General features: G+C 44.2%; 1 protein-coding gene across 2 annotated transcripts; it reads left to right on the top strand.

Moving 5' to 3' along the window:
- The first annotated feature begins 199,815 nt into the window (after nucleotides 1-199,815).
- On the top strand, nucleotides 199,816-1,109,791 carry LOC137375798 (slit homolog 3 protein-like). Of its 2 annotated transcripts, XM_068043262.1 has the most exons (36): nucleotides 199,816-200,871; nucleotides 242,578-242,649; nucleotides 247,210-247,281; nucleotides 304,490-304,561; nucleotides 570,573-570,644; nucleotides 596,687-596,758; nucleotides 681,105-681,176; nucleotides 691,818-691,981; nucleotides 723,623-723,767; nucleotides 743,927-743,998; nucleotides 752,101-752,172; nucleotides 762,396-762,467; nucleotides 764,441-764,584; nucleotides 768,893-769,056; nucleotides 804,088-804,238; nucleotides 805,335-805,409; nucleotides 813,275-813,418; nucleotides 816,757-816,900; nucleotides 819,931-820,094; nucleotides 827,430-827,565; nucleotides 830,750-830,818; nucleotides 835,214-835,285; nucleotides 837,177-837,248; nucleotides 847,206-847,277; nucleotides 857,666-857,829; nucleotides 858,554-858,678; nucleotides 862,035-862,132; nucleotides 866,891-867,030; nucleotides 872,554-872,647; nucleotides 874,259-874,396; nucleotides 876,061-876,301; nucleotides 878,375-878,505; nucleotides 891,176-891,330; nucleotides 1,102,819-1,103,104; nucleotides 1,105,488-1,105,693; nucleotides 1,108,601-1,109,791. In XM_068043262.1, the coding sequence occupies exons 1-36, from the start codon at nucleotides 200,699-200,701 to the stop codon at nucleotides 1,108,840-1,108,842; spliced, it is 4,557 nt and encodes a 1,518-aa protein (XP_067899363.1). In that variant the 5' UTR covers nucleotides 199,816-200,698; the 3' UTR covers nucleotides 1,108,843-1,109,791. The 2 variants fall into 2 exon arrangements, with proteins under 2 accessions (XP_067899363.1, XP_067899364.1); XM_068043263.1 differs by lacking the exon at nucleotides 596,687-596,758.
- Nucleotides 1,109,792-1,153,433: the final 43,642 nt, after the last annotated feature.

Below are 1,153,433 nucleotides of genomic sequence, written 5' to 3'. Positions count from 1 at the left end.
TTCCCACAATTATAGCTTTCTTACAAGCCCCCATTATTTTTTGATTTATATTCTTTCTTACAATGTAGCCACTGCTCAGTGGTCTATAAACTACCCCCACCAGTGATTTCTTTCCTTTGCTATTTCTTAACTCCACCCAAACTGATTTGACACCTTGATCATATGAGCCAAGAACATTTCTCACTACTGTACTGATCTCATCCTTTATTAAAAGAGCTACCCGACCTCCTTTTCCTTTCTTTGTATCCTTCCAAAATGCCAAATACCCTTGGAATATTTCATTCCCAGCCTTGGTCATCTTGCAACCACGTCTCTAGTAATATATATCATATTATACACATTTGTTCCTATTTATGCTATCAGTCTTGTTACAAGTGCTGTGTGCATTCAGATAAGAAACCTTTAATTCAGTTTTTTTACCATTTTTCCCTCCTCTGACCTTATTTGCTGGTGCTTTCTTATGTTTGTATGCCCTGCCCCTTCCTGACACTCTCTGGTTATCATTACCCGTATCGGTACATTGCACTATTGCCTTGCCCTTTCTCGTTAATTTTCTAAATTTCCCCTCACTTGAACCCTTTGCCCACTATTTAGTTTAAAGCCCTCTCTATAGCTCTATTTGATTTGCCAGGACACTGATCCCAGCACGGTTCAGGTGAAGGCCGTCCCAACAGTACAGCTCCCTCTTTCCTCAGTACTTGTGCCAGTCTCCCATGAATCAAAACCCATTTCTCCCACACTAATCTTTCAGCCACACATCCAACTCTCTAATCTTATTTACCCGATGCCACTTTGCTCGTGACTCTTGATAGTACTCCAGAGATTATTACCTTTGTGATTCTGCTTGGCCATGTGAGCCGCATGGAAGATGGCAGGATCCCCAAGGACACATTGTACAGCGAGCTCGTCACTGGTATCAGACCCAACGGCCGTCCATGTCTCCGCTTTAAAGACATCTGCAAACGCAACATGAAGTCCTGTGACATTGATCACAAGTCGTGGCAGTCAGTTGCCAGTGATCGCCAGAGCTGGTGGACAGCCATAAAGGCGGGGCTAAAGAGTGGCGAGTCGAAGAGACTTAGATGTTGGCAGGAAAAAAGACAGAAGCGCCAGGGGAGCGCCAACTGTGTAACAGCCCCGACAACCAATTTTATCTGCAGCGCCTATGGAGCAGTCTGTCACTTTAGAATTGGCCTTTATAGCCACTCTAGGCGCTGCTTCACAAACCACTGACCACCTCCAGGCACTTACCCATTGTCTCTCGAGACAAGGAGGCCAAAGAAGAAAGATTCTGCTTTTAATATAACTGCTCATACTCCCTCAACAGAACCTCTTTTTTAGTCCAATCTATGTCATTGGTACCTACATAGTGGACCACAGCATCTGGATCGTTTCCCTCCCACTCCACGTTCCTCTCCAGCCCCAAGGAGATGTCCCTAACCTCGGTACCGGGCAGGCAACAGAACCTTTGGGAGTCATGTGCTCAGCTGCAGAGAACAGTATCTATCCCCCTCACTATACTATCTCCTAATACATTCCTTTTAACTCCCCCCACAATGCTGTGGTCAGTTCTGTTACATAGCTTTCCTGTGATACCTGACCTTAAAATAATTTGTTCAAAGATCTGTAGTCCAACTTATTTCAAAATCAGTGAAAACAAACAGAAATACTGTTATAGTCTGAGGGAAGACAGCCTTCCAATTGTTAGAGAGACAATTATAATGATGCACGTTGGGACATACTTCACACTGCACATGTTCAAATTGTGACATCTTGTTAGATCGGAGAAGGACTGAAGCCTCTAAGCAATGATATTAATGAAGTTAATAAAAAATGCAAAGCACAGCTTTATTGGTAAGTTTAATCATACTATCGTCAAATTTGTAATTTTGTTAGTTTTTATTATGTTGGAAACCTTATTTTAGGCCCTAGCTATTAGATTTAGTGGGAAAGAAAAATGGTGGACAAAGGCTCGTGAAAGAAACAATTTCAGTGGTTCAGATTTTTCCTTTTATAAGTGGTAGATTTTCAGTGTCTCTAACAAATTAATTAAGCTTTGTTGTGGCCACTTGGCTCAATTTGACTTGATTCAATTGGTTCAGTTTCTGATTTTTTGATTGGTTGATTTTTCCCACTGGCCAGAGGAACAGAGTTTTTAATTTGTCACTATTAATGTGAATTTTAAATCAATCGGTTTATATGTGATTAAGTGCGGCATCTAATTCTGATGGCAAAGTGTGATAGTGAGGGATGATGGCAGAAGTGTTATTGACAGAAAATGCACATGATCAACAACTTTTTAATGTATAGATAAAGATAGACTCTTGCAAATTGTGGAAATTAGGTGAAAGCGAGTTCTATAAGGGTACTGACAGCCCACAGGTGGTTTATATCATCGTTATGGAGGTGTGCTGAACATATCAGAATAAGCCTCAGTCACAGAGTAGATCATAATTATCTAGGGTTACATGGTTACTAACAAGTACCCAAAATTAGAGGGTATTTAACACCTACCCACTTACAGAGCATTTTTGAGTTACCAAGGATCATAGGGTACCTTCATGTCATATAGAATTACAAGTATAGACTCTGTGAATGTTAAACGTAGAGAAACTCACACTGTGTATGAGCAGGATTTGGTGCAGGATAGCATATGAACTACAGAGTGTTGACTGAGCTGATGTGTACAGATGGTGGAGGATGGGAGGCAGGCATTTAACATATTTGCTCTCTTTTTGGGATCAAGTCCCACAAAATCTTGGCTGATCCCCCCCCCCCACCCCCCCAGTAGAATTCAGAGGGACTGCTGCACTGTTGACGGTGCCATTTTTCAGATGAGGCGTTAAACCAAGCCCCCCATCTGCCCTCGGGTGATATAAAAGAACCCCCATAGCCAGATTTGGAAAAAAGAGCTGGACAATATTTGTCCCTCAATAAACATCTCACGGATGTAAATTATCTGGTTTTTATCACATTGTAGTTTGTGGGACCTTGCTGTTTGCAAATTGGTTGTCATGTTTCCTACATTACACCAGTGATTACACTTGAAGTCTGCTTTATTGGCTTTAAGTGCAGTGGGGTGTCCTGAGGTTGTGAAGGGTGCTATATAAATGCAAGTCTTTTTTTCTTCCCTTCCTTCCCAAATGATGTTTGTACATTGAAAACAGCAGCTTTGAGGCTCCTCACTTGTGATCTCCTTATGCACCATTACAAGTCCATATATAACCTTCCTTTATTTCCACCATAAGTAGTTTTTTTTTTATAATCTATGATTTTTATGGTGTTCCATATTGAGTGGAAGTTGGACGTTTTGTAGGTTAATGATATTGAAGCTATGATACATTGGAAAATGGCATAATCTGTGATGGCAATTTTTGCATCTTTGTAAAATCAAACTAAAATGGAAGTCAATAAATGATAATCAGGTCAATGATAAGGAGAGATCAAAATAAAGATATATGTTCCCAATAGGGAATCAGCCAGAAAAATATAGAAGGTGCAGCCAGAAAGAAATGAATAGCTGTCAACACATGCACAGAAGCAAGAGGTCAGGTATGCACATTGTAAAATAGTTCTAGTCATGTCACATGCGGCCTGTAAACCATGGGCACTGAATCCCAGGCAGGGATCTCTATAAAAATACACTTTAACAACTTACTTCAGTTTTTGTTCTCAAGCTGAACTTAATATTGTGGAAAGGGCATTGCCTCTAAATATTCGGGTGCATGCTGACTTTCTGCATGCCTTCAAAAGGGAGCTGGACCGGTTCTTGGCTGGTGCAGAAATCACATCATACAGAAGGCAAGTAGATTAACTGATAATGCATGCATGGCAAATGTGATCTCCTAGACTGGTCTCAATCTCATGGGGGAACTGGACGGAAATTTTCCAGATCCTTTATTTCCCTTATTGGTCCTGTTTGTTTTTTCCCCCCCCTTTTTGTTCTCTCAAGAAATTACCTGGCTGTGGGTGTGTGATGGGAGCAGGGAGTTAGTGTCTCATCATGATGTTCCAGTCTTGTGGATTGTGAAGCAGGCTTGCTGAACCAGTTGGTCTTTTCCTGATTGTCATTTTGGTATGTTTATTTGTGCAGCAATCACTAATGGAGAAACAACTTGAGCTGTGGTTCTTCCTGACCAAAATTTCAGTTTTTATTTTTGTTTTAGAGCTTAGTTTTATTGTATTTTTATGGTTTAAACCAAACAGAGCAGTTAGGAGAATACTTTTCTTAATGGACTCTGCTTGAAGGAAATTGATGTGTGGGTTCTACCTTTTGAGTTCATTTTAATTCGAAATTTGAGTGTGATGATATTAAGGGCAGCAATATCAAGGTTAAATGCGTATTTTGACCCTTGTTAGTAAACTCACAATAAGATGAAGGGTTTATTTGTTTGCCATGTGGGTTGTACTTGTGGTATCTGTGAGATTAGTCTAAAACCATCAAATTCTATTGGAGCACAGGGATATCTTTCTGGTTAGTGATTTGCAATAAACAAATGATCACGTTAATGACTTTTATTTTCTGGAAGGTAGGTCGAAAGAAATGGCACTCAGCTTATTTAGTTCACTGCATGATTCAGTTTCAAGTGTAAGATCCTCTCTGATCATTTTCACCCACCTCTTGCCTGTTATTTTTTCTCCCTTTGATTCCTATGTTTTGTCTCAGTGAGTTGTTATTTTTATTGCATTACCTTGTTTACATTCCTAACACGCTCTTGGTCATCACATCATGGTGGATCAGGTGTCGAAACATTTGCCTGAAGAATGTGGCCTATATGGCCTCAGAAGAGGCCAGACAGATGAGAAGCATTTCTGATGCCAGGAGAATGGAACAAAGCAATTCAAACCCAAGTATCCTTGTTCCATTCTGGAACAGTTATCCTGAATTCTATACATGGGCTAATATTGGCAAAAGAGGTACAAGGCTGTTCTCACATGTACAGAGTAATCCCCTGGTCTCGAGTTGACAATTTATCCTTCTGACATCAAAAGGGAGAGGAAGTTCAGATTATGAAAAGCACGTGTAGTCAATGAGGGAAGGAAGTATTGACTTTATCAAGGGTGTGCACTCAGCACAGAAGGAAGCACAGGGTATTGTAATCATGTGTTAGTGATCTTTGAGAAAGATTATGAAAAATGGCCATTCACTCTCAGTAACTAGGCCATTAATCATGGATTGTATAACAATGGCAGGTATGAAAATAATACTTTCATCACAAATATTTATCGGTATATCTGTGCACAAATGATCAAATTTACCAATAAAATTACCAAAATACATGCAGCAAAGAAGTAGGAGTGCAGGACAGGCAGGATCAAACTGATCTAGCATCACTCAATGGAAGGAAGCAGAGACACAAACAATTCAGAGAAAAATATATAGTATGAATCCCTGATATGTTATTTAGCCCAATCTTCTCAACTTAAACCATGGCTCTGCTACTTTGAGGTAAGGTGCAGTGGTCTATTTTGTCTGTTTAAGATGATTGACTCCATGTTTAGGCCCCATCCCATTCCCAAGAGGAGCTTCATTACTGGCAGGCATTTTCACCCATTGGTCCAATTAAGAACTGACAACTTGTATCAGAAATGTAATGAGTGTGTCTGACTGGCAGTCAGATTCGGGGCTTGAGGGGCAGAGTCCTTGGGATTGTGAAGGAATCATCTTAACAGGCAGCAAAGGCAAGCATACTTTTGAAAGATTTGTTTGGTTTTAAAGACATAAACACACCAGGATTGAGTTAGCCAGGGAAAACTCTTTCACCTATCAGAATTGAATTAAAATGTAGCCTCACTAGCAGATGAAGTCTGCTTTCTTTGACTACTGGTGAAGGTCTGATTTTTGGACAGCTTTCTTGGCATTCGCTTCTATCCCATTTAAAGGGATGCCTCCAATGACAATGTGCTTCTCGCATTGCTGAACTCGACGGGCTTGGCCACAGTCTAAAGGAAAGTGGACGGGAAAGCACGAGCTGTACAATTCATAATTCTCAGCAAAGTGCAATTATCCTTATTTGCTGGTACTGCTCCACAGTGTAAATTTAGTGAATTGGCAGCAAAGTAACTTGATAAAATTACAGAACTACTTCCAATGGGAGCTGTACTATGATATATATTAGACTATGAGAATACACAAAGCTGCACACCTACTCAAAACCACAGTTCACTCATCTGGAGTATCTCTTGCTGTCACAGTTCACAAACCTGCACATCCACTGCCTTCGCAGTCACAGTTCATTAACATGTCCATCTGTAACTCTCTCTGATTCTCGAGTCCAATAGCAAATGTCGGAAAGGCTGGTACAACTGTAATGCTCTTTCAGGAAATATCCCCACTGGAACACTCTCACAGACACGATCCCCACAGGAACTCTCTTATAGACACAATCCCCACCGGAACTCTCTCTCAGACACTATCCCCACCGGAACACTCTCTCAGACACGATCCCCATCAGAACTCTCTCTCAGACACTATCCCCACCGGAACACTCTCTCAGACACTGTCCCCACCGGAACTCTCTCTAAGACAGTGTCCCCAGCGGATTTCTCTCATAGACACTGTCCCCACTGGAACTCTCTTTCAGACACTGTCCCCATCAGAACTCTCTCTCAGACACTGTCCCCACTGGAACTCTCTCTCAGACACTGTCCCCACCGGAACACTCTCTCAGACACTGTCCCCACCGGAACTCTCTCTAAGACAGTGTCCCCAGCGGATTTCTCTCATAGACACTGTCCCCACTGGAACTCTCTTTCAGACACTGTCCCCATCAGAACTCTCTCTCAGACACTGTCCCCACTGGAATTCTCTCTCAGACACTGTCCCCACCGGATCTCTCTCATAGACACTGTCACCATTGGAACTCTCTCTCAGACACTATCCCCACTGGAACTCTCTATCAGAAACTGTCCCAACCGGATCTCTCTCATAGACACTGTCCCCACCGGAACTCTCTCTCAGACACTGTCCCCATCAGAACTCTCTCTCAGACACTGTCCCCACTGGAAGTCTTTCTCAGACACTGTCCCCACCGGATCTCTCTCATAGACACTGTCCCCACTGGAACTCTCTCTCAGACACTATCCCCACTGGAACTCTCTCTCAGACACTATCCCCACCGGATCTCTCTCATAGACAATGTCCCCACCGGAACTCTCTCTCAGACACTGTCCCCATCAGAACTCTCTCTCAGACACTGTCCCCACTGGAAGTCTTTCTCAGACACTGTCCCCACCGGATCTCTCTCATAGACACTGTCCCCACCGGAACTCTCTCTCAGACACTGTCCCCATCAGAACTCTCTCTCAGACACTGTCCCCACTGGAAGTCTTTCTCAGACACTGTCCCCACCGGATCTCTCTCATAGACACTGTCCCCACTGGAACTCTCTCTCAGACACTATCCCCACTGGAACTCTCTCTCAGACACTATCCCCACCGGATCTCTCTCATAGACAATGTCCCCACCGGAACCCTCTTTCAGACACTGTCCCCATTAGAACTCACTTTCAGACGCTGTCCCCATCAGAACTCTCTCTCAGACACTGTCCCCACTGGAACTCACTCACAGACACTGTCCCCACCGGAACTCTCTCTCAGACAATGTCCCCATCAGAAATCTCTCTCAGACACTGTCCCCACCAGAACTCTCTTTCAGACACTGTCCCCACTAGAACTCTGTCACAGACACTGTCCCCACCGGCTCTCTCTCATTGACACTGTCCCCACCGGAACTCTCTTTCAGACACTGTGCCATTAGAACTCTCTTTCAGACACTGTCCCCATCAGAACTCTCCCACAGACACTGTCCCCACTGGAACTCTCTCTCAGACACTGTTCCCACCGGAACTCTCTCTCTCAGACAATGTCCCCATCAGAAATTTCTCTCAGACACTGTCCCCACCGGAACTCTCTTTCAGACACTGTCCCCACTGGAACTCTCTCACAGACACTGTCCCCACCGGAACTCTCTCTCAGACACTGTCCCCACTGGAACTCTCTCACAGACACTGTCCCCACTGTAACTCTCTCACAGACACTGTCCCCATCAGAACCGTCTCTCAGACACTGTCCCCACTGGAACTATCTCACAGACACCGTCCCCACCGGAACTCTCACACAGATACTGTCCCCACCGAAACTCTGTCTCAGACACTGTCCCCATCTGAACTCTGTCTCAGACACTATCACCACTGGAACTCTCTCTCAGACACTGTCCCCACCGGAACTCTCTCTCAGATACTGTCCCCACTGGAACATTCTCTCAGACACTGTCCCCACCGGAACTCTCTCAGAGACACTGTCCCCAATGGAACTCTCTCTCAGACACTGTCTCCATTGGAAGTCTCTCACAGACACCGTCTCCACTGGAACACTCTCTCATATACTGTCCCCACCGGAACTCTCTCTCAGACACTGTCCCCATCAGAACTCTCTCTCAGACACTGTCCCCACCGGAACGCTCTTTCAGACGCTGTCGCCACTGGAACTCTCTCACAGACACTGTCCCCACCGGAATTGTCTCTCAGACACTATCCCCACTGGAAATCTCTCTCAGACAATGTCCCCACCAGATCTCTCTCATAGACAATGTCCCCACGGGAACTCTCTCTCAGACACTGTCCCCACTGTAACTCTCTCACAGATACTGTCCCCATCAGAACTCTCTCTCAGACAAAGTCCCCACTGGAACTCTCTCACAGACACTGTCCCCACTGTAACTCTCTCACAGACAATGTCCCAACTGGAACTCTCTCTCAGACAATCTCCCCACTGGAACTCTCTCTCAGACACTGTCCCCACAGGATCTCTCTCATAGACACTGTCCCCACCGGAACTCTCTCTCAGACACTGTACCCATCAGAACTCTCTCTCAGACACTGTCCCCACCGGAACTCTCTTTCAGACACTGTCGCCACTGGAACTCTCTCACAGACAGTGTCCCCAACGCAACTCTCTCTCAGACACTGTCCCCACTGGAACTCTCTCACAGACACTGTCACCATCAGAACTCTCTCTCAGACACTGTCCCCACTGGAACTACCTCACAGACAACGTCCCCACTGGAACTCTCACTCAGATACCGTACCCACCGAAACTCTGTCTCAGACACTGTCCCCATCAGAACTCTCTCTCAGACACCGTCCCCACTGGAACTCTCTCTCAGACACTGTCCCCACCGGAACTCTCTCTCAGATACTGTCCCCACTGGAACACTCTCTCAGACGCTGTCCCCACCGGAACTCTCTTTCAGACACTGTCCCCACTGGAACTCTCTCTCAGACACTGTCCCCACTGGAACTCTCACTCAGATAATATCCCCACCGAAACTCTGTCTCAGACACTCTCCCCATCAGAACTCTCTCTCAGACACTGTCTCCACTGTAACTCTCTCACAGACACTGTCCCCATCAGAACTCTGTCTCAGACACTATCACCACTGGATCTCTCTCTCAGATACTGTCCCCACCGGAACTCTCTCTAATATACTGTCCCCACTGGAACTCTCTCTCAGATACTGTCCCCATCTGAACTCTCTCTAAGACACTATCCCCACTGCAACACTCTCTCAGAAACTGTCCCCACCGCAACTCTCTCTCAGACACTGTCCCCACTAGAACTCTCTCTCAGACACTGTCCCCACCGGAACTCTCTGTCAGACACTGTCCCCACTGGAACTCTCTCTCAGACACTGTCCCCACTGGAACTCTCTCACAGACACCGTCTCCACTGGAACTCTGTCTCAGACACTGTCCCCACCGGAACTCTCTCTCAGACACTGTCCCCACTGGAACTCTCTCACAGACACTGTCCCCACTGTAACTCTCTCACAAACACTGTCCCCATCAAAACTCTCTCTCAGACACTGTCCCCACTGGAACTCTCTCACAGATCCGTCCCTGCCGGAACTCACTCTCTCAGACACTGTCCCCACTGGAACTCTCTCACAGACTCTGTCCCCATCAGAACTCTGTCTCAGACACAATCACCACTGGAACTCTCTCTCAGATACTGTCCCCACCAGAACCCTCTCTCATATACTGTCCCCACTGGAATTCTCTCTCAGACACTGTCCCCACTGGAACTCTCTCACAGACACCGTCTCCAGTGGATCTCTATCTCATACACTGTCCCCACCGGCGCTCTCCCTCAGACACTGTCCCCATCAGAACTCTCTCTCAGACACTGTCCCCACCGGAACTCTCTTTCAGACACTGTCCCCACTGGAACTCTCTCACAGACACAGTGCCCACCGGAACTCTCTCTCAGACAGTGTCCCCACTGGAACTCTCTCACAGACACTGTCCCCACTGGAACTCTCTCACAGACACTGTCCCCATCAGATCTCTCTCTCAGACACTGTCCCCACTGGAACTCTCTCACAGACAACGTCCCCACTGGAACTCTCACTCAGATGATGTCCCCACCGAAACTCTGTCTCAGACACTGTCCCCATCAGAACTCTCTGTCAGACACTGTCCCCACTGGAACTCTCTCTCAGACACTGTCCCCACTGGAACTCTCTCACAGACACCGTCTCCACTGGAACTCTCTCTCAGACACTGTCCCCACCAGAACTCTCTCACAGACACTGTCCCCACCGGAACTCTCTCTCAGACAATGTCCGCACTGGAACTCTCTCTCAGACACTATCCCCACCGGAACTGTCGCTCAGACACTGTCCCCATCAGTACTCTCTCTCAGACACTGTCCCCACTGGAACTCTCTTTCAGACACTGTCCCCACTGGAACTCTCTCTCGGACACTTACCCCATCAGAACTCTCTCTCAGACACTGTCCCCACTGGAACTCTCTCTCAGACAATGTCCCCACTGGAACTCTCTCACAGACACTGTCCCAACCGGATCTCTCTCATAGACACTGTCCCCACGGGAACTCTCTTTCAGACAGTGTCCCCATCAGAACTCTCTTTCAGACACTGTCCCCATCAAAAATCTCTCTCAGACACTGTCCCCACTGGAACTCTCACTCAGATAATATCCCCACCGAAACTCTGTCTCAGACACTCTCCCCATCAGAACTCTCTCTCAGACACTGTCTCCACTGTAACTCTCTCACAGACACTGTCCCCATCAGAACTCTGTCTCAGACACTATCACCACTGGATCTCTCTCTCAGATACTGTCCCCACCGGAACTCTCTCTAATATACTGTCCCCACTGGAACTCTCTCTCAGAAACTGTCCCCATCTGAACTCTCTCTAAGTCACTATCCCCACTCCAACACTCTCTCAGAAACTGTCCCCACCGCAACTCTCTCTCAGACACTGTCCCCACTAGAACTCTCTCTTAGACACTGTCCCCACCGGAAATCTCTGACAGACACTGTCCCCACTGGAACTCTCTCTCAGACACTGTCCCCACTGGAACTCTCTCAGAGACACCGTCTCCACTGGAACTCTGTCTCAGACACTGTCCCCACCGGAACTCTCTCTCAGACACTGTCCCCACTGGAACTCTCTCACAGACACTGTCCCCACTGTAACTCTCTCACAAACACTGTCCCCATCAGAACTCTGTCTCAGACACAATCACCACTGGAACTCTCTCTCAGATACTGTCACTGCCGGAACTCACTCTCATATACTGTCCCCACTGGAATTCTCTCTCAGACACTGTCCCCACTGGAACTCTCTCACAGACACCGTCTCCACTGGATCTCTCTCTCATACACTGTCCCCAACGGCGCTCTCCCTCAGCCACTGTCCCCATCAGAACTCTCTCTCAGACACTGTCCCCACCGGAACTCTCTTTCAGACACTGTCGCCACTGGAACTCTCTCACAGACAATGTCCCCACCGGAACTCTCTCTCAGACAGTGTCCCCACTGGAACTCTCTCACAGACACTGTCCCCACTGGAACTCTCTCACAGACACTGTCCCCATCAGATCTCTCTCTCAGACACTGTCCCCACTGGAACTCTCTCACAGACAACGTCCCCACTGGAACTCTCACTCAGATACTGTCCCCACCGAAACTCTGTCTCAGACACTGTCCCCATCAGAACTCTCTGTCAGACACTGTCCCCACTGGAACTCTCTCTCAGACACTGTCCCCACTGGAACTCTCTCACAGACACCGTCTCCACTGGAACTCTCTCTCAGACACTGTCCCCACCAGAACTCTCTCACAGACACTGTCCCCACCGGAACTCTCTCTCAGACAATGTCCGCACTGGAACTCTCTCTCAGACACTATCCCCACCGGAACTCTCCCTCAGACACTGTCCCCATCAGTACTCTCTCTCAGACACTGTCCCCACTGGAACCCTCTCTCAGGCAATATCCCCAGTGGAACTCTCTCACAGACACTGTCCCAACCGGATCTCTCTCATAGACACTGTCCCCACGGGAACTCTCTTTCAGACAGTGTCCCCATCAGAACTCTCTTTCAGACACTGTCCCCATCAAAAATCTCTCTCAGACACTGTCCCCACTGGAACTCTCTCTCAGACACTTTCCCCACTGGAACTCTCTCTCAGACACTGTCCCCACCGGAACTCTCTTTCAGACACTGTCCCCATTAGAACTCTCTTTCAGACACTGTCCCCAACAGATCTCGCTCTCAGACACTGTCCCCACTGGAACTCTCTCACAGACACTGTCCCCACTGGAACTCTCTCACAGACACTGTCCCCATCAGATCTCTCTCAGACACTGTCCCCACTGGAACTCTCTCACAGACAACGTCCCCACTGGAACTCTCTCTCAGATACTGTCCCCACCGAAACTCTGTCTCTGACACTGTTCCCACCAGAACTCTCTCTCAGACACTGTCCCCACCGGAACTCTCTCTCAGACAATGTCCCCACTGGAACTCTCTCACAGACACTGTCCCAACCGGATCTCTCTCATAGACACTGTCCCCACGGGAACTCTCTTTCAGACAGTGTCCCCATCAGAACTCTCTTTCAGACACTGTCCCCATCAAAAATCTCTCTCAGACACAGTCCCCACTGGAACTCTCTCTCAGACACTGTCCCCATCAGTACTCTCTCTCAGACACTGTCCCCACTGGAACTCTCTTTCAGACACTGTCCCCACTGGAACTCTCTCTCGGACACTTTCCCCATCAGAATGCTCTCTCAGACACTGTCCCCACTGGAACTCTCTCTCAGACACTGTCCCAACCGTTTCTCTCTCATAGACACTGTCCCCACGGGAACTCTCTTTCAGACAGTGTCCCCATCAGAACTCTCTTTCAGACACTGTCCCCACTGGAACTGTCTCACAGACACTGTCTCCACTGGAACTCTCTCTCAGACACTGTCCCCACCGGAACTCTCTCACAGACACTGTCCCCACCGGAACTCTCTCTCAGACAATGTCCGCACTGGTACTCTCTCTCAGACACTATCACTACCGGAATTCTCTCTCAGACACTGTCCCCATCAGTACTCTCTCTCAGACACTGTCCCCACTGGAACTCTCTTTCAGACACTGTCCCCACTGGAACTCTCTCTCGGACACTTTCCCCATCAGAATGCTCTCTCAGACACTGTCCCCACTGGAACTCTCTCTCAGACACTGTCCCAACCGTTTCTCTCTCATAGACACTGTCCCCACGGGAACTCTCTTTCAGACAGTGTCCCCATCAGAACTCTCTTTCAGACACTGTCCCCATCAAAAATCTCTCTCAGAAACTGTCCCCACTGGAACTCTCTTTTAGATAATATCCCCACCGAAACTCTGTCTCAGACACTCTCCCCATCAGAACTCTCTCTCAGACACTGTCCCCATCAGTACTCTCTCTCAGACACTGTCCCCACTGGAACTCTCTTTCAGATAATATCCCCACCGAAACTCTGTCTCAGACACTCTCCCCATCAGAACTCTCTCTCAGACACTGTCTCCACTGTAACTCTCTCACAGACACTGTCCCCATCAGAACTCTGTCTCAGACACTATCACCACTGGATCTCTCTCTCAGATACTGTCCCCACCGGAACTCTCTCTAATATACTGTCCCCACTGGAACTCTCTCTCAGACACTGTCCCCATCTGAACTCTCTCTAAGACACTATCCCCACTGCAACACTCTCTCAGAAACTGTCCCCACCGCAACTCTCTCTCAGACACTGTCCCCACTAGAACTCTCTCTCAGACACTGTCCCCACCGGAACTCTCTGTCAGACACTGTCCCCACTGGAACTCTCTCTCAGACACTGTCCCCACCGGAACTCTCTCTCAGACACTGTCCCCACTGGAACTCTCTCACAGACACTGTCCCCACTGTAACTCTCTCACAAACACTGTCCCCATCAAAACTCTCTCTCAGACACTGTCCCCACTGGAACTCTCTCACAGACACCGTCCCTGCCGGAACTCACTCTCTCAGACACTGTCCCCACTGGAACTCTCTCACAGACTCTTTCCCCATCAGAACTCTGTCTCAGACACAATCACCACTGGAACTCTCTCTCAGATACTGTCCCCACCGGAACTCTCTCTCATATACTGTCCCCAATGGAATTCTCTCTCAGACACTGTCCCCACTGGAACCCTCTCACAGACACCGTCTCCACTGGATCTCTCTCTCATACACTGTCCCCACCGGCGCTCTCCCTCAGCCACTGTCCCCATCAGAACTCTCTCTCAGACACTGTCCCCACCGGAACTCTCTTTCAGACACTGTCGCCACTGGAACTCTCTCACAGACAGTGTCCCCACCGGAACTCTCTCTCAGACAGTGTCCCCACTGGAACTCTCTCACAGACACTGTCCCCACTGGAACTCTCTCACAGACACTGTCCCCATCAGATCTCTCTCTCAGACACTGTCCCCACTGGAACTCTCTCACAGACAACGTCCCCACTGGAACTCTCACTCAGATACTGTCCCCACCGAAACTCTGTCTCAGACACTGTCCCCATCAGAACTCTCTGTCAGACACTGTCCCCACTGGAACTCTCTCTCAGACACTGTCCCCACCAGAACTCTCTCACAGACACTGTCCCCGCCGGAACTATCTCTCAGACAATGTCCGCACTGAAACTCTCTCGCAGACACTATCCCCACCGGAACTCTCCCTCAGACACTGTCCCCATCAGTACTCTCTCTCAGACACTGTCCCCACTGGAACTCTCTCTCAGACAATGTCCCCACTGGAACTCTCTCACAGACACTGTCCCAACCGGATCTCTCTCATAGACACTGTCCCCACGGGAACTCTCTTTCAGACAGTGTCCCCATCAGAACTCTCTTTCAGACACTGTCCCCATCAAAAATCTCTCTCAGACACTGTCCCCACTGGAACTCTCTCTCAGACACTTTCCCCACTGGAACTCTCTCTCAGACACTGTCCCCACCGGAACTCTCTTTCAGGCACTGTCCCCATCAGAACTCTCTTTCAGACATTGTCCCCAACAGATCTCGCTCTCAGACACTGTCCCCACTGGAACTCTCTCACAGACACTGTCCCCATCAGATCTCTCACTCAGACACTGTCCCCACTGGAACTCTCTCACAGACAACGTCCCCACTGGAACTCTCACTCAGATACTGTCCCCACCGAAACTCTGTCTCAGACACTGTTCCCACCAGAACTCTCTCTCAGACACTGTCCCCACCGGAACTCTCTGTCAGACACTGTCCCCACCGGAACTCTCTCTTAGACACTGTCCCCACTGGAACTGTCTCACAGACACTGTCTCCACTGGAACTCTCTCTCAGACACTGTCCCCACCGGAACTCTCTCACAGACACTGTCCCCACCGGAACTCTCTCTCAGACAATGTCCGCACTGGTACTCTCTCTCAGACACTATCACCACCGGAATTCTCTCTCAGACACTGTCCCCATCAGTACTCTCTCTCAGACACTGTCCCCACTGGAACTCTCTTTCAGACACTGTCCCCACTGGAACTCTCTCTCGGACACTTTCCCCATCAGAATGCTCTCTCAGACACTGTCCCCACTGGAACTCTCTCTCAGACACTGTCCCAACCGTTTCTCTCTCATAGACACTGTCCCCACGGGAACTCTCTTTCAGACAGTGTCCCCATCAGAACTCTCTTTCAGACACTGTCCCCATCAAAAATCTCTCTCAGACACTGTCCCCACTGGAACTCTCTCTCAGACACTTTCCCCACTGGAACTCTCTCTCAGACACTGTCCCCATCAGAACTCTCTTTCCGAAATTGTCCCCATCAGAACTCGCTCACAGACACTGTCCCCACTGGAACTCTCTCACAGACACTGTCCCCACCGGAACTCTCTCTCAGACACTGTCCCCACTGGAACTCTCTCACAGACACTGTCCCCACTGGAACTCTCTCACAGACAATGTCCCCATCAGAACTCTCTCTCAGACACTGTCCCCACCGGAACTCTCTGTCAGACACTGTCCCCACTGGAACTCTCTCTTAGACACTGTCCCCACTGGAACTCTCTCACAGACACCGTCTCCACTGGAACTCTCTCTCAGACACAGTCCCCACCGGAACTCTCTCACAGACACTGTCCCCACCGGAACTCTCTCTCAGACAATGTCCCCACCGGAACTCTCTCTCAGACACTGTATCCATCAGAACACTCTCTCAGACACTGTCCCCACCGGATCTCTCTCACAGACAATGACCCCTCTGGAAATCTCTCTCAGACACTGTCCCCACCGGAACTCTCTCATAGACACTTTCCCACCATAACTCTCTCTCAGACACTGTCGCCACTGGAACTCTCTCTCAGACACTATCCCCACTGGAAATCTCTCTCAGACACTGTCCCCACTGGATCTCTCTCACAGACAATGTCCCCATCAGAACTCTCTCTCAGACACTGTCCCCACCGGAACTCTCTGTCAGACAACGTCTCCACTGGAACTCTCTCTCAGACACAGTCCCCACCGGAACTCTCTCTCGGACACTTTCCCCACCGGAACTCTCTCTCAGACACTGTACCCATCAGAACATTCTCTCAGACACTGTCCCCACCGGATCTCTCTCACAGACAATGACCCCTCTGGAAATCTCTCTCAGACACTGTCCCCACCGGAACTCTCTTTCAGACACTGTCCCCACTGGAACTCTCTCTCGGACACTTTCCCCATCAGAACTCTCTCTCAGACACTGTCCCCACTGGAACTCTCTTCAGACACTGTCCCCATCCGAACTCTCTCTCAGACACTGTCCCCACTGGAACTCTCTCCAAGACACTGTCCCCACTGGAACTCTCTCTCAGACACTCTCCCCACCGGTACTCTCTTTCAGACACTGTCCCCAACAGAACTCTCTCTCAGACACTGTCCTCACTGGAACTCTCTCTCAGACACTGTCCCCACCGGATCTCTCTCATAGACAGTGTCCCCACCGGAACTCTCTTTCAGACACTGTCCCCATCAGAACTCTCTTTCAGACACTGTCCCCACTGGAACTATCTCTCAGACACTGTCCCCACCGGAACTCTCTCTCAGACACCGTCCCCATCAGAACTCTCTCTCAGACACTGTCCCCACCGGAACTCTCTTTCAGACATTGTCCCCACTGGAACTCTCTCACAGACACTGTCCCCACCGGAACACTCTCTCAGACACTGTCCCCACCGGATCTCTCTCATAGACACTGTCCCCACTGGAACTCTCTGTCAGACACTGTCCCCACTGGAACTCTCTCACAGACACCGTCTCCACTGGAACTCTCTCTCAGACACTGTCCCAGCTAGAACTCTCTCTCAGACACTATCCCCACTAGAACTCTCTCTCAGACATGGTCCCCATCGGAACTCTCTCTCAGACACTGTCCCCACTGGAACTCTCTCTAAGACACTGTCCCCACCGGATCTCTCTCATAGACACTGTCCCCCACTGGAACTCTCTCTCAGACACTATCCCCACTGGAACTCTCTCTCACACACTGTCCCAACCGGATCTCTCTCATGGACACTGTCCCCACCGGAACTCTCTTTCAGACACTGTCCCCATCAGAACTCTCTTTCAGACACTGTCCCCATCAGAACTCTCTCTCAGACACTGTCCCCACTGGAACTGTCTCTCAGACACTTTCCCCAATGGAACTCTCTCTCAGACACTGTCCCCACCGGAACTATCTTTCAGACACTGTTCCCATCAGAACTCTCTTTCAGAAACTGTCCCCATCAGAACTCTCTCTCAGACACTGTCCCCACTGGAACTCTCTCTCAGACACTGTCCCCACTGGATCTCTCTCATAGACACTGTCCCCATCCGAACTCTCTCTCAGACACTGTCACCACTGGAAGTCTCTCACAGTCACTGTCCCCATCCGAACTCTCTCTCAGACACTGTCCCCATCAGAAATCTCTCACAGACACTGTCCCCACCGGAACTCTCACTCAGATACTGTCCCCACCGAAACTCTGTCTCAGACACTGTCCCCATCAGCACTCTCTCTCAGACACCGTCCCCACTGGAACTCTCTCTCAGACACTGTCCCCATCTGAACTCTGTCTCAGACACTATCACCACTGGAACTCTCTCTCAGACACTGTCCCCACCGGAACTCTCTCAGAGACTCTGTCCCCACTGGAACTCTCTCACAGACACTGTCCCCATCAGAACTCTGTCTCAGACACTATCACCACTGGATCTCTCTCTCAGATACTGTCCCCACCGGAACTCTCTCTAATATACTGTCCTCACTGGAACTCTCTCTCAGACACTGTCCCCATCTGAACACTCTCTCAGACACTATCCCCACTGCAACACTCTCTCAGAAACTGTCCCCACCGCAACTCTCTCTCAGACACTGTCCCCACTAGAACTCTCTCTCAGACACTGTCCCCACCGGAACTCTCTGTCAGACACTGTCCCCACTGGAACTCTCTCTCAGACACTGTCCCCACTGGAACTCTCTCAGAGACACCGTCTCCACTGGAACTCTGTCTCAGACACTGTCCCCACCGGAACTCTCTCTCAGACACTGTCCCCACTGGAACTCTCTCACAGACACTGTCCCCACTGTAACTCTCTCACAAACAGTGTCCCCATCAAAACTCTCTCTCAGACACTGTCCCCACTGGAACTCTCTCACAGACACCGTCCCTGCCGGAACTCACTCTCTCAGACACTGTCCCCACTGAAACTCTCTCACAGACTCTGTCCCCATCAGAACTCTGTCTCAGACACTATCACCACTGGAACTCTCTCTCAGATACTGTCCCCACCGGAACTCTCTCTCATATACTGTCCCCACTGGAATTCTCTCTCAGACACTGTCCCCACTGGAACTCTCTCACAGACACCGTCTCCACTGGATCTCTCTCTCATACACTGTCCCCACCGGCGCTCTCCCTCAGACACTGTCCCCATCAGAACTCTCTCTCAGACACTGTCCCCACCGGAACTCTCTTTCAGAAACTGTCGCCACTGGAACTCTCTCACAGACACTGTCCCCACCGGAACTCTCTCTCAGACAGTGTCCCCACTGGAACTCTCTCACAGACACTGTCCCCACTGGAACTCTCTCACAGACACTGTCCCCATCAGATCTCTCTCTCAGACACTGTCCCCACTGGAACTCTCTCACAGACAACGTCCCCACTGGAACTCTCACTCAGATACTGTCCCCAACGAAACTCTGTCTCAGACACTGTCCCCATCAGTACTCTCTGTCAGACACTGTCCCCACTGGAACTCTCTCTCAGACACTGTCCCCACTGGAACTCTCTCACAGACACCGTCTCCACTGGAACTCTCTCTCAGACACTGTCCCCACCGGAACTCTCTCACAGACACTGTCCCCACCGGAACTCTCTCTCAGACAATGTCCGCACTGGAACTCTGTCTCAGACACTATCCCCACCGGATCTCCCTCATAGACACTGTCCCCACTGGAACTCTCTCTCAGACACTGTCCCGACTGGAACTCTCTCACAGACACCGTCTCCACTGGAACTCTCTCTCAGACACTGTCCCCACTGGAACTCTCTCTCCGACACCATCCCCACCGGAACTCTCTTCAGACACTGTCCCCATCAGAACTCTCTTTCACACACTGTCCCCACTGGAACTCTCTCTCAGACACTTTCCCCATCAGAACTCTCTCTCAGACACTGTACCCACTGGAACTCTCTTCAGACACTGTCCCCATCCGAACTCTTTCTCAGACACTGTCCCCACTGGAACTCTCTCTCAGACACACTCCCCACCGGTACTCTCTTTCAGACACTGTCCCCAACAGAACTCTCTCTCAGACACTGTCCCCACTGGAACTGTCTCTCAGACACTGTCCCCACCAGATCTCGCTCATAGACAGTGTCCCCACCGGAACTCTCTTTCAGACACTGTCCCCATCAGAACTCTCTTTCAGACACCGTCTCCACTGGAACTCTCTCTCAGACACTGTCCCCACCAGAACTCTCTCACAGACACTGTCCCCACCGGAACTCTCTCTCAGACAATGTCCGCACTGGAACTCTCTCTCAGACACTATCCCCACCGGAACTGTCGCTCAGACACTGTCCCCATCAGTACTCTCTCTCAGACACTGTCCCCACTGGAACTCTCTTTCAGACACTGTCCCCACTGGAACTCTCTCTCGGACACTTACCCCATCAGAACTCTCTCTCAGACACTGTCCCCACTGGAACTCTCTCTCAGACAATGTCCCCACTGGAACTCTCTCACAGACACTGTCCCAACCGGATCTCTCTCATAGACACTGTCCCCACGGGAACTCTCTTTCAGACAGTGTCCCCATCAGAACTCTCTTTCAGACACTGTCCCCATCAAAAATCTCTCTCAGACACTGTCCCCACTGGAACTCTCACTCAGATAATATCCCCACCGAAACTCTGTCTCAGACACTCTCCCCATCAGAACTCTCTCTCAGACACTGTCTCCACTGTAACTCTCTCACAGACACTGTCCCCATCAGAACTCTGTCTCAGACACTATCACCACTGGATCTCTCTCTCAGATACTGTCCCCACCGGAACTCTCTCTAATATACTGTCCCCACTGGAACTCTCTCTCAGAAACTGTCCCCATCTGAACTCTCTCTAAGTCACTATCCCCACTCCAACACTCTCTCAGAAACTGTCCCCACCGCAACTCTCTCTCAGACACTGTCCCCACTAGAACTCTCTCTTAGACACTGTCCCCACCGGAAATCTCTGACAGACACTGTCCCCACTGGAACTCTCTCTCAGACACTGTCCCCACTGGAACTCTCTCAGAGACACCGTCTCCACTGGAACTCTGTCTCAGACACTGTCCCCACCGGAACTCTCTCTCAGACACTGTCCCCACTGGAACTCTCTCACAGACACTGTCCCCACTGTAACTCTCTCACAAACACTGTCCCCATCAGAACTCTGTCTCAGACACAATCACCACTGGAACTCTCTCTCAGATACTGTCACTGCCGGAACTCACTCTCATATACTGTCCCCACTGGAATTCTCTCTCAGACACTGTCCCCACTGGAACTCTCTCACAGACACCGTCTCCACTGGATCTCTCTCTCATACACTGTCCCCAACGGCGCTCTCCCTCAGCCACTGTCCCCATCAGAACTCTCTCTCAGACACTGTCCCCACCGGAACTCTCTTTCAGACACTGTCGCCACTGGAACTCTCTCACAGACAATGTCCCCACCGGAACTCTCTCTCAGACAGTGTCCCCACTGGAACTCTCTCACAGACACTGTCCCCACTGGAACTCTCTCACAGACACTGTCCCCATCAGATCTCTCTCTCAGACACTGTCCCCACTGGAACTCTCTCACAGACAACGTCCCCACTGGAACTCTCACTCAGATACTGTCCCCACCGAAACTCTGTCTCAGACACTGTCCCCATCAGAACTCTCTGTCAGACACTGTCCCCACTGGAACTCTCTCTCAGACACTGTCCCCACTGGAACTCTCTCACAGACACCGTCTCCACTGGAACTCTCTCTCAGACACTGTCCCCACCAGAACTCTCTCACAGACACTGTCCCCACCGGAACTCTCTCTCAGACAATGTCCGCACTGGAACTCTCTCTCAGACACTATCCCCACCGGAACTCTCCCTCAGACACTGTCCCCATCAGTACTCTCTCTCAGACACTGTCCCCACTGGAACCCTCTCTCAGGCAATATCCCCAGTGGAACTCTCTCACAGACACTGTCCCAACCGGATCTCTCTCATAGACACTGTCCCCACGGGAACTCTCTTTCAGACAGTGTCCCCATCAGAACTCTCTTTCAGACACTGTCCCCATCAAAAATCTCTCTCAGACACTGTCCCCACTGGAACTCTCTCTCAGACACTTTCCCCACTGGAACTCTCTCTCAGACACTGTCCCCACCGGAACTCTCTTTCAGACACTGTCCCCATCAGAACTCTCTTTCAGACACTGTCCCCAACAGATCTCGCTCTCAGACACTGTCCCCACTGGAACTCTCTCACAGACACTGTCCCCACTGGAACTCTCTCACAGACACTGTCCCCATCAGATCTCTCTCAGACACTGTCCCCACTGGAACTCTCTCACAGACAACGTCCCCACTGGAACTCTCTCTCAGATACTGTCCCCACCGAAACTCTGTCTCTGACACTGTTCCCACCAGAACTCTCTCTCAGACACTGTCCCCACCGGAACTCTCTCTCAGACAATGTCCCCACTGGAACTCTCTCACAGACACTGTCCCAACCGGATCTCTCTCATAGACACTGTCCCCACGGGAACTCTCTTTCAGACAGTGTCCCCATCAGAACTCTCTTTCAGACACTGTCCCCATCAAAAATCTCTCTCAGACACAGTCCCCACTGGAACTCTCTCTCAGACACTGTCCCCATCAGTACTCTCTCTCAGACACTGTCCCCACTGGAACTCTCTTTCAGACACTGTCCCCACTGGAACTCTCTCTCGGACACTTTCCCCATCAGAATGCTCTCTCAGACACTGTCCCCACTGGAACTCTCTCTCAGACACTGTCCCAACCGTTTCTCTCTCATAGACACTGTCCCCACGGGAACTCTCTTTCAGACAGTGTCCCCATCAGAACTCTCTTTCAGACACTGTCCCCACTGGAACTGTCTCACAGACACTGTCTCCACTGGAACTCTCTCTCAGACACTGTCCCCACCGGAACTCTCTCACAGACACTGTCCCCACCGGAACTCTCTCTCAGACAATGTCCGCACTGGTACTCTCTCTCAGACACTATCACTACCGGAATTCTCTCTCAGACACTGTCCCCATCAGTACTCTCTCTCAGACACTGTCCCCACTGGAACTCTCTTTCAGACACTGTCCCCACTGGAACTCTCTCTCGGACACTTTCCCCATCAGAATGCTCTCTCAGACACTGTCCCCACTGGAACTCTCTCTCAGACACTGTCCCAACCGTTTCTCTCTCATAGACACTGTCCCCACGGGAACTCTCTTTCAGACAGTGTCCCCATCAGAACTCTCTTTCAGACACTGTCCCCATCAAAAATCTCTCTCAGAAACTGTCCCCACTGGAACTCTCTTTTAGATAATATCCCCACCGAAACTCTGTCTCAGACACTCTCCCCATCAGAACTCTCTCTCAGACACTGTCCCCATCAGTACTCTCTCTCAGACACTGTCCCCACTGGAACTCTCTTTCAGATAATATCCCCACCGAAACTCTGTCTCAGACACTCTCCCCATCAGAACTCTCTCTCAGACACTGTCTCCACTGTAACTCTCTCACAGACACTGTCCCCATCAGAACTCTGTCTCAGACACTATCACCACTGGATCTCTCTCTCAGATACTGTCCCCACCGGAACTCTCTCTAATATACTGTCCCCACTGGAACTCTCTCTCAGACACTGTCCCCATCTGAACTCTCTCTAAGACACTATCCCCACTGCAACACTCTCTCAGAAACTGTCCCCACCGCAACTCTCTCTCAGACACTGTCCCCACTAGAACTCTCTCTCAGACACTGTCCCCACCGGAACTCTCTGTCAGACACTGTCCCCACTGGAACTCTCTCTCAGACACTGTCCCCACCGGAACTCTCTCTCAGACACTGTCCCCACTGGAACTCTCTCACAGACACTGTCCCCACTGTAACTCTCTCACAAACACTGTCCCCATCAAAACTCTCTCTCAGACACTGTCCCCACTGGAACTCTCTCACAGACACCGTCCCTGCCGGAACTCACTCTCTCAGACACTGTCCCCACTGGAACTCTCTCACAGACTCTTTCCCCATCAGAACTCTGTCTCAGACACAATCACCACTGGAACTCTCTCTCAGATACTGTCCCCACCGGAACTCTCTCTCATATACTGTCCCCAATGGAATTCTCTCTCAGACACTGTCCCCACTGGAACCCTCTCACAGACACCGTCTCCACTGGATCTCTCTCTCATACACTGTCCCCACCGGCGCTCTCCCTCAGCCACTGTCCCCATCAGAACTCTCTCTCAGACACTGTCCCCACCGGAACTCTCTTTCAGACACTGTCGCCACTGGAACTCTCTCACAGACACTGTCCCCACCGGAACTCTCTCTCAGACAGTGTCCCCACTGGAACTCTCTCACAGACACTGTCCCCACTGGAACTCTCTCACAGACACTGTCCCCATCAGATCTCTCTCTCAGACACTGTCCCCACTGGAACTCTCTCACAGACAACGTCCCCACTGGAACTCTCACTCAGATACTGTCCCCACCGAAACTCTGTCTCAGACACTGTCCCCATCAGAACTCTCTGTCAGACACTGTCCCCACTGGAACTCTCTCTCAGACACTGTCCCCACCAGAACTCTCTCACAGACACTGTCCCCGCCGGAACTCTCTCTCAGACAATGTCCGCACTGAAACTCTCTCGCAGACACTATCCCCACCGGAACTCTCCCTCAGACACTGTCCCCATCAGTACTCTCTCTCAGACACTGTCCCCACTGGAACTCTCTCTCAGACAATGTCCCCACTGGAACTCTCTCACAGACACTGTCCCAACCGGATCTCTCTCATAGACACTGTTCCCATCAGAACTCTCTTTCAGAAACTGTCCCCATCAGAACTCTCTCTCAGACACTGTCCCCACTGGAACTCTCTCTCAGACACTGTCCCCACTGGATCTCTCTCATAGACACTGTCCCCATCCGAACTCTCTCTCAGACACTGTCACCACTGGAAGTCTCTCACAGTCACTGTCCCCATCCGAACTCTCTCTCAGACACTGTCCCCATCAGAAATCTCTCACAGACACTGTCCCCACCGGAACTCTCACTCAGATACTGTCCCCACCGAAACTCTGTCTCAGACACTGTCCCCATCAGCACTCTCTCTCAGACACCGTCCCCACTGGAACTCTCTCTCAGACACTGTCCCCATCTGAACTCTGTCTCAGACACTATCACCACTGGAACTCTCTCTCAGACACTGTCCCCACCGGAACTCTCTCAGAGACTCTGTCCCCACTGGAACTCTCTCACAGACACTGTCCCCATCAGAACTCTGTCTCAGACACTATCACCACTGGATCTCTCTCTCAGATACTGTCCCCACCGGAACTCTCTCTAATATACTGTCCTCACTGGAACTCTCTCTCAGACACTGTCCCCATCTGAACACTCTCTCAGACACTATCCCCACTGCAACACTCTCTCAGAAACTGTCCCCACCGCAACTCTCTCTCAGACACTGTCCCCACTAGAACTCTCTCTCAGACACTGTCCCCACCGGAACTCTCTGTCAGACACTGTCCCCACTGGAACTCTCTCTCAGACACTGTCCCCACTGGAACTCTCTCAGAGACACCGTCTCCACTGGAACTCTGTCTCAGACACTGTCCCCACCGGAACTCTCTCTCAGACACTGTCCCCACTGGAACTCTCTCACAGACACTGTCCCCACTGTAACTCTCTCACAAACAGTGTCCCCATCAAAACTCTCTCTCAGACACTGTCCCCACTGGAACTCTCTCACAGACACCGTCCCTGCCGGAACTCACTCTCTCAGACACTGTCCCCACTGAAACTCTCTCACAGACTCTGTCCCCATCAGAACTCTGTCTCAGACACTATCACCACTGGAACTCTCTCTCAGATACTGTCCCCACCGGAACTCTCTCTCATATACTGTCCCCACTGGAATTCTCTCTCAGACACTGTCCCCACTGGAACTCTCTCACAGACACCGTCTCCACTGGATCTCTCTCTCATACACTGTCCCCACCGGCGCTCTCCCTCAGACACTGTCCCCATCAGAACTCTCTCTCAGACACTGTCCCCACCGGAACTCTCTTTCAGAAACTGTCGCCACTGGAACTCTCTCACAGACACTGTCCCCACCGGAACTCTCTCTCAGACAGTGTCCCCACTGGAACTCTCTCACAGACACTGTCCCCACTGGAACTCTCTCACAGACACTGTCCCCATCAGATCTCTCTCTCAGACACTGTCCCCACTGGAACTCTCTCACAGACAACGTCCCCACTGGAACTCTCACTCAGATACTGTCCCCAACGAAACTCTGTCTCAGACACTGTCCCCATCAGTACTCTCTGTCAGACACTGTCCCCACTGGAACTCTCTCTCAGACACTGTCCCCACTGGAACTCTCTCACAGACACCGTCTCCACTGGAACTCTCTCTCAGACACTGTCCCCACCGGAACTCTCTCACAGACACTGTCCCCACCGGAACTCTCTCTCAGACAATGTCCGCACTGGAACTCTGTCTCAGACACTATCCCCACCGGATCTCCCTCATAGACACTGTCCCCACTGGAACTCTCTCTCAGACACTGTCCCGACTGGAACTCTCTCACAGACACCGTCTCCACTGGAACTCTCTCTCAGACACTGTCCCCACTGGAACTCTCTCTCCGACACCATCCCCACCGGAACTCTCTTCAGACACTGTCCCCATCAGAACTCTCTTTCACACACTGTCCCCACTGGAACTCTCTCTCAGACACTTTCCCCATCAGAACTCTCTCTCAGACACTGTACCCACTGGAACTCTCTTCAGACACTGTCCCCATCCGAACTCTTTCTCAGACACTGTCCCCACTGGAACTCTCTCTCAGACACACTCCCCACCGGTACTCTCTTTCAGACACTGTCCCCAACAGAACTCTCTCTCAGACACTGTCCCCACTGGAACTGTCTCTCAGACACTGTCCCCACCAGATCTCGCTCATAGACAGTGTCCCCACCGGAACTCTCTTTCAGACACTGTCCCCATCAGAACTCTCTTTCAGACACCGTCTCCACTGGAACTCTCTCTCAGACACTGTCCCCACCAGAACTCTCTCACAGACACTGTCCCCACCGGAACTCTCTCTCAGACAATGTCCGCACTGGAACTCTCTCTCAGACACTATCCCCACCGGAACTGTCGCTCAGACACTGTCCCCATCAGTACTCTCTCTCAGACACTGTCCCCACTGGAACTCTCTTTCAGACACTGTCCCCACTGGAACTCTCTCTCGGACACTTACCCCATCAGAACTCTCTCTCAGACACTGTCCCCACTGGAACTCTCTCTCAGACAATGTCCCCACTGGAACTCTCTCACAGACACTGTCCCAACCGGATCTCTCTCATAGACACTGTCCCCACGGGAACTCTCTTTCAGACAGTGTCCCCATCAGAACTCTCTTTCAGACACTGTCCCCATCAAAAATCTCTCTCAGACACTGTCCCCACTGGAACTCTCACTCAGATAATATCCCCACCGAAACTCTGTCTCAGACACTCTCCCCATCAGAACTCTCTCTCAGACACTGTCTCCACTGTAACTCTCTCACAGACACTGTCCCCATCAGAACTCTGTCTCAGACACTATCACCACTGGATCTCTCTCTCAGATACTGTCCCCACCGGAACTCTCTCTAATATACTGTCCCCACTGGAACTCTCTCTCAGAAACTGTCCCCATCTGAACTCTCTCTAAGTCACTATCCCCACTCCAACACTCTCTCAGAAACTGTCCCCACCGCAACTCTCTCTCAGACACTGTCCCCACTAGAACTCTCTCTTAGACACTGTCCCCACCGGAAATCTCTGACAGACACTGTCCCCACTGGAACTCTCTCTCAGACACTGTCCCCACTGGAACTCTCTCAGAGACACCGTCTCCACTGGAACTCTGTCTCAGACACTGTCCCCACCGGAACTCTCTCTCAGACACTGTCCCCACTGGAACTCTCTCACAGACACTGTCCCCACTGTAACTCTCTCACAAACACTGTCCCCATCAGAACTCTGTCTCAGACACAATCACCACTGGAACTCTCTCTCAGATACTGTCACTGCCGGAACTCACTCTCATATACTGTCCCCACTGGAATTCTCTCTCAGACACTGTCCCCACTGGAACTCTCTCACAGACACCGTCTCCACTGGATCTCTCTCTCATACACTGTCCCCAACGGCGCTCTCCCTCAGCCACTGTCCCCATCAGAACTCTCTCTCAGACACTGTCCCCACCGGAACTCTCTTTCAGACACTGTCGCCACTGGAACTCTCTCACAGACAATGTCCCCACCGGAACTCTCTCTCAGACAGTGTCCCCACTGGAACTCTCTCACAGACACTGTCCCCACTGGAACTCTCTCACAGACACTGTCCCCATCAGATCTCTCTCTCAGACACTGTCCCCACTGGAACTCTCTCACAGACAACGTCCCCACTGGAACTCTCACTCAGATACTGTCCCCACCGAAACTCTGTCTCAGACACTGTCCCCATCAGAACTCTCTGTCAGACACTGTCCCCACTGGAACTCTCTCTCAGACACTGTCCCCACTGGAACTCTCTCACAGACACCGTCTCCACTGGAACTCTCTCTCAGACACTGTCCCCACCAGAACTCTCTCACAGACACTGTCCCCACCGGAACTCTCTCTCAGACAATGTCCGCACTGGAACTCTCTCTCAGACACTATCCCCACCGGAACTCTCCCTCAGACACTGTCCCCATCAGTACTCTCTCTCAGACACTGTCCCCACTGGAACCCTCTCTCAGGCAATATCCCCAGTGGAACTCTCTCACAGACACTGTCCCAACCGGATCTCTCTCATAGACACTGTCCCCACGGGAACTCTCTTTCAGACAGTGTCCCCATCAGAACTCTCTTTCAGACACTGTCCCCATCAAAAATCTCTCTCAGACACTGTCCCCACTGGAACTCTCTCTCAGACACTTTCCCCACTGGAACTCTCTCTCAGACACTGTCCCCACCGGAACTCTCTTTCAGACACTGTCCCCATTAGAACTCTCTTTCAGACACTGTCCCCAACAGATCTCGCTCTCAGACACTGTCCCCACTGGAACTCTCTCACAGACACTGTCCCCACTGGAACTCTCTCACAGACACTGTCCCCATCAGATCTCTCTCAGACACTGTCCCCACTGGAACTCTCTCACAGACAACGTCCCCACTGGAACTCTCTCTCAGATACTGTCCCCACCGAAACTCTGTCTCTGACACTGTTCCCACCAGAACTCTCTCTCAGACACTGTCCCCACCGGAACTCTCTCTCAGACAATGTCCCCACTGGAACTCTCTCACAGACACTGTCCCAACCGGATCTCTCTCATAGACACTGTCCCCACGGGAACTCTCTTTCAGACAGTGTCCCCATCAGAACTCTCTTTCAGACACTGTCCCCATCAAAAATCTCTCTCAGACACAGTCCCCACTGGAACTCTCTCTCAGACACTGTCCCCATCAGTACTCTCTCTCAGACACTGTCCCCACTGGAACTCTCTTTCAGACACTGTCCCCACTGGAACTCTCTCTCGGACACTTTCCCCATCAGAATGCTCTCTCAGACACTGTCCCCACTGGAACTCTCTCTCAGACACTGTCCCAACCGTTTCTCTCTCATAGACACTGTCCCCACGGGAACTCTCTTTCAGACAGTGTCCCCATCAGAACTCTCTTTCAGACACTGTCCCCACTGGAACTGTCTCACAGACACTGTCTCCACTGGAACTCTCTCTCAGACACTGTCCCCACCGGAACTCTCTCACAGACACTGTCCCCACCGGAACTCTCTCTCAGACAATGTCCGCACTGGTACTCTCTCTCAGACACTATCACTACCGGAATTCTCTCTCAGACACTGTCCCCATCAGTACTCTCTCTCAGACACTGTCCCCACTGGAACTCTCTTTCAGACACTGTCCCCACTGGAACTCTCTCTCGGACACTTTCCCCATCAGAATGCTCTCTCAGACACTGTCCCCACTGGAACTCTCTCTCAGACACTGTCCCAACCGTTTCTCTCTCATAGACACTGTCCCCACGGGAACTCTCTTTCAGACAGTGTCCCCATCAGAACTCTCTTTCAGACACTGTCCCCATCAAAAATCTCTCTCAGAAACTGTCCCCACTGGAACTCTCTTTTAGATAATATCCCCACCGAAACTCTGTCTCAGACACTCTCCCCATCAGAACTCTCTCTCAGACACTGTCCCCATCAGTACTCTCTCTCAGACACTGTCCCCACTGGAACTCTCTTTCAGATAATATCCCCACCGAAACTCTGTCTCAGACACTCTCCCCATCAGAACTCTCTCTCAGACACTGTCTCCACTGTAACTCTCTCACAGACACTGTCCCCATCAGAACTCTGTCTCAGACACTATCACCACTGGATCTCTCTCTCAGATACTGTCCCCACCGGAACTCTCTCTAATATACTGTCCCCACTGGAACTCTCTCTCAGACACTGTCCCCATCTGAACTCTCTCTAAGACACTATCCCCACTGCAACACTCTCTCAGAAACTGTCCCCACCGCAACTCTCTCTCAGACACTGTCCCCACTAGAACTCTCTCTCAGACACTGTCCCCACCGGAACTCTCTGTCAGACACTGTCCCCACTGGAACTCTCTCTCAGACACTGTCCCCACCGGAACTCTCTCTCAGACACTGTCCCCACTGGAACTCTCTCACAGACACTGTCCCCACTGTAACTCTCTCACAAACACTGTCCCCATCAAAACTCTCTCTCAGACACTGTCCCCACTGGAACTCTCTCACAGACACCGTCCCTGCCGGAACTCACTCTCTCAGACACTGTCCCCACTGGAACTCTCTCACAGACTCTTTCCCCATCAGAACTCTGTCTCAGACACAATCACCACTGGAACTCTCTCTCAGATACTGTCCCCACCGGAACTCTCTCTCATATACTGTCCCCAATGGAATTCTCTCTCAGACACTGTCCCCACTGGAACCCTCTCACAGACACCGTCTCCACTGGATCTCTCTCTCATACACTGTCCCCACCGGCGCTCTCCCTCAGCCACTGTCCCCATCAGAACTCTCTCTCAGACACTGTCCCCACCGGAACTCTCTTTCAGACACTGTCGCCACTGGAACTCTCTCACAGACACTGTCCCCACCGGAACTCTCTCTCAGACAGTGTCCCCACTGGAACTCTCTCACAGACACTGTCCCCACTGGAACTCTCTCACAGACACTGTCCCCATCAGATCTCTCTCTCAGACACTGTCCCCACTGGAACTCTCTCACAGACAACGTCCCCACTGGAACTCTCACTCAGATACTGTCCCCACCGAAACTCTGTCTCAGACACTGTCCCCATCAGAACTCTCTGTCAGACACTGTCCCCACTGGAACTCTCTCTCAGACACTGTCCCCACCAGAACTCTCTCACAGACACTGTCCCCGCCGGAACTCTCTCTCAGACAATGTCCGCACTGAAACTCTCTCGCAGACACTATCCCCACCGGAACTCTCCCTCAGACACTGTCCCCATCAGTACTCTCTCTCAGACACTGTCCCCACTGGAACTCTCTCTCAGACAATGTCCCCACTGGAACTCTCTCACAGACACTGTCCCAACCGGATCTCTCTCATAGACACTGTCCCCACGGGAACTCTCTTTCAGACAGTGTCCCCATCAGAACTCTCTTTCAGACACTGTCCCCATCAAAAATCTCTCTCAGACACTGTCCCCACTGGAACTCTCTCTCAGACACTTTCCCCACTGGAACTCTCTCTCAGACACTGTCCCCACCGGAACTCTCTTTCAGGCACTGTCCCCATCAGAACTCTCTTTCAGACATTGTCCCCAACAGATCTCGCTCTCAGACACTGTCCCCACTGGAACTCTCTCACAGACACTGTCCCCATCAGATCTCTCACTCAGACACTGTCCCCACTGGAACTCTCTCACAGACAACGTCCCCACTGGAACTCTCACTCAGATACTGTCCCCACCGAAACTCTGTCTCAGACACTGTTCCCACCAGAACTCTCTCTCAGACACTGTCCCCACCGGAACTCTCTGTCAGACACTGTCCCCACCGGAACTCTCTCTTAGACACTGTCCCCACTGGAACTGTCTCACAGACACTGTCTCCACTGGAACTCTCTCTCAGACACTGTCCCCACCGGAACTCTCTCACAGACACTGTCCCCACCGGAACTCTCTCTCAGACAATGTCCGCACTGGTACTCTCTCTCAGACACTATCACCACCGGAATTCTCTCTCAGACACTGTCCCCATCAGTACTCTCTCTCAGACACTGTCCCCACTGGAACTCTCTTTCAGACACTGTCCCCACTGGAACTCTCTCTCGGACACTTTCCCCATCAGAATGCTCTCTCAGACACTGTCCCCACTGGAACTCTCTCTCAGACACTGTCCCAACCGTTTCTCTCTCATAGACACTGTCCCCACGGGAACTCTCTTTCAGACAGTGTCCCCATCAGAACTCTCTTTCAGACACTGTCCCCATCAAAAATCTCTCTCAGACACTGTCCCCACTGGAACTCTCTCTCAGACACTTTCCCCACTGGAACTCTCTCTCAGACACTGTCCCCATCAGAACTCTCTTTCCGAAATTGTCCCCATCAGAACTCGCTCACAGACACTGTCCCCACTGGAACTCTCTCACAGACACTGTCCCCACCGGAACTCTCTCTCAGACACTGTCCCCACTGGAACTCTCTCACAGACACTGTCCCCACTGGAACTCTCTCACAGACAATGTCCCCATCAGAACTCTTTCTCAGACACTGTCCCCACCGGAACTCTCTGTCAGACACTGTCCCCACTGGAACTCTCTCTTAGACACTGTCCCCACTGGAACTCTCTCACAGACACCGTCTCCACTGGAACTCTCTCTCAGACACAGTCCCCACCGGAACTCTCTCACAGACACTGTCCCCACCGGAACTCTCTCTCAGACAATGTCCCCACCGGAACTCTCTCTCAGACACTGTATCCATCAGAACACTCTCTCAGACACTGTCCCCACCGGATCTCTCTCACAGACAATGACCCCTCTGGAAATCTCTCTCAGACACTGTCCCCACCGGAACTCTCTCATAGACACTTTCCCACCATAACTCTCTCTCAGACACTGTCGCCACTGGAACTCTCTCTCAGACACTATCCCCACTGGAAATCTCTCTCAGACACTGTCCCCACTGGATCTCTCTCACAGACAATGTCCCCATCAGAACTCTCTCTCAGACACTGTCCCCACCGGAACTCTCTGTCAGACAACGTCTCCACTGGAACTCTCTCTCAGACACAGTCCCCACCGGAACTCTCTCTCGGACACTTTCCCCACCGGAACTCTCTCTCAGACACTGTACCCATCAGAACATTCTCTCAGACACTGTCCCCACCGGATCTCTCTCACAGACAATGACCCCTCTGGAAATCTCTCTCAGACACTGTCCCCACCGGAACTCTCTTTCAGACACTGTCCCCACTGGAACTCTCTCTCGGACACTTTCCCCATCAGAACTCTCTCTCAGACACTGTCCCCACTGGAACTCTCTTCAGACACTGTCCCCATCCGAACTCTCTCTCAGACACTGTCCCCACTGGAACTCTCTCCAAGACACTGTCCCCACTGGAACTCTCTCTCAGACACTCTCCCCACCGGTACTCTCTTTCAGACACTGTCCCCAACAGAACTCTCTCTCAGACACTGTCCTCACTGGAACTCTCTCTCAGACACTGTCCCCACCGGATCTCTCTCATAGACAGTGTCCCCACCGGAACTCTCTTTCAGACACTGTCCCCATCAGAACTCTCTTTCAGACACTGTCCCCACTGGAACTATCTCTCAGACACTGTCCCCACCGGAACTCTCTCTCAGACACCGTCCCCATCAGAACTCTCTCTCAGACACTGTCCCCACCGGAACTCTCTTTCAGACATTGTCCCCACTGGAACTCTCTCACAGACACTGTCCCCACCGGAACTCTCTCTCAGACACTGTCCCCACCGGATCTCTCTCATAGACACTGTCCCCACTGGAACTCTCTGTCAGACACTGTCCCCACTGGAACTCTCTCACAGACACCGTCTCCACTGGAACTCTCTCTCAGACACTGTCCCAGCTAGAACTCTCTCTCAGACACTATCCCCACTAGAACTCTCTCTCAGACATGGTCCCCATCGGAACTCTCTCTCAGACACTGTCCCCACTGGAACTCTCTCTAAGACACTGTCCCCACCGGATCTCTCTCATAGACACTGTCCCCCACTGGAACTCTCTCTCAGACACTATCCCCACTGGAACTCTCTCTCACACACTGTCCCAACCGGATCTCTCTCATGGACACTGTCCCCACCGGAACTCTCTTTCAGACACTGTCCCCATCAGAACTCTCTTTCAGACACTGTCCCCATCAGAACTCTCTCTCAGACACTGTCCCCACTGGAACTGTCTCTCAGACACTTTCCCCAATGGAACTCTCTCTCAGACACTGTCCCCACCGGAACTATCTTTCAGACACTGTTCCCATCAGAACTCTCTTTCAGAAACTGTCCCCATCAGAACTCTCTCTCAGACACTGTCCCCACTGGAACTCTCTCTCAGACACTGTCCCCATCAGAAATCTCTCAGACACTGTCCGCACTGGAACTCTTTCTCAGACACTGTCCCCACTGGATCTCTCTCATAGACACTGTCCCCATCCGAACTCTCTCTCAGACACTGTCACCACTGGAAGTCTCTCACAGTCACTGTCCCCATCCGAACTCTCTCTCAGACACTGTCCCCATCAGAAATCTCTCACAGACACTGTCCCCACCGGAACTCTCACTCAGATACTGTCCCCACCGAAACTCTGTCTCAGACACTGTCCCCATCAGCACTCTCTCTCAGACACCGTCCCCACTGGAACTCTCTCTCAGACACTGTCCCCATCTGAACTCTGTCTCAGACACTATCACCACTGGAACTCTCTCTCAGACACTGTCCCCACCGGAACTCTCTCTAATATACTGTCCTCACTGGAACTCTCTCTCAGACACTGTCCCCATCTGAACACTCTCTCAGACACTATCCCCACTGCAACACTCTCTCAGAAACTGTCCCCACCGCAACTCTCTCTCAGACACTGTCCCCACTAGAACTCTCTCTCAGACACTGTCCCCACCGGAACTCTCTGTCAGACACTGTCCCCACTGGAACTCTCTCTCAGACACTGTCCCCACTGGAACTCTCTCAGAGACACCGTCTCCACTGGAACTCTGTCTCAGACACTGTCCCCACCGGAACTCTCTCTCAGACACTGTCCCCACTGGAACTCTCTCACAGACACTGTCCCCACTGTAACTCTCTCACAAACAGTGTCCCCATCAAAACTCTCTCTCAGACACTGTCCCCACTGGAACTCTCTCACAGACACCGTCCCTGCCGGAACTCACTCTCTCAGACACTGTCCCCACTGAAACTCTCTCACAGACTCTGTCCCCATCAGAACTCTGTCTCAGACACTATCACCACTGGAACTCTCTCTCAGATACTGTCCCCACCGGAACTCTCTCTCATATACTGTCCCCACTGGAATTCTCTCTCAGACACTGTCCCCACTGGAACTCTCTCACAGACACCGTCTCCACTGGATCTCTCTCTCATACACTGTCCCCACCGGCGCTCTCCCTCAGACACTGTCCCCATCAGAACTCTCTCTCAGACACTGTCCCCACCGGAACTCTCTTTCAGAAACTGTCGCCACTGGAACTCTCTCACAGACACTGTCCCCACCGGAACTCTCTCTCAGACAGTGTCCCCACTGGAACTCTCTCACAGACACTGTCCCCACTGGAACTCTCTCACAGACACTGTCCCCATCAGATCTCTCTCTCAGACACTGTCCCCACTGGAACTCTCTCACAGACAACGTCCCCACTGGAACTCTCACTCAGATACTGTCCCCAACGAAACTCTGTCTCAGACACTGTCCCCATCAGTACTCTCTGTCAGACACTGTCCCCACTGGAACTCTCTCTCAGACACTGTCCCCACTGGAACTCTCTCACAGACACCGTCTCCACTGGAACTCTCTCTCAGACACTGTCCCCACCGGAACTCTCTCACAGACACTGTCCCCACCGGAACTCTCTCTCAGACAATGTCCGCACTGGAACTCTGTCTCAGACACTATCCCCACCGGATCTCCCTCATAGACACTGTCCCCACTGGAACTCTCTCTCAGACACTGTCCCGACTGGAACTCTCTCACAGACACCGTCTCCACTGGAACTCTCTCTCAGACACTGTCCCCACTGGAACTCTCTCTCCGACACCATCCCCACCGGAACTCTCTTCAGACACTGTCCCCATCAGAACTCTCTTTCACACACTGTCCCCACTGGAACTCTCTCTCAGACACTTTCCCCATCAGAACTCTCTCTCAGACACTGTACCCACTGGAACTCTCTTCAGACACTGTCCCCATCCGAACTCTTTCTCAGACACTGTCCCCACTGGAACTCTCTCTCAGACACACTCCCCACCGGTACTCTCTTTCAGACACTGTCCCCAACAGAACTCTCTCTCAGACACTGTCCCCACCGGAACTCTCTCATAGACACTTTCCCACCATAACTCTCTCTCAGACACTGTCGCCACTGGAACTCTCTCTCAGACACTATCCCCACTGGAAATCTCTCTCAGACACTGTCCCCACTGGATCTCTCTCACAGACAATGTCCCCATCAGAACTCTCTCTCAGACACTGTCCCCACCGGAACTCTCTGTCAGACAACGTCTCCACTGGAACTCTCTCTCAGACACAGTCCCCACCGGAACTCTCTCTCGGACACTTTCCCCACCGGAACTCTCTCTCAGACACTGTACCCATCAGAACATTCTCTCAGACACTGTCCCCACCGGATCTCTCTCACAGACAATGACCCCTCTGGAAATCTCTCTCAGACACTGTCCCCACCGGAACTCTCTTTCAGACACTGTCCCCACTGGAACTCTCTCTCGGACACTTTCCCCATCAGAACTCTCTCTCAGACACTGTCCCCACTGGAACTCTCTTCAGACACTGTCCCCATCCGAACTCTCTCTCAGACACTGTCCCCACTGGAACTCTCTCCAAGACACTGTCCCCACTGGAACTCTCTCTCAGACACTCTCCCCACCGGTACTCTCTTTCAGACACTGTCCCCAACAGAACTCTCTCTCAGACACTGTCCTCACTGGAACTCTCTCTCAGACACTGTCCCCACCGGATCTCTCTCATAGACAGTGTCCCCACCGGAACTCTCTTTCAGACACTGTCCCCATCAGAACTCTCTTTCAGACACTGTCCCCACTGGAACTATCTCTCAGACACTGTCCCCACCGGAACTCTCTCTCAGACACCGTCCCCATCAGAACTCTCTCTCAGACACTGTCCCCACCGGAACTCTCTTTCAGACATTGTCCCCACTGGAACTCTCTCACAGACACTGTCCCCACCGGAACTCTCTCTCAGACACTGTCCCCACCGGATCTCTCTCATAGACACTGTCCCCACTGGAACTCTCTGTCAGACACTGTCCCCACTGGAACTCTCTCACAGACACCGTCTCCACTGGAACTCTCTCTCAGACACTGTCCCAGCTAGAACTCTCTCTCAGACACTATCCCCACTAGAACTCTCTCTCAGACATGGTCCCCATCGGAACTCTCTCTCAGACACTGTCCCCACTGGAACTCTCTCTAAGACACTGTCCCCACCGGATCTCTCTCATAGACACTGTCCCCCACTGGAACTCTCTCTCAGACACTATCCCCACTGGAACTCTCTCTCACACACTGTCCCAACCGGATCTCTCTCATGGACACTGTCCCCACCGGAACTCTCTTTCAGACACTGTCCCCATCAGAACTCTCTTTCAGACACTGTCCCCATCAGAACTCTCTCTCAGACACTGTCCCCACTGGAACTGTCTCTCAGACACTTTCCCCAATGGAACTCTCTCTCAGACACTGTCCCCACCGGAACTATCTTTCAGACACTGTTCCCATCAGAACTCTCTTTCAGAAACTGTCCCCATCAGAACTCTCTCTCAGACACTGTCCCCACTGGAACTCTCTCTCAGACACTGTCCCCATCAGAAATCTCTCAGACACTGTCCGCACTGGAACTCTTTCTCAGACACTGTCCCCACTGGATCTCTCTCATAGACACTGTCCCCATCCGAACTCTCTCTCAGACACTGTCACCACTGGAAGTCTCTCACAGTCACTGTCCCCATCCGAACTCTCTCTCAGACACTGTCCCCATCAGAAATCTCTCACAGACACTGTCCCCACCGGAACTCTCACTCAGATACTGTCCCCACCGAAACTCTGTCTCAGACACTGTCCCCATCAGCACTCTCTCTCAGACACCGTCCCCACTGGAACTCTCTCTCAGACACTGTCCCCATCTGAACTCTGTCTCAGACACTATCACCACTGGAACTCTCTCTCAGACACTGTCCCCACCGGAACTCTCTCTAATATACTGTCCTCACTGGAACTCTCTCTCAGACACTGTCCCCATCTGAACACTCTCTCAGACACTATCCCCACTGCAACACTCTCTCAGAAACTGTCCCCACCGCAACTCTCTCTCAGACACTGTCCCCACTAGAACTCTCTCTCAGACACTGTCCCCACCGGAACTCTCTGTCAGACACTGTCCCCACTGGAACTCTCTCTCAGACACTGTCCCCACTGGAACTCTCTCAGAGACACCGTCTCCACTGGAACTCTGTCTCAGACACTGTCCCCACCGGAACTCTCTCTCAGACACTGTCCCCACTGGAACTCTCTCACAGACACTGTCCCCACTGTAACTCTCTCACAAACAGTGTCCCCATCAAAACTCTCTCTCAGACACTGTCCCCACTGGAACTCTCTCACAGACACCGTCCCTGCCGGAACTCACTCTCTCAGACACTGTCCCCACTGAAACTCTCTCACAGACTCTGTCCCCATCAGAACTCTGTCTCAGACACTATCACCACTGGAACTCTCTCTCAGATACTGTCCCCACCGGAACTCTCTCTCATATACTGTCCCCACTGGAATTCTCTCTCAGACACTGTCCCCACTGGAACTCTCTCACAGACACCGTCTCCACTGGATCTCTCTCTCATACACTGTCCCCACCGGCGCTCTCCCTCAGACACTGTCCCCATCAGAACTCTCTCTCAGACACTGTCCCCACCGGAACTCTCTTTCAGAAACTGTCGCCACTGGAACTCTCTCACAGACACTGTCCCCACCGGAACTCTCTCTCAGACAGTGTCCCCACTGGAACTCTCTCACAGACACTGTCCCCACTGGAACTCTCTCACAGACACTGTCCCCATCAGATCTCTCTCTCAGACACTGTCCCCACTGGAACTCTCTCACAGACAACGTCCCCACTGGAACTCTCACTCAGATACTGTCCCCAACGAAACTCTGTCTCAGACACTGTCCCCATCAGTACTCTCTGTCAGACACTGTCCCCACTGGAACTCTCTCTCAGACACTGTCCCCACTGGAACTCTCTCACAGACACCGTCTCCACTGGAACTCTCTCTCAGACACTGTCCCCACCGGAACTCTCTCACAGACACTGTCCCCACCGGAACTCTCTCTCAGACAATGTCCGCACTGGAACTCTGTCTCAGACACTATCCCCACCGGATCTCCCTCATAGACACTGTCCCCACTGGAACTCTCTCTCAGACACTGTCCCGACTGGAACTCTCTCACAGACACCGTCTCCACTGGAACTCTCTCTCAGACACTGTCCCCACTGGAACTCTCTCTCCGACACCATCCCCACCGGAACTCTCTTCAGACACTGTCCCCATCAGAACTCTCTTTCACACACTGTCCCCACTGGAACTCTCTCTCAGACACTTTCCCCATCAGAACTCTCTCTCAGACACTGTACCCACTGGAACTCTCTTCAGACACTGTCCCCATCCGAACTCTTTCTCAGACACTGTCCCCACTGGAACTCTCTCTCAGACACACTCCCCACCGGTACTCTCTTTCAGACACTGTCCCCAACAGAACTCTCTCTCAGACACTGTCCCCACTGGAACTGTCTCTCAGACACTGTCCCCACCAGATCTCGCTCATAGACAGTGTCCCCACCGGAACTCTCTTTCAGACACTGTCCCCATCAGAACTCTCTTTCAGACACTGTCCCCACTGGAACTCTCTCTCAGACACTATCCCCACCGGAGCTCTCTCTCAGACACTGTCCCCATCAGAACTCTCTCTCAGACACTGTCCCCACCGGAACTCTCTTTCAGACATTGTCCCCACTGGAACTCTCTCACAGACACTGTCCCCACCGGAACTCTCCCTCAGACACTGTCCCCACTGGAACTCTCTCTCAGACACTGTCCCCACCGGATCTCCCTCATAGACACTGTCCCCACTGGAACTCTCTCTCAGACATTGTCCCGACTGGAACTCTCTCACAGACACCGTCTCCACTGGAACTCTCTCTCAGACACTGTCCCCACTGGAACTCTCTCTCAGACACTGTCCCGACTGGAACTCTCTCACAGACACCGTCTCCACTGGAACTCTCTCACAGACACTGTCCCCACCGGAACTCTCTCTCAGACACTGTCCCCACTGGTACTCTCTCTCAGACACTGTCCCCACCAGATCTCTCTCATAGACACTGTCCCCACTGGAACTCTCTTTCGGACTCTGTCCCCATCAGAACTCTCTTTCAGACACTGTCCCCATCAGTACTCTCTCTCAGACACTGTCCCAACCGGAACTCTCTCTCAGACACTGTCCCCACCGGAGCTCTCTCTCAGACACTGTCCCCACTGGAAATCTCTCTCAGACACTGTCCCCACCGGAACTCTCTGTCTGACACTGTCCCCACTGGAACTCTCTCTCAGCCACTGTCCCCACTGGAACTCTCTCACAGACACCGTCGCCACTGGAACTCTCTCTCAGACACTGTCCCCACCGGAACTCTCTCACAGACACTGTCACCACCGGAACTCTCTTTCAGACACTGTCCCCATCAGAAATCTCTCTCAGACACTGTCCCCACTGGAACTCTCTCTCAGACACTGTCCCCACCGGAACTCTCTCTCAGACACTGTCCCCATCCGAACTCTCTCTCAGACACTGTCCCCATCAGAAATCTCTCACAGACACTGTCCCCACCGGAACTCTCACTCAGATACTATCCCCACCGAAACTCTGTCTCAGACACTGTCCCCATCAGTACTCTCTCTCAGACACCGTCCCCACTGGAACTCTCTCTCAGACACTGTCCCCATCTGAACTCTGTCTCAGACACTATCACCACTGGAACTCTCTCTCAGACACGGTCCCCACCGGAACTCTCTCTCAGACACTGTCACCACTGGAACTCTCTCTCAGACACTGTCCCCACTGGAACTCTCTCACAGACACCATCTCCACTGGAACTCTCTCTCAGACACTGTCCCCACTGGAACTCTCTCTCAGAAACTGTCCCCATCAGAACTCTCTCTCAGACACTGTCCGCACTGGAACTCTTTCTCAGACACTGTCCCCACTGGATCTCTCTCATAGACACTGTCCCCACTGGAACTCTCTCTCAGACACTGTCCCCACTGGAACTCTTTCTCAGACACTGTCCCCACTGGATCTCTCTCATAGACACTGTCCCCACTGGAACTCTCTCTCAGACAGTGTCCCCACCGGATCTCTCTCATAGACACTGTCCCCACCGGAACTCTCTTTCAGTCACTGTCCCCATCCGAACTCTCTCTCAGATACTGTCACCACTGGAAGTCTCTCTCAGTCACTGTCCCCATCCGAACTCTCTCTCAGACACTGTCCCCATCTGAACTCTGTCTCAGACACTATCACCACTGGAACTCTCTCTCAGACACTGTCCCCACCGGAACTCTCTCTCAGACACTGTCCCCACCGGAACTCTCTCTCAGACTCTGTCCCCACTGGAACTCTCTCTCAGACACTGTCCCCACCGGAACTCTCTCTCAGACACTGTCCCCACTGGAACTCTCTCTCAGACACTGTCCCCACTGGAACTCTCTCACAGACACCGTCTCCACTGGAACTCTTTCTCAGACACTGTCCCCACCGGAACTCTCTCACAGACACTGTCTCCACCGGAACTCTCTCTCAAACAATGTCCCCACTGGAACTCTCTCTCAGACACCATCCCCAGCGGAACTCTCTTCAGACACTGTCCCCATCAGAACTCTCTTTCAGACACTGTCCCCACTGGAACTCTCTCTCGTACACTTTCCCCATCAGAACTCTCTCTCAGACACTGTCCCCACTGGAACTCTCTCCAAGACACTGTCCCCACTGGAACTCTCTCTCAGACACTCTCCCCACCGGTACTCTCTTTCAGACACTGTCCCCAACAGAACTCTCTCTCAGACACTGTCCCCACTGGAACTGTCTCTCAGACACTGTCCCCACCGGATCTCGCTCTTAGACAGTGTCCCCACCGGAACTCTCTTTCAGACACTGTCCCCATCAGAACTCTCTTTCAGACACTGTCCCCACTGGAACTCTCTCTCAGACACTGTCCCCACCGGAACTCTCTCTCAGACACTGTCCCCATCAGAACTCTCTCTCAGACACTGTCCCCACCGGAACTCTCTTTCAGACATTGTCCCCACTGGAACTCTCTCACAGACGCTGTCCCCACTGGAACTCTCTCTCAGACACTGTCCCCACCGAATCTCTCTCATAGACACTGTCCCCACTGGAACTCTCTCTCAGAAACTGTCCCGACTGGAACTCTCTCACAGACACCGTCTCCACGGGAACTCTCTCTCAGACACTGTCCCCACTGGAACTCTCTCTCAGACACTGTCCCGACTGGAACTCTCTCACAGACACCGTCTCCACTGGAACTCTCTCACAGACACTGTCCCCACCGGAACTCACTCTCAGACACTGTCCCCACCGGATCTCTCTCAGAGACACTGTGCCCACTGGAACTCTCTTTCGGACACTGTCCCCATCAGAACTCTCTTTCAGACACTGTCCCAACCGGAACTCTCTCTCAGACACTGTCCCCACCGGAACTCTCTCTCAGACACTGTCCCCACTGGAACTCTCTCTCAGACACTGTCCCCACCGGAACTCTCTGTCTGACACTGTCCCCACTGGAACTCTCTCTCAGCCACCGTCGCCACTGGAACTCTCTCTCAGACACTTTCCCCATCAGAACTCTCTCTCAGACACTGTCCCCACTGGAACTCTCTCTCAGACACTGTCCCCACTGGAACTCTCTCTCAGACACTGTCCCCACCGAATCTCTCTCATAGACACTGTCCCCACCGGAACTCTCTTTCAGACACTGTCCCGATCAGAACTCTCTTTCAGACACTGACCCCATCAGAACTCTCTCTCAGACACTGTCCCCACTGGAACTCTCTCTCTGACACTGTCCCCACCGGAACTCTCTGTCAGACACTATCCCCACCGGAACTCTCTCTCAGACACTATCCCCATCCAAACTCTCTCTCAGACACTGTCCCCATCAGAAATCTCTCACAGACACTGTCCCCACCGGAACTCTCACTCAGATACTGTCCCCACCGAAACTCTGTCTCAGACACTGTCCCCATCAGTACTCTCTCTCAGACACCGTTCCCACTGGAACTCTCTCTCAGACACTGTCCCCATCTGAACTCTGTCTCAGACACTATCACCACTGGAACTCTCTCTCAGACTCTGTCCCCACTGGAACTCTCTCTCAGACACTGTCCCCACCGTAACTCTCTCTCAGACACTGTCCCCACTGGAACGCTCTCTCAGACACTGTCCCGACTGGAACTCTCTCACAGACACCGTCTCCACTGGAACTCTCTCACAGACACTGTCCCCACCGGAACTCACTCTCAGACACTGTCCCCACCGGATCTCTCTCAGAGACACTGTGCCCACTGGAACTCTCTTTCGGACACTGTCCCCATCAGAACTCTCTTTCAGACACAGTCCCAACCGGAACTCTCTCTCAGACACTGTCCCCACCGGAACTCTCTCTCAGACACTGTCCCCACTGGAACTCTCTCTCAGACACTGTCCCCACCGGAACTCTCTGTCTGACACTGTCCCCACTGGAACTCTCTCTCAGCCACCGTCGCCACTGGAACTCTCTCTCAGACACTTTCCCCATCAGAACTCTCTCTCAGACACTGTCCCCACTGGAACTCTCTCTCAGACACTGTCCCCACTGGAACTCTCTCTCAGACACTGTCCCCACCGAATCTCTCTCATAGACACTGTCCCCACCGGAACTCTCTTTCAGACACTGTCCCGATCAGAACTCTCTTTCAGACACTGACCCCATCAGAACTCTCTCTCAGACACTGTCCCCACTGGAACTCTCTCTCTGACACTGTCCCCACCGGAACTCTCTCTCAGACACTATCCCCATCCAAACTCTCTCTCAGACACTGTCCCCATCAGAAATCTCTCACAGACACTGTCCCCACCGGAACTCTCACTCAGATACTGTCCCCACCGAAACTCTGTCTCAGACACTGTCCCCATCAGTACTCTCTCTCAGACACCGTTCCCACTGGAACTCTCTCTCAGACACTGTCCCCATCTGAACTCTGTCTCAGACACTATCACCACTGGAACTCTCTCTCAGACTCTGTCCCCACTGGAACTCTCTCTCAGACACTGTCCCCACCGTAACTCTCTGTCAGACACTGTCACCACTGGAACTCTCTCAGACTCTGTCCCCACTGGAACTCTCTCACAGACACCGTCTCCACTGGAACTCTCTCTCAGACACTGTCCCCACCGGAACTCTCTCACAGACACTGTCCCCACTGGAACTCTCTCTCAAACAATGTCCCCACTGGAACTCTCTTTCAGACACCATCCCCACCGGAACTCTCTTCAGACACTGTCCCCATCAGAACTCTCTCTCAGACACTGTACCCACCGGAACTCTCTTTCAGACACTGTCCCCACTGGAACTCTCTCTCAAACAATGTCCCCACTGGAACTCTCTTTCAGACACCATCCCCACCGGAACTCTCTTTCAGACACTGTCCCGATCAGAACTCTCTTTCAGACACTGACCCCATCAGAACTCTCTCTCAGACACTGTCCCCACTGGAACTCTCTCTCTGACACTGTCCCCACCGGAACTCTCTGTCAGACACTATCCCCACCGGAACTCTCTCTCAGACACTATCCCCATCCGAACTCTCTCTCAGACACTGTCCCCATCAGAAATCTCTCACAGACACTGTCCCCACCGGAACTCTCACTCAGATACTGTCCCCACCGAAACTCTGTCTCAGACACTGTCCCCATCAGTACTCTCTCTCAGACACCGTTCCCACTGGAACTCTCTCTCAGACACTGTCCCCATCTGAACTCTGTCTCAGACACTATCACCACTGGAACTCTCTCTCAGACACTATCACCACTGGAACTCTCTCTCAGACACTGTCCCCACCGGAACTCTCTCTCAGACTCTGTCCCCACTGGAACTCTCTCTCAGACACTGTCCCCACCGTAACTCTCTGTCAGACACTGTCACCACTGGAACTCTCTCAGACTCTGTCCCCACTGGAACTCTCTCACAGACACCGTCTCCACTGGAACTCTCTCTCAGACACTGTCCCCACCGGAACTCTCTCACAGACACTGTCCCCACTGGAACTCTCTCTCAAACAATGTCCCCACTGGAACTCTCTTTCAGACACCATCCCCACCGGAACTCTCTTGAGACACTGTCCCCATCAGAACTCTCTCTCAGACACTGTCCCCACCGGAACTCTCATTCAGACACTGTCCCCACTGGAACTCTCTCTCGGACACTTTCCCCATCAGAACTCTCTCTCAGACACTGTCCCCACTGGAACTCTCTCTCAGACACTGTCCCCATCCGAACTCTGTCAGACACTGTCCCCACTGGAACTCTCTCCAAGACACTGTCCCCACTGGAACTCGCTCTCAGGCACTCTCCCCACCAGTACTGTCTTTCAGACACTGTCCCCAACAGAACTCTCTCTCAGACACTGTCCCCACTGCAACTCTCTCTCAGACACTGTCCCCACCGGATCTCTCTCATAGACAGTGTCCCCACCGGAACTCTCTTTCAGACACTGTCCCCATCAGAACTCTCTTTCAGACACTGTCCCCACTGGAACTCTCTCTCAGACACTGTCCCCACCGGAACTCTCTCTCAGACACTGTCCCCATCAGAACTCTCTCTCAGACACTGTCCCCACCGGAACTCTCTTTCAGACATTGGCCCCACAGGAACTCTCTCACAGACACTGTCCCCACCGGAACTCTCTCACAGACACTGTCCCACCGGATCTCTCTCATAGACACTGTCCCCACTGGAACTCTCTCACAGCCACCGTCTCCACTGGAACTCTCTCTCAGACACTGTCCCCACTGGAACTCTCTCTCAGACACTGTCCCGACTGGAACTCTCTCACAGACACCGTCTCCACTGGAACTCTCTCTCAGACACTGTCCCCACTGGAACTCTCTCACAGACACTGTCCCCACCGGATCTCTCTCATAGACACTGTCCCCTCTGGAACTCTCTTTCAGACACTGTCCCCATCAGTACTCTCTCTCAGACACTGTCCCAACCGGAACTCTCTCTCAGACACTGTCCCCACCGGAACTCTCTCTCAGACACTGTCCCCACTGGAACTCTCTCTCAGACACTGTCCCCACCGGAGCTCTCTGTCTGACACTGTCCCCTCTGGAACTCTCTCTCAGCCACTGTCCCCACTGGAACTCTCTCACAGACACCGTCGCCACTGGAACTCTCTCTCAGACACTGTCCACACCGGAACTCTCTCACAGACACTGTCCCCACCGGAACTCTCTCTCAGACAATGTCCCCACTGGAACTCTCTCTCAGATACTATCCCCACCGGAACTCTCTCTCAGACACTGTCCCCATCAGAACTCTCTCTCAGACACTGTCCCACCCGAACTCTCTTTCAGACACTGTCCCCACTGGAACTCTCTCTCGGACACTTTCGCCATCAGAACTCTCTCTCAGACATTGTCCCCACTGGAACTCTCTCTCAGACACTGTCCCCACTGGAACACTCTCTAAGACACTGTCCCCACCGAATCTCTTTTATAGACACTGTCCCCACCGGAACTCTCTTTCAGACACTGCCCCCATCAGAACTATCTTTCAGACACTGACCCCATTAGAACTCTCTCTCAGACACTGTCCCCACTGGAACCCTCTCTCAGACACTGTCCCCACCGGAACTCTCTCTCAGACACTATCACCACTGGAACTCTCTCTGAGACACTATCACCACTGGAACTCTCTCTCAGACACTGTCCCCACCGGAACTCTCTCTCAGACTCTGTCCCCACTGGAACTCTTTCTCAGACACTGTCCCCACCGTAACTCTCTGTCAGACACTGTCACCACTGGAACTCTCTCTCAGACTCTGTCCCCACCGGAACTCTCTCACAGACACTGTCCCCACCGGAACTCTCTCTCAAACAATGTCCCCACTGGAACTCTCTTTCAGACACCATCCCCACCGGAACTCTCTTCAGACACTGTCCCCATCAGAACTCTCTCTCAGACACTGTCCCCACCGGAACTCTCATTCAGACACTGTCCCCACTGGAACTCTCTCTCGGACACTTTCCCCATCAGAACTCTCTCTCAGACACTGTCCCCACTGGAACTCTCTCTCAGACACTGTCCCCATCCGAACTCTCTCAGACACTGTCCCCACTGGAACTCTCTCCAAGACACTGTCCCCACTGGAACTCGCTCTCAGACACTCTCCCCACCAGTACTGTCTTTCAGACACTGTCCCCAACAGAACTCTCTCTCAGACATTGTCCCCACTGGAACTCTCTCACAGACACTGTCCCCACCGGAACTCTCTCTCAGACACTGTCCCCACCGGAACTCTCTCATAGACACTGTCCCCACTGGAACTCTCTCTCAGACACCGTCTCCACTGGAACTCTCTCTCAGACACTGTCCCCACTGGAACTCTCTCTCAGACACTGTCCCGACTGGAACTCTCTCACAGACACCGTCGCCACTGGAACTCTCTCTCAGACACTGTCCCCACTGGAACTCTCTCACAGACACTGTCCCCACCGGATCTCTCTCATAGACACTGTCCCCTCTGGAACTCTCTTTCAGACACTGTCCCCATCAGAACTCTCTTTCAGACACTGTCCCCATCAGTACTCTCTCTCAGACACTGTCCCAACCGGAACTCTCTCTCAGACACTGTCCCCACCGGAACTCTCTCTCTGACACTGTCCCCACTAGAACTCTCTCTCAGACACTGTCCCCACCGGAGCTCTCTGTCTGACACTGTCCCCACTGGAACTCTCTCTCAGCCACTGTCCCCACTGGAACTCTCTCACAGACACCGTCGCCACTGGAACTCTCTCTCAGACACTGTCCCCACCGGAACTCTCTCACAGACACTGTCCCCACCGGAACTCTCTCTCAGACAATGTCCCCACTGGAACTCTCTCTCAGATACTATCCCCACCGGAACTCTCTCTCAGACACTGTCCCCATCAGAACTCTCTCTCAGACACTGTCCCACCCGAACTCTCTTTCAGACACTGTCCCCACTGGAACTCTCTCTCGGACACTTTCCCCATCAGAACTCTCTCTCAGACACTGTCCCCACTGGAACTCTCTCTCAGAAACTGTCCCCATCAGAACTCTCTCTCAGACACTGTCCGCACTGGAACTCTTTCTCAGACACTGTCCCCACTGGATCTCTCTCATAGACACTGTCCCCACTGGAACTCTCTCTCAGACACTGTCCCCACTGGAACTCTTTCTCAGACACTGTCCCCACTGGATCTCTCTCATAGACACTGTCCCCACTGGAACTCTCTCTCAGACAGTGTCCCCACCGGATCTCTCTCATAGACACTGTCCCCACCGGAACTCTCTTTTAGTCACTGTCCCCATCCGAACTCTCTCTCAGATACTGTCACCACTGGAAGTCTCTCTCAGTCACTGTCCCCATCCGAACTCTCTCTCAGACACTGTCCCCATCTGAACTCTGTCTCAGACACTATCACCACTGGAACTCTCTCTCAGACACTGTCCCCACCGGAACTCTCTCTCAGACACTGTCCCCACTGGAACTCTCTCTCAGACTCTGTCCCCACTGGAACTCTCTCTCAGACACTGTCCCCACCGGAACTCTCTCTCAGACACTATCACCACTGGAACTCTCTCTCAGACACTGTCCCCACCGGAACTCTCTCTCAGACTCTGTCCCCACTGGAACTCTTTCTCAGACACTGTCCCCACCGTAACTCTCTGTCAGACACTGTCACCACTGGAACTCTCTCTCAGACTCTGTCCCCACCGGAACTCTCTCACAGACACTGTCCCCACCGGAACTCTCTCTCAAACAATGTCCCCACTGGAACTCTCTTTCAGACACCATCCCCACCGGAACTCTCTTCAGACACTGTCCCCATCAGAACACTCTCTCAGACACTGTCCCCACCGGAACTCTCATTCAGACACTGTCCCCACTGGAACTCTCTCTCGGACACTTTCCCCATCAGAACTCTCTCTCAGACACTGTTCCCTCTGGAACTCTCTCTCAGACACTGTCCCCATCCGAACTCTCTCAGACACTGTCCCCACTGGAACTCTCTCCAAGACACTGTCCCCACTGGAACTCGCTCTCAGACACTCTCCCCACCAGTACTGTCTTTCAGACACTGTCCCCAACAGAACTCTCTCTCAGACACTGTCCCCACTGGAACTCTCTCTCAGAGACTGTCCCCACCGGATCTCTCTCATAGACAGTGTCCCCACCGGAACTCTCTTTCAGACACTGTCCCCATCAGAACTCTCTTTCAGACACTGTCCCCACTGGAACTCTCTCTCAGACATTGTCCCCACTGGAACTCTCTCACAGACACTGTCCCCACCGGAACTCTCTCTCAGACACTGTCCCCACCGGATCTCTCTCATAGACACTATCCCCACTGGAACTCTCTCTCAGACACCGTCTCCACTGGAACTCTCTCTCAGACACTGTCCCCACTGGAACTCTCTCTCAGACACTGTCCCGACTGGAACTCTCTCACAGACACCGTCTCCACTGGAACTCTCTCTCAGACACTGTCCCCACTGGAACTCTCTCACAGACACTGTCCCCACCGGATCTCTCTCATAGACACTGTCCCCTCTGGAACTCTCTTTCAGACACTGTCCCCATCAGAACTCTCTTTCAGACACTGTCCCCATCAGTACTCTCTCTCAGACACTGTCCCAACCGGAACTCTCTCTCAGACACTGTCCCCACCGGAACTCTCTCTCTGACACTGTCCCCACTAGAACTCTCTCTCAGACACTGTCCCCACCGGAGCTCTCTGTCTGACACTGTCCCCACTGGAACTCTCTCTCAGCCACTGTCCCCACTGGAACTCTCTCACAGACACCGTCGCCACTGGAACTCTCTCTCAGACACTGTCCCCACCGGAACTCTCTCACAGACACTGTCCCCACCGGAACTCTCTCTCAGACAATGTCCCCACTGGAACTCTCTCTCAGTTACTATCCCCACCGGAACTCTCTCTCAGACACTGTCCCCATCAGAACTCTCTCTCAGACACTGTCCCACCCGAACTCTCTTTCAGACACTGTCCCCACTGGAACTCTCTCACAGACACTGTCCCCACTGGATCTCTCTCATAGACACTGTCCCCACTGGAACTCTCTCTCAGACAGTGTCCCCACCGGATCTCTCTCATAGACACTGTCCCCACCGGAACTCTCTTTTAGTCACTGTCCCCATCCGAACTCTCTCTCAGATACTGTCACCACTGGAAGTCTCTCTCAGTCACTGTCCCCATCCGAACTCTCTCTCAGACACTGTCCCCATCTGAACTCTGTCTCAGACACTATCACCACTGGAACTCTCTCTCAGACACTGTCCCCACCGGAACTCTCTCTCAGACACTGTCCCCACTGGAACTCTCTCTCAGACTCTGTCCCCACTGGAACGCTCTCTCAGACACTGTCCCCACCGGAACTCTCTCTCAGACACTATCACCACTGGAACTCTCTCTCAGACACTGTCCCCACCGGAACTCTCTCTCAGACTCTGTCCCCACTGGAACTCTTTCTCAGACACTGTCCCCACCGTAACTCTCTGTCAGACACTGTCACCACTGGAACTCTCTCTCAGACTCTGTCCCCACCGGAACTCTCTCACAGACACTGTCCCCACCGGAACTCTCTCTCAAACAATGTCCCCACTGGAACTCTCTTTCAGACACCATCCCCACCGGAACTCTCTTCAGACACTGTCCCCATCAGAACACTCTCTCAGACACTGTCCCCACCGGAACTCTCATTCAGACACTGTCCCCACTGGAACTCTCTCTCGGACACTTTCCCCATCAGAACTCTCTCTCAGACACTGTTCCCTCTGGAACTCTCTCTCAGACACTGTCCCCATCCGAACTCTCTCAGACACTGTCCCCACTGGAACTCTCTCCAAGACACTGTCCCCACTGGAACTCGCTCTCAGACACTCTCCCCACCAGTACTGTCTTTCAGACACTGTCCCCAACAGAACTCTCTCTCAGACACTGTCCCCACTGGAACTCTCTCTCAGAGACTGTCCCCACCGGATCTCTCTCATAGACAGTGTCCCCACCGGAACTCTCTTTCAGACACTGTCCCCATCAGAACTCTCTTTCAGACACTGTCCCCACTGGAACTCTCTCTCAGACATTGTCCCCACTGGAACTCTCTCACAGACACTGTCCCCACCGGAACTCTCTCTCAGACACTGTCCCCACCGGATCTCTCTCATAGACACTATCCCCACTGGAACTCTCTCTCAGACACCGTCTCCACTGGAACTCTCTCTCAGACACTGTCCCCACTGGAACTCTCTCTCAGACACTGTCCCGACTGGAACTCTCTCACAGACACCGTCTCCACTGGAACTCTCTCTCAGACACTGTCCCCACTGGAACTCTCTCACAGACACTGTCCCCACCGGATCTCTCTCATAGACACTGTCCCCTCTGGAACTCTCTTTCAGACACTGTCCCCATCAGAACTCTCTTTCAGACACTGTCCCCATCAGTACTCTCTCTCAGACACTGTCCCAACCGGAACTCTCTCTCAGACACTGTCCCCACCGGAACTCTCTCTCTGACACTGTCCCCACTAGAACTCTCTCTCAGACACTGTCCCCACCGGAGCTCTCTGTCTGACACTGTCCCCACTGGAACTCTCTCTCAGCCACTGTCCCCACTGGAACTCTCTCACAGACACCGTCGCCACTGGAACTCTCTCTCAGACACTGTCCCCACCGGAACTCTCTCACAGACACTGTCCCCACCGGAACTCTCTCTCAGACAATGTCCCCACTGGAACTCTCTCTCAGTTACTATCCCCACCGGAACTCTCTCTCAGACACTGTCCCCATCAGAACTCTCTCTCAGACACTGTCCCACCCGAACTCTCTTTCAGACACTGTCCCCACTGGAACTCTCTCTCGGACACTTTCCCCATCAGAACTCTCTCTCAGACACTGTCCCCACTGGAACTCTCTCTCAGAAACTGTCCCCATCAGAACTCTCTCTCAGACACTGTCCGCACTGGAACTCTTTCTCAGACACTGTCCCCACTGGATCTCTCTCATAGACACTGTCCCCACTGGAACTCTCTCTCTCAGACACTGTCCCCACTGGAACTCTTTCTCAGACACTGTCCCCACTGGATCTCTCTCATAGACACTGTCCCCACTGGAACTCTCTCTCAGACAGTGTCCCCACCGGATCTCTCTCATAGACACTGTCCCCACCGGAACTCTCTTTTAGTCACTGTCCCCATCCGAACTCTCTCTCAGATACTGTCACCACTGGAAGTCTCTCTCAGTCACTGTCCCCATCCGAACTCTCTCTCAGACACTGTCCCCATCTGAACTCTGTCTCAGACACTATCACCACTGGAACTCTCTCTCAGACACTGTCCCCACCGGAACTCTCTCTCAGACACTGTCCCCACCGGAACTCTCTCTCAGACTCTGTCCCCACTGGAACTCTCTCTCAGACACTGTCCCCACCGGAACTCTCTCTCAGACACTGTCCCCACTGGAACTCTCTCTCAGACACTGTCCCCACTGGAACTCTCTCACAGACACCGTCTCCACTGGAACTCTTTCTCAGACACTGTCCCCACCGGAACTCTCTCACAGACACTGTCTCCACCGGAACTCTCTCTCAAACAATGTCCCCACTGGAACTCTCTCTCAGACACCATCCCCACCGGAACTCTCTTCAGACACTGTCCCCATCAGAACTCTCTTTCAGACACTGTCCCCACTGGAACTCTCTCTCGTACACTTTCCCCATCAGAACTCTCTCTCAGACACTGTCCCCACTGGAACTCTCTCCAAGACACTGTCCCCAATGGAACTCTCTCTCAGACACTCTCCCCACCGGTACTCTCTTTCAGACACTGTCCCCAACAGAACTCTCTCTCAGACACTGTCCCCACTGGAACTGTCTCTCAGACACTGTCCCCACCGGATCTCGCTCTTAGACAGTGTCCCCACCGGAACTCTCTTTCAGACACTGTCCCCATCAGAACTCTCTTTCAGACACTGTCCCCACTGGAACTCTCTCTCAGACACTGTCCCCACCGGAACTCTCTCTCAGACACTGTCCCCATCAGAACTCTCTCTCAGACACTGTCCCCACCGGAACTCTCTTTCAGACATTGTCCCCACTGGAACTCTCTCACAGACGCTGTCCCCACTGGAACTCTCTCTCAGACACTGTCCCCACCGAATCTCTCTCATAGACACTGTCCCCACTGGAACTCTCTCTCAGAAACTGTCCCGACTGGAACTCTCTCACAGACACCGTCTCCACGGGAACTCTCTCTCAGACACTGTCCCCACTGGAACTCTCTCTCAGACACTGTCCCGACTGGAACTCTCTCACAGACACCGTCTCCACTGGAACTCTCTCACAGACACTGTCCCCACCGGAACTCACTCTCAGACACTGTCCCCACCGGATCTCTCTCAGAGACACTGTGCCCACTGGAACTCTCTTTCGGACACTGTCCCCATCAGAACTCTCTTTCAGACACTGTCCCCATCAGTACTCTCTCTCAGACACTGTCCCAACCGGAACTCTCTCTCAGACACTGTCCCCACCGGAACTCTCTCTCAGACACTGTCCCCACTGGAACTCTCTCTCAGACACTGTCCCCACCGGAACTCTCTGTCTGACACTGTCCCCACTGGAACTCTCTCTCAGCCACCGTCGCCACTGGAACTCTCTCTCAGACACTTTCCCCATCAGAACTCTCTCTCAGACACTGTCCCCACTGGAACTCTCTCTCAGACACTGTCCCCACCGAATCTCTCTCATAGACACTGTCCCCACCGGAACTCTCTTTCAGACACTGTCCCGATCAGAACTCTCTTTCAGACACTGACCCCATCAGAACTCTCTCTCAGACACTGTCCCCACTGGAACTCTCTCTCTGACACTGTCCCCACCGGAACTCTCTGTCAGACACTATCCCCACCGGAACTCTCTCTCAGACACTATCCCCATCCAAACTCTCTCTCAGACACTGTCCCCATCAGAAATCTCTCACAGACACTGTCCCCACCGGAACTCTCTGTCAGACACTATCCCCACCGGAACTCTCACTCAGATACTGTCCCCACCGAAACTCTGTCTCAGACACTGTCCCCATCAGTACTCTCTCTCAGACACCGTTCCCACTGGAACTCTCTCTCAGACACTGTCCCCATCTGAACTCTGTCTCAGACACTATCACCACTGGAACTCTCTCTCAGACTCTGTCCCCACTGGAACTCTCTCTCAGACACTGTCCCCACCGTAACTCTCTCTCAGACACTGTCCCCACTGGAACGCTCTCTCAGACACTGTCCCCACTGGAACTCTCTCTCAGACACTGTCCCCACTGGAACTCTCTCTCAGACACTGTCCCGACTGGAACTCTCTCACAGACACCGTCTCCACTGGAACTCTCTCTCAGACACTGTCCCCACTGGAACTCTCTCACAGACACTGTCCCCACCGGATCTCTCTCATAGACACTGTCCCCTCTGGAACTCTCTTTCAGACACTGTCCCCATCAGAACTCTCTTTCAGACACTGTCCCCATCAGTACTCTCTCTCAGACACTGTCCCAACCGGAACTCTCTCTCAGACACTGTCCCCACCGGAACTCTCTCTCTGACACTGTCCCCACTAGAACTCTCTCTCAGACACTGTCCCCACCGGAGCTCTCTGTCTGACACTGTCCCCACTGGAACTCTCTCTCAGCCACTGTCCCCACTGGAACTCTCTCACAGACACCGTCGCCACTGGAACTCTCTCTCAGACACTGTCCCCACCGGAACTCTCTCACAGACACTGTCCCCACCGGAACTCTCTCTCAGACAATGTCCCCACTGGAACTCTCTCTCAGATACTATCCCCACCGGAACTCTCTCTCAGACACTGTCCCCATCAGAACTCTCTCTCAGACACTGTCCCACCCGAACTCTCTTTCAGACACTGTCCCCACTGGAACTCTCTCTCGGACACTTTCCCCATCAGAACTCTCTCTCAGACACTGTCCCCACTGGAACTCTCTCTCAGAAACTGTCCCCATCAGAACTCTCTCTCAGACACTGTCCGCACTGGAACTCTTTCTCAGACACTGTCCCCACTGGATCTCTCTCATAGACACTGTCCCCACTGGAACTCTCTCTCAGACACTGTCCCCACTGGAACTCTTTCTCAGACACTGTCCCCACTGGATCTCTCTCATAGACACTGTCCCCACTGGAACTCTCTCTCAGACAGTGTCCCCACCGGATCTCTCTCATAGACACTGTCCCCACCGGAACTCTCTTTTAGTCACTGTCCCCATCCGAACTCTCTCTCAGATACTGTCACCACTGGAAGTCTCTCTCAGTCACTGTCCCCATCCGAACTCTCTCTCAGACACTGTCCCCATCTGAACTCTGTCTCAGACACTATCACCACTGGAACTCTCTCTCAGGCACTGTCCCCACCGGAACTCTCTCTCAGACACTGTCCCCACCGGAACTCTCTCTCAGACTCTGTCCCCACTGGAACTCTCTCTCAGACACTGTCCCCACCGGAACTCTCTCTCAGACACTGTCCCCACTGGAACTCTCTCTCAGACACTGTCCCCACTGGAACTCTCTCACAGACACCGTCTCCACTGGAACTCTTTCTCAGACACTGTCCCCACCGGAACTCTCTCACAGACACTGTCTCCACCGGAACTCTCTCTCAAACAATGTCCCCACTGGAACTCTCTCTCAGACACCATCCCCACCGGAACTCTCTTCAGACACTGTCCCCATCAGAACTCTCTTTCAGACACTGTCCCCACTGGAACTCTCTCTCGTACACTTTCCCCATCAGAACTCTCTCTCAGACACTGTCCCCACTGGAACTCTCTCCAAGACACTGTCCCCAATGGAACTCTCTCTCAGACACTCTCCCCACCGGTACTCTCTTTCAGACACTGTCCCCAACAGAACTCTCTCTCAGACACTGTCCCCACTGGAACTGTCTCTCAGACACTGTCCCCACCGGATCTCGCTCTTAGACAGTGTCCCCACCGGAACTCTCTTTCAGACACTGTCCCCATCAGAACTCTCTTTCAGACACTGTCCCCACTGGAACTCTCTCTCAGACACTGTCCCCACCGGAACTCTCTCTCAGACACTGTCCCCATCAGAACTCTCTCTCAGACACTGTCCCCACCGGAACTCTCTTTCAGACATTGTCCCCACTGGAACTCTCTCACAGACGCTGTCCCCACTGGAACTCTCTCTCAGACACTGTCCCCACCGAATCTCTCTCATAGACACTGTCCCCACTGGAACTCTCTCTCAGAAACTGTCCCGACTGGAACTCTCTCACAGACACCGTCTCCACGGGAACTCTCTCTCAGACACTGTCCCCACTGGAACTCTCTCTCAGACACTGTCCCGACTGGAACTCTCTCACAGACACCGTCTCCACTGGAACTCTCTCACAGACACTGTCCCCACCGGAACTCACTCTCAGACACTGTCCCCACCGGATCTCTCTCAGAGACACTGTGCCCACTGGAACTCTCTTTCGGACACTGTCCCCATCAGAACTCTCTTTCAGACACTGTCCCCATCAGTACTCTCTCTCAGACACTGTCCCAACCGGAACTCTCTCTCAGACACTGTCCCCACCGGAACTCTCTCTCAGACACTGTCCCCACTGGAACTCTCTCTCAGACACTGTCCCCACCGGAACTCTCTGTCTGACACTGTCCCCACTGGAACTCTCTCTCAGCCACCGTCGCCACTGGAACTCTCTCTCAGACACTTTCCCCATCAGAACTCTCTCTCAGACACTGTCCCCACTGGAACTCTCTCTCAGACACTGTCCCCACTGGAACTCTCTCTCAGACACTGTCCCCACCGAATCTCTCTCATAGACACTGTCCCCACCGGAACTCTCTTTCAGACACTGTCCCGATCAGAACTCTCTTTCAGACACTGACCCCATCAGAACTCTCTCTCAGACACTGTCCCCACTGGAACTCTCTCTCTGACAGTGTCCCCACCGGAACTCTCTGTCAGACACTATCCCCACCGGAACTCTCTCTCAGACACTATCCCCATCCAAACTCTCTCTCAGACACTGTCCCCATCAGAAATCTCTCACAGACACTGTCCCCACCGGAACTCTCACTCAGATACTGTCCCCACCGAAACTCTGTCTCAGACACTGTCCCCATCAGTACACTCTCTCAGACACCGTTCCCACTGGAACTCTCTCTCAGACACTGTCCCCATCTGAACTCTGTCTCAGACACTATCACCACTGGAACTCTCTCTCAGACTCTGTCCCCACTGGAACTCTCTCTCAGACACTGTCCCCACCGTAACTCTCTGTCAGACACTGTCACCACTGGAACTCTCTCAGACTCTGTCCCCACTGGAACTCTCTCACAGACACCGTCTCCACTGGAACTCTCTCTCAGACACTGTCCCCACCGGAACTCTCTCACAGACACTGTCCCCACTGGAACTCTCTCTCAAACAATGTCCCCACTGGAACTCTCTTTCAGACACCATCCCCACCGGAACTCTCTTCAGACACTGTCCCCATCAGAACTCTCTCTCAGACACTGTACCCACCGGAACTCTCATTCAGACACTGTCCCCACCGGATCTCTCTCATAGACAGTGTCCCCACCGGAACTCTCTTTCAGACACTGTCCCGATCAGAACTCTCTTTCAGACACTGACCCCATCAGAACTCTCTCTCAGACACTGTCCCCACTGGAACTCTCTCTCTGACACGGTCCCCACCGGAACTCTCTGTCAGACACTATCCCCACCGGAACTCTCTCTCAGACACTATCCCCATCCGAACTCTCTCTCAGACACTGTCCCCATCAGAAATCTCTCACAGACACTGTCCCCACCGGAACTCTCACTCAGATACTGTCCCCACCGAAACTCTGTCTCAGACACTGTCCCCATCAGTACTCTCTCTCAGACACCGTTCCCACTGGAACTCTCTCTCAGACACTGTCCCCATCTGAAATCTGTCTCAGACACTATCACCACTGGAACTCTCTCTCAGACACTATCACCACTGGAACTCTCTCTCAGACACTGTCCCCACCGGAACTCTCCCTCAGACTCTGTCCCCACTGGAACTCTCTCTCAGACACTGTCCCCACCGTAACTCTCTGTCAGACACTGTCACCACTGGAACTGCCTCAGACTCTGTCCCCACTGGAACTCTCTCACAGACACCGTCTCCACTGGAACTCTCTCTCAGACACTGTCCCCACCGGAACTCTCTCACAGACACTGTCCCCACTGGAACTCTCTCTCAAACAATGTCCCCACTGGAACTCTCTTTCAGACACCATCCCCACCGGAACTCTCTTGAGACACTGTCCCCATCAGAACTCTCTCTCAGACACTGTCCCCACCGGAACTCTCATTCAGACACTGTCCCCACTGGAACTCTCTCTCGGACACTTTCCCCATCAGAACTCTCTCTCAGACACTGTCCCCACTGGAACTCTCTCTCAGACACTCTCCCCACCGGTACTCTCTTTCAGACACTGTCCCCAACAGAACTCTCTCTCAGACACTGTCCCCACTGGAACTCTCTCCAAGACACTGTCCCCACTGGAACTCTCTCTCAGACACTCTCCCCACCGGTACTCTCTTTCAGACACTGTCCCCAACAGAACTCTCTCTCAGACACTGTCCCCACTGGAACTGTCTCTCAGACACTGTCCCCACCGGATCTCGCTCTTAGACAGTGTCCCCACCGGAACTCTCTTTCAGACACTGTCCCCATCAGAACTCTCTTTCAGACACTGTCCCCACTGGAACTCTCTCTCAGACACTGTCCCCACCGGAACTCTCTCTCAGACACTGTCCCCATCAGAACTCTCTCTCAGACACTGTCCCCACCGGAACTCTCTTTCAGACATTGTCCCCACTGGAACTCTCTCACAGACGCTGTCCCCACTGGAACTCTCTCTCAGACACTGTCCCCACCGAATCTCTCTCATAGACACTGTCCCCACTGGAACTCTCTCTCAGAAACTGTCCCGACTGGAACTCTCTCACAGACACCGTCTCCACGGGAACTCTCTCTCAGACACTGTCCCCACTGGAACTCTCTCTCAGACACTGTCCCGACTGGAACTCTCTCACAGACACCGTCTCCACTGGAACTCTCTCACAGACACTGTCCCCACCGGAACTCACTCTCAGACACTGTCCCCACCGGATCTCTCTCAGAGACACTGTGCCCACTGGAACTCTCTTTCGGACACTGTCCCCATCAGAACTCTCTTTCAGACACTGTCCCCATCAGTACTCTCTCTCAGACACTGTCCCAACCGGAACTCTCTCTCAGACACTGTCCCCACCGGAACTCTCTCTCAGACACTGTCCCCACTGGAACTCTCTCTCAGACACTGTCCCCACCGGAACTCTCTGTCTGACACTGTCCCCACTGGAACTCTCTCTCAGCCACCGTCGCCACTGGAACTCTCTCTCAGACACTTTCCCCATCAGAACTCTCTCTCAGACACTGTCCCCACTGGAACTCTCTCTCAGACACTGTCCCCACTGGAACTCTCTCTCAGACACTGTCCCCACCGAATCTCTCTCATAGACACTGTCCCCACCGGAACTCTCTTTCAGACACTGTCCCGATCAGAACTCTCTTTCAGACACTGACCCCATCAGAACTCTCTCTCAGACACTGTCCCCACTGGAACTCTCTCTCTGACAGTGTCCCCACCGGATCTCTCTGTCAGACACTATCCCCACCGGAACTCTCTCTCAGACACTATCCCCATCCAAACTCTCTCTCAGACACTGTCCCCATCAGAAATCTCTCACAGACACTGTCCCCACCGGAACTCTCACTCAGATACTGTCCCCACCGAAACTCTGTCTCAGACACTGTCCCCATCAGTACACTCTCTCAGACACCGTTCCCACTGGAACTCTCTCTCAGACACTGTCCCCATCTGAACTCTGTCTCAGACACTATCACCACTGGAACTCTCTCTCAGACTCTGTCCCCACTGGAACTCTCTCTCAGACACTGTCCCCACCGTAACTCTCTGTCAGACACTGTCACCACTGGAACTCTCTCAGACTCTGTCCCCACTGGAACTCTCTCACAGACACCGTCTCCACTGGAACTCTCTCTCAGACACTGTCCCCACCGGAACTCTCTCACAGACACTGTCCCCACTGGAACTCTCTCTCAAACAATGTCCCCACTGGAACTCTCTTTCAGACACCATCCCCACCGGAACTCTCTTCAGACACTGTCCCCATCAGAACTCTCTCTCAGACACTGTACCCACCGGAACTCTCATTCAGACACTGTCCCCACCGGATCTCTCTCATAGACAGTGTCCCCACCGGAACTCTCTTTCAGACACTGTCCCGATCAGAACTCTCTTTCAGACACTGACCCCATCAGAACTCTCTCTCAGACACTGTCCCCACTGGAACTCTCTCTCTGACACTGTCCCCACCGGAACTCTCTGTCAGACACTATCCCCACCGGAACTCTCTCTCAGACACTATCCCCATCCGAACTCTCTCTCAGACACTGTCCCCATCAGAAATCTCTCACAGACACTGTCCCCACCGGAACTCTCACTCAGATACTGTCCCCACCGAAACTCTGTCTCAGACACTGTCCCCATCAGTACTCTCTCTCAGACACCGTTCCCACTGGAACTCTCTCTCAGACACTGTCCCCATCTGAAATCTGTCTCAGACACTATCACCACTGGAACTCTCTCTCAGACACTATCACCACTGGAACTCTCTCTCAGACACTGTCCCCACCGGAACTCTCCCTCAGACTCTGTCCCCACTGGAACTCTCTCTCAGACACTGTCCCCACCGTAACTCTCTGTCAGACACTGTCACCACTGGAACTCTCTCAGACTCTGTCCCCACTGGAACTCTCTCACAGACACCGTCTCCACTGGAACTCTCTCTCAGACACTGTCCCCACCGGAACTCTCTCACAGACACTGTCCCCACTGGAACTCTCTCTCAAACAATGTCCCCACTGGAACTCTCTTTCAGACACCATCCCCACCGGAACTCTCTTGAGACACTGTCCCCATCAGAACTCTCTCTCAGACACTGTCCCCACCGGAACTCTCATTCAGACACTGTCCCCACTGGAACTCTCTCTCGGACACTTTCCCCATCAGAACTCTCTCTCAGACACTGTCCCCACTGGAACTCTCTCTCAGACACTGTCCCCATCCGAACTCTCTCAGACACTGTCCCCACTGGAACTCTCTCCAAGACACTGTCCCCACTGGAACTCGCTCTCAGGCACTCTCCCCACCAGTACTGTCTTTCAGACACTGTCCACAACAGAACTCTCTCTCAGACACTGTCCCCACTGGAACTCTCTCTCAGACACTGTCCCCACCGGATCTCTCTCATAGACAGTGTCTCCACTGGAACTCTCTCTCAGACACTGTCCCAACCGGAACTCTCTCTCAGACACTGTCCCCACTGGAACTCTCTCTCAGACACTGTCCCCATCGTAACTCTCTGTCAGACACTGTCACCACTGGAACTCTCTCTGACTCTGTCCCCACTGGAACTCTCTCACAGACACCGTCTCCACTGGAACTCTCTCTCAGACACTGTCCCCACCGGAACTCTCTCACAGACACTGTCCCCACTGGAACTCTCTCTCAAACAATGTCCCCACTGGAACTCTCTTTCAGACACCATCCCCACCGGAACTCTCTTCAGACACTGTCCCCATCAGAACTCTCTCTCAGACACTGTCCCCACCGGAACTCTCATTCAGACACTGTCCCCACCGGATCTCTCTCATAGACAATGTCCCCACCGGAACTCTCTTTCAGAAACTGTCCCGATCAGAACTCTCTTTCAGACACTGACCCCATCAGAACTCTCTCTCAGACACTCTCCCCACTGGAACTCTCTCTCTGACACTGTCCCCACCGGAACTCTCTGTCAGACACTATCCCCACCGGAACTCTCTCTCAGACACTATCCCCATCCGAACTCTCTCTCAGACACTGTCCCCATCAGAAATCTCTCACAGACACTGTCCCCACCGGAACTCTCACTCAGATACTGTCCCCACCGAAACTCTGTCTCAGACACTGTCCCCATCAGTACTCTCTCTCAGACACCGTTCCCACTGGAACTCTCTCTCAGACACTGTCCCCATCTGAACTCTGTCTCAGACACTATCACCACTGGAACTCTCTCTCAGACACTATCACCACTGGAACTCTCTCTCAGACACTGTCCCCACCGGAACTCTCTCTCAGACTCTGTCCCCACTGGAACTCTCTCTCAGACACTGTCCCCACCGTAACTCTCTGTCAGACACTGTCACCACTGGAACTCTCTCAGAATCTGTCCCCACTGGAACTCTCTCACAGACACCGTCTCCACTGGAACTCTCTCTCAGACACTGTCCCCACCGGAACTCTCTCACAGACACTGTCCCCACTGGAACTCTCTCTCAAACAATGTCCCCACTGGAACTCTCTTTCAGACACCATACCCACCGGAACTCTCTTCAGACACTGTCCCCATCAGAACTCTCTCTCAGACACTGTCTCCACCGGAACTCTCATTCAGACACTGTCCCCACTGGAACTCTCTCTCGGACACTTTCCCCATCAGAACTCTCTCTCAGACACTGTCCCCACTGGAACTCTCTCTCAGACACTGTCCCCATCCGAACTCTCTCAGACACTGTCCCCACTGGAACTCTCTCCAAGACACTGTCCCCACTGGAACTCGCTCTCAGGCACTCTCCCCACCAGTACTGTCTTTCAGACACTGTCCCCAACAGAACTCTCTCTCAGACACTGTCCCCACTGGAACTCTCTCTCAGACACTGTCCCCACCGGATCTCTCTCATAGACAGTGTCCCCACCGGAACTCTCTTTCAGACACTGTCCCCATCAGAACTCTCTTTCAGACACTGTCCCCACTGGAACTCTCTCTCAGACACTGTCCCCACCGGAACTCTCTCTCAGACACTGTCCCCATCAGAACTCTCTCTCAGACACTGTCCCCACCGGAACTCTCTTTCAGACATTGTCCCCACTGGAACTCTCTCACAGACACTGTCCCCACCGGAACTCTCTCACAGACACTGTCCCACCGGATCTCTCTCATAGACACTGTCCCCACTGGAACTCTCTCACAGCCACCGTCTCCACTGGAACTCTCTCTCAGACACTGTCCCCACTGGAACTCTCTCTCAGACACTGTCCCGACTGGAACTCTCTCACAGACACCGTCTCCACTGGAACTCTCTCTCAGACACTGTCCCCACTGGAACTCTCTCACAGACACTGTCCCCACCGGATCTCTCTCATAGACACTGTCCCCTCTGGAACTCTCTTTCAGACACTGTCCCCATCAGAACTCTCTTTCAGACACTGTCCCCATCAATACTCTCTCTCAGACTCTGTCCCCACTGGAACTCTCTCTCAGACACTGTCCCCACCGTAACTCTCTGTCAGACACTGTCACCACTGGAACTCTCTCAGAATCTGTCCCCACTGGAACTCTCTCACAGACACCGTCTCCACTGGAACTCTCTCTCAGACACTGTCCCCACCGGAACTCTCTCACAGACACTGTCCCCACTGGAACTCTCTCTCAAACAATGTCCCCACTGGAACTCTCTTTCAGACACCATCCCCACCGGAACTCTCTTCAGACACTGTCCCCATCAGAACTCTCTCTCAGACACTGTCTCCACCGGAACTCTCATTCAGACACTGTCCCCACTGGAACTCTCTCTCGGACACTTTCCCCATCAGAACTCTCTCTCAGACACTGTCCCCACTGGAACTCTCTCTCAGACACTGTCCCCATCCGAACTCTCTCAGACACTGTCCCCACTGGAACTCTCTCCAAGACACTGTCCCCACTGGAACTCGCTCTCAGGCACTCTCCCCACCAGTACTGTCTTTCAGACACTGTCCCCAACAGAACTCTCTCTCAGACACTGTCCCCACTGGAACTCTCTCTCAGACACTGTCCCCACCGGAACTCTCTCTCAGACACTGTCCCCACTGGAACTCTCTCTCAGACTCTGTCCCCACTGGAACTCTCTCTCAGACACTGTCCCCACCGGAACTCTCTCTCAGACACTATCACCACTGGAACTCTCTCTCAGACACTGTCCCCACCGGAACTCTCTCTCAGACTCTGTCCCCACTGGAACTCTTTCTCAGACACTGTCCCCACCGTAACTCTCTGTCAGACACTGTCACCACTGGAACTCTCTCTCAGACTCTGTCCCCACCGGAACTCTCTCATAGACACTGTCCCCACCGGAACTCTCTCTCAAACAATGTCCCCACTGGAACTCTCTTTCAGACACCATCCCCACCGGAACTCTCTTCAGACACTGTCCCCATCAGAACACTCTCTCAGACACTGTCCCCACCGGAACTCTCATTCAGACACTGTCCCCACTGGAACTCTCTCTCGGACACTTTCCCCATCAGAACTCTCTCTCAGACACTGTCCCCACTGGAACTCTCTCTCAGACACTGTCCCCATCCGAACTCTCTCAGACACTGTCCCCACTGGAACTCTCTCCAAGACACTGTCCCCACTGGAACTCGCTCTCAGACACTCTCCCCACCAGTACTGTCTTTCAGACACTGTCCCCAACAGAACTCTCTCTCAGACACTGTCCCCACTGGAACTCTCTCTCAGAGACTGTCCCCAACGGATCTCTCTCATAGACAGTGTCCCCACCGGAACTCTCTTTCAGACACTGTCCCCATCAGAACTCTCTTTCAGACACTGTCCCCACTGGAACTCTCTCTCAGACATTGTCCCCACTGGAACTCTCTCACAGACACTGTCCCCACCGGAACTCTCTCTCAGACACTGTCCCCACCGGATCTCTCTCATAGACACTATCCCCACTGGAACTCTCTCTCAGACACCGTCTCCACTGGAACTCTCTCTCAGACACTGTCCCCACTGGAACTCTCTCTCAGACACTGTCCCGACTGGAACTCTCTCACAGACACCGTCTCCACTGGAACTCTCTCTCAGACACTGTCCCCACTGGAACTCTCTCACAGACACTGTCCCCACCGGATCTCTCTCATAGACACTGTCCCCTCTGGAACTCTCTTTCAGACACTGTCCCCATCAGAACTCTCTTTCAGACACTGTCCCCATCAGTACTCTCTCTCAGACACTGTCCCAACCGGAACTCTCTCTCAGACACTGTCCCCACCGGAACTCTCTCTCTGACACTGTCCCCACTAGAACTCTCTCTCAGACACTGTCCCCACCGGAGCTCTCTGTCTGACACTGTCCCCACTGGAACTCTCTCTCAGCCACTGTCCCCACTGGAACTCTCTCACAGACACCGTCGCCACTGGAACTCTCTCTCAGACACTGTCCCCACCGGAACTCTCTCACAGACACTGTCCCCACCGGAACTCTCTCTCAGACAATGTCCCCACTGGAACTCTCTCTCAGATACTATCCCCACCGGAACTCTCTCTCAGACACTGTCCCCATCAGAACTCTCTCTCAGACACTGTCCCACCCGAACTCTCTTTCAGACACTGTCCCCACTGGAACTCTCTCTCGGACACTTTCCCCATCAGAACTCTCTCTCAGACACTGTCCCCACTGGAACTCTCTCTCAGAAACTGTCCCCATCAGAACTCTCTCTCAGACACTGTCCGCACTGGAACTCTTTCTCAGACACTGTCCCCACTGGATCTCTCTCATAGACACTGTCCCCACTGGAACTCTCTCTCAGACACTGTCCCCACTGGAACTCTTTCTCAGACACTGTCCCCACTGGATCTCTCTCATAGACACTGTCCCCACTGGAACTCTCTCTCAGACAGTGTCCCCACCGGATCTCTCTCATAGACACTGTCCCCACCGGAACTCTCTTTTAGTCACTGTCCCCATCCGAACTCTCTCTCAGATACTGTCACCACTGGAAGTCTCTCTCAGTCACTGTCCCCATCCGAACTCTCTCTCAGACACTGTCCCCATCTGAACTCTGTCTCAGACACTATCACCACTGGAACTCTCTCTCAGACACTGTCCCCACCGGAACTCTCTCTCAGACACTGTCCCCACCGGAACTCTCTCTCAGACTCTGTCCCCACTGGAACTCTCTCTCAGACACTGTCCCCACCGGAACTCTCTCTCAGACACTGTCCCCACTGGAACTCTCTCTCAGACACTGTCCCCACTGGAACTCTCTCACAGACACCGTCTCCACTGGAACTCTTTCTCAGACACTGTCCCCACCGGAACTCTCTCACAGACACTGTCTCCACCGGAACTCTCTCTCAAACAATGTCCCCACTGGAACTCTCTCTCAGACACCATCCCCACCGGAACTCTCTTCAGACACTGTCCCCATCAGAACTCTCTTTCAGACACTGTCCCCACTGGAACTCTCTCTCGTACACTTTCCCCATCAGAACTCTCTCTCAGACACTGTCCCCACTGGAACTCTCTCCAAGACACTGTCCCCACTGGAACTCTCTCTCAGACACTCTCCCCACCGGTACTCTCTTTCAGACACTGTCCCCAACAGAACTCTCTCTCAGACACTGTCCCCACTGGAACTGTCTCTCAGACACTGTCCCCACCGGATCTCGCTCTTAGACAGTGTCCCCACCGGAACTCTCTTTCAGACACTGTCCCCATCAGAACTCTCTTTCAGACACTGTCCCCACTGGAACTCTCTCTCAGACACTGTCCCCACCGGATCTCTCTCTCAGACACTGTCCCCATCAGAACTCTCTCTCAGACACTGTCCCCACCGGAACTCTCTTTCAGACATTGTCCCCACTGGAACTCTCTCACAGACGCTGTCCCCACTGGAACTCTCTCTCAGACACTGTCCCCACCGAATCTCTCTCATAGACACTGTCCCCACTGGAACTCTCTCTCAGAAACTGTCCCGACTGGAACTCTCTCACAGACACCGTCTCCACGGGAACTCTCTCTCAGACACTGTCCCCACTGGAACTCTCTCTCAGACACTGTCCCGACTGGAACTCTCTCACAGACACCGTCTCCACTGGAACTCTCTCACAGACACTGTCCCCACCGGAACTCACTCTCAGACACTGTCCCCACCGGATCTCTCTCAGAGACACTGTGCCCACTGGAACTCTCTTTCGGACACTGTCCCCATCAGAACTCTCTTTCAGACACTGTCCCCATCAGTACTCTCTCTCAGACACTGTCCCAACCGGAACTCTCTCTCAGACACTGTCCCCACCGGAACTCTCTCTCAGACACTGTCCCCACTGGAACTCTCTCTCAGACACTGTCCCTACCGGAACTCTCTGTCTGACACTGTCCCCACTGGAACTCTCTCTCAGCCACCGTCGCCACTGGAACTCTCTCTCAGACACTTTCCCCATCAGAACTCTCTCTCAGACACTGTCCCCACTGGAACTCTCTCTCAGACACTGTCCCCACTGGAACTCTCTCTCAGACACTGTCCCCACCGAATCTCTCTCATAGACACTGTCCCCACCGGAACTCTCTTTCAGACACTGTCCCGATCAGAACTCTCTTTCAGACACTGACCCCATCAGAACTCTCTCTCAGACACTGTCCCCACTGGAACTCTCTCTCTGACACTGTCCCCACCGGAACTCTCTGTCAGACACTATCCCCACCGGAACTCTCTCTCAGACACTATCCCCATCCAAACTCTCTCTCAGACACTGTCCCCATCAGAAATCTCTCACAGACACTGTCCCCACCGGAACTCTCACTCAGATACTGTCCCCACCGAAACTCTGTCTCAGACACTGTCCCCATCAGTACTCTCTCTCAGACACCGTTCCCACTGGAACTCTCTCTCAGACACTGTCCCCATCTGAACTCTGTCTCAGACACTATCACCACTGGAACTCTCTCTCAGACTCTGTCCCCACTGGAACTCTCTCTCAGACACTGTCCCCACCGTAACTCTCTGTCAGACACTGTCACCACTGGAACTCTCTCAGACTCTGTCCCCACTGGAACTCTCTCACAGACACCGTCTCCACTGGAACTCTCTCTCAGACACTGTCCCCACCGGAACTCTCTCACAGACACTGTCCCCACTGGAACTCTCTCTCAAACAATGTCCCCACTGGAACTCTCTTTCAGACACCATCCCCACCGGAACTCTCTTCAGACACTGTCCCCATCAGAACTCTCTCTCAGACACTGTACCCACCGGAACTCTCATTCAGACACTGTCCCCACCGGATCTCTCTCATAGACAGTGTCCCCACCGGAACTCTCTTTCAGACACTGTCCCGATCAGAACTCTCTTTCAGACACTGACCCCATCAGAACTCTCTCTCAGACACTGTCCCCACTGGAACTCTCTCTCTGACACTGTCCCCACCGGAACTCTCTGTCAGACACTATCCCCACCGGAACTCTCTCTCAGACACTATCCCCATCCGAACTCTCTCTCAGACACTGTCCCCATCAGAAATCTCTCACAGACACTGTCCCCACCGGAACTCTCACTCAGATACTGTCCCCACCGAAACTCTGTCTCAGACACTGTCCCCATCAGTACTCTCTCTCAGACACCGTTCCCACTGGAACTCTCTCTCAGACACTGTCCCCATCTGAAATCTGTCTCAGACACTATCACCACTGGAACTCTCTCTCAGACACTATCACCACTGGAACTCTCTCTCAGACACTGTCCCCACCGGAACTCTCCCTCAGACTCTGTCCCCACTGGAACTCTCTCTCAGACACTGTCCCCACCGTAACTCTCTGTCAGACACTGTCACCACTGGAACTCTCTCAGACTCTGTCCCCACTGGAACTCTCTCACAGACACCGTCTCCACTGGAACTCTCTCTCAGACACTGTCCCAACCGGAACTCTCTCTCAGACACTGTCCCCACTGGAACTCTCTCTCAGACACTGTCCCCACCGTAACTCTCTGTCAGACACTGTCACCACTGGAACTCTCTCAGACTCTGTCCCCACTGGAACTCTCTCACAGACACCGTCTCCACTGGAACTCTCTCTCAGACACTGTCCCCACCGGAACTCTCTCACAGACACTGTCCCCACTGGAACTCTCTCTCAAACAATGTCCCCACTGGAACTCTCTTTCAGACACCATCCCCACCGGAACTCTCTTCAGACACTGTCCCCATCAGAACTCTCTCTCAGACACTGTCCCCACCGGAACTCTCATTCAGACACTGTCCCCACCGGATCTCTCTCATAGACAATGTCCCCACCGGAACTCTCTTTCAGAAACTGTCCCGATCAGAACTCTCTTTCAGACACTGACCCCATCAGAACTCTCTCTCAGACACTGTCCCCACTGGAACTCTCTCTCTGACACTGTCCCCACCGGAACTCTCTGTCAGACACTATCCCCACCGGAACTCTCTCTCAGACACTATCCCCATCCGAACTCTCTCTCAGACACTATCCCCATCCGAACTCTCTCTCAGACACTGTCCCCATCAGAAATCTCTCACAGACACTGTCCCCACCGGAACTCTCACTCAGATACTGTCCCCACCGAAACTCTGTCTCAGACACTGTCCCCATCAGTACTCTCTCTCAGACACCGTTCCCACTGGAACTCTCTCTCAGACACTGTCCCCATCTGAACTCTGTCTCAGACACTATCACCACTGGAACTCTCTCTCAGACACTATCACCACTGGAACTCTCTCTCAGACACTGTCCCCACCGGAACTCTCTCTCAGACTCTGTCCCCACTGGAACTCTCTCTCAGACACTGTCCCCACCGTAACTCTCTGTCAGACACTGTCACCACTGGAACTCTCTCAGAATCTGTCCCCACTGGAACTCTCTCACAGACACCGTCTCCACTGGAACTCTCTCTCAGACACTGTCCCCACCGGAACTCTCTCACAGACACTGTCCCCACTGGAACTCTCTCTCAAACAATGTCCCCACTGGAACTCTCTTTCAGACACCATCCCCACCGGAACTCTCTTCAGACACTGTCCCCATCAGAACTCTCTCTCAGACACTGTCTCCACCGGAACTCTCATTCAGACACTGTCCCCACTGGAACTCTCTCTCGGACACTTTCCCCATCAGAACTCTCTCTCAGACACTGTCCCCACTGGAACTCTCTCTCAGACACTGTCCCCATCCGAACTCTCTCAGACACTGTCCCCACTGGAACTCTCTCCAAGACACTGTCCCCACTGGAACTCGCTCTCAGGCACTCTCCCCACCAGTACTGTCTTTCAGACACTGTCCCCAACAGAACTCTCTCTCAGACACTGTCCCCACTGGAACTCTCTCTCAGACACTGTCCCCACCGGATCTCTCTCATAGACAGTGTCCCCACCGGAACTCTCTTTCAGACACTGTCCCCATCAGAACTCTCTTTCAGACACTGTCCCCACTGGAACTCTCTCTCAGACACTGTCCCCACCGGAACTCTCTCTCAGACACTGTCCCCATCAGAACTCTCTCTCAGACACTGTCCCCCACCGGAACTCTCTTTCAGACATTGTCCCCACTGGAACTCTCTCACAGACACTGTCCCCACCGGAACTCTCTCACAGACACTGTCCCACCGGATCTCTCTCATAGACACTGTCCCCACTGGAACTCTCTCACAGCCACCGTCTCCACTGGAACTCTCTCTCAGACACTGTCCCCACTGGAACTCTCTCTCAGACACTGTCCCGACTGGAACTCTCTCACAGACACCGTCTCCACTGGAACTCTCTCTCAGACACTGTCCCCACTGGAACTCTCTCACAGACACTGTCCCCACCGGATCTCTCTCATAGACACTGTCCCCTCTGGAACTCTCTTTCAGACACTGTCCCCATCAGAACTCTCTTTCAGACACTGTCCCCATCAATACTCTCTCTCAGACTCTGTCCCCACTGGAACTCTCTCTCAGACACTGTCCCCACCGTAACTCTCTGTCAGACACTGTCACCACTGGAACTCTCTCAGAATCTGTCCCCACTGGAACTCTCTCACAGACACCGTCTCCACTGGAACTCTCTCTCAGACAGTGTCCCCACCGGAACTCTCTCACAGACACTGTCCCCACTGGAACTCTCTCTCAAACAATGTCCCCACTGGAACTCTCTTTCAGACACCATCCCCACCGGAACTCTCTTCAGACACTGTCCCCATCAGAACTCTCTCTCAGACACTGTCTCCACCGGAACTCTCATTCAGACACTGTCCCCACTGGAACTCTCTCTCGGACACTTTCCCCATCAGAACTCTCTCTCAGACACTGTCCCCACTGGAACTCTCTCTCAGACACTGTCCCCATCCGAACTCTCTCAGACACTGTCCCCACTGGAACTCGCTCTCAGGCACTCTCCCCACCAGTACTGTCTTTCAGACACTGTCCCCAACAGAACTCTCTCTCAGACACTGTCCCCACTGGAACTCTCTCTCAGACACTGTCCCCACCGGATCTCTCTCATAGACAGTGTCCCCACTGGAACTCTCTTTCAGACACTGTCCCCATCAGAACTCTCTTTCAGACACTGTCCCCACTGGAACTCTCTCTCAGACACTGTCCCCACCGGAACTCTCTCTCAGACACTGTCCCCATCAGAACTCTCTCTCAGACACTGTCCCCACCGGAACTCTCTTTCAGACATTGTCCCCACTGGAACTCTCTCACAGACACTGTCCCCACCGGAACTCTCTCACAGACACTGTCCCACCGGATCTCTCTCATAGACACTGTCCCCACTGGAACTCTCTCACAGCCACCGTCTCCACTGGAACTCTCTCTCAGACACTGTCCCCACTGGAACTCTCTCTCAGACACTGTCCCGACTGGAACTCTCTCACAGACACCGTCTCCACTGGAACTCTCTCTCAGACACTGTCCCCACTGGAACTCTCTCACAGACACTGTCCCCACCGGATCTCTCTCATAGACACTGTCCCCTCTGGAACTCTCTTTCAGACACTGTCCCCATCAGAACTCTCTTTCAGACACTGTCCCCATCAATACTCTCTCTCAGACACTGTCCCAACCGGAACTCTCTCTCAGACACTGTCCCCACCGGAACTCTCTCTCAGACACTGTCCCCACTGGAACTCTCTCTCAGACACTGTCCCCACCGGAGCTCTCTGTCTGACACTGTCCCCACTGGAACTCTCTCTCAGCCACTGTCCCCACTGGAACTCTCTCACAGACACCGTCGCCACTGGAACTCTCTCTCAGACACTGTCCACACCGGAACTCTCTCACAGACACTGTCCCCACCGGAACTCTCTCTCAGACAATGTCCCCACTGGAACTCTCTCTCAGATACTATCCCCACCGGAACCCTCTCTCAGACACTGTCCCCATCAGAACTCTCTCTCAGACACTGTCCCACCCGAACTCTCTTTCAGACACTGTCCCCACTGGAACTCTCTCTCGGACACTTTCGCCATCAGAACTCTCTCTCAGACATTGTCCCCACTGGAACTCTCTCTCAGACACTGTCCCCACTGGAACACTCTCTAAGACACTGTCCCCACCGAATCTCTCTTATAGACACTGTCCCCACCGGAACTCTCTTTCAGACACTGCCCCCATCAGAACTCTCTTTCAGACACTGACCCCATTAGAACTCTCTCTCAGACACTGTCCCCACTGGAACCCTCTCTCAGACACTGTCCCCACCGGAACTCTCTCTCAGACACTATCACCACTGGAACTCTCTCTGAGACACTATCACCACTGGAACTCTCTCTCAGACACTGTCCCCACCGGAACTCTCTCTCAGACTCTGTCCCCACTGGAACTCTTTCTCAGACACTGTCCCCACCGTAACTCTCTGTCAGACACTGTCACCACTGGAACTCTCTCTCAGACTCTGTCCCCACTGGAACTCTCTCACAGACACCGTCTACACTGGAACTCTCTCTCAGACACTGTCCCCACCGGAACTCTCTCACAGACACTGTCCCCACCGGAACTCTCTCTCAAACAATGTCCCCACTGGAACTCTCTTTCAGACACCATCCCCACCGGAACTCTCTTCAGACACTGTCCCCATCAGAACTCTCTCTCAGACACTGTCCCCACCGGAACTCTCATTCAGACACTGTCCCCACTGGAACTCTCTCTCGGACACTTTCCCCATCAGAACTCTCTCTCAGACACTGTCCCCACTGGAACTCTCTCTCAGACACTGTCCCCATCCGAACTCTCTCAGACACTGTCCCCACTGGAACTCTCTCCAAGACACTGTCCCCACTGGAACTCGCTCTCAGACACTCTCCCCACCAGTACTGTCTTTCAGACACTGTCCCCAACAGAACTCTCTCTCAGACACTGTCCCCACTGGAACTCTCTCTCAGAGACTGTCCCCACCGGATCTCTCTCATAGACAGTGTCCCCACCGGAACTCTCTTTCAGACACTGTCCCCATCAGAACTCTCTTTCAGACACTGTCCCCACTGGAACTCTCTCTCAGACATTGTCCCCACTGGATCTCTCTCACAGACACTGTCCCCACCGGAACTCTCTCTCAGACACTGTCGCCACCGGATCTCTCTCATAGATACTGTCCCCACTGGAACTCTCTCACAGACACCGTCTCCACTGGAACTCTCTCTCAGACACTGTCCCCACTGGAACTCTCTCTCAGACACTGTCCCGACTGGAACTCTCTCACAGACACCGTCTCCACTGGAACTCTCTCTCAGACACTGTCCCCACTGGAACTCTCTCACAGACACTGGCCCCACCGGATCTCTCTCATAGACACTGTCCCCTCTGGAACTCTCTTTCAGACACTGTCCCCATCAGAACTCTCTTTCAGACACTGTCCCCATCAGTACTCTCTCTCAGACACTGTCCCAACCGGAACTCTCTCTCAGAAACTGTCCCCACCTGAACTCTCTCTCTGACACTGTCCCCACTAGAACTCTCCCTCAGACACTGTCCCCACCGGAGCTCTCTGTCTGACACTGTCCCCACTGGAACTCTCTCTCAGCCACTGTCCCCACTGGAACTCTCTCACAGACACCGTCGCCACTGGAACTCTCTCTCAGACACTGTCCCCACCGGAACTCTCTCACAGACACTGTCCCCACCGGAACTCTCTCTCAGACAATGTCCCCACTGGAACTCTCTCTCAGATACTATCCCCACCGGAACTCTCTCTCAGACACTGTCCCCATCAGAACTCTCTCTCAGACACTGTCCCACCCGAACTCTCTTTCAGACACTGTCCCCACTGGAACTCTCTCTCGGACACTTTCCCCATCAGAACTCTCTCTCAGACACTGTCCCCACTGGAACTCTCTCTCAGACACTGTCCCCACTGGAACACTCTCTAAGACACTGTCCCCACCGAATCTCTCTCATAGACACTGTCCCCACCGGAACTCTCTTTCAGACACTGCCCCCATCAGAACTCTCTTTCAGACACTGTCCCCACTGGAACTCTCTCTCAGACACTGTCCCCACCGGAACTCTCTCTCAGACACTATCCCCACCGGAACTCTCTCTCAGACACTGTCCCCATCAGAACTCTCTCTCAGACACTGTCCCCACCGGAACTCTCTTTCAGACATTGTCCCCACTGGAACTCTCTCACAGACACTGTCCCCACCGGAACTCTCTCTCAGAAACTGTCCCCACTGGAACTCTCTCACAGACACTGTCCCCACCAGCTCTCTCTCTCAGACACTGTCCCCACTGGAACTCTCTCACAGACACCGTCCCCACTGGAACTCTCACTCAGATACTGTCCCCACCGGATCTCTCTCATAGACACTGTCCCCACTGGAACTCTCTCAGACACTGTCCCCATCAGAACTCTCTCTCAGACACTGTCTCCACTGGAACTCTCTCTCAGACACTGACCCCACCGGATCTCTCTCACAGACACTGTCCCCACTGGAACTCTCTCTCAGACACTGTCCCGACTGGAACTCTCTCACAGACACCGTCTCCACTGGAACTCTCTCTCTGACACTGTCCCCACTGGAACTCTTTCTCAGACACTGTCCCCCACTGGAACCCTCTCTCAGACACTGTCCGCACTGGAACTCTCTTTCAGACACTGTCACCATCAGAATTCTCTCTCAGACACTGTCCCCACTGGAACTCTCTTTCAGACACTGTCCCCATCAGAACTCTCTTTCAGTCACTGACCCCATCAGTACTCTCTCTCAGACACTGTCCCAACCGGAACTCTCTTTCAGACAACGTCCCCATCAGAACTCTCTTTCAGACACTGTCCCCATCAGAACTCTCTCTCATACACTGTCCCCATCAGAACTCTCTTTCAGACACTGTCCCCACTGGAACTCTCTCTCAGTCACTGTCCCCACCGGAACTCTCTTTCAGACACTGTTCCCATCAGAACTCTCTCTCAGACACTGTCCCCATCAGAACTCTCTCTCAGACACAGTCCCCACTGGAACTCTCTCTCAGACACTGTCCCCATCAGAACTCTCTCTCAGACACTGTCCCCACTGGAACTCTCTCTCAGACACTGTCCCCACCGGATCTCTCTCATAGACAGTGTCCCCACCGGAACTCTCTTTCAGACACTGTCCCCATCAGAACTCTCTTTCAGACACTGTCCCCACTGGAACTCTCTCTCAGACACTGTCCCCACCGGAACTCTCTCTCAGACACTGTCCCCATCAGAACTCTCTCTCAGACACTGTCCCCACCGGAACTCTCTTTCAGACATTGTCCCCACTGGAACTCTCTCACAGACACTGTCCCCACCGGAACTCTCTCTCAGACACTGTCCCCACTGGAACTCTCTCTCAGACACTGTCCCCACCGTATCTGTCTCATAGACACTGTCCCCGCTGGAACTCTCTCACAGACACCGTCTCCACTGGAACTCTCTCTCAGACACTGTCCCCACTGGAACTCTCTCTCAGACACTGTCCCCACTGGAACTCTCTCACAGACACTGCCCCCACCGGAACTCTCTCATAGACACTGTCCCCGCTGGAACTCTCTCACAGACACCGTCTCCACTGGAACTCACTCTCAGACACTGTCCCCACTGGAACTCTCTCTCAGACACTGTCCCGACTGGAACTCTCTCACAGACACCGTCTCCACTGGAACTCTCTCTCAGACACTGTCCCCACTGGAACTCTCTCACAGACACTGTCCCCACCGGAACTCTCTCATAGACACTGTCCCCTCTGGAACTCTCTTTCAGACACTGTCCCCATCAGAACTCTCTTTCAGACACTGTCCCCATCAGTATTCTCTCTCAGACACTGTCCCAACCGGAACTCTCTCTCAGACACTGTCCCCACCGGAACTCTCTCTCAGACACTGTCCCCACTGGAACTCTCTCTCAGACACTGTCCCCACCGGAACTCTCTGTCTGACACTGTCCCCACTGGAACTCTCTCTCAGCCACTGTCCCCACTGGAACTCTCTTTCAGACACTGCCCCCATCAGAACTCTCTTTCAGACACTGACCCCATTAGAACTCTCTCTCAGACACTGTCCCCACTGGAACTCTCTCTCAGACACTGTCCCCACAGGAACTCTCTCTCAGACACTATCCCCACCGGAACTCTCTCTCAGACACTGTCCCCATCAGAACTCTCTCTCAGACACTGTCCCCACCGGAACTCTCTTTCAGACATTGTCCCCACTGGAACTCTCTCACAGACACTGTCCCCACCGGAACTCTCTCTCAGAAACTGTCCCCACTGGAACTCTCTCACAGACACTGTCCCCACCAGCTCTCTCTCTCAGATACTGTCCCCACCGGATCTCTCTCATAGACACTGTCCCCACTGGAACTCTCTCAGACACTGTCCCCATCAGAACTCTCTCTCAGACACTGTCTCCACTGGAACTCTCTCTCAGACACTGACCCCACCGGATCTCTCTCACAGACACTGTCCCCACTGGAACTCTCAGACACTGTCCCGACTGGAACTCTCTCACAGACACCGTCTCCACTGGAACTCTCTCTCTGACACTGTCCCCACTGGAACTCTTTCTCAGACACTGTCCCCCACTGGAACCCTCTCTCAGACACTGTCCGCACTGGAACTCTCTTTCAGACACTGTCACCATCAGAATTCTCTCTCAGACACTGTCCCCACTGGAACTCTCTTTCAGACACTGTCCCCATCAGAACTCTCTTTCAGTCACTGACCCCATCAGTACTCTCTCTCAGACACTGTCCCAACCGGAACTCTCTTTCAGACAACGTCCCCATCAGAACTCTCTTTCAGACACTGTCCCCATCAGAACTCTCTCTCATACACTGTCCCCATCAGAACTCTCTTTCAGACACTGTCCCCACTGGAACTCTCTCTCAGTCACTGTCCCCACCGGAACTCTCTTTCAGACACTGTTCCCATCAGAACTCTCTCTCAGACACTGTCCCCATCAGAACTCTCTCTCAGACACAGTCCCCACTGGAACTCTATCTCAGACACTGTCCCCATCAGAACTCTCTCTCAGACACTGTCCCCACTGGAACTCTCTCTCAGACACTGTCCCCACCGGATCTCTCTCATAGACAGTGTCCCCACCGGAACTCTCTTTCAGACACTGCCCCCATCAGAACTCTCTTTCAGACACTGTCCCCACTGGAACTCTCTCTCAGACACTGTCCCCACCGGAACTCTCTCTCAGACACTGTCCCCATCAGAACTCTCTCTCAGACACTGTCCCCACCGGAACTCTCTTTCAGACATTGTCCCCACTGGAACTCTCTCACAGACACTGTCCCCACCGGAACTCTCTCTCAGACACTGTCCCCACTGGAACTCTCTCTCAGACACTGTCCCCACCGGATCTGTCTCATAGACACTGTCCCCGCTGGAACTCTCTCACAGACACCGTCTCCACTGGAACTCTCTCTCAGACACTGTCCCCACTGGAACTCTCTCTCAGACACTGTCCCGACTGGAACTCTCTCACAGACACCGTCTCCACTGGAACTCTCTCTCAGACACTGTCCCCACTGGAACTCTCTCACAGACACTGTCCCCACCGGAACTCTCTCATAGACACTGTCCCCTCTGGAACTCTCTTTCAGACACTGTCCCCATCAGAACTCTCTTTCAGACACTGTCCCCATCAGTACTCTCTCTCAGACACTGTCCCAACCGGAACTCTCTCTCAGACACTGTCCCCACTGGAACTCTCTCTCAGACACTGTCCCCACCGGAACTCTCTGTCTGACACTGTCCCCACTGGAACTCTCTCTCAGCCACTGTCCCCACTGGAACTCTCTCACAGACACCGTCGCCACTGGAACTCTCTCTCAGACACTGTCCCCACCGGAACTCTCTCACAGACACTGTCCCCACCGGAACTCTCTCTCAGACAATGTCCCCACTGGAACTCTCTCTCAGATACTATCCCCACCGGAACTCTCTCTCAGACACTGTCCCCATCAGAACTCTCTCTCAGACACTGTCCCACCCGAACTCTCTTTCAGACACTGTCCCCACTGGAACTCTCTCTCGGACACTTTCCCCATCAGAACTCTCTCTCAGACACTGTCCCCACTGGAACTCTCTCTAAGACACTGTCCCCACCGAATCTCTCTCATAGACACTGTCCCCACCGGAACTCTCTTTCAGACACTGCCCCCATCAGAACTCTCTTTCAGACACTGACCCCATTAGAACTCTCTCTCAGACACTGTCCCCACTGGAACTCTCTCTCAGACACTGTCCCCACCGGAACTCTCTCTCAGACACTATCCCCACCGGAACTCTCTCTCAGACACTGTCCCCATCAGAACTCTCTCTCAGACACTGTCCCCACCGGAACTCTCTTTCAGACATTGTCCCCACTGGAACTCTCTCACAGACACTGTCCCCACCGGAACTCTCTCTCAGAAACTGTCCCCACTGGAACTCTCTCACAGACACTGTCCCCACTGTAACTCTCTCACAGACACTGTCCCCACCAGCTCTCTCTCTCAGACACTGTCCCCACTGGAACTCTCTCACAGACACCGTCCCCACTGGAACTCTCACTCAGATACTGTCCCCACCGGATCTCTCTCATAGACACTGTCCCCACTGGAACTCTCTTTCAGACACTGTCCCCATCAGAATTCTCTCTCAGACACTGTCTCCACTGGAACTCTCTCTCAGACACTGACCCCACCGGATCTCTCTCACAGACACTGTCCCCACTGGAACTCTCTCTCAGACACTGTCCCGACTGGAACTCTCTCACAGACACCGTCTCCACTGGAACTCTCTCTCTGACACTGTCCCCACTGGAACTCTTTCTCAGACACTGTCCCCCACTGGAACCCTCTCTCAGACACTGTCCGCACTGGAACTCTCTTTCAGACACTGTCACCATCAGAATTCTCTCTCAGACACTGTCCCCACTGGAACTCTCTTTCAGACACTGTCCCCATCAGAACTGTCTTTCAGACACTGTCCCCATCAGTACTCTCTCTCAGACACTGTCCCAACCGGAACTCTCTTTCAGACAACGTCCCCATCAGAACTCTCTTTCAGACACTGTCCCCATCAGAACTCTCTCTCATACACTGTCCCCATCAGAACTCTCTTTCAGACACTGTCCCCACTGGAACTCTCTCTCAGTCACTGTCCCCACCGGAACTCTCTTTCAGACACTGTTCCCATCAGAACTCTCTCTCAGACACTGTCCCCATCAGAACTCTCTCTCAGACACAGTCCCCACTGGAACTCTCTCTCAGACACTGTCCCCATCAGAACTCTCTCTCAGACACTATCCCCACCGGATCTCTCTCATAGACACTGTCCCCACCGGAACTCTCTCTCAGACACTGTCCCCACCGGAACTCTCTCTCAGACACTGTCCCCACCGGAACTCTCTTTCAGACACTGTCCCCATCAGAACTCTCTCTCAGACACTGTCCCCACTGGAACTCTCTCTCAGACACTGTCCCCACTGGAACTCTCTCTCAGACACTGTCCCCATCCGAACTCTCTCTCAGACACTGTCTCCACTGTAAAGCTTTCTCAGACTCTATCCCCACTGTTAAACTCTCTGATTCATTATTCCAATTGTAATTCACTGGACCATTAGCCCGACTGACTCATCCCAGACTCCAGTTACACTGTGATTCTCCCTGTGACACCGGCCACATTGTAAGACTTCTTCCAAATCGATTTTATGAAAAAATGATCAAAACATCCAGTAAATTAGAAATTCTGCCCTACTCTGTAAACATTGTTAGCCAGCCCTCACTATCACGCTTTTTGATATGCCCACATCACTCACTGTAATACTCTCTGAAATATCCCGGAGATCACTATCAGTCCCAAACTGCTATAATATACTGTAATTCTGCTTGATACAATCCCATGCTGTGACACTTTCTGATGTAACGTATCCTTCACGGACATTATCTACATCCATCGGAGATCTGATGTCAGTGAAATATAAATAAACAAGATTAAATATGATTATATCCAGCAGAAGGTGTCATTGTGAGACTGGCCTTGTCAACATGGAATCGCAGTGAGTTAACTCAAAATAGGGAATTAAAGTTTAGTGTAGTAATAAACAGGAATGAGCACATGGTTAGAGTTTCTGCCATTTTTTCCAGTGAACTTAAATATTTACATGTCTGTGAAGTCTTTATATTTTTCTTGAAATAACAGGATTGATTAATATTGAAACCAAGTATCTGCTGTCCAACACATGCAGAGTGGTGTTAGGACAGAATGGTTGGACTAGATCACTGCAAAGAGCTACAAATGAATTGTCAAACACAATTATTTTAACTGACAATGAGCTAAAAAATGGATAATTTCCAACTTTTCCATCCTCTGCATTTCTCAGACTGTTAATAAAAGAGGTATTGTAAAATGTTGGCCTAGAAATTGGATCGAGCAGAGCATGTTTGTCGTGCACAAAAAAGGATGGTGAAGAGTCCAATATGATAGTGGCATGCGTGCTCATTCCATGTTGGCTATGTGCCACTCACCATATTAGTTCGGATGACCTTTAGTCATCTGGGGTGCCTGCTTGAAACAGCATTGGTCCTATTGACTATGCAAATCAGACATCTAATTCCAATTTCAGTCCCCTTTCTGCTATTGAACTGCTTCTGACTGCAGCATATGTTCTGCATGCTGTGTTCAGTTTTCTCAGGTGAAAAGCAGACCAACAGTCTTTAGAGGGATCACTGGAGACTGTCACCAAATGGTTAAATAAGAAATAGGAAAGGATAAATTATTTTCACTAATGCAGAGATGCTGCTCCAAAACTTCAACTGAGAAGCCAGCGACTTTCGGTATTTCTCTAAATATCGCAATTTCATTTTGTGCTGAGGGAGGATTTTAACCTTTGAGGATCAGAGCAGGAGAAAACAAAAACAAAGATAAAGTGCGCAGGAAATAAAATCTGGCTGTCTATTTAAGCTATTTTACAGCAGACTCTTTCTCCTGAATGTCTTAATTGGCAGCCACCAACAAAGCATGTTACAATGGAAGTGGGTTATCTGGTTCAGCCCTGGTGCATAAGCCACTACAATTAGAATATCCCCTCAGAACAGTACAGGGCAAGACTTCCTCCATGCACTAACAAAAGTGTCAAACAAATGTGAGAGTTCATTGTAAAGAATAGGTTTATGATTTTTTGCATACCACACAGAGGAAATCTTCCATGAATATGTTAGGAATTGTGAATTTGTTAGTATCATACAGTAGTTAAACCACAGATATAGGACATTCAGTCCAACATGTCCACGCCATTCCCGAAATGCTTTTCATTACAATGCAAAAAATAGTAATTGAAAAAACACTAACACATTTTTTCCCCATTTACACACCGTACTCTACTTATAATTTACAGCATTCTTTTATACCATCGCCATTTACATACGTTAACATGGTTAAATCCGTGACAAGGCGTTGGCGATAACATTATTTTTCCCTGAAATATATACAACCCTTAGATGATAAGCCTGTAACAGCAGACTCCATCTAAAGATTCTAGCATTTTGGTTCTTAAACTTTTCCACGAATGTTAATGGGTTATGGTCAGTATTAATAACTCTTTATAGTCCAGCAGACATATACCTCAAAATGTTTGAGAACCAGTAAAAGTCCTAATGTTTCTTTTTCCACAGTGGAATATTTTTTTCTGATTTCAATTTAGTTTTCTGGAAAAATACCCTACTGGCTTCTCTATGTCTGATTTGCCATCTTGCAGTAGGATTGCACCAACCCCCTGGTCGCTAGCATGGATCGCTAATTTAAAGGGTTTAGCGAAATGTGGAGCAACCAACACTGGTTCATTAGTTAGGATTGTCTTTAGCTTTTCAAAAGCTGCCTGGTATTCATTTCTTTGTTTTTCTTTTATTGTAGCAAGTCAGTTTACAGAGTACTAAAGTTCCGTACAAATTTCCTGTAAAACTCGCACATCGCTAAAAATCTTATTATTTCCCATTTAGATTTAGGGATAGGGAACTCCATTAATACCTGAAACAAAAACAAGAAATGCTGGAATCACTCAGCAGGTCTGGCAGCATCTGTGGAAAGAGAAGCAGAGTTAACGTTTCGGGTCTTCCGAAGAAGGGTCACTGACCCAAAACGTTAACTCTGCTTCTCTTTCCACAGATGCTGCCAGACCTGCTGAGTGATTCCAGCATTTCTTGTTTTTGTTTCAGATTTCCAGCATCCGCAGTATTTTGCTTTTATTCCATTAATACCTGACCTTGCCCCACTATGTGTCCAAGGTAAGTTACACTTGCCTTTCCAAATCCACTTTTTTCCAAATTTACCACTAAGTTCACGGCTTGTAACTTGTTGAACAGAAATTTTAATTAGTTTACATGTTCTTGCCAAGTGTTATTGTCTTAGTACATCATTAAGATACACTACACAGTTGTGAATACTGGCTACCAGCTGATTCATTAATCTTTGAAAAGTTGCTGGGGCATTCTTTAGCCCAAATGGCATCACCCAGCACTGATAAAGACTGTCACAAAAGCTGATTTATCTTTGGCTCAAGGAGTCAAAGGACCTTGACATTAACAAGTCAATCTTGGTAAGAAACTTAGCACTGCCTACTCTGTCGATATAGTCTTCTAAACGTGGAATTGGGTAGGAGTCTGCATTCGTTACCGCATTGACTTCTCTATAATCTATACAAAATCGGCTTGACCCGTCAGGTTTAGGTACTAGAACTACTGGCGAACTCCAGCTACTTTGACTAGGTTCAATCAAATTGTTTTCCAGCATGTACTGGATCCCTGCTTTCACTTGGGCCTGTTTGTCTGGACTCAAACAGTAAAGATGTTGTTTTAAAGGAACTGTTCCCCCTATATCCACATCATGTGTGGCTAAGGTTGTACATCCCAACTTATCCCTACAACTCTTTTAAACATTGTGAAAAGCCTGGTGAGGTCCTCATGCTGTTTTGCCTCGAAGTGTAAAAGCATATTGTCTAATTTCCTAGCCATTCTATATTTGCTAATTTGATAGTTGGAGGTTCAATCTGAGAATTTCCTTGGCCTGCTTCTGCCTCATCCTCACTATCCTTTTCCTTCTCAACATACCCGATTACCTGACATACCTGCACTGGCTGATCCTCCGCCCTGCGGTAATATTGCTTGAGCATATTGATGTATCACAACCGGTCCGTCATCCGGCGTTCTGGGTTTTAATCAAGTAATCTATCTTACCCACTCTTTTGATCACTCTATATGGGCCACTGAACCTCACTTTTAATGGCTCTCCCTGTAATGGTAACAACGCTAATATTTCATCCCCTGGTTGAAAATCATGTGCTTTTGCATTCTTGTCTGCCCATTTTTTCATATTGGTTTGGGATGCTTTAAGATGTTTCTGAGACACACCACAAGCTTTCGTGTGCCTTTCTCGGAACACAGATACATCGTCTAGTATCAAAGTTTCATTCTTTTATTCCAAGAATCTGTCCTTTATATGTTTTAGAGGACATCTTACTTCCTGTCTGTAAACCTGTAGACTCATTTGGTGAGTCTCTGGTGGTAAATGAAAGTCTAGTCCGTTATCCCAGTCATGTGGATATTCGTGACAGTATGTTCTAATCATTGTTTTGAGAGTCTGGTGAAATTTCTCTCAAGCTCTCTGTGACTGTGGGTGATATGCTGAAGATTTCAACTGTCTATTCCCCAAATTGCCCATGACTTCTTGAAATATCCCAGACATGAAATTAGAACCTTGATCTGATTGAACCTCAAGTGGCAACCCATATCTCGTAAAGAATTGGGTTAAGTTTTCTACCACTACTCTAGCAGTAATTGTCCTCAAAGGAATGGCCTCTGGAAATCAAGTAGCCATATCCATGATATTAAGTATGTATTGATGTCCTGCTTTTATTTTTGGCAAGGGCCCTACACAGTCTACCAATACCCAGCTAAACGGTTCCTCAATAACTGGCATGGGAACTAGTGGTGCTGGTTTTATGATAGGTTCTGGTTTTCCCACTATTTGACAGGTATGGCATGTCCTTCAAAATTGTCTCATCTTTTATAAGTCCTGCCCAGTAATAATATTGGCTTATGCATGATTTGGTCTTCTGAATTCCCCTATGTCCTGCAAAAGGAATGTTGTGTGCTAATCTTAATAATCTTTGGTGGTACCACTATCTGTTCAACAACTGTCCAGTCTTCATTGTTAGGTCTATGAGGTGGTCTCCATTTCCTCCTCAAAACCCCATTTGTCATATAATAGCCTTCTGGAACTTTTGCCTCAACTTCTGACAGAGCCGTCTGTGCTATTCAGTATATCTCGAGATCAGCTTGCTGTACTGCAATAATAGACAATCTGTTAAATGTCATTTGGATTATCTAAATCCCCAAATAAGGTTTCAGATACTTGGCTATCTATTTGTGGTGCCCTTTAATCTCCGACAATGGATCCTGTTTAGCCATTGCTCGGGTAACTACACACGCAGGAAATATTTCCGGAACTTGTTCCTGTATTTGCTCCGTTTCCTTAATTTCACTTGGTTCCTCTGTAATTGTAGGGGAAACTGATACTTTTGATCCAGCCAAATCAGTTGCTAGGAGTAGATCAATTCCCTTTACTGGCAAACTTTGAACAATACCTACAGTTACTATCCTAGATATTAAGTCACTCTCTAGGAGTACTTTATACAAAGATACGGGTATATACTCCCTGCCAATTCCATTAACTAAAACCTTAGCATTCAAGGCGCTCTCTGGTGAAAACATTATATCTTTCCCCAGCAAGCGGTTTGGGTTGCTCCTGTGTCCTTGAGTATAATGATAGGCTTTCCTGCCTCACTTACAGGATATGGAGTTACTCTCCCCTTTGACAAAAATTCATTATAACTCTAGGGTATTTTACTCTTAACCTCAACATTCCTTTCAATCTTAGTATCTGGTTTCACAGCTGTGGTTAAAGCTATAGCCTGGTTTGTTATACTGTCAGTCAGAGTCTTTTCCTCTGCACTAGCTTTGCGTACCTCAACAAGTCCTATGGGTTTACCTCACAACTTCCAGCACTCTGAACAAAGATGACCCATTTTGTGGCATTGATAATGCTTTGGCTTGCGAGCCTCACTTCTACCCTCAGCGCCTTCCTTTCTGACCTGAAGAGGTGATCCTGGGGCATTCCCAGCTGTTCATTCTTTTCCCCGGCTACATGCCTTCCTTTCACTCTCCCACTTTTATCCTTCTCGGGTTCATGGGGGTGACATACAAAATCGGTTGGCTTATTCACAAGCTCAAAGTCATCAGCAATCTCTGCTGCTTCAAAACTTTCAGGTTATCTACATGAGTTCTCACTACTGAAGGAATGGAGTTTTTAAACTCTTCCAAGAGAATCAATTCACGGAGGTTCTCATATGGGGTTTCTATCTTTAATGCCCGTATCCAACGGTCAAAATGAATTTGCTTCACCCTCTCAAATTCTAAATATGTCTGCCCAGCCAATCTCCGTAAGTTCCTAAACTTCTGACGGTAAGCTTCAGGGACTAACTCATACGCAGCGAGAATAACCTTTTTTGCCATCTCATAATCAGCAGAAGCGTCTTCAGGAAGCATTGTATAAACTTCATGAACTCTGCCTACCAACCTGCCCTGCATAAGCAGTGTCCAGCTTTCTTTTGGCCATTTTATCTGTTTGGCTCTCTTTTCAAAAGATATGAAAAATGCCTCTATATCCCTTTCCTCGAACATAAGAAGAGCCTGTATAAATTTAAACAACCTCTCGCTGGGTCCTGAGCTAAATTCAGATTCTTCCTGACTTGAATTTTCCCTGCATTCGAGACTACCCCTTTGTCTTAGTTCCATCTCTTTTAACTTAAATTCCCTCCCTTTCTCCCTGTCTTCGAATTCAAGTGTTTTTTGTTTCTAACTGAATCCTAGCCAATACCACTGCATCACTTTCTGACCTATTACTTTCTTGTTCCTCGTATTCTTTTTCGTTTTTTTGGCACCTAATTTCAATTTCAACCCCAATTTCACTGCCAATTCTTTTAAGTTGTTCTTTGTTAAAGTTATCAAGTCACTCAGGGAAACATTCTGCTTTCCCAAAAACTCTGCTGCAACCACTAATGTCATTACTATGGTACAGACTGTACCTTATTCTACAAGATACCTGGTTCTTTTATTTCTTTGCAATTGACATTTGATTTAGACCCCAACAATCGAGTTTCCAATTGATATGATCCCAAAATGGGAGAGCAATTAAATATGATGCCAGACGTAAGACTCGATTTAAATATATTATCCCAGAGACAAGTAATTAATATGATCCTAGATGCGAGCCCTCCAAATTAGTCTGATTCTGATCCAGATGTGAGCCACTTAATTAAATATGATTCAATCCCCGATGAACCCCCAATTAATATGTTATGACATGACTGCTCAAGACAAAGCCTCCAATCAAAACTTATTATTCTGATTGCGTTGGGAGCAATGCACTGTCAATTCAGTCCTGTCCCTCCACAGATCACCTAACATATCACTTTAAACTTTCCAAATTAAAGAAAACCACAGCCCAATTGAACTATAGTCACGGTTTAAATTCTTCCTTCAGTTTAAATTAACAGAGATCTCTGTTCAGTTTATGCTGGCCCAGCTGTCTCTGTCTGTTAGAACAATCTGTCTCAACAAAAAGCCAGTTTAAAAGTTAATCGCAACATTGTATATCCTGTCCTTGGTCTCCGAATGGCTGTATCCAAGGCAACCAGGTTGCACCTTCTGAAGTTGGTTGGTTCCCTCTCAGTATGGTTGTATCCAACAGCAACCCAAATGCATCTTCTCAGTAACTCCTGAGGCTTGCTTGTTCTTAAAGCAATGCTGATCCTTTGCTATCTTAAAGACACACTGCATAATCCCCCCCCCCCACAAAAAAAACAGTATCATGACAACAGGTATAACCTCTCAGTTCTGGTATCATCATAGCAAATATTTTTTTGCACGTTCTCCCTGCCTCCTTTTTATAAAATGGAGACCAGAATTATTGACAGTATGCCAAAGTGTGGTCTAACTAGAATTCTGTATAAGATTAACATAACATCTCTATTTTTCGTTTCTATGCCCGATAAATAAACCCCAATTCTTCGTTTTCTTTTTTGAATTACCTTATTAACCTATGTAGCTACTTTTAATGATCTGGGTATCTGTACCCCACTGTTCCTCTATCCCATTTAAATACTTGTTATGACCAGATGAGAAAGAGGTCTAAGGTTCCCATTTTGCCTTCACCTGGTCTTACTGTAACAGGATTTAATTTTAAACACACTGTTTTTAGCTCCCCCTGGGTGAATCCTTGTTCACTGCTTTCCAATTATCTTTCTTTTGGGCCTCCTTATCTCGAGAGACAATGGATATGCGCCTGGAGGTGGTCAGTGGTTTGTGAAGCAGCGCCTGGAGTGGCTATAAAGGCCAATTCTGGAGTGACAGGCTCTTCCACAGGTGCTGCAGAGAAATTTGTTTGTCGGGGCTGTTGCACAGTTGGCTCTCCCCTTGCGCCTCTGTCTTTTTTCCTGCCAACTACTAAGTCTCTTCGACTCGCCACAATTTAGCCCTGTCTTTATGGCTGCCCGCCAGCTCTGGCGAATGCTGGCAACTGACTCCCACGACTTGTGATCAATGTCACACGATTTCATGTCGCGTTTGCAGACGTCTTTATAGCGGAGACATGGACGGCCGGTGGGTCTGATACCAGTGGTGAGCTCGCTGTACAATGTGTCTTTGGGGATCCTGCCATCTTCCATGCGGCTCACATGGCCAAGCCATCTCAAGCGCCGCTGACTCAGTAGTGTGTATAAGCTGGGAGTGTTGGCCGCTTCAAGGACTTCTGTGTTGGAGATATAGTCCTGCCACCTGATGCCAAGTATTCTCCGAAGGCAGCGAAGATGGAATGAATTGAGACGTCGCTCTTGGCTGGCATACGTTGTCCAGGCCTCGCTGCCGTAGAGCAAGGTACTGAGGACACAGGCCTGATACACTCGGACTTTTGTGTTCCGTGTCAGTGCGCCATTTTCCCACACTCTCTTGGCCAGTCTGGACATAGCAGTGGAAGCCTTACCCATGCGCTTGTTGATTTCTGCATCTAGAGACAGGTTACTGGTGATAGTTGAGCCTAGGTAGGTGAACTCTTGAACCACTTCCAGAGCGTGGTCGCCAATATTGATGGATGGAGCATTTCTGACGTCCTGCCCCATGATGTTCGTTTTCTTGAGGCTGATGGTTAGGCCAAATTCATTGCAGGCAGACGCAAACCTGTCGATGAGACTCTGCAGGCACTCTTCAGTGTGAGATGTTAAAGCAGCATTGTCAGCAAAGAGGAGTTCTCTGATGAGGACTTTCCGTACTTTGGACTTCGCTCTTAGACGGGCAAGCAAAGAAACCAGCACAAACAGGCTTTCTTAGTTTTAAAGAAGAAAAGTTGAAAATTATTAAACTTAAACTCTAATTCAGTTAACACCTACAGATACACGCTGTGCCCCACACTAGCATACATACGCGATACACACATGCAAATAGAGACAGAAAAGAGCAGAAAAAAAATAAAGTGGAAAGGTTTGAGGCAATATCTGAAGAGTTGTTGTTGCGGTTCTTCGAGCTCACTAGAGTCCTTGATTGTAGGTAGATTTTGCTTTTTGTTGGAGCCCAGTATTCTTCTTAAACCTTGTTTGCTGTAGGAGACTTTTCTCTCTTGGGGTTTATATGTCTTCAGTGGATTCAGAGGCTTGTGAGAAAGAGATGGGAGCATACAGGAGAGAGATCATCTCAGTCCAGGAGCAAACAGACTTTCTGCCCAAACTCATACAAATTCAAAAAACTCAGGTTGCCCAGCTAGTTAGTCATATGACTAGCTGGTTTGCCCATGTCCATTTGTGTATTTGGCCATCTTAGCAGTCAACCTGGAATGCGAGCTCCCCCACCTTCAATGTCTGGTGATCAAAAGTCCATTGCAGGTTGAATATGTCAGGGAATGGCTGCTTTGTCCTTCCAAACACTGTCTGTTAATATGCAAATATCTTTACCAGCCACAGCTGATATGTTTAACAAGCCCTTTCTTCACTCCAGTAACAGGTTAAAATCAATGTTCATGACAAAATTAATGTGCCTCATTCTTGGCAGGTGGGGGCCTAGCCTGACACAATGATTTTCCAAGGAGTATGTGGCCTCCTTATTCTTCCTACCAAATTGTACCACCTCACACTTACCTCTATTGAAGTGCATTTGGGATCTAAATGACCATACTGCAAGTTAATGAATGTCTTCCTGTATTTTCTCACAGTCCTCTTGCATATTAGCCATGCCCCCCTAATTTTCATCTTTAACTTTTGAGATTGTACTTCCTATTCCTGAGTCCAGATTGTTTATACAATTGGTGAACCATAGCGATCCCAGCACCAATCCTCTTTCTACCTTTGCCTATCTGAGCAACTACCTTTTAACCCCTATTCTAAAACTAAAATACTGCAGATGCTGTAACTGAAAGAAAAAACAGAGAATGTTGGATATACTCAGCAGGTCAGGAAGCATCTGTGGAGAGAGAAACAGGAATTAACATTTCAGGTCAATGACCTTTTATCAGAAAGTTTGAGACGTAACAGATTTTAAGCAAGTAGAGAGGCAGGGAAAGTGGGAAGAGGATAAAGAACAAAGGGAAAATCTGTGACAAGGTGGAAGGCAGGAAAGATTAAATGGCACCAGGAATGATGGTGCAAGGCAAAAGGAGATTGTGATGGAACAACTTAAAAATAAAAATATGGCTGTAAAGGAGTTGTAAATGGGGAATAGTAGAATAATCACCAACAAATCATCAAAACTAACTATGAAATGTTATGTACAATAACATAAGTGTTCAAAGTATCTTGATCTAAATTTAACAGATTTAACAGATCCAACAGTTGTCATCTGAAAAATAAGGGCAGTGGTTATGTTCTGAAATTGTTGAACTCAATGTTGATCTCGAAAGGCTGTAAAATGCCTAATTGAAAGATCGGATGCAGTTCTTCAAATTTACAATGAGCTTCATAGGAACCATGTAGGAGGCCGAGGCCTGAGAATTAAAATGACGGGCAACCAGAAGCTTGAGATCATGCTTGCAGACTGAATGGAGGTGTTCCACAAAGAAGTCACTAAGTCTGCAGTTGGTCTCCTAATGTTGAGGAGACTAGATTGCGAGCAGCGAATGCAATGTACTAAATTGAAAGAAGTACAAGTAAATCGTTGTTTCACTTAGAAGGAGGGTTTTGGGCCATGTATGGTGAGAATGGAGAAGGTAAAAGGGTAACTGTTGCATCTTCTCCTTTTGTCTTGAACCATCATCTCTTTTGTTATTTAATCTCTCCTGCCATTCTTCCGATCACAGACCTTCTCTTTTGTTCTTTGCCCCTCCTTTCCCCTTTCCTTGTTACACCTATAACTTTTGCCAGTACTGATGAAAGGTCATTGACCTGAAATGTTAACTCCTATTTCTCTCTCCACAGATATTGCCTGACCTGCTGTGTATTTCCAGAATTCTCTGCTTTTATTTAACCCTTATTCTCTTTTACATTTTTTGCCACCCTGTCTCCACATGTACTCACCTTAGTCATGTGGTACCTGATTGAAGAACTTTAGAAAACCCAAATATATTGTGTCTACTGCATTATCCTTATCTACTCTTTCTGTTACATCATTAAAGAATTCAATCTTTATTGGTCAAGCATGATCTTCCCTTTTGAATTCTGTACTGACTATTCTTTAGTATATTTTCAGTTTCTAGATGTTTTTCTATTACATCTTTGAGTAAGGATTCCATTATCTTTCCTCCCACCAATGTTAAGTTCATTGGTCTATAATTCCCTGGACTTTTTTTTTACTTGTTTCATGGAATGTGGGCATTGCTGGCCAGGACAGCATTTATTGCCCATCCCTAATTACCCTTGAGAAGGTGGTGGTGAGCTGCCTTCTTGAACCGCTGCAGTCCACGTGGGGTAGGTACACCCACAGTGCTATTAGGAAGGGAGTTCCAGGATTTTGACCCAGCGACAGTGAAAGAACAGCGATATAGTTCCAAGTCAGGATGGTGTATGGCTTGGAGGGGAACTTGCAGGTGGTGGTGTTCCCATGCAACTGCTGCCCTTGTCCTTCTAGTTGGTACAGATTGCAGGTTTAGAAGGTGCTGCCTGAGTAGCCTTGGTGCGTTGCTGCAGTGCATCTTGTGTATAGAACACGCTGCTGCCACTGTGCTTTGTGGTGAATGGAGTGAATGTTGAAGGTTGGTGGGTGGGGTGCCGATCAAGTGGACTGCTTTGTCCTGGATGGTGTTGAGTTTCCTGAGTGTTGTTGGAGCTACACCTATCCAGGCAACTGAGGACTATTCCATCACACTTCTGACTTGTGCCATGTAGATGGGGGACAGCCTTTGGGGAGTCAAGAGGTGAGTTACTTGCCACAGAATTCCCAGCCTCTGACCTAATCTTGTAGCCATAGTATTTATATGGCTGGTCCCATTAAGTTTCTAGTCAATGGTAACCCTAGGATGTTGATGGTGGGTGGATTCAGTGATGGTAATGCCAGTTAGATGCTCTATTGTTGGAGATGGTCATTGCCTGGCACTTGTTTGGTGCAAATTTAACTTCATCATTATCTGTAGTCTACCATTAAAAACCCAGTTACACATTATTCAATCAGATGTAACTTTGTTTTGCGGAGGGGTGGGGTGTATACTGTGAGATTAGAGGTTAAGGTTCAGATCAATTCAAGTGATTTGTAAAGATTTCTAGCTGTGTGGATTTCAACTGATCACCCTGTGGAAGAACCAGGAATCGCTGACAACAACTGCCCGATTTTCACATCTGACTGCGCATGTGTGGATGTCAAAATTTGCTGTCAGTTCACAGTTGTAATGATGGTGAATGATGATAGTTTCACATCATTATAATAGCAAAATATGGGCTGAAGTCTTTATATATGTTTTTGATCACTTTTTCAAATATCAAATATAGGATTTAACAGTCTGCCGCCCCAGACTGCCATTCTCACACCAAATGGTCTGTCTCAATTAACAACTCCAGCCAGCCAGCATTATTTGAGAGAAGACATAATCCATGTTTACTTCCTGTTGATAAGATTCAGCACTGAATTTCCTCATTTTGATCAAACAAATAGACCTATGAATTGAAGTTTGATGGGTAACTGATGTTCACAACACATTTTCTACTCAACTGCATATTACAAAAGAGCATAGCATCATGACCCAGTATCCATGCACTGACTTGCTGGTTGGAAGTGGATGGCACAGGAGGCTGGTGTTCACAGGAAGGAAAGCAAACTGGACTGTAAGTCACACTGGGCTGCTCATTTCTAGCCTTTGGTGCCCGCCTTAAGACCTTGTTGGAAGACACCTGGCATAATTGTTTTTACTGAGCTCAAGCTACAATATAGGACGCCACTGATCCTCAACATCAGTGGACTGAGTTATGAGAAACTTGGGCTCTTGGGCTTGAAAGGAAACAACTGAGAGGTACTTCACAGAAGTATATAATGATGTAGAACAGGTAAATTTGAAATGCCACTTGAACCATATCATGACAGGAGGATGAGAAAGTATTGGTTCAAACTGGCAAAAAAAAACACAAATGTAGTTCAGGTGTCATGAAGTTATTATTCATGCAAAGTGTAACCAGTGCATGAAAAGGGCCTCCAGGTAGAGTAAAGTAAAAACTATTGAATAAGTTAACAAACAATTAAAGCTGTGAAGGGGACACATCAAGGGTTGGATTTTGTATAGGAGGCAGGGCTCCCGGCGCTGGGCTGAAAACGTGGGGGAATCCCGCCTCTATCTTTTCCTGCTCTACCAGAGCAATCCTCCAGTCTTTTTCTATCAGCGTTTCAGGAGCTGGGATCCCTGTCTCTTTAAAGATGGGGATCCCACCTCCATATGCTGCTGGACAATTAGAGGGCCGGCAGCTCAGCAGTATCAGCAGCACCACCAGGAGTGGTGGCCACTGCTGGTACTGCAGAGACTTCAGACTATTGCTCTGTGCTGGAACTCCAGACCAGAGGTAGGTGAGTTGGGATCACTGGGGTCAGTCCAGAAGGCCCCAGTGAAGGAGAGTGAGTAAGCAATCATGCAGTCCAGGGGAAAGGGTGGGGAGGGGGGTGATCCCGGGAGGCAAAGTGGTTCCCGATGGGGGGCTCTACGTGGTCCACAGTTGCCAATGGAGGAGGGACCCTCCCCTCCAAGCCCTCAAGGAGATCACCACTTGTTACAAGGTGACCTGTGACCCTGAAGTGATTTATGACTTTAATCCCTTATAGGGTCTAAACCAAATCAGGAGTACATCCCTATGAATCTCCTTTAATTAAGTTCAAACCAGACAAATTCTTAGAGACACTTCTTTGGGTCCAAAGAATTGAACTAGCTTTCCCTCAAAGAAAGAAAACGAATAGAGAATATTACCATCTTTCGGATAGTCTATTTTTAATGTTTATGGCTAAGTCATAAATATCCCAGATATTATAAGGGTCTGGGAAACTCTCTTCAATACTTATCTCTCCACCTAAAGAGACACAGAGAGGGGGTTCTTGTAGTTGTATACAGAATACTACATGAGACGATTTATTAACTTTTATGTATTTATTAAAGAATGTAACATGAAATACACTTTTAAGTGGATAAGTATATCACAATATCAACTATTACTAAGAGATGAAACACATATTCTTATTTATAACATAGAATCCAAACGTTTAACCTTGCTAATGTTACAGAAAACTATCTTAGAATATCCATCATAATTTAAAGTAAACTTTTACCTTAAATTCCCCGAGTAAACCATGGGGTGAGAAATATTATTTAAGGAATTCAATACTTCTAATTTTTGCTTTCAGAACCTCTCATGTTTATACTGTTTCAGAGGTATCATATGACCTTTTTAGCATATAGGTGTTACCTTTCTGTGTGTGTTTGTCTTGCTTTCAAGATCCATATTTAGTAGTATCATTAGCTAACATCTCCACTTAATGTTTTACTGGAAATCCCCTGCTTGTGAAGTTGTGAGCATTTATCTGGTCAAAATATTCATAATTGTGTTTACTTGACCTCTTGTTCCTGTAAGCCCATTTTATTGTTTTATTCTCTTTAATTGTGTTTTATGGTAGGTTGAACCCTCTTTGTGGGTCAATCTGCCTACATTTACCAATACCAACAATTAATTAAAGTTATGGCTACCTTTTACTGATGTCACACGGGATGTTTCAATGTGTGCGTTTATCTTCCAAGTCCCTGGCAACAGAGACACTGAAATGGATTTCCCAACTTGTTTCTGGTTCATATTCTATTGTAACAGGGACCCTGAAAGAGCTTGAGATGTTTTTAACTCTGCCTTCTTAAAGGGGACTGTCAGTCAGTCTTGAAAACTGACCATTTATTCAATCTTTAATTCTAAAAGGTATAATATATTAACTATATATAAATTCTACCTAATTAAGCCTATTATACCTATATTCCATCACAACCCACCCGTGTGACGGAGGCCCCCCCCCCCCCCCCCCACACCGCTGGTAAGATCCCAGCAGTAGTGGTGGGTAGATGCCCTTAATTGGCCATTAATAGGCCACTTTAGAAGCTCAATGTGCCACTGGGCGCAAGGGCTGTCATCGGCCTATCCTGCCCGCGGGAAGATCACTTGGTGACGGAGGGGCAACAGGCTCACTGCCCCCTACCACCCATTGCGATTCTCCGTGATCCCGCTGCCTCTGGTCCGGCCTCAGGGACCCCATAAAATTCAACCCCAAGTTTTTCTGCATGTTCAGTATTAAAGCTTTATCAGAACCAAGAAGGCACAGTTATCAGGAAAGATTGAACATGCTTGGACTCTTCTCTAGAAAAAAAGACTGAGAGGTGATCTTATAGGCTTTAGGATTATGAAGGGGTTTCATCGGATTGCCTTAGAGACGATGTTTTCATTTCTGGAGTTTCCAAAACTAAGCTCCATGTCTATAAAATAGTGACTATGAAATCCAATGATGAAGTCAAGAAAAACTTTACCGAGAGAGTTGTGAGAATATTGAATTCGCTACCTAAAGGGATGATTGAGGCGATTAGCATAGACACACTTAAGGGAAAACTAGATAAGGACGTGAGGGAGAAAGGAATAGAGCATACGTTGATGGAGTAAGATGAAGTAAGGTGGGAGGAGGCTCATGTGGAACATAAATGCTGGTATACACCTATTGAGTTGAATGCCCTGTGTCTGTACTGTAATTCTATGAATGGATGAGCTAAGATGTCTGAACGGCTATCCTAGTTTCTATTTATCTTGTAAATTAGGGAAAACTTCCTTGAGGTGGCTTTTTTTGCACTGCTGGAGGCAGGATCAACACCTCATTTATCTTTCAGCTCGGGCAGTCGTGGTTGAGAGTGAGAGCAATATGAGGTAACTGCCTTGTTCGACTGAATGCACATATCCAGCAATAATCTGCAGTACTGTACCATTCTCCCAGGCAATGGTAGATGTCCCAGTGGAAAGCCACACTCAAAGGGACTGTGTGTTGGAGATGGGGTCTAAACACTCTACTGCTGATTCTCCAACCTGTACTCCTGTCGGTAACAACTTTGCACGGAGGAGTGTGGTATCAATGAGTTTACCCTGCAGTCTTTGACTCTGAGCACAACCTAAAACTCAAAAAGTCTTTTAGAACACTATGAAATAGATTTTATGAATTTGCAATTCCAGCACAGACTTACACACAATAGATATGTATTGGAAATTTAGGCATAAATAACTTTATATCCCTACTTTGATTTCCCAGTATGTACTTCTATCACATAAAACTCTTTGGCGGGGTAAGGCACTAAATCGTAATATCTACCTATATGCAGCAAAAAATAATTTGAATCACAACTGTGAAATGAACACAAGCGAGAGTCTGTGGGATGGGAAATTCATCAGAAAGATTGTCCCAGTTTCCAGAATGTACTCTCTTCTTTGAAAGTGTGAGTTCTTTGACTATCTCATCATTCGATAAATATTACACTTCAGCAAGACCCCAATTTGCAGATCTATTTATTTTTGTTATGTTAAATTGTCAGTAAAATATGGATGCCACTTAAGACAGACTGAATATTTAAAATCTGGTTCCTATAAAATGTGAGATATTATTGAATAATGACAACCTTGTGTCTGAGCATGTGGACCTGGCACAATAATACAAAGAGTAGCTCCAATAGCCATCCATGCAATTTGCGATGTTAACGTGTTGTCACACTGAAAGCCCGCTATTGAAAATCAACTGAGTGCTTCATTCCAACTGCTGAGAGGAATTCACCGAATGGCCTGGGGCCCTCTTGTGTCTTCATACCACAATCGTACGGCAAAACAAAAGGAAAAACAAAGATCGTAATCCAATTTAGAATCACCACGGTTTTCAGGGAAATCGGAGAAAGCCAGGAGGGAAAGCTCTCGAGGAAAATAAACCAGTCATGCTTCCTTGACAGGGACCACTCGTAAAATAAAAACTTCTTTGGAAAAATTATTGACTTTCTTCTCCTAGACACAATGTTAAAGCTTAATCAGACTGTAGTCAGTTTAAACAGTTTCTAATATCCTGTAGGGCATTACAGTGGCCTTTGCACCTCAACAGCTCATGAAAGTCTGGCATTGAGAAAACAGAAGCTTGTGTATCCTGTAGGCCTGTGGATTTATATTAAAGTGAACTCAGCCTATGCAGGTTTTATTAATTTGCAGTACTGAAGGGTGGGGGATAACAGTTGGTGGTAATTTAAAATTTACACTGTTTCTGCTGCTAAATCTACAAAAATAATTTTCGATGAATTTTCTCTGCCACAATTTTGAGTGTTTATTGCAGTTCAACAAACTGATGTAAATGTGATTGCAAAGTTTATTGCCGTTGAGAACAAGTTCAGTTTGCTGAAAAAATACTTGCTCATATCAGGAATGGGGAAAACTGATAATTCCCCTCCCACCATTAACGGAGAACTCAAGAACTGAGAATCTCTCTCATTATTAAAGACTGTACCAGGAACAGAATCAAAGTGGTGGGAGGAGGAGGGGGGATGTTGGGAAGGACAATCCCATCCTTTTGTGGGGTTGTAGTGAGGCACCTGATTCCTGAGGGGGTGGGGGAGAGGGTGGTGGGGTGTGGTCGGGGGGTGGCAGTGGTGCTGAAGGGCAGACATTGGTGGCCTGTGGGGTTGGAGGTCGGAGAAGGGAGGGAGGGATGGTGTCAGAGACCTTGGGGGAAGTTCCTGACCTGGGAGTGTTGGGGGGAAGGGTGATTGGAAGGGTAGGGGAGGTGTCCAATCAGGGAGGCTGAGGGGAAGTAGGTGGTTTTTGAGGCAGGGGCGCTAAATCCAGCAGGCAAATGGAAAGGCCTCCTGGATCCAGCAGTCCTCATCGCCTTTAGTTGGTGGAAATCCTGAGGTCTGAGATTAAATTTGAAATGGCGCATAGCCTCATTGTAATATTAAAATTGCCAACCTGCCTATTGGGAGTGGGCTGGCTGCCCCGCATCCCCATCCTGCCAACATTAAAATCAGAAGAGGGTGGGTTGGGGAAGAGGATTCCGATTTTCTTTTACATGTTAATCTCCCTCCAGACCCTTTTCTGGGGTTAAAATTCCCCCGGTAACTCCGAGGCCTAATGTTATTCTCCACATGGGATAAGCACTGCTGAACAGAGAGCCTGTCATCTCACAATGGGCAATGACTTGGGAGATTGCCATACATCTTTGTATCTGCAATACAATAATTAACAAAACAATATCTCAGTTTGTGCTCAGCTGCCTCTCAGGCCCTGGAGACGTTTAATATAAACTGGGTCTTTTTAAACAAACAAAGGAACCACTTTGATGTATATTCGGTCCCAGTTGGTCGGGTTTCTGTCAATGTTAAGCATGATAAAATAAATGTGAATTTCTTGGCTTGGATGCTCCACTGCTTTCCACATCTCTTCATTGTGAAGTCGTCTGGATACTTTACTGGAAGATGTTGCACTCATTCTGCCAACTGGAACAGTCTGAAAGCTCCTCTAGGTTTCTCACGCAGAGAACTGCCTGGCAATTCACTGCCTCACGTCAGCTGCTTTCAGTGGGAGGTCCAAAGTTGCCAGCTTGGGTTCATCTCAGCATAAACCAGCCACCATAAACTGGACTATGAGCTCCCAGGATTCTGCTGCTGATTACTCATAGTTTTAATATGAATGGAGAATTTCCAATAATTTGGTTCCTTGCCCATCTAACCCCCAACTACATGGCCCTGTTGTCCTGTATATTTTTTCTTTTTTTTATTCGTTCATGGGATGTGGGTGCTGCTGAGCATTTATTGCTCAGTCCTAATTGCCCTTGAGACGGTGGTGGTGAGCTGCCTTTTTGAATTGCTGCAGTCCTTGGGTTGTAGATATGCCTACAGTGCTGTTAGGAAGGGAGTTCCAGGATTTTGATCCAGCGACAATAAAGGAATGGCGATATAGTTCCAAGCCAGGATGGTGTGTGACTTGGAGGGGAACTTGCAGGTGGTGGTGTTCCCATGCAGTTGCTGTCCTTATCCTTCTAGGTGGTAGAGGTCATGGATTTGGAAGGTGCTGTTGAAGGAGCCTTGGTGAGTTGTTGCAATGCATCTTGCAGATGGTACGCACTGCTACCATTGTGCGTCGGTGATGAAGGGAGTGAATGTTGAAGGTTGTGGATGGGGTGTCAATTAAGTGGGCTGCTTTGTCATGGATGGCATTGTGCTTCTTGAGTGTTGTTGGAGCTGCACCCATCCATGCAAGAGTCAAGAAGCTCAACACCATCCAGGACAAAACAGCCCACTTGATTGGCACTCCATCCACCACCTTCAACATTCATTCCTTCCACCACCAACGCACAGTCGTAGCAGTGTGTACCATCGACAAAATGCACTGCAGCAACTCACCAAGGCCCCTTCGACAGCCTCTTCCAAACCGCAACATCTACCACCTAGTAGGATAAGGGCATCAGACGCATGGGAACACCAGTAATTTGCCAATTTTCCTCTCTTTTCTGAAGGTGCTGACTCGTGGTTCAATGGGTACAGAATTCTCTGCTACCTCACTCCAATGGCCATTCTTCATGTGTCAGTCTGAATGGTGGTTATCAGTCGCTTATCAACTGTGGAAGGCATCATGGCTGAGACCAATATTTCCTGATCCAATGTCCATAAGCATGCACTATTCCAGCAGTTGTCACCAGAAGATGCTCCAGCTGATTTTTCCCCACTCGCTCACTGAGATCAGCTCAGTTCAGAAGTGACCAAGAATGTGATCTGGGACATTATGGTCTGCATGGCTTAGTACCACACTGCTTGACACATTTGCTCAACAAGGCATGGTGGGCAGAAATGGATTTGCTTTGGTTCTTCTGAGTAAATTGACTCCCTGGTGTGTACATTCTGTCATTTTCTACCCAAATACATATATATGCCTCATAATTACAGTGTTGCTGTCTGGTGCATATTACTGGTGTACAATTTTTAATTTCTGGTTGCATGTCCTGGCTGGGATTTGAAGTATACCATCTCCTCCTTCCTCCCCAAGGCTGTCAAGTGTTGGACACTGATTGACCGCTACTCTACCAAGGACCAGATGCATAAAGCCAGCCCATCATTCCTCACCATCAAACACATTCAGCGCTGCCTAGATACAAAATTTGCTCCTCACCCCACCCTTGTGCCATCCACTGGGGCTAACATGGTAGCAGATTAAAACAAAAAGTAACTTTTATATAGATTGTGACCCTTGCTTTGTTGGAGTGCATCAATCCATATGCACACATGCTTGGCAGTATGATGAAAGGGAACTTTACTTGGACCACCATCTGAGGGCTGATGATCTAAGGGCCACATGGCAGGAAATTTGGCCAAAGAAGGACTATTACTTGATTTATATGGCTCCTTTGCTTTATAAACAAAGGAATTCAATTCATCCAAATCCAGAGAGTCCAAGTTAGGTCAAAGTTTGATTTTCTTTTTCCACATGAATCCATTTTTATAGTTCGGTCTTTTTCCTGATATGGATTTTTTCCATATAGCTGATCTGATGGAGGTTTCGGGTGTGGGGATTAAATACTTTCCATTCCAATGGACAGTGACTTGTTGCTCCATTCTTTAATGATCTCTGGCTTGCTCCATGCCACTTTTTTCATAGCTTTCGAGTGAAACCAAGAGTACTATTTCCTGCGTAGGTCTTCATAAAAAGTACTTGCACATGTTTGCTTTTATTTGGGAAGGAATGTGAGCCACAAGAGCTATGTCTTACTTTCGACACACCAACACGACATTCAACTGATGGAATTATCAGTCAATCTTCCTGTGCTTTCTGTTCAACTCCAGAAAGTCAGGTGGTGGAAGGATAGAACAGGAGTCAATCTTTACGCATATTTATCAGCTTTTATTTACAGAGATATACATTACAAATATGCACCTCCTAACCTAGCCACCACAGGTTCAGCCTGTTCATGTTTATAGGAGCACAAGTGAATCCCCAGTTAATGCCCACCACCTACATACCACTAATGTACTATTCACACTGTGTCTGGTGATTGCTTTGCACCTGATAATTGAGCAGAGGCAAGAAAGGGATGGAGACAGGTGAAATGGGGTTTTGGGTCTCTTTGCATTGACAATGTTTCCCCTGAGCAGTGGAGTCATTGCACCTGGAGCAAGCTCAAGCATGCAAGTTTCTTTTTAATGAGGTGATTGGGGCCTAACATCAACTACCTGTTTTCTTCTCCAGCTACTGAGGAGGCACCCATTTGGAGGGACAGCCACAAATGGTAGGTGATAGACCTTACTCTCAGCCCTGCATCTGAATGAGGCTTGGCTGCAATCAGGAGGCCACAAAGAAGATGTCTATTTTATTGCCACAGTAGGATGATTGGATCTGGTGCATTTGGATTCTTTTTGAACAGAGGGCAGAAAGCTGGCGAGCATCATCTCTGCCTCTAAGATCTGTAGTGGCATCTTAATTTCTGGCCCTCTTACTTCCCTATCAAGAGGCAGATCAGTGCCTGTGATAGCCGGGCTCAATTAAATGGCCAGATCACACAAATATTGATGGTTCAGTTCAGGTGCACTTATCCAACCTTGTGTGCTTATGTTATATTTATGCCCCCACTTCTGCACTCATTCACAAGTATAAACAATTTATTCACATCCACCTTATCAAAACCCATCATAAATATAAAGGCTTCCATCAGTTCTCCTCTTAATCTTCTCTTTTACACAGCAAAGATCTTCAAGTTGCTCAATTTGTTCTGATTGTTGCATCCTTTTAATCCTGGTAATGTTCTTAAAATCTTTTCTGCACTTTCGCCAGGGGTTCAAGACCCTTTTTGTAATACAGAAGCCATTTTTTAAAATTCATTTCATGGGATTTGGGCATCGCTGGCAAGGCTGTTAGATTAGATCCTAGCTGAAATATAGCTAAACATTTATTCATCTTAGTTTCATGTCCTTTGATACCCCTACCTAACAAAAATCTGCCAATCTCAGTTCAGAAATTTTCTATTGATCTCCGGCCTGAAAATTTTTTGGGGGGACAGAGAGTTCCAGGTTTCCAGAAGTGTTTCCTGACATCACCCCTGATGGCCGAGCTCTTATTATAATGTTATTCCCCCTTGTTCTTGCCTCTCCCTGTCAGCTCATTTCAATATTTTAAACTCTTCAATTCAATCCTTAATCTTTAAACTCAAGGGAATATAAGCCTAGCCTATGCATCCTGTCCTATTTTAGCCTCAGTATCATTCTGGTGAATCTGCACTGCACCCCGTCCATTGCAAAATGTATCCTTCTTGAGTTGCAGTGCCCAGAATTGAGTGCAGTACTCTAATTGAAGTCTAGTCCAAGCTTTATATTTTCTGTTTGGCTGTCTGGTGTGATTCTCCAACAGCTGTCCCATGTCCTATCAGCCCTTTCATAGCAGTTGATTGCTGCAATCGTTAAGTTAACTCTTCAAGTAAATTCAGGTAAAAAATTAAATTGATCAAAAGAAAAATTGTTGCTTGAATCAAAGTGTTTGTGTTTCATTTTGCACAATGAATGCTGGCTATTCAGTCATGCTAAGGTCCACAACCGAGTGTATCCTCATCTGATGTGTACACACAAACATTCTCTAAATCAAACTGGATAATTTCCACTCCCAAGCTCAAGCCAACAGCAACACCTTGGCTGCAATCAGATAACTGTGCACAGCTGAGTACTGAACTTCCTGGTCTATGTGGCTCAGCTTCATGTCACATGTTGCGTTTAATCATTTGGCCATTAAGGGACTACAGATGGCAGCTGCGGCTCAGTTGGTAGCACTCTTGCCTCTATGTGACTCAAGACTCTTGCCTCTGGTGTGTTTATATAATGGATAAATAGGTGTTATTTCACACCTATTATTTTGACCTTGGCTTTGGAGTCAGTCTGTCTGCAAAAGCCTTTGCTAGCCCAGTTTTGATGATAGGAGTTGTTAGCACGGAATGGGCTGTTTTACATATCAATGTACCTCCTCAAGGCAATTCCAGTTGTTAATAATTATTCGACAAATAAACATGTTGATTGGCAGTACAGAAGGGGATTACCTGACTGTCCCTCCATGTTGCCGGGTAGTAAAGTGTCCATTTTCCTGTAGCTTAGTTCAACAGTTTACTTTTATTTCATAATATCTCCAGTTCATTTCATATTTCATCAGTCCATGAGCATGACAGTGGTGTTCCTACATGTCTGAAAATTGTATACAATATGGACGAACAAACTTCTACACAAATGTAATCTTACTTTACTGCTTTTATATTATATTCCTAGAGAAATTAAGCCTCTTTTTTGAATTACAAAGTTGTGCATGGCAAAGCAGACTACAAATTTATGGAATATACAATTTGGAGCATGTTGTCCTGTCAAAGGCAGACAAAACATCACTTACTGCTCTGATTGAGGCATATACCTCGTTATACTCTGCTAATGTGATTGCAACTCTTAGTGGGGTCATGAGATCATGGATAGGCCTTGTTATTCACAAGCCATCCCACATATTCTCTTCCTTGTAAAAGCTCTAGGAGAGCAGAATTCCTAAAGATGATATCATGTTAGCTTCTTGCAAATTTCATGTTAGTGTGGAGGATGATTTTTATTCCTTCAAGGGATGTGGGCATCGCTGACAAAACCAGCAATTATTGCCCATCCCTAATTACTCTTGAGGAGCTGGTGATGAGTCACCTTCTTGAACTGCTGCAGTCCATTTGGTGTAGATACACCCATAGTGCTCTTCGGGAGGAAATTACAGGATTTTGATCCAGCGTCAATGAAAAAACGGTGATAAAGTTCCAAGTCAGGATGGTGTGTAACTTGGAGGGGAACTTGCAGGTGGTGGTGCTCCCGTATCTGCTGCCCTTGTCCTTCTAGTTGGTAAAGGTCGCGGGTTTGGTAGGTGTTGTCGAAGGAGGCATCGTGAGTTGCTGCAGTGCATCTTGTGTATGGTGCACACTGCTGCCACTGTGCATCAGTGGTGGAGGGAGTGAATGTTCAAGATGGTGAATGGGTGCCGATCAAGCGAGCTGCTTTGTTCAGGATGGTGTTGAGCTTTTGAGAGTTGTTGAAGCTGCACTCATTCAGACAAGTGGAGAGTATTCCATCACACTCCTCAATTGAGTCTTGTGGATGGTGGATAGGCTTTGGGGAGTCAGGAGATGAGTTACTCAATGCAGAATGTCAAGCATCTGATCTGCTCTTGCAGCCACAGTTTTTATGTGACTGGTCCAGTTCAGTTTCTGGATGTTGATGGTGGAGGATTCAGTGATCGTAATGCTGTTCCTAGGAGTGCTTAATACTGGTATTGAATGAAAAGAGTTTCATATTGTTTCTTTCAGTATGCTTCCATTCTTCACATTGATGCACTTAAAATTAACTCCAACAATTTAGGAAAATGCTCAGTAGACTGGGATTGAAATTGAGCTTTACTCACAGCACAGATTGAGAAATGCAGTCCTCACAATAATCTGGGTGCCGTCCAGCCTTTGTAATGGAAATATCAGCCACTCTTTTCAAATAAACAATAATAAGAAAAGAGCAGATCAACTTTCTCCTGATTCATGGCATGTATCTGTCTAAATATTTGTCCAATGAATTAAACACAGTGGAGTTATTCAGGGAGCAGGCTGAAAGTCTGAATGCAGCAGCAAGATCAAACTTAAGACTGAACTAAGCACAAGACTTTTGAAAATTAACATTGTAAATATTATTTTGCCAGCATTGGACTCTTGTCCTGTCCTACAACACGCAAGCTGAAGAATTAGTTGGAGTTGAGCCTTCAGCCTCATCAGTTCACTTCAAAAGAAAATGGATGCAATGTAGTGGTGCTTATCCAGTGCCACATCACGGAATGGTGGGCCACAGATTCGTGTCTGTATTTCATCCTAAGGCAACAGTGTAGAGGAACCAAGCAACACCCAAGCACGTACCCCTCAATAATGGAAGAGAAAGATGGCAGGAGAGCCACCCTAAACTTGTCTCTTTCACCACCTAGTAGTTAGTTCAGAGTTGTGCCATTAATGAGTGCTTAGGGATGGTGATGGTGGTAGCAGGTGAGGAGATGGTAACTGCCTGCATTGAGGGATGATGCACAGTTTAGGGAGTCACAGTGGCGCAGTGGTTAGCACCGCAGCCTCACAGCTCCAGGGACCCGGGTTCGATTCTGGGTACTGCCTGTGCGGAGTTTGCAAGTTCTCCCTGTGTCTGCGTGGGTTTTCTCCGGGTGCTCCGGTTTCCTTCCACAAGCCAAAAGACTTGCAGGTTGGTAGGTAAATTGGCCATTATAAATTGTCACTAGTATAGGTAGGTGGTAGGGAAATATAAGGTCAGGTGGGGATGTGGTAGGAATATGGGATTAGTGTAGGATTAGTATAAATGGGTGGTTGATGTTCGGCACAGACTCGGTGGGCCGAAGGGCCTGTTTCAGTGCTGTATCTCTAATCTAATCTAAAATTGAGACAAATATAGCTTAAGGATAGTTCATTGCAGAACTGATGTGTCAGTATAGTCTGTGTTACAACTTTAGGATTTGATGAACTCTTTCATGAGGTTCATTGCAATTTCCATAATTGGAACATGCCAACCACAATCAAAAGATGCATCTGTTTTAATAAGCTTCATTTTAAGCGTCGTGAGAGCCTGAGGATTAGTGATTACTCTTCTTGCAGTGATTGACTTGCCCATTTGTATAACATTTCCTGCCATGTTGCAAGCTCTCTTTGGATAGGCAGACATGAGCCAAAGCTTTTCCAGCTTAATCGAATAAATGTATTTCCAATCAAGTGAAACAATAAAGAGCAAAATAACTTGACAAATATTATTACATATATTATCTATATATATATATGAAAAGCAAAGTTTCTAAATACCATTTACAATAACTTCTTCTGAAACAACAGGCTGAATTTTACCCTGGGCTTCGAGACCCTGGTGATGGGCTGTAAAGCGAGCCCCAAGCCTGCACTCCTCAACAGCGGGATCGGCTCAGCAATTTCACTGCAGGCGCTCTCCTAATTGGCTGCCTGCTGGCCCGCCCTCCATTTAAGGATGGAGGGAGGGGTCCTGATGCAGCCTCAGCAGTGCACAGAGGGAGGTGGATACTACTGAGGTAGGAGCCCTTGAGGCTGCCTCAAAATGGAGGCGCCCTCATGGAGGTAAGTAGAAGTTAAAATTCAGGATGGCCAAGGGCAGGAGGCCAGGCCGATTGGAGGGGAAAGTGCTCCAGGTACATCGTTTAAGCTGCGGGCTGCCTTTCTTGTCCGCAGACCTCTATTTGGGTCATGAAGATGCAGGGAGGCTGCCTCCATGAAGGTGGAAGTCTCTCCATTTAGTGGTTGGAGCTTCTTTGCCATCAGCAAAATACACGAACCCCATAAAATGGCCCGTAATTGAGGCCTTAATTATGCAAATTGGCCACCCGTCTCCGTGCAGCAGGCAGCTGATCCACCTCACATCCTTCCTCCTGCTCGCTGCTGAGAAACTTCCCCGGCACTACCCAGGGCGAGTAAAGTTCAGCCCAATGTAGCAGACGTTTCAAAACACCAAGAATGAGAGACTCCTCTAGTTTATCCTTTTATCAAAAACTATGATCTTCCATCACGGCATCTAGTTGCCTCTTGAAAGAGTCCTGAATTTTTACCTCTGCCTCTTCTATTCAAAGTTCATTCTTGGGTATTGATCTCTCTTTACTTGAATAAATGCTTCTGGATACCAATCCTGAACTTGTTTTTACCAATTTGTATTTTTATGTCCTGAGCTCCCCAGTGGCATTGCTCACAGTCAGAGCTTTTACTATTGGAAACAAGAGGAGAGCTGTGTTTTGGAAGTAGAGGACGGGTGAACCTTTCCAGTGAAAGAAATTCCTTTCTAAATTCTAAGAATTTCTATCCAGAACCAGTAAAGCAATTGCTATTTGACTGGTTACTGGAAATTATTAATAATTTATGTTTCTGTTGTCCACAGTTGAAAAATGAATTTTCTATGAATAATGATTTTTACTTGTCAGTATAAACAAAGGAAAGCACAAGTCCTATATTCATTCCTCTCCCTTATTCTCTCTGTTATGTGCTCTCTGAATTAGAAAAATAAGTAGGTGATAATTTTCAAAGTGAAACTTTTACTCAATGTACCTTCGTAAACTCATTTTCCAGCTTGTATCAAAATATTGAGGAAATACAAACTCAAAAAATATTTGCACTTTGACATTTGTACTGAGGAAGGTACACAGACTTTCTGTAAACAGTTATAAATTTTAAATATCAGTGTAAACAAAATGCATCCTTGCTCTCTACCTCTCTAAAGTAAAAGATCAGAATGTGATAATAGGTTAAATGTGAATCTTTACCTGAGAGAACATTGTAAATTCGTTCACTGGTTTGTTTTCAAGTGATTTAGAAAAATAAAAGAAACACAGAAATGCTGTTATATCGTAGGAAAAGAAAAACGTCATGCTGCATACTGAGGAAAGCACACTGATGCACAATAGGAAATCCAGATTCAGCCTCCAGCATCCTGGAGTCTCAGGCACAGGTGTAGTTGGTATCTTCCTTCAGTGGAGTGATGGATTTAGGGAAATGTCAACTGCAAGGGTAAGCCTTTGATATCGGCCCAGGTCTCTGAGTTAATGGAGGCATTCAAAGACACAAAAGATTCTTCTGTAAGTAAACTCAATCCTCTTGTTGCTGTCAAAATCATTGGAAACATTAAACAATCAGAAGCCCCATTTTGAATACTTAATTTTGTGTGAGAAGCAAAATGGCAAATAGCAGGTTTTGTTTTTTAAAAAGGGTGTCAAGACATGTAGAAATTTGTCAGTTCTGATAATATTATCCTCCTGATTTTGAACATTTTGCAGTATTCTGATTGAATGAATGAGTTTTTGCTTTTTTTCCTATTGGTTTATTTACATTGTTTGCCATAGTTGGAGAGTTCTGATTTGTCACTCCTTTTTAGTATGAAATTCAAGCCAATCAGCTGCAAGAAATTTGTATACAAAAAAGTAGAACAGCAAGGTTGTGGCAGAGGGAATGTGACAAAAACACATTCTGCTGTATTTATTAACAGTATTAATTGTATAGGTTGATGTCCATGAGCGAGAGATACTAAGTGAGTGAATAGAGACAAAGTCATGAAAGGAATTCTACAAAAAAGTTAAATGGTATAATAAATTTAAGAATAAACTCTATGTGGACTACACATAGCCTTTTCTGATTCTTGAGTTTCTTCCAGGGTAACATTTGGTGAAGGTATCTGTAATTTTAGTAAAGTTTGTACACTTTCACCCACCACCCCCTCCTTCCACAATTCATTCAGATAATTTCAATAACTTATTTAAATAAAGAACATTATCCACTTAACCACTTGTCTACTCATGTCTCCACTATTTTATAAAGGTCATTCTACATTTTCAAAACATTGTTTTCTTGCCAGACTCTCCTCGCTGTTTGCGATACCACATAGCACAGCCGATATTATCATTCATTCAAAGGATATTTGCAAAATGTATACCCCTCTGAGATAAATCACTTACATTTTGACACATTGCATAAATATTTCACAATAGTTCACATTTGACTGAATACAGGATGTCGTGCTGCACAACGTCATAAACATAAAGACTTCTGATTCTCTATCCCCCTTCTCTGGTCCTGTCTCTATCCCCTCCACACCATGAAGTGTTACCTAGTCCTCAATAAATAAATAAAGAGTACAGAAGGAATCCTATCATTGCCTTTAAGATTTAGGTGGTTGAAGAGTGGGATTGGCTAGTGCAGTGGGTTAGCACACTGTCCTTTCACCCTTTGAGACATTTAATAGAATCCTATCTAGAAATTATGTAAGTTGCTGTCACTCATAGCTTTAATAACGTGCGGAATGAATGTTGGTGGTCCCAACATAGGTCCAAGTGTGTGTGAACCCACAGCTCGAAACTGCCCATCATTCCACATAAATTTGTGATCTCGTTTAAGGAAGTTGCAGGACTATTTGTTGTGAGAAATTAGCTCTCTGAAGTTGCTTCATTTCTCATCATCCATCAGTTTATAATTCACCCAATGTCTTGTAATAATCAAAATAAATAGTATGCTCTATTTCCCTTCTAACTCTGAACCTGTTGATTAGATTGTTTGCCGTAACTCTGTCCCATGTATCTACAGATCTAAATATAAACCATCTGAGCACTTCGATTTGATTGGAGCCTGTAAGTTGCTCCAAAAAGTCATAATTCCAAATCACTTTCCTTCTGAACATGAAGACTTGGAGAACTGTCAGTGAAGGGGACTGAATCCCTTCAAACTGATGGGCCTCTTGCTTAATAAAGGATTAACACAAAAAAACAGATCCATTAGATAAGAAACAAGCATGAAATGGAATATTACTCACGAAGAGCTGCTCTTTGTAACTGCTTCCAGTATTTTCTCCTGGCCCCACCTCTATATCCTGCATCTTCCAGTGAATAGGTTTCAGATCTGACACTTGCCAGTTCGTATTGTGTTGCAATCCAGTTCTTGTGGTTAGCTTGCTAGCTTACTGGCAATCGGAGAACAGCTACAAATTAACCTGTTTATACAGACAAATCATTTCCAGATTAAAGGAAGGATGGAAATATCAAGGCTGGAATAGTTTGCTCTATTCGCCTCCTCACACAACACTCCTCCACCCCTCTCCTACTGTGGTTGTGTTCAAATCATTTTTTAAGGCGATCAGGAACTGTGATCTACACTAATCGCCAACATATGCTTGTGTTATCGTAAGTCCATTTAAATTGAAAAATCAACATGATTGATGTAGGGGAGATTGTACAGTAACCATGAAAAATAAATCATAAGCAAATACACTAATGTACTTGAAAGATCTGTGAGGACTCATTCCTTTCTAACTTGGGTCATTAGACATTGATGTCTTTAAGACGTTGATATTTCACATTTTCCCCCATTTACACGTTGACATTGTTGAACCAATGAGAGATTTCTAGTAAACCATATGGTTTCCCAATGGCTCGGTGAACTTACCTAATAAGTAGTTGAGCCAAACAGGCCAATAATAATCTAGGTTTGACACTTGGGACTGGATTTTGAGAAGCCTGCTAGAGGCGGGTAGTCCTGGAATTACTCAGTATTGGTTGGTGTGCTGGTTTGTTGGCATCTTCCTGCCTCCAGGCCATTTTTAAGGAGGCAGATCGGGTGGGGTGATGGCTACCCTTGTTAACATAATTAAAAGGCCTATTGAGGCCAATGATGAGCGGCTGTCTGGCATTTTTTAGTTGACATGCGGGCCCCCGTAGCATCCGGAGGCTGACAGAGACGACCTCCCAGCAGTGGGGTCTGGAGCTCCAGGATCAATTTGAGCCCTCCTCTTTGCTGCCATACATATAATAATCATATATATCCGTTCGGCCCATCATGTCTGTGCTGGCTGTCTGCAAGAGCATTTCAGCTAGTTCCACTTCCATGCCTTTTCCTTGTAGCCCTGCAATTTATTTTTCCTTACATCAGCAGAAAAAGAGCCCAATGAACCTGATTCAGTCCTGTATGTTATTAACAGGAGAATCCAACCATTGTAGTTGCTTGTGAACTTGCTGGTGTTTCAGCAGGCTGGATGACTGAGTGAATTCCTTCCCACACATGGAGCAGGTGAACGGCCTCTCCAGGGTGTGACTGCCTGGACGAGTTTCCAGTTCAACTGGATAATTCAATCCCTTTCCACAGTCCCCATATTTAAATGGTTTCTCCCCAGTGTGACTGCATTTGTGTCTTGACAGGCCTTGTCCACACACAGAATACATGCATAGTTTCTCCCCACTGTAAACTGTGCTATTTCCTTCCATGTTCAAAATCCGATGATATTTGGGTAACGATAAATTGCTTTGCATTTCCCGACTTCAAATTCTCCCTTTCTAAAACCTGGCTGCGGATCCAACTCACAAGCGTCTGTCCACCGCCATACCTACATGGTCACAGCTGCGGCCGCAGGCCACCCTTGGATGGGCTCCCCCGTAACACTGGTGGTTTGACAGTGTGGCCATTTCTTTTTAACAGTTTGTAAAAGGTGCTGAGAGGGTGCCTCTATCTTGAGGTGCTCGCTGTCTCTCTCGCGCTCTCTCTCTCTCACCTGCATAGTCAGGCTGCAGCTCCATCAGTGCTGGAGGGCTTCCTATTGGCCATTAATTGGCCAATCCTACAAAAATTGTGTCGGGTGACTGCCCGACATGGTGTGGGATCGGGACCCACATTTGATTCCAACAATGGGTCCCGTCACCAAATGGAAAAGCCTGCCCTTGGTCTGCACTGAGTTTGCTGGCCTCAACCTGGGTGGCATTGGGCCCAGTATTCCTCTTGTTCTGTATTCCTATCCAGTTAGCCTTAATGTAAATGAACTTGTATGGATATTGGGTGAAGACATATTAGGGCCTAAGTGGTCAAACAGCCATTTGCATGAATAATTGCCGCTGGGGCTTGATATCTGGAGATGACTTCACCCATGGAAGACATACCCTTACGAAGAAATTAATACCTTCAGGATAGGAAAGGTAATTGTCAGTATAAAAACCATGAGGGCTTCCATGAGTGATGACAAGTGTATTATGGATTCAAAACTTGACTCTGGCCATCTTTCATGTGTGGGAATCTTGATGGTGAGAGTTGAAATAACTGGCTGTTGACTGATAAACAGGCCTCTTAACAAACAATACTTACACTTAAGTGAGATCAGATTGTTCAACGATCCAATATTACCTCAGCTGCTTAGAAAATTGAACATTTCACAGGGGTTAAAAACATTGCTGGATAACATTGTCACATCAGCTATCTGCTGACTTGAACATGAGTTGTAATATTTCTAATCAAATACTAATGAATCTGGTCAAAGCATCAGATGGTTAAATACAAAATGACCACATCGGCAAAAAATAAAATTGTGGAAACATTGAAACTGACTTGTGTTTTAACCAGCACAAGTATAACAGAGAAATCAAATTTAAGGAGGCAGCCTTAACAAAGAATTGTCTATTATTATATCACAACAGGTTGATCCACGTGGCATTGCTTCTAATAAGTAAGAGTATGTGCTGTTTTGTAAGAATTGGATTATGTTATTATGTAATGCACAGTGTATTATATTATACAGTTGGTTTTGTCTTCTGTTTTGGAGAAAAATAAAAATGCAGTTGCCTCTCTCTACAAATGTTGCTCTCTGTCTCCTTGTTTATCTGTCACTTCTTTCCTCTTTGATTGAGACGAATACCCTTCTCATTGCAGTGAGTACCTTTTTATTTATCTCATGAAGGCCTGGACAACAATCTTCCCTCAACCTAAAACAGACGAACTAGGTATCCAACTTATTGACTCGTTGTGGAACCTTGCTGTGCGTAACTTGGCTGCTGCACAACCGCAACGGTGTCTTCACTTCAAAAAGTAATTTTTTGGTTATGAAATGCTTTGAAATCATATGGACATGACAAGGTGCTGTTATCAATACAAATGACTTTTTAACCAAAATATTTCACGATTAATTCTTTGTAATGGAGCTTAAAGCAATATTTGAAAATGGGAATGCATAACCAATTATATGCTTAAAGCAAATTCATACATATTATGGTTCTGTAAATTGGACAAAATACTATAAATGTTCCAGGATAGACATTGTACGCTGTGTATTGAACTGATGAATATTTGAACTCTTGAATGCACAAGGCAATAGACAGAGATTCTACATGCTAAATAATGTGTGGCACCTCACTATGAGTCTTTTAATACAATACCTTCCCATGCTGTAGAGCTCTGGGACATTGCCTGAAGAGCATTGGGGCATGGAGGTAGGAAGTTGATAGTTGCTGAATGCTACTTACAAATCATTTAAACTCATCTCTCAATTTAGTTTGAGCAGAATGTGGCAGTAAAACAATCAATTTCATTAAGTGAATGATTTATTCCATGTGCTGAATTAACATCTGTAAAGAATTATGACTTGCAAACATACAGTGAATTATTTATTTTCCGCAATGACTTTTTCTCAATTATGGACAGCTGCCCCACTCTGGGGAGGGAACATGGTCTGACTGTGCATGTAGACTGGAAGCATCTCTTTTCTGGCTAAAAGTAGCCTTTCAAGTTCGTCATACAGCAGCACAATCATTTATTACATTTTTTAATGGATAGGAGTTGTTTGGCATCTGAGTGTGTACAACAATTTCTAGAATTATCACAACAATGCTACACATTAAACTATTAGAAAATAATATTGACGTTTCTCTCTGTCTCCCTTGTTGTGATTCTACCTCTTTCTCTCCATGGTTCCAGCACCTCAAAAACCATTATATTCAATATAGCCTGTAATAATCTCTCTTTCTGTATCCATCTTTATAACCCTCATCTCAGTTCCTAATTAGATGGCTATTCAGTGCTAATTCTTGCTGAAGTACAATTTCTAGAGTTCCAGCACCACTCTGATACTTCATAAAAGTAGGTGTTCTTGCATGGACCTAGACAGTGAATGCTGGTTGTCATTTATTTGATGAGAATGTGGTAGAGGGAGGGAGTGGGTATCATGGTCAAGCTGGAAGGCACCCCCGACCTCCCTACCCTCTACACATGCTGCCACCCACGCACAAACAGATTCTTCCTGCATTGTACGATTAAGGCTAAATGCGGTGCTCCAACTATTGCTATGGTTGTGACCAGCTAACTCAGAACTTTGGATTCTAGAGAAACCTAAAGTATTAGTCTGCTTTGATCCTTTACAAACATTAATAAACTTGCTGTGTCAAGGAAGAAGTGCAGTGACAGCAGGTTCTAAATGTGGCTGAGCATTTTTCCCCCAAGTTTGTAAGGTGCCGAGCTTGGCTGTGTAATTCATGCGTGGGTATATTTCACATTTCCTGCATGAATGGTGTTGCAGTAGAAGCATAGATTATGTATTCAAATAATGTCTGAAACAAAATGGATGCCCCAGTATATAGAATTAAGGATGCAATGTGAACTAGCCATCAGCATCAAAACAGAACCTCCTTTCAATAAGGCTCATTAATGTCAACTCTTTTTGAGGAAAGCTAAAGAGGAAATAGGTTGGCTCAGAAGGCAGCTTGTGTAAAACTAGAAACAGGTATATATTAAACTCTTAATGTCTCCCTGCTACAATATCCAGTTTTTATCTTAAATGAGTCAGTGTCGCAGCCTCAATCTTCCTCCTTGGCATCAGTTCTAGCTGTTTATCACCCATATTGAAAGAAATACAAACTTTTTTTTGTCCTAAGCTTACTTTTCAAAGCTGAGGTCCACTGTTGATGCTGTGCCCTTCTGTCCTGCTGCTATCAGACATATTTGTAAGTATACTTCCTCCATTGTCATGCTCAGAAGGAGCTATGTTGAAATAAACAATGAACTGGAGGAATTATGACAAAAAGTCAACTTTTGAACTGAACCATAAGACAATGGGTACATTTGTACGACAGCCAAAATGGAGTAGAGGTCAGGTGACCCCTCCTGTACTGTAATAAATAAACCTGATGGCAAATCTGAAACACATTAACTTCATTTGAATTAGCTCTGGGGAAAACCCATTGAAATTGAAAGGATCCCATTACATGTTGATGACTCCTATCTACAGGAATAAACTAACAAAGGTTCTGTAAGACTGACTGATTCCACAGCCCAACCAAGAATGGTCCCCATCCAGATGCTAACAGAGAGTAATGATTTCCATATCCTGGCCCATTATGTGGTCAACCAGCAGAGAGGGTCTTGTGTCACCTGACAGAGACTTACATGTGATGGATTTTTACCTTAAGAGGTAAAGAGAGAGTGGGGGTGGGGGGGGGGGAGAGGGGAGATCAAGAAAAGACCACAGAAAGCCAGTTCCAGTGAAAGGCTGTGAGATCGGTCTGATATTATACTTCAACTTTCTGTAGCAGAGAACTTAAAAGGTGTCCACTGCCTCCGGACTGAAGTTTTAACCACCAGAAATCTACAACATCTCAGCAAGTTCACAACTGTAAACATCCAGACCTGCACCTTTGAAAAGTCTTTCCTCCCAAGAAGATTCAACAGGTTTCTGTGAACCATGAGCTCTTACATCACTTAGGGCTTCAGTTACATCTTACCCTTTCCCTTCTATCTCTCCATCTTTATGTGTGAATGTGTGTGGGTGAAGGTTGTGAATAAATTGGGTTCTGCTGTTTCAATAAAAATTTAGCTTTTTTAAAAAAAACCTATGAGAAAACCTGTCGTTTGCCTATTTATTTACCCCTAAAAACACTCAGGGACTGACACACCATTTTTAACAAAACACTATCGGTGGTCAGCTGGGAGGTGAAAAGTGAAAGCTACCCACGCCACTTACCACCTTTTACTAACGTAGTTAATTATCTTGTGGCCCATTCTGTGATTTTTCTTTTTCAGGCTGAAAAGCCGCAACAAATTCTTCATATCTGACCCTTCCAACAATGGAACAGCCTCATTCTCATGTCACTCCTCTGCATCATTTCTACATGAGCCTTATGTTTCAGTGACTACTACGTTTTGCTGTATTCCAGATATTTCATATTTAAACCCACCACAACCCTTCCCACTTTCCCTTCCTAAGAAAGTATGGTGACCTAAAATTGGAAACATTAGTCACCATAGTAAACACTGGTTCAATATTCTCAAGACAACTCCAGAGGTTAAAAAATGAATTTCTCAAAGCGTCTTTTCACTCTCTCTTTTGTGCAACAGACACTTCACTGCATAAGTTGAGATGGAGCACGAATTGCATGTAAGCATTGCCAAGGACAAATCTGACCAGGAGAAACAGAACAACATTCTATCGATAAAGCCAGATGTGAGTGCTTGTGTTTTATCACATCTACTTGCTCAATCACTAATCTGGTTAGTGCTTGATGCAGCCTAATATGTCAGTGTAACATGGGCTAACTGTACAGTGATTTTATATATGTTAAGTGGAATAGAGTAATCAGATGGGAATCCACTCTTTGCATATAAATAAATGGCTTGTATTGTGCCTGTATTTCTGACTCCACCCATTATTGGAACTTTATCCTAACACTGTCTCTATTGTGGATGTCACCTCTGGAGGATTACATAGTTCCTGACTGTGTGCTATTCACCCGTTGCAGTTCTCTGAATAACTGCAGTTCCTACATGTGTGCAGTCGAATAAATGGGCGTGGAATATCCTGCCTGCCTCAGTCATTCCAAATCACAGCTGCAGGGAATTGTGTATAATCAGGGAGTTATATGTGTCCAGGGATTTGCATGCATACAGTTAATTGCAAACTCGAGAAATTGCATGTCCATAGTCAAACTTTGGAAACTTTGAAAAAAGTTCAATCACTAATAGAGTGATGTGAAACATTCCTCTCAGAGCAGGAAGCAAAGCAACAGCAAAACACTCACTTGATGCTGGCTCAAATTTTATTTCCCAAAATACGAACTATTCCAGCTCAAGTATGAATTTTTATGAATATCCTGTTTGGGACTTTGGAAAACGCAATTCTTTCCCCCCAGGATCACAGCTGTGTATAGCTCTCGTCAGTCTGGCTCAGTTGGTAGCACTTTCACAAGATAATGGGATCAGACCTCACTCCAGGACATGAGCACATAATCTAGGCCGGCACTCTAGTGCAGTGCTGAGGGAGTGCTCCATTGGCAGAGTGCCACCCTTTTCATGATGTGAAACCAAGGCTCTGTCTGCCTGTTCCAGTAGTTTAGGTCTATTTTAAAGATCCCATGACATGATTTGAAGACAAGCGTGGAGCTGTCCCAGTATCCTGGCCAAGATTCCTCTCTCAACCACAGATGAACTGGGCATTCTTTTCTTTGCTGTTTGTAATACCTTGTATGCAAAATGCCAAGACATTTACTCATAACCACAGTGATTATACAATGTGATATTCTTTGAAACTTTTTGAGGGATGTGATAAGGTTCTATATAAATGCAAATGTATTTTTATTAACCTTATTTGGGGGGAGGAGAAGGTTTCTTCCATGCAATTAATGTACTAAAATCTATTTCATAGAGAAAAAGCACTTATAACCAATCTGTTGATGATTTTGTGACGACGTTGAGGCACAGATGAAGTCATTTCCCTTGTGTCATTCACAGCTGTACGGGTTTGGGAAAATCTGAACAGGGTGCACTCTGTTCAAGCATCCAAACACACCTAGTTACCTCATCCCAAATGCTGAATAAGTCCATGGTGACCTTTTCTCTTTCTTAAGAACTTTATTAACTCATGCACACGTTTCTAACTGAATAGATATTTATTTTATTTAGAGATACAGCACTGAAACATCCCTTCGGCCCACCAAGTCTGTGCCGGCCAACAACCACCCATTTATACTAACCCTACAGTAATCCCATATTCCCTGCCACCTACCTACACTAGGGGCAATTTACAACGGCCAATTTACCTATCACCTGCAAGGGTTTGGCTGTGGGAGGAAACCGGAGCACCCGGCGAAAACCCACGCGGTCACAGGGAGCACTTGCAAACTCCACACAGGCAGTACCCAGAATCGAACCCAGGTCCCTGGAGCTGTGAGGCTGCAGTGCTAACCACTGCACCACTGTGCCACCCAATGATGTATGCTAGCTGTTAACAAGTCTCCAATGCTGGGTGACTTAGCCACATCTGCATGCTCAGATCATGCCGATTTTAAAAGGTTTCATCATGCCCTCTAAATCTATCAAGAAAACACCCTTCCTCAGTCCGTAACCATTTGCTGTGAGAACCATTTCATGTCAGAAATTGCTATTGCATTGATTAAAAAGCAACACATTGCCTTTAATCCCCAGTTTATCTTGAGTTACTTGATCTCGACAGATTAAAATTGGGACATTACAGTTGATCTCAGCATCCCTAAGTTAGGGAGGGAAAATTGCTCATGATCATTATCTACTGACCCCTGCTGCAAATGAAGATTTGTGAATATTGAGTTAAAGACACGATCAGGCTCAGTTGTGATGCCTTCCATCGTCTAAAAGCCTGACAATACTCAATCCCTAGGCCTGCATACAAATAATGACCATTGAGTTTGCATAAGATGGCATTGTGGCAATGTTTACACACGCTGTTTGAGGTTTATTCTCTCCCAAAAATAGCAAACATTTCCTGAAAAAGATTAAAAATTTCCAAAGAATAACCTTGTTTGATTTATATTCAATTATTTTGCTATGTGTTTTATCTCAGCTTTAAAGTTTGTAATGCCAACTCAGCACACCTCCAAACTCACACAGATGCATGCTGCTATATAAGGACCATATCGTTGACATTCTTGACTGTTACAGTATCTAATCCTAATCGAGCTGAATACATCCTGTGCAGTTGAATTAGAATATTTTTTATTTTCTAAAACAATCTGTTTTTAATTGTTATCCTATAACTTCTGGAATGGGATCCTGGGACTGGTAATTTTCAAAGAATTGAACTCCAATCTTCTATAAAAACAAATAAAATAACCTTTGATTTTTCTCTCCGTGGTTTTGAGACAGATAAGGGGTATTAAGACTGTGCAGAGGGGATGGAGGGCTTTGACTTGAGCAGTTTAGAAGGAAAATCTTGGGGCTGAGCAGCTTCTACCTCCATTTGCCTTTAGTAACCAAACTAGTCCTTGTAGTTCACTAGAAGAACTCAGAGATGAAGTCACCAATTACCCATTCATTCACCCCAAGAACTTGAAGTGTTTTCTTTACATTATCAGTTTGCAGCTAGCATACATTAGCAGCATAAGTGACAAGACTCCTGCCTCCAGACAGTGGACACTATGCAGTTTGGGTTCATTCTGTGATGACCTTGAGAAATCAATTTCATTTCTCATAGAGAAGCTGAAAACGGATGCTGAGACCATAAAAATAAATAGGTTGCAGTTCCGATGAAGGGTCACTGACCCGAAACGTTAACTCTGCTTCTCTTTCCACAGATGCTGCCAGACCTGCTGAGTGGTTCCAGCATTTCTTGTTTTTATTTCAGATTTCCAGCATCCGCAGTATTTTGCTTTTATATAAATAGGTTGCAGGTGTTTTCATTTTCATGAACAATTATCAACCAATTTGGGCTTATTTGACATTAAGCCAAATCAAGGTTGGTATGGAAGGGAGATAGTTCTGGCAGTTTCAAGATGGAACTAGATAGGTATTTGGTAGAGAAAATATTAGACGAGTATGGGAGGTAAAGCAATTTATAGTGTTTTTTGAACGTTGGGACTGCAATGATGTCTTCGGTCCTGCACAGTTCTGTGTTTCCCATGATTTTCCTAAAGATCTGAAAAGATCCAGGGCAGGGTTTTCCCTACAGGCTTCTGAATACCGCTGGCAGGCTGAAATGTGGGTCAGAACCCCGCACTGTTTGGGAAATAGTCACTCTTGTGATTTATCCCAGGACAACCAACTAATGGCCAGCAGCAGATTTGCCATCCAATTAAGGAAAATGGGCAGGCTTTTGAAGTTGGAGGGCCAATCAGAGGCCTTCCAGCTTGAAAGGAGCAACAGGCTGTAATGGAAGATGAGTAAGAGAGAAGGGCACTTCAAAATGGAAGCACCCTCTCTCCAACTTTTTAAAATTTAAATTAAAAAATGGCTTTTGCGTTCAGGCCACCACTGTTGGGTTTTGGGGGATGAGCCCGTCTACAGGGCAGCCAGTGGCTGCTGCAGCACCCAGGCAGGCAGGGAGGCCCTCTAGGCCTGCCTGGAGCACTGGCCCCTCAGTCTATTGCCGGGAGGCCGTCTCTGAGCAGTTAGGCTCCGCCCCCTCCACCTGTGGGAACCTGGAAGGCCTCCTTTAATTGGCCTTAACTTCCCCTTTTAATGAGCCATGTTGGCTACCTGCCATGTGTGGGCATGTAGTCCTGCTACAACCCCCTGTCCCTCCTCTGCAAAAATGACCCAAAGGCAGGATGGAGCATTGGGAACTGGTGTGCTTGCTGGCAGGACTTCAATTTCCTTGTCAGTTGTGAAACACAGAGTGAATCAAAGGGGCATGTGAATAAGCCTCAGTTCAGACTTTGCTACAACACTGGCATCTACCCAACAATGTGGAAAATTGCTCAGATATGTCCTATCCACAAAAAGCAAATCTAATCTGGCCAATTACCACCCTATCAGCCTCCTCTCAATCTTCAGCAAAGTGATGGAATGGGTCGTTGACAGTGCTATCAAGCAGCACTTACATAGGAATAACATGTTCACTGATGCACAGTTTGGGTTCTGTCAGGGCAGCTCGGCTTCTGACCTCATTACGGCCTTGGTCCAAACATGGATAAAAGACTGAACTCGTGGGGAGGTGGGAGTGACTGCCCTTGACATCAAGGCAGTATTTGATTGAGTATGGCATCAGGGAGCCTTGGCAATTTTGAAGTCAATGGGAATCGGGAAAACTCTCCACTGGTTGGAGCCATACCTAGCACAAAGGAAGATGATTGTGATGGTTGCAGGCTAATCATCTCAGTCCCAGGACATCACTGCAGGAGTTCCTCAGGGTAGTGTTCTAGGCCAAACCACCTTCAGCTGCTTCATCAATGATCTTCCCTCCAACATAAGGAGAGAAGTGGCGATGTGCAATCACCAGCAAACAATGGTCAGTATCATTCGCAACTCCTTGAATACTGAAGCAGTCCTTATCCATATATGCAGCGAGACCTGAACAACATTGGGCTGATAAGTGGCAAGTTATATTCATGCCACAAAAGTGCCAGGCAATGACCATCTCTAACAAGACAAAATCTAACCATTTCCCTCTGACATTCAATGGCATTACCATCGCTGAATTCCCCACTATCAACATCCTGTGGTATACCATTGACCAGAAACTAAACTGGACCAGCCAAATAAATACAGTGGCTCCAAGAGCAGGTCAGAGACTGGGAATTCTGAGGTGAGTAACTCCCTTCCTGACTCCCCAAAGTCTGTCCACCATCTACAAGGCACAAGTCAGGAGTGTGATGGAAGACTCCCCACTTGCCTCGATGAATGCCACTCCAACAACACTCAAGAAGCTCGACACCATCCAAGACAAAACAATCCGCTTGATCGGAACCCATTCTACCACCTTAAACATTCACTCCGTCTGCCACCAATGCACAGTGGCAGCAGTGTGTACCGTCTCTAAGATGCACTGCAGCAATGCACCAAGGCTCCTTAGACAGCACCTTCCAAACCAGTGACCTCTACCATCTAAAAGGGCAAGGGCAGCAGGTGCATGGGAACACCACCACCTGCAAGTTCCCCTCCAAGCCACACATCATCCTGACTTGGAACTATATCACCGTTCCTTCACTGTCACTGGGTCAAAATCCTGGAACTCCCTTCCTAACAGCACTGTGGGTGTACCTACACTGTTATTTATTGCCAAATCCTATATGAAAAGTATCTGCAAATTCTACTTACTCCACTCAAAGCCAATTTATTGCACCAATTTGTGATTTTCTGAGAAATTGTGACTGCAACAAACAATGAGTGACTAAACAACCATTTCTCTCCTCCTGTCTTGAATTTATCTGGTTCAAATAACTTGTTTCACTGTTTAAAAAAAAAAGTTGGAATTTTTGACACTGTCCTTTGTGGATATCAGAAATTTGCTTGTCTTAAAAAAGCTTTTGAAAATATATTTTTAAAATTATATAATGCCTTGGTAAAACTATGGAGAGTGCTTGGAGCACTGCCCTGACCTAGATATAGTTGGCTGGTCTCCCCTAATGTGTTGTGGTCGCTGTAGTTGGTGCCAACACAAGTTTGTTTTTCCTTTTACAGCAGTACAAATGTATATTTGTACCAGCATTGGCACAATTTCTAAACGAGTATTATTGCTGAAGTTTTCTGTGTGTGTTATAGGTATGGGATAGTGATTTAACGAATCATATTTATTGTAGACTTCACAAGTCTGCTCTACATCTAGCATAATGCAAAGTCGAAGTCTAAAGCCTGGATGAACAGAATTATTATCCCTGCCTACATTAGGAAATGTTGCACAATGGGGGCTAATTTCCTCTGGCAGTGCACTAATTAAAGTGTTTGTTTAACATGTCTTTGTGTGCTCACATAACACAGTTTATTTTAAATGTGTTAATGACTGCACTGAGATAGGCCAGGAAAGAATTTGAGCATGCACGCATTATACAGCGCATTGCCAGAGGGATATTAAACCCCAACGATTCCAAGTTTTTCAGATGGTGAATTGGACATGACTAAAGTCTACCGTAAATAAGAAAATAAATAGAAAGTGAGCATCTCTTTCTGAAGTCAATTTTTTTGTCGGAGCCGACCTCTTTTTATTGTCTTTTTTTGTAATTAGTAATGAGAGTGTGATCATTTCTGTGGTATCCAGCTGAAATACCAACCATCTATTCAACATCCAAATAAATGGCTCTGTCTTACAATGGATTTGCTCTAATCTAATATTTTATTTATTTAGCGATACAGCACTGAAACAGGCCCATCGGCCCACCGAGTCTGTGCCGACCAACAAACACCCATTTATACTAACCCTACAGTAAACCCATATTCCCTACCACCTACCCACACTAGGGGCAATTTACAATGGCCAATTTACCTATCACCTGCATGTCTTTGGCTGTGGGAGGAAACCAGAGCACCCGGCGAAAACCCACACGGTCACAGGGAGAAATTGCAAACTCCACACAGGCAGTATCCAGAATTGAACCTGGGTCCCTGGAGCTGTGAGGCTGTGGTGCTAACCACTGTGCCGCCCCATATGTGCGGCATAATATGTGGGTCTTGAAACTGTTAAAGCATAATTGTCCTTGGAATGCTTTTTAACCTAATATTTTCCCTTTCAATGTTCTTTCATTCTTTGCTGAAGGTGCTGATTTATGCTGAGGAACATATTCAGAGGCACTGGCTGCCCTTCAATTCCTCATCCTGTCATGATCCTGCTGTTTTTTTTGGGAAATATGCAGTGTGCCTTTAAAGCTGTAAGAGATCAGTACTTCTTTAAGGCAGCAAGCTTCAGAAGTTACCTAGTAAAGGTGCATCTAGATTGCCCTGGATACAATCATACAAAGAAGGGGAACAAGCCAGCTTCAGGAGTTACCGGAAAGTGCATCTTTGTTGCCCTGGATTCAACCATACAGGGGCAGACAACAGGACTTACAATGTTGCTGTTTAACTTTGAAACTAGCTGGAAAAAACTGGCTTTGCAGAGACAGTTGAGAGACAGTTTGACACAAACTGTTCTGACATGTTGTGCCAGCATGTACTGAAGGAAATCGGAGAGCTCTCTCAGTCTATTGAAACCCTATTTATCATTCTCTCTCAGACTTCTGAAAGGTCAAACCAGATGAATTCTTTTTATAAAATAATAGATATTTGTCAATCTACTGTGTTCATCGCTGGAAAGAAGAAGAGTTTTGATGCTTCAACTGTTAAACTGTAATTACTGGACTCCTATCATTGGACCCTGGAAGATTATGTGTGGACTTTGAATAAGAGGACTATGCGTCAGGAAGCGTAAATCTGCAAGGACTTTACTGTTATTTCTATTTTTAGATATTGGTTTATTTTAGTAGTGTTTAAGTTTTTTTAGTTTTTCTAATAAACAGTTAATTTTTTAATATCTAAAGTTACCTGGTTTGGTTCACCTCATTTAGATGTTACTAGATTGGTTCAATTCAGCTGTGGCTTTCTTTGATTTGGAAAGCTTAAAGATATGTTATGTGACCTGTGGAGTGACAGGACTGAATTGACAGTGTGTTGCTCCCACCGCAATCAGAATTATATATTTTGATTTGGGGGCTTTGTCTTGAGCGATCATGCCATAACAATCCAAATGACCATCCTTCATGTATGAACCCAGCAGCTATTTGACTATGGGGAGCATTGCAGCTGAATCCAATACTATCCATACTCAACATCCACATGTATGCACTTTCAACTTCGGGGGTGTCATTGGATAGTGATCAGGAGCAAGAACCCTGTCTGATTTTACTCTGCCTATCCCAGGAGCCCTGAAGTCAATTATATTATCTCAAATGGCTGGGATCAGCTAATTCAACACGGAACAAGTGTTGAACCTGGGAAAGTTCTGGTCTAAATGGCTCTATGTCTTTATTGACTAAGCCATCAGAGGATTCCGCTTAGTGTGTTGTTAATTTATCCATCAGCTATGATTCAGGTAGTCTGACATTTAATATGAAAGGAACAATTTGAATTTATGTAGCACCTTTCATTTCCTCAGGAAAGTGCTTTACCACCTTAAATTACTTGTAAAGTGTCTAATCATGTTTTGTCAAGAAAGTCAGCAGTTAGTCTGCACGTAACAAGGTCCTACAGACATCAATTAGATAAATGACGACTTCATATGTTTTGGTGGAGTTAGTTAAGGAGAGCACCCTGCTGTTCTTTTCGTGATGCCATGAAATCTTTCACGTCCACTAGAACAAACAGTTTAAGGTGTCAACTAGAAGGTGGCACCTCCGACAGTGTAGCACTCTGTCAATGTGGGACTGATGAGTCAGTCTAGATTTTGTGCTGAATTCCTGTAGTGGAGCTTGAACCCATAACCTTGGCCCCCAGTTGAAAGGCTACCACTGAGGCAAACTTTAATGCTCACCTGAACGGGGCCTCAGTTTAACATCTTACCTGAAGGCTGGTACCTCTGGCAGTGCAGCACACCCTTAATAGTGGACTGGAGTATAAATCCAGATTATATGCTTCAACCTAGGGTAAAGCTTGAATCCAGTCTTGTGTCCCAGAGCAGAGAGTGCTCTTGGCCAAGTCAAGCATGAAAAGACACTTGTACCATGGATATGTAGGATACCATATTTGCTTAAGAACGATGAATGAGGAACAGAAACTGTTCAAAATTGTTGAAATAGTACTCAGTCTCAATGTGAACAAATGCACGATATGTTATGAGGCTTTATGTTAAATTGAAATTATAGTTCAGTTGAGCTGGAGTTATGGGATCAAGGGAAGGGCATGGCTGAGCTTCAATTCCAGTGCTCTTAGATAAGACATACAAAGGATTTATTACATGTCTGGTAGTGTCTGGCTCTGGGAAGGATGTCAAGAATGGATTAAATAAAAATGATTACACTTTACAGAATTCTTTTCAAAATTAGCTGGCACTTAGGCATGCCAAGTATCATCCAGCTAATATAATAGATGCACTGATTCAGCAAAAAATAGATGATCTAACAATATTCTAATTCAATAATGACTGCTAGCAGAGGTATAACAATCAATTTCCAAATCCTCATGTGTCCTGTAAGTTTAAATCGCAAAAATGTGTGAAAGTCCTCAAGGCATTGTAAAGAGATAGGGTCCTTGACCTACATTGGCTGTAACTTAACGATGCCACAACTCAAATAGAAAACCTCACATTGTCTTCTTTATCGTTTTTCCACAGACTCACACAGACCAAACAATCAATCAGTCTTTCTAAAAACAAAATTCGTCCCTCACACTTCAGGTGCCGCACTGTCTGTAGTAAATGTATATTTCTGTGTCATAGTTTGAAAGAGTATTAAATAAATGTCAAAGTTAAGATTTAAGCCCTGTTCCAGAGACTCGAACTAGACAGAAGCTCCAGTGCAGTATTAAGAGAGTGTTGTACCATCAGAGATCTCGTCTTTCAGAGATGTTAAACCTAGGCTCTGTCTGCCCTCTCGAGTGGATGCAAAAGATCCCATGGCACTATTTTGAAGAAGAACAGGGGCATTCTCCCCGTGTCCTGGGCAACATTTTAAACAGACATATTATCTGGTCATTTCATTATGACATTGTTGATTGTGGGAGTTTGCTGTGCAAACATTGGCTGATGCATTTCCAACAACAGTGACTACACTTCAAAAGCACTTCAGTGACTGTAAGGCACTTTGTGATGCCCTGAGGTCATGAAAGGTGCTATATAAATGTAAGTTGTTGCAATCAGGTGAGCAGGGGTTGAAAGGCTCCCCTTTTTTCCCTCTCCTTGTTTGACCGCAACAGGGTTTATTTCTTTTAAACAGTGGATGTAGTTTAGTTTAGAGATACAGCACTGAAACAGGCCCTTCAGCCCACAGAGTCTGTGCCGACCATCAACCACCCATTTATACTAATCCTACACTAATCCCATATTCTTACCACATCCCCACCTGTCCCTATATTTCCCTACCACCTACCTATACTAGGGGCAATTTATAATAGCCAATTAACCTATCAACCTGCAAGTCGTTGGCATGTGGGAGGAAACCGGAGCACCTGGAGGAAACCCACGCAGACACAGGGAGAACTTGCAAACTCCACACAGTCAGTACCCAGAATCGAACCCGGGTCGCTGGAGCTGTGAGGCTGTGGTGCTAACCACTGCGCCACTGTGCCGCCCGTACTTACCAATTCAGTGAGTGTTTAACCCTTTATGTGGTCTGATCACAAAAGAATCATTTGGATAGGTTTTTTTGAGTTTAAACAAGAAAGAGGTTAATTTATTGTACTTAAAATCAAAACCCGATCTAAGTAAAATAATAAACTACGCTCCAACTTTCTCACACACACACATGCACATGCATGAGAATCACACACACACAAATAGATTACAGAGTGAAGAAGAATAGATTGGTTGGATTAGAGTCCAGAACAATAAAAGAAGAATATACAATCTGTGGAGTCTTGTAATTCAGTTGTCTTTTGACTGAACTCGTGGTCCTGAAGTTTCTGGCTGGTAGAGGTGGTCAGTTGTTCAAGGTTTTCTTGGAGACAGTGATGCAGTTGGTTTTCTTCCCAGGGTCTCTGTCTGCAGCAATGATAGAATTGAATGTTTTGCAGCCAGTAGATAGGGTTTGAACTTACTGGGGTGGCCTGGAGAGAGAGTCAGACCCCCCAATTGGGTCCTGCACTGGTCAAAGTCAGGTGCTTGTCTGCTCTAGATAGAAGGAACTGCCAGTTCTCACACAGATGGAGGATTGGTCACATGATGACCCAGTGTATTCTCTCTTTTGCATCTTAATTAGATCAAGTCTAAGAATTCCAATCTCTCTCGGGTCCCATCGTTTCAGTAATTACCCTTTGAAGGGTTTGTCTGTACCAGTGTTAATATTCCAAGATTGCTAGAATGTCTTGTTAATGAAGATAAGGCAGGTAGCTCATTAAAAATTCATAAGTTATTGTTCTGGTAGGAGATTAACCAGACATTCATCTCTACCTTGAAACGTATGGTATTAAGATGCAAATTGTGGTTATTGTGTCTCCTGCTTTCTGTTTAAAGCTTAATTCAGGTTTCCAACCGATGGATTAAAAAAATTTATCATTCTGCATAGCATGTGTTCATGACAAAGTCTTTCTTATTTGCTTGCCTTTTTTTCTAGTAAATGTATTTGTAAAAGGAGTTACTTTTAATGTTGTACTTTAAAAGCATAATGCTTTTCTGAAAGTTATTAAAAAAGGTCTGCAATAGTCGTAAGTTAAGCTTCCAATAAACTCGACTTGATGCCTTTTCCACGTAGACTGTAAACAATAAGCTATTCAGTGGCTTGTCTCTTTAATTGATAAAATGCCTCACATCAATTGTATGAGAAGGTTTACGACTTCTTTCTTACTGAATAGTCAGGAAGTAAAACAGAATGTCAAACACCTAAATGTCAGTCTAGCTTTTGCGGTAGAAATAGCTGTTGAGGAAGAAAGACTCTGGAGAAGGCAGGCTCGAAAAGGTCACATGCAAGGCATTTTGGCTGTTGAAATCAAGCAAGAGGATCCACTGAAGTGGGATGGTTCAGCATATACATCATCTTATTATTATGTGAAGACCAGTGTATTGATTGAACTAAGTGAATCTGATCATAACTAGTGTTATATATGTTTACCTTACTAAGGAACAAAGTGGCTAAATGATTTGAAACCAGCCTCCCTCATCTGGTATTAGTTTAGTCCGCATTCAGAGAGATTGAAAAAACTGTCACGCTCACACAACACAAATTTGTGAACTATAAATATGAACTTATGAAGTATAAACTTGAGATGGACACTTTTCTGTTAAAAGAAAAATGGAGTTGAGAGGTCAGGTGATCTCTTGTTTCCTGCCAATACATATGGAACTGCAAGAACCCAAGCTAATTTTCATGTCTGGACATACCTTTGAGAAATCATTAAAATGCAAATGACTTTTCCTGTGGTAATTGCTGCATTTCTCCAACTAATTAAAGTAACTGGGTTCACAATACTGTTGCAGTCTCTTCGACTCCAAACTTGAAATGCAGAAAATGAGTGTGAAAAGCTCTATTTTATTGAGATGGTATGTGGATGTGTGATACTCAGACTCCATTGTCTGACAATGGTCTAAATTATTTATGAAAACAATGGAAAGAGATGCTGTGGTCACATGACTGAAACTCGGGGCTGTATTTTGTAGTCCAGCGGGTGCAGAAAATTGCGGCCATCCCCCCAGGACCCGTGCTGTTGCGATTCTGCAGTAAGCGGCCACTTTACATGTTCACAGCATCGCCGATGTGGAAGCAGGTGCTGCCGCAAGCCATGAAACCCGATGTCGGGCTGGGAACAAAATCCAGCCCTAGGTTTCTGATAAGGGGCTTTAATAAAGCCTATTATGGGCAGACAAAGATAGAAAAACATCAATGCCAATGAAAAGAAAAGACCCTGCCTGAGACCATCAGTTTTAAACCACATGTAGGCAGAGACTTGAATTAACCTTGAACACTCCACCTGAGGAACCATACCAAGGTTTCGCCATTGAACCTTGACTGGAGTATAACAAAAGAAATCTGCTACTACAAACATAAACAACAGCGAATCCATTCTCCTAGATCTTCAGAGCTTTTCTTCAATGGACAAAAAAGTATTACAAGCCTGATTGTTTCAAGTCTTCACCCTGGGAATGATAAGACCTAAACGCATGCTACTCTTATAATCACAATCTTTTCTTGAGTGTGTGTGTATCTATATGAGTGTGAGAGTGAGTTTAGTTGCATATATACAGGTGTTGAGCAATAAACTATTTTTCTTTTTAAACTTATGAGAAAACCTGTTATTTGTCTGTTCTTGACAATTAAAGCTAAGCACCTTTTTTAAACACGCTGTCTTTGGTCAGCCGAGAGGTGAAAAGGGGGAGCCATCCTTATCATCTCTCTACTGTCCATAACAGAACATTTATGCAAAAGACAAACTTATCTGATTCAGGTCACAGGGAATCATGTGGGTAGATATAGGACAGTGTGTGTAAACTCCCAGAAATGTAAGACACCTAGACTGGCTACGAAGGCTACTGATGCTACTGAATATGAAACAGTATTGACAGGAACTATAACAATAAAAAAGAAAGCCAGCCTGACCTCTAATTGATTAGACAATCTGCTAAGACCAATCAAACACTATCTGTCACATAAATTATCAGCCAATTCATTTCAGATTTAGAAACTGGATTAAGACTGTGCCAAACTGATTTGACATAAGGCTCTTATAGCCAGTGGAGAAAAGAAGCTGTGCCCTATCAGTACAGGTTACATTTGAACCTCAGCAATGCAAGGGCCTTCCTCAACATTTTGCCTTCTTCTTTGATGCAGTTGAATGCTTACACTTCATCATAAGTCCTCCTTTTTCCTCCTCTCGTCCATTGCAATTTCAAAGAGCTTAAACAAAACCATTTATTACACAAGCATCATTCAGGGATAGGCACAGACATGTTGCACCATGGACATTTGATAAAATTATTGACTCAGCCATGGAGATGGGGTCATTTAAGCTATATATGAAGTGGATAGCCAATCTAATGCCATCAAATCACAGACCAATTTAAAACTTATTTCTCCCTATAAATGAAGTAGCTAAGCATACAAATATCAATGGAGAGCAGCGCAACTGTATTAGCTAGCTAGCAAGCAAAATAGTATGCAATGCAAATGCAAATTACTTTTGTTAACAGAATAGAGCTAGATACATCATTGCGTGGGGAGGTACATGGACCTTATTGGATGACTTCTGCGGATTTACTGTGTCAGGAGTGCAAATTCATCCAATAAGCCATGAAAGTCAAGGAAAGGATTGTTATTCTGGTCATAGAGGTGAGGCAGTAGAAAATCAGCAATAGGAAGACAGACCATTTCTCACACTGCTATTGTCACAAGACAATTTAACCCGTGATGGTTTCTGTTTGTGCACCTTCTCCACCTGCTTGTAATATGTGTCTGAAGACAGGGCAGCCAACAAAAGGACAGTGAGCTCCAAATCAGGAAAATTTTATAGTACTTCAAAAGAGTCATGTAAAACAGAAAAGCAGAGTGGGACTGGAAGGAACAGAGAGATTAATGGTAGGTAACCAAAACTAGTTTATAAATCTTGACAAATCTTGCTAAACCAGGTCCTGGATTCTAAAATACAGAAACAACAGAATCTCTCATGGACAAAATGTAATTTGCTCATCAAAGCTAGTGACAAAATTAGATAAACACAATTACAAATAAAGAGTGCCCTTCAGTTTGCCAATAAAGCAATTCTCTTAAATTCACTTATGTCTACATCTCAGTCTGTCACTGTCAATTCCAATTTAGATCTGACAAGATAATTATTAACTAAAAGCTTTTCTGCAAAAGGTTGCATGGTTGTTACTGCATGTATTAGTCAGGTACAAAATGTTTAGTCACTATCTGTAAGATTGTACTCCAGACTAACCAATTTTTGTTCAAGCCAAATCCATTACCTGTTAGCAAAGGTGCACTTTTAATGTAATGCAATGATATGATACAGACAACTTTCAAATGACATTGGCCACTCAGATTATCTGGATAGTAAATGATGCACATTGCAGTTACTGATCTTGACATACTTGTAAAACTTGTTCTTTAATCCAATTCTCAATGAAAAAAATCAGTTAATGTCTGTTTCTAACATGGTCATTGAAACATAATAAATTTGTACTCTTGTCATGGATGTGTTTTTTTTGCTGTTTTGAAAACGGTGGGGTGGGGGGGGGGGGGCGGGTGGAATCTGTGTGCCATTAAGCCTGAGAGCAGTTTTTATATTCTCTGGGAATAGTGTGTGAGCTGCAAACCTGTTTCCTAGGCAGCAGCAAGACAGAGAGGTCACATGTTGTATTATATCAGTTTGACTGTGTGTAAGACTGGTTAGAACCGGTTTGATCTGGCAGACCAGCGAAGTATGCTCTCCCCTGAAGGAAGAATTTGTCTCTCAGCAAAAATCTACATTGGCGTATAGGCTGTGCTTTGCCTAAAGAGGAAAAGACCCCTGGAAAGGTACTTTTGCATTATTGAAGGTAGCAAATTCATTTTTTACTTCCAGTGTCTAAGAAGTCTTTGCCTCAGGAGTGACTTTTTGTTATCTTCTGTGTTTCTGGGAGCTCTGAAAACTCAGTAAAGTATCTACTGTTAAACTGCTAATTCAAAACTCAAATAGACCTATTGCCATACTTCTTGTTGAAAGATCTGTGTGATGCCTGCTGCAGCTTAAGTGCCATGAATGCCTGTCCATTACAGACTGTTCATCAAATTTGCCTGGAGACTTTGAGTGGCATCTGACTATTATGACTCTGGGAAACCTCACCGAACCAGGAACGTAACCCACCAAGACTTACAACCCAGTTATTTTATTATTCCTAAGAAACAGCTCTAATTAAAAACATTATTTTAAGACTGGTTAACTGTTGGTTTTTGAATGTATGTGTGTGTACGTGAGGGTTATGAGGCAGAAGAACTTATAAAGTCTTTTCAGAAATTGATTTCTCTCAATATTGTTTAAGATTTAGTTTATTAATAAATAGTTAATTTGTTGTTGTTTAAAGATACCTGGTTTTGTGTGTTTTCTTCTGGGGGTTCATAAAGTGTTTAATTTGGCTAATTTCCAGTAGGTGGGAAAGTTCAGTAATATGCTGTGACCTGTGGAGTAATGGAACTAAGTTGACAGTGCACTACTCCCACCTCAGTCATAATACTATGTCTTCCCTGACAATTTTTAAAACTGTAAATACAGCATAGATTTTCTTAAGGAATCGTAGACAGTTCATCATAGGTTAAGGTTTATTAAAGCTACTCATTACATTGTATTTACTAACCATCGTATATGGTGTTGTCCAACTCCTGGCCGACAGCGTCAAGAGCCAACGAGGTAACAGCAGCAAATGTTACAGACACCAATAGCGAGTATAATATATTTTATTAATAAGTCACATAAGAAACCAATTATAAAGAATATGCAAACTTCACAATTTGCATACACATTAGTCGTGTCTAGCCAAGGTGATCCGTCTCGGACTAGTCGGTTCTGTCACTGAGTCCCTGACTCAGAGTTCCTCATTTGAATGTTGGTCCTCAGGGAGGTCGCTTGCGATCGTCCCGAGTCCAACCTTTATACCCTTGTCTATGTGACTTGTTTCGACTTGTCTCCTCTGTCCGAAACGACCCCCAACTCCCTCTTGCATGACCAACCATCTCCTGATTCAATTATCACCTTTCTTTAAACCTGTTAACCCACTAGAACATTCTAAAGTACGTTAATCATGTATTGCAAAGCTGGCTATGTAAAATAGATAAGCTTTATGTTGAGATACGCAAAACTAATGCTAAATTCACTTTCAACAGTCCCCCCTTTGATCCATTAGATTTACTTTATTGAATCACTCTCCTACTTCCTCACACTATATTATTTCTCATTTCCGTAAGGGAATATAAGCATTTGTTACAGCAATTCACATTTGCAAATTCTTAATCAATCATTTCAGAAACCATATTAAAACTAATGCAACCACTACCATTATACTAAAGATTAACATAATCACATGGGATATGATTCGGAACCACGGGTGCAGTTGAACATTGGTCCCCCAGTCTCACAGGTCATCCCACCAAGTGGTGGCCTTTACCTGGTCTATCTCCTTCTGTACCCCTCATGAGTGTTGCACTACTTCAAAGAAGGACTGTACGATGATATTCAATCTGACCCGTTCACGTTGTAAGTTGGTAGGCAATGGCTCAATCTCATACTCGTACCTCTCCAAATACTGTATCAAATTGTCCTTAATGCTTTTATGTACAGTAATATTAACTTGCTCCCGTCGATATATGTCCACAATCTCGATGCTTCTGATGCGGGTGGGGATTTGTGGGACCATACAGAAGGTAGTATTACTCACTGTACAGGTCAGGTTTCCATAGGGATAACCGCTTACAGTGGTGCTTATACAGTAAGTCCCTTTTCCTTGGTACGCCACCTGTGTGATTCCAGATGTTCCCTTGGTCACTTCCAGAGTGCAATTCACAGTGAGGTTACTTTTAAATCCATGCATTGACTCTGGCGTTTTATAAATAAGATAGGGGCAAATAACAATGTTGCCTCCCATCTCGCACTTGGTCAACATGGTTCCAACCATATCACCATTATTTTTCACAGCATAGGGTAGTACATCATGGTATTTAGTGTATTCCCTGTTTCTTACTACTACTATGTTTCCTACCTCAAAAAGCTTGATCCCAGTCTGTCGTTGGGGTGTGGCCAGTATTCCCAGTACTAACCCAATCGTAGAGACTCCCGGTCCCAGACATTCTTTACTCGACCAAACCTTAACTAACTTTCTGAGATGACATCCAGTTATGTTTACATTACCTCTATCACTAATTAAATTTCTTAGTTGAGTATTATTTATCCATACTGGCAGTTCACTTTCCTCGACTTGTCTCAAATTCTCTTAGGTTTGTTCTAACATCCATGACCCATAAGTACTACACACACTCTTGTTATCAGCGCTAGGGAATATCCCCTCTATGGCCATTATAATCTTGCTAAATTGTTTTAGCATGGCCCTCCATTATGGTAACCAAACCTTTAGTAGACTTGGTTAAATCTCCTCCAGTTGTAGCTACTTGTTGCTGGTTGCTCTTCATTTTAGTCAAAATATCCTTCATCTGCTTTGTTAGCCCTCTCACCTCTGAATCTACATTTTCTAAATCTGAAGTATTTACCAGAGAAGTTCCCTTATTGAACACTGTAGCAACATCACTCACTAAACTACATCTCCTTCTATGCCCTTGTTGATTTGGTTGCCCTTCGTTCCCTTCTCCTCCTGACTCCTGTTTGAATCACTGTAGCAATAAAGCTTTATATAACTGTTTGGTGTCCAAAGGAAACCCATCAGGTCGGTGAATATCAGATATGTTTAAAACAACGGGTACTTACTAATTCATATTGTACATTATCATATACATACTTCTTAGTTTCAATCATGACAAGTCCATTTTTAGGTCCCGGGAGATGTTCTGGACAATAGGGGTCAATTGTTATAGTCTGTATTTTATATGGAGTTGTAATAGGAGGCATGTTGGTATCAACCTTTTCCTTAGGATACACTATCTATGTCCTTTCACTGCCATTGGAACTACAAATGTTCCACCCTTGTTGATCAGTAGGAGTGGACTCGGAATACATTGACACATACCCCACATGTAGGTGACCTTTTTTTGCAATACCAGTAAGTCTCATGTTTGAAGCACGCACTGGTTAGATTTGGGAATTTGACCAGTGAACCATTTCTCATTCCTAGAAGTCCCCTCCAACAGTCCATGTGCATCAGGTTCTTGCTGTTCCCGCGTGCGAACTGAAGTGGACTCATATTGCAACACAGAATCAGCTGTTCTCCTATCGCTACATACAATGTCCCATGTTGAGGGCTGCATTCTGCATGGCTTGTGGTGTACCAGAGTACTCTCGTTCCTGGTTTATGTCGGATAGTGTTTCCCATTCCCATGGCCAGGATTATTGATACCACCAGTATTGAGGTGTTGAACATCTTCTTCATTTTGATTCAGCCCAGAGGTTTCCTGTAAAACAAGGACCTTATCTGTTGATATCGGTCATCTGATATGTCCACAGGATCACAATCATTATTCCTGGTCGTTTTAACCGTTTCCTCATACCATCAGGCCCAGGTGATGGCCTATGCAATCCCATTTGGTGAGGAGGGTGCCTAAGACCTTTTTTCCTTCTGGGTGGGGTCCGTAGGACTAGCCTGTCAAAAAGCCCATTCAAATTCCAATCCTTCCCTTCCATGTCTCTGAACAAATCTTCCAAAGGGGGTTGGTATGAGGGTGGTGTCAGTTGTTTCGATCTTACAACTGGACTGGTTACTACTGGCAGCAGTAGAGGTGGGGGTGCCATTTTAGGTGCCTGCACTGGGAAGGGTGGCGGATCCTCCTCCATGGCATCTATGGCGCTGATACAAATCTTCTAACTTGCCATAGGGGTAAGTATTCTGTCAAACTGTTACACACATACATACTGTCTGAATAGATATCTGCTGGTAGGGGGAAAGCATCCAGTTGGGTAACTATATAAGCCACTGCTGCTAATTCCGCTCCTTGTGAACTCATCGTGGAGGGTAGCTTTAAGGCTATGTCCCCTCTACCCGATCCAAGAACAAAGAACAAAGAAAATTACAGCACAGGAACAGACCCTTCGGCCCTCCAAGCCTGCGCCGATCCAGATCCTCTATCTAAACCTGTCGCCTATTTTCTAAGGGTCTGTATCTCTTTGCTTCCTGCCCATTCATGTATCTGTCTAGATACATCTTAAAAGATGCTATCGTGCCCGCGTCTACCACCTCCACTGGCAACGCGTTCCAGGCACCCACCACCCTCTGCGTAAAGAACTTTCCACGCATATCCCCCCTAAACTTTTCCCCTCTCACTTTGAACTCGTGTCCCCTAGTAATTGAATCCCCCACTCTGGGGAAAAAGCTTCTTGCTATTCACCCTGTCTATACCTCTAATGATTTTGTACACCTCAATCAGGTCCCCCCTCAACCTCCGTCTTTCTAATGAAAATAATCCTAATCTACTCAACCTCTCTTCATAGCTAGCGCCCTCCATACCAGGCAACATCCTGGTGAACCTCCTCTGCACCCTCTCCAAAGCATCCACATCCTTTTGGTAATGTGGCGACCAGAACTGCACGCAGTATTCCAAATGTGGCCGAACCAAAGTCTGATACAACTGTAACATGACCTGCCAACTCTTGTACTCAATACCCCGTCCGATGAAGGAAAGCTTGCCGTGTGCCTTCTCGACCACTCTATTGACCTGCGTTGCCACCTTCAGGGAACAATGGACCTGAACACCCAAATCTCTCTGTACATCAATTTTCCCTAGGACTTTTCCACTTACTGTACAGTTCACTCTTGAATTGGATCTTCCAAAATGCATCACCTCGCATTTGCCCTGATTGAACTCCATCTGCCATTTCTCTGCCCAACTCTCCAATCTATCTATATTCTGCTGTATTCTCTTGACAGTCCCATTCACTATCTGCTACTCCACCAATCTTAGTGTCGTCTGCAAACTTGATCAGACCACCTATATTTTCCTCCAAATCATTTATGTATATCACAAACAACAGTGGTCCCAGCACGGATCCCTGTGGAACACCACTGGTCACACGTCTCCATTTTGAGAAACTCCCTTCCACTACTACTCTCTGTCTCCTGTTGCCCAGCCAGTTTTTATCCATCTAGCTAGTACACCCTGGACCCCATGCGACTTCACTTTCTCCATCAGCCCACCATGGGGAACCTTATCAAACGCCTTACTGAAGTCCATGTATATGACATCTACAGCCCTTCCCTCATCAATCAACTTTGTCACTTCCTCAAAGAATTCTATTAAGTTGGTAAGACATGACCTTCCCTGCACAAAACCATGTTGCCTATCACTGATAAGCCCATTTTCTTCCAAATGGGAATAGATCCTATCCCTCAGTATCTTCTCCAGCAGCTTCCCTACCACTGACGTCAGGCTCACCGGTCTATAATTACCTGGATTTTCCCTGCTACCCTTCTTAAACAAGGGGACAACATTAGCAATTCTCCAGTCCTCCAGGACCTCACCCGTGTTTAAGGATGCTGCAAAGATATCTGTTAAGGCTCCAGCTATTTCCTCTCTCGCTTCCCTCAGTAACCTGGGATAGATCCCATCCGGACCTGTGGACTTGTCCACCTTAATGCCTTTTAGAATACCCAACACTTCCTCCCTCCTTATGCCGACTTGACCTAGAGTAATCAAACATCTGTCCCTAACCTCAACATCCGTCATGTCCCTCTCCTCGGTGAATACCGATGCAAAGTACTCGTTTAGAATCTCACCCATTTTCTCTGACTCCACGCATAACTTTCCTCCTTTGTCCTTGAGTGGGCCAATCCTTTCTCTAGTTACCCTCTTGCTCCTTATATATGAATAAAAGGCTTATGATTTTCCTTAACTCTGTTTGCTAAAGATATTTCATGACCCCTTTTAGCCCTCTTAATTCCTCGTTTTAGATTGGTCCTACATTCCCGATATTCTTTCAAAGCTTCGTCTTTCTTCAGCCTCCTAGACCTTATGTATGCTTCCTTTTTCCTCTTAGCTAGTCTCACAATTTCACCTGTCATCCATGGTTCCCTAATCTTGCTATTTCTATCCCTCATTTTCACAGGAACATGTCTCTCCTGCACGCTAATCAACCTCTCTTTAAAAGCCTCCCACATATCAAATGTGGATTTATCTTCAAACAGCTGCTCCCAATCTACATTCCCCAGCTCCTGCCGAATTTTGGTATAGTTGGCCTTCCCCCAATTTAGCACTCTTCCTTTAGGACCACTCTCGTCTTTGTCCATGAGTATTCTAAAACTTACGGAATTGTGATCACTATTCCCAAAGTAGTCCCCTACTGAAACTTCAACCACCTGGCCGGGCTCATTCCCCAACACCAGGTCCAGTATGGCCCCTTCCCGAGTTGGACTATTTACATACTGCTCTAGAAAACGCTCCTGGATGCTCCTTACAAATTCTGCTCCATCTAGACCTCTAACACTAAGTGAATCCCAGTCAATGTTGGGAAAATTAAAATCTCCCATCACCACCACCCTGTTGCTCCTACATCTTTCCATAATCTGTTTACATATTTGTACCTCTATCTCACGCTCGCTGTTGGGAGGCCTGTAGTACAGCCCCAACATTGTTACCGCACCCTTCCTATTTCTGAGTTCTGCCCATATTGCCTCACTGCTCGAATCCTCCATCGTGCCCTCCTTCAGCACAGCTGTGATATCCTCTTTGACCAGTAATGCAACTCCTCCACCCCTTTTACCTCCCTCTCTATCCCGCCTGAAGCATCGATATCCTGGGATATTTAGTTGCCAATGGTGCCCTTCCCTCAACCAAGTCTCAGTAATAGCAATAACATCATACTCCCAGGTACTAATCCAAGCCCTAAGTTCATCTGCCTTACCTACTACACTCCTTGCATTAAAACAAATGCACCTCAGACCACCAGTCCCTTTGCGTACATCATCTGCTCCCTGCCTACTCTTTCCCTTAGTCACGCTGACTTCATTATCTAGTTCCTTACAGGCTTTAGTTACTACCTCCTTACTGTCCACTGACCTCCTCATTTGGTTCCCACCCCCCTGCCACATTAGTTTAAACTCTCCCCAACTGCGTTAGCAAAAGCACCCCCAAGGACATTGGTTCCAGTCCGGCCCAGGTGTCGACCGTCCAATTTGTAATAGTCCCACCTCCCCCAATGTCCCAAAAATCTGAAGCCCTCCCTCCTGCACCATCTCTCAAGCCACACATTCATCCTGACTATTCTTTCATTTCTACTCTGACTATCATGTGGCACTGGTAGCAATCCTGAGATTACTACCTCTGAGGTCCTACTTTTTAACTTGGCTCCTAACTCCCTAAATTCTGCTTGTGGGACTTCATCCCGTTTTTTACCTATATCATTGGTGCCTATGTGCACAACGACAACTGGCTGTTCACCCTCCCCCTTCAGAATGTTCTGCAGCCGATCTGAGACATCCCTGACCCGTGCACCTGGGAGGCAACATACCATTCGGGAGTCTCATTTTCGACTGCAGAACCGCCTATCTACTCCCCTTACAATCGAATCCCCTATGACTATAGCCCTTCCACTCTTTTTCCCGCCCTTCCGAACAGCAGAGCCAGCCACGGTGCCATGAACCTGGCTACTGCTGCCTTCCCCTGGTGAGCCATCTCCCTCAACAGTATCCAAAACGGTATCCCTGTTTTGGAGGGAGATGACCGCAGGGGACACCTGCACTGCCTTCCTGCTCTTTCTCTGCCTTTTGGTCACCCATTCCCTTTCTCCCTCAGCAATCCTAATCTGTGGGGTGACCAATTTGCTAAACGTGCTATCCACGACCTCCTCAGCATCGCGGATGCTCCAAAGTGAGTCCACCCGCAGCTCCAGAGCCGTCATGCGGTCTAACAAGAGCTGCAGCTGGACACACTTCCTGCACGTGAAGGAGCCAGCGACATCGGCCGTGTCCCTGAGCTCCCACATTGAGCAAGAGGAGCATAACACGGGTCTGAGATCTCCTGCCATTTTTAATCTCAAGCTTAACTTAGATAAATGAAAAAGGAACGAAAAGTTTTTACCAATCTGACGATAAAAAAAAGAGAAATAGAAAAAGCCTTACCTTATCTGCACACCACCAAGTCCTTTTTTTTGGTTAGAGGAGGAGGGCGGGTGGGAGACACTACACGTGTAGTGTCTCGGGTTCAGAAACAGCCCAAATGTATAGGTATTTACTTACCCAGAAGCCCCCTAGCCAGCCGAAAACAAAAGGAAAATTAAGTTTAAGTTGAAACTGACCTTCTCAGCTGATCACTCGCTCAGCACTCTCTGCTTCCGAATCAGCTGCTGCAATGAAAGGCAAGTTATTTTAAACAGCCCAAATATATAGGTATTTACTTACCCAGAAGCCCCCTGGTCTGCCGAAAACAAAAGGAAAATTAAGTTTAAGTTGAAACTGACCTTCCCAGCTGATCACTCGCTCAGCACTCTCTGCTTCCGAATCCCTTTGATTAGTCTGTGTATGTAAGCCACACCCTGTCTTCCTTACTCCATCTTCTACCTTGGATGAGCCATCAACAAAAATTTTCATGGGTGCCACTTCATCTCCGTCTACTGCCTTGTGACTGTCACCCCCCCCTTGTTTCGGCACAAAGGGTCCCTTGGGACACTTCGCTGTCAAAACCTGACATTCGTGCGGTGTTCCCTGATAACATAGATTTGCTGCCAAACAGGTAGTGGTATGGGCTCGTTTAACTTGTATGTCTCTGCCTTGCAGCAGCAAAGCCCAGTGGGCTAGCCGGTTTTGACTGACATTGCCGTCCTTAAGTTGGCCATCCAATAACAACAGTATGGGGTGTGCTCTGTCAGGATTGTCAATGTGTTTAAACACACTATATTGGTAATATTTTGCACAGTCCAAAATACAACCAGTAGTTGTTTCTCACATACTGTGAAACCCTTTTCCACAGCTGTTAAAAGTCTGGAGGCATAGGCTACAGGGCAAAACTTGCCATACTTTTCCTGCAGCAATACTGCGGACAAAAAGGTGTCGGTGGCTGCTACCTCCAAGGCAAAAGGCGTGTTCGGGTTGGGGACCTGCAAAACAGGGGCACTAGCCAATGCTTGCTTCAGTTCCTGTACCGCTATCGTGTGGTTGTCAGTCCAATTCCACTCGACATTTTGCTTTAACAATTCATGCAAGGGGGCAGCCTTGTCAGCAAAGCCGTCTATGTGATTCCTGCAATAGCCTACCAGGCCCAAAAATGATCTCAGCCCTTTAACATCGGTCGGGATAGGCAATTTTGCAACTGTTTCTTGATGTTTATTTTCAATCTCATGTTTTCCCTGGCTAATAACGATCCCTAAATAGGATACCCTTTCCCTCATTATTTGTGCTCTCTTCTTTGGATTGAGTTTCAGTTGATTAACCCCTAAGAGGTACAGCAGTTCCTCCACGCGCTGTAAGTGCTGCTCTTGGGTTTTTGTTTGTAGTTGCAAATCATCAACGTACTGAACCAAGCATTCCGGCTGCGAGAAGTGCCGCAGAGCCTGGGCCAGCTTCTGGTGAAAGATAGATGGGCTATTGTGAAAGCCCTGAGGCAAACAAGTCCATGTGTACTGCTGTCCTTTAAATGTGAAGGCAAATTTGTATAGACACTCTTTTACCAGGGGGTCGACCAAATTCCATTACTTATGTCAAGCACAGTGAAGTACTTAGCAGCAGGTAGTTGCAACATCAAGGTTTCTGGGCTAGGGGCTACCGTGGGAGCGGTAAGTGGTTTTACCTTATTCATTTCTCGGTAATCAATGGTTAATCTCCAGGAACCGTCTGCTTGTTAATTGACCAAATGGGAGAATTATTGGTTGGTGCAATTGGTCTTCATATGCCTTGCCCCAACAAGCTGCTAGTAACCTTCTCTATCTCGGCCTCGGCTTCCTTAGGGAAGCCATACTGTTTCTGTGGTTTAGCAGTTTGGGCCCTCTATCAAGACTGGCCCTGCCATTCTCCCACTTGCGTGTTTATGACTGGCAAAAGTTTCCTCATGCCATCTTAGCGGCCCCTGTACAACTATGTCAGATGTCATTTCCTTCGGTTTCATTCAGAGTTTGGCCATAGCACTTATACAGTCTGCGTACTGCCCTGTGGGTATGCTGATGGGGCAGCCGTTCCCCACTTTCTAGATGCAACAGTTTACCGGATCAAACGACAGGACGTGCACTTTCATCAGATCTATCCCCAGAATGTGGTCATCGTCTCTCCCCAATTTCATAATAATGCATTGATGTTTAAATCTTTCTTCCCCCATTTCAAAATCTAAAGGTTTGGAGTGGCACCGGTCTGAGCATGACCGGTGAACCCGCTTAAAACAATCTGTTTGGGGGTGCGCCATGAGGGATCAATATCATGATGTCTGCTTAGGACGGTTCTGGATCCTCCGGTGTCCCATAAAAACATTGCAAGGCGGCCTCTAACCCTGCATTGGACTACCGGCCTCCCGAAGTCGTCCCACTCCCCCTGGCACACCCACTTTGCTGAGGCCTGGCATCATCAGTAGTTGTCCTCCGGATGGAGGGACGACACTGGCTGTGGGCCCTGATCTCCTGGACCCTCAAGGGGCAGGTCTTGTCTCAGATGGGGTGCCTCGCAGTTAGACCTTCGTGGGGCTCTGCAATCCCTGGCAAAGTGCCCCGGCCTACCACAGTTGTAGCACCGGTTGCCTAGGGCATTAGTTCCAGCAGTCTGTCCCCTATTTCCCCTTCTATCCCCATATAGAGGGGGAGAGCTATTGTGAGGACTGTGGTGACGCACATCCCTTCCCCCCTGACCTCTCCCTTCATTCCTCCAGGTTACCCCTTGCTGGTTTTGGACTGTGCTAACCCTCCCTTTTGTTTGTTTTGTTTTCTCCTCTTGATTTTTATTTTCCTTTTCCATCACCTTTTCCCAAGCTCTAGTGATCTTGCGCAGGACCCAAGCCTCAATGTGGCCATCGTGCTCGGGGTCGAACCCGTCACGTGCATCTTGTCATGTTTCATTCACATGGGCTATGATAGTACGCTTCCATGTACTTTGCTTTTCAATGGGCAGATTTGTCCTTACCAGGCCAGGCCCGTACACCCCATCAAAATTATTCCACAGGCGATTGGCAAATGCTGTGGGATGTTCGTTTGGTCCCTGCTGGCACTGTTTCAAACAAGCAGCAGGGTCTCCTCTGTTGAGGCCAGCTGCATTTAGAATAGCATGTCTCACCTGGTCTGGAGTGCCCTCCCCTCATTGTTTTTCTTGTGATAGGGCCAAAAATAGGACAAAACTTATGCTTACGCCAAGCATAGAGTCATAGAGTCGTACAGCATAGAAACAGGCCCTTCGGCCCACGGCATCCATGCTGACCATAGGGCGGCACAGTGGCGCAGTGGTTATCACCACAGCCTCACAGCTCCAGCGACCCGGGTTCGATTCTGGGTACTGCCTGTGTGGAGTTTGCAAGTTCTCCCTGTGACCACGCCAGGTGCTCCGGTTTCCTCCCACAGCCAAAGACTTGCAGGTTGATAGGTAAATTGGCCATTATAAATTGCCCCTAGTGTCGGTAGATGGTAGGAGAACAGTGGGGATGTGGTAGGGAATATGGGATTAACGTAGGATTAGTATAAATAGGTGGTTGTTGGTCGGCACAGACTCGGTGGGCCAAAGGACCTGTTTCAGTGCTGTATCTCTAAATAAATAAAAATAAATAATGCCTATCTATACTAATCCCACCTGCCTGCATTAATTCCATATCCCTCTATGCCTTGCTCATTCAAGTACCTGTCCAGATGCCTCTTAAATGTCGCTACTGTTCCTGCCTCCATCACCTCCTCAGGCAGTTCATTCCAAATACCCACTATTCTTTGTGTGAAAGATTTACCCCTTTGATCCCCTTTAAACCTCCTCCCTCTCACCTTAAATCTATGCCCTCTAGTTTTAGTCACCCCTACCATGGGAAACAGACTCTGGCTATCTACCCTATCTATGCCTCCTAATTTTATATACCTCTATCATGTCCCCTCTCAGCCTCCCTCGCTCCAGGGAAAACAGACCCAACCTATCCAATCTCTCTTTATAACTCAAGCCCTCCAAACCAGGCAACATCCTTGTTAATCTTTTCTGCACCCTCTCTAGCTTAATCACATCTTTCCTGTAGTGCAGCGACCAGAACTGCACACAGTACTCCAAATGCGGCCTAACCAACTGTTATGTACAACTGTAACATGATGTTCCAACTCTTGTACTCAATGCCTCGACCGATGAAGGCAAGCATGCCATATGCCGCCTTCACCACCCTGTCTACCAGTGTTGCCACTTTCAGGGAACTATGTACTTGCACCAGAAGGTCTCTCTGCTAAAGAACAGCCCCCAGGGCCCTGCCATTCACTGTATATGTCCTGCCCTGGTTTAACTTCCCAAAATGCATCACTTCACACTTGTCTGCATTAAATTCCATTTGCCACTCCCTTTCCCACTTTCCCAGTTGATCTATATCCTTTTTTAACCTTAGACAACCTTCTTTACTGTCCAGTATCACTTTCTCTGCATCATCCAAGCCATGCAGAGATTTTAACTGAGTGACAGAGGTAAAAGTGTCGGACGGGTCTCCTGTACCATTATAGATGGGTATATCCTTTTTCATTTCGGACAGCTGTGTGATGGTATATGGGGTGGTATACGTTACTGCCCCTGACTGTTGGGCTTGTGGTTGTTGTTGCTTTCCTAGAGGGGCTGGGACTGCCTGAGCTCCTCCCTGCGCCCTGATTCTGATTGGCGGGTTGGTCCGCTGTCCGTCGCATCACCAGAGGATGCATCGGCTCTGGCGCAAACGGTGGAGGCGGGGCGGATGCGTCCGCTGGAGGGTCTCCTGGGGACGGTTTACTGTAATCATAGCCATCATAGCCCCGGCTGCATTGCCAGGCTTCCTCATCTAATCCTCCCCAGTTGGGTGTATCATTACCCGAGTCGTCATCATCCTGCCCCCTAGATTTATCTCTAAACACACAAATGAACCCTCTTTGGACTGATTTCTTAGCGTGTCTATTTCTTTCTGACATTTAGTGTGTCTAGCTGCCTGGTGAACCCTGCTCTTCGAGGTTTGCTGCAGAACTTGTAGTGCAGCTTGGAGGTCTGTACATTTCTGCTCTACCTTCCGTTTTTCTTCCCGTGCCCGTGTGGCATCTCATTCCGCCTTACAGCAACTGGGCTCCGCCTTCTCGGCCTGAGTCTGAAAACTACTCATTTGTAACGTATAATTGGCACACTGTTGTTCCCAGCGATGTGCCTTTTCCTTCCACCCGGCAGCCTGTTTCTGCGTTTTTTTCCAGGCAACTTTTTAAAACTACCGCTTCTGCTTCCCTTTCTTCTAATTCTTTCAGGCAACAAGTAATTGCTGCAGCCTTTCTGATTTTCGCAGCTTTTCATTTACTGTTATTCCCATAGACCTTCATCCATATTGATTCGGACACGGATCCCGGACCCGCAAAACTGTCCGTATATTCAGAGAGTCATAGAGTGATACAGCACTGAAGCAAGCCCTTCAACCCACCGAGTCTGTGCCGACCAACAACCACCCATTTATACTAATCCTACATTAATCCCATATTCCCTACCACATCCCCACCATTCTCCTCCCACCTACCTACATTAGGGGCAATTTACAATGGCCAATTTACAAAACAACAATAAATGTGCAGTTTTGTGAAGAAACTTTAAATTAGAAGACTAATCTATTGACTTACTTTCTCATCACTGTGTTGGACACTGATTTAGTGAAATAATTGGCATTTTTTTGCTTGCACAAGTAGTCAATGTTTGTCCACACACTTGTAGCGATAGGGAGTATTCCAGATATATGCCCATCTGTCAGGAATGATTTTGATTGCGCTCTCTTTCTCCTTTCTCTCTCTGTCTGTCTCTCTCTCCCCCTGTCTTTGGGCCACCCTCTGTGTCATTCCCCCCACCCATGTCATCTCCCCTCTCCGAGTTGTCCCCTCTCTCCCTCTCTGTCCCTCTCTTTCTCTCTCTGCCCCTCTCTTTCTCCCTCCCTCCCTCTCTCTGCCCCATCTCTCTCTCTCTCTCCCTCTCTTCCCCCTCTCTCTGCCCCCTCTCTCCCTCTTTCTCTCTCTCTGCACCCCCCCCAATCTCTCTCTGTCCTTCTTTCTCTATCTCTACCCACTATCTCTACCTATTGCACTGAGTAATGAAGATTTGAAATGACTTAATACCTCAGGATTGTCAGATGAGGATCTGAAGGACCCTAATAAGATCTGGACATTCCTGAAGCGGTAACTGAAGGTACAGCTACATTTCCAAGTATTATAGGCGTGAGCTTATGACTTACCAAAAAAGCAAGATGAGTACATTGACCAATTTGTTGCAAGGTGCCGAAACAAAACTAAATATTGTGACGTTGCTAATACTGCATTGTCAGAACGAGTTATAGAGCTGGTAATCGCACCTCTACCCCACTAGAGGCCTTTCAAAAAGACCTGCTAGAAAGGAAGAAAGGGCACACCATAAATGCACTGCTCAATGATGGAAGGAAATTTGAAGCAATCATGTCGAGGCACCAACAGTTACAAGTGTTGGGGGTGGCTACAACAATTGGTATGGTACCACGCCTCAGAAGTCTGCTAAGCCTTGTGGCAAATGTGGCCTGACTCACCCAATTTGCAATTGTCCTGCGTACCGAGACCAGTGCAAAGCTTGTGGCATACAAGAGCAGTGGGCAAGGCAATGCAGAAGGCTGAGTTCAGATACTGAACATAGGAATGGTGGCAGATCACATGCAAAGAGAACATAAGAAATAGGAGCAGAGTAGGCCATTCATCCCTTCGAGCCTGCTCCGCCATTCAACGTGATCATGTCTAATCTTCTACCTCAACACCATTTTCCTGCACTATCCCCCTAACCCCGAATGTTCTCAATATGTAGAAATCTCTCGATCTCAGTCTTGAACATACTCAATGACTGAGCCTCCACAGCCTCCTGGGGCAGCGAATTCCAAAGATTCACCACCCTCTGAGTGAAGAAATTCCTCCCCATCTCAGTCTTAAATGGTCTGCCCCTTATTCTGAGACTGTGTCCCTTGGTTCTGGACTCCCCAGCCAAGGGTAACATCCTTCCTGCATCAACCCTGTCAAGAAGAACGTCTGCAAGAAAGGATGGCAAATGCAGCAAGAGGTATGCCAATATACAACAAAAGCCCAGCAGGTACATCAGGTCAGCAGTGAGACAGATTGCCAGGAAGACACTGATGAATTGTTCATTTGTGTGAACAGCGAGCAAGCATTCCACATAGTTAATTTGGATCAGAATGTCAATGCTATTACGCCAGTATGCCGAGGTCTATGAATTATCACAATACATGAAGTCAGTAATGCACCAAAAAAGAGAGAAAATACACAGGTCAAGTGTATTGGGTCAGTCCATGTAAAGGACGACAAAAGGCTGGCAGTCCTGGCACGAAGAGGCACTATGACTGGGAGTCTCTCTTCAGAATTCAATTCATTGCAGGAAGTACCTGGAGGCCAGAGAGATTGCCAGTGATTGGCTATGTTGCCAGTCATCATTTTTCTGAGCTTTCCAAATGAGGGAAGAAGCTCACGACAACTAGATCTGGATGAATAGGTAAACCTCCTTGATGTTTTAGAGATTGTTAAATCTGCTTCTCTGTAAATAATGTTTTGCTTAATCATGTATCGTGAGTCCGAAACACAACTTCGTTGTTTATTGTACATATGTTTTTATCTTTGGAACAAAGGGGATGTTGTGGGATGACCTTAAGAGCAGACCACCTTAGGAACTGTAAGTGAAGGTCACCAGTGGAAGTGATGTCGTGCCACATGTGACCAGGCAGTTGTGGATGGAGCCCGAGATAGTAAGACGTGTTCAAGATGTGCTCGTGCAGTAACTCTTCGTGTGTGTATCCAGTGCTGTTATAATAAACACCAACTTTATTTTGGATATTACTTGTACTCCTGTGATTCTTAACAATAGATCACATACCAAGGGACAAATAATATTACAGGCTATACTGGTAGGGATGGCAGGTTACTCATACTTGAGGGTGTGAGTGAACCAGTTGAGATTTTAGGAAAATTCAGCTGTTTCATGCTGCTCACTTACAAATTGCCAGATTTATTGAAGTTAGTTTCAGAACAGTAAAGTGGGAGCTAAAGTTAGAGTACATGCAATATTCAATCATATGGAGCATAAAGCAATACAGTACAGTGTACACAGTAAATACTATGCATAATGTATGACCATTTTATACATAGATAAAGCACGCTTAGGAAAGCTAATCCAGAATCGTAGAAAGGTACAGCACAGGACTAGGCCATTCAGCCATCGTGCTTGTGCTGACTCTGAAAGAGACAGCCAATTAGTCCCACTCCACTGCTCTTTCCCTATAGCCCGACAAATTTTTACCCTTCAAGTATTTATCCCTCATGTTTCTTTTTTGTACCTGTGTACAGCTAGTAATAAAGAAATAGTGGATGAAACTCTGAAGGCAATCTACTGGTCTTCCACTGTTTTCCTGGACTGGAACTTTGACTGATCACCCAGTGTTTCCACTTTTCTCCCAGCTTTCCTCTGGAGGTTTGGACTGATCAGGGTAGGCGGTGGCATAGTGGTATTATCACTGGACTAGTAACCCAGAGACCCAGGGTATTCCTCTGGGGACATGGGTTCGAATCCCACCACAGCAGAAGGTGGAATTTGAATTTAATTAATAAAAATCTGGAATTAAAACTAGTCCAATGATGGCCATGAAACCATTGTCGATTGTTGTAAAAACCCATCTGGTTCACTAATGTCCTTTAGGGAAGGATATCTGCTGTCCTTACCTGGTCTGGCCTACATGTGACTCCAGACCCACAGCAATGTGGTTAACTCTTACATGCCCTCTGAAATGGCCTAGCAAGCCACTCAGTTGTACCTAACCGCTACAAAGTCTATAAAAAGGAATGAAACCGGACGGACCACCCGGCATCGACCTAGGACCGGAAATGACAACGGAAAACCCAGCCCTGTCGACCCTGTAAAGTCCTCCTTACTATCGTCTGGGGGCTTGTGCCAAATTTGGGAGAGCTGTCCCACAGACTAGTCAAGCAACAGCCTGACATAGTCATACTCACGGAATCATACCTTACAGACAATATCCCAGACACTGCCATCACCATCCCCAGGTACGTCCTGTCCCACCGGCAGGACAGACCCAGCAGAGGTGGTGGCACAGTGGTATACAGTAGGGAGGGAGTTGTCCTGGGAGTCCTCAACATCGACTCCGGACCCCATGAAGTCTCATGGCATCAGGTCAAACATGGGCAAGGTAACCTTCTACTGATTACCACCTACCGCCCTCCCTCAGCTGATGACTCAGTACTCCTCCATGTTGAACACCACTTGGAGGAAGCTCTGAGGGTGGCAAGGGCACAAAATGTACTTTGGGTGGGGGACTTCAACGTCCATCACCAAGAGTGGCTCGGTGGCACCACTACTGACCGAGCTGGCCGAGTCCTAAAGGACATGGCTGCTAGACTGGGTCTGTGGCAGGTGGTGGGGGAACCAACATGAGGAAAGAACATACTCGACCTCGTCCTCACCAATCTGCCTGCCGTAGATGCATCTGTCCATGACAGTATTGGTAGGAGTGATCACCGCACAGTCCTTGAGGAGACGAAGTCCCGCCTTCACATTGAGGATACTGTCCATCGTGTTGTGTGGCACTATCACCGTGCTGAATGGGATAGATTTCGAACAGATCTAGCAATGCAAAACTGGGCATCCATGAGGCGCTGTGGGCCATCAGCAGCAGCAGAATTGTACTCAATCACAATCTGTAACCTCATGGCCCAGCATATCCCCCACTCTACCACTACCATCAAGCCAGGAGACCAACTCTGGTTCAATGAAGAGTGCAGGAGGGCATGCCAGGAGCAGCACCAGGCATACCTCAAAATGAGGTGTCAACCTGGTGAAGCTACAACCCAGGACTACTTGCATGCCAAACTGCGTAAGCAGCATGCGATAGACAGAGCTAAGCGATCCCATAACCAACAGATCAGATCCAAGCTCTGCAGTCCTGCCACATCCAGCCGTGAATGGTGGTGGGCAATTAAACAACTAACTGGAGGAGGTGGCTCCACAAATATCCCCATCCTCAATGATGGGAGAGCCCAGCACATCAGTGCGAAAGATAAGGCAGAAGCATTTGCAACAATCTTCAGCCAGAAGTGCTGAGTTGATGATCCATCTCGGCCTCCTCCTGAAGTCCCCAGCATCACAGATACCAGACTTCAGCCAATTCGATTCACTCCACGTGATATCAAGAAACAACTGAAGGCACTGGATACTGCAAAAGCTACGGGCCCTGACAATATTCCGGCAATAGTACTGAAGACCTGTGCTCCAGAATTTGCCACGCCCCTAGGCAAGCTGTTCCAGTACAGCTACAACACTGGCATCGACACTGCAATGTGGAAAATTGCCCAGGTATGTCCTGTACACAAAAAGCAGGACAAGTCCAACCCCGCCAATTACCGCTACATTAGCCGAATCTCAATCATCAGTCAAGTGATGGAAGGTGTCATCAACAGTGCCATCAAGCGACACTTGCTTAGCAACAACCTGCTCAGTAACGCTCAGTTTGGGTTCCGCCAGGGCCATTCAGCTCCTGACCTCATTACAGCCTTGATTCAAACATGGACAAAAGAGCTGAACTCAAGAGGTGAGGTGAGAGTGACTGCCCTTGACATCAAGGCAGCATTTGACCGAGTATGGCATCAAGGAGCCCTCACAAAACTGAGGTCAATGGGAATCAGGGGGAAAACCCTCCGCTGGATGGAGTCATACCTAGCACAAAGGAAGATGGTTGTGGTTGTTGGAGGTCAATCATCTCAGCTCCAGGACATCACTGCAGGAGTTCCTCAGGGTAGTGTCCTAGGCCCAACCATCTTCAACTGCTTCATCAATGACCTTCCTTCAATCATATGGTCAGACGTGGGGATGTTCGCGGATGATTGCACAATGTTCAGCACCATTCGTGACTCCTCAGATACTGAAGCAGTCCGTGTAGAAATGCAGAAAGACCTGGACAATATCCAGGCTTGGGCTGATAAGTGGCAAGTAACATTCGCGCCACACAAGTGCCAGGCAATGACCATCTCCAACAAGAGAGAATCTAACCATCTCCCCTTGACATTCAACGGCATTACCATCACTGAATCCCCCACTATCAACATCCTAGGGGCTGCCATTGACCAGAAACTGAACTGGAGTAGACATATAAATACCGTGGCTACAAGAGCAGGTCAGAGGCTACGAATCCTGAGGCAAGTAACTCACCTCCTGACTCCCCAAAGCCTGTCCACCATCTACAAGGCACAAGTCAGGAGTGTGATGGAATACTCTCCACTTGCCTGGATGGGTGCAGCTCCAACAACACTCAAGAAGCTCGACACCATCCAGGACAAAGCAGCCCGCTTGATTGGCACCCCATCTACAAACATTCACTCTCTCCACCACCGACGCACAGTGGCAGCAGTGTGTACCATCTACAAGATGCACTGCAGCAATGCACCAAGGTTCCTCAGACAGCACCTTCCAAACCCGCGACCTCTACCAACTAGAAGGACAAGGGCAGCAAATACATGGGAACACCACCACCTGCAAGTTCCCCTCCAAGTCACACACCATCCTGACTTAGAACTATATCGCCATTCCTTCACTGTCGCTGGGTCAAAATCCTGGAACTCTTCCTAACAGCACTGTGGGTGTACCTACTCCACATGGACTGCAGCGGTTCAAGAAGGCAGCTCACCATCACCTTCTCATAGGCAATTAGGGATGGGCAATAAATGCTGGCCTGGCCAGCGACACCCACATTCCATGAATGAATGAATAAAATCACCTGGTGTTTCCACTGTTCTCCTGACATTGCTCTGGGGATTCCACTGGTCTCCAACTATTCCTATGAGGGTTTCACTACTAAGTTATGAGTCACAGTGAGTAGTTGCGATGGGAGCAAGAGGTTGCCAAGGGGCATAGACAGATTAAGTTAATGGGCAAAACTCTGACACGTATAATTTAATGTGCAGAAGTGTGAGATCATCCACTTTAGAATCCAAGAAAATAAATCTGAGTATTTTATGCATGGTGAAAAACTAGGAACTGTTGAGGAGCAAAGAGATTTACACAGATTACTAAAAGCTCGTGGACAGTACAAAGAGTGATCACAAAGGCTAATGGAATGTTAGCATTTATCTGAAAGAGCCTGAATTACAAAGGGGAAGGAGTTATGCTTGTTATTTCGAGGTTTGGTCATACCCCATTTGGGGTACTGTGCTCAGTTTTAGGCACTGCATCAGGAAAGATATATCAGCAGAGGAGCAGTTATTTGAGGGTTAAATTATAGGGACAGATTCCATAAAATTGCCTGATATTTCCTTCTACATAGAAGATTGAGGGATGATTTGATCAAGGAGTTTGAAATGTTAAAAGGATTTGATAGAGTAGGTACTGAGGAACATTGTCCTCTGGTGGGGCGATTCATAATAAGCAGACACGATCTTAAAGTTAAAGCTGAACCGTTCATCGGGGAAATCAGAAATTCACACATGAAAAATGGGCACTTGGATGAGGCTGTAGGTTCCTGAGAAACTGCAGTTCAGTGTGAATCAGTGCCTTCAGGATAGAAAGGGAGAAAGTTGGAGGATTATATTGTAAAATGAAGTGAAATTTCTCGTAGCAGAATTTATAAACCATTATAATACATTATCTTAATTTCTTTGAAGTGAAAAGCATGAGGATTCACCAATGGGCGGCGCAGTGGTTAGCACCGCAGCCTCACAGCTCCAGCAACCCGGGTTCAATTCTGGGTACTGCCTGTGCGGAGTTTGCAAGTTCTCCCTGTGTCTGCGTGGGTTTCCGCCGGGTGCTCTGGTTTCCTCCCACAGCCAAAGACTTGCAGGTTGATAGGTAAATTGGTCATTTTAAATTGCCCCTGGTATAGGTAGGTGGTAGGAAAATGGTGGGGATGTGATAGAGAATATGGAGTTAATGTAGGATTAGTATAAATGGGTGGTTGTTGGTCAGCACAGACTCGGTGGGCCGAAGGGCCTGTTTCAGTGCTGTATCTCTGAATAAAATAAAAAAGAAATTACAAATGTATTATACACCATTTCTGAGAATCAAACCTGGGAGTAATGATGTCTTAAGATGAGACATTGTGTTAATGATAAACTGGTAATTGTTGGACACTCACTCTGGAGAATGGGTGAAGCTCGAGCAGATAGTTGGCCAATTATCTTGAAGAAGAGATGGTTGGGAATCATCTTACACCTGAAGTTTAGACTGAGTTGATTGGGTCAGAATTTCAAAGCACTCAATTCCAAAAGAACAGAATGTATATCTGGGGCTAACCAGTTTAGAAACTTATACTTTTTACTCTGATGTCACATTTCCTCTGGGACCATTTATATTTAGTTAAACATTGTAGCAAAACAGGAGAGTATGGGCCATTAGATGTATAAACAGGAGAACATAGAGCATTAAGTGTACAAACAGAAGATCACAGACCATTAAAAAATATAAACAGGGCAGCATGGACCATTAAACATACACAGACAAACACATACAGTAGTCAACAGCTAGTATTAACTAAACACGGTCCCTTTTTAATGCTACAACCTATGCAATTCTAAATGGAGCGATGATGGTTTAATAACAGGTGACGCAGATTCACAGTCAGGCTGTTTGGTCTTTTGCAAGCAATTCTAAATTGGAAAACAAATCTAAGCTTGTGTTAAGCTATGCTGGCACTGAGTTAAAAGGTCAGCTCGTTCCTAGGTTATAAATTGTATTCCGTGGCTCCTTGTTATAAATCTTCTATTTATAAGGACATGGGAAAAGTTAGCGGTGAGAAAGGCCATTCAGCCCATTGAAACTCTTACATCTGGTATATTAACTCTTCCATGATGGACAATTACTTAATTGTATTCTGCATAACTTCAATGCATCTGCCTTGATTAATTTGCTCGCTAGATTATTACAAATAATCCAAGCACTCTTTGATTAAAGAAATTTTTTCTGATATTGGTCTAAGCATACATTTCTCTCATTTTTATCTATGCACTCTAGTCCACCTTTCTTTTTAGCATTTTAAAGTAATAATCAGGGGTTTGCACTTTCTACACCAGTTAGTAATTTATATACAGTCTACTCTTAATTTAAAATTGCTTCATTCAAATTACCTTATAATTTACATTTTAACAATAACATTCAATTTATTGGATAACTTTTTTTAGCCCAGAAACTTAAAATTATCAGGGATAGACTATATTGGATGAAATTCTACCTTAACTCCCTCTTTTCTAGACTCGTAAAGCTTAAGCTCCTTGAATTTTGCCTTAGTTATAGCTCAGTCCCTTTACACTTTGGGTCATTCATGTTCTTTTTGCCCCCTTTGTAAAGGAAGTTTAAGGGAGATTTTTCTGTTCCAGTGCTGTCTGGCAACAAGTTGGGAAAAATGCACCAATTGTGCGGGAAGCAGGAGCTTCGCACCTGAACTACCTCTTTGGTTTAATTTACATACTGCTGGTATATATAGAGACAGGTGCTTCTGAGGGCTTAAAGGCAGAAGCACCATTAATGATGCAGGTATAGTAAAGCCCCATGCAAGAATTAAATTGAATTATATGTATTTCACTGTTTGTGAAAGAGTGTAATGATGTGAGCTGCTGATGAATAATTGACAGTGCTGTAATCAATTGTACCAGCCAGAGGCAAAAGAATTCAAGAATTATGCTGCTCTTGATTATTTTAATGCACCTACATATCTCGGTGTGGCTGTACTACCTGGGATAGCAGCAGCAATCTAAGCAGGTGCCCGGTTGCTCCTGCAGTCTGGATTGATAAGGCGACAACAACACCTCTTACACAAGAGGTGGTGCCAAGCATGAGGTGGAGGAACTGGGAAAACAAGTCTAAGTACAAAGACTGATGGTATGGGAATAGTAAGGAGGGTCCTGGTTTGACCGAGAGGTTTCTGCTTTTACTTACACTGGGATGAAGTAGTTTTATGGTCAGGAGGCAGAAAGATTCTTGTCATTTGATAGGGAAACAGTTTGTGACTCAGGAGTGAACCTAATGAATTTCTTCAGCAACAGTCGAGCGGGCTGGTGATTATTTCCTGTCTTCTACCTCTGAAGAAAAATGGCAAATGGAGGGAGGGACACAGTCTCGAACACTTAGTGATGGCAGCTATCAACATTTGGCAATAAGTTCTGAAGTTTTTTCTTGATATCATTTTAAGCCCCAAAATGCCCAACTGGTAGCTCAGAAAGCAACAGTATCAGTTTTTTTATTATTTGCATTTATCTATTCTCAGGAAATGAGCCTGCTGGAAAAGGCTGGCAATTATTGCCCATCCCAGGTGCTCTCAGTGGCTTTCATGCCTGCATCAGAGGGCAGTTAAGGGTCAACCACATTTTTGGGCTGAGCTTTCTTAACTTTCACTCAACATGTATGCATTTATTCTTTCTAGCAGGGATCAATGGAAAGCAATCTGTAGCAGGAACCCTAGCTAATTTCTTTCCCTTGCTAGCCATGGATGAGGAGACCAATTGCAGTGCCCCAACTGGTGCTGGACTGAGATCAGTAACTCAGCATAACTCTTCAGGTCTGGAGGTCAAATGCAGTTCACAACCCCACCATATAGTTTGGTTCCAATTTCTAGGACAAACGGGGAGTCCTATTTTCTGACTCTATTTTGACAAAGTGTATTATTTCTATTGATTCTCATCTACTCTTGCTTTGAACACTGGGGAAACATGACAGAGCAGACCCTGGCATCATAGCACATGAGTGCGACACAGAGGCCCAGAGTCTTTTGTGAGCCTTGTTCAGCAGGTGCTTTCAGGCTGCTGTGGGTGGAAAACTTTGGAAGAGAGCGACTTGGCAAACACGGGCTATGTGAGCTATGTCAAAGTAATGCAGATCTCAGTTGTGGTGCCTGTGTTGTGGTTTCTTTATTTACACAATATAACTAGATGATTGTTTCTTACACACTCTGATTTCATTAGAAACAAAGGCAATGTGTGCAAACAGATCAGTCCTTTTGGAGCAGAATGTGCTAACTCCCACAGAATCTTCAAAGGCTTTAGTCTTTGGACCAAGGCCATCACACGAATCTCAACCCTGCACAAAAAAACATGAGTATCTAACCGAAAATCTCTCTTGTCTCCACCATACATACAAAAGAAAACAGCAGATGTATGTGGCGATTACACAGAGAAGAAAAAATGATGACATTTGCGGTTTGTTTTTTTTAATAGAACTTCGCATCATGTGGTACTATGCCTTGGTAACTGGGGTGTAACAACAGTTGTGCACAGATCAGTCAACATGGGATGCCTATTACAAGAGAGAAGGCAAAAGGCCCTTGTTCCACCATGATGTTGGATTGTCTGTGGAGGGTAGCAGATTAAGGCGTGATGAGTGGAGATATGAATATTGTATAGTTTTACACAGTGCTTTAGGACTCAGGAAGAATTTATGCAGGGGCTGAGAGGAGAGGTAAATCCATAATAAGGGGTAGATTGTACATTTTGTATGGAAGAATGGGTTTGATGGACCAAATAGCCTTTCCTTGTCCCATGTGCTTATGTTGTTATGATGGGTAAAGGAGATATTTTGCAATCACCTCATGCCTTCTCCCCCAATTCAGGGGCTGAATGACGCAACAGGTTAGAATCTTACACTTTCATCTCCTTCTCCCAGGCTTGAGTCCAGTCTAAACAGATGGCACACAATTGACAGCTGAGTACGGTCAAAATCTCAATCCATTTCTCAGCAGATCAAGATAACAGCATAAACCAGCCTGTGATTTTAGACTAGTTATTATCAGGTGTTATTTGGAACTAGCAACATAGTTCGCAAAATTACCATAATACTACAGTAGGGACAAGTTATTTTTCTCCTCTTCTATTTTCCTTTGCTGGTTGGAGACCTTACTTCCTGGCTTCTGATGTTAGGAATAACATTACAACAGTCTGGCATTATTCTCCTTTTATTTTATCTGTCTCTACCTGTGGGGAAGCAGTGGAATGCATGGTTGCTATTCGAATCTCACTGAGTAAGGGATTATATAATCAAATATGCATTGTATCAGTTTATAGTGCAGTGCACTGGCAGACTCCCTGTTTCTCCTAGAAATTGGAACCAAACTATATGATGGAGTTGTGAACTGCATTTGACTTATGCTACAACGTACTTAGTCTGCAAAAGACAGCTTCATAGAGTATGAACTGGAAACATCTTTCCTTATCCAACATTGTCATCTCTCCTTTTTAGGTATGTTTGTCTCATCCTTCTGGTTCTTTGTTCACTTTCTTGAACTGTCTTTATCCTTTCCAGAGAGTCCCTTCTCACTCTTTCTCCGATCTCCACTCTGTTTTTTCCCATCTCCATTCTCTGTCTTTATCGGCATTCTGAATATGTTTATACCAACCTCTACTCTCTCCCAGTCTTCACTCTTTCTGCTTCTCTGTGGCTGCATTCATTATGTTTATTCCCATTTCGACTCGCTCATTCTCCCTTTCTCTGTCTCTATTCTAAGTTCCCTCTGTAATTTGCTTTGTCCTCTGTTTCCACCTCTGTGATCATGTCTGCATCTATTTTGTGTACATAAATATATTTCAAGTATGCAACTTCTTTCTTGTAGAGTTTTCAATGCCAACTGCTCTTTATAAAATTGTTTAAACTATGAAATTACTTTACTAGGAGGCCAGTATAGTTGACTTGAAGAAGTGACGTAATTTTTTGTTTCAAAAGAGCTTTACCAATGGTTAAAGGTACTGCTTTGGTCACAGTGCAACAGCATTGGAGAGTAATTCATGAAGATTTCCTTTGTTCAGTGTTTCTCGCGAAATTGTAAATGTGTTTTATTTTAAAAGTATTCACCATTTCAGTAGAACTATGATCAGAGAGATCTCCAGGTGTACATTTATAGTATCACTCCACACAGCAGCCAGACATCATCTTACTCCCATATTTGTCCAGCAGCGCATTGCAGAAATTACACCTCATAGGTTTTATGTTAAATGGGACTTCATTTTCTCCTCCTTTTTATTAATACACTCTCTGGAAAATGCAGGTTTACTCTGTGTTTTGGTGGGAGTCAGTTGTGTTGCAAAAGTTGATTGTTGCTGAGTGGAGGTCCAACAGGGCCCAGCTTAACTGCCGCATTTCCAATACTACTACAGTGACTATGGCCAGAATTTTACATTGGGTGGGAGGCCCCGCCCACCGGCCAAACAGTCAGGCCCAAGCCTGCCTCCGCCAGGCCCATGAGCCAGGCTATTTTACATGGCCCAGGCCCTTAATTGGCCCAGGCATCTGAACTGGCCTCGGATGGGTTCTTTAGTTTTAGTTTTAGAGATACAGCACTGAAACAGGCCCTTCGGCCCACCGAGTCTGTGCCGACCATCAACCACCCATTTATACTAATCCTACACTAATTCCATATTCCTACCACATCCCCACCTGTCCCTATATTTTCACTACCACCTACCTATACTAGGGGCAATTGCTAATGGCCAATTTACCTATCAACCTGCAAGTCTTTGGCATGTGGGAGGAAACCGGAGCACCCAGAGGAAACCCACGCAGACACAGGGAGAACTTGCAAACTCCACACAGGCAGTACCCGGAATTGAACCCGGGTCGCTGGAGCTGTGAGGCTGCGGGGCTAACCACTGCGTCACTGTGCCGCCCGTTTGAGGCAGGAAATCACATCTCCAAGAGCTGCTGGCCAATCAGGGGCCGGCAGCTCTCAATCCCAGTAGCACCACAGGGAGCAGTGGCCAGTGCTAGTATTACAGCCATGGAAAGGAGCAAGAGGGATGACAGCCACGGAGACAACTGGGGACAACTGGCCGGGCCCCGGTGAGGCAAGGGGGTCGGTTTGGGGGGGCCGGGAATGTAGTTCAGTGGGGCACATGCTACCTGATCACGAAGTTCCCCCCTCAGCCCGCAAGGAGGTGGGAGAAGGCCCTTAAGTGGCGGTTAATTGGCCACTTAAGGGCCTTTATTGGCCTGGGTTGAGCGGGCCATTTCTCACCTCCACTTCCCCTGATAAAATTGCAGCAGGGTGGGAAGGTGATGGAAGGGCAACCCCCACCCATCTCCCACTCAATTTTACGAACCCCTCCCCCCACCTCCAGGCTGCTCTTGCGATGGGGGAGGGGGGTGGTTGGGGGGGGGGGGTGTAAAATTCTGGGCTATATCTCAAAGTAGTTCATTGGCTGCAAAGCATTTTGGAAGGGATGTCCTGAGGCCGTGAAAGGTACTATAGAAATGCAAGTTCTTTCTAACATACAAAACAAATTAACCCCCATAATGAAAGTAGTATTTCCTTGACTCTGGATATATGATGAGTTACCAAGTTGAATTGGAGTGCTGTTCCCACAGAATCAGATTTAATAATAGTAGAATCATCGTCCAGATTGTTACGACAGGTCCGCAAGCACAGAGGGACTGTGGTTATTTTCACTTCATTTCACTCTGGGATGGCTTTTATATTCTTCAATATAGAATTCTGCTGCTTTACAACAAGTTGAAGCTTGAAACTGTAGTATAAGGACCTGAAAGGGTTAATGCTGGAGACAGTGAGAGAAACCCCTCCCCCTGTAGTGATGATGATGTAGTCACATGATAATTGGCTTTGGAAAGAAGAGTAGCAGCACAAAGGATGCTAGCTAGAGAGGCTTGTGGAGAGTGCAAATAGAGATGTGTAAATAATAAAAGAGTTATTTGTTGACCTTATCCAGACTCCAGGACTTTATCAACAATGCCCTGGCTATGCTACAATTACAACAACAACACACAATAGAAACCACAGTCATAGCTAAGCCGATTGATATAACCCAATAGGTTTCTGCTCCAATTTCTTTATCCAGATTTTTGGCTGATCCCATTAGGCAATTTGGATGCCAACCTGTGTATGCCAACAGCAAGTGTGTTTACCTCAGATCAATGTTAGAGACTTGCCCTGCACTGTGTGCCAGTCAAATGTTTATAATACTGCCTAACAAAGTGGCACAATTAAAGTCACTACAAACCTTGCTTGAATAGTAGACAAATTGACCGTTTGTCAAACCTGAAGAAAGGTTGGAATGGGCGGGGGGAACGGGTGCGGTGGGACCATGATGTGAGCTCTGTGCTTTGCTTTACTGTTACTGAACTTCAGTAACCTCAACAATTAATGTCTCCACCTCAAGAAGCACAGAAGTAAATGGAACAACTGACCTTTTATATTAAGAAATGGATTCCTGGTATCTTAGAAATTTCCAATCAATTACAGATGGATACAGTAATCTAGTGGTTCCATTACTGGGCTAGTAATCCAGATGCCCGGATTCATAATCCAGAGGACGTGAGTTCAAACATCACATAGGCAATTTAAGAATTTGAATTCAGTTTTAAAAGTCAGTGAAAGTGACAATGGAACTGTTGTATTGTTGTAAAAACCCTTTAGGGAAGGAAACCTGCTGTCTTTACTTGGCCTTGCCTTTTGTGACTTCAGTGCCAATTGTGCTGCATAGTGCATTATCAGTTTAAGAGGTAAATTTTAAAAAGTGTCACATTTCAAGATTTTTGACTTAGGAAGAACTTTGAGTCATTTATATGAAGATGTTGCTATTATGTTAAATTAACCTGAGATTAAATCCACAGGCACACACGTTCTTGGAATGTGAATCAATTGAAACATCTCTCCAGGCTGGTGTTTCCCACATAGCAGATCAGATTGAGACATTGAGATTTATTAAAACATTCCCAATAGGAAACTGAGTGCAATGTTTGAATAGTTTCATTCATATGAATTGAATAGCGATAGCTGGCAGGGAGGCCCACACCGAGAAGCCAGTTTGATTTTTAGCTTTACAGGCAGACCCCTGGACACAGAGGAGGCAACTTTAACCAAACCCATCCTTTGGCTAACTGACAGGATTGGGTGCAATGTTGGATTTACTCAGGGGTATAAAACTAATGTTGCACCTGATCTGATCATTTTCCCTACCTGTGGGTCTGGTTAAAATTACCCCCAGAGAGTTGGGGGAAGGGTCAAAGGTCAAGTCTTTGGCTTCCCACCTGGTTGGAAACTAGTCATCTGCAGTAATCGGGACTGGAAATCAGGTGGAAGGGGTGAAAGTTCTTTTCAGTTTAGCACTGACTAGTTTCAGAGATTTTCTGCTCCGTAAAGTAAGATATAGCCAGCTAGCAGGAATAATGTGATGTGTATTGTTATTTTATAAGTTACAAGGAGTGTTATGAAATGAGCTAAAATTCACCATAAATGTTATTGTTCCCATATTGTAAATAAAATCAATGAGCTTTTTGGTTTATCTTTTGCCTTATCTCACTATCTCAAAATCCTAATTTGGTGGTCTACCAGATGCATGCTGGGATAGCCCAGCATCTTGAAGCCTCAATTCCCAAATGGTAATTCTGGTAAGAATAGGGAGAAGAAAGATCAGTAAAATCAATTTTCTTCTGGAAATGACTGCACATAAAACATTTGCTTCAATATAAACTATTCAAGCAAGGTTTGTAGTGACTTTAACTGTGCCACTTTGTTAGACAGTATTGTAAACACTTGACTGGCACACAATGCAGGGCAAGTCTCTAACATTGATCTGAGGTAAACACACTTGCTGTTGGCATACACAGGTTGGCATCCAAATTGCCTAATGGGATCAGCCAAAAATCTGGATAAAGAAATTGGAGCAGAAATTGGAGCTGTCTGTCTTCTGGAAAATAGGAGGAATGCACATGGGGCACAGGCTGAAGTATATTTTACAGTATACACAATGAGTGCTTTCATTGTTATGACCCTGGGTCACATTGTTGTATGAATAGATATTGGACAGTAAGGATGAACTCCGAGTTATCTGGAATGCAGGGTTTCACTTATGAAAGAGACAAGTAGCACTAAATCCAGAGCAAAGCCTATCCAAATGGATCCTATTACGAGAACAAAATGAAGGGTAAACGTATAAGTATTGCCTTTCATTTAAAATGTTCAATAGGATGGAGGAACAATTGGGTTACTCAAAGGGATAATAACCCTCCAGGATTGCCCTGAAATCTCCAGGAGTTAATGATGCATCTCCTGCACACTTCTGCAAGCAGCTCTGGAGAGAAATTATAAGGGCATTTAAAAGAAAACTGTTTTTTCATTATCTTTGAACATATCTGTTTATCAGTTATAAAGATCTGGGAGAAGGAGAAAAAAGGACTGTTTGACTGGTTGAGGTGTTTGAAGGTGGGAGGTCATTTGACAAAATCTCCAGGAATATGTCCAATCCGAGTTGGCAACACTGTTTACACACTTCTCTTCCACTTGTGGGAGCAGGGTTAACATCTGAAAGAGGCAAATGGGACTTCAGCTTAACATCTTGTCTGAAGAATGTAATATACATCAATGCATCACCTCAGTATTGCATGTGAACATGTGACAGACAGTGAGAGAATAGCCAGAGAGGGAGTACACAGAGCATGGGAGGATAAGCAAACAGTGGTAGACAGTAGACAGACAAAGAGAGCTTACAGAAAAAAGGAGTAGACAGTGAAATCAAAAACAGACAACATGAGAAGGTGCAGGTCAGGGTGAGAGAGAGGAACACAAACACAAAGCTCTTTATTATTCAAAGTGCTTTTTATCAATTTTTGGATTTGTCTAATAATTTGTTTTCAGCCCTATAAATAGCACAACTAAATTAGAATTTGACACTACAAAAATGGTCAGTCTATGAGATAATTTCAATTGAGATTTAAATTAATTTAAGATGAATAGACTAGTGAACAGTGAGGCAGTGAGGAGGCAGATACACAGGGAGAGAGACAGAAGGGTCATGTCGCAAGAAAGACAGATATATAAGCAAAGAGAGAAACATCAGTTTAACAGCACTAACAAAACTTTTTTTCTTTTGGGCCTCCTTATCTCGAGAGACAATGGATACGCGCCTGGAGGTGGTCAGTGGTTTGTGAAGCAGCGCCTGGAGTGGCTATAAAGGCCAATTCTGGAGTGACAGGCTCTTCCACAGGTGCTGCAGAGAAATTTGTTTGTTGGGGCTGTTGCACAGTTGGCTCTCCCCTTGCGCCTCTGTCTTTTTTCCTGCCAACTACTAAGTCTCTTCGACTCGCCACAATTTAGCCCTGTCTTTATGGCTGCCCGCCAGCTCTGGCGAATGCTGGCAACTGACTCCCACGACTTGTGATCAATGTCACACGATTTCATGTCACGTTTGCAGACGTCTTTATAACGGAGACATGGACGGCCGGTGGGTCTGATACTAGTGGCGAGCTCGCTGTACAATGTGTCTTTGGGGATCCTGCCATCTTCCATGCGGCTCACATGGCCAAGCCATCTCAAGCGCCGCTGACTCAGTAGTGTGTATAAGCTGGGGGTGTTGGCCGCTTCAAGGACTTCTGTGTTGGAGATATAGTCCTGCCACCTGATGCCAAGTATTCTCCGAAGGCAGCGAAGATGGAATGAATTGAGACGTCGCTCTTGGCTGGCATACGTTGTCCAGGCCTCGCTGCCGTAGAGCAAGGTACTGAGGACACAGGACTGATACACTCGGACTTTTGTGTTCCGTGTCAGTGCGCCATTTTCCCACACTCTCTTGGCCAGTCTGGACATAGCAGTGGAAGCCTTACCCATGCGCTTGTTGATCTCTGCATCTAGAGACAGGTTACTGGTGATAGTTGAGCCTAGGTAGGTGAACTCTTGAACCACTTCCAGAGCGTGGTCGCCAATATTGATGGATGGAGCATTTCTGACATCCTGCCCCATGATGTTCGTTTTCTTGAGGCTGATGGTTAGGCCAAATTCATTGCAGGCAGACGCAAACCTGTCGATGAGACTCTGCAGGCATTCTTCAGTGTGAGATGTTAAAGCAGCATCGTCAGCAAAGAGGAGTTCTCTGATGAGGACTTTCCGTACTTTGGACTTCGCTCTTAGACGGGCAAGGTTGAACAACCTGCCCCCTGATCTTGTGTGGAGGAAAATTCCTTCTTCAGAGGATTTGAACGCATGTGAAAGCAGCAGGGAGAAGAAAATCCCAAAAAGTGTGGGTGCGAGAACACAGCCCTGTTTCACACCACTCAGGATAGGAAAGGGCTCTGATGAGGAGCCACCATGTTGAATTGTGCCTTTCATATTGTCATGGAATGAGGTGATGATACTTAGTAGCTTTGGTGGACATCCGATCTTTTCTAGTAGTCTGAAGAGACCACGTCTGCTGACGAGGTCAAAGGCTTTGGTGAGATCAATGAAAGCAATGTAGAGGGGCATCTGTTGTTCACGGCATTTCTCCTGTATCTGACGAAGGGAGAACAGCATGTCAATAGTCAATCTCTCTGCACGAAAGCCACACTGTGCCTCAGGGTAGACGCGCTCGGCCAGCTTCTGGAGCCTGTTCAGAGCGACTCGAGCAAAGACTTTCCCCACTATGCTGAGCAGGGAGATTCCACGGTAGTTGTTGCAGTCACCGCGGTCACCTTTGTTTTTATAGAGGGTGATGATGTTGGCATCGCGCATGTCCTGGGGTACTGCTCCCTCGTCCCAGCACAGGCATAGCAGTTCATGTAGTGCTGAGAGTATAGCAGGCTTGGCACTCTTGATTATTTCAGGGGTAATGCTGTCCTTCCCAGGGGCTTTTCCGCTGGCTAGGGAATCAATGGCATCACTGAGTTCCGATTTGGTTGGCTGTATGTCCAGCTCATCCATGACTGGTAGAGGCTGGGCTGCATTGAGGGCAGTCTCACTGACAGCATTCTCCCTGGAGTACAGTTCTAGGTAGTGCTCAACCCAGCGGTCCATCTGTTTGCGTTGGTCAGTGATTATGTCCCCCGATTTAGATTTGAGGGGGGTGATCTTCTTGATGGTTGGCCCAAGAGCTCTCTTCATGCCATCATACATTCCTCTGATGTTTCCGGTGTCTGAGGCCAGCTGAATATGACTGCATAGGTGTTGCCAGTAGTCGTTTGCGCAACGCCTAGCTGTTCTTTGTGCAGTACTTCTGGCTGCTTTAAGTGCTGCGGATGTTAAATCGCTGGGGGCTTTCTTGTAGTTCAAAAGTGCAATGCGCTTAGCGGCTATGACAGGTTCCAGCTCTTCATTATGAGATTGAAACCAGTCTGCATTTCTCTTCGCACTTTTGCCGTAGGTGGTCAAAGCTGACTCATAGATGGCGTCTCTGATGTGGGCCCACTTGGTCTCAGCATCCCCTGTGGGAGTGTTTTGAAGGGCTGTTACAAGTGAATTTAGAAATTTTTGTAACAGCTGTGGGTGAGAAATTCTGCTCGTGTTGATGCGCGGGTGGCCCTTCTGCTTGGAATGATGCAACTTCTTTGGTCTGAGTCTAACCTTGCTGCACACCAGGGAGTGGTCGGTGTCGCAGTCCGCACTGTGGAAGCTGCGTGTGATTTGAACACTGTTTAAGGCGGCTCGCCTTGTGACAATGAGGTCTAGCTGGTGCCAACGACGTGATCTTGGGTGCCTCCATGAAACCTGGTGACAGGGTTTAGTGTGAAAGAACGAGTTGGTGATGCAGAGGTTATGATAGGTACACAACTCAAGCAGTCTCTGCCCGTTCTCATTCATCCTTCCAACGCCATAGCGCCCAAGGCAGGAGGGCCATGAGTCATGGTCGGCCCCAACCCTGGCATTAAAGTCCCCCAGCAGGAATAGGTGTTCGGTGTTGGGGATGCTGCTAATGATGTTATGGAGTTGTTCATAGAACTGGTCTTTAGCTTCAGGTGCGGAGCAGAGTGTTGGAGCATAGATGCTGAGTAGGTGTACTGGACCAGAGGTGGTGAGCAGTCGGATGGACAGTATGCGTTCCGAGCCATTTGAGGGAGGCTCTATCATGCTGAGCAAGGAGTTTCTGATGGCGAAGCCCACTCCATGCTGTCTTGGTTCTTCAGGATCCCTGCCCTGCCAGAAGAAGGTGTAGTCTTGCTCTGCTAGAGAGCCACTCGCGGGGAGGCGAGTCTCCTGAAGTGCTGCAATGTCCACATTGAATCTACTGAGCTCGTTGTTAATGATGGCGGTCTTCCGAGAATCGTTGATTTGTGTAAGGTCTTCCGACAGGCCAGGACACATAGTTCTGACGTTCCAGCTTGCAAAGCGAAGGGCTGGTACCTTCTTTCCTTTTTTCATGTTGTTTGGTGCGGTGTATCAGTCCACCTTTCGGGCAATGACCCTGAGCTCCAAGCACCCATTGAAGCAGGCAGACTGTGGCGGGACAGAACCTTATTGACCGGGGGCTGCCCGGTTTGAGGCGGGCGGTAGCTGTCCAGTGAGGTGCAATGACCTCTCCCACCGACAAAGGCAACCCGTGGCGCCCAGTTTCTACGCCAATTTATCTGGACTTATAACCCGTAACTGCTGCCTTCCGTGTTGTTTTAGTCGCTGTGAGGCAACTATGGAGTGACCTCTCCATGGCGCATGCCTGGGCAAATTTATGGAGGTTGAGAGTTGCCCAGTCGTCAAAACCCCCCTCTCGGCCTTTCTGGTGGGGTCCAAAGGAGTGCAGGACACGACGTTTGGCACCAGTATGGCTGCAGGAACTGCCGGAAGCATGCCAAAGGTGACACATAACCGCCTACGGGGTTCCGCTCCGGATTTTCTGTTAGGGTTTACTCCCTTAGCCTTGGTCTCTCCCGAGACGCCCACAAGGCAGTGGGGTTGTTGGGGCCCCTACACAGGTGTAGGATGGTGCCGGTGGGAGGAGGGGATGCAAGGGGGAGGGGTAGAGGGAGGGGGTGGGGGGGGGTGCAGGGGAAGGGGGTGCGGGGTGAAGATGGTGCGAGGGGGGGGCGGGCTGGGACGGGGTTGTGAGGGGGTGAGCTGAGAGGGTGGAGCAGGGAAGGGGACGGGGGTGGGGGGGGTGGAAGGGGGGTAAAGGGGGGGGGAGGGGGGGGTGGAATCTGGTGCAGGTAGTAAGCCATTTCCTCAGTGCCCACCATCGACGTCCGGAAAGCTCATCCACGTCCTTCGGGAGGTGAAGCATCATTTGGCAGACTTAGAGGTGATTACATTTGCTAAGGGTTTTTTTTTTTCTGCAGTGGTTTAAATAAAGGCATGCAGCATTGCCGACAGTGCGCTGCAGATGCTCTCCGAGCCATCTCCCGCGGGCGCTTTGAAGTTGCGGCTGGGGGGGCCGTTCGTGGATGTTTTGGGTGTTCGGGGCACCTTTTCACAGGACTTCTCTCGGGTCCCGCAGCTCCTTCTTCACCTCAATGGACTTACCGCATGCCGTGGCTGCAGACACTCTGGACTGTGAAGACAGCAGGATCGGAGATTGAAGTATCGGCAGCTGTGCTCGTCAGTTTCATCCGGATCAATTTCATTGAGAAAACAAAGAGCAGGTGTGGCTGGGGGAGGGCAGTGGGCCCAGGTAACATACACTAAACTAACTGTTAACTTTTAGATAGGGCTAAAATGAACTGATTTAAAGAGCCAGGGGAATTTAAACAGTTTAAGAGGGCAGATTGGGGGAGAAAACGTTAGGGATGGGAGCAGATGGCCATGGATAGAGTTGAACAGCAAGGGAGCTTCCTAGGGAGCTTCCAGCCCAGGAGCCATCTTGAACAAAACTAATAGTATACAAAAGGTCACATCGAACAGCGGTCAGGATCAAGCAATGATTAAAGTTGTTTAAAAGCCTTGGTCGAATTTTTTCTCCTATTCAGAATGGAAGCGGAATACTGGCCAGCTTTCGGAATATTAAAGCTGGATTATTTTCCAAGAAAGATTCAGTCTCTTGAAGCTTTCTGTAAGTATTAATGGTAAGCAGTGAATGCATGTAAGAATGTATTGGAACAGAACAGGACTAGCTTTGGACAGCAGAATTGCTAAAAGCAATTAAAATATTGGCATTGTGAAGATTCATAGCATATTGTGAAAGAGTTGGCATTTCCAAACACAGCATTTTAAAAAAATCAATAGCTTTCTGATTGCACAAATGCTTTTTAAATGATTATTAATTGCTACTGCCCAATCCAGTATTTTTATATAAAATGTCTCATCATTTATTGAGCTTGTTGGACCCTGTCCCAGTCACTGTTCTTGCATTATAAATCAAAAATTAAATTCAATTACACTAAATTCCTTTTAATTTTGGTCAATAAGTTCAGCAGAAGAGCCAAGATGCCCTTCGGCAGCCTCCACAGAGCGACGATTGCCAACAGAACTTTGTTGAGTATCCCTCCTAACCCTTAGAAATGTCTTTAAAGCAGAGACGCCTTCATCAACCTTAGCAATCTTAACTAGTAAAGTGAAGAGTGGGGGCAGTGGCGGGGATAGTGGTTCCCTTTGTCCAACTGATGCAATTAATAGTCTGGGGATCACAGATTCTTTACCAAGAGAAACATACTTTGTTAATGTAATTCTCTAATAATCATTATAGCTTGCAAGTTTCATAGAAATGAGTCTTGTGATTTTTCAGTTCTCCAGCAGCAGCCACTTCAGTTTTAAAAAGAGAGGGCACGGATGGCCAGTTCCTTGCAGCTGCTGCATTTCTACCGTTCCTGATTATTTGTTTCAGTGTGAATCACATGGAATGTACAACACAAGAACAGGCCTTTCGGCCCAACTGGTTCATGCCAGTATTTATGCTCCACACGAGCCTCCTCCCACCCGAATTCATCTTACCCTATCAATATATCCTTCAATTCCTTTCTCCCGCATGTGTTTATCTCGTTTCTCCTTAAATGCATCTATTCTATTCGCCTCAATTACTTGTGTGGCGAGTCCCACATTCTCACCACTCTCTGGTAAAGCAGTTTCTCCAGGAGCAATGCCTTGTGTTGGATGTTGATGAGTGCCTAAAAAAAACCTAAGATTTCCAGACTTGTCAGTTCTGTTTATTTATGAGAGATGCCTTTCAGTGGTGTCGTGTTTGATAACTGTATCTGCCTTTATAGTAGAAAACACAAAAAGCATTCCAAGAATAGCAGAAAATGAAAAGACTAGAGGAAGAGAGGAACTTAAAACAATCACTATCACTACAGAAAAAGTACTCGGAAAACTATTAGACCTAAAGGCTGACAAGACCCCTGGACCTGAGGGCCTGCATGTGAGGGTCTTAAAAGAAGTGGCTGCAGAGATAGTGGATGTATTGGCGGTAATCTTCTAAAATTCCCTCGATTCTGGAAAGGTCCCAGGGTATTGGAAAACTGTAAATGTTATACCTCTATTCAAGAAAGTTGGGGGGGTGGGGTGGTGGTGGATGGGTGGTGACAGAATGCAGGAAACTATAGGCCAGTTAGCCTAACCTCTGTCATTGGGAAAATGCTAGAATTTATTATTAAGGAAGTAGTAGCAGGACATTTAGAAAATCATAATGCAATCAGGCAGAGTCAACATGGTTTTATGAAAGGTAAATGGCGTTTGACAAATTTATTAGAGTTCTTTGAGGATGTAACAAGAAGGGTAGATAAAAGGGAACCAGTAGATGTAGTGTATTTGGATTTCCAAAAGGTATTAGATAAGGTGCCACATAAAAGGTTACTACACAAGATAAGAGCTCATGATGTTGGGGTAATATATCAACATGGATAGAGGATTGGCTAACTAACAGAATCAGAGAGTTGGGATAAATTGGTTATCAGGGTGGCAAACTGTAACTAGTGGAGTGCCACAGGGATCAGTGCCAGGGCCTCAACTATTTATGATCTATATTAATGGCCTGGATGAAGGGACCAAGTATATTGCAGCCATATTTGCAGACAATACAAAGATAGGTAGGAAAGCAACTTGTGAGGAGGCACCTTATCTAATGCCTTTTGGAAAGCCAAATACACCACATCTACTGGTTCCCCTTTACCTACCCTTGCGAGGAGGACACAAAGTGTCTGCAAAGAGATATAGATAGGTTATGTGAGTGGGAAAAAAGAATTTGGCAGATGGAGTATAATGTGGGAAAATGTGAGGTTGTCCACTTTGGTGGGAAGTATAGAAAAGTAGAATATTATTTACATTTACAGAATGCGGAGAGGGATTTCAGTGTCCTTGTACATGAATCACAAAAAGTTAGCATGCAGGTACAGCAAGTAATTAGGAAGGCAAATGGAATGTTGGCATTTATATCAAGGGGGATGGACTATAAAAGTAGGGAATTCTTGCTACAACTGTACCGGGCATTGGTGAGACCATGCCTACAGTACTTTGTACAGTTTTGTTCTCCTTACTCAAGAAGGGATATACTTGTATTGGAAGCAGTTCAGAGAAGGTTCACTAGGTTGATTCCTGGGATGAAGGGATTGTCTAAGACTCCCTTTTATGACTGAGATGAGGAGGAATTTCCTCTCTCAGAGAGTCATTAATCTTTGGAATTCTCAACCCAGAGAGCAACGGAGGCTAGCTCATTGAATATATTCAAGGTTGAGTTAGACACATTTTGATCTACAAGGGAGTCAAAGGTTATTGGGGGGGGGGGGGTGGGGTGCAGTCAGGAAAGTGGAATTAATGCTACAGTCAGTTCAGGCTTAATCTTACTGAATGGTGGAGCATGCTCGAGGGGCAGAATGGCTGCTCTGTATGTTTTTATAACACTGTTGTGAAGAACTTTGGGATGTTTTACTATGTTAAAGGTCCTACATTACATAGAATTACATTACTCAGAACATACAGCATAGAAATAGGTCATTTGGCCCATGTGGTCTCTGCTGGTGTTTATGCACCATATGAGTCTCTTCCCATTCCTTCTGCCTTATCTCAGCCTTTCAGCATGTTTTTCTATTCCCTTTTCTCTCCTGTACTCATCTAGTTTCCTTTTGAAAGCATCTAAGCTATTTGCCTCAACCACTTCCTATGGTAGTGAGTTCCACATTCGAACCACTCTAAGGAAAGCAACTTCTCCTTATTTCCCTGTTGGACTTAGTTGTAACTGTCATGCATTTATGGCCTCCAATGTTGGATTCTCTTACAAGTGAAAACATTGGGCTGGATTTTAAAGGACAGATGTGCTGGGAGCTGGCAGTGTTGGGGGAGGGTGGAAGGAGGAGGGAGGTGACGGGGGGTAGTTGCAGAGAGCACATGGAAAACTCGGGAGTAAGTGCAGGGCATATGTCAGTGGATTTTTAAATCCGCAAACTCATTATCATTTTACATCGAGGTTTCCCGTCCAATCTGCTTCAGCGGGCGTGATGATGATGTGCATAACGTGATTTCAAAACCAGTGTTTAAAGGGATTCGCCAAACATTCAAGTTGAAGGAGATGGGAGGTGTCATGAAGAGCCACAGACCTCTTACTCTGCAGCCAAGATGGGCAAGGGCTGTGACACATCCCTGGACATACTGATGGGGATTGTCAGGGCCCTGCGGGTGATGCTCTTCACTAGTGACAGGAGAAAGAAGCTTGCAGCCAAGACAAAGAAGGTGTGGTCGGAGGTTGCTGAGCAGGTCAATAGTTGAAGAGTGGTGCCATGCTGCTGAATCCAATGCAGGAAGTGATTCAGTGATCTTGACAGGGCAGGAAAGGCCTTTTGAAAATCCAAGGTTTTTTTATTAATTCGTGGGATTTGGGCATTGCTGATCCCTAACTGCCCATGAGGAGGTGATGTTCAGTTGCCTTTTTGAACAGCTGCAGACCAGGTTTGTAGGCATTCCCACAGTGCTGTTAGGGAGGGAGTTCCAGGATTTTGGCCCAGCGATAATGAAGGAACGGCAATATATTTCCAAATCAGGATGGTGTCTGACTTGGAAAGGTGCTTGATGGTGGTGGTGGTGTTCTCATGTGCCTGCTACCTTATCCTTCTAGGTGGTAGAGGTCACAGGCTTGGGAGGTGTTGTCAAAGCAGCCTTGGCGAGTTGCTGCAGTGCATCTTGTAGATGGAATACACTGTAGTCTTGGTATGTCAGTGGTGGAGGGAGCGAATCATAGGAAATAGGAGCAGGAGTAGGCCAATCGGCCCTTTGAGCCTGCTGCGCCATTCAAACAGATCTATCGATTTCTGTTTTGAACATGCTTAATGCTTGAGCTTCCACAGCCCTCTGTGGTAGAGAATTGGACAGATTCACCATCCTGTGACTAAAGAAATTCCTCCTCATCTCAGTCTTAAATGGCCTCCCCCTTATTCTGAAACTGTGTCTTCTTGTTCTAGACTCACCAGCCAGAAGAAACATCCTAACTACATCTACACTGTCACGCCCTGTAAGAATTTGCAATGCGATCACCTCTCATTCTTTGAAACTCAAGAGAATACAGGCCCAGTTTCTGCAATCTCTCCTCATAAGACAACCAGCCGTCCCAGGGATTAGTCTGGTGAATCTCTGTTGCACTCCCTCTATGGCAAGTATATTCTTCCTTAGATAAGGTGACCAAAACTGTACACAATACTTCAGCAATCACCAAGGCTTTATACAATTGAAGCAATACATCTTTACCCCTGTACCCAAATCCCTTTGCAATGAAGGCCAACATATCATTTGCCTTCTTCATTGCTTGCTGCACCTGCATGCCAGCTTTTAGTGACTCATGAACAAGGACACCCAGGTCTCTTTGGACATCAACACTTCCCAACCTCTCATCATTTAAGAAATACTCTGTCTTTCTGTTTTTTCTACCAAAGTGGATCACTTCACACTTTCACATTATATTCCATCAGCCATGTTCTTGGCCATTCACTTAAACTGTCCAAATCCCCTTGAAGCCTCCTTGCATCCTCCTCACAACGTTAATTCCCTCCTAGTTTTGTGTCATTCGCAAATTTGGAAATATTACAATTGGTCCCTATAATCAAATCATTTATATAGATTGCAAACAGCTGTGGCCTAAGCACTGATCCTTGTGGTCTCCCACTAATAACAGCCTGCCATCCTGAGAATGACCCATTTATTCCTACTCTCTGATTTCTGTCTGTTAACCAATTCTCAATCCATTGCAGTATATTACCTCCAATCACATGTGCTCTAATTTTGTTTACTAACCTCTTGTGTGAGAGCCTTCTGAAAATCCAAATACACCACATCTACTGGTTCACCTTTATCTATGCTACAAGTAACATCCTCAAAAACTCCATCAGGTTTGTCAAACATGATTTCCTTTTCACAAATCCAGGTTGACTCTGCCCAATCATATCATTATTTTCCAAGTTCCAGTTATCTCATCCTTCATAATAGATGCTAACATTTTCCCTACTACTGATGTCAAATTAACAGGTCTGTAGTTCTTTGTTTTCTCTCACGCTCCCTTCTTAAATAGTGGGGATACATTTACTACTTTCCAGTCTGCAGGAACCCTTCCAGAATCTATAGAATTTTGAAAGATAACCACCAATGCATCCACTATCTCTATAGCCACCTCCTTCAATACTCTGAGATGTAGCTCCTCTGGTCTAGGGGATTTATCAACTTTCAATCCAATTAATTTTTTCGAGTACTACCTCTTTATTGATGCTAATTACTTTCAGTTCCTTATTTTTACAAGTCCCTTGGTTTCCTAGTATTACTGGGAGATTTTCTGTGTCTTCCTCCGTGAAGACAGACACAAAGTAATTGTTCAGTCTCTCTGCCATTTCCTCATTCTCCACCACAAACTCTCCTGGCTCTGCCTGCAATGGACCCACATTCATCCTTGTTAATTGTTTCCTTTTTACATATCTAAAGAAGCTTTTACATTCCACCTTTATGTTTCTAGCTAGCTTACATTCATAATCCCTTTTCCCTTTCTTTATCAGTTTCTTGGTCCTCCTTTGTTGGACTCTAAATTTCTCCCAATCCTCAGGCTTACCACTTTTTCTGGAGACATTATGAGCCACTTCCTTTGACCTAATGCACTCCTTAACTTCTTTTGTTAGTCATGGTTGATTCACCTTTTTTGTTGGGTTTTTGTGTCTTAGAGGAATGTGTATTTGTTGTAAACCATGTAATACTTCTTTAAATGCTAGCCATTGCCTGTCTACCATCAAATCTTTTAATGTATTTTCCAAATCCACCATAGCCAACTTGCCCCTTATACCTTCACAGTTTCCTTTGTTCAGATTTAAGACCCTAGTTTCAGAATGAACTATATCTGTTTCAAACTTAATGTAGAATATTGTGGTCACTATTTCCTAATGGCTCCTTTACAGCAAGGTTATTAAGTAGCCCTTTCTCATTGCAAAATACTAAATCTAAAATAGCCCAATCGCTAGTTGGTTCTTTAACATACTGCTCCAGAAATCCATCTCGTACACATTCCAAAAATTAATCTTCCACAGCATTAGTGCTAATTAGGTTTACTCAATCCAAATGTAAATCGCCCATTATTACTGTATTTCCCATGCTACATGCAACTCCAGTTTCCTGATTTATACTGTGTCGAACATTAGGACTACAGTTTGGTGGCCTATAAACAACTTCCACCAATGTTTGCTGCCCCTTGCTATTTCTTAGGTGATGGATGGGATGTCAATCAATTGTCCTGGATGGTGTTGAGTTTCTTGGGTTTTGTTGCAGCTGCACCTGTCAGTTTCCTGAGTTATGCTTTGTAGATGGTGGAGAGGCTTTGGGGAGCCAAAAAGTGAGCCTTTTAGCATAGAATACTGAGCAGACGTCATCTTTGAATCGAGGGACAGCCAATACACATATCCTCTGACCTCCTGTTATAGCCATGTGGCTGGTCCAGTTGAGTTTCTGGTCAATGGTGACTTCTAGATGGTAGTGTTATGGGGGACTTAGTGCGTGTGTTGTAGTGTCATTGAATGTCAAGAGAAAGTGGTTCGGCTCTCTCTTGTTGGTGATGGTCATTGCTGGGTCCTTGTATGAACCAAATGTTACTTGCCACTTATCAACCCAAGCCTGCATGATGTCCAGATCTTGCTGTATGCAGGCATGGATTGGCTCATTATCTGTGTGATAAATCCTGTGCAATCATTAGAGAATAGCCTCATTTCTGACCTTAAGATGAAGCAAAGTTTTTAGATAAAGCAGCTGAAGATGGTTAGGTTTGGGACACTGCCCTGAGGATCTTCTGCAGCACATCCTGGGGCTGAGATGACTGGCCTCCAACAACCACAAGTATTTTCCTTTGTGTCAGGTATGACCTGCTACAGGGGAGTTTTCACCCATTCTTCATTCACTTCAGTTTCCTAGGGATCCTTGCTGTCTCACACAGTCAAATACTGCCTTGATGTCAAGACAGTTACTTTCTCCTCACCTCTGGAATCAGGTCTTGTGTCCATGTTTGGACCAAGGCTACAATGAGGTTTGGAGCTGAATGGTCCTAGTGGAACCTAAACTGAGCACCGGGTGAGCAGAATTTTGGTGAGAAGTGCCATTCGATAGCACTTTAGCCAATTCCTTTCATCACTTTGCTGATGACTGAGGCTAGGCTAATGGGGCAATAACTGGTCAGGCTGAATTACTGCTACTTTTTGTGGACAGGACATACCTGGGCGATTTTCCACATTGTCAGGTAAATGCTACTGTTGTAGCTGTACTGGAAAAGCTTAGTTAGGGTATGTCTAGTTCCTATTATAGCATCACTTTCTGATTCATTATTCAGTACAATGCACATCATTCTGATTTTGGTGCATGTGTTGTCATAAGTGTGTATTGTCATGGCAATGCTTGGCTGTTCAAGCAATGGTTAAAGAGGGGGCTAATGCATTTTATAACCCAAAGTAATGAAGTGGCATCTTTAAATGCCAGCCTGGCAACAAACCCCTGTATTTACAACAAGCAAGGAAGATTAGATTGATTGGTGCTTCTGGACTATGCATGTTTTCAGTGCATTAGTACAAGGCCTGTGCTAATATCTAGGAAACAGCCAAAACAAACTTGCAAAATATTCTGACTTACAATGGAATATCTCTTCCTGTCCCACCATGATCTCCCAGCTCTTGTCCTGAATTTCACAGGGGTTCTGATTAAAGTTGGAGGCAATAAAGAGTTCTGTGAGTTCAACCCCTCCCCAGCCAAAAGTGTACTTTATAATACCTGTCACATGGGGGACATCTCCAGGCACAACACAAGGAAGAGAGGATGGCATAGAGCTGAAGGCAGTAAAGATTAAGAGGAAAGGACTGAAAGTATAGTTGTAGAGGTAGGTTTTTTAAGAAACTTTTGATGGAAGAGAGAGAGGAAATGAGATGAGATCCAAAGAGCAGGATCATATCGAGTCAAAAGTAATTCCTTTTATGTTAGAGCAGTGGGGGACAAGCAATAACCCAGATCTAAGGAGTGGTGAGCATGAGCTTAGATATGAAATGAGAGAAGATAGATTGGAGGGGGACAGAGAGAGGGACCAAGGAAGGAATTAAATAAAGAGGACAAGAATCATTAAGTTAGTGTATCATAATTGGTAATAACACTTTACCAGCCCCTGTCCCATAATAAGACTAAAATGTATGGAACAAGTTCAGAAATTTTAACTGCATAATCTTTTAACACTTCAAGAATGCTATAAAATATAATTAACAAATTTGTTTTGTACTTCTGTACCTTAAGTGAAGATATAAATATATAAATGGATAGGTCACATTTAAATGCATAAATATTAGTAAAAAATATTGGTAGAGCTCTTTTTATCAAAATCACACCATCTAGTGGTAAAGATTCAGACTCATGACAGAAAGCTTTGTGTAAAATCTGCCTTTCAGCTTCCAGAGCTGTTTGAGTGAGATGCAGGTACTTATTTAGGCAGAAATGTTAATAAAGTTTGCTCGTTCTCTGATACTAGTTGTGAACCTGGATGACCTGTGGCTGCAATATTGTATTATTCTAATACTGCAGTGAGCCTCTAATGTTGTTGATTGGGTAATGCTAAACAAAAGATAAAATTGTCTTTCCTGCACTTCCAACTGAGAGCTGCATACTAAAAAAGCATTGGTTGAAGAAACAGCCATACAATGATACCCTATCTTCAAACCATGCTCCTTTCAATTGTGGCTCCCTTTGGGAGCATGCGATTGGTGAACTTACTGTCATGCATTTCTTTGTGTTATCTTTAGCAACACAATGAGGTATGTGGATTCCAGTTCCTTGAAGATCTCTAGAAGGTTTCTTAACAGCTAAACTAGTACATACAATACAGAGCAAACTATATACAGTACCTTTTTGTCCAGGGTGTTGCTATGCAGAGTGACTCTGGTTTCTAGTCACATGTTACATCCTGGTTCTTAGCTCATTAGCATACTGAGTTCTTAAAGGGACATCACTCTTAAAGCAATCATACAACATCCCCTTTCTTTCCAAAGATGAGTCTCGTATGCTACAAATAAAAACGCATAATATTGGATAATATTTATTTAGAGATACAGCACTGAAACAGGCCCTTCGGCCCACCGAGTCTGTGCCGACCATCAACCACCCATTTATACTAATCCTACATTAATCCCATATTCCTACAACATCCCCACCTATACTAGGGGCAATTTACAATGACCAATTTACCTATCAACCCGCAAGTCTTTGGCTGTGGGAGGAAACCAGGAGCACCCGGCGAAAACCCACCCACAGGGAGAACTTGTAAACTCCGCACAGGCAATACCCAGAATTGAACCCGGATCGCTGGAGCTGTGAGGCTGCGGTGCTAACCACTGCGCCACTGTGCCAAACTTAATTATACAGGGATTGAGATTATAAAATTTACAGGTATAAAGATGAGGATTGTGAAATTTACGAGTGCAGAAGCTTAAGAGTCCATATATTGTTTTAGTGGTTTGACAACTCTTCCAGATCTTGTTACAGTATAATCTTCTGGGAATGTGGATTTCACCCTTGGCTGTTCTTGGCTTGCAGACGTATTGTCAATGTGTTGGTTGTTGTCCTGTTGTTCTGTCACACCTTTATCATCGGAATGTGTTCTTTCGAGTTCGCTGCGCGCAATAGGAGTATTATACACTTCTCTTAATTGGCTTCAGTTCCCCCTCAACACTGCTTCATTAGATATTGTAACCTCGTAAGACCTAGGCTCACTGCATACTTTGGATACCTCTGTGGGTAACCATGTTCTCACTGTGGAGTATATGACCCTGACCTTTTTTCCTATGTGTAGCTGAGGTAGTTCTGCCCCTGTATGTCGGTCATGCAACATCTTCATTTTCCCTTGTTTTTCGAGCAGTGTTTCCTGCATCTCGGCAAATTTAGGCAGATGATGGCTTGGCAGAATCATTCTCACTTGTCTGCCAAACAGCATCTTTGCTGGTGACGGTAAGCCCATATCCATAGGTGTAGCTCTGAGGTGTAAGATTGCAAATTGAAAATCTTGTTTCGTTGTCCTACACTTCAGGATAAATGATTTAACTGTGCAAACCATTTGCTCAGCCAGACCATTAGCTTAGGGTAATGTGGTGAGGGCACCACATGGTTTACGCCCCATTTGGCACACATATCCCTGAAAGGTCTGCCTGTATACTGAACAGACTGAATATGGCACTCTATGCGTCTGCGACAACTGTGCTTGAAGTATCTTTTACCTGATAATTGGAAATTTGGCAAAATAATTAGTGACTAAGAGAAAGACGTCTCTGTTAACGGAAAATAGATCAGTGGCGATTTTGGACCAAGGGACTGACGGAATCTCATGAGGGTGTACATGTTCTTTGTGTTGTTATGGCTGGTGGCTCTGGCATGCCTCACACATCCCCACTAACCTTTTGGTGTCACTGTTTATCCTTGGCCAATAAACAGTGTCTTGTGCTAGTCGTCTCATTCGTTCTATACCCATATAGCCTTGGTGAAGTTGTGACAAGATATCCTGTCAGACAGCTTTGGGCACAATCACTTGTTTGCCCTTGAAGGTTACGCCTCTCGAGATACCAAGTTCATCTCTATAAGGCCAAAAGCATCTGAGTGTTTCTGGTACCTCTTTTATCATATCAGGCCACCTTTCTATGATGACTATCCACAGTGCCTTCAGTTATGGGTCACTGGCTGTTTCTGGTTGTAGTTAGTCACATTTGTGTTGACCAAAATGCAATAAATCGATTTTGAGCACACCTTCCACCTCGATGTCCATGCTGTCCACTTGCAGATCTAGTGGGGCTTCTTCATGATGGTACAGATTTGGCAATCAGCTCAGCAGATCTGAGGTGACCATTTTGGCACCCAGTTTGTGGCAGTCACCAAAGTTGTACCTCTGTACCTTCACTAAAAGTAGCTGTGGTGGAGCCGGTGCGCTTGTCAATGGTTTGTGCCAAATCATCTCCAGTGGTTTTTGGTGGTTTTCCACAGTGAACTGCTTACCGAACAGGTAGGTGTGAAACCTTATGATCCCAAACACCACAGCAAGTATTTCATGCTGTATGTTTGAGTAATTGGATTGTGCAGAAGATAAACTTTTGGATCCAAATGCAATGGGTTTGCCATCCTGCAGGATGCACACTCCTAGCCCTTTCTATGAGGCGTTGACTTCCAGGATTTTCATCTTCCCTGGATCGTAGTACTGCAGGGTACAGGTTTCTGCTGACAATGCTTGTTTGAGAGACTCAAACATATGCTGATAGTCCTCCTGCCATACAAATGGTACGTCTTTCTTTGAGAGCTCTCTCAATGATGATGCTTTGTCAGAAAAAATCGGAATGTATGGTGCTAAGAAGTTGAAAAATCCAGAGCATCTCTGTAGATCTTCTTTGTCTTGTGGAGTAGGCATATGCCTTACATCTCCGATTTTGGGATCAGGACAGATTCCGCAACCGGAATAGAAGGAGCCAAAGAAAATGATCTGACTTACATTCACCTGGCAATTCTTGCTGTTAAAAACTAGCCCTTTGCAATGAGCTACTGCCATCAGAGAATGAAGATTTTGCTCATGCTCTTTGGTTTTGTCCATTACTGCAATATCATCAGCAATGCATATACATCCAGGCACGTTTTCTATAATTCTGGCCATATGCTGCTGAAACAGATTTTGACTGACAGATAAACCAAAGGGTAGTCTCTGGAAGCAATATCTTCCAAGTGGTGATTTCCTGAGATTCCTTCGCTAGGTGTACCAACCAATATCCATATTCAGCATCCAACTTGGAGAAGAATCTAGCTCCTTTGAACTTGATATTCAATTCCTCAAGTGTTGGAATCTTGTGGGGCATCTCTTTAGGGACAGGTTTAGATGCCTCGGATCTAGACATACCCTGATTGTTCCATCCTTCTTTAGTACGCACGTGATTGAGCTACACCAGTCTGTGTGATAATGCATATGGCAGATGATGCCATTGCGTTCTTTGTCATCTAACTCGCGCTTAGGTTTTTCTTGTCTGTGTATTTTGCACTTTCTGGGAGGGTCAATTTACAGAATTGCATTCTCTCTGAGGTGCAGTATGGCATCACCTTTGAAATATCCTGGTACATTTGTTATTAGTCTTGGACTGACTCAATGTGGGTACCCTTAGTCTCGTCTGCTGTGATGGCTACCTTGGTGATCTCGTGGATAGTCATGATGTTGAGATCCTCACACGCGGGTAATCCTGCCACTGCTGGTCCGCTTGTGTCCACCGGGTAAAGTATTTGCGGTTTCCATGCCGACTTGCCCTAGCTGCATTGCATTGTTAGTCTGCCACTGCAAGGGATGGGTGACCCTTTGTATACAGTTAACTTTGCAGATGTCAGTGGTATTATTAATTTCCAACGACCCCGGTATATATCCCTCAGGATTCGGACTGGTAGGATATTTGCACCAGCTCCCGTGCCAACCTTAGTCCTGCGTGTGTGTTTGACAATTTTTTTGGGCACATGATATTAATAGTAGCAAAAGCTTCCAGTTGTTTGACTTCATCAACACAATGTGTCAGGTCCACAATGTGAAATGCTTGCTCATCTTCTGGCTGAGAATCACTCCTTTCGGAGTCTTGTCTCAGGTCTATTTCACTGTGGACTTTGTATATCAGTTTGCGTTTTCGTAGGTCTTTGGCGCTCTCCTTGCTGCTGTTGCTATGATGCCTGTCTTTTGTTTGTTTGTGTCCTGTTGTGACCTCTGGCTGCGTCTTTGGAGCCAGATTTCTTGCATTAGCGGGCCCAGTATCCTTTTACACCGCATGCCTTGCACCGCATGATCTTGAAATGCAGGACAACTTTGCAGTGAGGGGGACCAGCCACACTTACCACACAGCTTGCTTGCTTTTTGTGGCCTGGTTACCGTGCCGATATTATTGGCTGCGCCTCATGCTTGCAGATACTGTTGTCTGGCTACAATGGCTTTGTATTTCCTGTTATCTTCTAGCAGTTGTGACCCCTCTTTTTCCCCAAGTGGTCTTTTTGAAACACTTCAATAGGTGTGGAGACAATCACCAGCTCCATTAGTCGCTCCGAAATCTGAAAAATTGTATTCGTTGCCCTTACTACAGCATCTACTGATGAATTGATCTATTGATTCCTGTGGCTGTTGCCTGTAGGACATCAATTCCAGGTGATGAATTCTAAAATTCACTCTTACCCAAAGCTGATCTTCTAGCACTTTCCATATCTTAGCGGGATCATTCTGGTCCTCATCAGTTAAGCCAGTGGTATTGATTCTGTCTAATCCCTCATTTGTAACTGCTATCAATATTTTCACAGTCTGCTTCTCTGTATTTTCAGTACCTGCTTCTCTGGTTCTGCAACTGCTTGGTTTATGAAGCATAACTGCATTCTTTGTTTCAAAAGTTTAAACTTGGATAGGATATCAATGGCCTTCTAATTCATGCGAGGAAATTTGATATCCAACCTTCTGCTGTTCTTTTGCTTTCTGTTCTATATTTAACTTTGTTCAATGCTGTGTTTGCCTTCAGCACTGTACTTTTAATTTTTCTATTTGTGGCTTAAAACTTGTTTTAAAACTTGTTCGATTAACTCTGTGCTGTTCCCCTTTAAGAAATTATTTTCTTCCCTTGTTGCTTAAAATTTCTTGTCTGTTTTCTCTATTGCTTTCAAATTTTGTTTGCCGCTTTACCCATGGTCTTCAAGCTTATATCTTGTCTTTTCACCACTGTGTTATTTTAAGCAACACAATGATGTACATGGATTCCAATTCCTTGAACATCTCTAGAAGGTTTATTAACAGCTAAACTAGTACATACAATACAGAGCAAACTATATACAGAACCTTTGTCCAGGGTGTTGCTATGCAGAGTGACTATGGCTTCTAATCACATGACAACATCATGGTACGTAGCTGATTAGAATACTGAGTTCTTAAAGGGCCATTACTCGTAAAACAATCATAAAACATAACTTATATGACAACAAGGGCCAATCAGGTTGTTCGAAAATAAATTTCTAGATGTTTCACCCATCTTGAAGGTTTCGTATTTCCCCTATTATTAACACACTCCCCTGGCAATTTGACTCACACTATCTGATCTCTACTCCCTTTTAGACCCACATTGAAGGCTTCAGCTCTGGTGCTGCTGTATCCCTCCCAGCCATGCAAGATGCCAGTGCTCTAGCTTAAATCCACTCCCTCCTCCCCTTCCTCACAGTAGTCTAAGGAGAGAAAGTGTATGAGCGCCATGCAGAAAGAACCAAGCAACATCTTGGGAGGCCAACAGCACAAAATAAAAATGACTGATAAGAAAGTTCTAGTGCCCTTTAAACAAAGTACACTACAGCAGAGGATTGTGGGATACAGAGTGCATTGTTATAGGAAAAAAAAATCAATTTAATCTCTTGCGGCAAAGAGGCCTACAATTATACAATTTTACCACAAGCAACCCTCCATTCTACTTATACGTTATAGAAAATAATGTCTTCAAAAATTGAAACTTAATTTGTTGAATTTAATTTGTGGTTGGATGAATGATAAACCAGTCTTGGAATACACACAAAAGGCACTGTCCAACAGATGCTTTATCCCACTATCCAGGGGATTGCACTGGCTTTCCTTACACAGTGAATGCACAGCCACCTAAAGCTCAGCATCTAAGGGTCTACTCACTATACGTCTTTTGCCCTGTCACACCATCATCGCCATCTTGTATATTATTGTGTCCTCCTTACCCTGTTGGATAAGCAACAATTGTCTCCACTTCAAGAAGTAACACAAGAAAAAGATGTGCTTCCATGATGGGGACAGAATGAAAGGCCAAGTGGTGTGTAATAGAGGGGCTGTAGCAAGACAGCTGGCTCACTTCCATGCATTTCTCTGCAGCAAGTTAACAATATAACAGGAAATAATTACAGGGGCCATTTCATTCAGAAAAAGAAATTCAAGGAATGTATTGGGATGCTTGGGAACATTATAGGGATGAATATTTACTTATTGGAACACTATAAAGCAAGCTATTTAAAAAAACGAAACATAACATCAGTAAGGGAGAGAATGACGAATAAACAATAATGCCTTGTTCCCTGTGGTTTCAGTGTCTAGGACAACAATAATAATTAGAAGAAGCCCCAATGAAAAATAACCAGCCAACCAATTTTTTTTTGCATCACAGATGTTGCAATGTGAGGAAATCTGCTCCTAATTTCAAGGGAAGCTTTTAATGTGTACCAGACGTAAAATGGCAGCAATCGACAGCAAGCCCTTCAGGCTGAACCTACAGTGCATTTAACATGCAAGTAAATGGGGAAATGTGCAATCATAATCTTAGACAAGAAGGATAAATACTCTGTTAAATATATTTAATTTAACCTGTCTACTTTTCGAAGGGATTGAAGCTTGCTTGCCCTTTAAAAGATTCCATGTGTTTCTTTACTGAGTACTTGAGGAGCTGCTTACATCAGGATCGCTGTCCGTGTGCATGCAATTCAATGCTAATGAGGCTGAAATTCAGTGTAACATTACACTAAGTCACTGCAGATCATGTTTTTCCCATGAAAACTTTAAAGTTAAGATTTTCTTTCTTAAATTTAACACTTTTTAGTGGTTCCCAACCTCATTTTTCTCTCCTCTCTCTGAAGGTGCTGACTCTTGCTGGGGTATTGGCTCCATGGGCTGGCAGCTCTCCACATCGTCATTCGTTCTTCCTTTCAGAAAAGAATCATAGAAAGTTAAAGGCATAGAAAGAGGCCACTTGGCCCATCGTGTCTGTGCCAGCCGAAAAACGATCCACCTATTCTAATCCCACCTTCCAGCATTGGTCCGTAGCCCTGCCGATTACAACACTTGAGGTGCATATCCAGACTCCTTTTGAATGAGTTGAGGGTCTCTACCTCAACTATCCTTTCAGGCAGTGAGCTCCAGACCCCCACCACCCTCTGGGTGAAAAAGTTTTTCCTCGTCTCCCCTCTAGTTTTTCTACCAATCACTTTAAATTTATGCCCCCTCATCTTTGACCTCTCAGCTAAGGTGAATAGACCCTTCCTCCACTCTATCCAGGTACCTCAAAATTTTGTACATTTCAATCAGATCTCCCCTCAACCTTCTCAGTTCCAAGGAGAACAATCCCAGCCTATCCAATCTTTCCTCATAGCTGCATTTTTCCAATCCTGGCAACATCATCGTAAATCTCCTCTATACCCAATCTCGTGCAATTACATCCTTTCTGTAATGCAGTGAGCAGAACTTCATTCAGTACTCAAGTTGTGGCCTAACCAATGAGTTATACAGTTCCAGCATATCCTTCCTACTCTTGTATTCTATACCTCGGCTAATAAAGGAAAGGATTCCATATGCCTTCTAGACCACCTTATCGACTTGTCCTGCTACCTTCAGGGATCTGTGGACATTCACTCCAAGGTCCCTCACTTCCTCTACACCTCTCAGTATTTTCCCATTAATCGTGTATTCCTTTGCCTTGTTTGACCTCCCCAAATGCATCACCTGATACTTCTCCAAATTGAATTCCATTTGCTACTTTTCTGCCCATCTGACCAGTCCATCAATATCTTCTTGTAGCCTGCAGCTATCCTTATCGCTATCTACCACACGGCCAATCTTTCTGTCATCTGCAGACTTCTTGTCATAAGGGAAAAGAGGATAAGAGAGAGGAAAAAGAAAATCTCAATGTCATGCTAATATTACTCTGAATTAAAGAATAATGCATCCAGTTTTTTGAACACCCTGCCTTGTCGAGGATGGAAAGGCCATGAGGTGGTTGACTAAATTAATTTTAGGGATAATAGGCATTAGTATGAGAAGACAATAGAGAAACTAGGGCTCTTTTCATTGGAGCACAGACAGTTAAGAGGAAATTCATTGAGGTGTTGAAAATTATAAGCGGCTTTGAAAAGATAATTATCAACTATTTCCACTAGTTGATGAGTTGAGAACCAGTGGGGATGAATTTAAGAGTATCACCAAAATGAAAGGAGAGGTTAGGAGAATATTTTTAAGGAGAAGGTTGTTCAGATATGGAATGCTCGACCAGAAACAATGATGGAAGCAGAATCTTTAATAGCTTTTAAAATGGAGGATAAATATCTGAAAAGGAAAAATATAAATGGACATAGGGAATGAGATTAAGTGAAAAGCTCTTTCAAAGAGCTGGCACCGGCACAATGGGCCAAATGGTTTCTTTTTTACTGTATAATTCTATCATAGTATTTTGTTCCTATTTCAAAGTGGTAAAAAAAGAGCCATTTTTAATTGCCTGCTCATATCATGAGATTGGGGAGCATAATGATTCAGTGCACGGTACTCAAACGCAGGCTGGAGTCTCCTCGCTAGCCTTCCATTTGCGCTGAGATTGTTGATGAACCTGTCTAGCCAATATGTTCTTTTTTGACTGTTAAATTGCGAATGATGTTGGACAAACTTCGAGAGTTTGTTTTTGGTTTAAAAGCTTACCTTTTCTTCAAGGACAATTCACACTGGTGACTTTTATACCCCACTCAGTGTCTAACATTCCCTGTGTGAGATCACTGCTCTCTGGTGATTTCTGTCTGGTCAGCCAATTAGCTGCTAAAATATATGGACAAACATCCACACTAAAAGGAAAGTGAACTCAGATGAAACGATGATCGACTGTCACAAGCTGTTTAATGGACCCAGCTTGCTGCTTTTAGCTATGTTTGCTTTGGCCATGCTGGAATGCCTCAGGCATAATGCTGACTAATATATGAAAATCTCAAAACTAGGATTTGCTCACAGTTGGCAGTCTGGCTTCATGATGCTAAATCTGACGAGGGACTACTTGATGCTTACATGTGCTGATCAGGTAGTCTCTAGATAAATACAGTGATTATCTGAACAGCACGTGGAATATACTATACTTGATAAATATTCAGCTCATCTGTCCAGAGGAACAGGCCTGGGTTCCTCCCATCAGGTCATCTGTATGTAAAATGATCCCCTACGGAGACATCAGTCCATAGATCTATGATTCTATGTATTGGTCACTCTGAGTGAAGATGAGCTTTCTAAATTAGGCCTACTTTTCCTTTTGTTGGTTTGTGTTCCTTTGACCTACTGACACAGTTTAACTAATGTCCTGGATTTATCTGTTCTACACTGTTTACTATTTTATAAGACTCTTTGAAGTCACTTCACAGTTGCCTCCTCCCAGGTTTCCCTTATAATTCGCTTGTCTGATCACCCAAATCACCTTGTGGTTCTTTACTATTAACTATGCTTTATTTGATATTCTCCAAAATATTTGTGGTGGTTTGTCTGTATACACACATCAACAGCATCAAATCTTTGTCCATACTTTTGTTCTCAATTCATGTGCATGACTTTTAAAAATTTGAGATCATTGTACAATCTGCATCAATTCTTTTCTAACTGCTGCAGTCCCTGAGATTATCAAAGAAAAACAGTGGTTGCCAAGGTTCTCAAGGAAAATGCTTAATCTCCTGTAATCTTTCAGAGAATCTCAGTGGTCGTCTTTATAATGTCTACAGATCATTCATTGCATGCCAACTGTATGGGAATATTGGTATAAATGTGTACACCTGCGGGTGCAGGGGATGGTGTGGAAAATGGGCGTCCAGGATTAATTCTGTGATGTGTAAGTAGTGTTTAGGCTTTACTCGGTGAGAGCACCTCTTTTCCAAGGTGAAAATATTGAGCACACTGAAGATGGCCATTATTTCAGACAACCCAGAGTGGGAGGAAGGCAAATTGGTGTTTTTTTAAATCTTTCATGGGATGTGGGCATCACTGGCAAGATCAGCATTTGTTGCCCATCCCTAATTGCCCTTGAGAAGGTTTTGGTGAGCTGCCTTCTTGAGCCGCTACAGCCCATCTGGTGCAGGTACTCTCACAATGCAGTTAGGAAGGGAGTCCCAGGATTTTGATCCTGAAGGATTTTGAAGGAACGGAGATATAGTTCCAAGTCGGGATGGTGTGTGCTTTGGAGGGGAACTTGGTGATGTTCCCATGATTCTGCTGTCCTTGTCCTTCTAGGTAGTACAGGTCGTGAGTTTGGAAGGTCCTGTCGAAAGAACCTTGGTGAGTTGCTGCAGTGCATCTTGCAGATGGTACACATTGCTTCCACTGTATGTCGCTGGTGGAGGGAGTGAACGTTTAAGTTGGTAGATGGGATGCCGATCAATTGGATTGCTTTGTCCTGGATGGTGTTGAGCTTCTTGAGTGTTGTTGGAGATGTACTCAACCAGGCAAGAGGAGAATATTCCATCACACTTCTGACTTGTGCCTTTTAAAGGTAGACAAGCTTTGGGGAGTCAGGAGGTGAGTTACTCGCCTCAGAATTACTGACTTTCTTTTGTTACTACAGTATTTATATGGTTGGTCCAGTTCAGTTTCTAGTCAATGGTAACCCCCAGGATGTTGATAGTGGGGATTCAGCATTGGTAATTCTGTTGAATGTCAAGGAGAGATGCTTAGATTCTCTCTTGTTGGAGATCATTGCCTGGCACTTATGTGGCACAAATGTTACTTGCCATTTATCAGCCCAAGCCTGAATGTTGCCGAGGTCATGCTGCAAATGGACATGTTTAGTTTTAGTTTAGAGATACAGCACTGAAACAGGCCCTTCGGACCACCGAGTCTTTGCCGACCATCAACCACCCATTTACACTAATCCTACACTAATTCCATATTCCTACCACATCCCCACCTGTCCCTATATTTCCCTACCACCTACCTATACTAGGGCCAATTTATAATGGCCAATTTACATATCAACCTGCAAGTCTTTTGGCATGTGGGAGGAAACCGGAGCACCCGGAGGAAACCCACGCAGACACAGGGAGAACTTGCAAACTCCATACAGGCAGTACCCAGAATTGAACTCGGGTCGCTGGAGCTGTGAGGCTGCTGTGCTAACCACTGCGCCACTGTGCCACCCCATGGACTGCTTCAGTATCTGAGGAGTTACGAATGGTACTAACACGGTGAAATCATCAGTGAACTTCCCCCCTTCTGACCTTATGATGGAGGAATGAGCATTGATGAAGCAGTTGAAGATGGTTGGGCCTGGGACACTACCCTGAGGAACTCCTGCAGTGATGTCCAGGGACTGAAATGATTGGCCTCCAACAATCACAACCATCTTCCTTTGTGCTCGGTATGATTCCAACCATGATTCCAATTGACTTCCTTTTGCCAGGGCTTCTTGATGCCACACTCGGTCAATGCTGCCTTGATGTCAAGGGTGGTCACTTTCACCTCCCCTTGGGTTCAGCTCTTTTGTCCATGTTTGATTGGTCCCTGATCTGTCAAGACATCAGAAACTCTGCTTCAAGATTCCAATGTTCTGTTCAATAGCTATTCTAATTGTAGCATGAAGCTTGTTGTACCTGCACTCATCTGTCCATCACCTACACAAAGATGTCATGAGCTTTGGCTAGAGAACATAAGACTTTCAGGAGCCATCCCTCCTGTTCTCATTCCCCTTCAAGTAAAGGTAATACAGACAATTGCCTAAAAAAACTATATTTTATGAAATGCATCTGATATCATGTTGACCTTTCCCTGCTGATCTTTCTCTGCCAAGTTTAGCATAGTGAAACAATGAATGCAATACCCTTAGTTTGCCAGACATTTGAACTTACTACTGACATATGTAGCATCTGAGCATTAGCTGAAAATACCTGGTCACAGACTACAATTCTGCAGCAATGCTGACTAGATATAGGGGGTGTAGACCAGGTGTAGACATGAATGTGGTGTATTCTGCTGAAAGTGAACTCCTCTGCCAACATGAACAAACCCAATTACTATGCCAGATTTTCAGAGTGTTGCGCTCAGAAGAGAGTTACAATCATCAGCACCTTCCAGTAGTGCAAGAAAAGGCAGAAATATGCATTAATTGGCATCTCCAAAATGATTGGTCTTCACAGTCTATTACTGCTGATGTTAGCAGCAGTTTTCAGGATTTAATTTCTTGAGTGACTTGGATAATTCACTAGTAAAACATGCAAGAAGTTAAAGCTTTGCTAAATCTCTCTCTGACCCCTGAAGGTAAAATGAATGAAGCTCCAGGACTTCAATCCACCCTTACCCCATCCAACTATCCCTTTCAGTGGAACTACAGTGTGCCTCAGTGAATCTTATCATTTGTGACTGTACTTAAACCTTGGTGTGTTTGGGAAGGAGAAGCATTTCTAATACTAAGGTGGTTGAAACCTTGAAAGAGTGTTGGGTAACATGGGACACTTGGCCCCACAGTAGACCCTGCTATCATTTCTGTCTTTTCAAAACTGTTAGCATGTAACAAAGACCACACACTGAATACTATCTCAAATAGCAGATGGAACCAGGATACCTACTCATAATACATGAGCGTGACACAGCAATTTTCCAGTTGGTCAGTGGTAGCAAAATCGGAGACAGTGAAGTGGTACATAGGGGCGTGACTGGTGTGAAGTAACTTGCAGCTGACCAAAGCAGGAACATTGTAAGGGAATCTAGTATATGTTTTTTCCTCTGTAAATCGCAGCATTTAGAGTGGACTGGGTATTAACCTGCAGAGTGGAGAAGCAAATAGGGAGCGAGAGGGAGGGGGTGGGAATCTATCCCCTAGAACATTCTATTCTTAACTGGTTATTCATCAACTACCTTAAGAAGTTAATCAACTCAATACTGATGGGACTGATTCACATATCCAGTACTCCATGGGGGTAGGGAATTCTTCTGATCTGTAGCCTGGCTTGAGGCTTGCCAATTTTGTATTGGTCTTTTCCAGCTCTACAATTACAGTTTAAGTTAAATAACTTGCTTCCGCCTATATCAGCATTTAGAGAGCTGAATTGTGTACCCTGGCAATTGTTTATAATGCAGTGAAAGCAAATTCAATTCTGAGAAACTCTCTTGATTAGATGTTATTCCAGGTCCTCTTCTCTGAACTGTGTCCAATGTATTAACATCCCTTTGAAAGTGGCGTAGCTAAGATGCACACAGTCCAATGTGGCCGTAAAATAAATTAAACAAGGTTAAAATACATATTTCAGCTCAAAGTAAATGCATTTGCACAATTAACTAATTTTGTAGATAAAGGCCTCAAAGTTGGATAGAAACTCCTCTCTGTGTAAAATTTATCTAGGTAAAAGTTTTCAGACTGCCCGTTACACTTTTGACTTCACATTTCAAAAGGCCATAAGTGTTAAAAAAAAATTAAAAAGCCAATCATTTCATGCTGGTTTGTTCTAACCTGGAGCCAGAAATTTACAAGCACCTATTAATTTACAAAACTCCCTCATCAACACCAATTAATCCAAAATGTATCAAAGGATGTTTACAACAATGAGAATGTGTGACCTTAAAAGAACAGTCAAGATGAAGTACAGCTTCGCCTCACCAACCCAATAACACCTTGTTCGCTACATGGTGCAACTTACCTATCATTAAAATGTATATCTTACACTGAGCAATACTTTGGAATATCTGCCAATTTGGATAAGCAGTGGGTTACTTTTGATGTCTGTAAGCAACATGCTATAATGCACTGTATGATACTCAGGGATTTGGTTGGGGGGGGGTGGGGGGTTGTTGAAAGTGCTATAAAGGATGCACAACTGAATGGCCAAGTATATTGCACCTGCAGGATAGTTCCTTAGCCACTTGTTAAGCTGTTAGTGGCACATCTGATGAGTTGAAATTTGAAAAACCTTGGTAATGCTGCTGTGCATTAAGGTTTTTTGGTTTAGCTGAATGTGTGGACACTCCATTGGGGTGAGATTAGCACTGTCAGCACAGAGCTTTGGGTGACAGGCACACATTTTGGGCACCCTATTTGTGGCCCACACTATTTTCTGCCATTTTATTCACAAGAATTTCCTCTACCTTAATCTTCACTTTGCCTTGGAGTCATAATTATCCAAGGGAGGAATTTCTATGCAACTGACTGAATACTTTCAGTGAATGCTAAATAATCATGCCCAAATCCCATTTCTTTTCCATCTTACAATGGAAACCATTCTGCCTGTTAATTTAATAGTGTCATTGGTTAAAGGGGTGGTGGGAAATTTGAATGTGCCCTTTTGAGCTAGGCTTGCTTACTTCTGCACTTAAATTGGCCTACTTCAAAATAGGACCTTAATATATGCTATCCCTCCCTGTAATTTTATTGGTGTTGGTCTTTAAAAGGGAGCAATTTGATAGCATCCCACTGGGGGTTAAAATCTTACCTGGCCCTGTATTTAAACTGGACTATCACAAAATAGGGGCCTTGCAATTATGCCACCTCTCTCTAGTGCTAGTGCTTTCACCCCTTAGGGATGGCATCTGATGAATCGCAGTGGGGTTAGGTTTCACATGATTCCACAGTCCCAATGGCATTGCTAAAATAGAGCCCTCCAATGTATGCATGTTTCATGTTTCCTGTACCAATCTGTATTACATTAAATTTATATCTACATTAAGTTCCATCTGCCACTCCTTAACCTATGCACTTAATCTGTTCAAATTTCTTTGAATTTTATCAAGTTGCCTATCATAGTGTTTGTGAATAGCATAGGCAGCAGAGGAGTTGCTACAGATCCCTGTGGGATTCCACAGCTTACAATTCCTAGGCACAATCTGGTCCATATTTCATCACCTTCTGTTTTCTACCAGCAAGCTAATTTGTCATCAATTCTATGAAACTTTTACTTCTTCTAAAAATGCAAGCAAATTAGAATCATTTAATATCCCCAGTACATTCTTCAAAGAATTCTAGTAAGTTTGAAGCATAACCTATTGTTTTTATGTATGCTGACTATTCTTCATGGCCTCAATGGCTTGTGGATAAAGGCAGACGTTAAAGTATCTCAGACGTATTTTCACTTTGTATTTTCCAACACAGGATTCATTCTTTCAATAATTAAACAAATCCTGATTTGCAAATAGCTGGACTGATAAAATTAAGGAATGTTTGAAATTCAGATCTCCCTCAACATCATAACTTAATTTGTGAATATCTTCTCCAGCCTTTTAGAAAATGTATCTGATTTTGCCACAAATACTGAACAGAGGAAGTCTTCACTAACATATTTACAATGACATTGCACAACGACTGCTGTGGGTCAACTTGTTCTTTGACATATTAATTTTGTTGACTCCTCCCAAAATAAACAATCATTCCCCTTCTATTTCCCATCACTAGCCAGAAGTACAGTTTTTCTGGCTTCTGATCTGAAGTTGGACCACTGAAGTTTAAAGGAAGTTTGAATCCAGTCCAACATAAAATCCAAGGGTACATCCCTGTTGTTCTATATAGAAAATGACTCTAAATCTTCATGTCCTTTATTCTTAACAGACTGCACACAAGGCTAGTGTTAACAGTCTGGTAAAAATCAACGCAGGTCCACTAATATTTCTGCCAGAATTCCACTATGTACACCAGAAAGTGAAAGAGACAAACATGCTATTGTCTTGTTGAACAGTTCATAAAAATAGCTTTGCAGGAAATTAGTTTAGCCCAGTAAAATACTTTTTTAAAAACCTTGCAGAAATGGTAAGACTCAACAACAATGCAGAGAGCTCCAACAGTAATTGTGAGGAATGCTGCCTAAGGGGGAACAATTTCTAAAAGAAAATTGTCAAAGTTTCCTTCTTTGAACCTCATCAGACTGAAGCTTTTGAAATTTCATTCTATTGCATTGTTTTCTGCAGAGCTACGTGATATATTATTGCCGAGAACCATGTTTGTCAGTGATGTTACTGAGCATAACCCATGACCTAATCAGAGTTAATAATCAAAACCTCAGAGCTGGATGTATTTTCTAATGGCTGAACTGTCACTTCATCTCTGGTTGTTAATACAGGTGCTCCCAGCTACTCATTGCATCACTTAATGACTGCAGCTTGACATGGCTTTCTTGTTCCTCTTACTGTGAGTGTTGATGGCAGGACTTTATCTCCTGGTCGGACCACACGAACCAGACAGATTGAAAGGCTGGAGCCAGGCTATAGGCGAGTCCAGTGATCCTTCTGGTAGGAATTGTGAGACAGACTAATGTCCTGTCCACGTAAAAATGGCTTTCTTTAAAGAAAGAAATGAGATGAGTCTGTCACTGACTTGTAAATGTAAATATTAACCATGGCCAACCATGATTTGCTTGACGAAAGCCAAGATGATACACTGATTGAAGTCAAATATCTTGCTTTGGACAGATAGTGGTGGAAGCAATGAGTTGCCTCGTGTGCCACTAAACACAGGAGACATTTACTAACTAACTTACTCTATAAGCTTTGCCTGTTATACAAGATTCCACTTAGTCATTGATCTCTGTTCCACCTACTCATTAATCACAGTCTAATTCAGAGCATTTCCTTTGTATTCGTTGATTCTTTACATAGTATCCCACTTACAGTTAAATATTCTTTTCTATCATTGACACATTGAATTCCCCATACCTATGTATTAATTTTCTTTTTCAAATGTTTATCCACTTCCCCTCCCATTCGAGATATTAAACAAAACATTTCATTTGAATCTTTATGGGTCAGCAGCAGATGATGGCTTCCCTTCCACATCCAGCAATGACAATGGTCTCTCTCATGCTTAGCCAACATTCCTGGCTGTTCTTGATGATTACTCCTGATAACTAAGTTAAGTAGAGTGGTACATTGAGTGCATTGATATTTCCCAATGAGTGACGAAATGCTAGCTGGTGCCAATGATTTTCTACTGCTCGTGATGAGTTCTTGATCGGCTGGGAAAGGTGTCAAGCAACAAGTGCAGGAATGCTGGTGAAATCAGAGGATTAGTCTATATGTGCAGCTCCCATGCCATTCCTAGCAGCTTGTCACTAAGTATCGCACTATGTCTGCCTGCCCTTTGGGCTCTGGAAATCCTGTCCCTCAAAGGGAGAAATAACGAGGGCAAGAAAGACAAATAGGAGAGATAATGAAGGGGTTAATTCACCTGAATAATTGCACCAGAATTGTTGTGTTCTCTAAATTTGTATCTCGATTTAGATAAAAGAATTCCAATAATTCAAGTTTCCTTTCCCAGCTTTTTTGCCTTGCCTCTCATCTTCTGAGGGCATTGCTTCTGACTGGGATACAGTTCCATAGATGCCGATATCGCGTTAGGATCTCACCCAAGTGGCAATTCTTTTTGTGAAAATGTACAATGCGTTAGTTAGTAAGATACTTAAAGACAGAAAGGGATGCCGTATCTAAGGCTGATCTTATCCTCCTCTTATCTCCCTGTGGTCACATACATCCCACTTTCCTGGATGAGTGCAGATCAACAATGCTCAAGAAGCTCAACACCATCTAAGGCAAAGCAGCCGCTTCATTGGCACCCCTTCCACCACCTTAAACATTCATTGCCACCACCAGCAGTGCACAGAGCAACAGTGTGCACCATCTACAAGATGCACTGCAGCATTTTGCCAAGGCTCCTTTGACAACACCTTTCAAACCCATGACCTCTACCACCTAGAAGGACAAAGGTAGCAGACAGGTAAAAACACAATGCAAGTTCCCCTCCAAGTCACACACAATCCTGATTTGGAAATACATCACCATCACCATTGTAGCTGAGTCAAAATCCTGGAACTCCTTCCCTAACAGCACTGTAGGCGTGCCTACACCACACAGACTGCCGCAGTCCAAGAAGGCAGCTCACAACACCTTTTCAAGGGCAATAAATGCCAGCCTTCCCAGCGATGCTCACATGAATGAATAAAAAAAATTGCGGTGGCAACTGGGAAACCGTTATCGGCGGGAAGGTTAGCCACTTTCTCTGCTATCTAGCCCAGGGAACACAGAGACTAATGATGGTGGACCTAGCGCTAACCAGGCTGAAATTCAATAATCAGAGGCTGGACCAGAGCCCTTCCTTGTTTTCTATGTCTCAGCCCCAGACAGTTCAGACACAACTCTCAGTCAGGCACAAAACTCGACAATGTAAAAAAAAAATCCCCCTGTGGAACAGTCTCAATCTGAATGAAAACAAAAGTGTAAAATGTTGCGGCTTGGATGAACATGCACAGGGATGAGTCCAGCAGGGGGCAGTGCAGCTGTGGAAGAGCTTAAAATGACATTTGAAGCAGAAAATTCCAAACACAAGGAAACAAAACATTTCCTGATTTCTCTCTCTCCTACCTTGCAGACCTATCCTTTGTTGAAATCTAGTTACTTGCCGAGGTATTATTTTTTAATCCATGTCAAATTAAATAGAATTTATGCAGAAGTCATGATGAGAATCCTCACTTTAACATTTAATTATTCTATTAATAGGAATGCTTTGCATCACAGAATTGGAGTTAGAAACAGATTAACATAACATAGATCTTTATGAAATCAATAAGTTGACAGTAGACAGATTTTTGGATTAACTGGTAAATCTGCATGTGTCTTTTTATTTCCCCTACACACAGATTTTCTATGTACCTTTTGGCATTGGCACATGCTTAGAACAATATCAGCATCCTTGCTTTCCCTCCCTGATACCTTACTGCATTGTTACCTATTTATTTTCAGCAGGGATCACTGTTTAGATATCAGGAGTGGGAATCCTAGCTGATTTTCCCTTTTCCCCCAATCGCAGGGATGCTTAAACCAACATGTTGCACGCTGCCTGGGGCCTTCTGATCTGTGGAACTTAGCTCCACACCAGCCAAGTTTACTTTTCTGTTTCAATTGAGTGAGCTTTTCCATTAATGAGTGTTTCCTGTATCAGTCCTGTCATGTGGGAACTCATCAACAGTTCCTCACCCTGTGGTTAGCGAGGTCTGTTGTGCAGTTTGGAATCACATGAGGAAAAAAGGTTCAGTGGAAAACCTGCGCAGCGCTCTCAAAGAGCATATTTAAAGAGGGAAAATATCCTGCTTGCTTATCTGGATTTTTTTTCTGTTGCATGTATTGTAACTGTAAACCAATATCTGATTAGTTAGAAAAAATATAAGTTGCAATAGAAATAAAGCTAGCTTGCACAAGGTGAATGATTTCTCCCAGTTTTTATACATTACCACCATCGTAGAAATGGAATTGATGGGCTGAATGGCCTCCTTCTGCATTGTTATGATGCTATGACATTGCATAAAGATTTCTTATATTTGGTATTCTTAGCAAAGTTAGGCATGATAGTGTAGTGGTTAGGTTACTGAACTGGTAATCAAAAGGTCTGGAGTGATATTCCAGATAATGAGTTCAAAATCCCATCATGGCTCTATGAGAATTAAAGTTCAGTTTAAAGAAATATGTGAAAATGAGCATGAAGCTATGAGATTTTTGCCCTTTAGGGAAGGAATCCTGCTGTCTTTACCCTGTCTGGCTTATATGTGACCCTAGTCTCACACTGATGGGATTGACCTTATAGTTGCCCTCTTAAGTGTCCTTGCTAGTCACTCAGTTCTATCAAAACTGCTACAGTGGTTGAAGAAGAAGGCTAACCACCACGACCTCCTTGGGAAAACCTCGGAATAGATAATAAATACTAGCCTTGCCAGCAATGCCCACATCCTGGCAATGAATAAAAAAGAATAAGCATCTCAAAGAATGTGTTTACAATTTAGCAAGAAGGAAGGATCCGATAAAGTCTTTCCACTCTGCTCATGGTGTCCATCATGGAAATCTCTCCATAAGGCCTTCCTTATTTTCAGCATTGCTTTTTCAAATACTTTTTCACAGTTATATTTAAAGAAGCCAGTGCCATTATTAGTGGAAAGGGAGAACAATAGCAGTGGTTGCACAGCATTTTATCTGTGATGGCATCACATACAGCACAGTGGTGGTTCTGCAGTAACGTGGCGTGAATTATGACATATGTCAACATATTTGACAAAGACAAGCCAGCACTTTTCAGTCAAGATGTGCTCCTTTAAATTCAGATGGCCAGGATTTTACATACAAGATAAAACCCTACATTAAACTTTAATTATTATTAAGTTGGCTACCTATACACTTTGAATAGAAATATCATTAAATCCAATGCATGGAATTAGTGGATTTGGTTTCCTGTCCCAATCAGAATGCCTCTCATTCTCAAATCACATCTTCCTACTGAGGTGAGAGCCAAAAGCTCTTCTCCAGAAACAAGGGACAAATGAGAGTCGATCTTCCCTAATCAGGGCTGTTTAACAGAATGAGATTAGGAGAGGAATGGGAGAGCAGCACAGGCCTCCCGCTCAACCAGAGTGATGAGTACTTATTGGTATGGGAAATCATGAGAGAGAAAAATAATTTTCTTTGAAAAGTCTCACAAGAAATGTATCGCTTTACTGCAACTGTTTACAGCATTCCACTGGACAATTTTGTCTACATTCCACAGCAGTACTGAGGGAGAGCTGCACTATTGGGAATACCAACTTTTAGATGAAAAGATAAAACAAGGCTCCCGCTTTCCTCTACAGGTGGAGGGAAATGATCCCAGGTTACTGTACAAAGAGCGGAAAGAGGAGCTCTCCCAGTCACCCGGCCAATATTTACTCCCAAACAACACCACTAAAAGTAGATTAACTGGTCATTATCACATTTTGTGGGACCTTGCTGTGCAGAAACTGACTGCTGCCTTTGCCTACATTACGTGACCACATTTAAAAAGTACTTAATTAGTTGCGAAGCACTTTGGGGCATCCTGAGGTTATGAAAGGTGTTAATTCAATACAGATTTTCTTCTCAAAAAATTCTAATTTTATGTGAGAAAAATACTTGTTTCTTTCTATATATAATACATAAATTAGACATAGTGAGAGAGGAAGCGCGCGTCATAGAGAGTGTGAGGAGGAGAGAGTGTGAAAGAGCGCACATGACTGTATGAAAGAGAGGGACAGGGAATAATGGAGATTATAGGGTTGAATATCCTCAGGAATCCTCCCGATCATCCACTGTAACTTTGACAGGAGATTCACAGAAACCCCAGAACAATGTTTGTAAACACAGAAATTCAACCCTAATTTGTGGGAGAGCAGGAATGTGTAAAAGAGGGAGTGTGCCATCTGTGTGTACCGATCAGAGGGACTGTGAGTATGTGTGTGAGAGAGCTGTGTGTATACATATGTATATTTGAACTGGTGTATATGAGACAGACAGAATGACAGGCAATGAGAGAGAATGTGTGAATGACAGGAGACAGTGGGGCCAAAGATCGATGGGTCACAAACCCACCAGTTCCATTAGGATCATGCCAACTGGTGGAATCCAATGCCAGAGTTAAGGAGACTGTGGGAGGGCACCTCATTACCATGGGTCAGATAGACACAACTCCAACTACGGGTGCATCTGTACCATGATGGTAGTCAGAAAGTCTGAGAGGGAGGTGTTTCCCACACCCGCCCCCTCCCCCCTCCCCCAACCATTGTTTCTTCAGCTGCCTCAGTAATAGAGCCAATCAGTTATAAGATTTTTAAAAAGTCATCTTCTTTGGGTGTTCAACTTTCTTCCTTGACTTGCCCTGACAATGTAGGGCTCACATTAGCTCTTGTAGGTGTCGGTACACCTCACTGTACTTATAGTATCAACCTCCAAGTTAGACCCCAACTAAGCCGAAGCACAGGAACTCCCCCTGCCCTAACTCTGTCCTAATCCTGGCATTTGCCTTGGAAAGAGTGGACAAGGGAGGAAACTCCCAAAAACATGAGGGACCCACCACTGTCGGTTGTGGGGGTGGGGGTGCGGCTGCGGGTGGAGCTCGATCAATATCTTACCAGAGTTACAGCAGGAGATCACCAGAATTCCTGAGGAATTTCAAGGCTACTTTGAATAACAGTGTGCATATTTGGGAGTGTGCTTGGGAGACAGAGAGAGTAATAGAGAGTGAGTGAGTTAGGACGGAGACAGTTCCGATAAAGGGTTACTGACCCGAAACGTTAACTCTGCTTCTTTCCACAGATGCTGCCAGACCTGCTGAGTGGTTCCAGAATTTCTTGTTTTTATTTCAGATTTCCAGCATCCGTAGTATTTTGCTTTTATTTTAGTACGGAGACAGTATGTATATCAGCGTTTGTGTGAGAGAGACAGATAGGGAGTAACAGAGAGGATGTGTGTGTGTGAAGAGATTGTATGTATATAAGTGTGTGTGAGAGAGAGACAGAGAGTTCTTGAGAGATTGAGAGGACAGAGTATGCCTGTTAATGTGTATATGTGTGTGAGAATATGGATGTGTGTATGAGAGGGAATAATAGAGTGTGTGAGAGGAGAGTGTGCTTGTGCAAGTGTGTGAGAGAATATGGAAGTGTGTACAAGAAAGGGGGGGTAAGAGAGACAGGGGAGTACTAGATAGTGTGGGAGGAGAGTGTGTGCATGTGTGTGTGAGAGAGAGAACTCTTTCATTCTAACATGTTGGGTGACATCAGCAAGGAGGGAACCAGTAGAAACTTCAGCTGGGAATTTAGGGCGAGGATAAGAGAACTTTTATCGCAACTAAAAACACACACACACACTCCAGAGTGCAGAGCTGGGAAATGAAAGGAGCAACTCCAGGATTTTACAACAATCACATCCACAGCAACACAAGGAATGAGGAAAACTTGCGAGAGACTCTAGCATAGACAAGAGAAAGCAAAACAAAGATCTCAGCAGAGGCAGGGCACCCCCCCCACCCACCCCCCCCCCCCCCCCCCCCACAAAGTGTGTGGATGAAGATTTTGTGCAGAAGTCTGTGCGAGTTGGAGGTATTGATCACCTAGAATTTGGTGACAGGAGTGTGGGTTTGTGCTGAGAGATTTGATGGATGTTTAACCCATCAAGAGAGGCTGCTCTGACTTTGCCTGGAGCTTTTGGTCGTTTTTTTTTCCCTCTTCCAATCAAGAGTTGTTTTTTTAAAGGCTGAGGAGAGAGATCAGGAATACTGTTCAGTAAGAAAAAGTCTGCTGGCTGGAGTTCTTTCCCTTTACCCTGCCTTTCTGAAGAACTTAAAAGTGCAAGCTGTTCTGAGTCTCATCTCTCTGAACGTCAGGAGTTTTAAAGTGAAGGAAAGTTGGGGGGAAAGATTGAGGATTGTCTGCTGAAATCTGCCGTGACATTAGTTTGCAGGATAAATCAGAGATTCAGCACATAGGCTAGAAAGAGACTGGTCATTCCGCTGTAATGCAGTCTGCTGCAAATTGGATGCTGAAGGAATAAGATCTATCTCACCGGGGGTTAGCAGAGCTGAGAGCTGTGAGCTGTACCGACTGCCTGTGCTTGTGGAAAACTTTTTAAGCTGATTAGTGAAGAGGAAGCTGAACTCTGTCGGAGCAGTTCCTGCACCCACCCGCCCCCCCCCCCCTTACCAGTCTTTGAACTCTCGTGCTTTCTGTCTCTCTCCCTCTCTCTTTCAATTTCTTCTTTCTACATTGTCCTTGATGGCTAGATTTAAAGAGAGTTTTCCAGGATTTGTCCTGCTCGCTCTGGTGTTTTGTGGAGATTGCATCCATGCATGTCCCAGTCGCTGTATCTGCTCTGGATCCAATGTGGATTGCCATCATTTGGGATTAAAGGCTGTTCCAAGGGGAATACCCAGGAATACCGAGAGACTGTAAGTAAAGCTGAATTATAATAATAACATATATTCCATTTATATTTATGCAGTTAAATTCAATATGAAACTTAAATGTACTTCAACAAGTTTGTTTAAAAAATTATTTTTAGCACCATCTCCATTTTAAATGGAAAGCGATAGGTTTTAAAGCAAAATGATGTCTGTGCTTTAAAGTTGCGTATCATTTGCCGTCCTGGGCGGATAACAAGGTGAATTAATGTAATTACAACTCCCATCATCTAAGTGGTTGCCATTTGCAATGCATCCGCTTAGCAGTGTTGGACAGTGTGATGGGACAGCAACCCCACTGTAGTCATTTTAATAACATGGCTCCTTAGAGAGTATCATAAAGGATGGGGTCAAGGAGAAATGTTTGTGTTTTAGTGAGTGTCAGAACCCAGCAGATAGGCATGCGGCATAGTGACATCATGTGCAAGTGGTGCCATGACAGATAGTGTCATTCATTTGGGTATTGTCAAGTGAAATAACGTGACCCATAGAGCATGCTGTTGGGGAATGGCCCTTTTCAGAGAGTACTTTATGCTTTCCGTATTGTAGTTGCTTTCGATAACAATATCCAGGGGGTCAATTTAAGGCATTAGTCTTATCAAACAGGGTTTAAGCAGCATTATAAAGTTCAAGAACGAAGCGTGAACAGTTTATTACTGGCACTGGATACACAAGCTGCTTGAAACTCCAACCATATAACATTACATTTTAATACCATCCATATACTGTGGTTTATTCTGATGGTGCTTTGAATTCCACTGTTGTGCAGCATTAAGTGCACTCTGTGCAGTAATTACCTCATGACACCCATAAGAAGAATTGATAGTGTAACCAGAGCAAGTTTATTGAGTGATATCCTTAACTAATTGGGCGGGGGCGGTGGTGGGAGGGTGGGTGCTGAGGGACAGTGGGAGGAATATCACATCTGCGTATCACACTCTTTTGGACTGGATATGACTGATGAATTCAGAGTCTGTCCCCATCTTTGCACAGGGTATTTTATAGTCAGGACTTTCTGGGTTTGTGCACTAAGGATTGACTGAGTAGATCTGTTGAGCAGCGACAGTGAGGTATCTGTGGCCTCCATGAGTGAAGAAAAATAGTTTCTTAAGTTTACTGCTGTGACTGAGATCTCCCCCACCATCCCCAGCTTCCTTTCTCCCTGTGCTCAATGTGATGGGCAACATTCTACGAGTGCCAATACTCCTCCAATATCTCAGTCAAGCAGCTATTCTTCATGAATAAGCCTGAATAGTCAGTATTGGTAGGCTATTTGATCTTTAATATGCCAGCAGCTGAACTCAATTCTGGCCAAATCAAACATCTCCATACATTGACCTTCCAGCAGGGGTCAGTGAATAGTGATCAGCAGCTGCAACAGCAGAGAGCTCACTCACAGCCCAGCTAACTTCATCCAAACTAAGGGCTGAACCTAGGACCTCCTAATCTTTATGTTCCAGTTGCACAACATACAATGCATTTATGCACTGGAAATTTTATGCTATTAAAAAAATTCCTACAATGCTAGCATGTCTTATTAGTTCTAGAATCTCCCCAATACTTACACAGCAGGGCACACAAATGAGGTTACTCCTTTTATTTCACATTGTTCTGAATTATGAGCATGTGCTGTGGTTATTTTATATTGTTGTGAAGTATTAGCTTGTGCTTGGGTTACTTTACAAGATAAATTAAGTGCTTTGAAGTGTAATCACTATTGCAACATATGAAATGCGGCAGCCAATTTGTGCTCAGCAAGGTACAACAGACAAGAATGAGATAATGACCAGATAATCTGATTTAGTGATGTTGGTTCAGGGATAAATATTGGCCTAGGCACCAGAGAGAACTACTCTGCTCATTTTCAAAATAGTGACATTGAATCTTTTGCATCCACCTGAGATGGCAGACAGAGCCATAGTTTAACATCTCATTCAATTCACTCCGCGTTATATCAAGAAATGACAGAGGGCACTGGATACTGCAAGACTATGGCCCATGACAACATTCCAGCAATAATACTGACTATGTAAGCTGCAGAACTTGCTCCGCCCCTAGCCAAGCTGTCCCAGTACAGCTACAATACTGGCATCTACCCGGCAATGTGAAAAATTGCCCAGGTATGTCCTGTTCATAAAAAGCAGGACAAGTCCAACTCGGCCAATTACCACCCCATCAGTCTACTCTCGATCATCAGTAAAGTGATGGAAGGTGTGTCGACAGTGCTATCAAGCGGCATTTGCTTAGCAATAACCTGCTCAGTGACGGTCAGTTTGGGTACCGTGAGGGCCACTCAGCTCCTGACCTCATGACAGAATTGGTTCAAACATGGGCAAAAGAGCTGAATCAAGAGGTGAGGTGAGAGTGAATGCCCTTGACATCAAGGCATTATTTGGCCAAGTCTGGCATCAAGGAGCCCTAGTAAAACTGGAGTCAATGGGAATCAGAAGAAAAGTCTCCGCTGGTTGGAGTCATATCTAGTGCAAAGGAAGATGGTTGTGGTTGTTGGAGGTCAATCATCTGAGCTCCAGGACATCACTGCAGGAGTTCCTCAGGGTAGTGTCCTAGGCCCAACCATCTTCAGTTGCTTCATCAATGACCTTCCTTCAATTATAAGGTCAGAAGTGGGGATGTTTGTGGATGATTGCACAATGTTCAGCACCATTCGTGATTCCTCAGATACTGAAGCAGTCCATGTAGAAATGCAGCAAGACCTGGACAATATCCAGGCTTGGACTGATAAGTGGCAAGTAACATTCGCACCACATAAGTGCCAGGCATTGACCATCTCCAACAAGAAAGAATCTAACCACCTCCCCTTGATGTTGAATGGCATTACCATCACTGAATCCCCCACTATTAACATCCTAGGGGTTACCATTGACCAGAAACTGAACAAGAGTAGCCATATAAATACCGTGGCTACAAGAGCAGGTCAGAGACTAGGAATCCTGCGATGAGTAACTCACCTCCTGACTCCCCAAAGCCTGTCCACCATCTACAAGGCACAAGTCAGAAGTGTGATGGAATACTGTCCACTTGCATGGATGGGTGCAGCACCAAGAACTCTCAAGAATCTCGACACCATCCTGGACAAAGCAGCTCGTTTGATTGGCACCCCATCCACAAACATTCACTCCCTCCACCACCAACGCACAGTGGCATCATTTACAAGATGCACTGTAGCAACGCACCAAGGCTCCTTCGACAGCACTTTCCAAACCTGCAACCTCTACCATCTAGAAAGACAAGGGCAGCAAATGCATGGGAACCACCACCTGCAAGTTCCCCTCCAAGCCATACACCATCCTGACTTGAAACTATATCTCCGTTCCTTCACTGTCGCTGGGTCAAATTCCTGGAACTCCCTTCCTAACAGCAGTGTGGGTGTACCTACCCCACATGGAGTGCAGAGGTTCAACAAGGCAGCTCACCACCACCTTCTTGAGGAAATTATGGATGGGCAATAAATGCTGGCCTAGCCAGCGATGCCCACATCCCATGAATGAATAAAAAAAGAATCTGACGACTAGCATCTCTGACTATACATCACTCCCTCAGTGCTACACTCAGGCATCAGCCTAGAGTATGTGCTCAAGACTATGGAGTAGAACTTGAACCAACAATCTTCTAACTCACAGGTTAGAATGATCCAATTGAGCCACAGCCTGCAGAAGAAAGATGAGGATGTGAGCTGTCAAAGATACCTTTGCCTCTGCTTTGCCAGTTTTGGCACAGCCCTGTGTGCTTGGGTAGGGCAGAGGCTGATTTTCCTCACACAAAACTACAAACATAGCACCTGCAGGGCAGAAGCACACTAGGATCTTGCGCTAATTCTGATTTCAGCATTAAAATGTTGGGACTGATTGATGCAGCGTTGCACCAATTAAATTCTGCTTTGCATTCAAGGATGATTAGTTGCAAATGACGGCACAAATCAGAGAACAGAAATGCTAGACCCCTGTGTGTGGGATTGCATGGTGTTAGAATAGAAGTGTAACAATTCCAATTGGCACACTTCACATAGAAATGCTTAATGCACTTGTACTGCATTCCTGTGTGCACTATTTTTACGTGAACATTAAACCATCTATTCTCAACAGGTTAATGCCTGCACTAAAATAATACACACAGGAAAGTAGTACAAGTGCATTAAACATCTGTTCATGAGGTTTGCCAATTGGAATTTCTACCCTATGGAATTTAAATGAGAAATCCTGAATGACAGCAGCATGTCACAGAACAGAGTAAAAACAGGTAAATCAGTTCTTGACAGGAAATCATTTTTAGATACTTCTGGGATATACCTTGATGTGACAAAAAATGAAGATTTTTGTCTGTGATTGATAATTTATTGGTCTCTTGTTTGCTGGTCTCAGCACACACAGTGTTAAATTTAGTTTTTGCTAACAGTTCCTGCAAGCTTTGTAAAATATACATTACAGTCTGGCTGATATTTTCACTTAAGGATGAGGGACAGACAGGTATAGTTTGCAAAAGCAGTATTCTGTGAGGTTTGATTGCTGCCATTGAGGACCAGCAGATAAGTGAGTGAGGCCATTCAATTTAATTGAAACATATGCATAATTGATAATTGTGAATTGCTGATCACCTAGAATATCTATGTGATGTGCAGTATTTAATTTCCCTTGTTCTCATGTATCTTCAAAAAAGTTTTGAATGGTATATCTGAAGCTGAACTTCTCACAGTCAGCATACTCTATCTGGATGTTTTGAATTGCTTTATATCCATTTCAGGATATAAAACTGCTTAAAGGTTTCATAGCAGTGTTTCTGAATATGAAGTGACCAACAGAGCAATGTAGTTTTAAGGATCAATTTTATGTTGAGAAAAGCACCTTTGGTGCCTTGTCATTTTGGGGAGGTTATTTGGAAGCATAGAGGATTTTCAGCTGGCTGTGCACTTCTTTGACCAGGCTTTTGATCACTCATCCTTACATCCCCTTCTTGCTGACACATTTGACCCCGAGAAGAGCTTCCAGCAACATATCCTCACTATCACAAAGACAGCCTATTTCCACCTCCGGAGCATTAGTCGACCCTGCTCCTGCCTCAGCTCACCTGTTGCCAAAACCCTCATTCATGCCTTAGCTACCTGTAGACATGACTATTCCAGACACATTCCTGGCTGGCCTCCCATATTTTTCCCTCTGTAAACGAGGTCATCCAAAAATCTGCTTCCGGGGCTCTGACTGGCACTAAGACCCGTTCACCCATCGGCCCAGTGCTCGCTGACCTACATTGGCTCCTGGTTAAGCAACCCCTCGATTTTAAAATTCTCATCCCTGTTTTCAAATTCCTCAATGACCTTGCCCCTCCCTATCTCTGTAATCTCCTCCAGCCCCACAACCCTCCAAGATATCTGCGCTCATCTAATTCTGGCCTCTTGAGCATCCCTCATATTAATTGCTCCACCATTGGTGGCTGAGCCCACACCTACGTAGGCCCCAAGCTCTGGAATTCCCCCTTAAACCTCTCAGCCTCTCTGCCTCACTTTTCTCCTTTAAGAAACTCCTTAAAACCTGCATCTTTGACCAAGTTTTGGCCATCTGCCCTAATATTGCCTTATGTGGCCTGATGTCAAATTTTGCTTTATAATGCTCCTGTGATGCACCTTGTGAGGTTTTATTACGGTAAAGGTACTATACAAATCAAAATTGTTGTTATTGTGTTTGGCATTGTGTCATTTTTTTTTCCCCTTCTGCCTATGTGAAGCATTTTGGAACATCTTTCTGTTTAAAGACACAATATAAATGTGAGTTGCGATTGAATAAGTCACACGATGCATTTCCCATCATACGTGCCCTCAGAACAAGGGTCATTAGGAAGACTGGTAAATTCCTGGTGCCCAAAGTTGCTGTCAGTCCATCATTTGAAATGCTTTTCAAATTGAAAGAGTGCTGCAGTCCATGCTATCAATTGGTTTAATGCCTGTGAGCCAGGATTTGTTTAGGATTTCCAATCTTCCCAGATTTCCTGGAGTCCCTGGGAATTGAATGTGTTTCCTGTCACATCAATGCCCCCAACCTGCCTCCCGCGCCATGATGTCATCGGCTGCCACTCAGGGAAGCCTCCAGCTTGGTGATGTCTCTGCCCGCTGCCACAGAGAACTGGGACTGCCTAATGCGGCGGAAACAATCAAACATCAGTGAGGGAGAAAGGGCAGAGTCAGAAGCTGGGGTGGTGGGGGGTGGGGGGATGTGGTGGGAGTGGTGGGAGTGGTGCATGGCAAGATGTCAAAAATTGGAGTTGGCAACCCTAGGTCTGATAGAATGCATATTCCTCAATCTTCTAAAATTTGAGGAGATTGTGTGGCAGCCTATGCTACATTGTAGTAAGAGGGTGTGGATTTTCTGTTTGACCCCTGAGTCTTCCTATATTTACCTAAATATTAGGTGGGTGAAGACAGACTGCAGGTCATAGGAAATGTGAGGTCTGCCTATAAAGTGGCTTGTGACACTGAACCGTAGGAAATATTTAATATAATAACCCAACACTCAGCACTTATTTAATATTGCAGACACCATCAAAATGTCAGCTGTCCTTTTTTAACACAATTTCGTACATTTTTTAGAAACATGCATTGCCTTCACTTTCTGAGGTTCCTGCAGCTCTCACATTAATACTTTAAAAATACAGTGAAATATTTCATATAATAATTAACTGATTGTCTGTAGTATAGCTCTTGGATAGTCTGAGATCTGGGCCATAGTTAGCCAGCAGCCAGCCTATTTAAGGCCACTCCTCAAATAGACGGTGTGGTCTAAGCAGATCCTGAGATTAATCAAAGTTTATTTGCTGTTTGGTGAAGGACATTTTGCAGTTCACTAAGTTCTTGTAAGTTTCTGGCTGCAGATCAGCATGCTTTATTTTTAATACTTTGGGCACTTAAAGTGTGATGTCTGGAGTGTTTGGATACACTCCCATAATGTTACTTATAGATAGTATGGGCTCTGCAACATGCAAGCAATATTCTATCTACCAATCCAACCTGTCATTTTAAGGTTAACGCTCAGGTACTCCCTGTGGAAATCTAGGGAATTGTAACTACTTAAAAAAAAATCTTGAGGTCAATTAAAGATAAGAAAATTGTTAAATTTTGGGCTCCAAGTCAGACGGGCCAGAAAAAAATGACAGACTTCCTTTCTACTTCTGCAACAAAGTGTGACATCGACTGTAAGACATATATTAATGTGATAGATGTACACCAAAAATAAGACATATTTGCATTTATATATGGGCAGATATTCAGCTTATTTCAAAATACTATGAGACAGCAGATTTATCTTTCTCTTGTTCTATAATCTGAATGTCACATTATAAGACTGTGATGGTTTATTTTCCATAAAACACTGGAAACTTTCTGTTTCCATCCACTCTGTCCCATCCCTTCATATTTTAAACACCTCTACCAAGTCCCTCCTTCACCCCCCCTCTATTTAAATCAAAACACCCCCTTATAGTTTCCAGCATTGAAAATTAGGATGAGAATTTTGAAATGGATATCAATTAGGACAGAGGCAGCCAGTTTAGAGTGTCTATCTAACCATTGCGATACCTGACCTGAAAGTGGTCATCACCAAAAATGAAAATAAAAACGGTTCCATTCCTCAGCAGTATTATCCATCAAGCACAGAATTTACCAAACAAAAAAAGTCTAAACTGTAAGGTTGAAATCATTCCAGGGCTGAGGCAGTGAGAAGAAGCAGAAAAATGCAGGTGGACTGAGTTCATTGGCAGGGGCTGAGGTTTGGACTGGCCAGAAGCCAGAAGCTAGAAGCCAGTCCTCAAGCTGTAATGGAACATTTCATGACAGGTCCATTCCAATGTTAATTCTACACGGGCCAGAGATTAAGCTTGGGCCCTTCCTGTATTGCACTGAGCATTGCATTTACTAATTGAGTCATCGGGGACATGCTTAATATTGCTTATGAAAAGTTACTGTACCAATGCATTTGTTAAAGATTATCATGAAATGAGAAATTTGCAAGAAATATGTAACTTTGTAACATTGCGAAGAGATTAAAGGAGATTGTCATGAAAAACCCTATACACCAAATGGGAAATACTAATTTCATCGTCTGGAACCTAACATTAGACTTTTAATGGAAAAATCCTACAAGTAACTTTAAAAAAAAAACTGGCAGCCAAGATGGCCACCGCAATTTACATTTGAAACAGCAGGAGATTAAACTGTAGATGAAAAGTCTCACCAAGCCTAGCCAGAACAATAGTTTACTCTCAGTGATTGGATTTCCTAGATTGGCTTTATCAACACGGTCGTCAAGGCCATTTACACCCATTGACTTTGAAAAAGCCAAACCCCTCCAAGTGTGATTGGACATCTTGACGCATGTAGCACCTTGAATCTCAGAGAAGATTCCAGAAAAATCTCATTAAAAACAAAGGGGCTTGATGGAGTCATGTGACTGCCTGTGCAGCTCTGAAGAAACCGAAACGCCATCAACGAAGCAGGCTCTCTCTCTCCCCAGAAAATATCAAGAAAAGATTCGTCTGCGACTGGGAACCCTCTCAAGCCTACAGACCGCTTCAGCCAGCAACCAGGGGACGAGAATCAATCCCCTCTTCTGCCTTCAAGTGCCCTGAACAAAGCAAGCCAAACCACCATGCACATGGCCCAGCGAGGACATCAAGACTACAACTTCAGCTGAGGACTACTGGACTCACATATAGTATTTAAATTCCGTTTATTCCAGACTTTAATCCAACCACCAAATCTGTTTTCCCTCTGTAATCTATTTGTGTGTGTGTAACTCTTGTGTGAATGTGTGTGTGAATGTGTAGCGTATTTTAAGTATTTTTAACCGGGTTAGAGTGTTAAGTGAAATAAACTACCACCTCCTTGTTTAAACTCAAGAACACCTGTCTGGTTCTATTGCAATCACATTCGAGGAACAGGAGCAAATGCTCACGAAGGTGGTAAGCTCAACCACTGTGTTAAAAAAGGATAAATCCTGTTGTGGTCAAACAGAGAAGGGGTGAAAGGGGAGACTGAGACCCCCCTCATCACGTGCTCTCGAGGAGATGCTAAGTAAATGCTAGACACTACCCCCATAGGGAGTATAAATCAGATGTTGAATGTCTTTGTGACTGCTCTCAACCTGACTTAGATTTGATCTCCAGTCTTTGTTAATCTCCAGTCTTCTGTCTGTACATTAGGGAATGGAAAAAAAACAGGTCAGTTTTGGCTTCTGATTATGATCCAGCAATTGCTGTTGAAAAGTGGGTGTGTATGGACATCAGGTGAAGATAGGCCTGGACTCGCAGATAAATGCCCCCACTATTGAATGCCTTCCCAATACTCACAATTAAAGCTCACACATGAAGAATGGCCACTTGGGTGAGAAACTGAAGGTTCTCTGGCAATTATAGAGCAGCATCACTGGAGAAAGGGGAGCAGCTGAGTGCCTGCTGTGAGATGAATGGAAATTACTGGGTTAAAAACAGAATTCATATAAATTTAGATGTTATTGTTTGAACCTGGCCCAATTTCAGGATTCAGAGTGCCAATGAAATAAGATTTTTCATCTAGGTTTAATCTGACTGAAAACTCCTGGGCCCAAGCAGCTTTTATTCATACCTGTTGAAATTCAATGGGCCATGGAGCAGCTTTAGTTCATCTAAGCCAAATAACCAAACTTCGTCAACTCAGCCTTTTTGTGAGCCAGACTCAAAAGTCTCTTCTTTCGAGAGGCTTACTTGCTCTTTTTGGAGCCTGTATCTTGTGAGTTTTAAGCAGTTCCAATCTGTGGGTTTGGCCAAGACCCAAGTCAGAGAAGTACATATTTCAAAAGCGTAATTGTATATGTTAGGCACATCACAACTTGAGTTTGTTAATGCACTAGATCCTGCTTTTATAAGCTAGCTGGATAGACCACAACATCTGATATAACAAGCGTTGCTTGTGGCTTTCTCATTAATGGAAATTATAAAATAAAATATCCAGAGACAAGCCTTCAAGTTTGTTCAGACCTTGGACTGGGTTCTACTTCAAACCAGCCAATGTTTGAATGGTTCTAACCTAAATTCCAAATAAATAAATAAGCTGAGAGAGCCTTCACTCTATCACCAAGAAGATCAATAGTGAATCATGTGGATAACTGACCTTCACTGGTAATTATACCCCTATTAGATCACCAGTCAGGATAACTAGTTCTTCACTGCTAACTATCCCCTCCACTAGATTGGCAGTGAATTATGTGGCTAACCATTACTAAACTGCCTGGGTCCTCAACACATACTGATTGTCAAAGTGCCCTCACAATCCTAATGTTCCAAATTGAGTTTGTATTCAGGTTTTTACAACTAACCAGATTTTGTCCCAATTTTTATTAGCTTGTTGACTTTGACATCATGTTTACTTATTTTTAAAACTTCCTGGTTAACATATTTCAGTACAACACACACTGCCTCTGCTATTTAACACCCGTTTTAATATAACTTTCACTCCCTCTAGTAATTAACATATATCCCAATATACCATTCTCCTTCTCTGGTATTTAACACATGTCCTAATATAGCATTACCCCTTCTGATATTTAATACATGTCTCACTATGACATTCTCCTCACCCCCGCCCCCACCCACAGCGACTCTGGTATTTAACACATGCTTTAAGATAATATTCCGGATATTTAACACATGCATCAACCTTCGAGTATTTAACAGATGTATCAATATGTCATTTCCCCCTCAGGTATTTAATACACACCTCAATGTAATATTCCCAACTCTGGTATTTACCACATGCCTCAAAATAACATTCACACCCTTTGATATTTAACATATGTCCCAATATAACATTCACTCTCTCTGGCATGTAACATATGCCTCACTTTATCACACACACTTTTGTTCTTTAATACATTTTGTAGAGTTACAATTCTATTAACTACCATTTTTCAAACGATTTTCTTCATTTCTAATTTCTAATCAATGCATCTCCTGAGTCACCCTCATTGAAGTGCTCAAGAGCAATCCACTGGAACCTGTTCTCTGATGTCTCACATTTGCTTTGAGTTAATGCCTGGCTTTTGCTTATTGGTGCTTGGATGGCACAGTTGAGGTTAGGGACCCACATGCTTTCCTTTTTTTTTTCAGCTCAAAGAAAGAATTACATTTGTATAGTACCTTATCACTTCTGTTAGGAACATCTCAAAGTGGTTCACTTATAATGAACTACTTTGAATTGTTGTGACTATGTAGGCCGTAGGTTTTCAAACTGACGTTCCAGGACCTTAGAAGATCATTTAAAGGATTCCACAGGATCAAAGCAGTCATTCTATTTCTATATTTTTCTCCATTTGTTGACTTACATTGGCGGGAATTTTACTGGCATGCCATGGCTCCCGACGTCGGGACCAAATGCGGTTCCCAAGCCTGCGGGGGTGGCCAGCAGGACCACGGTGACAATTTTTCTAGCGGTGGCCAATTAAGAGGCTGCCACCTGGACCATCGTTCAATTAAATATGGCGGCTGGCCTCTCTGAGCTCCCCACCCAATCAGAGGCCGGCGGCTCCACAAACTTGACAGCGCCAACGATAGAGGTGGCTGCTACTGAGGTTGCAAGGAGAAGGAGAAGGCACATTCATGTTGAGGCACTTTAAAGGGCCAGTAAGAGATTAATTGATGTGCTGGGGTTAGGCTGACAGACCACTGTGACATCGGAGCCGTGAGGGTGGCCATTGCTGCCCGGGAGCCCCTCTTTGGGCCATGGAGTGTCCAGAAAGGAAGGCTGCCCGCTGAGAGGTCTCTGGGAGGCCGCCTCAATGTAGCAGGTGGACACACTACGTGGTGGGGGGGAGGGGGGGTCATTCCGACGCTAGTAGAATCCGGCAGACTGGGAAAATGGACGTCCATAGGCCAATTAATTGCCTTAACTGGATGCCTGCCTCTGATCGGTGGGGGGCTGAGCTGCAGCCATCCCACCACTGGGAATATACCCCGGCGGCAGGAACACATCAGGCTTCCCTCCTAATGCCATTTTACCACCCCTCCCATCTCCCAGCCCATCTCCAAAGGGCTGGTAAAATTCAACTCATTATTTCTGTCACTGTTCACTGATAAAACACATTTTCTGCAATGATAACACCTTTCTTTTTGGGTAACTGTGGGAAGTTGTGGGGGGGGGGCGGTTGCCCTCAGGAAATTGTCAGTATTTTTAGGGGTTGTGCCATATAGAAAAGTATTGAAACTTATTGAGATAAGCAAATGAGGAACCATATTCTGCAAAGAAAGATTCCATAAACAATGAGATGAGTGATCAGTTATCCTATTTTTAGATGTGTTGGTGAAAGACCCTTAACGAATGTAATCACCTTTGTAAGTCTGCCAAAAGATGCTTCACCTCCCGAAGGACGTGGATGAGCTTTCCGGACGTCGATGGTGGGCACTGAGGAAATGGCTTATTACCTGCACCCTCTTTCCCCCCCACTTCTCCCCCCACCCCCGTCACCCCCGTCCCCTTCCCTGCTCCACCCTCTCAGCTCACCCCCTCACAACCCCGTCCCAGCCCCCCCCGCACCATCTTCCCGCCGCACCCCCTTCCCCTGCACCCCCCCACCCCCTTCCCAGCTCCCCCTCGCACCCCCCTCCCTCCACCCCTCCCCCTCGCATCACCTCCTCCCACCGGCATCATCCTACACCTGTGTAGGGGCCCTAACAACCCCACTGCCTTGTTGGCGTCTTGGGAGAGACCAAGGCTAAGGGAGTAAACCCGAACAGAAAATCCAGAGCGGAACCCCGTAGGCGGTCATGTGTCACCTTTGGCATGTTTCCGGCAGTTCCTGCAGCCATACCGGTGCCAAACGTTGTGCTCTGCACTCCTTTGGACCCCACCAGAAAGGCCGAGAGGGGGGTTTTGACGACTGGGCAACTCTCAACCTCCATAAATTCGCCCAGGCATGCGCCATGGAGAGGTCACTCCATAGTTGCCTCACAGCGACTGAAACAACACGGTGAAAGAAGGAATGTTGGCAAGGATATGCTGGTTTATATATTGTGTTAGCTATTGTATATTTCCCTGAAGTGGGATTTAGTAGGAATGTACATTGTTGCAATGAGTCTGTTGACATAGTTGTACATATTGATAAAGCACTGCAATTGTGCAGGGCTTTGGTGAGACCTCACCTGGACAACTTTGTACAATTTTGGTCTTTGTAGTTTAGTTTAGTTTAGAGATACAGCACTGAAACAGGCATTTTCGGCCCACTGAGTCTGTGCCGACCATCAGTCACCCATTTATACTAATCCTACACTAATCCCATATTCCTGCCACATCCCCACCTGTCCCTAGGGAAGGATATACTGCCATTAGAGGGGATGCAGCAAAGTTTCTCTAGATTGATTCCTGGGATGAGAGGGTTGTCCTATGAAGAGAAATTGAGTAGAATGGGTCTGTGCTCTCTGGAGTTTAGAAGAATGAGAAGTGATCTCATTGAAACATATAAGGTTCTGACAGGTCGTGACAGGGTAGATGTTGAGACACTGGGCTGAATTTTACCAGCCCCCTGACGTTGGGGGTCGTGGCTGGGGGGCACAGAAAATACTTCCGGGAGAGGCCCGACATAGGCCTCAACGCCGGGAAGTCCCCGCCCCATTTTACCGCCAGCGGCGAGGCCTCAGGGTGGCCCTGCCCACTGCTCAGCATTGTGCCTTAATTTAAATAAATTATAATGAATGCATAAACACTTACTTTGTCCCGATGGCTGTCCCACGCCGCTCTTCCGGCCGGTGGCCGGAACTCCCGCGCCTTTGGATCTCCATTTGGATCAAAAATTTACCTTTTTTTGGGGGGAGAGGACAAATAATAAACTGATTATTCGGGGGGGGGTGGTGGTGGGAGAGGGGATTGGAAGTGTGAATAACATTGTGTTTTAATTTTTCAGTAAACCTGTAACTTTAAACATTAAAATGAAATGGAAGGGCCTGAAGCACTTTAGAAATGGCGCCTACACCTGTGCCGGTGGGGGAGGGGTGGTCCAACCCTGAAATGTTCATAAGCCACAGCGTAAAATATCACAGTGGCTTCACGGCGCACATTTTGTGCATGCGCCACGCAATTTTTGCAGTTGGAACGGCGGCGAGCTATAAAAATTCAGCCTGCTGTTTCTCCTGGGTGGAGAGTCTAGAACTAGGGGGAATAGTCTCTGGATAAGGAGTTGATCATTTAGGACTGAGATGATGAGAAATTTCTTCACTCAGGGTTGTGAATCTTTGGAATTCTCTACGCAAGCAGGCTGTATATGCTCAGTCATTGAATACATTCAACGTTGACATCGATAGATTTTTGGACTCAACGGAAATCGCAAACTTTGGGGTCTGGGCAGGAAAGTGGAGTTGAGATTGCGGATCAGTCATGATCTTATTAAATGGCAGAGTAGGCTCAAGGGGCGATATGGCCTACTCTTGCTCCTAATTCTTATGTTCCTATAGTGTTACAGTGTAGCATGCTTCAGAATCAGGGTGGCCATGAAAAGGTAGGTAGACAGATGCGATTGCATACTGACTAACCTGCCTCATCTAGGGCTGCCATGGGTTATGTAATGAAGAATAATGGGAAAATTGGGTAGAAAACACAAGAGGATAGAGATGCTAGGTGAATGACAGTGTAAGGACAACACAACAATATGAGGAACTGTGAACTGCTAATTTATTGATATTCAAACCAGATCTTCCCAAATCCCTTTTCCTCCCTAAAGGAACACATTAAGGGATTGACTTGTCCTTCTGATACACTGCTTACCAAGGTCAAAAAGATTAAATGAAACATGACTTTTTCATCCAGGCACTTTTTGGTTCTGTTCATACAAGTCATTGCTGGCCAACTGAAGTATTAGTAAGCAGTGAGCCGCCTAATTTCATTTTTGATATATAGCCAGTTAGATAGCTGTTTAAGGACGTCACCAGGCAGTCTAATGTCTATAGCTGTAGCGTGGGAAAGAGCCAGTGATGATTACTTTGCGATTTAAAGGGACTTGTCTTCCCATATGCCAGAGTTTTCAGGCTGGCTTAGTTCTGGGGGAAAGTACAAAAGGCCATTAAGCAAAGGTACTTTTAAGCATAAAATAGTTTGTGGCTGCAGTCACTGTGGGTGACATCAACCAATGCAATCTGTTGGTAAGACTTGTAGATGGAACAGGGATCTCATTTTCTTTGTCTCAAAGAGACAGATCGGGGTCAAGTTTTACCAATGTGTTTATTAAAGCCTTGCTGGATATGAGCCACTAAAAGGATTGCGCTGCTGGAGTGTGTCCAACCGCAAACTGTGTTGTGAAATTGTTAGCCAGTGGGTTTTGTGAACCTGCTGCAAGAACTGAGGCAGCCTGAAGATGCCTGGATTTGGAATTTGTCATTCAAGACTTTGGCAAGGTGTTTTGGTGTTGTGGGAAGGGCAGAAACATAACAGAAAGAGAGTCCCATATTTCTAAAAGTGGATTGTAAGAGACCTTGTTGCAGTAACAATGCAAATTTTCCATGTGCTGCCTACAGTCAGTGGAGGCTTTGTTTTTAAATATAGGGCACCATTTTCATTGAATTAACAAAGTGACTCCTGACAACACGGCGACCTGCCGATGTCATCAGAGCGCTCCAATCTGCACACATGTGCAAACGGTCTCTTGCTCACAGTCAGTTGCTGCACATGTACAGCCTATGTCTTGCCAGGACTAACAGTTGCATGTGCAGGAAAACGTTATCGTGTAATGCCAAAGTCATCGAGCGGCTGAATGAGGCACTTTGTGGCTGGAGCTCGATCCCCGCTACTCACTTCCCCCCACTCAGCTACTCTCTCCCACCCCACTGGCTGCTCTCCCCCCTCAGTTCCAGACCTCGCGCTTTCTCCTCCTCCCCACTCCTCCCCACCGGCCGCTTCTCCCCTTCAACCGCTTGCTCCAGACCTCGTCACTGCTCCCCCACCATTCCCCTCAGCCGCTTGCTCCAGACCTCGCCACTGTTCCCCTCCCCATTCCTCTCAGCTGCATGCTCCAGACCTCTCCACTACTCCCTCCCCATTCCTCTCAGCTGCATGCTCCAGACCTCTCCACTACTCCCTCCCCCATTCCCCTCAGCCACTTGCTCCAGATCTCGCCACTGCTCCCCCACACCATTCCCCTCAGCCACTTGCTCCAGACCTCTCCACTGCTCTCCCCCCCCCCCATTCCCCTCAGCCACTTGCTCCAGACCTTGCAACTGCTCCCCCCCCTATTCCCCTCAGCCACTTGCTCCAGACCTTGCCACTGCTCCCCCCCATTCCCCTCAGCCACTTGCTCCAGACCTCTCCACTGCTCCCCCCCCCATTCCCCTCAGCCACTTGCTCCAGACCTTGCCACTGCTCCCCTCTCCATTCCCCTCAGCCACTTGCTCCAGACCTCGCCACTGCTCCCCCACACCATTCCCCTCAGCCACTTGCTCCAGACCTCTCCACTGCTCCCCCCCCCCATTCCCATCAGCCACTTGCTCCAGACCTTGCCACTGCTCCCCTCTCCATTCCCCTCAGCCCCTTGCTCCAGACCTCTCCACTGCTCCCCCACACCATTCCCCTCAGCCACTTGCTCCAGACCTCGCCCCTGCTCCCCTCCCCATTCCCCTCAGCCACTTGCTCCAGACCTCTCCACTACTCCCCCACGCCATTCCCCTCAGCCACTTGCTCCAGACCTCTCCACTGCCCCCCCCCCCCATTCCCCTCAGCCACTTGCTCCAGACCTCTCCACTGCTCCCCCACACCATTCCCCTCAGCCACTTGCTCCAGACCTCACCACTGCTCCCCCTCCATTCCCTCAGCCGATTGTTCTCTGTTCATCCCCCTCCCCACCACCCCACTCTCTGGCTGCTTGCTCCCTGCACCCCCCTCCAGCTTCTAGCTCTAGGCTGCGGAGAACGATCGAACGTGGGAGCAAGTGGCCGAGAGGAGGGAAGTGGCACCTCCTAGAGCTAGCGGCTGGAGGGGGGGGGGGGGGGGGCGGGGAATGCGGGGAGCGAGCGGCCGGAAAGCGGGGTGGTGGGGTAGCGGGGCAGGAAGCGAGGAGTAGTGGTGAGGTCTGGAGTGAGCGGCTGAGGGCAAGGGGGGTGGGGTAACGAGAAGGCTGTAGCGAGTGCTTAAGGAAAGCCAGCGGGGACCCAGCACTGAGAAGATGGGTGCAGGGGGGACCAATAGAGGGGATTTTTAGGTTGAAGTTGTTTTCCCATGATAAATTGAGCAGCGCCATCTTTAATGCTGGCAGCTGCCTGAACGTCGCAGTCAGTGATGTTCCAGTGGAAGAGGCTGCATTTGCGCATGTGTTAGTACTGCACTACCTAGTGGTTGCGTTGTCAGTAAACGCAGCCTTAAATCAATTCAAATCAGTTTCTGGTTACACAACACATAACTACACCCAATTTGGACTAATTGGCACTAAATTATCAATCTGTCTGCGAGATGCAAATGAAAGAACATATGACAATGGTGCAGTTGTAAGGTCGAGGCATCTAACCATTTCATAGCTAACTTTGGAATATCTGATGCTGGGTACCCAAAGTGTTCCATTTCCATCACTAGTATTCTTTGCATTGCTGAGCACAAATAATATAAAGAAGGGTTTGAGATCCTCTGGCGGCTCACTTGGTAAAGCAAAAGAGTAATTGGACCAAGCAGACGCTGAAGTTACAGGTTTCATTCCTGGAGTGGAAAGGGGACTGTCATTCTACTATGCCCTTGTCAGAATACATCACAGTCAGCCCTAATCAGGAAGAAACGCCGATGAGTAAATACAGGATGAGGATAGAAAGGTGCATGAGCAAGCTGCAGCCTCTACTGTGTGCATGGAGCAAAATATAGGCGTAAACCACAAACACTCCTGCAGGACTAGAGATGAAGTAAATGTTAAGGATTATTTCATGACAGCATTCTATGTATTATTGTAATGCCTCCTATTGTTACTTGTTCTGTACCAGAACCTCAAACCTATGGAACTCCTTACTGCCTCCAGTCCTTCCTCCCTGTTACAATCTGTAACCTTTAAAAACCCAATCCTGGCCTCACATAATCAGTATTTCTTGGCTTAGTTATTCTTCTCTCCAGCTGTTTATAACCTTCTTGGTGTCTTACGCTATGGTTCTCGGCCATCTATTGGGATTCTGTGTGCTTCCTTGAAGGAGAAATGCCCAGGAATTGGCAAAGCCTTAACTGGCATCATTGGCAGAGGAGATGCACTCTGAGATTTCCCTTTCAAAACCTGTTAATTTTTCCACATCTTGCCCCACCTTTGAAAGTCTCTTCAAAAGCTAACATTTGCATTGCTTAGTCAAATGTTGCCCCAACCTTCTTCCCAAATTCTTCCTCTTAGTAAACCACCTCAGGACAGTGTGCTACATTAAAGTGCTATATAAGTGCAAGTTGTTGCTCAAAATCTTAAATTTCCTGTGTGGGGGAAGGTTGATGAACTCCTCCTTTAGGGCGGCACAGTGGCGCAGTGGTTAGCACTGCAGCCTCACAGCTCCAGGGACCCGGGTTCGATTCTGGGTACTGCCTGTGTGGAGTTTGCAAGTTCTCCCTGTGTCTGCGTGGGTTTTCTCCGGGTGCTCCGGTTTCCTCCCACAAGCCAAAAGACTTGCAGGTTGGTAGGTAAATTGGCCATTATAAATTGTCACTAGTATAGGTAGGTGGTAGGGAAATATAGGGACAGGTGGGGATGTTTGGTAGGAATATGGGATTAGTGTAGGATTAGTATAAATGGGTGGTTGATGGTCGGCACAGACTCGGTGGGCCGAAGGGCCTGTTTCAGTGCTGTATCTCTAAAGTAAAGTAAAAAAGTTCCTCGAACAAACCTTATACAATTTCATTGCAAATCAGGCAGCATTTCTCCACTTTATGAGAGGGTTGGCATATGTATTTGCATGTAAATAAAAGGGCCTGAGGCAACTGGAAAATATATTGAAGTTTATTTCTTTTGCATAAAATTATCATAAATGCTGAGCTCTTTGAAGGCTGAGGGTTTTTTTGAGGATAAAATTACTGTAGATGGGCTATGTTTCACAGTTGAAAATAATACCTTTACAATGGTTTTTCAACTTTGTTGTCACTAATGTGATGTCTAAAAGCAAAACCCACACAATTGCCCCAGAACATGTCTATTAGATGCCAGATACAATGCCTGTCACATCAGTGAAAGGTTAACAACCAGAAAAGAATGGATTATGTAAAGCCTACCAGACATGGTAAAAACAGAAACAGATGGCTGCATATTTTCTTTTTTGTCCATTCCTTCATTCATGTTTATTGTGTTGTACTTCCTCGCAGAGGAGAGGAGGTGTAGCTTTTTTCATGTTTACTGCTTGTTAGCATGCTCTGGGTGATTGGGTGTTCCTCAAAGATTTTCATAAACCACTTTGTGTGTCTTTCAGCATGTGAAGTACAAGCAAGAACCCACACCAATCACTGCAGAAGGTGTTGTAACATAACTGAGTGAAAGAAGGGGCTTTTTTGGGATTTCCAAATTAATGACGGTGAAATTTGCTTCAGGTCGATTAAGATCAGATCAAACATCATTCCTTTTTTTAATTCACTGGTGTTATGGATCAGGTGGCAGATGAACATTCAGTGAGAGAACAGAGCACTGACTGATAAAGGTTTGTGCACTGCTCCATGGCTGTGTTTTATATTCTCCCTCGAGTTGTGAGAAATACTGGAGAGGCAGCATTGATTGCCCAAATATATTTGCCCTGAGGAAGACTTAGGGTCACTAAGTGGAGTTATCAGGCAGGGGTGGCAAGTTCCCTTCCCTCAAGGACATGAGTTTCTTTAAAAAAAAACAGCAATTCAGCAGCTTTCATATTAGTTTTTTTTGTGTACAACTCACAATTTACCAGATTTAGCAAATTCAGTTGCACAACTTGCCATTGTATGACGTGAATTTATCATCTCTGGGTTGCTAGTCCAGTACCATTACCACGACACTACTGTACCCATCATGAGTTGAGCTAAGGGAAGGCTGTGTGGTCCCTTAACATTGAAGAGAAAATTGAATGAAAGTCGTGACTAGATTGTGTTGGTACCTCCTCATAGTCCGCAATAGGGTACTGGGAGCACATCATGGGCTCCTTCTTGGATTCAGGAAATCCACCCCCCACCCCATCCCCAACAAAGAAAAATTGGGATAATAATGGAAAAAAGGAGGAAATACAGTTTCTCAAAAACCCCCATCAAAAATAAAGTTTAAAAATGTCATGGATCAATTAATCAGGTTAATCAGGTTAATCCCAAATTATCCAGTCCGGGCTACAGAAGTCACAAAATCAGGCTAGCTGATTGTCTTGCAGCCCGCAGGATGTGAATTTGGTGAATGTCAAATTGAAATTTGGATTTGTATTCAGATCCATTGTTAAAATATTAAAATTCAGGTCTTTTAGATCTAATATTTGGTTTCTGATTTGTTAATGACTGAGTTTCACCATCAGAATTACCCTATTGAAGGCAAAGTGGGGTGAAATTCAACTTTGGAGGAAATGGGTACCAGATGGGCAGTAGCAGATCACCGCCCCCCTGTTATATACAGAAAAGCAAAGGAACGTCAGGCAGATTAGTAATGGGAAGCTGATCTGCTACCACCTGCTTTGTGTCCCTACTGAAGTCGAATTTCACCTTTTTGGCCCCAAATTTTACCCCTCAGGAGTTTGCTGACTTTCCCCTGGTAGCCCCTCACTACACCATCTAAATTCTCACTCTTTAATTTATGAACCTACACAGTGAGGGGGCAATTTTAACTGAACCCACCCATAGGGAAACTGATAGGAGTGGGTGAAGCAGTGATTTTGCACCCTACACCCGTATCAATAGACAATAATACTGGGGGAGGGGTGTAAAACATCCAATCCCCTGGGTTTCCCATCCAGCAACTTAGGCTAAAATTACTGACTGTGATCACTACAAAGTATGAGCCAGATCTCATTGATATCCACGTCCAGAGAGGGTCGTTTAGTGCAGCCTGTCTGAATTTTCCATCCCTAGCCTACTGGAAGTCAATGTTAGTGCCCTACTGCCACCCAGAGCAAGAACAGCAAATTAGTTTCCAACCTGGCTTTGAACCTGGGAATTTATTTGTCTTTGCGATACCAGGTGGCAATTGACCCCAGTTGAGATCTTTGTAAATAGTATCATGAGCAAGGTGCCTGCAATTTGCAATTTTCTGACATGCCAGCAGACAAGATTCCTTGGCATCAGCATGTATTTGAGACTCCAGCAAGACGTGCGAGGAACTCATGGACTTCTTTGTCACTAAGATTGAGACCATCCAATTGGTTGCTTCTACCACTTCCCTCCCTTCCCCTAGCCCACCAAACTAAACTTCCTCTAAAGCTCCCCCCTGCCCTAGCCCTGAAGTTGCAACTTTCTCTAGTTTCTCTCTGAGCTCATCTTGTCCATGAGACCCACCTCCTGCTCTTTTGACCCTATTCCCATTATACTGCTGATCACCCAACTTCCCTTCTTGGCTCCCATGTTAGCTGATATTGTTAATGGTTCTTTCTCTTCAGGTACTGTCCCTCGCTTCTTCAAAGTTGTGGTCATCAACTCAAAAATCAACCCTTAATCTCTCCATCCTTGCAAACTACCATTCCATCTCACAGAGTCAATAATCATGCAATGAAGTGTTCTGCCTGCTGTTACATCACTACCTTTTTAACATTGAATGGCAGAACTGGTATTTTGTTGATCCTTTTGTACATTAAACGCTGGTGTAATGTGTCTGAGCACAATGACTAAAACACCAATTAATCCAGTTCCTTAAGGATGATCTTTTCTAAATTAAACCAAGCAGTAGGTTTTATGCCTTACATATAAATACAGTTCCTGTAGACTCTAGGGCCCAGCTTGGTGAGGTCCCTTCACTACTTCCGATTCCATGCACTCTATGAGTGTGGGCCATTAAATGAGGCCTCGATTCATGATGTGCCTTTTTCTACCACCCAGAACCTGGGTCCAAATGAATTCTGAATACAGCTCAGCTAAGCCTCTTGCATTTGCAACCAAATGTTTGTGTGACGAGTCAATGGTGATATTATTGGTGGACGGTGAACAAGATGAAGACCAGAATACTGTTACATGCCACAGATGTGAATGGATAATGCTGACTGTTTCTTTTTCTTTATACAATTGGCCTCACTGAAATATGTAAATCTAATATAAACGTTTTGTGGGCTGAGTTTTACATCCACAATAAGATGATTGGGCGCACTGGACTGTTGAGCTGTCCTGCTCAAGTAGGTTTTTAAATGGGAGAGGTGAGTTTTTTTAAGTTATCTCGGAAGGTTTTATGTGCCATTTATTAGTAGCTGTTGCTGGAAAGGCCTTAATTTTTGCAGTTTTGCTCCCTTCCCTCCGCCAATACTTGTATTCATCATTCTTGAGTGCCATTTACTTTGGCATTGCACCATTACAAAGAGGTGAGGATGGCTATTCCTTCAGGAGTTTCAGACACACTGAATAATTGATATGAGGGAAAGGAGTTGCTGAAGATGTTCAGGCCACACCTGCCACTACCCCAAGACCTGTATTTATTTATTGATACAGCACTGAAACAGGCCCTTCGGCCCACCGAGTCTGTGCCAACCATCAACCACCCATTTATACTAATCCTATTACCCTCTCACATCCCCACCTTCCCTCAATTCCCCTACCTATACTAGGGACAATTTATAATGGCCAATTTACCTATCAACCTGCAAGTCTTTGGCTGTGGGAGGAAACTGGAGCACCCGGCGAAAACCCACGTGGTCACAGGGAGAACTTGCAAACTCCGCACAGGCTGTACCCAGAATTGAACCTGGGTCGCTGAAGCTGTGAGGCTGCAGTGCTAACCACTGCGCCACTGTGCTGCCCTGGACGGGTCAGGAGATCTGTCTTCACTGGCTCCACTTCAGCTGCCAAGAAGGTTTTTTTTTTATTTGTTCATGGGATGTGGGTGTCACTGGTAAAGCCAGCATTTATTGCCCATCCCTAATTGCCTTGAGAAGGTGGGGGTGAGCTGCCTTCTTGAACCACTGCAGTCCTTGGGGTGTAGGTACATCAACTGTGCTGTTAGGAAGGGAGTTCCAGGTTCTTGACGCAGTGACAGTGAAGGAACGGCAATATAGTTCCAAGTCAGGATAGTGTGTGGCTTGGAGGAGAACTTGCAGAGGGTGGTGTTTTCATGCATCTGCTGCCCTTGTCCTTCTAGGTGGTAGAGGTCGCGGGTTTGGAAGGCGCTGTCCTAGGAGCCTCGGTGAAATGCTGCAGTGCATCTTGTAGATGGTACACACTGCTGCCACATGCGTTGGTAGTGGAGGGGGTGAATGTTTATGGGTGGGGTGCCAATCAGGCGAGCTGCTTTGTCCTGGATGGTGTCGAGCTTCTTCAGTGTTGTTGGAGCTTCACCCATCCAGGCAATTGGAGAGTATTCCATCACACTCCTGATTTGTGCCTTGTAGATCGTGGACAGCCTTTGAGTTACTCGCTGCAGAATTCCTAGCTTCTGACCTGCTCTTGTAGCCTTAGTATTTATGTGGCTGGTCCAGTTAAGTTTCTGGTCAACGGTAATCCCCAGGATGTTGATAGTGGAAGATTCAGTGATGGTAATGCCATCGAACATCAAGAGGAGATGGTTAGATTCTCTCTTGTTTGCAATGGTCATTGCCTGGCACTTGTGTGGCACAAATGTTACTTTCCCCTTATCAGCCCAGGCCTGGATTTTGTCTGGGTCTTGCTACATCTGGACACAGCCTGCTTAAGTATCTGAGGAGTATTGTACCACTTGCTGCACAGTGATCTGTGGATTCGGTAAGGATTGAGGTTTGGCTCTTCCCATTAAGTTACAAGCCACCACAGTGGTCCCGTACATTTCCTTTGTGCTATTGTGATCAATTTGAGAATTATTCTGTCACCACTGTAACTTACATGAGAATATTGGGATACTAGATGACAAACATTTTGACATCTGTCTAGTTCACCTTCTACCGTCTTGGTAGTCACATGATGCAAAATAATGGAGCTGTGGAAAAATCATAGCAATAAATCTTGATTAATTAGTTTACAACATACCCAGCGATGCAGAGCTTTGGGAACCATAAGTACCAAATCACCTGTTCCACAAACATGCTAAACTTGTCACATGTTATGTGTCAAATTACTCATACGCTGTATCCCAAAATGTATTTCTCTGAATGAAATCTATCTAACTTGCATTTGAATGATTCAATACAACTGCTTTCACTGCCTCCCTCGGGAGCCTGTTCCATAGATTGACCACTCACTCCCTAAAATAATGGGAGGAATTTTGCCTAGTTTTAGTCTCCACTGAAGTCCATGGAGAGTAATATTAACTGGAGTGTAAAACAGGCATTCCACCTGATCCTGTGGGTTTCCTGAGTTAGCTTAAAATGAGCCCAAATGTTTCTGGAGATCGGTTTTGAATTTTGAAGTAAAGGCCACATCCTCCGGTTTTGCTGTTCTGGGCGAGGTGAAACAGTCGTAAAAACAGCAATTATATCACATCTAAACATTCTGCCAGTGAGAAGATGCCTAGTTTATGTAAATATTCCTCATAATCCAATTCCTCCATCCCCTCAATAATTCTGGTTGTTCTGTATCTTTTCAATAGCTGCATTATCCTTTTTATACTGTGCTGAACAGAACTACCCCTTTTATGGAAAGCAGCAGCCATTTGGCAGCTAATTCCTCTCTGGATTTTGTGATCCCCACTTAAGTGTGCTGCTGGCCAATTTCTCTGTGCAACATTTTACTGTGCCTGCAGCAGTGGGGTTAAGGGTTTATTTTGCAAATTCAATGTGGCACACCCCACTAAGTTACGCCTGGTGATTGGGCCAACACCAATACATTTTTTAAGATGTCGCAACATTATGAATCAACATTGATGTACGATTAATATCATGTGTAGAGAGATTCCATCAAATTTATTAGTAAGTAGTAGCAGTATATTCTCTTTCTACAGTCTTCCCTTTTCCCTATAGCCGTGACAGAACAGAGGAAGAAGAAAGAGAATTTGGAGGATGAAGTATCTTTCAGTCAGAAGAATTTATGGGAAAAGAACCAACTATTTGCCAGTGTTTGCATTGCTTTTACTTCAAAAGTGTCCTGCACTCTGCCATGTGCAATTAGATACGTGACTGTTGCTGTATTACCAGTAACTGGGAAAGTCATTATGGTGCTGAACTTTTGTTTCACAGCCCTCTTCCCAGCTCGAGGGCAATAATGAGCATCACACAGTCAGTCATATCCAACTGTAACCAGGAGGTCTGAGAAAATCAATAAAAGCATTGCCACATTGCTTTAATTGTTTTTGGATTTTTGCCATCACATTGTCCATACATGTTGTGCTATATATAGAATTAAAAATATGTTTATGTGAGAGTCATACTGAATGGTGAATTTAAATTCATACAGTTCCCAATATAGGAAGCTACTTAACAAAGGTTTCCTGAAGCTGAGCTTTGAAATTTACTGGGTACAAGGGCATCTACTTAGAATGTTCCCAGGTGAAGAGAAAATTGCTTTATTCAGTGAATATGCAAGTGATTTGTAAAGTGGAGATTGTTATGATACACATAAATGGTGACTAGCTAGGATCTATTCTGCTATTTTGCCCAGTACATTTGAAGGAGGTAACAAATTCTACATTTGGCTTGTGGGAGACGATGGATGTGACATTAAGCTAAAGCTGATGATTCCATTATGCAGTTCATAAATTCCTGCAGTTTACAGATACAATGAAGCACGAGGCGAATGACTGAAAGAATGTTTGACATGTCCTTCAATCTGGAGAAATGGGAAAAAAGTGTGCAGTGTGTCCCATAAAGGTCTGCTAAACCTTTGTTATATGCTGCTTCTTGCATGATTTAGCCAGTCTTCAATTCTTCCTGAAAAATATGATGCAGCAGGATGCTGAGCTACAATCAGCTTCACATGCAGGTGATGCCCTAGCGCCAGACCAGGAAATGAGGACAAAGTTTATTCAAACTAATTCTTCTTTTACAAAGATACACAAACTGCACCGACCCATTAGACTGCCACTTGCCCATCTTAATCAGAATCTCTATTGAAGAAACCCTGTTGCCAACTTAATCTTCAAAAACATTTGCTCCAAGTATGAGTTTGGAGCAAACTGCTTGAATTCTTACTTTGTGTACTTGAGAATATACTACACAGAGTAAGAAAAGGCTAGTCAACCAACAAGCCCTGTTAGCTCCAAAACCTTTGCATAATTTTACCTATCACAGACACTGTCTTGCAGGATGAATATAGTTCTGTGAAACTTCCTCAAGCAAAAACTGCAGAAATTGATCCAGCATAACAATTCTGACCAGTTACATTCCAGACTGATTTATCCATAGTCCTACCAGCACATCGAACCTATATCTTGTGTACATTCAGTTTTATTTATGCAAGGGTAATATTTCATCTTCACTGCTGGAGTGTGTCACCTGCCTATTGTGGATCCCGCCTGAGTTTCATTCTACTGAAATCAATGAAATGAAGACTGGGCACAACCCACAATGAGCAGGCAATCCATTCTGACTGGTGAAGACAAAGATTACCCCCATACCTTCCACAGGTATAGACTATGTGATGGTAATAATCCAGCAACAGTTATGAAGTTTCTTTTACAGTCTTCTTCTCTCCTACAGGGGGCTAATTCTTGTTAGGTATAGTTGCATGGGTGTTAGCAGCCCCCTTTAACCCTACCTATGTGGCTATTTTTCACGTGTGTATAGGTAGTGAATATTGGCAGGCTATCTCGTTATTATTGGAGTGGGTCTTTAGCACAGGTGAGTCCAACCTGGGCCAATTTTCAGGTGATCTCCACACACATGTAACTTTCCAGCAGAGCTAAATGGATAGACATCAGAAGTAGGAACCTGACAGTTTTTTTTAATCCCATCTCTAGCCCAGGGATGCTAAAGCCTATTATAGCACTTGCATGGTGATCCCTTTCAGAGACCATCTAGTTCAGCACAGGCCATGGGTGCAGGCAAGGGGTTGGGTGGCCTCGGGTGGTTGGTGGTGGTGCGTAAACTAAGGTGTTGGGGGGGGTGGGGGGGGGTGGTGGTTTCGTGTTCAAGGTGTTCAAACAGCGCTGGAAATGTGTACAAATATTTTATTGGACCACTCCATCCTTCCAAAAAATGTGTCTTAGATCACCTGAAACAATGGATTTTGTTCTCCAGTTTGACCAGTGAAAAATAATCAGATGGGATTGCTCTCCTAAACGTTTATCGGTGTATTGTAGTTAATAGCAGTTAGTAATAGACTAGCAACACATAACCAGCACTTTGACATTGTGCTTTATAGTTTTTGTCTGCCAAGACTATGTTTTTCTTTTTATTTAAATTGTTAATTTAACAGAAGTAATAATATTTCTACTTGAACCTAATTGTGAAATTCCTATTTGAAAAATAGACCTTTTGAAAATAGTGTTATTTTGTCTGGCAAGCTCATATCAACACACAGCATGAAAATAAATCCTGCCTACCCAGCTGCCACAGGCCAAGAATTCCACCCCTCTCCACCAGGTTTATTGACAAACATTCTGTAAGACTGTGAGATTGTGATATACTTGAACAAATTAGCATTGAAAGGGAGGAGGTATGAGCGGTTCCAAAAGTGGATAAATCCCCAGGCCCAGATGAGATGTATCCCAGGTTGTTATGTGAGGCAAGGGAGGAGATTACAGGGGCTCTGACACAAATTTTCAAATCCTCTCTGGCCACAGGAAAGGTGCCAGAGTACTGGAGGACAATGAATGTGGTAGCATTATTCAAGAAAGGTAGTAGGGATAAACTAGGTAATTACAGGCCAGTGAGTCTAACATCAGTGGTAGGGAAACTATTGGAAAAAATTCTGAGGGACAGGATTAACCTCTACTTGGAGAGGCAGGGATTAATGAAGGATAGTCAGCATGACTTTATCAGGGGAAGATCATGTCTAACCAATTTGATTGAATTTTTCGAGGTGACTAAGTGTGTAGATAATGGACTTCAGTAATGCTTTTGATAAAGTCCCTCATGGGAGATTGGTCAAGAAGGTAAGAGTCCATGGGATCCAGGGCAATTTGGCAAATTGGATCCAAAATTGGCTTAGTGGCAGGAGGCAGAGGGTGATAGTCGAGGCTTGTTTTTGTGATTGGAAGCCTGTGACCAGCGGTGTACTGCAGCGATCGGTGCTGGGACCCTTGCTGTTTGTAGTATACATTAATGATTTAGACGTGAATATAGGAGGTATGATCAGTAAGTTCGCAGATGACACAAAAATTGGTGGTGTTGTAAATAGTGAGGAGGAAAGCCTTAGATTACAGGATGATATAGATGGGATGGTAAGATGGGAAGAGCAGTGGCAAATGGAATTTAATCCTGAGAAGTGTGAGGTGATGCATTTTGGGAGGACAAACAAGGCAAGGGAATATACAATGGATGGTAGGACCCTAGGAAGTACAAAGGGTCAGAGGGACCTTGATGTACTTGTCCATAGATCACTGAAGGCAGTAGCACAGGTAGATAAGGTGGTTCGGAAGGCATTTGGGATATTTGCCTTTATTAGCCGAGGCATAGAATAAGAGCAGGGAGGTTATGATGGAGCTGTATAAAATGCTAGTTAGACCACAGCTGGAGTACTGTGTACAGTTCTGGTCACTACACTATAGGAAGGATTTGATTGCACTGGAGAGGGTGCAGAGGAGATTATCAGGATGTTGCCTGGGCTGGAACATTTCAACTATGAAGAGAGGCTGAATAGGCTAGGGTTGTTTTCCTTAGAGCAGAATATGGCTGAGGGGGGACCTGATTGAGGCATACAAAATTATGAGGGGCATAGATAGGGTAGATAGGAAGAAACTTTTTTTCCTTAGTGGAGGTGTCAATAACCAGGGGTCATAGCTTTAAGGTAAGGGGTAGGAGGTTTAGAGGGGATTTGAGGAAAAAGATTTTCACCCAGAGGGTGGTTGAAATCTGGAAGACACTGCCTGAAGGGGTGGAACCCTCAACATTTAAGGTAGATGAGCACTTGAAATGCCATAACATGCAAGGCTACGGGCCAAGTGCTGGAAAATGGGATTAGAATAGATGGGATTGATAGCCGGCGCGGATACAGTGGGCCAAAGGGCCTGTTTCTGTGCTGTATGACTCTATGACATTCAATGCTTTCCCTCTGTGAGACTCATGCACACATGGGTAAGTACAAAGCTGGTATCTTTGCATCTCTCATGGCAGAGACTCCGTGTTAACAGAGACAAAAAGAATTGTTTTCTGACAAAGTGGTGGTTATGTGGAATAAAAGTGATTGATGCTTTGTCAATAATTCTCACAAAAATAACTGGATGAATACCACATTAGGGAACAGGACTGAAAATTGTTTTGGGTCGGTATAGACTAAGATGCTTAAACTTTATTGGAACTTGATGTTTCCTATACAGTGGGGACTGCGGAAAGGGTTGCCATCTGTGATGTCTGGAAACCTGGATTCAATAGTAGTTTTAGATAGATATTATGGTATTTCATGCATATCCCTTGGAGATGAAGGAGCATCTGTGCAGAACCTTCCCACAGATGGGCACTGTCTATGTTAGGGTAGATTGCACAACACGCTTGATGCGTTAGATAACCTTTCCCATCCTGTGCCTTCTCATAGAGAGTCATAGAGTCAATTAAGGCACAGAAGGAGGCCATTTGGTCCATCAAGCCCATGCCAGCAATCCATGGAGTTATCCAGTCACTCCCATTCCCCCATTCGATCCCCGTAGCCCTGCAAGTCTATTTCCTTCCAGTGGCCATCTAATTTCCTTTTGAAGTCATTGATTATCTCTGCTTCCACCACCTTTGTGGGCAGTGAGTTCCAGAACATTACTCTTTACTGCGTAAAAAAGTTCTTCCTTATATTCCCCCTTAATCTCTTGCCTAAAACGTTCAATCTGTGTCCCCTAGTCCTTATACCATTTGTTAATGGGAACAGTTTTTCTTTGTCTAACTTATCTTGTATACTTCTATTAAATTTCCCCTCAATCTCCTTTATTCTGAGGAGACCAAACCCAGCTTTTCCAACCTAACCTTGTAACTATAATCCCCCATCCCCAGAACCATTCTGGTAAATCTCCTCTGCACCCTCTCAAGGACCCTCCCCTCCTTCCTGAAGTGTGGTGACCAGAACTGGACACAATACTCCAGTTGGGGCCTAATCAGACCTTTATAAAGGTTCAGCATAACTTCCCTGCCTCTATGCCTCTATTTAGGAAGCCCAAGATACTCATCAGGGTCGATTTTACAAATTAGTGTGCCTGACACAGAGCTTCACATACCTGGATCACAGATCAGTAAACTGAACAGGAAGGCTGGCAATTCCTATAGGGTTTTTACAACTATTCATTTTAATTGACAAAACATTGTGCAGTACCCACTGATTTCCCCACCTTAAGCCTTGGTGTATTCTCCTGGCATATGAAGTCCTATGCAAGGAACAAGTGTTTTTAAAATCTAAAGAGAGATAAAATTTGCATTTTCATAGTGCCTTTCACCACCAGAATTTTCAAAATGCAGTCACTATTGCAATATAGAGAAATGTGGCAACCAATTTGTGCACAATAAGGTCTTACAAACAGCAATGAGGCAAATGACCAGACAATCTATTTTAGGGAGCATGCAAAATGCTTTAGGAAATTGTAATCGGAGGTTAACAAGATAGTTTGGTGGGTGAGGAGGAAGCAATCCTGCTCCTCCTGCCCCACAAGCAGTGCTGGAAAGGCACTTACCTATTCCATGCAGCAGTACTCACTCCTCTTCAGCTGATGGGTTTCCGAGGGGCTAGGAAACCCAGCTGGCCAGTTTTAAAGCTGTAACATAGATAAAATATTAGGCACGCAGCCCATTAAAATATTTGAATGGGGGACCCATTTTTCTGAGACCAGGTTAGTCACGTGACCCCACCACCCACCATCCCCCCCGGCTCCATCCCAACCTCTGTTAAAACTGAAGGTGGGGAATTGAGAAGGGTTGGGTTTGGGTTTGAAATGTTTTAAATTTTAACTTCCTACCTGTTTTAGGGGGGCTTAAAATTATTCCTTGTCCTTTAGTGAGACTGGGATCCTGTTTCGCTTAACAGGTGCATGTTAGAAATTCTATGGCACTATTGAAAGAAGAATAGGGAGTTCTCCAGTGCCCTAGTCAACATTCCTCCCTCAACCAACACAATTAAAAATAAATTAATGGGTCATTCATTTTGTCTTTGGGATGTTGTGGTACAGGAAAGTTGCCAAATTGTGACCGAGTGTAGGACAATACTGGCTGCACTTCAGTAGTAATTAATCTCCACTGTCTGTAAATTATCAGACTACTTTTCTGACATCCAGTACTTGATGGGCTGAAATTTCCTCCAACTAAATATTGGGAAGACATCAGTCATTGTCACTGCCACAAACTCCGTTTCCTATCCACTGACTCCATCCCTCTCCCTGGCAACTTTCTAATGCTGAGCCAGACTGTTCACAATCTTGGTGTCATATTTAACTACGCAATGATCCAATCACAAATCCATGTCTATTCCACCTCTGTAGCATCACCTGACTCTGCCCTGTCTCAGCTCATCTGCTGCTGAAACCCTCATCCACACCTTGTTACGTCTCGACTTGACTATTCCAACATATTCTTCGTCGGCTTCCCACATTCTATCTTCTGTAATCTTGAGGTTAGCCAAATGTCTGCTTCCCGTGTCCTAACTTGCACCAAGTCTCATTCACTCATTGCCCTTGTGCATGCAGACCTACATTGGCTCCTTGTTAAGCCAACATCTCAATTTTAAAATTCTTATCCTTGTTTTCAATTCCCTCATAGCCCCGTCCCTCCTATCTCTACAATCTTTTCCAGCCCTACAACCCTCCAAGATATTAGCACTTCTCTAATTCCTGCTTCCTGAGTATCCCCAATTTTAATCATTCCATCTTTGGCGGCTGTGCCTTCAGCTGCCATGGCCTTAAGCTCTGGAATTCCCTGCCGAAACCACTCAGCCTCCCTCTTCCATTAAGATGTTCTTTAAAACCTACCTCTTTGACTATGCCTGCCATTATATGTGGCTCAATGTCAAATTTTGTTTTAGAATGCTCCTGTGAAGCACTTTGGGAAGCTTTATTACAATAAAGGTGTTATATAAATACAGGTTTCTGTTGTTGTTGAAGTGCTTTATACACAGCAAGGTGTTGCATAATTAATTGCTCTGATATCTGTAATCACTGTTCAAACAGTGCAAATGAAAACAGAAACAAAATGCATTAATACTAACCATATTTATTTTCATAAGTTTGCTTTTTTTTAATGAGAGGCTGTAAGGTTGTGATTCCCTCATTAACCATATAACCTTCAATAGGATGTGTTCCCAGACATCATAAGGCATAATGTTCACCTGTGAGACATGCATGTTCCTTTCACTGTTTTCCTTACTGTATACCCAATGGATCATTTCCTGCCTTCAATGAGTTATCATGTGCTTGCATCTCCTCTGAGCTTGTATGCCACAATACTTGATGCTATGCTCATTCATTTTCAGTGATAGATGTTATTACAACATATGGCTAGATTTTTGTGCCCATTCATAGTCAATGGATGAACTCTAAATGTGCCTCACATTTCACTGGATGGTGTGGAAGAAGAGGACAGCACAATAATGTTGTTTCTCCATTAGGACTCTTGCAGTTCTTTTTAAACTGTGCTTTAGTTTGTTTTTGATGACTGTGATTTTTTTAATCTTGGTATAATGTCGATTTTTCTTTAATATATTAGCTCTGAGGTTAAGGTTCAAATGCTCCTTCATTTTCCCCCCCTCCATTTTCACAGTGGAGGAGAACAGGAATTGAGGTGAAGCAGTTGAAAACTTGGGTAAGATTTTAACTCATTCAAAGTGCATCCACTTACACAGTATTAAAATTGGTCCCCTTCTGTCTCCTTTGGCAGGTTAAAATTGGAAAGGATACCAAGCTCAATGCTGTTGAACACTGAGCGATCAATCCCACTAGCTGTAATCTTGGAGCAAAAACTTACCTCTGAGGACAGCCATGCACAGCAGCCACAGCCACTAAAGGGCCTCAACTGGCCTCTGGGCAGGAAGGCTGTCGTTGGCCAATCCCGGCCCAGACAAAGGGGCCTCCGCACCCCCTCCCCCCGCCATTCGTCATGATTCTATGGGCCCCCCAACACCCCCACTCCGACCTTACCTCAGGTGGGCCCATAAAATGGCTCATAAAATCCAGCCCTTAGAAGCTCAAAATATAATAAAGTGTAGTTAGCATGAATTCCAAAAGAGAAAGTAATATGCTTAATGAACCTTACTGAATACTTTGAAGAAGTAAAAGAAAGGGTAGCTAAGGGTAATGCAATGAAAGTAATATATTTGAATTTCTAAAAAGCCTTTGATAAGGTACCACATAGTATACTGATGACTAAGGTCAGAACATGTGGAGTCAGGGGACAAGTAGCAGAATGGATAGCAAGCTGGCTACAAAATAGAGAGTATGGGTTAAAGCTGGTTAATCAGACTGGTAAGAGGTGATAAATGGTGTTCCACAAAAATCGGTGATAGAACCACTGCCGTCCACATTTACAATTTGGATTCGGAATCGGAAATGCAATTTAAAAATTTGCGGATGACACAAAATGAGAGATTATAGTTAATATAGAACAACTGCATAAAAATACAGTCAGACTTCAATAAGCTTGCAGAATGGGCGTGTAACTGCAAATGAACTTCAATATAGATAAGTACATGGTAATACATTTTGGTAGGAAGATTAAGGATATTCCTTAGAAAATAAATGTCCAAATGAGGTTGAGGAACAGAGGGATATGGGGTACAAATGCAAAGATCATGAAAGTAGCAATGTAGGTCAATAAAGCTGTAAAACTCCTAACAAATCACTGGGGTTCATTTCTAGAGGGATAGGATCGAAAAGCAGGAAGATACGTTAAACTTGTATAGAACTTTAGTTGGACTGTACTTGGAGTACTGTGAACAGTCCATTTTATAAAAAAGATATAGAGGCATTGGAAAAGGTACAAAAAAGAATTACGAGAATGATACCAGAACTGAAAAAAAAAAGAGAGGTTATACTTATCAGGAATGATTGAACAGACTGGGGCTCCTTTCTCTAGAAAGGAGAAGACTGAGGGGTGATCTAATAGAAGTTTCAAGATTATCAAAGGCTTTGATAGGGTAGACATAGAGAATATGTTTTCACTTGTGGGCGAGACTAGAACTCGGGGCTATAAATAGAAGATAGTCACTAATAAATCCAATAGGAAATTCAGGAGAAACTTCACTATCCAGAGAGTGATTAGAATGTGGCCTTGCCTCAACCACTCCTGTGGAAGCATGTAGCATTGATACATTTAAGGGGAAGCGAGATAAACACATGAGGGAGAAAGGAATAGAAGGATATGTTGATGAGGTTAGCTGAAGAGGGGTGGGAGGAGGCACGTATGGAGCTTAAACACCGGCATGGACCCGTTGGACCGCATGACTTTTTTCTGTGCTGTAAATACTTTAAAATACTTTGCACTAACTAAACTGGAAGGAAAGCCAGAAATATAAAAAAAGGCCATTTTTAATTGGCTCCAATCTTACTGAAAGGACTGCTTTTTAGAGTGAGTCAGACTCTTGGTACAGACAGGGATCATGTGGCCTGAAAATGTTTCAAAACCAGTGCCAAATTTTATGGTTTATGCAGATGTTACATTTGAGGTCATGGAAACATCTGTGATGACGGTAATTGTTATTTGTTCACATTTTTCATGACGGGTGCAATGTGTGATCAGAGGCCTGTTTACAAACTGAGCAAAGTCCCTTGCGAGAGTGCTTTAAGAACAACTATTAGCATTTATATTGTACCTTTAGCAAAGAAAAACATCCCAAGGTGCGTGAGAAAGGCATAAGGAAAGTGGATGCTGAGCCAAAAAAGGAGAAATTAGGAGAAGTGACCAAATGCTTGGTAAAAGAGTTGGGTTTTAAGGAAGGTCTTAAAAGAGGAAAAGGAAATGACACAGAGAGGTTTAGGGATCGAATTCCAGAAAGACATGGGCCGTAATTTTATGGTGGGCAGATGGGAGCTGGCCTCCGCGTAAAAGTCCGTGGCGGACCCGCTTCCACCTCACCTGGGGATCCGTTCCAAATTTTACGGGTCCCCAGGCTTTAATTGTTCCGAGGCAGGACTTCCACCCACTTGAGGGAGGAAGTCACGCCTTGTTGAGCTGCTGGCCAATCAACGGGCCGGCTGCTCTTAGTGCCAGCAGTGGCCACCGGGAGTGGTGGCCACTGCTGGGACTGCAGCCCAGTGTGCACAGAAGATGCCTGAGAGTCGGGAAGGCAGGTAAGTTTTGGTTGCCTCGCCAGGGGTAATCGGTCGGGCCCCGGCGAGGCAAGGGTGGTCGTTTGGGGGGAAGGTGGGGCGTGTTGGGTCTTGGGTGTGGTTGGGTTAGCAGGGGCAGCCCTCCACCCTGTGCCTGATAAGCAGGCTCCCTCACCACCCCCCACCACTTAAGGGCCTTGATTGGCTTGGGGCGGGCAGGCAATTTCTCGCCCCCCCCCCCACCCCACTCGCCTTACGTTAAGGGGGGGGGGGGGGGGTTGGAGGCGGGAGTGGGTCGGGAAAGACTCCTGGACACTCCCCCTCCATTTTACGCCATCCCCCCCACTACCATCCGGCTTGTTGGGGTGGCATAAAATTCTGGCCATGGACACCAATGATTAGAGTCTGAAGAACAGAAGTATTAGTGTTGGAGGTGTTGCAGCAGTCAAGGAGCTTACAGAGATAGGGATGGGTGAAGCCATGGAGTGATTTAAACACAAAGATAAGATGCTAAATTTCAACGGTTAGGATCCCAGGAGCCATTGTAGATTGGGAGTGATGGGTGAGTGGGACTTGATACAGGTTAGACATGGGTTGTGAGCAGCAGAGTTTTGAATCAGTTGAAGTTTACTGAGGATCGAGAATTGGGGTGGCTGGCCGGAAAAGTGTTGGAGTAATAGTTGGAGCAAGTAGGCTGCTTTGTAGGCTGCAAGTAGACTTTGTCATATAGAGGATATGGGGTTGAAAGCTACATTTGAGGTCAAATAGGATGCTGAAATTGCAAACAGTCTGGCCCAGTCTGCGCCAGTGGTTGGGGAGGGGCACAGAATCACCGGCAAGGGTACAGAGTTTGGTGGGGGTGGGTGGGGTGGGCCACAAAGATGATGGCTTTGGTCTTCCCAATGCTTTATAGTGGTTGGATTTGAACTTTGTGATGCACATTGAGTGTTTCTGCTCCAAAATAATATGCTTTCAAGCTTGTGAATGCCTCCAATCATTGAGCAGCCAGCGAAGACTCACTGTCTGGGCTCACATGTGAACAATAGCTCTTTATACGAGGCACAGAGGGCTATCTTGGTTACGAACAAGATTTCTAGCTGGAAGTTTGGATAGAGATAACCCAATGCTCCATGATTACTGTGCTGCTCCGTAATACCGTCCATCTCTGCTGCTGCATCTGCCCAACTGCTACTGAAACTCTCATCGATGTCATTGTCACTTATGGGCCCAACTATTCCAATACAAAGCAAAATACTGTAGATGCTGGAAATCTTAAAGAAAAGTCCAGTCTGAAATCCAGTTCTGATGAAAGGTCATTGACCTCAAACGTTAACTCTGGTTCTCTCTCCACAGATGCTGCCTGACTTGCTGAGTATTTCCAGCATTTTCTGTTTTTATTCCAACTATTCCCATGCTCTGCTGGCTGATCTCCCATCCTCCATGCTTTGAAAACTTCAGCTCATCCAAAACCCTACTACCTGTATCCTGTCTTGCACCAAAGCTTGCTCACTCATTACTCCTGTCCTTGCTGATCCACATTGTCTCCTGACCCCCCAACTCCTCCAATTTAAAATGATCATCCTCATGTTTAAATCCTTTATTGGTCTTGTCTTACCTTTGTAATCTCCTTGTGCCCTATAATTAGCGAATAATGTTTTTTGTCCCTCCAACCCTAGCCTCTTGTGTACCCTCCTCAATTACCTTTGGTGACCATGCCTTCAAATGTCTAAGCCCCATGCTCTGGAATTCCCTCCCTAACCCTCTCAGTCTCTTCAAATCCCTCTCCTCCTTTAAATCCTTCTTTAAATCCCCACCTCTTTGACCAAACTCTTGGTCATTCTCTTAATAATCTCCTTCTTTAACTCGATGTCCATTTTTAAAAGCTGATCATGCCTCAGTGAATTACTTTGGGACATTTATCTATGTTAAATGCATGATATAAATTCAAATTGTGTTGTAGTGTTTAATATTATCAGTGAAGCCACACTTTGGAATGTGTCTGATTCTTTTCACTGTTGTTAAAGAAAGACAAAGAGGCCTAACAATGAGTTAAAAGGGGTGGAATTCAAAATGGTTCTTGGCCTAAATCATTGAGCCAGAAAGACAGACTTTGGGGACACAAATGTTCTTGACAGGGAGAAAGCAATTAGGATAGGAACGACACAGTCTGAGTCCTTAAGATCATAATTAACTCCACAACACAGCACTGCACAGTTCAGAGCAACTGGCAAAGGATTGTGCTTATGGTCTAACCACTGAAATTATGATTATTATTATTATTATGGTCTGTTGAAACAGGGTGGAGTGCCTTTTTAAATGAAATTATAGGGTGACAACACCAGACTGGATTAACATTTTCAATGCCCATTATTTTTTAAAAATTGCCAATGGTTGAACATTATTCAGCTAATAGGTTTACTCTTGTCTCCCTATCTTTGGCTTACCGCATATATCAAATCCTTTACCCCATCTCTTTTGAAGGTTATGATTCTGCTGGGAAATATTTCAATGGGGATGGCAGCTCCCCCTGCACTACAGGTATCTTATCCAAATTTCTGTTTATGTGTGAGCCTGGGCTTTGTGCATTGGTCAACTATTTCAGTGCCAAGACATTTCAGTTGAGTCGGTGTCTCTTCCTCGTTAGATGTTCATATTTATAGAAGAGGCTGTTGGGTAGTGACCAACAGCAGGAAACTTAAGACAATCCACTTTTTTCCTCCCAGCTAGGGAACACTGACACCAATTCAAATGTCTCTGGCAGAGTGTTGCGAGCTCAATATTAACCAGGAATTTAACCTTGGACCTCCGTGTGTCTATGCCTCAGCACCATGCCATGTGACAAATTTATTAATATTGGATTCTTTATGTGAGAAACTAGGCGAGTACAGATTTCCATAGATATTTACCCATGTGCAGTCTTGAAGTAAAAGGATTGACTCTTTGTTTACTGCTAACCTATAATTTTCCTTTTTTTGAGGTTATGCTGTTTCTGAGGTTTTGTCAGGTCAATTTTTGTCTCTCTTGTTAAAGCATTTTCATTAGTCACAGAACTTTAGGACAAGTCTTCACAACTGTGGTTATGAACAGTGTCTTCCCACTGGGACGTTAATCCTAGTTCATAAGAGTGGATTGGAATGGGAAACTGTTACCCATGTCAACAGATCAAGATGGCGGTGATTTTTAAGAGTTTTAAACATGAGGAGAAATCATGATGATGCAATTTTTGTTAAGTTTGAGTTTTTTTGTGTCCATTAATATAAGGGAGTCATGCAAGGAAGGGGCACGATATTCCACTTTTTGCATTTAGTAACAGCATCATGTATTCCCAGATCAAGTGTAGAATGGGTTATGCACAGGAAAACTGCCTCAATGATTCATTTTGGAAAAATAAATCTGTGGACCACAATTTCAGCTATAAATTACAAATAAAACTCCAATCTTCTCAGATTCTGGCTGCTTTGAGTTACTTTAACCACAGTGCTTTCTCACTGTAGCTGAAATTAATTCAGGATAATTCTAGTCTGATCATGTCCATCTGCCTTTCTTGGCCTGTGGATAGCAGAAAGAGCAGTTTGGAAGATATGTTAATAACAAGAACATTTCACTGGGAGATTTTACACACAGTCTCATGAAACATGATGAATACTCGAGGTGTGAACCATCTAGATTGAAGTGCAGAATGCTAACTTTCCTCCCCATCCTGAGGAATCAAACAGATGATGGATTAGAAATGCATTTTCTGAAAACATTTAAGAATCCTTTGTAGTGCATCTCGTCTGTTTACCCAAGAAAGAGTTGACCTGTGTACAAGGGATGGAGCAATTCAAGTAATTAAACTGATCACTGCGGTTAATCAGGAATGCCAAATTTCAAACGCTTCATTCTGCATGGCTAAAGTTTCAAAGTGCTGCCTGCCCATCTGTTTAACCACTCTTAAGGTTAGGAGTTGCTCGGACATTGGTGGGGATAGGGGCGTGGCCAATTCTGTACAGCTCTGAAAAGTGCACAGAATACATGTTACAACCGAGAATTTTGTCTATTTAGAAAAAGTAAAGCAAGAAAGAAAGAACTTGCATTCCATGTCGATTGTGATTTCAGGATGTCTCAAAACGTTTTACAGCCAATTCATTTTTTTTTGAAGTGTTGTCACTCTTGCAAGGTAGGAAATGCATCAGCCAAGTTGTGCATAGCAAGATCCCATAAACAGCAATATGATAATGACCAGCTTATCTGTTTCAGTGATGTTGGTTGATGGAAAAATATCGCCCGGAACATCGGTGCAAACCCCCAGCTCTTCTCGAATAGTGGCATGGGATCTTTTACATCCACCTGAAGGGGCAGATTGGTTTAACATTTCATCTCAAAGATGGCACCTCCAACAGTGCAACACACTGAAGTGTCAAAATAAATTATGTGCTCTCTGGAATTGGACTTGGACCCAAAGCCTTCTGACTCAGAGGCAAGAGTGAGTGCGATCATTGAGCCAAGTCTGTTAAAGTGAGATCTCTTAAAAGAGAGGTATCACCAACACAATCCTTCTTCTTCAGGGGTGCAGGATGCTTTCTTAAACATTGAGTTCCAAATCCCAGCCTTGTTAAGGTGGGAAAGCATCAGCATTCTTCCTACTATGGGTTAGGGGTGAGGCAGAGCAATGAAAAATACAAGGACCATACCTCTGGGAATCATGAATACAAATACAAAGGAGCCGCACAGTTACGGGATTAAAAGATCAATAAAATGACAAGGCAATAGCTGCACATTTTAATCAGCTTACCCTTCTTCATTTCAGACTGAACCCACACCCCTACATTACTACCATTAAATAGGATAATAGATGGCTGACAGTGAATTGTCAGGCAATAATTCAGTTGTGTAATTTATAACCTGAGAGCAAAGTCTGAATGTTGTATGGACATCAACTGAGCTTCAGAATTGATCATACTATTGTAAGTATGTTTGGCAGTTGTTTGTTCTTTGTAATATGTAGCACATTAAACACTGGGGGATGAAATTGGTTTAGGTGAGCAGCGTGAAACAGGATTTTGGCTAATCGGCAGACAATTTTTCACGGTGCCAGTTTTTATTTCCCATTTGACGTGGAAAATATTGCCAAAATTTGTAACTTCAAACCAAGTACAGACGACTGTGAGACTAAGGGCTGAATTTTACCAGCTCGCCGTCGAGCGGCGGCTCATTTACATGGCTGTGGCGAACCGTCCCCCCAGCCCCCTGATGACGTGGTAGGGGGCGGGCGGTCCATCCCCGGCAACGGTGCCCGGTGCCATTGCGCAGGTGCCGACACCATTTTTAAAGCCCTTACATTTAATTCAATAAATTTGATTTTAAAAAATGACATTCATGTTTCCAGCCCCTCTCCCACCCCTCCTAATAACAATACTCTTTTTCAAAGCCTCTCCCACCCTAAATACTTACCTTGTGTTCTTGACCTTCCCCCCACCCCGCCCAAAGTTCACACACCTTAAACCTTACACCTTCCCATCACCCCGAGACCAATTAAAATCATATCACCCTGCTCCCCCATCCCCACCTTGAAAACATACCTGCTTCTCCCTCCCAACCAGAGTTCTGCCTCAGATCTCCGAACCAGATCTCCTGGCAACCAACCTCAATATCGCAGCGGGACGGCCAATGGGAACACGTAGGTTATTAATTCATTAATTTACACTCATTTAAATATTTAAATCCTACTCCCATCGCCAAGAGGCAGGGGGGCCGCCATGAGGCCTTGCTGCCCCTAGTAATATGGGGCGGGGCCTTCCCGCCATCGAGGCCCGTGGCGGGCCTCTCCCGGAGGCATTTTCTGGGCCCCCCCCCCCACCCCGCCATGACCCCCGATGTCGAGGGGTTGGTAAAATGCAGTCCTAAGAGTTTCCTAAATTAGTTTGAACTATCATTCTGTGAATTTCATTGGAAAGAAGTTCAAGTGCGGTGAAAAATTGACTACCGTTTCATTAGAAGCCCATTTCGTACTGCTGGCATAGACTCATTTCATCCCTTGAATTTTTTTTTCTGGTATGTTGAATCTGGCCGAAGTGAAGTCATACAGGTAAAGAGGCAATAGTATGTCATATCATTACCAAGTGGCAAACTATTAAGACAACCATTTAAAGGAACAAAGTCTTTACGGAAAATGTCTGGTGAACCTTTTATTGTTTAGCAAAAGGAGAAGAGTTATATGGAATATTTGTCATAATGAATTTTGACGCAATTTATGTGGCTTTGATAAACCTTCCTTTGTTTCGGAACACTCATTCATGTCATGCCCCGTTTCTTATAAAGCCCTCTTTTTTTGCAGTGATCTGGACAAGAACAACATCACACGCATTTCCAAGACCGACTTCATTGGGCTGAAGAATCTTCGAGTTTTGTAAGTGAAATCCAGATCAGGTTTGACCCACACCCCACCGCCATTAATTTACAAATGACCACAAAGCTAAAACCTATTTTCTTTTCTGTCTTTTCTTTCCACATTCTTTGTGCCGCTATGAATTATGAGACCAGATATTTGTGGGGTAAACCAAAGATGCTCTCAAGAACTGTGTTAAGACAGCTTAAACTGTCTTCTTCAGTCATCAAAGAGAGGCCTTTGTATCTTTTGTCTGGGCTGGATAGGAGCCAAGGTCCCAGTGATGCATGATCAGCATAGTAACCCACTCTACCCACCTTGTCTCTGTCAGAGAGACCACTTCTGCCTTTGATGTTAGAGGCAAACATAACAACTTGCAAGCAATGTGCTGTGACTCCTGGAAAAATGGTAAAGTTTCTCAGTACATTTGAATTGACCAGTTATCCAAACCAGCTGGACCCCCCAGTGTGTCTTATGTATATGATCATTTCATCATGCTGCATATCGCTTTATGTGCTAAATTAATATTATTTAGTAGACTGCAATCTTTGAAAATCATATGCAACAAGTTATCTGAATTTTGCACTTATTACAACCTGCTTTTCCCAAACAGTTTGGATTAAAGGGATCTCAGTGTGCACACAAATTGTGAACAATACCTGGCAAAATAGCAGTACCGTTGCAACATTTCCACACTGCTTTTCAGTCTGCATTTAGTTTGGCACAGATTTTGTGATCTCGGCGCTGACCTCGAAGAAAGTTGCCCACAAAGATCTGTGGTGTCAATTTCCCCTGTTACAATGTCAATTTCATTCTGATGCCAGCTATTTGGGAATTTCTGGTGTTCAGGAACAGTAAGTCAAGTAAACTGAGCAGGCAATCAGGTTGAAGAATCCTCACAGCTAGCAAACCAGGAAGTAAAAAAGCACTAATTATCGTTCACCTTTTAATCATTTTACAAAAGTGAATTAAAGATTGGGACATGCAAATGGGATAAAAGTCAAAGCCGAAATATCATAATAATATAAAAGCAAAATACTGCGGATGCTGGAAATCTGAAACAAAAACAAGAAATGCTGGATTCACTCAGCAGGTCTGGCAGCATCTGTGGAAAGAGAAGCAGAGTTAACGTTTCGGGTCAGTGACCCTTCTTCGGAACTGACAAATATTAGAAAAGTCACAGATTATAAACAAGTGAGGTGGGGGTTGGGCAACCCCCACCTCACTTGTTTATAATCTGTGACTTTTCTAATATTTGTCAGTTCCGAAGAAGGGTCACTGACCCGAAACGTTAACTCTGCTTCTCTTTCCACAGATGCCGAAATATCATAAACAAAGTTTAAAAAAACATTTTTTATTATTTTAAAAATCTATGAAATTTTTACCATGAATGGAAGGAATGACACACCAGGGGCTGAATTTTATGGGCACCCCAAGACGGAGGCGGGGAGGGCATAGAATTGCGATGGGATTTGGGGGGGTGGAGGGTCTGTCACCTCCCTGTCACCTCCCTGTCACAATACAATTTTGTAGGGAGCAGGGCAGGCAGAAGAAAATAGGGTGGCCACCTTTATCAGGTGACCTCCCTGTGGGCTTGGGAGCGGCGGGAGGGCCTCCTCTGTGGCAATCTGTGGCTCATGGATGGCCTCTACTGGGAAAACGTGCAACTCGCTGAATCCCCCATGCCATGCACTTAAGGCCCACCGTCCCCCCCACCTCCTTGCTGCGGCCTTCCAGACTGACCCAGTGACTCCGCCTCACTTACCTTGGATCCGGGCTCCAGTGCTGGGCTTGGGTCCAAGGCCTCCTACGGTACTGGTAGTGGCCACTGCTCCCAGTGGCGCTGCCAGTACTGCTGAGCTGCCGGTCCTGTGATTGGCTGGCAGCTCTTAGAGGTGGGATCCCCATCTTTAAAGTGGGGGGGCGCCAGCCGGCCGAGGCGCGATTCTCCTTGTCATTTTGACCCGGTGCCGGGGGCCCTGACGTGGGCACAAAATCCAGTCCCAAATTTCTAAACGTAGTTTTTCAGGGCCAGGTAGGTTGTTCAGCAGTAATTATGAGTCAGTACCCTGTTAAAAACTCAGTTGCACCTCATTCTACAAGGTATTACTTTTTTCCATGCTTTTTACAGCGGGAATAATGCATAAGAAGTTGTGGTTCATGTAAAATCATTGATTTCTGTACTGATCGCAGCAGTGAAAGCTGCAACAGTGCACCCTGTGGAGGAGCAGAGTATCACTGACAACAATTTCTGATTTCCGTGGATGTGCGGGCGGCAGAAATTGCTGTCAGGTTCAAAGAGTAATAATGCCGAATGCTGACAGACGCCATCATTTATAATTGCAAAATCCATATAAAGTGTACAGCAAAAGCAAAGAGGGAACAATGAAATAAAAGACGTCCTAGATCTGGTAGCCCCTAGATTTTCTCTCCTCCCAAGACAACAAATAAACACTGCTAAAGATAAGTTATTTCTTCAATTATCCCATCCCCAACTTTAGCCAGTATTTTGTGATTGGATTCTGCAAAGCCCTTTGGATCACTGCATTACATTAAGGGCTGTTGTTTTGTTCCTGCCCAACAGCCACATGGCCACAATTTCCAGCAGAAGCCAGTGGATAGAAATATGGAACAGAAATTCTGCTAATTCTACTCCTCCCTCACACAAGGACACAGGAGCCAATTGTCATGCTCTACCTCTCATAAAAGATTGGTTAAACAAGAATGCTTTATATACAATATCACTGTGGCAATAGCTATGCCCAGATGCTCCATAATGGCTACTGCAACATATACATAAAAGGTGCAGGTAACCGCTGCATCTGTACATCAAATGGTACTGCTCCTTGCATGTATTTCTAAGTTAACCATTACCTGCTTCAGTGCAGCAATGCCCCTTAAAACCTATTGAGATCAGCTAATTCAGCACAGGGCAGAATACAAACCTGTGACCTTGTATTCTGTATGGTTTGGTGTTCCTCCATGCACTGTCTTTAAGTACAAGGCTATCAAGGGAAGATTGTCAAGAGTTTAAAAGAAATTGTTTTAAAACATGCAAGTCAAAATCAGACTGTGTGTTAATGATGGTTATGACTGCCATTGTAAAAAGAATTGAGGCCACCTTAAGTAGGTGCTGCCGACACTGTCCTTCTAGCATTAACGCACAAAGAATGTGTGATACAACCAGTAAAGATATTGGACAAACTAATCCTTTCCAAATAGCCAGTTAAGTTGCGATTTGGTATTTTTTTTTTTAGAGAGGATGGGGTGGTACAATGGTTTAGAATACTGTCTCTTTAGTTCTGGTTATTGAATACAGCCCATATTAATAGGATGAATATCTCCCGTAACTGCTGCCTTCCGTGTTGTTTCGGTCGCTGTGAGGCGACTATGGAGTGACCTCTCCATGGCGCATGCCTGGGCGAATGTATGGAGGTTGAGAGTTGCCCAAGCGTCAAAACCCCCCTCTCGGCCTTTCTGGTGGGGTCCAAAGGAGTGCAGAGCACAACGTTTGGCACCGGTATGGCTGCAGGAACTGCCGGAAACATGCCAAAGGTGACACATGACCGCCTACGGGGTTCCGCTCTGGATTTTCTGTTAGGGTTTACTCCCTTAGCTTTGGTCTCTCCCGAGACGCTCACAAGGCAGTGGGGTTGTTAGGGCCCCTACACAGGTGTAGGAGGATGCCGGTGGGAGGAGGGGGAGCGAGGGGGAGGGGTGGAGGGAAGGGGGTGCGAGGGGGAGCTGGGAAGGGGGCTGTAAGGGGGTGGGCTAATCCCACACATGAATGAATTTGGTAGCCTTGGCATTGCTTTTGCACTATTGTTTTAATATTCATAATTTCAGAGATAGAAGGGAGGGAGGGAGTTGATTTCTTTTTCTCTCTCTCCTACCCTTGAATTGCAAACATTAAACATAATATTGAAAAGTGAATAAATTCCTGATGAAATCCTGCACGTTAACAGAACTGCAGTCTTAATCCAGATTCTGGTAGCCATTGGGCCCATTATTTGCACTAGCTTTCCCGTGACTTACAAGTTGGAGGTAAGGGACAATTTTTGGAGTACCTTGCCTATGCTGAACGGTCAAGGCAGAATGTTCCTGTGTCCAGCACCCTCCATATCAGAATAAAAAAATACCTTTCTGGGAACACAAGTATAATCTCTCACTATTTTCATCAAAATATTGCCCAGAGTTGCACATGTAAAAGTCTGATGTCACTGGAATTCACCCTCTTTTAAGAAAATAACTCTCTTTGGTATCCAACTATGTTAATTGGATTGTTGGAAGATGCAAGTAGAGGTTCAGCTACAGCAAAATTTTTGAGAGTCATTGGAAAGGTTTCCCATGAAGATCAAAAATTATTTTTTATTTGAAAAGTTGTGGCATGAGTGTCTTAGTATTGCTGACATTTCTGGTGCTGAGTCTGAAGGCTATGGTCATAGTTGGGTTGTTATACTAGATGCATTGCCCTGTCACAACATGTTGTCACAGATTATTTAATATCATCCTTATTCTGGGGACAAGAACAGAAAGAAAAAGAAAATCCCAAGTCTGACCATTTTGTTTATTTTGTTGCAGACACCTTGAGGAGAACCAAATCAACATAATTGAAAGAGGAGCCTTTCAGGATCTGAAGCAATTAGAAAGACTGTGAGTTACTTTGCACACCTTCACTGACCAATTGCTCTTGTGGCACACTTGATGACTTGCATGCCTCTCTCCTCTATCTGTTCTCTGAGTTACATAAAAGGTTTCAGATTCTTGCATGTTCTTCTAGAGCATTCTTTTCATGTGCAGGGAAGGTCCCATGAGAAGCTGTTGCAAGTCTGGGGAATGAAGTATGAGCTAGAGGCTACAACTAGACTAAGACCCTTCCATGTAACGGCACTCTCAGACCCACTACTGATTTGTCCCATTCTCTGCTCTCTTTGCTCAAAATTTCATTCTTCTTTTGCGATTGACATTGTGATTATTGTCTGCTCCGCAGGACAGTATGAATCTTGACTCTTTTTCTGCATCCTCCTGATATAGCAGGCTCTGTGACCCTGTCCCATTGACACCTTTCCTTGTTCTTTTGCCATTATCTTAAAAAATAGTACAGTTCTTCCTTTGACCATTTCACTGATTGCTTTTTCAGTTGTCAGTTTGTTCATAGAACATCTGAAATAGAGGCAGGAATAGACCATATGACCCCATGAGCCTGCTCCGCCATTCAATAAGATCATGGATAATCTTCAACCTCAACTCCACCTTCCTGCCTGCTCCCCATATCCCTTGATTCCCTCAGAGTCCAAACCTCTATTGCTCTCAGCCTTGAATATACTCAATGTTTGAGCATCCACAGCCCTTTGGCGGGTAGAGAATTCCAAAGATACATGACCCTCTGAGTGAAGAAATTTCTTCTCATCTCAGTTCAAAATGGCTGACTCCTTATGCTGAGATTATGCCCCCTAGTTCTAGACTCCCAGCCAGGGAAGCAACTTCTCAGCATCCATTCTCAATATTTTCTTGTGAACAAATATACCTAGAAGCTCTAAGTTAGGTGCAATTACTCTTAAAGTGTAAGTTTAACTGTGCCTCTGTTGAAGATTCCACTCTGCTTTGATCCCTTCTGATAATCAGCTCTGTGTATCACGTAAACAGATTTATCATATATCAGAAGGTAATCTCTTTCACCTCTTTCACTTGTCTTTTTTCTCATGGAGCATTGGCATCAGAAGTCATGAAGGTTACATGAAGGCCTGTGACCTGTGGGGTACCACAGGGATCGGTGCTGGGACCATTACTGTTTGTAGTGTACATTAATGATTTAGACGTGAATATAGGAGGTATGATCAGTAAGTTCGCAGATGACACAAAAATTGGTGGTGTCGTAAATAGTGAGGAGGAAAGCCTTAGATTACAGGACGATATTGATGGGCTGGTAAGATGGGCAGAGCAGTGGCAGTTGGAGTTTAATCCTGAAAAGTGTGAGGTAATGCACTTTGGGAGGTCTAACAAGGCACTGGAATATACAAAGGATGGCAGGACCCTAGGAAGTACAGAGGGTCAGAGGGACCTTGGGGTGCTTGTCCATAGATCACTGAAGGCAGCAGCACAGGTAGATAAGGTGGTTAGGAAGGCATATGGGACACTTGCCTTTATTAGCCGAGGCATAGAATATAAGAGCAGGGAGGTTATGATGGAGCTGTATAAAGCGCTGGTTAGGCCACAGCTGGAGTACTGTGTACAATTCTGGTCACCACACTATAGGAAGGATGTGATTGCAATGGAGAGGGTGCAGAGGAGATTCACCAGGATGTTGCCTGGGCTGGAGCATTTCAGTTATGAAGAAAGACTGGATAGGCTGGGGTTGTTTTCCTTAGAGCAGAGAAGGCTGAGGGAGGACCTGATTGAGGTATACAAAATTATGAGGGGCATTGATAGGATAGATAGGAAGAAACTTTTTCCCTTAGCGGAGAGGTCAATAACTAGGGGACATAGATTTAAAGTAAAGGGAGGAGGTTTAGAGGGGAGTTGAGGAGGAATCTTTTCACCCAGAGGGTGGTTGGAATCTGGAACACACTGCCTGAAGGGGTGGTAGAGGCAGGAACACTCACGGCATTCAAGAAGTGTTTAGATGAGCACTTGAAATGCCATAACATACGGGCCAAGTGCAGGGGAGTGGGATTAGTTTGGACGGGTGCTTGATGGTCGGCGCAGGCGTGTTAGGCCGAAGGGCCTGTTTCTGTGCTGTAAAACTCTATGACTCTATGATAAGTGTTTAGTGGTTAGTGCCATTGCAATGTCTTTTCTTCATTGGGTGAAGCGACCAATGGGTTGGGCTCAAAATTTTCACAACTTTGGTGTTATGTTTGACCCCAAGATGAGTTTCTGACCACATATCCACAACATCACCAAGACTGCCTACTTCCACCTGCGTACCATCGCTCAATTCCAGTCCTGCCTCAGCTCATCTGGTGCTGAAACCCTCATCCATGACTTTGTTACCTCTAGACTTGACTATCCCAATGCACTCCTGGTCGGTCTCCCATCTTCCACTCTACATAAACCTCTGCTCCTCCAAAACTCTGCTGCCAGTATCTTAACTTGCTCTGAATCTCAGTCACCTATCACCCCTGTGCTTGCTGACATTCACTGGCTGCCCATTCCACAACACCTCCTTTTAGAATTCTTCTTCTAAAATCCCTCCATGGATTCACCCCTCCCTATCTCTGTAGCTTCCGCCAGCCCTACAAGCCTTTGAGACCCTGCACTCTTCTAAATCTGGCCTCCTGCACATCCCCAATTTTAATCGCTTCGCCATTGCTGGCTCTGCTTTTAGCTGTCTGGGCCCTAAGCTCTGGAATTCGCTCTGTAAACCTCTCCAACTCTTTACCTCTCTCATCTTTTAGGATGTGCCTTATAACTACCTCTGATTAAGTTTTTGGTCATCCAATATCTCCTTCTGTGGTTTGGTATTTTATTTGATATCACTGTTGTTATTGACTTTACCTTGGGATGTTTTACTACGTTAAATATGCTATATAAATGTAAGTTGTTGTCATTTTAAAATCTTGGTGCCAGAGATTGAGGCCTCGATCGATTGTTGTACTTGGCAAGCTTTGTCCTGTGCAACAATTTGCTCAAGGATTTCTCACTGGAATTGAACCACTTCTTTCCAGAATGATGTTATGATGTTTCAACTCCACATTAATGGGCGTTTGAGGTCTGGTGACCACATTGAATACCAGAACAGCCATTAAGGGGCAGCAGAAAAGATCAGTTTACTGTTTAATAGCTACACCACTATCACTCTGCTAATGGCGACAATGAGCATACCAGTGTACAGAATACAGAACCTTTGGTTGATTAAAACCCTTCCATTTCCATTCTTCAATGCAAAATCAAAGAAGCTGAATGTCCATTGTAATCAGAGCTCACATTAAGTGAAGGCCTCATGCATGTTTTGTAGGGAACAGCGTGTTTATGTTGCTGTTGCATTTTCTACTTTCCACAAACACACGAAACACACGAAGAAGATTGGCAACTCAATTGGGGTGTAGAATTGAAGTATTGATGGTCCTTTGGTCAATGACTTCATGAGCTCATCAAATGTATATTGATGGTTCACCTGCCAGATAAACTGGACTTCTTTTTTCAGAAGTTCTCAAAGAGATCAGGCTTTTTGTGCAAAATTCAGTATGTCTGGTGAACGAAAATTGAATAAATCTAAGCAATGTTGAAGATCACTTTCATCTTTTGGGTTGGCTATTGCACTAACGTTTGGAAGGGTCAGGACCGATGCCAGCACCTGAATATATAGACCCAAGAAGTTGATCTGTTGCACATTGATGTTGCATTTTTGACCGTTGAACACGAGTCCCTCTCGACATGCTGCTTCCATTAGGAGGTGCAAATTTTGATCATGCTCCCACTTTGTTCGGCCAACAATAGCGATGCCATCGACTCTACAGCTGCATTCTGGAATCTCACATGTAATACGGTCCATGTGTTGCTGGGAAAGATCATAGCTTATGGAAAGCCCGAATAGTAATCGTTAGAAACAGTATCACCTGGACGGACTGCGGAATGTCATTAGTTCCTGAGAGGGCTTCTCCAAATATACACCGACCAGTATCCATTTTTAACGTCATGTTTAGGGAAACATTTGGCATTCACAAACTTGGGGTTTAGTTCCTCAAGGGTAGGAATTTTATGTGGGCATCATTTCAGTGCCGCATTCAGATACCTTGGGTCTAAACAAACTCATAGAGAGCCATCTTTTAACAATACCATGTGATGGAGCTACACCAATCAGTGTGGTACTGGACTTTACGGTTTATGCCATCTTTTTCCATCATATCCAGTTATATTATCAGCTTTCTCAGAATATGGATGCTATGCTTACGTGCGGATCGAAGGGAGGAGTAGCATCAGCACGTACTGCATCACCTTTGAAACTGCCAATCCTGTTGAACCTATCCAGGTATAATGATGGTTGGTTACGAAAGTGATAGGATTGTCCTTGTGGTGTGTTGTCTTTGCCATTGTCGTTTCGATGCAGTGAATGGTAACAAAGGTCACATCTCTGCACGCCGGTAGGCCTGCAAATCACTGGACCTGTGGTGTCCACAACATAGAATATCTGGGATGACCATGGTGAGTTGTTGTAGTGACATTCAAGTGTGATGGATCCCAGGGACAGAACCTTCGAGCTGCGAGCTTGACAGTGGTTGGTTGAGCCATTACTTTCCACTTCTGTGGTTACGTGCTTTTCAGTATGCGAAGTGGAAGAATATTAAAACTTGCATTTGTATTGGTTTGTGTCTGCAGCATATGTTTCCCAGGCTTCTGTGGGCAGAAATGTGAATAGTGGCAAAGTCTTAGGATGGACAATGGTGTCAGCACATTCTGTGATGTTGACTGTATGGAATGCCGGCCCACCATGTGTATCAATGCGGTCATCCTCATTATCCAACCTTGCAGTCTGGCTGGTCATTTCATAGGTTTGCCGTTTGTGATATTTGGTATGCTCCCTGGGGGGCATTTTATGCTGGCAATGGGATCTTGATGTCAGGAGAAACTGACGCTGAGATCTCAGCTTCACCTCTATTCCGGAAGGCCCACCAAATTTAGTACCACTCAGGCACTTAAGTGGACAGCGGCAGGCCTTCCATCAGATCTCAGACCCCATTGTCGGAAGTCCCGCCCTTGGAGAGCTGGCAGCCAACCAGAGGCCGACAGCTGCAGCGCCACCATGGAGGCGGTAGCTGCTGTTGGATGTGACCATCCTGGAGACCGAGGAGTGTCGCTGGAGCCAGATGTCAAGTCGATCAGGGCAGGAGGGGTCACGCGAGGGGTCGTAGGGTAGGGGGCGAGGGGATTCAGCAGCAAGGGTGGGCGGTTGGCCTTCAGCAGTCCTGCCCGTTCCCGATGACAGGTCCCTCATTCAGGCACTGTGCCTTTTAATGAGGAACCGCACACTTCCCCCACCCCAGAGCCGGGAAGCAGCCTGCACAGTTTTTCCTATCATGCTTCCCGTGCAGTGACAGGGCTGCCCGCCACACAGATAATTGCAGCTGCGATGGGAAAAGGCCCTTAATTGGGGGTTAATTGTCCAGTTAATGGACTCAATTGGCAGCGAGGTGAGAAGGCCAATCGCAGGCTTTGCCACCCTGCACTGAATTTCAGCAGAGGCAGGATGGTGGAGGGAATCCTCTCCCCCTCCCCACCCCCCTGCCACCATCCCACTCGATTTTATGCTCACCCCAGCTCCAAACCCGCCTTGTGGGAGAGCATAAAATTCCACCCCCTTGCTGGAATGCTTCACCTGTCTTGCATCTGACAGTGGCTTGTCCTGGTGTCAAGCCATCTGTTCTTGCTTTGGCTTCCTGCATTGGCACTTCCAGTGTACTCTGGTGCAACATGCCTTACATATATTGTGGAAAGCTGGACAATTTCTGGATGCAAGTATGAGACTGCACCGCCTGCCTGGCTTACCAGGTTTGTTTGAATTGGCTACCGTGCCAATGGTGGACATCATGCACAGAGCCTGTAAACTCTGTCTACCCATCAGGATTGCTTCATACTTACATCCACTTTTGAGCAATGCTTCCAAGCTGTAACCTTTGGGTTGATCCAACAGATCCTTTTGAAATATTTCGATAGGGCTCGAAGCTATCACAGGCTCGATGTTTCCATCAGCCAGCTTTGCCCCAGAAAAGTCGCAGTCATGCCCCTTATCTCTGCACCAGCTCACAAACTGATCTATCGTCTCCTTGGGTTGCTGTCTGAAAGACATAAACCCGAGACGGTGTATGCAGAAGTTGAGCTTAACTCTTAAATGAGTAGACTATATTTTGCCTGGATCTTTGAGGTCGTCCTCCAACCGTCCTGATATGTTCAGTCTGTGGAGACCTTTGTTTCTTATGACTATTTTTACTTTGATGGCTTGTCTGTCTGGTTCAGAGACAGCCAGGTCCAGAAAACATAGTTCCATCCGTTGCCTGAACAATTTGAATTCAGTGAGGAGGTCTGCCGTCTTCCAATTCAGTGATGGGAATTTTGTTATCATCCTATCAGTATTGGCAGGAGTTTCAGTTATATCTGAGACAGAAACAATAAATAATCAGGCTTTCACAGCTCTTCAGAGGTTACATTCTGTGGCTCCACTGGCTTGCAGTACTATGGATGGTCACATCTTGTTGTTGGGTTGAGGGTCAATGACGCTATTGCTGCTGTCCTGCACTTTTGCTAGGCCCCAACCATGAAGCTGCGTTTCGACACCAATATTTTAAATTGTGATGAAGATCTTTTTCAGCCTTATTAAAGCCAATGAAGGCTGCTGCTTTTTTATTTTGACCCCTGTCGCAAACTTTTGGTCGCTGCCATCACCCCCACCCCCCCCCCACCAATCCAATGGCCTGATACCCAGTGTCACACCTCACGGAGTCAGTTCTTTAAAATTTTACCCTTCGCAAGCTGTAGCAGCAGTTGGAGTCAGACTGACACCTCCCCCCCCCCGGTTTTGCAGTTGTTTTACTGGGGCCCGATGCCGGCTTTTGAAGCAAGATGAGCTCTTCTGTGGAATGGATGCCTATACATTTTAGAATCACTCACACTGCTATAAGTACTGCAGATGTACTTGCTAGGTCTTCAAACTTCTACACACTTGAATTCGGTTGCATGTGGAGGGGTTCAGTGTTGCAGGTTCTGCAAAATCTTCAATTCAAATTTTCAAACACCTCCAGCTGCCACCATATTGTGTCTTCTGCTTTGCACAAACACACCAACCAGTGCTGTTTCTGTGCTGTAAGACTCTATGACCAGCGACACAAAGAGAATTGGTAACTCAGTTAGGTGTGTTCTTTATTTGAAAAGATGAAACTATATATAGCAATAACTGGGAGGTAAATTAACATGTTTGGCCTCTAGGGATGCTCCTATCTTCTGCCTGATGATCACCATAAGTATATACATCACATCCTGTCTGATGATGGACAGCAGTTTTAGATATGCCCCTTAAAGGTACATCCCAACAGTTGCCGTGTTAACCATTTTGTATCCCCATTCTGTGGTAAAATGGGACAACCTACTTGCCCATCACAGCAGAGCCTATAGTGTTTATGAGCTGTGCTGATGATAAACAGAACTGCCAATCTTTTATCACCATCTTTGCTGAGTTACCGCAGGCAACCATATAAATGGTGTATACTTCCCACACATGGTACATGCCTCTGATGAGGTAAGAGGTGAAAAATACTGCTTGTGTATCTGCCAGCCCATAATGTTCCACCCATTCTCTTTAATGCATGCATGCATGCTTGTGGGCTGGCAAGTACAAAAATGGAATTCTTACACTGTGGTGTGCAATGACTAAGCAAGCAAAGTGTTAAAAAATATTAACAGCACAGAAAGAGGCCATCCATGCCCCACACAAGCCTCCTCCCACATTACGTCCTCTAACTCTATCAACATATCCTTCTATTCCTTTCTCTTTCTTGTGTTTCTCGAGTAAATGAGGAGAAACTATTTCCATTGGCGGGAGTGTCAGTAACCAGAGGAGTCAAATTTCAAGTATTTGGCAAAGAAGCCAGAGGGAAGATGAGGAAATTTTTTTTCACACAGTGAGCTGTTACAACTTGAAGTACACTGCCTGAAAGGGCAGTGGAAGCAGGTTCAATTGTAACTTTAAAAAGGGAATTGGATAAATACTTGAAGGGGAAAGAATTTCAGTGCTAGATGATATAGTGAAAGGGCAGGGGAGTGGAACTAATTGGTAGATCTTTCAAGGAGCAAGCACAGGCACGATGGGCTGAATGGTCTCCTTCTATGCTCTCTGATTCTTGGATTCTGTGAACACATTTTCCCCCTCAGTAACATGCTGTATGATCTTAGGTTTTGGAAGTATTCCTTTATTTAGAAAATCACGTCTGTAAAAGTTTGGTGGAGCATTGTGCAGATTTGTTGATTATTTCAAGAATGGATTATTATGTTTGTGACAGACTGAATAAATAGTGTTGTTTGCATCTCCCATCCTGCTGACTAAAAGTTAACACGGGATAATAGAGAGCTGGTGGGAGATTATGTGGTAGTAATGCAATGTAACCGATTGAATCACTCCCAGCCATTTGTTATCAATTCTAATATATGATGCCAATTTAACAGGGGAACCTCAATTATCTGCCATAATGAAACAGACCTCCTCCTGATGGATAATGCAAATTGGCAGTTAATTGAGTCCCCTCTACTTAGGCTGCCACAGTGAATTTTTTGTTTCTGATTGTTCTGATTAGATTACTTAATCAAGTTCTCAGTATTGTTTTCCATTTGAAAAGTTCTTGAAGAAGAAAAGTATTAGTAATCCAAGTCTCCTTGGTCTTCCAGACCAAAGGCTCGAATTCCCACTGCTCTCTTCACTAACACCAGGTATCAGAGGTGCAAGGTTAATAAATTCTATCAGGTGCTGGACATTCAGATAACAACTTCTTATCCCGTGGGATCAAGAATCCAGTGTCTGTGAAAATCAATTCAAAACGCTCAAGTGCAAGACGAAGCTCTTACTCTGACTGGTCTTGCAACTCCCACTGAAACTCTTGCAGATAATTGAAGGTGTGGTTAATGGCAGTATGGATAATTGAGGTTCCAGTGCCCTTAATTTCTTAATATGCACAATTTCATTAAGCTGCTTTCTGTCCTTCTCTAGTGGGCATGGTAGAGATAGTGGAATATAGGTAATAGGCTAATAATTATTAATATTAGCAGAGAAACTGAAGGTGTCTTGCAAAATTTCATGAGCACTAGAGTCGTATGGGAGAATACAAAAGTGCAGTATCACAATATGCTGTAGATAATAGTCAAAATTAGCTAAATTATATGGTAAGATACTGCACATAAAATATAACATGTGGTACATGTTAACTTACTGTACATGGTATAATCTATGCTATACAGCATAGTCTGAACAGAACATGTTACTTACTAAGTTCTTTTTTTTTTCTTTTGGGCCTCCTTATCTCGAGAGACAATGGATACGCGCCTGGAGGTGGTCAGTGGTTTGTGAAGCAGCGCCTGGAGTGGCTATAAAGGCCAATTCTAGAGTTACAGGCTCTTCCACAGGTGCTGCAGAGAAATTTGTTTGTCGGGGCTGTTGCACAGTTGGCTCTTCCCTTGCGCCTCTGTCTTTTTTCCTGCTAACTACTAAGTCTCTTCGACTCGCCACATTTTAGCCCTGTCTTTATGGCTGCCCGCCAGCTCTGGCGAATGCTGGCAACTGACTCCCACGACTTGTGATCAATGTCACAGGATTTCATGTCGCGTTTGCAGACGTCTTTAAAGCGGAGACATGGACGGCCGGTGGGTCTGATACCAGTGGCGAGCTCGCTGTACAATGTGTCTTTGGGGATCCTGCCATCTTCCATGCGGCTCACATGGCCAAGCCATCTCAAGCGCCGCTGACTCAGTAGTGTGTACAAGCTGGGGATGTTGGCCGCCTCGAGGACTTCTGTGTTGGAGATACGGTCCTGCCACCTGATGCCAAGTATTCTCCGGAGGCAGCGAAGATAGAATGAATTGAGACGTCGCTCTTGACTGACATACGTTGTCCAGGCCTCGCTGCCATAGAGCAAGGTACTGAGGACACAGGCCTGATACACTCGAACTTTTGTGTTCCGTGTCAGTGCGCCATTTTCCCACACTCTCTTGGCCAGTCTGGACATAGCAGTGGAAGCCTTTCCCATGCGCTTGTTGATTTCTGCATCTAGAGACAGGTTACTGGTGATAGTTGAGCCTAGGTAGGTGAACTCTTGAACCACTTCCAGAGCGTGGTCGCCAATATTGATGGATGGAGCATTTCTGACATCCTGCCCCATGATGTTCGTTTTCTTGAGGCTGATGGTTAGGCCAAATTCATTGCAGGCAGCCGCAAACCTGTCGATGAGACTCTGCAAGCACTTTTCAGTGTGAGATGTTAAAGCAGCATCGTCAGCAAAGAGGAGTTCCCTGATGAGGACTTTCCGTACTTTGGTCTTCGCTCTTAGACGGGCAAGGTTGAACAACCTGCCCCCTGATCTTGTGTGGAGGAAAATTCCTTCTTCAGAGGACTTGAACACATGTGAAAGCAGCAGGGAGAAGAAAATCCCAAAAAGTGTGGGTGCGAGAACACAGCCCTGTTTCACGCCACTCAGGATAGGAAAGGGTTCTGATGAGGAGCCACCATGTTGAATTGTGCCTTTCATATTGTCATGGAATGAGGTGATGATACTTAGTAGCTTTGGTGGACATCCAATCTTTTCTAGTAGTCTGAAGAGACCACGTCTGCTGACGAGGTCAAAGGCTTTGGTGAGATCAATGAAAGCAATGTAGAGGGGCATCTGTTGCTCACGGCATTTCTCCTGTATCTGACGAAGGGAGAACAGCATGTCAACGGTCGATCTCTCTGCACGAAAGCCACACTGTGCCTCAGGGTAGACGCGCTCGGCCAGCTTCTGGAGCCTGTTCAGAGCGACTCGAGCGAAGACTTTCCCCACTATGCTGAGCAGGGAGATTCCACGGTAGTTGTTGCAGTCACCGCGGTCACCTTTGTTTTTATAGAGGGTGATGATATTGGCATCGCGCATGTCCTGGGGTACTGCTCCCTCGTCCCAGCACAGGCATAGCAGTTCATGTAGTGCTGAGAGTATAGCAGGCTTGGCACTCTTGATTATTTCAGGGGTAATGCTGTCCTTCCCAGGGGCTTTTCCGCTGGCTAGAGAATCAATGGCATCATTGAGTTCTGATTTGGTTTTACCATAAATTATATGGTAAGATACTGCACATAAAATATAACATGTGGTACATGTTAACTTACTGTACATGGTATAATCTATGCTATACAGCATAGCCTGCACAGAACATGTTACTTACTAAGTCTCTTTGGGCCTCCTTATCTCGAGAGACAATGGATACGCGCCTGGAGGTACGTGCTTTAATATATCCCAATCTATGACTCCCAGATTTAAATGTCCTGAATCATTGGAATGTGCTATTGTATATAAATCAAACATTATGAAAGTGCCAAATTTCTGTAGACAATTTGAACTGTTTTGCATTTATTGACTTTATTTAACATTTCAATTACTCCAAACAATTCTACAATACAAGCAATTACCCTCTAATTCTTCTCAAGATGTAGTTATTTAGTATGATTAGATATTGTGTTCTTAAAAGGACAGACCAAGTTACACAGAGATCTGAATTAGTTACAGAATAATCCATTCTGTGTTATGAGGTAAAATTCTGTCCTTATGAAACACCATGGGGTGAATGTTCACTGTGGGTGGTAATCTGGTGGAGCGGATCACTGCTCATTATAGAACCCATCTGATTTTCATTCCATTGGAGGGGTTCTATAATGTGCAGGCAATCCAGTAGATTACTGCCCATGTGATGAAGACAATAGTCTATCCCCATGCACTCGAAATTAATATGAGCCACATAATGGGAGATCCACACCTCATAGATATCAAAAATCTTGCTTACATCACAATTCAAATGTTACAACTCAGATGTCACGCTCCAAAATGTCACAGTTTGCGCGAGATGCAAAAATAATCTCAAAAAAGCCAATGTTGGATTTTACTGACTTGGAACCCAAGATTTAGAGCAGGTGCAATTAACCTCCAAATGATTCCAGCAATTTTCAAGAAGCTTAATTGCCTGGAATTGCTCATTTAGACCACGCTTCCACACATGTACTTCAACAGTAGCATTAAGGGTATAGGCCAGATAAATATACCAAACCATCGCATGACAAGGGTAGTGAGGCACCTCATGTATGGCATTGAAAGAAATTGATCTTTATGGCACTTTATGAAATGTCCAATTTGCATTGTTTTGTAATGTATTCTTACAAATTTTATGAATACAATATATTTTTGAAAAAAACCCATCACAACATTGCTGCAGAATCCAGCCTACTCATGAGCAATAACACAGAAGATGAGCAACAGTGACTCAGGCACAGGAGGAGCCCATTCAGGCTCTCAAGCCTATTCAATCACGCCCTCAGATCATAGTTAATATATATACTTTATATATGTATATATATTGTCATGCAGGCCCTCACCTGCCAAGAATGAGGCATATTCATTTTGTCAAAAAAACATTGATTTTAAACTGTTGCTGGAGTGATGAAAGGACTTGTTAAAAAATTGCCAGACACTTAGCTGAAAAACATTTGCATACTAACAGTGGTTGTGGAGACAAAGGACCACTCCCTGACACATTCAACCCACAATGGGTTTTGATCACCAGATATTGAAGATGATATGGAAGAGTGTTGCAGAGGCTGCTAAGGTGATATAATCCACAAAAGCCAGGACTGGTTAAACCAGTTGGTCACATGACTAACTGGCAGGTCCGGGGTTTTTTGAACTAGCCACAGAGTTTTTGAACTAAAAGAAAAAGTCTGTTTTCTCCTGGAGTGAGAAGACCTCTCCTGTCTGCTCCCATCTCTTTCTCACAAGCCTCTGGACCCACTGAGGACACATGAACTTCAAGAGAACAAGGTTTAAGAAGAATACTGGGCCCCAGCAAAAAGCCAGACCTACCTAAAATCAAGGACTTTACAGCGAGCTCAAAGAACAGTAACCAAAACCATCTTCAGATATATTGCCTCAAACTTTTCCACTTTATTTCTTCTGCTCTTTTCTGACTCCATCTGCATGTGTGTATTGCGGATGGATGCTAGCGTGGGCGCGTCGCCTATCAGTAGGCGTTAATGGAATTAGAGTTTAAGTTTAATAAAGTTCAATCTTTTTTCTTTAAACCTAAGAAAATCTGTTTGACTAGTTTCTTTGCCTTATAATTGGAAGTCACTGAACAAGGATTCACTAAGGGGGAGCTAAAAAAAAAACGGTGTGTTTAAAAGTAAACTCTGTTATGGTAAGGCCAGGTGAAGGCTGAGAGGGAACCCTAGACCCCTTTCTCACCTGGTTGTAAATATATATATATATATATATATTTACGGTCATGTGAGGAGGGGTTGTAGGGCTTCCCTCTTTTCCGTCTCCGTGTTTGACCACGACAGGTTTAATTCTTTCTTAAAGTGGATGTACTGGCCATTTAAGTAGGTGTTTAATTACTTACTTGCTATGATCATAACAAGAACTAACTGGACAGGTTTTCTTGAGTTTAACAAAGAAAGAGGTTAACTTTATTGTACCTAAACTGAACTAATGAAAAAAATAAGCTACGTGCCAACTTTCACTCACATACACACCAGAGGTTTACAAACACAAAATAGGATATAGAGTGGGGAAAGGTAGACTGGTTGAGTTAGAGTCCAGAGTAAAAAGGGGTATACAGTATGTGGTGTTTGGTGATTCGGCTGGTTTCTAGCTGAATTCGGAAGACATGAGGCTTTTAGTTTGAAGACATAGATGACTGGTTTCATGGGTCTCTTGGAGACAACGATCCGGATCATTTCCTCCAACAGGATTTCTGTAGCCGGAGTATGCAAAGGTGGTCAGTCAACAGGCAGGATTTGAAGCTTTCAAGCTAGAATGGAGAGAGATATAGAGGGTCCCCCCCATTTAGGTCTGCACGTGTCAGATTCCAGTTGCTTCTCCTTTCTGCTGTAGAGAAAACACCAGCTTAAAACCACAGATGGGGAAGCGCTTGTCACATGAAAGTCACTCAGTCATTCAAGCATAGTAGTTAGCAGTATTCCTTCTTGTTAAAAGGAAAACAACAAAGAGGTCCCTTAAACTTCTTGGGTCTTGGTTCCTGCTGGGGATGAACAGACATTTAGTTTCCCTCCTCACAAGCCTTGCAATGTAAGATACAGGGTTGCAAAATGGGTGACCATTCTAAGCTGCCAGCAAAATCATCCTTTTAGCTGTTCTTTTTTAAATGTTTTAAAAAATATATAAATTCAGGTATCCAGTCAGTGGATTAAAGAATATTATCATTCAACAAAGCCATTTGGTGTGATTATGTATCAAAGCTTTTATATATATATATAACTTGCACCTTGTACATTTAAGCATGTCACACACCCACTTGATTGACTCAAATATCATATTCATAAAGCAGTAACAATTGTAAAGTTAAAAATGCTATCAATGAATAAGCATCATTTAATAAAACAGTAAAAGGTAATTTAACAAAACTCAGGATGTTTTTATTCATGGAAATTAAGGGATAGGTCACATTACACAAACTTTCACCATTGCAGCAAAATAAGACTTACAGCAGGAACTTCCTTGGTGGTTCTCCCAAGCTTTTGCTATAATTTCAGCAAAAGATCAGTGGAAATCCTCTTTCCAGACCAGTCTGGGGTTTCCAACAATGTTACTGCAACCAATCGTGAGCTCCCACCTCCTGGAGCTGGTACATTTTATGTTCTGATACTCTTGTTATTATAACACAGCACAGTGCTACAGGAGATTTACTAATGTATTTGAAATGTAGTCCACTTCAAAAAAAAAAATCAGAAGTTGAGGAACAGTGTAGAATAATCTATAACAAAACATGCTGTGCGCAGTAATCATTCAGACATAGATATGTTGGCTTGCATTCAGTGCACCAGATAGGACATAGAGCATTGTGACTTGCACCTTGTAAGCATCGCACTGCACAAGTGGCCACTTGGATGTTAATCTCTGAATATCACTGAACATCATACGTTGATGACCATCCGTACCTTGTGGACATGACCATAAACATACTTGCATTTCAGACGTTGTGAACTGGATCAAACATTTGCCACCCACTATGCCCATGTTTGTACCAGGTGACCACATTTTGCCCATTCTAGTGGGGATGGGCATTAAGCAGAATGCCATGTGCACACGCCTGTTGGATCCAATCACATACGCATGTTGTTTTTAAAGTGAAGCAGTTGAAAAGTGAACTCTTCTGTCCTGTTTTCACTGATTAAAATTGACCGTCACACTCAGAAACTGGACAGCCCTGTTCAAAGCTGTGCTGTTGATTACGTTAGTTTGGAAAGTTGCTAAGTGCACACTCATGCACTTACTTCTCACTGAGCAGCCCTGGGATTCTATTTATTTAATGATGGTAACTCTCTCTGTCTCTGCGGGGCTGAAAATTAACAGTTCCTGACTCCACCCCACATACCCATTCATTCCTCCTCACTGTTTACAAGAAGCATTCAGCAGATTGGCCTGGAAGTGTAAACTGTCAACACTGAGCCTCTGGTATGCTGCAAGCTGCCGGCTGGAGCAGCAAACCTGCCTGGCTGTGTTAAATTCTGAATTAGTCAGGCAACGGCCCAGACCGGGAACATTCTTCACATTGTTTACAGGCATGCTATCTGGCAAAAATGAAAAGAGATACCTTTGAGGCTGTGTGTCGGCTGTGGCCTCACATTGAAAATGTTCAAAATCCAAGTCCTTTTGGCAAATACATATTTATCTTAATTAAACCCACTGATTGTTGGCCAGGCTCTGCGTGAACATTCAAGGTTAAAATGCAAAGGCCCCATGTTCAATCCTTATTCTCAAATAAGGTGGCAGCTTGGGGCATTGCAATCAGTGCCCTTGGGTTAGGGGGCAGATAAATCAGCCAGGTTCTGTATCTGATTGCTGACTTTGAGTCAGGATAATTCATGACATTCCTTCCCATGACTGCTTGCTGATCTTCTCGATTTTGGATCACTCAGTGTTTTTGTACCTCCATAATTTTGCACCTTTCATTATTTCTTGGCCTACCTTTCTGTTTCATTTTATTATACCATCTGGTGTATACCTTGCATCTTCGGTGCCGTTTTCTAATCTCGTAATACAGGTGAACGACCTATGAATTGAATTTACTCATATCTTGGTGTGGGTATACATATCAATGTAGAAAGGAATATTATGCACATTAAATGAGATTACTGCAAGGTCCCCTGAAAGTTCTGTGAAAAAGTGCACTGTGTGGTTTGAACTGAACCATACATACAGGGAAAGCTTTAACTTCTTCCCCTGAATGGTAATAAATCAGCTGAACTCAGCTGAGATAGTCATGGGTAAAGGGTTAGGGTTAGTATTATCTACTGATAGAGGAGGATTGGGGAGTTCCCTCTCCTGATTGTCACTTTGTACAATGAGATTGGATGTGAGATGAAGGCAGGTTTGGACTCATTCCTGAAGCCCCGATTGTCAAATAGCATGTTGATTGTCTAGGTTTGCATGCTTGGGCTGCTACCACCTGTACTTCTTTACCTCAATATGAGCCAGTGCATTCAAGGAGGGAAAGAAACTGCAAGATCATGGGAGAGGGAGCTGGGCAGGGAATTTATTGTTAGTTAGGAATTGATGATCTAAGGCTGTCACTGCACTCCTCTTCCTTCCATCAGCCAGGAAGGTAGAAAAGTATGGACCCCTTGTCACAACCCATCGTTTCCAACTTGCTAACTTTGTTTTTTGTTTTATGTGGACAATAGAGTGACAGTGGTCAAACTGGAACTCAAATCTCTTGAGGGATTTGAGGAGGACACGCTGATCAACAGTTTCCTTGTGAGGGATACAGGAGAAATAAAACTTAGCTAATAGATATCGCCATGTGTTATTCACCTTGAGATAGTACAGAAGCAAGATGAATTTGGCTATGAGAAACTAAGTGTCATGATTGTATATGTGGCTTGAGTATTAGAGACTATATGGTACTTGGAAGGGAAACTGAAAGTAGCTTTGTGCTTTGGGGAAAACACCTGACCTGGGTGTTGTTGTAAGGTCAGATATGCTTAGTAGCCACAGTGAGCAGTAGTAAGCAAGAACTCTACAGAAGTCTGTTTATAAAAGCTTGTTTATTTTTTGTTAAAGTTAAATCTATGACTTCAAGTGTGATTCATCAGCCTGAGATGAGATACTAATTGCTGAAGGAAGGTTAAAAAAGCTACGGAAAGAAGACTTAGATGTGATCTAAGATTTTGAAAAAAGTTGATAAACCAATCCAAGCTATAACAAAAATAAACTTTTCACCACCAGAGTGATGTATATTCTATGTATAAATTGTGGTAATCTCAAAAGAATCTAAATGCTTACTTGGAAAATTGCCAAGGTCGATTGGAGACAATTTTCTAGAGACACCAGTAAACTTTGATCCAGAATCAATCCAATTACAAAAGGTAATTTATATGTTAATTCGCTGATCAACCACACAGATGAAGTTATAATTTCTAGTCATGATTAGGTGAAAGAACCAGTCACGGGGAATGCGTAAAGGAAGGAAACAATCTCAATCCATTACTATTTTGCCATGATATAAGGCATCCTTATAATCCAGATACCTGTCACGATCTTCAGTTCCCTGTTCATCTTACTGCTAATATTAGCCAAAAGGAATCATCCCATGTAATTTGCCATTAGAGAATGGAGTTTCAAAGAATTTGTAAAGAAATATGGCAAAGATTTTGCAAAAGCAAAATACGGTGGATATTGGAAATCTGAAATAAAACCAGAAAATACTGAAAACTCTTAACAGATCTGGCAGCATCCGTGAAGAGAAAAACAAAGTTAATGCTTCAGGTCAGATTTTGCACCCTGTCCTTTTATTATTTTAACCAGACAGAGTATTTTACATGATGTATAAGCTTGGTTACTGTATTACTTCATTTGCAAATAAATTTGACCCAACTCGTTCAGCCTGTAGTATTATTTTATATGTCCAACTTCTGTGTGATAGGAAAATGTGGTGGACATCTCACTTAACTTCTAGTCATGATTTACCATGATTTAAGGTTAAACATAGGCATATTAACTCATATGTTGTAGAGAGTAATAACAGAACTTTTGGTTCACGAGCGACTCAGTTCTGTAATCTAACTGTGAACACCAGAATAATGTTGAGCTAAAGCCAAAATGTAACCGTTAAGCAATCTAGGTTTATGAAGGCATTTCAAATAGCTGATAGGATTGTAGAAATTGCCAGATAAAGAAGACCAAGATCCTGGACTATTATCCTTATGTGAAGCACTTTGCAGTTCTCTACACTGAATTTCATCTGGCACCTGTCTGCCCAATTCCCAAATACATTCAAATCAAGTGTATTTTATTCTGTTTTGTTTTAAGTCTGCCATCTTCATTAGCTTTGTATCATCTGCAAATTTATCCATTGTGCTTGTAACTCCTAGCTCCAGGTCATTTACAAAGGCTTGAAGCAAAAGAGCTCCCACACTCCTGTGGAACACCAGGCTGATGACAGTCCCTGCACCCTTAGCTTCTGGGTTCTGTTGGTCAACCGATCACATATCCTATATCCATTGTAAAATATTTCTGCTGATCCAGGCAATCATTTGACCATGGGTGAAAGGTCTGATTTCCAGGGGACACAGATTAAAATTTAAGAAGTGAAAAGTGAAGTTTGGCAGCACTTCCTCACTTGAGAAAGTATTGAAGTAAGAGAGCAGATTGGATTGGTCACTGACAGTACAAGCAGGTTTATGAGGTAATTAGATATGTTTCTGGAGGTAGGAGAGATGATATAGTGGGGTTAATCTACCAAGTACAATTGGGTTTGTTTAGGCTGAAAAATTCTTCTGCTCAAACATTCCAGGAAAATCCCAAGAACATCATGCTCTGCAGAATAAGCAGTTAGTTAATGTTCTTGAAATCCTTTAGAAAGTAATGAAAAGCTGTGCACTTCATTGCAGATTTGATTTTAGTGACCAACAGAAGAATATGTTCTTTTTAACTGTAAAATTAGTGGGGTGGTTGAGAACAATTTTGAGATGTAGTTTGATTTGATTACACCAGAGAGAAAGGAAAGTATGTGAAGGAATCTAGTTACTGTAAAAGTAGCACATTGTGCAGTTTACAACTAAATGGCTTTAGAGAGAATGCAAATGGAACGATTCTGGCTTTTAACAAAATCATTCTTTACTGATGGTTGCACATCAGAATGGTAAAGTCCTGTTCATTGCAGTTCAGCATAGGCTGGTGGGAGATGGAGTGTTGCTGAATCTTCCAGATTTATATGGGTAGGTTATATTTTCCATTGTGCTCTAATTTGAGCAAAAAAGATGTAATTAAAAAGCAGGAAAGATATGGTTTTCCAGTTTTCCAGGGTTTCTGCTCCTGTTTGCTATTCAGTGAGGTCACATTGGAATGCAGCTGGGTGTTAAGTGGGGGCAAGATTAACGTCAGTTATGCCACCCCAAGGCCAAATAGACTGGTGACTAGATGCCTCTCCTCTAACACCCCAACTATTCCTTTGTACTAGCATTTCTGAAACTATCAGATACCTGATGACTTGCCTCTACCCATTTAAGTTTGGATATTTCCCTTCTCTCCAGCATTTGTTTCAATCCAGCAAGGTCAATATGCTGGCTGAATTTTACAATCATGCCAGCGAAATTGGCGGTGGGCGAAAACAATGCGGGCTGCCGGTCGCGGATCCGCCACGGTCCTAAGCGTGGCAGCTCATTTAAATAGCCAGGGTGGGCCGCATCCCCTCGATCACATGGAGGGGGCGGGCTGTCCGTTCGCAGCAATGGCATCAGCTGCCTCTGCACAGGCGTTGATGCCATTTGTAAAGGGCTTTGAGCCCTACCATTAAATTTAAATATTTCAAGCAAAAGTGAATGAAAAAACATTAAATACATTTATTTTGCCCCTCTCCCACCCCCAATAACAATTAGATTAATTACTTGCCCACTCACCCCCCCAAAACACTTACCTTGACCACCTGACCTACCCCCACCGCCAAAGTGCATAAACTTTAACCTAAAACCCTTCCCACCATCCCCTACGCCAATGATGTTACTTTGACCCCGTTTCCCTCCCCCCAACAAAGAGAAACTTACCTCCTCCCCCCTCCCCACAAGTGTTCTGCCTTGTTTCCCCGGACAGGGATCCAAAGGCGCGGGAGTGCTGGCCAGCGGCAGGAAGATCGTAGTGGGACAGAAGATGGCGGCGTGTATGATTAATGCATTCATTTCCATTTATTTAAATATGTAAATGAAGTTCCCGTCACCCAGTGGCAGGAAGTCTGCCACAAGGCCTTGCCGCCGCTGACAATACCAAACTGGGCCCTCCCGGTGTCAGGGCCTCTGCTGGAGGAATTTTCTGGCCTCCTCTCCACGAACCCCGACGTCGGGGATCTGTAAAATCCAGCCAGTTGTCTTTTCTCATTCACACTTTTGTAGAGTGTACATTGTCCCAAAAAGAATGATTATTCACATAACATTCAATGGGTATTCTCTGTCCCTTTTTCAGAATTTCACCCAAAATATTTGACAAATAGAACCCCATATCCACTGCCTCCACAAGACCCAGTGTTTCCGCAGCTAAAGTGCTTTTATAAACCTCTTTTATTTTCTTAGCCTCTAAGGCTAAAGGACAACATTTCGCATTTTCACCCATCAAAAATATTATGAAGCCAGCTGCATTCGAATACCCGTCAGCAAGATTAGCACGTGAAGCATCACTAAAAATTATTAGCTTCATGTTTTTTGCGTCACCTAAGAATGGGAACTTCAGTACACATTTCTCCAGATTTAGTTTTTTTAATGTTTTATTTGCCTTTAAAACATTCTCAACTTACGAATGTTTCATCATCGTGCTTAACTCCAGCACATCAAAACTAGCATCAGGCCTAGTCTGAGAGCACAACCAGTTTAATTGACCAATCAAGCTTCACAATTGCTTCGTCTCTGCTTTAGATATATCATCATCTTTCTGTGATGACCTGACATGTTTAACCAGGATGGGAGTAACATTCTCTAAATAGGATTATTGATTCAAACTTATTCCAGACTTAGTCTGCTCAATATCTAAACCAATATATTTAAAGGCCCCACAAGCCTGATTCTCAATCTTAAATTCTGTCCTAATCTTACTGATAGCATATTTCTCAAAATCTGCAGTACCACCCCATAAGAAATCATCAACATGCATCATGAAAATGCTTGAAAGTTTCCCTTTATGATACCAATAAAACATTGCAAGTTCTGATTTTAGTTGAACACAACCAATTTTCAACAAAACAGATCTCACCGAGAAATACCACACCCTGGAAGCATCATTAAGGCCATAGACGAATTTGTTCAGTTTCCATAGTTTTCCTTCTGCATCTGCTGCCTCTTTGGGGAGTTTCAGAAACACTTCTCTCTAAAAATTATCACCTGCAGAAATGCAGCTTTTATGTCAATGGATCTACATTCCCATGAATATGTGGCCAAAAGAGCTAAAACAATTTTCAAGATTACTTTTCCAGCTGTAGAAGAGTCCACTCTAACATCAGTATTACCCCTTGCAACTAGCCTCACTTTAGCCTTATACGTTCCATCAGGAAGGACTTTTTCAGTACAAATCCATCTATGCACCAAGGCTGGCTGTCCCCTATCTGGTACCTCAGAATAGATTCCAAATTCTCTCCAACTCTCTAATTCCTTATTAGTTTATCCTCAGGTTTATTGGCAGCCACTAAAACTTCACAGACGTGAGGACTTCTGCTTCTAGTTCTATTCTGAGACTGCTCTCTAGCCTTCGTTTCATTGTGGAATCTGTTCAAACTATAGCCTCGATGAGCACTTTGATGTCTTTTGGGACTACTGCTAGAAGATCTCTCACACAATATTGGATGCTCTTTCTCCAGTATGTGATCGCTTCCTTATGCAAGAGTCACTTCCAGACCTACTATTAGAACTTGCACTGTGCTTTCTTACCCACCACTCTTTCACCCCATTCTGCCAGTCCATCGACCTTGCTTTTTGGCCATCATCTCGAACATTTAATCAATATTTAAACTTGCCTGTAGATTTTCTTGCACGTCCCACAATTATTGCATCCCTCCATCTATTAGACCCCTCTGGAATATATGTTACCCGAAGTACCTACTCGAGGCAATTGTCCTTTGGATGTGATAGCACTTTCTTGAACGTCATGATCCCTCACATTACTATCCAACCCTCGTTCTACCTCATTCTGTTCCTCAGGTCCTTCATCACAAAACGCATGAGTATTTGAGGTGCAAAGTGCATCATTTCCCTCTATCAATTGCTCAGATTTGGAGACTTTGTAATCAAACCCGATCAATTGCAAGGAATGAACCTTAACAGTTTGATTTCCATGCTTGATAACTATTGTTTTGCCATCATGACCGATTACCTTACCAGGGCCCTGCCATTCCCTATGACCCTCTTTTTTATAATACACCAAATCGCCTGAATTAAATTCCACCTCAGATGGCCTTATATGATACCTCAAAACTCTCCGAATTTTCTCAGACCTAAGTCTTGATCAAAGTCCATCTCCCTGCATGTAAAGCATTCAAATGTGCAGAAAAAGTGGAACTAATTGTAGTACCTTCTGGAGCAGGAGGACTGTCGCACAGTACAGAAAGCAATTTGGGATTCCGCCCATAGACCAATTGATAGAGACCAACCATCTGAAGCGAATTCTTCAGATGAACCATCTGTAAAAGTCCATGATATGTTCTTCCATTGAATAACCATCTGTTTCTGAAATCTATCAAAGGTTATCTTATAAATTTCATTTTTTCTCTGAGGGTTGTGTGACTTTGGAACTCTCTGCTTTAGAAGGTGGTGGAGGCGGAGTCATTGAACATTTTTAAGGCGGATGTAGATAGATTCTTGTTAGGCAAGGGAATCAAAGGTTATCGGGGGTTGATGGGAGTGTGGAATTCGAATTCAGCCATGATCTTATTGAATGGCAGAGCAAGCTCAAGGGGCCGAATGGCCTACTTCTGCTCCGAATGTGTATGTTTATATATTCGTATGTTAATCCAAGAATTCTAACAGAAGATCCAACCCTTCAGCGGTATCCAACTGATGGGCATCCAGTTCACAAAACATTTTACTTCTGATTTTACTTTTGGTAAAAAGTGACAAAGCCAAAGCCATACTTTGGTTCCTCTTTGTTAGAGATGTAACCTGTGTCCACATATCCACTTCGTTCTTCCACTGGTCATATGATTCAGACTCCGAGAATCAGAGGTTAATCACACCCTGACAATTTACACTTGCTTTCTGCCATAGTTTCCATAATAGCCCGTGAGATTTTAGTTTGCTATGTAAAAAAAAAAATCCTAGTTTCCAACCTTCACCTTTAGGCAACCATCCTCTGCTACCATGTTGAACTCCAGAAAGCTTGTTATGGAAGGATAATGCTGGAGCCTATCTTTACTCAGTTTCACATTTATTATACAGAGTAAAAGGATTGCAAACATGTAGGTCCTCAGTCAAACCCTCCAACAGTCTCAGTAAGTGTCTGCTTAGAAGTGCTCAAGTAAGATCCCAGTTAACATCCTCCACCTGCATATAATCCATTGATACACAATTAACAGATTAACAATTACCTCTCATTCTTCGAAACTCTAGCGTTTATAGGCCCAGTTTCCTCAGTCTCTCCTCATAAGACAATCCCGCCATCACAGGGATTAGTCTGGTGAACCTCTGTTGCACTCCCTCTTTGGCAAGTATAGCCTTCATTGATGAGGAGACCAAAACTGTACACAATACTCCAAGTGCGGTCTCACCAAGGCTCTATACAATTGCAGTAAGACTTCTTTACTTCTGTACTCAAAATCCCTCGCGATGAAGGCAACACACTACTTGCCTTTCTAATTGCTTGCTGCACCTGTATGCTAGCTTTTAGTGACTCATAAACAAGGACACCCAGGTCCCTTTGGACATCAATACTTCCCAAACTCTCACCATTTAAGAAATACTCTGTCTTTCTGTTTTTTTCTACCAAAGTTGATAACTTCACACTTATTCACATTTAGTTTAGAGATACAGCACTGAAACAGGCCCTTCGGCCCACCGAGTCTGTGCCGACCATCAACCACCCACTTATACTAATCCTACACTAATCCCAGATTCCTACTACATCCCCACCTGTCCCTCTATTTCCCTACCACCTACCTATACTAGGGGCAATTTTATAATGGCCAATTAACCTATCAACCTGCAAGTCTTTGGCATGTGGGAGGAAACCGGAGCACCCGGAGGAAACCCACACAGACACAGGGAGAACTTGCAAACTCCACACAGGCAGTACCCAGAATCGAACCCGGGTCCCTGGAGCTGTGAGGCTGCGGTGCTAACCACTGCGCCACTGTGCCGCCCATTATATTCCATCAGCCATGTTCTTGCCCATTCATTTAGCCTGTCCAAGGTCCCTTAGAGCCTCTTTGCATCGTCCTCACAATTTACATTCCCACCAAGTTTTGTGTCATCAGCAAATTTGGAAATATTACATTTGGTCCATACACCCAAATCAGCACTGATCCTTGCTGTACCCCACTAGTAACAGCCTGCCAATCTGAAAATGACCCATTTATTCCTACTCTCTGTTTTCCATCTGTTAACCAATTCTCAATCCATACCAGTATATTGTCCCAATCCCATGTGCTCTAATTTTGTTTACTAACCTCCTGTGTGGGATTTTATCAAAAGCCTTCTGAAAATCCAAATACACCATATCCACTGGTTCTCCTTTATCTATGCTACATTTAACATCATCAAAAAACTCCAACAGGTTTGTGAAACATGATTTCCCTTTCATAAATCCATGTTGACTCTTCCCAATCATACCATTACTTTTATTTGCCCTGTAAGATGGATTTCCAATACAATTGAAACAAATTGAATATGTAGGCAGCCTTTTGGGGGAGGAAGAGCATTGAGACAAAGAAGGTTACAAAGCTTTAAGAAAGTCACATGATTTTGATGGCATTGCACACCATGAGAGTCACACTTGCAAGTTTTCTTAAAGTCACACAAATCCTGAGATTACATTATAGATGGACAACACATTCCACATTTTCAAGTGACCTCATATGACATTGTCATAAGTGTTTTTGAAAACATGAATTGGATTGGATACTATTCTTAACAAAAAATATTTTTCTTTCTCACTTTCTTGGCCTCCCTCTATCAAACGTTGACCACAACAGCCAGGAGCACCAGGTCTGAGTCCTAGCCTTTGGCAAGACTGCATTACCTTAAATTTAAGTTAATGGAACAACAAGTGGCTGAATTTTCACCACAGATGTGGAAAACCGGAGCTGGGTCTGTTTTCATGTTAGAAACCCCCACCCATTGGGAAACTGATTAAAGTCCAGATTTTCATGGGGGTGAGTTCTTAATTGGTATAGAGATGGGCTCCCTGTCCAATTAGAGCCAGTAGGAGCAGGAACAGAGATGGGTCAGATGAAGTGCAGGACTCATTTAGACTCCCTACGGCAAACAATACTGAGGCTGCCAGTTGTCTTCAGGGAGAAATCTGCTGATTGTGCAAAAAGCTTCCACAGCACCAGAGGGAAGCGAAATGTCACAGGAGAGCTGGCGGCCTGGCACCCAGGCAGGGCTGACCCGCGCTTCATCAATGCTGACCTGGATCAAATGTTGGAAGCCTTGAAGGAGAAGAGGAAGGTCTTCTTTCCGGAGGGTAGCAGGAGGAGACCACTTCACAATGCAGCAGAGGCACCTCTCTTTTCGACGCCATCTCCCTCCTCCTCCTCTTTTTCCTCATCTCTCACCTCCTGCTCCTGCTTCTCCCCTGATAAGCTATCTCATTCCGGAGCCTCATCATCCTCAAGGTCCACATTTCTTTGGAAGGCCATGCTATGAAGAGCACAGCAGACCACCACAATGACTGAGACCCTTGCAGGAGGGCATGGGAGGGCACTACTCGACCAATCCAAGTACTGGAATCGCATCTTCAGAAGCCCAATGGCCTGCTTAATGTTTGTAACGCTGAGTAGGTGGCATTGGTTGTATCGCCTCTGTGCCTCTGACTGGGGCTGCGTAGACGGGTGAGTAACCATGTCTTCAAGGGGTATCTAGGATCCATTCACACACTTTGGGTGTTGCACCAAGGGCACCACCTTACCAAACACAAGGTCACTCGTTGCCCTGCTGACCTTCTTAGGGGACAAGGGTGATGCCCTAAGGCAGCCATGAAAAATTCATTTCTCCCTGGTTAGACTACTAGGGCTGTTGGTGCTTTTAAAAGGTGTGTAAGAGATGATCTGATATTTATTTCATTGCTGTTTGTGGGAGCTTGCTGTATGCAAACTGGCTGCTATATTTCCTACATTACAAGAGTGATTACACTTTAAAAGTACTTCACTGACTGTAAAGTGCTTTGAGGCATTGCGAGATTGTGAAAGATGCTATATAAATGCAAGTATTTCTTTCTTGCTTCTGTAAGCAAGGCCCGAGCGATGACAATTCCATCCCTTTTTTACTCCCTCTCTGTCTGTCAGAGGCAACTGGTTTCCTCCTGCCTTCACTGCGAGATTGTGATTCGTAACCTTATATGTGGATGATCTTGGGCATAAGCTGGCATCCTGCCACTACAAGACACATCACATCAGTGCACCAGGGTGGTGCAATACCAAGAAGCTTGGTCTAGCTAAGTTTTAAAACTTTCAGATAGAAGGAATTTTATTTAAACTTCATCTCTGAAGCTTTGTCAATGGACCAGTGGGTAAATACATGACATTGCAGCTGGGGACACTGTGGAGCATCCATGAGGTGGAGAGTATCGTGGATAGCACATGTAGAGAGGTGGTCACACTGCAGGCTCAGACCCCACAGGCAGGAGGGGAATGGGTGACCACCAGGCAGAACAAGAGGACTAGGCAGGCAGTTCAGGAATCTCCTGTGGCTATTCCCCTGCAAAACAGGTATACTGCTTTGGATAAAAGCAAAATACTGCGGATGCTGGAAATCTGAAATAAAAACAAGAAATGCTGGAACCACTCAGCAGGTCTTAAAAAAGAATGTAAAAAAAAAGAACAGCATCTCATTAGGCACACTACAGCCTGCCGGACTGAACATTGAGTTCAATAATTTCAGAGCATGACAGCCCCCAATTTTACTTTCATTTTTAGTTATTTTTTCTTCTTTTTATTTTACGTTCTTTTTTACATTTTTTACAATTTTTTTTTGCATTTATTTCATTTCATCTTAGTTTGTTCAGTTTGCTCACCCACTCTTTTTTTTCAGGTTTGCACTTGCTGCTATTCAATATTCAGTGCATTGATACCTAATCTGTACTAATGCTTTGTCTTTCATCACACCATTAGCATATTGTTTGCCTTTGCTCCATGACCTTTTGTTCAGCTATGTGGCCTGGTCCAATCTACACCTTCTCCTTTGTTATCTCTTGCCCCACCCCCACCTCATTTGCTCATAACCTGTGACTTTTCTAATATTTGTCAGTTCCGAAGAAGGGTCACTGACCCGAAACGTTAACTCTGCTTCTCTTTTCACAGATGCTGCCAGACCTGCTGAATGGTTCCAGCATTTCTTGTTTTTATACTGCTTTGGATGCTGTTTGGGGGAATGGCATCTCAGGGGAAAGCAGCAACAGCCCAATTCGTTGCACTATGGTTGTCTCTGTTGCACAGGGGAGTAGTAAAAAGTGTGGGAATGCAATAGTTATAGGGGATTCAATTGTAAGGGGAATAGATAGGTGTTTCTGTGGCTGCAAAAGAGACTCCAGGATGGTATATTGCCTCCCTGGTGCTAGGGTCAAGGGTGTCTCAGAGCGGTTACTGGACATTCTGAAGGGGGAGGGTGAACAGCCAGTGGTCGTGGAACATATTGGTACAAACAACATAGGTAAAAAAAAGGATGCGGTCCTTAAAGCAGAATATAGGGAGCTAGGAAGTAAGTTGAAAAGTAGGACATCAAAGGTAGTGATCTCAGGATTACTACCAGTGCCACGTGCTAGTCACAGTAGAAATAGCAGGATATATTGGATGAATACGTGGCTGAAGAGATGGTGTGAGGAGGAGGAGGGTTTTAGATTCCTGGGAGATTGGGACTGGTTCTGGGGAGGTGGGACCAGTACAAACTGGACGGGTTACACCTGGGCAGGACCGGGACTGATATCCTCGGGGAAGTATTTGCGAGAGTGGTTGGGGAGGGTTTAAACTAAAATGACAGGGGGATGGGAACCTTTGCAAGGAGTCAGAGGAGGGGGGGATCAAAGACAAGAACAAAAGACAGTAAGGAGAATAAGAAAAGTGATAGGCAGAGAAATCAAGGGCCAGAATCAAAAAGAGACACAGTGAAAAATATTGGGAAGAGGACAAGTAATGTTAAAAAGACAAGCCTTAAGACTTTGTGCCTTAAGGCGCGAAGCGTTCGCAATAAAGTGGATGAATTAATCGCGCAAATAGATCTAAACGGGTAGGATTACGGAGACATGGCTGCAAGGTGACCAGGGATGGGAAGTGAATATCCAGGGATATTCAATATTTAGGAAGGACAGACAAAAAGCAAAAGGTGGTGTAATTGCATTGCTGGTTAAAAAGGAAATTAACGCAATAGTGAGGAAAGATATCAACTCTGACGATGTGGAATCTGTATGGGTAGAGCTGAGAAACACTAAGGGTGTTGTATATAGACCCCCGAACTGTAGTGGTGATGTTGGGAATGGCATTAAACAGGAAATTAGAGATGCATGCGATAAAGGAACATCTGTAATTATGGGTGACGTTAATCTGCATATAGATTGGGCAAATCAAATTAGTTACAATACCGTAGAGGAGGAATTCTTGGAGTGTATACGGGATGGTTTTCTGGACCAATACGTTGAGGAACCAACCAGAGAACAGGCCATCCTAGATGGGGTATTGTGTGATGAGAGAGGAATAATTGACAATCTAGTGGTGCGAGACCCCTTGGGGATGAGCGACCATAATATGATAGAATTCTTCATCAAGGTGGAGAGTGACGTAGTTGATTCTGAGACAAGGGTCCTGAATCTTAGTAAAGGAAACTACGAAGGTATGAGGTGCAAGTTGGCCATGACGGATTGGGAAACGTTACTTAAAGGGATGATGGTGGATAGACAATGGCAAACATTTAAAGAGCGCATGGATGAACTGCAACAATTGTTTCTCCCTGCCTGGCGCAAAAGTAAAACGGGAAAGGTAGCCAAACCATGGCTTACAAGGGAAATTAGAGATAGCATTAGATCCAAGGAAGAGGCATATAAATTTTCCAGGAAAAACAACAGACCTGAGGATTGGGAGCAGTTTAGAATTCAGCAAAGAAGGACCAAAGGATTGATTAAGAAGGGGAAAATAGAGTACGAGAGCAAGCTTGCGGGGAACATAAAACTGACTGTAAAAGTTTCCATAGGTATTTGAAGAGAAAAAGATTGGTGAAGACAAATGTAGGTCCCTTACAGTCAGAAACAGGGGAATTTATTATGGGGAATAAAGAAATGGCTGACCAACTAAATGCATGCTTTGGTTCTGTCTTCACAAAGGAGGACACATATGTCACACCAGGAATGTTGGGGAACACAGGGCTTAGTGAGAGAGAGGAACTGAAAGAAATCAGTATTAGTAGAGAAATGGTGTTGGGGAAATTGATGGGATTGAAGGCCGATAAATCCCCAGGGCCTGATGGTATGCATCCCAGAGTACTTAAGGAAGTGCCCTAGAAGTAGTGGATGCATTGGTGGTCATCTTCCAAGATTCTATAGACTCTGGAACAGTTCCTACAGATTGGAGGGCAGCTAATGTAACCCAACTATTTAAAAAGGGAGGTAGAGAGAAAGCAGGGAATTATAGACCAGTCAGCCTGACGTCAGTAGTGGGGAAAATACTAGAGTCCATTATGAAAGATTTTGTAGCAGAGCACTTAGGGAACAATGGTAGAATTGGGCATGGATTTACAAAAGGGAAATTATGCTTGACAAATCTACTGGAATTCTTCGAGGATGTAACTAATAGAGTTGATGAGGGGGAGCCAGTGGATGTGGTTTATTTGGACTTTCAGAAGGCTTTCAACAAAGTCCCACATAAGAGATTAAAGCGCATGGGACTGGGGGTAGTGTATTGCGATGGATGGAAAATAGGTTGGTCGACAGGAAACAAGAAGTAGGGATAAATGGGTCTTTTTTCCGAATGGCAGGCAATGACTTGTGGGGTACCACAGGGATCGGTGCTAGGACCCCAGCTATTCACAATATACATTAATGATTTAGATGAGGGAACTAAATGTAATATATCCAAAATTGCAAATGACACAAAACTGGGTGGGAGGGTGAGTTGTGAGGAGGATGCAGAGAGACTTCAGGGTGATTTGGACAAGTTGAGTGAGTGGGCTAATGTGTGGTAGATGCAGTGTATTGTGGATAAATGTGAAGTTATCCACTTTGGTAGCAAGAACAGGAAGGCAGATTATTATCTGGACGGCTATAAACTGAGAGAGGGGAACATGCAGCGAGACCTTTGTACACCAGTCGCTGAAGGTAAGCATGCAGATGCAACAGGCGGTAAAAAAGGCAAATGGTACGTTGGCCTTCATTGTGAGAGGATTCAAGTACAGAAGCAGGGATGTCTTGCTGCATTTATACAGGGCCTTGGTGAGGCCACACCTGGAATATTGTGTGCAGTTTTGGTCTCCTTATCTGAGGAAGGATGTTCTTGCTAAAGAGGGACTGCAGCGAAGATTTACCAGACTGATTCCTGGGATGGCGGGACTGACGTATGAGGAGAGATTGAGTTGGTTAGGATTATATTCGCTGGAGTTCAGAAGAGTGAGGGGGGATCTCATAGAAACCTATAAAATTCTAACAGGACTTGACAGGGTAGATGCATGAAGGATGTTCCTGGTGGTGGGGGAGTCCAGAACCAGGGGTCATAGTCTAAGGATACGGGGTAAACCTTTCAGGACTGAGATGAGAGGAAATTTCTTCACCCAGAGAGTGGTGTGCCTGTGGAATTCGCTACCACAGAAAGCAGTTGAGGCCAAAACATTATATTAAAAGTAAAATAAAAACAAGAAATGCTGGAAACACTCAGCAGGTCTGGCAGCATCTGTGGAGAGAGAAGCAGAGTTAACATTTCAGGTCTTTGACAAGGTCCCGCATGGCAGACTGGTACAAAAGGTGAAGTCACACGGGATCAGAGGTGAACTGGCAAGATGGATACAGAACTGGCTCGGTCATAGAAGACAGAGGGTATCAGTGGATGGGTGTTTTTCTGAATGGAGGGATGTGACTAGTGGTGTTCCGCAGGGATCAGAGCTGGGACCTTTGCTGATTGTAGTATATGTAAATGATTTGGAGGAAAATGTAGCTGGTCTGATTAGTAAGTTTGCGGATGACACAAAGGTTGGTGGAGTTGCGGATAATGATGAGGATTGTCAGAGGATACAGCAGGATATAGATCGGTGTGAGACTTGGGCGGAGAAATGGCAGATGGAGTTTAATCCGGACAAATGTGAGGTAATGCATTTTGGAAGGTCTAATGCAGGTGGGAAGTATACAGTAAATGGCAGAACCCTTAGGAGTATTGACAGGCAGAGAGATCTGGGCGAAGAGTCCACAGGTCACTGAAAGTGGCAACGCAGGTGGATAAGGTAGTCAAGAAGGCATACGGCATGCTTGCCTTCATCGGTCGGGGCATAGAGTATAAAAATTGGCAAGTCATGTTGCAGCTGTACAGAACTTTAGTTAGGCCACACTTAGAATATTGCGAGCAATTCTGGTCGCCACACTACCAGAAGGACGTGGAGGCTTTGGAAAGGGTACAGAGGAGGTTTACCAGGATGTTGCCTGGTCTGGAGGGCATTAGCTATGAGGAGAGGTTGGAAAAATTTGGATTGTTTTCACTGGAACGACGGAGGTGGAGGGGCGACATGATAGAGGTTTACAAAGTTATGAGCGGCATGGACAGAGTGGATAGTCAGAAGCTTTTTCCCAGGGTGGAAGAGTCAGTTACTAGGGGACATAGGTTTAAGGTGCGAGGGGCAAAGTTTAGAGGGGATGTGCGAGGCAAGTTTTTTACACAGAGGGTGGTGAGTGCCTGGAACTTGCTGCCAGGGGAGGTGGTGGAAGCAGATACGATAGCGACATTTAAGAGACATCTTGACAAATATATGAATATTAAGGGAATAGAGGGATATGGGCCCCGGAAGTGCAGAAGGTGTTAGTTTAGGCAGGCATCAAGATCGGCGCGGGCTTGGAGGGCCGAATGGCCTGTTCCTGTGCTGTACTGTTCTTTGTTCTTTGTTCTTTGTCAGTGACCCTTCTTCATTGTTTGTATGTTTTCAAAAAGGAGTTAGATATAGCTCTTAGGTCTAAAGGGATCAAAGGGTATGGGGCAAAAGCGGGAACAGGCTACTGAGTAGGATGATCAGCCATGATCATAATGAATGGCGGAGCAGGCCCGAAGGGCCAAATGGCCTACTCCTGCTCTTATTTTCTATGTTTCTATTCAGGACCAAGTAATTCAAACAGGGCAGAAGGTCTCAGGTTTAATTCCAAATCTGTACAAGTTAGCTGATTTCAGCTAAAATTCTGCAGGGGTAGAGGAATGCATGTTAGTGCCCCTGTGATAGGGAGAAGAAAGTGCAGTCAAGCATCCCACACATGACGCTGGATCTTGTTCTCATGGCAGCGAGTGAAGAAAATGGTGGCCGCCATGCGTGGGCCCCTAGCCGCTGCACCACCGCTGCGATCCTGCGTCCGGCGGCTACTTAGCATATGCGCCACGGCTGCACCCCCCCCCCCCCCCAATGAGGTGGGGGCAGCCTCGGCGCACTGTTCATGGCATCACCTGATGAAGGAGCAGGTTCTGGCGCCATTTTTAAAAGGCTGCCAGCCCTGCAAACAGCATAACATAACATAGAGTTGGCCCCTCCCCCACCCATACACTATATAGTGCAGAGTTCACCCCTTCCCCACCTGGATGGCGCCAGCTTTCCCTGGATGGGAGAGTGAAGGTGTGTGAGTGCCGCACGCTGCACACAAGATCGGGAGCTGAAGGTAAAATCGCTGTGAATTACATTTTAATGAATGCAAAGATGTCATTTAAATATGCAAACTTGGGTCCCGTCACAGAGTGGTGGAGGGGTCGCCACGTAACTTCCCCACCACTGGGAAGATCGGGCCCGGCAATCCCGGCGCCGGGTACTGTGGCCAGGTACTGCCACTCTGAATCTCTGGCCGCCCCCTTCACGGAACCTGATGGACTGGGAACAAAATCCAGCCCACGATTGCTATCTAGTAAACCTGCTGGAAAATGTGCAGATGTAAGGCGATGGTTAGTAAGGCACTGCTGAGATGCCCATCATGGTCCAACATCAGGCTGACAGTCGTGGTCAAGGCTTATGCATAAAAATCACCAACAAGCTGCGGGAACACAGAACTTCCATTTATGTAACATCTTAGCACATGTCTCCAGAAAGTGCTAATGTTTCAGATAGAATTGAAGGCCAGCATGGCAACCATTTCATGTACAGCAGAATCCCACAAACAGCCATAAGATAACTACCTGGTTAATCTGTCTTTGGTGGCGCTGGTTGAAGCAGAAACATTGGCCAGGGTAAGGGAGAAATATCACTGCTTTTGAAGGAAAAATGGAGAAATCCCTGGACTTTAAAAGAATTTAATCCACACAGCTCAAAGCCGATAACTAAATCTGACAGAACACCCCAAAATCCCAGGGTTATGGTCTCCATTTCAGACAGCTAAAATAAAGTGAATATGAATTTTAATCTTTTCCCTGATTATTGCCTGTTGTGTGGTACCTGTTCCATTCCAGTCCATGGATGCTGTCATTGTAAATTCCCTGTGCTGTGTCTAGATTAATGCATTTAGTGCCAGCGCCTTGGGAATGTGCAGTAATGAAAGCATGTCTGATCACATTACTGTCCTGTGTCTGTGTCCAATCGTGCCTGTCTGTACCTCTCCTTTAATCAGCCGCCTGGGTGAACATTCCTTTGCGGTTTGCTGTAGTGCAGTGGAACTAAACCAGGAGCTGATAGTGCAAAGCAGTGGGGATACACTCTATACTTCACTGATGAGAAATACATTGTATCTCGCACATGTCAAGGACAGGGCAGAGTTCTGCCACTTCTTATAAATGGAATTTTAAGCGAGTTGGTACTATTCTCCCTTGTACAGTTCCTTCATTACATTAAAATTGTAAATGTGGATGATGTAGCAGTAACTTTATGAAGTGCATCTCCCTTCCCCCAGGACAATCAATATGTTCCCGATTATCTGGCTGTTTCTGTGAAGTAAAATGCAATAAGAATATGAAATATCTCAAAGTGGCCAAAAACTGTAGAATGGTGATGTGCCCGTGAGTCCCTCCCTGCTTTCTTGGTCATGTACTGGAGAGCGGGTGAAGAAATGCAAAGCAATGGCCAAATCCTTTTGCTCATGGAGGGAAGGAAAGTGAATAATCTTGTTTACAAGTTCCCTTCCGACCACTGTTGGACCACTCCACTTCCAGCTCTGCAACATTCTCTCGCCTTATATCCCAGCGTATGCTCTTCCTTTTTCTGACTCTTGCTGCCTTTGCACGCCCCTGACTCCTGAAGTTGGTGAGAATGACAACATCACCAGTGAGCAGTGGTCAAAATCTGTGTTGGGATGGTGGTAGGGGGAGGGTAGGAATGTCAGGCTGCTGACATTACAGAAACTGTCCTTGGCAAGGTACGTATTGATTTGGCTCAAAGCCCTGTGAGACAAGGAATCTTTAAAAAAAAAATGAAAGCCTCACTTACTTATCTGGGCCTCCTGTGGCCCAGGATCCTTGTTTCCTCCAGACTGTGTGGGGTTTGAGACAATGTGGAGCTTGGTCAATGAGCAGTTAAAATGCCATGCGCATCGTGATAATTGGGATGCAATTTTTCCATTGAAATTAAGTTTCTGCCTCTGCTCCTCTGGGGAGAGAGGCCTTTTGTGCACAAATTCAGGCAAGTTAAGGGTTAAGATTGGGGGGTATGTGGGGGGTGATTGGTGGGTGGGATGCAGGAACGTGTGGGGAAGCCCCCTCAACATCTTAACCAGTCTGTGACTTACATCATTTCCACTGGGCCTTCGTATGTCAATAAACACCCCCTACCAGCATGCTGTGTTACTATCTCTACTGATACTAATCCAGCTTCCTCACACTGTCAGATTAATTGCTCCACCTGGCCTAGCATTGTGTATTACAGACTGTATCTCTACAGATGTTAATCCAATTCCCTCACACTATGAATTCAATAACTCCTTCTGGTCTAGCATTATGTGTTATTGACTATCTCTACTGATGTTAATCCATTTTTGTCAAGGGCAGTAACTCCACTTAGCTTATTTCCTCCAATAATGTCACTAGCCCTGGTTATTTAAATAGAAAAGTGATTTAAAAAAAATAATGTTCAGCGCGATTCTTCATTATTTTGAGAGCAAAGTCTGTATTTTTCAGATTAAGCCTTTATGCTTGAGATATTTCAGGTAGAACACAAAACCAGTTTAAAACATGACCCACTGAAAAGGCACCAGGGAAAAGTTGAGATGTTATATTGTTCACAAAATTTCTGGTATCACAACTAAGGTTGAAAAGTCAGTTCTTACTCCCTTTGAAAGCAACATGATCATTAATTGACTCTTTCTCTATCCTTGTCTGATGATCCTGTGTTTTCTTTGTATAAAGATGTTGTATAGAATACTGCTAGTGATGTTTGATTTATCTGTTCGAGTAATTTTGACAGTCCAGTGACCTGCCTCCTCTTCACTCCCCCTTCCATCAATGAAAGACCATCAAAGGCTAGTCTTAATTGATATTGGTTTGCTGCCTTTAGCTTCTGAAGAATGTCTTTGCCTCTCTGACTTGTTAGATCCTGGCTCCATTTCCCATGCCTTGCGCATTATGCAGAGAAGCTCAGCACTCTAAGTGAGGCACAGGATCACAGTGAATGTGATGTTTAATGTTGATTTTTCTTCTGCTTTAGTTGAAGAGACATAAAGCTGCTTCAACACATGTGTGATGTCTTATGTGTGTTGTAGAGGCATTGATCTGGAATGTTTGTCCCCATCCATTGAGTCTACATTGCAATCACATTAGATTGTCAGTGATTTCATTTGGATTTGTGTTGTGTAGACTTCCTGGAGTCTGCACAGGGTCCAATGCAAAAAGCATAACACTTTCACTCAGAGAAGAGAAGTTCCTTGTCAAACATACTTGTGGCTGTTTCTGGCATCTGATTCTTGCTCTTTAGACTTTCTGGAGTCTATGTGATGCAAAATAAAAAGGCAGATGCCTTGGACAGCCACAAGTATTTTCCTTCATATTCTTTTCTCTTGTTTCCTTCCTAATTACCCTTTTCCCATGTTATTCCCCATCGAGTGAGTCTGGCCTATATTATTGCAATTAATGTCATTGCTAATCTATACTTTGTTGGTAGGAGATGGGGTGAATTTCCATGTGCCCAAGATCATAACCCTTGCCTCTCACCGGGTGGCTACATTACTGCAAGGTGCATTCGACTTAGTTATGTATCTACAAGCTCTCACAAGAATGAATAAAGTAAAACTTGCCTGATCATATCTCTCAGAAACATTGGAAAGTATTTCATGTACAGTAAATTAGATTAGAAGTACAAAATCTTTTGTTATATAAATAAGGAGGAGTAATGACCAGGGAATATTACTTGTTCCTTAAATAGTGCAAAGAGATCTTTAAAGTGCATTTGATCCATCAGAACAGGGAGATGGACCTGAGTTTAGTGTCTGATCCGAAGAATAGCACCTTCAACAACGCGGTATCTCTTCAATATTGGTCGTGAGTGCCAGATTAAGTTAGATAGAGCTGAACCCCCTGTTGTGAGGCTCTGAGGCAGAACATTACCACCTAAATCAAGTTGCTACTATCAGTTGATGAGAAAATTCTTTGCAATTCTATTCCTTATGAGGTGAACTGAGTTGGGTAGAATCCATGATCAAGCAGATGTGAACCTTTGAAGGATTGGGCAGGATGCGATAAACGACCCTTACAAAGTCTATAGATTTCGGAGGTCTTATTCCTGGACTTTAACTGAGCAGACAGACCTGAACAGTGCAGAATAGGTCATTCACTTTGAGAACTGGAGCCAAACCTTCCTTAAGAACTGGTTGAATGAAAGCTTAAACTGTTTTAAAGTACTGGCAATTTCCTCCCACGTCCTCCAAAGTTTCACCCAGATGTGGCATTCCATACTTACTTGATAAGCTTTTCCTGACAATCCCTTTAACATATAGGGAAGTTTGTATACCTGCATAATCCGGAAACAATAGACCTGTCATCACCTCTTCCAACTCTATACAAAGCTGGCACAGAATCTCTGCTTACTGCAGGTTTTAGACATTTCAGCTCTGATCCTTTAAACCTTGTTCTGACTGGAGCTTTATACAGAGATTCCAGTATACTGTTCACAGAACTATTGGAGCCAGGATCTCCTGCACAATAATTCAAGACTTATCGCAGTAGGCAGGGCCAGATTGAAATTCATCTGTGAAGTTGATTTTAATTGGTTTTAAAATGTGTTCAGTGACTTTCATTATCTCACTTGGGGAGTCGAGTACTCATTCAATTTATTTACAATTCTCCATACAGCCGGTGCCATCTTTTTGTGTGTGTACTTCCCATCTACTGCATTCTCTTTTAACTAAACTCTGTCTTATCTCATTTTTTTCACCTGCCCAGTAAACAAAGGCTGCTTAGGAAAAGAGAAGTGTAGAGGGCTGTCACTTCCTCTAGCTGCCACTTACTGGACAAACAAAATTGGCCTAGATTTCCTCCTCTCTTACGTTAATAAAAAACCTGTGATGGCACCTGCTACGACCAGGTGAGACAGGTGTCTAGGGGTCCCTCTCAGCCTTTACCTAATCTTACCATAACAGGATTTTATTTTTAAAAGCTATGTGTTTTTCGCTCCCCCTTGGTGAATCCTTGTTCACTGCTTTCCAATTATAAGACAAAGAAAACAGCACAAACAGGTTTTCTTAGGTTTAAGGAAGAAAGGTTGAAATTTATTAAACTTAAACTCTAATTTGGTTAACACCTACGGATAAACAATGCACCCACGCTAGCATTCATACGCAATACACACATGCAGATAGAGACAGAACAGAGCAGAAGAAATAAAGTGAAAACGTTTGAGGCAATCTCTGAAGAGGGTCTTTGTTACGGATCTTCGAGCTCACTGTAGAGTCCTTGATTGTAGATCTTGCTTTTATTGGGGTCCAGTATTCTTCTTAAACCTTGTTCGTTGTAGGAGACTTTTCTCTCTTGGGGTTCATGTGTCTTCAGTGGATTCAGAGGCTTGTGAGAAACAGATGAGAGCAGACAGGAGAGGCTGTGGCGAGCCAGCCAGGGGAGGTCTTTTCTGTCCAGGAGCAAACAGACACTCTCAGTTCAAACTGTTATACCATTCAGAAAACCCCAGGTTGCCAAGCAGGTTAGTCATGTGACTGACTGCTCTGACCACGTCTTGGCTCTGTGGATTGTATCATCTTAGCAAGGCCTGGAATGTGCTTCCCTGCCTTCAATGTCTGGTGCTCAAAGTCCATTGTGGGTTAAATGGTTAAGGGGAGTAACCTCTCTTGTCCCTATTGGTATGTAAATGTCTTCCAGCCAAGTGTTTGGCAGCCCTTATAGCAGGCCTTCTCTTCTTCCCAGCAACAATTCAAAATGTAATGTCCATGTGGTGAAATTAATCTGCCTCATTCTTGGCAGGTGAGGGCCCAGCATGACAGCACCCTTTATTTTCTATGGAATTTCCATTATGCCACTGCATTTTACAGAGAGAGTTGGGAGGTTGGCACTGATATCAACCTCAGTTTTCCACTTGGGTCCTTCTGCTTTGCAGGCATAAGATCGGGGGACCCAATTAGGAAATTGGATGGAGCTCTGTGATGCTGGATGCTAGCCTTTTACCCTCCGCATCATTATTTCCAATCTTTTTCATTTCCATGTAAAGTGATGTCCCGTGTCCTGCGATTTCCATCCCATTTGCTTTCTGCTTCTTGCCCTTGTAAAGCAGGTATCCAGGATTGCATGGGACTTGGTAGAAGGCAAAGAATCCAGTTTCACCATTGTAGCTTCAGTTTCATGCTCTGGATTTCTAGCTCATATTTGTTTTGCTGCTGCCAGTTGCTTTGAGTTCTGCCTCGGTCCCCGTTCCAGTGGGGCTGCAGGCACAGCGTTCGGAATGTTGGGCGGGATTCATTTGAGCTCTGCCAAACTTTTAGTTAGACACGTGTCTGATTGGGAATCTTGGCTGCCATGCCTTATTGTTCAATCTTGGAAAATGCTTGAAAATCTGTAAGCAAGAAAGTGTGGGCAGGCTTTGAACTTGCTATCATGCCTCCATTAATGGCAGACTGGAACTGAATACTGGAAGGCATATCAGAGTGACCCTGGCACCACTTTTGCCTTCTCAGATTTGATTCCCGGTCTGCTGATCGCAGCCTGGACAATAATTAGGTCGCTATGTTTAGCCTTGGATTTGGTAGGAATCAACCAGTGTTCCTGATCCTGATCACTATTCAGTTATTACTGCTTGAAACAGCATGTGGCAGGGTGTTAGGTGGGACAAGATTGGAGTTGGCTATGATACCTTCCTCAAGGTTCATACATAAAGAATGGCCACTTGGCTGAGGTGTAGAGGGAGCTTGGCACCCATACATTTCTATTCAAGATGGAGCCAGTACCCACATTCTTGGCATATCTTCGCGGACGAAGATTTTGGGAAGGTTGTTGTCATCGGTTGCAGGCCTGCTGGTGGCTAGTTAGGCCTATTCATGACCGGCAGATTATCCTACAGTGGGTACAAGTGAAGGTGTAGTTGCTGCTTGGGGCAATTGGATCTATCCTTCTCCTCTTTTTCTCTTTCATGCTGGTTCTTCGCTCAGCCTCAAAAGTGTCTGTAGCCCCCCTGATGTAGCATCTCCAGGCATCACAATCTATGGCCTGCACTTCCCACTGGCGAAGGTCGATGTGGCACACAGAGAGGGACTTCTTCAGGGAGTCCTTGAAACGTTTGCATGGGATCCCTCTGTTTCTTTTACCTGTGATCAGCTCTCCATACAGCACAATCTTGGACAGGCGACTGTCGTCCATCCGGGCAATGTGACCTGCCCAACGCAGTTGGCTTTGCAGGAGGATGACCTCAATGCTGGTGATGTTGGCTGTTTCCAGGACTTCAATGTTTGAGATGCGGTCCTGCCAGCAGATCTTGAGGATGCCGTGGAGGCAATGCTGATGGAAGTGCTCTAGAATGTGCACATGATGGTGGTACAGGACCCATGACTAGGCGCCATACAGAAGGGTGGTGAGGACTATGGCTTTGTACATTTTGAGTTTGGTCTGTGCTCTGAGGTTGTGGTTGCTCTGCACACATTTGTAGGGTCTACCAAATGTACTGTTTGCTTTTGAGAGCTTATTGTTCCCTTCCTTGTCTATGGTGGCATCAAACAAGATGATGCTCCCCAAATAAGTAAATTGCTTGACGGCATTCAGCTCGGTTCCCTCAATGACAATGCTTGATGGTGTATATCCTGCAGGCTGATGCAGGACTTCAGTATTCTTTAAACTGATTTTTAGTCAGAAGAGTTGTGTGGCCTCGGAAAAATGTGTTGTTATACGTTGCAGGTCTGACTGACTGCGGGTCAGGAGAGCACAGTCATCAGCGAAAAGAAGTTCACAGATGAGTTTTTCTTGTGTTTTTGTGTGAGCCTGAAGATGCCTGAGGTTGAAAAGGCCTCCCTCAAACTGGAAGAGTATGTAAACTCCCTCCTTAAGGTCTTCCGTTGCCTGCTGCAGCATCACGCTGAAAAACATGGTGAATAGGGTCGGGGCCAACACACATCCCTGCTTCACACCATTGGAGATACGGAAGGGACTCGAGAGGTCAATATTTGCTTGTCTGTACTGATTTTCATGAAACTGCTTCACCATGGCCTGGAACCTGGGTGGGCATCCAAGGTTTTCAAGGATTTTCCAAAGTCCATCTCTGCTCACAGTGTTGAATGCCTTGGTGAGGTCTATGAAAGTGACGTAAAGGCCTTTGTTTTGCTCAAAACACTTTTCTTGTAAATGTCTGAGTGCAAATACCATGTCTGTGATGCCTCTGTTTGTTCTGAAACCACACTGGCTGTCTGGGAGGTTTTCTTCTGCAATGGTAGGCACAAGCTTGTTCAGATGTTTTCTAGCCAGGATCTTCTCAGCAATAGAAAGGAGGATGATCCCACGCTAGTTGGAGAAGTCTGATTTTTCTCCTTTGTTTTCGTACAAGGTGATGATAACGGCATCACGAAGATCCCGTGGAATCCTGCCCTGTTCCGAGTAGGCCATGAAAAACTCATGGAGCTTGGTGTATAGGGCAGGGCCACCATGCTTCAAGGCTTCAGGTGGAATTCCATCAGCTCCGGGGGCTTTGTTGTTCTTCATCTGATTGATGGCGGTCACAGTTTCCTCCAGAGTTGGGCTCTCATCCAGTTCTTCTTTGACTGGCTGTTGTTGAATGTGATTGATGGCAGTATCATGCACTGTGGACCTGGCACTGAAGAGAGTTTCAAAGTGCTCCGATCAGCGATCCAGGACTGACTCCTTATCCGTGTGTGGGGTCTTGCCATCGGCGCTCCTCAAGGGGTTTTGGGATGATATGTTGGTCCATAGACAGATTCTAGTGCTTCATATAAACTTCTTATATCACCAGTATCAGCATACAGTTGAGTTTTTTCCACAAGTGCGATCCATCAGTCATTTTGGATGTTCCTCAGTTTATATTGAAGGGTGCTGCATGCTTGATGGTAAGCTGTCTTTTTCTCTTGGCTGGCCGGCTGAGCCAGGTGAGCCTGCTGAGCTGACCTTTTTATTTTTAGCAGAACTTGAATTTCCTTGTCATTTTCATCAAACCAGTCCCTTTTCTTCTTGGTGTTGGGTTCGATGACCTCGTTGGAAGTATCCAGTATTGCAGCTTTGATGTGTTCCCAGAGTTCTTCTGGACTGGAATCAGTAGTGAGTTCCAGTCTAGTCTGTAAGGTCTACAAGAGAGGAGGAAAGGGAGGGTGATTCATAATCATGAAATAAACCCAGTCATTCACTGCTGGTGGTGCAATATCCTTAATTTCTATAATTAACAGTGGTTAGAAACACTTTCAAAGGTGCTCCAGGATTGTAATGGCATTGTAAGTCCTTCCTCTTCAATGTAGCTTCCTACCCATATCACCCCATCCCTGCGGGACAGATTTAGTCTGGTGTAGTCCTATTATAATCATTGTATCAACTGCCTGTCACCAGTGTGTGATGATCCACGGATCTTTAACTCCAAACAATTGCAAATTACGCCAGCTGTCACAGTGTACACTGTACTGCGAATTAAAGGGCTTCGAAATGCTCCTGTGTTGTCTGTAATTACTGAGATCTGGGGGCATCCTGCAGAAGGGAAAGCAACATTCTAATGGGTAATTCTCCAAGCAAATACTAACATTCCAGTGCTTGTTTTGGGAGTTGGGAGGGTGGGGTCTGTGGATTTCTACTGATCACTGAAATTACATTAACGTCAGCAAAATGAGGTATGCATAAGGCAATTGGGTGGACTCAGAAAGTCCATTGCTGTGCAGTTGTGTTGATACATGGCTAGGCCTGGATGCTATGTGCAAATTGTCTTTCATCTTGTGTTTTTATTCGAAAGAGAAACAGAGCTTCAATCATTTTGTATATCCCAGCACCAGAACCTGTCAACCTCTGAAAGAGCCAGCAGGGACCACTGCGTAGCATGTGACCAAAATGCCTGGTAGCAATTGTTCATGGTGTATGTGGTGTCTAACTGCATTATGGTGTTAACATATATGAAAATAAGTTGCTGCATCTCTTGGTGAGCCTCATTATCAAGTGATGACAGAAAGAATGATAAAAAAAACAGTAATCATGCTGCCTGGGTTCAGTGCTTTTATTTTAAAAATCAAGGTTGTAAATAAGCTCATGATAGAGATTCAATCCAGAAACCACCATTTTAGGATAAAAATATTTGGCTGACAAGAGGCGGTGTTGAAGATTCATGGAATAATGGGGCAGGGAATAAGCTCAAAAGAGCTGGATAGTAAAAATCTGGAAGTCTCTCCCCAAAAGGTTGTGGATGCTAGGGGTCAGTTGGAACTTTCAAGAGTGAGATTGATAGATTTCTGTCGGGTAAGGCTAATGAGGGATATGGGGCAAAGACAGGAAATAGAGTTGAGGTACAGATGAGCTATGCTCATAATTGAACCATGATTTCCACTACAGCGCTGTGTATAACATGTGGCACTTGAGAATTAAATGCCCTCACCCCATATGCCATTTGAATAGCAAACAAAACCTTAGTGGAAATGATAGTTCAGTCCTGTCTCCTTCAGTGACCCATTGGAATTCCTAACGAGTTCATAAGAACAGAGGTTATGAACCTAGTATCGTCTGAATTTGAACTTCTCCAAATTCTTATCCTTAGCCTCTTGGCCTTCTTTTTTGTCTTGTGAATGCTCCTCATCTGATGATAGGAACATAGGAATGGGAGTAGGCTATTGAGCCCCCTCAAGCCTGCTCCTTCATTCAATGAGATCACAGCTCATCTGTACCTCAACTCTATTTCCCGTCTTTGCCCCATTAGCCTTACCCAGCAGAAATCTATCAATCTCACTCTTGAAAGTTCCAAATGATCCCTAGCATCCACAGCCTTTTGGGGAGAGACTTCCAGATCTCTACTACCCTTTTGTGAAAAAATACTTTCTCATTTAACGGTATTATGTCCCCTTGTTTTTGACAGCTCCACCAGAAAATCTTGTTTCTCCATATCTGCCTTATTGAATCTCTTTTAACATTTTAAATGCCCCGATCAGATCACCCCTCAATCTCCTATCCTCAAGGGAGTATCAGCAAGTTTATGCAAGCTTTCTCATAATTGAACCATGATCTATTCTGATTTTGCATGGTGTGTCAACCACTTCCTCCACCTACGTTTTCCTCACTGAGCTATCTGCTTGGTTGTTTCATGGGCCTGTTTAGGCCAACATGCATTATTTGCTGAGCTGGGGGTGGGTGAGGGATTGGATGGGGCCCACGGTGCCGGGGGTTGGGGGGAGAGAGGGGTCTCCTTGACTGGCAACTCAAGAGTTGCACCAGAATGGCATGAGATAGCTTTCTTTAAAAATAATAATATCATATTTCCTTCCCCGCTTTGCCCCTCCACATTGGCTCAGAGGATTAAGGCAGCAAAATATTGAACAATACAAAACTGGGAAAGTCCAAGTTAGATGATCTTAGATAGGAGGATTCAATTAAGGGACGACTATTGGCTTCAGTACTCCTGGGTTACGGGGGAGGGAAAAGTAGGCCAGAATACCCAATTCAGATTGCTGTCCAGTGTACTGAAGGAAGATGGGATGAAACTTAGCTGTGAAGGCACCCAAGTTGAACAGCCTGACAACACTCACTCAAATGAAAGATGACTACCTGGGGCGAAATATTAGAGCCCTGATTTTAGCCTAACGCACTCGACGAGAACCTGGTGGATCCCATGGACAACCCCCTGTACCTCACCATGTGGCCTTTCTTCACTTGTGAGCCGAGACAGTGACTATCAGCTGGCTGCTTACGCGGGGGTGGGGGGAGGGCCTCACAGTTGAGCCTGATCCTGCTCTCAGCTGATGTTCATAATTAGGCATTTTTCAGCAGGTGATCACTGGATTGCAATCGGGAGCTGGTACCTTGCTAATTTTTTCTCCCATCTCACTAATGCAGGGACACTGAGACCAATTATAGTGCTCCCATTCGCTTGCTGGCTGGGTCAGCTGAATCAGCTGTGGATTACACCTGTGATCTTTCTCTGTCTTTCAAAAGCACATCGGCAATGCACTTACCAACCTGATCCATTTTTTTATGCACAAAAAATATGCTGACTCATTCTCTCCTCCTATGGACTCGCACTTATTCTCAGCCCAACTGTGTGGAGTCCCATCAAACAATATGTTTGTACAGAATCATCTCGCTAAAAAAGGAATGTGGCCTGAATATCACTAATAGACCAAGGGTACAACTTTTTGGAATTCTGAACAATTTTTTTTATCATTGAGGAGCGAAATTGAAAGACTTGCTGTTTCCTGTTGAGGCCTTGTTAAAGGTTTGTTAAACAGCTTTCAAAAATGTAATATTTAATAATTCATCAAAAAATTGTGTAGTGCCAGAGGCCTGGTAGATAGCTAATGTAATTCTTGTATTTAAGAAGGGGGACAGAAAATGCCCAGGGATTTATAGACCAGTCAGCTTAACATCAATGGTAGGAAAAATAATGGAATCCCTACTAAAGAGGAGAACAGAAGAACATCTAGAAATGAAAAATAGAACAATGAATAGTTAGTATAGATTTCAAAAAGGAAAATCTTGCGTGACCAACCTTATTGAATTTTTTGAGAAGGTGACAGATAGAGAATGGTAATGCAGTTGATGTAATGTATCTGGATTTTCAAAAGGCCTTCGATAAGTTGCCCCACAATAGAATAATGAACAAGGTCAGAGAATGCAGAGTCAGGGGACAAGTGGCAGCTGGATTGCTAGTTGGCTTCAAAACAGAAAGCAGAGAGTGGAAATAAAGGGTAGTTATTCAGAGTGGCAGCAGTAGGAAGTGGTGCTCCACAAGGATCAGTACTAGGACCACTGCTGTTCACAATTTGCATTAACAATTTGGACTTTGAAATCAAAAACACAATTTCTAAATTTGTGGATGACACCAAATTGGGAGTATGGGGGGAATAGTGAATACTGAGGAGGACTGCAACAAATTACAGGAGGACATTAATAAACCTGCAGAATGGGCAAGTATTTGGCAAAAGAAGTTCAACATGGATAAATGTGAGGTAGTACATTGTGATTGGAAGAATAGGAAGGTCACTCATTACTTGGGAGATGCGAGTCTGAGTAGAGGAACAAACGTATCTCAGAGTACAAATACACCAATCACTAAAAGTTGTGCCACAGGTTAGCAAGGCCATAAAAAGCAAAACAAGCATTAGGATTTATTTCTAGAGGGATAGAATTGAAAAGTAGGGAGGTTATGCTAAACATGTATTGAATCTTGGTTAGACTCAATACTTGTTTAGCATAACCTCCCTACTTTTCAATTCTATCCCTCTAGAAATAAATCCTAATGCTTGTTTTGCTTTTTATGGCCTTGCTAACCTGTGGCACAACTTTTAGTGATTGGTGTATTTGTACTCTGAGATACGTTTGTTCCTCTACTCTACTTAGACTCGCATTTAGTCTGGTTGCCATATTATAGAAAGGATATAGAGGCACTGGAGAGGGTGCAGAGAAGGTTTACACAGATGATACCAGAAATGTGTGGGTGTACATATCAGGAAAGGATTGACAGGCTGTGTATGTTATTTCTTGAGAAAAGAAGGCTGAGGGGTGACATGATAGAGGTCTTCAAAATTATGAAAGGTTTTGAAAGAGGGATATAGAGAGAATGTTTCCTTTTGTGGGGAAGAGCATAATTAGAGGCCATTAGTATAAGATCGGCACCAAGAAATCCAATTGGAAATCCAGAAGAACCTTCTTTAGCTAAGAATAGCTTAGTGAGAATGTAGAGTTTGCAACCACAGAGAGTGAGTGAAGAGAATAATATAGATGCATTTAAGGGGTAGCATACGAAGGAGAATGGAATAAGGGTTATGATGATAGATTTAGATGAGGAAAGATAGGTGGAGGCTCGAGAGGAGCATAAATGCCAGTATGGACTGGTTGGGCCAAATGGCCTATTTCTATGCCATATATTCCATGTAATCCTGTATAAAAATGATAAAGGAGCCAGTTTCCAATGTGGGAATTTAGAAGGACCAGATAGAAGTTAGCTCCAATGCCGACTGTGAGCTAATTTAGCGGTGGAGCTGCTGAACCTTTTTGTTAATTGTCTGTTCAACAAGTTCAACGAGTATTTCATTACAACAATTACTTCAGTGTCGCTGATTGATTGAACTATAATTTTCAATAAAAACTACACATATAGTTTTTAAAACTTGAATTGCAATGAAACATATGCGGACTAATAGTTTACTTTAGATACCAATGGGCAGGATTTCCATTCCGGGGTCAGTTCCCCGACGTCGAGGTCACTTCTGGGTCCTGACCCCACACAGCTGCGGCAACATGGACACATTGCAATTTGAATATGGAGAACAGTTAATTGGCCCAGAGTTGTGTTCTCCGCCCAATTAGCAGCGGCGGACATAGGAAAGAGGCGGGGCACAGGCTGCAGTGGACCTGATTTAAAAGGAGGGCAGCACAATTGCTGAGGTTGCCGTTTTCGAAAGGATGGAAGGAGGAGCAGAGCAGAGGGAAATGGATAGCGAGGGCCTCGTGCCAAGGCATGCCCCCCATTTTTCTAACACCTCGCTAGAGGTGCTGCTGGAGGCAGTGACTGAGCGCAGAAACATCCTGTTACCTGCAAGGCTGGAGGTGGCTCATGAGTTCAGCAGCAGATGAGTGGTAAGGAGGAACTGGGTCCAGTGCAGGAAACACTTCAGTGACCTTCTCAGGTGTGGCAAGGTGAGCCCAAAGATAGACCCAGATGGTAGTCCTCCTGGTCAGCAGTCACCAGAATGGAAAAGAGAGGGGCATCCTGAAGGTGCATAGAGTTCTCTTGACCATGGGAGAGATGTGTGCTCAGGAGCCTTGATGACCTATAATCATAGGTCAGAAGCCTAGTGCTGTTGGCAGGAAGCTGGAGTGAAGACTGCAGCAGCATATACGAATGGAAAGCTGTGAGAGGTGAGGGAGAGAGGCATTGTCCTAACTGCATCTTTCTTCACCTTGTAGGTCAAATAGGAGTTGAATGTCAGAGAGAACGAGAAGGCACAGCTAGATGGTGGGGTGCCACAGGTAGAGTCACTCTCAATTTGAAGAGTGCACCCTTGACCTGTCCAGACTCTCCTCTCCAAATGTCCTACAGACTGAGTATCACGCAGGTCCAACTTCTCTGCTTCAGAGTGGCCCTGGAATCCCTTCCATCTGGATGAGTGCTCCGCCTCCGGAGCCTGCCACGGCAGCATCCCTGCAAAACATGGGCACCGCTCTCCATTTCTCCTTCAGCCTCCTCCTCGTCTTCCTCCTCCAAGGAGCTGTGCCGTCCCAGTACATCCCCCTCCTCAAAGTCAATGCATCCTCTTGAGAGCCATGTAATGGAGAGCTCAGCATACCACCACAAAGCTCGAGACCCTTGCGGGAGTGTGATGGAGGGTGCCACCTGACTGGCCAAGGCACCTGAGCCGCAGCATCAGGAGGCCAATGGCTTGCTCCATGCTGACCCTTGTGTTCAAATGGCATCAGTTGCAATGTCTCTGAGCCTCCGTGGCAGGATGATGCACCCGAGTCATCAGCCATTTCTACAAGGGGTAAGACCTAGCTGCTAACAGCCATCCACAGATTTCCAATGGCTTCATGAAGAGCTGCAGGCACCTGCAATTGCCAGAGGATAAAGGTATCAAGGCAACTTCCAGGAAAGTGTGCACAGTGATTGAGCGGGAGAGTGGGACGGACTGGATTGCTCCATGGAGAGCCGCCATTGATTCGATAGGCCGAACGGCCTCCTTCTGTGCTGTAAAAGACTCTATGACTCTCGAACCTAAAAAAAGTGCTTGCCGTGGTCACATGGCAGCTTGATGTTTAGGAAGTTGAATCCTTTCCTATTCAGGAATCCCCCTGGCTGGTCAGTCAGTGTCTCGATGGCCACATGGGTGCAATCGATGATCATCCGCACCTGAGGGCATCCAGCGAGGGAGGCAAATCCTAGCGGGCTTAGAGCTCGAATACTGCTTCCATTTGAACTCAGTGTAACCCCTGCCCTCTTGAACTGAGCATCCACCACCTCGGTGATGAAATGAGATTTGCTGCAGCCTGCACAATACCACCAATGTTTGCTGTCGCTTCTTGGAGGGAGCTGGTTGCAATAAAGTGCAAGGCCGCTGTGACTCTTAAAGCCATGGAAATGCCATGGCAACAGTTCCTGCTAACCCTCTGCCTGGACAGGAACAGCTTTCTGCGGCACTGAGACTCCGCCATATTCAGGCATCTTCTCCTTTGTTGACAGACCCTATGATGAGGGTGTCACTTTCGTTGTCTTCCTGCCCCTTGTTCCTCAACTCTGCGCCCCTGTTGCCCAGGGGTCTGCCTCTACTCTTGCAGATGCTCCTCATCGCTGGTCAATCCAAGCTCGGAGTAGCTTAATCCCATTTCCACTTATGTCCTTCCATCCTTTCCATTGAAATGTGGAGTCTTCAGAACCCCTGTCACGAGCCCGAGACCCCATCCCACCACCCTTCCCTCCTCAAAGCCGGCCCCCCAAAATGCTCCTATCAAGAGTGCAGAGATATGAAAGTTAATACTTCGCACTGAGCACAACTAGTTATCTGAGAATGAGGGCCTTCTCTGAGCCTTCCCTCTTCAATAATGCCTCTTGCTACTGCCCCGCTGATCCAGCTCTGTCCCCGCTGTGTCACTGCCTCCTCCTCCTCCCTGTGGTTGGGCTCCTGTGTGGATCCTGCACCTTAAAAAGTTAATTCAAAACTGGCCCTTAATGAGCTGACAGCAAGCTCGTTAAGAGGCTTAACTGACCATTTAAGTAATTTGGGCAGGTTGCCACTTCTATCTCCCGCCGCAGCCTTTTAAACTTAGAGCATTCAGGTTTCGCATCAGGAAACCAGCACACCGATCTCAGAGATGGATTTAAGTGACCACCCGCCTCTGATCCCGCCCTCGCAATCAAATAAAAATCCCGCCCCATAGATATATAAATCAGTCTTTAGCTGTGTCAGTGAGCTGGCCAGTACAGGTTTGCTGTGTTGCCTAATTTCCTGCAGTTTCCACTCTCTGGAACTGGATTAACATTGAAATGTTAATGAAATGAGCATTATTTTAGGTGGATCCCAGTTGCCCAGGCTTCTGCTGGTATGGCCAACAAAATTCAACACAAACTCACCCAGTAGGAAACTAAAATTAGAGGTGTAGGCAGCAAATTAATAATGGTACCCATTTCTTCCAAATCCCTTTCTCCCATCCATCTGTGCTCTTTATTGTCCACTTCTTTCTCTCTCTCGCCTTCTTCAGTTCACATCAATAATCTCCTCCCTTCTCCAATTCATATTGGCACTATTCCCCTTCAATTGAATTTGGTATCTTTCTTATTTTATGGTGGCATCTTTCAAACCCGACAATTCCACCTGGCACACTCCTTCTCCCCTCTCCCTGCCTCAATTCTACCTGGCATACTCCTTCTCCCCTCCCCCCTCCTCAATTCTACCTGGCACACTCCTTCCTCCCTTCCCCCCTCCTCAATTCCACCTGGCACACTTCTTCCTCACTCCCCTCAATTCCACCTGGCACTCTCCTTTTAGTTATGTTTATGCCAGGTTTCTTGGTTATATTATGTATATCTGATTTATCTCGGAGCAATGCAGATATCACACTTGTCTTAAAGCACCAATTGGTTTATTTACAGCACTTTAAAATATATCATTCTTACATGATCTTAGTACAATGACTTCTCAGCAATCAGTGTGTTTTCTGTAGAAGTTACTAGTTCTATCTTTTAGTTTCAGTTTTAACTCTTAAGCTCCACCCATAGGCTTAAGCAATCAAACAAAGTGAAAACAGATAAGTGGACAGACTAATACAATCAAACCCAGATCAATCAAACACTACACTCCCCGTTCCCCTCAATTCCATCTGGCACACTCCTTCCACCCCCCTCTTCAATTCCACCTGGCACATTCTTTCTCCCACCCCTCCCCTCCCCTCAGTACCACCTGGAATTCTGCTTTCCCAGTTTCCCTCAATCTCACAATATGATTGCAGGAATTATTGGCCACAGCAGTGTTTCTCTGTTTTGTGTGTACACCACTTGACTGAAATAATTACAGTTTTCTTTCTGTATTAAATAATGGTGATCTTGTTGCCTTTATTTTATAAAAGTGGAAAATCTCTCTCAGGAAAGTAATTAATATTTGGGCAATTAGTAATTAATATAATTAAGCAATTAATATTTTGGGCAAACACAGCAACTGGAGAATGTTCAACTGTACATATAAATATTTCCATTTCATTCCACACATGTTACAGAGAAAAGTAAATTGAAATAAAATTAACTTGGAAAATCTTGGATATTATGTTCGAATTTTGAATGAACATTCCAGGCTTTGCATGGCCGATGGGGGTGGAGGGGGAGGTGTCTGTTGAAGTGTCAACAAATGCCATAGAGTTGGCGTCGAATGCCTCCATTCATAGCGCGGTCTTGAGGAGATGGCAAGTTGAAAGCTGAAATCTTCATGGGGGGGGGTGGCGGGGGTGGGCAGAAGGGAATATCGGGAAGCCATTCATGTTGAGCTGCTTTTATCCACCTTTCTAAGAGTCGGTGAAAGAAAAATGGCCTGGGAGCAGTTAGCTCATTCTCTTATCAACTTTTGATGTGTTCTAGTGAGACCTAAGCAAAGAAAGAGAAATAAACATTTCAGAACATATAGAGATGTACGTATCTTTATCAAGGGGACAAAAAGTTGCAGATCCCTCTGACATATCAAAGCAGTAATGATTGTACTGTAATGTAACCATTCCTTTAATTAAAGGTAACTGTTTCTTCAGCTGACGTCAATTGATGGTTTGGTCTTCCTCAGACGCAGGCAAGCAGGCGGGATTCAATTTTGTGTAATTATGTGTCACCTCATTAGTGCACAGAAGCCTGAAGCAAAAACAAATCTATTCCCTGCCCAAGTCTCAAAGGGGCTCTATCTCTGTGTAAATATACTCAGTGACCTTTCTGTAGTGACAGGAGGCATGCACAGTATTGCCCTCTGAGTTCAAAGTGGTTCACAGCATCGTAAGACATGTTTACAAATAAATAGAAAAAGAATTCGCAGAGACTACGTGGTGAAGATATTAACCCTTTGATATTTTCAAAGACAATGGCCGGAATTTTTTGTTGGGCGGGAGGCCCTGCCCACCAGCTGAAAAATCAGTGGCGAGCCCACCTCCGCTGGGCCTGGGGAGCTACGCCGGACTTTTTCACTCCCCAGGGCATGAACTGGTCTTGGGTGGACTTCCACTTCCTTGAGGCAGGAGGTCCCGCCAAATGGAGCTGCCGGCCAATCAGTGGGCTGACAGCTCCTAGTCCCAGCAGCACCACCAGGAGCGGTGGCCACTGCTGGGACTACACCCAGCCATCGCAAGCAAGGTGAAGGATGGCCCTGGAAGACAGGTATGTTTTTAGGGTCTCACTGGCAACAATCAGCCAGACCCCGGTGAAGCAAGGGTGGTTGAATAGGGAGGGCGGGGGAGTGTTATGCGTTAGGGGTGCTTGGCGCTTCAGCAGTGGCTCTCCGTGGAGTACACGGTGCCCATTCAGGCGGTAAGAAGGCCGCCTGGTTTTACCAGGTGGGGTTCTTGAGGCATTTGCCGTCCAGCCACCAAGGGTAAAATACCCACGGCGGCGGGAGGAGGCTCTTAAGTGCCAGTTATTAGGCCACTTAAGAGCCTTCATTAGCCCTGGGCGGGTGGGTTTCTTGCCACCGCCTTGCCGTGTGAAAGGTCCTCCTGCCATAATGAACTCAGGGGCTGGACCCATGGGAAACCCCCCTGGGTATTATACACCAAATATGAGTTGCTGTAAAATATACATGGCATGTAAAATGGAATGGAAGAGTTGTGAGGCAACTAACTCTTGTAGAAAACTGATTTCCTTTGCACTTTCTGGAATGTCAACTTGGTGTTGTTTTGAACTGTTTTGTAATATATTTTTTACAGGTTTTTATGAATAAAAAAAAATTTGATGCCAGTGCTGTCATTTTAGAGCTCTGCACTAGCTAATGCTCTCTCTGGAGAGTATTCCATCACATTCCTGACTTGTGCCTTGTATATGGTGGAGTTGTGGAGTCAGGAGGGGAGTTAATTGTCACAGAATTCCCAGCCTCTGAACTGCTCTTATAGCCACAGTAATACAGTAATTATGCAGCTGCTCCAGTTAATTTTCTGGTCAATGGTGAGTCTCCTAGTTGTTCTTGTGGCGGTGGGGGGGGGGGGGGGGGAGTTGAGTGATGGTAATGCTATTGAATGTCAAGGGGAGGTTGCTTGACTTTATTTTGTTGGAGATGGTCATTGCCTGGAACTTGGGCAGTGCAAATGTTAGATTTCATGAAGCAACACTCCTGGCATTGACCTGCTCTGCTATCACTCTTGTCTAAGTATGTTTCTGGAGAGCCCCTAGGAGCCCACCCTGAAGTTACAGGGCATCTCTTCTCCATTCAACCTCTTCTATGAAGACCTCAATTGGAGCACTTGAAAACCTTGGCATCCATGCTCAGTCATAGTCAATCCGAGTTGATTCTTGCAAATGTCATGAACAAGTGCTATGCCGATTTTTTTTTAATGCATTGGCTGAAAACCTAAATTAATTTTTAAAAAGTGACTGCTAGCAGCTAAAATGGCCACTAAAATTTGCATCAAAACAGCCTACATTCCAATGCATTGAGGTGGAGACGGATTATTTGGCCAGTCCCTTCCAGAACAATGGCTTGGGGAATTTTGAGTAAAGCACCTGGCCAGTCCCCATTAACAAGGCATGAAAGGCAATCACTTGGGACATTAAACTGGTGGAGATGAACCACTCAAAGACAATCACTTGAACAATGGGACCCTGATTGAGCCGTCATGTGACAGGCCCACCATCTGCGTGTTTTAAGCTGTTTTTTCTCACTCTGCAGCAGACAAGCAACTGGATACTGACCAGTGAAGACCCAAGTGGGGCTCCCTCTCTCTCTCTATCTCTCACCAGTCCACCATACAGGTTTCGAACCCTGCCTGCTGGCCGTAACCACCTAAGCCTATCATTGCTGCAGACAGAGACCCCATGAAGGAACTCATCCGCATCACTGTTTCCAGGGGGACCATCGAATCTGCTGTCCACATCTGCAAGTCAGAAGCTGCAGGACCACTGGGTTCATCTGGAAGCCAACCAAGTCACCAAACCCCACAGACTGTATAGCCCTTTTTATTGCTCTGGACTCTAATCCGACCAATCTATCCTTCCCCACTCTGTAACCTATTTGTGTGTGTGTGTGCGAACCTAGAGTGTGCGTATGTGTGTGTGAAGATTGGAGCTTAGTTTATTATTTTACTTCGATCAATTTTAAGAACAATAAAGCTAATCTCGTTCTTTGTTAAACTCAAGAAAACCTGTACGATTTATGTTCATAGCACGCAAATAGTTAAACATTCATTGAATTGGCAAGTATATTCACTTCTAAAAAAGGGAGAGGGACAAAAGGGGAGCCCTTCGACCCCTCCTCACCTGATCGTAATACACAGCACACTAAGCCAATGATCTCAGCACCTCCAACAACCACGATCCACCTTCCCTTAGCATTACGTAGTACAGACTAATTTTAAGTAGTGCAGGTTAGGAGTAATATTGGGCCGCTTGCTGATATGTGCAGCCAATGAACAAAGCGGGTAGCCCTAACTGTGTTCAGAAACCATTATAATGAGCAGGCGGCACAAACTTGGCATCCTGCCTGCTTTCACAAAACATGTGCGGGTTAATAGCGCATTGTGACCCCTGCGCTCGTATTTGGAGACTAACCAACTTAACCCCCAAAATGTCGAATATAAAAATCAACTAACTGGAGCTCATTTGGATGGAATTATGACTGGAAGATACAGAAAAGGAACCCAACCTAACTGTGCTCAATCTTTTAAAAAGTTAGGGAGGACAAGCCGCTAGCAATTGAAGGAGTTCAAAAAACGTTTTCTGATCTGACTAATTTGAAATGCACGATTCACATCAAGCACCTTCAGAATCACAATCTGCAAAGATTCGTTTACAAGTTTGTCACTGTCAGCACACCTTTTAACATTCGCAAAGAATTATTATTGCAGCCATTTTTGCTTCTGTCAACTTGTTGAATATTTTTGCTCAAATGGTAAATAATATTGACATCATTGGGTAGAGATTTGGGCCTCCTACTGAACCTGACAGTATGCGGGAACAGGACTAACATCAGTAGATAGAAACCCAGTGCTGCTTGGTTCAGATTCTGCAGTTGATAATATTCCAGCTGCCTAACAGTGTCAAGCTCAGTAACACCTTCTTGTTAGCACCCTGTGCTACTGACTGGTATCCCTACTGATGTTAATCCAGCTATAGTATAAACATGTATGCTCAGTGTATTTTGTGATACAGAATATGCTAAACTGTGGCCTTGTCACAGCTAGGCTCAGCAAGTAGCACACTTATCACTACAACAGAAGGTTGTGGTTTCAAGCCTCACATGGTGACACCGTCTAGGCTGATATTTTAATGCAGCACTGAGAGAGTGGTGTTTTGGCTAAGGTGTTGTCCTTTTGATGAGGTGTTAAATCAAAAGGTGAGTCTCGATTTTAACCCAGTGGTGGGTCGCTAAAATGGTGGTGAGTGGGTCACGCTGAATTTTTGACGTGGTTCCACCCCGTATTGTTTGAAGCAGGCAGAATTCAGGGGCTGAAGGGCTGCTCACCCGAGAAGGTAGGGGCCTACGCAACATGGTGAAGTAGTGGCCCGATAATGTAAGAAATCACACAACACCACAGCCGCCAACAAAACCAAGTGGAAGGCAGCGGAGTGGCAAAAAAAGGTCGCAGCAAGCACGTAAAAAAAGTGAGGATTCCCTGTGGACTAGGAAAAGAAGCAGCTCTTCCATGAGATGCACAAGGAACTCTTGTGCCTTCCCATTCCCTGCCCCACGCCCCCCCCTCCAACTTCCCTCCTCACACCAACATCTGTCGGTAACAACTTTCTCCACTCCTCCCAGCACTACCAGACCAGGAACTGGTCCCTTGGCTGTCCAATGGTGTCCAGTTCTCACCCTAATTTTCCGCCAGCCCTATTTAAATGAAGCCCAGGCACTTAAAATGGCTGGGTCTCAAGCTGAACTCTCCATGAGGGTTTCCTGCCCTCCCAAACATTCCCTGAGTTAAAATTCAGACTATTATCTTCCTTTTCACTGGTTCAATGAATGCTAAAGATCATATTTGAGACAACAATACTGAACACCATCTACCCCACCCCACCCCAAATAACTGGTAATTCAACTAAATGCTGCTGAAAAATGGCTGCCTCTTTTTTCTCAATACGAGAAGCTGCACTCGAAAGTAATTCATTGTGTGCACCAATTTAAGACATTTCAATGTGATCAGTTTCTATTCAAGTACAAATTTTTTTTTTTTTTTTAGAGATACAGCACTGAAACAGGCCCTTCGGCCCACCGAGTCTGTGCCGACCATCAACCACCCATTTATACTAACCCTACACTAATCCCATATTCCTACCACATCCCCACCTGTCCCTATATATTTCCCTACCACCTACCTATACTAGGGGCAATTTATAATGGCCAATTAACCTATCAACCTGCAAGTCTTTGGCATGTGGGAGGAAACCGGAGCACCCGGAGGAAACCCACGCAGACACAGGGAGAACTTGCAAACTCCACACAGGCAGTACCCAGAATTGAACCCGGGTCGCTGGAGCTGTGAGGCTGCGGTGCTAACCACTGCGCCACTGTGCCGCCACTGAATATATTATTCAGTCCAGAATACACTGGATTGCAAACTTGAGTGGATTCAGTATATGATACAGTATCAGGTAAACCACAGTATCAACTTGTGTATCGTATAGAACAGGGTATATACTTCATCTGTGAGGGTTTGCACTGCGCAGTATAAGGCAGACTGCAGTGTACAGCACACTACAGCTTGTGCAGCTCAGGGTGTTCATACAGTGAGTCTGTTTGGATTGATTATATTATATGGCACATAATGCATAACTTGTAAGTGTTTTGGGGTTTGTTGTATTGTATGCACCATGGATTGAACTGTGACTTTAGTACAATATGGGATATACTGCAACACTGGACTGGCACAAATCGATCTGGATACCCACCAGAAGCACATTATTGGAGGAGGTTGGGAAGTTCAGTGTTCTGAATATGGAGCAATAAAGTGATTAGGAGTTGTCACTGCTACTGCACCAGGTCTATGAGTTTGTGTGCTTGATTGCTTTTGTTTTACATTTTCTTATCAGGCGACTCAACAAGAATAAACTACAGGTCCTCCCTGAGCTGCTCTTCCAGGGTACCCCGAAACTCTCCCGACTGTGAGTAGCCAAAAGATTAGGTTTTCCGATGTTTCTCCCCTCACTTCTAATGCAAATTTTTTGACTCAATTTAACCAAAAGAAATGGCTGTGCGGTAGATGAAAAAATGTCTACAATGTTTTTGCTCTACTGATTAATCGATGCCTTGTTTGTTGGTTCACTCTCTCAATAGGAAAGTGCTTACTCAAGTGGTTTGAATCATTGGCCAATCAAGAAATAGCTTGTTTAGTTATTTTGCTGTTGCTAAATAGCTATCAAGCCGCTCAGAATGTTTCAGGAAAATTCAGGATAGTAACTTGATTTTTTTTAACAGAAGTTTATGCCCAGATATTGCTATGCTGAGTGTAAAGCAGTATTAGTACTTTAAATACAAGATGAACCGTCCTTGCAAACAATGGCCTGCTGCATTCTGGGAGTGAGCATTTTCTGAGCTATTAAGATGTGTTTCCATGAGTGATGGCAGTTACTGAGCTAGGTTAAACAAACTTTTCTCTTTCACCTCTATGTACAATCATGTTTCGTAGATTTATTATTTTCTCCCTTTATTCTTTAACAATTTAAGTCTTTTTAACACAAAGTTGCTATAATTATGTGCCTATTTTAGGATTATTATTTAGCAAGTGACAATCATTTGGCTCAGATATTTTCTGTTAAATAACTGCAGCTCCCTCTAAGAAAATGTATGTGTGTAAGCCCTCAGGAGGGCTGCGAGTGGCTCTTTGTTCGATTGGGATTTTTTTTTCCTGATTTATATACTAATGTAGATTACAGCCGCGATGTATGGAGTGAACTTTTACTGGCTGTCAATGTCTTTATTATTGGCAGTGTCAAACCTGCTTGGACTGTGTTACCAGGATTGTTGTTTGTTTCCTGTTTACTGTAACTACCTGTAAAATGGAATGACCTTTAATTGTCATGGGAGTGTTAAAAGCTTTACCTGATTGGCAACTTCATGCAAATTCTTTTTGCAAACTCATGTGCTAATATTATTGTAGAAGCTTTTTTAAAAAATAATTTACATTTAATTATTTCTGTTATGCATTCCCTCGGTGTACTTTTTCCTTGATTTTGTGGTCAGCTCAGGTGATCTGTCATGAAAGTTTACAATCCTTGAACGTACGGAGCTGAGGTACATCACTGACTGTTACTTTGTGCACATTTTGTTTTTACAGTTGGTTGACTGACAGAAAGGAAAAGATTTTTTAAAAGTTGTAATATGTGTAGGAACATAGTAAAAGTAGTGTGCATGGTCAATATTTCCAGAAAAGTCCTAAACTTGTTTGACCAAGCTTATGGTCACCCCTTCTAATGCCTCCTCCTCTGGCTCAGTGCCCATTTTTTTTTGATTATGCTCCTGTGAAGTGCCTTGGGAAGTTTTTCTTCATTTAAAGGTGCTATATAAATGTAAGCGGCTATTGAAAAAAAATGCTGAACAGAGAAAATCCTTACAAATGTATTCGAATGCCAATATCATTACCGGCTATATTGCCTGATTAAAGCAGAAAGCTGTGACAACGGTATGTAGTTCCGTTCCTGCAGTTTTCACCGCTGCTGACTTTAGTTGTGCTGTTATCATGGTGGCAAGGTGCCGAGCAGAGGCCCAAATTGCTTAATGGGAAAGGAAATAAAACCTACAGCGTGAGTTACTACCTGGCCCTTTTTTCATAAGCCTCCTGTTAGCTGGTGGAAAAGTAGTGCTGGCAGAAGCCTGTCAGGCCACCCATGTGTCTACTTGGCTGAAGTTGCTGCTGGATCCAGGGATTACAGGGCAAAATAAAGGGAACAGGAGACAATAACTCAAAGGAGTGAATTCATACATTTTCAACAAATTTTCTGACTGAACAATTTGTAATGATTCTGGCATTTTATTACCCTGTAAATCCGAGAAGGTTTGTTCCAATAAAAGATTCTTTTATTCTGAATCTGTTTAAAGCAAGACATAATCTGGGTGTGAATATTTTCTCCCATTGTTGATATTCTGGGGATTTAAACAAACTGAGAAAATGGATACATGAACTTTCAGAAACACTCTAGGCCTACATCCAAACTGTTGTGATTTATCTCAGGGACTGATCAGTGGGAAGCACTGAAGGAAAACTCCCTGACAGGGAGAGAAGGAAGTTCAGTCATCCTGATCTGCTGTCTCCCAACTCCCAGTGTCTGGTTACGTGCTAACATTGGTACAGATCTGGCAATACGTTGCTTGACTTCTTGAGCCAGAAAGGGTATTACAGGTTACTACTTGTTCATTCTTCAGGGTGTTGTTCACAAATATTCTAACATGTAAACTGGCCATCAAAATAAGAAAAAACGATTTGTTCCCATTGTTTCTGTGCCTTATAATGTGGTATATTAAACATCAATATTTAGCCTTCCAGTGATTTTTTTTTAAATCAAAACGAAACAGCAAAACTCAAATAGTCTGCTTCACTTAACCTTGCTCTCAGTTTGACAAATGCTGTCAATCTAGAAGGGTGTCCTAGTCATCTAAATTTATCAACCACTACATAACGGTTTTGATGTCCGATCCTTGTGGCTTATTATTGGGTGAAATGTTTAAGAGAGGTAGTACTGACGGATTTTTGCAGTGATGTAAACGCCCCTCTGACATCACTGTGTATTGACGGAACTGCAGGCAATTTCTTCGCTGGAGTAGGATATGGAGAGAGTTTCAATGCAAAGATACGGGCATCACATACTTCCTAACCTCAAGAGTTAGTTTACTTTCTTGCACCCCATCACATTTAATTATGCCATGTGTTAACAAAACATGTTTAGGAGAGTCATCTTGTGATATCTTCCAGTTATGGAATACCCAACCAGAATATTAAAAATAAGCACTGAATATGATGCAGATTGAAAACCGTAGGCGTAGATTTTATAATTTGGTACAAGACTTCATATAGTGGGAGCACATATTGGGGATTAGAGTCATAGAGTTATACAACACAGAAACAGGCCCTTCGGCCCAACACGTCTGCATTGACCATCAAGCACCCATCCAATCTAATCCCATTTCCCCGCACTTGGCCCGTAGCCTTGTATGCTATGGCATTTCAAATGCTCATCTAAGTACTTCTTAAATGTTGTGTGAGGGTTCCTGCCTCTACCACCCCTTCAGGCAGTGTGTTTCAGATTCCAACCACTCTCTGGGTGAAAAAAAATTTCCTCAACTCCCTTCTAAACCTCCTGCTCCTTACCTTAAATCTATGCCCCCTGGTCATTGACCCCGCCGCTAAGGGAAAAAGTTTCTTCCTATCTATCCTATCAATGCCCCTCATAATCTCGTATACCATAATAAGGACCCCCTCAGCCTTCTCTGCTCCAAGAAAAACAATCCCAGCCTATCCAGTCTCTCTTCATAGCTGAAATGCTCCAGCCCAGGCAACATCCTGGTGAATCTCCTCTGCACCCTCTCCAGTGCAATCACATACTTCCTTAATGTGGTGCCCAGAACTGTACACAGTACTCCAACTGTGGCCTAACCAGCGTTTTATACAGCTCCATTATAACCTCCCTGCTCTTATATTCTATGCCTCGGCTAATAAAGGCAAGTATCCCATATGCCTTCCGAACCACCTCATCTACCTGTGCTGCTGCCTTCAGTGATCTATGAACAAGTACACCAAGGTCCCTCTGACCCTCTGTACTTCCTAGGGTCCTACCATCCATTGTATATTCCCTTGCCTTGTTAGTCCTCCCTAAGTGCATCACCTCACACTTCTCAGGATTAAATTCCATCTGCCACTGCTCTGCCCATCTTACCAGCCCAACTATATCATCCTATAATCTAAGGCTATCCTCCTCACTATTTACGACACCACCAATTTTCGTGTCGTCTGCGAACTTATTGATCATACCTCCTATATTTATGTCTAAATCATTAATGTGCACTACAAACAGTAAGGGTCCCAGCACCAATCCCTGTGGTACACCACTGGTCACAGGCCTCCATTCGCAAAAACAACCCTCGACCATCACCTTCTGCCTCCTTCCACTAAGCCAATTTTGAATCTAATTTGCCAAATTGCCCTGGATCCCATGGGCTCTTACCTTCTTAACCAATCTCCCATGTGGGACCTTATCAAAAGCCTTACTGAAGTCCATGTAGACTATATGAACTGCTTTACCCTCATCTACACATCTAATCACCTCCTCAAAAGATTCAGTTAAGTTTGTTAGACATGATCTCCCCCGACAAAGCCATGCTGACTATCCCTGATTAATCCCTGCCTCTCCAAGGGGAGATTAATCCTGTCTCTCAGAATTTTTTCCAATAGTTTCCCTACCGCTGATGTTGGACTCACTGGCCTATAATTATCTGGTTTATTATGGATTCTGGAATGGAAAACAGCACACCCAACATGATTACCCAATCAGTTAATTTTAATGGGTGGAAATTCATGTGGGACCGACAGACCTATCTTCCTAAATTCCTAACACATATTCCCATCACTTGAAGCTCTGGACTATCACCACTAATCCATAAAATCAACCGATACTATCAATGGGTGTAAGATTGATAAAACGCGGCAATCCCTAAAAGCCAGGTAATAGTTTTTAATTGTTTTGTTCCTGGTCCATGACAATGCACACATTCAAATTTGGATTCACACTCGCCTATCTGATCATACTGTTACATTTTAGCAGACCATAGGAAATGTTTTTTTTAATATTCATTCATAGGATGTGGGCATCGCTGGCAATGCCCGGATTTGTTGCCCATCCCTAATTTCCCTTGAGAAAGTGATGGTGAGCTGCCTTGAACCCCTACAGTCTTTTTGTTGCAGACACACCCACAGTGCTACTGGGGAGGGAGTTCCAGGATTTTGACCCAGTGCGTGATGGAACGGCAATCTAGTTCCAAGACAGGATGGTGTGTGGAGGGGAACTTACAGGTGGTAGTGTTCCCATGCATCTGCTGCCCCTGTTCTTCTGGGTGGTAGAGGTCATGGGTTTAGAAGATGCCGTCAAAGGAGCCTTGGCGAGTTGCTGCTGCACGTCTTTTAGATGGTACACATTGTAGCCACGGTGCATCTATGGTGGGGGGCAGTGAATAGGGTGCCAATCAAGTGCCGATCAACTCATCATTGTGCTGGATGTTGTCAAGTTGCTTGAGTGCTGTTGGAGCCCCACTCATCCAAGCAAGTGGGGCGTTTTCCACCGTACTCCTAACTTGTGCCTTCTAGATGATGGACAGACTATGGACGGTCAGGAGGTGAGTTGTTCTCAGCCCAGCTCCCAGCCTCTGACTGCTCTTATAGCCATAGGATTTATAAGGCAGGTCCTGTGAAGTTTCTGGTCAATAGTAACCCTCAGGATGATGATGGTGGAGAATTCAGTGATGGTAATGTCAAGGGGAGATGTTTAGATTCTCTCTTGTTGGGATGGTCATTGCCTGGCACTTGTGTGGCACAAATATTACTTGTCACTTACCATCCCAAGCCAGAATGTTGTCCAGGTCTTGGTGCACATGGGTGCGGACTGCTTCAGTATCTGTTAGACAATAAAAGACAAAGGTCAATCTAGTTTGCTGTCTACCATCCTGGTAGTTGATGATGTGGTGATAACAGAGTAGTTAACTAGTCATAGCAATACATTTCTATCAGTTAGTTTACAACAGGCCCAGAGGTGAGGAAAACCCCAGTGATGGAGAGCTTTGGGAACCATGGGCAGGATTTTACCATGGGCTTCGGGACCCCGATGTCGGGACAACGTGGGCATCCCAAGCCACACTTGTTGGCAGCAGGACCAGCTCAGCAGTCTTGACTGGAGTGGCTTCCTATTTAGGCTCACCTCTGAGCTTCCCATCCAATTAAGGACGGTGGGCAGAATCTAGATGTTACCAGCCCAATCAGAGAGTTGGCAGTTCCAGACCCGAAGCAGCCTCACCGGGAGAGGTAGGTCAGGGATCGAGAGGGTGCCTCAACATGGAGGCGTCCTCGGAAAGGTAAGTTTTCAATTAAAGATCAGAGGAGCCAAGCAGGCAGGCCCCTGCAGGATGGTCCATTGGGGCCGTAGGGGCAGCCTGCCCTGCCCACGGCCCCCTCTTTGAGCCATGGAGCCTCCGGCTCCAATGGCACCCCGGCTTGCTGCAGCGAAGCTGCCTCCATAAAACTGGCCACCTCCCCACATGGCAGGGGGCTGCTCTGATGCCGGCAAAATGCCAGCAAAATGCTGGCAGGCCAGGGAAATTGTCCTTAATAGGACCTTTAATTATTTCAATAGGCTACCCGCCTCCTTTCGGCGGGCAGCCGATCCACAGCCAGTCCCGCCGCCGGGAAACTTCCCCAGTGGAGGCAGTGCATCAGGAAGCCATTACTAAGAGGCTCCCTGATATTCTCCTAGCCCTCCTCCCACACACCCCACCCTGCCTCACCTCCCAGCCCACTACCTGGGGCTGGGAAAATCCTGCCCCAAAATACCAATTGCCAGCTGCTAGCGTGGATATGAATGTTGTTAAAAGTGCTGTTAAATGCCCCATCTACAGAAGCAGAACATAGTGCTAAAACTGTTTAAGTATCACCATAAGTTGAAGTATACCAATAATTATTTGCTGAACCAGGGCCACTGGTTCCAACCTCAGCACATGGGATAAGTCTGCCTGCTAATATGAAAACACTAATCCTTCATTTCTGTCAATATTCCTGGTGATTACCAGGGTCTCTCTCTTCTTTACTTTTGAATCAGCTATCTTGTTACAGATATATATAAGCGTACCTTGTTAGATTACCTAATATACAACATGTAGCTGCAAGGATGAAATTTGCTATCCTTTTGCTTGTAAGAGTTTGAAGTGAAATGAGTTGAAGATTCTCAGCCCCTATTTAATAAAAGACCACAACAAATAGCCACCAATAATTTGGCAAAAATTGGCAATCTCCTTCAGAAAATGCGCAAAGACAGCTGGTCCAGGAAATGCAACTGGTACAGCAGGGGTGCTCTCCGAAGGGTAAAGGTCAAAGTATTTAAGAGCAGGGTAAAGGAAGCTAACCTGGCTTGATGTTGATATATGGGATTCATTTTCTAATTGGTGAAGCACTTAGCATACTCATACCACTTTCCCTCTGTGCACTATTGTTAAACAAGAGTTAACATCCACCTCAAAATGGTGCACAGTGTATTGTATCCAAGGATGTACTAAGCAATTATATGGGGCAGGTCACCAGGCGGAATATATACTACTGGCTACAAACTGAGAGAAAAATGCTATCCCTCATCTTGAAAAGTATAAAAATAATCCAAAGGTTTGGTGGTTATAATTATTCTACAGAAGGTCTGATGGCATCAAATGCAGGTAATACTTGTAGCAGCACTGATTGAAGGCATTCTCAAAGGAACAAGGCAAATTTACCATCTCGTCATGTGCATCTCCAAGACACCCTTTTGAAATTATGACTAGCTTCATTCCATACATTGTAATGGTTATTGATCCCTTCCCCCACCACTCCCATCATTTGTTGTGTGCTTTTTGAAAATTCTTCAGTAAGGAACTTCAAAAGAATTTTCCAAAGTTGATAGATTGAAAAACCATCTCCCAAAAGGAGGCCACAATAACCTCAAGTTGCGACTCCATCTTTCATCCTGAGGTGTACTTGTCAGCGTAGTGTTTGAAGGGAACAATCTGCTTCTAATCTGAATTCAGGCATCACTTTTCTCATTTCAGAACCTTTGTTCCCCCTTTTTTTGTTTCTAAAAGAAAAAGCAAAACCTCTGAAGGATCGGATAGTCCAATCATCTTTTACCATCTGGATCTGTTAAAAATTAGAGATTGCTGAACCCCATCCATATCATTGTGTCAAAATAATTTCAATTGATAGGCCGCTCTTGAAATCTCATCTCTTGGGTATTGAATCCCTGGATATCATTACCCTTTCACTGGATAATTTATTCTAACCAGGCCTCCAGGCCTTCATTTGATTAATCACCTAAAATGCATGTTCAGTGATTGCTTGGAAACCTGGAATAGTTATGGGTTTGTTGATGGGGCAGCATTTGGTTTATATTCTGACATCTACTTCCTTTCTCAGTGTTTTTATAGTTCAGGAGATGGGAGCAGTTGTTTAACTTTCAGAAATTCAGGTCTTTATTTATTTATTTATTAAAAGGTTTCCCACATATCTTTGGATTGTGCTGGTCACAGCAGCCAAGCTCGGACAATCAGAGTCAGAGCTTGTATTACTGTTTCTTTTCTTGGGAGGCTGCATTAAGGGTCGCACACAAGCAGTAACTCCAGGGAGTCATATCTTGAGGTGTTTCCCGATTATTAACTGTGCAACAATAGACACAAAGTCAAGACAATGATTATGAAAAGAAAGCTTAGTCAAGTGGATTAATTCACTATTTAATGATCGAGACTAAGCAATTTGTTGAGAAGTTTTCTAAACTTGGAGCCAAGTTGTTGTCATTTTTTTCCAAAAAACATCTTCTGTTTTGATCATGTTGACTCTTAAGAAAATCATTTTCTGAATTGAACAAGTGACGAGATGTTGGTAGCAGTTTGACAGCAGCTTGGGCAACAGTCCCACAGGCTCAACTTTAACCCCGCCTGCCTAGTTGGGGGAAGTGGGGGGTGTGGAAAGGGGCGACTGGGCTCTTAACATTGAGTTCCCGATGCATTCGCCATTGCCACCATTTTACCTCGAACGTTTTCATCAGTATACAAGCCTCCAAATGCAGACAGATGGGGCCTCATTAATATTTAATTACTGGTACAATCTTACCTGCCAATTGCAGCAGTGACTGTCAGGCAGGCGTGCTCCTGTGGGCTCCACAAGGAAACTCTGGGCTTTTCATGCCCTTTGGCTGCCTTTCCCTTCCCCTAACAGTAAACCCCTCAGGCACCCTCACCAACCCCCCAGCCTCTCATACACTTACCTTATGTCAGGCACTGCTCTCTTCAGCTCCTGGATGCGGCCTCCTGCCACCTGACCTTCATATTGTTCCCGCCGGGTTCAGGCATGAGTCAGACTTTCAGTATTTAAATAAAGACCCGGAAGTTAAAATGGCCCAGCCCTCACACTGAAAGTGACATAGAGGCTTCCTGCCCACCTGCCTGCCCATCCCCCAATCTCTTGCATGGCCAAGTGACATCCTGAGCTTAATTCGAGGCTCGTGTCATATGCTCTCTAAAGGAGACAATGCACTGAAATTTGTTGTGTTGAGAAATTCAAGGTCAAGGCGCCAATTTGTCTTAAATATTAGATTTATATACACAGATAATGTGTTATAAGGACCTGCCAAAGAATCCTCATTATGGCAAAGGTGGAGAGGGCAGGATTATTTTCAGCATAAATGTTCTCTTCTCTCCCGGAGCAAAAGTGATGTTAAAATGCTCAACAATCTGTATATAACAATTGAGTGTATCGCACTAAGGCAACTCCAAGGCATAAACTGTCAGGCCTGATAGATTGCTCAGCAATGATTGATGTTTCTGGATTGGGGAGGCTCTGGTTCAGTATTTTCCGCCTGAACCTGAGTATTGATTTGTGCATCATTCTGTGGAGTTGCACCTTGATGCATTTATGATCTCAAAATGGCTGCTTGGCACCAAAGGATGCCCAGATTGTCAGGTTTGCATTCTATTCTGAAAGTTAGCCTACATTACAAAAGTTGGGAGATCATCCATTTGTATTGTGTTGTATTGGAGGGAGTAATTCATACTACAAGTATCCACTTAGCTATTCTCTTCCTTTAATATGTTTGGTGTGGAGGAGAGAAGGAAGAGGCCCACAGTAAGAGAGCTGAAGAAGAGGAAATTAGGCAGGGTTACATGTGAAGGAATGATAGAGGAGAAGACTTGCAGACAATTAGAGGAAACTTCATTTCAAGACAAGAAGCTTTTTTTTTGAAGTGCACAGATTGTGAGAAAGCATCAGAAAGTGTACAGTCCATTCTCTAACATGTACCATCTTCTGGGGGGAGTTTTAACCACCCCATGATGGGCAGGAGTAGGCCAGGGGCAATAGTCCCTTTAAGCTGTGCGTGTGTGTGGACACGCAGCAATCCTGAAGGTACCGCACTGTGGAACAATCAGACTGCACATGTACAACATTTATTTTAAGATGCATGCTTGTGTGGTCGCACAGCAATCTTACAGCCTCGGCAGGTTTGGAGCCTCCAAATAATCTGGTATGGAGAAGCGGGTGTATCATTATAATATGTAAATGAGGCTCCATTCCTCAGATATTGGCTGCCAATTGTATTTAACATAGGCTAGCACGGATTCCCTGGGCTCAGGAAACATAATTGCAAGTAGATCTAACAGTTCAGTGCTTTTTAGAGCACTGCTTGTGGGCCAGGGGGAATAAGAGTGCTTGCCCCCGGGCCCCTCAAGTAACTCTTCTGCTGCAATCCGCTGAGCCCTCTCACCAAACTGGGAACTGAAGCAGGGACTGATGATTGCAGAGCACCTCTGCAATAAGAATCTCGGGGAATGTCTCTGTGAACAGCGGAAGGCAGGATAAGGGGAAGGAGAGTTTCTGTTAACTAAGGGAATGTAGGGGAGGGGAAGAGTTACCAATGAGAACTAGGGCAGGATGAAAGACTCTCTTTGAACTAGGGGTGGGTACAGTTTGAGAATCTCTGTGTGAACTAGGGGTGCATACAGGGTGAAAGTGTCTGAGCGAACTAGGGGTGGGTACAGGGTGAGAGTCTCTGTGTGAACTACGGCTGGGTACAGGGTGAAAGTGTCTGAGCGAACTAGGGGTGGGTACAGGGTGAGAGTCTCTGTGTGAACTACGGCTGGGTACAGGGTGAGAGTGTCTGTGTGAACTAGGGCTGGGTGCAGGGTGAGAGTGTCTGTGTGAACTAGGGCTGGGTGCAGGGTGAGAATGTCTGTGTGAACTAGGGCTGGGTACAGGGTGAGAATGTCTGTGTGAACTAGGGGTGGGTACAGGGTGAGAATGTCTGTGTGAACTAGGGCTGGGTACAGGGTGAGAATGTCTGTGTGAACTAGGGGTGGGTACAGGGTGAGAATGTCTGTGTGAACTAGGGCTGGGTACAGGGTGAGAATGTCTGTGTGAACTAGGGCTGGGTACAGGGTGAGAGTGTCTGTGAACGAGGGCTGGGTACAGGGTGAGAGTGTCTTTGTGAACTCGGGCTGGGTACAGGGTGAGAGTGTCTGTGCGAACTAGGGGTGGTTACAGCGTGAGTGTCTGTGCAAACTCGGGCTGGGTACAGGGTGAGAGTGTCTTTGTGAACTAGGGGTGGGTACAGGGAGGGAGTATTTGTTTGAACTAGGGGTGGGTACAGGGTGAGAGTGTCTTTGTGAACTAGGGGTGGGTACAGGGAGGGAGTATCTGTGTGAACTAGGGCTGGGTACAGGGTGAGAGTGTCTGTGTGAACTAGGGATGGGTACAGGGTGAGAGTGTCTGTGTGAACTAGGGCTGGGTACAGGGTGAGAGTGTCTGTGTGAACTAGGGATGGGTACAGGGTGAGAGTGTCTGTGTGAACTAGGGATGGGTACAGGGAGGGAGTATCTGTGTGAACTAGGGATGGGTACAGGGTGAGAGTGTCTGTGTGAACTAGGGATGAGTACAGGGAGGGAGTATCTGTGTGAACTAGGGATGGGTACAGGGTGAGAGTGTCTGTGTGAACTAGGGGATGGTATGGGAGGGAGAAAGTCTGTGGACCAGGGGTGGTTACAGAAGTGAGAGAGTGTCTGTTTGTGGGTGGCTGAGGCATTTGAATGGAAGATTGCCTCTGTGAACGTAAAGGAGCAGATGAGATGAAGATAGTCTGTGCGAAGAAGGATATCTCAGAGAAGGTAAGAGTGCCTCTGTGAAATGGCACAGTGGTGGGGATAGTGGAGGCTGCTGGTCGGCTGCAAACTTACTGTCCAGATAGTTTTTAGAGAAATGATTGTTTGGTTGGTTTGTTGAATTAGGAGCTCTCAAATGTCATTTATCTTTGTAATAAATCTTTTTACATTCAAAATCTGATCAACTGTGAAGTCAGAAAAGTGTCTTAAGATTAACGAGAATACACCATTTGAATATAAAAGTAAAAATTGTTGCAGAGAAGCTTGTCTGTACCAGTGGTTGGAAGAGGGCTGGAGGAAGCTTTTTAGAGGAGTGTGAGAAATTTTATATTTGTCTCTGACATCCCTGCAATGACCGAAGAGGGAGCTGCCAGGCATGTGTGTCGTATTAATTGGTCATCATGATTCCATGACTGATGTGAGGCCCCTGTACTACAAGCCTTGCCATTTGTGGTCAGTGACATTTCATCTGACACTGTTTGACCAGAAGTGTGGGTTTGCCTTCAAGAGCATTTGCAAGAAATAGCAGCAGCAATGCAACAGAATGTAGCCTGCAGCCTCCATATTCACTTTATTGTGGTTTCACCACCAAAAATGAGCTAAAAAGCCATCATGCAAGCTGGAGGTTTGATAATCCAGGGTGGGGGCTGCTGCACACTGTCCAGCAATTTGGAGTGCAGATGGGTTGAGGTAGAGGGAGGGGCAACTCACTGGGACTGTTAAATGTTAAGAAATCAGCCCTTATGAGAACCATAGCAATCAACGTGTGTTTTTGAAAGTTGTGAGGTTGAATCTTGGAAGTATAGTCCTGACCCTTGATACTGCAAGTCACTTGGGACCCAGCCAAGTAATGCAGTATAACAAACTTCTATTAACAGTGCGGTACACACTGTAGGATCACTGTGCAGTCTGTGTCAGCACCTACCAAAGCTTTGAGTCTGCTTCCACTTTTCTTCAAGATGTTTGAATTACATTACTTCCTTCTCCCCAGAAACAAGGCAATCTTTACACAAGGTTGCTTGTTCTAAAGGAGTATTGAATTCCCATATGGAGAGACCCTTGTTCATAATTTGTGGGCGGGGGCAGAGGGAGAGGGAAAGGAATACCTCCAAGGTCTCACATGGCCCAGGGAAGCACCTATCTTGCTCTGCAGTACTAGGAACAGCTTTGGTTTTCTCCCTTCCCCTTTACTGGAAGCATCTGCCTCTTGCTGGGATATATTTTGATGGTCATCGGTTCCTCTGTTTTCTTATGTAATTTTGGAGAGCGGCACAGCGAGGCCAGGTCCCAACCTCAGCTCTCAACCACACAATAACGTCCCGTGGCTGGGGGGTGGGTGTTTCAGGGATAGAAGTCCAGCTGATCTTTCTCTCCGTAAACCAGAGCATCTGAGACTTATTATTATTGAGCGAATGCAAATCCCCAGAGCCAAGCGATAGTCCCCACATTTGTTGAATTTAAGGTGATTAGTTCGCCACTTAATATGCAGAGGGGACACTCCACAGTGATGTGCAGCATTGTTTGTGCCTCTCTACAAATGCATAAGGGGTTTGTACTGAGGCCCCAGCGGTGACTGTTGGCTGTGCAGGGGCCCTGGCTTGTCCTGAATCTGTTTAGCAAGGACCACGCTCACTGTGGTAGTTCAAAGCTTGCTATTCAACAGATAGGGTTTGTCACAAGGAGCTTGTCAGTGACTTCCCGTGTTTCCCAGTGCTTGATCCAAAGGATGTCTGCTGGTAGATCTTGCTCAGGAAGGTTACTCCATATGGGGCGTTGAGATGGAAGGCGGGCAGTAGGTGGATTGAACAGGTCATTATGGAGTGGTAAGTGAGATGCAGCATAGATGGTTTCAACCAGTTTGTGGGTTTTCATCAGTCTGCAGATGTGTGGGGGAGTGATGTTTGCAAGGATAGGAAGCCAGGGGAGGGGTCTCACCCCTAATCCCACCCCAGCTAAGGTCTCAGCACATAATAGGAATGGAAAAGAAAGAAAAATATTACATTTATATAGCGCCTATCAGGACCTTGAGTTGTCCCAAAGTACTTTGCAGCCAATGAAATTCTTGTTGCAGTGTAATCACTGTTCTAATATAGGAAATATGACAACTTGTCCCACACAGCAATGTGATAATGACCAGATAATCTGTTCAGTGTTGATAGTTGAGAGATTAAATGTTGGCCAGTGCACTGGGGAGAACACTCCAGCACATTTTTGAGTATTACCATGGATCTTTTGCATCCACTTAAGAGGCTAAATGGGACCTCTGATGGGCAGCACTTCTGACAATGCTGAGCTTCTTCAATACTGCACTAGAGTGTCAGGTTGATTATTTATAGAGTCATAGAGTTGTACAGCATAGAAACAGGCCCTTCGGCCACCGCGTCCATGCCGATCATAATGCTGATCTATACTAATCCCATCTGCCTGCATTAATTCCATATCCCTCTATGTCTTGCTCATTCAAGTACCTGTCCAGATGCCTCTTAAATGTCGCTACTGTTCCTGCCTCCACCACCTCCTCTGGTAGCTCATTCCAGATACGCACTATTCTTTTTGTGAAAAATTTACCCCTTTGATCCCCTTTAAACCTCCTCCCTCTCACCTTAAATCTATGCTCTCTATTTTTAGTCACCCGTACCATGGGAAACAGACTCTAGCTATCTACCCTATTCTATGCCTCTCATAATTTTATATACCTCTGGCATGTCCCATCTCAGCCTCCTTCGCTCCAGGGAAAACAGACCCAGCCTATCCAATCTCTCTTTATAACTCAAGCCCGCCAAACCAGGCAACATTCTTGTGATTTACCCAAGTCTCTGGAGTGGGACTTGAACCATAAACTTCTGACTATGAGACAAGAATTGAGGTAAGGCTGACAGTATGAACCTTGAGAACTTTCTGGCCTGTATGGCTCAGATACTTACTGGATGATCTCATTGGGGTTGGAGGTGACATTCAACTACAGTGGGGACACACAATGGGCAATAGTAGATCAACCACCCTTTGTACATGCTGCCTGATTTTATTTGCCAGTGAATCGGGCAAGGTTTGTAACGGATGGCCAATCTGCTACTGCCTCTTTTATGCCCATGCCGACCCTGAATTTATCCCCGCTGTGTCACTGAAGGAACACATTACCTACATTGCCAAAAGGACTCAGTGGGTGCAAACTGATGAAACGTGAAGAGACACCATTCAGACGTAATGTGGAGATGATTCCAGGAGATTCATTATGGTTTCATATCGTTGTGACTTGATTTTAAAGTTAATAATATCCCAACTTTCTAAACGCTATCAATCCACTCTCCCTTTATCCAATAAACAAACTTTCCATCAGATGCAGCTATGTGTAGAGCATTTCCCATCCCTTTGTTACTGTTGTATTCCATCTGTAGAACTTCAGGGTTCAATCTGCCACTGTTTAATTACCTAAATTTCTGCTGCCTCAGGCTCAGTGAAGAAAAATGACTGCCAAGATTCCCTGAGAATCTCGGCAACCATTGGAGTGGTGTGACCTTTGATTGACCTTGTTGGTTGGTCAGTCTAGGGATTCTCTATCATGTATCTGTGTTCCCATCCTGTTTTTATAAAAGAAAGGAATCTCAATAAGGACGTAAGCAGGATGAAGTGGAATTGAGCGCTGGCCAGTCGCCTGTCTGACTAGCCTGTAATCTTGTGCCTTATCAGCCAAGATTGTTTCGACACCCTAATGTAGTATGCATGCTCCAGGTCATTGTTCAGATTGTGCTAACAGCGGTAGGAAACAGAGGAGGATTACATTTCGAAGTGTATCAGGGATTTCTTCTGCTTTGATTGTTTAAATGCAAACTTCCTTGTAGGCTTCTTTTTTATCCCTTTCCCAGTCTGCACATTTTCCACTCATTCCATTGCTGATGAAATTCTGGATCAAGGCCGAAAACTGACAAGTGAGTTGCTCAGAGAATTTTCTCAGAGAAAGCACGTTATCAGATCTGTGCTGCCTTGCGTCTTGTGGTACGGAGATGAATGAGCGAGGGAGGGGTAGAAAAAGCCCCATTTATTTGTTTGGCTATGCCGTCTCCTCATGACGTTTGGAGTTGGCAGAACCAATCTTTGTTCAAAGTATGTGAGTGTAATTGCTGTTTGTGTGTGCGTTGCAGAACAACTTACCAGGCAATCCTTGTTACAAGCTTGTCTGGTAATTGAAAGGTTTTTGTGCTGAGTTGAGCACTGAGAATCCCACACAGCCTTGACTGGGTTGATGGAAGATTTTTGACTATTTATAGATGTTATGTTATCTTGCTGTAATTTTCTTTTTCTCCTTGTTTTTATTAAATGTGAGATGCCACCTGCCAGCAGGGTGCTGTGCAATGGGTTGTTCAGAGAATCTAACCTAAATCATTCCGCACCTTAAATAGACTCTGATCGCAGATCATTGAGATACAAACGCACTGATTAATTTCCAAATTGGGCAGCAAGGTTTTCTTTACTAACTGTAAATCTTCAAGTCTGCTCTTAAGACCTGCTGTGGTTTCCTTTCTCACTAGCCTCACTGGTAATCTATTTCATGGATATATCATCTTCTGAGCCAAAACAAAAATTATTTTTCTTTAAACTTGAATCCTGTGCCCAACTGAACTTTCCTGGGTCTAAACTGAAAGTGTTGTATCAAGACCCTCCTCTACTCTGGAGACCAGACTCCCAGGATAGACAACCTTTCAGGGCACATACACAATAGGCTGAATGGTCTCCTTCTGAAATTTGATAACTCATCATAAATTCACTATCAGAAATAAAAAATATTTTTGTGTTCGTTTGTTGAGAATTTCCATTACCACCTCTCTGCATAGTTTCTCCGCTCCCCGCAACTCACTGATGCAGTTCTCATGATGCTACTTTTGCTTGACTACAGGAGTTTTCAACTCTTTAGTGCTTCAGCCAAGTGTCCATTCTTCATGTGTGGGCATTGGTGGTCACTGTTGCCAGGCCCTTTGCACGTGGAGATGGCATAACAGCTGATCTCAGTCCCACCCTCGTCCTACTTCCACACAAGCACATTTCCCTGTTGGGGTCATTGTACAATGATCAGGAATAGGATCTTTGGCTGATGTCCTCCTCACTTAATCTGAGATGTGGAGTTAGCAATCCCACTGCTGCCCTGCTGAGATCACTTAGCTCAGCATAGACCAGAGATTAAACCTGAGCCTTTCTGATCTGGCAGGAGTCAAATTTACAACATATCACTCCTGGCACATAGCTTCACACGATGGGAGTTTATATCGGTGTGGGGGTCAAATAGTTTTGCAATCAATAAAATGAAGCTCTGTGCTGGCAGCACTAAATGTTAATATTTACGCTTCTGGCTCAGCTATTCATTGTCTAAACCCAACTGCCCCCTTTCCCTATTTTCTCTCTTCCATGGGACCAAATTGTTTGAAGGTTCCCACTACCTGTGCTCTGTAGGTATCAGCATGGAGGTGTGTGACCAAAACCTATGCCGCTCTCACTCTGGTTTTCCCATCACTCTTGAGATCATTGCCTCCTTATGTTGTCACAGCTCAGATAAGTGATTCTGGGGACATGATTGCATCTTGCTACTCCATGAGAAAGTGTGTCAGTGGTGCAGGCTCCCTACATATCCATTCCCCTCTGGCCTTCTTGTAGCATTTTTTGTATCTTCTTCTCAGGAAGTGAGCAGTGCTGGCAAGGTCTGCTTATTACCTGTCCCTAAGTAGGCCTGTTTCCTCATAGCAATTTTAACAATTCAGAGGGCATGGAGATTCAACCACTTGTGTGGGGATGTGGTGACGTATAGGCCAGACTAGGTAGGAGTAGCAGGTTCCCTTTCTTGTAGGAAGATTAGTGTACCAGTTGAGTAGTTTATCTGGTGCAAGCCCAATAAGTACCAGATTCATTAAGCTCAATTTCCAAACAGTGGGATTTGAACTCAACCTTTGGGTTGCTCATCCAATACCATAACCAGTTCACTAATGTAATTTCAATTCTCAACAACTACAGGCATCATTCAGGTCAGGTGTGTTGTGCAGACAGTCCACAGAAACCCACAGTTGCTACTGACTGCAGGAAGACTACTGGGTACAGTTCTCTACAGCTATCACCCTCTCCCATAATCTTTCCTTGTATCTCGGAAGGTAAATTACATCCGTACTCTGCCGAGCAGCCTGCCTCTTTAATGGATACATTTTTTACCGTAATGACACAACCATATCTGGGAAAGCATGGATCTGCTGGTGAATACGGAAAACTCATCCAAAATGCTCACATTCTCATCATTAACCCTGCGCTTTTCGAGCTCCACTGCCTTTCTGTGCTAATTATTTCAAGTTCCTTTTTCTTGCTTTCAAATGTCCCATGATCTCACTGTATCCTAGCTCAGCAATCTCCTCCAGCGATGCTTCTTTGTCTGCACCTTTCACTCTGCCATCACCTATCTGCTGCTCATCTCCTGCTCTCTCAACTCCACCATCAGCAGCTATTTATCTGCTATTGCGTTCTTATTCTTTGGAAGTCCGACAACAAGTCCCTCAGCCTTGTGCCTCCTCTTTGATGTCCCTTCCTGTTTATCCCCTTTCCCTCCTGCTCAGCATCCTCTCTGTACAGAGATATATCTTTCTGTACATGGCGAGCAATGGATAAAAAGTAAATTGAACACCTGAAGTTTCACCAGGAGTCTATGGAATAGATATTCACGTCCATATTCAGGCAGACGTTTATCCAAAGTGGTTGGGAAATGGCTTCAAACAGCAATTCTACATCTTTGAGGATGAGACAGCTTGCTTTTTCACTGTAAATTCCTGTAAAACTAATATCTGGGAAGGAGGGGAAGGGGTGAGGGCAGAAGTGCAGGAAATGAGCCAGACACAGTTGAGGGCCCTGTCAACCACAGTGCGGGGGGGGGGAATCCCCAGAGTCACAGGCTAATGCTCTGGGGACATGGGTTTGAATCCCACCACGGCAGACGTAGGAAGCAGGTTATTTACTTGACAGGAAGGATGTTGATTACTAATTGCCATTGATTGAAGTCAGGCTCCACCTGCATCTGAAGCATAAATGGAAGGCAGTTCTCTCACTGAATCAGTCAGGCCCACCAATACTCTCGTGTGAAATGTCCTCCCCCAAGGTATCATCATTTCACACTTGCATGTCAGTAGTTCCAGGTAGCTCTCTTGTTTCCTTTCACTGGATAGTGAGGAAAAGCCAAAGAGCTTTGAAGGTGGGGCTATCACAACAGTCGTGAAAATCCTCTCATAAAACTACAGGGCTGAGTAGGGAGGAAGAGAAATGAAGTATAACCTTTGTCAAAATATGTATCTTGGTGTGGTCTTACATGTTTTATATCACCGTGTTGTGTGTTTGTTTATAAGGGATTAATAGATTTGCCCAAATCCTATTCTATGAAAGGCAAACACCTTTAATTTATTCTGCTTGAATTCTACTCTTAGATTTTATTTCTTCGATTTAATTTGAAATGACTTTCTTCTGTTCTTTGCATCATTCTGCTGAAGCTTTTATCTGGCCAAATCCCAGGAAAAAACAGGGCTGGATTTTATGCAGGAGGCACGGACACTTAATCGGGATGAAGATCCCGCCCCCAAGAGCTGCCAGTCAATCACAGGGCTGGCAGCTCAGCAGTATCGGCGGCGCCACTGGGAGTGGTGGCCAATGCTGGTACAGCAGAGGTCTCAGACCCAGGCCCAGAGCTGGAATCCTGGTCCAGAGGTAGGTGAGGTGGTGTCGACGGGTACAGTCTGGAAGGCCCTGGTGTGGGTGGGGGGTGTGGGCATTTGGTCCAGGTGGAGAGGTGGAGGGGGATCCTGGGGGGTACATTTGTTCCCTGTGGGAGTCCTCCGTGGGTCACAAATTGCCCACAAAGGAGTGATTCCCCCTCTCCCCATCCCCGTAAGTCCGCAGGGAGGGCTCCTCTTTTTCCAAGACGCCCTCCCCACGCAGCAGAGGCCGCCCCCCCCCCCCCCCACCCCAGTGCTGGTAAGATCCCAGTGGAAAGAGGCCCTGATTTGGCCTCTCCGCCACAAAATCCATCGTTGGGATTGAAATGAGTTCTTTTATGTTATCTGGTGAAATATAAATGAGCTGCATGGAGCCCAGTTATGCTGAAGATCTCCAGCAGGTTTATTAACAGCTAACAATTATATACAGTACAGAGCAAACTATTTACAGAACCTTACTCTGGGTGTTACATTTGGAGAGTGACTCAGGCACCGAGACACATAACTGCATCCTGGTACTTGGTTCATTAGCATACTAAGATCTTAAAGGGACATCACTCTTAAAGGCAATCATGCAACATCCCCCTTCATTCCAGAAATAAGTGTCGTATGCTAAAGTAAAAACACACAAAATTAGATAACATCAAAATTATTTACACAGGTATCGAGATTGTGAACTTTTCACATGCAAAAGCTTAATAGTCCACATATAATTTCGGTGGTTTGACAACTGTTCTAGATCTGGTTGTGATATAACCTTCTGGGGATGTCATCCTTGGCTGTTTTTGGTTTGCAGGCATGTTGTCACTGTGTTGGTTGTTGTCCTGTTGTTCCATCACACCCTCATCGTCAGAATACGTTCTTTTGAGTCTGCTGTGTGCAATTGGAGTATTGCACACTTCTCTTAGTTGGTTACAGTTTTGTTGTAATCTCGTAGTACCTAGGGTCACTGCAAATTTTGGATACCTCTGCAGGTAGCCATGTTCTCATGGTGGGGTGTATGACCCTGAACTTTTGTCCTATGTGTAGCTGAGGTAGTTCCGCCCCTGCTCCATCTTCATTCTCCCCTGTTTTTCGAGCAGCGTCTCCTGCATCTCAGAGAATTTGAACAGATGATGGCTCGACAGAGTCGTCTGCACTTTTCTGCCAAACATGACCTCTGTTGGTGACGGTAAGTCCATATCCATAGGTGTAGCTCTGAAGTGGAGCATGGCAACATGAAAATCTCATTTTTCTGTCCTACACTTCAGGATAAGTGAGTTGACTGTGCACTCAGACTATTCGCTCAGCAAGACCATTAGATTGAGGGTAATGTGGTGAGGACGTCACATGGTTTACGCCCCATTTGGCTCACATATCCCTGAAAGGTTTGCCTGTATACTGTGGCCCATTGTCAGAAATAATTTCTTCAGGTGCACTGAATATACTGAATATGGCACTTAGTGTGTCTGCGACAACTGCGCTTGATGTGCCTTTTACCTGCCTGACAATTGGAAATTTGGAGAAATAATCAGTGACTAAGATAAAATCATCTCCATTAGTGGAAAACAAGTCAGTGGCGATTTTAGGGCAAGGGACTGACCGAATCTCGTGAGTGTGTAGAGGATCTTTGCATCATTGTGGCTGGTAGCTCTGACATGCCTCGCACATCCTCACTAACCTTTCGATGTCACTGTTTATCCCTGGCCAATAAACAGTGTCTCGTGCTAGTCATCTTGTTTGCTCTATGCCCATATGTCTTGGTGAAGTTGTGACAAGATGTCCTGTTGGAGAGCTTTAGGCACTTATTTTCCCTTGAAGGTGACACCTCTTGAGATACCGAGTTCATCTCTATGAGGCCAAAAGCATCTGAGGGTTTCTGGCACCTCTTTTACTGTGTCAGGCCAACCTTCTATGATGACATAGATACTGAAGCAGTCTGTGTAGAAATGCAGCCAGACTTGGATAATATCCAGGCTTGGGCTGATAAGTGGCAAGTAACATTCACGCCACACAAGTGCCAGGCAATGACCATCTCCAACAAGAGAGAATCTAACCATCTCCCCTTGACATTAAATGGCATTACCATCGCTGAATCCCCCACTATCAACATCCTAGGGGCTACCATTGACCAGAAACTGAACTGGAGTAGCCATATAAATACCGTGGCTACAAGAGCAGGTCAGAAGCTAGGAATCCTGCGGCGAGTAACTTACCTCCTGACTCCCCAAAGCCTGTCCACCATCTACAAGGCACAGATCAGGAGTGTGATGGAATACTCTCCACTTGCCTGGATGGGCGCAGCTCCAGCAACACTCAAGAAGCTCGACGCCATCCAGGACAAAGCAGCCCGCTTGATTGGCACCCCATCCACAAACATTCACTCCCTCCGCCACTGACACACAGTGGCAGCAGTGTGTACCATCTACAAGATGCACTGCAGCAATGCACCAAGGCTCCTTAGACAGCACCTTCCAAACCTGCTACCTCTACCAACTAGAAGGACAAGGGCAGCAAATGCATGAGAACACCACCACCTGCAAGATCCCCTCCAAGCCACACACCTTCCTAGCTTGGAACTATAATGACGTTCCTTCACTGTCACTGGGTCAAAATTCTGGAACTCCCTTCCTAACAGCACGGTAGATGTACCTACCCCACATGGACTGCAGTGGTTCAAGAAGGCAGCTCACCACCACCTTCTCGAGGGCAATTAGGGATGGGCAATAAATTCTGGCCTGGCCAGCGATGCCCACATCCCATGAATGAATAAAAAAACCTCTCTACTCTGATTGTAGATGGTCACATTTGTTCTGACCAAAATGCAATAAATCGATTTTGAGCACATCTTCCACCTCGATGTCCATGCTGTCCACTTGTAGATCCAGTGGAACATCTTCATTCTTGCTCGGGTTTGGCAATCTGCTCAGCGCATCCAAGGTGACCATTTGGGACCCCAGTTTGTAGTTGACGTCGAAGTCGTACCCCTGTACTTTCACTCAGAGTCACTGTAGGCGAGGCAGTATGCTTGCACCAGATCATCTCCAGTGACTTGTGGTCAATTTCCACAGTGAACTGCTTGCTGAACAGGTAGGTGTGTAACCTTGTGATTCCAAACACCTGAGCAAGTGTTTCATGCTTTATGTTTGAGTAATTGGACAGTGCTGAGGATAAACATTTGGACCCGAATGCAATTGGTTTACCATTATGTAGGATGCATGCTCCTAGCCCTTTCTGTGAGGCATTGACTTCCAGGATTGTTTTCCTTGGATTGTACTGCTGCAGGGTATAGGCTTCTGCTGACAATGCTTGTTTGAGAGACTCAAAAATATGCTGATGATCCTTCTGCCATAAATATGGTATGTCTTTCTTTAGGAGCTCTCTCAGCAAAGACGCTTTGTCAGAAAAATTTGGAATGTATGGTGCCAAAAAGTTGAAAAATCCGTGGCATCTATGGAGGTCTTCCTTGTCTTGTGGGATTGGCATATGACTTACATCTTTGACTTTGCCTGGGTTAGGATGGATTCCGTGACCCGAATAGATGGTTCCATAGAAATTGATCTGACTCACATTCACCTGGCACTTCTTGCTGAGTTACTGCTATCAGTGAGTGGAGATTTTGATCATCTTCTTTGGTTTTGCCCATTACCGCAATGTCATCGGCAATGCATATGCAGCCAGGCAGGTTTTCTATAATTCTGTCCATATGCTGCTGAAACAGATCTTGACTGACAGACAAGCCAAAGAGTAGTGTCTGGAAGCAATATCTCCCAAATGGTGTCCTGAAAGTGGTGACTTCTTGAGATTCCTTAGCTAGGTGTACCGACTAATATCCATGTTTAGCATCCAACTTGGAGAAGAATTTGGTTCCTGTGAACTTGGCATTCAATTCCTCTCATGTCGGAATCTTGTGGGGGCATCTCTTTAGGGAGAGGTTTAGATGCATCGGATCTAGACATACCCTGATTGCTTCATCCTTCTTCAGTATGCACGTAATTGAGCTGCACCAGTCTGTGATGATGCACACAATGGATGATGACTTTGTGTTCCATGTCACCTAACTTGTGCTTATGTTTTTCTTTTATGGGCACACTGCACTTTCTGAGGAGGTCAATTGATGGAATTGCATCCTCTCTGAGGTGCAGTATGGTGTCGCCTTTGAAATCTCCTATGACGTCGAACCTATCCGGCTACATTTGTTGTAGGTCGTGGACTGACTCAATACGGGTACCCTTGATCTCTTTTGCTGTAATGGCTACCTTGGTGACCTCATGGTTAGTCATGATGTTGAGGTCCTTACACGCTGGTAGTCCTGCCACGCCTAGTCCGATCATGTCTACAAAGTAGAATGTTTATGGTTTCCATGCCAATTTGCCATAGCTGCATTGCATTGTTAATGTGCCACTGCAAGGAATGGGTGACCCATTGTATGCAGATAACTTGTCAGTTGTCAGTTGTATCATTGATCTCCAATGACTCTGGTACATATCTTTGAGTATTCGGACTGGTAGGATATTTGCACTAGCTCCGGTGTCAGTCTTGACCCTGAGTGGATGTTTGCCAGCTTTCTTTGGGCATGTGATGTTAATAGTGCCGAAAGCTTCCAGTTGTTTGACTTCATCAGCGTGATGTGTCAGGTTCACAATATGGAATGCCTGTTCGTCTTCTGGCTGAGAATTACTCCGTGTTGAGTCTTGTCTCAGGTCTATTTCGCTGTTGACTTTGTGTATCAGCTTGCATTTACGCAGGTCTCAGGTGCTCTCCTTGCTGCTGTTGCCCTGTTGCTGCGCCTGTCTTCTGTTATCTGTATCCTGCTGCGACTTCTGGCCATGTCTTTGGAGGCAGATTTCTTGCATAGGCAGTCCCAGTGTCCTTTTGTATGGCACGCCTTGCACAGGCCACGAACTGCAGAGCAATTTCGCCATGAGTGGGACAGACCGCTCTTACCACACAGCTTGCATACTCTTTTCGACCTGGTTATGGTGCCAGTACTGTTGGCTAAATATAATGCTTGCAGGTACTGTTGTCCAGCTACAATAGCTTCATATTTCCTGCCATCTTCCAGCAGCTGTGACCTTTCTTTTTCCCCAAGAGGTCTTTCTGAAATGCTTCAATGGGTGTCGATACAATCACTAGCCCCATTAGTCAGTCTAACAGCTCAGTTTCTGAGAAGTCACATTTGATGCCCTTACTACAGCATCTACTGATGAACTGGTCTATTGATTCCCATGGCTGTTGCCTGTTGGACATCAATTCTAGGCAGAGAGTTCTAAAATTCAGTGGCGATCAGAGTTGAGCTTGTAGCACTTTCCATATCTTTGCAGGATCTTTCTGGTCCTCATCATAAAGTCCAAAGGTGTTGATTCTGTGTAACCCCTCATTTCCAACTGCTATTAGTATTTTTACAGCCTGCTTTTCTAGTTCTACAATTATTTTGGTCTGTGAAGGATAACTGCATTCTTTGTTTGAAACTCAGATCTGATATCCAAGTCCTTCCAGTTCATGCTGGGAAATTTTGTATCCACATTTCTGCCGTTCTTTTTCTTTAAGACTTGTTCTATGACTGTGCCCTGTTTCCCCTTTAAGAGACTCTATGTTATTTATACTCGCTGCTTTGATTGACAGGAGCAGGTGTTTTCTCATGCTGTGTGTTTCTCTTGCTTCCAGCGCTTAAGCCTGTTCTGTTTACATAGCTGTTCAATTGGATTTATTTTGAGTTTTTTTTATGTTCTTCACACTTGAATGGTTTTAAAGTTTTTTTTTACAGTGGCTTTGTGAATGGAAGCTCTTATTCACGCTTGAGTAGTTTAATGTTTTTTTAAACTTTGGCTGCGTGGATAAAGGTTCTGCATGATCAGGTTTTCGTGTGGTTTTTCTAACGGACGCCTCCTGTCATAGCACTGACCTCGAGATAGGAGTTGGTCTTCCCCGTTTATTTCTACATGGAGCTTTTGAAAAAAATGATCTTTTGAAGGATTTCAAAGCTTTTTTTAAAGCAGTATCCCTTGCCCGTCAGCATAATGACTCACTCAATTTACTTGCAGCCTGTCGTTCTGTGCTCTGTCTTCTACATCTTGAGGTAAGTTCTTTTTTCACTGTTTGAGCCAGTATTTTTCTTGAATTTTCTTTCTACTGACTGTAGGAAAGGTTGTTTTCAGAGCTGTTTTAACCATGGTCTTCAACCTCAAACTTTGTCTTCCCACCACATCTGACACCAGGTTATGAGTTCTTTTATGTTGTCTGTTGCAATGAAAATGAGATGCATGGAGTCCAGTTATGCTGAAGATCTCGAACAGGTTTATTAACAGCTAACGAGTACATACAGCACGGATCAAACTATTTACAGAACCTTACTCTGGGTGTTACAGTTGCAGAGTGACTCTGGCTCTGAGTCACATGACTGTCTCCTGGTACTTGGCTCATTAGTATACTAAGATCTTAAAGGTACATCACTCTTAAAGACAATCATACAACAGGGATGAGCACAAAATCCGGCCCAGAGAGTTTGAATTTACTTAGTCTTTCCTCTGGCAGTTTTACACACTGGTATCAGCATAGCGAGGACCTTATTTTTTCTAGTTCTGGATCCTCATCTCCTAAAAGTGCTGACTTTTCTTGGGGTGCAGTTCCATGTGCACTGTCTCCCTGACAGTATCTCAGCTAAGTGACTGTTCTTTGCCTATGGAGCTGGATAGTGAGTGGCGGCATCTTATTAAATCAGGGAGGGCATCACAATCAAGCCCTATTCTGTCCTCCCTCATTGTCCACACATGCCTCTCTCACTGGATTGTAATTATAGAAAAATAGAATTTCACAGCACAGAAGGAGGCCATTCAGCCCATCCTGCCTGTGCTGGCTGTTTGAAAGAGCTATCCAATTAGTTCTACTTCCCTGCTCTTTCCCCATTGCTCTGCAAATGTTTCCTTTTCAAGTACATCCAATTCCCTTTTGAAAATTACTATTGAATCTGCTTCAGGTAGTGAATTCCAGATTGTAGCAGGAAAAACATTCTCCTCACCTCTCATTCTTTTATCTTAAATCCACGTCCTTTGGTTACCAACCCTCTCACCAGTACAAACAGTTTGTCCTTATTTAATCTATCAAAGCCCTTCATATCCTTGAAACCTTCAATCAGGAATGGAAGCCTCAGCCAATTTTTGCTCCCTATTCCTGCCTAGCCTTAGGACATTGAGGTCAATTATAATCAGAACTGTCGCCTGAGCTGAAACTGACTAACTTGGCATGGGCCAAGGAATCAAACCTGGGATCTTCTGGTCTGCATGTCTCAGTTACTCAGCACATGGCGTCTTTACCCATTAATCTACTCAGGGAGTGCTCAGATCTTTTTTTAGAAACTGAATTGCTGAGGCCTCTCTCTGCAGGCTTGCTACTCTGTCACATCTGGTGAGTTTGTTTATTAGTGCATATGGGTGATGTTGAGGAATGTGACATGGACTTCAAATTAATGTGAATCCCCATGATCCTAACTGGAATGCTGACAGAAAGAAACCAGGATGAATCAATGCGGGAAAAGTTGTGGTTTTGGGAATATATATGCAATGATTGGAAGCTTTGCCTTCAGATGCCTAGCCCTCCCCCTTTGTACTTCCCTCTCCTCCTTTAAGACCTTCCTTAAAAAACACCATGTTGACCAAGCTTTTGATCATTCCCCATAATATCTCCTTCTTTCATTCAACATCCATTTTTTGGGTTGCATCTCTGTGAAGCGTTCAACCTCAAAGACACCACATGAATGCACGCTCTTCTTGGATTCCATGTCAGCATGGTAACCAGCCTTTTTGGAACTGGCCAGCGAATACACTGATGTAGGGGGAGCTGGGATCCATTCATTCTTACAATATCCATTTTTCTTCCTCCTTGTGCTGACCTTTCTGTAACTTTTCCCAAGTGGTTGGTGAATTTGTGCTGACTGGTCCTTCCTCACCCTGAGCATTAGAAGAATTTTTTGGTATTTTCAGTGGTGTGTCACAGTTCTGTCTGCTGCTGTGGATTCTGAAGCTTGTAAATACACAAGTGTTTTCTATTTGTAACTAAACAAATGATCTATCAGCACAGCTGTGGGTATGATGTTGGGGAAGGGGTAGGTGTGCAAAGGAGGTGTGTGGGTATTAGGAGAAATATATAGAGAGGGGGAGAAATATGTGGAATGAGGGAAAGGGAGGTATATGAAAGTATCATGAAAAATATGTGGGTAGGGGATAGGGGTATTTGTGTTGGTATTGGGGCAGCTCAGGACATGGTGGGAGAAAGAAATGAAACACAGAGAGTGTATAGGAACAGTATTAATATGGGACAAGCCAGGTGTGGAGAGTGGCAGGTGAAGGTGGGCTGCATGGGGAGGGTAATGTAAGGTGAGCGAGTGTACGAGGACAGTGTACTGTATGGGTACTCCACTAGTGGTTTAATGTGCTGTTTAATATCTGGATCCATTCCCTTGCTGTGTTGAGTAAGATCCAATGTATTAATTACTGCAATTCAATCTTTTTCTCTTGTCTAAATAAATAGATTCACTTAAGCTTGGCAAAGGTCCAATTACTTATATAATCATTTGCAATAAGATTTGTTTTTTCTTTCTTTTTCCTGGCGAAAGGAATAGAAAGTCAGCAAGCCATGAGTGAGATTCCAGATTAGAATATTCTTGTTCCCCTTGCCTGGTTGTAAATAATCAAAATAAACCATCAGACTTATTTAACGATGCTGGGCAATAATAGCTCCATCCAACATTGTGATTCCAGTGCTGTGGATATCACCCACAGATTAGCTGGCCATTCAGTTCAATGCTGTTTGTGACATCTGTTTGTGTGCAACATGGTTGCACACTTACCTAAATATTCAAAGTAACTACACATCAAGGTAACTCAACATATCAAGTAACTTTGAGACATTTCTAAGAGATGCAACAGGACCGTATATTAATGAAAATCATTATCTTTTTTTACTTCTTTCTTTCTCTTCCCCAGGCTCTACTCTTTCCCCTTAAAACAACTCTGCATACAGGAGCATTCGCTGTTAGGTTACAAATTCTATCTTGCAGACTAACCTTCCCAGTCTGGATTTATCAGCTTGCCTAAATTGAAGCGTTGGAACAATGCTGACTGTCATTAAAGGAAAGCCTGTAAATTCAAACTGATATATAATTTCAGTTAAATGAATTAGGAAGTGAATGTAGAATAATAGAAATTGTAGCCATTTGGCCCATCATAACACTGTTGGTGCTAGTTCTTGAATTGGACCAAACCCATTTTCTAGTCTTTTCCACATATTGTTTTATATTCAGCCTTTTCAAGTACTTATCCAATTTTCTTTACAAACAAAATTATAGTCTACTTCAGTAGCCACTTTTGCTAATGCATTCCATGTTTTAATAACCCTAAACATGAACAAGAATCTTCTAACATTCCATTTGTTCTTCCAGAGATAATTCTCAGTCTATGCCTTACTCCTATATATCCTCTTAAAGATTTTCATTGAAACCCTCAATTGGATGTCCCCTGTCTGTGTTGCTGTAGTTTCGGTTTGTTTTGTACTCTGTTGCCAGTGTCTTAACTCACACCAAGTTCCCTTTCACCCTTGTGCTCGCTGACCTACATTGGTTGCCTGTCAAGCAATGTCTTGATTTTAAAATTCTCATCCTTGTTTTCAATCCCTCCAAGGGCTCGCCCCCTCCCTATCTCTGCCATCTCCTCCAGCTCCACAACCCTCCGAGATATGTGGCGCAGTGGTTAGCACCGCAGCCTCACAGCTCCAGCGACCCGGGTTCAATTCTGGGTCCTGCCTGTGTGGAGTTTGCAAGTTCTCCCTGTGTCTGTGTGGGTTTTCTCCGGGTGCTCCGGTTTCCTCCCACAAGCCAGAAGACTTGCAGGTTGATAGGAAAATTGGCCATTATAAATTGCCCCTAGTATAGGTAGGTGGTAGGGAAATATAGGGACAGGTGGGGATGTGGTAGGAATATGGGATTAGTGTAGGATTAGTGTAAATGGGTGGTTGATGGTCGGCACAGACTTGGTGGGCCGAAGGGCCTGTTTCAGTGCTGTATCTCTAAACTAATATATGCGTTCCTCTAATTTTGGCCTCTTGAACATCTCTGATTTTAATCGCTCCACCATTGGTGGCTGGGCCTTCGGTTGCCTAGGCCCCAAGCTCTGAATTCCCACCCTATACCTCTCCGCCTCTCTACCTCACTTTCCTCCTTTAAGACACTCTTGAAAACCTACCTCTTTGACCAAGTTTTTGATGACCTGACCAAATATCTCCTTTTGTAGTTCAGTGACCTACTTTGTTTTATAATTCTCTTGTGAAGCGCCTTGGGATATTTTATGATAAATATAAGTTGTTGTTGGTACTATCTGCCGTCCCACCATTAAAGGTCTATGCATCTGCATAAATCTCCCTGTTCCTCCACTCTTTTGGGCTGCATCATTTTGCTGCTGTTTTTTTTCCTAGATTATACTGCAACACATTTCTCTGCATTGAACCACATCTACTCCCTATCAGCCAAGGTTCATATTGGTAATCGCTATCTCACTATTCCCGCAGGAACATGCTGTGAGTGGCAGGTAAAGACAGAATCAACTTTTTCTCTGAATCCTTTTTTGATGAAATGTCTTCTGACACTCACTGTCAAGACTCCTTTGGGAGGAATGGCCACTTGATAGAGGATAATGCCATGTCACCCATGCACTTGCAACAAAACACAGTAAGAATTGGTGGTTTCAGGAAAGGAGAAAACTGATTAATATGTAAAAAAAAATGTTTGTTGCTCGATGGACTTTCCTGGAGGCCACCAATGAATCTCCAAAATGGAGTTCATAGCTACCCCAGGAACAGAATGTGTTCCAAAAATTTCCCAGAGATGAACATTTTTCTTAAATTCTCTAATTTTTTTTTTTGAAAACTGCATTTTTTCCAATCCTACACACTCTTTCTTTCAGTCTGTTGCCACAAAGGCATTTCCAGGCAACCTGAGGTTTAGCCCTCGTTGTAGTCCAAACATCAGAGCTCCCAGCAGAAGGTGTGATTTAAGCCTGTCTGACTTGGCAGGGACAAAATGCAACAGTGTGAATACTCAAAAAAAACACTGTAATTAATGCAGCGGGGCCATGGGGGATTCTACCAGGAGTGAGAGGGATCGAGCTTCCATTTCCTGGTGAAGATGATAAACGCAACACAACTTGTGCCACCTGGATTACCCACAGACTCCACAACCTGAGAACAGGGGCAAATTCATACTGGTGGTACAGTTATCAAAGCAAAAGATGGGGATGGGATGGGGATTAGGAGAGTCAATGACCACTGAACTCCTGTTCTAGCTGAAATTTTAAACAACTTTACTGCCACTTTAATTATGGATGCCATCAGACTGCAGGATAGCAAACAGGGTACTGTAGTGTAGTGGTTATTTTACTGGATTTGTAATTTAAAAAAAAATCATTTTATGGGATGTGGGCATCACTGGCCAGGCCAGCATTTATTGCCCATCTCCAATTGCCCATGAGAAAGTGGTGGTGGTGAGCTGCCTTCTTGAACCGCTGCAGTCCATGTGGGGTAGGTATATCCACAGTGCTGTTAGGAAGGGAGTTCCAGGATTTTGACCCAGCAACAGTGAAGGAACGGCGATATAGTTCCAAGTCAGGATGGTGTGTGACTTGGAGGGGAACTTGCAAGTGGTGGTGTTTCAATGCATTTGCTGCCCTTGTCCTTCTCGGTGGTAGAGGTCGTGGGTTTGGAAGGTGCTGTCTAAGGAGCCTTAGTGTGTTGCTGCAGTGCATCTTGTAGATGGTACACACTGCTGTCACTGTGCGTTGGTGGTGGAGGGAGTGAATGTTTGTGGATGGGGTGCCAACCAAGTGGGCTGCTTTGTCCTGGATGGTGTTAAGTTTCTTGAGTGTTGTTTGAGCTGCATCCATCCTGGCAAGTGGAGAGTATTCCATCACACTCCTGACTTGTAGATGGTGGACAGGCTTTGGGGATTCAGAGGTGAGTTACTCGCCGCAGGATTCCTAGCCTCTGACCTGCTCTTGTAGCAATGGTATACATATAGCTACTCCAGTTCAGTTTCTGGTCAGTGATAATCCCCAGGATGTTGACAGTGGGGGATTCAGCGATCGTAATCCAGAGATACAAGTTCAAATCCTACCATGGCAGTTTGTGAATTTGAATTCAAATTATTAAATAAATCTATAAAAAGCTAGATTAGTAATGGTGACCGATTAGATTGTCATTAAATACTCAACTGCTTCACTAATGTTCTTCAGGGAAAGAAAACTGTTGTCCTTACCCAGTTTAGCCTATGTGTAACTGCAGATTCACAGTTATTGACTCTTACCTGCCCCTTGAAATGGACTAACAAGCCATTCAGTTGTCACATTCTCAAGGGAAAAAAATGCTGGTCTTGTCAGTGATGCCCATGTCCCAAGAATAAACTTAAAAATTGAATAGCTCGTCAAATTGTCTATTTTTCACTTTGGACATCTGTAGCTCTGAAATCAGAATTCTATGTCCAATTGCTCATTGATTTCACATGTTATTCCATCCCCCACCGCCGTCCCCTGCCCCAATTCGCACTGTCACTGCTAGGAAAGCATTTTTCTTTGCTTTCCCAAGAGTGTGCAGTACATTCAGGGTTCTGTTCTGGGTTCTGTGTGCTGCTCCGTTGCATGCTCCTTTTTTTTAATAGCACCAGTTTAATGCACCAGTGAATGGCTATATTGAGGGCTGATTAATTATGAGATTGGAGAGCTATGATTTTTAATGAAAGGTATTTTCTTGGCACTGGCTTATACAGACTACTGGGTCCCAGGTTTTTAAGCCTTGGTATGTACTCAGATTGGTGCTATCAGCCCTGACAGCATTTGTGACTTTTCTCTTGGGAGGAAAAAATATTAACTAGGGTTCCAGCTCCAATGGAGTCACTGATTCCATCCCTTTCCCTGGCCACTGTCTGAGACTGAAGCAGACCATTTGCAGCCTTGGTGTCCTATTTGACCCTGAGGTTAGCTTCTGATCACATATCTGCTGCATCACCAAGACTGCCTACTTGCACTTTTGGAATGTCACCCGTCTCCGCCACTGCTGCATCTCAGCTGCTGATGATATTCTTATCCATGCCTTGTTACCTGTAGACCTGACTGTTCTAATGCTCTCCTGGCCAGCCTCCTATCTTCCACCCTCCATAATCTAGAATTCATCGAAAACCCTACTGCCCATATCCTGACTCGCACCAAGTCCTGCTCACCCATCATCCTGTACTCATTGACCTACATTGGCTCCTGGACTGGCAACGACTTGATTTTAAAATGCTCAGCCTTGCAAATGGCCTCCTTCTGTGCGGTAAATGACTCTATGACTTTGTTTCTAAATCAGTCCATGACCCCGCCCCTCCTTATCTCTAAAACCTCTTCCAGCTGTACAATTACTCTAATTCTGGTCTTCTGCACATTCCTGATTTTAATCACTCCACCTCTTTGGCGGCCGTACCTTCAACTGCCTGGCCCCTAAACTCTGGAATTCCCTCACTAAACCTCACTGCCACTCTATCACTCTCTCCTCCTTCAAGACAGTCCTTAAAACCTACCTCTTTTGATGAAGCTTTTGGTCACTTGTCCTAATATCTCCTTACTTGGCTCAGTGTCAATTTTGTTTGATAATGCTCTTGTGAAGCGTCTTGGGATGCTTTGCTATGTTAAAGGTGCTATATAAATTCAAGTTGTTGTTGTTGAATATCCTGATGATGTTCATGGTCTTGGCGGACTTCTAGAGAATGGCCACTTGGGGAAGATATCAAAAAGCAGCTTGCATCCATGGAATCAATGCCCCAGCAGGAGTCAGCAAGCCTTCAGAGAAGAGAGAAGGAAATGGCACAAATTATTTTTGAAAAATGTTCATATGAAGTGGATTAAAATTAGACATATTACCATTCCATTATGGACACGAGCAAAGCACTGGAAAGAATTTCTAACCTTTCACTGACTCGTCACTTCGACATATTCTGAAAAGCATGGTGTATTGTCTGGGTACCCACTCCAGAGACTTGAGCGCATTACCTAGTATGATACTTCAGTGCAGGACTGAAAGGGTCTTTCTTATGAAACGTTAAACTATGATCATATCTACCCTCTCAGGTGGATGTAAAAGTCCCATATGACCATATGAATTAGGAGCAGAAGTAGGCCATTCAGCCCTTCGAGCCTGTTCCACCATTTAATAAGATCATGTCTGATCTGTTTCTGTCTCAAATTCCACACTCCCATTTACCCCCGATAATCTTTGATTTCCTTGCTTAATAAGAATCTATCTCCGCCTTAAAAATATTCAATAACCCCGCCTCCACCACCTTCTGAGGCAGAGAATTCCAAAGTTGCACAACCGTCTGAGCTAAAAGATTTCTCCTCGTCTCTGTCCTAGAAAGGCAACCCCTAATTTTAAAACAATGCCCCCTTGTTCTAGACTCACCAACAAAAGGAAACATCCCCTTCACATTCACCCTTTCAAGACAGTTCAGGATCTTATATACTTCAATCAAGTCTCCCCTCACTCTTCTAAACTCCAGTGAGAACAAGCCCAGTCTGTCTAACCTTTCGTCAAAAGACAACCCGCTCATTCCTGGTATCAATTTAGTAAACCTCCTCTGAACCACCTCCAATGCATTCACATCCCATGGTATTATTTTGAAGAAGAGAAAGTAGAGTTCTCCCCAGTATCCTGGTCATTCCTTTATCCCTCATCCAACACCACTAAAAAACATGATCTGGTTATTAATTCCATCACTATTTGTGGGAGCTTGCTGTGCACAAATTCACTGCTGCATTTCCTATGTTACAATAGTAACTACACTTAAAAAGTACTTCATTGGCTGTAAAGCGCTTTGGGATCTCCTGAGGTCATGAAAGGCACTATATAAATGCAAGTCTTTTTTATTGCTGACTGTTTTGTTAGGCGGGAGCTATCAGTAAGCTGTCTCTTTGAGCTAAAGTCTATCCTGAATCTCACCAGCTTTATTCACAGCATGGCACTTGGTTGTGAAATGCTGTTATTGAAAGGAAGATGGAAATTGGAAAGTGCATTACCAGCTCTCTAAACCTGTTCTGTTTAGCTATATTGGTTTATGTTGATTAAGCTTTTGCCACAAGACTGCTGCATATTGAATATTGAGTGGGTTAGGTATAAATCATAGGTGAACTTCATTCCTTTACCCATCTTATAACAGATTATGGAACAGTTATTATTGAAGTGAGACAGTATAATGGGTTCAAGAAACAATTAGCCGTGTTTCTGGAAAGAGAATGGATTGAGGAATATGGTGAGAAGGTAGGTAGGTGGAATTTAAGGTGAGTCAGAAAGGGACACGTTTGTTGGGCATAGTCGTCTTTTCTTGATTCTAAATATTCTTTTAACATTGTGAAGTCAATTGATTCAAAACATGTTATCGCATTATTTGTGAGTGGTATCACCATAGTGAAGATAGCTCTTTTCCCCGAATAATAACAAGTTCTGTGGCAAAGACAGAACCCCTTTGAAACTGAACACTCAACATGGTTTATGATAAGGTTTCCAGTTATCACAACAAAATGGACAAAATTGCAAATTAGAATCCCAAAAAGCTGGTTTAAAAAAAAATTGAGAATCCAATGTGTCACGAATGACATTTTTTTAATCCATCAGTTGGAAATTTAATTTAAACTTTTAAAAAGAAAACAGCTAAAAGGGCCACCACAATTTGCAAAGAAATACCTCACATACCAAGGTATCGAGGTTTTGACTAATGTCTGGATTAATCTCCCACCAGAACAATGGCTTGTGAATTTTTGAATGAACTACCTGCCTCACCTCCATTAACAAGACGGTCAAAGCCATCTTGAAAGATTAGTACTGGTGGAGACAAACATCAAAGGGTAAACACTGCAACAACGGGACCCAAGAGAGAGATTGGAATTCTTAAGACTTGAACTAATTAAGATGCAAAAGAGAGAATACACTGGACAATCATGTGACTGTCTCTCCATCTGTGTGAAAACTTGGAGTTTCTTTTGGCTACAGTAGACAAACACCTGCTTTTGCCAATGCAGGACCCAACTGGGGGTCTGTTTCTCTCTCTCTCTCTCTCCAGGCAACACTGTAAGTTTGAACCCTGCCTGTGGGCTGCCAAACAACCAAGTCTATCATTGCTGCAGATAAAGACTTTGGGGAGAAAGCCATCTACAACATTGTCTCCAAGAAAACCCTGAACCAGGTGGCCATCTCTACCAGCCAGAAACTTCAATTCCACAAGTTCATCCAGAATACCATTGAATTATCGGACTTCACAGACTGTATATTCTTTTATTTGTTCTGCACTCTAATGCAAACAATCTATTCTTCTTCACTCTGTAACCTGTGTGTGATTCTCATGTATGTTTGTGTGTGAAAGTTGGAGCCTAGTTTATTATTTTCCTTAGATCAAGTTTAGGTTTTAAGTACAATAAACTAACCTCTTTCTTGTTTAAACTCAAGAAAACCTGTCTGATTGGTTCTTTGATGATCATAGCACATAAAAGGGTTTAACACTCACTGCTTAAAAGAAATAAACCCTGTTGTGGTCAAACAAGGAGAGGGACAAGAGGGGAGCCTTTCGACCCCTCCTCACCTGATCGGAACAGATGTAATAAAAACGGGAGTTTGACGATTGGGTCTATTTATAGAGAATAGCAGTAACATCCAATATTGTACACAAGCCCACTGGCTTTCATGATGGTATTGTGCAGATGATATTTCAGAATGTGATCCCCAAAACACTGATAAAAATATTGGCATCCTTAACAATAAAAGTGGAATCTGATTCATTCAGTTATCATCAGCCAGCATTTTTGCTTAAGCACAACCTCGTGATATGTGTGGAATGTCACGAAATAATTTCTTCCTTTCCTCCCTCCACCCAACCAATTTGTGATAGTTCCTTTGTTTCTTACTCGACTCTGAGCGTCGGGATCTTGCTCGATCCCAAAAGAGTCTTTCTCCACAGCTGCATTCATTGCAAGTGAGTGTGGTGTAGGGGCTGAGGCCCAGGAGACAGAAAATGGCTTCAGTATGGCCTGGTAACTGGAGTAAAGGATTGGGGTTGATGGGGGTGGGGGGGAGGTGGCAGTGGCGGTGGATTTCAGCAGCGTCATGGGAACTGATCAGACCAAGGAGGTTGATTAGAGAGAGACTGGGTCAGTGCCAGAGTTCAAGAGAATATAAGATTATCAGCAGACATTGGGCTTGGCAGTATTTCACTACTAAATACTCATTTCCTCCTGTGCCAACCAGCTCTGACCCTGGCCCTGCTCTTGGTCCTGGCTGTGGCCCCAGCTGAATCATTGAAAGACATTCTATGCCAATTTATTTTCAGTCAGATTTATTCTTCAGATAATTTCACAGTAGAGAATAAAGACTTATGATTAAACCCAAAGGAAAACATGCTAGCACTAAATCACCCTATGTAAATTGTGGGAAATTACACTACCCAGATCAAGGAGTTCAATCTTTCTTGGTTTTGAAGATTTTCTATTACTGTCTCCCCTTTACATTTTCACCCCTGTCCTCTCCTGAAAGTACTGTCCCAGGCTGGTGCATGATTTCACAGGTCCTGCACGCCATCTGATACCTTGCTCTAGTGGCCATTTTTCAGACGTAGACCATGAGAGGTTGAATTTCAATGGATTATTCAACCATGAGGGCTTCACAGTCAAGCTCAATTCATGCATTTTCCATTTTAAAATTTTCTCTCCAATTTTCCCTCTCTCCCCTCTTTCATTTCCTACATGAGCCACTGCATGACACTGCACAGTGAGTTGCCAATTTAGTGCAAAATTCAACAGCAGCTCTCTTCCCCTGCTATCTCAATCATAGTGAAGGACCATGCAGGCAGCAAATGAATGGGAACAACATCACCTCCAATACCCCCCCAAGTCACACCCTATCCTGGCTTGGGCATTTATTGCTGGGTCAATAGCCTGGAACCACTTTGGGAGCACCATCACTACAATGACCACAGCAGTTCAAGGAGAAGACAGAGCAATTAAGGATGGACAATATGGCCTTGCAGTGTCACCCACATCCAGAGAACAAATTTAAAAGACAGTGAGTTTTATGCTGTGGCCCCTGGGTTGAGATCGGGTAAACATGTTTTGCACAGGGATCACAGACAGGGAAGAGTTTTGCTTCTCTACAACCATCTACTGCGCTGTGTCGCATTTCATCCCTTTAAAATCTGGTTGATATGGTGTCAAAGGAATTAGACTTGATGGTATAGCAACTTAGAATTGAAGAGAATAACCTACAGAATGATTGGGCTGCTCCAGTCCTTTCGGTTTCGGTACGGACTCCAGTGAACTGTGGCTGATCCTTTTTGTTCCTTCATAACCTCAGCTGAATGAGGAATATAATAACTGAGATGTACAGCATTGGTCTAACTAACCAGCTGCACTCCATTTTATACTGGACATGGTGAGTTCCAGAAGACAGCCATACCACCAGAGGGATGGTGATGAATGAAGCCCATATGCTTCTCTTAGCTATGCTCCTGCACCCCATTATAATAGGCAGCAATACAGCCCCTAGAAGAGACCAAAGAACTGGTGTCCTGCCACCCATATAACTCCCTTAACACTGAAGACATGGGAAGAGAACTGAGAGAAAACAAGTTTCCATTTGTCTTTTTATATGGTCTTTCACTAGTTTGACAAATGAGTTCTTTTGGAACAAGAGAATGAATTACAGCAAGGTTCAACCTCCACGATAGCTGTGTGGAGTGAGTGGTGAAGAAATGCTGCGTCGTGGGAGTGAGAATGAAAAATGGAATGAGATCATTATTTTGCTTACCTAGAAAGAGAGAAAATGAACTGGGGAGAAAGGCGGGAAATTGGGTAACTAGAGAGAGAGAGAGAGAGAGCAGATTTAAGCTCCTTAGTGATCGGAAAGTGCAGACAAATGGATAAAATGGACCATTTATGTGTGAGAAATAAAAGAATCCAGTTTTGTCTCAATGAAAATCCCTGAAGTTATTTCTGAAATTGTGGCCTGTGTCTGCAATACCTCTCCTAGCCCCTCCCACATTCTTGGGAGATCTTTTCTTGTCTTGATTCCATTCTTACAGGCTCCACATGTGGGAATTGATTTTTGCCTTGCAGAATAGAACACATATTCCATGTTTTAAATACTTCTCGAAGAACCTGAGAGGATGTTGATTGAAGGCAATTGTCGAATACTTCCCATTTGGGTCAGAGAGAGCTTGATTCTAGCCCTTGGGCATTCTATGACTCTAACAGCAGTCCTTTCCCTTCCTTTACACACTAGTGCAAACCTGATGCCTGCAGGCTGATTTCAAGTGTAAGGGTATGTTTGCAGGCTGGCACATTCAGGTGGCACCTTGAATGCACTGCCCTGTTCCCTATGACAGCCTACATGGTGCAGAGTGTCAGAGGGTACCTCAGATAAGGTGGAGGGCAACTATCAGCAATCTGTATGAGAGTATTTGCAATTCAGCAAACATCATAATCAGTTTCTTTCTGGATCATTTTATTTAGATTCTGAATATTGCTTCCATTAGTCTGTGGCCAACCACAGCCAAAGATGTGGTTGTCTGGGCAGCCATTTTAATAACCCTTCCTTCAAGTGATTTTGTATATAGCTCAATACTCATTACTAAAGGAACATATGGGATCAAAATGGTAATGGCCCAACTCCAATCCAACTGTTGGTGCTGGCAGTTTGAGTTCAAGTTACTTTGTCTTGTAATCTTCTGCAATGTCTTTTTGGCAATGTTGCTTTTTTTAATATTTTCCAGTGAGTAATCATTGGTGCTGCTATTACAGGCTTGAAAATATTACTGGATAAAGCAAATTGAAAGCATTGAGTTTAGTTTGTAGTGGAGTAATAAGAACCTAGGTTATTCTGGAACTTTGGTGCTGACTATCCCATTGCTGGTACCTCAACTGTCCAATCCCCATCAGACTGCTAACGGCCAACTGTGCATCCAATCCAGAAAATAGTGGAATGAGAAATGTATGTTAGAGGTCTTGAGAAGATTGGGTGCATTATTATTGCTGATGGTCCAATCAGTTTTCTGTTGAGTTTGAAGAACCATTTTGCTCAGGTGTCAATCTTAGTTCAGTGGTAGGACTCTTGCCTCTAAGTCAGAATGTGTGCATTCAACCCTGACTGTAGGACTTGAGCACTTAATCTAGGCTGACTTCTCCTCGTGTCCTGGCCAACATTTATCCCTCCTTTAGCATTACTGAACCAGATTATCTGGTTACCTCATTGCTGCTCATCAGACCTTGCTGTGCAAGAATTAACTGCCACGTTTCCCTACAGAGGAGGTCTGACTACACTTCAAAAGTAGTTGATTGGCTGTGAATCATTTTAAGACATTCTGAAGTTGTGAAAGGTGCTATATAAATTCTTTCTTAACTGTGTCACCGTGGAATTGATGATGTATGTGTGACTCCTGTCCATCTTCCTGGAGGATTGCTGGCATCTGCTTCAGACTAAGTCTAGGTTTCCTGAATTATCCTCCCTCAAGTTTCTCTGAAAAGTGGAGGCAAAACATAACATAAACATCAGAAGACAGCACACAGATGGTCATGTGGTGCCACTCTCCTGTAACCAAAACACATGATAAAAGGGACTGTTCTCAGCAATTCATTTTATTGGCCTTCCCTAATGGTAGGACAATTGTGGATCCCAGATGTAAAGAGGCAATATCAAAAGGGAGCTTTGAATGTGTAATGAATAACTTGAGGCAAGTTTTAATAACAATAAGTTAATGGAGTGTTTCAAATCATTGAACACTGTGTAGGTTTCCATTGATTTGCATTTCAGATGGGTTGTAAATCATAGGGCTCTTTCCACTGTCTATAATTGTAGCTGTTCTAATTATTGCACTGTTTCACAGAGTAGCAATTCATTTTGCAATTCTTGCTTGGTAATGTGCTAATTACAGCCTTCAACAGAAAGCTGAGATTTTGTTTCAACACACCAAGCCCACCAGTCGCAAATCTGTCTTTTACTGTTCTCATAGACTTAGTGTAGTGTACATCGCTGAACTCTGTTTGTATAGCAGTAATTGTAATGCTTTTCAAAATGCCTGAAGTGGTTTCAGGCTGATTTTAAAAACTACAGTGGAGGGTAAACTGAGTATATCCATTCAGACTAAGGCCCTGCCTTCCAACAGTGCTAGATAGAAACACAGCCAAGGTGAGATGGACAGCCATCTTCTGAAGAAGCTCATGGGGCTCTGTAGCAGTCACTGTATCGAGTTGTGAGGAAAGTTCACCGACCTGAACCGTTAACGCTGCTTCTCCCTTCACAGGTGCTGTCAGACCTGCTGAGTATTTCCAGCATTTTCTGTTTTGATTTCAGATTTCTGCAGTATTTTGCTTTTGCCCAATATCAAATAGTATGACAGCATTGCCCAGGGATTGTAGCACTGCATTCCATTGAACTGTAAGCGTTCATGTTCCTCTGCATTGATTTCTTCAATTCTTCAATGGGTGAAACTGATAAACACCATGGTAAGGTGAGGTAGATGATAAATTTTTAAAAATTGGTTTATTTTACAGAATGCATATGACTGAGAAAAAGTAGCAATTCCAGACTTTTTAAAGTTCTCCAACAAATTCTTCTCATAATAACACAAAACAGCAAACACACATTACATTATGATAAATAGTAGATGGAATATTCACTTTTTAAAAATTCCTTTCACCCCAGCTTCTAGCTGGGGAATTCAACCTACTGTATCTTAATTCCCAACTCAAACCAAGTACTGTCCAATCTACACCTTCTCCTTTGTCATCTCTTGCCCCACCCCCACCTCACTTGCTTATAACCTGTGACTTTTCTAATATTTGTCAGTTCCGAAGAAGGGTCACTGACCCGAAACGTTAACTCTGCTTCTCTTTTCACAGATGCTGCCAGACCTGCTGAGTGGTTCCAGCATTTCTTGTTTTTATTTCAAACCAAGTACTGCCTTCTTCCAGTCTTTGTTACACCTGACTGACCCTCGATATGAGTTTTTCTCCTCTTTTTGCTAATTCTAATCCCAGGAAATGGAATCTCAACAGATGATCCTTGGCAACTACTCCTGCTGAGCTCAAATGATTAAGTTGTCTCAAGCACTGAAATGCTCAAATTAATTTTCAGAGTCTGAAACATGTCAGTTGAGGCACCCTGTCTGAAATCTAATCTAAATCTTCTAGCCCTGCTGTGATGTGAATTTAACTTCTTGGGAGCTCTGTTTAACTTCAAAGTAGCATTTTTAAGATAGGTAGAAAAATCGTGCATTTATACAGAACAATCCACAACCTTAGAATTTCCCAAAGTGCTTTGCAGCTAATTAATTACTTTTGATGTGTTGTCACAGATTTAGGTGTGGATTTTTAGCCCCCGACGGCGGCGGGCATGGAGGTTTGCCATTGGCTGGCGTGCTGGTTTGCCAGCCCCCCTGGCCATTTTCCCGGGATGGGGGACAGCAGGGCTACCTGCAAACAGTGGGTAGCCAATTGTAGATATTTAAGACCTATTAAGACCTATTGTCATGGTCCCCTGTAGCAGCATAGTCAGTAATTCCTAAACACGACACATTCTTATAACGTTCTTTTGCTCATTATTTTAACTGAGGTGTTCCACCCATACAGTTCAAGGAATACCAAATTAATAATATTGCCAGAAGTTATTCCTAGGCTGAAAAATTAAAGTGGGATAGCAAAAGTCAGTCAAGAAACAAATAGATTATTTTGTTAACAATAGATGACTACATCTCCTATCTCAAGAGTAGCAATATTGGAGAGAGGCAGCTGAGTTTACATCAGGAAAGGTATTGTTGTTAACCTATGCAGGGGCGGGTACTGATGTTAATTGTGGTCACCTGCACTGTTTGGATGTACAATGACGCCTCCAGACCAGTATAAGCAGTTACTGTTTAAAGAACTAAATGCACTGGTTTGATATTATTTGTTGAATCTGCAGTATTGTAATCTGTACATATCAGCTTAATGCTTTGTTCATTAATTCTCTCTCTTCAGAAGAGAAAACCCAACTTTTCCAAGTGAAGTTAGCAGTCTGCTGGAGACCCAACCACTAATTATAGGCATTGGGAACCCCAGGATTCCATCCACAACCGTAAAGTCTCTCGACTGCCACTTGATATAATGGGAGTCAGGTTCTTAAAATTCCTATTACATGATCTGGCAAACGGTCTCTTAATTGTCCAAATCCATTGAATAATGCATTTTATGTACACAATGCAATCAAACAAAACATTCCACAGTAATTGGTTGGTTAAATCTTCTACAGGAAGTGTCTATAAGATCTTCCTGTTCATTTTTAAATCATTATCTCCTCAAGAAAAATTGCATGCGAGCCTTGACCTAACACACAAAAGCCCAGCCGGGATTGCAAGTACGGCAGCATCTTGCACGAATAATGTTGCTCATTAGGACTGAGTGCCAGAAGCAGAATGCAATCTTTCAGTTCACTCAGAAGGGGTAATTTTACGCTGCAAGCAGTGCCTCCCAAAACTACCCCTATAATTCAAACTTCTGTTGTGTTGTCCGTTGGACAGTAAGTTCAAATGTATAGGACTCCTCCAGATGGCAGATAATTTGTTCTGAAAAAAAAAACATTCAGAGCTGCTCTCTGGGAATCTTGACAGCCCCAACAGTTTGTTTATAGACTTTCTCTGGCCCGTGCTTCATTTATTTTTGCAATACTCTCGCCCGCCCCAAGGTCTGTGGCTATAAACAGCTTTTAGTTTACCTAGTAAGTGATTGGCAGCTGGTGGGTCCAGTTCTAGAGTCCAGTCCATTTCATATTAGAATGTGACTTCAAAGTAAATCTAGCCATGTTTCTGTTGGTTCAGCCATTTTTCCATATATGTATATATTTTATATATATTTATATATTTCTTATTTGACTGGATTATTTTCCCAGTTACATGGATTTCACAGAAAAATATTCAATTTTTGTGCTGGATGGCTGCCTTGGTGGACTGGTCTATTTATTAAATATTATAACTACATGTGCACATAGAGACTGGATTTTACGTTGGGCGGACACGAGCTGGCCACTGATGTAAAAGTTGGTGGCGAACCCGCTTCCGCCTAGCCTGGGGATCCGTCCCGTATTTTACGGGTACCCAGGCTTTAATTGTTCCGAGGTGGGACTTACACCCGCTTGAGGGAGGAAGTCCCGCCTCATTGAGCTGCCAGCCAATCATCAGTCCCAGCAGCACCACCGGGAGCGGTGGCCACTGCTGGGACTGCAACCCAGCCGAGGACACGGAACCAGGAGTCCAGATAAGTTTGGGTTGCCTCGCCAGGGGTAATCAGTCAGGCCCTGGTGAGGCAAGAGTGATAGTTTGGGGGGAAGGGGGGCGTTTTGGGTCTGGGGGGTGGCTGGGGAAGCAGGGGTTCTGAGATGCTGCCAGCTTTTACCGGGCAGCCTTTCCCAGCTCCAGGACGCCCACTTGCCATGCGTAAAATTCACGTGGAGGCGGGCGAAGGCCCTTAACTGACCGTTAATTGGCAACTTAAGGCCCTTGAATGGCCTGGGGCGGCCTGTTTTTCACCCCCCCACCCCCGCCCTACGTAAGGTGGTGTGGTGGTGGGTGTGGGTCGGGAAGGTCTCCCGGAGCCTCCTGCTCCATTTAACGCCACACCACCACCACCCTGCTCCCTCCCTCCCCCCCACCCTGCCACCATCCGGCTCATTGGAGTGGCTTAAAATTCCGGCCATAGATGTAGTCAATTGTCATTTGAAGTTGTCATAATTGATCCCTCTCTGTGTTTTTGACATCTTTTGCACTATGTCTCGCCTGAGTACAGTGGGATGGAATGGAATTGATGCATTTTCTTGATGACATTTAACCCTTGAACATGCTCCTTGGTTACAAAAACAGGATAATTTATACTGGAGTGTGTGTGTGTGTGTAGTTCTGTCTAATGGACACCTTTTTAACTCTCTTCTTGCTTGCTCCCAGCTCATTCTGTTGCTCTGGATTGTGCCATTAGTAGATTTCTCCCATTATAGATGCTACGCTCCAGCAAGTATCTATTAGTATTTTATGTATTTATATCGTGCTGTTCATTTATAAATAGCTCAAAACAAGGGATTCTTTTTGAAATGCAGTCACTGCTCTTATGAAAATATCATGGGAGAATGAGTGTGTGATCTTTGTGCTTTGATGTTGATATTAATGCCTAGATTTTACTGTTGGCCGCCACAGTAGATGCATGCTTAAGGCTTTGGGTAACCTTCTTCTGTGCACTATTTTAAACCATTTATTTCAAGTGGGTTAATGTCTCCGTTAAAATTGAGTTTGAGCATGTCACATGATTCTCTTCCGTATTTGCTTACCACTATTGCAAACAGTTAAACTTATAACTTTTCACTAACTAATGTCCACACACTGACCTGACCATCCCATCAGTGCTTATATCAATTTAAACACACACAGTCAGTGCACAGAAATACATGTGTGTGTAACAAAATAGAAACAGAAAAACTAAAAGAAATAGCAACTTTTCACATCAATATTATCATGCAGACCACTTCCTGCCAAGAATGAGGCATATTCATTTTGTCATATGAACATTGATTTTAAACTGTTGCTGGAGAGAAGAAATGACTTGTTTGAAGATCAACAGACACTGGGCTGGAAGGAATATATGAACATACGAATTAGGAGCAGGACTAGGCCACTCGGCCCTTCGCGCCTGCTCCACCATTCAATAATTTCATGGCTGAACTGATGACTCCACATTTCCACCTACCCCCAATAACCCTCCATCCCCTTGATTATCAAGAATCTATCTACCTCTGCCTTAAAAATATTCAAACACCCTGCTTCTACTTTTGAGGAAGAGAATTCCAAAGACTCACCAACTCTCTGAGAAAAAACATGTCTCCTCATCTCTGTCTTTCGTTACATCTTGCCAACCAGAAAATGACCCATTTATGCCTACTCTCTATTTTCTGTTAGCTAGTCATTCTTCTATCCATGCCAATATGTTACCCCCTACACCATGAGCTATTATTTTCTGCAATAACCTTTGATGTGGCACCTTATCAAATGCTTTCTGGAAATCTAATGGACATTTGCATGCTAAGAGACACTGCTTGTGGAGACAAAGGACTAATTAACACAAATGGATTTTGATCACCAGACATTGAAGGTGTAAGGAAGCGCATTCCAGAGACTGCTAAGGTACAATCCACAAACCTCGCAGGAGAGACTGTTCCAAATAAGGAGCTAGTCACATGACTAACCTTCTGGACAACCTGGGTTTTTTGAATTGTGCCACAGAGAAAGAATCAGAAGGCAGTTTGAACTGAAGCCTGGAACAAGAAAGTCTCTCTCTCTCTCTCACTTTCTCCCAAGCCACCAGACCCATGGAAGACACATAAATCTCAAGAGAGAAACGATTCCCATATCGGAACACGTTGAAGCATGAACTGGGCCCCAACGAATTGCAAGACTTACCGGCAACCACAGACTCCACATTGAACTTCAAGGACTGTAACTACCAGATATCGCCTCAAACTTTCCCCCTTTATTCCTTCTACTTTTTCTGTCTCTATCTGCCTGTGTGTTTATCGCGTATGCCTGCTAGCTTGGTTGCATCGCGTATTCATAGTTGTTAACCGGAGTAGAGTTTAAGGTTAATAAACTTCTACCTTTCTTGTTTAAATCTAAGGAAACCTGTTTGATTTCTTTGCCTTACAATTGGAGCATGAACAAGGGTTCACTAAGGGGGATGAACACATTGTTTATTAACTTATTAAGCAGGTAAACCTGACAATCATTCACATAAAGAGAGATTTGCATTTACATATTGCCTTTCACAACTGCCAGATGTCTCAAAGCACTTTACAGCTAATGAAGTACTTTCAAAGCGTAGTCACTGTTGCAAAGTAGGAAACACAGCACACTCCCACAAACAGCAATGTGATAATCTGTTTTTGTAATGTTGATTGAGGGATAAATGTTGGCCAGCACACCAGGGATAATGCCCTTGCTCTTCTTTGAAATAGTGCTAAGGGATCTTTTATATCCACATTGAGCAGGCAGATAGGGCCTCAGTTTAACATCTCATCCAAAAGACAGCTCCAACAGTGCAGTACTCCCTCAGCAGCAGCCTTGATTTTTATGCTCAAGCCCTGGAGTGGGATTTGAATCCAGAACTTTGTACTTCAAAGGTGAGAATGATACCAACTGAGCCATAGCTACTGTGTAGCAATGAATGAAGAGCTACTTTTATTTGGTGGTGTTGGCTGAGGCAGGACTATTTGCCAGGAGCCACAGGTAAGTAAGTTGAGCCAAGCTAACCAAAGTAAGTCCAAGCCTTTTGTACCTGTGCCCACATACACCATAGACATACAAATATCCCATCATCCATACATGTGCAGACAAATTAATACCAACATTTATGCACACGCATACAGATAGACACACAATAAATACAAATATCCCAATGTGTATAGAAATGTACCAATTCACACTAACATGCACAAAAGGCAACAACTCCTAGATGTATTTATACTTTCTTCCTCTAGTGAAACATTCTACTGTTGGAATACATTACCAAGTAACATAAACACAACAGGCAAATTTCTTGTGAGAATCTGTAGAAGTTATCCTCGGGCTGCTCTGAGCCCCTGAGATTCAGAATACCAGATTCTTGTAGTTAGTTTAAGAAAACACACAACGTGACTCTGTCACCTGTCTTCTGGAGCAAAATCTTCAACTGTTACCACAACGTCCATGCATTGAGATGTCATCGTAAGAGATGACTACAGATACAGTTAACAACAGTGAGCAAAGAAAAAAAAATAAAGAATTAAGTGCTGTATGTCTGATGCATTTGAAAAATTTATATTTGGAAAACTGGGCACCCTTGGAAGAAAGGACTCCTGTTTTGTAATATGAGTGTGTTTATTTTAATATCTGTTATAATGGTTCTTTTTTGTCGCTCGAAGCATTAGTTGAGTAAGAGTAATTTGCTGCAGGCTTTGATGTTTGTGCTTTTTATTCCCTTGAACTTCTCCCTGAAATTAGTTTTTTTTATAAACGTTAACAGTCTGAAGCATTGGTAGGATATCTTTGTGATTGAGGATGAATTTTGAAAAAGGGAAGGGTAATTCTCAAAATGTGAGATATTTTTAGCTCCGCAAAATCTAAACGTGTTGCTCCAGTCCTTAAAAGGTTTTGAAAGAAATTTTGCCATCTTCTCTGAATTGCATTGAATTTAGAAATAAACACACAGGGTGGGGGTTGGGAGGGTGAGGGCTTCCTCGATTGCTGAACTGGTACGTTTATTGACTGGTGGTTTTTTGAACGGTACAGAACAGCTTGTACACACTACTGAGTCAGTGGCGCTTGAGATGGCTTGGCCATCTGAGCCGCATGGAAGATGGCAGGATCCCCAAAGACACATTGTATAGCGAGCTTGCCACTGGTATCAGACTCACCGGCCGTCCATGTCTCCGCTTTAAAGACGTCTGCAAACGTGACATGAAATCCTGTGACATTGATCACAAGTCGTGGGAGTCAGTTGCCAGCGTTCACCAGAGCTGGTGGGCAGCCGTAAAGACAGGGCTAAAATGTGGCGAGTCGAAGAGACTTAGTAGTTGGCAGGAAAAAAGACAGAGGCGCAAGGGGAGAGCCAACTGTGCAACAGCCCCGACAAACAAATTTCTCTGCAGCACCTGTGGAAGAGCCTGTCGCTCTAGAATTGGCCTTTATAGCCACTCCAGGCGCTGCTTCACAAACCACTGACCACCTCCAGGCGCGTATCCATTGTCTCTCGAGATAAGGAGGCCCAAAGAACAGAACAGTCCTTGGTTTGTGCGGACTTAACTGATCTCTAAGTGGCTACAGTTGGCTACAACACCCCTGGGCTCGACAGGAGAAAAAAATCCGGGTTTCCACTCAATGAAAATTGTGTGCATTTGTGAGACTTTGGGCGAGAACAGCTACTGGGCTCAGCTAGGATGCTTCCCATGGTCAGATAGTCTTATGGCAGTCGCTGTCTAGGATCATACAGAAATAGTGTCACTTGCGTAAGGCATTGGGAGACAGGTTATGCCAGTGGAAAATAAGAGCAAAGTTGGCCAGGGGAGTATTACAGCTTTTTCTAATCCTGACCTTCCACACCTCTCACACAGTTCACTACAATTTCCTTCCTATGTTTGGCTGAATAGAGTCTCTCACATTCATAACTCTGTAAGAAGTTGAAAGGATGTTAAGAAAGTGTATTGATTGACAGGATGAGGCCTGGAGATTATCCTTTGAATGTAATTGTTTCATCAGCTGTCTGTGCACTGCAGGCCTTTTAGATGCCTCCCAATCAGCATGCTCATTTGCTATGTCAATCAGGCAAAGCATCCTCGCCCTTCAGTGACTCCCAAGAACACTGATGCTTCAAAAGGCCAAGTTGTTAATCCTCAAATCCATTAGTTCATGGTGCCTAGAACAAAACCTATCTCTGGAGTTTTGTATGGCAGCAGCTGGGTGTTGTTTAGGAACAGAATACCTCACACTAGACTTGGTCCATTTAGTACATGGAGAACAGATGAGAGATATAGAGCTACTTCCCACAGTTGGAGGAGTTCATAATCAAAGTCTTCTCTACAGGACAAAACTGATTCATAAGGTAATGGTCAGAGCTTGATGCTAAACATTGCTTTCTACAGGGTCACTGCCTGACAATAAGCCACATTTTTTTATTATTGTATTAAAGGGACACTCAGCCATGTTCCCCTTTTATTTTTATATTTTCAATCCCTTTTCTTCATTCATGTGTTGTTATACATGAGGCCGAGAGAAGTAGCACATGGCCTACTCCTAGATCAGAACTCAAGGAGGTCCAGTTTAATTTTGAGTTGCTGGGGGGGTGCGGGAGGTGGTTAATGTAGATCCGATAAGATACAAGAGTAATGGATGAACTGAAGTTTACAGAACATGAAGGGTAGGAGGCCAACTGGAAGAACATTGGAACAGTCAAGTCTGGAAATGACAAAGGCATTTTTTTTTCATTTCATGGGATATGGGTGTCGCTGACAAGGCCAGCATTTGTTGCTCATCCCTGATTGACCTTGAGAAGGTGGTGGTCAGCTGCCTTCTTGAACCACAGCAGTCCAGTTGGTGCTGTTAGGAAGGGAGTTCCAGGATTTTGATCCAGCGACAGTGAAGGAACGGCGATATAGTTCCAAGTCACGATGGTGTGTGGCTTGGAGGTGAACTTGCAGATGATGGTGTTCCCATGCATCTACTGCTCTTGTCCTTCTAAGTGGAAGAAATCGTGGGCTTGGAAGGTGCTGTTGAAGGAGGCGTGGTGAGTTGCTGCAGTGCATTTTGTAAATAGTACACACTGCCATAAGAATATGAATTATATTCTGATTCATTTATCCATGCACATGTGTCAATCAAGTGTATTTTGAAATCTTGCTGTCACATTTTATACACCATATTTTTATATATTAGTATTTTATACACTTCAGATATATATTTATATACATTTTTATACATCCTAGTTGTCACATGGACTGGTTTTTAGTTTTGCATTAGTTTTGAGATTATGTAATGTACCCTCTATTTTTGTCATGGTTAAAAAGCATTATTCGCCCTTAATAATTTCATTTATAAGACAATATAAGAGGTGCAGACCATTTCCTGGAAACCACATGAACCCCCAGAGTTCAGATTCCTGGAAATCATGTGGTCTCCTCAGGCTGAAGTGATAAGCAGAATTCTTGGAAATTAGACGACCCTAATTCCTGTAAAACACGTGGTTCCTTATCTCTAGAGAACAAAGGGACCATTTAATGGATGGTGCTGCCCTAGTTGTCTGTCACTTTAAGAAACCAATAAGAGAGTGATCACATGCACCTAAGGCCAATCAAAAGAGCTAGGGATGGTCATTCAGTTAGGGGTGTAAACCTCCAAGGGTTAAAAGACTATGCTTGGTAGCCTTTGGCACAAAGCTTTACTGAAGAAAGAAAAAGAAGAAAACAGTAAGAAGAGGCCAGAACTAGCATTGATCTGTGTCCAAGCACTGTGGAGAATAAAGGCCATGTGTGACTAGTAAACTATCACCTGGTTGTTAAGTATCATTTTGCTACTTAATAAATCCTCTTAATTTGTTGCACCAGAACTACTTTCTGCAACTGTTTTGTCTTGTCCAAGAACCCAAATAAGATTCAGAATCACCTAGAACTATTACACTGCTGCCACTGTGCATCGGTGGTAGAGGGACTGAACGTTTAAGGCGGTGGATGGGGTGCCGATCAAGCGGGCTGCTTTGTCCTGATGATGGCGAGCTTCCTGGGTGTTGTTGGAGCTGCACTCATCCAGGCAAGTGAAGAGTATTCCATCACACTCTTGACTTGTGCCTTGTAGATGATGGACAGGCTTTGGGGATGTGGGTTACTTGCCACAGAATTCCCAGACTCTGTACTGCTTTTGCAGCTGCTCCAGTTCAGTTTCTGGTCAATAGTAACACCCAGGATTTTGACAGTGGGGGATTCAACGATGATAATGTTGTTGAATGTCAAACAGAGATGGTTAGTATCTCTGTTGTTCGAGATCGTCATTACCTGACATTTGTGTGGCACGAACATTACTTGCCACTTATCAGCCCAAGCCTGAATGTTGTCCAGGTCTAGCTGCAAATGGACATGGACTGCTTCAGTATTTGAGGAGTTGTGAATGGTACTGAACATTGTGCAATCATCAGTGAACATCTCCACTTCTAACCTTATAGTAGACTCTAAGTCTTCTGCATTGTACATGCTTTTATTTTAAGGGTTTTAAAATTTAACACAATAGTTAGCCAACAGCTTCACTATGTATACAATCACATTATCATGAATGTCAGACTAACAAATAGTTTTATTTTACTATATGCCAATTCTCATTGCTGTCTCACAGGTTGGCACTTCTACTACACTCTCCCAATCTGACTAATCCTAGGTTCACAACCTGAGCTCTCATGGTGAGCATTACCTCTTAAAGATATTAGCAACAACTGGGTGCCTAGTGACCCCAATGGACTGCCACACAGCCCCTTCCTCAATAAGGGTTCCAGCGAATACTGCTGCGTCCTGGATAAGATTTACGGCCGTACATGACAGTGAGCTTGTCCAGTCAGCAGCATGGACTTTTCTGATGCAATTACTGTTTTAAATAAAAACAAATTGGCCTTTCAACTCAAGATTGGTTATCTAAGAAATGCAGACAGTCGGAGGGCAAACATTTTAATTAAAGGGCAGAATTATGTTCCCCCCGAGTTGTTCGTGGCACTATTGTATTTTAACTACTAATCATCTCACATTGGCACTTCATAAGGCTTCTTCATTTGACTTGTCATGGTTACATTGAGAAGCCAATTCATAGGAACAATGCCAATCAATGAATAAACCTTGCTTGATATGTATCATGATCCTGTCAATTACAAGCAAAGCTGTATCAAATCACTAATTGACCGGAGTGCTAATATGCAGATGTATAGACCCGCAGTAAGAGTGGCCTCCCAGCAAAGAGAGCTACTGTGCCTTTGGGACTGGACTCTGAGGAAGTGCCGCAAGGAAGTCATTAAGATGTGTGCTGTCGATACTTAGATCAAAGAGATTGTCCCTTTCCTCCTGCTCTGATTTACAAACTGTAGTAGAAGTGGAAGAACTCTGAAAATGCATGTCCTTTCTCTCTTACTGGACAGAGGTGTGATTGTCAGATATGCTTCCTCTCATCAGCAGGTTCTCACTAGATTCCATGCCGATTATTCCTGTCCATTTGACTAATACCGGCTACATCCCTTTGAAAAGGCCAATGGCCTGAAAGTCTACTGGGAATTCTCTTTCAGATAGTGTTGAAGCAGCATTCCTTTGTACACAGATCACAGATAAAGAAAGGAAAAACTTGCATTTTATATTGAGACACTCAAACTGTGAGGCATTAATACCTTTTAAAGGCACGATCTGAGAAAGGTTGTCTTACTCCCACCAGTCCATACCCCACTCCTCAACACCTCTAAGCCATTCATTTCACCTGTGCTGCTCTGGAGCACCACTAATTAGATGAAGAGAAAAAGTCAAGGGGAGTCTGGCTGCTCTACTGACCTTCTAACATCTGGTTTCGGACAGCATTGTTGGAGGTCTTGGAGGAGAAGGTTTACTGCCTCTCGGGGCTGAACAAGGAGCTTGGCTGGGAAGAGAGCATGCAACAAAAGCAATATGGCAGCCACTCTTGCAGAACTCAACAGCTTCCATCTTACTGTAACAGCTAGCACATTTGCAACAGTGCAAGATTCACAGAGTTTCTTCTCGCATTGCCAGGCCTCCTCTGGATCAAGTCAGCACAGAATCAGGGGCAGCTTGCCCAATGCATTGCCGCACAATGTAAATCATCATCTTTTACATTAGGTTTAATAACAGTCTAATAAAACGGTGAATTTGTCCACTTGCTGAATCTTTTTCATCAGCTAAAAGCCCAGATGTCCACACAGTGGCTTTTACAGAGCCTGCTCTGTGGAGAATATCGTATAGCATTTAATTAATATTTGTCATTCTTGACAGACCATGAGGAAATATTTCTTTTTATATTCCCAAAATACTCATTCATTCCCTTCAGCAGTACACCTTGTCTTCTCCTGGAAAAAAGCTCCCTCATTATGGCCCAGAATTAATGTGAAATTCCTGACAGTTGGAAAATAATTTATATGTTTTGCAAACTGCATTACACCAGAGAATTCATATTGTGGCTGTATTATGTATGACAGGCCTGCTCATTGGATAATCGTCAATGGATCCTGCCACTTTTAAAATATATCTTTATTTACTTAAGTAACATGTTAACCTGAAGCAGGATGTTGATACAGATGCTATGACGAGCAATAACATCAAGGCGTTATAGTATATATGTCGTTAAAGGAACACACCAGATGTACAATACTCCAACAAGCACTCCCATTGCATTATTGTAGGCTGGACCTGAGCACAGCTATCTGTACACTATTCTATCCAGCATTCCCAGATCAGATATTGCACAGGATTGATGCATTTAGAGGTCCCTGTATGTGGGCAAGCAGTCAGCCTATACCCCAACCTTAGAAATGCAGTACCTATTGCACTATTGTGGGATTGTCAGTTCCTACATCAGCCATTCTTGTGAACATTCTCAATAAGACTGAATGCTGTCACAACTTGTGTTTTCCTGCCCCTCACTCTTGACTTCTTTTTTCCTCACATCTCTCCCTGCACTCTTCCATGGTCATCTCCTCGCTCTCCCCACCTGTGTACTACAGCTCATAAAGTACCAACATTTATTAACCACCACGAGCTGGATGGCTCTCTATCAGCTACCATTATACAATGCTGACATCCCTGTAACCAACGACCCAACATTCAACTAGGCAGAGACAGAAAAACTGAGAAAGACATACAGACAGATAACCAACCAAGAAAGGAAAGAGGAGAGAAAACCAGAAGAGAAAGGGAATGAGAACCAAGAGAGAGAGAGAGCAAAGAAGAAAACAAATGACATGAGGCATAATTTTAACAACCCATCCAGCAGAAAATTGTTGGGACCAGGTAGTGGTAATGTCACTGGACTAGTAATCCAGAGCCCAGGCTGATGCTCTGGGGACATGAGTTCGAATCCCACCATGGCAGATGGTGAAATTTGAATTCAATTAATAAATCAGGATTTAAAAAGCTCGTCTAATGGTGACCATGAAACCAATATCGATTGTTGTAAAAACCCATCTGGTTCACTAATGTCCTTTAGAGAAGGAAATCTGCTGTCCTTACCTGGTCTGGCCTACATGTGACTCCAGATCCACAGTAATGTGGTTGACTCTTAACTGTCCTAACAAGCCACTCAGTTGTCAAGGGCAATTAGGAATGGGAAACAAATGTTGGCCTAGTCAGCAACGCCCACGTCCCACAAACAAATAAAAAAAGGTCGTCCACCCATTTTAGACCATGCCTGATTTTATTCTCCATGAAGTGAATGGAGAGTAAAAATCAGACAGGGTATAAATGGGACAGCTGACCCAAGCTAGTAGGCTTCCTACCAAGTGGGTCAGGTTAAAAATACCCTCACACAATAAGTAGAGAAAATGAAAAGCTACAACACATAGATAGGTCAGAGAGAAAATTCACGCTTTAACTTAACACAAGCAATTCCACATAAGATCCACTCATTTAGACGTGAATGAGTAGGGCTCATCCATCCAAGTCTTTGCGCACATTTTGTGAGACTCTGTCTTTCCCAGCTTCATGGTGATAGAATCAAGCAGATAAAAAGATCTAGCTGCTCACATTACTGAAAGGTAAAAGGGACATATTCAGTTATTGTCTGCAGACCCTGTTGAGACAAATTGGGGTGAGACAAGTGGGCTCTAGCTGTAGAAAAAGGGCTATTACTTTGAAGTAAATAAACACCTGCCCCAGTTATTAGGCCATCTAAATCCCATATAAAGTTTGTAAAAATCCCTTGCTTGGAATGACTTTCAATTAGGACAGGTATTGATAGAGTTCAGATAGAAAAGTCAAGGATTTATGCGTATGGAGCCAGCCAGAAATCTATAAAATAATTATAGCCTCTGGGTCGTCTTTCTACTGAACTTGTTAAGTGAGATTAAAACAACTTTACTGCTAAACTGATGAATCAATTGCCTTCTGGCAATGTGTGTAGTAAATGGTTAAGTGTTTACTGTCCAGGAGATGTGGAGTTACTTGGTCAGTGAGTCACAGTGCCAGTTGCTGCATTCCTTCCAAGAGCTGAACAGGCCTCTATTTCTATGATACAGAGAAATAGCTGGAAGCTATTGTGAAGCTCTGTTAATGACATGTTCCGGTGCTGCAAAGCTATAAAACAAAGCCACTAATGAGCCATTTAATCCAACAGAACCTTTAATTTTATTCAAAGCAACCCAGGGTGAAAACGTGTATTTAACATTTAATTGAAAGAAGCTGGTAGATGACGGCTAGAACCATTGTCATCTTGTCCTCTGCAGGGAGAGCTCCAAGAGTCAGTTGCTATGTTGGTGGTTCATGAAGCTGGGTGATGCTGACTTGCTTCTGGTAGTCAGTCTGGTGTGAATTGACTCTTCTGGCTGAACTGGCAGTGAGGTTAACTATGTTATTGCTAACCTCATTCCAGTTTCAGTTTCCAGATTGTGACAGCAGTAAAGGCCAAGCAGAAAACTGTGACTGATTTATGCAAAATCTTCTTTTCTGTGTCTCTTTGTGACTAGGTTGATGAGCCCAGTCTCTGGTTGTGACGAAATTGCTAATGTTTTGCTTCCAAGGGAGATTTTCATCTCTGAGGACTTGCAGTGAAAGGGACTTATTATCCTTTTTTCATTCAGTTTCCACATTGAAGCAAATTACAACACTAAGCACTCTTGCCTGCAGCTCAGTAGGAGTTGAGTCTGTTACACATTGTCCTGACAATCCAGCTGGTACACTAGACCCAGGGAACGGCATTTTCATATTTGAGTGTATTTTTGTTACTCATTTATGACTTCAAACACTCATTTCAAAACTCTTCCCATTTATAAGCTATTTTATAAGCTCCACTGAGTGCTGCTTGAGTGCATAGAGTCTGAAGACGGGAGTTCGGTGAGTGAGAGAGCTTGGTGAAGAGGGGATTATAAATTTAATTTAATCAACACAATAAAGATGGAAGAAGATGATGTGTTGTGGCTGCAACATGTGGGAGTTCCTGGATGCCGTAGTAATCCATGGAAATCACATCTGTAGTAAGTGTCTGCGGCGTGAGGAGCTTCGGCTCAGAGTTAATGAACTGGAGGCCGAGCTGCAGACATTGCGATGCAACAGGGAGGGGAATATTTACCTGGACCCTTTGTTCCAGAAGGCAGTCACACGCCTTAGGATAGGGTCATCTGATTTGGTCAGAGGTCAGGGACTGGAGGGTGTGACTGTGAGTCAGGCAGGTAAGGGGATCGAGAAGGTGAGAGCAGAGTAGCCTCAGCCCTTGCAATTGAGCAACAAGATTGAGGTTCTTACAGCTTGTACGGACAAGAGCGAGGGCTATAGTGTGGATGAGCAGACTGACCATGGCACGATGGTACAGAAAGCCATTCAAGTGGGGGGAGTTAAAAAAGGAATGTAGAGGTAGTTTGGGACCATATAGTCAAGGGGATAGACACAGTTCTGTGCAGTCAAGACCAAGAGTCCAGAAGGCTGTGTTGCCTGCCTGGTGCCAGGGTTGAGGAAATCTGCTCAGGGCTGGAGAGGAACCTGCAGTGGGAGGGGGAGGATCCAGTAATCATGGTCCATGTAGGTACCAACGACATAGTTAGGACTAGGAAAGAGGTTCTGCATAGGGAGTATGAGGAGCTAGGCACTAAATTGAAAAGCAGAACCTCAAAGGTAATAATCTCCGAATTATTACCTGAGCCACATACAAATTGGGACAGGGTAGATAAGATTAACGAGATGAATGCATAGCTCAAAGACTGGTGTGGGAGAAGTGAGTTCCAGTTCGTTGGGCACTGGCACCAGTACTGGGGAAAGTGGGGCTGTACCGTTGAGATAAACTTCACCTGAACTATGCTGGGACCAGTGTTCCAGTGAGTCATATATCTAGGGAAGTAGAGAGGGCTTTAAACTAAATAAAAGGGGGAAGGGATCATGTAGGGGAAGATTGAGAAAATTAAAGGGAAATGACAAGGCAATAGATCAAGGTAGCAATAAAGGTAATGATGATCAAAGTATGGCAGGAAGGGACAGTGATTGCAAACTTAAGAGTGTGCCAGCAGATAGGGCCAGAGTTTACAAAAACAGTAAAAAAACTGAATTAAGAGCTCTCTATCTGAATGCCCACAGAATTCACATTAAAACAGATGAATTGTCAGCTCAAATAGAAATTCATATCTATGACCTGATAACCATTACAGAGACATCGCAATAAGGAAACCAAAGCTGGGACCTGAATATCCAAGGGTATGTGACATTCAGGAAGGACAGGAAGCTGGGAAAAGATGGTGAGGTATCTCAGTTGATTAAAGAGGGCATTAGTACTGTAGTGAAAGGTGATCTTAGTTCCAAAGATCAAGGCGTAGAATCAATTTGGGTGGAACGAAGAACAAGCAAGGGGCAAAAAACATTGGTGGGAGTTCTTTGTAGGTCACCAAACAGCAGTGGTAATGTAAATCACAGAATAAGTCAGGAACTTAAAGGTGCGTGTAACAGGGGTAATACAGTAATCATGGCGGATTTCAATCTACATATAGTCTGGGTAAACTTTATTAGTACTAATGTTAGCAGGATGCAAGATGCTTTTCTAGAGCAGTACGTTGAGGAACCAACTAGGGAACAGGCTATTTTAGATTTAATATTGTGCAATGAAAATGGGCTAATTAATAATCTTGTTCCAAAGGATCCTTGAGGAAAGATTGACCATAATATGAGAGAATTTTAGATTACGTTTGAAAGTAGTGTAGTTCAATAGGGTCTTAAATCTAAGCAAACAAAACTATGAAGATATGAGGGGAAAATTAGCTATGGTGGATTGGGAAACTACATTAAAAGGTACAATGATAGGCAGGCAATGGCTAACATTTAAAGAACTAATACATAGTTTACAACAAAAAAACATTCCTTTAATACACAAAAACCCAACAAGGAAAGTGTTCCAACTCTGGCTAACGAAAGAAATCAAGGGTTGTATTAGAGGAAAGGAAGAGGCGTATAAAGTTTCCCAGAAAAATGGTAAGCCTGAGGATTGGGAGCATTTTAGAATTCTGTAAAGGAAGACCAAGAAAAAGATTAAGAAAGGGAAAATAGAATGAGAGTAAACTAACGAAAAACATAAAAACGGACCGTAAAAGCTTCTATAGGTATGTAAAAAGGAAAAGATTAGCAAAAACAAATGTGGGTCCATTTCAAGCGGAGTCAGAAGAATTTATAATGGGGAATAAGGAAATGGCAGAGAAACTAAACAAATAGTTAATGTCTGTCTTCACGGAGGAAAATACTAAAAACCTCCCAGAAATAATGGCGAATCAAGGGATTAGTGTAAACGAGGAACTGCAAGATATTAATATTAAGAAAAAAAGGTTCTCGAGAAAGTAATGGGGCTTAAAGTAGATAAATCCCTTGGGCCTGATGATCTACATCCCAGAGTGTTGAAATAGGTAGCTGTAGAGATAGTAGATCTATTGGTGGTCATCTTTCACAATTCTATTGACTCTGGAATTTTAGATTTAGATTTAGATTTTTAGATTTAGAGTTACAGCACTGAAACAGGCCCTTCGACCCACCGAGTCTGTGCCGACCATTAACCACCCATTTATACTAATTCTATATTCCTACCACATCCTCACCTGTCCCTATATTTCCTACCAGCTACCTATACTAGGGGCAATTTATAATGGCCAATTTACCTATCAACCTGCAAGTTTTTTGACTGTGGGAGGAAACCGGAGCACCCGGAGGAAACCCACGCAGACACAGGGAGAACTTGCAAACTCCACACAGGCAGTACCCAGAATTGAACCCGGGTCGCTGGAGCTGTGAGGCTGCGGTGCTAACCACTGCGCCACTGTGGAATGGTACCTGTAGATTGGAAGGTAGAAAATGTAATCCCGCTATTTAAGAAATGAGGGAGAGAGAAAATGGGGAACTGCAGACCTGTTAAGTCTAACATCAGTCATTGGGAAAATGCTAGAATCTATAATAAAGGATGTGATAACAGGACACTTAGAACATAATGGTAGGATTGGGCAGAGTCAACAAGGATTTATGAAAGGGAAATCATGTTTAACAAACCTGTTCGAGTTTTTTGAGGATGTAACTAGCAAAATAGTTATGGGGCAACCGCTGGATCTGGTATATTTAGATTTTCAGAAAGCTTTTGATAAGGTCCCGCACAAGAGGTTAGTAAACAAAATTAGAGCATATGTTATTGCGAGGAATATACTAGCATGGATTGACAACTGGTTAACGGACAGAAAACAGAGTGGGAATAAATGGGTTACTTTCAGGTTGGCAGGCTGTTACTAGTGGGATACTGCAAGGATCAGTGTTTGGGTCCCAGTTATTCACAATCTATATCAACGATTTGGATGTGGGGTTTAAATGTAATATTTCCAAGTTTGCAGATGACATAAAACTAGGTGGAAGTGTGAGTTGTGAGGAGGATGCAAAGACGCTTCAAAAGGATTTGGAGAGGCTAAGTGAGTAGGCAAAAAATTGGCAGATGGAATACAATGTGGAGAAATGTGAGGTTATCCATTTTGGTAGAAATAACAGAAATATAGAGTATTTCTTAAATGGTGAGAGACTGGCAAATGTTGAACTTCACAGGGACTTGGGTGTCATTGTTCATGAGTCATTGAAAGCTAGCATGCAGGTACAGCAAGCAATTAAAAAGACAAATGCTATGTTAGTCTTTATTACATGAGGATTTGAGTATTGGAGTAAAGATGTCTTGCTGCAATTATATAGAGCCTTGATGAGACCACACCTGGACTGTTGTGTGCAGTTTTGATCTCCTTACCTAAGGAAAGATATACTTGCCATAGAGGGAGTGCAACAAAGGTTCACCAAACGAATCCCTGGGATGGAGGGATTGTCCTATAAGGAAAGATTAAATAAACTGGGCTTTTATTGTCTGGAGTTTAGAAGAATCAGATGTAATTTCATTTGAACAAACAGCATTCTTACAGGGTTCGACAGGGTTACTGCAGCAAGGATACTTCCCCTTGCTAGGGATTCTAGAACCAGGGGACACAGTCTCAGAATAAGGAGCAGGCCATTTAGGACTGAAACGAGGAGGAATTTCTTCACTCAGAGGGTGGTGAATCTTTGGAATTCTCTGCCCCAGAGGGCTGTGGAGGCTCAGTCGTTGAGGATGTTCAAGACTGAGATCGATAGATTTCTACATTTTAAAAACATCAAGGGATACGTGGATAGTGCAGGAAATTATGATGAAGTAGAAGATCAGCCATGATCTCATTAAAAGTCAGAGCAGGCTCGACGGGCTGAATGGCCTACTCCTGCTCCTATTTCTTATGTTCTTATTTTGTCCTATGTCATTAGGCTTCAGACTTACACACAGCACTTTTCTGTTTCCCAGGCCTCCGTATATGTTGCTGAAGCCTTTCTGTGATCAATTTACTCATTTTATTTCTGCTCTTCCTCTTTAAGGAAATGTCTTGATATGCTGGAGCCATTGGACTTGGAGGGACATGAATGACACAAAAGTCAGTGAGTCTCACTCTAGATAAGTGAGACTTGATGAGTCTCCCCTATTCACTAAGCAGAGCCAGAGAAATTATCACTCGATGAGCCAGGGCATGTAACCAGTATCCAACAAGTCATTGTTGTGCCACTGAGTCACCCTATAACTTAATTTGAAGTCTATGTAAGGTGTTCTTGCCTTCTGATGGAAGTTGCAGAGAGCAATGTGTTAAACACAGAAGCCCAGCCAGGAAACGTCTGCTGCTAAGTTAAGTGCAGTGACATTTCAGTCTAATGCAGTCACATAGAACATAAACTTCAAAGTATTGCGTTGTAGTAATGGACATTCAATTACGTTGCTTTTGAAATCTTTTCATGTCTGAGCCAAACTGAGTTACCGTATTGATTTTTTTCAGAACCTTCTGACTAATTGCATCTCACAGAAAGCATTTTGAAGTTGTGTTAATTGCTGATTTGAATCTAGAATGATTGCTTTGCCATTTCAGCTACTGTTGATGACAAAGAATTGGCCATCTGGAAAATGCCATGCGATGTGGCACAGTTGGCACCCCTGAGAAAAATGAAACATTTTTCCTCTGAGCAGAAGAAAAATTGTTTCTGAAAATGCTCACTTGCCTATCGATGGAACAAGAGAGCAGTTTGTAAGGTGAGCCTGACACGATGGTAGGCACACAGGCTTACCGGCAAACCCAAAGGGATGAACCTACTCAGCAGATCTTATTAAGTGGGTTCAGTTACAGCAAGAAGGATGAGTACACTGCCTGCCAATTATCAGTGCAATCACAGCCCCTGTGAACTGCAACATCATGGCACTTATATGATTCAGGCTGGATGATGTAGATCTTTAGAACATTGAGAGGAATGGATAATGTAAATCAAGGTAATCTAACTTCAACTGTGAGCACAGCGTGAGAACACATGAATCTAAAATTAATGAGCCCTGAGCAATATTTCAGATTAAATGGAATTATTTTGTCCTGGGAATAATTCATGTGTGGAGTAGACTCCCAAGTAAGCAGTTAATTTTGGCAATTAACACCATTTTAAAAGAAAAGGTTGAATGAATATTTGGAACGAGGAATAAGGGCCTTGTGCAGATAGAAATGCTTGGGTGCTGGGGTCTTGTAAATGGCGAAGCAAGGAAGCTAGCTAGTCAAAATATGTAAGGCAGGATGTGAGATTTGAAAAACATTCTGGAGTTGTGCCTGATTCATGTCTGAGGGACAAGGAAAATACTTTGTGGACACGTTTTTATTGGGATTCAACAGTAGTGGGACAGGTGATTCATGTGGGTTTTATGGGTCAGTTGGTCATCTTTTATGATTGAAATATAGTTACATGACATGAGGTCCAGCTATTGTCTCCAAATTTTACAGTTCAGCAAGACACTGTCATAATCTGGATATTTCTTATCCTGTGGTAATCTGATGCCATGAGGAAAGGTTGCTGTCTATTCCATATCCCAACATAGTTTTGTCATTAAATGGGATGATTGATTCAATCCCTCTTAGTGTTGGGTCCTGAAATGTCTCCCAGTTCATTTCAACTGATTCAATCTTGAATGACATAAATTGAAATGTATTGGCAAGTGGACTCAGTGTTGCCTATGAAATAAAAGGTGCACATTGGCGTGAATCTTATGATTTGGCTTCATGCAACAGGAGCACTTCTCTGGAAAATGATGTAGGGGCATGGTGACTACCATACTCAAACTCCCATCTCATAAAATGCTGCTCTAGGAGCTCCAACCCTTTAAATCTGCTCCACAATCTAATCACACTATGTGTGAGCCGGGATTTCTCAGTGCTGCTCTTTTGGGTGCACAGGGGAGGAAAGATATCTTTCGTTCTCTGTGAAGGCCATCTTTCAAAGCATGTATTTAGTTTGGAGCAAAAATTAAAAAAAATATAGATATACTTTCAGTATATTTAAATTATGCATGTATAGAAAAGAAGTCAATTCATTCACGAAGCATGATGAGCAACCTTGTCTTCTCCATGAACATGCTTACATATGCAATTGAACATGTGCGCGCACACACACATGCAAACAAACACAAACCGATGCACAAATGTGCCCATGCATACACATACATGACCTCAAACACAAACCATTAAAGATCCATTTTTTTAAAAATCCCATGATCCATGCATTCAGGTAAGAAGTGAAACACCATCACTCACACATTCCTGAACGAACATTCCTGGTTGCTAGGCATTGACGTTCCTGTACTTGACCCTTGACCTCAAGGGAGGGAGTGGAGAGGGTCCACCTGCATAGTGATGCAGGTGTACTGCTTTTCTCTCTCCTTGCTTGATTGAAATGCTGTCATCAAGAGATCCTGATCGAACAAATTCCTTCCGTCTCCGCACAAAGACTATGTCTGTTTGAGGCTGCAATCCTGTGCATTCACTGGGAGTATTGATTACTGTCTAGTGTGCCTTGTTAATGACGATGGTAACAGCAGGGGTCAAGAAACCTAGAGAACATCAAGTAAGATAGAAAAGGACAAAGACAGATGATGAGAAGTGAAATAAAAGGATGAGGGATAGAGGCAGAATGTTACGGGGAAGACTAAGAAAGAGTCAAATGCAGCTAAAGTGATGGTTTCTCACCACTAAATCACCTCCCTGGCTTTACCTCTTTACCCCTCCCCTAAACGTCACACCAACCATCAAATCTAGGTTGTCATACTTCTCCAAAAGGTGCCACTCAGCAAAAAAAATGAAAAGTACTATGCTGCCAGTTGAGGGTCTGCTTGAGAAACAGCTGACTCCCGCTCCCCCAACAATAAGGAGGAGCATCACCTAAGAAACTTCAAACCAGGGCCTGACAAAAATCCCACTGTCGATAGACTGGAGACACGTATTAGCATGGAGATCACTGAAGGTCAATAGACGGGGGCTCAAAATTAATGAGCGATAGGTTTGAGATGGTGTCAAGTAGGCAATAGGAGTTTAGTCATGATTGTTTGTAATGTTGATATATGTATACTTAATACCTTCCTATGAGATTCCTCTGTCCACTGGTTTAACAGCAATATTAAATCATGTAAAACAAGCTGGTCAATAATACGGCTTATAATAATTCCAGGAGGAATGTCATATGAATGCATTAAGCAGCTGTTCACCAATGTCACAGAGTAATTTCTAGGCAATGTTAGGTGATTAAATTTCAAATGTGAAAATTCAACACCTAGCTTCAGTAAGAAATTCTTATTGGTGTGCTGTACTTAATTTCACTTCTGAAACGAGAGCTACCATTAGTAAAAAGACAAAACAAGCCCAAAGGATAGTTCTGTGCTAATTCTGTCTCAAAATGTTGATTGCAAGAAGAACTTTTAACATATTTGGGACAGCTTACAATTACCTCCCCATCCTTTCAGAGACTGACCACTTCTCACTGACCTCACCTACAGAATGAAATAACTTGAGAATGGATTCGAAATGGTCTCTGTAAAACCCTTTGCACATTCTCTTCTCTTGTCCCATTAATCCTTATGGCATCTCATTCGGTCGGCTCCAGACACCAGGCACTTTAAATGAAGCTCTTCACATGACCCCTAAGATGCAAACAAATACTTTTTTCCCTGTTTTAGTCTCCAGTTTTGGGCTACCCAGAGTGTGTTTGGACTTGACAGTCATCAGAGATAAGAATGTCAAAAGAAAGCCAGGAGTCACCAGCCACTTCTATTTTGCCACTTAGCTGCTGGGCTTCTGTCGTATGGAGGTTTCATCAGCTTGTGATTGCAGTAATGGAATCCTGCTGTATTTGATAGATGAGCAGTGTGTAGTTGGGGAGGTGGTGGTGAGGGCCTGTTTTTCAATGCGTTATCCTGGCTGCTGCCAGCCTTTCTGGGGCTAATGAATGTTCTACCGTCTGAGCAGCAGTGAGCTCCTGATGTGTGTCACAATATCATCTCGATGAACGTGGGCATTATCCTTGCAGTGATAACATGAAGCACACCATGGCCAGCCCCCATAGAACTGCCATTTTAAATGGAAATTATCTTCACCATATGAAACTAACTGCAGAAGAGAGGCTTGATTTTCTTGGTTTCTAAAGATGCAGACTGTAATGTAAAAGTGACCATCACTGGCTTGCAATGAGTTATTAAGGGAAGAGGTATTCTTTACACTAAATCAACTTTTATTTAAGCAAAATATTTAGATTTGTAATACAGCAGGATTGTCAAGGCAATTTCCTCATTCAGGATTATGCTGAAATTTCAGTTGACGATCTAGCTCTTGCTCTCAGGATGATTACAGTGGTCTTTGAAGAAGCATCATTGTCCCCATAAAAAAACATCCAAGCTCTCTCCTGCATGTTTGTAAATATGATAACATCATTGTAATGCAGTGATGCCCTTTGCTTGCAGAAAATTGTTACCTCTCCCTTCAAAATGGTGCCAATCTCTTTTCAAGAACACCATCTTCAAAAGGAAAGAAATGAATAAAGCTTTCTCTTTCAGGCACAAGAGCCATGAAATGTTTTTGTCATAATATAACACTCAACTGAATGACTGCAATTTAACAGAGTTTACATCATTTCTGAAAAATTTATCAACATGAAGATTGAGCCACTTCAATAAAAAAAAATGATCCAGACTAGTGCAGAGAAGCAGTGATGAACTTTTCTGCATTGTGTGCTTTGAGTTTGTGCTGTAATAAGAATATATAGTGTACTATGGGGACTAGGAGACTTTTAAGACCTAAGGGTTCAGTTCAGTTCAGTTCTTATACAACACCTCCATTTAAAAAATGGGTGACTTTTCAGTTAGCTGAGTGCTGTTGAAATGTGCAGTGGAAGCATTATGTTAAAACCAATAAAGACTAGCTAAGGAGATTTATGGAGTGCTACATCTTTGCCTTTGGTAGTTAACACTCATATTGCTGAAGCCTCTGCTCTGCATGATATTCCTTCTACCACATGTTTGTGTCTGCCACTGCTTCAATTCTCCACCATTATAAACACTTTGGATGTCTACTTCTGAATGTTACTGCTTTTTAATGCTAGTCTTTATCTGTGTGTGGATCTCACTGTTGCAATTGGTAAAATCCTGCTGTGACTGAGGGGGTCAGAAGAATTATGTTGAATTCTACTGCAGCCAGAAATGGTTGCTTTCTGTCGTTGCTACTTCATTGTTGGTTCTGAAACCTTGTGCGCAAAATGGGTGTCAGGTTTGCATACATGTCATTATACTTCAAAGTTATTCAATCCACATGATGTGCTTTAAGATGTTTTTGAGAGATGGAATAAGGTGCTATAAAAATTCTCTTTTCTCTTTCATTTTTTGCCTAGAAATGCAGGAATTAAGGAATAAAACTCATTCTCATTTGCTCATGCCTAACTTACCATGCTCATGCTTTTTCTTTCAGCTTATTGCAGTGAAATTCATTAGATTCTGACATAAGCATTGTTATGTTTACGCCGGGTTGCTGGATATATTATGTATATCCGATTTATCTCAAAGTAATGCAGATATCACACTTGTATTAAATCACCAACTGGTTTATTTACAGCACTTTAAACTATTTCAGCTCTAAATAAGATCACAGTACAATGTCTTCTTCAGAACAATTTATGTTTTTCTGTAGAACATTCTAGTCTTTTTTAGAATTAGAATTAGAACATTACAGCGCAGTACAGGCCCTTCGGCCCTCGATGTTGCGCCGACCTGTGAAACCATCTGACCTACACTATTCCATTTTCATCCATATGTCTATCCAATGACCACTTAAATGCCCTTAAAGTTGGAGAGTCTACTACTGTTGCAGGCAGGGCGTTCCACGCCCCTACTACTCTCTGAGTAAAGAAACTACCTCTAACATCTGTCCTATATCTATCACCCCTCAACTTAAAGCTATGTCCCCTCATGTTTGCCATCACCATCCGAGGAAAAAGACTCTCACTATCCACCCTATCTAAACCTCTGATTATCTTATATGTCTCTATTAAGTCACCTCTCCTCCTCCTTCTCTCCAACGAAAACAACCTCAAGTCCCTCAGCCTTTCCTCGTAAGACCTTCCCTCCATACCAGGCAACATCCTAGTAAATCTCCTCTGCACCCTTTCCAAAGCTTCCACATCCTTCCTATAATGCGGTGACCAGAACTGCACGCAATACTCCAGGTGCGGTCTCACCAGAGTTTTGTACAGCTGCAGCATGACCTCGTGGCTCCGAAACTCGATCCACCTACTAATAAAAGCTAACATACCATATGCCTTCTTAACAGCCCTATTAACCTGGGTAGCACCTTTCAGGGATTTATGTACCTGGACACCAAGATCTCTCTGTTCATCTACACTACCAAGAATCTTCCCATTAGCCCAGTACTCTGCATTCCTGTTACTCCTTCCAAAGTGAATCACCTCGCACTTTTCCGCATTAAACTCCATTTGCCATCTCTCAGCCCAGCTCTGCAGCCTATCTATGTCCCTCTGTACCCTACAACATCCTTCGGCACTATCCACAACTCCACCGACCTTCGTGTCATCCGCAAATTTACTAACCCACCCTTCTACACCCTCTTCCAGGTCATTTATAAAAATGACAAACAGCAGTGGCCCCAAAACAGATCCTTGCGGTACACCACTAAACTCCAGGATGAACATTTGCCATCAACCACCACCCTCTGTCTTCTTTCAGCTAGCCAATTTCTGATCCAAAGCTCTAAATCACCTTCAACCCCATACTTCCGTATTTTCTGCAACAGCCTACCGTGGGGAACCTTATCAAACGCCTTACTGAAATCCATATACACCACATCCACTGCTTTACCCTCATCCACCTATTTGGTCACCTTCTCGAAAAACTCAATAAGGTTTGTGAGGCACGACCTACCCTTCACAAAACCGTGCTGACTATCGCTAATGAACTTATTCTTTTCAAGATGATTATAAATCCTGTCTCTTATAACCTTTTCCAACATTTTACCCACAACCGAAGTAAGGCTCACAGGTCTATAATTACCAGGGCTGTCTCTACTCCCCTTCTTGAACAAGGGGATAACATTTGCTATCCTCCAGTCTTCCGGTACTATTCCTGTCGACAATGACGACATAAAGATCAAGGACAAAGGTTCTGCAATCTCCTCCCTGGCTTCCCAGAGAATCCTAGGATAAATCCCATCTGGCCCAGGGGACTTATCTATTTTCACACTTTGCAAAATTGCTAACACCTCCTCCTTGTGAACCTCAATCCCATCTAGCCTAGTAGTCTGAATCTCAGTATTCTCCTCGACAACATTTTCTTTCTCTACTGTAAATACTGACGAAAAATATTCATTTAACACTTCCCCTATCTCCTCTGATTCCACACACAACTTCCCACGACTATCCTTGATTGGCCCTAATCTAACTCTAGTCATTCTTTTATTCCTGATATACCTGTAGAAAGCCTTATAGAAGCTCTTTTGGTTTCAGTTTCAACTCTTCAGTTCCACCCATAGGCTTAAGCAATCAAGCACAGTGAACACAGATCAGTGGACAGACTAATACAATCAAACCCAGATCAATCAAACACTACACATGTGATAAGTCAGGTTATCCTGATAATATTTAACTGATCTGCGAAATGGAAGTTGTTCAGAACACCGTTAGTGACTTCCAAGTTGTATCGAAGAGTTGGTGCAATACAATAATAATGGACAATATGCTGTGCCAGGTATTTGAGGATAATTTGATGGGTGACTATGGAGGTAAAGCCTCTCAATCACTATGCCTTCCATTTTCCAGTACAATCCAGGTGAAGTATCCATTATTAACTGTTTATTTTGAACAATAAGCTCCCCAATTTTGTCACTTACCTCTGTAAGTGTGCCAACTGCTGCTGGGATACAACTTTATGGGTGCAAATGTCCTCTGGTACCTTGCTGAAGTGACCATTCTTCACAGTGAGTGTTGACAGCCTTAAGGGATGAATGGCCTATCATGTCTTGGTATTGTTTTAATTGGACCTGTTCGAGTTTGAACATATACGAGCTAAGTTTCCTTCCAGTGTGGATCCTCACCTGCTGGAAAATCAATGACGCACTCCCCACGAATTCCCAATGTGCACTACTGTTAAGGTGAGGCATCCTTCTGGGAACACATATACAAAAAAGCAGTGTTAAGATTATCATTTTCAAACTCAGCCCTACTTGTCGTGTGATATTTCAGAGATACAGCACTGAAACAGGCCCTTCTGCCCACCGAGTCTGTGCCAACCATCAACCACCCATTTATACTAATCCTACACTAATCCCATATTCCTACCACATTCCCACCTGTCCCTACCACCTACCTATACTCGGGGCAATTTATAATGGCCAATTTACCGGAGAAAACCCACGCAGACACAGGGAGAACATGCAAACTCCACACAGGCAGTACCCAGAATTGAACCCGGGTCACTGGAGCTGTGAGGCTGCGGTGCTAACCACTGCGCCACTGTGCCGTCCACAGTGATGTACCTGGTGGAGGTTAGGGTTTTGTTCCTACACCTTTTTGTCATGTTCATGGATTGATGAGCATGAGTTTTATATCAACAAAAACTTACATCTCTATTTTCTGTTTTATATAAGTTAGCACAGTCCAGGTCTAACATTGATCCTAATTGTAGTAAATTGCTCATTGGAAAATGGATGAGATTCCCTCCATCATCTCTTATCACCTCAGAAGACAGTAAATAACAAATCATTAGGTCAAGTCGGCATAAGGAGGGAGGAAGTGTTGGGTATTCTAAAAGGCATTAAGGGGGACAAGTCCCCAGTTCCGGATGGGATCTATCCCAGCTTACTGTGGGAAGCGAGAGAGGAAATAGCTGGGACCTTAACAGATATCGTGGCAGCATCCTTAAACACGGGTGAGGTCCCGGAGGACTGGAGAATTGCTAATGTTGTCCCCTTGTTTAAGAAGGGTAGCAGGGATAATCCAGGTAATTATAGACCGGTGAGCCTGACGTCAGTGGTAGGGAAGCTGCTGGAGAAGATACTGAGGGATAGGATCTATTCCCATTTGGAAGAAAATGGGCTTATCAGTGACAGGCAACATGGTTTTGTGCAGGGAAGGTCATGTCTTACCAACTTAATAGAATTCTTTGAGGAAGTGACAAAGTTGATTGATGAGGGAAGGGCTGTGGATGTCATATACATGGACTTCAGTAAGGTGTTTGATAAGGTTCCCCATGGTAGGTTGATGGAGAAAGTGAAGTCGCATGGGGTCCAGGGTGTACTAGCTAGATGGATAAAGAACTTGCTGGGCAACAGGAGACAGAGAGTAGCAGTGGAAGGGAGTTTCTCAAAATGGAGACGTGTGACCAGTGGTGTTCCACAGGGATCCGTGCTGGGACCACTGTTGTTTGTGATATACATAAATAATTTGGAGGAAAGTATAGGTGGTCTGATTAGCAAGTTTGCAGATGACACTAAGATTGGTGGAGTAGCAGATAGTGAAGGGGACTGTCAGAGAATACAGCAGAATATAGATAGATTGGAGAGTTGGGCAGAGAAATGGCAGATGGAGTTCAATCCGGGCAAATGCGAGGTGATGCATTTTGGAAGATCCAATTCAAGAGTGAACTATACAATAAATGGAAAAGTCCTGGGGAAAATTGATGTACAGAGAGATTTGGGTGTTCAGGTCCATTGTTCCCTGAAGGTGGCAACGCAGGTCAATAGAGTGGTCAAGAAGGCATATGGCATGCTTTCCTTCATCGGATGGGTATTGAGTACAAGAGTTGGCAGGTCATGTTACAATTGTATAGGACTTTGGTTCAGGCACATTTGGAATACTGCGTGCAGTTCTGGTCGCCACATTACCAAAAGGATGTAGATGCTTTGGAGAGGGTGCAGAGGAGGTTCACCAGGATGTTGCCTGGTATGGAGGGCGCTAGCTATGAAGAGAGGTTGAGTAGATTAGGATTATTTTCATTAGAAAGACAAAGGTTGAGGGGGGACCTGATTGAGGTGTACAAAATCATGAGAGGTATAGACAGGGTGGATAGCAAGAAGCTTTTTCCCAGAGTGGGGGATTCAATTACTAGGGGTCACAGGTTCAAAGTGAGAGGGGAAAAGTTTAGGGGGGATATGCGTGGAAAGTTCTTTACGCAGAGGGTGGTGGGTGCCTGGAACGCGTTGCCAGCGGAGGTGGTAGACGCGGGCACGATCGCGTCTTTTAAGATGAATCTAGACAGATACATGAATGGGCAGGAAGCAAAGAGATACAGACCCTTAGAAAATAGGCGACAGGTTTAAATAGAGGATCTGGATCTGCGCAGGCTTGGAGGGCCGAAGGGCCTGTTCCTGTGCTGTAATTTTCTTTGTTCTTTTGTTCTTTGTTAACAGGAAGAGGACTGACTGGATTGCGCTTCACAGAGCCAGCACAGACTTGATGGACCAAATGGCCTCCTTCTGTACCATTATGAGTCTATAACTGTATATAGGCTAAAACTACTGCCTGGAGTTATTTAAAGATAGCATAATATGAAGAACAGGAACATAGACATGCACCCATACAGCACAGAAATTAAACTTACACCACATAGAAGTTTGAATCATTGATTAAAATGACAATCTCTACAGTCAAAGTTCCTCTCAGAAAATCCTTGCATTTCTGCAGTATGCTCTTACAGAGCTCAATTGAACCCCTTTCATGTATAGAGACGTAGTGAGTGGAAAATAAAAAACAAGAAAAACATCTGCTCTTAAAAGAGTACTTTTTTTCCCTTAAAGTACAAAACATTTCTTTTCAGCAATCAATCATAATGTGAACAATTTTAACATCTTAGTCAACAATGTTTCTATTAGTTGTATTTCATGTAGATTACATTCATGCATCGAGCTTAACAGAAATAGTGGGCTGAATTTTCCCACCTTAGGTTTTTTTTTTCTGGATGGTGGGACTATTTTCAGGTTGCAATTCCAATCGTGACAGCAGCAGGATTGCCAGGACAATCTTCCGGGAGGCATCCAATTAAGAGATTAGGGATTAGGGATTGCGGGCGGGTTGAGGATGCAGGAAGGTGAGTCAGAGCGCGTGATTGCAAGGGCGGCTGGCGCCTTCCCTGTGTCTGCAGTGAGAATTCTGCTGATGTGAATTAGACAAAAGAGGAGGCATGAAGTGGCTGGCGGAAACGGCAGCCACTTCTTCACCACCAGCTCTATCGTCAAATCAGTCTCCAGGAGATAATCATGCAATTGCAAACCTCTGCCTGCAGATGATCTCATGTTTGCCGATTTGCACCTTTAATATGCAGGTTGCATATTACTTTCATAGCGCTCTGACCTCCCACTGTGCACTCACTTCCAGTGAGTTGATGCGCTCCAGAAGCTGCGGGAGTCCCATGTGACATCGGCCAGAAAACGCCTGTTAATTGCTTAATTACCAAACTCAATTGGCTTCCTGCCGTTGCCAGGAGGGTTACCGTCAGCATACAGAAGCCTCCTCCAGTAAAAGCTGGAGGAGGTGGGAATGCACCAGCATTCCTGTCCAATGTCATTTTTTCTAATTTTCCTCGCTCCCACTCCTGTCTCCAAACCTGCTTCTATGGCCTGGTAAAATTCACCCCAACATTTTCACTTGGTAAGCTGCACACAGATAAACTTTCTGCCCTGGTTATCAGGGGAATCTTTTATCAGCCATCTGCCTCACGCAGAGGGCTGAAGTTTTGCCTCAGAGCCAAGAGACAGGAATTGCGTCTGTTTCCAGGTCCTGAACCATGCCGGTGTGGAGTAATTCTTACTCTTTGGGATTTTGACCAGGGCGGCTCCTTAATTGGCATTGAGACAGATTCCCTGTCCAATTAAGGCCAGCAGGTGGACTCTCAAAGCTCGAGGGCCATTCAGAGGCCTTCCAGTATTGAGAGGAGCAGCAGCCTGCAGAAATGGGTAAGTAACTGAGAGGGTGCTTCAACATGAAGGCACCCTCCCACCAATTTCTTTAAAAATTAAAATAAACAGAAAAAGCAGCCAGACCACCACTGTGGGGGAGGGGGTGCGGGGCAGTCTTGGGGAGAGCCCTCTATAGGGCAACCTTTGGCTGCACCCACACCCAGGCAGGCAGAGAGGGCCTGTCGACCTGCCTGGATAGATGACCCCGAGCCTGCCACTGGATGCCCACCTCCAGGCAGTTAAAATGTCCCCCATCGCATCAGCAAACTGGAGGCCTGCCGGGCCCCGAACACGTTGCCCCGAAAATGGCCAGCGCTAGGAACAGGATCGGGAAACTGGTATGCCATCCAGCGCCAGTATTTTCAGGCCCTGACCACCTTCGTTCCTGCCCTTGGTGGGATCCAAAAATTCAGCCCTGAGTAAGTCTCTTGGTCTGCCATTTTGTATGACCAAAGCAAGAGCAGCTTCCATTTTAACTGCTTAACCTACATAAAATAAGACATAAATTCCCATTTTCATCATAATAGGTTTGTAACAACCTCTGTCGGACCACGTTAAATGCTGTTGTTGATGTAACCATTGCCACCCTCGGAAGTCTTTAATGGCAATGAACAGTGCCAGTACTTTATTTACTCCTGATTACAAAATAATGCCGTTAATTTATATTCCAGTCAAATCAGGGTGAATTACAGGTATAACACCACTGACAGGTTTAGATTGTACTCTTAAACTGATCTCATTGTTTCTCAGTGGCTTCATTCTGGCAGGTTTCTTATGGGTATGTGCAAGGGCAGGATTTTCGCCACGAGCTTCAGAACCCCAACATCAGGCTCAAATGAAGGTCAGAAGCCCATGTGGTTTGGGTAACAATCACTCAGCTGTGCTTTTCCCTGAATTGGCCACTTAGTGGCCCAACGTTCTGCTTGCCATCCAGTTAAGGACAGTGGGTGGGCTCTTGAAGCTGGAGGACCAATGGGAGGAACTGTCAAGGTAAATGAGAGAGAGGATGTTCCACGTGGTGTATAAAATTGCTACTGCCAAAAGCCTTTATTTACATATCATGATCTCAGAGGTCACAGCAAGCCAACATGTACAAAAGTATTTATCCAAACAGAGGGCACACCAAGATGGAGGCACCCTCTCTCCAACTTCTTAAAATTTAAACTAAAAAACAGACTAAGAAGCCGGGCTACCATGGTAAAGGGGAGGGGGGTGGAGAGGGGGAAGGGGGGCAGGGGCCCTCCACAGGGAGGCCTGCGGCTGCAGCTGGAGAAAGGCAGGCAGGGAGGGCCTCGAAACCTGACTGCAGCACTGGTCCCCCTGGTCTGCCACTGGGAGACCGCCGCCAGGCCGCTGCCCTGTTCCCCGATGCCTCCAGGGACTTGGAAAATTCCAATAGGCCTTTCTCCGAATTGGCTTTCGACAGCTTGCGAGCAGGTAGCCCTGCCAGAAACCCCATCTCTCTTATGGGAAAATTGCCAAATTGCCTCGGGGTAGGATGGAACTAGGGAACCAGCATTCCTGACCCCATTGGGGCTTAAAAATTCAGCCCCAGGTCATTAATGTTAAATACAGTGGGAAATATATGTACTTGCCAAACCTTATTGTTACAGATTAATAGATATTCTTACTGAGGTTTCAATTCACCTGTTGACTTTAATGGAACTTCTGTCATGAATGGGGAGCTGGTTAAAATGGGACGATTATAGTGAGACTGGGGGCTAGATTTTACCAGTCTTCCAGGGATGGGCTGAGGAAGGTGGCATAAAATGGTGAGGGAAGGCAGCTGTGGAGTGCCCATTGCCTTTCCAATGCCATAGAATTTTATCAGGGGTGGGGAAGATCGAGTATAGCTTTCCCATTCAGAGGCCAATTGAGGCCCTTAGCTGGCTAATTAAGGGCTTCTTCCCACTGCCACTGGTATTTTACCAGCAGCTGGTGGGGCCCTGCCACATCAGGAGACTGCCCAGTAAAAGTCAGTGGCTGCCCTTTGGGCTTGGGGTTGGGGGCAGGGGCCCTCTTGATCAGGCACCCTGTGACCCAAGGAGGGCAAAGGACACTCCATCGGAAAGCCCCCGCCTTTCGCCCTCATGACTGATCCCCAATCCCAGACCCTTTCACTACCGCCGAGCCCTGCCTAACTGGCCCCAGCAAGCCCCACCAACTCACCTCCATTCTGGCTCTTCCTTGATGCTGGCTGGTCCAGGCTTGCTAGAGTCCCAGTAGTGGCCACCGCTCGCCCATGGCGCTGCTGAGACTGAAGAACTGCCAGCCCTCCAATTGGAGACTGGATCCTGTCTTTAAAGGGACGTGAGCCCCGGTGTCTGGTAGTTAATTGCCTGAGCGCCAAAAAATGTGGCAGAGGTGTCCTCCGAATGGCTGAAGCAGGGGACACCGGCTTTCCAGCCCGGTGTCGGGACCTCTGCCATGGGCACAAAATTCAGCCTGCAGTGTGTGAGTGCACCATGTGTTACAGTACAGTGCAATCCAGACCAATGAGGGTAACAGTCCAATCCTTGGATTATGGTCAGTAACCCAATCTCATTCAAGGCAGCAGTGGGGCACTAAAATGAGCATCAGCATCCCAGTCCAGCGAGGGAAAGCAGTTTCATTTCTGCTCATGTAAAAAGAATTGCCACTTGGGCAAATTACCAAAGGGATGCCTTTGGAACTGCAGGGCAGAGCACGCCACTGCTCTTAGGAGACAAGAGAGGAGGAATAGAAGTTTCTAATAAAATGTTCACTGTGGAAACCTGCCTCAAACCTCGGGTTCCTAAAGGATTCAAAATTATTTATTGATTTGGTCCATAAAAGCTACAGCTGTGTGTATGAAACAACCTTCCCAGTATAAAAACTGGCATTACATGAAGTTCATGCACATTAAATCATTTCATTTATCTTTATGCTGAAACAAAGAAATGATTGTCTATAGTCAACCATAGTCCAAATTGGTTTTAAAATTTAGAGCTTCACTGCACAGTTGGTACCCAGGATTTTGGAAGGTAATTATTCTACTCTGTAACTTTGTGTATTCAGGCCTATCCATAATTCTTCCAATGGATAGTTGTGCTTTGTCTGGGACCGAAATGCCTCCTGTTGACCGTTTTAGTGAAATCTGAGCCTCTTGATCAGTAAATAAATTATAATGTTGCCTCGTGGCCATTTGCACATTCAGCCCACTTTAACTGGGAGACATGCTGCTTCATGTGCCTTTGGGCCTACATTCATAGTTACGGGATGATGCCTTAGCTGGGATTCAGTGCTCCTCTCATTCCTTTTCTTTCTCTTCAGCAAAGCTGGGACAGTCAGGAAATACTAAAAAGAGGCAGTTTAATCCCTGTTTTCACATAACTGAAAGAGCTGTCCATCATGTGAAAACAATGGAGTATGATTGAAAGCACTGCGTCAGAAACTAGGTACGCTCGAATTTGAGCCGGGAACATAGGATTTAGGTTTAGGAGTAGGCCATTCGACCCTTCAAGCCTGCTCCACCATTCAATAAGATCATGGCTGATCTGGTTGTGGTCTCAACTCAACTTTCCTGTCTGCACCCCCATAACCCTTGACTCCCTTGTCTATCAAAAACTTATCTAGCTCAGCCTTGAATAAATTCAATGACCCTTTGAGAAAAAAAATTCTCCTCATCTCCGTCTTAAAAGGGAAACCTCTTATTTTTAAACTCTGCTAGTTCTAGTCTCCCGCACAAGAGGAAACATCCTCCTGGTATCCACTGTATTAACTCCCCTCAGGATCTTACATGTTTCAATAAGATCACCCCTCATTTTTCTAAACTCCAATGGGTATCGGTCCAACCTGTTCAACCTTTCTTCAAAAGATAAGCCTTTCATCCCCGGAATTAGTTGAGTGAACCTTCTCTGAACTGCTTCTAATGCATTTATATCCTTTTTCAAATAAGGAGACCAAAACTGTATGCAGTACTCCAGATGTGGTCTCACCAAGGTTCTGTACAGCTGCAGTAAAACTTCCCGACTTGTATACTTGATTCCCCTTGCAATAAACACCAACATTCCGTTTGCCTTCCTAATCACTTGCTGTACCTGCATTCTCCCTTTTAAAATGATTTATGGGATCAACTTTCACCACCTTTTCAGGTAGCACTCTTCCACAAGGTTGTGGGTTCAAGTCCCACTTCAGAGACTTGAGCACAAAAATCTAGGCTGATGCTCCACTGCAGTACTCAGGGTGTCCTGCATTGTTGGAGGTGCCATCTTTCAAATGAGACAGTAAACCGAGGCCCTGTCTGTCCTCTCAGGTGGACGTAAAAAATCCCATGGCACTATTTTAAAGAAGAGCAGGGCAAGTGCAGTATTTATCCCTCAATCAACCACTAAAAGATTATCTGGTCATCATCATATTGCTGTTTGTGGGAGCTTGCTGTGCACAACTTGGCTGCCATGTTTCCTACATTAAATCATGACACTACAAAAGTACTTCATTGGCTGTAAAGTGCCTTAGAATGTCCTGAGGTTGTGAAAGGTACTATATAAATGCAAGTCTTCCTTTTTAAAGCATTCCAGATCCAGACAGCTGAGTGTAAAAGTATCTCCTTATCTCTTCTTTAGATCTTTTGTCAATGATTTTAAATCTATGACATCTGATTATTGACTAGTCATCAGAGGGAATAGTTTTTCTCTACTCCATCAAAACCTCTCATCATCTTGAAAACCTCAATTAGGTCACCTGTTAATGTTCTCTGATCCAAGGAAAACAGCCCTAACTTTTCCAATCTCCCCACATAACTGAAGTCCCTCAACCCTGGTAAACCTCCTCTGCATCCGTTCAAAGGCCTTTGTCTTTCTTGAAGCATAGTGCCCAGAATTGCCCACAATAGTCCAGCTGAGGCCTAACCAGTGATTTATAAATCTCTAACATGATCTCTTTGCTTTTATATTCTATGCTTCTGTTTATAAACCCAAGTAACCCATATGCTTTTTTTAACTACATTATCAATTTGCACCCCCACCTTTAAGGATTTGTGTATTTGGAAACCAAGGTTTCTCTGCTCATCTACACTTCTTAAAATTGTGCCATTTATAGTATACTGTCCATACTGAGGGCGGTACAGTGGCGCAGTGGTTAGCACCGCAGCCTCACAGCTCCAGAGACCCGGGTTCAATTCTGGGTACTGCCTGTGTGGAGTTTGCAAGTTCTCCCTGTGTCTGCGTGGGTTTCCTCCGGGTGCTCCGGTTTCCTCCCACAAGCCAAAGACTTGCAGGTTGATAGGTAAATTGGCCATTATAAATTGCCCCTAGTATAGGTAGGTGGTAGGGAAATATAGGGACAGGGTGGGGATGTGGTAGGAATATGGAATTAGTGTAGGATTAGTATAAATGGGTGGTTGATGGTCGGCACAGACTCGGTGGGCCGAAGGGCCTGTTTCAGTGCTGTATCTCTAAATTAAACTAAAATAATAGTCCATTGCAAAGCGCATTGCATCACAGTTCTCCACACTTAACTCTATTGGCTATACTTCCAACTATTTCACCATCCTATCGCCCTAAAGCCTATAATGATCATCACTATCTATGACTTCACCAAGTTTCTTACATCTTCAGATTTTATAATGTTGCTCCCTTCCACCAGAGTCCAGGTAGTTTATAAAAATTGCAAAAAGTAACAGATCCAAAACTGCTACAAAACACCTTCCAGACTGAAAAACATCCATCCACTACCACCCTTTGCTTCCTGTCACTGAGCCAATTTTGTATCCATACTTTTTCACATTTCTCTTTAATTCCAGGGGCTTCCATTGTCTTAATAAGCCTCCCATGTGTCACTTGGTTGAATGCCTTCCAAAAGGCCTTATATACAACATCTATTACACTGCCTTGACCAACCTTCTCTGTTACCTGATCAAAGAATACAATCAAGGTGGGTAGGCACGATTTCCTTTTTTATTTATTAATTTATTTTTTTATTTAGAGATACAGCACTGAAACAGGCCCTTCGGCCCACTGAGTCTGTGCTGACCATCAACCACCCATTTATACTAATCCTGCACTAATCCCATATTCCTACCACATCCCCACCTGTCCCTATATTCCCCTACCACCTACCTATACTAGGGGCAATTTATAATAGCCAATTTACCTATCAACCTGCAAGTCTTTTTACAAATCCACACTGGCTCTCCTTGATTAACCCATACCTTCTCAAATTAAAGTTAATTTTGTTCCTGATAATTGTTCCCAATAACTTCCTCACCATCAATACTGGACTGACGGGTCAGTATATTCCTGGTTTATCCCTCTCCCTTTTCTTGAATAGTAGTATAACATTAGCAACCTACTAGTCCTATGGCACTAATCCTGTATCCAATGAGGATTAATAGATTGTGACCAATGCCATTGCTATTTCTCCATTTGCTTCTTTCAGCAACCTAGAATGCATTCTAACTGGACCAAATGACTTACCAACTTTCAGTAATGTTATTCTTTTTAGAAAGTCTTTTCTATCAATTACTATCCTGTCCATAACTTCCCTCGTCTTTTAGTGTAACCTTCATATCAACTGCTTTCTTTGAGAAGACAACTGTAAAATACTAATTTAATATTTTAACTATGTCCTGTGCCTTTACATGAAGATTTGCCTTTGGTCTTTAATAGACCCAACTTTTTTCCCTAGCTAAATGCTTACAATTTATGGGGGAATAATTTGTTCATGTAGCACCAATTCAAAGCGGCACTCAGCAGACTATGTTGATCCCCCGGGGCAGACAATGCTGCAGATTGCTACCTATATGGCCCACGCAGTGTTTACCATTGATATCAATGGAGAAACCTGTGGGGGTTGTGCAGGTAGCGGTCAATGGTGCTGTCTGCTCTGGGGGAAACGGTGTAGTCTGTGTCATGCTGCTTTGAAACGGTGCGATGTGTACAAACTTTTACTCCTTTATGTTTAGAAAATGTTTTAGGGTTACTATTACCTGCTAATATTTTCTTGTAACCTCTCTTTGCCTCCCTGTTATGACCAAGTGAGGAAGGGGTCTCAGACTCTCCTTTTGCCCCTCTCTGGTTTGACTGCAACAGGGTTTATTCTTTTGAAACAGTGATTTAGCTTACCACCTCAGTGAGCACTTGCTCACTGTTCCATTAATTATAGTTGTAAATGAACAAATCAGATAGGTTTTCTTGAGTTTAAACAAGAAAGATGTAAGTTTATTAACCTTATCATTCTAAACTGGTTAAAATTACTAAAATACACAACGCATACATGCTCACATTCATACGAGGGGCACACACACACAAATAGATACAGAGGGGAAAAGCAGAGTTGGGAGGTTGAAGTAAAGCCCATAATAAATGGAATTCAAATACTGAGTTTCAGTGTCCTTAGTTGAAGTTAAAATTTGAAGCCCTTGCTGGGCCACGTGCACAATTCGAGCTTGTTTCTCTGGTTCCAGAAGGCAGGAGAGGGGCTTTATCCATGTCCGTTGGCTGGTGCCTGTAAGGATCTGTAGTCTTGAGGCTTAGTAGCTGCCACTGTGGCTTTCCTGGGACTTGTCTGGAGAGGGAGACAGGAGAGAGAGATGTTCCTTCTTTGGAGTTCAGTTACCTGTCTTTCTTCTGAGGCACAATTCACAAACTGAGAGTTACACAGGCAGGTATGTCATGTGATCACCTCTTTGCTTGAAAACAGATGTTTCTGAAAGATTTTTTTGAAATTCAAAGTTCTTCTCTCATGCTGTGCAAACATACTTGGTGGGTGGGGGCGGGTTTGGCTCTTCAAAGTCAATGGGTGTCGATGGCTTTTGACGACCAACGTTGACAAAACCATTCTAGTTAATTGAATCAGGGAGCACCCCCATTGTTCTGGCTAGACGGGGCTATCACCTCTGTCTCCCAGCTGGCCCTTGGCTTCTCATATGCAAACTGTGTGTGGCCATCTTTAGCTGTTCTGTTCTGCTTTTTTAAAAGATATTTGTAATAATGTCCAGTAAACGGTCTCAGGCAAAGTTTCATGCAACAAAATTAATATTTTTTTCCATTTGGCATGTGGCTTTTCTGTCACACTCCCATATTAACTTTTCAATTCAGTCATTTGTCATCAGCCCCCTATTTCTGTTAAATTTTAATTTGCTTTGGATGCTCTACCTTTCGCTTCAAAGGAATATGCTTAGCTTGTACCAGAATTATCTCATCCCCAAATGCCTTCCATTGCTCTGTTACTCCTTTGCCTTGCAATTGTCTTTTCCAATCTACCTGGGCTAAGTCATTGCTTAAATTAGCTCTTCCCCAGTTGATTATTTTTACATTTAATATTTTCTAGTCTCTTTCCATAGTTACTTTAAACCAAATTATGTTGTGATCACTGTTAGCTAGATTATCTCCTACTATAACATGCTCCACTTGCCCTACTTCATTTCCCAGAACCAAATTCATCACTATTTCCTTCCTTTTGCACTGAAGGCATATTGATTGAGAATGTTCTCCTGTACAAGCATCAGAAATTCCTTTCCTTCTTTACCCTTAGCACTGTTTTTCCCAGTCTATATTAGGGTAATTAAAGTCTCCTAATATTATGACTCTATTTTTGTTGCATGCCTTTGAAATTTGCCAACACATTTGCTCATCGATCTTCTTCTCACTGTTTGGAACTCTAGATAAAAAAAACCTCCCAACAATGCAACAGCTCACCCTCTCTTCCTCAACTCAAGCCAAATAGATTCAGCTCGAAAACCATCTATTATAACCTTTCTATTTAGAATTGTGTGGTCAGTTTGCTCATCCTCCCTGCAGTCCCTACTCTCATCCAAACAAGCTGCAAGAACATCGAATCTGTTGGACAATTGCAAGGGCTGAGACTCCTCCAGTGCTGCCTTCTGGATCCCCATATCTGCCTCTCTTGCAGTCACCACCTTCCCCTCCCTGCCCACAGGCCAAATCCAAAGTATCTAACCTAAAGGGTGTGACTGCCTCTTGGAACAAAGTGTCCAGGTAACTTCCCCTCCCTGTTCATTTTGGCAGGAAGAATATAAAAGAAGCATATTATCTAAATGGTGAGAGGTTACAGAGCTCTGAGATTCAGAGAGATCTGGGTGTCCTAGTGCATGAATCGCAAAAGGTTAATATGCAGGTACAGCACATAATTAGGAAAGCTAATAGAATGTTATTGTTTATTGCAAGGGGAATTGAATACAAAAGTAGGGAGGTTATGATTCAGTTATACAGGGCATTGGTGAGACCACATTTGGAGAACTGTGTACAGTATTGATCTACTTACGTAAGGAAGGATGTAAATGCATTGGAAGCAGTTCAGAGAAGGTTTACTAGACTAATACCTGGAATGGGTGTGCTGTCTTATGAGGAAAAGTTGGACAGGCTAGGCTTGTATCCACTGGAGTTTAGAAGAGGCAACTTGATTGAAACATATAAGATCCTGAGGGGTCTTGACATGGTGGATGTGAAAAGGATGTTTCCTCTTGTGGGAGAATCCAGAACTAGGAGTCACTGTTTAAAAATAAGGGGTCGCCCATTTAAGATGGAGATGAGGAGAATTTTTTTTTCTCTCAGAAGGTTGTGAGTCTTTGGACCTGTCTTCCTCAAAAGGCGGTGGAAGCACAGGCTTTGAATATTTTTAAGGCAGAAGTAGATAGATTCTTGATGAACATGAGGGTTATTGGGGGTAGGAGGGACTGTGGAGTTGAGGTTGCAATCAGATCAGCCTTGATCTTGTTGAATGTCGGAGCAAGTTCGAGGGGCCGAGTGGCCTATTCCTGCTCCTAATTCGTATGTTCTTGTGTTCATATGATACATCACAGTGCTCGAAGCTTGGACTCCAGCTCATCAACTCTGAGCTGAAGTTGCTCAAGCTGCAGACACTTACTGCAGATGTGGTTGCGGTGGATCACACAAGTGATCACCAGCATTTATACTAATTGAAATTCTACAGAACTGAGTCATGAACTGATGGCTAGAGAAGCCAGTTGCACCTAATTAACTAACTGTAGCTGCCTCTCCAGCAGGGAGCTTGTTTATCCCTGACTAAGACTGAAAGTAACTTAACTTTAACAGTAAACTGTAGTTAAATGCTAAATACGAACTTGACTGGCTTTTAAAAAGAGGTTAACCTTAAAAATTAACGCTTAAAATTCCCACACTATTAAATTCCCAAGCTCACACTCTGTCTTGAGCTGCACTCAGTCACAAGCTGCTACCTTCGTGCCTGCCCACAAAGATAATAATCCCTGGATTGCTACCTGAGCCATCAGCAAATTGGCAAAAGGTAAATAAGATCAAAGAGTTGAATACATGGCTCAAAGATTACTGTGGGAGAATTGGGTTTCAATTCATGGGTCACTGGCACCAGTACTGGGGGAAGTGGGAGCTGTACCATTGGGACAGCCTTTGCCTAAACAGTGCTGAGACCAGTTTCCTGGCGAATCGTATAACTAGGGTAGTAGAGAGGGCTTTAAATTAAATCACTGGGGTGGGGGGGAGAGTTCATATGAGGGGAGAGTTGGAAAGTTAAAGAGGAAGGACAAGGAAGCAGTGCAGGATAATGATACGGGTTATGAGAACCACAGAGTGACAAGAAGGGACAGAGCGTACAAACATAAAAGTGCACCGGCAAATAAGGTAGGGAAAAATGGTCAGAAGACTGAATTAAAGGCTGTTTATCTGAATGCTCGCAGCATTTGTAACAAGATGGATGAATTGATAGCACAAATAGAAATAAATGAGTATGATATGATAGCCATTATAGAGATATGGTTGCAAGGGGACCAAGGCTGGGACCTAAATATTCAAGGATATTTCAGAAGGACTGGAGGAAAGGTAAAGGAGGTAGGGTAGCTCTGTTAATAAAGGATGAGATCAGTACAATAGTGAGAAATGACCTTGGCTCTGAAGATCAAAATGTCAAATCAGTTTGGGTAGAGATAAGAAATAGCAAAGGAAAGTCACTGGTGGGTATAGTTTATTGGCTCCCGAACAGTAGCTACAATGTAGGACTGAGTATACATCAAGAAATAATGGGAGCTTGCAAGAAAGGTAATAATCGTGGGTGATTTTAATCTGCACATCAATTGGACAAACCCAAATTGGCAAAGGTAGCCTGGAGGCTGAGTTCATAGAGTGTATTCAGGACAGATTCTGAGAACAATACGTTCTAGAACCTACCAAGGACCAGGCTGTTTTGGACCTGGTAATGTGTAATGAGACAGGATTGTGACGCCTGGTCCTGGACTCCCCCACCGTCAGGAACATCCTTCCTGCATCTAGTCTGTCCAGTCCTATTAGAATTTTGTAGGTTTCTTCTAAACTCTAGCAAATACAAGCCTAATTAACGCAATCTCTCTTCATATGTCAGTCCTGCCATCCCAGGAATCAGTCTGGTGAACCTTTGCTGCACTCCCTCCATAGCAAGAACATGCAATTTAATACCTCGTTCGTAACTATTGCTATTTTCCCTAATCTGGTTGCTCCAATTTTTGGCATATTTCTAATTTTACTGCTGTTTTTACCTCTGATCTCATTTCTGTTCCTCTTTGCTATTTTCAGGTCCCCCTCCCCTTGCCAAATTAGTTTAAATGCTGCCCAACAGGACTAGTTAACCTCTAAATGAAAACATTGGTCCCAGCTTTGTTCAGGTGCAACCTGCCCATCTGGTACAGGGTGCCCCTTCCCCTAGAATTTAGATTTTAGATTAGATTAGAGATACAGCACTGAAACAGGCCCTTCGGCCCACCGAGTCTGTGCCGAACATCAACCACCCATTTATACTAATCCTATATTCCTACCAAACATCCCCACCTGTCCCTATATTTCCCTACCACCTACCTATACTAGTGACAATTTATTATTCCCAATTTACCTGTCAACCTGCAAGTCTTTTGGCTTGTGGGAGGAAACCGGAGCACCCGGAGAAAACCCACGCAGACACAGGGAGAACTTGCAAACTCCACACAGGCAGTACCCGGAATCGAACCCGGGTCCCTGGAGCTGTGAGGCTGCAGTGCTAACCACTGCGCCACTGTGCCGCCCCAATGCCGGTCCCAATGCCCCAAGAATCTGAAACCTTCCCCCATTCATCACTTCTCCAGCCATGCATTTACTTGCACCATATTTCTACTCCTCTACTCGCTAACATGTAGCCCTGAGATTACCACCTTTGAGGTCCTTTTTCTTAATCTTTTTCCTCGTTTCTGAAACTCTGCATGAAGGACCTGAACACCTTTTCTACCTATGTCATTGGTTCCAACATGGACCACAACTTCTGGCTGTTTCCCTTCTGCTTACAGAATATCTTGCATTTGCTTGGTGATACCCTTTAACCTGTCACCAGGGAGGCAACAAACTACTTGGAAATCATGTCTGCAGTCACAGAAATGCCTGTCTAGGCCCTTATTGAATCCCTAATGAATACTGTATTTCTACTCTTCCCTTTCTATTGTGTGTGGACAAATCTCCTGCGTTGCCAGGGATTTGATTCTTATTGCATTCTCCAAGGAGTTACTCTTCCCTGTATTCAAAACTAAAAACTGATTAGTGAGTGCCACTGGCCTGGGGGATTTCTGCACTACCTGTGTCTTCCACCTACCCTGCCTGGTGTTTACCCATTCCCTATCCTCCTGCATCTTCTGTAGCTGTGGGGTGACCACCTCCTGTAATGTGTGTTTGAGGACACTACCATCCCATGAATTTCAACAGTGAAAAAACAATTAAATTAATAAAACAATCTGACAAACTGACACCAACCTGTTACCCACTAATCTCCACACCCCATGGCAGTTCTGTATTTTGTATTTCTTTCTCAGGTTTCCATGTTCAGCTCGTACTCTGATTCTGACTTTGTCTCTCGCACTGTTTCCCCTCAGGCTCACTCTCTCCGCTCTCACTGATAAATCCAGTTTTCAACGGGGGACATTGAATAGCAATCAAGAGTGACAACCATGGACTACCACAGGACAGCTGAGGCCAGTTGTAGCATCCCAGCTGCATGGGCTGAGTCCAGTCTATTCAACAATTCTCTAACTCTTTGCGCTAATATAAATTTTTGATACAGTACAAACTCTTGGCAATAACTTTAACCTAACTTGCCCATTACAAAAATGGCAGGATCAGATTGGCTGCCTGTTTTTATACCCGCCCATTTTTGACTTCAAAGGCAAGTGAAATTGAGCAGCAAATCCAATCCTATCAGTCTCCCGCTGGGCAAGTTAGATTAAAGGGACTCCCCTTGAGTACAGGCTGTACATTCCTCTTGTAAACTAATCATTCAGGCTCTTCAGTGATTAGGAGAGCTTTATTTTGCACTTTTTTGTGGGACCCAGGATGGCCAGACTAGAGTAGGCCTGTTTGAAAGAGACATGCCCTTCTTGCCTAGTGTCAGAATCTGCATTTGTGTTTTACAGTGCAGCCTGTTACACATCCTCATGCTACAGCCTATCACCTCACCTGAGGCCTTTTCCAGCCTTTCCTGAAATCCCTCAGGCTTATTGGCTGTTAGTCTACCACTGAAGCACAACCAGACATGCAGTTTTCACTCTGCCTGAGTTTGTCTCTCCCTCAATTTATAGGGTTATTCGTTGCTCTTAGATTTAGGATAAGAAGTAATCTTTTGAGCATAGTACTTTGCATGGATGGTATTATTGATGTTCGCATAAAAAGGGCGTATAATTGTCCTACTCAGAAAAGTTTAATGTACAAGACAAACTGTCATTTTTAAGCACTAGTTAAGTCACTTTGATGTCTATAACCTTGTTTCCACCTAGACATTCTGATGTGAGCTATTTTAATAGTTCATGTACGTAACATTGATACAAAATTTTAGGCAGTATCAGTGCCTGAAATTATTATGATGTCTTATTAAATGTCTTTCATTAACTGTGACTTGGGATGAGTCACCAAGAATAGCGAAATGGAACTGGTCCAAGCCTGAGTGGCTGAGTACTGCCAATTAGACTAGTTCAGTATTGTCCAGCCCCAATTGCACTGGTCTGATACTGTCAGGGCAACCTCAAACTCAGTGTTGGCAGGCAGGTTATTGGTAAATAGGTGTCACTTGCCTATGTTATTGCCGACAATCAAGTGGTTAGAGCCATATCGTTCCAGACCTCATCAGAGTCTTGATCCAGATTTGGAGTCAAAAACTTGATCACAGTCCCAGGATAACATTATTGAAGGTCCTCAGGGCAGAATCCTAGGCCCATCCATCTTGAGCTGGTTCATCAATGAAAGGCTATAGTTACAAAGACAGACTTGAAGTAGTGTGACTTTCTCCACTGGAACGGAGAAGCTTAAGGAGAATCTAATAGATGTTTTCAAAATTATGAAAGGTTTTGCAGGAGTAAATTTTGAGAGATGATTTCCAGTAGTTAACAAAGCAGTAACAAAGGATCACATGTTCAGGATTATCAACAGAAGAATGAAGGGGGAAGTTAGTTTTTTTTAACCCAGAGGTTACTCGAATATGGAATGGTTTGCCAAAATTAGATATTGTGACAGAGACTATAGGCTATATTTTCCCCACAGAGGCGAGAAACAGGAGTCGGGACTGCTTTAGGGTCCCGAAACTGCCTCTGGTAGGAAACTGATTAAAATCAAGCTTTCACTTGTTTCAGCCCTTAGTTGGCATGGAGATGGGTTTCCTGTGCAATTAAGGGTGGCAGACCAATCAGAGGTCCTCCAGCTTTGGAGGAGCAGTACAAGAAAGTAATTGAGAAAGAACTTCAACAAGAAGGTGCCCTCTCTGTCACTTTTTAAAAAGTTTAATTAAAAAGCACGAAAAGCAGTCAGGCCACCACTGTGATGATGGAGGGGGAAGCCCCTTTACAGGCACCTCCACCCACGCAGGCATGGAGGGCCCTTAGGCCTGCCTGGTGCGCTGGCACCCCAGCCTACCGCTGGGTGCTTGCCTCCAGGCAGTTGATCTGCCACCAATCGCATCGGGAAACTGGAGATAGACTGGAAAATTCCAGTCAGCCTCTGAAACATACCCTTAATGAGGCTCTTAATGAGCCTAATTGGCTGCCCATCTCGTGGGGGTGGGCATTCTTGGCAGTCCTGAACATGCCTTGGCCAAATTCGCCAATGTTAGGAACAGGGTCGGGAAGCTGGCACATTGGCCAGCCTTGTAATTTCCGGGCCTCGTCCACCTCCATTCCCAACGTTGACAGGGCCCAAAAATTCAGGCCTATAACTTTAAACTAAATTGGATAAGAATATGATGAAAAAAAAAACAAGAAATGTAATTTAAAACTGATGTAATGCTTCTTTTCATGCAGTTAATATCATTGTGTCACACATTTGTTAACAAAGAATACCAAAGCAGTCCTTTGTAATGACAGTGTCCCTTTAAATTTCTAAATCTGAAACACTGTTCCTTTAAATCTCAGAGTTTCAAACAGTTTTAAAAATCTAAATTGATGGATGATATTTAGAAATTGAGAATTTATTATTGTTTTCAGGCTTTCCTTCTTTTACTTTTTATACTTTTTCTCTGACTCTTTTTCTATTTCTTTCTCTCTTTTGCTTTTAACCCTCTTGTTTCTTGCTTTTCTCACAATGAGATGACCTACGATGACTTCCCACCACCCTTTGCATTGGCCAACACAAACAAAAAATCTTGCAGATTGTGGTGTTCACATTTGAAAGCCGAAAATTAATCGGTAGCTGTGGCTCAGAGCCAGACCTGGACATGAGAATACTCCTCTTGGCTCCATTAAGAAACTGTTTGGAAAAATCCACGATGGTAGTGGATCACATGATAGATCTGCACATCCAGGTCTGCAGCGAGTCACAGCTGGGCAATGCAGAAGGGGCATTTATTTCAGGAAGGTTTCATTGCTCACAGGATGTGTTGGTCACTGCAGCCTTTTCTCTGCCTCCAAGGAACAGAGCCCTCCTTTCCATTGGTTCCACTTTCCCTTCCACCACCCATCAACCAGCCATGAAAAATGCCCTCCTATTCACTGCTGAGGGCAGAGCAGTCGCCTTACCAACACAAGCTTTCCTTTCAGTCTTGGCAAGATGTCTTGGTGGGTAAATGCACTATGTTACATGATGTTGGAGCATCTAGTTCATGAAGATCCCAGCTTCAGTCTTTGGGATTGTGAGATAGAAGATCTCGGTCTGGACAGCAGTGAGAGATCTGCAATAGGATCCAGTGTATGAGGGCTAGTGGGCAGGAGCCCAACTGAAATGTTCACTTGTGCGAGCTTTGGATAAGGGCATGAATAGATTGAGACATTGGGATTTTTCCTCATCCATCTCTCCTGACTTTTTGGAACAGCCTGCCAGCAATAATTACTGGGCTCATATTAGAGGAAAGACCACTTGGGTGAAGTATTGGAGGGCAGACGGAGGTGACTAAATTCTATTTCAGTACAAGTCACCACCTTGATGAGAACAGACAATTAGAGGAGAGAAACAATGCATGTGCACACCGATACATTGCACTCTTGCATGTACACTAGCACACATGCATTCCCCTCGTCCCTCCTTATTCTTTTTAAGGACACGGGAGAGATGATCGTGTCATGCTCAGGCAAAGCACAGTTATGAAGTAAAGTGAACTGGAGCAATTATGAACTGTAAGAATGGACTGATGAATTTAATTCCAAAGAATGGATACAATGTTACTGCAAACAAGATGGAGTAAGAGGTCAGGTAACCTCTCCTGTACTGCAGAATGTACATAGTGACAGTTGGAGAGTAAACCCATTATCACCTCTGGACTAGTCCTGGGGAAGGCACATTAAAATGTTAAACAGGCCATTCAATGTTAAATGCTCCTATCTTCAACAACTGGGTTAACAAAGGTCTTCTCAGACAGGGAGACTCCAGATTCAAAGCTAAGATAATAGGTGGGACATAACAAGTTAAGCCACATTGAAACCCTATTGTGTAACAATGGCCACACATTCAAAGACATTGTACGAACATACCAGGGGAGAGCATCTATGATCACCTGACCGAAACCAAGCCTGATAAGGGTTTTTTCTTTAAAGAGAGCTCTCTGAAAGACAGACACAGAAAGCCAGCCAGCTAGGAAGCAGAGAAATTCATTCCAACCAAGAAGAAGACCCTGCTTATAACATCTTTAAACCACAGAGACACAGACTGCAAGGTGACCTTGAAAACTCCCCACCTGAGAAATTGTAACAAGATTCACGCCCCTGACTTTCACTGAATATTAACCAGAAGAGTCTGCAATATTTCAGTGAACCAAAAAAAGGAACACCATGCCTGGATAGCTGTTTAAAAAATTCCTCCCAGAAAACCAAGAAGGTTTCAAAGTGAATCTTTTTACAACAATCAGACTTAAATGCATGCTATCCTCGAATCTCTATATCTTGTGTATGTGCATGTGTGAGTGGGTGAGGTTGAGAATATTTTTTGGGTATTGTTTCATAAATAATTTATATTTCTTTTAATCTTATGAGAAAACCTGTCATTTGTCTGTTTATTTGACCACTAAAACACTCACAGACTAAAACAATATTTTTTAGAAAACACTGTCGATGGTCAGTTAAGAGGTGAAAAGTGGAAATCATCCACACCATCTCCCCACTATCCATAACAATTGGGATGGCTCCGCCTTTGCACCTCCTGACTGACCAAAGATAGCGTGTTTAAAAAAATGTTTTAACCCGAGAGTTTTAATTGTCAGGAACAGACAAATGACAATTTTAAAAGAAAGATAAATGTTTATTGTTTAATAACCACGACTCAGAAGTTCATCTATGCTGATGACATCTGTTGTGCTACCCGAACTCCATTCTTCTGCTCCCTGAACCAGATCCTTAACGAAGATGTTATAAAGTTGAGGGACTACTGCAGCACTTGGCATCTCACAGTGAATCCCTCTAAAATCCAACATCCAGTGTATTCCACCTCCACAATGCCAGTGCCAAAAAAGAATTGCGTAGCTAAAAGGATGGTCAGATACTAAAGCACGATCCCAACCCAACATACTTGGGAGTGACTCTGGATAGGACTTTGTCCTTCTGGGAGCATCTGAAGAAAACAGCAGCAAAGGTCAAAAGCAGAAACAACCTATTAACCAAACTTGCTGGATCTAAGTGAAGCACTGTTGCCACAACACTCTGAACCTCAGCACTTGCCCTATCATACTCAGCAGCAGAGTACTGTGCACCTGTCAATTAAATGCAACAATGCCCATCATAACTGGAACCCTCTGCTCAACACCCCTCCCCGGCTTCCTGTCCTCGTAAACATCACTCCCCAACACACCCGCTGACTGACAAAAGCCCACAAGCAGGTTGAAACCATCCATGCTGCACCTCACTTATCACTCCATAATGACATGTTCAATCCACCTACTGCCCACCTTCCATCTCGGAGCCCCACATGGAGTAACCCTCCTGAGCAAGATCTACTAGCAGACATCCTTTGGATCAAGGAATGGGAAACATGGGAAGTCACTGACAAGTTCCTTGTGACAAACCCTATCTGTTGAATGGCAAGCTTTGAACTACCACGGTGATAGTGGATCTTGCTAAACAGAGCACTTGGAGAACAGAAGTAGAATCAGACAGAGTCAGCATAAATTTACGAAAGGGAAATCATGCTTGACAAATCTACTAGAATTCTTCGAGGATGTAACTAGTAGAGTTGATGAGGGGCAGCCAGTGGATGTGGTTTATTTGGACTTTCAGAAGGCTTTCGACAAAGTTCCACATAAGATATTAGCATGTAAAATTAAAGCACGTGAGATTGGGGGTAGTGTATTGCAATGGATAGAAATTTGGTCAGTGGACAGGAAACAAAGAGTAGGGATAAATGGGTCTTTTTCCAAATGGCAGGCGGTGACTAGTTGGGTACCGCAGGGATCGGTGCTAGGACCCCAGCTATTCACAATATACATTAATGATTTAGATGAGGGAACTAAATGTAATATCTCCAAATTTACAGATGACACAAAACTGGGTGGGAGAGTGAATTGTGAGGAGGATGCAGAGAGGCTTCAGGGTGATTTGGACAAGTTGAGCGAGTGGGCTAATGCATGGCAGATGCAGTATAATGTGGATAAATGTGAGGTTATCCACTTTGGTAGCAAGAACAGGAAGGCAGATTATTATCTGAATGGCTATAAACTGAGAAAGGGGAATATGCAGCGAGACCTGGGTGTTCTCGTACACCAGTCGCTGAAGGTAAGCATGCAGGTGCAGCAGGTGGTAAAAAAAGGCCTTCATGGTGAGAGGATTCGAGTACAGGAGCAGGCATGTCTTGCTGCAATTATACAGGGCCTTGGTGAGGCCACACCTGGAATATTGTGTGCAGTTTTGGTCTCCTTATCTGAGAAAGGATGTTCTTGCTATAGAGGGACTGCAGCGAAGGTTTACCAAACTGAGTCCTGGGATGGCGGGACTGACATATGAGGAGAGATTGAGTCGGTTAGGATTATATTCGCTAGAGTTCAGAAAAGTGAGGGGGGGAATCGCATACAAACCTATAAAATTCTAACAGGACTTGACAGGGTAGATGCAGGAAGGATGTTCCCGATGGTGGGGGAGTCCAGAACCAGGGGTCATAGTCTAAGGATACAGGGTAAACCTTTCAAGACTGAGATGAGGAGAAATATCTTCACCCAGAAAGTGGTGAGCCTGTGGAATTTGCGACCACAGAAAGCAGTTGAGGCCAAAACATTGAATGTTTTCAAAAAGGAGTTAGATATAGCTCTTGGGTCTAAAGGGATCAAAGGGTATGGGGCAAAAGCCGAATAAGCTACTGAGTTGGATGATCAGCCATGATCATGATGAATGGCAGAGCAGGCTCAAAGGGCCAAATGGCCTACTCCTGCTCCTATTTTCTATGTTTCTATGTAACAGATTCAGGACAAGCCAGGGCCCCTGCACAGCCGACATCCATTGCTGGGGCCTCAGTACAAACCCATTATGCAGTTATGGAGAGACACAAACAATGCTGCACATTACCGAGGTGTGTTCCCTCTACAACTAAGTGGCGGACTAATACCTTAAATTCAGCTAATGATGAGGCTATCACTTGGCTCTGGAGCTTTGCATTTGCTATCTAACAATAAAACTTGTTCAATACCTGAATATATAGGCAACAACACCCACTCTCGCACTGATACAGATACACACACACTCAAGAAAAGATTGCAATTCTGAAAGTAGCATGCATATAGGACTTGTGAGTTAAACTTTCTTTCTTTCCCTGGGGTGAAGATTTGAAACAATGCAGGCCTGTAATCCTTTTTTTCTGTGTCCACTGAAGAAAAGCTCTGGAGGTTAGGAGGATGGATTTGCTGTTGTTTTATGTTCCCAGGAACAGATTTTTCTTGTTATACCCTACTTACAGCCACGTGGTGTGATGTGGATGGTTCCCACTGTTCAACTCCCAACCTGACCAGAGCAAGTCTGTTTTATTATTGGGTTTAACCGCTTTGTGTTTTACAGCAACAGATTTCCTTGTAAGTTTAAAAACAGAAAATCAATTATTTATTGATTAATACACCTTATCCTGAAATTCTCGGGATTGCAGCCACTCATACATTTGCTCACACGCACACACGCAAGAAGATCGAGGGAAAAAGGGAAGGTGATTTTTAGTCGAGTGAAGATCATGATAAACCTTTTGAATCCTCTTGGAAATCAAGTTCTCGATGGTTTCAGGCCTGAGATGATTGTAGATTTCTCTCATGATTGAAAGTTCAGTTGAAGTTGGTGGATCACTTCTAGTTCATTGCTGTCCAGTGTAAATGTAGGATTCTACATCAGGGCACATGCCTTCCGGCTTACTGGAAAACAAGCTGCTGGATGTTGCTTCTTTTCTCTCTCTCTCTCTGGAGTCTTTCTCTTTATGTTGTCTTTTTTAAAGTAAATCTGTGTTACTTCTCACCTCCTGATAGGAAATGCTCCGGTCTCCTCCATGGTGATTGCACAATGACCCAGGACTAGGCTACTTCACATCTTCTTTGTTTCAGAAGAAGACAGTCAATTCTGGAATGTTTTAGAATGGGTTTAGGATGGGTTCAATTGACACCTCTTAGCTTTGAAGATTTGTCCTTTGTCCTTGTCAGACAGTTTGAATACACAAAACCCAAGCTTTTTTCTTGCATGGCCATTTTGGATGCATTGTTCACTTTTTAAAATAAAGGTTCATTTTTAAAAGACAAAGTCAATTTTTATAACTCTTGATTTGTTTGTTCTTGATTGTTGCATCATTGCACTTCTAGTGTGAGTGACACTGCAGTCAATGCTCGATGGTGGTACAGTTTCTCAGGTGGGGGAGTTCAGAGCCAACTCGAGTCACTGCCTACAAAAAGTTTGGTGGTTTTAGGCAGGGTCTTTTCTATTTGCTGGCATTGATGTTTCTCGCCTCTGCCCAGAATGTGCCTTATAAAAACCCCTTATCAGACACCTAATTTCTGTCATGTGGTCAGAGCATCTCTTTCCATTAGCCTCATAAAGTATTTCTGATGGTTAGACCATTGTCAGACAATGGAGTCTGGGTATCACTCATCCACATAATCATCTTGATAAAATAGAGCTTTTCACACCCATTTTCTGGATTTCATGTTTGGAGACAAAGAGTCTGCAACAGTATTGTGAGCCCAGTTGTTTTTTTTAATTAGTTGGAGAAATGCAGCCATTACCGCAGGAAGGGTTGTTTGCATTTTAATGACTTCTCAAAGATATGTCCAGAAAAGTCATTTGAATTGCATTGACTTTGCCAAGACATTTTCCAGACATAAAAAATAGCTCAGAGTTCTTGCAGTTCAATGCGTATTGGCAGGAAAGAAAAGGTTACCTGATCTCTCAACTTCATTTTGTGTCACAAGAAAGTGTCTATTTTGGGTTTACTTCTTAAGTTCATGTTTATAGTTCACAAGTTCATATTGCGCGAGCATGACACTCTTATTAAAATTAAGCAGTATTTTTAACCCTACACTGTTTCCTTGCAACTATAGTGCAAGTATCCATAACTTGAACTCTGTCCTGGCTGGATATGTAAGCAATAGTAATTCAATTTGTCTATAGTGATTAATGAATTCAAAGGCTGTATCGACCGAGAGATTATAATATTGCAACAGCCTGACACACAGACTTATTTGGAGAGTCTATTGAATGCAGTGCCTGAATCTCAATATTGGATGAACAGCTTATCCTCTCAGTTAGTGATTTTTCCCCCTGGAGAGTCCTGACACTATTTGTTTTAGATACTTTTAATAAAGCATGTGCAACACAGTAAATAATCAAGTCTCTACTGATAACCTATAACCTTATAAACCCTACCCCCAGTCACATGATTAATATTATCCAGCAGTTTGCATCATAGAAGCTTGTATATTAGAACCAAATATGTTTAATTCCCTTGCACCTTTCAGAGCTTCAAACCCTACATATAGTTGACTGCTGATATTTGATTCAAGCACACAATTCCAATGATATAAAGCACTTTCCATTTACTTGCATTGCTGCAAAGTGCTTAATCTAAACACAACACTCGAGTACTAACCACCATGTTCAGCGTAGCGCCACTACCAAACGCATCTTCTCCTCCCCTCCCCTGTCAGCACTCCGAAGGGATCATTCCCTCCTGGTCCACTCCTCCATTACACCCAACATCTCGTCCACTTCCCATGGCACCTTCCCATGCAATCACAGTACTCGAGTACTAACTCCTGATCCAGGCATATGATGTTCCCCAATTTTCCAGCTAGTAAAACTTTTTATAGTAAATGATTTTTATAAATGACTTGGATGAGGAAGTGGAAGGCTGAGTTAGCAAGTTTGCCGATGACACAAAGGTTGCTGGAGTTGTGGATAGTGTGGAAGGCTGTTGTAGGTTGCAACGGGACATTGACAGGATGCAGAGCTGGGCTGAGAAGTGGAAGATGGAGTTCAACCTGGAAAAGTATGAAGTGATTCATTTTGGAAGGTCGAATTTGAATGCAGAATACAGGCTTAAAGACAGGATTCTTGGTAGTGTGGAGGAACAGAGGGATCTTGGGGTCCATGTCCATAGATCGCTCAAAGTTGCCACCCAAGTTGATAGGGTTGTTAAGAAGGCGTATGGTGTGTTGGCTTTCATTAAGAGGGGGATTGAGTTTAAGAGCCGCGAGGTTATGCTTCAGCTCTATAAGGCCCTGGTTCGACCACACTTGGAATATTGTGTTCAGTTCTGGTCGCCTCATTATAGAAAGGATATGAAAGCTTTAGAGAGGGTGCAGAGGAGATTTACCAGGATGCTGCCTGGACTGGAGGGCATGTCTTACGAAGAAAGATTGAGGGAGCTAGGGCTTTTCTCATTGGAGCGAAGAAGGATGAGAGGTGACTTGATAGAGGGGTACAAGATGATGAGAGGCATAGATAGAGTGGATAGCCAGAGACCTTTTCCCAGGGTGGAAAGGGCTATCACCAGGGGGCATAATTTTAAGGTGATTGGAGGAAGGTTTCGGGGAGATGTCAGAGGTAGGTTCTTTACACAGAGAGTGGTGGGTGCGTGGAATGCGCTGCCAGCGGTGGTAGTAGAAGCAGATACGTTAGGAACATTTAAGCGACTCTTGGATAGGTACATGGATGATAGTAGAATGAAGGGTAGATAGTTAGTTTGATCTTAGAGTAGGTTAAAGGTTCGGCACAACATCGTGGGCCGAAGGGCCTGTACTGTGCTGTACTGTTCTATGTTCTATGTTCTATGTTCACCCACTTCAGAATTCTATTCACACATGACAGGCATACTAGTCACTCCTGTGTAAAATGAATATTCAGTGTTTCATGTTCTGGCTGAAGTGTTGGGTAGCCACTAACTCACCTGTGGGGGAAGAAATTGTCAATCTTTCATGTTGATCTGTATTTATGTTGAGCAATAGTGTTGGTCCTATGTTTGGAAACCCAACATACTTATAATTAACGCCGGTACAGGCAGGTTTACCATCCTTCAGTCACTTTGGCGTCAAGGTGTTACCAATGCTGATGTTTTCATTTTTAGAATTAAGCACAACTTGTGTGTTCATCTGGGTCTATCTCATTCCTTTTGGCCATAAATCTAATCCTAAGATTTCCTTGGTGGGCGGCTTTTCTTTGTTAACAGAAGAGACAAATTCCCCTTCCCCACTTCTAAACCCAAGCTATATAATCTCACAATAGTCACTGAAAATGTGGTTTGAGTTCTGTGTTCCCCATTTCACCTGCTCACATTGGTAAATTATTGCCACTAGTGGCATCACCACTCCATAACTTTCTGTCTACAATTTCTATCAATATTACTGGAGGCAGTGTTACATTTGGCTGTGTGTTTAAGTCCTCAGTGGATAATTGTATGTTCTAACCATTGAAAAATCCAACACTGGATAACACATGAGTGCCCAATACTGTTCTGACAAATCCACAAAGCATGATGGGAAAGTGTTACAAGTATACAGCAATGGCATGCTGGTCAAGACTTGATATATGAAGCAATAGATTGCATTGCTCACCTAGAGGAAGAACAATGTCACTGAACCAGCTTCCTCTTCATGTTTGGCACCGCAACCTTGATATTAAATTCCTTGGAAGTTGGCCATTGGGACACTCAATGGACTACTTTTCATGTCCTAAGCTTTTGGTGAGCAGAGTTGTCATTTTATGTTACTTTGTATGAGTCAAGACCTACACCAGTCATTACAGTTCTCCCCCCCCCCCCCCCCCTTGTATCCATTATTTTCACTCTCTCCATCCCACCTAAGTCTTTACAGCAGTAAGGTTTCTTGGAAATCTCTTGGCCATCCAATATGTTGATCAAGTGGCCATTTTTTAATCATGTATGAGCTTTGACTACGAGTGTCAACTGTCTGTTCAACCGTGCAGGATATTACAGCTCAGTTTGATCCTGTCCTCATCCAATGTTCACACATGCATATTTCCAGCAGGGTTCACTAGAAAATAATCAGGAGTTAGGAATCCTGGCCAATTTTCCTCTCCCTAGATCGGGGCGACTAAGACAGATTACAGCAGTCCAAACACCAACTCAGCTGAGATCAACTAATTCTGCAGAGACTAGGTATTGTGCTCTGAGGTCATTAGTGGGGTGTTCATGCAGTGCTTTTAATTTTGTCAGGATGGTATCAGCATGTTCTTACTTTATGGAGTTACAGGCCTCACATTTATGATCATACTGTTGTAGCACTCTTCCCCTTGGCATGCAAGTTATCCTCTTAATAGCTAATATTTTATTGGTTCACACGGAGGGAGCTTTTGAACCCCTTCCACTGAGGATTTGTGGTGCAAGAATGTAATTATAACAATGCTTTTGCTCAAAGATGTTTTTAAGAGGTCAGATCATGGCACAGAGGCAAAATCTGCATCAAATTGAAAATCATCAGATATTCACAGCACCAATGATTTCTCTACTTTTTCTTTCATTCTCCATTCCATTCATCTCCTGAGATACAAGGAGACTTGGTCACAGGTACAATCCTCCTTAAAGGGCTATAACCATTGCATGGCTAAGCAGTAATTCACAACTTGCATTTGAGTATCAACACTCCATTAGTACTCCTAATGGTTAATAAAACACTTTAGTCTAAAATAGATCTCCTGGACTCTCCACTGTCATGCCTGCTGCTTTAATCAGCTTCCAGTTCATTGTTGTTCCTATAAAATCCACTCAGTCAAAAATGATGGTCTGGAGAACAAGTTAGACTGAAAAAAGGTGCTTTAGGCCTAGAAGTAAATTTTAAAGCTATGATTTTATCTTCCACAAAATGAGTTTTTCTCACTTGAATGAGACTTGGGGGCTGTACAACCGCAATGTGGATGATTGGAATTCTCAATGCAGTGAAAAAGAAAAAGTGTGAATTTATAGAAGTTTTACAGCTGCACAGGGAATTAATTCTCCCAGTTCAACCAACTGGATACTTTTTACCTGTATGCTTCAGTAGTTTGTAATGTGTTATTTAATACAGCCCATGAAATAACTGACTTGTTTCAATTCAGAGAATTTTTTCATGAAATACCTCAGTATTTGGAGTGAGAAAAAAATGACTGTCCAAATTGTTACATAAAATTACATAAAATATACAGTACAGAAAAAGCCATTCGGGCCAACCAGTGCATATGAGTGTTTAGGCCCAACTTGAGCCTCTTCTCATTCTTCCTCATCTAACCCTATCAGCATAACTGGCCAATCCCTTCTCCCTCATATGCTTATCTAGCTTACCCCTAAATGCATCTATGCTAGTCACCTCAACTATTCCCTATGGTAGTAAGTTCCACATACTCACCATTCTCTGGGTAAAGAAGTTTCTTTTGAATTTCCTATTTGATTTCTTGTTGACTATCTTATATTAATGATCTCCAGTTTTGCATTTCTCTACAAATGGAAACACTCTGGGATGGATTTTTGGGTCCCCCCGGCACCGTTCCCAGTGCTTGCAAGTTTCACCAGGGTGGGGGGAGGTTAGCCATGGGATCCTGCCCGATTATAATGGCCAGTTAAAATTGTTAAAGAGCTCATTGAGAGCTTGCTAATGGGGAATGTTGAGATTTTCACGTGGTCGCACGGGCTGCATGCGCTGTCTGAGGCAGACCAGCTGAACGGAGGCCGACACACAGTGAGAAGCTAGTCATGGCTGCCCCAGAGAATTAGCTGGGCTCCATGAAAGCATGAACGGTGCAGAGGGGGCTTTGCCCATTGGGAAACAAGTGCCATCGGCTCAGTGCAGGTGGCAGGGAGAGTGGGCAATAAGCACTTGGACAGTGCAGGGGGTCGTCAGTCTCCTGGAATCATGGAGGCATAGGAGGAGTGGGCAAGGCTGCCAAACACAATTGAGGGTCCATCTGACCACAAGGAAAGCTACAGATGCAAATGGGGGCATGACTCTCAAATTTTGAGCCCTGTGGTGATGAGGAGCAACACCCACCGCAGGAATCAGGAGGACAGAGGAGAGGGACGAGGGGCAGGAAGGACACAGAGGCCAGACCCTCAACATAGGGTCTGTCACCAAAGAAGCTGTTACTGGAGATGACCAACAGCCAGTACCGCAGGAGACTCTGATGCTCCAGGAAGAAGGTTGCAGACATCTGTCCCCTTGTCTCCGAAGTTCTTACCCTTAAAGGAAAAGAGACAATACAACCACAGCCATCTGCTCACCAGGACAACCACTGAGCAGGCCATTAGGCTTCTGAAGCTGCGGTTCCAGTGCCTGGACTGGTCGGGTGGCACCCTGCAGTACACTCCTGCAAGGGTCTTACTCCTTGTGGTGGTCTGCTGCGCTCTCCATAACATGGCCCTCCAGAGAGGTGTGGAAGTTGACGACAGTGAGACCCTTGGAGGACCCAGCTCATTGGAGGAAGAGGAGGAGCGGGACGTGGAAGAGCATGAGGAAGAGGAGGCAGAGGGGGAAGATGCGGAAAACTGAGGTACCCTGGCTGCACAGGGAGGTGGCTGGACCTGGCTAGGTTTTCATGGGTCTAATCAGGATGCCATCAATACCAGGGATCATCTGATTCAGGTATGCTTTAACTGAGTCCCAGTCATACTAGACCCACACCTACCAAGAATGAGGCATATTAATTTTGCCATATGGACATTAAATTTCAAACTGTTGCTAAAGTGAAGAAAGGACTTGTTAAAAAATCACCAGGCCCTTGGCTGGAAAAACATGTTTGCATACCAACAGCCAGTGCTTGAAAGGACAAAGGGGCTATTTCCTGCTCCAATTTAACGCACAACGGACTTTGAGCACCAGGTATTGTGTGTAAGAAGAAACAGTGGCGCAGTGGTTAGCACTGCCGCCTCACAGCTCCAGCGACCCGGGTTCAATTCTGGGTACTGCCTGTGTGGAGTTTGCAAGTTCTCCCTGTGTCTGCGTGGGTTTCCTCCGGGTGCTCCGGTTTCCTCCCACAAGCCAAAAGACTTGCAGGTTGGTAGGTAAATTGGCCATTATAAATTGCCCCTAGTATAGATAGGTGGTAGGGAAATATAGGGACAGGTGGGGATCTGGTAGGAATATGGGATTAATGTAGGATTAGTATAAACGGGTGGTTGATGGTCGGCACAGACTCGGTAGGCCGAAGGGCCTGTTTCAGTGCTGTATCTCGAAACTAAACTAAACATTCCAGGGTTGGCTAAGACCAGAGAATCCACAAACAAACATGGTCCTTCCAGCTAGTCACATGACTAACCTGCTTGGCAACCTGTGTTTTTCTGAATTGTGCAAACAATTTGAACTCAGAGTGCCTGTTTGCTCCTGGACTGAAAAGACCTCTCCTGGCTGGCTTGCCACAGTGTCCTGTCTGTCTGCTCCCATCTCTTTCTCACGAAACTCCAAATCCATTGAAAACACATGAACCCCATGAGAGAAAAGTCTCCTACAACGAACAAGGTTTAAGAAGAATACTGGGCCCCAACGAAAAGCAAGATCTACCTACAATCAAGGACTCTATAGTGAGCTCGAACATCTGTAACAAAACCCTTCTTCAGAGATTGCCTCAAACCTTTCCACTTTATTTCTTCTGCTCTGTTCTGTCTCCATCTGCATGTGTATATCGCGTTTGCATGCTAGCATGGGCATATTGTGTATCCATAGGTGTTAACCAAATTTAACCAAGTTTAAGTTAAATAAATTTCAAACTTTCTTCTTTAAACCTAAGAAAGCCTGTTTGTGCTGGTTTATTTTCCTTATAATTGGAAAGCAGTGAACAAGGATTCACGAAGGGGGAGCTAAACACCATATGTTTAAAAATTAAACCCTGTTAGGGTAAAGCCAGGTGAAAGCCGAGAGGGAATCCTAGACCCCTTTCTCACCGGGTCGTAAAAGCCCCTCTGACCCGGATGAACAGCACGGTCTGGAACTCACTCTGACTGCCTGTGCTAACACTTCCACTGAAGACCCAGCCTTGAACATGCAAACTCTTCCCGCTAATGAAGGATGCACATCTGCCCAGAGATTTGCCTGTCACTGTTGATGAAACCTTGTTCTCCTTCACCACTTCATACCTCTTTTCTTGTCCTGCCATTAATAAAGGGAGGCTCATACGTCTGACTTCAAATGTCAATCTTTACATTGTGCTCAGAAAGAAAAAAGGTGCACAAGTTACAGGAAGAAGACAGTGATCCACTGCCTGCTCTGCAGAGCCTTAGTGCTCAGCCACTTCTATGCAGTGCTCCCCCCGCGGCCTTGGAAGAGGCAGCCTGCTCGCCTGTCTCTGCCTGTGGCCATGGGGGCACCTCCAGAGGCTGCTGCACCTGAATCATTGCAGAGGCAGACCCCATTACTGAGCCCTGCTGCTCAGTTGCTCCCTCTGTCAGAGGGGCCAAGGAAGCCGAAGATGATGATAGAGCCCTGTGAGGGGTGACACTGTCATTCTCCTCAGTGGCATCATCAGCCCTTGGCTGGTGCTCCAGATGGCTGGAGGGGAGCACCAGTGCCATTTACCAGTCCAGGCTACACACTGTGGAATGCATCTTGTGGACATCAAGTGATGATGCATATGACTCTCCAAGAGATTGGCCACTGTCTCAATGGAGGAGCTCATGCGTTCAAAGCTTTGAGCCATGGTGGTGCAGATGAGCTGGATGGACTCCTCCATTCTCAGCCCATGACCCTGCACTGCCTTAGGGAACTCTGACATGTGGGAGCACATCTGCTGCTGCGGCTGCTCTTTTTCTGTGACTCCTGAGGCCCTGCATCTGTGCGCAGCTGCGCAGGGCTGTGCCTATCCTCCATCCTCCTAGGGGGATTTTGCACAGCTGCTTCTGCCTCTGGCACCTCCTGCTGCACACTAGTAGCACGCTTCTCACCCAGTGCCACCCTCAATACTACAGAAAGCCGAGAGGAGTGTAGAAAGTGAAGGGGTGAAATCAAAAAGGAAATTATGAAAGCAAAGAGAGGGCATGAAAGAATATTGGCAAGCAAAATCAAGGTAACCCTAAAGATGTTTTATCAATACATTAAGAGTAAGAGGATAACTAAGGAGAGAGTAGGGCCCATAAAAGATCAAAAAGGTAACCTATGCAATGGAGCGCTACATATTGGTATGGTTCTTAATGAATACTTAGCGTCTGTCTTCACAAAAGAGGGGGACGATGCAGATATTGTAGTTAAGGAGGAGGAGTGTGAAGTATTGAAGGTGATAAAACAGTATTAATGGGATTAGCATCCTTGAAAGTTGACAAATCACCTGAACCAGATGAAAAGGCTGTTAAAAGAAACAAGTGAGGAAATAGCAGAGGGTCTGACCATCATTTTCCAGTCCTCACTGGTTACAGGTGTGGTGCTGGAGGATTGGAGAACTGGTAATGGTGTACCTTCTGTTTTAAAAGGGAGCGAAGGATAGACCGAATAATTACCGGCCAGTCAGTCTAACCTCAGTAGTGGGCAAATTATTGGAATCTATTCTGAGAGACAGGATAAACTGTCACTTAGAAAGGCCCAAGTTAATCAAGGATAGTCAGCATGGATTTGTTAAGGGAAGATCTTGTTTGACCAACTTGATCAAATTTTTTGCAGAAGTAACAAGGAAGATAGATGAGAGTAGTGCAGTTGATGTGGTCTATATGGATTTTAGCAAGGCTTTTGACAAGGTCCCACATGGCAGACTGGTTAAAAAAATAAAATCCCATGGGATCCAGGGAAATGCAGCAAGGTGGATACAAAATTGGCTCAGTGGCAGGAAACAAAGGGTAATTGTTGACGGCTGTTTTAGCAACTGAAGGGCTGTTTTCAGTGGCGTTCCGCAGGGCTCAGTACTGGGTCCCCTGTTTTTTGTGGTGTATATTAATGATTTGGGCGTAAATTTAGGAGGCATGATCAAGAAGTTTGCAGATGACACAATGATTGGCTGTGTGGTAGATAGCGAGGAGGATAGCTGTAGGCTGCAGGAAGATATTGATGGTCTGGTCAGATGGGCAGAAAAGTGGCAAATGGAATTCAACCTGGAGAAGTGTGAGGTGATGCATTTGTGGAGGTCAAACAAGGCAAAGGAATACACGATTAATGGGAAAATACTGAGCAGTGTAGAGGAAGTAAGGGACCTAGGAGTGAATGTCCACAGATCCCAGGACAGGTTGATAAGGTGGTTAAGAAGGCATATGGAATCCTTTCCTTTATTAGCCGAGTTATATAATACAAGAGCAGAGAGGTTTTGCTTAAACTGTATAACTCATTGGTTAGGCCATAACTTGAGTACTGTGTGCAATTCATTACTGAAAGGATGTAATTGTACTAGAGAGGATACAGAGGAGATTTAAGAGGATGTTGCCAGGATTGGAAAAATGCAGCTATGAGGAAAGATTGGATAGGCTGGGTTGTTCTCCTTGGAACAGAGAAGCTGAGGGGAGATCTGATTGAAATGTACAAAATTTTGAGGGGCCTGGATAGAGTGGATGTGAGAGGTCTATTCACCTTAGCAGAGAGTTCAGTGACAAGGGGGCATAGATTTAAAGTGATTGGTAGAAAAATTAGAGGGGAGATGAGGAAAGACTTTTTCACCCAGATGGTGGTGATGGCCTGAAAGGGTAGTTGAGGCAGAGATCCTCAACTCATTCAAAAGGAGACCGGATATGCAACTCAAATGCTGTAATCTGCAGGGCTACGGACCAAATGCTGGAAGGTGGGATGAGAACAGGTGGATCGTTTTTCGGCTGGCACAGACATGATGGGCCAAGTGGCCTCTTTCTGTGCCTTAATCTTTCTATGATTTCTATGATTCTATCTAACCATGTGCCACTGAGGTATCTGCACTGGTGGATGGTGCTTCCTTGGAGCTCTGCTGCTGCTACATTTGTCCATGTGATGGTGAGGGAGATGGTCTCCTTGCCTCAATGTCTAAACCTTTGGGAGACAGAAGAAAAGAACATGAGAGCTATCCTTGGACAGCAGAAGCCTCTTCGGTGCTGAGGCTTCCCATTACAACTCAGTGTTCGGTATGCTGTCGGATGGGGTGGAGTGCAATGCACCCACTTAATGAATGCACTGCACTCTCTAATCGCCATCTCTACCACAAGTGCCCATCTCGCCATGGCCAACTTCCCCATGGTCCGCGATCCTGGCATTTTCCATGGCTCCCTCCTCCATGGCTGTGATCCACCTGTGTGGCCCCTCTCCCAGGCATTATGAGCCTGTTTCTCCTGCAAGGACAAAAGAGTGTGTGATAAGGCACTGCTGTCCTCTGTGGCCAATGCCAGCTGCATGTATCAGTACTGGCAGGTCCTCAGCATCACTATGGCTCTGTGTCATTCTGAGGGTATATGGCCTGGGCACATTCCTCTCATGTTCAGGAATAGTTTGCACCCTAAGGCTTCTTGGCTGCGGAGTCTGCTATAGGGTGAGTAACCAGAGGCCTGCCCTGAGGGTTAGAGTTTGCACTCACCTTGCCACAGCACATCAGGTCATTGAGCATTTCTTGACACTGGATCAAACTTCTGCGGACCACACTTCTTCTGCTATGTCCATCCAATCCTGCTTAGTATGGGCATGTGACCTCCTTCCTGCCACCCTTCAGGAAGAGTCCTCCCTCCTCTCCCTTACGGTCTCCAGGTCATCTTCAATGAATTGAGGGACTGTCCTGTCCAAGGTTCCAGCCCTCTGGCTCTCCTGGAACAATCCAATTTCCTCACAATGTAGTTTCTTCAAAGCTGAAGTTACAGCACTCAAACGGCAACCACAATAATGAAGGTCATGGTCTGTTCAAATCAGGCCCGCATATGAGCTGTCCCACCTCTGTTTCTGCCCCCACGAATGGGCCACCAAATCCATCTCCATGCCAATTAAGGGGGCGCCCCCATGAAACCTGGGGCTGGTGCCTTGCCCCTTTGGGGTGGTTTCAGGACCCAAAAATGGTCCTGACTTCCATTTCATGCCCCCGCTGTGAAAATCCTGCCCTCTGTGTCTCCGCTACCAATACCTTTCAGAATCCATCCCTCTAAAAATAACTGAGTGCTTGATATACCTTTTTCAGGTTTTTTTTTGGTTGAAGCACTATGAATGAGAGGATGGGGGAAAATAATTTGTATTTATATAGCACCTTTTAGATCCTTGGGACATCCCAAAGTGCTTTACAACCTATAAATTACTTTTGAAGAGTTGTCACTGTTGTCATGTAGGCACATGTGACAACCAATATGCAAATAGCAGTGAGATAAATGACCATTTTACCTATTTTGATGGTGTTAATTAAAGGATAAATGTAATGTTTTAAAGTTGAAACTTCATGTACTGTATTAATTCTGTTAGAGGATAAAGTACTTTCAAAATATTCTCTCATCCCTCACTAAAAATAAAATCATGCAGCTTATTTACTGGTGATCAACTAATGATTTTCAATGGTCTTTCAGATAAGTCCCTAAGCCAGTACAAAACATTGGTTCCTGTTGAAATCAGGCAGGTTCGACAGAGCATTTGTGAGCAGTCCCAGCATCACCAGAATAACTTGGAAAATCTAAAATAGTAGGTGCCCAAGACAAAGTATAGTACAAAAGTGAGAATGTATAGCAAGATTATTTTTTAAGAAAGGGAGAGCTAGAGAGCTCTTCCCTTCTTTGTCTTTATTGCTATATTTTTCACCTTATTTGACTATTCCATTAATAAAGTTAATGAATCTTAGATATGAATGATACTAATCATCTTAGAACATCATCCAGCCAAATAGTTTACTGGTTGAGAAGGAACAGTGGAAGCAGAGTCTTTGAATATTTTTAAGGCGGGGGTAGATAGATTCTTGATAAGCAAGAGGGTGAAAGGTTATCGGGGGTAGGTTGAAATGTGGAGTAATCAGTTCAGCCGTGAACTTATTGAATGGCGGAGCAGGCTCGAAGGGCCAAGTGGCCTACTCCTGCTCCTAATTCATATGTTCGTATGTCCCTGTAAGACAAGATTTAGTTTTGAACTTTATAAACAAATACTTTTTTTAAAGTGGGGTGTATAACGGTTCATAGGAAAATAGGAGCAGGAGTAGGCCATTCAGGTCATCGAGCCTGCCCCGCCATTCATTACTATGGTTGATCATCCGTTTCAATGCCTTTTTCCCTTATTATCCTCATATTCCCTATGCCATTTGTATTTAGAAATCTGTCAATCTCTGCTTTAAACATACACGATGACTGAGCTTCCACAGCTCTCTGGGGTAGAGAATTCCAAAGATTCACAACTCTCTGAGTAAAGAAATTTCTCCTCATCTCTGTCCTAAGTGGCTTCCCCCTTATTTTGAAGTTGTGTCCCCTGGTTCTGGACTCCCCAGCCAGGGGAAACATCTTGCTTGCAAATACCCTGTCTATCCCTTTACGTATTTTTTAGGTTTCAATGAGATCACCTCTCATTCTTCGAAACTCTAGAGAATACAGGCCCAGTTTCACCAATCTCTCTTCATAGGACAGTCCCGCCATCCCAGCAACAAGTCTGGTGAACCTTCATTGCACTCCTTTATGGCAATAATATCCTTCCAAAGGTAAGGGGACAAAAACTGCAAACAATACTCCAGGTGTGGTCTAACCAAGATTCTATACAATTGAAGCAAGACTTCACTACTCCTCTACTCAAATCCTCTTGCGATAAAGGCTAACATACCATTAACCTTAATTGCTTGCTGGACCTGCATGTTAGCTTTCAGTGACTTATTGACAAGGACACCCAGGTCCCTTTGTACATCTACACTTTCTAATCTCTGACTATTTAAGAAATACTCCGCACATCTATTCATCCTATCAAAGTGGATAACCTCACATTTTTCCACATTATATTCTATCTGCCACGTTCTTGCCCACTCACAAAGTCTTTCCAAATCTCCTTGAAGCTGCTTTGCATCTTCCTCACAACATATATTCCCACCTAGTTATCCGCGAACTTGGAAATACTACAGTTGGTCCCTACATCCAAATCATTGATATTGTGAACAGCTGTGGCCCAAGCACTGATCCCTGCGGTACCCCACTGATCACAGCCTGCCAATTCAAGAATGACCCGTTTATTCCTACTCTCTGCTTTCTGCCTGTTAACCAATCCTTAATCCATGCTAGTATATTACCTCCTATCCCATGTGCTTATTTTTGCTAACCAATCTTCTGTGGGAGACGTTTGAAAATCCAAGTATACCACGTCCACCGACTCCCCTTTATCAATTCTGTTAGTAACATCCTCAAAAAACTCCAACAGGTTTGTCAAATATGATTTCCCATTCAGAACTCTATGTTGACTATGCCCAATCAGATTATTATTATCCAAGTGTCCATTTATCACATCCTTTAGAATAGATTCTAGCATTTTCCCAACAACTGATGGAAGGCTAACAGGACTATAATTCCTTGTTTTCTCTTTCCCTCCCTTAAATAGTGGGGTGACATTTGCAACCTTCCAATCTGCAGGAACCACTCCAGAATCTATAGAATTTTGGAAGATGATCACCAATGCATCCACTATCTCCATAGTAACTCATCCTCCACAGTATTAGTGCTCATTAGGTTTACCCAGTCTATATGCAGATTGAAGTCACCTATGATTACTGTATTACCCATTCTACATGATTCTCTAATCTCCTTATTAATGCCATGCCCCACACTATCACTACTGTTTGGTGGCCTATAAACAACTCCTAGCAATGTTTTTTGCCCCTTGCTGTTTCTTAGCTTCACCCAAACAGATTCCACATTTTGTTCTTCCGATCTGAGATCCTCACTTACTAATGTACTGGTCCCATTCCTTATTATCAGCGCAACACCACCTCCTTTTCCTTTTTGCCTGTCCTTCCTAAATGTCAATATCTTTGAATATTCAGTTCCTAGTCTTGGTCACCCTGCAGCCACGTTTCTGTTATGGCAATTAGATCAAACCCATTTACCTGTCTTTGGGCCTTTAAGTCATCTACCTTGTTGCAAATGCTGCGTGCATTCAGGTCGAGCGCCCTTAACCTTGTTTTCTTGACATTCTGCATTCTAAGCCTAGTTGATGCTCACCTTTGTTTCGCCTGCCTTCTAATGTCACTTGCTAGTTTTCTACCTCCTGTTATCAGTTTTACGTCCTTCCAATTTGAGCTACCCCTCAGGTTCCCAGCCCTGACAAGCTAGTTTAAACATTCCCCAGCAGCATTAGGAAAAATCCCTGCGAGGATGTTAGTTCCGGTCCTGTTAAGGTGTGGCCCATCCATCTTGTACAGGTCCCACCTGCCCCAGAACCAGTCCCAATGCCTCAGAAATCTGATGCCCTCCTTCCTACACCAATTCTGCAGCCATGTGTTCAATCAGTCAATCCTCCTATTCCTATGCTCACTAGGAAATGGCACTGGGAGTAATCCTGAGATTACTGCTTTGGAGGTCCTGCTTTTTACTTTCCTTCCCAACTCCCTAAAATCTGCTTTCAGGACCTCTTCCCTCTTCCTACCTATGTCATTGGTACCAATGTGGACCACGACCTCTAGCTATTCACCCTCCCCCAGAAGGATGTCCTGCAGCTGCTCTGTGAAATCGTTGACCCTGGCACCAGGGAGGCAACACACCATCCTGGAGTTACGTTTATTGCCGCAGAAACACCTGTCTGATCCCCTGACTATCGAATCCCCTATCGCTATTGCTCTTCCACTCTTCTTCCTCCCCTCCTGTGCAGCTGAGCCACCTGTGGTGCCACAGACTTTGCTCTGGCTGCACTCCCCCAAGGAACCATCGCTTTCACCAGTATCCAAAATGAAAAACCGATTAGCATGCAAGCTAGATTCAGGGGACTCCTGCACTGCCTGCCTGGGTCTCTTAGACTGCCTGACAGTCACCCATTCCCTCTCTGCCTGCATGCTCCTAACCTGCGGTGTGACCACCTCCCCAAATGTGCTATCCTTGTATTCCTCTGTCTCGTGGATGCACAACAGTGACTCCAGCTGCCACTCGCGTTCCGAAACCCAGAGCTCAAGCTTCTGCAGCCGGTGACACTTCCTCCAGATGCGACCTCCAGACGTGTTCATCTGGCCACGTGGTGCATCCTTGACATCCCACATACCGCAGGACGTACATTCCACTTGGCCGAGTTGACCACAGGCAATAGTGAATCAGCAGCCTGTTTACACTCTGACCAGGCTGTATAACGGGATACCAATTTGCGATCATTTACTTTATACTACCGCCTATGATGGATTTCACCACGGAGACCTGTTAGTTGTCAAGATGCACAAAATGTCATTTTCACATTCTTCTTCACGTCCCCCCAACCAGTTGCATTACTTTGATGTCTGGTGGGTTTCTGAAGGGAAGGCTATCAGTTTTCCGGTAATACTTTACACTGTTTGGTGTTTTATCTAATTGTTGGGTGTCATATTGACTAATCCTTTGTTCCTCTGGCTTTCGGTCTTTTCAATGTGTGTGTGTGTGTGTGTGTGTGTGTGTGTGTGTGTGTGTGTGTGTGTGTGTGTGTGTGTGTGTGTGTGTGTGTGTGTTCTTTCTTGCAATCCATATTCTGTTGTTTGAGTACAGTATTGCTCATTTTTTTAATACAGTTTAAAAATAGAGATTGTCTAATCCATGAATGAGAATTCTGCTGATGAATGGATGGAAGTAGTAACCCCGCTGAGGGGCATCAATACAGATGAAAAACAAACGTTTATCCTAACCAGGAGTGCTCAGTTCCCATGGAGAAAGTTATTAACCGACTTGAAAGCTTTACTTTTCCCTCAGCGGTGTAGAGCAAATGTTAACGTTCTGTTGCAATTAATGTACATGACCTGTTGACTTTTAACAGTGGAATCTTATTTCACGGTGTGTTTGAGTGCCATGTGGTGACACACATGCCTTTTTGTATCTGTTTCTTTTTCATTTCTACAATCTTAGCCCACTTTACATCAGCTTTTTTCTAATTCCATAAATGCCAACACCATCCGACCTCTCATGCAGGAACTGTTAGGTGCAAGTTCAGGTAGTCAACATGTGTGGAATATTTAACCACAGAGGGCATCACAACTGAGCCCAATTCTGTCATCTGACACCATCCACACACAAAGGTTTTCCAACATTGGTCAAGCACTGATAAATGATTACGAGCAGGATTAGTTGGATATTTTTTCTTCGTTTTTGGCTGAGAAAAACAGCGCAATTGAGTGGAAACTCCAGGCCAAGACCATAATTGTTGAACTTTGTAAATTTCCAGTTTTTACTATTTAGCACCCTTTGTCCTCCGATTTTCTCCTATCTTTTTAGAATCTTGACCACCAGAAGTGTTCAGTAGCATTGGAGAAAGTCTAGATCTGCAAACATTTGGTCACCATCAAGTCTGCTCTCTGATAACAGATGATCAGGTGCAATTGAAGGCAGGAATTAACAAGGCATGCCATTAAAAGAAGTGGGATTGAGGCCAGACAAACACTCAAATCGAAATGGATCTGCTCAAATTTGGAGCTATTCCAATTTGTACAGGTGACAGGAAAGTTGCACATCCATGGTTTGTTTAACCAAGAATACAAGGAAAAAGGACCGGGGTATCTACATGAATTAATGACTTGATTTGTTTGTCTACAGGGGACTAGTATGCAGTTACAAGAATTTCTTCTTAAAGGGCACCTTCTTTATGCAGGATCATTTGGAAGACTTTTTTTAATTGGTTTTGAAAAGCCACAATGGAAATACATACCACTATTGTCAAAACATCACTTGTATCACTGGATATAATTCCATTGTGAGTGAAATGATGTTGAGTGTTGCTGATGATTCTCACTCAGAGTTTGCTAAGCATTTTTTCACGGAGTGTCCTTTAGGTTGAATATTTTATCAGGCAAACAAAATAAAATGCACAATCGTTAAAGGGGCAAAAATACATTTGTGAAGTGAAAGAACCAGAGAGTATACATCACTTTCATAGCAATAATGCCACATGCAAGTGACACAGAAATAATCTCGTCATGTTATCTATGAATAGTAGTTAAATTAAAGTTTGCTCAACAGCACGTTCCCACCCCACCCCTGTTAATTGCATTGCAGTATGTGCATTTTTTCACTCAGATTTATTTTGCCTGCAGTTAAATCTTGTAACAAATGTATAAAGCCTGAAAACTAGCAGTGGTACGCCTTCGGAAACATAGTCATAAAAATGTGAACTTTGAAATTAATTTTTTGTGTGAGTTATGGACACACAAATATGTGCTTTTTGAAGTTGTGTCTTAATTTATCAGAGTAATGACAGGTCCACAAACTTGCTCAGTGACTGTTGCTGTCTCTTCATTGCTGTGTTTTGACTGGTGCTTCTTGCTGGTATTTATCAGTGCTATAGTCAGTTCTGTGCTAGAGAGGGCGTGTATTAGGAATTAAATGAAATTAAACGCATCAAGCTTCATTAAGCTCCCTTCTTCTAGGCTGTGGGGAAAATATGGTCTTTTTAACCGTGCAAATCCCTTGTAAGTAGTGCATGGGTTTTAGCTTCTGTAAGTAATTGGACTTGAGCTGACACAGCTGTCCGATGCTTCTGTTAACCGTATGTGTACTGGAAAACTTTATTAGTTTTACAAATCTGGATCTCCTTCTCTGAAGTAACCTCGGCACAAACTATTTGCTGTGTTTTTATAATTTTAATGTAAATTAGAATTAAATAAGGCTTAAGGAGAAAATGTAGACACCTTTGACAAGGGCAAAAAACAAGAGGGAACAGATCGACCGCCCATTTTTCATGCGTCCAATTTTGCTTTTTATTCATCTGTCTGTAATAGAGATCATAAGAAGATAAGAAATAGGAGCAGGATTTACCTTTGTGGGTTCAAATCTAACTAAGACTGATGGTATAGACATCTCTTCTCCTAATTGGCTGCTGGGCCCCGAAATGAAGCTAGTTTAGCCAAACGTGACCCAAGATTAAGTGGCAATGGACCAAAAGTACAAAAATATCTGTAAATTGACAATCTCGCTCAGAGAAGTCATGAAGGTGGCTGTTGTGATGCATGATCAGTGGTCTGAAATTGAGATTCAGGCATATTGGTCCATCTTATCAATTCTTGAGTCTATTCAATAGTGAATGAGCAACAGATTTTTACAGAAGGAGGCCATTCAGCCCATCGAGTCTACACCGACCAGTTAGTCTCAGTTAGTCCCAGTTCCCTGATATTTCATCATATCCCTGCAATTTTTCCTCCTTCAAGTATTTATCCAATTCCCTTTTGAAGGCAACTATTCAATCCTATCAGGCTGTGCACTAATGGCGGCCGTAATATTGAAGTGGGACGGAGGCCACCTGCAGGTACGTTAATTTGAATATCATCAGGGCACATTCTAATATGGAGATGTAGGGCCCACTGCCTGCCAGCGGGGAGGCAGTGCCAAGGTCCCCCCACCGACGGGAATATGCAGCGGGCCCTTCTCGACATCGCAGGTCGAGGTGGGCCTCTCCCCGCAGCATTTTACCAGCCCCCGTGCGCACTGAAAAAATGTTAACAAGCTGCAATTGAGTGTGAGCACATGATAGCCTCCCCCCCCCCACATAATGCTTAAGGACAATTCAATGGATGTTCCTGAGAATTCCACCCAGAGCATCCCGATGAGCCCAACAGTACCTGTGCCATGACAAAACTCCTTTTAAAATAAACCACCTGATTCTGCTGCTTGTTCAAGTAACCCAGAATGTCCTGGCTTCTGCCCATACAGTTTAATGCAAGGAACCCAGTGTGGCTTGGCTTTTACCCACACATTTCAATGTAGAGGAATATGAAGCCATACGTTTTCGGAAAATGAACAGTAAAATTAAGTGTAGCGTAACTAATAAGATTTCTAACATAATGGATGAATAGAGTGATCAATGGTGTAGATACACAGATCTTTAAAGTTAGAAAAAAAGCAAATATGATTCTGTGTTTACACATCGGCACATTGAACATAAAACAAAGAAGTCATGCTGCATTTGTATCAGATGTTATTTAGGCTACAGCTGGAGTATTGCTTGCGGTTATGGGCACCCAATTATGCAAAGGGTATTAGTCATGGAAAGGTACAGCAAATATTCACTAGAATGACCCGAGAAGTTATAGTCAGAAAAGAAGGCTATAAACTGGGGCTCTTCTAATTGGAACAGAGGAAATTAAGTAGGTGTCTAATAAAGCAACTGCAGTTGAAGAGCTAGCAGCAACAAAGAAGAATTGGGCCAAATAGTCTCCCCTGTGCTGTAATTTCACTAATTGCTGTAGTCAGTGGTATAATAATATTTTGCACGTGACTCTGTTATTTGGGAAGATGGCCTGATCGATAAGTGTGTGATACAAAGGAATCATTGATTTATTGAAGGTGACCTTCAGATTTGGGTGACAGAATGTGTGGGACAACGTTCTGAGGTAGAGAGTGAGAAGATGGAAAGTCGCTCTTGAGCAACTTCTTTTCCTCCTCTCACTGCAAAGTAGTTGGAAGTTGAATTTCTATCTGTCCCACATCATTGACCAAGATCATGAGAAGTTGGTGAAAAATGGAGAGATTTTCACACTGTGCTGAGATTTCTAAACTTGCTACAATATCTGGAATGCCAATCACTACTTTAAACTATATCACGTTCGTGGGAGAACATTAGGCCTTTCTGTCCTAATTTGTTTTGTACAGTTCTAAAATAATCACGTAAGATCAGCCCAATGTTAGACTCTATGTTACCCTTGCTCTTAAACTCAGAATTAATGGAGTCAACTCTTGAATCCCTTGACATTCAGTCAACCTATAACAATGTTCTTGGCACAAGAGTGGCATTAGTGATAGTAAGGCGATACCCTATCCCTAATTATTCACATTTCTTGTTCTCCTTTCATTTTAACTTGTGTTGGTTCTGGGCACTTAAGTGCCTGAGCGCAGTTGAATCGCGCTTGGGGGCTTTGAAAGTCAAAGACGGGGTTGCTCTTGCCTTTTTGGCCTAGTGCCGGGAGCCCCGCCAGTGCAACTAATTTTAGCCCTTTACCTTCAAAGGCAAACTGATGTATGGTACTGTTCAGGGAAGAGCAACTGGGATGATTCAGACCTTAAATTTTCAAATTATGAACGGAGTCTCACAGAACTGAATTTGTTTTCATCAGAGGTTGGATGATTGAAAGAGGACATGATCCAGATCTTTCGAGCATTGAGAGGCACAGTTAATGCAGATATAAACAAGCTATTTAACTTGAGCTGTAATAACAGACTTAGAGGGCATGAGTATAACATTAATGAGACACAAATGAGTCGAGGGATTAGGAGTTTTTTCTTAATCTCCCACAGGGAAGTGGAAATGTGGAACAGACTCCTATCAAGTGTAATTAATGCTGTGTAGATTATGCAGGTCTTTTAAAATATCTGGATAGGAATGGAATTGAAGGTTCTAGGAATGCTTAGACACAGATGATCAAATACTGTGGAATGTGCAGCTGGGCCCATGGGAATGTCATCTGCAGATTGCGACTGGCCAGGCTTCAATAATGTAATATTCAATTGAGATCCTAGAATTTTACTAATTAACTTTATGAGTGTCAGGGAAATATCTTCATGAAGCTTCATCATTTTACCTATGCTTACTTATCTCCCTCAGGACAATAAGTAACTTGAGCAGAATCCACGATGGTGCAGATTGTGCAGGGTCTGAGGGAGCTGGGCCCAAAATGCTGTCTAATGTTCTTTATATGCTCTCTCACAATCTTTACTTTTAATAAGCAGTTGGGCTAATTTCCCACTTTTCTTTGTCTTTTCCCTCTCACCCCCGACACTAGGAATCAAGGTCTGTGGAATAAGCCAGTAACATAGGAATGACAGAGGGAAATTTCCTCCAATTAAATATTGGGAAGACTGAAGCCATTGTTTTCGGTCCTCACTCCAAACTCCATTCCCTAGCAACAGACTACAGTCCTCTCTCTGGCAACATTCTAAGATTAAACCAGTCTGTTGGCAACCTTGGTGTCATTTTTTACCCCGAGATGGGTTTCCAACCTCATATTTGTGCTAAGACTGCCAATTTCTACCTCTGTAACATTGCTCGACTTAGCCCCTGTCTTAGTTCAGTTGCTGCTGAAACCCTCATTCATGTCTTGACTATTCTAACGCACTCCTGGCTGGCCTCCCACATTCTACTCTGCATAAACCTGAGGTCATCCAAAACTCTACTGCCCATGTCTTACCTCGTGCTAAGTCCTATTCCCCTATCCCCCCTGTGCTTGCTGACCTACATTGGCTCCTGGTCAAGCAACATCTTGATTTTAAACTTCTCATCCTTGTTTTCAAATCCCTCCATGGCGTCGCCCCTCCTTATCTCTGTGATCTCCTCCAGCCCCACAACCCTCCAAGATATTTGCGCTCCTCTAATTCTGGCATCCCGTGCATCCCTGATTTTATTCACTCCACCATAGGCAGCCACCTCTGCAGTGTTGTGCTGCATTCTTAAAGCTTCTTTAAACACTATTTATGTCTTATTTATTTACACAGTAGTGATTCAGGTACAGGTCTTTTCCTTGCTGGTGTGTGTCTGCCCTCTGTAAAGCCACATGCCTAGTGAGTGTCTCAAAATGGTGTCTCCTCCTTATATATGCCTGATTATGACATCAGTTGCATCAGTGATCACTTCAATACGACATTACAACGTTAAGCCTCAAGCTCTGGAATATCCTCCCTATACCTCTCTCCTCTATACCTCATTTTCCTCCTTTAAGACACTCCTTAAAACCTAACTCTTTGACCAAATACTTGATCATCTGGCCTAATATCTTCATATGTGACTTCATGTCATATTTTGTTTCATAGTGCTCCTGTGAAGCACCTTGGGACGTTTTATTATGTTAAAGGCACTATATAAATATAAGTTGTTGTTTGAATGTGGGAAATTGGTGATAACAGCTGATCAATCCCAGCTCACTAGTATAAAAACTGACAACTGGTAAAGAGTAAGAAGAAATTCACCACCCAGCAAAATAGGTACTTTTTTAAAAAATGTTCTTCTGACAGCCAAACCCATGTCTGAAATAGTGTAGGACTATATTGGAGTGAAGTGACAATCATTAAAAAGCAACTAAAATATAATTGCACTTGGCTCATGCTGAACTACTCAGCCAGATGTTTCATTTTCTCATCCCACTGCTGAAGTTGCAAAATTCTGCTAAATAGCAGCTGCAAAAGATTTAAATATTCAGATAACTTTTGAACAATAGCATATAAAAGGGGAAGAATTATTTTTCTCACTATTTCTAGTAAACTTATAAAGATCTTGTGAAAGATTTTGCTTAACAGAGGAAACCTTCACAAACACATTTATGATGTCCCTTACACACACAGGAACTTAAACGTCCTGCAAAGTGGTGAACCGATGGGGAGATCTTGTGCACTACAGGCTTTATTTTGCATTGGGAGTGAACTTTCTACAAATGGTCAATTTGAAGATTCATTACCAATGAAGCTTTTGAGGATCAGAGCCTTGCTGGCCCAATGCTTGCAAAAGTCTAAAATATAATACTGTAACTGTATGAAAATGTTGTCACTTTTGCTTTGGTAGCATTGGGATCATTGACGCATTCTAGAGTCGTCTCTTTTATCTGTTCACTGTTGGTGAGTCACTGTAGGGGGGACACAGCAAGGCTGCGTAATGGTATCTCACGTTGCTCTTCCTGTATGGGGTTAACCGTTCGCAGCAGGACTCTTGACAGAAATTTCCTCTCTCGAAGGACACCACTGACATTTGAAGAATCCTACTGTTTCCAACCAGTCTTGACAGGCACATTCTGTGAACCCTGAGGCAACAGAACAAGCAATTGCAGTGCAACACAACTGGATGGGCCTGGGGTGTGTTAAACATATTGACGATCAAACAGGAAGATTAAAGATTTTACTTTAACTCATTGTTTGACCCTTGGCCTTTCCCTTCCTTCCCTTCCCTCCTTTAGGGCAAAGGATTAATAAATTTACTTCTGTGATGTGTCAGGGAGATATTTATGCCAGTTGTGTTAGACTCTGCAAATTTAACAAGTGATCTTTGGGCTTTGTAGAGCTCATTTGCAAATGTAGGAATTAACTCCCCGCACCCAGCCCGCCCTTCCACGCAAACAAGTATCTAATAGATTGTCTTTGTAAGAATTACAAAAAGATAGCCTCCATGCTTTGAAAATAGCACTGCTTTACGTCAGTAATGGACATTTACCGTGACTTTTGTCATTGGGCTTGGAGTAACATAAACTGTACAGCTCTGCTGAAATTTACATCATCAAATTAAATATAAATCTGCATTTAGCAAAGGGAGTTGTCAATATAGCTTCAAAATATTGCCTATAGATTAACATATACCTGAGTGATTTATGTACTAGAATATAGTATACAGAATAATGGACGTCTGGGACCAACTTTAATACTATTCCTAACTAGCTACTTATCGAAGTATTTAAAGTGGAGTTAATCAGTTCACCATTGACTGTGTTTTCTGGGACTCTTCTCGTATGGAGGAGGAAGGGGAATTCTGTTCAAATCTGAAATCTTGTTAATTTTGTACTAATTTTGTACGTATTGCTTAGCTCTGCAGTCAGTGCAAGTTGCAACCTGCTTGTATTGGCTTTGTATAGACTTTTAAACATTGCAAAGAGTTGGTTCATGGCCCTCTTCATTCCCTTCTCCTCTAGAAAATGTTGAGCTGTGTGAGTCTCCATCAGTTAGAGCCAAAATTCCTGCTTGTAACTCCATGAACCATCGCTAATGGATCAATGTCCTTTTTGTGAAGACCAGAACCACAAACATATTCCAAACAATGCCTCACTGATGAGCTATACAGTCAGAGTAATTTTCTGACTTGCAGCCAAGTGCCCTCAGGATGCATCCCATCACTGGTTCACTGCAGCTTTACATACTGTCAAACTTTGAAAGTAAACTTTCAGTGAATGATCATTTTTCAAACCTGAATCAACTTCTTTTCCACCTTTGCTGAGGGCTGTTCTTCACCAAATGCACGTGTTTCATGTTTCCTGTTTCAATACACATTGCCTGACATTGCCACCGTTAAAATCCATCTGTCATCCTTTTAGCTCATTCACTGAATTCTTCAGAAGTGTCACTATTCCCTATCAAAACAATTTCCCTCTTCATGAATCAATCACTTCGATAGTACTTTTCAGATTACAAAATTTCTCTCTGATATGCCAAGTCTTATCCAATTTATAATGTGCATTATCACAGCAATGTTCTCCAATATACCAATACAACCCCTCACTATAACATTCCCTGACATGCATAATCTTCAATATAACATGTATTATTAGTGATGAATCTTTTTTCTTCAATGGTAAGTCTCTTGGGATATCCTGAAACACATTTCATCCAAAGAATTTATTTTTTAAGTGTATTTACCGTTGTTATGTGGGCTACATGGTATCCAATTTGTACACAGCAAGATGCCACAAAGAGCAAATAAAATGAACATCCAGTTAATCTGATCTTTTGGTGGTGTTGGTTGAGGGAGGAGTGTTGACTAGGACACTAAGAGAATTCTCTACTGTTGTTCAAATAGTGCCATGGAATCTTGTACTTCACCGGAATAGGCAAATGATGCCTCAGCTTCACGTTTCATCTGAAGATCTCTCGCTATAGCAAGGACAGAAATTTCTCTGGTAGCGTGTGCGGTGGGGAGGGAGGGTCTTTTGAAGATAGATTTGGGGAAAGGTGGTACTTCTGCACATCCCATGGACAAACCCATGCCCCCACCTCAATCTTGATGTCAGGCATATTTGCCATATTTTAGGCTGTCCTGAGGGTGCAGGGAGTCGGGGCTCAGCATGTTGCATCACAAAGCAGAGTGCAGCTACTACATGCTGCTGAGTTCCTGATTTTCATTGTACCCTGATAGGAGGTAGCCAGCAGAAGTCACTTATTTCTTTATAGAGATAGGAGGAAGGGAAATTGGCACATGCTGGTTCACCTCAAGCTGCCTGCTCATTAACAGTTTTGGCAAAGGCTTTGGCACTGGCTATAGGCTGCTGTCTGCCCTAACAATAATAGTTGGCAGAAGCCGGGAGACCTTTTGAGCTGGGAGAAAATGACTTGAGGAACACACAGGACTGCCCAGTCTTCCAAAAAAAAAACAATGCAGTTATCTTGGGTTTTTTGAGGAATGAATTCTCATTAGTTTGTCTGGAACAGTTTTCCAAAACCCAACATTTACAGTGCAGGCCTGGGCTCATTGGTCTGTTCTTAGTTACCACATACACAGAAGGCAGCCAAACCGACTCAGGATATGCCAATATAGTTTCTTTAAAAGTTCATGACTAAGTCAAACCACTAGCTTGCTGTTTGAAAAGAAAACAGCTACACACATAATTTCAGCAGAAATAGGATGATGGTTTTTGAAATTACTTTTCAATAAAAGGCATTTCTGTTGGACAATGGTTTTTCTACCTTTCTCTCCTCAATAGGTATCAGGAAGAATATTCGGGGATATTGCATGGGGAGGAGGAGAGTGTGTAGCTGAGTGGTGTGGATTAATTTTCCCAAGGTTTACTGTAAAGTAGACATTCGCTTTCTGCCCCAGAGGGTTATCTGTGTTGTTCCCCACACATACCTACCAGTAAACTACTACTTTAACTGAATAATTTCCATATAGGATAACGGAGGAATTTATAAACCAGAAACACAGCTATGAGATTTATGTACTATCATATATGAATTGTGTGTACATAGATGGGTCACAAACCCTGACTCAAACACGTTCATGTGCTGAATTCCATCCAACCTTAGTGTCTTTCTACGGTCATTATTTCATCTCTTTTACTGTGTCACCCCCTCTCCTTCATTTGATGCACACTATCCTTGAACAACAGGTCTTTCATTGCAGGGTTTTCCAATACAGCTCTGTAATTGGACACAGGGAATTGCTCCTTTTATGAATGAAAATGCTCCTCTTTTAAGTGTCCTGGGAGGAAACTGGAATGGACCAAAGATAGTTAAGTGAGAACCATTGTTTAGGAAGAAAGTTCTTTGTCTCTGTTGTGATGCTCTGACCAGGGTATGCACATTTCTTCCCCCATGATTCATATAGATATTAGATTTGTTGCTCTTCCATGAAATTGCAAGAGGGGAGTTGAGAGCAAGTGTATAGTTTTCATTTCACACGGGGTCAGAGATTGGGGATATTTGGACAAGGCATGTTGACATAATTAAGTCCTCACTTTAAAATCATGCTGGAAGTATTTTGGTGGAAGGGTGAAAACAGGTCCTAAATGGGTGCTATGCTAATAAGACACGCCTGTTTGAAATCCTGGTTTCAGCACGTAATTGCTGATTACCATAAATTGAACTTGCATGGAAGTGCTAAAACAGGCACATGCAGGCTTAGTATTCTAGTGCTGATTAGATGTAATTTTTGTGAAGCAGTATGTGTGGGCTCCACTCACCCACTTCTGTTAACGGTGTGTGTGTGCTGGCAGGCACAGAGCGCAAGTTTCTGGCTAGCTCAGGGACTGAACAAGAGGGTGCACAGGTTCTCGGACATGGCACTGGAGGTCCTGCTGGAGGAGGTCCAGAGGAGGAGAGATGTTCTGTACCTTCAGGGTGGAGGAATACAACTTGCCCTCTTCCTCCTCCACTTGTGGCTCCTGAGCTTGACCCTCTGGCACAATTGCTGGTGATAACACCTGCTATCTCATGATCAGCAGATTGTAGAGCATGCAGCAAGTCACCACATATCTGGAGTCCTCCTTGCCCTCCTGTCCCTCTCCCTGCCTGACCTCAACTTCTCCTCCCATTCCTCCTCCAGACCAAGAGGGATCCTGAGCAAGATGCCCACGACAAAGCACTCCCTTACTCCTGTTAGCTCCTATAAGCTGACCAATAAGGTAGAGTAGCACAACACTTCAGGTGAAGTCCTCAGAGTATTTAGATTTTTTTTTAGATTAGAGATACAGCACTGAAACAGGCCCTTTGGCCCACCGAGTCTGTGCCGAACATCAACCACCCATTTATACTAATCCTACACTAATCCCATATTCCTACCAAACATCCCCACCTGTCCCTATATTTCCCTACCACCTACCTATACTAGTGACAATTTATAATGGCCAATTTACCTATCAACCTGCAAGTCTTTTGGCTTGTGGGAGGAAACCGGAGCACCCGGAGAAAACCCACGCAAACACAGGGAGAACTTGCAAACTCCACACAGGCAGTAGCCGGAATCGAACCCGGGTCCCTGGTGCTGTGAGGCTGCAGTGCTAACCACTGCGCCACTGTGCCGCCCTGGAACCAATGTTGATAGTGTTGATGAAGGCTTGGCAAAGTGTCCCAGAAAGGATGTTGTAGGGTACAGAGGGACATAGATAAGCTGCAGAGCTGGGTTGAGAGATGGCAAATGCGGAGTTTAATGCGGAAAAGTGTGAGGTGATTCACTTTGGAAGGAGTAACAGGAATGCAGAGTACTGGGCTAATGGGAAGATTCTTGGTAGTGTAGATGAACAGAGAGATCTTGGTGTCCAGGTACATAAATCCCTGAAAGTTGCTACCCAGGTTAATAGGGCTGTTAAGAAGGCATATGGTGTGTTAGCTTTTATTAGTCGGGGGATCGAGTTTCGGAGCCACGAGGTCATGCTGCAGCTGTACAAAACTCTGGTGAGACCACACCTGGAGTATTGCGTGCAGTTCTGGTCACCGCATTATAGGAAGGATGTGGAAGCTTTGGAAAGGGTGCAGAGGAGATTTACTAGGATGTTGCCTGGTATGGAGGGAAGGTCTTATGAGGAAAGGCTGAGGGACTTGAGGTTGTTTTCGTTGGAGAGAAGGAGGAGGAGAGGTGACTTAATAGAGACATATAAGATAATCAGAGGGTTAGATAGGGTGGATAGTGAGAGTCTTTTTCCTCGGATGGTGATGGCAAACACGAGGGGACATAGCTTTAAGTTGAGGGGTGATAGATATAGGACAGATGTTAGAGGTAGTTTCTTTACTCAGAGAGTATTAGGGGCGTGGAATGCCCTGCCTGCAACAGTAGTAGACTCGCCAACTTTAAGGGCATTTAAGTGGTCATTGGATAGACATATGGATGAAAATGGAATAGTGTAGGTCAGATGGTTTCACAGGTCGGCGCAACATCGAGGGCCGAAGGGCCTGTACTGCGCTGTAATGTTCTAAAAAAAAAAGCTTCTCAATATGTTTCAAAAGTCCTCTTCAAACCTCCAGCAGCAACTGAAAAGTAAAAGATGATGTAAACAGAGAGTTAACATGCAGATACAGCAAGCAATTATGAAGGCAAATGGTATTGTTATGACCACATGAAAAAGGTGTCTTGGGGTCCCACTCAGCCTTCACCTGGTCTTACTGTAACAGGGTTTAATTTTAAACACACCGTGTTTTTAGCTTCCCCTTGGTGAATCCTTGTTAACCGCTTTCCAATTATAAGGCAAAGAAACCAGCACAAACAGGTATTCTTAGGTTTAAAGAAGAAAAGTTGAAATTTATTAAACTTAAACTCTAATTCGGTTTACGCCTACAGATACACGAGACGCCCACACTAGCATGCGTACATGATACACACACGCAAATAGAGACAGAAAAGAGCAGAAGACAAATAAATTGGAAAGACTTGAGGCGATACCTGAAGAGTTTTTGTTACGGTTCTTCAAGCTCACTGTAGAGTCCTTGATTGTAGGTAGATCTTGCTTTTCATTGGGGCCCAGTATTCTTCTTAAACCTTGTTCCATGTAGGAGACATTTCTCTCTTGAGGTTTATGTGTCTTCAGTGGATTCAGAGGCTTGTGAGAAAGAGATGGGAGCAGAAAGACAGACAGGAGGTCTTCTTCAGTCCAGGAGCATTCTGCTTTCTGCAGTCTCTCAGTTCAAACTGTACAATTCAGAAATCCAGGTTGCCAAGCGGGTTAGTCATGTGACTAACTGGTCTGACCATGTCTTGGATTGGATCACCTTAGCAGTCTCAGAATGCTCCTCTTACACACAATTCCTGGCGATCAAGGTCTATTGTGGGTTGACTGTTTTATTTATTTAGAGATACAGCACTGAAACAGGCCCTTCGGCCCACCGAGTCTGTGCTGACCAACAACCACCCATTTTATACTAATCCTACATTAATCTCATATTCCCTACCACATCCCCACCATTCTCCTACCACCTACCTACACTAGGGGCAATTTACAACCTGCATGTCTTTGGCTGTGGGAGGAAACCGGAGCACCAGACGGAAACCCACACGGTCACAGGGAGAACTTGCAAACTCCGCACAGGCAGTACCCAGAACTGAACCTGAGTCGCTGGAGCTGTGAGGCTGCGGTGCTAACCACTGCGCCACCCCACTGTATCAAGGAATGCTCCTTTCACTCACCGTCCGCTAATATGCAAATGTTTTTTCCAGTCACGGCCGATCTTTTAACAAGTCTTTTCTTCACTCCAGTAACAGTTCAAAATCAATGTTCATGACAAAATTAATGTGCCTCATTCTTAGCAGGTGGGGGCCTAGCTTGACAGTATGTTGGCCGTTATTGCAAGAAGGTGGGAGTACAAGAGTAACAAAGTCTTTTGCAAATGTACAGGACTTTGGTGAAACCACACCTGGAGCACTCTGCACAGTTTTGGTCTCCATACCTAAGGAAGGATATACTTTCCTTATAGGTGGTGCACTGAAGGTTCACCAGCTTGATTCCTGGGGTGAGAGTTTGTCCTATGAAGAGACATCAAGCTGAATGGGCCTATAATCTTTGGAGTTTAGAAGAATGAGAGGTGATCTCATTGAACTGTCTAAAATTTTGAGCGGGCTTGACAGGGTAAATGCTGAGAGGGTGTTTCCCCTCCCTGCCATGGCTAAACTAGGAGTCAGAGTCTCAGGATAAGGAATTGGCCATTCAGAACTATGATGCGACATGTCTTTACTCAGAAGGTTTTGAATCTTTAGAATTTTCTACCCCAGAGGGCTGTGGATGTCCAATCATTGAGTATATTCAAGATCGAGATCAATAGACTTTTATTTTGGAATCTAAGGGAATCAAGGGATATGGGGATCGGGCAGAAAAATGGAGTTGAAGGTTAGCCATGATCTTATTGAATTGCCGAGAAGGCTCAAGGGGCAGTGTTACAACCAGGTGAGAAAGGTGTCTAGGGGTCTCTTTCAGCCTTTACCTTGTCTGATTGTAACAGGGTTTTATATTTTTTTTAAACACACCGTGTTTTGAGCTCCCGCTTGGTGAATCCTTGTTCACCACTTTCTAATTATAAGGCAAAGAAATGATTACAAACAGGCCTTCCTAGGTTTAAAGAAGAAAAGTGAAATTTATTAAAACTTAAACTTAAACTCTAATTCAGTTAACGCCTACGGATACACGCTGCACCCCATGCTAGCATGCATATGCGATACGCACATGCAAATAGAAACAGAAAAGAGCAGAAAAAAAAGAGGTCTGAAACAATATCAGAAGAGATTCTTGTCACTGTGCTTCAAGCTCACTGTCGTCCTTTTGTAGGCAAATCTTGCTTTTCGTTGGGGCCCAGTATTCTTCTTAAACCTTGTTCAATGTAGGAGGCTTTTCTCTCTTGGGGTTCCTGTGTCTTCAATGGATTCCAAAGCTGGTGAGAAAGAGATGAGCAGACAGGAGAGGGGTCTTTTCCAGTCCAGGAGCAAACAGCTTTCTGAGTTCAAATTCTCTGTGGCAAGTTCAAATTCAAAAAACTCCAACAGCCAGTTAGTCATGTGTCTAAACTGGTCTGAACTCGTCTGTTTGTGTAGAGGGGAAGCAGGGACTGGCTCCTTTGTTCCAACACTGTCTGCTAGTATGCAAAAAAAGTCTTTCCGGCCACGGGCCTGGCAATTCCTCGTGATAGGTCTCTTTTCTTCCCAGCAACAATTTTAAGTTTTAATGTTCATGTGGCGAAATAATGTGTGCCTCATTCTTGGCAGGTGGGGGCCTGCATGACAAGCAGCATAGCCTATTTCTGCTGCTATTTCTTATGTTGTTATGTACCTTTAAGTAGTGCTCAAAATCCTTTGCAATGATTAATTTACTCCCCAATCATCTGGTCACTGTAAGGAGAGGGCATTAAGTCAAGCACTAGCTACTACAATGCCCTGCAGCCTCCCTAATGAACACTAGCAGGCAAATTAAATGGCAATCAGCTGTTTAACAATCCTCCAGGCACCGCCCCTAGCGCGGATTCCTTTACCAAGGTGCAGTCTTGCATTAAACATGGGCTAAACTGTCATTTCTAGCTTAAGAACCCAACTTGACCACCTGGAAGGCTTTTTAATGCCTTTAGTACCCAGGGAAAATGGCCCATGTACTCTATTCCTATTTTTATATTTTCATTCATAAATTCCTATGCCCACATTTTGAATAGAAATTACCTTCGTAAACCGGTTATGCTATTGGTCTGCTCTTCCATCAGTGGAGACCCTGTATACTCATTCTCTTCTCCCTCTCAATCCTGTTTGACCTGAATGCTACATTTGGCTTATACTCTTCACGTGCAGTGGCACAGAACATCGACTAATATTATTGTTATTTCTAAAGCTTTCACATGCTAGAAGATATCTCAAAAATGTTGTAAATTAATGAGGACAAAACAGTGATGCCAAGCCAGAGGGAAAAATGGAGGTAGTCAGGCTGGGGACTGAAGACACATGAATATCGCAGTAGATTTTATGAGTTGGTGCTCCCATCGCAAACTTTCAACTGATGGGAGTACATATTGAAAATTCAGGCACTGAGGAAGCAAATCTGAACTTGCTCCGTCAATTCTCCTTTTGAATTGTATACAAACTCACTGCACAACGATACTGGAGTCAAAGTCTTGCAACCTTAGTGTTGAAACTGGGAAGCACAATTTCAAATCTAAAGAGAAATAAGGAGGTTTTGAATACTCATATACAGACTGTTAGCAGCGGCATATTTCAAGGGTGCTCAGAAACATTTGTGATGGTTTCCACATTGCTTTGGAACTTCTGTTTTTTCTCATTGACTATAAGTGCGATTCAGGTCAGGCAGTGCCTTGTCCTCTGAGGTTTTTAATACGACATTGTCATGTTTCCGTGTGTACATCAATAAAACCTGTCCCGTTGGGGAATCGAAGGGAAATTGATTGAAAGGCAGCTGGGAGCCAGATGTAGCAGAGCCTGTAAAATAGTGGCAGAATTGGACTCTTGTTTTACTCGCACCAGCTTGCCCGCCCTGCGTTGAGAAAGAATGAACGTGCGCGGAAATGAATCTGTCAGTCAGAGTCTCATGTGCACCTATAAATAGGGCGGCAGAATATTGAAGGTTAAGGGTCACAAGGGGTCAGACATTCTTGACCTCTGACATGCAAGTATGAAAGATGCAGGGGCTAGGACTAATTTCTGAGGAATTTCACAGCATTCTTGAAGGGTTTTCCACTGATTGCAACACATTTCCTAATTCAGGTTTAAAGGTCCGGCGGTCCCTACCTAGGGCTCATTCAACCAGCACAATAGGATTACCTTGAACATAATGTGCTTGAAGTTATAAATCCTCCTTTATAATGTCGATAACAGTGTTTTTCCCCTCTTTCTCCCCACCCTTGCGTAGTGTAAGAGATTTCTGATAGCGCAGCAATGCTGATGTAATGTTAATAGAGATTCAGTTGTCAGTGCTTCAGTACCAGCTGTGGATGGTACTGCTACTCCCTAGCACAGTGGGAATGTAATTTGTCTTAGGCAGTAAGCATTGAAATAGTTAATAGCACATCCGGTATTCCATTTTACCTTCTGCCTGACTTCCTTTCCCATTTAAGTTTTGCGTTTCTGCAAATTTCATCCACAGCAGCTCCTTAAGCGTCTAATATTTAAACAGGAATATCACAATAAACACCGAATGCAAAAAAAAATACATTATTAATGTTCATGTAACTATTTATAAATGACCGAATGTGAGTCCCTTGTTTCAAGATAAGTGTTGCCAATGTAATGCATCTCACACAAAGATGGTCCGAATTTTATTGGCATGCACGTTTGGTGGAAATAAACTTTATCAAAGCAGAAGTAATAACTCAAGCCCACATTTAAAATAGTTGGGTAGTCTCAAGTATGATGCCTGTTGCAATGCTAGCTTGATGTAACTCGTAGCTGAGTTACCAAGTGACTTACTCCCTGCATGGTGTCTGGCTAAAATCTCCCATTCTATTATGGTGTTACATGTTTTGGGTCTTCACTACATGTTGGGCTGAAGTTTATGCTCACGGCAGGGGTCCTAACAATAGGCTGGAAAGCCGGGGGAGACACCACCTTGGGTGTTTGCCAGATCCTCGGCTGCAATTTCCTGGGTAGAGGTGTGGGGGGAGGGGGGTGGGGTGGGGAAGGTCCGGCAACTAATTACGAGCCTTCGGGGCTGCCAGCCCTTTAAAGGATGGTCACCCACCCCCCAGGAGCTGCTGGCCAATTGGAGAGCTGGCAGCTAAGCAGCCTCAGTAGTGCCATCAGGAGCAGTGACCACTGCTGGGACTGCACCTGGAAGAAGAGGACGCCATTGAAAGATGCCCCCTTCCCAAACAGGTAAATGGGGTCTGAGGGCATCGGGGCCTGCTTGACTAACCCTCACCATTTTATGGGCCCCCTTCCCTCCCAGCCTCTTCCTAGAGGGCTGGTAAAATCCAGCCCATTCTCTCAGTTCAGCATCACTGGTCACACCTATAAGTGGACCCAATCTCCCCTAAGATCTGGGGCATTTATTTACTGCTTAATATCTAGTTAAAGAATAGTGGATTTCGGGGAATATAATCATTAAGACCCCCCCGTATAATGGATAATTTGACCTCGCACATGCTCTCATGTACATTTCTCATTTCTTTTGGAAGGTGGACTGATAGGTGTTCTAGTAAAATGAAGCAAATTTGTACACTAATAAACTACTTTATTTTACACAAAATACATGAATGAACAGAGCTTTACCTATTTTCTGTTGTTCCTCGTAGCATCAAAAATGATAATTTACACAAACTTAACATGGGCCTACTTCACTTTACAGATCTGTACTGTTGAACTGAATCGGGCGAATTTAGAAAATGAGACTTCTCTGCCTCTCTCTGATCATTGTAGCCACAGGCCTCCTGAGATTGTCCTTTTCCAGAGAAAGGAAGCCAAAAACAAACACTCTGTCCCTTCCTCCAGCTCCCTTTTGGGATTGACTTGCCAAGTTGTTGATCAGAACTACCACCTTGAATGAGGAACTCCTCATTGGTGTGGAAACTGTGACAACTGCGCTGTCTGTTTAGCTAGGCCTCCTGCAGTGCTACGTAAATGAAATAAATGTTATAGGTGTGAACCTGTTTGGAATGTGCTAACCATCCTGCACATTGCCTCAAACTACTATGGTATTGTGACTATACACAGTTCTGTTGATTACTTTGCTTAGTACTCCAGCTAATGGACTTAATCAATAATGCGGATAATTTATGTGTTTCTCAGAATTTAATTTCATAGCAATGTTACAATATGAATATAATCGCAAAACTCTTTCATCCAGATAGGTAATTATTTGTAAAGCTGGTAGATGGCCTCAAGCCTTTAACATATCAACTAATTAATGTAACAGTGTTCAAGCCTTTTGTAAGATTGATGATGATCCGATCTCCTTGATGAATGTCAGTGGGAGATGATCTTTTTTTCTGGTTCTCTCATCTCCTTCCTCATATTTTGTGTTTTTAAAGATTAATATGTTTTAAATTGAGAAAGATATTTGTGTTGAAAATAAAAAGATTTGGTGGACACAGCACTTCAGGCAACGTAAGCCTCAATCAGGGACACTGATCGACATGCTGCGGTAAAAACATGATGCAATGCTTCATAGTTGATAGGGCCTCTGAGGGTATTAGCACATGACTCCACAGTGTCTCATTCCAGCTACAAGAAAGTGAGTTTCTCAAACGTCAATTGTACACATGACATTGTTAAAATACTTTTATGACTGGTTAATGTTCTGACATGCTGTTTTTCTCTTATATGCCCAGATACCTGCTTTCTGTCGAACACCATTATCTATCTTGTTGACCTCCATTTCCGTACTCCTGGGTTTTCTTTCCACATTTTAACTTTACGGCATCAGCTCCTTTGGTGCCTTAGTGGGTGAATAGTGCACAGATCAAGATGACCCAAGTTCAGACCCCAGATTGTGCTGAATTAACTGATCTTAGCTGGGCAACAGTACAGCATGATATCTGGTATCAGTGTCCTTGGACTAGGGAGGACAAGAACAACCAGCCAGCTTCCTTGCTTTATCCTCTATTCACTATACACTACAAAAATGTGCATATGTGAACATTGGCAGGAATTTTACATTGGGTGGGAGGCCCCGCCCAATGGCTAAAAAGTCGGGGCGAGCCTGCTTCCGCAGGGCCTGGGAGCCAGGCTATGATTTTATGTGGCCCAGTCCCTTAATTGGCCTCGGGCGGGGCTTCCTCTGAGTCAGGAAGTCCTGCCTCCAAGAGCTGCCAGCGAATCAATGGGCTGGCAGCTCTCAGTCCCAGCCACTGCTGGGATTGCAGCCAGGGAGAGGAGCAAGAGGGGCGCGAGACAGAAAAAATGTAAGTTTGTGGAGCCTCGCTGGGGTCAATCAGCCAGGCCCTGGCGAGGCAAGGGGGTCAGTTGGGGGGCAGGGTGTAATGTAGTTCAGTGGGGGTGATTGGGCACCCTATGCCCCACGGAGGCCCCCCCTCCCAGCCCACAAGGAGGCCATCAGGTTTTACTGAACAGCCTCCTGGGGGTCCCGAACTGCCCGCCTGCTGCTGGTAATATACCAGCGGCGACGGGAGGAGGCCTTTAAGTGGCAGTTAATTGGCAACTTAAGGGTCTTAATTGGCTTGAGGCAGGCAGGCCGTTTCTCGTCACCACTGTCCCTTGTAAAATTGTAGTAGGGGGTGGGGAGGCGACGGGAACAGCACCCCCTCCACCTCCCACTCAATTTTACGACCCCCACCCCCCCACCCCCATCTCCAGCCCACTCCTGTGGGGGGTGTAAAATTCCAGCCATTTTGCGTGGACAGAATCCAGTTCTATGTTGCACTTTTCACTATTCAAACAACCAGCTGACCATTATTGTTTAGATAGACTCACACATGAAGAATGGGCAGTTACAGGGAGTGCTGGAAGTTGGCCACTGTCCATGGACCCACATCTCAGCAAGGCAATGCAGCTTTTGAGGGAGGAAAAGAAAAACTTGGGAAGAAGATAACACAAAATCTGAGCCCAGTCCAATTGATCAAAGATTTGTTGACAATTTCTAGTGATCCAAGTGGCAAACCTATATTTCTTTTTTTAATTTATTGGATTTTGCACTGGGGGCTTGCTATGCTAATTGTGCAACCGTGAATCAGTGATACATCATTAAATATTTATTAACCAGTTTTCAATTGTTTTATTGTGGTTCATCATCAAACACCGACACATAGCAATTAAACCATAACTGTGTAACAATTCAGGAAGTGTATGGTTGGGATTTTTTATGTCTTTCGATGCACTAGCAAGAGATTGCAACAGGCAGATCTTTTCTCACAAATAGTTGGAATGGTATGACTGTAAATTAAAGTACTGGTTTTATAACGTACCTTTTGAGACACTCATGAATGCTAATGTCATCACAGGTAAGCTTAGAATTAATAATGTACGCATGTGACAGAAGTATTTAATTCTGATTAAAACCCAAATCAAAAAGCTAAATTTCATCATAAGCAGCTTTTGTCACTTTCAAAATTAAGGATGGGGTACAGCAACTGTTATCTGGCAGTTCAGACAAATGCATAGTGCCAGCTTGGAGAACAATCTTCTCGTGCTTTGCTTTAATGCCTGTCGAGGCGATTGTCTCCATGTCTCTCTGTCGCTTACCAGGCTGTTGGTAATGCGGGCTCCTTGTCTTCAGCTTGCTCACAGCTCACTGCACACACACCGTAGGACCCTGTCAGTGAAATATCAAGAAACTGCTGTCTGTGTAACTCAATCCTCAAAGCTGGCTGTAGATTATTCAGCAGCTATGGAAAAACCTTTGAAAGCTGAGTCTGCAGGTCATGGCCAGGGGAGGTCAGGTCATGCTGCATTGCTTCGGGAGTTGGCCCCTACACATGTTCAGCCTGTGGTAATTAAATTAAAAACTGTCTGATGTCCCATGGGACGGAAGGAGGAAGCAAGGTTGTGGGTGACCACTTTGAAAGCCTAAGAAGTCTCATCATAAAATTCAGCACAAAGATAGCAGCTGAAGCTCCCAGAGACCCCAGTGGTCATTGCCTCATTGCTGTTTGTGGTACCTTGCTGTGCGCAAATTGGTTGTCGCCTTTCCTTGTTAAAGCAGTGATTACACTTCAAAAAATACTTCATTAGCTGTGCAGTGCTTTGGGACTTGCTGAGGTCTTGAAAGGTGCTATAGAAATGCAAGTTCTTTCTTTCTAGAACTAGGGATCCTCCAATTTGGAACTTTTTCCCCTCTGCCCCAGAAAGAGCCTGGAATCTCACAGTGAAAACCGGCATTTCTCTCTAAGCAGACATGCCAACCTAGAAAATTACCAAAAACGCACTAGTGGCTTCAAAATAGTTGGCAATTCTGGTGGTTTTCCTATGCTCGGAGCTACAGGTCTGCAGTAAATGTCATTTTTTATTATTATTACAGGATTCTAGGATTTATACTGTCTGCTTTCAGAATTGTATTCCAAGATTCTATATGTTTTTCCATGAAAATGAAGGGACATTTTTTAATTAAACAACAAATATTCCCTACAATCAATCACTTGTCTACTTTTTTTCAAAGCCACTCAATTCGAATTATTGGATAATTCCACTTTTTAATGCAAAAATGACTATCATCAAGAATAGAGTGTTTTACAAAGTATTTACAACAGGAACAGGCCATTAAGTCCAACAGGTGCATCCGGTGTTTATGCACCACACAAGCCTTCTCTCGCCCCTCTTCATCTATTCCCATCAAATGAAAGCATGTAGTAAACTTATGGATTTTTGCTGTAGTGGGTTTAGAAATCCCTGGGGAGAGGGGCAATGTCAATACTGAAGGGACGACATTTATCTTAAGGAGAGCTCAGGGTACGCCTCTAAGCTCACTCCATACCCAAAAGACTTCGGACAGGATTTTGGGTTTTGGATCAGGACCCTGACATGGGGGTCAAATGGGGGTCACAACCTGCACTGTGTGGGAAACAGACACCCGACAGTGATTTTACCTGAATTGGCCAATTAGTGGCCAGAGGGCAGGCTCTCGAAGCTGGGAGGGCCAATAGGAGACCCTCCAGCTTGGAAGGAGCAGCAGCTTGCAATTCAGGTAACTGAGAGAGAGGGCGTCTCCATCTCTGTGCTCGCCCCCACTATGGGGATGAAAATCCTGCCCTTGATGTTTGACACTCTATTTTGGTGTGTTTTGGAGTTTCTGCATTTCAAATCAAAAATGACTTATCCATGAACAGGTTCTAAATATTTTAAATATTAAAAAGTAAACATAGAAGCATAGAAAATTAGGAGCAGGAGTAGGCCATTTGGCCCTTCGAGCCTGCACCGCCATTCAATACGATCATGGCTGATCATCCAAACTCAGTACCCTGTTCCCACTTTCTCCCCGTATCCCTTGATTCCTTTAGCCCTAAGAACTATATCTAACTCTTTCTTGAATATATTTAATGATTTGGCCTCAACTGCTTTCTGTGGTAGAGAATTCCACAGGTTCACCACTCTCTGGGTGAAAAGAAATTCCTCCTCATCTCAGTCCGAAATGGCTTACCCCTTATCCTTAGACTGTGACCCCTGGTCCTGGACTCCCCCACCATTGGGAACATCCTTCCTGCATCTAGTCTGTCCAATCCTGTTAGAATTTTGTAGGTTTCTATGAGATCCCCTCTCATTCTTTTAAACTCGAGCGAATACAAGCCTAATCGACCCAATCGCTCTTCATAGGTCAGTCCTGCCATCCCAGGAATCAGTCTGGTGAACCTTCGCTGCACTCCCTCCATAGCAAGAACATCCTTCCTCAGATAAGGAGACCAAAACTGCACACAATATTCCAGATGTGGCCTCACCAAGGCCTTGTATAATTGCAGCAAGACATCCTTGCTCCTGTACTCCAATCCTCTCGCTATGAAGGCCAACATACAATTTGCCTTCTTAACTGCCTGCTGCACCTGCATGCTTACTTTCAGCGACTGGTGCACAAGGACACCCAGGTCTCACTGCACCTCCCCCTTTCCAAATCTATCATCGTTCAGATAATAATCTGCCTTTCTGTTTTTGCCACCAAAGTGGATAACCTCACATTTGTCCACATTATACTGCATCTGCCATGTATTTGCCACTCATTCAACTTGTCCAAATCACACTGGAGCTTCTCTGCATCCTCCTCACAGCTCACACTCCCACCCAGCTTTGTGTCATCTGCAAACTTGGATATATTACATTTAATTCCCTCATCTATATCATTAATATATACTGTGTCTAGCTGGGTTTCTAGCACTGATCTCTACTGTACCCCACTAGTTACTGCCTGCCACTCTGAAAAAGACCCGTTTATTCCTACTCTTTGTTCTCTGTCTGCCAACCAGTTCTCTGTCCATGTCAGTAGCTTACCCCCAATCCCGTGTGCTTTAATTTTGCACGCTAATCTCTTCTGTGGGACCTTATCGAAAGCCTTCTGAAAGTCCAAATACACCACATCCACTGGTTCTCCCTTATCTATTCTACTAGTTACATCCTCAAAAAATTCCAGTAGATTTGTCAAGCATGATTTCCCTTTTGTAAATCCATGTTGACTTTGTCCAATCCTGTCATTGTTTTCCATGTTCTCTGCTATTACATCTTTTATAATGGACTCTAGCATTTTACCCACTACTGATGTCAGGCTAAGCGGTCTATAATTCCCTAGTTTCTCTCTACCGCCTTTTTTAAATAGTGGGGTTACATTAGCTACCCTCAAATCCGCTGGAACTGTTCCAGTGTCTATAGAATTTTGAAAAATGACCAGCAATGCATCTACTATTTCCAGGGCCACTTCCTTAAGTACTCTGGAATGTAGATCATCAGGTCCTGGGGATTTAGCGGCCTTCAATCCCATCAATTTCCCTAACACCATTTCCCTATTAATACTGATTTCATACAGTTCTTCCTTCTCACTAGACCCTATGTTCCCCAACATTTCTGGGAGGTAATTTGTGTCCTCCTTTGTGGAGACAGATCCAAAGTATGTATTTAACTGGTCTGCCATTTCTTTGTTCCCCATTATAAATTCCGCCGTTTATGCCTGTAAGGGACCCACATTTGTCTTCACTAATCTTTTTCTCTTCACATATCTATAGAAACTTTTACAGTCAGTTTTATGTTCTCTGCAAGCTTACTCTCATACTCGATTTTCCCCTTCTTAATCAATCCCTTTGTCCTCCTTTGCTGAATTCTAAACTGCTCCCAATCCTCAGGTTTGCTGCTTGTTCTGGCCATTTTATCTTTCTCCTCCTTGGATCTAATACTATCCATAATTTCTTTTGTAAGCTACGGTTGAGCCACCCTTCCTGTTTTATTTTTGCGCCAGACAGGAAGGAACAATTGCTGTAATTCATCCATGCACTCTTTAAATGCTAGCCATTGCCTATCCACTGTCAACCCTTTAAGTAACGTTCCTCAATCTATCATAGCCAACTCGCACCTCATAACTTCATAGTTTCCTTAATTTAGATTCTGTACAAACATTGTACAGAATTTAATACAATTTTACAAGATCCCGTTCCCTGCAAGGGTAACTGAACCCATAGATGGCAACCATCTGCGTCTTACATTTTGGATCGAGAGTGTTCTCATTTACTAGTTCAAAACTTAGCAAGATTTACACTTTTCACTATCCTCCAAGGTTGCCCCATACAGAGCATTCAAAAGTTTAAAGGAGTCTAAAAAAATTAACAGTGAGCGACAAAATCAAAACTTGTTTCTATCCCTCAACATGTGATTTGCAACATGGGAAGGACATGGTGTCTTAAGAACTGGAAGGACAGAACAGAATGGGATGGATGTGATAGGCTGACATAAATTGGGACAATACAGGAATCTGGCACAATGTAACAATGTAATGTGAAAAATCTAACAATTGTATAAAATGGTGGGGGACTATAGAAAAGAGTTGAGATCTTGGGCCTATTTCCAATTGAGTAGAAAAGGCCAAGAGCAGACAAGAGATTTTTATAAAGGATTTTAATCGAGTGAGTAAGGAAACACTATTTCTTCTGGTTGGGGTGTCAATGAGGTGTCGTCAATTTAAAATTGCCATGAAGAAGGTGAAGACAGGGTGAGCAGAAATGCCCTTCTGTATTTATGGATGGAATGCTTCGCCACAGAGAATAGCTGCCACAGAAACCATTACACCTTTTTAAGAAAAACATGCATAATTATTTGAAGCAGAGGAAGTCACAGAGCTATGGGGAGAAAATAGCATTGGAAGATTCATTTTTGATTACTCCAGTAAAGATCCAGATATAGATACGAAAATCCAAATGGCCTCCTATGTTGTAAACTCATGAAAGTAAAAGACTGGCAAATGGCATAAGAGATGATATTTTAATTTATACAAATTCACTACAGATTCAGAAGCAGAGGATGAATGATCTAATCTGCTGGGAAGCCAGCAGTCCACCTTCCCAGACCCTGCAACAGACCCTCCTGTGTATGGATTATTAGTTCTTAAAGTGCTGCCAAGGACAGAAAGCCCATCACTCACAGAAACTGGGCCAACAGACTGTCACTCGCACTATTTAGTTTTGTGGACGTTGAGCTAGAGCGAAAAGCGACTGAGTATCATAATAATGTTCTATTGTGTTGAAACCCGCTCCCAAGGTTGCAGCATGCCACTGCAACTTCTTACATTTTATTTTTGTGAAACTTAAAAGCACATAGAAGAAAATTATCCATCCGGAGCCGCTCTCGGAAGGATCTCCAATGCCTAATATTGGAGTTGACCTGGATTAGGCACCATATTAGTTTTTATTTTACGAATTGATCTCCACAGCACAGAGTGTGATCACCCTCTCTCATGTACAAACGTACAAGCACTTGCTGACTCCCTACCTAACTGGATTCTTATCCAATAATGCCACTGATCTAACCTGCCAAAAAAGGGAACACCAGTACAGTCTCCATCAACAACAGCTTGCATGTATGTAGCAACTTTATTATAGTAAAACATCCCAAGGCACTTCATAGGAGTATTATCAAACAAAATTTGATTCTGAGCCACAGAAGGAGATATTAGGAAGGTGATCAAAAGATTCTCAAAGAGTTAGGTTTGAAGGAATGTCTTAAAGCAGAAGAGTGAGGTAGAAACACAGAGAGATTTAGGAAGGGAATTCTAGAGTTTCGGATCTAGGCAGCTGAAGACACAGCTACCAATGGTAGTGCAATAAAAATCAGCAATGCAGATGAGGTCAAAATTGGAGGAGCACAGAGATCTTCAGAGGGTTGTAGAGCTGGAGAAGGTTACAAAGAAAGGGAGGGGCAAAGTCATGGAGGGATCTGAAAGCAAGGATGAGGATTGTAAAATTGAGGTAATGCTGGACTGGTAGCTAATGTAAGTCAGTGAGCACAGGGGTGATAGGTGAATAGGTCTTGGTGTGAGTTAGGATTTGGGCTGCAGAGATATGGATGAACTCAAGTTTACAGATGGTGCAAGGCAGCAAGTTAGCCAGAGACAGCATTGGAATAATCTCGTACAGAGGTAGCAAAGTTATGAACTGAGATATGGGCACAGACAGATGATGTTATGAAGGTGGAAGTAGGTGGTCTTAGTGATGAAAAGGATCGGAAGCTCAGCTCAGATAGTTCTATTAAGCAAACTGGTGCCAACACCGGTGTGAGAGATTGCATGGCATCTTTATGTGGCTTCTTTTTTTCCACGCTTAAAGACCAGGTTTGTTCTTAGAAGATATTTTGTTTTGTTATGATAGAAAACTTAAAACATCTACGTTTAAAACAGGCAGTTGCTTGTATCAGCCAAATAGCAATAATCACTCGCCATTTGCATTAGAGTCAGTTTCAAAGATGCTAGTTATAGCATCTTGAATGCCCCTGTTGCTCCCTAAAATATTCTCCAGCCCACTCCCGGTCCCTGGAACTGCATGCCCACTCCTTCAGATCTGCAGGAGCTGGCCGACTTCCTGCCCTCCACGACCGATGAGCATCCATTTGACAATCACTGCTCTGCAGTCACATGTTAATGAGGCCTGATCACCAAGTTGGTTTGGGCGGGCAGCACAATCGCAACTTCCAATTACCATACCAGAACCAAAATCGGCCCCCTCTAATCTGGGACCATCGCAACTAAATAAAGCATGTTTAGTGAGGAACCCCATCAACTGCCCCTTACCCCCCCCCCCCCCACCCCCACCCCCACCCCCATATGTCTCGTGAAAAGAAAGAAGTCCTGGAAGGAGGACACACTCAGTTAGCAGCCCGTGGCTCAGTTTAAACATTCTCATCACAGAATCACAGAATCGTTACAGTGCAGAAGGAGGCCATTTGGCCCATCGTGTCTGCACTGGCTCTCTAAAAGAACAATTCCTTCAGTTCCATTCCCCCACCTTCTCCCCATAACCCTGCACATTCTTCCTTTTCATATAACTGTCTAATTCCCTTTTGAATGCTTCAATTGAACCTGCTTCCACCACGTTCTCAGGCAGCGCATTCCAGACCTTAACCACTCTCTGTGTGAAAATGTTTTTCCTCATGTCACTTTTGCTTCTCATACCAAATACTTTAAATCTGTGCCCTCTTGTTCTCGATCCCTTCATGAGTGGGAACAGTTTCTCTCTGTCTACTCTGTCCAGACCCCTCATGATTTTGAATACCTCTATCAAATCACCTCTCAGCCTTCTCTTCTCCAAAGAAAACAGTCCTAACTTCTCCAATCTATCTTCATAATTGATAATCCTCATCCTTGGAACCATTCTCGTGAATCTTTTTTGTACTCTCTCCAATGCCGTCATGTTTTTCCTAAAATGCGGCGCCCAGAACTGGACGCAATACTCCAGCTGAGGCCGATCTAGTGTCTTTGACAAGTTCAACATAACTTCCTTGCTCTTGTACTCTATGTCCCTATTAATAAAACCCAGGATACTGTATGCTTTATTAACCACTCTCTCAACCTGTCCTGCCACCTTCACTGACTTATGCACATATACACCGAGGTCCCTGTGATCCTGCACCCCCCTTTAGAAATGTACCCTTTATTTTGTATTGGCTCTCCATGTTCTTCCTACCAAAATGAATCACTTCACATTTCTTTGCATTGAACTTCATCTGCCACCTGTCTGCCCATTCCACCAACTTGTCGATGTCCTTTTGAATTTCTACACTATCCTCCTCACAGTTCACAATGCTTCCAAGTTGTGTGTCATCTGCAAACTTTGAAATTGTGCCCTGTACACCAAGGTCTAGGTCATTAATCTATATCAGGAAAAGCAAGGGTTCCAACAGTGATCCCTGCGTTAAAAGTTGCTGAGTTCAAATCCCACTCCAGAAACTTGTGCATGAAATCCAGGCTGACACTCCAGTGCCGTATTAAGGGAATGCTGTCGTGTTAGAGCTGTTCTCTTTTGAATGAGACATTAAACCAAAGCTCCGTCTCAGGTCGACATAAAAGATTCCCTGACACTATTTCAAAGAAGACTAGGGAGTTCTTCCTCGTGTCCTGATTAATATGTATCTGTCAATCATATCTAAATGCAACTCTTTCTTTCTTTCATGCAATCTTTCAAGCCTGTGTTGACATTTGCTCCCTCATGAGAGCTGTCTCATTTAGTCCTAATTCTTTGCTCTTTCCCTGTACCTTTTAATATCTTTCCTGTTCAAGTGTTTATCTGGGGTTTCTTTTTAAATGTTGTGATTAACTTTGCTTCAATAGCCACTTGCTGTAATGCATTCTGCATCTTAATAATCTTTTGTATGAAAATATTCCTTCTTACCTCCTCATTTATGCTTCCAATACTAATCCTGAATTTATGCCTCTTTGTTACCAACCTTCTCAAAATTGTCTACACTCTCTCCAAAGCCTTTCACTAAGTAGCAAATGTTTTATTATGGAGCCCTAACTTGGGTGCGAAGTAAGATTGTTTTAAAATATCAGTATTGTAAGGTCTCTATTCAAACCCATTGCCACAGACCACAGTGTAAAATAATTGCTGCAGCCCATATCAATGAATAGGTTTCTCAATCTTGTAGGACATGGTAAAATTCTGCTATGTGTAACTTGGGCCTGAATTGGAAGAATTCAAAAAAAATCTGATCCCTGCCTGTGACTGACCAGGTATGCAACAGCACTTCTTGTAAAGCTACGGTGGCAGAAATAAAACCCACCAGTCAATGACTCTGTAGATCAGTGCAGCTGCACATCCGAACACAAACAACCTCACCCTCTCACCCTGGAAACAGTCTTTAGGGAAATCTGCAGGCTAAGCCACACTGCAGACCTTGCTCACTCTCACACTATGAGACGTATGCTGAGCTCTATATGTGCTGTACATTCTTAATGTAAGAGCACAATATAGGGCAATATATTGTAACTAGAGAACAATTGAATGAATAAAAAAGTTAAATGATAGTAATCGTAAATAATTCAAGAAATCCTGTACCAGGATAGCACTCTCAAGTCTTTCACAACACTCAATTCATAGATAGAATTTGTTGGTTTACAGTGTTTATATTAGCCTCTTGTGCTGTTCTCTGCTGTGCAAGATTTATTGGACTTTTAGTAAACCTAAAAACCACTGGGGTTACCAGTAAAAGTGTCAGTCTGTTGCCTGGTATGGTGCAGCTTGTGTTCGTCTCTGTGTCCATAGCCATGAGTGCAAGACAAGTTTATAAAAACAACAGGTTATTCCCATTTGTAGCTGTGGGGTTCATGCTAGTGTCAAGTGTCTGTTTTCAGCCAATCTTAACAAACTGCTACTTAGAACAATGTCTATTTCTAGGTAATTTTCCATGTTCAACAAGCACACTATTTCACTTTTGGCACAAAAGTTGGCACTTCGGCCTTTGTCAAGTCAGGTATAGCACATGTTAAGCTCTCTCTGCACTGATGAAGGGTCACTGACCTGAAACGTTAACTCTGCTTCTCTCTCCACAGATGCTGCCAGCCCTGCTGAGTATTTCCACCATTTCTTGTTTTTATTTCAGATTTCCAGCATCTGCAGTATTTTGCTTTTATCTCTCTGCACTGTCCTAGGTTCAGGTACAGCACTAGATAGATTCAGAGTAAAGTTCCTCCTTTTCTGCTCTAATTGGCTGGGAAGTTCCTCCAATCTCCGTCACACTCCTTGGTGGCAGAGATGGAAGCAGTTCCAAGGAAATTCCGAGCCAGAATAATAAACTTGATGTCATCCAAACTTCTGCTATCCACATCCTAATTTGCAACAAGTCTTGTTTACCCATCCCTCTTGTGCTTGCTGACCTACATTGGGTCCTGGTCAAGCGATGCCTCAGTTTTAAAATTCTCATCCTTGTTTTCAAATCCCTCTATGGCCTCACCCATCTTTATCTCTGTAATTTCCTCCAGCCCTACAACCCTCCGAGATCTCTGCGCTCATCTAATTCTGGTCTCTTCTGCATCCCTGATTTTCATCGCTCCAACAACTTTCAGCTGCCTAAGCTTTGGAATTCATTCCCCAAACTTCTTTGCTTCTTCACCTCTCTCTGGTCCTTTAAGAAACTCCTCCCAACTATTTCTTTGACCAAGCTTTTGGTCACCTGTTCTAACATCTTGTTATGTGGCTCAGTGTCAAATTCTGTTTGATAACACTCCTGAGAAGAACCTTGGAACATTTAATTATGCAAAAGACACGATATAAGTGCATGTTCAATAAATACGGCATCAGTGAAATGCCCCTACTGTATCAGTGTGACATTTCAGAGGAGCTGGAACTGGTCTGTCCACATCTCGCAGAGCAAGATCCCCCATGTGCAACCAGCAATTCATTGGATGTAAAGTATTTTGGGATTTTTCTGACAGACATGTCAAGGTGCTATCTAAATAGGGTTCTTTTGTTCTGTCTATAGCTGTCATGCTTCCATGCCCAATGTTAAGGTTTAATTTGCAATTTCCTAGTAATTAGCTGGTAAGAAGTTTGATAGACAATGAACACTGTGTTTGTATGACAAGGTGATGATTATTGTAAATAGAAACCAACAAGGCTGTTGAAATGGAATTCAGACCATGTGGCGCTGATATATTTGTGAGTAGGTTCTGCTATAAGCTTAAAACAAGCTTGTTTTAGTTGTTGGAAATGAGGCCTTTATTTGTGTGATGGCTACCTTTATAAAATAAAAGGGTCTGTGGCAATTTCGTTTTAGTTACCCTAAGTAACCTATTGCTACCTGCCTTACTTTTTGTACTCAAATCTCATGCCAGATTATTCAGTAATGTATTCAACACTGTAACCAAACAGTAAAACCAAGTCAAGTTTATCAACATGTGACATAATCGACAATGTGCACCAGCTGGCAAAGTGGCATTCTGTTAGGGCTTGGAGTGAGTGATACACCAGGTTGCACATGCAGGCTAGGGTATATGACATATACAGGTAAATACACAATATAAATCTAGAATAAAACTTAGAATAAGTAGTGGTGACCATGGAATTACAGATTGTTGTAAAAACCCATCTGGACCACTCATGTCCTTTAAGGAAGGAAATCTGCTGTCTGCTGTGCTGGCGGCACAGTGGCGCAGTGGTTAGCACCGCAGCCTCACAGCTCCAGCGACCCGGGTTCAATTCTGGGTACTGCCTGTGTGGAGTTTGCAAGTTCTCCCTGTGTCTGCGTGGGTTTCCTCCGGGTGCTCCGGTTTTCTCCCACATGCCAAAGACTTGCAGGTTGATAGGTAAATTGGCCATTACAAATTGCCCTTAGTATAGGTAGGTGGTAGGGAAATATAGGGACAGGTGGAGATGTGGTAGAAATATGGAATTAGTGTAGGATTAGTATAAATGGGTGGTTGATGGTCGGCACAGACTCGGTGGGCCGAAGGGCCTGTTTCAGTGCTGTATTTCTAAACTAAACTAAACATCTAAACTTACCTGGTCTGGCCTACATGTGACTCCAGATCCACAACAATGTGGTTGACTCTTAAATATCTAAAGTAGTCTAGCAAGCCACTCAGTTGTGTCAAAACCGCTATGAAAACTATAATACAGCACTCTGGGAATACCTTCACCAGATGGATTCCAGCAGTTCAAGAAGGCAACTTACCACCATCTTCTCAGGGCAATTAGGAATGGACAATAAATGCTGGCCTTGCCAGCCACACCCACATTCTGAGAATGCATAAAAGGAAGGCTGGAGTATGCGATATGCAACACAATGGCGTCAGACTGGAGCGTGTATCATTTATGGTCTTGCACGGAAGCTTGGAAAGAGTGGGGTACAGAGAAATGCACAAGAGTTGGATATGTGGCATATAGGGGAATGCATGTAGGCTGTGGGGTGTAATGTACAGGCAATATGTCAGGATATTTCAGGACAACACGTGCATATTGAAATGTGTGATGTGCTGGTTATGTTTGACGATTGAGCAAATGATGGTTAGGGTAAAGCATGCAAGGCTTGCAACGGGTGAAGTGGAGAAGAATGCATGAGGGCTGCAGCATGGAATATACATAACAAGAGCATGACTAGAGGGGTGATTTGATAGAGGTGGTTAAAAGTATGAAGGGATAAGTTAGAGTGGATAGAAACTGATGGCTTCCAGTGATTGAAGGGACATATCCTTGACCTATTTACATGAGGGAAGAGTAGCAGAGCTGATTTCCTGATGCCTTCCTCATGGTTTGTATTTTTAAACTACCTTCTCCCAGGTGGGCAGCAAGACTGAAGAGGCCCGACTACTCTTAATGGTAGGGGAACGGGGGGGGGGGGGGATATCCACACCATCGGACACTGAACACCAGACCAGTATTCTGAGCTGGGACTCTGGTTTCCATTCACTAGAGCTGGAGTGGGGTCTGAACCCAACCCTTCTGGCTCACTAAGCTCACTCCCGATGAGACACAGATATGAGATTAAATGTAAAGATTTAGGACAGGAAGCAAGAGAAACTTTATTACACCCTACGGTTCTAAAAGAGATAGCTGCAGAGATAGTGGATGCACTGGCTATGATTTTCCAGAATTCCTTAGATTCAGGAATGGACCCATCAGATTTGAAGTTGGCAAATGTTAAACCGCTTTTCAACAAAGGAGGTAGAGAGAAAACAAGGAACTACAGGCCAGTTAGCCTAACATCAATCATTGGGAAGATGCCAGAAACTATTATGAAAGAAGTCTTAACATTGCACTTGGAAAAACATAGTATGAGTTGAACAAGTCAGCGTGATTTTACTAAAGGGAGATCCTGTTTGACAAATTTATTAGAGTTTTTTGAGGATGCAACTAGTAGGGTAGATAAAGGGGAACCAGTAGAAGTAGTATATCTGGACTTTCAAAAGGCATTCGATAAGGTGCCACATAAAAGATTAATAGGCAAGATAAGTGCTCATGGTGTTGGGGGTAACATATGAGCGTGGATAGAGGATTGGTTAACAGACAGGGAGCAGAGAGTGGGCATAAAAGGGGCATTTTCAAGTTGGCAGGCAGTGAATAGTGGGGTGCCGCAAGGATCAGTGCTGGGGCCTCAGCTATTTACACTCTATATGAATGACTTGGATGAAGAGAGAGAGAGTAATGTAAATGTTTGCAAATGATACAAAGCTCGGTGGAAAGGTAACCTGCAGGGAGGACATAGAGAGGTTGCAAAGAGATATAGACAGGCTAAGTGAGTGGGCAACAAGGTGGCATGTGGAGAATAATGTAGGGAAGTGTGAAGTTGTTCACTTTGGTCATAAAAATAGAAAAACTGAATATTTTTTAAAAGGTGTGAAACTGGTAACTGTTGATGTTTGGAGAGACTTAGGGGTACTCAAATAAGGAACGCACAAAGTTAACATGCAGGTGCAGCAGGCTATTAGGAAGGCAAATGGCATGTTGACCTTTATTGCGAGGGTATTGGAGTACAGGAATAAAGAAGTCTTACTAAAATTATACAGGGCTTTGGTGAGACCGCACCTGGAATACTACGTGCACTTTTAAGAAAGGATATACTTCCACTGGAGGAAGAGAAGTGAAGATTTACTAAATTGGTCCCTGAGATGAGGGGGTTGTCGTATGATGAGAGGCTGAGTAAATTGGACCTATATTCTCTGGAGTTTAGAAGAATGAGAGGTGATCTAATTGAGACATACAAGATTCTGAAATGGCTTGATAGGGTAGAAGCTGAGAGATTGTTTCCACTAGTCGGGGAATCTAGAACACGGGGACGCAGTCTCAGGATAAGGGGTCAATCATTCAGGACTGAGATGAGGAGAAATTACTTCACTCAAAGGTTGTGAATCTTTGTAATTCGCTACCCCAGAGTCTTGTGGATGCTCCATCACTGAATACATTTAAGGCTGGGATAGACAGATTTTTGGTCTCACAGAGAATCAAGGGATATGGGGAGTGGGCAGGAAAGTGGAATTGAAGCCCAAGATCAGCCACGATCGTACTGAGTGACGGAGCAGGTTCGATGGGCCATATGGTCTACTTCTGCTCCTATATCTTGTGTTCTTGTGTTGTGAGATTGTGGAATGCACTACCTGAGTTACCTAAGAGTCTTACCCGTCAGTCACTTACACTGCTCCCAGTCAGGGCTGCAGGAATTACTATTGGACTCCTGGATGAACAGAAATTAGTTTACACCAGATGAACACATTCACTGCATCGTTTAAGAATAAGAATAAGATGTTTGAAGGAAAAGGGATATGGGACTACTGCTTGTGTGGAGCATAAATGCCTACACTGGCTGATAGGACCGAACAGCCTGTATCTGGGTTGTAATTTGTATGTACGTTGATGGAACTTAAGCGAAGTATATAACTGGCTGGTTGAGGCTGATGAAACTGACTTGAATTTGACAAGCAGATACTTATTGACTGGATGGCCCAGCTGGAAAGGGGTTTCCTGATTGCTTCAGAGTAACTGTAACTAAATGAGTTTAGTTTTCGCTCATAACAAACAGATTTTGATCTCAAGAGAAAAGCGCCAACCTGGGCCAAATAATCTTCCTTGTCTCACAGACCAGTTCAATTTCAAATCCATGTACAGTTAGATGTTGTCAGGTGGAGGCAGAAGTGGAGGAGGAGGAAGAGGAAGGATTGGATCAGGTGGAATGGTAGGATTGGCCTCAGTACTGCTGGTCTGGGAGAAGAGAAAATGACTCAGATTCCTGATTGTTGTCTGGTGGATGCCACTGGGAAGAAAGCATGTGAGGATGGCAGGTGAGGAAAAATCCGGCAAGGTCTCAACTCCTCCTGTCCCTGCTTGCAATGATGTCACAAACAGGATTGTGTTCAGGTATCAGGGTAACTCTTCAGCATGGTGTGCCCTCATATGCAACCACAGCAGCTCAGAAAACTTACTGATAGCAGCATACTTGCTCAAAGAGTTGAAGAGCAGCAAGTGGTTCTGGGCCAGCAAACCATCTCTCTCTGCTCTTATGGTGGTACCAGACTTAAAACTACACATTACAGTTCCATTCCATAATGATGGGGTGCCAGAGCGGGTGAGAAACAGCTCAGTTTTATTGATGCTAAAACTCCTAAATTCGTGTTATCGTCCCCATAATTCCTTAGCTGTTTGTCATATGTTTAAGTAAACAAAGCTCCAATGTTGTGTTTTTTCTACATCAGTCTGTTTCTAATGTTTAAACTTTCATTTTCTGAAGTGCTAATTAACAATAATTAGCAGACCCCTGCAATGATAAGTGTTTATCATGAGTTTGTGTGTTTGAACAGCCTCCTGCTTCTCAAAGGGAACAATGTCCCTTTGCCATTCTTTATTTTCAACATTTTACACTTCTTTTAAAGGGACTGATCCTGATTTTTGAAGGTGATGACTGCTGAGGTCTGTGTTGCATTTCCTCTCTTAGTGTCCCTGCTTTCAGATGAAAACTGATTTCATTGATTTGTCACATATTTGAAATACAGTTCCTCCACTTCAGCATGAATCTATCTAGAAATAGCTATTCGCTGCCTCCAGTCTCAACATCAGTCACTCCCACATCAGGTACAGCAGAAGTCAAGATGCAGAATAATGTTCTCTTAGCATTGCCCAGCAAGCACGTTCAGGTCAAGTCCAACACAGATTAGTGGCAGCATTAAACCCTGCCCACTACCTTCAGCATCATCCCATCAAGTACTTCAATGCAGCTTCAAGTACCTTGTGCACTGCTCCTTCGTGCACTTCCTGATCAAATATAGCAAGGAAGTTTAGAGGAAGCTTCCCACTGCATGTCCTTGATGATGTAGCTAATGGGGAGTTATGCTCTCCATCTGACTTGCTCTGTACCTGATGTGGGAGTGCTTGCTGGAACAGCATCTGATCTGTGCTGTCACTGAGCTGGGAAAATTAGATGCCGACACTGACGACCCAGGTTTCTTGCCCCATCACTGAAATTGGGCAACTCAGTGAGTGCAGAATTGATCAGAAATAGTGTCCAACTCCTGGCAACTCGCTGACTCCAATGGTCTGAGACTCTGAATGAACCTCAAGCTGCCTGACACAAGCCCATCATGTGTGACCAGAAATCACTCTGTGGCTCGAGCACTGTGCTCTTTGTTATAGATATGAGCAGGATTCAGAGGGCCAGCTGGGAGAAATATTGGCAGGACACTGAACTGTTTCCTGCACTTTTCTTTATTTAAAAAAAAAACCTCAGGTTTAAGCCCTGTTTGTACAGCTGCTTTGATTTCTTTTATTTTTCTTCAAGATTTTCTCTCAAAGCATGTCAGCGGGTGAAGAAACACAGACAATTTCTTCTCAAACTAATTCAATCCATCAACTTGCCTTTGTTTGTCTTTTCTGTTATTAGCCGTCTGCGGTGATTCAACATTACCCTAACCATTGCTCAGAGGACCTTGGCCCGTTACTTCAACTGACAATCACATGATCAATCAATTCTGAACAGGACGCTGGGAGGATTTGATAGAACAGTAAATCCAACCATCAGTGTGATTCTCTGACGTCCCTCAACTGCCAGTGTTGTGTGTGTGGCTGTTTCATCTGCAAAGCCCCCTTTGTTTATAACACTGCCCAGTATACCACAACCTGTTCTGTGACACAACTTGCTTCAAGCTCCCTTATCAATGTCCTATATCAGACATTGTATGTAACCCAACTTACCCCTCCCCATTATTGTCACAGTCTTGAAACACAGTGGGGTATTTTATGTGGGTGACGGGGGTCTCGGCCACTGGCTGAAGAGCCAGCAGGAGCCCGTGTCCCCCCTCTGGGGAAGGCCCGCCACATTATGTGCCAATTAGGCACTTAAGAGAACAGCGGCGGGCCTTCCCCAGGAATCCCCCGGCGATGGAACTCCTGCCTGCTGAGAGCTGCTGGCCCATCAGTAGTCAGAAGCTCTTTTACCGAGCTGCGCCACCACAGAGGTGGCGGCTACTGCTGGTGTTGGACCCACCGGAGGCGAGCAACCTGGTGAGAGGGTTGTAGGGGGGTTAGCAGCAAGGGCAGGAGGGTGGCTCTCACCGGCCACTCCTTCCCTACGCTGGGTCCCTTGATCAGGCACAAAGTGCCTTTTAACGAGGGACATCACCCCCCACCACCCCACCCCCCCCAGCCTCCCCCTCCATCCCTCAGAAGCCGGCAAGCAATCCACACTGGTTTGCTTGGCGTGCTTCCCATGTGGTGACAGGCCTGCCCACCACTGGGCAAATTCTGGCAGAGGTGTGATGAGGGCCTTAATTGGGCAATAATTGCCCACTTAAGGGCCTCAATTGCTGGCGGGGCTGGAAGGTCATCCACAGGCCTTCCCGCCTCAGACATAATTGTCGTGGAAGTGAGAAAGTTGCAGGGTCCCCCTCCGCCACCAGCTTGCCCAATTAAATTCTCTCCCTGCTTCCAAACTCGCCATGAGGGACAGCATAAAAGTCCCCATTGTATACCCTCTGAGTCGGGAGGTTGTAGGTTCAAGTCCTACTCCAGATTTTGTGCACTTCATTATAGTACAGAGGGAATGCTATACTGTCGGATGAGACATTAAACAGAGGCCCCGTTAACCATCTCAGCTGGACATAAAAGATCCCATGGCAAAATTTCAAAGAAGAGCTGGTGAGTTCTTTGTGGGGTTCTGCACAATATTTATTCTTCAACCAGCATCACTAAAACATTATTTGGTCATTGTCACAATACTGTTTTGGGACCTAACTGTGTGCAAATTGGCTCCCATGTTTGCTGCAATACAACATTGACTACATTTCATAAAGTAGTTAATTGTCTGTAAAGTGCTTTGGGATGTCCTGAGGCCTTGAAATGCGCTATATAAATGCAAAACTTTCTTTTTACCCACATATCTCAGTGTAACACATTCCATGTTAAAGCAGGCAGTACCCAGACATGAGAGTGCTACACACAAGATAGTACAGCAGGCAGGACAGAATTATATACTGGGCAACTTAGACTGGCAAGGGCAATACATCGGGTGAAGCGCAGGGTTGGAAGGGCTACATCAAGGCTAAAGTGTAGATTGGGGATGGCTACACACAGGCTGTGTATCACAAAATACCAGCACATGGAGGAAAAAGGCTGTCAAGAATCACAAATGCTATGTTGTGTTTTATGAATAGCAATGCATGTTACCCTCCTTATCCTGCCCTACATGTGTCTTTTTTTTATATAGAAATTGAATTCACTCCGCTGGAAAGATCAGTAGCAGGTATTGAAATGGGTCACAGGCTCCCACAACTGCAACACACAGTTTAGACTAGTGTGGCATTGTGTTTCACCTGCAGTTGCAGAGTAATTACATATTGACAAAAGATTGTTATCAGAACCTGTATCTATGAAGTTGGAATTCTGTCTGTGTTTGACTTTTTCACACAGCCTCGCAAACTGATATGGTTCAGGATTTGACCACGGTTGACTCAGGTCTGTTTTGTTTGTCTTGCCATTGAAGAGCTGGAGTGAGTGCAGAACTGGATCGAAGATTGGGGAGGTGGTAGGCAATGTTTAATTTTATTTAAAGACGCTGCTGGTTTGAAGCCCTCCACCTTTTTTGGAAAAGTTGTATTGCAACTGAAGCTACTGGTTAGATACAAGTGACTGATTCTTAAAGCCTGTTGGTTGGTAAGATGGTACTGGAGGGGTGGAGATGGAGAGGGAGTCATCTTAGAGACCGGCTATATCTTCCTCAGATTTCCCTCATTGCTGAGCAATTTCTGCACTGTTTCTAACCCAGCACCATCATTCCTATCAGCTCTTTCTCCTTCATGGCGGGATTTAAGTGGCAACCTTTCCCCTCTGATGTAAACACAGGCTTCTGCTGCAGGGTTTAATTCAGAGACAGCCCATTAGATAGACACAGGACAGGAGATTGAAAATCAGCAATGGAAGCTGGTGTCAGAAAGAGAGAGTTTCAATAGTACAGCAGTGGAGGAGTGGAATCTGGAGGAAGGAAGCATTACAATGGCCTGCAGTAAGTTATAAGGTGCTAACTCAATCAAGGCATCAGGAAGCTGTGAGGAAGAGCAAAGAATGAGGATAGATGTAACATGGATGTGAAATTGAAAATGAACCTTTGAAATGTTGAACCTCATCCAATAATTGAGTTGTTTGGAATGTAAATGGTTGCGGGAGGGATCATTTTATACATGCTCATAAGCATAAACTAAGATTGTTTTGGGTGCCTTCACACCATAGGTTTTAAATGTGACACCTTTAAATATGACACCTTTAATGTAGGAAAATGTCCTAAGGTGTTTTACAGGAGTGTCATCAGATAAAAAAATTGACAACAACTTAGAACAGGTGACCGAAGGCTTGCTCAAAGAGGTAGATGGTAAGTAGTGTTTTAAGGGAGGACAGTGAGGTGGAGAGGCTGAGAGGTTTAGGGAGGGAATTCCAGGGCTTCGAACCTAGACAACTGAAGGCATGACAGCCAGTTGTGGGGTAAAGGAAGTGGGGGATGATTAACAGGCCAGAATTGAATGAGCGCAGAGAGACCCCTCAAGGAGATCTCTCAGATATCACTCTGGAGTCAGACTACGACCTGACTCTGGATTTATACTACAACTTTGCAAAGTGGGAATTGCTTCAGAGCCACAGTAATGTTGTGGTATAAATTCACCCTAATAGCTTCATGTAACATCGAGTGCCCAAGTGCGCTGTCCAAGTATCTGTCAAATCCAATATTATTTCAAAAAACATTGGATTTTATCTGAAGGTTTTTTTCCCATAATAGATCAGCCCACATCAGTCGCACAAGAGCAAGTGAAGATAAGTCGCTGGTGTGTGGGGGTTGAGGGAGGAGTGACAGTTACTAGGGAATTTTACTTTTCCAGTTGATCAGAATGGCTTGATTGAGTTAGCACCATATAACTTACTGCAGGCCATTGTAATGATCTTATTTGTCTTGGCAAAAGGCGCCCAGATTCTTATAGAAATCAATTCTCCCTTTGCTGCTCTAAATGATCCAATCTCTGTTTATCATTTTTCCCTTTCAAGTCTTAAGGTTGTGAGTTCAAGTCTCACTCCAGGACCTGCAAACATAATCCAGCTGACATTCCACTGTGTAGTACTGAATGCTGCATTGTTGAAGGTGTTGTCCTTCAGAAGAGGCTTTAAACCAAGGCCCCATCTGCCTGTCGCAGTGGTTCATTGCACATAGAATTGAAACATCATACAGAATTCAACCCATTTCATTGTTGCAAGCTTTTGGTTCTGCTCCCCTGGCCTTTCCTCATACACCTTTTAATATTTCTTCAAATATTTATCGGCTTTCCCATTTAAAAGCTACTGTGGATTCTGCTTCCATCACTCTTTCTGGTAGGACATTCCAGCGGCGAATATCAACTGCCAGCCACTTATTTCTTGCCTCAAAATCGGAGTTTGGGGGTGGGGGGGGGGGTAGATGGGGCACCTCGGCCACACCAATGACACTCTATAAATGAGAGAGCAGGGGTCCTATACTGATTGTAAGACCCAGATTTTCAATTTTCAGGTACACACTCCATTCATTTGTACAGGTGTGAAGCAGCCTCGCCAGCAGTCCTTAAAGGAGGCTGAAAAAACGTCTGAAGGAATGTTATATTTTCATATGTGCACTGACACTGTTCACCTCTCCCTCCATTCTACTGGTCATAATTTTAACTTTATGCTGTCTAGTTACTGTCACACTGGTCAGTGGAACTGATTCTTCCCTAGTTACCTTGTCACCGCCCCTCATAATTTTGAACATCTCTAATGGTTCTTTCATAATTTTGAACACATCTACCAATTCTTACATCTCATTAAATAGTAATTACTCCACAGGCCATTTGATCTAAAACAAGCCTTGTTAGTGTTTATATTTGGATTGTACAGTATTCCTTATCCCAGGCTTCCATTCCATTAGCAGATCCCTTTCCCCCCTCTTTCCTTCTGTCAACTATCCAACTTTTTAAATATTGGCAAAAGCATAAGAACATTAGAAATAGAAGCAGGAATAGACCATTCGGCCCACCGAGCCAGCTCCGCCATTCAATATAATCATGGCTGATCTTGGGCTTCAAATCCACTTTCCTGCCTGTTCCCCATATCCCTTGATTCCCAGAGAGACCAAACATCTGTCGATTCCTGCTTTAAATATATTCAATGGAGCATCCACTACCCTCTGGGATAGAGAATTCCAAAGATTCACAACCCTTTGAGTGAAGAAATTTCTCCTCATCTCAGTCCTAAATGTTTGGCCCTTTATTCTGAGACTGTGCCCCTATGTTTTAGATACCTCTCAGTGCCTACCCTGTATTTGGTTCAATCACTAATGTCAATAGTAAATTCCACAGCCTCACAAACCTCTGGGAGAAAAATTTGCTCGCATAGCACTGCTTCAAAGCAGCACTGCACAGACTAAGTATATTCCCCAGGGTCAGACAGCGCCTTGCGCCACTACCTGTGTGACCTCCCTGGTTTTCTTCATTGATATCATTGAAGAAACTCACATGGGTTGCACAGGTAGGTTTTCTCCCTCTGAGTTTATAAAAATGCTCTCCAGCCTTTTGACCTAAATGTCTTACATTTAATCCCATATCTACATCCCCTTTTAATTTCTTGTGAACCTGAACCCCAACTCCCTCTGCTCTTCCATATCCCCAACATTCCTGCATTCAAAGTATAATTTTGAAATTGAAATTATCACTTTTTAAAATCTACTCCTATTAACATTTTACCATTTGCGTGTATGCCCTCTTCTTAATCTTTCTCCCAAAATGTACCATCTCACATTTTTCTGCATTAAATTTCATCTGGCATTTGTTTACTAACAAAGTCCCTTACATTCATCTACAAATTTTGATCATGTGCGCCCCCTGTATTAACTGGTGATTTACCTCATTGCTGTTTGTGGAATCTTGCTATGTCACACTTGCCCAGTTTATATTACAGTGCAGCAGGGTTGTGGCTCCCAGTGCTGATAAGACTGTGGATGACCCTCAGGAAGGAGAATAGTGCCCTCATTACCATGGTAACAGCTAGGTCACTAGAATACCAATATTGGCTTCAAACCTTGTGAAGCACAAGTACTCAATAATTATTAAAAACATTAAATTCTCAGTGAAGTCCAGCCTCTGCTTAACTGATTATATTTTAAAAAGGGCTGTTGTTCTTAAAGAGAAAAATAAATTAAAGTGAGGCACCTTTAATTTCATTTAAGGTTTGATTACCCATCTTCAAGTGGAATGGTTGGATCAAAATGTGGCCTTTATTAAGTAGACACCAAGTGGTGGATTTTGCAAGGTGAACGCAGACCATGAAAGCGTGGAAGGTGCCACAGGGTGTAGGGAGAACCTCTTGGTTTGGTTCTGGCCTTGATCCACTTTGTTTGGAGGCAACAGCTTGAGCGGCAAGTGGCTGCCAGCCCGATGCCCACTTCCAGGTAGCACTTACTCAGTTCTTTGCAGGGCCTGGCTGGAGTGGAAGGATATGCGAGGACATGGTGCCACCTCACTGCACCCTTCGGGAGCCAGTGGGCTGGACAAGAGCAATCTGTCAGGAGTTTTCTAGTGTGGGTACAACCTGCCATCACTGCTAATGTCAAACAATCCCCTAGTCTTTCCAGTAGGCTAATTTTTTTTATTCCTTCACAGGATGTGGGTGTAACTGGCCAGGCCAGCATTTTTGCCCATCCCAAATTGCCCTTGAGAAGGTGGTGGTGAGACATCTTCTTGAACCGCTGCAGTCCCTGTGGTGTAAGTACATCCACAGTGCTTTTAGGAAGGGAGTTTCAGGATTTTGACCCAGTGACTGTGAAGGAACGGCAATATTGTTCCAAATTAGGGTGTTGTGTAGCTTGGAGGGGAACTTGCAGATGGTGGTGTTACCATGCATCTGCTGCCCTTGTTCTTCTAGGTGGTAGAGGTCACGGGTTTGGAAGGTGCTGCCTCATGTAATTAGGTGCCATGGTGGCACCATTTGGGGCAACTACTGCAGACTATGCAATGGTGTACATAATGGATACAACAAATGCCTGTGCTCCTGGATTATCTGCTGTCTGATAACTTGTTTGATACTAATTCCCTGCCCATACAGTACACAAGCAGTAGGAGCTGCCCATATTTTTGTTTCTTCTTTTTCTGCCGGCTCCACATGGCCCCCCACACTTGTGCATTGTGCTTTATCCAGTGCCCCTTTCTCTGATTCAGTAACTACTGGGGGCAGGGGCAGTGCTTGAAGCAATGAACTGTAATGTATGGCATTACCGTGCTGTCACTTGGTCTGGCCTCATCATCTGGGGAACAATCTGCAGATGGAGGAAAGAGAAATAATTTACAATGCATCCCAAAGTTAATGCCTTCAAAGAGAAGTTAGATCATAAAGCATTTTATGCATCTTATGCTTCTGTAACCCGAGAGAAAGAGGAAAACAGACAGTGAGATAAGCATCGTAATAAATGGAGGTTACTTTCTGGATGGTGGCACCATGCCTCCAAAGTCAGCTTGTCAATTGCTTCTACAGTTTCCATGGCAATTGGAGGAGGCATTCTCCTCATGTGGTGCCAGCTGTATTTGGTTGCCTGCTGTAATGTAATGTAGTGCTCTGGTGACTTCACCTTTATGAAACTACACCTTTAAGAGACCAGGCCACTGATGCAATCATCAGACATATATACAGAGGATACATCAGTTTGAGAGGAACATACAACACATGACTTGCAGAGAGCACACAGACACCAGTGAGGACAAGACCTGGGCCTGAGATCATGCAATGTAGATAAGTAAGACAATAAATAGTGTTTGTGTCGAATCTGAATATAAAGCCTGTGTCTATCTTTAATGAAGACTTAAGAACACAACACAACACTATAAATTTCTGGTGACAAGGTGAAAAAGAGAGAAACAAAGCAACGACAAAGCACAGAAGGATAGAAAACTCTGGGGGGAAAAGGCAAGAGATAACCGGGACTGGGTCAGAGAGGGAACCTGAGTGAGAACAGAAAAGAAAACATTTTGCAGGTACACAGAAATAAGGAAAATAAACATGATGCAGCTATAAATTAATTATTAAAAGGGGTGCAACCCTGAACTCACTCACCATTTTAAGTAAGAAAAAGGATTTACAAGAAGGCAAACCACACAGACAATGCAGGAACATACAGAAGACTTGCATTAACAATTCCAGTTTTAAGTAAAAGAAATCACCATGAGTGCGCAACAATTGCCAGTCTTTCCAGCCTTTACAGAGACAGACAGCAACCCAGGGCTACACTGGAGCAAACGGCTAGCAAGATTCGAATGCCTAATGGTGGTACTCGATATCGGTACACCCCAAAGAAAGAGAGCGTTATTCTTTACCAAAAGTCGAGGATACCTTCGATACACTCACTGACACAGGAACCGACAATGATTATGATGCACTGCAGAATGCTCTAACAAGATATTTTCAAAGCTTCACTACAAAATTGATGTCTTTAGGCAAGTAAAACAAGATAAGTGCGAGACCTTTGCCCACAACATGATGAGACTCAGAGGTCTGAGCCAGAATTGCAACTTCACAGACATGGACAAAGAAATCATGTCCCAGATAATTATGATCTGCCAATCGCCAAGACAAAGAACGCCTACCCATGGAGGATAATGTTTTGACTTTGGAAAAGACTATATGACCTTGGCCGTCCAAATCAAATCTGCCATGTTAGATTCAACGATGTTACACAAAAAAACACCCTCAGGCTCAGGGTCACAGACACACTTTGCCCAATCATTTCAAGTGCAAGGGTTATGGACAAAGAGACCTCCACAAGCTGATCAATACTTCTGCTCTAACAGTCAGGCACCCTCAAAAATGTGCCCAAATTGTAGGGGCATCCATGGATTTAAAACATCATGTCCTGCATCAGGGAAAAAGTGCAACTCATGCTCAAAGATGAATCACTTCGCAAAGGTATACAGGTCGTTGAAGAAGAAAACTTTGTCACTTCGACACTTGGAGGAACCTATTCTTGAGAGTGAAATACCGTATGTGTATACTATTGTGGACAGTTAAGCACCCAGTCCCCTGTACGGGGGTTACATCAAGGATTGCACAGTTGCGATTGCGGGCATTACAGTGTCACTCCTCATTGTTTTGGGTGCAAAAGTATCTATATTGAGTTAAGACCTCTACAATTGTTATATTCCACAATTTTCTGTCACTCCTGCGACACGCACTCTTCAAGCTTACAATAACTCAATTATCCTGGTCTTCAGAACGAGACAAGAATGGGTCAACAATCTTCAATCAACAATCTTTTACCCTAGACCTGACCACTGGATATCAGCAATTTGAGTTACATGAATCCAGTTGATACATAACTACCTTCAGTACCACAGTGGATTTAAGAAGATACAAGCACTTAATATTCAGAGTAAATGCAGCCTCTGAAATTTTTCAACCGGCAGCAACAGGATTGCTTACAGACCTGAATGGAGTCAAGAGTGTCTCAGATGACATTATTGTAAATGGGAGAACACAAGTAGAACATGACAAGCACTTAGAAGCAGTCTTGGAGGATTGATTCCAAGTGCACAACTTACGACTAAGTAAAGACAAGTGCACTTTGTCAGCTACGAACATAAAGTTCTACGAGCACATATTTAACGAAAAGGGTCACGCTCCAGATTCTAAGGTCAATGCAAACTTGAATGGAGATCTCCCTCCATCACAGCCCCACTTCGACAGTTGACTCAACAAGATGTTAGTTGGAAATGGGACAAGGCAGAAGCGCAGGAATTTCATAACTTAAAGAAATCTTCAACAAACACACAAACAATACCTTATTTCAATCCTTGAAGACACACTGAGTTGATAGTAGATGCCAGTGCAGTTGGTCTTGGAGCAATCCTCTGCCAGGACAATAAGCCAATTTCATATGCCAGCAGATCATTGACAGACACAGAAACAAGATATTCACAGACAGAGAAAGAAATGCTCGCAGTTGTGTGAGAAGTGTAACATTTCCACCTATACCGACATGGAACAAAGTTTAATGTCGTGACAGATCACAAACTATGGCTGAGCATTTTTGCAAAACAGAAATCAATGTCCACAAGAATTGAGAGGTGGAGATTGAAACTCATAATGTACAACTGTCAATTAATATACAAACCAGGCAAAGGCAAGGAGAACCCAGCCGACTTTTTAAATAGAAATCCAATCAAAGACAATCCTGCTGAGCCTGAACTAGACATTGACTACCTAAATTACTATGTGGTCATGCTGTGCCTAAGGCCATGACAATAGACCAAGTAAGAGAAGAAACAGGGAAAAATTAAATGCTACAATTTCTCATGAAAGCTTTACAAACGCAGAAGCATGATGATTGCAAGCACCCTGATGTGAATGTATAGCAGTCATGCAAAGATGAGTTCACAACACATGATGAACACATACTCAGTGGCAACAGACTTATCCTTCCTACACCATTAAGGAGAAAGCAACTGAGATCGTACATGCAATGCATCAAGGAATCGTAAAGATAAAAAGCCTTCCGTGAGAGAAGATATGGTTCCCCGGAATTGACAAAATGGTAGAAGAAACAGTAACGGAATAACTACCATGCCAAATAGCCATGAATCAAATGTACAGAGAAGCCCGAACCACTTAGGATGACACCCTTGCTCAGAAGCCCTGGAACGAAGTATCAGCTAATCCGTTAGGACCTTTTCCCTCTGGTGAATACATTTTAGTCATAATAGATGACTAGATCAGATATCCAGAGGTAGAAATGAATATCTGCAGGAGCAACTCTACCCAAATTTGATGCTGTTTTTGCAAGACAAGCATACCTGATAGTACGAACAGACAAGGGCCTGCCATTTAACTGACATGAATTTACCAAATTTGCTATCTATTTAGGATTCACCCATCAAAGAACCACACCCTTGTGGCTGAGAGTGAATGGAGAGATAGAACTTTTTAATCACACCCTAATGAAAACCATTTGAACAGCTCATGCTGAAGGAAAGAGCTAGAAACAAGAACTCTTTAGATTACTAGAGCCTACACGGGCAACTTCTCATTCGACCACAAATATATTACCAAGCGTCGCTCTAAATGGAAGACAGATAAAGTGCAAACTGCCACAATTCGAGCCGACTCAACCATAAATGCACTCAACGAAAAGCTTCAGAGATAGAGACAAGAGTCAAAAACAGAGGATAAAGATGCATACAGACCGACGGTGCACCCAAAAGATAGTGAGATAAAGGAAGGAGATAAAGTCCTGGTTCAGCAAGAGGAAACATCAAAATTTAGCTCATCATTTGACCCATGAATGCTTACAGTAGTTCAGAGAAAGGGCAGCATCATCATAGTGAAGAAAGGATACTACATTGCAAAGAGAAGTGTAACCTTCTTCAAAAGAGTCAATGGTAAAATAATTCCAGAAGAAAGTGACCTGTTAAGAGTTTTTCAAAGTTGAAACAAGCAGAATAGATAAGGGGGATCCAGTGGATATGGTGTATCTGTATTTTCAGAAGGCTTTCGATAAGGTCCCACATAGGAGGTTAGTAACGTAGGAACATAGGAATAGGAGTAGGCCATTCAGACCATCGAGCCTGCTCTGCCATTCAATACTATCATGGTTGATCAACCACTTCAAGGCCTATTTCCCACATTATACCCATGTCCATTTATGTCATTGGCTTTTAGAAATCTGTCAATCTCTGCTTTAAACATACTCTATAACTGAGCTTCCACAGCCCTCTGTGGTAGAGAATTCCAAAGATTCACAACTCTCTGAGTAAAGAAATTTCTCCTCATCTCTGTCCTAAGTGGCTTCCCCCTTATTTTGAAATTGTGTCCCCTGGTTCTAGACTCCCCAACCAAGGGAAACATCTTAGCTGCATCTACCCTGTCTATCCCTTTAAGTATTTTGTAGGTTTCAATGAGATCACCTCTCATTGTTCGAAACTCTAGAGAATACAGGCCTAGTTTTCCCAGCCTCTCTTCATAGGACAGTCCTGCCATCCGGGGAACAAGTCTGGTGAACCTTCATTGCACTCCCTCTATGGCAATAATACCCTTCCTAAGGTAAGGGGACGAAAACTGCAAACAGTACTCAAGGTGTGGTCTAACCAAGGTTCTATACAATTGAAATAAGACTTCACTACTCCGGTACTCAAATCCTCTTGCGATAAAGGCTAACATACCATTAGCCATCTTATTGCTTGCTGCACCTGCATATTTGCTTTCAGTGACTTATTGATAAGGACACCCAGGTCCCTTTGTACATCTGCACTTTCTAATCTCTCACTATTTAAGAATTACTCTGCACATCTATTCCTCCTACCAAAGTGGATAACCTCACATTTTTCCACATTATATTCCATCTCCCACATTCTTGCCCACTCACGAAGTCTGTCCAAATCCCCTTGAAGCTGCTTTGCATCTTCCTCACAACACACATTCCCACCTAGTTTTGTGTCATCTGCGAACTTGGAAATATTACATTTGGACCCCACATCCAAATCATTGATATATATTTTGAACAGCGGGGGCCCGAGTACTGATCCTTGCAGGACCCCAGTAGTCACAGCCTGCCAACGAGAGAATGATCCGTTTATTCCTACTCTGTTTCCTGCCTGTTAAACAATACTTAATCCATGCCAGTATATTATCTCCTATCCCATGTGCTTTAATTTTGCTAAACAACCTCCTGTGGGGGACTTTATCAAAAGCCTTCTGAAAATCCAAGTCCACCAACTCCCCTTTACCAATTCTGTTAGTAACATCCTCAAAAAACTCCGAAAGATTTATCAAACATGATTTCCCATTCATAAATCCATGTTGACTAGGCCCAATCAGATCATTATTATCCAAATGTCCATTTATTACATCCTTTAGAATAGATTCTAACATTTTCCCTTCTACTGATGTAAGGTTAACAGGTCTGTAGTTCCCTGTTTTCTCTCTCCCTCCCTTCTTAAATAATGGGGTGACATTTGCTACCTTCCAATCTGCAGGAACTATTCCAGAATCTATAGAATTTTGGAAGATGATCACCAACGCATCCACTATTTCTATAGCTACCTCTTTCAACACTCTGGGATGTAGAATATCAGGTCGTGGCAACATATCAACCTTCAGCCCCATTAATTTCTCCAATACTAATACTAATTTCCTTCAATTCCTCATTCTCCCTAATCCCTTGGATCTCTAATTCTGGGAGATTTCTTGTATCTTCCTCAGTGAAGACAGACACAAAGTAATCATTTAGCTTCTCTGTCATTTCTCTATTCCCCATTATAAATTCTCCTGACTCTGCCTGTAATGGACTAACATTTGTTTTTGCCAAACGTTTCCTTTTTACGTACCTATAGAAGCTTTTACAGTCCGTTTTTATGTGTTTTGCTAGTTTAAATTCATATTCTATTCTCCATTTCTTTATCAGTTTCAGTAAGTAAAATTAGAACATATGAGATTGGGTGTAATATACCGGTATGGATTGAGAATTGGTTAACAGACAGAAAACAAAGAGTAGGAATAAATAGGTCATTCTCAGGTTGGCAGGCTGTGACTAGTGGGGTACCGCAAGGAACAATGCTTGGGCCCCTGCTATTCAGTCTATATCAATGATTTGGATGTGGGGACCAAATGTAATATTTTTAAGTTTGCTGATGACACAAAACTAGGTGGGAATGTGAGTTTTGAGGAGGATGCAAGAGGCTTCAAGAGGATTTAGGCAGGCTAAGTGAGTGGGCAAGAACATGGCAGATTGAATATAATGTGGAAAAATGTGAAGTTATCCACTTTCATAGGAAAAACAGAAATGTAGAGTATTTCTTGAATGGTGAGAGATTGGGAAATGTTGATGTCCAAAGGGACTTGGGTGTCCTTGTTCATGAGTCGCTGAAAGCTAGCATGCAGGTGTAGCAAGCAATTAGGAAAGCAAATGGTATGTTGGCCTTTATTGCAAGAGGATTTGAGTACAGGAGTAAAGTCTTTCTGCAGTTGTACAGGGCTTTGGTGAGACTGCAGCTGGAGTATTGTGTACAGTTTTGGTCTCTTTACCTAAGAAAGGATATGTTTGCCATAGAGGGAGTACAACAAAGGTTCACCAGGTTGATTCCTGGTATGAGGGGATTGTCCTATCAGGAGAGTTTGAGGAGACTGTGACTGTATTCTCTAGAGTTTAGAAGAATGAGAGGGTGATCTCATTGAAGCATACAAAATGTGTACAGGGCTTGACTAGGTTGATACAGGAAGGATATTTCCCCTGGCTAGGGTTCTAGAACCAGGGGACACAGTGTCAGAATAAGGGGTAGGCCATTTAGGACTGAGATTAGGAGGAATTTCTTCACTCAGAGGGTCAGGAATCTTTGGAATTCTCTTCCCCAGATGGCTGTGGAGGCTCAGTCATTAGTATGTTCAAGACAGAGATTGATAGATTTCTATATATTAAAGATATCAAAGGATATGGGGATAGTGCAGGAAAATGGTATTGAGGTAGAAGATTAGCCATGAGCTGGTTGAATGGCGGAGCAGGCTCAAGGGGCCGAATGGCCTACTCCTGCTCCTATTTCCCTATGTTCCTCTGTTGAAGACATCTTCGTGACTTCACACCTGTGATAACTCAAGCAGCTCAATCAAATCAAGCCCAGCTGAGATCAATACTGCAAGATCCACAGAGAAAATCATTGAGACCTCATTTTTTACCTGTCCAATTTAAAGGCAATGTCATACATTGATGATGAAAGAAGCAAGTCAGGAAAAATGTCTGGTATTGAGGGTGATGTTCTTGAAACCTCTCCCCTCCAAGCTTTCAAACTGAGTTTTGTTCAATGGAATTTTGCAATTGATAATCTTTAAAGAAAAGGAGGAAACTTTAAATTTAAAAGAAGGGGGTAATGTAGTGGTGTAGTGGTGACTTCACCTTGAAGAAACTGTACCTTTAAGAGACCAGGCCACTGATACAACTGATGACATCATAAGACATATATAAGGAGGAGACATCATTTTGAGAGGAATACTCAGCACCTGGCTTGCAGAGAGCATACTGACACCAGTGAGGGAAAAAAAATCTGGACCTGAGATAGTGCAATGTAAATAAGTAAGAGAAAAACTAGTGTTTGTGTTGAATCTGAATATAAAGCCTCTGTCTATCTTTAATGAAGACTTAAGAGCACAGCACATCACTACATCTTCCCTATCCCATCCATCTGTCCTTGCCCTCTCCCTGTGTTTGTGCTCTGCCTTGGCCTGCAAGAATACAGTGGAGAAAATTGTATGAGCCTTGCCTCGAGAACATGGAACAGTGTACCTGTCTGACTAAAGTATCTGCCTTCCCGGGTTAGGACTGTGCACTTGAGCTAGTGTGTTGGTGATATTCAATATGAGCAGAACTTGCAGTTGTGTTCTGAAAGATGCTAATCTTTGTCCTCCACCTTCTGTTGTATTCAAGAGTGCTGCAGAAAGGGGTAAATATTCCCTGTACACTTTGGGCAGGATTTTCTCCATGGGCTTCAGGACCCTGAGAAAAATGGAGGTCAGAGCCTGTAATATTAGAGAAACAGTCAGTCATTGTGATTTTCCCTGGGGCGGCCAATTAATGGCCAGAGGGTTGGCTCGCTGTCCAATTAAGAACAGTGGGTGGGCTCTCGAAGCTGGAGGGCCAATCAGAAGCCTTCCAGCTTCAAAACAGCAGCAGGATGCATTGGAAAGTAAGTGAAGGAGAGGGCGCTTCAGAATGGAGGCGCCTCTCTCCAACTTTTTTTTGCAGCCAGGTGACCACTGCGGGATGGTTGCGGGGGATCACTTCTGTAGGGTTGGCTGCACCAGCTGCTGCTGCACCCTGGCAGGCAGGGAGAGCCTCTAGGCCTGCCTGGAATGCTGGTCCCTCAGTCTGCTGCTGGGAGTATGCCTCCAGACAATTAGACTGACTCCTGCAGCCTGTGGGAAGCCTTCCCTCACTCCTGATCCTAGATAGATCCCTCTAACATACCTCCCACACTACTGAGTCTGGAGAGATCCCTTTAAACTCTCTGCTGCACTCCTGTCTCTGGAGAGATCCATCTAACGCCTCTCTCACCTATGTTCAGGCACAATAGCAACAATTTGTCTTCTTGTAGCACCTTTAATGTAGTAAAACATCCCAAGGTGCTTCACAGGAGTAATTATCAAACAAAATTTTACACTGAAACATAGAAGAAAATATTAGGGCCTTTGACCAAAAGCTTGGTCAAAGAGGTAGTTTTTAAGGAGTGTCTTAAAGGAAGAAAGAGATGTAGAAAGGCACTGAGGTTTAGGGTGAGCTTAGGACCTAGACAACTGAAGACACAGCCTTCAATGATAAAGAAAATTACGGTTGCGCAAGATGCCAGAATTGAAAGAACACAGATCTTGAAGGGTCGTAGAGCTGAAGGAGGTTTTTTAAAAAAAGGGAAGGTTGAAGTCATGGAAGGATTTGAACATAAGGTTGAGAATTTTAAGATTGAATCGTTGCTTTACCGAGAGCCAATATAGGTCAATGAGTACAGGAGTGATGGTGAAATGGACTTGATGCAAGTCTGGATTCTGGCAGCAAAGATTTAGATGACTTGATGTTTACAGAGGGCGCAAGGTAGGAAGCCAGCTAGGAGAGCATTGGAATAGCTGAGCCTAGATGTAACAAAGCTGTGAAACAGGAAACTTGTTTCCGTCCGGGAACCCTCACTGCAGCCAGTGTCAAGGTACCAAAGGACTGATCTTGCCCAGAGACTTGTATCCTGACTTAGTTGCCACCTACAGGAGAGACTTTGTGGTATTCATCACCATCTATTTACATAGAATTAACTTCTTAAAAAAAAATCTGCAAGTTTAAAATATACCCAGCAAGCAATGGATAATCAAAATACACCATGGCTTCCAATGTATATCACTGAAAATGCAATAAAAATAACTAACTACTAACATAAAATTAAAAAAAACACTCAGCAGGTCAAGCAGTACTTGCCGGAAGAGAAAGAGTTACCGTTTCAGGTTGATAGCCTGTTATCAGGACTGGAAGATGTTTTAGACATTTAAGCTTTTATGCAACTGTAGAGCCAGCAGGAGGAAAGACTGAGGGAAAGACCTGTGATAGGGTGGATGGCAGGAGTGCTTAACTGACTAAAGGGATGATGGTGCACAGCTACTCATGGACTTGAATTACAAATTTAAAGTTTGTGGCACCACAAGAGAGATACCCAGAGCAGTCAACTGAGTGACACTTAATTGAAAACTGAACCACAATAGGTTAGGAGCTGGATGTTTCAATCTACACAAGTGTAATTGAGACTGGAAACACTGTTAACATATCCATCCCTGAAAGGAGATTGAGTTTGTTTTTCATGAGATCTATGGAGAGGAAGACATTCTGCAGCATTATATTCATAGGCCCTTCCAAGGATTCTGCTTACAGTTGTCCCTATTGTATCAGGTGGATCAACTCTGTCTGGGTAATCTGTAGACATGAACAACAGTGATGACAGTCCTGAGACACTGAATTGCTAATTTCACCCTGTGTTTGTTTGCTGGGATGCTTATTTGGCCTATTACCAGGAAAAGGAGAGATGTAAGTGTAAAAGGAACCAAACGACCCATGCCAAAACTTGACGTAAATTGATCTCCATAGTAGTGGTCCAGCCTGCAGTTCTTTAGAATTTTTTTTATCAGAAGTGTGTCAATGCTTCAAACTTCTGAACAAAACTCCTGACGTGAATAATTATAAACAGATCCATTCTAGAATTATAACAATTTAAAATGGGTTGTTTGCCGACCAGACCTGGCTGTACAACCTAGGTTAAAGCTTTGTTTTTTACTTACCGCAGTTCTTTTAAAATCTATTTTACTGACCTGATCTCAGTTTGACACTAAAGGGTGAAACTATTTTGGGGCTTGGTGTCCAAGCAGCAGATGCTTATGTCATACCACTGGGCCATATTGAGAGGGACAAAGAAATGAACTGGACAACATCAATATCAAATGGTGGGTGTGTGTGGGGTTTGGTCGGGAGGTGATGGAGGAAATCAGAGTAAATGGTTTAGGATTCCAGTCAGTGCATGAGGTGTTTTTGTCAAAATTCAAGAACATTTTTGGAGGGAGGAGGGAAAGGAGAAAGTAATCAGGAGATAACGGTGAAATCTGTGCTTGGGACAGGGTAAGTAAAAGCAGCAGTCTGTCTGGAAATAAACTGAAGCAGTGCTGATCAGATCCCATTCTGAAAATCCTGGGAATGCCCCAGAATTCTTCTGCTGTGTCAATGAGTTCTGAATTTCCCCTCTCGGCATCTATGTTTTCTCCACAGTATAGACTCAGGACTTTGAACTTGCTGTCGACAAATGTTGAATGTGTTTGTGTGAAATTTTTTTGCCTTTTAGTGAGGGCCTTAATGCTTTTTTTTTGGATAAAGGAATTATGATGACAGTCTGAGTAAATTGGGCCTATACTCTGGAGTCTAGAAGAGTGAGAGGCGATCTCGTTGAAACATACAAGATTCTGAAGGGGCTTGACAGGATAAGCACTGAGAGATTTGTTTCTCCTAGCTGGGGAATCTAAACTATGGGAGCACAGTCTCAGGATAAGGGGGTGATCATTTAGGACTGAGATGAGATGAAATTTTTCCACTCAGAGGGTTGTGAATCTTTGGAATTGCCTACCCCAGAGGGTTCTGAACTCTCCATTGTTGAATATATTCAAGACTGACATTGATTGATTTTTTGATCTCTCAGGAATCAAGGGATATGGGAAGCAAGCAAAAATGTGGAATTGAGGTAGAAGATCAGCTATGATCACATTGAATGGTGGAGCAGGCACGAGGGGCTGAATGGTCCACTCCTGCTCCGATTACTTATGTCCTTATGAATTTTACACAAATACATTGAACCATCTTCAGCCAGAAGTGCCGAGTGGATGATCCGCCTCGGCCTGCTCCTGAGGTCCCCAGCATCACAGATGCCAGTCTTCAGCCAATCTGATTCGCTGCACGTGATATCAAGAAACAGCTGAAGGCACTGGATACTGCAAAGGCTATGGGTCCTGGCAACATCCTGGCTCTACTACAGAAGACTTGTGCTGCAGAACTAGACGTGCCCCTGGCCAAGCTGTTACAGTACAGCAGCAACACTGGCATCTACCCAACAATGTGGAAAATTGCTCCGGTATGCCCTATCCACAAAAAGCAGGACAAATCCAATCCAGCCAATTACCATCAGTCTACTCTCGATCATCAGCAAGGTGATGGAAGGTGTCATTGGCAGTACTATCAAATGTCACTTACTCAGCAATTAACCTGCTCACCGATGCTCAGTTTGGGTTCCACCAGTGCCACTCGGCTCCTGACCTCATTACAGTCTTGTTCCAAACATGGACAAAAGAGCTGAACGCAAGGGGTGAGGTGAGAGTGATTCCCCTTGATATCAAGGCAGCATTTGATTGAGAGTGACATCAAAGAACCCTAGCCAAACTGAAGTCAATGGAAATCAGGGAGTCTACTGGTTGTAGTCATACCCAGCACAAAGAAAGATGGTTATGGTTGTTGGATGCCAATCATCTCAGCCCCAAGACATTGCTGCAGGAGTTCCTCGGGGTAGTGTCCTAGGCCCAACCATCTTCAACTCCTTCATCAATGACTTTCTCTCCATTATAAGGTCAGAAGTAGGGATGTTCGCTGATGATTTTACGATGTTCAGAACCATTTGCAACTCCTCACATACTGAAACGGTCCATGTCCATATGCAGCAAGACCTGGACAACATTCAGGCGTGGGCTGATAAGTTGCAAGTAACATTCGTGCCACATAAGTGCCAGGCAATGACGATCTCCAATAAGAGATAATCTAACCATCTCCCCTTGACATTCAAAGGCATTACCATTGCTGAATCCCCCACTATCAACATCCTGGGGTTACCATTGACCAGAAACTGACCTGGAGCAGCCACATAAATACCATGGTTACAAGAGCAGGTCAGAGGCTAGGAATTCTGTGGCGAGTAACCCACTTTCTGACTCCCTAAAGCCTGTCCACCATATACAAGGCGCAAGTCAGGAGTGTGATGGAATATTCTCCACTTGCCTGGACAAGTGTGGCTCCAACAACACTCAAAAAGCTCAACACAGTCCAGGACAAAGCAGTCCGACTTGATCGGCACGCCATTCACCACCTTGAATATTCACTCCCTTCACCACAGACATACAGTGGCAGCAGTGTGTACCATCTACAAGATTCACTGCAATAACTCAGCAAGGCTCCTTTGATAGCACTTTCCAAATGCTCGACCTCTTCCACTGAAGGACAAGGGCAGTAGATGCAGTGGAACATCACCATTTACATGTTCCTCTCCAAGCCTCACACCATGCTGACTTGGAACTATATTGCTCTTCCTTCACTGTCACTGGATCAAAATCCTGGAACTCCTACCCTAACAACACTATGGGAGTACCTACACCAGATGGACTGCGGTGGTTCAGTATTACCATCTCAAATGCAACTAGGGATAGGCAACAAATGCTGGCCATGCCTGCGACGCTCGTATCCCATGAAAGAATAAAAAAACATACACAAGTATTCACACAGCATCATTGGAAGGCCAGGACTTTCTTTACTCAGCATATGCAGGTGAAGCAGCGATTTATTTGTACTTCTTCAATTTAGTATACTGTATTCACTGTTCACAATATGGTCACCTCTACATTGGGGAGACCAAATGCAAATTGGGTGACTGCTTTGTGGAACACCTCCGCTCAGTCCGAAAGCATGACGCCGAGCTTCCAGTCACTTGCCATTTCAACACCCCCCCTCCCCTGCTCTCATGCCAACATTTCTGTCTGCTCCAGTGTTCCAGTGAGCATCAACTCAAGCTCAAGGAGCAGCACCTGATCTTTTGATTAGGCACTCTACAACCTTGCGGACTGAACATTGAGTTCAATACCTTCAGAGCATAACTGGCCTTTTTTATATTGTTATATTTTCATTTTATTTGATTTGATTTTTTAACTATGTGCAAGTTTTTCGTGTAGGCAGAGCTACTCATTATTCCGCTATTAACACTCTCTCTGGACTAATGCTTTATCTTTCACCACAAGCATTAACACACTCTCTGCCTTTGTCCATGACAGTTTTGTTATTTAACCTCTTCTGCTGTCTGCCCTATCAGACACCTTCCCTTTTCTTCTCTTCCCCACTATTCCTCCCCAACCCCCTTCACTTGCTTAATACTAATTATTTTCTAACCTTTGCCAGTTCCGATGAAAGGTCACTGACCTGAAACGTAAACTCTGCTCCTGTCTCCACAGATGCTGTCAGAACCGCTGAGTATTTCCAGCACTTTCTGTTTTTATTTCAGGTTACCAGCATCTGCAGTATTTTGCTTTTAGTTGAAATGGTTCCCTTTCTGGGCTGGAAAAGTTGATTGGCATTGCAATAACAATTACCATGAGGTTAAAAGGGTACAAGCCCTGAATTTCTGTCGCGAGATTAATGGACAATTAGTGCAAATCCAGAAAGTTCTTAAAAATAATGGAAAGGTTGAAGGCAAGATGCCCGTTTGTGCAGGGAAATTGGCAGACTGGTGTAAATTGAGTAACAAGATATGGCGATTCGCAAATCACAAAGGACCACATCTTCGCCTGGCCTTGGGCCTTTGTAACAGCTTGCGTCATGAACTCGCCATCATTTTTCCAGCAAGATTTGGGCCAAATTCATTCCTTGAGGGTGTATTTAATCAGCAAGAAGCACAGAACTGGAATGCGACAGAGCTGTTTGTCCCATCAAACTCTCTTCATTTAGGATCTGTGTATGATTATTCTATCATGAACTCCTCTCCCCTACCATAAAGTTCCTTCCCCTCATTCTCCTTTGTTAAAATTTAAACAAATAAAATTGTGAGATGGAGATTCTGGTATTCTGCTAACTTGACTTGTGTGTGGATTTGTGCGATGGATGAATTTTAGGGTATAACAGAAGCACTGTCTTTCATGTCCTGTCACACTCTCAAGATCACTTTCTAACTCTGGTTTACATTATGATGTTTGTTTTTTTTGTGCAGTCATGTTTGTACTATCAAAGGAAAATTAGCAACCTCTGTCTCCAAGCCAACCTCTATATCATTGCCAAATGTATGTTTGCCCAGTGCATTAAACTGTTTGGGTCACTCCATGTTGCTTATTATAAGATACATAGATTCCTTCCACCTTTTCCCTGATTTGTCAACTCTTTCCCATTCTTTTTTTAAAATTCATTCATGGGATGTGGGCATTGCTGGCTAGGCCAGCATTTATTGTCCATCCCTAATTGCCCTTGAGAAGGTGGTGGTGAGCTGCCTTCTTGAACCGCTGCAGTCCATGTGGGGTAGGTACACCAACAGTGCTGTTAGGAAGGGATTCCAGGATTTTGACCCAGCAACAGTGAAGGAATGGTGATATAGTTCCAAGTTGGGATGGTGTGTGACTTGGAGGGGAACTTGCAGCAGGTGGTGGTGTTCCCACGCATCTGCTGCCCTTGTCCTCACACTGCTGCCACTGTGCTTCGGTGGTGGAGGGAGTGAATGTAAGTGGATGGGGTGCCAATCAGGCGGGCTGCTTTGTCCTGGATGGTGTCAGGCTACTTGAGTATTATTGGAGCTGTACCCATCCAGACAGTATTCCATCACACTCCTGACTTGTGCCTTGTAGATGGTGAACAGACTTTGGGGCGGCAGGAGATGAGTTACTCGCCACAGGATTCCTAACCTCTGACCTGCTCTTGTAGCCACAGTATTTATATGGCTACTCCAGTTCAGCTTCTGGTCAATGGTAACCCGCAGGTTGTTGATAGTGGTGGTTTCAGCGATTGTAATGCCATTGAATATGAAGGGAGATGGTTAGATTCTCTCTTTTTGGAGATGGTCATTGCCTGGCACTTGTGTGGCACGAATGTTACTTGCCACTTATCAGCCCAGGCCTGGATATTGTCCAGGTCTTGCTGCATTTCTACACGGACTGCTTCAGTATCTGAGGAGTCGCGAATGGTGCTGAACATTGTGTGATCATCAGCGAACATCCCCACTTCTGACCTTATGATTGAAGGAAGGTCATTGATGAAGCAGCTCAAGATAGTTGGGCCTAGGACACTACCCTGAGGAACTCCTGCAGTGACGTCCTGGAGCTGAGATGATTGACCTCCAACAACCACAACCATCTTCCTTTGCACTATGTATGACTCCAACCCGCAGAGAATTTTCCCCCTGGTTCCCATTGACTCCAGTTTTGCTCGGGCTCCTTGATGCCATACTCGGACAAATGCTGCCTTGATGTCAAGGGCAGTCACTCTCACCTCACCTCTTGAGTTCAGCTCTTTTGTCCATGTTTGAACCAAGGCTGCAATGAGGTCAGGAGCTGAGTGGCCTTGGTGGAACCCAAACTGAATGTCACTGAGTAGGTTATTGCTAAGCAAGCGCTTCTTGATGGCACTGTCGATGACACCTTCCATCACTTTACTGATGATTGAGAGTAGACCGATGGTGCGGTAATTGGCCGGGTTGAATTTGTCCTGCTTTTTGTGTACAGGACATACCTGGGCAATTTTCCACATTGCAGGGTAGATGCCAGTGTTGTAGCTATACTGGAACAGCTTAGCTAGGGGCGCGGAAAGTTCTGGAGCACAAGTCTTCAGTACTAATGCCAGAATATTGTCAGGGCCCATAGCCTTTGCAGTATCCAGTGCCTTCAGTCATTTTTTGTATCACGCGGAGTGAATCGGATTGGCTGAAGTCTGGCATCTGTAATGCTGGGAACTTCAGGAGGAAGCCGAGATGGATCATCAACTCAGCACTTCTGGCTGAAGATTGTTGCAAATGCTTCAGCCTTATCTTTTGCACTGATGTGCTGGGCTTCCCTCTCATTGAGGATGGGGATATTTGTGGAGCCACCTCCTCCAGTTAGTTGTTTAATTGTCCAACACCATTCACGGCTGGATGTGGCAGGACTGCAGAGCTTAGATCTGAACCATTAGTTATGGGATCGCTTAGCTCTGTCTGTTGCATGCTGCTTATGCAGATTGGCATGCAGATTGTCCTGTGTTGTAGCTTCACCAGGTTGACACCCCATTTTGAGGTATGCCTGGTGCTGCTCCTGGCATGTCCTCCTGCACTCTTCATTGAACCAGGGTTGATCTCCTGGCTTGATGGTTATGGTAGAGTGGGGAATATGCCAGGCCATGAGGTTACAGATTGTAGTTGAGTACAATTCTGCTGCTGCTGATGGCCCACAACGCCTCATGGATGCCCAGTTTTGCATTGCTAGATCTGTTCGAAATCTATCCCATTTAGCACAGTGGTCGTGCCACACAACACGATGGAGGGTATACTCAATGTGAGGACGAGACTTCATCTCCACGAGGACTGTGCGGTGATCACTCCTACCAATACTGTCATGGGCAGATGCATCTGCAGCAGGCAGATTGGTGAGGACGCGGTAAAGTATGTTTTTCCCTCTTGTTGGTTCCCTCACCACCTGCTGCATACCCAGTCTAGCAGCTATATCCTTTAGGACTCGGCCAGCTCAGTCAGGGGTGGTGCTACCAAGCCACTCTTGTTGATGGACGTTGAAGTCCCCAGCCAGAGTACATTCTGCACCTTTGCCACCTTCCGTGCTTCCTCCAAGTGGTGGTCAACAGCTGATTCATCAGCTGAGGGGGGTGGACAGTAGGTGGTAATCAGGTAATCAGCAGGAGGTTTCCTTGTCCATGTTTGACCTGATGCCATGAGACTTCATGGGGTCTGCAGTCCAGTTTGACATCTCCTTGAGCAACTCCCTTCTGACTGTATACCACTGTGCCGCCACCTCTGCTGGGTCTGTCCTGCCGGTGAGACAGGGCATACCTGGGGATGGTGATGGCAGTGTCTGGGACATTGTCTGTTCGGGTGTGACTATGTCAGGCTGTTGCTTGACTAGTCTGTGGGACAGCTCTCCCAACTTTGGCAGAGGCCCGTGGATGTTAGTAAGGAGGACTTTGCAGGGTCAACAGGGATGAGTTTGCCGTTGTTGTTTCCGGTGTCTAGGTCGGTGTCAGGTGGTCTGTCCAGTTTCATTCTGTTTTATTGACTTCGTAGCGGTTAGATACAACTGAGTGGCTTGCTAGTCCATTTCAGAGGGCATTTAAGAGTCAACCATATTGCTATGAGTCTGGAGTCACATGTAGGCCAGACCTGGTAAGGACAGCAAATTTCCTTCCCTAAAGGACATTCTGTTTTTTCCCTTTGCTCGTACATTCCTCCTTTTTTGAATTGAGACCTTCCTGAGTGATCAACATTGCTGTGTGTTTCAGTAAATCAGCAGCGATAACACCAGGGCTCCTGTCGTGTCTGCCTTCACCAACCCTTAACACATTTCTTTGTAACTGTGATAAACCTGTAATATGATATTTTTGACTGCTCGGTATAGCAGAGCTAAGAGGAAATGAATGGATGTCCTGTATGCTTGTAATGCAATAAGCATGGCGTGCAGGAGAAATAATTAGGTAGTACTGCGTTCTGCTTGACAGCCTTGTCTGCTGAACTACTTCCAATCTGTCCGTTCCTTTCACCCTGCCTCTCCAAATGTTCATATTCTCATGTCAGGAAACCAGAAGATATCTCTATATTAGTTGTAGTGTGAATCTGGTTGGCAAGCAACCACTGTGTGGTAATTTGTGAAATGTGTATTTGGCAGAGCTGGGTTGTAATATGAATAATTCCCACTTCAGTTACCCCCACATGGGAACCAGTTGCACAAATGCTGATAAAATGAGAGAGCTAGAGAAAGTGCACCCAGTTTCGCACGTAGATTTTAGTTCCCTGTAGATTCTGTATCCTTCAAAAAGTCGCGTTGTGGCCCATAGGGCAAGGTTTGAGTTGGTCCCAATTTCCTGGCAGTGTCTGTTCAAGTTCCCCCTCCCTGGAAGCTGACTGTCACCTGTCAGTGCCTTGAGCCTTTCGGTCATTGTAGGCAGTGAGTGGCATTAAAGTCATGGTTTTCTTTTAAGGAAAACCTCTACCCTCATTTAAGTGCACCATTCTTCTGCATTTTGTACTAAAACTGTATTCTGTACAATTGCGGCCAGTGAGGTGGCCTTAGCATGACCCTCAAAGTTTCTCAAGAAGAGATTGGCATTTTGATGGTTTGATGAAATGCTGGGTCAATGCTGCTAAGTTCATCATTATTGCGCCCCTTTTTTAAATGCAAAATGGGTGCATGATGTTAAATTTCTCTCCCAATATGTAACTACCACTGTACCAAACACCAATGGATTAAATAAATATCGAGGACAAAATATCATGTCTGGAACACTGCTCCACTCCAGGTTCTGAGGCATGCACAGAAGAGCCCTGTACCTATACATACTACCATCCCCATAGATAAGGGTAGTCAGCAAGGGGATTCAGCCAAGTCAGTGAAGTATTTTGAGCTTCCATGTGTGTCTAAATTAATCCACTTTAGTTTGACTTGCAAAATATATTGGGAACTTTTGATGTTGTAAATGGGTAGGAGTCTCAAACTCTGGGGTGGTGCTTATCATAGATAGGTATGGGACAGCAGAAGAACTGGTCAAAAAGAGTGGATAAACTACCTCCCAGATTAATTATAACACAAGCCTGATACAGAGCAATGCTTTCTCTTCCCTGCCCCAACAATATGTCCTATATTCAACTCCCATTTTGCTTTTGAGAGTGAGGTTACCAGTTTAATTCCAGATTATACTCTGAAACTCACTTCTAGGTATTCGTTATTTTATAACTATCTAAAATCTTCAATTAGATTGCAGTCCATAACTCACTCTCAGGTCTCCACTATCCCATATTCCACTTCACAATATTGATATATTGTTTATACGCACGTCCAAGTAACCGATGCAGAGTAGGCAAGCATAAGCTCAGGTCAAAGGTCAATTTACCAAAACCGCACCCCCCCCCCACGATAGCTTGGTGGATAGACATTTTCCAGTGTGGTACTGAGCCAACAAACTAGAAAGATCCTGGCGTTGAGCTAACTGATATGAGCTCTGGACAGGAGTGAGTCTGCTACAATGATCTCCTTGCAATAGGAAGAGAACAAATCAGCCAGGATTCCTGCTCCTGATTCCCAATCAGTGAGCTCTGCTGGAAAGTGTACATGTTTGGATGTGTAAAATCAGGACTAGGCTCAGCTGTTTTACTTTTGATGTCAAATAGCTTCTCTGCCGATGCTGGCACACAGAGACCTCAGGGACACAATCAGTGCTGCTTTTGTGCTGCTCCTTATGGTGGGATACTGGTTAGTACTGACAAGCTTCTGGGTGATCAGACGCCTCCTGTACACCCTTGGCCCCAGACAGGATGCCATGTTCATGATGTGCCAAAAAAGAAGGGAGTGTGAGAACAGCATGAGTTGGAATTGGGCTTTTAAGTGCCGGTTGGAAGTACTTGGGTCTGCTCGGGCCATCCCTATGGTGGAATTACAATTGAGTGACTTATTAGGCCAACTTAAAGGCCATGAAGAGCCAACCATTTAATGTACATAAGAACATAAGAAATAGGAGCAGGAGTAGGCCATTCGGCCCCTCAAGCCTGCCCCGCCTTCAATAAGGTCATGGCTGATCTGGCCCAGACCTCAACTCCTCTTTCGGGCCCGCTCCTCATAGCCCTCAACTCCGGATATTTCAACAATTTATCTACCTCCTCTTTAAATATTTTCATTGATCTAGCCTCCACAACTCTCTGGGGTAGAGAATTCCAGACATTCACTACCCTCTGTGAGAAGAAATTCCTTTGCATGTCAGTTTTAAATGAGAGTCCCCTTATTCTGTAACTATGTTCCTTAGTTCGAGATTCCCCCACTAGTGGAAACATATTCTCAACATCTACCCTGTCAAGCCCCCTCAGAATCTTGTACATTTCAATAAGATCACCCCTCATTCTTCTAAACTCCAGCCTAACTTGTTTAGCTGTTCTTGATAAGTCAATCCCTTCATCCCAAGAATCAGCCTAGTGAATCTCTTTTGAACTGCCTCCAATGCCAGTATATCCTTTCTTAAATACGGGGATCAAAACTGTACACAGTAGTCCAAGTGTGGCCTCACCAACACCCTGTACAGTTGTAACAAGACTTCCCTATTTTTAACCTCCAACCCCCTAGCAATAAAGGCCAAAATTCCATTTGCCTTCTTAATTACTTGCTGCACCTGCATGCTAACTTTTTGTGTTTCATGCACAAGAGGACCCAGATCCTTCTGAAATGCACTTTTTTGGAGTCTCTCTCCATTTAAATAATAGTCTGCCTTTTGATTCTTCCTACCAAAGTGCATGACCTCACACTTTCCTACATTAAACTCCATCTGCCACGTTTTTGCCTCAACCTATCTATATCTCCTTGCAGATTCCTTATGTCCTCATCACAACATGCCCTCCCACCTATTTTTGTATCATCAGTAAATTTGGATATATTACACTCTGCCCCCTCCTCCAAGTCATTAATATAGATCGTAAATAATTGAGGCCCTAGGACTGATCCTTGTCACGCTCCGCTAGTTACGTCTTTCCAACCTGAAAAAGACCCATTAATCCTGACTCTCTGTGTGTTAACCAATCCGCAATCCATGCTAATACATTACCCCCAATACCCTGAGCTTCTATCTTGTGCAATAATCTTTTATGTGGCACCTTATCGAATGCCTTCTGGAAATCCAAATACACTACATCTACCGGTTCCCCTTTATCAACTCTGCTTGTTATATCCTCAAAGAACTCTAGAAAATTTGTCAAACATGATTTCCCTTTCACAAAATCATGTTGACTCATTTTGATTGCGTTAAGCTTTTCTAAATGTCCTGCTATTTCTTCCTTAATAATAGACTCTAGCATTTTCCCAACGACCGATGTTAGGCTGCCTGGCCTATAGTTTCTTGCTTTTTGTCTCTCTCCCTTCTTGTACCGGGGCATCACATGAGCAGTTTTACAATCCGCTGGGACCCTCCCAGAATCCAGTGAGTTCTCGAATATTTCGACCAATGCTTCCACTGTCTCTGCTGCCACTTCCTTTAAAAGCCTTGGATGTAGGCCATCAGGTCCTGGCGACTTGTCTACCTTTAGTCCCATTAGTTTGTCAAATACTTTGTCCCTTGTGACATAGACTGTTACAAGATCTTTCCTCCCATTAGCTCCTTGCTTATCAGATATCTGTGGGATGTTCATAGTGTCCTCCACCATGAAGACCGATGCAAAATATTGGTTTAAATTATCTGCCATTTCCCTGTTTCCCATAATCAATTCTCCAGTCACATCCTTCAATGGTCCCACGTTCACTTTAGCTACTCTCTTTTTATATACCCATAGAATCTCTTGCTGTTTGTTTTTATATTTCTTGCCAATTTACTTTCATTATCAATTTTCTCCCTCTTTATTAGCTTTTAAGTCATCTGCTGCTGATTCCTAAAAAAATTCCCAATCCTCTGGCCTACCACTAGTTTTCACCGCTTTGTATGCCTTAGTTTTTGATTGGATACTCTCCTTGACCATCTTAGTTAACCACGGGTGGTTCATCCTTCTCCGAGTATTTTTTGACCGGGATAAATTTTTGCTGAGCGATATGAAATATCTGCTTAAATGTCTGCCACTGCTCATCCACTGACCTTCCCCTTAGTCTATTTTCCCAGCCCACTTTAGACAACTCTTTCTTCATACCTCCGTAATTGCACTTGTTTAAGCTGAGGACACTGCTTTGAGACCTGAGTTGCTCACCCTCAAACTGAATTTGAAATTCTACCATGTTGTGATCGTTACCCCCTAGAGGATCCTTCACTACGATATTCCTTATTAATCCTACCTCTTTACACATTACTAAATATAAAATAGCCTATTCCAGGGTAGGTTCAGCAATGTATCAATCCTTGATGCATTCTACAAATTCTTCCATGTTACCTCTGCCAATCTGATTTGTCCAGTCAATATGCAGATTAAAATCACCCATGAAAATTGTAGCGCCCTTCTTACACGTCTCTGTTATTTCCCAATTTATACTTTGTCCTACAGTGAGGCAGCTCTTCGGGGGCCTATAGACGACTTCCACCCGTGACTTCTTCCCCTTGCTATTCCTTATTTCCACCCAATTCCTGATTCCACATCACGACCTATTGCACCTATATGTAGGTTTGAAGTTGCATGTCGGCCAGAGCAGCTAGGAAATGTACATTGCCCTGAAGGAGGTTAATGAACCAGTTGAAATTTCGTGACAATCTAGCAGCCTTCATGGTCATTTTATTTCACAACTTACCAGATTCATTGAATTCAGTTTCACAACTTACCACGGTGGCAATTTAGAATTCACAACCTCTGTGTTGGTTGTACAGTGTGATAACCACTACACTACTGATAATGAGGGATGATGAAGTGGCTGAATGGAGTGTGATACATTTAGTGAAACTATCTAGACTGGGTAAGAAGGTATCCCTATCTGAGCTATTCTCAGTTGATTTTGCTTTTCTCATTTGGTTATTGCAATAGATAATATTCTGCCAACCATCAGATGTTTGATCAGGACGTGTCCAGCAAATTCAGCAACGTTTTTAATCTGGAACAGTGCATGTATATTTTAAAGTTTGATTGTTAATCATCCCACATTAGGCTGAAATTTTCGGAGTTTGACAGATGATCAGCAGATCTGACAAATGCAAGCTCGTTCTATTTTAATAGCAAAATGCTTGCATTCTCAGAAGTATTCAACGACAGAGAATTAAAAAAGATGAAAAATAGCTCAGTGGCAGAGACGTCATATGTTTCAAATTTCCTCTCAACTGATTCAAGTATCAAAACCATGGACGCAAATTAGAAACAGGCTTCTTTTATAAAACAACTCTGACCTGTTCGGAAAGGCACTCTAAATTGTTTGGTGGTGGGGGATGGGGGTGTGGGGTGTGGGGTAGGCGGTGGGGGCAGGGAGGAAAGGAACATGAAAGTGACTTTGAGAGAATGGGGATGAAGGGAGGTGTTTGACTGCATTAAGTGACTGCATGGCGTTATTAGCTATTATAAATGTTCCAGTGTTGCATTAAGTGGCCATAAGTTAATAGCTGTGAGCTCGCACCAAGTGCTGCTTCCATGTGCTACTGCCAGAAAGCGCAATAAATTATAACTTGACTGTCTCTCCCCACTGCCCCCCCACCCCCCCATCCTGCTGCCCTATCATATGCACAGAGAGATTGTTCTTAAATTGTTTGCTCGGGCAGGAGTATCATTTACCACGGCTTTCATCTGAACGACCAACAAAGTAATAAGAGAACTCTGTTAATGTCGGGTTAAACAGTAGGGCCATGAAACATTAATTCAGAGATCTCCAGACAGTTTGGTAATTACTGGAGTTGTTACTGCAGGAGAAGCAAAAATTAATATTGCTGACATTGTAACTTGTGGTACAGTTTATGGTAATTGCTGCACACTTACTCCATGAGGAAAAGGGATTTTGCCTGTGGTGTGGCAAATAATTCTGCACAATACTTGAATGCAGAGCCAGTGGAATTAAATGTCTAATGCAGTTGCATTCTGATAAATGCAAATCAATATTCTTACAAACCTACAAAATATTTACAGCACAGAAATAGGCCATTTGGCCCAATAAGTCCTTGCCGTTTTATATGCTGCACACAAGCCTGCACCCACTCCTTTATCTAACCCTATCTATATATCCTTCTATTTCCTTCTCCCTCATTTTTTAGCTAGCTTCGCCTTAAATGCATCAGTGCTATTTGCCTCAACTACTCCCTGTGTTAAGAAGTTTTTTCCTGAATTCCTTACTTGATTTTTAGTGACTAGCTTATACTTATGGCCCTCAAGTGCAGGCCTCTTCTCAACATCTGTCCTATAAAAGCCCTTTATAATCTTAAAGACCTCTATCAGGTCACCTCTTTTCTCGATAAAAGAGCCCCAACTTGTTCAGTCTTTCCTGAAATCTGCAACATCTCAGTTCTGGTATCATTCTAATATTTTTCTTTCATCTTCTCATGTGCCTCCATATCTTATTTACAATATGGAAACCAGAACTGTTCAGAGTATTCCAAGCGTGGGCTAACCAAGGTTCTATACAAGTTTAAAATAATTTCTCTGCTTTTCAATTCTGTTCTTCTAGAAATGAACCCCTGTGCTATATTTGCTTTTTTATGACCTTATTAACCTTCATCGCTATTTTTGGTGATTTGTGAATTCTGTCAGAGAATGCTGCAGTTGGGTTTATTCTGTGCTTAGATCATTGTAAATGGCAACAATCAGTTTGCATCCTTTACCTGCAGCTCATTTTCTGATTGCTGAAGTCTGTCAATCCACCTGGATAATGCCATTTATTTGAGACAAATATAACTGAACATCTAAAATGTACATTGTTCGAGAAATTTCCAAACCCGTTTGTGAGGAAGGCACTGAGACTAGGATGCTTTGGTGGAGATTGTTTATTGCTTGCCACAGAGCTTACTTCTGCTCTCCAAACAACACCCACAGCCAGGGCTGGCTGGCTCTTCTTTATATATACACACTTGAATACAATTAACTAATTGACACCCATAAACCTATTCACCCTATTATCTTGAACTACCAGGTACTTATCATCCATTAACAGAACTTCAGACCCTAACATACATTGCCTGTCTTTTGTCAGAATTAGATCCTGTACAGTGAGAGTGGTTGAGAAGGAGTTCCATTTTAATCCAATGGCATTCTGTATAACAAGAGTGAATGGGAAATGGTTTGATTCATTTGACTCCTTACTCAGATTAGGTATGGACTTGGGAGTACAGGACACATAGCATAAGGTTGGAGAGCAGTCCTCCAGCTCAGAATCAGTGCAGTCTATTAGTGGATCAATAAATTACTGAAATAATATACAGAAAGAAAAACATTAGCAGAAATACAGTTCTTGCTGGTTTCTATTGGTTTATTGCTGTGCCCTTACTTTTCACTCACTTTTCTATGCTCTCTTGATCCCTGTGTTTTTTTTTATCATTTAAAAATTTCACAATTGCAGCCGGGAGGGCGATCTAATTTACTAACGGGTATGGAGATTCATTCCATCGCACTGCTCAGGAAACCATTCAGTTCATCCAACTCATTTAGATGCACACAGAGAACCCCCTTGAACCATTTTCATCTCCTTCCTGCCTTGGCACCAATACTACATCCCTCTATCTGTATTCAATGAAGATTTATTTTGTTGAATGCTTCAAACAACTCTATATTCACTGCAATAAGTGAACAATTTCCATGTACTAGTAACTAATGCTTCTTAAGATATATTGACAGATCTTCTTTGGCAGTAATCACAGTAAGTCAAATGTTAATGTTGATTTATAATTCTAGGTGCGTTACATCATGTAACTGCAGTGTATTATTTTGCTGCTAAGGTGGAGCTATGTTAAAAGTGACCTGTCCTTGAGGGCCCCAAAGTTTGATTCCTGTAGGTAAATGCAGGCCAAGGCCAGTTGGATTTTAATTGCTGTGTAATAAGGAATGCTTGCAGATTTGAGGACTTGTAAATTTCCTGTTGTTGATCAAGACAACCCACTTGAAAGGACTATGTATCATTTAAAGTGTGGCATCTAAAGTGTGAAGGTAATCTCAACCTTTTAAAGCTCTTTGGCCTCCTTGTCTCGAGAGACAATGGGTAAGCGCCTGGAGGTGGTCAGTGGTTTGTGAAGCAGCGCCTGGAGTGGCTATAAAGGCCAATTCTAGAGTGACAGACTCTTCCACAGGCGCTGCAGAGAAATTGTTTGTCAGGGCTGTTACACAGTTGGCTCTCTCCTTGCACTTCTGTCTTTTTTCCTGCCAACTGCTAAGTCTCTTCGACTCGCCACTCTTTAGCCCCGCCTTTATGGCTGTCCGCCAGCTCTGGCGATCACTGGCAACTGACTCCCATGACTTGTGGTCAGTGTCACAGGACTTCATGTCGCATTTGCAGATGTCTTTAAAGTGGAGTCATGGACGGCCGGTGGGTCTGATACCAGTGACGAGCTCGCTGTGCAATGTGTCCTTGGGGATCCTGCCATCTTCCATGCGGCTCACATGGCCAAGCCATCGGAAGCACCGCTGGCTCAGTAGGGTGTATATGCTGGGGATGTTGGCCACCTTGAGGACTTCTGCATTGGAGATACGGTCCTGCCACCTGATGCCAAGGATTCTCCAGAGGCAGCAAAGATGGAATGATTTGAGACGTCGCTCTTGGCTGACATACGTTGTCCAGGCCTCGCTGCCGTAGAGCAAGGTACTGAGGACACAGGCTTGATACACTCGGACTTTTGTGTTCTGTGTCAGTGCGCTATTTTCCCACACTCTCTTGGCCAGTCTGGACATGGCAGCAGATGCCTTTCCCATGCGCTTGTTGATTTCTGCATCGAGAGACAGGTTACTGGTGATAGTTGAGCCTAGGTAGGTGAACTCTTGAACCACTTCCAGAGCGTGGTCACTGATATTGATGGATGGAGCATTTCTGACATCCTGTCCCATGATGTTCGTTTTCTTGAGGCTGATGGTTAGACTAAATTCGTTGCAGGCAGCCGTAATCCAGTCAATGAGTCTCTGCAGACACTCTTCTGTGTGGGATGTTAATGCAGCATCGTCAGCAAAGAGGAGCTCCCTGATGAGGACTTTCCATACTTTGGTCTTCGCTCCAAGATGGGCAAGGTTGAATAACCTGCCCCCTGATCTTGTGTGGAGGAAAATTCAACCTTTTAAATATATATATACAGGGCTGAAATTTACCAGCTCTCTGGAGATGGACTGGGAAGAAGGACGCCTCAGAAAAATGTTGGCAGAAGGCCTCGGGAGAGGAGCCTGACATCTTCCCACCATCACAGCATGTTAAAAGCTGCTGGGAACCTTAGTGGCACCACAGCACGCGTAGAAGAGGAACAGGATGGGGCCAAGGATCAACCTTTGGGTGATTGCAGAATTGATGGTCCAGGAACAGGAATAGAAGCAGTTGCTAGTGATGCTCTGGGTACAACTGGTTAGCTAAGAGTGAAACCAAGTGAGGCCATTTCTGCTAAGCAGCGGATGCCTTGTGGGAGGATGGTTTGGCTGACCCTGTGGAACTGCAGAGAGGACAAGGAGGGATAACACATAAGGGCAGTTTTGGTGCTGTGGAAGGTACAGAACTCTGAAATCTGCTCTTCAGCAGACATACGGGAAATCAGATTAACATCTCAACTGAAAGACAGCACCTCTGACAGTACAGTACACTTTCCGTACTGCACTGAAGTGTCAATCTAGATTGTACACAATTCAGGAGTGGGACTTGAGCCCATAACATTCTGGGTCAGAGACAAAAGTGCAACCAACTAAGACAAACTGGCATTTAGTTCAAGGTTTCTTTATTTTATAACTGTCTCCTGGAGAGTTTTCCTCACCTCAGGTCTGAATCTGTTGCAGAGGTTCATTGCTATGATTCATCAACAACTCCATTATCCTTATATCATGTGACTACCAGGATGGTAGAAGATGAATTTAATAGGCTATTGGTCTTTTCTCATCTAGCAGTTCCTACATTCCTATTGTTTATTTCCACTTCTTGTCTTTCCTACCTGTCCTCAGCATCCCCCACTTAATGTTGGAGACTATCTGTAATCGCTTGATGATGTGATGAATACTGGATTTAAAAGGGAAGGAAAATGTTGGGAGGAATGGTGTTTATACAAAATGTTTGACAAAAAAAAGACTCTTTTCTAGCTCCAATGACAATCCACGAGGCCAAATCTCCTTACAATCAATCTGCAATGTGATATTCCAACAACATCTGTACAGAGTGTAATGGGGGGCGGTGGGGGGGGGGGGGGGGGGGTGTCACAACATAGGACTGGCCTGAGAGCCATGGCATAATATGCCAGGCTGTGGCAACTGCAATTTCAAACAAGTCATTGATTACAACAAATGATCAGCAGTAAGTGCCTCTCTAGGAGAACCCCTACTGTTGCTGTAGAGGATATTTGTGCTTGGGGGTTGGAGCAGAGGTGGTGAAAGCAAGGAGGCTTGTTGAAGTCTGAGAACTTGAGTAAATGAAAAGGTGCAGCATTTGAAGACAAACATTGAAAGCATGTCAAGTATTTGCAAATGCATTTAACTGTTGCCAGGGTCTTTGAGCAAGACTTGAATGGTTGGAATTTATGAGAGAATGCTTGCTTGTTACTTTTCTGGAGAATGTGCCCTCAACTGCTGTCTTGCGGAGCCTTATCTGATCAGCTCCTTAAAATGGTTTTTATTCTTCATCCTCATTAGCAGGCTACAATTTGGACCAGAGGGGCGAGCGGGAAAAATCATTACAAATGAGAAAGAACAATTAGTGTTTACAAAGTGATTCTGCTATGTATGGCATCATCCCATATGTAAATAGTTTGCCTCTACTGACCTTCCCCCTCCCTTCTCCATCTACAGAAAAGAGAGAGGGTCTTTCAAGGAATATTTTCTCTTCAGTTTGAAGTAGTTTAAAAAAGCTACAGCTGTTACCTGTGGCAACACCATTGTCTGTCATGTTAACAAGCCACATGCCACGTGAAGCCTTTCTTATGTGATGTTGGTACTTTTAAATAGAGATGGCGTGACTGATGGGATCACAGCATGTGCCGCTCACTGCTCTCTTACGGTTCACCAACTAGGTGATGTCTTTAATTCTGTCTGTTAAAGAACTTGAATGCGGCTCTGTATTTTCTGATTGCCCTAATGGTGCTGAATTTGGTCCATTTACACTTTAGGACAGAAGTTTGACCACACAGAACAATTGCATATGTGAGACTTGGTTGTAAGCGTTTATTTACAAAATGATGTTTGCACCTTTTTTTATTCCGCTGTCAGAGATCCCATATATCAGGAAAGGACTACACAGGCCAGCATTGGCCAAAGTAAGGGAGCGTTGAGCGTTCAGTCCACCAATAGACAGAACAAAAGTGGCCTATCCAACATAAATGATATATGCCACCAAATTATCTTTGGCAACTGTTACATCTGATAACACATACTTGCCAGTTGTTTTTGTTCCAAGCTGAATCGTAAATAAATTAAACTTTAGTACTGTCATGGAAATGTAATCTTAACTGAACTGTGAAAAATTCTGGTTTCTTTTTCCTCTTCCATTCCTCCAATGCTGTTAGTGTTTAAATTTATAGCTTTTATATTTACAAAAATCATATTTTTATTGAACGTATATGCAGTGACTGGCATTGCATTATGTATTTGTACACACGAACAGATGGGTATGTAGCACAAATTTTGTTTTCAAGCAATAAAAAAAGTCAGAAAAATATTGTGACAGGACTATAACAAATTTGACAGGAATAAGGGCCCAGCTCAGAAGTGAGGAGTGAGGGCCAGTGGGAAACATAGGAAGGGTTGAACAGGGAGCATTTTCAGACAGAGATGGATGGCTATCTGCTGCTTTTTTTTTATGGAGAGGGTATCTGCTGCTGAATAGCCCCTCCTTGTGGTGTGTGGTCTGGGCAACATTGAAGAAGCCAAAGCATTCAGCTTAAAGGGACACTATCTCTTTGTAATGAGAAAATGTTTGGCAAAGCTTTCCTGATTTTGGAGAGGAACAGCTGAAAGCACCAAGACCACATTTGTGGCAGTAATGTGTGAGTGCTGTAATGATTTGCTTCATCATCTGTTTATTTGCAAACAAGTGGAAACAATTACTCAAACACTTCTTTGTGACTGTAATGTCCCTTTAACAGGTGCAACAAATTATTTCAGTGTGGTGCTTTAAGAGATAAGGATTGTGCAGTGAATGCGATGATTCTTTTAGTCTTTTATTTCTTAAAATTTAAAATCAGCACCTGTGGTATAGGAACATAGGAACATAGCAGGAGTAGGCCATTCAGCCCATTGAGCCTGCCCCACCATTCAACATGATCATGTCTAATTATCCATTTCAATACCTTTTTCCCACACTATCCTCATATCCCCTTACATCATTGGCATTTAGAAACCTGTCAATCTCTGCTTTAAACATACTCTATCACTGAGCTTCCACAGCCCTCTGGGGTAGAGAATTCCAAAGATTCACAACACTCAGAGTAAAGAAATTTCTCCTCATCTCTGTCCTAAGTGCTTCCCCCTTATTTGAAATTGTGTCCCCTGGTTCTAGATTCCCCAACCAGGGGAAACATCTTAGCTGCATCTACCCTGTCTATCCCTTTAAGTATTTTGTCGGCACACACCCATACGCCTTGCTGTTGAGAGCCTTTTTCTTAAAAGGTCAAATTGTACCATAGTATTAATATTAATATCCTTTTTTAATGATAATTGCTGATGATAATAGAAGCAGTTTGGGAGGAGTTACTGAGTCTGATAGAGCTTCATTAGTATTAATAGAAATACAGTTTTTAACACAAGACACTCACGGGGAGGAGTTATTGAGTCTGATGGTGTGAGAGAGTTGTATGTGAAATGCAGTCAGTAACACCGGATGATGTCTGGGAGCAGTTACTGAGCCTGACACAATGAGGGAATTGGATTAACATCAGTATACAGCCAGAAATACAGATTGCTGACTGGGAAGAGCAACTGAGCCTGACTATTTTATATAGAAATCAGCAGAAACTTTTTGAATATGAAATATACCCACACACTGACTGACTGCAATGGAAATGTTTGCCACGTGTATTTATTGCTGCTGACCATGCTAGATCCTGTTCATTATCTGGTGTGGTGGAAGGAGATGGATCAAAAGATTAGCTGACATCAACCTGTCAAAATGTGATTTTTTTTCTGCCCAACAAGATGAGCAAAGTTAGCTTTTTCCTTCTTAGGGTCTTGTGTTCTCTGCAACACTGCCACACCAAGTACTGCACAGCCAGGTACAACCCTCCTCCACTGTTCCCTAACAATGTACCTGCTCTGAATTCGGATCTGCCACAGGCATCTACTTGAGCTCAGTTGTGTCAGATGCTCCATTAAGCTGGTCTGATTGCTTGCCCTTTTACGGAAGTTGACTTCCACTCTCCTGTATCTGCTAGTGTGGTAGCAGGACCTGGGACTGGTACAACAAAATGTTCCTGTGATCTAGACCGCATCTCCGTGTACATATGCTTCTTTAAGCCCTCCAAAGGCAGAGTGAGATAACATTAGCCTAGAAGTCATTTGGTGATGTTTGCAAGCTGTTATACTCTGTAGTAAATAAAACATACAGAACACAGAGTTATATAAATTGCATGACATACAGTTCAATTCCTCTTGTAGCATCATAAAAATCATGGGATCTTTAAAGAACACCTGAAAGGCCAAATGGAGCCTTGGTTTAATATCTCATTCCTCAGATTGCACTGAGAGTGTCAGCCTAGATTCTCTGCTCAAGTCTCTAGAGTGGGATTTCAACCCACAACCATCTGACTGAGAGGTGAGAGTGCCACCATTGAGCCGCTGCTGACACCGAACCCTGAGCTGTCAAGGGAGTATAATAAAAAGAGGAACTTATTTTTTAAAGATGAAAAAGCAGATGAATGCTTTGCTCAATTGATTTCCCCATGATAGTGATTTCTAACCTGTTGTGATTCTGAACTGCAACAACACTGTACTGGAGCCTTAATTCCTAGGAAGGACTGTGAGGATTTCCAGCTGTGATAGACTTAGCTAGCCTATCTGACCCTGGAACAATTGTAGCCTGAGACTTCTTCAACAGCTGCAATTCAAATGGTAATCTGCCCAGAACTGGAAGGATTATTTAAACAATATAAAGTTTAGAAGTACTGTTTTCCTTTAAGAACTAAAATTATCAGCATTTCTATCAACATAAGTGTAATAAATTGAAAGTATCCCCACTTTTCCTGAGAGCTTCCTTTTGGAAAGAGCAATGCTGTACTCAATTATGACATGTTCCCATTTCATTTATTAATCTGTCAGGCATTAAATTGACTGTCAAAGGGGAGGTAAAGGAAAGGGCAATTTTGAAATCAAGTGAAGGCTTTTTAAGGATTGTTCATTCCATGCTGTCACAGGATTTATAGTGTGTAATGAATGACATGTCAGCAATAATGGACAAGAATAAATGACTATGCTAATTCTGAAATTTGCTTTCGTTTAACCCTGTGTTTACCACAATATTTTGTACCATATAGTCAGTTACATAGGTCCTCAGTAGTAACAATGTTCACAAAGTATGAAATGAGAAAAGGTCATTAGTCCTGTCCCAACCTTCATTAGATTATGTATTCTTCCCAAATCTCCCATCCCTCGTCACACTGTTGAGGGACCGAAGAGTCACAGGTAACACCTTCAGGGTGAAAATACCCTCTTGTCCTCCACCAAAGTTATTCAAACTTGTGGTCTCCATGACTAAGCTTTGTCTCTGTTTATCAATAGGCCCTCTTTATTCAGAGCATGATATATTTTATATATGTAAATATAAAATATATACACATACACATGCACATATACACACACATCTAAGGAAAGAACTTCCACTTGTACAGCACCGTTCAGGTCTTCAGGATGTCCCAAAGCACTTTACAGCCAATAATGAATAACTTGGGGAGTCAGTTACAGACTGGAATCTAATCAAGGGGTTCAAAGAACAGAAGTGAGGCTTAAATGATTTATAACTATTATATAAAGCCTGAGTTGAGATTGATTCGGATTAGCCCTGGTTCCTTGTATAATAGAAATTTGAACATTCAGTGGAAACTGTTCCTTTAAGGGGTTTCTCACACTTTATATTTTCCTTGTGTTATGTCAACCGCAATATCAAAAAAGAAAAAACACTCTCATAGCCACACTTTGCTTTTCTATTTCTCATGTACTGTACTCAGGTTTCTGAGAAGGTTTGCTCAGTGACGAATCACTACAGACTTTCATCTGTTGAACACAGCTCTGCTTGGAACAGGTCTGAGATAATTTAACTACAAGCTTTCAACAGGCAAAATAAAGAAGACATGGTCTCCTTTATGTGGGCTGGATTTAAATGCAAGATACACAAGGGTGACTATCCAGAGTTCTAAGTGATGCTCTGTATTTTGCTTCCCAGTCCTTGGCAGGAGCTTCCTGCTGCTAATTCTTATCTCTGAAAGTCTTGCATGGGTGGACTTGAAAACATATGGCATTCAACCCATCATGCTTGCTGTTAGCCAGGAAAGCATTTGATCGCAGGTCCAGGAAACCTCAAACTCGTGGTTTTCTGTTCATTAAAATTAATGGGTAGGAAATCATGAGCTGCAGCTATACAATGCATTAAGAATGTCGAAGTGGGCACTCTCCTCATTTACCTCCTTCTGTGTGTTAATGCCTGCCCTTTCTCCACCATAATATCCTCACTATCAGGTAATTATCCACCTCCCGCAATTCATGCTGTATGAAGCGTTAGCATTCTCACTTCTGTGTCAGCTGGTTGCAGATTCAAGCTGCTCTCCAAGGCTATAGCACACAATCTAGGCTGACACTCCAATGCAGTACTGAGGGAATGCTGCCTTTCACATGAGACATTAAGCCAACACCTGTACAGGTGGATGTAAAAGATCCCATGATAAAAGAAGAGGAGGGAGTTCCCTCAGGGCCCTAGCCAGCATTCCTCCCTCAATGAACATCACTAAAAACCAATGAACTAATCATGACATAAAAACAAGTTCTGTTGCGGCCCAACATTGTAAAATTAAGAGTAAGAAGTTGCTCCTTACTCAATGGTGTAAATCAACAGCCAACCCCATTCTCTCTTACAGAAAAGCAAAATACTGCAGATTCTGGAAATCTGAAATAAAAACAAGAAATGCTGGAAATACTCAGCAGGTCTGGCAGCATCTGTGGAGAGAGAAGCAGAGTTAACGTTTCGGGTCAGTGACCCTTCTTCAGGTCACTGACCCGAAACGTTAACTCTGCTTCTCTCTCCACAGATGCTGCCAGACCTGCTGAGTATTCCCAGCATTTCTTGTTTTTATTTCAGATTTCCAGCATCTGCAGTATTTTCCTTTTATTAACTAATCATGACTGTCATTTGCTGCTTATGGGATCTAATTGGCGTCTGCATTTACCTACATTAGAATGGTGACTTCATTTGAAAAAGTAATTATTAGTTGTGAAGCACTTTAGGATGTGAAAAGGTGCTTTATATAATGGGATGGTGCACTGTTTTGTATGAAGACCTTTCTCCTCGATTTGCTTTTAACCAGCTTAGTTTGCATTATAAGATTCATTTGAAGACGTGGCCAGACTGAAAGTGAATGTCCACAGGGAAGAAAGTCATGTTTTTCAGTTTATTTAACGAGTAACATCTGATCAGCACTCTCGGCCCCTTAGTTTACGAGGCCTTTTTTGACTTGAACAGAAGCAGATGGGACACGTGAGCGGCATGTAAAGGACACTCCTAGATGAACGCTGCAGATACAATTGCCTCCTCACCTGGGGTGGCTCTAACAAGTGCTTTACATTCTCTCTTTGCTCCTGGCTGTACTTTTGTTTTCCAATGGATAAGATGGGGCTTTCCCATCTGCTTTGTGGTTTCTGCATTTTAGCTTTGCCTCTTATAGAAACTAATAACAGCCGATGGTAATCTCATCTAACAATTGAGCAAAAACAGTGTTTTAGGTTGTTTTTTTAATGGCGGATTTCTTTGCACTAAAGCCTGGACGAAACACATGGAGTGCCTCTTTTGAAAAACTTTGAAATCTGCTCTGTTCCCTCCCCTTCCCTCCAACTTTTCAGCTGAATGTATAACTTCATACTAACCAGGAATCCAATAGATCCAGCTTTTGTGTGTGGCCGTGTGTCCAAGAGGAGTACACAGTGGATCTCCTTTGCATAGGGAGTCAAAAGCGAGGGAGTCGGAGTGTCTGCCTTGAAAGGGCAATGTCACCATGGTACTGATCACATCTAGTGATCTGAACCACTGGAAAGTTTTAATAACCAAGTAAAAATGGGAAGGTTCAAGCTGCATCAGATGTATTTTCTGCTGGAGCACGACGACTACCCAGCGGACAGCAGAATAATATTGCAATGGAGATATGCTGAGCAGACAATTTCTGGCAGAGCTGTACAAAGGCACCCTGACATTGTGACACTGGCATTTTAAAGTGCCCTGCTCGTGTCTGGAATGTATCATATAGGATGCGACTCTGTGGGTAATTCTTAGAAAGATTGGATTTGATTTTTTGGTGAGAAGCCAGATTGCTAGTTTTTTCTAAGAGGCATTCCATCAGCAAATCCTGCATGAAATTTTCAAGGGATTTTATTGGGCTGATTTGTTTAAATTAACCTTGTGAACCTTTGTAAATTGCTCAACTTGTACTGTTCAACATTTGCTACTGCAATAAGTCCAATCATGAATAAACCTGTTTAATAGTTTCGTAGGCCTGCATGCCTCCAACTCTCTCCAATTTTGGCTTCTTGCATGCCCCATCACTTGTAACGGTACCTTAGTCCATCTAGGCCCTACGCTCTGGAATTCCCTTCCTAAACCTCGCTGCCTCTTTACTTCTCTCTCTCTCTTCCTTGAAGGCACTCATTCTCTTTGAGCAAGCTTTTGGCCACTGGTCCTACTGTCACCTTCTTTAGATCGTTGTTAATTTTTGTCTGTGCAATACCGTGGGACATTTTACTACATTAAAGGTACCATATAAATGCAAGTTGTGGTAAGTTGTTATGAGAAATATCATTGGAATCCTACATACTATCCACATACTACCTAGTAACCCTACAGGGACTGGGCTCAGTACTCTGCAGTGGGAACAAAAGAAAAGTTGGAAGTAACCTGAATCATAACAAGAATGATTTCTAAGGCTAAGATGACAGTGATCAGTGGCTCACATCTTTTGAAACAGATGTTGAAAGTTGATTTGGATGAATGAAGTCTCAATTTGTCTTTCAAGCCCCATTTTATTATTTCTCAACATTACTTGAAGCCATATGAGAAATACAGTAATGACTGATTTTTTTGAGACATAAATTACAACAAAAAAAAAATTACAAAGATGAGAACAGAAATTTGGAAAGCACAAATTATTTTTTTTGCAAGACTAAAACTCAGATCTGATTTTAAAATATGGAGAGAGGGGAGGAAGGATTAAAATCTGAGCTAAATTTCTTCCAGATCCAGAGAAGAAACCAAAATTAAAATTATTTCTGGGAATGAAATAGCGAGCGGCTGGGAGAAAGATGCAGAACGCTCCCCACCAGGGAGATTAGGTGAATTGGCCAGAGGCTGAGATAGACCAGATAATGGAAGCAATGTGCTTGATGTGTTGTATGGCTTTCTACCATTCAATGCTTACAGTTTGAACCTCACTGTTTTTCTCTCTGTGCTACATTAGTTTGACATTTTATTTAGATGTCTGGCTTCAGCTGCAGAAAAAAGCCATGATGAGGTTCTCTAGAGGAAGTGGTCATGGACTACGATGGAAGCATTCTTGATTACCAGGGAGTCCTTTTCTCAGGTCTTGCTTGTCACAGGATTATCAACCACAGCTGTTCAGAATTGAAATTAGTTTTCCACATTCATTGTTTACCTTGGCTTCCGAGTGCAGAGCCTGGGTTGTGCAACTTTAATTGCTCAAACAGATATCTGATCATAATATGGAATGCCAATTACGGTCTTATAAAACCCTTGTGTTTCTTTTTATTGCAATGGTATATTGTTTCCATAAACAAATGTTTGTAAAATTAACCATACATAGATAGCCACAATGACCCATGTGTTGAGGCACTGGATAGCTGGAAGATTCCACATTCAATCACCAGTCTCTGCTGAGGCAACTGATTTCAGTTGGGGACCTGTGGAGCAGTGTCAATTTTTGGCTGATTACACCTGTGAATTGCCCCGGGACATTCTTTTACGTTGCAGGTGCTATCTCAATGCAACTTGTTCGTCAGTCTTCCACAGAAAATCATATCATTGATCTGATGAAACACTGGCCTGTGTGGGTGCATTGACAAAACACTGGGATGTGTTTGCTTCTCTGGCCAATAGTTCAGAGGTCCTGGAAACTTTTCTCTCCACATTTTTAAAAGTCATTGTTTATATGCCATCGACAGCCATCCAAACATGTCGGACAGTCGTAAACCCTTGAATTTATCGAGGAATGATAGTATCTAGAGAAATGACCTTCCTGGTTGCACTATCAAAAATCAAATTGTAGGCTCAAAATGCTTGGAAAAGTGATCTTGATTGACGGTGGTGAGGTGTTGTGCTGTGGAAGCTGGTTGGAAGAGGACCTTCATGTTCCGAGTGTTTATAAAAGACCCATTTTCTCATATACTTTGGAGAAGGAGTCAACCATGATCTGGGGCTCAGTTTCAGAGTGAACGCACACACAAGCATCATCCGCATACTGAAGCTCGACGACTGAGGTTGGAGTGATTTTGGTTTTGGATTGAAGGCAGCATAGTTTGTACCGTTTCCCGTCTATTCCATAGATTATCTTCACACCTGCGGGTAGTCTGCTGGAGGAAAATGGAGAAGAAAGTTGGGCTGGAATTTTACATCATGGTGGAGGCCCCGCCCACTGACTGAAAAGTTGTGGGCGAGCCCACCTCTGCTGGGCATGGAAGCCATGCTGCAATTTTGCATGGCCCAGGCCCTTAATTTGCCTTGGAACAGGACTTCTGCCACTCTGAGGCAGGAAGTCCCGCCTCCAAGAGCTGCCGGCCAATCAGATGGCCGACAGCTCCAGTCCCAGCAACGCCGTTGAGAGCGGTGGCCACTGCTGAGACTGCACCCAGCTAGAAGAGCAAGAGAGACTCTGGCCCCGAAAAAGGTGAGTAGAGTTTCAGGCAGCACCAGAGGCAATCGGCTGGGCCCCAGCAAGGTGGGTGGGGGTCGATCCCCAAGATGGCACTGGCAGGTTCTCCAGCGAGGGCCTTCCGTGCTGCTGGAGGGCCCTCCTGATCAGTACAGCCCCACCAGCCCGCAAGGAGGCCGCCAGGTTTAACTGGGCAGCCTCCTCAGGTGGCAAGGTGCCCGGCCGCGACTGGAAATATTCCAGAGGCGGCGGGAGGAAGCCCTTAAGTGGCAATTAATTGGCCACTTAAGGGCCTCAATTGGCCGTTTGTCACCTCCCCTGCCACTGGTAAAATAGCTGTGGAGCGGGTAGGTGACGGGTACGGCAGGCCCCCACCTTCCACTCGACTTTACACTTCCCCCCCCACCCCCCCCAATAAAATTTTGGCCTCAGTGCATTGACACAGCCTTGCTTGATCCGAGTCCTGTCTGGGATAGGGTCTGTGGTGGCTCCATCGTGAGGATCATGGCTTGCATGTCATCGTGGAGTCGACAGAGGATGGTGACAAACTTCTGAGGGCAGCCAACGTTGAGCAGGATGACCCATAAGCCTTCACGGTTGGCAGTGTCAAAGGTTTTTGAAAGGTCGAGAAAGGCCATCTACAGTGGTTGGTGTTGTTCCCTGCATTATTCTTGGATTTGCTGCACAGTGAAGATTATGTCTATGATGCCTCTCAGTGAGCGAAAACCACACTGCGAGTCCGGAAGGAGCTCTTCAGCCACAAGAAACCAGCATGTCACTGTCATCAGTGCATTTTCTCCTACTTTTGAGGCAACAGACAAGGCTAGGAAGGGATCCTACACTGACCTTGAGCAATCCCTGACCCGAATCCCAACAGTTGTGGTTGTTGGAGGTCAATCATCTGAGCTCCAGGACATCACTGCAGGAATTCCTCAGGGTAGTGTCCGAGGCCCAACCATCTTCAGCTGCTTCATCAATGACCTTCCTTCAATCATAAGGTCAGAAGTGGGGATGCTCACTGATGATTGCACAATGTTCAGCACCATACGTGACTCCTCAGATACTGAAGCAGTCTGTGTAGAAATGCAGCAAGACCTGGACAATATCCAGGCTTGAGCTGGTAAGTGGCAAGTAACATTCACGCCACACAAGTGCCAGGCAATGACCATCTCCAACAAGAGAGAATCTAACCATCCCCCCTTGACATTCAATGGCATTACCATCGCTGAATCCCCCACTATCAACATCCTAGGGGCTACCATTGACCAGAAACTGAACTGAAGTAGCCATAAAAATACCATGGCTACAAGAGCAGGTCAGAGGCTAGGAATCCTGAGGCGAGTAACTCACCTCCTGACTCCCCAAAGCCTGTCCACCATCTACAAGGCACAAGTCAGGAGTGTGATGGATTACTCTCCACTTGCCTGGATGGGTGCAGCTCCAACAACACTCAAGAAGCTCGACACCATCCAGGACAAAGCAGCCCGCTTGACTGGAAGCCCATCTACAAACATTCACTCCCTCCACCACCTATGCACAGTGGCAGCAGTGTGTACCATCTACAAGATGCACTGCAGCAACATACCAAGGCTCCTTAGACAGCACCTTCCAAACCCGCGACCTCTACCAACTAGAAGGACAAGGGCAGCAAATGCATGGGAACACCACCACCTGCAAGTTCCCCTCCAAATCACACACCATCCTGACTTGGAACTATATCGCTGTTCCTTCACTGTCTCTGGGTCAAAATCCTGGAACTCCCTTCCTAACAGCGTTGTGAGTGTACCTACTCCAAATGGACTGCAGCGGTTCAAGAAGGCAGTTCATCACCACCTTCTCAAGGGCAATTAGGGATGGGCAATAAATGCTGGCCTGGCCAGTGACGCCCACATCCCATGAATGAATAAAAAAAAAGACGACAAACTGATCCTCCCTGAAGACTTCAACACCAGAATCAGGAAGGATGCAAATATCTGGAAGGGTGTGATTGGCAAAGAAGGAGTAGGGAAAGCAAACTCCAGTAGAGTCCTCCTCTTGATGAAATACCTTGAGCATGACCTCATCATAAACAACACCCTGTTCTGTCAGTGAGACAGCGGTTCAAACACTGGTGCCTACTCAACTATGTCATTGTTTGAGCGAGGGACCACAGTGGTGTCCACATCACCCATGCCATGATAGGTACCAATGACTGCTGGACCGACCACTGCCTCAGCCAGTCTACTATCTTCCTAGCCCCCAAGCAGCAGAAGCAGAAAAGGCAATGCCGCAAGAAAAGCGGTGCTTCTCAGTCAGTGCATACTGCCAACCTCTCAACCTCCAACCACCGGGAGCTACTGTGTGCCATAGTGCCTGGTCAGTCCTAAAGGCGATTATAATAAGCACCTGCAAAGAGGTCCTTGGCTTCTTCACCAGGAAGCATCGTGACTGGTTTGACAAGAACATCCAAAAATTACAAGACCTAATTAAATGTAAGCACAAAGCCTTCACAGGCTGGAAACTTCACCACACATGGGGAGGTTCACCTTATACATGGATCTCCTTATATGTAAACATAAATGACAGCTTCTTTCACATCTTGTTTATAACCCTGCTACAGAGCAGCTGCAACACCAGCAGTGAGCGATCACTTGGTCAGCTCGAACTTCAGAGTTGAGTTATTTAAGGCCATGAAGTACCTGATGCAAACACTCCTGTGGAGTTCAAAGGAGTAGAAAAGAGAGAAATGAATTCACTGGGGAGACAGTGTGCTGGAATGGATTGACTGGGGAGACGGTGTGCTGGAATGGATTCACTGGGAGGGGCAGTGCACTGGAATGGATTCACTGGGGGACAGTGCACTGGAATGGATTCACTAGGGGGACAGTGCGCTGGAATGGATTCACTGGGGGACAGTGCACTGGAATGGATTCACTGAGGGGACAGTGCGCTGGAATGGATTCACTGGGAGGGGCAGTGCGCTGGAATGGATTCACTGGGAGGGGCAGTGCGCTGGAATGGATTCACTGGGGGACAGTGCACTGGAATGGATTCACTGGGGGACAGTGCACTGGAATGGATTCACTAGGGGGACAGTGCGCTGGAATGGATTCACTGGGGGGACAGTGCACTAGAAAGGATTCACTGTGGGGACAGTGCATTGGAATGGATTCACTGGGAGGGGCAATGTGCTGGAATGGATTCACTGGGGGGACAGTGCTGGAATGGATTCACTTGGGGGACAGTGCATTGGAATGGATTCACTGGGGGGACAGTGCGCTGGAATGGATTCACTTGGGGGACAGTGAGATAGAATGGAATTTTTGCCAGAGTGAACAATTTTGGGTTTGATTTGACCCTTTCATGTGTCCAAATCTCTCTGGAATTGAGGATTTAAGCTCCGTTGCTTCAATTCATTTTACTTTCACTTCTGTGTTTTTCCCTGAAGTATTGGAAGTTTCTTCTGCTTTTTCAGCTCCGCGCCGATTCCCATTATGGCAAACATTTCTGCCTGTAAAATCTCACCGCTAGACTAAGGATTACTTTCCTCCTTGTATTGAATTAAATTTTATAGCATTATTGCTACACTCTTTTAGCTCCCTTCTCATAGAGAATTGAGTATTTGCTTGCATTTTTTCGCTCTGGATGCCACGTGTAATGGCGCCGACCTTGGATCAGCCCTCACTAAGGTCTTTCCTGGTGCTGTCTGCCTACTGCCATAGGGACAGACTTTTTTTTACCCTCTCTCAGGTTTGCTCACAGATCCTCTAACTCTGCTTGGTTCTCGGACTTGAAGCCTGTACTCGCCAGATCGATTTCTATCACTGATTCCCCGACTCTCTGTGTCTGGAGCTCTGGAACTTTTCTACCGCCTCTTCAAATCCTGCAGTTTTGGTGCTTTTTTTCACGTCAGCCCTGTTCAAATTCTTTGAGTGTAGCATGGTAAGAACCCCTGCTGTTCTCGATCTCACTGTCAAACACCATATTGTATGTTTGTTTGGTATGCTGCCACCTTAGTTAGTCTAGTTTAGAGAGATTCTGTAGTCTGGAGTAGTTAGAATATTAGCATATATTACATTATAACTGTATACATCTTCACACTAGTCTGTGTGACTCCTCCAAAGCCACGCTGCATCTATCTTCAAGTCTCTCTCACATCTCTTACATCATCATGATAGGAGGTATTCTTTACACTTTCCCAAGATTAACTCTTTCAGACACTTATACTACAGATTCACTGGGTAAGCAGTGAGATAAAATGGATTCACTGAGGAAGCAGTGTACTGAAAAGGATTCACTGGGGAGACAGTGAAATAGAATGAATTCACTGGGGAGACAGTGTACTGGAACCTCTGTACCAAAATGGATTTTGTGGGCAGATTTTTCATGGAAATTAATTTTCCACTGAACGCAGGGATGTGCCAGGGGGAAGTACACACCATACCATATTATATTCACTTGGGGGGCAGACTCCAGATGCAGGCGGAAATGCCAGGAATGGTGCAGATTAGTCTGTTGTTAGCCTGATAAACAAGCATGATACCAAAAGGATCGCACTGGGAATTTCTATTGCTGGCTCAAAGCGCTATGGCACAAAGCCACCCCACTGAGCGTTAATCTGTAACTAATATTTTCTTACATTAGTGCCCTTAGGATGCATGGAGTGCTGTTGGTGTGTAATTCATCACAGAATGTGCAATGAAATAGGTTAAATCAGTGGTGATCCTAGCCCCGCTGATCTCCCATGTTGTATACAGCTCAATTGCCTTCCTCATTCTGCTTGTAACCAGCAAGCAGCTGCTCCTGTGATAGGAGACAAATGAATACTAACAGGAGATTGCATAGCTCCTTTCCCCAGAGATCATATCTCATTATCTTTCTTACTTAACACTGTTCTTTCTGCCACACTGGTGCAGCATGGTTACCACTGGCAACTACCACCATCACTCTGTTATTCCTTGTGGACGTCACAAGATCATTGAAAATGGAGGGCTGCGGCATGTTTACGTGGGGGAGGAAGGTAAGGCGATTCAGCTGGTGCCATCAGTCTTAACTGTCAATCACAATCAATAATTGCAATGAGGACAACAACTTGCATTTATATATCCCCTTAACATAATAACACATCCAAGCTGCTCCACAGGAGCGATTATCAAACAATATTTAATGCAAGGAAATATTCGGAAAGGCAAACTTGGTGAAACAGGTTGGTTTTAAGGAACATTTTTCTGAGAAGAATGTGGTGGAGAGGTTTAGGAAGGGAATTCCAGATTTTATGACCCAGTCAGCTGAAGGTACGGCCACCAATGGTGGGATGGGGAATTGGAAGATGCACAAGAGGCCAGAATTTGAGGAGGGCAGAGATCCTGTCAGAGCTTTTGCCAACCCACTGTCAGCTTCATAGATGACCATTAACATTGGGAAGGAGGTTTTGTCAAGTTTCAAAATTATTTTGACAGCTTTCCCACAAAAAGCATTTGGAAAAATTTAGCCCCACCTGCTACTGAAGGGGATAATCCCACTTGGTAATGCAGGTGTTCAGCCCCACTGGGTACTGAAGGGGTTAACCCTACTTGGTACTGAAGGGTTAACCCTACTTGGAACTGAAGGGATTTAGCCCCACTGGATACCGAAGGGGTTAACCTTACTTGGTACTGAAGGGATTTAGCCCCACTGGTTACTGAAGGGGTTTAGTCCCATTGAATACTGAAGGTGTTTAGCCTCGCTGGATACTGAAGGGATTTAGTCCCACTGGATACCAAAGGGGTTAACCCTACTTGGTACTGAAGGGGTTTAGCCCCATTGAATACTGAAGGGGTTTAGCCCCACTGGATACTGAAGAGGTTTAGTCCCATTGGATACTGAAGGAGTTGACCCTACTTGGTACTGAACGGATTTAGTCCCACTGGATGACGAAGAGGTTTTAGTCCCATTGGATACTGAAGGAGTTAACCCTACTTGGTACTGAAGAGATTTAGTCCCACTGGATGCCGAAGGGTTAACCCCATTTGGTTCTGAAGAGGTTTCGTCCCACTTGGCAATGAAGGGGTTTTGTCTCACTGGATACTGAAGGGGTTAACACTACTAGGTATTGAAGGCGTTTAACCTCATGTCTGTTTTGCAGTGTGTTGAGTATGGCACTAGACAATAGATTTATTTGTTAAGAGATTGAGTTTGCAATATGACAGATTGTCACTCAGTCTCATTCACTGTATTATGAATGGCTTTCTGCCAGCATGATTGACATCCTGAGGAGTGGAAGCTAGTATTTGCTTTTCTAATGTGTGATTCTCAGAGATGGTGGGGCAAGGAAAGAGGAACAGTTCTTTTTTAGCTTGAATAAAACCCGATTAATCTTTGTGATATAGCTAATTAAAAATTATTGTTACCTTGCTAAGATATATATTTTAAAAGGCAGCATTGTCATGGTAACGTGTCTTGTGAGGAAAGTGCAATGATGCAATCACATCCAATATTATAAATGTATGCAGAAAATAGTGATTACTAGAAGCAAGAGTTTGGATGGCCTTTGAACCCCCTCCCACAACTGATATTAATTTACATCGTGTCGATTTCCGGTCGCCCTTATTCTCTTTCCTTCCCTCCAGTTTTTTCGATTTTCTCCAGTCCTCATTCAAAGGCACCGGCTCACGTTGTGGTGGCCTATAACATCCTGTCCAAGTGACCATTTTCCATGAGTGAGCCTTGAGAAGGACTGTGTTTTGGCAATTCAACCACAGGGGGCATAACAGCTCAGCCCAAATATGCTGACATGGCCACCAAACATCTGACAACTCAAGATGCTCTTGATTAAAAGGCTATGTCATGTTCAACAGAGGGTTTGTAGCTGTAGCTGTACATTTATGCAATATTCTTTCATTGGATTGGAGGGAACGAATACTAAATGCATGAAAGCCTGAAGGGGAAATTAAAATGTTGAAGGCACAAAATTATTGGTGTGTTTCTAGAGACTCTGACAAGATGCTTTCCTCAAAATTTTTTTTATTGTTCCATTACAAAGGATGCATTCTGGTTCATTGTAAGTATTTTAATAACTTACGATTGATAGATTTTTAATCTTAGAAAGGGAAAACAAGCTGACATTGGAATTTTCAACAGATCAACCAAACCATCAAGTTAACTCAAGTCACGTGCTGAAGATGCACTGCAGCAACTCACCACGCCTCCTTAGACAGCACCTTCCAAACCAGTGATCTCTACCACCGAGAAGGTCAAGGGCAGCAGATACATGGGAAAACCACCACCTGCAAGTTCCCCTCCAAGCCACACACCATCCTGACTTGGAACTATATCGCTGCTCATTCACTGTCACTGGGTCAAAATCCTGCAACTCCCTTCCTAACAGCACTGTGGGTGTACCCGCACCAGATGGATTGCAGTGGTTCAAGAAAGCGGCTCACCACCACCTTCTCAAGGAGAAAATAGGGATGGGCAAAATTCTGGCATTGCCAGCGATGCCCACATCCCATGAAAGAATTTTCTAAAAAAGAAATCCTCTGGCCCAGTTCACAAATACACTCTACCTGCTCCAGACTTGGGTCACAAATATACTCCTCCCCATTCAACTCCCTCCACTTTCTCAGAGATTCCCTCTTCTCCGGTTCTACCTTATACCAACACTCATCTCCATCTCCCCTCTCAAAGTTTAACATTTTGCTTTACTCTGTCCAGTTCAAGTTAGTACTCTTCCTACTTAGTACCTCCACAGTTAAAGCTAGTATCCTTCCTTCTCAGAAACCCCCTTCGCTGGAGCTAGTATTTTTCTTCGTCGGGACCCCAGTTCAAACTGATACATTATTTTACCTTCTTCCCTAGTTCATTCTGGCATTCTCCCTCTCCCCGCATTAAGCTATCATTCTTCCCATTTACCTTACTCAACATTCTCCAAGCCACTCTCCTTCTTCCCACCCAGTTCATCCTGGTATTCTTCTCCCCCACTCCAAAGTGTTGCTTTCATCTTCTTTTTTGCCATTCCAAGTCTACTTCCCTTTCCTTCTCTTCACCATTCCCACCCCCCACCCCCCCACACCCCATTCCTTCTATCTCCATTGCTATCCATTTCCATTTCCACGTTTCTCTCTCCTCTCACTCCTACCCATGTGATGCTGCTTATGGACTGACCCTCTCTCTCTTCAGAGCCCTTCCTAATGTATGTGATTCCTGGTCTGCGAAAAGGTCCCACCTACAGTACCAGCCTCTGGAACTGCTTCAATTAATGCTGGGAGAGGCCTCCAGTCCAGTCCATTAGCATCAGACTTGAATGGGATTTTTTCACCAAATGCTGATATATTGACTGGGCCTAAAAAAAAATCTGATTATCCAAAAGATACACTGAATCTTTGGTATTTAACTAGTTGAGATCAGTTAATTCAGCATGACTGGGAGTCTCCTGATCATACACATAAGGGTATCTGGGATTCGTCTTTCAACTTTGAAGAGAGGCTACAGAAATTGGGACTATTTGAGAAGACAAAGCTCTGGACAACTTCCAAGGCTTTGACTCTGTTTACCATATTTGAATAAATTGTGCAAATAACATACTTAAATAACCTATTTGTGCCTTTCATGAGTAGAATAATTCAGACTGTATACTTACCCTATTAGAAATTAGACTAATTTTCCTATTATACTACAGGCTACATATATAACAAGTGACAAAGAAAGATTTATAATTTATTGTATACTGCATGGTGCATTTTCTGAGTTAATGCTCATGGAGCAGGATTCTGTGTGATGGAGTTGCATGTCGGGAATTTGACCAGGGAGGTTAGCGATCCAGCACAAATTTCCATCCAAAGTGAACGAATATAAATGTGGGTGGGTGTACTGTCCTTCTCACCTGAATTCACTCTGCAGTCCTGCGAGTGCTAGTTTGCATAATCTAACCCGATATATCACAGTCATTTGATTCATAATGGTCTGCTGTAATCTTTCCTCCACTTTGCCTGATCTTGTTTAACCTGCCCTTAGATTTTGGTTTACCTTAGTGTGAAAGGGTATGTTGCATATTCAGTACATGCTTTGCATTACAAAACAGTAGGGGATGTCCTGTGGTTTAGGGGAGAAAATTGGTTGCAAAGGTCAGCTGCGAAGATGTGCTGCCTTACTTAAGGCAACTGCTCTTAATTGATAAATCCAGTTAGGTAGATTTGATATAATGTGTTGTAGCCAGCCAGGTATTTATTCCATACACTAACCATTGTGTTAAATACAGTGCGGGAGAGGGGGCATCTGGGCACAGCTCCTAAAAAGCAGCTGTTTGCTTTGGAGGCACTATGGCTGTATGTAATGCTTACTGCAATATTTCATGCTTGGAGATTTAACAAGTGAGAAGACGCGAGCTTCAGAAGCCTACCAGCCAGAGCATCTACAAGTGCGGAGGCACGTTTCAATCGTTCATCATCTTCAGGAGTTCTGGCTTACTGGGAACAAGGGCAAGACAGCAGGAGCTTGCCTGCTAATGAAGGTCTGGCTCAGAAAGTAGCTCCTATGGGACGCTAATGACACCAGATCAACTGCCTTATGCAGCTCAGATGCCATTTACCCATTTTCCCTCACTAACTGGATTAAAGTCATTACAGAATAGATTAGCCCTCCTAATGAGCCAGTTTGACTCAAACAAGGCTCCGATAAAAGGCCAAAGGACAGGTTAGCAGTTGGAAGAATTGTCTATTGTGCCTCCTCAGAAAGTTCGAATGTCGGCCCAGCATGGAGTTCTTTAAAATAACTGGAATCCAGCCGTAGGCTCGGCTCACAGACTGCCGACAGAATCCTTGCCATGCAATTTAACAAAACAATATTTTTGTTTGTTAGGATCTGATTTAACAAAAATTAAAAGCAAATTTAAACAGCAGGCTATTATGTAACAAGACTTAAGGCCAGGTTCTGCAAATCTCTTTGCTGCCTGAAATTGCATTAATTGCTTTAGCACCAGAGATTTGTTATCGTTCATATCTTCCTCATGAATTAAAATCTGTAATTTTTTTCAACCAGGTGAAGTCTCTGGTGACAGGTTTTCGTTCCACGAGTCTGTAATGTAATTCAATTGGGCTGAGCTTAGAAAATCAGAGCTGTTGCTGAGGAAGAGGGGCAATATGGGTGAGTGAGTGAGGGTTGGTAACAGCCTCAGTACAGGGATTCCAGGCCCAGGGAAAGTTTGCTGTTATTGTATGGTCTGACCTTGCTTATTCATTATCCGATTTCTCAGACAGTGAGCTAGGCGCTGCAAGGTGGGCTGCTTTTGGGTCTCACACCCAATATCAGTGGGTTAAATGGCAGAAGTTGATTGTTGCCTGAATTTATTAACCAGGCTTCACTGGCAAGTCACTATGCAACTACAGGCCAACAGGAAAGCATCTATTCTGAGAAGGTCAGTGGGAGGGAGTTGACACAAGGAGATACTGGTCAAGCCAAGAGTTTCATGACAACCAGTCATGGAGCAGCATTGATGGAGATGTTCACCAAACAGAGTATTCAGTACCATCCTCTCAGAATGTTAGGTAAGTGGGAAGGAAGAATATCCTCAGATAAAACCTGAATGACTAAATTCCTCATCGGAGGGCAATGGGGTGGTTAAATTTGGGGGCACAAATGGTGAGGCCTGGTGTAGGACTTTTTGTCCTCTTCTTCTGGTTTAGACATGTGAATTACAGGAAGAATAAAATGCTCTCAAAGCACTAATTCAGATATAAAACTTCATTGAGTTACTCCAGATATCCAAAAATCATGCAATATAATGTTCTACACTATGTTATAACCAAGTGAGGAGGGGTCGAATGGTTCCCCTTTTTTCCCTCTCCTTGTTTGACTGCAACAGGTTTACTTCTAATGCAGGTGGGAAGTATACAGTAAATGGCAGAACCCTTAGGAGTATTGACAGGCAGAGAGATCTGGTCGTACAGGTCCACAGGTCACTGAAAGTGGCAACGCAGGTGGATAAGGTAGTCAAGAAGGCATACGGCATGCTTGCCTTCATCGGTCGGGGCACAGAGTATAAAAATTGGCAAGTCATGCTGCAGCTGTACTGAACTTTAGTTAGGCCACACTTAGAATATTGCGTACAATTCTGGTCGCCACACTACCAGAAGGACGTGGAGGCTTTGGAGAGGGTACAGAAGAAGTTTACCAGGATGTTGCCTGGTCTGGAGGGCATTAGCTATGAGGAGAGGTTGGATAAACTCGGATTGTTTTCACTGGAACGATGGAGGTGGAGGGGTGACATGAAAGAGGTTTACAAAGTTATGAGCGGCACGGACAGAGTGGATAGTCAGAAGCTTTTTCCCAGGGTGGAAGAGTCAGTTACTAGGGGACATAGGTTTAAGGTAAGAGGGGCAAAGTTTAGAGGGGATGTGCGAGGCAAGTTCTTTACACAGAGGGTGGTGAGTGCTTGGAACTTTCTGCCGGGGGAGGTGGTGGAAGCAGGTACGATAGCGACGTTTAAGAGGCATCTTGACAAATACATGAATAGGTTGGGAATAGAGGGATACGGTCCCTGGAAGTGCAGAAGGTTTTAGTTGAGGCAGTCATCAAGGTCGTCGCAGGCTTGGAGGGCCGAATGGCCTGTTCCTGTGCTGTACTGTTCTTTGCTCTTTGTTCTTTTTGGAAAGGATATACTTGCCAATTCAGTGAGTGTTTAACTGTTTATACGCTGTGATCATAAAAAAAACCAATCACGCAGATTTTCTTTAATGAAGAAAGAGGTCAGCTTTATTATACTTGAACTGATTAAAGTAAAATAATAAAACATGCTTTGACTTTCACACACACACACACATATACAAGCAAATAGGATCTCGAGTGAGGAGGGATAGATTGGTCAAATTAGAATCCAGAGAAATAAAAGGGGTGTACAGTCTGTGGAGATTGGTGTCTCGGCTGGCTTCAGGCTGAATTTGGTGGCTGTGCAACTTTCCTTTGGTCCTGAGGCTTCTGATTTAAAGATGTGGACAGCTGATTTGTTTGTTCTCTTGGATACAGTAGTGTGGCTAATTTCCTTAAGGAGGCTTTGTCTGTAGCAAGGGCATCTCGGGGTGGTCACGGTCAGCAAACAGTGCTCGAAGCTTGCAAAGTGGGTTGGAGAAAGAGAAAAGAAGAAGGGTCCTCGCTCGGGTCTTCTGTCATCAGCATCTAGCTGCTTACTGCAGAGAAAACAGAAGCTTAAGCACATGAGGGTGGGCCTGTCACATGACCACCACCCAGTGATTCAAGCATGGTCATTACTAGTGTATTCCCTCTTGCAACTTAATTAGTCCATGTCTAGGAATCCCCTTCTCACAGATAGGGTCCCATTATTCAAGTGATTAGATTGAGTGGTTTGTCTCCACCTGTTTAATATTCAGGTGATGGCCTTGATATCTTGCTAATGGGAGCAGGATATGTGGTTCACTCAGATTCCACAGGTCATCGTCCTTGATGGGTCTTTGCAGACATGCTGTCTCCATCTCAATGGATTAGAATGTGGAAGGTGCAGTGATGCAAATTGGGGTAGCCATCTTTAGCTGCAAGCATCGACTCTGATCTTTAAAAATTCAATTCGGGTTTCCAGCCAGTGGAATAAAAATCATCATTCAGCAGTTAGCATATTTTCATGACACCTGCTATAGATTACTTAAAACTTATAATATTAATTCCTAAAATATGAAGCAAATGAGATAAGTACCTGAGAGCAGTCAACTTCACATTGACTGTAGTTTTCCAGTGACTGACTAGGTCACTCCTTCTCCTCCAGTTGCAACATCAAAGTTTCTCTAACAGTTTCTTTTATTCCTTAATTTTAAGGAGGGACAAGACATCATATTGATAGTGGCTTATTGTCCAATTGGTACTTGGAGTCTTAGGCCAAAATGTTTAACCACATGCTGAGCCCTTTGTTTAAGGATGCCCGCCCTGTCAGTGTCAATCTTCCTTGGACCTCGTTTAGTAATTTTCCATCATGTGGAGAACAGCTGCAAAAGTTGACAGTCGCGATTGGTTGCAAGTCTCATCTGTTGAGGTGGCCAAATTCCACATAAAGGTGTTTTGCAGAAGAAGTCAACAGATCATTAAGTTTTGTGTTATTATCACTCTTGTAGGACTTCTCAAGGCCTTGTGGTGCATTAATTTGGACAGATAACTCCTTTAATTGAAAAGACTTTGTTCCTTCCTGATATCATTATCTGGTTCCTTGCCGCTCATGCCACAGATCAGCCACTTTAATTTGAAAACAAGAAATCCATCTCTCAGTCTAATTCACCAGCCCCTCGCAGGGCATGATGGTGAATATGGTCAAGCTTCAACAATGAGTTAAATTTTAGTAAAGCCATTACTGTCTTACACCTTGGATTTTGGGTCACAGACCTCATCATTTTTAAAAATTCTTTCACGGGATGCATGTGTCGCTGGCCAGACCAGCATTTATTGCCCATCCCTAATTGCCTGTGAGAAGATGGTGGTGAGCTGCCTTCTTGAACCATTGCAGTCCATCTTGTGCGAGTACACCCATAGTGCTGTTAGGAAGGGAGTTGCAAGATTTTGATCCAGCGACAGTGAAGTCAGGCTGGTGTGTGACTTTGAGGGGAACTTGCAGGTTCCTCTGTGCCTGCTGTCCTTGTCCTTCTAGGTGGAAGAGGTCGTGGCTTTGGAAGGTACTGTTGAAGTGGTGAGTTGCTACAGTGCATCTTGTATATGGTGCACACTGCTGCCACTGTGCGTCGGTGGTGGAGGGAGTGAATGATAAAGGTGGTGGATGGGGTGGCGATCAAGTGGTCTGCGCTGTCCTGGATGGTGTTGAGCTTCCTGTGTGTTGTTGGAGCTGCACTCATCCAGGCAAGTGGAGAATACTCCATTACACTCCTGACTTGTGCCTTGTAGACAGTGGACAGGCATTGGGGAATCAGGAGGTGAGTTACTCGCTGCAGAATATCCAGCCTCTGACCTGCTCTTGTAACCACAGCATTTATGCGGCTGGTCCAGTTCAGTTTTGGTCAATGGTAACCCCCAGGATGTTGATAGATAATGGATGGCACTGTGGTAGCAGCACAGCTAGGTGCTTGGGTCAGATGATGGGAGTCGGGGAGGAGATTGGATGGGCCACCGAGGCCATGATCAAAAGCAAAGGGCGAAATACCTGCTTCAGGTGTGGATAAAGAATGCCTCTTGTTTGTCCTTTCCCCATATGGTGGACGACACTCTTCAGGCTGAATTTTATGGGACCCTTGAGGCGGGGTTGGAGGGTGGGCACAGATAATCGCAATGGGTGGCCAGGGGCGGAGAGCCCATCGCCTCCCCATTGCCAAGTGATCTTTCCAGGGCAGAATAGGTTGTCGATGGCGTTACCGCCCAGTGGCCAATTGAGGTCCTCAAGTGGCCTGTTAATGGCCAATTAAGGGCCTCTTCCTGCCGCCGCTGGGATGTTACCAGCGGCCCGGGGGCCTCTGCCACACGGGGAGGTCGCCTTGTAACAAGAGGCAACCTCCCTGTGGGCTTTGGAGGGGGGGCGGTCCCTCCTCTGTGGTCCATCCACGGATAATTCCTACCCCTGGACTGCAAGACCACACCCTCGACTGCCGCCACCCACCCCCCACAATTTCGCCAGGGCCTTTCAGACTGCCCCCAGTGACACCACATCACCTCCCTCTGGTCCAGGGTTCCAGCGCTCCGCCTGGGTCTGAGGTCTCTGCAGTAACAGCAGTGGCCACCACTCCCAGTGGCGCTGCTGATACTGCTAAGCTGCCGGCCCTCTGATTGGCTGGCAGGTCATGGAGGCGGGATTCCCATCTTTAAAGGGGCGGCAATCCTGTCTCCTGAAACTTTGATTGAAAACGTCTGGAGGATCGCTCTGGGGGGGCGGGCCGGTGAGGGGGTGGGTGGTGGTCAGGAACAGGCAGAGGTGGGCACCTTTTCAGCCTTTTCAGCCCGGTGTGAGGAGACCCGCCCACCATTTTGAAGTCTTAGAAGGCTGCCTAGCACCTAAAAAAAAAAAGTAGGCGTTATTTGGTGCAATTTTCTCTGGGTTTTTAAAATAAAAAAATAAACAAATACAAATTTAAGAAAAAATATAACCACAACTTTTTTCTATCACATTCTGAGTTGACAAGACGGGAAAATATTGGGCCAGGCTGCCCCAAAAGCCTATTGGATAAATATGGTGCCTGATTACTAACCAGCGGGTTCGAGACTCAGTTCCTGATCTGTACTCTGGCCTCGGTTAACTGATCTCAGATAGGCAGGAGTTGGGCCAGGGAAGGAAATATTTCAGGCTGGGTTCCTGATCCTGACTGCTGTCCAGGGATCCCAATTCAGAACTGCATGTGTGTGGGCCTCAGGTGAGGACAGACTGGGACTAAGCTGTAATGCCGTCCATCGTTGAATAGCCTGTAGATACCTATATATCTCCCGGGCAAGGTGTTGGAGGACTAATGGTTCCCATGGAAACACATTCTGGGAACAGTTACCACTCTCAGGAGAGGAGGGGAGAAGAAGGTGCAGGCAAAGAATAGCTGGGAGCAGGGTTCAAACCATAGCTCTCTAATTGGAAATGGAGTAGGGTAACCATTTATTATTGTATAAAGTGCTAGGTATTCGTGCAACAACATAAAAAGATTGAACGCATACCTACAGAGGAAAATCTGCATAGAGACCGGCTCAGATTCAGTAAAATTCCAAGCCTACAACCCAATCAAGGTTTCACCTCAGGAATCAGTTCCCTTCCAAATCTCCCCCCTCCCCCCACCTTCCTGCCCCTGCTCACACACTCAATCGTTCAGCTTTGGCTGGAAGGAGTTGATGTTTTATGTCTGTGAAAGAGATAGTTGGTTTACGCAGCATTTAACAGGTGAACTATTACTGTGACAGGCTCAAAGGGTTGAATTTGACGGTCGGAAACAGAATTCGCCTCCGGGCGGAAACAGTCACTGACCTGAAATTTTGTCTGGGGCGCCCCCTTAATTGGCATGGAGACAGGCCAATCAGAGTACTTTCAGCACCTGGCTGCAGTAAAGTGTAAGTAACTGGGAGGGCACTTCAAGAGGGTGCCTTCTTCGCCATTTTGTAAAACTTGAATTCAAAAATACAAAAAGCAGCCAGGCTAGCACAGTGGGTGCAGGGCGAAGTGGGCGGAGGGGCTGGGGAGCCCTCTATAGGGTGGCCTTTGGTTCCACCCCCACCCAGGCAGGCAGGAAAGGCCTGTAGGCATGCCTGGAGCTTTGGCACCCCCACCTGCCACTGGGTGCACGCCTCTAGGCTGTTAAACTGTCCCCCATTGCATTGGGAAACCGGAGGCCAACTGGAAAATCCCGGGCGGTCTTCATTACTTAACCATAACAAGGCTCTTAATGAGCTTAATTGCCCGCCCACCTCATGGGGGCAGGCAGCCTCGATGGGCCCCGGACCCACGTCAGCCAAATTGTCCCACGTCGGGAACGGGGGTCAGGAAAGCGTCACATTGGCCCACCTCGTAATTTCCGGGCCCCGTCCACCTCCGTTCTCAACCTCAACGGGGCCTGAAAATTCAGCCCAAAGCATTTCCCGGCCATGTAGGGGGGATACTGTAACTGTCAGATTGTATGGCTGACAGTCTCACCAGGCCCCCACATGGTGCATAATTGTACTCTGCAGAGCTGGTGACACAAACCGGACCCTCTTTATTCTGGATTTAGTGATGGAAGGGAGTCATATTTTATCACTACATTAATGACAGCAGTGCCAGAGACAGGTGGAAGTCGGAGATTGGGAAAACCCTTTCCTCCCTTGACAGCTACTATTGTGTCATCACAAGCTATTTTGCTGGCTGGAAATAATGTGCATGGACAGGTATGATATCCTGGGATTCAGGTCGACAGCACCTGTAAGGATGTGGGGATCACTATACTGTATCCTGTTTGGAGAAGGAGTTCCTTCTGCTGACTGCATGGACAATGCTTGATGACGTTCAGCAACATCTGCGCAGTATATTAGTACAGTGATTTTGGAATAAATACATGTGAAGAACTATCTCAACAAGAGGATCATTATAATATTGTAGCAGTTTCTGTGCAGCTGAGGCCATTAGAATTGGTTCAGCTCACAAAAATGTATCATACTGGACCTGTCTAATGCTTAATAATTAGACAGGCTGCCTGCCCAGCACAAAGTCAGCTGTGCTGTGAGCAGAACCCAGGTGCTTCCCAATGTGGAGGGTGAGTCACACTGGAAGGTGTGGGGGGGTGAGCAAGGTTGTGTGGTGATGGTGGAGAAACGGTTTTCTTGCTCTTCTCCTAGCAACTGCTACAGAGAGGCCTTGGCACAGGGCTAGCAGCAGCTTGACTGCCTGTGGTTCTTGGAGTAATGCACACAGAATGTGGGGAGATATAGATTAGACCAAAGAAAAGCTTGATGATATTAAATATTTTAGCAGTAAGTACTGTCAGTCGAGTCATTAAGATCAACCAAGTCCCTTTACATGGAGCTAATGCTCATTCCTGTGCTGTTGGGATTTTGAGTTGGGAACAAGTTCTTGAATTTCCTGATATCTGGTGCAGGGTGACGACAGGGACCCCGGTGATTACTTTATTGTGTTGATACCATGTGGGGCTAGGCAGCCATTTTGACCTGCTGGTTTTGATGGTTGAACAGCAAATGATCAATGTCTTTGCTAGCAATATGTGATCTAGTGAATTGGTCTTTACAAAGGCAAAGAGTGACAACAGTCAGTTTGCTTGTTGAAAAGTACTGGTACAAAAATCACAATTTTTTTTTATTCATTCATGGGATGTGGGCGTCATTGACTAGGCCAGCATTTATTGCCCATCCCTAATTGCCATTGAGAAGGTGGTGGTGAGCTGCCTTCTTGAACCACTGCAGTCCATGTCAGGTAGGGACACCCACAGTGCTGTTAGGAAGAGAGTTCCAGGATTTTTACCCAGCGACAATGAAGGAACGGTGATATAGTTCTAAGTCACACTGATGTGTGGCTTGGAGGAGAACTTTCAGGTGATGGTGTTCCCACGCATCTGCTGCCCTTGTCCTTCTAGGTGGTAGAGGTCGTGGGTTTGGAAGGTGCTGTCTAAGGAGCCTCGGTGCGTTGCTGCAATACATCTTGTAGATGGTACACACTGCTGCCACTTTGCGTTGGTGGTGGAGGGAATGTTTGTAAATGGGGTGCCAATCAAGCAGGCTGCTTTGTCCTGGATGATGTCAAGCTTCTTGAGTGTTGTTGGAGCTGCACGCATCCAGGCAAGTGGAGAGTATTCCATCACATACGAACAAACAAATTAGGAGTGGGAATAGGCCACTCGACCCCTCGAGCCTGCTCTGCCATTCGATAAGATCATTGCTGACCTGATTGTAACCTCAACTCCACCTTTCACCCCTTTGCTTATCAAGACTCTATCTACCTCTGCCTTAAAAATATTCAAAGACTCTGCTTCCACCGCCTTTTGAGGAAGAGAGGTTCAAAGACTCTCAAACCTCTGAGAGAAAAAATTCTCATCTGTGTTAAATGAGCAACCCCTTATTTTTAAACAGTGACCCCTATTCCTAGATTCTCATACAAGAGGAAACATCCTTTACACATCCACCCTGTCAAGACCCCTCAGAATCTTATATGTTTCAATCAAGTCACCTCTCCTAAATTCCAGTGGATACAAGCCTAACTTGTCCAACCTTTCCTCATAAGAAAACCGTCAATTCCAGGTATTAGTCTAGTAAACCTTCTCTGTACTGCTTCCAATGCATTTACTTCCTTCTTTAAATAAAGAGACCAATACTGTACACAGTACTCAAGATGTGGTCTCACCAATGCTCTGTATAACTGAAGCATAACCTCCCTACTTTTGTATTCAATTCCCCTCGCAATGTGGCCGCAGTGGTTAGCACTGCAGCCTCACAGCTCCAGCGACCCGGGTTCAGTTCTGGGTACTGCCTGTGTGGAGTTTGCAAGTTCTCACTGTGTCTGCGTGGGTTTCCGCCGTGTGCTCTGGTTTCCTCCCACAGCCAAAGACTTGCAGGTTAATAGGTAAATTGGCCATTGTAAATTGCCCCTAGTGTAGGTAGGTGGTAGGAGAATGGTGGGGATGTGGGAGGGAATATGGAATTAATGTAGGATTAGTATAAATGGGTGGTTGTTGGTCAGCACAGACTCGGTGGGCCAAAGGGCCTGTTTCAATGCTGTATCTCTAAATAAATGATAACATTCGATTAGCTTTCCTAATAACTGCTGTACCTGCATACTAACCTTTTGCAATTCATGCACTAGGACACCCAGATCCCTCGACATCTCAGCGCTCTGCAATCTCTCATCATTTAGATAAAATGCTTCTTTTTCATTCTTCCTGCCAAAATGGACAATTTCACATTTTCCCACATTTATACTCCATTTGCTAGATCTTTGCCCACTCACTTAACCTATCTATATCCCTTTGTAGCCTCCTTATGTCCTCTTCACAACTTACTTTCCTACCTATCTTTCTGTCATCAGCAAATTTAGCAACCATACCTTTGGTCCCTTCATCCAAGTCATTTATATAAATTGTAAAAAGTTGAGGTCCCAGCACAGATCCCTGTGGCACACCACTCATTCCATCTTGCCAAGCAGAAAATGACCCATTTAGGCCTGCTCTCTCTTTCCTGTTAGCCAGTCAATCTTCTATCCGTGCCAAAATGTTACCCCCCAACACAATGGGCTTTTATTTTCTGCAATAATCTTTGATGTGGCACCTTATCAAATGCCTTCTGAAAATACTCCTGAATTGTGCCTTGTTGATGGTGGACAGGCTTTGGGGATTCAGGAGGTGAGTTACATGCCGCAGGATTCCTAGCCTCTGACCTGCTCTTGTAGCCATGGTATTTATATGGCTACTCCAGTTCAGTTTCTGGTCAATGGTAACTCGCAGGATGTTGATAGTGGGGTTTCAGCGATCGTAATGCCGTTGAATATGAAGGGGAGATGATTAGATTCTCTCTTGTTTTAGTTAGTAATTGCATGGCACTTGTGTGACGTGAATGTTACTTGCCGCTTATCAGCCCAAGCCTGGATATTGTCCAGGTCTTGCTGCATATGGACATGGGCTACTTCAGTATCTGAGGAGTCGTGAATGCTGATGAACATTGTGCACAGGGACAGCGATAGAGTTTCAGGACTGGTGTCACGGTTCAGAAAGTGATGTGTTGCAAGGGGAGGCAGCTGACTGATAAGTAGGAATAGGTGAGTATTTCTACCCTTTTTTACTACTTTCAATAGCCGAAGTAAAAGTAAAGGTAAGGAATTTAGATTGTAGTAGGTAGTGTTTGGAGTATAATAAGGTCCCTATCATAATTAGTACTCTAAATTAAAGGGAGTAACTAAGGAGCTTAATCTAAGGCTAAGTCGTGGCAGGAGAGCTCAGCCCCATGGCATGCTCCTCCTGCGCTATGTTGGAAATCAGTGACACTTCCAGCATTGATAGGTTAGATAGGGAAGAAACTTTTTCCCTTAGCGGAGGGGTCAATAACCAGGAGGCATAGATTTAAGGTAAGGTGCAGGAGGTTTAGAGGGGATTTGAGGAATTTTTTTTTTTCGCCCAGAGGGTGGTTGGAATCTGGAACGCACTGCCTGAAGAGGTGGTAGAGGCAGGAACACTCACAACATTTAAGAAATATTTAGATGAGCACTTGAACACCATAGCATACAAGGCTACAGGCCAAGTGCTGGAAAATGGGATTAGAATAGTTAGATGCTTGATGGCCGGCACAGACACGATGGGCCGAAGGGGCCTGTTTCTGTGCTGTATAACTCTATGACTCTGACTCTAATTATCAGCGAACATCCCCACTTCTGACCTTATGATGAAAGGAAGGTCATTGATGAAGCAGCTGAAGATGGTTGGGCCTCGGACACTACCCTGAGGAACTCCTGCAGTGATGTCCTGGGATTGTGATGATTGACCTCCAACAACCACAACCATCTTCCTTTACACTAGGTATGACTCCATCCAGTGGAGAGTTTTCCCCCATTCCCATTGACTCCAGTTTTGCTAGAGCTCCTTGATGCCATACTCAGTCAAATGCTGCCTTGATGTCAAGGGCAGTCACTCTCACCTCACCTCTTGAGTTCAGCTCTTTGTCCATGTTTGAACCAAGGCTGTAATGAAGTCAGGAACTGAGTAGCCCTGGCAGAACACAAACGGAGCATCACTGAGCAGGTTATCGCTAAGCAAGTGCCACTTGATAACACTGTCAATGACACCTTCCATCACTTTACTGATGATTGAGAGTAGACTGATGGAGCGGTAATTGGTCAGGTTGGATTTGTCCTGCTTTTTGTGTACAGCACATGGGCAATTTTCCACATTGCTGGGTAGATGCCAGTGTGGTAGCTGTACTGGAATAGCTTGGCTAGGGGCACGGCAAGTTCTGGAGCATAGGTTTTCAGTACTATTGCTGGAATGTTGTCAGGGCCTTTGCAGTATTCAGTGCCTTCAGTCGTTTCTTGATATCATGTGGAGTGAATCAAATTGGCTGAAGTCTGGCATCTGTGATGCTGGGGACTTCAGGAGGAGGCCAAGATTGATCATCCACTCGGTATTTCTGGCTGAAGATTGTTACAAATGCTTCAGCCTTATCTTTTGCACTGATATGCTGGGCTCCCCCATCATTGGATGTTAAAATTGCTTTCAAACACTTCCGTACCCCTCAACAACTCTTAATTTTTTATGAACGCAATCATCACCATCAGAGAATTGATAGGGGAGCGAATGTTTTCGTTAAGAAAGGTTAGAGTGGAAACTTGTTTGTTTAAACATATGATGTTACTATCTGGAGCCGAGTTTATTCCTCAAACTGAGCTGTATTGAAATATGTTACAGTTTTAAGCCAAAATAAATGACACTTGACAGGTCTGTCTTTAAAGGTGAAATTCTTCCACGATTTGAATTATACTCCCATAACTGGGAAGCTCTGTAACCTCACTCTCAGTCCTGGACATGACAAAAGGTTGTTGTGATACCTCTAAATCTACAACTCCTCGCTCCATTGCAACCTTCCACTGTCCAGCACTGTTACTCCTCTGGTCACTGCTCCTCTGAACTTTCTTCTCTTCCCAAGTTTCAAATATGCCGCCCTACAGATTCGTCCTCCTCCCTCTGTCCTCAGTAATGTAATCGAGACTCTTCACACAATTTCCTACTCATATTCTTTCTTTGCCAGTGCCTCAAAACTAAAAATCTTGAACTCACTGAGGGCTGAGTTTTTAGGCCCTGATGGGGACGAGCACAGAGGCAGGTGGGCACATAAATCTACATTGCCAGCTGCCATGTGTGTACCCTGGCTCCATCCTACCCCCAGGCCATTTTCCCAGAGGCTATGGCAGGGTGGCAGGTAATCAAGTGACCTTGTTAAAGACCTGTTAAGGCCAATTGTCGATTGAATTTTTCCAGTCGGCCTCCAGGTCCCTGGAGGCGTTGGGGAACGGTATAACTGCCTGGAGGCGGCCTACTGGCAGCAGACCAGGGGGCCAGCACTCCAGGCAGGCTTAGAGGCCCTCCCAGCCTGCCTGACTGCAGCTGAAGGCCGCCCTGTGGAGGGATTCTCCCTTCACAATATTGGCCCGGCTGCCGAGGCCATTTTTAAAATTAAAGTTACAAAAGTTGGAAAGAGGGTGCCTCCATCTTGGGCCGCCCTCTCCCTCACTTACCTGAAAAGGCATCCTGATGCTTCTTCAGTGCTGGGGGCCTCCTATTGGTCCTCAGCTTCAAGACCCCAACTGCCGTCCTTTATTGGACGGTGAGACCACCCTCTCGCCATTAATTGGCCAACTCAGGGAATATGATACTGGTGACTGTTCCCTGCATAGTGCAGGCTTCTGACCCCCATTTGAGCCTGACAGCAGGGTTTCAAAGCCCATGGGAAAATCCTGCCCTCTTACAATCTATTGGTTTTTATGAAATACAGCATTATTATAAACAGGAAATCGGTTACGGTCAAGTGAGGAGGGATTAAAGGCTTCCCTCTTTTTCCTCTTCTGTTTGACCACACATGTTTAATTCTTTCTTAAAGCGAATATACTGGCCAATTTAGTCAGTGTTTGATTGCTTACTTGTTTGATTATTTACTTGTCATGATCATACCAAGAACCAAGAATTGGACAGGTTTTCTTGAGTTAACAAAGAAAGAGGTAAACTTTTTGCACCTAAACCGAACAAATAAAAATAATAAACAATATGCTGTCACTCTCTCACACACACACTAGAGCTTCACACACACACAAATAGGTTACAGAGTGGGTAACAGTAGATTGGTTGAGTTAGACTCCATAGGAAAAAGGCGTATACAGTCTAGCATTTGGTGATTCGGCTGGCTTCTCGCTGGATTCAGTGGTCCTGAGGCTTTTAGTTTGAAGAGATAGATGACTGGTTCAGTGAGTCTCATGGAGATAGTAATGCAGATAATTTCCTACAACGGGTTTTCTGATTGTAGCCGGAGTATGTGAAGTTGGTCAGTCAGCGAGCAGGATTTGAAAGCTTTCAAGCTGGAATGGAGAGAGAGAGAGAGAGAGAGAGAGGGACCCCTGCTTAAGGTCTGCTCATGTCAGAGTCCAGTTGCTTCTCCTCTGCTGCAGAGAAAACACCAGCTTAAAACTATGATGGGGAGTCACGCAGATATTCAAACGTAGATGTTTGCAGTATTTCTCTGCTTGCTGAGAGAACAGGTAGTTCCTTTAAACTTCCTGGGTATTGGTTCCTGCTGGGGACTGAGCAGACATTTTGTCTCTCACCTCACAGTCCTTTGCAATGAAAGATATAGTGTAGTAAACTAGGTGATCATCTTAAGCTGAAAGGATGACCTTACTGGCAGCTTGTCTTTTTAAAATGTCTTAAAAACATATAAATTCAGATCTCCAGTCAGTGGATTAAAGAAAATTATCATTCAAGAAAGCACATTGGTGGAACAGAATCACATTGGGAGCAATAGGTCTACCTCTTTTTAAGTGTCTGAATTTCAACCTCATCTATCTGTTCAGCCATAATAACCCTGGTACCTTCCCTCTTTAAATGCATATAGCTGTCTCTTAAACCTCTTTATACCTTTCATTTTAATGATCATCTGAGGTAACTTGCTCCGCAAAATGCATCACACATTGTGCAGACAACAGATTGCCTAAATCCCTTTCTTATACCAAACCTCAATTGGATCACTTCAATGTTTCATCTTTTCCAAAGAAAATAAACTAAAGTTTCTTCATTTTCCACACAGCTTAAATTCCTGAATCCTGGAATCATTTTTGTTGATTATCTTATCTACTGCCCCAAAAGCAATAAAATACATCCGGTGATTATGGGCCGAATCTTGCCTCCTTTGAAGATTTTCTGAGGCTGGGACCACAAACGGCTCCTGAACCTACTAGTGACGCCTGGCCGCCTGCCTGCATGATCTTACCAGAGGCAGTCAATTAAGACTCCGCCTCCGGGAGCACTATCCGATTAAGGACGGTGGACGGAACAGGCATCCGTCTGGCCCAATGGGAGGGCCCACGGCGATGTCCTGCTGGCAGTCTCACCGGGGCAGATCCTCAAGATAGAGGCACCTTCAGAAGTTTTCTGATATTATTAAAATTATTTGTGGCCACAGCTGCCAGGCCATCATTGTTGGGGGGCCACAGGATGGCTGGCGGTCACAGCTTTGACCCTCTGGCAGGAGTGGATGGTGGATGAATAAATGAAGGAGGCATCGCTGGCCCCTCAACCTGCTGCCAAGAGGCCGTTTCCAACGACCTGCCGGGCCTTGTTGGTAAGATCCCAATGGCAACCCCAATCTGGCCCCAAGTGGCCCGCTAATTGTCAGTGGTAGGCTACTCACTGCTGCCAGTTGGATTGCTGCTTCCCTTGCTCACCCGCCTCCAGCAAGATTGCCCGGAGATGGGAACATGCCACTCCCCTGACCCAATGGCGACCTTTCAAATTTCCCATACAGTCCCACCTCCAGCCCCGCCTCCGCAGGTCTCATAAAGATTCTGCCTGATGGGCTGAATTTTACAGACCCCCCCCCAACAGGGGTTGTGGGGGAGGTGGGACCATAAAATACCTCCAGCTGAGGCCCACCATGGTTCTCGAAGCTGGGAAGTTGCAGCCCAATACTGGCGGTGTCGAGGCCTCATGGCACCACCCCCCCCACCGCACCCGCCGCACCGCTTGGCAACAGAAGCCAAATCTGCATATGAAATATAATGTAAATGAATGAATAAATGACCTCCCCGGTCCCGCCATCCATTCTGGAGTGATATCGTTGCCGGTGGCTGGCACTCCCGTGCCTGCAGATACCCGTCCAGGAATCCGAGGCATAACATTGGTGGAGAGGGGGTGCAGGTAAGTTTTGCAGTGTGGTGGGGGGGTGGGGGGTAGGGGTAAAGTTTATCATTTATGAACTTTGTGGGGGGGAAGGTTAGATGGATGGGGAAGTGTTTTGTGGGGGGAGAGGGCAAGTAATGCATTGCATAGTTGTTGGGGGGGGGGTGGGAGTGAGAGGAGCAACTTAAATGTTTTTAAAATTCTTTGCAACATCTCTCTTTAAATATTTAAATTGAATGGAAGGGCTTGAAGCCCTTTATAAATGGTGTCAGCGCCTACAAAAAGGCTGCTGATGCCATTGCCAGTGATGGAACGCCCGCCCCCTCCACGTCATCAGGGTGGGCCGTCCTCCCCGGCCATTTAAATAAGCCGCCACACCTAATATCGCGGCGTCTCCACGACGCGCGGTCCACGTGGGCAGACTGCCATTGTTTACACCCACTGCCGATTTCAGCAGCGGCAATGTAAAATGCAGCCCTATGTGTCCAGAACTGCATGATGGAGGAGAAAGAAAGAGGAAGAAAAGAGATGGGATAAGATTATGGGGATTGTGATGGGCAAGACCTGAGAAAGAGCACAGACAGGATCATGTCATGGCAACAGCAGGGTTCAGAGTGCGGTAGAGAAATGATTTGACATGTTCTAGAATAATGCAGTGTCAATGAGTTGGGGAGTCATCTCAGGATGTGAGTCTGTCGACAACATCAATCAGGATGACCAGGAAACTTGGGGTACAAGGCTGAAAACAAGAACAGCTCTAAATATATTTTGAAAAATGGGATTTGACAGGTCTGCTATATTTAGAATGGGCTATACAACTGCAGTCCTGAAAGAGTCAAAGGTTGTTGAAAGGCTGGGCCATAAGGGAAAAGCAAGCATTGATATTTTAATTTGATATATTACAACTTTAATCTGCATTTTCATTCACAGCCTGCATCTCATTATACTTGTAATGCTCAGTATGTGGTCTCCTTTAATTAAATCGAACAGTGACTTTTACTTTTATTGCAGTGACATGCAGTTTAAAATCTCCCAGGAGCCCTTGTAAAAAGATACAATAATCTATTTTACTGCTTGCACTAAATCGGACGCAACCTGCCCCCTCTTCTTGGATCTTGCTTTTTGTTAAAAGGAAATCCCATTGAAATGACTTTCAATCTCTTAACAGTTTCAAAGAGCACCCTGAGCAGAATGACAGCATGGCAGTTTGAAGAGCAATTGTGATTCCCTTCTCTACTTTAAAATATTTTCAGCAGATAAAGGACACGGCTGCCTGATGCTTTGCAATGTTATGACAATATGACAACCAATAGAAGCCTTGTCAGTGATAAAATATTCGTGAGTAATCTCACTGAGGCAGTGGTAGTGGCTTGAAAGGAAAGTAAAAAAAAAAATACATTCAAAATCAATGACACTTTCTTTAGCTGGTGGCCAATCCTCAATGTCATTTTACACCCGAGTCGTAAGTTGGAAATGTACCCCATGGCTTCCACCCTGAGACCTGGGGCGGACCCAGAATTTCTCACCACCACCATGGCTCCAGAACCATTTTCGAAAAGGTCGGGTCGGGAGCAGAAGTGGCCTCAAGTGGCAGGTCGTCAATAAAGGTAATTAAGGATCTATTAAGGTTTTTCTCCCACACCAACTGGAATTTTCCAGTTAGCAAGTGGGCCTCCTGCAGTGGTCAAAACACAGCCAGTGAGAGGAGGCGGCCTCCCAGGAGTAGACTGGGACAAACAGCTCTCTAATGGGCTTTTTAAACCCCACCCCCCTCAGTTGCCATACGCCCCGCCACAAGGGCAGCCTGGCAGCTGTGGCTTCTTTCTATTTTTATATTTTTAAAAAGTGTTCAAAGGGCACCTCAAGACAGAGGCGCCTTCTCTCTCCTACATATATCAGCAGCTCCTACCTCGGATGATGGGGCTGTCAATGTATCACTGCTGGAGGGTCTCCTATTGGCCCTCCAGCCTCAGGATCCACCTGCCATCCTTAATTGGAGAGCCTTTGGCCACTAATTGACCTCGCACTGAAAAAAATCACGTAGTGGGTCTACTTCCAACATGGTTTGGAGTTGGGACCCAGAAGTTCTCCTGACGTTAGGTTCCTGACCCCAGAAGGCAAATCCAGCCCCTAATTTCCAATCCATCCTATCCAACTGCTGCTGGTAAAAATCTGCATTTGTGATAGCTTCAATCCTGTTCCTAATGAGCAGGAACCAACAACATAACAACTGTCAGCATTCCACCAAACTAGCAATCTCACTCAGAGGTTAGAGTGGGGATTTGACATATCACAGTGCAGCAGGTGGGTTCTGTACTGACATTGGGCGAATTCACTTTGTTTGGGTAAAAGAGATGAAGTTTTCCTCTGTCTCTAACCCATGCTGTGTTTCCCTGGACGGGGATTCAAAGGCGTGGCAGTGCCGGCTGCCAGGATGAAGACCGCGGCGACACTTCAGGAGGTGACGCGAATTTCATTACCGAAGGTATGTAAGTTAATTTGAACATTTAAATGGTGGCCCCGTCACTGAGCAGCGGGGAGTGGGTGGAGGGGGGTGGGTGGCTGCCATGAGGCCTTGCTGGCATCGAGGTTGCTGGCAGGCCCCATCCGGAGCAATCTTCATGCACCCCCACCACCGTTCCCGACGTCGAGGGCTCTATAAAATTCAGCCCATTATTTCTCTCTTGCTATTGCTTGGGAACCTTGCGTGCTGCATTTCCCAATGTTACAACAGTGACTACGCTTCAAAGGTACTTTGTTGACTGGGAAGCATTTTGAGGCATCCTGAGATGTGAAAGGAGCTATATAAATGCAAATTGTGTCTTGCTTCGATAGGTTAGGTCTGTGGTGTTTTCAGATAATCATTGATAAACATGACTGGAGGAGTAGAATGTCATCGCGGATCTATGGCAGTGGGGCAGGAGAGAGAAAGGGAGGTTTGACAAGAGACAGTTCTAACCTCGCGGTCTGACTTGATGCCTTTCATAACACATATTACAGTGACAAATAGGAGAGACGTTCAGACGTCTAATCTATTCAGTAACAGAGAGATTAACAGAGGTGTCAGCCATGGCTCAGTGTTACGCTCTTGCCTCTGACTCTACAAGACTGTTGATTCAAGTCCAACTCCAGGGACTTGAGTGTAAGATGTAGGCTGATACTTCAGAGGTGCCTTTGGAGGTGCTGACTTTCAAATGAGATGGTGGATGTAAAAAGAAAATCCTATGGCTCAATTTTGAAGAAGAACAGGGAAGATCTCCCAGGTGTTATGGCCAATATTTATCCCTCAACTAACATCACTAAAACGGATGATCTGGTCATGATCATATTGCTGTTTGTGGGAGCTTGCTGTGTGCAAATTAGCTGTCGCATTTCCTACATTACTACAGTGATTACACTTCAATGGTACTTTGTTGGCTGGAAAGCACTCTGGGGCATCCTAAAATTATGAAAGGCACTATATAATTGCAAGTCTTTCTTTCCAATGCAATCTGTCACCAATTTAACCCTATAGATTGTAAATTGTTGCCATGTGCCCTATTTATACGATTGTCGAGATGCTGAGGGCTGTAATTCCTTGCTCTTATTGGATCTCATCATGACTCTCTTGTATGCCATTTAGAATAGGTAGGATGGCTCAGGTGAGTGATGCTGGGATGAAGACCAGTGGCCTCTTGTGCATCACTCTGCCTCATTCACTTTTCTTCCAGAAGCTTCTGTTAGGTGACCTGTGTCCCCACAGCTAAAGTGGCTGGAGCTGTCATTGTACTTTTAGCTTTAGCTAAAGAACAGAGAGCAGCTCAAGAAACCAACGAAACTGTGGCTCTATTGTTAGGTCTCTAGGGTTGACTCATTCATATTGAAGAATGGCACTGATGCACTGCACCTCACTATGGAAACAGCCTTTAGATTTCCTTGGGAATACCTTCAAATAATCACCAGCAATCCTGAAACCTGTGATGCATTGTCAGAAGATTCATTAGGCCTGGAACTCCACAGGAGCTGCTCCACCAGAAGAACAGTGGTGGAGCCAGAGATTCCATCACCAAATCCATGGATAGGATCATTTGCACGATTGTTGTGGGCTGCTGGAACCGGCAAGGGTATTTGACTGGCACTGGCCTTTGATCAGACCTTGTAAAGCCATACCCATTGTTACTCTCCCTCCTGGGCCAAACATCAAGTCTTAGAGTTATCCTGCCACCAGACATGAGGTAAAAACAAGAAATGCTGCAAATACTCAGTAGGTCTGTCAGCATCTGTGGAGAGAGAAGCAGAGTTAATGTTTCAGGTCAGTGACCCTTCTTCAGAACTGACAAATATTAGAAATGTGAAAGGATTTAAGCAAGTAAAGCGGTGGTGGGGCAAGAGATAACAAAGGAGAAGGTGTAGATAGGACAAGGTCACAGAATAGCTGGTCATGAAGCAAAGGCAAACAATATGTTAATAGTGTGTTGAAAGACAAAACATTAGTACAGATAGGGTGTTAATGGACTGAAAATTGAACAGCCGCAAGTACAAACATGAAAAAAAAGTAGGTAAGCAAACTGAACAAACTAAGATGAAATAAAATAAAATAAACACAAAAAATATATAAAAAAGAAAAAAGAAAAAATAACTAAAAATAAAAGTAAAATGGGGGGGGGGCCTGTCATGCTGTGAAATTATTGAACTCAATGTTCAGTCCGGCAGGCTGTAGTGTGCCTATTAGTTCTGAACTTAGGCTAATACTTCAAGTGCTGAGGGAGTGCTGCACTAACAGAGGTGCCATCTTTCCATTGAGATAGTAAACAGCGGCCTCTAAGTAGTGTGCCTATTAGTTCTGAAGAAGGGTCACTGACCTGAAACGTTGACGCTGCTTCTCTCTCCACAGATGCTGCCAGACCTGCTGAGTATTTCCAGCATTTCTTGTTTTTATTTCAGATTTCCAGCATCCGAAGTATTTTGCTTTTATACCAGACACGAGGTAATTGATTCCCTCTGAGATCCATTATTTTAGTCTGGGCAAGATTTGGAGTCTTTCAGTAGCCCTCAAGGTACTCATGCCAGCTGAGAGCTGTTGTGGCTTGTATTTTGCTGAGGCATTTTAAGGGTGTAAAGGAAGCTATTCCAGGAATGGTCAGGTAACTCATCCCAACATATCCCCTTGTTTAAGTGGGGTGGCTGGAAGATCTGCTTAGTCTCTCCACCAGAAAATGTTAAAATGTTGCCAGTAAAAAAGGGGCCAGAATGCTTATAGAATTAGGTTTCATCCCAAATTACAGCAGCACGTGGCCGATCCAGACCCTAAGCACCCTTGATCCAACCTGGAGTTTGAACACCATTGACTTCTATTCAAAGATAATAGCATGCTTCTTCAGTTTTCTTCTCCTGAGGGCAATGACCCTCACATTTTTACTCTGAACTATACATTGCCTGCGATTAAGAAAAAAACCCAGAAAGAACTTATCTTGCACCTTTCTTGACCTCAATGTCCCAAAATGCTTTGCAGCATATTCAGTACTTTCGAAGTTTCATTGTTGTAATTTAGGAAATACAGCAATCAATTTCTGCACAAGTTCCCACAAACAGCAATATGTTATCAATCAGATTATCTGTGATTTTGGTTGAGGGATAGGTATTGGCCAGGACACCAAGAGAACTCCCCTGCTCTTCTTTGAAACGCCCACCTTAGAGGCTGCAGTTTACTGTCTCAATGGAAAGATGGCACCTCTGTTAGTGCAGCACACCCTCAGCACTTGAAGTATTAGCCGAGATTATATGCTCAAGTCTCTGGAGTAGAACTTGAACCCACTGATTCAGAGGTGAGTGCTACCACTGAACTTAGGCTGATACTAAGAGAATGCCCAGTCTTCAAACTTTGAAGCAGCTGCCAAGACACACATGAGAATGAACTCTGAATGAACCCTCTGATTTTTGTCTCTATTCAGTCTGGATTGTGTATTTAGCCCCATTTGCCCCTTGATTCCAACACTCTCCGGCAACAGCCTCATAGAATACGGAAGCGTCTTTAATTTACCGAGGCTTAGACGTCTTAAATTTTTAAGAATAGTTCATTGACGAGATGTAAAGAGTCCTGTATCTTTTCCAGCAGGCCCGTGTTTAGATTTATTTATTTATTTATGAACCAGCCATCTGCAATCACATTCCATTAGCGTTAATGCAGAGACAGAAAGTGCTTCAGTGCTGGCCCAGTGCCTCAAACAGCAAGAAAATAAATCATTGCGGAGCAATATCCATTCTGCCTCTGTAGGTGACTCATTGATTATGCTATTAGCTCATGTGCTGTATAATGTCAAACTTAAACACTGCACATTCATTCTGATTGTTTCTCCTGCAGTAATATCAGCTTATTAGCCACGACATGAGAAGCATTCTGTTTCCCAGGCTCTTGAGTTCTATGTGAATATTGTACCCTGTTAGCTATGGAATTGTGTTTATTTATCAAGCCTTCTCGGCTGACAGGAACTCACACTGAAGCACTGGCACACACCGTCAGTCATTGTTTTCCAGATTGCGACTTATAACCCTTCATGAAGGAGGAAACAATTCTTTGAGTACTGTTATTCAGTCCTATGCTGGGGCAAGGAGAAAAGGGAGCTTTTCTGTCAGTGTGAGGGGCAGGCACATTTTATTTTATCGGTGAGGGGAGGATTATAGAACCTCAATTTTTAAATTGTAAGACTGCGGTATAACTAGCATCAAGGTAGCACAGTATCTCATTGCTCTGTTGCTGTAGGCTGTAGAGTGTCTTGGTGCTGGCTTGAAGCTCATTCTTTACCAGTCTCGCCTAGATTTTGGCACTTGGGTGAACTGGACAGAGGGAGGCAATAGCTCAGTTGAGAGAAGGTGGGTGAATGAACATGGAGAATTATCCAGGCTGCACATTCTTGCATCTTCACAATGAACAGGTAGAAATGACTTTGAAATAGGGCTAGCAGGTTATCGGACTGCTTGCAGGACTGACGAACAATGCATAGTGTGTGTGTGTAATGGGGGTGGGGAGGACATGGAAGAATCATATAACAAAATGGCAGGATCTTTTAGCACTTCAATAGCCATTTTAAGTAGAGGCACAGACCGGAAGAGAGACTCATTTATTTACATTGTGGGCACAAATGAATCTTGATAGTTGCCAACACGTGTCACACTGTTCATGCTGCATTGATGATCTCCATTGGAAAACTAAGTCAGTAACTGTCTGATGTCCACAAAATCCTTATAAATAAGGAATAAATAATGAATGGAATAAAGGAACAGTGCAAAACTTCAGAGGTTATATAGTGTCACAGATAGGATTGAAATTTTCACTGTAAGCAACTGCTGAGAAAGGGAGGCAAAGCCCCACACTGTGCATCGGAGTTACAAGTAACAGCATCTCTGGTCAAAGAACAGAATCCCAGCATACTGAATCAATTCCCATTCTGTCCCATTGCACAGAATGCCTGATCCAAGCATAACACTTAAAACAGAATGCCTGGGCCAAGGCAGTAAATATTCCCCATTATGTAGCTTTTATTCCTGAGCAGTTATATAGACCCAGAACAGTACCAAATGTCATTGGAGAGAGCAGTATATTTTTGAGGCCTAATCTTTTTTGTGTAAATTATAGGTTTTTGTTGTGAATTTCCAGGGATTTTCTTATTGTTGAGAGGGAATTGTTAAATGAATGATTGGTTGTGCTTCAAAGATTTGCCAACGGGCCATTATTACCTGCAAGGTTCAGGGAACCTGAATCCAGAATTAAAATGGTTCAGCTACATAATGAAAACATTTTCTGTCTAATTTGGTTTAAAGAAAAGTTTTACAATGTGGATACAGCTTTTTACATCGGCCAATGTATTTTTTTTTGGTGTTCATGGGATGTGGGCATCACTGGCAAGACCAGCATTCAATTATACTGATAACTAAAAGATGAGATGTTTAGGCTAGAGGCGAGTCCATTTCAGTACATGTTAGATATTGTACAAAGAACCTGGAAGGTTCATGTTTTTTGTATTGAAGGTGTTGTATGCTCAAGATGCTGTGAATTGGGAACTTTAAGCCACTTCCCAGTTTGATGCCACAATGAAGTCAGCATATGTCCAGTGAAGAGCAGAGGTGAGAGATAAAGGGGGATGGCACAACGATGTCATTGGCTCAGAGACTGGCAGTTTTAGTTGAGGACAGAAATAAGCAAGTGTTTTGCATCCATGCTTCTTGGTGTTGAAAACTTATCACAAGCCATAATAACCTCAATAGTTAATGCCTCTCACAAGACAAAGAGGGTTAAGTGGGGAAAATGGATTTTGAATTTTAAAACAAAGGACTTCTGTTGGCCACTTTGTTTCAAAATTTCTGGATAGCCTGGGCCAAATGCTAAGTAGGTGGCATCTCTGGTTGTCTCAAGGTGATACCACGATTGGGCAGTAGATATCAACTCACATGTAGGTACATTTTCAATTCAATATGCAAACATATTCTTCCAAACTTTCATCATGCAGAAGGGTGGGAAGGTTAAACAATCTCCACCCAAGACTCTGGTTATACTACTTGGTGATTCCACTCTGCAATTTATCTTGCAAGAACTGTCCAGGGTGACTGGCACTTCCCGCCCACAGGAAGCAGCTGGTGGCTGCTACTGTGCATCTTTCTCCACTTTCCCCTCAAGATGATGGCCCACATTGGAACATTGCTGCATGTGAAATCATTAGCAAGAAACTTTGCCCCACTACCCCATGGCTACAACACCTTACTATTACTTTTCAACAAACTTGAGTTGTTTTCCTTATGATGTTCTTGAATTAACAGAAGCAACTTTGAGGGTGAATGAACCTGAGAGAGAGTATACCACAACAGTCTTAGAAAGGGTTCTCAGCAACACGGAGGTCTTCCTTTATCTAATCTGATGCAAAGATTGAAGCAAACTCAAATTTGGGTATTACTTGAATAAGCCTAAACTACACTATCGTCATGGTAACTGTTTAGGATGTTGGAAGGTATCACAATTGCACTGCTCCTCACTTTCCTCACGGGATAATTTCAGATACACATTGAGAGAAGAGAAGACAGGATCACTGACTAATCCTGCCTTGTTAACTGGCATGTACTGAATAAATACTTTGTGCTTGGCAACTATTATCATGTAACCAATTAGGCCCACTGTGCTAATTAGGTCCAGTTTCATAAGCCTAAAGTAACCATGGCAATGAATGGGCATAAAAGAGTTGGATTAGCTAGAGAAAATGAGTTTCTTGTTTTCCTGATACAGAGGGAAATGTCCTTGATTATGGTGTTAGTGGTAACGATATGTTTAATTAAGAAATGCTACTACAATTACATCATTATTTATTGTTGCTTAGAGCCTTTGTAACTTTAAGAAGAACTTGTTTGAATCCTGCAGCCTTTCAATAAAATGACAGCAGGAATTCTACATCCAATTTATTCTGTTGATTGGAGGTTGTTTGCAGTCTGGCAGCATTCTCTCACTGCGAAGTGTACATTTGTTTTTTTTTAAACTTACTGGCGGGCAGTACATTGAAACCTCAGCATGCTATACCATGAAGCATTGGAATATAGATTTATTCCATTGATTTTGCCACACTCTGAGTTCCCAATCTCAGTCATTCCGCCATGACAAGATGACAAAAGGAGATTGTGGGGTAGAGTTTCTGCTTTGGGCACAGTCGGGGAATCATCCAAAATGCGATCAAAATTGTGTTGGTTATTTCATGGTTCAAATTTCTGATAAAATTCATTGTCATAATCACAAACGTAAAATCTTCAATGAACAAACATAATCAGAACACCAAAATAGAATGTAATTGTTGCTTTTTTTCTATTAAAATGCATTCCTTGGTGTATGAGATAACCTGGTTCTATTTTATAAACACAGCTGAAAATGCATTTATCACCAAAAGTAGGCATTTTAATAAGTATCCAGTACTCTGCCGGTGAGTAATCTGATAAAATCACTGAAAATAACTTTAAAAAACTATACTGAACCATTTTAATAGTTTCATTGGTTTCCAAAAGTCACTTTCTCAGAAAATTAAATATGTTTTGATATGAAGAACCTTGCAAAACATACTTACTAGTGCCTGTGCACTGACGAAAATGAGCACAATTTGTAAAGCCTGAAGTGCAAATGGCAGAATCTCACAATTTTGACCAAGGGACAAGACCAATTTTGTGGATGGAGCCTGATCCAGGCAAAATAAATCTAAAACCAGCTTAAAAAATGGTGGAAAACACAAAAGTAAGTGGTTTTGAGTAGCAATTACATGTAAAATTCCCTAATCTTTTGCGCTGGTGCAGCCGATTCTGTTGTGTGATTGCCATTAAGAGTAATGTACCTTTCAGATCTTAGTATGCTAATAAGCCAAATATCAGGACATAGTCATGTGACTACATGCCAGTCTCACTCTGCTACTGTAACACCAAGAGGCAAGTCCTGCAATAGTTAGCTCTGTACTATATATATTAGTTAGCTGTTTAATAAATCTGTTTGAGATCTTCAAGCAATCTGAACTCCACACATCTCATTTATGTTGCATCAGACAACATAAAAAGGTTCTCATTACAGATTCCACATGGATTGTTCTGATATTACAAGTGTAAATGGGAATAAACTTCATAATCAAGAAGTAGGAACAGTGAAAAAGAATCTTAAAATGAAATCTGGGAAAAGTAAAGTGAATCGTGTCCTTATGTAAAATAATCTGAGGAAAACCAGGGCGGATTTCAGAAATCGAGGAGCAGAAATCGATAGGAAATTGACTAAGTGCCAGGCAACAGAGAGTAGTGCTGACTGGTTGTTTTTCGGACTGGAGGATGGTATATATTTGGGGTTCCCCAGGGGTTAGTGTTGGGACACCTGCTTTTCTTGATATGATACCAAACTTGGAGGAGTGACCAACAGTGAGGATGATACGAATCTCCTGCAACAGAACATAGATAGGCTGGCAGGATGGGCAGACAAGTGGCAGATGGAGTTTAATACAGACAAGTGTGAGGTGATGCAAGATGAGGAAGAAGAGATAGAGTGAGGCAATATAGACTTAATGGTGCAGTTCTAAAGAGTGTGCAGGAACAAAAGGACCTGGGGGTGCATGTTCATTGGTCTTTGAAGATGGCAGGATATATTGCAAAGCATATGGGATTTTGGGCTTCATAAATAGAGACATAGGGCTGGATATTTTTGTCCCACCACCGGGACCGGTGGCAGGTGCAGAAAATATCGGCCGCCCCTAACGGGACTTGTGCCACCGCAATAACACGGCGGGCGGCCACTTAACATATTGATCGCGACCCGCCCCTGCTCCCCCCAATCACATGGTGGGGCTGGCATTGGTGACGCTGTTCATGGCATCACCCGATGCAGGAGCAGGTGCTGGCACCACTTTTAAAAGGCTGCCAGCCCTGCAGACAGTTCAAAGTAATGCAGCGTTGACCCCTTCCCCACCTCGGTGGCACCAGCTTCTCCTGGACCAAAAAGTGACAGCGTATGAGTGCCGCAAGATTTTGAACTGATTTTAAGATCGTGGAGAATTAAATTTTAAATATTTAAAGTAGGCTTCCGTCGCAGAGTGGCGGAGGTGCTATCATGGGACCTCACCGCCGCCGGGAAGATTGGGCCCGGTGTCGGGCTCCATGGCGGCCGCTGCTGCTCTATTTCTCCTGCGACCCCCCGCCCGACACTAAACCCATCGTCGGGCTGAGAACACAATTCAGCCCATCGAGTACAAAAGCAGGGAAGTTATGCTGAACCCTTATAAAGCTCTGCTAAGGCCTCGGCGAGGTTATTGCATCCAGTTCTGGTAACCACACTTTAGGAAGAATGTGAAGGTCCTTGAGAGGGTGCAGAGGAGATTTACCAGAATGTTTCCAGGGATGGGGGATTTTAACGACAAGGTTAGATTGGAGAAGCTGGGGTTGTTCTCCTTGGTGCAAAGAAGATTGAGGGGAGAATTGATACAGGTGTACAAGGTTATGACAGGTTTAGATAAGGTAGACAAGGAAAAACTGTTCCCATTAACTGATGGGACCAGGACTAGGAGACACAGATTGAATAATTCCAAGTTTTGTGTTATTTGCAAATTTTGGGTTTTGAAGGTTTTGGGCAAGAGATGTGGGGGAATATGAGGAAGAACCTTTTTTGTGCAGTGAGTGGTAATGACCTGGAACTGGCTTCTCACAAGGGTGGTGGAAGTGGGGACAATCAATGATTTCAAAACAAAATTGGATGGGCACTTGAAGGAAATAAACTTGCAGGACTACGGGGATCAAGCGGGGCAGTGAGGCTGACTGGATTGCTCTGTGGAGAGCTGGCATGGACTCGATGGGTAGAATGGCCCCCTTCTATGCTGTAAATGACTCTATATTAATGACCTAGATTTGGATGCACAGGGCAGAATTTCAAAATTTGCAAATGACACAAAACTTGGAATTATTGTGAATTGTGAGGAAATTGTAATAAACTTCAAAAGGATAAAAACAGGCTGGTGGAATGGGCAGACAAGTGGCAGATCAAATTTAATGTAGGGAAGTGTGAGTGATACATGTTGGTAGAAAGAATAAGAAGAGGTAAAATAAAGAGTACAATTCTAAAGGGAGTGCAGGAGCAGAGGGACCTGGGAGTATATGTACACAAATCATTGAAGGTGGTGGGACCGGTTGAGAAAGCAGTTAATAAAGCGTACAGGAACCTGGGCTTTATAAATAGGGACATAGAGTACAAGAGTAAGGAAGTTATGATAAATCTGCATAAAACACTGGTTTGGCCTCATCTGGAGTATTGTGTCCAGTTTTGGGCACCGCACTTCAGGAAGCATGTGAGGGTATTAGAGAGAGTGCAGGAAAGATTCACAAGAATGGTTACAGGGATGAGGAACTTCAGTTAAGTGGACAGATTGGAGAACCTGGGACTGTTCACCTTAGCGAAGAGAAGATTAAGAGGAGATTTGAAAGAGGTGTTCAAAATGTTGCAGGGTCCAGACAGAGAAGATAGGGAGAAACTGTTGCCATTGGCAGAAAGATTGAGAACCCGAGGACACTGATTTAAAGTGATTGGCAAAAGAAGCAACAGCGGTACGAGGAAAAACTTTTTTTATGCAGCGAGTAGTTAGGATCTGGGATGCACTGTCTGAGCGTTGGTAGAGGTAGATTCAAACGAGGCCTTCAAAAGGGAATTGGATAATTATCTGAAGAGAGGGAATTTGCAGGGCTATGAGGAAAAGGTGGGTGAGTGGGACTAGGTGAGTTGCTCTTGCAGAAACCCTGCATGGACATGACAGGCCAAATGCCTCCTTCTGTGCTGTAACCATGCTCTGATTCAATGATTTATATAGCGCCATTAATGTAGAATAACATCCCAAGGGGTTTTTGGATCAACTGAATGATTGAGGGTTGGATGTTGGGAGACCAATCAGGAATTTATTGAACTGGTAAAGTCTGAAAGTGACAATGGCATAGAGGTGGGTTTTGGCAACAAATGGGCTAAGGCAGGGGTCAAGACAGGTGACTTTACAGAAGTGGAAGTATGTGGTCTTTGTGCTGGAGAGGATATGGATTTGCAAGCTCAGTTCAGGGTAAAATAGGAAGTTAAGGTTGCAAGTAGGCTGACACTGAGGCATTGGCTGGAGAGAGACTGTTCTTGGAGCCGAAGCTGATGGCTTCAGTCTTCCCAATATTTAATTGAAGGAATATATGGCTCAATGAGGACTGGATGTCTGGCAAGCAGTCTGACAACAAGGTCACTGGAGGAGTTTAGAGAGGTGGTGGAGAGGTAGAGCTGGGTGTTGTCAGCATACACGTGGAACCAGACCATGTGTCTTTGGATGATTTCACTAAGAGACAGCATGTTGATGAAGAAATGGTGGTGGCAGGAGATAAATCCTTTGGGGAACTCCAGGGTAACAGTGCAGAGGCAGGAGTAGAAGTCATTACTGGAGATGTTCTGGCTGGGATTGGATTGGTAAGAGTAGAACCAAGCTCGGGCAGTCCCACTGACTGGATATCAGAGGACAGGCACTGGAGGAGAATTGTATGGTGACCATGTCAAAGGCCACAGACAGGTCAAGAAGAATGAAGAGGGATCATTGAGCATGGTCACTTTGTGGCTTTGATTGGAGCTGTGTCAGTACAGTGGCAGGGGCAGACACCTGATGGGAGAGATTACAGGTAAGACAGGCAAAGATTTGGGAGACAACAACATATTCAAGGACAGTGAAGAGGAAAGGAATGTTAAGATGGGTGATAATTTGCCAGGATAAAGGGGACCTAATTAGGGCCTCTGATGTAGATAATAAGAGTGGAATGAACCCCTACTATGAAAAGACAAAGTAGGGATTGTCATCTGCCTATATTATAACAGTATAGATTTTTGAGTGGACTGTACAGATGTTATTAAAATGTAAGCTGGATACCAAAATTCCAGGTTTTAAGATAGAGCTTTGATTTTTTTTGTTGTTTCTGCACTTTATAACATGGAGGCTTTAGTCATTAATGGTTTGATGAAATTTTATCAGCAACAACAAAAACACCAGGGAGTGATGCTTATTTCCGTTGTGTCCCATGTGCACCAATTTATGGGGTGTAATGGAGTGGGAACTTTGGTGGAGATCCATTCCCTCTGACCTCTGCCAAGCTTGTGCTATATGCATGTATCTGGTTGCAAAATAATTGGAGGCAGGTGGGTGTTTTATAGTGATACAACTGGGGGAGGGTGACGCAATTTTGTCCTGCAATATTTCAATTGTTCCAATGCTTCTTCTAGCCGACTTCCATAAACATCAGTTGATACAGAATTCTTCACGCCATATCCTATTCTGCATTAGGTCCGGTTCAATCATCACCCCTGTTCTTGCTGACTTGTGGGTCCCCATCACTTCTAAATTTAAAATTCTCTTTGTGTTTAAATTCCGTTATGGCCTCACCCTTCTCTCCATCTTTGTCATCTCATCCAGGCCTATACAGTCCCTACATAAACTCTGACTCTGGCCCCTTGTGCATCTCCCCTTCACCCACCATTTCCTGTCATGTACTGGTGTACCGTGGCTACAGTGCATGCTATCTATAGGGTGCACTGCAGCAACTAATCTAGGCTTTTTCAACAGCACCCGCGGAACCCAAGACCTCCACCACCTTGAAGGCCAAGGGCAGTAGGTGCATGGGAATACTATCACCTCGACATTTCCCTCCAAGATACATCCCATCCCAATTTCCCAGCTGTTCCTTCATCAAAATCTTGGAGCTCCTTACCAAACAGCATCTTCACCACATGGACTGCAGTGGTTCAATAAGAACATTGTTTCAAGGGCAACTGGGGATGAGCAATAAATGCTGGCCTCGACATTGGCCTCTATATCCCCAAACAAAAGGAGGAGAAGGAGAAAGAGTTGCTCAGGTAGCACAGTAAATTGCTGGTGGCTGGTCTCTGCAGGTTTTGAATGAAGAGCTCCCCAGTGGGGAGTTGCTAAGATGCAGTTGAGGAGCTGCCTCACACAAAGGGCGGAAAGATTGGAAGGCAAGTTCCTCCCTTCCTCTCCACCCCCTGTCCCGTCACTCCCTGCTGGGATGCTCTTGTTCACCTTCAAAAAGCTGTATATAGAGTAGGATTATCAAACATCTGAGGGTTTATTGGCCACCTGCCTCAGTGGTTAAGGTAGTGTGAATGTTAAAAGAGTGACAACTTAGCAAAGAGCAGAATAATAAAAGTAGCCAAATAAAAAACAGAGTTCTTGGGCTGAATTTTCGCCACAGAGGCACGAAACAGTAGCCGGGTGTGTTTTTGGATCAGCAACCCACCTCCGGTGGGAAACTGATTAAAGTTCAGAATTTCATGGGAATGAACCCTTAACTGATATGGAGACGGGTTTCCTGTCCAATTACAGTCAGTGGGGCAGGAACAGAGGTGAGTTAGATGATGTGGGGGACTCATGTAGATACCCCACGGCAGCCATCACTGAGGCTGCTGGTTGTCCTGAGGGAGAGATCTGTCGTTTTCACCAAAGTCTTCCACTGGAGCAGAGGGAAGCGAGATGTCAAAGAGGAACTGGAGGCCTGGCACTAGGGGTAGGGAAGACCCTTGCTTCATTGAGCTGACCTGGATCCAATACTGGAGAGGAGGAAGGAGGTCCTCTTCCCAGAGGATGGCAGGAGGAGGCCACCTCATCGTGCAGCAGGGGCACCTCTCTAATCAGCATCATTTCCCTCCACCTCCTCTTCATGTTCCTTTCTCACCTCCTTCTCCAGCTCCTCCCCCATGAGCTGTCTCCTTCACCGTCCTCAAAGTCCACAGCCCTCGAAGAGCCATGTTATGGAGAGTGCAGCAGAACACCACAATGACCGAGACCCTTGCAGGAGGGTATTGAAGGGTATCACCTGACTGGTCCAGGCACCGGAATTGCTTATTCAGAAGCCTGATGGCCTGCTCAATGGCTGTCCTACTGAGCAGATGGCATTGGTTGTATTGCCTTTATGCCTCTGTCTGGGGCTCCCGTAGAGGCGTCAGGAACCATCTCTTCAAGGGATTTCCCTTGTCCCCTAGGATCCATCCACATACTTTGGAAGGGGGTGGAGTGAAGATCTGATGCAGTCTGGACTGGCAGAGGATGGAGTCATAGCAGCTACCAGGAAAGTGAACATACACAGTGACGAAGCTTTTATTGTGATTGCAGGCCAGTTGGACATTGAGGGAGTGGAAGCCCTTCCTCTTGATGGATCTTACTGGCTAGTCAATAGGTGCTACAATGGCCACGTGGGTGTAATCAGTGATGCCCTGTACCTGGGGGAATCAAGCAATGGAGGCGAAACCCAATGCCCTCTCTCCCTGCGAGGCCATGCCTCTCTTTAAATGAATGTGCTGTCCAACTCTGGCAAAGAGGTCATCAATGACCAGTAGTGTGCAGCTGTTTTTGAGATGACACTAAGTTCCGCAGTTGATCTTTGGAAGGAGCTGGAAACAAAGACGTCCAAGGCCACTGTGACTTTGACGGCTACTGGCAGGACATGGCGAGCAGTGTTGCAATGTCTTCAGCGATGAGGGCACAGACGTCTGTGACCATTTGCCTGGAGAGTCGCATTCTCCTACAGCACTGGTTCTCGGTCATCTCTAGGTAGCTCCATCTTTGGCGGTTGATCCTGTGTTAAGGGTTTGGCCTCTTTTGCCTTCCTGCCCTTTCTTTTCCTGTGCTGTCCTCCTGATGTCTGGGGTTCTGCCCTTTCTGCGGAGGGTGTTGCCCCTCATCGCCGCTGGACCCAAAACCTGACAGTCATGCTGCCATTGCCAGCTGAAGCCTTCCTTCTGGGCAGCTGACCACCCATTTGTCCTTGGCAGCCTTGCACCCTGCTCTTCAACCCACATGTTGCCAGAGGGGTGCTGACCCCATTCAAAGCCGAGCGCTGAGTTCCCACTGTCCCTGCCAAAGGCACATCCTTACTACGTGCCCAGTCCCCCTTTACTCTGCTGACCCTCTTAAGGTGATGCCCTGGGGCAGCCATGACTGAGTCCCCACTTTTTACCTGTCTGCCTTCAGCTGGTCAGTTTCTGTGTGCCCCTTTAAAAATTTAAAGGTCATCCTTTAACGTGCTTCTTAACTGATTTAATTGACCTCTACTGCAAGGAGAGGCGGATCCTTGTTCCACCCTATCCCTGCCCCAGTGATTATTGCCAGCACTGGAACTGGTATACTGAAATTGAAATGCCAGCCAGCAGCGATATTTTCAGGCACCCCACCACCCCTCCCCCCTCTCCCCTCCCCCCACCACCCCCCTCCCCAGCTGCTTTGCTCAGGGGCCCCGAAATTCAGCCTCTTAATCACTCAGTGCCATATTAGCGTATGAACACTTAACACATTTACTATAAAATTCTTTGATTCAATATTATAAGGGAGGTGGTAATTCGCTTATTTCAAGCATGTTATTGTTTCTTTTGAAACGATAGATTTAAAATAAATTCATAACAAGTGTATCAAGTGTGCATCTGCTAATACTGAGTAGTGTAACTTCAAGGCGAAAGAGACCCATCAAATCGTACTGTTTTTCAAATTTTGACCAGTTTTATGAGTTCATGAATGACATTGCCTTTTGACCTTCAAGGCTTGAGTTTGAAACTAACTTGGATGATTCAATGAAATATTCTGCTCTCTGTTAGCTATAAGGGTTCTGAGTGAAATGGGTTGTGGGAACTCATTCCAGTTTCTAGGGCACAAAACTTCTTATAAATCAATGTAAATGTGTCTTAATTAACAATTTCACGAGGAAGTAAATAAGAATGGGCAGTGCAGGAATTGGAAGTGTCAAACTTGTGCAGTCGGGGTGCTTCAAGGAGATTGTGGTTGGGGCAGTTTGATTGAACTACAGGGATCTTAGCTTTACATGTAATCCTTAGTGCATTCAACACTGGAAGGCTTTCTGAAGAAGAGTACCAGAAATGTTGCTCTGAGCCTGTTCTGTACCTTACCAGGGAATGCTCATTGTAATTATTGAGAGCTAACCAAAGTCATGAATGACATCCTCTGTTAATGTGAGCCTGGTGCATTATCCCTCCTTGTCGGCCAAGATCTTGCTACTATATTTGATATGGTTGATCCTCCTCCATCATCCAACTCCACAGGGCTGCCCTTGCATGTTCCATTCCTAGTAGTAATGCTTCTCCTGCATTGGTGTCTCTTCTCTCTCCCACACAGTCCCCTCTGGGGGCTCCCCCAGATTAATGCTTAGCCTCCTTGTCTTCTTCGGTATTCTGCTCCTCAGTGACATCTTCTTCCAGCTGTGGTGATTATCTTAAACAATGGCCATAGGCTTTTTTCCTCATTTTACTTAAGCTCCAAAGTATGGGGTTCATTTTACTCATGTGGTTTTTAAGCATTACAATATGTGGGATTCCTTGTAAATATTGGCACTTTCCCGGAGACCCCCTGCAAGTTGCCATTTACCCAAAGGAAAGCATTACCAGATAATGTGTTTTATCTTTTTGTTATTTGTTCAGCAACAGAAGTAAGGGGGTCAATTTTAACCCTATCCGTCCAGTGGAAACTGAGCCAGACAAAATTGAGTAGGTTATTTATGAAACAGGCCCTTCGATCCACTGAGTCTGTGCCAACCATCAACTTATACTAATCCTACATTAATCCCATATCCCTACCACATCCCCACCTACCAATACTAGAGGCAATCTATAATGGCCAATTTACCTATTAACTTGCAAGTCTTTGGCTGTGGGAGGAAACCGGAGCACCCGGCGAAAACCCTCGCAGTCACAGGGAGAACTTGCAAACTTCGCACAGGCAGTACCCAGAATTGAACCCGGGTCGCTGGAGCTGTGAGGCTGTGGTGCTAACCACTGCACCACTGTGCCGTAAGTAAGTAGTTACTTACCCACTCAGAACCCAACCATTTTTGATATCGACTTCTAGGGTTTTACAGGCAAATTGAGGTTCTTTAAGACCCCAATGTAGTTTTTATCCAAGGCCTGAGTGAGGAGGCCAGTGTGATTTGCTTATTATGCAGAAGAATGGTTTTGCAGCTGGTCTGAAAACAGGATAGATCCTTCAGCTAAATCTAATTTGTGGGGGCAGAAGGGCTCCTCCAGCCACCGCAAAAAAAAGTCACTGACTTCTCTGCCTTGCACTCCCACTCCCCACCACTCAGCCAGGAAGCTGGCAAGTATCCAAAAGGCCACCTGATCTTCCACTATGCCCTCTTCTACATGCCACTTCCAGTTGGGAAGAGGACCAGCGACACTTAACTGAAACGCAGTGATTAAAACCGCCACAGCCTTTCTCTGCCTTTACTGAGCAGGCAATCAACTTGCCAAACAACTGCTTTCCGTTAAATTCCCCCCCTATTGTTCCAGTATGTGAACAAATACACACATCTAGTGACCCCAGGAAAGCCCCAAGAGCAGCTTACAGAGCCTATAGGGTCTAAGGACCCCTATTTGAAAGCCTAAGTTAAATGCACGGTAGTACACGGTAGGTGAGTTCACCAACATCATTTGATTTGTCAGCGATTTGACACAACTCTTGCTGAAGGAATAGGAATAAGACCTTTGTGTGTGTGTGCTGCAAATAAAAATGGCTGCTTTGTCTCCAATATGAACCTTCATATATGCTCCAAACACTCGCTCTGCCCTGAGGATCAAGGAAGTAAGAACCAAAGGCTAACTGAGGAGTGTGAGCATGGGCAGAGCACTGGATAATTTTAGCACTGAGCTCACGCTTCTCTCCCCAGTTCCCCTGATTCTAATCCCAGCCACCGTGTGTTATTTACATTACTGAACATTGAGATTGGAACCTAAGAAAAAGGCGTCGTGAGGAAACAGATTTTAAATCTATTGATGCGGCTAAAGGAATTAAATAAAGCATGTATTCTCATTCCCTAGTACAGGGTTTCCGTATAGGTGCATCTCCCAATAATAATGGGGAGTGCATGAGTAGGAATTAAACACAGTTAATGGGGCAATGGGTGGGTCAGAAATTGCAGGACAACTCATGAACAATGCAGCAACTCAGCTTTGCATTCTCTGTGATCTGTTTCTCACTGTGTCACGAGTCATTCAGCACCTGCCTTGTGATGCAAAACACTAGGCTGCCAATGATTAGGATCTAACAATGGGGTATGTTTAATAAGGAGAAGCTTGGAAGGGGAATGGGGAAGGTGGACATACCTCCCTGTAAATGTTTATTAATGCTAGTGCTTTCTTCCCCCTCCTCCCACCTAGGGTCACTAACTCTGGTTTCACATATTCCTAGAGGTATCATGAAAAGTCCTCCAACCTCCAAGCATTCTGCCCAAGCAAACTGCTATTTTTCTTATCTCCAATATTTTTATATCTAAGAAACAAAAGTATTCAAAGAAAATGGAAAGAAAACACACTATTTTCTTCCTACCTTTATGTTCTTTCTCCCTGGTTGCTTGCAGCAGTGTCTAGAGGCTCCAGGCCAATCCTGGAGGGCTGGCATTCCAAATCCTCAAAGTGCCCCACAGGCTCTTTCTGTAAGGTTGCAATTCTGGTTAAATGCATTGCTTTTGGGCTGAAGAATGGATTTGTAGTCTGATGTCTGAGATTGTAACTTCACTACAGGCCAGCAAATTGTTGAACGTTCATTCCTGTCAACCCAGTAGGTAATTTTTTATCATTAAAAATGATTTAATAGTGAAGAGCAAATGCAGCAGCGTTAAGTGGCTCTGATTTATGACTGAGTCATGAATACGTCATCTCCAGCAATCAATATGGGAATATTTATATTAATAAAACTCTGGGTTAATTAAATCAGATTGACTCGTGGGTAAATCAGGCAGGGTTCCCAAAACTGTTTGTTACAAGGCTAGTTAACTCGGTTGCCTTTTACTGTCAATTCTTTTAAGAGATTTTATAACAGAAGTCTGGAAATATCTGTCAGAAAATAAAATGACATCATCCCCATAGAAGTTTCTAAACACGTCCACTAAAATAATCTTTCATCTTGTCCTCTGTTTTCAGTATTCTCTGCCAGTTGTCTCCCCTCCCTAAAGAAAGACTTGCATTTATATAACACTGTTCACAATCTCAGGAAATTCCAAAGTGCTTCACAGTCAGTTAAGTATTTTTGAAGTGTAGGCACTGTTCCAATGTAGGAAATGGGGCAGTCACTTTGTGCACAGCAGGATCTCACAAACAGCAATGAAATAAATGACCAGATAGCAAGTTTTAGTGGAAAGAGAAGCAGAGTTAACGTTTCGGGTCAGTGACCCTTCTTCGGAACTGACAAATATTAGAAAAGTCACAGATTATAAACAAGTGAGGTGGGGGTTGGGCAAGAGATAACAAAGGAGAAGATGCAGATTGGACCAGGCCACATAGCTGACCAAAAGGTCACGGAGAACAGGCAAACAATATGTTAATGGTGTGTTGAAAGACAAAGCATTAGTACAGATTAGGTGTGAATACATTGAATATTGAACAGCAGCAAGTGCAAACCTGAAGAAAAACAACCTGAAAAAAACAGTGGGTAAGCAAACTGAACAAACTAAGATGAAATGAAATAAATGCAAAAAAAGATTGTAAAAAATGTAAAAAGGAAGAAAAAATAACTAAAAATGAAAGTAAAATGGGGGGCTGTCATGCTCTGAAATTATTGAACTCAATGTTCAGTCCGGCAGGCTGTAGTGTGCCTAATCGGTAGATGAGATGCTGTTCCTCGAGCTTGCGTTGATGTTCACTGGAACACTGCAGCAATCCCAGGACAGAGATGTGAGCATGAGAGCAGGGGGGAGTGTTGAAATGGCAAGCAACCAGACGCTCAGGGTCCTGCTTGCGGACTGAGCGGAGATGTTCCGCAAAGCGGTCACCCAGTCTGCGCTTGGTCTCCCCAATGTAGAGGAGACCACACTGTGAGCAGCGAATACAGTATACTACATTGAAAGAAGTACAAGTAAATCGCTGCTTCACCTGAAAGGAGTGTTTGGGGCCTGGGATAGTGAGGAGAGAGGAGGTAAATGGGCAGGTATTACACCTCCTGCGATTGCAGGGGAAGGTGCCCTGGGACGGGGACGAGGTGGTGGGGGTAATGGAGGAGTGGACCAGGGTGTCACGGAGGGAATGATCCCTTCAGAATGCTGACAGGGGAAGGGAGGGGAAGATGCGACTGGTAGTGGCATCACGCTGGAGGTGGCGAAAATGGCGGAGGATGATCCTTTGGATATGGAGGCTGGTGGGATGAAAAGTGAGGACAAGGGGAACCCTGTCACGGTTCTGGGAGGGAGGGGAAGGGGTGAGGGTAGAGGTGCGGGGAATGGGTCGGACACGGTTGAGGGCCCTGTCAACCACAGTGGGGGGAAATCCTCGGTTGAGGAAAAAGGAGGTCATATCAGAAGCACCGTCATGGAAGGTAGCATCATCAGAGCAGATGCGTCGGAGACGGAGAAACTGGGAGAATGGAATGGAGTCCTTACAGGAGGTAGGGTGTGAAGAAGTGTAGTCGAGGTAGCTGTGGGAGTCAGTGGGCTTATAATGGATATTGGTAGACAACCTATCCCCAGAGATGGAGACAGAGAAGTCGAGGAAGGGAAGGGAAGTGTCAGAGATGGACCATGTAAAGGTGAGAGAAGGGTGGAAATTGGAAGCAAAGTTGATAAAGTTTTCTAGTTCGGGGCGGGAGCAGGAAACGGCACCGATACAGTCATCAATGTACCGGAAAAAGAGTTGGGGGAGGGGGCCTGAGTAGGACTGGAACAAAGAATGCTCGACATATCCCACAAAAAGACAGGCATAACTAGACAAAAAGTCCTACTTTTTTTGCATTTATTTCATTTCATCTTAATTTGTTCAGTTTGCTTACCCACTGTTTTTTGCAGGTTGTTTTTCTTCAGGTTTGCACTTGCTGCTGTTCAATATTCAGTGTATTCACACCTAATCTGTACTAATGCTTTGTCTTTCAACACACCATTAACATATTGTTTGCCTGTTCTCCGTGACCTTTTGGTCAGCTATGTGGCCTGGTCCAATCTGTACCTTCTCCTTTGTTATCTCTTGCCCCACCCCCACCTCACTTGTTTATAATCTGTGACTTTTCTAATATTTGTCAGTTCCGAAGAAGGGTCACTGAACCGAAACGTTAACTCTGCTTCTCTTTCCACAGATGCTGCCAGACCTGCTGAGTGATTCCAGCACTTCTTGTTTTTGTTTCAGATTTCCAGCATCCGCAGTATTTTGCTTTTATTATAGCAAGTTTTAGTGATGTGATTGAGGGATAAATGTTGTCCATGAGACCAGGAGAACTTCCATCCTCCTCTTCAAAATAGTATTACAACTGAGGTGGGAGGAGTGCACTGTTTATCCTAATTCCAGTTCTCCACATGTCACAACGTATATTTAAATGTTTACCCAGTTACCGTTACGATCAATCATATACTTTACTCTTTATCCCAGAATAAAATACACCAACTAGGTTTCTTTAATAAACAACAAAATGATCAGTTTATTATGAAACAAGACATAATCAGTAACGAAGCAAAGCATTAACACACCGATTGAAATATGAAAGTTCCATTTTAACGCACACACACACATGCCGGTTAAGCGAAAAAATTGAAATTTTCTCATTAGAGCTCTGTTACAAAGAAAGACGAAAAAGAATACTTTGTCAAATACTTGCTAATTCTTGAAAAAAACAAGAGAAGATATGGAAAGATGTCAGTTGTCCCTTTTTGGTTTGACATTCCAAATACGCGTAGACGGCTGTCACTGGGATCTTTCTAGAACAGTTCTTTTCAGGCTACGTTGAAGATCAGTTTGGCAGGCTTTCCTGGAGAAATGCAGCAACAGGGGTTTCTGACAGGCCTTTCAGGAGGAATGCAACATCAGTTTCTCTATTTCTTACACTTGATTCTCAGGAAGTTCTCAAAGAGATGGAAGAGGGTGAGCTGATGGTGATTCTCTCTTGGCTGGTTTTCTCCAAATGCCTTCAAAACAGTTCACACCCAACACACTGTCCAAAGCGAAACCAAAAACAATATCTCAAGAGTCAAGCCTCCTGCCCCCCTATAAGTATTGACCTGTCACTTTTCTCTGTAAACATCTCCCCCAAGTCAAAAAACCCCTGCTGGATATTTATCTGAAGACAGGTGACTTTCAGTAAATGTTGTTTTCAAACAAGACTTCTTCGTGTCCTTTCAGTGACCCCAGTGAAAAAAACATCCAGGGAATCCTTTTCAGTTTTCCCAAATAAAACAATGTCCATAATTCTAAAATACGAGTCGTCAAAAAAAACTTAACAAAAAATATAGAAGCACCGTCATAACAATAGTGTCATGAGATCTTTTATGCCCAATCAAAAGGTTGAGGAAGAAAGACTTAGTTTAACATCTCATTGAACAAATGGTACCTCAGTGCAGCATTCCCTCAGGATGGTACTGGTGTGTTAGCCTACATTTTCTGCTCAAGTCTTTGGAGTGGGACTTGAACTCACAATCTTCTGATCTAGAGGTAAGAGCTCTACTATTGAGCCACAGCTGACACCTAAAGGGATTAACTACTGTCTGGGGTGTGGATCCATAGAGAATAGTTGCCAACCAGTACCTAAAGTGGCCATTTTTCATGTTCTGATCTTTCACAGGAAGTGTAGATGTGCTGACCCACGACATGAAACATTACAACCAAATCCATGCACACATCCATATTGAAAGATGAATATCTTTTCTGTTCTTTTATCATTCATTGCCAAGAAAATATTTGATTACGGGGAAGGAATGTCCAGGTGCAACACTTTTTGATTGGAGCATTGTGCCATTTAGTCAGAAGAGAAGAACTAGACATCTTGGAAAGCAAGTATAAAAACAAAAATGTTCATTTTCAGCCTTTCAGGCAGGGTCTCCTTGCTGCAGGGTCAGGGCAAGATGTCCCTGAGAGGGATGGATACCCTGGCTGCAGGAATGACTCCCCAGAGCAATTCCTTTTAAATCACCAGACAGTGCGACAGTGAACTCATCTGAGAGCTGGTGTGGAGGCATCCAACCCCAGGAAAACAGACTGCTTGCTGGGGACACTGCAGCCACATTTCACTTGTTCTGCTATGAGGTAAGAGGAACACTTGCTTTGGGAAGTGAGAAGCAGCAGCTAGGAACTTTTTCTAAAGAGTGGGAGAAGGAGAGACAGAAAGATAGAGCGAGAGGCATCTTGGGCTGGTAGGTGAGCATCAAACGATTGGTTCCAGAGCAGTATTGGCAGAGCTTTGAGATCATATCCTGCCTCAGATAGGAAATGGCACATAAAGGAAAAATCCAATACTGTAATTCTAGCTGTGATTTCTCATTCTACTGCATGATAACAGAAGGCCAATTTTGCAGACTGCTGCTCATTGATAAATTCTGAGTCCTCATACAGAATGCACTCCTCCGACCATCGAAAGAACACAATGGCCTCTGCCGATAATTGTACCTGATCCCCCATGCTTAAACATGCTCCCTTCATCCACGAAAGACCACATTTTCACGGCAATGAGAAACTGTGATAGGAACAGCTGAAGCCACTCGAGCCTGCACCATTATTCAATTAGATTATGGTTGATCTGTAGCTCAACAACATATTTTTATTTCCCTTCCCATCTTCTCACTCCTAATATCAGTGACTCTTTTTAAGAGCTCCATAAAAAGGTCAGATGTCACCAGGAATTTCAAACTTGCATGCCATGAATTCTTACTTACTGAAAGAGCGGCCAATTTGGGTGATCATGGATAATGTTACAACTCAACCCTGCCACAATTTATGCCACAAACATGGAGTTTGGCAAACTGGTTTAGAAAACACAAATTTTCATTTTCAGGTATGTCAGTCTGCAAAGATTGCAGTTTTGGAAAAATGTGCTTATTGGGTGCAGGTTTTCCCATGTCCAAATCTCCTTATAGATCTTACTGAGCCAATCCCATTGCTATGCAAACAGCACAGGCTGCATTCTCAAACCATCTGCAAGGTTGCCTGTTTTCCTGATGCTGTGTGGTCTTCCCGTTCAAGGGATGAGTCACATTGTCATGAAGAGAATGGTGCAGCTATTAAAATCCACTCTGTTCGGCTGTGCCAATGTCATAGTCAAGTAAACAGAAATGAACACAACCCTTTGAATAAGAGATGTCATGAAATTCAGAAGCGTGTGTGGCTTCAATGGTGAGAGTTTCCATCTCAACCAGTATTGTCTTGATTACAGAACTAAACATCTTTCTTCAATTAAGATGGTTTTGGGATTGTAGTTTAAATTCCCCCAGGCTCCTACTCATGTACAGTGTTTTACAAAATATTTTTAACTCAGTTTAATTCTGGAGTTTAAAGTTGTTTTGTGTTTTTGCACCCCCATCTCTCCTGATTGTTGGGGAATGGTGGGGTTAATATTTCCTCCATTATCAACATACTGACATTTAGATGGAGGACTCAAATTTTCCCATGGCAAATTGGTGAAACTTTGCTTAACACATTCATAGAATCACAGAGTTTTAGAGCACAGAAAGAAACCAATTGGTTCGTCAAGTGTGGACCAGTGCTTCTCCCTAGTTGAACTATCTCATATGATCCTACCCTTCAGCTTGTTCCCCAAACTGTGTAATATTCCTGATTTTAACATAACTTTCCAAGCCCCTTTCTAAGAGAATTTTTAACTGCTCTTCAGACAAAGAGGACATAAGAGCAAAACAACATAAATGATACACTCTCCATGAGTGGTGTTGAAATAGCTAAGGATAAAGCCGAAAGAGAATTTGGAGTCTTACTAGACTCAAAGCTTAACCAATGCAGAGCAACAATCAACAAACCAATGGAACTATGTCGCCAAAAAAGTCAGAAAAAGTTGTGCCAGACTACACTTTGAATATTTATCCATTTCTGGCCACCAAGAAACAAATGTGACATTCAAGTGCTGGAGGCAATTCTGTGTAAAATTACCAAGTTGATCTCTAGTTTCAAAGGTCTGAGTTATAAGGAAAGAGATGAGGGCTTTGCAACCTGGAAAGAAAGTGTCTGAAAAGTTATGTAAGTTAACAAAATGGTATGGGATTTTAATTTAAGTTAAAGAATGACAGCAGGACAAGGGAATCTAGATTCAAACTAGTAGAAGGTAACTTTAAGAATGATATCAGAAAGAAAGAAAGACTTGCATTTATATAGAACCTTTCATGACCACTGGATGTCTCAAAAGCATTTTACAACCAATGAAGTAATTTTGAAATGTAGTCACTGTTATAATGTAGGAAATACAGCAGCCAATTTGCACATAGAAAGCTCCCACAAGCAAGCAATGTGATAATGACGAGATAATCCTTTTTTTTTCATGATGCTGGTTAAGGAATAAATATTGACCAGGACACTGGGTATAATTCCCTTGTTTTTTCATCAAAATAGTGCCACAAGATCTTTCATGTTCACTCAACAGAGCAGTTGGGGCCTCAGTTTAATGTCTCATTTGAAAGACAGCACCTCTGACAGTGCAGCAGTCACTCAATATTGCACTGGATTGTTAGACTTGATTTTAGTGCTCAAGCCTGTGGAGTCAGACTTGAAATTTCTCACTCAGAGGCAAGAGTGCTCCCAACTGACCTACAGCTGACCCTTCAGGAAATTCTTCTTTACACAAAAAGTGATCACCATATAAAATAGATGTCAGCAAAGAGTGGTGTAGATGAAAGCCTTGAAATCTTTTAAGAAACAATTCAATGCTGAAGTGGGGGACATTTGAGATCTTTCTGGATGGATGAACTAAGGTAGATAGCTTTCCTCATTCAAAACTATTGTGTGTCTTTGAACAGTGGTTTGTGGCAGAGAATTCCACATTCTAACCACCCTGCTTGCAAAGATATTTTTCTAAACCCTTTGATTATGCCTTAAGTTTGCACCCTACCATTGACATTTCCCTGTCTGCTATTTAACACAGGTGCTAACCCATGTATTTCAAATGAGTTATAAAAGCTATCTGTGCACAAAGCATGGTTAGGTATGGAATTCTCTACTGCAAACCATCGCGAAAGAGGAGTCCATAAATATTTTCAAAAGGCGATTAGATATTGAGCAAAGAAATGTGATAAGAATGCACTTGGTTTTGATCCATTCCCTTGGCAACAGTAATTTCTAAACTGTACTGCGATTTTCAATGCTCACCATTGGTTTACTATCTCACTAGAGATGGTGATCAGAGGAAATGTCTCCATCGGGTGAAGGATATTACTACAAGAGCATGAAACACTTTACAATTTAGCTGTGCAGTGTTATGCTCAGGCATTCCCAGGTCAAGTCTGGCATGGAGTAATGCTCCCTCTGGGGCTATCCTTTCTGCCATATGGTAATTTTTTGAGAAAAAGTCAATACAAGTATAAATACTCAGGCCTAACTTTGCAGTCAAACTAGCAAACCACTGCAAATGTGCTCTCCGCACTCTTGTCACTTGACAGCAAGCGCTGGTAGTTCAGGTTAAATGCTGGGCAAGCCTCCCTCTGCACGACAGAATGGCTAAAATGATTGAGAGAGAAATGTTTGTGCCTTAAAATCAGTTTCAGCCATGGCAACTTGTTTCCTCTTTACAATTTTCTTTCATTTCATTCATGAATCTAGATTATTTGACTGGTGTTCGAGTTCCAAGGAGGTTATTCCAACATGGAGAATATCAAATTTGAACTTAATACTGTAGTCACTGAAATCCACAAGCACACACTTTCCTGCAGGGAATTAATAACAATACAGAATAGGGATTTAGACTCCTCCCTTTTTTAACCTAGCCCAAGGTAATTGTAGAGCTGAGCTGAGATCAACTTGCTCAACATAGCCTTGAAATGGCACTGGTTATGTTCCTGGTCTGGATGGCTCAGTCGCAGATCACATGGTGCATTTTCCACTGGCCTTCCATCATATTTTATGACACCTGACATTTAGGATAGAATAGACTATGCATCGCCAGCAAATGGGTCATTAGACTGCGTATCTCCGATGCCAACCCCTCCCTTTCCCTCTGTCCACTAAAGGGATTAATAATTTTTGTTGGAGCTTTATAGCTGTGTACATCTGACAGTGAGCAACCCGCCTTAAAGGAAAATAAAGTCAATCAAATTTCCAAGCAGATTGTCACAGGAAGCAAGGCTCATTTAGCATCTACCTGGAGACCAAAAAGGCTTGGCTTGTCGACTGGGGGTGTTAGGGGGGGTTGCGTGGAGGGGGCGGGAGGTGGTGGGATGTTAGATGTTGGGGAGAAGGAAGGTCTCATGGTTAAGGACCTTTTGAAGTACCTGCCACTTTATTGTCTTTTAGTTTCTGTTGTACTTTCTAAACAATGAAGCCCTGGTCTGTATGTTCAACAGCTTGGTGCCCAATCTTGTGGCGCAAATGGGACAACCGGTAGCTGGAAATGGGAAGCTTTGTCCAATTTCAGTGGAAGTGTCCCCCTGCCAAACAGGTGGTCACTTCATTTAAATATTAATCTGGGGAGCTCTCCACCCTGCTCACAATTTCCAGATGTGCAGAACAGGGCGGCACAGTGGCGCAGTGGTTAGCATCGCAGCCTCACAGCTCCAGCGACCGGGTTCAATTCTGGGTACTGCCTGTGTGGAGTTTTCAAGTTCTCCCTTTGTCTGCGTGGGTTTCCTCCGGGTGCTCCGGTTTCCTCCCACATGCCAAAGACTTGCAGGTTGATAGGTGAATTGGCTGTTAGCAATTGCCCCTAGTATAGGTAGGTGGTAGGGAAATATAGGGACAGGTGGGGATGTGGTAGGAATATGGAATTAGTATAGGATTAGTATAAATGGGTGGTTGATGGTCGGCACAGACTCAGTGGGCTGAAGGGCCTGTTTCAGTGCTGTATCTCTAAACTAAACTAAACTAAACTAAACATCAGGCTTAAATAATGGCCTTTCAGCAACAATAAATAAGTGGCATGTCAAGGAAAAGACAGAGCTAAAGTTATTGGCATTTCAACCATTTCTTAATCTTTTCTCTTCAGCTTTTTCTCTTGCTAGAATTCCTGTTTTCTTGAGCCTGTTGCAAATTTTGGGTCTGCTTTAGATATTATTTCAGGCGCAGCAGTACTGATCACTTTTGCAAACAGTCCAAGCATCGTATGTTTAGGAGTGTGCCTGTATTGCTCAACATCGGATTATACATTTGTATGACATAGGGCTATCATAATAAGCTCTTTGTGATATGAACTAGATCTCACATGTTTGTCTCACATGCCCTTGTGCACATTCCTCCAATCTTCATGAAGGTGAGCTGAAACACTTAGCGAGGCAAGGACAAACTTGAATCATTAAGCTATTTTATTTTGCAGAGAACAAACGTATGACTATAATCAAATAACTTCTTGATTCAACTAACTGCAGCCCCCTCCTCAAGAACAAAAACAACATAATATTTCTCATATCTCAAATATTTCAGTGATCTTGATTACATTTCTGGCTTATATTTTACAGGAAATAGGCTTTGTATAATGTTTGCATAATAGTTTCCTGTTGCACTTACATCAGGACAGGTTTGAAGGAAATAGTTGATGTGGCAGGGAGGAGGAGAGCTGCCTGTCACCGAGCTGTTGTAGGCAAGAATTGCGGGTGACGTTTTGTAGTGCAACTGATGTCACTGCATAACAAATCAAGATGTTCCTTTATCAGCGATTACAACATAAATCAATTTTCTCAAGCTTCTATTATTTCAAAAGAAACCATGTTGCTAATGATACAGACGGGTTCCTCAGAATGATGTGATTATTGCACCATCTGGAAAACCCAGAGGGAGCCAGTGGCACAGTGAGTTGGGCCACCAAGGCATGTTCCTATAGAGTGATCCAATGGTGGTGATGTGCCCATGATCTCCCATATTTGCTAGCACTCTTCTCCACAAATACATCCATTGGTGAGATGGGCGTAGGATTAGCAGGGGAAGAAATGTGCAGGAGATTTCTGGTTTGCCACTGTGAAATGATGAGGCATTTTAAAACTTAGAAGAAATAGCCAATTGTTCTGAGTAATTGAGGGCTGAATGTATAGGACTCCCCAACAGTAATATCCTAAAATGACTACAAGATACAATTGTGCAAATGTCATATTTTGCATATCTGGATGAGGTTTGCACTATCACAGAATCACAGAATTGTTACAGTGCAGAAGGAGGCCATTCGGCCCATCGTGTCTGCACCGGCTCTCTGAATGAACAATTCACCTAATGCCATTCCCTCGCCTTCTCCCCGTATCCCTGCACATTCTTCCCTTTCAGATAATAGTCTAATTCCATTTTCAATTGAAACTGCCTCCGCCACACTCACAGGCAATGTTTTCCGGATCCTAACTACTCACTGTATGAAGATGTTTTTCCTCATGTCGCTTCTTTTGCCAATCACTTTAAATCTGGGCCCTCTCATTCTCGATCCTTTCATGAGTGGGAACAGGTTTTCCCTATCCAGGTCCCTCATGATTTTGAATTCCTCTATCAAATTTCCTCTCAGTCTTCTCTTCTCTAAGGAAAACAGTCCTAACTTCTCCAATCTATCTTCATAAATGAAGTTCCTCATCCCTGGAACCATTCTCATGAACCTTTTCTGTACTCTCTCCAATGTCTTTACATCTTTCCTAAAGTGTGGCTTGCAGAACTGTACATAATACGCCAGCTGAGGCCAGACTAGTGTCTTATAAAATTTTAACAAAACTTCCTTGCTCTTGTACACTATGCCCCTATTAATAAAGCCCAGGATACTGTATGCTTTATTAACTGCTCTCTCAACCTGTCCTGCCACCTTCATAACTTATGCACATATACCCCCAGGTCCCTCTGCGCTTGCACCCCTTTAAAGTTGTAAATTTCATGTTATATTGTCTCTCCATGTTCTTCCTACCAAAATGAATCATTTCACATTTCTCTGAATTGAACTTCATCTGCCACTCATCCATTCATTCCATTAACTTGTCTATGTCCTTTTGAAATTCTACACTATCATCCTCACAGTTCACAATGATTCCAATGTTCGTATCATCTGCAAATTTTAAAATTGTGCCCTGTACACCAAGATCTAGGTCATTAATATATATCAGGAAGAGCAAGGGTCCCAACACTGACCACTGGGGAACTGCACTATAAACTGTCCACCAGTCCAAAGAACATCCATTAACTACAACTCTCTATTTCCTGTCACACAGCCAATTTCATATCCATGTTGCTACTGTCCCTTTTATTCCATTAGTTATTACTTTGCACTCAAGTCTGTTGTGTGGCACTGTATCAATTGCCTTTTGGAAGTCCATGTACATCATATTAACGGCATTGCCCTCATCAGCCTTCTCTGTTACCTCTTCAAAACACTCCAGTAAATAAGTTAGACATGATTTTCCCTTAGGGAATATTTGCTGCCTTTCCTTAATTTCTGCATTTGTCCATGTGACTATTATTTTGGTCCTAAATTATTGTTTCTAGAAGTTTCCCACCACCAAAGTTAAATTGACTGGCATGTAATTGCTGGGCTTATCTTTACATCCTTTGTTGAACAAGGGTTTAACATTTGCAATTCTCCAGTTATCTGGCACCACCCCTGAGTCTAAGGAAGATTGGAAAATTATGGCCAGTGCCTCTGCAATTTCCACCCTCACTTTGCTCAGTATCTTTGGATGCATTTGATCTGGCCCTGCTGCTTTATTAACTTTAAGTATAGATAGCCTATCTAATACCTCCTCCTTATCAATTTTAAATCCTTCTAGTGTGTTAATTACCTCCTCTTTCACTGTGGCCTGGGTAGCATCTTCTTACTTGGTAAAGACAGATGCAAAGTATTAATTTAATACCTCAACTATTCCCTCTGCCTCCATGCGTAAATCTCCCTTTTGGTCCCTAATTGGCTTTACTCCACCTTTTACCACCCTTTCACTGTTTATATGCTTATAGAAGACTTTGGAATTCCCTTTTATGTTAGCTGCCTGTCTCTTTTCATACTCTGTCCTTACTTTTATGATTTGTTTTTGCATTTCCCCTCTGAACCTTCTGTATTCAGCCTGGTTCTCCATTGTATTATCTACCTGATATCTGTCATAAGCACATTTTTTCTTTTTCTTTTTCTTCTCTATCTCTTTGGCCATCCAAGGAGCTCTGGATTTGTTTGCCCTACGTTTTCCCTTTGTGAGAATATACCTTTACTGTGCCTGAACTATCTCTTCTTTGAAGGTAGCCCATTGTTCAGTTACTGTTTTTCCTACCAACCTTTGATTCCAATTTATTTGGCCCACATCCATTCTTACCCTATTGAAGTTGGTTTTCTCCCAGTTGATTATTTTTACTCTAAATTGTTCTTTGTCCTTTTCCATAATCAACCTAAACCTCATGATACAATGATCCCTATCCCCTAAATGCTCTCCTACTGATACTTGATCCACTTGGCCCACCTCATTCCTAAGAACCAAGCCCAGCAATGCCTCCCATCTCATTGGACTGGAAACAGACCACTGTTGAAAATTTTCCTGAACACGCTCTAGGAATTCTTGCCCCTCTCTGCCCTTTACACTACTACTGTCCCAGTCTATATTTGGATAATTAAATTCCCCCATTATTACTCTATAATTCTTGCATCTCTGTAATTTCCTTGCAAATTTGTTCCTCTTCATCCTTTCCACTAGTTGGTGGCCTATAGACTACACCGAGCAATGTAATTGCACCTTTTTTTGTTCCTTAGCTCTGGGCAAATAGATTTCGTCCTTGACCCCTCAGGGATTTCCTCTTCTCTCCAGCACTACAATTCTCTCCTTAATCAATACTACCACTCCTCCCCCTTTTCTATCTTTCCTGAACAGGAATATTTGACACCCATCCTTGCCTTTCTTTGAGTCAGGTCTCTGTTATAGCCACAACATCATATTTCCACATGTCAATCTGCGCTTGTAACTCTCCAATCTTATTAACCACACTCCGTGCATTCACATTCATGCACATTAAGCCTGATTTAGACTTTACTACTTTCTCCCTCACTCTAACCCAACCTAATAACTTACTATTCCCCACTCTAGTCCTATCCATCTCTCTCAGTATTCTGTGCACCTTGGTATCCCTCTCTGATATTTCCTCCTGATTCTAAAACCCTTGCCAAGTTAGTTTAAATCCTCCCCAATAGCACTGGCAAATCACCCCACAAGGAAATTTGTCCCAGCTCTGTTCAGGTGCAACCTGTCCAGCTGTAAATGTCCCACCTTCTCCAGAACTGGTCCCAGTGTCCCAGGAATCTAAAGCCCTCTCTCCTGCACTATCCTTCTATTGCTACACTCACTTGTGTGTGGTACTGGGAATAATCTATGTTGCATTACTGTTACCCTTCACCTTCTGGCAGAACTGTTCACAAAAAGTAAAAGAATGAACCAAGAACATGAACCATGCTCCATCCATTTCTGGCATTCGTTTTTCCCTCTGCCTCCCAATTTTCAGTCCAACTCACCTGAAGAGGCTGACTCACACCACAATATGATTTTCTTGGGCACCTGCCAGCCTACAAGGAACTCACCCAAGAGATTATCCTTCGTCATGTGTAAACTCAAGTACTGCTGACAAGCTATTTAACCAAGGAAGGTATCAATGGCTGAAAGCAATGTGTTGACTCTTAACTGCTCTCTGAAATGGCCTAGCAAGCCAATCAGTTCTCAAGGGCAATTAGGGATGGGCAATAAATGCTGGCCTTGCCAGCTACACCCACGTCCCATGAAAGAATAAAAAAAGCAGTCCTCATCTATTATCTACATGTGTAATTTTAACCTGGAAAGGTAGAGAATTAGGAGTGGAAAATTTGCCAAATTTTCCCCTCCCTAGTTCTGAGGGAATGTGTTGTGCCCATTCTAGCTAAATTTGGCTCCCTTTTTAATAACCCTATTTTTAAGGGGTTTAATGGGTTCAGAGAGGTTTTGTTGCTCAGAACCCTTTTGAAAATGAAATGTGAGTAATTGTTTCTTTTAATATTTAGTTAGTTAGTTAGTTAGAGATACAGCACTGAAACAGGCCCTTCGGCCCACTGAGTCTGTGCCGACCATCAACCACCCATTTATACTAATGCTACACTAATTCCATATTCCTACCACATCCCCACCTGTCCCTATATTTCCCTACCATCAACCTACACTAGGGGCAATTTATAATGGCCAATTTAACTATCAACCTGCAAGTCTTTGGCATGTGGGAGGACACCGGAGCACCCGGAGGAAACCCACGCAGACACAGGGAGAACTTGCAAACTCCACACAGGCAGTACCCAGAATTGAACCCAGGTCGCTGGAGCTGTGAGGCTGCGGTGCTAACCACTGTGCCACAACATATTCTTTTGCTTTAATCTTTTTCTGTTGAATTTTCTTTTCCCTAGTTAGTTTTCCTTTTAAACACTCAATTCTGACATGTTTGGAAATTGGCCCAGAGGAGTGGTTGAGATAATAACTTTAAAAACATTATGATTTGTTATTTTGAAGCCATTGACCTTCGTGGTTTATATAGTTCAGCCAAGAACTGGAGTGCATCTGCCCATAGAACCATTGTGACTCCATCTTTCAAATGATGTGATCCTAAAATAAAATTCTTCACTAAATTCTCCCATGATGTGCTCACTGAAAAGTCTGGAGAAGATTTTGCCCTCAATCTACATGTTGGATGCTGTTGAGCAGAAAGTTCATGCATTTTGGGAACCGGTGGCTTCTAAGATAGAATTTAAATACCTCTAAGTGGCATTATCCTTATACAAAACAGTTTGCAGGCATGAAGACAGCAAGTGACTATGCAGGCTTGAAGACTCCAGGTTCAATGCCATACCTGTTCTGAGTTAACTGTCTTAAGCTGAGGCACTGGTGAGGATGACCTAATTGAAGATAGTGTCCCTGGTTAGGCAGGGGAGAAATAAGCCAAGGATCTTGCTCCTAATCACTATCCATGATCATAGTTAAAAATGTATATGCATGTGGACAACAGGTATCCTGTCAGCATTCACTGTCTAGGTTCACAATGACGATCACTTGCTTATTAAATGACCCGTGAGGGGAGGGGAGAGAAAATTGGCAGAGAAAAGTAAACACACAGTTTTGTGTTTCTACATAGTAACTAGCATGATGGAATACATCACTGTCAAGAGTGTTACAACCTGGTAAGAAAGGGGTCTAAGGGTCCCTCTCAGCCTTCATCTGATCTTACCGTAGCAGGATTTAATTTTAAACACACCATGTTTTTATCTCCCCCTTGGTGAATCCTTGTTCACCGCTTTCCAATTATAAGGCAAAGAAACCAGCACAGACAGGTTTTCTTAGGTTTAAAGAAGAAATGTTGAACTTCATTAAACTTGAACTTAAACTCTAATTTGATTAATGCCTATGGATACACAACACGCCCACGCTAGCATGCATACACGATACACACATGCAAATAGAGACAGAAAAGAGCAGAAGAAAATAAATTGCAAATATTTGAGGTAATATCTGAAGAATTTTTGTTTCGGTTCTTGCAGCTCACTGTAGAGCCCTTGATTGCGGATAGATCTTGCTTTTCTTTGGGGCCCAGTATTCTTCTTAAACCTTGTTTGCTGTAGGAGACTTTTCTCTCTTGGGGTTCATGTGTCTTCAGTGGATTCAGAGGCTTGTGGGAAAGAGATGGGAGCAGACAGGAGAGGCTGTGGCGAGCCAGCCAGGAGAGGTCTTTTCAGTTCAGGAGCAAACAGATACTCTCAGTTCAAACTGTTTATACCATTCAGAAAACCCCAGGTTGCCAAGCAGGTTATTCATGTGACTAACTGGTCTAACCACATCTTGGCTCTGTGGATTGTATCATCTTAGCAGGGCCTGGAATGTGCTTCCCTGCCTTCAATGTCTGGTGCTCAAAGTCCATTGTGGGATAAATGGATAAGGGGAGTAACCTCTCTTGTCCCTATTGGTATGGAAATGTCTTCCAGCCAAGTGTCTGGCAGTCCTTGTACCAGGCCTTCTCCTCTTCCCAGCAACAATTTGAAATTTAATGTCCATGTGGCAAAATTAATATGCCTCATTCTTGGCAGGTGGGGTCCAGCATGACAAGAGAAACTCAGTCATTTAGCGTAACTTGTATGGATAATATATGAATGGGGCAGGGAACAGCTTCATCCCTTGTGAGTATTGACAATATATTGGGGAGTAGCATCAATGTTTCAGAATAACAAAAGCCAAAAATTATTACACAAAAGCAAAAAACTGTGGATGCTGGAAATCAGAAATAAAAACAGAAAATTCTGAAAATATTCAGCAGATCTGGCAGCATCTGTGGAGAGAGAAACAGAGTTAACCTTTCACGGTGATCTTGTTCCGATGAAAGGTCATTGACCTGAAACATTAATTTTTTTTTCTCAAAAATTGTTATGCTGTTCCTTTGTACTTTGATCCAGCCAATTATTCAGGTTGCACTCAAAGTTCTTATCACATCCATGTGAATCAGAGCTTTAAGACTCCTCTTGCTCTATGCAAAAACATTTAAATATTCTGGTGCATTACTGACTCCCTCTTTCGTCCACCCTATCCAACTAGGATTTCAACAGGGCCAGCAGCATATAGAAAGAAAGATTTGTATTTAAATAGTGCCTTTCACAACCTCAGGATGTTTCAAATTATTTCACGGCCAATGAAGTACTTTTGAAAAGTAGTCACTGAAAACATGAATGTTAATTTGTGCACAGAAAGATCTCTCAAACAACAATGTGGTAACGACTTGTCATGCAGGCCCCCACCTGCCAAGTATGAGGCATATTAATTTTGTCATATGAGCATTGATTTTAAACTGTTAATGGAGTGAAGAAAGGACTTGTTAAAAAAAATCACCAGACACTTGGCTGGAAAAACATTTTTGCATACTAACAGACAGTGCTTGGGGGGACAAAGGGGCTATTCCCTGCTCCAATTTAACCCCCAATGGACTTTGGGCAGCAGGTATAGTGTGTAAGAAGAGACATTCTAGGGTTGGCTAAGACAAGAGAATCCACAAACAAACATGGGCAGACCAGCTAGTCACATGACTAACCTGCCTGGCAACCTGGGTTTTTCTGAATTGTATAAAGAGTTTGAACTGAGAAAAAGACTGTTTGCTCCTGGAGTGAGAAGACCTCTCCTGTCTGCTCCCAGCTCTTTCTCACAAGCCTCTGGACCCACAGAGGACACATGAACTTCAAGAGAGAAAATCCTCCTACATTGAACAAGGTTTAAGAAGAATACAGGGCCCCAACAAAACCAAGACCTACTTACAATCAAGGATTCTACAGCAAGCTTGAAGAACAGTAACCAAAACCATCTTCAGATATTGCCTCAAATTTTTCCACTTTATTTCTTCTGCTCTTTTCTTTTTCTGTCTGCATGTGTGTATCACGTATGCATGCTAGCGTGGGCGCGTCGCATTTCCATAGGCGTTAACTGAATTAGAGTTCAAGTTTAATAAAGTTCAACCTTTTTTCTTTAAACCTAAGAAAACCTGTTTGGCTAGTTTTGTTGCCTTATAATTGGAAGTTAGTGAACAAGGATTCACTAAGGGAGAGCTAAAAAAACAGTGTGTTTAAAATAAAACCCTGTTAAGCTAAGACCAGGTGAAGGCTGAGAGGGTATCCCTAGACCCCTTTCTCGCCTGGTCGTAACATCTGAAAAGTAATCACTGGAAACACGAACGCTAATTTGTGCACAGAAAGGTCCCACAAACAACAATGCGATAACAACCAAATAATCTGTTTTTGTGATGTTGATTGAGGGATAAATGTTGATCAGGACACTGCAGATATTCTGTCCTCCTCAAAATAGTGCCATAGAACATTTTACAACCATCTGACAAGACCTTGGTTTATTGTCTGAGAGATTGCACTTCTGACATTGCAGCACTCCTTCAGTATTATGCTGGAGTGTGAGTCTAGATTTTGTATTCATATCTTTGGGGTGGGATTTGAACTTATCAACCTACTAACTTAAAGGCAAGAGTACTACCATTGAGCCAAAGCTGACATGCAAAGCTAAGCTTATAAACCGTGCAGTGATTTCAAATACTCCATTCCTGTAGCATTCTATGTCCAGTATCTCCACATTTATTAGAAGCAGAATGAGACAAAAGCTCCTAAATTCACTTTACCATGGCAAGCAATTTAAAGTTTTCTGACTGGGAACACACTGGTATGGATACGATCAGCCATGACTGTGATGGTGTGTTAATATTCATGCCTGCGTCATGGCTAAGATTTGGGAGGCCTGCCAGTGTCCATGGACTCATATCTAATGTGAGCTGCTGCCTTCAGGGAAGGGAGGAGTGAGGGGAGAAAATTGGAGCAGGAAAATAAATATATAGTTTAGGGCTGCCGAACTGGTAAAGAGCTCAAAATGGCAATGTTGGAGGGCTAGTCAATAACAGATTATAAAAAGTACAGAAATGCTCAGGCAGGATCTGGGAATCAAATCGTTTTGATTTCTGTGAGGCTAATTACAGCTTGGTGATCTGTTTAAATGGTGGTAGTATTTTGCATTCCTATTTTAAGTGCCATGGCATTAATCTACAAAGTCCTTACGGAGCACTTTTCATTGACTTTGTTTTTATCTGCTTCTCAGTCTGAGGAATGTTAGTGTTCATAATTACGATAACGTTTCTTGTCTTGAACACAATGACAGTTCTTAGTGTCAGGTTAGTTGATCATTACATTGTCTGTCACCTCAGCAGTGTATCTTCTGTGTCTCCCCACAAAAGGTCTCACATATTGATCCCCAGGGATAGGTTCCCTCTTCTTGTATTCTTAATATAGCTCTAGATGTTCAATTGCTTAATGAATCTGAATTGTTATTAGTTTTGATGGCTTATTAATTAGGTTGTGGATCTGTGTCCTTAGAGTCATGATTTCAGACTAGCCAAACCTATTTCACTTCAGATGCCTAGAAAGAAAGAGAAAAAACAAACAAACAGCAAGCTGATTCACCTGCTCTTAAGCAAGAGCTTGCTGAAAGGTGTGAAAATCTAGTTCCGTTATTAAAAACCAGCCTGCTTGACTGAAATACCTGCCATCTCAACATTGATTCAAAGACTTTGTAATGCAAAAGAGTGCTGCAATCTTCACTTCTTTAGTTTGTACATTGGATTTGAGTTTGACTGCATATATGGCATCAAAAAGTTTACAATCTGTTTCGAAAGTGAACTGGAATGGATGCTTTTGGAAAGTGTAACTAAAAATTCTGTCAGTGTTCAGACAGGAGATTAAGTTCCTTATCATTTTACACTGATCTCTAAAAATTGCAAGTAATATCAATTCATTCCACTCTAGGAGTTCAATACTGTTCAGTGGTTGGAGTTTTTAAAAAATCGACTCAGTACTTCATTGGAGAGGTGCATCAAGCACAAACTTTTGAAGAGTAAACTAAGGAGTTCTAAAAATTTGATGTGGAATATCAAATTTTAATGATAAAGTGTTGTTTTGATGCCACAACACAATGGTGCAGTAATGCATTATGCCACAGAATGATAGGATGTGGGTTTTGTGCCCATACATCACCCACAAACTAAATTCTCAATACCACTGTAGAAGTGACAGGGAAAGAATGGGACCTTCCCCAAATGGATGGAAAATTAGAAGTCATGACAACTGGAAACATGTGGAGAAATACCTACCTGCCAGCCAGCTTAAGAATTGGCACAGGACTGGAAATGGGTTGCTTTTGTATTATCGTATTTTTTTTTAAATACAATGTTTTCTGTTTGCTCCCATCACTGTGTTTCTGTCTGTGGAAAAAAAGAAGGGGAGGGAAAGTGTTCATAGTCACCAGGAAGAATGAAGGAGCAGCCAAAATTAGACGAAGCAGAATTAATCAGGGCAAAGGCCAAGTCTCAGCTGCTGCCATTAATTCGAACAGAAAACAGACAAAGGTTATTACGTGACACAGACTGACCCTAAAATATCAGTGAGTATTTCTGTGGAATGCTTTTTGCACTGCCAAAGTAGTTTTGAACAAGAAAACCAATCTGATGGGGTTGAGGAGTCCATGCATGCGGAATTCCATCTGTCACTGTGTGTTCCAAAGAAGGATTGGCAGCTGATCATTATCAGATGGTCAGCTCCATTGTGGGGCAAAGGAGAACAATATTCCTGGAAAAGTGCTTTCTCTTTCATTGAGAGTTGGTTGAAGGTGAGAAGTGATAAGGAGTTTGTGGGGTAGGTTGGGTTAAGTTGCTAATAAAGCTGCTGGTGTCTGAATATTTCTGCAGTTTTTAATCTGATGCATAGAGAACAACAGACATCCAGGAGTGATTACATAGAGGGTGGATGAGACCATGGAGTCGCACGACAGATATCGCATCAAGACTGAGATCATGGTATGAGACATGAGAGCAAAATTCAAGTCCGTCACCCCAACCTTATGTTGATAATATTGCCTTACAATCACTTTGAGTATCTGGAAGTTCATGAGGTTGTTTTATTTGATTCAACCTCAATTCCTGTCCTGACAATTGTTGTCATGGTTGATGATGACCATCGGTGTGCTCCATATTGATTATATATGCCAACATGCACACTGAAGGATTAAGGGTTGTAGAATGCTATCAGTAAGTAAATCAAGTGATAATGAACAGTTAATTACTGAGAAATGCATCATCAGTAGTTACCGATTCACTGAAGCAAAGCGGCACTAGCTTTAACAATCAAATCAGTCTGTGTGATCTTGCATCTCCGGAACCCATTGGGGAATTATCCAGATGTTGAGTTCTGGAAGCTGTGTGGCACCATTTAATTAATTCCCTATTTAGAAAGGTACTTGACACCCTTTAGAGAAAGTCAGAAAGGCAGCATGATTATGGGCACAGTCAGGTTAACCATCAGGGTTACCATAGTGACAGTCCTTTAGTGGAGGACAATTAAAGAGAGTGGTGGAAATGTGAGTCCGCTGCAATTTCTTCTAAAGCATTTCAAAAGGGTGACGTCATATGAAAAGTGTTTATATCAAACAGTCAAAAAAACAAATTATTTTGTAAATTATAGAACACTTATAGTTCTGCCACCATTTTGACTATTCCCATTCCAGATTTCTGGACAGAGTGCTAAAATATCTCTGACGACACAAGTTTTGAGAGCTGTGTATTTAAGTAAATATTTAATTGTACCAAACCCAGCCTACACTTTGTATATGGAGCAGCGAGGAATGAGGACTCTCCTGAGGCCTATTTATGGCCTTATCCATATCTGTGGGTCAGAAGAATGCATTAAATTGGAATCAAAGGCATATGAATTTACTTTGTTTCTACTTTTATCCAGCTGCAGATCAAATGAATATCAATAAAGTACTTGGAAAGAGGATGCCTCATTGCCATAAACTACTATACAATGTATACTATAGATGTGATTTGCTTGGAAGTTAGATGTGGAATATTCAGGGTAAAATCACATTAGAAGAAATAGGAACCTCCAAGAAATTTGTTTTTCTTTTGCACGTTTCCTTTTCTCTTCTGCTAAAAGTGGCATTCTTCTTGTATGAGCTTGGACACTGAGTATTAGTAACTGATTCAATGCCCAGCCCTACCCCTCCACCACCTTGCTCGACCCCTCCACTTCCTATGGGCTGCTGCTGCTGCCCACTAACTTGCATTGTTCATCCATCACCTCTGATCTACATTGGCTCCTGCTTCATTAATTTGTGGATTTTAAAATTCTCCTCCTCATATTCAAATCCATCAATGGCCTCACCCCCCATATATCTGTGATCTCCTTCAGTCCTACAACCCTCGGGCCAGAATTTTCCAGACATGGAAAATAATCGAGGGTCGCCACCATTTCTGGGCCAGACCCTACTGGTGTCTGCCGCCAGTAATGTGGTGCGATCTTATGGGAGGTGACCAATTAACAGGCTGCCTCCGCGTTGCTAACTAATTAAGGACAGCGGATGTGACAGCGATGCCGGAGGCCAGCAGTTTAGCCAGGAAGGTGGTCACTGCTGAGGCAGGGAGATGAGCATGAGAGAACCTCAAAATGGAGGTGCTCTTGCATGGCCACAGACTATTTTTTAAATTAAAAAACCTAGAGCAGTTAGGACCATCAGTGTGGAGAGGGAGCCCTTCCACAGGAATGATTGTGGCCGTTTCATTGGGAGTTTGAGAGGAGGCTCCAATGGCCCACCAACCTGCCACTGGGAGGCCAAGTCCAAATAGTTACCAGGCTCCGGACACAGTGGGGGCAGGGCACCCATTGAGAAAGTTCCGTCGGCATGGGATAAAGGCCCTTAATTGGAACACTTGGCTGCCTAACTCTGTGGAGTGGGTAGCTGATTCCCTGTGGCAACCCACCCCCTTGCCCAGAGGTGGGACAGCCTCAGGAGGCCATCCCGATTGGGGTTTTCCAATACTTTCCTGGACCCCCTGCCTCCAAAGCCGCCTCCAAAGGGACAGAAAGATTCCATAATTGATGTTTCTCCAACTCTGACCTCTTCTGCAACCCTGCCTTCCTTTGTCCCACCATTGGTGATTGTGTCATCATCCATCTAGGACTTAGATTCTGGAATTCCCTTCCCTAACCTTATTGCCACCCATCTCTCTCTCCTCCTTCAAGACTCTGTTGAAAACCGACCTCTTTGACCAAGTGTTTGCTCACCTGTCCTAATGTCTGAATCAGTGCCCATTCTTGACTGATAACACTTCTAAGTAGCGCCTTGCGGAGCTTTACTACATTAAAGATGCTGTATAAATGCAAATTGTTGTCTGACACCCAGACTTGGCTGAGCCACTATTTCCTCCAGTTAAACATCGGAAGACCAAAGCCATCATCCTAGACCTTGCTACAAATTCCGTATGCTTGACGTAATTCCATCCCCAGTCCAGGCCGCTGTCCCAGTTTACAACAGACTGTTCATCACCTATTTGACCTCAAGTTGAGCTTCTGACCACATATTCTCTCCATCATGAATACCGCTTACTTCTTTGTCTATAATATTGCCTGCCTCTTCTCTATCTCAGCTGTTCTGCGACTGAAGTTTTCAACTATGCCTTTGTCACCTCCAGACCTGACTATTCCAATGACCTTCTGGTTGGCCTTCCATGCCTCATAGTCTGTAAGCTTCAGCTTATCCAAAAGTTTTCTGGTGTTTTCTATCGCACACGTATTGCTTCTGTCCTCACTGACCAACATCAACACCAAAACCCTCAATTCAAAACTCCATCATTGTGCTTATATCACTTCATAGCCTTGCCCCATCCTATCTCTGAAACCAACTTCAGCCCCAAAGTCCTCACCCCAAAGAACTTCCCATTCCTCTTCCTCCGGCCTTTTGTACAACCCCTTTACCCCACCTTCGGTGGTCATGCCTTCAGTCACCTAGTCCTCATTCTTGAATTCCCTCCCTAAACTCCTCTGCCTTGGCATTCCTCTTCCTCCTTTAAGACCCTCCTTAAAACTCACTGCTTTGACTGCGTTTTTGGCCACCCTTCTTAATGGATCCTTCTTTAGCTCGGTGTCCAATTTTTGTCTGTGAAGCATCGGGAAGCGTTTTCTATGTTAACGGTGCTATATAAAGGGAGGTTGTTATTATTCAACCAAAGAGGACATGACAGTTGATCTGATTTTCTTCTCACCAAATGTTCATTGGATAGAAACCAGGTGAAGGAAGTCTGACTGAGGTTAATTTTCGGGCCATATGTGCTGCTATCCTGGACTGAATTTGGCTAACTCAGCATAGAGTGAGAATCAAACCTTGGACTTTTTAGTCGGAATGGCTTTAGTACTACACCAGCTGGTGCCTTCATCTACTAGCCTGTAAGGAATATGAATAAAGGCTTGAACAGAGATTCCTGAAATCTCCTGTTTCCATTTGTTCTTCATTGTCATTACATCTCCTCATTCACCTTTGACCAAGGGTCGTGCATCACCACAGGATACAGAATCATCTGTAAATATCATAGACCCTTGCTAGATTCTGCAATCCATTTCTTCAGGACTGATGGTTGTAAGAATAGATTTAGACACATGATGAAATTATCTTTTGAACTCGGTAGGTCCAATCCTCCTGGTATCATGGGATGTTGTGTATAAAATGCAACAGGATAGAGTTGACTAATGCAGATTGTAAAGTTCCACTAACATCCTGGAGTTTGCTTGATTACTGTTAACAATCAGAGAAATTTCACTGAATTTATCTTCATGGTGGATCAACCTGAAGTTATTCACATTCCTGAGGGGACTAAATGAATTAATTATTTGAGTATGATGTTAAATTGTACATAGTCTGTTGGATACAGCAGGCTTACAAGTCATCTAAACATTTCTGAATCGACCGCACTGCCTCTTTATTCCCAATGTTTTTGGCAAACACCCTGCCTGACTGCTACAGGCAGCTTATTACCGGAGGGCAAACTGGTGATCTGGGAGCTTTCTGGATAGGACAGGAGCCTGGTAAATGGAATAAATTACCTTTTTGGTGTAAGCCATGACTCAGTGGTAGCACTCATGCCAATGAGTTACAAGGCCCTGAAAGGAATGGTAGCATAGTGGTTATGTTACTTAGACGAGTAATCCAAAGGCCTGGACTAATACTCTGGAGCTGTGACTTCAAATCCCACCATGGCAGCTGGGGAATATTAATTTAAATAAATTTGAAATAAAAAACTTGTCTCAGTAATGGTGATCATAAATCCACTGAATTGTCATTAAAACCCCATCTGGTTCACTGGTGCCCTTCAGGGAAGCAAATCTGCTTAGCTGGTCTGGCCTACATGTGACTCTAGACCCAGAGCAATGTGGTTGACTCTTACCGGTCCTCTGAAATGGCCATGCACCACTCCCTTAAGGACTGCTAGTTTGGTTGCTCTGCCTCCTGTAACATTTTCAGCCTTGCTCGAGTGGGCCTCAGGCATAGTTTTAAAAGTGTTGGCTGCCCACCACTCTGTTTTTCAATATGAACAGGATGCTAGGTAGATAAAAGTTGCTCCAGTGTGTCTTCAGCTAGTAATTGGGAATGATCTTGTTGTTGACCTCTCCACAGCTACCAGCAACAAGATGTGTGCTTAGTGTCCAACCAGCTTACAGGACATATTATTTTTATTCATCCTGCTCTCCCTACCAAGATGGAGATTGTTTTCCTTAACAAAGGATCACTTCCGAGAGATCTAGGAAAACATTGTCAAAATTAACCTCCAACTACGGCAGAGTGGTTGAGCTGATAAGCTCCCAATTTGGAGTTGTCACTGGAAGTTGAACCTGTGATGCTAATGTTAACACTGCCCCAATATTAGACACTTGCTGATAATGAACTGGAGAACTTTCAATATATGATCATGGAGATCCTTTTTGAAGAAAAGCTTTTTTGTCATGTTCACATCAGGCTCTTGTCATAACGAGGTTAGATCAAAGATTTAACATTTCTCTGCTTGAAGGCGGCTGCAGCTGGAGCAGTTAAAGAACTGAGGTCAAAGTTTGAAAAGTAAAAATGCTGGAACTTTGATTAACTTCTGTAAGCTTGACAACCAAATGAAGAGCTTTCTGCTAAATCCATTGTACGGGGTTTTCTCTCTCTCCCTGTCTCACACACACTAAATAGTTGAAAGGAAACATCAGTTATTGAAATCAAAGATGAGATCTGTCACTTTAAATTATATCATTCACACGAAAAAGTGAAGGATCAGAAAAGAACTGCTCAATGTGGCTGAAAGGATTAATGCAGTTAAATTTTCTTGTAAAAATCCACTTTCTTGCCCTTCTCTCTCCTTCCCTCTCTTTCTCCCTCCTATTTCTGCTTCACATTAACTCTCTCTCTCCCTTTCTTGCTCCCCCTCTCCTCACTTTCTTCCCCTCTCTCTACCTTACTCTGCACTGTCCCATCTGTCTTTCTCCCTTTCTTCCCTCTATCTTGGTAACTTTCTGTTCCATCCTGCTTTGCCTTTTCTCCTCATCTAACCTTCTCAGTCCATAATTTGCTTTGCTTCTCTCACTTTTTCCCTGCTCCCTCTGGCCAGTTTGCTTTCTATCTCTCTCTCTGTCTCCTTCCCTGTCTTGCATTTTCTCTCTCTGTTCATGGAGCTATTAGATTATCTGAATCTCTCCATGCCCCTGTCTATTTCTCCCTTACTTTATTCAATTTGCTTGTATGTATGTCTCTACTGTTCTGTGTTTCTCTATCCCTTCCTGTTCATCTCTGTCTTTGTCTGCCTCTCTCTTCCTTGTCTATCTGTGTATCTGCCTCAGTTTGTATGCATATTTTCTTCCTCCCTGGCTCTGTTTTTGACTATCTCTGTACTCTTTGGTAGACAGAAATGCAATCACAATTAACATTGATTTGCTTTTATTTTGCTTGGAAGAATGTTGCCAAAATTTAATTTAAAAGGATTCAGAGCGTGGAAATCATTTCTTTTTAAATTTGCATATACTCTTTAAGCAAAATACATTGATAAACAATTGCAAACATTGTATTATATTAGAGCCATTTTCCTAATGCATTTTTAACTAGATTGATTATGGGTTTAGTCAATCAGTGTGGTTAAAATGCTTAAACAGCGAAATGAGGATGAAAATGGTAATATCCTATTTGTGCATCAAGCAATTATACGTTGTTTTAAACAGCTTGGCCAGCCAGTTGTCAATATGGTGAAGGGGGTCCTTTGATTTAACAGACACAGTCTCTCTTGTCACCATCTCCTTGTATGCACTCAAATTCCACAATCGTAAATCCAGTATTTCTTATTTACAGTGACTTCAGTGAGAACCGGATTCAAGCTCTTCCCAGAAAAGCTTTTCGTGGGATTGTTGACATCAAAAACCTGTGAGTACTAATCTAAACTTTTCTTGTGTACACTTGGGCTCATAGCTTTCTTTGATGCAGCCCTGAAAACCCTTAACTAGGTGACCCACGATAATAATAGATTTTTTCTGTGTCAATGCGGCATGTGCAATGAAACCCTTAACTCATTTTATAAAGAACCAATTTCACAATCTCTTTCCAAACAGCCATGACATGAAAATTTCACAGTTGTAAATTGAAATGGTCTTCTGAACTTAAATGTAAGATTAATTCTTTGTGTAAATTGGCCTTCATCCCTTCTTCTAACCCATTCAATGCCTGACCTTGGAGAGTACAAAGGAGTTGACACCACATCTAGCCTGTAACTGACCTGAACGTTTTTGATGTTGATTTCAGGTGTGAAATTAAAGATCAATCCATTCGCCTTCAGTAACATCCATCACTTTAACAAATTGAAAAAGAAATCAGAAGTATAAACTTAACTTGGCCAAGGCAGATTTGGGTGTCAATTCAAAGAATTTGGATTATTCTTAATACTATTGAGAACTAGGCTGAATACAGAGGGGAAGTGTAAAAGAAAATAAGAAAAGCAAAGAGAGAGTATGAAAAGAGACTGGCAGTTAACATAAAAGGGAATCCCAAAATTTTCTATAGACATATAAATAGTAAAATAGTGGTAAAAGGAGGAGTGGGACCAATTGGGGACCAAAAAGGGGATTTGTGCATAGAGGCAGAGGGCATAGCTGAGGTATTAAATTAATGCTTTGCATCTGCCTTTACTAAGGGAGAACATGCAACCCAGGCAACAGTGAAAGAGGAGGTAATTCAGACACTAGGAGGGTTTAAAATTGATAAAGAGGAGGTATTGGATAGGCTGTTGTTATGCCAATGTGTTTGTTGAATCCACTGACTGGAGATTTGAATTTTTTTTTTTTAAAGACATTTTAAAAAGACAAGCTGCCAGCAAAGTCATCCTTTCAGCTTAAGATGATCACCTAGTTTGCTACATGTATCCTACATTGCAAAGCACTGTGAGGAGACAGCCAAAATGTTTGCTCAGTCCCTAGCAAGAACCTAGACCCAGGAAGTTTAAAGGAACTACCTGTTCTCTCAGCAAGCAGAGAAATACTGCTAACTGCTATGTTTGAATGACCGAGTGACTGTCATGTGACAAGCCCCTCCCCATCAGTGGTTTTAAGCTGGTGTTTTTCTCTGCAGCAGAGGAGAAGCAATTGGACTCTGGCATGAGCAGACCCTAAGTAGGGGTCTCTCTCTCTCTCTCTCCCTCCATTCCAGCTTCAAAGCTCTCAAATCTAGCTTGGGTGATTGACTACTTTTGCTTACTCCAGCTACAATCAGAAACCCCGTTGGAGGAAATCATCTGCATTGCTTTCTTCATGAGATTCACTGAACCAGTCATCTACCTCTTCAAACTAAAAGCCTCAGGACCACTGAATTCAGCTAGAAGCCAGCCGAATCCCCAGTATCCCCAGACTGTATACCTTTTTTTATAGACTCTAACTCAACCAATCTCCCTTTCCCCTCTCTGTAACCTGTTTGTGTGTGTGTGTAAACCTCCAGAGTGTGTGTGTGAGTGAAAGTTGGCACATTGTTTATTATTTTATTGGTTTGGTTTAGGTCCAATAAAGTTAACTTCTTTCTTTGCTAACTCAAGAAAGCCTGTCCGATTGGTTCTTGCTATGATTATAGTAAGTAAGTAATCAAACACCTTCTGAATTGGCCAGTACATCCATTTTAAGAAAGGATTAAACCTGTTGTGGTCTAACAAGGAGACGGAAAAGAAGGAAGCCCTTTGACTTCTCCTCACTTCACCGGAACACTGTCTGTACTTAAAGTGGATAAGGCACCAGGACTGAATGAGATGCATCCAAGGATACTGAGGGAAATGAGAGTGGTAATTGCAAAGGCACTGGCCATAATTTTTCATTCTTCCTTAGACTCAGGGATGATGCCAAAGGATTGGATAATTGCAAACGTTACACCCTTGTTCAAAAAAGGGTGTAAAGATAAGCCCAGCAACTATAGGCAATCAGTTTAACTTCGGTGGTGGGAAAAATTCCAGAAAGAATAATTCGGGAGAAAATTAATAGTCACATGGACAAATGCAGGTTACTAAAGAAAGCCAGCATGGATTTCTTAAGAGAAAATCATGTTTCACTAACTTGGTGGAGTTTTTTGAAGAGGTAACAGAGAGGGTTGATGAGAGTAATGCTGTTGATGTGGTGTACATGGACTTCCAGGAAGTGTTTGATGCAATGCTGCACAACAGACCTGTGAGCAAAGTGATAACTCATTAAATAAAAAGGATAGTAGCAACATGGATACAGAATTGGCTGAGTGACAGAAAGCAAAGAGTAGTTGTTAATGGATGTTTTTCGGGCTGGAGGAAGGTTTGTAGTGGAGCTCCCCAGGGGTCAGTGTTGCAGAGAAATATGAAGCGATACATTTTGGTAGGAAGAACATGGAGAGACAATATAGAATAAAGGGTACAATTCTAAAGGGGATGGTAGAGCAGAGGGACCTGGGTGTATATGTCATTGAAGGTGGCAGGACAGGTTGACAGAGAAGTTAATAAAGCATACAGTATCCTGGGCTTTATTAATAGGGGCATAGAGTATTAGAGCAAGGAGATTATGCTGAACTTGTATAAGACACTAGCTTGCCCTCAGCTGGAGTATTGCATCCAGTTCTGGGTGCCGCACTTTAGGAAAGATATGAAGGTGTTAGAGAGAGTGCAGAAAATATTCATAAGAATGGTTACAGGGATGAGAAACTTCAGTTAAGAAGATAGATTGGAGCAGTTGGGACTGTTTTCCTTGGAGAAGAGAAGGCTGAGGGGTGATTTGATTGAGCTATTCAAAATCATGAGGGGTCTGGACAGAGTAGACAGGGAGAAACTGTTCCCACTTGTGAAAGGATCGAGAACGAGAGGGCACAGATTTAAAGTAATTGGTAAAAGAAGCAAAAATGACATGAGGTAAAAACTTTTTCACACAGCAAGTTATAAAGTTCTGGAATGCACTACCTCAGAGTGTGGTGGAGGCAGGTTCAATTGAAGCATTCCAAAGAGAATTAGACTGTTATATGAAAAGGAAGAATGTGCAGGGTTACGGGGAGAAGGCGAGGGAGTGGCACTAGATGAAATGCTCATTAGGACAGCCATCGCAGACACGATGGGCCAAATGGCCTCCTTCTGTGCTGTAACAATTTTGTGATTCTGTGTTTTTTCAAGGTACAGTGGATTCTGATTTAGTCATTACCACCTGTAATAATAAAGAAGGACTTGCATTTATATAGCACCTTTCACGAATACAGCTCTAAAGCGCTTTACAGCCAATGAAGTACTTTTGAAGTGTAGTCACTGTTGTAATGTAAGAAACGCGGCAGCTAATTTGCAAACAGCAAGCTCCCACAAACATCAATGTGATAATAACCAGATAATCTATTTTTGTGATGTTGATTGAGGGATAAATGTAAGAAATGTGATAGCCCTCTCCAAACATCCACAAATAGTAATGCAATAATGATTAGATATCTGTTTTTAAAAAAAAGATATTTTGGTTAAGCGATAAATATTGGCTAAGACACTGGATATAACATTCCTGATTTTCATTGAGATATTTTACATCCCTCTGAAAGAGCAGACAGGGCCCTCAGTTTAACGTCTCATCCAAAAGGCACACCTTTGTCAGTGCAGCACTCCCTCAGCACTGCACTGGCATGTCAGCTATGATTTTTATGCTCAAGTGTCTGAAGTGGGACTTGAACCCACAACATTCTGACTCAGTAATAAGAGTGCCACCAACTTAGCCACACTCACTTGCAACCATTAAGCCAAACCTGTAAACCATGTGCTACTGCACTTGCAATGATCGATTGGGGTCAGATTAGTGGTACTATACCTCATATCGTAATGTGTAACATTCTGAAATATTTTCCCAGCCTGAAACAACAGACAAAGACCCATAGCTCAGTACCACTAATCTATGGTACGAAACAACAGGCTTCACTTTATCAATACGAGTGTACAAAGCAACGATTGCCATTTCTTTAATTGAACCTCTGAAGTCCTCTTCTGTCACATCTGAAAGTTTACTGAAAGAAAATAGTGTTCTGACTGTACTTTCAGGTACCTGAGTCCCAGCCCTATAACCGTATTTACAAGTACCCGAGTTGCAGCCCTATAGCTGTACTTCCAGGTACATGAGTTTCAGCGCTGCGACTGTACTTACAGGTACCTGAGTCCCAGCCTTGTAACTGTATTTACAAGTACCTGAGTCCCACTCCTATAACTGTACTTCCAGGTACCTAAGTCCCAGCACTGTTGCTGTACTTACACGTACCTGAGTTCCATGCGCTTTGACTCTACTTACAGCTACCTAAGTCCCATCCCGATAACTGTATTTACAAGTACCTGAGTCCCAGCCCTATAACTATGCTTACAGGTACCTGAGTCCCAGTGCTGTGATTGTACATACAGGTACCTGAGTTCTAGCTCTGTGACTATACTTACAGGCACATGAGTCCCAGCCCTATAACTGTGCTTACAGGTACCTGAGTCCCATCACTGTAACTGTAATAACAGGTACCTAAATCCCAGCACTGTGACTGTATTTACAGGTACCTGAGTTCCACGTGCTTTGACTGTACTTACAGATGCCTCAGTCCAACACTGTGACTGCACTTACAGGTACCAACACGAATGCACCTCTCTCACACTAGTCCCAGGGCGATTGCCTGCCTCTTCTCCCCAACCCCAATGCCAGGGGTGCTGCTGTTTCTCACCCCTGTCCCAGGGGTACTGCCCAGCAAACCCATTTCTGGGTCTACTGCCCCCTCCATCCCACTCCTCACTGCCTACCCAGGGTTGCTGCCCCCCCCCCCCCCCCCCCACATCCCAGTGCTGAGGCTACCTCCTTCCGCCATCCCAGTGCCAATGCCACCGCCCTTCCCTGGTTCTCTAACTGAGTACTGATGTTCCGCCTCTTCCTACGTCCTCACATGAGTCCCAATGTTCTGCATTTCCCTATCTGCCCATTTCAGTTCGGATGCTGTATTCCTGTGTGCTCCCTGGAATCCCGATTCTCTGCCTTTCCAGGTCGTACGAGTCCTGGTACTGCTGTTTCCCCTTGTCACCTTTAGTGTCCGATAATGAATAGAAGACAGAAGGATAAAAAGAATAGTGTAAAGCAAAGTGAAATGAAGAGAATTTGAAAAGTCAGGCATCGTATCCTGTCCCTATCTTGTGGCTTTCAGTTGAATTGCCTCCAGCAATTGAAAGAGGTGGCTGATGGATGCGGTCAGGAAGGCTACTGTTTTATGCCAAAATTCAAATTCTTTTGTTCGTTCTTTAAGGGAATCAGAGGACTTTTAAGACTTGGGGAGCAATCGATGAACAAAATCCATGCATCCAAGCCAGCTTCATTGTAATAATTGAACTTGGGCCTGTCCAACTCAATCCTTACAACCAAAGCCTGAGATATGTTGGAATTTGTGCCGTGGATTCTACACCATATATCTGGTTATTTTTTATTTCTGAAACCAAAACCTGTTGTGACTTACATATTCCACAATGAATCAAACTCATTAGTGTAGGCTAAAAAAAAAGTAGAAGCCTAAGATGGTAGAAAAATCAATTACCGTTTTCAATGCAAAGCTAAGTAAAATGGTTGCAGTGATTTATATTTATTGAGTAAATGTTACAAGATATCCACCCTGTTCGGCACAAGAGAGAGCTAATTTATCATAAAATATATGGTAATTCTTAATTGCTCTTTCAAGCAGCTTTATTGGAGCCATGAACCCTGAATACGTCATTGTGACAATGTCCTCCTTTCACATTCATTTTACTATCCAGTTTCATTTGACAGCTCAGTTGGTAGCACGATTGTCTCTAAGTCACAACATTCTGGGTTCAAGTTCTAATTCAAGACTTGAGCACAAAGATCAAGGCTGATGCTTCAGTGCAATACTGAGGGAAGTGCTACACTGTCAGAAGTGCCATCTTTCAGATGAGATGTTAAACCAAGGCCCCATCTGCCTGCCACAGTGCTAGTTTGAAGAAGGGGAGCTCTCCCTGGTGTCCTGGCCAACATTTATTCCTCAATCGTCATCACAAAAAACAGATTATCCGGTCATTTAATCACATTGCTGTTTGCGGGAGCTTGCTGTGTGCAAAATTGATTGCCACATTTGCTGCATTACAACAGTGACTACAATTCAAAAGTACGTCCTTGGCTGTAAAGATTTTTGAGACGTCTGGTGGTCATGAAGGGCACTATATAAATGCATTACTTCGAATCCTTTTGATGACTGCATCTATTTTTCTCCAGCCTTTCAACTGAATTATTTTCTATTACAAAAGAATTTCAGATAAGGCTTTCCTCTTGCCCATGTGGTGCCGTTAGATGTCTGGGAGTGGCCTGAAGTGACCTTTCACCTTTCCAGCCTGACTAAATCAATTTCAGCCCAGACGGAGAGGATGGAGATCTCCTGTCTCTGCTGGCTGCAAGTCTCTTAAGTGAAATTGGAGATGGTGAACACATGTTGCTGGTTGGAATAGTTCACTGCAGTAAAGTACCCATAATTCAACACTAATTTGACACTCCATTGAGAAATGTCATTTTTCTCCCGGAGTTCTCCCAGTCTCCTGGCCAGCATTCTTCGCTCAGCTCACATCACCAAACAGAGATTAACGAGTCATTCATCTCAGTGCTGTTTGTGGGACCTTGCTTTGTGCAAATTGGATGCACGTTTACTCACAAAACTAGAGCGATTAAACTTCAAAAAGTAATTAATTAGTCCTGGAGCACCTCTGAAACTTGTGAAAGGTGCAATATAATTGCATGTTTTCCCCTGCAAAAAACCTAATCCATGTTTTTATCAACTCAGTGAGTTTTGTCTAGCTCTCTCTTTCTTGTCCTTCTGACCTCAACCCTCCAAGTCACCTTGACGTTTACATATCTGTACTAAGGCCTGCATCGCCCTCACCTCTTGTTCTTTCCAGATTCTACTGTTTTCCTGTGCCACAGAGATTTTTAGATGTTCCTCTTCACCTACAAGTATCATTATAGCTCTCTTTGCCTTTGCAATCTCTTCCAGCCACTTGTCCCTGCCATCACCCTCCAGTCCTCCAACACCTGCCTACTCTTTCTTCCCATTCACTCCATTAGTGGCAGCTGCTCCTTCAGCCTTTAAAATCCCATCCTTTGGAACTTTATCCCTCAGAACTTCCATCTTGTCACCTCTCTTCCTACTTTTCGGACGGCACAGCGGCGCAGTGGTTAGCACCGCAGCCTCACAGCTCCAGCGACCCGGGTTCAACTCTGGGTACTGCCTGTGTGGAGTTTGCAAGTTCTCCCTGTGTCTGCGTGGGTTTCCTCCGGGTGCTCCGGTTTCCTCCCACATGCCAAAGACTTGCAGGTTGATAAGTAAATTGGCCATTAGCAATTGCCCCTAGTATAGGTAGGTGGCAGGGAAATATAGGGACAGGTGGGGATGTGGTAGGAATATGGAATTAGTGTAGGATTAGTATAAATGGGTGGTTGATGGTCGGCACAGACTCGGTGGGCTGAAGGGCCTGTTTCAGTGCTGTATCTCTAAACTAAACTTTCAAAAGCCTCCTTAAGACTTTGTTTTGTGAATGAGCTTTCACCTCTTAGCACCCCTTTTACCTCCTGCAAGGTGACTACTTATTGCCCAAACAACAACTTGCATTTATATAATGCCATTAACAAAGCAAGACTTCTTGAGGTGCTTCACAGTATTATTATAAAACAAAATTTGACATTGAGCCACATTAAAATATATTTGGACAGGTGACCAAAATCTTGGTCAAAGAGCTAGGTTTTTATGAGAGACTTAAAGGAGGAGGGCAAGGTAAAATTAGAAAGGATAAGGGGGTGTAATCCAGAGTTTAGGGCGTGGGCAACTGTAGTCAAGGCCGTCAATGGTGGAGGGATGGAAATCAGGGTTATGTAAGGGGCCAAAGGTTGGAGGAATGCAAAGATTTTGGCGGATTGTAGGGCCAGAGGAGCTCATTGAGATAGAGCTGGGTAAGGCCATTCTGTAAAGTATTTTCAGGATGTGAAGGGCCCTATTGTAAGATAAGTTGTTTCTATTAACGGACTCATGAAGAGCAAGCTTGATGGATGTATGGAAGCGACTCATCTGCCTGTTACCATGCTGACTGGAATGGAAGTGCTTTACTGGAATGTGCATTCAACAACCTGTCAAGGGATCAGCTGGGTAACCGTTTTTAGATAAGGAGACGGAGATCTTGGTGGATTATGATCATGATATGTTGTTTCCCTCAGATAAGCCCCTGCCTCACGGATAGTTGGAAATACAGATAAAATTTCAATGGGGTTTTCCCGATCTTGTACCATAACTTCAGCAGAACAACAAAGAAACCCCAGAGAAATGAATTAAGCACTAAAGCACACCAGTCAAGCACTAAGGCCAAAACACTGGACTTGGAATCAATAGTTGAGCAGCCATGTCAGGAAAAAAATGAATTGGTACTTCATTGGCATTGTGTCCAAAGAGTCCCCTTGTACATTGAATTCTGAGGTGAGTTAAATAGTCTGTTTAGCAGCTGTGCAGTAAGTGTTGTTGGTGTTGTGTTTCCTTCTATCCTTCAAACACAAACTCACCACTCAGATAGGACTGGTAAACTAAACTGTCAGTTCTTTATTCAAAGATCACAATAGTATAAACACGTAGAGTAAAGGCCTGCAAGGGTCTGCAAATGAAACCCGACCCCAGCCCGACAGAACCCCATCCAACCCTGAGCCCCACCCAGCCAAATCGTTCCATTTTTTCCCGTGCCCGACCCGACCTGACCATCAGTTAACCTACCTTCCGTTTTTCACTTTGTTCCTTACCTGCCCAAGCTTAAAATAACTGTAGCAAAACCACCTTTAAAGTCTAAAAAGTAAATTAACATTTAAGTCACTTACCTGAGGTGGTGATAGAGCATGTCCGATCTGGCCCGACCTGACCCGAGCTCGAATGCCGGACCCGGAAGTGCGACCCGACCTGACCCGATGCATGTCGTCAGGTCCCGTCGGGTTCGAGTCGGGTAGCAGGCCTTTAATGGAGAGCTCTTACTCGTACATCTTACTTGGTGCACTAACACATTCCAACAACTTTGTCATGTGACAGATGATATCATATCCTGTCTGATGATGTATACATATTATGGACAGACCCAGTTAAAGACATACTGTAAAAGCCCCCCTTTTCCTAAAGTTGAGATTACTTATAACAAATAAACATATAATAACAATTTACATTACAACAAAACTTTTGTGCATTGTGAGTTCACAATTTTATGCATTTACAAGTCTCTGAAGCGTAAATGTGGTTTGCTAATATGACCAGATTGGGTCATAGTGAAACTTCTTTGATATCTCTGACTGTTATTACAGTGGTCTTGGTTCATAGGTGTGTTGCTTTCTTGCACAACGACATCGTGTTGGTTGTCTTCACCAGGATCTTCCACAGGGCTATGTTCGGGTCTCACTTGAACATTTTCTATTTGCAATAGGACTGCTGGGTGTTGCATAATTGGATATCTCCCTGAGTTGACATTAATTTCTGCATAATATTGGTCCATTTGGTATTACCAGTTCATATGGTCTTGGCTCTCAACAAACCTTAGCTATTTCAACTGGAAACCAGGATCCCTTTGTCAAATGTAGAACTCAAACTTTTTGTTTTGTGGTCAGACTTGGCAATTCTTTACCTGCATGCTGGTCATGCATGTCCTTCATCCTCCCCTGTTTTTCCAATAACTCACCTCGGACAACTGTAAACTTGGATAGGTGGTGGCATGGAAGAGCCATTCGGACTCACCTCCCAAACATGAGCTGAGTAGGTGAGGGTAAACTTGCACTCAATGGTGTTGCCCTTAGATGTAGCATTGTGACCTGGAGATCCTGCTTCATTTGTCGGCATTTAATAATCAAGGACTTAACAATGCGAACCATGTGCTCTGTTAGGCCATTTGATCGAGGATAATGTGGTGATGATGTAATGTTTTCAATGCCCCACTTCACATACATGTCTTGAAATGGTTTGCCCGTGTACTGAGGAACATTATCTGAAACAATTTCTTTTGGAGCCCCAAACAGACTGAAAATGGCACTCTGTACTGGCAATGGCTGCACTCAATGTGTCGTTTAGTTGTCAAATTATCGGGAACTTGGAAAAATAGTCTGTCACTAGTAGAAAATTGTCATTATGAACGCTAAATAGGTCTGTAGCAATTTTGGTCCATGGGTGTGATGGAATTTTGTGAGGTATCAATGGTTCCTTGTGCTGGCTTGGCTGGTGTGACTGATGTGCCTCGCACATTCCCACAGTCTTCTCTATATCACTGCTGATCCCTGCCCAGTATACGGTCTCTCTTGCCAGACGTCTAGTACGTCCAACGCCCATGTGAGCCCTGTGTAGTTGCATCAGAATCTCTGGTTGAAGTGACTCAGGTATTAGAACCTTGAAGATAATGCCTCTGGATATTCCTAATTAATCTTGGTAAGTCCAAAATGGTCTTAAGGTTTCCTGGATTTCTTTTATTACGTCAAGCCAACCTTCGATTATGGTTTTCCATAGTGCCTGGAATACTGGGTCATTGGATGTCTCTTCTTGTAATTGTTGACATTTGTGTTACCCAAAATTCATCAAATTGACTTGGAATACATCTTCAACTGTGTATCTAGTGAATCGACTTGCACATCCAATGAAACATCTGCATTCTTTATTGTATTCGGCAGCCTCAAGGTGTTTGAAGTGACCATCAAGTTGCCTGGTTTGTAGCGAACATCACAATCATGTCCTTGAACTTTAATCAACAGTCATTGAAACCTAGGTGGTGCACTTGCCATATCATTTCAAAGGGTTTGTGGTTTGTTTCCACAATGAATCTCTTTCCAACAGATATGTATGAAATTGTGTTAAGCCAAGTAATAGAGCCCCCCACTTTACTTTCATTTTTAGTCATTTTTAGTTATTTTTTCTTCCTTTTTTTTTACATTCCTTTTTACATTTTTTACAATCTTTTTTTGCATTTATTTCATTTCATCTTAGTTTGTTCAGTTTGCTTACCCACTGTTTTTTTCAGGTTGTTTTTCTTCAGGTTTGCACTTGCTGCTGTTCAATATTCAGTATATTCACACCTAATCTGTACTAATGCTTTGTCTTTCAACGCACCATTAACATATTGTTTGCCTTTGCTCCGTGACCTTTTGGTCAGCTATGTGGCCTGGTCCAATCTGCACCTTCTCCTTTGTTATCTCTTGCCCAACCCCCACCTCACTTGTTTATAATCTGTGACTTTTCTAATATTTGTCAGTTCCGAAGAAGGGTCACTGACCCGAAACGTTAACTCTGCTTCTCTTTCCACAGATGCTGCCAAACCTGCTGAGTGAATCCAGCATTTCTTGTTTTTGTTTCAGATTTCCAGCATCCGCAGTATTTTGCTTTTATTATAATAGAGCTAGTATCTTTTGCTCGATATATGAATAGTTCGCTTGTGCTGGAGATAGGCTCTTCAATCTGAACGCAAAGGATTTATCATCCTGCAGAATGCAAGCTCTGAACCCCTTCTGCGATGCATCTGCTTCCAAGGTAGTTTCCTTCCTTGGGTTGTAAAACTGGAGTGAGGACGTTTCCTCTGACATTGACTTTTTCACTGCCTGAAACATGTGCTGATGGTCCTTTTGCCATATGAATGGAGCTTCCTTCCTCAATAGCTCCCTGAGCAACAATGCCTACTGCATAAAGTTGGGAATGTTAAATAATCCCAGACAATGCTGTAGATCCTCCCTATCCGGGAGGGGGTAGGCTGGAGTGTATTTCCTCCAATTTACTTGGGTTTGGCTGGATACCGTAGCTCGAATATATGGAACTTAATAAATTTAGTGATGCACATTTACCTCGTATTTTCAACTATTGAAGAAAAGGCCTTCACGACATGCTGCCTCCATTAAAAGGTATAAATTGAAATCGTTTTCTTCCCTTGTATTGCCAGCCATGGCAATATCATCGGCGATGCAGCTGCATCCCGGCACCTCTCCAGTGATTCGGTCCATGTGCCATTGGAACAAGTCCTGGCTGATTGATAATCCAAAAGGCAATCTTTGAAAACAGTACCTTCCGTGTGGTGTCCGAAATATTGTCAACTCCTGTGAGCCTTCGCCAGATATACGGACCAGTAACCATTTTTATCGTCCAACTTGGGGAAGAATTTCGCACTGGTGAACCTTGGATTCAACTCCTCCAATGTTGGAATCTTGTGTGGGCATCTTTTCAATGCTCGGTTAAGATGTCTCGGGTATAGACATACCCTAATCATTCCGTCCTTCTTTACTACGCACAAAATTGAACCGCACCAGTCTGTGTGCTGATGTACTTTGCAGATAATACCATCTTGCTCCATTTTGTCCAGTTGAACTTTTAATTTGCCTTGGTTAGGAATGCTGCAATTTAATGGAGGGTCTATTGATGGAATTGCATCCTCTCAGATGTGTAAGACTGTATCTCCTTTAAAACTATGAATTGTTTCCAATCGGTCTGGGTATTTAGATTTCAAGTCGAGGACTGACTCAATGGGGTTATTCCTAATATCTGGTATCTTCACTGGTACCACATTGATCCCATGAATAGCAATCTTAAGATCTCTGCATGCTCATAGGCCTGCTCCAGCTGGACCTTGTATATCAACGAAATAAAAGACCTGTGACAACCATGCCGATTGATTGTAGCTGCACTTCAGTATTATCGTACCAATGCAATGAATCACTGATCCATTATATGCAGTTAACTTAGCCATAGTTGATTGAACCATTGCCTTTCAATGCTGGAGGTACATATCCTTAAGTATCCTTATAGGAAGGATATTGGCGCTCGTTCCGGTTTAATTTTAGCCCTCAATGCGTGCTTTCCATTCTTCCCAGGATACACAATATTAATGGTTGAAAATGCTTCCAGTGGTGTGATTACATCTATGGACCTGGTAACGTTTACAATGTGGAAGGCTCGCTCACTCTCCTTTATAAGAACTTGGCCATCATTGTTTCCCATGCAGTCTGCCTTGTTGGCGACTTCATATATGTGCTCGCCTTTATCCCTGGTAGGCTCTGTGTTGCTACCAGTGTGCTGCATATGTTTTCTGCTTGGTTGTGGCTTGCAGTGACTTCTGCCATAGCTTCTGAACTGGGTTTCTTAATAAATAACTCTATGACTCAATAACACATTCTAACACTGTGTCACATAGGCATAGAACAACAGGTGAAGTGAATGACATGGAGTAGACAATTTCTGTGAGACCATGCTTGCAAGACCATTTTGGTCAGTGGATGTCCATCGTCAGTACCTTTATATTTGGCCTACTTGGAGGAGGAGAGGAGGAAGGAAATAGGCATAATAATAAAAGCAAAATATTGCAGATGCTGGAAATCTGAAATAAAAACAGAAAGTACTGGAAATACTCAGCAGGTCAGGCAGCATCTGTGGAGAGAGAAACAGAGTTAACGTATCAGGTCTGATGAAAGGTCACAGACCTGTAAGGAAATAGGAATGTTGCCCAAGGGACAGAACAGGGGAAGAGGAACGCTCACACCAACTATTAGTCTTCCCAATTGTACTGGCTGTGCTGAACATTCCTGCAATTAAATGAAGAGTTCTGGAGTCTTGAACTATTTTTTTGCATCTGGCTCCTTCCAAGGGACATTAGTAACATCAACCAATCAGCAGTCCATGTAGGTGAAAACTAGATGGTTTTCCCTGTGGGTATTTGGAAACAGAAACAGTGCTAAAAACATCCCTTTCCACACCTGGAAAATTCACACTGGACAAACTAGAAAATAAATTACAAATAGGCCAAGTTGCCTTCGCTTCACAGACTGGATTGCCAGGACTCAGGAGCCCAGTGTGGTCACTTGTCAGAAATTCATGCTGACCTTCTCTTACCTACCTGACCATTTCATTATCTTCTCTTTTAAGATCCCTTCTAATAGTCCCACAGATATCCTACATGCAGCTAGACTGGGCCTCAGTTTAATGTCTCATCCGAAAGACAGTAAAACAGTGCTCTCTAAGCACTAAACTGGAGTCTCAACCTAGATTACGTGCTCAAGTTCTGGAGTGAGGCTAACATAAATCCCTGTGGACTCTTTCTTGTTTCATTATTCCTTCTTTTTGGGATATTTTTTATTACCTTACCAACAGCGGATGTTAGGTTCCCAGACCTATAGGGCTGAATTTTTTGGGAAAGGTTGAAATCCTGCCACCAGGGAGGAAAGCAGGAGCCAACCTTGCTCTGGTGGGTGGCAGGACCTAACGACAGCATATTGCCTGCAGTGTTTTAGAGCTGCCAGACCAATCAGAGAGCTGGTAGCTCAGCAGCGCCACTGCTAGTGGTGGCCACTGCTGAGGTTGCAGTTCCAGGATGAGGATGCCTTAATGGCGAGGTGCCCTCAAAGAGCAGGTAGGTTTTTGTGGGGAAGCTCGGCCAGGCAGGCAGGCCACGACGATTTAGGGTTGGTGGAGGCAGGTTTCATGGTGCACCGCCAGCTCTGTTGCCGTGGGAGTGTCATTGCTGCCGGCGGGGTGTGGGGGGTGGGGGCCCTCCTTGGGCCATGGAGTGCCCATATAGGAGGGCCCCAACCCGGGAACCAACTGAAATGCTGTCAGGGATTACCTGGCAGTTTGCCCACCTAACGGTGGGCCATCCTGATGCGGGCAAAATGCCCACAGGGTCAGGACGTGGCACTAATTGGGACCTTAGGTGGCTCAATTAGCGAGCCACTGAGGGGCCCGCTGCTGGCAATATGCTACAGCAGCGGGAAGACATTGGGCCCCCCTCCTGATACCTTCCCCCATATTGCCAGTCCTCCTGCCTCCCAGCTCAACCCCAATAGACCGGGAAAATTCAGCCCATAGTTTCCTAGGATATCCCAGTAGATCTTTTTAAAGTTGGCTCTTGTGCTAGTTCCTTTCCAGTTGTCAGGCACTGCTCCCGTTTCTAATGACTCTCCAAAGATAGTGATAAGGGCATAATGCTTCTGCTAGTTATTTCTTTAAGTACTTTTGTTATGAAGTTCATCTGGGCCTGGTGTACTGCCTTCCCTTAACTTTCTGAACCAATCAGTGACTGCTTTATTTGAATGTTCGCACAGGATATCCTGGCAGAATGTGGAGGCAAGTGGAGTCTGTCTCCCTATCCTCACAAGTATCTTGCATCACCTCTCAGAAGAGAAACAGCAATGATCAGACAATCCTTGGGTCCCAGCAATTCCAGTCTGCCTTTTAATGAGGATCTCAGAAAGCTGCTGAGATTTTTCTTAAGTCCAAGAACACTTTTCGTTTAGCAGCCAAAACTTTAAAAAACCTCAGAACTCGCATCTAGACAAGTGGCAGAGGATGAGGGAATCAAGCAAGGTCAAGAATCAAAATCTGATCAAGGGGCCCTGTGGATCAACAACTGGCTTCACTGTGTGATGTAAAATACAGGTCACTGTGAGCAGCATCAAGCCTTCACATGGGTGCTGCAGCCACTTGCTACTGTCATACAAGGCCCCCACTTGCCAAGAATGAGGCACATTAATTTTGTCATGAACATTGATTTTAAACTGTTGCTGGAGTGAGGAAATGACTTGTTAAACAGATCAGCCATGGCTGGAAAAGACATTTGCGGATTAACAGACAGTGCTTGGAAGGACAAAGGACCATTCCCTGACACATTCAATCCACAATGGACCTTGGTCACCAGGTATTGTGTGTAAGAGGAGCATTCCAGCGACTGCTAAAGTGATACAAACCGGGACTGGTTAGACCAGCTGGCCACATGACTAACTGGCTGTTCCAGGATCTTTTGAACTAGCCACAGAGAATTTGAACTTAGAAAGAACTTAGTTTGCTCCTGGACTGAGAGCATCTCTCCTGTCTGCTCCCATCTCTTTCTCACTAGCCTCTGAATCCACTGAAGCCACATGAACCCCAAGAGAGAAAAGTCTCCTACAGCGAACAAGGTTTAAGATGAATACTGGGCCTCAACAAAAAGCAAGATCTACCTACAATCAAGGATGCTACAGTGATCTTGAAGAACCGTAACAGAAACTCTTCAGATATTGCCTCAAAATTTTCCACTTTATTTTCCTTCTCTTTTCTGTCTCTATTTGCATGTGTGTGCATCGCACGTGCATGCTAGCTTGGGCGCGTCGTGTATCCATAGGCGTCAACCGAATTAATGTTTAAGTTCAAGTTTAAAAATTTGAACTGTTCTTCTTTAAACCTAAGAAAACCTGTTTGTGCTGGTTTCTTTGCCTTATAATTGGAAAGCGGTGAACCAAGGGGGAGCAAAAAACATAGTGTGTTTAAAAATAAAACCTTGTTACGGTAAGACCAGGTGAAAGCTGAGAAGAACCCCTAGACACCTTTCTCACTTGGTCGTAACACTATTTAAATGGAAGATGAAGGATAGCCCAATTTATGACTGTGAAGAGATTCCAAACCAGGAAGTATCTTATAAACTATTGTTCACGAAGCTCATTCCCTGGAGGAATGACTTGTATTCACTTTATATCACCAGGGCCCATGGAGAGGATGATCAACAAGAACATTGACACCTAAAGTTGCTTAACAATTTTTTTCTGTTTTATGGGATGTGTTACGGGCAAGGCCAGCATTTGTTGCCCATCCCTAATTGTCCTTCAGAAGGTGGTAGTGAGCTGCCTTTTTGAACTGCTGCAGTCCATCTGGTACAGTTACTGCCACAGTGCTATTAGGGAGGGAGTTCCAGGATTTTGATCCAGCGGCAGTGAAGGAACAGTGATATAGTTTCAAGTCAGGATGCTGTGTGGCTTGGAAGGGAACTTGCAGATGGTGGTGTTCACATGGATCTGCTGCCTTTGTGCTTTACAAACTGTTGTATGAAAGAAATACCAGAGACAACAGAATCTGTTACTGTTCAATAGTCCATGCAGAAATTATTTATGGATGGGTAGTCAGGGTTGTACCCATAAATATTAATCCTGAAGATTTGTCCCCAAATTCACTCTCACAAACTGTGATCTTTCATCAGAACTGACCTGAAACGTTAACTCTGTTTCTCTCTCCACAGATGCTGCCAGACCTGCTGAGTATTTCCAACACTTTCTGTTTTTATTTCAGATTTCAAGCATCCACAATATTTTGCTTTTATTTTTGTGAAAGTTGGAATACTGGGGCCTAATCTTTATACACTTAAAAGTTTTTTTTTTTACAGACAAACACATTGCACATCATACACATCCAACCAACAGCTCTTCTTTCAGTCTGTTCCTCTATATATGAGCACAAGTGAGCCCCCAATGAATACCCACCACCTGAATACAGGTAACACCCAATTAATATATAATTAACACCGAACCCACTCACACAAACCCGAATCATTCAACCATTCATACTGACCCTAATCACATGGTGCTAACTACATAACCAGATTACACTAAATGTTGATGATACTACCTACAATTAGTCAGTTAGACTTAGCTTAATTACAGAAGGACCGGTAACCATAAAACACAGATTTAAGGTCATTAACAAAAGGCGGGATGAGGAGATTTTTTTATTTTATGCAGCGAGTGGTTATGCTCTGGAATGTACTGCCTGAAAGCGTGACGGAAGCAGATTCAGTAATAAATTTCAAAAGAGAATTGAATAAATACTTGACAAGGAAACATTTGCAGGGCTTTAGAGAAAGAGCAGGGGAGTGGGACGAATTGTTAACGCTTTCAAAGAATCAGCACAAATGTAATGGGCCAAATGGCCTCCTTTTGTGCTGTAGGATTAGATGATTCTCGGATCTATACACTATGCATATCATAATTTCAGAGCCCTGAAAGCAGCGGAGGCCCCAGAGGAGTATAGAAAGTGTAGAGGGGGGGTACTTAAAAAAGTAATTGGGAGAACGAAGAGGGGGCATGAGAAAATACTGGCAGATAAGATAAAGGAAAATCTCAAGGCGTTTTATAAGGATGTTAAGGGCAAGAGGATAACCAGAGAAAAAGTGGGGCACATTAGGGATCAAAAGGGCTATGTGACGAGCCGGAGGACATAGGCAGGGTTTTGAATTATTACTTTTCATCTGTGATCACTATGGAGAGGGATGATTAGATTAGATTAGATTAGAGATACAGCACTGAAACAGGCCCTTCGGCCCACCGAGTCTGTGCCGACCATCAACCACCCATTTATACTAATCCTACACTAATCCCATATTCCTACCAAACATCCCCACCTGTTCCTATATTTCCCTACCACCTACCTATACTAGTGACAATTTATAATGGCCAATTTACCTATCAACCTGCAAGTCTTTTGGCTTGTGGGAGGAAACCGGAGCACCCGGAGAAAACCCATGCAGACACAGGGAGAACTTGCAAACTCCACACAGGCAGTACCAGGAATCGAACCCGGGTCCCTGGAGCTGTGAGGCTGCGGTGCTAACCACTGCGCCACTGTGCCGCCCTGCGGCAAGATGTAGGTCTTGTGATCAGGGAGGGGGATTGTGATATACTTGATCAAATTAGCATTGAAAAGGAGGAAGTATTAGCTGTATGAGCGGGCTTAAAAGTGGATAAATCCCCAGATCCAGATGAGATGTATCCCAGGCTGTTATGTGAGGTAAGGGAGTAGATAGCAGGGGCTCTGACACAAATTTTCAAATCATCTCTGGCCACAGGAGAGGTACCAGAGGACTGGAGGACAGTGAATGTCTTACCATTATTTAGGAAGGGGAGCAGGGATAAACCAGGTAATTATAGGCCTTTGAGTCTAACGTCAGTGGTAGGGAAATTATTGGAAAAAATTCTGAGAGACAGGATTAATCTCCACTTGGAGAGACAGGGATTAGTCAGGGATAATCAGCATGGCTTTGTCAGGGGGAGATCATGTCTAACAAATTTGATAGAATTTTTCGAGGAGGTGACTAGATGTGTAGATGAGGATAAAATAGTTGATGAAGTCTACATGGACTTCAGTAAGGCTTTTGATAAGGTCCCGCATGGGAGATTGGTTAAGATAAGGGCCCACGGGATCCAGGGTAATTTGGCAAATTGGATCCAAAATTGGCTTAGTGGCAGGAGGCAGAGGGTGATGGTCGAGGGTTGTTTTTGCGAATGGAGGTCTGTGACCAGTGGTGTACCGCAGGGATCGGTGCTGGGACCCGTACTGTTTGTAGTGTACATTAATGATTTAGACTTGAATATAGGAGGTATGATCAGTAAGTTCGCAGATGACACGAAAATTGGTGGTGTCGTAAATAGTGAGAATACAAGAACATAAGAACTAGGAGCAGGAGTAGACAATTCAGCCCCTCAAGCCTGCTCCGCCATTCAATACGATCATGGCTGATCTCATCTCGGCCTCAATTCCACTTTCCTGCCTGTTCTCCATAACCCTTCAACCCACAACTAATTAAAAATCTGTCTATCTCCTCCTTAAATTTACTCAATGTCCCGGCATCCACCGCACTCTGGGGTAGTGAATTCCACAGACTCACGACCCTTTGAGAGAAGTAATTTCTCCTCATCTCTGTTTTAAATCTGTTACCCCTTATCCTAAAACTATGACCTCTCATTCTAGATTGTCCCACAAGAGGAAACATCCTCTCTATGTCTACTTTGTCAATCCCCTTAATCATCTTATATACCTCAATTAGATCGCGTCTCATTCTTTTAAACTCTAGAGAGTAAAGGCCTAAAATGCTCAATCTCTCTTCATAAGAGAAAACCTTCATCTATGGAATCAGTCTCGTGAACGTCCTCTTAACTGCCTCCAATGCAACTCCATCCCTCCTCAAGTAAGGGGACCAAAACTGTACCCAATACTCCAGGCGCAGTCTCACTAATGCCTTGTACAGTTGCAGTAACACTTCCCTACTTTTATACCCTATTCCTTTAGCAATAAATGCCAAAATTCCATTTGCCTTCCTTATTACTTGCTGTACGTGCAAGCTAGTTTTCTGTGATTCACGCATGAGGACACCCAGATCCCTCTGCACCGAAGCACTCTGAAGTTTCTCTTCATTTAGATAATTTGCCTTTCTTTTCTTCCGACCAAAATGGATAATCTCACCCTTATCCACGTTAAACTCCTTCTGCCAAATTTTGGCCCATTCACCTAACCTATCCATATCCATTTGTAAATTTCTAATTTCTTTATTGCAACTTACTATCCCACCTATTTTTGTGTTATCTGCAAATTTGGCTATAGTACCTTCCATCCCTGCATCCAAGTCATTCATATAGATTGTAAATAGTTGGGGCTCAAGACCGAACCAGAAAAGGAGCCATTTATCCCAACTCTCTGTTTTCTGTTCGTTAGCCAATCCTCTATCCAAGCTAATAAATTGCCCCTACCCCATGTGATCTTACCTTGTGTATCAACCTTTTGTGCGGCACCTTATCAAATGCCTTCTGGAAGTCCAGATATACGACATCTACAGGATCCCCATTATCCACTTTACTTGTTACATCTTCGAAGAACTCTAGCAAATTAGTCAAACACGATTTACCCTTCATAAAACCATGCTGACTTTTTGACTTTCTAAATTTCCTGTTATTACTTCCTTAATAATGGATTCTAACAATTTCCCAATGACAGATGTTAAACTAACCAGTCTATAGTTTCCTACTTTCTGCCTCCCTCCCTTTTTGAATATTAGCATTTTTCCAATCCACTGGAATCTTCCCCGCATCCAGGGAATTTTGGAATATTATAACCAATGGATCCACTATCTCCACTGCCACTTCCTTTAAGACTCCAAGATGTAGGCCATCAGGCCCTCGGGACTTATCTGCCTTCAATCCCAATAGTTTGCTCAGTACTTTTATTCCTTGGGCGGCACAGTGGCGCAGTGGTTAGCACCGCTGCCTCACAGCTCCAGTGACCCGGGTTCAATTCTGGGTACTGCCTGTGTGGAGTTTGCATGTCTGCGTGGGTTTTCTCCGGGTGCTCCGGTTTCCTCCCACAGCCAAAAGACTTGCAGGTTGGTAGGTAAATTGGCCATTATAAATTGCTCCTAGTAGGTGGCAGGGAAATATAGGGACAGGTGGGGATGTGGTAGGAATATGGGATTAGTGTAGGATTAGTATAAATGGGTGGTTGATGGTCGGCACAGACTCGGTGGGCCGAAGGGCCTGTTTCAGTGCTGTATCTCTAAACTAAACTAAACTAGTGATGATGATTGTTCTAAGTTCCTCCCTTTCTATAACCTCTGCATTACCTGTTACCATTGGGATGGTACTCGTGTCCTCCACCGTGAAAATTGAGGCAAAATACTAATTTAGTGTCTCCGCCAGTTCTGTGTTCCCCTCTATTAACTCCCCAGTCTCATCCTCCAAGGGACCAACGTTCACTTTAGCTACTCTCTTCCCTTTTATATACTTATAGAAGCTTTTGCTATCCGTTTTTATATTTTGAGCTAGTTTTCTTTCATACTTTACCTTTGCTCTTTTTATTACTTTTTTAGTAACCCTTTGTTGATCTTTAAAAGTTTCCCAATCTTCCAGCCTGCCACTGGTCTTTGCAATATGGTATGCCTTAGATTTTGTCTTTATGTTATCCTTAACTTCCTTTCTTACCCATGGATGTTTTTTCCCCCTCTTACAATCTTTCTTCCTCTCTGGAATATATTTTAGTTGGGAGGAATTGAATATCTCCTTAAACATCTACCACTGCTCATCAGCTATCCTACCTTTTAGTCTTCCTGCCCAGTCCACGAGGACTAAATCTGTCCTGATGCCTATGTAATTACCTTTGTATAACTCCAGGACGCTCGTGTGGGACTCCAGTTTCTCACCCTCAAACTGAATTTGAAATTCTAGTATACTATGATCACTCTTCCCTAGAGAATTCTTAACTATGAGATCATTAATTAATCCCACCTCTTTACACAATACCAAATCTAGAATAGCCTGCTCCCTGGTTGGTTCCACAACATATTGCTCCAAGAATCAATCTCTAATACATTCAATGAACTCTCCCTTAAGGCTACCCTTGCCAATTTGATTAATCCAGTTTATATGCATATTAAAATCACCCATGATTATTGTCATACCTTTCTTACATGCCCCCAGTATTTCCTGGTTTATACTGTGCCCCACTGCAGACTTACTGTTTGGGGACCTATAGATTACTCCCACCAGGGACTTCTTTCCCTTGCTATTTCTTATTTCTACCCAGACTGATTCTATGTTTTGATCTCCAGTGCCTATATCATTTCTCACTGCAGCACTGATCTCTTCCTTTACTAACAAAGCTACACCACCTTCTTTTCCTTCCTACTATCCTTCTGAAATACTGAGTACCCTTGGATATTCAATTTCCAAACTTGTTTTCCCTGCAACCACGTCTCAGTAATCGCCACTAAATCATACCCATTTGTCTCAATTTGCGCTGTTAACTCATTTATTTTATTCCAAATGCTTTGTGCATTCAGATACAAAGCCTTTAAGTTTGTTCTAGTATCAAATTTCCCCACTCTTGTACAATTCCTTGGTGCAATATGATGTTCACACGCCTGTCCCTTTTATTTTCTGGTAACAATCAGCACTCTTACCTTCTCCTTTAACTTTGACTTCATAATTTGCCATGCAACTGAACCCTCCACCGCACCCACCCCCCCCAACTATTTAGTTTCAAGCCCTATCTACAGCTCTAGTTATGTGATTCACCAGGACTCTGGTCCCAGCATGATTCAGGTGGAGCCCATCCCATCGGAACAGCTCCCTCCTTCCCCAGTACTGGTGCCAATGTCCCATGAATTTGAACCCATTTCTCCCACACCAATCTTTGAGCCACACATTTACCTCTTTAATCTTATTGACCCTGTGCCAATTAGGAGGAAAGCCTTAGATTACAGGACGATATAGTTGGGCTGGTAAGATGGGCGGAGCAGTGACAGATGGAACTTAATCCTGAGAAGTGTGAGGTGATGCACTTTGGGAGGACTAACAAGGCAAGGGACTATGGATGGTAGGACCCTAGGGAGTACAGAGGATCAGAGGGACCTTGTGGTGATTGTCCATAGATCACTGAAGGCAGCAGCACAGGTAGATAAGGTGGTTAGGAAGGCATACAGGATACTTGTCTTTATTAGCCGAGGCATAGAATACAAGAGCAGGGAGGTTATGTTAGAGCTGTATAAAATGCTGGTTAGGCCACAGCTAGAGTACTGTGTACAGTTCTGGTCACCACACTATAGGAAGGATGTGATTGCACTGGAGAGGGTGCAGAGGAGATTCACCAGGATGTTGCCTGGGCTGGAGCATTTCAGTTATGAAGAGAGACTGGATAGACTGGGGTTGTTTTCCTTGGAGCGGAGAAGGCTGAGGGGGGACCTGGTTGAGGTATATAAAATTATGAGGGGCATTGATAGGATAGATAGGAAGAAACTTTTTCCCTTAGCGGAGGGGTCAATAACCAGGGCCCCCTGGTTAGATTTAAGGTAAGGGGCAGGAGGTTTAGAGGGGAGTTGAGGAAAAATGTTTTCACCCAGAGGGTGGTTGGAATCTGGAACACACCGCCTGAAGAGGTGGTAGAGGCAGGAACCCTCACAACATTTAAACAGATGAGCACTTGAAACGTCATGGCATACAAGGCTATGGGCCGAGTGCGGGAAAATGGGATTCGATTGGACGGCGCAAGCACGTTGGGCCGAAGGGCCTATTTCTGTGCTGTAAAACTCTATGACTCTTATAGCTTTTGGTACAATGATCCTCAACATAGCAACTGTAATATACTGTCTCATTCATCCGAAGTTCAGTTATTCCCTGTGACACTTTGTGCCCGACAAGGTGATAGGCTGGTAAATTGGTAATTTTTGAGCCCAGTACTGGTAACAAGCAGTTTCAGGTCAACTTTCCACAGGCTAGAAGAGCGCAAAACTCACTCCATACTGCTCCATCAAGCATTGCCTATGGAGCTTGAAAAGCTTTAACTGAAGCATTGAGACACGCAGCATTCAGTGTTCTGAGAGGAACCCTGTTGAACAAGCGAAATAAGCCTGGCAAATGGCTTGAAGAAGATCTTCTGCAGTATTGCATTTTTCTCAAAGTGCTTTTCAGATATAAAATATTTGCTTGTTCAATTTCCTGCCAGTTTCTTGACCCCCCCTTCCCCCAATCCCCCCCCCCCCCCCCCCCCCACTGCCTCAACACAACACCACCCAGAGCAATTATTCAATGCTATGTGTTCTGTTGCAAGCCAGCAGCTCCTGGTTAGCAAAGGGAGCAGAAAAGGCCAGGAGTAGGGCAATTTTTGTAATTTAATTTTTACGGGTAATCATGTCCTAGTTCGTTTATGAACCAAATAAATCACTCAAAAAGCATTTTTCCTCAGTAATTGACATTTCTAATATTCATAATACGATCATGGATAAAATTACAAGATAAAAATGTTATCGTAACATGACTAAATTTACCCATTAAATTATATTTTGTGTCTTTTAATACCTTAATGACTATTTTTAATTCAAGGCCACAGCCTCTCCCAAAAGCCTGGGCCATAGCTGGATTTTCTTAACCTCACAACAGTTGGAAAGAGCACGTAGAGTTTGGATAATTTCTAAATATGCAATCTCTGCACAAACACTTGCAGAAGGTGGATTCCAAAGGTTTAAGAGCTAGTTTGTATTCCCTTCTTTGGAGCCCTCCTCTACCCACAAAACTGATAGACCCTACTCCCCTCCAATATTTCCAGCAACTCTCCCGATAATGGCAGACTCTGATTCTCTGTAGACTACATTTCCAATGCTCTCTGAATCCAGAACTGCTTCCAATTCTCCCACTCCTCAAACATCCTTCTCCAGTTCTCTCATATTTGAAGATCCTTCTCCAAGTGATCCCTGAATGAAAAATGTGCACAAGTTCCCAAATTCTCCCCCTCAAGTGTTCTTGTAATCCCCCCTGCCATTGCTCACAGGTCCTGGGCCCCAATAAAGTACTGCTGTGCCCTCAGATCCTATTTAGTACACTGGGCCCCCTTCCAAGTATTTCCAGATCCCAGGAATGTCCCAGTGCTGATAAGAGTGTGTATCTGGTAATATTACTGGACGTAACATGTTCTTAAAAAATAACTGAATCGCTTTGTGCACTGCAGATATATTAGTCCATTAAAAGAATGTTCTTACAATTTTACTGCTGTTCCCGCCTCCCCCCCCATTCCATTGCCGTCCTGTACAAGTGATGTGATGGTGCATTTTCGCATGATTCACATTATTGTGCTGGGTGTTGGCATACATTTTCTTTTGTTTGCAAAGGACATTTTTCATGTTGATGGTGCTCCTTTAAAAAAAAAAGGGGTTGCTTGCCCCCAAACCATGCATTTCTTTTCTTTTGGGCGGGTAAACCCCTCATAGCGAGGAAGGAGTTGATGGTTCACCGTCAGGGCAATGTGGTAAGCTTTTGGCGCACGGCATAATTAGTGAATATCAAATGAGATTTGTTGTGCTTAATTTAGAGTGCGGTGTACTCTGTGTGCACCCTGACAGATCAGCGCAGTGATTGAGCACTCAGCATTGTGTCAGGGACTTGTCAGGCAGACTTCGATACGGCCTCTGAAACCAGGATAAAAGAAGGGAATAAAAAAAATTCTGGTAGGTCGTCGAGGGCAACTGTGTGCCCTCGAGTGATTTAGAAGCCTTTACTTTTAATGAAATGGTTTCAATGACAGGACAGTAAAAGCCTGTAATGGATTAGGCCACCTAATGTAATGAAATTACTCCCTCTGCCTTTAAAAAACTGCGCAATTAATATTTACGGAGAGCTGATAGGCTTCTCTGCTCAGTACGAGGCTTCTCATTCGGTGAAGGGGAAAGGCAGTGTTATATGCAAGGCCAGAGGAAGCCCGGTATTACTGGGTGGCAGGCTGAGTTTTACTAGTGAAGGGGATGTAACAGTGGCGAGGATGTTCGGGACCCCTGCCTGCTGAGAAAGGGGGCTTTGTCTTCTCGCTGCCCCCTCTGATGTATTCTTTGTTCTTTATTTGTCTAACAGGCAGCTGGACAACAACCACATAAGTTGTATCGAGGATGGAACCTTCAGAGCCCTGCGTGACTTGGAGATCCTGTAAGTGGACCTGGTCTCTCTCTTTCTTTTCTCCTCCTCCTTTCCCTGTGCCTGCAGTTTGTCTGTAATCTTGCCACGCGTTAACCCATTCCTACTTGGGAAGCTTTCTGCGTGTGCTGGAGCTGAACCCAGCCTACCAGACAGGCACACATCATTGAGATTGCTAACGCGATGCTCTCCTCCCTCTTCACCTCGCGGTACGTAGAATCCAGCAAAGAGGCACATGTGAGGTAATATGACTCGAGAAAGAAAAATATTCAAAAATTTGTTTTAAAGTGGATCAAGTAAAATGAAGGTTAAATTCACTGAAATAAAAGTTTTACGCAAGCAGAAAAATGCACAAGAAGAAGATTGCCCAGAAATGAAGGGTGAGGATGGAGGTGGGGCGAATTAAAACCTTGACATCCAATGTCATTTTTATTAATAATTAAGTCCTGACTCTTTGTATGAATCAATTATCCCCAAATCCTCCTGTGACTAGAATCTAAAATACACTTTGAATGATGTATGTGTTGTGTGTACAAGTACTTTTTTCTGAGGGAGCAGGAGGGCAAAGTCTTATTTTTTGAACCTTAAGACATGTGTAATTAAACAACTCTGTGTGTTAGAAATGATTAAAGCCTTGCAGTGAGGCAGCATTGAGAGCTCTGTTGGCCATTGCATGTCAGTTCTAATTGATAATATTTGAAATTCTAGGATTTCAGGAGACACCCCTCTGCCATTCCATTCACAAGATCCATTGGGGATTCTAGGCACTCACTGATTCTCTTCGATTTTACATATTGGGCACATGTGGGACAGACTAGGATATTTATATGGTTAATGTAATACCTACATTTAAAAAAAATTCTTTAGATTTTTTCTTCTTCACTGGGGTTACTGGAGATGACGTGCAATGATATCATGAGCAGCCGATATTTTTCACTTAGGTGGGAAATTGTTTCTGGATTGCACAACTGCGAGTATATTAAGTGCAAATCTTAAACTTGGGGCACTGAGACACCCATCATTCAGTGCTATGAGGGAAACCCTTTGGAATGAGTGAAATGAGTCTAACAAATGGCTTGAAAATGATGTTCTCCAGCAATATATTTTGCTAAATGTGCATTTCAAAAATAAAATATTTCTTTGTGTATTTCGTGCCAGTTCTTAAACCCCTTTCAGCCCATCCCTGCCCAAAGCAATCGTTCAACACTGTGGGCTCTCTTGCAAGCCAGAAGCTCCTGGTTAGCAAAGGAAGCAGGGATGTCCAGGAGTAGGGCATCCATTGTTATTTTTACGAATACTAATTTTATTATCAGCCGTAAAGCTACAGTCCACATTTGCCCCTCTTCCCTTTAAGTCCAGAGTTCTTGATGACAATGCACTTGTAAATTATCCATTTTACACAGAATCTTGGGAGCATGTATGCTTACTGTTTTTACAAGGTGATGGTTTTCCTTTAATGAGCCACCTGATTCGGTGACCACATTACCACAGAAACTATTCCAAAAACATCAATTCAGTATTTTGAGTCTCTTAAATGGACACTGTCCTCAATCCACTTGGTAAACCTCTCTCTGTTTCTTGATTTGAGAGGTTATAACCATCAGGAAAGACTGTAGAATGACCTATTCATGGCCTCTTATGAAGGGGTAAACGTAAAGAGGGTGTTTTGCACTTCTGGGGAAACCAAAACTAGAGGTCATAAATGTAAAATAGTCACTAATAAATCCAATAAAAAATTTAGCAGAAATGCCTTTACACAGAGAGTGGTTAGATGTGGAACTTGCTACCACATGGAGTGGTTGAGGTGAATAGCATCGACACATTTAAAGGGAAGCTAGATAAGTGCATGAGAGAAAAATGAATGTGATATCCTGATAGAGTTTGATGAAGTAGGGTGGAAGGAAGGTCGTGTGGAGCAGAAACACCAGCATGGACCAGTTGGGTCGGATGGCCTATTTACATGCTATAAATACTATGTAATTCTATGTAAGGAAGGGGAGATCAGCAAGCTGTGCATCATTTCAATCTTGACTGCATTGATACTTTGTAGATGAGGCATTGATACATTTTAACGTGGTGAAGCCCCATCAAGTCTTGGGACTACAAGCAAGGAACCATTTCCCAGACATTTTGCCTTGATGGCGGTTTTCCATAGTTGTATAGGCTTCATAAATACAAGTTCAGATACAGGGTGGGCGTGGGTAATGTTGACCCCATAAAGGCAACAGGTTATTACCATTTTCAGTTGTCAAAGACTTCTTCAGGAAGAGTAACACCTACGCAAGCTACTACGTCCTTAGTTGTTGCTGAATAACTTTCCTCTGGTCATGTTAAATGCTGAAGTCCCCTGTTAGTTTAAAACAAAATTCTTCTTGGAGTTTTCTGAAGATTTTGGAAGTTTCTTCACAGTGATATCAGTTTTGTATGTGCGCATTAGTGCTTCTGATCACCTCGAATCACCCAGCTGCTAATCCTCTTGTACACAGGAATGAAGGCAGGAATGAAGGGGAGAAGCCAGCAAAATGAACATAACAATTGCGCAAATTGAAGAAAATTAACCTTCCTCTCCCTTCCCCCAACAAGTCATTGCAAAAGTTTACACAGCAAGGAGGAAAGAATGTTACAATGGGCTTCGGCAGAAGAACCAATGTTGCAGGATCGGCATCCTTAGCTCAGTAGCTAATTTTTGACAATCAAAGCATCTGATGAGGACTGCTGTGGCTTCAGTTGAGATGAATGCTCACTTAAAGGAGACAGCTACTGATCCACTGATGAACGCTCCTTAAACCCCACAGTGTTTATCTCAGTGAATCAGCTAAGTAACAGTAATCCCATTATCTGTGCAATGCTTTTAGATACTGATTTATTAATGTAAGGGATTGGCCAAAGTTTTTGCTACAAAGCGCCTCATTTTAGCTTTGCTGTCTCCCTGCCAGAAGCAGACGACAGAAATTGTCATTCTTGTTTTTTTGCAATAGGTCAATAAACCCCTTTATCATTTTTCCTAATGTTTTTATGAAGTATTACTGCTATCCCCACAATCCATTTTATTGTGTGATAGAAAAATAATAAGTTGTTTCCTTGGCAACATCAAAGCTACAGAAGCAACCGTTGGAGTGAGGTGACCCTAATATCAGAGGCAGCAGAGCTAGTCATTTCTAAGCACGTTAGTCCAACACAGACACAACGCAGGCCCCCCCCCCACTCATCCTGACCTGCAATGCACTGCATAACACCAGTCACCGCAGGTGTCATGGTCCAGTTATTCTGAATCAGTGCTCTCACCCAGTGCCACTCACTGTGCATGAAATGTATGGGCCTGAAGCTTTGGAATTGGGCTGCGGATATTGAATGATCTACATAATCGCGCTATTGCTTCCTCCTCCTGTGCATGTTCTGTTGAATCCATTGAGTCCTGGTATTGGAAAAAACATCATGAACCAGGCGAGTTGTATGTCATTCTTGGCCCCTTCAACCAACCCCCCCGCCCCCCACCCGCCCAAATAAATTGCTGCGGTTAAAAAAAGACTTGCTGTTTTTTGACCGCAGTGATTAATCAGTAACAATCTCCCTGATGTCAGCAAGCTTGGACTAGCATAAATCTCCGCAGTCAGGAGCTGGGAGGGGAAAACGCAAAGCGACCAAAGGGAAAGCGGCAACATGGACTGCAATGCGCTGATGCAACCAAAAAAAGTCATGATGTTCAGATCGACCACATCTATTCACATCCCAACGATGCACATTCAACCAGGAACCAATTTACCAGGAAAGGTATGTTACTCCAGGAATTTTAGGCCTGTTCTTATCTGTGAGATCTTGAATCTGCCTCGCAGATGCCTGTTGCATTTATGCTGTTAGTGCGGTTGAGCGAAAGTGGGGAATTAACCAAGAGGTAATTTATTCATTTATTGTATGTATAGCCCTGCTAAGAGTTGGAGATCATAGGGAGGGATGTCGATGCCTGTCTGCGGAGTCCAATCTTTTAAATCGCTCCAGTTTGGTTATATATACTCTAAATTTTGTTCCTTTGCATGATATGTTCCAAGAATCAAATTGATAATTGGCTCAGCTATTTGAGCATACCGCTAAAATAGGCATACGCTAATATATAATACTAATAGGCAAATTTTAATAATACATAATGCATGATATAATAGGTAAAGTCAGAATAATAAGTTTCTTTTTCATTTGTATTGAGAACATTTTGTTCAATGGTTTTTGAAATCTCACTGGTGCTGATATTGAGGGACTGCCTGCGTGCTCTTGTTTTTCTCTTACTGTGGGTGTGAGCAACCATTGTACTGCCTGGTAACATAGTGATCATGCGATCATTTCATTATTGTTAAATCATTTTTAAAACTGGGCAAAATGATTTTAAATTAGCTTTTATTGTCTCTATTGAATGTTGTGTATTTTGAACAACTTTTGGCATTCCTTGATATTTCTTCCCTGATGTTCCGGTGCTGCAGGGATGCCTGCCCATAGCATTAAGCCACATAGACCAGATTCTCACTGTGTGCTGAAGGAGCTGATCTCAGCTAGACCAATGGATTTGGTGCTGTAGTCAGCCTCACAGTGCCTTGGGTAAGGAGGGGAATTGTCAGCCAGCATTCACTGTCCCTGTGTGTTATCCATTGATCCCTGCTGGAAGTGCATGCGAGTGAACATCTGTGAAGAGAAGCAGACCCGGCTTTGATGTCTTCCAGGGTCAGATAGACGGCCATGCTCATGGTCCAGGCTTATTCATGATAAATGGCAGCAGTGGGCTGTCACCCAGTACAAGTAAACACAGGGCAGATGGGGGGAGAAAATTGGAAAATATGTTCTGAAATTAGTATTTTTCAAATTACTTGATTTGGTTGCGTGATCCTGTTGGCTATTCTGGGATTCCCATCAACAAAATGCAATAATTGCTATGAAATACTTAAATCTTTTCATATTTCATAACTAGTTCCAAACTTATAGGTTCCAATTTTGGTTAAGATCGCATTTATTAAATACTTCCAGAGTGTATGATTCCTCTCTATTACTCAACGTGTTACTGATTTGTAGCACAGTGGGGACAATGTAATATTCAATTAAACAGTGAGTGATCGTAATCTAATTAGTAAATTTTTGAGCCCATTGCTGCAGAGGAGCTAAAGTAGCATGCATGACACAATCCTAAATTGATAAGTATTTCTGCACTGAAGTTAATCCATCTCCCTCACCCTGTCAGGCTCAGTAACTCCTCCTAGCCAACACCCTGTGTTGCTGACTGTATTTCTACTGATGCTAAAGTGTCTTGCAGTCCTAAATTAAAACACTTGCACTCATATCACTGTAACAAATTAATTTACCACTGACTGAGTATTGAACGATTAAGAAGTTGGATTTACCTTTTTGTGGGAGGGTGTGGGGAGTTTGAGCGCCTTCTCTACAAAAAAAAATGATGGTTTGTCGCAAATCATAATATCTATTATCTTTTAACTTACCTTAAAGTAACCTGCTCAAAAATGTGGCTCAGCCCTGCAGCTGAATGAGAAACTTCAAAATTGAGAATATGGTCAGCTTCATTGAATCTTCTGGATGTCCTTTCCACTCTTAAAGAGTCATTTATTGTTTCTCTATTGATCTACTCTGGTGAATATAAAATATATAGTGAGTGATATGTTGGAAGTGTCACCTTTGTTATTGCAGAATGACTGATCCCAGTGGCTTCCTTGTGCATTGCACCTTCTGTCTGATGTCCTAACATTTATGCTGGCGCACTGGCATATTCGAGCCCAGAATGATGCCACTGTGGGCCTGTTTGTATTCTCTCACTGTTCCACCCTGCTGCTCACAGAATTTAAAATCAGTCAAATTGAAAACAAAAGACTATGTAGGAATAGACAGGCAATATATATTTATAATCAAGACTGCAATCCTAACCAGGAAGGTGGCAGTTGGGTCATATTTGGAGCAATGAATTGGAAATTTATAAACAATTTGTAAGGGCTAAAACAGCATGCTATTTTGGCTTGATTTTGATAGTTTGAAGTGCCTTGATGACAAATTTTCTTTTTCCAGTGAGTGTGAATGTTGACTTCGAATATGAGGGCTGGTGATAGCTGGGAATGAGAAGTTTTTTCTTTGTAATTCAGTATCTGTTCAAAGATGTTCCTTTATCTTTTCAAACTGAAAATCCTTTTGATCTTACAAGTTTGATATCTTTAAATTGATTATTTTTCTGTTTAATTTTAAAGCGTTCTATTTACTGTGTTAACTTCTGACACTCACAAACACAGAGCTTACAACATCAAAGGCTCCTCCTGCATACGTGCAACTAACACTGCCACACTCCCTTCTTCAGTCACACACATTTCCTCTGGTACACATTTATACTCCCAGACTCTCACTATTCCAAACTCATGCATGTGGACATATGCACAGCCACATTCTCATTCATACACTCGCATGTTCTCACTGTAATACTGTTTCAGATGCCTCTCTCATTCTCACACACTTAAACTCTTGCATGGTCACACTCATCATACTTGCTTGCTTCACTATCCTACTCTTTCTTCACATTCTCACTTTGTCTATGTTCAGTTTCATTTTCTTTTCCTCATTGTCAGTATCTATCTCACTCTCTCACATTATTTCACACTCACCCGTTTCTAAGTATTTCAGATCAATTACCCTTGCTCTTATTCTGCAGTTGGGTGAATTTGAAGAATTGAGAAGAGGCTTGAGTGACCCCTTTGTCTGACTGGCAGAGAGACTGGTTCAGGCAGCAGAACTGCAGAAAAGAGCTAGCATGTCCAAACAAGGGAGAATACAACAAAAGACATGTGGGCTACATTTTAGGATTGATTTCAGTTGGTAATCTGAAAGCCTTTCGTGATAAATAAAGAGCACTGACAGTACATGTTGTGAGGTCAGAATATGCCCATCTTATTACTAATGCTTTGCTGTGAACTACAGTCTCGCTGCAGTTCTGACATTTCAAATAAGGAAATAGTGACTATTAAAAAAAAATTGTATGGTCAATATTTATCCCTCAACCAACATTACTTAAAAAAAAAGCAGATAATTTCATCATTATTGCATTGCTTATTTTGGGACCTTGCTGTGCGCAAATTGGCTGCCGTATTTCTTATAACAGTGACTAGAATTCAAAAAATACTTCATTGGCTGTGAAACACTTTGGGACATCCTGAGGTCACGGAAGACATTATATAAATACAAGGGGAGAAAATTTGTATGCGTGGCACCACTTTTAGCATTGCAACCCGGACTATGTCAATTCCGCCAGGGCAGGCAGTGCTGTGGACCACTACCTGTGCAGCTCGTGTGCCATTCTTTAGTGATATCAATGAAGAAGGCTGCACAGGTAATGGCCCCGTGGCAATGCCTGGCCCCAGAGAATCGACAGAAATCTGCAGCAGCACTAGACAAATGAATTTCTGCCTCGAGGTTTTTCTTTTTTAGAGTGTCTCCTGACAACGCAGCCAAGCGCCAACGTCATCATTGCATTCCGAACTGCACGTATGCGCAGATCGCTTTCTTCCTGCCAGTATGATGCAGTGCATGCACAGCCTACGTCAGCACCCAGCTCGCCAGGACTAAATTGCACATGCGAATTTCTTTTTTTAGACAACACTCAACCTCCCATCTTGCAGCAGCAAGGGTCCACCTTAAAGCAAGCAAAGGCAGTGATCCCATCCATCAGGACCAATAGCTAGACAAAATATTCTGTTCTTTCCCTGCCCCATTATTTTTTACTGATTGAATTACGTTATCCTTTCAACATGCACTGTTCCTAGCATACGCACAGCATAATGTATCATTGTAATCCTTCAGCAAGCACCATGCAATCAATAGTCCCAATGGATATACAAAAATATGATCTGTATTTAAACATCTTAAAATCAATTAAAAAGTAATTGCACAGCGCAGTGGGGTACTGATATTGAGTCTAGTGATAGGCACCAGTCAGGTGGATTGTTTTGACATGATGATGTTGAGCTTCTTGGGTGTTGTTGTAGCTGCACCCATTCAGGGGAAATGGTGAATACTCCATCAAACTCCTGACTTGAGCTTTGTATATGGTGAATGGTTTTGGAAGATCAGGAGATAATCCACTCTTGACAGAATAGCTACCTTCTGCTTTGTTCTTATAGCCACAATGGCCGGTCCAGTTAAACTTCAGGTTAGTGGTGATCCTTAGGATGGTGATAGTGACTGGTGCAATTGAAGATCAGGGGAGGTGATTAGGCCTTTTCTTGCTGGTGAGGTTCATTGCTGGGCATTAATATGGTCTAAATGTTTCCTGCCACTTGTCAACCCAAGCCAGAGAATGTTGTCTAGGTCCTTTGGCAGGCTGACATGGGCTGCTTCATTCTTGAGGAAGTTGTAAATGGAGTTGAGTGCTGTAGAATCATCAGTGAACAACCCTAGTTCTTATCTTATGACAGAAGGAAGGCCATGCAATAGAAATAGCTAAAAATGGTTGGGCTAAATGATGTTTCCCTATAGAAGTCTGGCAGTGATGTCTTGGGACTGTGATAATTGGCCTCTGACAACCACAGCCATATTTGGGTGTGTCAGAAAAATCTTCAGCCTTACTGGTGTGTCAGTCACATCATTTTGGAACTGTTGGTTCGAAACAAGCACTTTGAACAGAATTTCTCTTATAAGATCACAAAGAGCACATGACGGAATGCTGCCTATGCATGATGTCATATGAGGTGAAGTTCTGCATAAAACATCTGCTTTCGCCTTGCTTTTATTCAGCAGTTGTAAAGGGTAAAATAGTATGGCCAACTGAGAAACGCCAGTAAAGCCCCCCGACCTTTGTGACCTCCCACAGCCCTACATTCCTGCTCATCCTCTGCACTCTTCTAACACTGGCTTAATGTGTCTTTCCCCTGTTTGGTTCTGAAGGGCACCCTCCCAACAGGACAAGTAGTGTACTCTATCTGACAGAAGGAAGCATAGATAAGACATCTGCTTCTTAGGGTGACAAACAGCGGACATACCCAGCTGGCACCCTCATATGACTGAAGAAGTAGTAGAGAAGATCAGACAGTCCCCGTTTTATTGGATATGCTGCAAGCTATTACAGAGCCCTCTCAGGACCCTGCACAAAAAGATACATTGGCACTTTCATGCAGTGAGGCCCCCATTGACAATCAGTAGAGTGTCACCCTGCTTGTTCCACTGCACCAACCCTGGCCCACAAGGCTACCATTTAGAAAGAGCAGGAGTTGACAACTCATATCATACAGGCTCACCAAAGGGAAGCACCAGGGTGGAAAATATTGATACCACATAACACTTCTCATTTTTAGGTGACATTTGTTTTCTTTTATTTGATCTTACCGCAGAGTTTCTTTCAGAAATTCTATATGAAAGTAAAAGCAGGTGGAAAGTTGTCCATTCATAGTACTTAACATGAAGTTGATCAGAATGACTAGCATGGTCTGTATCTGACCACTTGTCATGCAGGCCTCCACCACCTGCCAAGAATGAGGCATATTGGTTTTGTCACATGAACATTAATTTTTAGCTGTTGCTGAAGTGAGGAAATAACTTGTTAAACAGATCAGCCGTGGCTGAAAAAAAAACATTTACATGCTAACAGACATCAAAAATGAGGAAGTGCATTCCAGAGCCTGCTAAGGAGGATACAATCCACAAGGGGCAGGATTAGTTAGACCAGCTGGTCACATGACTACCTGGCTGTTCCAGAGTTTTCTTTTGAACTGGCCACAGAGAGTTTGAACTCAGAAAGAGTGTTTGCTCCTGGACTGAGATGATCTCTCCTGTCTGCTCCCATCTCTTTCTCACAAGCCTCTGAATCCACTGAAGACACATGAACCCCAAGAGAGAAAAGTCTCCTAAGGCAAACAAGGTTTAAGAAGAATACTGGGCCCCAAAGAAAAGCAAGATCTACCTACAATCAAGGACTCTACAGTGAGCTTGAAGAACCGTAACAAAAACTCCTCAGATATTGCCTCAAATTTTTCCACTTTATTTTCCTTCTGCTCTATTTGCATGTGTGTATCACGTATGCATGCTAGCGTGGTTGCGTCGTTTATCCATAGACGTCAACCAAATTAGAGTTTAAGTTCAAGTTTAATAAATTTCAACTTTTCTTCTTTAAACCTAAGAAGGCCTGTTTGTGCTGGTTTATTTACCTTATAATTGGAAAGCGTTGAACAAGGATTCACCAAGGGGGAGCTAAAAACATGGTGCGTTTAAAATTAAACCCTGTTACGGTATGACCAGGTGAAGGCTGAGAGGGAACCCCTAGACATCTTCCTCACTGGGTCATAACCCCACTATATGATTAAAAAAAATTGGGCAGGACTAGTTGTGTGTGCACAATATTATACGTTTAATTGAATGCAATGTCTGGGAATGGAACTGTAGTCTTCCTCTCGCAAGTCATCTTCATGCACTTCTTCCTCAGCAAGTCTTCTGGTACTGGTTGACCCTGAGCCTGCTCACTCTACTGCTGAATGGTAACTCCCCTTCGCAATGCAAACTTGTAGAAAATGAAGTAGATTTTAATCGCTGGTATATGCAGCAAGACATACCACCACCGCCCCCCCAACCCTCCCCTCCCCACCGAGTCTAACCAATGGGATCCTATGATTCAGCATTTCTATGGTATTATAATTCGGATCTATAGATGCATGCTGTGCACTTGTCTTGGGTATGTCACTAGTCAGAGCCCAAGAGGGTAGCCAGCCATCAAATTTGCATATTGGTTTATATAAGCATTGCATGCTTATTTGTCTCAAAATGAAGGCCTCACAGATGCTTCCAAGTTATTGGGTATTAACATGCATCATCGGGTTCCTAATATCCAACATCACCTAGACCTTAATAGAATAGAAACCTTTACATATCACATAGGCCATAGGGCTGGTTTGAGAGGCTCAGCTGATTTTATGAATGCCATCTGTGATGCTCTGCACCCTTAAGATCCATGTCACCAAGGAATAGGTTTGTACCCTGTGGTACTGATTCCTGCTTTCCACTGATGAAGGTATTGCTCCTTGCAAACAAAGCAGCTCTAACTTGTCTAATGCCACTGCATACAAGCATCTGATTAAGTGTATGACAATAGCAATGACTTGGAAGGATCCAATAGCTTAAAAGTTCAAAGGAAAGTGATGTCTCTGTGGTCGAAGTTGTTTTCAGGTTGGAATCTAGTGTAGCTCTGTGATAGCATCCCCTATGAGGCAAAAATGAAGTCAACATGTCTCCTCTGACTTGCCCAGGAAGAATTGTCTGCGTCAGCCGATGTGGGTCCTGGGATGAGAATGGGCACTTGAGCTGCAGCTGTTTGAGGAAATCTACCTGTGGAATAAATGGCTTCAGAAGGAAAGCACAGAAAATTGGAATAAAATTAATACTCAACCTTTTCGGCATTTGGAAGGTAGATCAGTCTGCATGGTTGTCACCATGACAACTGCTCTTTCTAGTTGAAATAACAGTCTAGTAATGCAAAAAATGCAATGCATAAAGTTGGGCAACAAACCATGATTTGCCAATAAAAAGAGAGAGGAAAGGAAATAGGCAAGCAGACACAACCTTTGAAACCAACATTGAAACATGCTAAACATTTATATGAAGCCAGCTTATGCCAGGCAGGCAGTCTCATACCTAATTGTGGGTGTGCATGCAATTGAAAAGAAGACCTCTCTCAAATGATAAGCTTCAGTGTAGGACGCATTGCCAAACACTGGCACTGTATTTGAGGAGGTATTGAAGCTAGTGTTGGGTAACAATTCCAAAAACGTTCAAATCCAGAGTACAATAAGTTGAGCATACAGTCTTCCATTCTAAGCTTGCGCCCTCGCAAGGCACCTAACCTCCCGTTGGAGTCATTGAACAGAGTATGGTTCCCCTGTGAGAAATATAGCTGCTTTGGTTATATCAGAGGGGTAGAAAAATATTTTGCTTTATGATTGCAATAACAATTGAAAACAGAGAAATGATCATAATTGTAAAATTTTCTTGAAAGATGCAAGAAGACGAGGTTACAATTAAGCAGTTTATTAAGCCCTGATTGTGGTAATTTTTCCTCAGATTGTTTGAAGCAGATGTGCAGTCAGGAGTTGCCTGATGACCATAATTGGCTTTTGCATGCGAAGTGTAATATCATTGTGTTAAAGCAATTACATACTGCCATGGACACACAAGGTAGATTATATGCATTGAGCGCACTGACGATTGATGAGTCAGTCACCTGACTGCAAGAGACAAGGGGAAATGTCAGCCTGAGCTGCTTCTCCAGCTGAATTTAGATGAAATTGTGCAATTCTGAACATCAACTTTCTTTTTCAATTTCCTCTGCTTGTGTTCACACTTGGACTTCCAACCAGACCAGATCCCCTCAGGTACCTTGTTCAAGTATCTCCTATTTGGATGTGAGCAGAACCATTTAATGTTGACAAGGTATTCAATCGTAAAACAATTGAAGTTTATGGGCGAGCAGGAGGCCATATAGCCCATTTTGTTTAACCCTGTTTGTTTCTGCAACAACACAAAACTGATTCCCCTGTGTTTCACCCCGCTGTATCTGGTGCTGTAAGAGGTGCAGTGTCTGATGCAGTATGAAGTATTGTACCTATTGTTGTAAAAGATGCTGTATCTGGTGCAGTATGAGGTTCAGCCTTTTGTACAATAGGACATATTGCACCTGATAGAGTAAGAGGTGCATTATCCTGTGCTGTAGCAGACGCTGTGTCTGGTGCATAAGTGGACGCTATGAGTGGTTCAGTAGCAGACACTGTGTCTGCTGCACCAGCAGGCGCAGTGTCTGGCACAGGAGGAGGAATTGTGTGTGGCGCATCAGCGGATGGTGTGTCTGCAGCAGGAGGAGGTGTTATATTTGTTACTGTAGGAGGTGTTGCATTTGGTGCAGTGGATGGTGCTACATTGGGTGTAGTAAGAGTTTTATTTGGTGCAGTGGAAGGTTATGTATTTGATACAGTATGTGGCATTGGGAGATGCTGTATTGTTGCAGTGGGAGGTGCTACAAGGTGTTGTATTTGCTGCAGTATGTGGCATTAGGAGATGCTGTATGGTGTTGTATCTGGTGCAGTGGGAGGTACTACAAGGTGTTGTATTTGCTACAGTATGTGGCATTAGGAGATGCTGTATGGTGTTGTATCTGGTGCAGTGGGAGGTACTACAAGATGTTGTATTTGGTGCAGTAGGAGTTGTATTTGATACAGTATGTGGCATTGGGAGATGCTGTATGGTGTTGTATCTGGTACAGTGGGAGGTACTATAAGGTGTTGTATTTGCTGCAGTAGGAGTTGTATTTGATACAGTATGTGGCATTGGGAGATGCTGTATTGTTGCAGTGGGAGGTGCTACAAGATGTTGTATTTGGTGCAGTGGGAGGTGCTGCATTTTGTGCCATAGCAGGTGCTCCATTTGGTGCAGTGAGAGTTGCTGTATTTGATGCAGCTAGCGGTGTCATAGAGAGATACAGCACAGAAACAGGGCCTTTGGCCCACCAAGTCCGTGCCGACCATCAACCACCCATTTATACTAATCCTAAATTATTCCCATTTTCCCTCTCACATCCCCACCTTCCCTCAAGTCTCCTACCACCTACCTACACTAGGGGCAATTTTTACAATGGCCAATTTACATATTAACCTGCAAGACTTTGGCATGTGGGAGGAAACTGGAGCACCCAGAGAAAACCCACACAGTCACAGGGAGAACTTGCAAACTCCACACAAGCAGTACCCAGAACCGAATCCAGGTCGCTGGATCTGTGAGGCTGCAGTTCTAACCACTGTGCCACTATGCCACCCTTGCCGAGTTGTATTTGGTGCAATGGGAGGTGCTGTATCTGGTGTAGTAAGAGGTGCTGTACTTGGTGCAGAAGCAGGTGCTGTATTTGGTGCAGTGGGAGGTGATATACTTGGTGCAGAAGGAAGTGCTGTATCTGCGGCAGTAAGACGTGCTGTACTTGGTGCAGAAATAGGTGCTGAATTTGGTGCAGAAGGAGGTGCTGTATTTGGTGCAGAAGAGGTTGCTGTATTTGTTGCAGTGGGATGTTCTGTATTTGGTGCAGAAGGAATTGCTGCATTTGGTGCAGTAGGAGATGCTGTACTGGGTGCAGTGGGAGGTGCTGTATTGTTGTAGTGGGTGGTGTTGTAATGGTGCAATATGTGGTTCTGTATTTGGTACAGTATGTGGCATTGCGAGATGCTGTATTGTTGAAGTGGAAGGTGCTACGAGGTGTTGTATTTGGTGCAGTGGGAGGTGCTGCAGTTGATGCAGTAGGAAATGCTGCATTGGGTGCGGTGGGAGGTGCTGTATTGATGTAGTGGGAGGCGTTGTATTTGGTGTAGCACAAGGTGCTGTATTTGGTGCAGTAGGAGGTGTTTACTTGGCGCAGTAGTAGGTGTTGTATTTGCTGCAGTCACAGGTGCTGCATTTGTTGCAATAGGAGGAGTTGTATTTGGTGCAGTAGGAGGTGCTGCATTTGTTGCGGCAGGAGGAGCTGCATTTGGTGCAGCAGGAGGTGCTCTATTTGGTGCAGTGTGAGGTGTTGCATTTGATGCAGTGGCAGGTGTTGTATTTGGTGGATTGGGAGGTGCTGTATTGGGTGTAGTAGGAGGAGTTGTATTTGGTGCAGTGAGAGGTGCTGTATCTGGTGCAGTAGGAGGTGCTGTATTTGGTGCAGAAGTAGGTGCTGTATTTGCTGCAGTCAGAGGTGTTGTATTGGGTGCAGAAGGAGGTGCAGTGGGAGGTGCTGTATTTAATGCAGTGGAATGTTCTGCATTTGGTGCAGTGGGAGGTGCTGTATCTGGTGCAGTGGGAGGTGCGGTATCTGGTGCAGTAGGAGGTGCTGTATTTGGATCAGAAGGTGGTGCTGTATTTGGTGCAGTTGGCATTGCTGTATTTGGTGCAGTGGAAGGTGCTGCATTTGGTGCAGTCAGAGCTGCGGCATTTGGTGCAGTGGGAGGTGCTGTATTTGGTGCAGTATACGGTGCTGTATATTGTGCAGTAGACGGTGCTGTATTTGGTGCAGTAGGAGGTGCAGTATTTGGTGCTGTATTTGGCACAGTTTCCGGTGCTGTCTATCATGAAGTAGACGGTGCTGTATTTGATGCAGTAGGAGCTGCTCTATTTGGTGCAGTCGGAGGTGCTGTGTTTGATGCAGTCGGAGGTGCTGTATTTGATGCAGTCAGTGGTGCTTTGGTGCATTCGGAGGTGTTGTGTTTGGTACAGTCGGAAGTGCTTTTTGTTGTTCATTCATGGGATGTGGGCGTCGCAGGCCAGGCCAGCATTTATTGCCCATCCCTAATTGCCCTTGAGAAGGTGGTGGTGAGCTGCCTTCTTGAACCACTGCAGTCCATGTTGGGTAGGTATACCCACAATGCTGTTAGGAAGGGAGTTCCAGGATTTTGACCCAGAGACAGTGAAGGAACGGCAATAAAGTTCCAAATCAGGATGGTGTGTGACTTTGAGGGGAACTTGCAGGTGGTGGTGTTCCCATGAATTTGCTGCCCTTGTCCTTCTAGTTGGTAGAGGTCGTGAGTTTGGAAGGTGCTGTCTAAGGAGCCTTGGTGCATTGCTGCAGTGCATCTTGTAGATGGTACACACTGCTGCCACTGTGCGTCGGTGGTGGAGGGAGTGAATGTTTGCAGATGGGGTGCCAATCAAGTGGGCTGCTTTGTCCTGGATGGTGTCGAGCTTCTTAAGTGTTGGAGCTGCACCCATCCAGGCAAGTGAACAGTATTCCATCACACTCCTGACTTGTGCCTTGTAGATGGTGGACAGGCTTTGGGGAGCCAGGAGGTGAGTTACTTGCCGCAGGATTCCTAGCCTCTGACCTGCTCTTGTAGCCACAGTATTTATATGGCTACTCCAGTTCAATTTCTGGTCAATGGTAGTCCTTAGGATGTTGAGAGTGGGGGATTCAGCGATGGTAATGCCATTGAATGTCAAGGGGAGATGGTTAGATTCTCTCTTGTTGGAGATGGTCATTGCCTGGCACTTAAGTTTCAAGTAACATTCGCGCCACATATCAGCCCAAGCCTGGATATTGTCCAGGTCTTGCTGCATTTCTACACGGACTGCTTCAGTATCTGAGGAGTCACGAATGGTGCTGAACATTGTGCAATCATCAGCGAACATCCCCACTTCTGACCTTATGATTGAAGGAAGGTCAATGATGAAGCAGCTGAAGATGGTTGGGCCTAGGACACGACCCTGAGGAACTCCTGCAGTGATGTCCTGGAGCTGAGATGATTGACGTCCAATAACCTCAACCATCTTCCTTTGCGCTGGGTATGACTCCAGCCAGCGGAGGGTTTTCCCCCGATTCCCATTGACCTCAGTTTTGCTCGGGCTCCTTGATGCCATACTTGGTCAAATGCTGCCTTGATGTCAAGGGCAGTCACTCTCACCTCACCTCTTGAGTTCAGCTCTTTTGTCCATGTTTGAACCAAGGCTGTAATGAGGTCAGGAGCTGAGTGGCCTTGGCAGAACCCAAACTGAGCGTCACTGAGCAGGTTATTGCTAAGCAAGTGCTGCTTGATGGCACTGTTGATGACACGTTCCATCACTTTAATGATGATTGAGAGTAGGCTAATGGAGCTGTAATTGGCCGGGTTGGACTTGTCCTGCTTTTTGTGTACAGGACTAACCTGGACAACTTTCCACATTTCCGGGTAGATGCCAGTGTTGCAGCTGTACTGGAACAGCTTGGCTAAGGGCACGGCAAGTTCTGGAGCACAGATCTTCAGTACTATTGCCAGAATATTGTCAGGGCCCATAGCCTTTGCAGTATCCAGTGCCTTCAGTCGTTTCTTGATATCACGCGGAGTGAATCGAATTGGCTGAAGTCTGGCATCTGTAATGCTGGGCACTTCAGGAGGGGGCTGAGATGGATCATCAACTCGGCACTTCTGGCTGAAGATTGTTGTGAATGCTTCTGCCTTATCTTTCGCACTGATGTGCTGGGCTCCCCCATCATTGAGGATGGGGATATTTGTGGAGCCACCTCCTCCAGTTAGTTGTTTAATTGTCCACCGCCATTCACGGCTGGATGTGGCAGGACTGCAGAGCTTAGATCTGATCCGTTGGTTATGGGATCGCTTAGCTCTGTGTATCGCATGCTGCTTGCGCAGTTTGGCATGCAGATAGTCCTGTGTTGTAGCTTCACCAGGTTGACACCTCATTTTGAGGTATACCTGGTGCTGCTCCTGGCATGCCCTCCTGCACTCTTCATTGAACCAGGGTTGTTCTCCTGGCTTGATGGTTATGGTAGAGTGGGGGATATGCTGGGCTATGAGGTTACAGATTGTGGTAGAGTACACCTCTGCTGCTGCTGATGGCCCACAGCGCCTCATGGATGCCCAGTTTTGCATTGCTAGATCTGTTCGACATCTATCCCATTTAGCACGGTCGTAGTGCCACACAACACGAAGGAGGGTATCCTCAATGTGAAGGCGGGACTTCATCTCCGCAATGACTGTGCGGTGGTCACTCCTACCAATACTGTCATGGTATCTGCAGATGCATCTGCAGCAGGCAGATTGGTGAGGACGAGGTCAAGTATGTTTTTCCCTCTTGTTGGTTCCCTCACCACCTGCTGATATGTCCTTTAGGACTCGGCTAGCTCGGTCAGTAGTGGTGCTACCAAGGCACTCTTGGTGATGGACATTGAAGTCCCCCACCCAGAGTACATTCTGTGCCCTCGCCACCCTCAGTGCTTCCTCCGTGCTTTTAAACATGGAGGAGTACTGACTCATCAGCTGAGGAAGGACAGTATGTGGTAATCAGCAAGAGGTTTCCTTGTCCATATTTGATCTGATGCCATGAGACTTCATCGGGTCCAGAGTCGATGTTGAGGACTCCCAGGGCAACTCCCTCCCTACTGTATACCACTGTGCCGCCACCTCTGGTGGGTCGGTCATGCCGGTGGGACAGGACATACCGGGAGATGATGATGGCACTGTCTTGGATATTGTCTGTAAGGTATGATTCCGTGAGTATGACTATGTCAGGCTGTTGCTTGACTAGTCTGTGGGACAGCTCTCCCAACTTTGGCACAAGCCCCCATATGTTAGTAAGGAGGACTTTGCAGGGTTGACAGGGCTGGGTTTGCCGTTGTCATTTCCAGTGCCTAGGTCGATGCCGGCTGGTCCATCCGGTTTAATTCCTTTTTATTGACTTCATAGTGGTTAGAGTGGCTTGCTAGGCCATTTCAGAGGGCATGTAAGAGTTAACCACATTGCTGTGGGTCTGGAGTCACATGTAGGCCAGACCAGGTAAGGACAGCAGATTTCCTTCCCGAAAGGACATTAGTGAACCAGATGGGTTTTTACAACAATCGAGAATGGTTTCATGGCCATTAGACTAGCTTTTAATTCCAGATTTATTAATTGAATTCAAATTACACCTTCTGCTGTGGTGGGATTTGAATCCATATCCCCAGAGCAATACCCTTGGTCTCTGGGTTACTCGTCCAGTGACATTACCGCTACACCACCGCCTCGCCAGTGTTTGGTGCAGTCGGAGGTGCTGTATTTGATGCAGGAGGAGATGGTGTATTTGATGCAGTCGGAGGTGGTGTATTTGATGCAGTAGGAGGTGTTGTATTTGGTGCATTAGGTGGTGCGATATTTGGTGCAGTAGGAGGTGGTGTATTTGCTGCAGTAGGAGGTCATGTATTTGATGCAGTAGGAGGTCGTGTATTTGGTGCAGTAGGAGGTCGTGTATTTGATGCAGTAGGAGGTGTTGTATTTGGTGCATTAGGTGGTGCTATATTTGGTGCAGTAGGAGGTCATGTATTTGATGCAGTAGGAGGTGGTGTATTTGCTGCAGTAGGAGGTCATGTATTTGATGCAGTAGGAGGTCGTGTATTTGATGCAGTAGGAGGTGGTGTATTTGCTGCAGTAGGAGGTGCTATATTTGGTGCAGTAGGAGGTCGTGTATTTGATGCAGTAGGAGGTCGAGTATTTGATGCAGTAGGAGGTGCTGTATTTGATGCAGTAGGAGGTCGAGTATTTGATGCAGTAGGAGGTCGAGTATTTGATGCAGTAGGAGGTGCTGTATTTGATGCAGTAGGAGGTCGAGTATTTGATGCAGTAGGAGGTCATGTATTTGATGCAGTAGGAGGTCGAGTATTTGATGCAGTAGGAGGTCATGTATTTGATGCAGTAGGAGGTCGAGTATTTGATGCAGTAGGAGGTGCTGTATTTGATGCAGTAGGAGGTCGAGTATTTGATGCAGTAGGAGGTCATGTATTTGATGCAGTAGGAGGTCGAGTATTTGATGCAGTAGGAGGTCGAGTATTTGATGCAGTAGGAGGTCATGTATTTGATGCAGTAGGAGGTCGTGTATTTGATGCAGTAGGAGGTGGTGTATTTGCTGCAGTAGGAGGTCATGTATTTGATGCAGTAGGAGGTCGAGTATTTGGTGCAGTAGGAGGTGGTGTATTTGCTGCAGTAGGAGGTCATGTATTTGATGCAGTAGGAGGTGGTGTATTTGCTGCAGTAGGAGGTCATGTATTTGATGCAGTAGGAGGTCGTGTATTTGATGCAGTAGGAGGTGTTGTATTTGGTGCAGTAGGAGGTGCTGTGTTTGGTGCAGTAGGAGGTCGTGTATTTGATGCAGTAGGAGGTGGTGTATTTGATGCAGTAGGAGGTCATGTATTTGATGCAGTAGGAGGTGGTGTATTTGATGCAGTAGGAGGTCATGTATTTGATGCAGTAGGAGGTCGTGTATTTGATGCAGTAGGAGGTGGTGTATTTGATGCAGTAGGAGGTCATGTATTTGATGCAGTAGGAGGTCGTGTATTTGATGCAGTAGGAGGTGTTGTATTTGGTGCAGTAGGAGGTGCTGTGTTTGGTGCAGTAGGAGGTCGTGTATTTGATGCAGTAGGAGGTGGTGTATTTGGTGCAGTAGGAGGTCATGTATTTGGTGCAGTAGGAGGTGCTGTATTTGGTGCAGTAGGAGGTCATGTATTTGATGCAGTAGGAGGTGCTGTATTTGATGCAGTAGGAGGTGCTGTATTTGGTGCAGTAGGAGGTGGTGTATTTGCTGCAGTAGGAGGTCATGTATTTGATGCAGTAGGAGGTCGTGTATTTGATGCAGTAGGAGGTGGTGTATTTGATGCAGTAGGAGGTGCTGTATTTGATGCAGTAGGAGGTGCTGTATTTGATGCAGTAGGAGGTGCTGTATTTGGTGCAGTAGGAGGTCATGTATTTGATGCAGTAGGAGGTGCTGTATTTGATGCAGTAGGAGGTCGTGTATTTGATGCAGTAGGAGGTGCTGTATTTGATGCAGTAGGAGGTGCTGTATTTGATGCAGTAGGAGGTGCTGTATTTGATGCAGTAGGAGGTTGTGTATTTGATGCAGTAGGAGGTGGTGTATTTGGTGCAGTAGGAGGTGCTGTATTTGGTGCAGTAGGAGGTCATGTATTTGGTGCAGTAGGAGGTGCTGTATTTGGTGCAGTAGGAGGTGGTGTATTTGGTGCAGTAGGAGGTGCTGTATTTGATGCAGTAGGAGGTGGTGTATTTGGTGCAGTAGGAGGTGCTGTATTTGATGCAGTAGGAGGTGCTGTATTTGGTGCAGTAGGAGGTCATGTATTTGGTGCAGTAGGAGGTCATGTATTTGGTGCAGTAGGAGGTGCTGTATTTGATGCAGTAGGAGCTGCTGTATTTGGTGCAGTAGGAGGTGCTGTATTTGATGCAGTAGGAGGTGCTGTATTTGGTGCAGTAGGAGGTGCTGTATTTGATGCAGTAGGAGGTGCTGTATTTGATGCAGTAGGAGGTGCTGTATTTGATGCAGTAGGAGGTCGTGTATTTGATGCAGTAGGAGGTGCTGTATTTGATGCAGTAGGAGGTGCTGTATTTGATGCAGTAGGAGGTCGTGTATTTGATGCAGTAGGAGGTGGTGTATTTGGTGCAGTAGGAGGTGCTGTATTTGGTGCAGTAGGAGGTCATGTATTTGATGCAGTAGGAGGTGCTGTATTTGATGCAGTAGGAGGTCGTGTATTTGATGCAGTAGGAGGTGGTGTATTTGGTGCAGTAGGAGGTGGTGTATTTGGTGCAGTAGGAGGTGCTGTATTTGGTGCAGTAGGAGGTCATGTATTTGATGCAGTAGGAGGTGGTGTATTTGATGCAGTAGGAGGTGCTGTATTTGATGCAGTAGGAGGTGGTGTATTTGATGCAGTAGGAGGTGCTGTATTTGATGCAGTAGGAGGTGCTGTATTTGATGCAGTAGGAGGTGCTGTATTTGGTGCAGTAGGAGGTCATGTAATTGGTGCAGTAGGAGGTCATGTATTTGGTGCAGTAGGAGGTGCTGTATTTGATGCAGTAGGAGCTGCTGTATTTGGTGCAGTAGGAGGTGCTGTATTTGATGCAGTAGGAGGTGCTGTATTTGGTGCAGTAGGAGGTGCTGTATTTGGTGCAGTAGGAGGTGCTGTATTTGGTGCAGTAGGAGGTGCTGTATTTGATGCAGTAGGAGGTGCTGTATTTGATGCAGTAGGAGGTGCTGTATTTGGTGCAGTAGGAGGTGCTGTATTTGATGCAGTAGGAGGTGCTGTATTTGGTGCAGTAGGAGGTCATGTATTTGGTGCAGTAGGAGGTCATGTATTTGGTGCAGTAGGAGGTGCTGTATTTGATGCAGTAGGAGCTGCTGTATTTGGTGCAGTAGGAGGTGCTGTATTTGATGCAGTAGGAGCTGCTGTATTTGATGCAGTAGGAGCTGCTGTATTTGGTGCAGTAGGAGGTCATGTATTTGGTGCAGTATGAGGTGCTGTATTTGATGCAGTAGGAGGTGCTATATTTGATGCAGTAGGAGCTGCTGTATTTGGTGCAGTAGGGGGTCGTGTATTTGGTGCAGTAGGAGGTGCTGTATTTGATGTAGTAGGAGGTGCTGTATTTGGTGCAGTAGGAGGTCATGTATTTGGTGCAGTAGGAGGTGCTGTATTTGATGCAGTAGGAGCTGCTGTATTTGGTGCAGTAGGAGGTCATGTATTTGGTGCAGTAGGAGGTGCTGTATTTGATGCAGTAGGAGCTGCTGTATTTGCTGCAGTAGGGGGTTGTGTATTTGGTGCAGTAGGAGGTGTTGTATTTGAGGCAGAAGGAGGTGTTGTATTTGGTGCAGTGGGGAGGGTGTTCTATTTGTTGCAATAAGATGTCCTGCATTTGGTGCAGTAGGCGGTGGTGTGTTTGGCGTAGAGGGAGGTGTTGTGTTTTATTCTGTATGAAATGCTTTATTTAGTGCAGTGGGAGGTGTTGTATTTGTGTCGTATTTGGTGCTGTCGGAGGTGTTGAATTTGATGCTGTAGGAGGTTGTGTATTTGGTGCAGTTAGAAGTGCTATCTGTGGTGCATAGGGAGGTGTTGTATTTGTGGTTTTTTTCGTGCAGTGGGAGGTGTTGTATCTGATGCAGTGGGAGGTGTTGTATTTCATGCAGTCGGAGGTGCAGTATTTAGTGCAGTAGGAGGTGCTGTATTTGATGCAGTTGGAATTGCTGTATGTGGTACAGATGGAGGTACGGTATGTGGTGTTGTGGGAGTTGATGTGTTTGATGCAATGGGAGGTGGTATTTTAGTGCAGTAGGAGGTGCTGTTCTGTTGTAGTGGGAGGTCTTGTGTTTGTTGCAGTCGGAGGTGTTGTGTTTGTTGCAGTCGGAGGTGTTGTATTTGATGCAGTGGGAGGTGTTGTATTTGATGCAGTGGGAGGTGCTGTATTTGATGCAGTGGGAGGTGCTGCATTTGGTGCAGTCAGAGCTGCGGTATTTGGTGCAGTCAGAGGTGCTGTATTTGGTGTGGTGGGAGTTGCTGTATTTGGTGCAGTCGGAGTTGCTGTCTTTTGTGCAGAAAGAGGTGATGTATTTCCTGCCGTGGGAGGTGCTGTATTTGGTGCAGTAGGAGCTGGTATATTTGATGCAGCAGGAGCTGGTGTATTTGATGCAGCAGGAGCTGGTGTATTTGGTGCAGTAGGAGGTGCTGCATTTGGTGCAGTATGAGGTGCTGCATTTGTTGCAGTGGGAGGTACTGCATTTGGTGCAGTGGGAGGTGCTGCATTTGGTGCAGTATGAGGTGCTGCATTTGGTGCAGTATGAGGTGGTGCATTTGTTACAGTGGGAGGTACTGCATTTGTTGCAGTGGGAGGTACGGCATTTGATGCAGTAGGAGGTGCTGCATTTGGTGCAGTATGAGGTGCTGCATATGTTGCAGTGGGAAGTACTGCATTTGGTGCAGTATGAGGTGCTGCATTTGTTGCAGTGGGAGGTGCTGCATTTGATGCAGTGGGAGGTACTGCATTTGGTGCAGTATGAGGTGCTGCATTTGTTGCAGCGGGAGGTACTGCATTTGATGCAGTGGGAGGTGCTGCATTTGTTGCAGTGGGAGGTGCTGCATTTGATGCAGTGGGAGGTGCTGCATTTGATGCAGTGGGAGGTACTGCATTTGGTGCAGTATGAGGTGCTGCATATGTTGCAGTGGGAAGTACTGCATTTGGTGCAGTATGAGGTGCTGCATTTGTTGCAGTGGGAGGTGCTGCATTTGATGCAGTGGGAGGTACTGCATTTGGTGCAGTATGAGGTGCTGCATTTGTTGCAGCGGGAGGTACTGCATTTGATGCAGTGGGAGGTGCTGCATTTGTTGCAGTGGGAGGTGCTGCATTTGATGCAGTGGAAGGTGCTGCATTTGGTGCAGTAGGAGGTGCTGCATTTGGTGCAGTTGAAGCTGCTGTATTTGGTGCAGTAGGAGGTGCTGTATTTGGCGCAATAGGAGATGCTGTATTTGGCGCAGTATACGGTGCTGTAAATCGTGCAGTAGATGGTGGTGTATTTGGTGCAGTCGGAGGTGCTGTATTTGACGTAGTTTCCGGTGCTGTATATCGTACAATAGACCATGCTGTCTTTGTTGCAGAAGGAGGTGTTTTATTTGATGCAGTAGGAGTTATTGATAGTGATGCAGTGGGAGTTGTTGTTTTTGACGCTGTGGGATTTGCTCTATTTGGTGCAGTAGGATGTGCTGCATTTGTTGCAGTAGATGGTGCTGTATTTGATGCAGTAGGAGAGGTTCTATTTGGTGCTGTAGGTGGTGCTCTCTTTTGTGCAGTGGGAGTTGCTGTATTTAGTGCAGTGGGTGGTGCTGTAGTTGGTGCAGTGGGAGGTGCTGTATTTGGTGCAGTGGGAAGTGCTGCATTTGGTGCAGTAGGAGGTGCTGTATTAAGTGCCGTGGGCGGTGCTGTAATTGGTGCAGTAGGAGGTGGTGTATTTGGTGCAGCAGGAGCTGGTGTATTTGCTGCAGTAGGAACTGGTGTATTTGCTGCAGTAGGAGGTGCTGCATTTGGTGCATTAGGAGGTGCTGCATTTGTTGCCGTCGGATGTGCTGCATTTCGTGCAGCAGGAGGTGCTGTCTTTTGTGCAGAAGCAGGTGATGTATTTCCTGCCGTAGGAGCTGGTGTATTTGATGAAGTAGGAGGTGGTGTATTTGGTGCAGTAGGAGATGGTGTATTTGATGCAGTAGGAGATGGTGTATTTGATGCAGTAGGAGGTGGTGTATTTGGTGCAGTAGGAGGTGGTGTATTTGATGCAGTAGGAGGTCGTGTATTTGGTGCAGTAGGAGATGCTGTATTTGATGCACTAGGAGGTGGTGTATTTGATGCAGTAGGAGGTGCTTTATTTGGTGCAGTAGGAGGTCGTGTATTTGGTGCAGTAGGAGGTGGTGTATTTGGTGCAGTAGGAGGTCGTATATTTGGTGCAGTAGGAGGTGGTGTATTTGATGCAGTAGGAGGTGCTGTATTTGGTGCAGGAGGAGGTCGTGTATTTGGTGCAGTAGGAGGTGGTGTATTTGGTGCAGTAGGAGGTGGTGTATTTGCTGCAGTAGGAGGTGGTGTATTTGGTGCAGTAGGAGGTGGTGTATTTGGTGCAGTAGGAGGTCATGTATTTGGTGCAGTAGGAGGTGCTGTATTTGGTGCAGTAGGAGGTACTGTATTTGATGCAGTAGGAGGTGCTGTATTTGGTGCAGTAGGTGGTCGTGTATTTGGTGCAGTAGGAGTTGTTGTATTTGAGGCAGAAGGAGGTGTTGTATATGGTGCAGTGGGGAGGGTGTTGTATTTGTTGCAATAGGATGTCCTGCATTTGGTGCAGTAGGCGGTGGTGTGTTTGGCGTTGAGGGAGGTATTGTGTTTTATTCTGTAGGAAATGCTTTACTTAGTGCAGTGGGAGGTGTTGTATTTGTGTCGTATTTGGTGCTGTCGGAGGTGTTGAATTTGATGCTGTAGGAGGTTGTGTATTTGGTGCAGTTGGAAGTGCTATCTGTGGTGCATAGGGAGGTGTGGTGTTTGTGTTTTTTCCCGTGCAGTGGGAGGAGTTGTATCTGATGCAGTGGGAGGTGTTGTATTTCATGCAGTAGGAAGTGCTATATGTTGTACAGAAGGAGGTACGGTATGTGGTGTTGTGGGAGTTGGTGTGTTTGATGCAGTGGGAGGTGGTATTTTAGTGCAGTAGGAGGTGCTGTTCTGTTGTCGTGGGAGGGCTTGCGTTTGTTGCAGTGGGAGGTCTTGTGTTTGTTGCAGTGGGAGGTCTTGTATTTGTTGCAGTGGGAGGTGCTGTATTTGATGCAGTGGGACGTGCTGTGTTTGCAGTGGGAAGTGTGTGTTTGGTGCATTGGGAGGTGTTGAGTTTGATGCAGTAGGAGGTACTGCATTTGGTGCAGTAGGAGGTGCTGCATTTGGTGCAGTCAGAGCTGCTGTATTTGGTGCAGTCGGAGGTGCTGTATTTGGTGCAGTCGGAGGTGCTGTATTTGGTGCAGTAGGAGGTGCTGTATTTGGTGTGGTGGGAGTTGCTGTATTTGGAGCAGTATACGGTGCTGTATATCGTGCAGTAGACAGTGCTGTCTTTGTTGCAGAAGGACGTGTTCTATTTGATGCTTGAGGAGTTGTTGTTAGTGATGCAGTGGGTTTTGTTGTATTTGACGCTGTGGTAAGTGCTGTACTTGATGCAGTAGGAGGTGATGTATTTCCTGCCGTAGGAGGTGGTGTATTTGGTGCAGCAGCAGCTGGTGTATTTGGTGCAGTAGGAGGTGCTGCATTTGGTGCAGTATGAGGTGCTGCATTTGATGCAGTAGGAGGTGCTGCATTTGGTGCAGTAGGAGGTGCTGCATTTGGTGCAGTATGAGGTGCTGCATTTGATGCAGTAGGAGGTGCTGCATTTGGTGCAGTTGGAGCTGCTGTATTTGGTGCAGTAGGAGGTGCTGTATTTGGCGCAGATGACGGTGCTGTATCTCGTGCAGTAGACAATGCTGTATTTGGTGCAGTAGGAGATGCTGTATTTGGCGCAGTATTTGGTGCTGTAAATCGTGCAGTAGATGGTGGTGTATTTGGAGCAGTCGGAGGTGCTGTATTTGATGTAGTTTCCGGTGCTGTATATCGTGCAATAGACCATGCTAGTTGCAGAAGGAGGTGTTTTATTTGATGCAGTGGGAGGTGTTGTATTTGATGCAGTGGGAGGTGCTGTATTTGATGCAGTGGGAGGTGCTGCATTTGGTGCAGTCAGAGCTGCGGTATTTGGTGCAGTCAGAGGTGCTGTATTTGGTGTGGTGGGAGTTGCTGTATTTGGTGCAGTCGGAGTTGCTGTCTTTTGTGCAGAAAGAGGTGATGTATTTCCTGCCGTGGGAGGTGCTGTATTTGGTGCAGTAGGAGCTGGTATATTTGATGCAGCAGGAGCTGGTGTATTTGATGCAGCAGGAGCTGGTGTATTTGGTGCAGTAGGAGGTGCTGCATTTGGTGCAGTATGAGGTGCTGCATTTGTTGCAGTGGGAGGTACTGCATTTGGTGCAGTGGGAGGTGCTGCATTTGGTGCAGTATGAGGTGCTGCATTTGGTGCAGTATGAGGTGGTGCATTTGTTACAGTGGGAGGTACTGCATTTGTTGCAGTGGGAGGTACGGCATTTGATGCAGTAGGAGGTGCTGCATTTGGTGCAGTATGAGGTGCTGCATATGTTGCAGTGGGAAGTACTGCATTTGGTGCAGTATGAGGTGCTGCATTTGTTGCAGTGGGAGGTGCTGCATTTGATGCAGTGGGAGGTACTGCATTTGGTGCAGTATGAGGTGCTGCATTTTTTGCAGCGGGAGGTACTGCATTTGATGCAGTGGGAGGTGCTGCATTTGTTGCAGTGGGAGGTGCTGCATTTGATGCAGTGGGAGGTACTGCATTTGGTGCAGTATGAGGTGCTGCATTTGTTGCAGCGGGAGGTACTGCATTTGATGCAGTGGGAGGTGCTGCATTTGTTGCAGTGGGAGGTGCTGCATTTGATGCAGTGGGAGGTGCTGCATTTGATGCAGTGGGAGGTACTGCATTTGGTGCAGTATGAGGTGCTGCATATGTTGCAGTGGGAAGTACTGCATTTGGTGCAGTATGAGGTGCTGCATTTGTTGCAGTGGGAGGTGCTGCATTTGATGCAGTGGGAGGTACTGCATTTGGTGCAGTATGAGGTGCTGCATTTGTTGCAGCGGGAGGTACTGCATTTGATGCAGTGGGAGGTGCTGCATTTGTTGCAGTGGGAGGTGCTGCATTTGATGCAGTGGAAGGTGCTGCATTTGGTGCAGTAGGAGGTGCTGCATTTGGTGCAGTTGAAGCTGCTGTATTTGGTGCAGTAGGAGGTGCTGTATTTGGCGCAATAGGAGATGCTGTATTTGGCGCAGTATACGGTGCTGTAAATCGTGCAGTAGATGGTGGTGTATTTGGTGCAGTCGGAGGTGCTGTATTTGACGTAGTTTCCGGTGCTGTATATCGTACAATAGACCATGCTGTCTTTGTTGCAGAAGGAGGTGTTTTATTTGATGCAGTAGGAGTTATTGATAGTGATGCAGTGGGAGTTGTTGTTTTTGACGCTGTGGGATTTGCTCTATTTGGTGCAGTAGGATGTGCTGCATTTGTTGCAGTAGATGGTGCTGTATTTGATGCAGTAGGAGAGGTTCTATTTGGTGCTGTAGGTGGTGCTCTGTTTTGTGCAGTGGGAGTTGCTGTATTTAGTGCAGTGGGTGGTGCTGTAGTTGGTGCAGTGGGAGGTGCTGTATTTGGTGCAGTGGGAAGTGCTGCATTTGGTGCAGTAGGAGGTGCTGTATTAAGTGCCGTGGGCGGTGCTGTAATTGGTGCAGTAGGAGGTGGTGTATTTGGTGCAGCAGGAGCTGGTGTATTTGCTGCAGTAGGAACTGGTGTATTTGCTGCAGTAGGAGGTGCTGCATTTGGTGCATTAGGAGGTGCTGCATTTGTTGCCGTCGGATGTGCTGCATTTCGTGCAGCAGGAGGTGCTGTCTTTTGTGCAGAAGCAGGTGATGTATTTCCTGCCGTAGGAGCTGGTGTATTTGATGAAGTAGGAGGTGGTGTATTTGGTGCAGTAGGAGATGGTGTATTTGATGCAGTAGGAGATGGTGTATTTGATGCAGTAGGAGGTGGTGTATTTGGTGCAGTAGGAGGTGGTGTATTTGATGCAGTAGGAGGTCGTGTATTTGGTGCAGTAGGAGATGCTGTATTTGATGCACTAGGAGGTGGTGTATTTGATGCAGTAGGAGGTGCTTTATTTGGTGCAGTAGGAGGTCGTGTATTTGGTGCAGTAGGAGGTGGTGTATTTGGTGCAGTAGGAGGTGCTGTATTTGGTGCAGGAGGAGGTCGTGTATTTGGTGCAGTAGGAGGTGGTGTATTTGGTGCAGTAGGAGGTGGTGTATTTGCTGCAGTAGGAGGTCGTGTATTTGGTGCAGTAGGAGGTCGTGTATTTGGTGCAGTAGGAGGTGGTGTATTTGGTGCAGTAGGAGGTCATGTATTTGGTGCAGTAGGAGGTGCTGTATTTGGTGCAGTAGGAGGTGCTGTATTTGATGCAGTAGGAGGTGCTGTATTTGGTGCAGTAGGTGGTCGTGTATTTGGTGCAGTAGGAGTTGTTGTATTTGAGGCAGAAGGAGGTGTTGTATATGGTGCAGTGGGGAGGGTGTTGTATTTGTTGCAATAGGATGTCCTGCATTTGGTGCAGTAGGCGGTGGTGTGTTTGGCGTTGAGGGAGGTATTGTGTTTTATTCTGTAGGAAATGCTTTACTTAGTGCAGTGGGAGGTGTTGTATTTGTGTCGTATTTGGTGCTGTCGGAGGTGTTGAATTTGATGCTGTAGGAGGTTGTGTATTTGGTGCAGTTGGAAGTGCTATCTGTGGTGCATAGGGTGGTGTGGTGTTTGTGTTTTTTCCCGTGCAGTGGGAGGAGTTGTATCTGATGCAGTGGGAGGTGTTGTATTTCATGCAGTAGGAAGTGCTATATGTTGTACAGAAGGAGGTACGGTATGTGGTGTTGTGGGAGTTGGTGTGTTTGATGCAGTGGGAGGTGGTATTTTAGTGCAGTAGGAGGTGCTGTTCTGTTGTCGTGGGAGGGCTTGCGTTTGTTGCAGTGGGAGGTCTTGTATTTGTTGCAGTGGGAGGTGCTGTATTTGATGCAGTGGGACGTGCTGTGTTTGCAGTGGGAAGTGTGTGTTTGGTGCATTGGGAGGTGTTGAGTTTGATGCAGTAGGAGGTACTGCATTTGGTGCAGTAGGAGGTGCTGCATTTGGTGCAGTCAGAGCTGCTGTATTTGGTGCAGTCGGAGGTGCTGTATTTGGTGCAGTCGGAGGTGCTGTATTTGGTGCAGTAGGAGGTGCTGTATTTGGTGTGGTGGGAGTTGCTGTATTTGGAGCAGTATACGGTGCTGTATATCGTGCAGTAGACAGTGCTGTCTTTGTTGCAGAAGGACGTGTTCTATTTGATGCTTGAGGAGTTGTTGTTAGTGATGCAGTGGGTTTTGTTGTATTTGACGCTGTGGTAAGTGCTGTACTTGATGCAGTAGGAGGTGATGTATTTCCTGCCGTAGGAGGTGGTGTATTTGGTGCAGCAGCAGCTGGTGTATTTGGTGCAGTAGGAGGTGCTGCATTTGGTGCAGTATGAGGTGCTGCATTTGATGCAGTAGGAGGTGCTGCATTTGGTGCAGTAGGAGGTGCTGCATTTGGTGCAGTATGAGGTGCTGCATTTGATGCAGTAGGAGGTGCTGCATTTGGTGCAGTTGGAGCTGCTGTATTTGGTGCAGTAGGAGGTGCTGTATTTGGCGCAGATTACGGTGCTGTATCTCGTGCAGTAGACAATGCTGTATTTGGTGCAGTAGGAGATGCTGTATTTGGCGCAGTATTTGGTGCTGTAAATCGTGCAGTAGATGGTGGTGTATTTGGAGCAGTCGGAGGTGCTGTATTTGATGTAGTTTCCGGTGCTGTATATCGTGCAATAGACCATGCTAGTTGCAGAAGGAGGTGTTTTATTTGATGCAGTGGGAGTTGTTGTTTTTGACGCTGTGGGACGTGCTCTATTTGGTGCAGCAGGATGTGCTGCATTTGTTGCAGTAGATGGTGCTGTATTTGATGCAGTAGGAGACGTTCTATTTCGCGCAGTAGGTGGTGCTCTGTTTTGTGCAGTGGGAGTTGCTGTATTTAGTGCAGTGGGCGGTGCTGTAGTTGGTGCAGTGGGAGGTGCTGTATTTGGTGCAGTGGGAAGTGCTGCATTTGGTGCAGTCGGAGGAGCTGAATTTGGTGCAGTAGGAGCTGCTGCATTTGTTGCAGTGGGAGGTGCTGCATTTGGTGTAGTAGGAGTTGCTGTCTTTGGTGCAGAAAGAGGTGATGTATTTCCTGCCGTAGGAGGTGGTGTATTTGGTGCAGCAGGAGCTGGTGTATTTGATGCAGCAGGAGCTGGTGTATTTGGTGCAGTAGGAGGTGCTGCATTTGATGCAGTGGGAGGTGCTGCATTTGGTGCAATATGAGGTGCTGTATTTGTTGCAGTGGGAGGTGCTGCATTTGATGCAGTGGGAGGTGCTGCATTTGGTGCAATATGAGGTGCTGTATTTGTTGCAGTGGGAGGTGCTGCATTTGATGCAGTGGGAGGTGCTGCATTTGGTGCAGTATGAGGTGCTGTATTTGTTGCAGTGGGAGGTGCTGCATTTGATGCAGTGGGAGGTGCTGCATTTGGTGCAGTAGGAGGTGCTGCATTTGGTGCAGTTGGAGCTGCTGTATTTGGTGCAGTAGGAGGTGCTGTATTTGGCGCAGAGTACGGTGCTGTATCTCGTGCAGTAGACAATGCTGTATTTAGCGTAGTATACGGTGCTGTAAATCGTGCAGTAGATGGTGGTGTATTTGGAGCAGTCGGAGGTGCTGTATTTGATGTAGTTTCCGGTGCTGTATATTGTGCAATAGACCATGCTGTCTTAGTTGCAGAAGGAGGTGTTTTATTTGATGCAGTCGGAGTTGTTGTTTTTGACGCTGTGGGACGTGCTCTATTTGGTGCAGTAGGATGTGCTGCATTGGTTGCAGTAGATGGTGCTGTATTTGATGCAGTAGGAGACGTTCTATTTGGCGCAGTAGGTGGTGCTCTGTTTTGTGCAGTGGGAGTTGCTGTATTTAGTGCAGTGGGTGGTGCTGTAGTTGGTGCAGTGGGAGGTGCTGTATTTGGTGCAGCAAGAGGTGATATATTTCCTGCCGCAGGATGTGGTGTATTTGGTGCAGCAGGAGCTGGTGTATTTGATGCAGCAGGAGCTGGTGTATTTGCTGCAGTAGGAGGTGCTGCATTTGTTGCAGTCAGAGGTGCTGCATTTGTTGCAGTCGGAGGTTCTGCATTTGTTGCCGTTGGATGTGCTGCATTTGGTGCAGTAGGAGGTGCTGCATTTGGTGCAGTAGGAGTTGCTGCATTTGGTGCAGCAGGAGGTGCTGTCTTTTGTGCAGAAGCAGGTGATGTATTTCCTGCCATAGGAGGTGGTGTATTTGATGCAGTAGGAGGTGCTGCATTTGTTGCAGTTTGAGGTGCTGCATTTGTTGCAGCAGGAGGTGCTGTCTTTTGTGCAGAAGCAGGTGATGTATTTCCTGCCGTAGGAGCTGGTGTATTTGATGCAGTAGGAGGTGCTGCATTTGTTGCAGTGAGTGGTGCTGCATTTGCTGCAGTAGGAGGTGCTGTATTTGGTGCAGTAGGAGGTGGTGTATCTGGTGCAGTAGGAGGTGGTGTATTTGGTGCAGTAGGAGGTGGTGTATTTGGTGCAGTAGGAGGTCGTGTATTTGGTGCAGTAGGAGGTCGTGTATTTGGTGCAGTAGGAGGTAGTGTATTTGGTGCAGTAGGAGGTGGTGTATTTGGTGCAGTAGGAGGTGGTGTATTTGGTGCAGTAGGAGGTCGTGTATTTGGTGCAGTAGGAGGTCGTGTATTTGATGCAGTAGGAGGTCATGTATTTGGTGCAGTAGGAGGTGGTGTATTTGGTGCAGTAGGAGGTCGTGTATTTGGTGCAGTAGGAGGTCATGTATTTGGTGCAGTAGGAGGTCGTGTATTTGATGCAGTAGGAGGTGGTGTATTTGATGCAGTAGGAGGTCGTGTATTTGGTGCAGTAGGAAATGCTGTATTTGGTGCAGTAGGAGGTGTTGTATTTGAGGCAGAAGGAGGTGTTGTATATGGTGCAGTGGGGAGGGTGTTGTATTTGTTGCAATAGGATGTCCTGTATTTGTTGCAATAGGATGTCCTGCATTTGGTGCAGTAGGTGGTGGTGTGTTTGGCGTAGAGGGAGGTATTGTGTTTTATTCTGTAGGAAATGCTTTATTTAGTGCAGTGGGAGGTGTTGTATTTGTGTCGTATTTGGTGCTGTAGGAGGTGTTGAATTTGGTGCTGTCGGAGGTTGTGTATTTGGTGCAGTCGGAAGTGCTATCTGTGGTGCATGGGGAGGTGTGGTGTTTGTGTTTTTTCCCGTGCAGTGGGAGGTGTTGTATCTGATGCAGTGGGAGGTGTTGTATTTCATGCAGTAGGAAGTGCAGTATTTAGTGCAGTAGGAGGTGCTGTATTTGATGCAGTCGGAATTGCTGGATGTGGTACAGAATGAGGTACGGTATGTGGTGTTGTGGGAGTTGGTGTGTTTGATGCAGTGGCAGGTGATGTGTTTGATGCAGTGGGAGGTCGTATTTTAGTGCAGTAGGAGGTGCTGTTCTGTTGTAGTGGGAGGTCTTGTGTTTGTTGCAGTCGGAGTTGTTGTATTTGATGCAGTGGGAGGTGCTGCATTTGATGCAGTGGGAGGTGCTGTGTTTGCAGTGGGAAGTGGTATGTTTGGTGCATTGGGAGGTGTTGAGTTTGATGCAGTAGGAGGTGCTGCATTTGGTGCAGTGAGAGGTGCTGTATTTAGTGCAGTGGGCGGTGATGTATTTGGTGCAGTAGGAGGTGCTGTATTTGGTGCAGTGGGCGGTGATGTATTTGGTGCAGTAGGAGGTGCTGTATTTGGTGCAGTGGGCGGTGCTGTATTTGGTGCAGTAGGAGGTGCTGTATTTAGTGCAGTCGGAGGTGCTGTATTTAGTGCAGTGGGCGGTGATGTATTTGGTGCAGTAGGAGGTGCTGTATTTGGTGCAGTGGGCGGTGATGTATTTGGTGCAGTAGGAGGTGCTGTATTTGGTGCAGTGGGCGGTGCTGTATTTGGTGCAGTAGGAGGTGCTGTATTTAGTGCAGTCGGAGGTGCTGTATTTGGTGCAGTGAGAGTTGCTGTATTTGGTGCAGTAGGAGGTGCTATATTTAGTGCCGTGGGCGGTGCTGTAGTTGGTGCAGTAGGAGGTGCTTATTTAGTGCAGTGGGAGGTGCTGCATTTGGTGCAGTGAGAGGTGCTCTATTTGGTGCAGTGGGAGGTGCTGTATTTAGTGCAGTAGGAGGTGCTATATTTAGTGCTGTGGGCGGTGCTGTAGTTGGTGCAGTGGGAGTTGCTGCATTTGGTACAGTGAGAGGTGCTGTATTTGGTGCAGTGGGGGTGCTGTAGTTGGTTTAATGGGAGGTGCTGCATTTGGTGCAGTGAGAGGTGCTGTATTTGGTGCAGTGGGGGTGCTGTAGTTGGTGCAATGGGAGGTGCTGCATTTGGTGCAGTGAGAGGTGCTGTATTTAGTGCAATGGGCAGTGCTGTAGTTGGTGCAGTGAAAGGTGCTCTATTTGGCGCAGTAGATGGTGCTCTATTTTATTCAGTCAGAGGTGCTGTATTTGGTGCAATAGGAGGTGCTGTATTTAGTGCAGTAGGGGGTGCTGCATTTGGTGCAGTAGGAGGTGCTGTATTTGGTGCAGTGGGCGGTGCTGTATTTGGTGCAATAGGAGGTGCTGTATTTAGTGCAGTGGGCGGTGATGTATTTGGTGCAGCAGGAGGTGCTGTATTTAGTGCAGTGGGCGGTGCAGTATATGGTGCAGCAGGAGGGGCAGTATTAGTGCAGTGGGCGGTGATGCACTTAGTGCAGTGGGAGGTGCGACATTTGATGCAGTCAGTGGTGCTGTATTTGATGCAGTTAGTGGTGCTGTATTTGGTGCAGTAGGAGATGCTGTATTTGGTGCCGTGGGCGATGCTGTATTTGGTGCAGTAGGAGGTGTTGTATTTGGTGCAGTAGGAGGTAAAGTATTTGGTGCAGTAGGAGGTGCTGCATTTGGTGCAGTTGGAGGTGCTGCATTTGGTGCAGTGGGCGATGCTGTATTTGGTGCAGTAGGAGCTGTTGTATTTGGTGCAGTACGAGGTGCTGTATTTAGTGCAGTGGGCGATGCTGTATTTGGTGCAGTAGGAGGTGTTGTATCTGGTGCAGTAGGAGGTGCTGTGTTTAGTGCAGTGGGCGGTGATGCATTTAGTGCAGTGGGAGGTGCTGCATTTGGTGCAGTAGGAGGTGCTGCATTTGGTGCAGTTGGAGCTGCTGTATTTGGTGCAGTAGGAGGTGCTGTATTTGGCGCAGAGTACGGTGCTGTATCTCGTGCAGTAGACAATGCTGTATTTGGAGCAGTATACGGTGCTGTAAATCGTGCAGTAGATGGTGGTGTATTTGGAGCAGTCGGAGGTGCTGTATTTGATGTAGTTTCCGGTGCTGTATATCGTGCAATAGACCATGCTGTCTTAGTTGCAGAAGGAGGTGTTTTATTTGATGCAGTGGGAGTTGTTGTTTTTGACGCTGTGGGACCTGTTCTATTTGGTGCAGTAGGATGTGCTGCATTGGTTGCAGTAGATGGTGCTGTATTTGATGCAGTAGGAGACGTTCTATTTGGCGCAGTAGGTGGTGCTCTGTTTTGTGCAGTGGGAGTTGCTGTATTTAGTGCAGTGGGTGGTGCTGTAGTTGGTGCAGTGGGAGGTGCTGTATTTGGTGCAGTAGGAGTTGCTGTTTATGGTGCAGCAAGAGGTGCTGTCTTTTGTGCAGAAAGAGGTGATATATTTCCTGCCGTAGGAGGTGCTGCATTTGTTGCAGTCAGAAGTGCTGCATTTGTTGCAGTCGGAGGTGCTGCATTTGGTGCAGTTGGATGTGCTGCATTTGGTGCAGTAGGAGGTGCTGCATTTGGTGCAGCAGGAGGTGCTGTCTTTTGTGCAGAAGCAGGTGATGTATTTCCTGCCGTAGGAGCTGGTGTATTTGTTGCAGTGAGTGATGCTGCATTTGTTGCAGTATGAGGTGCTGCATTTGTTGCAGTGAGTGGTGCTGCATTTGCTGCAGTAGGAGGTGCTGTATTTGGTGCAGTAGGAGGTGGTGTATTTGGTGCAGTAGGAGGTCGTGTATTTGGTGCAGTAGGAGGTGCTGTATTTGGTGCAGTAGGAGGTGCTGTATTTAGTGCAGTGGGCGGTGCTGTATTTAGTGCAGTGGGCGGTGCTGTATTTAGTGCAGTGGGCGGTGCTGTATTTGGTGCAGTAGGAGGTGCTGTATTTGGTGCAGTAGGAGGTGCAGTATTTGGTGCAGTAGGAGGTGCTGTATTTAGTGCAGTGGGCGGTGATGTATTTGGTGCAGTAGGGGGTGCTGTATTTGGTGCAGTAGGAGGTGCTGTATTTAGTGCAGTGGGCGGTGCTGTATTTGGCGCAGTAGGAGGTGCTGTATTTAGTGCAGTGGGCGGTGCTGTATATGGTGCAGCAGGAGGGGCAGTATTAGTGCAGTGGGCGGTGATGCATTTAGTGCAGTGGGAGGTGCGGCATTTGATGCAGTCAGTGGTGCTGTATTTGGTGCAGTTAGTGGTGCTGTATTTGGTGCAGTCAGTGGTGCTGTATTTGGTGCAGTTAGTGGTGCTGTATTTGGTGCAGTAGTATGTGCCGTAGTTAGTGCAGTGGGCGGTGCTGTATTTGGTGCAGTAGGAGATGCTGTATTTGGTGCAGTGGGCGGTGCTGTTTTTGGTGCAGTAGGAGATGCTGTATTTGGTGCCGTGGGCGATGCTGTATTTGGTGCAGTAGGAGGTGTTGTATTTGGTGTAGTAGGAGGTAAAGTATTTGGTGCAGTAGGAGGTGCTGCATTTGGTGCAGTAGGAGGTGCTGCATTTGGTGCAGTGGGCGATGCTGTATTTGGTGCAGTAGGAGGTGTTGTATTTGGTGCAGTAGGAGGTGCTGTATTAAGTGCAGTGGGCGATGCTGTATTTGGTGCAGTAGGAGGTGCTGTATTTTGTGCAGTAGGAGGTGCTGTATTCAGAGCAGTGGGCGGTGCTGCATTTGGTGCAATGGGAGGTGTTGTATTTGCTGCAGTAGGAAGTGCTGTATTTATTGCAGTGGGCGGTGAAGTATTTGGTGCAGTAGGAGGTGCTGCATTTGGTGCTGTAGGAGGTGCTGTATTTAGTGCAGTGGGTTGTGATGTATTTGGTGCAGGAGGAGGTGTTGTATTTGGTGCAGTAGGAAGTGCTGTATTTATTGCAGTGGGCAGTGATGTATTTGGTGCAGTAGGAGGTGTTGTATTTGGTGCAGTAGGAGGTGCTGTATTTTGTGCAGTAGGAGGTGCTGTATTTTGTGCATTAGGAGGTGCTGTATTTAGTGCAGTGGGCGGTGATGCATTTAGTGCAGTGGGCGGTGATGTATTTGGTGCAGTGGGAGGTGCTGTATTTGGTGCAGTAGGAGGTGCTGTATTTAGAGCAGTGGGCGGTGCTGCATTTGGTGCAGTGGGAGGTGCTGCATTTGGTGCAATAGGAGATGCTGTATTTAGTGCAGTGGGCAGTGATGTATTTGGTGCAGTAGGAGGTGTTGTATTTGGTGCACTAGGAAGTGCTGTATTTATTGCAGTGGGCGGTGAAGTATTTGGTGCAGTAGGAGGTGCTGCATTTGGTGCAGTAGGAGGTGTTGTATTTGCTGCAGTAGGAAGTGCTGTATTTGATGCAGTAGGAGGTGCGGTGTTTAGTGCAGTAGGAGGTGCTGTATTTAGTGCAGTGGATAGTGATGTATTTGGTGCAGTAGGAGGTGTTGTATTTGGTGCACTAGGAAGTGCTGTATTTATTGCAGTGGGCGGTGAAGTATTTGGTGCAGTAGGAGGTGCTGCATTTGGTGCTGTAGGAGGTGCTGTATTTAGTGCAGTGGGTTGTGATGTATTTGGTGCAGGAGGAGGTGTTGTATTTGGTGCAGTAGGAGGTGCGGTATTTATTGCAGTGGGCGGTGAAGTATTTGGTGCAGTAGGAGGTGCTGTATTTAGTGCAGTGGGTATTGATGTGTTTGGTGCAGTAGGAGGTGTTGTATTTGGTGCAGTAGGAGGTGCTGAAATTAGTGCAGTGGGCGGAGATGTATTTGGTGCAGTGGGAGGTGCTGTATTTGTTGCAGTTGGAGGTGCTGCATTTGGTGCAGTGGGATGTGCTGTATTTAGTGCAGTGGGCGGTGCTGTATTTGTTGCAGTTGGAGGTGCTGCATTTGGTGCAGTAGGAGGTACAGTATTTAGTGCAGTGGGCGGTGCTGTATTTGGTGCCGTGGGAGGTGCTGTATTTGGTGCAGTAGGAGGTGCTGTATTTGTTGCAGTGGGAGGTGCAATATTTGTTGCAGTTGGAGGTCCTGCAATTGGTGCAGTGGGAGGTGCAGTATTTAGTGCGGTGGGCGGTGATATATTTGGTGCAGTCGGAGGTGCTGTATTTGGTGCAGTTGGAGGTGCTGCATTTGGTGCAGTAGGAGGTACAGTATTTAGTGCAGTGGGCGGTGATGTATTTAGTGCAGTTGGAGGTGCTGTATTTGGTGCGGTGGGAGGTGCTGTATTTGGTGCAGTGGGAGGTGCAGTATTTAGTGCAGTGGGCGGTGATGTATTTAGTGCAGTTGGAGGTGCTGCATTTGGTGCAGTGGGAGGTTCTGTGTTTGGTACAGTGGGAGGTGCTATATTTGGTACAATGGGAGGTGCTGTATTTGGTGCAGTGGGCGGTGGTGTATTTGGTGCAATGGGAGGTTCTGAATTTGGTGCAGTAAATGGAGCTATCTTTGGTGCAGTAGGAGGAGCTGTCCTTGGTGCAGTCGGAGGTGCTGTATTTGGTGCAGTGGGAGGTGCTGTATTTGGTGCAGTGGGAGGTGCTGCATTTCATGCAGTGGGAGGTTCTGTGTTTGGTACAGTGGGAGGTGCAGTATTTAGTGCAGTGGGCGGTGATGTATTTGTTGCAGTGGGAGGTGTTGTATTTGGTGCAGTAGGAGTTGCTGTTTATGGTGCAGCAAGAGGTGCTGTCTTTTGTGCAGAAAGAGGTGATATATTTCCTGCCGTAGGAGGTGCTGCATTTGTTGCAGTCAGAAGTGCTGCATTTGTTGCAGTCGGAGGTGCTGCATTTGGTGCAGTTGGATGTGCTGCATTTGGTGCAGTAGGAGGTGCTGCATTTGGTGCAGCAGGAGGTGCTGTCTTTTGTGCAGAAGCAGGTGATGTATTTCCTGCCGTAGGAGCTGGTGTATTTGTTGCAGTGAGTGATGCTGCATTTGTTGCAGTATGAGGTGCTGCATTTGTTGCAGTGAGTGGTGCTGCATTTGCTGCAGTAGGAGGTGCTGTATTTGGTGCAGTAGGAGGTGGTGTATTTGGTGCAGTAGGAGGTCGTGTATTTGGTGCAGTAGGAGGTGCTGTATTTGGTGCAGTAGGAGGTGCTGTATTTAGTGCAGTGGGCGGTGCTGTATTTAGTGCAGTGGGCGGTGCTGTATTTAGTGCAGTGGGCGGTGCTGTATTTGGTGCAGTAGGAGGTGCTGTATTTGGTGCAGTAGGAGGTGCAGTATTTGGTGCAGTAGGAGGTGCTGTATTTAGTGCAGTGGGCGGTGATGTATTTGGTGCAGTAGGGGGTGCTGTATTTGGTGCAGTAGGAGGTGCTGTATTTAGTGCAGTGGGCGGTGCTGTATTTGGCGCAGTAGGAGGTGCTGTATTTAGTGCAGTGGGCGGTGCTGTATATGGTGCAGCAGGAGGGGCAGTATTAGTGCAGTGGGCGGTGATGCATTTAGTGCAGTGGGAGGTGCGGCATTTGATGCAGTCAGTGGTGCTGTATTTGGTGCAGTTAGTGGTGCTGTATTTGGTGCAGTCAGTGGTGCTGTATTTGGTGCAGTTAGTGGTGCTGTATTTGGTGCAGTAGTATGTGCCGTAGTTAGTGCAGTGGGCGGTGCTGTATTTGGTGCAGTAGGAGATGCTGTATTTGGTGCAGTGGGCGGTGCTGTTTTTGGTGCAGTAGGAGATGCTGTATTTGGTGCCGTGGGCGATGCTGTATTTGGTGCAGTAGGAGGTGTTGTATTTGGTGTAGTAGGAGGTAAAGTATTTGGTGCAGTAGGAGGTGCTGCATTTGGTGCAGTAGGAGGTGCTGCATTTGGTGCAGTGGGCGATGCTGTATTTGGTGCAGTAGGAGGTGTTGTATTTGGTGCAGTAGGAGGTGCTGTATTAAGTGCAGTGGGCGATGCTGTATTTGGTGCAGTAGGAGGTGCTGTATTTTGTGCAGTAGGAGGTGCTGTATTCAGAGCAGTGGGCGGTGCTGCATTTGGTGCAATGGGAGGTGTTGTATTTGCTGCAGTAGGAAGTGCTGTATTTATTGCAGTGGGCGGTGAAGTATTTGGTGCAGTAGGAGGTGCTGCATTTGGTGCTGTAGGAGGTGCTGTATTTAGTGCAGTGGGTTGTGATGTATTTGGTGCAGGAGGAGGTGTTGTATTTGGTGCAGTAGGAAGTGCTGTATTTATTGCAGTGGGCAGTGATGTATTTGGTGCAGTAGGAGGTGTTGTATTTGGTGCAGTAGGAGGTGCTGTATTTTGTGCAGTAGGAGGTGCTGTATTTTGTGCATTAGGAGGTGCTGTATTTAGTGCAGTGGGCGGTGATGCATTTAGTGCAGTGGGCGGTGATGTATTTGGTGCAGTGGGAGGTGCTGTATTTGGTGCAGTAGGAGGTGCTGTATTTAGAGCAGTGGGCGGTGCTGCATTTGGTGCAGTGGGAGGTGCTGCATTTGGTGCAATAGGAGATGCTGTATTTAGTGCAGTGGGCAGTGATGTATTTGGTGCAGTAGGAGGTGTTGTATTTGGTGCACTAGGAAGTGCTGTATTTATTGCAGTGGGCGGTGAAGTATTTGGTGCAGTAGGAGGTGCTGCATTTGGTGCAGTAGGAGGTGTTGTATTTGCTGCAGTAGGAAGTGCTGTATTTGATGCAGTAGGAGGTGCGGTGTTTAGTGCAGTAGGAGGTGCTGTATTTAGTGCAGTGGATAGTGATGTATTTGGTGCAGTAGGAGGTGTTGTATTTGGTGCACTAGGAAGTGCTGTATTTATTGCAGTGGGCGGTGAAGTATTTGGTGCAGTAGGAGGTGCTGCATTTGGTGCTGTAGGAGGTGCTGTATTTAGTGCAGTGGGTTGTGATGTATTTGGTGCAGGAGGAGGTGTTGTATTTGGTGCAGTAGGAGGTGCGGTATTTATTGCAGTGGGCGGTGAAGTATTTGGTGCAGTAGGAGGTGCTGTATTTAGTGCAGTGGGTATTGATGTGTTTGGTGCAGTAGGAGGTGTTGTATTTGGTGCAGTAGGAGGTGCTGAAATTAGTGCAGTGGGCGGAGATGTATTTGGTGCAGTGGGAGGTGCTGTATTTGTTGCAGTTGGAGGTGCTGCATTTGGTGCAGTGGGATGTGCTGTATTTAGTGCAGTGGGCGGTGCTGTATTTGTTGCAGTTGGAGGTGCTGCATTTGGTGCAGTAGGAGGTACAGTATTTAGTGCAGTGGGCGGTGCTGTATTTGGTGCCGTGGGAGGTGCTGTATTTGGTGCAGTAGGAGGTGCTGTATTTGTTGCAGTGGGAGGTGCAATATTTGTTGCAGTTGGAGGTCCTGCAATTGGTGCAGTGGGAGGTGCAGTATTTAGTGCGGTGGGCGGTGATATATTTGGTGCAGTCGGAGGTGCTGTATTTGGTGCAGTTGGAGGTGCTGCATTTGGTGCAGTAGGAGGTACAGTATTTAGTGCAGTGGGCGGTGATGTATTTAGTGCAGTTGGAGGTGCTGTATTTGGTGCGGTGGGAGGTGCTGTATTTGGTGCAGTGGGAGGTGCAGTATTTAGTGCAGTGGGCGGTGATGTATTTAGTGCAGTTGGAGGTGCTGCATTTGGTGCAGTGGGAGGTTCTGTGTTTGGTACAGTGGGAGGTGCTATATTTGGTACAATGGGAGGTGCTGTATTTGGTGCAGTGGGCGGTGGTGTATTTGGTGCAATGGGAGGTTCTGAATTTGGTGCAGTAAATGGAGCTATCTTTGGTGCAGTAGGAGGAGCTGTCCTTGGTGCAGTCGGAGGTGCTGTATTTGGTGCAGTGGGAGGTGCTGTATTTGGTGCAGTGGGAGGTGCTGCATTTCATGCAGTGGGAGGTTCTGTGTTTGGTACAGTGGGAGGTGCAGTATTTAGTGCAGTGGGCGGTGATGTATTTGTTGCAGTGGGAGGTGTTGTATTTGGTGCAGTAGGAGGTGCTGTATTTGGTGCAGAAGGAGGTGCTGTATTTGGTGCAGTGGGAGGTGCTGTATTTGTTGCAGTGGGAGGTGCAGTATTTGTTGCAGTTGGAGGTCCTGCATTTGGTGCAGTGGGAGGTGCAGTATTTACTGCAGTGGGCGGTGATATATTTGCTGCAGTAGGAGGTGCTGTATTTGGTGCAGTGGGAGGTGCAGTATTTGTTGCAGTTAGAGGTCCTGCAATTGGTGCAGTGGGAGGTGCAGTATTTAGTGCGGTGGGCGGTGATATATTTGGTGCAGTCGGAGGTGCTGTATTTGGTGCAGTGGGAGGTTCTGTGTTTGATACAGTGGGAGGTGCTATATTTGGTACAATGGGAGGTGCTGTATTTGGTGCAGTGGGCGGTGGTGTATTTGGTGCAATGGGAGGTTCTGAATTTGGTGCAGTAAATGGAGCTATCTTTGGTGCAGTAGGAGGAGCTGTCCTTGGTGCAGTCGGAGGTGCTGTATTTGGTGCAGTGGGAGGTGCTGTATTTGGTGCAGTGGGAGGTGCTGCATTTCGTGCAGTGGGAGGTTCTGTGTTTGGTGCAGTGGGAGGTGCAGTATTTAGTGCAGTGGGCGGTGATGTATTTGGTGCAGTGGGAGGTGTTGTATTTGGTGCAGTAGGAGGTGCTGTATTTGGTGCAGAAGGAGGTGCTGTATTTGGTGCAGTGGGAGGTGCTGTATTTGTTGCAGTGGGAGGTGCAGTATTTGTTGCAGTTGGAGGTCCTGCATTTGGTGCAGTGGGAGGTGCAGTATTTACTGCAGTGGGCGGTGATATATTTGCTGCAGTAGGAGGTCCTGCATTTGGTGCAGTGGGAGGTGCTGTATTTGTTGCAGTGGGAGGTGCAGTATTTGTTGCAGTTGGAGGTCCTGCATTTGGTGCAGTGGGAGGTGCAGTATTTACTGCAGTGGGCGGTGATATATTTGCTGCAGTAGGAGGTGCTGTATTTGGTGCAGTGGGAGGTGCAGTATTTGTTGCAGTTGGAGGTCCTGCATTTGGTGCAGTGGGATGTGCAGTATTTAGTGCAGTGGGCGGTGATATATTTGGTGCAGTGGGAGGTGCTGTATTTGTTGCAGTTGGAGGTCCTGCATTTGGTGCAGTGGGATGTGCAGTATTTAGTGCAGTGGGCGGTGATATATTTGGTGCAGTGGGAGGTGCTGTATTTGACGCAGTATATGGTGCTGTATGTCGTGCAGTAGACGGTGCTGTATTTGGTGCAGTAGCAGATGCTGTATTTGGCGCAGTTTCAGGTGCTGTATGTGATGCAGTGGGAAGTGCTGTATTTGGTGCAGTGGGTCGTGTTGTAATAGGTGCAGTGGGCAGTGCTGTATCTGGTGCAGTGGGAAGTGCTGCACTTGGTGCAGTGGGAAGTGATGTACTTGGTGCAGTGGGAGGTGTTGTACTTGGTGCAGTGGGAAGTGCTGTACTTGGTGCAGTGGGAGGTGCTGTACTTGGTACAGTGGGAGATGTTGTATTTGACACTGTGGGAGGTGCTGCATTTGTTGCAGTGGGAGGTGCTGTACTTGGTGCAGAAGGTGGTGTTGTATTTGGCGCATGATGCGGTTCTGTATTTGGTACAGTATGTGCCAATGGGGAGTGCTGTATCGTTGCAGTGGGAGGTGCTAAAAGGTGTTGTATTTGGTGCAGTGGTAGGCGCTGTATTTGGTGCAGAGGGAGGAGCTGTACGTGGCACAGAGGGAGGTGCTGGACTTGGCGCAGTGGGAGGTGCTGTATTTGGTGCAGAGGGAAGTGCTGTACATGGTGCAGAAGGAGGCGTTGTATTTTGTGCAGTATGCAGTTCTGTACCTGGTACAGTTTGTGGCATTGCGAGATGCTGTATTGTTGCAGTGAGAGGTGCTGTATTTGGTGCAGTGGGAGGTGCTGCATTTCGTGCAGTGGGAGGTGCAGTATTTGTTGCAGTGGGAGGTGCAGTATTTGTTGCAGTTGGAGGTCCTGCATTTGGTGCAGTGGGAGGTGCAGCATTTACTGCAGTGGGCGGTGATATATTTGCTGCAGTAGGAGGTCCTGCATTTGGTGCAGTGGGAGGTGCTGTATTTGTTGCAGTGGGAGGTGCAGTATTTGTTGCAGTTGGAGGTCCTGCATTTGGTGCAGTGGGAGGTGCAGTATTTACTGCAGTGGGCGGTGATATATTTGCTGCAGTAGGAGGTGCTGTATTTGGTGCAGTGGGAGGTGCAGTATTTGGTGCAGTGGGAGGTGCAGTATTTGCTGCAGTAGGAGGTGCTGTATTTGTTGCAGTTGGAGGTCCTGCATTTGGTGCAGTGGGAGGTGCAGTATTTACTGCAGTGGGCGGTGATATATTTGCTGCAGTAGGAGGTGCTGTATTTGGTGCAGTGGGAGGTGCAGTATTTGTTGCAGTTGGAGGTCCTGCATTTGGTGCAGTGGGATGTGCAGTATTTAGTGCAGTGGGCGGTGATATATTTGGTGCAGTGGGAGGTGCTGTATTTGACGCAGTATATGGTGCTGTATGTCGTGCAGTAGACGGTGCTGTATTTGGTGCAGTAGCAGATGCTGTATTTGGCGCAGTTTCAGGTGCTGTATGTGATGCAGTGGGAAGTGCTGTATTTGGTGCAGTGGGTCGTGTTGTAATAGGTGCAGTGGGCAGTGCTGTATCTGGTGCAGTGGGAAGTGCTGCACTTGGTGCAGTGGGAAGTGATGTACTTGGTGCAGTGGGAGGTGTTGTACTTGGTGCAGTGGGAAGTGATGTACTTGGTGCAGTGGGAGGTGCTGTACTTGGTGCAGTGGGAGATGTTGTATTTGACACTGTGGGAGGTGCTGCATTTGTTGCTGTGGGAGGTGCTGTACTTGGTGCAGAAGGTGGTGTTGTATTTGGCGCATGATGCGGTTCTGTATTTGGTACAGTATGTGCCAATGGGGAGTGCTGTATCGTTGCAGTGGGAGGTGCTAAAAGGTGTTGTATTTGGTGCAGTGGTAGGCGCTGTATTTGGTGCAGAGGGAGGAGCTGGACTTGGCGCAGTGGGAGGTGCTGTATTTGGTGCAGAGGGAAGTGCTGTACATGGTGCAGAAGGAGGCGTTGTATTTTGTGCAGTATGCAGTTCTGTACCTGGTACAGTTTGTGGCATTGCGAGATGCTGTATTGTTGCAGTGAGAGGTGCTGTATTTGGTGCAGTCAGCCGTGCTGTATTTGGTGCAGTGGGCGGTGCTGTATTTGATGCAGCGGGCGGTGCTGTATTTGGTGCAGCGGGAGGTGCTGTATTTGGTGCAGCCGGAGGTGCTGTATCTAGTGCAGTGGGAAGTGCTGTACTTGGTGCACTGTGAGGTGCTGTATCTGGTGCAGTGGGAGGTGCTGTATCTGGTGCAGTGGGAAGTGCTGTACTCGGTGCAGTACGGGGTGCTGTATCTACTGCAGTGGGAAGTGCTGTATCTGGTGCAGTAGGAGGTGGTGTATTTGGTGAAGTAGGTGGTGTATTTGATGCAGTGGGGGTGCTGCATTTGCTGCAGTGGGAGATGCAGCATTTGGTGCAGTAGAAGGTGTTGTGTTTTGTGCAGTGGGTGGTTCTATATATGGTGCAGTACGAGGTGATGTATTGGGTGCAGTGGGAGGTGCTGCATTATTGTTTTGGTGCAGTATGTGGTTCTCTATTTGCTATAGTATGTGCCGTTGGGGGATGCTGTATTGTTGCATTGGGAGGTGCTACAAGGTGCTGTATCTCGTGCAGTGGGAGGTGCTGTATCTCGTGCAGTGGGAGGTGCTGTACTTGGTGCAGTGGGAAGTGCTGTACTTGGTACAATGGGAGGTGCTGTATTTGGTGCAGTGGACGGTGGTGTATTTGGTGCAATGGGAGGTTCTGAATTTGGTGCAGTAAATGGAGCTATCTTTGGTGCAGTAGGAGGAGCTGTCCTTGGTGCAGCAGGGGGTGCTGTCTTTGGTGCAGCAGGAGGTGGTGTATTTTGTGCAGTTTGAGCGGGTGTATTTGATGCAGCAGGAGCTGTTGTATTTGGTGCAGTAAGAGCTGCTGCAATTGGTACAGTGGGAGCTGCTCTATTTAGTGCAGTCGGAGCTGCTAGTGCACCGGAGTTTCCGGTGCTGTATGTGATGCAGTAGATGGTGCTGTCTTTGGTGCAGAAGGAGGTGTTGATAGTGATGCAGTGGGAGATGTTGTATTTGACACTGTGGGAGGTGCTGTATTTGGTGCAGTGGGAGGTGCTGTATCTCGTGCAGTGGGAGGTGCTGTACTTGATGCAGTAGGACGTGCTGTACTTGATGCAGTAGGAGGTGCTGTATTGTTGTAGTTGGAGGCGTTGTATTTGGTGCAGTATGCGGTTCTCTATTTGGTGAGTATGTGCCATTGGGGGATGCTTTATTGATGCAGTGGGAGGTGCTACACGATGTTGTATTTGGTGCAGTAGGAGGTGCTGTTTTTGGTGCACTGGGAGGAGTTCATTTTGCACAGTAGTAGGTGTTGCATTTACTGCAGTCGGAGGTGCTGCATTTGCTGCAGTCGGAGGTGCTGCATTTTTTGCAGTCAGAGGTGCTGCATTTGGTGCAGTGGGAGCAGTTGTGTTTGATGCAGTAGGAGGTGTTGTATTTGGTGCAGTAGGAGTTTTTGTATTTGGTGCAGTGAGAGGTGGTGTATTTGGTGCAGAGGGAAGTGCTGTACAAGATGCAGTGGGAGGCGTTGTATTTTGACAAGTAGGAGGTTCTGTAATTGGTACAGTATGTGGCATTGCGAGATGTTGTATTGTTGTAGAGGGAGGTGCTGTATTTCGTGCATTGGGCGGTGCTGCATTTGGTGCACTGGGAGGTGCTGCATTTGCTGCAGTGTGAGGTGCTGCATTTGGTGCAGTAGGAGGTGCTGCATTTGGTGCAGTGGGAGGTGCTGCATTTGGTGCAGTGGGAGGTGCTGCATTTGGTGCAGTGGGAGGTGCTGCATTTGGTGCAGTGGGAGGTGCTGCATTTGGTGCAGTGGGAGGTGCTGCATTTGGTACAGTGGGAGGTCCTGTATGCGTTGTAGCAGGAGGTGCTGTATGCGGTGTAGTAGGAGGTGCTGTATTTGGTGCAGTGGGAAGTGGTGTGTTTGATGCAGTGGGAGGTGCTGCATTTGCTGCAGTCGGAGGTGCTGCATTTGCTGCAGTCAGAGGTGCTGCATTTGCTGCAGTCGGAGGTGCTGCATTTTCTGCAGTCAGAGGTGCTGCATTTGGTGCAGTGGGAGGTTTTGTATTGATGTAGTAGGAGGTGCTGCATTTGGTGCAGTGGGAGCAGTTGTGTTTGATGCAGTAGGAGGTGTTGTATTTGGTGCAGTGGGAGCAATTGTATTTGCAGAATGAGTGCTGTATTTGGTGCAGTAGGAGTTTTTGTATTTGGTGCAGTGAGAGGTGGTGTATTTGGTGCAGAGGGAAGTGCTGTACAAGATGCAGTGGGAGGCGTTGTATTTTGACAAGTAGGAGGTTCTGTAATTGGTACAGGTATGTGGCATTGCGACATGCTGTATTGTTGTAGAGGGAGGTGCTGTATTTGGTGCATTGGGACGTGCTGTATTTGGTGCAGTGGGAGGTGCTGTATTTAGTGCAGTCGGCCACACTGTATTTGGTGCATTGGGAGGTGCTGTACATGGTCCAGCGGGAGGTGCTGTACATGGTCCAGCGGGAGGTGCTGTACATGGTCCAGCGGGAGGTGTTGTACTCGGTGCAGTGGGAGGTGCTGTACTCGGTGCAGCGAGAAGTGTTGTAACTGGTGCAGTGGGAGGTGCTGTATCTGGTGCAGTGGGTGGTGCTGTATCTGGTGCAGAAGGAGGTGCTATGTTTGGTGCAGGGGTACCTGTTGTATTTGCAGTAGGAGGTGCTGCAGTTGCTGCATTGAGAGGTACTGCATTTGGTGCAGTGGGCGGTGCTGCATTTGGTGCACTGGGTGGTGCTGCATTTGGTGCAATGAGAGGTGCTGCATTTGGTGCAGTGGGAGGTGCTGCATTTGGTGCAGTGGGAGGTGCTGCATTTGGTGCAGTAGGAGGTGCTGCATTTGGTGCAGTGGGAGGTGCTGCATTTGGTGCAGTGGGAGGTGCTGCATTTGGTACAGTGGGAGGTCCTGTATGCGTTGTAGTAGTAGGTGCTGTATGCCGTGTAGTAGGAGGTGCTGTATTTGGTGCAGTGGGAAGTGGTGTGTTTGATGCAGTGGGAGGTGCTGTATTTGATGCAGAAGGAGGTGCTGTATGCGGTGTAGTAGGTGGTTCTGTATGCGGTGTCGTAGGAGGTTCTGTACTTAGTGCTGTGGGTGGTGGTGTATTTGGTGCAGCGGGAGGTGCTGTACTTGGTGCAATGGGAGGTGCTGTACATGGTCCAGCGGGAGGTGCTGTACTTGGTGCAGCGGGAGGTGCTGTACTTGGTGCAGCGGGAGGTGCTGTACTTGGTGCAGCGGGAGGTGCTGTACTTGGTGAGGCGGGAGTTGCTGCATTTGGTGCAGTGGGAGTTGTTGCATTTGGTGCAGTGGGGGGTGCTGCATTTGGTGCAGTGGGTGCTGCTGCATTTGGTGCAGTGGGAGGTGCTGCATTTGGTGCAGTGGGAGGTGCTGCATTTGGTGCTGTGGGAAGTGCTGCATTTGGTTCAATGGGAGATGTTGCATTTGGTGCAGTGGGAGGTGCTGCAATTGATGCATTGGGAGGTGCGGTATTTGGTGCAGTAGGAGGTGCTGTATTTGGTACAGTGGGTGGTTCTATATATGGTGCAGGAGCAGATGGTGTATTTGGTGCAGTAGGACGTGATGTATTGGGTGCGGTGGGAGGTGCTGCATTGTTGTATTTCGTGCAGTATGCGGTTCTCTATTTGCTGTAGTATGTGACATTCGGGGATGCTGTATTGTTGCATTGGGAGGTGGTACAAGGTGTTGTATTTGGTGCAGTGGGAGCTGCTGTATCTGGTGCAAAAGGAGGTGCTGTATTTGGTGCAGAAGGAGGTGCTGCATGCGAGGTAGTAGGATGTGCTGTACTTGGTGCAGCGGGAGGTGCTGTATTTGGTGCAGTGGGTGGTGCTGCATTTGGTGCACTGGGAGGTCCTGAACTTGGTGCAGTGAGAAGTGCTGTATTTGGTGCAGTGGGAGGTGCTGCATTTGGTGCAGTGGGAGGTGCTGCATTTGATGCAGTGGGAGGTGCTGCATTTGCTGCAGTGGGAGGTGCTGCATTTGGTGCAGTGGGAGGTGCTGCATTTGGTGCAGTGGGAGGTGCTGTATTTGGTGCAGTGGGAGGTGCTGCATTTGGTGCAGTGGGAGGTGCTGCATTTGGTGCAGTGGGAGGTGCTGCATATGGTGCAGTGGGAGGTGATGTATTGGGTGCGGTGGGAGGTGCTGCATTGTTGTATTTCGTGCAGTATGCGGTTCTCTATTTGGTATAGTATGTGCCATTCGGGGATGCTGTATTGTTGCATTGGGAGGTGGTACAAGGTGTTGTATTTGGTGCAGTGGAAGCTGCTGTATCTGGTGCAAAAGGAGGTGCTGTATTTGGTGCCGAAGGAGGTGCTGTATGCGATGTAGTAGGAGGTGCTGTACTTGGTGCAGCGGGAGGTGCTGTATTTGATGCAGAAGGAGGTGGTGTATTTGGTGTAGTAGTAGGTGCTGTACTTGGTGCAATGGGAAGTGCTGTAATTCGTGCAGTGGGATGTGCTGTATCTGGTGCAGTGGGAGTTGCTGTATCTGGTGCAGTGGGAGGTGTTGTAATTGGTGCAGTGGGAGGTGCTGTATCTGGTGCAGTGGGAGGTGCTGTATCTGGTGCAGTGGGAGGTGTTGTACTTGGTGCAGTCGGAGGTGCTGTATTTGGTGCAGTGGGAGGTGGTGTACTTGGTGCAGTGGGAGGTGTTGTACTTGGTGCAGTCGGAGGTGCTGTATCTGGTGCAGTGTGAGGTGGTGTATTTGGTGCAGTGAGAGGTGTTGTACTTGGTGCAGTGGGAGGTGGTGTACTTGGTGCAGTGGGAGGTGGTGTACTTGGTGCAGTGGGAGGTGCTGTATCTGGTGCAGTGGGAAGTGTTGTACTTGGTGCAGTGGGAGATGTTATATCTGGTGCAGTGGGAGGTGCTGTACTTGCTGCAGATGGAGGTGCTGTATTTGATGCAGAAGGATGTGCTGTGTGTGGTGCAGTAGGAGGTGGTGTATTTGATGCAGTAGGAGGTGATGTATTGGGTGCAGTGGCAGGTTCTGTATTTGGTGCAGTGGGAGATGGTGTACTCGGTGCAGTGGGAAGTGGTGTATTTGTTGCAGAAGGAGGTGGTGTATTTGGTGCAGTGGGAGGTGCTGTATCTATTGCAGTGGGAGGTGGTGTTCTTGGTGCAGTGGGAGGTGGTGTTCTTGGTGCAGTGGGAGGTGCTGTATCTGGTGCAATGGGAGGTGGTGTCCTTGGTGCAGTGGGAGGTGGTGTACATGGTGCAGTGGGAAGTGGCGTACTTGGTGCAGTGCGAGGTGGTGTATTTGGTGCAGTGGGAGGTGGTGCATTTGGCGCAGAGAGGTGCTGTATCTGGTGCAGTGGGAGGTGCTGTATCTGGTGTAGTGGGAGGTGGTGTATTTGGTTTAGTAGTAGGTGCTGTACTTGGTGCAGTGGGAGGAACTGTATCTGGTGCAGTGGGAGGTGGTGTACTTAGTGCAGTGGGAAGTGCTATAATTGGTGCAGTGGGAGGTGCTGTATCTGGTGCAGTGGGAGGTGTTGTACTTGGTGCAGTCAGAGGTGCTGTATCTGGTGCAGTGGGAGGTGGTGTATCTGGTGCAGTGGGAGGTGTTGTACTTGGTGCAGTGGGAGGTGTTGTATCTGGTGCAGTGGGAGGTGCTGTATCTGGTGCAGTGGGAGGTGTTGTACTTGGTGCTGTGGGAGGTGTTGTATCTGGTGCAGTGCGAGGTGTTGTATCTGGTGCAGTGGGAGGTGCTGTATCTGGTGCAGTGGGAGGTGTTGTACTTGGTGCAGTGGGAGATGTTATGTCTGGTGCAGTGGGAGGTGCTGTACTTGGTGCAGATGGAGGTGCTGTATTTGATGCAGAAGGAGGTGCTGTGTGTGGTGTAGTAGGAGGTGCTGTATTTGGTGCAGTGCGAGGTGCTGTACTTGGTGCAGTAGGAGGTGCTGTATTTGGTGTAGTGGGATGTGCTGCATTTGGTGCAGTGGGAGGTGCTGCATTTGGTGCAGTGGGAGGTGCTGCATTTGGTGCAGTGGGAGGTGCTGTATTTGGTGCAGTGGGAGGTGCTGTATTTGGTGCAGTGAGAGGTGCTGTATTTGGTGTAGTGGGAGGTGCTGTATTTTCTGCAGTAGGAGGTGCTGTATTTGGTGTAGTGGGAGGTGCTGTATTTGCTGCAGTAGGAGGTGCTGTATTTGGTGTAGTGGGATGTGCTGCATTTGGTGTAGTGGGAGGTGCTGTATTTGCTGCAGTAGGAGGTGCTGTATTTTGTGTAGTGGGATGTGCTGCATTTGGTGTGGTGGGAGGTGCTGCATTTGGTGCAGTGGGAGGTGCTGTATTTGCTGCGGTAGGAGGTGCTGTATTTGGTGTCGTGGGAGGTGCTGCATTTGGTGTAGTGGGAGGTGCTGTATTTGCTGCAGTAGGAGGTGCTGTATCTGGTGCAGTGCGAGGTGCTGCACTTGGTGCAGTGGGTGGTGCTGTATCTGTTGCAGAGGGAGGTGCTATGTTTGGTGCAGTGGTACGTGTTGTATTTGCATTGGGAGGTGCTGCATTTGGTGTAGTGGGAGGTGCTGCATTTGGTGTAGTGGGAGGTGCTGCATTTGGTGTAGTGGGAGGTGGTGTATTTGGTGCAGTGGGAGGTGGTGTATTTGGTGCAGTGGGAGGTGCTGTACTTGGTGCAGATGGAGGTGCTGTATTTGATGCAGAAGGAGGTGCTGTGTGTGGTGTAGTAGGAGGTGCTGTATCTGGTGCAGTGGGAGGTGCTGGATCTGGTGCCGTGGGAAGTACTGTATTCGGTGCAGTGGGTGATGCTGTATTTGGTGCAGTAGGAGGTGGTGTATTTGGTGGAGTTGGTGGTGGTGTATTTGGTGGTCGGTGGTGTATTTGATGCAGTAGGAGGTGCTGCAGTTGCTGCATTGGGAGATGCTATGTTTCTTGCAGTCGGAGGTGTTGCATTTTGTGCAGTGGGTGGTTCTATATATGGTGCAGTAGGAGGTGGTGTATTTGATGCAGTAGGAGGTGATGTATTGGGTGCAGTGGCAGGTTCTGTATTTGGTGCAGTGGGAGATGGTGTACTTGGTGCAGTGGGAAGTGGTGTATTTGTTGCAGAAGGAGGTGGTGTATTTGGTGCAGTGGGAGGTGCTGTATCTATTGCAGTGGGAGGTGGTGTACTTGATGCAGTGGGAGGTGGTGTACATGGTGCAGTGGGAAGTGGTGTACTTGGTGCAGTGCGAGGTGGTGTATTTGGTGCAGTGGGAGGTGGTGTATTTGGCGCAGTGAGAGGTGCTATACTTGGTGCAGTGGGAGGTGCTGTATCTGGTGTAGTGGGAGGTGGTGTATTTGGTTTAGTAGTAGGTGCTGTACTTGGTGCAGTGGGAGGTGCTGTATCTGGTGCAGTGGGAGGTGGTGTTCTTAGTGCAGTCAGAGGTGCTGTATCTGGTGCAGTGGGAGGTGCTGTATCTGGTGCAGTGGGAGGTGTTGTACTTGGTGCAGTCGGAGGTGCTGTATCTGGTGCAGTGGCAGGTGGTGTATCTGGTGCAGTGGGAGGTGCTGTATCTGGTGCAGTGGGAGGTGGTGTATCTGGTGCAGTGAGAGGTGGTGTACTTGGTGCAGTGGGAGGTGCTGATCTTGGTGCAGATGGAGATGCTTGATTTGATGCAGAAGGAGGTGCTGTATGCAGTGTAGTAGGAGGTGCTGTATTTGCTGCAGTCTGAGGTGGTGTATTTGGCACAGTGCGAGGTGCTGAATTTGGTGCAGTGGGTGGTTGTGAATTTGGTGCAGTTGGAGGTGCTGTATTTGGTGCAAAGGAGGTGCTGTATGCAGTGTAGTAGGAGCTGCTGTATGCGGTGTAGTAGGAGGTGGTGTATTTGGTGCAGTGTGAGGTGGTGTATCTGGTGCAGTGTGAGGTGGTGTATTTGGTGCAGTGGGAGGTGATGTATTTGGTGCAGTAGGCAGTAGTGTATTTTGTGCAGTGGGAGGTGCTGTACTTGCTGTAGTAGGAGGTGCTGTATGCGGTGCAGTTGGAGGGGCTGTATTTGGTGCAGTGGGAGGTGCTGTATCTGGTGCAGTGGGAGGTGCTGTATCTGGTGCAGTGAGAAGTGCTTTGCTCGGTGCAGTGCGAGGAGCTGTATTTGGTGCAGTGGGAGGTGGTGTATTTGGTGCAGTGGGAGGTGGTGTATTTGGTGCAGTGCGAGGTGTTGTATCTGGTGCAGTGGTAGGTGCTGTATCTGGTGCAGTGGGAGGTGTTGTATCTGGTGCAGTGCGAGGTGTTGTATCTGGTGCAGTGGTAGGTGCTGTATCTGGTGCAGTGGTAGGTGCTGTATCTGGTGCAGTGGGAGGTCCTGTACTTGGTGCAGTGGTACATGTTGTATTTTCATTGGGAGGTGCTGCATGCGGTGCAGTGGGAGGTGATGTATTTGGTGCAGTGGGAGGTGCTGTATCTCGTGCAGATGGATGTGCTGTAACTCGTGCAATGGGAGGTGCTGTATCTTTTGCAATGGGAGGTGCTGTACTTGATGCAGTTGGAGGTGTTGTATTGTTGTAGTGGTAGGCGTTGTATTTGGTGCAGTATGCGGTTCTCTATTTGGTGAGTATGTGCCATTGGGGGATGCTGTTTTGTTGCAGTGGGAGGTGCTGCAAGGTGTTGTATTTGGTGCATTAGAAGGTGCTGTTTTTTCTGCAATAGGAGGTGTTTATTTTGCACAGTGGGAGATTTTGTACTTGCTGCAGTCGGAGGTGCTGCATTTGGTGCAGTAGGAGGTGCTGCATTTGTTGCAGTGGGAGGTGCAGCATTTGGTGCAGTAGGAGGTGCTGCATTTCGTGCAGTAGGAGGTGGTGTATTTGATGCAGTAGGAATTTCTGTATTTGGTACAGTATCTGCCATTGGGGGATGCTGTATTGTTTCACTGGAAGGTGCTACAAGGTGTTGTATTTGGTGCAGTAGAAGGGGTTTACTTGGCACAGAAGTAACAGTTGCATTTGCTGCAGTTGGAAGTGCTACACTTATTGCAGTTGGAGCAGTTGTATTTGGTGCAGTCGGAGGTGCAGCATTTGATGCAGTGGGATGTGCTGTATTTGGTGCAGTAGGAGGTGCGGCATGTAGTGCAGTGGGTGATGTGGCATTTGGTGCCGTCGGATGTGTGGCATTTGGTGCAGTGGGAGATGCAGCATTTGGTGCAGTCGGAGGTGCTGCGTTTGGTCGCAGTGGCAGGTGCTGCATTTGGCGCAGCGGGAGGTGCTGCGTTTGGCGCCATGGCAGGTGCTGCATTTAGCGCAGTGGGAGGTGCTGCATTTGTTGCCGTGTGAGGTGATGCATTTGGTAGGCAGTTGGAGGTGCTGCATTTGCTGCAGTGGGAGGCGCGGCATTTGCTGCAGTGGGTGGTGGTGTATTTGGTGCAGTTGGAGGTGGTGTATTTGGTGCAGTTGGAGGTGGTGTATTCGGTGCAGTGGGAGGTGGTGTATTTGGTACAGTGGGAGGTGGTGTATTTGGTGCACTAGGAATTGCTTCATTTGGTGCGGTAGGAGATGCTGTATTGGGTGTGGTGGGAGGTGCTGCATGGTTTGGTGCAGTGGGAGGTGCTGTATCTGGTGCAGTGCGAGGTGCTGTACTTGGTGTAGTGGGTGGTGCTGTATCTGTTGCAGAGGGAGGTGCTATGTTTGGTGCAGTGGTACGTGTTGTATTTGCAGTGGGAGGTGCTGTATTTGCTGCAGTAGGAGGTGCTGTATTTGGTGTAGTGGGAGGTGCTGGATTTGGTGTTGTGGGAGGTGCTGCATTTGGTGCAGTGGGAGGTGCTGCATTTGGTGCAGTGGGAGGTGCTGTATTTGCTGCAGTAGGAGGTGCTGGATTTGGTGTAGTGGGAGGTGCTGTATTTGCTGCAGTAGGAGGTGCTGTATCTGGTGCAGTGCGAGGTGCTGTACTTGGTGCAGTGGGTGGTGCTGTATCTGTTGCAGAGGGAGGTGCTATGTTTGGTGCAGTGGGAGGTGGTGTATTTGCTGCAGTGGGAGGTGGTGTATTTGGTGCAGTGGGAGGTGGTGTATTTGGTGCAGTGGGAGGTGGTGTATTTGGTGCAGTGGGAGGTGGTGTATTTGGTGCAGTGGGAGGTGCTGTACTTGGTGCAGATGGAGGTGCTGTATTTGATGCAGAAGGAGGTGCTGTGTTTGGTGCAGTGGGAGGTGCTGTATCTGGTGCAGTGGGAGGTGCTGTATCTGGTGCAGTGGGAGGTGCTGTATCTGGTGCAGTGGGAAGTGCTGTACTCGGTGCAGTGGGTGATGCTGTATTTGGTGCAGTAGGACGTGGTGTATTTGGTGGAGTTGGTGGTGGTGTATTTGGTGGTCGGTGGTGTATTTGATGCAGTAGGAGGTGCTGTATTTGCTGCAGTAGGAGGTGCTGTATCTGGTGCAGTGGGAGGAGGAGGTTCAGACTGGCCAAGAGAGTGTGGGAAAATGGCGCACTGACACGGAACACAAAAGTCCGAGTGTATCAGGCCTGTGTCCTCAGTACCTTGCTCTACGGCAGCGAGGCCTGGACAACGTATGCCAGCCAAGAGCGACGTCTCAATTCATTCCATCTTCGCTGCCTTCGGAGAATACTTGGCATCAGGTGGCAGGACTATATCTCCAACACAGAAGTCCTTGAAGCGACCAACATCCCCAGCTTATACACACTACTGAGTCAGCGGCGCTTGAGATGGCTTGGCCATGTGAGCCGCATGGAAGATGGCAGGATCCCCAAAGGCACATTGTACAGCGAGCTCGCCACTGGTATCAGACCCACCGGCCGTCCATGTCTCCGTTATAAAGACGTCTGCAAACGCGACATGAAATCGTGTGACATTGATCACAAGTCGTGGGAGTCAGTTGCCAGCATTCGCCAGAGCTGGCGGGCAGCCATAAAGACAGGGCTAAATTGTGGCGAGTCGAGGAGACTTAGTAGTTGGCAGGAAAAAAGACAGAGGCGCAAGGGGAGAGCCAACTGTGCAACAGCCCCAACAAACAAATTTCTCTGCAGCACCTGTGGAAGAGCCTGTTACTCCAGAATTGGCCTTTATAGCCACTCCAGGCGCTGCTTCACAAACCACTGACCACCTCCAGGCGCGTATCCATTGTCTCTCGAGATAAGGAGGCCCAAAAGAAAGAAAAAAGAAAGGAGGTGCTGCAGTTGCTGCATTGGGAGATGCTATGTTTGTTGCAGTGGGAGGTGCAGCATTTGTTGCAGCGGGAGGTGCTACATTTGGTGCAGTAGGAGGTGTTGTATTTTGTGCAGTGGGTGGTTCTATATATGGTGCAGTAGGAGGTGATGTATTTGATGCAGTGGGAGGTGCTGTATCTGGTGCCGTGGGATGTGCTGTACTCGGTGCAGTGGGTGATGCTGTATTTGGTGCAGTAGGAGGTGGTGTATTTGGTGAAGTAGGTGGTGGTGTACTTGGTGGTCGGTGGTGTGTTTGATGCAGTAGGAGGTGCTGCAGTTGCTGCATTGGGAGTTGCTATGTTTGTTGCAGTGGGAGGTGCAGCATTTGTTGCAGCGGGAGGTGCTATATTTGGTGCAGTAGGAGGTGGTGTATTTGATGCAGTGGGAGGTGCTGTATTGGGTGCAGTGGCTGGTTCTGTATTTGGTGCAGTGGGAGATGGTGTACTTGGTGCAGTGGGAAGTGGTGTATTTGTTGCAGAAGGAGGTGGTGTATTTGGTGCAGTGGGAGGTGCTGTATCTATTGCAGTGGGAGGTGGTGTACTTGGTGCAGTGGGAGGTGGTGTACTTGGTGCAGTGGGAAGTGGTGTACTTGGTGCAGTCAGAGGTGCTGTATCTGGTGCAGTGGGAGGTGGTGTACTTAGTGCAGTGGGAAGTGCTATAATTGGTGCAGTGGGAGGTGCTGTATCTGGTGTAGTGGGAGGTGCTGTATCTGGTGTAGTGGGAGGTGCTGTATCTGGTGCAGTGGGAGGTGCTGTATCTGGTGCAGTGGGAGGTGGTGTACTTGGTGCAGTGGGAGGTGCTGATCTTGGTGCAGATGGAAGTGCTGTATTTGATGCAGAAGGAGGTGCTGTATTTGGTGCAGTGTGAGGTGGTGTATTTGGTGCAGTGTGAGGTGGTGTATTTGGTGCAGTGTGAGGTGGTGTATTTGGTGCAGTGGGAGGTGGTGTATTTGGTGCAGTGGGAGGTGGTGTATTTGGTGCAGTGTGAGGTGGTGTATTTGGTGCAGTGGGAGGTGGTGTATTTGGTGCAGTAGGCGGTAGTGTATTTTGTGCAGTGGGAGGTGCTGTACTTGCTGTAGTAGGAGGTGCTGTATGCGGTGCAGTGGGAGGGGCTGTATTTGGTGCAGTGGGATGTGCTGTATCTGGTGCAGTGAGAAGTGCTTTGCTCGGTGCAGTGCGAGGAGCTGTATTTGGTGCAGTAGGAGGTGGTGTATTTAGTGGAGTAGGTGGTGTTGTACTTGGTGCAGTGGGAGGTGTTGTACTTGGTGGAGAGGGAGGTGTTGTATCTGGTGCAGTGCGAGGTGTTGTATCTGGTGCAGTGCGAGGTGTTGTATCTGGTGCAGTGGTAGGTGCTGTATCTGGTGCAGTGGGAGGTGTTGTACTTGGTGCAGTGGGAGGTGCTGTACTTGGTGCAGTGGGAGGTGGTGTATTTGGTTTAGTAGTAGGTGCTGTACTTGGTGCAATGGGAGGTGCTGTATCTATAGCAGTGGGAGGTGGTGTACTTGGTGCAATGGGAGGTGCTGTATCTATAGCAGTGGGAGGTGGTGTACTTAGTGCAGTGGGAAGTGCTATAATTGGTGCAGTGGGAGGTGCTGTATCTGGTGCAGTGGGAGGTGTTGTACATGGTGCAGTCAGAGGTGCTGTATCTGGTGCAGTGGGAGGTGCTATATCTGGTGCAGTGGGAGGTGTTGTACTTGGTGCAGTCGGAGTTGCTGTATCTGGTGCAGTGGGAGGTGGTGTATTTGGTGCAGTGGGAGGTGCTGTATCTGGTGCAGTGGGAGGTGGTGTACTTGGTGCAGATGGAGGTGCTGATCTTGGTGCAGATGGAGGTGCTGTATTTGATGCAGAAGGAGGTGCTGTATGCAGTGTAGTAGGAGGTGCTGTATTTGGTGCAGTGGGAGGTGCTGTATCTGGTGCAGTGGGAGGTGTTGTACTTGGTGCAGTCGGAGGTGGTGTATCTGGTGCAGTGGGAGGTGGTGTATCTGGTGCAGTGGGAGGTGGTGTATTTGGTGCAGTGGGAGATGGTGTACTTGGTGCCGTGGGAAGTGGTGTACTTGGTGCAGTGGGAGGTGGTGTATTTGGTGCAGTGAGAGGTGCTGTAACTGGTGCAGTGGGAGGTGGTGTACTTAGTGCAGTGGGAAGTGCTATAATTGGTGCAGTGGGAGGTGCTGTATCTGGTGCAGTGGGAGGTGTTGTACTTGGTGCAGTCAGAGGTGCTGTATCTGGTGCAGTGGGAGGTGGTGTACTTAGTGCAGTGGGAAGTGCTATAATTGGTGCAGTGGGAGGTGCTGTATCTGGTGTAGTGGGAGGTGCTGTATCTGGTGTAGTGGGAGGTGCTGTATCTGGTGCAGTGGGAGGTGCTGTATCTGGTGCAGTGGGAGGTGGTGTACTTGGTGCAGTGGGAGGTGCTGATCTTGGTGCAGATGGAAGTGCTGTATTTGATGCAGAAGGAGGTGCTGTATTTGGTGCAGTGTGAGGTGGTGTATTTGGTGCAGTGTGAGGTGGTGTATTTGGTGCAGTGTGAGGTGGTGTATTTGGTGCAGTGGGAGGTGGTGTATTTGGTGCAGTGGGAGGTGGTGTATTTGGTGCAGTGTGAGGTGGTGTATTTGGTGCAGTGGGAGGTGGTGTATTTGGTGCAGTAGGCGGTAGTGTATTTTGTGCAGTGGGAGGTGCTGTACTTGCTGTAGTAGGAGGTGCTGTATGCGGTGCAGTGGGAGGGGCTGTATTTGGTGCAGTGGGATGTGCTGTATCTGGTGCAGTGAGAAGTGCTTTGCTCGGTGCAGTGCGAGGAGCTGTATTTGGTGCAGTAGGAGGTGGTGTATTTAGTGGAGTAGGTGGTGTTGTACTTGGTGCAGTGGGAGGTGTTGTACTTGGTGGAGAGGGAGGTGTTGTATCTGGTGCAGTGCGAGGTGTTGTATCTGGTGCAGTGCGAGGTGTTGTATCTGGTGCAGTGGTAGGTGCTGTATCTGGTGCAGTGGGAGGTGTTGTACTTGGTGCAGTGGGAGGTGCTGTACTTGGTGCAGTGGGAGGTGGTGTATTTGGTTTAGTAGTAGGTGCTGTACTTGGTGCAATGGGAGGTGCTGTATCTATAGCAGTGGGAGGTGGTGTACTTGGTGCAATGGGAGGTGCTGTATCTATAGCAGTGGGAGGTGGTGTACTTAGTGCAGTGGGAAGTGCTATAATTGGTGCAGTGGGAGGTGCTGTATCTGGTGCAGTGGGAGGTGTTGTACTTGGTGCAGTCAGAGGTGCTGTATCTGGTGCAGTGGGAGGTGCTATATCTGGTGCAGTGGGAGGTGTTGTACTTGGTGCAGTCGGAGTTGCTGTATCTGGTGCAGTGGGAGGTGGTGTATTTGGTGCAGTGGGAGGTGCTGTATCTGGTGCAGTGGGAGGTGGTGTACTTGGTGCAGATGGAGGTGCTGATCTTGGTGCAGATGGAGGTGCTGTATTTGATGCAGAAGGAGGTGCTGTATGCAGTGTAGTAGGAGGTGCTGTATTTGGTGCAGTGGGAGGTGCTGTAACTGGTGCAGTGGGAGGTGTTGTACTTGGTGCAGTCGGAGGTGGTGTATCTGGTGCAGTGGGAGGTGGTGTATCTGGTGCAGTGGGAGGTGGTGTATTTGGTGCAGTGGGAGATGGTGTACTTGGTGCCGTGGGAAGTGGTGTACTTGGTGCAGTGGGAGGTGGTGTATTTGGTGCAGTGAGAGGTGCTGTAACTGGTGCAGTGGGAGGTGGTGTACTTAGTGCAGTGGGAAGTGCTATAATTGGTGCAGTGGGAGGTGCTGTATCTGGTGCAGTGGGAGGTGTTGTACTTGGTGCAGTCAGAGGTGCTGTATCTGGTGCAGTGGGAGGTGGTGTACTTAGTGCAGTGGGAAGTGCTATAATTGGTGCAGTGGGAGGTGCTGTATCTGGTGTAGTGGGAGGTGCTGTATCTGGTGTAGTGGGAGGTGCTGTATCTGGTGCAGTGGGAGGTGCTGTATCTGGTGCAGTGGGAGGTGGTGTACTTGGTGCAGTGGGAGGTGCTGATCTTGGTGCAGATGGAAGTGCTGTATTTGATGCAGAAGGAGGTGCTGTATTTGGTGCAGTGTGAGGTGGTGTATTTGGTGCAGTGTGAGGTGGTGTATTTGGTGCAGTGTGAGGTGGTGTATTTGGTGCAGTGGGAGGTGGTGTATTTGGTGCAGTGGGAGGTGGTGTATTTGGTGCAGTGTGAGGTGGTGTATTTGGTGCAGTGGGAGGTGGTGTATTTGGTGCAGTAGGCGGTAGTGTATTTTGTGCAGTGGGAGGTGCTGTACTTGCTGTAGTAGGAGGTGCTGTATGCGGTGCAGTGGGAGGGGCTGTATTTGGTGCAGTGGGATGTGCTGTATCTGGTGCAGTGAGAAGTGCTTTGCTCGGTGCAGTGCGAGGAGCTGTATTTGGTGCAGTAGGAGGTGGTGTATTTAGTGGAGTAGGTGGTGTTGTACTTGGTGCAGTGGGAGGTGTTGTACTTGGTGGAGAGGGAGGTGTTGTATCTGGTGCAGTGCGAGGTGTTGTATCTGGTGCAGTGCGAGGTGTTGTATCTGGTGCAGTGGTAGGTGCTGTATCTGGTGCAGTGGGAGGTGTTGTACTTGGTGCAGTGGGAGGTGCTGTACTTGGTGCAGTGGGAGGTGGTGTATTTGGTTTAGTAGTAGGTGCTGTACTTGGTGCAATGGGAGGTGCTGTATCTATAGCAGTGGGAGGTGGTGTACTTGGTGCAATGGGAGGTGCTGTATCTATAGCAGTGGGAGGTGGTGTACTTAGTGCAGTGGGAAGTGCTATAATTGGTGCAGTGGGAGGTGCTGTATCTGGTGCAGTGGGAGGTGTTGTACATGGTGCAGTCAGAGGTGCTGTATCTGGTGCAGTGGGAGGTGCTATATCTGGTGCAGTGGGAGGTGTTGTACTTGGTGCAGTCGGAGTTGCTGTATCTGGTGCAGTGGGAGGTGGTGTATTTGGTGCAGTGGGAGGTGCTGTATCTGGTGCAGTGGGAGGTGGTGTACTTGGTGCAGATGGAGGTGCTGATCTTGGTGCAGATGGAGGTGCTGTATTTGATGCAGAAGGAGGTGCTGTATGCAGTGTAGTAGGAGGTGCTGTATTTGGTGCAGTGGGAGGTGCTGTATCTGGTGCAGTGGGAGGTGTTGTACTTGGTGCAGTCGGAGGTGGTGTATCTGGTGCAGTGGGAGGTGGTGTATCTGGTGCAGTGGGAGGTGGTGTATTTGGTGCAGTGGGAGATGGTGTACTTGGTGCCGTGGGAAGTGGTGTACTTGGTGCAGTGGGAGGTGGTGTATTTGGTGCAGTGAGAGGTGCTGTAACTGGTGCAGTGGGAGGTGGTGTACTTAGTGCAGTGGGAGTGCTATAATTGGTGCAGTGGGAGGTGCTGTATCTGGTGCAGTGGGAGGTGTTGTACTTGGTGCAGTCAGAGGTGCTGTATCTGGTGCAGTGGGAGGTGGTGTACTTAGTGCAGTGGGAAGTGCTATAATTGGTGCAGTGGGAGGTGCTGTATCTGGTGTAGTGGGAGGTGCTGTATCTGGTGTAGTGGGAGGTGCTGTATCTGGTGCAGTGGGAGGTGCTGTATCTGGTGCAGTGGGAGGTGGTGTACTTGGTGCAGTGGGAGGTGCTGATCTTGGTGCAGATGGAAGTGCTGTATTTGATGCAGAAGGAGGTGCTGTATTTGGTGCAGTGTGAGGTGGTGTATTTGGTGCAGTGTGAGGTGGTGTATTTGGTGCAGTGTGAGGTGGTGTATTTGGTGCAGTGGGAGGTGGTGTATTTGGTGCAGTGGGAGGTGGTGTATTTGGTGCAGTGTGAGGTGGTGTATTTGGTGCAGTGGGAGGTGGTGTATTTGGTGCAGTAGGCGGTAGTGTATTTTGTGCAGTGGGAGGTGCTGTACTTGCTGTAGTAGGAGGTGCTGTATGCGGTGCAGTGGGAGGGGCTGTATTTGGTGCAGTGGGATGTGCTGTATCTGGTGCAGTGAGAAGTGCTTTGCTCGGTGCAGTGCGAGGAGCTGTATTTGGTGCAGTAGGAGGTGGTGTATTTAGTGGAGTAGGTGGTGTTGTACTTGGTGCAGTGGGAGGTGTTGTACTTGGTGGAGAGGGAGGTGTTGTATCTGGTGCAGTGCGAGGTGTTGTATCTGGTGCAGTGGTAGGTGCTGTATCTGGTGCAGTGGGAGGTGTTGTACTTGGTGCAGTGGGAGGTGCTGTACTTGGTGCAGTGGGAGGTGGTGTATTTGGTTTAGTAGTAGGTGCTGTACTTGGTGCAATGGGAGGTGCTGTATCTATAGCAGTGGGAGGTGGTGTACTTGGTGCAATGGGAGGTGCTGTATCTATAGCAGTGGGAGGTGGTGTACTTAGTGCAGTGGGAAGTGCTATAATTGGTGCAGTGGGAGGTGCTGTATCTGGTGCAGTGGGAGGTGTTGTACTTGGTGCAGTCAGAGGTGCTGTATCTGGTGCAGTGGGAGGTGCTATATCTGGTGCAGTGGGAGGTGTTGTACTTGGTGCAGTCGGAGTTGCTGTATCTGGTGCAGTGGGAGGTGGTGTATTTGGTGCAGTGGGAGGTGCTGTATCTGGTGCAGTGGGAGGTGGTGTACTTGGTGCAGATGGAGGTGCTGATCTTGGTGCAGATGGAGGTGCTGTATTTGATGCAGAAGGAGGTGCTGTATGCAGTGTAGTAGGAGGTGCTGTATTTGGTGCAGTGGGAGGTGCTGTATCTGGTGCAGTGGGAGGTGTTGTACTTGGTGCAGTCGGAGGTGGTGTATCTGGTGCAGTGGGAGGTGGTGTATCTGGTGCAGTGGGAGGTGGTGTATTTGGTGCAGTGGGAGATGGTGTACTTGGTGCCGTGGGAAGTGGTGTACTTGGTGCAGTGGGAGGTGGTGTATTTGGTGCAGTGAGAGGTGCTGTAACTGGTGCAGTGGGAGGTGGTGTACTTAGTGCAGTGGGAAGTGCTATAATTGGTGCAGTGGGAGGTGCTGTATCTGGTGCAGTGGGAGGTGTTGTACTTGGTGCAGTCAGAGGTGCTGTATCTGGTGCAGTGGGAGGTGGTGTACTTAGTGCAGTGGGAAGTGCTATAATTGGTGCAGTGGGAGGTGCTGTATCTGGTGTAGTGGGAGGTGCTGTATCTGGTGTAGTGGGAGGTGCTGTATCTGGTGCAGTGGGAGGTGCTGTATCTGGTGCAGTGGGAGGTGGTGTACTTGGTGCAGTGGGAGGTGCTGATCTTGGTGCAGATGGAAGTGCTGTATTTGATGCAGAAGGAGGTGCTGTATTTGGTGCAGTGTGAGGTGGTGTATTTGGTGCAGTGTGAGGTGGTGTATTTGGTGCAGTGTGAGGTGGTGTATTTGGTGCAGTGGGAGGTGGTGTATTTGGTGCAGTGGGAGGTGGTGTATTTGGTGCAGTGTGAGGTGGTGTATTTGGTGCAGTGGGAGGTGGTGTATTTGGTGCAGTAGGCGGTAGTGTATTTTGTGCAGTGGGAGGTGCTGTACTTGCTGTAGTAGGAGGTGCTGTATGCGGTGCAGTGGGAGGGGCTGTATTTGGTGCAGTGGGATGTGCTGTATCTGGTGCAGTGAGAAGTGCTTTGCTCGGTGCAGTGCGAGGAGCTGTATTTGGTGCAGTAGGAGGTGGTGTATTTAGTGGAGTAGGTGGTGTTGTACTTGGTGCAGTGGGAGGTGTTGTACTTGGTGGAGAGGGAGGTGTTGTATCTGGTGCAGTGCGAGGTGTTGTATCTGGTGCAGTGCGAGGTGTTGTATCTGGTGCAGTGGTAGGTGCTGTATCTGGTGCAGTGGGAGGTGTTGTACTTGGTGCAGCGGGAGGTGCTGTACTTGGTGCAGTGGGAGGTGGTGTATTTGGTTTAGTAGTAGGTGCTGTACTTGGTGCAATGGGAGGTGCTGTATCTATAGCAGTGGGAGGTGGTGTACTTGGTGCAATGGGAGGTGCTGTATCTATAGCAGTGGGAGGTGGTGTACTTAGTGCAGTGGGAAGTGCTATAATTGGTGCAGTGGGAGGTGCTGTATCTGGTGCAGTGGGAGGTGTTGTACTTGGTGCAGTCAGAGGTGCTGTATCTGGTGCAGTGGGAGGTGCTATATCTGGTGCAGTGGGAGGTGTTGTACTTGGTGCAGTCGGAGTTGCTGTATCTGGTGCAGTGGGAGGTGGTGTATTTGGTGCAGTGGGAGGTGCTGTATCTGGTGCAGTGGGAGGTGGTGTACTTGGTGCAGATGGAGGTGCTGATCTTGGTGCAGATGGAGGTGCTGTATTTGATGCAGAAGGAGGTGCTGTATGCAGTGTAGTAGGAGGTGCTGTATTTGGTGCAGTGGGAGGTGCTGTATCTGGTGCAGTGGGAGGTGTTGTACTTGGTGCAGTCGGAGGTGGTGTATCTGGTGCAGTGGGAGGTGGTGTATCTGGTGCAGTGGGAGGTGGTGTATCTGGTGCAGTGGGAGGTGGTGTATTTGGTGCAGTGGGAGGTGGTGTATTTGGTGCAGTGAGAGGTGCTGTAACTGGTGCAGTGGGAGGTGGTGTACTTAGTGCAGTGGGAAGTGCTATAATTGGTGCAGTGGGAGGTGCTGTATCTGGTGCAGTGGGAGGTGTTGTACTTGGTGCAGTCAGAGGTGCTGTATCTGGTGCAGTGGGAGGTGCTGTATCTGGTGCAGTGGGAGGTGTTGCACTTGGTGCAGTCGGAGGTGCTGTATCTGGTGCAGTGGGAGGTGATGTATCTGGTGCAGTGGGAGGTGGTGCATTTGGTGCAGTGGGAGGTGGTGCATTTGGTGCAGTGGGAGATGGTGTACTTGGTGCAGTGGGAAGTGGTGTACTTGGTGCAGTGGGAGGTGGTGTATTTGGTGCAGTGAGAGGTGCTGTATTTGGTGCAGTGGGAGGTGCTGTATCTGGTGTAGTGGGAGGTGGTGTATTTGGTTTAGTAGTAGGTGCTGTACTTGGTGCAGTGGGAGGTGGTGTACTTGGTGCAGTGGGAGGTGGTGTACTTGGTGCAGTGGGAGGTGGTGTACTTGGTGCAGTGGGAGGTGGTGTACTTAGTGCAGTGGGAAGTGCTATAATTGGTGCAGTCAGAGGTGCTGTATCTGGTGCAGTGGGAGGTGCTGTATCTGGTGCAGTGGGAGGTGTTGTACTTGGTGCAGTCGGATGTGCTGTATCTGGTGCAGTCGGAGGTGGTGTATTTGGTGCAGTGGAAGGTGCTGTATCTGGTGCAGTGGGAGGTGCTGTATCTGGTGCAGTGGGAGGTGGTGTACTTGGTGCAGTGGGAGGTGGTGTATTTGGTGCAGTGGGAGGTGCCATATCTGATGCAGTGGGAGGTGCTGATCTTGGTGCAGATGGAGGTGCTGTATTTGATGCAGAAGGAGGTGCTGTATGCAGTGTAGTAGGAGGTGCTGTATTTGGTGCAGTGGGAGGTGGTGTATTTGGTGCAGTGTGAGGTGGTGTATTTGGTGCAGTGGGAGGTGGTGTATTTGGTGCAGTAGGCGGTAGTGTATTTCGTGCAGTGGGAGGTGCTGTATTTGATGCAGAAGGAGGTGCTGTGTGTGGTGTAGTGGGAGGTGCTGTATGTGGTGTAGTAGTAGGTGCTGTGTTTGGTGCAGTGGGAGGTGCTGTATCTGGTGCAGTGGGAGGTGCTGTATCTGGTGCAGTGGGAGGTGCTGTATCTGGTGCCGTGGGAAGTGCTGTACTCGGTGCAGTGGGTGATGCTGTATTTGGTGCAGTAGGAGGTGGTGTATTTGGTGGAGTAGGTGGTGGTGTACTTGGTGGTCGGTGGTGTATTTGGTGCAGTAGGAGGTGCTGCAGTTGCTGCATTGGGAGTTGCTATGTTTGTTGCAGTGGGAGGTGCAGCATTTGTTGCAGCGGGAGGTGCTACATTTGGTGCAGTAGGAGGTGGTGTATTTGATGCAGTGGGAGGTGCTGTATTGGGTGCAGTGGCTGGTTCTGTATTTGGTGCAGTGGGAGATGGTGTACTTGGTGCAGTGGGAAGTGGTGTATTTGTTGCAGAAGGAGGTGGTGTATTTGGTGCAGTGGGAGGTGCTGTATCTATTGCAGTGGGAGGTGGTGTACTTGGTGCAGTGGGAGGTGGTGTACTTGGTGCAGTGGGAAGTGGTGTACTTGGTGCAGTGGGAGGTGCTGTATCTGGTGCAGTGGGAGGTGGTGTACTTAGTGCAGTGGGAAGTGCTATAATTGGTGCAGTGGGAGGTGCTGTATCTGGTGTAGTGGGAGGTGCTGTATCTGGTGCAGTGGGAGGTGCTGTATCTGGTGCAGTGGGAGGTGGTGTACTTGGTGCAGTGGGAGGTGCTGATCTTGGTGCAGATGGAGGTGCTGTATTTGATGCAGAAGGAGGTGCTGTATTTGGTGCAGTGTGAGGTGGTGTATTTGGTGCAGTGTGAGGTGGTGTATTTGGTGCAGTGGGAAGTGGTGTATTTGTTGCAGAAGGAGGTGGTGTATTTGGTGCAGTGGGAGGTGCTGTATCTATTGCAGTGGGAGGTGGTGTACTTGGTGCAGTGGGAGGTGGTGTACTTGGTGCAGTGGGAAGTGGTGTACTTGGTGCAGTGGGAGGTGCTGTATCTGGTGCAGTGGGAGGTGGTGTACTTAGTGCAGTGGGAAGTGCTATAATTGGTGCAGTGGGAGGTGCTGTATCTGGTGCAGTGGGAGGTGTTGTACTTGGTGCAGTCGGAGTTGCTGTATCTGGTGCAGTGGGAGGTGGTGTATTTGGTGCAGTGGGAGGTGGTGTACTTGGTGCAGTGGGAGGTGCTGATCTTGGTGCAGATGGAGGTGCTGTATTTGATGCAGAAGGAGGTGCTGTATGCAGTGTAGTAGGAGGTGCTGTATTTGGTGCAGTGGGAGGTGGTGTATTTGGTGCAGTGGGAGGTGGTGTATTTGGTGCAGTAGGCGGTAGTGTATTTTGTGCAGTGGGAGGTGCTGTATTTGATGCAGAAGGAGGTGCTGTGTGTGGTGTAGTGGGAGGTGCTGTATGCGGTGTAGTAGTAGGTGCTGTGTTTGGTGCAGTGGGAGGTGCTGTATCTGGTGCAGTGGGAGGTGCTGTATCTGGTGCCGTGGGAAGTGCTGTACTCGGTGCAGTGGGTGATGCTGTATTTGGTGCAGTAGGAGGTGGTGTATTTGGTGGAGTAGGTGGTGGTGTACTTGGTGGTCGGTGGTGTATTTGATGCAGTAGGAGGTGCTGCAGTTGCTGCATTGGGAGATGCTATGTTTGTTGCAGTGGGAGGTGCAGCATTTGTTGCAGCGGGAGGTGCTACATTTGGTGCAGTAGGAGGTGTTGCATTTTGTGCAGTGGGTGGTTCTATATATGGTGCAGTAGGAGGTGGTGTATTTGATGCAGTGGGAGGTGCTGTATTGGGTGCAGTGGCTGGTTCTGTATTTGGTGCAGTGGGAGATGGTGTACTTGGTGCAGTGGGAAGTGGTGTATTTGTTGCAGAAGGAGGTGGTGTATTTGGTGCAGTGGGAGGTGCTGTATCTATTGCAGTGGGAGGTGGTGTACTTGGTGCAGTGGGAGGTGGTGTACTTGGTGCAGTGGGAAGTGGTGTACTTGGTGCAGTGGGAGGTGCTGTAACTGGTGCAGTGGGAGGTGGTGTACCTAGTGCAGTGGGAAGTGCTATAATTGGTGCAGTGGGAGGTGCTGTATCTGGTGCAGTGGGAGGTGTTGTACTTGGTGCAGTCAGAGGTGCTGTATCTGGTGCAGTGGGAGGTGCTGTATCTGGTGCAGTGGCAGGTGTTGTACTTGGTGCAGTCGGAGGTGCTGTATCTCGTGCAGTGGGAGGTGGTGTATCTGGTGCAGTGGGAGGTGGTGTACTTGGTGCAGTGGGAGGTGGTGTATTTGGTGCAGTGAGAGGTGCTGTACTTGGTGCAGTGGGAGGTGCTGTATCTGGTGTAGTGGGAGGTGGTGTATTTGGTTTAGTAGTAGGTGCTGTACTTGGTGCAATGGGAGGTGCTGTATCTATAGCAGTGGGAGGTGGTGTACTTGGTGCAGTGGGAGGTGGTGTACTTGGTGCAGTGGGAGGTGGTGTACTTGGTGCAGTGGGAGGTGGTGTATTTGGTGCAGTGAGAGGTGCTGTATTTGGTGCAGTGGGAGGTGCTGTATCTGGTGTAGTGGGAGGTGGTGTATTTGGTTTAGTAGTAGGTGCTGTACTTGGTGCAGTGGGAGGTGGTGTATTTGGTGCAGTGAGAGGTGCTGTATTTGGTGCAGTGGGAGGTGCTGTATCTGGTGTAGTGGGAGGTGGTGTATTTGGTTTAGTAGTAGGTGCTGTATTTGGTGCAGTGGGAGGTGCTATATCTGGTGCAGTGGGAGGTGGTGTACTTAGTGCAGTGGGAAGTGCTATAATTGGTGCAGTGGGAGGTGCTGTATCTGGTGCAGTGGGAGGTGATGTACTTGATGCAGTCGGAGGTGCTGTATCTGGTGCAGTGGGAGGTGGTGTACTTGGTGCAGTCAGAGGTGCTGTATCTGGTGCAGTGGGAGGTGCTGTATCTGGTGCAGCGGGAGGTGTTGTACTTGGTGCAGTCGGAGGTGCTGTATCTGGTGCAGTGGGAGGTGGTGTATTTGGTGCAGTGGGAGGTGCTGTATCTGGTGCAGTGGGAGGTGGTGTACTTGGTGCAGTGGGAGGTGCTGTATCTGGTGCAGTGGGAGGTGCTGTATCTGGTGCCGTGGGAAGTGCTGTACTCGGTGCAGTGGGTGATGCTGTATTTGGTGCAGTAGGAGGTGGTGTATTTGGTGGAGTAGGTGGTGGTGTACTTGGTGGTCGGTGGTGTATTTGATGCAGTAGGAGGTGCTGCAGTTGCTGTATTGGGAGATGCTATGTTTGTTGCAGTGGGAGGTGCAGCATTTGTTGCAGCGGGAGGTGTTGCATTTTGTGCAGTGGGTGGTTCTATATATGGTGCAGTAGGAGGTGGTGTATTTGATGCAGTGGGAGGTGCTGTATTGGGTGCAGTGGCTGGTTCTGTATTTGGTGCAGTGGGAGATGGTGTACTTGGTGCAGTGGGAAGTGGTGTATTTGTTGCAGAAGGAGGTGGTGTATTTGGTGCAGTGGGAGGTGCTGTATCTATTGCAGTGGGAGGTGGTGTACTTGGTGCAGTGGGAGGTGGTGTACTTGGTGCAGTGGGAAGTGGTGTACTTGGTGCAGTGGGAGGTGCTGTATCTGGTGCAGTGGGAGGTGGTGTACTTAGTGCAGTGGGAAGTGCTATAATTGGTGCAGTGGCAGGTGCTGTATCTGGTGCAGTGGGAGGTGTTGTACTTGGTGCAGTCAGAGGTGCTGTATCTGGTGCAGTGGGAGGTGCTGTATCTGGTGTAGTGGGAGGTGTTGTACTTGGTGCAGTCGGAGGTGTTGTACTTGGTGCAGTCGGAGGTGCTGTATCTGGTGCAGTGGGAGGTGGTGTATCTGGTGCAGTGGGAGGTGGTGTACTTGGTGCAGTGGGAGGTACTAATCTTGGTGCAGATGGAGGTTCTGTATTTGATGCAGAAGGAGGTGCTGTATGCAGTGTAGTCGGAGGTGCTGTATTTGGTGCAGTGGGATGTGGTGTATCTGGTGCAGTGTGAGGTGGTGTATTTGGTGCAGTGGGAGGTGGTGTATTTGGTGCAGTAGGCGGTAGTGTATTTTGTGCAGTGGGAGGTGCTGTACTTGCTGTAGTAGGAGGTGCTGTATGCGGTGCAGTGGGAGGGGCTGTATTTGGTGCAGTGGGATGTGCTGTATCTGGTGCAGTGGGAGGTGCTGTATCTGGTGCAGTGAGAAGTGCTTTGCTCGGTGCAGTGCGAGGAGCTGTATTTGGTGCAGTAGGAGGTGGTGTATTTGGTGGAGTAGGTGGTGTTGTACTTGGTGCATTGGGAGGTGTTGTACTTGGTGGAGAGGGAGGTGGTGTATCTGGTGCAGTGCGAGGTGTTGTATCTGGTGCAGTGCGAGGTGTTGTATCTGGTGCAGTGGTAGGTGCTGTATCTGGTGCAGTGGGAGGTGTTGTACTTGGTGCAGTGGGAGGTGCTGTACTTGGTGCAGTGGGAGGTGCTGTACTTGGTGCAGTGGGAGGTGATGTATTTGGTGCAGTGGGAGGTGGTGTATTTGGTGCAGTGGGAGGTGGTGTATTTGGTGCAGTGGGAGGTGGTGTATTTGGTGCAGTGGGAGGTGGTGTATTTGGTGCAGTGGGAGGTGGTGTATTTGGTGCAGTGGGAGGTGGTGTATTTGGTGCAGTGGGAGGTGATGTATTTGGTGCAGTGGGAGGTGATGTATTTGGTGCAGTGGGAGGTGATGTATTTGGTGCAGTGGGAGGTGGTGTATTTGGTGCAGTGGGAGGTGGTGTATTTGGTGCAGTGGGAGGTGGTGTATTTGGTGCAGTGGGAGGTGATGTATTTGGTGCATTGGGAGGTGCTGTATGCGGTGCAGTGGGAGCTGGTGTATTTGGTGCAGTGGGAGGTGATGTATTTGGTGCAGTGGGAGGTGGTGTATTTGGTGCAGTGGGAGGTGCTGTATCTCGTGCAGATGGATGTGCTGTAACTCGTGCAATGGGAGGTGCTGTACTTGATGCAGTAGGAGGGGTTGTATTGTTGTAGTGGTAGGCGTTGTATTTGGTGCAGTATGCGGTTCTCTATTTGGTGAGTATGTGCCATTGGGGGATGCTGTTTTGTTGCAGTGGGAGGTGCTGCAAGGTGTTGTATTTGGTGCATTAGAAGGTGCTGTTTTTGGTGCAATAGGAGGTGTTTATTTTGCGCAGTGGGAGATTTTGTACTTGCTGCAGTCGGAGGTGCTGCATTTGGTGCAGTAGGAGGTGCTGCATTTGTTGCAGTGGGAGGTGCAGCATTTGGTGCAGTAGGAGGTGCTGCATTTGTTGCAGTGGGAGGTGCAGCATTTGTTGCAGTGGGAGGTGCTGTATTTGATGATGTGGGATGTGCTGTATATGGTGCAGTCGGAGGTGCTGCCTCTGATGCAATAGGAGGTGCTGCCTCTGGTGCAATAGGAGGTGCTGCCTTTGGTGCAGTAGGAGGTGCTGCATTTTGTGCAGTAGGAGGTGGTGTATTTGATGCAGTAGGAATTTCTGTATTTGGTACAGTATCTGCCATTGGGGGATGCTGTATTGTTTCACTGGAAGGTGCTACAAGGTGTTGTATTTGGTGCAGTAGAAGGGGTTTACTTGGCACAGTAGTAACAGTTGCATTTGCTGCAGTTGGAAGTGCTACACTTATTGCAGTTGGAGCAGTTGTATTTGGTGCAGTAGGAGGTGTTGTACTTCATGCAGTCGGAGGTGCTGCATTTGGTGCAGTTGGGATTGCTGCATTTGGTGCAGTAGGAGGTGCTGCATTTGGTGCAGTAGGAGGTGCTGCATTTGGTGCATTGGGCTGTGCTGCATTTGGTGCATTGAGCTGTGCTGCATTTAGTGCAGTAGGAGTTGCTGCATTTGGTGCAGTCGGAGGTGCAGCATTTGATGCAGTGGGATGTGCTGTATTTGGTGCAGTAGGAGGTGCGGCATGTAGTGCAGTGGGTGATGTGGCATTTGGTGCCGTCGGATGTGTGGCATTTGGTGCAGTGGCAGGTGCTGCATTTGGCGCAGCGGGAGGTGCTGCGTTTGGCGCCATGGCAGGTGCTGCATTTAGCGCTGCATTTAGCGCAGTGGGAGGTGCTGCATTTGTTGCCGTGTGAGGTGATGCATTTGGTGGGCAGTGGGAGGTGTTGCATTTGGTAGGCAGTTGGAGGTGCTGCGTTTGCTGCAGTGGGATGTGCGGCATTTGCTGCAGTGGGTGGTGGTGTATTTCGTGCAGTAGGAGGTGGTGTATTTGGTGCAGTTGGAGGTGGTGTATTCGGTGCAGTGGGAGGTGGTGTATTTGGTGCAGTGGGAGGTGGTGTATTTGGTGCAGTGGGAGGTGGTGTATTTGGTGCACTAGGAATTGCTTCATTTGGTGCGGTAGGAGATGCTGTATTGGGTGTGGTGGGAGGTGCTGCATGGTTTGGTGCAGTGGGAGGTGGTGTATTTGGTGCAGTGGGAGGTGTTGTATTTGGTGCGGTATGCTGTTCTCTGTATTTGGTACAGTATGTGCCATTGGGGGATGCTGTATTGTTGCATTGCGAGGTGCTACAAGGTGTTGTATTTAGTGTAGTGGGAGGTGCTGTATCCGGTGCAGTGGGGGGTATTGTATTTGATGCAGTGAGAGGTTTTGTATTTGGTGCAGTAGGAATTGCTGTAATTGGTGCAGTATGTGTTTCTGTATTTGGGACAGTATATGCCATTGGGGGTTGCTGTATTGTTGCAGTGGGAGGTGGTACAAGGTGTTGTAGTTGGTGCAGTAGAAGGTGTTTACTTGGCACAGTAGTAGCTGTTGCATTTGCTGCAGTCGGAGGTGCTACACTTGTTGCAGTAGGAGAAATGGTACTTCATGCAGTAGGAGGTGCTGCATTTGGTGCAATAGGAGGGGCTGCATTTGGTGCAATAGGAGGGGCTGCATTTGGTGCAGTAGCAGTGCTGCGTTTGGTGCAGTGGTCAGTGCTGCGTTTGGTGCAGTGGGAGGTGCTGCGTTTGGAGAAGAGGGAGGTGCTGCATTTGGAGAAGTGGGAGGTACTGCGTTTGGTACGGTGGGAGGCGCTGCGTTTGGTGCGGTAGGAGGTGCTACGTTTGGTGCAGTGGGAGGTGCTGCATTTGGTGCGGTGGGATTTGTTGTATTTGGTGCGGTGGGAGGTGTTGCATTTGTTGCAGTGGGAGGTGCTGTATCCGGTGCAGTGGGGGGGGATGGGGGGTTGCTGCACAAGCAGAAGCTGCAATATTACTTGTTTCTTTGGTATGGGAACTGTTGTAAGATTCACAGGACTCCAAGAAATAACCAAAGAATAAGTGGGTTTTTATTATAACTTAACTTGAACATATATATATACAGCTACAACACAAGCACATCTACACACATCTCACTCTGTCGGGCTACACCTGCAACTCCCTAGTCTTGTGTGACGCGACATCATTTACTCCGGTGACCTTCACGTACAGCATCTTAAGACGATGGTCTGAAGGTCATTCTACAACATTCCCCTTTGTTCCAAAGATAAAAACATTTATACACAATACAATGATGTTGCAGTTCAAGCTAACTGTACACGATTAAAACAAAACATTATTTACAAGTAAGCAAGTTTAACACTCTCAAAAATGTTGAGGAAGTTTGCTTATTCATCCCAATCTTGTTATCGTAAACCTCTTCCCAGAGCTGAACTCATCTTGATGACTCCTCTGAGACTCAGAACTCTGGTTAGCATGTTCTTCCTCTGTGCTTGTAGCCTCTGTATGTTCATCTTCAGACTTTGTCTTTGAACGGGTCCGTGATGCCATAGGGTTGTCACATGTAGTGTTGTCGTACAGCTCTCTGAGTTGACTTGGACTCCGTCTGAAAATTGCACCATTCGGTGTCTGGATCTCGTACGATCTGGGATGGTCACATATCCTGGCAACAGCTACAGGATACCAAGTTCCTGATGCATGATTGAGGACTCTGACCTTCTTTGCTACTCACAATCGAGCTAATTCTGATCCTGCTTGCCTGTCATACAATGCCTTCCCCTTTCCTTATTTAGACAGAAGTATGTCTTTTACTGTGGAAAACTTAGAGAGATGATGACTGGGCAGGATAGTTCTTACCTGCCTTCAAAACATCAACTCTGCAGGCAATGGTAAGCCCATGTCCGATGGAATGGCTTGGAGTTGCAGCACTGGGACCTGGAGATTTTGTCCTGTCTGCCCTACACTTTAAAATTAGTGATTTGATGGTGCACACCATGTATTCAGCCCTGCCATTGGACTTTGGATAATGTGGTGATGATGTCACTTGACAGACTCCCCTGTCAAACATGAGTTGGAATGGAATAAAAACAAGAAATGCTGGAAATATTCAGCAGGTCTGGCAGTATCTGTAGAGATGCTGTGGCTTCTCGCTCCACAAATGCTGCCAGACCTGCTGAGTATTTCCAGCATTTCTTGTTTTTATTTCAGATTTCCAGCATTTGCAGTATTTTGCTTTTATGTCTTGGAATGGTCTTCCTGCATATTGTGGCCCATATTCAGAGCTAATTGTTTCTGGCATGCCAAATAGATTCAACAGAACACTGACCGTAACAGCAACCACTGCACTTGACGTATCTCGTATCCGCCTGATGATCGGAAACTTGGTGAAGTAATCTGTAACAAGGAGGAAATCATCACGTGGCACATGAAATAAGTCTGTCCCAATCTTCGCCTATGAATGTAAAGGTGGTTCATGCGGAATCAAGGGTTTCTTCTCTTGATTTGGCTGACAACTTTGACATGCCTCACAGGATTTCACCACCAACTCAACATCACTGTTGATTTCTGGCTAGTAGACTGTCTCTCTGGCAAGGAGTCTAGTACAATCGATTCCTAAATGCCTTGATGCAGTTGGATTAAAATATCAGAATTCAGAGATTTGGGTATCAGGACTTGTTCCCCTTTGAAAATCACCCCTTGTGATATACCAAGCTCGTCTCAATGGCCAGGAACAGCGTAGATGTTTATTTACTTCCTGTATCGTGTCGGGCCATCTTTCTACAATCACTTTCCATAACAACAATAGGGTAGGATCATGTGCCATCTCATCTCTTAGTTGCTCACATTTGTGGGGTCCAAAACTCATGAGGTTGATCTTCAGGACATCCTCAATCTCAGCATCCAGACTGTGGACTTGCAGATCTAGTGAGACAACTGCATATTTATATGGGTTACACAACCTGCTCAGGCAGTCTGATGTGACTATTTTGCTTCCTGGTTTATATAGGACACCACAATTGTAGCTCTGGACCTTCAGCAAAAGCCTCTGCAACAGTGGAGGAGCACTCATAAGCAGTTTGCGCCATATGGTTTCAAGTGGCTTGTGGTCAGTCTCCATGGTAAAAAATGTTTTGAGCAAGTCGGTGTGAAACCTAACGATACCAAAAACAAGAGCTAAGGTTTCATGTTTGATGTTAGAGTAATTGGATTGGGTTTGTGACAGACTCTTGGACATGAAGGTGATTGGCTTCCCTTCCTGCATGATGCAGGCACATAATCCCTTCTGGAATATGTCAACCTCGAGTGTAGTCACTTTGGTCAGGTTGTAATACTGTAGCATGCTGTCTTGACTTGGCAGAGCTAACTTAAAGGACTCAAAAACTTACTGGTGGTCTTTCTGCAGCAAGTAAGGGGTATCTTTATGCAGCAGTTCCCTAAGTAGTGCTGCTTATTCAGTGAAATTAGGGATGTACAAGGCCAAACTTTGAACAGCCCTAGACACTGTTGTAGGTCTTCATGGTTCTGAGGAGTTGGCATAGCTCTGACATCTTCGATCTTATCTGGGTCTGGGTGTATTCCTGTGGCAGAATATATCGACCCAAAGAAGTTTGTTACGACCAAGGTTGAAGGAATGCACTGTCTTTCTCTAGTTCCGCTACTTCCCTGGTCACAACATATATTTAAAGGTTTTACCCAGTTACTGATACGGCCAATTATATGCTCTATCTATATTAGTTTTAGAATAACAATTCACCAACCAGGTTTCTTCAATAAACAACAAAATTGTTGATTTATTATAAAACAAGACTTATTCAATAAAGATGTACAGCTTATTAACACAATTTGAAATATGAGACTATAAATATCTAAAATATCCTAACACACACGCAATCACAGCCATTTTTTACTTGGCCTTATAGCTGAAGTCAGAGCTACAGCTTGATCTGTTGTACTGTTGCTCAGGGCCTCTTTCTCTGCATTGGCCTTGTGTATCCCAATAAGTCCCATGGGTTTACCCCGTAACTTTCAACAGTCTGCACGAAGGTGTCACACGTTGTGGCAATGGAAACACTGAGGCGTCCAGACCTCACTCCAACCCTCAGCACTTTCCTTTCTGGCCTGAGGAGGAGATCGAGGTATGTTCCTAGTTGGCCTTCCTCGTCCCTGGATACTTGCCTTCCATTCACCCTCCCACCTTCTATCCATTTTGGGTTTGTGGGGTGGGTAACGGAAAGATGGTTTGGACTTGTGGACAAGCTCATAATCATCAGCCATCTCAACTGCCTGTCTGGCTGTTGAAACTTTGTGGTTCTCTACAGGGGTTCTTACTAATGGAGGGATTGAATTTTTAAATTCCTCCAGGAGAACTATTTTTCTTAGGGTCTCATGCGTGACCTCTGCCTTTAGAGGCAGAGTTAATTTGCTTTACCCTCTCAAATTCTATATGTCTGCCCAGGCTGTTTCCAGAGGTTCCAAAATTTCTGACTGTAAGCTTCAGGAACTAACTCATAAGCAGCAAGAATTGCCTTTTTTGCCACCTCATAATCTGTAGGAGCCTCCTCAGAAAGTATAGCATAAACTTCATGAGCTCCACCTATCAACCCACTTTGCATGAGCAGTGCCCAGTTTTCTTTCAGCCACTTCATCTGGTTAGCTATCTTTTCAAAAGAAGTGAAAAATGCCTCTAGGTCCCGTTCCTCAAACTTCGGGAGGGCTTGCACAAATGTAAACAGTTCCTCGCTGGGTCCTGGGTTGAAATCAGATTCTTCCTCATCAGCACTTTCATTGGGGTCAAGGGCACCCTTCTTCTTTTGTTCCAGCCTTTTCAATTGGAATATCCTTTGCATTCCCTTTCTCTCTCCTGCCTCCCTTTTTCCTTTTCTCTTTCCCTTTGAAATTCTGGTTCCAGCTTCTGAAATGCTTTTCCTTTTCCTCTTTCTCTTTCCTTTTCTCTCTCCTGCCACTCTGCTTGTTCCCTTTGAAATGCTCTTTTTCCTTTTCCTCTCGCTGAAATTCTAGTTCTAACTTTGCCCATTCTAACTGAATCTGTGCCAGTGTTACCTTGCGCTGGATTTTATAGGGGCCTTGATGTTGGAAACCATAGCGGGGGTGGGGGGGCATGAAGATTGCCCCGGATGAGGCCCGCCACCGACCTCAATGCCGGCAGGGCCTATCCCGAGCTTGCTGGCAATGGCGAGGCCTCGTGGCGGCCCCCCCGCCGCTCGACGACGGGACCTGGATTTGAATATTCAAATCAATTAACTTAGCTGCATTAATGACATTCCCGTCACCTCCTGAAGTGCCACTGCGATCTTCAGCCTGGCGGCCGGCACTGCCGCGCCATCAACTCTCCATCTGGGAAAATGAGGCGTAACACCTGTGGGGAAGGGGAAGGCGGTAGGTTTCTCAGTTTGAGAGGGGAGGAGTGGGGTCAAACTCTTTGGATTAGTGGAGGGAAAGTTGGAAAGGGGTTGAAGGTTAAAGTTATTAAAGGTCGGGGGGAGAGGTTGCAATATGCATCAATGTTTTTTTTGCGGGGTGGGTAATGGCCTACTAATGACTCAATTATTCTTTGGTGGTGTGGGCGAAGGCAGTACAGATGTAATGTAATGTGTAAATTAAATTTTAACACTTCTATCCCTTTAAAATTTAACATTTCTTCTAAAGGCTTGAAGCCCTTTAAAAGTGGCGCCAGACGCCATTGCCGAGGAAGGCTCACTTGCCCCCTCCACGTCATCTGAGGGGGGGGGGGTGGTGGTTGGCTGTCAGCACCGGCCATGCTAATGAGCTGCCGCATTTAAGATCGTGGCTGCTGCTTGGAGTAAAACTTGTGTGTGCGGTCCACCATCTTTTACAGCCGCCCCCGTACACGCGGTGGCAACATAAAGTCCAGCCCCTTGTCGTCTTCTGATTCTACTCATCACTCTGGCTCTTTTACTTCAATTGTCAGCTGTCTGGCCACTAGTCTCTGAATTTCAGGTTTCCGAGCTTTTGATTTAATATCTACCTTCAAGTGCTCCTCCACGCTTAACAGCTTGCCAGCAGAAAACGCCTTTAAAGAATCATAATTGCAGCTATGTGGCCTGGTCCAATCTGCACCTTCTCCTTTGTTATCTCTTGCCCAACCCCCACCTCACTAGTTTATAATCTGTGACTTTTCTAATATTTGTCAGTTCCGAAGAAGGGTCACTGACCCGAAACGTTAACTCTGCTTCTCTTTCCACAGATGCTGCCAGACCTGCTGAGTGAATCCAGCATTTCTTGTTTTTGTTTCAGATTTCCAGCATCCGCAGTATTTTGCTTATAATTTATTCCAGATTGCTGCACGAACACACTTGCATCAAAAGTAGCCATTCCGGCGTAAACTTTAATGCACAAGAAACCTGGCATTTTCCTTTTCCCCTTTTTAATTATTATTACCCCACATACAATTGCACTTCATTGGCTTTGGGTTATCTCAGACCATGCCCCCGATTATATGTTACGACAAGGTTGGAGGAATGCACTGTCTTTCACTAGTCCCAGTATGCCACTGGTCACAACATATGTTTAACGTTTTACCCAGTTACCGATATGGCCAATTATATACTTTATCCATATTAGTTTCAGAATAAAAATCTGCCATCCAGGTTTCTTTAATAAACAACAAAATTCTTGATTTATTATAAAACGAGACTTATTTAATAAAGATGCAAAGCTTATTGACACACAGTTTGAACTATGAAAGTATAAGTAGCTACCCTTCTAAAATATCCTAACACACATGCACACCAGTTAAAGAAAAAAGTAAAGAAGAATGAAAAAACTGGCTCTGCAGAGATAACATTTCAAAAAAATACTTTGGCCAGGTTATTGTCGATTCTTGAAGAAAAGGGATAAGGTATGGAATGTTCAGATGACTTTCTGTCGGGCATCCTGGTACACACAGACGGGTATCACTAGACACATGCAGTTGTCACTGGGATCTTTTCAGAAGCAGTTCGTTCGGGAGATGTTGAGAGGAAGTCTTTCAGAAGCTTCTCAGGAGAAATGCTGCATCAGTTTCTCCAGCTCTCACACTGGTTTCTCAAAGAGGTGGAGCAGGATGGGTTGGTTGCTTTTCTCTCTTTCTGCAGGCTGCAACTCCAACTGAACTCCAAACAATATCCAAAAACAAAAACAAAACTCTTGACAGTCATAAATCCAGACATGTGATTTCTCTAAGTCCAAACAATTCCATAGTCTATAAGGTTCTGCCTGTTAACTCAGCTTAAGCCATGTGACTTCCAGTAAGTGTTTGTTTTGAATCAAAGTCCCACGTGTCCTTCCAGCGACCCTTTAAAAAAAAAATGGCCAGGCATCTTCTCAGGTATTTTCCACAATCTGTTAAACACAAGTCCTCAAAACAAAATTAATAATGAAAGCACCTTCTTGACAAGTTGATGTGCCCAACGTTGACCTGGTACTTCTTGCTATTAAATACAGGCCCTCACAGCGAGCAGCCAGCATTAGCAAATGCAAGTTTCAGTCATGCTCTGCCTTGGTCCGCCCCATCCCCGCAATATCATGGGCTATACAGATACAGCCCAGGATATTTTCCGTTATCCTGCCCATGTACTGATGGTAAATGTCCTGGCTGATACACAGACCAAACGGGAACTGTCTGAAACATTATCTTCGGAATGGCATTCCAATAGTTGTGAGTAGCTGGGACTTCTTGGCTAAGTGAACAGACCAGTAGTCATGCCTTGCGTTGAGTTTTGAAAAATACTTATCACCAGTAAACTTAGGATTCAGCTCCTTCAGGGTTGGGATTTCATGCAGCCATCACTTGAGGGCTAAATTCAGTCATTGAGGGTCCAAGCAAATCCTGAAATTGCCATCGTTCTTCAGCACACAGGTAATGGAGCTGACCAATCGGAATGCTGGTGCACTCCCTTGTGTTTCATCTCATCCAGCTCCATCTTAAGCTTTTTTTGAATGTGCAGGCTGCATTTCCTTGGTGTGTTGATAGTAGGAATTGCATCTTCCCTCACTTGCAATATTGCATCATCCTTGAAATCACCGATCGCATCAAACTTGTCAGGGTAAAGTAGTTTCAGGTCTCTAACTGACTTAATGCAGTCCATGTTGCAATCTTTCGTACCTTTCGGTGTGGTGCTGACCTCATGTGTTGTGATGATTTGTAAATCTTGGCATACTGGAAGTCCTGTGACAGCTGATCCAGTTGTGTCTACAATATAAAATATTTGTGGTAATCATTCGAAACTCTCGTAGCTGCACTGTAAAGTTATCATTTCAATGCACTTGATTGGAGAACCATTGTAGGCAGTCAACCTAGCAATGGTGAGTTGCACCATAGATTCCCATTCTTTAAGTACGTGTCCTTCAGTATATGATGGGCAGAATATTTGCACTTGCTCCAGTGTCAATTTTTACGCTGAGCTGATGCTTGCCACTCTCCTGTGGACATATAATCCCGATCATAGCGAATGCCTCAGATTATGTAACAGCATTGACATGTTGATCCAAGTTAACTGATTGTCCTTCTGACAATCTGTCTCTCTGCTGACCTGAAGTACCTGCTTTGGCTTTTATTTTGTGTTGGCATAGCTTTTGTTGTGTTTGCTACCCTATCTTACTGATACTCTCTCTGCATGTGATCTGCCAACATTCTTGCATGCAATGTCTGAGCTCAACCTTCTGCACTGCCTTGCCTGATGTCCTCGCATGCCACAAGCTATGCACACATCCTGGTATGGTGGACAACTGTGAATTGGGTGAATCAAGCCACATTTACCTCAAGGCTTAGCAGATTTCTGAGCCTTGGTTACCATACTAATTGTCGAAGCCACCCCCAAAATTTGTAACTATTGGTGTCCAGCCATGACGGCTTCCAATTTCCTTCCATCATTGAGTAATACATCAATGGTGTGCCCTTTTTTTCTAGCAGGTCTTTTTGAAAGGCCTCTAGTGGGATAGATGTGATTACTGCAAAGTCACATTCTTGAGCTTTGTCTCGGCATCTTGCAATAAACTGGTCAATGGACTCATCTTGCCTTTGCCAGTAGGTCATAAGCTCAAGCTTATGCACTTGAAAATTGAACTTTATCTCGAGTTTCTCCTTCAGGAAGGTCCATAGCTTGCTGGGGTCTTTCTTATCCTCAGCTGACAATCCAGATGTATTGATCCATTGCAGGCCCTCATTGCCAAGTGTGATCCTGATTTTTATAGCTTGTTTCTCTGGTTCACTCACTTCTTGATCCAGGAAACACCGTTCTATCTGGTTTCGAAACAGTTTAAATTCAGACACTATGTCCGATGCCTTCCAATCCATAGTTGGCTATCTGAAACTGATTTTCTGGGAGATCCTGCTTTTTTATGGGTATAGGACTTTTTACAGGTTTTCTTTTCCACAGGCATACAATTCTTTTACAGGCTGTCAGCTTTACAGTTTTTCAGTCTTATACATACAGCTTTCTATTTTTTTAAACCAGGTTTGTTTTTGCAGACCTGCCCCTTTAAGAGTGAGACAACAGCTGTTTTCTTAGTTTACATAGCTGTTCAATTATTTTTTAAACTGAGAGTGCAGTTTTTTCTCTGTAGCGGCTGCAGCTTGCATTACCGGCAACTGCCACGGCCAGCCTTATACTTTGTGTTGGACCTCCAGTATGCACTATTGAGCTCGCCCTGCTCTTTTCAGCTTAGGCCCCACTAATGAGGCAAAAAAAAGGAAAACTAAAGCTGTAATGGCTGTAACTAGTTCTTTTCCAATTTTTCAACTACCAGATTAGTTGAAAGCTCTGGTCCCCTGGAAAATTGTCTATTGTACTCACAGAGTTTCAACATCTCCTGGAATCCTGTGTGTAGTCTAGCTCACTGCACTGTTATGGGATCTCCTGCTATCTGCTCTCCACCTGAATCTTCAGTCACTCCAGATAAGCAACCTGCTGTTCTTTGTTCTCTCTTGGTGTGTTCTTCATGCCGCAATGTAATATTTGGTGATCTTCAGAAAAATATATCCCAAACATTGCCATCATATAATATTACTTGTTCCTTTGGTTTGTGAATGGCTATAAGATCAAAAGGGTTCAAAGTAATATCCAAATAATAAGTGGATTGTTATTATAACTTAACTAGAATATATATATACAAAACGAGCACAACTACACATGTCTCACACTTTTGGGCTACACCCACAACTCCCTGGTCATGCACAACATTACTTCCTCTGGTAACCTTAACTTACAGCCTTCTAAGGTGGTCCGCTCTTAAGGTGTTCCCACAACTGAAACCTGTTTTGAAACTGCGGTGGATGCTCAAATTGAAGTCATGCAATGTCAGCTTGCTGTCATGCAAGCTCAGACAGCTGTCGTCATTGTTGTGGATACCAGTGTTCAAAGCGGCTTTCAAAAACTCTCAGCTGTCCAGCAATTGCTTCTCCAGCAGATTACTTGGATTGCTGAAGCACCTCCCCGAGGGAAGTGACAGTGGCTCCATGGACAGCGAACCTGCTGTCCTGTCTCAGGTTGACAGCGTCCATCCTTCCACCACTGCCACTCCACCACTGTTCTAGCTAGTCAGCCCAGACTGCTGCAAACCCAGGACAAAATGGTACAGTCTTGAGTCCAGCCTTCTCGGACCAGAGCTGCTCCAGGTTGACCTACAAGGCCATCTGCTGTCTCTCCCAATGAAAATCAGCTATGCTGCAGCCACTGGGTCGCACTGCTTAGGAGCACTAGCACCGGCAAAGGCACCCTCAAGATGGGCTCTAAGTGAAGGCACAATGGTGATTAGTTGACATTGTATTCAACGTGGCATTGTTGGATTTAAGAATTTGGTTGAAAATGTTTATTTTGTGGTGGCTTTTATTTTAGCATTTTTGTCAAGCAGATGCTGCAGGACTCCTCCAGAGTGATCCAGCTGGTGGGAACAAAGTTTAATCGCCCCAGTGATCTGCTCTATCATATATTGTGTGGCAGCATGGCTTTCATTATATGCAATCTACCCACGTGTGTGTTGATTGTGTACCAGCGTCACAAGCCATTTCATCAAAGGATAGTCCTTGTCGCCTAGTAGTCAATTTCAGGTTTCATATGGTGGTTTGAATGCAGATGGCGCAGCTGCCAGGATGCCAGGCATTGATCTGCACTATTCTCTGAGTATGGTTAAATACCAGTTGGATATCAAGGGAGTGGAATCCCTTTTGGTTGAGGTAAGGGCAGAGTTGACACATCGGGCTCGCAAAGCAATGTGCGTGCAATCAATGGCACCCTGCAGCGTTGGGAAGCCTGCAATCCTAGTGAAGCCACAGGCTGACTCCGCCTGCTTCTCTGTGGCAAGAGAGAATGAAATGTAATTAGCTCTGAATGAATAGAATGAACACTGCGCACGTTTTGCCCAAGTAAGTAGTGAGGTTGGAAACTCACCGACTGCCCCAGAAATGAGCCCTGGGTTATTTTAACTCACTTATATCACGCTTGCCAACTACCCACCATTCTTGAAGTTATATCAACAGGAAGCAACCAAACATTTTGTGTTCCACATGTTGCCTGCTGACACTCGGTAGGTGGCAGGATCAGCTTTGGAAGGGTTATGCATGCGTGGCAGAGAAGGCCCTACCTTTTCACTTCTGCAGCAGTGCTCCTCCAGGCCCACTAGGAAAATAAAAAAAACGTTGCTGTTTGGGCCTCTTCTGGATCCTACTCCTCTTCCCACTGTCTTCCCACTGTTTTCACCTAGCAGGAAAACCACAGTAGCTTCCCCGCTCAGACCACCAGTTAAAGTTGTTGTGGAGTTTTGATGACATCATCAGGTCTTGACAGGTTTATGTAAAGAAGGACCCCACCGAATTTGTGTGGGTTTTAGAAGCATCCCCTGTATCTAAACTAGCTACTCGTTTCCCGTAACAATTCACCTTGTTAGCACTATGAATAGAGTGATATATGCACAGCTCAGAGTATTGCTAGAATATTGATGTCCAATACACGTGGCTAATTGGGAATCCAGATATGGTTAATTGGATTTCTGGTTAGTAAATTAGTGTTAGACACTGTCATTGGGCCTGTAATCTCAGTATTCTTATTCACATGGTAGGTGCATGTAAATTTTTACTTTTTTGTGCGCTTATTGGTAAAATGGTAAGACAAACAGCAGAGTGTTTGGATTTTTAAAAAACGTTTTGAGTGTTTTTATTCCTTGGTTACTGAATGGAGGTAGATATTTGTTCCACATTAAATAATTTTACCTGTATGGTGTGAGTGTGTTTAAGGCATTTTTCACTAAAATTAGCATGTGACTAAAACAGTGTCGCCATAACAGCACCTGTGACTAGTCAGCGATTACATTGTGTTTGATCCTTGAACCTGTTAGCAAACAGTTACAGTACAAGGGGCTGCTCACTTCCCTAAGTGATGGATGGAGGGGCATTTCACTCTATCACACATCACTGAGTTACCCATTACAGAATAACATAGACCGAGGCACAGCAACATGTCAGCTGTTGGGTCTCTTGGCCTAAGAACAATACATGGCTAAGAGAAGTAGGTGAGTGGTAACAGCAACCTTTAAAATAGGGAGGTCAACCAACCTCAGTCCAGATATTGGCATTAACTGCACAGTGCTTTTTTCCCCCTTTCTAGTAAGACTGAGCTGAGATAAATTTGAATTTGTTGCTTTGTCTTTCAGCACCCTCAACAATAACAACATCAGTCTCATCCCATTGACCAGTTTCAACCACATGCCAAAACTGAGGACTTTGTAAGTATATATATGTACACATGTATAAGGACTCAATATTCTGTGTCAGATGGCTCCAACATTTATTTTGGATGAAAATAGAGGTTCGAAGAATCTTTTTGTGCAGGGAATTTTTGGAACAATGAAAGCCGAACCAGAAATATTAGTGGCAGCGAAATCCACAACAGCTTTTAAAAGAATAGATTTTTTTAAGTATGGGGAAATGGCAAAAGAGTTGGAGTGAACAGCTCTTAAAAGAGCTAGCACGGATTACATGGGCCAAATGGCCCCCTTCTCTGCTGTAAAATTCTTTGATTTTAGTTATAATCAGTTTTGTGTATGTACGGGGGTGCATCAGTATGCTGAGTGTCAGATGTTGACTGTCAGGATTCTGGATTCATGGCATTACTATTTCTACATTGATAAACCTAGATGAAGAACCTAGAGCACCAGCCAGATTGTAGAGAGTATGAAGTAAGGTATGAAATGAGGGTAAATTAAGAAGAAGTGATTAAATAACAGGAATTGTGAGTTTTACAAGCCTGCATACCATAGAAAGAAGGAAATCTTAATGAGCTAAAGGATTACTCAGTTTTGAGATCCTGGGAAAGAAGGGAATTCGGTATCAATAGAATTAAAGGATGGCAGATCTTAATTTTACTTGTTCCTTCTGTGTATCTGCCACTTCTAACCTTTCTCTTGCTATTTTTCAATGAATCTTCAATGCCAGCATTAGTCAACCATAATATTTTACCACTTTCTGCCAAGTCTTTAAGCAGACAGTGTGGGGTTGGATAGGGTGGCAGATGGTGTGGATGGCTGGCGTGGATTCCCTGATATTTGCTTCACTGTTGATGAAAGTCCATTGAAAATCATAATTAAATTTGAATGTTTCCACATCATGAGACGTAAAAGGAAATTAAACAAATTGGACTCCTATTTTAAAATTCTAAATTTTTACTGTCAGGTTTTCTTCCGAATAAGGCTGGCGCATCAGTCAAAAACTGATCTAGCCCAGTCCAAAACTGGATGGGTTATGCCCCTAGCTGGCCTCAAAATGTGTCTCTTGCATGGAAACACAATGTTTTGTTAGGTAAGGGTATCAAGAGATATAAGTGTAGATGGGCAAATGGAGTTGAGGTGCAGATCAATCATGATCCAATGTAATAGGGGAATGGACCTGAGGGGCTGAATGGCCTGCTACTGTTTCCTATGTTTCTACAATGATTGGCAGGTCAAAAGATATTTAATGCACCAAAAACTTAACTTTCTTGACTGAAATGAGTAGAATTTGAATGTATTGGACTGACAAAAAAGAAATAAGGGAGAAATGACAAGTGAGATGAAGGGATGGTGACAATTCCCAGGATTGACAGCAGCTCAGGTTTGTCCTTGGATTTAAAAACATTACTGGTAGTGCAGCCTAATTTACCTTATTAGGTAGAAGTTTTATTGCTACTCTATAGTCTGCTGGCTGTTTGCAATCGATCTGTCCCTGCTTGCTATCGACCGATCAGCAGAATCCTGTGTTTTTTTTAAAATTTCAGAGTTTGTTTAACGTCTGACTCTCAAGGGAGCAGAGCTGACTAATCTCCTTTCTGTAATTAAATGAGGAAAGGAAGGAAATCATATAAGGGGATTAGAGTGGGCCATTTCAGATTGAATTCTGCTGCTATGTTCATTGCAAAGTGGTGACCTCTGCCTAAAAAGGAGTTCGCTGGAGATTTAATTCAATGCTGGCCAGTAATGGCACTCTTGGTAAAGGCTCTGCTGTCTGTCCTCCATCAAATGGCTTGACTTTGTGATAGTGTTTTTATGCTTCTGATTTCCTTCCTCCACTAATTTCAGTGAAGCAATGTGATTGAACACTCACTTGCACAAACCAGCATTTGTGATGGTAAGAAAAGACATAATGACTGCTCAGGGAGCATGTTTGTCTCTATAAATATAATCTCTCTTTGGACATTTTAGATTCCATTTATCCGTGACTTTATTTCTCTGCGTTGTTTGTGATGGGGGTGGTAGTGATTGCTATCCTTTGTAAGGTCTCCTTTCTTGAGTAAGGTAACTTAAGAAACAACTGACTTTCAGCTTCAGAATGAATCATGTATACATAGACTGGAAATCTGTGCAGTTAAATGTGGTAAGGCACATTTTAGTGTCACCAACAGTATCCTTTGACCGCACTCAAAACATAGATTCAAGTCCATTTCTTTTTCATTTTGAAAGCTATTGTTTAAATGGTAAATTAATCAGAGGAACTGGGTAGCAGAAGTTTCTAATTCCAATAGTGTGTAAGATGACTGGGTTAACATAAGTGGTGGTGTAACTGGGTTTGTTAATGTTGTGGTGAAGTTGACCACCCTTGAGCCCAGGGGATTCAAATAAGGAAAGACTTTATTTTCGAACATGCCCGGGAGAAGTTCTCGGTCACCCAAAGAACTTCTCAATAATACAAAGTTTGCAGCATGTATTTATAATTGGTTTTGCTACAATTTTTGTGACAGTCATTAATCCATAACCATATTATTCCAGCACTTATACCATATAACGAGTTTACAGTCTGATGAGAGAACTGTCTCCTGTTAGCTCAATCCTTCCAAGGTTTCCATCATGGTGACTCAACCACCTTGTCTGGTCTTAGTTCCCCTTATCTCCTTCCTCTGTGTAGCAATGAATAGTATATTTACACAGGCAGTTAAGGCTGTTAAGGTTTTTACAATTGCTGACCTAACATCCCCAGAACCACCCTGAATCAAGGATCCCACCATGCTAGAAGGGAATCCTCATAACTACATTAACCCGACTAGTATTAATTCTCTGGTCCCTATTTCAGTTAAGCAAGCTCAGGTTTACTAATTGCTCTCAACCGATATTCTATTTTAATGACTGTCTCTGATAATAATCCAACTTCTTTGCATTACAATACAGTTTAGTTGCTCCTCCTAGTCAGCAATTAAGTAATTGACTTCATGTTCACTGGTATAATTCCCACCGCTTATACTGAACACATTGGTGGCAATGCAATTTGCCTGCTCGGGAAACCCAGCAGCAAAATGGAGGTGGGAGCTGCCACAACCAGGAGGTAAGTGTCTTTACAGTATGGCTTGTGGGCCAGGAGGAGCAGGAGTGCTTCCACCCAGCAATTCCTCCCCATAAACTGAACATCAGCACCCCCAGCAATCTGAACTTCAACCTTCCATGATAGAATACTGACCTGCAATCTCCCCCTGCGAACTCTTAATCCCCCCAATGATCTCTCTCTTCCTCACTCCTTCCCTGCCTTCACATAAATACCAAAGTTTAACACTTCAATCATTCCAAAGTGCAAACAGCTTCTTACAACATTTACTTAAACACAATGTGGGAAGATTTCCTCTCTATCCAGCCTTTGAATGTAGGCCTTTTACATATGAAAATAAATAATTATACTGACAGCGCAGTGAGACAGCAGTTTCTTAACATTTGCAGGTGCAACTAACCTTCCATCAACTTAATTGCAGGAAATGTATCTTACATATACAAAAGCATGGTTGACAACTGTGGCAGATTTAGAAACTTCTAAAGCAGGCTCAGCTACAATGTTGAAGGAATAAGAATCATTTTCAAGGGTAAGTTAGGGATATGATTCTCTAGGAAAATGTTGGTTTTTAACACCTTATTTGGTGTATATTCTATATATTGAGCTCTGATGTAATTCTGCCTATCAAACCAAAAATAGTTTAGCTTGGTGGAGGTGTAAATATTTTAAATGTAAAAATCAATTAGTTGTATAAATGTCAATGAAACATTTTCCATGCAGAACAAAGCAGTCCATCCAACACCTTAAACATCCACTCTCTCTATCACCAGTGCATCATGGCTGCAGTGTGTGCTGTCTATAGGATGCACTGCAGCAACCCACCAAGGCTTCTATGACAGCACCTTGCAAAACCTTGACCTCTGCCACCTACAAGGACAGCAGGTGCATGTGAACACCATCACCTCGAAGTGACATACTAACCTGATTTAAACAAATATCGCTGTTCCTTCATAGTCGCTGGGTCAAATCCTGGAAAATACTACCTAACAGCACTGTGGGAGTACCTTCACGACATGGACTGCAGCAGTTCCAGTAGAAGGCAGGGACACCTGTATCCCTAGAATGAAACTAAAAAATGCAACTTTATACAATGCAGTTCCCTCAATTGGGAACTTAACTCTGATTAAATCATGTTGATTTCTGAACTGAAATATTTGGCAAAACATATACTTCAATAAAATCCTATTGGGTAAGATGCCCAATGGAACTCAGTGGTCAGTGAAAGGACCCATCTACCCAGAGACTCACCGTTAGCACTAATAGAACATTAGACCTGCATGTTCCTGTGAGAGAGTGTATTTGCAGTTGAGGAATAGGTTAGCATGGAGGACAGCCCAAGGAAACTAATATTGAATCAGGGATGTGCACTCACCAAAATTAGCATAAGAAAATTAAAAGTAATGGAGAAAATAATGGCACCAAAAAGTGGCAAATCCCCAAGACCAGATGGTTTCCATCCCAAGGTTTTAAAGAAAGTAAATGAAAACAATGCAGGCGCCCTACATATAATCTTCCAATGTTCTCTCGATTCAGGACTTAGTTTGAAAAATTGCAGATGCGACTGAGCTATTTAAGAAAGGTGAGAAACGGAAACCAAGGAATTATAGACCCTATAGCCAAACATGTATCCTTGGGAAATTACTAGAGTCTATAATTTAAGGATGGGAGTGTCTAAACATCTTGAACTTTTTCAGCTGATCAGAGAGAGAGTTAGCATGAATTTGTAAAGGTTAGGTCATGCCTGACAAACCTGATTGAATTTTGTAAAGAGGTGGCCAGGGGAATGTCTGTGGATGTTATTTTATAAAGTCCCTCATAAGAGACTATAGTTAAAGTTGAAGCTCATGGAATTGAAGGCAACTTATTGAACTGAATAAGAGATTGGCTGAGGGACAGGAGACAGAGAGTACGAATAATGGGCAGGTACTCTAATTAGCAGGATGTGACTCGTGATTTCTCACAGGGATTTGTGTTGGGGCCTCAGCTATTTACTGTATTTATTAACTACTTGGATGATGAGATAGTGAGATGCATATCCAAGTTTATTGATGGCACAAAGATAGGCGGCATTGTAAGTAGTGTTGATGGAAGTATAAAATTACAAAAACTATGGATAGATAAAGTGAATGGGCACAACTGTGGCAAATCAATTTTAATCTAGCCAATGTGAGGTCATCCACTTTGAACTTAAAAAGGATAGATACTTTCTAAATGATGAAAAGCTAGAAACAGTGGAGGTCCAAAGAGACTCGGGGTTGGGGGTGGGGGTAGGTGGTCCAGGTACATAGATCAATAAAATGTCTTGAACAGGCACAAACAGAAAATAATCAAAAGGCTAATGGAATGCTGTCCTTTATGTGTAGAGAACTGGTATACAAGGAGTTAGGAGTCATGCTACAGCTATACAAAGCCCTGATTAGACCACACCTGGAGTGTTGTGTTAGGTCTGAGCACCACACCTTAGGAAGGATATATTGGCCTTGGAGGGAGTGCAGCGTAGATTTACCAGAATGATACCTGGACTCCAAGGGTTAAATTATGAGGAGAGATTACACAAATTAGGTTTGTATTCACTGGAATTTAGAAGATTAAAGGTGATTTGATTGAAGCTTTCAAGATATTAAGGGGAAACAGTAGAGAAACTATTTCTGCAGGTTGGGTTACCTAGGACTGGGGGACATAGCCTAAACATTAGAGTCACACGTTTCAGAAGCAAAGTTAGGAAACACTTATACATACAAGGGGTGGTAGAAATTTGGAACTCTCTTCCACAAATGGTCGTTGATGCTGAGTCAATTGTTCAGTTTAAATCTGAGATTGATAGATTTTTGTTAATTAAAGGTATTAAGGAATGTGGGGCAAAGGTGGGTATGTGACCTACTCCTGTTCCTATGTGCATAGAAAATCAAGTCAGTATAATGACATGTCCCTTACTGTCCACTTAGGACTGTGACCTATCCTCTCCCTTTGCTGACAGTACATGCTCCACTCAAAATTAATGTGTACAAGCCTGTATCATCCACTGGACAATACTCATATTGGTGAGAAAGTTTGCACTGCATAGTTGAAATATCAGTATCTCTTTCCCCTTCATCCTGATTCCAGTCCTTAAAGCCTTTGTCCTAAACCAGGTAAAACTGTATTTACGCCAACACCTTCAATGGTCAGCAGATCCAGTCCTGTTAGCTGCAATTTGTTTCTTCAGCAAATGAACATCATCTCAAAGAGGGGAATTCTACAGTCACTGAGGTACTCCTTTATCACAGAAGCAGCATTAGCTTTGCGAACACCTACTATTTTTTGAGGAAATCCGGATAGAATATCTAAGTAGGTCTGTGGGGAAAGCACTGAAGTCAGGAATGACTCCTTGGCCTGTGCTTCTGTGCAATCTGACAACTGTCACTTGGACTCCCTTGAGAATTGGAAAAGTTAGCAATATGGCAAAAGAAATCTCAGAATTGTTGCTTTTAATTTAGGATACAAAGAAATTGTACATTCTCAGCCTTGAAACAAGTGTAATATCACTTATTAACTAAAATCAAAATTAATGTAATATCTTATTCATGTATATTGTTTGAATTTGCTGGTGTGCAATTCGTCTGTCTGTGGTGTTAGTTTTTGTGTTATCTAATATTATCTCAGGGCCTCTGTGAATTTGTGCTTAGATATTTTAATGAGTTTACAATAGTGTCTCCGAAGAGATTCTTTTTGCTTCCTGATTCGCTGATCAGTGTAGTCCTCCCTCTGCACCCTACAAACACATTAGGCTGAATTTTAACTGAGACAAAAGAGTGGTTCTGGGATTTAAAGCGGCTTAAAGTCTCAGAAATCTGTTTCCTGACCCAAACCCGCCTCCAAATTGCCCATTTCCGGCTTTTACGGAGGCGGGAATGTGGATGGACAACCAACCTGCTTCAAAGAGGTAGGTTGGAACTTTAAATAAGATAAGCAGACTGTATACCTCATTGTGCAGTTTTTCAAGTTTAACTTCATTCAGCTGGGTTTCCGATTTATCCTCATCCCCGAACTAGTCCCTGATTCCGCCACCACCACCAGGCTCTGATCCCCCCATCACAACAAGGCCCTGATTTCCCCCCATCACCACACACCCGATTTCCCCCACCTCCACCAATCCCCGAACCTCCACAACCACAAGGCCCCGAACCCCCCAATTCCCCCCCCCCCCTTCAAGTTCAATTGCATTCCCTGTTTTTGGAAGTTAGCTGCTGGGATTATTGTAAGACATTCTATCATTCCCAAACAGCCATTTGATAAATACCATAAGGAAGTCTTTCAACTGTCGGTTGCTTGTTTCTTGCCTGATGAATGGGGACCAGCTGTTGAAAACCTGGTGGGAACCTTGTGTATCCATTTTCCCACTTGAACCAAAGTTCAGGCAGACATTTAAAAAGGCGCCCACCATTCCCACCTAAAGCAGTCAGTCTGTTCAAATATGAAAATCAGGATTCTAAGTCTGTTCTGGGACCCCAATAGCGAGTTTCAGGAGAAATGGGAGAGACATGCACAATGTATGGCAGTCGCACTTTTTCCAGGCATCAAGAGGCTTCACCAGAGGGCCATATAGGGATCGCGAGAGGACTCTCCTGAAAGGTAAGTATTTGTTTTTTTTTAAGGTCTCTGTGGGTCCAAGAGAGCTAGAGTGTTTCTCCAGGCCCCATGAAAATACTTCCAGCCTGCTGCTCACCCATCCTCACCGCCGGCGGCATCAGCTTCTCCCTCAATAGGCCTCACCGGCCGGCTGGCTATTTATAGTAGAAGGACAAGTTTCCTCCTCACCTGCAACCGAGGGTGCCAGAAGCTCGCCAGGAAAATGTTAATGAGGCGCACAGCTGAAAATAGTAGGGGCCGCCTGACTAACGTGTTTACCACGCTCTACAGCACACTGCTGATATTGCGCCCATTTTTTTGCTTCACAAACCACTGACCACCTCTAGGTGCTTACCCATTGTCTTTCCAGACAAGGAGGCCAATGAAACAGCACACTGCTGATATTGCGCCCATTCAGCACCCAAGGTGTAGTCTCCCGCTCTGTTGCGGGGTGCAGCATCTCCGACGGAGGGAGGGGCAACAGGCAGCTGTGCCCATCCATGAAGCTCCATGACAAGAGCAACAGCAGCTGACCATGACAAGAAGGGCTCACCTGTACCAGAGAGTGTACAGACTAGGATCAGCTGCCACCAAATTTCAGAGCACCACTGTCGGCGATGACAATGGCTCTCCAGGGGGGCCATCACTGATTTATGGTGCCAGTACCTGCATCAGAGTCACCTGATGCCATAATCAGCAACTCGCCTCCTGCCCCGCTATGTGATTGGGTGGGGGACCAGCGCCTCCACTATGCAAAATGTCCACCCACCGCATGATTGCGGTAGGTCAGCCACCCACTTGACGGATGGGAACGGCACCCTTTTCTGGGCTCACTTCCAGGACTGGCAGCAGCCTCATTAAATTCAGCCCTGTGTGTGCATGGTGTAACTAATGCAATGCACTGTATGAAATGCGGAGCGATGATACCTGATTTGAACTTAAGTTTAGGAAGATCAGAAGCCTCCAGCAATTTGAGTCTGGACTTTGTACACCTTTAGTTCCATTTGCACAGCTTTAAATCTGTTCTAGTTACAAATTCACAACTCTTTGCAGCAAATTCTTCAGTATTCTGCTGTAAATTCTGCAGTAAATATTGTCAAATTATTTGCTGTCATCTTAGCTTGGAGTTAAAGACACCACCACTTAAAAGCACATTTGATGTGAGCAGCAGATTTCATCTAATGCCAACGGTAATAAAAATTTAGTTGTAATGATGAAAACTATTGTGCCTGTACCTCTCACTCACTGCCACACCAGTCCAGTCCCACTGAGGTATGGCAGCCATATGATACAACAGGGCAGGTGCAGCTGACTTCCAAATTCAAACACGGACAACAATAACAACAACAAACATTTATATAGTGCCAAGCAAAATGTTCCAAGGCACTTCACAGGAGCAATTATCAAACGAAATTTGACACTGAGCCACATAAGGGAATATTAGGATGGGTAACCAAAAGCTTGGTCAAAGAGGAAAATGGAAACAGATTTCAATGAATGAATGTCCATTTAAAATATGGATGGTTGGCAAATCTTCTTGTTGCTACCTTTTTATCAATAAAGAAATCAATATTGTACAGAATTGAGCTGCTTTTGACTGGATTGGTGGTAGCGTTGCTCCAATTGGTTTCAGTGTCCTGAGATGAAAGATGAAGGAACTAAGCTGAGGGCTCTTGCTCCTAATTGCTAGATAGTGAGCACGACTGGAAATTGCTCGTGTGTGGATGTTGGAAGAACAGAATCAGGCTTACCAGTGATGCTCCCCTTGGTCAAACAGCCTGTTGACATTCATGAACAATGCCTACTTGAATAAAGTACCCCAGAAAAGAGTAAACACCTTCGGGAGAAGATAAGGGGGTGGCGGTGGGTGTGGAACAAAATAGGCAAACATTTTTTAAAAATAAAGGAATCTAATCACAATAATCAAAATAAAGATGCCCAGGAAAACTGAAATTCTTTGTTCTTTTTTTAATGTTAAGAAAAGTTATGAAAAATACTCGTTCTTTCAAAGCTGCAAAGCTGGCAATCCAGCATGAAGCATAGTGGCAGGCTGACTGATGAGCAGGATAAACAGTGATAAACCAGTATTTAGAAAGAGGTGCAAGAAATACAATGGAGCAGTCACAGGGGAATGCACAGAAGTTTGGATTGTCCTGTACCTGTCTGAATCAGCCAGCTTTCTGAATAGATTATTGAAAAAGAAAATTATATTCCTTGATGCTCATCCCCTGGTAATAGACTCATTACATTTTGCAGCCTTTGCAGTAAGGTAGTTGGAAAAATGTGAATTATATTTTATCTAAATGCACATCAGTTATGCCTGCAACATAAATCAGTGAGTGGAAAGGAGAATACCATTTACGTGAATGAGAGCGACTGCAGAAGTTAGTGACAAATAGCAGTCTTTATAAAGGAAATGCGTCTGTTTATAGGTTGGCATGGCAACAGCCACTTGACTTCAGTCATTATCGTCACCCCTTCCCCCACCCCCACCGACCAGTAAAAGACGTCTGACTGGAGAGCTGAAAGGTTGAACATTTTGAGTGGAACGTTCAACACTCGGAACACAAGTGAAAGTGAAAAAGAAGATATTGCAGTTGTCAGAGGGCTTTTGTGTCAGATATTTCCTATCGGATGCAAAGGAGTGAAATTCAGCTGCCCCTCGAGTACTGAGTGAGGGGATTTTCCTATTCCACACAGTGCAGCATGAAAAGAAAGATCTGATCTGTTGCTGTGTACGTTCTTTAATATTCAGCACCATAGTTTGGTAATGTCTACTTGATTTTTTTTGTGGGAGGTGCAATTAAAAGCAAGTACGTAACTCATTAATATAACATATTCTTCAAATATCAAAGGATTAGAGGTTGCCTGCTCAACTCAACTGAATGGAATATCTTGTGTATGCGTGTAAGCACAGGGCTGCACTTGAGTTTGTTAACTTTTCCTTACCTGGTCTCCTCATCCTTCCACAGGCGGCTTCACTCCAACAGCCTGATCTGCAACTGTCACTTGGCCTGGCTGTCTGACTGGTTGCGCCAACGACGTCCCATTGGGCAGTATGCCCAGTGCACAGGTCCCGTTCACCTCAGGGGCCTGTACATCGCTGATGTTCCGAAGAAGGAATTTGTCTGTAGTGGTAAGTGCTAAGAAGCTTCCTTTTTTTTTCTTACTGATTTATTATTTTTACAAGTGAATGTCGCTCATTCCCACAGTAGGTTGCATAAAGACTTTCAAGGCTTGGACTTTCATTTTAATCAATATACTTTTTTCAAAAGCAGCAATAGCTGCTTTGAAATTGTCCCGGGATTTGTAGGACTGATTTAAGAATTTCCATTTTTGTGGAAATTTTTCACAGTTTTAGTTGTTAAATCTTTTGTGCTTTTCAAGTTCAGGGGCATTTGCACTGGGAAATGGAACATTTTCCTATTTTGGGCACCCAATGCCAGCACTGTAGAGATGCAAGGTAAAGCTCACTCTGCTGTCCCCCAACAATGCTCTTTATCCACTAACCACAGGACTGCACCTACTTCTGACCCAGTATTAGCTTTCCTAGTGCCAAGTTAGGTGTAGTTTTGTAGCCTTTCATTAGATTGAGACTGCCCAAATTTAACTTGGAAGACCCTAATGGGCAGCAGAGGGTGACATTTTGTCAGTCTGGGCTGCATTCAAACCCAGATCAGAGGTTAAATGCTGGTGTACAAACCAACAGTGCCAGCCTTTCCCCAAAGGAAATCCCTGGCATTTTTGTAGTTGTTCTCTTCGAGGACTGGGCTATCCCAACACCTATGGAATCTGGGTTTGAATTCAGCTCCATGTTAGTCTCTGCTCTCTGCTAGCTGGGATTCACTGTGATGCTGTTGGTTTGGACAGGACACTGTAGAGTTTAACTGTGATACCATTGGTTTGGACAGGATGCTATCAGGTTTCACTATGATACTGTTGGTTTCGACAAGATGCTGTGAGTTTCATTGTGATCCTTTTTTAAATTCTTTCACGGGATGTGGGCGTCGCTGGCTAGGCCAGCATTTATTGCCCATCCCTAATTGCCCTTGAGTAGGTGGTGGTGAGCTGTCTTCTTGAACCACTGAGTCCATGTGTTGTAGATACACCCACAGTGCTGTTAGGAAGGGAGTTCCAGGATTTTGACCAGGGAAAGTAGAGGAATGGCGAGATAGTTCCAGCTCAAGATGGTGTGTGGCTTGGAGGGGAATTTACAGGTGGTGGTGGTCCCATGCATCTGCTGCCATTGTCCTTCTAGGTGGTAGAAGTCACAAATTTGGAAGGTGCTGTCGAAGGAGCCTTGGCGAGTTGCTGCAATGCATCTTGTAGATGGTACACATTGCTGCCACTGTGTGCCGGTGGTGAAGGGAGTGAATGTTGAAGGTGGTAGATGGGGTGCCAGTCACGTGGGCTGCTTTGTCCTGGATGGTGTCGAGCTTCTTGAGTGTTGTTGGAGCTGCACTCATCCAGGCATGTGGAGAATATTCCATCACACTCCTGCTTTGTGCCTTGTAGATGGTGGACAGGCTTTGGGGAGTCAGCAGGTGTGTTACTCACTGTAGGATTCCCAGCTTCTAACCTGCTCTTTTAGCTACAGTATTTAAATAGCTGGTCCAGTTCAGTTTCTGGTCAATGGTAACCCCCAGGATGTTGATAATGGGGGATTCAGCAATGGTAATGCCATTGAATGTCAAAGGGAGATGGTTGGATTCTCTCTTCTTGGAGATGGTCAGTGCCTGGCACTTGTGTGGTGCAAATGTTTCTTGCCAGTTATCAGCCCAAGCCTGAATGTAGTCCAGGTCTTGCTGCATATGGACATGGACTGCTTCAGTATCTGAGGGGTTGCAAATGGTGCTGAACATTGTGTAAACATCAGGGAAAATCCCCACTTCTGATGTTATGATGGAGGGAAGGTCATTGATGAAGCAGCTGAAGATGGTTGGGCCGAGGATAATACCCTGAGGAACTCCTGCAGTGATGTCCTGGGACTGAGATAATTGACCTCCAACAACCACAACCATCTTCCTTTGTGCTAGCTATGACTCCAACCAGTGGACAGTTTTCCCTCTGATTTCCATTGGCTCCAGTTTTGCTCGGGCTCCTTGATGCCACACTCGGTCACTGTTGGTATGAACTACATGCTGTAGGATTTCACAGTAATACTGTTGTTTGGACAGGATGCTGTAGGTTTTTATTGTGATGTGTTGGTTTGGACAGGACGTTGCAGTGATACTCGTTTCACAGTGATACTCTTGGTCTGGACTAGACATTGGGGTTCACTGTGATACTGTTGGTTTGGATTAGACACAGTAGAATTTCTCTGTGATACTGTTGGTTTGGATTAGACACTGTACAATTTCACTGATACTGTTGGTTTGGATCAGACACTGTACAGTTTCACTGTGATACTGTTGGAGTAGACACTGTAGAGTTTCATTGTGATACTGTTGGATCCAATGTCACACTAGGTCACTGTTGGTATGAACTACATGCTGTAGGATTTCACAGTGATACTGTTGGTTTGGACAGGATGCTGTAGGTTTTCATTGTGATGTGTTGGTTTGGACAGGACGTTGCAGGTTTTCACGGTGATACTGTTGGTCTGGACTAGACATTGGGGTTCAGTGTGATATTGTTGGTTTGGATTAGACACTGTAGAGATTCACTGTGATACTGTTGGTTTGGAGTAGACACTGTAGAGTTTCACTATGATACTGTTGGTTTGGATTAGACACTGTAGAGTTTCACTGGGATACTATTGGTTTGGATTAGACACTGTAGAGTTTCACTGTGATACTGTTGGTTTGGAGTAGACACTGTCGAGTTTCATTGTGATACTGTTGGTTTGGATTAGACACTGCAGAGTTTCACTGTGATACTGTTGGTTTGGATTAGACACTGTACAGTTTCACTGTGATACTGTTGGTTTGGAGTAGACACTGTCGAGTTTCATTGTGATACTGTTGGTTTGGATTAGACACTGCAGAGTTTCACTGTGATACTGTTGGTTTGGATTAGACACTGTACAGTTTCACTGTGATACTGTTGGTTTGGAGTAGACACTGTCGAGTTTCATTGTGATACTGTTGGTTTGGATTAGACACTGTACAGTTTCACTGTGATACTGTTGGTTTGGAGTAGACACTGTCGAGTTTCATTGTGATACTGTTGGATCCAATGTGATGCCGTTGTTTCAAAAGTAGAGAAGTATAATTGTTGGATTGTGGAGATGGAACTATTTAGTGAAAGGAATCTCCAGCTGTTCAGAAAATAGGCTGTGCTGATCTCTCCAAGATCCAACCATTGTGTAAGATGAACTACAAGGTTTCATGGCCATTGAAAGCAGTAGAGGAAGTCATGTGACCTCATGTAGCACTTCCCGCCCCTTCCCCAAATGATTCATGTGGAATTACATAGTCTAAAATAGCTCCACAAACAAATTTGCGAACAATTATGAAAAATAACTTGTTAAAAACATAATTATTCCATCTATCACAGGAGTTGTATGCAGAAATTTCAAGGAAGTAAGCCTTCTTGTGACAGAAAGAATGTAATTAAACAAGAGCATTGTCTATATATATATATACCTCATGCAGCTCAAAACATGTGGTCACAAGTAGAAACTGGTGAAACTCATACTAGAAAAGCAATTAATTCACTGGAGCCATGTCTGAGTCGGATATCCGCAGTGTGCTTTTAATTAGGATAAATAATTACAGATTCCTGGGATGAAGTTGGATTTGCCCTGTTTCAATTATTGAGGAAGTAATTGGATTTTTAATTGCTGTCTGTTTTCTGCCCTACTTTCTATTTTATTTTAAACCGGTGTTTAAGCTGCAAACCTGGCGGGGCCAGTCATTTGTATTCTTTCCATCTGTTTTTGGTCTCCCTGCTGTAAACAAGATAAAGTGTAGCTGTAGCATTACATTATTTACTCGTTTCTGTGGTAACCTGCGGACTGAGGATCACATTTCACACAGATTGTGCTGTGCACCAGCTGGTCATGAAGGTTCTGACTTATGCATCAGTCAGAGTCGTCTTCATTGCATCTACTGGTGGGCAACATGGTTCCATTGTTATCATTGACACATCACTGTGTTGTTCCAGAGCAACAGGATTCGTGTTCCTGGCTTTAGTCAGCTCTTTTTATTCTTTGTGAGGGTGACACTCCTTTTTAAATCATTTCCTCTGTATATCGCTAGGCATCAATAATTTAAGGTGTGAGGTTGACAGGTAGGTGTGAGCTGTTTACAGTACAGCATCAATACAGTAGAGTTCCCTTCATAAGGAAGGAAGGGAAATCCTTTGGCTATCCAAAGACAAGTTGGCAGAGGTCTGGGGACAGAATGGCTGCCTGCTACTGAGCCCAAGTAATTGTTATGGGACATATACAGAGGAGTGGAAGTCAGTAATGCAATTCTTCTTTAATTTATATTTTCTTTGAAGTTGTTACTCAACAAGTAGAGGTGGATGAGAACCACCCACCGGCAAATGCATATCTCCTGCACAACAGGTGAACGTGGCCTACTGTTATGATCAGGTGAGAAAGGGGCCTAGGGCTTCCCTATCAGCATTTTCCTGGTTTGGCCTTAACCAGGTTTAATTTTTAAAACGCCGTATTTTTAGCTTCCCTCTCAGTGAGTCCTTGCTCACTGCTCTCTAATTGTAATGGCAAAGAAATCAACCAGATAGGTTTTCTCAGATTTAAACAAGAAAGGTGTAAGTTTATTAACCTTAAAACTCTAATTCAGTTCAAACTGCTAAAAATACACGACACAACCATGCTAACATGCATGTGCAATAAACACACATGCAAATAGAGACAGAGGAGGAGAAAGAAGAGGAAAGGTTTGAAGTAATAGCTGGAGTTCAGTCACTGGCTTTGGGTTTGATGTAAAGTCTTTGTTTGAAGTTAAGTCTTGCAGTACTCGTTGGGGCCCAGTGCACACTTTTAAACTTGTTTCCCTGATCTTCTGGCTTGAGGCTTGAGTTACTTGTGTGAGTCCCTGGAACTTTGCGTGAGAGCAAGAGAGAGAGACCTTGCTTCTCTATGCTCTTTAAAAAGCAGTTTGTCCCTCTCTGTGTCGCACAATTCAAACAACCCCCAGGTTGGCCAGCAGGTCAGTCATGTGACTAACTCCTTATTTCTAACAACCTCGCCTGTGAGGTTTGTGGATTCCCCCAAGCATACTAGACTCTCTTGGGGGTGTGGGGGTGGGGCTGGGGTTGGAATGCTGGCTCTTACACATTCAATGTTTCTTGATCAAGCTCCATCTGGCTAATTGAATCAGGAAGGCACTCCCATTGTCTTCTTCAGGCAACTGTCTTTTAGAATGAAAATGTGCAGCCATGTTTTCAGCCACTGTTGTGGTCTTTTTAAACAAGTTATTTCAAGTCCAGTAACAGTTCAAAAATAATGTTCCATACGATGAAATTAATATGTCTCATTTTGGTAGGTGTGGTTTCCGTCACGCCTACATAAATGGTGGGACGTTCTAATCTTTAACTAACTATAAAGTACATACCTCGTGATTCGGCGGACGCGGACACGGGGACTGCTGGGTAAGTGAACTTATATTTTCGGGCAGTGGCTAAACCGGAAACATTACACCTGTAGAGTCTCCCACCCATCCTCCTCCTCTAACCAAAAAAAAAGGACTCTTGTGTGGAGGGTTTGGTAAGGTAAGGTTTTCCTTTATTTTTACTTAATCTCTGTGTCAATTTAGAGCAGAGGGGATGGAAGCTAGGGCAGTTGCATGCTCCTCTTGCAGGATGTGGGAGGTAAGGGTCACCACTTGTGTCCCTGCTGACTTCACCTGTGAGAAGTGCACCCAACTCCAGCTCCTCACAGACCACGTTGGGGAGCTGGAGCTGGATGAACTTCGGATCATTCAGGCGGCTGAGGGGGTGATAGAGAGCAGTTATAGGGAAGTAGTGACACCTAAGTTACAGGATAAAGGTAGCTGGGTGACCGTCAGGGGAGGGAAAGGGAATAGGCGCACAGTGCAGAAATCCCCTGTGGCCGTTCCCCTCAATAATAAGTATACCGTTTTGGATACGGTTGGGGGGGGGGGGGACCTACCAGGGGAAAGCCACAGCGGTCAGGTCTCTGGCACTGAGCCTGACTCTGTGGCTCAGAAGGGAAGGGGGGAGAATAGGAGAGCGATAGTGATAGGAGATTCAATGGTTAGAGAAACAGACAGGAGATTCTGTGGTCGCGAACGAGACTCACGGATGGTATGTTGCCTCCCGGGTGCCAGGGTCAGGAATGTCTTGGATCGAGTCTACGGGATTCTTAAGGGGGAGGGGGAGCAGCCAGAAGTCGTGGTACATATCGGTACCAATGACATAGCTAGGAAAAGGGATGAGGACCTGAAAAGCGAATATCGGGAATTAGGTTGGAAGCTAAAAGGCAGGACGAGCAGGATAGTAATCTCAGGATTGATACCGGTGCCACGTGCTAGTGAGGCTAGAAACAGAGAGCGAGTGCAGCTGAACACGTGGCTACAGAGCTGGTGTAGGAGGGAGGGCTTCAGATATGTGGACCATTGGGATACCTTCTGGGGAAGGTGGGACCTGTACAAGAAGGACGGGTTGCATCTGAACTGGAGGGGCACCAAAATCCTGGGCGGGAGGTTTGCTAGCGCTCTTCGGGAGGGTTTAAACTAGTTTGGCAGGGGGATGGGAACCGGAGCTACGGATCAGTGGATGGGGTAGCTGTTGAACAGGCAGATACAGAGTGCAGAGAGTCTGTGAGGAAGGTTAGACAGTTGACAGGGCAAAGTTGCAGCCAGTATGATGGGTTGAAGTGTGTCTATTTTAATGCAAGGAGTGTCAGGAATAAGGGTGATGAACTTAGAGCATGGATCAGTACTTGGAGCTACGATGTTGTGGCCATTACGGAGACTTGGATATCACAGGGGCAGGAATGGATGTTGGATGTTCCGGGGTTTAGATGTTTCAAAAGGAATAGGGAGGGAGGTAAAAGAGGTGGGGGAGTGGCATTGCTAATCAGGGATAGTATCACAGCTGCAGAAAGGGAGGTCGTCGAGGAGGGTTTGTCTACTGAGTCATTATGGGTGGAAGTCAGAAACAGGAAAGGAGCAGTCACTTTGTTGGGAGTTTTCTATAGACCCCCCAATAGCAACAGAGACACGGAGGAACAGATTGGGAGGCAGATTTTGGAAAGGTGCAGAAGTAACAGGGTTGTTGTCATGGGTGACTTCAACTTCCCTAATATTGATTGGAACCTCCTTAGTGCAAATAGTTTGGATGGAGCAGTTTTTGTCAGGTGTATCCAGGAAGGTTTCCTGACTCAATATGTAGATAGGCCGACTAGAGGGGAGGCTATGTTGGATTTGGTGCTTGGCAATGAACCAGGCCAGGTGGCAGATCTCTCGGTGGGAGAGCATTTCGGTGATAGTGATCACAACTCCCTGACCTTTACTATAGTCATGGAGAGGGACAGGAGCAGACGGGATGGGAAAATATTTAATTGGGGGAGGGGGAATTACAATGCTATTAGGCAGGAACTGGGGAGCATAAATTGGGAACAGATGTTCTCAGGGAAATGCACGACAGAAATGTGGAGGTTGTTTAGGGAGCACTTGCTGCGACTGCTGGATAGTTTGTCCCGATGAGGCAAGGAAGGGATGGGAGGGTGAAGGAACCTTGGATGACAAGAGATGTGGAACAGCTAGTCAAGAGGAAGAAGGAAGCTTACTTAAGGTTGAGGAAGCAAGGATCAGACAGGGCTCTAGAGGGTTACAAGGTAGCCAGGAAGGAACTGAAGAATGGACTTAGGAGAGCTAGAAGGGGACATGAAAAAGTCTTGGCGGGTAGGATTAAGGAAAATCCCAAGGCGTTCTACACTTATGTGAGGAACAAGAGGATGGCCAGAGTGAGGGTAGGGCCGATCAGGGATAGTGGAGGGAACTTGTGCCTGGAGTCGGAGGAGGTAGGGGAGGTCCTAAATGAATACTTTGCTTCAGTATTCACGAGTGAGAGGGACCTGGTCGTTTGTGAGGACAGCGTGAAACAGGCTGATATGCTCGAACAGGTTGATGTTAAGAGGGAGGATGTACTGGAAATTTTGAAAGACATGAGGACAGATAAGTCCCCGGGGCCAGATGGGATATACCCAAGGATATTACAGGAAGCGAGGGAAGAGATTGCTGCACCTTTGGCGATGATCTTTGCGTCCTCACTGTCCACTGGAGTAGTACTGGATGATTGGAGGGTGGCAAATGTTATTCCCTTGTTCAAGAAAGGGAATAGGGATAACCCTGGGAATTATAGACCAGTCAGTCTTATGTCGGTAGTGGGCAAATTATTGGAGAGGATTCTGAGAGACAGGATTTATGATTATTTGGAAAAGCATGGTTTGATTAGAGACAGTCAGCATGGCTTTGTGAGGGGCAGGTCATGCCTCACAAGCCTTATTGAATTCTTTGAAGATGTGACAAAACACATTGATGAAGGAAGAGCAGTGAATGTGGTGTATATGGATTTTAGCAAGGCGTTTGATAAGGTTCCCCATGGTAGGCTCATTCAGAAAGTAAGGAGGCATGGGATACAGGGAAAGTTGGCTGTCTGGATACAGAATTGGCTGGCCCATAAAAGACAGAGGGTGGTAGTAGATGGAAAGTATTCAGCCTGGAGCTCGGTGACCAGTGGTGTTCCGCAGGGATCTGTTCTGGGACCTCTGCTATTTGTGATTTTTATAAATGACCTGGATGAGGAAGTGGAAGGCTGGGTTAGCAAGTTTGCCGATGACACGAAGGTTGCTGGAGTTGTGGATAGTGTGGAAGGCTGTTGTAGGTTGCAATGGGGCATTGACAGGATGCAGAGCTGGGCTGAGAAGTGGCAGATGAAGTTCAACCTGGAAAAGTGTGAAGTGATTCATTTTGGAAGGTTGAATTTGAATGCAGAATACAGGCTTAAAGACAGGATACTTGGTAGTGTGGAGGAACAGAGGGATCTTGAGGTCCATGTCCATAGATCGCTCAAAGTTGCCACCCAAGTTGATAGGGTTGTTAAGAAAGCGTATGGTGTGTTGGCTTTCATTAACAGGGGGATTGAGTTTAAGAGCCGCGAGGTTATGCTGCAGCTCTATAAAGCCCTGGTTGGACCACACTTGGAACATTGTGTTCAGTTCTGGTCGCCTCATTATAGGAAGGATGTGGAAGCTTTAGAGAGGGTGCAGAGGAGATTTACCAGGATGTTGCCTGGACTGGAGGGCATGTCTTACGAAGAAAGGTTGAGGGAGCTAGGGCTTTTCTCATTGGAGCGAAGAAGGATGAGAGGTGACTTGATAGAAGGGTACAAGATGATGAGAGGCATAGATAGAGTGGATAGCCAGGGACTTTTTCCCAGGGTGGAAAGGGCTATCACCAGGGGGCATAATTTTAAGGTGATTGGAGGAAGGTTTCGGGGAGATGTCAGAGGTAGGTTCTTTACACAGAGAGTGGTGGGTGCGTGGAATGCACTGCCAGTGGTGGTAGTAGAAGCAGATACATTAGGGACATTTAAGCGACTCTTGGATAGGTACATGGATGATAGTAGTATGAAGGGTATGTAGGTAGTTTGATCCTAGAGTAGGTTAAAGGTTCGGCACAACATTGTGGGCCGAAGGGCCTGTACTGTGCTGTACTGTTCTATGTTCTATGTTCTAACTACCACTGCTATCTTTTAGCTGGTCTGTATTGTACTGGAACTAGGTGGCTGGTTAGCAAGATGGCTAGTGTGTGGTTCAGAATAAAGCCAACAGCGTGGGTTTAATTACCGTTCTGTCTGAGGTAGACTTGGGGATCTGCCTCTTTGCCCTGCCCCTGTTGGTGGAATATGGCTGTTAGTCTCTTTCGACAGCACCTTCCAAACCCATGATCTCTACCACCTAGGCAGCAGATGCATGGGAACATCACCACCTGCAAGTTCCCCTCCAAGTCACACACCATTCTGACTTGGAACTATATCACTGTTCCTTCACTCTCGCTGGGTCAAAATCCTGGAACTCCCTTCCTAACAGCACTGTTGTGTACCTAACCCACATGGACTGCAGTGGTTCAAGAAGGCATCTTACCACCACCTTCTCAAGGGCAATTAGGGATGGGACATAAATGGTGCCCTCGCCAGCGATGCCACCTCCCATGAATGAATAAAATAAAAATCTGTGATGCTGTCACAATCAAAGCTGAAGCAGAAACTGAACAACAGATGTTTATAAAAGGATGCAGGAGAAGGTTAGGGCAATGGAATTAAAGTATGATATGTAGTGGGAGGTATATGTAGGTAAAAACCATTGAAAATAATGGCATAGGCTTCTCCATCCAGCATTGTTTCCTGAGTGTTACTGATAATAGAAGAGATTGGCAACTCTGTGTACCGCAAGCGGTAACTTTTGTCAGAACTATTGCCTACGGTAAGCAGAATTACAGATCCCTTCCATTACTGCACTGCATTACTGCATTGGACAGAGGCCTGCTCCTACCTATTAGCAGTAGTATTAGGTAGGCATGGTCTGGGGGTAAAGGGCTTCAGGGTAAATGGATTGTGGGGAAAGTGGATAATAGCGAAGGGGAGAAGCAGAAGTCAGTGAAGGATAGAGGGAAAGGGACAAGAGCGGTGGTTGGGAGGAGGTAGGCAGAAGAAACTAGGAGTACAAAATGAAAATGATGCGGGTCTTTTACTATGAATTGCAATAGCCTGAGACAGCATATGTCAACAAATTGGAAATGTCCCAATCTGATCCAGGGGGCCACTGCATGCTAGTGAATTATATCTAATGACTATCTTTTTATAGTTCCTTTTCCAGCTACCCAATATCTCTGACAAAAAGTGTTTCCCTAGACAGTACAACAGTAAATAGGCCATGGCTGGCTTACATTAAACAAAATACATAGAGCATCAAGGGTAATGAGACTATGGATGCTCCGTTGTCAAGGGACCTGATTCTAATCAAACCTCAGCTGCCTTACATTAACAGATCCCAGTGAAAATGCAAGAGATACTGTAATAGGACAATGAATGAATCTGCAACCTGAGGGCCTGATGATAACCAGTCCTCAGCTGCTGCAGTTAGCATATTCTACATGAAACAACTTAAAGTAAAACTAGGAAAACTTTGGAATCTGACCATAGTTGGTAAATCAATGAGTTGTAAGGCTTTTATTTTTTATTTTATCTTCCTGACTCACCACCAAGTTCAAAAGCTTTGCAGTTCAACATGATTAGAGTTTTGTTCAACTTGTATTTCTAAAAAGCCAGAAGTGGATAGTTTGAGTACTGGTGTAAGTGATATACTGGTCTACTTGTTGAAATGTTTTACATTGTAAAAAATTGTGGCTGCCTCTCCACATTAACACAGCTCAGATCCAGTAAGAGTTGTATGGAGGAATTCAAGGGATGTGTCCACCCCTATCTGTGATGCCAACTTTCCATTTCTATGTCTTTTTTTTGTTTTTTTTCAATGACATCACATCACAAATGTAACATTTCCTGAAGAAAATGGCCACAAATTAATGCACAATTTACCAAAACAGAAAATAACAATTAACAGATAAGAGTAATATTGTGAAAGAACACTCCCATTATGAAGGTGTGACTAATAAGTCCTGTCATGCCCACACAATCCAAACTTATGAACTATAAAATGAACTTATGAAGTAAACCCAAAACGGACACTTTTCTTGTAAACAAAATGGAGTTAAGAGGGCAGGTGACCTTTGCTTTCCTGCCAATACACATTGAATTACAAGAACCCTGAACTAATTTTCATGGCTGGACAAGTCTTGGAGAAGTTCTTAAAATACAAAAGGCCTTTCCGGGCATATCCCTGAGAAATCATTAAAATGCAAATGACCCTTTCTGTGATAATGGCTGCTTCTCTCCACCTGATTGAGTTGACAATACTATTGCAGACTTTTGGACTCCAAACTCAAATTGCAAAGAATGGGTGTGAAAAGCTCTACTTTATCAAGGTGAGATGAGGATAAATAACACCCTGACTTCATTGTCTAACAACAGCCTCACCATCAGAAACTATTTATAAGGACGATGGAAAGAGAAACTATGGTCACTTGACAGAAACTCGATTTCTGATCAGCTTTAATCACAGTATATTCTGGACAGACAAAGGAAATCCATTTATGCCATTGAAGAGAGAGGACCATGCCTAAGATTATCATTTTTGAACTTCATGTAGGCAGAGATGGGAGTTGGCTTTGAACTCCCTACCTGAGAAATTGTACCAGGATTTCGCCATTGACCTTTGGCTGGAATATAACAAGAACAGTCTGCAACAGTGCATCCATCTTCCTGAACTTCCCAAGTCTTTCTTCAATGACCAAGGGAAATGATTACAGGCCTACGCCATTTCAAGTCTTCCCCCCACCCCCGGGTAAAAGCTTTAAAACCATCAGACCTAAACGCATATTATCTTTATAATCTCTAATCTTTTCTTGAGTGTATGAGTGTGAGCATGGGTGTTGTTGCATATATTTCAGGTGTTGTATCATAAATATTTATCTTTCTTTTAAACTTACAAGAAAACCTGTCATTTGTCTGTTCTGGATAATTAAAGCACTCGGGTGAAAAAAAAACTGAAATAAAACGCTGTCCTCGGTCAATCGAGAGTTGGAAAACGGGGAACCATCCCTTTCATTTCTCACCTGTCCGTAACAGTCTTCAGTTCATCATTCCAATGGCCCAGGTAATATCTGGTATCTCATTCAAGTATCTGTTTTTCAAATGATGGTGATTGAAGGGGGCATCACATTTGAGACTTGTTCTATGCCCAACTGAAATACACACTCATACATTTTTCAACTTTCATCAAGAGTTAGGGGCTGATTTTTCCCCACGCCGCACACAGGGAATGATGTCAGTTTAGCGCTCCTATGAGATGTAGGTGGTTCAATGGTAGCACTGTTGGTTTGGAGTCAGAAGGTTGTGGATTCACACCTCACTCCAGAGATATGAGTGCATAATCTGTCCTGACAATTCAGTGCAATACTGAAGGAGTGCTGCCTGTTAGAGGAGACATTAAACTGAGGTTCTTCTGGGTAGAGGTAAAAAAAATCTCGTCACGATTTAGAGAAGAATTCCCTTGGTGTTTTGGTGAATATTTATCCCTCATCCGTCATCACTAAAACAGATCATTTATCTCATTGCAATTTGTTGGGCAAAATCCCCAGAGAAACTGCATAAATAGCCACTTGTGCCATTTCTCAATAGTTTTCACTGACCACCCCCAGAAGTTACAGCAGGACATCAGGAGAACCCCTGGGGAAATTTGATTGCAGGTATTTAGTGTAGATGAGGAATCAATTAGTGGGATTTTGGGGTCAGGAACAATTTAAGGATAAGAAATCAAAAGAGGAATGTGTTGATGATGCACATAAATTGGTAAATGCTTTTGGACTTACCAAAGCTCATGAGCAAACCACCCATGGTTAGTTGTTGAGTGATCAGTGAAGTAATTTGCAGGTCGCGCATAAATATATGCCAAAATATTAACCTTAGCCCCTGATTTTAGATTGTTCATTGCCATAGTGTTTAACCAAATGGAAAAATATATGTTTATCGGATGAATCTGGTGATGGGTTTCATTAGTTTCTGATGGGGCTGATAGTGTGATGTCTGTAGTATAAGGAACTGAAAGGGTTAATGATTGAAATAGTGTAAGGAATACCTCACACCATGAGGATGTAAGAGATCACATGTGAGAGAGTCTGGAGGGAGATGCATGGCTTCAGAGGAGTCACACAGACTGGTGTGAAGCTGCACATAGTTAGAATGTAATAAAGAGTTAATGTTCAAAGTACTGAAGACTCAGTAGTCTCTCTCAGCTAGACTAACTAAGTATATTAAGGTGGCAGCAGATGAACCAAACAAACCACATGGTGAACAGTGGTGTTCTAACCATGAAACACCCAGAAGAATTTGAAGAAATACTTTGAAGAAGGCTAACTGAAAAGAAACACCAAAACTGAGAAGAGGCTGTGAAAAAGCTCCAGAGCTGCTCCATGGATGAAGGAGGCATGGAGAATCAGGGAATCGGCTTGCAGAGGCATTCAGGCTGCACCACAGAGGTGGGTAGTCTGTGAAAAAATATGCGGTCCAGCAATCACAGACTTCGAGTTGGAGAGCCAAGCAATGATTGGGGATCTTGTGAGCAACCCAAAAAAAGGATAGAAAAGGTTGTCCCGAATGGCATTAGGCAGACAGCACTTGGAAAACCAAAAGTCCTTAGTGAGGGCGGATTTGAGGTCAACAACATTACACGTGGTGACCGGAGCAAGTGAAAGAAAAAAAAAGAGACTGCAAATACTTGATATGTTAAGTGGAGAGAGAAAATAAAGTATAGCAGAAATGCTACAAAACTGTGTGTTAAACAAGGAGGAAATAAATCCAAAGTCGAGTGGTGATATTTCACAGAGAGAAACGGTGACCAAAGCAGGAGTTAGTGCGAGACTGAAAGGCACAGGGAGCTTCCGATACTGGAGCAAAAAAATTTTTGAAGAAAATAAATGGCATAGAAAGCCATGGATCTTAAATTCACAATATCGGGGAGGTTTGGACACATGGAAGGACCGAATCTAATCTCAAAATTGGTCACTCTGGTGAAAAAGATTTTTGAGATATAGAATTGCTTCCAAATTAGACAGCTAGTCTGAAGCAGAGCAAGTTAACACTTTGCTGTATTCTATTGGAGCAATAGGAGATTATGTTATTACAAGGCAAGGCATTAATGAGACATCAGACAAACTTGATGAAGTTTTTAAAACCTTTGATCGCTATTTCAACCTGAGGAGCAATGAGATTGGGAAAGACTTATCAGAGGGGTTCAGAAACCAGGTGAAATAGTTGATGCTTTTATTAATAACTTTTACAGACTAACAGAAGGATGTGAATATTGAGACATAAAAGCAGAATTAATGAGACCACATTGTAGTAGGTATTGCTGATGAATCCCTATCAGATTTATTGCAGTCTAAGGAAAACCTCACCCTAGACAAAGCAAATCAGCTGGTGAGGAAAGCAGAGATCTAGAAGAAGAACAGAGCAATCTGAGAGGTGATGAAAGACCTTGGTTCAGGAACCAGCCACCGTACACACTGGGCTGTAAAAGAAGGTACACTGGGGTTGAGGGGAGGAGGTGGGGGAAGAGAAGTGCAAGATGCCATGAAACCCTGCCTGCGCTGTGGCACCAAAAAGACCCACAGGCATGAACAGTGTTCTGCAAACAAAACTGAATGCTTTCATTGTTAGAAAATAGACCATTTTGGGAAGATATGCCAAAGTAAAATCTCTACTTCCAAAAGTTCAAAAGAAAAAGTCTTCAAGCATAGAGTTGTTAATGAAGTTGAACAACCTCCATCAGGAGAGAAATCAGAAAATTTCCTTGGTGAGATCAATGAACCCAATTTTGGTATGCGGATATATATGTCAACAGACATATCACTAATTTTAAACTGGACACTGGAGCAAGTGTAATGGTCTTATCAGACAAAGAGCTGTGGTTATTAATGTTACCTGCAACCAACAGAAACTCAGTTACATGGCCTAGGAGAGACTGAACTGAAAGTCAAGGGAAAGCTACAGGCAACACTTTAGTACAACGGACAGCAGATATTAGAAAAACTGTAAGTTCTAAGGAATCAGGAATTCTCTCTCTTAAGTAGAAGAGTTTGTATTGACCTTCATCTTATAAGAAAAATGGAAGAAGTTAAACAATAAGAATACAGGAATCACTTCCAAAAAGACTTCCCGAAATTATTTACTGGTCAAGGAAGACTGAAGACTGAATATAGTATTACTGTGCGAAAAGATGCTAAACCACGCCCACTAAAGAAGCAAGTCCAACATCAATAGAAGAGATGACCAGGATGGGAGTCATTTCTCCTGTCACTGAACCTACAGAGTGCAGTTTGGGAATGGTTCCAGTTCCTAAACCTAATGGTACTCTTGGCATTTGTGTAGACCTAACACAAGAAGGCTGAAAGAGGAGAAGTTCATCTGATGTCCTCACTGGTCGAAATCTTGGCAAAGTTATCTAAAAGTATCATGTTCACAAAACTTGACACAAATAGTGGCTTTTGGCAAGTTCCATTGGATAATAAGTCAAGGTTATTGACAACCTTCATTACTCCAGAAGATTTTGTTTTAATTGTTTACCATTCTGCATAACATCAGCACCGGAAATATTCCAAAGATCTATGTCAAACATTCTACAGGGCCTTAAAGGAGTAATATTCCTATGGAGGACATCTTAGTCCATGGTGAATCCATTGAAGAACATGACCTGTGAGTTAGAGTGCTTTTGAATCAAATGCAAGATGAAGGACTAACATTTAATGAAAAGTGTGAATTTTTGAAAATGTCTATTTGCTTTTTAGGACACATTGTCAGTAGCAAGGGCATAATGGCAGACCCACAAAAGACGAGAGACATGAGTGAATTCCCACTTCCTGCCTCTGTCCAAGATCTTCAACGATTCCTTAGAATGGTCAATCAGTTTGTAATGAGTTCTTTTTGTTGTCTGATACAATATATATGAGATATGTGAAGTCCAGTTTGCTGAAGATCTCAGATTTATTAACAGCTAAACTATTATATACAGTACAGAGCAAATTATTTACACAACCTTCGTCTGGGTGTTACAGTTGCAGAGTGACTCTGGCTTCGAGTCACATGATTACATCCTGGTACTTGGCTCATTAGCATTCTGAGATCTTAAAGACACATCACTTTTAAGGCAATCATAGAACATCCCCTTTCTTTCCAAAGATAAGTCTCTTATGCTACAAGTCAAAAATACATAAAATTAAATAACATCAAAATTAGTTATACGGGATAGAGATTATAAAATTTACATGGATAAAAGCTTAATAGTCCATATATCATTTCAGTGGTTTGACAACTCTTCTAAATCTGGTTATGTTATAACCTTTTGGGGATGTGGATTTTGCTCTTGGCTGTTCTGGGTTTGCAGGCATGTTGTCAATGTGTTGGTTGTTGTTCTGTCATATCCTCATCGTCTAATAGCGTTCTTTTGAGTTCGCTGTATGTAATTGGGGTATTGCACACTTCTCTTAGTTGGCTTTGGTTCCTTCTCAACACGGCTCAGTTTGATGTTGTAATCTCATAGGACCTAGGCTCACAGCATATTTTGGATACTTCTGCGTGCAACCATGTTCTCATTGTGGGGTGTATGACCCTGACCTTTTGACCTATGTGTAGCTGAGGTAGTTCCATCCTTGCAAGTCGGTCATGCACCATCTTCATTCTTCCTTGTTTTTCGAGCAGTGTCTCCTGCATCTGATAATTTGGACAGATGATGGCTTGGCAGACTCGTTATCATTTGTCTGCCAAACATAATTTCTGCTGGTGACGGTAAGCCCATATCTATGGGTGTAGCTCTGTGGTGGAGCAGGGCAACATGAAGATCTTGTTTTGTTCTCCTCCACTTCAGGATAAGTGCTTTGACTGTGCGAACCATGCACTCGGCAAGACCATTAGATTTAGGGTAATGTGGTGAGGACGTCACATGGCTTACGTCCCATTTGGCACACATATCCCTGAAAGGTTTGCTCCTATACTGTGGCCCATTGTCAGAAATGATTTCGTCAGGTGATCCGATTAGACTGAATATGGCAATTAACGTGTTTGCGATGACCATGCTTGATGTGTCTTTTACCTGCCTGACAATTGGAAATTTGGAGAAATAATCAGTGACTAAAATAAAGTCATCGCCATTAACGGAAAATAAATCCGTGGCGATTTTGGACCAAGACTGACGGAATCTTGTGAGGGTGTAGAGTTTTTTGCGTTGTTGTGGCTGGCATGCATTGCACATCCTCACTAAACTTTTGATGTCACCGTTGATCCCTGGCCAATAAATAGTATCTCATGCTATTCATCTTGTTCGCTCTATATCTATATGGCCTTGGTGAAGTTGTGACAAGATGTCCTTCAGAGAGCTTTGAGCAGAATCACTTGTTTTCCCTTGAAGGTGACACCTCTCGAGATACCGCGTTCAACTCTATAAGGCCAAAAACATCGGAGGGTTTCTGTCACCTCTTTTACCATATCAGTCTCAGGTCTGTTTTGCTGTGGACTTTGCATATCAGTTTGCATTTACGCAAGTCTCTGGCGCTCTCCTTGCTGTTGTTGACCTGTTGCTACGCCGGTCTTCTGTTTGCTTGTGTCCTGCTGTGACTCTGGCTGCATCTTTAGAGCCAGACCTTCTTGCATTGGTGGACCCAGTGTCCTTTTGCACCGCACAGCTTGCACAGATTTTGAGATGCAGGACAACTTCGCGGTGAGTGGGACCAACTACACTGACCACACAGCTTGCTTGCTTTTAGTGACCTGGTGATGGTGCCAATACTGTTGACTGCACCTAATGCTTGCAGATGCTGTTGTCCAGCTACAATGGCTTCATATTTCCTGCCATCTTCTAGCAGCGCATCAATGGCTGTGACGTTTCTTTTACCCCAAGAGGGCTTTTTGAAATGTTTCAGTAGGCATTGAGACAATACCAGCTCCATTAGACACTCCGACAACCCAGTTTCTGAAAAATCGCATTCATTGCCCTTACTATGGCATCTACTGATGAACTGGCCTATTGATTCCTGTGGCTGTTGTCTGTAGGACATCAATTCTAGGCAGTGTATTCTGAAATTCACTCTTAATCAGAGCTGATCTTCTAGCACTTTCCATATCTTTGCGGGATCTTTCTGGTCCTCTTCAGATAAGCCAGAGGTTTTGATTCTGTGTAACCCCCTCATTTCTAACCGCTATCATTATTTTTACAGCCTGCTTCTCTGGTTCTACAGTCACTTGGTCTGTGAAGCATAACTGCATTGTTCGTTTAAAATGTTTGAACTCAGATAGGATATAATGGCCTTCCAGTTCATGGTGGGAAATTTGATATCCATCTTTCTGCTGTTCTTTTGCTTTCTGCTCTTTATTTAACTTTGTTCTATTTACTCTGCACTGTTTCCCCTTTATGAAATTCTTTATTATCTAGACTACCTGCTTGGATGGAGAGGAGGGATGTGTGACAGTGTTCTGTGTTTATTTTGCTTTCAGCTTTTAAGCTGTCTGTTTACATAGCTTTTCAATAGGCAGTTCAGTTGTTTTTTTGCGAGAGTTTGTTTATGTTCTTCATGCTTGAGTGGTTTAATTTTTTCAAACTTTGGCTGCTGTGAATGGAGACTCTGCAGTGATTGAGCTTTTCCCACGCTTTTGCTGATGGACGCCTACTTTAATAGTGCTGACCTCAATCAGCCTGGGAGAGGAATTGGGTTTTCACTGGGTTTTTTTCACAGAGCCTTTGAAAAGATTCATTTTTTTAAGCACTTCAAAGCTATTTCTTTTTAACTGGGATTCCTCAACCATCGGCACAATGACTCACCTGATCACAGGACTTTATTTGCAGTCTGTCGTTCTGTGCTCTGTCTTCTACAGTTGGAGGTAAGTTCTTTCTTCTTTCCACTTTTGGGCCAGTATTTCTTTTGAACTTTCTCTCTTTTAGCTGCAGCAAGGGTGGTTTTCAAAGCTGTTTTACCTTTGGTCATCAAGCTTAGATCTTGTGTTTTCACCACCTCTGCCATCATGTAATGAGTTCTTTATGTTGTCTGACGCAACATAAATGAGATACGTGGAGTCCAGTTTGTTGAAGATCTGAAACAGGTTTAGAAACAACGAAAGTATTATATATAGTCAGAGCAAACTATTTACAGAACCTTTGTCTGGATTATACCATTGCAAAGTGACTCTGGCTTTGAGTCACATGACTACATCCTGGTAATTACTCATTAGCATACTGAGATCTTAAGGGGACTTCACTCTTAAGGCAATCATACAACACAGTTGGCAAAATTCTTATCTAATTTAGCACAGGTTACTGAGCCCTGAAGACAACTATTAAGGAAAGCTCAAGCGTGATGCTGTGATGCACATCAGGAGCAAGCATTTCAAAGGATAGTATAGGTGCTGATTTCGCTGGATAACTTAGTGCATTAAAACCCCTAACTGCTAACCACAATTTCAGCAGATGTTTCATCTGCAGGGATAGGGGCAGTCCTTTTTCAAGAACAGCCAGATGGATGTTTATCATGAGCATTGTCTGAGACTGAGACGAGGTATACCATCATAGAGAAAGAAGCTCTCGCAGTCACATGGGCTTGAGAGCAGTTCTCAGATTATATTATCGACTTAATGGTTCTCATAGAGACAGAACACAAACCCTTAGTTTCCTTACTTGACAAAAAGGAACTCGCTAGAATGCCTCCGAGAATCTAGAGATTCCGTTTGAGGCTTATGAAGTTCACGTATGAAACAGTATTCGTACATGGCAAGCAACAAACAGCAGAAGCATTCTCCAGAGCTGCTGTCGATCATCCTAGACAACAGGATCTTAACGTTATTCATGAAATTGAGTTATATTCTCAGTTCATTGCAACACAATGACCAGCAAGTTCAAAAGAGCGTGAAGAAATTCATCATGCTCAGATGCAAGTTGAGGAGTGCATCTATATCCACCAATATTGCAAAGAAGGCTGGCCACAGCAGCGTCCCAGTGGTAAGAGGATAAAAATCTTCTTCGAACACAGAAGACACTTTACAAATGTGGATGATTTTCTGGGATATAACGAGAGGCTGGTGATTCCGGACTCAGTCTGGGTAGATATCGTGGAGAAAGTACATCAGGGCCATATGGGTATAACAAAAAGTAGAGCATGGGCTCAGTCCTCCATGAGGTGGTCGGGAATATCAAGAGATATAGAAGAAATGATTTCTAATTGCCAGGTATGCGCAGCACACAGACAGGATCAGACCAATTATCTCATCCCAATTCCCAACCAGACCATGGTAATGGATCTATTCATGTTTAGTGAAAAATCCTACCTGATTGTCATTAACTATTTATCAAGGTGGATTGAGGTCAAACGTTTGTAGACAACAATAACAGAGACAATCACTCGAGTGTTACGGGAGATCTTTGCAACACATGGTATACCTGGCCAGATAGTTTCTGATAATGGACCACAATTTGCAAATAACTACTTCATGCACTTTGCAGGAACGGTGGATTTGTACATCTTACAAGTTCCCCTAGATATCCGCAATCTAATGGCGAAGCTGAAAGAGGAGTCAGGACTATCAAAGCACCATTAAAGAAAAATGATTTTCAAACAATGCTCCTAAACTACAGATCTACTCCATTACAGTGTGAATTAACACCATCAGAACTGATGGGGAGAAAGCTCAGAGCACAACTTCCAATCCTACCCAAAAAGTTACTTCCAGGGCTAGAAGTCCAGGATTATCAGAGTTCAAGACAGAGAAAAGTCTTACTGAAGGAAACAAGCCTATAATTGTAATAGGAAATACCATACCAGGAATCTACATAAGTTGACTGAAGGACAAAAGGTATGGGTACGAGACCAGACAGAGAAGGAGTAATCATCTGGAGAGATGAGAATCAACAGAGATCTAATGTAGTACATACTACAAAAGGTACTGTAAGAAGAAACAGGAAAAATCTTTCTATTCATCAAAGACATCGATCAGTCATACATTTGGACGAACCAAATGTTGAACCTGAAATTCAGAAAACACTGGATACAACAAACCTCAAAGAAGTCTATCCAAGTCAAGAAACAGGAGTTCAGAAAAAGATTACTAATCTTCCAAGTCTGACAACAACATGACAAGGGATAATCATGAAACCTCCTGACAAATTGAATCTGTAATGTCAGAGTTGGGGGAGATGGGGTAATACATAAAAATAAAAAAGTGAATGTATAAATATATATATGGATAAGGACTTGGGGGAGATGTAGTATACGGGTCTGAAAGGGTTAATGTTGAGACAGCGTAAGGAGTACCTCCCTCTATGATGATGTAAGAGATCACATGTGAGAGAGACTTGGAGGAAGATGCAGTGTGGCATCAGATGAGACATACAGACTGGTATGAAGCTGTACATCGTTAGAATGTAATGAAGAGTTAATGTTCAAAGTACTGAAGACTCAGTAATCTCACTAAGCTAGACTAAGTATATTAAGGCAGCAGCAGACAAACCAAATATGCAACAATACCTTATGTTAATGCACAATCACACTTTAGTGTTGGAAAAAAAGGCCCCATCATCGAGTATCATTTCACATTTTCTGAGAATTCTGTAGAAACAGTGTGTAGCAGACGCAAACACAAGGTCTTCTTACCTTTCCCATGTTTAAAAAAAAAGTATGGAGGCAAGAGGCATAAAGGATGGAAAAAAATAGGGAAAAGTCAAGGGCAGAAAAGAATAATCCATCAGTGACTTTATGGGGTTTTGCTAATCCCACAAGAATAATCCCAAAAGCCCAATGGAACAGCTGTTGGTAATAGATTGATACGTGCAGAAAAGGACAGGTCATAGTCAAATGTTTCTGCAGGGAGTCATGTCTTTGGTTAATGAAATGCCAACAGAACTCCAGAGAATTGCAAGCTGTGCATTTGTAAACTTTGTAGCCACTGTGACAGATGGAGCAGGAAAGTTGGTGCTTGTTTCCTTCAATCCCTCTCTATTCAGTGACGTATAAATAGAAAACGGTCACGTAGAATGAACGTGCCTGTAGCGATGGAGAGCCCTGAATGTACTTGAGAAGTGTAGTACTGCTAACTTACACAGATAACAGTTAATGTGCACCATTCTTTTAAAATTGCAGTTTCAACTTTTTTCAAATGTTCCTATTGTCTTTGGGCCAAGTTCTTGGTTAGATTGTTAAGGGATGGTCTCACGTAGAATGTAATTTATTTTGTCCATCTTTCTTAGCAATGAGCAAACCTTCTGTCAAAAGTATACCTGTGTTCCCAGTTCTGGGGCTGATAGGGTCTTCTTAGAAATGGAGGAAAAGTGAAAGGGAAACATTCATTTTAAGATATTTCTCCCAGCCTCAAAGAAGAAATTAGACCCTTATTTTTCCCTTTCAATTGTAAATAAATAGAATTAAATATGACTTCCTTTTTTTGTCTTTCTGATAAGGTTGCTTTGATTAGTTTTATTTAATAACTTGCAATTGCATATTTTATTTTTTCATGGGATGTGGGCATCGCTGGCAAGGCCAGCATTTGTTGCCCATCCCTAACTGTCCTTGAACTGAATGGCTTGCTAGGCCATTTCAGACAGCAGTTAACAGTTAACCACATTGCTGTGGGTCTGGAGTCTCATATAGACCAGACCAGGTAAGGACAGCAGATTTCCTTCCCTAAAGGTCATTAGTGTACCAGATGGGGATTTACAACAATCAATGATAGTTCCATGGTGTTCAGATTTTTATTGATTAATTGAATTTAAATTCCAGCAACTTCTGTGGTGGAATTTGTGCCTGTGTCCCCAGGACATTAGCCTAGGCCTCTGAATTATTAGTTTAGTGATATTACCACAAGGCCACCGTCTGAGTATCTAATACACAAATTGACACAGAGCAACTTTATGAATGAGGAATGGAAATGTTAAGCCAAGAGAAAGTATAGGAGACATAACTGAAATCTTGGGTGAAAAGGCTGCCTGTACTTAAAGATGGTAAGTCATCAGGACAGAATCAGATGTATCCGAGGATACTGAGGAAAGTAAGGGTGGAAACTGCGGAGGCACTGGCCATAATCTTCCAATCCTCCTTAGATACAGGGGTGGTGCCAAAGGACTGGAGTACTGCAAATGTTACACCCGTGTTCAAAAAAAGTGCAAGAATAACTAATTTGATTGAGGTGATGAGGTAACAGAGAGGATTGATGAGGGTAATGTGGCTCGTGGTGTACATGGACTTCCAAAAGGCATTTGATAAAGTGCCACATAACAGGCTTGTCGGCAATGTCGAAACTCATAGAATAAAAGGTAAAGTGGCAGCATGAATACAAATTTAGCTGAGTGACAGGAAATAGAGAGTAACAGTGAACAGTTGTTTTTCGGATTGGGGGCCGGTATACAGTGGGGTTTGCTAGGTTTTGGTATTGCTTTTCTTGATATATATTAATGACCTAGGTTTGGGAATGTTAGGGCACAATTTCAAAATTTGCGGATGACACAAAACTTGGAAGTATTGTGAACTATGGGGAGGATAGTGATATACTTCAAGAGAACATGGACAGGCCAGTAGAACGGGTGGACATAAGGCAGATGAAATTTAATGCAGAAAGTGTGAAGTGTGAAACATTTTGGTGGGAAGCATGAGGAAAAGCAATATAAAATAAAGGGGGTGTAGAAACAGAGGGACTTGGGGGTATCTGTGCACAAATTGTTGAAGGTTGCAAGGCAGGTTGAGAAAGTAGTTAATGAAGTCTATGGGTCCCTGGGATTTATAAATAGAGGCATAGAATATGAAAGCAAAGAAGTTTTGGTGAACATTTATAAAGCATTGGTTCAATCTTAACTGGACTACTGTCCAATTCTGGAATCACACTTTAGGAAAGATGTGAAGGCATTTGAGAGGGTGCAGAAAAGATTTACAAGAATGGTTCCAGAGATGAAGGATTTCAGTTACGTGGATAGATTGGAGAAGCTGGGACTGTTCTTCTTAGAGAAGAGAAGGTTGAGAGGAGATTTGATAGGGATGCTCAAAATCAAGAGAGTGCTGGACAGAGTAAATTGGGAGAAACTGTTCCCATTGGTAGAAGGGTCGAGTACCAGATGACACCGATTTAAAATGACTAAAGAATCAGAGGGGACATGAGGAAGAACTTTTTTACACAGCAAGTAGTTAGGATCTGGAATGCTGTCTGAAAGTGTGGTGGAGGCAGGTTCAATTGAGGCATTCAAGGGGAATTGGATTGTTATCTGAAAAGGAAGAATGTGCAGGCCCACGGGAAAAGGTGGAGTGGGGCTAGCTGAGTTGCTTTTGCAGAGAGCTGGTACAGATGTGGAATTCGAGACGCACAGACCAACCATGATCTTATTGAATGGCGGAGCAGGCTAGAGGGGCTGAATGGCCTACTTCTGCTCCTAATTCATACGTTCATATGTGACAGGCCAAATGGCCTGTGCTGTAACAATGCCATGATTCTATATGATGGGTCCTGAGAGAATTTGTGAAGGAAGAGAGAGGGGCAGGGATTTAGGGGGGGAATTCCAAACAACCCAGAAGAGGGGTTGGGGGGAATACACTGGCTGAATTTTACTAGCCCTCTGTCATCAGGGACTATGGTGGGGGTGCCCAGAAAATTCTCCTGGGATAGGCCTGCCACGACCCCCGACACCGGGAAGGCCCCGCCGCATTTTACCGGTGGTGGTGGCTTTATAGGCATCTATTTCAGAATGAGATCTGCCCATTTTCAAGTTTAAAAATTTTTTAGATGGGATATTTTCATATTACTGTGTACCTAGACCTGGTCCTTGGGATTTTTAAAATGGAGCCAAGGTTGTTGGTGTGCCTGTTGTGAATTCTCTTGTGAGAAGAACCTGAGTCTACTCTACACATCCCTGTCTGGAATGTATTTTGAAATTTAAGGAGGACATCTCACGTTTGTATTGATTGCTTATATACAGTGCTCTGTTAAGAAAAATTTAGCCTGATTGCTTCCTCAAACAGTGTATTTAAAGTTTGTCTGTGAGTAAAGCCGGTAAGGACGTGGGCTCTGTTAACAGAACTGTCACACTGGTAGAATAGGAAGTCGCTTGAGTTTGGGGTGGATGCAAATGATTGGGGTAAACATAAAGAAAAATTCACACTGCGTTAACGTATCATCATTGATAGTTTTGGCTAATTTCTACACCCATTGAAAGCACAGAGCAGAAATTCAGCTGCCTGTTGTGCATGTTTTTTTGCAGATTAATTTTAAATGGTGCGATAATCAAGGGCAACGTGCACCCATTTCTTTTTTTATTTATTCGTTCTTGGGATGCGGGCAAGGACAGTATTTAGTGCCCATCCCAAATTGCCCTTGGGATGGTGGTGGTGAGCTGCCTTCTTGAACTGCTGTAGTCCATACGATGTAGGTATACCCACAGTAACAGCAACAGTGAAGGAATGGTGATATAGTTCCAAGTCAGGATGGTGTGTGACTTGGAGGGGAACTTGCAGGTGGTGGTGTTCCCATCCAACTGCTACCCTTGTCCTTCTAGGTGGTAGAGGTCACGGATTTGGAACGTGCTGTTGAAGGAGCCTTGGTGAGTTGCTGCAGTGCATCTTGTAGATGCTACACACTATCATGATTGTATGGGTGGCTTGAGTATTAGAGAATATACGGTACTTGGAAGGGAAACTGAAAGTAGCTTTGCGCTTTGGGGAAAACACCTGACCTGGGGGTTGTTGTAAGGTCAGATAAGGTTATGCTGCTGTGGTGAGAACAGTGAACAGAACTCTACAGAAGTGTTTAATACAACACTTGTTAAATCTTTGTTAAAGTTACAGCTGTAATTTCAAGTGTGATTCATTTCAGCCTGAGATGTGACATTGGCAGCGAGGTTATAAAGACAAACAATACAGAGGTAAATTCAGAGATATTAAGGATTGTATCATGGCACTTGCTGGAGCTGATATGTCTGCAGTCCAGGGAATTGAGTCCTTTGATCCGATGGTTGATGCCAGTTCCATCAGCGTGAAATGGAAAGCGCGGCTGGAGGAGTTTGAAGTGTATGCTGACAGTCATGGTTTGTTTTTGGATGGGGCGAGGGAGGAGCAGAAAGCACAGTGATGGGCTATTCAATGTGGGTGTGTTGGTAAGGGAGACTTTCAAGACGTTGTCTGACACGGGAGAAAAGGCGGATATCAACGTGCAGTGAAAGCTTTGAAGGACCATTATGTGGTGAGGCCAAGTGTCATATTCCAAAGGCCCCATGTTTTCCATCATGAGACAGAAAGCGGGGGAAACAGTAGCCCAATTTGTGACTCATTTGAGGCAGGCATCAGATGGATGCAATTATTCTGTGACAGATCTGAATAACCAGATAATGGATCTGGCGGTCCAACATTGCAAGTCAGATAAGTTGAGATGTAGCTTATTAGAAAGAGGAGGTGACTTAATGTTGGATGACACTTTGAAGATAGCGGCTGCATTGGAAACAGTGGATGGACAAGTGCACAGCATGAAACTTCGTCCCATTTCTGCCGTCGGAACGACAAAGTCTGAGGTTAACCAAGTGACAGGACAGAATCCAGGTATTGTAATTGTGAACAGCAAAAGTCTGAGAGAGAGTGTTTCGGATGTGGCAGCTTGGGGCACTATGGAAGAGAAGATTGCTGCCCTGCCCAGGGAAAGATATGCAGAAAATGTGGGGGCAGAGACCATTTTGCCAAGAAGTACAGAAGCAAAGCTAAGCAGAGTGGCAAGCCTGGCAAACCATGTAAAGGAAAGAGAGATGAAAGTAATACAACTGTGGGACAAGTTGAAGATGCAGTGAGTGAGGACACAAATAGCAATCGTAGATACATGTTTTCTGTCAATGGAAGCAACCATGAACAAGTTCTAGTGATTGTTGGGGGTGTTGAAGTGAGCATTATTGTAGATTCAGGCAGTGACAGTAATGTCATCAGCAGAGTACTGTGGGAGGAACTGAAGACAAAGAGAATCAAGTGAACATTGCGAAAATGTGTCAAAAAGCTTTATCCTTGCACATCTAAAACTCCATTTCAAACTGTTGGATGTTTCACTGCAAGTGCACAAGCTGCAGATCGGAGTGTGGAGGCAGAATTCGTAGTGACAGAGGAGGATGGTGAGCCTCTTCTGATTAGAGAAACTGGTCAAGCCTTGGGGATGCAAACAATGGATTGAAAGTGAATTCTGTGAAATCCTATGTGGAGCTTTGCGAGGGGTTTGGACCAGTGTTTCAAGGAAATGGGAAGTTGCACAACCCTGTACACAGAACACCTTTTGATCTGAGAGGGAAAATTGAGGCAAATCAAGGAACTGGTTGACCAAGCCATCATAGAGCCAGTTGAAGGACCAACACTGTGGGTGAGTCATATTGCTGGAAAGATGACACCCACTGACTCGCTGTCACAACTACTGAGGAAGGATCAAACACACAGATCTTCACTAGAGAAGGAAGCTGAATTATTTGTGTGGTTTGTGGCAGTTCATGCTACACAAAGAGCAATCACAACTAGAGAGAGTGAAAGAGAGTCAGATAAAGATCAGAATTGAATGACATCAGACAGAGACTCTAAGCTGGAAATTGCCCATTCAGAGCATACATTATTATACAAGATGAACTGTGCACAATGAGGAAGTGTATTCTCAGAGCTAACAGATTTGTAGTGCCACAAAATCTTAGGCCTAGACTGGTGATGCTAGCTTATGAGGGTCATTTGGCAGTGGTTGGTGCTAAGCAAAATTTACAAACAAAGTATAGTGGCCAGGGATGGAGAAAGATGTGGAGCAGTTTGTCAAAACATGTCATAGATGTCAACTTGTCAGTAGACCCTATCCACCAGAACCAGTACGCTGTACACGGTTACTGACTGGACCATGGGAGGATGTAGCGGTTGACCTCTTAGGTCCATTTGCATCAGGAGAGCCCATACTAGTGGTGATTGACTATTACAGCCATTATTATGAGTATGTGGTAATGAAGTCTACAACGGTAGAGAAAACAATGTTTGCAATGACTTAAATATTTGCTAGACACGGTCTACCAGTCACTTTGTATTCAGACAATGGGCCACAATTCATTTCACAGACCTTTGCAGATTACTTGCAAGGCACAGGTATTCACCATCACAGGCAGACACCTAAATGGCCAAAGGCAAATGGGGAAGTGGAAAGACAAAACCGATCCTTAGAGAAACAGATGAGAATTACTCAGGCTGAGGGTAAAGACTGGAAGGAGGTGTTGCTTTCATACATGGCCATGTATGGAGGAACTACACACACTACAATGGGAAAGAGCCCAGCTGAGTTGTTGTTTGGACGCAAAATACGCACCAAGACACCAGAGCTGAGGGACTGCTGATCAAGCGGGCTGCTTTATCCTGGATGGTGTCGAGCTTCTTGAGTGTTGTTGGAGCTGCACCCATCCAGGCAAGTGGAGAGTATTCCATCACACTCCTGATTTGTGTCTTGTAGATGGTGGACAGGCTTTGGGGAGACAGGAGGTGAGTTACTCGCTGTAAAATTCCCAGCCTCTGACCTACTCTTGTAGCCACAGTATTTATATGGCTGGTCCAGTTAAGTTGCTGGTCAATGGTAGCCTCCAGGATGTTGATATTGTGGGATTCAGCAATCGTAATGCCACCGAATGTCAAGGGGAGAAGATTAGATTCTCTCTTATTGAGATGGTCATTGTATGGGGCAAATGTCTTTGCTACTTAACAGCCCAGGCATGAATGTTGTTCAGGTCTTGCTGGATGTGGGCATGGACTGTTTCAATATCTGAGGAGCTGTGAATGGTACTGAACTTTGTGCAATTATCAGCGAACATCCCTACTTCAGACCTTATAATAGAGGGAAGATCATTGATGAATCAGCTGAAAATGGTTGGGCTTAGGATGCTACCTTGAGGAGCTCCATGCATTTTAAAGCACAGAAACAAGTCACTCGCTCAACTGCTCCATACCCAACTGATTTATGCTCCACATGTGCCTCCTCCCACCTTACTTCATTTCACCCTATCAGCATAATAGTCTATTCTTTTCTCTTTCACGTACTTATCTAGCTTCCCCTTAAATGAAATTTGGCAAGCAAGGGTTCTAACTCTGACTGCAAAGTTAGAAAACTGTGATGAAGCCAGTTTGTGCATGAATGCGTCAAATGGATTGCTTCACTTGCCTAGTCCTCACAATTAGTTACTAAGGTAGTGGGATAGCTGTATGGAAAGAAAGTAAATGGTTTGACTGAGTCAGCAATTCAACTCACAAGCATCAATAAAAAATGCTTCCTGCAGTTGCTGGGATTTTATTGTCAGTAAAAGAATCTAGTCTATAGAGATTAGTTTTGTTTTAGATGGAGGCAGACAAGCCTGTAGAAAGTCTGGCAAGTCGAACGCTATCCAACACACACCACAGTTTGAGTAACGGTTTTGTGCCAAAACACCAGTGCCAAAAAGAGTCAGAAACAAGATTTCAGTGGAGTATCTGTGCTTGTAGATCAACAACTGAGAGACCTAGTTAACCATTGAGAATCACTTGGGGACCAAGCTGACAGTGGTGGGAGCTGTTTCTGATATGCTATGTTAACTAGTTGGCGCCCAATGTGTGTTGGAACATGGCGCTCCCTGTGACCACATTCTATGCCAGTGAAGAATGAAGTAAATAGTTGCAGGTTTTCAGCTTCCCCTATCACCCTGGACTGACTTCATTAGAACAGCTTTGAAAATGGAGCCCGCCATGTTGACTGCTGTGAAAAGCTAGGAAAAGCTCTATCTATTATGTTACAAACATTGACAAGGTTTATAAGACTAATTTACACATTTGGAGGGCAATGAAATCAGCTTGATGTTTATTTTCCTTTCAAACCAGTGCATGTAAAAAATAATTAGTCCTTATATTGCTAAGTATTGAATGTGCATATCACCATGTTGACAGGACTGAGACATTTATGAAATGGTACAGTTGATCAGGATGCTGGGGACCAGCTTCCCTCACTAGACCAGCAGGCCGATAAAGTACCACTGCTTCCATTGCTGTGTCTCCTTCCAGCCACAAACAGCAGGGACCTGGTTTTGAACCCCCGCTGGGGGCAGAATCAGAGGGGGCGGGTGCTAAGGATAGCACCACTGGCCTCTGTGCCAGTTTTCTAGTCTCCATCCCACACCCAGGCTATTTTCCCGGAGGTGGGATTTGTGGTTGGTGGTGGCAGGGCGACTTATCTGCACACAGTGGTTAGCTAATTAAACTAACTAATGACCACTTAAGGCCAATTGAAGGTGGCCAAGTGGGATTTTCCAGTTGGCCCCCAAGTTCCTGCAGGCAGTAGGGGGCCGTTTAGGTGCCTGGAGGCAGCCTCCCGGTGGCAGACCCAGGGGCCAACACTCCAGGCAGGCATAAAGGCTCTCACGCCTGGCAGGGTGCTGCAGCAGCTGCAGGCTGTCTTGTAGAGGGGTTCGTTCCCACCCAGTGGTGGCCTGCTGAAAAGGTCATTTTTTAAATTTTAGATCTTAAGAGGTTGGAGAAAGGGCGCCTCCATTTTGAAGCGTCCTCTCCCTCACTTACCTGCCTTGGCATCCTGCTGCTGCTTTCAAGCTGGAAGGCCTCTGTTTGGCCCTTCAGCTTCGAGAGCCAACTTACCATCCTTAATTGGACAGGGAGCCCACCATCTGTCCATTAATTAACTGCTCCATGGAAAATCATATTGAGTGACTATTTCCCAAATGGTGTGGGCTTTTGACCCCCATTTGAACCTCACAGTGGTTCAGAGGCCTGCAGGGAAAAAACAGCTCCACATGTCACAGAATGGAAATCTTCTGATTCAGAAAGGTACAAGGCACAGTGGAAAATTGCAACCTTCACATGCAAATCCAAAGAAAAGGGACAAGTCTGTCTAAACCAAGAATGATGCAACTTGAGGCAATTATGTTGATACACAAATAAATACAATTTGGCTCAATTAAAGTCAGCTAGGTTGAAATGTTATTGGTCATTCCTGGCTAAAACACGATACAAGAATTTTTACATCGGCATTTTAAATACATGTGACACAAGCTTTGTGTTGCTTGTAAACATCTCCTGCAGGAACTGTTTCCTTTAGAAAAGGTTCTTAGTTGGCAGAGGAGAATGCTTCATCAGTGTTACATGTTGTATGTATCTGTTTTGCTGTTCTGAGTAAGTGTGCTCTTCTGTCCTTCCAGGTCCTCAGTCCTCAGAGCCTCAATCTTGCAGTGCCCATGCTACATCATGCCCGCCAGCATGTGTGTGCAGCAACAACATTGTGGATTGTCGAGGGAAAGGACTGACCGAAATCCCAGTCAACCTTCCAGAAAACATTGTGGAAATGTGAGTGATAGACTTTCCCAACCTTGCTTTTCAAGGGCAAAGGGGACGGGGAGGGTGACATCAAAAGTATTGGCTTCTAAGTTGGCTCTGGAGATGGCAAAGTCATTATTTAACTGGACACAGGATCATGTTGGCCAATAGTCGAGTGCAGACCACACTTGCTAGGATCAAGTGCAGCATTCCAATAAAGGAAAGCCTAAAGAGATGAGGTGGCTCAGGGTCCAATGCTGGATGCAGTGTTACAGTCTGGAGGTGACTGCATCCCCCAAATACAGGATGAACAGCCACTAGATTCTGTGGGGAAGCCTATGGTTTGAGCACAATGGATCTAGAACCATAGAACCAGAGAAAAGTTATGGCACAGGAACAGGCCATTCAGTCCATCGTGCCTGCTCCGGCTGAAAAAGCTAGCCGCCCAATCTAGTCCCACCTTCCAGCACCTGGTTCGTAGCTTGGAGGTTACAGCAGGATCTGCACGAATCTTGGCCAGAAAAAAAATAAAACTTGAAACAAATCTGAATTGGGTCAACTCCATCAGGTCAGAACCAGAAACTGAGGCTCAGATACCTTGGAAACTGAAATCAGACTCTTCCAAAAGGAATTGTGGAAATGAGTTGAGCCAAATTGAGCTACGCCTTTTTATTGTTATTTGAACTTTGGAGTGCAAATAAGATAGTTGTACTTCATTATGGCTGTATGTTTGATGGGTTTGGTTTGTTCTGAAACAAACTTAGCCCACTGCTTAGACCAAAGCCAAGGTTTGTTCTTCTTCATTGAACATCAGTTTTGGAGGCTAAATAAGGATGTATGTGGCCCTGAGTGTGGAATGGGAAGGAAAACACTGTTAAATGTTGTATTAAAAAATACCTAACACCCACTAAAGCTTCACAATATTAAAAGAACAGGGTGTGTTCAAAACAGGAGGCCACCAACCACAGCCAAAGCTGTCACAGTTTAAGCATTTCAGAGAACCACATCATGAAGCTCTTAAATTGCAAATATAGTCATTCTCCTTTAAACCTTACAGCCAGATTTGCTCGATCCTCCTGTTCACACATGGTTGCATCCGGCGATGCGGTGAGGTTGCAGGCAGAGGCTCAACAGTTCCAGATGACATTCCTGTCCGTAGTCACTGAGCTGCAAAATAAAAAAAAACCATTACAACAGCAGCAAGCAAAGGCATTTATGTTTAACATGGGAAAACATTCCAAGGTGTTTCAAAGGAACGTTATCAAACAAAATTTGACAATCAGTCATGGAAGAAGCCATGCAGGAAAAAAAGTTGTATGGATATGCACCTGAAGTCCAGTAACTTCCAGGGATACAGAATAAGTGCTGGAACATGGGATTAGGCTGGATGGTTCGTTTTTCGGCTGGCGCAGACAAGATGGGCAGAGTGGCCTCCTTCTGTGCCGTAAATTTTTCTACATTTTCTCAATATTCTAAATATCTGAAAAGGAGGAATGTGCAGAGATGTGGGGAGAGGGCGGGGGAGTGGCAGTACCTGAATTGTTCCTTAGGAGGTAAGTATGGACATGATGGGTTGAATGGCCTTTTTTTGTTCTGTAATGATTCTACGGTCAGAATTTTTCCCTTGGCGAATGGGAGCCATTCACCAACCGAAAAGTCAGTGGCGATCTCGTCCCTGCTGGGTCTGGGGATCCAGTCCAGATTTTACGGTCCCCAGGCCTTTAATTGGGCTTAGGTGAGATTTCCACCTCATTGAGGCAGGAGGTCCTGCCTATTGGAGCTGTCAGCCAATCAGCAGGCCGAGGGTGATCGGTCAGGCCCCGGCGAGGCACAGGAGGTCAATTTTGGGGGACGGGGGCGTGCTGGATGGTGGGGTTGGTTGGGGCATTGGGGACGGCCCTTCGTCGGGAACAGACTGCCTGGCCAGGGGGGCTCACCCACAGGCCATCAGAGAGCCACCTGCTTTTGTCATAGAGTGATACAGCACTGAAACAGGCCCTTCGGCCCACCGAGTCTGTGCCGACCAACCACCCATTTATACTAATCCTACATTAATCCCATATTCCCTACCACATCCCCACCATTCTCATACCACCAACCTACACTAGGGGCAATTTACAATGGCTAATTTACCTATCAACCTGCAAGTCCTTGGCTGTGGGAGGAAACCGGAGCACCCGGCGGAAACCCACGCAGTCACAGGGAGAACTTGCAAACACTGCACAGGCAGTACCCAGAACTGAACCCGGGTCGCTGGAGCTGTGAGGCTGCGGTGCTAACCACTGCGCCACTGTGTCAGGTGGCTTTTCTCAAGCCTGGGCCGCCCAACAGGTCAAGGGTAAGATCCCCGTGGGGGAAGCCAAAGGCCCTTAAGTGGCCATCAATTGGCCACTTAAGGGCCTTGATTGGCCTGGGACGTGCGCCCCGTGTAAAATTGAGGCGGGAGCGGGTCGGGAAGGGCCCCATGAACCTTCCACTCCATTTTACAATCCAACCCCCCCCCCCCCCCCACCCCACCCCACCCCACCACTCTTTGCGGGGGAAATAAAATTCTATGACAAGATATTGGGACAAATGACCAAAACCTTTGTCAAAGAATTAGGCTTTAAGGAGCATCTTAAAGGAGGAGAAAGAACAAGAGGTAGAGGCATTGAAGTTTACAGAAGGAATTCCAGAGCTTAGGGTCTAAACAACGGAAGGTATCGCTGCCAATGATGGAGTGATAAAAACTGGGGGTGCGCAAGAGACCAGAATTGGAGGAACACAGAGATTTCAGAAGGTTGTGGGGCTGGAGGAGATTACAGAGACAGGGAAGGGCAAGGCCATGGAGAAGTTTGAACACAAGAAGGAGAATTTAAAATTCAAGACCTTGCTGACCCGAGAGCCAATGTTGGTGAGTGAGTGCAGGAGTTTTGAGGTGAACGGGACTTGGTGCGAGTTAAGATATAGGCAGCAGAGTTTTAAGTAACTTTCTGCAGAACACTGTATATTTACAAAATCTTCCTTTGCTGACTGTGAAAAACTATATTCGCTGATGCTACTAACGCCCAAAATTGTCAGCCGGGATACTCCGGCCACTTCTGGCATGGCCCACACAGTGGACCCAACTGATTGTGACTTCAAGTAGCCTCTAATGCTGATTTGACACACATTTTGATATTAGAACCACGCAGGTCCAGCGATTGCTCTCTGATAATCACTCCTAGCTGAACATGTGTTCAACTGCATTAGGGAGCCCCACTAGTCATATTTAAAGGGCCAACCATCCAAATTACAGGTGAAGTGCTTTTGACTTATTTTGCTCTTGCAGAGTGTGTGGAAGTACTGTGTTGTGTTCTTGAAGGAATTTTTGGTGACTTGTTAGATTTTGAAGTTCTACTCCCTGACAGGGAGGTCAGAAGAGTTTCCTGCTCTCTCAACAGAAAGCCTGCTGGAGTTATGGGAGCTATAGTTGCAGTTTCTCTTGGGGTTGCAACATGACAGGGACAAGGAGCACAGGCTGCTTAGAGGAGCAGCTGCACACAGAGGAGGCCCTACTCACCAAGGGCATTTAGGGAGCACTTCTCCTACTTCCACCTCAGCCATGAGCAATGTGTGAGGACACCCATCAATGCATCAGGAAGGTAACTGAGGTCCTGTACCCATTGGAGAGGGAAATTCTTCAACTCACTTCACGGAGAGAAGCAGGAGGAGCAGGCATGTGACTTTGCGAGGTTAGCGAGATCCCCAGTGGTGCAGGAAGCCGTCAACTACATGTATTTAGCTCTGTGGGCCTCACATCTAAACGGGGAGATGTACTGGAACCACAATGGCTACCACTCTATCAATGTGCAGTTGGAGTGTGACTGTGCACAGAACATCATGCCAGTGAATGCCCGCTATCCTGGCAGCAGCCACAACACCTTCATCCTGAGGTAGTCAGCCATACCACCATCTTTGGGCTACCACGACAATCCGGAGGCTGCAGTTTGGTGGTGAAGGTTACCTGCCCTACACCTTGTTCATGACTTCCCTCCCCACCTGGCCACGTGAGGACTATGCCCCGTAATGAGAGCCATGCAGCCACAACTGGGACCCCTTCGCTCCAAACGGGCTGTCTGTGAATGGCTACTCAGTCTCTGGTTTCCCAAGACATCATCCCATCATCATCATTCCTCCACAATTCCCTACCTTTCAACCGATCTGCTACGTACCATCACTCTTGGTCAAAATCCTGAAATAAAGCCACCAAAAAAAAATCTTTTCATAACAACTTTATCCAACAACACATCCAATAATACATACAAAACTGAACTAGTCATTCTTGTGTATCTCTTCAGTGCCTGCCTGTTGGATACATTTGACTGTCCTAGTGCTCCTAATCAGTCCTAACCCAGTGGCTGCAACATGGCCGGTGGAAGGCTGCTGAATTTCACTGTGGGAGACTACAGATGGCTTTGGAGGACGATCTTGAGCAGCTGTGTGACTTGAGAGCTTGGCTTCGGACTGCACCATCTTAACATGGGTGGCAACAGTCTGGTCTAGCTGTCTGACAGGTGGCAGAGGCACTGGTGGAGTGACAGTGCTGGGAGGATGAATGCTGCCGTCCTGAGGGCGGACAGCAGGTTTGTGCACCACAAAGCCACTGCCACTCCCCCCGAGTAGATGCCTCAGCAATCCTAGTAATCTGCAGGAGCACTGGGTGCTAGATTGCTGTGAGACCCTGCATACCCTGTTAAGCACTGAGATCTGCAGCCATGACAGCAATCTGAGCCTGCATGCCTGCAAGCATGGACCTCATGACCTCAGTCTGAACTTTCACTGCAGCACTGAGACTTTCGGTGGCTTAGGAAGGATCCTTGAGAGGGTGCAGAGGAGATTTATCAGAATGGTTCCAGGGATGAGGAATTTTAGCTACAAGGTTCGATTAGAAAAGCTGGGGTTGTTCTCCTTGGAACAAAGAAGATTGAGGGGAGATTTGATAAAAGTGTACAAGATTATGACAGGTTTAGACAAGGTAGAGAAAGAAAAGCTGTTCCCATTCGCTGATGGTACAACGACTAGGAGACACAGATCGAAGGTTTTGACCAAGGAAGAATGTCATGAAGAACTTTTTAACACAGTCAGTAATAATGACCTAGAACTTGCTGCCTACAAGGGTGGTGGAAACAGAGACGATTAATGATTTCAAAAGGAAATTGGATGGGCACTTGAGGGAAATAAATTTTCAGGGATTCAGGGATGGAGTGAGAGAATGGGACTGGCTGTATTGCTCCGCAGAGAGCTGGTATGGACTTGATGGGCTGAATGGTGTCTTTCTGTGCTGTATGATTTGTACTGTATCACAGGGTCCTCAAGTGCTGTTATGTTGCTGGCCAGCACTTCCACACTGGAAAGAACGGGCGCCAAGCTTTGCACGAAATCCTGTGCCAGGCTTCTCTACACTCTTTGACAGTGACAACAGGCTGTCTGGCAAGTTTGCCAATGCATCAAACATCTTTGTGTGCATGCTCATCAGCGTTCTCCTGTACACTGCCCTGTTGAAGTCTTTATCTGAGTCCCCTGCAGCAGAACTTTGCAACCCACCCTCTGGTGATCTGGCACATGAACTGTCCTTTCCCCTGGCTTGACTGCAGCCCACTCACACTAGATGATTCACCACATGCAGATCCCGACTCTATACTACTCTTTAAGTTACACGCTGTGCCTGTATCTGACCTGATGGCTGTGAGTGTCAAGTGACAGTGCTTCTTCCTTAGTGGTTTGTAGCAGTCTCGCCCTCCCTCATGAGGCTGCAGTGGTTGGCCAGGCAGCAGCTCTAGGGTATCAGACAGCAGAAATACAGTAGGGAAGGGTTAGGCTGGGCAAGGTGGAGAGCAGGGGGTCCACCATCTGCAACTTTCACTTAATGCCCGATTACAGGATGATGCTGAGGTGGAATTTGAGAAGGGTTGTAACACAGGAACCTACCATCATCCTGAATGTTCTCAGCATGCCAGATGCACTGGTTTCTGTCACAGCCGTTCCTATGATGTGGAGCACTGTCTTCTCCAGAGGGCTCAGGTGATGCAGGTGTGCCTGATCACTTTCCGATTCTGCTCTGCTTCCTCCTGTTATGGACCACCATGTCCTGTTAGAGAGAGGGAAGAATGCCACTGAGTGTGTTGCAGTGTGTTTGGGTGATATGCCTGCCATGGACGAATAGCTGGAGGTATGTGGAAGAAGCGACAGGTGGTTGTGAGACTGGCATCATTGGAAGATGTGTAAGGGTGAAGTGGAGTATCTATATGTTAGGCCTGAATCCTGATTGCTGTTGGGTGAGTGATGGGGATGTGGTGCATTGAGCAGTGTGAGAGATTGTGGTGCAGTGGGTAGAATATGTAATGTGAGGATGCATTCATTAACCTTGACCTTGACCCTGAGGACATTGAACTTCTTATGGTACAGCAGCCTAGGCACTTAGGACCTGACTCCAGGAATTGATCTCGCTGGCCAACTGCTTTCATTCCCTTCTCAGGGTTTGCCTTGAGGGCCTCCTGGCCCTCATGTCCAGGCTTGGGGTAACCGTGCATCACGACCTCCGCACCTGAAAATGCACCTGAAAACGGGAGTACTCCAATTTTTCTCCCACAAACTGCTCGTGGCTCATTACATGCCAAATGAGAAAAGTCAGAACCAAAAGCTACAATGCTCAGTTGAACCAGAGTTGAATAACGTTCTCTTCCCTCCTCCCCCACAATCATTTTGCCCAGTCAACTCCCTATCATATTACAAATTAAATAGCTTGGGTCACATTGAGTCTAAAATTTTGGGCATAGATTTACAGCCCCGTTCAGGCATAAATTGAGGAGATTCACATGAGTTTTATCTTTGTAATGAGGCAAAGTCATGTTCATTAGTAACAGAAGGTTTTGACAGAGTTTGGCAGAATTGGTATAAAAGTTTAAGGAAGTTCTGCCATAATGCAAAAACTTATGTAAATCACGTGCGTTCGAATTCCCTCACTCTTTTAATGGTGACAGTTAACTCCTTCAAAGATTTTTGCATTTAGGTAAATAGGGGTGGGAATTGGGGTGATAGAGTGTGTCTACATGCAGACAGCATACACATAACACCAGGTAAATAAATATTCTGTGTAGATTTCTCACCTGCTTAGATTGGAGGCATTTAGACATGGTCATGAGTTTTTATCCTTGTGAGGTATCCAGCTGACCAACAAACAAAAAAGGTGTCAACTAAGTAGTGAGTTTCTGGGCTATTTGTCAATGCGGTTATCACAAACAAGCACACATATGTCCTGAACAAGCAAACACATGCTTTCCATCAAAGGTCACTGGACAGTTATAAGGAGCAAAAAACCTAAGACAGAAACAACAAGGCTACAACAACTTTATCATTACCTTACCTAGTCCTAGAATCTTCTTGGCATGTGGGTCGCAGTGCCACAGCACATGGCACATGGAATAAAAGGGACAGTAGCAACATGGACACAAAATTGGCTGAGTGACAGGAAACAGAGAGTAGTGGTTAATGGATGTTTTTTGGGCTGGAAGATTTGTAGTGGAGTTCCACAGGGAACTGTGTTGGGACCCTTGCTCTTCCTGACATATTTTAATGACTTAGACCTTGATGTACAGGACACAATTTCAAAATTTGTGGATGATGAGAAACTTGGAAGCATTGTGAACTGTGAGGAGGATAGTGTAGAATTTCAAAAGGACGTAGACAAGCTGGTGGAATAGGTGGACAAGTGGCAGATGAAGTTCAATGCGGAGAAATGTGAAGTCATTCATTTTGGCAGGAAGAACATGGGTAGACAATATAAAATAAAGGGTACAAGTCTAAAGTGAGTGTGGAAACAGAGGGATCTGGGTCTAGATGTGCATAAGTCATTGAAGGTGGCAGGACAGGAAGAACATGGAGAGACAATATAAAATAAAGGGCACAAGTCTAAAGAGGGTGTAGGAACAAAGGGACCTGTGTGTATAAGTCATTGAAGGTGGCAGGACAGGTTGAAAGCACAGCTAATAAAGCATACAGTATCATTACACCAATGTGCTTTATTGAATGATAATTTGCTTTAATCCACTGACTGGAGATCTGAATTTATATATTTTTTTAAAGACATTTTAAAAAGACCAGCTTAAAGGATGACTTTGCTGGCAGCTTAACATGGCTACCGAATTTGCAACACAGTATCCTACACTGCAATGCTTGTGAGGAGGGAGACAAAATATCTGCTCATATTCCCAGCAAGAACCAAGACCCAGGAAGTTTAAAGGAATTACCTGTTCTTTTTAGCAAGAGAGAAATACTGCTAACTGCTATGTTTGAATGACTGAGTGACTGTCATGTGACAAGCCCCTCCCCATCTGTGGTTTTAAGCTTGTGTCTTTCTGCAGCAGAAAGAGGAAAAACAACTGGACTCTGACACATGCAGACCCAAGTGGGTGTCTTTCTCTCTTTCTCTCTCTCTCTCTCCATTCCAGCTTGAAAGCTTTCAAATCCTACCTGTTGACTGACCACTTTTGCATACTCCGGCTACAATCAGAAACCCTGTTGGTATAAATTATCTGTCTCCAAGAGACCCACCGAATCAGTCATCTGCCTCTTCAAACTAAAAGCCTTAGGACTGCCGAATGCAGCTAGAAGCCAGCCGAATCACCAAATGCCACAGACTGTATACCCTTTTTTCCTCTGGAATCTAACTCAACCAATATACCTTCCCCCCTCTGTAACCTATTTGTGTATGTGTAAACCTCCAGAGTGTGTGTGTGAGTGAAAGCTGGCGCGGTGTTTATTATTTTAATTAGTTCGGTTTAGGTACAATAAAGTTAACCTCTTTCTTTGTTAACTCAAGGTAACCTGTCCGATTGGTTCTTGTTATGATCATAGCAAGTAAGTAATCAAACACCTACTGAATTGGCCAGTATATCCACTTTAAGAAAGAATTAAGAGCAAAGCCCTTTGACCCTTCCTCACTTGACCATAGCAGTGTCCTGGGTTTTATTAATAGGGACAGAGTACAAGAGCAAGGAGGTTATGTTGAACTTGTATAAGACACTAGTTCGGCCTTAGCTGGTGTATTGCGTCCAGTTCTGGGTGTTGCATTTGAGGAAAGATGTGAAGGCATGGGAGAGGGTGCAGAAAAGATTCACCAGAATGGTTCCAGGGATGAGGGACTTCATTTATGAAGATAGGTTGGAGAAGTTGGGACTGCTTTCCTTGGAGAAAAGAAGGCTGAGAGGTGATTCAATAGAGGTTTTCAAAAATCATGAGGGGTCTGGGCAGAGTAGATAGGGAGAAACTGTTCCCATTCTTGAAAGAATCAAGAGCGAGAGGGCACAGATTTAAAGTAATTGGCAAAAGAAGCAGTGGCGACATAAGGAAAATCTTTTTCATGCAGTGAGTGGTTAGGATCTGGAATGCACTGCCTGAGAGTGCGGTGGAGGCAGGTTCAATCGAGGCATTCAAAAGGGAATTAGATAGTTATCTGAAAAGGAAGAATATACAGGGTATTGGGACAAGGCAGGGAATGGCACTGAGTGAATTGCTCATTTGGAAAGCAGACATGATGGGCCGAATGGCCTCCTCTGTGCTGTAACCTTTCTGTGATTTATCCCCACAATCCCCCCATTCATCATATATTTCAGGGTAGCTGGTGAAGTTTCATAAAGTGCTGAACCTGAGCTCTTCTGGTGGATGATTTTCCTACTCCGTTAACTTAGGATCCATCTTTACGAGACGGAAATGTTACCAGTTATGTTGTCTCTTGAATAAACAAAACCTCCTCACTTGTGCCTGACGCTACACTACATGTTGGGACATAAAGTAAAAACTGGATGTTGTTATATTGCAATCCCTTGCAAGCCATCGTCTCAGCCTGTCTGGCTTCGGTTGTCTGTGAATGAATGCCCTGCTGTTCAATGCCCACTTTCAGAGAAAGCCTCATCATTGCCAGGCTCTGTGATTAGACTTGAGGTTTACTTCACCACAAACATGATCCGAACAAGTCTCATTTCTGGGCTAATTTCATTTGAGCAAATTTCCAGCAGAACATCAAGACTTCTGAATTAAATTGCATCTGACTGCAGTGACTTTTTTTGTAAATGCAACATAGCATTAACGTTAACTATAATGAAGCCATTGGAAAATAATGTAGTTCGTAATTGGTGTGAGGCAGCCTGAGAGACTTCTATCAAAACAACTTGGCTGTTCTTATATACAGACTCCTGTATCTCAAACTTTGTCTTTGGTGCAAACCAGATATTCTGAAACCAGACTCTGATCCAAGCTTTGAATTCCCTCAATCGGTTTGGCTCTCTAAAGTCTAGGTATCAGCAGACCTTAACTAGTCACTTTTGACCACCCAAAAGATGTTTGTCCATTTCTCTTATATAATCACATCTGTTTTTTGCCTTTGGATTGAAATGTCAAGTTGCTCAGTTTTCTAAATTTAATAGAAGCATCAAGCGAATTTTCTGTTGTTTGGACAGTCCTCTACCCACTTCCTTACTCCTGCATCCATCTTGTTCCCCTTGTGGCACAGCTTTGCCACTTGGTAGTACGTGAGTGGAGAAATGTTTTAAGTGTAGTGTGATAATAGGAAAGGAAGAGATGAGTGTCTTTGGAATGTGCAAGAGAGAGATTTTATCCATTTAACCTGGCTGGCTTCCCACCATGCACCCTCCATAACGTTGAGCTCATCCAAAACTCGGCTGCCTTCATCATAATTCGCACCGAGTTCGGTTTGCCCATCACCGCTGTGCTCACTGACCTATATTGGGTCCTGACCCAGCAATTTCTCCATTTTAAAATTCTCATTCCTTTCAAATCCTTCCATGTCCTTACCCCTCCCTCTCTCTGTAACTTCTTCCAGCCCTACCACAGTCCCAGATCTTTGCACTCTTCCAATTCTGGCCTCTTGTGCATCCCTGAATTTAATTGATGACCGTGCCTTCAGCTGCTCGGCCCCAAGGTCTGGAATTCCCTCCCTAAACTTCCCTGCCTCTCTACTTCTCTCTATCTCCTACCTCTCTGAACAAGCTTTTGATCACCTCCTAATATTTCCTTACATGGCTCAGTGTCACATTTTGTTTGGCAATTGTCCTGTGAAGCACCTTGGGACAGTTTACTATGTTAAAGGTGCTATATAAATGCAAGTTATTGTTATGTTGAATGGCATGATGGATGGGAGGTAATAGTTGAGGTGAAGAAGTGTACTTACCCTTGCTGCTCTTGTGAGGTCATTAAACCTCTTTCTACATTGAACCCAAGTCCAGTGGGTGTTATTGGCACTGACCCTCTCAGCTACCTCTGTTTGGGCCTACTTTGGAGATTTTCCCACAGTTTCTGGGGAAGAGTACCTCCATCACTTCCTCCACTAGGAGATCCAAAAATGGATCAAAAAAGCGGGAGGCAGCACTGCAGCCAGCAAGTCTTGAACCATTGTTCAGAAATAAATGCAAGCAGAAGTTGCGAGCAGAGCTGCACCTGCTTTAGGCACAGTCGGGAGTTGTGCCAGAAGTTGCATCGGTCATGTGGGCATGCTGCCCAATTCTGCAAGCATTCAGGAGGGAAATTTGTCTTTCCAAACTTACAGAGGCCTGTGAGTCATAATGACTTGCTGCCCAATTCCCATCCACCGTTAAAATTGGGGCTAAAGAGTGCCTGGACTGTAGTCTAGTTATTACATGTCACCTGTGAATAAAGGCTCCAACTTAAAATCATCTGCACGCAAGATCTGTGTCCAGAGAAACTAATGTACAGGCCCCACTCACATTGTGCTGGCATTATACTAGTCTAATGCCGACTCAATCCAACTGGTCCACTGATTGGACAAAATCTGATTCCCCAAAGATTTGTTGTGATGGTGGGTTCTGGAGTTTGTCTAGAGTTCCTGAACTAAGGAGAAGGAGCGATCAGACAGAGTTCCTGCCCTGAGTCACGGTGACTCCTATTGGAAACACGCACATGAACAGGGAATAAAATTAGAGTTGGCTGTGATACTCCGATGAAGTAAACAGCCAGCACTCGCTGTTTAGGTGCCACATGAGAGACTATTTGGAGTTTAGAAGAGTGAAGGGCGACTTGATTGAAGTATATAAGATCCTGAAAGGTCTTGACAAGGTGGATGTGGAAAGGATGTGGGTGAGTCCAGAACTAGGGGCCACTGTTTTAAAATTAGGGGTTGCCCTTTTAGGACAGAGACGAGGAGAATTTTTTCTCTCAGAGGGTTGTGTGACTTTGGAACTCTCTGCCTCAGAAGGTGCTGGAGGCAGGGTCATTGAATAATTTTAAGGCAGGGTAGATTGGTTCTTGTTAGGCAAGGGAATCAAAGGTTATCGGGGGTAGATGGGAGTGTGGAATTCAAAACACAAAGAGATCAGCCATGATCTTATTGAATGGCGGAGCAGGTCTGAGGGGCCAAATGGCCTACTTCTGCTCCTAATTCACATGTTCATATGTTCGTAAAGTACCAGATGGTTGCTGGAACCCATAAAACTGTAGCTCAGTGCAAAGCAGTATCTTCAGTGGAGGAGCAGAAAAATGTTGAGAAGAAAACAAGAATAATTTTTTCAGAAAGATTTTGTGCTCTGTAGTGAGTTGGAGTTGTCCCTCTGCCTCTCACTTTAGATTTATTAACCGGAAGTAAAATACATATAATTTATGGTAGTCTCTTTGTGTTTAATGCCATGTTTATAAAACAAGTCACTCTGCAATATCTCTCTGCTGTCAGTAGTATGTTTTTTCTTAGTAGAGAAGCAAAGGAATCAATTCTGAATGGATTTACACTGAATGGTTAAGGGGCTGGTGAAGTTTTATCTTGATCTGAAGTTGGGTGCAGCCTTGGCCAGTCTCCATTTGCTTGTCTTCTACTCCCCATTCCACCCCCGGTTTTAGTAATCGAATTACACTATCTGTCAGGAATGGTTCAAGTCAGCATTGATTGAATGAGACAGAAAAAACACACCGGCAGGATAAAGGAAGCATTTTTATTAGAGATGTGGAGAGAAGTCTGTGCCGTTTAATTTCAAACTGATGTTGAGTAAACAGTTCAAAAAGAAAGGAGTCTGAAAGGTTGTATTTTAATTTCCAATGATCGGTTCAGTGTAGGTCTTGCACTAACCAAGAATTATTAAACAATCAAGATTTAAAGTACTTTGTTCATTTTGTTTAGCCTCCCTTGACAGTTTTATATAAGAAATATAATCGCATTGATCTTGAATTCATTTCTGACAAAGCATAATATCTTTGAAGCATTAACATTCCTTCAAGTATTGAAGATAGTCAGTGGTTATTGTAAACATGTGTTACCTACTGTAACATTTTCATACAGAGAAAAGCTGGACAGTAAGGGGAACTATGCAGCATCAACACATGGTACCAAAGCAGCAGCAGGATACAGATCTGACCTTGCCTCTCCATTCAGTTTCCAAGCGAATAAAATGACATCGAATGGCTATGGTGCCTTCCTATAGAGGATGGGTAAGGGAAGCTTCCATACCATGCCTCCCTAGTGCCAGCCAAAGGAGGAATTTATTGATCTCTGGGAGCAGGCTATCCTTTGTGAAGATGGTGGAAATGGAAATGAGAAGGGGAGAAAACATGTTTTGGCAAGGCATTGAGAATTTGCATGTGTCATGTTTTGAGAGTAAAGGGGGCAGTTTTAATCCTGCCCATCTGGCGTTTAAAATCACCCATGGCACTCACCTATCAACGTCCTGCACCAATCCTGCTGCTCCGAGCTGGCAGGATCCTTCCTTAAATAGGCAGACTGGGCTCCAATGACATCATCAGAGCCCAACTTCCATTTTAACTTTGGGCCTAAGGAGTAAGCAGTTGTAAAGAAAGAAAGAACTTTCATTTATATAGCACCTCTCACAACCTCAAGAAGCCCTAAAGCACTTTACAGCCAGCAAAGTACATTTGAAATTTGTTGCAATGTGGGGAAACGCGGTACCCAATTTGCGTGCGGCAACAAAAAAAAAGGTCATCAGTTTTATAGGGATGTTGGTTGAGGGATAAATATTGGCCATAAATATTGGAGACCTGCCCTGCACTTCTTTGAATAGTGCCATGGGATCTTTTACCTCCACCTGAGGTGGCAGACATGGACTTGGTTTAATATCTCATCCAATTGCACATCTGACTGTGCAACACTCCCTCAGCACTGCACTGAGGTATCAGCATCAAGTAAGTGCTCAAGTATCTGCAGTGAGACTTGCATGCACAACCATCTGCTTCAGAGGCGAGAATGCTACCATTGAGTTAGGCTGTCACTTCAATGCATCACTTATATTGTAGCTTTCTTGCTAGGCCAACCTAACCTAAAAAGGTGTTGGGGCCAGAATGGTAAGTATTTTAATTTTGTTGGGGCCTCCACCAGGCCCAACAAGGATAGTTTAGGCTTCCTCTTGCCGCAGGCTCCTGTCTTCCATCAGCCATACACCGCCCCCATCTGCCCTCCACTCATCCAGTTACAAAGCCATCCTGATACCCCCTCCACATGACTTACCTAAGTGCTAGAGAATGTTTCTTCAATCCTCTGCCATGTCCTCTTGCTTGTCTGGCAGCTCTCCACCAATTTTGAGCGGGAAACTGACCGGGGACTAAACAGATGAGGTCTGAGAGTTAAAATGCCTCTCCCAGATCTCAAATTCCTCCTTTGGCTGACAATTGTGGGGGGTGGGGGGGTGGGGGAAATAATGTAGCAGCATGGCAGCTTCTCTTGCGCAATCATATAGAATTAGTGTCCACCTCAGCCCTCGCCTGCCTGATTCTCACTCTAATTTAGCATGAGGCCATAAATGTGAACGGATAAATAACAATAAGTTTTTGCTGTTTTGTTCGATATATATTAACAGGTTGTAACTCCCAGCTAACAGGTTACCAGTTTGACAAGCTACAAATCCCATCAATAGATCTCGTTGAGGGAGTGTTGTGGTGGGGAGCAGGATATGTGCGGGCATACCAGAAGGAGAGACTTATGTCGTGTAAGCATGAGGATCAGACAAATACAAATTACAGCTATTTAAGAAGGAAATTTGGACTCGAAAGCCTTCAAACAATGTTGGTTCAGAGGGCCTGTGAATTTTGGTTGAGTTGCAGGTGATTGCAAACAGGAAATGTAATGAGATCAAACCAATGAGTAAGGCCACCACTTAATGTGGTGCCAAACAATACAGATCAGGAAACTTCCATGGTAGGATCCTTGGTCTGTGCTGCATTAGCATATCTCTAGATTCCTGGATATCAGGTGAGAACAGGATGGGACTCAATGGTTGAATTACCTGGAAATATGCAATCTAGACTCAAACTTGGCAAGTGATAGCACTTGTGGAAAAATCTCTAACCTGGAGATGTTAGGTTCAAGAAAAGAGAAGTAAATGAAAAAATTGAGAGAGAGAGAGAGAAAATAACTGTTTTTCATGCTTTGCTGACACAGACACTGACACTACTGTACTCCTCTGCACCAGAAATATAGAAAGATTAAGTTTGCATTGATGTATCTTTCACAGCCTCAATATGTGCCACAGTGCTTCACAGATAATCAATTACATTTAAATTGTAGTCACTGTTTGTTGTAATGTAGGAAAATGAAGCAGCTAATTCGCGATCAGTAAGGTGCCCTCAATGACAATGAGATAAATGTCCAAATATCTTGTTTTAATGGTTTAGGGTTAAATGTTAGCCAGGGCAATGGGAAGAACACTTCTGCTCTCCTTCAAAATGCATTCACTTGAAAGGGCAGACAAGGCCTCGGTTTAATATCTCATCCTGAAAGTACAGTAGAGCCCAACTTCTGTACCGATGCGTCAGCTTGGATTTTGTGGTCAAGTTACATGGTCATGTAACTTGTGGACATGGTCGAGTGGGGCCTGAACCCAAAAACTTCTGACTCAGCAATGAGAATGCTCCCATTGAGTCAAGGCTGCAAACTTGATTGGCTAAACTTCTGTTTTACTCCCAGCAATTCATTTGGCACTCGGCACATATTATAAGAATAATGTGTTCACATCTTCCAAAAGTGACTTAAGTTTGTAATGCAAATTTTAAAATGAATTTATTTCATTTGGCCCTTTTCAAGTCACATCTTGTGATCATCCAGCTAGGGCTTGGTTAAACTGGTAACACTGTAGCCCCTGAGGTTCTTGCAGGTTGGGTTGTGGGAGAAATTGACACTGCCCAGTTTTCCCTTGATAGGATGCCGACTGTCAGCAAATCACAAAGCAGCACTGCCAATGATAGCAGAGACAATCATAGATATTCTCTTAGGTTCAACCCGTGAGTTTAAATGTTTCAGCACTGAGACAAGGAGGGAGTGGAAATAAGTTAAAGACAGATGTTGTTTACTCCCACTGGACCAGTCCTTCCAACTGGGCGTCAAGTGAATATACAGCCTGTTCACTCATCATGGGAATATGGTGGCAATGCAGGCCTTTGATTAGTGAACTTTGCGAACCATCGTGATGGTTAGAACCATTTGATAAGTTACATAAAATAAAGAATATGCTCCACCACTTCTTGTGTCCACAAGCCATCATCATTTATTTTTGCTGTTCACAGCAAAACCAGAAGTAAATGAGGCGAAACTTGATTTCCAAATGGACTCAGTCTAATGTGGATCATATCCAGATTTGCAACTCCACAGTTCAGCTTATTTCAGTGAGGTGCTGCAGACACAATGTCAGAATGAGCAATGTGTTGGATCTTTACAAACTGTAAGCGACTCTGCTGAAATTTGGAGAGGCCAAACTCTATTCAGATTAATTTATTTGAAATTCAACCTTGTTTCGTTTGTCCATTTGGCCTCCCTCCCACCTCCTACATTCCTGCACTGGTGCTATTTACCTCCCTGTGGGACTTACAGACCAAGGTGTTTTGAGGGTGAATGGTGAATAGCGATTTGGCACAGATCCTTTCACATCAAATGCACTCAAATCACGCTAACTGCAAAACTCCAGCACCTCATGATTGAGGCCTCACTCATACTACTACCGGATTTCTTCTTGGTTTTGCTGCCAACAGTCCATTGAACACCAAACTGGGTAGATCTCTGGTATCCCTGGTGGATACACAGCCTCATATGACTGTCAGACCAATTCATTGGAAGATTCTTTTCACTATGAGATTCTTTCTTCTTTTGGGCCTCCTTATCTCGAGAGACAATGGATACGCGCCTGGAGGTGGTCAGTGGTTTGTGAAGCAGCGCCTGGAGTGGCTATAAAGGCCAATTCTGGAGTGACAGGCTCTTCCACAGGTGCTGCAGAGAAATTTGTTTGTCGGGGCTGTTGCACAGTTGGCTCTCCCCTTGCGCCTCTGTCTTTTTCCCTGCCAACTACTAAGTCTCTTCGACTCGCCACAATTTAGCCCTGTCTTTATGGCTGCCCGCCAGCTCTGGCGAATGCTGGCAACTGACTCCCACGACTTGTGATCAATGTCACACGATTTCATGTCGCGTTTGCAGACGTCTTTATAGCGGAGACATGGACGGCCGGTGGGTCTGATACCAGTGGCGAGCTCGCTGTACAATGTGTCTTTGGGGATCCTGCCATCTTCCATGCGGCTCACATGGCCAAGCCATCTCAAGCGCCGCTGACTCAGTAGTGTGTATAAGCTGGGGGTGTTGGCCGCTTCAAGGACTTCTGTGTTGGAGATGTAGTCCTGCCACCTGATGCCAAGTATTCTCCGAAGGCAGCGAAGATGGAATGAATTGAGACGTCGCTCTTGGCTGGCATACGTTGTCCAGGCCTCGCTGCCGTAGAGCAAGGTACTGAGGACACAGGCCTGATACACTCGGACTTTTGTGTTCCGTGTCAGTGCGCCACTTTCCCACACTCTCTTGGCCAGTCTGGACATAGCAGTGGAAGCTACTATGAGATATTAGCTAAAAAAAAAAGGACTTCTTGAAGATTTAACGGGGTAAATAATAAACACGGTGAATTTCTCCCCCAACAGGCAAAATCCTCGATTCATAAATAAACATTTACAGTATCGATATGAGGATGTAGCAATGAGAAAAGGCAGCAGCCCAGTTTGTACATTCTGTCATGTAGGTTCATGTCTGTGACCATAATTGCACTGTGGGAGATAGATTTCAATATGTTAACTAAGTGTCCTGCCTCTCCACAGGGTCACACAACACCTCAAAACCCACCTCTTTAAAAACGGCAAAACACATTGGTGGTGGCTTGGGGTCGCAATCCCTATTTTTACATTTTGAACCCCCCACCCCCTCCCCCCACCCCCATCCCAACCCTCTTCTCCCCATTGTGGGGGGATTAATATTGAGGCCATTTTTCTTTATGCATGCAGCTTTGTACAATTGTCCAATTTTTATGCTGCTTTAGCAACAGCGTAGAAGTCAAGTCCTGGACTTTGTCTCCTCTATATTGATGAGGACAGTAGAGGGGTATTGTCTGCTTGCTGCTACTGGCACATTACAAAAGACAAATGTCTTGTACTCACAACACAAATTCAGAAAAGCCTTGCTCTCCAATGCAATAGCTTGAACCAATCCACGTGCATGACGATTGTAGACATATTTACAGATTGACTAAAACAAATGCACAGAGGACAATAAGAGCTTGTGTTATCTAATTCACCTTAAAAACTGGATTTGATATTACTTTTACAACTCAAACAGCAAGCATTAATTTCAGGATTCCCTCCTGACTCTCTGGGTAATCATTCAATTGATGTGACAGACACCCAGAGGGGTGCTAATGTGTGTACTTAACCTTCTAACTGTAAGGTTGTTTTTTTTTTAAATGGGAGAAATAGTTGGAAAATACCCCAAGCAGAATATTAACAGATTGTAACAACCTCATTTAGAGAGTGAATGGAAGCTGAGGACAATAAGCATTAATCCTGAGTTTCACAGTGAAATCAGCAAGGAGTTTGATGAAGAATGTGTCGGACTTTGAGAGGAAGGGGAAGGAAGTTAGGAAAATTAGTAATGAAATGTTCCATTAGGCAAATGTACAATCATTTTAATTTCCCAGCAAAGGCTGGCCTGTGGCAGGGATTAAATGTGTTTTATACACTGAGGCAGCAATACACAAATACACAACTTCTTCAAGATAAATTACACTGTCACCTTGGTGAGTTAAAACACGCAGGCTGCGTATCTAATGTTCAAACACCATCCTGGTCTGAACAGGAAAGTGTGTGGGTGTGAATGATAGGAAAGAGACACAAAGAAAGTCAGAGGGTTACCCATGGATTCTGAATGGACTTCTGAATTTACCAGCTGACAATAGATCATTGCTTCATTTTCACCAGATGTCTGCAGCTCACTGCAAAACACTTGATTCAAATACAATAATATATAAAGAGATTCATATAGAGTGACGGGATTAGTGTGCACAGAGTGATGGGGTCAGTGTGCGCAGAGTGACGGGGTCAGTGTGTACAGAGTGACGGGGTCAGTGTGCGCAGAGTGATGGGATTAGTGTGTACAGAGTGACGGGGTCAGTGTGCGCAGAGTGACGGGGTTAGTGTGCGCAGAGTGACGGGGTCAGTGTGCACAGAGTGACGGGGTCAGTGTGCGCAGAGTGACGGGGTCGGTGTGCGCAGAGTGACGGGGTCGGTGTGTGCAGAGTGACGGGGTCAGCGTGTGCAGAGTGACGGGGTCAGCGTGTGCAGAGTGACGGGGCCGGCGTGTGCAGAGTGACGGGGCCATTGTGCGCAGAGTGACGGGGCCGGTGTGTGCAGAGTGATGGGGTCGGCGTGTGCAGAGTGACGGGGCCGGCGTGTGCAGAGTGACGGGGCCAGCGTGTGCAGAGTGAGGGGGTCGGCGTGCTCAGAGTGACGGGGTCAGTGTGTACTGAGAGAAGGGGTAGGTGTGTACAGAGAGACAGGGTCAATGTGTATAGAGAGACAGGGTCAATGTGTACAGAGTGACGAGGTTGGTGTGTACACAGTGACAGGGTCGGCGTGTGAAGAGTGACGGGGTCGGCATGGACAGGGTGATGAGGAGTAGGCACTGTTCTCTGACCTTGTGTACCTTCCCCATGTACTTCTGTCTCTTTCTAGAGCCACTGTCTACCTGCCCTCTTCGTCACTATGACTCAGTTGTTAACCTTGATGAAACTGTCCCAGGGTTATTGATTCTATTTTTGCTCTAGGCACTGCCAGGTAAATATCAGCATGTTTTCCAGCCTGCAGCTGAAATATTATTAAGGCCTTTTTTTTTTGCTTTGCAGACGCTTGGAACAAAATTTGATCAAGACTGTGGGAGCCGGAGCTTTCAGCCAATACAAAAAACTCAAGCGCTTGTAAGTAATCAAGAGCTTTGTTAAAATCTGTTCTGCAGGAATATTGACCAACTGAATAATCACAGCAGTGACACAGTGGCTGTGTACATGCAGGAATCACTTTAGCAACTTCCACCCCCGCCCCGACTCCTTATCCTTTCAAGTGTACAGCAGTAAGTGGAGCTGACTTACCTACAAGTACAAACTCCATGAAGCTGACCATATTGGAGGTTGAACAGTGAGAGAGCTGCCGGAATACGCTTTGAGGTGCGATGTTTGTCGTGCAATGCCCTGTTCTTTAGGGCAGTGATTCCTATCAGAAAGCAGGAATGTTCATCAATGTTTTATCAAGATAAGGATCAAAAATGGGCTGTGCTGCTCCCCATGCCACTTACGAGGAGATACTCATTCCTGCTGTCTGCTTTACAAGGGCTCAAATCCATATTTGTCTGTTGTCTAATCTGACCAATTAGTGACTCCCCACCCCTTCCAGGGGAGTGCAGTGGATCTCTTTGAGGATGAGGTGGCTACAAAATAGTGTGGATGTTGAAAGTCAGGACAACCTTTCACGACACACTTGAGAAACCGATACCTGAGCCAAACAGGTCTGCAGTAACCCAGGGCACTGTTGATGACTGGCTAATCAGTCAGGCTTGCAAATGGAACCCAGAGAAATAGACTAGGAGCTGGCATTCTTTCCACATGGCTCCAGATAACAGTGTAAGACAATACCTAACAAGTAAGATGGTCAAAGCCAGGACAAGCAGTGGGAAGCTTCCCAGTATTTTGTGATGCTAAAACTTCAGTCCCTCTCGAAGTTTGCTTCTCACTTTCTCTACTATCATAGAATGTAGAAATTTACAGCACAGAAGGATGCCATTTGGCCAAAAAAAGTGTTATCCAGCCTAATCCCACTTTCCAGTTCTTAGTCTGTGGCACTGTAGGTTACACTTCAACTGCATATCTAAGAACTTGTTAAATGTGATGAGGGTTTCTGCCTCTACCACCCTTTTAGGCAATGAGTTCCAGTTCACCACCACTACCCTCTAGGTAAAAGGATTTCTTCTCAACTCCCCTCTCATTCTTCTGCCAATTAATTTAAATTTATGCCCATGGTTATTGACCTCTCTGCTAAAGGAAATAGGTCCTTCCTATCCACTCTGTCTAGGCTCTTCATAATTTTATATATCTCAATTAAATCTCTCTTCACCTTCCTCTTCTCTAAAGAAAACAAACCTAGTCTTTCCAACCTTTCCTCAAAGTTGTAATTTTCCAGGGAAACACCCTCATAACTTTCCTCTGTACCCCCACTAGTGTGCTCACATTCTGTAAGGTGGTAACCAGAAATGTATGCAATACACTAGCTGTGGCCAAACTAGTGTTTACCCAGTTCTCGCATAACCTCCCTGCTCTTATATTCTATGCCTCAGCTAATAAAAGAAAGAATCCCGAATGCCTTCTTAACCACCTTATCTACCTGTCCTGCTACCTTCAGGGATCTGTGGACACGCACCCCAAGACCTATTCCTCCACACTTCTCTATCATACCTGTTCTTCCATCTGCCCCTTCTCTTTATCAGCACTTTCTCATTTTCTATCTGTTCCTTCTTTCTCTATCTGCCTCTTCTCATTTTCTATTTCTTTTCTTTCTGTTCCTTTTTCTATCTGCCTTTTCTCTTCTGTAAGTCGTTTTTGTTTCCCAATCTGTCTCTTCTCTATTTGACCCTTCTCTTTTCAGAAATGCTTGTAGAAGCACAAATTCTGGGTTTTTTCCAGTCCTGTTGGCAGAAGCAGCAACCAAATAGTCTCCACATCTTCAGTGGAGCCCTTATGGACTGTACTGGCATCAGGTGAAACACGAGCAAGGAAACCTCCTTCTGATTACCACCTAGCACCCTCCCTCAGCTAATGAATCAGTGCTCCTCTATGTTGAACAGCACTTGGAGGAAGCACTGATGGTATCAATGGCACAGAATGTACTCTGGGTGGGGGACTTCAATGTCCGTCACCAAGAGTGGTTCATTATCACCACTGCTGACCAAGATGGCTGAATCCTGAAGGGCCGATCCGCTAGACTGGGCCTGCGGCAGGTGGTGAGAGAATGAACAAGAGGGAAATGTCAACTTGATCTTGTCCTCCCCAATCTACCTGTCGCAGATGCATCTCTTCATTACAGTATTGATAGGAGTGACCACTGCACAGTCCTTGTGGAGATGAAGTTCTGTCCTTTCACAGAGGACACCCTCCATCGTGTATTGTGGCACTACCACCATGCTAAATGAGATAGACTCAGAACAGATTTAGCAGTTCAAATCCGGGCATTCATGAGCCGGTGTGGGCCATCAGCAGCAGCAGAATTGTATTCAACCACAATGTGTAACCTCATGGCCCAGGATATCCCTCACTCTACCATTACCATCAAGCCAGAGGATCAACCCTGGTTCAATACATGACAGCATGTCAGGAGCAGCACCAGGCATACCTAAAAATGAGGTGCCAACCTGGTGAAGCTTCAACACAGGACTACATGTATGCTTAACAGTGGAAGCAACAAGTGACAGACAGAGCTAAATGATCCCACAATCGATTGGTCAGAACCCATTGTTAGCATCAGCTGGCTTTGCCAAGGCTCTTTAACTTAGCTGCTGCATTGGCATCCCTCCTCCAGGTTCCCCGGCCAGTCAGAGAGGGTGGGTGGGACGATGTGCCGATTCTGTCAAGGGAAAGATTTCTAATTAAAGGGAGCCAGACATGGGTTGGAAAAGACCTCAATTGGCCTTTGGTGGGAAGGCTGTCCTCAACCTTCCCTGCCCCTGATAAAATTGAATGGCACTGGGAAGGTAACGAAACTCCAACCCACCCCCCCCCTCCCCCCAACCCAGCCCCCACCCCAGCTTCCTTTGCTATTTTGCAGGTCTACACACCACCCTGCCTGTACCTGGAGGGCTGATAAAATTCAACCCTCTGACTTTCCCAGCATTCTCCTGCACAGCGCTCCTCAGAACAACACACCTTGCAGCTGCATTCATTCCTCTCTCTCCAAGCACCTCCTCACATCCCCATCTGAACAGTCAACACTGTCATTCACCTTCATCCTATTACCATCTCACACCCATGCCACCCAGCCACCCTCCACAAATGTTGTCCTCTGCTAGCCACATAAGCCATCTCTAACACTCACAACTCTCTGCTCTCTCTCCTTACAGGAAAATAGAGCACACAACCTCAGGGAGAGACAGAGACCTGGAGGGGTGGCCCTGCAGGGACCTTGATGTGCCCACCTGGCCCACTGAGAAGGAGGTCTTATTCCAGCAGGCTGCAGATGTCAGTCGTGATCTGCCATGAGAGCCTGAGCCTCCCGAGACACTGGTCCTCAGACGTGTTGAGAGAGCCGATCCTCTGCCTGTAGAACCTGTTTTGGGCTCTTGTCTCCTTGGAGCTGGATCTTTGTGTCCATCCCCATATGGCTGAGGAGAAAGCAGCTGGTCTTCCTGCTGCTGGTGTTGCTTCTGCTGTCAGAACTGTTGGTATTGGTGTAACAGCTCTTCTCACTGTTCATCAGAGGTGCAAGATGGAGCTGCATAAGCTGCTCCCATACTGTGATAAAAGCTGGCAGCAGGGAGGTGCAGCTGAAGGTGAATGAAATGCAAGACAGATGAAGTGACTTTGGAGAAGTTGGCAACCACCTGTCAAGCACTGTTGGAAAATGAGTGCTGTGAGCAACAGCCTCTCACCTGGCCATGGCTGCAGCTCTTCACTTTCACTGATCAAAGGCTGCCCAGACTGTCAGTTTCACCAAAGACGCACACCCTGCTGTGCACTCCTCTTAGTGGCCCTGGTGAGTTACTGACAGCTCAGGAAATGGGTCCGATGGCGGTTAGTGCCAGAATCCTTGGTTAAAATGCAAATTAATGAGCTATTTGTACATTTAAATTCCTTACCCAACAGCTGCATGGGAAGTCCCCCACTCATCTTCAACCCCACCCAGGTGAAACTGAGAAGATGCTGGGGTGATGTTGGGATCCTGACCTGACGTCACTTTTAGGGGATTTAACTCCCCACATTCACCAAAACCTGCCTCCCCTTGCCAAGGAAAATTCACCCCAATGTTATTGTTTATCACCCGCAGTGAAATGCAAATATTTTTAGACACAACTTAGTGAAATTGCTCATTGTGAGTAGTGGTGTAAAAACAGGAATGAAATTAGTTTTATTATTTAATAATTTAATTATTAAAAATGATAACACTCGTGAAATTCCTTTATTTTAACTGACACATGAACCCACTTATTTTAAAAAGGTCAGTGACTAGTTAAACGGCAGCCTGAAGAGTTTCATATGAGCCATTTATATAGTAATATCTCCACAGCAAAAATTTAAGGCCATGACAGTCTTCAAAAATGTCCAGATGCTAAATAAATGGATGAGATTGATATAGTTGACATCGCAGTTTATACTTGAAGTGTGAGGGTACAAGGCTGTACGTTGGATATAATACACAGGTCTGACAACAGACATCGATCATGCAGCCAGTAATTGGCATCTTTTTTTCAGCATTTCATTTAGAATGTCAATGAACAGATTGAAAAAAGGAGTATGGGGGCACTGGGAAGAGAGTATAATCATTGGAGCTGGAGGATGTTGAATTTATTCTGCTGATGGTTTCTTGATAATAACTCTCTCATAGCATCACCAGCCAGTAATGATCAGATCGTTCACACTCCTGGAGTAATTTCTTAATTAAGTGTCTTCTTAACATATCTGATAAAAATAGCAATAACAATAATTAGGGTCCTCAGTATAATTAATCTAAGCAACTGGCAGCTTGTTCCCAGTGGGCACACATCCACAGCATCTAACTACATTCAGGTTCCATGCTCAATAATAATCTCACCCAGAGAAAGCCTGGCCCTGTTCTTGGATCAGACCAGGGATTCCAGGGTAACAGTAGGAGGAAAACCTTCAATACTTCTGGCCTGCAACATGCTCGATGTGCAATTTTGCAATGGCTGTAATGCAGACATTTCCTTGGGCGTTAATTTTACTTGTGGTCTGGGTGATAATCTGGTAGAGTGGGCCATTTGCTCATCCTAGAACTCTCCTAATTTATATCCAATGAAGAAAATCAGATGTGTTTTATACTGGGCAGATCATCTACTTCACCAGATTACCATTATACAGTGAAAGTTAAAATTTACTCCATTTGTTTTTTTTTTGCCTTTTCTTCCCCCTCCTCTTCCAAAGAGCTTGGGTAGATTTTGTCTTTGTGCAAGAGTGCAAAATGGGTGAAGCCAATGGAAATAAAAATTGGAAGAGATGTATAAAATTGGCTTCCAATTTGTTATCACCCATTTCACGCTATCACACAAAGTCAAAATGTACCTCCTCGACTCTGAACTATTGTAAGACAGACTGTGTACTGGAAACTTTAGAATACCTTAACCTGGTTTGTAGAATGTAGGGCCTATTCTCAAGCTGTACTTTCCCATGCCCTCATAAACTCAGATGTCAGAGGATTAAATATGATTATGTTTACCTCTTTTCTTACCAGTTGGCTCCCTTCAGCTATTCTCCTGATGCAGTTCAATGGATGTGGTGTGCTCACCTGTAACTCACTCAAGTTTCAGTTATTCATAAATAAACCCAGGTTTTTTGTTTGCTCATTCATAAGATGTGTTTTTTTAAATTCCTTCACAGGATGTGGATGTCATTTACTGCCCATCCCTAATTGCCTGTGAGAAGGTGGTGGTGTGGTGAACTGCACCTTCTTGAACCGTTGCAGTCCGTGTGTTGTAGGCACACCCACAGTGTTGATATGGAGGGAATTCCAGGTTTTTGTCCCAGTGACAGTGAAGAAACGTCTTTATAGTTCCAAGTCAGGATGATGTGTGGCTTGTCAGGCCAGCAGGCACATTGGTGGTGTTCCCATGCACCTGCTGACTTTGTTCTTCTAGGTGGAAGAGGTTGCAGGTTTGGAAGGCACTGTTGAAGAAGCCTTGACAAGTTGCTGCATTGCCTCTTGTAAATGGTACACACTGCAGCTATTGTATGCCAGTGGTTGAAGGAGTGAATGTTTAAGGTGGTGAATGAAGAGCCTATCAAGTGGGCTGCTTTGTCCTGGATGGTATTGAGCTTCTTGAGTGTTGTTGGAACTTCACTCATTCAAGGGAAGTGGAAAGTATTCCATTCCACTCCTGACTTGTGCCTTGTAGTTAGTGGACAGGCATTGGGGAGTCAGGAGATGAGTTACTTGCTGTAGAATTCCCAGTATCTGACCTGCTCTTGCAGCCACAGTATTTATGTGGCTGGTCCAATTATGTTTCTGGTTAATAGTAACACCCAGGATGTTAATGGTGGTGGATTCAGCGATGGTAATATTGTTGAATGTCAAGGGGAGATGGTTAGACTTACTGTTTTTGGAGATAGTCATTACCTGGCACTTGTGTAGCACGAATGTTACTTGTTGTATGATGGCTTTAAGAGTGATGTGCCTTTAAGAACTCAGTATGCTAATGTGCTAAGTACCAGGATGGAGCCATGTGACTAGAAGCCATAGTTGCTCTGTCCAGCAACACTCTGGAGCCAAAGGTTCTGTATTTGTTTGCTCTGTATTGTATGTGCCAGTTTAGATGTAATAAAATCTTCAATCAACTGGAATCCACATATCTCATTGCTTAAGATAACACAAAGAAACTCATGATATGGTGGCAACAGTGGGATGCAAACCCATATAATACTTGCCACTTATCAGCCCAAGCCTGAATGTTGTCCAAGTCTTGCTGCATGTGAGCATGGACTGTTTCCGAAGATTTTTGACTGGAATTGAACGCTCTGCAATCGTCAGTGAGCCTTCTCACTTCCTACCTTATGATGGAGAGAAAGTCATTATTGAGGCAGCTGAAGGTGGGTGAACCTAGGACACTGCCCCAAAGAACTCCTGCAGCAATGTCATAGGGCTGAGATGATTGATGTCCAATAAGCAGAACCATATTCCTTTATGCTAGGTATGATTCCAGCCAGCAGAGTCCTTGCCGCGATTCTTACCAACCTCATCCCCACTACAGCTCCTCGATGCCACTCTTTGCCAAAATGCTGCCTTGATGTCAAGGGCAATCACTCTCACCTCATCTCTGGAATTGAACTCTTTTGTCCGTGTTTGGACTAAGGCTATAATGAAGTCTGGAGCTGAGTGGTCCTGGAGAAACCCAAACTGAGCATTGGTGAGCAGGTTACTGATGAATAAGTGTTGCTTGATAGCACTGTCAACAACACCTTCCATCACTTTGCTGATGATTGAGAGTAAATTGAAGGGGTGGTAATTGGCCAGTTTGGATTTGTCCTTTTTTTGTGGACAAGACATAACTGGGCAATTACCTGGGTGTTATTTTCCCACCCCAGTTGGCCTGAGTTAGCCGGGTCTACCTTCTTATACTGCTGGTAATGGCGGCATTGACCAGAAACTTCTCTGGACCGGCTACAACTGAGTGGCTTGCCATGGCACTTCACAGAGCCAACCACATTGTTGATGACCTGGAGTCACATATCGGCTAGATCAGTTTAAGACAGTGGGATTCCTTCCCTAAAAGACATTCGTAAATCAGTAGATTTTTCCATAAATCTGACAGCTATGTGGTAATTTTTACTGATAAACTGAAGTTAAATTCTCCAAACGTCATGGTGCGATTTGAGCTTGCATTCTCTGAATTACTAATCCAGTAACATAACCGCTACACTACCATACCCCTCTTGGTGAACTTTTGACTGTGGATAGTGTGATAGTCAAGCCTGATCCTGTCCTGATAGGACATTCATGTGTGCATTCTCTGCTCGCTTGTTTTCCTTCCTTTCCATAAACTCTATGCTCACCACCAATCTATCCTTCAATTTAATTTGATAAGAAGATAGACCATTGGACTCAACATTCACGAGGCCCCAGATGACCTGTTAACCTTGCATTATCAATTCACATTTCCAGAAACTTGTGGCTCAAAAACAATACAAATTGAATGGTGAGGAAATGAATCAAATTCATGGCGTTCACCATGAGATGCCCCGCACCAGATTTATGGGTCGTAGTTTTTCTTTAGAATTGAAATGTGCTTCTTATGCTTTTTTTTCTGCAGAGACCTGAGTAAGAACCAGATCTCAGAGATTGCAGCCAATGCATTTCAAGGATTACGATCACTCACCTCCCTGTAAGTATGAAGACTAATAAGGAAATTCTCCATTGCTTTTAACATATAACCTGTTCGGGGTGGATTTTTTTTTCCTGTCGTTACAATTTGAAAGAAACATATAATGTCCCCTGTGCCAATTTCCCTTTTTTCTGTATTTCATTCTCTCTCTTGTTCTTTTTTACTGTTCCTCTGCTACCTCTGGAGTTGAGTATTCCAAAGCACTCCTGGCTGGCCTCCCACAATCTACACTCCATAAAACTCTGCTGCCCGTGCCGTTACTTGTACCTAGTTCCGTTCATCCACCACCCCTGTGCTCGCTGGCCTGCACAGGCTTCGGGTTAAGCAATGCCTCAATTTTGAAATTCTGATCCTTGCTTTCAAATTCCTCTATGGCCTTGCCCCTCCCTATCTCTGTCATCTCCTCCAACTCTACAGACCTGCGTGAAATCTGTGCTCCTCTAATTCTGGCCTCTTCAGCATCCGTGATTTTAATTGCTCCACCATGGTTGACAGGGCACTCGACTGTGTCTGTCTTATTATACACACTTCTGCTTTCACCCCTTCCCCTCCCTCCCACAACCATGTTTGGGTTTCCCTTGTCCTCACCTTCCACCCCACCATCCTCCACCATTTCTGCCACCTCCAACGTGATGCCACCACCAAATATATTTTCTCCTCCACTCTTCATTCAGCATTCCAAAGGCACCGTTCCCTCCACGTTACCCTGGTCCAATGCTCAGTCACCCCCAACATCCATTCCCTTTCCTACAGCACCCTTCCATACAAAGTGCAGGAGATGCAACATCTGCCCTTTTACCTCCTCCTTTCTCACTGTCCAAGGCCCCAAAAACTCCTTCTAGGTGAAATGATTTACTTGTACTTCTTTCAACGTAGTATACTGTATTCGCTGCTCATGATGCCACCTGCTCTACACTGGGGAGACCAAACACAAACTGGTCAGTCCACAAGCATGTCCCCGAGCTTCCAGTCACCTATTTTGTTAATTCTCCATCTTTCTACTGCTCTGACCTTTCTTTCTTTGGCCAGCTGCAGTGTTCCATTGACGCTCAACGCAAGCTCGAGGAACAGCAGCTCATCTTTTGACTGGGCGCTTTATAGCCTTCTGGACTCAGCATTGAGTCAAAAATTTTAGATTGTAACCTTTGCCCCCATTTAGTGTTATTTTTCTTTGCTGGTTTCTCTCTTATTTCCTTTTCTTTGCTTTCACATGGCAACTATTCAGGATTCTGCCATTCACACCTCCTCTAGACACATCTTTGGTTTCTTTAGTTGTCCCATTATCACTCCGTTTGGACATGAAGTCTTTTGTCATATAATCTCTCCTGCCCTCTGCTTTCTCACAGACCTTCTTTGTTCTTCTTCCCCACCCTCCCCTTTCACTTGCTCAAAACCTATTACATTCGTAACTTTTCCCAGTTCTGGTGAAATGGCACAGACCTGAAACTTTAACTCTGTTTCTCTCTCAATAGATGCTGCCAGACCTGCTGAGTATTTCTACCATCTTCTATCTTTATTTCAGATTTCCAGTATACACAGTATTTTGCTTTTGTGTTTAATTGTTTCACTATTGGTGATGACCCTGCCTTCAGCTACCTAGGCCCGAAGCTCTGAAATTTCCTCCTAAATCTCTTCACCACTCGACCTCTCTTTCATCCTTTAAGCCACTCCTTAAAACCTACCTCTTTGATTAAGCTTTTGGTCATCTGCCCTAATAACACTCCTGTAAAGTGTCTTGGGACGTTTTATTCTATTAAAGGTGTTTATAAAAATAGAAGTTGTTATGGCTCCTTTCAGTCAAATTTTAAAAGCGTTTTTGATTACATACAATTTTTTGATGAGAAAATTGTATTGGTTTGGATGGGTTATTGAGCCTGACAGTGAAGGATTTCAAGTAACACAGACAATTGAGCTGCAAAATTCTAGGGTTAATGCCTACTGATGTTAATCGAACTCCCTAATATTGTCAGGCTCAGTAGCCCCTCCATGGGTTACTGGTTGTGATTTTTTTAAAAACTTGCATTTATATAGCACTTTCATGACCACTGGACATCCCAAAGCACTTTTCAGCCAATGAAGTACTTTTGAAGCGTAGTCACTGTTGGAATGTAGAACTTGCAAAGTTGATCCAGCTCACACTATCATGTTTAAGGACTCCTCCCAGCCAGTTTCATTTCACCTATTTGAAAGTATTGATTCTGCTAGAGAAGAATTACAGCATTCCTTTTGAGACTTACAATTTACTGAATCCTCAAACGGTTAAGTAGTAGGATTGCTGAGTTTACATTTTGCCCAGCTGGTCTGTAAATTAGTGGATCAGCTAAAATAGTGTAGAATTAAAGTCAGCGCCTTCTTAAAAAAGACCTAATACTCACCAATAACTTCAAAGCTTTTTAGGTGCATTACACAGGCTAATAAAACTCTTATTGATGCACTTCCAGTATTTGTGGCATTAAAAGACCACACAGATAGAGAATCTGGTTAACCCAATAAATTTAATTTTAAGCATTAAACCAAATACAGGCTTTGAAATAAACGGTCAAGGTTAACTCTGTTGCATCAATGCTTGTGGTGCAAGTTATGTGTTTTGCAATATCTTCCTATTACGTGCTGCTGTCCTTTTTGTGAATAATCTTTTCATGTTACTGTTTTTCAATCCCCTTTCATTCCGCATCTCTCAGTTCCTGTGTGGTATCACTCCCCCCCACCCCGCAACCCCCCGCGGCCCACACTCAGTGCTAAGTCCTCCTTTTCCTTTTCCAATCAAAACAGCAGCAGTTTGAACTAGTTGGGCCCTCCAGGATTGAAACCAGACGGCAACAACCGTCTCCGCGGTTGGGTTGAAACGGGCATCACATTGCACAAATCAGCCAACTGCATTGTTAGAAGTTAGTTTCTCTTTCCAAAAATAATAGATTCTGCTCTTATATTGCAGATATCTGTGCAGATCTACATCACAATTTATTACATTGAGCCACTTGGTTCGTGAAAACAGCTGCTAAGTAAAAAAAGCTGTTGAACTTCATAACCTGTTCAAGACTTCCAGATTCACAGATAGCTAACAGGATTTACAAGGAGGCAGCTTTCAATATTCTTTCAGCACTTCAATATATACACTCTCAGCCAACTGAACAAGGCTTTGATTAGCACCAAGTGAATAGCTCAGTAAAGTGCTCTACACAGTAAAAGTTTGTAGAATGAAGAGTACAGTAGATTGGTTAGCTCTATAGGATAAACTACACATCATACAAGAGAGCTCGAAAGAATGAACAGTAACTACAAAGAAGAATTCTATACATTGCACAGTGTTGTGGACTGGGATATGCAGAAACTCACCAGACTCTTGTGCTGGGACTGTAGCATGCTGTACTGGGATGTGCTGGGACTAGAATATTGTGCTGGAATGTGCTGAGACTGTAGCATGTTGTACTGGGATGTGCTGGGGCTGTAGAAGGTTGTACTGGGATGTGCTGGGACTAGAATATTGTACTGGAATGTGCTGAGACTGTAAAATGTTGTACTTGAAGGTTTGTACTGGGATGTACAAGGTCAGATCAGCAACTTGCAGCATAAGCTGCAGGGACTGATGTGTGCCTTGTACAGGCAGCTAAACTCCAATCAAACCTACTGTTTAAACTGATGTTATGTTCATCTCAACTAGCATAGTGCAATCTTTTCAGGCTTCTAACTGGTGAACAAGTAGTTGTAAATCATTGGACTGTGATCCTATGGCCATCTTGCGTATACATTTGGTGTAAGTTGCAGACACTGTGACACATCAGGGCGGGGAAACGTTACCTGGACCAGGAGGTGGTCACAACCCTTAGGAAGGGATCTTCTGAATTCGTCAGTGGTCAGGGACAGGAGTGTGTGGCTGCAGCTGAGGCAGGTAAGGGAACCCAGAGGGCAGGAGTACAGGAGCCTCAGCCTTTGCGATTGTCCGACAGGTTTGAGGTTCTTTCAGCTTGTTTGGATGAGAGTGGGGGCTGCAGGGTGGATGAGCAACCTGACCATGGCACCATAGTACAGGAAGCCATTCAAGTGGAGGGAGAATAAAGGAATGTAGTGGTAGTAGGGGACAGTATAAATATAGGAATTGACACTGTTCTCTGCAGCAAAGAGCGAGAGTCCAGACAGCTGTGTTGCCTGCCCGCTGCCAGGGTTTAGGACATCTGCTCAGGGCTGGAGAGGAATATACAGTGGGAGGGGGAAGATCCAGTCATCGTGGTCCATGTAGGTATGAACGACATTGCCAGGACAAGGAAAGAGGTTCTGCATAGTCAGTGTGAGGAACTAGGTACTAAATTAAGACGCAAAACTTCAAAGGTAATAATCTCTCGATTAGTGGCAAAGTGGCATAGGGCAAATATGATTAGAGAAATTAATGCGTGGCTCAAAGACTGGTGTGGTAGAAGTGGGTTCCAGTTCATGGGGTAATGGCACCAGTACTGGGGAAAGTGATGGCTGTACCGTTGGGACGGTCTACACCTGAACCGTGCTGGGACCGGTGTTCTAGTGAGCGGCATAACTAGGAAAGTAGAGAGGGTTTTAAACTGAATCATTTACTGAACACAACTGAATAGTGGGGGCAAAGGATCAAATTTGGGAAGATATGGTAAATCAAGGAGTAGAGACAAGACAAGAGAGAAAGGTATTAATATGGGAACTGATAAACAAACTGTGATAGAAAGGGACAGAGCATACAAATCTAAGAGTAAATCAACAGATAAGGCTAGAGGTTACAAAATAATAAAAGGACAAAAAACTCAAGGCTCTGTATCTGAATGCACATAGCATTCGAAAAGAAACAACAGATGAACTGAGAGCGTAAATAGAAATAAATCAGTACTATCTGATAGCCATTACAGAGACATGGCTGCAGGACGACATAGATAGGGAACTGAATATTGAAGGGTACGTGGCATTTAGGAAGGGCAGGAAGCTAGGAAAAGGTGGAGGGGTAGCTCTAATTTAATGATGGTATTAGCGCCATAGAGAGGGACGACCTAAGTTCAGGATGCCAGGATGTAGGAGCAGTTTGGGTAGAGATGAGAAATCATAAAGGCAAGAAGTCACTTGTGGGAGTGATGTACAGGCCACCTAACATTAACCACACTGTGGGACAGGGTATAAAGAAAGAAATAATGGCAGCTTGTCAGAAAGGTACAGCGATAATTATGGGGTACTGTAACCTACATATAGACTGGAAAAATCAGATGGGCAGAGGTAGCCTAGAGAGGAGTACATAGAATGTTTTCAGGGTACCTTCTTGGAACAATACATTCTGGAGCCAACCAGAGAGCAGGCTATACGAGACCTGGTATTGTGCAACGAGATGAGATTAATTCATGACCTCATAGTTAAGGTGCTCCTAGGTAGCAGCAATCAGAATATCATTGAATTTTACATTCAGTTTGAAGGAGAGAAGAGTGGGTCCAAGACTAATATTTTAAACTTAAATAAGGGCAATTATGAGGACATGAAAGCAGAGCTAGCTAAAATGAACTGGCAAATCAGGTTAAGGGATAGGTCAATAGAGATGTAGTGGCAGACATTTAAGGGGATATTTCAGAATACACAGAATAGATACATTTCAATGAGAAAGAAAAATTCCAAAATGGGATCCACCATCCGTGATTAACTAAAACAGTTAAAGGTAGTGTCAAGCTTAAGGAAAAAGCCTATAATTGCGCAAAGATGGGAGACGGGTCAGAAGATTGGACAGAATATATAAAAAAGCAAAGAATGACTAAAAGATCAATAAGGAAGATAAAATTAGAGTACGAGAGAAAGCTAGCTAGAAATATAAAGACAGATAATAAGAGTTTCTACAGGTATTTTAAAAAGAAAAGAGTTAACAAAGTGAGCATTGGTCCGATAGAAAGTGAGTCTGGGGAATTAATAATGGAGAATAAGGAGATGGCAGATGAACTGAACAGATAATTTGAATCGGTCTTCACTATTGAGGATACAAGTAACATCCCAGTATTAGCTGTAAGTCAGGAAATGGAAGGGAGGGAGGAACTCAAGAAAATTATAATTACCAGGCAAGTGGTACTGAGCAAATTGTTGGAGCTGCAGGCTGACAAGTCCCTGGGTCCTGATGGACTTCATCCCAGGATCTTAAAAGAAGTGGCTAGTGAGATAGTTGATGCACTAGTTATAATTTTCCAAACTTCCCTATATTCGAGGAAGGTTCCTTTAGATTGGAAAATAGCGAACCTAACTCTTTATTCAAAAAGGGAGGGAGACAGAAAGCAGAAAACAACGGGCTAGTTAGCTTAACATTTGTCTGAGGGAAAATGTTAGAAGCTCTTCTTAAAGATGTTATAGCAGGGCATTTAGAAAAATTTAACATGCTTTTGTGAAAGGGAAATCATGTCTAACCAATTTATTGGAGTTCTTTGTGCTGTTGGTAAAGGGGAACTGGTGGATGTATTGTACTTAGATTTCCAGAAGGTATTTGATAAGGTGCCAAATCAAAGGTTATTGCAGAAAATAAAAGGTCATGGTGTAGGGGGTAACATATTGGCATGGATAGAAGATTGGCTAGCTAACAGGAAACAGAGAGTAGGCATAAATGGGTCATTTTCTGACTGGCAAGATGTAACGAGTGGTGTGCCACAGAGATCTGTGCTGGAGCCTCAACTTTTTACAACTTATATGAATGATTTAGATGAAGGGACTGACGGTATGGTTGCTAAATTTGCTGATGACACAAAGATAGGTAGGAAAGTAACTTGTGAAGAGGACATAAGGGGGCTACCAAGGGATATATATAGGTTAAGTGAGTGGGCAAAGACCTGGCAAATGGAGTATAATGTGGGAAAGTGGGAAATTGTCCACTTTGGCAGGAAGAATAAAAAGAAGCATATTATCTAAACGGTGAGATATTGCAGAGCTCTGAGATGCAGAGGGATCTGGGTTTCCTAGTGCACGAATCACAAAAGGTTAGTATACAGGTACAGCACATAATTAGGAAAACTAATAGAATGTTATTGTTTATCACGAGGGGAATGGAATACAAAAGTAGGGAGGTTATGCTTCAGCTATACAGGGCATTGGTGAGACCATGTGGAGTACTGTGTATAGTACTGGTCTCCTTATTTTAGGAAGAATGTAAAGGTTGGAGGCAGTACAGGGAAGGTTTGCGAGACTAATATCTGGAATGGGCGGCTGTCTTACGAGGAAAGATTGGACAGGCTAGGCTTGTATCCACTGGAGCTTAGGAGAGTGAGAGGCGACTTGATTGAAACATATAAGATCCTGAGGGGTCTTGACAGGGTGGATGTGGAAAGGATGTTTCCCCTTGTGGGAGAATCTAGAACTAGGGGTCACTGTTTAAAAATAAGGGGTCGCCCATTTAAGACAGATGAGGAGAAATTTTTTCTCTGAGGGTCATGAGTCTTTGGAATTCTCTTCCTCAAAAGGCAGTGGAAGCAGAGTGTTTGCATATTTGTAATACGGAAGTAGATAGATTCTAGATAAGAAAGGGGGTGGAAGGTTATCAGGGGTAGGTGGAAATGTGGAGTAATCAGTTCAGCCATGAATTTATTGAATGGCGGAGCAGGCTTGAAGGGCTGAGTGGCCTATTCCTGTTCCTAATTCGTATGTATGTATGTTTGTATTACCTCTCAATCACACATGCTCTCAAATATCAATCAAATTCTCCCTTGCATTTTACCACACTATTTGCCTCCACTTGCTTGCAAGGTGGTCTGCTCCACACATTCACCACTGTTGGGATCAGGTGAGGAGGGGTCTCAAGGCTCCCCTCTTGTCCTTCTCATTGTTTGACCGCAGCAGGGTTTATTCCTTTTAAAACAGTGCATGTGCTTATCACTTCAGTTAGTGTTTTACCTTTTACCTTTGTTGTGATCAAAAGAGAACCAAACGAACAGGTTTTCTTGAGTTGAAACAAGAAATAGGTTAGCTTATTGTACTTAAAAAAAGCTAAACCTGATCTAAATAAAATAATAAAACTACGCTATACTTTCACTCACACACGCACATGAGAATCACACACAAGCAGATTATTGAGTGGCAAGAAATAGGCTGACTTAGATTCGAGTCCAGAACATGTAAAAATAATATACAGTCTGTGGGGTCGTGTAATTCCATTGTCTTCTGGCTGAAGTTGTGATCTTGAGGTCTTTGGCTGGTAGAAGTAAACTTTGTGGCTGACCCACCAGGTTCTGTTTTTTCTTGGAGACAGAATAGTAGATGGCTTTCCTTCCCAGCGTCTCTGTCTGTAGCAATGGTAGAATTGGAGATTTCACAGTCGCAGACAGGTTTCAAACTTGTGATGTATTCTGGAGCGAGACACACAACCCCAGGGGGCCCTTGTCTGGTTAACACTCAAACCTTGTCTGCTTCAAAATCTCAGAAGTTTGTTCTTTTGCAAAAGACTGCTAGTTTTTCCACAGATGGGGAGGTGGTCTTATGATTGTCCAGTTTGCAATTTAACTATATTTGAATCTAAGTATTTTCAATCTTCCTTGTTTTCAATGTTCACCCCCTGGAGGTATGACTGCAAGATGGCTTTGAATGTTTTGCCAATAGCTGTTTCCCAATTTCATGAGGCATTGTCCTGGATGCAATCTCGTTAGACATGTGTCTCACATTCGATGTGCTGGAATGTGAGGTATTTCAATGCAAATTGTGGTGGCCATCTTGGCTACCAGCTTTTTAAAAGTTAAATGTAGGATCCCAGTTCCTTTTTAAATGTTAAATGTAGGTTTCCAACCGATGAATTAAAAATCCTCATTTGGTGTACCATGTTTTCTTGACACCACCCTATACATTAGTTAAATCTTACCTGTCTATGCACCTTTCCTTTTCTCAGCTTGAGCTTGTGTGCCTTGGTTCCAGAACTTGAGGCCATCTCTTCCCTTAAGAATCTTGAATAATATCTCCCCTGCACATTCTCTTCTTCAGAGTAGTCAACCCGAAGTTCTGCTCATAGCTCAGCTGCCTTAAGCTAGGCACCTGGTTGATTTCTATTTTCTTCATTACCTTCACTGCCCTTTTTAGTTTTCAGTAATGCTGAAACAAATGCTATTACAGTAATAAAGATTTAATAAATAACTTTGTCTAATATAGTAACCTAAAAACAGAAATAATTATTTAATTCAGCTCATTGTCTTCCCATTTTGTCAATTATTTCTTCTGTTTTTATTATTTTAGCTCTTTTATTTAATTTGTAACTGATTTATCCTGCTCTGATTACACTGTAGCTTTTTAAGTTTAAAAACAATTTTCTTACAATATGTTTTCTCGGTCCAAGTGACCCTTTTGGAAGTGGAAAAATGGGCCTCTGATAGGCTAAACTTGAGTTCCAGTTGAATATAATGAACTCTGAAGATTGACATAGTTGGTGACATAGATTTCAGTGAGTCAATGTTTAATGGGTTTTTACAACTCAAACCAGGGAGGGCTGCTGCGAGATAAATTTCTTGCCTAGTATTTGCGGCTTAATCACACCAAGACATGACATGATAAAGATTAAAGTAATTGCAGCCTGTCATGGAACAGAGACTTGGTGTTCTTTTCCCATGACATAAATGGGGAGTAGAATTTGGTCAGGTGGAAAGTGAGTACAGAGCAATGAAGCACTTTGCAGTGAAAGTCAACCACAGATCCTGTCCTCGAGGCTCTCGGGCTGTGTGTTACCTGGGTGGGACATTGAGTTAAGTCAACAATCCTATAGCCTGTAATTCAAAGATTGCATATTTCCAAAACTGTAACATCACCTGCCTGCACCCCAACGCAACCCATCGGCCACTGAAACATGCATTGTCACCTCTAGACCCAATTACTCCAATGACCTCCTGGGCAAGCTCCCAACTTTCATAAACAAGCCACCTAAGACCTTTCCTCTCACCATTCTGGAATTCCCTCTCTAAATCGCTCTGCTTCTCCATCTCCCTCTCATCTTTTAAGCCCTTCTTTAAAATCCACCCCTTGACCAAACTTTTGGTCACTCCTCCTAATCTTTCCTCCTTAGCTCAGCTTCCATAATTCCTTTGGTCTCTTGAGTAATTTTCTACCTTGGAACATATTTCTATGTTAAAGGCACTCTATGAATGCAAGTTGTTGATACAAAAATGTGAGTTTTTATTGCAAATGTGTCATCTATACTTTTGGTGGCTAGTCAGGAATAAATCAACTCAGTTCTGAAATGAAGTCTTGATGCCTAACAGACGTTTTCTTGTTTTTTTTAGTGTCCTCTATGGAAACAAGATTACCGATCTCCCCAAGGGCCTTTTCGATGGGCTGATATCGATCCAGCTGCTGTGAGTAGCAATCCATATTTGTTTCATTCATAAAGTTAAAATGACCTACAGTAGTTAGTGTAATGTCAGGGTTACTGCAAATGGCTGCTTGTTCAAAATGATTAAATAAATCAGGCATGGTATGCTCCATTTAAAGCACAACTGGCCAAATTGTGGCTCCACATTAGCCATGAATTTGGAACAAACACCATCATTTCAATCCATCTGAGACATGTAAAAAGAAAGAAATTAAGTACATTCTAGACTGAAACTCCCTTAAACAGCATTAAATCAAAATGTAATGTTGTCATGTTATTTAGCCTGATTGAGAATATGAAAAAACAAATTAAGCTAGTTTCAAATTTCTTTTATCGTGCAAGTCCTTTTAACTTAGGATTTCTCCCACAAATTGCAAGTTAAAAGTTGTAATTGAAAAAGAGTTGAGAGTTTGAGACACTTTGAAATGGAAGACAGTTTGATTTTTAAAGCGGATGTCGCTGGCGATTAGGTATTTCTCAAAAGATTTTACCAAGTCTACATACAAAAAGCAGGAAAAGTATTCTGATGCAGTTGGTGACAGAGCAACAAGAGCAGGTGAGGGAGGCACTTCCCTCCTGGGAGGTAAAGCTAGTGAAACTTGAAGTCTCTGTTACACACATTTTGACAGTCCAATTCAAGGCATTATCTACAAAGGATTCTGAGTAGGTGGCCATTCATGTTCTCAGCTGGTGAATGGTGCAGAATATTGAGGAGACAGAAAACTTTTCATGTAAAGCTGTGTTGGGATAGTGAATGCTTTACGTTGAATTACATAGAATTTACAGCACAGAAACAGGCCATTCAGCCCAACTGGTCTACGTACTTATCTAGCTTTCCCTTTACCAAACTGAAACAGAGACAATTCAAAGTTTATGCAGTTGGTTAGTGTTTCAAATTGTGTATCAATAACTCATTAATCACTGGCAAATTTTATTTAACCTGCAAAACAAAAATATTTCAAAAAATGCAGCTTGACACACTCAGACGAAGCAGCTGCAGAGTGAAGAGCAAAACATGTGGTCTCCATTAATAACTGAGATCCAGGATCTTAGATCCACCAGAGATGCCTCTGTGTACAGAAGCTTCAACTTTTGTTTCAAATAGAAGATTCACGTCATTAACTGTGTAGGAGCAACATAATCTAAGTCACTCAAACAGTTTTGCAAAAGTGATTACCATTAGTTATTCGATCTTTGGAGGAGGGAATGCACTGCAGCAAGAATGTATTTAAAGAACATCAATCTAGTCCTCAATCAGAGGAGACTGTCTGGCCCTTGTCAAAGAACTCATTAAATTTTACTTTGTGGAATATGAATGGACTGCGAATCTATTAAATACAGTTTGGAAGATGCAAGATTCGAAATAATACGATACTGATACTGGAGAGGAAGAGCTAATTGGGTCTATTCTAATGTTGTCCAACAAAGCCTAACTTTACAGCTGGTACCAGGATGAGAGAACTGGCTGAGGAGGTGGCTTGAACTTCATTCATAAAATTTATGCTGATATGCTGAAAGACAACTTACCACAATTTACGTGAATGTAAAAATTCCAAATTTTGTGGGGTCCTCCTAGAAATCACCTTCCATTTTGTGCCTTCAACATTTGAATCTTCACCTCCAGCACAAGTCCAACACTGGCTTCGGTATGGTATTTGTACAGGTGATTGGACCGCGCAGGTCTAACACTGGTACAGCTATAGTATCTGTACAGGTGATTTGAAACTACAGCTGCAATAATGGTACAGGTATGGCATCTTTACAGGTGATTGGACAACACAGGTCCAACATTAGTACATGTCATCCTCTGTACATGTGATTGGACTGCACAGGTTTGATAGTGGCATAGTAAGCACTGATCTGATACTGGTGCCATTTAGTGTCTGTGCAGGTATGCTTAACTCCATGCTGAAGTGAACAGAATCTAATTGGGCCATTTCTCTTCTCACTCTATAGACTCCTAAATGCCAACAAGATTAACTGTTTGCGTGTGAACACCTTCCAGGACTTGCAGAACCTCAATCTCCTTTCGTTGTATGACAACAAGCTCCAGACCATTGCTAAGGGACTGTTTACACCTCTACGATCCATTCAGACACTGTATGTGTTCTGTTTTAGTGGTAATTTAATTGTTATTTTCTAGACTTTGTTAAAGAAGGAGACAGATTGGGTGCAGCTATGTGATAAGGAAAAGTGTGGTTATAGAAGAGACTCAGCATTATGGATGAAATTCAATATGAAACAATTAAGGTTACAGAAGAGGGAGATTAATGGGATTATAAAGGGGACCCAATCTGAGAATGGTGGGATGGGAGACTGGTGATTGTTTAGGAGGACCAATTGTTAAGAAGCGGGATGACCCCCATAATGGAATGTTTTAATGTTGCACTCGACTTGGCCATTGGACAGGTAAGGATAATTGGTGGCATGGTTTACTTTGTGTGCAAAGTCAATGGAAACTTTTTGTGTTGAAGTGATGACTCACAGTTTTTGCAGGCTGTAGTTCTCTGTGGCAGGAAGCCACAATATACATCAGCACTAATGTGTAACACCACAGAGCCCTGGCATATGGCTTTGTGGCTGCAAATATTTCTCCTCCACTCAGTTCCCAGCCTCAGCTAAGACTATGTGGGGAGAGAGGTGCTGATCAGATCCAAATAGGGGAAATGGGGAGTGAATTTACCCTAGCATAATCTCACATAGCTCTTACAGCTGATTCAAGTTGGACATTGGTGGAGTCTGAGGCAAGGTCAGGTACAGAAGATTCATTTGAGGGATGAGACACTCAGTTGGGGGGAATTGGAGAAAATAAATTTAAAACCAGCAATATTTGCTGTTATTAAAAAAAATTCTCTTGCACCCGCCCTGAAAATCATTGTTGCAATATGATTCATTAGTCAAAGGGTTAGTGCATACCCCTAGATAAATTACCAGATAGCATCCAATTGAGGGTTTCAGAGGAACCAAGACAGTAAAGCTGGAATCATTTTTGCTGGTAATCTAAGTTCTGTGAGTGGGTCACTGAAACTCACCACATAGTGCTGTACTGATTATTGTTTGAAATACCCATGCCTGTGAACTTTCTTACCAGTCCAATATTATGTTCAGTTGTAAGTTTGGGATGCAGAGAATAAAAGTCTTGACAAAATGTCATTGTTGTGCTGTGGGCATTAAGGAATGCTGAAGTTGTATGTCACAGGGTAGATATCGTGTTAACATCAGGCCAGTGCAATTCTACATATTATACATTAGAGGACACCTTGCAATCTCAATTTACCTAATATTTTGCCTGCCAACTTCAAACTAACTTCCTGGTAACAATCTCTGTGAATCACATCACTGTGTTCAGTCCTGATTCTATCACAATGGCATCTCTTAGGAGTGAATGATGTCACCTGTCTCCCAAGATTCCTATAGGAACAGGAATAGGCCACTCAGCCCCTCGAGCCTGTTCTGCCATTCATTTAGATAATGGCTGATCTGTATCTTAACTCCATTTACCACCTTTGTTCCATAACTCCTAATACACTAGCCTCACAAACAATCTCTCAATCTCAGTTTTGAAACTTCAATACTTTAGAAAGCCTGGAAAAGTATAGAAAGTGCAGCGGTGAAGTAAAAAAGGAAATTAGAAAAGCAAAGAGAGGACATGAAAAATTATTGGCAAGTAAAATCAAAGAAAACCCAAAGATGTTTTATTGTACATCAAGAGGATAACTAAGGAAAGGGTAGGGCCTATCAGGGATGTACAAAGGAACTTATGCATGGATACAGAAGATGTGGGCAGGTTTCTTAATGAGTTTTTTGTCTCTGTCTTCACAAAGGAGAAGGTTGATGTACATATTGTAGTTAAAGAGGAAGAGTGTGAAATATTAGATATGATAAGCATAATGAGAGAGGAAGTACTAGAGGGTCTGACATCCTTAAAAGTGGATAAATCACCAGGGCCGGATGGATTGCATCCCAGATTGTTGAAGGAAGCCAGGGAGGAAATAGTGGATGCTCTGAGGATCATCTTCAAATCCTCACTAGATACAGGAGAGGTACCAGACATTTGGAGGTCTGCGAATCTTGTACCATTGTATAAAAAGGGTGCGATGGATAGGCCAAATAATTATAGGCTGGTCATTCTGACCTTGATGGTGGGTAAATTGTTAAAATCAATTCTGAGGGACAGGATAAACTGCCACTTAGAAAGGCACAGATTAATCAGGGATAGTCAGCATGGATTTGTTAAGGGAATGTCATGTTTTACTAACTTAACTGAGTTTTTTGAGGAAGTAACAAGAAAGATTGATGAGGGTACTGCAGTGGATGTGGTCTACATGGACTTTAGTAAGGCATTTGACCCACATGGCAGACTGGTCAGTAAAATGAACGCCCATGGGATACAGGGGAATGTGGCAGGTTACATCCAGAATTGGCTCAGTGACAGGAAACAAAGGGTAGTAGTCGACAGATATTTTTGTGAATGGAAAGCTGTTTCCAGTGGCATTCCACAGGGCTCAGTGTTGGGTCCCTTGCAGTTTGTAGTATATATTAATGACTTGGACTTAAATGTGGGAGGCATAATTGGGAAATTTGCTGATGACACAAAAACTGGTCGTGTAGTTGACAGTGAAAAGAGTAGCTGTAGACTCCAGAATGATATCAATGGTTTGGTTGAGTGGGCGGAAAAGTGGCAAATGGAATTCAATCCAGATAAGTGTGAGGTAATGCATCTGGGAAGGGCAAATAAAGTGAGGGAATACACAATAAACGGGAGGATATTGTGAAGGGTAGAAGAAGTGAGAGACCTTGGAGTGCATGTCCACAGGTCCCTGAAGGTGGCAGGACAGGTAGATAGAGTGGTGAAGAAGGCATATGGAATGCTTTATTGGCTGAGGTATAGAATACAAAAGCAGGGATGTAATGCTGGAACTGTATAAAATGCTGGTTAGGCCATAGTTGGAGTATTGCATACAGTTCTGGTCAACACATTATAATGGACATAATTGCTCTGGAGAGAGTACAGAGGAGATTTACAAGAATGTTGCCAGGGCTCGAAAGTTGCAGCTATGAAGAAAGATTGGATAGGCTAGGGTTGTTTTCCTTAGAATAGAGGAGGCAGTAGGGTGACTTAATAGAGGTGTGCAAAGTTATGAGGGGCCTAGATAGAGTAGACAGGAAAGACCTGTTTCCCCTAGCGGAGAGGTCAATTACCAGGGGGCACAGATTTAAGGTGATTGATAGAAGGATTAGAGGGGACCTGAGGAAAACCTTTTTCACCCAGAGGGTGGTGGGTGTCTGGAATTCACTGCCAGGAATGGTGGTGGAGACAGAAGCCCTCAATTCTTTTAAAAGGTATTTGAACATGCACCTGAAGTGCTGCAAGCTGCAAGGCTATGGACCAGGTGCTGGAAGGTGGTTTTGGATTGGGAGGCTACTTTCTATATTTCTTTCCTTCTCAGCTGGCATGGCTTCCTTCTATGCCATAATTTTTCTGTGGTTCTATGGACCAAACCTCAACAGCTTTTTGGGTGAGAGATCAGTCTCATTCCTCATTGTCTTTGACTCTGTGCCTGCTCGACCAATCACAGTCAATCTGGCTGAACGACAGGGCTCTATTAAGTTCACCGATGCTATCATGACATCACAGACACACAGCCTATCTCCCCCTTGTGCAGCCACACTGGCTTCACCGTGCCATTGGTAAACTTGACTATAGAGAGTGGGGTTGGAGCTAGTCCTTTCAAAGTCATTATTTGCTTTCTTCCACTGGCAATAAATCAGAAACCAAACAGTAGACTAACATTTAAGATACAATGTCATTGCCCAAGAACCAGAGTCTGTCTGTGATTTTTATTTAAAATAAGTATGTTTAATTTGCAAATTTGTCCTTAAGCCTGTTTATACGAGAGTTTTATATTTATATATTATGTTGATATTTCCCTCGAACGTCTGTTGTACCTGATCTGAGTGCTGCATACATAATGCTTAAGCCCTTTGATGAGCACAAAATTCAATTTGTTTTCAAACTGAAGTCAGTTTTAATAGCAGCTCCTTGACAGCACCCTATGTTACTGATTGTATGTCAACTGATGTTCATCCAGCTCCCTCACACGTTGTCGGGCTCACTAACTTCACCCAGACAGTACGCTGAGTTACAGGTACTGACAGTATTTCTGCTGATGTTCAACTAACTCCTTCACATTGTCAAAAACTTGAAATAAAAATTGTCAGAAGAAGAAATAATTTACTTTTAAAGCTGTTTTTTGCATGCAATTGTAAGACTCCCATTTTAAAAGGTAGACTTAACTTGCGATCTGGTAACAATTGAAAACAAATATATAAAACTTTGAGACGTCTTATATTTTTGGTTTGAAAAATATTTGTCTCTCTCACAAAAAGTAATCTTTTTAAACTCAGCCACTTGGCCCAGAATCCGTTTGTGTGTGACTGTCATCTGAGGTGGCTGGCCGACTATCTCCACAACAACCCGATTGAAACCAGCGGTGCCCGCTGCACCAACCCGCGCCGCCTGGCCAACAAACGTATCAATCAGATCAAGGCAAAGAAATTCCGCTGCTCAGGTAAACCCCGATTCAAGAAAGTAGTCGCATATCCACATCAGCCCAATACATGGGGATCTGTCCTTTAGAAATCAAATCTGCTCTGTGGGTCAGAGGTCAGTATGGAATGCAGTCTGCCCATCGCTCTAACCAGCTACAGTCAGAAACAGAGATAAGTGGAACTTACTGAAAGTTAAGTTCCAACGATCTTTGGCAAAGTCATCTTTCTCATGGTGCTTTTTTTTTCACTGCCTATTGTGTGTTTGAAATACATATTTATTTTTAAAAAGAGAATTACTGGGGCTGTCAAATTAAATTTTACTGTCTGGAACAGCAGTAATTAAGAAACAGGACCATCTTCACAAATTAAATCCAGAAAATGTTATTAAGTTAGACAAAGAAAGGCAGGAAGGGCAGACACTGATGAATAAGGTTAACTGTTTTATTGTAACAGACGAATCTTGAAGTGACATCACTGCATTTTCACTTTTACGATCAGGACCCTTTTGGTAAATAAAACTGTATCAAAAAATGATGATTAAAATAAAACTTTTTGTTGATTCTCTATTTATTTTGCCCACTTTTGGAAATTTTGTTGATGAAATAGCGAACAGTCATGATGTCGCTGAGAATACCTACTGGGAAATAAAATTAGTTGAAGTAAAAGGCAAACAGCAGTAGACAGATAAATCACATTGTCCCTTAACATAAATTAAGAGAATTGGCTACAAAACAATAAAATGTCTTGAAGCCGTCATCAATCAAAATTAATGCCCTTACGTAGGATGAATGTACCTGATAAGTTCATCCATTAAAAAAAACCATGGGAGTGTTTTATCAGCCTCAGCTTGTTTACTGCCTCATAGAAAAGAAAGACTGGCATTTGTACAGTGCTTTTCACAACCTCAAGAAAATCGAAAGCACTTTACAGCCAACGAAATACTTTTGAAGTGTGTCACTGTTGTAATGTAGAAAATGCAGCAGCTGAGATTCATTCAGGAAACCTTGATATCAGTCAACAATTATACCCAGGTTTCCTTGAAGTCCCAGCTAAGTGAAAGGCAGCAGATAGCACAAAGATATCTTATCCAATTGCACAACACTGTCAATTAAAAAGGGGTTCAGAGCACAGAAATTGCCTGACTGGTTTTCCTGGTGTGATGTTTATACCTGTAAAACAAAGCAACCCTCATGTAGAGAATAATAGCCTTCTTCCTTGGTGGGCTGGCCAGCACAGATACTTATTAAGCAATCTATTTCTTCAGGGCTAGGCAACTTCCTTTGAAGTGACATTAACGTATCAGCTAAGATGTTTATTTCCTGCGATGCAGAGAAACAAGCCATCCTTCTGGAAAGTAAAAATAGACATTTTACATTTTTCGCAGCACTACTAAGTCATAGGCCAGAATTTTATGTCGGGTGGGAGGTCCCGCCCGCCGGCAGAAAAGTCAGCTCTGCCAGGCCTGGGGAGCCATACCGGGACTTTTCTCTCCCCAGGCCCTTAATTGGCCTTGGGCAGGACTTTGACCTCCTTGAGGCAGTAAGTCCCACCTAATGAAGCTGCCAGCTAAACAGCAGGCCGGCAGTTCTTATTCTCAGCAACGCCACCGGAAGCGATGGCCACTGCTGGGACTACACACAGCCATCGCAAGCAAGGTAAAGGATGGCCCTGGAATGAAGGTAAGTTTTTGGGGCCTCACCGGGGACAATCGGCCTGGCCCTGGTGGGGCAAGGGGCGTCGGTTGTGGGAGGTAGGGGATAGTGTGTGGTGGGAGTGGTTGGGGCTTCGGACGGGGCCCTCCATGGGGCACATGGTGACCAATCAGGCGGGCACCCTCCCCATCCCGCAAGAAGGCCGTCAGCTTTTATCTGGTGGTGTTCTTCGGGCCTTTGCCATCCGCCTGCCACTGGTAAAATACTCGTGGCAACTGGAGGATACACTTAAGTGGCAGTTAATTGGCCACCACAGAAGGGCCTTGATTGTCCGTTTCTTGCTACCGCCGCCCTGTGTAAAATTGCAGCGGGGCGGGAGGGGGTTGGGATTGGCCCCCCCCCCCGCCCACCTCCCATTCAATTTTACCCATTTTCAATTTCAAGTTGTCAGTTCATTCATCAGATTGTTCGTTCATAAAATCTGTGTAAAAATGTACATATTTAGTTGATGGAAACCCTGGCTAAATTTCCACAGAAAAACTGTCCCATTTACAAGTTTAATAAGAGTTTTTTTTTAAGTGTCTCCTTGGCATGGTGAGTTACTAAACAGACCAGGTGAGTTATTATATCTACAGAACTGTTTGGCAGCATTTTATAGTGTTACTATGATATTTACAGCAGAGCTTAGTTTCAGAACGAGCATATAAATCACTGTGAAATTCTTTACAGGCGATGCAGACTGGTCAGGGCAATGGACTTGTGCTGCTCAGTACAAATGTGATAGCATTTAAAGCCCACAGTAAAAAATCGGCTTTGGAAATCACAATTTGAGGATTAAATCTGCTACAAACAATGATCCACAAATTTTTATTAATTTTTATATAAAATAGCCAAACCTGTCCCTGTAAACTGCTAATTGAAAGGGGTTTAAACTAATGACTGGCTAATGCCAGTTTGTTGGCAAATTAGTTGGAGGTGGGGCAGGACTTGGAGCAAGCAGGTTTATTTTACAGTAAACAAAGCACACAGCAATAAACTAAGCCAATTTGCAGAGTTTATTTAAAAGACTGTCTACGAACTGCAGCAAACAGAAGATGACCGAACTTCATCCGGTTAAAAATACCATTCATTTCTTCAGCAAAATGCAGTGAGTGCAGGATAGTTACATAATAAAAATGATTTGCATAAATCAATCACAGTCACTTACGGCAGTGCAGTCTCCAGGCGGAATTGCCCAATCATCTCCATTCTGGCTGGGAATAGTGGTGTCATTATATGCAGAAGTTTATGTTTGTCTGAATACACATCACTTAATCTAAAACCATAACAGTGTCAAATTTCATCAGGAATACAATCCTGGCTGTGAAATCTTTGCATTGTTCCAGTAGCCCTTTAACCTATAGCTCATCAAATTATAGATCTTTTATAGAAATGTTGATGGTTTGATTTATGGTTTCCCATTAGAAGCATATGATCATTTAGGACCAAGCTATTTCTATTACCTCGCAAGTGTTAGAAGATGGCAAGTCCACCAAGCTGAAAGTAATAGATACTATGGATCACTGGAATGTCAACTGCCTACACTTACAGTCTACTGCATTTGCAGTTATTCCATGTCTCTGAAAGATTAGGTACAAATATGCTTGCTGCCTGGTTGGAAATGACCAAGCCATTATCTGTAATAAGATTCTGCTAGCATGACTCTCTCAGTTTCATTTTGTCACTAAGATGGGAAAATTGTTTGAGTCTGGTATCCTGAAAGACATCTTTCAACTCCAACTTAACTACTCTATAGTCAGAGGTTGCCAGAATCTGGAGGTAAATATGGGAAGATTTCCCTAATTTAATTTAGTTCGTTTATTTTCATTACTGGTATAGGTTGCTGCCTGAATTTAGTTTAAAAAAAAGTAACTCAAAGAAGCTTTATTACTTTGGTTTGAGAAAAACAGGTCTAACGTAATGGTGAACTTTAAGAAATGCATTGTGTTTTTTTAATCTAACAATTTACACTTGTTTCTCTATAATCTTGCCTTTTCATAAATGCTAATTGTATTTTAGCCTGATTCAAATGGTTCCTATGCATTCAGGGAGTTCTGTAGAACACACTGGGTAGGCCGTATTATTTCCAAAAATGTTCTCTTAATAGTAATAGTTCATTTCAGATAATTTATGCATAAAATCAAGTTTCAGCTCGTTGTGTAGGCATGGTAATGGAAGCTCCTTTTTGTGATGGGCACTGGCAAAAGGATTCGTAAGTATCTTGAATTGTAACAATAGCAATTACTAAAAGTAGGTTCCACAGTACTCGCCTATAAAGCACAGGAGCTGTACCCACATTGTACAAGTTATATAATGTTTTTTACCAGAGGTGAATATGGTTGATACGACAGCTGTGTTTGCTTAAGACACTTATTTTCTTAATTGCCTATGCAGCTTGTTCTGCTGTTAGTCAGCTCCTTTAGCATGGTTAGCCTACATCATTCATAGTCATGAGTTGTTTTGTTCTGCACATCTGGATAATAACCAGGAGCAGGAACAGTGGCCACAGCAGTTGGCTGAAGTAAAAAAAGATGGTGGAACTGTACCCTGCATAGGCTTTGACTCTAGCGAAGAGAAGTAAGAAGAGAAAATTGAGAGGGGTGTGGAAGAAGCGATAAGTTGCTTACATATTCTGCGGGCCATGTTGTCAGTGGAAATTTAGAAAGTTAACTCCTTTGGCATAGAACATTGTGGCTCATCTTGGCAACCTGTTGCTTAGCAGCTGTAGTAGAATTTTTTCTTCCCTGATTAAGCATCCCAATTCCTGAGCAATGTAACTACAAATATAAGGCAAATGAAGTCAACTGTTCCTTTGTTGTCCTGTATTGTGGCTTACATTCCTACGACTGGAAAGAATCATACAGGACATTAAGGACTGAAACAAGGCAAGGGGGAGTTTCAGACATACCAGCAAAATCACCTGAGATTTGGCAACATAGTCCCGTTCAGAATTTTGAAGTGGAGTTCATAGTTTGGCAATGGAGATGTAATTAGAAGATGGCTGAACTTACTTATGTTAAGTTATAATTCACAGTGTGGGCTAGGGAAGAGAAAGGTGAACCAAAGAAGGAGAGAAATAGTTTAAAGTGTTTGAGGGAAGAAAGAAATGCTGGACAGGCTTGTGCCAATTTGATTGAGGCCAAGGAGAGAGACTGTACATACAACTAATGGCTTTGGTCTCCAATGGACATCTGTTCATTCCAATGAGTTGTATATTGGAGCTGGATTGCCAGTAGTTGCTGTTATCTCATCTGATTTCCCACTAATTTTGCTCTTCGAATCTCTCCTCTCCTGGAAACACTAGCTCAAGCAAGATATTGTTTCACTGGTGCTGACAGCCCTTCAGCCCCTAACCAGAGGACTATTCTTCATGTATGCCGGTGCGGGCACAATGGGCCGAATGGCCTCCATCTGCACTGCATTCTGTGATATGTGAGTTAGGTAGTGAGGGTTTGCAGGCTATTCAACTGGAATGAGTTATCAAACTGAACCCTATCCAGTCTTCACTTAGCATCTATACACATGCACTTCTGTCAGGAGTCACTGGAGAGCAATCAAGAGCAGGAATCGTGGAAAATATTTTCCATTTGCTAGCCCAGAGACATTTGACATCATCAACTGACATTGATTAAATGAATAGAGAGCAGAAATCTTTCTGATCTTTAGGGTTCAGTAGCATGCCACACAGTGAATTTACTCACTGAGCTATTGTAAAGTTGGTTTGTGCAGATGCATGTTCCTTGTCTATTTTACAGGATTCCAGTGTCTTTAAATCCCTCCAGAGCCCATCTTTCCACCCTCTGAAACATCCTCTGGTCCTATAATGTTCCTTTGAGCACTCTTCTTTTAATTCCAGTCTCTGGTGCATTTACCCCTCCCTTTTCTTTATCTTTGCTACCTGTATTCAGACAAACAGGTACCACTTTCTAGAATTGCCTCTTGCGTCTCTACCTCCTCTCCTCTTTTAAGACTCAACTCATTGACCAAGCTGTTTTTCATCCATCTCGATCTCTCTATCATTGTATGTCCATTTTTCCCATGCCTCTGAATGCCTTGACTCACTTATTTTTACATTAGAGGCACTATATAAATGTAAGTTGTTAACCTTCTCATAGGTAGAAAATCAACCACCATAACACTGGTAATTGATGAGAATTTACCACCTATGAGGCCACTTCTTCGAGCTCTGCTGTCCTGCTAAAACAAAACCAGGATAATACTTCCTTTGCACTGTACTTTTTTGCTAGTGATTATTCACAAAACTGGAGCATTAGGAAACTGAGAAATAACTCCTGGATTGACATATACTGTAAAATTGTGTTATAAGGCATAGAGTACAAAAGCAAGGAAGTTGTGTTCAACTATTATAAATCACTGGTTAGGCCTCAGCTGGAGTATTGTGGCCAGTTCTAGGCACCACACTTTAGGAAGAATAAGAAGGCCTTAGAGAGGTTGCAGAGGTGATTTATCAGAATGATAGCACAGATGAGGGATTTCTGTCATGTGGAGACACTGGAGAAGCTGGGATTGTTCTCCTCAATGGAATGAATTGCAAGCCACAGTGACTAAAACTGAACCATGTGGAGTTTATTATTAAATACTCAACTTTGGCCCAATTTGGATCATTTTGGGTACTCCACAGCTGTCCCTTCTTTACTTTAAAAAAATGCAAGTACAGGGTAATGTGTTTTCAGATAGATGCCATTTTCCCTGTCACACCGAAAAAGCATAGTAAATAGCTGATATTTGGTGGACCATAGCAACAGATTTCTGGGATTTTCATTTATACAGTATGCTTTGGTTATAACAGCCGAAATGAATATTGGTGAAACTTGTCCACTGAGAGCAGTTGATTTGAAAGCTAAATCGAGGATAAAGTTTGAATTCAGGCTTGTCTGAAAGGAGGTCCAGGACTCTAATTGCAATTCAAGTGGGCCTCCTTGAATGGGAGTCCAGCATTCTACAACTCATGGAGCTGGGCTCCTCCAAGTGAAAGTTCAGCACTCTACAATTTAAGCTGCAAAAAGCTCTAAGCCTGGGGCCTTCTGAATGGGACTCCACATTACGAAAGCCCAAGACTTGGAAGTAAGCTCCACCATAAACTCCACCATTACAAAAACTCATGACTTGGAAGTACATTGAACACCTCTGAAGAGAGCACTATGTCTCCTAACTACTGTGTCACCTTAAACAGGGAATTACATTTTTATCTGATTTTGTATCTGAATCTAAATTTGACTGAAAATTGGCCCTTTTATATTTTGTAGATCTTAACAGATTGCCAAATGTCTTCTGTGTAGATGAGATCTTATAGGTATTAGTCTTAACTGCAGATAGTGAGAAATATAAACAGATGGACAGGGCACAGTGGTTTATTTTAGAATTTGTTATAAAATTGTTTCCAATGGCGACTGTTCAGCCACCGATCACATGATCATCCCAGCTGTTTAGTAGCATTAATTTTCAACATTTGCCTAATTAAACAGTCCCCAAATCATTGCTCCTGAACAGATTGTACTCCCACGTTTTGTGCTGAAAAACAACAATCCATTCATAAACCTCCAAGGATTTCTTGGCACAATCCAATTGCAGTGTTGTTCCTCTTTTTATAATGTGGCAACTTCGGGTTATATCAAACACAATATCACTTATGGCATAGCAACAATGTTATTGCTGATGAATGTGTAACTAATTGAGCTATTGTCTCTCTCAGTCTGGACTTTTGGAGACAGCACATTGAGTTAACCCTCTATAATACTTTCTCTAACCTCCAAAACCTGTTACAAGGAGCCTGCTTTATATAGTTATATTACTAATGAGATAACCATGAATAATTAGCACACTTGTCACTTTACCATTCATATAATATTATTGGTGTTACAGTAAGGAGTTGTTACATCAACAACTTGGATTTATGTAGCACCTTTAACATGATAAAACATCTCAATGCACTTCTCAGGAGCATCATAGAAAAAAATTTGACACTGAGCCACATAAAAGAATATTAGGGCAGATGACTGACAGCTTCACGGAAGAGGTAGGTTTTAAGGGACATCTTAAAGGATGAAAGAGAGGTAGAGAGACAAAGAGATGTAGGGAGGGAACTCCAGAGCTTGAGGCCTAGGCAGCTGAAGGCATGGCGACCAATGTTGGAGCAATTAAAATCAGGGATGCTCAAGAGGTCTAAATAAGTGAGCACAGATATCTCGGAGGGTTGTGGGGCTGGAGGAGATTACAGAGATAGGGAGGGGCAAGGCCATTGAGGAATTTGAAAACAAGGATGAGAATTTTAAAATTGAGGTGTTGCTTAACCAGGAACCAATGTAGCTCAGCGAGCACTGGGGTGATGGGTGCAAGTTAAGATACAGGCAGCTGAGTTTTGGATGACCTCAAGTTTATGGAGGGTGGAAGATGGGAGGCCGGCAGCAGTGCATTGGAATAGTCAAGTCTAGATGTAACAACACATGAATGAAGGTTTCAGCAGCAGATGAGATGAGGCAGAAGTGAAGTTGGGTGAAGTACCAGAGATGGAAATGGTGATCTTAGTGATGGCGCAAATATATGGGCAGAAACTCATCCCAGGGCCAATTATGACATCAAGACAGCGAACAGTCTGGTTCAGCCTCAGACATTTGCCTGGGAGAGGGATGTAGTCGGTGGCTAGGGAGCAGAGTTTATGACAGGGACTGAAGACAATAGCTTTGATCTTCCCAATACTTAGTGAGAGGAAATTTCTGCTCATTCAGGGAGTCAGGGAGTGTTACAGTAAATAAGAGCAAAATACTGCAGATGCTAGAACTCTGAAACAAGAACAGAAAGTGTTGGAAATACTCAGCAGGTCTGACATCATCTGTGGAGAGAGAAACAGTGTTAATGTTTCAGGTCTGTGACTTTTCATCAGAACACAAGGTTACAGTAAAGTTGTATTATACCAGGCTGTTACAGTGAGAAGTGTGTTATATCAGTGAGTGTTACAGGGAAGTTGTATTGTACCAGGCTGTTACAGTGAGAGGTGTGTCCAGCAGCAGCTGGAGTCACTGTTGTGCATCTGCGAGGCGGAGGGCTAGGCGGATAGTACATTTAGGGAGGTGGTCACACCGCAGGTTAGGAGCATGCAGGCAGAGAGGGAATGGGTGACTGCCAGGCAGTCTAAGAGAATCAGGCAGGCAGTGCAAAAGCCCCCTAAGTCTATCTTGCTTGCTAATCAGTTTTCCATTTTGGATACCGGTGAAAGCGATGGTTCCTCGGGGGAGTGCAGCCAGAGCAAAGTCCGTGGCACTACAGGTGGCTCAGCTGTACAGGAGGGGAGGAAGAGGAATGGAAGAGCAATAGTGATAGGGGATTCGATAGTCAGGAGATCAGACAGATGTTTCTGTGGCAGTAAACGTGACTCCAGGATGGTGTGTTGCCTTCCTGGTGTCAGGGTCAAGGATGTCACGGAGCGGCTGCAGGACATCCTTCTGGGGGAGGGTGAACAGCCAGAGGTCGTTGTCCACATTGGTACCAATGACACAGGTAGGAAGAGGAATGAGGTCCTGAAAGCAGATTTTAGGGAGTTAGGAAGGAAATTAAAAAGCAGGACCTCCAAAGCAATAATCTCAGGATTACTCCCAGTGCCATGTGCAAGTGAGCATAGGAATAGGAGGACTGATTGATTGAACACATGGCTGGAAAATTGGTGTAGGAAGGAGGGCATCAGATTTCTGAAGCATTGGGACCAGTTCTGGGGCAGGTGGGATCTGTACAAGATGGAAGGGCTACACCTTAACAGGAACAGAACTAACATCCTCACAGGGAGATTTGCTATTGCTGTTGGGGAGGCTTTAAACTAGCTTGTCAGGGGATTGGAACCTGAGGGGTAGCTCAAATTGGAAGGAAGTAAAGCTGGTAACAGGAGGTAGAAAAGTAGCAAGTGACATTAGAAAGCAGGCGAAATAAAGGCGAGCATCAACTAGGCTTAGAATGCAGAATGTCAAGAAGACAAGGTTAAGGGAACTCTACCTGAATGCACGCAGCGTTCGCAACAAGATAGATGATTTAAAGGCCGAAAGAGAGGTAAATGGGTTTGATCTATTTGCCATAATGGAAACGTGGCTCCAGGGTGACCAAGACTAGGAATTGAATATTCAAGGATATTCGACATTTAGGAAGGACAGGCAAAAAGGAAAAGGAGGTGGTGTTGCGCTGATAAGGGATGGAATCAGTACATTAGTAAGGGAGGATCTCAGATTGGAAGTACAAAATGTGGAATCTGTTTGGATGGAGCTAAGAAACAGCATCAGGCAGCAAACATTGGTGGGAGTTGTTTCTAGAGCATCAAACAGTAGTGGTAGTGTGGAGCATAGTATTAATAAGGAGATTAGAGAAGCATGTAGCATGGGTAATATAGTAATCATAGGTGACTTCAATCTGCATATAGACTGGGTAAACCTAATGAGCACTAATACTGTGGAGGATGAGTTTCTGGAGTGTGTTAGGGATGGTTTTCTAGAGCAGTATCTTGAGGAACCAACTAGGGAACAGGTTATTTTAGATCTAGTATTATGTAATGAGAAATGGCTAATTAATAATCTTGTTATAAAAGAACCTTTAGGGATGAGTGACCGTAAGATAAAAGAATTTTACATTCTGTTTGAAAGTGAGGTAGTTCAATCTGAAGCCAAGGTATTAAATTTGAACAAAGAAAATTATGAAGGTATGAGGGGAAAATTAGCTGAGGTGGACAGGGAAAATACATTAAAAGGTATGGCAGTACATAGTCAATGGATAGTCTTTAAAGAATTATTACATAGTTTACAGCAACTATACATTCCTTCAAGGCACAAAACACCAAAGTCAACCGTGGATGACAATAGAAGTAAGGATTGCATAAGATTAAAAGAAAAGGCCTATAAAGTTGCCAGAAATAGTAGTAAACCTGAGAATTGGGGGGGTGTGGGGTGTGGGGGTGGGGTGGATTTTATAATACAGCAAAGGAGGACGAAGAAACTGATAAAGAAAGGCAGAATAGAATATGAACGTAAACTAGCAAAAAATATAAAAACGGACTGTAAAAGTTTCTATAAGTACGTAAAAAGGAAACATTTGGCTAAGACAAATGTGGGTCCATTACAGGCAGAATCAGGATAATTTATAATGGGGAATAGAGAAATGACAGAGAAGCTAAATGATTACCTTTTGTCTGTCTTCACTGAGGAAGATACAAGAAATCTCGCAGAATTAGAGATCCAAGAGATTAGGGAGAATGAGCAATTGAAGGAAATTAGTATTAGTAAGAAGGTTGTATTGGAGAAATTAATGAGGCTGAAGGTTGATAAGTCCCCAGGACCTGATATTCTATATCCCAGAGTGTTGAAAGAGGTAGCTATGGAGATAGTGGATGCATTGATCATCTTCCAAAATTCTATAGATTCTGGAGCAGCTCCTGCAGATTGGAAGGTAGCAAATGTCACCCCATAATTTAAGAAGGGAGGGGGAGAGAAAACAAGGAATTACAAACCTGTAAGCCTTAAATTAATCATTGGGAAAATGCTTGACTCTATTTTAAAGGATGTGATAAATGGACACTTAGGTAATAATGCTTTGATTGGGCATAGTCAACATGGATTTCTGAATGGGAAATCATGTTTGACGAACCTGTTGGAGTTTTTTGAGGATGTTACTAACAAAATTGATAAAGGGGAGTTGGTGGACGTGGTATACTTGGTTTTTCAGAAGACTTTTGATGTAGTCCCCCACACGAGGTTGGTTAGCAAAATTAAAGGGCATCGAATAGGAGGTAATATACTGGCATGGATTAAGGATTGGTTAACAGGCAGAAAGTAGAGAGTAGGAATAAAGAGGTCATTCTTACAGTGGCAGGCTGTGACTAGTGGGGACCGCAGGGATCAGTGCTTGAGCCCCAGCTGTTCACAATATATATCAACGATTTGGATGTGGGGACCAAATGTAGTATTTCCACGTTAATGGACGACACAAAACTAGGTGGGAATGTGTGTTGTTAGGAAGCTGCAAAGGGGATTTGTACAGACTTAGTGAGTGGACAAGAATGTGGCAGATGGAATATAATGTAACAAAATGTGAGGTTATCCACTTTGGTAGGAGGAACAGATATGCAGAGTATTTCTTAAATGGTAAGAGATTAGAACGTGTAGATGTACAAAGGGACCTGGGTGTCCTTGTCAATAAGTCACTGAAAGCTAACATGCAGGTGAAGCAAGCAATTAAAAAGGCTAATGGTATGTTAGCCTTTATCGCAAGCGGATTTGAGTACAGGAGTAGTGAAGTCTTGCTTCAATTGTACAGAACCTTGGTTACACCGCATCTGGAGTACTGTGTGCGGTTCTGATCCCCTTACCTTAGGAAGGATATTATTGCCATAGAGGTAGTGCAACGAAGGTTCACCAGATTTGTTCCCAGGATGGCAGGACTGTCCTATGAACGGAAACTGGGCCTGTATTCTCTAGAGTTATGAAGAATGAGAGGTGATCTCATTGAAACCTACAAAATACTTAAAGGGATAAACAGGGTAAATGCAGCGAAGATGTTTCCCCTGGTTGGGGAGTCTAGAACCAGAGGACACTTTTCAAAATAAGGGGGAAGCCACCTAGGACAGAGATGAGGAGAAATTTCATTATTCAGAGGTTTGTGAATCTTTGGAATTCTCTACCCCAGAGGGCTGTGGAAGCTCAGTCATTGAGTATGTTTAAAGCAGAGATTGACAGATTTCTAAATACCAATGACATAAGTGGATATGAGGATAGTGTGGGAAAAAGGCATTGAAGTGGATGATCAGCCATGATCATATTGAATGGTGGGGCAGGCTCGATGGGCTGGATAGCCTACTCCTGCTCCTATGTTCCTGTATCAGGGAGTGTTACTGTAAGGTTCTATTATGCCAGCTTGTTACAGTGAGAGGTGTGTTATATCGGCAAGTATTACAGTAAAGTTGTATTATACCAGGCTTTTACAGTGAGGGGTGTGCTACTGAACTGTACATAAACGTCCTACATACCCTTCCACATGGATTTGTGAACCTACCATGACCTTTATAAGCACTGTAACTTTTCCATATATGTAAGCTTTAAAAGTACAATTTAATTTTCACAAAAATGCCTGTTTGATGACAACGCAAACAACTTTTTTATTGACTCCCTACGTTCAGGCAAGTGGATTCAAATAAAGGAATTCATCAGCTTCACAACAGATTCTCCAGCATTGACAGAATCTTGCCATTTAACTCATCTCATTTCCATCACGTGCTCATTTCGAATCTGTTAATTCAGAAAGATTGACACAAAGTGACAACATAGAACTTAACATGGTCTTCTTTAATAGTTCTGACAAGTCAGGGCTGTCAGCAGCAGAAAGATTTTAGCTGTGATATTTCCATTTGTGGGCCGTATACCAAAAGTATCTATTTGTACTGAAAGAAAGCAAGAGAAATGACAGAGAACGTTAGGCAATTGGAGCTGTGAGATCACGACCATGGGGTACGGGAGCAGGAGATTGCGAACCTCTGCGTGAGATTCAACTCCTCCTCCTCCAATATTGAAATAGTGTTGCTAACTCTAGTTGGACATAGTCCTAAAGATCTCATTACATGACCACTCACCTTCAGCTGTCCCGCCCCCATGCTCCTGCCTTTGGTCACCTGACACATGCCTCTTGGGACCTTTAACAAATGAAAAAATGGCCGTAGCTGCCAGGCCACCATTCTGGAGGGAGGCCCCTCCACAGGGTGACCTGCGGCCATAGCTGTGACCAGGTAGGTGGGGCATGGGGGGGGTGGGGGGTGCCTCCTGGAAACTGTTGTGCTTCCGACGCACAGGGGTTGTGGTAGGGGTGGGGAGCCCGCAGGCCGACTGGGAAATTCAAGTCGGTCTCTGACAATTAGTGTTAATTAGCCTTTAAGTTATCTTAACTAGCGACCCACTTTCGGTGCGTAGCCATTCCGCCCCTGAACCGGCCTCCAGCTAAATGGCTCTGGGCAGGATGGTGCAGGCAAAGGGCACGTGGCCAGCAGCGCAAAATTACATGCCTGCCGCTTTTGTTCTTGCCCCATATTAGGGAGAAAATCCTTCCCTTAGGGTCCAATTTTAACTCTTGTATAAATGAATGGGTTTTGGGTGAGTTAAAATTGGGCACTTAGCCAATTGGATGATCTTTAACTGTCAGTCAAATAGTTTTTTTTCCCTCCTCCAATATTCTTATAAACAAAATGAAAGAAAATGAAAAGAAAACACACATTTTGTTTTAATGCCCCCATGATTTCTCTCCAGGGTTGCTCACAACAGGGTCCAGGAGATTAATTTGTAATTTTTGGAGACTGCAGGACAATTTTACCCTGAATGGAAGACACTTGGCAGACCTAGAGAAGGACCTCTAAATTGTGATGCTTTCGAACTCATGAAATAAACCCAGTAAAGCAGTGTGACCAGTGTAAATGCTACATGTCTGCAGGAGAACATCAGAGGTTCTGCTGTCTACTGCTTAATATTCTTAACACATCACCTGTGATATATGAAGGATTCAATAAATACCCCGAGCCAGTAACTTCTCTCCATCAAATTCAATAAATTACAATTGCCTTACACAAGTTCGTTGGAGCATGAATCTAGGCAGGTGCAGGTGGTCTTCATAATTTCAAGATTACAGGAGGAAATGATGCTGTTGTTAATGTTTTGTCGTGTGTTAAGCTTTAGTGGGAACTGTAGCAGCTTGTAGATTGTCAGTAATATCAATCCCTTGTTAAGGATAGGTGTTGCTTCTTTACACTATCTAACTCAAGGTAACTTCTAATAGGAGCTCTCATCAGGAGATGTAGGTGATCAGCTGCCACTGGCAAGGTGGGTGAGGAGGGGGTTCTTAGCTGTGGGGGATGGTCAAATGCAAAGTAGTGTTTGTTGTAATTGCTGCAGGACCCCATTAGGCTCTGTAAGTTGTATTGTATAGTTCCATAGGATTTTGTGAACCCAGATGATTTGGGATCTTGACATCCTATGCACTGCAGACAGATGAGAAAGTGAATGGTCTAACTGCCAAGAGCTAATGTTGTTGATGGTCACTTGGGTGACCAGGCTTTTTCTCACTTGTCCTAATGCCTCCTCCTTTGGTCCGGTGTCAATTATTTTGTCTGATTTAGCTCCCATGAAACACCTTGGAATATTTTACTTCATTAAAGGTGCTATATAAGTGCAAGTTGTTGTTTCTCTATGTACAGGATTCCTGAAACCAGCTTTGTTTAAAGTGGCTACATCTTGCACTTAAAAACCTGTGATGATCAATAGAATGGTTCCTCTCATCAGTATGGGTTGGGCTGGCAGAGGTTGCTGGGTTGAGTTTCCAGTGGTGGGGGTGCTTCATAGTACTCAGCGATCATAGGCTGTTAACTAATTACATTGGAAATCAACAGAGCAGGATTGATTCTTTGAAGCTGATAATGTGAAATATCCAGATATGATGATGTGGCTGCAGCCCAGGCTCCTCTGAGCTTTAGAGTTAATATTGATTGACAGTTTTCTCAGTCTTTTCTATTACTAACTGGTTAATTAATTTCATCACTGAACCAGGTAATCTGTAATCTCTACCTGGGTTTATATTGACAGTGGAGTCCTCCTGCCTGGTGTTGCTAGTTAACAGCTTGTTCTAATTGGATGATTTGGCACTATAATGTTTTGATTTTGCATGGATAAATCACTGACTGCCAGCCGAGCTTCCAGATTGTGCTCACCAGTCTTCTTCGATCTCTCTTGCCTTTCTGCTCTCCTTGACGTTGCCTAACACTGGCTCTGATTCTAAGCAAGGTGTTCTGTTGTGCTTGATCTAACCATGTGGTTCCAAGCTATGAGTAAAACATGGTTTCGTCAAGCACCATGGTACGCTTTGTGTCTTTCTGCAGCATGTCAAGCCCCTCCTACCTTACTCCAACAAGCTGGGGATGCTAATGATGTTTTCTGAGGCAAGGGTAAAATTACAAAGTTTGAAATGTGACTCAAAGGTACTTCATACTGGTGCTGCCTAAGTAGATCAAAGAATTCTCAATTTTTGTATTTTCTCCAACTTCTCTGCACCATAGCAACAGTTGCTATGGTTTTACTGTAAGCACAACTAGTGATGGTATTAATGGAGATGGGGGGAGGGTCAAAGAGCTCGGAACACAAACAATGCTGTAGAAGTCATGTAAAACTAAATCTTATAAAATTAAGAAATGGAACATTTTTGAGTCAGTTTTTCTCTTTTCTCTTCATGCAGCCTAACTGCATCCATCTGTTCTGGTGCAATCAACACTGCAGTACTGAAGGCTGTGAGCCCATTTCTATGATGGTCACCACTGCCACTCAAGGTTGGACTGAAGGAAGCAGAATTTGGGATAGACAAGTTGGGAGATGTTAGCTTTTCATGCCAGCAGAAGAAAGTATGAAAAAGAATGGGAAAAGACATCCTGACCCATCAGGCCTGCTCCATCCAGATGCTGCAATCTCATGCACCATCAACTAGCCCCTCCTTCTCCCAGTCATGCAATCTCCTGGGGATGTCAATTTGGGAAAAAAAAAAGTTCTGGGAAATTCCTTTCCATGCCCCTAAGGCAATCAAACAAGGTGACCTTGGTAACTCTTAAGATTCCCCATTTCTAACTATCCTACAACCTACCTTTTTATAACTTGAAATGTTCTCTTCTCAGGAACTTGCCCAGTTTTCTTTTGAAGGACTGCAGGGAATCCATAACCACTGCATACCTCCAGAGGGCGATTACTCCCCGTGAAATGAAATACTTGCAGATAAAAATATATCCTCAGAATCGAACGACCTCACTCTTTGCTTAGGTATTTTCTAGTCATGCAAGAGGAAAGAATTTTACATTTTTCCAGTATGTGAAGTATTGTGTCCAATTCTGGGCACCATACTTTAGTAAGAATGTCAAGACATTGGAGAGGGTGCAGAGGAGTTTTGAATGGTACCAGGGATGAGGGATTTCAGTTATGTGGAGAGACTGTCTGAACTGGGGTTGTTCTCCTCAGAGCAGAGAAGGTTAAGTGTAGATTTATTGGAGGTGTTCAAAATTATGAGGGGTTTTGATGGAGTAGATATGCAGAAACTGCATCAACTGGCAGGAGAATCAATAACCAGAGGACACAGATGTAAATTAATTGTCAAAAGAACCAAAGGGGAGATGAGGAGAATGTTTTTTACATAGTGAAGTGTTCTGATCTGGACTGTGCTGCCTGAAAGGGTAGTGGAAGCAGATTCGGTAATAACGTTCAAAAGGGAGTTGGAAAAATACTTTAAGAGGAGAAAATTTCAGGCTAAGGAAAACATCAGGGGAGTGGGACTAATTGGATAGCTCTTTCAAAGAGCCAGCACAGGTAAGGTGGGTCAAATGGCCTCCTTCTGTACAGTATGATTCTATGAAATCATTATTTTAAAATACCCAAAGGTACGCTCTCTAACAGTTTGTTTCTCTCACAAAAGTAGCCCTAACTCCTGGAGTCTATTTTGACAGTTAAGAGGCTGAAGACGAGGTATGATTTTGGTTGCTCTTCTGTGTACCTTTTCCAGGGCCTCACCATGTGTGATGACCAAAATTGGACAGAATTATTTTCTTCTTTCCTTTTGATCCCTTATCATTCACAGGAATACCTGCAACAGTTTCACACATTGCTTCCCCTACCTGAGAAACACTCTCTCAGCTAGTGCTATTACCAACAAATCTATCCTTCCATATACAAAGCATTTAAACGCTATCAACCACTGCACCCAGAACATTGGGGGATGCACTTTAGCTCTATAAAGTCTCTTGGTTGTTCCTGCACTAAATTAGATCTGGTTATACATGTATTAGATCAGAGGTGGTTACATGTGCTAGATCTGATGTCCTTGTATCTGTACTAGATCTGTAGTAATTGTACATATACTAGAGCAAAGCTGATTTTTTTCTCTGCTAGATGTGAGTTTGTTGTTCATGCACTTGATCAGAGTTGCTTATACCTGCCTGAGATCAGAGTTGGCTATTCCTGTACTAGATCAGAGGTGCTTCTACCTATGCTGGATCACAGTTGTTGATTTCTGCACTACTTCTGAGGTGCTTTAGAACATTAAGCATTTTATGTGCTTCCTTGTCACCCAAAAAAAGTTAGACTTCATCTCTGGAACTTGACTTCAATTTGGGCCCAGACTGATGGGATTAGACCTCCTCTAAGTGCTGGTTGTTATGTATTTGGGGAGTTTCAATCCAGTTAATAGTAGGCCTGGGCCTGCAACAAAAACTCTCCCTAATTTGGCACTAATTGACAATATTACAAAGAGAGGCCACTGTTGATTGGTGTAGAGAATGGTAGAAATATCACTCTGGTGTTCTTCTGAGCTTGGAACTGAGGCAGAGCAGAGGGAGCTTTGTTCTGCAAAACTGATCTGGTTTGATGCTGACCCTGAGTACCTGAAATTAGTAGAGTTCCAATTACCAGCACTAAAATCCCTTACCCAAAGAGCATAACAAATAATGGATCAAATTCATTCTGTCTGTAAGTTCTGACTAGCCAACATATGCCACTGGGTGTAGCATTGCTGCAGTCTGCACTATGCATGGATTGGAAGAGCAATGCCCTCATGCTTTCCAAATCTGTAAATCTGGGTGTTAAAAAAAAATTCAACTACTGCACTCCAGGCTTTTGCCACATGTGTGTAACATATAATTGTGTAGTCCCAGCCAATAGTCTTTAATCCCTTCCTTCTGGGAGCACCAAAACAGAGTATTTTCCCTTCGTATTTCCTGAGTCAATAACCTGCTGATTATTTCCATGTTGACTGTATTTGTAAGCCTTACTTTTCTCTCTGGTTCAAGTTGGTTGGACTAAATGAGTGGGCAAAACTATAGCAGGTGAGGCTCAATTTGGGGAGATGTGAGGTCATCCACTTTGGATCTGGGAAAGACAAATTGGAATGTTTTCTTAATGGTGAGCCACGGAGGAACAAAGAGATTTAGGTGTCTATGTGGACAGATCACAGTTAGTGTACAGGTACAAAACTTAATTAAAAAGATTAATGTAAGGTGGGCCTTTATCTCAAGGAGGTTGGAATACAAAGTGAGGAGATGCTTCTATTGTATAGAGGTTCCATCTGCAATATGGTTATCAGTTTTGGACACCGAAGCTTAGGAAGGATATATTGGCCTTGGACTTGGAGCACAGATTTAACAGAATGATACCAGGGCTTGAAGGGTTAAATTGCATTAATTTATCTTGTATTCCCTTGAGATTAGAAGATTGAGGGCTGATCTAATTGAGGTATTTAAAATGATTAAAGGATTCGATAGGGTAGATATGGGGAAACCATTTCCTCTGGTGGTGGAAGCCAGAAAAAAAAGACGTACATTTATATAGCTCCTTTGACAACCTCAGGACGTCCCAAAGCGCTTTACAGCCAATGAAGTATTTTTGAAATGTAGTCACTGGTGTGATGTAGAAAACACGGTCGCCAATTTGTGCACAGCACAATCCTGCGAACGGCAATGTGATAATGACCAGATTAGCTGTTTTTTTTTTGTGATATTGATTAAGGGATAAATATTGGCCAGGATACCAGGGATAACTCCCCTCCTCTTCTTCAAAACAGCGCCTTGGAATTTTTTACGGCTACCTGAGAGAGCAAATGGGATCTCGATTTAACGACACATCTGAAAGACAGCATCGCCTACAGTGCAGCACTCCCTCAGTGCTGTACTGAGTGTCAGCCTAGATTTTTGTGCTCAAGCCCTGGAGTGGACTTGAAACCATAACCTTCTGACTCAGAGGTGAGAGTGCTATCAACTGAGCCATGGTTGACACTATAAACAATATGACCAAGGGGGCTCAGTCTTAAAATTAGAGTTAGACTATTTTGGAATCAAGTCAGGAAGCACTTTTTCACACAAAGAATAGTGGAAATATGGAGCTTGCTTCCCCAAAAGGCAATGGATGCTGGCAGTCAATTGACATTTACAAGGCTGAGATTGATAGATTTTTGTTAAATAAGGATATCAAACGAGGTTCAACCATAATATTTTTGAACAGGGTTGAGGGGCTCAAAGGGAAGTTTCCAAAATATTGTGCTCCTTCACCTCTGGGAGCTGGGTTTAAATGTTTCTTCTCTGTCAGCTCTTCAGGTGCCAAGTAATATGAGTTTGAGCAGTCTCATCCAGATCCTTATTGGCACAATTAAAAAAAACAAGTCACTGACTAAGGCAAAAATTGCAAATAATTTGACAATCTCACTCAAACAAACACTGATGTTGGAAATAGATATGTCATTATGGTGCAGAAGAGGAGGCATTCTTATATTGAGATTAAGGCACTTTTTTAAGCAATATAGAAGGAGCCCTATTTTACATATAACCCATGCAATACCTTGATTATGGCACTGGATGAAATTAAGTTGAATATGTGTTTGATTAATGAACGCAAAATGCAATTATAAGTTGAAAAATGATAAATAATATTGAATATCTGAATGAAAGGAGCATGGTGAATGGAAGGCGAAGTAACACCAGGTGAACAGGATCTGGCCAAAGTGAATTGGGAGCAGCTACTTGTAGGAAAGTCAACGTCAGACCAGTGGGAGTCATTCAAAAGGAAATAGTGAGAGTTCAGGGCCAACATGTTCCCGTAAAGGTGAAGTCCAGGAAACCCTGGATGTCAAGGGATATAGAGGATTGGATAAGGAAAAAAAAGGAGGCTTATGGCAGATTCAGAGTACTGAAAACAGCGGAGGCCCTAGAGGAGTATAGAAAGTGTAGGGGGGTACTTAAAAAAGTAAATAGGAATGCGGAGAGGGGACATGAAAAAACACTGGCGGGCAAGATAAAGGAAAATCCCAAGGCGTTTTATAACTATATTAAGGGCAAGAGGATAACCAGGGAAAGAGTAGGACCCATTAGAGACCAAAGCGGCAATCTGTGTGTGGAGCCGGAGGACATAGGTGAGGTTTTAAATGATTACTTTTCACCTGTGTTCACTATGCAGAAGGACGATGTAGGTGTAGAGATCAGGGAGGGGGATTGTGATATACTTGAACATATTAGCATTGAAAGGGAGAAAGTATTAGCTGTTTCAGCGGGATTAAAAGTGGATAAATCCCCAGGCCCAGATAAGATGTATCCCAGGCTGTTATGAGGCAAGGGAGGAGAAAGCAGGGGCTCTGACACAAATTCTCGAATCCTCTCTGGCCACAGGAAAGGTACCAGAGGACTGGAGGACAGTGAATGTGGTACCATTATTGAAAAAAGGTAGCAGGGATAAACCAGGTAATTATAGGCTGGTGAGTCTAACATCAGTGGTAGGGAAACTATTGGAATAAGTTCTGAGGGACAGGATTAACCTCCACTTGGAGAGGCAGGGATTAATCAGGGATAGTCAGCATGGCTTTGTCAGATTGTGTCTATCAAACTTGATTGAATTTTTTGAGGAGGTGACTAGATGTGTAGATGAGGGAAAGCAGTTGATGTAGTCTACATGGACTTCAATAAGGCTTTTGATAAGGTCCCACATGGGAGATTGGTTAAGAAGGTAAGAGCCCATGGGGTCCAGGGCAATTTGACAAATTGGATCCAAAATTGGCTTCGTGGCAGGAGGCAGAGGGTGATGGTCAAGGGTTGTTATTGCGAATGAAAGCCTGTGACCAGTGGTGTACCGCAGGGATCGGTGCTGGGACCCTTGCTGTTTGTAGTGTACATTAATGATTTAGATGTGATTATAGGAGGTATGATCAGCAAGTTCTCAGTTGACATGAAAATTGGTGGTGTCGTAAATAGTGAGGAGGAAAGCCTTAGATTACAGGACGATATAGATGGGCTGGTAAGATGGGCGGAGCAGTGGCAGATGGAATTTAATCCTGAGAAGTGTGAGGTGATGCATTTTGGGAGGACTAACAAGGCAAGGGAATATACAATGGATTGTAGGACCCTAGGAAGTACAGAGGGTCAGAGATCACTGAAGGCAGCAGCACAGGTAGATAAGGTGGTTAGGAAGGCATATGGGATACTTGCCTTTATTAGCCAAGGCATAGAATATAAGAGCAGGAAGGTTATGATGGATCTGTATAAAATGCTAGTCAGGCCTCAGTTGGAGTACTGTGTACAGTTCTGGTTGCCACACTATAGGAAGGATGTGTTTGCACTGGTGAGGGTGCAGAGGAGATTCACCAGGATGTTGCCTGGGCTGGACCACTTCAGCTATGAAGAGACACTGGATAGGCTCGAGTTGTTTTCCTTAGAGCAGAGAAGGCTGAAGGGGGACCTGATTGAGCTATACAGAATTATGAGGGGCATTGATAGGATGGATAGGAAGAAACTTTTTCCCTTTGCAGAGGGGTCAATAACCAGGGGGCATAGACTTAAGGTAAGGGGCAGGAGGTTTAGAGGGGATTTGTGGAAAAAACTTTTTCACCCAGAGGGAGTGCTATCAAATAAAACTTGACACTGAGACACATAAGGAGCTGTTAGGACAGATGACTAAAAGCTTCGTCAAAAATGTAGGTTTTAGTGAGCATCTTACAGGAGGAAAGAGAGGTAGAGAGTTGGAGAGATTAATAGATGGAATTCTAGGGTTTAGGGCCTAGGCAGCTGAAGACACAGCCACCAATGGTGATTAAAATTGGGGATGTGCAAGAGATCTGAATTGGAGACGAGCAGAGATCTAAGAATGTTGTAGGGCTGGAGGAAGTTACAGAGATAGGAGGGGCAAATCCATGGAGAGATTTGAAAACAAGGATGAGAATTTTAAATTGAGGCATTGCCAGACTAGCAGCTAATGTAGGTCAGTGAGCACGGGGACTTGGTGTGAGCTCGGATATGGCAGAAGAGTTGTGGATGAGCTTAAGTTTATGTAGGGTGCAATTCAGGAGACCACACCAGGAGAGTATTGGAATAGACAAGTCTCGAGGTAACAAAGGCATGAATGAGGGTTTCAGCAGCAGATGAGCTGAGACAGGGGCAATGTCAGGCAAAGTTATCACAAAACCTCTATGTAATTCACTACCAGGATATTTCTGATAGTGGCCAAGGGTATGTCTCCCTCCCTCCACTTGGACTTCACTGAGTACATTTCACATCATCTCAGTTGAGAGCAGGAGCTCCTCAGTTGCAGAGTAGAACTTGCCTCTTTCCAATGTGTAGCACATCCTGTTAGAATTCTAACAGATACACCCCTAGGCTGATCACCACCTCCCTATTTTCAAACAATGGTTTGAAGTTCTGCATCGCCAAAGCTCTGTCATCCACAATTCAAAACTATCCTTCCAGATACTAAAATGAGAACTCTTTGCAGTGGCTTTGGAAAGTATTTCTGTGTTTTTGTTTAAAATCTGCACTGAAAAGTTATTTATGAGCTAGTCCAGTATTCCAGTGTATTGGCAGCCAGTTAGGCTATTGCACCATGACTAGCAGCAAAGGTCCCAACACAGTGGACTCCTGACCTCAGCCAGGATGTTCAGGGAAACTGCTACATGGAGGCCCAGTGTTATCTCAGAGGGAAAGTCATGAACCTCCCAAAAAAACACCTCAAACATGGAATTGGTGGAAACCTGACAGAATGCCACACAGCACTAAGAGCTGGGGAATGCAAGCAACTCACTGGTCTTTAATTTTTCATCCGTTAAAACAAATGAGAGGAAAATCATGGGCTTGTCAAGTGCATAAGTGGAAAACACTGGTTAGGGAAACCTGGAAGGCAACAGAACAAATGAACTGACAAAATCGAAAGAAAATTCTATTCAAATTGATCCGTTTTAAACAAGAAAGAATGCAGCTTCATCAGGGCTCACCAAATGCACTTAGAGCAAAGGTCAGCATGTATGTATCAGAGGGCTGGGCTGCAAACTGCTGCAGCAGGTGCAAGTTTGAGTTGCATTGACAATGTGTTGGTACTAGAGCATCTGAACAAGATCTGCTGTAGCTCGCCTCCTGATCTTACAATGTTATCCTCAAGGTATGCAATTAAGTGTGTTCCCTAATGTCAGAAGGATTTTATGAAATTCTTGCCTTGTACCTGTAAGAGACACATTGGACAGGATTGTACTACAGCAGATTCAATAGGTCACACAATGAATGATGAGGCTGTGCAATCACAGGCTCAGTCAATGTGGCGGGGTCAGCCTGTCACTAGTGATCAAATTGGGATTTACTAAAATAGGGTAATTACACTTGGTCCAACATAACCATTGACTCTTTCCCTATCCTCTTGAATCTCACCCTGTAACCTTTCATACTGTCATATCAAACCTTACAAAGAGACATGAAGGCTATAAACAGCAGAGAAACTGCTGCCACATGTAAGGGGTGCACAGCTCGGCCATTTCTGAACAGTATTTTAGTACTACGCTAAGTACTATCACTGCACAATTGATGTTCAATACAAAAAAAATCTTCATTAATATAAATACCATGGAAACAAGACCACCAATGTCACAGCAGCCAGTCTATTAACTACATCAATGCTGATTTCTCTGTGCTGTGAACTTCAATTTTAATTAGTATTTAGAATGAAAACATCAATTAAATGTATGAGTATAACCTGAGATAAATTATGTTTGTGATTGGAGGTGTGATGCGAGGACCCACAACAAAACAGAACAGCAGCTGCTGTGGGATTGTTTTATTTAATGGTACAAAATATATTTCCAGTAAATGAATATAAGCAGATGTGGCTCTGCTTTTAAAATTTGTTTTGGGGAGATGGGCAAAGCTGGAAAAGCCATGCTTACTTAGTTTATTTATTCGTGGGATGAGGGAGAAGCTGGTGGTGAGCTGCCTTCTTGAACAGCTACAATCCATGTGGTGTAGATACACCCACAGTGCTGTTAGGTAGAGTGTTCCAGGATTTTCACCCAGCAATGATGAAGGTAAGGCTATATATCTCCAACTCAGGATGGTGTGTGACTTGGAGGGGAACTTGCAGGTGATGGTATTCCCATGCATATGTTGCTATTGTCCTTCTAGGTGGTAGAGGTCGTGGTTTTGGGTGGAGCTGTTGAAGAAACCATGGTGAGTTGATGCAGTCCATGTTGTAGATGGTATACACTGCAGCCATGGTACACTGGTGGTGGAGGGAGTGAATGTTTAAGGTGGTGAATGAAGTACTCATCAAGCGGGCTGATTTTCCCTGGATGGTGTTGAGCTTCTTGAATGTTGTTGGAGCTGCACCCATCCAGGCAAGTGGGGAATATTTCATCGCACTCCTGACTTGTTCCTTGTACATGGTGGACAGGCTTTGGGAAGTCAGGAGTTGAGTCACTCATCACAGAATATCCTGCCTCTGACCTGATCTTGTAGCCACAGTATTTATATGGCTCGTCCAGTTAAATTTACTCTGTTCCCTAAACTTCTCTTGTAACTGGCGTATGGGAAAGATCATGTCCACAATAGTTTCCAACTTTGCTGTCTGTGGTACATTATGGGTAAATCACAGATGTGGTCTGTCAAAGGCAGAGCTCCCAAATGCGTTGGCACTAATCAAATAGAGGTGGCTTCAGTGGATCAGACACTCCGCAGGATGGAAGACAGTCACATACCCAAGGACCTTCTGTCTGGTGAGGTAGCCAGGGGCAGATGACCAGCAGGGCGCCCTAAGCTCCACTTCAAGGATGCTTGCAAGTGTGACATGAAGGCCTTAAATGTCAAAGATCGCACTTGGGAGTGACTAGCTGACAAAAGAGGGAAATGGCGACACATCCTGTGGACTGGGGTGTACTACCATGATGACCAGTTACTACCACAGCTTGGCAACAGGCGCCAACGCCAAAAACAACAACTCACAGCGTCACCTGGCATCTTCACGTGCGGCACTTGTGGCAGAACCTGCCTCTAAGGATTGGCCTTCACAGCCATCAACAAAAGTGCACAAAGAGAAGACACCCCGCTGATTGTTTGCTGTATGTCCACCATCTTTTGTGGATGGAAAAATGCCATCCAGTTAAGATTGTGGTCAACCGTGACCGCCAGGATATTGATGCTGGGGGAATTGATGATGTCAATGCTGTTGAATGTCAAGGGGAGATGTTTGGATTCTCTCTTGTTGGAGATGGTCATTGCCTGGCACTTGTGTGTTGCGAATGTTACTTGCAACTTGTCAGCCCAAGGCTGAATGTTGTCCAAGTCTTGCTGCATTCGGGCACAGACTGCTTTAGTATCTGAGGAGTTGCCAATGGTACTGAACATTATGCAAACATCAGCGAACATCCCACTTCTTACCTTATGATGGAGGGAAGATCATCAATGAAGCAGCTGAAGGTGCTTGGACCAAGAACATAATCCGAGGAACTCCTGCAGTGATGACCTCGGACTGCGATGATTGCCCTCCAAAAACCACAACCATCTTCCTTTGTGGTGGGAATGACTCCAGCCATTGTAGAGTTTTCCCTTTGACTTCAATTGCCCTTCCTTTGTTGCTCTGAGTAGGTGTATAGCTGTCTTCTTGAACTAAGTGATTGTTTTGACAACTGAACAGCTCTTAAGGCCACGTTAGAGAGTATTATGAGTCAACTGCATAATGTGAGACTGGTGTCACAGGTAGGCCAGACAGACAGGGGCAGCAGGTTCCCTTCCCTGGGGACATCAGTTGGGTTTTTATAACAACAGCCCTCATGATCAAGGTTGCATTTATTGCCCATCCTAGTTGCCCTGAGAAGGGGTGTGGTGGCCCTTCTCCTTGAACTGCTGCGGTTTTTAAGATGCTCCCACAATCTACCTGACAATGTGGAAAATTGCCCAGGTATATCCTGTCCATAAAAAGCAGGACAAATCCAATCCAGCTAATTATCCCCCATCATCCTCCTCTGAATCATCAGCAAAGTGATGGAAGGTGTCGTTGACAGTGCTATCAAGCGACACTTACACAGCAATAACCTGCTCACTGATGCACAGTTTGGTTTGCATCAGGGCCACTCGGCTCCAGACCTTATTACAGCCTTGGTTCAAACATGGACAAAAGAGCTGAACTCAAGAGCTGAGGTGGGAGTGACTGCCCTTGACATCAAGGCAGCATTTGACCAAGTATGGCATCAAGGAACCCTGGCAAAATTGAAGTCAATGGGAATCAGGGGGAAAACTCTTCACTGGTTGGAGTCATACCAAGCGCAAAGGAAGATAGTTGTGGATGTTGGAGGTCAATCATCTCAGTCCTAGGACATCATTGCAGGAGTTCCTCAGGGCAGTGTTCTAGGCTCAACCATCTTCAGCTGCTTTATCAATGACCTTCCCTGCATCTTAAGATCAGAAGTGGGGATGTTTGCTGCTGATTGCACAATGTTCATCACCATTCACAACTCCTTAGATACTGAAGCAGTCTCTGCCAATGTTCAGCAGGACAACATTCAGGTTTGGCCTGATAAGTGGCAAGTAACATTCCTGCCACAAAAGTGCCAGGCAATGATCATCTCCGACAAGAGAGAATCCAACCATCTCCCCTTGACATTCAACAGCATTATCGTTGCTGAATCCCCCACTATCAACATCCTAGGGGTTACCACTGACCAGAAACTGAACTGCAGCAGCCATATAAATACTGTGGCTACAAGAGCAGGTCAGAGGCTAGGAATCCTGCAGCGAGTAACTCACCTCCTGACTCCCCAATGCCTGTCCACTTTCTACAAAGCACAAGTCAGGAGTGTGATGGAATACTCTTCACTTGACTGGATGGGTACATCTCCAACAACATTAAAGAAACCTGACACCATCCAGGACAAAGCAGCCTGCTTGATAGGCACCTCTTCCACCACCTTAAACATTCACTCCCTCCACCACCGGCAGACAGTACTGACAGTGTGTACCATCTACAGGGTGCACAGCAGCAACTCACCAAGGATCCTACGACAGCACCTTCCAAACCCGTGATCTCTACCACCTAGAACAACAAGGGCAGCAGATGCATGGGAAAACCACCACCTGCAAATTCCCCTCCAAGCCACAAACCCTCCTGTTTTGGAACTGTATTGCCGTTCCGTCATTGTCGCTGGGTCAAAATCCTGGAACTCCCTTCCTAACAGCACTATCGGTATACCAGACCACATGCAGTGGTTCAAGTTCACCATTGCCTTCTCAAGGACAATTAGAGACGGGCAACAAATTCTGGCCTTGCCAGTGACACCCACATCCCATGAAGAAAAATACCATTCGGTTGGGAGGCCAGGATATTGACCCAGCAACAGTAAAGGAACAGTGATATATACTCAAGGCAAGATCATGTGTGACTTGGAGTGGAACTTGAAGGTAATTGATGGTGTTCCTATGATATTAATGCCCTTGTAGTAAATGACCTGGCTCATTTTTCATGGTAGAGGTCACGGGTGGGAGGTGCTATTGAAATATGATTGGTAACTTACTGCAGTGCATCCTGTAGATAATACATACTGCAGCCACAGTGCACTGTCGATGGAGTGGGTGAATGTTGAATGGATGGTGTACTGATAAAACAAACTGGTCTATCCTAGCCAGTGTTGCGTTTCTTGTGTGTTGCTGTGACATTCCATATAAACGTACCATGATGGGATTTGAACTCAGCCTCTGGGCTGCAAATTCAGGATTATAGACACTGCACTATTGTTACAACTGACAGCTCCTGTCAAAGCCCCCCCAATCAAAATATACGATTCTGGCTGTGGTGGGACCAACGCACTGTTAATACAAACCCATTATTCTGCAGATTGGCTAACATATTATTTAAAACTTTCCAAATTAAAGAAAGACCTCGCCAAATTGTACCATCTATTAACCCCTGAATGAGGCTAACCAAACCAGGTGTCTTTAAATCAACAAATTAACTCTTTAATTAGAAGAACTAAATTCTTAAACACTATGAAGATATAAACAACATTTAAAATAGAGAAAATTAGAGTCCTTGCAAATTTACAGTCCATTGTTGCTCGAAGGCCTCACAGGATGTTGCCTGAAGTCCTCTCGGAATGTTGATTTCCTTCTCCGGCAAATTTCAACAATTAATGACTTGCAAATACTTTCAATGGAATCAAGATGACTTTAGAGTTTTTGAGGTATAAAGGACTGTCACAGTCTAACTTCCCTTTCTTCAGTTTAAATTACCAGAGATCTCTGATTTGGCTTGATGTTTTAGAATTTTGAGAAATAATAATTAAACAGACTAAAAATCCTATTCCTTCAGTTTAAGTTTCAGGTGTGCTGATCGCAGCTGTGTCCTCTGTGTCTTCTGTGTCTGTTAGAACAAACTGTCTCGCTAAAAGCCAGTTCAAACTGAATTGAAACAAATGTATCGTATCAGGCTCACTCCCAATGGCTGTTTCCATGGTATCGAGAATGCACCCTTTGAATCGCAGTCTCCAAATGGCTGTTTCTAAGGCAATGAAAATGCACCTTCCTATAACTCCTAAGGCTTGCTGGTTCTTAAAGCAATACTGATCCTTTGCAGGCCTTAAAGGCAAACAGCATATTCCGAAAAAAAAAACTACAGGACCGTGACACCTCTGCCCCTAGCGGAATGAAACACCATTCCTGAAATGCGTTTCATTACTATGGGTAAAAAAAATACAAATTGAAAAAATGCAAACACATTTCTAAAACAAATGTTTAGACTACAGCAACAAATTCCACCAGAACATTTCGGCTTTAAATTTTCAAAAGGATGTTCCAATTAACCCATTTTAAATTTACAAGCATAGTCTTCCAATTGTTTTGTGTTTTCCTTCCAAGTGTCCCTATTGTCCATCACCTCAGCCAGGTGAGCTGCACAGCTAGGAGCACTGACCACTACTGGGTTCACTATTCTCTGAGAAGATTCTCGAGTACCCCTTAACCTATGTGGCATCGCTTGACACTGGAAAACCCTGTCTGGTGTAACAGAAGCAGATTTTTTCTTACCCTGGGGTGTCAGAGGAATTTGATTGTCTCCTTCCAACACATCTGTCTCTATAAGACACGTTGTTTTGCCCACTCTGTCCAAACAGTCCTTTAAATGAGAATTTGAGTAGGAGGCTGCCTTCTTTACCACAGTGACTTTTCTAGAGTCTATGCAAGTTTGAGTGAACCACCGGGTTTAGTCATCAAGACCATCTGTGAATTCTAGTTGTCCTAACTAGGTTCATCTAAGCTGCGCTTCAGCATGCATTGTACCTAGAGTCATAGAAACAGGCCCTTCAGCCCACTGAGTCTGTGCCAACCAACAACCACCCATTTATACTAATCCTATATTAATCCCATATTCCCTACCTCATCCCCACCATTCTCCTACCACCTACCTACACTAGGGGTAATTTACAATGGCCAATTTACCTATCAACCTGCAAGCCTTTGGGAGGAAACCGGAGCACCCGCCGGAAACCCACACAGTCACAGGGAGAACTTGCAAACTCCGCACAGGCAGTACCCAGAACCAAACCCGGGTTGCTGGAGCTGTGAGGCTGCGGTGCTAACCACTGTGCCACTGTGCCGCACCTCTGCTTCCACTTGGGCTTATCTGCCTGAACCTAAGCAACAAGAATGTTGTTTTAAAGGAATGGCTCCCTCATACCCACATCATGTGTGGCTAAGTTTGTACATCCTGGTTTATCCCTACTAACTTTTTGAAACATTGTGAAAACCCTGATTAGGACTTCACGCTGTTTTGTCTCTAAGTGTAAAAGCCAATTGTTTAATTTTCCTAGCCATTCTGCATTTGCTGATTGGATAGTTGGAGGTTCAATCTGAGAATTTCCTGGGCCTGCTTCTGCCTCATCCTCACTATCCTTTTCCTTCTCCACAGTCCCATTACCTGACATACCTGTACTGGCCTATCCTCCTCCCTGCGGTAATATTGTTTGAGCAAATTAATGTGACACAACCGGTTCTTTTTTTTTATTCATTCATGGGATGTGGGTGACGCTGACCAGCATTTATTGCCCATCCCTAATTGCCCTTGAGAAATTGGTGATGAGCTGCCTTCTTGAACCGCTGCAGTCCATGTGGGGTAGGTACATCCACAGTGCTGTTAGGAAGGGAGTTCCAGGATTTTGACACAGCGATCTTCTTCCGGCGATCAGGGGTGTCAATCAAGTAATCTACCTTACCCACTCTTTTGATCACTCTATATGGGCCACTGAACCGTGCTTTCACTGGTTCTCCCTGTGATGGTACCAACACTAATACCTCATCCCCTGGTTTTATGGTAGGTTGTGGCTTTCCCACCATTTGACAGGTGTGGCATGCCCTACAAAGTTGTCTCACATCCTTTGTAAGACCTGGCCAGTAATAATGTTGGCTTATGTGTGATTTGGTCTTCCAAATTCCCCTATGTCCTGCAAAAGGAATGTCGTGTGCTAACCTTAATAATCCTTGTCGATATTTGGGTGTACCACTATCTGTTCAACAACTGTCCAGTCTTCATTGGCAGGTCTATGAGGCGGTCTCCATTTCCTCTTCAAAACCCCGTTTGCCATATAATAGACTTCCAGAACTCCTTTCACCTCAGCTTCTGACAGAGCCGTCTGTGCTATTTGGTAGCTCTCTGGATCAGCTTGCTGTGCTGCAATAATAGACGATCTGTTAAACATCTCATTTGGATTATCTAAATCCCCAAATAAGGTTTCAGATGCCTGATTATCTATTTGTGGTGCCCCTATTACCTCCGACAATGGATCCTGTTTAGCCAATGCTCGGGTAACTACACACGCAGGAAATACTCTCGGAACTTGCTCCTGTAATTGCTCCGTTTCCTTAATTTCACACGGTTCCTCTGTAACCATAGGAGAAACTAATATTTTTGATCCTGCCAAATCATTTCTTAGGAGTAGATCAATTCCCTTTACTGGTAAACTACCAACATCTACAGTTACTACCCTAGTTATTAAGTCACTCTCTAGGCGTGCTATATACAAAGGTACGGGTATACACACCCCGCCAATTCCATTTACTAAAACCTTAGCGTTCAAGGTGCTCTCTGATGGAAACCTCATATCTTTCCCCAGCAAGAGTGTTTGGGTCGCTCCTGTATCCCTGAGGATACATGATAGGTTTTCCTGCCTCACTTACAGGATACGGAGTTACTTTCCCCTTTGACAAAAGTTCATTATAACTCTCAGGTATTTTATTCTTAACCTCTACACTCCTCTTAGTTTTAGTATCTGGTTTCACATTCACAGCTGTGGTTAAAGCTATAGCCTGGTCTGCTATACTCTCAGTCAGAGTCTTTTCCTCTGCACTAACTTTGCTTACCCCAACAAGTCCTATGGGTTTACCTCACAATTTCCAGCACACTGAATGAAGATGACCCGTTTGCAATGATAACACTGGCTTGCGAACCTCACTTCTACCCTCAGCACTTTCCTTTCTGACCTGAGGAGGTGATCCTGGGGCATTCCCAGCTGTTCCTTCTTGTCCCCGGCTACTTATCTTCCTTTCACTCTCCCGCTTTCTATCCCTCTCGGGTTTATGGGGGTGACGGACAAAATAGGTTGGCTAATTCACAAGCTCAAAATCATCAGCAATCTCTGCTGCTTGCCGAGCTTTCAAAACTTTCAGGTTATCTATATGAGTTCTCATTACTGAAGGAATTGAGTTTTTAAATTCTTCTAAGAGAACCAGTTCTTGAAGGTTCTCATATGTGGTTTCTATCTTTAATTCCCGTATCCAACGGTCAAAATTCATTTGCTTCACCCTCTTAAATTCTAAATATGTCTGCCCAGTCAATCTCCGTAAATTCCTAAACTTCTGACGGTAAGCTTCAGGGACTAACTCATACGCAGTGAGAATAGCCTTTTTTGCCATCTCATAATCTGCAGAAGCCTCTTCAGAGAGCATGGCATAAGCTTCATGAGCCCTGCCTACCAACCTGCCCTGCATGAGCAATGTCCAGCTTTCTTTCATCCATTTCATCTGTTTGGCTATTTTTTTCAAAAGATATGAAAAATGCCTCTCCGTCCCTTTCCTCGAATTTAGGAAGAGCTTGTATAAATTTAAGTAACTTCTCGCCGGATCCTGATCTAAATTCAGATTCTTCCTGACCCGAATTTTCTCTGGATTTAAGCCTACCCCTTTGTCTTAGTTCCATCTCTTTTAGCCTAACTTCCCTCTCTTCTCTTTCACTCTCTCTCTGAAGTTCAAGTTTTCTTAATTCTTATTCTGCCTCAAGTTTTTTCATTTCTAACTGAATCTTAGCCAATTCCACTGCATCACTCTCGGACTTACTACCTTCATAACTCTCGTATTCCCTTTCTTGTTCTTCATATTGCCCTTCATCTGTCTCATCATCATCATCATCATCATCATCATCATCTACTAATTCCAGATGTTCGGCTATTATGTCAATTATCCCTGCTTTTTTGGCACCTGATTTCAATTCCAACCTCAATTTCACTGCCAATTCTTTTAATTTGCTCTTAGTTAAAATTTTCAAGTCACTCAGGGAAACATTCTGCTTTCCCAGAAATTCTGGTACGACCACTAATGCCATAACAATGGTATAGACTGTACTTTATTATACAAGATACCTGGTTCTTTTAATTTCTTTGTAAATTGGTGTCAGATTTAGATTCCAACAATCAAGTTTCCAATTGATAAGATCCCAGACTGGAGAGCAATTAATCTGATGCCAAACGCAATACCCCAGTTTAAATATGTTATCCCAGAGACGAGTAATTACTGTGATTCCAGATGCGAGCCCTCCAGATTAGTCTGATTCGGATCCCAGATGCGAGCCAGCAAATTAAATATGATTCAACTGTGAGCAAGCCCCCAATTAAGATATGATTCAAAACCAGAAATCCAATAAATATGTGATTCAAATCTTGAGTGAGCCCCCAATTAATATGATTCAACCGACCGCTCCTGTCAAAGCCCCCCAATCAAAATATATGATTCTGATTGTGGTGGGACCAACGCACTGTTAATTCAGTCCCGTCACTCCACAGATCGGCTGACATATCATTTAAAACCTTCCAAATTAAAGAAAGACGCAACCAAATTGTACCATCTATTAACCCCCGAATGAGACTAACCAAACCAGGTGTCTTAAAATCAACAAATTAACTCTTTAATTAGAACACTAATGAAGTGTTTTAATTAAACACTATGAAGATATAAACAACATTTAAAATAGAGAAAATTAGAGTCCTTGCAAATTTACAGTCCATTGTTGCTCGAAGGCCACACAGGATGTTGCTCGAAGTGCTCACAGGATGTTGCTCGAAGTCCTCATGGGATGTTGCCTGAAGTCCTCCCAGAATGTTGCTTTCCTTCTCCAGCAAATTTCAACAATGAATGACTTGCAAATACTTTCAATGGAATCAAGATGACTTTAGAGTTTTTGAAGGGTAAAGGATTGTCACAGTCTAACTTCCCTTTCTTCAGTTTAAATTACCAGAGATCTCTGTTTTGGCTTGATGTTTTAGAATTTTGAGAGATAATAATTAAACAGACTAAAAATCCTATTCCTTCAGTTTAAATGGTTGAGAGCTCTCTTTCAGGTGGGCTGATCACAGCTGTGTCCTCTGTGTCTTCTGTGTCTGTTAGAACAAACTGTCTCACTAAAAGCCAGTTCAAACTGAATTGAAACAAATGTATCACATTAGGCTTACAGTGGCTGTTTCCATGGTATCGAGAATGTATCCTTTGAATCGCAGTCTCCAAATGGCTGTTTCTAAGGCAACAAAAATGCACCTTCCTATAACTCCTAAGGCTTGCTGGTTCTTAAAGCAATACTGATCCTTTGCAAGCCTTAAAGGCAAACCACATATTCTGAAAAAAAAAAACTACAGGACCAGGACACTATATACCCTAATCGAAGTGCAGTTCAACTGAGTAACCCTAGGAAGAGCGCCTAAGCTGTGAGCAGGGAAGTGAAGACTTTCCCTCCCCATGACTTAATCCTCATTTTTTTTAAAGGAATCTTATCCAGTGATATTTTAACTAAATCACAACGATAGAGATACGAGCTCGGATTCCAGTTGCTGGGCACTGCTTCCTTACAGTCTGCAATAGATGCACAACCTTTGTCAATGCCATCCCGTAAATAGTTGCCAGGAGAGACACAAGTACAGTATGTGGGAATGCTGAAGCCAATTTTTTTTATCCTTCAAGGAAGCACCAGCTGGAGTGGAGTGACAGCACAGCTGAGATGGGATCACTTGTGGTACAGACTGGATGGACCAGTAGGTCTTTAGCTGTCCGTCATTTTTTGTATGCTTGTATGCGAATGGGAACTGAATATCTGGCCAATCATGGATGCCAATCAAGATCCATCTTGAAGCATATTGGTAGTCTGACTTGCTGTGCCACCATGCCAGCCTGGGTTAATGTCTTGTGTGCAAACAGGGTTAAAGGTCACATCAAATGAAATTTGAAGAGGAACATAATCATTAATTCACCTAATTGGTTGTGATCGATATTGTGCACAGGGTCAGACGACTACCGAAGTAAGCTCAGTGGTGACTGCTTCATGGACCTGGTTTGCCCTGAGAAGTGTCGTTGTGAGGGCACTGTTGTGGACTGCTCCAACCAAAAACTCACCAGAATACCCAGTCATCTCCCAGAATACACAACTGAACTGTAAGTCTGACTGTGAGGCTAACTCCCTCGCTGCCTATACAGAAACAGAAGTTTCACTTTCTGAACCAAGCAATAACAGTATAACATAATGTGTCACCTCTGACTAGTGATACCTTGGGTTTTTGAAGGCAGGAAGGATTGTTGAAATATTATTCGATTTAGAGACAGAATTAAATTGGCTATAATATTACTGCACTCTTATTTATTGTGGGAAATACTTTTATTAAGGCTAACTGAGCTTCTCCAATGGCTTCGTAGGTAAACGCATTGTTTTGTGTGGTATTGAGCCATGCAGACCAACCTGAAGGTCTCAGTTAGCTTATCTCAGCCAGGACCGCAATCAGGAATGCTATAGTTCCCCTTGTATACTCGACCTGGGAGGGGGAAAATAACCATGATTACTCTTCAGTAACCTGTACTGGATAGTGTATATGCAGCAGCACAGGGTACAGAATCTGGTGTGATACCCTACAAGGTAAAATATCCTGTCAGCGTTATCCAGGTTTGACCACTTGGGCCACTAAGTGGTCCAATAAAGCCATAGCCTAGCTTTTAGGAAAGGAAGGGGCAAAAAAACTGGAACAAATGAGAGCAGAGATTGAGTTTTGAGAATAAGGTGAAAGAGACTCCATTCAGAAGATAGGACAAGCCCCTCTCCACCCTGCTCGCATTTGTTCAAGTTGAATGAAAACTGCGATGAAACGACATCACACACACACACATTTGTTTGAATTATGGAGAAAACTGATATGGATTTCAGTGAATACTGGCTTACTTGAAAAGGAAGTGGGACAGATTCCAGATTCAACATGGATAAAAGGGTTACCAGTCTGAGTGCAAGTTGGAAAATGATGAAAACGGTCTGAACTAAACATGGACTGAAACAATGCTGATGGGGCTGAATGGCTTTCTTTGTGTCTTCCCTAGGGTTGACTGTGCATGGGCAGAAACTTAGATTGTTTCCTTCACCCATTATACATTGATGCTTGATCTATAGGTCTGTTTATAAATGGTGTTTCTCCCTATTCGGGTTTTCTTCACAATTTTGGCACATGAATTCTTAACCCCCTTTAATTGTCTCTTTTTTGTGGTTCAGGAGGTTGAATGACAATGAACTGACCATCCTGGAGGCAACAGGCATCTTCAAGAAGTTGCCGAACCTGCGTAAAATGTGAGTTTATCAAACGTGCCCCTTTGGCATCTGTCTCAAGTTCTCCACAGTAAAGAATTAGGAGATTGTACTGAGGTAATGCTGTAAATAGCAATGAGGCTTCCCTTCAGAATAATGTGTGGTAATCATCTGATAGAGGAATTCTTAATGTGGTGCAGTGATGAGCAGCATTGGAAGAATAAAGTTGTTTGGTTTATCCCTGGTTACTGTGTGCTCTAACAATTTGGATTAGCCACTCGGGTAGAACATTTCAAAAGTAGCAAATCATATTATGGTTTGTGTCTGGAATTTCTGTTTTGCCTCTTGTTTATTCCTATCTCCCAATCTCCTGTCTGTGGCAAAGTGAGTGATGTGGTCATCCAGCACTTGTCGGTGGTATGTTTTGACCTTTGAATGTGATTCACTACTGTGCCATCTCGATTTTACACATCAGCACTTACTTCGAGCATTGTAAAGTTCTGCGTATATGAAAGCTTTCTGGAGGAAGATGTGATTATACAGGTACACAGATAAATGAATAGATGGATGACAGCACTCATAAAGGCCTTCTCCTGCTTCCAAAAACCTTTTTATATTCTCAATGACACTGTTGTGGCCTTAGATTTTTCTGAACTGTCTATTAATAGTTCCTGTGGGGGCCATGTTCCTCTCCGATCTGGAAGCTGTATCATTCTAATACTCAATCTGTGCAGAGATATGGACCTGAGAGGCTCACAATTATCTGATTGCAATAATCTACTCACTGGAATTAACATAAATTCATGCTGTCCTAACTACTCACCTTTAAAGTCACAGATATTACCATACAGAGCAGCAGTTTGCAGACTAAGTGAATTATGGGGGATAATGTCCATGGGTTTTCCCTGCTCACCCAGCATAATTTTTATGGAAAAGCCATGTGGAACCCCAGGGAGCCACCATATAAAATATCCCCATAATCCCACATAAATTATCCCCATATATTTATTTACAAATAAATAGTGACTAGAAGTATAACATTTGGCCAATACTATAAGCGTATGAATAAAATATGGGAAAGTCAGTAATGGGTCAATTACTCTTTGTAAGATTGGCTTCCAATTGATTTCAACTGTCCATTAAATAAATAAAAAGCAACATTTTCTTACAGTACAGGAAGTTCAACCTCTTTTCATACTCAGGCAGGCTTTGATTCTCAGATCAGAACACATTTGAAAAATTCTAATGTTGTTTCAAACTCCTCACTTTTGTTCCCTTATGTGTCAAAATCAACAGTTGTGTTAACTTGTTTGATATAGAGTTTGTTTGGGAGTCTCTGTATGCAGACAATTAACTATATTAAACAGATGTTACAAATGTAATGAATATCCAGGCCATCTGGATTTGAACTTTTTGCAAATCATGTCCAAAATGCAAATCTTCACAATAAAAGATTAGCTGCAAGGAAGAATACTGATTAAATCATGTACCAATTTCCTTTAAGTTAAAGACACAATCTGATCCTTATGAAAATAAGCCAAGTAATTCATTCTGTGCTACATTTAGAGTGACTGAGGATCTCATTTGCTAATTGTATGCAGAATGACATAATTAGTAATCCAATAATCTCACTGTTCAATGATCTTTCTGAGCTAAAAAGACAATGACACAGGAGAGTAAATTTCCCCCTTCCCCAGTTCCCCACTTTGCCTTGAGATTAATCAAATGAAGGGCACTCACAGTGCACTCTGCTAGACATGACATGAAGCTGCTTGAATATCTGGGTACACACACTGAGTATCCATTGAATTCCTGCCCTTACCCAAGTGCTTCAATCCAAAGGGCACTTGGTGCAAATGCTCCTTCAGACACTCTCCAAATGGGTGCTCACCCAGAGAACCTAGAGGAAAATAAGTCTGGAGGATTCATTAGGTCCCTCTCACCTCATTTCCATGGCTTTCCAATTCTTGCAGAAGCCAGAACTCCATCCTCCGCATGAGCAATTCCAGAAATCCCTGAGCAACCCAAATGCTCAAATAGCCAGAACAACAGTTTCTTCCCATTTATGCGAAGTTGTGCATCACAAAAATGGGCTAAAGAAGGTCAGCCCACAGTTTGTTGCAGTTCCATGGAGTAGTAAGTCACAGATTGTATTCCTCTTCCCCACTAAGTTCTCAATCTAAGTTCTATCACATTGGGGGAGGGGGGGGGAGTGGGGGGTGTGTGGTGGTGATGGGTGGCTAACATTGAAGGTAAGCAATCAGTCATGGGAGTGAAACAGAAAATCAGAAGGATACTCCTGCCCCTGTTGTTCTCCTGCTTCTTAATTTTGTTGGTTTCACATCAACATTGATGGAGCACATTGAATAAATTATTAGCCCTTTTGATTCAAGAACTGAACCTGTCCAGAGAGGGTAACATTGGCTGGAATGTCACATTAGGCAGGAGGCCCCGCCCATCAGGCAAATGGTCGGGGTGAGCCCGCCTCTGCCAGGCCTGAGGACCCATGCCAGGATTTTATGCTCCCCAGGACCTTAATTGGACTTGGGTGGGACTTTCACCTCTCTGAGGCAGGAAGTCCTACCTCCAAGAGCTGCAAGCCAATCAGAGGGCCAGCAGCTCTCAGTTCCAGCAGTTCCATCAGGAGCAGTTGTGGATGTCCGCCCCAGAAGAGAGATAAGTTCTGGGGCCTCGCTGGGGACGATTGGTCAGGCCCTAGCAAGGCAAGGGGGCTTAGTTGTGGGGGGGGAGCTTTATTTCTGTGCGGGCGGTTGGGGCTTTGGGGGTTGCCCAATCAGAAGGGCCCCCTCCAGCCCCCAAGGCGGCCTCCTGGGGGTCTGAGGCGGTCAGGTAAAATACCAGTGGAGGAGAGAGGAGGCCCTTAAGTAGCAGTTAAAATTAACCATTTAAGGGCCTTTATTGGCCTAGGGCAGGCAGGCTGTTTCTCAGTGCCGACACCCCTGGTAAAATTACAGCACAGCCTCAGGAGCACCCCCACCACCGCCCACCTCCCACTCAACTTAACAACCCCAACCCCGCCCCCTGGGACTATCCCACTCCTCTGGGGGGTGTAAAATTCCAGCCATTATCTCTTGAGTCAGAATCTGGGAATGCTTAACACTCTATCTGCTAAGGGGGTATAGATCTTAAATGGAAATCAAGCACACTTACTACCCTGATGGCTGAGTGAATTGAGGCACCATCCAGTGGGTTATGCAACCATACAAATCAGAGTATTCTACTTCAATTCCCAGTCCTGCCCTTCATTGCTATTCAGTGAATCCTGCTGGAAAATATACTTGTATTGGGTGATGGCAAAATGAGCTTGTCTGTCATCAATCACTTGCCCACATGGCCTCGGCTTGCATCTGAAGAATGGTCAATTAGGCGAGGTACTCGGCAGCAGTTTGGTACCTATGGAAATGCACCTCAGCAAGAGTGAGCTTCTCTCAGGAGAGATGCGGTGATGAGTAAAAGCGCTTGCTGGTCAGATGGTGTTAATGCTGTACTCGTGGCAGAACCCAACCAAAGTGGAGGTAATCTCCCATGTCTATGCTGGCATTGGGGAACCTCAAGCACCGGCATTGCAAATCAGAAACTTGCGGACAGTGCTCCTGCCATTTAATGAACGTGCCGCCAACGTGTGGGGTTCCGTGTGCTTGAAAAATAAGCCGCAGTGAGTTTCGGTCTGTTTTTTCTGCTGTTGGAGGAAGAGGGTAAGGAACTAACCGACAGTGCACAGTGCAATAGCAGGAGCACTTTATATTGGCGGGTCCCTCAGAGGCATTGACCTCTACAACACAAACAGGCAAAGTGTTGCTCATGTAGCATGTCCAGATCAATGGGTGCTTAACTTGAAAGCGGATATGACTGGGCAAAGAGCATTGATACCCGCATTGGTACCACCCACGAATCATCAAGGCTTCATACTGCAATATCTCTTTACTTTAAAATGGTTCCTAGGATTCTGAGGAAAAAATAAATTGTTTTATTTTTAGAGGATTTCTGAATAGCTGCGAGAAAATAAATCAAGGATGATTCATCTTCAGTCATCCTCTCAGTGAGTGGTAACAGAATGACATAGATGGATGTTTGGTGCACAGGAGAGAGCCAGAAATTAAACAACTCAGGAAATTAATCTTCGTGACATACCACAGGCAGAACATGGTTTACCAAATAATAGATCACCACATGACAACTCCAAGTAAATGAGTTGCTTCATTTATATACTTTGTAAGATGTATATATTTTCTCTCTTCTGTCACACCTGACCAAGGCAAGGTTTCCTCCTGCCAATACCAGCCTTGATCCTAATGCCAGGAAACTGTGAGAGCAACTGGGAGGGTTTCCTTTTCATCTTCCCCTTGGGATGTGAAATGCTGGACATCAATGAGGTGGCCCATGATCTTTTTGTTTATCCATTTTACGCTCATTTTAATAGGCCATGGAAACACAACAGACTGAAGATCGAATGCAGTCAACCCTCTTTCCAACACTTTTTCATATGCTGTAATATCATGGCTGCTGTAGCAATTTCTCCCACTTCTTTGTTACTTTTAACTTTAACAGTTCAATCTGTTTTTTATCCTGCCTTGCCTCAACTATCCTGGCACAATTTGGTTCATAGCTCACTTGTCCAAGCCCTCCTGGCTCGACCTGGATATTACCTCACCTTCTCCACGTTGTCTTTGCACAGTTTGTTTTTATCCCACCTTCCCCCCACTGTCCCAGCTTGATTTCCTGTTCACTTTTGCCCTTTCTGCATCACCCCAATAGGTCTCTTTGTTACAATTGAACTTTCAGTGATTGCTGATGAAATGTCAACAGTGTTAGCCCAAGGCTTGAAGTGGCTGGAAAATGAAGAGAGGTTCACAGTGGCGTTTCAGTACTTAATCACTCAGTTGCCTGTTTAATTTTTCCAGGTGCAGTTTGTAAAGTTTGGTTCAGTCCTTTAGAAGAGAGAAGGAGGAAGTTTTGCTCTCTGACCAACTTCATAACCTGCACCTGGAAATATTAAACAGGCAATCAAAAAGCAGCCATCGAGGGAGCCTATTAGATTGTTTGAGAGGAAGGAAGAAAAGACTTTCAAGTTCAAACCAAATCAGAGCCAGATTTTGATTTGATTGTTCATTTGCAACACTAAAATTTTCAATCTTTGGTGAGCAAAATTTTGGCGCTAGGCTCAATGCTTTCTGCTCACAGAACCAGGAAAGTCATCACCACTTATACAGTCCACAATTATCCTGGGCAACCGCCTATATAGGTAAGTACGTTAACCATTTGCCAGGACCATAGGAATCGATTACAAAGGCTCCTCTTATAACATATTAAGTATGAGGCTTTATCATGGAATCCTTTTCTGGCAGCTAATTCCTAGTTTTTTGTTCTTCTTCTCTTGCTTTCCTCTTTTGCTGTGTGCTGTCCCGCTCAGTTGGATTATAGTTCAGCGCTTCTGTCCTACAAAGCTGCATAGCCACCCCCTGCAAGTTGTTTTATGGTCCACTGCCAATAGCGGTCAAATTGCTTTAACACCAGCAAGCCTATTATACATGATCGGGACTGTATCTTGATGTGCTAACAAGGGAATCAGGATTTAGTCAGTCTCTAAAAGAGAGCACACAAAGCCAAGGTTCTCGTGGGTGAGCAGGGGGAGGTGGAAGCCAGGGAAACATAGGCCCCGAATTTCCCTGTGAGGCCTGGAGGTTTAAGACCTAGCTTTTAGAGTGTCTGTTTCTTCTCCGACAGGTTTTACTGAACAGGATGCTTGCAACAGGCACCCCACCCATTCCACTGTTAAAATACCGTTATGGGACCCCGATTAGCATATGTTAATGAAGCTCCTGCCTGAGCCAGCTGGACACCTCAGCTGCCGGGTAGCAAATATGGGGCAGCAGATAGAGCTGCTCAATTTTAACTTCCGTACTAAGTTTCCACTGGACAGAGGGAGTTAAAATTTCCCCTTAATTAAATTAATGCCTTTGAACTAAATTCTTTTTATATGCATCAGTTATGCAAAACGTCATATGCAATTTTTTTTATCCCAAGTGGCAATAGATTCCTCACAATATTGCTAGACCAGATTTTATAGTACTTATACTAGAGATATTTCAAACTAATGAATAGAGTTATGTTAAGGCAAATGGTTTTCCCTTCCTTTTACATATGCTGCATATACTCTGTCCATCGTCAGAAATCCCAATGGCATAGTGGGCAAAGCCCCTGTCCAATGTGATACTGAGCCATTCAGATCCCAAGCTCCCATGTTTGATCCTTGGTCTGTGGTGAGTGAACTGACCACAAGCAGGTCAAGAGTTGGGGTGTTCCAGTGGCCTCAGACCCCCTGAGTTAGAGAGCATTCTTGATCCTGAGCCCTCTCCAATGGTCCTTGCTGAAAAAATGCTCATCTGAGAATGTTGGGAGGCATGCAGGATCAGGTTTTGGCAGTGATGCCTTCCAAGGTCAAATAGCTTTGAGGCGAGATTCCTCTGTCCATTAAATATGCCCCAGAACAAGTCAGGAGATGTTTAGGAGATATTTGGATGAACACAGTCCATGGTATTGCTGAGATACTGCATGCATTATGTCTTAATTATCATTAAAGTATTCATAGTAACACTGTGTACCACTCCTCATAACAACAGCAAGGTTTCTCAATGGAGGGATACAGAGAGACGTCACTGAACCTTGCAATCTTGTTTTGTAGATTATAAATGGATTTTCCTATCACTGAGATTCAATTTGGAAAGCCTATGGGTTCCTGGCTACAGAAGAACAGGCGTCTTGTTTCAAAGCTTACTCTCTAATTGAATCTTTACTTATCTGATCTGTTGACAAATTCCCTAAAGCAATAATGGCTAAACATTATGCTTGCACCAGCTGAGCTGTGTACCTACCTCTCTCAGTATTGTCCTTAATACTCACTTCTGGCATTTGTTACCTTTCACATTAACCTACTGAGTGAAGAATTTGTATGTGCATCTATGTATGTCTCTGTGTATCCACATATCTCCGTGTGTCAGTTTGAGTAAAGCCCCTTGTGTTGGTGTGTGCAAATCCACATGTGTGTGTCTGTGAGTGTCTATAGCCACATATTGTCTATGTGAGCATGAGTGTGTATATCCACGTGTGTGTATCCATGTGCACCTGTGTGTGTGTACCCACATGTGTCTATATTTGTGTGTGTGGAAGGAGTCACATCCTAAGAAATGGAGCATCTTTGTCTACAGTAAGCATTTGCAGTTCCAACATAGCAGGGGTTAGACAGAGTTCAAGGCTCCCTTTATATTGCCCCAGTAACATTCTTGAAGAACACTCCCTACTTTCACCATTGTGACATTTCTATTTCCTACACCATCTATCCTTGCACATGTTCTGAGGTAGATTGCCCAATTAGTGCTGAATTATGGGCAGATTTATGTTCTGGACTTACTTCCTCTGGGAACTGCATTAAGAGACTGCCCAAACTTATTTCACCATGGAACCTTAATAACCATCTGAGAGAGATTGCTTCATTCCATCTGCGTGGATTGGATTGGAAACCAGACTGCATACTTAATAGAACAGAGTACACAGACTCTGCTAAATGACAGTGCCACCCAGAACATTAATAAAATAGATTAAATTATAATTAAAAAAGGGACTATGTTTTGATTTAAAAATGTATTTTAACAATATGGAGAATTCAGAAATGGTTTTTGAATTTGTCCATTTTTCATCAACAACTTGTTTGCTGCTGTTTCCATGAAACTATTTAATTTTCCAATTTTGTGCAAGGCTATTTGTACAAACTAGTTATGTTGGATGACTACATTGAAAATACTTTTGGAAAGAGGAACGGAATATAAATGATGTACTATTTCTCATCAACTTTTTTTTTGGAATTAATATTTATCGCCATCACTCATCAGAAACCTGAGCAACAACAAGATCCGAGATATCCGGGAGGGAGTGTTCGAAGGGGCTTCAGGAGTCTTGGAATTATTGCTGACTGGAAATGAGCTGGAAATGGTCCACAGCCGAATGTTTGCTGGTCTCTCTGGGCTCAAGACACTGTAAGTACACAACATTGATAATCTGCAGTATCTGGAGAGGGCTTGGTATCAGGGCATCTGTCAGAGCAATTCTGTTTAATTTACCAAAAGCATCCAGTTTGATTTCTGATTTTAAACTGTTCCTCAAACTTCTTACTTTTGATATTTAGTGCATGTTAAATTAAAATATGCCAAAGGCTCTCTGGTGGTGCTACACATGGAAAGTGGCCACATGTGGGGTTGTCGGTCTGAATTTTTCTGGCCTATTGGCGACAGGCTGAGAGGAGGGAGAGCTGGCAAATTGGCAGGGTGAGGCATCGGGAAGGGAGCCCGACATCTTCCCACTGCCGTGCCATATTGCTAGTGGTGGGAAACTTGGTGACTGGGTGACCAATTGGGCCACTTAAGTGACCAATGACGGCCACTTCCTGCATCCGCAGGATTTTTGCCTGCATCAGAAGAGGCCGCTGTCGCATGGGGAGACTGCCAGGTACACCCTGGCAACTTCCTAGTGGGTTCTGGGGGGCACACCCTCCTTTATAGGCACTCCATGGCCAATGGAGTGACATCCCAGTGGCAATGGCTGCCCTCGAGACAACAGCGCCACTGGTGCTTCACGACCCACAATGCATCTTCCCCCACCCCCACAATTTCCAGGGCCTGGCAGCCGGCAATATGCCAACCCGGGTCCCGCTACTTCAATCCCTTACCTCCCTTTCCCCTTTCCTTCACATCAGCCTTACTCCAACACCTAATTCCCAATACTAAGTTCATGGGCGGGATTTAATGAGGAGGTGGTGGCCCCGCCCACCAGCTGGAAAGGCAGGGGCAAGCCCTCCTACGCTGGCCTTGGAAGTCATAATTCTCTTTTGTGTGGCTTAGGCAATTAAGGGCATGTCAGAGGGCGGGCAGCTCTTCAGTTGTAGCAGCGCCACAAAGAGTGGTGGCCAATGCTGGGGCTGCAGCAAGGCTTGGACCCAGCCAGCAACGGAGGTTGGAGAATAGGCTAAGTGGGGTTGGGGCTTGCCGGGACCAATCAGCCAGACCCAGGCAAGGGGGAGCAGATCAATCGCATGGACAGGGGGAGTCTTCCAGCATGGGCGGCCCGTGGCACTGGTGAGTCCCTCTCTGGGGCACAGGGTGCCTGATCAGGAGGGATCCTCTCCCCAGCCTGGAAGGAGGCTGTCCAGTTTTACTGGGCAGCCTCCCAAGCTGGAGAAGTGCCCATCTGCTGTCGGTAAAATACCGAGGGGGGCCAGAAGGGCCTCAATTGGCCTAAGGGTGAGTGGGCCGCCCACCATCTCCCCTGCCAAATGGTAAAATATCGTTGCCGGCAGGTGGGTGCTGGGCTTGGCACCACCTACCATCCCAATTTTACGCCCTCTCCCAGCTCACAGCCCACTTCCAGGGGTAGGATGACGCATAGAATTCCGGCCTATAACACAATAAGCACTTCAGAAGAAAACAAAATTCTGCTTTCCCACCTCCATACAGTGCTTTTACTAGTCCAATAACATAACCATTACACTCCCATACACCATGTAATGGGACTAGAACCATTTGTTTGGAGAATAAATAGCGATAGAGACTGGTTGGGCCAAGTTTGCCTGTGTCTATGTTGTAACTTTAAAATGGCTGAACAACTTCAGCTCCTCTGCCTCCAACGGATATGGGGCGCCTCCTGGCAGGACAGAATGCTGAATACGGAAGAACACCAGCATGCAGGGATCCCCAGCATATTTGCCATCTTGACTCAGCAGCGACTCCGTTGGCTGGGTCATGTGCATCAAATGGATGATGACCGCATCCCCAAAGACATGCTCTATGGGGAACTCACTATCGGTACAAGACCAGCAGGTCACCCACGTCTGATACAAGGATGTCTGCAAGCGAGACCTAAAGTTGTAGTTGATGCATGGGAAGTCCGAGTGCCTGGAGACAAGCAGTCAGGAAGGGCGTGGAAAAAGCAGAGGACAAAAGAAACAACCAGATGGCAGAAAAGAGGGCCCAGCGGAGGAAAAAACATCAGTTGACCTTGGGCTAATGTTTTGCCAGCTGCAGAAGAGATTTTTTTATTCATTCGTGGGATGTGGGCATCGATGACTAGGCCATCATTTATTGCCCATCCCTAATTGCCTTTGAGAAGGTGGTGGTGAGCTGCCTTCTTGAACCACTGCAGTCCTTGTAGGTACACCCACAGTGTTGTTAGGAAGGGAGTTCCAGGATTTTGACCCAACGACTGTGAAGGAACGGCGATATAGTTCCAAGTCAGGATGGTGTATGACTTGGAGGGGAACTTGCAGGTGGTGGTGTTCCCATGCATCTGCTGCTCTTCTCCTTCTAGGTGGTAAAGGTCGTGGGTTTGGAACGTGCTGTTGAAGGAACCTCGCTGCATTGTTGCAGTGCATCTTGTAGATGGTACACACTGCTGTCACTGTGCGTCAGTGGTGAAGGGAGTGAATGTTGAAGGAGGTGGATGGGGTGCCAATCAAGCAGGCTGCTTTGTCCTGGATGGTGTCGAACTTCTTAAGTGTTGTTGGAGCTGCAGCCATCCAGGCAAGTGGAGAGTATTCCATCACACTCCTGACTTGTGCCTTGTAGATGGTGGACAGGTGATTGTTACTCACGTGATGGCCTCTACAGCCAATGCTCAATCCAGAAGTAACATACATCCTGGCCACAATCCATCATCTCGCGAGATGGACGGGTGCCATCATGTTGTAACTTCAATGTATTTATTTGAATTAAAATTTGTGTTGACTGTTTTCAAGCCTTTGTATGGAGGAGGAGGAGGGTGAGTTGGGGAGAGGGTTGGAAGAGAGAATTTTTTTCTTCTGAACTGTGAAAGGTAATTTCTTCCTGTCTCTTGCTTTGGTCTTTCTCATGCCATGCACAGTCCATCTCCTGGAGAGTGTGGAGCTCTATCTGCTCCTGTGTCTTTGCCAATGCCACTGCAGAGTCATCTCCCGGGAGAAGGTGGGCAGTTATCCCGGAAGGACTGTTCCCTTGAGTATTTCTCTATGAGAAAGAGCCTTAGCTTTTGCTCAATACCTTCTCGTGGGAACAGGACTGAAACTGGAAGAGCAGCAATGGAGGATTGCAGTGTTTGGGGCATTATTAACAGGTTGCACTTTTGTACTAATTAGAAAAGTATCATTGAATAAGTAGATCATGATCTTGGTAATATTTAAAGTAAAAGGTTTGACCAGATTGATGATGATGTATCCTCAGCAACTCCATGAGGTCTGATTGTTCCTTTTCTATTTTGCTTCCAATCTTTGAAATCTGAAATTGTGTTGATGTGATTATCGCGAGCTGAGATTTTCGTTTTGCTTTCTCCTCCCTAATGTGCGTTGCAGGATGCTGCGGAACAACCTGATCAACTGCGTCAACAATAACACTTTTACTGGCCTTAGTTCAGTTCGGCTGCTGTCGCTGTATGATAACCGGGTTACCACCATCACCCCTGGAGCATTCAATACCCTCCATTCTCTCTCTACTATGTAAGATATGCTTTCATCTCAGCATTTTATTAAAGATTTGCACCCATTGGCTCATTGGCTCTGGGTCAGTTTGACCATTTTCAATATTTCAATTACATCACTTCCTGGTCAGCGTGTGCAGATTGCAAGCTGAGTGTGGAGATTCGAATTTGGTGAGTGGGGATTTTAAGTATTGTTATCTTTAGAAAAGTCTGGTCTGCAGTTAGAATTTAATTGGGATTTACCATCTAGTTAAAGTAGGATTAAGAAAGAAAAGTAAGTTTCTTACAGTCTTAGGCATGGATTAACAGGCATGACTGCAGAGTATCTGATTAGTCAAGTAGCTGATCAGTCAAATCTGGTTGCTGTAGTTTCAGCTTCAAAAGGTATAACACAGAGCTCTGGGTACAGCCTGCAAACGGTTGCAGATTGCAAGCTGAGTGTGGAGATTCGAGTTTGGTGAGTGGTGAGTTCGGTGAAGGGGGGAGGAGGTGCTCCATTTTTCTATTTTTTTTTCCCCTACTTTTTTAACCCTCCGGTATTGGGTTCCTGCTTTGGTGCATTGGAAGGAGCTGTTTTGTGAGTACCTGGTAAACTATTCTACTTATAATAAAGTTAAGGTGTGGCAGGGCAGTTCTGCCGAGTGAAATGTACAGCCTGTGGCATGTGGGAAGTCATGGACGCACCATGTGTCCTAGACAAACACATCTGCAGGAAGTGTCACCGGCTGCAAAAGCTTGAGCTCCAGGTTTTGGAACTTGAACGGCGGTTGGAGTCACTGCTGTGCATCCGCGAGGCAGAGGACTACGTGGAAAGCATGTTTAGGAGGTGGTCACACCACAGGTTAGGAGCATGCAGGCAGTTAGGGAATGGGTGACCACCAGACAGTGTAAGAGAACCAGGCAGGTTGTGCAGGAGTCCCCTGATATGATCTCACTCACTAATCAGTTTTCCATTTTGGATACTGGTGAGGGTGATGGCTCCTCAGAGGAGTGCAGTCAGAGCCAAGTTTGTGGCACCACAGGTGGTTCAGCTGCACAGGAGGGGAGGAAGAGGAGTGGAAGAGCAGTAGTGACAGGGGATTCGTTAGTTGGGGGAACAGTCAGGCGTTGCTACGGCAGTAAACGTGACTCCAGGATGGTGTGTTGCCTCCCTGGTGCCAGGTCAAGGATGTCACGGAGTGGCTGCAGGACATTCTTCTGGGGGAGGGTGAACAGCCAGAGGTCATGGTCCACATTGATACCAATGACATAGGTAAGAAGGGAGTTGAGGTCCTAAAAGCAGATTTTAGGGAGCTAGGAAGGAGATTAAAAAGCAGGACCTCAAAAGCAATAATCTCAAGATTACTCCCAGTCCCACGTGTAAGTGAGCATAGGAATAGGAGGATTGAGCATTTGAACACGTGGCTGGAGACCTGGTGTAGGAGGGTTGGTATCAGATTTCTGAGACATTGGGACAAAAAATAGGGTAGTTATAATGGGGGACTTTAATTATCCAAACATGGACTGGGGTAGTAGTCATTGAATGTGGCCGGACAGGTTGAGAGAGCGGTTAATAAAGCATACAGGACCCTGGGCTTTATTAATAGAGGCATAGAGTACAAGAGCAAGGAGGCTATGTTGAACTTGTATAAGACACTAGTTCGGCCTCAGCTGGAGTATTGCATTCAGTTCTGGGTGCCGCAATTTAGCAAAGACGTGAGGGCATTGGAGAGAGGACAAAAAAGATTCACGAGAATGGTTCCAGGGTTGAGGAATTGCAGTTATGAAGATAGACTGGAGAAGTTAGGACTGTTTTCCTAGGAGGAGAAGGCTGAGAGGTGATTTGGTAGAGGTATTCAAAATCATGAGGGGTCTGGACAAAGTAGATCGAGTGAAACTGTTCCCACTCATGAAAGAATCGAGATCGAGAGGGCACAGATTTAAAGTATTTGGTAAGAGAAGCAAAAGTGACATGAGGAAAAACTTTTTCACACAGCAAGTGGTTAAGGTCTGGAATGCGCTGCCTGAGAATGTGATGGAGGCAGGTTCAATTGAAGCATTCAAAAGGGAATTAGACAGTTATATGAAAAGGAAGAATGTGCAGGGTTATGAGGAGAAGGCAGGGGAATGTAACTGAGAGAATTGCTCTTTCAGAGAGCCAGTGCAGACATGATGGGCTGAATGGCCTCCTTCTGTAATGATTCTGAGTGTGACCTTTGCTTGCATTCCAGATCCACTAGATCACTTCCTCTACAAATTGTAATTTCCACCCATTTGTTTACAGATTATTTAACTTAGACTGAACTGTAGGGCATGAATACAGAATTAGGAGGTCTTAAATGAGTCTAGATTTTAGAATTAAGTTTTCTATGTTGAAAATTTGCTAGAGTAGATGTAGAGAAGACTTTTCCACTTGGAGAGAGTCAAGAACTAGAGACCATGAATAGAAGTGAGTCACCAATTAATCCAATAGGAAATTCAGGAGAAACTTCTTTATCTAAAGTGAGTTAAGAATGTTGAGCTCACTCCCAGGAGGATTAGTTGAGGCAAGATCCCTAGCTTGCCTCTGGACAGATTTTGTGTGAGGTCACATGTTTTCTCCGAATGTCCATTTTACACTGCATTAAAGATCGCAGGTTTTAAAACATAACCATACTACAAGGTCCAGCATTCATAACAGTTGAGTACAGCAATTATATGCTATGTTGATTAACCACTTCACTGTACAATAAGCATAGAAATATAGTCAATACATTTATAAAGTACATTTATGTTCTGAGAAAATTGTTCCCATATGCATGTAGGATATTTCTTTTCCCGTGGTGGTGGGATGTTCATGGAACTTCTTCTTCATTGGAGTAACTAGTATATTTGCAAAGATATATTTCAGCCACCGTAAGGTTACTGGATCAAAGCCCAGGAGAGCATTGAGACATTCTGAAACGTTTAGTTACTTCAAAATGTTTTCATAGAGTCAGTGCCCAGTTTTATATGAAAGGTAGCTCGACAGAGTGAAGCATTTATAATTGACAAATCTAATCTGTACTTTACAAAATTTCAACTTTCATAGAAATCTTCTGGCCAATCCTTTCAACTGTAACTGTCACCTGGCCTGGTTGGGCAGGTGGCTGAGGAAGAGAAGGGTCGTCAGTGGAAACCCACGCTGTCAAAAGCCATTCTTCCTGAAGGAGATCCCTATTCAGGATGTGGCTATTCAGGATTTCACCTGTGACGGTAAGGAAAGCTGGATTTAATACTGACAATTCACAGACTGGGAAGGAAGGAAATGGTGGATAGTCATCAAAATTTGAGGTTAGATTTACAATTGAGCCATAGTAAATAGGTGGATAATCTAGCACTTACTGAGTTTCAAGCCCAGTTATCCAGCCTTCATGTTGAGTTTCAACCCCTTTCTGAAGGAAAGTTTCAGTTCCTTCAGTTTTTTCTTTCAATTCCTTTCTGAAGTTTGTAGCTCAGGCTAGATTGTGGATCCATACATACCAGGAGCCTCTCTGATAACTTTCCAAAGTGGACAACAACCAACTAGTTCACAAATGAGCACCTATAAGATAATTGGCAAAGTGTTAGATTGGCTTGGTGTGTGCCAGGTGGATAGACAGTAAGAAGTGATGGGTGAGTGGGTGAAGATGTCAAAGCGGAAACTGGTTGCTGTTAGAGTCTCAAAGGGTCAGTGATGGGGCTGCTGCTGTTTATTACTTTTATAAATGACTTGGAGAACTGAACATTGTCCAACTCCAGTTGAGTCTTAGCCATTGATTTATTAAGGTTTTAGCATAAAATCTTTGCTTTTGTACTCAATGCCTCCACTTATAAAGTCTGGGATCCTGTATGCTTTTTCAACAGCTTCCTCAAATGTGTCCTGCCATTTGAATAGTGTATGTAAACCCCCAGGTCTGACTGTTCCTGCACCCCCTTTACAATTGAACCATTTGGTTTATATTGCCTCTATTTGTTCTTTCCAAAACACCTCAATTTTACAATCGTCCAAAGGGATCTGGACAGGGTAGGCCAATGGGCAGTGATCAGTTGGCAGCTATCCATTCACCAAAATCAGGAAGGAGGAGACGGTCTGTGATCCACAACTATTTTATTCTCAATCCACAGTTCAGTACAAATACCAGTTTCTACTCTTCCCTTCTAAACTAACTCCCTATCCAGAAGTAAATCCCCTAACTGGGGGAAAAAACAGCCCTTAAATACAAACTACAATGAGCATCACCTGCTCTCTATTAACTCTGAAGTAAGTCCTGGTTAATTAAAGGGTCCAGCATTTCCAACATTGTCAGACAGAGAGGTCACAGATATAGATAAAACCATGAAATTAGGTGGAAGAAGTGAGGATGTGGAGTAGACGGTAAATTATGACTTGTTTGAGGTAATACAGCAGGAATGAGTTCTGGGGGTTTCAGCGGATAGGTCATTAAAACCACTCGCAGACAATCAGCAAAGCTGGCGTGGGACTTATAAGTCAAATGAGGTGATATTGAAGTTGTACGTGATGTTGGTGCAACTTCATCTGGAGCACTGTGTTAAGTTATGCTCTCATTTATGCAGAAAGGGAATAGTTATTGGAGGGAGTCCAGAGGACAGCTGCAAGACTGACTCCTGAGCTTAGAGGGCTGTGCTATATGGAAAGGTGATCTACTCTGGGACTTGAATGTCCAGAGAAGAGGAGGACAAGGGAAAACAAATCAGTTAGTTCCGGGAGATGGGAAATTCCCTCAAATGTCACCAATCTAAAGATTGATAAATGCACAACAAATTTTCTTTGTTTACTATTTCAGCCAAGGAGTTTCTCCAAAGTGGATAAAGGTACCTGCTGTAATACTAAACCAAATAGACCAGAAGAGTTAACTGAGTTAACTGATCTCAGTTCAATTGGTAGTTGGTACAGCACAGCTGTCCATGGGTTTGAGAGGGAGCAAAAGAAATCAGCCATGATCCCTGCTATCAACGGACACACCTCTGTTGGAAAGTGTGCATGTTGGGTTAGGACAGAATTTTGTTTGGTTGTGATGCCATCACAGTTAAATAGCCTGCTTAGGCTCATACATGAAGAATAGCCATGTAGACAAGTTAGCAAAGGGCTTCTAATACCTATGGAGTTGTATTCCCATTGTTCGTTTCAGATTCTTGACAAACAAGGGAGTTAAAGGGTATCGGGAGTAGGCAGGAAAATGGAGTTGAGTCCACAAACAGATCAGTCATGATCTTGTGGAATGACAGAGCAGGCTCGAGGGGCCGAATAGCCTAATCCTGTTCCTAGTTCATATGCTCCTATGTAAGACAGCAAGAGGAAAAAATGGGAAGGAAAAAATTGACACACTTAAATAAAGTTCTAAAAGCAAGGATAAAGAGCTTTGAAGGGGACAGGACATATTGAGAGAATGGTTAATAAAGTATATGGGATCTTGGGCTTTATAAATAGAGACATTGAGTACAAAAGCAGGGAAGTTATGCTGAACCTTTATAAAGCTCTGGTTACGTCCCAATAGGAGTATTGTGTCCAGTTCTGTTTGCCACACTTTAAGGAAGGATGTGAGGGTCCTTAAGAGGGTGCAGAGGAGATTTACCAGAATGGTTCCAAGGATGGAGCATTTTAGTTACATGGTTAGGTTGGAAAAGCTGGGGTTGTTCTCCTTAGAGGAATGGAGATTGAGGGGAGATATAATGGAGGTGTACAAGATTATGACAGGCTTTGATAAGTTAGACAAGGGAAAACTGTTCACATTAACAAATAGTGCGATGACTAGGGTACACAGATTGAAGGTTTTGGGCAACAGATGCAGGGAGGATAGGAGGAAGAACTTTTTTATGCTGCGGGTGGTAATATCCTGGAACCAGCTGCCCACAGGGGTAGTGCAAGCAGAGACAATGAATGACTTCAAAAGGAAATTGAATGGGCATTTGAAGGAAATAAACTTGCAAGGCTACAGGGATTGAGCGGTCGAGCGGAACTGACTGAATAGCTCCGTGCAGAGTCAGCAGAGACTCAGTAGCCTCCTTCTAGAGCATGGCTACCCGACCCGAACCCGACGTGACCCGACGACATGTGTCGGGCTTGGGTCGGGTCAGGCTTGGTCGGACACACTCTATCACCACCTCCGGTGCGTGGCTCCAATGTTAATGTACTTTTTGGACTTGAAAGGTTGTTTAGTTACAGTTTTTTTAAGCTTGTGCAGTTAAGCAACAAAGTGAAAAAAGGAAGCTAGGTTAACTGACGGTCGGGTCTGGCGCGGGAAAAAATGAAAGGACTTGGGCCGGATCGGACTCTGATCGGATGTGATTCTGTCGGGCTCGGGTCGGGTTTCATTTTCAGACCTGAGCCGGCCTTTACCTCCTTCTGTGTTGTAAGTGACTCTATGACTCTCCAAAACGATGGTGACAGTTCTCCAGCTCCTTGCCACAGATGGTGGGAAAAACAACATTCCACGCCACTGTGTCATTTTGGATGTGTAAACTACCAGTTTGCCAAGGTCACTTTGCTAGAAAATAATTTGTTGTTTTCTTTCGACTCCCAGAAACTGCAGTTCTTTAACCAAATCAGGATGTGCACCCAATTATAATTCATTACTTTTAAGAGAGAAATAGACAGATTTTATCATCAGAAAAAATATTTTGTATAATTGTGTTATGCTATACGTTAGCAGATTGCAAATGTTGTTTTTATTTCAAAATTCAGTGAACGCGCTCCTGCCCCTGATGCATTCTTTCATCTCAATTCTCAGCACAGTATGAGTAACCAGATTTGTATCTCCCAATTGTTTGTAGAGATTAAGGCATATTATAAAAGCATTTTACCCCCACTTTCACCTCCTATGTGCTCACATATTTGTTTAAATTATATTCTTTGATGTATTTTTCCGGATATTATCGAGAGGTTAAAAGTTGTCGTTCTTTGGTTTCTTTCATCCTTTGCTTGCAGAGCAGTTATTTTTATTTTGTTTAGAGATACAGTACTGAAACAGGCCCTTCGGCCCACCGAGTCTGTGCTGACCATCAACCACCCATTTATACTAATCCTACATTAATTCCATATTCCTACCACATCCCCACCTATCCCTATATTTTCCCTACCACCTACACTAGGGGCAATTCATAATGACCAATTTACCTATCAACCTGCAAGTCTTTGGCATGTGGGAGGAAACCGGAGCACCCGGAGGAAACCCACGCAGACACAGGGAGAACTTGCAAACTCCACACAGGCAGTACCCAGAATTGAACCCGGGTCGCTGGAGCTGTGATGCTGCAGTGCTAACCACTGCGCCGCCCCAAAGTTATAAGATGCTAAAATGTGTTTGACCACTTTTTTCCTAACTTCTATGCAATGCTATTGCTGTTTATTGTCAGATTGTGTTTTACTGAAGGATTTAAAAACTAACAAGTGAAAAAAAAGTCTTCTCACAGTCGCCTTGTGATGGAGACCTGCATGGGGCCTGTGTTCATGAAGAATGTGTTAGGCAAACCATTTTATTTATTTGTTCTCTGTTTTGCTTTGGGGAGGGAGATAAAGCTGCAATTATGAAATAAAAGAGGATAACATTTCATATGGAGCCCTTTCATCAGAATAGGCCCAAAGCCTGCGTTTTCTCTTATCTGATCTGACAGGTTTGATGTGTGTTTAAGTGCTTTGGGACATTTTTTTATATTAAAAGTGCTGTATAAAAGTAAGCTGTTGCTGTTTCCAGCATTTTGTTTTATTTTGGAGGAGCTGGGGGAAAATTAGTTTGTGTATCGACGCTGACTTACGTCGATTCCCTGGGGTCATGCATAATCATTGATGAACGTGGTGCGGTGGCTCTGTCTGTCGTCTGGGGAATTGATATAAGTTTGCTTGGCACCACTGGAAGCTGCGCTACCCAAACAAATTTCTCTCCCGCTATGTCTTGTCTTTGTTATAAGGATGTCAGCTGCAAACGATGATGTATTCACACACAACGCTCATCCTTCTGGTTTGTGTTTCTAATCCCACGTTGTATGGTTTTCCCAACACTTTTTCATAACATAACATAACACAAAATGTATTTTAGTTCTGTTCTCATTTTTTTAACCGCCTGAGATGGTTCAATTGGTAAATGCCCCACTAGTTGTGTTACTGTATCACAGAGATCAAGAGGAATTCAGATTCAGTCCATGGTTTTGCTGAGGTAGCTGATTTCAACAAGGGCAGTAATTGGCCAGAGCAGCCATCTACTAAGGAGGGGATTGAAAAATAAAATCAGCCAGAGCCCCCATTCCTGATTGCTATTGAGTGACCTGTGTTGAGAGCTATGCATGTGTAGGACCAAACTGGCATTGTCCTCAGTTGCTGTATCATCCAAGGGGGAACAGTGTTCCAGCACTCACTGCATATGAGCGCATGAAGTGTAGCGAGTTGGAGGGCAGCTGATACATTGGGGCCCAAACCCAATGGGAGTCTGTCAGGAGAGGGAAGAAAACCTTAGCAACATAAAATGCACACATGAACAGTGAACCCTTTGCTCAGAAATCCTGTTTCTTATTTGCGGGAGGTTGCTGAATGCTCCATTGCCTTTTTGGCCTTTCCACGGCCTACTCAGAGCCTCTGCTGGTCCTTCTCATCTTGAGCGGAATCTCACCACCTTTGAAGATTTTCAGAGGTCGAGACCAAAAGCAGGTGCTGAAGCCGCTGTTGATGTCTGGCCGCCTACCTGTGCGATCTTACTGGATGCGGTCAATTAGGAGGCCGCCTCCAGGAGTGCTGTCCAATTAAGGATGGTGGGCAGACAGGCACCCGGCTGGGTCAATCGGAGGGCCCATAGAGTTGCCCTGCTAACAGCTCGACGGGCAGAGGGAAAAGAACACGAGGGTACCTCAAGGTGGAGACGCCCTTGAAAGAGTTCGAAAAGTTTTAAATTATTTGTAGCTACAGCTGCCAGACCATCATTGTTGGGGGTGGGGTTTGCCCTCCACAGGATGACCTGCAGCTGTAGCCCTGTGGCAGAAACGGATCCAGGGATTGGGTGTGGGAGGGAGGGGGAATAAATAAAGCAGGCTTCTCTGTCCCTCCCGGCCTGCTGCCGGGTGGCTGCCTGCAGGGACCTGCCAGGTCCTGAGCGAGAGAAAGTCCACCTGGAATGTTAACACATCTTATAAAGATAATGGGTGGAATCTCACCAACTGCGTGGAGGCAGATTTGGTGGTGGGTGGGGGGGGGGGCCCATCCTCCGCTGGCAATGTCCCAGCAGTGTCCCAAAGGGCCCAAGTGGCCAGTCAATTGGCACTAATTGGCTACCCACCACTGCTGGGCAGGTTAGCCGCTTCCATTGTTGACCCGCCTGCGCCAAGATCGGCTGGAGGTAGGAACACTTCGGGTGGCTGATCTGATGCATCGTTTTCAAAACTTTCCGCCCATCCGCCACCAAATCTGCCTGTACACAGCTGGTAAGATTCCACCTATTATCTTTACAAGATGTGTTAACATTCCAGGTGGAGTTTTTCTCACTTGTGACACAAGGGTTAGGTGATTTTAATTCTTTAATTGCCAGTTTCTTCCTCTTCTCTTACAAATGCATTAACTCATATAGGGGCTCAGTGGCACAGGTGCTCTGTGACATCATTCATGCCTTGACTTAGAAAGTGTCTGCGGTTACCTGTGGAGGGCATTACAGCTGAGGCTAATTCTGGTGATGTCCACACTCCTTCCAGAAGAGGTTGCTGGATGGCGAATAGGAGTGGGAACCCTGTCTAAATTTCCCCTCCATGGTTCAAGGTATTGAGAGGCTTCTTATTCAGCACAAACCAGGCATTGAAGCTGGAAGATTCTGCTGTGTATGGCTTGGCTACATGTTGCCTTCACCAACTGAACAGTAGGGGAGCTATGCTTCTCCTTTTTATAAGATTAATGAGATGTAATTCTTGCTACTATTTAATGAACAATTGTAAGATAAAGGCCAGCCAGTAACAAATGGCAGTGGGAACCATGTTAACTAGAATGTCACTCAATAGTGACTATTTTCTAGAGAACCAGAGCCAGTTTGAGAGGGTACAAGCCTAGGTTTACAGTTTTCTACTCTGTTGCACCAAATGACCACAAAAATCACTGATAAAAGAAAATATACTAAGATAAATTAATCATTTGTTATAGCCTGAAATTATATCGCACAATATTACCTTACAAACATCTAGCATGTCTTTGTGTCAAATACCCATGTTCACCATTTTAGTGGATGCAGTAATGCATTGAAGTGAGTTAACACCTCAGATCAGTGGAAATTAAATGTGAACATGCTGCATTCACAAAGCAATATCACAGGATGCAATTTCTAAGCTCCCATATTGTCATTACAATTCGCAATGTGTTGTATTAATTATATGTTTGTGCCCCAGCGCAGTGCAGCAATGGGCAGGAAGCTGTGTCACAGCCACATTGCACTCCTGTGTTGAATATATGTCTCAGCAGAATTGTAGGTGGGGGATAGCAGGGCACTGCTCCTCAGAGTAAGAGGGAGCACACGTTTGTCCCAGATGATGAGCAGGGCCCAGTCTGCTGGCTGTTATAATTCATCTCCTTTCTCTGCCTTTCAGCTGATAACAATGAGAGCAGCTGCCTGCCAGGCCCTCACTGTCCTGAACTCTGCAACTGTGTTGACACAGTGGTACGTTGCAGTAACAGAGGTTTCCGCACCTTACCTAAAGGCATTCCCAAAGATGCAACCGAACTGTGAGTGTGGCTTCATGTGGTGCTTTTCTCTTTGCAGTGTCTGTTTTTTTAAAATCTCATATTTTTTCAAAATCTTAAGTCTTGGTGGAGAACAGAACACATTTTTATGTATAACCTCTTTACTCCTTCCACCCCATCAGCCCTGGCGCAGTGGGTAGCACTCTCGCCTCTGAGTCAGAAGGTTGTGGATTCAAGTCCCACTCCAGCGACTTCAACACAAAATTCTAGGCTAACGCTCCTGCGCAGTGCCAAGGGAGTGCTGCACTGGCGGAGGTGCTGTCTTTGAGATGAGACATTAAACAAAGATCCCATCTGTCCTCTCAGGTGAAAGTAAAAGATCAAATGCCACTACTCGAAGAGGAAGAGAGTTTTTTCCAGTGTTCTGGTCAATATTTCTCAATCAACATCTCTAAAACAGATTACTTGTTCATTATCTCATTGCTGTTTGTGGGACCTTGCTGTGTGCAAATTGGCTGCCGTGTTTCCAATACTGTAACAGTTAAGAATGGCCTGAGTTCATGAAAAGCACTATGTAAATACAAGTTGTTCTTTTCTTTCTTCCAGGTCAGGTAAAGCCTGTGTTAAATGCTCAGTAAAGCCCCAACTAGACTTCCAGGTTAGGGCCCAGAATTGGTTAGATCAGAGATGTCCAAACTGTATGCAGCCTCAAGTCCTGACCGCCTCTCCCTCAAGGTTAAACTGTTCAGTCCTATTTACACTTACACTCGCTGGTTGTCCTATTTGAATTTTGTGAACCTGGAGGTTTGAAAAGGGCTGTTCTTAGTGCTGCTGCCTCATTACTGGATGAATCCATAATCAGAACACTTTGATCTGCTCGTGCCTGCAGCTTCAGTTGTTCAAATTAACAGAAACACAGAACTTTATGGCTGGCATTTTATCCGGGCAACAGGGGACTCGACCACCCACAAAAGTGCCAGTGAAACCTCTACGCCACCTCCACTGGGGAAGGCCCACTGGATCAAGTGGCAATTAGGCACTTAAATGGACAGTGGTGGGTCTTCTATAGGATAAAGGACCCCAGTGGTGGAAGTCCCACCTGCTGAAAGCTGTCAGCCAGTCAAAGGCTGGCAGCTCTGTAATTGAGCAGCGCCAGCACGGAGGCAGTGGCTTCTGCCGGTAGGGCACTCAGCCAAGGCCCAGGAACCAAGCCATAGGTAGATCACAGTAAGAGGGGTTTCGCAGGGTGGGAGTCACAGGGGGGAGGTGTGTAGAGAGGTCGGTAGCAAGGGGGGTGGCTCTCAGCAGGCCCCCGCTTCCCAGTGCTGGGTCCCTTGTTCAGGCACTGAAAGCCTTTCAACGAGGGACCTCCTCACTCCCCCGGAGCCAGCAAGCAACCCGCATGGTTTTCTGGGTGTGCTCCCCATGCAGCGACAGGCCTGCCCGCTGCTAGGCTAATTCCGGTAGTGGTGGGATGAGGGCATTATTTGCTCACTTAAGGACCTCAATTGGCGGCGGGCGGGCGGGAAGGCCGTTCATAGACCTTACTCCCCGGACATAATTTGGGTGGAGACCAATCAAGACCCTTAAGTGGCCAATTAACTGGCAGTTAAGGGCCTCCGCCCATTGCCATGGGTATTTTACCCTTGTCTGATGGGCGGCTGAGGCCTCAAAAAGCCCACCTGTTGAAACCAGGCAGCCTTCTAGCGGATTGGGGGGGCCCTCCTGATCGGGCACCCTGTGCCTCATGGAGGGCTGTCCCCGAAGCCCCAACCATCCTCAACACACAACACTCCCCCTGCCCCCCTAACTGACCCCAACTGATTGTCCCCGGCGAGGCCCTAAAAACGTACCTTTTTTCCAGGGCCGTCCTTTATCATCTTCCAATGGCTGGGTGTAGTCCCAGCAGTGGCCACCGCTCCCGGTGGCACTGCTGGCACCAAGAGCTGCTGGTCCGCTGATTGGCTGGCAGTTCCATTAGGTGGGACTTCCTGCATCAAGTTGCTAGAAGTCCCGCCCAAGACCAGTTAAAGGCCTGGGGAGCGAAAAATCCCGGTCTGGCTCCCCAGGTTCGGCGGAGGTGGGCTTGCCACCTCCGGTCCAGTGAAAAGTTTCGGCCTAACTGTGAATTTGTCATCTTCAGTTCCATGTCTGGGCTTTAAATTTTGTCCTGATCAATAAGTCACCAGTCATTTGGGATGCAAGTTGTGTGCTGAGTTATTTTGTGTGCTTAACAAACTGATGTTGAAGATTGTATTCAGGTTTCTGACGAGGGTCTCAATGCCACACTGTTGTTACAGCATTGCCTTTCCACTTCTGGGAATTGGGTTTGATCCCATTGCAGAGAGATGAAAGATTCCCCGGTCTTTGTTTCTAAAGACCAGGGCAGCATTACTTAATCACATAACTTTACAGGAATTATGGAATCATTCTGAAGGATAACATTTCGGAAAAGTGAACTGTTTCCACAATGAAGGGTTATAGCTAGCTGAATTTTGGACTCTCATTCATTGAGTGGGAAACATTGAAAGAGGTTTAATTTTGACTTTGTTTAGTTTCCAAATGACAAATGTCCTCAGACAGACCACTCAGTGATATATTACTAAGTGGCTCCAGTAACATGGAGCCTTTTAGAAAGTGAAATAGCTCACAGATACAGCAAATGTCCTGCTCCTAAGTTCCAGTTTAAAAAAAAAACTGCAAGGAGGGGGGTCACTAAAATGTATATTTTCAGTACTGTGTCAGCATGTGACAGTTCCTTTGTGATTTCACCACCCACACCCCTGCCCCTCCAAAATATACAATGGCTGTCCTTTCCACAAATAGCTGGCTGATGGCTACTTCCTAAAGGGCAGCATTTTAATTTGTTTGTAAGGCTCCTTGCTGACCTCCTGTACATTGTTGGGGGTCAGGGGTGGGGTAATTGCTGTGACCCTCCAGATCAGAAAGCCTGTATGCACCTCTTAAAAGTAATTTACATAATAGTCGATTAAAATTTCTTATTTAAAGCTACTGCAAATTACCAAGGAAGCTAACAAACATTCTGAGTGTTTTATGGATTGTTCCTACACAGTCCATGACCTTTCTTTCTCTCTGTTCAATAATTTTGTTACAAAAGCATTGAACACCTCTCCTGCTGAAGGCAATGATTCTGTTCTATTTGGGAGAGCTTATCTCACTTGGGCATGCTCCCATCACCATTGACTGCTTTTGTTCTGTTTTGCAGATACTTGGAAGGGAACCAGCTGACTACAATTCCCAAAGAACTGCCTAACTACAAGCATTTATCACTCATGTAGGTAACACTTAAAATCTTCATTATTCCTGCAATGTTCTGTCAGTTGATGCATAACATAATAAATATGGTTGTTCTTTATCTAATAATAGGTAGAATCATGTATGACAGGAAGTGAGTTGCAGTACACTAATTTCATTTTATTGTATCCCAGATGTCTAGAATGTCAGTAAGGTTTCCAATTCTGACAGAGGATTATTCCTCTCATTAACACACAGCGCACATCCTCCTGCATAATCAATACTGTCTGTGTTATTCAGTCAGGTAGGAACATACAGTTCTGCTGCTGGTGTCTCAGTGCTTCAGTGGTGGACCTCGGGTGCTATGTTGCATTAATAGGATGTTCCACAAAAAGAACTTTGTGTAACAGTGATTGTTAACTTCAGAAATAACATCAGTGTCACAGTGGGTTAGCACTCTCTGCTTCCACCTCTGTGATCTTCTTTCAAATCCAGCTACTCCTGGCCACTTGGCGATGATGAGGATAATCAGTACCGTTCCCAGACAGAAAAAATATGTGTCTGAATAAAACAACTCCATTGGTTAACTTCTCTCAGGCTGTTATTAGTATCCTATGTGAAATTAATTTGGGATACAAAATCCCCCCCCCCCCCCCGCTCCCCCCCACCTCCCGCTAGAATTCTCAGATCCTCATGGATATCCCCCTCTTCCCTTCACTTCACCATTGCACCCATGCCTTCAGCCTCCTAAGCCCCAGCTCTGGAATTTCTGACTTCAGCCCTCCAACTCACCTTTTTGTTCTTCAAGATTATCATTGCAACCCACTTCTCTGACCAAACTTTTGGTTGCCTCTCATAATATTTACCTCTTTGGCTTGGTGTCCATTTTCTTTTGATAATGGCTCTTTGACGTACAGGGTAAGTTTTCCAATATTAAAGGTGCAAGAGGAATGCAAAAAATGGTTGTTGTTGGAGTAATCCTATCCCAGTTACTAGTGGGCCTCGGTGCACAATGTGTAATTACTTCTAATTAAAAGAAAGTTGCTAATCTAACAGAGTGGCTATAAGGTACATAGGATAGAAAACTGACGGCAATGCGTATTGCTCTGAGATTGTGATTCACGCACAGTGCTGGGGCAGAGTGGAAGAGTTTTACTTAGCCTCTAACACATCATGTCTCAAGGGTGGGCAGTGAGGAGACAGCTTTACTCTGTACCTAACTCTTGCTACACCAGACACTTGGGAGTGCTGAATGAGGTAGTGTCAGAGGAGTTATAGAGATATACACTGCAACGAACCAAAGCAGCACTTGATCAGGGAATACTGGTTGCTGACATTTGGTGTAAGAAGTGGAAAAGTGTTCCATTGCACAGAACTGACATCTCTCTAATTGAAGAGCATTAAAAAAATCGCCACATAAAATAACAGCATCAGCTGTGGGCAGAGACTTGGAGGGCAATGTACCCAGAGTGGATTATAAAATCAGTCATCTATATAACGCCTTGATTATAACCATGTTAGTCCCTTTAATTAAAACTTTAATCCAGGATTACAGGGACTAAGGCTTTTGATCATTTTCAATCGTTGTTGTAAATTATTCATAATAAGATCAAAGACATTCTCCAGCTCACTGATCAGGGGAAGATTTCATCTGTGCACTACATAGAACAGAATCATAAACACATTTATAAGGAGGCAAGTTTATGATTTTGTTACACGGCACACAGAGGAACTCTTCCACCCTGGTGATATAATGGTGAATATGTAATGAGGGGTGTTTGCTTAATGTTGGCGATTGTTCCAATGCTTAGCTGTGTAGTGGAGGGATAAGGTTGATTTGTATCACCCTATAAATTGTATTTCCTGTCCTGCTTAATTGGTGGGGAGCAGATGAATATTTTCCCTTGCAAGGCTCTCTAGCTTCTGTCCCCTGTGGCTGGTTTTTCTCCTGTAGCCTCACATTCTTGATCACTTCTACCAGTGTCTTCGATTCCGACACAGGAAATAATGCATAACAAGGTCTGTTCTTTTCTACTTGAGCAGTGTTTAAGGTGAATGCATTTCACAGGTCACCCAGAGTCTGAGACGCTGTAATGCGTATTAGTCTTCAGGGCTTTCGTACCTAATAGACGTTACCAAATTTGAATCAAGCCTTGTCTGCAGTTTCAGTGTAGTCGGAAAAATATTGGCCCAAATCTTACTGGAGTGGGGCATCTTGAGGCATGTACCATTAGTTAGGCATTTTGCAGCACCATCCAGCTCGAAAAAGTTTTGTCCTGTAAGTTGCTGTAAGTGCAAGCTGATAATAGCACGTCTGGGACCTGAGTGAATGGTGGACCAACAGTCTATCTCTTTAAACCAAGAGATTTAAGAACTGGGAAAGGAACAGAGGAATGTCACGGAAGGAACTAGAGTGAATTAGAGTCAAATTTGGTACATGAAAGGGAAATCAAACAAGGGAAAGAAAGATTGGATTGAGAGAGAGAGAAAAAGAGACAGGAGCGAAAAGTGAGAAAAAATGGAAAGATTTGAATTTTTTTAAATCTCAAAAAATTTACTACATGTAGGAATAAGACACAAGAGTTTAAATTGTTCCCTTGCTGGGCCAGAGAACTTGATTGGCATAGCAATTATCACGTTGTTAAAAAGTGCTTGCACTAAGTGCGAGCTCTAACGTTCTCCGTCGTGTTTGTGCAAATCCTGTAGTTCTTAAGAATAACAGGGATGTTATTTGTGCGAAATAAACAGCGAAGCGATGTAAATCAACCAGCAAGTTTATGGCAATTCGCAATCCACGGCCATACGACAATACCATACGAACATCCAAATTAGGAGCTGAAGTAGGCCATTTGGCCCCTCGAGCCTGTTCTGCCATTCAATAAGATCATGGCTGATCTGTTTCTGTCTTGAATTCTACACTCCCATCTACCCCCATAATCTTAGATTCTTGTTAGGCAAAGGAATCAGTCAACCTCCGCCTTAAAAATATTCAATGACCCCGCCTCCACCACCTTCTAAGGCAGAGAATTCCAAAGTCGCACAACCCTCTGAGAGAAAAAAATTACTCCTCGTCTCTGTCCTCAAAGGGCGACCCCTAATTTTAAAACAGTGCCCCCTTGTTCTAGACTCACCCACAAGAGGAAACATCCTCTTGTCAAGACTGTTCAGGATCTTATATACTTCAATCCAGTCTCCCCTCACTCTTCTAAACTCCAGTGAAAACAAACCCAGTCTGTCCAACCTTTCCTCATAAGACAACCCGCTCATTCCAGGTATCAATCCAGTAAACCTCCTTTGAACTGCCTCAAACGCATTCACATCCTTCCTTAAATAAGGAGACCAAAACTGCACACAGTATTCGAGATGTGGTCTCACCAATGCCCTGTATAATTGAAGCCTAACACCCTTTTTTATTTTCAATTCCTCTCATAATAAAGGATAGCATTCCATTAGCTTTCTTTATCACTTGTTGTATCTGCATACTAACTTTTTGTGACTCATGCACTAGAACACCTAGATCCCTCTGCACCTCGAAATTCTACAGTCGTTCCCCGTTTAATAAATACTCTGCTTTTTTATTCTTCCTGCCAAAGTGAACAACTTCACATTTTCCCACATTATACTCCATCTCCCAGATTTTTGGCCACTCACTCAACCTATCTATATCAGTCTGCAAGCTCCTTATGTCCTATTCACAACATACTTTCCTATCTATCTTTGTGTCATCTGCAAATTTAGCTATCATGCCATCGCTCCCCTCATCTAAGTCATTGATATAAATTGTAAAAAGTTGAGGTCCCAGCACAAACCCCTGCGAGACTTCACTCGTCACATCCTGACAATCAGAAAAGGACTCATTTATGCATACTCTCTGTTTTCTGCCAGCCAGCCAATCTTCTGTCCATGCTAATATGTTAGCCCCTACACCATGAGCTCCTACTTTGCCCAATAACCTTTTATGTGGCACCTTGTCAAATGCCTTCTGGCAATCCAAGTACAGTACATCAATGGGCTCCCCTTTATCCACAGTGCATGTTACTCCTTCAAAGAACTCCAATAAATTGGTTCAACATGATTTCCCTTTCACAAAACCATGCTGACTATTCCCGATTACCTTGTAATCTAAGTGCCCAGCTACAGTCTCCTTAATGATCGATGGCATATCACTTCATCACCTAAACTCACTGGCCAATCTGCACATTAGTAAGGGCGTACATTGTGAACTTGCCATTATTTTTCCAGCAAGGCTTGAGCCAATGTTTACAATAAAAAGTGTATTAAAGATTGCTCTCACCCCTTGTTTTATGATAAACTCCCAGTACTATGATTGTGTCTGAGAATATATAAAGTGCTGAGTAATTCATTACTGTCACAGGCTTCCTTTAGCTGGGCAATTGACACAGGTGTTTGTATTTGTTGTGTTTCCATTTTGTAGAGATTTGAGTAACAACAGTATCAGTATGCTCAGCAATTCTAGCTTCAGCAACATGTCCCAGCTCTCAACCCTGTGAGTATATGGTTCATACTCTCTGTATTACTTTTTATCATGAGTCTGTGTATATTACTTGTATTACTAGTATGTGCATGTGTGTTACCATTGATGCTATTAGGGTATGTTTGTTACTAATGTGCATGTTACTATTGTCATTAATGTGTGCCAGCATACTGATCACTAACTGTGTTACTATTGACAGCAATAACGTATGGGGGTGTTACTATCATCTATAATAATACTCAGTTTTTGTCTGTCTGGACTGTATTGATTGGTCAGTTTAAGGGGTGTGGCAGTTGCTGGGTTCATTTGATTGGCAGCCTGGCGCACACAGAGGCACATGGGGAGCATGTGACGCACGTGCGGCTACTAGCGGTTGATGGGGCAGCGGTGGGGCGAGGGATTTGCTGGAGAACTAAAACAGCAGACGGTAAGGGGAGCGCAACAACAATGTTACTCTAGCTGGAGAGATTGCTTCCATGAGGAATGGGATGGGATTGATGTGAGGGATGGGGATGGCAGGAGTGGGATGGGAGTGGCATGGGAGGGATGGAAGGAGTGGGTTGGGGATGGCATGGGAGGGATGGCATGGAAAGCATGGGATGGGGATGAGATGGGAGGGAGAGGATGGTATGTGAGGGGTAGCTAGGAGGGGCGGATGAGATGATGGAATTGGTTAATTGTGGCAAAATGGCGGGGACAATTATTTGATGGAACTTATTATTTGAAAGCTATTTGTGATAAAATGAAGATTCACGAGTATTGAAAGAAAAAGTTTCAGAAAAGCTGTCAGATGAATTAAAAGAATACATCAGCATTGATTCTGTAGAGGAAGAAGATGATACAGTCAGAGTTTCTACACAGTCTCGCTTCAATGGGCCTACCACCACACAAACTTAGACTCAAGGAAGGAGCAGTTATAATGTTGCTAAGAAACCTGCATCCTAAACAAGGACTTTGTCATGGAACAAGATTGGTAGTTAGGAAGCTCTTTTCTTCAATAATTGATGCAGAAATTATATCAGGCAGATTTCAAGGAAATAAAGCATTTATTCCTCAAATAATGTTGAGCCCATAAGATGTAAAGCTGCCTTTTCAACTCAGGAGAAAACAGTTCCCTATTAGACTTCCATATTCTATGACTAAAAACAAGTTACTCTTGTCAAAATTTGTATTTATCTTCCTTGGCCTGTTTTAACGCATGGACAGCTTTATGTAGCTTTTTCCAGAGTGAGAAGTTTTGATTCTGTTAAAGTCTATGGTGAAAGAATAACTAGAAATCCTGTATTTAAAGAAGCACTGTTACAATAAAGATATTAATTTGACAGCAAATGTTTGTGGAGCTCTGCTAGTTGATATTAATTGTGTTTGTTACTATTGTTACCACAAGTCTATACTTATGTTGCTACTGATATCAGAATGTGATACTGCTAATAATTATGGATGAACGTAATGAATTAGTTTTGCTGTTGTGGTGTGCAAGGTAAACAGATTGTCTTTCTAATTATTTTTCAGGAGCTTGGGGGAATACTGGGTTAGTGCACTGGCCTTTTGTTTCTGGGGTTCAGGCTTAGAGGCTAGTCCAGGATGAGGGAGTTGTAGCTCTCTTTAGTTGACTGTGAAGTAATCTTGAACCTCTATTGGAGTAAGAGGAAACCAGTCCCAAGCTGCTGTTACCCAGCTCCTGTCAGTCAGTTCAGGATTAACACTGCAGGAGTCTAGGGGCTAGTCCACCAAGGGAAATACAGGGATTTCAGACATCAAATAAGAATCTCAATCATTAGTGAGGGATTAAAAAGTGATACTTCAGAATAAAATTGTGCCTGGCTCTTCTTAAATTTTTTAGAAACCTCCCACTCTGGTCCATAATCATCATTTAACTCCTTCTCAATGTGTATTTTCTCAGAATTTTGAGCTACAACCGGTTGAAGTGCATACCAGTTCATGCTTTCGATGGTCTGAAGTCTCTGAGATTGTTGTAAGTATTTAACAAGGGGTTAATTGGAATGGAACTTGTGTCATCGGAAATGATGAGGAACTGTCTGTGCAGATTTTACCCTGGCTTAGGAGCCTTGAGTGCCACTGGTAAATGACCCGACCTTTCAACACCCATTCCCCTACCCCCATCTCAGACCTTGCTGCCTATCACTCCCATTCTTTCTCTCTGCCCACCCCTCCCCAATCCTTCTCTTGCTTCCTCCATGTAATTTTTCATCTCATGGAACCTCAATAACCATCTTTTTTCCTTTAAATTTTGCCTTTGGATGTCACTGGCAAGTATTTCCTGTCCCTACTCGCCATGTGGGCATTAATTCAACCATATAGCCCAGACTAGGTAGGAATGGTAGGTTCTCTTCCCCAAAGGTCAGTCAGGAACCAGCATTAGATTCTGGTACTATTGAATTCAGTTCAGAATATGCTGGTATATGAACTCACAACCTCTATGTTGCTAGTCCAGTACCTCAACCACTGGATTACTGTGGTCCAGCTGGAAAGGTATAGAAACCCATTCACCCTCTGACAAACTGCACTGCTATAATCATCACCCTCAAATTTGGTGAAAATAAAAATAAAGCATGTTTTGCAGACAGGATAAACAAAGAATAAACCTAGGAGAAGTGAGTGATGGAGCAGAATCTACTTGTGATGTGATTGCCTAACACTCCAACTGAGGTGTGTATGCATTATCTGACTGATGACTCTCTTGTTGATGCGTCATGTTCATAGAACCACCTCAATGAGTCTCAAATACAAGAGTGAGTCCTGAGCCTAGGATCAGTTATGCAGAATGAATGAAGTTCATTTTTCTCTGAAAAGGAAATGGAAAGGGATAATATCAAGAAGGACAAATTATTTATTGATTTCTTCTCGAAGAGTACCAGATGTCTGCTGTGTAGTAGTACCTTAATCGGCCCAGTGCCCCTGTGTTAAGAAAGGGAAAGATCAGCCATGACTGTTACTCCTGATTGCTATCCACTGGGTGGTGTATGTGTTGCACTAGAGAGTCAGGCAAGGGCAGGATCATGCTCAGCAATGTAGTCCTCCACGGTTGAATATCCTGTCATCAATTACTGTCTGGGCTCCAGAGAAAATGGCCTCTTGGATATGATACCTCAGCATGAATCAGTTTTCAGGTGAAAATTGGGCTGGGTGGTGGAAGGCAGCTTGGGAGGAAGTGCTGGGATGAGTAGAGGAAGAATAAATATTAATCTTCCTCATTTAAGTCTTCCATCAGCTTTGCTTCCCAAAGGAATCCATTCCAAACTGGCAGAATAGGGACACTGGGAACCAGCAAGACAGCAGTGTCAGTTCCCATCATTCACTAAGCGAAACCTCGCCAGGTAGTGTTACCTCACACTGACTGTATACAGTCTGCTTGTGTTGCTTATATGTTGCTTTGATACTTCAGATAATTGAAAGAGAAAAGCACAGACAGGATTTTGAAAGCCTTTCCTCCTGCTGGAGGCACAGTACTTTAGTCAATAACTAATTTGCTGCCACTTTCAGACACGTCCCTAATGAGCAGAAATACATATTGTTTAGCGTTTTCTATCTTTCAAACACAGCATGTTAGTAAATGGTACCTTTCCCACTTCATCTGAGCTATAATTGGCATTGTCAGTGGAATTATCAATATTCGATCGTACCACTAGAAATCTGTCAGTTAAGAACATGTAGATGAAATAATGGTTTATAATTAAAAGCAAACTGCTCACTACCCCTCTCCATTGACCCCCTTTTTTCATTGTGCGGTTGCCAATTTCATCCACCCCTCCCATTTCTCAGGTAGCTTGCAATGGGCCAATCAGATCTGTTGGCCCAGTTGATCTGAATTGGGGAAAGACTGGGCAGGCGAATGTAAATCAGGTCTGGACAGCTGCAATAAATAATTAAAAAGGCGAATGGAATGTTGGCCTTTATCTCAAGGGGCTGGAATACAAAGGGGTAGAAGTTATGTTTCAGTCAGGGAAGGCGGTGATGTAGTGGTGGTATCACTGGACTAATAACCCAGAGACCCAGGGTATTTCTCTGGAGACATGGGTTCGAATCCCACCACAGCAGAAGGTGCAATTTGAATTTAATTAATAAATCTGGAATTAAAAGCTAGTCTAATGATGGCCATGAAACCATTGTCGATTGTTGTAAAAACCCATCTGGTTCACTAATATCCTTTAGGGAAGGAAATCTGCTGTCCTTACCTGGTCTGGCCTACATGTGACTCCAGACCCACAGCAATGTGGTTAACTCTTACATACCCTCTGAAATGCCCTAGTAAGCCACTCAGTTGTACCTAACCGCTACGAAGTCAATACAAAGGAATGAAACCGGACGGCCCACCCGGCATCGACCTGGGCACCGGAAATGACAACGGCAAACCCAGCCCTGTCGACCCTGCAAAGTCCTCCTTACTAACATCTGGGGGCTTGTGCCAAAGTTGGGAGAGCTGTCCCACAGACTAGTCAAGCAACAGTGTGACATAGTCATACTCACGGAATCATACCTTACAGACAATGTCCCAGACACTGCAATCGCTATCCCTGGGTATGTCCTGTCCCACCGGAAGGACAGACCCAGCAGTGGTGGCAGGACAGTGGTCTACAGTAGGGAGGGAGTTGCCCTGGGAGTCCTCAACATCGACTCTGGACCCCATGAAGTCTCATGGCATCAGGTCAAACATGGGCAAGCTAACCTCCTACTGATTACCACCTACTGCCATCCCTCAGCTGATGAGTCAGTACTCCTCCATGTTGAACACCACTTGGAGGAAGCACTGAGGGTGGCAAGGGCATAAAATGTACTTTGGGTGGGGGACTTCAATGTCCATCACCAAGAGTGGCTCAGTAGCACCACTACTGACCGAGCTGGCCGAGTACTAAAGGACATAGCTGCTAGACTGGGTCTGCGGCAGGTGGTGGGGGAATCAACACGAGGGAAAAACATACTTGGCCTTGGCCTCGGCCTCACCAATCTGCCTGCCGCAGATGTTTCTGTCCATGACAGTATTGGTAGGAGTGACCACCGCACAGTCGTTGTGGAGACGAAGTCCCGCCTTCACATCGAGGATACCGTCCATCGTGTTGTGTGGCACTATCACCATGCTAAATGGGATAGATTTTGAACAGATCTAGCAATGCAAAACTGGGCATTCATGAGGCACTATGGGCCATCAGCAGCAGCAGAATTGTACTCAATCACAATCTGCAACCTCATGGCCCAGCATATCCCCCACTCTACCATTATCATCATGCCAGGACACCAACCCTGGATCAATGAAGAGTGCAGGAGTGCATGCCAGGAGCAGCACCAGGCATACCTCAAAATGAGGGGTCAACCTGGTGAAGCTACAACCTAGATCTACTTGCATACCAAACTGCATAAGCAGCATGCAATAGACAGAGCTAAGCCATCCCTTAACCAACGGATCAGATCTAAGCTCTGCAGTCTTGCCACATCCAGTCATGAATGGTGGTGGACAATTCAACAACTAACGGGAGGAGTTGGCTCCACAAATATCCCCATCCTCAATGACGGGGGAGCCCATCACATCAGTGTGAAAGATAAGGCTGAAGCATTTGCAACAATCTTCAGCCAGAAGTGCTGAGTTGATGATCCATCTCGGCCTCCTCCTGAAGTCCGAGGCATTACAGATGCCAGACTTCAGCCAACTCGATTCACTCCGCGTGATATTAAGAAACAACTGAAGGCACTGGATACTGCAAAGGCTATGGGTCCTGACAATATTCCGGCAATAGTACTGAAGACCTGTGCTCCAGAACTTGCCGCACCCCTCGCCAAGCTGTTTCAGTATAGCTACAACACTGGCATCTACCCGGCAATGTGGAAAATTGCCCAGGTATGTCCTGTACACAAAAGGCAGGACAAGTCCAACCCGGCCAATTACGGCCCCATCAGCCTACTCTCAATCATCAGTAAAGTGATGGAAGGTGTCATCAACAGTGCCATCAAGCAGCACTTGCTTAGCAATAACCTGCTCAGTGACGCTCAGTTTGGGTTCCGCCAGGGCCACTCAGCTCCTGACCTCATTACAGCCTTGGTTCAAACATGGGCAAAAGAGCTGAACTCAGGAAATGAGGTGAGTGTGACTGCCCTTGTCATCAAGGCAGCATTTGACCGAGTATGGCATCAAGGAGCCCCAGCAAAACTGGAGTCAATGGGAATCAGGGGGTAAACTCTCTACTGGTTTGAGTCATACCTCGCACAAAGGAAGATGACTGTGGTTGTTGGAGGTCAATCATCTGAGCTCCAGGACATCACTGCAGGAGTTCCTCAAGGTCATGGCCTTTGCCCAACCATCTTCAGCTGCTTCATCAATGACCTTCCTTCAATCATAAGGTCAGAAGTAGGGATGTTCGCTGATGATTGCACAATGTTCAGCATCATTCACGACTCCTCAAATACTGAAGCAGTCCGTGTAGAAATGCAGCAAGATCTGAACAATATCCAGGCTTGGGCTGATAAGTGGCAAGTAATATTCGCGCCACACAAGTGTCAGGCAATGACCATCTCCAACAAGAGAGAATCTAACCATCTCCCATTGACATTGAATGGCATTACCATCGCTGAATCCCCCACTATCAACATCCTAGGGGCTACCATTGACCAGAAACTGAACTGGAGTAGCCATATAAATACTGTGGCTGCCAGAGCAGGTCAGAGGCTACGAATCCTGCGGCGAGTAACTGACCTCTTGACTCCCCAAAGCCTTTCCACCATCTACAAGGCACAAGTCAGGAGTGTGAAACGAGGAATTAAGAGGGCTAAAAGGGGTCATGAAATATCTTTAGCAAACAGGGTTAAGGAAAATCCCAAAGCCTTTTATTCATATATAAGGAGCAAGAGGGTAACTAGAGAAAGGATTGGCCCACTCAAGGACAAAGGAGGAAAGTTATGCGTGGAGTCAGAGAAAATGGGTGAGATTCTAAACGAGTACTTTGCATCGGTATTCACCGAGGAGAGGGACATGACGGATGTTGAGGTTAGGGACAGATGTTTGATTACTCTAGGTCAAGTCGGCATAAGGAGGGAGGAAGTGTTGGGTATTCTAAAAGGCATTAAGGTGGACAAGTCCCCAGGTCCGAATGGGATCTATCCCAGGTTACTGAGGGAAGCGAGAGAGGAAATAGCTGGGGCCTTAACAGATATCTCTGCAGCATCCTTAAACACGGGTGAGGTCCCGGAGGACTGGAGAATTGCTAATGTTGTCCCCTTGTTTAAGAAGGGTAGCAGGGATAATCCAGGTAATTATAGACCGGTGAGCCTGACGTCAGTGGTAGGGAAGCTGCTGGAGAAGATACTGAGGGATAGGATCTATTCCCATTTGGAAGAAAATGGGCTTATCAGTGATAGGCAACATGGTTTTGTGCAGGGAAGGTCATGTCTTACCAACTTAATAGAATTCTTTGAGGCAGTGACAAAGTTGATTGATGAGGGAAGGGCTGTAGATATCATATACATGGACTTCAGTAAGGCGTTTGATAAGGTTCCCCATGGTAGGCTGATGGAGAAAGTGAAGTCGCATGGGGTCCAGGGTGTACTTGCTAGATGGATAAAGAACTGGCTGGGCAACGGGAGACAGAGAGTAGCAGTGGAAGGGAGTTTCTCAAAATGGAGACGTGTGACCAGTGGTGTTCCACAGGGATCCGTGCTGGGACCACTGTTATTTGTGATATACATAAATGATTTGGAGGAAAGTATAGGTGGTCTGATTAGCAAGTTTGCAGACGACACTAAGATTGGTGGAGTAGCAGATAGTGAAGGGGACTGTCAGAGAATACAGCAGAATATAGATAGATTGGAGAGTTGGGCAGAGAAATGGCAGATGGAGTTCAATCAAGGCAAATGCGAGGTGATGCATTTTGGAAGATCCAATTCAAGAGTGAACTATGCAGTAAATGGAAAAGTCCTGGGGAAAATTGATGTACAGAGAGACTTGGGTGTTCAGGTCCATTGTTCCCTGAAGGTGGCAATGCAGGTCAATAGAGTGGTCAAGAAGGCATACGGCATGCTTTCCTTCATCGGACGGGGTATTGAGTACAAGGGTTGGCAGGTCATGTTACAGTTGTATAAGACTTTGGTTCGGCCACATTTGGAATACTGCGTGCAGTTCTGGTCGCCACATTACCAAAATGATGTAGATGCTTTGGAGAGGGTGCAGAGGAGGTTCACCAGGATGTTGCCTGGTATGGAGGGCGCTAGCTATGAAGAGAGGTTGAGTAGATTAGGATTATTTTCATTAGAAAGACGGAGGTTGAGGGGGGACCTGATTGAGGTGTACAAAATCATGAGAGGTATAGACCGGGTGAATAGCAAGAAGCTTTTTCCCAGAGTGGGGGATTCAATTACTAGGGGTCACGAGTTCAAAGTGAGGTGGGAAAAGTTTAGGGGGGATATGCGTGGAAAGTTCTTTACACAGAGGGTGGTGAGTGCCTGGAACGCGTTGCCAGCGGAGGTGGTAGATGCGGGCACGATAGCGTCTTTTAAGATGTATCTAGACAGATACATGAATGGGCAGGAAGCAAAGAGATACAGACCCTTAGAAAATAGGCGACATGTTTAGAAAGAGGATCTGGATCGGCGCAGGCTTGGAGGGCCGAAGGGCCTGTTCCTGTGCTGTAATTTTCTTTGTTCTTTGTTCTTTGTGATGGAATACTCTCCACTAGCCTGGATGGGTGCAGTTCCAACAACACTCGAAGCTCAACACCATCCAGAACAAAGAAGCCCGCTTGATTGGCACACCATCCACAAACATTCACTCCCTCCACCACCGACGCACAGTGGCAGCAGTGTGTACCATCTACAAGATGCAACGTACCAAGGCTCCTTAGACAGCACCTTCCAAACCTGCGACCTCTACCACCTCGAAGGACAAGAGCAGCAGATGCATGGGAACACCACCACCTGCAAGTTCCCATGCAAGTCACACACCATCCTGACTTGGAACTATATCGCCGTTCCTTCACTGTCGCTGGCTCAAAATCCTGGAACTCCCTTCCTAACAGCACTGTTGGTGTACCTACCTCACATGGACTGCAGCTGTTCAAGAAGGCAGCTCACCATCACCTTCTCAAGGGCAATTAGGGATGGACAATAAATGCTGGCATAGCCAGTGATGCCCACTTCCCATGAATGAATAAAAAATAAAATAAAGCTCTGGTTAGACCTACTCTGGGAGTACTGCATTCAGTTCTGGAACAACACCTCAGGGAGGATATGCTGGCCTTGAATGGAGTGGAGTGCAGATTCACCAGAATGATACTGGGGTTAAAAGGGTTAAATTATGAGGACAGGTTGCATTGATGAGGCTTGTATTCCCTTGACTATAGAAGGTTAAGGGGTGATCTAATTGACATGTTTAAGATGATTAAAGGATTTGACAGAGCAGATAAACAGGAACTATTTCCTGTGGTGGGAGAGTCCAGAACAAGGGAGCATAACCTTAAAATTAGAGCTCGGCCATTCAGGGGTAATATCAGGAAGCATTTCTTCACACAAATGGTAGTGTAAATTTGGAACTCGCTCCCCCAAAAAGCTGTTAAGGTGAGGTCAACTGAAAATTTCAAAACTGAGATTGATAGATCTTTGTTAAGGATACGAAGGGATATGAAACCCAAGTGAGTAAATGGACCTGAAATACAGATCAGCCATGATCTAATTCAATGGCAGAAGAAGCTTGAGGGGCTGAATGGCCTACTCCTGTTCCTATGCTATTGCGTCTTGGTACAAGTTTATTTTAACTCCATGATGTGTTAGTGCCTTCATGGAAATCACAGAAATTTACAACACAGAAGGAGGCCATTCAGCCCATCATGTCCATGCCACCCGACATGTCGCTATCTAGCCAAATCCCACTTTCCAGTTCTTGGTGCGTAGCCTCGTGGATTATGGCACTCCAAGTGCATATCCAAGTACTTTTAAGTGTTATGAGTGTTTCTGCCTCTACCACCCTTTCAGGCAGTGAGTTCCAGATCCCCACCACTCTCTGGGTGCAAACATTTCCCCTCAAATCCCCTGCAGACCTCCTACCTCTTACCCAAACCTATCCCCTTGTTTATGGACCTCTCAGCCAAGGGGAATATGGCCTTCCTATCTATTCTATCTGGACCCCTCATAATTTTATACACTTCAATTTGATCTCCCTTCAGCCTCCTCTGTTCCAAAGAAAACAATCCTAGCCTATCCAATCTTTCCTCATAGCTAAAATTCTCCAGTCCACGCAACATCCTCATAGAACTCCTCTCTAGTACAATCACATCTTTTCTATAGTGCTGTGACCAGAATTGCACGCAGTACTCCAGCTGTGGCCTAGCTAGTGTTTTATACAGTTCCAGCGCAACCTCCCTGCTCTTATATTCTGTGTCTTATCTTAAAAGGGCAAGTAACTGTATCCTTCTTGAACACCTCATCTACCTGTCCAGCCACTTTCAGGGATCTGTGGACATGCACTCCAAGGTCCCTCTGTTCCTCTACACTTCTCAGAAGCCTGCCATTTCTTGTGTATTCCCTTTCCTTGTTAGCCTTCCCCAAATGCATTAACTCACACTTCTCTGAATTGAACTCCATTTGCCACTGCTCCACCCACCTGAGTAGTCGATTAATACCTTCCTGCAGCCTACAGATTTTTCCTTCATTATCAACCACGCGGCCAATTTTTTGCATCGTCTGCAAACTTCTTGATCGTACCCTCTACATTCAAGTCCAAATCATTGATTGTATACCACAAAAAGCAAAGGACCTAATACTAAGCCCTGCAGAACCCCACTGGAAACAACCTACCAGCCACAAAAACACCCATCAACCATTACCCTTTGCTTCCTGCCTCTGAGCAAATTTTTCAACTTGTCACTTTGCCTTGGATTCCATGGGCTTTTATTTTCATGACCAGCCTGTTATATTTGACCTAATCCAAAGCCTTGCTAAAATCCATATAGACTACATCAAATGCACTACCCTCATCAACCCTCCTTGTTTCCTCCTCCAAAAATGCAATCATGTTAGTCAAACACGACCTTCCCTTCTCAAATCCGTGCTGACTGCCTTTGATTAATCCATGCTTTTCTAAATGAAGATTTATCCTGTCTCTCAGAATTTTTTCCAATAATATTCCCACCACCAAAGTTAGGCTGACTGGTCTGTAATTACTTGTTCTATCATTTTCTCCTTTTTTAAACAATGGTACAATGTTAGCTGTCCTCCAGTCCTCTGGAACCACCCCTGTAGCCAGAGAGGATTGGAAAATGATGGTCAGAGCCTCTGCTGTTTTTTCTCTTGCTTCCCTAAACAGCCTGAGATACATTTTGTCCCGGTCTGGGGTTTTATCCAGTTTCGAAGATATTAATACTTCCTCTCTAGCTATGTTAATTTCATCTAATGTTTCACACTCCTCCTCCCTGATTGCAATATCTGTATCGACTCTCTCTTTTGTCAAAAAAGGACTGCAGCCTGTATGTTTCCCCATCTGCTGGATGCATTGGACTGTGTGTTATCCTTTGTGTATACTCTGGACCCAAGGCATTATTCCATGCCATTGCCTTTGGCTATTCTGTGTGTTGCACACCTATGTGTTGTTCAGTATGTGACACATTGAACCTTGTACATTTTCCTGTGTATAACACTGTCTGAGTTATATGTGATCCTGGGTGGAATATATACAGGTCAAGTAGACTTAGCCTGGAAGTTACTCTTTCTATTTTTGTTGTTTTCCTGCACTATTGAAACAGTAAAAAAAAGCAAAAATTTCACACCCTCAACTTTCATAGGATGCAATAGATATTCTGTTAACTGTGATAAACTGACACTGTCCAGCCTCCACAATGTAGTTATATTCCCAATGCGTAACACTGTTCCATGTTGAATTGTACATAGAGCCATTGCTTATTGCCATTGATATAATTTTAACGTCTTTTTTTTAAAATAGGACTTTACACGGTAACGACATTTCCACCATCCCTAACGGAGCATTCAATGGTCTAATGTCACTCTCTCACCTGTAAGTAAAGAAGTCGCTGTTTCCTATCCAAAGAGAAATGCTTCTGAAGAGAGTTCTTAAAAATTTGTTCGCTGTTTATGTTCCTGGGAGATTTTAACGTGGCTTTAGTTTCTGAAAGGATGCTTCTTTGGGAATTCCATTGGAATGTTGTACAAGTAATGTCACAGCCTCAACTGAAGGTTTGTGAAATTGAGCCTCAAAGGCAAATTTACCCTTTCAGGGCAGATTTAAGCCATTGATTCTTCTAAACGCCATTTCTGCAGCTGCTGAGACTTTCCACGTTGCAGCAGGTGTGATTTCCTCAACAGTGCAAGCTACAATAATGAGCTTGCGTAGAGAAAGTGTAATTCTTTCTTAAATTAACTTCCTCTGCTGAATTTGTTCGGTGAGCATTGTCAACATTTGGAGCATGGCAGATTTCATAGAAACATAGAAAATAGTAGCAGGAGTAGGCCATTCGGCCCTTCGAGCCTGCTCCGCCTCATTCTCCATGGTACTGGTTGACAATGGGACTCCTCAGTTATGGATCATTGCAGCATGATTGCTCTGTATGCTGAGGGTGAGTTATGGGGGTCAGTTGTCATAAGTGTTCAGAGGCCATGCCAGCCTTCTGTTCACCATGTGGTCCTAGACGTCCTCCAATGCCTGGGCACTTGCCACGTTTAGAGCGATCCTTTCTTTCTCTTCTTCCTCCTCTCCAGGTTTCTTTGTATTATTATGTTGTGTAGGGCGCAGCAGATGATCACAATATGAGACATTCTGTCTGGCTCATATTGGAGGCCACCACTCGACCAGTCAAGGCAATGGAAGCGCATCTTCAAGATGCCAATGATCTGTTCAATGCAGGTTTGTGTTAGTAGGTGGCTGTAGTTGTAGCGCCTCTCCCCATCTGCGTAGCGAAACGGGGTCAGCAGCCATCTCTTGAGGTGATGATCCTTATCTCCCAGTAGTCACCCAAGGACTGGAATTTTACATTGGGCGGGAGGTCCCGCCCACTGGCCAAAAAGTTGGGGGCAAGCCCGCCTCCACCAGGCCTGGGGTGCCACGCTGGCATTTTTCGCTCCCCCAGCCCGTAATTGGCCTTAGGCGGGACTTCCACCTCCTTGCGGCAGTAAGTCTCACCTAATGGAGCTTCCGGCCAATCAGCGGGCCGGCAGCTCTCAGTCCCAGCAGCACTACCGGGAGCGATGACCGCTGCTGGGACTGCACACAGCCAACGACAGCAAGACGGATGGCGGCCTCGCAAAGAAGGTAAGTTTTTGGGGCCTCGCTGGGGACGAACAACTGAGCCCCAGCAATTCAAGGGGGCTCAGTTAGGAGGGGGGTGGTGAGTGTTGTGCAGTGGGGGCAGTTGGGCCATGGGGAGGGGCACTCCATGGGGCACAGGGGGGAGGGGCACTCCATGGGGCACAGGCCCCCCCCCCCCCCCCATCCTGCAAGAGGGCCGCCAGCTTTTAACTGGTGGTGTTCTGGGGGACTTTGCCGTCAGCTCGCCAGCCTAAGGTAAAATACCAGCAGCGGTGGTACGAGGCCCTTAGGTGGCACTTAATTGGCTACTTAAGGACCTTGATTGGCCTGGTACAGGCAGGCCATTTCTCGCCACTGCCCCACATCAAATTGCAGTGGGCATGGGAAGGCGTTGGGAATGGCAGCCCCCCCACTTACTACTCAATTTTACGGTCCCGCCCCCCCGCCACCAGCCTGCTCCTATGGGGGGCTGTAAAAGTCTGGCCAAGTAGTCTGGATGTGGGCCTGAAGAGTTGCTGCACCTGGGACTCTCACAAGATAAAGGAGTCACGAAAGCTCCCTGGGCTGCAATCTTGCCTGCAAGATTCACTTCCTGTGGTCACAGACCAGCTGGACGTTCAGTGAGTGATAGCCCTTTCTGTTCAGGAATCTGACTGGCTGGTCTGTTGGTGCCTTGATGGTGACGTGGGTGCAATTGACGACCCCCTGGACCTAAGGGAATCCATCAATAGCAGCAAAGCCCAAAGATCTCTGTGCCTGCACTGGCCCATCTGTGGCAAAATGGATGTAGCCCCTGCCCTCCTGAATATGGCATCCATAACCTGCCTGATGGTGTGATGAGCAGCTGACTGTGAGATGCCACCTAGATCCTCAGCTGATCCCTGGAACAACCCAGGTTCATAAAAATTCATTGCCTCAGTGACTTTAAAGGTTGCTGGTAAGGGACTGCCATGGGGGCTGCGAGGCCTCAGGTCATTGTGGACTGGAACACGAATGTCCAAGACCATCTGCCTGGATAGGTGCAGCCTCCCATAGCGCTTGCGCTCTGTCGTTTGCAGGTGGCTGACTTTTGGGCAAAACACTCAACTCACTGACTTGGGTAACACCTTCTTTCCTTTGCAGCCCCCCGTTGTGCTCCTCTGGCCTCCTGCTGTCCATGAGGTTGCATCCACTGAAGCTCATCCTGGCTGCTCTGTCCGATGTCAGAGTTAGCTATACCCATCACAGCTCCCTCAGCTGGCACTCGTTCATTCACCAGGCCTTCCCTTGTCAATCCCAGCTCCCCAGTGATGCCAGCGGCCTCATGTTCATCTCCAGATTCCTACCACTCACAACATAACTCTTTCAGCTCCAGGAATGGCTCCTCCGTGGCACTGTTTGAGCATCTGAGCTTTATTCTGCACTTCTAAGATATCTTAAACCACCCTTCCAATAATCCTCACAGCCCCCTGCAGTGTTTATGACTTCCACACCCTACCGTGTTCCAGCCATTGCATTTTCCCTGTTCCCTTCTATTGAATATCACAAGATGTTCCTGACAAACCTTTCAATGAGCTCCTAAATGAGCTCAGCAAACAGTTATTGGGGATGTGCAGGTTTCCTGCTCACCCCCTCCTCCTCCCCTGACCCCTTCCCCCACCCCTCTAACCCCCAGCGTCCGTTTGAAAATTGCTTTGCGTTCTGGAGGAGGCAGGACCCTGTGCCACTTCCCTGGAACACGATTTTCAAATCGCTCCCACACCTGCTCCTGCCCTGACTGGCATTTGAAAATGCCAGCCCATGTATTGGTCGTTTTCATTCAGTTTGCTGGGGTACACGCCCCCTCAACAGATATCCTTGTAGTGGTAGATGCCGTTTACATCTTTTGGTTCCTTTGGTCGTACTTGAATTGTTTTCAACAGTTTATGGCCTGAGCAGTTGTTCTGGAACAGAAAATGTTTCTGTTCATGGCCTGTAGAACAATCATGCTATTGAAGCTTTACCATCTAGCTGGATGGCATATATTTCAGTTCTGATGCAAGGTCACAGACCTGAAATGTTAACTTGGTTTCTCTCTGCACAGATGCTACCAGACTTGCTGAGCATTTCCAACACTTTCTGTTTTTATTGCATATATTTCTTAACCATCTTTCTTTCTTGATTGAATTTTATTCTGCTTGAGCATCGTTCTCAGCTTTCCCACTGGATTGTGGTGACAAGATTAATGAAGTGTCTGGAAATCCTTCCAAAGTCAGGGATTTAAGTTTTGTTTTTGATGCCTTTCTCTGTTTCTGTTATTGTGGGAAGACAGGATGTGATGCATGCAGTTATTTAATCAGTTTTGTCACCTGTACTGTTGATTCCAGTTAAGAAGTTTCGGATCAATGCATCGACTACATAAAGTTCTGTACATTCCTTGTATTCTACTATCAAGCAATACTTTGACTTGTTCTTATTCGTATTCAGCTTCCCAATTCTTCTCTTTTTCCTTTATAGGACTTTTTCCCAACCTTTTGTCATGTTTCTGTCTGTCCTATGCTCAACTTACCTATAATAACTCCCACTCTTTCAATGTCATCTTGTGTCTGTGGCGTAACATGTTGGAATATGTTTGGAGCTGAGTTGATTCCCAAATGGCATTCTGGATGTATATATATCTGCTAAGGGGTTTGGTAGCATAGTGGTTATGTACGGGACTAATCATCCAAGGACATGAGTTCAAATCTTACGACGGCAGCTGGGAAATTTAAATTCAATTAAATAAATCTGGAATGAAAAGCTACTATCAAATTACCAGATTGTTTTAGAATTCATCTGGTTCTAATATCTTTTCTGGAAGGAAATCTGCTGCCTTTAGCTGGTCTGGCCTGTATGTGACTACAGACCCATAGCAATGTGATTGATTCTTAACTGTCCTCTGAAATATTCTAGCAAGCCACTCAGTTGTATTCAAGAAAGCATTACCTTCTCAAGGACATTAGGGTTGGTCAATAAATGCTGGCCTTGAATGAATAAAGAAAAAAAAGGGACTATTAAATGTGTGCAAATTTGACAAGTCTTCATTCATTTGTATTCACCAATAGCCCCAATTTGCATCAAGCATGCTGAAGGTTTTGGGCTTTGATTACTAGGACACTACTTCATCAATTGCCTTCATTTAGTGTCAGTAGTGGCTCAATGGTAGCACCCTCACCCTTGAGTTAGAAGGTACTGGACTCAACTCTCCCTGCAGAGACTCGAGCACAAAATCTATGCTGACACTCCCATTTACAGTATTAAGGGAGTGCTGCAGTTTCAGAGCTGGCTGCTTTCCAATAAGTGCATAAGAAATAGGAGCAGGAGTAGGTTTATGGCCCCTAAAGCCTGCAATGATAAGATATTAAAATAAAGCCCCATCTGCTTTCTTAGGTGGATCTAAAACATCCCATGGCACTATTTTGAAGAAGAGCAGAGGAGTGTGTGCTAGTATCCTGGTCAATATTTATCCCTCAACCAACATCACTAAAGCAGAATATCTGGTCATTATCTTATTGCTGTTTGTGGGATCTTGCTGTGCGCAAACTGGTTGCCATGTTTCCTACTAAAACAGTGACAACTCTTCAAAAGTATTTCATTGGCTGTAAAGTGCTTTGGGATGTCCTGAGGTCATGAAAGACCCTATATTTTTTTCTTTATTGGGTGATATTCTCAAGCTATCTTGAAACAGGCCTCTTATAATCCAGCAGAAAGAAGACTTTCAATCCATCAGCCTGAGCTAGATTCAAACCCTGGTCCCAGAGTTTGAGTCTGAATTGGACATGTTTTCCTCAGAGGTTAAAAGTTAAATATTATTTTACTAAATTCTCACTAGTGTATAATGACAATTAATTAAAATAATTTTTCTTGTGCTTTCCACAATAAAAAAATATAGTTCAATCTGCGAATTGATTGCACCATTAGTTTTCTCTGGATGACATGGATGACTTAGCTGGAAAAGGGTTGTTGTCTGTGACCTCATGGCCCGGCAAATCCCCCACTCTACCATTATCATCAAGCCGGGAGACCAACCCTGGTTCAATGAAGAGTGCAGGAGGGCATGCCAGGAGCAGCACCAGGCATACCTCAAAATGAGGTGTCAGCCTGGTGAAGCTACAACCCAGGGCTATCTGTGTGCTAAACTGCATAAACAGCATGCAATAGACAGAGCAAAGTGATCCCATAACCAACGGATCATATCTAAGCTCTGCAGTCCTGCCACATCCAGCCGTGAATGGTGGTGGACAATTAAACAACTAAATGGAGAAGGTGACTCCACAAATATCCCCATCCTCAATGATGGGGGAGCCCAGCACTTCAGTGCGAAAGATAAGGCAGAAGCATTTGCAACAATCTTCAACCAGAAGTGCCGAGTTGATGATCCATCTCTGCCTCTTCCCGAAGTCCCTAGCATCACAGATGCCAGACCTCAGCCAATTTGATTCACTCCACATGATATCAAGAAATGACTGAAGGCACTGGATATTGCAAAGGCTATGGGCCCTGACAATGTTCCGGCAATAGTACTGAAGACCTGTGCTCCAAAATTTGCTGTGCCCTTAGGCTAGCTGTTCCAGTACAGCTACAACACTGGCATCTACTCTGCAATGTGGAAAATTGTCCAGGTATGTCCTGTACACAAAAAGCAGGACAAGTACAACCGGCCAATTACCGCCCCATCAGTCTACTCTGAATCATCAGTCAAGTGATGGAAGGAGTCGTCGACAGTGCTATCAAGTGGCACATGCTTAGCAATAACCTGCTCACTGACACTCAGTTTGGGTTCCGCCAGGGCCACTCAGCTCCTGACCTCATTACAGCCTTGGTTCAAACATGGACAAAAAAGCTGAACTCAAGATTTGAGGTGAGAGTTACTGCTCTTGACATCAAGGCAGCATTTGACCGAGTATGGCATCAAGGATCCCTAGCAAAACTGAAGTCAATTGGAATCGGGGGGAAACCCTCCACTGGTTTGAGTCATAGCTAGTGCAAAGGAGGATGATTGTGGTTGTTGGAAGTCAATCATCTGAGCTTCAGGCCATCACTGCAGGAGTTCCTCAGGGTAGTGTCCTCGGCCCAACCATCTTCAGCTGTTTCATCAATGACCTTCCTTCAATCATAAGGTCAGAAGTGGGGATGTTCGCAGATGATTGCACAATTTTCAGCACCGTTTGCGACTCCTGAGCTATTGAAGCAATCTGTGTAGAAATGCAGCAAGACCTGGACAATATCCAGGCTTGGGCTGATAAGTGGCAAGTAACATTCGCGTCACACAAATGCCAGGCAATGACCATCTCCAACAAGAGAGAATCTAACCATCTCCCCTTGACATTCAATGGCATTACGATTGCTGAATCCCCCACTATCAACATCCTAGGGTTCGCCATTGACCAGAAACTAAATTGGGGTAGCCATATAAATACCGTGGCTACAAGAGCAGGTCAGAGGCTAAGAATCCTGTGGCGAGTAACTGACCTCCTGACTCTCCAAAGTCTGTTCACCATCTACAAGGCACAAGTCAGGAGTGTGATGGAATACTCTCCACTTGCCTGGATGGGTGCAGCTCCAACAACACTCAAGAAGCTCAACACGATCCAGGACAAAGCAGCCTGCTTGGATTGGCACCCCATCTACAAACATTCACTCCCTCCACCACCGACGCACAGTGGCAGCAGTGTATACCATCTAAATGATGCACTGCAGTAGTGCACCACAACTCTTTCAACAGTACCTTCCAAACCCACGACCTCTACCAACTAGAAGGGCAGCAAATGCATGGGAACACCACCACCTCAAGTTCCCCTCAAGTCACACACCATCCTGACTTGGAACTATTCCTTCACTGTCGCTGGGTCAAAATCCTGGAACCCCCTTCCTAACAGCACAGTGGGTGTCCCTACCTCACATGGACTGCTGTGGTTCAAGAAGGCAGCTCACCACCACCTTCTCAAGGGCAATTAGGGATGGGCAATAAATGCTGGCCTAGCCAGCGACGCCCACATCCCATGAATGAATAAAATAAAAAATTAGTGAGCTGAATTTTGTGGCTGCCTATTCACTTAATAGATTTCGCTGAAGTTGTTACCTTCTTAAGAATAAAAAAAAACTGCAAGTGTGGCAGCAGAGAAAGGTATTGGTGTTTGAACTGTCATTGTCCATTGTGATGATAAAACACTCTGCAATGTACCTTGAACAGAATAAGAAAATAGCCAGACGTTCCTGGATTTAATTAAGTGGATAATGCAATTTATGCATTAATTTAAGCAGCATTACATGAACCAAAGTAGCTGGGCTTTGATAAACAGAAGTGCTGACCCTTAATATCTCTAAATGAAACAAAATCAGAAACAATCAAAAGTTTCTTTCAAGTCAACTACAAGTAAAAGTGAACTATGATGAACAGCTGGTTAGGTGCATAGGTTATAAAAAGGATTACGTGATGAGGTGACTGGTTGGAGTTAATGTATTCATAATGGACTATTGCATTAATGTGCTCTATTTGCTGGTTTAACGGTTTTGGTTTAGAAGATTTATAATGCATGCTCTACATTATCATTTGCTTATTAAACAAGAGTCTCTACTGAGTTACTTCTGATACAATGTGCATAATTTATAGCACCATTAATAATGAACAGTACACATTTTTTAAACTTCCCTTTTCCATAATCTGCTTTCTGTATTCTTCTGTGAGAACGTTTTATGAAAGGAAAGCAGAAACTAGCTGGTACAGTGGGATTTATCTCTGAAACCTTTGTCTTAAATCAAGCTCAGAATGAGATAATCAGAGTCTCCTCCATTTTCCAACTATAAGGATCTGATATGAAATCCCCAGTGAGCATAATTGTCAGTTCACTGAGACTGTTTTATTTCAGTCCCCACTTCCAATTGCATTGTAAACTGACGTGGCTGGAGAATTGTCTTAACAAAGTGACTCCTGACAATGCAGCCCAACGCTGATGTCATGAGAGCGCTCCCAGCTTCACGCATGCACAGAACAGACCCTTGCTGTCAGTATGGTGCTGTGCATGTGCAGCCTGTGTCACTACCCAGCTTGCCAGAACTAATTTGTGCATACACGTGAAAACAACATCGCGTACTGCAACAGCTGCTCGCCGTTTGCTCCCTGCCTCGCCACTTATCCGCCCACCCCCCCACCATGGCCGCTCGCTCCCCACTTCAAATCCCCCCTCAACCTACCTGTGGGCCACTTGCTCTGGCCTCACCACTTCCTCCCCTCTGCTCTGCTTTCCCGCTCCCTCCTGCTTCTGTTCCCCACTCCCTCCCATGATCCCCGTCTTTCTTCCCCACACGGGGGAGAGAAAGAGTGGCAAGATAGACAGGGGAGAGGAGGGAGACTGCAAGCAGGACTGAATGGGAACCAGAAGCAGAAGGGAGTGGGGAGCAGAGGCAGAGTAGAGGAGATGAAGCAGCGAGGCCTGGAGCAAGTGGCCCACAGGAGGGGGTGGGGGGTGGGGTGGTGGTTGAAGCCGGGAGCGAGTGGCTGAGGGGAGAGAAGTGGCGAGCAAACAGGCGTGGGAGACAGCGGCGAAGAGAAGTACAATGGCAGGAGGGGATAGGGTATTGTTGGGGATGGGATGGAGACGGCGATCACAGCCACTGTGGGCATTTGGGATTCATTTGTTTTTGTTTTTGTTAAAAATTGAGCAGCACCATCTTTACTACTGGCAGCTGCCAAAAACATCACAGACAGTGACATTTCAGAACATGAGGCTGCATTTGTGCACGTGCAAGTACTGCGCCATCTAGTGGTTGCGTTGTCAACAAATGCAGCCTTAAAAATACATTGTAGCCAGGGACTGCATGGAACATTGGGTTAGAATATCATAATTTAATTTCCAGAACCTGAGGGCCAATCCAGTTGAGTTTAGACTTGACATGAAAGTCTTTTATCTCTCTAAGTTTTAATGGATGAAAAATCAGGAGGAATAAACACTTGAAGGGAAAACATTTACAGAGCAGAGGAGTGGGATTAGTTGGATCATTCTACTGAAGAGCTGGCACAGGCATGCTGAAATTCCTTCTGTGATGTATCATTCTATAAATACTTTGACTACCATGCCTAACTTCCTGAGGTCACCTTCCAGGAGCACTAGTTCCTAATTCTACCGCAGAGTGACTTTTTGAGATTAGACAGGTGGACTGCAATTTTTTTGTTTTTAATTCACAGGATGTGATTGTTGCTGGTAAGGCCAACATTTATTGCCCTTGAAGATGTTGGTGAGCTGAAATGGCTTGCTAGGTCATTTCAGAGGGCAGTTAAGAGTCAACCACATGTAAATCTGGAGTCATATGTAGGTCACACTGGGTAAGGGTGGCAGATTTCCTTTTCTGAAGGACATTAGTGTATCAGATGAGTTTTTAAACAACAATCGGGTAGTCTCATGGTAACCATTACTGGTACGACTCTTTTATTCACGTATTAATGTAAATTCCCCAGCTACCATGGGGGGGACTTGAACTCAAATCACTGGATTATTTAATCTCGGCATCTAGATTACTAGTTCGGTGACATAACCATTATGCCACTATGCCCCTTTTGCTCCTGCATGTTTCCAGCTCGCCGAGTGATATTCAGATTGATGGTGCAGCTTGTCTTTGAGGAGAGCTTTGGTATGGTTGGTTACTGGCAATCATATGTTAACATCCCATGAAAGTAGACTGTTATAAAAATGAAACAAAATTGTGCATAGTGCATGATTTCTGGAAATGAGTGAATTTACCTCATTTTGTCAGCACTTATGATCCCCATCCCGGTTTTTTAAAGCTGTTTATGTTTAAATTTCCTGCATGAATTGCACGTTTCACAAATTACAAATGCTGCTGTTGCTGTTTTCTTTAAATGTTATCTGTCTGCATGCACCAGAGTGACAGTAACCTTTGATTCCATAGGGGCAATTTTAACCTAAGCCACCTGTGAGGAAACTGACAGGATCAGGTGCAACGTTGGTTTTTTTACCCACCTGATTTTGCTCTCCTTTAAAGTCAAGAGATAGTACTATCAGGTGGGGTATAAAAGTGCTGTTCCACCCAATCCCATGGGTTTCCCGCCTGGCCTGGTGAGATAGGTAAAACGACTCACTAAACATCTATCAGGCTTTTCACTCTGTCTTTCTCCCTGACACTAGTGCCCTAGGGGCTAATCCTCTGTACTGTGACTGTAACCTGCGCTGGTTGTCTGAATGGGTGAAGACAGGCTACAAGGAGCCAGGTATTGCTCGCTGCACTGGACCAGAGGATATGAACGAGAAACTTCTCCTAACAACGCCCACAAACAAGTTCCACTGCAAAGGTATGTGCAGTTGAACCACAGAAAGGATGGCACAAAACAGAATCAGTAATTAAAGAGGAACATTACTGAAGAGAAGGGACTCCTCCCTCATGCAGAGGTCAATTTTTTTCAAGCTCCACTCCCAGCATAGATTGGAGAATCAGCCAGAGATCAGTCAATCCAACTTGCACATTTCTTAACTTGCAGTTATTAAAATTAAAGATCAGAAAGTCAGAAGTGCGGTGAATCAAACACGCTAATCTCTGTGCCTAATTCTCTGATCTGTGGTCCTGTCCAACAAAGTTCCTTACCAGGAGCAGTGTACCCTATAATCTTGCCAAATTGTATAAAAATATAGCTGTACATGCCAATCAGGAAACATGCAAGCTGGTAAATCCCATCTATATGGGGCCAGCAGGCTCCCCTTTGATACATTGTGTAACTCGAGTGTTTCGAAACTAGTGTTCATAAAGAGATCACGAAGAGCCCATCTGCTGCCATGTTGGAGAAATTAATTGGCTTTTGCTGAAAAATGTCTTTTTTGTTTATTCCTCACCAATTTTCTCTTTTCAAGGCTGCTTTGCACTCTCCTGTATGACTATTTCTTGATGCCATTTCTGCAAATGTAGGATTTGCATTGTATGAACAGCCGAGACTTGCTGTCCTCTCAGTCTCCTGTTATGTACAGCAGGGGTAATCTAGTCTGCTTGGGCTACAGTAACATCTTTTCCTTTTACCCTTTTAGATCCATTGAACATTGCTATTAAAGCCAAGTGCAACCCATGTCTGTCCAGTCCTTGCAGAAACAATGGAACCTGTAAAAGTGACCCAATTGAGTTCTACAGATGTACCTGTCCCTTCGGGTTCAAGGTAAGAATGTAGTTGGAAGGATACCAAATGCCTCGCCAAGGCAGTATGATCACTCTTGTTGCTAGTTTTACTAAAAATATTGCTGTGAGTTCAAAATGGAGCTTAATTTCTGGATGGAAGAAGTTTCACCCTGAAAATCTCTTTAATGGACTCAGATATTTACCACATGGAAAGCAATATCTTCTCATGCATTCCAACTCCAGGGACCAAAATCAACAATAGTAGCAGAATTTTTCTCTCGTAATCGGAACAGGGCATCTCTCTACATCTGCTATCCATTTCCTAATCTTTTATGATTTGGTTCAATTTGATCCTTAAAGTTTTTGTTTTTTCTAGTTTGATGTAGGCTTTGAGAAAATCTTGTTTGGAGTTCAGTGTAATTGAAAGAAATTGCATTTTGAGTGGGTACGTCACATGCAATTGAATTGTAATGTGCTTTGTCATTTGGTTTTGCAACTGAAATTATGTTTGTCCAATTGTAACCTCAAAGAGCTTTCTTCGCATGAGCAGGATGACATTCTTTTTATTTTCTTGTCAGTTTTTCCACCCCACCTGAGGGTATTGTTTGCTGAGGCTTTGATTTAATGCCTCAATCAGTAATTCCAGCAATGCAGTATAAACTCAGTATTGTGCTGGAGTATCAGCCCATTATGAGTTCAAGTCCTGGAGTGAGGCTTGATATCACAAGTTGTTGATTTTGTGATAAGAGTGCTGCTAATGGAGCTCAGCTGAAGGGTTTGGGGAGGTGATCAAAGGTTTCATCAAAGAGACTGTTTTGAAGGGGCTTGTAAAGCTAGGGAGAGAAATAGCAAGGCTGAAGGGTTCAGGGTGAAAGTTCCAGAGATGGCTCAATCTTTTTCCCAATTAACATGAGTTGTATTTCAAATAGAACAAGTTGCTGAACCCAAAGCTCAGAACATTGCTGCCTGTATGAGCATGAATTCCATTTATTACACTAGTAGCCATAGTGACCCCCTTCAAGTGATTTATTAAATAGTGTGAAACCTCAACTCCCATTTACTGGGAATTGGGTTGAGATGACTGCATCTCAGCTGAAAGAGTTCTGAACAGCCATCAGAAACACAAGATCTTTATCCACCATCTGGGGTGGATTTCCCTCATGAGGAGAAAGGACACTCTTCTCAGCCACTCGTCAAACCAATTTCCATTGGCTATCTTGTGCTGGCATTCCCACACTCAACACTATAAAGTCAAAGTGAAACATTTTTTCCCTCCCATCTCATGTTTTCTTTCCTCTTCTGGAGATGGGAGCTTTTGCTGGTGCAAACTTCCAGGATCACTAGTCAGCCCCGGTACTTCACCCAGATGGCTGTTCTTCTTGTGTGAGCTTCAATAACATTGGCAGAATATTGAACCTCAAGGGGCATCACAACTGAGGCTGATCCTGTTCTGCTTCATGCAATATCCAGACAAGGGCACTTTGCCGTAGCTTAGCCATCAAGAGTGGGAACCGAGGCTGGCATCCCCACCCCTCCCCAGCCAGTCTAGGAGTGCCTCCACTCCTCCTTGATGGAGGTCAGCTAATTCAGCATGGTGCTGACCATGAAACCTTTCTTATGTACACAGTTCAGTTATACATCCCATGATGTCTTTTCAGTTGCTCATGATTGCTATGCTGTGATTCCTACAATATAAAGCATGTGCGTGCACTTTGGTTGAGAACATGATTGGGTTTCCCTCTGATAGAATAACCTCCTGACACTCCGTTTCTCGGCTGTCACTGGAAGCAATTCGCTCCCCTCTGGTACTCTACAACTTCTGTCAGCTTATGTGTATGTCAATTTCAAAGAGAACAATTCACTCCCATCAGCTACAATCTAGTTCATGAATGCTTCAATTTCAATTTCTATCCATAAATGATATCACCGCTGTCACATACTGTGTGGTTTTGTATGGCTGCTCCTGTAGTGTGCTGCACTCACAGGGTAAAAGGAACCAGTTCAAGTGTCGATTCTTGAACCCATCCATTGTAAATTGGATGAGTTACATGTGAATTACAATAAAAGAGCTGATACTTGACAGCAAGCTCACTGCGTTCATCGAGGAGGCGATTATACAAATTAATCTGGGATCTTGGACAAGCTCAGCAGCCTTTAAATTGCCCCTACTACACGGTGCGATACTGAACTAACAATTCTCTGATTCACATCTTAATCTGTGTTGAAGTTGGCATCAACTTCCGTGAACGAGAGAAAGTAAAAATTGTCCACTGGTCCTGTTCCTGATTGCTTTCAAGTAACCCCTGGTGGAAAATGCAGGTATGCAGAGATTAAGTGAAGAGAGCTTAGACCTTAGCTTTGATGGCCCACGTGCACAAGTAGTTTGCCAATAATGTCGAGGCTCAGAAACGAAGACTGACCACTTGGGGATGGTACCAAAGTATAGTACCTGCTTGTAGAATCATATTTTTTTATGCGTTCCTGGGATGTGGGCGTTGCTAGCTAGGCCAGCATTTATTGCCTATCCTTAACTGCCCTTGAGAAGGTGGTGGTGAGCTGCATTCTTGAACCACTGCAGTCCATTTGGGGTAGGTACACCCACAGTGCTGTTAGGAAGGGAGTACCAGGACTTTGACCCAGTGACAGTGAAGGAACGGCGATATAGTTTCAAGTCAGGATGGTGTGTGGTTTGGAGGGGATCTTGCAGGTGGTGGTGTTCCCATGTATTTGCTGCCCTTGTCCTTCTAGTTGGTAGAGGTCGTGGGTTTGGAAGGTGCTGTTGAAGGAGCCTTGGTGCATAGCTGCAGTGCATCCTGTAGATGGTACACACTGCTGCCACTGTGCATCGGTGGTGAAGGGAGTGAATGTTTGTGGATGGGGTGCCAATCAAGCGGGCTCATTTGTCCTAGGTGGTGTCGAGCCTCTTGAGTGTTGTTGGAGCTACAGCCATCCAGGCAAGTGGAGAGTATTCCATCACACTCCTGACTTGTGCCTTGTAGATGGTGGACAGGCTTTGGAGAGTCAGGAGGTGAGTTACCTGCTGCAGGATTCCTAGCCTCTGATCTGCTCTTGTAGCCACAATTCAGTTTCTGATCAATGGTAACCCCCAGAATGTTGATAGTGGGGGATTCTGTGATCGTAATGCCATTGAATGTCATGGGGAAGTGGTTGTATTCTCTCTTGTTGGAGATGGTCATTGCCTGGCACTTGTGTGGCGCGAATGTTACTTATATCCCAATATAAGTTACCATCTTCAGAACAGGAGGGAGAAAATTGGAGAGGGTGTGAGGGACTGTGCACAGCTCTGGTTGGATGCACAAGCATTATTCTACTGGTGGAGTATTGTCTCCCTTTGAAGGGACATCAATAACTCTTCTGGTCCTTTCATTCCCGCAGGGCCAGGATTGTGCTGTTCCCATCAATGCCTGCATCAACAACTTGTGTCAAAATGGAGGGACCTGCCGCCTCAGTGAGGGAGACAAACGTGGATTCAGGTGTTCATTTAAATAATCAAATAAGAGAAATGGATGTTAGTACATCTGAACATAAGCTCAGTTTAATCAGTCTTCATAGTTGAGAATTTCATTGTAATAGTAAAATTGTTGTTTTTTTGCTATTAAAAGTATAGTAGATGACTGTTAAGAGGATAAACTGACACACAATTCACTTGCAGAGATTTCTAGTGACAGTATTGCTGGAATATTTCACTTGTCACAGAGTTGCTGGGGAGGTGAGGATCTGGAGACTTTGACCGTTAAAAAGTTGAAATGTTTACAATGGGATATTGTACAATGAATGCAGCTGGGATTAAGGGTACAGCAATAAATTGATAGCTTCAGCACATGAGCTAAGGCTGGGGGCTGGAGGGAGCGGGTGTGATGGGGTGCTATAGAAACTGGGAATATTTATATAGTGGAAAAAAGAAGGCTTTTGGGTGGATTTTATTGAAATATCAGCGATTAAATTAAACTCTAATTTTATCTTTGAAGTGATCACAAACTCCACAACTAGTGGGCACAAACTGAATGAGAAAGTGAAGAGTTAAATTTACTTAGAGAGTGATGAATATATGGAAAAATGCCCAGGTGTTCACAAATTCAAGAAGCAATTGGTGAGGTATTTGGCAGTGAAGGTGACCAAAATGTACCTAGGTACTTCCTAGACTATATAATACAAGTAGCACACAACACAATGCGTATACCCACTGATCAATCAGCCCTATTTTGCAGTTCTAAAGAGAATTATGGAATAATTAAGAGCCTGATATATTCTTTGTATGGAGGAAAATTTAAATTGGAAATTGCTCATGAACAAACTCCTAGCATTTAAAAAAAAAAGCGAACGTTCTACAAAAGGGAGATTCTTATTTGCAAGGCAAGCAGTTGGTTGTTAGCTTTGATGTGATGAGAAAATGAGGCCTTTGTGATCGTTCATAATAATTCATTTGGGAAGATGGTTACAATTGCATTATATTAACCTAAAAGGGGGTTGGTTAGCTCAGTTGGCATGAAATGCGGAAAGACGCTAACAGCGCAGGTTCAATCCCCATACCAGCTATGGTAGTTGATGGAGGCCTGCCTCCTCACCTTGCCCCATGCTTGAGGTTTGGTGACCTTCAAGCTATATGTCACCAACTGTCTCTCTCTAACAGTGCCTATAGTCCTTTGGGGCTATGGTTAGAGCAATATTAACCTAAAAAGGTTAAGAAGCATCAGAAGCATTCATACTTTCAGCTTCAAAATACTCCAAAGTAGAGCCATGGCCAGAAAGATGGTGGCAGATTCATAACTTTTGCTGTCATGTTAGATTTTACTAAGCTGTTATCTTTTGAAAATGATTTGCTCATTGCCTGGGGCAAAAATGAAAACCTCATACTCTGCATGTTGATAGCATCTGAAAATCTCCCTGGAAATTAATTTGATTTCTTTGGGGGGTCATTATGTTTGAGTGGTTGCACCTTTTGAAGTGTTATTTCTCGGTCGAAAATATGACCAAGCAATCCATGAACTTTCTACAGCCTCGTAGACATGTTCAGAAATAAAAATGTCACTCTCAAGTCTGGCCTGCTCCATCAATAACCCAAGCCTGAGACTGCTTTATTTATTCTGGATAGGGTCCAGTGATTCAATGTAATAATAAATATAACCTGTAAATGCCCAGTAAAATTTCTATTTCTCACCTCCGTATGGCTGTTATAATTTAGCAATTCTTTACCACAAAGCTTTGCTTTAATTAAAGTTTCAATAAAGGATAGTGGGGTAAGGAGTCACAATTTGCTGTCAGCAGCTCAGGATCCTTCTCTCAGTCGAAGTCAATAAAAATTGCTGACATTTTCTCTTAAGCATGAGATGTCGTATTGTTGGCTGCTCTTATCGGTACTGAGATGTGTCTTAGTGACACACATACAGAAGTTCAGAGTGAATTCCAAGAGTATTTGAGCAAACAAACACTACGAATTATATTTTCAGGAATTTATTTTCATCTTATGGGAACTGAGAAAAAATTACTCAAAGAAAATGTTCCTTTGCAATTCAGGTCACTGCGTAAAAACTGCAGTCATTGTCCGGAAATGGAGGGAATGAGTGTTATAGGACAGCAGCAGAGTTTTTCACAGCAAGTGGAATGACCAAAAGTAATTTAATCTTAAGATTTGATTTTAAATTGGAAGGGAACTACAAAGTAAGACTCATGATATCACTGGCAGATCGAAACCCTGTAGTTATCATAACCGATAGGATACGCTATTTTGGGGTTAAGATTTGGAAATCTTCTTCATCCCCAATTGTATTTTTCCTAATAGCTTTATAGTGGTGAATTTGAGTGATATTGACTATAATGCCCTTCAATAAACTTGAATTTCACTTGAAATGTACCACAGTAAATTCAGTGCAAAACTACTGGAAGGAATTAAAGCAAACTCAAATTTGGTTGCTCCAGCAACAATGAAGGTCACCCAAGTATGTAGTCTTGAGCTTGAGTAACACCACATCAGCTCTAATATAGAAGCTGCAGTTTGCACAAGATCCCCGAAAACAAAACTCTCGGACTTTTGTTCCAGAACTATTTTGGACCTTAATTTTCATGAAAGGTAGTGAGTGGATAATGTTGGGACCTATAAATGTAAACTTATTCTGCTTTTGAAGTTTTGGATTTGTCAGTAATTCTTTTTTTATTAGGAGGGTAGCGTTATGACCGAGGCGGGAGTAATGCACTGTCAATTAAGTCCCAATACTCCACTGGTCGCAGCATATTATTAAAGTTTTCCCACCTACCGGAAATTAGCCAAATTAAAGCACTTCAGTAACGCCCAGAATAAAACAGACCAAACCAGGTATCTTTAAACAACAACAAATTAACTATTTAGTAAAAAAGTGAATCTTTACACTATTAAGATAAATTTATGTCTAAAGATCTTATTACTTCTTATTAAACCTAACCCCCATTCTCACACACATACATTCAGAAACTAACGGTTAACCAATTTTAAAAATAGTATTTCCTAGGAATAAAATAATTAGCTGGGTTGTAAATCCTGGTGAGTTACGTTCCTGGTTGGTGAGGTGTTCCAGATTAGAACAATCTGATGCCACTCAAAGTCTCCAGGTGAATTCAACAAAATATTCGTTTAATAGATAGGCATTCAAAGTACTTCGGTTACAGCAGGCGTCACACAGTTCCTTTAACAAGGAGTGTAGCCACAGGTCTATTTGGATTCTAAAATTGGTAGTTTTTCAGTAGAAATTTTACTGAGAATTCCAGCAAACACAAACAAATGACAGCGAGTCCCTCTTGAAGACAATTGTTCTTTTGTTCCAGGGCTTTTTTTTTCTCTCCTTAGGCAATTCAGAGCCTGAAGATAAATGTAGATTTTCCTGCTAAGAGAGAGGGATCCTTGCTTTCAGTGAAGCATGCTTCCCTGGTCTCTAGTTCAAACTGGTTGAAGCCAGTCTTTATCCACAGTTAAAAGTTACAGTACACCATGTGGCCTTCTCTCTCTCTCCTGCTGTGGCCTAGGAAACAGGTGCAGCTGCTGGCATACTGCTCAGTCTTAAAGGCACACTGTTTTAAACAGAGGAGAAAAATACAGTTCCGTGACAGTAGGAATAAACTATAGAGTTGTAGATCGAGTTAGCACACATTCCATTTCTTCTCTAGGACTTTAATTCCTCTCTGGGACAGCTGTAAGGACCCCATGTAAATTGAGTTTGTATAACCTGAGCTCCGATCCTAATAGTTGTAAGCTACCCATAATTCAGTACATACTGGCACTAGATTGGCAACAGTAGGATCTCGCTCAGAGTCCATGGGATGACTTTTTTGGAAAATGGAAACAATGCACTGTTAGGAGTATCCAGAACATATAAATCTTTAATCTGCATCTAACCCATCTTGCCATGGGACAGTGTAGAAGGAGTTTTTCTTTTCATCTAACCCAAGAGATGTCTATTAAAGCCAGGCAGACTGATCTGTCTTTGTCTGATAAAGCAGTGAGGGTTGTTAAGTCTTTCCTATGTACAAACCATGCTTATTGAATTGAGATAACCCTGGTCACTTTGGAAACAGCAGGAGTTAGTTGTGGGTGCCTCCACCTGGGGTATGGTTTGAATGGCAACCCTAGAGGATATTCCCGAAAGAGGGGAAAAATTGGAGATTAAGCCCTCAACAACTTCTCAGAGCAGAAGAGGAGAACACAGGTTCTGGGCCTGTTGGGTAGTTCTACTGAGAGGAGCAGCCAAAGACTGAGGGCAGACTATCTTAAGAAAAGAGCCGACCATGCAAGTTTACAGTAACCAGTTTATAATACAAGGAAGTTCAATTATTATGCCCTAAGTCACACTGTTGTATGATTAACTATTGAGCAGTAAAGGTAACCTCCTGATTATAAGGGTCAAGTGTTGTTTACAGGAGAGATCATTGATGCTGTACCTGAAAAAATATCTAGGCTGGACCTAAAATCTTTAACAGGAGACCTTTATCTAAACTCAAATCCAAATCCAACAGGAAGAGAATAACTGAGACAAGTATCTTACCCAGTGACAGTAGCAATGGTTCATTTGACCAGCTGGGCTGAGACAGAGAAAGAATGTGGAGTTTGTAGACTGAGGGAAGAGGAGGGCAATGTGATAGAGATATATTTATAATCACATCCTCACAGCTTCCCCATCACAATTCTTATTGCTGCTTGGTACATGTTCAATAGAACCTTTAATTTCCTAATATATTTTGTAATTCTTTGGCTCCTTTTGTTCTAGATGCCTATGTCCTGCAGGCTTTGAGGGACAGTTGTGTGAGATAAATCCAGATGACTGTGAAGATAATGACTGCGAAAATAACTCCACATGTGTAGATGGAATCAATAACTACGCTTGTCTCTGTCCACCCAATTACACAGGTATTAATTGTAAAGCATCTCAGGAACAGGGTCTCCAGCACATGGAATTGTCTAGAACTAGGGTGCAGTTTCAGAATAAGGGATCTCCCATTTAAGATAAAGATGAGGAGGAATTTCTTCTCTCAGAGGTTCATTAACCTTTGGAATTCTCTACCACAGAGAGCAGTGGAGGCTGGGTCATTGAGTATATTCAAGGCTGAGCTCGACAGATTTTTGATCTACAAGGGAGTAAAGAGTTATTGGAGGGGGGTGGGGGGCAGGCAGGAAAATGGAGTTAAGGCCACAATCACATCAGTCATGATCTTATTGAATGGTGGAGCAGGCTCATGGGGCCAAATGGCTTACTCCTGCTCCTAGTTCTTATGTTCTTACATTCTGATGATCTTAGCAGCTCTGAGTTTGGGAGGGGGAGTATCAGCCATGTTCCTAGCTCTGGGTTCCTATCGAGTGTCTCTTGCTTGAAAGTCGACATCAGGTAAGAACAAGGGTGGGAACAGGCTTAGGTTTGATGCCCCTTGTAACTAAAAAGGCTGCGCTGCAGAATTTCACCATCTAGCCCCACAGGCGAAGTAGCCATGTAGGAAAGGTATTGTAGTATGGCTGGTTTCCATGGAATATTACGTTAACAAGATTCCATGCCCTGAACAGAGGAAGGGGAAAAATAAAACCAGACCTTTGATTCTTTTATTCTATTTCCCTCCTGAGAAGTTTTCCTATCCATTCTTTCTCCACACATAACCAAACCAATTACGTAGCATGTCAGTTGATCTGAAGTTATGGTTTTGCCTTATAGCTATTCAGTTTGAGATATAAATGCAAGTATGTGATTTGAAGTAAAATGAACGGTGTGCTATGCTAATTGTAAACATAACCAACTGACATCCCAATTGACACCACAGAAGCACTTAAATACTGGAGACTATTTTATGAGCTGATAGCCTGCTGATACTGTTCATCTTGGCCATATTTGTAGGCATCTTTTCTCTCTGGTTCAAGATAGTCAATTTGGAATCAGGTGGCACACCAGGTTAGTACAATGCCCTTTCACCTTTGGAACCTGGATTAAAAGACAGATGGGTTGAAGGTCTGCTTACTCTATTGGTTCCATGGGTCCTATTCCTAAAATCAATTTTGGTATTCAGAACTTTCTACCCAGCTGGTGAGTATACAATACAAAACTCTCCACAGCTCACCACTAATTAGAACTAAATTGGTGATCTCGCTTTGATGTTCTAAGATTTGGTGGTATTAGAATTGGAAAAATCACAATGCCTACTGGCTGCAATGCTAGTTTAAAGAACACTGCAAGGGTAAATTGCATCTCTTTGATATTCCTCAGATCAATATCACACTTGATGCTACACTAGTGGAAAAAGTGTTGCATTTCCCACTACTAACTTCCTGCAAGTCTTTGTGCCGTATTTCACCAAGCTCTTCATTGATGAGCATGGATTAGTGGGTGTCAGCTACTGTTTTGACTGTAGAAACCAGCAGTCATGCTTTCACCTAGCAGGAGTCACTCAATAGTGAGCAGAGGTAAATACTCCTTCATGTGCTTTTTCTTTCCTGACCCATCCCATCCCCCAGCCTTGCCTGATGATGCTGAGGCCAATTGCAACATCCAGTGTTTCCCCAAATGAGTTCTATTAAATTCACACAGATCAGGAACCTTAGAACCATAGAAAAATGATGGCACAGAAGAAGGCCATTCAGCAAATTATGTCTATGCTGGCAGAAAAAACTAGCAGCCCAATCTAATCCCACCTTCCAGCACCTGGTCCGTAGGCTTGCCGGTTACAGCACTTCTGGTGCATGTCCAGGTACCTTTTAAAAGAATTGAGGGTTCCTGCCTCCTCCAGCATTCCTGGCAATGGATTCCAGACACCCACCATCTTCTGGGTGAAAAAGTTTTTCCTCATGTCCCCTCTGATTCTTCTACCAATCACCTTAAATCTGTGTCCTCCTGTAATCGAGCTCTCTGCTGGGAGAATCAGGTCCTCCCTGTCTACTCTATCTAGGCCCCTCATAATTTTGTACACCTCAGTTAAGTCACCCCTCAGCCTCCTCTGTTCTAAGGGAAATAACCCCAGCCTATCCAATCTTTCCTCATAGCTGCAACTTTCAAGTCCTGGCAACATTCTTGTAAATCTCCTCTGTACTCTCTCCAGAGCAATTATGTCCTTTCTGTAATGTGGTGACCAGAACTTAATGCAATACTCCAGCTGTAGCCTAACCAATTTTTTATACCTTCTTGATCAGTTTGAAGGGGGGGGGGGGAATAGATTTGAGCGGCACAAGTGAACCATCAGTGTGGTTGTAAATAAAAAGTATCTTTTATTAAATCCTGAGTTATTCACTTTCTATTACATTAGGTAGGCCCAAAAGCCTGACACCATCTTCACCCTAAGCTGATATCTGTACCTTGTGGAAAAGGCCTCAGAAACAATTAAGAAAAGGCTGTAATAAAATACGCATTCAAAGAAAACAGAGGATATTTCAAGGCAGCTCTTTAAGATTGTCTCTGGAGTGTTCTGTGATTTCTGAGCTTTCACAATGTGCCCCATATGTGTGTATCTTTTTCATCCTTGAGAGATGGCATGTGGCTTCCAGGCAAGGATTAACTCCCATCTAAACCATAAAGGATGGAGTCTATAAAAGGGATTAAAATCAGAGGTCAAATGATTGGGGTTTTCCTAATTCTAACCAGATCAGACACAACCCAACTCCATAGGGAATCTTATCACTTCAACTTATAAACACACACACACGCACAAAATGCTGATGTAGATTTCATGATAAGAAGTCCAAAGCCTCTAAATATTGCCTCTTTTCATGGTGACATGGCCATTAAAATATTTACTTTGCAATCTTGAATTTGTGCGTGTCCTTGAACTTCGAGGAATGTCTTCATTTCCAATCTGGTGCTAAGACACAAAACTGTTAATTTGTCTTGATGAATATTGCCCCTAGTTCAGACTGCCCTTCCTATGTGAGCAATATATCTTCAATCTCAACATGAATGAGGTAATTCTTAAAATGTAATGCTTGGAAGTGAGCAGCAGATCCTGTGGTGTTTCCCTGGAACATTAATGAAAACTGAGACAGCTGCCCTTGAACATTTCCTATAAGTCTTGCCCATTTGTGGTACAGTCTCACAATAAAGGAAATAAGAGCCGATATTTACATAGTGCCCATATTAGATCCTTTGGGACTTCTCAAAGCACTTGACATGCATGAATAAGGGGCGGCACAGTGGCGCAGTGGTTAGCACCGCAGCCTCACAGCTCCAGCGACCCGGGTTCAATTCTGGGTACTGCCTGTGGGGAGTTTGCAAGTTCTCCCTGTGTCTGCGTGGGTTTTCTCCGGGTGTTCTGGTTTCCTCCCACAGCCAAAAGACTTGCAGGTTGGTAGGTAAATTGGCCATTATAAATTGCCCCTAGTATAGGTAGGTGGTAGGGAAATATAGGGACAGGTGGGGATGTGGTAGGAATATGGGATTAGTGTAGGATTAGTATAAATGGGTGGTTGATGGTCAGCACAGACTCGGTGGGCCGAAGGGCCTGTTTCAGTGCTGTATCTCTAAATTTAAAAAAAAATTAAAATTGCTTTTGAAGTGCAGTCGCTGTTGTCATGTAGGCAGAGACAGCAGCCAGTTTGCTCGAAGCAAAGTATCACATACAAGTGAGATAAATAATCGGCAGCTGATGTGACACTACCTGTTTTGCGCTAAAGCCCAAGACTTTCCATCCTGGTGCTCTGAGAATACCACACTCCTTCAGTAGTACACTGGAGTGTCAGCCCAGACAAATTAGTTCAAGTCCTGGAGTGGTACTTGAATCCATGACTTCAGACTTAGAATGCTAACAACTGAGCCAAGCTGATACTTGATTGAGCTCATTTGTGTTCACTACCAAAATATTTGATACATGCCTTTACACTCAGCAAATGATTTGGAGCTCAACATCTACAAACCATGAAGGGGTGCTCTCCAGAATGCACTTATGGAGGTACGGATAAGTCGGAAGACAGTGTTTAGTTGGAAGGGATGACAAAGTATGACTGCTACTTGTGTGATTTTGTATCAGACAATCTAGTTTTTCAGAAGGCACTTTGTCAATTTCTAAAATGTTAACCAAACAAGCAGGGCATATTTTCAAAGGGCCGCAGGGTCAGGAGCTAGAGCGGACAGGACTTGAAAATTGTGGCCCCGGAGGTCGTCTCTGGAACCTCTGCCTCCAGGACAGTCCGTGATTTTCAATATCAGGGTGAGGGGGAGGGAATGGGGAAGCCGATCACCTCCAACTAGGGGCCCATTAAGCTCCTTTAAGAGCTTGTTAATGGGCCAGTGAGGTCGGTACTGTAATTTTGGAAGGGGATTCTGGCGAACCCAAACTGTCTGGTGCACGTTACTGCACAGCTGTCAAGTTCACTGTAGATAGAAGGGAATGTGTTTTTTTAAATGTTTAAAATTATCAGGTGCCCCAGTCTACTGCACAGGAAAATGCGCAGTATCTTTGTTTTGACTGTTTCACCTCCATTCCATTTATATTTGATGCTGTCCCTCTGAGAAGCTGCCTGCTCTCCTTGGCAAGGCACTGGTAGGTCCCATCATGGCGGCTGCTTGCCTTTGCCACTGGCGCCAGGCAGGCAACTCACACCTCCTGGAGGTGCTCAGTGCCACTAATTGGGCACCAAGCTCGCCTTCTGCCCTATTCGGCCATTAACGTTTCAAAATAGTGTCGTGTGAGGGAGCGGGGATAAAAAACAAGTGGTATTGCATCTGTCTCCTGTTATACACCCCATCCAATATTTAGTTCCGTTGTCTTTAATACAATTGAATAACAATCCTGCCCCAAACTCTGTCTTTTTTTTAAAAAAAACAAAAGTCGAATTTTCCCACTTTGCTTGTTTTACAATGTAGAGATGCAGTATCTAATGAAGTTACTTGGCTTCGCAATGAGATCTCATCAGTAAAAAAGGAAATATTGAGTCATAATCTCACGCCACTGTAAAAATTATCCTGCTCACTGATTAATTTTGAAAAATAAATCAAACAGAAAAATGGCAAATGGTGTGTCGGTGGGAAAGAGGCCAGAGGGCTTCTTAGCTGCTGACTTTTCAAAATTGGCAAGTTTCAATTATTGGGACAGACTATTTAGTATTTAAGTATAACTGCAGAAACATAAGTTTCACTATTAAAAGCTTTCCAACATTGTTAAGTACCAGCCCTAACTCTCTGTAATTATTTAATTGACAATTATTGTGGAAATGCAACAATTCTTGAAATACACAGGGAGGTTGAGAGCAAAATGTCATTGGTGCAAACCCAACAGCAAAGTGGCACAAACTGTCTAGCCACTTGTGACGACTTGCAACTTGTGGCTTATCTGCTCCTTACCAGAAATTGCTGGATAATTTACATATAAATAACAGTGTGCGTGTTAAACGCACAGTTATTTTTCCAGCAGATTCTGGCACATGAAGTTATAACATCTTGGTGACCTGTTACTTCTTTATCCATAGGTGAGCTATGTGAAGAGGTTGTGGATTATTGTGTCTCAAGGCTTAACCCCTGCCAGCACAGCTCCAAATGTATCTCAAAGGATAGGAAGTACAAGTGAGTAGAAGGCCCTATTATTCAATCAAAGTGTTTGGGTCATATGAATCAATTCGTCAATTTGATAGCCTTTAAAAATACTTAAATATCTTCATTACTTTTTTTCCCATTTCCTATTTTCTTTCCCAGCCTGGAAAAAATTTTTGTATTTATATAGCGCCTTTCAGTAGGACATGCCAAAGTACTTTACTGCTAGTGAATTACTTTTGAAGTGCAGACAAACATGGCAGCCAATTTGTCAACCCGCAAGATCCCACAAACAACAAATGTGATGAATGACCAGAGAATCTGTTTGATGTGTTTGAGAGATAAATATTGCTCAGGGCACCAGAAAAATTCCCTGCTCTTTACAGGGTACCATGGGATCTTGAACTGGCAGACATGGCTTCAGTTTAACATCCCCACCAAAAGAGGGCACTTCTGACACCTCACTCAGTCCTGCCTAGATTATGTGCCCATGCACCATTATCAATCGAGAGAGGACTTCTCCCAAACTCTGACAATGCTGCTCTGTTACTAGGCTGTTGCACATAAACACATACAGTTGCGTGCAAAGCAACCAATGGTGACTTTCACTCTGACTTCCTTTCTCCCTCTTTAAGAAAGTATCCTTCCTCTATTCTGTATGTTGCCATTGTAGAGATCAGGAACTTCTGTGTTACTGTGTGCCAGTGAATCTTTGTGAATCTCCAATATGATGACCGAATTTTGTAAAATCAATGGTGGTGAAATTGGACATGAGCAGGGATAAAAAAACAAGTGGTATTGCATCTGTCTCCTGTTATACACCCCATCCAATATTTAGTTCCGTTGTCTTTAATACAATCGAATAACATATGCATGATAAAATTCTGACATCCCCAGCCACGTCCAATTTCACCCCCAATGTTTTTAAATTAAGGGTACACACCTCCTTCCCCACCACCCAATTTTTTGTCCTGAACTGGCCCTCCTAGCCTCTCTCCCACTTCCCCCAACCCTGCACTGTTTGTTATTCGAACTGAGGTGTCAAGCCATAGGTTTGCTGCCAGGACACTGCCATCTGTCAGGAGGCACGTAAAAGGAGTTCAATGAAGCCTTCCCATCAAATCTCCTCCCTCCTCTACCCCAGACAGCACTATCCCTCTGCTTGGGAATTACCTGGGAATGGGAAGTCAGAAGAGTGAGGGATCAATCTGATGTTCCAGTTCTTGGTGCTGCTTTATTCTGGTCCTCCAATCCATAATCTTTCTCCAGTTTTCTCCCTTCCTCTCCTTGCTTACAGGCCTCAGTCAATGTTACTTTTTTACGAGCCACTTAGAAGCATGCAAGAGCAGCCTAAGATGATTCTCCCTCCAATTCCCGTTCTTGTTCCATGGGGAACATCTTGCCAGTCTAGGTGCTGCCAGCTCCTCAGTACCTCACAAAAATGACCATTCTTTATGTATGGGCCTGGACAGTGAGCATTGGGAGGTTATTTGCTACAAGCTGATCCTGGTTTTATTGCTCCTTAGTGTCCAAACAGTGGTTTTCCAGCAGGAGACCATTTGATTAGAATTCAGCATGGTCTTGTGGTCATTACAATATTACTTTGTCTGTAAGTAATTGTCCAATCTTTCCCATTTTGAACAGATGTGAGTGTTTGCCTGGCTACACTGGTGAAAATTGCCAAACTGACTATGACGACTGTGTGGAAAATAAGTGTCGGCATGGTGCACAGTGTGTTGATGCCATTAATGGTTACACGTGTGTCTGCCCCACTGGCTTCAGGTAAGCAGAGTTTTTCTGTCGGGAGAGGGAAAAATTGGACTTCACGCCATATCAGCTTTTCTGTCTTTGATGTTTGTGTGTGTGTGTGTGTGTGTGGGGGGGGGGGGGGGGGGGGGTGGGGGGGGTGGGTGGTGGAGGGGAGGGGGTGGGAGAGGAAGTGGGGTGTGGAGGGCATGTCTAGGGCATAGGCAACAGTACCTCCAAGTACCTCTTTCAAAAGATCATTCTTTGTGGGGATTGACATTGGCCATTGACAGGAATGTGAATGAGGAGAGCTCCAAGCCAGGCTTGAGGAATGACAAGGAAACCTTGAGTGGTCCATCCCACTAGATCAATAGAGATTTGGGATTGAAAGTGGGACCTTTTTGATCTCTGTTTCAGTCCCATACTATGAAACCAGTGCTTTTTCTGTAAATGAATTTTGTGCATCTCCCTGGGTTGATTGTGGAAAAAGTGGGAAAATACCTTAATCCCAGATGGCTACTGAATCATCCCTGCCACACACCCTGCCCCCCCACCCACCAACCCCATTTCCAGTTACCAGGAGCCACTAGGAACCAGTCAGATATGCTTCCTCTTTCCCTGCCACATTTGTAGTCACTGCTCAGCAGCTCAACATAAATAGATGGAGCAGGACTCAATTCAGTGTCCATCGGCACTCCATGCCACTAAGCAGTAAAGCCTTGTGCGATCACTGATCTTTAATGTAGCTCATTTGTTGTCCAGTGAATAAGGGGGCGAGCACATCTTATAAAATCTTAAAATCAGCAGCGGTAATTCCAGCATGTGGTCAAGAGTACCAGAAGTAAAATCAAACTGCGTGCATGCCGTTAACTTTAGAAGCACACTGTTATTCTAAATGATAATATCTTATGTAGAAACATCAACCGGTTCATGTGGAAAGCATCAACATTAGCCACATTGGACCTTAACAAGCGTAGGTTGTTCTGATTACTTTTAAATTGGTAGTTTTGCTGAAGAAAAGTCCTACTGTCACATTTCACATTTTCTTGTGCATGCGAAGTGAGGAATCCCAGTGCCAGGCCAAGTGATGCTTACATGGTTACAGCCATAGGTCATAGATGATTTCTTATGCACGCAGCCTTTGTACACATTTCTATTCCAGGTCCATGTCCTTCATGAAGATCTGTAACACCTATTAAGAACAGATTGATTACTCAGACGATGCTCTACATGAGTGTTAAACACTTCAAAGAAAGTAGCATTTTACAAAATTTTTCTTTGTCTGAAGTCAGTGCCAGCAATACTGTCATCACATGCAAAAGCATTATTAAACTCCATACATACAAGGATGCCATTTGTAAGGTCCAAACTTTTAACAGTCAGATTGATCTCCTGTAAATTGTAAACAGTAACTGTCCAAGTAGTGATGCCTGAGGTACCCCACTAGTTATCTCCTCCCATGCACATACCAGTCCATGTACAACCACCCTCTCAGCCACCCAATGCCAAACCACAAACAGCTTATTGCTTGGCAACTGTGTGTAAATGGTTCCATGTGTAGTAAACACAGGTTATCTAGGTGACTTCATTATTAATCTCAAAATACAGAAATTATGCCACTCTCTCCAATTAGCTCCTTTTGAGTATTATATTTTTGCTTAGACTCACACTGGCCATTTGTGCAATTTTTGCTTCTCCAGTGGACTATTCTGTGAGATCCGCCCTCCAATGGTCCTGCCCCGCACCAGTCCCTGCGACAACTACAACTGCCAGAATGGCGCTCAGTGCATCGAGGTACACAGCGAACCTGTCTGCCAGTGCTTGGCTGGCTTTGCAGGGCAGAGGTGCGAGAAACTTATCACCGTCAACTTTGTCGGGAAGGACTCTTACGTGGTGCTGTCGGCCTCCCAGGTGCGGCCGCAAGCAAATATCTCGCTTCAGGTAGGAATTTCAACAGCGTGACTTTCATGTCCCAGAGGGGTGTAGGAGCCAATTAATGTGGATTACCAGACGCTGCACCTGGATTCTGAGGTGTTGGTCGTGCTGTGTTCGTATGATCAGTCCATGCTCCATTATGCAGATTCAGTTCATTTGCATAATTTGACAGTATTTCTGGAAAATCGTGTATCACGTGGGTCACAGAGCACGAGTGTTGGGCACCAGCAGCCTGCAAAAAAGGGCTGGCTACCTGCAGAGTACTGCCACTTTGATTTTGCAGTTAAAGAGGCTCAAAATCCACTATTAAACACTTCAATCATTGACAGCCGTCAGGAAGGCTCAACACAAAGTAACGGTGGTTTTTCATTAGGGAGAGCATTACACAGGAGCAAGGTTCTGTTCCCCCTCCATCTCCACCGGCTTCCCCTGAAACATCCATTCCAAATGGGTGCTTAGTGTCTATTTAGTTTCACATTATGGGATAGCCCTCTAATTTAAATAACTTCCAGAGCATTAATAAATCTTATGCACAATTTTGCATGCTGGCTGGCCACAGTGTGTGTGTGTTAGGGACATCGAATGAGGTGTAGGCCTCAGGCCTCTGTGTCCAGTAATACAGGGATCCCGTGCCTGATGTGATTCAGCGCAACAGATGTTAAGCACGGATTCATTGGTCTTGTAGCTGCAGTGATGTCAGCAATGGAATAGTAGTTTCCAGGCCATTTGGATGATAATCGGGCTGATAATAAGGTGGTTCGACACAAAAAGGAATTGTGCTCAATAGTAGACAGTTTAGAATTCATTTTGTCAATTTTTTGTGTTTTGCTCATCGAGGGATGGGAATAAAACACTTTTCCTTAAAGACTTTAGACATTCAGTGTTGGCAATAAGCACTTCCTGTTTGGTATAGCATAATTCAAACGTAGACCAAAGCTCTCTCTACATTGACCCAGACTAGAGCACTGTGGGATAAATGCAGAGTAAAGTGCCCTCTATAATATCTCAGCAGACCCTTCTAGGTCAATTCCAATATGAGTTAGATATTGAATAAAGGTCCCTCTACAAAAACCTACTGTGGACTCCCGGGTCAGGTAGACTATGGGTTAGATGCTGTACACCACCAACAACCAAGGTTGTTTGTCCTTTTCTCCAGGAATGATGTGTGATCTTGGGGAGGTGACTGTTGTGGGACTACCTGGTCACCACACTTTAGGAAGGATGTGAGGGCCCTTGAGAGGGTAAAGAGGAGATTTACCAGAATGGTTCCAGGGATGGAGGATTTTAGTTACAAGGTTAGGTTGGAAAAGCTGGTTTTGTTCTCCTTAGAACAAAGGAGATTGAGGGGAGATACTAATAGAAGTATACAAGATTATGACAGGCTTAGATAACTTAGACAAGGAAAAACTGTTCCCATTGATGAGGACTAGGGTACAGATTGAAAGTTTTGGGCAAAAGATGCAGTAGGAATATGAGGAAGCACTTTTTTTCCACAGCAGGTGTAATGACCTGGAACTCGCTGTCCACAAGGGTGATGGAAGTGGAGATGATCAATGACTTCAAGAGGAAGTTGGATGGGCACCTGAGAGAAATAGACTTGTAAGGCTATGGGGATCAAGCCATGGATTGGGACTGACTGCATAGCTCTGTGGTGAGCCAGCATGAACGCGATGGGCCAAATGGCCGCCTTCTGTGTCATAAATGACTCTATGACCTTAGGCTGTAATGAAGGTCACCAGAGGAAGTGATGTCACACATGACCAGGGAGTTGTAGGGGTAGCCCGACAGAGTAAGATGTGTGTCAATTTGCTCGTGTAGTAGCTGTGTGTGTATATATATATATATATATATATATATATATATATGTTCTAGTAAAGCTATAATGAAAACCCACGTATTCTTTGGATATTACTTGTAGTCCTCTGAATCTTACAATAGTTCACATACTTAAGGAATAAGGGCACATAAAATGGGAAGCAATAAATAGGCTAAATAATCGGACAAAGATGCAATGGAAAGTGTAAATTTCAGGAGATCCCGTTAAATATTGTCTAACGTACCCTCTCTCTGCGTGACTAGGTTGCGACTGACAAAGACAACGGCTTATTACTGTACAAAGGTGACAATGACCCTCTGGCTCTAGAACTCTATCAGGGGCATGTTCGGCTGATTTACGATGCATCAAGCTATCCCCCTACCACTGTGTACAGGTGAGTTGTTACTGCCCAATGTGTGTAAATTGACTTCAGGTGGTCAATGGCAGTTTGGCTGGGGAGGGCAGAATTACTCCCGAGAAGCTTCCAGCTGGCATTTTTAAGGCACAAAAGAAGAAGTGGTTTAGAGAGTTGAAATGCATTTTACTAGATGGGGGTGAAGCTATGCTGTTCTCCTTCAATTGCTTGAGCCCCTGAGTGCAAATGGCAGGACCTGCCAGGAGCTGAAGGCCATGTGAGCTACTGGACTGTGGCTCTATGAATGTGTCATTGAGTGCAGGCTGCCTGCTCGATGACAGTAAATTCAGGGAGCTGGTCCAACACATTTGTACTCTGGACTCTCAACACTATGGAGTGGAGCTGAGAATGCAGCTGAAAACAAGACATGGTGTTGAATGTATCATTGGGCTCGCACAGGCAGAAAAAATGGTCTGGTGAGGTTAAAATGCTGGCAGAAAAGTGTGTGGATGTAACATTTTGGGATTAAGCTTCAATTGCATATAATAAACTTACCTTTAAAATGTCCCCAGGTTTGTCGCTGTAAAGCTGAAAGAATTGAGATATATTGAAGTATATGTAAAAGCAGCACTTTGTAGAACACTATGCAAGCATGCCATTAATACTAATTACCATACATTTTAGCTCATTATACAGGAGCTGCCTCAAAGGTGACAGTTTGGGCGGACACCTGCCCTCATCTGTCGATTAGTAAATGTCACAATGACAGCCATCTGCTCCCTGATCAGATGGCTTTTATAGATTGTCCATATCCGTAAAGGCTTAGAGCAGGACAAAAACAATGTGAGCTCTAATTATATTATATTGATAAAGAAGGAGGTCGTCACTCATGGTGACGTCTCATTAACATAAGATTAAAGCCTTCATACCTGCGTTGAGCCCTCACCACTGAAATTAATTCCATTGGTTAATGCGTTACCCTTTTATTAAATGTCACGCCGTTATCTTGTTAGCTCAGTGAGAGAGATGGAGAAAGATTTAAATATCTGAGTCAAATTAAATCAGAACTCTAAGAAAAGCAATCAGACATTAGATTTGCCCAAGCTAGGGAATAGGTCTTAAAAACACATCCCAAAAGGCCAATCCAAGAAAGCTTTTAATGAAATTAGGATACCCAGTTTCTTGCCAAAAGGTTGTATTTGAATTCAGTAAAGGTTTGCATATATTTTTGGATAACGGCACATGACAGGTTACGTTGAATAATTACTTGCAGGTGCAGACAGGAACCTACAGTGCACTGTACATTTCCTTAGAACCTACAGTGCACTGTACATTTCCTTAGAACCTACAGTGCACTGTACATTTCCTTAGCTTTTCCATAACCTCTGATATTATTCATTATTCCATTCTCTCCCATGTTTTTCCATGTTGCATCCTCAAGGCACCATTCTCTCCCCTCAGGTGATGTGTTAAGGGGACAGTACCCTTCTTCTATCATCATCCTGCTGACTTCAAATCAGTTCTTATCCATTCAAAATCAAGTGGTTGCTAAACTTAGTGTGCTGTCAGGTCACGGAATTCTCCAACAGTTCTGCCACTACTATAAACAGCAAGCTGCCTGTGTAAATTAAAATATTCAACAATTCCTTAGAAATATTTAGGGGAAAGAAAAGATTCTTGAAGTCAATCTTAATTGTTCGGACCAAAGATTGAGAGGTGATCTAGACGTGGAGACTCTGTATTTAACAAAGGGGCCTGGATGGAGAGACTCTTTATAAAATGAACATTCTTGGTGAGACTCCCCAGTTTTAAAAGGCTGCTGAAGGCAACAGTAACTTTTTGAAGGATTGGGTTATCAAAGTAAATGAATAATATGTTCTGCATTTAGCTGGAATACTCTTGCTCTGTAAGGATCCGAGATGTTCTATGTTAGACTTATTATGCCAATGTGTTTTGTTGAATGGTAATTTTCTTTAATCCACTGAGTGTCTTTTTTTAAAAGAAATTTAAAAAAAGACAAGCTGCCAGCAAAGTCATCCTTTCAGATTAAGTTGGCGAGCTAATTTGCAACACTATATCCTACACTGCAATGCTTGTGAGGAGAGAGACTAAATGTCAGCAAATATCTCAGCAAAACCAAGACCCAGGAAGTTTAAAGCTCAGCAAGCAGAGAAATACTGCTAACTGCTGTTTGAATCACTGAGTGACTGTCATGTGACAAGCTCCTCCCCATCTGTGGTTTTAAGCTGGTGTTTTCTCTGCAGCAGAGAAGCAGCTCGACTCTGACATGAGCAAACCCTGAGTTTGGGTCTCTCTCTCTCTTTCCATTCCAGCTTGAAAGCTTTAAATCCTGCCTGTTGACTGACCACCTTTGCATATTCCAGCGACAATCAGAAACCCCATTGCAGAAAATCATCTGCATCGCTGTCTCCAAGAGACTCACCGAACCAGTCATCTACCTCTTCAAACTAAAAGCCTCAGTACCACTGAATTCAGCTAGAAGCCAGCCAAACCATCAAACTCCACAGACTGCATAGCTTTTTTATGGACTTTAACTCAACCAGTCTACCTTTCCCCACTCTTTATACTATTTGCACATGTGTGTGGGAGTGAAAGTTGGCACGTTGTTTATTTTACTAGTTTGGTTTAGGTACAATAAAGTTAACGTGTCCTCGGCCCAACCATCTTCAGCTGCTTCATCAATGACCTTCCTTCAATCATAAGGTCAGAAGTGGGGATGTTCGCGGATGATTGCACAATGTTCAGCTCCATTTGTGACTCCTCAGATACTGAAGCAGTCCGTGTAGAAATGCAGCAAGACCTGGACAATATCCAGGCTTGGGCTGATAAGTGGCAAGTAACATTCGCGCCACACAAGTGCCAGGCAATGACCATCTCCAACAAGAGAGAATCTAACCATCTCCCCTTGACATTCAACAGCATTACCATTGCTGAATCCCCCACTATCAACATCCTAGGGGCTACCATTGACCAGAAAATGAACTGGAGTAGCCATATAAATACCGTGGCTACAAGAGCAGGTCAGAGGCTACGAATCCTGCGGCGAGTAACTGACCTCTTGACTCCCCAAAGCCTGACAACCATCTACAAGGCACAAGTCAGGAGTGTGATGGAATACTGTCCACTTGCCTGGATGGGTGCAGCTCCAACAACACTCAAGAAGCTCGACACCATCCAGGACAAAGCGGTCCGCTTGATTGGCACCCCATTGACAAACATTCACTTCCTCCACCACCGATGCACAGTGGCAGCAGTGTGTACCATCTACAAGATGCACTGCAGCAACGCACCAAGGCTCCTTAGACAGCACCTTCCAAACCCACGACCTCTACCACCTAGAAGGACAAGGGCAGCAAATGCATGGGAACACCACCACCTGCAAGTTCCCCTCCAAGTCACATACCATCCTGACTTGGAATTATATCGCTGTTCCTTCACTGTCGCTGGGTCAAAATCCTGGAACTCTCTTCCTAATGGTCTACCTACCCCACATGGACTGCAGCGGTTCAAGAAGGCAGCTCACCACCACCTTCTCAAGGGCAATTAGGGATGGACAATAAATGCTGGCCTGGCCAGCGTCGCCCACATCCCATGAATGAATTAAAAAAAAACTCTTTCTTTGTTAACTCAAGAAAACCTCTTGTTATGATCACAGCAAGTAAATAATCAAACACCTACTGAATTGACCAGTACATCCACTTTAAGAAAGAATTAAACCTGTTGTGGTCAAACAAGGAGAGGGAAAAGAGGGAAGCCCTACAACCCCTCCTCACTTGACCGTAACAGACTGGTATACCCTTACTCTGTAATGATCCGTGATGTTCCGAGTTAGACTGGTAGACCCGTAGTTGGTAATGCTACCTCTGCATTTAGTAGGGAGAGGTGATAAGCCCAAGCAAGAATGCCAGCTGGTTTAAATTGGTCTGATTAATTACGAGAAATCTTAATTTGCCTGAATTCCAGTGGGTTTTGTTCGGATATGGCTCTTCGTCAACAGAGAAGAAAGCTGTATTGTTTTGATAGCAGTGGCTGGAAGTGACTGTCAGTGGTGACTGGGTGGTGTACATTCACCCATTGTGGTGGTTTAATTGGTATGTGCTTGTTTTATTTGTGGTTGCAGTGGTGATCCTTTTCCCCTCTACATATATCAGTCAGTGCTTGGCGCAGTTTATAATGGGCGGAAGGGAAGGGAATGCATCTGATCCCTTATACTACTGTGTTGTAGGGTATATACCAATGCCTGCTGGCGCAGAAATTGAAGCCCATTTGGTCCCTGGCGTGATTTATGTGTCTGATGCTTGGTGGTCTTTTGACGGATAGATGTCAGATCGCTGGCAGTTGAACGTGTGGGTGTTGTATCTCCTAGCAGCAGTACTTCCTGTAGTATGCAGGCCTATGATTCTTAGCTATCTAGCTGAGGAAGAGGGAGTTATGCCCCCAATCTCTGCTGCTCTTATGGCGTTATGCGCCTACCCCAGCAAGTCTTATGCAGCTATCTTCTCAGTTTACCTGTTGACCCTTTTAAATCCCAAATTGTAGACCTTCAAAATATGGGTTGACATGGCCTTTTTAAAAAATGAAAGACTTGCATTTATACAGTGCCTTTCATGAGCTCAGAATGTCCCAAAGTGCTTTACAGCCAATGAAGTACATATTAATTGTAGTCATTGGTGTAATGTAGGAAATGTGACAGCCAATTTCTGCACAGAAAGCTCCCTCCACAGCAATATGATAATGACCATGAATCTGCATTTTTTTTAACAATGCTGGTTGAGGGTTAAATATTGGCCAGGAGACCAGGGAAAACATCCTGCTCTTCTTCAAAGAGTGTCATGGGATCTTTTATGTCCAACTGAGAGGGCAGACGAGGCCTTGGTTAAATGTCTCAAATAAAAAATGGCACCAGCAACAATGCAGCACTCCCTCCCTGTTAATTGAATGTGATCAGTTGGTAGCACCCTCCTCTCTGAGTCAGAAAGTTGGTCATTCAGTCTCGCCCTGTACACTTGAGTGCATATCCATACGGCGGTGAGGGAGTGCTGCATTGTCAGAGGTGCAATCCTTCAGATGAGAAGACATATGCCTGATCTGGAAGTTTAGGTAGACTTAAAGATCCCATGGCACTACTTAAAGAAAAGCAAGGTATTCTTTTGCTATCCTGACCAACATTGTTCCCTCAACTGTCATCACCAAAATCAAATTGGCTGGTCTTTTGTCCAATCACTCTTTGTGGAATCTTGCTTTGCACAGAATGGCTACTTCATTTCCTACATAACTAAAGTAATGCCACTTAGAAGGAATTCATCGTATGTGGAGCATGTTGCAGTATTTCTGACGGATACGATAAGGTGCTATATTAACGTAAGTCTTGGGGCTGGTTATAAACTCTGAGGTGGGGTGAATGCAGGAGGGTGGAGCAGGGATGGTGGCAATGCATGTTTGAGATCAGGAAACCCAGAAGAATGGGTTTCCCTCAGGACCTTTTTACCATTTTTTTTGTCTTGGTTTCCTGGCCACAGCCAGCCAGATTGAGAGGCTGGCTGTTGGGCAGGTGGACCTGTGGCAACAGGCCATGGCTGGCGAGTGGAGAGGAGCTGGGGAGGATGAGGGTAAAGGAAGATCAGAGTCTGCAGGTAGGGATGACCAGGGAGGCTGGGGGTTGAGGAAGATTGGAGTCCCGAGCCGGGGAAGATCACAGAGGCCAGAGCAGGGGTCAATCAGGACTTAGAACCAGGCAACCCTGGTGTCGGGAGATCAGAGACCAGTGGCAGATCAGAGGCTGGGGTCAGGGAATATCGAAGGTTGGGATCAGTGGAGATCGGAAGAGGTGAGGAGGAGATCAAAAGGGTTTGTAAGGGAAGTGTCCATTCGCAGGTGGTGGATAAAGCATGAATACTGGATCCAGCAGTCCTTGCCTCCTTTTGTTCTCCGAGTTTCCTGAGGTCCAGAAAACTCTGTCGGCCAGGGTTAACGTTAAAATGATGGTTAAATCTGAGGCATACAACGTCATTATATTTAAATTGCCAATCTGCCTCCTGGGAGCAGTTGGTTGGCTGCCCCCTGTCCCTTCTCTGTTAAAACTGGAAGAGGGCAGGTCTGAGGTACGTTGGGGTAGGGATTCAGATTTTTAGCATCCCACCCTGCTTGTTTTTGGGGGTTAAAGTCCCCCCTTAGAGTCTGTCTAAATCACCATCAATTTATGCAGTTTATTCTTTTTAAAGAGGAGATTTCTGACAGAATTCTGCCTTCGATTAAGTTTGAAAGGACAAATCCACAATAAACTGACCATAAATTAAATTAGTGTGGTCACAATGTCTGATAGAAACCTATTGCTGTGGCAGTGGTGGGAACAGATAATCCTCTGCTGACAAAACCTGGACATGCTACATTGATGGTAAATGACGGTATTGTGCGGCCACATCATAATAGTGCGGCACTGAAAACTGCTGTTGAGGTGTAAAATAGGTCAACAGCCAAACTGACTTCAACATGAAAAGAGCATGCACATCCAGCTGATAAAAGAACATAATTTTGTTAAAGGGACAGTGTCTTCATAAAGTGTTTGGCAAATTTTCTTTTTTGTCTGGTAAGGGAGAAGGGCAATACATTGGCTGAATTTTACAGACCGCCCCGATGTTGGGGGTTGGGGCGCGAGGGGCCGGAAAATGCCTCTGGCAGAGGCCTGCCACGGGCCATGACGCCGGGAAGGCCCAGCCCAATATTGCCAGTGGCGGCAAGGCCTGTGGCAGCCCTCCCGCCGCTTGGCGATGGGACACCCATTAACATAGTTAAATCCATTAAAATTAATGAATTAATCAGACCTGCACTTCTGTCTTCCATCCTGCTACGATATTGGTGCAGGTGGCCGTGCCTTCGGATCCCTGTCCGGGGAACCAAGGCTGAACACTGGTGGGGAGGGGTGGTGGCAGGTAAATTTCTCAGTGAGGTGGGCGGGGAGCAGGGTCAAACTAATATCTTTGGTTTAGGGAATGGTGGGAAGGGTTAGAGTTTAAAGTTTATGGACTTGGTGGGGGGGGGGGGGGGTGGGGGGCGGGGGAAGTTCAGGTGGACAAGGGAGGTGTTTTAGGAGGGGAGAGGGCAAGAAATTATGGCGGCAGAAATGTAAATTCCTGCCCATTATTTTCACAATGATGGTGTTGTGTGAATGTAACTTGTCATATAAAAGTAACTCAGTGATTTCACTTCAAAATGACTCAGCAATGTCACATGACAGTGACACTATGGGGTCCCAGAAAATTACTTGGTGATATTACATGAAAGTGATGACCCCCAAAAGCGACGCAACTTTTGTCATTACATTGTGTGCTGGCAAACCAATGGCTGGAAGGAGAAAGAAATTTAGCAAGCCGTTTTTTTCATGTTCTCTGTCTTGTAGACCTCATAAAGGCAGTGACTCAGCAAATAGTCCCTTGGGATATGCCAGTCCTTTAGTACCTCAGCCTTCATGTGGGAATCTTGGCAATGAAGGCTAATGTGTTGGTTGGTTCCGGAGGGTAGCACAGCTGAGGATAGTCCTGAAGCACCCTTACTGTTGCCTGCTGTCATTAACTAACTCAGCACAAACTGGGGATTGAACCTGGCTTGTTGCAATGCTATCAAATACCTTTGCGCATTAGGCCAAGGAGTTACTGGGAGCCACTGATCGTGTCCTTTAATAATATTTGAAAAACTCACCTCTGTGGTAGTTTGGTTGCATCTGAAGAGCAGAAAGACAAAGACCACAGCTTGAAAGCAAACAATTATTTTAATTTAATCCAAATCCAATGATTGGTTTGGTGGGTGTTTGATCTAATTTAGCTACATGTTCTGTGAAAAACCAGTCACTTGAAAGGCTTAAGCAGCAGGTTTAACTGCTTAGCTGAGTGAGATACACTGTTTGGCGTCTGTGGCTGTCATTATGTCAGGGTGAATGCCATAAAATAAAGACTGAAAATATTGGTCGACTCCCCTTCATCCAGTGCCAAACCACTGTCTCCATCTGTCTGAGAACAGGGAGATTTATCATCAATTCCTACAATGGACTTTGTCTAAACATGACAGTGGAACCTTGAAACAATCTGTGGGAATAGGATTTATGTGCATTATAAAAAGAGGGAGCTTCTGTCAGCATTCTCACTTTAAAAAAGGAGGCTCTTTAAAACAATTCTCTATGGGGTTTTGCCCACCCATTTTTTATGGACAGTTTTTACAGAGAGGTGTAGACTTATCTGAGACGTCTTGTTTTTTTGATATTGGTTAACTTGGCTGTCTTTCCTGTTGTTCTACCTCCCACATCTCTGTAAGATCACTACACATAAATAGCACTGCAGTCAAACAGCAAAGTCATGAGACACAGCGCTGCAGTTAAGCTAGAAACCTCCAGCTCTCTATGGCTGTTGCTTCTTGCTGGGCATTATAAGCTTTGGGTCTGCTTTTGGTAGTCTCTCATGTCCAGTGGCATTAGTCACTGCTGCAAAGGGTCCAAGTATCATAGATTGAGGAGTGTGCCAGCACTGCACGACAACTGACAATATGATAGCATAACCTGAGGGTACAACAATAGGACACCCTTGAGATCAGGACTGGATATTGTGTCTTCCTCACATATCCTCATCTGTATTATTCAATCTCTCGAAGACAGACTGAAATGCTTGGTGAGATGAGGCCAGCTGTGAATTGCTGAGCTGTTTCATTTCACACACAATGGCACTGCAGTAACTCACCAAGATTTGTTCGACAGCACCTCCCAAACTCATGACCTCTACCACCTAGAAGAACAAAGACAGCAGATGCATGGAAACACCAACACCTCCAAGTTCTTCCAGGTCACACACCATCCTGACTTTAACATATATTCCTATTCCTTCATTGTTGCTGGGATAAAATCTTGGAACTCTTTACTTAACAGCATTGTGGGAGCCCCTTCACCACATAGCCTACAATGGTTCAAGAAGAAGGCTCATTACTACCACCTCAAGAGCAACTAATGCTGGGCATTCCAGCAATGCCCAAATCCCAAGAATAAATTTTATTTAAATTAACATGCAGAGAGTGACAGTCAAAATAAATTCCACTTACTTAACTCAATCTCACTTCTCGTCATGGGGAAAGAAAATAATCAAACCAAGTGTTTTGTCCATACCGTGGGCTGACTTAATTGTTTTGTTGCCATCGTCTAAAAATTGCAGGTGCTTCAACTGCAAATTCTATTTTAACTGCAGGTCTGAGACCTACACCTTGCACTGTTTTATTTAAAACCTGACTACCCATGTGTCCGTTCTGTGCACTGTGACACTGGCAACCTCTCTGTTAGTGATTGTCTTGCAGCTACCTATCTTTTCGCCGTCTCCCACCTGACTCCCTACTTTGGGGTGTGGGTTTAATGAGTGCATCTGTTGCTGCTCTCAAGGGGCTGTCCTGGTTATTGGATCAGGGTGTGGGGGAGAGGGGGTGGGGGTGCGAGACAATTAGCCCACATTGCATCAGTTGTAAATTAAACAAACTGGCTTGTCTGGTTTTAATGCACATATTAATGCTGTTGAACTTTTTAAACCTTTGCGAATTCTTTTTCTTTTAAGATACTACCTTAATCCCAGAATTCTTCCCTTTGAAGAAAAAAGTTTATCTCAAATCACAAAACTTAAGACTGGAGTCCAGTACCAACATAGGGGTACCTTTCCCAGTTTACCCTTCTCCACTGGCGTTCTACCTGAGGGGTAGGTTTAATGAATTAGCACTGGCTTTGCGTGATTTAAAAAAAAAAATTCATTCATGGGATGTGGGCATCACTGGCTAGGCCAGTATTTATTGCCCATCCCTAATTGCCCTTGAGAAGGTGGTGGTGAGCCGCCTTCTTGAACCGCTGCAGTCCATGTGAGGTAGGGACACCGACAGTGCTGTTAGGAAAGGGGGTTCCAGGATTTTGACCCATCGACAGTGAAGGAATGGCGATATAGTTCCGAGGCAGGATGGTATATGACTTGGAGGGGAACTTGCAGGTGGTGATGTTTCCATGCACTTGCTGCCCTTGTCCTTCTAGTTGGTAGAGGTCGTGGGTTTGGAAGGTGCTGTCTAAGGAGCCGTGGTGCGTTGCTGCAGTGCATCTTGTAGATGGTATACACTACTGCCACTGTGTGTCAGTGGTGGCGGGAGTGAATGTTTGTAGATGGGGGTGCCAATCAAGCGGGCTGCTTTGTCCTGGATGGTGTTGAGCTTCTTGAGTGTTGTTGGAGCTGCATCCATCTAGGCAAGTGGACAGTATTCCATCACACTCCTGACTTGTGCGGGCTTTGGGGAGTCAGGAGGTAAGTTACTCACCGCAGGATTCTTAGCCTCTGACCTTCTCTTGTAGCCACAGTATTTATATGGCTACTCTGGTTCAGTTTCTGGTCAATGGTAAACCCTAGGATGTTAATAGTGGGGGATTCAGCGATGGTAATGCCATTCAATGTCAAGGGGAGATGGTTAGATTCTTTCTTGTTGGAAAAGTTTATTGCCTGGCAGTTGTGTGGGGCGGATGTTACTTGCCACATATCAGCCCAAGCCTGGATATTGTCCAGGTCTTGCTGCATTTCTACACTGACTGCTTCAGTATCTGAGGAGTTGCGAATGGTGCTGAACATTTTGCGATCATCAGCTAACATCCCCACTTCTAACCTTATGATTGAAGGAAGGTCATTGATGAAGCAGCTGAAGGTAGTTGGGCCTAGGACACTACCCTGAGGAACTCCTGCAGTGATGTCCTGGAGCTCAGATGATTGACCTCCAACAGCCACAACCATCTTCCTTTGTGCTAGGTATGACTCCAACCAGCGGAGAGTTTTCCCTCTGATTCCCATTGACTTCAGTTTTGCTAGGGCTCCTTGATGCCATACTTGATCAAATGCTGCCTTGATATCTCTCACCTCATCTCTTGAGTTCAGCTCTTTTGTCCATGTTTGAACCAAGGCTGTAATGAGGTCAGGAGCTGAGTGGCCTGGTGGAACTGATAGGAGCATATATCAGGATTTTCATGCTGAAGGTCAGCACAGCTCCATCTTAGGTGAAACTCTGCTCTGGGAGTACTGATTTGTGAAATCTAAATTAAAAGCAAAATACTGCAGATGCTGGGAATCTGAAATAAAAACAAGAAATGCTGGAAATACTCAGCAGGTCTGGCAGCATCTGTGGAGAGAGAAGCAGAGTTAAAGTTTCAGGTCAGTGACCCTTCATCATAACTGAAATCTATCCTGGCTGTCTCCATTGCCTGCATTCATAGTCTAGCAAATTTGTGAGTCTGTGATTCCGCTGTAAAAGACTGGGGTTTGGCAGAGAGTTGGTCCCACCCATTTGCTTTCTGTGGGACTCTGTTTAAAAGGGGACCTGAACCCACCTATAGAGACTGGGTCTGCAGACTGATCAGAGAAAGAGGGAAAGCTCAAAATGGGATGTATGATAACCATGAAAATAAATTGTCTGGTGTGAGCATAATACGATGAGTGCCGGCAATAAATCAGACTGTAGACGGCAAACAACTGAGCTTAATCCTATCCTCTGCCCTTCTGCATTGATCGCTGATGGACAATATTTGACCCGTTGCCATATGCAAGACGTTGTTAAACATTTTGCTGCCATTTGTGCCCTCATGTTGGCAATCCATCTGTAGTCAAATCACCTTTTGACACTTACTCATGAAGTGGAACCATCTGGCAGAAAAAAAGGCACAATAAGCCTCAACATGAGCTTTGTTTGCACTTTGCCCAGTTCCTTGCAACTGACTGTTTATCATCTGTGTAAGATCACTCTACATAAATAGCATTGCAGTCGGACAACAAGGAAATAAAGGCATGACATGCAATAATGTAGAAGCCTGAAGCTACCTCAGAGAGGGTGTGCTGCTTCAGTCTCTCATTCCTCATTTTTGTTGTCATTTGATGTTGGAACTTGAACTGTACTTTGAGGTCCTGCTTTCTTGTAAAATTGTTATTGGAAAGGCTAATTCAGTTTACTGACCTTTCGCGAGTTTGTGTGTGCATCTGATATTTAGCTCACTGTAACTTCAAAGGGGGAAACTCTGACTGTATGCAGTAATGGAATAGCATGAATCGGTCATCTGTGCACCTGCTTCTTCCCACTCACTATATAGCCGTGCTCCCAGCTTAGGGGTTTAATCTTTTCAACCAGTCTCTTCCCAGCTGTTCCCAGCAGGTGGAATTAATCCTCTGCAAGGCCTCGGCATGCAGCCACTGAAAAGCTCTTTACCATTGTCACCCAGCCAAACCTGGGGTGATGTCACTTTATAAAATGAAACTGTGTATCTGCCACTTAATGACCAAGGAGCAGAAGCATTCAACGCATTGCTATGATGCGTCTCCGGTTCACCCACTCTATCCTGACCAACAAGTACAGTAGAAGAAAGAAAGGAAGAGTTTACATTTATCAAACACCTTTCCCAACCTCAGGACATCCCAAAGTGCTTTACAGCCAATGAAATACTTTTGAAATGTAGTCACTGTGGCAATGTGGGAAACGTAGCAGCCACATTATGCACAGCAAATTCCCACACACAACAACACAATAATGGTCAGATAATCTGTTTTCAGTGATGTTGCTCAGCCAATCTGCCTCTTCCTCCTCATTAGTTATCTATTGCCCTTTAGCTGTTTCTGTAGGATGTTTCATTCTGTTTTTTTTCCCTTCCTGTGTTCAGTGTGGAGACAATCAATGATGGACAGTTCCACACCATCGAGCTGATGATGATGAACCAATCGTTGAGTCTAGTAGTGGACAAAGGAACCCCCAGGAGCCTGGGGAAGCTGCACAAACAACCAACTCTGAGCCTGAACTCCCCGCTGTATATTGGAGGTGGGTTTGTTAGTCATTTTCTCCAACTCTTCATCTCCAACAGCCATAAGGGGAATCAGATGAGCAATGCATTATTGTCAATCACTCGGTTTCTAACTGCAATCCATTTTTATACCCGTTCATACCTGAATAAAATAGCACAGCTCCCAGTTTGAAGAACACTCATAAATAAGGTCACTGAGGCTCTCTATTCAAAGAGAAATAACTTCTATTTCATTCCATCTTGGCAGAGGTTCTGCAGGCTTACCCATGGTGCAGGAATAACTAGCAGTGTATGCAAGATGTGAGGATGAGGTGAAGGATAAGAATGTTAGGTATAGGTCCTGAATTATAGAATTTCTTAGTAGGTGAGTGATGGGGGTGTGGTGAATTCAGCAGTGGCCGAGGATAGTGGTGCAGATCATAGAATATGGCATTTGAAGATGCATTTGCTGACCTTGACCACCCTTGTGAGGTCATTAAACTTCTTAGCACTGCATCCAGGTCCTTGGGACTGCGCTCCTGTTATTGACCTCCATGGCTATCTGCTCGCACTGCCTTCTCACTATGTGTCTGGAGGCCTCTGGTCCCTATGATTAGAGAATGTCACTCCTCCTTTCCACCTCTTCCACCAAGACCTCCAGTAAAGCATTGGAAAATCTTGGTGCACACTCTCTCCAATAGTCAGCCATTGTTCACTGTTTCCCAGGTCAGATTTGGGTCACAAAGGATCCCCGCTTCTGCTCCAGCCATTTGAAGCAATGCAAGCTAGCTTTAATTAATGCCAGCAAGTTAGAATTCTATGCCCCCTGCTGATGTATGCAGCCAAGCAACAGTGCAGTTAGTGCTGGCTGCATGTAGAAATCGTGATAATGATTAGGCAGCACAAAGTTGCCATGCAGCTTGCATTACATCAAACACAATGTGCGATTACTTTGTGTCTGTTTTCGGGGGCTATTCAGTTTAGCAGCTTCATTGTCTAGACTCCCACATGCCCAATGGTCATTTACGCCAGGTGGTAGAGCAAGGTGCCCGTGGAGCACCACAGTCAAACACAAATGGGAACTTATTAAACCTGTGGCGTGAACAGCACTGTGAGCAGCAGACTTCCCAACTCAGGCAACACAAACACAGGTTTCATACTTCACTGAACAAAGCTGAAGGAGTTCTCTAATCTCAATCAATGATTCAGAGGGAGGCCGGTCAGTCTAACCTTGGTAGTGGGCAAATTATTGGAATCAATTGAAAAACAGGATCTGGTCTGGTCTAGTCTTTGGCCTCCTTGTCTCGAGAGACAATGGATAAGTGCCTGGAGGTGGTCAGTGGTTTGTGAAACAGCGCCTGGAGTGGCTATAAAGGCCAATTCTAGAGTGACAGACTCTTCCACAGGTGCTGCAGGTAAAATTGGTTGTTGGGGCTGTTACACAGTTGGCTCTCTCCTTGCGCTTCTGTCTTTTTTGCTGCCAACTGCTAAGTCTCTTCGACTCGCCAAGCTTCAGCCGCGCCTTTATGGTTGCCCGCCAGCTCTGGCGATTGCTGGCAACTGACTCCCACGACTTGTGATCAATGTCACAGGACTTCATGTTGCGTTTGCAGACGTCTTTAAAGCGGAGGCATGGTTGGCCGGTGGGTCTGGTACCAGTGACGAGCTCGCTGTACAATGTGTCCTTGGGGATCCTGCCATCTTCCATGTGGCTCACATGGCCAAGCCATCTCAGGCGCCGCTGACTTAGTAGGGTGTATATGCTGGGGATGTTGGCAGCCTCGAGGACTTCTGTGTTGGAGATACGGTCCTGCCACCTGATGCCAAGAATTCTCCGGAGGCAGCGAAGATGGAATGAATTGAGAGTCGCTCTTGGCTGACGTACATTGTCCAGGCCTCGCTGCCGTAGAGCAAGGTACTGAGGACACAGGTTTGATACACTTGCACTTTTGTGTTCTGTGTCAGTGCGCCATTTTCCCACACTCTCTTGGCCAGTCTGGACATAGCAGAGGAAGCCTTTCCCATGCGCTTGTTTAATTCTGCATCGAGAGACAGGTTACTGGTGATAGTTGAGCCTAGGTAGGTGAACTCTTGAACCACTTCCAGAGTGTGGTCGCCGATATTGATGGATGGGATATTTCTGACGTCCTGTCCCATGATGTTCGTTTTCTTGAGGCTGATGGTTAGGCCAAATTCATTGCAGGCAGCCGCAAACCTGTCGATGAGTCTCTACAGACACTCTACAGTGTGAGATGTTAATGCAGCATCATCAGCAAATAGGAGTTCCCTGATGAGGACTTTCCGTACTTGCTTTTAGACAGGCAAGGTTGAACAACCTGCCACCTGATCATGTGTGGAGGAAAATTCCTTCTTCTGAAGACTTGAACGCATGTGAGAGCAGCAGGGAGAAGAAGATCCCAAACAGTGTAGGTGCGAGAACACAGCCCTGTTTCATGCCACTCAGGATTGGAAAGGGTTCTGATGAGGTGCCGCTATGCTGAATTATGCCTTTCGTATTGTCATGGAATGAGGTGATGATACTTAGTAGCTTTGGTTGGCATCCGATCTTTTCTAGTAGTCTGAAGAGACCACGTCTGCTGACGAGGTCAAAGGCTTTGGTGAGATCAATGAAAGCAACGTAGAGGGGCATCTGTTGTTCACGGCATTTCTCCTGTATCTGGCGAAGGGAGAACAGCATGTCAATGGTGGATCTCTTTGCTCGAAAGCCACACTGTGCCTCAGGATAGACATGCTCAGCCAGCTTCTGGAGCCTGTTTAAGGCGACTCGAGCGAAGACTTTCCCCACTATGCTGAGCAGGGAGATTCCACGGTAGTTGTTGCAGTCGCCACGGTCACCCTTGTTCTTATAGAGGGTGATGATATTGGCATTGCGCATGTCCTGAGGTACTGCACCCTCGTCCCAGCACAGGCAAAGCAGTTCGTGCAGTGCTGAAAGTATAGCAGGCTTGGCACTCTTGATTATTTCAGGGGTAATGCCATCCTTCCCAGGGGTTTTTACGCTGGCTAGAGAATCAATGGCATCACTGAGTTCCGATTTTGTGGGCTGTACGTCCAGCTGATCCATGACTGGCAGAGACAGGGCTGCATTGAGGGCGGTCTCAGTGTACTCCCTGGAGTGCACTTCTAGGTAGTGTTCCACCCAGTGGTCCATTTATAAACTATCACTTACTAGGGCACGGACTAATCAAGGATAGTCAGCATGGCTTTGTTAAGGGAAGATCGTGTCTGAATAACTTAATTGCAGGTTTAGGCACTTGAGGTGCATATTCAGAAACAAATGAAGTTATCTACAGGTGCAGAAAGTGTAGGTGTTCTTTATTTCGTGGCGCAAGTAATTTGAATCTTGAGGGTTTCTGTCTCTACTACCCCTACAGGCAGTGATTTCCAGACCCCTACCACCCACTGGGTGAAAAAATATTTCCTCATCTCCCCTCTAATCCTTCTACCAATCACTTTAAATCTATGCCCCTTAATCATGATCTCTCTGCTAAGGTAAATAGGTCCTTCTCATCCACTCTATCCAGGCACCTCACAATTTTGTACATCTCAAACAAATCTCCCCTCAGCCTCCCTTGTTCCAAGGAGAACAACCCCAGCCTATCCAATCTTTCTTCATAGCTGCATTTTTCCAGTCCTGGCAAACTCCTCATAAATCTCCTCTGTACCCTCTGTAGTGCAATTACATCCTTTCTGTAATGAGGTGGCCGGAACTGCTTACAGTACTCAAGCTGTGGCCTAACTTATACAGTTCAAGCATAACCTTCTTACTCATATTCTATGCCTCGGCTAATAAAGAAAAGGATTCCATATGCCTTCTTAACCACCTTATCGACCTGTCCTGATATCTTCAGGGATCAGTGGACATACACTCCAAGGTGCTTCACTTCACACCTCTCAGTATCCTCCCATTTATTGTGTATTCATTTGCCTTGTTTGACCTCCCCAAATACATCACCTCACACTTCTCTGAGTTAAATTCCATTTTCCACTTTTGCTCACCTGACAAGTGCATTGATATCTTCCTGCAGTCCACAGCTATCCTTCTTGCTATCAACTACACAGCCAATTTTTGTGTCATCTGCAAACTTCTTGATCATGCCCCCTACATTTACGTCCAAATTGTTAATATATACCACAAAAATCAGGGGACCCAGTAGTAAGCCCTGCAGAACGCCACTGGAAACAGCCTTCCAGCCACAAAAACACCTGTCAACAATTACACTTTTTTTCCTGCCACTGAGCCAATATTGTATCCAGTTTGCTACATTTCCCTGGATTCTATGGGCTGTTTTTAAACCAATCTGCCATTGGGGACCTTGTCAAAAGCATTGCTAAAATCTATGTAAACCGCATCAACTGCACTACCCTCATCAATCGTCCTTGTTACTTCTTCAAAAAATTCAGGCAAGTTAGTCAGACACGACCTTCCCCTAACAAATCCATGCTGACTACCCTTGATTAATCTGTGTCTTTTTAAGTGATAGTTTATCAATTCTGAGAGACAGGATTCCAATAATTTGCCTACTACCAAGGTTAGACTGACTGGCCTGTAATTATTCACTCCCTTTTTAAACAAAGGTACAACATTAACAGACTTACAATCCTCCAATACCACACTGGTATCCAGTGAGGATTGGAAAATGATGGTCAGACCTTCTGCTGTTTCCTCCCTGGCTTCCCGTAACAGCCTGGGGTACGTTTCATCCTGTCCTGATGATTTATCCACTTTCAAGGATGCTAATCCCTTTAATACTTCCTCTCTCCCTATGTTTATTACATTCAATATTTCGCATGCCTCCTTAACTGCAATGTCTGCATTGTGTTATGACTGAGGCGGGAGGAGTTAATTCAGTCCTACTTCTCCACAGGTCACAGCATATCAATACATTTTCCCAATTACCGAAACAGCCAACTAGATACTCTATTTGTCCTCAGAATAAAGAACACCAACCAAATATCTTTAATAAACAACAAAATTATCCATTTATTATAAAACCAAGTCTTAACCAATAATGAAGTAAATATATATGTGATTCAAAATATTAAAGCCCCATATTTTTATATATATCCTAGTCCTTACGCACACGTACATACATCCAAAAACCGGTTAACTGGGAAAAAGGGGATTTTGTTTACAGCTGTTTCAAAGGAATAAAAGGAATATAAAACAAAAACTTAGATTGCAATGATCCGGACAGACATTCTTTGGTTAGGCGAAGTGTCCCAAAGTCAAATAGATGGATGCCACTCGAAATCTTTCCAGGCGAGGTTGATGAACAGTCTGTTTTGGGTAGGCATTCAAAGAAATTCAACTGCAAAAACATCACATAGGTCTTCCATCAGGTGTGCATCAACAGGTGTCAGTTCTCACATTTGATGCAAAAGTCCTTTTAAAGATTCAAGGTTTCTGCAAATATCCAGAGTTTCTTCAAAAATGCAGGAGGCAACGGTACCACTTCATATATGCTTTGCCAGAGCAGGGATTCTTTAAAGAGAGGTAATAGCTTTCTGTTTTTTCTTCTGAACTCCTGGCAGGTCCATCTCAAATTCCAATTGCCTGCTTTAGTCCAAACCCACTGGTTTTTAAAGTTCATAAATGAAACTACTTTTCCAAGCAAGTCTCGTGCTAAGTCATAAATTCTCTCGTCATAACAAAGGGTAGCTCTTAGGTCAAAACCCCCTGTGGTTTCCTTGAAATCACCCAGTTTCCAGTATTAGTTTACTGGTCAAAACTAGGATCCTCTTGTTGACCTTCCTTATTTTTTTTATAAGCATCCATAAAGTTCAGCTATCTCCAGATGATTCAATGTCCATGAGTTTTTTCTTTTAGTTTTTAAAAATATAGATTCCTAAATTTAACAAAAAATATGGACTCTTGTAACAATTGTCCCCCTCTTTTGTGAAGACAGACGCAAAGTATTCATTAAGAGTCATACCCACATCTTCCACCTCCAGACATAGATTACCTTTTTGGTCTTTTATGGGCCCTACTCTTTCCTCAGTTATCCTTTTACACGCAATATATTCATAAAACATCTTTGGGTTCTCCTTGATTTTACTTGCCAAGATGCTTTCATGCCCTTTCTTTGCCTTCCTAATTTCCTTTTTGATTTCAATCCTCCACTTTCTATACTCCTCTCGGCTTCCTGTAGTGTTGAGTTCTCATTGTCTGGCATAAGCTTTCCTTTTCTGCTATCTCATATCCTGTACGCTCTTTGACATCCAGGGGGCTCCAGATTTGGCGGTCTCACCCTTCTTCTTTGTGGGAGCATGTTTATTCTGAAACCCCTGAATCTCCCCTTTGAGTGCCTCCCACTACTCTGACACTGACTTACTGTCAAGTATCTGTTTGCAGTCCACTTCTACTAAATCACTTAACAGATTAGGAAAACTGGCCTTACCCCAATTTAGAACTTTAACTCCTGTTCTATCTCTGTCCTTTTCCATAATTATCTTAAAACTAACTGAATTCTGATCGCTACCAGCAAAATGCTGTCCCACTGCCACTCCTTCCACCTGCCCAGCTTCATTACCTAGTACCATGCCCTCTCTTGTTGGACTTACGGTACAAAAATTTCTCCTGAATGCACCTTAAGAATTCTGTTCCCTCTATTCCTTTCACACTAAAACTATCTCAGTTCTCATACACCGTTGGTGCGTTCTCACTCGCTGCTCAGTCTGTTCTCACTCGCTGCTCAGTCTGTTCTCGTTTGTGCCTAACTGTGTTCTCATTCATGCTTCAATGAGTTCTCATTCACGGTTTTATCTGTTCTCCTTCACAGCTCAGTCTGTTCTCATTCATTGCTTAGTGTATTCTCATTCATTGGTCAGTTTGCTTTTAGTCATTGCGCAGTCAGTTCTCAGTGATTTTTCAGTTTGCTCTCATTCACTGCTCAGTGTGTACTCATTTGCAGTACTGTGTGTTCTTATTCACTGCTCTATGCGTTCTATTACGGACAGGTAGAAAGAAGTGGGGCGGTGCAGTGGTTAGCATTGCAGCCTCACAGCTCCAGTGACCCGGGTTCAGTTCTGGGTACTGCCTGTGCGGAGTTTGCAAGTTCTCCCTGTGACCGTGTGGGTTTCCGCCGGGTGCTCTGGTTTCCTCCCACAGCCAAAGACTTGCAGGTTGATAGATAAATTGGCAATTGCCCCTAGTATAGGTAGGTGGTAGGAGAATGGTGGGGATGTGGCAGGGAATATGGGATTAATGTAGGATTAGTATAAATGGGTGGTTGTTGGTCGGCACAGACTCGGCGGGCCGAAGGGCCTGTTTCAGTGCTGTATCTCTAAATAAATTTAAAAAAATAAAGTGTGGGTAGCTCCCACTGTTCACCTCCCAACCGACCGCAGTTGTATTTTGTTAAAAATGGTGAGTTAATCCCTGAGTATTTTCAGGGTCAAATTTGCAGTCAAATGACAGGTTTTCTCACAGGTTAAAAAAGGAAACTCTTTATTTTACACAATTCCCAAAATGGTCGCACCTCCTCCACACACGGATTCACTCACACACACTTACATAAGAATAGATAGTGAGAGAGAAAAGGGTAGGTGGTTTAAAGTCCAAAGTGAGGTAAGTGTTTACTGTGGTTTTTTGTGGTTTACAGTAAACCTGTTGAATCTTCTCAGAAGGAAAGTTTTTTTTTAAGGTGCAGGCCAACGAGTTTGTAGTCTTGAATTTGTTCAGGTGTTGCAGAGTTCTAGTAGTTACAACTCAGCACGAAGCTGGTGGTGTGGATGTTGTTACCTTCACAGATGGAGCGTCTTAAAGTCACTTTGTGATGTCTCTGCTGTAATGGCTGTTCAGTTATTGTTCAGCAGAGTTTTTCTTGCTTGACTGGATCTCTTGCACATTTGGACTGCTCTCTGAAGGTGTTGGTTTAATTCTCCCCTCTCTCTCCAGAGGGCTGCTTTTGAAGGTAAAAATCTATCACATTCATGTTTCTGTTAGGAGAAACATGGTCCTCTCCTCTGGTGTCATCACGCAATGGACCAGGATATGGAGACCATGGCTAGCAATTGATGGCTGAATGGGGACCATTCTGTTAACACTGCTATTTCACACCTATTCAATTTTGGTTTGGGCTGTGAGTCTGTCTCCAGAATCTTTTATTAGTTCATTCATGTTGATAAGAGTCATTCATATGAAATAGTGCTCCTTTCAATTTCAAACGGGTTCTCCCAGAGCCATTTTAGATGAGGTTAATGAGTTCCATCTTTCCAGCATGAGGGGTCATGTGACTGCTACTTCATTTTGACTGTTGTACAAGTGTCCATATTCTTGTGGTTTTGTTTAACAGTTGATGTTTTTTTAAATTCATAATTCTTCCATTTCATTGTTTATTTCATCACGGCTCCTCACATGTACATTCATCCATGCATTCCTCAGACTTCCCGTCATAATTTCTGTACAGGCTAGTTGGTTGGTACAGTATTTTACATTCTGGACAAGGCATCTGCTGTAATGTTGTTCCCAGCTATATGTACAAATTTCAAGTTGAATGGCTGGAGCAGCAAGTTCCGTCGAAACAGTCTGGAATTTTTAACTTTGAATTTTCTAAGGAATGTTAGGGGAAACTGCAATTCTCTTTCCTCTTTTTCCTTTTGTAATTCCAATGTTTATGATTCCGATTAAATCTTTGCTAAAGCTATCTTTTCAGTTTCAGATTCCATGCTTGTTTCTTTTGGTTCTGGGTAAGATGAAAATGGTGAGCTAGATTCTTAAGGATTTCAGGTTTCTTTGTTTTTTTTGTTTGAACATGACTCCCACCTGGGCAGCTATAGTTTTAAATCTTCAATACTAAATTGATTTAACTTATCATGAGATATGTCTTCTTGCTGTCCATGCTCGTCAGGATTAAATGTTGCCATGTCTTTTGTCTCCAGTACTGTAGAGAAGAAAAGAATGATATTTTTAGAGGTCAATTTTCCTCCCTTTTCAAATCTCTCATTTAATCTGATTGTTCAAAACTCTCGGCTTCGAGACCCCAATTTGTTACGGACAGGTAGAAAAAAAATGTGGATGGTTCCCACTCTTGACTTCGCAACTGACTGCAATTGTATTTTGCTAAAAATGGTGAGTTAGTACCCGAGTGTTTTTAGGGTCAAATAAGCAGACAAATGCTGTAATGGCTGTTCAGTTATTGTGCAGAGAGATTTTCTTGCTTGGCTTGATCCCTTGCACAGGCTCTGACTAGATTGCTTTCTGAAAGTGTTGGTTTGATTCCCCCCTCTCTCTCCAGAGGGCTATCTTGTGAAGGTAAAAATCCATTATCATTGCAGTTTCTGTAAGGAGGCACATGGTCCTCTCCCCTGGTGTGTCCACACATTGAACCAAGATGTGGAGACCATGGTTATCGATTGATGTCTGAATGGGAGCCAATCTGTCAATATGATACTATTTCACACCTATTCAATTTTGCTTTAGGCTGTGAGTCTGTCTGTCTTCAGAATTCTTTGCTGGTTCATTCATGTTGATAAGAGCACTTCATATGCAAGAGTGTGCCTTTCAATTTCAAAGGTTTTTCCCCAAGAGCTATTTCAGATGTGGTTAATGAGTTCCATCTTTGCAGACAGGTTTCTTGATTTCCGGTACAAGAGGAATCAGGTGGCTACTACTCCATTTTGACTCTGGTACAAGTGTCTATGATCTTGTGGTTTTGTTTGAGTTTTTTTAAAATTTATAATGCAATCATTTGATTGTTAATTTCATCACGGCTCATCCCAGGGATGACAATCCTCATCAATTAACAGAATGTTCTGATTTGCAGATCAGTGTGCTCTCATTCACTGCTCAGTGTCATCATTCACTGCTCAGTGTCATCATTCACTGCTGAGTGTGTCCTCGTTCACTGCTCAGTGTGTCCTCGTTCACTGCTCAGTGTGTCCTCGTTCACTGATCAGTGTGTCCTCGTTCACTGCTCAGTGTGTCCTCGTTCACTGCTCAGTGTGTTCTCATTCACTGCTCAGTGTGTTCTCAGTCCCTGCTCAGTGTGCTCTCATTCACTGCTCAGTGTGTTCTCATACACTGCTCAGTGTGCTCTCCTTCACAGCTCAGTGTGTCCTCATTCACTGCTCAGTGTGTTCTCATTCACTGCTCAGTGTGTTCTCAGTCCCTGCTCAGTGTGCTCTCATTCACTGCTCAGTGTGCTCTCATTCACTGCTCAGTGTGTCCTCGTTCACTGCTCAGTGTGTCCTCGTTCACTGCTCAGTGTGTCCTCGTTCACTGCTCAGTGTGTTCTCATTCACTGCTCAGTGTGTTCTCAGTCCCTGCTCAGTGTGTTCTCATTAACTGCTCAGAGTGCTCTCATTCACTGCTCAGTGTGTTCTCATACACTGCTCAGTGTGCTCTCCTTCACAGCACAGTGTGTCCTCATTCACTGCTCAGTGTGTTCTCATTCACTGCTCAGTGCGTTCTCATTCCTTGCTCAGTGCGTTCTCATTCACTGCTCAGAGTGTTCTCATTCACTGCTCAGTGTGTTCTCATTCCCTGCTCAGTGTGTTCTCAGTCACTGCTCAGTGTGTTCTCATTCCCTGCTCAGTGTGTTCTCATTCCTTGCTCAGTGTGTTCCCATTCACTGCTCATCGTGTTCTCATTCACTGCTCAGTGTGTTCTCATTCACTGCTCAGTGTGTTCTCATTCACTGCTCAGTGTGTTCTCAGTCACTGCTCAGTGTGTTCTCATTCCCGGCCCAGTGTGTTCTCATTCCTTGCTCAGTGCGTTCTCATTCACTGGTCAGAGTGTTCTCATTCACTGCTCAGTGTGTTCTCATTCCCTGCTCAGTGTGTTCTCATTCACTGCTCAGTGTGTTCTCATTCCCTGCTCAGCGTGCCCTCATTCCCTGCTCAGTGTGTTCTCATTCCCTGCTCAGTGTGTTCTCATTCCCTGCTCAGTGTGTTCTCATTCACTGCTCAGTGTGTTCTCATTCCCTGCTCAGCGTGCCCTCATTCCCTGCTCAGTGTGTTCTCATTCCCTGCTCTGTGTGTTCTCATTCCCTGCTCAGTGTGTTCTCATTCCCTGCTCAGTGTGTTCTCATTCCCTGCTCAGTGTGTTCTCATTCCTTGCTCAGTGTGTTCTCATTCCCTGCTCTGTGTGTTCTCATTCACTGCTCAGTGTGTTCTCATTCCCTGCTCAGTGTGTTCTCATTCACTGCTCAGTGTGTTCTCATTCCCTGCTCAGCGTGCCCTCATTCCCTGCTCAGTGTGTTCTCATTCCCTGCTCTGTGTGTTCTCATTCCCTGCTCAGTGTGTTCTCATTCCCTGCTCAGTGTGTTCTCATTCCTTGCTCAGTGTGTTCTCATTCCCTGCTCTGTGTGTTCTCATTCCCTGCTCAGCATGCCCTCATTCCCTGCTCAGTGTGTTCTCATTCCCTGCTCTGTGTGTTCTCAATCCCTGCTCAGTGTGTTCTGATTCCCTGCTCAGTGTGTTCGCCTTCCCTGCTCAGTGTCATCATTCACTGCTCTGTGTGTTCTCATTCCCTGCTCAGTGTGTTCTCAGTCACTGCTCAGTGTGTTCTCATTCCCTGCTCAGTGTGTTCTCATTCCTTGCTCAGTGTGTTCTCATTCACTGCTCAGTGTGTTCTCATTCCTTGCTCAGTGTGTTCTCATTCACTGCTCATCGTGTTCTCATTCCCTGCTCAGTGTGTTCTCATTCACTGCTCAGTGTGTTCTCATTCACTGCTCAGTGTGTTCTCAGTCACTGCTCAGTGTGTTCTCATTCCCGGCTCAGTGTGTTCTCATTCCTTGCTCAGTGCGTTCTCATTCACTGCTCAGTGTGTTCTCATTCACTGCTCAGTGTGTTCTCATTCACTGGTCAGAGTGTTCTCATTCACTGCTCAGTGTGTTCTCATTCACTGCTCAGTGTGTTCTCAGTCACTGCTCAGTGTGTTCTCAGTCACTGCTCAGTGTGTTCTCATTCCCTGCTCAGTGTGTTCTCATTCCTTGCTCAGTGTGTTCTCATTCCCTGCTCATCGTGTTGTCATTCGCCGCTCAGTGTCATTATTCACTGCTCAGTGTGTTCTCATTCACTGCTCAGTGTGGCCTCATTCACTGCTCAGTGTGTCCTCATTCACTGCTCAGTGTGTTCTCATTCAGTGTTCAGTGTGTTCGCCTTCCCTGCTCAGTGTCATCATTCATTGCTCAGTGTGTTCTCATTCATTGCTCAGTGTGTTCTCATTCACTGCTCAGTGTGTCCTCAGTCACTGCTCAGTGTGTTCTCATTCCCTGCTCTGTGTGTTCTCATTCCCTGCTCAGTGTGTTCTCATTCAGTGTTCAGTGTGTTCGCCTTCCCTGCTCAGTGTCATCATTCACTGCTCTGAGTGTCCTCATTCACTGCTCAGTGTTATCATTCATTGCTCAGTGTGTTCTCATTCCCTGCTCAGTGTGTTCTCATTCCCTGCTCAGTGTGTTCTCCTTCCCTGCTCAGTGTGTTCTCATTCCCTGCTCAGTGTGTTCTCAGTCACTGCTCAGTGTGTTCTCATTCCCTGCTCAGTGTGTTCTCATTCACTGCTCAGTGTGTCCTCATTGACTGCTCAGTGTGTCCTCATTGACTGCTCAGTGTGTCCTCATTGACTGCTCAGTGTGTCCTCATCGACTGCTCAGTGTGTCCTCATTGACTGCTCAGTGTGTTCTCATTCAATGCTCAGTGTGTTCTCATTGACTGATCAGTGTGTCCTCATTCACTGCTCAGTGTGTTCTCATTCACTGCTCAGTGTGTTCTCATTGACTGCTCAGTGTGTCCTCATTCACTGCTCAGTGTGTTGTCATTCAATGCTCAGTGTGTCCTCATTCACTGCTCAGTGTGTCCTCATTCACTGCTCAGTGTGTTCTCATTCAATGCTCAGTGTGTTCTCATTCACTGCTCATTGTGTCCTCATTCACTGCTCAGTGTGTTCTCATTCACTGCTCAGTGTGTTCTCATTCCCTGCTCAGTGTGTTCTCATTCAGCGTTCAGTGTGTTCGCCTTCCCTGCTCAGTGTCATCATTCATTGCTCAGTGTGTTCTCATTCACTGCTCAGTGTTTTCTCATTCATTGCTCAGTGTGTTCTCATTCACTGCTCAGTGTGTTCTCTTTCCCTGCTCAGTGTGTTCTCATTCAGCGTTCAGTGTGTTCGCCTTCCCTGCTCAGTGTCATCATTCACTGCACTGTGTGTCCTCATTCACTGCTCAGTGTTATCATTCATTGCTCAGTGTGTACTCATTCCCTGCTCAGTGTGTTCTCATTCCCTGCTCAGTGTGTTCTCATTCCCTGCTCAGTGTGTTCTCAGTCACTGCTCAGTGTGTTCTCAGTCACTGCTCAGTGTGTTCTCATTCCCTGCTCAGTGTGTTCTCATTCACTGCTCAGTGTGTCCTCATTGACTCTCCAGTGTGTCCTCATTGACTGCTCAGTGTGTCCTCATTGACTGCTCAGTGTGTCCTCATCGACTGCTCAGTGTGTCCTCATTCACTGCTCAATGTGTTCTCATTCAATGCTCAGTGTGTCCTCATTGACTGCTCAGTGTGTTATCATTCACTGCTCAGTGTGTTGTCATTCAATGCTCAGTGTGTCCTCATTCACTGCTCAGTGTGTCCTCATTCACTGCTCAGTGTGTCCTCATTCACTGCTCAGTGTGTTCTCATTCAATGCTCAGTGTGTCCTCATTCACTGCTCAGTGTGTTCTCATTCACTGCTCATTGTGTCCTCATTCACTGCTCAGTGTGTTCTCATTCACTGCTCAGTGTGTTCTCATTCCCTGCTCAGTGTGTTCTCATTCAGCGTTCAGTGTGTTCGCCTTCCCTGCTCAGTGTCATCATTCATTGCTCAGTGTGTTCTCATTCACTGCTCAGTGTGTTCTCATTCACTGCTCAGTGTGTTCTCATTCACTGCTCAGTGTGTCATCATTCACTGCTCAGTGTGTTGTCATTCACTGCTCAGTGTGTCCTCATTCACTGCTCAGTGTGTCCTCATTCACTGCTCAGTGTGTTCTCATTCCCTGCTCAGCGTGCCCTCATTCCCTGCTCTGTGTGTTCTCATTCCCTGCTCTGTGTGTTCTCATTCCCTGCTCAGTGTGTTCTCATTCAGTGTTCAGTGTGTTCGCCTTCCCTGCTCAGTGTCATCATTCACTGCTCTGTGTGTCCTCATTCACTGCTCAGTGTTCTCATTCATTGCTCAGTGTGTTCTCATTCCCTGCTCAGTGTGTTCTCATTCCCTGCTCAGGGTGTTCTCATTCACTGCTCAGTGTGTTCTCATTCCCTGCTCAGTGTGTTCTCATTCCCTGCTCAGTGTGTTCTCAGTCACTTCTCAGTGTGTTCTCAGTCACTGCTCAGTGTGTTCTCATTCACTTCTCAGTGTGTCCTCATTGACTTCTCAGTGTGTCCTCATTGACTGCTCAGTGTGTCCTCATTGACTGCTCAGGGTGTTCTCATTGACTGCTCAGTGTGTCCTCATTCACTGCTCAGTGTGTTCTCATTCAATGCTCAGTGTGTCCTCATTGACTGCTCAGTGTGTCCTCATTCACTGCTCAGTGTGTCCTCATTCACTGCTCAGAGTGTTCTCATTCACTGCTCAGTGTGTTCTCATTGACTGCTCAGTGTGTCCTCATTCACTGCTCAGTGTGTTCTCATTCAATGCTCAGTGTGTCCTCATTCACTGCTCAGTGTGTCCTCATTCACTGCTCAGTGTGTCCTCATTCACTGCTCAGTGTGTTCTCATTCACTGCTCAGTGTGTTCTCATTGACTGCTCAGTGTGTCCTCATTCACTGCTCAGTGTGTTGTCATTCAATGCTCAGTGTGTCCTCATTCACTGCTCAGTGTGTCCTCATTCACTGCTCAGTGTGTCCTCATTCACTGCTCAGTGTGTTCTCATTCAATGCTCAGTGTGTTCTCATTCACTGCTCATTGTGTCCTCATTCACTGCTCAGTGTGTTCTCATTCACTGCTCAGTGTGTTCTCATTCACTGCTCAGTGTGTTCTCATTCCCTGCTCAGTGTGTTCTCATTCAGCGTTCAGTGTGTTCGCCTTCCCTGCTCAGTGTCATCATTCATTGCTCAGTGTGTTCTCATTCACTGCTCAGTGTTTTCTCATTCATTGCTCAGTGTGTTCTCATTCACTGCTCAGTGTGTTCTCTTTCCCTGCTCAGTGTGTTCTCATTCAGCGTTCAGTGTGTTCGCCTTCCCTGCTCAGTGTCATCATTCACTGCACTGTGTGTCCTCATTCACTGCTCAGTGTTATCATTCATTGCTCAGTGTGTTCTCATTCCCTGCTCAGTGTGTTCTCATTCCCTGCTCAGTGTGTTCTCATTCCCTGCTCAGTGTGTTCTCATTCCCTGCTCAGTGTGTTCTCAGTCACTGCTCAGTGTGTTCTCATTCCCTGCTCAGTGTGTTCTCATTCACTGCTCAGTGTGTCCTCATTGACTCTCCAGTATGTCCTCATTGACTGCTCAGTGTGTCCTCATTGACTGCTCAGTGTGTCCTCATCGACTGCTCAGTGTGTCCTCATTGACTGCTCAGTGTGTTATCATTCACTGCTCAGTGTGTTGTCATTCAATGCTCAGTGTGTCCTCATTCACTGCTCAGTGTGTCCTCATTCACTGCTCAGTGTGTTCTCATTCAATGCTCAGTGTGTCCTCATTCACTGCTCAGTGTGTTCTCATTCACTGCTCATTGTGTCCTCATTCACTGCTCAGTGTGTTCTCATTCACTGCTCAGTGTGTTCTCATTCCCTGCTCAGTGTGTTCTCATTCAGCGTTCAATGTGTTCGCCTTCCCTGCTCAGTGTCATCATTCATTGCTCAGTGTGTTCTCATTCACTGCTCAGTGTGTTCTCATTCACTGCTCAGTGTGTTCTCATTCACTGCTCAGTGTGTCATCATTCACTGCTCAGTGTGTCATCATTCACTGCTCAGTGTGTTGTCATTCACTGCTCAGTGTGTCCTCATTCACTGCTCAGTGTGTCCTCATTCACTGCTCAGTGTGTTCTCATTCCCTGCTCAGCGTGCCCTCATTCCCTGCTCAGTGTGTTCTCATTCCTTGCTCTGTGTGTTCTCATTCCCTGCTCAGTGTGTTCTCATTCAGTGTTCAGTGTGTTCGCCTTCCCTGCTCAGTGTCATCATTCACTGCTCTGTGTGTCCTCATTCACTGCTCAGTGTTCTCATTCATTGCTCAGTGTGTTCTCATTCCCTGCTCAGTGTGTTCTCATTCCCTGCTCAGGGTGTTCTCATTCACTGCTCAGTGTGTTCTCATTCCCTGCTCAGTGTGTTCTCATTCCCTGCTCAGTGTGATCTCATTCCCTGCTCAGTGTGTTCTCAGTCACTTCTCAGTGTGTTCTCAGTCACTGCTCAGTGTGTTCTCATTCACTGCTCAGTGTGTTCTCATTCCCTGCTCAGTGTGTCCTCATTCAGCGTTCAGTGTGTTCGCCTTCCCTGCTCAGTGCCCTCATTCCCTGCTCAGTGTGTTCTCATTCCCTGCTCAGTGTGTTCTCATTCAGCGTTCAGTGTGTTCGCCTTCCCTGCTCAGTGTCATCATTCATTGCTCAGTGTGTTCTCATTCACTGCTCAGTGTTTTCTCATTCATTGCTCAGTGTGTTCTCATTCACTGCTCAGTGTGTTCTCTTTCCCTGCTCAGTGTGTTCTCATTCAGCGTTCAGTGTGTTCGCCTTCCCTGCTCAGTGTCATCATTCACTGCACTGTGTGTCCTCATTCACTGCTCAGTGTTATCATTCATTGCTCAGTGTGTTCTCATTCCCTGCTCAGTGTGTTCTCATTCCCTGCTCAGTGTGTTCTCATTCCCTGCTCAGTGTGTTCTCATTCCCTGCTCAGTGTGTTCTCAGTCACTGCTCAGTGTGTTCTCATTCCCTGCTCAGTGTGTTCTCATTCACTGCTCAGTGTGTCCTCATTGACTCTCCAGTATGTCCTCATTGACTGCTCAGTGTGTCCTCATTGACTGCTCAGTGTGTCCTCATCGACTGCTCAGTGTGTCCTCATTGACTGCTCAGTGTGTTATCATTCACTGCTCAGTGTGTTGTCATTCAATGCTCAGTGTGTCCTCATTCACTGCTCAGTGTGTCCTCATTCACTGCTCAGTGTGTTCTCATTCAATGCTCAGTGTGTCCTCATTCACTGCTCAGTGTGTTCTCATTCACTGCTCATTGTGTCCTCATTCACTGCTCAGTGTGTTCTCATTCACTGCTCAGTGTGTTCTCATTCCCTGCTCAGTGTGTTCTCATTCAGCGTTCAATGTGTTCGCCTTCCCTGCTCAGTGTCATCATTCATTGCTCAGTGTGTTCTCATTCACTGCTCAGTGTGTTCTCATTCACTGCTCAGTGTGTTCTCATTCACTGCTCAGTGTGTCATCATTCACTGCTCAGTGTGTCATCATTCACTGCTCAGTGTGTTGTCATTCACTGCTCAGTGTGTCCTCATTCACTGCTCAGTGTGTCCTCATTCACTGCTCAGTGTGTTCTCATTCCCTGCTCAGCGTGCCCTCATTCCCTGCTCAGTGTGTTCTCATTCCTTGCTCTGTGTGTTCTCATTCCCTGCTCAGTGTGTTCTCATTCAGTGTTCAGTGTGTTCGCCTTCCCTGCTCAGTGTCATCATTCACTGCTCTGTGTGTCCTCATTCACTGCTCAGTGTTCTCATTCATTGCTCAGTGTGTTCTCATTCCCTGCTCAGTGTGTTCTCATTCCCTGCTCAGGGTGTTCTCATTCACTGCTCAGTGTGTTCTCATTCCCTGCTCAGTGTGTTCTCATTCCCTGCTCAGTGTGATCTCATTCCCTGCTCAGTGTGTTCTCAGTCACTTCTCAGTGTGTTCTCAGTCACTGCTCAGTGTGTTCTCATTCACTTCTCAGTGTGTCCTCATTGACTGCTCAGTGTGTCCTCATTGACTGCTCAGTGTGTCCTCATTGACTGCTCAGGGTGTTCTCATTGACTGCTCAGTGTGTCCTCATTCACTGCTCAGTGTGTTCTCATTCAATGCTCAGTGTGTCCTCATTGACTGCTCAGTGTGTCCTCATTCACTGCTCAGTGTGTCCTCATTCACTGCTCAGAGTGTTCTCATTCACTGCTCAGTGTGTTCTCATTCACTGCTCAGTGTGTTCTCATTGACTGCTCAGTGTGTCCTCATTCACTGCTCAGTGTGTTCTCATTCAATGCTCAGTGTGTCCTCATTCACTGCTCAGTGTGTCCTCATTCACTGCTCAGTGTGTTCTCATTCAATGCTCAGTGTGTCCTCATTCACTGCTCAGTGTGTTCTCATTCATTTCTCAGTGTCATCATTCACTGCTCAGTGTGTTCTCATTCACTGCTCAGTGTGTTCTCATTCACTGCTCAGTGTGTTCTCATTCACTGCTCACTGTGTTCTCATTCACTGCTCAGTGTGTTCTCATTCACTGCTCAGTGTGTTCTCATTCACTGCTCAGTGTGTTCTCATTCAGCGTTCAGTGTATTCGCCTTCCCTGCTCAGTGTCATCATTCATTGCTCAGTGTGTTCTCATTCACTGCTCTCTGTGTTCTCATTCACTGCTCAGTGTGTTCTCATTCCCTGCTCAGTGTGTTCTCATTCCCTGCTCAGTGTGTTCTCATTCACTGCTCAGTGTGTCGTCATTCACTGCTCAGTGTGTCGTCATTCACTGCTCAGTGTGTCGTCATTCACTGCTCAGTGTGTCCTCATTCACTGCTCAGTGTGTTCTCATTCCCTGCTCTGTGTGTTCTCATTCACTGCTCAGTGTGTTCTCAGTCACTGCTCATTGTGTCGTCATTCACTGCTCAGTGTGTCCTCATTCACTGCTCAGTGTGTCCTCATTCACTGCTCAGTGTGTCCTCATTCACTGCTCAGTGCGTCCTCATTCACTGCTCAGTGTGTGCTCATTCCCTGCTCAGTGTGTTCTCATTGACTGCTCAGTGTGTCCTCATTGACTGCTCAGTGTGTCCTCATTGACTGCTCAGGGTGTTCTCATTGACTGCTCAGTGTGTCCTCATTCACTGCTCAGTGTGTTCTCATTCCCTGCTCAGTGTGTTCTCATTCCCTGCTCAGTGTGTTCTCATTCCCTGCTCAGTGTGTTCTCAGTCACTGCTCAGTGTGTTCTCAGTCACTGCTCAGTGTGTCCTCATTGACTGCTCAGTGTGTCCTCATTGACTGCTCAGTGTGTCCTCATTGACTGCTCAGGGTGTTCTCATTGACTGCTCAGTGTGTCCTCATTCACTGCTCAGTGTGTTCTCATTCAATGCTCAGTGTGTCCTCATTGACTGCTCAATGTGTCCTCATTCACTGCTCAGTGTGTCCTCATTCACTGCTCAGAGTGTTCTCATTCACTGCTCAGTGTGTCCTCATTCACTGCTCAGTGTGTTCTCATTCAATGCTCAGTGTGTCCTCATTCACTGCTCAGTGTGTCCTCATTCACTGCTCAGTGTGTTCTCATTCAATACTCAGTGTGTCCTCATTCACTGCTCAGTGTGTTCTCATTCATTTCTCAGTGTCATCATTCACTGCTCAGTGTGTTCTCATTCACTGCTCAGTGTGTTCTCATTCACTGCTCACTGTGTTCTCATTCACTGCTCACTGTGTTCTCATTCACTGCTCACTGTGTTCTCATTCACTGCTCAGTGTGTTCTCATTCACTGCTCAGTGTGTTCTCATTCAGCGTTCAGTGTGTTCGCCTTCCCTGCTCAGTGTGTTCTCATTCACTGCTCAGTGTGTCGTCATTCACTGCTCAGTGTGTCGTCATTCACTGCTCAGTGTGTCCTCATTCACTGCTCAGTGTGTTCTCATTCCCTGCTCTGTGTGTTCTCATTCACTGCTCAGTGTGTTCTCAGTCACTGCTCATTGTGTCGTCATTCACTGCTCAGTGTGTCCTCATTCACTGCTCAGTGCGTCCTCATTCACTGCTCAGTGTGTGCTCATTCCCTGCTCAGTGTGTTCTCATTCCCTGCTCAGTGTGTTCTCATTCCCTGCTCAGTATTTTCTCATTCACTGCTCAGTGTGTTCTCTGTCACTGCTCAGTGTGTTCTCAGTCACTGCTCAGTGTGTTCTCAGTCACTGCTCAGTGTGTTCTCAGTCACTGCTCAGTGTGTTCTCAGTCACTGCTCAGTGTGTTCTCATTCCCTGCTCAGTGTGTTCTCATTCACTGCTCAGAGTGTTCTCATTCACTGCTCAGAGTGTTCTCATTCATTGCTCAGTGTGTTATCATTCACTGATCAGATTCTTCATTCTCTGCTCAGGGTGTTCTCATTCATTGCTCAGTGTCATCATTCACTGCTCAATGTGTTCTCATTTACTGTTCAATGTGTTCTCATTTACTGCTCAGTGTTTCGTCATTCACTGCTCAGTGTGTCGTCATTCACTGCTCAGTGTGTCGTCATTCACTGCTCAGTGTGTCCACATTCACTGCTCAGTGTGTTGTCATTCACTGCTCAGTGTGTCCACATTCACTGCTCAGTGTGTCCTCATTCACTGCTCAGTGTGTCCTCATTCACTGCTCAGTGTATCCTCATTCACTGCTCAGTGCGTTGTCATTCACTGCTCAGTGTGTCCTCATTCACTGCTCAGTGTGTCCTCATTCACTGCTCAGTGTGTGCTCATTCCCTGCTCAGTGTGTGCTCATTCCCTGCTCAGTGTGTGCTCATTCCCTGCTCAGTGTGTTCTCATTCCCTGCTCAGTGTGTTCTCATTCACTGCTCAGTGTGTTCTCATCCACTGCTCATTGTGTTCTCATTCACTGCTCAGTGTGTTCTCATTCACTGCTCAGTGTGTTCTCATTCCCTGCTCAGTGTGTTCTCATTCACTGCTCAGCGTCTTGTCATTCACTGCTCAGTGCGTTGTCATTCACTGCTCAGTGTGTCCTCATTCACTGCTCAGTGTGTCCTCATTCACTGCTCAGTGTGTCCTCATTCACTGCTCAGTGTGTGCTCATTCCCTGCTCAGTGTGTGCTCATTCCCTGCTCAGTGTGTGCTCATTCCCTGCTCAGTGTGTTCTCATTCCCTGCTCAGTGTGTTCTCATTCCCTGCTCAGTGTGTTCTCATTGACTGCTCAGTGTGTCCTCATTGACTGCTCAGTGTGTCCTCATTGACTGCTCAGTGTGTCCTCATTGACTGCTCAGGGTGTTCTCATTCACTGCTCAGTGTGTCCTCATTCACTGCTCAGTGTGTTCTCATTCAATGCTCAGTGTGTCCTCATTGACTGCTCAATGTGTCCTCATTCACTGCTCAGTGTGTCCTCATTCACTGCTCAGAGTGTTCTCATTCACTGCTCAGTGTGTTCTCATTGACTGCTCAGTGTGTCCTCATTCACTGCTCAGTGTGTTCTCATTCAATGCTCAGTGTGTCCTCATTCACTGCTCAGTGTGTCCTCATTCACTGCTCAGTGTGTTCTCATTCAATACTCAGTGTGTCCTCATTCACTGCTCAGTGTGTCCTCATTCACTGCTCAGTGTGTTCTCATTCATTTCTCAGTGTCATCATTCACTGCTCAGTGTGTTCTCATTCACTGCTCAGTGTGTTCTCATTCACTGCTCAGTGTGTTCTCATTCACTGCTCACTGTGTTCTCATTCACTGCTCAGTGTGTTCTCATTCACTGCTCAGTGTGTTCTCATTCAGCGTTCAGTGTGTTCGCCTTCCCTGCTCAGTGTGTTCTCATTCACTGCTCAGTGTGTCGTCATTCACTGCTCAGTGTGTCGTCATTCACTGCTCAGTGTGTCCTCATTCACTGCTCAGTGTGTTCTCATTCCCTGCTCTGTGTGTTCTCATTCACTGCTCAGTGTGTTCTCAGTCACTGCTCATTGTGTCGTCATTCACTGCTCAGTGTGTCCTCATTCACTGCTCAGTGTGTCCTCATTCACTGCTCAGTGCGTCCTCATTCACTGCTCAGTGTGTGCTCATTCCCTGCTCAGTGTGTTCTCATTCCCTGCTCAGTGTGTTCTCATTCCCTGCTCAGTATTTTCTCATTCACTGCTCAGTGTGTTCTCATTCCCTGCTCAGTGTGTTCTCATTCACTGCTCAGAGTGTTTTCATTCATTGCTCAGTGTGTTATCATTCACTGATCAGATTCTTCATTCTCTGCTCAGGGTGTTCTCATTCATTGCTCAGTGTCATCATTCACTGCTCAATGTGTTCTCATTTACTGTTCAATGTGTTCTCATTTACTGCTCAGTGTGTCGTCATTCACTGCTCAGTGTGTCGTCATTCACTGCTCAGTGTGTCGTCATTCACTGCTCAGTGTGTCGTCATTCACTGCTCAGTGTGTTGTCATTCACTGCTCAGTGTGTCCACATTCACTGCTCAGTGTGTCCTCATTCACTGCTCAGTGTGTCCTCATTCACTGCTCAGTGCATCCTCATTCACTGCTCAGTGCGTTGTCATTCACTGCTCAGTGTGTCCTCATTCACTGCTCAGTGTGTCCTCATTCACTGCTCAGTGTGTCCTCATTCACTGCTCAGTGTGTGCTCATTCCCTGCTCAGTGTGTGCTCATTCCCTGCTCAGTGTGTGCTCATTCCCTGCTCAGTGTGTTCTCATTCCCTGCTCAGTGTGTTCTCATTCACTGCTCAGTGTGTTCTCATTCACTGCTCATTGTGTTCTCATTCACTGCTCAGTGTGTTCTCATTCACTGCTCAGTGTGTTCTCATTCCCTGCTCAGTGTGTTCTCATTCACTGCTCAGCGTCTTGTCATTCACTGCTCAGCGTGTTGTCATTCACTGCTCAGTGTGTTGTCATTCACTGCTCAGTGTGTGGTCATTCACTGCTCAGTGTGTTGTCATTCACTGCTCAGTGTGTTGTCATTCACTGCTCAGTGTGTTGTCATTCACTTCTCAGTGTGTTCTCATTGCCTGCTCAGTGTGTTCTCATTCCATGCTCAGCGTCTTGTCATTCACTGCTCAGCGTGTTGTCAATCACTGCTCAGCGTGTTGTCATTCACTGCTCAGTGTGTTGTCATTCACTGCTCAGTGTGTTGTCATTCACTGCTCAGTGTGTTTTCATTCACTTCTCAGTGTGTTCTCATTCCCTTCTCAGTGTGATGTCATTCCATCTCAGTGTGTGCTCATTCCCTTCTCAGGGTGTTCTCATTCCCTTCTCAGTGTGTTCTCATTCCCTTCTCAGTGTGTTCTCATTCCCTGCTCAGTGTGTTCTCATTCCTTGCTCAGTGTGTTGTCATTCACTGCTCAGTGTGTTCTCATTCCTTGCTCAGTGTGTTCTCATTCCCTGCTCAGTGTGTTCTCATTCCCTGCTCAGTGTGTTCTCATTCATTGCTCAGTTTCTTCATTCACAGCTCAGGGTGTTCTCATTCATTGCTCAGCGTCATCATTCACTGCTCAGTGCGTTCTCATTCCATGCTCAGTGTGTTCTCATTCCCTGCTCAGTGTGTGCTCATTCCCTGCTCAGTCTGTTCTCATTCACTGCTCAATGTGTTCTCATTTACTGCTCAATGTGTTGACTTTCACTGCTCAGTGTGTTGACTTTCACTGCTCAGTGTGTTGTCAATCCCTGCTCAGTGTGTTATCATTCCCTGCTCAGTGTGTTGTCATTCACTGCTCAGTGTGTTCTCTTTCACTGCTCAGTGTGTGCTCATTCCCTGCTCAGTCTGTTCTCATTCACTGCTCAATGTGTTCTCATTTACTGCTCAATGTGTTGACTTTCACTGCTCAGTGTGTTATCATTCCCTGCTCAGTGTGTTGTCATTCACTGCTCAGTGTGTTCTCTTTCACTGCTCAGTGTGTTCTCTTTCACTGCTCAGTGTGTTCTCATTCACAGCTCAGTGTTTTCTCATTCACTGCTCAGTGTGTTGTCTTTTACTGCTCAGTGTGTTCTCATTCTCTGCTCAGTGTCATCATTCACTGCTCAGTGTCATCATTCACTGCTCAGTGTGTTCTCATTCACTGCTCAGTGTCATCATTCCCTGCTCTGTGTGTCATCATTCCCTGCTCTGTGTGTTCTCATTCCCTGCTCTGTGTGTTCTCATTCCCTGCTCAGTGTGTTCTCATTCCCTGCACAGTATCATTATTCACTGCTCTGTGTGTTCTCATTCACTGCTCAGTGTGTTGTCATTCACTGCTCAGTGTGTTCTCATATCCTGCTCAGTGTGTTCTCATTCACAGCTCAGTGTTTTCTCATTCACTGCTCAGAGTCATCATTCACTGCTCAGTGTGATGTCATTCACTGCTCAGTGTGTTCTCATTCCCTGCTCAGTGTGTTCTCATTCCCTGCTCAGTATTTTCTCATTCACTGCTCAGTGTGTTCTCTGTCACTGCTCAGTGTGTTCTCAGTCACTGCTCAGTGTGTTCTCATTCCCTGCTCAGTGTGTTCTCATTCACTGCTCAGAGTGTTCTCATTCACTGCTCAGAGTGTTCTCATTCACTGCTCAGAGTGTTCTCATTCATTGCTCAGTGTGTTATCATTCACTGATCAGATTCTTCATTCTCTGCTCAGGGTGTTCTCATTCATTGCTCAGTGTCATCATTCACTGCTCAATGTGTTCTCATTTACTGTTCAATGTGTTCTCATTTACTGCTCAGTGTGTCGTCATTCACTGCTCAGTGTGTCGTCATTCACTGCTCAGTGTGTCGTCATTCACTGCTCAGTGTGTCGTCATTCACTGCTCAGTGTGTTGTCATTCACTGCTCAGTGTGTCCACATTCACTGCTCAGTGTGTCCTCATTCACTGCTCAGTGTGTCCTCATTCACTGCTCAGTGCATCCTCATTCACTGCTCAGTGCGTTGTCATTCACTGCTCAGTGCGTTGTCATTCACTGCTCAGTGTGTCCTCATTCACTGCTCAGTGTGTCCTCATTCACTGCTCAGTGTGTCCTCATTCACTGCTCAGTGTGTGCTCATTCCCTGCTCAGTGTGTGCTCATTCCCTGCTCAGTGTGTGCTCATTCCCTGCTCAGTGTGTGCTCATTCCCTGCTCAGTGTGTTCTCATTCCCTGCTCAGTGTGTTCTCATTCACTGCTCAGTGTGTTCTCATTCACTGCTCATTGTGTTCTCATTCACTGCTCAGTGTGTTCTCATTCACTGCTCAGTGTGTTCTCATTCCCTGCTCAGTGTGTTCTCATTCACTGCTCAGCGTCTTGTCATTCACTGCTCAGCGTGTTGTCATTCACTGCTCAGTGTGTTGTCATTCACTGCTCAGTGTGTGGTCATTCACTGCTCAGTGTGTTGTCATTCACTGCTCAGTGTGTTGTCATTCACTGCTCAGTGTGTTGTCATTCACTTCTCAGTGTGTTCTCATTGCCTGCTCAGTGTGTTCTCATTCCCTGCTCAGTGTGTTCTCATTCACTGCTCAGTGTGTTCTCATTCACTGCTCATTGTGTTCTCATTCACTGCTCAGTGTGTTCTCATTCACTGCTCAGTGTGTTCTCATTCCCTGCTCAGTGTGTTCTCATTCACTGCTCAGCGTCTTGTCATTCACTGCTCAGTGTGTTGTCATTCACTGCTCAGTGTGTTGTCATTCACTGCTCAGTATGTTGTCATTCACTGCTCAGTGTGTTGTCATTCACTGCTCAGTGTGTTTTCATTCACAGCTCAGGGTGTTCTCATTCATTGCTCAACGTCATCATTCACTGCTCAGTGCGTTCTCATTCCATGCTCAGTGTGTTCTCATTCCCTGCTCAGTGTGTGCTCATTCCCTGCTCAGTCTGTTCTCATTCACTGCTCAATGTGTTCTCATTTACTGCTCAATGTGTTGACTTTCACTGCTCAGTGTGTTGACTTTCACTGCTCAGTGTGTTGTCAATCCCTGCTCAGTGTGTTATCATTCCCTGCTCAGTGTGTTGTCATTCACTGCTCAGTGTGTTCTCTTTCACTGCTCAGTGTGTGCTCATTCCCTGCTCAGTCTGTTCTCATTCACTGCTCAATGTGTTCTCATTTACTGCTCAATGTGTTGACTTTCACTGCTCAGTGTGTTGACTTTCACTGCTCAGTGTGTTGTCAATCCCTGCTCAGTGTGTTATCATTCCCTGCTCAGTGTGTTGTCATTCACTGCTCAGTGTGTTCTCTTTCATTGCTCAGTGTGTTCTCTTTCACTGCTCAGTGTGTTCTCATTCACACCTCAGTGTTTTCTCATTCACTGCTCAGTGTGTTGTCTTTTACTGCACAGTGTGTTCTCATTCTCTGCTCAGTGTCATCATTCACTGCTCAGTGTCATCATTCACTGCTCAGTGTGTTCTCATTCACTGCTCAGTGTCATCATTCCCTGCTCTGTGTGTTCTCATTCCCTGCTCTGTGTGTTCTCATTCCCTGCTCAGTGTGTTCTCATTCCCTGCACAGTATCATTATTCACTGCTCTGTGTGTTCTCATTCACTGCTCAGTGTGTTGTCATTCACTGCTCAGTGTGTTCTCATATCCTGCTCAGTGTGTTCTCATTCACAGCTCAGTGTTTTCTCATTCACTGCTCAGAGTCATCATTCACTGCTCAGTGTGATGTCATTCACTGCTCAGTGTGTTCTCATTCCCTGCTCAGTGTGTTCTCATTCCCTGCTCAGTATTTTCTCATTCACTGCTCAGTGTGTTCTCTGTCACTGCTCAGTGTGTTCTCAGTCACTGCTCAGTGTGTTCTCAGTCACTGCTCAGTGTGTTCTCATTCCCTGCTCAGTGTGTTCTCATTCACTGCTCAGAGTGTTCTCATTCACTGCTCAGAGTGTTCTCATTCCCTTCTCAGTGTGTTCTCATTCACTGCTCAGTGTGTTCTCATTCCCTGCTCAGTGTGTTCTCATTCCCTGCTCAGTGTGTTCTCATTCCCTGCTCAGTGTGTTCTCATTCATTGCTCAGTGTGTTATCATTCACTGCTCAGTTTCTTCATTCACAGCTCAGGGTGTTCTCATTCATTGCTCAGCGTCATCATTCACTGCTCAGTGCGTTCTCATTCCATGCTCAGTGTGTTCTCATTCCCTGCTCAGTCTGTTCTCATTCACTGCTCAATGTGTTCTCATTTACTGCTCAATGTGTTGACTTTCACTGCTCAGTGTGTTGACTTTCACTGCTCAGTGTGTTGTCAATCCCTGCTCAGTGTGTTATCATTCCCTGCTCAGTGTGTTGTCATTCACTGCTCAGTGTGTTCTCTTTCACTGCTCAGTGTGTGCTCATTCCCTGCTCAGTCTGTTCTCATTCACTGCTCAATGTGTTCTCATTTACTGCTCAATGTGTTGACTTTCACTGCTCAGTGAGTTGACTTTCACTGCTCAGTGTGTTGTCAATCCCTACTCAGTGTGTTATCATTCCCTGCTCAGTGTGTTGTCATTCACTGCTCAGTGTGTTCTCTTTCACTGCTCAGTGTGTTCTCATTCACAGCTCAGTGTTTTCTCATTCACTGCTCAGTGTGTTGTCTTTTACTGCTCAGTGTGTTCTCATTCTCTGCTCAGTGTCATCATTCACTGCTCAGTGTCATCATTCACTGCTCAGTGTGTTCTCATTCACTGCTCAGTGTCATCATTCCCTGCTCTGTGTGTCATCATTCCCTGCTCTGTGTGTCATCATTCCCTGCTCTGTGTGTTCTCATTCCTTGCTCTGTGTGTTCTCATTCCCTGCTCAGTGTGTTCTCATTCCCTGCACAGTATCATTATTCACTGCTCTGTGTGTTCTCATTCACTGCTCAGTGTGTTGTCATTCACTGCTCAGTGTGTTCTCATATCCTGCTCAGTGTGTTCTCATTCACAGCTCAGTGTTTTCTCATTCACTGCTCAGAGTCATCATTCACTGCTCAGTGTGATGTCATTCACTGCTCAGTGTGTTCTCATTCCCTGCTCAGTGTGTTCTCATTCCCTGCTCAGTATTTTCTCATTCACTGCTCAGTGTGTTCTCTGTCACTGCTCAGTGTGTTCTCAGTCACTGCTCAGTGTGTTCTCAGTCACTGCTCAGTGTGTTCTCATTCCCTGCTCAGTGTGTTCTCATTCACTGCTCAGAGTGTTCTCATTCACTGCTCAGAGTGTTCTCATTCATTGCTCAGTGTGTTATCATTCACTGATCAGATTCTTCATTCTCTGCTCAGGGTGATCTCATTCATTGCTCAGTGTCATCATTCACTGCTCAATGTGTTCTCATTTACTGTTCAATGTGTTCTCATTTACTGCTCAGTGTGTCGTCATTCACTGCTCAGTGTGTCGTCATTCACTGCTCAGTGTGTCGTCATTCACTGCTCAGTGTGTCGTCATTCACTGCTCAGTGTGTCGTCATTCACTGCTCAGTGTGTTGTCATTCACTGCTCAGTGTGTCCACATTCACTGCTCAGTGTGTCCTCATTCACTGCTCAGTGTGTCCTCATTCACTGCTCAGTGCATCCTCATTCACTGCTCAGTGCGTTGTCATTCACTGCTCAGTGCGTTGTCATTCACTGCTCAGTGTGTCCTCATTCACTGCTCAGTGTGTCCTCATTCACTGCTCAGTGTGTCCTCATTCACTGCTCAGTGTGTGCTCATTCCCTGCTCAGTGTGTGCTCATTCCCTGCTCAGTGTGTTCTCATTCCCTGCTCAGTGTGTTCTCATTCACTGCTCAGTGTGTTCTCATTCACTGCTCATTGTGTTCTCATTCACTGCTCAGTGTGTTCTCATTCACTGCTCAGTGTGTTCTCATTCCCTGCTCAGTGTGTTCTCATTCACTGCTCAGCGTCTTGTCATTCACTGCTCAGCGTGTTGTCATTCACTGCTCAGTGTGTTGTCATTCACTGCTCAGTGTGTGGTCATTCACTGCTCAGTGTGTGGTCATTCACTGCTCAGTGTGTGGTCATTCACTGCTCAGTGTGTTGTCATTCACTGCTCAGTGTGTTGTCATTCACTGCTCAGTGTGTTGTCATTCACTTCTCAGTGTGTTCTCATTGCCTGCTCAGTGTGTTCTCATTCCATGCTCAGCGTCTTGTCATTTACTGCTCAGCGTCTTGTCATTCACTGCTCAGCGTGTTGTCAATCACTGCTCAGTGTGTTGTCATTCACTGCTCAGTGTGTTGTCATTCACTGCTCAGTGTGTTGTCATTCACTGCTCAGTGTGTTTTCATTCACTTCTCAGTGTGTTCTCATTCTCTTCTCAGTGTGATGTCATTCCATCTCAGTGTGTGCTCATTCCCTTCTCAGGGTGTTCTCATTCCCTTCTCAGTGTGTTCTCATTCCCTTCTCAGTGTGTTCTCATTCCCTGCTCAGTGTGTTCTCATTCCTTGCTCAGTGTGTTGTCATTCACTGCTCAGTGTGTTCTCATTCCTTGCTCAGTGTGTTCTCATTCCCTGCTCAGTGTGTTCTCATTCCCTGCTCAGTGTGTTCTCATTCATTGCTCAGTGTGTTATCATTCACTGCTCAGTTTCTTCATTCACAGCTCAGGGTGTTCTCATTCATTGCTCAACGTCATCATTCACTGCTCAGTGCGTTCTCATTCCATGCTCAGTGTGTTCTCATTCCCTGCTCAGTGTGTGCTCATTCCCTGCTCAGTCTGTTCTCATTCACTGCTCAATGTGTTCTCATTTACTGCTCAATGTGTTGACTTTCACTGCTCAGTGTGTTGACTTTCACTGCTCAGTGTGTTGTCAATCCCTGCTCAGTGTGTTCTCTTTCACTGCTCAGTGTGTGCTCATTCCCTGCTCAGTCTGTTCTCATTCACTGCTCAATGTGTTCTCATTTACTGCTCAATGTGTTGACTTTCACTGCTCAGTGTGTTGACTTTCACTGCTCAGTGTGTTGTCAATCCCTGCTCAGTGTGTTGTCAATCCCTGCTCAGTGTGTTATCATTCCCTGCTCAGTGTGTTGTCATTCACTGCTCAGTGTGTTCTCTTTCACTGCTCAGTGTGTTCTCTTTCACTGCTCAGTGTGTTCTCTTTCACTGCTCAGTGTGTTCTCTTTCACTGCTCAGTGTGTTCTCATTCACACCTCAGTGTTTTCTCATTCACTGCTCAGTGTGTTGTCTTTTACTGCACAGTGTGTTCTCATTCTCTGCTCAGTGTCATCATTCACTGCTCAGTGTGTTCTCATTCACTGCTCAGTGTCATCATTCCCTGCTCTGTGTGTTCTCATTCCCTGCTCTGTGTGTTCTCATTCCCTGCTCAGTGTGTTCTCATTCCCTGCACAGTATCATTATTCACTGCTCTGTGTGTTCTCATTCACTGCTCAGTGTGTTGTCATTCACTGCTCAGTGTGTTCTCATATCCTGCTCAGTGTGTTCTCATTCACAGCTCAGTGTTTTCTCATTCACTGCTCAGAGTCATCATTCACTGCTCAGTGTGATGTCATTCACTGCTCAGTGTGTTCTCATTCCCTGCTCAGTGTGTTCTCATTCCCTGCTCAGTATTTTCTCATTCACTGCTCAGTGTGTTCTCTGTCACTGCTCAGTGTGTTCTCAGTCACTGCTCAGTGTGTTCTCATTCCCTGCTCAGTGTGTTCTCATTCACTGCTCAGAGTGTTCTCATTCACTGCTCAGAGTGTTCTCATTCATTGCTCAGTGTGTTATCATTCACTGATCAGATTCTTCATTCTCTGCTCAGGGTGTTCTCATTCATTGCTCAGTGTCATCATTCACTGCTCAATGTGTTCTCATTTACTGTTCAATGTGTTCTCATTCACTGCTCAGTGTGTCGTCATTCACTGCTCTGTGTGTCGTCATTCACTGCTCAGTGTGTCGTCATTCACTGCTCAGTGTGTCGTCATTCACTGCTCAGTGTGTCGTCATTCACTGCTCAGTGTGTCGTCATTCACTGCTCAGTGTGTTGTCATTCACTGCTCAGTGTGTCCACATTCACTGCTCAGTGTGTCCTCATTCACTGCTCAGTGTGTCCTCATTCACTGCTCAGTGCATCCACATTCACTGCTCAGTGCGTTGTCATTCACTGCTCAGTGTGTCCTCATTCACTGCTCAGTGTGTCCTCATTCACTGCTCAGTGTGTCCTCATTCACTGCTCAGTGTGTGCTCATTCCCTGCTCAGTGTGTGCTCATTCCCTGCTCAGTGTGTGCTCCTTCCCTGCTCAGTGTGTTCTCATTCCCTGCTCAGTGTGTTCTCATTCACTGCTCAGTGTGTTCTCATTCACTGCTCATTGTGTTCTCATTCACTGCTCAGTGTGTTCTCATTCACTGCTCAGTGTGTTCTCATTCCCTGCTCAGTGTGTTCTCATTCACTGCTCAGCGTCTTGTCATTCACTGCTCAGCGTGTTGTCATTCACTGCTCAGTGTGTTGTCATTCACTGCTCAGTGTGTGGTCATTCACTGCTCAGTGTGTTGTCATTCACTGCTCAGTGTGTTGTCATTCACTTCTCAGTGTGTTCTCATTGCCTGCTCAGTGTGTTCTCATTCCATGCTCAGCGTCTTGTCATTCACTGCTCAGCGTGTTGTCAATCACTGCTCAGTGTGTTGTCATTCACTGCTCAGTGTGTTGTCATTCACTGCTCAGTGTGTTGTCATTCACTGCTCAGTGTGTTTTCATTCACTTCTCAGTGTGTTCTCATTCCCTTCTCAGTGTGTGCTCATTCCCTTCTCAGTGTGTGCTCATTCCCTTCTCAGGGTGTTCTCATTCCCTTCTCAGTGTGTTCTCATTCCCTTCTCAGTGTGTTCTCATTCACTGCTCAGTGTGTTCTCATTCCTTGCTCAGTGTGTTCTCATTCCCTGCTCAGTGTGTTCTCATTCCCTGCTCAGTGTGTTCTCATTCATTGCTCAGTGTGTTATCATTCACTGCTCAGTTTCTTCATTCACAGCTCAGGGTGTTCTCATTCATTGCTCAGCGTCATCATTCACTGCTCAGTGCGTTCTCATTCCATGCTCAGTGTGTTCTCATTCCCTGCTCAGTGTGTGCTCATTCCCTGCTCTGTCTGTTCTCATTCACTGCTCAATGTGTTCTCATTTACTGCTCAATGTGTTGACTTTCACTGCTCAGTGTGTTGACTTTCACTGCTCAGTGTGTTGTCAATCCCTGCTCAGTGTGTTATCATTCCCTGCTCAGTGTGTTGTCATTCACTGCTCAGTGTGTTCTCTTTCACTGCTCAGTGTGTGCTCATTCCCTGCTCAGTCTGTTCTCATTCACTGCTCAATGTGTTCTCATTCCCTGCTCAGTCTGTTCTCATTCACTGCTCAATGTGTTCTCATTTACTGCTCAATGTGTTGACTTTCACTGCTCAGTGTGTTGACTTTCACTGCTCAGTGTGTTGTCAATCCCTGCTCAGTGTGTTATCATTCCCTGCTCAGTGTGTTGTCATTCACTGCTCAGTGTGTTCTCTTTCACTGCTCAGTGTGTTCTCTTTCACTGCTCAGTGTGTTCTCATTCACAGCTCAGTGTTTTCTCATTCACTGCTCAGTGTGTTGTCTTTTACTGCTCAGTGTGTTCTCATTCTCTGCTCAGTGTCATCATTCACTGCTCAGTGTCATCATTCACTGCTCAGTGTGTTCTCATTCACTGCTCAGTGTGTTCTCATTCACTGCTCAGTGTCATCATTCCCTGCTCTGTGTGTCATCATTCCCTGCTCTGTGTGTTCTCATTCCCTGCTCTGTGTGTTCTCATTCCCTGCTCAGTGTGTTCTCATTCCCTGCACAGTATCATTATTCACTGCTCTGTGTGTTCTCATTCACTGCTCAGTGTGTTGTCATTCACTGCTCAGTGTGTTCTCATATCCTGCTCAGTGTGTTCTCATTCACAGCTCAGTGTTTTCTCATTCACTGCTCAGAGTCATCATTCACTGCTCAGTGTGATGTCATTCACTGCTCAGTGTGTTCTCATTCCCTGCTCAGTGTGTTCTCATTCACAGCTCAGTGTGTTCTCATTCACAGCTCAGTGTGTTCTCATTCCCTGCTCAGTGTGTTCTCATTCACTGCTCAGTGTCATCATTCACTGCTCAGTGTGTACTCATTCCCTGCTCAGTGTGTACTCATTCCCTGCTCAGTGTGTTGTCATTCACTGCTCAGTGTGTTGTCATTCACTGCTCAGTGTGTTGGCATTCACTGCTCAGTGTTTTCTCATTCACTGCTCAGTGTCATCTTTCACTGCACAGTGTGTTCTCACTCACTGCTCAGCGTCATCATTACCTTCTCAGTGTGTTCTCATTCCCTGGTCAGTGTGTTCTCATTCACTGCTCAGTGTCATCATTCACTGCTCAGTGTCATCATTCACTGCTCAGTGTGTTGTCATTCACTGCTCAGTGTCATTATTCACTGCTCCGTGTGTTGTCATTCACTGCTCAGTGTGTTGTCATTCACTGCTCAGTGCGTTCTCATTCACTGCTCAGTGCGTTCTCATTCTCTGCTCAGTGCGTTCTCCTTCACTGCTCAGTGTCATCATGCACTGCTCAGTGTGTTGTCTTTCACTGCTCAGTGTGTTCTCATTCCATGCTCAGTGTGTTCTCATTCACTGCTCAGTGTCATCATTCACAGCTCAGTGTGTCCTCATTCCCTGCTCAGTGTGTCTTGATTCCCTGCTCAGTGTGTTCTCATTCACTGCTCAATGTCATCATTCACTGCTCAATGTCATCATTCACTGCTCAATGTCATCATTCACTGCTCAGTGTGTTGTCATTCACTGCTTAGTGTGTTCTCTTTCACTGCTCAGTGTGTTCTCATTCCCTGCTCAGTGTGTCCTCATTCCCTGCTCAGTGAGTTGTCATTCTCTGCTCAGTGTCATTATTCACTGCTCAGTGTGTTCTCATTCCCTGCTCAGTGTGTTGTCATTCCATGCTCAGTGTGTTGTCATTCACAGCTCAGTGTCTTGTTATTCACTGCTCAGTGTCTTGTCATTCACTGCTCAGTGTGTTCTCATTCCCTGCTCGGTGTGTTCTCATTCCCTGCTCAGTGTGTTCTCATTCACAGCTCAGTGTTTTCTCATTCACTGCTCAGTGTCTTGTCATTCACTGCTCAGTGTGTTGTCATTCACTGCTCAGTGTGTTGTCATTCACTGCTCAGTGTGTTGTCATTCACTGCTCAGTGTGTTCTCATTCCCTTCTCAGTGTGTGCTCATTCCCTGCTCAGTGTGTTCTCATTCCCTGCTCAGTGTGCTCTCATTCCCTGCTCAGAGCGCTGTCATTCCCTGCTCAGAGCGCTCTCATTCCCTGCTCAGAGCGCTCTCATTCCCTGCTCAGTTTGCTCTCATTACCTGCTCAGTGTGCTCTCATTACCTGCTCAGTGTGCTCTCATTCCCTGCTCAGTGTATTCTCATTTCCTGCTCAGTGTATTCTCATTCACAGCTCAGTGTATTCTCATTCACAGCTCAGTGTGTTCTCATTCACAGCTCAGTGTGTTCTCATTCACTGCTCAGTGTGTTCTCATTCACTGCTCAGTGTCATCATTCAGTGCTCAGTGTATTGTCATTCAAGGTTCAGTGTGTTGTCATTCACTGCTCAGTGTGTCGTCATTCACTGCTCAGTGTGTCATCGTTCACTGCTCAGTGTGTCCTCATTCCCTGCTCAGTGTGTCCTCATTCCCTGCTCTGTGTGTTCTCATTCCCTGCTCAGTGTGTTCTCATTCCCTGCTCTGTGTGTTCTCATTCCCTGCTCAGTGTGCGCTCATTCCCTGCTCAGTGTGCTCTCATTCCCTGCTCAGTGTGCTCTCATTCCCTGCTCAGTGTCCTCTCATTCACTGCTCAGTGTGTTCTCATTCACTGCTCAGTGTGTTCTCATTCACGGCTCTCTGTGTTCTCATTCCCTGCTCGGTGTGTTCTCATTCACTGCTCAGTGTGTCCTCATTCCCTGCTCAGTGTGTCCGCATTCCCTGCTCTGTGTGTCCTCATTATTTGCTCAGTGCGCTGTAATTCCATACAATTTGTGTTATCTTTCGCTGCTCAGTGTGTTCTCATTCCCTGCTCTGTGTGTTCTCATTTCCTGCTCAGTGTGCTCTCATTCCCTGCTCTGTGTGTTCTCTTTCCCTGCTCAGTGTGTTCTCATTCCCTGCTCAGTGTGTTCTCATACCCTGCTCAGTGTGTTCTCATTCACTGCTCGGTGTGTTCTCATTCCCTGCTCGGTGTGTTCTCAGTCCCTGCTCAGTGTGTTCTCATTCCCTGCTCAGTGCGTTCTCTTTCCCTGCTCAGTGTGTTCTCATTTCCTGCTCAGTGTGTTCTCATTCACTGCTCAGTGTGCTCTCATTCTCTGCTCGGTGTTCTCATTCCCTACTGAGTCTGTTCTCATTCCCTGCTCAGTGTGTTCTCATTCACTGCTCATTGTCCTCTCATTCACTGCTCTGTGTGTCCTTGCTCTCCTCTCGGTGTGTCCTCGCTCTCCTCTCGGTGTGTCCTCGCTCTCCTCTCGGTGTGTCCTCGCTCTCCTCTCGGTGTGTCCTCGCTCTCTTCTCAGTGTGTCCTCGCTCTCTGCTCGCTGTGTCCTCGCTCTCTGCTCGCTGTGTCCTCGCTCTCTGCTCGGTGTGTCCTCGCTCTCTGCTCGCTGTGTCCTCGCTCTCTGCTCGGTGTGTCCTCGCTCTCTGCTCGCTGTGTCCTCGCTCTCTGCTCGGTGTGTCCTCGCTCTCTGCTCGGTGTGTCCTCGCTCTCGGCTCGGTGTGTCCTCGCTCTCGGCTCGTTGTGTCCTCGATCTCTGCTCGGTGTGTCCTCATTCCCTGCTCAGTGTGTCCGCATTCCCTGCTCTGTGTGTCCTCATTATTTGCTCTGTGCGCTGTTATTCCATACAATTTGTGTTATCTTTCGCTGCTCAGTGTGTTCTCATTCCCTGCTCTGTGTGTTCTCATTTCCTGCTCAGTGTGCTCTCATTCCCTGCTCTGTGTGTTCTCATTCCCTGCTCAGTGTGTTCTCATTCCCTGCTCAGTGTGCTCTGATTCCCTGCTCAGTGTGTTCTCATTACCTGCTCTGTGTGTTCTCATTCCCTGCTCAGTGTGTTCTCATTCACTGCTCTGTGTGTTCTCATTCACTGCTCTGTGTGTTCTCATTCCCTGCTCTGTGTGTTCTCATTCCCTGCTCTGTGTGTTGTCATTCCCTGCTCAGTGTGTTCTCATTCCCTGCTCAGTGTGCTCTCATTCCCTGCTCAGTGTGCTCTCATTCCCTGTTCAGTATCCTCTCATTCACTGCTCAGTGTGTTCTCATTCACTGCTCAGTGTGTTCTCATTCACGGCTCAGTGTGTTATCATTCACTGCTCGGTGTGTTCTCATTCCCTGCTCAGTGTGTTCTCATTCACTGCTCGGTGTGTTCTCATCCTCTGCTCAGTGTGTTCTCATTCCCTGCTCAGTATGTTCTCATTCACTGCTCAGTGTGTTCTCGATCCCTGCTCTGTGTGTTCTCATTCCCTGCTCAGTGAGTTCTCATTCACTGCTCAGTGTGTTCTCATTCACTGCTCAGTGTGTTCTCATTCCCTGCTCACAGTTCTCATTCCCTGCTCGGTGTTCTCATTCCCTGCTGAGTCTGTTCTTATTCCCTGCTCAGTGTGTTCTCATTCCCTGCTCAGTGTGTTCTCATTCCCTGATCAGTGTGTTCTCATTCCCTGATCAGTGTGTTCTCATTCCCTGATCAGTGTGTTCTCATTCGCTGCTCAGTGTGTTCTCATTCCCTGATCAGTGTGTTCTCATTCCCTGATCAGTGTGTTCTCATTCCCTGATCAGTGTGTTCTCATTCACTGATCAGTGTGTTCTCATTCCCTGATCAGTGTGTTCTCATTCCCTGATCAGTGTGTTCTCATTCGCTGCTCAGTGTGTTCTCATTCCCTGATCAGTGTGTTCTCATTCCCTGATCAGTGTGTTCTCATTCCCTGATGAGTGTGTTCTCATTCCCTGATCAGTGTGTTCTCATTCCCTGATCAGTGTGTTCTCAATCACTGCTCAGTGTGTTCTCATTCCCTGATCAGTGTGTTCTCATTCCCTGATCAGTGTGTTCTCATTCCCTGATCAGTGTGTTCTCATTCACTGCTCAGTGAGTTTTCATTCCCTGATCAGTGTGTTCTCATTCACTGCTCAGTGTGTTCTCATTCACTGCTCAGTGTGTTCTCATTCACTGCTCAGTGTGTTCTCATTCACTACTGCGTCTGTTCTCATTCCCTGCTTAGTGTGTTCTCATTCCCTGCTCAGTGTGTTCTCATTCCCTGCTCAGTGTGTTCTCATTCACTGCTCAGTGTGTTCTCATTCCCTGCTCAGTGTGTTCTCATTCACTGCTCAGTGTGTTCTCATTCACTGCTCAGTGTGTTCTCGTTCCCTGATCAGTGTGTTCTCATTCACAGCTCAGTGTGTTCTCATTCACAGCTCAGTGTGTTCTAATTCACTGCTCAGTGTGTTCTCATTCCCTGATCAGTGTGTTCTCATTCACTGCTCAGTGTGTTCTCATTCACTGCTCAGTGCGTTCTCATTCACTGCTCAGTGTGTTCTCATTCACTACTGAGTCTGCTCTTATTCCCTGCTCAGTGTGTTCTCATTCACTGCTCAGTGTGTTCTCATTCACTGCTCAGTGTGTTCTCATTCACTAATGAGTCTGTTCTTATTCCCTGCTCAGTGTGTTGTCATTCCCTGATCAGTGTGTTTTCATTCACTGCTCAGTGTGTTCTCATTCACTACTGAGTCTGTTCTTATTCCCTGCTCAGTGTGTTCTCATTCACTGCTCAGTGTGTTCTCATTCACTACTGAGTCTGTTCCTATTCCCTGCTCAGTGTGTTCTAATTCCCTGATCAGTGTGTTCTCATTTCCTGATCAGTGTGTTCTCATTCACTGCTCAGTGTGTTCTCATTCCCTGATCAGTGTGTTCTCATTCCCTGATCAGTGTGTTCTCATTCACTGCTCAGTGTGTTCTCATTCACTTTTCAGTGGGTTCTCATTCACAGCTCAGTGTGTTCTCATTCCCTGCTCAGTGTGTTCTCATTCCCTGATCAGTGTGCTCATTCCCTGATCAGTTTGTTCTCATTCCCTGCTCACTGTGTTCTCATTCACTGCTAATGGTGTTCTCATTCACTACTGAGTCTGTTCTCATTCCCTGATCAGTGTGCTCTCATTCACTGCTCAGTGTGTTCTCATTCACTGCTCAGTGTGTTCTCATTCACTGCTCAGTGTGTTCTCATTCACTGCTCAGTGTGTTCTCATTCCCTGATCAGTGTGTTCTCATTCACTGCTCAGTGTTTTCTCATTCCCTGATCAGTGTGTTCTCATTCCCTGATCAGTGTGTTCTCATTCGCTGCTCAGTGTGTTCTCATTCCCTGATCAGTGTGTTCTCATTCCTTGATCAGTGTGTTCTCATTCCCTGATCAGTGTGTTCTCATTCACTGCTCAGTGTGTTTTCATTCCCTGATCAGTGTGTTCTCATTCCCTGCTCAGTGTGTTCTCATTCACTGTTCAGTGTGTTCTCATTCACTGCTCAGTGTGTTCTCATTCACTACTGCGTCTGTTCTCATTCCCTGCTTAGTGTGTTCTCATTCCCTGCTCAGTGTGTTCTCATTCCCTGCTCAGTGTGTTCTCATTCACTGCTCAGTGTGTTCTCATTCCCTGCTCAGTGTGTTCTCATTCACTGCTCAGTGTGTTCTCATTCACTGCTCAGTGTGTTCTCGTTCCCTGATCAGTGTGTTCTCATTCACAGCTCAGTGTGTTCTAATTCACTGCTCTGTGTGTTCTCCTTCCCTGATCAGTGTGTTCTCATTCACTGCTCAGTGTGTTCTCATTCACTGCTCAGTGCGTTCTCATTCCCTGCTCAGTGCGTTCTCATTCCCTGCTCAGTGTGTTCTCATTCCCTGATCAGTGTGTTCTCATTCCCTGATCAGTGTGTTCTCATTCCCTGATCAGTGTGTTCTCATTCACTGCTCAGTGTGTTCTCATTCACTACTGAGTCTGCTCTTATTCCCTGCTCAGTGTGTTCTCATTCACTGCTCAGTGTGTTCTCATTCACTGCTCAGTGTGTTCTCATTCACTAATGACTCTGTTCTTATTCCCTGCTCAGTGTGTTGTCATTCCCTGATCAGTGTGTTTTCATTCACTGCTCAGTGTGTTCTCATTCACTACTGAGTCTGTTCTTATTCCCTGCTCAGTGTGTTCTCATTCACTGCTCAGTGTGTTCTCATTCACTACTGAGTCTGTTCCTATTCCCTGCTCAGTGTGTTCTAATTCCCTGATCAGTGTGTTCTCATTTCCTGATCAGTGTGTTCTCATTCACTGCTCAGTGTGTTCTCATTCCCTGATCAGTGTGTTCTCATTCCCTGATCAGTGTGTTCTCATTCACTGCTCAGTGTGTTCTCATTCACTTTTCAGTGGGTTCTCATTCACAGCTCAGTGTGTTCTCATTCCCTGCTCAGTGTGTTCTCATTCCCTGATCAATGTGCTCATTCCCTGATCAGTTTGTTCTCATTCCCTGCTCACTGTGTTCTCATTCACTGCTAATGGTGTTCTCATTCACTACTGAGTCTGTTCTCATTCCCTGATCAGTGTGCTCTCATTCACTGCTCAGTGTGTTCTCATTCACTGCTCAGTGTGTTCTCATTCCCTGATCAGTGTGTTCTCATTCACTGCTCAGTGTTTTCTCATTCCCTGATCAGTGTGTTCTCATTCACTACTGAGTCTGTTCTCATTCCCTGATCAGTGTGTTCTCATTCCCTGCTCAGTGTGTTCTGATTCACTGCTAATGGTGTTCACATTCACTACTGAGTCTGTTCTCATTCCCTGATCAGTGTGCTCTCATTCACTGCTCAGTGTGTTCTCATTCAGTGCTCAGTGTGTTCTCATTCACTGCTCAGTGTGTTCTCATTCCCTGATCAGTGTGTTCTCATTCACTGCTCAGTGTGTTCTCATTCCGTGATCAGTGTGTTCTCATTCACTACTGAGTCTGTTGTCATTCCTTGATCAGTGTGTTCTCATTCACTGCTCAGTGTGTTCTCATTCCCTGCTCAGTGTGTTCTCATTCCCTGCTCAGTGTGTTCTCATTCACTGCTCAGTGTGTTCTCATTCACTGCTCAGTGTGTTCTCATTCCCTGATCAGTGTGTTCTCATTCCCTGATCAGTGTGTTCTCATTCACTGATCAGTGTGTTCTCATTCACTGCTCAGTGTGTTTTCATTACCTGATCAGTGTGTTCTCATTCCCTGCTCAGTGTGTTCTCATTCACTGCTCAGTGTGTTCTCATTCACTGCTTAGTGTGTTCTCATTCACTACTGCGTCTGTTCTCATTCCCTGCTCAGTGTGTTCTCATTCACTGCTCAGTGTGTTCTCATTCCCTGATCAATGTATTCTCATTCCCTGCTCAGTGTGTTCTCATTCCCTGCTCAGTGTGTTCTCGTTCCCTGATCAGTGTGTTCTCATTCACAGCTCAGTGTGTTCTAATTCACTGCTCAGTGTGTTCTCATTCCCTGATCAGTCTGTTCTCATTCACTGCTCAGTGCGTTCTCATTCCCTGAACAGTGTGTTCTCATTCCCTAATCAGTGTGATCTCATTCCCTGATCAGTGTGTTCTCATTCACTGCTCAGTGTGTTCTCATTCCCTGCTCAGTGGGTTCTCATTCACAGCTCAATGTGTTCTCATTCCCTGCTCAGTGTGTTCTCATTCCCTGATCAGTGTGTTCTCATTCACTGCTCAGTGTGTTCTCATTCACTTTTCAGTGGGTTCTCATTCACAGCTCAGTGTGTTCTCATTCCCTGCTCAGTGTGTTCTCATTCCCTGATCAGTTTGTTCTCATTCCCTGCTCACTGTGTTCTCATTCACTGCTAATGGTGTTCTCATTCACTACTGAGTCTGTTCTCATTCCCTGATCAGTGTGCTCTCATTCACTGCTCAGTGTGTTCTCATTCACTGCTCAGTGTGTTCTCATTCACTGCTCAGTGTGTTCTCATTCACTGCTCAGTGTTTTCTCATTCCCTGATCAGTGTGTTCTCATTCCCTGATCAGTGTGTTCTCATTCCCTGATCAGTGTGTTCTCATTCCCTGATCAGTTTGTTCTCATTCCCTGCTCACTGTGTTCTCATTCACTGCTAATGGTGTTCTCATTCACTACTGAGTCTGTTCTCATTCCCTGATCAGTGTGCTCTCATTCACTGCTCAGTGTGTTCTCATTCACTGCTCAGTGTGTTCTCATTCACTGCTCAGTGTGTTCTCATTCCCTGATCAGTGTGTTCTCATTCACTGCTCAGTGTTTTCTCATTCCCTGATCAGTGTGTTCTCATTCCCTGATCAGTGTGTTCTCATTCACTGCTCAGTGTTTTCTCATTCCCTGCTCAGTGTGTTCTCATTCCCTGATCAGTGTGTTCTCATTCCCTGATGAGTGTGTTCTCATTCCCTGATCAGTGTGTTCTCATTCCCTGATCAGTGTGTTCTCAATCACTGCTCAGTGTGTTCTCATTCCCTGATCAGTGTGTTCTCATTCCCTGATCAGTGTGTTCTCATTCCCTGATCAGTGTGTTCTCATTCACTGCTCAGTGTGTTTTCATTCCCTGATCAGTGTGTTCTCATTCCCTGCTCAGTGTGTTCTCATTCACTGCTCAGTGTGTTCTCATTCACTGCTCAGTGTGTTCTCATTCACTACTGCGTCTGTTCTCATTCCCTGCTTAGTGTGTTCTCATTCCCTGCTCAGTGTGTTCTCATTCCCTGCTCAGTGTGTTCTCATTCACTGCTCAGTGTGTTCTCATTCCCTGCTCAGTGTGTTCTCATTCACTGCTCAGTGTGTTCTCATTCACTGCTCAGTGTGTTCTCGTTCCCTGATCAGTGTGTTCTCATTCACAGCTCAGTGTGTTCTCATTCACAGCTCAGTGTGTTCTAATTCACTGCTCTGTGTGTTCTCATTCCCTGATCAGTGTGTTCTCATTCACTGCTCAGTGTGTTCTCATTCACTGCTCAGTGCGTTCTCATTCCCTGCTCAGTGCGTTCTCATTCCCTGCTCAGTGTGTTCTCATTCCCTGATCAGTGTGTTCTCATTCCCTGATCAGTGTGTTCTCATTCACTGCTCAGTGTGTTCTCATTCACTACTGAGTCTGCTCTTATTCCCTGCTCAGTGTGTTCTCATTCACTGCTCAGTGTGTTCTCATTCACTGCTCAGTGTGTTCTCATTCACTAATGACTCTGTTCTTATTCCCTGCTCAGTGTGTTGTCATTCCCTGATCAGTGTGTTTTCATTCACTGCTCAGTGTGTTCTCATTCACTACTGAGTCTGTTCTTATTCCCTGCTCAGTGTGTTCTCATTCACTGCTCAGTGTGTTCTCATTCACTACTGAGTCTGTTCCTATTCCCTGCTCAGTGTGTTCTAATTCCCTGATCAGTGTGTTCTCATTTCCTGATCAGTGTGTTCTCATTCACTGCTCAGTGTGTTCTCATTCCCTGATCAGTGTGTTCTCATTCCCTGATCAGTGTGTTCTCATTCACTTTTCAGTGGGTTCTCATTCACAGCTCAGTGTGTTCTCATTCCCTGCTCAGTGTGTTCTCATTCCCTGATCAATGTGCTCATTCCCTGATCAGTTTGTTCTCATTCCCTGCTCACTGTGTTCTCATTCACTGCTAATGGTGTTCTCATTCACTACTGAGTCTGTTCTCATTCCCTGATCAGTGTGCTCTCATTCACTGCTCAGTGTGTTCTCATTCACTGCTCAGTGTGTTCTCATTCACTGCTCAGTGTGTTCTCATTCCCTGATCAGTGTGTTCTCATTCACTGCTCAGTGTTTTCTCATTCCCTGATCAGTGTGTTCTCATTCACTACTGAGTCTGTTCTCATTCCCTGATCAGTGTGTTCTCATTCCCTGCTCAGTGTGTTCTGATTCACTGCTAATGGTGTTCACATTCACTACTGAGTCTGTTCTCATTCCCTGATCAGTGTGATCTCATTCACTGCTCAGTGTGTTCTCAATCAGTGCTCAGTGTGTTCTCAATCAGTGCTCAGTGTGTTCTCATTCACTGCTCAGTGTGTTCTCATTCCCTGATCAGTGTGTTCTCATTCACTGCTCAGTGTGTTCTCATTCCGTGATCAGTGTGTTCTCATTCACTACTGAGTCTGTTGTCATTCCTTGATCAGTGTGTTCTCATTCACTGCTCAGTGTGTTCTCATTCCCTGCTCAGTGTGTTCTCATTCCCTGCTCAGTGTGTTCTCATTCACTGCTCAGTGTGTTCTCATTCACTGCTCAGTGTGTTCTCATTCCCTGATCAGTGTGTTCTCATTCCCTGATCAGTGTGTTCTCATTCACTGATCAGTGTGTTCTCATTCACTGCTCAGTGTGTTTTCATTACCTGATCAGTGTGTTCTCATTCCCTGCTCAGTGTGTTCTCATTCACTGCTCAGTGTGTTCTCATTCACTGCTTAGTGTGTTCTCATTCACTACTGCGTCTGTTCTCATTCCCTGCTCAGTGTGTTCTCATTCACTGCTCAGTGTGTTCTCATTCCCTGATCAATGTATTCTCATTTCCTGCTCAGTGTGTTCTCATTCCCTGCTCAGTGTGTTCTCGTTCCCTGATCAGTGTGTTCTCATTCACAGCTCAGTGTGTTCTCATTCACTGCTCAGTGTGTTCTCATTCACTGCTCAGTGCGTTCTCATTCCCTGAACAGTGTGTTCTCATTCCCTAATCAGTGTGATCTCATTCCCTGATCAGTGTGTTCTCATTCACTGCTCAGTGTGTTCTCATTCCCTGCTCAGTGGGTTCTCATTCACAGCTCAATGTGTTCTCATTCCCTGCTCAGTGTGTTCTCATTCCCTGATCAGTGTGTTCTCATTCCCTGATCAGTGTGTTCTCATTCACTGCTCACTGTGTTCTCATTCACTGCTAATGGTGTTCTCATTCACTACTGAGTCTGTTCTAATTCCCTGATCAGTGTGCTCTCATTCACTGCTCAGTGTGTTCTCATTCCCTGATCAGTGTGTTCTCATTCACTGCTCAGTGTTTTCTCATTCCCTGATCAGTGTGTTCTCATTCACTACTGAGTCTGTTCTCATTCCCTGCTCAGTGTGTTCTCATTCACTGCTTATGGTGTTCTCATTCACTACTGAGTCTGTTCTCATTCCCTGATCAGTGAGCTCCAATTCACTGCTCAGTGTGTTCCCATTCACTGCTCAGTGTGTTCTCATTCACTGCTCAGTGTGTTCTCATTCACTGCTCAGTGTTTTCTCATTCCCTGATCAGTGTGTTCTCATTCACTACTGAGTCTGTTCTCATTCCCTGATCAGTGTGTTCTCATTCCCTGCTCAGTGTGTTCTCATTCACTGCTTAGTGTGTTCTCATTCCCTGATCAGTTTGTTCTCATTCACTACTGAGTCTGTTCTCATTCCTTGATCAGTGTGTTCTCATTCACTGCTCAGTGTGTTCTCATTCACTGCTCAGTGTGTTCTCATTCACTTTTCAGTGGGTTCTCATTCACAGCTCAGTGTGTTCTCATACCCTGCTCAGTGTGTTCTCATTCCCTGATCAGTGTGTTCTCATTCTCTGATCAGTGTGTTCTCATTCCCTGCTCACTGTGTTCTCATTCACTGCTAATGGTGTTCTCATTCACTATTGAGTCTGTTCTCATTCCCTGATCAGTGTGTTCTCATTCCCTGCTCACTGTGTTCTCATTCACTGCTAATGGTGTTCTCATTCACTATTGAGTCTGTTCTCATTCCCTGATCAGTGTGTTCTCATTCACTGCTCTGTGTGTTCTCATTCACTGCTCAGTGTGTTCCCATTCCCTGATCAGTGTGTTCTCATTCACTACTGAGTCTGTTCTCATTCCCTGATCAGTGTGCTCTCATTCACTGCTCAGTGTTTTCTCAATCCCTGATCAGTGTGTTCTCATTCACTACTGAGTCTGTTCTCATTCCCTGATCAGTGTGTTCTCATTCCCTGCTCAGTGTGTTCTCATTCACTGCTTAGTGTGTTCTCATTCACTGCTCAGTGTGTTCTCATTCACTGCTCAGTGTGTTCTCATTCACTGCTCAGTGTGTTCTCATTCCCTGATCAGTGTGTTCTCATTCCATGCTCAGTGTGTTCTCATTCACTGCTCAGTGTGTTTTTATTCCCTGATCAGTGTGTTCTCATTCCCTGCTCAGTGGGTTCTCATTCACTGCTCCGTGTGTTCTTATTCACTGCTCAGTGTGTTCTCATTCACTACTGCGTCTGTTCTTATTCCCTGCTTAGTGTGTTCTCATTCACTGCTCAGTGTGTTCTCATTCCCTGATCAGTGTATTCTCATTCCCTGCTCAGTGTGTTTTCATTCACTGCTCAGTGTGTTCTCATTCCCTGATCAGTGTGTTTTCATTCACTGCTCAGTGTGTTCTCATTCACTGCTCAGTGTGTTCTCGTTACCTGATCAGTGTGTTGTCATTCACAGCTCAGTGTGTTCTAATTCACTGCTCAGTGTGTTCTCATTCCCTGAACAGTGTGTTCTCATTCCCTGATCAGTGTGTTCTCATTCCCTGATCAGTGTGTTCTCATTCACTGCTCAGTGTGTTCTCATTCAGTACTGAGTCTGCTCTTATTCCCTGCTCAGTTTGTTCTCATTCACTGCTCAGTGTGTTCTCATTCACTGCTCAGTGTGTTCTCATTCACTAATGAGTCTGTTCTTATTCCCTGCTCAGTGTGTTCTCATTCCCTGATCATGTGTTTTCATTCACTGCTCAGTGTGTTCTCATTCATTGCTCAGTGTGTTCTCATTCACTACTGAGTCTGTTCTTATTCCCTGCTCAGTGTGTTCTTATTCCCTGCTCAGTGTGTTCTCATTCCCTGATCAGTGTGTTCTCATACCCTGATCAGTGTGTTCTCATTCACTGCTCAGTGTGTTCTCATTCCCTGATCAGTGTGTTCTCATTCCCTGATCAGTGTATTCTCATTCCCTGATCAGTGTGTTCTCATTCACTGCTCAGTGTGTTCTCATTCCCTGATCAGTGTGTTCTCATTCACTGCTCAGTGTGTTCTCATTCCCTGCTCAGTGTGTTCTCATTCACTGCTCAGTGTGCGCTCATTCACTGCTCAGTGTGTTCTCATTCAATGCTCAGTGTGTTCTCATTCCCTGATCAGTGTGTTCTCATTCCCTGCTCAGTGTGTTCTCATTCCGTGCTTAGTGGGTTCTCATTCACTGCTCAGTGTGTTCTCATTCCCTGCTCAGTGTGTTCTCATTCCCTGATCAGTGTGTTCTCATTCACTGCTCAGTGCGTTGTCATTCCCTGATCAGTGTGTTCTCATTCACTACTGAGTCTGTTCTCATTCCCTGATCAGTGTGCTCTCATTCCCTGATCAGTGTGTTCTCATTCACTACTGAGTCTGTTCTGATTCCCTCATCAGTGTGTTCTCATTCACTACTGAGTCTGTTCTCATTCCCTGATCAGTGTGTTCTCATTCACTGATCACTGTGTTCTCATTCACTGGTCAGTGTGTTCTCATTCACTGCTCTGTGTGTTCTCATTCCCCGATCAGTGTGTTCTCATTCAATGCTCAGTGTGTTCTCATTCCCTGCTCAGTGTGTTCTCATTCACTGCTCAGTGTGTTCTCATTCCCTGATCATTGTGTTCTCATTCCTTGATCAGTGTGTTCTCATTCACTGCTCAGTGTGTTCTCGTTCACTGCTCAGTCTGTTCTCATTCACTGCTCAGTGTGTTCTCATTCACTGATCACTGTGTTCTCATTCACTGGTCAGTGTGTTCTCATTCACTGCTCTGTGTGTTCTCATTCCCCGATCAGTGTGTTCTCATTCAATGCTCAGTGTGTTCTCATTCCCTGCTCAGTGTGTTCTCATTCACTGCTCAGTGTGTTCTCATTCCCTGATCATTGTGTTCTCATTCCTTGATCAGTGTGTTCTCATTCACTGCTCAGTGTGTTCTCGTTCACTGCTCAGTCTGTTCTCATTCACTGCTCAGTGTGTTCCCATTCCCTGATCAGTGTGTTCTCATTCACTGATCACTGTGTTCTCATTCACTGGTCAGTGTGTTCTCATTCACTGCTCTGTGTGTTCTCATTCCCCGATCAGTGTGTTCTCATTCAATGCTCAGTGTGTTCTCATTCCCTGCTCAGTGTGTTCTCATTCACTGCTCAGTGTGTTCTCATTCCCTGATCATTGTGTTCTCATTCCTTGATCAGTGTGTTCTCATTCACTGCTCAGTGTGTTCTCGTTCACTGCTCAGTCTGTTCTCATTCACTGCTCAGTGTGTTCTCATTCCCTGATCAGTGTGTTCTCATTCCCTGCTCAGTGTGTTCTCATTCCCTGATCAGTGTGTTCTCATTCACTGCTCAGTGTGTTCTGATTCCCTGATCAGTGTGTTCTCATTCCCTGATCAGTGTGCTCATTCCCTGATCAGTTTGTTCTCATTCCCTGCTCACTGTGTTCTCATTCACTGCTAATAGTGTTCTCATTCACTACTGAGTCTGTTCTCATTCCCTGATCAGTGTGCTCTCATTCACTGCTCAGTGTGTTCTCATTCACTGCTCAGTGTGTTCTCATTCACTGCTCAGTGTGTTCTCATTCCCTGCTCACTGTGTTCTCATTCACTGCTAATGGTGTTCTCATTCACGACTGAGTCTGTTCTCATTCCCTGATCAGTGTGCTCTCATTCACTGCTCAGTGTGTTCTCATTCCCTGCTCAGTGTGTTCTCATTCACTGCTCAGTGTGTTCTCATTCCCTGATCAGTGTGTTCTCATTCCCTGCTCAGTGTGTTCTCATTCACTGCTTAGTGTGTTCTCATTCACTGCTTAGTGTGTTCTCATTCACTGCTCAGTGTGTTCTCATTCACTGCTCAGTGTGTTCTCATTCACTGCTCAGTGTGTTCTCATTCACTGCTTAGTGTGTTCTCATTCCCTGATCAGTGTGTTCTCATTCCCTGATCAGTGTGTTCTCATTAACTTCTGAGTCTGTTCTCATTCCTTGATCAGTGTGTTCTCATTCACTGCTCAGTGTGTTCTCATTCCCTGATCAGTGTGTTCTCATTCCCTGATCAGTGTGTTCTTATTCACTGCTCAGTGTGTTCTCATTCACTGCTCAGTGTGTTCTCATTCCCTGATCAGTGTATTCTCATTCCCTGCTCAGTGTGTTTTCATTCACAGCTCAGTGTGTTCTCATTCCCTGATCAGTGTGTTTTCATTCAATGCTCAGTGTGTTCTCATTCACTGCTCAGTGTGTTCACGTTACCTGATCAGTGTGTTGTCATTCACAGCTCAGTGTGTTCTAATTCACTGCTCAGTGTGTTCTCATTCCCTGATCAGTGTGTTCTCATTCACTGCTCAGTGTGTTCTTATTCCTTACTCAGTGCGTTCTCATTCCCTGAACAGTGTGTTCTCATTCCCTGATCAGTGTGTTCTCATTCCCTGATCAGTGTGTTCTCATTCCCTGATCAGTGTGTTCTCATTCACTACTGAGTCTGTTCTCATTCCCTGCTCAGTGTGTTCTCATTCACTGCTTATGGTGTTCTCATTCACTACTGAGTCTGTTCTCATTCCCTGATCAGTGAGCTCCAATTCACTGCTCAGTGTGTTCCCATTCACTGCTCAGTGTGTTCTCATTCACTGCTCAGTGTGTTCTCATTCACTGCTCAGTGTTTTCTCATTCCCTGATCAGTGTGTTCTCATTCACTACTGAGTCTGTTCTCATTCCCTGATCAGTGTGTTCTCATTCCCTGCTCAGTGTGTTCTTATTCACTGCTTAGTGTGTTCTCATTCCCTGATCAGTTTGTTCTCATTCACTACTGAGTCTGTTCTCATTCCTTGATCAGTGTGTTCTCATTCACTGCTCAGTGTGTTCTCATTCACTGCTCAGTGTGTTCTCATTCACTTTTCAGTGGGTTCTCATTCACAGCTCAGTGTGTTCTCATACCCTGCTCAGTGTGTTCTCATTCCCTGATCAGTGTGTTCTCATTCTCTGATCAGTGTGTTCTCATTCCCTGCTCACTGTGTTCTCATTCACTGCTAATGGTGTTCTCATTCACTATTGAGTCTGTTCTCATTCCCTGATCAGTGTGCTCTCATTCACTGCTCAGTGTGTTCTCATTCACTGCTCTGTGTGCTCTCATTCCCTGATCAGTGTGTTCTCATTCACTACTGAGTCTGTTCTCATTCCCTGATCAGTGTGCTCTCATTCACTGCTCAGTGTTTTCTCAATCCCTGATCAGTGTGTTCTCATTCACTACTGAGTCTGTTCTCATTCCCTGATCAGTGTGTTCTCATTCCCTGCTCAGTGTGTTCTCATTCACTGCTTAGTGTGTTCTCATTCACTGCTCAGTGTGTTCTCATTCACTGCTCAGTGTGTTCTCATTCACTGCTCAGTGTGTTCTCATTCCCTGATCAGTGTGTTCTCATTCCATGCTCAGTGTGTTCTCATTCACTGCTCAGTGTGTTTTTATTCCCTGATCAGTGTGTTCTCATTCCCTGCTCAGTGGGTTCTCATTCACTGCTCCGTGTGTTCTTATTCACTGCTCAGTGTGTTCTCATTCACTACTGCGTCTGTTCTTATTCCCTGCTTAGTGTGTTCTCATTCACTGCTCAGTGTGTTCTCATTCCCTGATCAGTGTATTCTCATTCCCTGCTCAATGTGTTTTCATTCACTGCTCAGTGTGTTCTCATTCCCTGATCAGTGTGTTTTCATTCACTGCTCAGTGTGTTCTCATTCACTGCTCAGTGTGTTCTCGTTACCTGATCAGTGTGTTGTCATTCACAGCTCAGTGTGTTCTAATTCACTGCTCAGTGTGTTCTCATTCCCTGAACAGTGTGTTCTCATTCCCTGATCAGTGTGTTCTCATTCCCTGATCAGTGTGTTCTCATTCACTGCTCAGTGTGTTCTCATTCAGTACTGAGTCTGCTCTTATTCCCTGCTCAGTTTGTTCTCATTCACTGCTCAGTGTGTTCTCATTCACTGCTCAGTGTGTTCTCATTCACTAATGAGTCTGTTCTTATTCCCTGCTCAGTGTGTTCTCATTCCCTGATCATGTGTTTTCATTCACTGCTCAGTGTGTTCTCATTCATTGCTCAGTGTGTTCTCATTCACTACTGAGTCTGTTCTTATTCCCTGCTCAGTGTGTTCTTATTCCCTGCTCAGTGTGTTCTCATTCCCTGATCAGTGTGTTCTCATACCCTGATCAGTGTGTTCTCATTCACTGCTCAGTGTGTTCTCATTCCCTGATCAGTGTGTTCTCATTCCCTGATCAGTGTATTCTCATTCCCTGATCAGTGTGTTCTCATTCACTGCTCAGTGTGTTCTCATTCCCTGATCAGTGTGTTCTCATTCACTGCTCAGTGTGTTCTCATTCCCTGCTCAGTGTGTTCTCATTCACTGCTCAGTGTGCGCTCATTCACTGCTCAGTGTGTTCTCATTCAATGCTCAGTGTGTTCTCATTCCCTGATCAGTGTGTTCTCATTCCCTGCTCAGTGTGTTCTCATTCCGTGCTTAGTGGGTTCTCATTCACTGCTCAGTGTGTTCTCATTCCCTGCTCAGTGTGTTCTCATTCCCTGCTCAGTGTGTTCTCATTCACTGCTCAGTGTGTTCTCATTCCCTGATCAGTGTGTTCTCATTCACTGCTCAGTGCGTTGTCATTCCCTGATCAGTGTGTTCTCATTCACTACTGAGTCTGTTCTCATTCCCTGATCAGTGTGCTCTCATTCCCTGATCAGTGTGTTCTCATTCACTACTGAGTCTGTTCTGATTCCCTCATCAGTGTGTTCTCATTCACTACTGAGTCTGTTCTCATTCCCTGATCAGTGTGTTCTCATTCACTGATCACTGTGTTCTCATTCACTGGTCAGTGTGTTCTCATTCACTGCTCTGTGTGTTCTCATTCCCCGATCAGTGTGTTCTCATTCAATGCTCAGTGTGTTCTCATTCCCTGCTCAGTGTGTTCTCATTCACTGCTCAGTGTGTTCTCATTCCCTGATCATTGTGTTCTCATTCCTTGATCAGTGTGTTCTCATTCACTGCTCAGTGTGTTCTCGTTCACTGCTCAGTCTGTTCTCATTCACTGCTCAGTGTGTTCTCATTCCCTGATCAGTGTGTTCCCATTCCCTGATCAGTGTGTTCCCATTCCCTGATCAGTGTGTTCTCATTCCCTGATCAGTGTGTTCTCATTCCCTGCTCAGTGTGTTCTCATTCCCTGATCAGTGTGTTCTCATTCACTGCTCAGTGTGCTCATTCCCTGATCAGTTTGTTCTCATTCCCTGCTCACTGTGTTCTCATTCACTGCTAATAGTGTTCTCATTCACTACTGAGTCTGTTCTCATTCCCTGATCAGTGTGCTCTCATTCACTGCTCAGTGTGTTCTCATTCACTGCTCAGTGTGTTCTCATTCCCTGCTCAGTGTGTTCTCATTCCCTGCTCACTGTGTTCTCATTCACTGCTAATGGTGTTCTCATTCACGACTGAGTCTGTTCTCATTCCCTGATCAGTGTGCTCTCATTCACTGCTCAGTGTGTTCTCATTCACTGGTCAGTGTGTTCTCATTCACTGCTCTGTGTGTTCTCATTCCCCGATCAGTGTGTTCTCATTCAATGCTCAGTGTGTTCTCATTCCCTGCTCAGTGTGTTCTCATTCACTGCTCAGTGTGTTCTCATTCCCTGATCATTGTGTTCTCATTCCTTGATCAGTGTGTTCTCATTCACTGCTCAGTGTGTTCTCGTTCACTGCTCAGTCTGTTCTCATTCACTGCTCAGTGTGTTCTCATTCCCTGATCAGTGTGTTCCCATTCCCTGATCAGTGTGTTCCCATTCCCTGATCAGTGTGTTCTCATTCCCTGATCAGTGTGTTCTCATTCCCTGCTCAGTGTGTTCTCATTCCCTGATCAGTGTGTTCTCATTCACTGCTCAGTGTGCTCATTCCCTGATCAGTTTGTTCTCATTCCCTGCTCACTGTGTTCTCATTCACTGCTAATAGTGTTCTCATTCACTACTGAGTCTGTTCTCATTCCCTGATCAGTGTGCTCTCATTCACTGCTCAGTGTGTTCTCATTCACTGCTCAGTGTGTTCTCATTCCCTGCTCAGTGTGTTCTCATTCCCTGCTCACTGTGTTCTCATTCACTGCTAATGGTGTTCTCATTCACGACTGAGTCTGTTCTCATTCCCTGATCAGTGTGCTCTCATTCACTGCTCAGTGTGTTCTCATTCCCTGCTCAGTGTGTTCTCATTCACTGCTCAGTGTGTTCTCATTCCCTGATCAGTGTGTTCTCATTCCCTGCTCAGTGTGTTCTCATTCACTGCTTAGTGTGTTCTCATTCACTGCTTAGTGTGTTCTCATTCACTGCTCAGTGTGTTCTCATTCACTGCTCAGTGTGTTCTCATTCACTGCTCAGTGTGTTCTCATTCACTGCTTAGTGTGTTCTCATTCCCTGATCAGTGTGTTCTCATTCCCTGATCAGTGTGTTCTCATTAACTTCTGAGTCTGTTCTCATTCCTTGATCAGTGTGTTCTCATTCACTGCTCAGTGTGTTCTCATTCCCTGATCAGTGTGTTCTCATTCCCTGATCAGTGTGTTCTTATTCACTGCTCAGTGTGTTCTCATTCACTGCTCAGTGTGTTCTCATTCCCTGATCAGTGTATTCTCATTCCCTGCTCAGTGTGTTTTCATTCACAGCTCAGTGTGTTCTCATTCCCTGATCAGTGTGTTTTCATTCAATGCTCAGTGTGTTCTCATTCACTGCTCAGTGTGTTCACGTTACCTGATCAGTGTGTTGTCATTCACAGCTCAGTGTGTTCTAATTCACTGCTCAGTGTGTTCTCATTCCCTGATCAGTGTGTTCTCATTCACTGCTCAGTGTGTTCTTATTCCTTACTCAGTGCGTTCTCATTCCCTGATCAGTGTGTTCTCATTCCCTGATCAGTGTGTTCTCATTCCCTGATCAGTGTGTTCTCATTCCCTGATCAGTGTGTTCTCATTCACTGCTCTGTGTGTTCTCATTCAGTACTGAGTCTGCTCTTATTCCCTGCTCAGTGTGTTCTCATTCACTGCTCAGTGTGTTCTCATTCACTGCTCAGTGTGTTCTCATTCACTAATGAGTCTGTTCTTATTCCCAGCTCAGTGTGTTCTCATTCCCTTATCATGTGTTTTCATTCACTGCTCAGTGTGTTCTCATTCATTGCTCAGTGTGTTCTCATTCACTACTGAGTCTGTTCTTATTCCCTGCTCAGTGTGTTCTTATTCCCTGCTCAGTGTGTTCTCATTCCCTGATCAGTGTGTTCTCATTCACTGCTCAGTGTGTTCTCATTCACTGCTCAGTGTGTTCTCATTCCCTGATCAGTGTGTTCTCATTCCCTGATCAGTGTGTTCTCATTCCCTGATCAGTGTGTTCTCATTCACTGCTCAGTGTGTTCTCATTCCCTGATCAGTGTGTTCTCATTCACTGCTCAGTGTGTTCTCATTCCCTGCTCAGTGTGTTCTCATTCACTGCTCAGTGTGCTCTCATTCCCTGATCAGTGTGTTCTCATTCCCTGATCAGTGTGTTCTCATTCACTGCTCAGTGTGTTCTCATTCCCTGATCAGTGTGTTCTCGTTCCCTGATCAGTGTGTTCTCGTTCCCTGCTCAGTGTGTTCTCATTCACTGCTCAGTGTGTTCTCATTCCCTGATCAGTGTGTTCTCATTCCCTGATCAGTGTGTTCTCATTCCCTGATCAGTGTGTTCTCATTCACTGCTCAGTGTGTTCTCATTCCCTGATCAGTGTGTTCTCATTCCCTGATCAGTGTGTTCTCATTCCCTGATCAGTGTGTTCTCATTCCCTGATCAGTGTGTTCTCATGCCCTGATCAGTGTGTTCTCATTCCCTGATCAGTGTGTTCTCGTTCCCTGCTCAGTGTGTTCTCATTCCCTGATCAGTGTGTTCTCATTCCCTGATCAGTGTGTTCTCATTCCCTGATCAGTGTGTTCTCATTCCCTGATCAGTGTGTTCTCATTCCCTGATCAGTGTGTTCTCGTTCCCTGCTCAGTGTGTTCTCATTCACTGCTCAGTGTGTTCTCATTCCCTGATCAGTGTGTTCTCATTCCCTGATCAGTGTGTTCTCATTCCCTGCTCAGTGTGTTCTCATTCACTGCTCAGTGTGTTCTCATTCCCTGATCAGTGTGTTCTCATTCCCTGCTCAGTGTGTTCTCATTCCCTGATCAGTGTGTTCTCATTCACTGCTCAGTGCGTTGTCATTCCCTGATCAGTGTGTTCTCATTCACTGCTCAGTGTGCTCTCATTCACTGCTCAGTGTGTTCTCATTCCCTGATCAGTGTGTTCTCATTCACTGCTCAGTGTGTTCTCATTCCCTGCTCAGTGTGTTCTCATTCACTGCTCAGTGTGTTCTCATTCACTGTTCAGTGTGCTCTCATTCACTGCTCAGTGTGTTCTCATTCACTGCTCAGTGTGTTCTCATTCCCTGATCAGTGTGTTCTCATTCCCTGCTCAGTGTGTTCTCATTCCCTGCTCAGTGGGTTCTCATTCACTGTTCAGTGTGTTCTCATTCCCTGATCAGTGTGTTCTCATTCCCTGCTCAGTGTGTTCTCATTCACTGCTCAGTGTGCTCTCATTCACTGCTCAGTGTGTTCTCATTCCCTGATCAGTGTGTTCTCATTCACTACTGAGTCTGTTCTCATTCCCTGATCAGTGTGCTCTCATTCCCTGATCAGTGTGTTCTCATTCACTACTGAGTCTGTTCTCATTCCCTCATCAGTGTGTTCTCATTCCCTGATCAGTGTGTTCTCATTCCCTGATCACTGTGATCTCATTCACTGCTCAGTGTGTTCTCATTCACTGCTCTGTGTGTTCTCATTCCCCGATCAGTGTGTTCTCATTCAATGCTCAGTGTGTTCTCATTCCCTGCTCAGTGTGTTCTCATTCACTGCTCAGTGTGTTCTCATTCCCTGATCATTGTGTTCTCATTCCTTGATCAGTGTGTTCTCATTCACTGCTCAGTGTGTTCTCGTTCACTGCTCAGTGTGTTCTCATTCACTGCTCAGTGTGTTCTCATTCCCTGATCAGTGTGTTCTCATTCCCTGAAGAGTGTGTTTTCATTCACTGCTCAGTGTGTTCTCATTCCCTGATCAGTGTGTTCTCTTTCCCAGATCAGTGTGTTCTCATTCCCTGATCAGTGTGTTCTCATTCACTGCTCAGTGTGTTCTGATTCCCTGATCAGTGTGTTCTCATTCACTGCTCGGTATGTTCTCATTCACTGCTCAGTGTGTTCTTATTCACTGCTCAGTGTGCTCTCATTCCCTGCTCAGTGTGTTCTCATTCCCTGCTCAGTGTGTTCTTATTCACTGCTCAGTGTGTTCTCATTCACTGCTGAGTGTGTTCTTATTCACTGCTCAGTGTGTTCTCATTCCCTGCTCAGTGTGTTATCATTCACTGCTCGGTGTGCTCTCATTCCCTGCTCATTGTGTTCTCATTCCCTGCTCGGTGTTTTCTCATTCCCTGCTCAGTGTGTTCTTATTCACTGCTCAGTGTGTACTCATTCCCTGCTCAGTGTGTTATCATTCACTGCTCAGTGTGTTCTTATTCACTGCTCAGTGTGTTCTCATTCACTGCTCAGTGTGTTCTTATTCACTGCTCAGTGTGTTCTCATTCTCTGCTCAGTGTGTTCTTATTCACTGCTCAGTGTGTTCTCATTCACTGCTCAGTGTGTTCTTATTCACTGCTCAGTGTGTACTCATTCCCTGCTCAGTGTGTTATCATTCACTGCTCAGTGTGTTCTCATTCACTGCTCAGTGTGTTCTCATTCCCTGCTCAGTTTGTTCTCATTCCCTGCTCAGTGTGTTCTCATTCACTGCTCAGTGTGTTCTCATTCACTGCTCAGTGTGCTCTCATTCCCTGCTCAGTGTGTTCTCATTCACTGCTCAGTGTGCTCTCATTCCCTGCTCGGTGTTCTCATTCCCTACTGATTCTGTTCTCATTACCTGCTCAGTGTATTCTCATTCATTGCTCAGTGTGTTCTCATTCACTGCTCAGTGTGTTCTCATTCCCTGCTCAGTGTGTTCTCATTCACTGCTCAGTGTGTTCTCATTCACTGTTCAGTGTGCTCTCATTCACTGCTCAGTGTGTTCTCATTCACTGCTCAGTGTGTTCTCATTCCCTGATCAGTGTGTTCTCATTCCCTGCTCAGTGTGTTCTCATTCCCTGCTCAGTGGGTTCTCATTCACTGTTCAGTGTGTTCTCATTCCCTGATCAGTGTGTTCTCATTCCCTGCTCAGTGTGTTCTCATTCACTGCTCAGTGTGCTCTCATTCACTGCTCAGTGTGTTCTCATTCCCTGATCAGTGTGTTCTCATTCACGACTGAGTCTGTTCTCATTCCCTGATCAGTGTGCTCTCATTCCCTGATCAGTGTGTTCTCATTCACTACTGAGTCTGTTCTCATTCCCTCATCAGTGTGTTCTCATTCCCTGATCAGTGTGTTCTCATTCACTGATCACTGTGATCTCATTCACTGCTCAGTGTGTTCTCATTCACTGCTCTGTGTGTTCTCATTCCCCGATCAGTGTGTTCTCATTCAATGCTCAGTGTGTTCTCATTCCCTGCTCAGTGTGTTCTCATTCACTGCTCAGTGTGTTCTCATTCCCTGATCATTGTGTTCTCATTCCTTGATCAGTGTGTTCTCATTCACTGCTCAGTGTGTTCTCGTTCACTGCTCAGTGTGTTCTCATTCACTGCTCAGTGTGTTCTCATTCCCTGATCAGTGTGTTCTCATTCCCTGAAGAGTGTGTTTTCATTCACTGCTCAGTGTGTTCTCATTCCCTGATCAGTGTGTTCTCATTCCCAGATCAGTGTGTTCTCATTCCCTGATCAGTGTGTTCTCATTCACTGCTCAGTGTGTTCTGATTCCCTGATCAGTGTGTTCTCATTCACTGCTCGGTATGTTCTCATTCACTGCTCAGTGTGTTCTTATTCACTGCTCAGTGTGCTCTCATTCCCTGCTCAGTGTGTTCTCATTCCCTGCTCAGTGTGTTCTTATTCACTGCTCAGTGTGTTCTCATTCACTGCTGAGTGTGTTCTTATTCACTGCTCAGTGTGTTCTCATTCCCTGCTCAGTGTGTTATCATTCACTGCTCGGTGTGCTCTCATTCCCTGCTCATTGTGTTCTCATTCCCTGCTCGGTGTGTTCTCATTCCCTGCTCAGTGTGTTCTTATTCACTGCTCAGTGTGTACTCATTCCCTGCTCAGTGTGTTATCATTCACTGCTCAGTGTGTTCTTATTCACTGCTCAGTGTGTTCTCATTCACTGCTCAGTGTGTTCTTATTCACTGCTCAGTGTGTTCTCATTCTGTGCTCAGTGTGTTCTTATTCACTGCTCAGTGTGTTCTCATTCACTGCTCAGTGTGTTCTTATTCACTGCTCAGTGTGTACTCATTCCCTGCTCAGTGTGTTATCATTCACTGCTCAGTTTGTTCTCATTCCCTGCTCAGTGTGTTCTCATTCACTGCTCAGTGTGTTCTCATTCACTGCTCAGTGTGCTCTCATTCCCTGCTCAGTGTGTTCTCGTTCCCTGATCAGTGGGTTCTCATTCCTTGATCAGTGTGTTCTCATTCACTGCTCAGTGTGCTCTCATTCCCTGCTCGGTGTTCTCATTCCCTACTGATTCTGTTCTCATTACCTGCTCAGTGTATTCTCATTCACTGCTCAGTGTGTTCTCATTCACTGCTCAGTGTGTTCTCATTCACAGCTCAGTGTGTTCTCATTCTCTGCTCGGTGTGTCCTCGCTCTCTGCTCGGTGTTTCCTCGCTCTCGGCTCGGTGTGTCCTCATTTCCTGCTCAGTGTGTTCTCATTCCCTGCTCAGTGTGTTCTCATTCCCTGCTCTGTGTGTTCTCATTCCCTGCTCAGTGTGTTATCGTTCGCTGCTCTGTGTGTTCTCATTCCCTGCTCAGTGTGTTCTCATTCCCTGCTCAGTGTGTTCTCATTCCCTGCTCAGTGTGTTCTTAATCCCTGCTCAGTGTGTTCTCATTCACTGCTCAGTGTGTTCTCATTCCCTGCTCAGTTTGTTCTCATTCCCTGCTCAGTGTGTTCTCATTCACTGCTCAGTGTGTTCTCATTCACTGCTCAGTGTGCTCTCATTCCCTGCTCAGTGTGTTCTCGTTCCCTGATCAGTGGGTTCTCATTCCTTGATCAGTGTGTTCTCATTCACTGCTCAGTGTGCTCTCATTCCCTGCTCGGTGTTCTCATTCCCTACTGATTCTGTTCTCATTACCTGCTCAGTGTATTCTCATTCACTGCTCAGTGTGTTCTCATTCACTGCTCAGTGTGTTCTCATTCACAGCTCAGTGTGTTCTCATTCTCTGCTCGGTGTGTCCTCGCTCTCTGCTCGGTGTTTCCTCGCTCTCGGCTCGGTGTGTCCTCATTTCCTGCTCAGTGTGTTCTCATTCCCTGCTCAGTGTGTTCTCATTCCCTGCTCTGTGTGTTCTCATTCCCTGCTCAGTGTGTTATCGTTCGCTGCTCTGTGTGTTCTCATTCCCTGCTCAGTGTGTTCTCATTCCCTGCTCAGTGTGTTCTCATTCCCTGCTCAGTGTGTTCTTAATCCCTGCTCAGTGTGTTCTCATTCACTGCTCAGTGTGTTCACGTTACCTGATCAGTGTGTTGTCATTCACAGCTCAGTGTGTTCTAATTCACTGCTCAGTGTGTTCTCATTCCCTGATCAGTGTGTTCTCATTCACTGCTCAGTGTGTTCTCATTCCCTGATCAGTGTGTTCTCATTCCCTGATCAGTGTGTTCTCATTCCCTGATCAGTGTGTTCTCATTCCCTGATCAGTGTGTTCTCATTCCCTGATCAGTGTGTTCTCATTCACTGCTCTGTGTGTTCTCATTCAGTACTGAGTCTGCTCTTATTCCCTGCTCAGTGTGTTCTCATTCACTGCTCAGTGTGTTCTCATTCACTGCTCAGTGTGTTCTCATTCACTAATGAGTCTGTTCTTATTCCCAGCTCAGTGTGTTCTCATTCCCTTATCATGTGTTTTCATTCACTGCTCAGTGTGTTCTCATTCATTGCTCAGTGTGTTCTCATTCACTACTGAGTCTGTTCTTATTCCCTGCTCAGTGTGTTCTTATTCCCTGCTCAGTGTGTTCTCATTCCCTGATCAGTGTGTTCTCATTCACTGCTCAGTGTGTTCTCATTCACTGCTCAGTGTGTTCTCATTCCCTGATCAGTGTGTTCTCATTCCCTGATCAGTGTGTTCTCATTCCCTGATCAGTGTGTTCTCATTCCCTGATCAGTGTGTTCTCATTCCCTGATCAGTGTGTTCTCATTCACTGCTCAGTGTGTTCTCATTCCCTGATCAGTGTGTTCTCATTCACTGCTCAGTGTGCTCTCATTCCCTGATCAGTGTGTTCTCATTCCCTGATCAGTGTGTTCTTCATTCACTGCTCAGTGTGTTCTCATTCCCTGATCAGTGTGTTCTCATTCCCTGATCAGTGTGTTCTCATTCCCTGATCAGTGTGTTCTCGTTCCCTGCTCAGTGTGTTCTCATTCACTGCTCAGTGTGTTCTCATTCCCTGATCAGTGTGTTCTCATTCCCTGATCAGTGTGTTCTCATTCACTGCTCAGTGTGTTCTCATTCACTGCTCAGTGTGTTCTCATTCCCTGCTCAGTGTGTTCTCATTCCCTGATCAGTGTGTTCTCATTCACTGCTCAGTGCGTTGTCATTCCCTGATCAGTGTGTTCTCATTCCCTGATCAGTGTGTTCTCATTCCCTGCTCAGTGTTTTCTCATTCCCTGATCAGTGTGTTCTCATTCACTGCTCAGTGCGTTGTCATTCCCTGCTCAGTGTGCTCTCATTCCCTGATCAGTGTGTTCTCATTCCCTGATCAGTGTGTTCTCATTCACTGCTCAGTGTGCTCTCATTCCCTGCTCAGTGTGCTCTCATTCCCTGATCAGTGTGTTCTCATTCCCTGATCAGTGTGTTCTCATTCACTGCTCAGTGTGCTCTCATTCCCTGCTCAGTGTGTTCTCATTCCCTGATCAGTGTGTTCTCATTCCCTGCTCAGTGTGCTCTCATTCCCTGCTCAGTGTGTTCTCATTCCCTGCTCAGTGTGTTCTCATTCACTGCTCAGTGTGTTCTCATTTATTTATTTATTTCGAGATGCAGCACTGAAACAGGCCCTTCGTCCCACCGATTCTGAGCCGACCATCAACCACCCATTTATGCTAATCCTACACTAATCCCATATTGCACCCACATCCCCATCTGTCCCTATATTTCCGTGCCACCTACCTATACTACAGGCAATTTATAATGGCGTATTTACCTATCACCTTCTCACTGTGCCCTCATTCACTGCTCAGTGTGCTCTCATTCCCTGCTCAGTGTCCTCTCATTCACTGCTCAGTGTTTTCTCATTCACTGCTCAGTGTCCTCTCATTCACTGCTCAGTGTGTTCTCATTCACTGCTCGGTGTGTTCTCATTCATGGCTCGGTGTATTCTCATTCATTGCTCAGTGTGTTCTTAATCCCTGCTCAGTGTGTTCTCATTCATTGCTCGGTGTGTTCTCATTCCCTGCTCAGTGTGTTCTCATTCACTGCTCAGTGTCTTCTTATTCACTGCTCAGTGTGTTCTCGTTCCCTGCTCAGTGTCTTCTCGTTCTCATTCCCTGCTCGGTGTGTTGTCATTCCCTGCTCAGTGTGTTCTCATTCACTGCTTAGTGTGTTCTCATTCACTGCTCGGTGTGTTCTCGTTCCCTGCTCAGTGTGTTCTCATTCACTGCTCAGTGTGCTCTCATTCCCTGCTCAGTGTGTTCTCATTGCCTGCTCAGTGTGTTCTCATTCTCTGCTCAGTGTGTTCTCATTCTCTGCTCAGTGTGTTCTCATTCACTGCTCAGTGTGTTCTCATTCACTGCTCTGTGTGTTTTCATTCCCTGCTCTGTGTGTTCTCATTCCCTGCTCAGTGTGTTCTCATTCCCTGCTCAGTGTGTTCTCATTCACTGCTCAGTGTGCTCTCATTCCCTGCTCAGTGTGTTCTCATTCCCTGCTCTGTGTGTTCTCATTCCCTGCTCAGTGTGTTCTCATTCCCTGCTCTGTGTTCTCATTCCCTGCTCAGTGTGTTCTCATTCACTGCTCTGTGTGCTCTCATTCCCTGCTCAGTGTGCTCTCATTCCCTGCTCAGTGTGTTCTCGTTCACTGCTCAGTGTGTTCTCATTCACTGCTCTGTGTGTTCTCATTCCCTGCTCTGTGTGTTCTCATTCCCTGCTCAGTGTGTTCTCATTCACTGCTCTGTGTGCTCTCATTCCCTGCTCAGAGATCTCATTCACTGCTCAGTGTGCTCTCATTCACTGCTCAGTGTGTTCTCATTCACTGCTCTGTGTGCTCTCATTCCCTGCTCAGTATGTTCTCATTCACTGCTCAGTGTGCTCTCATTCCCTGCTCAGTGTGCTCTCATTCCCTGCTCAGTGTGTTCTCATTCACTGCTCTGTGTGTTCTCGTTCCCTGCTCAGTGTGTTCTCATTTCCCTGATCAGTGTGTTCTCATTCCCTGCTCAGTCTGTTCTCATTCCCTGCTCAGTGTGTTCTCATTCCCTGATCAGTGTGTTCTCATTCCCTGCTCTGTGTTCTCATTCCCTACTGAGTCTGTTCTCATTCCCTGATCAGTGTGTTCTCATTCCCTGATCAGTGTGTTCTCATTCCCTGATCAGTGTATTCTCATCACTGCTCAGTGTGTTCTCATTCACTGCTCAGAGTTCTCATTCCCTGCTCAGTGTTCTCATTCCCTACTGAGTCTGTTCTCATTCCCTGATCAGTGTGTTCTCATTTCCTGCTCATTGTCCTGTCATTCTCTGCTCAGTGTGTCCTCGCTCTCTGCTCGGTGTGTCCTCACTCTCTGCTCGGTGTGTCCTCACTCTCTGCTCGGTGTGTCCTCCCTCTCTGCTGGGAGTGTCCTCGCTCTCTTCTCGGTGTGTCCTCGCTCTCTTCTCGGTGTGTCCTCACTCTCGGCTCGGTGTGTCCTCGATCTCTGCTCGGTGTCCTCACTCTTTGCTCAGTGTGTTCTCATTCCCTGCTCATGGTGTTCTCATTCCCTGCTCGTTGTCCTCTCATTCTCTGCTCGGTGTGTCCTCGCTCTCTGCTCGGTGTGTCCTCGCTCTCTGCTCGGTGTGTCCTCGCTCTCTGCCCGTTGTGCCCTCGCTCTCTGCTCGGTGTGTCCTCGATCTCTGCTCGGTGTGTCCTCGATCTCTGCTCGGTGTGTCCTCATTCCCTGCTCAGTGTGTTCTCATTCCCTGTTCATGGTGTTCTCGTTCTCTGCTCGGTGTGTCCTCGCTCTCGGCTCGGTGTGTCCTCGCTCTCTGCTCGGTGTGTCCTCGCTCTCTGCTCGGTGTGTCCTCGCTCTCTGCTCGGTGTGTCCTCGCTCTCGGCTCGGTGTGTCCTCGATCTCTGCTCGGTGTGTCCTCACTCTCTGCTCACTGTGTCCTCACTCTCTGCTCAGTGTGTTCTCATTCCCTGCTCATTGTCCTCTCATTCTCTGCTCGGTGTGTCCTCCCTCTCTGCTCGGTGTGTCCTCGCTCTCTTCTCGGTGTGTCCTCGCTCTCTTCTCGGTGTGTCCTCACTCTCGGCTCGGTGTGTCCTCGATCTCTGCTCGGTGTGTCCTCACTCTCTGCTCAGTGTGTTCTCATTCCCTGCTCATGGTGTTCTCATTCCCTGCTCGTTGTCCTCTCATTCTCTGCTCGGTGTGTCCTCGCTCTCTGCTCGGTGTGTCCTCGCTCTCTGCTCGGTGTGTCCTCGCTCTCTGCTCGGTGTGTCCTCGCTCTCTGCTCGGTGTGTCCTCGCTCTCTGCTCGGTGTGTCCTCGCTCTCTGCCCGGTGTGTCCGCGCTCTCGGCTCGGTGTGTCCTCAATCTCTGCTCGGTGTGTCCTCATTCCATGCTCAGTGTGTTCTCATTCCCTGCTCAGTGTGTTCTCATTCCCTGCTCTGTGTGTCCTCATTCCCTGCTCAGTGTGTTCTCATTCCCTGCTCTGTGTGTCCTCATTCCCTGCTCACTGTGCTCTCATTCCCTGCTCAGAGTTCTCGTTCCCTGCTCTGTGTTATCATTCCCTACTGAGTCTGTTCTTATTCCCTGCTCAGTGTGTTCTCATTCCCTGCTCAGTGTGTTCTCATTCCCTGCTCTGTGTGTCCTCATTCCCTGCTCAGTGTGTTCTCATTCCCTGCTCTGTGTGTCCTCATTCCCTGCTCACTGTGCTCTCATTCCCTGCTCAGAGTTCTCGTTCCCTGCTCTGTGTTCTCATTCCCTACTGAGTCTGTTCTCATTGCCTGCTCAGTGTGTTATTTATTTATTTCGAGATTCAGCACTAAAACAGGCCCTTCGGCCCACCGAGTCTGCGCCGAACATCAACAACCCATTTATGCGAATCCTACACTAATCCCATATTCCTCCCACATCCCCACCTGTCCCTATATTTCCCTACCAACTACCTATACTAGAGGCAATTTATAATGGCCAATTTACCTATCACCTGCTCACTGTGCCCTCATTCATTGCTCAGTGTCCTCTCATTCACTGCTCAGTGTGTTCTCATTCACGGCTCATTGTGTTCTCATTCACTGCTCAGTGTGTTCTCATTCCCTGCTCAGTGTGTTCTCATTCCCTGCTCAGTGTGTTCTCATTCACTGCTCAGTGTGTTCTCATTCACGGCTCATTGTGTTCTCATTCACTGCTCAGTGTGTTCTCATTCCCTGCTCAGTGTGTTCTCATTCACTGCTCAGTGTGTTTTCACTCATTGTTCAGTGTGTTTTCACTCATTGCTCAGTGTGTTTTCACTCATTGTTCAGTGTGTTTTCACTCATTGCTCAGTGTGTTTTCACTCATTGTTCAGTGTGTTTTCAATCATTGCTCAGTGTGTTTTCACGCATTGTTCAGTGTGATTTCACTCACTGCTCAGTGTGATTTCATTCATTGCTCAGTGTGTTTTCACTCATTGTTCAGTGTGTTTTCACTCATTGCTCAGTGTGTTTTCACTCATTGCTCAGTGTGTTTTCACTCATTGCTCAGTGTGATTTCATTCATTGCTCAGTGTGATTTCATTCATTGCTCAGTGTGTTTTCACTCATTGCTCAGTGTGTTTTCACTCATTGCTCAGTGTGTTTTCACTCATTGCTCAGTGTGTTTTCACTCATTGCTCAGTGTGTTTTCACTCATTGCTCAGTGTGTTTTCACTCATTGCTCAGTGTGATTTCATTCATTGCTCAGTGTGATTTCATTCATTGCTCAGTGTGTTTTCACTCATTGCTCATTGTGCTCTCACTCATTGTTCAGTGTGTTCACACTCATTGCTCTGTGTGTTTTCACTCATTGCTCAGTGTGTTTTCACTCATTGCTCAGTGTGTTTTCTCTCATTGTTCAGTGTGTTCTCACTCATTGCTCAGTGTGTTCTCACTCATTGTTCAGTGTGTTCTCACTCATTGCTCTGTGTGTTTTCTCTCATTGCTCAGTGTGTTTTCACTCATTGCTCTGTGTGTTTTCACTCATTGTTCAGTGTGTTCTCACTCATTGCTCTGTGTGTTTTCACTCATTGCTCAGTGTGATTTCATTCATTGCTCAGTGTGATTTCATTCATTGCTCAGTGTGTTTTCACTCATTGCTCATTGTGCTCTCACTCATTGTTCAGTGTGTTCACACTCATTGCTCAGTGTGTTTTCTCTCATTGCTCAGTGTGTTTTCACTCATTGCTCAGTGTGTTTTCACTCATTGTTCAGTGTGTTCTCACTCATTGCTCTGTGTGTTTTCACTCATTGCTCTGTGTGTTTTCACTCATTGCTCAGTGTGTTTTCACTCATTGCTCAGTGTGTTTTCTCTCATTGTTCAGTGTGTTCTCACTCATTGCTCTGTGTGTCCTCATTCCCTGCTCGGTGTGTTCTCATTCCCTGCTCGGTGTGTCCTCGCTCTCTGCTCGGTGTGTCCTCGCTCTCTGCTCGGTGTGTCCTCGCTCTCGGCTCGGTGTGTCCTCGCTCTCGGCTCGGTGTGTCCTCGATCTCTGGTCGGTGTGTCCTCACTCTCTGCTCAGTGTTCTCATTCCCTGCTCTGTGTGTTCTCATTCCCTGCTCAGTGTGTTCTCATTCACTGCTCTGTGTGCTCTCATTCCCTGCTCAGTGTGCTCTCATTCCCTGCTCAGTGTGTTCTCATTCACTGCTCTGTGTGTTCTCATTCCCTGCTCTGTGTGTTCTCATTCCCTGCTCAGTGTGTTCTCATTCACTGCTCTGTGTGCTCTCATTCCCTGCTCAGACTTCTCATTCACTGCTCAGAGTTCTCATTCACTGCTCAGTGTGCTCTCATTCCCTGCTCAGTGTGTTCTCATTCACTGCTCTGTGTGCTCACATTCCCTGCTCAGTATGTTCTCATTCACTGCTCCGTGTGCTCACATTCCCTGCTCAGTGTGTTCTCATTCCCTGCTCAGTGTGTTCTCATTCACTGCTCTGTGTGTTCTCATTCACTGCTCAGTGTGTTGTCATTCCCTGCTCTGTGTGCTCTCATTCCCTGCTCAGTGTGCTCTCATTCCCTGCTCTGTGTGTTCTCATTCCCTGCTCAGTATGTTCTCATTCACTGCTCAGTGTGCTTTCACTCATTGCTCAGTGTGTTTTCACTCATTGCTCAGTGTGTTTTCACTCATTGCTCAGTGTGTTTTCACTCATTGCTCAGTGTGTTTTCACTCATTGCTCAGTGTGATTTCACTCATTGCTCAGTGTGTTTTCACTCATTGCTCAGTGTGTTTTCACTCACGGCTCAGTGTGTTTTCACTCATTGCTCAGTGTGTTTTCACTCATTGCTCAGTGTGTTTTCACTCATTGCTCAGTGTGATTTCACTCACGGCTCAGTGTGTTTTCACTCATTGTTCAGTGTGTTTTCACTCATTGCTCAGTGTGTTTTCTCTCATTGCTCAGTGTGTTTTCACTCATTGCTCAGTGTGTTTTCACTCATTGCTCAGTGTGTTTTCACTCATTGCTCAGTGTGTTTTCTCTCATTGCTCAGTGTGTTTTCTCTCATTGCTCAGTGTGTTTTCTCTCATTGCTCACTGCGTTTTCACTCATTGCTCAGTGTGTTTTCACTCATTGCTCAGTGTGTTTTCACTCATTGCTCAGTGTGTTTTCACTCATTGCTCAGTGTGTTTTCACTCATTGCTCAGTGTGTTTTCACTCATTGCTCAGTGTGTTTTCACTCATTGCTCAGTGTGTTTTCTCTCATTGCTCACTGCGTTTTCACTCATTGCTCAGTGTGTTCTCACTCATTCCTCAGTGTGTTTTCACTCATTGCTCAGTGTGTTTTCACTCATTGCTCAGTGTGTTTTCACTCATTGCTCAGTGTGTTCTCACTCATTGCTCAGTGTGTTTTCACTCATTGCTCAGTGTGTTTTCACTCATTGCTCAGTGTGTTTTCTCTCATTGCTCAGTGTGTTTTCACTCATTGCTCAGTGTGTTTTCTCTCATTGCTCTGTCTGTTTTTTCTCATTGCTCAGTGTGTTTTCACTCATTGCTCAGTGTGTTTTCACTCATTGCTCAGTGTGTTTTCACTCATTGCTCAGTGTGTTTTCTCTCATTGCTCAGTGTGTTTTCACTCATTGCTCAGTGTGTTTTCTCTCATTGCTCAGTGTGTTTTCACTCATTTCTCACTGCGTTTTCACACATTGCTCAGTGTGTTTTCTCTCATTGCTCAGTGTGTTTTCTCTCATTGCTCAGTGTGTTTTTACTCATTGCTCTCTGCGTTTTCACTCATTGCTCAGTGTGTTTTCACTCATTGCTCAGTGTGTTTTCACTCATTGCTCGCTGCGTTTTCACTCATTGCTCTGTGTGTTTTCACTCATTGCTCAGTGTGCTTGCACTCATTGCTCACTGCGTTTTCACTCATTGCTCAATGTATTTTCACTCATTGCTCAGTGTGTTTTCTCTCATTGCTCAGTGTGCTTTCACTCATTGCTCACTGCGTTTTCACTCATTGCTCACTGCGTTTTCACTCATTGCTCAGTGTGTTTTCACTCATTGCTAAGTGTGTTTTCACTCATTGCTCACTGCGTTTTCACTCATTGCTCAGTGTGTTTTCTCTCATTGCTCAGTGTGTTTTCACTCATTGCTCAGTGTGTTTTCACTCATTGCTCAGTGTGTTTTCACTCATTGCTCAGTGTGATTTCACTCACGGCTCAGTGTGTTTTCACTCATTGCTCAGTGTGTTTTCACTCATTGCACAGTGTGTTTTCACTCATTGCTCAGTGTGATTTCACTCACGGCTCAGTGTGCTTTCACTCATTGCTCAGTGTGTTTTCACTCATTGCTCAGTGTGTTTTCATTCATTGCTCAGTGTGATTTCACTCACGGCTCAGTGTGCTTTCACTCATTGCTCATTGTGTTCTCACTCATTGCTCAGTGTGATTTCACTCACGGCTCAATGTGTTTTCACTCATTGCTCAGTGTGTTTTCACTCATTGCTCATTGTGTTCTCACTCATTGTTCAGTGTGTTTTCACTCATTGCTCAGTGTGTTTTCACTCATTGCTCAGTGTGTTTTCACTCATTGCTCAGTGTGATTTCACTCACGGCTCAGTGTGCTTTCACTCATTGCTCATTGTGTTCTCACTCATTGCTCAGTGTGATTTCACTCACGGCTCAGTGTGTTTTCACTCATTGCTCAGTGTGTTTTCACTCATTGCTCATTGTGTTCTCACTCATTGTTCAGTGTGTTTTCACTCATTGCTCAGTGTGTTTTCACTCATTGTTCAGTGTGTTCTCACTCATTGCTCAGTGTGTTTTCACTCATTGTTCAGTGTGATTTCATTCATTGCTCAGTGTGTTTTCACTCATTGCTCAGTGTGTTTTCTCTCATTGCTCAGTGTGTTTTCACTCATTGCTCAGTGTGTTTTCACTCATTGCTCAGTGTGTTTTCACTCATTGCTCAGTGTGTTTTCTCTCATTGCTCTGTGTGTTTTCACTCATTGCTCAGTGTGTTTTCTCTCATTGCTCACTGCGTTTTCTCTCATTGCTCACTGCGTTTTCACTCATTGCTCACTGCGTTTTCACTCATTGCTCACTGCGTTTTCACTCATTGCTCACTGCGTTTTCACTCATTGCTCACTGCGTTTTCACTCATTGCTCAGTGTGTTTTCTCTCATTGCTCAGTGTGTTTTCACTCATTGCTCAGTGTGTTTTCTCTCATTGCTCTGTGTGTTTTCACTCATTGCTCAGTGTGTTTTCACTCATTGCTCAGTGTGATTTCACTCACGGCTCAGTGTGTTTTCACTCATTGTTCAGTGTGTTTTCACTCATTGCTCAGTGTGTTTTCTCTCATTGCTCAGTGTGTTTTCACTCATTGCTCAGTGTGTTTTCACTCATTGCTCAGTGTGTTTTCACTCATTGCTCAGTGTGTTTTCTCTCATTGCTCAGTGTGTTTTCTCTCATTGCTCAGTGTGTTTTCTCTCATTGCTCACTGCGTTTTCACTCATTGCTCAGTGTGTTTTCACTCATTGCTCAGTGTGTTTTCACTCATTGCTCAGTGTGTTTTCACTCATTGCTCAGTGTGTTTTCACTCATTGCTCAGTGTGTTTTCACTCATTGCTCAGTGTGTTTTCACTCATTGCTCAGTGTGTTTTCTCTCATTGCTCACTGCGTTTTCACTCATTGCTCAGTGTGTTCTCACTCATTCCTCAGTGTGTTTTCACTCATTGCTCAGTGTGTTTTCACTCATTGCTCAGTGTGTTTTCACTCATTGCTCAGTGTGTTCTCACTCATTGCTCAGTGTGTTTTCACTCATTGCTCAGTGTGTTTTCACTCATTGCTCAGTGTGTTTTCTCTCATTGCTCAGTGTGTTTTCACTCATTGCTCAGTGTGTTTTCTCTCATTGCTCTGTCTGTTTTTTCTCATTGCTCAGTGTGTTTTCACTCATTGCTCAGTGTGTTTTCACTCATTGCTCAGTGTGTTTTCACTCATTGCTCAGTGTGTTTTCTCTCATTGCTCAGTGTGTTTTCACTCATTGCTCAGTGTGTTTTCTCTCATTGCTCAGTGTGTTTTCACTCATTTCTCACTGCGTTTTCACACATTGCTCAGTGTGTTTTCTCTCATTGCTCAGTGTGTTTTCTCTCATTGCTCAGTGTGTTTTTACTCATTGCTCTCTGCGTTTTCACTCATTGCTCAGTGTGTTTTCACTCATTGCTCAGTGTGTTTTCACTCATTGCTCGCTGCGTTTTCACTCATTGCTCTGTGTGTTTTCACTCATTGCTCAGTGTGCTTGCACTCATTGCTCACTGCGTTTTCACTCATTGCTCAATGTATTTTCACTCATTGCTCAGTGTGTTTTCTCTCATTGCTCAGTGTGCTTTCACTCATTGCTCACTGCGTTTTCACTCATTGCTCACTGCGTTTTCACTCATTGCTCAGTGTGTTTTCACTCATTGCTAAGTGTGTTTTCACTCATTGCTCACTGCGTTTTCACTCATTGCTCAGTGTGTTTTCTCTCATTGCTCAGTGTGTTTTCACTCATTGCTCAGTGTGTTTTCACTCATTGCTCAGTGTGTTTTCACTCATTGCTCAGTGTGATTTCACTCACGGCTCAGTGTGTTTTCACTCATTGCTCAGTGTGTTTTCACTCATTGCACAGTGTGTTTTCACTCATTGCTCAGTGTGATTTCACTCACGGCTCAGTGTGCTTTCACTCATTGCTCAGTGTGTTTTCACTCATTGCTCAGTGTGTTTTCATTCATTGCTCAGTGTGATTTCACTCACGGCTCAGTGTGCTTTCACTCATTGCTCATTGTGTTCTCACTCATTGCTCAGTGTGATTTCACTCACGGCTCAATGTGTTTTCACTCATTGCTCAGTGTGTTTTCACTCATTGCTCATTGTGTTCTCACTCATTGTTCAGTGTGTTTTCACTCATTGCTCAGTGTGTTTTCACTCATTGCTCAGTGTGTTTTCACTCATTGCTCAGTGTGATTTCACTCACGGCTCAGTGTGCTTTCACTCATTGCTCATTGTGTTCTCACTCATTGCTCAGTGTGATTTCACTCACGGCTCAGTGTGTTTTCACTCATTGCTCAGTGTGTTTTCACTCATTGCTCATTGTGTTCTCACTCATTGTTCAGTGTGTTTTCACTCATTGCTCAGTGTGTTTTCACTCATTGTTCAGTGTGTTCTCACTCATTGCTCAGTGTGTTTTCACTCATTGTTCAGTGTGATTTCATTCATTGCTCAGTGTGTTTTCACTCATTGCTCAGTGTGTTTTCTCTCATTGCTCAGTGTGTTTTCACTCATTGCTCAGTGTGTTTTCACTCATTGCTCAGTGTGTTTTCACTCATTGCTCAGTGTGTTTTCTCTCATTGCTCTGTGTGTTTTCACTCATTGCTCAGTGTGTTTTCTCTCATTGCTCACTGCGTTTTCTCTCATTGCTCACTGCGTTTTCACTCATTGCTCACTGCGTTTTCACTCATTGCTCACTGCGTTTTCACTCATTGCTCACTGCGTTTTCACTCATTGCTCACTGCGTTTTCACTCATTGCTCAGTGTGTTTTCTCTCATTGCTCAGTGTGTTTTCACTCATTGCTCAGTGTGTTTTCTCTCATTGCTCTGTGTGTTTTCACTCATTGCTCACTGCGTTTTCACTCATTCTTCAGTGTGTTTTCACTCATTGCTCAGTGTGTTTTCACTCATTGCTCACTGCGTTTTCACTCATTGCTCAGTGTGTTTTCTCTCATTGCTCAGTGTGTTTTCACTCATTGCTCATTGTGTTTTCACTCATTGCTCACTGCGTTTTCACTCATTGCTCAGTGTGTTTTCTCTCATTGCTCACTGCGTTTTCACTCATTGCTCAGTGTGTTCTCACTCATTGCTCAGTGTGTTTTCTCTCATTGGTCAGTGTGTTTTCTCTCATTGGTCAGTGTGTTTTCACTCATTGCTCATTGTGTTTTCACTCATTGCTCACTGCGTTTTCACTCATTGCTCAGTGTGTTTTCTCTCATTGCTCAGTGTGTTTTCACTCATTGCTCATTGTGTTTTCACTCATTGCTCACTGCGTTTTCACTCATTGCTCAGTGTGTTTTCTCTCATTGCTCACTGCATTTTCACTCATTGCTCAGTGTGTTCTCACTCATTGCTCAGTGTGTTTTCACTCATTGCTCAGTGTGTTTTCACTCATTGCTCAGTGTGTTTTCTCTCATTGCTCTGTGTGTTTTCTCTCATTGCTCAGTGTGCTTTCACTCATTGCTCACTGCGTTTTCACTCATTGCTCAGTGTGTTTTCACTCATTGCTCAGTGTGTTTTCACTCATTGCTCAGTGTGTTTTCACTCATTGCTCAGTGTGTTTTCACTCATTGCTCAGTGTGATTTCACTCACGGCTCAGTGTGCTTTCACTCATTGCTCATTGTGTTCTCACTCATTGCTCAGTGTGATTTCACTCACGGCTCAGTGTGTTTTCACTCATTGCTCAGTGTGTTTTCACTCATTGCTCATTGTGTTCTCACTCATTGTTCAGTGTGTTTTCACTTATTGCTCAGTGTGTTTTCACTCATTGTTCAGTGTGTTCTCACTCATTGCTCAGTGTGTTTTCACTCATTGCTCAGTGTGTTTTCTCTCATTGCTCAGTGTGTTTTCACTCATTGCTCAGTGTGTTTTCACTCATTGCTCAGTGTGTTTTCTCTCATTGCTCAGTGTGTTTTCACTCATTGCTCACTGCGTTTTCACTCATTGCTCAGTGTGTTTTCTCTCATTGCTCAGTGTGTTTTCACTCATTGCTCACTGCGTTTTCACTCATTGCTCACTGCGTTTTCACTCATTGCTCAGTGTGTTTTCTCTCATTGCTCAGTGTGTTTTCACTCATTGCTCAGTGTGTTTTCACTCATTGCTCACTGCGTTTTCACTCATTCTTCAGTGTGTTTTCACTCATTGCTCAGTGTGTTTTCACTCATTGCTCACTGCGTTTTCACTCATTGCTCAGTGTGTTTTCTCTCATTGCTCAGTGTGTTTTCACTCATTGCTCATTGTGTTTTCACTCATTGCTCACTGCGTTTTCACTCATTGCTCAGTGTGTTTTCTCTCATTGCTCACTGCGTTTTCACTCATTGCTCAGTGTGTTCTCACTCATTGCTCAGTGTGTTTTCACTCATTGCTCAGTGTGTTTTCTCTCATTGCTCAGTGTGTTTTCACTCATTGCTCATTGTGTTTTCACTCATTGCTCACTGCGTTTTCACTCATTGCTCAGTGTGTTTTCTCTCATTGCTCAGTGTGTTTTCACTCATTGCTCATTGTGTTTTCACTCATTGCTCACTGCGTTTTCACTCATTGCTCAGTGTGTTTTCTCTCATTGCTCACTGCGTTTTCACTCATTGCTCAGTGTGTTCTCACTCATTGCTCAGTGTGTTTTCACTCATTGCTCAGTGTGTTTTCACTCATTGCTCAGTGTGTTTTCTCTCATTGCTCAGTGTGTTTTCACTCATTGCTCAGTGTGTTTTCACTCATTGCTCAGTGTTTTTTCTCTCATTGCTCAGTGAGTTTTCACTCATTGCTCAGTGTGTTTTCTCTCATTGCTCAGTGTGTTTTCACTCATTGCTCAGTGTGTTTTCTCTCATTGCTCACTGCGTTTTCACTCATTGCTCAGTGTGTTTTCTCTCATTGCTCAGTGTGTTTTCACTCATTGCTCAGTGCGTTTTCACTCATTGCTCACTGCGTTTTCACTCATTGCTCAGTGTGTTTTCTCTCATTGCTCAGTGTGTTTTTACTCATTGCTCAGTGTGTTTTCTCTCATTGCTCAGTGTGTTTTCACTCATTGCTCAGTGTGTTTTCACTCATTGCTCAGTGTGTTTTCACTCATTGCTCAGTGTGTTTTCTCTCATTGCTCAGTGTGCTTTCTCCCATTGCTTAGTGTGTTTTCTCTCATTGCTCAGTGTGTTTTCAATCATTGCTCAGTGTGTTTTCACTCATTGCTCAGTGTGCTTTCTCCCATTGCTCAGTGTGTTTTCTCTCATTGCTCAGTGTGTTTTCACTCATTGCTCAGTGTGTTTTCACTCATTGCTCAGTGTGTTTTCAGTCATTGCTCAGTGTCTTTTCTGTCATTGCTCAGTGTGTTTTCACTCATTGCTCAGTGTGTTTTCACTCATTGCTCAGTGTGCTTTCTCCCATTGCTCTGTGTGTTTTCACTCATTGCTCACTGCGTTTTCACTCATTGCTCAGTGTGTTTTCTCTCATTGCTCAGTGTGTTTTCGCTCATTGCTCAGTGTGTTTTCTCTCATTGCTCAGTGTGTTTTCACTCATTGCTCAGTGTGTTTTCTCTCATTGCTCTGTGTGTTTTCTCTCATTGCTCAGTGTGTTTTCTCTCATTGCTCAGTGTGCTTTCACTCATTGCTCACTGCGTTTTCACTCATTGCTCAGTGTGTTTTCTCTCATTGCTCAGTGTGTTTTCACTCATTGCTCAGTGTGTTTTCACTCATTGCTCAGTGTGTTTTCATTCATTGCTCAGTGTGATTTCACTCACGGCTCAGTGTGCTTTCACTCATTGCTCATTGTGTTCTCACTCATTGCTCAGTGTGATTTCACTCACGGCTCAGTGTGTTTTCACTCATTGCTCAGTGTGTTTTCACTCATTGCTCATTGTGTTCTCACTCATTGTTCAGTGTGTTTTCACTCATTGCTCAGTGTGTTTTCACTCATTGCTCAGTGTGTTTTCACTCATTGCTCAGTGTGATTTCACTCACGGCTCAGTGTGCTTTCACTCATTGCTCATTGTGTTCTCACTCATTGCTCAGTGTGATTTCACTCACGGCTCAGTGTGTTTTCACTCATTGCTCAGTGTGTTTTCACTCATTGCTCATTGTGTTCTCACTCATTGTTAAGTGTGTTTTCACTCATTGCTCAGTGTGTTTTCACTCATTGTTCAGTGTGTTCTCACTCATTGCTCAGTGTGTTTTCACTCATTGTTCAGTGTGATTTCATTCATTGCTCAGTGTGTTTTCACTCATTGCTCAGTGTGTTTTCTCTCATTGCTCAGTGTGTTTTCACTCATTGCTCACTGCGTTTTCACTCATTGCTCAGTGTGTTTTCTCTCATTGCTCAGTGTGTTTTCACTCATTGCTCACTGCGTATTCACTCATTGCTCACTGCGTTTTCACTCATTGCTCAGTGTGTTTTCTCTCATTGCTCAGTGTGTTTTCACTCATTGCTCAGTGTGTTTTCTCTCATTGCTCTGTGTGTTTTCACTCATTGCTCACTGCGTTTACACTCATTCTTCAGTGTGTTTTCACTCATTGCTCAGTGTGTTTTCACTCATTGCTCACTGCGTTTTCACTCATTGCTCAGTGTGTTTTCTCTCATTGCTCAGTGTGTTTTCACTCATTGCTCATTGTGTTTTCACTCATTGCTCACTGCGTTTTCACTCATTGCTCAGTGTGTTTTCTCTCATTGCTCACTGCGTTTTCACTCATTGCTCAGTGTGTTCTCACTCATTGCTCAGTGTGTTTTCACTCATTGCTCAGTGTGTTTTCTCTCATTGGTCAGTGTTTTCACTCATTGCTCATTGTGTTTTCACTCATTGCTCACTGCGTTTTCACTCATTGCTCAGTGTGTTTTCTCTCATTGCTCAGTGTGTTTTCACTCATTGCTCATTGTGTTTTCACTCATTGCTCACTGCGTTTTCACTCATTGCTCAGTGTGTTTTCTCTCATTGCTCACTGCGTTTTCACTCATTGCTCAGTGTGTTCTCACTCATTGCTCAGTGAGTTTTCACTCATTGCTCAGTGTGTTTTCACTCATTGCTCAGTGTGTTTTCTCTCATTGCTCAGTGTGTTTTCACTCATTGCTCAGTGTGTTTTCACTCATTGCTCAGTGTTTTTTCTCTCATTGCTCAGTGAGTTTTCACTCATTGCTCAGTGTGTTTTCTCTCATTGCTCAGTGTGTTTTCACTCATTGCTCACTGCGTTTTCACTCATTGCTCACTGCGTTTTCACTCATTGCTCAGTGTGTTTTCTCTCATTGCTCAGTGTGTTTTCACTCATTGCTCAGTGTGTATTCACTCATTGCTCAGTGTGTTTTCACTCATTGCTCAGTGTGTTTTCTCTCATTGCTCAGTGTGCTTTCTCCCATTGCTCAGTGTGTTTTCTCTCATTGCTCTGTGTGTTTTCACTCATTGCTCAGTGTGTTTTCTCTCATTGCTCAGTGTGTTTTCACTCATTGCTCAGTGTGCTTTCTCCCATTGCTTAGTGTGTTTTCTCACATTGCTCAGTGTGTTTTCAATCATTGCTCAGTGTGTTTTCACTCATTGCTCAGTGTGCTTTCTCCCATTGCTCAGTGTGTTTTCTCTCATTGCTCAGTGTGTTTTCACTCATTGCTCAGTGTGTTTTCACTCATTGCTCAGTGTGTTTTCACTCATTGCTCAGTGTCTTTTCTCTCATTGCTCTGTGTGTTTTCACTCATTGCTCAGTGTGTTTTCACTCATTGCTCAGTGTGCTTTCTCCCATTGCTCTGTGTGTTTTCACTCATTGCTCACTGCGTTTTCACTCATTGCTCAGTGTGTTTTCTCTGCTCAGTGTGTTTTCGCTCATTGCTCAGTGTGTTTTCACTCATTGCTCACTGCGTTTTCACTCATTGCTCAGTGTGTTTTCTCTCATTGCTCAGTGTGTTCTCACTCATTGCTCAGTGTGTTTTCACTCATTGCTCAGTGTGTTTTCACTCATTGCTCAGTGTGTTTTCTCTCATTGCTCAGTGTGTTTTCACTCATTGCTCAGTGTGTTTTCTCTCAATGCTCAGTGTGTTTTCACTCATTGCTCAGTGTGTTTTCACTCATTGCTCAGTGTGTTTTCACTCATTGCTCAGTGTGTTTTCTCTCATTGCTCAGTGTGTTTTCATTCATTGCTCAGTGTGTTTTCACTCATTGTGCAGTGTGTTCTCACTCATTGCTCAGTGTGTTTTCACTCATTGTTCAGTGTGATTTCATTCATTGCTCAGTGTGTTTTCACTCATTGCTCAGTGTGTTTTCACTCATTGCTCAGTGTGTTTTCACTCATTGCTCAGTGTGTTTTCACTCATTGCTCAGTGTCTTTTCTCTCATTGCTCTGTGTGTTTTCACTCATTGCTCAGTGTGTTTTCACTCATTGCTCAGTGTGCTTTCTCCCATTGCTCTGTGTGTTTTCACTCATTGCTCACTGCGTTTTCACTCATTGCTCAGTGTGTTTTCTCTCATTGCTCAGTGTGTTTTCGCTCATTGCTCAGTGTGTTTTCACTCATTGCTCACTGCGTTTTCACTCATTGCTCAGTGTGTTTTCTCTCATTGCTCAGTGTGTTCTCACTCATTGCTCAGTGTGTTTTCACTCATTGCTCAGTGTGTTTTCACTCATTGCTCAGTGTGTTTTCTCTCATTGCTCAGTGTGTTTTCACTCATTGCTCAGTGTGTTTTCTCTCATTGCTCAGTGTGTTTTCACTCATTGCTCAGTGTGTTTTCACTCATTGCTCAGTGTGTTTTCACTCATTGCTCAGTGTGTTTTCTCTCATTGCTCAGTGTGTTTTCATTCATTGCTCAGTGTGTTTTCACTCATTGTGCAGTGTGTTCTCACTCATTGCTCAGTGTGTTTTCACTCATTGTTCAGTGTGATTTCATTCATTGCTCAGTGTGTTTTCACTCATTGCTCAGTGTGTTTTCACTCATTGCTCAGTGTGTTTTCACTCATTGCTCAGTGTGTTTTCACTCATTGCTCAGTGTGTTTTCTCTCATTGCTCAGTGTGTTTTCACTCATTGCTCAGTGTGTTTTCACTCATTGCTCAGTGTGTTTTCTCTCATTGCTCAGTGTGTTTTCACTCATTGCTCACTGCGTTTTCACTCATTGCTCAGTGTGTTTTCTCTCATTGCTCAGTGTGTTTTCACTCATTGCTCACTGCGTATTCACTCATTGCTCACTGCGTTTTCACTCATTGCTCAGTGTGTTTTCTCTCATTGCTCAGTGTGTTTTCACTCATTGCTCAGTGTGTTTTCTCTCATTGCTCAGTGTGTTTTCTCTCATTGCTCAGTGTGTTTTCACTCATTGCTCACTGCGTTTTCACTCATTCTTCAGTGTGTTTTCACTCATTGCTCAGTGTGTTTTCACTCATTGCTCACTGCGTTTTCACTCATTGCTCAGTGTGTTTTCTCTCATTGCTCAGTGTGTTTTCACTCATTGCTCATTGTGTTTTCACTCATTGCTCAGTGTGTTTTCTCTCATTGCTCACTGCGTTTTCACTCATTGCTCAGTGTGTTCTCACTTATTGCTCAGTGTGTTTTCACTCATTGCTCAGTGTGTTTTCTCTCATTGCTCAGTGTGTTTTCACTCATTGCTCATTGTGTTTTCACTCATTGCTCACTGCGTTTTCACTCATTGCTCAGTGTGTTTTCTCTCATTGCTCAGTGTGTTTTCACTCATTGCTCATTGTGTTTTCACTCATTGCTCACTGCGTTTTCACTCATTGCTCAGTGTGTTTTCTCCCATTGCTCACTGCGTTTTCACTCATTGCTCAGTGTGTTCTCACTCATTGCTCAGTGTGTTTTCACTCATTGCTCAGTGTGTTTTCACTCATTGCTCAGTGTGTTTTCACTCATTGCTCAGTGTTTTTTCTCTCATTGCTCAGTGAGTTTTCACTCATTGCTCAGTGTGTTTTCTCTCATTGCTCAGTGTGTTTTCACTCATTGCTCAGTGTGTTTTCTCTCATTGCTCAGTGTGTTTTCACTCATTGCTCATTGTGTTTTCACTCATTGCTCACTGCGTTTTCACTCATTGCTCAGTGTGTTTTCTCTCATTGCTCACTGCGTTTTCACTCATTGCTCAGTGTGTTCTCACTCATTGCTCAGTGTGTTTTCACTCATTGCTCAGTGTGTTTTCTCTCATTGGTCAGTGTGTTTTCACTCATTGCTCATTGTGTTTTCACTCATTGCTCACTGCGTTTTCACTCATTGCTCAGTGTGTTTTCTCTCATTGCTCAGTGTGTTTTCACTCATTGCTCATTGTGTTTTCACTCATTGCTCACTGCGTTTTCACTCATTGCTCAGTGTGTTTTCTCTCATTGCTCACTGCGTTTTCACTCATTGCTCAGTGTGTTCTCACTCATTGCTCAGTGTGTTTTCACTCATTGCTCAGTGTGTTTTCACTCATTGCTCAGTGTGTTTTCTCTCATTGCTCAGTGTGTTTTCACTCATTGCTCAGTGTGTTTTCACTCATTGCTCAGTGTTTTTTCTCTCATTGCTCAGTGAGTTTTCACTCATTGCTCAGTGTGTTTTCTCTCATTGCTCAGTGTGTTTTCACTCATTGCTCACTGCGTTTTCACTCATTGCTCACTGCGTTTTCACTCATTGCTCAGTGTGTTTTCTCTCATTGCTCAGTGTGTTTTCACTCATTGCTCAGTGTGTATTCACTCATTGCTCAGTGTGTTTTCACTCATTGCTCAGTGTGTTTTCTCTCATTGCTCAGTGTGCTTTCTCCCATTGCTCAGTGTGTTTTCTCTCATTGCTCTGTGTGTTTTCACTCATTGCTCAGTGTGTTTTCTCTCATTGCTCAGTGTGTTTTCACTCATTGCTCAGTGTGCTTTCTCCCATTGCTTAGTGTGTTTTCTCACATTGCTCAGTGTGTTTTCAATCATTGCTCAGTGTGTTTTCACTCATTGCTCAGTGTGCTTTCTCCCATTGCTCAGTGTGTTTTCTCTCATTGCTCAGTGTGTTTTCACTCATTGCTCAGTGTGTTTTCACTCATTGCTCAGTGTGTTTTCACTCATTGCTCAGTGTCTTTTCTCTCATTGCTCTGTGTGTTTTCACTCATTGCTCAGTGTGTTTTCACTCATTGCTCAGTGTGCTTTCTCCCATTGCTCTGTGTGTTTTCACTCATTGCTCACTGCGTTTTCACTCATTGCTCAGTGTGTTTTCTCTCATTGCTCAGTGTGTTTTCGCTCATTGCTCAGTGTGTTTTCACTCATTGCTCACTGCGTTTTCACTCATTGCTCAGTGTGTTTTCTCTCATTGCTCAGTGTGTTCTCACTCATTGCTCAGTGTGTTTTCTCTCATTGCTCAGTGTGTTTTCACTCATTGCTCAGTGTGTTTTCTCTCATTGCTCAGTGTGTTTTCTCTCATTGCTCAGTGTGTTTTCACTCATTGCTCAGTGTGTTTTCACTCATTGCTCAGTGTGTTTTCACTCATTGCTCAGTGTGTTTTCTCTCATTGCTCAGTGTGTTTTCATTCATTGCTCAGTGTGTTTTCACTCATTGTGCAGTGTGTTCTCACTCATTGCTCAGTGTGTTTTCACTCATTGTTCAGTGTGATTTCATTCATTGCTCAGTGTGTTTTCACTCATTGCTCAGTGTGTTTTCTCTCATTGCTCAGTGTGTTTTCACTCATTGCTCAGTGTGTTTTCACTCATTGCTCAGTGTGTTTTCTCTCATTGCTCAGTGTGTTTTCACTCATTGCTCACTGCGTTTTCACTCATTGCTCAGTGTGTTTTCTCTCATTGCTCAGTGTGTTTTCACTCATTGCTCACTGCGTATTCACTCATTGCTCACTGCGTTTTCACTCATTGCTCAGTGTGTTTTCTCTCATTGCTCAGTGTGTTTTCACTCATTGCTCAGTGTGTTTTCTCTCATTGCTCAGTGTGTTTTCTCTCATTGCTCAGTGTGTTTTCACTCATTGCTCACTGCGTTTTCACTCATTCTTCAGTGTGTTTTCACTCATTGCTCAGTGTGTTTTCACTCATTGCTCACTGCGTTTTCACTCATTGCTCAGTGTGTTTTCTCTCATTGCTCAGTGTGTTTTCACTCATTGCTCATTGTGTTTTCACTCATTGCTCAGTGTGTTTTCTCTCATTGCTCACTGCGTTTTCACTCATTGCTCAGTGTGTTCTCACTTATTGCTCAGTGTGTTTTCACTCATTGCTCAGTGTGTTTTCTCTCATTGCTCAGTGTGTTTTCACTCATTGCTCATTGTGTTTTCACTCATTGCTCACTGCGTTTTCACTCATTGCTCAGTGTGTTTTCTCTCATTGCTCAGTGTGTTTTCACTCATTGCTCATTGTGTTTTCACTCATTGCTCACTGCGTTTTCACTCATTGCTCAGTGTGTTTTCTCCCATTGCTCACTGCGTTTTCACTCATTGCTCAGTGTGTTCTCACTCATTGCTCAGTGTGTTTTCACTCATTGCTCAGTGTGTTTTCACTCATTGCTCAGTGTGTTTTCACTCATTGCTCAGTGTTTTTTCTCTCATTGCTCAGTGAGTTTTCACTCATTGCTCAGTGTGTTTTCTCTCATTGCTCAGTGTGTTTTCACTCATTGCTCAGTGTGTTTTCTCTCATTGCTCAGTGTGTTTTCACTCATTGCTCATTGTGTTTTCACTCATTGCTCACTGCGTTTTCACTCATTGCTCAGTGTGTTTTCTCTCATTGCTCACTGCGTTTTCACTCATTGCTCAGTGTGTTCTCACTCATTGCTCAGTGTGTTTTCACTCATTGCTCAGTGTGTTTTCTCTCATTGGTCAGTGTGTTTTCACTCATAGCTCATTGTGTTTTCACTCATTGCTCACTGCGTTTTCACTCATTGCTCAGTGTGTTTTCTCTCATTGCTCAGTGTGTTTTCACTCATTGCTCATTGTGTTTTCACTCATTGCTCACTGCGTTTTCACTCATTGCTCAGTGTGTTTTCTCTCATTGCTCACTGCGTTTTCACTCATTGCTCAGTGTGTTCTCACTCATTGCTCAGTGTGTTTTCACTCATTGCTCAGTGTGTTTTCACTCATTGCTCAGTGTGTTTTCTCTCATTGCTCAGTGTGTTTTCACTCATTGCTCAGTGTGTTTTCACTCATTGCTCAGTGTTTTTTCTCTCATTGCTCAGTGAGTTTTCACTCATTGCTCAGTGTGTTTTCTCTCATTGCTCAGTGTGTTTTCACTCATTGCTCACTGCGTTTTCACTCATTGCTCACTGCGTTTTCACTCATTGCTCAGTGTGTTTTCTCTCATTGCTCAGTGTGTTTTCACTCATTGCTCAGTGTGTATTCACTCATTGCTCAGTGTGTTTTCACTCATTGCTCAGTGTGTTTTCTCTCATTGCTCAGTGTGCTTTCTCCCATTGCTCAGTGTGTTTTCTCTCATTGCTCTGTGTGTTTTCACTCATTGCTCAGTGTGTTTTCTCTCATTGCTCAGTGTGTTTTCACTCATTGCTCAGTGTGCTTTCTCCCATTGCTTAGTGTGTTTTCTCACATTGCTCAGTGTGTTTTCAATCATTGCTCAGTGTGTTTTCACTCATTGCTCAGTGTGCTTTCTCCCATTGCTCAGTGTGTTTTCTCTCATTGCTCAGTGTGTTTTCACTCATTGCTCAGTGTGTTTTCACTCATTGCTCAGTGTGTTTTCACTCATTGCTCAGTGTCTTTTCTCTCATTGCTCTGTGTGTTTTCACTCATTGCTCAGTGTGTTTTCACTCATTGCTCAGTGTGCTTTCTCCCATTGCTCTGTGTGTTTTCACTCATTGCTCACTGCGTTTTCACTCATTGCTCAGTGTGTTTTCTCTCATTGCTCAGTGTGTTTTCGCTCATTGCTCAGTGTGTTTTCACTCATTGCTCACTGCGTTTTCACTCATTGCTCAGTGTGTTTTCTCTCATTGCTCAGTGTGTTCTCACTCATTGCTCAGTGTGTTTTCTCTCATTGCTCAGTGTGTTTTCACTCATTGCTCAGTGTGTTTTCTCTCATTGCTCAGTGTGTTTTCTCTCATTGCTCAGTGTGTTTTCACTCATTGCTCAGTGTGTTTTCACTCATTGCTCAGTGTGTTTTCACTCATTGCTCAGTGTGTTTTCTCTCATTGCTCAGTGTGTTTTCATTCATTGCTCAGTGTGTTTTCACTCATTGTGCAGTGTGTTCTCACTCATTGCTCAGTGTGTTTTCACTCATTGTTCAGTGTGTTTTCACTCATTGTTCAGTGTGATTTCATTCATTGCTCAGTGTGTTTTCACTCATTGCTCAGTGTGTTTTCTCTCATTGCTCAGTGTGTTTTCACTCATTGCTCAGTGTGTTTTCACTCATTGCTCAGTGTGTTTTCACTCATTGCTCAGTGTGTTTTCTCTCATTGCTCAGTGTGTTTTCACTCATTGCTCACTGCGTTTTCACTCATTGCTCAGTGTGTTTTCTCTCATTGCTCAGTGTGTTTTCACTCATTGCTCACTGCGTATTCACTCATTGCTCACTGCGTTTTCACTCATTGCTCAGTGTGTTTTCTCTCATTGCTCAGTGTGTTTTCACTCATTGCTCAGTGTGTTTTCTCTCATTGCTCTGTGTGTTTTCACTCATTGCTCACTGCGTTTTCACTCATTCTTCAGTGTGTTTTCACTCATTGCTCAGTGTGTTTTCACTCATTGCTCACTGCGTTTTCACTCATTGCTCAGTGTGTTTTCTCTCATTGCTCAGTGTGTTTTCACTCATTGCTCATTGTGTTTTCACTCATTGCTCAGTGTGTTTTCTCTCATTGCTCACTGCGTTTTCACTCATTGCTCAGTGTGTTCTCACTTATTGCTCAGTGTGTTTTCACTCATTGCTCAGTGTGTTTTCTCTCATTGCTCAGTGTGTTTTCACTCATTGCTCATTGTGTTTTCACTCATTGCTCACTGCGTTTTCACTCATTGCTCACTGTGTTTTCTCTCATTGCTCAGTGTGTTTTCACTCATTGCTCATTGTGTTTTCACTCATTGCTCACTGCGTTTTCACTCATTGCTCAGTGGGTTTTCTCTCATTGCTCACTGCGTTTTCACTCATTGCTCAGTGTGTTCTCACTCATTGCTCAGTGTGTTTTCACTCATTGCTCAGTGTGTTTTCACTCATTGCTCAGTGTGTTTTCTCTCATTGCTCAGTGTGTTTTCATTCATTGCTCAGTGTGTTTTCACTCATTGTGCAGTGTGTTCTCACTCATTGCTCAGTGTGTTTTCACTCATTGTTCAGTGTGATTTCATTCATTGCTCAGTGTGTTTTCACTCATTGCTCAGTGTGTTTTCTCTCATTGCTCAGTGTGTTTTCACTCATTGCTCAGTGTGTTTTCACTCATTGCTCAGTGTGTTTTCACTCATTGCTCAGTGTGTTTTCTCTCATTGCTCAGTGTGTTTTCACTCATTGCTCACTGCGTTTTCACTCATTGCTCAGTGTGTTTTCTCTCATTGCTCAGTGTGTTTTCACTCATTGCTCACTGCGTATTCACTCATTGCTCACTGCGTTTTCACTCATTGCTCAGTGTGTTTTCTCTCATTGCTCAGTGTGTTTTCACTCATTGCTCAGTGTGTTTTCTCTCATTGCTCTGTGTGTTTTCACTCATTGCTCACTGCGTTTTCACTCATTCTTCAGTGTGTTTTCACTCATTGCTCAGTGTGTTTTCACTCATTGCTCACTGCATTTTCACTCATTGCTCAGTGTGTTTTCTCTCATTGCTCAGTGTGTTTTCACTCATTGCTCATTGTGTTTTCACTCATTGCTCAGTGTGTTTTCTCTCATTGCTCACTGCGTTTTCACTCATTGCTCAGTGTGTTCTCACTTATTGCTCAGTGTGTTTTCACTCATTGCTCAGTGTGTTTTCTCTCATTGCTCAGTGTGTTTTCACTCATTGCTCATTGTGTTTTCACTCATTGCTCACTGCGTTTTCACTCATTGCTCACTGTGTTTTCTCTCATTGCTCAGTGTGTTTTCACTCATTGCTCATTGTGTTTTCACTCATTGCTCACTGCGTTTTCACTCATTGCTCAGTGGGTTTTCTCTCATTGCTCACTGCGTTTTCACTCATTGCTCAGTGTGTTCTCACTCATTGCTCAGTGTGTTTTCACTCATTGCTCAGTGTGTTTTCACTCATTGCTCAGTGTTTTTTCTCTCATTGCTCAGTGAGTTTTCACTCATTGCTCAGTGTGTTTTCTCTCATTGCTCAGTGTGTTTTCACTCATTGCTCACTGCGTTTTCACTCATTGCTCACTGCGTTTTCACTCATTGCTCAGTCTGTTTTCTCTCATTGCTCAGTGTGTTTTCACTCATTGCTCAGTGTGTATTCACTCATTGCTCAGTGTGTTTTCACTCATTGCTCAGTGTGTTTTCTCTCATTGCTCAGTGTGCTTTCTCCCATTGCTCAGTGTGTTTTCTCTCATTGCTCTGTGTGTTTTCACTCATTGCTCAGTGTGTTTTCTCTCATTGCTCAGTGTGTTTTCACTCATTGCTCAGTGTGTTTTCTCTAATTGCTCAGTGTGTTTTCACTCATTGCTCAGTGTGCTTTCTCCCATTGCTTAGTGTGTTTTCTCACATTGCTCAGTGTGTTTTCAATCATTGCTCAGTGTGTTTTCACTCATTGCTCAGTGTGCTTTCTCCCATTGCTCAGTGTGTTTTCTCTCATTGCTCAGTGTGTTTTCACTCATTGCTCAGTGTGTTTTCACTCATTGCTCAGTGTGTTTTCACTCATTGCTCAGTGTCTTTTCTCTCATTGCTCTGTGTGTTTTCACTCATTGCTCAGTGTGTTTTCACTCATTGCTCAGTGTGCTTTCTCCCATTGCTCTGTGTGTTTTCACTCATTGCTCACTGCGTTTTCACTCATTGCTCAGTGTGTTTTCTCTCATTGCTCAGTGTGTTTTCGCTCATTGCTCAGTGTGTTTTCACTCATTGCTCACTGCGTTTTCACTCATTGCTCAGTGTGTTTTCTCTCATTGCTCAGTGTGTTCTCACTCATTGCTCAGTGTGTTTTCACTCATTGCTCAGTGTGTTTTCACTCATTGCTCAGTGTGTTTTCTCTCATTGCTCAGTGTGTTTTCACTCATTGCTCAGTGTGTTTTCTCTCATTGCTCAGTGTGTTTTCACTCATTGCTCAGTGTGTTTTCACTCATTGCTCAGTGTGTTTTCACTCATTGCTCAGTGTGTTTTCTCTCATTGCTCAAATTGTTTTCATTCATTGCTCAGTGTGTTTTCACTCATTGTGCAGTGTGTTCTCACTCATTGCTCAGTGTGTTTTCACTCATTGTTCAGTGTGATTTCATTCATTGCTCAGTGTGTTTTCACTCATTGCTCAGTGTGTTTTCTCTCATTGCTCAGTGTGTTTTCTCTCATTGCTCAGTGTGTTTTCTCTCATTGCTCAGTGTGTTTTCACTCATTGCTCAGTGTGTTTTCACTCATTGCTCAGTGTGTTTTCACTCATTGCTCAGTGTGTTTTCTCTCATTGCTCAGTGTGTTTTCACTCATTGCTCACTGCGTTTTCACTCATTGCTCAGTGTGTTTTCTCTCATTGCTCAGTGTGTTTTCACTCATTGCTCAGTGTGTTTTCTCTCATTGCTCAGTGTGTTTTCACTCATTGCTCAGTGTGTTTTCACTCATTGCTCAGTGTGTTTTCTCTCATTGCTCAGTGTGTTTTCACTCATTGCTCACTGCGTTTTCACTCATTGCTCAGTGTGTTTTCTCTCATTGCTCAGTGTGTTTTCACTCATTGCTCAGTGTGTTTTCACTCATTGCTCAGTGTGTTTTCACTCATTGCTCAGTGTGTTTTCACTCATTGCTCAGTGTGTTTTCACTCATTGCTCAGTGTGTTTTCTCTCATTGCTCAGTGTGTTTTCACTCATTGCTCACTGCGTTTTCACTCATTGCTCAGTGTGTTTTCTCTCATTGCTCAGTGTGTTTTCACTCATTGCTCACTGCGTTTTCACTCATTGCTCAGTGTGTTTTCACTCATTGCTCAGTGTGTTTTCACTCATTGCTCACTGCGTTTTCACTCATTGCTCAGTGTGTTTTCTCTCATTGCTCAGTGTGTTTTCACTCATTGCTCACTGCGTTTTCACTCATTGCTCAGTGTGTTTTCACTCATTGCTCAGTGTGTTTTCACTCATTGCTCACTGCGTTTTCACTCATTGCTCAGTGTGTTTTCTCTCATTGCTCAGTGTGTTTTCACTCATTGCTCACTGCGTATTCACTCATTGCTCACTGCGTTTTCACTCATTGCTCAGTGTGTTTTCTCTCATTGCTCAGTGTGCTTTCACTCATTGCTCAGTGTGTTTTCTCTCATTGCTCTGTGTGTTTTCACTCATTGCTCACTGCGTTTTCACTCATTCTTCAGTGTGTTTTCACTCATTGCTCAGTGTGTTTTCACTCATTGCTCACTGCGTTTTCACTCATTGCTCAGTGTGTTTTCTCTCATTGCTCAGTGTGTTTTCACTCATTGCTCATTGTGTTTTCACTCATTGCTCACTGCGTTTTCACTCATTGCTCAGTGTGTTTTCTCTCATTGCTCAGTGTGTTCTCACTCATTGCTCAGTGTGTTTTCACTCATTGCTCAGTGTGTTTTCTCTCATTGCTCAGTGTGTTTTCTCTCATTGCTCATTGTGTTTTCACTCATTGCTCACTGCGTTTTCACTCATTGCTCAGTGTGTTTTCTCTCATTGCTCAGTGTGTTTTCACTCATTGCTCATTGTGTTTTCACTCATTGCTCACTGCGTTTTCACTCATTGCTCAGTGTGATTTCTCTCATTGCTCACTGCGTTTTCACTCATTGCTCAGTGTGTTCTCACTCATTGCTCAGTGTGTTTTCACTCATTGCTCAGTGTGTTTTCACTCATTGCTCAGTGTGTTTTCACTCATTGCTCAGTGTGTTTTCTCTCATTGCTCAGTGTGTTTTCACTCATTGCTCAGTGTGTTTTCACTCATTGCTCAGTGTTTTTTCTCTCATTGCTCAGTGAGTTTTCACTCATTGCTCAGTGTGTTTTCTCTCATTGCTCAGTGTGTTTTCACTCATTGCTCACTGCGTTTTCACTCATTGCTCACTGCGTTTTCACTCATTGCTCAGTGTGTTTTCTCTCATTGCTCAGTGTGTTTTCACTCATTGCTCAGTGTGTATTCACTCATTGCTCAGTGTGTTTTCACTCATTGCTCAGTGTGTTTTCTCTCATTGCTCAGTGTGCTTTCTCCCATTGCTCAGTGTGTTTTCTCTCATTGCTCTGTGTGTTTTCACTCATTGCTCAGTGTGTTTTCTCTCATTGCTCAGTGTGTTTTCACTCATTGCTCAGTGTGCTTTCTCCCATTGCTTAGTGTGTTTTCTCACATTGCTCAGTGTGTTTTCAATCATTGCTCAGTGTGTTTTCACTCATTGCTCAGTGTGCTTTCTCCCATTGCTCAGTGTGTTTTCTCTCATTTCTCAGTGTGTTTTCACTCATTGCTCAGTGTGTTTTCACTCATTGCTCAGTGTGTTTTCACTCATTGCTCAGTGTCTTTTCTCTCATTTGTCTGTGTGTTTTCACTCATTGCTCAGTGTGTTTTCACTCATTGCTCAGTGTCTTTTCTCTCATTTCTCTGTGTGTTTTCACTCATTGCTCAGTGTGTTTTCTCTCATTGCTCAGTGTGTTTTCACTTATTGCTCAGTGTGCTTTCTCCCATTGCTTAGTGTGTTTTCTCACATTGCTCAGTGTGTTTTCAATCATTGCTCAGTGTGTTTTCACCCATTGCTCAGTGTATTTTCACTCATTGCTCAGTGTCTTTTCTCTCATTTCTCTGTGTGTTTTCACTCATTGCTCAGTGTGTTTTCACTCATTGCTCAGTGTGCTTTCTCCCATTGCTCTGTGTGTTTTCACTCATTGCTCAGTGTGTTTTCGCTCATTGCTCAGTGTGTTTTCACTCATTGCTCACTGCGTTTTCACTCATTGCTCAGTGTGTTTTCTCTCATTGCTCAGTGTGTTCTCACTCATTGCTCAGTGTGTTTTCACTCATTGCTCAGTGTGTTTTCTCTCATTGCTCAGTGTGTTTTCACTCATTGCTCAGTGTGTTTTCACTCATTGCTCAGTGTGTTTTCTCTCATTGCTCAGTGTGTTTTCACTCATTGCTCAGTGTGTTTTCACTCATTGCTCAGTGTGTTTTCACTCATTGCTCAGTGTGTTTTCACTCATTGCTCAGTGTGTTTTCACTCATTGCTCAGTGTGTTTTCTCTCATTGCTCAGTGTGTTTTCACTCATTGCTCAGTGTGTTTTCACTCATTGCTCAGTGTGTTTTCACTCATTGCTCAGTGTGTTTTCTCTCATTGCTCAGTGTGTTTTCACTCATTGCTCACTGCGTTTTCACTCATTGCTCACTGCGTTTTCACTCATTGCTCAGTGTGTTTTCTCTCATTGCTCAGTGCGCTTTCACTCATTGCTCACTGCGTTTTCACTCATTGCTCAGTGTGTTTTCACTCATTGCTCAGTGTGTTTTCACTCATTGCTCACTGCATTTTCACTCATTGTTCAGTGTGTTTTCTCTCATTGCTCAGTGTGTTTTCACTCATTGCTCACTGCATTTTCACTCATTGCTCAGTGTGTTTTCACTCATTGCTCAGTGTGTTTTCACTCATTGCTCAGTGTGCTTTCTCCCATTGCTCTGTGTGTTTTCACTCATTGCTCACTGCGTTTTCACTCATTGCTCAGTGTGTTTTCTCTCATTGCTCAGTGTGTTTTCGCTCATTGCTCAGTGTGTTTTCACTCATTGCTCACTGCGTTTTCACTCATTGTTCAGTGTGTTTTCACTCATTGCTCAGTGTGTTTTCACTCATTGTTCAGTGTGTTCTCACTCATTGCTCAGTGTGTTTTCACTCATTGTTCAGTGTGATTTCATTCATTGCTCAGTGTGTTTTCACTCATTGCTCAGTGTGTTTTCACTCATTGCTCAGTGTGCTTTCTCTCATTGCTCTGTGTGTTTTCACTCATTGCTCACTGCGTTTTCACTCATTGCTCAGTGTGTTTTCTCTCATTGCTCAGTGTGTTTTCGCTCATTGCTCAGTGTGTTTTCACTCATTGCTCATTGTGTTCTCACTCATTGTTCAGTGTGTTTTCACTCATTGCTCAGTGTGTTTTCACTCATTGTTCAGTGTGTTCTCACTCATTGCTCAGTGTGTTTTCACTCATTGTTCAGTGTGATTTCATTCATTGCTCAGTGTGTTTTCACTCATTGCTCAGTGTGTTTTCTCTCATTGCTCAGTGTGTTTTCTCTCATTGCTCAGTGTGTTTTCACTCATTGCTCAGTGTGTTTTCACTCATTGCTCAGTGTGTTTTCACTCATTGCTCAGTGTGTTTTCACTCATTGCTCACTGCGTTTTCTCTCATTGCTCAGTGTGTTTTCTCTCATTGCTCAGTGTGTTTTCGCTCATTGCTCAGTGTGTTTTCACTCATTGCTCAGTGTGTTTTCTCTCATTGCTCTGTGTTTTCTCTCATTGCTCAGTGTGCTTTCTCCCATTGCTCAGTGTTTTTTGTCTCATTGCTCAGTGTGTTTTCACTCATTGCTCAGTGTGTTTTCTCTCATTGCTCCGTGTGTTTTCACTCATTGCTCATTGTGCTTTCTCCCATTGCTGAGTGTGTTTTCTCTCATTGCTCAGTGTGTTTTCAATCATTGCTCAGTGTGTTTTCACTCATTGCTCAGTGTGTTTTCACTCATTGCTCAGTGTCTTTTCTCTCATTGCTCAGTGTGTTTTCACTCATTGCTCAGTGTGTTTTCACTCATTGCTCAGTGTGCTTTCTCCCATTGCTCTGTGTGTTTTCACTCATTGCTCACTGCGTTTTCACTCATTGCTCAGTGTGTTTTCTCTCATTGCTCAGTGTGTTTTCGCTCATTGCTCAGTGTGTTTTCACTCATTGCTCACTGCGTTTTCACTCATTGTTCAGTGTGTTTTCACTCATTGCTCAGTGTGTTTTCACTCATTGTTCAGTGTGTTCTCACTCATTGCTCAGTGTGTTTTCACTCATTGTTCAGTGTGATTTCATTCATTGCTCAGTGTGTTTTCACTCATTGCTCAGTGTGTTTTCACTCATTGCTCAGTGTGCTTTCTCTCATTGCTCTGTGTGTTTTCACTCATTGCTCACTGCGTTTTCACTCATTGCTCAGTGTGTTTTCTCTCATTGCTCAGTGTGTTTTCGCTCATTGCTCAGTGTGTTTTCACTCATTGCTCATTGTGTTCTCACTCATTGTTCAGTGTGTTTTCACTCATTGCTCAGTGTGTTTTCACTCATTGTTCAGTGTGTTCTCACTCATTGCTCAGTGTGTTTTCACTCATTGTTCAGTGTGATTTCATTCATTGCTCAGTGTGTTTTCACTCATTGCTCAGTGTGTTTTCTCTCATTGCTCAGTGTGTTTTCTCTCATTGCTCAGTGTGTTTTCACTCATTGCTCAGTGTGTTTTCACTCATTGCTCAGTGTGTTTTCACTCATTGCTCAGTGTGTTTTCACTCATTGCTCACTGCGTTTTCTCTCATTGCTCAGTGTGTTTTCTCTCATTGCTCAGTGTGTTTTCGCTCATTGCTCAGTGTGTTTTCACTCATTGCTCAGTGTGTTTTCTCTCATTGCTCTGTGTTTTCTCTCATTGCTCAGTGTGCTTTCTCCCATTGCTCAGTGTTTTTTGTCTCATTGCTCAGTGTGTTTTCACTCATTGCTCAGTGTGTTTTCTCTCATTGCTCCGTGTGTTTTCACTCATTGCTCAGTGTGCTTTCTCCCATTGCTGAGTGTGTTTTCTCTCATTGCTCAGTGTGTTTTCAATCATTGCTCAGTGTGTTTTCACTCATTGCTCAGTGTGTTTTCACTCATTGCTCAGTGTGTTTTCACTCATTGCTCAGTGTCTTTTCTCTCATTGCTCTGTGTGTTTTCACTCATTGCTCAGTGTGTTTTCACTCATTGCTCAGTGTGCTTTCTCCCATTGCTCTGTGTGTTTTCACTCATTGCTCACTGCGTTTTCACTCATTGCTCAGTGTGTTTTCTCTCATTGCTCAGTGTGTTTTCGCTCATTGCTCAGTGTGTTTTCACTCATTGCTCACTGCGTTTTCACTCATTGCTCAGTGTGTTTTCTGTCATTGCTCAGTGTGTTTTCTCTCATTGCTCAGTGTGTTCTCACTCATTGCTCAGTGTGTTTTCACTCATTGCTCAGTGTGTTTTCACTCATTGCTCAGTGTGTTTTCTCTCATTGCTCAGTGTGTTTTCACTCATTGCTCAGTGTGTTTTCTCTCATTGCTCAGTGTGTTTTCTCTCATTGCTCTGTGTTTTTTCTCATTGCTCAGTGTGTTTTTTCTCATTGCTCAGTGTGTTTTCACTCATTGCTCAGTGTGTTTTCTCTCATTGCTCAGTGTGTTTTCTCTCATTGCTCAGTGTGTTTTCACTCATTGCTCAGTGTGTTTTCACTCATTGCTCAGTGTGTTTTCACTCATTGCTCAGTGTTTTCTCTCATTGCTCAGTGTGTTTTCACTCATTGCTCAGTGTGTTTTCTCTCATTGCTCAGTGTGTTTTCACTCATTGCTCAGTGTGTTTTCTCTCATTGCTCAGTGTGTTTTCACTCATTGCTCAGTGTGTTTTCACTCATTGCTCACTGCGTTTTCACTCATTGCTCACTGCGTTTTCTCTCATTGCTCAGTGCGCTTTCACTCATTGCTCACTGCGTTTTCACTCATTGCTCAGTGTGTTTTCACTCATTGCTCAGTGTGTTTTCACTCATTGCTCACTGCATTTTCACTCATTGTTCAGTGTGTTTTCTCTCATTGCTCAGTGTGTTTTCACTCATTGCTCACTGCATTTTCACTCATTGCTCAGTGTGTTTTCTCTCATTGTTCAGTGTGTTTTCACTCATTGCTCAGTGTGTTTTCTCTCATTGCTCAGTGTGTTTTCACTCATTGCTCAGTGTGTTTTCACTCATTGCTCAGTGTGTTTTCTCTCATTGCTCAGTGTGTTTTCACTCATTGCTCAGTGTGTTTTCTCTCATTGCTCAGTGTGTTTTCTCTCATTGCTCAGTGTGTTTTCTCTCATTGCTCTTTGTGTTTTCTGTCATTGCTCAGTGTGTTTTCACTCATTGCTCAGTGTCTTTTCTCTCATTGCTCAGTGTGTTTTCACTCATTGCTCAGTGTGTTTTCTCTCATTGCTCTTTGTGTTTTCTGTGATTGCTCAGTGTGTTTTCACTCATTGCTCAGTGTGTTTTCTCTCATTGCTCTTTGTGTTTTCTGTCATTGCTCAGTGTGTTTTCACTCATTGCTCAGTGTCTTTTCTCTCATTGCTCAGTGTGTTTTCACTCATTGCTCAGTGTGTTTTCACTCATTGCTCAGTGTGTTTTCACTCATTGCTCAGTGTGCTTTCTCCCATTGCTCTGTGTGTTTTCACTCATTGCTCAGTGCGTTTTCACTCATTGCTCAGTGTGTTTTCACTCATTGCTCAGTGTGTTTTCTCTCATTGCTCACTGCATTTTCACTCATTGCTCAGTGTGTTTTCTCTCATTGCTCTTTGTGTTTTCTGTCATTGCTCAGTGTGTTTTCACTCATTGCTCAGTGTCTTTTCTCTCATTGCTCTGTGTGTTTTCACTCATTGCTCAGTGTGTTTTCACTCATTGCTCAGTGTGTTTTCACTCATTGCTCAGTGTGCTTTCTCCCATTGCTCTGTGTGTTTTCACTCATTGCTCACTGCATTTTCACTCATTGCTCAGTGTGTTTTCTCTCATTGCTCAGTGTGTTTTCGCTCATTGCTCAGTGTGTTTTCACTCATTGCTCACTGCGTTTTCACTCATTGCTCAGTGTGTTTTCTCTCATTGCTCAGTGTGTTTTCTCTCATTGCTCAGTGTGTTTTCTCTCATTGCTCAGTGTGTTCTCACTCATTGCTCAGTGTGTTTTCACTCATTGCTCAGTGTGTTTTCACTCATTGCTCAGTGTGTTTTCTCTCATTGCTCAGTGTGTTTTCACTCATTGCTCAGTGTGTTTTCTCTCATTGCTCTGTGTTTTTTCTCATTGCTCAGTGTGTTTTCACTCATTGCTCAGTGTGTTTTCACTCATTGCTCAGTGTGTTTTCACTCATTGCTCAGTGTGTTTTCTCTCATTGCTCAGTGTGTTTTCACTCATTGCTCAGTGTGTTTTCACTCATTGCTCACTGCGTTTTCACTCATTGCTCAGTGTGTTTTCTCTCATTGCTCAGTGTGTTTTCTCTCATTGCTCAGTGTGTTCTCACTCATTGCTCAGTGTGTTTTCACTCATTGCTCAGTGTGTTTTCACTCATTGCTCAGTGTGTTTTCACTCATTGCTCAGTGTGTTTTCACTCATTGCTCAGTGTGTTTTCTCTCATTGCTCAGTGTGTTTTCACTCATTGCTCAGTGTGTTTTCTCTCATTGCTCTGTGTTTTTTCTCATTGCTCAGTGTGTTTTCACTCATTGCTCAGTGTGTTTTCACTGATTGCTCAGTGTGTTTTCTCTCATTGCTCAGTGTGTTTTCACTCATTGCTCAGTGTGTTTTCACTCATTGCTCAGTGTGTTTTCTCTCATTGCTCAGTGTGTTTTCACTCATTGCTCAGTGTGTTTTCACTCATTGCTCAGTGTGTTTTCACTCATTGCTCAGTGTGTTTTCTCTAATTGCTCAGTGTGTTTTCACTCATTGCTCAGTGTGCTTTCTCCCATTGCTCAGTGTGTTTTCTCTCATTGCTCAGTGTGTTTTCAATCATTGCTCAGTGTGTTTTCACTCATTGCTCAGTGTGCTTTCTCCCATTGCTCAGTGTGTTTTCTCTCATTGCTCAGTGTGTTTTCACTCATTGCTCAGTGTGTTTTCACTCATTGCTCTGTGTGTTTTCACTCATTGCTCAGTGTGTTTTCACTCATTGCTCAGTGTCTTTTCTCTCATTGCTCTGTGTGTTTTCACTCATTGCTCTGTGTGTTTTCACTCATTGCTCAGTGTGTTTTCACTCATTGCTCAGTGTGTTTTCTCTCATTGCTCAATGTGCTTTCTCCCATTGCTCTGTGTGTTTTCTCTCATTGCACTGTGTGTTTTCACTCATTGCTCAGTGTGTTTTCACTCATTGCTCAGTGTCTTTTCTCTCATTGCTCTGTGTGTTTTCACTCATTGCTCAGTGTGTTTTCACTCATTGCTCAGTGTGTTTTCACTCATTGCTCAGTGTGCTTTCTCCCATTGCTCTGTGTGTTTTCACTCATTGCTCACTGCGTTTTCACTCATTGCTCACTGCGTTTTCACTCATTGCTCAGTGTGTTTTCTCTCATTGCTCAGTGTGTTTTCGCTCATTGCTCAGTGTGTTTTCACTCATTGCTCACTGCGTTTTCACTCATTGCTCAGTGTGTTTTCTCTCATTGCTCAGTGTGTTTTCTCTCATTGCTCAGTGTGTTTTCTCTCATTGCTCAGTGTGTTTTCACTCATTGCTCAGTGTGTTTTCACTCATTGCTCAGTGTGTTTTCACTCATTGCTCAGTGTGTTTTCTCTCATTGCTCAGTGTGTTTTCACTCATTGCTCAGTGTGTTTTCACTCATTGCTCACTGCATTTTCACTCATTGCTCAGTGTGCTTTCACTCATTGCTCAGTGTGTTTTCACTCATTGCTCAGTGTGTTTTCACTCATTGCTCAGTGTGTTTTCACTCATTGCTCTTTGTGTTTTCACTCATTGCTCAGTGTGTTTTCACTCATTGCTCAGTGTGTTTTCACTCATTGCTCAGTGTGTTTTCTCTCATTGCTCAGTGTGCTTTCACTCATTGCTCAGTGTGTTTTCACTCATTGCTCAGTGTGTTTTCACTCATTGCTCTTTGTGTTTTCTGTCATTGCTCAGTGTGTTTTCACTCATTGCTCAGTGTGCTTTCTCCCATTGCTCTGTGTGTTTTCACTCGTTGCTCACTGCGTTTTCACTCATTGCTCAGTGTGTTTTCTCTCATTGCTCAGTGTGTTTTCGCTCATTGCTCAGTGTGTTTTCACTCATTGCTCAGTGCGTTTTCACTCATTGCTCAGTGTGTTTTCACTCATTGCTCAGTGTGTTTTCTCTCATTGCTCAGTGTGTTTTCACTCATGGCTCACTGCGTTTTCACTCATTGCTCACTGCGTTTTCACTCATTGCTCAGTGTGTTTTCTCTCATTGCTCAGTGTGTTTTCACTCATTGCTCTGTGTGTTTTCACTCATTGCTCTGTGTGTTTTCTCTCATTGCTCAGTGTGTTTTCACTCATTGCTCACTGCATTTTCACTCATTGCTCAGTGTGTTTTCTCTCATTGCTCAGTGTGTTTTCACTCATTGCTCAGTGTGTTTTCTCTCATTGCTCAGTGTGCTTTCACTCATTGCTCAGTGTGTTTTCACTCATTGCTCAGTGTGTTTTCACTCATTGCTCAGTGTGTTTTCACTCATTGCTCAGTGTGTTTTCACTCATTGCTCAGTGTGTTTTCACTCATTGCTCTTTGTGTTTTCACTCATTGCTCACTGCGTTTTCACTCATTGCTCAGTGTGTTTTCACTCATTGCTCAGTGTGTTTTCTCTCATTGCTCAGTGTGCTTTCACTCATTGCTCAGTGTGTTTTCACTCATTGCTCAGTGTGTTTTCACTCATTGCTCAGTGTGTTTTCACTCATTGCTCTTTGTGTTTTCTGTCATTGCTCAGTGTGTTTTCACTCATTGCTCAGTGTGCTTTCTCCCATTGCTCTGTGTGTTTTCACTCATTGCTCACTGCGTTTTCACTCATTGCTCAGTGTGTTTTCTCTCATTGCTCAGTGTGTTTTCGCTCATTGCTCAGTGTGTTTTCACTCATTGCTCAGTGCGTTTTCACTCATTGCTCAGTGTGTTTTCACTCATTGCTCAGTGTGTTTTCTCTCATTGCTCAGTGTGTTTTCACTCATGGCTCACTGCGTTTTCACTCATTGCTCACTGCGTTTTCACTCATTGCTCAGTGTGTTTTCTCTCATTGCTCTGTGTGTTTTCACTCATTGCTCTGTGTGTTTTCACTCATTGCTCTGTGTGCTTTCTCTCATTGCTCAGTGTGCTTTCACTCATTGCTCACTGCGTTTTCACTCGTTGCTCAGTGTGTTTTCACTCGTGGCTCAGTGTGTTTTCACTCATTGCTCACTGCGTTTTCACTCATTGCTCAGTGTGTTTTCACTCATTGCTCAGTGTGCTTTCTCCCATTGCTCACTTTGTTTTCTCTCATTGCTCTGTGTGTTTTCACTCATTGCTCAGTGTGTTTTCACTCATTGCTCAGTGTGTTTTCACTCATTGCTCTGTGTGCTTTCACTCATTGCTCAGTGTGTTTTCTCTCATTGCTCAGTGTGTTTTCACTCATTGCTCAGTGTGTTTTCACTCATTGCTCAGTATGTTTTCCCACATTGCTCAGTGTGTTTTCACTCATTGCTCAGTGTGTTTTCACTCATTGCTCAGTGTGTTTTCTCTCATTGCTCAGTGTGTTTTCACTCATTGCTCAGTGTGCTTTCTCCCATTGCTCAGTGTGTTTTCACTCATTGCTCTGTGTGTTTTCACTCATTGCTCAGTATGATTTCTCTCATTGCTCAGTGTGTTTTCACTCATTGCTCAGTGTGTTTTCACTCATTGCTCAGTGTGTTTTCACTCATTGCTCAGTGTGTTTTCTCTCATTGCTCAGTGTGTTTTCACTCATTGCTCTCTGCGTTTTCACTCATTGCTCTCTGCGTTTTCACTCATTGCTCACTGCGTTTTCACTCATTGCTCAGTGTGTTTTCATTCATTGCTCAGTGTGTTTTCACTCATTGCTCAGTGCGTTTTCACTCATTGCTCACTGCGTTTTCACTCATTGCTCAGTGTGTTTTCACTCATTGCTCAGTGTGTTTTCACTCATTGCTCAGTGTGTTTTCACTCATTGCTCAGTGTGTTTTCTCTCATTGCTCAGTGTGTTTTCACTCATTGCTCAATGTGCTTTCTCCCATTGCTCAGTGTGTTTTCTCTCATTGCTAAGCGTGTTTTCACTCATTGCTCAGTGTGTTTTCACTCATTGCTCACTGCGTTTTCACTCATTGCTCAGTGTGTTTTCTCTCATTGCTCAGTGTGTTTTCTCTCATTGCTCAGTGTGTTTTCTCTCATTGCTCAGTGTGTTCTCACTCATTGCTCAGTGTGTTTTCACTCATTGCTCAGTGTGTTTTCACTCATTGCTCAGTGTGTTTTCACTCATTGCTCAGTGTGTTTTCTCTCATTGCTCAGTGTGTTTTCTCTCATTGCTCAGTGTGTTTTCTCTCATTGCTCTGTGTTTTTTCTCATTGCTCAGTGTGTTTTCACTCATTGCTCAGTGTGTTTTCTCTCATTGCTCAGTGTGTTTTCACTCATTGCTCAGTGTGTTTTCACTCATTGCTCAGTGTGTTTTCACTCATTGCTCAGTGTGTTTTCTCTCATTGCTCAGTGTGTTTTCACTCATGGCTCACTGCGTTTTCACTCATTGCTCACTGCGTTTTCACTCATTGCTCAGTGTGTTTTCTCTCATTGCTCAGTGCGCTTTCACTCATTGCTCACTGCGTTTTCACTCATTGCTCAGTGTGTTTTCACTCATTGCTCAGTGTGTTTTCACTCATTGCTCAGTGTGTTTTCACTCATTGCTCACTGCATTTTCACTCATTGTTCAGTGTGTTTTCTCTCATTGCTCAGTGTGTTTTCACTCATTGCTCACTGCATTTTCACTCATTGCTCAGTGTGTTTTCTCTCATTGCTCAGTGTGTTTTCACTCATTGCTCAGTGTGTTTTCTCTCATTGCTCAGTGTGTTTTCACTCATTGCTCAGTGTGTTTTCACTCATTGCTCACTGCATTTTCACTCATTGCTCAGTGTGTTTTCACTCATTGCTCAGTGTGTTTTCACTCATTGCTCAGTGTGTTTTCACTCATTGCTCTTTGTGTTTTCACTCATTGCTCACTGCGTTTTCACTCATTGCTCAGTGTGTTTTCACTCATTGCTCAGTGTGCTTTCTCTCATTGCTCAGTGTGCTTTCACTCATTGCTCAGTGTGTTTTCACTCATTGCTCAGTGTGTTTTCACTCATTGCTCTTTGTGTTTTCTGTCATTGCTCAGTGTGTTTTCACTCATTGCTCAGTGTGCTTTCTCCCATTGCTCTGTGTGTTTTCACTCGTTGCTCACTGCGTTTTCACTCATTGCTCAGTGTGTTTTCTCTCATTGCTCAGTGTGTTTTCGCTCATTGCTCAGTGTGTTTTCACTCATTGCTCAGTGCGTTTTCACTCATTGCTCAGTGTGTTTTCACTCATTGCTCAGTGTGTTTTCTCTCATTGCTCAGTGTGTTTTCACTCATGGCTCACTGCGTTTTCACTCATTGCTCACTGCGTTTTCACTCATTGCTCAGTGTGTTTTCTCTCATTGCTCAGTGTGTTTTCACTCTTTGCTCACTGCGTTTTCACTCATTGCTCAGTGTGTTTTCTCTCATTGCTCAGTGTGTTTTCACTCATTGCTCAGTGTGTTTTCTCTCATTGCTCAGTGTGTTTTCTCTCATTGCTCAGTGTGTTTTCACTCATTGCTCTGTGTGTTTTCTCTCATTGCTCAGTGTGTTTTCACTCATTGCTCACTGCATTTTCACTCATTGCTCAGTGTGTTTTCTCTCATTGCTCAGTGTGTTTTCACTCATTGCTCAGTGTGTTTTCTCTCATTGCTCAGTGTGCTTTCACTCATTGCTCAGTGTGTTTTCACTCATTGCTCAGTGTGTTTTCACTCATTGCTCAGTGTGTTTTCACTCATTGCTCTTTGTGTTTTCACTCATTGCTCACTGCGTTTTCACTCATTGCTCAGTGTGTTTTCACTCATTGCTCAGTGTGTTTTCACTCATTGCTCAGTGTGTTTTCACTCATTGCTCTTTGTGTTTTCACTCATTGCTCACTGCGTTTTCACTCATTGCTCAGTGTGTTTTCACTCATTGCTCAGTGTGTTTTCTCTCATTGCTCAGTGTGCTTTCACTCATTGCTCAGTGTGTTTTCACTCATTGCTCAGTGTGTTTTCACTCATTGCTCAGTGTGTTTTCACTCATTGCTCTTTGTGTTTTCTGTCATTGCTCAGTGTGTTTTCACTCATTGCTCAGTGTGCTTTCTCCCATTGCTCTGTGTGTTTTCACTCATTGCTCACTGCGTTTTCACTCATTGCTCAGTGTGTTTTCTCTCATTGCTCAGTGTGTTTTCGCTCATTGCTCAGTGTGTTTTCACTAATTGCTCAGTGCGTTTTCACTCATTGCTCAGTGTGTTTTCACTCATTGCTCTTTGTGTTTTCTGTCATTGCTCAGTGTGTTTTCACTCATTGCTCAGTGTGCTTTCTCCCATTGCTCTGTGTGTTTTCACTCATTGCTCACTGCGTTTTCACTCATTGCTCAGTGTGTTTTCTCTCATTGCTCAGTGTGTTTTCGCTCATTGCTCAGTGTGTTTTCACTCATTGCTCAGTGCGTTTTCACTCATTGCTCAGTGTGTTTTCACTCATGGCTCACTGCGTTTTCACTCATGGCTCACTGCGTTTTCACTCATTGCTCACTGCGTTTTCACTCATTGCTCAGTGTGTTTTCTCTCATTGCTCAGTGTGTTTTCACTCATTGCTCTGTGTGTTTTCACTCATTGCTCTGTGTGTTTTCACTCATTGCTCACTGCGTTTTCACTCATTGCTCAGTATGTTTTCTCTCATTGCTCAGTGTGTTTTCACTCATTGCTCACTGCGTTTTCACTCATTGCTCAGTGTGTTTTCACTCATTGCTCAGTGTGTTTTCACTCATTGCTCAGTGTGTTTTCACTCATTGCTCAGTGTGTTTTCTCTCATTGCTCAGTGTGCTTTCACTCATTGCTCAATGCGTTTTCTCTCATTGCTCAGTGTGTTTTCACTCATTGCTCAGTGTGCTTTCTCCCATTGCTCTGTGTGTTTTCACTCATTGCTCACTGCGTTTTCACTCATTGCTCAGTGTGCTTTCTCCCATTGCTCTGTGTGTTTTCACTCATTGCTCACTGCGTTTTCACTCATTGCTCAGTGTGTTTTCTCTCATTGCTCAGTGTGTTTTCACTCATTGCTCAGTGTGTTTTCGCTCATTGCTCAGTGTGTTTTCGCTCATTGCTCAGTGTGTTTTCACTCATTGCTCAGTGCGTTTTCACTCATTGCTCAGTGTGTTTTCTCTCATTGCTCAGTGTGTTTTCTCTCATTGCTCAGTGTGTTTTCACTCATTGCTCAGTGTGTTTTCACTCATTGCTCAGTGTGTTTTCTCTCATTGCTCAGTGTGTTTTCTCTCATTGCTCAGTGTGTTTTCTCTCATTGCTCTGTGTGTTTTCTCTCATTGCTCTGTGTGTTTTCACTCATTGCTCAGTGTGCTTTCACTCATTGCTCAGTGTGCTTTCACTCATTGCGCAGTGTGTTTTCTCTCATTGCTCAGTGTGTTTTCTCTCATTGCTCAGTGTGTTTTCACTCATTGCTCAGTGTGTTTTCACTCATTGCTCAGTGTGCTTTCACTCATTGTTCAGTGCGTTTTCTCCCATTGCTCAGTGTGTTTTCTCTCATTGCTCAGTGTGTTTTCACTCATTGCTCAGTGTCTTTTCTCTCATTGCTCTGTGTGTTTTCACTCATTGCTCAGTGTGTTTTCACTCATTGCTCAGTGTGTTTTCTCTCATTGCTCAGTGTGTTTTCTCTCATTTCTCAGTGTGTTTTCACTCATTGCTCAGTGTGTTTTCTCTCATTGCTCAGTGTGTTTTCACTCATTGCTCAGTGTGTTTTCTCTCATTGCTCAGTGTGTTTTCACTCATTGCTCAGTGCTTTTTCACTCATTGCTCAGTGTGTTTTCTCTCATTGCTCAGTGTGTTTTCTCTCATTGCTCAGTGTGTTTTCACTCATTGCTCAGTGTGTTTTCTCTGATTGCTCAGTGTGTTTTCTCTCATTGCTCAGTGTGTTTTCTGTCATTGCTCTGTGTGTTTTCTCTCATTGCTCTGTGTGTTTTCACTCATTGCTCAGTGTGCTTTCACTCATTGCTCAGTGTGCTTTCACTCATTGCGCAGTGTGTTTTCTCTCATTGCTCCGTGTGTTTTCTCTCATTGCTCAGTGTGTTTTCACTCATTGCTCAGGGTGCTTTCACTCATTGTTCAGTGCGTTTTCTCCCATTGCTCAGTGTGTTTTCTCCCATTGCTCAGTGTGTTTTCTCTCATTGCTCAGTGTGTTTTCACTCATTGCTCAGTGTGTTTTCACTCATTGCTCAGTGTGTTTTCACTCATTGCTCAGTGTGTTTTCACTCATTGCTCAGTGTGTTTTCTCTCATTGCTCAGTGTGTTTTCTCTCATTTCTCAGTGTGTTTTCACTCATTGCTCAGTGTGTTTTCTCTCATTGCTCAGTGTGTTTTCACTCATTGCTCAGTGTGTTTTCTCTCATTGCTCAGTATGTTTTCTCTCATTGCTCAGTGTGTTTTCACTCATTGCTCAGTGTGCTTTCTCCCATTGCTCAGTGTGTTTTCTCTCATTGCTCAGTGTGCTTTCGCTCATTGCTCACTGCGTTTTCACTCATTGCTCAGTGTGTTTTCACTCATTGCTCAGTGTGTTTTCACTCATTGCTCACTGCGTTTTCACTCATTGCTCAGTGTGTTTTCACTCATTGCTCAGTGTGCTTTCTCCCATTGCTCAGTGTGTTTTCTCTCATTGCTCTGTGTGTTTTCTCTCATTGCTCAGTGTGTTTTCACTCATTGCTCAGTGTGTTTTCACTCATTGCTCAGTGTGCTTTCACTCATTGCTCAGTGTGTTTTCTCTCATTGCTCAGTGTGTTTTCACTCATTGCTCAGTATGTTTTCTCTCATTGCTCAGTGTGTTTTCACTCATTGCTCAGTGTGTTTTCACTCATTGCTCAGTGTGCTTTCACTCATTGCTCAGTGTGCTTTCACTCATTGCTCAGTGTGTTTTCACTCATTGCTCAGTGTGTTTTCACTCATTGCTCAGTGTGCTTTCACTCATTGCTCAGTGTGTTTTCTCCCATTGCTCACTGCGTTTTCACTCATTGCTCAGTGTGTTTTCACTCATTGCTCAGTATGTTTTCTCTCATTGCTCAGTGTGTTTTCACTCATTGCTCAGTGTGCTTTCACTCATTGCTCAGTGTGTTTTCTCTCATTGCTCAGTGTGTTTTCACTCATTGCTCAGTGTGTTTTCACTCATTGCTCAATGTGTTTTCACTCATTGCTCAGTGTGTTTTCACTCATTGCTCAGTGTGTTTTCACTCATTGCTCAGTGTGTTTTCACTCATTGCTCAGTGTGCTTTCTCCCATTGCTCTGTGTGTTTTCACTCATTGCTCAGTGTGTTTTCACTCATTGCTCAGTGTGTTTTCACTCATTGCTCAGTGTGCTTTCTCCCATTGCTCAGTGTGTTTTCACTCATTGCTCAGTGTGTTTTCTCTCATTGCTCAGTGTGCTTTCACTCATTGCTCAGTGTGTTTTCTCTCATTGCTCAGTGTGTTTTCACTCTTTGCTCAGTGTGCTTTCTCCCATTGCTTAGTGTGTTTTCTCTCATTGCTCAGTGTGTTTTCAATCATTGCCCAGTGTGTTTTCAATCATTGCTCAGTGTGTTTTCAATCATTGCTCAGTGTGTTTTCAATCATTGCTCACTGCATTTTCACTCATTGCTCAGTGTGTTTTCACTCATTGCTCAGTGTGTTTTCACTCATTGCTCAGTGTGTTTTCACTCATTGCTCAGTGTGTTTTCTCTCATTGCTCAGTGTGTTTTCACTCATTGCTCACTGCGTTTTCACTCATTGCTCACTGCGTTTTCACTCATTGCTCAGTGTGTTTTCTCTCATTGCTCAGTGCGCTTTCACTCATTGCTCACTGCGTTTTCACTCATTGCTCAGTGTGTTTTCACTCATTGCTCACTGCGTTTTCACTCATTGCTCAGTGTGTTTTCTCTCATTGCTCAGTGTGTTTTCTCTCATTGCTCAGTGTGTTTTCACTCATTGCTCACTGCATTTTCACTCATTGCTCAGTGTGTTTTCTCTCATTGCTCAGTGTGTTTTCACTCATTGCTCAGTGTGTTTTCTCTCATTGCTCAGTGTGTTTTCTCTCATTGCTCAGTGTGCTTTCACTCATTGCTCAGTGTGTTTTCACTCATTGCTCAGTGTGTTTTCACTCATTGCTCAGTGTGTTTTCACTCATTGCTCTTTGTGTTTTCTGTCATTGCTCAGTGTGTTTTCACTCATTGCTCAGTGTGCTTTCTCCCATTGCTCTGTGTGTTTTCACTCATTGCTCACTGCGTTTTCACTCATTGCTCAGTGTGTTTTCTCTCATTGCTCAGTGTGCTTTCACTCATTGCTCAGTGTGTTTTCTCTCATTGCTCAGTGTGTTTTCACTCATTGCTCAGTGTGCTTTCTCCCATTGCTTAGTGTGTTTTCTCTCATTGCTCAGTGTGTTTTCAATCATTGCTCAGTGTGTTTTCAATCATTGCTCACTGCATTTTCACTCATTGCTCAGTGTGTTTTCACTCATTGCTCAGTGTGTTTTCACTCATTGCTCAGTGTGTTTTCACTCATTGCTCAGTGTGTTTTCTCTCATTGCTCAGTGTGTTTTCACTCATTGCTCAGTGTGTTTTCTCTCATTGCTCAGTGTGTTTTCTCTCATTGCTCAGTGCGTTTTCACTCATTGCTCACTGCGTTTTCACTCATTGCTCAGTGTGTTTTCTCTCATTGCTCAGTGCGCTTTCACTCATTGCTCACTGCGTTTTCACTCATTGCTCACTGCGTTTTCACTCATTGCTCACTGCGTTTTCACTCATTGCTCAGTGTGTTTTCACTCATTGCTCAGTGTGTTTTCACTCATTGCTCAGTGTGTTTTCTCTCATTTCTCAGTGTGTTTTCACTCATTGCTCAGTGTGTTTTCTCTCATTGCTCAGTGTGTTTTCTCTCATTGCTCAGTATGTTTTCTCTCGTTGCTCAGTGTGTTTTCACTCATTGCTCACTGCGTTTTCACTCATTGCTCACTGCGTTTTCACTCATTGCTCAGTGTGTTTTCACTCATTGCTCAGTGTGTTTTCACTCATTGCTCAGTGTGTTTTCTCTCATTGCTCAGTGTGTTTTCACTCATTGCTCAGTGTGTTTTCACTCATTGCTCAGTGTGTTTTCACTCATTGCTCAGTGTGTTTTCACTCATTGCTCAGTGTGTTTTCACTCATTGCTCAGTGTGTTTTCACTCATTGCTCAGTGTGTTTTCTCTCATTGCTCAGTGTGTTTTCCCTCATTGCTCAGTATGTTTTCTCTCATTGCTCTGTGTTTTCTCTCATTGCTTAGTGTGTTTTCTCTCATTGCTCAGTGTGCTTTCACTCATTGCTCAGTGTGTTTTCACTCATTGCTCAGTGTGTTTTCACTCATTGCTCAGTGTGTTTTCACTCATTGCTCAGTGTGTTTTCACTCATTGCTCAGTGTGTTTTCACTCATTGCTCCGTGTGTTTTCACTCATTGCTCAGTGTGTTTTCATTCATTGCTCAGTGTGTTTTCACTCATTGCTCAGTGTGTTTTCACTCATTGCTCCGTGTGTTTTCATTCATTGCTCAGTGTGTTTTCATTCATTGCTCAGTGTGTTTTCACTCATTGCTCACTGCGTTTTCACTCATTGCTCAGTGCGTTTTCACTCATTGCTCAGTGTGTTTTCACTCATTGGTCACTGTGTTTTCACTCATTGCTCAGTGTGTTTTCACTCATTGCTCAGTGTGCTTTCTCCCATTGCTCAGTGTGTTTTCACTCATTGCTCAGTATGTTTTCTCTCGTTGCTCAGTGTGTTTTCACTCATTGCTCACTGCGTTTTCACTCATTGCTCACTGCGTTTTCACTCATTGCTCAGTGTGTTTTCTCTCATTGCTCAGTGTGTTTTCACTCATTGCTCAGTGTGTTTTCTCTCATTGCTCAGTGTGTTTTCACTCATTGCTCAGTATGTTTTCTCTCATTGCTCTGTGTTTTCTCTCATTGCTCTGTGTTTTCTCTCATTGCTTAGTGTGTTTTCTCTCATTGCTCAGTGTGCTTTCACTCATTGCTCAGTGTGTTTTCACTCATTGCTCAGTGTGTTTTCACTCATTGCTCAGTGTGTTTTCATTCATTGCTCAGTGTGTTTTCATTCATTGCTCAGTGTGTTTTCATTCATTGCTCAGTGTGTTTTCTCTCATTGCTCAGTGTGCTTTCACTCATTGCTCAGTGTGTTTTCATTCATTGCTCAGTGTGTTTTCTCTCATTGCTCAGTGTGCTTTCACTCATTGCTCACTGCGTTTTCAGTCATTGCTCAGTGTGTTTTCACTCATTGCTCAGTGTGTTTTCACTCATTGCCCAGTGTGTTTTCACTCATTGCCCAGTGTGTTCTTAGTCATTGCCCAGTGTGTTCTTAGTCATTGCCCAGTGTGTTCTCATTCATTGCTCAGTGTGTTCTCATTGATTGCTCAGGCTGCTTTTTCATTGCTCAATGTCTTTTTTTATTGCTCAGTGTGTTCTTTCATTGCTCAGGTTGTTCTCTTTCAGTGCTCAGTGTGTTCTCATTCATTGCTCACTGTGTTTTCACTCATTGCTCAGTGTGCTCGCCTTCATTGCTCACTGTGTTTTCACTCATTGTTCAGTGCGTTTTCACTCATTATTCAGTGTCTTTACACTCATTGCTCAGTGTGTTCTCTTTCATTGCTCAGTGTGTTCTCCTTCATTGCTCAGTGTGTTCTCCTTCATTGCTCAGTGTGTTCTCATTCATTGCTCAGTGTGTGCTCATTCATTGCTCAGTGTGTTGTTTATCATTGCTCAGTGAGATTTTTTTCATTGCTCAGTGTGTTCCCATTCATTGCTCAGTGAGTTTTTTCATTGCTTATGTTATTTTTCATTGCTCAGTGTGTTGTTTATCATTGCTCAGTGAGATTTTTTTCATTGCCCAGTGCGTTCTCATTCATTGCTCAGTGTGTTTTCACTCATTGCTCAGCGTGTTCGCTTTCATGGCTCAGTGTGTTTTCACTCATTGCTCAGTGTTTTCACTCATTGCTCAGTGTTTTCACTCATTGCTCACTGTTTTCACTCATTGCTCAGTGTTTTCACTCATTGCTCAGTGTTTTCACTCATTGCTCAGTGTGTTCCCTTTCATTGCTCAGTGAATTTTTTCATTGCTAATGTTGTTTTACTTTGCTCAGTGTGTTCTCATTCATTGCTCAGGCTGTTTTTTCATTGCTCAATGTCTTTTTTTATTGCTCTGATTGTTTTTTCATTGCTCAAGTTGTTCTCTTTCATGGCTCAGTGTGTTTTCACTCATTGCTCGGTGCGTTTTCACACATTGCTCAGTGTGTTTTCACTCATTGCTCAGTGTGTTTTCACTCATTGCTCAGTGTGTTTTCACTCATTGCTCAGTGTGTTTTCTCTCATTGCTCAGTGTGCTTTCACTCATTGCTCACTGCGTTTTCACTCATTGCTCAGTGTGTTTTCACTCATTGCTCAGTGTGTTTTCACTCATTGCTCAGTGTGTTTTCTCTCATTGCTCAGTGTGTTTTCTCTCATTGCTCAGTGTGTTTTCTCTCATTGCTCAGTGTGATTTCTCTCATTGCTCAGTGTGTTTTCTCTCATTGCTCAGTGTGTTTTCTCTCATTGCTCAGTGTGTTTTCACTCATTGCTTAGTGTGTTTTCACTCATTGCTCAGTGTGTTTTCACTCATTGCTCAGTGTGCTTTCTCCCATTGCTCAGTGTGCTTTCACTCAATGCTCTGTGTGTTTTCACTCATTGCTCAGTGTTTTTACTCATTGCTCAGTGTGTTCTCACTTATTGCTCAGTGTGTTTTTTAATTGCTTAGCATGTTTTTCATTGCTCAGTGTGTTCCCATTCAATGCCCACTGTATTTTCACTCATTGCTCAGTGTGTTCTCATTCATTGCTCTCTGTGTTCTCATTCATTGCTCACTGTGTTCTCATTCATTGCTCAGTGTGTTCTCATTCATTGCTCAGTGTGTTCTCATTCATTGCTCAGTGTGTTCTCATTCATTGCTCAGGCTGTTTTTTCATTGCTCAATGTCTTTTTTTATTGCTCAGTGTGTTTTTTCATTGCTCAGGTTGTTCTCTTTCACTGCTCAGTGTTTTTCCTCATTCATTGCCCAGTGTGTTCTCATTCATTGCTCACTTTGTTCTCACTCTTTGCTCAGTGTGTTTTCACTCATTGCTCAGTGTTATTTCACTCATTGCTCAGTGTGTTTTCACTCACTGCTCAGTGTGTTTTCACTCATTGCTCTCTGTGTTTTCACTCAATGCTCTCTGTGTTTTCACTCAATGCTCTCTGTGTTTTCACTCATTGCTCTCTGTGTTTTCACTCATTGCTCTCTGTGTTTTCACTCAATGCTCTCTGTGTTTTCACTCAATGCTCAGTGTGTTCTTAGTCATTGCCCACTGTGTTCTCATTCATTGCTCAGTGTGTTCCCATTCATTGCTCAGTGAGTTTTTTCATTGCTAATGTTGTTTTTCATTGCTCAGTGTGTTCTTAGTCATTGCCCACTGTGTTCTCATTCATTGCTCAGTGTGTTCCCATTCATTGCTCAGTGAGTTTTTTCATTGCTAATGTTGTTTTTCATTGCTCACTGTGTTCTCATTCATTGCTCAGTGTGTTCTCATTGATTGCTCACTGTGTTTTCACTCATTGCTCAGTGTGCTCACTTTCATTGCTCAGTGTGTTTTCACTCATTGTTCAGTGCGTTTTCATTCATTATTCAGTGTGTTTTCACTGAATGCTCAGTGTGTTTTCACTGAATGCTCAGTGTGTTTTCACTCATTGCTCAGTGTGTTTTCACTCATTGCTCAGTGTGTTTCCACTCATTGCTCAGTGTGTTTCCACTCATTGCTCAGTGTGTTTCCACTCATTGCTCAGTGTGTTTTCACCCACTGGTCAGTGTGTTTTCACTCAATGCTCAGTGTTTTCACTCATTGCTCAGTGTGTTTTCACTCATTGCTCAGTGTGTTTTCACTCATTGCTCAGTGTGTTTTCACTCATTGCTCAGTGTTTTCACTCATTGCTCAGTGTGTTTTCACTCATTGCTCAGTGTTTTCACTCATTGCTCAGTGTTTTCACTCAATGCTCAGTATGTTCTCACTTATTGCTCAGTGTGTTTTTTAATTGCTTAGCTTGTTTTTCATTGCTCAGTGTGTTCATATTCATTGCCCAGTGTATTTTCACTCATTGCTCAGTGTGTTCCCTTTCATTGCTCAGTGAATTTTATCATTGCTAATGTTGTTTTTCATTGCTCAGTGTGTTCTCATTCATTGCTCAGTGAATTTTATCATTGCTAATGTTGTTTTTCATTGCTCAGTGTGTTCTCATTCATTGCTCAGTATGTTTCCTCATTCATTGCCCAGTGTGTTCTCATTCATTGTTCAGTGCGTTTTCACTCATTGTTCAGTGCGTTTTCACTCATTATTCAGTGTGTTTTCACTCATTATTCAGCGTGTTTTCACTCAATGCTCAGTGTGTTTTCACTCATTGCTCAGTGTGTTCTCCTTCATTGCTCAGTGTGTTCTCCTTCATTGCTCAGTGTGTTCTCCTTCATTGCTCAGTGTGTTCTCATTCATTGCTCAGTGTGTTCTCATTCATTGCTCAGTGTGTTCTCATTCATTGCTCAGTGTGTGCTCATTCATTGCTCAGTGTGTTTTCACTCATTGCTCAGTGTGTTTTCACTCATTGCTCAGTGTGTTTTCACTCATTGCTCAGTGTGTTTTCACTCATTGCTCAGTGTGTTTTCACTCATTGCTCAGTGTGTTTTCACTCATTGCTCAGTGTGTTTTCACTCATTGCTCAATGTGTTTTCACTCATTGCTCAGTGTGTTTTCACTCATTGCTCAGTGTGTTTTCACTCATTGCTCAGTGTGTTTTCACTCAATGCTTTGTGTGTTTTCACTCATTGCTCAGTGTGTTTTCACTCATTGCTCAGTGTGTTTTCACTCATTGCTCAATGTGTTTTCACTCATTGCTCAGTGTGTTTTCACTTATTGCTCAGTGTGTTTTTTCATTGCTCACTGTGTTCATATTCATTGCCCAGTGTGTCCTCATTCATTGCCTAGTATATTTTCACTCATTGCTCAGTGTGTTCTCATTCATTGCTCAGTGTGTTCCCATTCATTGCTCAGTGAGTTTTTTCATTTCTAATGTTGTTTTTCATTGCTCAGTGTGTTCTCATTCATTGCCCAGTGTGTTCTTAGTCATTGCCCAGTGTGTTCTTATTCATTGCTCACTGTGTTCTCATTCATTGCTCACTGTGTTCTCATTCATTGCGCAGTGTGTTCTCATTCATTGCTCAGTGTGTTCTCATTCATTGCTCAGGCTGTTTTTTCATTGCTCAATGTCTTTTTTTATTGCTCAGTGTGTTTTTTCATTGCTCAGGTTGTTCTCTTTCACTGCTCAGTGTGTTTCCTCATTCATTGCCCAGTGTGTTCTCATTCATTGCTCACTTTGTTCTCACTCATTGTGCAGTACGTTTTCACTCATTGCTCGGTACGTTTTCACTCATTGCTCGGTGTGTTTTCACTCATTGCTCAGTGTGTTTTCACTTATTGCTCTGTGTGTTTTCACTCATTGCGCAGTGTCATTTCACTCATTGTTCACTGTGTTCTCACTCATTGCTCAGTGTGAATTTTTTCATTGTTTAGGTTGTTTTTCATTGCTTAATGTGTTCTCATTCATTGCCCAGTGTGTTTTCACTCATTGCTCAGTGTGTTTTACAACATTGCTCAGTGAGTTTTCACTCATTGCTCAGTGTGGTTTCACTTATTGCCCAGTGTGTTCTCATTCATTGCCCAGTGTGTACTTCTTAATTGCTCACTGTTGTCTCATTCATTGCTCAGTGTGTTTTTTCATTGCTTAGGTTGTTTTTCATTGCTCAGTGTTTTTTCACTCATTGCCCAGTGTGTTCTCATTCATTGCCCAGTGTGTTCTTCTTAATAGCTCACTGTGTTCTCATTCATTGCCCAGTGTGTTCTCATTCATTGCCCAGTGTGCTATTATTCATTGCTCAGTGTGTTCTCATTCTTGGCTCAGTGTGTTCTCATTCATTGCTCAATGTGTTTTCACTCAATGCTTTGTGTGTTTTCACTCATTGCTCAATGTGTTTTCACTCATTGCTCAGTGTTTTCACTCATTGCTCAGTGTTTTCACTCATTGCTCAGTGTGTTTTCACTCATTGCCCAGTGTATTTTCACTCATTGCACAGTGTGTTCCCTTTCATTGCTCAGTGAATTTTTTCATTGCTAATGTTGTTTTACTTTGCTCAGTGTGTTCTCATTCATTGCTCAGGCTGTTTTTTCATTGCTCAATGTCTTTTTTTATTGCTCTGATTGTTTTTTCATTGCTCAAGTTGTTCTCTTTCATGGCTCAGTGTGTTTTCACTCATTGCTCGGTGCGTTTTCACACATTGCTCAGTGTGTTTTCACTCATTGCTCAGTGTGTTTTCACTCATTGCTCAGTGTGTTTTCACTCATTGCTCAGTGTGTTTTCTCTCATTGCTCAGTGTGCTTTCACTCATTGCTCACTGCGTTTTCACTCATTGCTCAGTGTGTTTTCACTCATTGCTCAGTGTGTTTTCACTCATTGCTCAGTGTGTTTTCTCTCATTGCTCAGTGTGTTTTCTCTCATTGCTCAGTGTGATTTCTCTCATTGCTCAGTGTGTTTTCTCTCATTGCTCAGTGTGTTTTCTCTCATTGCTCAGTGTGTTTTCACTCATTGCTTAGTGTGTTTTCACTCATTGCTCAGTGTGTTTTCACTCATTGCTCAGTGTGCTTTCTCCCATTGCTCAGTGTGCTTTCACTCAATGCTCTGTGTGTTTTCACTCATTGCTCAGTGTTTTTACTCATTGCTCAGTGTGTTCTCACTTATTGCTCAGTGTGTTTTTTAATTGCTTAGCATGTTTTTCATTGCTCAGTGTGTTCCCATTCAATGCCCACTGTATTTTCACTCATTGCTCAGTGTGTTCTCATTCATTGCTCTCTGTGTTCTCATTCATTGCTCACTGTGTTCTCATTCATTGCTCAGTGTGTTCTCATTCATTGCTCAGTGTGTTCTCATTCATTGCTCAGTGTGTTCTCATTCATTGCTCAGGCTGTTTTTTCATTGCTCAATGTCTTTTTTTATTGCTCAGTGTGTTTTTTCATTGCTCAGGTTGTTCTCTTTCACTGCTCAGTGTTTTTCCTCATTCATTGCCCAGTGTGTTCTCATTCATTGCTCACTTTGTTCTCACTCTTTGCTCAGTGTGTTTTCACTCATTGCTCAGTGTTATTTCACTCATTGCTCAGTGTGTTTTCACTCACTGCTCAGTGTGTTTTCACTCATTGCTCTCTGTGTTTTCACTCAATGCTCTCTGTGTTTTCACTCAATGCTCTCTGTGTTTTCACTCATTGCTCTCTGTGTTTTCACTCATTGCTCTCTGTGTTTTCACTCAATGCTCTCTGTGTTTTCACTCAATGCTCAGTGTGTTCTTAGTCATTGCCCACTGTGTTCTCATTCATTGCTCAGTGTGTTCCCATTCATTGCTCAGTGAGTTTTTTCATTGCTAATGTTGTTTTTCATTGCTCAGTGTGTTCTTAGTCATTGCCCACTGTGTTCTCATTCATTGCTCAGTGTGTTCCCATTCATTGCTCAGTGAGTTTTTTCATTGCTAATGTTGTTTTTCATTGCTCACTGTGTTCTCATTCATTGCTCAGTGTGTTCTCATTGATTGCTCACTGTGTTTTCACTCATTGCTCAGTGTGCTCACTTTCATTGCTCAGTGTGTTTTCACTCATTGTTCAGTGCGTTTTCACTCATTGCTCAGTGTGTTTTCACTGAATGCTCAGTGTGTTTTCACTGAATGCTCAGTGTGTTTTCACTCATTGCTCAGTGTGTTTCCACTCATTGCTCAGTGTGTTTCCACTCATTGCTCAGTGTGTTTCCACTCATTGCTCAGTGTGTTTTCACCCACTGGTCAGTGTGTTTTCACTCAATGCTCAGTGTTTTCACTCATTGCTCAGTGTGTTTTCACTCATTGCTCAGTGTGTTTTCACTCATTGCTCAGTGTTTTCACTCATTGCTCAGTGTGTTTTCACTCATTGCTCAGTGTTTTCACTCATTGCTCAGTGTTTTCACTCAATGCTCAGTATGTTCTCACTTATTGCTCAGTGTGTTTTTTAATTGCTTAGCTTGTTTTTCATTGCTCAGTGTGTTCATATTCATTGCCCAGTGTATTTTCACTCATTGCTCAGTGTGTTCCCTTTCATTGCTCAGTGAATTTTATCATTGCTAATGTTGTTTTTCATTGCTCAGTGTGTTCTCATTCATTGCTCAGTGTGTTCTCATTCATTGCTCGGTGTGTTCCCTTTCATTGCTCAGTGAATTTTATCATTGCTAATGTTGTTTTTCATTGCTCAGTGTGTTCTCATTCATTGCTCAGTATGTTTCCTCATTCATTGCCCAGTGTGTTCTCATTCATTGTTCAGTGCGTTTTCACTCATTGTTCAGTGCGTTTTCACTCATTATTCAGTGTGTTTTCACTCATTATTCAGCGTGTTTTCACTCAATGCTCAGTGTGTTTTCACTCATTGCTCAGTGTGTTCTCCTTCATTGCTCAGTGTGTTCTCCTTCATTGCTCAGTGTGTTCTCCTTCATTGCTCAGTGTGTTCTCATTCATTGCTCAGTGTGTTCTCATTCATTGCTCAGTGTGTGCTCATTCATTGCTCAGTGTGTTTTCACTCATTGCTCAGTGTGTTTTCACTCATTGCTCAGTGTGTTTTCACTCATTGCTCAGTGTGTTTTCACTCATTGCTCAGTGTGTTTTCACTCATTGCTCAGTGTGTTTTCACTCATTGCTCTGTGTTTTCACTCAATGCTTTGTGTGTTTTCACTCATTGCTCAGTGTGTTTTCACTCATTGCTCAGTGTGTTTTCACTCATTGCTCAATGTGTTTTCACTCATTGCTCAGTGTGTTTTCACTTATTGCTCAGTGTGTTTTTTCATTGCTCACTGTGTTCATATTCATTGCCCAGTGTGTCCTCATTCATTGCCTAGTATATTTTCACTCATTGCTCAGTGTGTTCTCATTCATTGCTCAGTGTGTTCCCATTCATTGCTCAGTGAGTTTTTTCATTTCTAATGTTGTTTTTCATTGCTCAGTGTGTTCTCATTCATTGCCCAGTGTGTTCTTAGTCATTGCCCAGTGTGTTCTTATTCATTGCTCACTGTGTTCTCATTCATTGCTCACTGTGTTCTCATTCATTGCTCACTGTGTTCTCATTCATTGCTCAGTGTGTTCTCATTCATTGCTCAGGCTGTTTTTTCATTGCTCAATGTCTTTTTTTATTGCTCAGTGTGTTTTTTCATTGCTCAGGTTGTTCTCTTTCACTGCTCAGTGTGTTTCCTCATTCATTGCCCAGTGTGTTCTCATTCATTGCTCACTTTGTTCTCACTCATTGTGCAGTACGTTTTCACTCATTGCTCGGTACGTTTTCACTCATTGCTCGGTGTGTTTTCACTCATTGCTCAGTGTGTTCTCATTCATTGCTCAGTGTGTTCCCATTCATTGCTCAGTGAGCTTTTTCATTTCTAATGTTGTTTTTCATTGCTCAGTGTGTTCTCATTCATTGCCCAGTGTGTTCTTAGTCATTGCCCAGTGTGTTCTTATTCATTGCTCACTGTGTTCTCATTCATTGCTCACTGTGTTCTCATTCATTGCTCAGTGTGTTCTCATTCATTGCTCAGTGTGTTCTCATTCATTGCTCAGGCTGTTTTTTCATTGCTCAATGTCTTTTTTTATTGCTCAGTGTGTTTTTTCATTGCTCAGGTTGTTCTCTTTCACTGCTCAGGTTGTTCTCTTTCACTGCTCAGTGTGTTTCCTCATTCATTGCCCAGTGTGTTCTCATTCATTGCTCACTTTGTTCTCACTCATTGTGCAGTACGTTTTCACTCATTGCTCGGTACGTTTTCACTCATTGCTCGGTGTGTTTTCACTCATTGCTCAGTGTGTTTTCACTCATTGCTCTGTGTGTTTTCACTCATTGCGCAGTGTCATTTCACTCATTGTTCACTGTGTTCTCACTCATTGCTCAGTGTGAATTTTTTCATTGTTTAGGTTGTTTTTCATTGCTTAATGTGTTCTCATTCATTGCCCAGTGTGTTTTCACTCATTGCTCAGTGTGTTTTACAACATTGCTCAGTGAGTTTTCACTCATTGCTCAGTGTGGTTTCACTTATTGCCCAGTGTGTTCTCATTCATTGCCCAGTGTGTACTTCTTAATTGCTCACTGTTGTCTCATTCATTGCTCAGTGTGTTTTTTCATTGCTTAGGTTGTTTTTCATTGCTCAGTGTTTTTTCACTCATTGCCCAGTGTGTTCTCATTCATTGCCCAGTGTGTTCTTCTTAATAGCTCACTGTGTTCTCATTCATTGCCCAGTGTGTTCTCATTCATTGCCCAGTGTGCTATTATTCATTGCTCAGTGTGTTCTCATTCTTGGCTCAGTGTGTTCTCATTCATTGCTCAATGTGTTTTCACTCAATGCTTTGTGTGTTTTCACTCATTGCTCAATGTGTTTTCACTCATTGCTCATTGGGTTTTTTCATTGCTCATTGGGTTTTTTCATTGCTCAGTGTGTTTTCATTCATTGCCCAGTGTGCTCTCACTCATTGCCCAGTGTGCTCTCACTCATTGCCCAGTGTGTTCTCACTCATTGCCCAGTGTGTTCTCACTCATTGCCCAGTGTGTTCTCATTCATTGCTCAATGTGTTTCTTCATTGCTTACGTTGTTTCTCATTGCTCAGTGTGTTTTCACTCATTGCTCTGTGTGTTTTCACTCATTGCTCAGTGTCATTTCACTCATTGTTCACTGTGTTCTCACTCATTGCTCAGTGTGAATTTTTTCATTGGTTAGGTTGTTTCTCATTGCTTAATGTGTTCTCATTCATTGCCCAGTGAGTTTTCACTCATTGCTCAGTGTGTTTTCACTCATTGCTCAGTGTGGTTTCACTCATTGCCCAGTGTGTTCTCATTCATTGCCCAATGTGTTCTCCTTAATTGCTCAGTGTGTTCTCATTCATTGCTCAGTGTGTTTTTTCATTGCTCAGGTTGTTCTCTTTCACTGCTCAGTGTTTTTCCTCATTCATTGCCCAGGGTGTTCTCATTCATTGCTCACTTTATTTTCACTCATTGTTCAGTGCGTTCTCACTCATTGTTCAGTGTGAATTTTTTCATTGGTTAGGTTGTTTCTCATTGCTTAATGTGTTCTCATTCATTGCCCAGTGTGTTTTCACTCATTGCTCAGTGTGTTTTACAACATTGCTCTGTGTGTTTTCACTCATTGCTCTGTGTGTTTTCACTCATTGCTCTGTGTGTTTTCACTCATTGCTCTGTGTGTTTTCACTCATTGCTCAGTGTTATTTCACTCATTGCTCAGTGTGTTTTCACTCACTGCTCAGTGTGTTTTCACTCATTGCTCTCTGTGTTTTCACTCATTGCTCTCTGTGTTTTCACTCATTGCTCTCTGTGTTTTCACTCATTGCTCTCTGTGTTTTCACTCATTGCTCTCTGTGTTTTCACTCATTGCTCTCTGTGTTTTCACTCAATGCTCTGTGTTTTCACTCAATGCTCTGTGTTTTCACTCAATGCTCTGTGTTTTCACTCATTGCTCTGTGTTTTCACTCATTGCTCAGTATGTTTTCACTCATTGTTCTGTGTTTTCACTCAATGCTTTGTGTGTTTTCACTAAATGCTTTGTGTGTTTTCACTCATTGCTCAGTGTTTTCACTCATTGCTCAGTGTGTTTTTTCATTGCTTAGCTTGTTTTTCATTGCACAGTGTGTTCATATTCAATGCCCAGTGTGTTCTCATTCATTGCCCAGTGTATTTTCACTCATTGCTCAGTGTGTTCTCATTCATTGCTCAGTGTATTCCCATTCATTGCTCAGTGAGTTTTTTCATTGCTAATGTTGTTTTTCATTGCTCACTGTGTTCTCATTCATTGCCCAGTGTGTTCTTAGTCATTGCCCACTGTGTTCTCATTCATTGCTCAGTGTGTTCCCATTCATTGCTCAGTGAGTTTTTTCATTGCTAATGTTGTTTTTCATTGCTCACTGTGTTCTCATTCATTGCTCAGTGTGTTCTCATTGATTGCTCACTGTGTTTTCACTCATTGCTCAGTGTGCTCACTTTCATTGCTCAGTGTGTTTTCACTCATTGTTCAGTGCGTTTTCATTCATTGCTTATGTTATTTTTAATTGCTCAGTGTGCTCACTTTCATTGCTCAGTGTATTTTCACTCCTTGTTCAGTGTGTTCTCATTCATTGTTCAGTGTGTTCTCACTCATTGTTCAGTGCGTTTTCTCTCTTTGTTCTGTGTGTTTTCACTCATTCCTCACTGTGTGTTCACTCATTGCTCGGTGTGTGTTCACTCATTGCTCGGTGTGTGTTCACTCATTGCTCGGTGTGTTTTCACTCATTGCTCAGTGTGTTTTCACTCATTGCTCAGTGTGTTTTCACTCATTGCTCAGTGTGTTTCCACTCATTGCTCAGTGTGTTCTCACTCATTGCTCAGTGTGTTCTCACTCATTGCTCAATGCATTTTCACTCATTGCTCAGTGTGTTTTCACCCACTGGTCAGTGTGTTTTCACTCATTGCTCAGTGTGTTTTCACTCATTGCTCAGTGTGTTTTCACTCATTGCTCAGTGTGTTTTCACTCATTGCTCAGTGTGTTTTCACTCATTGCTCAGTGTTTTCACTCATTGCTCAGTGTTTTCACTCATTGCTCAGTGTTTTCACTCAATGCTCAGTGTGTTTTCACTCATTGCTCAGTATGTTCTCACTCATTGCTCAGTGTGTTCATATTCATTGCCCAGTGTATTTTCACTCATTGCTCAGTGTGTTCTCATTCATTGCTCAGTGTGTTCTCATTCATTGCTCGGTGTGTTCCCTTTCATTGCTCAGTGAATTTTATCATGGCTAATGTTGTTTTTCATTGCTCAGTGTGTTCTCATTCATTGCTCAGTATGTTTCCTCATTCATTGCCCAGTGTGTTCTCATTCATTGTTCAGTGCGTTTTCACTCATTGTTCAGTGCGTTTTCACTCATTATTCAGTGTGTTTTCACTCAATGCTCAGTGTGTTTTCACTCATTGCTCAGTGTGTTCTCCTTCATTGCTCAGTGTGTTCTCCTTCATTGCTCAGTGTGTTCTCCTTCATTGCTCAGTGTGTTCTCCTTCATTGCTCAGTGTGTTCTTTCATTGCTCAGTGTGTTCTCATTCATTGCTCAGTGTGTGCTCATTCATTGCTCAGTGTGTTTTCACTCATTGCTCAGTGTGCTCGCTTTCATTGCCCAGTGTGTTCGCTTTCATTGCCCAGTGTGTTCTCATTCATTGTTCAGTGCGTTTTCACTCATTGTTCAGTGCGTTTTCTCTCATTGCTCAGTGTGTTTTCACTCAGTGCTCACTGTGTGTTCACGCATTGCTCTGTGTGTTTTCACTCATTGCTCACTGTGTGTTCACTCATTGCTCTGTGTGTTTTCATTCATTGTGCAGTACGTTTTCACTCATTGCTCGGTGTGTTTTCACTCATTGCTCGGTGTGTTTTCACTCATTGCTCAGTGTTTTCACTCATTGCTCAGTATGTTTTCACTCATTGCTCAGTGTGTTTTCACTCATTGCTCAGTGTGTTTTCAGTCATTGCTCAGTGTGTTTTCACTTATTGCTCAGTGTGTTTTTTCATTTCTAATGTTGTTTTTCATTGCTCAGTGTGTTCTCATTCATTGCCCAGTGTGTTCTTAGTCATTGCCGAGTGTGTTCTTATTCATTGCTCACTGTGTTCTCATTCATTGCTCACTGTGTTCTCATTCATTGCTCACTGTGTTCTCATTCATTGCTCAGTGTGTTCTCATTCATTGCTCAGTGTGTTCTCATTCATTGCTCAGGCTGTTTTTTCATTGCTCAATGTCTTTTTTTATTGCTCAGGTTGTTCTCTTTCACTGCTCAGTGTGTTTTCACTCATTGCTCAGTGTGTTTTCACTCATTGCTCTGTGTGTTTTCACTCATTGCTCTGTGTGTTTTCACTCATTGCTCTGTGTGTTTTCACTCATTGCGCAGTGTCATTTCACTCATTGTTCACTGTGTTCTCACTCATTGCTCAGTGTGAATTTTTTCATTGTTTAGGTTGTTTTTCATTGCTTAATGTGTTCTCATTCATTGCCCAGTGTGTTTTCACTCATTGCTCAGTGTGGTTTCACTTATTGCCCAGTGTGTTCTCATTCATTGCCCAGTGTGTACTTCTTAATTGCTCACTGTTGTCTCATTCATTGCTCAGTGTGTTTTTTCATTGCTTAGGTTGTTTTTCATTGCTCAGTGTTTTTTCACTCATTGCCCAGTGTGTTCCCATTCATTGCCCAGTGTGTTCTTCTTAATAGCTCACTGTGTTCTCATTCATTGCCCAGTGTGTTCTCATTCATTGCCCAGTGTGCTATTATTCATTGCTCAGTGTGTTCTCATTCTTGGCTCAGTGTGTTCTCATTCATTGCTCAATGTGTTTTCACTCATTGCTCAGTGTGTTTTCACTCATTGCTCTGTGTTTTCACTCAATGCTTTGTGTGTTTTCACTCATTGCTCAATGTGTTTTCACTCATTGCTCATTGGGATTTTTCATTGCTCAGTGTGTTTTCATTCATTGCCCAGTGTGTTCTCACTCATTGCCCAGTGTGTTCTCATTCATTGCTCAATGTGTTTCTTCATTGCTTACGTTGTTTCTCATTGCTCAGTGTGTTCTCATTCATTGCTCAGTGTGTTTTCACTCATTGCTCTGTGTTTTCACTCATTGCTCAGTGTCATTTCACTCATTGTTCACTCTGTTCTCACTCATTGCCCAATGTGTTCTCCTTAATTGCTCAGTGTGTTCTCATTCATTGCTCAGTGTGTTTTTTCATTGCTCAGGTTGTTCTCTTTCACTGCTCAGTGTTTTTCCTCATTCATTGCTCACTTTATTTTCACTCATTGTTCAGTGCGTTCTCACTCATTGTTCAGTGTGAATTTTTTCATTGGTTAGGTTGTTTCTCATTGCTTAATGTGTTCTCATTCATTGCCCAGTGTGTTTTCACTCATTGCTCAGTGTGGTTTCACTCATTGCCCAGTGTGTTTTCTCTCATTGCTCAGTGTGTTTTCACTAAGTGCTCTGTGTGTTTTCACTCATTGCTCAGTGTTTTCACTCATTGCTCAGTTTGTTTTCACTCATTGCTCAGTGTGTTTTCACTCAATGCTCTCTGTGTTTTCACTCATTGCTCCGCGTGTTTTCGCTCATTGTTTGGTGTGTTTTCACTCATTGCTCAGTGTGTTTTCACTCATTGCTCAGTGTGTTTTCACTCATTGCTCAGTGTGTTTTCACTCATTGCTCTGTGTGTTTTCGCTCAAAGTTCAGTACGTTTTCTCTCATTGCTCAGTCTGTTTTCACTCATTGCTAAGTGTGTTTTCACTCATTGCTAAGTGTGTTTTCACTCATTGCTCAGTGTGTTTTCACTCATGGCTCTGTGTTTTCGCTCATTGCTCAGTGTGTTTTCACTCATTGCTCTCAGTGTTTTCATTCAATGCTCTCTGTGTTTTCACTCATTGCTCAATATGTTTTTACTCATTGCTCTGTGTTTTCACTCAATGCTCTGTGTGTTTTCACTCATTGCTCAGTGTGTTCTCACTCATTGTTCAGTGCGTTCTCACTCATTGTTCAGTGCGTTTTCTCTCATTGCTCAGTGTGGTTTCACTAAGTGCTCTGTGTGTTTTCACTCATTCCTCACTGTGTTCATTCATTGCTCAGTGTGTTTTCACTCATTGCTCAGTGTCTTTTCACTCATTGCTCAATGCATTTTCACTCATTGCTCAGTGTGTTTTCACTCATTGCTCAGTGTGTTTTCACTCATTGCTCAGTGTCTTTTCACTCATTGCTCAATGCATTTTCACTCATTGCTCAGTGTGTTTTCACCCATTGGTCAGTGTGTTTTCACTCAATGCTCAGTGTGTTTTCACCCATTGCTCAGTGTGTTTTCACCCATTGCTCAGTGTGTTTTCACTCATTGCTCAGTGTGTTTTCACTCATTGCTCAGTGTGTTTTCACTCATTGCTCAGTGTGTTTTCACTCATTGCTCAGTGTGTTTTCACTCATTGCTCAGTGTGTTTTCACTCATTGCTCAGTGTGTTTTCACTCATTGCTTAGCTTGTTTTTCATTGCCCAGTGTATTTTCACTCATTGCCCTGTGTATTTTCACTCATTGCTCAGTGTGCTTTCACTCATTGCTCAGTGTGTTTTCGCTCATTGCTCAGTGTGTTCTCATTCATTGCCCAGTGTGTTCTTAGTCATTGCCCAGTGTGTTCTTATTCATTGCTCACTGTGTTCTCATTCATTGCTCAGTGTGTTCTCATTCATTGCTCAATGTCTTTTTTCATTGCTTAGGTTGTTTCTCATTGCTCAGTGTGTTCTCATTCATTGCTCAGTGTCATTTCACTCATTGTTCACTGTGTTCTCACTCATTGCTCAGTGTGAATTTTTTCATTGTTATGTTGTTTTTCATTGCTTAATGTGTTCTCATTCATTGCCCAGTGTGTTTTCACTCATTGCTCAGTGTGTTTTACAACATTGCTCAATGTGTTTTCACTCATTGCTCAGTGTGGGTTCACTCATTGCCCAATGTGTTCTCATTCATTGCCCAGTGTGTTCTTCTTAATTGCTCACTGTGTTTTCACTCATTGCTCACTGTGTGTTCACTCATTGCTCTGTGTGTTTTCACTCATTACGCAGTGTGTTTTCACCCATTTTTCAGTGTGTTTTCACTCATTGCTCTGTGTGTTTTCACTCATTGCTCTGTGTGTTTTCACTCATTGCTCTGTGTGTTTTCACCCATTTTTCAGTGTGTTTTCTCTCAATGCTCAGTGTGCTCTCACTTATTGCTCAGTGTGTTTTTTAATTGCTGAGCTTGTTTTTCATTGCTCAGTGTGTTCATATTCATTGCCCAGTGTTTTCCCTTTCATTGCTCAGTGAATTTTTTCATTGCTAATGTTGTTTTTCATTGCTCAGTGTGTTCTCACTCATTGTTCAGTGCGTTCTCACTCATTGTTCAGTGCGTTTTCTCTCATTGCTCAGTGTGTTTTGACTACGTGCTCTGTGTGTTTTCACTCATTGCTCACTGTGTGTTCAGTCAATGCTCTGTGTGTTTTCACTCATTGCTCACTGTGTTTTCACTCATTGTGCAGTACGTTTTCACTCATGGCTCGGTGTGTTTTCACTCATTGCTCAGTGTGTTTTCACTCATTGCTCGGTGTGCTTTCACTCATTGCTCAGTGTGTTTTCACTCATTGGTCAGTGTGTTCTCACTTATTGCTCAGTGTGTTTTTTCATTGCTCACTGTGTTCATTTTCATTGCCCAATGTGTTCTCATTCATTGTCCAGTGTGTTTTCACTCATTGCTCAGTGTGTTTTACAACATTGCTCAGTGAGTTTTCACACATTGCTCAGTGTCATTTCACTCATTGTTCAGTGTGGTTTCACTCATTGCCCAGCGTGTACTTCTTAATTGCTCACTGTGTTGTCATTCATTGCTCAGTGTGTTTTTTCATTGCTTCAGTTGTTTTTCATTGCTCAGTGTTTTTTCACTCATTGCCCAGTGTGTTCTCATTCATTGCCCAGTGTGCTATTATTCATTGCTCAGTGTGTTCTCATTCTTGGCTCATTGTGTTCTCATTCATTGCTTAGCATGATTTCACTCATTGCTCAATGTGTTTTCACTCATTGCTCAGTGTGTTTTCACTCATTGCTCAGTGTGCTTTCACTCGTTGCTCAGTGTGTTTTCACTCATTGCTCAGTGTGTTTTCACTCATTGGTCAGTGTGTTCATATTCATTGCCCAATGTGTTCTCATTCATTGTCCAGTGTGTTTTCACTCATTGCTCAGTGTGTTTTACAACATTGCTCAGTGAGTTTTCACTCATTGCTCAGTGTGGTTTCACTCATTGCCCAGTGTGTTCTCATTCATTTCCCAGTGTGTACTTCTTAATTGCTCACTGTCTTCTCATTCATTGCTCAGTGTGTTTTTTGATTGCTTAGGTTATTTTTCATTGCTCAGTGTTTTTTCACTCATTGCCCAGTGTGTTCTCATTCATTGCCCAGTGTGCTATTATTCATTGCTCAGTGTGTTCTCATTCTTGGCTCTGTGTGTTCTCATTCATTGCTTAGCATGATTTGACTCATTGCTCAATGTGTTTTCACTCATTGCTCAGTGTGTTTTCACTCATTGCTCAGTGTCATTTCACTCATTGTTCACTGTGTTCTCACTCATTGCTCAGTGTGAATTTTTTCATTGTTATGTTGTTTTTCATTGCTTAATGTGTTCTCATTCATTGCCCAGTGTGTTTTCACTCATTGCTCAGTGTGTTTTACAACATTGCTCAGTGTGTTTTCACTCATTGCTCAGTGTGGGTTCACTCATTGCCCAATGTGTTCTCATTCATTGCCCAGTGTGTTCTTCTTAATTGCTCACTGTGTTCTCATTCATTGCTCAGTGTGTTTTTTCATTGCTCAGGTTGTTCTCTCTCATTGCTCAGTGTTTTTCCTCATTCATTGCCCAGTGTGTTCTTCTTAATTGCTCACTGTGTTTTCACTAAGTGCTCTGTGTGTTTTCACTCATTGCTCACTGTGTGTTCACTCATTGCTCTGTGTGTTTTCTCTCAATGCTCAGTGTGCTCTCACTTATTGCTCAGTGTGTTTTTTAATTGCTTAGCTTGTTTTTCATTGCTCAGTGTGTTCATATTCATTGCCCAGTGTATTTTCACTCATTGCTCAGTGTGTTCTCATTCATTGCTCAGTGTTTTCCCTTTCATTGCTCAGTGAATTTTTTCATTGCTAATGTTATTTTTCATTGCTCAGTGTGTTCTCACTCATTGCTCAGTGTGTTCTCATTCATTGCTCAGGCGGTTTTTTCATTTCTCAATGTCTTTTTTTATTGCTCTGTGTGTTTTTTCATTGCTAAGTGTGTTCTCTTTCACTGCTCAGTGTGTTTCCTCATTCATTGCCCAGTGTGTTCTTCTTAATTGCTCACTGTGTTCTCATTCATTGCTCAGTGTGTTTTTTCATTGCTCAGGCTGTTCCCTTTCAGTACTCAGTGTTTTTCCTCATTCATTGCCCAGCGTGTTCTCCTCATTCATTGCTCACTTTATTCTCACTCATTGTTCAGTGCAATCTCACTCATTGTTCAGTGCGTTTTCTCTCATTGCTCAGTGTGTTTTCACTCATTGCTCAGTGTGTTTTCACTCATTGCTCAGTGTGTTTTCACTCATTGCTCAGTGTGTTTTCACTCATTGCTCAGTGTGTTTTCACTCATTGCTCAGTGTGTTTTCACTCATTGCTCAGTGTGTTTTCACTCATTGCTCTGTGTGGTTTCGCTCATTGTTCAGTGTGTTTTCACTCATTGCTCAGTGTGCTTTCACTCATTGCTCAGTGTGTTTTCACTCATTGCTCAGTGTGTTTTCACTCATTGCTCAGTGTGTTTTCACTCATTGCTAAGTGTGTTTTCACTCATTGCTCAATGTGTTTTCACTCATTGCTCAGTGTGTTTTCACTCATTGCTCAGTGTGTTTTCACTCATTGCTCTGTGTGGTTTCGCTCATTGCTCAGTGTGTTTTCACTCATTGCTCAGTGTGTTTTCACTCATTGCTCAGTGTGTTTTCACTCATTGCTAAGTGTGTTTTCACTCATTGCTCAATGTGTTTTCACTCATTGCTCTGTATGTTTTCGCTCAATGCCCTCTGTGTTTTCACTCATTGCTCTGTGTGTTTTCACTCATTGCTCTCTGTGTTTTCACTCATTGCTCTCTGTGTTTTCACTCATTGCCTAGTATGTTTTCACTCATTGCTCTGTGTTTTCACTCAATGCTCTGTGTGTTTTCACTCGTTGCTCAGTGTGTTTTCACTCGTTGCTCAGTGTGTTTTCACTCGTTGCTCAGTGTGTTTTCACTCATTGCTCAGTGTGTTTTCACTCATTGGTCAGTGTGTTCTCACTGATTGCTCAGTGTGTTTTTTCATTGCTCACTGTGTTCATATTCATTGCCCAATGTGTTCTCATTCATTGCTCAGTGTGTTTTACAACATTGCTCAGTGTGTTTTACAACATTGCTCAGTGAGTTTTCACTCATTGCTCAGTGTGTTTTCACTAATTGCTCAGTGTGGTTTCACTCATTGCCCAGTGTGTTTTCACTCATTGCTCAGTGTGGTTTCACTCATTGCTCAGTGTGTTTTCACTCATTGCTAAGTGTGTTTTCACTCATTGCTCAATGTGTTTTCACTCATTGCTCAGTGTGTTTTCACTCATTGCTCAGTGTGTTTTCACTCATTGCTCTGTGTGGTTTCGCTCATTGCTCAGTGTGTTTTCACTCATTGCTCAGTGTGTTTTCACTCATTGCTCAGTGTGTTTTCACTCATTGCTAAATGTGTTTTCACTCATTGCTCAATGTGTTTTCACTCATTGCTCTGTATGTTTTCGCTCAATGCCCTCTGTGTTTTCACTCATTGCTCTGTGTGTTTTCACTCATTGCTCTCTGTGTTTTCACTCATTGCTCTCTGTGTTTTCACTCATTGCCTAGTATGTTTTCACTCATTGCTCTGTGTTTTCACTCAATGCTCTGTGTGTTTTCACTCGTTGCTCAGTGTGTTTTCACTCGTTGCTCAGTGTGTTTTCACTCGTTGCTCAGTGTGTTTTCACTCATTGCTCAGTGTGTTTTCACTCATTGGTCAGTGTGTTCTCACTGATTGCTCAGTGTGTTTTTTCATTGCTCACTGTGTTCATATTCATTGCCCAATGTGTTCTCATTCATTGCTCAGTGTGTTTTACAACATTGCTCAGTGTGTTTTACAACATTGCTCAGTGAGTTTTCACTCATTGCTCAGTGAGTTTTCACTCATTGCTCAGTGTGTTTTCACTAATTGCTCAGTGTGGTTTCACTCATTGCCCAGTGTGTTCTCATTCATTTCCCAGTGTGTACTTCTTAATTGCTCACTGTCTTCTCATTCATTGCCCAGTGTGTTTTCACTCATTGCTCAGTGTGTTTTACAACATTGCTCAGTGAGTTTTCACTCATTGCTCAGTGAGTTTTCACTCATTGCTCAGTGTGGTTTCACTCATTGCCCAGTGTGTTCTCATTCATTTCCCAGTGTGTACTTCTTAATTGCTCACTGTCTTCTCATTCATTGCTCAGTGTGTTTTTTGATTGCTTAGGTTATTTTTCATTGCTCAGTGTTTTTTCACTCATTGCCCAGTGTGTTCTCATTCATTGCCCAGTGTGCTATTATTCATTGCTCAGTGTGTTCTCATTCTTGGCTCTGTGTGTTCTCATTCATTGCTTAGCATGATTTGACTCATTGCTCAATGTGTGTTCACTCATTGCTCAGTGTGTTTTCACTCATTGCTCAGTGGGTTTTTTCATTGCTCAGTGTGTTTTCATTCATTGCCCAGTGTGTTCTCATTCTTTGCCCAGTGTGTTCTCATTCATTGCTCAATGTGTTTTTTCATTGCTTAGGTTGTTTCTCATTGCTCAGTGTGTTCTCATTCATTGCTCAGTGTGTTCTCATTCATTGCTCAGTGTGTTTTCACTCATTGCGCAGTGTCATTTCACTCATTGTTCACTGTGTTCTCACTCATTGCTCAGTGTGAATTTTTTCATTATTATGTTGTTTTTCATTGCTTAATGTGTTCTCATTCATTGTCCAGTGTGTTTTCACTCATTGCTCAGTGTGTTTTCACTAAGTGCTCTGTGTGTTTTCACTCATTGCTCAGTGTGTTTTCACTTATTGCTCAGTGTGTTTTCACTCATTGCTCAGTGTGTTTTCACTCATTGCTCAGTGTGTTTTCACTCAATGCTCTGTGTGGTTTCGCTCATTGTTCAGTACGTTTTCACTCATTGCTCAGTGTGTTTTCACTCATTGCTCAGTGTGTTTTCACTCATTGCTAAGTGTGTTTTCGCTCAATGCCCTCTGTGTTTTCGCTCAATGCCCTCTGTGTTTTCACTCATTGCTCTGTGTGTTTTCACTCATTGCTCAGTATGTTTTCACTCATTGCTCTGTGTTTTCACTCAATGCTCTGTGTGTTTTCACTCATTGCTCAGTGTTTTCACTCATTGCTCAGTGTGTTTTCACTCATTGGTCAGTGTGTTTTTTCATTGCTTATCTTGTTTTTCATTTCTCAGTGTGTTCATATTCAATGCCCAGTGTGTTCTCATTCAATGCCCCGTGTATTTTCACTCATTGCTCGGTGTGTTCTCATTCATTGCTCACTGTGTTTTCACTCATTGCTCAGTGTGTTCTTATTCATTGCCCAGTGTGTTCTTATTCATTGCTCACTGTGTTCTCATTCATTGCTCAGTGTGTTCTCATTGATTGCTCAGGCTGTTTTATCATTGCTCAATGTCTTTTTTTTATTGCTCTGTGTGTTCTTTCATTGCTCAGGTTGTTTTCTTTCATTGCTCAGTGTGTTCTCACTCATTGCTCACTGTGTTTTCACTCATTGCTCAGTGTGTTCTCCTTCATTGCTCAGTGTGTTCTCATTCATTGCTCAGTGTGTGCTCATTCATTGCTCAGTGTGTTGTTAATCATTGCTCAGTGAGATTTTTTTCATTGGTCAGTGTGTTCCCATTCATTGCTCAGTGAGTTTTTTCATTGCTTATGTTATTTTTCATTGCTCAATGTATTCTTATTCATTGCCCAGTCCGTTCTCATTCATTGCTCACTGTGTTTTCACTCATTGCTCAGTGTGCTCGCTTTCATTGCTCAGTGCGTTTTCACTCAATGCTCAGTGTATTTTCACTCATTGGTCAGTGTGTTCTCACTGATTGCTCAGTGTGTTTTCACTCATTGTTCAGTGTGTTTTCACTCATTGCTCAGTGTGTTTTCGCTCATTGCTCAGTGTGTTTTCACTCATTGCTCTCTGTGTTCCCATTCATTGCTCAGTCAGTTTTTTCATTGCTAATGTTGTTTTTCATTGCTCAGTGTGTTCTCATTCATTGCCCAGTGTGTTCTCATACATTGCTCACTTTATTCTCACTCATTGTTCAGTGCGTTTTCTCTCATTGCTCAGTGTGTTTTCACTATGTGCTCTGTGTGTTTTCACTCATTGCTCTGTGTGTGTTCACTCATTGCTCTGTGTGTTTTCACTCATTGCTCAGTGTGTTTGCACTCATTGCTCAGTGTGTTTTCACTAAGTGCTCTGTGTGTTTTCACTAAGTGCTCTGTGTGTTTTCACTAAGTGCTCTGTGTGTTTTCACTCATTGCTCACTGTGTGTTCACTCATTGCTCTGTGTGTTTTCACTCATTGCTCAGTGTGTTTTCACTAAGTGCTCAGTGTGTTTTCACTAAGTGCTCTGTGTGTTTTCACTAAGTGCTCTGTGTGTTTTCACTCATTGCTCACTGTGTGTTCACTCATTGCTCTGTGTGTTTTCACTCATTGCTCAGTGTGTTTTCACCCATTTTTCAGTGTGTTTTCACTCAATGCTATGTGTGTTTTCACTCATTGCTCCGTGTGTTCTCACTTATTGCTCAGTGTGTTTTTTAATTGCTTAGCTTGTTTTTCATTGCTCAGTGTGTTCATATTCATTGCCCAGTGTATTTTCACTCATTCTCAGTGTGTTCTCATTCATTGTTCAGTGCGTTTTCTCTCATTGCTCACTGTGTGTTCACTCATTGCTCTGTGTGTTTTCACTCATTGCTCAGTGTGTTTTCACTCATTGCTCAGTGTGTTTTCACTAAGTGCTCTGTGTGTTTTCACTAAGTGCTCTGTGTGTTTTCACTAAGTGCTCTGTGTGTTTTCACTCATTGCTCACTGTGTGTTCACTCATTGCTCAGTGTGTTTTCACCCATTTTTCAGTGTGTTTTCACTCAATGCTATGTGTGTTTTCACTCATTGCTCCGTGTGTTCTCACTTATTGCTCAGTGTGTTTTTTAATTGCTTAGCTTGTTTTTCATTGCTCAGTGTGTTCATATTCATTGCCCAGTGTATTTTCACTCATTCTCAGTGTGTTCTCATTCATTGCTCAGTGTGTTCCCTTTCATTGCTCAGTGAATTTTTTCATTGCTAATGTTGTTTTTCATTGCTCAGTGTGTTCTCATTCATTGCTCAGTGTGTTCTCATTCATTGCTCAGGCTGTTTTTTCATTGCTCAATGTCTTTTTTTATTGGTCTGTGTGTTTTTTCATTGCTCAAGTTGTTCTCTTTCACTGCTCAGTGTGTTTCCTCATTCATTGCCCAGTGTGTTTTTTCATTGCTCAGGTTTTTCTCTTTCACTGCTCAGTGTTTTTCCTCATTCATTGCCCAGTGTGTTCTCATTCATTTCTCACTTTATTCTCACTCATTGTTCAGTGCGTTTTCTCTCATTGCTCTCTGTGTGTTCACTCATTGCTCGGTGTGTTTTCACTCATTGCTCGGTGTGTTTTCACTCATTGCTCAGTGTGTTTTCACTCATTGCTCAGTGTCATTTCACTCATTGTTCACTGTGTTCTCACTCATTGCTCAGTGTGAATTTTTTCATTGGTTAGGTTGTTTTTCATTGCCCAGTGTGTTCTCATTCATTGCCCAGTGTGTTTTCACTCATTGCTCAGTGTTTTACAGCATTGCTCAGTGAGTTTTCACTCATTGCTCAGTGTGTTTTCACTCATTGCTCAGTGTGGTTTCACTCATTGCCCAATGTGTTCTCATTCATTGCCCAGTGTGTTCTTCTTAATTGCTCACTGTGATCTCATTCATTGCTCAGTGTGTTTTTTCATTGCTCAGGTTGTTCTCTCTCACTGCTCAGTGTTTTTCTTCATTCATTGCCCAGTGTGTTCTCATTCATTGCCCAGTGTGTTCTCATTCATTGCTCACTTTATTCTCACTCATTGTTCAGTGCGTTCTCACTGATTGTTCAGTGTGTTTTCTCTCATTGCTCAGTGTGTTTTTACTAAGTGCTCTGTGTGTTTTCACTCATTGCTCACTGTGTGTTCACTCATTGCTCTGTGTGTTTTCACTCATTGCTCAGTGTGTTTTCACTCATTGCTCAGTGTGTTTTCACTGCTCAGTGTGTTTTCACCCATTTTTCAGTGTGTTTTCACTCAATGCTCTGTGTTTTCACTCATTCCTCAGTGTGTTCTCACTTATTGCTCAGTGTGTTTTATAATTACTTCGCTTGTTTTTCATTGCTCAGTGTGTTCATATTCATTGCCCAGTGTATTTTCACTCATTGCTCAGTGTGTTCTCATTCATTGCTCAGTGTGTTCCCTTTCATTGCTCAGTGAATTTTTTCATTGCTCAATGTCTTTTTTTATTGCTCTGTGTGTTTTTTCATTGCTCAAGTTGTTCTCTTTCACTGCTCAGTGTTTTTCCTCATTCATTGCCCAGTGTGTTCTCATTCATTGCCCAGTGTGCTATTATTCATTGCTCAGTGTGTTCTCATTCTTGGCTCATTGTGTTCTCATTCATTGCTTAGCATGATTTCACTCATTGCTCAATGTGTTTTCACTCATTGCTCAGTGTGCTTTCACTCGTTGCTCAGTGTGTTTTCACTCATTGCTCAGTGTGTTTTCACTCATTGGTCAGTGTGTTCATATTCATTGCCCAATGTGTTCTCATTCATTGTCCAGTGTGTTTTCACTCATTGCTCAGTGTGTTTTACAACATTGCTCAGTGAGTTTTCACTCATTGCTCAGTGTGGTTTCACTCATTGCCCAGTGTGTTCTCATTCATTTCCCAGTGTGTACTTCTTAATTGCTCACTGTCTTCTCATTCATTGCTCAGTGTGTTTTTTGATTGCTTAGGTTATTTTTCATTGCTCAGTGTTTTTTCACTCATTGCCCAGTGTGTTCTCATTCATTGCCCAGTGTGCTATTATTCATTGCTCAGTGTGTTCTCATTCTTGGCTCTGTGTGTTCTCATTCATTGCTTAGCATGATTTGACTCATTGCTCAATGTGTTTTCACTCATTGCTCAGTGTGTTTTCACTCATTGCTCAGTGTCATTTCACTCATTGTTCACTGTGTTCTCACTCATTGCTCAGTGTGAATTTTTTCATTGTTATGTTGTTTTTCATTGCTTAATGTGTTCTCATTCATTGCCCAGTGTGTTTTCACTCATTGCTCAGTGTGTTTTACAACATTGCTCAGTGTGTTTTCACTCATTGCTCAGTGTGGGTTCACTCATTGCCCAATGTGTTCTCATTCATTGCCCAGTGTGTTCTTCTTAATTGCTCACTGTGTTCTCATTCATTGCTCAGTGTGTTTTTTCATTGCTCAGGTTGTTCTCTCTCACTGCTCAGTGTTTTTCCTCATTCATTGCCCAGTGTGTTCTTCTTAATTGCTCACTGTGTTTTCACTAAGTGCTCTGTGTGTTTTCACTCATTGCTCACTGTGTGTTCACTCATTGCTCTGTGTGTTTTCTCTCAATGCTCAGTGTGCTCTCACTTATTGCTCAGTGTGTTTTTTAATTGCTTAGCTTGTTTTTCATTGCTCAGTGTGTTCATATTCATTGCCCAGTGTATTTTCACTCATTGCTCAGTGTGTTCTCATTCATTGCTCAGTGTTTTCCCTTTCATTGCTCAGTGAATTTTTTCATTGCTAATGTTATTTTTCATTGCTCAGTGTGTTCTCACTCATTGCTCAGTGTGTTCTCATTCATTGCTCAGGCGGTTTTTTCATTTCTCAATGTCTTTTTTTATTGCTCTGTGTGTTTTTTCATTGCTAAGTGTGTTCTCTTTCACTGCTCAGTGTGTTTCCTCATTCATTGCCCAGTGTGTTCTTCTTAATTGCTCACTGTGTTCTCATTCATTGCTCAGTGTGTTTTTTCATTGCTCAGGCTGTTCCCTTTCAGTACTCAGTGTTTTTCCTCATTCATTGCCCAGCGTGTTCTCCTCATTCATTGCTCACTTTATTCTCACTCATTGTTCAGTGCAATCTCACTCATTGTTCAGTGCGTTTTCTCTCATTGCTCAGTGTGTTTTCACTCATTGCTCAGTGTGTTTTCACTCATTGCTCAGTGTGTTTTCACTCATTGCTCAGTGTGTTTTCACTCATTGCTCAGTGTGTTTTCACTCATTGCTCAGTGTGTTTTCACTCATTGCTCAGTGTGTTTTCACTCATTGCTCTGTGTGGTTTCGCTCATTGTTCAGTGTGTTTTCACTCATTGCTCAGTGTGCTTTCACTCATTGCTCAGTGTGTTTTCACTCATTGCTCAGTGTGTTTTCACTCATTGCTAAGTGTGTTTTCACTCATTGCTCAATGTGTTTTCACTCATTGCTCAGTGTGTTTTCACTCATTGCTCAGTGTGTTTTCACTCATTGCTCTGTGTGGTTTCGCTCATTGCTCAGTGTGTTTTCACTCATTGCTCAGTGTGTTTTCACTCATTGCTCAGTGTGTTTTCACTCATTGCTAAGTGTGTTTTCACTCATTGCTCAATGTGTTTTCACTCATTGCTCTGTATGTTTTCGCTCAATGCCCTCTGTGTTTTCACTCATTGCTCTGTGTGTTTTCACTCATTGCTCTCTGTGTTTTCACTCATTGCTCTCTGTGTTTTCACTCATTGCCTAGTATGTTTTCACTCATTGCTCTGTGTTTTCACTCAATGCTCTGTGTGTTTTCACTCGTTGCTCAGTGTGTTTTCACTCGTTGCTCAGTGTGTTTTCACTCGTTGCTCAGTGTGTTTTCACTCATTGCTCAATGTGTTTTCACTCATTGGTCAGTGTGTTCTCACTGATTGCTCAGTGTGTTTTTTCATTGCTCACTGTGTTCATATTCATTGCCCAATGTGTTCTCATTCATTGCTCAGTGTGTTTTACAACATTGCTCAGTGTGTTTTACAACATTGCTCAGTGAGTTTTCACTCATTGCTCAGTGTGTTTTCACTAATTGCTCAGTGTGGTTTCACTCATTGCCCAGTGTGTTCTCATTCATTTCCCAGTGTGTACTTCTTAATTGCTCACTGTCTTCTCATTCATTGCCCAGTGTGTTTTCACTCATTGCTCAGTGTGTTTTACAACATTGCTCAGTGAGTTTTCACTCATTGCTCAGTGAGTTTTCACTCATTGCTCAGTGTGGTTTCACTCATTGCCCAGTGTGTTCTCATTCATTTCCCAGTGTGTACTTCTTAATTGCTCACTGTCTTCTCATTCATTGCTCAGTGTGTTTTTTGATTGCTTAGGTTATTTTTCATTGCTCAGTGTTTTTTCACTCATTGCCCAGTGTGTTCTCATTCATTGCCCAGTGTGCTATTATTCATTGCTCAGTGTGTTCTCATTCTTGGCTCTGTGTGTTCTCATTCATTGCTTAGCATGATTTGACTCATTGCTCAATGTGTGTTCACTCATTGCTCAGTGTGTTTTCACTCATTGCTCAGTGGGTTTTTTCATTGCTCAGTGTGTTTTCATTCATTGCCCAGTGTGTTCTCATTCTTTGCCCAGTGTGTTCTCATTCATTGCTCAATGTGTTTTTTCATTGCTTAGGTTGTTTCTCATTGCTCAGTGTGTTCTCATTCATTGCTCAGTGTGTTCTCATTCATTGCTCAGTGTGTTTTCACTCATTGCGCAGTGTCATTTCACTCATTGTTCACTGTGTTCTCACTCATTGCTCAGTGTGAATTTTTTCATTATTATGTTGTTTTTCATTGCTTAATGTGTTCTCATTCATTGTCCAGTGTGTTTTCACTCATTGCTCAGTGTGTTTTCACTAAGTGCTCTGTGTGTTTTCACTCATTGCTCAGTGTGTTTTCACTTATTGCTCAGTGTGTTTTCACTCATTGCTCAGTGTGTTTTCACTCATTGCTCAGTGTGTTTTCACTCAATGCTCTGTGTGGTTTCGCTCATTGTTCAGTACGTTTTCACTCATTGCTCAGTGTGTTTTCACTCATTGCTCAGTGTGTTTTCACTCATTGCTAAGTGTGTTTTCGCTCAATGCCCTCTGTGTTTTCGCTCAATGCCCTCTGTGTTTTCACTCATTGCTCTGTGTGTTTTCACTCATTGCTCAGTATGTTTTCACTCATTGCTCTGTGTTTTCACTCAATGCTCTGTGTGTTTTCACTCATTGCTCAGTGTTTTCACTCATTGCTCAGTGTGTTTTCACTCATTGGTCAGTGTGTTTTTTCATTGCTTATCTTGTTTTTCATTTCTCAGTGTGTTCATATTCAATGCCCAGTGTGTTCTCATTCAATGCCCCGTGTATTTTCACTCATTGCTCGGTGTGTTCTCATTCATTGCTCACTGTGTTTTCACTCATTGCTCAGTGTGTTCTTATTCATTGCCCAGTGTGTTCTTATTCATTGCTCACTGTGTTCTCATTCATTGCTCAGTGTGTTCTCATTGATTGCTCAGGCTGTTTTATCATTGCTCAATGTCTTTTTTTTATTGCTCTGTGTGTTCTTTCATTGCTCAGGTTGTTTTCTTTCATTGCTCAGTGTGTTCTCACTCATTGCTCACTGTGTTTTCACTCATTGCTCAGTGTGTTCTCCTTCATTGCTCAGTGTGTTCTCCTTCATTGCTCAGTGTGTGCTCATTCATTGCTCAGTGTGTGCTCATTCATTGCTCAGTGTGTTGTTAATCATTGCTCAGTGAGATTTTTTTCATTGCTCAGTGTGTTCCCATTCATTGCTCAGTGAGTTTTTTCATTGCTTATGTTATTTTTCATTGCTCAATGTATTCTTATTCATTGCCCAGTCCGTTCTCATTCATTGCTCACTGTGTTTTCACTCATTGCTCAGTGTGCTCGCTTTCATTGCTCAGTGCGTTTTCACTCAATGCTCAGTGTATTTTCACTCATTGGTCAGTGTGTTCTCACTGATTGCTCAGTGTGTTTTCACTCATTGTTCAGTGTGTTTTCACTCATTGCTCAGTGTGTTTTCGCTCATTGCTCAGTGTGTTTTCACTCATTGCTCTCTGTGTTCCCATTCATTGCTCAGTCAGTTTTTTCATTGCTAATGTTGTTTTTCATTGCTCAGTGTGTTCTCATTCATTGCCCAGTGTGTTCTCATACATTGCTCACTTTATTCTCACTCATTGTTCAGTGCGTTTTCTCTCATTGCTCAGTGTGTTTTCACTATGTGCTCTGTGTGTTTTCACTCATTGCTCTGTGTGTGTTCACTCATTGCTCTGTGTGTTTTCACTCATTGCTCAGTGTGTTTGCACTCATTGCTCAGTGTGTTTTCACTAAGTGCTCTGTGTGTTTTCACTAAGTGCTCTGTGTGTTTTCACTCATTGCTCACTGTGTGTTCACTCATTGCTCTGTGTGTTTTCACTCATTGCTCAGTGTGTTTTCACTAAGTGCTCAGTGTGTTTTCACTAAGTGCTCAGTGTGTTTTCACTAAGTGCTCTGTGTGTTTTCACTAAGTGCTCTGTGTGTTTTCACTCATTGCTCACTGTGTGTTCACTCATTGCTCTGTGTGTTTTCACTCATTGCTCAGTGTGTTTTCACCCATTTTTCAGTGTGTTTTCACTCAATGCTATGTGTGTTTTCACTCATTGCTCCGTGTGTTCTCACTTATTGCTCAGTGTGTTTTTTAATTGCTTAGCTTGTTTTTCATTGCTCAGTGTGTTCATATTCATTGCCCAGTGTATTTTCACTCATTCTCAGTGTGTTCTCATTCATTGTTCAGTGCGTTTTCTCTCATTGCTCACTGTGTGTTCACTCATTGCTCTGTGTGTTTTCACTCATTGCTCAGTGTGTTTTCACTCATTGCTCAGTGTGTTTTCACTAAGTGCTCTGTGTGTTTTCACTCATTGCTCACTGTGTGTTCACTCATTGCTCAGTGTGTTTTCACCCATTTTTCAGTGTGTTTTCACTCAATGCTATGTGTGTTTTCACTCATTGCTCCGTGTGTTCTCACTTATTGCTCAGTGTGTTTTTTAATTGCTTAGCTTGTTTTTCATTGCTCAGTGTGTTCATATTCATTGCCCAGTGTATTTTCACTCATTCTCAGTGTGTTCTCATTCATTGCTCAGTGTGTTCCCTTTCATTGCTCAGTGAATTTTTTCATTGCTAATGTTGTTTTTCATTGCTCAGTGTGTTCTCATTCATTGCTCAGTGTGTTCTCATTCATTGCTCAGGCTGTTTTTTCATTGCTCAATGTCTTTTTTTATTGGTCTGTGTGTTTTTTCATTGCTCAAGTTGTTCTCTTTCACTGCTCAGTGTGTTTCCTCATTCATTGCCCAGTGTGTTTTTTCATTGCTCAGGTTTTTCTCTTTCACTGCTCAGTGTTTTTCCTCATTCATTGCCCAGTGTGTTCTCATTCATTTCTCACTTTATTCTCACTCATTGTTCAGTGCGTTTTCTCTCATTGCTCTCTGTGTGTTCACTCATTGCTCGGTGTGTTTTCACTCATTGCTCGGTGTGTTTTCACTCATTGCTCAGTGTGTTTTCACTCATTGCTCAGTGTCATTTCACTCATTGTTCACTGTGTTCTCACTCATTGCTCAGTGTGAATTTTTTCATTGGTTAGGTTGTTTTTCATTGCCCAGTGTGTTCTCATTCATTGCCCAGTGTGTTTTCACTCATTGCTCAGTGTTTTACAGCATTGCTCAGTGAGTTTTCACTCATTGCTCAGTGTGTTTTCACTCATTGCTCAGTGTGGTTTCACTCATTGCCCAATGTGTTCTCATTCATTGCCCAGTGTGTTCTTCTTAATTGCTCACTGTGATCTCATTCATTGCTCAGTGTGTTTTTTCATTGCTCAGGTTGTTCTCTCTCACTGCTCAGTGTTTTTCTTCATTCATTGCCCAGTGTGTTCTCATTCATTGCTCACTTTATTCTCACTCATTGTTCAGTGCGTTCTCACTGATTGTTCAGTGTGTTTTCTCTCATTGCTCAGTGTGTTTTTACTAAGTGCTCTGTGTGTTTTCACTCATTGCTCACTGTGTGTTCACTCATTGCTCTGTGTGTTTTCACTCATTGCTCAGTGTGTTTTCACTCATTGCTCAGTGTGTTTTCACTGCTCAGTGTGTTTTCACCCATTTTTCAGTGTGTTTTCACTCAATGCTCTGTGTTTTCACTCATTCCTCAGTGTGTTCTCACTTATTGCTCAGTGTGTTTTATAATTACTTCGCTTGTTTTTCATTGCTCAGTGTGTTCATATTCATTGCCCAGTGTATTTTCACTCATTGCTCAGTGTGTTCTCATTCATTGCTCAGTGTGTTCCCTTTCATTGCTCAGTGAATTTTTTCATTGCTCAATGTCTTTTTTTATTGCTCTGTGTGTTTTTTCATTGCTCAAGTTGTTCTCTTTCACTGCTCAGTGTTTTTCCTCATTCATTGCCCAGTGTGTTCTCATTCATTGCCCAGTGTGTTCTTCTTAATTGCTCACTGTGTTCTCATTCATTGCTCAGTGTGTTTTTGCATTGCTCAGGTTGTTCTCTTTCACTGCTCAGTGTTTTTCCTCATTCATTGCCCAGTGTGTTCTCATTCATTGCTCACTTTATTCTCACTCATTGTTCAGTGCGTTCTCACTCATTGTTCAGTGCGTTTTCTCTCATTGCTCGGTGTGTTTTCACTCATTGCTCTGGGTGTTTTCACTCATTGCTGAGTGTCATTTCACTCATTGTTCACTGTGTTCTCACCCATTGCTCAGTGTGAATTTTTTCATTGGTTAGGTTGTTTTTCATTGCTTAATGTGTTCTCATTCATTGCCCAGTGTGTTTTCACTCATTGCTCAGTGTGTTTTACAACATTGCTCAGTGAGTTTTCACTCATTGCTCAGTGTGTTTTCACTCATTGCTCAGTGTGTTTTCACTCATTGCTCAGTGTGTTCCCTTTCATTGCTCAGTGAATGTTTTCATTGCTCAATGTCTTTTTTTATTGCTCTGTGTGTTTTTGCATTGCTCAAGTTGTTCTCTTTCACTGCTCAGTGTGTTTCCTCATTCATTGCCCAGTGTGTTCACTCATTGCTCAGTGTTATCACTCATTGCTCAGTGTGTTTTCACTCATTGCTCAGTGTGTTTTTTCATTGCTTAGCTTGTTTTTCATTGCTCAGTGTGTTTTTTGATTGCCCAGTGTGTTCTCATTCATTGCTCGGTGTGTTCCCATTCATTGCTCAGTGTGTTTTCACTCATTGCTCAGTGTGTTTTTTCATTGCTTAGCTTGTTTTTCATTGCTCAGTGTGTTTTTTGATTGCTCAGTGTGTTCTCAATCATTGCTCGGTGTGTTCCCATTCATTGCTCAGTGAGTTTTTTCATTGCTAATGTTGTTTTTCATTGCTCAGTGTGTTCTCATTCATTGCCCAGTGTGTTCTTATTCATTGCCCAGTGTGTTCTTATTCATTGCTCACTGTGTTCTCATTCATTGCTCAGTGTGTTCTCATTCATTGCTCAGGCTGTTTTTTCAATGCTCAATGTCTTTTTTTATTGCTCAATGTGTTTTTTCATTGCTCAGGTTGTTCTCTTTCACTGCTCAGTGTGTTTCCTCATTCATTGCCCAGTGTGTTCTCATTCATTGCTCACTTTGTTCTCACTCATTGTTCAGTGCGTTCTCACTCATTGTTCATTGCGTTTTCTCTCATTGCTCACTGTGTGTTCACTCATCGCTCTCTGTGTTTTCACTCATTGCTCAGTGTGTTTTCACTCATTGCTCAGTGTGTTTTCATTCATTGCTCAGTGTGTTTTCATTCATTGCTCAGTGTCATTTCACTCATTGTTCACTGTGTTCTCACTCATTGCTCAGTGTGAATTTTTTCATTGGTTAGGTTGTTTTTCATTGCTTAATGTGTTCTCATTCATTGCCCAGTGTGTTTTCACTCATTGCTCGGTGTGTTTTACAACATTGCTCAGTGAGTTTTCACTCATTACTCAGTGTGTTTTCACTCATTGCTCAGTGTGTTTTCACTCATTGCTCAGTGTGGTTTCACTCATTGCCCAGTGTGGTTTCACTCATTGCCCAGTGTGTTCTCATTCATTGCCCAGTGTGTTCTTCTTAATTGCTCACTGTGTTCTCATTCATTGCCCAGTGTGTTCTCATTCATTGCCCAGTGTGTTCTCATTCATTGCCCAGTGTGCTATTATTCATTGCTCAGTGTGTTCTCATTCTTGGCTCAGTGTGTTCTCATTCATTGCCCAGTGTGTTCTCATTCATTGCTCAATGTGTTTTTTCATTGCCTAGGTTGTTTCTCATTGCTCAGTGTGTTCTCATTCATTGCTCAGTGTGTTCTCATTCATTGCTCAGCGTGATTTCACTCATTGCTCAGTGTGTTTTCACTCATTGCTTTGTGTCTTCTCATTCATTGCTCAGTGTGTCCTCATTCATTGCTCAGTCGGTGCTCATTCATTGCTCAGTGTGTCCTCATTCATTTCTCAGTGTGTTCTCATTCATTGCACAGTTTCTTCTCTTTCATTGCTCAGTGTGATATTTAATTGCCCAGTGTGTTCTCATTCATTGCCCAGTGTGTGTTTTCATTGCTGAGTGTGTTCTCATTCATTGCCCAGTGTGTTCTCATTCATTGCCCAGTGTGTGTTTTCATTGCTGAGTGAGTTCTCATTCATTGCCCAGTGTGTTCTCATTCATTGCCCAGCGTGTGTTTTCATTGCTGAGTGAGTTCTCATTCATTGCCCAGTGTGTTCTCATTCATTGCCCAGTGTGTGTTTTCATTGCTGAGTGAGTTCTCACTCGTTTCCTACTGTATTTTTTCACTGTTCAGTCTGTTCTCACTGATTGTTACATTTGCTTTTTCTTTGCAGAGTATGTTCTCATTCATTACTCAGTGTGTTCTCACTCACTACTCAGTGTAATTTTTAATTGCTCACTGTTTTCTCGCTCATTCCACAGTCTGTTTTTTCATTGCTTGGTGTGTTTTCTGGTTGCTCAGTGCGTACCCATTCATTGCTCAGTGTGTTATTTCATTGCCCACTGTGTTTATTCATTGATCTTTGTGTTTTATCATTGCTCAGTGTGTTCTCACTCATTGCCCTGTTGTTTTGCATTACTCAGTGTGTTCTCACTCATTTCCCACTGTATGTTTCAATTGCTCATTGTTTACTTGCTCAATGCTCTGTATTTTTTCATTGCTCAATGTGTTTTCATTCATTTCTCAGTGTGTTTTTTCATTGCTCAGTATAATGCTTCATAACTGTTTTTTTCATTGCTCAGTGTGTTCTCTCTCATTGCTTAATGTGTTCTCCTTGATTGCTCAGTGTGTTCTTTTTCATTGCTCAGTGTGTCCTCATTCATTGCTCAGTTTGATTTTTCAATCCTCAGTGTATTTTTTCATTGCTCACTGTGTTCTCATTCATTGCTCAGTGTGTTTTTTCATTGCTCAGTGAGTTCTCACTCATTTCCTACTGCATTGGTTCACATTACAATCTGTTCTCACTCATTGTTACATTTGCTTTTTCTTGACAGAGTATGTTCTCATTCATTACTCAGTGTGTTCTAGTTCACTACTCAGTGTAATTTTTAATTGCTCAGTGTTTTCTCGCTCATTCCACAGTGTGTTTTTTTATTGCTTAGTGTGTTTTCTGATTGCTCAGTGGAAACCCATTCATTGCTCAGTGTTTTTTTTTCATTGCTCAGTGTGTTCTCATTGATTGCTCAGTGTATTTGTTTTAATTCCTGTGTGTTCTCATCCGTTGCTCAGTGTGTTCTTATTCATTGCTCAGTGTGGTTTTTCATTGCTACGTCTGTTCTCATTCATTGCTCAGTGTGTTCTCATTCATTGCTCAGTGTGTTCTCATTCATTGATCAGTGTGCTCTCATTCATTCCTCTCTATGTCCTCATTCATTGCTCTCTGTGTCCTCATTCATTGCTCTCATTGTCCTCATTAATTGCTCTCTGTGTCCTCATTCATAGTTCAGTGTGTTTTTTCATTGCTCTAAGTGTTCTCACTCATTCCTACTGCATTTGTTCACTGTTCAATCTGTTCTCACTCATTGTTACATTTGCTTTTTCTTTGCAGAGTATGTTCTCATTCATTACTCAGTGTGTCCTCACTCACTACTCAGTTTAATTTTTAATTGCTCAGTGTTTTCTTGCTCATTCCACAGTGTGTTTTTTCATTGCTTATTGTGTTTTCTGGTTGCTCAGTGCAAACCCATTCATTGCTCAGTGTGTTATTTCGTTGTTCACTGTGTTTTTTCATTGCTCTTTGTGTTATTTCATTGCTCAGTATGATGTTTCATAGCTCAGTGTGTTTTTTCATTGCTCAGTGTGTTTGTTCATTGCTCAGTGTGTTCTCTCTCATTGCTCTGTGTTCTCATTCATTGCTCAGTGTGTCCTCATTCATTGCTCAGTGTGTCCTCATTCATTGCTCAGTGCGTTCTCATTCATTGCTCAGTGCGTTCTCATTCATTGCTCAGTGTGTTCTCATTGCTCAGTGTGTTCTCTCTCATTGCTTTGTGTTCTCATGCATTGCTTAGTGTGTTCTCATTCATTGCTCAGTGTCTTCTCATTCATTGCTCAGTGTGTTCTCATTCATTGCTCAGTGTCTTCTCATTCATTGCTCAGTGTGTTCTCATTCATTGCTCAGTGTACTTTTTCTTTGCTCAGTGTGTTGGTTCATTGCTTCGGTTGTTTTTCATTGATCACTGTGTTCCTATTCCTTGCTCAGTGTGTTTTTCCATTGTTAAGACTGTTCTCTTTCATTGCTCACTGTGTTCTCATTATTTGCTCAGTGTGTTTATGCATTGCTTGGTGTGTTCTTATTCATTTCCACTGTAGTTTTCAGTTGCTTAGTGTTTTCTCGCTCACGTCTCAGAGTGATTTTCATTGCTCAATGTGTTTTTTCATTGCTCGGTGTGTTCTCATCCATTGTTCAGTGTTTTTTACATTGCTCAGTATGTTCTCATTCATTGCTCCGTGTATTTTCATTCACTGCTCACTGTGTCCTCATTCACCTCTGTGTGTCCTCTTTCCCTTCTCGGTGTGTTCTTATTGATTGCTCAGTGTGTTCTCTTTCATTGCTCATCTGTTCTCATTGATTGCTCAATGTGTCCTCATTCACTTCTCAGTGTGTCCTCATTCACTGCTCAGTGTGTTGACACTTATTGCTCACTGTGGTTTTTTTCATTGCTCAGTGTTTTTTCACTCATTGCTCAGAGTGTTCTCTTTCACTGCTCAGTGTGTTTTCATTCATTGCTCAGTGTGTTTTCATTCATTGCGCAGTGTGTTTTTTCATTGTTCAGTGTGTTTTCACTCATTGCTCAGTGTGGTTTTTTCATTACTAAGGTTGTTTTTCATTGCACAGTGTGTTTTTTCCTCGCTTAGGTTGTTTTTCATTGCTCAGTGTGTTTTCATTCATTGCTCACTGTGTTCTCCTCCATTGCTCACTGTGTTCTCTTCCATTGCTCACTGTGTTCTCCTCCATTGCTCATTGTGTTCTCCTCCATTGCTTAGATTGGTTTACATTGCTCAGTGTGTTCTCATTCATTGCGCAGTGAGTTCGTATTCACTGCTCAGTGTGTTCTCATTCACTGCTCAGTGTGTTCTCATTCATTGCTCAGTGTGTTCTCTTTCATTGCGCAGTTTGATTTTTCATTCCTCAGTGTATTTTTTCATTGCCTAGTATCTTTGTTTATTGCTTAGTTTGCTTTTCATTGCTCAGTGTGTTTATTCATTGCTCATTGTATTTTTTCTTTGCTTAGGTTGTTTTTCATTGCTCAGTGTGTTCTCATACATTGCTCAGTGTATTTCCTCAATCGTAGCTCAGTGTATTTTTACTTGCTCAGTGTGTTTTCTAATTTCTCAGTGCATTCCCATTCATTGCTCACTGTGTTATTTCATTGTTCAGTGTACTCACATTCATTGCTCAGTGTGTCTTCGTTCGTTGCTCAGTGTGTTTTCATTCGTTGCTCAGTGTGTTTTCATTCATTGCTCAGTGTGTTCTCCTCCATTGCTCAGTGTGTTTTCATTCATTGCTCAGTGTGTTTTCATTCATTGCTCAGTGTGTTTTCATTCATTGCTCAGTGTGTTTTCATTCATTGCGCAGTGTGTTTTTTCATTGCTCAGTGTGGTTTTTTCATTACTAAGGTTGTTTTTCATTGCACAGTGTGTTTTTTCCTCGCTTAGGTTGTTTTTCATTGCTCAGTCTGTTCTCCTCCATTGCTCAGTGTCTTCTCCATTGCTCAGTGTGTTTTCATTCATTCATTGCTCAGTGTGTTTTCATTCATTGCTCAGTGTGTTCTCCACCATTGCTCAGTGTGTTTTCATTCATTGCTCACTGTGTTCTCCTCCATTGCTCACTGTGTTCTCTTCCATTGCTCACTGTGTTCTCCTCCATTGCTCACTGTGTTCTCCTCCATTGCTCAGTGTGTTCTCCTCCATTGCTCAGTGTGTTTTTTCATTGCTTAGATTGGTTTACATTGCTCAGTGTGTTCTCATTCACTGCTCAGTGTGTTCTCATTCATTGCTCAGTGTGTTCTCTTTCATTGCGCAGTTTGATTTTTCATTCCTCAGTGTATTTTTTCATTGCCTAGTATCTTTGTTTATTGCTTAGTTTGCTTTTCATTGCTCAGTGTGTTTATTCATTGCTCATTGTATTTTTTCTTTGCTTAGGTTGTTTTTCATTGCTCAGTGTGTTCTCATACATTGCTCAGTGTGTTTCCTCAATCGTAGCTCAGTGTGTTTTCTGATTTCTCAGTGCATTCCCATTCATTGCTCACTGTGTTATTTCATTGTTCAGTGTACTCACATTCATTGCTTAGTGTGTCTTCGTTCGTTGCTCAGTGTGTTTTCATTCGTTGCTCAGTGTGTTTTATGATTGCTTAGATTGGTTTACATTGCTCACTGTGTTCTCATTCATTGCTCAGTGTGTTCTCATTCATTGCTCATTTTTTTCATTACTCAGTGTGTTCTCGTTCATTGCGCTGTTTGATTTTTCATTCCTCAGTTTTATTTTTCATTGCCTAGTGTGTTTGTTTATTGCTTAGGTTGCTTTTCATTGCTCAATGTGTTCTTATTCATTGCTCAGTGTGTTTTTTCATTGTTCAGTGAGTTCTCAGTCATTTCCTACTGCATTTGTTCACTGTTCAATCTCTTCTCACTCAATGTGTTTTCATTCGTTGCTCAGTGTGTTTTCATTCGTTGCTCAGTGCGTTTTCATTCGTTGCTCATTGTGTTTTCATTCGTTGCTCCGTGTGTTTTCATTCGTTGCTCCGTGTGTTTTCATTCGTTGCTCCGTGTGTTTTCATTCGTTGCTCCGTGTGTTTTCATTCGTTGCTCCGTGTGTTTTCATTCGTTGCTCCGTGTGTTTTCATTCGTTGCTCCGTGTGTTTTCATTCGTTGCTCCGTGTGTTTTCATTCGTTGCTCAGTGTGTTTTCATTCGTTGCTCAGTGTGATTTCATTCGTTGCTCAGTGTGATTTCATTCGTTGCTCAGTGTGATTTCATTCGTTGCTCAGTGTGATTTCATTCGTTGCTCTGTCTGTTTTCATTCGTTGCTCTGTCTGTTTTCATTCATTGCTCTGTCTGTTTTCATTTGTTGCTCCATGTGTTTTCATTCGTTGCTCAGTGTGTTTTTTCATTGCTCTGTGTATTTCTTAATTGCCCAGGTAGTTCTCATTCATTGCTCAGCGTGTTTCCTCATTCGTAGCTCAGTGTGTTTTTTCATTGCTCAGTGTGATTTCTGGATGCTCAGTGCATTCTATTCATTGCTCAGTGTGTTTTCCTTCATTGCTCAGTGTGTTCTCTTTCATTGCTCAGTCAGTTCTCTTTCATTGCACAGTGTGTTCGCATTCAGTGCTCAGTGTGTTCTCATTCAGTACTCAGTGTGTTCGCATTCAGTGCTGTGATTTCTCATTCAGTGCTCAGTGTGTTCTCATTCGTTGCTCAGTGTTTTCATTCGTTGCTCAGTGTCTTTTTTCATTGCTCAGTGTGTTCTCATTCATTGCTCAGTGTGTTCTCATTCATTGCTCAGTGTGTTCTCATTCGTTGCTCAGTGTCTTTTTTCAGTGCTCAGTGTGTTCACATTCATTGCTCACTGTGTTCTCATTCATTGCTCACTGTGTTCCCATTCGTTGCTCTCTGTGTTCCCATTCATTGCTCAGTGTGTTCCCATTCATTGCTCAGTGTGTTCCCATTCATTGTTCAGTGTGTTCCCATTCATTGTTCAGTGTGTTCCCATGCATTGCTCACTGCGTTCCCATTCATTGCTCAGTGTGTTCTCATTCATTGTTCAGTGTGTTCTCATTCATTGCCCACTGTATTTTCTTTGGTTGCTCAGTTTGTTTTCATTCATTCCTCTGTGTGTTTCTTCATTGCCTAGGTTGCTTTTCATTGCTCAATGTGTTCTCATTCATTGCTCAGTGTGTTCTCATTCATTGCTCAGTGTGTTCTCATTCATTGCTCAGTGTGTTCTCATTCATTGCTCAGTGTGTTTTCACTCATTGCTCAGTGTGATTTTTTCATTGCTCTGTGTGTTTTCATTCGTCATTCAGTTTATTTTCATTTGTTGCTCAGTGTTTTCATTCGTTCCTCTGTGTGTTTTCATTCACGCTTTAGTGTGTTTTTGCATTGCTCAGCGTGCCCTCATTCTTTGCTCAGTTTCCACATTCACTGCTCAGTGTGTTCTAATTCATTGCTCAGTGTGTGCACACTCATTGCTCAGTGTGTGCACACTCATTGCTCAGTGTGTTCACACTCATTGCTCAGTGTGTTCTCATTCATTGCTCAGCGTCTCCTTATTCATTGCTCAGCATTTCCTCATTCATTGCTCGGTGTGTTCTCACTCATTGCTCAGTGTGTTTCCACTCATTGCTCAGTGTGTTTTTTCATTGCTCTGTGTATTTGTTAATTGCCCAGGTGGTTATCATTCATTGCTCAACGTGTTTCCTCATTTGTAGCTCAGTGTGTTTTTTCATTGCTCAGTGTGTTTTCTGAATGCTCAGGGCATTCCCAGTCATTGCTCAGTATGTTATTTCATTGCTCAGTGCATTTTCATTTGTTGCTCAGTGTATTTTTTTCACTGGTCAGTGTGTGTTTTCATTGCTTTGGTTGGTTTTCATTGCTCAGTCTGTTCTCATACATTGCTCATTATTATTTTTCATTGCTCAGTCTGTTCTCATTCATTGCTCAGTGTGTTCTCATTCATTGCTCAGTGTGTTCTCTTTCATTGCTCAGTGCTTTCTCATTCATTGCTCAGTTAGTTCTCTTTCAATTTTCAGTGTTTTCCCATCCATTGCTTATTGTGTTCCCATTCATCGCTCAGTGTCCTCTCATTCATTGCTCAGTGTGTTTTTTCATTGTTCAGTGTGCTCGCATTCAGTGCTCAGAGTGTTTGCATTCAGTGCTCAGTGTTCGCATTCAGTGCTCTGTGTGTTCTCATTCAGTGCTCAGTGTGTTCCCTTTCATTGCACAGTGTGTTCTCATTCATTGCTCAGTGTGTTCCTATTCATTGCTCAGTGTGTTCCCATTCATTGCCTAGTGTGTTCCCTTTCATTGCTCAGTGTGTTCCCTTTCATTGCTCAGTGTGTTCTCATTCATTCGTCAATGTGTTTTTTGATTGTTCAGTGTGTTTTCTCTTTGCTCAATGTCTTCTCATTCATTGGCAATTGTGTTCCCATTCATTGCTCACTGTGTTCCCATTCATTGCTCAGTGTGTTCCCTTTATTGCTAAGTGTGTTCCCTTTATTGCTAAGTGTGTTCCCTTTCATTGCTCAATGTGTTCCCTTTCATTGCTCAATGTGTTCCCATTCATTGCTCAGTGTGTTCCCTCTCATTGCTCAGTGTGTTCCCTTTCATTGATCAGTGTGGTCTCATTCATTGCTCTGTGTGTTCCCTTTCATTGCTCAGTGTGTTCCCTTTCATTGCTCAGTGTGTTCCCTTTCATTGCTCAGTGGGTTTTTTCATTGATCAGTTTGTTCTCATTCATTGCTCAGTGTGTCTTTTCATTGCTCAGTGTGTTTTCATTCATTGCTCAGTGTGTTCTCATTCATTGCTCAGTGTGTTATTTGCATTGCTCACTATGTTATCATTCATTGCTCTGCCTTTTTTCATTGCTCAGTGTGTTCTCATTCATAGCTCAGTGTGTTTTTTCATTGCTCAGTGTGTTCTCATTCATTCCTCAGTGTATTTTTTTCATTGCTCCGTCTGTACTCATATATTGCTCAGTGTGTTTTTTCATTGCTCAGTGTGTTCTCATTCATTCCTCAGTGTGTTTAGTCCATTGCTCCGTGTTTACTCATACATTGCTAAGTGTGTTTTTTCATTGGTCACTGTGTTTTTTCATTGGTCACTGTGCTTTTTCATTTGTCAGTGTGCTTTTTCATATGTCAGTGTGTTTTTTAATTCCTCTGTGTTTTTTTCAGTGCTCTGTGTGTTCTCATTCAGTGCTCAGTGTGTTTTTTCATTGGTCACTGTGTTTTTTCATTGGTCACTGTGCTTTTTCATTTGTCAGTGTGCTTTTTCATATGTCAATGTGTTTTTTCATGCCTCCCTGTGTTTTTTTCATTTATTGCTCAGTGTATGTTTACTTTGCTCAGTGTGTTTTTTATTGTTCAGTTTGCTTTTTCGTTGCTCACAATGTTTTTTCATTGCCTTTGTGTTCTCATTCATTGCGAAGTTTGTTCTCATTCATTGCTCAATATTTCTTCATTGTTCACTGTTTTGTTTTGCTCAGTGTGTGACCCCATTGCTCAGTGTGTTCCCTTTCATTGCTCAGTGTGTTCCCTTTCATTGCTCAGTGTGTTCCCTTTCATTGCTCAGTGTCTTCCCTTTCATTGCTCAGTGTCTTCCCTTTCATTGCTCAGTGTCTTCCCTTTCATTGCTCAGTGTGTTCTCATTCCCTTCTCAGTGTGTTATCATTCATTGCTCAGTGTGTTTTTTCATTGCTCAGTGTGTTATCATTCCCTTCTCAGTGTGTTATCATTCATTGCTCAGTGTGTTTCTTCATTGCTCAGTGTGTTCTCATTCATTGCTCAGTGTGTTCTCATTCATTGCTCAGTGTGTTTTTTCATTGCTCAGTGTGTTTCTTCATTGCTCAGTGTGTTCTCATTCATTGCTCAGTGTGTTTTTTCATTGCTCAGTGTGTTCTCATTCATTGCTCAGTGTGTTCTCATTCATTGCTCAGTGTGTTTTTTCATTGCTCAGTGTGTTCTCATTCATTCCTCAGTGTGTTTTTTGCATTGCTCCGTGTGTACTCATACTTTGCGAAGTGTGTTTTTCATTGGTCACTGTGATTTTTCATTGGTCATTCTGTTTTTTGATGCTCAGTGTGTTTTCTCTTTGCTCAGTGTCTTCTCATTCATTGCTCAGTGTGTTCCGATTCATTGCTCAGTGTGTTCCCTTTCACTGCTCAGTGTGTTCCCTTTCATTGCTCAGTCTGTTCCCTTTCATTGCTCAGTCTGTTCCCTCTCATTGCTCAGTCTGTTCCCTCTCATTGCTCAGTGTGTTCCCTTTCATTGCTCAGTGTGTTCCCTTTCATTGCTCAGTGTGTTCTCATTCATTGCTCAGTGTGTTCCCTTCCTCATTGCTCAGTGTATTAACATTGCCTGCTCAGTGTGTTCTCATCCATTGCTCAGTGTGTTTCATTCATTGCTAAGTGTGTTTCTTCATTGCTTAGTGTGTTCTCATTCATTGCTCAGTGTGTTTTTTCATTGCTCAGTGTGTTTTTTCATTGCTCAGTGTGTTTTTTCATTGCTCAGTGTGTTCTCATTCATTGCTCAGTGTGTTCTCATTCATTGCTCAGTGTGTTCTCATTCATTGCTCAGTGTGTTTTCTCATTGCTCAGTGTGTTCCCTTTCATTGCTCAGTGTGTTTTTTGCATTGCTCACTGTGTTCTCATTCATTGCTCTGTGTTTTTTCATTGCTCAGTGTGTTCTCATTCATTGCTCAGTGTGTTATTTCTTTGCTCAGTGTGTTCTCATTCATTGCTCAGTGTGTTCCGATTCATTGCTCAGTGTGTTCCGATTCATTGCTCAGTGTGTTCCCTTTCATTGCTCAGTATGTTCCCTTTCATTGCTCAGTGTATTCTCATTGCCTGCTCAGTGTGTTCTCATTCATTGCTCAGTGTGTTCTCATTCGTTGCTCAGTGTGTTCTCATTCGTTGCTTAGTATGTTCTCATTCGTTGCTCAGTGTGATTTTTCATTGCTCAGTGTCTTTTTTCATGGCTCAGTGTGGTCTCATTCATTGCTCTGTGTGTTCCCTTTCATTGCTCAGTGTATTCCCTTTCATTGCTCAGTGTGTTTTTTGCATTGCTCACTGTGTTCTCATTCATTGCTCTGTGTTTTTTCATTGCTCAGTGTGTTCTCATTCATTGCTCAGTGTGTTATTTCATTGCTCAGTGCGTTCTCATTCTTTGCTCAATGTGTTCTCATTCATTCCTCAGTGTGTTTTTTGCATTGCTCCGTGTGTACTCATACTTTGCGAAGTGTGTTTTTCATTGGTCACTGTGATTTTTCATTGGTCATTCTGTTTTTTGATGCTCAGTGTGTTTTCTCTTTGCTCAGTGTCTTCTCATTCATTGCTCAGTGTGTTCCGATTCATTGCTCAGTATGTTCCGATTCATTGCCCAGTGTGTTCCCTTTCATTGCTCAGTGTGTTCCCTTTCATTGCTCAGTGTGTTCCCTTTCATTGCTCAGTGTGTTCCCTTTCATTGCTCAGTGTATTCTCATTCATTGCTCAGTGTGTTCTCATTCATTGCTCAGTGTGTTATTTCATTGCTCAGTGTGTTCTCATTCATTGCTCAGTATGTTTTTTCATTGCTCAGTGTGTTTTCTCATTGCTCAGTGTGTTCTCATTCATTGCTCAGTGTGTTTTTTGCATTGCTCAGTGTGTTCTCATTCATTGCTCTGTGTTATTTCATTGCTCAGTGTGTTCTCATTCATTGCTCAGTGTGTTTTCTCATTGCTCAGTGTGTTCTCATTCTTTGCTCAGTGTGTTTTTTCATTGCTCAGTGTGTTCTCATTCATTCCTCAGTGTGTTTTGTCCATTGCTCCGTGTTTACTCATACATTGCTAAGTGTGTTTTTTCATTGGTCACTGTGATTTTTCATTGGTCATTGTGTTTTTTGTTTGCTCCGTGTGTTTTCTCTTTGCTCAGTGGCTTCTCCTTCATTGCTCAGTGTGTTCCAATTCATTGCTCAGTGTGTTCCCTTCCATTGCTCAGTGTGTTCCCAGTCATTGCTCACTGTGTTCCCATTCATTGCTCAGTGTGTTCTCATTCATTGCTCAGTGTGTTCTGTTTCATTGCTCAGTGTGTTTTTTCATTGCTCAGTGTGTTCTCATTCATTCCTCAGTGTGTTTTGTCCATTGCTCCGTGTTTACTCATACATTGCTAAGTGTGTTTTTTCATTGGTCACTGTGATTTTTCATTGGTCATTGTGTTTTTTGTTTGCTCCGTGTGTTTTCTCTTTGCTCAGTGGCTTCTCCTTCATTGCTCAGTGTGTTCCAATTCATTGCTCAGTGTGTTCCCTTCCATTGCTCAGTGTGTTCCCAGTCATTGCTCACTGTGTTCCCATTCATGGCTCAGTGTGTTCTCATTCATTGCTCAGTGTGTTCTGTTTCATTGCTCAGTGTGTTTTCTCTTTGCTCAGTGTCTTCTCATTCATTGCTCAGTGTGTTCCCTTTCATTGCTCAGTGTGTTCCCTTTCATTGCTCAGTGTGTTCCCTTTCAGTGTTCAGTGTGTTCTCATTCATGGCTCAGTGTGTTCTCATTCATTGCTCACTGTGTTCCCTTTCATTGCTCAGTGTGTTCCCTTTCATTGCTCAGTGTGTTCCCTTTCATTGCTCAGTGTGTTCCCTTTCATTGCTCAGTGTGTTCCCATTCATTGCTCAGTGTGTTCTCATTCATTGCTCTGCGTTTTCATTCATTGCTCAATGTGTTTTTTCATTGCTCATTGTGTTCTCTTTCATTGCTCAGTGTGTTCTCATTCATTGCTCTGTGTTATTTCATTGCTCAGTGTGTTCTCATTCTTTGCTCAGTTTGTTTTTTCATTGCTCAGTGTGTTCTCATTCATTCCTCAGTGTGTTTTGTCCATTGCTCCGTGTTTACTCATACATTGCTAAGTGTGTTTTTTCATTGGTCATTGTGTTTTTTGTTTGCACCGTGTGTTTTCCCTTTGCTCAGTGGCTTCTCCTTCATTGCTCAGTGTGTTCCAATTCATTGCTCAGTGTGTTCCCTTCCATTGCTCAGTGTGTTCCCAGTCATTGCTCACTGTGTTCCCATTCATTGCTCAGTGTGTTCTCATTCATTGCTCAGTGTGTTCTCATTCATTGCTCACTGTGTTCTCATTCATTGCTCACTGTGTTATTTGCATTGCTCACTGTGTTCTCATTCATTGCTCAGTGTGTTCTCATTCGTTGCTCAGTGTGTTCTCATTCGTTGCTCAGTGTCTTTTTTCATGGCTCAGTGTGTTCACATTCATTGCTCAGTGTGTTCTCATTCATTGCTCAGTGTGTTCTCATTCGTTGCTCAGTGTGTTCTCATTCGTTGCTCAGTGTCTTTTTTCATTGCTCAGTGTCTTTTTTCATGGCTCAGTGTGTTCTCATTCATTGCTCAGTGTGTTCTCATTCATTGCTCAGTGTGTTCCCTTTCATTGCTCAGTGTGTTTTTTCATTGCGCAGTGTGTTCTCATTCATTGCTGAGTGTGTTCTCACTCCCTTCTCAGTGTGTTATCATTCATTGCTCAGTGTGTTTTTTCATTGCTCAGTGTGTTCTCATTCATTGCTCAATGTGTTTTTTCATTGCTCATTGTGTTCTCATTCATTGCTCGGTTTGTTTTTTCATTGCTCAGTGTGTTCTCATTCATTCCTCAGTGTGTTTTTTGCATTGCTCCGTGTGTATTCATACATTGCTAAGTGTGTTTTTTCATTGGTCACTGTGATTTTTCATTGGTCATTCTGTTTTTTGATTGCTCAGTGTGTTTTCTCTTTGCTCAGTGTCTTCTCATTCATTGCTTAGTGTGTTCCCATTCATTGCTCAGTGTGTTCCCTTTCATTGCTCAGTGTGTTCCCTTTCATTGCTCAGTGTGTTCCCTCTCATTGCTCAGTGTGTTCCCTCTCATTGCTCAGTGTGTTCCCTTTCATTGCTCAGCGTGCCCTTTCATTGCTAAGTGTGTTTCTTCATTGCTCAGTGTTTTCTCATTCATTGCTCAGTGGGTTTTTTCATTGATCAGTTTGTTCTCATTCATTGCTCAGTGTGTCTTTTCATTGCTCAGTGTGTTTTCATTCATTGCTCAGTGTGTTCTCATTCATTGCTCAGTGTGTTATTTGCATTGCTCACTGTGTTATCATTCATTGCTCTGCCTTTTTTCATTGCTCAGTGTGTTCTCATTCATAGCTCAGTGTGTTTTTTCATTGCTCAGTGTGTTCTCATTCTTTGCTCAGTGTGTTTTCACTCATTGCTCAGTGTGTTTTTTCATTGCTCAGTGTGTTCTCATTCATTCCTCAGTGTGTTTTTTGCATTGCTCCGTGTGTACTCATACTTTGCGAAGTGTGTTTTTCATTGGTCACAGTGATTTTTCATTGGTCATTCTGTTTTTTGATGCTCAGTGTGTTTTCTCTTTGCTCAGTGTCTTCTCATTCATTGCTCAGTGTGTTCCGATTCATTGCTCAGTATGTTCCGATTCATTGCCCAGTGTGTTCCCTTTCATTGCTCAGTGTGTTCCCTTTCATTGCTCAGTGTGTTCCCTTTCATTGCTCAGTGTGTTCCCTTTCATTGCTCAGTGTGTTCCCTTTCATTGCTCAGTGTATTCTCATTCATTGCTCAGTGTGTTCTCATTCATTGCTCAGTGTGTTATTTCATTGCTCAGTGTGTTCTCATTCATTGCTCAGTATGTTTTTTCATTGCTCAGTGTGTTTTCTCATTGCTCAGTGTGTTCTCATTCATTGCTCAGTGTGTTTTTTGCATTGCTCAGTGTGTTCTCATTCATTGCTCTGTGTTATTTCATTGCTCAGTGTGTTCTCATTCATTGCTCAGTGTGTTTTCTCATTGCTCAGTGTGTTCTCATTCTTTGCTCAGTGTGTTTTTTCATTGCTCAGTGTGTTCTCATTCATTCCTCAGTGTGTTTTGTCCATTGCTCCGTGTTTACTCATACATTGCTAAGTGTGTTTTTTCATTGGTCACTGTGATTTTTCATTGGTCATTGTGTTTTTTGTTTGCTCCGTGTGTTTTCTCTTTGCTCAGTGGCTTCTCCTTCATTGCTCAGTGTGTTCCAATTCATTGCTCAGTGTGTTCCCTTCCATTGCTCAGTGTGTTCCCAGTCATTGCTCACTGTGTTCCCATTCATTGCTCAGTGTGTTCTCATTCATTGCTCAGTGTGTTCTGTTTCATTGCTCAGTGTGTTTTTTCATTGCTCAGTGTGTTCTCATTCATTCCTCAGTGTGTTTTGTCCATTGCTCCGTGTTTACTCATACATTGCTAAGTGTGTTTTTTCATTGGTCACTGTGATTTTTCATTGGTCATTGTGTTTTTTGTTTGCTCCGTGTGTTTTCTCTTTGCTCAGTGGCTTCTCCTTCATTGCTCAGTGTGTTCCAATTCATTGCTCAGTGTGTTCCCTTCCATTGCTCAGTGTGTTCCCAGTCATTGCTCACTGTGTTCCCATTCATGGCTCAGTGTGTTCTCATTCATTGCTCAGTGTGTTCTGTTTCATTGCTCAGTGTGTTTTCTCTTTGCTCAGTGTCTTCTCATTCATTGCTCAGTGTGTTCCCTTTCATTGCTCAGTGTGTTCCCTTTCATTGCTCAGTGTGTTCCCTTTCAGTGTTCAGTGTGTTCTCATTCATGGCTCAGTGTGTTCTCATTCATTGCTCACTGTGTTCCCTTTCATTGCTCAGTGTGTTCCCTTTCATTGCTCAGTGTGTTCCCTTTCATTGCTCAGTGTGTTCCCTTTCATTGCTCAGTGTGTTCCCTTTCATTGCTCAGTGTGTTCCCATTCATTGCTCAGTGTGTTCTCATTCATTGCTCTGCGTTTTCATTCATTGCTCAATGTGTTTTTTCATTGCTCATTGTGTTCTCTTTCATTGCTCAGTGTGTTCTCATTCATTGCTCTGTGTTATTTCATTGCTCAGTGTGTTCTCATTCTTTGCTCAGTTTGTTTTTTCATTGCTCAGTGTGTTCTCATTCATTCCTCAGTGTGTTTTGTCCATTGCTCCGTGTTTACTCATACATTGCTAAGTGTGTTTTTTCATTGGTCATTGTGTTTTTTGTTTGCACCGTGTGTTTTCCCTTTGCTCAGTGGCTTCTCCTTCATTGCTCAGTGTGTTCCAATTCATTGCTCAGTGTGTTCCCTTCCATTGCTCAGTGTGTTCCCAGTCATTGCTCACTGTGTTCCCATTCATTGCTCAGTGTGTTCTCATTCATTGCTCAGTGTGTTCTCATTCATTGCTCACTGTGTTCTCATTCATTGCTCACTGTGTTATTTGCATTGCTCACTGTGTTCTCATTCATTGCTCAGTGTGTTCTCATTCGTTGCTCAGTGTGTTCTCATTCGTTGCTCAGTGTCTTTATTCATGGCTCAGTGTGTTCACATTCATTGCTCAGTGTGTTCTCATTCATTGCTCAGTGTGTTCTCATTCGTTGCTCAGTGTGTTCTCATTCGTTGCTCAGTGTCTTTTTTCATTGCTCAGTGTCTTTTTTCATGGCTCAGTGTGTTCTCATTCATTGCTCAGTGTGTTCTCATTCATTGCTCAGTGTGTTCCCTTTCATTGCTCAGTGTGTTTTTTCATTGCGCAGTGTGTTCTCATTCATTGCTGAGTGTGTTCTCACTCCCTTCTCAGTGTGTTATCATTCATTGCTCAGTGTGTTTTTTCATTGCTCAGTGTGTTCTCATTCATTGCTCAATGTGTTTTTTCATTGCTCATTGTGTTCTCATTCATTGCTCGGTTTGTTTTTTCATTGCTCAGTGTGTTCTCATTCATTCCTCAGTGTGTTTTTTGCATTGCTCCGTGTGTATTCATACATTGCTAAGTGTGTTTTTTCATTGGTCACTGTGATTTTTCATTGGTCATTCTGTTTTTTGATTGCTCAGTGTGTTTTCTCTTTGCTCAGTGTCTTCTCATTCATTGCTTAGTGTGTTCCCATTCATTGCTCAGTGTGTTCCCTTTCATTGCTCAGTGTGTTCCCTTTCATTGCTCAGTGTGTTCCCTCTCATTGCTCAGTGTGTTCCCTCTCATTGCTCAGTGTGTTCCCTTTCATTGCTCAGCGTGCCCTTTCATTGCTAAGTGTGTTTCTTCATTGCTCAGTGTTTTCTCATTCATTGCTCAGTGGGTTTTTTCATTGATCAGTTTGTTCTCATTCATTGCTCAGTGTGTCTTTTCATTGCTCAGTGTGTTTTCATTCATTGCTCAGTGTGTTCTCATTCATTGCTCAGTGTGTTATTTGCATTGCTCACTGTGTTATCATTCATTGCTCTGCCTTTTTTCATTGCTCAGTGTGTTCTCATTCATAGCTCAGTGTGTTTTTTCATTGCTCAGTGTGTTCTCATTCTTTGCTCAGTGTGTTTTCACTCATTGCTCAGTGTGTTTTTTCATTGCTCAGTGTGTTCTCATTCATACCTCAGTGTGTTTTTTGCATTGCTCCGTGTGTACTCATACATTGCAAAGTGTGTTTTTTCATTGGTCACTGTGATTTTTCATTGGTCATTCTGTTTTTTGATTGCTCAGTGTGTTTTCTTTTTGCTCAGTGTCTTCTCATTCATTGCTTAGTGTGGTCCCATTCATTGCTCAGTGTGTTATTTCATTGCTCAGTGTGTTCTCATCCATTCCTCAGTGTCTTTTTTGCATTGCTCATTGTGTCCTCATTCATTGCTCAGTGTGTTCTGTTTCATTGCTCAGTGTGTTTTCTCTTTGCTCAGTGTCTTCTCATTCATTGCTCAGTGTGTTCCCTTTCATTGCTCAGTGTGTTCCCTTTCATTGCTCAGTGTGTTCCCTTTCAGTGTTCAGTGTGTTCACATTCATTGCTCAGTGTGTTCTCATTCATTGCTCTGCGTTTTCATTCATTGCTCAATGTGTTTTTTCATTGCTCATTGTGTTCTCTTTCATTGGTCAGTGTGTTCTCATTCATTGCTCAGTGTGATCTTTCATTGCTCAGTGTCTTTTTTCATGGCTCAGTGTGGTCTCATTCATTGCTCTGTGTGTTCCCTTTCATTGCTCAGTGTATTCCCTTTCATTGCTCAGTGTGTTCCCTCTCATTGCTCAGTGTGTGCCCTTTCATTGCTCAGTGTGCCCTTTCATTGCTCAGTGTGCCCTTTCATTGCTCAGTGTGTTCTCATTCATTGCTAAGTGTGTTTCTTCATTGCTCAGTGTGTTCTCATTCGTTGCTCAGTGTGTTTTCTCTTTGCTCAGTGTCTTCTCATTCATTGCTTAGTGTGTTCCCATTCATTGCTAAGTGTGTTCCCTCTCATTGCTCAGTGTGTTCCCTCTCATTGCTCAGTGTGTTCCCTTTCATTGCTCAGTGTGCCCTTTCATTGCTCAGTGTGTTCTCATTCATTGCTCAGTGTGTTCTCATTCATTGCTAAGTGTGTTTCTTCATTGCTCAGTGTGTTCTCATTCATTGCTCAGTGGGTTTTTTCATTGATCAGTGTGTTCTCATTCATTGCTCAGTGTGTCTTTTCATTGCTCAGTGTGTTTTCATTCATTGCTCAGTGTGTTCTCATTCATTGCTCAGTGTGTTATTTGCATTGCTCACTGTGTTATCATTCATTGCTCTGCCTTTTTTCATTGCTCAGTGTGTTCTCATTCATAGCTCAGTGTGTTTTTTCATTGCTCAGTGTGTTCTCATTCTTTGCTCAGTGTGTTTTCACTCATTGCTCAGTGTGTTTTTTCATTGCTCAGTGTGTTCTCATTCATTCCTCAGTGTGTTTTTTGCATTGCTCCATGTGTACTCATACATTGCTAAGTGTGTTTTTTCATTGGTCACTGTGATTTTTCATTGGTCATTCTGTTCTTTGATTGCTCAGTGTGTTTTCTCTTTGCTCAGTGTCTTCTCATTCATTGCTTAGTGTGTTCCCATTCATTCCTCAGTGTGTTCCCTTTCATTGCTCAGTGTGTTCTCTTTCATTGCTCAGTGTGTTCCCTTTCATTGCTCAGTGTGTTCCCTTTCATTGCTCAGTGTGTTCCCTTTCATTGCTCAGTGTATTCTCATTCATTGCTAAGTGTGTTTCTTCATTGCTTAGTGTGTTCTCATTCATTGATCAGTGTGTTTTTTCATTTCTCAGTGTGTTTTTTCATTGCTCAGTGTGTTTTTTCATTGCTCAGTGTGTTTTTTCATTGCTCAGTGTGTTTTTTCATTGCTCAGTGTGTTTTTTCATTGCTCAGTGTGTTCTCATTCATTGCTCAGTGTGTTCTCATTCATTGCTCAGTGTGTTCTCATTCATTGCTCAGTGTGTTTTTTCATTGCTCAGTGTGTTTTTTCATTGCTCAGTGTGTTTTCTCATTGCTCAGTGTGTTCCCTTTCATTGCTCAGTGTGTTTTTTGCATTGCTCACTGTGTTCTCATTCATTGCTCTGTGTTTTTTCATTGCTCAGTGTGTTCTCATTCATTGCTCAGTGTGTTATTTCATTGCTCAGTGTGTTCTCATTCTTTGCTCAGTGTGTTTTTTCATTGCTCAGTGTGTTTTCTCATTGCTCAGTGTGTTCTCATTCATTGCTCAGTGTGTTTTTTGCATTGCTCAGTGTGTTCTCATTCATTGCTCTGTGTTATTTCATTGCTCAGTGTGTTCTCATTCATTGCTCAGTGTGTTTTCTCATTGCTCAGTGTGTTCTCATTCTTTGCTCAGTGTGTTTTTTCATTGCTCAGTGTGTTCTCATTCATTCCTCAGTGTGTTTTGTCCATTGCTCCATGTTTACTCATACATTGCTAAGTGTGTTTTTTCATTGGTCACTGTGATTTTTCATTGGTCATTGTGTTTTTTGTTTGCTCCGTGTGTTTTCTCTTTGCTCAGTGGCTTCTCCTTCATTGCTCAGTGTGTTCCAATTCATTGCTCAGTGTGTTCCCTTCCATTGCTCAGTGTGTTCCCAGTCATTGCTCACTGTGTTCCCATTCATTGCTCAGTGTGTTCTCATTCATTGCTCAGTGTGTTCTGTTTCATTGCTCAGTGTGTTTTCTCTTTGCTCAGTGTCTTCTCATTCATTGCTCAGTGTGTTCCCTTTCATTGCTCAGTGTGTTCCCTTTCATTGCTCAGTGTGTTCCCTTTCAGTGTTCAGTGTGTTCTCATTCATTGCTCAGTGTGTTCTCATTCATTGCTCACTGTGTTCCCTTTCATTGCTCAGTGTGTTCCCTTTCATTGCTCAGTGTGTTCCCTTTCATTGCTCAGTGTGTTCTCATTCATTGCTCAGTGTGTTCTCATTCATTGCTCTGCGTTTTCATTCATTGCTCAATGTGTTTTTTCATTGCTCATTGTGTTCTCTTTCATTGCTCAGTGTGTTCTCATTCATTGCTCTGTGTTATTTCATTGCTCAGTGTGTTCCCATTCTTTGCTCAGTGTGTTTTTTCATTGCTCAGTGTGTTCTCATTCATTCCTCAGTGTGTTTTGTCCATTGCTCCGTGTTTACTCATACATTGCTAAGTGTGTTTTTTCATTGGTCATTGTGTTTTTTGTTTGCACCGTGTGTTTTCTCTTTGCTCAGTGGCTTCTCCTTCATTGCTCAGTGTGTTCCAATTCATTGCTCAGTGTGTTCCCTTCCATTGCTCAGTGTGTTCCCAGTCATTGCTCACTGTGTTCCCATTCATTGCTCAGTGTGTTCTCATTCATTGCTCAGTGTGTTCTCATTCATTGCTCACTGTGTTATTTGCATTGCTCACTGTGTTCTCATTCATTGCTCAGTGTGTTCTCATTCGTTGCTCAGTGTGTTCTCATTCGTTGCTCAGTGTCTTTTTTCATGGCTCAGTGTGTTCACATTCATTGCTCAGTGTGTTCTCATTCATTGCTCAGTGTGTTCTCATTCGTTGCTCAGTGTGTTCTCATTCGTTGCTCAGTGTGTTCTCATTCGTTGCTCAGTGTCTTTTTTCATTGCTCAGTGTCTTTTTTCATTGCGCAGTGTGTTCTCATTCATTGCTGAGTGTGTTCTCACTCCCTTCTCAGTGTGTTATCATTCATTGCTCAGTGTGTTTTTTCATTGCTCAGTGTGTTCTCATTCATTGATCAATGTGTTTTTTCATTGCTCATTGTGTTCTCATTCATTGCTCGGTTTGTTTTTTCATTGCTCAGTGTGTTCTCATTCATTCCTCAGTGTGTTTTTTGCATTGCTCCGTGTGTATTCATTCATTGCTAAGTGTGTTTTTTCATTGGTCACTGTGATTTTTCATTGGTCATTCTGTTTTTTGATTGCTCAGTGTGTTTTCTCTTTGCTCAGTGTCTTCTCATTCATTGCTTAGTGTGTTCCCATTCATTGCTCAGTGTGTTCCCTTTCATTGCTCAGTGTGTTCCCTTTCATTGCTCAGTGTGTTCCCTCTCATTGCTCAGTGTGTTCCCTTTCATTGCTCAGCGTGCCCTTTCATTGCTCAGTGTGTTCTCATTCATAGCTCAGTGTGTTTTTTCATTGCTCAGTGTGTTCTCATTCTTTGCTCAGTGTGTTTTCACTCATTGCTCAGTGTGTTTTTTCATTGCTCAGTGTGTTCTCATTCATTCCTCAGTGTGTTTTTTGCATTGCTCCGTGTGTACTCATACATTGCTAAGTGTGTTTTTTCATTGGTCACTGTGATTTTTCATTGGTCATTCTGTTCTTTGATTGCTCAGTGTGTTTTCTCTTTGCTCAGTGTCTTCTCATTCATTGCTTAGTGTGTTCCCATTCATTCCTCAGTGTGTTCCCTTTCATTGCTCAGTGTGTTCCCTTTCATTGCTCAGTGTGTTCCCTTTCATTGCTCAGTGTGTTCCCTCTCATTGCTCAGTGTGTTCTGTTTCATTGCTCAGTGTGCCCTTTCATTGCTCAGTGTGTTCTCATTCATTGCTCAGTGTGTTCCCTTTCAGTGTGCAGTGTGTTCTCATTCATTGCTCAGTGTGTTCTCATTCATTGCTCAGTGTGTTCTCATTCATTGCTCACTGTGTTCCCTTCATTGCTCAGTGTGTTCCCTTTCATTGCTCAGTGTGTTCTCATTCATTGCTCTGCGTTTTCATTCATTGCTCAATGTGTTTTTTCATTGCTCATTGTGTTCTCTTTCATTGCTCAGTGTGTTCTCATTCATTGCTCAGTGTGATTTTTCATTGCTCAGTGTGCCCTTTCATTGCTCAGTGTGTTCTCATTCATTGCTCAGTGTGTTCCCTTTCAGTGTGCAGTGTGTTCTCATTCATTGCTCAGTGTGTTCTCATTCATTGCTCAGTGTGGTCTCATTCATTGCTCTGTGTGTTCCCTTTCATTGCTCAGTGTATTCCCTTTCATTGCTCAGTGTGTTCCCTCTCATTGCTCAGTGTGTGCCCTTTCATTGCTCAGTGTGCCCCTTCATTGCTCAGTGTGCCCTTTCATTGCTCAGTGTGTTCTCATTCATTGCTAAGTGTGTTTCTTCATTGCTCAGTGTGTTCTCATTCGTTGCTCAGTGTGTTTTCTCTTTGCTCAGTGTCCTCTCATTCATTGCTTAGTGTGTTCCCATTCATTGCTCAGTGTGTTCCCTTTCATTGCTCAGTGTGTTCCCTTTCATTGCTCAGTGTGTTCCCTTTCATTGCTCCGTGTGTTCCCTTTCATTGCTCAGTGTGTTCCCTTTCATTGCTCAGTGTGTTCCCTCTCATTGCTCAGTGTGTTCCCTTTCATTGCTCAGTGTGCCCTTTCATTGCTCAGTGTGTTCTCATTCATTGCTAAGTGTGTTTCTTCATTGCTCAGTGTGTTCTCATTCATTGCTCAGTGGGTTTTTTCATTGCTCAGTGTATTATCATTCATTGCTCTGCCTTTTTTCATTGCTCAGTGTGTTCTCATTCATAGCTCAGTGTGTTTTTTCATTGCTCAGTGTGTTCTCATTCTTTGCTCAGTGTGTTTTCACTCATTGCTCAGTGTGTTTTTTCATTGCTCAGTGTGTTCTCATTCATTCCTCAGTGTGATTTTTGCATTGCTCCGTATGTACTCATACATTGCAAAGTGTGTTTTTTCATTGGTCACTGTGATTTTTCATTGGTCATTCTGTTCTTTGATTGCTCAGTGTGTTTTCTCTTTGCTCAGTGTCTTCTCATTCATTGCTTAGTGTGGTCCCATTCATTGCTCAGTGTGTTATTTCATTGCTCAGTGTGTTCTCATTCATTCCTCAGTGTCTTTTTTGCATTGCTCAGTGTGTCCTCATTCATTGCTCAGTGTGTTCTGTTTCATTGCTCAGTGTGTTTTCTCTTTGCTCAGTGTCTTCTCATTCATTGCTCAGTGTGTTCCCTTTCATTGCTCAGTGTGTTCCCTTTCATTGCTCAGTGTGTTCCCTTTCAGTGTTCAGTGTGTTCTCATTCATTGCTCAGTGTGTTCTCATTCATTGCTCACTGTTTTCCCTTTCATTGCTCAGTGTGTTCCCTTTCATTGCTCAGTGTGTTCTCATTCATTGCTCTGCGTTTTCATTCATTGCTCAATGTGTTTTTTCATTGCTCATTGTGTTCTCTTTCATTGCTCAGTGTGTCTCATTCATTGCTCTGTGTTATTTCATTGCTCAGTGTGTTCTCATTCTTTGCTCAGTGTGTTTTTTCATTGCTCAGTGTGTTCTCATTCATTCCTCAGTGTGTTTTGTCCATTGCTCCGTGTTTACTCATACATTGCTAAGTGTGTTTTTCATTGGTCATTGTGTTTTTTGTTTGCTCCGTGTGTTTTCTCTTTGCTCAGTGGCTTCTCCTTCATTGCTCAGTGTATTCCAATTCATTGCTCAGTGTGTTCCCTTCCATTGCTCAGTGTGTTCCCTTCCATTGCTCAGTGTGTTCCCAGTCATTGCTCACTGTGTTCCCATTCATTGATCAGTGTGTTCTCATTCATTGCTCACTGTGTTATTTGCATTGCTCAGTGTGTTCTCATTCATTGCTCAGTGTGTTCTCATTCGTTGCTCAGTGTGTTCTCATTCGTTGCTCAGTGTCTTTTTTCATGGCTCAGTGTGTTCACATACATTGCTCAGTGTGTTCTCATTCATTGCTCAGTGTGTTTTCATTCATTGCTCAGTGTGTCATTTGCATTGCTCAGTGTGTTCTCATTCATTGCTCAGTGTGTTCTCATTCGTTGCTCAGTGTCTTTTTTCATTGCTCAGTGTCTTTTTTCATTGCTCAGTGTCTTTTTTCATGGCTCAATGTGTTCTCATTCATTGCTCAGTGTGTTCCCTTTCATTGCTCAGTGTGTTCGCATTCATTGCTGAGTGCGTTTTCATTCATTGCTCAGTGTGTTTTTTCATTGCGCAGTGTGTTCTCATTCATTGCTGAGTGTGTTCTCACTCCCTTGTCAGTGTGTTATCATTCATTGCTCAGTGTGTTTTTTCATTGCTCAGTGTGTTCTCATTCATTGCTCGGTTTGTTTTTTCATTGCTCAGTGTGTTCTCATTCATTCCTCGGTTTGTTTTTTCATTGCTCAGTGTGTTCTCATTCATTCCTCAGTGTGTTTTTTGCATTGCTCCGTGTGTATTCATACATTGCTAAGTGTGTTTTTTCATTGGTCACTGTGATTTTTCATTGGTCATTCTGTTTTTTGATTGCTCAGTGTGTTTTCTCTTTGCTCAGTGTCTTCTCATTCATTGCTTAGTGTGTTGCCATTCATTGCTCAGTGTGTTCCCTTTCATTGCTCAGTGTGTTCCCTTTCATTGCTCAGTGTGTTCCCTCTCATTGCTCAGTGTGTTCCCTTTCATTGCTCAGTGTGCCCTTTCATTGCTCAGTGTGTTCTCATTCATTGCTAAGTGTGTTTCTTCATTGCTCAGTGTGTTCTCATTCATTGCTCAGTGGGTTTTTTCATTGATCAGTTTGTTCTCATTCATTGCTCAGTGTGTCTTTTCATTGCTCAGTGTGTTTTCATTCATTGCTCAGTGTGTTCTCATTCATAGCTCAATCTGTTATTTGCATTGCTCACTGTGTTATCATTCATTGCTCTGCCTTTTTTCATTGCTCAGTGTGTTCTCATTCTTTGCTCAGTGTGTTCTCATTCTTTGCTCAGTGTGTTTTCACTCATTGCTCAGTGTGTTTTTTCATTGCTCAGTGTGTTCTCATTCATTCCTCAGTGTGTTTTTTGCATTGCTCCGTGTGTACTCATACATTGCAAAGTGTGTTTTTTCATTGGTCACTGTGATTTTTCATTGGTCATTCTGTTTTTTGATTGCTCAGTGTCTTCTCATTCATTGCTTAGTGTGGTCCCATTCATTGCTCAGTGTGTTATTTCATTGCTCAGTGTGTTCTCATTCATTCCTCAGTGTCTTTTTTGCATTGCTCAGTGTGTCCTCATTCATTGCTCAGTGTGTTCTGTTTCATTGCTCAGTGTGTTTTCTCTTTGCTCAGTGTCTTCTCATTCATTGCTCAGTGTGTTCCCTTTCATTGCTCAGTGTGTTCCCTTTCATTGCTCAGTGTGTTCCCTTTCATTGCTCAGTGTGTTCCCTTTCAGTGTTCAGTGTGTTCCCTTTCAGTGTTCAGTGTGTTCCCTTTCATTGCTCAGTGTGTTCTCATTCATTGCTCTGCGTTTTCATTCATTGCTCAATGTGTTTTTTCATTGCTCATTGTGTTCTCTTTCATTGCTCAGTGTGTCTCATTCATTGCTCTGTGTTATTTCATTGCTCAGTGTGTTTTTTCATTGCTCAGTGTGTTCTCATTCATTCCTCAGTGTGTTTTGTCCATTGCTCCGTGTTTACTCATACATTGCTAAGTGTGTTTTTCATTGGTCATTGTGTTTTTTGTTTGCTCCGTGTGTTTTCTCTTTGCTCAGTGGCTTCTCCTTCATTGCTCAGTGTATTCCAATTCATTGCTCAGTGTGTTCCCTTCCATTGCTCAGTGTGTTCCCTTCCATTGCTCAGTGTGTTCCCAGTCATTGCTCACTGTGTTCCCATTCATTGATCAGTGTGTTCTCATTCATTGCTCACTGTGTTATTTGCATTGCTCAGTGTGTTCTCATTCATTGCTCAGTGTGTTCTCATTCGTTGCTCAGTGTGTTCTCATTCGTTGCTCAGTGTCTTTTTTCATGGCTCAGTGTGTTCACATTCATTGCTCAGTGTGTTCTCATTCATTGCTCAGTGTGTTTTCATTCATTGCTCAGTGTGTCATTTGCATTGCTCAGTGTGTTCTCATTCATTGCTCAGTGTGTTCTCATTCATTGCTCAGTGTCTTTTTTCATTGCTCAGTGTCTTTTTTCATTGCTCAGTGTCTTTTTTCATGGCTCAGTGTGTTCTCATTCATTGCTCAGTGTGTTCCCTTTCATTGCTCAGTGTGTTCGCATTCATTGCTGAGTGCGTTTTCATTCATTGCTCAGTGTGTTTTTTCATTGCGCAGTGTGTTCTCATTCATTGCTGAGTGTGTTCTCACTCCCTTCTCAGTGTGTTATCATTCATTGCTCAGTGTGTTTTTTCATTGCTCAGTGTGTTCTCATTCATTGCTCGGTTTGTTTTTTCATTGCTCAGTGTGTTCTCATTCATTCCTCGGTTTGTTTTTTCATTGCTCAGTGTGTTCTCATTTATTCCTCAGTGTGTTTTGTGCATTGCTCCGTGTGTATTCATACATTGCTAAGTGTGTTTTTTCATTGGTCACTGTGATTTTTCATTGGTCATTCTGTTTTTTGATTGCTCAGTGTGTTTTCTCTTTGCTCAGTGTCTTCTCATTCATTGCTTAGTGTGTTCCCTTTCATTGCTCAGTGTGTTCCCTTTCATTGCTCAGTGTGTTCCCTTTCATTGCTCAGTGTGTTCCCTCTCATTGCTCAGTGTGTTCCCTTTCATTGCTCAGTGTGCCCTTTCATTGCTCAGTGTGTTCTCATTCATTGCTAAGTTTGTTTCTTCATTGCTCAGTGTGTTCTCATTCATTGCTCAGTGGGTTTTTCATTGATCAGTTTGTTCTCATTCATTGCTCAGTGTGTCTTTTCATTGCTCAGTGTGTTTTCATTCATTGCTCAGTGTGTTCTCATTCATAGCTCAATCTGTTATTTGCATTGCTCACTGTGTTATCATTCATTGCTCTGCCTTTTTTCATTGCTCAGTGTGTTCTCATTCTTTGCTCAGTGTGTTCTCATTCTTTGCTCAGCGTGTTTTCACTCATTGCTCAGTGTGTTTTTTCATTGCTCAGTGTGTTCTCATTCATTCCTCAGTGTGTTTTTTGCATTGCTCCGTGTGTACTCATACATTGCAAAGTGTGTTTTTTCATTGGTCACTGTGATTTTTCATTGGTCATTCTGTTTTTTGATTGCTCAGTGTCTTCTCATTCATTGCTTAGTGTGGTCCCATTCATTGCTCAGTGTGTTATTTCATTGCTCAGTGTGTTCTCATTCATTCCTCAGTGTCTTTTTTGCATTGCTCAGTGTGTCCTCATTCATTGCTCAGTGTGTTCTGTTTCATTGCTCAGTGTGTTTTCTCTTTGCTCAGTGTCTTCTCATTCATTGCTCAGTGTGTTCCCTTTCATTGCTCAGTGTGTTCCCTTTCATTGCTCAGTGTGTTCCCTTTCAGTGTTCAGTGTGTTCTCATTCATTGCTCAGTGTGTTCTCATTCATTGCTCACTGTGTTCCCTTTCATTGCTCAGTGTGTTCCCTTTCATTGCTCAGTGTGTTCCCTTTCATTGCTCAGTGTGTTCTCATTCATTGCTCTGCGTTTTCATTCATTGCTCAATGTGTTTTTTCATTGCTCATTGTGTTCTCTTTCATTGCTCATTGTGTTCTCTTTCATTGCTCAGTGTGTTCTCATTCATTGCTCAGTGTGATTTTTCATTGCTCAGTGTCTTTTTTCATGGCTCAGTGTGGTCTCATTCATTGCTCTGTGTGTTCCCTCTCATTGCTCAGTGTGTTCTGTTTCATTGCTCAGTGTGCCCTTTCATTGCTCAGTGTGTTCTCATTCATTGCTAAGTGTGTTTCTTCATTGCTCAGTGTGTTCTCATTCATTGCTCAGTAGGTTTTTTCATTGATCGGTTTGTTCTCATTCATTGCTCAGTGTGTCTTTTCATTGCTCAGTGTGTTTTCATTCATTGCTCAATGTGTTCTCATTCATTGCTCAGTGTGTTATTTGCATTGCTCACTGTGTTATCATTCATTGCTCTGCCTTTTTTCATTGCTCAGTGTGTTCTCATTCATAGCTCAGTGTGTTTTTTCATTGCTCAGTGTGTTCTCATTCTTTGCTCAGTGTGTTTTCACTCATTGCTCAGTGTGTTTTTTCATTGCTCAGTGTGTTCTCATTCATTCCTCAGTGTGTTTTTTGCATTGCTCCGTGTGTACTCATACATTGCAAAGTGTGTTTTTTCATTGGTCACTGTGATTTTTCATTGGTCATTCTGTTCTTTGATTGCTCAGTGTGTTTTCTCTTTGCTCAGTGTCTTCTCATTCATTGCTTAGTGTGGTCCCATTCATTGCTCAGTGTGTTATTTCATTGCTCAGTGTGTTCTCATTCATTCCTCAGTGTCTTTTTTGTATTGCTCAGTGTGTCCTCATTCATTGCTCAGTGTGTTCTGTTTCATTGCTCAGTGTGTTTTCTCTTTGCTCAGTGTCTTCTCATTCATTGCTCAGTGTGTTCCCTTTCATTGCTCAGTGTGTTCCCTTTCATTGCTCAGTGTGTTCCCTTTCAGTGTTCAGTGTGTTCTCATTCATTGCTCAGTGTGTTCTCATTCATTGCTCACTGTGTTCCCTTTCATTGCTCAGTGTGTTCCCTTTCATTGCTCAGTGTGTTCCCTTTCATTGCTCAGTGTGTTCTCATTCATTGCTCTGCGTTTTCATTCATTGCTCAATGTGTTTTTTCATTGCTCATTGTGTTCTCTTTCATTGCTCATTGTGTTCTCTTTCATTGCTCAGTGTGTTCTCATTCATTGCTCAGTGTGATTTTTCATTGCTCAGTGTCTTTTTTCATGGCTCAGTGTGGTCTCATTCATTGCTCTGTGTGTTCCCTCTCATTGCTCAGTGTGTTCTGTTTCATTGCTCAGTGTGCCCTTTCATTGCTCAGTGTGTTCTCATTCATTGCTAAGTGTGTTTCTTCATTGCTCATTGTGTTCTCATTCATTGCTCAGTAGGTTTTTTCATTGATCGGTTTGTTCTCATTCATTGCTCAGTGTGTCTTTTCATTGCTCAGTGTGTTTTCATTCATTGCTCAATGTGTTCTCATTCATTGCTCAGTGTGTTATTTGCATTGCTCACTGTGTTATCATTCATTGCTCTGCCTTTTTTCATTGCTCAGTGTGTTCTCATTCATAGCTCAGTGTGTTTTTTCATTGCTCAGTGTGTTCTCATTCTTTGCTCAGTGTGTTTTCACTCATTGCTCAGTGTGTTTTTTCATTGCTCAGTGTGTTCTCATTCATTCCTCAGTGTGTTTTTTGCATTGCTCCGTGTGTACTCATACATTGCAAAGTGTGTTTTTTCATTGGTCACTGTGATTTTTCATTGGTCATTCTGTTCTTTGATTGCTCAGTGTGTTTTCTCTTTGCTCAGTGTCTTCTCATTCATTGCTTAGTGTGGTCCCATTCATTGCTCAGTGTGTTATTTCATTGCTCAGTGTGTTCTCATTCATTCCTCAGTGTCTTTTTTGTATTGCTCAGTGTGTCCTCATTCATTGCTCAGTGTGTTCTGTTTCATTGCTCAGTGTGTTTTCTCTTTGCTCAGTGTCTTCTCATTCATTGCTCAGTGTGTTCCCTTTCATTGCTCAGTGTGTTCCCTTTCATTGCTCAGTGTGTTCCCTTTCAGTGTTCAGTGTGTTCTCATTCATTGCTCAGTGTGTTCTCATTCATTGCTCACTGTGTTCCCTTTCATTGCTCAGTGTGTTCCCTTTCATTGCTCAGTGTGTTCCCTTTCATTGCTCTGCGTTTTCATTCATTGCTCAATGTGTTTTTTCATTGCTCATTGTGTTCTCTTTCATTGCTCAGTGTGTTCTCATTCATTGCTCTGTGTTATTTCATTGCTCAGTGTGTTCTCATTCTTTTTTCAGTGTGTTTTTTCATTGCTCAGTGTGTTCTCATTCATTCCTCAGTGTGTTTTGTCCATTGCTCCGTGTTTACTCATACATTGCTAAGTGTGTTTTTTCATTGCTCAGTGTGTTCTCATTCTTTGCTCAGTGTGTTTTCACTCATTGCTCAGTGTGTTTTTTCATTGCTCAGTGTGTTCTCATTCATTCCTCAGTGTGTTTTTTGCATTGCTCCGTGTGTACTCATACATTGCAAAGTGTGTTTTTTCATTGGTCACTGTGATTTTTCATTGGTCATTCTGTTCTTTGTTTGCTCCGTGTGTTTTCTCTTTGCTCAGTGGCTTCTCCTTCATTGCTCAGTGTGTTCCAATTCATTGCTCAGTGTGTTCCCTTCCATTGCTCAGTGTGTTCCCAGTCATTGCTCACTGTGTTCCCATTCATTGCTCAGTGTGTTCTCATTCATTGCTCACTGTGTTATTTGCATTGCTCACTGTGTTCTCATTCATTGCTCAGTGTGTTCTCATTCGTTGCTCAGTGTGTTCTCATTCGTTGCTCAGTGTCTTTTTTCATTGCTCAGTGTCTTTTTTCATGGCTCAGTGTGTTCCCTTTCATTGCTCAGTGTGTTCCCTTTCATTGCTCAGTGTGTTCTCATTCATTGCTGAGTGCGTTTTCATTCATTGCTCAGTGTGTTTTTTCATTGCGCAGTGTGTTCTCATTCATTGCTGAGTGTGTTCTCACTCCCTTCTCAGTGTGTTATCATTCATTGCTCAGTGTGTTTTTTCATTGCTCAGTGTGTTCTCATTCATTGCTCAATGTGTTTTTTCATTGCTCATTGTGTTCTCATTCATTGCTCGGTTTGTTTTTTCATTGCTCAGTGTGTTCTCATTCATTCCTCAGTGTGTTTTTTGCATTGCTCCGTGTGTATTCATACATTGCTAAGTGTGTTTTTTCATTGGTCACTGATTTTTCATTGGTCATTCTGTTTTTTGATTGCTCAGTGTGTTTTCTCTTTGCTCAGTGTCTTCTCATTCATTGCTTAGTGTGTTCCCATTCATTGCTCAGTGTGTTCCCTTTCATTGCTCAGTGTGTTCCCTTTCATTGCTCAGTGTGTTCCCTTTCATTGCTCAGTGTGTTCCCTTTCATTGCTCAGTGTGTTCCCTCTCATTGCTCAGTGTGTTCCCTTTCATTGCTCAGTGTGCCCTTTCATTGCTCAGTGTGTTCTCATTCATTGCTAAGTGTGTTTCTTCATTGCTCAGTGTGTTCTCATTCATTGCTCAGTGGGTTTTTTCATTGATCAGTTTGTTCTCATTCATTGCTCAGTGTGTCTTTTCATTGCTCAGTGTGTTTTCATTCATTGCTCATTGTGTTCTCATTCATTGCTCAGTGTGTCTTTTCATTGCTCAGTGTGTTTTCATTCATTGCTCAGTGTGTTTTCATTCATTTCTCAGTGTGTTCTCATTCATTGCTCAGTGTTATTTGCATTGCTCACTGTGTTATCATTCATTGCTCTGCCTTTTTTCATTGCTCAGTGTGTTCTCATTCATAGCTCAGTGTGTTTTTTCATTGCTCAGTGTGTTCTCATTCTTTGCTCAGTGTGTTCTCATTCTTTGCTCAGTGTGTTTTCACTCATTGCTCAGTGTGTTATTTCATTGGTCACTGTGATTTTTCATTGGTCATTCTGTTTTTTGATTGCTCAGTGTCTTCTCATTCATTGCTTAGTGTGGTCCCATTCATTGCTCAGTGTGTTATTTCATTGCTCAGTGTGTTCTCATTCATTCCTCAGTGTCTTTTTTGCATTGCTCAGTGTGTCCTCATTCATTGCTCAGTGTGTTCTGTTTCATTGCTCAGTGTGTTTTCTCTTTGCTCAGTGTCTTCTCATTCATTGCTCAGTGTGTTCCCTTTCATTGCTCAGTGTGTTCCCTTTCATTGCTCAGTGTGTTCCCTTTCATTGCTCAGTGTGTTCCTTTTCAGTGTTCAGTGTGTTCCCTTTCAGTGTTCAGTGTGTTCCCTTTCAGTGTTCAGTGTGTTCCCTTTCATTGCTCAGTGTGTTCCCTTTCATTGCTCAGTGTGTTCTCATTCATTGCTCTGCGTTTTCATTCATTGCTCAATGTGTTTTTTCATTGCTCATTGTGTTCTCTTTCATTGCTCAGTGTGTTGTCATTCATTGCTCAGTGTGATTTTTCATTGCTCAGTGTCTTTTTTCATGGCTCAGTGTGGTCTCATTCATTGCTCTGTGTGTTCCCTTTCATTGCTCAGTGTGTTCTCATTCATTGCTAAGTGTGTTTCTTCATTGCTCAGTGTGTTCTCATTCGTTGCTCAGTGTGTTTTCTCTTTGCTCAGTGTCTTCTCATTCATTGCTTAGTGTGTTCCCATTCATTGCTCAGTGTGTTCCCATTCATTGCTCAGTGTGTTCCCTTTCATTGCTCAGTGTGTTCCCTTTCATTGCTCAGTGTGTTCCCTTTCATTGCTCAGTGTGTTCCCTCTCATTGCTCAGTGTGTTCCCTTTCATTGCTCAATGTGCCCTTTCATTGCTCAGTGTGTTCTCATTCATTGCTAAGTATGTTTCTTCATTGCTCAGTGTGTTCTCATTCATTGCTCAGTGGGTTTTTTTATTGATCAGTGTGTCTTTTCATTGCTCAGTGTGTTTTTTGCATTGCTCCGTGTGTACTCATACATTGCTAAGTGTGTTTTTTCATTGGTCACTGTGATTTTAAATTGGTCATTCTGTTTTTTGATTGCTCAGTGTGTTTTCTCTTTGCTCAGTGTCTTCTCATTCATTGCTTAGTGTGGTCCCATTCATTGCTCAGTGTGTTATTTCATTGCTCAGTGTGTTCTCATTCATTCCTCAGTGTCTTTTTTGCATTGCTCAGTGTGTCCTCATTCATTGCTCAGTGTGTTTTCTCTTTGCTCAGTGTCTTCTCATTCATTGCTCAGTGTGTTCCCTTTCATTGCTCAATGTGTTCCCTTTCATTGCTCAGTGTGTTCCCTTTCAGTGTTCAGTGTGTTCTCATTCATTGCTCAGTGTGTTCTCATTCATTGCTCAACGTGTTCCCTTTCATTGCTCACTGTGTTCCCTTTCATTGCTCACTGTGTTCCCTTTCATTGCTCAGTGTGTTCCCTTTCATTGCTCAGTGAGTTCTCATTCATTGCTCTGCATTTTCATTCATTGCTCAATGTGTTTTTTCATTGCTCATTGTGTTCTCTTTCATTGCTCGGTGTGTTTTTTCATTGCTCAGTGTGTTCTCATTCATTCCTCAGTGTGTTTTTTCATTGGTCACTGTGATTTCTGATTGGTCATTCTGTTTTTTGATTGCTCAGTGTGTTTTTTCATTATTCAGTGTGTTCTCATTCATTGCTTAGTGTGTTCTCATTCATTGCTCAGTGTGTTCCCTTTCATTGCTCAGTGTGTTCCCTTTCATTGCTCAGTGTGTTCCCTTTCATTGCTCTGTGTGTTACATTCATTCCTCAGTGTGTTTTTTGATTGTTCAGTGTGTTTTCTCTTTTTTCAATGTCTTCTCATTCATTGCTCAGTGCATTCCCATTCATTGCTCAGTGTGTGCCCTTTCATTGCTCAGTGTGTGCCCTTTCATTGCTCAGTGTATGCTCTTTCATTGCTCAGTTTGTTCCCTCTCATTGCTCAGTGTGTTCCCTTTCATTGCTCAGTGTGTTCCCTTTCATTGCTCAGTGTGTTCCCTTTCATTGCTCAGTGTGTTCCCTTTCATTGCTCAGTTCGTTCCCTTTCATTGCTCAGTGTGTTCCCTTTCATTGCTCAGTGTGTTCTCTTTCATTGCTCAGTGTGTTCTCATTCATTGCTCAGTGTGTTCCCTTTCATTGCTCAGTGTGTTCCCTTTCATTGCTCAGTGTGTTCCCTTTCATTGCTCTGTGTGTTACATTCATTCCTCAGTGTGTTTTTTGATTGTTCAGTGTGTTTTCTCTTTTTTCAATGTCTTCTCATTCATTGCTCAGTGCATTCCCATTCATTGCTCAGTGTATGCCCTTTCATTGCTCAGTTTGTTCCCTCTCATTGCTCAGTGTGTTCTCATTCATTGCTCAGTGTGTTCCCTTTCATTGCTCAGTGTGTTCCCTTTCATTGCTCTGTGTGTTCTCATTCATTCCTCAGTGTGTTTTTTGATTGTTCAGTGTGTTTTCTCTTTTTTCAATGTCTTCTCATTCATTGCTCAGTGCATTCCCATTCATTGCTCAGTGTGTGCCCTTTCATTGCTCAGTGTATGCCCTTTCATTGCTCAGTTTGTTCCCTCTCATTGCTCAGTGTGTTCTCATTCATTGCTTAGTGTGTGCCCTTTCATTATTCAGTGTGTGCCCTTTCATTGCTCAGTGTGTTCTCACTCATTGCTCAGTGTGTTCTCATTCGTTCCTCAGTGTGTTTTTTGATTGTTCAATGTGTCTTCTCATTCATTGCTCAGTGTGTTCTCATTCATTGCTCATTGTGTTCCCTTTCATTGCTCAGTGTGTTCCCTTTCATTGCTCAGTTCGTTCCCTTTCATTGCTCAGTGTGTTCCCTTTCATTGCTCAGTGTGTTCCCTTTCATTGCTCAGTGTGTTCTCATTCATTGCTCAGTGTGTTCCCTTTCATTGCTCAGTGTGTTCCCTTTCATTGCTCTGTGTGTTACATTCATTCCTCAGTGTGTTTTTTGATTGTTCAGTGTGTTTTCTCTTTTTTCAATGTCTTCTCATTCATTGCTCAGTGCATTCCCATTCATTGCTCAGTGTATGCCCTTTCATTGCTCAGTTTGTTCCCTCTCATTGCTCAGTGTGTTCTCATTCATTGCTCAGTGTGTTCCCTTTCATTGCTCAGTGTGTTCCCTTTCATTGCTCAGTGTGTTCCCTTTCATTGCTCTGTGTGTTCTCATTCATTCCTCAGTGTGTTTTTTGATTGTTCAGTGTGTTTTCTCTTTTTTCAATGTCTTCTCATTCATTGCTCAGTGCATTCCCATTCATTGCTCAGTGTGTGCCCTTTCATTGCTCAGTGTATGCTCTTTCATTGCTCAGTTTGTTCCCTCTCATTGCTCAGTGTGTTCTCATTCATTGCTTAGTGTGTGCCCTTTCATTATTCAGTGTGTGCCCTTTCATTGCTCAGTGTGTTCTCACTCATTGCTCAGTGTGTTCTCATTCGTTCCTCAGTGTGTTTTTTGATTGTTCAATGTGTCTTCTCATTCATTGCTCAGTGTGTTCTCATTCATTGCTCATTGTGTTCCCTTTCATTGCTCGGTGTGTTTTTTCATTGCTCAGTGTGTTCTCATTCATTCCTCAGTGTGATTTTTCATTGGTCATTCTGTTTTTTGATTGCTCAGTGTGTTTTTTCATTGCTCAGTGTGTTCTCATTCATTGCTTTGTGTGTTCCCTTTCATTGCTCTGTGTGTTCCCTTTCATTGCTCAGTGTGTTCCCTTTCATTGCTCAGTGTGTTCCCTTTCATTGCTCAGTGTGTTCTCATTCATTCCTCAGTGTGTTTTTTGATCAGTGTGTTTTCTCTTTTTTCAATGTCTTCTCATTCATTGCTCAGTGCATTCCCATTCATTGCTTAGTGTGTTCCCTTTCATTGCTCTGTGTGTTCCCTTTCATTGCTCAGTGTGTTCTCACTCATTGCTCAGTGTGTTCCCATTCGTTCCTCAGTGTGTTTTTTGATTGTTCAATGTGTCTTCTCATTCATTGCTCAGTGTGTTCTCATTCATTGCTCATTGTGTTCTCTTTCATTGCTCGGTGTGTTTTTGCATTGCTCAGTGTGTCCTCATTCATTGCTCAGTGTGTTCTGTTTCATTGCTCAGTGTGTTTTCTCTTTGCTCAGTGTCTTCTCATGCATTGCTCAGTGTGTTCCCTTTCATTGCTCAGTGTGTTCCCTTTCATTGCTCAGTGTGTTCCCTTTCAGTGTTCAGTGTGTTCTCATTCATTGCTCAGTGTGTTCTCATTCATTGCTCACTGTGTTCCCTTTCATTGCTCAGTGTGTTCCCTTTCATTGCTCAGTGTGTTCTCATTCATTGCTCTGCGTTTTCATTCATTGCTCAATGTGTTTTTTCATTGCTCATTGTGTTCTCTTTCATTGCTCAGTGTGTTCTCATTCATTGCTCAGTGTGATTTTTCATTGCTCAGTGTCTTTTTTCATGGCTCAGTGTGGTCTCATTCATTGCTCTGTGTGTTCCCTTTCATTGCTCAGTGTATTCCCTTTCATTGCTCAGTGTGTTCCCTCTCATTGCTCAGTGTGTGCCCTTTCATTGCTCAGTGTGCCCTTTCATTGCTCAGTGTGTTCTCATTCATTGCTAAGTGTGTTTCTTCATTGCTCAGTGTGTTCTCATTCGTTGCTCAGTGTGTTTTCTCTTTGCTCAGTGTCTTCTCATTCATTGCTTAGTGTGCTCCCATTCATTGCTTAGTGTGCTCCCATTCATTGCTCAGTGTGTTCCCTTTCATTGCTCAGTGTGTTCCCTTTCATTGCTCAGTGTGCCCTTTCATTGCTCAGTGTGTTCTCATTCATTGCTAAGTATGTTTCTTCATTGCTCAGTGTGTTCTCATTCATTGCTCAGTGGGTTTTTTCATTGATTAGTGTGTCTTTTCATTGCTCAGTGTGTTTTCATTCATTGCTCAGTGTGTTCTCATTCATTGCTCAGTGTGTTATTTGCATTGCTCACTGTGTTATCATTCATTGCTCTGCCTTTTTTCATTGCTCAGTGTGTTCTCATTCTTTGCTCAGTGTGTTTTCACTCATTGCTCAGTGTGTTTTTTCATTGCTCAGTGTGTTCTCATTCATTCCTCAGTGTGTTTTTTGCATTGCTCCGTGTGTACTCATACATTGCTAAGTGTGTTTTTTCATTGGTCACTGTGATTTTTCATTGGTCATTCTGTTTTTTGATTGCTCAGTGTGTTTTCTCTTTGCTCAGTGTCTTCTCATTCATTGCTTAGTGTGGTCCCATTCATTGCTCAGTGTGTTATTTCATTGCTCAGTGTGTTCTCATTCATTCCTCAGTGTCTTTTTTGCATTGCTCAGTGTCTTCTCATTCATTGCTTAGTGTGGTCCCATTCATTGCTCAGTGTGTTATTTCATTGCTCAGTGTGTTCTGTTTCATTGCTCAGTGTGTTATTTGCATTGCTCACTGTCTTCTCATTCATTGCTCAGTGTGTTCCCTTTCATTGCTCAATGTGTTCCCTTTCATTGCTCAATGTGTTCCCTTTCATTGCTCAGTGTGTTCCCTTTCAGTGTTCAGTGTGTTCTCATTCATTGCTCAGTGTGTTCTCATTCATTGCTCAGTGTGTTCTCATTCATTGCTCACTGTGTTCCCTTTCATTGCTCAGTGTGTTCCCTTTCATTGCTCACTGTGTTCCCTTTCATTGCTCACTGTGTTCCCTTTCTTTGCTCAGTGTGTTCCCTTTCATTGCTCTGCATTTTCATTCATCGCTCAATGTGTTTTTACATTGCTCATTGTGTTCTCTTTCATTGCTCGGTGTGTTTTTTCATTGCTCAGTGTGTTCTCATTCATTCCTCAGTGTGTTTTTTCATTGGTCACTGTGATTTTTCATTGGTCATTCTGTTTTTTGATTGCTCAGTGTGTTTTTTCATTGCTCAGTGTGTTCTCATTCATTGCTTAGTGTGTTCCCTTTCATTGCTCAGTGTGTTCCCTTTCATTGCTCAGTGTGTTCCCTTTCATTGCTCAGTGTGTTTTTTGATTGTTCAGTGTGTTTTCTCTTTTTTCAATGTCTTCTCATTCATTGCTCAGTGCATTCCCATTCATTGCTCAGTGTGTGCCCTTTCATTGCTCAGTTTGTTCCCTCTCATTGCTCAGTGTGTTCTCATTCATTGCTCAGTGTGTTCCCTTTCATTGCTCAGTGTGTTCCCTTTCATTGCTCTGTGTGTTCTCATTCATTCCTCAGTGTGTTTTTTGATTGTTCAGTGTGTTTTCTCTTTTTTCAATGTCTTCTCATTCATTGCTCAGTGCATTCCCATTCATTGCTCAGTGTGTGCCATTTCATTGCTCAGTGTGTGCCCTTTCATTGCTCAGTGTGTGCCCTTTCATTGCTCAGTGTGTGCCCTTTCATTGCTCAGTGTGTTCACACTCATTGCTCAGTGTGTTCTCATTCGTTCCTCAGTGTGTTTTTTGATTGTTCAATGTGTCTTCTCATTCATTGCTCAGTGTGTTCTCATTCATTGCTCATTGTGTTCCCTTTCATTGCTCAGTGTGTTCCCTTTCATTGCTCAGTGTGTTCTCATTCATTCCTCAGTGTGTTTTTTGATTGTTCAGTGTGTTTTCTCTTTTTTCAATGTCTTCTCATTCATTGCTCAGTGCATTCCCATTCATTGCTTAGTGTGTTCCCTTTCATTGCTCTGTGTGTTCCCTTTCATTGCTCTGTGTGTTCCCTTTCATTGCTCAGTGTGTTCTCACTCATTGCTCAGTGTGTTCCCATTCATTGCTCAGTGTGATCTCATTCATTGCTCAATGTCTTTTTTCATTGCTCAGTGTGTTCTCATTCATTGCTCAGTGTGTTCTCATTCATTCCTCTGTGTTTTTGCATTGCTCAGTGTGTTCTCATTCATTGCTCAGTGTGTTTTTTCATTGCTCAGTGTGTTCTCATTCATTCCTCAGTGTATTTTTTTCATTGCTCCGTCTGTACTCATATATTGCTAAGTGTGTTTTTTCATTTGTCACTGTGACTTTTCATTGGTCATTGTGTTCTCTTTCATTGCTCCATGTGTTCCCTTTCATTGCTCAGTGTGTTCCCTTTGATTGCTCAGTGTGTTCCCTTTCATTGCTCAGTGTGTTCTCATTCATTGCTCAGTGTGTTCCCTTTCATTGCTCAGTGTGTTCCCTTTCATTGCTCAGTGTGTTCCCTTTCATTGCTCAGTTTGTTCCCTTTCATTGCTCAGTGTGTCCTCATTTGTTGCTCAATGTCTTTTTTGCATTGCTCAGTGTGTTATCATTCATTGCTCAGTGTGTTATTTCATTGCTCAGTGTGTTCTCATTCATTCCTCAGTGTCTTTTTTGCATTGCTCAGTGTGTTCTCGTTCATTGCTCAGTGTGTTCTCTTTCATTGCTCAGTGTGTTTTCTCTTTGCTCAGTGTCTTCTCATTCATTGCTCAGTGTGTTCCCTTTCATTGCTCAGTGTGTTCCCTTTCATTGCTCAGTGTGTTCCCTTTCTTTGCACAGTGTGTTCACTTTCATTGCTCAGTGTGTTCCCTTTGATTGCTCAGTGTGTTCCCTTTGATTGCTCAGTGTGTTCCCTTTCATTGCTCAGTGTGTTCTCATTCATTGCTCAGTGTGATTTTTCATTTTTCAGTGTGTTCTCATTCATTGCTCAGTGTGTTCTCATTCATTGCTCAGTGTGTTCTCTTTCATTGCTCAGTGTGTTTTCTCTTTGATCAGTGTCTTCTCATTCATTGCTCAGTGTGTTCCCTTTCATTGCTCAGTGTGTTCTCATTCATTCCTGGATGTTTTTTTCATTGCTCAGTGTGATCGCATTCATTGCTCAGTGTCTTTTTTCATTGCTCAGTGTGTTCTCATTCATTGCTGAGTGTGTTTTTTCATTGCTCAGTGTGTTCTCATTCATTGCTCAGTGTGTTTTTTCATTGCTCAGTGTCTTCTCATTCATTGCTCAGTGTGTTCCCATTCATTGCACAGTGTGTTCCCTTTCTTTGCACAGTGTGTTCTCTTTCATTGCTCAGTGTGTTCCCATTCATTGCTCACTGTGTTCCCTTTCATTGCTCAGTTTGTTCCCTTTCATTGCTCAGTGTGTTCTCATTCATTGCTCACTGTGTTCCCTTTCATTGCTCAGTGTGTTCCCTTTCATTGCTCAGTGTGTTCCCTTTCATTGCTCAGTGTGCTCCCTTTCATTGCTCAGTGTGTTCCCTTTGATTGCTCAGTGTGTTCCCTTTCATTGCTCAGTGTGATTTCTCATTCATTGCTCAGTGTGTTTTTTCATTGCTCAGTGTGTTCCCTTGCATTGCTCAGTGTGTTCCCTTGCATTGCTCAGTGTGTTCCCTTTGATTGCTCAGTGTTTTCCCTTTCATTGCTCAGTGTGTTCTCATTCATTGTTCAGTGTGATTTTTCATTGTTCAGTGTGTTCTCATTCATTGCTCAGTGTGTTTTTTCTTTGCTCATTTGGCTTCTCCTTCATTGCTCAGTGTGCTCCCTTTCTTTGCACAGTGTGCTCCCTTTCTTTGCACAGTGTGTTCCCATTCATTGCTCACTGTGTTCCCTTTCATTGCTCAGTGTGTTCCCTTAGATTGCTCAGTGTGTTCCCTTTCATTGCTCAGTGTGTTCTCATTCATTGCTCAGTGTATTATTTCATTGCTCAGTGTGCTTTCTCTTTGCTCAGTTTCATCTCATTCATTGCTTAGTGTGTCCCCATTCATTGCTCAGTGTGTTCCCTTTCATTGCTCAGTGTGTTCCCTTTCATTGCTCAGTGTGTTCCCTTTCATTGCTCAGTGTGTTCCCTTTCATTGCTCAGTGTGCTCCCTTTCATTGCTCAGTGTGTTCTCATTCATTGCTCAGTGTGATTTTTCATTTTTCAGTGTGTTCTCATTCATTGCTCAGTGTGTTCTCTTTCATTGCTCAGTGTGTTCTCATTCATTCCTCATTGTCTTTTTTGCATTGCTCAGTGTGTTCTCATTCATTGCTCAGTGTGTTCTCTTTCATTGCTCAGTGTGTTTTCTCTTTGATCAGTGTCTTCTCATTCATTGCTCAGTGTGTTCCCTTTCATTGCTCAGTGTGTTCTCATTCATTCCTGGGTGTTTTTTTCATTGCTCAGTGTGATCTCATTCATTGCTCAGTGTCTTTTTTCATTGCTCAGTGTGTTCTCATTCATTGCTCAGTGTGTTCTCATTCATTGCTCAGTGTGTTCTCATTCATTGCTCAGTGTGTTTTTTCATTGCTCAGTGTGTTCTCATTCACTGCTCAGTGTGTTTTTTGATTGCTCAGTGTGTTTTTTGATTGCTCAGTGTGTTTGTTCTTTGCTCAATGGCTTCTCCTTCATTGCTCAGTGTGCTCCCTTTCATTGCTCAGTGTGTTGCCTTAGATTGCTCAGTGTGTTCCCTTTCATTGCTCAGTGTGTTCTCATTCATTGCTCAGTGTATTATTTCATTGCTCAGTGTGCTTTCTCTTTGCTCAGTTTCTTCTCATTCATTGCTTAGTGTGTCCCCATTCATTGCTCAGTGTGTTCCCTTTCATTGCTCAGTGTGTTCCCTTTCATTGCTCAGTGTGTTCCCTTTCATTGCTCAGTGTGTTCCCTTTCATTGCTCAGTGTGCTCCCTTTCATTGCTCAGTGTGTTCTCATTCATTGCTCAGTGTGATTTTTCATTTTTCAGTGTGTTCTCATTCATTGCTCAGTGTGTTCTCATTCATTCCTCATTGTCTTTTTTGCATTGCTCAGTGTGTTCTCATTCATTGCTCAGTGTGTTCTCTTTCATTGCTCAGTGTGTTTTCTCTTTGATCAGTGTCTTCTCATTCATTGCTCAGTGTGTTCCCTTTCATTGCTCAGTGTGTTCTCATTCATTCCTTTGTGTTTTTTTCATTGCTCAGTGTGTTCATTCATTGCTCAGTGTATTATTTCATTGCTCAGTGTGTTCTCATTCATTGCTCAGTGTGTCCCCATTCATTGCTCAGTGTGTCCCCATTCATTGCTCAGTGTGTTCCCTTTCATTGCTCAGTGTGTTCCCTTTCTTTGCACAGTGTGTTCCCTTTCATTGCTCAGTGTGTTCCCATTCATTGCTCACTGTGTTCCCTTTCATTGCTCAGTGTGTTCCCTTGCATTGCTCAGTGTGTTCCCTTTGATTGCTCAGTGTGTTCTCATTCATTGCTCAGTGTGTTCTCATTCATTCCTCATTGTCTTTTTTGCATTGCTCAGTGTGTTCTGATTCATTGCTCAGTGTGTTCTCTTTCATTGCTCAGTGTGTTCCCTTTCATTGCTCAGTGTGTTCCCATTCATTCCTGGGTGTTTTTTTTCATTGCTCAGTGTGATCTCATTCATTGCTCAATGTCTTATTGTGTGTTCTCATTCATTGCTCAGTGTGTTCTCATTCATTCTTCTGTGTTTTTGCATTGCTCAGTGTGTTCTCATTCATTGCTCAGTGTATTTTTTTCATTGCTCCGTCTGTACTCATATATTGCTAAGTGTGTTTTTTCATTTGTCACTGTGACTTTTCATTGGTCATTGTGTTCTCTTTCATTGCTCCATGTGTTCCCTTTCATTGCTCCATGTGTTCCCTTTCATTGCTCAGTGTGTTCCCTTTCTTTGCACAGTGTGTTCCCTTTCTTTGCACAGTGTGTTCCCTTTCTTTGCACAGTGTGTTCCCTTTCTTTGCACAGTGTGTTCTCTTTCATTGCTCAGTGTGATCTCATTCATTGCTCAATGTCTTTTTTCATTGCTCAGTGTGTTCTCATTCATTGCTCAGTGTGTTCTCATTCATTCCTCTGTGTTTTTGCATTGCTCAGTGTGTTCTCATTCATTGCTCAGTGTGTTTTTTCATTGCTCAGTGTGTTCTCATTCATTCCTCAGTGTATTTTTTTCATTGCTCCGTCTGTACTCATATATTGCTAAGTGTGTTTTTTCATTTGTCACAGTGACTTTTCATTGGTCATTGTGTTCTCTTTCATTGCTCCATGTGTTCCCTTTCATTGCTCAGTGTGTTCCCTCTGATTGCTCAGTGTGTTCTAATTCATTGCTCAGTGTGTTTTTTTCATTGCTCCGTCTGTACTCATATATTGGTCACTGTGATTTTTAAATGCTCAGTGTGTTTTTTGATTGCTCAGTGTGTTTTTTCTTTGCTCAGTGGCTTCTCCTTCATTGCTCAGTGTGTTCCCATTCATTGCTCAGTGTGTTCCCTTTCATTGCTCAGTGTGTTCCCTTTCTTTGCACAGTGTGTTCTCTTTCATTGCTCCGTGTGTTCCCTTTGATTTCTCAGTGTGTTCCCTTTCATTGCTCAGTTTGTTCCCATTCATTGCTCACTGTGTACTCTTTCATTGCTCAGTGTGTTCCCTTTCATTGCTCAGTGTTCCCTTTGATTTCTCAGTGTGTTCCCTTTCATTGCTCAGTGTGTTCCCTTTCATTGCTCAGTGTGTTCTAATTCATTGCTCAGTGTGTTCCCTTTCATTGCTCAGTGTGTTCTCATTCATTGCTCAGTGTGTTCCCTTTCATTGCTCAGTGTGTTCCCTTTCATTGCTCAGTGTGTTCCCTTTCATTGCTCAGTGTGTCCTCATTTGTTGCTCAATGTCTTTTTTGCATTGCTCAGTGTGTTATCATTCATTGCTCAGTGTGTTTTTTCCATTGCTCAGTGTGTTCTCATTCACTGCTCAGTGTGTTTTTTGATTGCTCAGTGTGTTTTTTGATTGCTCAGTGTGTTTTTTGATTGCTCAGTGTGTTTTTTGATTGCTCAGTGTGTTTTTTCTTTGCTCAGTGTGTTTTTTCTTTGCTCAATGGCTTCTCCTTCATTGCTCAGTGTGTTCCCTTTCATTGCTCAGTGTGCTCCCTTTCTTTGCACAGTGTGTTCCCATTCATTGCTCACTGTGTTCCCTTTCATTGCTCAGTGTGTTCCCTTAGAATGCTCAGTGTGTTCCCTTTCATTGCTCAGTGTGTTCCCTTTCATTGCTCAGTGTGTTCCCTTTCATTGCTCACTGTGTTCCCTTTCATTGCTCAGTGTGTTCCCTTAGAATGCTCAGTGTGTTCCCTTTCATTGCTCAGTGTGTTCCCTTTCATTGCTCAGTGTGTTCCCTTTCATTGCTCAGTGTGCTCCCTTTCATTGCTCAGTGTGTTCTCATTCATTGCTCAGTGTGATTTTTCATTTTTCAGTGTGTTCTCCTTCATTGCTCAGTGTGTTCTCATTCATTCCTCATTGTCTTTTTTGCATTGCTCAGTGTGTTCTCATTCATTGCTCAGTGTGTTCTCTTTCATTGCTCAGTGTGTTTTCTCTTTGATCAGTGTCTTCTCATTCATTGCTCAGTGTGTTCCCATTCATTGCTCAGTGTCTTTTTTCATTGCTCAGTGTGTTCTCATTCATTGCTCAGTGTGTTCTCATTCATTGCTCAGTGTGTTTTTTCATTGCTCAGTGTGTTCTCATTCACTGCTCAGTGTGTTTTTTGATTGCTCAGTGTGTTTTTTGATTGCTCAGTGTGTTTGTTCTTTGCTCAATGGCTTCTCCTTCATTGCTCAGTGTGTTCCCTTTCTTTGCACAGTGTGCTCCCTTTCTTTGCACAGTGTGTTCCCATTCATTGCTCACTGTGTTCCCTTTCATTGCTCAGTGTGTTGCCTTAGATTGCTCAGTGTATTCCCTTTCATTGCTCAGTGTGTTCTCATTCATTGCTCAGTGTATTATTTCATTGCTCAGTGTACTTTCTCTTTGCTCAGTTTCTTCTCATTCATTGCTTAGTGTGTCCCCATTCATTGCTCAGTGTGTCCCCATTCATTGCTCAGTGTGTTCCCTTTCATTGCCCAGTGTGTTCCCTTTCATTGCTCAGTGTGCTCCCTTTCATTGCTCAGTGTGTTCTCATTCATTGCTCAGTGTGATTTTTCATTTTTCAGTGTGTTCTCACTCATTGCTCAGTGTGTTCTCATTCGTTCCTCAGTGTGTTTTTTGATTGTTCAATGTGTCTTCTCATTCATTGCTCAGTGTGTTCCCTTTCATTGCTCAGTGTGTTCTCATTCATTCCTCAGTGTGTTTTTTGATTGTTCAGTGTGTTTTCTCTTTTTTCAATGTCTTCTCATTCATTGCTCAGTGCATTCCCATTCATTGCTTAGTGTGTTCCCTTTCATTGCTCTGTGTGTTCCCTTTCATTGCTCTGTGTGTTCCCTTTCATTGCTCAGTGTGTTCTCACTCATTGCTCAGTGTGTTCCCATTCATTGCTCAGTGTGATCTCATTCATTGCTCAATGTCTTTTTTCATTGCTCAGTGTGTTCTCATTCATTGCTCAGTGTGTTCTCATTCATTCCTCTGTGTTTTTGCATTGCTCAGTGTGTTCTCATTCATTGCTCAGTGTGTTTTTTCATTGCTCAGTGTGTTCTCATTCATTCCTCAGTGTATTTTTTTCATTGCTCCGTCTGTACTCATATATTGCTAAGTGTGTTTTTTCATTTGTCACTGTGACTTTTCATTGGTCATTGTGTTCTCTTTCATTGCTCCATGTGCTCCCTTTCATTGCTCAGTGTGTTCCCTTTGATTGCTCAGTGTGTTCCCTTTGATTGCTCAGTGTGTTCTCATTCATTGCTCAGTGTGTTCCCTTTCATTGCTCAGTGTGTTCCCTTTCATTGCTCAGTGTGTTCCCTTTCATTGCTCAGTGTGTTCCCTTTCATTGCTCAGTGTGTTCCCTTTCATTGCTCAGTGTGTCCTCATTTGTTGCTCAATGTCTTTTCTGCATTGCTCAGTGTGTTATCATTCATTGCTCAGTGTGTTATTTCATTGCTCAGTGTGTTCTCATTCATTCCTCAGTGTCTTTTTTGCATTGCTCAGTGTGTTCTCGTTCATTGCTCAGTGTGTTCTCTTTCATTGCTCAGTGTGTTTTCTCTTTGCTCAGTGTCTTCTCATTCATTGCTCAGTGTGTTCCCTTTCATTGCTCAGTGTGTTCCCTTTCTTTGCACAGTGTGTTCACTTTCATTGCTCAGTGTGTTCCCTTTGATTGCTCAGTATGTTCCCTTTCATTGCTCAGTGTGTTCTCATTCATTGCTCTGTGTGATTTTTCATTTTTCAGTGTGTTCTCATTCATTGCTCAGTGTGTTCTCATTCATTCCTCATTGTCTTTTTTGCATTGCTCAGTGTGTTCTCATTCATTGCTCAGTGTGTTCTCTTTCATTGCTCAGTGTGTTCTCATTCATTGCTCAGTGTGTTCCCTTTCATTGCTCAGTGTGTTCCCTTTCATTGCTCAGTGTGTTCCCTTTCATTGCTCAGTGTGTTCCCTTTCATTGCTCAGTGTGTTCCCTTTCATTGCTCAGTGTGTTCCCATTCATTGCTCACTGTGTTCCCTTTCATTGCTCAGTGTGTTGCCTTAGATTGCTCAGTGTATTCCCTTTCATTGCTCAGTGTGTTCTCATTCATTGCTCAGTGTATTATTTCATTGCTCAGTGTACTTTCTCTTTGCTCAGTTTCTTCTCATTCATTGCTTAGTGTGTCCCCATTCATTGCTCAGTGTGTTCCCTTTCATTGCCCAGTGTGTTCCCTTTCATTGCTCAGTGTGCTCCCTTTCATTGCTCAGTGTGTTCTCATTCATTGCTCAGTGTGATTTTTCATTTTTCAGTGTGTTCTCACTCATTGCTCAGTGTGTTCTCATTCGTTCCTCAGTGTGTTTTTTGATTGTTCAATGTGTCTTCTCATTCATTGCTCAGTGTGTTCCCTTTCATTGCTCAGTGTGTTCTCATTCATTCCTCAGTGTGTTTTTTGATTGTTCAGTGTGTTTTCTCTTTTTTCAATGTCTTCTCATTCATTGCTCAGTGCATTCCCATTCATTGCTTAGTGTGTTCCCTTTCATTGCTCTGTGTGTTCCCTTTCATTGCTCAGTGTGTTCTCACTCATTGCTCAGTGTGTTCCCATTCATTGCTCAGTGTGATCTCATTCATTGCTCAATGTCTTTTTTCATTGCTCAGTGTGTTCTCATTCATTGCTCAGTGTGTTCTCATTCATTCCTCTGTGTTTTTGCATTGCTCAGTGTTCTCATTCATTGCTCAGTGTGTTTTTTCATTGCTCAGTGTGTTCTCATTCATTCCTCAGTGTATTTTTTTCATTGCTCCGTCTGTACTCATATATTGCTAAGTGTGTTTTTTCATTTGTCACTGTGACTTTTCATTGGTCATTGTGTTCTCTTTCATTGCTCCATGTGCTCCCTTTCATTGCTCAGTGTGTTCCCTTTGATTGCTCAGTGTGTTCCCTTTGATTGCTCAGTGTGTTCTCATTCATTGCTCAGTGTGTTCCCTTTCATTGCTCAGTGTGTTCCCTTTCATTGCTCAGTGTGTTCCCTTTCATTGCTCAGTGTGTTCCCTTTCATTGCTCAGTGTGTCCTCATTTGTTGCTCAATGTCTTTTTTGCATTGCTCAGTGTGTTATCATTCATTGCTCAGTGTGTTATTTCATTGCTCAGTGTGTTCTCATTCATTCCTCAGTGTCTTTTTTGCATTGCTCAGTGTGTTCTCGTTCATTGCTCAGTGTGTTCTCTTTCATTGCTCAGTGTGTTTTCTCTTTGCTCAGTGTCTTCTCATTCATTGCTCAGTGTGTTCCCTTTCATTGCTCAGTGTGTTCCCTTTCTTTGCACAGTGTGTTCACTTTCATTGCTCAGTGTGTTCCCTTTGATTGCTCAGTATGTTCCCTTTCATTGCTCAGTGTGTTCTCATTCATTGCTCTGTGTGATTTTTCATTTTTCAGTGTGTTCTCATTCATTGCTCAGTGTGTTCTCATTCATTCCTCATTGTCTTTTTTGCATTGCTCAGTGTGTTCTCATTCATTGCTCAGTGTGTTCTCATTCATTGCTCAGTGTGTTCTCATTCATTGCTCAGTGTGTTCCCTTTCATTGCTCAGTGTGTTCCCTTTCATTGCTCAGTGTGTTCCCTTTCATTGCTCAGTGTGTTCCCTTTCATTGCTCAGTGTGTTCCCTTTCATTGCTCAGTGTGTTCCCTTTCATTGCTCAGTGTGTTCCCTTTCATTGCTCAGTGTGTCCTCATTTGTTGCTCAATGTCTTTTTTGCATTGCTCAGTGTGTTATCATTCATTGCTCAGTGTGTTTTTTTCATTGCTCAGTGTGTTCTCATTCATTGCTCAGTGTGTTATTTCATTGCTCAGTGTGTTCTCATTCATTCCTCAGTGTCTTTTTTGCATTGCTCAGTGTGTTCTCGTTCATTGCTCAGTGTGTTCTCTTTCATTGCTCAGTGTGTTTTCTCTTTGCTCAGTGTCTTCTCATTCATTGCTCAGTGTGTTCCCATTCATTGCTCAGTGTGTTCCCTTTCTTTGCACAGTGTGTTCTCTTTCATTGCTCGGTGTGTTCCCATTCATTGCTCACTGTGTTCACTTTCATTGCTCAGTGTGTTCCCTTTGATTGCTCAGTGTGTTCCCTTTCATTGCTCAGTGTGTTCTCATTCATTGCTCAGTGTGATTTTTCATTTTTCAGTGTGTTCTCATTCATTGCTCAGTGTGTTCTCTTTCATTGCTCAGTGTGTTCTCATTCATTCCTCATTGTCTTTTTTGCATTGCTCAGTGTGTTCTCATTCATTGCTCAGTGTGTTCTCTTTCATTGCTCAGTGTGTTTTCTCTTTGATCAGTGTCTTCTCATTCATTGCTCAGTGTGTTCCCTTTCATTGCTCAGTGTGTTCTCATTCATTCCTGGGTGTTTTTTTCATTGCTCAGTGTGATCTCATTCATTGCTCAGTGTCTTTTTTCATTGCTCAGTGTGTTCTCATTCATTGCTCAGTGTGTTCTCATTCATTGCTCAGTGTGTTCTCATTCATTGCTCAGTGTGTTTTTTCATTGCTCAGTGTGTTCTCATTCACTGCTCAGTGTGTTTTTTGATTGCTCAGTGTGTTTTTTGATTGCTCAGTGTGTTTGTTCTTTGCTCAATGGCTTCTCCTTCATTGCTCAGTGTGCTCCCTTTCATTGCTCAGTGTGTTGCCTTAGATTGCTCAGTGTGTTCCCTTTCATTGCTCAGTGTGTTCTCATTCATTGCTCAGTGTATTATTTCATTGCTCAGTGTGCTTTCTCTTTGCTCAGTTTCTTCTCATTCATTGCTTAGTGTGTCCCCATTCATTGCTCAGTGTGTTCCCTTTCATTGCTCAGTGTGTTCCCTTTCATTGCTCAGTGTGTTCCCTTTCATTGCTCAGTGTGTTCCCTTTCATTGCTCAGTGTGCTCCCTTTCATTGCTCAGTGTGTTCTCATTCATTGCTCAGTGTGATTTTTCATTTTTCAGTGTGTTCTCATTCATTGCTCAGTGTGTTCTCATTCATTCCTCATTGTCTTTTTTGCATTGCTCAGTGTGTTCTCATTCATTGCTCAGTGTGTTCTCTTTCATTGCTCAGTGTGTTTTCTCTTTGATCAGTGTCTTCTCATTCATTGCTCAGTGTGTTCCCTTTCATTGCTCAGTGTGTTCTCATTCATTCCTTTGTGTTTTTTTCATTGCTCAGTGTGTTCATTCATTGCTCAGTGTATTATTTCATTGCTCAGTGTGTTCTCATTCATTGCTCAGTGTGTCCCCATTCATTGCTCAGTGTGTCCCCATTCATTGCTCAGTGTGTTCCCTTTCATTGCTCAGTGTGTTCCCTTTCTTTGCACAGTGTGTTCCCTTTCATTGCTCAGTGTGTTCCCATTCATTGCTCACTGTGTTCCCTTTCATTGCTCAGTGTGTTCCCTTGCATTGCTCAGTGTGTTCCCTTTGATTGCTCAGTGTGTTCCCTTTCATTGCTCAGTGTGTTCTCATTCATTGCTCAGTGTGATTTTTCATTTTTCAGTGTGTTCTCATTCATTGCTCAGTGTGTTCTCATTCATTCCTCATTGTCTTTTTTGCATTGCTCAGTGTGTTCTGATTCATTGCTCAGTGTGTTCTCTTTCATTGCTCAGTGTGTTCCCTTTCATTGCTCAGTGTGTTCCCATTCATTCCTGGGTGTTTTTTTTCATTGCTCAGTGTGATCTCATTCATTGCTCAATGTCTTATTGTGTGTTCTCATTCATTGCTCAGTGTGTTCTCATTCATTCTTCTGTGTTTTTGCATTGCTCAGTGTGTTCTCATTCATTGCTCAGTGTATTTTTTTCATTGCTCCGTCTGTACTCATATATTGCTAAGTGTGTTTTTTCATTTGTCACTGTGACTTTTCATTGGTCATTGTGTTCTCTTTCATTGCTCCATGTGTTCCCTTTCATTGCTCCATGTGTTCCCTTTCATTGCTCAGTGTGTTCCCTTTCTTTGCACAGTGTGTTCCCTTTCTTTGCACAGTGTGTTCCCTTTCTTTGCACAGTGTGTTCCCTTTCTTTGCACAGTGTGTTCTCTTTCATTGCTCAGTGTGATCTCATTCATTGCTCAATGTCTTTTTTCATTGCTCAGTGTGTTCTCATTCATTGCTCAGTGTGTTCTCATTCATTCCTCTGTGTTTTTGCATTGCTCAGTGTGTTCTCATTCATTGCTCAGTGTGTTTTTTCATTGCTCAGTGTGTTCTCATTCATTCCTCAGTGTATTTTTTTCATTGCTCCGTCTGTACTCATATATTGCTAAGTGTGTTTTTTCATTTGTCACAGTGACTTTTCATTGGTCATTGTGTTCTCTTTCATTGCTCCATGTGTTCCCTTTCATTGCTCAGTGTGTTCCCTCTGATTGCTCAGTGTGTTCTAATTCATTGCTCAGTGTGTTTTTTTCATTGCTCCGTCTGTACTCATATATTGGTCACTGTGATTTTTAAATGCTCAGTGTGTTTTTTGATTGCTCAGTGTGTTTTTTCTTTGCTCAGTGGCTTCTCCTTCATTGCTCAGTGTGTTCCCATTCATTGCTCAGTGTGTTCCCTTTCATTGCTCAGTGTGTTCCCTTTCTTTGCACAGTGTGTTCTCTTTCATTGCTCCGTGTGTTCCCTTTGATTTCTCAGTGTGTTCCCTTTCATTGCTCAGTTTGTTCCCATTCATTGCTCACTGTGTTCTCTTTCATTGCTCAGTGTGTTCCCTTTCATTGCTCAGTGTTCCCTTTGATTTCTCAGTGTGTTCCCTTTCATTGCTCAGTGTGTTCCCTTTCATTGCTCAGTGTGTTCCCTTTCATTGCTCAGTGTGTTCTCATTCATTGCTCAGTGTGTTCCCTTTCATTGCTCAGTGTGTTCCCTTTCATTGCTCAGTGTGTTCCCTTTCATTGCTCAGTGTGTCCTCATTTGTTGCTCAATGTCTTTTTTGCATTGCTCAGTGTGTTATCATTCATTGCTCAGTGTGTTTTTTCCATTGCTCAGTGTGTTCTCATTCACTGCTCAGTGTGTTTTTTGATTGCTCAGTGTGTTTTTTGATTGCTCAGTGTGTTTTTTGATTGCTCAGTGTGTTTTTTGATTGCTCAGTGTGTTTTTTCTTTGCTCAGTGTGTTTTTTCTTTGCTCAATGGCTTCTCCTTCATTGCTCAGTGTGTTCCCTTTCATTGCTCAGTGTGCTCCCTTTCTTTGCACAGTGTGTTCCCATTCATTGCTCACTGTGTTCCCTTTCATTGCTCAGTGTGTTCCCTTAGAATGCTCAGTGTGTTCCCTTTCATTGCTCAGTGTGTTCCCTTTCATTGCTCAGTGTGTTCCCTTTCATTGCTCACTGTGTTCCCTTTCATTGCTCAGTGTGTTCCCTTAGAATGCTCAGTGTGTTCCCTTTCATTGCTCAGTGTGTTCCCTTTCATTGCTCAGTGTGTTCCCTTTCATTGCTCAGTGTGTTCCCTTTCATTGCTCAGTGTGCTCCCTTTCATTGCTCAGTGTGTTCTCATTCATTGCTCAGTGCGATTTTTCATTTTTCAGTGTGTTCTCATTCATTGCTCAGTGTGTTCTCATTCATTCCTCATTGTCTTTTTTGCATTGCTCAGTGTGTTCTCATTCATTGCTCAGTGTGTTCTCTTTCATTGCTCAGTGTGTTTTCTCTTTGATCAGTGTCTTCTCATTCATTGCTCAGTGTGTTCCCATTCATTGCTCAGTGTCTTTTTTCATTGCTCAGTGTGTTCTCATTCATTGCTCAGTGTGTTCTCATTCATTGCTCAGTGTGTTTTTTCATTGCTCAGTGTGTTCTCATTCACTGCTCAGTGTGTTTTTTGATTGCTCAGTGTGTTTTTTGATTGCTCAGTGTGTTTGTTCTTTGCTCAATGGCTTCTCCTTCATTGCTCAGTGTGTTCCCTTTCTTTGCACAGTGTGCTCCCTTTCTTTGCACAGTGTGTTCCCATTCATTGCTCACTGTGTTCCCTTTCATTGCTCAGTGTGTTGCCTTAGATTGCTCAGTGTATTCCCTTTCATTGCTCAGTGTGTTCTCATTCATTGCTCAGTGTATTATTTCATTGCTCAGTGTACTTTCTCTTTGCTCAGTTTCTTCTCATTCATTGCTTAGTGTGTCCCCATTCATTGCTCAGTGTGTCCCCATTCATTGCTCAGTGTGTTCCCTTTCATTGCCCAGTGTGTTCCCTTTCATTGCTCAGTGTGCTCCCTTTCATTGCTCAGTGTGTTCTCATTCATTGCTCAGTGTGATTTTTCATTTTTCAGTGTGTTCTCACTCATTGCTCAGTGTGTTCTCATTCGTTCCTCAGTGTGTTTTTTGATTGTTCAATGTGTCTTCTCATTCATTGCTCAGTGTGTTCCCTTTCATTGCTCAGTGTGTTCTCATTCATTCCTCAGTGTGTTTTTTGATTGTTCAGTGTGTTTTCTCTTTTTTCAATGTCTTCTCATTCATTGCTCAGTGCATTCCCATTCATTGCTTAGTGTGTTCCCTTTCATTGCTCTGTGTGTTCCCTTTCATTGCTCAGTGTGTTCTCACTCATTGCTCAGTGTGTTCCCATTCATTGCTCAGTGTGATCTCATTCATTGCTCAATGTCTTTTTTCATTGCTCAGTGTGTTCTCATTCATTGCTCAGTGTGTTCTCATTCATTCCTCTGTGTTTTTGCATTGCTCAGTGTGTTCTCATTCATTGCTCAGTGTGTTTTTTCATTGCTCAGTGTGTTCTCATTCATTCCTCAGTGTATTTTTTTCATTGCTCCGTCTGTACTCATATATTGCTAAGTGTGTTTTTTCATTTGTCACTGTGACTTTTCATTGGTCATTGTGTTCTCTTTCATTGCTCCATGTGCTCCCTTTCATTGCTCAGTGTGTTCCCTTTGATTGCTCAGTGTGTTCCCTTTGATTGCTCAGTGTGTTCTCATTCATTGCTCAGTGTGTTCCCTTTCATTGCTCAGTGTGTTCCCTTTCATTGCTCAGTGTGTTCCCTTTCATTGCTCAGTGTGTTCCCTTTCATTGCTCAGTGTGTTCCCTTTCATTGCTCAGTGTGTCCTCATTTGTTGCTCAATGTCTTTTTTGCATTGCTCAGTGTGTTATCATTCATTGCTCAGTGTGTTATTTCATTGCTCAGTGTGTTCTCATTCATTCCTCAGTGTCTTTTTTGCATTGCTCAGTGTGTTCTCGTTCATTGCTCAGTGTGTTCTCTTTCATTGCTCAGTGTGTTTTCTCTTTGCTCAGTGTCTTCTCATTCATTGCTCAGTGTGTTCCCTTTCATTGCTCAGTGTGTTCCCTTTCTTTGCACAGTGTGTTCACTTTCATTGCTCAGTGTGTTCCCTTTGATTGCTCAGTATGTTCCCTTTCATTGCTCAGTGTGTTCTCATTCATTGCTCTGTGTGATTTTTCATTTTTCAGTGTGTTCTCATTCATTGCTCAGTGTGTTCTCATTCATTCCTCATTGTCTTTTTTGCATTGCTCAGTGTGTTCTCATTCATTGCTCAGTGTGTTCTCTTTCATTGCTCAGTGTGTTCTCATTCATTGCTCAGTGTGTTCCCTTTCATTGCTCAGTGTGTTCCCTTTCATTGCTCAGTGTGTTCCCTTTCATTGCTCAGTGTGTTCCCTTTCATTGCTCAGTGTGTTCCCTTTCATTGCTCAGTGTGTTCCCATTCATTGCTCACTGTGTTCCCTTTCATTGCTCAGTGTGTTGCCTTAGATTGCTCAGTGTATTCCCTTTCATTGCTCAGTGTGTTCTCATTCATTGCTCAGTGTATTATTTCATTGCTCAGTGTACTTTCTCTTTGCTCAGTTTCTTCTCATTCATTGCTTAGTGTGTCCCCATTCATTGCTCAGTGTGTTCCCTTTCATTGCCCAGTGTGTTCCCTTTCATTGCTCAGTGTGCTCCCTTTCATTGCTCAGTGTGTTCTCATTCATTGCTCAGTGTGATTTTTCATTTTTCAGTGTGTTCTCACTCATTGCTCAGTGTGTTCTCATTCGTTCCTCAGTGTGTTTTTTGATTGTTCAATGTGTCTTCTCATTCATTGCTCAGTGTGTTCCCTTTCATTGCTCAGTGTGTTCTCATTCATTCCTCAGTGTGTTTTTTGATTGTTCAGTGTGTTTTCTCTTTTTTCAATGTCTTCTCATTCATTGCTAAGTGCATTCCCATTCATTGCTTAGTGTGTTCCCTTTCATTGCTCTGTGTGTTCCCTTTCATTGCTCAGTGTGTTCTCACTCATTGCTCAGTGTGTTCCCATTCATTGCTCAGTGTGATCTCATTCATTGCTCAATGTCTTTTTTCATTGCTCAGTGTGTTCTCATTCATTGCTCAGTGTGTTCTCATTCATTCCTCTGTGTTTTTGCATTGCTCAGTGTTCTCATTCATTGCTCAGTGTGTTTTTTCATTGCTCAGTGTGTTCTCATTCATTCCTCAGTGTATTTTTTTCATTGCTCCGTCTGTACTCATATATTGCTAAGTGTGTTTTTTCATTTGTCACTGTGACTTTTCATTGGTCATTGTGTTCTCTTTCATTGCTCCATGTGCTCCCTTTCATTGCTCAGTGTGTTCCCTTTGATTGCTCAGTGTGTTCCCTTTGATAGCTCAGTGTGTTCTCATTCATTGCTCAGTGTGTTCCCTTTCATTGCTCAGTGTGTTCCCTTTCATTGCTCAGTGTGTTCCCTTTCATTGCTCAGTGTGTTCCCTTTCATTGCTCAGTGTGTCCTCATTTGTTGCTCAATGTCTTTTTTGCATTGCTCAGTGTGTTATCATTCATTGCTCAGTGTGTTATTTCATTGCTCAGTGTGTTCTCATTCATTCCTCAGTGTCTTTTTTGCATTGCTCAGTGTGTTCTCGTTCATTGCTCAGTGTGTTCTCTTTCATTGCTCAGTGTGTTTTCTCTTTGCTCAGTGTCTTCTCATTCATTGCTCAGTGTGTTCCCTTTCATTGCTCAGTGTGTTCCCTTTCTTTGCACAGTGTGTTCACTTTCATTGCTCAGTGTGTTCCCTTTGATTGCTCAGTATGTTCCCTTTCATTGCTCAGTGTGTTCTCATTCATTGCTCTGTGTGATTTTTCATTTTTCAGTGTGTTCTCATTCATTGCTCAGTGTGTTCTCATTCATTCCTCATTGTCTTTTTTGCATTGCTCAGTGTGTTCTCATTCATTGCTCAGTGTGTTCTCATTCATTGCTCAGTGTGTTCTCATTCATTGCTCAGTGTGTTCCCTTTCATTGCTCAGTGTGTTCCCTTTCATTGCTCAGTGTGTTCCCTTTCATTGCTCAGTGTGTTCCCTTTCATTGCTCAGTGTGTCCTCATTTGTTGCTCAATGTCTTTTTTGCATTGCTCAGTGTGTTATCATTCATTGCTCAGTGTGTTTTTTTCATTGCTCAGTGTGTTCTCATTCATTGCTCAGTGTGTTATTTCATTGCTCAGTGTGTTCTCATTCATTCCTCAGTGTCTTTTTTGCATTGCTCAGTGTGTTCTCGTTCATTGCTCAGTGTGTTCTCTTTCATTGCTCAGTGTGTTTTCTCTTTGCTCAGTGTCTTCTCATTCATTGCTCAGTGTGTTCCCATTCATTGCTCAGTGTGTTCCCTTTCTTTGCACAGTGTGTTCTCTTTCATTGCTCGGTGTTTTCCCATTCATTGCTCACTGTGTTCACTTTCATTGCTCAGTGTGTTCCCTTTGATTGCTCAGTGTGTTCCCTTTCATTGCTCAGTGTGTTCTCATTCATTGCTCAGTGTGATTTTTCATTTTTCAGTGTGTTCTCATTCATTGCTCAGTGTGTTCCCATTCATTGCTCACTGTGTTCCCTTTCATTGCTCACTGTGTTCCCTTTCTTTGCACAGTGTGTTCTCTTTCATTGCTCAGTGTGTTCCCATTCATTGCTCACTGTGTTCACTTTCATTGCTCAGCGTGTTCCCTTTGATTGCTCAGTGTGTTCCCTTTCATTGCTCAGTGTGTTCTCATTCATTGCTCAGTGTGATTTTTCATTTTTCAGTGTGTTCTCATTCATTGCTCAGTGTGTTCTCATTCATTCCTCATTGTCTTTTTTGCATTGCTCAGTGTGTTCTCATTCATTGCTCAGTGTGTTCTCTTTCATTGCTCAGTGTGTTTTCTCTTTGATCAGTGTCTTCTCATTCATTGCTCAGTGTGTTCCCTTTCATTGCTCAGTGTGTTCTCATTCATTCTTGGGTGTTTTTTTCATTGCTCAGTGTCTTTTTTCATTGCTCAGTGTGTTCTCATTCATTGCTCAGTGTGTTCTCATTCATTCCTCTGTGTTTTTTCATTGCTCAGTGTGTTCTCATTCATTGCTCAGTGTGTTTTTTCATTGCTCAGTGTCTTCTCATTCATTGCTCACTGTGTTCCCTTTCATTGCTCAGTTTGTTCCCTTTCATTGCTCAGTGTGTTCTCATTCATTGCTCAGTGTGTTCTCATTCATTGCTCAGTGTGTTCCCTTTCATTGCTCAGTGTGTTCCCTTTCATTGCTCAGTGTGTTCCCTTTCATTGCTCAGTGTGCTCCCTTTCATTGCTCAGTGTGTTCCCTTTGATTGCTCAGTGTGTTTTCTCTTTGATCAGTGTCTTCTCATTCATTACTCAGTGTGTTCCCTTTCATTGCTCAGTGTGTTCTCATTCATTCCTGGGTGTTTTTTTCATTGCTCAGTGTGATCTCATTCATTGCTCAGTGTCTTTTTTCATTGCTCAGTGTGTTCTCATTCATTGCTCAGTGTGTTCTCATTCATTGCTCAGTGTGTTTTTTCATTGCTCAGTGTGTTCTCATTCATTCCTCAGTGTATTTTTTTCATTGCTCCGTCTGTACTCATATATTGCTAAGTGTGTTTTTTCATTTGTCACTGTGACTTTTCATTGGTCATTGTGTTCTCTTTCATTGCTCCATGTGTTTTCTCATTGCTCAGTGGCTTCTCCTTCATTGCTCAGTGTGTTCCCTTTCATTGGTCAGTGTGTTCCCTTTCATTGATCAGTGTGTTTCCTTTAATTGCTCAGTGTGTTCGCATTCATTCCTCAGTGAGTTTTTTGATTGTTCAGTGTGTTTTCTCTTTGCTCAATGTCTTCTCATTCATTGCTTAGTGTGTTCCCTTTCATTGCTCAGTGTGTTCTCATTCATTCCTTTGTGTTTTTTTCATTGCTCAGTGTGTACTCATTCATTGCTCAGTGTATTATTTCATTGCTCAGTGTGTTCTCATTCATTGCTCAGTGTGTTCTCATTCATTGCTCAGTGTGTTTTCTCTTTGCTCAGTTTCTTCTCATTCATTGCTCAGTGTGTCCCCATTCATTGCTCAGTGTGTTCCCTTTCATTGCACAGTGTGTTCCCTTTCTTTGCACAGTGTGTTCCCTTTCATTGCTCAGTGTGTTCCCATTCATTGCTCACTGTGTTCCCTTTCATTGCTCAGTGTGTTCCCTTGCATTGCTCAGTGTGTTCCCTTTGATTGCTCAGTGTGTTCCCTTTCATTGCTCAGTGTGTTCTCATTCATTGCTCAGTGTGATTTTTCATTTTTCAGTGTGTTCTCATTCATTGCTCAGTGTGTTCTCATTCATTCCTCATTGTCTTTTTTGCATTGCTCAGTGTGTTCTGATTCATTGCTCAGTGTGTTCTCTTTCATTGCTCAGTGTGTTCCCTTTCATTGCTCAGTGTGTTCCCATTCATTCCTGGGTGTTTTTTTTCATTGCTCAGTGTGATCTCATTCATTGCTCAATGTCTTTTTGTGTGTTCTCATTCATTGCTCAGTGTGTTTTCTCTTTGCTCAGTGTCTTCTCATTCATTGCTCAGTGTGTTCCCATTCATTGCTCAGTGTGTTCCCTTTCTTTGCACAGTGTGTTCTCTTTCATTGCTCGGTGTGTTCCCATTCATTGCTCACTGTGTTCACTTTCATTGCTCAGTGTGTTCCCTTTGATTGCTCAGTGTGTTCCCTTTCATTGCTCAGTGTGTTCTCATTCATTGCTCAGTGTGATTTTTCATTTTTCAGTGTGTTCTCATTCATTGCTCAGTGTGTTCCCATTCATTGCTCACTGTGTTCCCTTTCATTGCTCACTGTGTTCCCTTTCTTTGCACAGTGTGTTCTCTTTCATTGCTCAGTGTGTTCCCATTCATTGCTCACTGTGTTCACTTTCATTGCTCAGTGTGTTCCCTTTGATTGCTCAGTGTGTTCCCTTTCATTGCTCAGTGTGTTCTCATTCATTGCTCAGTGTGATTTTTCATTTTTCAGTGTGTTCTCATTCATTGCTCAGTGTGTTCTCATTCATTCCTCATTGTCTTTTTTGCATTGCTCAGTGTGTTCTCATTCATTGCTCAGTGTGTTCTCTTTCATTGCTCAGTGTGTTTTCTCTTTGATCAGTGTCTTCTCATTCATTGCTCAGTGTGTTCCCTTTCATTGCTCAGTGTGTTCTCATTCATTCTTGGGTGTTTTTTTCATTGCTCAGTGTCTTTTTTCATTGCTCAGTGTGTTCTCATTCATTGCTCAGTGTGTTCTCATTCATTCCTCTGTGTTTTTTCATTGCTCAGTGTGTTCTCATTCATTGCTCAGTGTGTTTTTTCATTGCTCAGTGTCTTCTCATTCATTGCTCACTGTGTTCCCTTTCATTGCTCAGTTTGTTCCCTTTCATTGCTCAGTGTGTTCTCATTCATTGCTCAGTGTGTTCTCATTCATTGCTCAGTGTGTTCCCTTTCATTGCTCAGTGTGTTCCCTTTCATTGCTCAGTGTGTTCCCTTTCATTGCTCAGTGTGTTCCCTTTCATTGCTCAGTGTGTTCCCTTTCATTGCTCAGTGTGTTCCCTTTCATTGCTCAGTGTGCTCCCTTTCATTGCTCAGTGTGTTCCCTTTGATTGCTCAGTGTGTTTTCTCTTTGATCAGTGTCTTCTCATTCATTACTCAGTGTGTTCCCTTTCATTGCTCAGTGTGTTCTCATTCATTCCTGGGTGTTTTTTTCATTGCTCAGTGTGATCTCATTCATTGCTCAGTGTCTTTTTTCATTGCTCAGTGTGTTCTCATTCATTGCTCAGTGTGTTCTCATTCATTGCTCAGTGTGTTTTTTCATTGCTCAGTGTGTTCTCATTCATTCCTCAGTGTATTTTTTTCATTGCTCCGTCTGTACTCATATATTGCTAAGTGTGTTTTTTCATTTGTCACTGTGACTTTTCATTGGTCATTGTGTTCTCTTTCATTGCTCCATGTGTTTTCTCATTGCTCAGTGGCTTCTCCTTCATTGCTCAGTGTGTTCCCTTTCATTGCTCAGTGTGTTCCCTTTCATTGGTCAGTGTGTTTCCTTTAATTGCTCAGTGTGTTCGCATTCATTCCTCAGTGAGTTTTTTGATTGTTCAGTGTGTTTTCTCTTTGCTCAATGTCTTCTCATTCATTGCTTAGTGTGTTCCCTTTCATTGCTCAGTGTGTTCTCATTCATTCCTTTGTGTTTTTTTCATTGCTCAGTGTGTACTCATTCATTGCTCAGTGTATTATTTCATTGCTCAGTGTGTTCTCATTCATTGCTCAGTGTGTTCTCATTCATTGCTCAGTGTGTTTTCTCTTTGCTCAGTTTCTTCTCATTCATTGCTCAGTGTGTCCCCATTCATTGCTCACTGTGTTCCCTTTCATTGCACAGTGTGTTCCCTTTCTTTGCACAGTGTGTTCCCTTTCATTGCTCAGTGTGTTCCCATTCATTGCTCACTGTGTTCCCTTTCATTGCTCAGTGTGTTCCCTTGCATTGCTCAGTGTGTTCCCTTTGATTGCTCAGTGTGTTCCCTTTCATTGCTCAGTGTGTTCTCATTCATTGCTCAGTGTGATTTTTCATTTTTCAGTGTGTTCTCATTCATTGCTCAGTGTGTTCTCATTCATTCCTCATTGTCTTTTTTGCATTGCTCAGTGTGTTCTGATTCATTGCTCAGTGTGTTCTCTTTCATTGCTCAGTGTGTTCCCTTTCATTGCTCAGTGTGTTCCCTTGCATTGCTCAGTGTGTTCCCTTTGATTGCTCAGTGTGTTCCCATTCATTCCTGGGTGTTTTTTTTCATTGCTCAGTGTGATCTCATTCATTGCTCAATGTCTTTTTGTGTGTTCTCATTCATTGCTCAGTGTGTTCTCATTCATTCTTCTGTGTTTTTGCATTGCTCAGTGTGTTCTCATTCATTGCTCAGTGTATTTTTTTCATTGCTCCGTCTGTACTCATATATTGCTAAGTGTGTTTTTTCATTTGTCACTGTGACTTTTCATTGGTCATTGTGTTCTCTTTCATTGCTCCATGTGTTCCCTTTCATTGCTCAGTGTGTTCCCTTTCTTTGCACAGTGTGTTCCCTTTCTTTGCACAGTGTGTTCTCTTTCATTGCTCAGTGTGATCTCATTCATTGCTCAATGTATTTTTTCAATGCTCAGTGTGTTCTCATTCATTGCTCAGTGTGTTCTCATTCATTCCTCTGTGTTTTTGCATTGCTCAGTGTGTTTTTTGATTGTTCAATGTGTCTTCTCATTCATTGCTCAGTGTGTTCCCTTTCATTGCTCAGTGTGTTCTCATTCATTCCTCAGTGTGTTTTTTGATTGTTCAGTGTGTTTTCTCTTTTTTCAATGTCTTCTCATTCATTGCTCAGTGCATTCCCATTCATTGCTTAGTGTGTTCCCTTTCATTGCTCTGTGTGTTCCCTTTCATTGCTCAGTGTGTTCTCACTCATTGCTCAGTGTGTTCCCATTCATTGCTCAGTGTGATCTCATTCATTGCTCAATGTCTTTTTTCATTGCTCAGTGTGTTCTCATTCATTGCTCAGTGTGTTCTCATTCATTCCTCTGTGTTTTTGCATTGCTCAGTGTGTTCTCATTCATTGCTCAGTGTGTTTTTTCATTGCTCAGTGTGTTCTCATTCATTGCTCAGTGTATTTTTTTCATTGCTCCGTCTGTACTCATATATTGCTAAGTGTGTTTTTTCATTTGTCACTGTGACTTTTCATTGGTCATTGTGTTCTCTTTCATTGCTCCATGTGTTCCCTTTCATTGCTCAGTGTGTTCCCTTTCATTGCTCAGTGTGTTCTCATTCATTGCTCAGTGTGTTTTTTTCATTGCTCCGTCTGTACTCATATATTGGTCACTGTGATTTTTAAATGCTCAGTGTGTTTTTTGATTGCTCAGTGTGTTTTTTCTTTGCTCAGTGGCTTCTCCTTCATTGCTCAGTGTGTTCCCATTCATTGCTCAGTGTGTTCCCTTTCATTGCTCAGTGTGTTCCCTTTCTTTGCACAGTGTGTTCTCTTTCATTGCGCCGTGTGTTCCCTTTGATTTCTCAGTGTGTTCCCTTTCATTGCTCAGTTTGTTCCCATTCATTGCTCACTGTGTTCTCTTTCATTGCTCAGTGTGTTCCCTTTCATTGCTCAGTGTTCCCTTTGATTTCTCAGTGTGTTCCCTTTCATTGCTCAGTGTGTTCCCTTTCATTGCTCAGTGTGTTCCCTTTCATTGCTCAGTGTGTTCTCATTCATTGCTCAGTGTGTTCCCTTTCATTGCTCAGTGTGTTCCCTTTCATTGCTCAGTGTGTTCCCTTTCATTGCTCAGTGTGTCCTCATTTGTTGCTCAATGTCTTTTTTGCATTGCTCAGTGTGTTATCATTCATTGCTCAGTGTGTTTTTTTCATTGCTCAGTGTGTTCTCATTCATTGCTCAGTGTGTTATTTCATTGCTCAGTGTGTTCTCATTCATTCCTCAGTGTCTTTTTTGCATTGCTCAGTGTGTTCTCGTTCATTGCTCAGTGTGTTCTCTTTCATTGCTCAGTGTGTTTTCTCTTTGCTCAGTGTCTTCTCATTCATTGCTCAGTGTGTTCCCATTCATTGCTCAGTGTGTTCCCTTTCATTGCTCAGTGTGTTCCCTTTCTTTGCACAGTGTGTTCTCTTTCATTGCTCGGTGTGTTCCCATTCATTGCTCACTGTGTTCACTTTCATTGCTCAGTGTGTTCCCTTTGATTGCTCAGTGTGTTCCCTCTCATTGCTCAGTGTGTTCTCATTCATTGCTCAGTGTGATTTTTCATTTTTCAGTGTGTTCTCATTCATTGCTCAGTGTGTTCCCATTCATTGCTCACTGTGTTCCCTTTCATTGCTCAGTGTGTTCCCTTTCTTTGCACAGTGTGTTCTCTTTCATTGCTCAGTGTGTTCCCATTCATTGCTCACTGTGTTCACTTTGATTGCTCAGTGTGTTCCCTTTGATTGCTCAGTGTGTTCCCTTTCATTGCTCAGTGTGTTCTCATTCATTGCTCAGTGTGATTTTTCATTTTTCAGTGTGTTCTCATTCATTGCTCAGTGTGTTCTCATTCATTCCTCATTGTCTTTTTTGCATTGCTCAGTGTGTTCTCATTCATTGCTCAGTGTGTTCTCTTTCATTGCTCAGTGTGTTTTCTCTTTGATCAGTGTCTTCTCATTCATTGCTCAGTGTGTTCCCTTTCATTGCTCAGTGTGTTCTCATTCATTCTTGGGTGTTTTTTTCATTGCTCAGTGTCTTTTTTCATTGCTCAGTGTGTTCTCATTCATTGCTCAGTATGTTCTCATTCATTCCTCTGTGTTTTTTCATTGCTCAGTGTGTTCTCATTCATTGCTCAGTGTGTTTTTTCATTGCTCAGTGTCTTCTCATTCATTGCTCACTGTGTTCCCTTTCATTGCTCAGTTTGTTCTCATTCATTGCTCAGTGTGTTCTCATTCATTGCTCAGTGTGTTCCCTTTCATTGCTCAGTGTGTTCCCTTTCATTGCTCAGTGTGTTCCCTTTCATTGCTCAGTGTGTTCCCTTTCATTGCTCAGTGTGTTCCCTTTCATTGCTCAGTGTGTTCCCTTTCATTGCTCAGTGTGCTCCCTTTCATTGCTCAGTGTGCTCCCTTTGATTGCTCAGTGTGTTCCCTTTCATTGCTCAGTGTGTTTTTTCATTGCTCAGTGTGATTTCTCATTCATTGCTCAGTGTGTTTTTTCATTGCTCAGTGTGTTCCCTTGCATTGCTCAGTGTGTTCCTTTGCATTGCTCAGTGTGTTCCCTTTGATTGCTCAGTGTGTTCCCTTTCATTGCTCAGTGTGTTCTCATTCATTGCTCAGTGTGATTTTTCATTTTTCAGTGTGTTCTCATTCATTGCTCAGTGTGTTCTCATTCATTCCTCATTGTCTTTTTTGCATTGCTCAGTGTGTTCTCATTCATTGCTCAGTGTGTTCTCTTTCATTGCTCAGTGTGTTTTCTCTTTGATCAGTGTCTTCTCATTCATTGCTCAGTGTGTTCCCTTTCATTGCTCAGTGTGTTCTCATTCATTCTTGGGTGTTTTTTTCATTGCTCAGTGTCTTTTTTCATTGCTCAGTGTGTTCTCATTCGTTGCTCAGTGTGTTCTCATTCATTCCTCTGTGTTTTTTCATTGCTCAGTGTGTTCTCATTCATTGCTCAGTGTGTTTTTTCATTGCTCAGTGTCTTCTCATTCATTGCTCACTGTGTTCCCTTTCATTGCTCAGTTTGTTCCCTTTCATTGCTCAGTGTGTTCTCATTCATTGCTCAGTGTGTTCTCATTCATTGCTCAGTGTGTTCCCTTTCATTGCTCAGTGTGTTCCCTTTCATTGCTCAGTGTGTTCCCTTTCATTGCTCAGTGTGTTCCCTTTCATTGCTCAGTGTGCTCCCTTTCATTGCTCAGTGTGTTCCCTTTGATTGCTCAGTGTGTTCCCTTTCATTGCTCAGTGTGTTTTTTCATTGCTCAGTGTGATTTCTCATTCATTGCTCAGTGTGTTTTTTCATTGCTCAGTGTGTTCCCTTGCATTGCTCAGTGTGTTCCTTTGCATTGCTCAGTGTGTTCCCTTTGCTCAGTGTGTTCCCTTTGATTGCTCAGTGTGTTCCCTTTCATTGCTCAGTGTGTTCTCATTCATTGTTCAGTGTGATTTTTCATTTTTCAGTGTGTTCTCATTCATTGCTCAGTGTGTTCTCATTCATTGCTCAGTGTGTTCTCTTTCATTGCTCAGTGTGTTTTCTCTTTGATCAGTGTCTTCTCATTCATTACTCAGTGTGTTCCCTTTCATTGCTCAGTGTGTTCTCATTCATTCCTGGGTGTTTTTTTCATTGCTCAGTGTGATCTCATTCATTGCTCAGTGTCTTTTTTCATTGCTCAGTGTGTTCTCATTCATTGCTCAGTGTGTTCTCATTCATTGCTCAGTGTGTTTTTTCATTGCTCAGTGTGTTCTCATTCATTCCTCAGTGTATTTTTTTCATTGCTCCGTCTGTACTCATATATTGCTAAGTGTGTTTTTTCATTTGTCACTGTGACTTTTCATTGGTCATTGTGTTCTCTTTCATTGCTCCATGTGTTTTCTCGTTGCTCAGTGGCTTCTCCTTCATTGCTCAGTGAGTTTTTTGATTGTTCAGAGTGTTTTCTCTTTGCTCAATGTCTTCTCATTCATTGCTTAGTGTGTTCCCTTTCATTGCTCAGTGTGTTCTCAATCATTGCTCAGTGTGTTCTCATTCATTGCTCAGTGTGTTCTCATTCATTCCTCAGTGTGTTTTTTGATTTTTCAGTGTGTTTTCTCTTTGCTCAATGTCTTCTCATTCATTGTTCAGTGTGTTCCCATTCATTTCTCAGTGTGTTCCCTTTCATTGCTCAGTGTTTTCCCTTCCATTGCTCAGTGTTTTCCCTTTCATTGCTCAGTGTGTTCTCATTCATTGCTCAGTTTGTTCTCATTCATTCCTCAGTGTGTATTTTGCATTGCTCCGTATGTACTCATACATTGCTAAGTGTGATTTTTCATTGGACATTGTGTTCTGTGATTGCTAGTGTGTTTTTTCATTGCTCAATGTGTACTCATTCATTCCTCAGTGTGTTTTGTGCATTGCTCCGTGTGTACTCATATATTGCTAAGTGTGTTTATTCATTGGTCACTGTGATTTTTCATTGCTCAGTGTGTTTTTTGATTGCTCAGTGTGTTTTTTCTTTGCTCAGTGGCTTCTCCTTCATTGCTCAGTGTGTTCCCTTTCATTGCTCAGTGTGTTCCCTTTCATTGCTCAGTGTGTTCCCTTTCTTTGCACAGTGTGGCCTCATTCATTGCTCAGTGTGTTCTCATTCATTCCTCAGTGTGTTCCCTTTCATTGCTCAGTGTGTTCTCATTCATTGCTCAGTGTGTTCTCCTTCATTGCTCAGTGTGTTCCATTTCATTGCTCACTGTGTTCTCTTTCATTGCTCAGTGTGTTCCCTTTGATTTCTCAGTGTGTTCCCTTTGATTTCTCAGTGTGTTCCCTTTCATTGCTCAGTGTGTTCCCTTTCATTGCTCAGTGTGTTCTCATTCATTGCTCAGTGTGTTCCCTTTCATTGCTCAGTGTGTTCCCTTTCATTGCTCAGTGTGTTCCCTTTGATTGCTCAGTGTGTTTCCTTTCATTGCTCAGTGTGTTCTCATTCATTGCTCAGTGTGATTTTTCATTTTTCAGTGTTTTCTCATTCATTGCTCAGTGTGTTCTCATTCATTCCTCATTGTCTTTTTTGCATTGCTCAGTGTGTTCTTATTCATTGCTCAGTGTTCTCATTCATTGCTCAGTGTGTTCTCATTCATTGCTCAGTGTGTTCTCATTCATTGCTCAGTGTGTTCTCATTCATTGCTCAGTGTGTTCCCTTTCATTGCTCAGTGTGATTTTTCATTTTTCAGTGTTTTCTCATTCATTGCTCAGTGTGTTCTCATTCATTCCTCATTGTCTTTTTTGCATTGCTCAGTGTGTTCTTACTCATTGCTCAGTGTGTTCTCATTCATTGCTCAGTGTGTTCTCATTCATTCCTGGGTGTTTTTTTCATTGCTCAGTGTGTTTTCTCTTTGATCAGTGTCTTCTCATTCATTGCTCAGTGTGTTCCCTTTCATTGCTCAGTGTGTTCTCATTCATTCCTGGGTGTTTTTTTCATTGCTCAGTGTGATCTCATTCATTGCACAGTGTCTTTTTTCATTGCTCAGTGTGTTCTCATTCATTCCTCATTGTCTTTTTTGCATTGCTCAGTGTGTTCTTATTCATTGCTCAGTGTGTTCTCATTCATTGCTCAGTGTGTTCTCATTCATTGCTCAGTGTGTTCTCATTCATTGCTCAGTGTGTTCCCTTTCATTGCTCAGTGTGTTCCCTTTCATTGCTCAGTGTGTTTCCTTTCATTGCTCAGTGTGTTCTCATTCATTGCTCAGTGTGATTTTTCATTTTTCAGTGTTTTCTCATTCATTGCTCAGTGTGTTCTCATTCATTCCTCATTGTCTTTTTTGCATTGCTCAGTGTGTTCTTATTCATTGCTCAGTGTGTTCTCATTCATTGCTCAGTGTGTTCTCATTCATTCCTGGGTGTTTTTTTCATTGCTCAGTGTGTTTTCTCTTTGATCAGTGTCTTCTCATTCATTGCTCAGTGTGTTCCCTTTCATTGCTCAGTGTGTTCTCATTCATTCCTGGGTGTTTTTTTCATTGCTCAGTGTGATCTCATTCATTGCACAGTGTCTTTTTTCATTGATCAGTGTGTTCTCATTCATTCCTCATTGTCTTTTTTGCATTGCTCAGTGTGTTCTTATTCATTGCTCAGTGTGTTCTCATTCATTGCTCAGTGTGTTCTCATTCATTGCTCAGTGTGTTCCCTTTCATTGCTCAGTGTGTTCCCTTTCATTGCTCAGTGTGTTTCCTTTCATTGCTCAGTGTGTTCTCATTCATTGCTCAGTGTGATTTTTCATTTTTCAGTGTTTCTCATTCATTGCTCAGTGTCTTTTTTGCATTGCTCAGTGTGTTCTTATTCATTGCTCAGTGTGTTCTCATTCATTGCTCAGTGTGTTCTCATTCATTCCTGGGTGTTTTTTTCATTGCTCAGTGTGTTTTCTCTTTGATCAGTGTCTTCTCATTCATTGCTCAGTGTGTTCCCTTTCATTGCTCAGTGTGTTCTCATTCATTCCTGGGTGTTTTTTTCATTGCTCAGTGTGATCTCATTCATTGCACAGTGTCTTTTTTCATTGCTCAGTGTGTTCTCATTCATTGCTCAGTGTGTTCTCATTCATTCCTCTGTGTTTTTTCATTGCTCAGTGTGTTCTCATTCATTGCTCAGTGTGTTTTTTCTTTGCTCAGTGGCTTCTCCTTCATTGCTCAGTATGTTCCTTTTCATTGCTCAGTGTGTTCCCTTTCATTGCTCAGTGTGTTCCCTTTCATTGCTCAGTGTGTTCCCTTTCATTGCTCAGTGTGTTCCCTTTCTTTGCACAGTGTGGCCTCATTCATTGCTCAGTGTGTTCTCATTCATTGCTCAGTGTGTTCCCTTTCATTGCTCAGTGTGTTCCCTTTCATTGCTCAGTGTGTTCCCTTTCATTGCTCACTGTGTTCTCTTTCATTGCTCAGTGTGTTCCCTTTCATTGCTCAATGTGTTCCCTTTCATTGCTCACTGTGTTCTCTTTCATTGCTCAATGTGTTCCCTTTCATTGCTCAGTGTGTTCCCTTTGATTTCTCAGTGTGTTCCCTTTCATTGCTCAGTGTGTTCCCTTTCATTGCTCAGTGTGTTCCCTTTCATTGCTCAGTGTGTTCCCTTTCATTGCTCAGTGTGTTCCCTTTCATTGCTCAGTGTGTTCCCTTTGATTGCTCAGTGTGTTCTCATTCATTGCTCAGTGTGATTTTTCATTTTTCAGTGTTTTCTCATTCATTGCTCAGTGTGTTCTCATTCATTCCTCATTGTCTTTTTTGCATTGCTCAGTGTGTTCTTATTCATTGATCAGTGTGTTCTCATTCATTGCTCAGTGTGTTCTCATTCATTCCTGGGTGTTTTTTTCATTGCTCAGTGTGTTTTCTCTTTGATCAGTGTCTTCTCATTCATTGCTCAGTGTGTTCCCTTTCATTGCTCAGTGTGTTCTCATTCATTCCTGGGTGTTTTTTTCATTGCTCAGTGTGATCTCATTCATTGCACAGTGTCTTTTTTCATTGATCAGTGTGTTCTCATTCATTCCTCATTGTCTTTTTTGCATTGCTCAGTGTGTTCTTATTCATTGCTCAGTGTGTTCTCATTCATTGCTCAGTGTGTTCTCATTCATTGCTCAGTGTGTTCCCTTTCATTGCTCAGTGTGTTCCCTTTCATTGCTCAGTGTGTTTCCTTTCATTGCTCAGTGTGTTCTCATTCATTGCTCAGTGTGATTTTTCATTTTTCAGTGTTTCTCATTCATTGCTCAGTGTCTTTTTTGCATTGCTCAGTGTGTTCTTATTCATTGCTCAGTGTGTTCTCATTCATTGCTCAGTGTGTTCTCATTCATTCCTGGGTGTTTTTTTCATTGCTCAGTGTGTTTTCTCTTTGATCAGTGTCTTCTCATTCATTGCTCAGTGTGTTCCCTTTCATTGCTCAGTGTGTTCTCATTCATTCCTGGGTGTTTTTTTCATTGCTCAGTGTGATCTCATTCATTGCACAGTGTCTTTTTTCATTGCTCAGTGTGTTCTCATTCATTGCTCAGTGTGTTCTCATTCATTCCTCTGTGTTTTTTCATTGCTCAGTGTGTTCTCATTCATTGCTCAGTGTGTTTTTTCTTTGCTCAGTGGCTTCTCCTTCATTGCTCAGTATGTTCCTTTTCATTGCTCAGTGTGTTCCCTTTTCATTGCTCAGTGTGTTCCCTTTCATTGCTCAGTGTGTTCCCTTTCATTGCTCAGTGTGTTCCCTTTCATTGCTCAGTGTGTTCCCTTTCTTTGCACAGTGTGGCCTCATTCATTGCTCAGTGTGTTCTCATTCATTGCTCAGTGTGTTCCCTTTCATTGCTCAGTGTGTTCCCTTTCATTGCTCAGTGTGTTCCCTTTCATTGCTCACTGTGTTCTCTTTCATTGCTCAGTGTGTTCCCTTTCATTGCTCAATGTGTTCCCTTTCATTGCTCACTGTGTTCTCTTTCATTGCTCAATGTGTTCCCTTTCATTGCTCAGTGTGTTCCCTTTGATTTCTCAGTGTGTTCCCTTTCATTGCTCAGTGTGTTCCCTTTCATTGCTCAGTGTGTTCCCTTTCATTGCTCAGTGTGTTCCCTTTGATTGCTCAGTGTGTTCTCATTCATTGCTCAGTGTGATTTTTCATTTTTCAGTGTTTTCTCATTCATTGCTCAGTGTGTTCTCATTCATTCCTCATTGTCTTTTTTGCATTGCTCAGTGTGTTCTTATTCATTGATCAGTGTGTTCTCATTCATTGCTCAGTGTGTTCTCATTCATTCCTGGGTGTTTTTTTCATTGCTCAGTGTGTTTTCTCTTTGATCAGTGTCTTCTCATTCATTGCTCAGTGTGTTCCCTTTCATTGCTCAGTGTGTTCTCATTCATTCCTGGGTGTTTTTTTCATTGCTCAGTGTGATCTCATTCATTGCACAGTGACTTTTTTCATTGCTCAGTGTGTTCTCATTCATTGCTCAGTGTGTTCTCATTCATTCCTCTGTGTTTTTTCATTGCTCAGTGTGTTCTCATTCATTGCTCAGGGTGTTTTTTCATTGCTCAGTGTCTTCTCATTCATTGCTCAGTGTGTTCCCATTCATTGCTCAGTGTGTTCCCTTTCATTGCTCAGTGTGTTCCCTTTCTTTGCACAGTGTGTTCTCTTTCAATGCTCAGTGTGTTCCCATTCATTGCTCACTGTGTTCCCTTTCATTGCTCAGTGTGTTCTCATTCATTGCTCAGTGTGTTCTCATTCATTGCTCACTGTGTTCCCTTTCATTGCTCAGTGTGTTCCCTTTCATTGCTCAGTGTGTTCCCTTTCATTGCACAGTGTGTTCCCTTTCATTGCTCAGTGTGTTCCCTTTCATTGCTCAGTGTGTTCCCTTTCATTGCTCAGTGTGCTCCCTTTCATTGCTCAGTGTGTTCCCTTTGATTGCTCAGTGTGTTCCCTTTCATTGCTCAGTGTGTTTTTTCATTGCTCAGTGTGATTTCTCATTCATTGCTCAGTGTGTTTTTTCATTGCTCAGTGTGTTCTCATTCATTACTCAGTGTGTTATTTTATTGCTCGGTGTGTTCTCATTCATTCCTCATTGTCTTTTTTGCATTGCTCAGTGTGTTCTCATTCTTTGCTCAGTGTGATCTCATTCATTGCTCAGTGTCTTTTTTCATTGCTCAGTGTGTTCTCATTCATTGCTCAGTGTGTTCTCATGCATTGTTCAGTGTGTTTTTGCATTGCTCAGTGTGTTCTCATTCATTGCTCAGTGTATTTTTTCGTTGCTCAGTGTGTTCTCATTCATTGCTCAGTGTGTTCTCATGCATTGCTCAGGGTGTTTTTTCATTGCTCAGTGTCTTCTCATTCATTGCTCAGTGTGTTCCCATTCATTGTTCTGTGTGTTTTTGCATTGCCCAGTGTGTTCTCATTCATTGCTCAGTGTGTTTTTTCAGTGCTCATTGTGTTCTCATTCATTGCTCAGTGTGTTCTCATGCATTGTTCAGTGTGTTTTTGCATTGCTCAGTGTGTTCTCATTCATTGCTCAGTGTGTTTTTTCGTTGCTCAGTGTGTTCTCATTCATTGCTCTGTGTTTTTTGCATTGCTCAGTGTGATCTCGTTCATTGTTCAGTGTGTTTCTTCATTGCTCAGTGTTTTTCTACATTGCCCAAATGTTTTTTCACTGCTCGGTGTGTTCTCATTCATTGCTCAGTGTGTTCTCATTCATTGCTCAGTGTGTTCTCATTCATTGCTCACTGTGTTCTCATTCATTGCTCACTGTGTTCTCATTTATTGCTCCCTGTGTTCTCATTCATTGCTCAGTTTTTTCTTATTCATTGCTCATTGTGTGTTTTCTTTCCTCAGTGTTTCTTCATTGCTCAAATGTTTTTTCACTGCTCGGTGTGTTCTCATTCATTGCACAATGTGTTCCCTTTGATTGCTCAGTGTGTTCCCTTTCATTGCTCAGTGTGTTCCCTTTCATTGCTTAGTGTGTTCCCTTTGATTGCTCAGTGTGTTCTCATTCATTGCTCAGTGTGTTATTTTATTGCTCAGTGTGTTCTCATTCATTGCTCAGTGTGTTATTTTATTGCTCAGTGTGTTCTCATTCATTCCTCATTGTCTTTTTTGCATTGCTCAGTGTGTTCTCTTTCATTGCTCAGTGTGTTTTCTCTTTGATCAGTGTCTTCTCATTCATTGCTCAGTGTGTTCCCTTTCACTGCTCAGTGTGTTCTCATTCATTGATCAATGTGTTCTCATTCATTCCTTTGTGTTTTTTTCATTGCTTAGTGTGTTCTCATTTATTCCTCTGTGTTTTTTCATAGCTCAGTGTGTTCTCATTCCTTGTTCAGTGTGTTTTTGCATTGCTCAGTGTGTTCTCATTCATTGCTCTGTGTTTTTTGCATTGCTCAGTTTTTTCTTATTCATTGCTCATTGTGTGTTTTCTTTCCTCAGTGTGTTTCTTCATTGCTCAAATGTTTTTTCACTGCTCAGTGCATTCACATTCATTGCTCAGTGTGTTATTTCATTGTTCAGTGTGTTTTTTCTTTGCTTCGGTTGTTTTTCATTGTTCAGTGTGTTCAGTCTGTTCAAGAAAGGGAATAGGAACAACCCTGGGAATTACAGGCCAGTTAGTCTTACTTCGGTGGTAGGCAAGTTGATGGAAAAGGTGCTGAGGGATAGGATTTCTGAGCATCTGGAAAGACACTGCTTGATTCGGGACAGTCAGCACGGTTTTGTGAGGGGTAGGTCTTGCCTCACAAGCCTGATTGAATTCTTTGAGCAGGTGACCAAGCAAGTGGATGAGGGTAAACCAGTGGATGTGGTGTACATGGATTTTAGTAAGGCATTTGATAAGGTCCCCCATGGTAGACTTATGGAGAAAGTCAGGAGGCATGGGATAGTGGGGAATGTGGCCAGTTGGATTAAGAATTGGCTAACTGATAGAAGGCAGAGAGTGGTCTTAGATGGTAAATACTCAGCCTGGAGCCCAGTTACCAGTGGCGTGCCGCAGGGATCAGTTCTGGGTCCTCTCCTGTTTGTGATTTTTATTAACGACTTGGATGAGGAAGTCGAAGGGTGGGTCAGTAAATTTGCAGATGATACAAAGGTTGGTGGAGTTGTGGATACCGAGGAGGGCTATTGTCGTCTGCAAAGGGACTTGGATAGGTTGCAGTGCTGGGCTGAAAAGTGGCAGATGGAGTTTAACCCTGAAAAGTGTGAGGTCGTCCATTTTGGAAGGACAAACATGAATGCAAAATACTGGGTTAACGGTAGGGTTCTTGGGCATGTGGAGGAGCAGAGAGACCTTGGGGTCTATGTGCATAGATCATTGAAAGTTGCAACTCAAGTGGATAGGGCTGTGAAGAAGGCATATGGGGTGTTAGCGTTCATTAGCAGAGGGATTGAATTTAAGAGCCGTGAGGTGATGATGCAGCTGTACAGGACCTTGGTAAGGCCTCATTTGGAGTACTGTGTGCAGTTCTGGTCGCCTCATTTTAGGAAGGATGTGGAAGCCTTGGAGAGGGTGCAGAGGAGATTTAGCAGGATGTTGCCTGGAATGGAGAATAAGTCTTACGAGGAAAGGCTGAACATTCTAGGCCTCTTCTCATTAGAAAGGAGAAGGATGAGGGGTGACATGATAGAGGTTTATAAGATGATCAGGGGAATAGATAGGGTAGACAGTCAGAATCTTTTTCCCCGGGTGGAGCAAAGCGTTACAAGGGGTCATAAATTTAAGGTGAAGGGTGGGAGATATAAGGGGGATGTCAGGGGAAGGTTCTTTACCCAGAGAGTGGTCGAGGCATGGAATGCCTTGCCCGGGGAAGTTGTTGAGTCAGAAACTTTAGGGACTTTCAAAAGGCTTTTGGATAGGTATATGGATAAAGGAGAATGATGGGGTATAGATTAAATTGTCCTTGACAGAGGACAAAGGATCGGCACAACATTGTGGGCCGAAGGGCCTGTTCTGTGCTGTATGTTCTATGTTCTATGTTCTATGTGTTTTGATTCATTGCTCAGAATGTTCTCATTCATTGCTCCGTGTGTTCTCATTCATTGCTCTGTGTGTTCTCATTCATTGCTCAGTGTGTTCTCTTTCATTGCTCAGTGTGTTCTCATTCATTCCTCAGTGTGTTTTTTGCATTGCTCAGTGTGCTCTCATTCATTGCTCAGTGCGTTTTTTCATTGCTCAGTGTATTCTCATTTATTCCTCAGTGTGTTTTTTGCATTGCTCCTTGTGTACTCATACATTGCTAAGTGTGTTTTTTCATTGGTCACTCTGATTTTTCATTGGTTATTGTGTTATTTGATAGCTCCATGTGTTTTCTCTTTGCTCAGTGGCTTCTCCTTCATTGCTCAGTGTGTTCCCATTCATTGCTCAGTGTGTTCCCATTCATTGCTCAGTGTGTTCCCTTTCATTGCTCAGTGTGTTCCCTTTCTTTGCACAGTGTGTTCCCTTTCATTGCTCAGTGTCTTCTCATTCATTCCTCAGTGTGTTCTCATTCGTTGCTCCGTGTGTTTTTTCATTGCTCAGTGTGTTCTCATTCATTGCTCTGTGTGTTTTTTCATTGCTCAGTGTGTTCTCATTCATTCCTCAGTGTGTTATTTCATTGTTCCGTGTGTTTTTTCATTGCTCAGTGTGTTCTCATTCTTTGCTCAGTGTGTTTTCACTCATTGCTCAGTGTGTTGTCATTAATTGCTCAGTGTGTTCTCATTCATTGCTCAGTGTGTTCTCATTCTTTGCTCAGTGTGTTGTCATTCACTGCTCAGTGTGTTGTCATTCACTGCTCAGTGTCTCCTCATTCACTGCTCAGTGTGTTGTCATTCACTGCTCAGTGTGTTGTCATTCACTGCTCAGTGTGTTGTCATTCACTGCTCAGCGTGTTTTCATTCACTGCTCAGTGTCTCCTCATTCACTGCTCAGTGTCTCCTCATTCACTGCTCAGTGTGTTGTCATCCACTGCTCAGTGTCTCCTCATTCACTGCTCGGTGTCTCCTCATTCACTGCTCGGTGTCTCCTCATTCACTGCTCGGTGTCTCCTCATTCACTGCTCGGTGTCTCCTCATTCACTGCTCAGTGTCTCCTCATTCACTGCTCAGTGTCTCCTCATTCACTGCTCAGTGTGTTGTCATTCACTGCTCAGTGTCTCCTCATTCACTGCTCAGTGTCTCCTCATTCACTGCTCAGTGTGTTGTCATTCACTGCTCAGTGTCTCCTCATTCACTGCTCAGTGTGTTGTCATCCACTGCTCAGTGTCTCCTCATTCACTGCTCGGTGTCTCCTCATTCACTGCTCGGTGTCTCCTCATTCACTGCTCGGTGTCTCCTCATTCACTGCTCGGTGTCTCCTCATTCACTGCTCGGTGTCTCCTCATTCACTGCTCAGTGTCTCCTCATTCACTGCTCAGTGTGTTGTCATTCACTGCTCAGTGTCTCCTCATTCACTGCTCAGTGTCTCCTCATTCACTGCTCAGTGTGTTGTCATTCACTGCTCAGTGTCTCCTCATTCACTGCTCAGTGTGTTGTCATCCACTGCTCAGTGTCTCCTCGTTCACTGCTCGGTGTCTCCTCATTCACTGCTCGGTGTCTCCTCATTCACTGCTCGGTGTCTCCTCATTCACTGCTCAGTGTCTCCTCATTCACTGCTCAGTGTCTCCTCATTCACTGCTCAGTGTGTTGTCATCCACTGCTCAGTGTCTCCTCATTCACTGCTCAGTGTCTCCTCATTCACTGCTCAGTGTGTTGTCATTCACTGCTCAGTGTGTTCTCATTAGCTTCTGTTCAGAAAATTTTTAAACTCAGGTCTCAATATTTATAACTTGCCATTTCTGATTCTTTAACTTTTATCCATACCTTTCATTCTTTTTCACAGAATCTACAGAGAAACAACTGATCTGTACTGGTGTTTCTTCCACCGCATTGCTCATTTATCGCTGTAATTTTGCTTTGCCTTTTTTATCACATTATGGATCAGAATGGAGTCGGTACTGCTCCCGGAAAGCAACCAATATCTTGCACGTAGCCTTCCAGTTGTACAGCCTGTTCACGTGACCAAGCACGACAAGGGCCCATTTCACATTTGCACGAGTGCAAAGTGGACTGTTTGCACTCGCGCAATTGGCCTGTCTTTCAAATTTGCACGATTTTATGCTTTAGTCTTTTTTATAGTTGTGCTTTCAAAGTAGCACTTTTCCACCCTGCTTACAAATAGCCCAATTATCATCTACCCACCTCCAAACTAGACTGTCTGGTTCAAGAAAGGAAGAACTTGCATTTATATTACTCCATTCATGACCTTAGGACTTCCCAAAGTGCTTTTGAGCCAATGGAGTACTTTTGAAGTGCAGTGATTGTCGTAATGTAGGAAAAAAGATAATGACCAGATAATCTGTTTTAAAAGATGATGGTATGAAGGAGAAATATTGGCCAGGGCACCAAAGACAACTGTCCTGCTTTTATTTGGAAAAGTCCACCTGAGAGAGCAGACAGGGCCTCAGTTTAACATCTCATCTGAAAGATGCACCTCCGGCAGTGCAGAACTCCCTAAGTACGGCACTGAAGTGTCAGCCTGGATTATGTGCTCCAATCTCTGATGTGGGACATATACCCACAACTTTCTGCCTCAAAGGTGAGAGTGCTCCCCAATGAGCTAGGCTGACATCGAAATTGTCATCAGGTTCAAAAAGCAATCAGATGGTAACTTCAGTTCCTCTTCTTTGATTGTGCCAATTGTTTGTCATTAAAGGTATCCCCCCAGTCTCAGGAGTAGCAGGACTCCGCCAGGGACCTGAACGGAATCTCAATGGCTTCCACGGCTGCATTCACGACGTGCGGATCAACAATGAGCTGCAGGACTTCAGGAGCTTACCGCAGATGCCCCTGGGTGTCTCTCCAGGATGCAGGTCATGCAACATCTGCAAACATGGCGTGTGCCGCTCCGTCGATCAGTCCAGCATTACATGCGACTGCCATGCTGGCTGGACAGGGCCTCTGTGTGATCAGGAAACCCGTGACCTCTGTACCAACAACAAGTAAGTAAAGGATTTTATGGACCCACCGCAGATGTGCAAAGAGTTGAATTTTCATAAGTGGTGTGGGGTGTGAGCATAACACAAACAAAAACAAGAAATGCTGGATTCACTCAGCAGGTCTGGCAGCATCTGTGGAAAGAGAAGCAGAGTTAACGTTTCGGGTCAGTGACCCTTAAGGGTCAGTGACCCGAAACGTTAACTCTGCTTCTCTTTCCACAGATGCTGCCAGACCTGCTGAGTGAATCCAGCATTTCTTGTTTTTGTTTCAGATTTCCAGCATCCGCAGTATTTTGCTTTTATTATGTGAGCATAACACAATGATTTGGATAAATTCCCTATTAAAATAGGGAATAAATGAACTTGTATGCTGGATTCCCATGCCTTAACGTAAGGCTGCTTCAAATTCTTTCTCTCACTACAGTCAGAAGCAAGTTTTTTGTCAATAAAATGTTGCAGTCCTACCTTTGACCAACAGATGGGGATTGTATGTTAATTTTTTTTGCTCGAGCCAGTTGATTGACAACAGTGCCATCTGCTGTGGGCAGACTTCTGCCCATCTCAAGATGAAAATAACACAGTCACCTGGCCATCCATTCTACTGGCAGAAATCACACAGGACTATTCTCTTTTCTTGAAAAAGAGTCTCGGCATGCTCGTTCTTTCCTGATAGTCGCATTCTCTCAGTTCTGGTAACATTCTTGTAATCTTTTCTGCACTTTCTACAATGCTTCAATTTTTATTTTGTAGTAACCAAAACAACTGGGCGGCACAGTGGCGCAGTGGTTAGCACCGCAGCCTCACAGCTCCAGCGACCCGGGTTCAATTCTGGGTACTGCATGTGCGGAGTTTACAAGTTCTCCCCGTGTCTGCGTGGGTTTTCGCCGGGTGCTCCGGTTTCCTCCCACAGCCAAAGACTTGCAGGTTGATAGGTAAATTGGCCATTGTAAATTGCCCCTAGTGTAGGTAGGTGGTAGGGGAATATAGGGAGGGTGGGGATGTGGTAGGAAAATGGGATTAGTGTAGGATTAGTATAAAGGGGTGGTTGATGGTCGGCACAGACTTGGTGGGCCGAAGGGCCTGTTTCAGTGTAGTATCTCTAAATAAAAATAGATAAACTTGTATTTATGTAACGCCTTTAGCATAATGAAATGGCTCAAAGCGCTTCATAGGAGCGTAATCAAACAAAATTTGTGCTGAAAGCACAGCTGCCAGTGTCGGAGTGATGCAAATCAAGGATGCTCAAGAGGCCAGAATTAGAGGAGCACTGTAGTGCTGTCGAGCTGGAGGAGATTACAGAGATAAGCAACCAGAACTGCACATAGTGCTCTAAGTTGGCCTAACAGGCTACATTACCTTTGCTCTAAGTTGGTCTAACAGATTACATTACTTTTCTACTCTATTCCTCTAGAATACTAAGCACTTTGCATACTTTATGGCCTTATCAATGTTTGTTGCTACTTTGAGATTTATATATCTGTATTCTCAAAACTCTTTCTCATCCATCCCATTTAATTTCTTACCTTCCAAGTAATAAGTGGCCTTCATATTCCTGCCATCAAAATAAATGACCACATACCTCACTATATGGAATTCTTTTTGCCATTTATCCACCCACTCTGAAATCTTGTTTGTGTCTTCCTGTATTTCAATACAGTCCTCCACGTTATGAGCTATACACCCAATTTGGTATCATCACATTTCAACACCATACCTCCAATTTCTGAGTCCAAATCATTTATGTGAATGGTGAACAGCAATAGTCTTAGTATGGATCTTTGAGAGACACCACTGCCCATTTCCTACCATTCTGAGAAACTTCACTTCTCTCCTTAGTTTTCTGTTTTTTGGCCATCTTTAAATCCATTCTGCTGCCTGGCCCCTGGCTCTGTCTGCTGTGACCTTTGCCAGGAATCTCTTATGTGGCACTTTATCAAAGGTCTTCTGAATATACTGCATCCACTACACTGCTGTTGTCCACACTTTGTTATTTCATTAAATAATTCAACATTTAAACATGACCTACCTTTTAAAAATCCATGCTTTTTTCATTATGTTCATCTCTAGATGTTTTGTTATCTGATCTTTTAGCAAAGATTCTAGCATCTTTCCTACTGTTGACATTAAGCTAACTGATCAAGTGTTCACTGGGATAGTTCAACTGTATATCCCTTTTTGAAGAGTTACACTCTATACACCATGTACTGACCAGCTTATAATTGAGAATCTCCAACACACACATTTTATGCCAGTTCACTAACATTGTGGTCTCGTCATTCTTCGGTTAGGTCAGTTTTAGTTAGATGTGAGAATGCTGTCAGGTATTTTTGCTGGGATCCTTGCTTTCCAGATCACAACTGGTATCTTTCCTTGTGTCCTCTCCCAGGTGCGTTCATGGGACGTGTGTAGCATCTGACTCCATGTACCGCTGTGTGTGCAAGGAAAGTTATGTTGGCAGGCTCTGTGACAAGGGCCAGCTGATGGACATCTGCCAGAGTTTGAAATGTGACCATGGCCGCTGTAAGATCTCTGGACAGGGGGAGCCGTACTGCGAGTGTGATACCAACTTCACAGGAGAAACCTGCCAAACAGGTAAGGAAAGAAAATGGCCTCAAATTTTAAAGCTGCTCATCTTGTCTGGTGAATTGACCTGAACTCCACTTTATATTAATGCCAGCTTTTTACTGCTAACTTTTACAAAGTGGCAGCAAACATATACCCCTAAATCTCGTGATATTAACTGTAACTTGACTGACTGGACTGTAAACTAGCTGGTAATTAAGGGAAGAGGGTCTTATAATTGGTAGGGCAACAGTGGAAAGATTGCCTGAGCCGTACTCCCAGTGGGGAGCTACAGTTGAAGGGGTGTGCTAGTCCTGTGATCCACACTGCATTTAAGGATGATAGCCCATTGAGAGTGCAGGGTCACTGAATTCACATTGTTTTGCACTACTCCATTCTTAATGATCTTTTCCATCTTTGCTAGCAGACATTGTTCTACAAGCTTTGTCTTGTATGTATCCATATAAATATTCAAGATCCATCTTAATTTGCCCAGATCCCTTTACATGTATCTAAGTACAAAATTTACTTTTGGTAAAGAATGGTACTGGAACCAAGAGGTTATAACTATCATGAAAGACTGAAGAGTCTGTGGATCTTTTAATAGAAAATAGAACATAGAACAGTACAGCACAGTACAGGCCCTTCGGCCCACGATGTTGTGCCGAACCTTTAACCTACTCTAAGATCAACCTACCCTTCATTCTACTATCATCCATGTACCTATCCAAGAGTCGCTTAAATGCCCCTAATGTATCTGCTTCTACTACCACCACTGGCAGCGCATTCCACGCACCCACCACTCTCTGTGTAAAGAACCTACCTCTGACATCTCCCCGAAACCTTCCTCCAATCACCTTAAAATTATGCCCCCTGGTGATAGCCCTTTCCACCCTGGGAAAAAGTCTCTGGCTATCCACTCTATCTATGCCTCTCATCATCTTGTACCCCTCTATCAAGTCACCTCTCATCCTTCTTCGCTTTCGGAAAGTGAAGGCTGAGGGGGTGACCTAATAGAGATCCTTAAAATTATGAATGGGTTTGATAGGGTAGATGTAGAGAAGATGTTTCCAAGACTGGAAATAGGGGTTATCTATAAGATAATCCAGTAAAGAATTCAGGAGAAACCTCGTCACCAAAGAGTAGTTAGAATATGGAACTTGCTACCACATGGAGTAGTTGCGATGAATCACAGAGATGCATTTAAGGGGAAGATGGATAAGAATAGAAGGGAATTAGATAATTATCCTGGAGAAAAAAAATTGCAGGCTTTGGGGAGAAGGCATGGGAGTGGGACTAGCTGGGTAGCTCTTAGAGAGCTGGCACATACATGGCGCAGGCTGAATGGCCTCCTTCTGTGCTGTAACCATTCTATGAGGGAGAAAGGAATAGAAGGATATAATCATAAGTTGTGATGAAGTAAAATGAAAGGAGACTTGTTGAGCCTAAACAGCAGCATGGACCTGTTGGGCCAAATGGACACTTTCAGTGCTGTAAGATCTATGTAATAAAACTATCAGTCTAAATGAAGGGTGTCCAAATGACTGCCCTTAAACCTGTGCAGTCCAGTTCATGAAGCCCAGGGTTATATCTGGGCTCATGATTCTTACTCCTTTGTTGGTTCTGTTTGAATCCCATAGCCTCACACATTTGGAAAGGGTTGTTGTGATTTATTTACCAATGTTCCCTCATTCGTGAATAAATCGTAAACTTAGATCGAGATCAATTAGCATCCAAAACATGAGATAGTTGCAAATTAATAGAAAAGCAAATTCGAATTGTAAACGTGTCTTGCAAGACTCCATGGTGTAAACCAAAGTGGCCCTTCAAAGGCAAAAAGGTAGGAGAGTGCGGCTGGGATCTTCTACTCCAGCAGAATCATGTTCACAGGGCAGAAGTTCCACCCACTAGACCCTGGCCAGTTTTTCTCTGATAGTGTGGTATGGCCAACAGCCTCTGGGGCAGTCAAAGAGGGTGAAGATTACTTTAATCCCTTCCCCCAAAAATGTGGGTTTAGGGATTAAATTTAAATGCTGTCTTCACCATGCTTAGCAACTCTTGTGTCCAGCATTGGTAAGGTGCAAACAGCATACGCCTGCCTATAGTTGGTAATTGCCATCTGTTGCCAGAAGATGCCAGAAGTCATGGCAGGGGTGCGGAAAGCCAGCAGAGTGGCTCTTGAAGAATTTCCTGAGCCATCCTACCAAGTTAGGCCAGGGAGTTGATGTACCTTGAGCAGGAAATCCTGACCTGCTGCTCTGAAGCAAGTATAAAATGTCTAACAGGAGCAGTGGATTCCTGCCGCAGTACTGTGTGCTCAGTTCCATCATTGCTGCAGTTAAGACAGGGTTGTTGTGATCTGTACATCCAATTAGAAATGTCACCATAACTGAATTTGACTCTAAAAGGTACTGGAACAAGCCACCTATTTATAAAAATTGCAAAAAATGGCAGACAGGAGATCCAATGGTCCATCCGACCTGTCCAGGTCTTGTTTATCACAATATATGCAACTCCCCATCCCACCTGAAAGCCATGGAATCTCCTGGGAGAGGCGCAATACCGGACAAAAAAACCCAGGGATTGAAATTTGGAAAATTCTTCTACGAACCCTTAGATGATCGAAACTAGTCCAGGAGACCACTCTGGGCCTGATAATTCTATGCAGTACAGACCCTTTTGTCTGATCTGATCTGAGAAACAGATCCAGCTCTCACTTGAAGAAATTCAGCAAATCGGCAGTCAATGCCCAAGCCGACAGCTTTTTTCCACAGGTCGGGTATTCTCTTGGCAAGGAACCACCTCTTAATATCTAACCTAGTCTTGCCTTTACATAACTTGAGATTATGACCCCTGGTCCTCACTAACCTACCTGGTTGAAGCAAACCATCTACACAAATGCAATCTAGCTGTGGACTTCTCTCTTTTATTTTGCAGAGCTCCTTTGTCAAAAGGAAATGGTCCGGGATGTCTATCGCAAGCAACAAGGCTATGCCTCGTGCCAGACCACGGTTAAAGTGCCCCGACTGGAATGCAAGGGGAGCTGTGGCAATGGAGAATGCTGTGTGCCACTGCGTAGCAAACGACGGAAATATGTCTTCCAATGTACAGATGGCTCCTCATTCGTGGAAGACGTGGAGCGGGTTGTTGACTGCGGCTGCAGGAGTTGTTCCTTGTAGGGACCCAAAGTGGGAGGTGAAGGCTTAACAACAGCACATACCTGCGACAAGTGTTGAACCCTTTAACTCTCATAGTGGACCAAAAGAAATGGAAATATATTGTAAGATAACAAATAGAACCTATTTTTATTATTAAAAAAAGGACTATTTTCTTCAGTTATTACTAAATATATCACATCGCCTGGGTATATATATCATACTGTGTTCCCTTTGCAAGATTTTGTTAACCATTTTATTAACCTAACAGAGGAATTCTGGGAAAGCTTACCCGATTGGTTGTTGTGAAGGTGGTTTAAGGGCCTGTTGTATTACTGTCCAACCGACTGTCAGAGGCTGTCCTGCATTTCTGACTTAAGAGGTTCTGAGCTTTTGAAGAATTTGAAATATGGCAGCAACCGACACGTCAAGAGGAACATCGCCAAAAACCGGTTTTATTGTGGCCTCAATTACCTGCACTGGTCTCCGTGTTACATTACCAAATGGACTGATCCGCTTTTGTGTTACTATCTATACAGTGTAATCAATCCTCTGCAGATACCCAATAACTTTCTGGCCCAGGGTTTGTGGTGGCCATGGCGGTGAAACTGTCAGTGTTCACCATCGTTACTCCTCTGAAACTGACAGCAGCTTCTGGAGTCACAGCACTTGCGCAGTTAAACACAGAAATCCGGAAGTTGTTATCAATGATTCTACACTTCTCCATAGGGTGTGCTGTTGAAATTCCCATGGACTGCATTAATTAGAAATCATTGAACTGATGAGAACTTCCACTTTTATGCTATTCATCTTACTGTAAAAACTGTTTGAAAAAATGTCATCTGTAACTGGATTTTTATTGGCTGACTAAGTTCATAATTCTGTTGAACACCTCGCAGGCCCTGAAAAACTGATCCTGTATTTGCGGAATGTCAAATTTCTCCATTATGATAAAAATTCTACATACTTTCAATTTGTTTTAATTGTTTATGTTATTTCAACTTCTGCCTTAGATTAGATTAGAGATACAGCACTGAAACAGGCCCTTCGGCCCACCGAGTCTGTGCCGACCATCAACCACCCATTTATACTAATCCCATATTCCTACCAAACATCCCCACCTGTCCCTATATTTCCCTACCACCTACCTATACTAGTGACAATTTATAATGGCCAATTTACCTATCAACCTGCAAGTCTTTTGGCTTGTGGGAGGAAACCGGAGCACCCGGAGAAAACCCACGCAGACACAGGGAGAACTTGCAAACTCCACACAGGCAGTACCCAGAATCGAACCCGGGTCCCTGGAGCTGTGAGGCTGCAGTGCTAACCACTGTGCCACTGTGCCGCCCTTAATCCCATATGTATGTCCCAACCTTTATTTCACTCTGTAAAATAATATTAAAGTGAAGGAGAATCAGTGCTTTTAACTTCCTGGTTGGCTGTCCGTGAGAATTCTTCAATCTGATTGGCTATTTCCCCTGCTTGATTGCATCGCTGTTACTGGATGCCTGGAGATCCTCTTAATGGCGCCAGAATTAAATTAATGCTGGGAAAGGTGGAATCGATGCAAGTGCCATCGCTTCGCTGCTGACCACAAAATCCAGGCCAATGTTAGAAATAACAGTGTAGAGCACACTGCAGATGAACATAGTGTAGTGCACATTGCAGATACTAAATAGCACTCCAATAACTTTGACAATAGGGTACAGCTCATCACAGATTCCCAATAATCACAATAACATTGGCGTAGTGTAAAATACAATACAGGTACCGAATTCCACGCCAGTTACATGAATACTGTACAGCATACTGTAGATACCCAATACCATATTGATACAGTGTGGAATCCAGTTCTGGTACCTAGTACTATTGATACAGTGTAGAGTACAGTGCAGATAATCACTACCAGATCTGTGAAGGCTTCCACAGTTCCAAGTCAGTCTGCTGGGTGTAGTATCTTACTTGGTCTCACAACTCTAGAGTTTATGCTGAAAGCCTTCAGAGATTCAAAACAGGACTAACCAGGAAATCAGGTGCATGCACAAAAATAGGACTGTATTGGCAGTGTATATGACCCATAGGCTGCAGTTTGCACACTCCTGAATGAGGGTTTATTTCTGTACAAGTTCAAACACCACCTGAGAGATGTTTACTACTTGTCCCAATACCATTTAATCATCAGCTTTTCATCTTTGACATGCATGATTAAATGTCTAGACCTCAAGGCTCCTGTCACAGCTCAGATAGTCCTCAAGCAGATGGTAATGCTCTTTTATCCATTAGGCAGTGTTACCAGACATTAGATCACACTGTTGAGGAAACACTTATAAAACTCTTAATTCTGATAACTATAAAGCACACATTCCAAAAGGAGTTAAAAAATGGGCTGAATTTTATGGGCCCCCCCCCCCCAAAAGACTGATTCAGAGGCGGGGGCAGGGGGGACCCACAGAATTCTGCCGGGAGCCCCGCCAGCGTCACAAGATTCAGCTCAAATATCTGTACAGATGTTGGGTTTGAATTCTTCAACACTGCACACAGAAGCAATGTAAAACTGGACTACATTGTGTGATGTCGGAGGTATTTTGTGATTTTCTGTCTCATATTGCCCTCCCCCAACAGTGTCCGGTATCTAAAATTTCTCCCATGTGCCAACCCCACTGAAGGATTTGGGTATCTGACATTGAAGCTTTCAGGAGATGATTTGTCCAGTACAATTCAGCTGTCTGAGCTAATGATTTAGAAAACATTGAGCATCAATATTTAAAAGGGAGAGGTGCACTCTGGGAAGCACATTGAACAATGTGGTTTGATGCATGTGCACAGCATTTGATGGATAACAACAGGTGTTGAATTTTTTTTAAGGAGTTTGGTAAGAAAATAAATGACCAGTCAGGTACACAAAAGAAGGATTAAAGTGGGAGGAATTCCTTTTCTGTTTCCCCATATATTTTTGTTCTCCCTCAGGATTCCTGTTTATACGTAGCCTTCCTTTAAATGGATGAACAAACTAGTTGACTCAATTCTAGATTTCCCCATAGTTTTAGTTGCAATGGTGCACAATTATCAGCCAACAGGGCGATAATTACTTTCAGGGCCCGAAGCTCTGTGTCAGTTGATTACCATTGGCGTAGACGTTACAGCCCTCCTACAGCTGATTACTGCTCACATGAAATATCATCTGACACGGAGAGTTGGATGAGTGGAACTGTGGATTTCTCCACTCCCCTCACAATAATGATAAAGAAATCTAAGGAATCAGGGAAATACCTGCTTATTGACCTAACAACCCAGTAAGTACCCACTGTACTTAACTTAGTGCCTTACATTTAGCCCATTAACTGCAGTATTTACCTAAGTGCCTAACAGTTTGTTCATTTTTGCTACATTGACTTAAGTGCCTTACCGTTGACCCACAGCCTTATACCTTAACTGGAGGGTCTTGCAGTCAACCCAATGCCTTATACCTTAACCTGAGGGTCTTACAGTCAACCCAATGCCTTATACCTTAACCTAAGGGTCTTACAGTCAACCCAATGCCTTATCCCTTAACTGGAGGGTCTTACAGTCAACCCAATGCCTTATACCTTAACCTGAGGGTCTTACAGTCAACCCAATGCCTTATACCTTAACCTAAGGGTCTTACAGTCAACCCAATGCCTTATCCCTTAACTGGAGGGTCTTACAGTCAACCCAATGCCTTATACCTTAACTGGAGGGTCTTACAGTCAACTCAATGCCTTATACCTTAACCCGAGGGTCTTACAGTCAACCCAATGCCTTATACCTTAACCCGGGGGTCTTACAGTCAACCCAATGCCTTATACCTTAACTGGAGGGTCTTACAGTCAACCCAATGCCTTATACCTTAGCTGGAGGGTATTACAGTCAACCCAATGCCTTATACCTTAACCCGGGGGTCTTACAGTCAACTCAATGCCTTCTACCTTAACCCGAGGTTCTTACAGTCAACTCAATGCCTTATACCTTAACCTGAGAGTCTTACAGTCAACTCAGTGCCTTATACATTAACATGAGGGCCTTACAGTCAACCCAGTGTCTCATACGTTAACCCAAGGGCCATAAATTCAATTGAATGCCTCATACATTAAGCTGAGTACCTTCACTCAAAGCATTCTAGAATACACTGAGCGACATCTATGGGTCATGGTACACTTATTCAGTGCCACGAAAGGGCTCAGATGGCAGTGTACTACTCCCAGTAAACCCCAAAAGCTATTGCATGAAACTGTTTGCCAATTGGTTTAGTAATGAATCATTTACACGTCAATCCAGTACTTACAGTTGCTTGTCACAATTGGCACTTTGGTGTGCTAGGATCTAAAAGTTCAAAGATACATGAGAAATGCATACCTTTCCATCATTTCTGTAAGCAGTGAATATTGCCTTATGTCTTACACACCAAAGGGAATTGAGGTGGCGTTTGGCGCATTTCTTAATGGCAGCCAAGCATCAAGGTGTTTACAGAGTAGCTTCCATTATATACTCTGTATGGAAGTGTTGCAAAAACATGAAAGCACACTATATTGGATGGAAAACAATTTTTCTGGTTTCCTTAAATTGTGCCCACTGTATACTATGTGCAGTGACATGCGAAGGAAGTCTCATAGGAAGTCCTGACTCCAACTCTGTCTCTCTGATAATCTATACAAGAAAGTAAGCCTCTGAGCAGTTTACAACTTACAGGTGCCTAACCCTTTATTCTTTGTTTTACAAAAATATGTACATTTTAATGTTATATATTTTGTGAAATGCTATGTCTTGTACAAAACAATAAATGAAAATGCACCAAACAAAATGGACAGAAAATCATTTTATTTCAGTTTAGGTCAACTTTAGACTGGAGATGTTTGGTACTAAGGCTGTATACACTTCGTATTTGAGTCTATACTGGTTCAGTGATGATTCTGCATTAAGCCTTACTATATCTGCATTGACATTTTCCTATTGAGCCTGTCCTAATAATGTACAGCATTGACCCCATGACAATTCAATATCGAACCTATATTCAATTATCAGCTTGTGCTAATTCAGGTTTGAAGTTGCAATTCATCAATTTTGAGAGTGGAATGATCCAGCTTTTGGGCTATAATGATTTGGTGTTGATCCTGATCAGATTTAGTTTTGAGCCTGCACTGGTTCAGAATTGTGCCCTTACAGGTTCAATGTTGAGCTCGTACTGATTCAGTATTGAATCCCTACTCGCTCAGCATTAAGCTCCTAACGGTTCAGAATTGAGCCTGAACTGATTCAGTAAAGGGCCTATATTAGTTTAAATCGAGCCCTATTGATTCAGCATTAAGCCTATAAATGTGTTGAGCCTGTATTCATTCTGTATGGAATCAGTTCTTCATCAGTACTGAGCTTGTGCTGATTCAATATTCATCCTGTAATGATTAAAAATTGAGCCTGTACTGATTTCAATATAGAGCTTGTGCTGATTCAGCATTGATCCTGTACTGACAGTGATGCACCTGTCATTATTAATATTGATCCAGCACTGACGGTGATTAGCCTGTAGTCGTTAATATTGATCCTGCATTGACAGTCATTAGCCTATTATCATCATTATTGATCCTTTATTGATAATGGTTAGCCTGTAGTCATTAGTATTTATCCTGTACTGATGATGGCTAGCCTAAGCCTATCAACTGTTTCAACGTTAAATAGTACCACCAAGCAAGGCAGTAGAAACAAGCTAGGCTCCCAGAATGTTATAGTTAGCTATTTCTGCATAACAGGTTCAGTGCTAATTTCATTATTGCTGACTCTCGGTTAACTTATTGAAGCTTTGGACCAAATTGCAGATACAAATGTCTGCCAATATTAAATACTAAATGATGTACCAAATCTCCATTGATTCATGATTGAATTCATTTAAGAACTGATTGAGTTTCGTTTTGGGGTAGTATTAACGATATGATGGTTCATATTAGAATACATCATGAGACCTGGCAAAGGAAGGTGAGGAGCCCCTTTATAGGACAGTGTTACGACCATGTGAGAAATATGTCTTGGGGTCTGTTACTATCTTCACCTGGTCTTATTGTAACAGGGTTTAATTTTAAACACACTGTGTTTTGAGCTCCCCCTTTGTGAATCCTTGTTCACAACTTTCCAATTATAAGGCAAAAAAATGAGCACAAACACACTTTCTTTGGTTTAAAGAAGAAAAGTGAAATTTATTAAACCTTAAACTTAAACTCTAATACAGTTAATGCCTACGGATATACGACATGCCCACGCTAGTATGCACATGCGATACACACATGCAAATAGGGACAGAAAAGAGAAGTATCTTATGAATAAGATTCTTCATAAACTTTGTTCATGTAGGAGATTTTTCTCTCTCAGAGTTTGTGTCTTCACAAGATTCAGTTCCGTGGGGAAGAGGTGGAGGCAGGATGACAGGAGAGGAGGTAATTCTTGCTTCAGTTCCAGGAGAGATCTTCACTCCATGAGCACACGGCTTTGTCAGAGTTCAAATCCTTTGTTGGAAGTTCAAATTCTCTGCAACAGCCAGTTAGTCATGTGACCAAAACTGGTCTGACCACTTCTTCTATGTATTGGGGTAGCAACGACTGGGTCACCATTGCTCCAACACTGCTAGTATTATACAAATGTCCTTCCAGTCAGGGGCTTGCAATTTTAAGTTTTAATGTTCATGTGGTGAAATAATGTGTGCCTCAGTCTTGGCAGGTGGGGGTTTGCCTGACATCTCCACACCCAGGGGAATGAAATGCGATTTGAAGAAAAACGGAACATTTCATTACAGAGTTTGAGAGAAATGTAAGATACAGAAAGAAAAACCATGCATTTCTCTCATTCATTTCCATTCATTCAACAATCTTAAAACGTATTAAAAATGGTCTGTTCTGGGTGTCAAGGCTGCTTTAATTTTCTCTTTTTTCTCAGGAGAGTCAGTGGGATGGGGGGTGGTGTTCTATGCTAAACTTCCTGATTCAGGCAAAGACTTTGGCTTCAGGGAATGGGTGGTTCCCTTGTCCTCTGACTGTGGGGGAGGAGTCTTTGTCACTCTCCCCTTTGTTCTCTGGGAAACTCCTACCTGCAGGTATTTGTGCAGACTTAACTGGATTCTCCTGTGAAACTTCGACTAGGTGAGGCATCACCCTCATAGTTTCTCTGCCCCCTAGAGGTCTCTCTTTGTCTCTGCAGGTTCCTGAAAATGCTGTTAGCAACTCTGGTGGGGTGCTTCTAGAGTCTGCATTCACACCGGAGGATGTGGGGTCTAACTTTTCACATTTTTTGGGGCTGATTGACTAGACAGTAGGGTTTTCATCCAGGATTCTTCCTAGACTTCTTTTAACCTGCCCTCTTGGTCACTTTTTCCCCTTCTCTTTCTAAACTTTTGCCGGCCATGTACCTGCCTGTCTCCTTTTGTTCTCGGCAGAGGTGCCTTACAGTTCACCAGCCGTCTGCTGGAGGGTCCTCCTAACACCGGTACAGGACTTAGGGGTGCAGCTTTCACTGTAGGCTGATGTTTCCCCTCAACCTGGCACATGTGGCAACTCCTGCAGTACTCCACCACATCTTTGTGGAGTTTTGGCCAGTCAAACTGCTGTCTTATTCGGGCTTTGGTCTTTCGTATACCGGCATGTACAGCCACAGTAGTCTCGTGGGTCCTTCTTAATATTTCTCCCCAGTACCTCTGTGGCACCACTAACTGTCCACTCCTTGCTCTCAGGTCTGTGAGGAGAACTCCACTTCCTCATCAGTACCTCATTCTTTAAATAGTAGCAGTCTGGGACTCCCTCTGCTTCACTTTCAGACTGGGCAGCCTGTGCTAACTGTCACAATACTGGCTCAGCTCGCTGAGCCTCATCTGGGGAAAATCCATTTAATTCATTCCCTGGGTCTCCTAACTTTTCAAAGAAAGTCTCGGACAGGCAGACCTCATGGTCATTTGCCTGCAGTGCCAATGCAGTCTCCTTTGGGGAGCTGGTTTGATCATGGTCTAATCTGCTACATATTCAGGGGCACGGCAGGAGACCGTCTCCTGCCACTGCCCTGTCTCTCTGACCTCCTTTCTTTCACTACTGGGGGGGTTACCACCTTCATCCCTGCCAGTTCATTACTTAGAAGTAGGTCAACCCGGTCCACAGGCAAACTAGGGATAACCGGTCCCGAAACTAGGTTGCACTCCAGGGGCACCCGGTGTACCGGTACAGGCATACACTGCCCTCCAATGCCATTCACCACCATTCTGGTGTTCACTGCACTCTCTGGGAGAAAGGTCAGGCCTTTTCCCAGTAAAGAGGATCTGGTGGCCCCTGTGTCCCTGACAATCACTATGGGCTTGCTAGCCCCACTCGAGGGATATGGGGTTACTTTCCCTTCAAACACAAAACCCTGATAACCTTCAGGAATCCTATTAACTTTTCCTGCACTCTCTGTAGTAAGCTTCCTGGGTTGCACCCTTACTGCAGTTAAAGCCATAGCTTGTTCTGTGTTTTCCATCAGGGTCCCGTCTGCACTGAGCGGATGTGCCCTGACTAACCCTACTGGTTTCCCCTTTAGTTTCCAGCAGTCAGCTTTTAAATGCCCTGTTTTATTATTATGGAAGTACACAGGTCTCTGGATCTCACTCTAGCTCACAGCACCTTCCTTTTTGGCTGGAGGAGGGCCCCCTGTGAATTCTGCTTTACTTTCTCTTCCAGGACTGCCTGGGCTTCTAAGACCTTCCCACCCTTCGTCCTTTTCGGATTTGTAGGGATGATCAGGAAAGGTTCCCCCTGGGAAACCGACTTACAAATTAAAGCAAATTCATCAGCCAGAACAGCTGCTTGCCGGGCTCCCTGAAACCGCTGCTCCTCTTCATGGGTCTTATTGAGAATGGGAGAGTTTTTAAATTCCTCTAACAGCATTACCTCTCTGAGATTCTCATAGCTGAGTTGTATTTTTAAAGCCCTCAGCCACTGATCAAAAGCCAGCTGCTTACTTCTTTCAAACTCCAGATAGGTTTGATTGGCTTGCTTTTTGAGAGTTCTAAACTTTTGGCGATAGGCTTCGGGTCCTCATTCACATGCCCCGAGGATAGCATTTTTGGTCAGTTCATAATTTGATAAACTCTCATCTGGCAACAAGGAATAAACCTCATGGACTTTTCCAGTTAGTTTGCTTTACAGTAAAAGAGACCAGGCCTCAGCTTGCCATTTTAACTGCCTTGCCAGTTTCTCAAAGGACACAAAAAACACTTCCACATCTTCCTCATTGAATTTTGGAATTAATTGAGCGAGTTTTAGCAATCTTGTACCCAGCCCTGAATTGTATTCCTACTTATTGGCCATGCTTTCACTGGGGTTACTCTGTCGCATCCCCCCCCCACCCCACCGCTAGTTAACTCAAGCTGCTTCAACTCTCTTTCTTCGCATTCTTTCCAGAATATTCTTTTTCTCTCTCTCTCTCTCTCTCTCTCTCTCTCCTGCCTTTCATTTTCTTCACGTTCCTTTTGGAAGGCCCTCTTTTTTTCTTCCCATTTCTTCTGAAAGGCTCTCACTTTCTCCCTCTCCTCAAATTCAAGTTTCCTCTGTTCCAAGTGTATCTTTGCTAACAATACCCTGTCGGATTCTGCTTCTAACCCTGTTTCTGCTTCTTTAGATTCAATGGAAAAATGGTTGGCCACTAGGAGCCTTAGCAGTTCAGACTTCCTAGCCGTGATCCCACACTGCTCAGCCATTTTTCTCAACTCCTCCATAGACAATGCCTTTAATTTATCCCAAGCTACTTCACCCTGGCTTGGAGAACTTCTAGCTTCAATTGCAGACATGTTAGTATTCAATCACACACAACCACAAGAAAACCTGTATTGATTTGTTCTTTTTGATTGGGAACAATTTGGCTTCCCACTCCCAATTTTACTCGTTCATCTGTGGGTAAAATCTGAATGCTAGCACCCAATTTCTGTTATGACCAGGTGAGAAAGGTGTCTAGGGGTCTTTTACTATCTTCTCCTCGTCTTATTGTAACGTGGTTTAATTTTAAACACATTGTGTTTCGAGCTCCCCCTTTGTGAATCCTTGTTCACAACTTTCCAATTATAAGGCAAAGAAATTAGCACAACCAGGCTTTCTTTGGTTTAAAGAAGAAAGATGAAATTTATTAAACCTTGAACTTTAATATTGTTAACGCCTACAGATATAAGATGTGCCCACGCTAGCATGCACACGTGATACACACATGCAAATAGGGATAGAAAAGAGCAGAAGAAAAGATACGTAGAATAGTTTGAGGCAATATCTTGTCACTGTTTCTCGAGCTCGCTGTAGTCCTTGATTAAATATATGGTCTTGCGTTTCATTGGGGCCCAGTATTCTTCATAAACCTTGTTCACATAGGAGATTTTTCTCTCTGAGTTTATGTGTCTTCACAAGATGCAGTTCCATGGGGAAGAGATGGAAGCAGGCAGACAGGAGAGGAGGTAATTCTTGCTTCAGTTCCAGGAGAGATCTTTACTCCATGAGCACACGGCTTTGTCGGAGTTCAAATCCTTTGTTGGAAGTTCAAATTCTCTGCAACAGCCAGTTAGTCATGTGACTAAAACTGGTCTGACCACTTCTTTTGTGTATTGGGGAAGCAACGACTGGGTCCCCATTGTTCCAAAACTGCTAGTACTATACAAATGTCCTTCCAGTCAGGGGCTTGCAATTTTACGTTTTAATGTTCATGTGGCGAAATAATGTGTGCCTCAGTCTTGGTAGGTGAGGGGTTTGCCTGACAACAGATTGTAACAAAGAGGAGCAAAGAGAACAAATGAAGGTCACCAGTACAAAAACACTAACTACTGAGTCTAAAGAGTCAGTGAATAACCTATGAATAGATTTTTTTCCAAATCCCTGAGAGGTAATCAGAAGAGAAAGGGGCAGCATAGTGAATGAACAAATGGAAGGATAAATCACAAGGAGATGAACAGATATCTGACAATATAAGTATCAGTGTTTGAAATACATGAGCTGGGAGTTTATTGTTTGCCTCCCACTGTTTGGAATTTGGCTTTGGACCCACTGAATCTGACTGAAGTCAAATCTGTGGTTTTCCCAACTGGTTCAACTCAATAAAGCTAAGGTCTAAAGTTTGAAATCACTCATCCTAAATGGATGACTACAAGCTGAAGAACAATCAATCTCAATTCATCAAATGTTAATGCACTCGGATTCCAGATACTGCTGTAGAAGCATTAGGCATCAAAGAACTAACTGTCGAGGATGAGAAAAAGACAATTGGCATCAAAGGTCATTGTCTCATACTCTCACCTTTTCCACCCTTTCATCCAACAGCATTTTAAACAACTCTGATTGTTTTGTCTCCACTGCCTTGCCTGACAGATTATTTCTGATTGTATACAGTTTTGATTCCAGCATACCATCGTTTTCCTGCTAGAGACCAATCAATGTACTTCTTAAAGCACAGCACGAGTAGAAGCACTGAACTAGAAATCAGATGATACTGTGTCTGTTCTATAGGCCTACAATATGGAGGGGTGGCTTGCAAGCACCCATTCAGAGCTGGTAGTGCGCAGCCTACCATATTAGGATAAGCATAAAAAATATGCATCCAGGACCCATTCCTGAAACAGGCATTAAGTCTGTTGGAGATGCAAATATGCAGTCTAGCACCTGTTTTGTTTCCCTTTGTAGAACTCAGCTTCCCTTAGCCAGTGCTAAGCTGTCTGCGTTCAGGAAAGCCAGATCGACAGGTGCTGAAAGAGATTGCTATAGGCGACTACCAAAAAGGTTAGTTTTGTAAAAGAAAACCTGAATATGGAGCATTTCCTGACACTCCTTTTAGGCCTACCTGCTCCCAGTTTTCCTGTTATTCCTAGGCCACTATATTTAGATGGTGATTTCTCGAGTGGGACAGGAATATTAATATCAGACCTGCATTTATTCAGGGTAAGTCTTTGTAGAGATCATTGCAATGGGCAGCTTGTGCCCTTTTCTCTATCTCTATCGTGTGCACCACACCAAAACAAAATGTTACTTCCTTATAGCATGCAGCAATAGTGTGGACTCTAAATATCTCAATACTGCATGTCACAAAAAGCTCTCAAAGAAAACATTTGTTTCCTCTCTATAATTTTCTTCTGTTCCTCTGTCAGGGGTTGCCCCCTGGCGTTCATCTCCCAGGTAATGTGTGCCTCGTTCTCCTGATTAATAACATTAGATGGGGGCTATCTCCCAGGTGACAGTTGATGTGAGTGGGAGGACAAGTGTTCAGAAGAGCCTACAACATGAAGGAAAGGAATTCCAGAGGGTGGCCTGTAAGTAAGGCTTGTGAGTGACGTTCCAGGTGGAAGAGCTGGAGGTGTCTGACTTGTGTTGGGAACCAATTTAGTTCCAAATGAGAAGACATTTTGGGTGCAAATTTTATTTCCATAGCGCTGCCTCCAGCTGATCACCCTTCTGGGGGTGCATGCTATGCCAGCAACAACTTCTAGTGCAGCCCATGAAATCCACCACCTTAAGCAGGGAGCCTGCACAGGCTTCCCTCATGAGCCAGAAGCAGCTGAACAGATGTTATCCTGATGTCACAGCCCTATTGGCTCATGTGATGCCCATTCCCCAGATTTGGACCACACAGGTCCATTTTATGAATTCATACATCATTCATCAAAGGTCAGGTGTTCAGCTGCAAGAAGGACCCAGCACTACTTAAAGGGCCAGGCACCCAACATGCAGGTAAGATGATCTTTAACAGAGCCTGCTATTGAAAAGTGTCTGGAAATACTGTGGTGTGTTGTTCAAGATGTTGTGGGGATGAGTTCCTGGATTTAGCAGGTAGTGTTGCTGCATCCTCACAGGAATGGTAGAGGAGTAGGTGACCTGTCCATACAAAGGCTGCAACAGGCATGGGGGTTGCTGTTACAGTGTCTCTGGGTCTGAAGCACAACAGGGAGATAAAGCAGAGGCTGTGGAGAGGACAAACTCTGTGCATTGCCCTCTGTCAAGTTGGAGCCAGACTGCTCCATGCTACTTGACAGGAGGCCAAGTAGCAGGCTAACCATTGCACCCAGAATCTTGGTGTGTGTGCCCATCAGCATTCTCCTGTATGCCGCACCATGTAGCAGGACTGGTCTGTAACCTCATCCTCAGGTGAGCTGGTGAATGATCCATCCTTCACCGCTGGCCTGCTTGCATTCACCATGCCTGGTGACTCATCACCTGTAGATCTCAACTCTATACTGGCCTCCAATGTATGTGCAGTGCCAACATCCGAGCTTGTGACTGCGAGTGTCAGATCAAGCGATGGGGCCTCTTCAGCAGTGGGGTTGTGTTGCTCTCTCTCCTACTCCTGGGCATGCTGTGGCCAGTTCTTGGGTGTCTGAAAGCAAAAAATCAGGAGGAGGAGTTTAGGATGAGGGAAGGGAGGTGCAATGGGAATCAAGAGGTCCACGGTCACGCCGTCTGCATCTTGTGTATCATGCCAGATAGCAGGATGAGGGTGTGTTGGGAGTTGAGAAGGGACATAAGGCAGGAACCTCCTGTCATCCTCAATGTTCTCAGAGACACTGGATGCCACGGGCTCTGTTGCAGCTGGACCCATGATACTGAGAGCCATCTCCTCCATAGGGTTCAGTAGATACAGGCATTCTTAACCCCTGCTCTGCTCCCTTCTACTATGTGCCTCCTTGGTCTGCAAGGGAGAGGAAAGAACGTAAGTGATTGTTGTTCTGCATTTGGGTGAAGATAACTCCTGGGCTGTAAGCTCCCTCGGAAGCTCCCTTGCTGTTCAACTCTATCCATGGCCATCTGCTCCCATTCTTAGTGTTTTCTCGCCCAATCTACCCTCTTAAAACGTTTAAACTCCCCTGGCTCTTTAATCAGATCATTTTAGCCCTAACTACAAGATAACAGTTTATGTTACCTGGGCCCACTGCCCTCCCCCAGCCATACCTGCTCTTGGTTTTCTCAATGAAATTGAACAAAATCCGGAAGAAATTGCAAAGTACAGCTGGTGATACTTTGATCTACGATTCTGCTGTCTACACCGTCCAGAGTGTCCGCGGCCACGGTGTGCGGTAAGTCCATTGTAGAGAAGAAGGAGCAGCGGGACCCCAGGGAAATAAGTTTACCACAGAGGGGAAGCCTTGCGTAAAGGTGCCCAAACACACAAAAAGCCACGAAAGGCTCCTCGGCCGCAACTTCAAAGCGCCCGCGGGAGATGGCTCGGAGAGCATCTGCAGCGCAATGTCGGCGAATTCCTGGTACCGGCGCACGAGGATGTCGCTCACCTTCCGAAGGACGTGGATGAGCTTTCCAGGCATCGATAGTGGGAACTGAGGAAATGGCTTATGACCTGCACCCCCTTCCCCCCTCTTCCCCTTCCCCCCTACCACCCCCCCTTCCCCTTCCCAGCTTCACTCTCTCAAATCACTCCCCCGCACCCCTCTCCCCCCTCACAACCCCTTCCCAGCCCCCCCTCGCACCATCTTCCCCCTCCACCCCTTCCCCTCGCACCCCCTCCTCCCACCGGCATCCTCCTACACCTGTGTAGGGGCCCTAACAACCCCACTGCCTTGAGGGCGTCTCAGGAGAGACTAAGGCTAAGGGAGTAAACCCTAACAGAAAATACGGAGCGGAACCCCATAGGCGGTCATGTGTCACCCTTGGCATGTTTCCGGCAGTTTCTGCAGCCATACCGGTGCCAAACGTCGTGCTCTGCACTCCTTTGGACCCCACCAGAAAGGCCGAGAGGGGGGTTTTGACGACTGGGCAACTCTCAACCTCCATACATTCGCCCAGGCATACGCCATGGAGAGGTCACTCCATAGTCGCCTCACAGCGACTGAAACAACAAGGAAGGCAGCAGTTACGGGTTATAAGTCCAGCTCAATTGGCGTAGAGATTGGGTGCCATGGGTTGCCTTTGTCGGAGGGAGAGGTCATTGCATCTCACTGGACAGCTACCGTCCGCCTCAAACCGGGCAGCCTCCGGTCAATAAGGTTCTGTCCCGCCACAGTCCACCTGCTTCAATGGGTGCTTGGAGCTCAGGGTCATTGCCCGAAAAGTGGACTGCAACACCGCACCAAACAGCATGTAAAAAGGAAAGAAGGTACCAGCCCTTCGCTTTGCAAGCTGGAACGTCAGAACTGTGTGTCCTGGCCTGTCGGAAGACCTTACACAAATCAACGATTCTCGGAAGACCGCCATCATTAACAATGAGCTCAGTAGACTCAATGTAGACATTGCAGCACTTCAGGAGACACGCCTCCCCGCGAGTGGCTCTCTAGCAGAGCAAGACTACACCTTCTTCTGGCAGGGCAGGGATCCTGAAGAACCAAGACAGCATTGAGTGGGCTTCGCCATCAGAAACTCCTTGCTCAGCATGATAGAGCCTCCCTCAAATGGCTCGGAACGCATACTGTCCATCCGACTGCTCACCACCTCTGGTCCAGTACACCTACTCAGCATCTATGCTCCAACACTCTGCTCCCCACCTGAAGCTCAAGACCAGTTCTACGAGGAACTCCATAACATCATTAATAACATCCCAAACACCGAACACCTGTTCCTGCTGGGGGACTTTAATGCCAGGGTTGGGGCCGACTATGACTCATGGCCCTCCTGCCTTGGGCGCTATGGCATTGGAAGGATGAATGAGAATGGACAGAGACTGCTTGAGTTGTGTACCTATCATAACCTCTGCATCACCAACTCGTTCTTTCACACTAAACCCTGTCACCAGGTTTCATGGAGGCACCCAAGATCGCGTCGTTGGCACCAGCTAGACCTCATCGTCACAAGGCGAGCCTCCTTAAACAGTGTTCAAATCACACGCAGCTCCACAGTGCGGACTGCGACACCGACCACTCCCTGGTGTGCAGCAAGGTTAGACTCAGACCAAAGAAGTTGCATCATTCCAAGCAGAAGGGCCACCCGCGCATCAACACGAGCAGAATTTCTCATCCACAGCTGTTACAAAAATTTCTAAATTCACTTGTAACAGCCGTTCAAAACACTCCCACAGGGGATGCTGAGACCAAGTGAGCCCACATCAAAGACACCATCTATGAGTCAGCTTTGACCACCTACGGCAAACGTGCAAAGCGGAATGCACACTGGTTTCAATCTCATATTGAAGAGCTGGAACCTGTCATAGCCGCTAAGCGCATTGCACTGTTGAACTACAAGAAAGCCCCCAGCGAGTTAACATCTGTAGCACTTAAAGCAGCCAGAAGCACTGCACAAAGAACAGCCAGGCGCTGCGTAAATGACTACTGGCAACACCTATGTAGTCATATTCAGCTGGCCTCAGGCACCGGAAACATCAGAGGAATGTATGATGGCATTAAGAGCGCTTTTGGGCCAACCATCAAGAAGATCGCCCCCCTCAAATCTAAATCAGGGGACATAATCACTGACCAACACAAGCAAATGGACCGCTGGGTTGAGCACTACCTAGAACTGTACTCCAGGGAGAATGTTGTCACTGAGACCGCCCTCAATGCAGCCCAGCCTCTACCAGTCATGGATGAGCTGGACGTACAGCCAACAAAATCGGAACTCAGTGATGCCATTGATTCTCTAGCCAGCGGAAAAGCCCCTGGGAAGGACAGCATTACCCCTGAAATAATCAAGACTGCCAAGCCTGCTTTTCTCTCAGCACTACATGAACTGCTATCCCTGTGCTGGGACGAGGGAGCAGTACCTCAGGACACGCGCGATGCCAATATCATCACCCTCTATAAAAACAAAGGTGTCCGCGGTGACTGCAACAACTACCGTGGAATCTCCCTGCTCAGCATAGTGGGGAAAGTCTTTGCTCAAGTCGCTTTAAACAGGCTCCAAAAGCTGGCCGAGCGCGTCTACCCTGAGGCACGGTGTGGCTTTTGTGCAGAGAGATCGACCATTGACATGCTGTTCTCCCTTCGTCAGATACAGGTGAAATGCCACGAACAACAGATGCCCCTCTACATTGCTTTCATTGATCTCACCAAAGCCTTTGACCTCGTCAGCAGACGGGATCTCTTCAGACTACTAGATAAGATTGGATGTCCACCAAAGCTACTAAGTATCATCACCTCATTCCATGGCAATATGAAAGGCACAATTCAACATAGCGGCACCTCATCAGACCCCTTTCCTATCCTGAGTGGCGTGAAACAGGGCTGTGTTCTCGCACCCACACTTTTTGGGATTTTCTTCTCCCTGCTGCTCTCACATGCGTTCAAGTCTTCAGAAGAAGGAATTTTCCTCCACACAAGATCAGGGGGCAGGTTGTTCAACCTTGCCCGTCTAAGAGCGAAGTCCAATGTACAGAAAGTCCTCATCAGGGAACTCCTCTTTGCTGACGATGCTGCTTTAACATCTCACACTGAAGAGTGTCTGCAGAGTCTCATCGACAGGTTTGCGGCTGCCTGCAACGAATTTGGCCTAACCATCAGCCTCAAGAAAACAAACATCATGGGACAGGACGTCAGAAATGCTCCATCCATCAATATTGGCGACCACGCTCTGTAAGTGGTTCAAGAGTTCACCTACCTAGGCTCAACTATCACCAGTAACCTGTCTCTCGATGCAGAAATCAACAAGCGCATGGGAAAGGCTTCCACTGCTATGTCCAGACTGGCCAAGAGAGTGTGGGAAAATGGCGCACTGACACGGAACACAAAAGTCCGCGTGTATCAAGCATGAGTCCTCAGTACCTTGCTCTACAGCAGCGAGGCCTGGACAACGTATGTCAGCCAAGAGCGACGTCTCAATTCATTCCATCTTCGCTGCCTCCGGAGAATATTTGGCATCAGGTGGCAGGACCGTATCTCCAACACAGAAGTCCTCGAGGCGGCCAACACCCCCAGCTTATACACACTACTGAGTCAGCGGCGCTTGAGATGGCTTGGCCATGTGAGCCGCATGGAAGATGGCAGGATCCCCAAAGACACATTGTACAACGAGCTCGCCACTGGTATCAGACCCACCAGCCATCCATGTCTCCGCTTTAAAGACATCTGCAAACGCGACATGAAGTCCTGTGACATTGATCACAAATCGTGGGAGTCAGTTGTCAGCACTCGCCAGAGCTGGCGGGCAGCCATAAAGATAGGGCTAAAATGTGGCGAGTCGAAGAGACTTAGCAGTTGGCAGGAAAAAAGACAGAGGCGCAAGGGGAGAGCCAACTGTGCAACAGCCCCGACAAACAAATTTTTCTGCAGCACCCGTGGAAGAGTCTGTCACTCTAAAATTGGCCTTTATAGCCACTCCAGGCGCTGCTCCACACACCACTGACCACCTCCAGGTGCTTACCTATTGTCTCTCGAGATAAGGAGGCCAAAGAAGAATTTGGGTGATGTACCTGCCATAGCTGGAGATATGTGGAGGCAGTGAGAGGTGGGCATGTGGCTGGCAGCATTGGTAGGTGTGTGAGGGTGAGGTGGAGTATCTGAATATTAGGCATAGGTTCTGACTACCCGGGAGTGGTGATGGATGAGTGATGAGAGTGTGGTACATTGAGCTACGCGAGAGGCTGGTGGAGCATCGGATAGGAGATGTCATGTGAAGATGCATTCACTGACGCTGACCATGTCATTAAGCTCATTAGACTTCTTGTGGCACTGCTGCCAGGTCCTTGGGTCCAGACACTGAGAATTGATCTCCCTGGCCACCTGCTCCCAATCCCTTCTGAGTGTGGTGCTTGAGGGCCTCCTGGTCCTCTGCCGGACCATGGTATCTCTCCTCCTATTCACCTCCACCACTAAGGCCTCAAGCACCTCGAGAAGCAGCCCCCTCTCTGCCTTGTTGGCCCATTTTCCTTGTATAGAATTACAGCAATAGTATTCAGCAGCCTCCTGTCATGCAGTGCAGCTTCCCTTTAAGAGGGGCAGACTCTCTTTAAGAACAGAAGGCTGACTGAATCACACGCTATCACCACATCATTTTTGGCCACCTGCTGAGCGCAGAGGCAGCCAGCATTGTTGGAGCTGCCCAGTCCAAGTAAATGAGACAACAGCACCAAATTTGCTTGCTGCTCACCTCCTCCAGAACTGGTGTGGGCAGGTCATAAATCATGACCCCCATGCCCGTTCAAAGGCATTATCCAATTTTTATCCCTTTGTGTTGTTAGCATTTTCCCACCATCAAGGGGATGGAGGCTATTTGGAGTGGCATCTTGCAAAACCTTAAGTTGAGATTTCATTGTTCCTCTCCAATCTGTCCACATAACTGAGTTTCCTCATCCCTGGAACCATTCTCGTGAATCTTTTCCGCACTCTAATGCCCTCACATCTTTCCTAAAGTATGGACCCAGAACTGGACACAATACTCCAGTTGAGGTCGAACCTGTTTTCTATACAGGTTTCACATAACTTCCATGCTTCTGTACTCTATGTCCCTATTAATGAAGCCTAGGATGCTGTTCGCTCTCTCAACCTGGTATATAGTAAGAACAGAATTTGTTATATTCAGTCATTGTGAACCCTTGTCCCAAAGTCTAATGATGGAATTATGGAACATGATCTCCAAAACAACATGGTGGTGGATTGTCACTATGATTTAATTTACATGCTATGAATGCTCATTACACCAAGCATAGTCACAATTAATCCCACCTGCTAGATTAAGTGAACAGCGAGCGATTATTCCCTTGCTATCCAGTTCACAAATGTTTTACCATGGTGTGCAGCAGTCGGATTTGTGCAATTGAGTCTCGGGTCTGTGTTTTTCTCCCTTTAACTTATTGTCCAAGTGAATGCTAGCATTGGAATGGATGTTTTTCTCCAGGCTCGGCACTAGCAAGGCTGAATCATCTCAGGAGATGGCGGGGAAGGCATGGGGGAAGAGTGCAATATGGAGGAGCAGGGGAGGGTCCTTGGGAAGGGAAGGGTGGAGTGGTCGGGTGCATTGAGGAGCAGGGGAGGGTGGAACAGAGCGCCCAGTTTGTTTATCGGTTGCTATTGCTGCTTAAGCTGGAGGTGGGCAACTGCAAGGGTGGTGGGTTGATTAGAGCATTACAGTCAGAAGATAGTCGGTAATGGCCTAAAGGGAGGGATGAGTGTTGTCGATGATAAGGAGCTGTGGGGCAAATTGAGGGTACTGGCTAGCAGAGGGAATGGTCGCAGTCAATAAAGGCAAATGGACTCTGTAGGGGAGAAGGTCAAGACTAATGGATGGGTATACGACAGCTTCATATGGAGGGAAACAGGACATGGCAATAACGGTCAATTCAATGTGAGGAGGTTCAAGTGTAAGAGTTGACATGTCGATAGTAACAGGAGTAGGAACAGTGGGGAGGGATGGCATGAATAAAGTGATGATTACACTGTGCACGGTAATGGGGAGAGGCTCAATGGTAACGGAGGGAAGGGTAACTGTAAGATTGGGTGGGTCAAGGGTGAGGGGTTCAAGCTGGAGGTTGAAGGAGGAGGTTGGAAGGAGTGACTTGCCCTGAATTCCACATGCACCAGCTTTTCCAACTATAATACGTACCACGTGGACACTCGAGCATTACAAGGAGAGTGGGAGGAGATAAATGACAATGGGTGTGTCTTCTACCTGGCTACAATTTGAAGGCAGATATAAGGGAACTGCTCATTGCCTTGATGTTTTAGCTCACTGGTAACAGGGCTGAACTGTCACACTGTGCTTATTTATTGTTCAGAAAAGCCACAGCGGCATGAGTCTCACACCCAATTTGTCTCGTATCATGGGAAGAAGAGCAAAGGGAGAGACTAAGGAGGGCTCTTTTCTCTCAACTCATGATGCCTGAACGCTAGCAACAAGCAGAACAGGAAGGTGAGGATGGAGATGGGCAATGGCACATGTCAGGCAAACCCCCCACCTGCCAAGACTGAGGCACACATGATTTCACCACATGAACATTAAAACTTAAAATTGCAAGCCCCTGACTGGAAAGACATTTGCATAGTAACTAGCAGAGCTGAAACAAGGGACAAAGGACAATGCCCTGACCCATTAAACCAACAATGGACTTTTGATTACCAGACATTGAAGGTGGGGGGAGCTAGCATTCCAGGTTGACTGCTAAGATAGCAGAATCCACAAACACAGAAGAAGTGGTCAGACCAGTTTTAGTCACATAACTAGCTGGCTGTTGAGATTTGAACTTCCAACAAGGGAGTTGAAATCAAAAGGCTGTTAGTTCCTGGACTGAAAAGATGTTTCTCCTGTCTGCCTGTCCATCTCCTTCCCACAGAACTGAATCTTGTGAAAACACATCAACCTCAAAGAGAGAAAAGTCTCCTACATGAACAAGGTTTAAGCAGAATACTGGGCCCCAACGAAACGCAAGAATTACCTCCAAAAGGACTATACTGTGAGCTCGAAGCACAGTAACAAGATATTGCTTCAAACTGTTCCACTTTATCTTTTCTGTCCCTACCTGCAGGTGTATATTGCGTGTGCTTGTGAGCATGGGTGCATCGTATATCCGTAGGCATGAACCGTATTAGAGTTTAAGTAAGTTTAATAAATTTCACTTTTTTTCTTTAAACCAAAGAAAGCCTTTTTGTGCTTATTTCTTTGCCTTATAATTGGAAAGCTGTGAACAAGGATTCACAAAGGCAGAGCTCAAAACACAGTGTGTTTAAAATTAACCCTTTTACAATATGACCAGGTGAAGATAGTAACAGACCCCTAGCCACATTTCTTACCTGGTCGTAAAATACGTCATCGCATCCTCAGGACAAGGACAAATTACCTTCAAATGTCAGACAGGCAATGCCATAGACGCCTAAGGAGGTGACTGCTGCACTCAATTCTTTTGCTAGCGGTGCCTTCCAGGGATCCACAGGTGACATATGTGAAATATCACAGTCTGTGACCAATAGGTATATCAAAGAGGTGACCAATGCCTTTTTTCGACGTGCGACACTGTACCCAGGTTCTACGAGTGACCACACGGTTCAAGACTTCCTCTGCTATCTCCATCCAGCCCACCTTGGTCAGGCAGGAGGGTCTTTGGGCTCCAGCTCCAAGGAAAGAGGACCTCCCACCTTTCCCTGATGGCCTGGATGAGAACCTGCAGGGAGGCATCACTGAACCGTGGGGCGTGACGCTGCCTGCTGGCTGAAATATTCTTCTGTGTGGCTGCTGAAATAAAGGACATGATATGAAGTTGGTGCTGGATTACAAAAACTAATGGAGGCAAAAACATTTTGGATTGATTTCAAGCTTGATTTCAGACCCCTACGCAGAGACTGACATGACAGGAAGGCTGCTGATCCTTGAGGCTGCAAGCACAGAATGCTTTATAACCGTGGTGATCATGGTGTTTGGACCAATGACGGCGGGTTTCATCAATGAAAGGTCGTCCCCGCTTTGTGTTCCCCCGTGCCTATTGCTGCATGCTTCATTTACATATTAAATCGCGTGGGAAACGAGAAACCTGGCGGAAGTGGAAGTTACGCCAATTTCCAATTCCACCGTCGGGAACACAATGGGACACATGAAATTCCAGCCATAGAGTCATAACGGCACAGAAGGAGGCCCTTCGGTGCATCGAATCAATGCCAGCTCTCTGCATAGCAATCCAATCAGTCCCATTTCTCAGCTCTATTCCCATAGCCTGTAAGTTTATTTCCCTCAAGTACCCATCCAATTTCCTTTTAAAATCATTCAGTGTCTCCCTTGTAGGCAGTGAGTTCCAGGTCATTACCACTTGCTGAGTAAAAAGGTTCTTCCTCACATCCCCCTCATCTCTTGCCAAAAGCCTAAAATCTGTGTCCAATGGTCCTTGCACTATCAGTTAATGGGAATGGCTTTTGTTTGTCTACCCTATCCCAACCTGTCATAATATTCTGCACCCCTATCAAACCTCCCCTCATTCTCCTTTGCTCCAAACAGAACAACTCCAGCTTTACCAACCTCACCTTGTAGTTAAAATCCCTCATCCCTGGAACCATTCTGGTAAATCTCCTTTGCACCATCTCAAGGATCCGCATATCCTTCCTAATTTGTGAAGAAGATTGATAAAATGGATCTAAGCAAATTGTGCAACCATGGGAAAGTGTTCAAATACCAGGGCTTACAAGTTAAAATATTAGTTCGGAAGATGAGAAGCTGGGAAGGGGGATTAAAGCCTGGCTCAGGTATAAAATTAAAACTTGACCCGGGCCCAAGTCCTTTAGTTTAGTTTAGAGATACAGCACTGAAACAGGCCCTTCGGCCCACCAAGTCTGTGCCGACCATCAACCACCCATTTATACTAATCCTACACTAATCCCATATCCCTACCATATCCCCACCTGTCCCTATATTTCCCTACCACCTACCTATACTAGGGGCAATTTATAATGGCCAATTTACCTATCAACTTGCAAGTCTTTGGCATGTGGGAGGAAACCGGAGCACCCGGAGGAAACCCACGCAGACACAGGGAGAACGTGCAAACTCCACACAGGCAGTACCCAGAATTGAACCCGGGTCGCTGGAGCTGTGAGGCTGCGGTGCTAACCACTGCGCCACCGTGCCGCCCTAATTATTTTAAATGCCCGACCCGACCCGAACCCGACAGAGATCTTGATCCAAATGTATGGTTGTCACTTGGACTCTCTCTCTCTGCAGTTCCATGTCTATATAATGCTGAAATATTCTATAGGAATATCGAATGCTTCTAAATGCACATCCCAGGACCAAGTTATTACACAAATCTGATCAGAGTAACTTACCTTGAACTCCGGTTTGTAAAATCAAAAGCAGCTTCAGCAGGAGTTGTATCTTTCACTGTTCCTGAACATTCCTAAAGCTGTTTTAAATCAAGACCTGGAACCAGTTACAATATTGTTCTTGGTGTGTTTGAGACATCAGTGCGGATGCACTGCCCATTAAATAACCTGCATTTCACCCCAAAACTGGCTGAAACTGCGAAATGCCATGTCTTTTGCCACAGTAAGGGAGGAAGTTATGTGGGAAGCAAAGAAAGTTTTTTTACTCTCTGAATAACGGTTCTACCAGATGACGAGAATCTGTGTAAAGGAAGTTAATACCTGAGAGTCTGGCTCAAATACAACTGAATCCTGCTCCATAAAAGCTGACCCAGAGTTCTAAATGCTCCTTGCAATGATTTCAATACCACTTGTATCATGCCACTACTGTGGGTTTGTTAAAAGATTTACAACCATGGTTACATTATCCATCCCATGAATACAGTTGCTATTTTCTACCTGCAAGCACTTTTACAGAACAAATTACTCACATCCTAGAACTGCATCAGCTAAATTGGTCAGAAGAATGTGTGTTTTTTTCCCCCCTTGCTTAGGTTACAGATACCACCCCACCACCCACCACCATCCTTGTGCCCAAGCACGAAGACTGCATTGATCCTGTCAATAACAGTTTTAGGCCATACCTGGGGTCATAGGCGGCCTGCAGATTGGAGTTTGCACCTTGGTGCATCCCTTGGGCTCTTAGTAAAATTTTCAATGCATGCTTAGAGCCCCCACTCTCTGGTGGTTAATTTTGCCTGTTATCAGAGGTGGCTTGGGAGCACTGATTTCCTCATAACACTAAAAAGACTCCATTCAAAGTTTACACAGTCTAATGGATGATATTGCACTGTTAAAATGTGGCTTCTCATCATGCAGTCTGTGGACTCAATGCGTATGAGATGCTTTTTTGGTCGGGCTTTCACACCTTGCCTTTATTGCACTCTGGGGTCGGATTGTGAGCTGACCCCTTACTTACATTGGCACATTAAGATCAATGCATGTCTGAAATGGCACATCACAATATAACTGCAACATATTTGCACTGTCGGCACTGTCCCTGTGTTAATGACCAGTGCTCCAACTGGTATATAACTGTAACATAGCATTCATTTGGTTTCTGATGATTTCTGATAGTGGCCAACGCTCACTTGTAATATCCCTGCACTAAATTAGCCCATTAGCAGCACTGTCCACGTCCAGACCGGCCCAACCTGAGCCCAAATGCTGGACCCGGAAGAGAGACCCGACCCGAATCCGACACATGTGGTTGGGTCTGGTCGGGTTTGGGTTGGATAGCCAAGCTTTAAAGGGGATCTTCCCCCAGGAATGGATGCTACAGAAATTCAGGGCCTGGTTGTTGAGGTGTTAAATCTGAATTCAGTTTTCAGTGGTAACCATGCGTGAATACATGGTTCACCCAGCTTTACTACTAGGGTTGCCGACTCTGCCTGAATGTATTCCTGATGGTTTCCTCACACAAGGTCCTGCCTTCAGCTGCCCCGCCCCCATGCTGCTGCCACTAGTGGCCCAACATGTTCGTCCTCACACTGCACCACATTCCAGTGCCAAATGGAATGTGAAGATGCTCTTCACTACCTGATTGGATGGTTATTCAATGTCAAGTCAAATAGCCTTTTTCCCCATCTCCAACATTTTTGTAATTAATAAACCAAAGAAATTTTTTTAAATTTTACAATTTTTTTCGCACTCCTATGATTTTTCTTCAGGTTTTTGCTAGCTGTATCCTGGACATTAATTTTCAATTCCTGGAGATTCCAGGACAATCCTCGAGGGTTGGCAATCCTCGCTGCCATAACAATGTGTATACGTGCAGGATGCTTCCATCGTTTGAACCAGTTAAAGCAGCTTGTCACCACTGGAGGGTGCACGGTCACGTTTTAAACCAACAGATAGATTCAGTGCAACCCAGTTCAAAGCCACAAGGTGGCACTGTACATACCTCAGCACCTTCAGTACTAAATTATCTTTGAATCAGAAATATTATCAAAAATTCAGCTCCCCAAACAATATAAAAAGGTTATGAGTAAGGTTTCTGGAGTCTCCAGGATTTAAAGACTAATTTTCAGGACTAGAGAGAAAAATCATGGGGGTAATAAAAATTGTCCGTGGTTTTCCATTTTCTTTGAGTCTTTTCCTTTACTAGTTATAAAAATATTGCAGATGGGGAAAGTTGGATGTTTGAATCCAAATTAGTAACAAAATGTCTGTTCACTTTAACACTTGGGTTGAATTTTTCCCTCCCCGCGATGGTGGGTTTGGAGGTAGTGGGAGGCCAGGAAATTCAAAAGTAGCGGGGCAGCTCCCTTCCTCCGGCTGTTTTTCCCAGGGGCGGGAAGCCAATTAAGGCCATTATAGCACCAATTGACTGGCGTTTTCCCAGAGCAATGGTAGATTGCCAGAGGCGCATGGGACCCCCCACCACACCCCCACCCCCGCCGCTGTGTCTGCAGTTCGTTGCCTCACAGGAGGTCAGGGTGCCATGAAATGAATATGCAGAGTTATCTTTAAGGAGTAGACAGGTTTCATTCAACACATCTTCAGGCAATTGAGAAGCTGCCTCCAGCAGCACCATCCAATTAGGCGTGCATCAGATGTGAGGGGTGGGGCCAATCAGAGCGGCCGCAGGGAGGGCGGTTGGCAACCCCACTGAGAATGGTGTGTGCTGCTCATGTGAATAGAGAGGGAGAAGGTGCCACAAAATGGCGGCATGCTACTAATGCTGGAGCTGGCAAACAAATCATAACGCCCAGAACTATCAGATGGCTCCATCTGCAGGGGAATCAGAAGAAGGTCATGCCAGATGTACTGCCACTTGCTCTTTTGGGTTCCTGACCCGGAATTCATCTCAATGATGGGATCATCACTCTAGTGGCAAAATTCAGCCTTGGAGTAGGAAGGTGGCAACATTAGTTATGAGGGTCAGATTGTTTCCACTGGTTGTTAAGTAGATAAGGAGGGGTGCATAGACTAAGGATCATCTGAAGAACATATGAACATACGAATGCGGAGCAGGAGTAGGCCACTTGGCCTCTCGAACCTGCTCCGCCATTCAACAAGATCGTGGCTGATCTGATTGTAACCTCAACTCCACATTCCTGCCTACCCCCAATAACATTTCATCCCTTTGCTTGTCAAGAATCTATCTACTTCTGCCTTAAAACTATTCAAAGACTCTGCTTCTACCACCTTGTGAGGAAGAGAGTTCCAAAGACTCACGAACCTCTGACAGAAAAAAATTCTCCTCATCTCTGTCTAAATGGGCAACCCCTTATTTTTAAACAGTGGCCCCTTGTTCTAAATTTTCCCACAAGAGGAAACCACCTTTTCACATCAACCCTGTCAAGACCCCTCAGAGTCTTATATGTTTCAATCAAGTCTCCTCTTACGCTTCTAAACTCCAGCGGATACAAGCCTAGCCTGTCCAACCTTTCCTCATAAGACAACCCGCTCATTCTAGGTTTTAGTCCAGTAAACTTTCTCTGCACTGCTTCCAACGCATTTACATCCTCCCTTAAATAAGGAGACTAATACTGTACACAGTACTCCAGATGTCGTCTACCTATGCCCTGTATAACTGAAGCATAATAACCTCCCTACTTGTGTATTCAATTCCCCTCGCAATAAATGATAACATTCTGTTAGCTTTCCTCATTACTTACTATAATGAGCTCTGGAATCTCTCACCATTTAGATAATATGCTTCTTTTTATTTCTTCCTGCCAAAATGGACAATTTCACATTTTCCCACATTATACTCCATTTGCCAGATCTTTGCCCACTTAACCTATTTATATCCCTTTGTAGCTTCCTTATGTCCTCTTCACAACTTACTTTCCTACTTATCTTTGTGTCATCAGCAAATTTAGCAACCATATCTTCAGTCCCTTCATCCAAGTCATTTATATAAATTGTAAAAAGTTAAAGCCCCAGCACTGATTCCTGTGGCACACCACTGATTACATCTTGCCAACCAGAAAATGGCCCATTTATACCTACTCTCTGTTTCCTGTTAGCTAGCCAATTTTCTATCTATGTCAATGTATTACCCCCTACCCATGAGCTTTTACTTTCTACAATAACCTTTGATGTGGCACCTTATCAAATGATTTTTTGAAATCTAAGTACAGTACATCCACCGGTTCCCCTTTATCCACAGTACATGTTACTTCTTAAAAGAACTCCAGTAAATTGGTTAAACATGATTTCCCCTTCACAAAACCATGTTGACTCTATCTGATTACCTTAAATTTTTCTAAGTGCCCTGATACAATGTCTTTAATAATAGCTTTGAACATTTTCCCCATACCAGATGTTAAGCTAACTGGCCTGTAGTTTCTAGCTTTCTGTTTTTTTTTATTTGTTCCTGGGATGTGGGCGTCGCTGGCTAGGCCAGCATTTATTGCCCATCCCTATTTGCCCTTAAGAAGATGGTGGTGAGCTGCTTTCTTGAACTTCTGCAGACCATGTGGGGTAGGTTGTGGGGTAGGTACACCCACAGTGCTGTTAGGAAGGGAGTTCCAGGATTTTGACCCAGTGACAGTGAAGGAATGGTGATATAACTCCAAGTCAGGATGGTGCCTGGCTTGGAGGGGAACTTGCAGGTGGTGGTGTTCCCATGCATCTGCTGCCCTTGTCCTTCTAGGTGGTAGCGGTCGCAGGTCTGGAAGGTGCTGTTGAAGGAGCCTTGGTGCGTTGCTGCAATGCATCTTGTGGATGGTACACACAGCTGCCACTTTGAATAAAGGAGATACTTTGGCTATTTTCAGATCTAGTGGAACCTTTCCCGAATCTAGGAAATTTATTGGAAAATTAAAACAAATGCATCAACTATCTCACTAGCCACTTTTTTAAGACCCGAGAATTAAATCCATCAGGACCCGAGGACTTATCAGCCCGTAGCTCCAACAATTTACTCAGTACCACTTTCCTGGTGATTGTAATTTTCTTGAGTTCCTCCCTCCCATTTCCTGACTTACAGCTATTCCTGGGATGTTACTTGTATCCTCTATGGTGAAGACAGGTGCAAAATACCTGTTCAATTCATCTGCCATCTCCATATTTTCTGTTATTAATTCCCCAGACTCACTTTCTATAGGACCAATGCTCACTTTATTCACTCTTTTCTTCTTTAAATATCTATAGAAACTCATTATCTGTTTTTATATTTCTAGCCAGCTTTCTCTTGTACTCTGTTTTTTCCCTCCTTATTAATCTTTTAATCATTCTTTGCTGCTTTTTATATTCCGTCCAGTCTTCTGACCTGGCACCCATCTTGGTGCAATTATATGCTTTTTCTTTAAGTTTGATACTATCTTTAACTTTTTTTCATTAACCACTAATGGTGGGACCTCCTCTTGGAATTTTTCTTTCTCGTTGGAATGTATCTATTCTGTGTATTCTGAAATATCCCCTTAAATGTCTGCCACTGCATCTCTATTGACCTATCCCTTAACCTGCTTTGCCAGTTCACTTTTGCTAGCTTTGCTTTCATGCCCTCATAATTGCCCTTATTTAAGTTTAAATTACTCGTCTTAGACCCACTAGAGTCATAGAGAGAGTCATAGAGTTATACAGTGAAGGAACAGAAACAGGCCCTTCAGCCCATTGTGTCTGTGCCAGCCATCAAGCACCTAACTATTCTAATCCCATTTTCCAGCACTTGGCCCGTAGCCTTGTATGCCAATAGAGTCATAGAGTTATACACTATTCTCTTCCTCAAACTGAATGTAAAATTCAATCATATAATGATTGCTGCTGCCTAGGGGCACCTTCACTGTGAGGTTATTAATTACTCATATCTCGTTGCACAATACCAGGTCTAGAGTAGCCTGCTCTCTGGTTGGCTCCAGAACATGCTGTTCTAAGAAACTATCCCAAAAACATTCTATAAATTCCTCATTTGGCTAAAGGCCTGCTCGGGTCTGCAAAAAGAAAACCCGACCCGAGCCCAACAGAAGCGCATCCGACCCAGCCCGAGTCCTTCCATTTTTTCCCATGCCCGGCTCGACTCGACCCGATCCTCAGTTAACTTACCTTCCGTTTTTCACTTTCTTGCTGATTTGCACAAGCTTAAAATAACTGTAAAAAAACCACCTTTCTAATCCAAAAATTAAATTAACGTTGGAGCCACTTCCCTGTGATAGAGTGTGTCCAACCCGGCCCGACCCGAGCCCGAATGCCCGACCCGGAAGTGCAACCCGACCCGAACCCAACACATGTCATTGGGTTCAGGTCAGGTAGCAGGCCTTTAATCTAGGTTACTTTTGCCCATCTGATTTTTCCAGTCTATACATGAATTAAAATCCCCCATGATTATCGCTGTACCTTTCTGACAAGCACCCATTATTTCTTCCTTTATACCCGTCCTGCTATGTAGCTACTGTTAGGGCGCCTGTATACCACACCCATGAGTGACTTCTTGCCTTTATCATTTCTCTTCTTGATCCTAACCACTTCTACATCCTAGTTTCCTGAACTTAGGTCATCCCTCTCTATTGCGCTAATACCATCATAATTAACAGAACCACCCATCCACCTTTTCCTAGCTTCCTGTACTTCCTAAATGTCATGCACCCTTCAATATTCAAGTCCCAATCTATGCCATCCTGCAGCCATGTCTCTGTAATGGCTATCAGATTGTAATTATTTATTTCCATTTGCACTATCAGTTCATCTGTTTTGTTCTGAAAGGCCCTTCCTGTCACAGTCTGTTTATCTTTTCCCATATTAATACCTTTCTCTCTTGCTTTGTCACTACTCTTTGATTTACCACTAACACGGATGTGGAATTATTTTTCTCCTCAGATTAAAAATAGTGTGTGCGCCATTAAGACTTTGATAAAACAATGCACCTTTAAGTGAGGGAACGTTCTGGAGAGATAATGTGCCAAAGCTGCATTCTTTGTTACCCTGGGCAACTGCAGGAGACAGAGAGATCACATGGTAATGTTTCCACTTGGCTGTGTGTGGAACTGACAGAAACCAGCTGAAACAGGTTAGTTCTGAGAGACTTTCCAGTGAGGCAAACTGAAGGGAAGAAAGCTGTCTGTTTCCTGTCAGCAAAATTTCTGCAAGGAGCTACAAGCCAGGTTAATTCCCTGAGTAAAGAGGAAAAGCCTTCTTTTTCAAGAAACCGTTTGGATTGCTGTGCTCATCATTCAAAGAACTGTTTAATGCTTGCTGCAGCTGAAGAGTTGAATACCTATCTTAAGGATTATTTTTATCAAATCCTCATTAGAAGACCTCATCCATCAGGAACGTAACCTACAAAGCTTATTTAATTTATTTATTCTTAAAAGACAGCTAATTTTTAAAAACACACCACTTTTAAAACCAGTTAACTGTTAGTGTTTAAGTGTGTGTGTGTGAATGCGGGAGTTAGGTTAAAATAAGAAGTTATAAGGTCTTTAGATATAAGTTTATCTTAATAGTGCTTAAGATTTAGTTTTTTAATAAGTAATTTGTGGTTGTCTAAAGATACATGGCTAGGTCTTTTTCATTCTGGGGTTACTAGAGTGTTTAATTTGGCTGTTTTTCAATTGGGTATGAAAGCTTAATAATATGCTGTGATCTGTGGAGTGATGGGACTGAATTAACAGTGCATTGCTTCCGCCACAGTCGTTACACCACATCTTCCCAAATTTGATCCCTTGCCCCTACTAGTTAGTGTAAAACCCTCTCTACTTCCTTAGTTATGCAGCTCACTAGAACACTGATCCCAGCACAGTTCAGGTGTAGACCGTCCCAGCAGTACAGCCCCCACTTTCCCCAGTACTGGTGCCAGTGCCCCACAAACTGGAATCCACTTCTACACACCAGTCTTTGAACCACCATTCATTTCTCTATTCTTAATTGCCCTATTCTAACTTGCACATGGTTCAGGTAATAAATCAGAGATTATTACCTTTGAGGTTCTACTTATTAATTTGGTGCCTAGCTCCTCATACTGACTATGCAGAACGACTTTCCTTGTCCTGCCTATGTCAATGATACCTACATGGACCACAATGACTGGATCCTCCCCCTCCCACTTTAAGTTCTTCTCCAGCCCTGAGCAGATGTCCCGAACCTTGGCACCAGGCAAGCAACACAGCCTTCTGAACTCTCACTCTTTGCTGCAAAGAATAGTGTCAATCCCCCTCACTATACTGTCCCCTCCTACCACTATATTCCTTTTTGCTCCCCTTGCTTGAATGGCTTCCTGTACCATGGTGCCATGGCCAGTCTGCTCATCCACACTACAGCTCTCGCTCTTGTCCATGCAAGCTGCAACAACCACAAACTTGTTGCTCAATTGCAAGGGCTGAGGCTCCTCCACTCCCACTTTCTCAATTCCCTTACCTACCTGACTCGCAGTCATATCCTCCTGTCCCTGACCACTGACCAAAACTGACGACCCTATCCTAAAGGGTGTTATTGCCTTCTGAAACACAGTGTCTAGGTAACTTTCCCCCTCCCTGATGCATCACAGTGTCTGTACCTCGGCCTCCAGCTCAAAGACTCTGTGCCGAAGCTCCTCAAGCCGCAGACACTTACTACAGACGCAGTTGCCATAGACTGCCGTGGCATCCAGGAGCTCCCACATGCAGCTGTGACACATCAGAAATTCCCAGAATTTAACTTAAATAAGCACAGAATAAGTGACAGAGGAACATACACAACAAAACTTATATTTATATAGCACCTTTAATAGAATAAAATGTCTCAAGGCTCTTCACAGGAGCATTAAAATTAGACAGTGAGCCGCATGCGGCAATATTAGGGCTGATGGCAAAATTTTGGTCAAGGAGGTAGATTTTAGGGAGCGTCTTAGAAGAGGAGAGAGAGTTAGAGAGGTTTAGGGAGAGAATTCTGGAGCTTAGGGCTGAGGCAACTAAAGGCATGATGAGCAATGGTGGAGCAATTAAATTCAGGGATGCTCAAGAGGCCAGAATTAGGTGAGTGCAGTTATCTCAGAAGGCTGTGAGGCAGGAGGAGAAATTGGAAGATGTGAGGCCATGGAAGTATTTGAAAACAACTACGTGAATTTTAAATCAAGGTGTTGAATGACCAAGAACCAACATAGGTCAACGAGCACAAGGATGATAGGTGAATGGTATGAGTAAGTTTATGGAGGGTAGAATGTGAGAGGTCAGCCTGAGTGAATTGGAACAGTCAAGTCTCGAGGTAACAAAAGCAACGCATGAATGAGGGCTTCAGCAGCAGACAAACTGAGGCAGAGGTGAATTGGGCAACGTTATGGAGGTGGAAATAGGTTGTCTACTAATGGCAAGGATATGTGGTTGGAAGCTCAGCTCTGTCAAATATGACACCAATGTTGTGAACTGTCTGTTTTAGCCATAGACTGCTGCCAGGGAGAGGGATGGAGTCGGAAGCTAGGGAACAGAGTTTGTAGCTGGAATGGAAGACGATGGTTTCCGTCATGCGAATATTTAATTGGAGGAAATTTCTGCTCCTCTAGTACTGGATATCGGATATGTAGTATAAGGGTATCAAAGGGTTAATCTTGAGAAAATGTAAAGATTATTGCCCACCAGGATGAGGTAAGAGATCATGTGGGAGAGACTTGAGAACAGTTACAGTGTGGCTTTTGAAGGAGACACACAGGCTAGTGTGGAGTATATATAGTTACTATACAATAACGATTAATGTTTAAACAATACAGTCTAAGAACCTCTCTGGCTAGACTCTATATAGTGGCAGCATAAAGAACCAAATATATAACGTGATGAACAGTACCGGGATTGAATTCCTATACCCAGAAGAGAAAATGTAAAGAAACAATCATCTTTCAGCCAGAAGAGAAGAAACTTTAAAACAAGTAGCTGAAGAGAAAAACTACATACCTTAGAAGGCAGAGAAAAGCTCCCTTGAACAGAAGCGTGATGAAAAGCAAGCAATCGGGTGAGTCATTGTGCCAACGATAAAAAAACCCCAGTTTAAAAAAGCCTTTGAAGAGCTTAAAAAATTAATTTTCTAAAGGCTCCGTGTGAGTGAGAAAAAAAAGGAAAACCCCCGAAAAGCGCATGAACTGAAAAAAAAAGAGGAAGTCTGATAGTGAAGAGAAAAAAAGCATGGGAAACCCCTGAACACAACAAAGTCTCTATTACCGCAGTCAAGAAAAACATCATCAAAGCAGTCAAGCATGAAGAAGATAAATACACTCAAGCCAAAAGAAAAGCAAAGGGGAGAACCCTTGAACTGCCTATCAAACAGATGTGTCAACAAATAAAGTGAAGTGCTGAAAGAGAAGGAATAGACAGGGAACACTATCAAACACCTGCTACACCCCATCAAAGGAGGCTAGTCTGGAAAAAAGAGTTTCTTAAAGGGGAAACACTCTAAAATGTCGATGAAAAGTTTTAAAAATGGATCAAATTTTGGGAGTGCCAGAGAGTTTCAAAAGTCACGAGGGATCCAATCAGACTCAAAACTGGGTACTATAGAGGAAAAGGTTTCTCAGGTATAGAATTGCATTGAAATTGGACAGCAGGTCTGAAACAGAGCAAGTCTATACATTATTATATTTAATTGGTGCTGTAGCTGATGATATGATAGCAAGACAACGTATTGATGAAAAATAAGCCAAATTCAACGAAATCTTAAAAGCTTGTGAGTCCTACTTCCATTGGCACAGCAATAACAGACCAATCCTGCAAGGTGAGAAAAGACCTTGGTACAGGGATGAACAAGAGGCACCAGGAGAAAGGGTATACTGAGAGGGAGAGTGAAAGATGCCTTTAAACCCTGACAGAGCTGTGGTGCAAAAACCTTCCACAGGTGTGAACAATGTCCCGCCAGTAGAGCAGAATGCTTTTATTGCAGAAAAATAGGGCATTTCAGTAAGATATGCAAAAATAAAATCTCGATTACCTCAGATCAATGATCCAAATCAAGTATTATGATCAGCAGACATGTACATCAATGGACATATCATTAATTTCAAACTCGACACCGGAGCAAGTGTGATGGTCCTGTCAGATAAAGAGCTGTGGTTATCTACACACATTCTGCAACCAACAGTATCTCAGTTACATGTCCTTGAAGTAAAGGGGAAGTTACAAGCAACACTTCAATATAATGAAAAACAGATATTAGAAACACTGTATGTCCTAAGCAATCAGGTGTTCTCACCCTTAAGTAGAAGAGCTTGTATTGACCTTCACATTATAAAGAAAGTGGAAGAAGATAAATAAGAAGAATCCAGGAGCCAGGACAGAGGGAGAGTCCCCCAAACTGACCCTGGGCACTGCAGAGAGTCCAGATTCCATTGGAGAGCCCACACAATGCGGAGAAAGCCCGCACAACACAGCCCAGCCTGCCATGCCGCTTCAAGATTACCAGAGCAAGAAAAAGAAATGCAGCACGGACAGAGAACTTGGGAAGAAGCAAGTCCAACAAAATTGTCAAGTACACAGACAAGATCAAAGAGAACCACTAATTTCGACCCAATTCCCAACTAGATCATGGGAACGGTTGGCGATGGATTTATTCTTCTTTGAGGGAAGATCCTATCTAATTGTAGTTGATTACTTCTCAAGATGGAACAAAGTTAAGTGGATGTACACAACAACAACTGAAGCAGTATTTAAAGCTTTACAAGAGGTTTTCGCAACACATGGTATACCTGATCAGATAATATCTGATAATGGACCACAATTTGCAAATGATTACTGCACACACTTTGCGGAAGAATGTGGATTTGTTCACCGAACAAGCTCTCTTAAGTATCCACAATTAAATGGAGAAGCTGAGCGAGCAGTCAGAACCAGAAAACTATGTTGATGAAAAATGAAGATTTCCAATTAACACTACTGACATACAGAACTACTCCATGATTGTGCGGATTAGCGCCATCTGAACTCTTAATGGGAAGAAAACTTTGAATGCAACTTCCAATTCTACCCAAGAAATTACATCCAGGATTGCAAAGCAAGGATTATCAGAAAGTACAAGACAAAGAAAAGTCATATCGGAACAAACAGACCCATAATTATAACAGAAGGTACCATACAAGAAACCTACCAAAATTATCAGAAGGGCAAAAGGTATGGGTGTGAGGGGATAATTCTCCAGAAAGACGAGAATCAACAGCGATCTTATCTAGTATGAACTCAAAAAGTTCGATACAGAGAAATAAAAGGAATCTTATTTCTTTACATCAAAGTCATATATTTAGACAACTCAGATGATGAACTGAAAATTCAAAAAGCACTGAATACTACAAACATCAATGAAGGCTGTCCAAGTCAAGATATAAGGGATCAGAGAAAGAACACCAATCTTGCATACCTGACGACAGCAGGATCAGGGAGAGTTGGGAAGCCTCCAGATGGGTTGAATCTATGAAGTCAGAGGCTTGGGGGGAGATGGGAAAGCATGTAAATAAAAAAGTTAATGTATGTAAATATATATTGGGATAAAGACTTGGGGGGAGATGTAGTATAAGGGTATCAAAGGGTGAATCTTGAGAGAATGTAAAGATTACCATCCACCAGGATGAGGTGACACCCCAACCTGACAAGTTTCTACCTGAAACGGTATTTCTCTGGAGAGAGAGTGGGAGAACAGCCAGAGAACATTGTTTCAAGCCAGACAATCCCAGCTAAGCAGGAGTCCTGCTAATAATATCTTTTAACTACTGCAGCAGGTAAATTGCATGGTGACTTTGGAATGCCTCATCTGCAAAAGTGAACCAGAATTTCCACCATTGAATTGAGATTGAGGCTTAACCACAAGGAGTCTGTGACACTTCCTCATTTTCAAGATAACGAACATTCAGGCCTGTACCACTGATAGATTTCCTCCTGAAAAGGTTTTTTAACACAACAATGGGATTCTAATTGCATGCTACCACTCTACTCTCTATCTTTTCTTGTATGTGTGTGTGTGTGTGTGTGTGTATGAATGCATGAGTGGGTGAAGTCGCAAATATATTTTGGTAATTGTGTAAAAATAAATAATTATCTTTCTTTTCTTAAGCTATGATAAAATCTGTCACTTGTCTATGTATTTGACTCTTAAAACACTCAGGGACTAAAACATGAAACATCTGCGGTCAGTTGAGAGGTGAAAAGTGGAAGTCACCCACCCTGCTTCCAACCTGTCTGTAACAAAATATATTACATCCAACCAATGGTTCCCCCTTATCTGCTCTGCTAGTTGCACTCTCAAAAAACTCTAAGAAACTTGTCAAACATGATATCCCTTTCATAAAACTTTGTTGACCCTACCTAATCATATTATGATTTTCTAAGTGCCCTGTTCCCACTTTATTAATAATAGCATCCAACATTTTCCTGACACCTGGGACTGGAACCCGACGCCAGATGAATTCGAGGTCCTGACTCCGTGTCTCAGCTGTGTTGCTTTCGCATTGTTATTTTTAAATGTAACTGCCCTAATTGGGCAGGATACGAACTCACCACCCAATTAGGGGTGCCCAGCATCTCCAGGAGGTGGTGCTGAAGAAAGAAAGCAGATCCTTACAGAGCCACAGCATCGATGAGATGAAACCAGCCATGCAGGAAAAATGAAGGTCCAGCACTAGCACAAGAAAGAACAGTTGTAAGACAAAGACAAATATGGATGGATTTTCAAAGGGCCTTGGGGTCAGGACCCCATTCAGTGCGATTTCAAAATCACAGTCCTGGAGATCATCTCAGGATCTCGACACCTCCTGGACAGTTTGTAATTTTCAAAGAGCCTGCCGTGGGTGGAGGAGGGAATGGGAAAACTGCTGACTGCCAATTAGCTATTCATTATAGAATGGAATTTTTAAACTTTATTTCAGTGCATTAGTGCATAGTTGTCAGGTTCACCACAGAGCCAAATAAGGTTTATTCTTCTCTTGCGATAAATTTGAGATTTGGTACAGCCTCTCAGCCTTTGCCTGGTTTAACCGTAACAGGGTTTAATTTTAAAACACCATGTTTTTAACTCCCCCTCAGTGAATCCTTGTTCACTGCTTTCCAATTGCAAGGCAAAGAAATCAAATCAGACAGGTTTTCTTAGATTTAAACAAGAAAGGTGGAAGTTTATTAATCTTCAACTCTAATTTAGTTGACTACGAATACGCAACGCAACCACACTAGCATGCATACATGATAAACACGCGCGCAGATAGAGACAGAAAAAGTAGAAAGAATAAAGGGGAAAGGCTTGAGGCAATAGCTAGGATTCTATTTACTGTTCTTTGAGTTCGTTGTAAAGTCTTCTGTTGCCGGTAAGTCTTGCCATTTCGAAGGAGTCTTCTCTCTTAAGGTTTAAGTGTCTTCAGTGAATGTGGAAATCAGTGAGGGAGAGAGAGAGAGAGAGAGAGCCAGACAGGAGTGAGGCACTCTTCCAAGTTGAGTTGCAATCTGTGCTGTGAGCACAATTCAAAACTACAAGTTGGCCAGCAGGTTAGTCATGTGACTAACCCCTTATTTGGGAGCAACCACTTCTGCAGTTTGTGGATTTCAAAGCTCGGTGCGAGGTGGTGGGGGTGCGGGGGGTGTGGGGGGGGGGGTGGTGCAGTGTTGTCTGTTACACCAACAAGATGCGGATCACCATTGCCTAGACCAATCTCTATCAATTGAGTCAGTGAGCAATTCTTTTCTGTATCCAAGCACTGTCTCTTTAATATGCAAATGTTTTTTCCAGCCACTGCTGATCTCTTTAAACAAATAATTTATTTGCTCCAGCAACAGTTTCAAATTGATGTTCATATGATGAAATTAATATGCCTCATTCTTAGCAGGTGGAGGTCTTCATGACAATAGTTTCTAATATTCAAGCCCACACATACAATCAGCTATCATGACAACCCTCCCTTATCAGACCAAAACATGTCCATGATTTTCCTGCTTAGTGTATGTATCTCAGACTCCATCCCTTACCAACCAAACTGTAATAAATTTTGCAAGCAAACTTAAAAAATCATTATTTTCCTAACTCACTGAGTAAATGAATTTCTTCAAATACATTTGGTTTCAAGGGCAGCGTTCGGTGTACACTCTTTTTGTTTTGAAATAATCACAACACAAAATCTTCATTTCTGTGCACATGCTTTGTGTCAAGATTTGCTGTTTCTCAACTTAAAATCACATTGTTTTAAATCACCAATTGTTGTTCCAAACTGATTTCCAATTTCATGTACTGTCAATAAATCACACACAAAACCTTTATATCATTTTGGTGATCTCCTCTTGCACTATGATCTGCCAGTTGTCTCAGGAACTCTGGTCACGACGTCAGGATTAGGAAGTATCATCGCCCTCCCTCCCCACCTCTGGAACTGATGTTTTTGCCTCTGGATAGCAAGCTGTCTGTCTGCCAACAGCATCACTGGCTTGGACTTCTGGATTGCTTGATGTCTCCTACATCCAGTTCATATGCTGCTGTGTCTTTTTCACCATGATACCTTTAAACACAGAAAGAATTTCTGTCATACAGTGCTCCTGGCAATAGCACAGTCACACTGTTTCCCTTCCTGGCAATGGCAGTGTACAGCTTGGGTAATATGGTGTATCTGTCTTACTCGGTCTCTCCCGCTTCAACAATACCTCATCATCTGGCTGTCACATCTGACGGTCTAGCTTTCCTTCTGTGGTCTGCATAAAACTTTGCTGCACACTTTTCCTCAGCATCATGATCTCGGACCTCCTGATCAACTCGAATGTCCCTTAGCTCTGGTATCTTGGTGCATATTTTGCATCCAAATAACCACTCAGCTGGAGTCTTCCCCCTTGTAGTGTGTGTAGTTGCTCTATACATGGCCACATATGACAGCACTTCCTTCCAGTCTTTACCCTCATGTTATCATTTATCAGGAGGGGAATTGAATACAAAAGCAGGGAGGTTATGCTTCAGCCATACAGGGCATTAGTGAGACCACATCTGGAGTACTGTGTACAGTATTGGTCTCCTTATTTAAGGAAAGATGTAAATGCATTGGAGGCAATATAAAGAAGGTTTACTAGACTAATGTCTGGAATGGGCGGGCTGTCTTACACGGAAAGATTGGACAGACTAGGATTTAATCCGCTGGAATTTAGAAGAGTAAGAGGCGACTTGATTGAAACATATAAGATTATGAGGGGTCTTGACAGGGTGGATGTGGAAAAGATGTTTCCCCTTGTGGGAGAATCTTGAACTAGGGGTCACTATTTAAAAATAAGGGGTCGCCCATTTAAGACAGAGATGAGGAGAAATTTTTTCTCTCAGAAGAAGGTCCTGTGTCTTTGGAATTATCTTCCTCAAAAGGCGGTAGAAGCAGAGTCTTTAAATATTTTTAAGGCAGAGGTAGATAGGTTCTTGATAAGCAAAGGTGTGGAAGGTTATCAGGGGTAGGTGGAAATGTGGAGTAGTCAGTTCAGCCATGAACTTATTGAGTGGCTGAGCCGGTTCAAAGGGCCGAGTGGCCTACTCCTGCTCCTAATTGGTATGTTCATATGTTTCTCTAAGGATTGATTTTGTTCCTCCACTTCCTCATTTGCCTGTGGCCATTTAGGTGTTACTCTGTGATGGTGAATACCTGTAACTTGCATGTAATCTTCGAAGGTCTGTGAAATGAATTATGGTCCATTGTCTGTATACAACATGACTGGTAGATCATGCCTTGCAAGTATTTCAGTCAATACAAACACACTTTCCTCTGCTGTTGTAGACTTCATTACCACATATTCATAATAACGGCTGGAATAATCAATCACCACTATTATGGACTCTCCTGATGGAAATGGACCTAAGACGTCAACCGCTACATCCTCCCATGGTCCAGCCAGTAACAGTGTACAGCGTATTGGTTCTGGTGGATTGGGTCTACTGACAAGTTGACATCCATGACATGTTTTGACAAACTGCTCCACATCTTTCTCCAGTACTTTGCTTCATTAGTTTTTCTCAGTATCAACCACTCCCAAGTGACCCTCATAAATTAGCATCACCAGTATAGGCCTAAGTTTTTGTGGCCCTACATATCTGTTGCCTCTGAGAACACACTTCCCAATTGTGCATGGTTCATCTCATATAACGATGTATATCTTGAATATGCAATTCTCCCAATTTCCAGCTTGGATTCTCTGTCTGATGCAATTTAATACTAGATCTTTGTCTGACTCTCTTTCAATCTCTCTAGTTATCATTGCTCTGGGTGTAGCATGAACTGCCATAAACCACATGAAAGATTCAGCTTCCTTCTCTAGTGAAGATCTGTGTGTTCGATCCTCCGTCAGTAGTCGTGACAGCAAATCAGCAATATTCATCTTTCCAGCAATGTGATTCACCCACAGTGTTAGTCCTCCAACTGGCTCTATGATGTCTTGATCAACCAATTGCTTGATCTTTGCCTCAACGTTCCCTCTCGGACCAAAAGATGTTCTGTGTACAGGCTGAGCTACAGGCTTCACATTCTCGTCAATTGTTCATCTCACTTGGTGGTTGTGCAACTTCCCATTTCCTTGAAACACTGGTCCAAACCTCTCTCAAAGCTCCACATAGGATTTCACAGAATTCACTTTCAATACAGTGTGTAGCACCCGCAAGGCTTGGCCAGTTTCTCTGCTCAGAAGAGACTCACCATCCTCCTCAATCACTATGAATTCTGCCTCTATATTCCGATCCCCAGCTCTCACACTCACAGTGAAACATCCAACAGTTTGAAGCGGGGTTTTAGATGTGTAAGGATAAAGCTTTTTGACACATTTTTGAGATGTGCACTTGATTCTCTTTGTCTTCAGTTCCTCCCACAGTGCTCTGCTGATGACATTACTGTCACTGCCTGAATCTACAATAATGCTCACTTCAACACCACCAACAATCACTAGAACTTTCTCATGGTTGCTTCCATTGACAGAAAACATGTATCCATGATTGTTATTTGTGTCCTCACTCACTGCATCTTCTTCAACTCATCTCACAGTTGTACTACTTTCATCTCTCTTTCCTTTACATGGTTTGCCAGGCTTTCCAATCTGTTCAGCTTTGCTTCTGCACTTCTTGGAAAAATGGTCTTTGCCCCCACATTTTCTGCATATCTTTCCCTTGGCAGGGCAGCAATCTTCTCTTCCATGATGTCCCAAGTTGTCACATCTGAAACACTCTCTCTCAGACTTCTGCTGTTTACATTTACATGTACCTGGATTCCATTGTGCCACTCGGTTAACCTTAGACTTTGTCGTGTCGATGGTGGAAATGGGACCATGTTTCATGTTGTCCATCCACTGCTTCCAGTGCAGCTGCTATTTTCAAAGTGTCATCCAATGTTAAGTCACCTCCTCTTTCCAGTAGTCTGCGTCTCAACTTATCCAACTTGCAATGTTGAACCACCTGATTCATTAACTGGTTTTTCAGATCCGTTACAACATAATTGCATCTAATTGCCTGCCCCAAAACAAATTTGACTACTGTTTCCCCCTCTTTCTGTCTCATCTGACAGAAAACATGCGTTTGGAATGTGGCATTTGGCATCACCACATAATGGTCCTTCAAAGCTTTCACTGCATGTTCAGAAAAGGTCTTAAAAGTCTCCCTCAACGAAGCACCTGCATTGAACAGGCCCATCTGTCACCCATCTACAAACAAATCGGGAATGTTTGACAAGCTGTGCCTTGAGCTCCTCAATGTGGGCATAGACTCTAAACTGGTCCTAAAAGGGGTCATTTTGTTGATAGTAATTCCCAGACTGCAGACATATCAGCTCTAGCAAATGCCATGACACAATCCGAAATATCAGCATATTTTCCTCTGTATTTTTTTTTTATCTTCGTTACCAATGTCCCATCTTAGGACAAAGGAATCACACTTGAAGTCACAGATTTAACTTTAACAAAGATTTAAAAAGCTTTTAATAGAGGTGCCATCTTACTGCTGCTACATGTGCTATCTGACCTTACAACAACTCCACAGGTCAGGTGACTCCCCATAGTACAAAGTGTTCCTTTCACTTTCTCTTCCAAGTACTGTATAGTATCTAATACTCAAGCCCACTGTTATGACCAGGTGAGGAAAGGGGAGTCTCAGGTTCCCCTTTCGTCCTTCTCTGATTTGACCGCAACAGGGTTTATCTTTTTTAACCCAGCGATTTAACTTACCACCTCAGTGAGCACTTGCTCCTGTTACTCTAATATATTTGCAAATGAACCAATCAGACAGGTTTTCTTGAGTTTAAACAAGAAAGATGTAAGTTTATTAACCATATCACTCTAAACCGGTTAAAATTACTAAAATGCATGACGCATCCATGCTCACATTCACATGAGAGGCACATGTACACACACAAATAGATTACAGAGGGGAAAAATCAGAGGTGGGAGGTTGGAGTAGAGTCCTTAATAAAAATGGAATTTAAATATTGAAGTTTAGTCCCAGAGTCCTTAGTTGAATCTGTAGTCCTGAAGTCCTCGCTGGGCCATACACAGTTCGCGCATGCTTCTCAGGTTCCGGAAGGCAGAAGAGGGGCTTTATCCATGTCCCCTGGTTGCTGGCTGTGTGGGGCTGAAGGTTTACAGCTGAGGATTACTGGAGAGAGGGACAGAGAGACAGAGAGATTGCAACTGTCTTCCTGGCTTACAGTTACAGTCTCCTTTTGAGGCACAATTCACAAACTTCCAGAGCTACACAAGCAGTCGTGTGATGTGACCACCTCTTTTTTTGAAACAGCAACTTCTGTAATGATCTTTGAAATTCAAGGCTGTACAGACATACTTGGTAGGGGGTTTGGCTCTTTCACTGTCAATGGGTGTTGATGGCTTTTGATGACCGTGTTGACAAAACCATTTTGGATAATTTAATCAGAGAGCATCCCATTGTTCTGGCTAGACTGGGTAATCACCTCTGTGTCCAGCTGGCTTTTGGCTTCTCATGTGCAAATTGTGTGTGGCCATCTTGGCTGCTCACTGTTCCGTTTTTTAAAAAGTTATTTGTAGCAATCTCAGTAAAAGTCTCAGGCAAAGTTCCACATGACAAAATTAATATTTCCATTTGGCATGTGGGGTTTCCATCACATCACACACACCAAGACAGCAGAGACAGGAGATATTATCATTGAATAGTTACAGCACAGAAGGAAGCCTGTTGTGTCCGTGTTGGCTCTCTGCAAGAGCAACACAGCTAGTCCCACTTGTTATACTCCAGAAAGCCAATTGATGAAGGATAGTATGAAACTAATTTTAACTCAGTCTAACATTTATTTATGGAATAAAAATTCCAAGCATACACCTCCAAACTCAACCATACAACAGTTTCAGTAAGTGTCTCCTTATATGTGCTCGTGTGAAACTCCAATTAATGCCCTTTAACAGCATATAATTGAACATAATTGATATTTAATTAACACCACTTCCCCACCCTTGTGCCTTAGACTAAATCCCCCATGTTTCGACAGTCCACCTCACAGCTCTTCTCTGGATTGCCTCCAGGACTTGAATATCTCCTTTGTTTCTCATTGTCAAGAACTGGATGCAATACTCAAAAGTGGTAGAAATTGATCCTCGTTACAATTTACAGGCATAAAATAGGATCAAAAGGGACCAATTTTGGGTCACATTATTCAGCACTCAAAGGAAACCTGAAAATGATCAACCAGAAACTGGGTTGCCCCATTTTTCAGGCATCTGGGCATTTGCCTCAAATAGGCATAAAGCCTCTTGTGTGATAAGTGTAATGTGTGTAATGAGGGGCTAACTGTCTTTGTTAGAACCGTTTTCTTGAAATTGGGCTGCTGTGTGTGGGTTTACCCTTTTGTTATTTTAAGATAGTTATTAATTTGTTTTAATATTTTTAATTGTGTTAAAGGGGTGTACAGAGAAAATTTATGATAATCTAATAACCAATACACCACCAGAGGAAATTAAAGCCCAAAGGTTTTTTTCAGCAGATCCTCCAGGCCAAAGCCACTGAAAGCAGGGCTGGT

The sequence above is a fragment of the Heterodontus francisci genome, chromosome 12 (genome assembly GCF_036365525.1).
Source record: "Heterodontus francisci isolate sHetFra1 chromosome 12, sHetFra1.hap1, whole genome shotgun sequence".
In the NCBI taxonomy this organism is placed as follows: domain Eukaryota; kingdom Metazoa; phylum Chordata; class Chondrichthyes; order Heterodontiformes; family Heterodontidae; genus Heterodontus; species Heterodontus francisci.
This window is presented reverse-complemented; position numbering and strand designations above follow the sequence as displayed.

What these genes read in the sequence shown, in the direction of transcription:
- LOC137375798 (XM_068043262.1), top strand. Translation starts at nt 200,699, where the DNA reads ATGGCTAGATTTAAAGAGAGTTTTCCAGGATTTGTCCTGCTCGCTCTG. An exon ending in CCCAGGAATACCGAGAGACT is followed by an intron (nt 200,872 to 242,577) that starts GTAAGTAAAGCT and finishes CTTTTTTTGCAG; the next exon opens with TGATCTGGACAAGAACAACA. An exon ending in CTAATGTCACTCTCTCACCT is followed by an intron (nt 847,278 to 857,665) that starts GTAAGTAAAGAA and finishes CCCTGACACTAG; the next exon opens with TGCCCTAGGGGCTAATCCTC.